This window comes from Elephas maximus, chromosome 19 (genome assembly GCF_024166365.1).
Source record: "Elephas maximus indicus isolate mEleMax1 chromosome 19, mEleMax1 primary haplotype, whole genome shotgun sequence".
In the NCBI taxonomy this organism is placed as follows: Eukaryota; Metazoa; Chordata; class Mammalia; order Proboscidea; family Elephantidae; genus Elephas; species Elephas maximus.
The window spans coordinates 1301466-2454898 of NC_064837.1; the positions used below are offsets into that span (position 1 = coordinate 1301466).

The 1153433-nt window shown below is 41.6% G+C and overlaps 14 protein-coding genes, 1 long non-coding RNA gene, 3 other non-coding genes and 1 pseudogene across 60 annotated transcripts; 10 read left to right on the top strand and 9 right to left on the bottom strand.

Annotated features, from left to right (window-relative positions):
* The first annotated feature begins 49648 nt into the window (after window positions 1-49648).
* On the top strand, window positions 49649-89409 carry ADORA2B (adenosine A2b receptor). Its single transcript, XM_049859801.1, has 2 exons — window positions 49649-50093; window positions 88033-89409. The coding sequence occupies exons 1-2, from the start codon at window positions 49759-49761 to the stop codon at window positions 88697-88699; spliced, it is 1002 nt and encodes a 333-aa protein (XP_049715758.1). The 5' UTR covers window positions 49649-49758; the 3' UTR covers window positions 88700-89409.
* A 39-nt stretch (window positions 89410-89448) lies between these two features.
* Window positions 89449-120860, bottom strand: ZSWIM7 (zinc finger SWIM-type containing 7). The gene is made up of 6 exons (XM_049860275.1): window positions 120613-120860; window positions 119972-120522; window positions 112773-112794; window positions 97951-98053; window positions 93282-93386; window positions 89449-91791 (listed from the first exon to the last, which is right to left on the bottom strand). Exons 1-6 carry the CDS (start codon window positions 120858-120860, stop codon window positions 91663-91665), a joined length of 1158 nt encoding a protein of 385 aa, XP_049716232.1. The 3' UTR covers window positions 89449-91662.
* TTC19 (tetratricopeptide repeat domain 19) lies at window positions 120195-183057 on the top strand. 2 transcript variants are annotated; one of them, XR_007514027.1, is made up of 11 exons: window positions 120203-120421; window positions 120516-120616; window positions 122215-122325; window positions 122776-122814; window positions 123535-123591; window positions 123932-123993; window positions 128396-128490; window positions 159310-159464; window positions 160778-160940; window positions 161625-163823; window positions 182375-183057. XR_007514027.1 is itself a non-coding variant. In XM_049859800.1 (10 exons), exons 1-10 carry the CDS (start codon window positions 120250-120252, stop codon window positions 161756-161758), a joined length of 1089 nt encoding a protein of 362 aa, XP_049715757.1. In that variant the 5' UTR covers window positions 120195-120249; the 3' UTR covers window positions 161759-165520. The 2 variants fall into 2 exon arrangements, 1 of the variants encoding a protein (XP_049715757.1); XM_049859800.1 differs by lacking the exon at window positions 182375-183057 and having other exon boundaries at window positions 120195-120421; window positions 161625-165520.
* Window positions 164772-405654, bottom strand: NCOR1 (nuclear receptor corepressor 1). 9 transcript variants are annotated; one of them, XM_049859785.1, is made up of 47 exons: window positions 405568-405654; window positions 369370-369547; window positions 358988-359115; window positions 348840-349032; window positions 340302-340484; window positions 333359-333472; window positions 326948-327004; window positions 326384-326436; window positions 326032-326058; window positions 323894-323960; window positions 320822-320994; window positions 319848-319938; window positions 315453-315631; window positions 312745-312799; window positions 312001-312102; window positions 297699-297823; window positions 293866-294083; window positions 292279-292341; window positions 290491-290630; window positions 247598-247724; window positions 229940-230483; window positions 227515-227644; window positions 225819-226014; window positions 219553-219713; window positions 214236-214356; window positions 214037-214138; window positions 213610-213710; window positions 208696-208864; window positions 206803-206943; window positions 205187-205270; window positions 204533-204789; window positions 203857-204217; window positions 201853-202080; window positions 196486-196695; window positions 195089-195238; window positions 194587-194724; window positions 190712-190877; window positions 190014-190507; window positions 187209-187337; window positions 186622-186779; window positions 186224-186447; window positions 183052-183192; window positions 178485-178627; window positions 171715-171768; window positions 170546-170758; window positions 167605-167787; window positions 164772-166160 (listed from the first exon to the last, which is right to left on the bottom strand). In XM_049859785.1, the coding sequence occupies exons 2-47, from the start codon at window positions 369475-369477 to the stop codon at window positions 165973-165975; spliced, it is 7389 nt and encodes a 2462-aa protein (XP_049715742.1). In that variant the 5' UTR covers window positions 369478-369547; window positions 405568-405654; the 3' UTR covers window positions 164772-165972. The 9 variants fall into 9 exon arrangements, with proteins under 9 accessions (XP_049715742.1, XP_049715744.1, XP_049715749.1 ...); XM_049859787.1 differs by having other exon boundaries at window positions 196486-196692; window positions 297699-297826; XM_049859792.1 differs by having other exon boundaries at window positions 178524-178627; window positions 297699-297826.
* On the bottom strand, window positions 197103-201842 carry LOC126062338 (uncharacterized). Of its 2 annotated transcripts, none has more exons than XM_049859799.1 (2): window positions 198486-201842; window positions 197103-198086 (listed from the first exon to the last, which is right to left on the bottom strand). In XM_049859799.1, exons 1-2 carry the CDS (start codon window positions 198806-198808, stop codon window positions 197348-197350), a joined length of 1062 nt encoding a protein of 353 aa, XP_049715756.1. In that variant the 5' UTR covers window positions 198809-201842; the 3' UTR covers window positions 197103-197347. The 2 variants fall into 2 exon arrangements, with proteins under 2 accessions (XP_049715756.1, XP_049715755.1); XM_049859798.1 differs by having other exon boundaries at window positions 197103-197637; window positions 198060-201842.
* Window positions 231741-231847, top strand: LOC126063321 (U6 spliceosomal RNA). Its single transcript, XR_007514267.1, has one exon. It is a non-coding gene; the product is annotated as a U6 spliceosomal RNA (small nuclear RNA).
* Window positions 404632-406622, top strand: LOC126062583 (translation initiation factor IF-2-like). Its single transcript, XM_049860279.1, has 3 exons — window positions 404632-404689; window positions 405200-406353; window positions 406434-406622. The coding sequence occupies exons 1-3, from the start codon at window positions 404632-404634 to the stop codon at window positions 406614-406616; spliced, it is 1395 nt and encodes a 464-aa protein (XP_049716236.1). The 3' UTR covers window positions 406617-406622.
* A 4-nt stretch (window positions 406623-406626) lies between these two features.
* On the top strand, window positions 406627-517590 carry PIGL (phosphatidylinositol glycan anchor biosynthesis class L). Of its 9 annotated transcripts, XR_007514021.1 has the most exons (11): window positions 406627-407760; window positions 414409-414508; window positions 462071-462148; window positions 468053-468143; window positions 480407-480474; window positions 485057-485088; window positions 486185-486318; window positions 498146-498359; window positions 509555-509662; window positions 516843-517173; window positions 517518-517590. XR_007514021.1 is itself a non-coding variant. In XM_049859795.1 (8 exons), exons 1-8 carry the CDS (start codon window positions 407313-407315, stop codon window positions 498242-498244), a joined length of 1050 nt encoding a protein of 349 aa, XP_049715752.1. In that variant the 5' UTR covers window positions 406627-407312; the 3' UTR covers window positions 498245-502144. The 9 variants fall into 9 exon arrangements, 3 of the variants coding, with proteins under 3 accessions (XP_049715752.1, XP_049715754.1, XP_049715751.1); XR_007514024.1 differs by lacking the exon at window positions 509555-509662; XR_007514025.1 differs by lacking the exons at window positions 516843-517173; window positions 517518-517590 and adding an exon at window positions 510260-511256.
* Window positions 517591-517762: 172 nt separating this feature from the next.
* Window positions 517763-530735, bottom strand: CENPV (centromere protein V). Of its 8 annotated transcripts, XR_007514030.1 has the most exons (7): window positions 530319-530735; window positions 527820-527918; window positions 526572-526652; window positions 526343-526412; window positions 525394-525448; window positions 524585-524818; window positions 521169-523441 (listed from the first exon to the last, which is right to left on the bottom strand). XR_007514030.1 is itself a non-coding variant. In XM_049859802.1 (6 exons), the coding sequence occupies exons 1-6, from the start codon at window positions 530705-530707 to the stop codon at window positions 517763-517765; spliced, it is 879 nt and encodes a 292-aa protein (XP_049715759.1). In that variant the 5' UTR covers window positions 530708-530735. The 8 variants fall into 8 exon arrangements, 5 of the variants coding, with proteins under 5 accessions (XP_049715759.1, XP_049715760.1, XP_049715764.1 ...); XM_049859802.1 differs by lacking the exons at window positions 521169-523441; window positions 524585-524818; window positions 525394-525448 and adding exons at window positions 517763-517887; window positions 519155-519269; XM_049859807.1 differs by lacking the exons at window positions 521169-523441; window positions 524585-524818 and adding an exon at window positions 519191-519269.
* A 34644-nt stretch (window positions 530736-565379) lies between these two features.
* UBB (ubiquitin B) lies at window positions 565380-567023 on the top strand. Its single transcript, XM_049860647.1, has 2 exons — window positions 565380-565487; window positions 566186-567023. Exon 2 carries the CDS (start codon window positions 566192-566194, stop codon window positions 566879-566881), a length of 690 nt encoding a protein of 229 aa, XP_049716604.1. The 5' UTR covers window positions 565380-565487; window positions 566186-566191; the 3' UTR covers window positions 566882-567023.
* A 25770-nt stretch (window positions 567024-592793) lies between these two features.
* TRPV2 (transient receptor potential cation channel subfamily V member 2) lies at window positions 592794-613070 on the top strand. Of its 5 annotated transcripts, none has more exons than XR_007514119.1 (16): window positions 592794-593074; window positions 594560-594796; window positions 596490-596626; window positions 601338-601631; window positions 602274-602572; window positions 603924-604097; window positions 604539-604694; window positions 605648-605746; window positions 606576-606646; window positions 607139-607304; window positions 608486-608552; window positions 608649-608959; window positions 609876-610003; window positions 610223-610302; window positions 611507-611651; window positions 612148-612235. XR_007514119.1 is itself a non-coding variant. In XM_049860452.1 (15 exons), the coding sequence occupies exons 2-15, from the start codon at window positions 594597-594599 to the stop codon at window positions 612240-612242; spliced, it is 2277 nt and encodes a 758-aa protein (XP_049716409.1). In that variant the 5' UTR covers window positions 592794-593074; window positions 594560-594596; the 3' UTR covers window positions 612243-613070. The 5 variants fall into 5 exon arrangements, 3 of the variants coding, with proteins under 3 accessions (XP_049716409.1, XP_049716411.1, XP_049716410.1); XR_007514120.1 differs by having other exon boundaries at window positions 611567-611651; XM_049860452.1 differs by lacking the exon at window positions 611507-611651 and having other exon boundaries at window positions 612148-613070.
* A 1463-nt stretch (window positions 613071-614533) lies between these two features.
* LOC126062271 (uncharacterized) lies at window positions 614534-617588 on the top strand. Its single transcript, XR_007514005.1, has 5 exons — window positions 614534-614884; window positions 615110-615161; window positions 616386-616436; window positions 616958-617020; window positions 617247-617588. It is a non-coding gene; the product is annotated as an uncharacterized LOC126062271 (long non-coding RNA).
* Window positions 614958-615028, top strand: LOC126063349 (small nucleolar RNA SNORD49). The gene has a single exon (XR_007514289.1). It is a non-coding gene; the product is annotated as a small nucleolar RNA SNORD49 (small nucleolar RNA).
* Window positions 617105-617177, top strand: LOC126063359 (small nucleolar RNA SNORD65). The gene has a single exon (XR_007514299.1). It is a non-coding gene; the product is annotated as a small nucleolar RNA SNORD65 (small nucleolar RNA).
* Window positions 617589-617721: 133 nt separating the features above from the next.
* LRRC75A (leucine rich repeat containing 75A) lies at window positions 617722-701089 on the bottom strand. Of its 2 annotated transcripts, XM_049859627.1 has the most exons (4): window positions 700775-701089; window positions 655796-655924; window positions 621678-621793; window positions 617722-619354 (listed from the first exon to the last, which is right to left on the bottom strand). In XM_049859627.1, exons 1-4 carry the CDS (start codon window positions 701024-701026, stop codon window positions 618817-618819), a joined length of 1035 nt encoding a protein of 344 aa, XP_049715584.1. In that variant the 5' UTR covers window positions 701027-701089; the 3' UTR covers window positions 617722-618816. The 2 variants fall into 2 exon arrangements, with proteins under 2 accessions (XP_049715584.1, XP_049715585.1); XM_049859628.1 differs by lacking the exon at window positions 655796-655924.
* LOC126063336 (uncharacterized) lies at window positions 677282-677378 on the bottom strand (annotated as a pseudogene).
* Window positions 701090-778780: 77691 nt separating the features above from the next.
* On the bottom strand, window positions 778781-793335 carry ZNF287 (zinc finger protein 287). 2 transcript variants are annotated; one of them, XM_049859484.1, is made up of 6 exons: window positions 793247-793335; window positions 791688-792254; window positions 790940-791034; window positions 789263-789389; window positions 788675-788761; window positions 779978-782887 (listed from the first exon to the last, which is right to left on the bottom strand). In XM_049859484.1, exons 2-6 carry the CDS (start codon window positions 792088-792090, stop codon window positions 781317-781319), a joined length of 2283 nt encoding a protein of 760 aa, XP_049715441.1. In that variant the 5' UTR covers window positions 792091-792254; window positions 793247-793335; the 3' UTR covers window positions 779978-781316. The 2 variants fall into 2 exon arrangements, with proteins under 2 accessions (XP_049715442.1, XP_049715441.1); XM_049859485.1 differs by lacking the exon at window positions 793247-793335 and having other exon boundaries at window positions 778781-782887; window positions 791688-792824.
* An 82443-nt stretch (window positions 793336-875778) lies between these two features.
* Window positions 875779-951270, bottom strand: ZNF624 (zinc finger protein 624). Of its 8 annotated transcripts, XM_049859481.1 has the most exons (8): window positions 949540-951177; window positions 916972-917060; window positions 916095-916146; window positions 914392-914457; window positions 900554-900612; window positions 892498-892624; window positions 891735-891830; window positions 875779-881354 (listed from the first exon to the last, which is right to left on the bottom strand). In XM_049859481.1, the coding sequence occupies exons 6-8, from the start codon at window positions 892565-892567 to the stop codon at window positions 879130-879132; spliced, it is 2391 nt and encodes a 796-aa protein (XP_049715438.1). In that variant the 5' UTR covers window positions 892568-892624; window positions 900554-900612; window positions 914392-914457; window positions 916095-916146; window positions 916972-917060; window positions 949540-951177; the 3' UTR covers window positions 875779-879129. The 8 variants fall into 8 exon arrangements, with proteins under 8 accessions (XP_049715438.1, XP_049715434.1, XP_049715433.1 ...); XM_049859477.1 differs by lacking the exons at window positions 900554-900612; window positions 916095-916146 and adding an exon at window positions 951184-951270 and having other exon boundaries at window positions 949540-949716; XM_049859476.1 differs by lacking the exons at window positions 900554-900612; window positions 916095-916146 and having other exon boundaries at window positions 949540-950387; window positions 950520-951177.
* A 69938-nt stretch (window positions 951271-1021208) lies between these two features.
* On the bottom strand, window positions 1021209-1053740 carry ZNF286A (zinc finger protein 286A). Of its 5 annotated transcripts, none has more exons than XR_007514095.1 (7): window positions 1053669-1053740; window positions 1052781-1052915; window positions 1051754-1051833; window positions 1042129-1042243; window positions 1041018-1041110; window positions 1024269-1025565; window positions 1021213-1023235 (listed from the first exon to the last, which is right to left on the bottom strand). XR_007514095.1 is itself a non-coding variant. In XM_049860264.1 (7 exons), exons 2-6 carry the CDS (start codon window positions 1052809-1052811, stop codon window positions 1024334-1024336), a joined length of 1551 nt encoding a protein of 516 aa, XP_049716221.1. In that variant the 5' UTR covers window positions 1052812-1052915; window positions 1053669-1053740; the 3' UTR covers window positions 1021214-1023235; window positions 1024311-1024333. The 5 variants fall into 5 exon arrangements, 4 of the variants coding, with proteins under 4 accessions (XP_049716219.1, XP_049716222.1, XP_049716220.1 ...); XM_049860264.1 differs by having other exon boundaries at window positions 1021214-1023235; window positions 1024311-1025565; XM_049860262.1 differs by having other exon boundaries at window positions 1021209-1025565.
* Between the last annotated feature and the right edge of the window lie 99693 nt (window positions 1053741-1153433).

The following is a 1153433-nucleotide window of genomic DNA, read 5'->3' on the forward strand; positions in this document are numbered from 1 at the left end:
AAAAAAAAAAAAACAAACCGAAGCCTATTGCTATCTCGTCAGTGCCAACCCCAGGCAACTCTATGCATTACAGAGTAGAACTGCTCCACAGGGTCTTCAATGGCTGTAATCTTACAGAGGTAGATTGTCAGGCTTTTCTTCTGCAACAAACTGCCAGCCTTTTGGCACCCAGATCTAAAAAACAGTGGCTTCGACAAGGTAAGAAACTCACATATTTCTCACAAAAAAGAAGTCCTGAGGTAGAAAGTCCAGGGCTGGAATACTGACTTGACAAAACCACCAGGGAACAAGAAGATTTCAGCCATGGCACTGACATCCCCGAGGGAGTGGCACTCACCCTTGTGTTGTAACATGGTTGCGTGAGCTCCAGCCATCCCACCTGCATTCCAGGTCACAGAACAAAGAGTGAAAGACTGCCCTGTCTCTTACAAGGCTTCCTGAAAGGCCCCAAAACCCCTTTACTTATATTTCATTGGGCAAAACTTAGTCCCCTGGCCACTGCCTAGCTGCAAAGGAGACTGGGAAGTTTTTTAAGTGAAGAGCAGTGAGGCTGACAAAAAATTGGGGTTATGGTATTACAAGGAAGAGAAGAATCAATATTGCATGGTTAACTAGCAGTCTGTGAGAATTTACATGCTTTCTCATCTTAAAGTTTAATTATTTGAATAGGTTCAAAAATTTATTTTTACTTGGTTCAAAATTAAAAAATTTCATCAATATTAAAAACTTTTATGCACCAAAGTACATTATCAAGAAAGTGAAAAGACACCCTACAAAATGGGATAAAATATTTGCAAATCATATATCTGATAAGGGCCTAGTATCCAGAACTCCTGGAACTCAACAAAAAGACAATGCAATCAAAAAATGTGCAAAGGACTTGAATAAACATTTCCCCAAAGAAGATTCACAAATGGCTAGAGAGCGCATGAAGTGATGCTCAACATCATTAGTTATTAGGGAAATGGAAATCAAAACCACAATGAGATACCACTTCATACCCACTAGGATGGCTATAATTAAAAAAAAAAAAAAACGGAAAATAACAAGTGTGGACAAGGTTGTGGAGAAATTGGAACCCTCAGCTAGTGAGAAAGTAAAATGCTCAGCCCCTGTGGAAAAAAATGTGGTGGTTCCTCAAAAACTTAAATGTAGAATTAGCATATGACCCAACAGTTCCTAGGGATATACTGAAAAGAACTGAAAACAGACGCCCAAACAGATACATGTAAACCTGTGTTCATAGCAGCACTATTTGCAATACCCAAAAGATGGAGATAGTTCAAATGTCTGTCAATAGATGATTGCATAAACAAATTGTGCTATATACATACAACGGGACATTGTGGAGACATAAGAAATAATGAAGAACCGATACATGCTACTACATGGATGAGTCTCAAAAACCTGCTACGTGAAAAAAGCCAGACACAAAAGGTCACATTGTATGATTTCATTTATATGAAATGTCCGTAAGAGGCAAATCCATAGAGACTGAATGCAGACTGGTGGTTGCCAGGGGCTGAGGAAATGGGGAGAAACTGCTTAATGGGTGCAGAGTGATGAAAATGTTTGAAACTGGATAGAGGAAGTGGTTGCAAAACATCATCGATGTAATTAGTGCCGATAAATGTTCACTTTGAAATGGTTAATTTTATGCTACGTAAATTTCACCTCAATAAATTAAAAAACAAAAATAAAACATTATGAACAGACATACAGCAAAAGGGGCAGCGGTGGTTCAGTGGTACAATTCTCACCCTCCACGCAGGAGGTCAGAGTTCAGTTTCCAGCCAATGCGCCTCAAGTGCAGCCACCACCCATCTGTCGGTAAGGCTTGCGCGGTGCTGTGATGCAGAACAGGTTTCGGGGGAGCTTCCAGACTAAGACGAACTAGGAAGAAAGTGTTAGTGATCTACTTCCAAAAATCAGCCAGTGAAAGTACTGTGGAGCACAAGGTCCAGTCTGAAACAACGGCTCATGGGATGGTGTCTCGGGCTGGGTTCTCTAGAGAACCAAAACCAGTATAACCTTCCACCACCATCTCGTACTCCCTTTGCCCTCAGCAAGCACCTCAGGTGGTTGTGGTTCTTTGCCTGGTGGGGTGACCCAAATGTTCATTCCTGAAGGGTCTGGGCCGTTAGTAGTCATGTCAGAATTAGGTTGTTGTAGTTTTCCATTGACTTTAATCCCAGGACATGGCAGTACTAAGAGACACCCTAGGTGATCTCCTGCACTCCAGACATAACTCTTCTTTACCTCCATTATGGAATATCAATCCAATTTCTTCTTGGTGACTGGGATCAATCACATCAGGCAGTACGGTAACTCCCTTCTTTTCCTGTTGATCCAGAGGCATGGGGAGCTCAAAGTGGCCAAGTGGCATTCTTAGCTTCCAGTTCAATGGAATCAGTGATGTGTCTCCAGGTGGGAGCATTCCTACCTTTGGAACTAAGACCTCTAGACCTGAAGAGCATAAGGTCGTGGGGACAGGAAGCAAAAATCTTTCCAGTGGGTCACTAGGGGTCATAGTGAGTGGTGACACCCCAATTTCCACCTCTTGATTTCTGGACCTGTGAATCTTGGCTCTGGGAAAAAGTGCACCATATATTGGATGTTGTTTTAGAGCATATATAGTCTCCTGGAGAAGATTGCCCCAACCCTGCAAGGTATTGCCACCTACCTGGCACTGTAATTGTGTCTTTAGAAGTCTATTCTGTGGTTCTATCAAGCCAGCTGATTCAAGATAATGGGAAACATGGTAAGACCAGTGAATTCCATGATCATGGGCCACAGCTGCATTTCATTTGCTGTGAAGTGAATCCCTTGATCAGAGGCAATGCAGCATGCAATACCACAACAATGGATAAGGCATTCTGTAAGTCCACAGATGGTAGTTTTAGCAGAAGCACTGAGTACAGGGAAAGCAAATACATATCCAGAGTAAGTGTCTATTTCAGTAAGTGTCAATTCCAGTAAGAACAAAACATGATGGAAGTGGTCCAATGTAATCAACTTGCCACCTGGTTGCTGGTTGATCACCTCAAGGGATGGTGCCATACAGGGGACTCAGTGTTGGCCTCTGCTGCTGGCAGAATGGGCACTTAGCAGTGGCTGTAGCCAAGTCAGCCCTGGTGAGTGGGAGTCCATGTTGCTGGGCCCATGCATAGCCTCCACTCCTGCCACCATGGCCACTTTGTTCGTGAGACCATTGAGCAATGACAGAAGTAGCTGAGGAAAGAGGATGAGTGGTTTCCACAAAATGCATCATCCTATCCACTTGATTGTTAAAATCATCAGCCTGAGGCCAGAAGAACTAGGTGGTGCTTGGCTACAACTGATAAATGCCATGACAGGGAACACAACAGAGAATCCCTGAAGGAGTAGAACAGCAGGATGCAGACCTCAATTTCTCGTAGAAAGACCAGACTTAATGGTCTGACTGAGACTAGAAGGACCCTGGAGGCCATGGCCCCCAGACCTTCTGTTAGCCCAAGACAGGAATCATTCCCAAAGCTGGCTCGTCAGACAGGGATTGGACTGGACTATAAGATAGAAAATGATACTGGTGAGGAGTGAACTTCTTGGATCAAGTAGATACATGAGACTATGTGTGCAGCTCCTGTCTGGATGGGAGATGTGAAGCCCAAGGGGGACAGGAGCTGGCTAAATGGACACAGGAATACCAGATGGAGAGAAGGAGTGTGCTGTCTAATTAGTGGGAGAGCAACTAGGAGTATATAGCAAGGTTTATATAAGTTTTTGTATGAGGGACTGAGTTGATTTGTAAACTTTCACTTAAAGCACAATAAAAACTAAAAAAAAGAAAAAAAAATCATCCTCTGCTGAGGTCACACTTTTGTGAACATTCACATGAGACACAAGTATCTTCACTTCTGTGGCCAATTCAGAGCCTTCTCTCCATGTACTTCTTCCCCATAAACCCTAGTCTCCAGTTTTCCAATCATGTTCCTTCCAAGTGTCTGACCATCCAGCCAAACCACTGGTCACAGCCCATGAATCAGTATATACTTGCACATCTGGCAACATCTCCTTCCAAGCAAAGTGAACAACCAGGTGCACTGCTCGAAGTTCTACCCATTGGGAGGCTTTCCCTTCACCACTGTCCTTCAGGGAGGTCCCAGAAAGGGGCTGTAGTGCTGCCGCTGTGCACTTTCAAGTTGTGCCCACTTATCACACAGAGCCATCTGTAAACCAGGTTCAAGTTTTCTCTTCTTCAGTCAACTGGTCATAAGGAACTCCCCATGAGGCCATAGGTGCAGACTGGGAGATGGAAGGTAATGTGACAGGAGTGCAGACCATGGCGTTTGTGCCACTTCTTCATGCAACTTACTTGTGCCTTCAGGTCCTGCTCGGGCCCAGTCTTGTATATACCACTTCCATTTAATGATGGAGTGCTGCTGTGCACATCCAACTTTATGACTCTGTGGGTCAGACAACACCCCGTTCATGAGGCGCAGCTCAGGCCGCATGGTGACTTGGTGGCTCACAGCTAAGCATTCAGTCTCTACAAAGGCCCAGTAAGAAGCCAAAAGCTGTTTCTCAAAAGGAGAGCAGTTACTTGCAGAGAATGGCAGGGCTTTGCTCCAAAACCCTAAGGGCCTACTCTGTGATTCACCAAAGACTCCAAACAGCATCTCTATCTGCCACGGATACTTCAAGCACCATTGGATCAGCTGGATGATATGGCCCAAGAGGCAGAGTGGCTTGAACCTGTTGTAGCGTCTTCTTTTGTTCTGGGCCCCGCTCAGAACAAGCAGCTTTTTGAGTCACTTGATAAATAGGCCAGATTACCCAATACCCATTGCTGTGGAGTCAATTCTGACTCATAGCAACCCTATAGGACAGAGTAGAACTGCTCTGTAGAGTTTCCAAGGAGTGCCTGGTGGGTTTGAACTGCCGACTTTTTGGTTATCAGCCGTAGCACTTAACCACTACGCCACCAGGGTTTCCAATAGGCCAGAGCAGCACGCCCAAATGAGGAATATGTTGCCTCCAAAATCCAAAGAGGCCCTCTAGGCACTGTGCCTCCTTTTTAGTTGTGGGAGCAGCCAGATAAAATAACTTATCCTTCACTTTAGAAGGAATATCTCGACATGCCCCACACCGCAGGACCCCTAAAAATTTCACTGAGGTGGAAGGCACCTGAATTTTTGTGGGATTAATTTCCCACCCTCTAGCAGACAAATGTTTTACCAATAAGTTCAGAGTCGCTGACACTTCTTCCTTACTAGGTCCAATCAGCATAATGTTGTCAATGTAATGGACAAGTGTGATGTCTTGTGGGAGGGAAAGGCTATCATGGTCCCTGTGGACTAAATTATGACATAGGGCTGGAGAGTTAATGTAGCTCTGAGGTAGGCAAGTGAAGGTATATTGCTGGCCTTGCCAGCTGAAGGCAAACTGCTTCTGGTGCTCCTTTGAAACAGGTGTGGAGAAAAAAGCATTAGCCAGATCAATAGCTGCACACCAGCTACCAGGAGATGGATTAATTTCCTCAAGCAATGAAGCTACATCTGGAACAGCAGCTGCAATTGGAATCACCACATGGTTAAGTTTTCAATAATCTACTGTCATTCTCCAAGATTCATCTGTTTTTTGCACAGACCAAATAGGCATGTCAAATGGGGATGTCGTGGGAATCACCACCCCTGCATCCTTCAAGTCCTTGACAGTGGAAGTAATCTCTGCAATCCCTCCAGGAATGCAGTTTTGCTTTTGGTTTACTCTTCTCCTAGGTGAGGGCAGTTCTTATGGCTTCCACTTGGCTTTTTCTACCACAATAGCCCTTACTCCATTTGTCAGCGATCCAATGTGGGGGTTTTGGAACTGGGGAAATCACTACAGGATGGGTTCGGGGACCCACTGGACCTACTGTACGATGGACATGAGCCTAGACTTCATTAATAACCTGACCTCCATATGCCCCCACTCTGACTTGGTGGGCCACAGTGATGTTTGGAGTCTCCTGGAATTAACGTCAGTTCAGAGCCAGTACCCAGTAATCCCCAAAAGGTCTGATTATTTCCTTTTCCCCAGTGCACAGTCATTCTTGTAAAAGGCCATAAGTCCCTCTGAGGAAGGCTGGGAGAGAGATTAACAGTACAAATTTTTGGCAGCGTGTTGGAGTCCTTCCTCAAGGGAATCCAGCCTCCCCTTCATTCAAGGGGTTGTGGGCCTTTAAACTCGCTCAAGTCTGGGAATTGATTGAGGGACCGTGACTCTCTATTCTGGCAATTTGAGTTAGACTGCTGTTCAATTCACCTAGAATTCATCTGTTTGTACAGATCAAATAAATATTTAGTAGATTTCCCATCTATTTCAATCCTAGGGACACCATGATTAAGTAGCCAACGCCATAAGTCCATGCGAGTCAGACAATTCTGATTACTGCTTTGACTCTGCTGTCCTTTACTGCAGCCACGCCCATCTTGTCTTTGTCGATTGAGTACAGCCACTTGGCCCCTGCTACCACAGGGTCCAATCAGCCCCACTGTAGTTAGGTGTCTTAATTTGGCTAGGGCAGTTCCCACTGTCAAATCTGATATACATAAAATAGCAATCATAGCCATCTTCAAGGATGCTGGAGCTCCCTTCGCAAATTTGTTCCTCACAGTTGTGGTAGAAGATGTGTCCTCTGGGCATTCCATGTGTGGGTCTAACCTTATAAATCCACTCTAGCATGCCAATTTCCCTAAGCCTTTGGATACCTTCTTCTACAGTATACCAAGGCAGGTCTGGTACTCCAACTTGATTTAGTGTCCAAACCCAAACCAAACCCAGTGCTGTCGGGCTGATTCCAACTCATAGCAACACTACAGGACAAAGTAGAACTGCCCCATAGAGTTTCCAAGGAGCACCTGGTGGATTGGAACTGCTGACCCTTTGGTTAGCAGCCATAGCACTTAACTACTATACCACCAGGGTTTCCTGATTTAGTGTAGGCCACCTTATAATCCATGCTTCAGCAACCCAGCCAAACAAACTATTAGATCCTTTCCTAACTTCTCAAGCCAAAACATTGAATGAAGATTCTGTGCTTAGTGGACCCATATCAATAAACTCAGACTGATCCAACTTTATGTTCCCTGCACCATTATCCCATACCCTTTATAGCCTTTCCCACACATATTCCCCAGGTTTCTGTTTGTACATATTAGAAAAGTCAAGTAGTTCTTTTGGAGTGTAGCATACGTCCTCCTGGGTCACACTTCGTACTTCACCTTTCGAGGCTTGCTGGGATTTAAGTCTAGTTATAGTCTAGAAGCCAAAATTGGTAGTGTGGAATTGTTTTGAGAGCATTCAACATTGTCTTGTAAAGCCTCCACCTCTTTAGAGGCAGCTGGGCTCGGGCTAATGTCATTAGATGGGAGTGGAGGACTAATGGCTTTTCTGGGCAGAGTGGTGTAGCAGACAAACGTTAAGTAATCTCTTCAGAAGGGAGCAGTTCTATTAGGGGTTCAGTGTCCCCAGCTTCCTGATTATCTTCCCATAATATGTCCCCATCCCAAGTTTCAGGATCCCAATTCTTCCCAATCAATGCCTTCACTTTAACTTCAGACACCTCTCAAGGTTGGCAATTGAGCTACTGTTGTAATTCAGCCACTCTTACAATAAGGCTCTGGGTTTGGTTTTTGGCAATTTCAGCTCTGTTACTACAAGAAATAAGGCTTTCTTTCAAAGCATAAGTGGAAGTTTGAGGTCATTTATGCGGTACTTGAGCTTTGACTCTGAAGCCTGGAGCATATCTCTTTCTTTCACCAGTTTGTCTAGTGAAAGTAGAACCAACAAACCAGCTTCCTTATACTTCTCATTCTGACAAAACTGTAGAAAGACATCACGCATGTGTTCACCCAGAACCTCGCCTTTCACCAATACTGGATCTACTGGTGGTGATATTTTGTGTATTTGTATCGCCACCTCACTCCATGGATGAGCAGTGTTCTCTTTACTGCTGGAAGCAGAGTCATCAACATCTTTAAGACTAACCAGACTTGAGAACAAATTTAGAAAACTCATCCTTACAATTTTGTTTCTCCAAGTGTCTTGGGCTGGGCTCTCTAGAGAAGCCAAACCAGTAAAACATATAAAGATATATAACCAAAAAAACCAAACCCAGTGCTGTCAAGTCGATTCCGACTCATAGCAACCCCATAGAGAGATCTATATCAAGGAAACAGCTCACACGATTGTAGAGGCTAGAATGTCCTAAGTCTGTGAATCAGGATAGAGCCCTTTCCCAATTCACCCAGCCAAAGCTGGCGAACCCAAGATCAACAGGTCAGAGACCAGGTTGTGAAGGCTGACAAATCCCAAGATGGGCAGGCTGAATCCAGAACAAGCCGAAAGCCTTGTCAAGGCAAGCAGGAAGGAAGTAGGCGGTGGAGGGCAGAGAGATGAAGGCTGGTACCACACTAGTACCACTCAGGTTCATGGGGGTGATCACATATCAAATTTCAACAGGGAAGGGATCACAACATTACACAACTGCCAAAACACTGAGAATCATGGCCCAGCCAAATTGACACATAATCTTAACCATCACAGATGGCATGGGACTGGACAGCATTCCCTTCCATTGTACAGGGGGTGGCCGTGTGTCGGGAACAACTCTGTGAGGCAGCTAACAACAACCACACACAATGAAAAGTCTCCCAACCACTCAGTCTTCTCTCACCCTCCCATATTAACCACTGACAACAATTATTTTGTGTATCTTTCCAGAGTTTCTTATGCATATGTAAGCAATTGTGAATATTATTCTATCCTCCCTACCCCTTTTAACTCAAAAGGTAGCATGCTGTACACATTGCTCTGCACCTTGTACTTTTTTCTTCTTCTTTCCACTTTGGAATGTATCCTGGAGACAGTTCCCTATTAATACATAGAGTTCTCATTCTTTGTTTCTGCCGAATGGTATTCCCTTGTGTTGGTGTAGCGTAAATTATCTTTGTTGTTGTTAGGTGACCCTATAGGACAGAGTAGAACTGCCCCATAGGGTTTCCAAGGAGCATGGTGGATTTGAACTGCTTGATAAATTATCTAGTTCTCTATTATTCAATAGCCATATTATCTGTCATCCAAATAGGGACACTTCAGAGAATGAAAGGAGGCTCTATTACTAATTATACAGCAGGCACAAACGGGACTCAGCCCACCAATGCTGAACAGAGATTGTTGCCAGTCTGGGTTTTTAAAAATGTTATTTTGGAGGTTTTTGTACAGTAGAGAGAGAACATCTGTGATTTGAGATGCAAATATTTTCCCCAGGTGGTTGTTTGTCTACATCTTTGCATACTGTGGTTTATTAATTTTTGCCATGCAGAAGTGTTTTGTTTTTATCTTTTCTTTGGATTTAAGTCAAAGCTAGAAAGGCCTTCCCCATTACAAAATTATAAAGGAGTGCTTCAGTGTTTTCTTCTAGAGTTTTCATTATTCTGTTTTAAATCTCTGATGCATTTGGGATTTATCCTGGTGGATGTGTGGGGTATGGATTTCTATGTTTTTAATAAGTAAAATTACTTTTTTCATTGTAATACAACCTTATAGTTAAAAAGTCAAATAGTATTTAAGGTTTATATCAAAAGACAGCCATCCTTGCCCCAGCCTACCCCCAGGCCCTCAGCCATTTTCCAGTTTCAGGTTTCTTTTGATATTTACCTCCATACTTTAGATTAACCTTATCAATTTTAAGCACCATCTATTGTTATGTTACATGAGAATTAAACTCTTACCTCCACCTGCACTTCCTTCAATATAGTTGTATATCAAAGGCTGGTTAAATCTGTATTTGCATTACTGTTCAGTGTGCAATCAGGTACTTGGACTTTGTTTTATTTCTCTTTTTAAATTTTTTTAATTTTTCATTTTGAAATAATTGACCTGTGTTAGTAATTGTGACCCTCCCTTTCCAAAGATATAAAATCCAGACAGACTTGGGAGGAAGGTGTGGGAGGGGGGGATTTCTCATTTTTCCCCATAGCAGTTTTTTTCTAACTACTTATACAATATTATCATTTGAAATAGCTGGTTACATTTGACTCTGAATAACCAATAATCAGTGTCTCTTTTATTTACTTTGATGTTTTCAGCCTAGCATTTCTGAGCAACCCTAAGATTCATCTGACAAATATTCATAAAATTTAACATTTATTAAAATATTAATACAAGTGACTCCTTTTTACCAGGCATGGTGCTAGGCACCGGGGATACAATGGTGATTGAAACAAAGTCGGCCCATGCCCTTTTGAAGCTTACATTCTCTTGGGGGAGGCAGAGAAGAAACAGATGAACATAAAGACAATGTAAGTGCCAGAAAGAAAACAGAGTAGGGTGAGAGGATTAAGAGTGGCTCGGGACGGTGGGTGCGGTTCTAGTAGGGTGGTGTCTTAGTCACCTCATGCTGCCCTAACATAAATACCACAAATGGGTACCTTTCAAGAACAGAATTTATTTTCTCACAGTTCCCACTGAAACCCACTGCCATCAGCTTGATTCCAGCTCATGTCAACCCCATAGGGTTCCAGTTCAGGAGGCTAGAAATCCTAATCCAGGGCGTGGCTCTAGAGGGAGGTCCTATCTTGTCTATTTCTGCTTCTAGGAGCTACATGCAACCCTTGGCACTCCTTAGGCTTGTAGGTGCATCTGTCTCGTCATCTGTCTTCCTCTCCCTCTGTGTGTCTCTGTGTCTGTTCTGCTCCTTTTATAACTCAGAAAAGATTAGGTTCAGGACCCATCCTATACTGACAGGACTTCATTAGCATGACAAAAACCCTTATTTCCAAAAAGGGTTATATTTACGGGTACCAAAAACCCATTGCTATCAAGTTGATTCTGACTCATAGTGACCCTACAGGACAGAGTAGAACTGCCCCATAAGGTTTCCAAGGAGCAGTTGGTGTATTCGAACTGCCGATCTTTTGGTTAGCAGCCAAACACTTAGCCACTGTGCCACCAGGGCCCCATTTATAGGCTCAAGGATTACACTGGGAGGAATACATTATTTTGGGGGACACGATTCAATCCATAACAGTTGGTCAGAGAAAACCTCTTTGAGTAGGTGACAAAATTTGAACATCTATCTGAAAGATATAAGGAGGGGCCATGTGAAAATCTGGAAGAGTGCTTGGGGGCTGGGGATCAGCGAGGCCAAAGAGCCTGCAGCAGGAACACACTCATTGTGTCGGGGCTGGAGGCAGCAGGTTGGCCAGTGTCAGCAGTTGAATATGTGACGAAAATGTTAAAATTTTTCTACAGAGGCAAGAGTTAAAATAGCTTCTCTGGAACAAGAACCATACAAAAATTAGTCATACATCCATTTTCAGGAAACAAAAGCAAATCTTAAGCAAGTTTTACTTGTCAGCATGAATTAGCATAAGTTAGCAGTACTTATCAGCATGAGTTAGCAACACTCATCCAATCAAGACAAGGCAGCTTAGCATTCAGTGCCCAAAATAAAAGAAAAATTAGATGTGATTAAACAATCAAAGCAAAGGGCAAGATACTTACCTGTGTAAACTGGATCCCCCTCACTATTTTCAGTTTGGGCTGCTCCCTGTTCTTGAATAGTTTCTCACTCAGTAAGCCCTGTTAACTCTCGTGGACTCTTGATCAAATCGTTTTTCTCTATAGAAAGATGGTGAGAAGTGATCAGATTCAGAGTAGATTTCAAGGTAGCCCAAAGGACACTTGAATTGAATGTGGGGAGTGAGAGAAAGAGGAGTCAAGGATGACCCGCCGATGTTTGAGATGAGCATTTGGGTGAACTGAGGTGCCGCTTGCTGAAGTGCAGAAGACAGGGGAAACCAAGAGTCAGGTCTGAGGTGCCTTTCGACTTACAAGTGGAGAAGCTGAGTAGACAGGAGAATGCAGGAGCCCAGGAGAAAATATGAAGACTGAGCTGTGAGGCTTTCCAGCCTGTAGAAGCTGAAAAGCCAGAGAAGTGGGCTCTGGAGATCCCAGGAGCAGCCAAGACCATGGAAGGCCAGGGGCACTGTAGCTCAAAACAAGTGTTTCAAGAAAAAGGAAGTGAACAACAGCACTGAGAACTGACAATTGAGTTTGGCAAGCTGTGTGTTGCTGGTCATTGCTGGTGACTTGGGGAAACAGTAAAGCAGTTTGGTTTAGTGGAGGGACAGGGTCCAAAGTCTGATCTGAAGAGGGAAGGGAGGCCTGGTCGTGAGGCAGGACAAGGAGCATTTAGAGGGATTTCACTGTAAAGGGGGCAGGGAAATGGAGAGACGGCTGGGAGGGAATGGGGGATTAGGGAGGGTTTCCTTTTCTTCTTTCTCTGAACTGATGGAAGGATTATACTACATTTATATACTTGTGGGGAAGCAAGGTGGAATGCCAGAGAGGGAGCCAGGGTTGGCATCGAATTCTTGGCAGGAGAGCCCAAAGAGTGAGTGCCCGGGAGGCCAGGGCAGTGAGATGAGAGGCAGTGATGGGGGAGGGGGAGAAGAGAAAATTCTGGGATGATGTGGTTACTGGTAGTGAGAAAACTAAGCCCTTGCCATGACTCTTAAGGCATGATGACCAAGGCATAGGTGGCTAATGAGGCTGGGGAACAGAGAGGCAAGAGGACTTACGAACATTGCTGAAGATACCAAGAGCATCTGGTGAGAGGACAGTGTGCCAGGACTGAAAACCCTCACAGGACGGGGAAGAGAGGTTGCAGGTGGCATAGTCTGAGGCATGCTTTGCAGAGAGACTGGTTATTAGATGGAGGAGAAAGGAGAGATGCCCTGGAAGGTGAGGAGAGGGCCTCTGTCACCTCCAGGTCCTCTGGAATGTAGGACAGAGCATCTACCAGGTTGGGTATGGGGGTTTTCTGAAGGTCCCATGAGTTCCCAGTACAAGTTTGGGGGGTCAGGAAGTGGAACATTTTGGACAATGTGTGGCTCACAGCAGGATGGCCAAAGCAGGAAAGTCATGTGCACTTTTTTGAGGAGTCAGGTGAATGGGCCCCCAGGTGATCCCAAAATCAGCCAATGCTGTCATACGTATCATAGGTGTCAAGAAAGATGCTCAGTGAGCACAGCTGTTTTCTGCCTAGCTGGTGGGGGGCCAGCCCGGCCAGCAGGGGTCTTTCCTTGTGGAGATGGCCAGAAAGCACTGCGCTGTTTTCCTCCCACCCTATCTCAAAGGTCATCTTGGGGAAACTGATGCTACTCTATGATTGCATGACCACATGCTTGGTGAAAGACCAGAGTCTGGCTCTGGACCCCACTACTCTGCTAGGGACTCTGGCCCTGGGTGCGATGTGGGTAGCATCTCCCTGGGGTGGCCCTGCAAGCCCTGCTCTCTGGGCCTCACAGTGAGAACTTTTGCTTACTCATTTTCCACACTCAGCTACTACAGGAAGACATCTGAATTCCCAAGGGTGGTGATTTGCATTGGGCGGAGCAGGGTACTGTGGGTTTTTAGTTTAGCTCAGGGCTCTTTTTTTCAGGGCTCAGAAACAAGCCAGAGTGCTCACAAACAGCAGGCCCCACCCGGCACTACGGCTATTTCCTGACCTCAGTCTCAAACGCAAAATTCCAAAACCATCATTAAATTGTTCAGATTTCTTCATGTCTGCTAACCTTCATAATACTCAACTGAGTGTGTGTTCACCATGGGCCCACCTGACAGCAGTTGTTTGGAACTTTGTGACCTATTCTAAGTTCACTTGGAAGAATAAAGCCAAAACAATTTTGAATATGAATAATAATGAAGGTGGGGTGCCCTGCCCAATATCAAAACAAACCAGAAAGCTGTGGTACTTTTTGAAACTATAATATCAGAAAAGAAATAGAGAGAGAAAAAAAAAAAAAAAAACAGATTCATGAACTAGAATAGAATCCAGAGATGCTAAGACATGTGTGGGAACTTAGTACCTGACAATGGGTAGAATTTTAGATCCACAGGGAAAGGAGGAGCAATTCAACACAGGAGGTTGTGAAACTTAGCTATTGGTGTGGGGGAAAAATGCAAATTAGATTCTTGCTTTTTAAGACACAAAATTCAGAAGCCATAGATGGAAGAGTTGGACTGAGATATTTAACCACATAACAATTAATAACTTTTATACGACAAGAGACACATTTAAAAAAAATTAAAAGATTAAGAGCAGACTGGAAGTAAAACTGACTGGGAGAAAATAGTTGCAATACGTAGCAGGCAATATTCAACATTCATTACATAATAACCAACATATAACATTTGGTACATAATAACTAACATACATAATAACCAACATACAACATTCAGTACATAATAACCAACATACAAAGAGTCCCTAAAAATGGAAAAAAAAAACAAATAATCCAGTAAAAAAAACAGATTAACAGGCAATTTTCAGGAAAAAAATGCCAGTGATTAGTAAAAATGAAGGGAAGCTTGACTTCACTAAAAATTAAGTAAGTGTAAAATAAAGCAATAATGGTATATCTTTTTATTCATCAGATTGGAAGAAGTAAACAAACATTGGAAACCCTGGTGGCGTAGTGGTTAAGTGCTACGGCTGCTAACCAAAGGATCAGCAGTTCAAATCTGCCAGGCGCTCCTTGGAAACTATGGGGCAGTAGTTCAAATCTGCCAGGCACCCCTTGGAAACTATGGGGCAGTTCTACTCTGTCCTATAGGGTCGCTATGAGTCAGAATCGACTTGATGGCAGTGGGTTTGGTTTGGTTTTTGGTTGGTAAACAAATATTGATAATATTCTGTTTTGGCAAAATTATGCAGAAATGGGTACTGTTATACAAGGTGGGTGAAGAGTTGTTTTGAGATATTATCAAAATACTAAATACATAAACCTCTTGACACAGCATTCCCACTTCTGGAAATTCACCCCACAGAAGTACTCAGAGCTGTCTAAGAACTATAAACAAGAATATGTAACAGCAAAAATAACGGGAACAAACTAGGAATTTCCATTTACAGAACTGTTTAAAAAATTGTGGTATGTCCAACTGTATGGAATATGATGCATCTGTAAGAAAGAATGGGTCAAACATACTCTTTGAAAGATGTGCACAAGATATAGTTGTTTAGTTTCTTAACAGTGTTACATGTATGTGTGTGTGTATTTCCCTAATTCTCAGTTGCAGACCTTTTTCACATTTTAACAGAATATGTCATCAGTAGCATCCTTGATTGTATAATATGTGGTATTGTATTTACGTAAGTGCAGAAAAATATCTGGAACAATTCTCACAACCTTTTACTGTGGAGAGGGTGGGGAACAAGACGGTTCTCTCAGACACAAAGAAGGAGGGTTTCCCGTTGTGGGACCAGAGAGCAGAACTTGCCACAAGCTCCTAATTCCTGGAAGTGGCGGTACTGAGCGCTTGGCCTGAGGTAATGTCTCACATTTCTCATGGGAGCAGTGAAGTAAAGTTTATAAATGTAGAATAAATAACTCGAATATGTGGTGAAGAGCTGAATACTGGATTTTAAAATGTCCTCACAGCTCCTTCAGCCTCCTCAACAGATGTGTTTTGCAAAACACACTAGTAAAAAATGACATTTTCCACCTGAGGTCTCAAGCTCGCTAAAGAAACAAGTGCATCATTTCAGATGAAGGAACTGTACATACAAATCCCCAGAGATGGGCATGGTGACAGTAGTCTTGTAGCTTGAACATTTGCTGGGAAATTGAACAAGCTTTGCAGAGACGAGACGGAGGCTCACAAGTAGGAGGAAAGCCTGACTGGGGCCTGGACGGTGACCCTTGGGTGCACTGATGCGGGGCCACCTCATTCCATCCGTAGAATAAAAGGAAGCTGGGTTGGAGGTGTATACTGGGCCAAACCCAGAGCAAAATTCTGTACAATCTGGGACCACACAGAGAGGAAAGAGAAGAGAAGGGGAAGCCAGGCGTCCCGATTCAGTTTCTGTGTTACCTCAGGGGACTCTCCACCTGGAGCCTGGTGTCCAGCCCCCAGCCTCTGCCAAAAAAAAAAAAAAAAAGGCAACTCTTAATCCCACCCCAGGAGGCGGGGTAACTCCAGGACTCCCCAGCACCCTTTCATGTGTGAATTATCTGATACCCTCAAAAGCATCAACACTGGGTAGAAAGAGCATGTCTAAGACAGACTTTAGTGCCCTTACCCAGGATCCACAGGCAGATTTGGCCCAGGGCAGACAAGGTGTGGGCATCACCAGGGCTGCTGGGATAAAAACAGACTCAGAGATCCAGCTCAGCCATGTGCCACCTGTGGTGGCCCTGGGGAGTCATTGGTTGCCCTCCCCTTTGGCTCCTTTATCTCTCTACCCAGGATCAGATGACAAGCTCTGTGACTTCTTTTTATACCCTTTTAATGAAAACTGTAATGGATCACAGTGGTTCAATCCCATTGTGTATGGGGTTTTCATGGGTCAAAGGCCAACTCTATTGCAGCCAACAACAATAACGCTGTGAGTGTAACTATAAAAATTGTTTATTATGTGTTCGTTATTGTTGTTAGCTGCTATGGAACTGGCCCCCGACCCATGGCCATCCCATGCACAATGGGAGAAATGCTGCCCAGTCCTACGCCATCCCTGTGATGGGTTGCAGATTGGATGGTTGTGATCCATAGGATTTTCATCGGCTGATTTTAGGAAGTAAATCACCAGGCCTTTCTCTCTAGTCTGGAAACTCCACTGGAACCTGTTCAGCATCACAGCCTCCACTGACAGACAGGTATATTGGCCAGGAATTGAACTTGGGTCTCCAGCATGGAAGGTGAGAATTTTACCACTGACTCACCACTGCCTCCATTTTATCGCATGCGCTGGGGTAATATCTTCAAAGTGGTGGCTCAGTTCTTCCCTTTTGCGTTTCTAGATTTTGACCTTACTCGGTCAGCCCAAAGCATCCAACTGGGGTAGGGTTGGAGAGAGGGGGAGGATTAGGTTTGTTGTTGCAGAAATTCAAACAGAAAGAATGAGTGGTCAGCTTGGACACTCAAAACAGAATGTGGCTACAGGACAACAGTCTTGGAAGCAAAGGAACTGGACAACTCAGATGAGAAATGTTCCACAACAGAGCAGAGAGGATATCATCAGGGCAGAGACAGACAAAAGGAGGGAAAGCTGGAGGTCAGCCTCCTCCTCCGGTCCTGGGGGATTACAGGAAGAAAAAGGTGCCCAAGAAAGATTATGCCCACCAGGCGCTAAGCTCTTGTTCACCTCCCTCTCTTGATATTCACAGTTTGATGTGCAGGACTTCTGGGGACATCCAGGGTCCGGGGGATCCCAGAAGCATGGGTTAGCAGCACGCTGTTCAGGTGTGGTGAAATCAGTTCCTTTATGTGGCATTTTGCCTTGGTTCTTAAACCAGACATGCTAGGTGGTTGAACTTTGAACAAATAATGCTACAGAGCTTAAAATGTCCCTAATACCACTTTGACTCATTTCTAGCTTTTCAGATGCAATTTTTTTTCAACTTTTAGTTGTTTCTTCTGGCATTTACCCCCATGTTGCTAACCATTCTTTTTCTTTTTAACAACTTTATTGAGACAAAATTAACACCATGAAATTCACCCTTTTAGTGTGTACAATTCAGTGGATTTTAGTATATTCACAAGGTTGTCCAACTATCACCTCTATCCAATTTCAGAATATTTTCATCACCCCATGAAGAAACCCTGCACTCATTAACAGTCATTCTCCATTACCCTCTCTCCTCAGCCCTGGCAGCCATTAATCTGCTTTCTGTCTCTATGGATTTGCCCATTCTGGACATTTATTATTAACAGAATTATACAATACGTGGCATCTTGTGTCTGGCTGCTAACCAAAAGATGGGCAGCTCTAATCCACCAGCTGCCCCTTGGAAACCCTATGGGGCAGTTCTACTCTGTCCTGTAGGGTCACTACGAGTCCGAATTGACTCAACAGCAGTGGGTTTAGTTCCTTTCATTAGCATAGTGTTCCAAGGTTGATTCATGTTGTAGCATGTATCAGCATTTCATTTTTTATTATGGCCAAATAATATTCCACTGTATGGTGTCTTAGTTATCTAGTGCTGCTATAGAAGAAATACCACAAGTAGATGGCTTTAACAAAGAGAAATTCATTTCTTTAAAGTAGGCTAAAAGTACAAATTCAGGGAGTCAGTATCAGAGGAAGGCTTCCTCTCTCTGCCAGCCTTCTCATCAATTTTCCCCCGGACTAGGAGCTTCTCCACACAGGGACCCTCAGTCCAAAGGATGCACTCTGCATCCGGCACTGCTGTCTAGGTGGTATGCAGTCCCCAACTCTCTGCTTGCTTCCCTTTCCTTTTATCTCTTTTAAGATAAAACATGGTGCAGACCATACCCCAGGGAAACGCCCTTACCAAGATGAGAGTGTCCGTGACAGTCTGAGTCCAGGAAAGGGTGATATTGTGCACTTCCTCTCCTGTTACACCCTAACCAGCTAAAGAGGTTTTAATACTACCCCCCAAATCTCCCACAGCTGCCTAATTGGTCCTAGTCAGGGGCTCCACACTCCATGGTATGCCTTCAGTGTTTGAGGAAGGGAGTTGTCCACAGACCCAGCAACTGCTTTTGTTGTGGACTTTGGTGAAGCTGCGAGCCCACCCCAGGAATCCCCGAAGGGAAGAAAGCAGAGTTGGCCATACCTACGGTAGGAAAGACAGGTGTTTAATAGGTACCAAGAGGGGTACCTCTTCTGTTAGGATCGCACCTGTGGCTTCCCCTCAGGTGGTGAGCTGAGTGTACCATACATGCTGCCTTGGGATGGTCACTTCAGGGGTTGTGAGTAAAGCCACCCATTTTGCTGTGTGCTAGAAAAGGAGACCTACTTCAGTCCCTCGTGATATAGCCATTGTTCCTTTACATGTGAAGTGTGACTGTCAAGACCTTCCGTGTAGTAGGATGTTGGGCTCCTATCTTAGGCTGATCAGTTTCCCCACCTGCAGAGAGATGAAGTAACCAACCCACCCTGGTGGGATAACCCATGACAAGTGCCAGTAGATGGTTCTACTTCCCGGTGTCAGGTTCTGAGGTGCCTGAAGGACCCTGATGTTTTGTTCTGGTAACAATCTTGGTGGATAAGCTTCCGGAGCCTGTGATGTCACTTGTGTCATTGTTGAAGGATCACTCGGGGCTCCTAGTCTGGCATATGGTGCTAAAGCCCCAGTGGGAGCCAAATTTATCAACTTCAAAGCTTCGGGCGGCACCCTAGTCCACCCCACCGGGGAAGCCTTGCCCATAAGGCTTCATATTTGTTATTTTAGGTCACCGTTCTTACCCGAACAGACAACTCCTAGGAGCCTTACCGAGGTTCCTGCCCCCTGCACCCTTTGGGGCTTCATGGCTCATCCTCTCCCCTGGCACATTCCCCCTCTTCTGCAAGGTTTCTGAGCACCCCAAAAGGTGTTACACCAATGTGATGAAACCAATGTAATGAAACCAATGGACAGTAGCAGGAAAGGGGAAAAGAGTCAAATCCCTACAAACCATGCCATGGCAAATGGTGGGACTATGTAGATACCCTTGTGGTAGCATCTGGAACGTCTATTTCTGTCCCTCATGGGGCTACAGGGATGATACATGCCCAAATCTCTAGTAAGGGTTTCCAACAAGGAAGTATGTTCAGGACTGCAGCATGTATAGGAGTGACCCCCTTGTTAAGTTCTCTGTAGTCCATGATCATATGCCAGGACCCATCTGATCTCTTCACAGCACACGCAGTGCTATTAAAAGGACTGTGGACTTCACGGAGGATACCTACGCTTTTCAATTCCAAAATGGTTTAACTTATTTCCTTATAATCTCTGGGAAAACTTATATTGCCTGATATTTACCACTCTTTGTGGTAGGGACACGGTCACTCGTTTCCATGCTGCATTCCACTTAAAGACTGCTTTTATCACCCTCACCCACAGTTGAAATTCTCCCACAGACCTGGTCAAAATCAGTCCCATGAGACATCCATCCCTAGAATGTATTCTGGTATTGGGGAAATATAAACTTGACACAGTTTAGGGGGAGTAAAAAAAAAAAAAAATTTTTTTTTAATGACCTATTTGTAGGATTTGGAGTACCTGACGTACACGAATTGACTTTCTACCATATCCACCAATTGTCTTAGTCATCTAGTGCTGTTGTAACAGAAATACCACAAGTGGATGGCTTTAACAAAGAGAATTTTATTTCCTCAGTGTAAAGTAGGCTAAAAGTTCAAATTCAAGGCATCAGCTCCAGAGGAAGGCTTTCTTTCTCTGTCGGCTCTGGAGAAAGGTCCTTGTCCTCAATCTTCCCATGGTTGAGAGGCTTCTCAGGCTCAGAGACCCCAGGTTCAAAGGAAGTGCTCTCCTCCTGGTGCTGCTTTCTTAATGGTATGAGGTCCCTAACTCTCTGCTTGCTTCCCTTTCCTTTTATTTCTTGAGAGATGAAAGGTTGTGCTACAACCCCACCCTAATCCTCTCGACATAAAATTACAATCACAAAATGGAGGACAATCACACAATACTGGGAATCATGGCCTAACCAAGCCGACGCATATTTTTGGGGGGGACACAATTCAATCTATGACAGGGGCCCTTGATACTGTTCAGGGTTTCCAAAGATAAGGGTGCATCCTGTCTCGTATCAACCACAGCCAACTCTCACTGCTTGTTTGTTGTTGAGCAATGTATTGTGACCTCTACATGGGGCCTCTGGTCCTCCTGAAGGGCTCTGACCCATGAGTGACCTTGGCCCCACCCCTAGTCCCACCAAGGGGCACTTCCTCACAGGAAGCTGCATGTAAACACTGCCAGAGGGGGGGTGATAGTTATACTACTCATTTTTTCTGCCTTGGCTCCATTTTAAGAGACACCATCTCCCCCGATATCCCACAGACATAGTAACCAAGCTTGAAACGGTCTCCTTTCACTTCTGCTGGGATTTCCCACACAATTCAACCACCTCAGTGGGAAGGTATTCCAGCATTGTCATGAAATTGGCAGGCAAGATTACTTGTCTATGGTCATCAGGTTTGCGGGGTAGCTTTCATCTTATGGGTAATTAGAGGTCGTGCCAGAGGGGCCATTCTGCAAAGCCAGGCTCCTCCTCAGCTATCACTTCCACATCTGAATAGATTCATTCTCCCAAGGATTTCACATTTTCCTATCCCAGTCACCTTTCATCAACACTACCTTGATCTTTGCCTTTGGCACTTTCCTTCCTCCTGTCTTCACAAAACTGCAGGCAAGCATTTCTAGCTGCTCATCTTGGTCACGAACATGGCTGCTAAATACATCAGTCATGGCCACAAACAACTGCCGCACATCCCTTTCCAGCTGTAACTCTTCCTGCAAAGTTCTTACTTGTGCTTCAGCCACTAGCTGGGTGTTGGTGGCCAGCAGAATGGCCCAGAGCAGCAGCCACCCTACAGCCACTATTGCTTTCCTAGTTTCTTCCGCTACTTATGTAGTTGTACATCTTCCTGCAACCATGCTATGCCACTTAGCATTTTGGGGGCATCACCTGCTCATGTGGCAGTCTGCACATATCAAGCATACAAGTGAGACCTCCCCACATGGAGGTCACTGGCCAACCCAGAATTTCCCCTGCAAAGGCCCCACTCCCACTTGTCATTTCCTTGGTCTCTTGCCTGTCTCAAAGAATGTGAAAATTCCCTCTGAAAATGGAGGGCACTGAGAGACTGAAGAAGGAGACAGGTGACTCCAGGGTGGCAGCAAGGAGTTTATTAGAGAGACTTACATACAAGAAGAATCCTGCCTGGCTGCAGTACCAAGCAGATCTCTGCACCCCGCAATGGGAGGACAGAGGTTTTATAGTAGTGGTGGATAATGGTGGCTACATGCTAGGGACTTACATAAGGATGACTTAGCAAATGGTAGTGAACTAGCGGAACACATGAGGACGTTCATGTTCAGTCTCGCAAAGCCTATTTCATCTTCACCCACCCAACAGCAGCACAAAACTCATTCTTCTCCAATGCACATAGAACATTCTTCAGAATAGATCGTATCTTAAGTCACAAAGCAAACCTCAATAAATTAAAAAAAAAAATTGAAATCATACAAAGCATCTTCTGTGATCATAATGTTACAATGCTAAAAATCAACAACAGGAAGAATACCAACCAGCAAACAAACAACAACAAAAAAGAAGAAGGAGAAAAACTCCAAGACACAAATACACAGAAACCAATAACACATTACTAAAAAAACTACTGGGTCAACAGAAGAAATCAAAACTAAAATTAAAAAATACTTAGAATCAAATGATAATGAAACACACAACATACCAAAACATGAGACATAGCAAAAGCAGTACTAAGAGGGAAATTCATAGCAATAAATGCCTACATTAAAAAAGAAGAAAGTTCTAAAATCAATAACAACTTGCACAAATGAAAAGGAAGAGCAAAAGAAAACCAAAGCTACCAGAAGAAAAGAAATAAAAAGATCAGAGCAGAAAATAAATGAAATAGAAAACAGAAAAACAATAGAATCAACAAGACCAGAGGTTGGTCCTTTGAAAGGATCAATAAAATAGACAAACCACTGGCTGAATTAACAAAGGAAAAGAAATGAGGATGCAAATAACCAGAATAAGAAATGAAAGAAACATTATGTCATGGACTGAATTATTTTCCCCCATCAAAATGTGTATATCAACTTGGTTAGGCCATGATTCCCAGTATTCTGTGGTTGTCCTCCATTTTGTGATTGTAATTTTATGTTAAAGAGGATTAGGGTGAGATTGTAATATGCTTACCAGGTCACATCCCTGGGGTGTGGCCTGCACCACCTCTTATTTCTCAAGAGATAAAAGGAAAGGGAAGCTAGCAGAGGGGTGGACCTCATACCACCAAGAACGCAGTGCAGGGAGAGAGCGCATCCTTTTAACCCAGGATTCCTGTGCAGAGAAGCCCCTAGCCCAGGAGAAGATTGATGAGAAGGCCGACAGAGAGAGAAAGCCTTCCCCTGGAGCCGATGTCCTGAATTTGGACTTTTAGCCTACTTTACTGTGAAGAAATAAATTTCTCTTTATTAAAGCCATCCACTTATGGTATTTGTACTATAGCAGCACTAGGTGACTAAGACACATTACAACATATCAGAGATAAAGAGGATCATAACAGAATAATACGGAAGATTGTAATCCAACAAATGTGAAAACCTGAAAGAAATGGACGAATTCCTAAGATCACACTACCTACCTAGACCAACACAAATAGAGAGAGAAAATCTAAACAGACCCATAACAAAAGAAGAGATTGAAGATGTCATCCAAACATACCCAACAATGAGAAAAAGCAAGGACCAGATGGCTTCACTGAGGAATTTTACCATTCAGAGAAGAATGTTCCAAATCTTCCAAAACGTAGAACAGGAAAGAGTACACCCTAACTCATTCTATGAAGCCAGCATCACCCTGATACCAAAGCCAGGTAAAGATACCACAAACAAAGAAAATTACAGAGCAGTGTCCCTCATGAATATAGGCTCAAAAATTCTTAACAAAATTCCAGCCAACAGAATTCAACATGTTAAGAAAATCATGCATCATGATCAAGTGGGATTCATACCAGGAATGCAGAGGTGGTTCAAAATTAGAAATTAATCAAATTCACCACATAAATAAAACAAAAGAGAAGAATCACATGATCATCTCAATTAATGCAGAAAAGACATTTTATAAAATCCAACACCCTTTCCTGACAAAAACTCTTTGCAAATAGGAATCAAAGGGGAATTCTTCAACATAATTTAAGGGCATATATGCAAAATAAACTGCCAACTTTATTCTCAATGGAGAAAGGCTGAGACCCTTCCCCATGAAAACAGGAACAAGACAAGGATGTCCATTATCACCACTCTCATTCAATGTTGTACTGGAGGACTTAGCCAGAGCAATAAGGCAATAAAGAGAAATAAAGGATATTCAAACTGGAAAGGAAGAAGTTAATCCTTTCATGGGTGATTTTTTTTTTTTTTTTTTTTTTTTTTTGGTGATACCATGTTTTTCCCCTCACGTGTCTGTCAGTTTGTCGTACTGTGGGGACTTGCATGTTGCTGTGATGCTGGAAGCTATGCCACTGGTATTCAGACACCAGCAGGGTCGCCCACTGAGGACAGGTTTCAGCTGAGCTTCCAGACTAAGATAGACTAGGAAGAAGGACCCAGCAGTCTACTTTTGAAAAACATTAGCCAGTGAAAACCTTATGAATAGCAGTGGAACATTGTCTGATATAGTGCTGGAAGGTGAGCCCCCCAGGTTGGAAGGCACTCAAAAGATGACTGGGGAAGAGCTGCCTCCTCAAAGTAGAGTCGACCTTAATGACATGGATGGAATAAAGCTTTCGGGACCTTCATTTGCTGATGGGGCATGACTCAAAATGAGAAGAAATAGCTGCAAACATCCATTAATAATTGGAACCTGGAATGTACGAAGTATCAATCTAGGAAAATTGGAAATTGTCAAAAATGAAATGGAACACATAAACATCGATATCCTAGGCATTAGCGAGCTGAAATGGGCCGGTATTGGCCATTTTGAATCAGATAATCATATAGTCTACTATGCTGGGAATGACAACTTGAAGAGGAATGGTGTTGCATTCATCATCAAAATGAATGTTTCAAGATGCATCCTGAAGTACAACGCTGTCAGGGATAGGATAATATCCATATGTCTACAAGGAAGACCAGTTAATAGGACTATTATTCAAATTTACGCACCAACCACTAGGGCCAAAGATGAAGAAATAGAAGATTTTTATCAGCTGCTGCAGTCTGAAATTGATCGAACATGCAATGAAGATGCATTGATAACTACTGGCGAATGGAATGTGAAAGTTGGAAACAAAGAAGAAGGATCAGTAGTTGGAAAATATGCCCTTGGTGATAGAAACAATGCCAGAGATTGAATGATAGAATTTTGCAAGACCAGTGACTTCTTCATTGCAAATACTTTCTTTCACCAACATAAACGGTGACTACACACATGGACCTCACCAGATGGAACACACAGAAATCAAATCGACTACATCTGTGGAAAGAGACGATGGAAAAGTTCAATATCATCAGTCGGAAAAAGGTCAGGGGTCAACTATGGAACAGACCATCAACTGCTCATAGGCAAGTTCAAGCTGAAACTGAAGAAAATCAGAGCAAGTCCACGGGAGCCAAAATATGACCTTGAGTACATCCCACCTGAATTTAGAGACCATCTCAAGAATAGATTTGCCACATTGAACACTAGTGACCTAAGACCAGACGAGTTGTGGAATGACACCAAGGATATCATCCATGAAGAAGGCAAGAGGTCACTAAAAAGACAGGAAAGAAAGAAAAGACCAAGATGGATGTCAGAGGAGACCCTGAAACTTGCTCTTGAGCGTCGAGCAGCTAAAGCAAAAGGAAGAATTGATGAAGTAAAATAACTGAACAGAAGATTTCAAAGGGCGTCTCAAGAAGACAAAGTAAAGTATTATAATGACATGTGCAAAGAGCTGGAGATGGAAAACCAAAAGGGAAGAACATGCCCGGCATTTCTCAAGCCGAAAGAACTGAAGAAAAAATTCCAGCGTCGAGTTGCAATAGTGAAGGATTCCATGGGGAAAATATTAAGCGATGCAGGAAGCATCAAAAGAAGATGGAGGGAATACACGGAGTCATTATATCAAAAAGAATTAGCTGATGTTCAACCATTTCAAGAGATGGCATATGATCAGGAACCAATGGTACTGAAGGAAGAAGTCCAAGCTGCTCTGAAGACATTGGCGAAAAAAAAGTCTCCAGGGATTGATGGAATATCAATTGAGATGTTTCAACAAATAGATGCAGCGCTGGAGGTGCTCATTCCTTTATGCCAAGAAATATGGAAGACAGCTTCCTGGCCAACTGACTGGAAGAGATCAATGTTTATGCCTATTCCCAAGAAAGGTGATCCAACCGAATGTGGAAATTATAGAACAATATCATTAATATCACACGCAAGCAAAATTTTGCTAAAGGTCATTCAAAAATGGCTGCAGCAGTGTATCGACAGGGAACTGCCAGAAATTCTGGCTGGTTTCAGAAGAGGACGTGGAACCAGGAATATCATTGCTGATGTCAGATGGATCCTGGCTGAAAGAAGAGAATACCAGAAGGATGTTTACCTGTGTTTTATTGACTACGCAAAGGCATTCAACTGTGTGGATCATAACAAATTATGGATAACATTGCGAAGAATGGGAATTCCAGAACACTTAATTGTGCTCATGAGGAAACTTTACATAGATCAAGAGGCGGTTGTTTGGACAGAACAAGGGGATAGTGATTGGTTTGAAGTCAGGAAAGGTGTGCGTCAGGGTTGTATTCTTTCACCATTCCTATTCAATCTGTATGCTGAGCAAATAATATGAGAAGCTGGACTATATGAAGAAGAATGGGGCATCAGGATTGGAGGAAGACTTATTAAAAACCTGTGTTATGCAGATGACACAACCTTGCTTGCTGAAAGTGAAAAGGACTTGAAACACTTACTAATGAAGATCAAAGACCACAGCTTTCAGTATGGGTTGCACCTCAACATAAAGAAAACAAAAATCCTCACAACTGGACCAATGAGCAACATCATGATAAATGGAGAAGAGATTGAAGTTGTTGAGGATTTCCTTTTTCTTGGATCCACAATCAACAGCCATGGAAGCAGCAGTCAAGAAATCAAAAGATGCATTGCATTGGGTAAATCTGCTGCAAAGGACCTCTTCAAAGTGTTGAATAGCAAAGATGTCACCTTGAAGACTAAGGTGTGCCTGACCCAAGCCATGGTATTTTCAATCACATCATATGCATGTGAAAGCTGGACAATGAATAAGGAAGACTGAAGCAGAATTGACGCCTTTGAATTGTGGTGTTGGCGAAGAATATTGAGTAATCCCATAGACTGCCAAAAGAATGAACAAATCTGTCTTAGAAGAAGTACAGCCATAATGCTCCTTAAAGGCAAGGATGGCGAGACTGTGTCTTACATACTTTGGACATGTTGTCAGGAGGGATCAGTCCCTGGAGAAGGACATCACGCTTAGCAGAGTAAAGGGTCAGCGGAAAAGAGGAAGACCCTGAACGAGGTGGATTGACATGGTGGCTGCAACAATGAGGTCAAGCATAACAACGATTGTAAGGATGGCTCAGGACCGGGCAGTGTTTCGTTGTGCATAGGGTTGCGATGAGTTGGAATTGACTCGATGGCATCTAACAACAACATGTTTTTTCACTAATGGAATGGATGCTGAATCACTGTTTTTTGGTAGCTTTTTTATTATTTGAAAAAAATGGGGTGCCAGTTGCAAGCGGGATGTATCAGTCCCTTGTTCCACGAAGCACACCACACGTGGGACATATAGGTTCCATGGCACATCACACCTCCTGGTTACACTTGAGCCATAAAATATCTTACTCAAATTTCCAAAAATACACAAAATACTAAATAAACATTGAACTTGCTGCACATAATTGTTATCCTTTTGATTTACAGTGGGCCATATCTGTACGATTTTCCATGCTGCACATCACACTCATGGGACATATTGGTGCATCACAAACTGTCCTCATACAAAACATAACTCATTTACTAATATTTCTGAATCCTGGTAACCATACTTTCCCAATAATGCGAAGAAAATAGTAAACATACTTGCAAGACTTCTCTCGCTGTACAGAAAGAAGCCAAAAGACACGAAAGTTTCACACAATTACTGGGAAGCAGCCCCTCATAGAAACGGCTCTCAACACTCATATGTGGTGGGTGCAGACAAAATTCCATGTTTTTTAGGCAGTTGCACCAGTATCCGCCACTATGCCAGAACATACTAAAGTGGCTTAGATGCCTGACAATAAACCTCCAGGGGCAGAAAAATGTAACACAGGCATATATACCCCATGGTCCAGGAAAGGGTTAAACTATCCCTATTTTCAGATGACATGATCCTATGCATAGAAAATTCCAAAGAATCCACAAAAAACCTTCTGGATCTAATAGAGGAATTCAGCAACATTTCAGGTTATAAGATCAACACATAAAAATCTGTTGGGTTGCTTTGCACTAACAGAGAGAACTCAGAAAAGGAAATCAAGAAGATAATAACATTTATAATAGCCCCCAAAATGATAAAATACATAGAAATAACCTAATCAGGGACATAAAATACTTATACAACGAAAATTATAAAACACTAGTACAAGAGACTAAAAGAAACCTACATAAATGGAAGGCCATTCCATATTCATGGATTGGAAGATTTAATATTGTGAAAATGTCAGTACTACCCAAAGCAATCTATAGATACAATGCAATCCTGACCCAAATTCCAACAAAATTCTTTACTAAAATGGAAAAACTAATCACCAACTGTCTTAGACATCTAGTGCTGCTGTAACAAAAATACCACAAGTGGATGGCTTTAACAAAGAGAAGTTTATTCTCTCATAGTCCAGTAGGCTAGAAGCCTGAATTAAGGACACCGGCTCCAGGGGAAGACTTTTTCTCTCTGTCAGCTCTGGAGGAAGGTCCTTGTCATCAGTCTTCCCTTGGTCTGGGAGCATCTCAGCACAGGTAACTCAGTTCCAAAGGATGCGCTCCGCTCCCAGCACTGCTTTCTTGGTGGTTAGAGGTCCCATGTCTCTCTGCTTGTTTCTCTCTTTTATATGTCAAAAGACATTGGCTTCTGAGATATAAAGACAGTACCTAATCTTGTAGACCTCATCAATATAACAGCCACTAATCCATTTTATTACATCATAGTGATAGGATTTACAATATGGAGAAATCACATCAGAAGATAAAATGGTAGACAATCATACAAGGGAATCTTGGCCTAGCCAAGTTGACAGATATTTTGGGGGACATATTTCAATCCATGACACCAACTTTATATGGAAAGGAACCTGTTGCCCATTGCCATTGAGTCGATTCCAACTCAGAGCAATCCTATAGGACAGAGTAGAATTGCCCCATAGGGTTTCCAGAGGGCAGCTGGTTGATTTGAACTGCCGACATTTTGGTTAGCAGCCTGACCTTTTAACCCCTGCGAGATACCAGGGTTTCATGGAAAGGAAAGAGGCCCTCAAGAGTCAAATCATTATTAAAGAAGAATAGGAGGCCTCACACCCCCAATTTCAAAAGGTAGTACAGCCACAGTAATCAAAACAGCCTGGCCCTGGTTCAATGACAGGCACACAGACCAGTGGAATAAAATGAAGAACCCAGAAATAAATCCATCTGTCTATGAACAATTGATTCTCGACAAGGGGTCAAAATCTATTCAGCGGAGAAGAAGCAGTCTCTTTAACCAATGGTGCTGGCAAAAATTGGCTATGTACACGCAGAAAAATAAAAAAGGATCCATACCTCACACCATACACAAAAACTAACTGAAAATGGATCAAAGACCTAAATGTTAAAGCTAAAACTCTAAAGTTCTTGGGAGAAACATAGGAACAAAACTATGGGCCCTAATTAAAAAAAAAAAAAAATCATCAAGCACACCAAATTAATGCACACACAGCAGAAGTCAGATTAGATAACTGGGACCTTGTGATGGTTAAGATTGTGTGTCACCTTGACTGGACCATGATTCTCAATGTTTTGGCAGTTTTATAATGTTGTGATCGCTTCCTTGTTGAAATCTGATATGTGATCGCCCCCATGATGGAATCCGCTGAGTGGTACCGGCGGGGGGTGGGGCCTATGGCTGCTCACCGTCCCCTCGGCTTTCATCTCTCAGTCTTCGGCCAACTACTTCTTTCCAGCTCACCTTGCAAAGGTTATTGGCTTGTTCTGGATCCAGCAGCTGTCTCTCATCTGACCTCTGGTTCTTGGGACTTGAACTAGCAGCTTACCTGTCCATCTCAGGATTCACTGATCTTCATGGCCTGTAAGCAAGAGTCCTGCTCCCCAACTTGCCTGTCTTGGGTTTGCCAGCCCCTGCAGCTAAGCGACTCAGCAGAAACCTTGCAGTCTTGCCTGCCCACCTTGGGGATTCCTCGACGGTCACAGCCTGTGAGCAGGAGCCCTGATCTCTCACCTGCTTATCTTGGATTCACCAGCTTCCGAAGCTCCGTGAATTGGGAAGTGCCTCCGTTCTGATCCAAGGACTTGGGATGTTCTAATCCCTACAATCGTGTGAGCTGTTTCCTTGATATAAACCTCTCTATACATATTTTTTTATACATATTTATATGCATTACTGGCTTTGCTTCTCTAGAGAACCCAGCCTAAGACAGACCTCATAAAACTAAATACATGCATCAAAAGACTTTATCAAAAGAGTAAAAAGACAACCTACAGACTAGGAAAAAAATCTTTGGAAACAACATACCTGATAAGGGTTTAATCTCTAAAATATATAGACAACTTCAACAACTCAAACTTCTGGGGTCTTAACAGTTTGCAAGAAACCATCTAGGATATGCATCAGGAGTAAAAGAGAAAGAAGGAAACCAGACTCAGAGAAGAAACTAATCCACAGCACTAATAGTCTGCATGAATCATCTACCCTGAGACCAGAAGAACTAGATGGTACCCAGCTACCACTACTGCCCATTTGTGATCAGGAACACAGTAGATGAATCCTGATAGAATGGGAGCAAAATGTGGAAGAAAACCTCAATTTTTTTTTTTTTATGCTACATTAGATGAAGTTTTACAGAACAACGTAACTTCTCATTAAACAGTATACATATTGTTTCATGACACTGGTTAACAATCCCACAACATGTCAACACTCTCCCTTCTCAAACCTGGAATCCCTATTACCAGCTTTCCTGTCCCCTCCTGCTTTCTAGTCCTTGCTCCCCCACCCCCCGCAACTAATATGCCCCTTTAGTCTCGTTTTGTGTTATGATTCTTTCTAATCTTTGGCTAAAGGGTGAACCTCAGGAGTGACTTCATTACTGAGCTAAAAGGGTGTCAGGGGACCATACTCTTGGGATTTCTCCAGTCTCTGTCAGGCCAGCAAGTCTGGTCTTTTTATTTTTTTTATTGAACTTTAGATGAAGGTTTACAGAACAAGCTAGTTTCTCATCAAAGAGTTAGCACACACATTGTTGTATGACATTAGTTAATAACCCCACGACATGTCAACACTCTCCCTTCTCAACCCTGGGTTCCCTGTTACCAGCTTTCCTGTCCCCTCCTGCCTTCCAGTCCCTGCCTCAGGGCTGGTGTGCCCCTTTAGTCTTGTTTTGTTCCATGGGCCTGTTCAATCTTTGGCTGAAGGGTGAACCTCAGGAGTAACCTCATTACTGAGCTGAAAGGGTGTCTGGGGGGCATACTGTCAGGGTTTCTCCAGTCTTTGTCAGGACAGCAAGCCTGGTCTTTCTTTTTGAGTTAGAATTTTGTTCTACATTTTTCTCTAGCTCTGTCCAGGACCCTCTATTGTGTGATCCCTGCCAGTGGTGGTAGCCGGGCACCATCTAGTTGTACTGGACTCAGTCTGGTGGAGGCCGTGATAGTTGTGGTCCATTAGTCCTTCGGACTAATCTTTCCCTTGTGTCTTTAGTTTTCTTCATTGTCCCTTGCTCCTGAAGGTGTGAGACCACTGGAGTATCCTAGATGGCTGCTCACAGGCTTTTAAGACCTCTGAGGCACTACTCACCAAAGTAGAATGTAGAACATTTTCTTTAAAAACTATGTTATGCCAATTGAGCTAGACATTCCCTGAGACCATGGTCCCCATAGCCCTCAGCCCAGCAATTTGGTCCCTCAGGGGGTTTGGATGGGTCTATGAGCTTACCTGGTACAAGTTGTGCTGGCTTCCCAGTATTGCATACTGTCTTACCCTTCACCAAAGTTACCACTTATTGTCTATTTAGTGTTTTTCCATCCTCATTCCTCCCCTCCCCCAGGACCATCAAAGATTGTTTCTTTTTGTGTATAAACCTTTTCGTGAGATTTTATAGTAGTGGTCTCATACGATATTTGTCCTTTTGTGATTGACTTATTTCAGTCGGTGTAATGCCCTCCAGATTCATCAATGTTGTGAGATGCTTTGCAGATTCACCATTGTTCTTTGTAATTGCATAGTACTCCATTGTATGCATGTACCATAATTTGTGTTTCTGTTCATCTGTTGATGGGCATCTAGGTTGTTTCCATCTTTTTGCTACTGTGAACAATGCAGCAATGAACATGGGTGTGCATATGTCCATTTGTGTGACAGTTCTTATTTCTCTAGGATATACTCCTAGGAGTGGGATTGCTGGATTATATGGTATTTTTATTTCTAGCTTTCTAAGGAAGTGTCATATCATTTTCCGAAATGGTTGTACCATTTTGCATTCCCATCAACAGTGCATAAGACTTCTAATCTCCCCACAGCCTCTCCAACATTTGTTATTTCCTGTTTTTTTTGATTTGTGCCAGTAATATCGGGGTGAGATGGTATCTCATTGTGGTTTTGATTTGTATTTCTCTAGTGCCAAGTAACCAAAGGGTCAGCAGTTCAAATCCACCAGGTGCTCCTTGGAAACTATATGGGGCAGTTCTACTCTGTCCTATAGGGTCTCCATGAGTCAGAATCGACTCGACGGCACTGGATTGGGTTAGTGCCAAGCACTTCCTCATGTGTCAGCTGCTTGAATGTCTTCTTTGGTGAAGTGTCCATTTCCTTCGCCCATTTTTTAATTGGATTATTTGACTTTTTGTTGTAGAGGAGTTGGACGTTCCTGTAGATTTTAGAGATTAGACCTTTGTTGGATTTGTAATAGCCAAAAAAATTTTTCCCAGTCTTTATGTTCTCTTTTTACTATTTTGATGAAGTCTTTTGATAAGTACAAGTTTTTAATTTTTAGAAGGTCCCAATTATCTCGTTTATCTTCTGGAGTTTGTATGTTCTTAGTTATGGTTTGTATCCTATTAATGCCGTGTATTAGGGCCTCTAGCATTGATCCTATTTTTTTCTTCTATGATCTTTATAGTTTTGGATTTTATATTTAGGACTTTGATTCATTTTGAATTAGCTTAAAAAAAAGTTTTTTTGTGTGTGTATGGTGTGAGGTATGGGTCTTGTTTCATTTTTTTGCAGATGGACATCCAGTTTTGCCAGCACCATTTGTTAAAAAGACTGTCTTTTTCCCATTTGATGGACTTCGGACCCTTGTTGAAGTTCAAGTGACAGTAGGTGGATGGATTTACAACTGGGTTCTCAATTCTGTTCCGCTGGTGAATGTATCTGTCCTTGTACCAGTACCAGGCTGTTCTGACTAACGTAGCTGTGTAGTAGGTTCTGAGGTCAGGTAGTGCGAGTCTTCCTACTTTATTCTTCTTCAGTAGTGCTTTACTTATCCGTGGCCTCTTTCCTTTCCATATTAAGTTAATGATTAGTTTTTCCATTTCTTTAAAGAATGTTGTTGGTATTTGGATCTGGATTGCATTGTATTTGTAGATTGCTTTGGGTAGAATTGTCATTTTCACAATGTTGAGTCTACCTATCCATGAGCATGGTATGTTTTTCCATTTATATAGATCTCTTTTGGTTTCTTGTAGTAGTGTGTTGTGGTTTTCTTTGTATAGGTCTTTTACATCCCTGATTAGATCTATCCCTAAGTATTTTATTTTTTTTAGAGGCTATTATAAATGATATTGCTTCCCTGATTTCCTTTTCATCATTCTCTTTATTGGTGTATAGGAATCCACCTGATTTTTGTATGTTTATTTGTATCCTGCTACTCTACTGAATCTTTCTATTAGTTCCAGTAGCTTTCTCATGGAGTCTTTTGGGTGTTCTGTGTATAGTATCATATCATCCTCAAACAGGGACAGTTTTACTTCTTCGTTACCAATTCAAAAGCCCTTTATTTCTTTTTCTTGCCTTATTGCTCTAGCTAGGATTTCCTGCACAATTTTAAATAGGAGTGTTGATAAAGGGCATCCTTGTCTTGTTCCTGTTCTCAAGGGGAATGATTTCAGCCTCTCTCCATTAAGAATGATATTGGCTGTTGGTTCTATACAGATGCCCTTTATCATGTTGAGGAATTTCCCTACTATACCTATTTAATTGGGGGTTTTATCAGGAATGGGTGTTGGACTTTGTCAAATACATTTTCTTCATTGATTGAGATGATCATGTGATTCTTTTCTCCTATTTATGTGGTGAATTACATTGATTTTCTAATGTTGAACCACCCTTGCATACCTGGTTTGAATCCTACTTGAATGTGTATTATTTCTTGATATGATTCCGAATGCTATTGACTGGAATTTTTGCATCTATATTCATGAGAGATATTGGTCTGTAATTTTCTTTTTTTGTGGTGTCTTTGCCTGGTGTTGGTATCAGGCTTATGCTGGCTCCGTAGAATGAATTTGGAAGTAATCTCTTCCTTTTCTATGCTCTGAAATAGTTTGAGTAGTACTGGTGTAAGCTCTTCTCTGAATGTTTGGTAGAATTATCCAGTGAAGCCATCTGGGTCAGAGCTTTTTTTTTGTTGAGAGTTTTTTTTAATTTTTTTTTCAATCTCTTCTCTTGTTATGGGTCTGTTCAGATTTTCAACAGTATTTTGCATTAGTTTGGGTAGGTAACGTGCTTCTAGAAATTTGCCCATTTCCTCTAGGTTTACAAATTTGTTGGGAGTATACAGATTTTCATAATACTCTGTTATGATCCTTTTTTTTCAGTTGGGTCTGTTGTAATGTCCCCCATTTCATTCCTTATTTGGATTATTTGTGTCCCCTCCTGTTTTCCTTCTGTCGTTTTGGCCACTGTTTTATCAATTTTGTTGATCCTTTCAAAGAACCAACTTTTGGTTTTGTTGATTCTTTCTATTGTTTTTCTATTCTCTATTTCTTTTACTTCTGTTCTGGTCTTTATTATATCATTTCTTCCGGTGGCTGTGAGCTCCGTTTGCTGTTCTCTTTCTCTTTGTTCGAGTTGTGTAGCTAATGTTTTGATTTTGTCCCTTTCTTCTTTTTTGATGTGTGCATCTATTGCTATAAATTGACCTCTGAGCACTGTGTCCAAAAGGTTTTGGTATGATGTGTTTTCATTCTTGTTTGATTCTAGGGATTTTTTAATTCCATCTTTGATTTCTTCTATTGCCCAGTAGTTTTTAAGCAGGGTGTTATTCAGTTTCCATTGATTTTTTTCCCCTGCTCTTCCTGTTGTTAATTTCTACTTGGATTGCTTTGTGATCAGAGAAGATACTTTGTATTATCTCAATGTTTTGGATTTTGTTGAGGGTTGATTTGTGGCTTAAGATGTGGTCTATTCTGGAGAACATTCCATGTGCGTTGGAAAAGAATGTGTAGTTTGCAGCTGTTGGGTGGAGTGTTCTATATATGTCTATGAGTTCAAGTTAGCTGATTGTGGCCTTTAGATCTTCTGTGTCTTTGTTGAGTTTCTTTCTAGATGTTCTGTCCTTTACCAAGAGTGGTGTGTTGAAATCTGCTACTTTTATTGTGGAACTGTCAATATTTCTTTTCAGTGCTTTAGAGTTTGTTTTATGTATTTTGGAGCCCTGTCATTTGGTGCATAGATATTTATTATGTTTATGTCTTCATGATGGATCATCCCTTTAATCATTATATGATACCTTTCTTTGTCTTTTATGGTGGATTTTGTCGTAAAGTCCATTTTATTTGAGATTAGTATTGCCACTCCTGCTCTTTTTTGTTAGCTGCTTGCTTGATATATTTTTTCCATCTTTTGATTTTTAACAAATTTACATCCTTGTTTCAAAGGTGTGTCTTTTGTAGAGAGCATATTGATGGATTCTGTTTTTTTGAAATCAATTCTGTCACTCTTTGTCTCTTTATGGGTGTATTTAGGCCATTTATGTTCAGTGTAATTACTGATAGGTGTGAATTTATTGCTGTCATTTTGTAATGCTTTTCTTTTGTGGTATTGACATTTTCTTTGTTCCCCTTACTCTCTTGTGCTGAATTGCTTTTATTTGTGGATTTCTTTTCTTCTGTTTTTGTAGATTTTGTTTTTACTAAGACTTTAGGTTTTTCTTCTTTATTGTGATGAGTATGTTTTTTAACTTTCTTTGTGGTTACTTTGAAATTTACCCCGACCTTCCTAGGTTTGAACCAGTCTTTTATTACTTGGTGTCACCTTACCTTCCTCTCCATTAAACAGTTCTATACCTACACCGTTTATTCCATCATTTATTGTTCTGACATTGTTGTCATTTACAGATTAACCTCTTTGGTTCCCTGTTGTAAATCTTTTAGTTTTGAATAGTCCTTGAGAGTTCATTTCCTAGATTGGTATCTGTCTGGTGTGATCTTGCATCTAGATTCAGGCTGTCATCTGATATTGTTTGAAGAACCTCAAATTCTTAAAAAGCCCAGACTTACTGGATTGGTTGATACTGGAGGAGCCTCTGAGGCTCAAGCCCTGAAATGCTCTTTAAACTTGAACCAAAAATATTCAATGAGGTCAACTTTTAGCTAAACAACAGATTGGCTCATAAAACAGACAATATCATCTGTGGATACCGTGCTCCTTTAAAAAATCACCTGTGAGACCAAATGGTCAACATTTACTCGAAAGTAAAGACAAGAAGGCAAGGGCCAGGGAAGCTAGATTACTGGAAATGGAATAACCAGAAAGAAAATAATGAGAAAGTTGACACACTGTGAAAAATGTAAGCAATGTCAGTGAACAAATTGTGTAGAAATTGTTCAATGGGAACCTAATTTTCTGTGTAAACTTTCACCAAAAACACACACAAAAAATTTATTAATAATAGAAAAGGAAACCATTGCCAAATCCCAGGTCATGAAGATAAACCCCTGTGTTATCTTCCCACAGTTTTATAATTTTAGCACTTGCATTTAGATCTTTCAGTCATTTTGATTTAATATTTGTATATGATGTTAGATAAGGGTCCCACTTCATTCTTTTGCATGTGGCTATCTTATTGTCTCACTACCATTTGTTGAAAAGACTACTCATTCCCCATTAAATGGTCTTGGGACCCTTGTTGGATATCAATTGAATTTTTTTTTATGGACTGTCAGTTTGATTCCGTTGGTGTACACAGCTATCATTAAGCCAGTACTACACTGTCTTGATTACTGTTGCTTTGTAGTAAGTTTTGAAATTGGGAAATGTGAATCTTCCAACTTTGTTCTTTTTCAAGACTGTTTTTCCTATTTGGGGCCCCTTGCAATTCCATATGCATTTCAGGATTGGCTTTTTTCATTTCTCCAAAAAAGGCCACGGGGATTTTCATAGGGATTGTGCTGAATCTATAGGTCACTTAGGGGATACTGCAACTTACAAAATATTGTCTTCCAATCCATGAAGATGTGATGTCTTGCCAATTATTTAAGTCTTCTTTAATTTCCTTCAGCAATGTTTTGGCCTTTTCAGGGTACAAATGTACTCCTTGGTGAAATTTATTCCTAAGTATTTTGCTCTTTTTGAAGCTATTGTAAATGGGATTGTTTTTGTTTGTGTCTTAGTCATCTAGTGCTGCTATAATAGATATACCACAAGTGGATGGCTTTAACAAAGAGAAGTTTATTTTCTCATAATCCAGTAGGCTAGAAGTCCAAATTCAGGGTGCCAGCTCCAGGAGAAGGCTTTCTTTCTTTGTCAGCTCTGAAGGAAAGTCTTTGTCATCAGTCTTGCCTTGGTCTGGGAGCATCTCAGTACAGGAACTTCAGGTCCAAAGGATGAACTTTGCTCCTAGCACTGCTTTCTTGATGGTGTGAGGTCCCTCTATCTCTCTGCTTGCTTCTTTCTTTTATATCTCAAAAGAGATTGGCTTGAGACACTACCTAATCTTGTAGGCCTCATCAATATAATTGCCACTAATCCATCTTATTACATCATAGTGATAGGATTTACAACACATAGGGAAATCACATCAGATGATAAAATGGTAGACAATCATACAAGGGAATCATGACCTAGCCAAGGCGACATATATTTTGGAGGGACACAATTCAATCCATGATAGTTTGTTTGCTTGGTTTTAGTTCCTTTTCAGATTGTTTATTGCTAATGTCTACATATACAACTGATTTTTGTGTGTTTATCTTATACCTTGTAACTTTGTTTTACTTGTTTATTAGCTCTAATAAGTTTCTTGTGGCATCAGTGAGATTTTCTATATGTAGGATCATGTCTGCAAATATAGTTTTACTTTTTCTTTTCTGATTTGGATGCCTTTTATTTCTTTTTCTTGCCTAATTGCTCTGGCTAGAACTTTCAGTGCAATGTTGAATTTTGTTGTCGTTAGGTGCCATTGAGTTGGTTCCAACTTATAGTGACCCTGTGTACAACAGAATGAAGCACTGCCTGGTCCTGTGCCATCCTCACAATTGTTATGCTCAAGCCCATTGTTGCAGCCACTGTGCCAATCCATCTCGTTGAGGGTCTTCCTCTTTTTTGCTGACCCTTTTCCTTACCAAGCATGATGTCCTTCTCCAGGGACTGATCCCTCCTGATAACATGTCCAAAGTATGTGGGACACAGTCTCACCATCCTTGCTTCTAAGAAGCATTCTGGATGTACTTTGTCCAAGACAGATTTGTTTGTTCTTTTGGCAGTCCATGGTATATTCAATATTCTTTGCAAACACCATAATTCAAAGGCATCAATTCTTTGGTTTTCCTTATTCATTGACCAGCTTTCACATGTATATGAGACAACTGAAAACACCATGGCTTGGGTCAGGCACACCTTAGCCTTCAAGGTGACATCTTTGCTTTTTAACACTTTAAAGAGGTCTTTTGCAGCAGATCTGCCCAATGCAATGTGTTGTTTGATTTCTCGACCGCTGCTCCCATGTCTGTTGACTCTGGATCCAAGTAAAGTGAAATCTTTGACAACTTCAGTCTTTAATCCGTTTGTTATGATGTTGCTTATTGGTCCAGTTGTCAGGATTTTTGTTTTCTTTATGTTGAAGTGTAATCGATACTGAACGTTGTGGTCTTTGATCTTCATCAGTAAGTATTTCAAGTCCTCTTCACTTTCAGCAAGCAATGTTGTGTCATCTGCATATCACAGGTTAATGAATCTTCCTCTAATCCTGATGCCCCATTTTTCTTCATATAGTCCAGCTTCTTGAATTATTTGCTCAGCATACAGATTGAATAAGAATGGTGAAAGGATACAACCCTGATGCACACCTTTCCTGATTTTAAACCATGCAGTATCCCCTTGTTTTGTTCGAATGACTGCCTCTTGGTCTAGTACAGGTTCCTCATGAGCATAGTTAAGTGTTCTGGAATTCCCATTCTTTGTAATATTATCCATAATTTGTTATAATCCATACAACTCAATGCTTTTGCATAGTAACAAAACAGAGGTAAACATCTTTCTGGTATTCTCTGCTTTCAGCCAGAATCCATTTAACATCAGCAATGATCCTGGTTCCACATCGTCCTCTGAGTCTGGCTTGAAATTCTGGCTGTTCCCTGTTGATATACTGCTGCAACCACTTTTGAATAATCTTCAGCAAAATTTTACTCACTTGGAATATTAATGATATTGTTCGATAATTTCTGCCTTTGGTTGGATCAGCTTTCTTGGGAATAGGAATAAATATGGATCTCTTCCAGTTGGCTGGCCAGATAGCTGTCTTCCAAATTTCTTGGCATAGAAGAGTGAGCACTTCCAACACTGCATACAATGTTGAATAGCAGCGGTGAAAGCAGGCATTCTTGTCTTTTTCCTGATCTTAGCAAAAAAAAGCTTTGTTTTTCCCCAGTGAGTATGATGTTAGCTGTGAGTTTTGCATAAATGTCCTTCCATTTCTAGTTTGCTGAGCATTTTTTTTTAATCAAGAAAGGGTGTTGTATTTTATCAAATGCCTTTTATGCACCAGTTGAGATGATCATTTTTTTCCCTTTTTTCTATTAATATGGTGTATTACATCAATTGATTGGTTTATTACATTTATTGTATTACATTGATTGAACCACCCTTGCATTGCTGGGATAAATTCCACTTGGTCATGATGTACAATTCTTTTAATATGCTGTTGGATTCAGTTTGCTAGTATTTTATTGATGGTTTTTACATCTATATGCATAAGGGATATTGGTCTGTAGATTTTCTTGTGGTATCTTTATCTGGCTTTGGTATCAGGATGTCTTATATTTTTTGTATTTCCCATTTCCTTCATTACTGCCTTCTTCTACATTTAATTGATTTCATGGTATTGTAGCATTTTGATTTCTTTCTCATTTCCCTTTTTGTGTCTTTTTTAGCAGTTACCTTAGGGATTACAATTAACATCTTAACGATCTAGTTTGAATTAACACCAACTTAGCTTCAATAGTATGCAAAAATTCTGCTCCTATACATCGCTCTTACTCTTTATATTGCTATTGTCACAGATTACATCTTCATACACTGTATGCCCATTAACATAGATTTATAATTGTATGCATTTCTAATTTAAATACAGGAAAAAAAAGAGTTCACATCCCAAAATATAATAATAATATTTAGTTTTATGTTATTCCATATAGTTACTTTTCTAATGTTCTTTATTTCTTCATATGACTTTGAGTTACTGTCTAGTATCCTTTCATTTCAAGCTGAAAGACTCCATTTAGCATTTTTTTTTTTTCTACGTCTCCTAGTGGTGAACTCCCTCAGCTTTTGCTTATTTGGGAATGTCTTAATTTCTCCTTCATTCTCTGTTGTTGTTAAGACATACGTAAAACATGTGCCAATTTAACATTTTTCACATGTATAATTCAGTGATACCAATTATATCAATCAAGTTGTGCAACCATCACCAATATCCATTGCCAAATTTTCCATTACCATTAAGAGAGACTCAGTGCTTCCTAAACCATGACTATTTCCTCTTCCCTCCTTCTCCTAACTACTATTAAACTTTGAACTCTATTCATTTGCTTATTCCAGGTATTTCATATAAGTGAGATTATATTACATATGTCCTTTTTGTGATTGACTTACTTCATTCAGCACCATGTTTTCAGGAGTCTTCCGTGTCATAGCATGTATCAGAACTTCATTTCTCTTTATAGCTTAGTAAGATAGTTTTCCACCACTTGTTTGTCTGTTTGTCATACTGTGGTGGCTTGCATGTTGCTGCAATGCTGGAAACTATGCCACCAGTATTTCACTCATGGTGGACAAATTTCAGCAGGGATTCCTGACTAAGACAGACTAGTAAGAAGAAACTGGTGATCTACTTCTAAAACTATTAGTCAGTGAAAACCTTATGGATAGCAGTGGAGCACTGTTTGATATAGTGCCAGAAGATGAGCCCCTCAGGTTGGAAGGCACTCAAAACATGACTGGGGAAGAGCTGACTCCTCAAAGTGGAGTTGATCTTCAATGATGTAGACGGAGTCAAATTTCTGGGACCTTCATTTGCTGATACGGCACAACACAAAATGAGATGCAGCATTTGCAAACAACCATTAATAATCAGAACATGGAATGTACAAAGTATGAATCTAGAGAAATTGGAAGTTGTCAAAAATTAAATGTAACTCTTGAAGATAGGTATCCTAGGCATTAGTGAGCAGAAATGGACTGGTATTGGCCATTTTGAATGAGACAGTTATATGGTTTGAATCATATGATTTGAACCAGACAATCTGCTATGGCAGGAATGACAAATTGAGGAGGAATGGCGTCATATTCACTGTCAAAAAGAACATTTCAAGATCTATGCTGAAGTACAACACTGTCCGTGACAGGATAACATCCATATGCCTACATGGAAGACCAGTTAATATATTATTATTCAAATTTACATACCAACCACTAATGACAAAGATGAAGAAACTGAAGATTTTTACCAACCTTCTGCAGTCTGAAAATGATCAAACATGCAATCAAGATGCGTTGATAATTACTGGTGATTAGAATGCAAAAGCTGGAAACAAAGAAGAAGGATCAGTAGTTGGAAAACATGGCCTTGGTAATAGAAATGATGCTGGAGATCACATGATAAAATTTTGCAAGACTGATGACTTATTCATTGGAAATATCTTTTTTCAAATAAATAAATGGTGACTATACACATTGACCTCAACAGATGGAATACACAGGAATCAAATCGACTACATCTATGGAAAGAGATGATGGAGCTCAATATCATCAGTCAGAACAAGGCTAGGGGCCAACTGTGGAACAGACCATCAATTGCTCATAGGTAAGTTCAAGTTGAAGCTGGAGTAACATAAAACAAGTCCAAGAGAGCCAAAGCATGACCTTGAGTATATTCCACTTGAATTTGAAGAACATCTCAAGAGTAGACTTGATACATTGAACACTGATGACTGAAGACCAGACAAGTTGTGGGATGACATCATACATTAAGAAAGCAAAAGGTCATGAAAAAGAAACAGGAATGAAAGAAAAGACCAAAACGGATGTCAGAAGAGACTCTGAGACTTGCTCTTGATTGTAGAGTAGACAAAGCAAAAGGAAGAAATGGTGAAGTAAGAAAGTTAAACAGAAGATTTCAAAGGGTGACTTGAGAAGACAAAGTAAACTATTATAATGAAATATGCAACAACCTGGAGTTAGAAAACCAAAAGGGAAGAACACCCTTGGCATTTCTAAAGCTGAAAGGACTGAAGAAAAAATTCAAGTCTCAGGTTGCAATATTGAAGAATTCTATGGGCAAAATATTGAGTGATGCAAGAAGCATCAAAAGCAGATGGAAGGAATACACAGACTCACTATACTAAAAAGAATCGTTTGACATTCTACCGTTTCACGAGGTAGCATATAATCAAGAACCAATGATACTGAAGGAAGGAATTCAAGCTATGCTGAAGGCATTGGTGAAAAACAAGGCTCCAGGAACTGACAGAATACCAACTGAGATGTTCCAACAAACTGATGCAAAGTTGGAAGTGCTCACTCATCTATGCCAAGAAATTTGGAAAATAGCTACCTGGCCAACTGACTGGAAGATATCCATATTATGCCCTTCCAAAGAAAGGTGATCCAACAGAACACAGAAATTTTATAACAATATCATTAATATCACACTTGAGCATTATTTTGCTGAAGATAATTAAAAAATGGTTGCAGCAGTGCATCAACAGGGAACTGCCAGAAATTCAAGCCAGATTCAGAGGAGGACATGGAATGAGGGATATCATTGCTGATGTCAGATGGATCTTGGCTGAAAGCAGAGAAAGCCAGAAAGATATTAACTTGTGTTTTATTGATTATGCAAAGGCATTCGACTATGTGGATCCTACCAAATTATGGATAACATTTCGAAGAATGGGGATTTGAGAACACTTAACTGTGCTCATGTGAAACCTGTACATAGATCAAGAGGCAGTCATACAAACAGAACGGGATACTGAGTGGTTTAAAATCAGGAAAGGTGTTCGTCAGGGTTGTAAACTTTCACCATACTTATTCAATCTGTATGCTGAGCAAATAATCTGAGAAGCTGGACAACATGAAAAAGAATGGGGCATCGGGATTGGTGGAAGACTCATTAACAACCTGTGATATGCAAATGACACAACCTTGCTTGCTGAAGGTGAAGGGGACTTGAAGTACTTACTGATGAAGATCAAAGATCACAGCCTTCAGTATGGATTACACCTCCACATAAAGAAAACAAAAATTCCCACAACTGGACTGGTAAGCAACATCATGGTAAATGGAAAAGACTGAAGTTGTCAAGGACTTCATTTTACTTGGATCCACAATCAACAGCCATGGAAGCAGCAGTCAAGAAATCAAATGATGCATTGCATTGGGCAAATCTGCTATAAAAGGTCTGTTTAAAGTGTTACAAAGCAAAAACGTCATTTTCAGGTCTAAGATGTGCCTGACCCAAGTCATGGTATTTTCAATCGCCTCATACGCATGTGAAAGCTGGACAGTAAGGAAGACCAAAGAAGAATTGATGCCTTTGAATTATGGTGTTGCCCAAGAATATTGAATATACCATGGACTGCCAGAAGAACAAACTGATCTGTCTTGAAAGAAGTACAGCCAGAATGCTCTTTATAAGTAAAGATGGCAAGGCTTTGTCACAGGTACTTTAGAGAAGTTATTAGGAGGGACCAGCCCTTGGAGAAGGACATCATGCTTGGTAAAGTAGAGGGTTAGTGAAAAAGAGGAAGATCCTCAATTAAACGGATTGACACAGTGGATGCAACAGTGGGTTTCATCCAATGTAGCAAGGATTGTGAGGATGGTGCAGGACTTGGCACTATTTCATTCTGTTGTATACAGGATTAGGACTTGGCAGTAAATAGGACTTGGCAGTATTTCATTCTGTTGTATACAGGATCACTATGAGTTGGAACCAACTTGATGGCACTTGACAAGAATAACAACAGGATAGTTTTTCTGGATATAAAATTACTGGTTGATGATTTTTTTTTTTCTTTCAGCACTTCAAATATGTCATCACAGTGCCTTCGGCCTCCATGGTTTCTTGCAAGAATTCTCATAGTTATCTAATGCTGTTATTACAGAAACGACACAAGTGGGTGGCTTTAACAGTCAGAGATTTATTTTCTGGCAGTTTAGGAGGCTAGAAGTCCAAATTCAGGGTGCCGGCTCTAGGAGAAGGCTTTCTGTCTCTGTTGGCTCTGGGGGGCGTCTTTGTCTCTTTTCAGCTTCTGTTGCTTGGCAGTTATGGTGATCTTCATGTGGCATGGCATCTTCTTCCCCCATTTCTGTTTGCTTTGTTGGTTGGTTGCTCAATCTGCTCAAAAGAGATTGACTTAAGACACACACACACAAAAAAAAACCAAAGTGGAAACCCTTTTTTTTTTTCTTTCTTTCAGCACTTTAAATATGTCATCACAGTGCCTTCTGGCCTCCATGGTTTTTTGCGAGAATTCTCTAAGTTATCTAATGCTGTTAATGACTTAAGACACACCTTATATTAATACTACCTCATTAACATAACAAAGAAAATCCATTCCCAAGTGGGATTACAACCACAAGCATAGGCGTTAAGATTTACAACATATATTTTTGGGGATCACGATTCAATCCATAACAAGAACTGACTGTTAGTCTTTTTGAGATTTCATTGTATATTAACAGTTGCTTTCCTTTTGCTACTTTCAAGATTCTCTCTGTTTTTTAAATTTGGATTACAATGTGTCTAGGCATGGATCTCTCTGAGTTTATCCCATCTGGAATTCAGTGAACTCCCTGTATATACCCAGTGCCCTCGAGTCGATTCCGACGGCAGTTCGAATCCCTGTATATATGCAGGTTATTTATTTATTTTCATCAACTTTGGGAATTTTTCCCTGTTACTTCTTCAATTTTCTTGTTGGTTTTTCCTCTTTCTCCTCTCTGGGACTTCCATTTTTTATATGTTGGTTCACTTGATGGAAGCAGTCCTGGTGGTGCAACAGTTAAGTGCTCAGCTGCTAACCAAAAGGTTTGTGGTTCGAACACAGCCAGCGGTTTTGTGGGAGAAAGAACCGCTGATTTCCTTCTGTAAAGATTACAGCCAAGAAACCCTAAGGGGCACTTCCACTCTGTCACATGCGATCTCTATGAGTGAAAATCATCTTGACGGCATTTTTCTTCATTTTTTTTTTTTGATGTTTCCAGAGTGAATAATTTAAATTAGCCTGTCTTTGCTTTCACTGCTTCTTTCTTCTGCCAGTTCTAATCTGCTGTTTAGCAGTGATACTTTTCAACTCCAGAATTTTTATTTGGTTCTTTTTCATAATTTATATCTCTTTATTGATATTTTCTGTTTGTTGAGACATCATTTTCATACTTCCCTTTAATTATTTAGACTTTTTTTTTTTTTTTTTTAGCTCTTTGGACATATTTATAATACCCAAAACCCATTGCCATTGAGTTGATTCCGACTCATAGTGACTCTATAGGACAGAGTAGAACTTCCCCATTGAGTTTCCAAGGAGTGCCTGATGGATTCGAACTGCTGACCTTTTGGTCAGCAGTTGTAGCTCTTAATCACTATGCCACCAGGGTTTTCATATTTATAACAGCTGATTTAAAATTTTTGTCTAGTAAGTCCAACATCTGGGCTTTCTTCAGGGATGGTTTCCATTCTTTTTTTTCTTCTGTGTATGGGAGACATTTTTCTATTTATATGTATGCCTCACAATTTTTTGTTGAAAACTGCACATTTAAAAATATATAATTTGGCAACTCTGGAAACAAGTCCTCCCCCCACCCCAGGTTTTTTCTTTTGTTGTTGTTGCTGTTTGCTTGCTTAGTTAATTTCCTAGGCTAATTCTGTAACGTCTATATTCCTTGCCATGTGTCACCATGGAAGTATCTAGTTGGTTAAACATAGAAGTCAATTAATTATCTGGCAGAGATTTTCTTAATGGCCTTGAACCCATAAGTCTCCTAGCTTTTGTAAAGGGGTTTGGTGCATGGGTTGGGATATTTTTTTCAATGCTCTGGCCAGCAGTTTCCAATTCTGTCTTAGCCTCATTTCCTGTTTGCTTGGAGCCTCAAAGTCACCCAGAGGTTTGTGATTATAGCTCTTCAGGTCTTTCCTGGGCATATGCACAGCTCTGCACATGTCCAGGACTCTGCTCATTGATGCATGGTAGGGAGGCTAGCCCCAACTTCTGCTTTGAATGTGGCTGCATGGGCAGTGACAGTCTTCTTTCTTCTTGTGGCCATAAGACAACAAGCCTAAGGATGAAAAGCTACTGAAGATGGAAGAGCAGAAACACAGATTGAGCCTGGGTGATCGATTATCTCTCCAAGTACTGCACCTACCCTGAGACCACCTGGATACCATCTCGAATTTGCTCTGGCAGCTGAGGCAAGATGGGCAGGAGTGGGAGATAAAAGGATAGGGGCCAGAAGCCTGCAAGAGTTCCACAGAAGGTCAGTTGGCTCACAAAATGCACCCTTCCACTTTTACCAGTTAAAGGTCCACTTGGGTTTCCAACAACTTAGGCCTAATTTATTCAAATCCTCCTATCACTGCAATAGTTCTTAAGGTGTCTGGATCCTACAGGTATGTAGATGCCAAATGGCTCCTCCTGCCCCCATTTATCCCTTTTTTTTGTGAGGTAGGTGTCATTATCCCGCCTTTAGCATGAGGAAACTGTGGCTTAGAAAGATTAATTAACTTGTCCAAGGTCAAAAATAGAGTTAGAAATCAAACCTGAGTTCTCTACCACTGAGACCTGGGCTCTGTTCACTGCACTCTAGTTCCTTTCAAAACTAAACCCCATGACTCTCTCCAGAGTCTACCCTTTCTCTTCGTGTTTCCTGAACAATTTAGTTAGCTGTTAGCTGCCACTGAGTTGGCCCTGACTCATGGTGACACCATCCGCAAGATGAAATGCTGCCTGATCCTGTGCCATCGCTACAGTCATTTGGGGATTGGAACATTGTTATCCACAGGATTTCCACTGGCTGATTTCTCAGAAGCAGATCACCAGGCCTTTCTTCCTAGTGCACCTTAGTCTGGAAGCATCACAGCAACACGCAAACTACCACTGAGAGACAGACGGTGGCTGCGCATGAGGTGTGTTGGAATTGAATTGGGTTTCCTGCATGAAGCGGAGAATTCTACCACTGAACTATCAATGTCCTGAAAAATAATTACCTGTTATTGTTACTGCCACTCCCATAGTCCCAAAGAATCCAGCTCAAATCCTATAGAGAGCTGTGAACTAGGAGTTCACAGAGTCAGGATAACTCAATTCATTTAACCTAAATTTTGTAGAGAGAGGAGAGTGGTTGTGTGAGTCAAAGAGCACAGTGCTAGGTGCAGTGGAGAGAGAACGGAGAAGAATGAGACTTCACTGGTGGGTGTCCAACTGTGGACACCAGTTACATGGAACTCAGCAGACTGCAGCTGAGAGGACAGGGCACAGCATTACACTGGGGGTATTCCCTTCTCAATAGTTCATGGTAGGTCTCCTGAAGGAGGCTGGGCTCTGGAAAGGTGAAGTGATGATTCCAGCCACAGGAAATGCTGGAGCTGTGCCCACTGCCCAGAGGCGGCAGGGTGTGCAGGAAGCATTCGCACCAACCAGCTGGCTTCTGTCCCACTGCCTCCTCTCTTTCTGCTAACGCTCCATTTACTGCTGCCAAATAGAGCTCTGATCACATCACAGTCCTGCTCAGTGACCACCCCCCCCCCAGGGCTGGTGCCCCAGCACCTCCAGCAGAAGGACCCAACACTTCAGCTGATGAGCAAAGACTTCCTTGGCCATAGGTCCTCCTTTCTCTGCTCTCCTGGGCATGGCTGTCTCTGATCAAGCCCCTCCCCCTCCCACCTCTGCCCAGCTTGGCTTCCCATTCTGATATTTTTGCACTGCCAGTCCTGCCCATCCTGCAAATGCCTCCTCCCCAGGAAGCCTCTTCTAACTCTTTCACTCTCCCCCCTACTCTAAGGAAGTGCTCTTGGGCAAGTTACTTGGTCTCTCTGAGGCTCTAGTTTATCATCTGTGGAGTAACTGAAATTTGTATCAGGTATTATGGGAACATGGCCAACGGAGGCGATATTGGAACTCAGACGGTTAGGTGGCCAGGCATGGAATGTGTGGGTTCTCCAATATTTTAATATATAAATTAAAAAAAAATTTTTTAAAATTATATAAGTAACAAAATAGCATGGAGAATAGAGAAAGAAAAAAATCCCTGTAATAAGCTCATTCAGCTATTACAACTACTTCTAGTGCTTTGGAGAACTTGTTGCCTGGTGGAGGGAGGCCTGGGGGCCAGGGCTGGGGGAGAAAGACTTGTGCGTGGGGGATGCACAGGCAGCATGAGGCCTTGGGAGCTACGAGCTTATCTAGGTGAGTGTGGAGGATAAAAAGACAGCCTAGGACCCAAGAGGAGCCGTGGCATTTTGGGAGGTGGACAGAAGTGAAGGACATGGTCTGAGGCTGGAGCAGCTCCGGGGAGCGGCCGGAGGGCAAGGAGCGGTGAAGTGAGGAGAGGACACGGTGCGCGTGGAGGCCAGGGGCGGCGTGGCGCGCGCGGGGCTGCAGCACCCCGGAGGCACCCTTCCGTTGAAGGTGGTGGGCTGACTGGGGGTGCAGGTGGGAAGGCGTGGCCCCAGGGGGACCGCGAGCTCGGCTCGCTGCCTCCTGTCCTGTCACCTCGATGCCCTGCGGAATCGCGTCGTTGGCCAGGTGAGCTCCGTCGCGCCGTGGGTGCGCAGGGGTCGCGTGGGGCTTCCCAGGCGGCTTTGGAGGAGCGGGCTCCCGGGGCGTCCCCCCGCTGCGGCGGGGAGTCCCTGCGGTGGGCGCCGGGGACCCGCCGTGCGCGGGGGCACAGCTCCGTCCCCACGCCGGCAGCGGCCACTCCCCGCGCGCGCTCCCACGCAGGCTGGACACAGTGCGACCGCCTGGCTCAGTAGGGAAGGTTGGGAAGCCTGTTACCTGCCCGTCGCCACTAGGTGAGCCTAGGCGTCCGGCGCGGCCCGGGCGTGCGCAGTGGGAACAAGTCAGCGGCCGGGCCACCGACGGCCCCGCCTCCAGCCCCGCCTCCAGGACCCCAACCCCGCCCCGGCCCCGCCCCCCGCCCCCGGCCAGCCCCGGCCCCGCCCCCGGAGGCCCGCCCCCGCCTCCAGCCCCCGCTCCGGCCCCGCCTGCAGGACCCCAACCCCGCCTCAAGCCCCGGCCCGACCCCAGGCCCCGCCTCCAGCCCCCGCTCCAGCCCCGCCCCCGGCCCCCGGCCCCGCCCCGGACCGCCCCCGGCCCCTCCCCCTGCCCCGCCCGGAGCGAGAGAGGCTGGCTGGCTGGACGCGGCTGGCGGGCGCCAGGTCCGGGGCTCAGGCCATGCCCGACGGGGCCCACGCGGCTGCCCCGCGCCCGGCGCGGCCCAGGTAGGCGACGCGCGGCCCGGCCATGCCGCTGGAGGCGCAGGACTGGCTCTACGTGGCGCTGGAGCTGGCCATCGCCGCGCTGTCGGTGGCGGGCAACGTGCTGGTGTGCGCCGCGGTGGGCACGTCGAGCGCGCTCCAGACGCCCACCAACTACTTCCTGGTGTCCTTGGCGGCGGCCGACGTGGCCGTGGGGCTGTTCGCCATCCCCTTTGCCATCACCATCAGCCTGGGCTTCTGCACTGGCTTTCACAGCTGCCTCTTCCTCGCCTGCTTCGTGCTGGTGCTCACGCAGAGCTCCATCTTTAGCCTCCTGGCCGTGGCTGTCGACAGGTACCTGGCCATCCGCGTCCCGCTCAGGTGAGACGCGCGGCGTCCCCGACCCCCGGGCTGCCTGGCAGCCCCGCAAAGGACCTCCCTCTCCAGGCCCAGGTTCCTGCCCTCGGGCCCCCAGACGGGCCAGGCTGGGACGCACGGGGCGCTCGCAGCTCCCGTTGGCTGCCTCGGGGACGCCGGTCACCCCCAGAGACACGTGCGCCCGGGCTGGTGATACCCTTTCGAGTTCCCTGTGCCGGACCCTGGCGGCCTCTGCGCCCACTGAGCGTCCCGGGGTGCGTGCGTCCCTCTGAGGAGGTCAGCATAGGGACAGACCAACTCTAGGGGTTCCCAGGAGTGAGGCCGCCCGGACGCCCGGCGAGGCGCAGAGGAAGTCCCGGAGAAAGCGCTACTCCAACGGGCGGGCTGGGGCCCCGGCTCTGGAGGTTTGGCGATTGCATCTCCACCCATACCGGGAAGGCGGAGGTTCCGGCCAAAGGCAGTTTTGGACCCTGGGAATTCGCACTGTCGGGCGAACGTTCCTCCCGACTGCAGTTTGTCAGCCTGAAAAGGAGGCGGCCAGACTGGACCGGGGAAAGATGGGGGTTAACTTTAGGGAAAGCCACAGATTTTTGTCCCTTCATGTTTGGTGGTAACTCCTATGACCTCCGCGTATTTTTAAGAGAGTTAAAAATGCTAACTGGTTTTCCAAAGCGGCCGACAGCCTTAGAGCTGAAATGCTGTCCTATAACCTCGTCTATCCCATGAACTAGCGGTGACCCTGCCTGTGCCTGGGGCACAGGACAGGGAGGACGCAGCTGCCGAGTCCCAGCAGGCTGGGAAGTGCCACCGGGATTTTAGAAAGCTGGGGAGAACTTACCTGCTGACTGTCTTCCACACAGGATGGAGCCAGCCCACAGAGCCCTAGGTGTAGCTGAGGAATTCCGTTTAGAGCATTTGTATCACGGAGCCTCAGGGTTTGTTGAAAGTATTTGCTCTCAATCTTTGGTGCCTGGGTCCCTTTGGCATTTTTGAGTTGGGCGAGGTTGGGACCTCTTTGGGTTTAGAACTGAGACAGGGAAAACAGAGCCATAGGTAGTTGTCATTGGGTGCTGTCCTACTGCCCCATAAGGTTTTCTTGGCTATAATCTTTATGGGAACAGATAGCCAGGTTTTTCTCCCACGGAGCCCCTGGGTGGGTTCAAACAACCAGCCTTCCCGTTAGCAGGTGAGTGCTTAACCCTTTTGCCACCAGGGCCCCTTAGAGTCACAGGAATAAGAGGAACTCATTTGCTGAATGCCAGCTATGTGCCAGGCAGTTTATATTAAACTTACATTGTTTAATTCCTGCAATAACTCCCAAGGGTTGGCTAACCTGCCTCATGGAGACGAGTGAGTGGTGGCTCGGAGAGATTGGAATCCTGTTCAGGATGGTGCATCTGGACTGAGAGTTAGAGCTGGAACTTGAACCCAGAGCGGGCTCAGAGCTGGCACTGTGCTCCCACCCTGCCACAGGCTAGCTTGCAGGGCTGTGTGTGAAGCCAGCATTTGGAAAATGGGCAGCAGGTGTCCTGCTGTTTCTGGAGGAGGGTCCTGCCTGTAGTAAACTGAGGCTGCAAGGGATATGTGTTTGTGAGAGTTGCCTGGGAGATGCTCTCAAAACCCTTTTTAGCAGGCAGATACTTTGAGTCTGGTCCCGGTGGGTCTGGGTCTCTGTAAGAACAGGAGCTTTCTGCTTGGCCAGGTGGTGAGCCTGATCTGGGCATCTGGGTCGTCCCACATCCTACTGCCCTTGGCCTCTGACCGGGATGCCTTGTGCCTCCAGTCAGGTGTAACAGCCAGGATTTTGGATTTCAAGGCTTGGGGCTGCACAGCACACACTTCTTTACTCTCTTCTGTGGGTCCCTTCCTTGGTAGCCCAGTGGTTAAGCGCTCGACTGCTAAGCAAAAGGTCGGCAGTTTGAATCCACCAGCTGCTCCTCGGAAACCCTGTGGGGCAGTTCTACTGTGTCTTATAGGGTCACTATGAGTCGGAATTGACTCAATGGGAATGGGTTTGGTGTTTTTTTTTTTTTTTTTTGTCCTTGTCTTTTGGTTCTCATATGCATTATTTAATGGCCTTTTGGACATTTTTCAGTGTAACAGGGCAGTCTCAAGTTCCCAGCCTGAGTTGCACGTCTGATGGGAGCTTGGACTCGCCCCTGGCAGAGGCCCAGAAAGACCCAGCTAACCTGGGAGTTAGTGAAGAGTCCCCTGTGACACACTGGGGCAGGAAGTTCCATAAAAGTTGAAATCTGCTAGTTCTTGTCCTGGTTTGTGCAGAGGTGGGGAGGGTGAGTGTGGGTGTATTAAGGGGAAAGAAATGTGAATCACAGGCCCTCAACTTCTCCTTTACATTTGCTGAGGGCAGGATACTTGGATGCCTGAAGGGAATCACCAGGAGGCCTCCCCTGTTCCTGTCCTCCTGGCTGGTGTGCCCCAAGGTTCAAGGGTGGGGAGGTGGTGCAGCCTCCAACTCCTGTCCAGGAGGGCATGACGGCTAGCCTGTCCCCAGCAGCAGCCACCCACAGGGGCTGGAGAGGTGTACCTGGGCTTCCATGGCCTCCCAAGCCCTCCTGCAGCGCTGCCTGGGCCAGGGCTTTGTCCTTTGGCTGTGTCCACCACTCTTGCTTTTGGAGAGTAAGGCTCAATTGTGAGCAGGCTAAAAATGCAGCTTACAGGGCTCCACCAAGCCCTGCTGAGTCAGACTCTGGGGTGGGGTGGGACTCCAGTGTCTGCATCTTTAACCAGGCGATTCTGGTCCCACCAAAATTTGAAAACCCTCCTAGAGTCTGGGAGGCTTGAAGCTTCCCCCTTACTTTATTGATATGGGACGGTGCCAGGGGCCCAAAGTTCTGACTTGGCCCCGAGGCCCTGCTTGGAGTCATGGTACCCCACGAGGCCAGTAAAGTCGGAAGTCCCCAGCTGCCCCCTGCTGGGAAGGAGGTGTCTCCCCTTGTAAAGCTAAGCATTAACCAGGGTGGGGCCCAGGGAATGAGAGCCAGAAGCACTTTGCTTAGGCACACCTTTTACCTGCGCATTTACCTTGGACTTGCTGATGGCTCTTCCACCCAGTACAGTGGGCGTGGAGGGAGTTTGTGCCCCAAGGCTCCAGGTGTGTGGCGTGCCTAGCTGGCTGTGAACATGGCCTAAGGCCTCAAAGGCCAAAGCACCCACCTGCATAAAGTGGCCAAAGTGTTCGCTAACTTGAGGAACATTACAGTGTAGAGGAAAAGGGGACCCAGCTAGGCACAAAAATGACATCTTTGGAAGAATTTGAAAAGGAGGAAGGTCTGCTCACATTAGGCACTGCTTGTCCTTTCAGAGTTTCATCTGTCACCCACTGCCTCGAGTTTGGCTCCACAGAGGATTCCTGACAGCTGCATGGGCAAGTGTTAGCCCTGGCCAGAGGGTCCGGGTCCCAGTGGTGCCATCAGGAGTGGGCAGTGACGTGGGAGGAAAGGGAGGCCTGGGTGCACAAAGCAGAGCTTGGTACATAGGTTCCTGGGTTGTCTGGGTAAGATTGTATGCCACGGGCAGGAGGGCGGGTGTCTCTGCCCACAGCTACTCCCTGGCTCTCCCTTCACTCAGGCTGTTTCTGGCAGAAGCACTTCCTCCTCTCTAACCTAATGCTGTTCTCCTTTTGCCACCCCCCAGCTGAGCTGTGTGACACCCCTCTGTCCAAGGGCCTTCCCTGTCCTTTCTGTGGCCTCAGTTTCCCTGGTGCTGGCCTTCACTGATGAAGTGTTAAAGCAGTGGTACTGAGTCCATGGGAGAGCTGGATACCAGCTGCTTTCCCAAGTGGAGCTGAAGGGAGGGTGTTTCTCAGGGAATGTTTCGTTGGCTGGGTCAGGGGGCGTGTTTATCTGACTGTCCCAAGCTGTGGACCCTGACCCTGTCGCCCTCCCCTGCCCCTTTTGCCACAGTCTGAGGTTTTTCTCCGTGTCTCACATGTCCAGTCTGTGAGCTAGGCATTGAAGACCTCTCAGCAAGACTTTGTGCAGCGGGTGAAAATGTGGCCTCCACTTAGCTTGTCGTGTTGTGGTTACCTGCTGTGGAGCTTCTGACTCACGGTGACCCCACGCACGACAGGATCAGGCCACTGTGATCCATAGGGTTTTCATTGGTGGGTTTCTGGAAGTAGATTGTTAAGACCTTTTTCCTGGTCCAGAAGCTCTGCTGAAACCTGTTCAGCATCACAGCAACGTGCAAACCAACGGACGGGTGGTGGCTGTGCCTGAGGTGCGTTCTCTGGGGGCTGAACCTGTGTTTCCCCTCAGAAGACAGAACTCTCCCACTGAACCACCACTGCCTCCACCCCCTCAGCTTAGCTGACACAGCTGTAGAGCCAGGAGTTAGCAGGTGTGTATGCTTTAAAGCCTGGATACAGGATTCTGAATGTTTTTCTCCTTTTCTTTCTTTCTTTTTTTTTGACCTATAATTCATATGCCTTAAATTGTTCTGAAATAAAACTAGGAAGAAACATTTTCAACTCTGGGTCCTAGCCATCCCCCCTCCCCAGGTTTCCCAAGGACTTTCTCTTCTTTCTTCTGCATCAGCGTTATCTTTCTTTTCCAGGTCGTTCCTATTGTAGTGGGTTGCATAGTCGCTCCCTAACAGCTGTGTCCTCGCCTAATTCCTGGAACCTATGAATATTACCTTATATGGATCTTGAGAGGAGGAATTTATCCCAGATTATCTATGTGTGATCACAGTATTCCTATAAGATAGTCACACAGAAGAGAAGGTGGTGTGAGACAGGCAGAGACTGCAGTGATATGGCCACAAGCAAGAAAGCCAGCAACCACCAGAAGCAAGAAAAGGCATGGAAAGGATTCTCCCCTAGAGCCTTGGTGGAGAGTGAGGCCCTGCTTTCAGAATCTGGCCTCCAGAACTCTGAAAGAACAAATTTCTGTTGTTTTAAGCCACCAAGTTTGTGGTAATTTGTGACGGCAGCCACGGGAAACTGAACATGCATCAACACGAGAGTAATCTTTACTACATCCTTGGCTTCACGTTCCTCTCCCCCTCCCCGTACAGTGAACGCCAGCAGGTCATCCAGTCTCGGTCTGTTTTCACTGCTATGCCGCTGAAGTCCTCCTGTCAGTGTCTTCATTTGGCTGGATCTAGTGGTCACTTCTTGGACCTCATTGTACATGTCTTCTTAGCAGCTCTTGGCCAGACCCTCATCAGCTCCTGTTGGGTCTCTGTGAGCCCCCGCCTTATTCTTCCTCCTCCCCTGTAACTGTCCTACACATAGTTGCCAGGGAGAAGGTTTTAAAGGAGAAGTTAGATCATATCAGCCCCCTGCTTAAAGCCCTCCACTGGCACCCAGAGTACAATCCAGATGTCTTACCTTGGCCCCAAGACCCTGCATGGTCTGGCTTCTGCCCCCTGCTCCCTATCTTGCACCCGTCTTCCCTGGCTCACGCTTCCCAGTGACACTGGCCCAAGTTCTTTCTCCAACCATGCTGCCTGGTATGGGGTAAAGCAAAACCAAACCTGTTGCCGTTGAGTTGATTCCGACTCACAGAGACCCTACATGACGAAGTAGAACTGCCCCATATGGTTTCCAAGGAGCACCTGGTGGATTTCAACTGCTTTTTGGTTAGCAGCTGTAACTTTTACCCACTACACCATCAGGGGGGCCCTAATATTTAAAAAAAATTTTGTTGTGATAATATATATATATAACAAAAACTTTGCCACTCTAACCACTTTCAAGGGTACAACTCAGTGACATTGGTCACATTTACTATGCTGTGCAACCATCACCACTAACCATTTCCAAAAGTTTTCCATCACTCCAAACAGACACTGAGTTCCTCTTAACCAATAACTCCCCAATTCTTCCATTTCCCCAGCCCCTGGTAACCACTAATTAACTTTTGTCTCTGTGCATCTGCCTATTCTCTCGGACCCACAGTGTGATGAATACATGACTGGCTGGCCAAAACAGGATGTATCCTGCCTGGGGAAGAGCTGAGACAGGCACGGAAGAACTCTGTAAATAAAGACAGGGAAAGGAGAGTCCAGGATGGCAGGTCTGGAGGAAGGGGCAGAACTCTGGTGAAAAGATGGTCCAATAGGATTTAATGGAGAAAAGAGGGAAAAAGCTTCCTCTAAAAGCATCTGTCACAGGCCTGAGGGAGAACAGGGAAAAGCGGAGCTCAGAGGTGTCCTAGGACTGTAACCGAACATGGGTTCTTGTCCCGTCCTATTGTTGTTGTTGTCAGGTGCTGTCGAGTCGGTTCCAACTCATAGCAACCCTATGCGTGACAGAACGCAACACTGCCCAGTCCTGCGCCATCCTCACAATCCTTGTTATGCTTGAGCTCATTCTTGCAACCACTGTGTCAATCTACCTCGTTGAGGGTCTTCCTCTTTTCCGCTGACCCTGTACTTTGCCAAGCGTGATATCCTTCTCCAGGGACCGATCCCTCCTGACAACATGTCCAAAATATGTAAGATGCAGTCTTACCATTCTTGCTTCTAAGGAGCACTGTGGTTGTACTTCTATGTCTAGCTTTCACATGCATGTGATGTGATTGAAAATACTGTGGCTTGGGTCAGGTGCACCTTAGTCTTCCAGGTGACATCTTTGCTTTCCAAAACTTTAAAGAAGTCCTTTGCAGCAGATTTCCCAATGCAATGTGTCTTTTGATTTCTTGACTGCTGCTTCCATGGCTGTTGATTGTGGATCCAAGTAAAATGAAATCCTTGACAACTTCAATCTTTTCTCCGTTTGTCATGATGTTGCTCATTGGTCCAGTTGTGAGGATTTTTATTTTCTTTATGTTGAGGTGCAATCCATACTGAAGGCTGTGATCTTTGATCTTCATTAGTAAGTGCTTCAAGTCCTTTTCACTTTCAGCAAGCAAGGTTGTGTCATCTGCATAACGCAGGTTGTTAATGAGTCTTCCTCCAATCCTGATGCCCCTTTCTTCTTCATATAGTCCAGCTTCTTGTATTATTTGCTCAGAATACATATTGAATAGGTATGGTGAAAGGATACAACCCAGATGCACACCTTTTCTGACTTTAAACCACTCAGTATCCTCTTGTTCTGTCCAAACAACTGTCTCTTGGTATGTAAAGATTCCTCATGAGCACATTTAAGTGTTCTGGAATTCTCATTCTTTGAAACATTATCCATAATTTGTTAAACATTGATATCCTAGGCATTAGTGAGCTGAAATGGACTGGTATTGGCCATTCTGGATTGGACAATTATATAGTCTACTATGCTGGGAATGACATCTTTAAGAGGAATGTTGTTGCATTCATCGTCAAAAAGAACATTTCAAAATCTATTCTGCAGTACAACACTGTCAGTGATAGGATAATATCCATACACCTACAAGGAAAACCAGTTAATACGACTATTATTCAAATTTATGCACCAACCACTAAGGCCAAAGGTGTAAAAACTGAATATTTTTATCTGCTTCTGCAGTCTGAAATTGATCAAAAATGCAATCAGGATGCATTGATAATTACTGGTGATTGGAATGTGAAAGCTAGAAAGAAAGAAGGATGTGTAGTTGGAAAATATGGCCTTGGTGATAGAAACTGCCAGAAATCAAATGATAGAATTTTGCAAGACCAATGACTTCTTCATTGCAAATACCTTCTTTCACTAACATAAATGGCGACTATACACATGGACCTCACCAGATGGAACACGCAGGAATCAAATTCACTACATTTGTGGAAACAGATGATGGAAAAGCTCAATATCATCAGTCAGAACAAGGCCAGGGGCTGACTGCGGAACAGACCATCAATTGCTCATATGCAAGTTCAAGCTGAAACTGAAGAAAATCAGAGCAAGTCCACGAGAGCCAAAATATGACCTTTAGCATATCCCACCTGAGTTTAGAGACCACCTGAAGAATAGATTTGACACATTGGAAACTAGTGACCAAAGACCAGACGAGGTGTGCAAGGACATCATACATGAACAAAGCAAGAGGTCATTGAAAAGACAGGGAAGAAAAGACCAAGATGGATGTCATAGGAGACTCTGAAACTTGCTCTTGAGTGTCGAGCAGCTAAAGCAAAAGGAAGAGTTGATGAAGTAAAAGAACTGAACAGAAGATTTCAAAGGGCAGCACGAGAAGACAAAGTATAATGACATGTGGAAAGAGCTGGAGATTGAAAACCAAAAAGGAAGACCACACTCGGATTTTCTCAAGCTGAAAGAACTGAAGAAAAATTTCAAGCCTCGAGTTTCAGTTGTGAAGGACTCTATGAGGAAAATATTAAACGACGCAGGAAGCATCAAAAGAAGATGGAAGGAATACACAGAGTCATTATACCAAAAAGAACTAGTCGATGTTCAACCATTTCAGGAGGTGGCATATGATCAGGAACTGATGGTACTGAAGGAGGAAGTCCAAGGTGCCCTGAAGGCATTGGTGAAAAACAAGGCTCCAGGAATTGATGGAGTATCAATTGAGATGTTTCAACAAACACATGCAGCACTGGAGGTGCTCACTTGTCTATGCCAAGAAATATGGAAGACAGCTTCCTGGCCAACTGACTGGAAGAGATCCACGTTTATGCCTATTCCCAGGAAAGGTGATCCAACCGAATGTGGAAATTATAGAACAATATCATTAATATCACACGCAAGCAAAATTTTGTGGAAGATCATTCAGAAACGGCTGCAGCAGTATACTGACAGGGAACTGTCAGAAATTCAGACTGGTTTCAGAAGAGGATGTGGAACCAGGGATATCATTGCTGATGTCAAATGGATCCTGGCTGAAAGCAGAGAATACCAGAAGGATGTTTACCTGTGTTTTACTGACTATGCAAAGGCATTCGACTGTGTGGATCATAACCTGTCCTATGAGCTGATCAAAATAAGACAGACGCCACACCACCAGTTGCAAAAGAAATAAAAAGTGGAAATTTATTGTTTGGGCAAAGAAGGAACAACATGGGGCTTAGCAGCCAAGAGACCACGTGCTTGCCATCTGAGGGGGTTGGGGAGCTTTTTATTTCCAGTGGTGTCTGGGGGTTGGGTTTGGCGCCTGGAACTCTCTGCTCTTAGCCCTCCCATGTCCACATTTGGAGGTCCGGATGCAGAATCATGTCGATGATGTTCAGGTCCAAGGACAGATTGAGGATACAGCCCTTCAGGTCCTGCGCATGCTCCCAAATCCTGGTTTGCCCATGCACAGGATTCTGGCACCAAATTCAGACTGCGGTTAGGGCCGCAGTGTGGTCAGGCCAAACTGCAGTTAGAAGCCGTGCCTTGGCGGGCTATGGGGAAGGGGTCTCAGCAGAGGCTTCAGGACTGCTGGGCAAGGTGGTGTCCTGGGTGATCCACAGCAGGGTTGTGGACCGGGGCTGGGCCCCTTGGACGGGTTCTGGTCCTCGCCCACAGGCCTGGAGCAACTCTTTTACCTCCATGAGTGAGCATGGCTCTCAGGACCAAGGAGAAAGTTCCCTGGGACTTGGGAGGAGGGACTTGCCTGTTACTTTGGCATTATTTGCCCTCTGTTGCTTAGCACACAGTCTTCTCTCAACTCTGCTCCCCAGTCTGGGGCAGTGTGACCCCAATACTGCCCAGCACATTTTCTCCTTTTTCAAAATGGGCCACTGAGAGCTTGACATAACAAATGCCATGATGAACCTATAAGTTTTTCTCCTTCCTCTGCCTGCCTCCTCCTTCATATACCTGTTAATGACTTCATTTTGACCTACTGCGAATGACTTCGTTCTTTGTTTTAATCTGATGCAAATAACTTTATTTTGTTCCCTCAAACCACCTGTGATTTACAGTCCCCTCACAGGAAAATCAGAGCCCAGGTGTCTGATACTTCTCATCATGTATCTCTTTAGTCTGATAAAGAGTCTTTTGTCACTATCTTGTAATATGTAACTCCACCGGCCAGGCCATCTGTGGACTACAAAGACACTTCTAATCCTTGTAAGATTCTATATAAGCTTTAATGTAAAATTACTCTTTGGGACTCCATAGAGACAGCCTGAGTTGCTTCCGGGTCCCCGGTGATGTATACATCTCCTTAATAAACTTTCTCACTCTTTCTGACTTGGAGTATGTTTCATTGGCTCAACTGCTCCAGGGCATGGACCCTAATCTGGTAACAGCAGTGACATCAAAACCAGCAGCAGGTGCTGTAGTTGCTCTTGTCTGAGCCCATGTTTATAACTGCTGATCAGAACCTCCAGCCTGGCCTGCAGCTTATTCTGGAACGTGTCCTCCTGCAGAGGCTGAGGTCAAGACCAGAAGTTTACCTGAAGGTCCTGCCCCTTCTCTGGGGGTCATCCGGGAGCACATGGGAACTGCAGGGTGGGGGGAACTCAATGGGACTGCACTGGAAGGGTGGGGAAGGAGGGATACCAGCACTTCAAGGATCCGTTCAGGCTGCCTTTGGCCCTGCCCTGGGACTGTGGCCTGGGGAGCCACTCCAGAGGGCACGCCACTTCTGCAGACACCGTGTGGCTGTAGTTGCCTAGCAGGCTCTGGCAGAAGTGAAGGCCTGCCCTAAGGAAGCCCGTCAGGAGACCAGCCACTGGCTTTGTGTCTACAGATGAGCGTCTCCACAGAACTCTGAAAAGTACTTGTTGGCTTTGATTTTCTAGAGAATGAACACGTGTAAAAGAATAAAATTTAACAGTGTTTTACAAGACAGGTAATCTCCGTCCATTTCTGTGACTGCGTGTGTGGCATTTGTTGTCCTTTCCTGGCCTTGTGGGCCCCCACTGGCCTCGCTCCCTGCCTAGGTACAGGCAGGACCAGGTACTCCCTGGGACACAGTCTCTGTACCTCACTCTTTTGATTTGTCACCTGAGGACAGTTATCTTTGTGATCAGCTTGGCCGTGGGTGCCAGAGTACACCCTTCAGGGACAGAGTAAGGGGACAAATGTTCCCGACATTGGGATTTTTAATATTGTGAACAGAGTGTAAAGGGGTGGAAGTAGCATCAGAAACTAACTTCAAGGGCGATGAGAGTCACCATCAGCACAAAGCTGATTCCCATGAGGTAGAAGTCAGACGTATGTACACTCTCCTACCTTTTCACCAATTCTGACACCAGCCATCCTCCCACGGCGCTCTCTACTTCTCTGCTGGGTTTGATAATTCACTGCAGCGGCCACTCAGAACTCACAGACCATACTTACAGTTAAATGGTTTATTAAGGAAGCAACAGGTGCAACTCAGATCAGGATCAGGAAGTGTGCAGGAAAAATCCTGGAAGGCTCCCCTTCTTCAGTGCAGGGTAGCTCCCTCAGCTCTTCTTGGCTGTGTAAGCAAGTAGGCTCTTGCCTCTGCCACGCATGCTCCCTCTCAGCTGTACAGGTCTCCCTTTCAGCCCCCTGCCCCCAGGGTAGGCCTTCTCTTGGCCTCCTGAGGACAAGCCTCTGTGCCGTATGCCTCTCCACTGCTAACTGACCCAGCAGTAGCAGCTTCGTTCAGGTCTCTTAGCTGCATTCCTAGTGGCAGGTTTCTGCCGTGGCCACCGACTATCCCGCAGGGCCCCTTCTGGTCCTGTCTGCTGGCTCTGACATAGAGCCCCTTCTGGGTCTCCTGGTGTCTTCAGAGTTGCAGTACTCAACCCATTACAGCTCTTTAAGGAGGTTCATTGCCTCTACTCTCTCTGCTTCTCTCTTCTTCCTTCTGCTCATGTTCGCAAACCTCTGTGGGATTGGCTGCATATATAAGCAAACTGCTGGTCAATTTCAAGGCATGGCCCTCCCACCGGGGCCATAAGCCCTGGTAGGCCACAGGCACTTCTTTTGCATAGTAGTCGCTTCATTTGCATAGTATCTTGAGCAATCCCTGCAAGGTGCATACCAATCACAGGGCAGGGTGCAGCCCAGCACAGACAAAGAGTATCACAAGTTGTTTACAGTTTACCCAGGAAATGTGAATCAACCTGGACAAAAGTAACAGACCCTCTGGGGTAGAAAATTAGGTCAAAGGTAACTCCTCAGCGGTTAGGGAAAAAAATCTCTCAAGCTGTTTTTTCAAAGAACTAAAACAAAAGGCTACATACAGGAACTCATTTCACCACAAAAGGCCACCATTTTTAAGCCCTTTCCCTGTACCAGCATTTTATATGCTGATCTTATTTAGTCTTTACAGCAACCCTAAGGAGGCAGATACTATTACCTTCCCCACCTCATAGATGGGCAAACCAAGGCGCAGAGAGTGTGATTAGCCCAGAGTCACACAGAAGCCAGGCCTGGCCAATCCTGCCTTCCCTTAGAGCCCTGAACATCACGTGAACTGTTGATGGGGAAGCCACCACCACTTGTTACCCGAACGCCCTCCTGATGAGTGCCGCACCGTGGTAGGTGAACTCAGACACCAGCAAATTGTGGGTTACCAAACCAACCCACTGCCGTCGACTTGATTCTGACTCATAGCGACCCTATAGGACAGAGGAGAACTTCCCCATAGGGTTTCCAAAGCTGTAAATCTTTACAGGAGCAGACTGCTACATCTTTCTCCCACAAAGCGGCTGATGAGTTCAAACTACTGACCTTTTGGTTAGCAGCCGAGTGCTTAACCACTGCACCACCAGGACTCCTTTAATCGGGGTTGGGACCCTTTAAATATTACATGGGACAAAGAAGACTATAGCACAGTAACCAAATAAAACCCATTGCCATTGAGTTGACCCGAAATTTCACAGAATTTGAGGAACAGCTGCAAGGACCCTGTAGCAGGTGATCCCTTCCTGCCTCCTCTTTCAGATGGGGCGCCTGAGGCCCAGCATTGCCTGATGCTTCCTCTTCGTTAGCCTGATACTCTCTTGGTTTCAGTGGCTAACAGAGGCGGCCAGCAGGCTGGAGACACAGCCACTGGCAGCAGGAACTTAAATGGCAAGTGTACCTTCTTTGAAAGTTGAGAACAGGTGGTCACAGGGGCTCTGAGGATGTCCTTCTAACTCAGCCTGGGCTGAAGGGGGGTGTGCTTTTTCTAGAGGGTCGGTGCGTGTGGGATGAATGAGAGGAAAGAGCCTTTTGAGCTAAGGGTGGAGGAGCGTGTGCTAGGAGCCCAGGGGCAAGCTCCCACCATCCCTCAGGCTGACAGAAGTCCAGGGAGTCTGGGGGCGGGGAGGGGAAACTGGACCGGGAGGTGGAGAGCAAGCAGATCAAGGAGGGCCTGGAGGCTTTTTAAGGAGTCTGGATTTTGTCCTGAAAGCATTGGTAAGTACATGAAGGGATTTTTTGGAGTCAGAAATCAACTAGTGTGCACAGAAGTAGAAATTTAAATGGTACAGAGGGACACAAAAGGAAAAGCCAAAGTCTTGCCTCCCTCACCCTTCACCAGTCCCTCTACAGGAGCCCCCCAGGCCTTGTCTGTTTGTGTTTCTTCCTTAGTGCTCTGTAGCAGACTCTTGGTTTTGTGCTGTCATCTTTAAGCAGAATCTGTCGACGCCTACCATGTCACGGGAGGACTGCAGCTCACACAAGCCCTGTCCCCTGCTCCCACTTTTTCTAATGTTTGTTATATTTTTTCCTGACCATAATTCTATCTCTATTTCTAACTGCATCCGTTGTAGACAGTATCTGTTAACCATCAAGAAAAATGAGGAAACCTATGTCCCCAGCTGTCCCTTCCATGGCTCTCCTCTTCCCCCTGGTTTCTGTCAAGTGTGCCATGCGTACCTAGTAGATATTTTAATTTTAGAAAAGGAATTTATGCTTGTTGTAAATAAACTGAAACCATTTAAAGGATAAACTGTGGAAAGTAAGTCATTTCTCATCTTTGATGTATGGGTTCCCCCATTTGCCTGTCAGGAAACCACTATTTCTTGAAATCGACTCGATGGCAACTAATAACAACTTGTACATGATTACATATTCTACACATTTGTGTTATACTGTTACTAATTCCTTGTCAAGGTTTATAATATTTGCATTTCATTCTATAGCTATAATAATATTGTATTACCTTTGTGGGGAGTTTCTGAAAACTGGAAATGGACAAACAGCGTTTACAATGTTTTACAGGCATACACCTCATTACACCACCTGTCTGTCAGCCTGTCATTCTGTTGCTGTGATGCTGGAAACTATGCCACCACTAGGGTCACTTACGGTGGACAGGTTTCAGTGGAGGTTCCAGACCAAGTACAGACAAGGAAGAAAGGTCTGGCAATCTACTTCCAAAAATAAGTCAGTGAAAATCCTGTGACTCACAACTGACTATTGTCTGATACAGTGCTGGAAGACGAGCTCTCTGTGTCGGAAAGCAGTAAAAATAAATACACAGTGACTACAGCAATGGACTTGAGCATACTGAGGACCGTGGAGATGGCACAGGACCAGGCAATGTTTTGTTTTGTTGTACATGGGGTTGCCATGAGTTGGAGCTGACTTGATGGCAGCTAACAAAAACAACATCTTATTCAGTCCAGATCTTGTAGCGAAGGAAATGCAGTCCTGCCACTTAACCCAGGCCTCTCGAGAAGACAGTTGTAAGCATCCAGGTCACTTGGATTTAGATGCTGTGAGTTGGAACAGACAGCACACAACAACAATATCGGCTGCTCAAAATTAGGCTGCATTTTAGTTTGCTTCATGTTAAAACCCGTTGCCATTGAGTCGATTCCAACTCATAGTGACCCTATAGGACAAGAGTAGAACCGCCCCATAGAGTTTCCAAGGGGCACCTGGTGGATGTGAACTGCCAACCTTTTGGTTACTAGCCATAGCACTTAACCACTATGCCACCAGGGTTTCCTTTGTGTTAGGATCATGAATTTCCCATCTGGAAATGAACAGAAAGCTTAAAGAAGAAACATATTTTCATATCCTATGACCGTCGCCTTCATAGCTGAATGTCCTGACTTGCCTTCTAAGGGTGCTGCACAAGCCTTGTGTTGTGACTTCTTCTCTCTGTGCTCTTGGGCTTGTTCTGCTATTTCTTGCATTCTGTGTTTTCCTCTATCTGGAATTCATATTTGTTTGTGTATGTATCCTTAGATAATTTTTTTCTGGATGAGTACATAAGAGGTAAACTTCCTGGGTTCTTGTACATCAAAATATTTTTATTTCTCACATTTGGGTGGTAGTTTGGCTAGATGTGGTTCGAACTGTTTTCCCTCAGAAGTTTGGAGGCACTGCTCTAATACCCAGCATTGCTCAAGAAGTCTGCTGTGTGTAGGATTCTTGTTTGTTTATAACTTGTATTTCTTCTCTTGGAGCTTTGGGGATTGTTTTTGCTGGGTGTTCTATAATCTCATGAGCTTGGGTCTAAATATTGACTTTTCTTTTTTCTCTTTCATTGGGCATCGCACTATGAGGATAACCTTTCAGTCTGAAGACTTATGTCTTCAGATTTTAAATTAAAAAATTTAAATTAAAAACCTTTTTTTTTTTTTCCCTCCCTCCTAGACTAATCTTTGCCTCTTAAATTTTCTCTTATATTTTCCAAAACTTTATCTTTTCATTCTCTTCTGGGAGAGTTCCTTGACTTTTCACCCCTCTGCTACTTCTATTAAATTTTTTTTTTGCATTCATATTTTTACTTAAAATTTTTTTTTTAATTTCTAATAAATTCACATGGTTCAGACTCACATGGTACAGAAGTGCATATAATCACAAGTCTTCCGTCCACTCGTCCACCATCAGGGGTGGGTAGGTGGGAGGGTAAATGCCATAGCTCTATGGGAAAGGCAGTGGCTGAGTGTCGGGGGGACGCTCCACAGAGCTGGTCTGCGGACAGTCTTTCCATGATTAATCCGTTAGTTTTCAAATACCATACTGGTACTGCTGTCTCCAGAGCCTCTCAGGGCCTGGCCACCCCTGTTTCTGACTGGAGGCTTCATTTATCCTGATGATCAGCTCTTCCTTCTGCTTTCTGGAAACTCATCAAAGTCTCTGGTTTGCTGATGTCACCTCCACTTCTGTTTTTAGAATGGTTATGAATTTATTTCCTTTTGTGTCCTTGCTATCATTGAAATGTGATTTTGGGTGGAGTGATAATTATGTGTGACCTAGAAGGCCAATGCAGGATTTTAATCAGGAATTTGATATGGTCAGGTTTGTATTTTAAAACAGTCATTCTGGTGGGCAGCAGGGGTGATGGAGTGGTGGGTAGTCAGTTGTCACCCAGGTAAGAGAGAAAAGAGCATGACCAGGGCAGAGGCAGTGGAAATGGAGGCAGCGTCTAGAGGTATTTGAAAAGGTATTTGAGGCACGCAAAATCTGAACTTCTGCACCAGGGAAGTTTGATGTCTCAGTAAGGGATCTGGAAGAGTTTGGAGCAGAGGGCGGCCATAGGTGAAGCCACATAACCAGCCAGGAGACCAGTATTAGGAAAGGATCAGACTCCTGAGAACCAAAGGTGGGAACTGCATCAGCGAACAAGGCTTAGGGATGTGGCAGGGTCAGGGCCCGGCTGAGGGCATGAGGTCTGCAGTGTCCATTCAGCGTGGGGAGAGTATCCATAGTGACTAGTGAGTGTGGTGTGCTTATGTCTGGGGGATATGGGATTGTGGGAGATAGGTTCAATGGGACTTGGTGACCTGAAGCAAGAGGTCTTGGAGAGGGATAGGCAAGAGTCCAGCATGATTCCCAGGCTTCTGGGCAGCTGGGTGGTGCCATCATGAAGAGAGGGGGGCTTCAGGAACGTGCTGGATATGTTGTGTTTATGGTGCCTGTAGGTTGAGCAGTTCAGCAGGTGGTTGAGTCTAGACCCCAGAGAGTTTGGGGCTGGTCCTCTCCCCCTGGGCTCTGGACCCAGCTCCTCCTGTGTCCTGGGAGCCCAGCACTGCCTGTCACTCCCCTGCAGCCTCTCCATGTGTAGGCTCCCTTCTCCTTGTCCTTGTAAAATGTACTTGAGTCCCTCCCACCTCCCTCAGCCACACTTGATTTGGTTTACACCCCGTTTCGCTCCAGTCCTACCACCCGCAAACCTCTGAGGGCAGCTTTCTGTATATGAGTCTTACTTTCCACAGCTTATTTCAACACTGCCACCTAACTGCTTTCTTTTTAATCATTTTTTTGTTGTTGTAAGTATATATATAACACATTTGCCAATTTAACGTTTTTCATGTGTACAATATAGTGACATGAATTACGTTAATCATATTGTGCAACCGTCACCAGTATCTGTTGCCAGATTTTCCATCACCATGAACAGAAACCAGTGCTTCCTGAACAGTGACTCCTTTCTCCCTCCATGCAGTCCCTGGTAATCACTGATAACCTTTGGTGTTCACCTATTCTAGATACTTCATATAACTGGCATCATACAATATTTGTCCTTTTGTGTCTGACTTACTTCACTCAGCATAATGTCTTCTAGGTTCATCCATATCTTAGCATGTATCAGAATTTCATTTCTCATAACCTTAAACCTGCTTAGCTTGGGGTAAGACTTAGTAGAAAATGGTGCTTAATAAAATGTTTCTTGTCAACTGGATGACAACGGATTTTTTTTTCTTTTGGTCCTATCACAATTGCCCTGTTGCTGTGGGGACCCAGATTCATATCTTGAAGCCAGCTGCTCTCATTCCAGCTTCAGAAAAATCTAAGCATCTGGATAGCTCCGTTTTTGTTCTCCCTCCCACCACCAAATTTCCTGTTTTCATGTAAACTACAAATAAATGACTTGACTCTCTCCCCCTAAAAATTGTGCATATATATATAAAATCTGACTTGGAAGAAGTACATCCAGAATGCTCCTTAGAATCGAGAATGGTGAGCCTTCATCTCATGTACTTTGGACATGTTATCAGGAGGGACCAATCCCTGGAGAAGGACATCATACTTGGTAAAGTAGAGGGTCAGCAAAAAATAGGAAGACCCTCAACAAGATGGACTGACACAGTGTCTGCAGCTATGGGCTCTCATAGCAACGATTGTGAGGAAGGCGCAGTTTTCAGCTTGGGAAATGCTGAACATGTTCTTTCCTTTGGGTTTACTGGCTCCAGGTCTTTGTACATGTCCTTATAATACTTTACTTTGTCTTCTTGAACTGCCCTTTGAAATCTTCCATTTGGCTCTTACTTCATCATTTCTTTCTTTCCCTTTATCTACTCTGTGTTCAAGAGCAAGTTTCAGAGTTTCTTCTGACATCCAGTTTGTTTTTTTCATTCTTTCTTGTCCTTGTAATGACCTCTTGCTTTCTTCACATATGATGTTCTTTTTTTTTTGCTTAACTTTTTTATTGTGCTTTAAGTGAAAGTTTACAATTCAAGTCATTTTCTCATACAAAAACTTATTCACACATTGTTATGTGACCCTAGTTACTCTTCCTACCATGTGACAGCACACTTCTCTCCACCCTGTATTTCCCGTGTCCATTCAACCAGCTCCTGTCCACCTCTGCCTTCTCATCTCACCTCCAGACAGGAGTTGCCCACATAGTCTCATGTATCCACCTGTGCTAAGAAGCACACTCCACACCAGTATCATTTTATGTCTTATACTCTAGTCTAATCTTTGTCTTAAGAGTTGGCTTTGAGAATGGTTTTTGTTCTGGGCTAACAAAGTCTGGGGACCATGACCTCTGGGGTCCCTCCAGTCTCAATCAGACCATTAAGTCTGGTCTTTACTAGAATTTGAGGTCTGCATCCCACTGTTCTCCTGCTCCATCAGGGATTCTCTGTTGTGTTCCCTGTCAGGGCAGTCACTGGTGGTAGCCGGGCACCATCTACTTCTTCTGGTCTCAGGCTAATGGACTCTCTGGTTTATGTGACCCTTCTGTCTCTTGAGCTCATATTTTCCTTGTATCTTTGGTGTACTTCATTCTCTCTTACAGTAGTGTCTTGTAGTTTTCTTTGTATAGGTCTTTTACATCTCTGGTTAGATTTATTCCTGGGAGCTTAGATTTATTCCTGGGAGCTATTGTACATGGTATTGATTTGGTGATTTCTTCTTTGATGTTCTCTTTGTTGGTGTAGAGGAATCCAACTGATTTTTGTATGTCTATCTTTTATCCTGATACTTTGCTGAACTCTTCTATTAGTTCCAGTAGTTTTCTTGTGGATTCTTTAGGGTTTTCTGTGTATAAGATCATATCATCTGCAAATAGAGATACTTTTACTTCTTCTTTGCCAATTTGGATGCCGTTTATTTCTTTTTCTAGCCCAATTGCTCTGGCTAGGACCTTCAGCACAATGTTGAATAAGAGTGGTGATAAAGGGCTTTCTTGTCTGGTTCCCGTTCTCAAGGGGAATGCTTTCAGACTCTCTCCATTTAGGATGATGTTGGCTGTTGGCTTTGTATAAATACCTTTTATTATGTTGAGGAATTTCCCGTCTATTCCTATTTTGCTGAGAGTTTTTATCATGAATGGGTGTTGGATTTTGTCAAATGCCTTTTCTACATCAATTGATGGGGTCATGTGGTTCTTGTCATTTGTTTTATTTATGTGGTGGATTTTTTATGTGGTGGATTACATTGATTGTTTTTCTAATGTTGAACCATCCCTGCATACCTGGTGTGAATCCCACTTGGTCAAGGTGAATTATTTTTTTGATATGTTGTTGAATTCTATTGGCTAGAATTTTATTGAGGATTGTTGTGTCTTAAAATCATGAGGGATATAGGTGTGTAATTTTCTTTTTTTGTGGTGTCTTTACCTGGTTTGCGTATCAGGGTTATGCTGGCTTCATAGAATGAGTTTGGGAGTATTCCATCGTTTTCTATGCTCTGAAATACCTTTAGTAGTAGTGATGTTGTTAACTCTTCTCTGAAAGTTTGGTAGAATTCTCCAGTGAAGCCATCAGGGCCAGGATTTTTTCTTGTTGGGAGTTTTTTAATTATGTTATCAATCTCTTCTTTTGTCATAGGTTTATTTAGTTCTTCTACCGTTGTGTTAGTTTAGGTGTGTTTCTAGAAATCTGTCCATTTCCTCTAGGTTTTCAAATTTTTTAGAGTACAATTTCTCATAGTATTCTGTTGTGATTCTTTTAATTTCAATTGGGTCTGTTGTGACACCACCCATCTCATAACTTATTCGGGTTATTTGCTTCCTCTCCTGTTTTTCTTTTGTCAGTTTGGCCAAGGGTTTATCGATTTTATTGATCTTTTCAAAGAACCGGCTTTTGGTCTTTTTAACTCTTTCGATTGTTTTTCTATTCTCTATTTATTTCATTTAGTTATGTTGTAATTTTTATTATCTGCTTTCTTCTGGTGCCTGAGTTTCATTTGCCATTCTCTTTCTATTTGTTCGAGTTGTAGGGTTAATTCTTTGATTTTGGCCCTTTCTTCTTTTTGGATGTGTGCATTTATTGCTATAAACTGACCTCTGAGCACCGCTTTTGCTGTGTCCCAAAGGTTCTGGTGGGATGTGTTTTCATTCTCATTTGACTCTATGAATTTCTTTATTCCATCCTTAATTTCTTCTGTAACTCAGTAGTTTTTGAGCAAGGTGTTGTCCAGTTTCCATGTGTTTGATTTTTTTCTCTTGCTTTTTCTGTTATTGATTTCTACTTTTATGGCTTTACAGTCTGAAAAGATCCTTTGTAACATTTCGATGTTTTGGATTCTGTTAAGGCTTGCTTTATGGTCTAATATGTGGTCTGTTCTGGAGAATGTTCCATGTGCATTGGAAAAGAAAGTATACTTAGCTCCTGTTGGGTGGAGTGTTGTGTATATGTCTGTGAGGTCAAGTTGGTTGATTGTGGCAGTTAGCTCTTCCGTGTTGTTATTGAGCTTCCTTTTAGATGTTTGGTCCTTCACTGCAAGCGGTGTGTTGAAGCGTCCTACTCTTATTGTGGAGCTATCTCGCTTTTCAATGGTGTTAGAGTTTGTTTTATGTATTTTGGATCCCTGTCGTTTGGTGTGCAAATATTTATTTTGGTTATGTCCTCCTGGTGTACTGACCCTTTAATCGTTATATAGTCTTTCTTTATCCTTTGTGGTGGATTTAACTTTAAAGTCTATTTTGTCAAAAATTAATATTGCCCCTCCTGCTCTTTTTTGATTGTTGTTTGCTTAAGATATATTTTACCATCCTTTGAGTCTTAGTTTGTTTGGGTCTTTAAGTCTAAGGTGTGTCTCTTGTAGGCAGCATATGGATGGATCATGTTTTTTAATCCATTCTGCCACTCTCTGTCTCTTTATTGGTGCATTTATCCATTTACGTTCAGCATAATTATTGATAGGTATGAGTTTAGTGCTGTCATTCTGATGTCTTTTTTTGTGTGTTATTGACAGTTTCTTTGTTGCACATAATTTTCTGTGCTGAATCGTTTTTCTTTATATATTTTATTTACTCTTTTTCAGTGGTGTTAATTTTGTAGTTGCTGAGTCTTTATGTTTTTTATTTTGATGCGTAGGACTGTTAGTTTCCTTTGTGGTTACCTTAATGTTTACCCCTATTTTTTTTAAGTTTAAACCAATGTTTTATTTGTTTATATTGCCTTGACTTCCTCTCCATATGAAAGATTTGTGACTACATTTTTAGACCCTCTTTTTTGTTTTAATATTATCTTTTACATAATGATGCCTCTGTTTTCCTGTTTGAGGCATTTAGCTTTGACTCATTTTTTGATTTCCCTATCTTTGTTGATATCTGGTTGGTCTGTTCTGTGTTCTAGTTTTGGGTTGTTTTCTGACGTTACTGACTTTGTAACTGGAGGACTTCCTTTAGAATTTCTCGTAATTTTGGTTTCGTTTTTGCAAATTCCCTAAACTTCTGTTTGTCTAGAAATGTCCTAATTTCGTCATTATATTTGAGAGACAGTTTTGCTGGATATATAATTCCTGGTTGGCAATTTTTTTCCTTCAAGGCTTTATATATGTCATCCCATTGCCTTCTTGCCTGCATGGTTTCTGCTGAGTAGTCCAAGCTTAGTCTTATTGACTCTGCTTTGTAGGTGCCTTTTTGTTTATCTCTAGCCATGCTTAAAATTCTTTTATCTTTGGTTTTGGAAGGTTTTATTATAATATGTTTTGGTGACTTTCTTTTGGGATCAACCTTGCATGGGGTTCTATGAGCATCTTCGATAAATATCTTCTCATCTTTCACGATATCAGGGAAGTTTTCTGCCAACAAATCTTCAACACTTCTCTCTGTATTTTCTGCTATTCCTCCTCTTGCCCCCCATTCTGGTACTCCAGTCACTCATAGGTTATTTTTTTCTTGATTGAGTCCTACATGATTCTTAGGGTTTCTTTGTTTTTTTTTTTTAATTCTTTTACCTGATTTTTCCTCAAATATGTTGGTTCCAAGTGCTTTATCTTCAGTTTCAGTAATTCTGACTTCCGTTGCCTCAGTTATACTCCTGTGGCCTTATATTGAATTGTCTAATTCTGAAATTTTATTGTTAATCTTCTCAATTTCTGTTTGATGTCTCTCTATGGATTCTTGCAGCCTATTAAATTTGTCATTATGATCTTCTAATCTGCTTAAGCTCCTCTAATGCTTTGTGCATTCCTTGGCTTGTTCTTCATGTTGCCTGATCTGCTTCCTGATCTCTTGGAGTTCTGTATGTTAATCTTTGTATTCTACCTCTGGTAATTCCAGGAAATTATCTTCATCTGGAAGATTTCCTGATTCTTTGTTTTGGGAGCTTGCTGAAGCCATTGTGGTCTGCCTGTTTATGTGATTTGATATTGACTGTTGTCTCCTAGCCATCGATGTTGTATTTATTTGTGTTACATTTGCTTAATGTGTTCTAGCTTCTTGTTTGTTTTGATATACCCAAATAGGCTGCTCGAGTGATCAGACTTGATCATTGGTGCCTTTGAAGCTCTAATATCCTGTCACCAGGTGGTTTTACCTGTTACTAGGTGTCATGGATTGAATTATGTTCCCCCCCTTGAAGAAAAAAAAAAAAATTTTTTTTTCTTCAAAATGTGTCTATCAATTTAGCTGGGTCATGGTTCTGGGGTATTGTGTGATTTTCCTATATGTTGTAAATTCTGCCTGTGATGTTAATGAGGGAGGATGGATGGCATTGTGTTAGTGAGGCAGAACTCAGCCTACAAGATTGGATTGTGTCTTGAGGCAATCTCTTGAGATATAAAAGAAAGAAAGGAGCAGAGAGACAGGGTGACCTCTTACCACCAAGAAAGCAATACCAGGAGCAGAGTACATCCTTTGGACTCACAGTCCCTGGACCTGAGAAGCTCCTTGGCCAGGGGAAGATTGAGGACAAGGACCTTCCTCTAGAGCCAACAGAGATAGAAAGCCTTCCCCTGGAGCCGAAGCCCTGAATTTGGACTTGTAACCTGCTAGACTGTGAGAAAATAAATTTCTCTTTGTTAAAGACATCCATTTGTGGTATTTCTGTTATGGCAGTCCTAGATAACTAAGATACTAGGTATGTGAGCCCAAGAGTCCATTCACTTTTCTTGTGAATGGACTCAGCTCAAGTGTCCTGGTACTTAGTCACCAAGCGTGTGGTGCATGCTCTCACCTACAGTCCTAGATGATCATGGGTGATTGGTGTAGGCACAGCTATCTGGGTGCCGCAGTAGGAGGTCATGCACTGAGCAAGGCAGGGGGCTGACAGCCACCCCTGAGTGTCTGTGAGGAAAACATGTCCCTGTTCCCTAGAGCGCATAGGTGGGTGGGTTTTCATGTGGACTATGGACACCCAATGCTGTTGGCCGTAAGGACTGGGAGGCACCACTTATTCTTGGACCTGTCACAGGTGGCTAGGTGTCATGGGTGGAGCCACCTGTCCTCAGGCCCCTTATGTGGATAGGTGAGGACTCTGCTTAATAGGCAGAGCAGTGTCAAATGGCACAAACTTGCCTCTCCACCATATAGCTGAAACAGTTGAAGTTAGACTTCAGGTATATACCCTGTTGTACTGTGCTAATGAGGGCCCACGCTGTTGAAATGGGCCCACCCAGGTCTATGCAGGTGTGAAAGACATTCAAAGTCTGTGGTCCCCTTGAGACTGTGCCTAGGCAAAGGAGCTGTTTCTGCCCTATGTTCCTGGATTAGGGGAGCTGGCAGATTATTTTTTTCCTGTTCGTTAATTTGTTCCCTCTCCAAGGCTGGGAGAATGGCTCAGAGCACGTGCAGGGTCCTTCTGCTGGCCCAGAGGATGCAGCTGGTTGGGACCCAGTGCATAGCAGCAAGGGAGCAGGTAAGTGGGAGAGAGGTTTTTCCTGAAGGGATATTTTTGAATTGTGATAGGTTAAACACAGGTACTTACTGTTTGCTGATTATCCTGGAGGGTTGAGCAGACTCTCCACCATTCAGCCTCCCCTGATGTGGAAAACACGTCTTGAACGCCTCTGCTTGCCTCACTGCACTCACAGCAGTGGCAGAATCGGCTTGCATGGTGCTGGTTCCCACTGGGTCAGATCTGGCAACTCCTCACTGCTTCTGAACCATTTGTCCCCCTCTCTACCGCTCTGTTTGATTCCTCAACTTTGCCTTTGATGTTCAGGGCCCTAGCTTGTCATACATAACCGATTCATTTGTTTTTTTGAGTCTTTGTTGTAAGAGGGACCACAGGAAGCGTCTGACTACTCTGCCAGCTTGGTTCCGCCTTCATTTATGATTGTCTTGATGTCATTCCACAACTTGTCTGGTTTTCGGTCATTGGTGTTCAGCACATCAAATCTATTCTTGAGGTGGTCTCTAAATTCAGGTGGAATATACTCAAAGTCATACTTTGTCTCTGGTGGATTTGTTCTAATTTGCTTCAGCTTCAGCTTTAACTTGCATATACCACAGGTGTAAAACAAAAAAAAAAACCAAACCCAGTGCTGTCGAGTCGATTCCAACTCATAGCAACCCTATAGGACAGAGTAGAACTGCCCCATAGAGTTTCCAAGGAGCGCCTGGCGGATTTGAACTGCGGACCTCTTGGTTAGCAGCCATAGCACTTAACCACTATGCCACCAGGTTTCCCATAGGGGTTGGGATTTACAATGTAGTTTTGGGAGATACAATTCAATCCATAACAATGATGTATAATTCTTTTTTTCTAATTTTTTTGCTGTTGTTGAGAATATACATGCGAAAACATACACCAATTCAACAGCTTCTACAAACAGAATTCAGTGACATTTATTACATTCTTTGAGTTGTGAGACCATTCTCGCCCTCCTTTTCTGAGTTGTTCTTCCGCTGTAAACATAAACTTACTGCCCCCTAAGGTTCCTATCTAATCTTTTGAGTTGCTGTCGTCACTTTGATCCCATATAGATAGTTCTTAAAAGAGTGTAATGCTCAAGGCAGACCTTTTTTACTAGTTAAGCTAAACTAATGTTTGGTTTTAGGAAGACTTCAGGGGATATTTTTGGTTTAAGGTTTAAAGATTATCTCAGGACAGTTATTTCAGGGGCTCAGCCACCCTCCATGGCTCCAGAAAGTCTGTAATATGTGAGCATTTGAAATTCTGTTCTACATTTCCCCCATTTGATCAGGATTCTTCTATGGAATCTTCGATGAAAATGTTCTGTAATGGTAGCCAGGCACCATGCAATTTTCCTGGTTGATGTATGATTCTTTTAATATGCTGTTGGATTCTGTTTGTTAGCATTTCATTGAAAATGTTGGCATCTATATTCATAAGGGATATTGGTCAGTAGTTTTCTTGTGGTGTCTTTGTCTGGTTTTGGTAGCAGGGTAACGCTGGCTTCGTAGAATGCTGCTTTCCTGTATTTTTGGAAGAGTTTGAACAAGATTCGTGTCATTTCTTCTCTAAATGTTTGATAGAATCCTCCAGTAAAGCTGTCTGGTCCTGAAATTTGTTGTGAGGCTTTTTATAACTGATTCAATCTCTTCACTTGTTATGGGTCTGTTGAAGTTTTCTACTTCCTTTTGAGTCAGTTTCAATAGTTTTTGTGTCACTAGGAATTTTTTTATTTCATCAGAGTTATCAATTTTTTGGAGTACAGTTGTTCACAGTATTCTGTTATGATCCTTTTTACTTTAGTTGGTCAATTTTAATCTCTTCACTTTCATTTCTAATTCCGGTTATTTGCATTTTCTCTCTTTGTGTCTTTGTCACCCTATTGAGTTGTCAATTTTATTTATCTTTTCAAAAAAACAACTTCTGAATTTGTTTATTCTCTCTACTGTTTTCTGGTTCTGTATTTCATTTATTCCTGTTCTTATCTTTATTATTTCTTTTCTTCTAGTATCTCTAGGTTTAGTTTGCTCTTTTTTTCCTAGTTCCTCAAGATGTAGAGTTAGACTATTTATTTGAGATCTTTTTTAGTGTAGGTGTTTATTGCTATAAGTTTTTCTCTGAGGACTGCCTTTGTGGCATCCCATAAGTTTTGGTATGATGTGTTTTCATTTATCTCCAAGTATTTTTTAATTTCATTATTGATTTCTTCCTTGGCCCAATGGTTATTTAATAGTGCATTGTTTAATTTCCTTGAATTCGTGTGTGTTCTAGCTTTGCTTCTGCTTTTAATTTCTAATATTATTCCTTTGTGGCCAGAGAAGATACTTTGTATAATTTCAGTCTTTTAAAATTTGTTGAGACTTGTTTTGTGGCCTAGCATAAGGTCTATTCTGGAAAATGGTCCATGTTTATAGGAGAAAAATGTGTATTGTTCTGATGGGTGGGGTGTTTTATATATGTCCATTAAGTCTAGTTGGCTTATGGTATTATTTAAGTCCTTGTAATGGTTAAGGTTGTGTGTCAACTTGGCTGGGCCATGATTCTCAGTGGTTTGGCAGTTATGGTGTAGTTTGGCAGTCGTATGATGATGTGATTACTTCCATGATGAGATCTGATATAATGTGATCACCTCCATGATGGGATCTGTTGCAACTAGTCAGTCATTTGAAAGGGCGTTTCCTTGGAAGTATGGCCAGTGTCTAATATACGTGGACTTTCTGGTTAGGCTCCTGGACTTTTGCTCTCTCTGGGTCGTGCAGTTGGCTCCTGTTCCTCTGACCTCTGGTTCTTGGGACTTGAGCTAGCAGCTTACTTGCTGTCCTGCCTGCCAATCTTGGGATTTGTTAGCCTTTGCATCCTGTGAGCAAGAGCCCTGCTGTCTGACCTGCTGATCTTGAGTGCATGAATCAGGAGAAGCATCCAGCCTGACCCATGGACATCTGTATGAGTCATTACCTTGATATAAATCTCTAAATATACTTATACACATCACTGGTTTTATTTCTCTAGAGAACCCAGCCTAAGACAGTCCTCTTTGTCCTTACTGATCTTTTTAGATGTTCTGTCCAGAATTGAAAGTGGTGTATTGAAGTCCCCAGCTATTATTGTGAGGTTGTTTATCTCTCCTTTCATATCAGTCATTATTTGTTTCATGTATTTTGGAGCACTGATGTTAGGTACATATGTATAGTAAAACTAAAACCAAACTCATCATCATCAAGTTGATTCTGACTCATAGCAACCCTGTAGGACAGAGAAGAACTGCCCCATTGGGTTTCCAAGGAGCAGGTGGTGGATTCGAACTGCTGACCTTTTGGTTAGCAGCCAAGCTCTTAACCACTGCACCACCAGGGCTCCATATATGTGTGTGTATGTGAGAAAGAGAGATTTGAGAGCCTGGAAAGTCCCAAGTTTGTTGGACAGGCGTCAAGGCTGGAGGCTTCTCCTGACTCCTGTAGCTATAGATGCTGAGGAACCCAAGGTCAGCAGGTAAGATGACAGGCTGCTGGCTCAAGTCCCAAGAACTGGAATTCAGATGATGACAAGCCAATTGCAGGACATTGCAGAGCAAAATCTAGTGGGCTTTGCCAGAAAGTCTGTATATATTGGATGCAGGCCATACCCTCAAGCAAACTCCCTTTCAACTGATTGGCTGCTCATAGCAGATCTCATTATGAAGGAGATTACATTATATCAGGTCTCATTCTGGAGCGATTCCATCATTACACATAACTGCCAAACTATATCATAACTGCCAAACCACTGAGAATCATGGCCCAGCTAAGCTGACACGCAACCATAGCCATCACAATCCACCCCTTGTTGATTTGGCACCTGTACACATCTCCCCAAATCATACATAACCTCTGAATAAAGACAATTATAAAGTCACACTTGTGCTTAACATGATGCAACAAACACACACACACACTGAAAATGTACTAGTCCTGTTTACATCTTACATGTTATAAGTGAAGAAAACAAAAATATGTGATGCACACATACAAAGCAGTAATACCATAACAATTATAGTCTTCATTTCTGCAACTGGTCATGTGGTCATAACTGGTATTTAGAATTACTTTCTTCCACCACCCATTGCATATTCCCTTTGCCCTCAGCAAGCACCTCAGCTGGTCGTGGTTCTTTGCCTGGTGGGGTGACCCAAACCATCATTCCTGAAGGGTCTGAGCCATTAGTAGTCATGTCAGAATTGGGTTGCTGTAGTTTTCCAGATTCACTTTAATCACAGGGATGGTAGTACTAAAAGGTGCTTTAAGGGTCTGCCTACATTCCAGACATACTCTTCTTTACCTCCATTATGTAATATCAATCTGATTTCCTCCTGGTGATCCGCATCAATCACAACAGCCAGTATGGTAACTCCCTTCTTTGCCTGTTGATCCAGAGGCATAAGGAGCCCAAAGTGACTGAGTGGCATTCTTAGCATCCAGTTGAATGGAATAAGTGCTGTGTCTACAGGTGGGAGCATTCCTCCTTTTGGAACTAAGCCCTCTAGACCTGCAGAGCATAAGTTCGTGGGGACAGGAAGCAAAAATCTTGCGAGTGGATCATCAGGGGTAACAGTGAGTGGTGCCATTTCCATTTCCACCCTTGATTCCTGGACCCGTGCATCCTGGTGTCTCAGTTATCTAGTGCTGCAGTAACAGAAATAACACAAGTGGATGGCTTTAACAAAGAAACATTTATTTCTTCATAGTAAAGTAGGGTAAAAGTCCAAACTCAGGGTGTCGGCTCTAGGGGAAGTCTTTCTCTCTGTCAGCCTTCTCATCCATCTTCCCCTGGACTAGGAGCTTCTCCGTGCAGGGACCCTGGGTCCAAAGGACGTGCTCTGCTCCCGGCACTGCTTTCTTGGTGGTATGAGGTCCTCTCTCTCTGCTAACTTCCCTTTTATCTCTTGAGAGATAAAAGGTGGTGCAGGCCACACCCCAGGGAGACTCCCTTTACATGGGATCAGGGATGTGACCTGGTAAGGGTGTTACAATCTCACCCTACTTCTCTTTAGCATAAAATTACAATCACAAAATGGAGGACAACCACAGAATACTGGGAATCATGGCCTAGCCAAGTTGATAAACACATTTTTGGGGGGACACAATTCAACCAATGACACCTGGTTATGGGAGAAACAGCACCATATATTGGATGCTGGTCTAGAGCATATATAGCCTCCTAGAGAACACTGCCCCAACCCTGCAAGGTATTGCCATCTAGCCAGCACTGTAATTGTACCTTTAGAAGGTTATTCCACTGTTCTGTCAAGTTGTGAGTGAGGCCTGCATATCTTGCAGAACCATCTGTAAAATGGGCATGATTTTTCTCTTTCTCAGCTGATCATGAGGAACTCCCCAGGAGGCCATAGGTGCAGACTGGGAGATGGAAGGTAATGTGACAGGAGTGGAGATATTACCTCAGGCCATTTCCACATGCAACTTACTCGGGCCCGATATCATATATACCACTTCCATTTAATGATGGAGTGCTGCTGTGGACATCCGACTTTATGGCTCTGTAAGTCAGACCACACTCAGTTCATGATGGGCAGCTGAGGTTGCGTGGTGACTTGGTGGCCCATGGGTAAGCATTCAGTCTCTACTAAGGCTCAGTAAGAAGCCTGATATATTTTAAGTCATGTGATGGAAGGACTATTGCTTACAGTAGAATGCCATCCATTAGATGGGAAGGAATGACAGGACTAAGCAAATCACCATTTGGCAACTAAAGTAAGAATTGATTCAGGCAAGAATCATCAATAGATGATGTAACTTGTGTGCCAAAGTTTGATGAGGAACAAGATATTAACAAAGTTTCAATGTTTCTGCCCACAAGATACCTAGTAATTACAAATGGAAGAATAGTTACCTTACAGTGGAGAAACCTCAGATGACCAGAGATCAGGTCACCAGTAATGGGACATGCAGACTTTATGTGCCTCCTGCTGTCCTCTTCTAACTGGTTACTGTTTGTGTACGTGAAGGCCAGTGCTTTTGACCATTAATCTTGTATCTGAAGCAGTGTGTTTTAACTCCATCCTGGGGAGGGTGTTTTTTTGACACAGGAGAGTGTTTTTACCTCCTCTGGTCTGGTTTCAGACAGTGACTTTTTCCCTAGGGACTGCGTATTTCATGCGAAGGAGCTCGGAGTATAGAACCTACCACCTTGGACTGCTCCAGTTCCTACCTGACATGTGAGACCAATATGTGAGAATCACCAAAACACAGCCCCACAGGGGCACGCTGGAAGACCTGGCTCTGGCCCCACCTTAATCCCAATTGGCTCATCACTGTCCTGCTACCGTGGGCTGCTTCCCCCGCCACAGTGAGCCTGTGTTCTTTGCTTGTATCTGTATCCCTTACCTGTTGTTCCTGGGTGACTGTGAAGGAGAGATGGCATCTCCCCCAACCACCTTTACATATGGTGGTGGGCTCGGCCAGGTCCACCACTGCGATTAAGACATGTCTGAACTTGCAGTAGATGAGAACTCCTTAGGAACCAGAGTGACTGAGTGCCCTGACCTCCTGGGAAGAACTCAGCCTGAAGGTGAGGCCAGGTAACCACACCTCACTCTCTGGTGGGTAGGCAGGTGCTGTGCTTTCCCCAGACTAATGTCCTGTCACCAAATGGCTGGAGCTGTTACCAGGCATATGAGCCTAGGAGTCCATTCACTTTTCTTGTATGGATTTAGCTCAGGTGTCCAGGTAGTCTGTCACCACGTATGTGATGGAGGCTCTCACCTATGGTCTTAGAGGAGCAGTGGCAATTGGTGTATGCATAGGTATCTGGTTGCAGCAGGGGCACCACGTACTGAGGAAGGGAGGGGGCTGACAACCATTCCCCATGTGTCTGTGAGCAATGCTCGTCCCTGTTCCCTAGAGCACAGAGGTGGGTGGGCTCTGCAGCCGGACCATGGGCACCCAATGCTTGTAGCTCTAAGGACTGGGACGCACCACTCATTTTTTGGACCCCTGTCATGGGTGGCTAGCTGGCATGGGTGGAGCCACCAGTCTTCAGGCCCCTGATGTGGGTAGGTGAGGACCCTGCTTAACAGGCAGAACAGTGTCAAAGGTCAAAAACCTCTCTCTACCGCACAGCTGTAACAGTTAAAAGTCAGACTTCAGGCGCATACACCCTTGTACCATACCAACAAGGGCCTAGCTGCTGAAATGGGCCCAGATAGGTCCTTGCAGGGGTGAAAGGCATTCAAAGTCTGTGGACTGCTTGTGCCTGGACAGGAGCTGCTTATGCCCTGAATTCTCAGCAGGTTATTTTTCCCCCATTTTTAATTTGTTTCTTCTCCAAGGCCAGGAGAATGGCTCAGGGTGCGCAGTAGAGCCTATCTCAGGCCCAGGGAAACTATCACTGAAGCGTGCTTGGAGCAGACGGAGGAGGGATCAGATAGATGGGAGAGAGATCTTTCAAAAGGAATGCTTTTAGATCCATGTGGTAAATTAGATGTAAGCACTTATGTTTTGCCGAGTGGCTGTTCTTTGTCGATTCTGGAGGTGTGAGTAGACTCTGCCGCTGGCTCTCTGTGGCTGAGAAAACTGCATCCAGAACGCTACCACCAGCCCCGATGTGGGTCGCACCAGGGGACGGGGGCTCGGGGCGCTGGTTCCCACCGGGTCAGGTTCAGCAACTCCTTGCTGCCTCTGAGCCGTCTCTCCCTCCCCCTACCACTCAGTCCAATTTCTTAACTTTGCCTGTTTTGTTCAGGGCTCCTAGCTTGTCATATATATAACCAATTTACTTGTTTTTTTTTTGCATCTTTGTTGTAAGCGGGACCCCCAGAAGTGTCTGACTGCTCTGCCGTCTTGGCCCCGCCTCCTCCTCTCTACTGTTTGTGTGCATTTTTGACATCCACTGTGGCAAGCTCTAGCTACACTGAGCTGCCTGCCTGGATGAGCCGTGATTTTGTTAGTGCCCTGTTTGAGAACTGTGTAGTTTTTGAGTGGTTTGCTCCTCCCCTCATTTTTCACATAAGCAGAGCTTTCTTCGTGTGCTATTTTAGACAGCATGAGATTTTCTAAGAATGCTGTATAGAGAAATGTCTTTATTTACAGAGGACTGCAACTTGTGAGGTAGACAAAATATAAAGAAACAAAATTCTAAACAGTTTTAAATGGCAGTGCTACGACGCCACTGCATTTCTGTGGCGATGTGCAGTTATAAAGTGCTTTGTGCATGTTATAGCAGGAACTGGGAGTAAGCCTCACAGCAGCATAGCGTGGGGTGGGTTCTCTAGGCCCCATTCTCCCCGCTTTTCTCATGGGAAGTTAGGCTGTTTCCAGCCCTGGTTGGACTGCGTAGGTTCAATGTTACTGTATGGGTCACTGCCCTCAGGGATCTGCTGAACTTCGAGTGCTCTGTGTGCTGGGAGTTCTGGTTTCTAAGGCTGAGAGAGTGGCCTGGTTTGAGCTGAGGGCAGCAGAGCAAGAGGAGGAGACGGCCCCAGAAATAGGCCAGCACTTGTTATGCAGCACTTGGCGGTTCCCCTGCTACCCCTTTTGTTCTGTAACCTTGGTGTCCACAGTTCTCTTTTGTTGGCTCCCTCCACGTGATTGTTGTCCCACCAGTCTCCACACACAGCAGGGCGTATAGCCATTTCCCAGAGCGTGGATTTTCCCAGAACACCCCCTTTGTGTGGCTTGCACAGGCTGGACTGGGTCCTGCCTTGTTTGGAATAATAAAATTGCCTGTGTTTTCTTAATTCATTTCTAGATTGCCAGTTACTTACTTCTCCAACACTTGGGGCAGATGTCCTGCTTCCTTGGCCTTACTGCTGTGCTGGAAGCCCTCCCAGCAGAGCAGTGACTGGCACTGGGGCCCTTGCCTTCATGAAATGTTTTGGGGGGCAAACACACAGACTTGAGGATGTGCTGAGAGCTGGGGGTGCACAGGGAGCACGTATGGAGTGAGCAAGCAAGGGGTGAGGCCAGAGGAGAATGGGGAGATGGAGGCACAGGCTGGAGTGGGAGATGGGAGGACATGGCAGGACACAGACTTCCTGAGATGCCGGAGACCCCGGGGGACACCCACGCAGCACCCTGCGTTAGTACAGGGACACATGCCTGCTTTCTGTAGCATCCCTGACGGTCACACACCCTCTGCCTGGCTGCTCCAGGGTCCAGACATGTGTCTTAGAGAGGCAGATGTCCTGCCACAGTGGAGCTGGAGCATCAATGCTCAAAATTTTGTCTTTGGAGCCTACACCTCTTCTCTCTGGTGGCCATGCCCATGTCCTCCAGCAGAACAAAGAATAAGCACATTTCTCCTTGCAAGGACTAAAAGGGTTGTAGAGACCACTTCAGGTCTCCGATTCCCACGTAGCTGGCCTCGGAGGTGGGGGCTCCCTGGACCAGCAAGCAGCTTTGGCAAGAACAGATGTGTTTGGGTGAAAAAATAATGCAGCTGACCTATGGCTTGCTGCGCCCACGGCAGGCCCGTGGCTGGGTGACCAGGCAGAGATGGGGGCTGGGATTTCTGAGGTGAGCACTGACGAGCCAGAGATTCCTGAGCAGGAAAATGAGAGTCAGACCAGACTGGTTTTGTCCTGACAGCAATTTTGTAGCAGCGGGCAAGTATTTAACCTCTCTGAGCCTCAGTTTCCGTATCTGCAAGCTAGGGGTAGCAGCTCTTACCTCATGAGGAATGGTTTGAGAGAGACGTGCGAGGTACTTGGCATTGTGCTACTTGGCATTGTGCCTCCTGGAGAGGGGGTGCCTTCCAGAGAGGAGGTACGTGGGTGTTGAGGCTCTGCATTATTGCTGTGTCCTGTGCATTTGGGGCAGGGAGATTCAGGACATTTGTCTCCAAATTTGTGTCTGGTCCTGCAGTTCAAAGGCTGACAACATGGGAAACTGCCTGCCAGTTAGGAGGAAATTAGGAAGGAGAACCTGTTTAAGATGGAGAAATTGATGAACTCAATTTTTTAAAAAGTTTCAAGGACACTGGTGTATGAAAGATGAAAATGGAGACATGGGTTGGATATTTTAGCTTTAGCCAAATATTTCAGAAATAATTTGCAGCCCCACAAAGCTCTATATATCACCTGGCTACTTAGACCTCAAGCCCTATGCACCCTGAAAACACTGTGCTCTCTGGAACTACCATCACCTATGTCCACAAAGCCCCATGTTCTCAACTTTTCTCTGAGTGTTCCCTTCCCCACCCAGCCCTGACTGAGGCCTGCCTCTCCCAAGGACATTGCTTCTCCTGCATTCTTACTGCCACCTACACCCCGGAGCTCAGGTCAGGACTCAGCTGGAGCGCCTTCTCACTGCTTTTCTGTACTCCTTTCCAGAGTATTATCCCTCTCCTTCACCCACCCCTCACTGCTGCCAGCTTTCTCCTGTCTGAAAACCTTAGCACATGCTGTTTTCTCTGCCTGAAATGTTCTTCTCTCTACTTTAAAACAATTTCTATTATCTTAAAAAAAAAAATTTTGTTGTGTTTTAGGTGAAGGTCTACACAGAAGTTTAGGTTCTCATTCAATGATTTCTACACAGTTTAATGACATTGGTTACATTCTTCACTATGAGTGAACATTCTTCTTATTTCTGTTCTGGTTGTTCCATTTCCATTAATCTAGTCTTCCTTCCCCCCATACCTGCTCATCTTTGTTTTAAAGTAACTGTTGACTATTTGGTCTCATACAGATGATTTTTTAAAGAAGCACAGTACTCATGGGTGATACTATTTTTTTTGAGCCATTCAGTGTTTTAGCTAAAAGGTGACCTCGGGCTAGTTTTGGTTCAGGGTTTAAAGAGTATCTCGGGGCAGTAGTCTTGGAAAGTCCTCCAGTCTTATCTGGTCCAGTACACTTGGATTTTTTTTTTTTTTAAGAATTTGAGGTTCTGTTCTACATTTTTCTCTCGTCTTATCAGGGTCCATCTATTGTGGCTCCAATCAGAACAGTCAGTAGTGGTAGCTGGGCACCGTTTAGTTCTTCTGGTACTTTTCAAATTTTGACTCAACTTTTAGGTTTCTGTTTGAGAGAGGCCTTCCCTGACATTCTGTGTCCAAGAAGTCTCCCTCTGTTTTTTCTTATCACTGCATGCTATTTATTTTGGTATGACCAAGCTTAACCCAATTTACAAGTATATATGTGTGTCTTTACTTGTTTTCTGTCTCTTCCATTAGTTTGTTTCAAGGAAAAAAAAAAAGTTGCTGTTCAGTCAATTTCAACCCATGGCGACCCCATATGTGTCAGAGTAGAACTATGCTCCGTGGGGTTTCAATGGCTGATTTTTCTGAAGTAGATTGCCAGGCCTTTCTTCTGAGACATCTCTAGGTGGACTGGAACCTCCAACCTTTTGGTTAGCAGCTGAGCGCATTACTGTTTGTACCACCCACAGGCTCTGTGAGTTCCATGAGAACAGGGATTATGTTTCCAGTGCTTAGGAGAGAGCCTGGTAGAAGAGAAGAACTCTTTGAATGAAACAAGGAACCAACAAGAAGAGAGGCTTTGATGAGGGTTATGGGGAAAGCTGTGACTAGCTGCTCCCTTAATGTCACCAGCTGCTTTCCCTTAGCCAGGACAATTTGGCATAAAAGTCATTTTTCACATGTGCAGGATTCAGCAGTTTTGCGAAGTTCAGATGTGGCTGGATCCAGTTTTGAACTCTAGTGGGAAGCCACTCCTGTGAGCCCTCCGTGTCCAGGGAGCTCCACGTCCAATACTGCTTTGAAAAAAGAAGAGTAAGTGAAGAGGCAACAGGATGTAATGAGAGGATCACTGCCTGGGAATCCAACATTAGCTTCTGGTCTTTAGTTCTTGTATTTTGTTACTCAGATTTTATATCTGTGTTTCCTCATTTGTGAAAGAATGGTTTGACCAAAATGATGAAAGTCCCTTCCAGTTTGTTTAAGTATGCTTTTAGCTAGAAGTGACACATAGTGGCTTAAGCAATCAAGAGATTTAATAATCTCTCAAAACAAGAATACAGATCCATGGTGGTTATTGCTGGTCTGGTGGTTCAGAGATATCATGAAAGACCTGGACTCTTTCTTCCTTCTGCTTTGACGTCTCCTGTACTGGCTTTGTCTTCAGGCTTGTCCCTTACAGTCACAAGATGGCTGCTGCAGCTTGCGGCATCACAGCCTCCCACAAGAGCATCAAAAGCAGGAGAGATGGGGTATGGAGAAGGGCAATCCTGTTTTATAAGAAGTTAAATCTTTTTCAAAGTCCTCCAGCAGACTTCTTTTTATGTCTCATTAGCTAGAATCACCTCATGCACCCCCAAGTGACCAGTGACAAAAGGGAATGGAAGCACCATTCTGTACATGTCATCTGTAATATAAGGCCCCACAGCTGACTGCCTGTTGATGAGAGCTGCCCTAATGGGGAGCAGCAAAGATTAGAGGTCACTGTAAACTCTGAGGCAAGAACTCAGTTAACTTCCTCAGCAGACTGTACTGGCCCTCATGCCTGTCCAGGCAGCAACATCAGGTATTCCCAATAAGTAGAATCTTGCTTTAAACCCGTTTGATAAATCATGAAATGGAGAAGCAATGTATTCGTCATGGCCATATTTTCAGTAGAACCTACTGCGTGCCAGGCTCTGTGCAGGTCCTGGAGATAATGACGCAAAAGGAAGAGGTTCCAGTCCTTAAGTGGCTAACATTCTAGTTGAGGGGAAGCCCGTGTGAACAGATGAGCAGGCTTTACAAGGTGGGGAAGGGAGGCAGCACGGAGTGGGGGTGGGCTGCTCTGCTGCTCAGGAAAGGAGGTGACCCTTGAAAGAGGAACCGGTATTTTGGCTGGTGCTGAGAGCAGCATGAGCCAGAAGGGAGTCGCTGATCAGGAGTGGCAGGCCCTGTGCATGTGGGGCTGAGGCTTGGAGGGCTCTGTGGGCTGTATTCTGCAGGCAAAGGAAATTTGACACTTCTTGTATAGATAAGTCTTAATGTAATGTGTGTCAAACAGTTTCGTGGCCCCCCGCAGAGGTGACAGAACGATTTTATTTAGTCAGTACATTAGATTGAATAGTTATTAATCAACATGCGTTTACAGCAAAGTGTCTAAAATGTAATTTATGTTTCTAGTGATTTTAAATAAGTTTTAATGGTTTAAAAATTACTGAAAAAGTATGTTTAATATTTGCTAAGTTATTTCCCAACTTTTATCAACTCTGCTGTTAGCATTTCTTGACCATTAAGGGCAATGCCAATGCTTGTTCTCCGGCAGTGACAGAGGTGTTCAGGGGTGATTCTGCCCACAGTCAGAGGCAAACCTCTTGTTTGTGGGAGACCAGAAGGATCCTTGCCTAGAGCTACCAGGTAGTGCTGCCCACCTCCAGGGGGCTCCAGTTCTTACTACCTTGGGGCCAGTGTTCAAATGTCACCTTATCAGTGAAGCCCTCAACCCCTTTAAAACTACATTCCCTATCTTATTCTTTTTTTCATACCAAACTTACCTCCTTTTAACATACTACAGATTTACCAACCTATGTTTATTATTTATTATTGTCTGTCTTCCCCTGCTAGAAATATAAGTCCATTAAAGCAGTGCTCTGTGTGTGTTCTGTCCACTGACCTGTCTTCACCACCTTACAGAAGACCTAGACTCAAAGGTCAGTAGCTAGGTAATTAGAAAGTACTCCTCTAAAACTCCCAGTTGTCACTGACCATGATTTATCACTAAACAGAAGTGATTACTAAGTCAAGAATGACACTCTTATTAAAGCAAAGCTGCTCATATCCTGCTTGCATGCCTTTAGTGTTGACTCATGGTGCCCTCTGAGGATAAACATTAGAGGCTGCTAAGGGTAAAGGGCTACGGCACAGAAACAGAAGTGGGGTCTTAGACTGGTTACAGAATTTTAGTTACAGAATATTGCAAACTGATCATAACAGATGATGTTCTTTTCAACAGGTATAAGAGTTTGGTCACTGGGACCCGGGCAAGAGGAGTCATTGCTGTCCTTTGGGTCCTTGCCTTTGGCATTGGACTGACTCCGTTCCTGGGATGGAATAGCCAAGACAGTGCCACCAACAACTGCACCGAGCCCTGGGATGGAGCCATGAATGAAAGCTGCTGCCCTGTGAGGTGTCTCTTTGAGAATGTGGTCCCCATGAGCTACATGGTGTATTTCAACTTCTTTGGATGTGTCCTGCCCCCACTGCTCATAATGCTGGTGATCTACATCAAGATCTTCACGGTGGCCTGCAAGCAGCTTCAGCGCACTGAGCTGGTGGACCACTCGAGGACCACCCTTCAACGGGAGATCCATGCGGCCAAATCCCTAGCCATGATTGTGGGAATTTTTGCTCTGTGCTGGCTACCGGTACACGCTATCAACTGTGTTACTCTTTTTCAGCCAGCTCTAGCTAAGGATAGGCCCAAGTGGGCAATGAACGTGGCCATCCTTCTGTCACATGCCAACTCAGTTGTCAATCCCATTGTCTACGCCTATCGGAACCAAGACTTCTGCTATACTTTTCACAAAATCATCTCCCGGTATATCCTCTGCCAGACAGATGTCCTCAAGAGTAGGAATGGGCAGGCGGGAGCACAGCCTGCTCCCGCTGTGGGCCTATGACTTTGGCTCTGGCCTCTTCAAGAAGGCAAATTCACAACAAACAAAGGGACATGACTGACTGATTCTCGTTGTGAAAGACTCAAGCATACAGGCTGCCTCTGTTGACTCTTTCCCTGGAGTTACCACTTATCTAGTTAATACACGCATGTTGTTAACAAGCACCACGGGCTGACAAATATATTTCGTGGCATTTATGGTTCTACTCAGCTGCTCTTACTAAGTGGATGATGCTGACATGTGAATGGATTTTAAAAGACAGTTTTTTTTTTTTTTTTTTTTTTAAGAATCTGCATCTTTCATAGTAGGGAATGATTGAAACCATTTTACTGTGAAATACTGTGAACTACTATAATGCAAATATTTTTAACTTAGAGGCAATGGAAAAATAAAAGTTGTATATACTAAAAATGTATACTTGTTCCTAGGAGGGCAAGAAGGAAAATTAAAAGTATAATCTTCAATCAAGAAGCTGCTGTCTTAATACAGGGAAACGATACACCCTCAAGGTCTTCAGTGGGGCATCGTCAGGTAACAGTTTGGAGCTCCCTTCTCTTCCAGGTCAGAAAACTTGCTCTAGAGGAAGAAACTGAAGAAGCAGGATCCCTCCTCTACCAGATTCTGTTTTCCCCTCCTAGAGCCAGGAAATGTGTTTGACTTCTCTTCCGAAGTCAAGTTTGGTCAAGATGCTGGAACTGAAAGTATGAAATTTTATATAACTCTGTGTGTATTACATGAAATAAGAATAAAACTTAAAATAAGCTTAGGGTACAGCACTGGCCTGTCACACAGAGCTGCGTCTACCCTCTGTACTTTACCCTGAAGACTGCTTTAAAAAGTTTATGCCCAGCCCACATTTCCTTAGTAGTAGAAAAGTCTTCATAGATTTTATTTGCCACACATCCAAGTAAACGCTCTGCCAACCACAGAACACTCTAAAATCTGTGGCACTGGGCTTTTCATACAGTATTCACTTGTTAGCACCTCACGGGGTGGCAGTTTTCTGGGCTGTAATTTCTTTTTTTATTATATATAATATTTTATTGTGTTTTCAGTGAAGGTTTACATAGCAGTTTAGGCTCCCATTCAACAATTTCTACACAAGCTGTTCATGGCATTGGTTGCACTCTTTACAATGCACGAACATTTTATTTCTGTTCTGGTTGTTCCACTTCTGTTAATTTAGTTTCCCTGCCCCCTTACATTCTCATCTTTGTTTTAAAGTAATTGTCGACTATTTGGTCTCATAGGCAATGTTTTTTAGAGGAGCACAGTACAACCAGTCCAGTCTAGTAGATTTGTTTGTTTGTTTGTTTTAGAAATCCAAGGTTCTGTTTCATGTTTTTTTCACATTCTGTCAGGGTCCATCTATTGTGGCCCTGATTAGAACGGTCACTAGTAGCACCTGAGCACCACCTAGTTCTTCTGGTCTCAGGATAGATGAGGCTGTGGTTTGTGTGGACTGTCTTGTAGACTAGTTCCTTCTCTTTCAGGCCGAATGAGTAGAGACCAACAGTTGTCTCTTAGATGGCCGCTCACAAGCTTTTGAGACCCAGATACTACTCACCAAAGTGGGATGAAGAACATAATGTTATGAACTACATTATACCAATTGACCTAGATGTCCCACAAGACTATGGTCCTAATCCTTCAAACCCAGAAATCCAGTCCTGCGAGGTGTTTGCTTATGTCTAAGAAGTCTGTTTAACTATGCCACATGTGCTTTATTATATACATGAATATGTATACTTACAGTCACATAGATGCATAACCTGTATATACACACATATACACACACCTATGCATATTTACGTCTACGTACATACGCATATACCCACACATATATTTTTGGTTGTTTTTTCAAAATTGTATATCCCATAGAAATAATCAACTGGCCCTTTTTTCTTGTGTACATCTCAGTGACATCATTTACCTTGGTCAAGCTGTGTGCACTTTGCCCCCATTTGGTGTTACCCTTCCCATCACAAAGATAGCAAGCGCCTACTATCTAGGCAGTGACTCTCCCTGCCCCTCCCAAAAGCCATCTATTTTATCTGTGTTCACTGCTTCAATCCTCTGCACTATCCTAGCAAGTTTACTGAGCCTCTCAAGAGATGGATTCCTGCCCTTCTAGGATCCTATTCTGGCTGGGTACAGCTTTACTAAGAAGTTCTTGTCCTGTACTGCCATCTTTCTCCTTTTACTCCTTTGCTTCCTCTTGGGGTCCAAATGAGACCCATTTCTCTCCCTGTAACAACTTCATTTGCCTTTTCTTCAGACTAAAAAACCCAGCAGCCACTTCAGCTTCCCTCTGGGACATGACTGAGCCCCTTCCCTTCCCTGGTCTAAGGCTCAGAAATCCATGTGGAGCAACACTGTCACATCCTGTTCTCGATGCCACTCTGACGCATACCTCCTCACACTGCTCTGAGGCCAGCACCATCGATGCCTGAAGCTTACTGCAAGCACAGCTCCTAGGTCTTTTTAGTCTCGCTGCTGGTTAGTCATACCTCTCTGCTTCAATCTTTGATCGCTGCAGAATAATTTTCTGGACCCAAGGAAAAGAAGTACCGCTTTCTTTTTTAAACTTCACCCTACTCAGTTTGGTCTACCACTCCAGCACTTTTTAAATTACTAGTAGTTCAGTAACTTGAGAATCTAACCAACTGTGGATACCACATTAGACTTTACTTGAATACAAAATGCTTGAGTCCATCCAGGGAAATTTTTTACCCCCAGGGCTCAGAGACTGGTTAGACTTCTCACGAGAAGACCTGTATAGGGATTCTAAGCATTCACCGCGGGTTCTACTCCACAGCTCCTCCTGCAGGCCAGGCAGGAAAAGGCACAGGTGTGTCACAGCAGCAAGAAGCCTCTGGAAGAACCATTTCAGCTCTCTTCCCGTGTGAACCCTGACAATTTAAAACATTTCTGGACAAGGCTTCTGTTTTGAAAGACGATGGTGCTCAGTCTGTAGCTTTATGCTCTTGTTCCGCCTCAGTCAATAGTATGTCAGTCAACTGCTCGTCAGAGACGCTTAGCTGCTGGCAGGCCCCGGTTACCTGACTGAGGTAAACTGCCAAGAGATGCTTGCACTGGAATACAAAACACACAAGCTCGTGAGAACCAGGCAGGGCAAGGGCTGGCCAGGCTAACTGAGGCCTTTCACCACCATTACATCCAGTGGAAAAGAACTGGGGCACACTGATTATGGGCCTTCAACTCATTGCTTAAACATTGCAGATAAAGAAGATGAGACAGCTGCATTCTCTCTGAAAGTCCAAAACCAAAAAACCCATTGCTGTTGATTCCAACTCATAGCAACCCTATAGGACAGGGGAGAACTGCCCCATAAGGTGTCCAGGGAGTGCCTGGTAGATTCAAACTGCTGACCTCTTGGTTAGCAGCTGCAGCTTTTAACCACTACACCACCAGGGTTTCCCTCAAAGTCGAAGGGGGCAAAGGACGTACTTTGCTTGCTGCTTTGGGAAGCTGCTTGGGTCCAGCGGGCATAGGATATACAACCCCAGGTGAAAACCAAGATGGGCTCCTCATTTTTGTCCTAAATTGGGCTTCTGTTTTCCTTGCCTTCAGAAAGCTGTTAATGACTAATGTTCTTAGAGGCACTGTGCTATGAAGTGCTTCTCGTAGATTAGCTCATTTAAATCTGACAGCTACCCTACGAGGACAAGTCTTATCCCTACAAGGACAAGTCTTACCCCATCTAAGTCTGTACTTGGAGTCTACGTTCTTAACCAGTTATACTTCCTGTCGGTGGGGAAGGAAGTGGCAGCCAGACTCTCACATACATGGGCCTGGACACACCTTCAGGGAGACAACAGTGATGACTACAGGACAGAGCTTTAGATATTAAAGGAATCCTGTCATTTTACAGGCGAAATAAACATGGCGCATCAACTGTGAACATGACCTCTTGTAAAATGAGATATCCATTTTGCCACCCAGCTCCCAAGATGTTTTCTAATTTTAACACGTTCCCTTAATAAAAGGAAGAATGGAGTGGATGCTGTAATTTTCTTCTTTGAAAGGACTTAAAAAATAGCTTCTGCTCTCAGGGGGGTAATGCCTTTTCCTTTTGGAATGAGGAGTTGGGTAAGTATGTCCTGTTCTAGCTGCCCTGAACTCCTATGAAATTGTACAAGTACCACTGTGCTATCCTGCCCCATGTGCAAGTCACGTGTAGCTAAGTACCAGGCTGTTCTGGGCAGTGTGGGGACACTACCTCACGCCTGGAGCTGGGGATATGCACAGCTGCCAGTATCCAATTTAGTCCATATTTTTAATGGGCCATCTAATTCTTCAGTATGAACTTCTGGGATTTACCTATTGCCTTTCTCAAAGCTTCATCTATGACCTTTTAAGTAAAAATTTATACAGTTCTCAAAATGACCTTGCATTTCAGGAGGGTAAATCCAAGAGATGACTAAAACCAAGGATAGGCTACTATTTGTTTCTACATGTAGTAAAGTTCCCATTCTTTTTGACCCTCAAAGCACACAATGAGGGCTCACGACTTCCCTCCTGACTCAGCTGTAGTAGGAACGAAGAGCCTCCCCGTCCTCACCAGTAGGCTGTCGCTCTTCCGTAGCACTGAGAAGGCAAAGGCAGGACATGAGCAGTAATGACAAGAGGCCAGACATGTATATGTTTTACCAGAACTTCCAAGTACCTAGGAAGAAAAGGAGACAGGATCAGACTTCAAAAAGTGTGCTGGGAAACCACTTCCTTCCCTTGAATCTATCTGTGTGATGGCTTAGAGATGCTCTTAAAATTGCACCGGGAAGAACTGCAGCTATGTTTTAGACAAAACGGGAAACTCAACTGCCCTACGTGGGGGCTCTTCCTCACCCCTCTGTACCTGACAAAATCATACAACGGAACTGAGGAGTTTCAGGCTAGCTAGACCATCCACACAGACCATTTTATTCCTATACTTAGTGATTTATAGGGCCCTTCCATGGGCTGCCTATACTCATAAAAATTGATGTGCAGGGAGAAGTTTCTCTCATCTACCCTTTACTGCGGTGCTTCTTAATCTTTGGTGTTTCACAGCTCACTACACCTAAGGAGAATGCCAAAACAGGTACAGTGAAGAGGAAGACAGAATTTTGAGAAGAAGAAAGTGGGAACAGACCTTTGAAAAGCATATAAGAGGGGAGAAAACAAAGCCAAGAACCTTGCAAAAGGGATGCCTCAGCTGCACGAGGCCAAGGGCTCAGGAAAGGGCAAGCCAGGGTCTGCCTACTCATCCAGCAGGATAGAAGGAGGGCCACAGATATGTAGGGGGCTTGGTGAGTGGCCCAGACCAAGAAAAAGCGGCTCTGGTAGCAGTCAAAAGGGACACACACAAAGGAGGGCTACAGGAAATGATCTGTCTGTAGTGTGAGGGACATGTCTGATGGAGAAATCACTTGTTTAAGTCTCTCCACCACCAAGAAGTCAGTTATCTTTTTTTTTTTTTTTTGAGCTGGCTTTATTCCTAGAGTTAATTTCTAAACTGGAAACTTAAAATTATTATTAGGTTCCAAGAGAAGTAGAAACATCCTGAGGGTTATCGTACAAACTCAACTGCCACTACAGAAATCTGCCGAGGGTCTTCAAATTCATTTCAGGCTCTAAGATGACAATTTAAATAAAAAATCCAGGACTTTTTTTTTTTTTAATTACAATGTCAGGGCTCCCTTCCTTCCTCTTTCTCCCTAACACTGAAGTGACAGGTAAGGCTATAACCAAAGAAGAAATAGCAGATTCACGTGTTCTGCTTATGTTTGTAAAAAGCCCAGTGATTTACGTGATCTGCCATGTCAGGACAACATCTGGACTAAGTCAGCAAACTTCCTTGGGGGTTGCTAGATTACCAGAAATGGCCAACTATTGATTAATAAGATGCCTACTGTATCCTTAAAGATTTCGGCCCCAGTTACAAATTAGGTAGTAAAAAACCACATCTTATGTATTTCTGATTTTGAGGTACAACATGCTGTGAACAGCACCTATTACACCACTGAGTATCCGTGGAGGAATTTCCCTAGAGTGTCTGGGAAACTGACACCAAAGGAGAGCATTAAAGCAGACAGTTTTCTACTTAATCCTGGAAGAAAAGCCACTGACACCCAGCAGTGACATGAGTAATTCTTGGGTCTCCAAACTATTAGCAATGAATAAAACATTAGATTTCTTCTTCCTGTCATTATTTCCTGGCTCTCTTCTCCCTAGATTTAAGCTGTAGCGGACACAGGTTTTTGGAATTAGACACTGGCTGGAATGGTTCATTGGTTCCTTCTTATCGTGGGTTCCCAATCCTTTCTTGCCTGATCCTTCAAAGGCTGGCTAAGACTCAAAATAAGATGTTCAACGCCCGAGGCAGTAAATACTGTAAAGAGATGGTAAACTCTGAATCCACATTTTTCTTTTCCAGTAATGGACAGCTAGTGAACCCAATAATCGGGTAAAAATCTGAGAAATGTTTAGAACTGGAAATTGACCTCAGGGACCATCTAATTCAAATTCAGCTCCTTCACCCTTCAATGGAAAAATGACCTCCTCTTACAGAAACTGCTCCTACTTCTCCCACTCATAGTCTGGAATGTTTATCCCCAGAAGGAGAGAACTTTAAAAAAAGAAACATGCAGGAAAGAGGATACCCAGACCCACGACTGGACTTGCGTGAATCTCGTCTGGAGGAAGCTGGGCGTGGTTTCAGCCAGGTTCTCTGGAGAGTGACCCACTTAGATGATCAGCCATTTATGGGCAGAGCTTCATTTTATGACCCCTCCAAGCCTCTTAGGGTCCTTCACGGTGAGTTTAGGAGACTGCATCACCGTCCCCATGTTTGGTGCCTCGCTGGCCGAGGATTGTACATTCCCGCCCTGTTAAATACAGGCTGGCTGTGCGACCTGGTTTAGCCAGTAAAATGTTGGGTAGCCAAACAGAAGCAATACAAACTGGTGTGTACCATCTCCTCTTTTCTCTCTGCCACGTGAGCCCCAATGTTCCAGATGGGGGCTGCTCCATCAACTGGGACCACTGAGTGAAGGCGTTTTGGATCAGAAGTGCAACTGACTTGTGATGGGTATGCGGCATGAATGAGGTGTAACATATTTCTGTAAGCCTCTGAGATTTGGGGTCACTGTTATCATTGCATAACAGCCTCTCCTGGCTGATGCATTCTCTCTTCTCTCAGGTGACAGCAACATGATGATTTTAGACTCATTACACATTACACCTAGAGGACAGTAACAGTATTAGAAAATAACTACAGAAAGATAACTATGTGTCAAGGCAGTGTCTCACTCAGCTTCATCATCTCATAAACCAAAAACCAAACCTGCTGCCATTGAGTCGATTGCGACTCATGGTGACCCTAGAACCCCTGAATTAAGCCAAATTCTCACTATTTTACTGAACAATGAAGACAGCCAGGTCAATCTGAGGATGTATATGGTTTCTACAGCCTCATTTAATTCAAAGTCCAAGCTCACTGCCACAATTCTAGGAAGTCAGTATTTTTATGACTAATAAAGCTACGTAATATAAAACGGGATGTGAATGAGAACAGCTAAGTCACAGTGACCAGTGGGAAAAACAAAAAGTCGACAATAATTAAAACATTTCGAACAAGATCGGTACGATTTTAACTAATAACTAACAGTTTAACTAATAACTAGATTATTAGTTGGAAGTCTGCTGGCCCAGATTAAGTTTTACATTGATATTGGAACTAAGACAAAAAATCTGGAAGTAAAAGATAAGGGAAAAACTGAAGGCCCTTCTCTTTTAGAAAAAGTGAAGGTATTTTAGCTACAAAAACAAAACACCAAGAAAGGAAACAGACACGCCTCCTCAGGCATAAACAGTGTCATTTTGTGACTCTGGCTACTGACCCGTAAATTAACCACGGAAAATTCTTCTAGTACACAGCATCTTTTGAGTAAATAAACATCATCCAAAAATTTTAACCACAGCATTCAACACTAATCACTGCATTTCCCTTAATGAAGAAACTTAGGAAGATTTTGCCCAGGTGAATGAAGTTATGCTACCATGTCGAATAGCAAGTTAATTTACCAAGCAAAGGCACCTATTATTCACTCAGAATTAACTGACATGATCTCTTAATAAAAGTTAACTGACACAGTTTCAGTTCTGAGAAGTTCATCACAGATGATAAGCCAGAATTCAAATACTTTGAAAATTTTTCCCCTTCCTGGTCTTCAGCAAAGCTTGGATTACATAAAAGAGCTGATGGGTTCTCTGTTACCCCTTCCAGGACAGGTAGCAAATTTTGGAGAACACTGCTTCTGTTTTCATTTAATTCACAAGCTTCTTCTGTCAATCCCAACTGCACTTAACATTTCTCATATGGCTAAAGGTGGAAGGGGATGCGGGGGGGGAGGCTGGGTTTGGTCCATTATTTATACAGTCTTTACTTAAGTCTCAAATGATAAGACAGGCAGTGTGGTATAGCAGTTATGATTCTAGGCACCAGATGTGGAAGTATTTCAGAGCCTGATAAGAAGTACTAGTTACTTCACAAATCTACCTACTGTAAGCTCTGAGAGGGCAAAACTAAGGTCCAAGCAGACTACCTGCATTTAGCAGTTTGACCCTTAATAATACTTCTGGACGACAGTTTGAAAGATCATTTCTGACAGATGATCTAAGCATGCTGAAGACCTCAAAATGCATTTTGGCTTGTGCTTCTAAGCAAGAGATAATGAACTAAGTAAAGCTGTCAATAAATTCATGTGGGAAAAAGGCACCTCTATTAACAAACAAGGAGCCCTGGGGGCTCAGCAGTTGAGCTATGGCTGCTAACCAAAAGGCCAGCAGTTCAAAGCCACCAGCCGCTCCTTGGAAATCCTATGGGGCACTTCTGCTCTGTCCTATAGGATTGCTGTGAGTTGGAATCGACTTGAAGGCGATGGATTTTATTATTATTTTTTTGTATTATCAAACAATGGGAAAAGAAAAGTTGACTTAACTCCAGTAGACCTGAGAAAACAACCACTTCACATCATTTCTGGCTCTATATAATACTACTGGGTGAAGTTAATAAATCATATTTACCTTATTTTGGTTATTAATAGGTTAATCTTACTAAGTTGGGTCAAATGCTTTCCAACAGACTAGGAAGTACTTAAAGCTGGTCACCGGCTTCCACAGAAATTCATGAAAATATAGTACGTCCTAAAGAGCTTGTGTGGAGAACATCCCCACCTCCAGAATTCTACCTGGAATACACGCCTCCCACTGGGAGATGAGATTAAGGTGATGGACTGTCGGTCAACGAGGTCCAAGGCCTGGATGGCTGAGGAGCCAAAGACAAACTTGAGCCTGGAAAACAGAAGGGCTTCAGATTAGATGCCCTGACCCAGAGTCACCTCACTAACCTGACCAAAGGGTCACCATCCTCAGCAGTTAAAAAAATTTTAACTTGAAAAAAAGATAATACTATATTAAAAACCTATGTACTCACCCCCACCAGAATTAATAAACGTTAACATCTTGTTCATTTATTTCAGATCTTTTTTTAAATAAAAAGAATAAACTACACTGATTAAAAAAAAAGGCCCCTTTACACTTCTTCCCAGGGAAGCGCAAACAGTTGAGTGCTTGGCTGCTAACAAAACGGCTGGAAGTTTGAGTCCACCCAGAGGAGCCTCGGAAGAAAGCCCTGGCGATCTACTTCCAAAAAAATCAGCCACTGAAAACTCTGGGAGCACAGTTCTACGGACACACACGGGGTGGCCACGAGCTGGAGCTGCCCCGACGCACACGTGGTGGCCACGAGCTGCAGCTGCCCCGACGCACACGGGGTGGCCACGAGCTGCAGCTGCCCCGACGCACACGGGGTGGCCACGAGCTGGAGCTGACCCGACGCACACGGGGTGGCCACGAGCTGGAGCTGACCCGACGCACACGGGGTGGCCACGAGCTGCAGCTGCGCCGACGCACACGGGGTGGCCACGAGCTGGAGCTGCCCCGACGCACACGGGGTCGCCACGAGCTGGAGCTGCCCCGATGGCAGCTGACCTAACAGTACACTTCTTCCTAGAGCTCCTTTCATGCCTAATGCACCTACTGCCATGCGGGTTTCCTTCCTGGTAATGTTTTTATATCTTATTATACATAGTACACGTGTGTTATACATAGTACATATACACACACATTTTTTTTTCAAATGAGTTTTAAAAACAAGAGGTATATTAAAGGCTTCTTTTTGGTAACTTGCTTTCTTCCACTCAATGTGTTTTTGAAAATGATGCATGTTGATATATACATTTTTTTATTCAACTGCCAAATAATATTCCATCTTTTATGTTTTATTTTTTAAATTTTTATTGTGCGTTAAGTGAAAGTTTACAAATCAAGTCAGTCTCTCATAGAAAAATTTATATACACCTTGCTGTGTACTCCTAATTGCTCTCCCGCTTATGAGACAGCACATTCCTCCCCTCCACTCTCTTTTTGTTTCCATTCGGCCAGCTTCTGAGCCCCTGTGCCCTCTCATCTCCCCTACAGATCGGTGATGCCAACATAGTCTCGTGTCTACTTGATCCGAGAATCTCATTCTTCACCAGCATCATTTTCTAACCCATTGTGCAGGCCAATCACTGTATGAACAGCTGGCTTTGGGAATGGTTCCTGTCCTGGGCTAATGGAAGGTCTGGGGACCATGACCATCGGGGTCCTTCCAGTCTCAGTCAGTCCATTAAGTCTGGTCTTTTAATGAGAATTTGGGGTCTGCATCCCACTGCTCTCCTGATCCCTCAGGGGTTCTCTGTTCTGTTCCCTGTCAGAGTAGTCATTGGTTGTAGCCAGGTACGATCTAGTTCTTCTGGTCTCAGGCTGACGTACTCTCTGGTTTATGTGGCCCCTTCTGTCTCTTGGGCTCATAATTACCTTGTGTCTTTGGTGTTCTTCGTTCTCCTTTGCTCCAGGTCGTTTGAGACCAATTGATGCATCTTAGATGGACACTTGCTAATGTTTAAGACCCCACACACCACTCTCCAAAGTAGGATGCAGAATGTTTACTTCATAGACTTTATTATGCCAACTGACTTAGATGTCCCCTGAGACCATGGTCCCCAAGCCCCCACCCCTGCTACACTGGCCTTTGAAGCATTCAGTTTATGAAACTTCTTTGCTTTTGGTTTAGTCCAGTTGTGCTGACCTCCCCTGTGCTGTGTGTTGTCTTTCCCTTCACCTAAAGTAGTTCTTATCTACTATCTAATCAGTGAATAACCCGCTCCCTCACTCCCTCCCTCCCTGCTCTCATAACCATCAAAGAATATATTCTTCTCTGTTAAAACTATTTCTCGAGTTTTTATAATAGTGGTCTTATACAGTATTTGTCCTTTTGCAACTAATTTCACTCAGTATAATGCCTTCTAGATTCCTCCATGTTATTGAAACGTTTCAGATTCATCACTGTTCTTTATCGATGCATAGTATTCAACTGTGTGAATATACCATAATTTACCCATTCATCTGTTGATGGGCACCTTTGTTGCTTCTGTCTTTCTGCTGTTGATCACGGGTGGGCATATATCTGTTCGTGTAAAGGCTCTTATTTCTCCAGGATACATTCCAAGGAGTGGAATTGCTGGGTCATACGGTAGTTCTATTTCCAGCTTTTTCAGTAAGCGCCAAATCAATTTCCAAAGTGGCTGTACCATTTTATATTCCCACCAGCAGTGTATAAGTGTTCCAGTCTCTCAACAACCTCTCCAACATTTATTGTGTTTTTTGGATTAATGCCAGCCTTGTTGGAGTGAGATGGGATCTCACTGTAGTTTTTTTTTTAATTAACTTTTATTGAGCTTCAAGTGAACATTTACAAATCAAGTCAGTCTGTCACATATAAGTTTACATACATCTTACTCTGTACTCCCACTTGCTCTCCCCCTAATGAGTCAGCCCTTCCAGTCTCTCCTTTCGTGACAATTTTGCCAGCTTCCCACTCTCTCTATCCTCCCATCCCCCCTCCAGACAGGAGATGCCAACACAATCTCAAGTGTCCACCTGATATAATTAGCTCACTCTTCATCAGCATCTCTCCCACCCACTGTCCAGTCCCTTTCATGTCTGATGAGTTGTCTTTGGGGATGGTTCCTGTCCTGTGCCAACAGAAGGTCTGGGGACCATGGCTGCCGGGATTCCTCTAGTCTCAGTCAGACCATTAAGTATGGTCTTTTTATGAGAATTTGGGGTCTGCATCCCACTGATCTCCTGCTCCCTCAGGGGTCCTCTGTTGTGCTCCCTGTCAGGGCAGTCATCGATTGTGGCTGGGCACCAACTAGTTCTTCTGGTCTCAGGATGATGTAGGTCTCTGGTTCATGTGGCCCTTTCTGTCTCTTGGGGTCTTAGTTGTCGTGTGACCTTGGTGTTCTTCATTCTCCTTTGCTCCAGGTGGTTTGAGACCAATTGATGCATCTTAGATGGCCGCTTGTTAGCATTTAAGACCCCAGATGCCACATTTCAAAGTGGGATGCAGAATGTTTTCATAATAGAATTATTTTGCCAATGGACTTAGAACTCCCCTTACACCATGGTCCCCAAACCCCCGCCCTCCCTCCCTCATAACCACAAAAGTATGTGTTCTTCTCAGTTTTTACTATTTCTCAAAATCTTATAATAGTGGTCTTATACAATATTTGTCCTTTTGCCTCTGACTAATTTCACTCAGCCTAATGCCTTCCAGGTTCCTCCATGTTATGAAATGTTTCACAGATTCGTCACTGTTCCTTACCGATGCGTAGTATTCCATTGTGTGAACATACCACAATTTATTTACCCATTCATCCGTCGATGGACCCCTTGGTTGCTTCCAGCTTTTTGCTATTGGAAACAGAGCTGCAATAAACATGGGTGTGCATATATCTGTTTGTGTGAAGGCTCTTGTTTCTCTAGGGTATATTCCGAGGAGTGGGATTTCTGGGTTGTATGGCAGTTCTATTTCTAACTGTTTAAGATAACGCCAGATAGATTTCCAAAGTGGTTGTACCATTTTACATTCCCACCAGCAGTGTATGAGAGTTCCAATCTCTCCGCAGCCTCTCCAACATTTATTATTTTGTGTTTTTTGGATTAATGCCAGCCTTGTTGGAGTGAGATGGAATCTCATCGTAGTTTTAATTTGCATTTCTCTAATGGCTAATGATCGAGAGCATTTTCTCATGTATCTGTTAGCTGCCTGAATATCTTCTTTAGCGAAGTGTGTGTTCATATCCTTTGCCCACTTCTTGATTGGGTTGTTTGTCTTTTTGTGGTTGAGTTTTGACAGAATCATGTAGATTTTAGAGATCAGGTGCTGGTCGGAGATGTCATAGCTGAAAATTCTTTCCCAGTCTGTAGGTGGTCTTTTTACTCTTTTGGTGAAGTCTTTAGATGAGCATAGGTGTTTGATTTTTAGGAGCTCCCAGTTATCAGGTTTCTCTTTGTCATTTTTGGTAATGTTTTGTATTCTGTTTATGCCTTGTATTAGGGCTCCTAGGGTTGTCCCTATTTTTTCTTCCATGATCTTTATCGTTTTAGTCTTTATGTTTAGGTCTTTGATCCACTTGGAGTTAGTTTTTGTGCATGGTGTGAGGTATGGGTCCTGTTTCATTTTTTTGCAAATGGATATCCAGTTATACCAGCACCATTTGTTAAAAAGACTGTCTTTTCCCCAATTAACTGACACTGGTCCTTTGTCAAATACCATACGTGGATGGATTTATATCTGGGTTCTCAATTCTGTTCCATTGGTCTATGTGCCTGTTGTTGTACCAGTACCAGGCTGTGTTGACTACTGTGGCTGTATAATAGCTTCTGAAATCAGGTAGAGTGAGGCCTCCCACTTTCTTCCTCTTTTTCAGCAATGCTTTGCCTATCCGAGGCTTCTTTCCCTTCCATATGAAATTGGTGATTTGTTTCTCTATCACCTTAAAAAATGACATTGGAATTTGGATCGGATGTGCGTTATATGTATAGATGGCTTTTGGTGGAATAGACATTTTTACTATGTTAAGTCTTCCTATCCATGAGCAAGGTATGTTTTTCCACTTAAGTATGTCCTTTTGAATTTCTTGTAGTAGAGCTTTGTAGTTTTCTTTGTATAGGTCTTTTACATCCTTGGTAAGATTTATTCCTAAGTATTTTATCTTCTTGGGGGCTACTGTGAATGGTATTTATTTGGTTATTTCCTCTTCGGTGTTCTTTTTGTTGATGTAGAGGAATCCAAGTGATTCTTGTATGTTTTTTTTATAACCTGAAACTCTGCCAAACTCTTCTATTAGTTTCAGTAGTTTTCTGGAGGATTCCTTAGGGTTTTCTGTGTATAAGACCATGTCATCTGCAAATAGAGATAATTTTACTTCCTCCTTGCCAATCCGGATGCCTTTTATTTCTTTGTCTAGCCTAATTGCCCTGGCTAGGACTTCAAGTACGATGTTGAATAAGAGCGGTGGTAAAGGGCATCCTTGTCTCGTTCCCGTTCTCAAGGGAAATGCTTTCAGGTTCTCTCCATTTAGAGTGATATTGGCTGTTGGCTTTGCATAGATGCCCTTTATTATGTTGAGGAATTTTCCTTCAATTCCTATTTTGGTGAGAGTTTTTATCATAAATGGGTGTTGGACTTTGTCAAATGCCTTTTCTGCATCAATTGATAAGATCATGTGGTTTTTGTCTTTTGTTTTATTTATGTGATGGATTACATTAATGGTTTTTCTGATATTAAACCAGCCTTGCATACCTGGTATAAATCCCACTTGATCATGGTGAATTATTTTTTTGATATGCTGTTGAATTCTATTGGCTAGAATTTTGTTAAGGATTTTTGCATCTATGTTCATGAGGGATATAGGTCTGTAATTTTCTTTTTTTGTAATGTCTTTACCTGGTTTTGGTATCAGGGAGATGGTGGCTTCATACAATGAGTTGGGTAGTATTCCGTCATTTTCTATGCTTTGAAATACCTTCAGTAGTAGTGGTGTTAACTCTTCTCAGAAAGTTTGGTAGAACTCTGCAGTGAAGCCGTCCGGGCCAGGGCTTTTTTTTGTTGGGAGTTTTTGGATTACTGTTTCAATCTCTTTTTTTGTTATGGGTCTATTTAGTTGTTCTACTTCTGAATGTGTTAGTTTAGGTAGGTAGTGTTTTTCCAGGAATTCATCCATTTCTTCTAGGTTTGCAAATTTGTTAGAGTACAATTTTTTGTAATAATCTGATATGATTCCTCTAATTTCAGTTGGTTCTGTTGTGATGTGGTTCTTCTCATTTCTTATTCGGGTTATTTGTTTCCTTTCCTGTATTTCTTTAGTCAGTCTAGCCAATGGTTTATCAATTTTGTTAATTTTTTCAAAGAACCAGCTTTTGGCTTTGTTAATTCTTTCAATTGTTTTTCTGTTCTCTAATTCGTTTAGTTCAGCTCTAATTTTTATTATTTGTTTTCTTCTGGTGCCTGATGGATTCTTTTGTTGCTCACTTACTATTTGTTCAAGTTGTAGGGACAGTTCTCTGATTTTGGCTCTTTCTTCTTTTTGTATGTGTGCACTTATCGATATAAATTGGCCTCTGAGCACTGCTTTTGCTGTGTCCCAGAGGTTTTGATAGGAAGTATTTTCATTCTCATTGCCTTCTATGAATTTCCTTATTCCCTCCTTGATGTCTTCTATAACCCAGTCTTTTTTCAGGAGGGTATTGTTCATTTTCCAAGTATTTGATTTCTTTTCCCTAGTTTTTCTGTTATTGATTTCTAGTTTTATTGCCTTGTGGTCTGAGAAGATGCTTTGTAATATTTTGATGTTTTGGACTCTGCAAAGGTTTGTTTTATGACCTAATATGTGATCTATTCTAGAGAATGTTCCATGTGCGCTAGAAAAAAAGTATACTTTGCAGCCATTGGGTGGAGAGTTCTGTATAAGTCAATGAGGTCAAGTTGGTTGATTGTCGTAATTAGGTCTTCCGTGTCTCTATTGAGCTTCTTACTGGATGTCCTGTCCTTCTCTGGAAGTGGTGTGTTGAAGTCTCCTACTATAATTGTGGAGGTGTCTATCTCACTTTTCAGTTCTGTTAAAATTTGATTTATGTATCTTGCAGCCCTGTCACTGGGTGCATAAATACTTAATATGGTTATGTCTTCCTGATCAATTGTCCCTTTTATCATTATGTAGTGTCCTTCTTTATCCTTTGTGGTGGATTTAAGTCTAAAGTCTATTTTGTCAGAAATTAATATTGCTACTCCTCTTCTTTTTTGCTTATTGTTTGCTTGATATATTTTTTTCCATCCTTTGAGTTTTAGTTTGTTTGTGTCTCTAAGTCTAAGGTGTGTCTCTTGTAGGCAGCATATAGACGGATTGTGTTTCTTTATCCAGTCCGAGACTCTCTGTCTCTTTATTGGTACATTTAGTCCATTTACATTCAGCGTAATTATAGATAAATAAGTGTTTAGTGTTGTCATTTTGATGCCTTTTTATGTGTGTTGTTGACCATTTCATTTTTCCACATACTTTTTTGTGCTGAGACGTTTTTCTTAGTAAATTGTGAGATCCTCATTTTCGTAGTGTTTGACTTTATGTTTGTTGAGTTTTTCTTGGCTTTTATCTTGAGTTATGGAGTTGTTATACCTCTTTGTGGTTACCTTATTATTTACCCCTATTTTTGTAAGTAAAAACCTAACTTGTATTGTTCTTTATCTCCTTGTATCACTCTCCATATGGCAGTTGTATGCCTCCTGTATTTAGTCCCTCTTTTTGATTATTGTGATGTTTTACATATCGACTTCCGTGATTCCGTTATGAGTATTTTTTTTTTTAATCTTAATTTGTTTTTGTGATTTCCCTATTTGAGTCGATATCAGGATGTTGTTTTGTGACCTTGTGTTGTGCTGGTACCTGATATTATTGGTTTTCTGACCAAACAATATCCTTTAGTATTTCTTGTAGCTTTGGTTTGGTTTTTGCAAATTCTCTAAACTTGTGTTTATCTGTAAATATCTTAATTTCGCCTTCATATTTCAGAGAGACTTTTGCTGGATATATGATCCTTGGCTGGCAGTTTTTCTCCTTCAGTGCTCTGTGTATGTCGTCCCATTCCCTTCTTGCCTGCATGGTTTCTGCTGAGTAGTCTGAACTTATTCTTATTGATTCTCCCTTGAAGGAAACCTTTCTTTTCTCCCTGGCTGCTTTTAAAATTTTGTCTTTATCTTTGGTTTTGGCGAGTTTGATGATAATATGTCTTGGTGTTTTTCTTTTTGGGTCAATCTTAAATGGGGTTCGATGAGCATCTTGGATAGATATCCTTTCATCTTTCATGATGTCAGGGAAGTTTTCTGTCAGGAGTTCTTCAAGTATTTTCTCTGTGTTTTCTGTCCTCCCTCCCTGTTCTGGGACTCCAATCACACACAAGTTATCCTTCTTGATAGAGTCCCACATGTTATTCTTAGGGTTTCTTCATTTTTTTAAATTCTTTTATCTGATTTTTTTCAGCTATGTTGGTGTTGATTCCCTGGTCCTCCAGATGTCCCAGTCTGCATTCTAATTGCTCGAGTCTGCTCCTCTGACTTCCTATTGCATTGTCTAATTCTGTAATTTTATTGTTAATCTTTTGGATTTCTACATGCTGTCTCTCTGTGGATTCTTGCAACTTATTAATTTTTGCACTATGTTCCTGAATAATCTTTTTGAGTTCTTCAACAGTTTTATCAGTGTGTTCCTTGGCTTTTTCTGCAGTTTGCCTTATTTCGTTTGTGATGTCTTGAAGCATTCTGTAAATTAGTTTTTTATATTCTGTATCTGATAATTCCAGGATTGTATCTTCATTTGGGAAAGATTTTGATTCTTTTGTTTGGGGGGTTGTAGAAGCTGTCATGGTCTGCTTCTTTAGGGGGTTTGATATGGACTGCTGTCTCCGAGCCATCACTGGGAAACTAGTTTTTCCAGAAAATCTGCTAAAAAAAAATGCAGTCAGATCCCTATCAGAATTGCCTTTGGATTATAACCGCCACCTTGTTCCCTGTAAGGATGAAAGTCTGAGATTTGGATCATATATGCTTGGCTGTAGCTGGTTCTGTGTTTTTAGTCCGATTAGGGGTGGATTTTTGGTCCCTGGGTTTTTTTTTTTGGTTCCTTCTCTCAGGCTGAAAGAGTGGGTTAGGAAAAGACCAAAAGAAAAAAAAGAAAAAAAAAGGGGGGGGGAGCAAAGCCGCCGCGGAGCCGGAGCCCTTCTCCCTCTGGCTCAGGCAATTCCAATGTTAATGAAGCCGCCTGGGAAGGGTGGGGGAGGGATCAGAGAAATAGGAGAGTAGCACCTCAGAATATAGCCAGAGTTGCTTGGCTTGCTTGGAATGACTATTATATCTGAGATTCCCGTGCGGCGTGTCGCGTATGTGTGCTGGCTGTGTGGAGATTGCCCCGGGGGTCTGGTCCTCTGAAGCTACCCGCTGCCAGTCCAAATCCTAGCTTCAAGGTTCCCCTGCTGGGACGCTTTACTCCCGGCTCCAAAATCAGTCGCTGCCTCCCAGGGACTTCTCGTCCCGCCAGCCGCGTTGCCGCGCCGCCTCCGCGAACCGGCTGGGCCCCCTCCCGGGGTTAGTTCAGGGGAGTGGAGCAGCTCCCCGTGCTTGTGCCGTGACAGCGCCCAGTCAAAATCCCGGTGGCACGATTCCCCGGCTGGGACGCTGGTCTCCCAGCTCCAAGACCAGTCACTGCCTCCTGGGGACTTCTCCCACTGGCTGCGTCGCCACGCCGCCCGCGCGAACTGGCTGGGCCCCCTCCCGGGGTGAGTTAAGGGGGGTAGGGCTGGGCCCCTTGTTTGCGCCGTCAGCTCCCCTGGGGTCTGCCCTAAATCGGGTGCCAAAGGTTACCTGACTGGGACGCTGGCTCCAGGCTCTGAAAACACTCGCTGCTTCCCCGTATTTGTTCGTTTTCCGTCTCTAAATCTGTGTTTGTTGTTCAGGGTTTGTAGATTGTTATGTACGTGGTCGATTCACTTGTTTTTCCGAGTCTTTCTTGCAAGAGGGATCCGAGGTAGCGTCTACCTAGTCCGCCATCTTGGCCCCGCCTCCTCACTAGCCTTATTGATACAATCCTCATTGTAGTTTTGATTTGCATTTCTCTAATGGCTAATGATTGTAAGCATTTCCTCATTTATCTGTTAGCTACCTGAATGTCTTCTTTGGTGAACTGTCTGTTCATATCGTTTGCCCCTTTTTTAATTGTGTTATTTATTTTTTATTTTTTGTAGTTGAGTTTTTGCAGTATCACGTAGATTTTAGACATCAGGCTAAATAAAAATGTCATAGCTAAAAACTTTTTCCTGGTCTGTAGGTAGTCTCTTTACTCTTTTGGTGAAGTGTTTAGACAAACACAGGTGTTTGATTTTTAGGAGCTCGCAGTTATCTAGTTTCTCTCTGCATTGTTAATAATGTTTTGTATACTGTTCATACCATGTGTTAGGGCTCCTAATGTTGTCCCTATTTTTTCTTCCATAATCTTTATTATTTTAGATTTTATATTTAGGTTTTTGATCCATTTTGAGTTAGTTTTTGTGCATGGTGTGATGTATGGGTCCTGTTTCATTTTTCTGCAGATGGATATCCAGTTATGGCAGCACCATTTGTTAAAAAGGCTTTTCCCCATTTAACTGATTTTGGGCCTTTGTCAAATATCAACTGCTCATATGTGGATGGATTTATGTCTGGATTCTCAATTCTGTTCCATTGGTCTATGCATCTGTTGTTGTCCCATTACCAGGCTGTTTTGACTACTGCGGCGGTATAATAGGTTCTAAAATCAGGTAGAGTGAGGCCTCCCACTTTGCTCTTCTATTTCAGTAATGCTTTACTTATCCTGGGCCTCTTTCCCTTCCATTTGAAGTTGGTGATTCATTTCTCCATCTCACTGAAAAATGTTGGTGGAATCTGGATCAGAATTGCATTGTATCTACACATCACTTTTGGTAGAACAGACATTTTTACAATGTTAAGTTTTCCTATCCATGAGCAAGGTATGTTTTTCCACTTTTGTAGGTCTCTTTTGGTTTCCTGCAGAAGTGTTTTGTAGTTTTCTTTGTATGAGTCTTTTACATCTCTGGTGAGATTTATTCCTTAGTATTTTATTTTCTTGTGGGGTACTGTGAGTGGTATTGATTAGGGACTTCCTCTTCGATGTTCTTTTTGTTGGTGTAGAGGAGTCCAACTGATTTTTGTATGTTTATCTTGTATCCTGATACTCTGCTGAACTCTTCAATTAGTTTCAGTAGCTTTCTGGAGGATTCCTTAGGGTTTTCTGTGTATAAGATCATGTCATCTGCAAATAGAGACTTTTCTTCCTTGCCAATCTGGATGCCCTTTATTTCTTTATCTAGCTTAATTGCTCCGGCTAGGACCTCCAGCACAATGTTGAATAAGAGCGGTGATAAGAGGCATCCTTGTCTGATTTCTGATCTCAAGGAGGATGCTTTCAGACTCTCTCCATTTAGGATGACGTTGGCTATTGGCTATTGGCTTTGTATAAATGCCCTTTATTATGTTGAGGAATTTCCTTTCTATTCCTATTTTGCTGAGAGTTATCATGAATGGGTGCTGAACTTTGTCAAATGCCTCTTCTGCATCAATTGATAAAATCACAATTCTTGTCTTTTGTTTTATTTATATGCTGGATTGTTTTTCTAATGTTGAACCATTCCTGCATACCTGGTATGAATCCCACTTGGTCATGGTGAATTATTTTTTTGATATGTTGTTCAATTCTATTGGCTAGAATTTGGTTGAGGATTTTGGCATCTAAGTTCATGAGGGATATAGGTGTGTAATTTTCTTTTTTTGTGGTATCTTTACTTGGTTTTGGTATCAAGGACATGCTGGCTTCATAGGATGAGTTTGGGAGTATTCTGTCCTTTTCTATGCTCTGAAATACATTTAGCAGTGTTAACTCTTCTCTGAATGTTTGGTATAAATCTGCATAAAGTCATCCCAGCCAGGGCTTTTTTTTTTTTCTGTTGGGAGTTTTTCGATTACCTTTTCAATCTCTTTTGTTATGCATCTATTTAGTTGTTCTGCCTGTTTGTGTTAGTTTAGGTAGGTATTGTGTTTCCAGGAATTCATCCATTTCTTCTAGATTTTCGAATTGTTAGAGTACAATTTCTCACAGTAATCTGATATGATTCTTTTAATTTTAGTTGGGTCTGTTGTAATATCGCCCTTCTCATTTCTTCTTCGGGTTATTTGCTTCCTCTCCTGTTTTTCTTTTGTTAGTTTGGCCAGTGGTTTATCAATTTTGTTAATTTTTTCAAAGAACCAGCGTTTGATCTTGTTAATTCTTTGAACTGTTTTTCTATTTAATTCTGCTCTGATTTTTATGATTTGCTTTCTTCTTGTGCCTGAGGGTTTCTTTTGTTGCTCTATTTGTTCAAGTTGTAGGCATAATTCTTTGATTTTGGCCCTTTCTCCTTTTTGTATGTATGAAATTATGGATATAAATTGACCTCTGAGCAAAGCTCTCCCAATGTCCCAAAGGTTCTGATAGGAAGTGTTTTTATTCTCATTGGATTCTATGAGCTTCTTTATTCCATCCTTAATGTCTTCTATAATCCAGTCTTCTTTGTGCAGGGTATTATTCAGTTTCCAAGTGTTTGATTTCTTTTCCTTGCTTTTTCTGTTATTGATTTCTACTTTCATGGCCTTATGGTCAGAGAAGATGTTTTGTAGTATTTCAGTGTTTTGGATTCTGCTAAGGCTTGCTTTATGACCTAATGTGTGGTACTCTTAGAGAATGGTCCATGTGCACTAGAAAGTAAGTATACTTGGCTGCTGTTGGGGGAATGTTCTGTATATGTCTATAAGGTCAAGGTGGTTGACTGTGGCGTTTAGATCTTCTATGTCTTTATTGAGCTTCTTTATGGATGTCCTGTCCTTCACCGAAAGTGGTGTGTTGAAGCCTCTACTATTAATTGTGGAACCGTCTCTCTTTTCAATGGTGTTAGGTTGTTTTATGTATCGTGTAGCCCTGTCGTTGGGTGCATAAACATTTAATATGGTTATATCCTCCTGGTATATTGTCCCTTTAATCATTATATAGTGTCCTTCCTTAACCTTTGTGGTGGATTTAACTTTAAAGTCCATTTTGTCAGAAATTAATTTTGCCACTCCTGGTCTTTTTTGATTGTTGTTTATTTTTTTCCATCCTTTGAGTTTTTGTTTGTCTTAAGTCTAAGGTGTGTCTCTTGTAGGCAGTGTATAGACGGATCGTGTTTTTTTATCCATTCCATCACTGTCTCTTTATTGGTGCATTCAGTCCATTTACATCCAGCATAATTATGGATTTTTTTTTATTTTATGAATTTAGTGTAGTTATTTTGATATCTTTTTTGTGTGTTGAGTTTCTTTTTCCCACTTAATTTTTTGTGCCGAGTAGTTTATATATTGTCTTTTCCTGATATTCCTTGTTGTTGATTTTGTTTCTGCTGAGTCTCTATTTTTTTCTTGTGTTTTGTTTTGATGTGTAGGATAGTTTGTCTCCTTTGTGGTTACCGTAATATCAACTCCTGCTTTTCTAAATTTAAACCTTTTATTTTTTTGTATCGCTTTGTCTTCCATTCCATATGAAAGATCTGTATTTCTTAGTTCCTCTTTATTAATGTTGTCTCGTTTAACGTAATAACATCGTTTCCCTTTTTTTTAAATCTTGGTTTATTTTTGTGATTTCCCTGTCTGGGTTGACATCTGATTGCTGTGTCCGGTGTTCCAGTCTTGGGTTGATACCTGATATTATTGATTTATTAACCAAAGAACTCCGTTCAGTATTTCTTGTAGTTTTGGTTTGGTTTTTATGAAACCCAGAAAAACCAACCCAATGGTTTTTATGAATTCCCTAAAATTCTGTTTATCTGGAACTGTCCCAATTTCACCTTCACATTTGACAGACAATTTTGCTGGATATATGATTCTTGGCTGGCAATTTTTTTCCTTCAGTACTTTATTTAAGTCATCCCATTGCCTTTTTGCCCACATGGTTTCTGCCAAGCAGTCCGAGCTTATTCTTATTGACTCTCCTTTGTAGGTGACTTTTCGTTCATCTGTAGCTGGTCTTAAAATTCTCTATCTTTGGTTTTGGCAAGTTTGATTATAATATGTCCTGGTGACTTTAAGATCTACCTTATGTGGAGTTTGGTGAGCATCATGGATAGATATCTTCTCATCTTTCATGATATCAGGGAAGTTTTGTGCCAACAAATCTTCAACAATTCTCTCTGTATTTTCTGTTATCCCTCCCTGTTCTGGTACTCCACTAGTAGGTTATTTCTCTTGATACAGTCCTACATGATTCTTAATTCTTATTATTTTAATTTGTATTTGAATGATTGTTAGGAAGATTTATCTTTTGTTTTTAGAAGTTTTGACCATTTACATTCTTTTATTATTTGCCCATTTTCTTTGTTTTTAATGCAGTAATTTTTAAAAATAATATGCAATCCTTGTAACATTTTTTAAAAAACAGAGAAAGATTAAAGCCTTTTATTAAATTCTGCCTCCCTTCCATCCACCCAAGGTAACCACCAGTACAAGTTAGTGTGTATCCTTCTGGACTTTTAAATATAAGTATACAAGCAATTAAACGTCACTTATCCTTAGGTAGCTCTCACTTTTTTTGTTGCTATTGAGGATATAATTATATCACTGAACTTTGTAGTATGAAGGAAAATGTTTTTAATTTCTGCATTTTAAAAAACTGGCTGTTTTACTGTATTCTCCTGGGTTTTTTATATATAGATAGTTATATCATCTGCAAAAAATGATAATTGTCTATCCTTGCAGGTAAGTAAACTTCTAATTTCTTTTTCATGTGTTAGTGTATCAGCTACAACTTCTAGAACAATATTAAACAAGAATGGTAAACAGGACAACATGGGAATGCCTTGTACTCTTCACTTCAGACAGATTTTAACAGTCATGTCAAGAAAATACTGTTCCAGTTCAGTAAGACTATTTTAAAAAATTAAGAGTTGATGTTGAAAGGATTTAGGTCTTAGAACACACTGATGATTTAAAAAAAAAAAAAACAACAACATAACTTACGATAATAGATGCTCATCAGGAACTGCAAAATAGAAATGGAAAAAAAATTATAATCATTAAACCAATCAAAATCTTTCAGTCAGCTGAGCTGTTAACCACTGCACCACCAGGGCTCCTCCATGTTAAACCAATGACCATAAAATCTTAAAAAGACTATAACCAAAAAGACACGTGTGAGATGGTGAATTAAACCTATGCATCTAATTTTATTCCTTGCCAAAACTCCGTTTAAACAATAATAAAACAATTTTTTTAAAAAAGAAATAATCTACAAAGGAGAACAGGAGAGGAAGCAACAGTTAAGATATAATGGAAGCTGATGGAAGAGCCGAAAATACTTCGCCAGATCCGAGAAAACTGAATCCTAAGCTGGCTGTGAGAAGACCCAAGAACTAACTAGATTTACACCCCAGAGTACTCTACCCACCTCTCCTAATTTAAAACAAAAACAAAATGAAACAAAACCCCCCTCAGAAGTTGGTGTAAACCTGATTTACACTCCATAACCCCCTACCCACCTCTCCCAATTTAAAAAAACCTCTCAGAAATTGGTGGCACCAAATAGCTCTGGAATTGGGGATGAAGCAGGAGAGTGAAAATAAGGAAGGCTCTTTGAAAATAAGTTTAAGAAGCAATAGGACCTCAGTTCCCTTCCTCTGCTCTAAGCGACTGCCTTCTCTCTCTCTGACAAAAGGCTAGGTTTATTTTCTACAGATTAAAACACGGGATATCTGGACTGGGAGGAAATACCATGCACAGTTTAGGTTAAGAGCATCGCATTGAAAATGGGGACCTCTTACCCTCTTCCCCAACATGGCTCCCATAACACAGGCAATCAGGCCTTTTGTCCTCTAAGCAAGAGACTGGAAGAGTCTTCCCTGGGCAATCTGGCCAGCCCAAGAAGAATGGAATGGAATGATTTCCCCAAGTAAACAGCCTAATGGGGTCAAGTACAGTGAAACTGACAGTCTATAAGCCCCATCGATCCACTCAGTGCTTCTAATAAAATTTTTAGTCTTCCATTCTTGACCAGACATGACCAGACAACCAAGGGTTACCAGACATTAAAAGAAAGGAGATAAACAAAACAAACCAAAGAAAGCTAGTCAGAGGAAAAACTACAAAGTAAATTTCAAACACCTAGAAAAAAGATACCAGTGCAAGCGTGAAATGGGCACGAGATACAATAAAAAAGGAATCTTCAGAAAAAGGAGCTGTAAATTAAATATAATAGAAATGAAAAACTGAATAGAATTTTTTGTGTGTGTGTGATTTCCCTATCTGGGTTGATACCTGGTTGCTTTGTCCTGTGTTCTAGTTGTGGGTTGTTATCTGATGTTATTGACTTTCTAACTGGAGGACTCCCTTTAATATTTCCTGTAGTATTGGTTTGGTTTTTGCCAATTCCCTAAGCTCCTGTTTGTATAGCAATGTCCTAATTCTGCCATTATATACGAGAGGCAGTTTTGCCAGATAAGTAATTCTTGGCTTGCAATTTTTTTCCTTCAAGATTTTATAATGTCCTCCCATTGTCTTCTTGCCTGCATGGTTCCTACTGAGTAGTCCAAGCTTAGTCTTACTGACTCTCCTTTATAGGTGACTTTTTTGTTTACCCCTAGCCACTCATAAAATTCTCTTTAGTTTTGTGAAGTGTGATTATGTCTTCAAGACTTTATCTTAGGATCTACCTTGTGAGGGGTTCAACGAGCATCTTGGATAAATATCTTCTCGTCCTTCATAATATCAGGGAAGTTTTCTGCCAACAACTCTTCAATAATTCTCTCTGTATTTTCTGTCCCCCCCCGCCCCCGCTGCCCCAGCACCTCAATTGCTCATAGGTTATTCCTCTTGAGAGTCCCACGTAGTTCTCATGGCTTCTTAAATGTTTAAAATTCTTTTATCTGAATTTTCCTCAAATATGTCAGTGCCAAGTGCTTTACCTTCAATCTAATTCTGACGTCCATTGCCTCAATTCTGCTCTTATGACTTTCTACTGAATTGTCTAATTCTGAAATTTTACCGTTAATCTTTTGAATTTGATATCTATGGATTCTTCTAGCCTATTAAGTTTGTCATTATACTCTTGTTTAGTCTGCTTAAGTTCCTCTAATGCTTTGTCTTTGTGTTCCTTGGCTTGTTCTGCGTTTTGCCTAACCTCCTTCCTAATCTCTTGAAAAGTTCTGTATATTAATCTTTTGTATTCTTCCTCTGGTAATTCCAGGAACTTATCTTCATCCAGAAGATTTCTTGATTATTTGTTCTGGGAGCTTGCTGAAGTCATTGTAGTCTGCCTCTTTATGTGATTTGATATTGACTCATCTTCAAGCAATCAATAAGTTACTGTATTCATTCTGTTTGCTTACTGTGTTCCAGATTCCTGTTTTATTTTGAAAAGCCCAAATAGGCTGCTCGAGTGGTGTCTTTAAAGCTCTAATGTTCTGTCACCAGGTGGTTAGAGCTGTTACTGGGTATGTGAGCCCAGGAGTCCGTTCACTTTTCTTTTATGGATTCAGCTCAGGTGTCCAGGTAGTCAGTCACCAAGTGTGTGGTGCAGGCTCTCACGTACAGTCCTAGACGAGAAGCGGTGATTGGTGTAGGCACAGGTATCTGGGTGTATTAGGGGTCACATGCTGAGCAAGGCAAGGGGCTGACAACTGCCCCTGAGTTTGTTAGGAAAGCATGTCCCTGTTCCCTGGAGTATGTAGGTGGGTAGGTCTTGTAGCCAGACTATGGGCGCCCAGTGCTGTTGGCTATAAGGACTGGGAAGCACCACTTATTCCTGGGCCCATGTCGTGGGTGGCCATGTTTTGTGGGTGGAGCCACCAGTCCTCAGGCCCCTGATGTGGGTAGGTGAGGACTCTGCCCCAAAGACAGAGCAATGTCAGATATCATGAACCTGCCAGTCCACCATATAGATGATACAGTGAAGTTAAGCTTCAGGTATATACCCTGTTGTGCTGTGCTAATGAGGGCCCACAGCTGTTGAAATGGACCCACAGAGGTCTACGCAGGGATGAAAGGCATTCAAAGTCTGGGGACCTCTTATGTCTATGCCTAGACAAAGTAGCTGTTTCTGCCCTAAGTTCTCAATTTAGGGGAGCCAGCAGATTATTTTTTCTCTGTTAATCTGTTCCCTCTCCAAGGCTGTGAGAATGGCTCAGGACGAGTGCTGGGTCCTTCTTCCAGCCCAGGGGATGAAGCTGGCTGGGACCCACTACAGAGCGGGAAGGGAGCAGGTAAGTGGGAGAGAGGTTTTTCCCAAAAGGGTATTTTTGGATCTGTGAGGTAGGTTAAACACAGGTACTTATCTTCTGGTACTTCTCACTTGTTCTGGAGGATTGAGCAGACCCTCTGCCACTAGTTCTGTCCCAATGTGGAAAATGTGTCCCAAACACCACTGCTTGCCTCACCGTGCTGGGACCAGTGGAATGAGCCCGTGGGTGCTGGCTCCCAGGTCTGCCAACTCTTTGCTGCTTCTGAACCATCTCTCCCTGCCCCTTCTGCTCGGTCCGATTCCTCAATTTTGCCTTTGATGTTCAGGGCTCCTAGCTTGTCATATATAGTTGATTCACTTGTTTTTTCAGGTCTTTGTTCTCAATAGAAAACTCGGAAGATAAAGTTGAACAAATTCCCAGGAAGTAGGGAAAATGATGAAATTTGGAAGGGAAGGTAAGTAAATCAGCGAGACAATATAAGACATCCTGTAACTGAATAGCAAGAACGCCAGAACAAAGTTTGGAAAGCAGGAGGAGGACACTTATCAATGAAATAATTTAAGAACGTTTTCCAGGATGGAAGGAAAAATTAGTTGTTTTTTTTTTTAAGCTTGAAAGGGCCCACTGAGTGCCCACAAAGTGGAGTAAAAAAAAAAAAACAACAATCAAAAAACACACCAAACCTCACACTCAAGAACATTATCATGAAGATTCAGAGCACTGGGTGCTCTGAAAGAGATCATTCAGACCTCCAGAGAAAATATAGGTCACATATAAAAACTCGGAGCCATAATGGCTTCAGATTTCTTAAAAGCAACACTAGAAGCTAGACAGAAATAATGCCTTCTAACATATAATTCAATACCGAACCAAACTATCAATCAAGTATGAAGGTAGAAAGAGGGCTTTCTCAGACATGCAAAGTCTCAAAAAGTACATCCCATACACCTTTCTTCAGGAAGCTACTGGAGCATGTACCCCATAAAATAAGGGAATAAACCAACAAAAAGAAAAATCTTAACATATAGTAAACATAAGGCCCAATATAGGTAAAAAGGATTTCCAGGATAACAGGAGTTCCTAGGTGTTGTGGAATAACGTTTGATGAATTGTCTAAATTCAAGAGGAATTGTGTGGAGTAATTTTTTTGTGTGCCCTAACTCAGACCCAGGTGATTGGGCAGTACCGTGTGGTAAGGTAATCCAAGGGGATTGGTCAGTTTTGCCTCAAGAGAGAGCCAATTCCAGAACAGGGGAGAGGAGCCCATGACCATCAAGGAAGGCAAGACCAGGAGAAACCCAGCAGCAGGAGGTGGTGCAGTGGACTTCCCACCCCACAAGAGAGAAAGCTGGGTGCCTTTGGGCAGAGACTGAGGGCCAGGGAAAGGTGAGCACAGCTCAGTGGGAGAGGCTATCCTGGTGGAAGAACTGTATCCTGAGTGTTCCTGAACCTGAATTGTAACTGATACTTCCCTAATAAACCCTGTTATAATTATGAGTATGGTCTGTGAGTTTTGTGTGGCCATTGCAATGAATTATCGAACCCAGTAGAGAGTGCTGTGGGAGGGGTGGCTAGTGTCTGAATTGGTAGAAATGGCCAAAAGAAGAGGTGTTTCTGACCTCCACATCATAGTTGATCTTGGTTCTCCTTCCCCTTTGCGGGTTAGAGGAAGTCAGACACCTCCCCCAAGCCATTTTTACAGGGATAAGAATCAGTATCACCACAAAGCTGGTTTCTATGGGGCAGTGGTCAGGTCTATCTCTGCCTTTCTACTTCTCCATTATTTCTGACACCAGCTGCTTCCCCACCGTGCTCTACTTCTCTACAGGGTTCGATAATTTGTTGCAATATGTACATACAACTCACAGACCATACTCCTAAGTTATTCAGTTTATTAAAGAAGTAAAAGCCCACAACTTGGGATCAGAAACAACTTGGAAGTAACAAGAAGGACTCAGTATCAGATCATGAAGCACAGCGGCAAGGTATGGAAGGGTCCCAGAGGTGGAAAGGGCACCCCTCCCTTCTTCAGTGTGGGACAACTTCCGACCAGGACAGCTCCCTCAGCTACTCTCTACTGTGGGGCCCCTCTGATGCTATCCATGGCTCAGCTCACAGCCAGTGTAGCAGCTTGCTCAGATCTCAGCTGCTCTGCTATCAGGCCTCTCCACGGCTAAATCATAGCCATAGCCACCGTAGCAGGTTCAGGATCACTGTCCTCCCACGTGGCTCTGCTCCTCTGCCAGCTCAGCTCTTAGCCCCAAAATCTCTCAATCAGGAGACCTCTAACCTCTGCAGTTTACCTGTTTATATATTCTGATCCTCATTAGTTTCAAGGGGGGGGACCTCCCTCACCAGATAATTCAACTAAACTTCAATTACTCATGAGATGTCAATCAACTCAGGTCTTGTTAATTGCCAGGCCAGACAGAAGTATCAAGTTGTTTATAGCTTATCCAGGAAATGTCAGTCAACCCCAGGAATCTCCTGCACAAAAGTAACAAACCCTCTGGGGTAGAAAACAATGTGGGAGCCCCCACCCCCAAAGTGCTTCTCCAAAGAAGGAGGGCAAAGGTAACCACTCCTCGGGGTTTAGGGGAAAACCCTCCCAAGTTGTTTTTCCTAAATACCAAGACAAAAGGTTGCTAACTGAAAGGCTGGAGGTTTGTGTCTGCCCAGAGGTGCCTTGGAAGAAAGACCTGGTGATCAACTAATACTGGCACATGGCTCAGGGCAATTTTTTCTATTGTCATACAAGACAGTAAGCTTGGTTGGAATCTTTATCTAAAAAACTTACCACTGAAGGAAGGCGGATAGTGAGAACAAAGACTTCGAAATAGTGGAAAACTGTTCTACCGCAAAAAAAGGCGACTCAATGACAGGGGGTTCCTATGAACAAGCCATGAGTGGCAAGGGGCTAAGAGGCCCCATCAAGACTGTCACAGTATATGGATTAACCCATTCAAACAGCTGTTTTGGCATAACTGACACCGTGCCACCCTCAGGGTCTTCAAATCTTAGAACCCCAGAAACACTATTTGAGCTGACAGCACACTGGCCTTCTCCCACCCTTTCTGTAATCAGAACATGACTAACCTAACAGTTTTGACTGAAATGAGAAACAAAAGTTGGCTTACTTTTCTCAATTCTTCAAAAAGTTACCTAGGTAACTCAAACCTTTCAAAGTGCAGTCAGATTTTGAAAACAAAAGCCATCCTAACTCCACTGTATTTACAAAATGACCACTTCCACTTCGGGAGAGCTGTCCTAATTAGTGGAAGCATTTTGATTACAAGTGTTCTCTTATACTAGTCCTTGCTCAGTCATTTTGGTAAGCATAGTCCCAGAGCATCCTCTGCCGGCGGGAAAAAAAGGTACTTCCACAATATCCAGATTTAGTCCAGTGGCGTTGTGCATACATCTGAGTTTTGTGGTCCTAAAATATTTATTTTCCGGACAAAGCGTATGAGAGTATTATCTTTTAAAGTTGGCAGAATTTTACCTGAGGGAACTACGTGGCAAGATTAATGACTGAAAACTTCACCTTGTCTGTAAGTCCCCGTAGCCTCCTGTCGCTGTCACCCTCCCCACCCCACCTGCAGCGCCCCTGGGAGCTCTAGGCACCTCGGCCCCTGCGCGTTTGCCCACTGACCTGCTCGCGCCTGAGGAAGGAGCCCCAGGAACTGTGCCGCTGAGTAAATACTCAGTGAATCTCCCTAAACCGTTTGACTTTGCTCGCCCGAATTTCGCTTTTTTGTTTTTTAAAGGCGAAGCGAAGGTTTAGAACCCGAAGCACAGAGAACTAAGCGAGGGACGGCGCGCGGAGCCTGAGGACAGAGCCCGCCCCGAGCGCCGCGCAGCTCCCGCCGCAGCCACGGCCGCTCCGGCCGTACTTCGTGCACTCTCCCGCGCCGCCCGGCCTCTCGCCTCCCCGCCCCGAGCGCCGCGCAGCCCCCGCCACAGCCACGCGCGCTCCGGCCGTACTTCGTCCACTCTCCCGCACCGCCGCGGCCATGTCGCTCAGGAGCTCCTCCACAACGGCCGGCAGCGTGACGGACATGGCGCCACAGGCTGCGCCCTCCCCCGGATGCACCGCGGCCGCTACTTGCAGGGCGTCTGGTGCAGCCTTCTCGCGGCCAGCGGGGCGGGGCGAGCGAGAGGGACGTGCGTGCGTCCTCCCGCGCCGGGGCCACGTGACCCGGGGGACCGCCCCGCGCTGGGACCCGGCTGGGCTTCCAGTGCGCCGAGGACGCGGCGGGAGCATGTACCGGCTGCTGGGGCGAGGCCTCCTGCGGGCCGCGGGCCGGCGGGGTCGGCACTGCTCGGCGCGCCCCCTCCCGGCGCCGGCAGGAGGCCCCGGGGCCGAGGCGGACGTGCCCTCAGCCCGAGTCGCGCGGCACGGCCGGGTCCCGGGCCTGCTGCCGCTGGTGGCCGGTGAGGGGCGCGCGCCGGGCGGGCGGCCGGGGAGCGGGGCGGCCGGGCCAGCGGGGAGCGGGGCGGCCGCGGTGACCTCCGCCCCTTCCTCCAGCGCTCGCCTGGTTCTCGCGGTCCGCCGCGGCGGAGGAGGAGGAGCCGGACGCGGCGGATGAGACCGAGGCCGAGATCATCCAGCTGCTGAAGCGAGCCAAGGTGAGGCGGCGCCCAGGCCGTGCGCCCGCGAGCGCGTTGCCTCTCCGCGCTGAGGCCCGGCGGCCCGGGGGATGCGCGGCACCCTGTCCGGCTGGCCGAGGTCCGGCTGGCCGAGGGTGGAAGTGCTCATGACGGGGTGGGCCGTGAAGGGGCAGCGGGTGCTGGAACCCTTCCGGCGGGTCAGACTTAGCACCTGCGTAAGCGCTGCGGCCTCAGGTGCAGATGGAGATGGCGCCGCAGGCATCCTGTTCAGACAGGGTTTTAGAAACGTTCGCTGCTGCCGGTGGTATCAGTTAAGTAACCACGCTGGAAGAAATGGCGTAGCGAATTCTGCACAATTTAGTCCTGAAAACACGATTTGGTCTGTGCTTTGTGGTTGTCTTCTAAGCTCTTCCTTTTTTCCTAATCCTTTTCTATTTTCTTTTTCCCTTCTCGCCAGGTTATCATCTCTTCATTGGGTTAAATACTGTCTGGATGCCAACAACGTTCACGTTTTATTTCCAGACCGCAGCGTGCTACTTAAATGATATCTCCACCCTAAGGCCCCAAGTATCTCTCTGACTTAATATGCCCAAAACTAAACTCTTGATCATACATGCTTCTCCATCCTATTCCTTAAGCATTTTCTCTTCAGCAGTGTCCACCCTGTTTCTCAGCCTAGAAAGCTCGTAAAACTTGTGGACTCTTACCACCGTCCTCTAACACACTTACAGTCCAGCGACAGATCTTGCCTCCACTTCCATAATACTTAATACCCTTTCACGATCTCCCCTAGTGTGAATCATCACTGCCACAGCCTCTTATCCAGCTGTCTTGCCTCCTACAATCTATTCTCCATACAGCAGCCAGAGTGATTTTTTGAAAAATACAAATCATGTCACTCTTTTGCGTAAGAACTTTCAATGATTTTCCATTGTATTTATGATGAAATCTAGACTCATTGGCATGGTCTCCAAGACCTACATGGTCTAAAGGAGCCTACCTCACCCATCTATCCTCTCTCCCCATCCAAGTTTTTTTTTTTTTTTTTTTTCCCCTCAAGAACCAGGCTCTTCACTCTGTAGGGTCTTCATAATTCCCCACCTTCTGGTTGGGACAGTCTTCCCCCCAACTCCATATTTGGTTGGCTCAGCCCTATCCTTTCTACCTCAGTTTAACTGCACTTTCTTGGAAGTCTTCCCTAATTTTCCCACTTAGAGGAAACCCCTTATTACTCTTTTCCATTGAGTTTTTTCATAGTTGTTATTAGTTACAATTACACTTACGTGCCCTACAGGCTTACCTCCAGCCTACAGGAAGGGAGAAAAAGGAGGTGAAGGACAAGCAATTTCCTTATACGGTTTGAAAATAACTCATTTCGTCTGTCTACAACTGTTGGCCAAAACTTTGTTACATGGTCACACCTAGCTGCAAGGAATGCCGATTCCCTGTCACCCCTGTGGACATAGATCCCTGCAGAAATTCAATAAATGATGAATGAATAGCTTCCTTCTGTGTAGCGGGATGGTACAGGCATAGTCTACTTCTGTCTGGTAGCACATACGTCCCCTTTTTTTCATATTTCATTTTCTGTTGTTTTGTTTGTCTTCTTTCTTCAGTTGTGCATCATGAAAGATGAGCCAGAAGAGGCTGAGCTAATCTTGCATGACGCTCTCCGTCTCGCCTATCAGAGTGGTAACAACAAGGCCATCACCTACACTTACGATTTGGTAACTCATTAACCAGCCTAAGCCACTGATGATGAAGGGTGGATGCAAGAGAAGGCTTGTTAGCAACCCTGCCTTAGATTCCTGACCTTTAGGATGTCCTAAACTTCATTTTTAAACTAAGTTTTGTTTTAGTTTTGACTTTTATTGACTTTTGATGTGTCAATTTGAAGTTTCATTCCCAGACCAGAAAGAAACAGTATTAGCGTTTGTTTTTTCAGTGTTGAGTGGACCTAGATTCTGTTTGTCATCAACAAAGTATATCCACATACCTACTTCCCACCCTGTTGGTATTCCTTGGTCCTAGGAGATTAATTTGTGACATGCTTTTCTCCTTCAACCATTTTTGCAGTTAGAAGATGAAAGCAAAAGGGAGTCTTTAGCTTAAAGAGTATGGAATAAGTAGAAACACAGTGCTCTAAACTGGAAAATAATTTGTAATTTGCTTTTCAGATGGCCAATTTGGCATTTATACATGGTCAACTTGAAAATGTAAGTAAATTACTTTGTCACATTTTGAATTTCAAGAACTGGTCTCAAGGGAACTGTATTAGGGTACAAGCTGAGGTGCTGTAACAATGAGACCCCGAAATACTGTGACTCAAACAAGATAGTTTATTTCTCTTTGGTTCATTGGTCTGGAGATAGCCTGAAGACTGAATGCAGGTAGGTACCTACTCCGTGAAGTAGAAGCCCAGATTCCTTCTCTAAGGCACGTATGTCCTCATTTGCATGGGTGAGCTGGTCACTTGCAGGAAAAGAGAAAGAATGGAGGGGAAGCAGCTTCCTTATAAAATATGATTTAAAAATGGCTCACATTTCTTTTGTCTGCATTTGTTGGCTAAAACTTCATCACGTGGTTACATCTAACTGCAAGGAAGGCTAACCAGTTAAAAATTGAGGGGATTCTGTAAATAACAGGATAGAAGAGCGAATATCAGGGGACATTTTGCAGTCTCTGCCACAGTGGGTTTTGGTGAGGAGTTAATTTCCGAAGATGGTTTCTACTTATCACAGAGTGGTTTGGCATGCACAGAGGATTTGGGGTCCTGGCATAGTAATCTGTTTTCGTATCTCAAGGGTACTGCTCTCTGTGTGAGTGTGTATGTATGTGGTTTACAAGGAACGATGGATCAGACTGATACTTAGAGTCCAGGGTCATACAGATCATGGGGTCTGAGTTAAAAAGAAACCTTTTTTTTATGCTTTTAGGCGGAAAAACTTTTTAAAGCAACAATGAGTTACCTGCTTGGAGGGGGCATGAAGCAGGTAAGGACATTACCTAGGATTGGCTCCCAGCTGAAGCAGTTTTCAAAGTATTCTTGCTTCCTGAAATCCCCCCCCCCCCACCAAAAAAAACAAAAATGATCAAAACTTGTGCTTTGGCCAAAAACTGGGGGATTTTTTTTCCTTAAGGCCTGTATAAAAACTGCCCATTTTTCACTAACGCAAAAGCATGGTGAGCTGAGGAATTTACGGTTGGTTAGTTCATCTGAAAGAATAAAGACTGTGGCTTTGACAGCAAAGTCAGTCTAAAAATTAATCTGAAAGGTTTCATGAGGAAATTTTATTTGTCATGAATATCTTTCATTTCTCTTTTTTTAAACAGGAGGATAACGCAGTAATCGAAATCTCCTTGAAGCTGGCCAGTATCTATGCTGCTCAGAATAGGTAATTGTAGTCAAGATCTAGGTGTGGCAGCAGCCAGGGAGTAGTGCTGTGGGCAGAAAAACTTTGACCCTGGCTGTTACAGAATCTTCAGTTACTTATTGGTTACTTTCTAGTCAAAGTGCTTCATTCCTCATCTTTGAAACCCTCAACTTTTTCCGATTTTATGCCTGCTGTTTCCATTAGCCTGCTGAGTGAGGCACACAGTTCTGGCTGCATTGTGACAAAGCTAATCAAGTTTTCTGTCCCTGCTTGAGTTGGGCGGTTAATAGAGATCTCTAGCTTAGCTTTTCCTAGGAGAGGAGAGAGTAACGTAACAGCTGCTACATTTTGTTGATCGGCAAACTGGGAAGTTAGGTAGAAAGTTAAATGGTGAGAGAATTTCTGTGGGAGTGTCTCATTAGCAGTTGGAGCAGCTTTTTTTAATTTAAATTTAATTTTATTTTTGGTGAAAATAATATGGGGCAAAACCTCACTCCCATTCCAGTTTCTAGGTATAATAATCAGTGATGTTGGTTCCATTCTTTACATTGTGTCAACATTCTTGTCACTTCTGTTCCAGTTGTTTCACTTCGATTTACTTAATCACTTTGCCCCCCAACCTTGTCCTCTGTGCTTTAGAATAGCTGTTGACGGTTTGGTCTTATATAGAAAACTTCTTTTTAAATTCAGTACTCAAGGGTGAGAATCTTTACTCTTTGGGTTAAGCTGTTACTCAGTTTAAAGGTGACTTCAGGGGAGACTTTTTTTTTTAATTAACAGTTTATTTTTAGGACAGTTTTAGGTTTTCAGAAAAGTTAGAGCTCCCACATAACTATTAACATTTTGCATGTGTGATATGCTTGTTAAAGTTGATGAACCAACGTTGATACATTAACCGAAGTCCATAGTTGACATTAGGGCTCACTCTTGGTGTTGTACAGTTTTGTGTTTTGATAAATGCATGCAATATATCCAGTATTAAAGTATCATACATGAGATTTCACTGTCCCAAGTATCCTCTGTGCCCCATCTATTCATCCTCCCCTTACCTCTGGCAACCTTTGAAGTTTTCACTGTCTTTGTAGTTTTGCCTATTCAGAATGTTGGAATCACACGGTATGTAGTGTCTGGGGGCCGGTTTCTTTCGCTCTGTAATGTGCATTTAAGGGTCTTCCATGTCTTTTCCTAGCTTGAGAGCTCATTTATTTTTATTGCCAAGTAATATTCTACTGTATGGATGTACCCATTTGTTTATCTACTCATCTGTTGAATATCTTGGTTGTTTCTAAATTTTAGCAATTATGAATAAAGTTGCTGTAAGCATTCATGTGCAGGGTTTTGAGTGGACATAAGCTTTTGGCTCACTTGAGTAAATACCTTGGAGCACGACTGCTAGATCATATGGCAACACTGTGCTTAGCTTTTTAAGAAACTGCTCACTCTTCCAAAGTGGCTGTACCATTGTGCATTGCCACACGCAATGGATGGGGGCTCCTGTTGCCCTGCGCCCTCACCTGCACTTGGTGCTGTCACTGTGTTGGATTTTAGCCGTTCTAAAAGGTGTGTGTGTTGCTATGACGACAGTGGATGGGGGCTCCTGTTGCCCTGTGCCCTCACCTGCACTTGGTGCTGTCACTGTGTTGGATTTTAGCCGTTCTAAAAGGTGTGTGTGTTGCTATGACGACAATGGATGGGAGCTCCTGTTGCCCTGTGCCCTCACCTGCACTTGGTGCTGTCAGTGTGTTGGATTTTAGCCGTTCTAAAAGGTGTGTGTGTTGCTATGACGACAATGGATGGGAGCTCCTGTTGCCCTGTGCCCTCACCTGCACTTGATGTTGTCACTGAGTTGGACTTCAGCCATTCTAAAAGGCGTGTGTGTTGCTATGACGACGATGGATGGGAGCTCCTGTTGCCCTGCGCCCTCACCTGCACTTGATGTTGTCACTGTGTTGGACTTCAGCCATTCTAAAAGGTTTGCATGTTGCTATGACGACAAACAAGTTTCAGAGGAACTTTCAGGGGATATTTTAAATTCAAGGTGTGAAGAGCAACCAGGGACTTCTCCAGACCCAATAGGTCCAGTAAGCCTGGATTCTTTAAGAATTTGAAGTTCTGTTCCATGTTTTTCTCCCTTTTTATGAGGTTTCATCTATCGTATTCCTGATCAGAGTGTTCAGTAGTAGCAGCCAGGACTGTCTAGTTCTTACGGCCTCAAGATGGAGGCGGCAGTTGTTCATGTAGGTAATTAATCCCAGAGTCCAGTTCTTTGATTTTTGTGGTTCTTTCTTTCTCTCTTGTTCCAGGTGAATAAGACTGATAGTTGTGTCTTAGATGGCTGCATGTAAGCTTTAAAGACTCTAGACGCTGCTTACCATACTGAGGGATAGAACATAAATTTTAAGAACTATATTATGCAGATTGACTAGATTATCCCAGGAGACCACAGCCCTAAGACCCTAAACCAGGAGAACTAATCCCATGAGGTGATGGTTATGTCTAATTAGTATCAGCACCTGGAGCCCCCCCAGCTTTTGGTTGTTATTATTGTATGAGCAGTGTTTTTAAAACAGGTAGAGATTGGAAATACCTAGGAGTGGAGGGGAGACTTTTGGTTAAATAGGACAGGAAATAAGTGCTAGTTAAAGATATTAGATGGGTCTAAGTTCTTATGAAGAAGAAAAAAGGCGGCCAGCCACACAGGAAGGCTTTAGAAAACAATTTGAATGTGTGCCAAAGGCAGGAACACTGATTAGCGAGGCCTGGTGCTTTTCATTCTCTTTGAGTGGAGGTCAAAGAGGAAGCTTCTAGGATAGAAGCAGAGAACTCTTCCAGAGAGCTCTGTCTTGGGGTGAGTTTATAGGAAGACCTAAGACTAGCTTTCCTTAGGTTTTCAGTTGCTGCAGAGATTGGGTGCCAGAGGTTTGCAGGGATATCAAGCACGGTGCTGTAGAAAGAGTGTTCTTTAAGACCCCTGACCCTGGTCCCTACTGCCCTGATCACCAGGTACTTTGAGCAGGGCTTGCTCAGATCTGCATTTTGATTGGACACTAGATAGGCTAGAGCATCTGAGGGCCTTTGACTTTGAATCTTTTGAGGAGCTTTGAGCTTGGCCCATGCCAGGGAACACTGCAGCAGGGATCAAGTCTCCCTAGGAGAAGTAAAAAAAAGACTGGATGTTGATGGGGTATGAATTCCTAGAATAAGAAAAAGAAACACCGAAGAGGTAGACATTCAGAGTTTGGTAGAGGTGAAAACTTGTGTAAACCTGTTGCCGTTGAGTAGACTTCCAACATAGCGACCCTATAGGATAGAGTAGAACTGCCCTGTAGGGTTTCTAAGGAGTGGTGGGCGGATTCAAAGTTGTGACTTTTAGGTTAGCAGCTGAGCTCTTAACCACTGTGCCATCAGGGCTCTGAAAGCTTATGTAGGTGCCGTTAAAATAATTAGCCTCTAAGTTAAGCTGTTAAGCTGTACTCTCCTCAAAAATGTTTCATTTTATTAAGAGAGCATGAGACCAGAAAAGACATGGTTAGGTATTAGGAGGGGAGTTGTTTGTAGACATCTTGCCCTAATGAGGTACATGTTATGGGTAGCCTCCTGCTCCATATTCTGCCTAGATCGGGTCCCTCCTGCCCAGCTTTGGTCTGGGGAAAGTAGGGGAAGCCTCTGTTCCCTTTCTAAGAACTGAGTAGAAGAGTGGGGTCATCATTTCTCTCCTGGCAAAAGCACTTAGAGGAGAGGAGATGAGCTTTGTAATGCCGCTTCTGGTAAGAAACTGGAGTAGGAAAAAAGCTGAGCCCCTGGATGGAGAAGGAATTTCTGTCATGTTCCTGTGCATGTGTTTATAGAAACCAGCAGTCGACATTCTGTCTGGAGCCAGTCTGCCTGCTTGGGGTGTCCTCTCCAGTTGGCTAAGAGTCCAAGGCTACAGAGTTGGCTAAATGCCTTCTAGAGCCATAACTAATAGTTGCATTTCTGTAGAAGAAACTTTTATCAGAGACTTTCTTACAGCTTGGAGGAGTGTAAACATGTCCAGAGACTGAGGTCGGTTGTAGGAACCTCAGCGTGTTCATATTGGCGGCGTTACTTTCAACAATTGTGAGACTTTCACAACTAAAAAAACTGACTCACTTGAAGGAGTTTGTGCGTGGGAGATGAAGACTGCTGGTTATGTCAGCATTCCTAGCTTTTTATGTTTTCGGTTACATTAAGTAGATGACTTAAACAAAAAGCAGCTATTGAGACAATGGCAAATTGACACCCAGTAGATGGCAACAGGGAACGGGTAGAGACATCTAAGAAAATTTCCTCTTCTTGTTGTACATTTCTTTTACTGATAACGCTCAAACCCAAGCTGAAAAATGAGGTTGAAAGAGGAGTTTGTGAAAAGGTGAATGGCCAATTGCTGATCTTTGCTTTACAGACAAGACTTTGCTCTTGCTGGGTATGAATTCTGCGTTTCAACTCTAGAGGAAAAAATGGAAAGAGAAAAGGAACTAGCAGAAGACATTGTGTCAGGTAGGAAACCCTGGCTTGTGGACGTCGCCTTTTCTCCACAGAGGGCTTCGCTGCTGTGCTGCGAGGAGGGGAACGGTGCCTGCGGTGGGGGAGGGAAGGCAGCCCATTTGGGAAGATAGTGGCTGTTTTTAAGGTCTTAGCAGAAAGTTTGGAGTAAGTTTTTTTTTTAAATGACCATTTTTTTAAAAAACCCTGCTGACATGCATATTTTATGTTACACTTTAATTAGCTATAACATCTGGAAAACTGGGCAGCAGAAGAGAAAGAACTTCCTTAGTCCAGCTGCCAGTCAGAATGCTAATGAATTACCTTTTGGTCCCAGATGGTCCACCAAGAAAAAAGAAAGAGAGTCCTGTTTTTGCAGGTCATCCTCACGAAGGAGCGAAGATCCCAAAGAATTAAACTAGGAACAGAACGGGAAGCGCAGGAAGCTCTCTAGATACCAACCGCTGAGGTTTCTTCATTTGTTTTGAAGTCTTGGGAATGTTCAGACTTGACTTCTGTTCAGTTGCTCTTTGTTTCACACCTACCTCATGCCAAGTGCTGTCAAGACGCCAGGGATACAACAGTCAGTTCTCTTGTCCCTAAAGCAATGTTCCTTGAAAGACTTCTCTGTGTTTAATTTTTATCTTCCCATTTTCTCTTGAACATGCACCGGTTTCCTTCCCCATCGCTGCACGAAAGCCACTTTTGTCAGGGTGACCAATCCAATGGTCAGTTCTGAATCCTCATCTTACGCTATTAGCAGCCTTGACTCAGGTGATCGCTGTCTCCTACTGGAAACACTTTATTCACTTGGCTTCTGGGACACCTCACTGGCCCCTTGCCCCAACCTCCAAATGTTCGTGGGCTTCAGGGTTGTCTTCACCCTTTTCTCTTTCCTATCTACTTTCACAACCTAGGAGATGTCATCTAGTCTCCTGTCTTTAAGTATCAGATTTACATCATCATCCCCAACCCTTCACTTCCCGTGTAGACCGAAGGGCATGATTGTCTTCCTGACACCTTGACTTGAATGTCTAATGGCCGTCCCACATGTGACATGCCCAAAATGGGCCTCTTGATTTCTTTCCCCCCCAAACCTTTTCTCTGCCACTCGGCCCCAGTTGAGTAATCAGCACTGTTGTTCACCTAGCAGCTTTGGCCAGAAACCTAAGAATCATCCATGGTTTCTTCGGCATTCCCCCTCTTAAGTTCATCAGCATGTTTTATGGTGTGAACTGCCAAAATATATCCATCTCAGATCACTTCTTATCCCTTTACCCTGCCGCTTTGGTCCAGGCCTTCATCGCATCTTGCTGGGACTCCTGTGATGATCTCCAGTTTTCCTGCCTTCTTTCATTCCCTAGCACAATCCGCAGGCAGAGTGATCTTTTAAGAACTCAGTGGCTTTGCGTCGCCCTGAGAATGAATTCACAATCCCTCTGTGGACCTTTAAGGCCCTGCGTGATCTGGGCCCTGCCTGCCTCACGTGCATCATATACTGTGACTCTTCCCCTGCTTATTCCACTTCACACCTGGTCTTTTTCTTGTCACTGCATCTCAGGCCCTTTTCAGTTGCTGTTCCCTCTACCTGAGCTGTTCTACTGTATCTTTCCATGGCTAGCTCCCTTCCTTTCTTCCTTCAGGTCTCTGCTCAAATATCACTTTGAGAGGTCTACCCTGACTAAAACAGTCTTCTTCTCCTACCCTGGTATCTCCCTAATCCCTACCCTTCTTTACTTCTCTTCGTCACACTTGAAAGTAGCTGTGTGTGTATCACCACTAAATGTCTGGCTATCAAATAAGTTATTTTCGAACTATTCACAGCCTTGCCGTTTTTTATTTGTAATATTGGCTATAGAATTTTTTAAGAGCACAAAGTTATCTTTTCTGACTCTGAAAGTGATACAAATGCATCAAAGATAATTTAGAAAAGCATTAGAATAAAGATCCATAATCGTACAAGAAAGAGCTGTTTTTTATTTTTTTGGCGTACGTCTTTCCAATCTTCTTTACCCTGGTGGCGTAGTGGTTAAGAGCTATGGCTGCTCACCAAAAGATCAGTGGTTCAAATCCACCAGATGCTCCTTGGAAACCCTATGGGGCAGTTCTTCTTTGTCCCCCAGGGTCGCTGTGGGTCAGAATTGACTCAACGGCAACAGGGCTTTTTTTTTTTTTTTTTAAATGCTATTTATGTTTTAAGAAACAAATTAGGTGTCTTACTGTCTGTATATACTATGATCTGATCTTTTTTTTTAATTTAGTAATATATTGTGGAAAACAGTTGTTTATCTTCCAGGCAAAGGAATTCTTGTTGACAACAGCAAGCTCGTTTCTTTTACTTTTTATTTCTTCTCGTTTTTAGATAATACTGTGTTTTTTTGGTGCAAGTGTAATAGCAAAACAAATTCCCATTAAACAACTTCTGAGCGTGTTGTTCAGTGACTTCAGTTGCATTCTTTACATTGTGTCAACGTTCTCATTATTTCCGTTCCAGTTGTTCCCCTCCCATTAACCTGATCTCACTGTCCTCAACCTTCTCATCTGTGCTTGAGAGTAATCGTTGACCATTTGGTCTCATATAGATGATTTTTAAAAGAGCATAGTACTTCAGGGTAATGTTCTTTACTTTATTAGCTAACCTGCTATTTAGCTGAAAGGTGACCCCAGAGGATAGTTTTGTTTAGGATTAAAGAGTACCTCAGGGTAGTAGTCTTCAGAGATTCCTCCAGTCTCAGTGGGTCCAGTAAATCTGGGTGTTTTGAGAATTGGCAGTTATTTGCCACATTTTTCTCTTTTTTATCAGGATCCATCTGTTGTGGTCCTGATTAGAACATTCTGTAGGTGGTAGCTGGACACCATCTAGTTCTTTTGTTCTCAGGGGAGAAGATGCCGTGGTTCCTGTAGGCAGTCCTGTAGACCAGTTTCTTTTCTGAATCTTGGGTGTCCGTCTTTCTCTTTTGCTCCGTATGAGTAGGAACCAATAGTAGTATCTTAGATGGCTGCTTGCAAGCTTTTCACACCCCAGACAGTGCTCACCAAACTAGAATGTAGAAGATAAACTTCATTGTGCCAGTTGACCAAGTTGTCACATGAGACTTGGCCCTAAGTGTTCAAGAGAACGACTCCCGTGAGATGATTGGTTATGTCTAAGAATTACCATTATCTGTGACCCATTTTTGTTTTATTGTGTATATCTATCATTTTTTTTTCATCATATGTTTTGGTGGTGGTTGCAGAATTATACATAACATAGCATTTACCAAAACATTCTTTTTTTCTTTCGTCTGTACAACTTAACGTGGCATCAGTTGACTTGGTCAAGGTGTGCACGCTTCACCCATGTTTGGTGCTGCTGAATCTGCTGTCTAGAGACTGGGTCTCCCTTCCCCCCACCCTGCTCTATCTCCTGTTGGTTCTGTATGTGTATATATATAATAATTTTATGAAAGTGAGATCGTATGATGTTTGTGCTTTTGTCATTGACTTATTTGGCTTAGCATAATCTACACTGCAGGATATTTTGGGAACTCATCTTTCTTTATGGCCGTGTAGTATTCCATTGTATATAGATACCACATTTTGTTTATCCATTGATGGGCACTTAGGTTTCCATCTTTCGGCTATTGTGAATAGTGCTGCAATGAACATAGGTGTGCATGTCTCTGTTCAAGTCTCTTCTATTAGATCTCTAGGGTATATACCAGGAGTGGAATTGCTGGATCATAAAAACCAAAACCAAACCTTTTGTCCTCAATTCAGTTCTGACTCATAGCAACCCTACTAAAAAAAAAAAAAAAAAAAATTTTTTTTTTTTTTTTTTTGAGCAGTTGCCATTCTGTTTTCCACAGTGGTTGTCCCATTTTACATTCCCATCAGCACTGAATAAGGGTCCTAATCTCCCCACATCCTCACTGGCATTTGTTGTTATTTTTTTGGGGGGGGGGTCGTTTGTTTTTATTTTATCAGTATCATTTTAGCAGGGGTGGTGAGGTGGTATCTCATTGTAGTTTTGATTTGCATCTTTAATGGCTAATGTGTTGGCGAAGAATATTGGATAGACCATGGACTGCCAAAAGAATGAACAGATTTGTCTTGGAGGAAGTACAGCCAGAATGCTCCTTAGAGGCAAGGATGGCAAGACATCTCAAATGTTTTAGACATGTTATCAGGAGAGATCAGTCCCTGGAGAAGGACATCATGCTTGGTAAAGTAGAGGGTCAACACAAAGGAGGAAAGCCCTCAAAGAGATGGATTGACACTGTGGCTGCAACAGTGGGCCCAAGCATAACAACGATTTGTGAGGATGGTGCAGAACCAGGCAGTGTTTGATTCTGTTGTACCTAGAGTTGCTATGAGTCAGAGGCGACTCAGCGGCACCCAACAACAACAACAATGGCTAATGACAGAGCATCTTTTCATGTGTTTTTTGGCTGCTGGAGTATCTTCTTTTGTGAAGTTTCTGTGTGTGGATAGCCAGTTTGGCCAGCACCATTGGTTAAGACTGTTTCTTCCCCACTGAATGGACTTTGACCCCTTGTCGAAAATCAGTTGTCCATAGATGGTTGGATTTATTTGTGGGTTCTCTATTCCGTTCCACTGGTCTTTGTGTCTGTCATTGAACCAGTACCAGGCTGTTTTGATTACTGTGGCTCTGTAGTATGTTCTTTAATAATGCTTTGGCTATTCGGAGCCTCTTTCCTTTCCATGTAAAGTTGGTGATTAGTTTTTCCATTTCAGTGAAGAATTTTTTGTAAATTGGGTCAGGATTGCATTATATCTGTAGACCACTTTGGGTAGTATTGACATTTTCACAATATTAAGCCTTCCAATCCATGAGCACAGAATATCCTTTAATTTATGTAGGTTTCTTTTAGTCTCTCATACTAATGTTTTATAGTATCCATTTTTTTTTTTTTTTTTAAGTCCTTTACTTCCTGGTTAGGTTTATTCCTAGGTATTTTATCTTTTTAGGGGCTATTGTAAATGGTCAGCAAAAAACCAAGACCCTCAACAAGTTGGATTGACACAGTGGCTACAATAATAGGCTCAAACATAGCAACAATCGTCAGGATGGTACAGGACTGGGCAGTGTTTTGTTCTGTTGTACATAAGGTCATTAGGAGTCAGAACTGACTCAACAGCAGCTAACAACAGCAACAACGGTTTCTTGATTTCCTTATCAGATTTATCCTTGTTTGTTTGTAGGAACCGAACTGATTTTTATGTGTTGATGTTATACCATACAACGTTGCTGGATAATTCTTTTATTAGATCCAGCAGTTTTCTAGTGGAATCTTTGGGATTTTGTATGTATAGGATCATGTCATCTGCAAACAAAGATAGTTTTATTTCTTTCTTTCCTATCTGTATACTGTTTGTTTCTTTTTCTTGCCTTATTGCTCTGGCTAGGACTTTGAGTACAGTGTTGAATAGGAGTAGTGACAGCGGGTATCTCATTCCTGCCCTCAAGGGGAAGCCTGTCAGTCTTTCTCCATTGAGTATCATGTTGGCTGTTGGTTTTGCATATATGCCCTTAATTATGTTGAGTTTCCATTCTATTCCTGTTTTGCTGAGAGTTTTTATTGGGAAAGGGTGTTGAATTTTTATCAAATGCCTTTTCTGCATCTGTTGAGATGATCACACGGTTTTTTCCTTTGTTTCGTTTATGTGATATATTACATTGATTGATTTTCTAATGTGGGAGAGCAAGCTAATTTCGGTTACAGGCATTGTTTTGCTAGTTATGTAATAAAGAAAATATATTACATTGTTTTTAATCTTATTTTTTTCTAGAGAAGAAATAAATTCCCCCTAAGTTTACTACTAGTGGTTATCAGGGTGGGAGGGGAAGCGAGAGAGGGAGTCATTGCCGGGGGGGGCCTGAGTTTCTGTCAGTGGCACTGAGTAGTGGTGACGGTTGCAGAGCACTGTGAACACAGCGCCACTGAAGTCTACGTGTAAAAGACATTGGATTAGCAAAATAAAACAATTAAAAATAAAGACCTTTCTACTCAGTGTTCAACAAAGCAAATCCATTACCAAATTCACGTGCTTTTATTGGCATGTACTTCAGGTCACGTAAAACTTGGCCCAGGGTGATTTCTCTGTTCCCTGTGTTGTAGATGCGTACATGTAACACCAGAGAAAACGTCCACCCAAAAAACTAAGTGAAAACAGTAGGTTATAAAACAGTATATATAGGAGGAGCCCGAATATCTAAAATACATAGATTAAACATAGGTGTAAAGTAAGGGGTGAATGATACATAGCAAAATGTAGAAAGCAGCTATCTCTGGCTGATAGATTTATAAGGAGTTTATGTGTTATTTGTCCTTTCCTCAATATTCTAAAAAATTTTAGAACGAAGTTATATTTTTCTTTTTTAAAACTAATTCCTAATGTTATCAAAGTAGCAGGCATAATATGTAGTGTGAAAAGTCAAATAGTATTTCAAGGCTTAACTTACAAACAGTATTTCTCTGCCGTAGCGCCTCCTTCACCCCAGCCCCACTCTCAGCTCTGAGCCAATAGAAAATCACTGTTTATTTTGATTTATCATATTCGGAGCCTGTTGACTTACTGGTGAGGAAAGTGAAGATTCAGCATAATTTTTGGTTGTGTCTGCATTTTTATGAATGTATATTGTTAGCTGCTGAGCTGAGTAACACGATTTACGTTTACCTTTGTTTACAACCTTTTCTTTCTGGGGTTAATAGTTACTAGCTCTTTTTGGTGTTCGGTTATGTGTATCACAAATTCATCTCTTCACCGTACTACTTGCTTTCTTTAATTCCTAAGCTTTTCTAGGTTCCTGGGGTACACACTGGCTTACTTCTTATTGGCGTGTCTGTCCGTAGGCATTCAGTTTTCATCTTCCTCTGATGTGCTGCTTAGTCAGTTACTGCTTTTCTCTGTTTTTCATCTTCCACAATTTTTTGACATCTTTCATCACCCTTGATTCTTCTCTGCCTCTCTTATCCTTCTGAGTTGATGTCTTTTTCGTCCTTTACCTTTCCTTTTAGTGGTGTTTTGGGAGGGAGTTGAGATAAACGCATGTGTTTGATTTTACACGGTGCATGTACATAGTGGTGGAGGTAGTCCTCGATTTACTGTGTGTTACAGTTACAATGAACCGCACTTAACGACCCTGGTTTTTTTTTGTACATTTTAACCTTAGTGATGTGCACTACATACAGTGTTGCAGCATGTAACTTGTTAATGTTATCATTCTGAGATGTTCATTCCCATATGTTCAATTTTATGGTTTTTCAAAACACTATCACATAGCAGACTATGGCCTGGTCTGCAATGAAGTCAGAGTTGCTGTTGGTGTTGGGGGTTGTAACGGATAGAAAGTTGGGCAATGTTCAACTCTAACAACATGAGACAGTTGGATTGTGTACGCACCCCATATCCCTCAAGGCCCTGACCGGTTGTTAGGACACTTACACCGACTTCACCACTGATCAAGTGAATAGTGTGATCTCATTCCGTGTTTCGTACCATAAGAAGCAGCAGTTGTTAATTTGAAGCCGAATTGTTCAAGGTTCTCTAACTGTAACACTTGCACTGCTTATACTCCAACAATATGTGTCACAAAGAAGTTGTGCCACTGAAAGTTCTTATCCAGAAGAGGTGAAAGGCTCTAGATGTGGATAGAAAGATGAAGATCATCAAGGCCTGTGACAATGGAAAGAAAGTTGGTGAAATAGCAAATGAGAAAGAACTGTCTTATTCGACCTTTCGACAATCTTTAAGTGTAAGAATAGAATTTTGGAGGCAGTTAAAGGAGCGATTTGCATAAAATTGGTAATTTTCACAATGGATAGGCAGAGGTCAGTCCATGAGATGGAGAAACTGTGGGTGATTTGCATAGATGACCAAATCCAGAAGAATTCCTGTGCATTTACCGATAATTCAAACGAAAGCACGCAGCCTTTTTGAAGACGGGAAAGAACAGCAAGGAGAAGACTACCCCGAGTACTTACTGCCGACGAGGGATGGTCTCATCACTTCAAACACAGATTGGGCTTATTTAACGTGTGTAACTGGAGAAGCTGGAAGCGCCAATGTTGAAGCTGTTGAAAAAAATTCAAGGATGAGCTGGACAAGATAATACAAGATGGAGAATATCTACCAGAGCAGATTTTCAGCATGGACGGAACTGGCTTGTTTTGGAAAAGGATGCTAGAACAGACGTGTGTTCACAAAGAGGTGAAGTGGATGCCTGGTTTCAAGGCATGTAAAGACAGACTCCCACTGCTGCTTGGAGGAAATGCTGCTGGACTTAAATTAAAACCTTTTCTTGTTAACCATTCTGAAAACCCCTGAGCATTCAAAAACATTGACAGAAATAAGCTATGGTCTACTACAGGAATAACTCCAAGGACTGAATGACGATTACATTATTCTACGACTGGTTTTTAAATTGTTTCATCCCAGAAGTGTGTGCCTACTGCCTTGAAAAGAGCATTCCTCTCAAGGTTCTGCTACTACTTGGTAATGCCCCAGGACATTATCATATAGGTGGTCTGCATTGAGATGGGAAAGTGGTGTACCTATTTCTCAATATGACAGCTGTGATTCAGCCTGTAGATCCAGGTACAGTCACCACCTTCAAGGCATACTACTTTTGGGCTACATTTACTCAGGCAGGAGCTGTAACAGATTAAGGTACAGTAACATTACGCAGTTTCTGGAAGAATTAAAATATTTTTCAGTGCATCTGGAACATTGCATCTTCCTGGGAGGAAGTTACAGGAAAATGCATGCGTTGGATATGGAAAAATTTGCTGAGTTACGTGAACCCACTCCAGGTATTTAATCGGGATAATATAATGGGCGAGAATGGTGGCAAAAGTTGTCCATGTGGCAAGAACGCTGAATTTAGAACTTGATATCACTGATGTGGAGCAGTTCACAGATCTCGAAGAAGGGGAATTGACAGATGAGGACTTAATGGATTTTGAGAGGAAGGGTATGCTGAAGGAGAAAGAAATAATAGAAGGAGGAAAGAGAGAAACTGTAAAAAAATGTTACAGTGAAAGGATTAGCTGGAGTTTTTCCTAAACTAAATCGGGCTTCAGTGGCTGAAAACATGGACCCAAATGCTGATTGTGCTGCTAAAGTCAATAGGCCGCTTTGGGAAGCAGTGTGATGTTACTGAGAAATACACGAAGAGAAAAAGAAATGACAACTCTCAATAATTTTCTGACTAGCAATGCCATCCTCATCCCCAGGGGTAGTCCAGTTGACCCAGAACCTTCCACAAGTGGAGCTGTTACTGCAGCTGACAAGATGCCAATACCATCCAGCTCTTCTTTGTCATCGGACTAAATTTTTATCATTTGTGTATTTTTTTATGTATGTATTTATGTATTAAAATATATCTGTAAGTTTATATGTAATGTTTCTAATGCTTAAAGACAGAGTGGATTTATAAAGATACTGATAATAAAAGGCAACAGTAATGAAAACTAAAAAAAAAAAAAACTCTGACTTACATCAGTACTGACTTACAACAGAGCTGGTGGAACGAACCCTGTCATAAGTTGGGGACTATCTGTAGTCCTGTCTTCTGTTATTCAGCATCAAGGTGGTGTCCAGATCTGTGTCTTTAGATCAAGATTTCTATGTCAAAAGTACACATTACCCAAAAAAAGGTTTATACACGGGGGAAAAAAAAAGCTTTGATGGTTATGAGGGAGGGGAAAGGTGGGAAAGAGAAATCACTGACTAGATTGTAGGTAAGTGTTAACTTTGGTGAAGGGAAAGACGACACACAAAACGGGAAGTCAGCACAACTTGACCAAAGCAAAGCCATAGAAGCTTCCTAGACACATCCAGACACTTTGAGAGACTGAGTTACTGGGGCTTAGAGCTAGGGGTCATGGCCTTGGGTGACATCTAGGTTGATTGGCATAAATTTTCACAAAGAAAATTTCTACATTCTACTTTGTTGAGTAGCATCTGGGGTCATAAAAGTTTGCTAGTGGCCATCTAAAATACATCTATTGGTCCTATCACATTCGGAACAAAGGAGAATGAAGAAAACTAGAGACACAAGGAAAATATCAGTCAAGAGGACTAATGGACCCCATGAACCACAGCCTCTACCAGCCGGAGCCCAGGACTAGATGGTGCTTAGCTACCACCACCAACCACATGGCAGGGGTCACAGTAGAGGGTTTTGGACAAAGCGGGTGAAAAACATAGAACAAAATTGACATTCACAAAAAAGACCAGACTTTCTGGTCTGACAGAGACTGGAGGAACCTTGAGACTATGGCCCCTGGACATCCTGCTGACTCAGAACAAAAGGTGAGAAGGCAGGAAGGGACAGGAAAACTGGACAAATGTACCCAAGGAACCCAGGGTGGGAAGGGAAAGGAGGAGAGTACTGACACATTGCAGGGATTGCAATCAAAGTCTCAAAACAATTTGTGTATAAATTTTTGAACGAGGAACTAATTTGTGCTGTAAACTGTTGCTTAAAACAGGAAATTAAAATAATAAAAATTAAAGGTTTAAAAAAAAAGTAGCACCTTAAGGTTATTGATGAATATTATGAAATTGCCCCTGAAAGGACTATGTTAATTTACATTCCTGGTTCTAATACTTAACTTACGTTGTGATTTTGGTCAAATTAGTTAATCCCTTTGTGCTTTTGATCCTCAGTGAGGGCTTAAGAGTAATACCTTCTCTCACAGGACGCTTATATGAAGTAAATGAGTCAATTTATGTAAAGCATTTAGAACAATGCCTTGTACATAGTAGCAGCTCAAAAAGTTAGCTATTACAGTGAAACCTGTGAGAGCTGGAACTCCACAGGACTTGTTTTTCCAAGTCTCGCAAGTTTTCTGCCTTTGACAGGGTGCTGTCTTACCACTTTTCTATCACTTGTTTTAGTGGGAAATATTTTCGTTTTCCTTCTCTGACAGGTTTCTGCCTTACACAGGTTCTGGCTTTTGCAGGTTTTACTTACTGTATCATCGTTGATGAGTGGAAATGCCAGATTTCACTTGTGCAACTCGTCCCAGCCATTAAACAAGAGGTCGAGGTGGGCGAGTAGAAATGTGCCTTTATTTCATTGTGCAAGGAAAAGAACAGTTAGAGCTGCTGCCTCCAAGACTGCTTGCAGGCACCTTGGGGAGGCAGGCTTTTACAGAGAACAGACAAGGAAATTTATCAGGAATATTCGGAATTGACGTTCGAGCAGTCGTCCAGAGTTTGGGAATGACTACGCATTTTCTTTAGACAAAGGTTCAGGCTCCCAGTATGAAGAAAAAGGTTTATTTTCCTTCATTGGCATGTTAAGTCTCTACACAGAGGCAGGGTGTTTATATGTATTTGGCACTTAATGAGCTAATAGGTCACTTAAAGTGCCAAGATGGCGTAGAAAATCTGCTAAAACTGGTTGAGCCCAGCTATGGTTGTTCTGTCTTTATTTTGTCAACGAGAATTTCAGAAAAAATGTGTTGCCTATTCTGCTATGTGTTGGAGGATAAACCAGAGCAGGTTGTTCAGAGAAGTGTTGGGCTGTGAGGCTGCCTGCCTCATTATTGTGTTAAGGCATTGTGCCCCTTCTTCTTAAACTTCATTAGTTTTTATAAACTTTGTCAGTTTGATGCCATGGCATTGATGCTTTAACTATAAAATGATTATGCATTTCTTTGTTAAACAATGAATTTGACCATTTATTGGTTTTTTATGTAAAGATATTAATCCTTTGTCCTATTGGTTTTTTTCTTTTTTCCTATGGGAAATGATGGTGTCAGCCCACACCTAACTTCAGGGGGAATAATAAGAATCAAAATCAGCCCAAGAGTGATTCCTATAAGTGCAGATCAGACATACCTCGACTCTTCAACTTTTTTACCATTTCTGACACCAACCATCCCCCTCACGGCACTCTCTACTTCTGGGTTTGATAGTCCATTGCAGTGGCCATGCAGAACTCACAGACCGTACTTAACAGCAGAGTGGTTTATTAAGCAAGTAATGGTCCATCTTGGGATTGGGACCAACAGGCTACAACTCAAGATCAGGACCAGGAAGCATGTATGCAAAGTCTGGAAGGCCCCCCTGAAGTGGAGAGCACATCCCTCCTTTTTCAGTGCAGGACAGCTCTCTCAGCTTCTTTTGGCTGTGCAAGTCAGCAGGTCCTTCTCTCTGCCTCTTCTGGGCTGGCCACCTCTGGCCCTGCTGCAGGGCCCCTTCTCAGTGTTCAGTGTTACGGCCCTTGACTCGTGTTATGCCTCTCCCTCTGCTGCTGCTTTCTTCTTATCTGCGAACCTCTGTGGTGTTGGCTGCATATACAGGCAGTCCCCGACTTAGGACAGAATCAAGTTATGACAGGCCATACTTAACGACTGTCCATTTTTTTGTACATTTTATCGGTAGTAATAACGTACTACGTACGGTGTTGCAGTACGTAATTTGCTGATGTTAACATTGTCAGATGTTCACTTGCATGTGTTTAATTTTATGATTTACTGTGAAATATTTGAAGAAAAAAAGGACCATACAGACAGCTCTCACCAATTTTCTGGCTAGAAATGCCATCCCCATTCCCAGGGATGACCCAGATGATCCAGAACCTTCCACAAGTGGAGGGAGTTATCACCATAGGTGACAAAATGCCACTGTTGTCCAGCTGTCTGTCATCGGAATAAATTTTTATGATTTGTGTATTTTATGCATGTATGTATTAAAATACATCTGTAAGTTTATACATGCGTTTCCAACCCCTAAAGACAAAGATTGGATTTATAAAGGTACTAATAGTAAGGCAATAGAGGTATTCGACTTAACGTTAGAGCTGATTTACGATGGAGTTGCTGGAACAGGACCCTGTTGTAAGTTGGAGACTACCTGTGTGATTAAGCTCCTGGTCAGTTTCAAGGCATGGCCCCCTCACGAGGGCCTCGAACTGACCACTCACCTCTCAGGAGGCCACAGTTACTTTGTTTGCATCGCAGGCTATAGTCGCTTCATTTGCGTAAATACACTGACCAATTCCTGCAAGGTGTGGAAGATAGGCCAATCACAGGGCCAGACAAAAAGTATCAAACCATCAAGTTTATAATTTACCCAGGAAATGTCATTCAACCTGGACAAAAGTAACAAACCCTCAGGTAGAAAACTTGGGCAAAGGTTAACTTCTCTGGGCTTAGGGGAAAAATTTCTCAAGGTGTTTTTTCCAAAGAACCAAGGCAAAGGGCCACATAAAAACTCATTTCGCCATACCTTACTCGCATTTGGAAACCCTGGTGGCATAGTGGTTAAGTGGTACAGCTGCTAACCAAAGGGTCAGCAGTTCAAATCTGCCAGGCGCTCCTTGGAAACTCTATGGGGCAGTTCTACTCTGTCCTACAGGGTTGCTATGAGTCGGAATCGACTCGATGGCACTGGGTTTGGTTTTTGTTTTGGTCCTTGCATTTGGAACTTTTTTTTCCCCCTTTTTTTCCAAATAAAAAAGGTCGTTTGCACAAAATCATTTGTGGAGTTTAGAGAACAGCCTGAGATCCACCATTACCAGCACTTTTGAAGCGCTGTGTATGCCTAGCCCCGATCCTGTCTGTCTACCGCCTACATAGCATGCTCCTGAATTTGGTCTTTATCATTTATTTGCTTTTCTTTAGTTATGTTTCTGTATCCCTTAAGAAGGTATTATTTAGTTTTTTCATGCTTTTTTCTTTTTTAATTTAAATCACACACTGTACTCCGTTGAGGGCATTTTATGACTTGGGTGAATCTTTAGTCTTTTTTGCAATTTGATCTGAAATCGTTTATGCTCGTTTCCTTCACTGTTAAGTTTTAATAAATATTGAGTAGCTTTTTATTCTGTGCCAGGCATTGCTTTAGGATTGAAATAGAAGCAAGTTTTAAGGCAAGAGTCCCTGGCCTTCGGAAGCTTAGAAAGGTATGTTTCAGCTTTGAAATCCGATATACGTTTACCCCATAGGGTTTCCAGGGAGTAGCTGGTGAATTGAAACTGCTGACCTTTTGGTTAGCAGCCGTAGCTCTTAACCTCTGCGCCACCAGGGCTCCTGCGTTATGTACTACGTGCTAATTAGTATATGCTTGAGTTTCTTTTAAGAGTTTTCCCGTTCTGGTTTATTCTTCTTGTGACTCTTACAACAGCATATATTGGTTCAGTTACATGGCTTTAGAAGATATTTTAGGTTCTGGTAATACAGATCCTCACTCACACTTCCTTGGCTCACTCATTTATTTTTCACATGAATTTTAGATTTTTATCCACGTGTGTTTTAGAATAATTTTGTCAAGGTCCCATGGTACTTTGAGACTAAATGATGACATTTGCTTTATGTTTATAAATTAGTTTGGGGTGATCATCTGAATAAGTATACCTTTGACGCAAATAGCAGAAAATTTCAACTCAAACGGGGTTAAGCAATAAGGGCACCAATTTTCTCACATAACTGGCAGTTCCGAGCGAGGGGCAGACAGTTGACTGTTGGGCCGGTGACTCCGAAACCGTCCTCTTCACGGCCGTTCTCAGCATGTTGACTTTGTCCTCGTGCCCCTGCTCGCCTTTTGTTTGCAGAGTGACTGTGGCGATTCTAGTCATCTTACCCAGAAAAGGACGTTTTGGTGTTTCTCTTAGGATCAAGATCATCTTTCCTAGAAGTCCCCAAGTAGATTTATATTACCTTCTCACTGGGTCACATGCCCTTCCTGAGCCAATGCTTGGCGAGAGAAACGGGGCTACCGTAATTGACTAAAGCTGGTCAGGGTCCGCTCCTAGCTGAGGGTGGGAGTTGCCACTGCTCGAGTCACGTGAGACGAGTGGGTGCTGAGTCTTCCATTGAGGTACATAGTGTGGTTCTCTGCTTAGAGTTTTCTTCATGTAGATGGGACATCTATTTTATTAAGTTTGATTCTTACCTGGATTATTTTGTTTCCTTCCCTTCCTGCTACCCCCTCCCTTTTTTTTTTAAACAAGACTTTGTAATTTATATCTTTTTTAAAAACATAATTTTATTGTAATAAATATATACATATATAACAAAAAGATGCCTTTTTTAAAAATTAATTTTTATGGTGCTTTAAGTGAAAGTTTACAAATCAGGTCAGTCTCTCATACAAAAATTTACGTACACCTTGCTATATACTCCTGATTGCTCTCCCTCTGATGAGATAGTACAGTATTTCCCTCCACTCTCCTCATGTCCGTTTGGGTAGCTTATAGCCACTTCTGCACTCTCATTCCCCCCCCCAGACAGGAGATGTCAACATAGTCTCATGTGTTGACTTGATGCAAGAAGCTTGTTCTTCACCAGTCCCATTTTCCATCCGCTATTCCAGTCCAGTCCCTGTCTGAAGAGTTGGCTTTGGGAATGGTTCCTGCTCTGGGGTAACAGGTCTAGGGTCCATGGCCTCTGGGGTCCCTCCAGTCCCAGTCTGACCATTAAGTCTGGTCTTTTTATGAGAATTTGGGATCTGCATCCCACTGCTCTCCTGCTCCCTCAGGGTTTCTCTGTTGAGTCCCCAATCAGGGCAGTCATCTGTTGTGGCCAGGTACCATCTAGCTCTTCTGGTCTCAGGCTGATAAAGTCTCTGGTTTATGTGGTCCTTTTTGTCTCTTAGGCTCATAATTATTTTATATCTTTGGTGTTCTTCATTCTTCCTTGTTTCAGGTGGGCTTAGACCAATTGATGCATCTTAGATGGCTGCTTGCTAGCATTTAAGACCACAGACTCTGCTCTCCAGAGTGGGATGGAGAATGTTTTCTTAATAGAATTTATTATGCCAATTGACTTAGATGTCCTCTGAAACCATGGTCCTCAAACCCCCGCCCCTGCTACACTGGCCTTTGAAGTGTTCAGTTTATTAAGGAAACTTCTTTGTTTTTGGTTTAGTCCATTTGTGTTGACCTCTCCTGTATTGTGTATTGTCTTTCCCTTCACCTAAAATGAAACTTACCTATTATCTAATTAGTGAATACCCCTCTCTCTCCCTCTGGCCCTCCCCCCTGTTGTAACCATCTAAGAGTATTTTCTTCTTTGCTTAAACTGTTTCTCCAGTTCTCATAATAGTGGTCTTATACCATATTTGTCCTTTTGCAGTTGACAGATTTCACTCAGCATAATGTCTTCCAGATTTCTCCATGTTATGAAATGTTCCATGGATTCAACATTGTTCTTTATCGATGCATAGTATTCCATCGTGTGAATATACCATAGTTTATTTATCCATTCATCCATTGATTGGCACCTTGGTTGCTTCCAACTTCCTGCTATTGTGAACAGTGCTGCCATGAACATGGGTGTGCATATATCTGTTGTGTAAAGGCTCTTATTTCTCTAGGATGTATTCTGAGGAGTGGGATTTCTGGGTTGTTTGGTAGATAGATTTCCAAAGTGGTTGTACCATTTTACATTTCCACCATCAGAGTTCCAGTCTCTCCACAACCTGTCCAACATTGATTATTTTGTCTTTTTTGGATTAATGCCAGCCTTGTTGGAGTGAGAAGGAATCTCATGGTAGTTTTTTTTGATTTGCATTTCTGTAATGGCTAATGACCAAGAGCATTTCTTCATGTATCCATTAGCCGCCTGAATGTCTTCTTTGGTGAACTGCCTGTTCATATCCTTTGCCCATTTATTCATTTGTCTTTTTGTGGTTGAGTTTTAGCAGAATCATATAGACTTTACAGATTAGGCGCTGGTCAGAGATGTCATAGCTGAAAACTTTTTCCCAGTGTGTAGGTGGTCTTCTTACTCTTTTGGTGAAGTCTTTGGATGAGCATAGGCGTTTATTTTTAGGAGCTCCCAGCTATCTGGTTTCTTTTTGGCATTTTTAGTAATGTTTTGTATTCTGTTTATGCCATGTATTAGGGCTTCTAATGTTGTCCATATCTTTTCTTCCATGATCTTTATCGTTTTAGACTTATGTTTAAGTCTTTGATCCATTTTGAGTTAGTTTTTGTGCATGGTGTGAGGTATGGGTACTGTTTCATTTTTTTGTAGATGGATATCCAGTTATGCCAGCACCATTTGTTAAAAAGGGTATCTTTTCCCCAATTAACTGACACTGGGCCTTTGTCAAATGCCAGCTGCTCATATGTGGATGGATTTATATCTGGATTCTCAATTCTGTTCCATTGGTCTGTGTGTCTGTTGTTGTACCAGTACCAGGCTGTTTTGACTACTGTGGTGGTATAATAGGTACTAAAATCAGGTAGAGTGAGGCCTCCCACTTTGTTCTTCTTTTTCACTAATGCTTTACTTATCCTGGGTTTCTTTCCCTTCTATATGAAGTTGGTGATTTGTTTCTCCATCTCATTAAAAAATGTTGTTGGAATTTGGATCGGAATTGCATTGTATATAGATGGCTTTTGGTAGAATAGACATTTTTACTATGTTAAGTCTTCCTATCCCTGAGCAAGGTATATTTTCCCACTACGTAGGTCTCTTTTGGTTTCTTGCAGTAGTACTTTGTAGTTTTCTTTGTACAGGTCTTTTATGTCTCTGGTTAGATTTATTCCTAAGTGTTTTATCTTCTTGTGGGCTACTGTGAATGGTATTGATTTAGTGATTTCCTCTTGGATGTTCTTTTTGTCGGTGTAGAGGAATCCAACTGATTTTTGTATGTTTATCTTGTAACCTGATACTCTGCTGAACTCTTCTATTAGTTTCAGTAGTTTTTTTGAGGACTCTTTAGGGTTTTCTGTGTATAAGATCATGTCATCTGCAAATAGAGATACTTTGACTTCTTCCTTACCAATCTGGGTGCCCTTTATTTCTTTATCTAGCCTAATTGCTCTGGCTAGGACTTCCAACACAATGTTGAATAAGAGTGGTGATAAAGGGCATCCTTGTTTGGTTCCCGATCTCAGTGGGAATGTTTTCAGGCTCTCTCCATTTAGGGTGATGTTGGCTGTTGGCTTTATATAAATGCCCTTTATTATGTTGAGAAATTTTCCTTCTGTTCCTACTTTGCTGAGGGTTTTTATCATGAGTGTTGAACTTTGTCAAATGCCTTTTCTGCATCAATTGATAAAATCATGTAATTCTTGTCTTTTGTTTTATTTATATGGTGGATTACATTAATTGTTTTTGTTAGTTTAGTTAGGTAGAGTGTTTCTAGGAATTCATCTATTTCTCCTAGGTTTTCAAATTTGTTAGAGTACAATTTTTTGTCATAATGTGATATGATTCTTTTAATTTCAGATGGGTTTGTTGTGATATGGTCCATGTCATTTCTTATTTGGGTTATTTGTTTCCTTTCCTGTATTTCTTTAGTCACTCTGGCCAATGGTTTATCAATTTTTTCAAAGAACCAGCTTTTCGTCTTGATAACTCCTTCAGTTGTCTTTCTGTTACCTAATTCATTTAATTCTGGTCTAATTTTCATTATGTTTTCTTCTGGTGCCTGAGGGTTTCTTTTGTTGTTCTCTATTTGTTCAAGTTATAGGGACAGTTCTTTGATAAAATATAAATTGACCTCTGAGCACTGCTTTCATTGTGTCCCAAATGTTCTGATAGGAAGTGTTTTCATTCTCATTGGATTCTATGAATTTCTTTATTCCCTCCTTAACGTGTTCTATAACCCAGTCCTTTTCGGGCAGTTTATCGTTCAGTTTCCAGGTATTTGATTTGTTTTCCCTGTTATTGATTTCTGCTTTTATGGCCTTATGGTCTGAGAAGATGCTTTGTAATATTCCAATGTTTTGGATTCTTGCAAAGGTTTGCTTTATGACCTAATATGTGGTCTACTGTAGAGAATGTTCCATGTGCACTAGAAAAGAAAGTATACTGTTCCGCTGTTGGGTGGAGTGTTCTGTATATGTCTGTGAGGTCAAGTTGGTTGATTGTGGCATTTAGATCTTCTGTGTCTTTATTGAGCTTCTTTCTGGATGTCCTGTCCTTCACCGAAAGTGGTGTGTTGACATCTCCTACTATAATTGTGGAGGTGTCTCTCTCACTTTTTAATGCTGTTAGAGTTTGTTTTATGTATCTTGCAGCCCTGTCATTGGGTGCATAAATATTTAATATGGTTATATCATCCTGGTATATTGTCCGTTTAATCATTATGTAGTGTTCTTCTTTACACTTTGTGGTAGCTTTAACTTTAAAGTCTGTTTTGTCAGAAATTAATATTGCCTCTCCTGCTCTTTTTTGATTGTTGTTTGTTTGATACTTTTTTTCCCATCCTTTGAGTTTTAGTTTGTGTCTCTTAAGTCTAAGGTGTGTCTCTTGCAGGCAGCATATAGCTGGATTATGTTTTTTAATCCAGTCTGCGACTCTGTCTCTTCATTGGTGCATTTAGTCCATTTACATTCAGCATAATTATAGATAAGTATGAGTTTAGTGCTGTCATTTTGATGCCTTTTTCTGTGTGTTGCTGACAGTTTCATTTTTCCACTTTTTTGTGCCGAGAGGTTTTTCTTTGTAAATTGTGTGTTCCTCATTTTCACTGTAGTTGAATTTATTTTTGCTGAGTCATTATGTTCATCTTGGTTTTTATTTTGAAGTATGGAATTGTTAGACCTCTTTGTGGTTAACTTAATATTTACCCCTATTTTTCTAAGTAAAAACCTAACTTATATCACCCTATATTGCCTTGGTTTCCTCTCCATATGGAAGATCTGTGCCTCCTGTATTTAGTCTGTATTGATTATTGTAATCTTTTACATAATGACATCAATGATTCCCTGTTTTGAGCATTTTTTAAAATCTTACTTTAATTAATATTATTTTTAAGCATACAATTCATTGACATTAATTACATTCATTATGTTGTGCAACTTTCACCATTATCTATTTTCAAAAGTTTTTCATCACCCCAAGCAGAAGCTTAGTACCCCTTAAGCAATAACTCTCCACCCCTCCCCACGCCCCCTAGTAACCACTAATAAACTTTTGTTTTTATGTGTTTGTTCCTTTTGTGTATATTTTTTTTAGGTATTTTCTTTGTGGTTACCATGGGGATTACATTTAACATTCTAAATTTATAACAGTCTAGTTTAAATTGATGTCGTGTTAACTTCAGTAACAACAAAAATTCTGTTCCTGTACTCCTCCTAAACCAAGCTGAAACTTAACCTGTTGCCATCAAGTTGATTCTGACTCAGTTACCCTATAGGACAGAGTAGAACTGCTCCATAGGGTTTCTAAGGAGCGGCTGGTGGATTTGAACTGCCCACCTTTTACTTAGCAGTTGAGCTCTTACCCACTGCACAACCAGGGCTCCTATGCTCCCCTTATGTTATTGTCACAGATTACATCTGTATATACTACGTGCCCGACAGTTGTTTCTTGCATTTCTCTCTGACGTGGGGCATAAATAGAGCTACAAACGAAAAACACTGTAAAACTGGCTTTTATGCTTGCCTGTGAAATTACCTTTAGTGGACATCTTTTTTTTTCATCATATGGCTTTGACTTACTATCTAATGTCCTTTTATATCAACTCAAAGGACTCCTTTTAGCATTTCTTATCGGACTGGTCTACTGGTAACAAAATCCCTCAGCTTTTATCTGGGAATGTGTTAATTTTGCCCTCACTTTTTTTTATTTTTAATTGCACTTTAGATGAAGGTTTACGGAACACACTGGTTCCTCATTAAGCAGTACACATATTGTTTTATGACATTGGTTAACAATCCCATGGCATGTCAGTACTCTCCCTTCTCAACCTTGGGTTCCCTGTTACCAGCTTTCCTGTCCCCTCCTACCTTCTCGTCCTTGCCCCTGGGTTGGTGTGCTCCTTCAGTCTCATTTTGTTTTATGGGCCTGTCTAATCTTTGGCTGAAGGGTGAACCTCAGGAGTGACTTTATTACTGAGCTGAAAGGGTGTCTGGGGGCTATAGTCTCAGGGTTTCTCCAGGCTCTGTCAGGCAAAGCCTGGTCTTTCTTTTTGAGTTAGAATTTTGTTCTACATTTTTCTCCAGTTCTGTCTGGGACCCTCTATTGTGATCCCTGTCAGAGCAGTCAGTGGTGGTAGTCAGGTACCACCTAGTTGTACTTGACTCAGTTTGGTGGAGGCTGTAGTAGATATGGCCCATTAGTTCTTTGGACTAATCTTTCCTTTGTATCTTTAGTGTTCTTCATTCTTCTTTGCTCCTAAAGGGGTGAAACCAGTGGAATATCCTAGATGGCTGCTCACAGGCTTTTAAGACTTCTGAGATGCTACTCACCAAAGTAGTATGTAGAACATTTTCTTTATAAATTATGTTATGCCAGCTGAGCTAGATGTTCGCCGAGACCATGGTCCCAACAGCCCTCAGCCCTGTGATTCAGTCCTTCAGGGAGTTTGGCTGTGTCTATGGAGTTTCCATGATTTTGCTTTGTACAAGTTGTCCTGGCTTCCCCAGTATTGTGTACTGTCTTACCCTTCACCAAAGTTACCACTTAACTATTGTCTATTCAGTGTTTTTCCATCCCTACTCCTCACCTCCCTCGTAACCATCAAAGATTATTTCCTTCTGTGCGTAAACCTTTCATGAGGTTTTATAGTAATGGTCTCATAAGATATTTGTCCTTTTGCAGTTGACTTATTTCACTCAGTGTAATGCCCTCCAGACTCATCCATGTTGTGAGATGCTTCACAGATTCATCATTGTTCTTTATTGTTGCATAATACTCCATTGTGTGTATGTACCACAGTTTATCCATTCATGTGTTGATGAGCATCTAGGTTGTTTTCATCTTTTTGCTATTGTGAACAGTGCTGCAGTGAACATGGGTGTGCATATGTCTATTAATGTGACAGCTCTTATTACTCTAGAATATATTTCTGGGAATGGGGTTGTTGGATCGTATGGTATTTCTATTTCTAGCTATCTAAGGAAGTGCCATATTGTTTTCCAAAGTGGTTGTACCATTTTGCATTCCCACCAGCAATGCATAAGGGTTCCAATCTCCCTGCAGCCTCTCCAACATTTGTTATTTCCTGGTTTTTTGATTCGTGCCAGTAATGCCGGGGTACGATGGTATCTCTACCCTCACTTTTGAAGGTCACTTTTTCTGGATATCGAATTCTTGGTTGACAGCTCTTTGTTTTCGGCACTTTAACTGCCTTCTGAGGATTCCTTGTATGTCGTGAGTCACTTCCCTCATGGCTGCTCTCAAGATTCTTTAGTTTTCAAGAGTTTGATTAGAAAGAGTCTCTGTGGATCGTCTGGAATTTTATACTACTAGGAGTTCATTGAGCTTCTTGGATGTGTAGATTCATCTTTCAGCACATTTGGGAAGCTTTCTACCATTACTTATTCAAATATTCTTTCTGTCCCTTTCTGCTTCTAAGACTTCCATAGTGTGTATGTTGATGCCCCTTGTGGTATCCCGGAAGTCCCTTAGGCTCTGTTCACTTTTCTTCATCTTGATAAATTTCAGTTATTGTATCTTTAAATTTGCTGATTCTTTCTTCTGCCAGCTTAGATCTGCTACTGAGCCCTCTCCCCATCCTCCAGTGAGTTTTTCATTTCATTTATTATTCTTTTCAGCTCTAGTATTTCTGTTTGGTTCCTTTTTATAGTTCCGTGTATTCTTACTTTGTTCATGTATCCTGAAATCCCATTGTTGAGTTGATTCCGACTCATAGTGACCCTATAGGACAAAGTAGAACTGCCCCCATAGGCCCCCATAGGGTTTCCAAGGACTCGCTGATGGGTTTGAACTACTTACCTTTTGGTTACAGCCAAGCTCTTAACCACTGCATCACCAGAGCTCTTTGTTCATGTGTAGCTTTTCTGATTTCCTTAGGTTCTTTGTCCATATTTTCCTTTAGCTCTCTGAGCTTATTTAATATTGTTCTTTAAGGTCTTTGTCTAGTAGTCCATTATCTGGGCTTCCATAGGGGTGGTTTCTCCCTTTATTTTGTTCTTTTGCAGGGTCTTCCTTTCCTGTTTCTTTGTATGCATTAGGCTTTTTTTTTTGTTGCTGAAAACGGGATATTTGAATGTTGTAATGCGGTGACTCTGGAAATCAGATTCTTCTCTTCCTCAGGGTTTGCCGTTTTGTTTTTAATTCAATTTAATTCAGTTGTTTAGTCATTTGCCCTGTTTTTGCTCACCTGGTTGTATGTGGATGCTGAAGTAACTCATGTTCAGCTAGTATTTGGACAGAGATTTCCTTGTTTCTGTCAAAACTAAAACCAGAAAACCCCCTCCCAAAAAAAGCCTTTGCTAATTGGCTCTGTCCTGGAGCCCCTCCCTCAGCATTTAGCCAGGCTTGTACTGAGCCTAAGATCAGTCGGAGCTGAAAGCAGAGGGTCTTTTCTCAGGTAATCCTGGTGCATGCATTTTGCCTTTAGCAGGTTGTGAATCTATCAGTTGCCCAGTATACACTGTGCTTTTGAAACCCTTAATTTCCAAAAGAAACTCTCCCCAGTGTCTCTTCCAGTCTTGTTAGGTGCCTGGGCAGTGGTTCTATCGTATGCTTCCGTGGCACTCTTTAGCCCCGGTGGCTACAGGTGCTTACAGCCTTCTGATGTTACTCTCTGCCCCTTCTCTCTGTGTGAGCGCTGAGACTGGTCAGACCTAGACAAGATCTCGCTGCAGGCTTTCAGGCAGCCCTGAGGCCCGGTTAGAACAGACACACAATAGTTTACTATTAAAGTCAGCCCTGTTCTGCCGAGAGCCAGAGAGCAGGCTCCCTCTCTGGGAGTCAGACCATGGCTGCTTGAAGATGGCTGCAACCTGTGCCCGGGAGGGAGTGAGGCTCAGAGTAGTAAGCCAAAGCTCTCCTGCTGCGTCTGTGCAATCAGCCAGAGCTCTCCTGCCGCGTCTGTGCCACCTTTCTCTTGAGTCAGCCTTTGCTGAGCTCCTGTAAGCTTTTGACTGGTGGCTTCTGTTCTGCTTGTTTTTTTGGTGTTTTTTGTCGGGGGATGGGGGTGCTGCTGCTCACTTCGCAGTCTTGCCCCAGATTTTTTTTTTTTTTCTTTTTGTAGGTTATGTAAACAAGATCTAAATTTTGGTCGAATTGTCTAACTGGTTAGTGGTGATATATGGGAACACTTCATTTTTCCATATTTATTTTATAGCTGGCTACTTATTTGCTTTTCAGTTGATATTCATGCCATTTATAGATAGATGATTATTCATTGGGAAATTATGATAATTATTTACTTTCAGGTAGTTATATCCTGGTCTTTTTCTTCTACTCACTCCCTTTTGTTAAATTTTAGTTCATTGTTTATAACTTAAGAAAAACACTAAACAGTGATGATAGGTAACTTTGTCTTATGCCCGATTTGGTACCAAACTATGACTAGATACGTATCTAGAGCAGACTGGCTTGTTGTAGGTGAGTTATTTGGTGTACTTACTGCTGGGTGATATTTAACACGGTGATTTAATCTAGAGCAGACTCACTTGTTTTAGGTGAGTTATTAGTATACTGCTGGGTAATATTTAACAGTGGTATTTTATTTCCACCTGAGCCAGATCTTTAGAGTTAGTTCTCTGGCAACTTTTTTCTTCCTTCCTTGATTACTCACACATTTAGGTTTCTTCCGTCTTACTGATTTAATTTTAGTACCTGGGACAAAGCCAAGCACACAGCAAGTCTTCATATGTATCTACTGAATAAATGGATGCATGTGTAAGAATATTGCACATCTACATTTCCCAGAAGAAACTTCCTTATGGAGTTAAATTTTTGAAGCATAATATACTATATTCTCTTATGTGTTATATTTGTTTCCCAGTTCTTAATTTTATGGATTTATTTTCTCTCTTTAAATTAGTAGGAGATTTTCTTCAATTGATTCTTTCCTTTTCCTTTCTGCGAGATAAAGTTTTCATTTATTTTCATGTTTTAAATAGTCAAAACATTTCTGGAAAATTGAAGTAATTTTGGTGGTATAATATTTTGGTTTCATGAAGGCTTGAAGTTATGAACCCGAGTTTGAATCCTGGCTCTACCACTTACTAGCAATTTGACTGTGGACCAATTACTTCTCTTCAGTTTCCTCATCAGTAAAAGAGAATCATAGTAGGACTTACCTCATAGAGTTGTTATGACGATTAAATGCTCTAGGACTGTGCCTAGTACTCATTAAGTCCCTATGTAAGAGTTTGCTGGAGTGTGCCATTAACCTGATTGTAAACCTAATGGTTTAGCTCCTCTTTGTTTACTAAAAAAAATGTTTACTAGTCTCCATTTATTAAGGTCTTTATTCTATTTGTAGTTTCTCCTTCTTTTTTGTCAATTTTGTTGATCTTTTCAAAGAACCAATTTTATATTTCATTTGTTATTATTTTCCTATTTCCTGCCTAATCTTTATTATTTCCCTCCTGCTTGCTTTGGGTTTAGTTTGCTTTCCTCTTTCTAGTTTCTTAAGGTGGGAAGTTTAGTCTTTAAGATCTTTCTTTTTCTAATATGGACATTTATAATTAAAGTTTCTCTGGTGCTTTAGCTGTGTTCTTGTTTTCATTCAACTCAGAGTGTTTTCTAATTTCCCTTGTGATTTCTTCTTTGACCTTTTAGATATTTAGGATGGTGGTAATTTCCATATATTTATGAATTTTCCAAATTTCTTTCTGTAGTCAATTTCTAATTTAATACCATTGTAGTTGTATACCACAGGTCTCCTGTTGATAGACATGTAGTTTATTCCACGTATTTCACTGTGGAAAATAATGGTTCATTGAACATTCTTGGACCTCTTTTTGCTCACATGCAAGATATTTCTTAGGGTATGTACCTAAGAGTGGAATTGCTGGGGTGCATATACTATATATTACCAAACTGCTTATCAGAGTGGTTTTACCAGTTCACATTTTCACTAGCAGAGTTCCTATTGCTTTATATCCTTTTTATTGTTACACTTAAAACTTCTGACAATCTAGTGCATATGAAATCGAATTTCTTTGTGTTTTTAATGTGTATTCCTCTAATTACTAGTAGGATAGAACATCTTTTGGGTGTTTATTGGCTATTCAAATTTCTTCCTCTGAAAATTGAGTCTTCATATCCTTTGCTCATTTTTTTGAAGGATTATCTTTTAATGATTTCTAAGAGCTCTTTATACATTCGTGTATCTTCATATTTTGTGGGTTACATTACCCTCTGTGGGTTGTCTTTTCACTTCGTGCTGTTTGATATACAGAGATTTAAATTTGAATGTAATGGAATCTGTTGATATTTTCCTTTATAGTTTGTGCATTTTGAATCTTGTTTAATAACATCCTTTACTATTCTAAGGTCAAAAAGATACTTATTTTAAATATTTGAATTTTCACATTTAGGTCTTTATTTACGTAGAGTTCATTTTTTAATATGGTGTGAGGTAGGGATATAGGCGCGAAAATGGATTCAAACATACCAGTGATCATGAAGATGGCACAGGACCAGCCAGCATTTTGTTATGTTATACATAAGGTTGTATGAGTTGGCGCCGACTCGATGGCAGCTAACAACAGGATATAGCTTGTTTTGTTTTTCCTCATGAACAACCAGTTGCCTTGGACTATTTCCTATGTCTGTGTCTTTCCTATATCTATCGTTATTATTTTTGCAGTAGGAAACTCTACTGTGGTTGGGCATTTTTTTTTTTTTTTTGTATGTACTTTTATTTTTTTGATTGCACATACTAGTCCTATATTGTTTTTGATGGTGGTAAAAGAACTTAGGGGCCTGTGCCCAGGTTTTCCTAAATTAGAGATGCTCGTTTTCTTGTTAATGGAGTATCTCTATTCCTGTTTTTATAAATACTTATAATTGTGCCAATATTTTATCATATTACTTTTTAGTCTATATTTATGTAAGCCTAATTTGATAATAGGAGCCCTTGTGATATATTAAGCATACTGTATTCCTGGAATAAGTGCTGCTTGGTCATATCCTTAGTATATTTGAGAATTCCATTTGCTAATGTCTTGAGTGAAAATTTCTGTAATGAGACTTGTTTGCTTTGTGGACTGATTTTTGTGAAGCTCTATAAATGATCCCAGTTTATTTCTCAGTTGTTATTGTTGTTGTCAGCAGCTGATGAGTTGGCTCTGACTCATGACAGTCTTACGTATACCAGCAAAATGTTACCCAGTCCTGCACCATCTTCCTCATCTTTGATATGTTTAGTCCATTTTTGTGGCTAGGGTGTCAGTCCATCTCATTGAGGATTTCCCTCCTTCTTGCCCACCCTGTACTTTACCAACCGTGATGTCCTTTTCTAGCGATTGGTCTTTCCTGAGGACCTGTCCAGTGTAAGTGAGCCAGATTCTCGCCATCCTTGCTTCTAAGACACATTGTGGTTGTATTTCTTCTGAGGCTGATTTGTTCATCCTTCTGGCAGTCCGTGGTATTCTTCACCAGCACAATTCAAGTGTATCAGTTCTTCTGTCTTCTGTTTTCACTGTCTAACTTCTGCATGCATATGAGGCAATTTAAAACAGACCATGGCTTGGGTCAGGAGCATCTTATCATCAAAGTGACATCTTTTAAAAATTTGAGAGAGGTCTTCTGCAGCAGATTTTCCCAGTGTAACACTTCATTTGATGTTGGTTGTTGATCCAGGTGGAATGAAGTCATTCACAGCTTTAATGACAGCTCGTTTCTTCTCCACAGTTATTTTCTTCTTGGCTAACTTATAGCAATGTCTTTTATTAAAACCATTAAAATTTTTTTATTACTTAGAAAAGGAACTTTTTTATTATACATATTTAAAGCTGTAAAATTTTCTCGTGGCAATAAACTAAAGGTTTTGTTATGGAGCCTTTTAATTTTCTTTTAAAAGTTTTGTTATGGAACATTTTTATTTCCTCCTTGGTCCTGTTCTTAGAGAAGTTTAGTTTTCAAAAAATAGTCTATTTTCATGTTCTTTTGGTCAGAATGTGCTATAAATTTAAAATACAATTTTAAAATTAATGCTTGATATTGAAAAAAATATTGTAGCCAGTTTTTTACCTCATTAATTATGTTCTTTAAAAAGCTTCACTGCCTTTTCTCTCACTCTAATTTTCTTTTATTTTTATTGTGCTTTATGTGAAAGTTTACAAATCAAGTTAGTCTCTCATACAAAAATTTATATACACCTTGCTATGTACTCCTAGTTGCTCTCCCCCTAAAGAGACAGCACACTCCATCTCTCTACCCTGTATTCCCCGTGTCCATTCAGGCAGCTTCTGTCCCCCCTCTGGCTTCTCATCTCCCCTCCAGACAGGAGCTGCCCACGTAGTCTCACGTGTCTACTTGAGCCAAGAAGCTCATTGCTTAGCAGTATTATTTTCAGTCTTACAGTCCTGTCCAATCCCTGTCTGAAGAGTTGGCTTTGGGAATGGTTCCAGTCTTGGGCTAACAGAAGGTCTGGGGACCATGACCTCTGGAGTCCTTCTAGTCTCAGTCAGACCATTAAGTCTGGCCTTTTTACGAGAATTTGAGGTCTGCATCCCACTGCTCTCCTGCTCCATCAGGGGTTCTCTGTTGTGTTCCCAGTCAGGGCAGTCATCGGTTGTGGCCGGGCACCATCTAGTTCTTCTGGTCTCAGGCTGATGTAGTCTCTGGTTTCTGTGGTCCTTTCTGTCTCTTGGGCTCATAATTACGTTGTGTCTTTGGTGTTCTTCATTCTCCGTTGGTCCAGGTGGATTGAGACCAATTGATGCATCTTAGATGGCCGCTTGCTAGCATCTAAGACCACAGACGCCACTCACCAAAGTGGGATGCAGAATGCTTTCTTAATAGGCGTTGTTATGCCAGTTTACCTATATGTCCCCTGAAACCATGGTCCCTAGCCCTCCACTCCTGCTACTCTGGCCTTCGAAGCATTTGGTTTATTCAGGAACCTTCTTTGCTTTTGGTTTAGTCAAGTTGTGCAGACCTGTCCTGTACTGTGTGTTGTCTTTCTCTTCACCTAAAATAGTTCTTGTCTACTAATCTAATTGGTAGATTACTGATAACTGAGGTAATATTTTACTTCTGTCACTTATTCTTGTACTTAAGTTACACTATTGAAAGTTTTTCCATAATTGTAAAATGTAAAAAGAGCATATTATTTTTAAAAATATAGAAACCTTTAAAGAGATTTACTACAACTCTCATGAAAAGATTCAGTAGTCCTTGGCAGTGGGTACTCATTTTTTTGGAGCATGTAGTTTCTGGAATTAGAATAATCATCCGTTATATTTTTTGTTTTTTGGTAAATGGTGAACATTTTTGTCTTTAAATCTTCTCAGAGAATAAGAGTTTTAGTAGCTCTATGGTATTCTAGTGTATTTCTTCAACGCTTCTTTTGTGCATTTAGGTTGTTTCCAATTTTTCATTGTTAAAAATAACTTATCTTCTTGGACCTTTGTACTTGAAGCAGACACAGAGATTTGTCCCGTTTTCATTTCTAACTCTGCCTTTTAATTAGCATTATATAATTACTATTTATCTCACAGTACTGTTAATATTACAACTGCTTCTTGATATTTTTTTGTCTCATGGTTTTGTATTTTTTATTCAGTGTTTCGGTATTCCTTTTTAGAGAAATAGAGTGTCTTTACATACGGTAATTAGTTGGTACCCTCATGTTTTTATATGATTATGTTTATAAATTTATAATTTTATATTTATGAAAATAATTTTCATGTTATGAATCTTTGAAACTAGTAAGGCATTCAGTATTTTAAAAAGATTTTATTTACCTTTTTTTATATATAACTAAGCAAAAATTAACAACTTTAGATTTCTTTTTGAGGAAGAAAAGTTTCATCCTTTTTTTCACTTTTACCCCCTGGTATTATTCCAACAGGTGTACTCATCTGCCAACTATTTTACTTGAAATAATCTCTTCAGTGATTAAGCATACTATAGTAATTTAATCTTTAAATCCCATATGCCATTTGTAAATTTTTTTTAAATTTGAAGATACGGAAAGGAGTTTAGATATGAACGATAGCTTCGCTGGTAAATAAACCAAGTGAGCATCTTCAGTTGGGTGTCTAATAGTTCTTGTTACATAAGATCATTTGAGATAAGCTCTCTGTGTGTCTCTCTGTGAGTTGTCTGGAAACCCTGGTGGTATAGTAGTTTTGTGCTACGGCTGCCAACCAAGAGTCGGGCAGTTGGAATCCACCAGGTGCTCCCTGGAAACTCCGTGGGGCAGTCCTGCTCCATCCTGTAGGGCTGCTACGAGTCGGGATTGACTTGACGGCAGTGGGTTTTTTTGGTGTGAGTTGTTTGCAGAATTTCCTTGTAGCTTGGTTTTGTTTCTACATTATTTGTATCGTCTTTACTTGTGCAAGTTGATATTTGGTACTGTTCTTTAGATTGGTTACTGTTCTCCAGTTCTTGGTGTTACCATTCTCTAATTCTTTGTGTGTGGCATTAGCTGTTTTTGAATTTGTTTTTCCTATACTGCAGAGTCAAGGTGTCGAGAGGTGCTGTGTCATTGCATCCTTTATTCTTTTTCAAAAAATGGACTAACTGTTCTTTATATCTGGCTTTTGATCTTCTATTTCAGAATTCTGTATGTTCTCTGGTTTCTTATTGCTTAGCTTTTTTTGCACCTTAAAACTTTTTCATTGGCCCTGGACTTTTTTAATATTATTCACTCATTCATCTTTGGGTTTATTTTCATCTGCTTCTGCTGAGTATTATTAGTTTTAAAAAAAAATTCCATGTTTTAATTAATGTCTGGACTCTGAATATTATTTAAAATGCCAGAAGAAATTCCACAAGTCCTGTTAGTCTGGAATTTATCATTTAATCAGATTAAATTCATCTAAATTACCTCTAACTGACAGGAAACATTCAGTGGGCCACATACTGTTAAAATATTTTGTGGTCTGAGTAAGAAGAAAAATGACTAGAGCAGGAAGCCGCTGTGCCTTCTGGATTGTACTTGTTACATCCCAGCGCCCTCTTCTTGTCTTCACAGTGGAAGAGAAAGCCAATACCCACCTCCTCCTGGGTATGTGCTTAGATGCCTACGCGCGCTACCTTGTGTTTGCTAAGCAGCCATCGCAGGCACAAAAGATGTATGAAAAAGCTTTGCGGATTTCTGAAGAAATACAAGGAGAAAGACACCCACAGGTAAGGGAGGAAAATGTAGAAGAGAGTGTAAAGCAAAAGTTTAGAAATTTTTTGGGTGTTAAATGTCACAGCGACTGGGAGTAGACTATAAGTAGATGGTTCTAGCAGTCTCCTCCTCCTCAAGCCCCAGTTCATTTTCTGCCTTCCCACAACACCCCCTACCCCAAACATACTTGTTTCCAAAAGGATTTAGGACTCCTGATCAGTTACTAGGTCTACGCAGAACATTCCTGTGGTTTACACCACAGAGAGCAGCCTTTCTAAAACGCAGGTCTGATGAGGCACCGGGTGCTTCCGTGGCTTCCAGGTGTGTGGCACAGGCCTTCTCGGTGGGGTCTGCAGACCTCTTATTAGAATCTCGTGAAGAACAGGTCAGTAGACGAAGATCCTTACACTCCTTGTCCTGTAGTTAAAATGCGTGTGTGGGGAAGGCGGGACTGACATGTTAAAAACCACTGATGTAGAATTTGAACACACCATGTAAAGCTTTCTATCAGAACCCTAAACATGGATTGAGATCATCTATTGGTGTCTCCCCTCTATCAAATGAAATTCTTAGAGGGGAAGGCGTGGATGCCTGTGTCTGCTCAGTGCCCCCAGCACAGGATACAGAATTTTTAGCGGACCGAACATGTCGCAAGGCAGAGCGGATAGTAGTTTTAGAAGAAAAGGGATTTTAAACTGTGAATTATCTCCAGGAAGGGGATTTAGTAGAGTATCATTGAGGAATCATAAAAAGGTGAGACTGGAATTCAAATGACCAAGGAGTAGCTAGAATCAGGGGACTTAGAAAGCCTGGCTTCAATGGGGAAGAAGGTGTGGAAGCCGGACCCTTTTAGTGCCAACATTTTAAAGACTCTTCATGAGAATCTTCCTTAATAGGTATTTCTTCTTCTTGATGACAGTCTTGGGGTTACCAGTAGAATTACGTTATAATACATTACAGCCCCAGAGGCAATAAGGCCACAGGGGGCTGACGTCTCAAGATTCTTGGACCTTAAACGAGACATTATAGCTCCTTTTTGTTATTTTTTTATTTGGCGCTTCTAATTTAATAATTAGTTGGATAAATAAATAATATTCACCCTGTTCCCCAGTTTCTAGATTGTATAATTTGAGGGTTGAACCAGTGTCCACTTACAGCATGGAAAATAAGCACACAATTGGTTAGAGGCTGATATTCCTCACCTTTTGAGGACTGCTGGGTAAGATAAAATCTGAAGTATGTAGTCACAGTTTATCAAACTCTAAATAAATGTTAAATCTGTGTAGGTGTGTGTTTAAAGACAAAGCCTTGTTTCTTCCATATCTAGACCATCGTGCTGATGAATGACCTGGCTACTACTCTGGATGCACAGGGCCACTTTGATGAGGCCTTCATTTATGTGCAGAGGGCATCCGATCTGGCAAGACAGATAAAACACCCTGAGCTACACATGGTGCTCAGTAACCTAGCTGCAGTTCTGATGCACAGAGGTAGGTAGCGTTGGAAACTTGACTGGCTTGCTTTAGGAAAGGATGCTGACTGTATTTACAACCGTGCAGTGGTGTAATGGGGGCAATGGACGATGTAGAAACTTCGGAGTTAGAAGGCTGGCTGAAGAAGGGCAGAAAGGGATGTTTGGTTGAAATACCATTGTGCTCAATTCACGTAACTTTTGTAGCCTTGTGTTAGCCTGCTGAATCACATCAAGCTAGAGGAAGGCTTTGCAATGAAAGTACCTTATTTCCATAGTGTTTTAAATGTTCCTGCACTTACAGTTGAATTTTTTCCTCACAGTATGCTCATGAACATGTTAAGATAGGGAATACAAGTTTGATGGACATTTTTCTGAGCATTTTTAGGAACCTAGATGGACAAGTCTTCATTACACATACCGCCATCATTGAAGTCATTGTCTAATCAAGCGAGGGCCGCATGGTGTACTGGAAGGGGCACCATTAGTCCCATAGCGCTCACTTGTGCTGAAGCTCTGTAACCTGGGCAAATTACAGCCCCTTTAAGCCAGCTTCCTTATCTGTAAAACGGGGATGGAATGAGGCAGTACTAGCCTTACTAGCCTGCCACTGAGTAAGCACAGTCAGTAAAACCTCTGCTGTTCAGAATCCCTTTGAAAACACAGATTTTCTTGTTCTCCCGTCTCTCCTGGGTTACTTTAGAACAATACGCGCAAGCCAGAGAGATCTACCAGGAAGCACTGAAGCAAGCGCAGCTGAAAGGAGATGAGGTGTCCGCACAGCACATCCGGGAAGAGCTGGCTGAGCTGTCGAGAAAAAACAGACCTTTGATTTAACTTTACCAAGCTTGTAGGAAGAAGAGTTTCCGGTAACCCAGAGGAACAGCTATTATTCCATCCTCATTGGCACCCTGATCAGTGGCTTAAATCCTTTGTCCTTGATATTTTTCTCAACTTCTCCTTGGTGAAGGACAAGTTGCATATACTACCACTTCTCTTTTTAAAGAAAAATCACCTTTCACCTCTCATCCCTGATTTTCACTTCTGGAGATGGATGTCAAGTGATGCTTTCAGTTGTAATGCATGGCGAGGTGCCATCATGCTGGTCTGATGTCACTGTGGCCTAAGATGGGCCAGTGTTCCTCTGGGGGAGGGAGGTGTGTGGTGGCTCAGCCTGGCATCTCTAACACTTGGGTCCACTGATTTGCAGCCCTTCCCTCTTCTTTTATCAGTATCTGCCGGCCAGAGCTACCTCTCATGGCAAGGGGGATTATGGTGAGTTTTCTTTAAAACCTACTTTATTTCATGAAGCCCAATGTGGGATTTTAGTGCATAAATGAGGAAATATGGTGTCTTCAGCCTGACACCAGCATCGATCATGTAGTTTCCAAGTGGGAACCAGGCACCTGAAAGTATAGCACCCATTTGTTCATAAATAAGTCTGTGTTTCTCGATGTATCTTGTTACATGCAACTATAAAAACCGGAGATAAAAAGAAACGACTTAACGTCTTGCTTATCACGCCTACGTGAGCACTCAGCTTCATTTGCGAACAAGGCCTCACAGCAGGATCACCTGGGGAGCTCTTTAAACACAAGCATACCAGGCTGCATGCACAGGGCAGGACCCTGTGAGTGTAGGGTTTAAAACCACCCCAGTCATTCTCATGTGCACCACTGGTGTAAGGGAAGAATCACTGACTGGATTCTAGTCCCGGCTTTTTGTTTTGGGGTCATACTATCCTCATTTGTGAAGTAGGGAATGAAATTCTCTCTTAACTGTGGGAGGAGGTGATTGGTCATGGGACCTTTAATGAACAGACTGCTGTGGTGAAATAGCCTTGTCACCCTGCCTCAGAGTGTATCAATACAAGACACACAGAACCCAGCAGGCCCGAAATAGCCATCTGCTTAGGGGAAATGACAGCTTTTCTAGGAATGTACCACTGAAGAACACGGGCAGGCCGGCGGAGGTGAAGTGTGAGTAGGCTGATAGACTGCTGTTTCTGGTTTCCATGTACGTGCTGAAGACTTCCTTTCATAATAAACTAGAGACTTTACAACGATGTTGTATGTATGCAGTAATCCGTGAGGTCCTCACAAACAATAACTTATTGGCAACCTCATAAAAGTAAAGTACTGGAAGTCCTGAGGTCCAAATCCTCAGGGATTAGACTAAAACTAAAATTTTATATTTTGCTAATATAAATTTCTTCCGTCTTTCTAAGCTTATCTAGGTTTTACTTATCTACCCAGCTAATTCCTCTAATCAAGTCTAACGCAGGGAGTTCAACTGTGTAATATAAATCAGATTGTGTCTTAGTGCAGCCCAATCTTAATTTACTGTTCTTTTTAAGCTCATGTCAACTACTCACCTTCTGCAACAGAACTTTGACCTTTTCACAGTTGCAGCTGATCTGTTGGGATGACTCAAAGTTAGGTTTTTCACTCCAGGTTTCACTTAAGAATTTTCATCCTCCACAATGATTCAGCATATGGTCCCGGTGCTGGTAAAACTGTTTTCAGAAAGCCAGTCTCTTCACCTGGGCGGTCTCGTCACAGTTCATTCGTGCCATTGTAAAACGAGGCAGCAGAGCAGAAGGAGAACCGATCCCTTTACTGAGTGGCCTGAATCCAGAACTGTCGTGTCAGGATAGTGTGATGTAGATTTTTGAACTGTACTATGTCACTGCAGTTTTCAGGCATCATTTAACATAACAAAATTAAAACGTAAACTTTTCAGTTGTAAGCATGTAGCTTCAGAACACTGAGATCCTGGCCTGCAAAGAGTGTCGTGCCTTCCTCGGTTCATGCCACTGTCAGCAAGTCACCAGGTACTCTCAGTGCCGTGCCTGACGTCTACGTTGAGGTGGACCACCGCTTCCTGATGGCTTGTTCCATAGGTAAGCCATCTAAGTATGCTGTCGTTTCACTATTTTACACTAGGAAATGGTACTGGGTTTCACCTCCCCTTTCTCTACAGGTGATGGTGGGTGAGGTAACACGCTGTGGCGAGGGTGGGGGTGACTGACAGCAGCTCGTCCTGGGTCCGCAAGCAGACATGCAAAAAGAGCAAGTCAAGCTCTCGTCTGACCTGTTCTCAAAAACTGTTCTGACTTGGAATAGGTTAAGATCCTCTTAAGGTGATAGAAAACCCATCATCATCTTTTTCTGTCAGTTGACAATATAAATGATAAGTGAACCCTGAATTATCATCAGTTCCTTAAAAAACTGAAGCAGAAACTTCCGGGAGGTAGAAAAGTCAGTGTTCCCATCTGTATTAAAATTATGTGTGTATGTGAACATATATTTGTAATAAAGTGATAGTAACTTTCCAAGCAGTAGGGACTCTGACTCCCAGGCCGGATCTGAAGTTTATTTTGAGGACCTCAGGCACCAGAGCGGCACAGACACTGGAGTAAAGGTTGACCTTCAGAAAAACACGAGCCTGTGCCCTGTCACTGTCACTTATTACTTACCCGGGCAAAGTGCTGACCCTGTGTGCTCATCCACAGCAGGGATTACACACCACTATTACAGGGTTTTGATACGAGGTTTGGATGATGCTCATAAAGCAGTCATTACAAGAGAGGCGCTCAGTCAGCTGCTGACCCTAGAGCAGCTTTCTCAGAGGCTTGAGTACTACTGTGAAAAAGTTTAGGTCTTCTTAAAAGCTCTGTGAAGTGCGAATTTGTATCATCCCGAGAGACCTCTGTTTCTTCCCTTTCCGGTCATCAGTGACCCAAACCATTACTATCTAGGGGAGGATAACTGGATATGCTTCAGTTGTGTGAAAAAAAATCTAAAAGCAAGCAAGCAATTCTTAAGGATAAAACCCTCAAGTACCATAATTAGTTTAAAATTCAGTCTTTTAAATTATTTGCACCTTGATAATCAGTGACATGGAAACATCCAACAGCAAATTCTTGTCTACAAGGGAAAAAACAGCGAGTAGGGCCTGGCCTGCAGAAGTGGGAAAAGGACCTCATGTTCACCTGCATGTTGTTCAGGACAGTTCACAAAGCATTAAAGCTAAAGTGGATTCTACACAGATCATGATCTTTAAACCAACCAGTTACATAACATCAAACTGAAGAAAATGGTCTCCCCCGCCCCCCTTTGCAACCTGAGACACCAAAGGCCTTAAATCACACATAATCTACTGTAGCTACGGACAGGGTAGTCAAATTTATTTCAAAACAAAAGCTATATTGGGCTGCATCAAATGCAGGAGAAAAGGGACATTTAGAGGCATGGTTAAATTACCAGTGTGCATAACACTGAGGTATGCATCCAGTAAGCCTTTAAAACTTTAAAATCTGAGCTGTAACATACCCATGCAGTCATATTCTTTCAGTGTTAATTAAAAAAAAAAAAAAGCCTGCACCAAAAATTTACAATATGGCAGAATTTTGTTTCTCCTACCCTTCGACCCTAATATGTTAATGTACAGATTTTATGTCAAGGGTCTGTGTTAGAAATCTAAACATATCACAAGATTTTAAACATCACTGGGAAACTGAATTTAGAGGAAACAAAATCAGATAAAAGTACAATGCCCGTGACAGCCAACATTATGTAACTGGGCTGTATGAGGTTTAGAAGGCAAGGGTTAAAAAGACAAAAAGATATTTAAAATTTACCCCCAAAGGCTGACGCGCTGATTGGAACATAAGTATATCATACTACAGCAAGGGGAAACACTGCAAAAAAGGTCATCTATTTACAGAAAAATGATTTAAAGACATTATGATTTTTACAAACAGATGTAAGAACAGGAATTGTCCACTTTTAAAAACTCTACATATCTTCAGCATTTCAACCCTCCACTATTATTATAATCCACTGAATTGCCTGTATCAAAGGCAGCTCCCCCCACCCCCCCTCATCTGACTCTCCAAATAAAATTCCATCATTTCTTCTTCATCTGTGGCCCTGGCTCTCCCGGAAAGTCTCTGGGCACAAGTCATAGGAGGTTTTTGGCCTGCAATTAAAACCACCAAAAACTAGAGCTTCCTTCCCCTGCACCCCGCCTCCCTTCGTTCTCTGTGTTCAGTCATCACTATCCGACAGCGTCTCGTACTGTGCTGAGAGCAGTGGGGCAGGCTCTCGTTCCCAGATCCTGTTCTGTTGGTGACTAGCTGCTTGGCTAACAGGAGGAGGAGCACACGCAATCGACGTGGGTGGCGTACTACTCAGCATTCTCATCGTCAGAGGGTTATAAGGAAACTGAGTTGAGCCTGACAAAAGAAAAAGTAGGTTTTCACTGTCGTGAGCATAGTTGTTGAGTAGGAAAGAATTAAAAAAAAAAATTCTACTAAAGTGGTAACGTGACACCAAGAGCAGAATGAGCGCGAGGCGGAAGGGCTGCGTTCAGCACGTAGGTGCCAGCCAGGGATACGCGGCAGGCAGAACTGTCTGCTGGGTGGAAAACACCACTAAGCACATGGGCTGAGTGTTGCTGAGCTGAGAAGACAAAGTCCTGGGTTTATAGTATTTCACTATTTCCAAGGAGAACCTAAGTGGTGAACTATTGTGTATTAAACTCTAATTGAAATATAATCTGTTTACACCAAGAATATCTTCACTCTTAAAGGGAATGGCAGGAGTGTAATTCTCAGGACAAGGGAGACAAACGCCCAGGAATGTCAGCAGGTTGAGGGCAGCCTGTTCTGCTGAAGCTTACTGGGAATATTCAGAAGTGAGTTACAGGAACCTAGCCACAGCACAGCTACCTACTGTCAACTTGTAGATTCTTTCACTGTCCCCCAAAGCCTCAAACAGCTTAAGAAATTTGTTGCTCTAGTGGCAGAAGATAAAAATATACGACATTCCATTCCATCAAGTAATTGATCTCATAAATAATTCCTTCGCTAAACACTGGTCTAGACTAGAGGTTTTCAAACTAGTGCACAACTAGTCTGCATGTGGCATGAGATTTTACAAAATACAAAGTATTAACTTGATAAGATAATCATAAAACTTATGTATGTTTTAGAAGGGGGGGCATATTTCAGTTTTTCCACTGATACATATATTTAACCCCTATTAAAAAGGATGGCTTAAAATAATTCTCAGAAGCCTTAAATCCACAGCAAATATTCTACAGTTTTATTTAAAAAATGAAGTCAATTCTGTTCTCTTATAAAACTACCATGATATAAAGCATTTACAAATAGACACAAATGGAAAACATTAATATCCTAGAATATTGGTTTTCGTTGGTTGGTTTGTAAGTGGTGAGCCTTCAGAGAGAGAACTGCTTTTTAAAAAAAAACTCGTGCCATTTCTGACTTTAATTTCTTAATGTTACCTTCAGAACCTTCTGAGAATGTTTCTATGACAGGCTAAGGGTAAAGCTGCCTTGAAGGCGGCACTTCACGTGGAGGTGCCGTTCATGAAAGAAACGAAGCTACAGCCTTGTTTTGCAGACAGCAGATGTTGTCCACCAGCATGCTGCAGAAGTAGGTTCTCAGCTCTACCTTTGTGCTAGTGAGATTTAGCGTCCTTGAAAGGGTTGCCATTATGTGCGTTCATTTTCTGTGCTGGAAAGTGAAATCTACTAATGATCAGTAATGGAGACACAGCTTTCCAAACAAAGCTTCTGATCTTTTCAGTCATAATCAAGATACTGGTAGAAACTGCCTTAAGTCTCCGCTTCTGCCAGTGAAACAAGCGTCTCACCTGTTGAAGAGGGCCTGTCTTCCCAGGCCCACCCCGGCGTTTGCCGATGGTAGTCCCCTTCTGAATGCACAGAGGACACTGAAGAGGGCCGCTCGGTTCCCAGGTAGCCTTGCCCAGGGATAGGAGACTTAGATTTCCTGCTGTTTGACTTGCTGATCAGCTTTGGTTTGCAGACTCCTCCTCCTGAAAAAAAAAAGGTCAGTTATTAATTATTGATGTACAGTATTTAAATTTTCAACTTAAAAACCTATGGAAACACTGACGAGCGGTAACATGAAGCATCCAGATCTTAGTACCCAATGAAATAAAAAAAAGAAAGCCGAATTTTACTTGCAGCAACCGAAAAAAAAAAGGGGGGGGGGGTGGTGGTGGCAACTTTATGCCATAAACTTAGAAATGTGGAAACCAAAGAACTGAATTTCTGGAGCATCAAGGCTTCCTTCCTAGCCTTGAAGCACAGAAGCTGTGCTAAGGAAATAAGCTAACAAAAACCTTAGATCCTCACTCCTTCCCCCTGTTGTTGTTGTGCCACCTCACAGCAACCCTATAGGACACAGTAGAACTGCCCCATAGGGCTTCCTAGGCTGTAATCGTTACAGGAACAGATCGTTAGGTCTTTCTCCTGTGGAGCTACTGGTGGGTTTGAACTGCCAACCTTTATCAGCTAAGCGCTTAACCACTATGGGCTCCTACCTTAGCCCTAAACAAACAAACCCGAAACCTGCAGCTGTGGAGTTGATTCCAGCTCATAGCGACCCTAAAGGACAGAGTAGAACTGTCCCATAGGGCTTCCAAGGCTGTAAATCTCTATGGAAGAAGGCTGCCACATCTCTCGAGGAGCAGCTGGTGGCTTTGAACCACCAACTTTTTGGTTAGCAACCGAGTGCTTTAACTACGGCACCACCAGGGATCCTGCCTTACCCCTACCTTCCTCCAGATTTATAGGGAAACACACAGAGAACTGATATGCTACATAAAAAAAAAGTATGCCAAGGAAAAACAGCTGTATGGGGCAGAAGCCTTTCACGTCACTGCAGGACCTCAGCAGACCCCTGGCAGGTCTTGGTGGCCTTTCCATTTTTCAAGGCTCTGTTTAATTGGTGAACTCAGCAGAGGCTCCAGGGAGTGGGAAACATCACAAAGGTCTCAAAAGAGCAGAGCCTAGGTCACCAGCAAACTTTTTCCTCAGTCCTAGTAGAACAATTTGACCCTGCCCAGAAATCCTTCAGGATACGAAAAAAAGTGAATAGAAAGCAACTTCTAGCCCTCAAAGAAGCTGGAAAGAGAAGAGATGAAAGTCCTTGATGATCAGGGAGAAAATACTAAAAAATGCAGAGGAGGGAAAGGTGCTTCATATGCTGAAGAAAAAGCTAGTCTACAAAAAAAGCTCAGTGAACAACCAAAAAGAGACAACTTAGGAAACAAGTGTAAAATCTATAAAAACCAGTTTCCATTGAGCTGATTTTGATTCAGGAGGACCCCATGGGTGTCAGAATTGAAGAGCTGTGCCCTATAAGGTTTTCATAACTGAGTTTTTGGAAGCAGACTGCCAGGCTTTTCTTCTGTGCTGCCTCAGAAAGGACTCAAACAGCCAACCTTCCGGTTAACAGCCAAGCATATTAACTGTTCAGGCTACCCAAGGACTCTTAGCAAAACTACAGCAATACAGAATAAATTAGAAACAGCAGGGAACAGAAGAGACAACTAAAAGGAATTACTAGTATAGAAGAAAGTTTTGAGATAATCACAGGAAAACCAATGGAAAAAGATCAAGATGACTAATTAGAAGAGAAGATGCACAAAGACTATCAGCAAAAAGATAACTGGCGTTTCTGAAATGGAGCCCAGCAAAGAAAAATAATTCAGAAGAACATTTAATAGAACATTTCCCAAGGGTGGGAATCAGCCTGCAGATGCCAAGGCCCTACTCTGTCAGGAAGATGTGACACAGAATGGTCCCATCGGCACATTCTGACGGTTGATTATTTAAATTGAGAGAGAAAGGATTCTTCAGGCAGATAAGGCAGTCACCCACACAAAAGGGAAGAAAACCCTGGCCTTATTTCTTGTACAGTGATGGATGCCAGAAAAAAAGGAATTGTGTCTACAGGACGATCTGAGAAAAGCTAGGTCAGGCTGTCACTGCCCATACACATAAAGGCAACAAGACATTCTCAAACGTGGAAGAACTCTGGAAAACAGCCCCCTTTGTGAAAAACTGCAGTATGAAAACCTTACCAAGAATCCATGAAGAGAAGTACACCTTATAATAAACCAAAAAAAAAAAAAACAAAAAAACCCAGTGCCATCAAGTCGATTTCGACTCATAGCAACCCTGTAGGACAGAGTAGAACTGCCCCATAGAGTTTCCAAGGAGCGCCTGACGGATTCGAACTGCCGACCCTCTGGTTAGCAGCTGTAGCACTTAACCACTATGCCACCAGGATTTCCACACCTTAGAACAGAGATGCCAAAACACGACGACTGTGCAACCAGGATAATTGTAATTGCATAACAAGTCACCAATATTATAACCTTAGAGTACACCTGTATGCACACACCTATATTTAAGTCAATAAAAACTGGAAGGTGGCAGCACAAAGGGGAAGACAGTATTCGTCTTTCAGAGCAAGATGTCAATCGATTTTGTCTCAAAGTTAATGTGAGTTAAGAAAAACTTCAATCTCTTCAATCTTTTTCTTAACCATAGTGAAATCTTTTGCCTGAAGATAAAAAGGAAAATAAACCAAAACTGAAATATCTTAAGCACTAGAGACAACTAGTTCTCAAAAGGTTAAATTTTTTTTTAGAAAGAGTAACTAAAACCCTCAGAGGTGACTGAGCACACATAAAGGCAAAATCTCTCTGAATCAGAACTTGGGAAATAAATTGGCTTTTTCTTGGGAAAAGCAGCAGAAAGGTACAAAAGAGAAAACTGTACCTGAATTTGGTGATGGGTCCCTTTCCTCTCTGCGTGTCTCTCCACTGGGTACAACTGCAGTGTTAGCACTACCAGGCACAGGCTGGGACATGACAATTCCGTGATCATCCACTTTGTTATCAAAGCTGCCCATGAGAGCCTTCCTGATAATGTCTTCTAGACCGAGATTACCAGCAGGGTCAGCAAAAGAATGACCTCTAGAGGTTACTGAGCCTGAAAAAACAACCAAAAGCATTTTCTGCTTGTTTCTCTGGAAACAGAAACGGACAGACTTACATAGAGCCCTTCAGCCCACTTGAAGCACTACCTAGTTAAGTAGCCTAAATCACCAGTGGGAGCCCAAACAGAGGCCGTCTAAATACACAAATAATAACTCAAGGAAGCGAATCAATCATCCACTTGTGTTAAAGCTACTCAATTACGTTTTCTTTTTCAGTTCCCCAGTTCCTACACTGTTCTTTAATGGTTTTGATTCTGTTTGTTCATTTATTTGTTCAACAAATATTTATTGAATCTCAATTCATTTCTTATTGCTGACTACTTCCTCCCTTACTAGATTATAAGCTTTTTAAAGACAGAGGTAATACTTCATTCATCTTTGTGTATTAGAACAGTTCTCTGTTAAGAAGTCAGCACTCAATATATATCTGTGGGATGACCGCTACTGTACCCATTTCATGTGGACATATCTGTGGGATGCCCGCAACTATACCAATTTCATATGGACATATCTGTGGGATGACCACTGCTGTACCCATTTCATATGGACATATCTGTGGGATGACCACTGCTGTACCCATTTCATATGGACATATCTGTGGGATGACCACTGCTGTACCCATTTCATATGGACATATCTGTGGGATGACCACTGCTGTACCCATTTCATATGGACATATCTGTGGGATGACCGCTGCTGTACCCATTTCATGTTGACATATCTGTGGGATGACAGCTACTGTACCCATTTCATATTGACATATCTGTGGGATGACCGCTACTGTACCCATTTCTTACTGACATATCTGTGGGATGACAGCTACTGTACCCATTTCATATTGACATATCTGTGGGATGACCACTGCTGTACCCATTTCATACTGACATATCTGTTGGATGACTGCTACTGTACCCATTTCCTATTGACAAAAATGCATTATGAATCTCACCTGAGGCGGTGACTGCTGGCAAATTAAAGATCTCAGTTCCTGGCTGAGCAGCTGCTGTATTTAAACAAATACTTGAGTTAATTGCAATGTGATAATCATATACACCAAAATAGATAAAGTCTCAAAAAGAAAAAATCCTACAATAAAATCAACCTTTATACTCTCCATGATTTAAACCTTTATTTTTCATCCCTTAGTAAAGATAAAATGGAAGCCGCAGTAACTAAAATGGGTTGGTACTGGTTCAGTGACAGACACACAGACCAATGGAACAGAACTGAGAGCCTGGAAGTACATCCATCCATGGGCAGCTGATGTCTTCTTATAAATGTCTGACAGGGGGCCAAAGTCTATTCAGTGGGGAAGAAACAGGATCTTTAACAAATGGAGTTGGCAAAGCTGGACGTCCATTTGAGAAAAATGAAACAGGATCCATCCTTCACACTATACCTAAAAACTCAAAATAGATCACAGACCTAAATGCTAAAAATATAATGTCCCTGGAAGATAACAGGACAAAACTGAAACCTAAATTTTTTCAGAAATAGATTATCAAACACAACTACAAATGCACAAACGAGAAGGCAAATTAGATAACTGGGACCTCCTAAAAATTAAATACTTATGCTCATCAAAAGACTTTATCAAGAGTAAAAAGAGAACCTACAGACTGGGAAAAAAATCATACAGAAAACTTCAACAACTCAATGGCAAAACGATATGCAATTGAAAAGTGGGAAAAGGACATGGACAGTCCACCAAAGAGGGCGCTCAAGCAGCCAACAAAAAGTGGGAAAAGGACATGAACAGACAGTTCACCAAAGAGGGCGCTCAAGCAGCCAACAAACACGTGAGAAGATGTTCATGATCATCAGAGTCCAAACTCCAACGAGAGACCGTCTGGCCCCTGCAAAGATGGCGCTGACCAAAACCAGAAAACAAAAGCTGGGAAGGCTGTGGGGAGATGGGAACACTTATCCACTGCTGGTAGGACTGCAAAATGGTATAGCCGCTAAGGACAATGGTATGGTGCCTCCTCAAAAAGGTAAAGTTATCTTATGCTCCAGCAATCCCACTCCTAGGTGTATATACACTAGAGATTTAATAGCAGTGTCACAGATAGACACATCACACTCATGTTCCTTGTGGCATTATTCACAATAGCAAAAAGATGGCAACGACCTAAGAGCCCAACAGCAGATGAATGGATTAAGAAAATGTGGTAATACATACAATGGGATACAAGCAACAGTAAGGAATAATGATGAGTTCTCAAAATATAATGTGGAGGACGTTACGCTGAGTAAGATCAATCACAAAAGGATAAATACTGTATGATTGCACGTTTATAAGAAACCAAGAACAGGTATACATACAGAAAACAACATTCACTCCCAGTTACCAGGGATGGGAGGGAGAAGATGGGGAATAACACCCTAACTCTCTAGATAGTAGACACTGGTTATTTTGGTGATGGGAAAAGCAATACCACATGTAGATGAAGTATGGACAATATGACCAAGGTAAATGATGACACTAAGAAGTATACAATAAGGGACGTTTTTGGTAAATGCTGTAACATACACAATTTTGTAACAACAGCAATAACAACCAAAAAATATGGGTATGGTCACCCAGGTATATATGTATGCATATATGCATGTACATACATGGGCACGTACAGGCATATCCGGAGGCATACATACATACACGTGTGTGCTGCATATATATTCACGTACATAATAAAGCACAAGGGGGCACAGTTACAGACTTCCCAGGCATAACCAAATACTTCATGGGATTTGTTTACTAGATTGGAAGGCTTAGGACCATAGTCTTGTGGGACAACTTCCTCAACTGGCATAAAATAGTTGACAAACTTTATGTTCTACACCCTAGTTTGGTGAGTGGTGTCTGGGGTCTTAAAAGCTTGTGAGCAGCCATCTAAGATACAACTGCTGATCTATATTCAACTGGAGCAAAAGAGAAAGAAGGAAACCAAAGACTCAAAGAAGAAACTAGTCTAAAAAAAGGCCAGACTTACTGAACTAGTAGAGACTAGAGGAACTCCTGAGACTATCGCACTGAGATACCCTTTACACTTTGCACTGAAACCACACCCGGAGGTCACCCTTCGGTTAGTAAAAGACAGGCTCATAAAATAAAGATGAGAAGGTAAGGGGGTGGGGCAGGGAAGCTAGATCAATGAAAATGGAACAACCAGAATGGAAACAGTGAGAATGTTGACACATAATGAAAAATGTAACCAATGTCATTGAACTGTATGTATGTATAGAAACTGTTAAATGGGAACTTGCTGTGTAAACTTTCACCAAAAAATAGTATTATAGTTAAAAACAATGAACTGAGATAGGGAAATCAAAGCAGCAGTGCTATAACCCAAAGGAAGAGAAGAAACTTTGCGCAGCTGGAGAGACACAAACAGAAACGCCTGCCTGCAGAGCAGGAGTCCAGGCTTGCTAGAGAAGAGGTCTGGGTTCACTTCTGCCAGTGTGAGCGGGTTTGAGACAACCTGAGGTTATCCAGGGAAAGACACCATATGACTGGTTACTCCTCAACAAACAGTATGAAAGTTGTGAACTGGAAGCTCTTCTAGAGTTCCAGGGTATTCCCTGGATGAGACCTAGACTCTGTTGATTCTTTTTCATTCCTGCTAACTGTGCAATTTGGAATTCTTATTCAACAACAACAGCAGAAGACCTGAACTACCCATAAGGCACTGTGCCACAAACAGAATGAGAAGACATTCCCAGAGACCACCTTTCAGCCAAACAATAGACAGCTCATAAATAAACAATAACACCAGAGAGGAGTGTGCCCCTTTACAACAGTCAATTATATGACATCATAAGGACAATACTTGCCCAAATGCAAAATGAGATGGCTTCGGAAGGGACAGAAAAACCAGACGAAAAGAAACTGGAAACCTAGGACGGTAATGAGGGGAGGGCAGGCACACCGTGGGAAATGAAACCAGTATCACAGAACACTTTACATAAGAACTGTCAAATGGGAGACTAATTTGCTCTGTAAACTTTCACCTAGCGCAGAATTTAAAAAAGAAGAAGAAATGGAAGGAGTTTGGGGACAGAGATGGTGTTTTCATTGCTTTTTCCAACTGGATGCTGAGAATTTGAAAGAGAAACAAGAATACAGGCAGTAAATGGGTGGCAAAAAGACTAGCTTTTTTTTGATCAAGGAGGCAGGCTGTATGCAAACAAGACAAGAGAAGAAAATTCTCCAGAAGAAAAATAAAACAGTGACTATGGATGACAGTCGCCTCACTTACGGGCCAGATAACACTCACGGTAAATTAACTGAACCTGAAGTAACACAGGGTGATAAATACAAGGTTGTAGTTATCACAGAAGGAGCCCTGGTGGTGCAGTGGTTAAGCGTTTGGCTACTAACCAAAAGGCTGATGCTTTGAACCCACCAGCTGCTCCATGGGACAATGATGTAGCAGTCTGCTTCCATAAAGATTACAGCCTTGCAAACTCTATGGGGCAGTTCTAATCTGTCCTATAGGGGCACTGTGACTCAACAGCAACGGGCTTGGTTTTTTAGTTACCAGAAAAGCTTGTGGAATAAGACTCTTTCATTTTACAAATATTTATTGAGCAATCAATTATTCAGTTGAATAATTTTTAATGATCAGAAATTGTCAGATGAAGGCAATTCCATACAGTTCACCCAAAGACAAGAGTTTGATGCTGTACTAAAATGCATCCCTTCCCTCAGTCATGGAGCTTACTGTACCCCGAGGCTGTCCTGATCACAATCACTGCTGTAGCTCAGTAAAAATGCAAGCTCCTAGATTCCTGGGGTCCTATACTGCAGTAACAAGACCCAGGCGACCGTGATGCGTATTACACACTTTGAGGACCCTTGGTTTAAAGCAGATGGCAAACTAACAGGTGTAACAACGTGGTAGTTCTTCAGGAACGTGGAGAAGGGAGGTGATTCCCTGAGAAGATGTGAAGAATGAGGGAGAGTGAGGACTGCCAAGAAAGTGAACACTGGAGCTACTTCCTGAGGAACAGAATTTTTTTGTAGGGAGGTGGAATGTGAGTTCTATTTTAGATATTTAATTGTCAGTGAGATATTCAAGGAGAAATGAGGCCTACAAAGTAGAGTACATGCGTAGCGCTCAGGAGAAAATGCTCAACTCCAGAGAAAGGTTTTCCGCATAAAGGTGACAGTGTAAACCCCTCAAAGAGATAAGCTGACTCAGAGATCACAGTGAAAGAAAGAGAAAAGGGCTGAGACGGAGTCTACAGAAAGCTAGCATTCGAGAGCCAGGCAAAGCAAGACTGAGCTTTTAAGAAGACAGAAGAAATGACTAAAGATTGAGGGGGAAAAAAAGGAGAAAGTAGTACCTGAAAGCCAAGAGAAGAGAGCATTTCTGGAACAGGGAAGTAGTTCATTAATGTCAAAGGCTGCAAAGAGATCAAATAATGTTTTAAAGCATTAGGTTTCCCAAAGAATGAAGTACTTGGTGTCTTTTGTAGGAACACTGAGTTGGGAGATGTTCAGCTGCAGTGAAGCTGTACGGTTTCTGATGGGCGGGACAGGATGAGCCCACTGGTTCCTTAATATGGATTAGGCTTTCCACAGTCAAAAAGAACTCTTGCAATAAAAAAAAAAAAAAAAAATCTCAGACCAAAGCTATGTTGTTAGTACTTGCCTTAAGACCTTAATAAGTTTTATCTTTGTTAAAGTTAGGTACTTGTTTCCTCAGACACTTCCTGAGTAGAGACCATCTGTCATAGTGAAAGCACCCAGCATACTACCCTGCTCAATAAATGACTGTTTTAACAATGACGCTGTTGACCTGAGGTGAGAAGAACAGTTCAACTTACTGACAGGCATTTTCCTGTCAAGGATTTTCTTCTCACTAAATGAGCAAAACAAAGACTAGAGGAAAAAAGATAGAGGAGATGACCAGAAACCACACAAAGGTGAAACAGTTCTTAATTGCTTGTTATAAAATCTGTACGCCTCTATGCTTTGAAATTCACCTCAGGGTTCTGAGAGAATCTGAAAATGAGAACACTGTATTTTTGTTGGAAACATTTGAGGACCTGTAAATAACAGATGAAACAGCTGGAGAGTAGACACAGAAAAATACAATAAATAATAAAAAAGAAGGGATATCTGTAAGCTTGATAGCAATTGTGGTCAGCATTCTAAAATATTTACCTTTTTAGGTGGTTTGTTGTCACTTATGAAGAGAATCTAGTTAATTAGGAGCTAGGACAAGTTCATGAACAGCAAGCAACACTGAAGTCATCCTTTTTGTCTTTGATTTTTTCAGAATTTATTAATCACAAAGTGTCACAGGCCTAACCACATGTCCTCTGGCACTAACAGTTCTTACTCAGCCCACAACTTTACTTCATTTGACAGGGTCAGGAGACAGATATAAAGCAGATTATGGTATGCCCAGATTTCAGGAAGGCATCTAACAAAGTCCCTCCGTTATTACTGGACATACCTGAGGAAAAGATGGATATGGATAAATACACCCAGGGGAAGTATAAGTAAGTGTACTGAGTAACAGTAAGAGGAAGGTTCTGATTAACACATGCACACCGACCCAAAGGAAAGTTTCCGATGCCATGGAGCTTTATCCTCGTGAATGTTTACTAGTGATCTGACTAACGATGCTATCAGTACAGTGCTGTTAGAAGCACAGTCTCCAGGTGGAATACCTGGGTGTGAACACCAACGCCATTACTGAGTAGTTATAGAGCCTAGGCCAGTTATTAAACACCTCTTAGTCTCCATTTTTTCATTTACTAATTGGAGATAACATGTGGCCTGTTTTGAGGATTAAAGAAATTTATATATGCATATGTACTCAGAATAAAGCCCGGCACACAGCAGGTTCTACATACATATTCGCTATTACTATTTTTATTGATGTTATTAATTTTTTTAGAAGGTGGTCTTAATCAGATTTGAAGATGAATGCTGAACTGAGATCTAGATAAATGCTGGAGGTAGGCAAGTAGGTGGAACGGAACAAGCACAGACTGCCTGGTCCTATTACTTGGATCTACTAAATGCCAAGATTCGGTAAGGGAGAAGTGTGTAGGAATGGAGATCCTAAAAGAGCACGACATCTGTGTTCTTACTAAGTGCAGTGTAACTTCACAGTGTCATGTGGCGGCCACAAAAGCTACCTTCCCGATGAACTTAGGATGGGGAAGTGATCATACCACACCACTCTATTTGTATTACTCAGAACTACTACAGGCGAAACGAAATAAAATGATTTTAGTGTAGAGCACTGAGGTGGAAGGGGTACTCAGAACCAAGCCCTGTGATAAATGATGAAACTAGGGATGTCTACAGAGACAAGACGGCTTGTGAAGGACATGACTGTCTTTTCAGATATCTGAAGAGATGTCATGTAGATGAAGAAAAAGAATGGCTTTAAAATAACCCAAATGGATAAGATTAACACCAATGGGTTAAAACTACAAAGAGCTAATCCCATCCCACATATGAAAAAACCTGGCATTTTCCAAAGATAAAATGGACAGCTTCAGAAGTGGGACGTTCCAGCTCCCTGAGGAATCTTCACGAAACTAGCAGACATTTAAAGAAGGAACTTCACGATCAGTTGTGGCTGGATAAATGCCCTGTGCCTCCAAACTCAAGGACTACAGAAGAGGCAGCACTGCAGGCGCATTACTAAAAGGCACGTTTAATTTGGGGTTCATGAAAGAAATCCCACTTACCCATATCAGAGTCACCTCCACCAGAGGAGTTCAACTTACGAAAAATTTCCTGCTTCTTTGATTTAACCATGGGTGAAGTGTTTTCAAGCTTGGTGAAGAACGACGGCAAGTAGCTTATACTTGCTGGCGAGCGGGAATCATTCCTGTTGGGAACACGGTTATGTCTATTATCATCATGTACTCATAACCTTGGGGACATTTCTGTCAATGATAATAAAACCCATACAGTACTTGGAAAACTACTGCTTCCCTATACTGTGTGTGTTGTTACAACCCTAAAAAACATATGTAACCATAAACCAAAAACTAAATCACAAAATTAGGGCTGGGAATAGAAATAACCTTGAATAGGAATTTTTAACAAGGAATGAACAAGCAGTAAATGAGTATTAATGGAAAAACCCGAAAACAACTTAACATGATGCTCTCTGCTTAACAACATAAAACACTGATGTATTTATGGTTACCATGTGAACCAGGAACTGTCTGACTAGCAGAATGATTTTGAATGCCAGTAATAAGCTATCAACAGCTGGACTTGACCAGAACAGCTGGAACAGATAAAAAAAAAACTGCCTGTTAGGATCATTTCCAGCCTCCAAACAGATGAGCAAGTTTACTATAAAGGGCTTCATATTTGATTGGCAGCTTTCTACACTAACACATTTTTTAAAATAATTTTTATTGTGCTTTAAGTGAAAGTTTACAAATCAAGTCAGTCTCTCACATAAAAACTTATACACCTTGCTACACACTCCCAGTTATTCTCTCCCTCCACTCTCTCTTTTCGTGTCCTTTTCGCCAGCTTCTAACCAGCTCTACCCTCTCATCTCCCCTCCAGGCAGGAGATGCCAACATAGTCTCGAGTGTCCACCTGATCCAAGAAGCTTACTCCTGACCATCATCCCTCTCCAACCCATTGTCCAGTCCAATCCATGTCTGAACAGTTGGCTTCGGGAATGGTTCCTGTCCTGGGCCAACAGAAGGTCTGGGGGCCATGACAACCGGGGTCCTTCCAGTCTCAGTCAAGCCATTAAATCTGGTCTTTTTATGAGAATTGGGGGTCTGCATCCCACTATTCTCCTGCTCCCTCAGGGGTTCTCTGTTGTGTTCTCTGTCAGGGCAGTCATCGGTTGTAGCCGGGCATCATCTAGTTCTTCTGGTCTCAAGATGATGTAAGTCTCTGGTTCATGTGGCCCTTTCTGTCTCTTGGGCTCGTAATTACCTTGTGTCCTTGGTATTCTTCATTCTCCTTTGATCCAGGTGGGTTGAGACCAATTGATGCATCTTAGATGGCTGCTTGCTAGCATTTAAGACCCCAGACGCCACTTTTCAAAGTGGGACGCAGAATGTTTTCTTAATAGATTTTACTACGCCAATCGACTTAGATGTCCCCTGAAATCATGGTCCCCAAACCCCTGCTCCTGCAATACTGGCCTTCGAAGCATTCAGTTTATTCAGGAAGCTTCTTTGCTTTTGGTTTAGTCCAGTTGTGCTGACCTCCCCTGTGCTGTGTGTTGTCTTTCCCTTCACCTAAAGTAGTTCTTATCTACCAACTAATTACTGAATACCCCTCTCCCACCGACCCTCCCTCCCTCCCCTCGTAACCACAAAAGAATGTTTTCTTCTCAGTTTAAACTATTTCTCAAGTTCTTATACTAGTGGTCTTATACAATATTTGTCCTTTTGCAACTGATTTCACTCAGCGTAATGCCTTCCAGGTTCCTCCATGTTATGAAATGTTCACAGATTCCTCACTGTTCTTTATCAATATGTACTATTCCACTGTGTGACTATACCATAATTTATTTATCCATCCATCCATTGATGGGAACCTTGGTTGCTTCCCTTTTTGCTATTGTAAACAGTGCTGCAGTAAACATGGGTGTGCATATATCTGTTTGTGTAAAGGCTTTTATTTCTCTAGGATATATTCCAAGGAGTGCGATTGCTGGATCGTATAGTAGTTCTATTTCTAGCTTTTTAGGGAAGCGCCAAATGGATTTCCAAAGTGGTTGTACCATTTTACATTCCCACCAGCAGTGTATAAGTGTTCCAATCTCTCCACAGCCTCTCCAGCATTTATTCGCGCTTTTTGGATTAATGCCAGCCTTGTTGGAGTGAGATGAAATCTCATTGTAGTTTTGATCTGCATTTCTCTAATGGCTAATGATCGTGAACATTTCCTCATGTATCTGTTAGCTACCTGAATGTCTTCTTGAGTGAAGTGTCTATTCTTATCTTTTGCCCATTTTTAAATAGGGTTATTTGTCTTTTTGTAGTTGAGTTTTTGCAGTTTCATGTAGATTTTAGAGATCAGATGCTGATTGGAAATGTCAGAGCTAAAAACTTTTTCCCAGTCTGTAGGTAGTCTTTTTATTCTTTTGGTGAAGTCTTTGGATGAGCATAGGTGTTTGATTTTTAGGAGCTCCCAGTTATCTAGATTTTCTTCTGCATTCTTAATGTTTTGTATACTGTTTATGCCATGTATTAGGGCTCCTAATGTTGTCCCTATTTTTTCTTCCATGATCTTTATCATTTTAGATTCTATATTTAGGTCTTTGATTCATTTTGAGCTCGTTTTTGTGCATGGAGTGAGGTATGGGTCTTGTTTCATTTTTTTGCAGACGGATATCCAGTTATGCCAGCACCATTTGTTAAAAAGACTCTATTTCCCCCATTTAACTGTTTTGGGGCCTTTGTCAAATATCAGCTGCTCATATGTGGATGGACTTATGTCTGGATTCTCAATTCTGTTCCATTGGTCCATGTATCTGTTGTTGTACCAGTACCAGGCTGTTTTGACTACTGTGGCAGTATAATAGGTTCTAAAATCAGATAAAGTAAGGCCTCCCACTTTGTTCTTCTTTTTCAGTAATGCCTTATTTATCCAGGGCCTCTTTCCCTTCCACATGAAGCTGGTGATTTCTTTCTCCATCTCATTAAAGAATGTCCTTGGGATTTGGATTGGAATTGCATTAAATGTATAGATCGCTTTTGGTAGAACAGACATTTTTATAATATTAAGTCTTCTTATCCATGAGCATCTCATAGCTCATGGGTAGGATCGCTATGAGTCTGAATTGACTCGACAGCAGTGGGTTTGGTTTTCTTTTTTAATTCATGAGCAAGGTATGTTCTTCCACTTATGTAAGTCTCTTTTGGTTTCTTGCAGAAGTGTACTGTAGTTTTCTTTGTATGTCTTTTACATCTCTGGTAAGATTTATTCCTAAGTATTTAATCTTCTTGGGGGCTACTGTAAATGTCATTGATTTGGTGATTTCCTCTTCAATGTTCATTTTGTTGGTGTGGAGGAATCCAACTGATTTTTATATATTTATCTTGTATCCTGATACTCTGCTGAACTCCTCTATTAGTTTCAGTAGTTTTCTGGAGGATGCCTTAGGGTTTTCTGTTCTACACTAACAGATTTTTAAAGACATGTTTTCCCTAGTAACTAAGGCCCACTAGAACCTCACTAGAGCCAGAGGTGGTAACAGAGAAGATATGGAGGGCAGTTGGTAAAGCCAGTCTGGCCATGTGGATTCATTCACTCAAACATGAGAGAGAGCACCTACTATATGCCAAGAAAGATGAATAAGGTGATAGAAAAAAAGATGAAGACACAGTCCCTGTGTTCACACATCTCACAAACTTAAGGGAAGACATGTAAATGAACAACTAAATTTAACATCGTTGCTCTCTAAAAATGGATTTTCTTCTTCATTTCATTGAAAGGTCCCCGCATCTGTTTTGTTGACTATGAATACATTCAGTAAATAATTAACTTTAAATATATATTTTTAAGAAATACAACATCAGTGGGAGTTAGAGAGATGTTGGTTTAAAACTGGACTCTTCCCTCTTACTGCCTTCTATTTGCCTTTCAGAGCATCAGGGGAGGATGGTCCACACCAAGGAAACAGCACGAGAATGGACTGAAAGTAATTCAGGGAACAATAAACAACTTGATATGGAAAATGAATAAAATATGGGGTGAAGTGGCAGCAAATAAAAGTTGGATGCAGCGTAAGTCCATAAGTTCCATGAAGGAACTCGGATGTCATCTTAGCACTTGATCCTATTATGAAATTCAGACAAGTCACTCTGGTGGAAAAGGAGCGGAAGGGGGTCAAATCTAATAGTTCACAGTGTTGTGGTGAGGGTTAGAGATAGGTAAGATAAACTATGTAAAGAAGTTCTGCACAGGCCTTCCTCCATAAATAATCCACATCGTTCAATACATGGTAAGCACTCAAATGTTGGTTGAATCAGTGGCTGACCACCCAGCCAAAAGAAGATTAAAAAAAAAACCTAAATGTACTTAATTTCAAGATGAAAATGAACAAATTTTTTCTGTAACCTATTTAAATACTACAATTTCCTCATTAAAATCCACTGCATCAGGTCATTAGAACAGACTAAATGATCCTCTGTGAGTCTTCTCCTGACACCGAAGTAAAAAGTGAAAGAAGGCATCGACTTAAGGAAAATCTGCAGGCAGTGATGAGCACACACACGCTCGTAAATGGCAGCCGTCAGACACGCAGCACACTCCTCTCCTCACCTCTGCTCCGCGGACTCTGCTCCTCGCTGAGACAACAGCAGCATGCTGTCCTGTTTCTCATGCACAACTGGAACCTGGGGTGGGGAGATGGGCTCGTAGGTCTCTGAAGAGACGTGACTCCTCTCTGGGGATTTTCCAGGCCTAATATCGTAACATGTAAAATATTAGACTGTGCTTCAAGGGTTCACTCAGCGTTTACCCTTAACAGAAACTGGTTAACTCATTACTTCATTCGGGAAAAGGCAAAAAAAGTTGCCTATTTATATCAGAGAAAAAAAAAAGTTGCCTCAGGTATTCACTATATACCTAGGTATATATAAAAAAAATCCCTGTTACTGCCCATTACCCCCATGCACGCCCTACAGATTCACAAGTCACATTACCAGATGGTGCCGCAGGGTAAGCAGCAGGCTAGGGGTTCTGTCCTGAGGCTCAGTATACACTTCAACATCAGCCTCTCATCCTACCTGTGGCCAGGGACTGCCTAGTTTGCATCATGACTTATTAGAGTTACAGGCTGAACAGGGAACTGAAACCTAAGGACTTGTGTCATGTGAATCATTACAGGTTCTAATTACGCCGTTCAAGGGCTGAGCGGTTCCCTGCAATGTCATGTTCTCCCTCTGTATACCATGCCAGTAAAGATAATGTGAGAGAAACATTTGACATCTGCATTTTATTACTATAATAGTTAAGTATAACTTCAGTATAATGTAGCTATTGAAACACATAGAAAAAAAATAAGATTTTCTTTCCCCATCAACTCCATCTAATTATTAGAGGTAGCCATTTTTACCATTTCTTTTAGTTCTTGTGATGGGTACTCTCGAATCCTAAATAATCTTATACCTTTATTTCTTGATTCATCAAGCTTGAAACGGGATCAACTCCCACGAAGGATGAAGGACTTGACCACCTTTATGCTGCTGTCCATTTTATTTGAAACTCTGGTTTGTCTATTTTGACTTTGGATGGCATACTTCAACTGTTCTTTTTTTTTTTTAATGCCCTCCCCACAAGACCTGTCAGCCTTTTTTATGTGATGTATAGCATTTACACTCTATTCTAGAATTACAAAAACACTCCTGTTTTGCTTCTAGGCTGTACTGAAAATCAATTACACCTACTCCTCACTTACCAACCATCTTATTATCTGACACTTCGCATCTGAGATAACAGTAAAAAGTCTACTCTCCGACTCTTGCACATTAACGACCTATGTCTGGCAGTAACGAACACTGAGGTATGAGACGAGAGTAATGCTGGCTGTGATGGTGGTTAAGGTTATATGTCAACTTGGCTGGACCATGATTCTCAGTAGTTTGGCAGTTTCGTAATGATGCAGTCGTCCTCCATTTTAACGTAACGCTGATTTTCGCATAACGACCTGGGTCTTTGGAACCTAACCACGTTAATTAAGTGAGGAGTGGGTGTAATGGTATCTTACAACACTGGAGTGCGCGAATGTTTTAAACCATAAAACCATGTAATATGACTGAGACCAATGAAAGAAGTGTCACAGTCCTCATTCAAATGCACAGATATAGTAATGTAGAAATTACCAGTGAAAAAGTCAAATGGATTCTCTTTTCTTAAATGCCATCAATTGCTCAAAAATTTGCTATATATTATTTTGCTTCAGGAACGGACCATGACTTTGCAATACAACTTTCTGCTCTTCTTCGATAACCACATTTATTTTTACTGTTGTTGTTGAAAGAATAAACTTAAATCTTATCCTAACAATCACTCAGCTTCTTCATGATTATGTCTAGGATTTGCTTCAAAATAATCCACCTTGGGAGTGGGGGTGCGTGGGGATAAAACTGACACAAAATTGGCAATATGCTGATGATTACTGAAGCTGGGTGATGGAATCATGGAGGTTTATTACGCTATCCTGTCTGCTTTTGTGTGTGTTTGGAAACTTCCACGATAAAGCTTTTTAAAAGACGACCATCCAGCTTCTTCATACATTATTCTTAATTCTTTCGGTTCTTTGCATATTTAAGGGGATGGCAGACAGCCTGGATAACTACCTTTGCTACAAATTTCTCTTTCATTCTCTGAGCCATGGCTTCCACTACTCTGGTTTATCCATCCACTGTGTGTGCCTGCCAGATATTTGCCAGAATCTCTGATCTGTTGGTAACCCAGGATTATTTTCAGCACTTTCATGAACTGATTCTCTTTGTGCTCCTTTACTATAATTTAACATGTGCTAATATTTTGTCAAGGAGCCCTGGTGCTGCAGTGGTTAAAGTGCTTAGCTGCTGACCAAAAAGTTGGAGATTTGAACCCACCAGTCACTCTGCAGAAGAAAGATATTCTGTAAAGATGACAGCCTTGGAATCCCTATGGGACAGTTCTACTCTGTCCTATAGGGTTGCTCTGAGTTGATATCAACACAAGGGCAATGGGTTTGGTTTTGATTTTTGGTAATATTTTGTCAAGATCCCCAGGTGGCACAAGTGGTTTAGCAGTTCAAACCCAGCCAGTATGACAGGCCTGGAGATCTGTCTCTGTTAAGATTACAGCCAAGAAAACCCTGTGGAGCAGCTTTACGCTGCTGCACATGGGGTCACCATGAGTCAGAATCAACTTGACAAAAATTAACAACAATGCTTAGTCTACCATCCTGAACCGGAAACTCTACCTCTCTCTCTCTTTTTTAATTCAAGCACAGAACATCAGGTAAGAAGATATATTCTCTATCAGACAGCCCTTACATATGAAATGTGCTACCTGCCATGACGGCTGTATTGGCCTCACTTTCCACTATTCAATGCCACCTTCCTCAACATCTATTGCTGCTGGCCCAATAGAAATTATTAAGCGAGAGAAACATTTTTACAATCTTAAAGGACCACTCAAGTGTCCTTAAACTCCTACCAAACTATACATTCTTCAGAACTAACTTTGCAAACTGACAAACAGAATATAACAATTGATTTTTTTAATATACTTTGAATATACATTAAAAAGACATAACACAAATTACTCAGGTAGCAGACATTCCAAGAATAACAGAGAGGAAAAACCCTCATTTACACTTTCCAGGGAAGAAGGCAGATAAACTTTAGGTGTTAGAAATCAATCCCCTATCTTGTAGATATAGTAAAATTATTTTATTGTTTGGAAATTTACATATGGTTCAAAATAAAGACCATACCTTCCCCTGGATTTGTCCACAAGATTTTCTGGAGAGAGCCTTGAGCCTGGTCTTTGATGGTGGACGGACTGCGACTGAGAATCTGGGCTGTAGCGATTTGATGTCTTAGCCCTCACAGGTGCAGACACCAAAGCGGACGGTGCATTTTGGAATGTGGAGGCGGGAGGCTGCTGGGGGGGCTGTGCGGAGCCTGGATTTCTAACCAGGTCTTGTGTGATAATTTGCTGTGAATGAAAAAAGAATAAAGTAGTTAAACTTATTAAGTACTTGCAAACAAAAAAAAGGCAGCATAAAAAAATGTAGACACATTCTTACTGTGGTTTTTTTCTTTCTATATAAATGTGCCTTCCTCATGATAAAAAAAAAAACTTAACCAATAAGAATAACCATCAGCTTACGCAGATGTGGTCAGCCAGGGTGATGAGTCGGTGGGTCCTGGGCACCTGCCCTGCGCCCTCTGCCGGTGAAGAGGACGGCAGCTGCTGCTGGGGAGGCGGTGATTCCTGCTGTGGTCGGTAGTGGTGCAATGGTCCTTCGTACTGTCTGCTGGGATCAGCTGGGAGAGAACAGACCATGTTTGACTCCAGGGAGGCTCTCCTTTTACTCATTGTCCAAAATAAACACAGTAAAGGGGTGTGGTACATAACTCTAAACACAGAATTTATATATCTTAATTTTAAAGAAAAAAATATTCATTGACAGAAGTCAGAGGACTAGTAAAATAACATATGAAGTCAGAAGTGGGCAAACAAAATTAGTATCAATTATTTTCTATTATTAAAATATAAACAAAAGAGTAATCAATATCAGTTTAAAAGTAGTTTTTCATTAGTACAGTTTTAAGTAATTCTAATGTAGACCCATATAAAATTATCCTAAAACAACTAAAAAAAGTTATTTCTTAACACAGTTTGAACAGGTAACTATAAGGAAATGATAAATGCAAACATGAACAGATAGAAACCAGTAGCTAAAAAAGACATACTTTCTGCTGGACTTGTCTTAACCACCTCTGCTTGATAGGCCTGCAGCTTCTCCTGGGGTGGTGCAGGTGAACTGGCAGGACTTATCACCTCAATGGCATCATTAGGTGTTTCATACCGGTGAGAAGATACTTTAAGAAAGGAAAAGAATCTTATGTTAAAACCAATTCTATGAAAAGTTTCAAAAGATCACGTTCTTCGGATTTACTTGCATATTTTTCCCATGCTCAGAAATGTTCAATGGCACTCCAGATTAAAGATTAAAGTTGATGAGCTCCATGGACGTGACAAGGGCATAAGAGCTTCTCTGGTGTTCCTAATCTCGGTAAGGTTTTCTAAGACCTTTAAAAAAGCCAGTAAGCAACAGTGAGGTGAGGCGGGATAGAGAACAGGTTATGATCCTGTCCTGGGAGCTGAAAAAGAAAACCACCAGGAAACATTCATCAGAAGAGCTTAAACAAATGAAAGAGCAGATCTCAACAGTTAACTGATTTCAGTAATTTCAGTTTGTGAGGGACAATCAGCCCTTAGAAAAACTCTGAGGCTACAAAGCTGCTTCATTACCACGATAATTTTAAAGCTATAGAATGAAGTGACATTGTATAATGCTGCTCTCAAACAACTGGAGTATTTGGCAGAAATCACTCCGAATTTGTCACTGTTACATTGTGAAACTAAACAGAACTAGTGGAGAATGTCTGAAGGAAACCAAATTCATTCCCCTTGACAAAAGGGAAGATGGTAACCAATTCAGGAGGACACCCGAGTCACAGAGGGGCATCAGCACAGCCATGGAGGTCCCCTCTAAGACGCAGGTCCCAAAGAAACTGAGAGTCAGTACAACAGGGGTACAGGCAGCTTTTCACAGCCCTTCCATGGTCTCAGTACTCAGAGTGGGAGAGGCAGAGGCCACCTTCAGCTCAGGAACCTTGTGACTCTAGCCTGCTCTTTGCATCTACAAGCTGCACCGAATAACCTGAGAAAATTGTCGGCGGCCCAAAGGGCATGTAGCCTTGGCTGGACACAGGTATGGAAGCTGGGAATGAACTCCACGACCAGGCGGCCACCTGCTCCTCTAGTGTTCACTCAACAGCCCCTCCCCAAAACAAGACTACAGAAATTGTCGTTACCTGGGTTCCAGTATGCTCAGGAGAACAGAAACCTGACAACTGGAGTGGAAATTAATCACTATATTCAAAGTAATTTACACTAATTTATAACTTTTGTATTCACTGTTACTCCAATATTCTGAATCTGCTTGGCACCTCTAATCTACTGTCAGCAGAAAACCAGATCCTGAGTTGTGTTCACATTGCTCTTGAAGCCTTGAGGGTAAGGCTAAGGCTAAGGCTGTGTGCTTCACCATTAGGGTGAGGGAGGCTCTGAAGAGTCAAAATGAAAATGCAGACTACAAGACAAGACCACACTGGGGAACCGTAAATAGCTTGTGGACTTCATGCAAGTAATTAGCCCATTCCACACCCAGAAACATTAAAGACTGGGAAAAGAAGCTGGGCTTTCTATATTCAGACCCACTAAAAGTCAAACTCTTAGAACACGTTAGTGATTAAGGAGCGCTAGTGGTGAAATGGTTAAACACTTGGCTGCTAACCGAGTGCTTGGGGGTTCAAACCTACCCAGTGGCTCCAAGTGAGAAAGACATGAGGATTCGTCTGCTCCCATAAAGGTTACAGCCTAAACCCCCATGGGGTGGTCCTGTTCTGTCACACAGGGTCCCTGTGAGTTGGAAACTAACTTGAGGACACCTACCAATGATAACCTAGTGATGAGGAAACCATGTGCTACAGGACTGAGTACACCACAGACCAGTCGGAGACCCTGTGCGTTGGTGGATTAATTCCCTCTCAAAAGGCCTATTCAGATAACTACATATCTTCCTGAGTTAGCAACTTTCTTTCTGTGTGTGTAACACCTATTTTGTGGATTTTCCTAATTTCAGGCTAAAAAGAATTCCTTCTTCTACACAATAGGCTACTAAACTGCCCCCCTCTCCAAAAAAAACATCAACAATGGGGTTATGTTTACCAAATGAGCCATCATCAGGCAAGTGGAAGTCCAGGGCAGAAAGACTGCACTGCCTTCCGGCACAGGAGAAGTCACTTCTCACTTCTCCCACTCTACTCCATTTCAGCAATGGAGATGAGACACATCAGCAGATTGTTTAAATGCCTGCTTGTTCTTGCCTACACAGAATTTAGGCAGGAGTTAAAAAGAAATTAAAAGTAACTTTGCTAGCATTTTAATGCAGATTTGTGAATTCTTATAGATTTGCAGAGTATACTTCATCGTGACTGACCAGATTTGATCAAAATCCAACTTGTATGAGAGATGCTGTGTAAATGCCAATTACCAATAGCAAGGTAGTCAGTCTCACTTTTTAAAAAACCTTTATCTTACCCAAAGGATGATGAGAGACTTTGGGGTATAGGCCCAAGTACTTAACCCCATATTAGAAAAGGCTTCCTGAGAAATGAGACCTCAGTAGCAGAGTTTGATGACTTACCTACCATCCTTCAGATGACTGAAAATATTTATAAGCTCTGCTCTCCATCCACTTCCCAACTTTAATTCTATAAAGGGTATAGTTTCTAACAGATTGATGGTTTTATACTTAGGAAACTCTGATATTTAAATAATCATAAAAGACTGCTTACCCACCAAACCTTTTCTATTACATAAACTGACAGGCATTTGGATTTTAATACCATGTAGTTCTGTTTTACCTAAAGAATAAAGTAATTCTTTACTCAAAGATCACATTGCAAAACTCAGATTGAGATACATACAGCTACTAGAAGAGTCTGAACTTTGAGAGCCACGTTCCCTCGCATCCTTGTCCGAGGCAATCTGCCGGGTGATGATCACGTCTATGAAGTTTGCTGCAGTAATGGTAGTCTTCCCTCGGGTCCTTAGCTCTTCCTCATATCTGGATTTTGGAGGAGGCCCTTTATCTTTCCCAGCCTCAGAATAAACTACCGAAGAGTGCGGCTGGGGCTTGCCACTGGGAAAGGCTGAGGAAGTATACAGACACTGGACAGATCTCTTCTCCACCTCCAGGGTCTTCTGCTCTAGCTGCTGCTGCTCACTAACTGTTGCTGACCTGCTTCTCAAAGTGTCTTCTAACCTTGCAGCTTCATGCTTACTCTCTTTTGTTTTGGAAACATCCATCTGGGGTGCGGAAGCTGCAGCGTCCACAAGAGCAGCCAAGGCATCCGCAGCAGTGTTGTAACGGGAGGCTGGCAGGCCTTGGCTTATCGAAGGACCTCCAGCAGGCAGCGGCCTGTAAATAGAACCAAATCACAACTCTGTGAGCGGGAGACTACTTAGTGGGGGTCAGGGTGGGGAAACGGAGGACAACTGCAAAAGAAAAAAGAGAAAAGTTAACAGATAGAAAATTAGTACTAAAACTTTGGCAAGTCACAAATCAAAAAATGCATATGCAAAAGACTGGCATTTTTTGTCAAAATGTGTGTAAGAGACTTACATGATCCGTAACTGAGCAGTTGGATCCAGAGGAGTGATCACACTGGTTCCGTTGGTTCCCTGGAAAACGCTGGGTCTCTGCTGCAACATGGCCTCCTGAGTTCTTACCGAGGGGGAAGGAGAACGAACATACCCATGACTACCAGGCCTACCAGGCTGTTCTGAGCCTGTGGGAGGTGGGGGAGAGGAAGGAAGACAAGCCATAAGGAAGAAGCTGGCAGCAACATTCACCGACTGTTAATTTCCTAATACTCCTAACACAGAATGCATGAAAATGAGGTAAGACACTTGATATCCCACTTTCTGGCCTTTCAAGAAACATGTTCTATAAGAGTTTCTCAATAACAATGCAATGCAATAAAACCACACTAATTAACTAGAAACAAAAAAATCAGCTAACATTTATTATCATTTTAATTTCTGTGACAAGTTTCAATCCTGATTCCTGCGAGAAACAAAAATAGCACCAACAATTAATTAATAATACAAATCCAGTAAGTTCATCTCTCAGATTTATTCTCAAACTCTGGTATGTTCGTGATTTCCAAAATCAAATTCGGTACAACTTTCTAGGTATCACAATGAAAATAAGGTACTCCTGCCACTAGGATTTGAGGCTGCTTCCACAGTTCTTTCGGCTTCATTCCCTTATGCCCTTTACAGGTAACAGTTTCTCTCAACAACTGTCCTCTGAGGTAGAACTGTTCATGCCGCCTGCCCAACGAGCTGGACTCCAGTTAACTACAGTTCTCCAGTGCCTGAGACGTGTTTGCTCCTTAACCATAGCTCTCCGTTAACAAATCCACAACATGGAATTGGTCAAAACTACTTCACTCAGAAGAGCTTAAACTCTCAAACACTCTCTCCAAGCAATTCTTTCTCTATCTCCTCTTGCTACGTGCCCTCACTCCAGCTTTCTAACTTGTTCCTGACCCCTCATAAGAGCTGCCAGTTTTAGCACACACTCCTATTCTTATAGCCGGTACCACCTAGGCCAGCCTTTTCAGCGATTTTCTCCTTTCTGACCATTCATCAGCTTATGTCAGTGTTTCTATAAGAGATATTCCTAGAAGTGAAATTGCTGAGTCAAACAGCATTTTAATTTTTTATTTAAAATAGCTGTACCTATTTACATTCCACTGACAACATGTGAGAGTCAGTGTTTCCTCAGACACTCCAGCACAAAGTATTTATCAACCTTCTTAAACGTCTAATGGAGAATATGAGTTTATTATCTTAAGTCTGCATCTTGCTCATCAGTGGGATCATAAGCACTTTTAAAATCTAGTTCCTACCAGAGTTACGTCTCATTGGTAATCCCTTTCTTTTAATGAAATCCATTTTCCACGTTTTCATATAATGAACATACAATCAATACAATGGTGCCACCTCACAATCCATTAAAGCATCTACTAGGATCTGACGCTTGGTGATTTTTATTACAAATAATGGGTTACATTCAAATGTGTACGGGCTTCGCAAGTCTTGAACTGTTTAATGTCAATCTTCAGGAATGATTATTACTGGGTGATGAGTAGCTTTTGGGTTCCTCCCAAAGTGATGAGTAGCTTTTGGGTTCCTCCGATACACTGTAATCCACACGGATTTCAAAGGACTTGTCTCCTGTGAGACTGCAAAGGCCTCTTCGCACTGAGCCTTCAGGTCCACGCTGACCTCTGTGACCACGTCTCTGCTTCCTCTGCCTCTCCCTGTGACACCCTCCCGGTAACTTCTAAGGACTGACCCACTCCTCCCCTTGGCAATCTCATTCAAGCCAGGGTTCTCACTCTTGCAGATGACTCCTATGTCAACGTTTCCAGACTCTGCTTCTCTCCTGGGTGCCAGAGCTATATATATGATAATATGGACATGGAAAATGGTTTGATTTATCTGAAAGAAACAGTATAAAAAGGCAAGTATTCCACGGATAAGAACAGATGTCTCAAAGACATGTCAGATTAACTGTCCAAAATGAAAACCATAATCCTTTTGTTTTCACTATCCTGCTTTATCTTCAGTGCAGACCAATCCTATGTCCATCTCTTTCTCACTCCCCATATCTAGGCGTTGTTATGTCCCTTTGATTCCACCTCAGCAATATTCTTCCCAGTAGTTCTTTTCCAGCCACTCCCAATGCTGAGATATTTCAAGCCATCATCAACAGGTATAGACACTACTGCCATTGTCTCGTTGTACTTCTGGCACCAACCCACACCCATCTCTTGGGTTCTAACCCATCTCAGGCCACTCTTGTGTAAACGCCTCTCTGATCACGTCACCTGCCTGCTGAACACAAGGGACCGCCTTCACTTGTAATTGAAGATGTCACACAACCTTCTAACCATATTTTCCATTCTTCCTTTAAACTCTAGCTCAGCAACACATATACCTTCATATCTATGAGTCTTTGCTCAAGCTGCTCTTTCAGCTGTAAAGAGCTCTGCACCCAGTACCTTCATGCCCAGTACCTTCAGGCCCAACTGGAGCCAGCTGCTGGGGGCAAATCAAAATATACCTCAGTCACAAAAACTTCATTTTCCGGTTCAAAATTCCTCTCTCCACCTGCTCAACTCCTACAGCACTTTTATCTGTACTTCGCTTAAGGCAAGTAATTATTTTCTGTCTTATAGGTTTTTTTTTAAACATAAGGTTTGTTCTGAGCAGTCATTCTATATGCATAAAGAGAGATCATTTCATTTCTAAAAACGAGTGGCTCGAAGTAGGTTATTTACAATTGTTAAAAAGATAAATCTTCTAATTAGCTCAAAACAGTAATACGATATGTGACTGTCTCATGACGGTTTACAAATTGGAAGAGCATGAGTCTCTCTGAAGAAAAATCCAGTGCAATGATTTTTCTTTGTGACATTAAACTCACTCCAATCCTCGACTCTGAAGTCTCTTAGGTCAAGATCTATATCTGATTCACCTTTGCAGCCTGTTGAGAGGATGGCGTGTTATGGCCCCTGCACCTGCCATCTGTGCCACCTAATCAGAAGCCTTGGTCCAGAGCACTCTGAATGTGGAGCCTGGGAACTGAGTTTCTTTCTCCCAGTTTCTTCTCCTTATCAGGGAGCCTCCCTCCCTGTTCTGGGCACACTGTAACTTCCTCTGGCCTGCACACTCATGGGTGCCATATGCACCTGGCCAACTCCACATCTGTATCTGTTCCCAGTAGTGGGGGAATGGAGTCCTTCACCTGCGGGGCACAGGAGGGGTATGTGCAGGAGCGGGTTATCCAACGGGCAAGTTAAGCAAGATGCTTACCTTACTTACCAGATCATCTGTGGTAAACAATTCTACATTTTTTCACTACCTCAATGATTCTGCTTCTAGGTGTGGCTGGCATCTGTCTCTCTCCCAACCCCACAGCACTCTCCTACAGAATCAAAGCATCTTTTCAAATTTACAATCCCTGACAGGGGTGGATTACCAAGTAAGCAAGGTAAGCATGGGCTTACTTGTGCTTACTTACTAATCCCTAGTGACACTGGACTTACTTGTGCTCACTTACTCAGATGTAGTGAAACTGTTCATTAGAGATTAGTAAGTGAGCACAAGTAAGCCGTGCTCACCTTGTCTATTGGATAATCCACCCCGGGTATGTGCATAACACCTGCCCTGTGTCAGCCACGGGAAGTAACTTGCTGGCCACGAGGGATCAGCTCCTGCTAGTGAAGCTGGTCTTGCTCTGTCCCTTCTCTGTGTGACTAAAGCGCTGTTCCATGCACTGCCTGCGTGTGATTCATGTCTTTTTTTGGCGACCTCAGATCCTGGCGGCTCAACACAGCCCCCATAGCATTCAGCACAAGGGCCATTCATACTAGAATACTAAGAAATGTTTATAGGATGAATGAATAAAGCCATTCCTCTCACCTGACCGAAGGTAGAGGTCTGAAGAAACTGCAGCAATTCGCTCTCGCTCTCGCTCCCGCTCCCTTTCCCGTTCCTTCTCCCGCTCTCTTTCACGTTCTCGTTCAGCACTTGCAGCTGCTGCAAGGTGTGCTGTGTGTCCTAAAAAACACATGCATCTGCAACTTAAAGACAACAGCGGTAATCTATTGGGTTTTACATTCTGAAGTGATTGAAAATTTTTCAAAAAGCTCCAAATTTGGGATGTGTGAAGTTTGCTTTATTAAGAGTCCTGGATGACAACTGCAGCATAAAACACACTTTTAAGATACTTCTAGGGTATCTGGTGGCAGGTGGCATAGAGGAACTACTACTAAACGTTGAGTGGAAAACAGCAGACTGACGGAAATAGCCATTAGGGAAAAGAAAAAAAAAAAAAAAAAAGATCTGAAGTACCTTAAGAGGCTGTATTGTAAATACTTGAGCACACTAGTCGTACCACAGACGTGTGATCATAGGCTCTTACCTGGAGACACAGAAGCAGAATTGTATGGCCTGGGAGGGAAACTAATCTGTGTACCAGGAATATAAGTGATTCTGTCCATGGGAGGAGTGCTCGTTCCCCCTGGATGAGGCACTAAAATTGTTGGAGGCATATTGGTCAGGTCAATGATTCCTAGTCAAAAGACAAATATGATAAAATGATGTTAAATTTAAGTGTTATTCTAAAGGTACAGGACTATACATGGTGTTTCGGTTTTGTCCATCTCTATAACCCAGTGAGGAAACCCTGGTGGCGTAGTAGTTAAGAGCTATGGCTGCTAATCAAAAGGTCGCAGTTTGAATCCACCAGGCGCTCCTTGGAAATTCTACAGGGCAGTTCTACTCTGTCCTATAGGGTCGCTATGAGTCGGAATCAACTCAACGGCAATGGGTTTTTGGACAACCCAATGATAATTTGTATATACTATAAATAAAATTTTTAAGAACATCATTACTTTGTAAGGCCTTCTTTAAATTTGGAGGATATTAAATACTGTGCCCCATATCAGTAACCAAGAAGTATAGACAGGTTAAGGAGAGACAACAAACTGGTAGGAATATTGATTTCAAATGCCTGGCACACTGATTTGATACAGTTATTTCACTTTTTACCAAGACACTCCATCTCAATACATTACTTTGTTTGCCTTTAAGAGCTAAAGGCTATTAAAAAAAAAAAAAAAGAGAGAGAAGGAAATGGCCTTTTTCCCTATCTTTCCATCACTCATTCAACAAAAATGTAGTGCCAAAGAAACACTGGGTACAAGAGACAGAAAGGGCCACATAAATCAGAGACTACATCAGCCTGAGACCAGAAGAACTAGATGGTGCCCGGCTAAAACCGATGGCTGTCCTGACAGAGAACACAACAGAGAATGACTGATGGAGCAGGAGAGCAGTGGGATGCAGACCTCAAATTCTTGTAAAAACACCAGACTTAATGGTCTGACTTAGACTAGAAGGACCCCGGAGGGCATGGTCCCCAGACCTTCTGTTAGCCCAAGACTGGAACCAAAGCCAACTCTTCAGAGAGGGATTGGACTAGACTATAAGACAGAAAATGACACTGGTAAGGAGTGAGCTTCTTGGCTCAAGTAGACACGAGACTATGTGGGAAGCTCCTGTCTGGAGGAAGATGAGAAGGCAGAGGGGGACAAAAGCTGGATGAATGGACTCAGGGAATAGAGGGTGGAGAGGTGGAGTGTGCTGTCTCTTTAGGGGAAGAGCAACTAGGAGTACATAACAAGGTGTATATAAATTTTGGTATGAGAGACTGACTTGATTTGTAAACTTTCACTTAAAGCACAATTAAAAAAAAAAAAAGAAACACTGGTTAGGCATAGTAAAATCCTATGGAATCTGATCTACAAGGACACACACCTCTTGTTGCTGGGTATGGAAGACCCAGTTGCTGCTCTCTTGGGGAGAGTCCTCTGGCTACATCTGGGCGCAAGTTAACTTGCATCTGCTGTGAGGTAATGTAATCATTTAGGATTGTCTGTCTTGTGTTCTCCATGGCATAAAGCTGATACTGACTTGGGTAGCCTGGGGTTGGTGAAAGCTGTCTTTGAAACAGGTAAGCAGCGGCTGCTGATTGAGAGAATAAGAAAATGGCATTAGTTTAGGCTCAGGTGAAATTCACTTGCTATCACCCTTAGAAAGCAACAAGAAAAACCATTTGCTGAGCCATGTGTACTTTCATTAGCATGGGGGTGGGGTGGGGGGATGAAAGGATATGGGGATTAAGGTGAGATTAATTTTAGGCCTTGATACATGAGTAAGATGACTATGTAAATTCTAATGTCTGAGATACAATGGAAAAAGGGAAGGAGAAACGAGACAAAATATGATCATTAGTGTTTTTACCAGTGGAACGGTAGCTAAAAAAAAACCTCCAATAGTTTCACTTTTTAATCTTTAGCATGAAATTTTACTGTACTTTCATCTGAAACATCCAAGAGTGATTTTTGAAAATAATTTTTTGCAATACTGAGCATGCAATACAACCAAACGGAAATATATATGAAAACGCTTTGACAAACAGTAAACTTCACTTTCCAAGGGGTGATGAGGATTAGTCTATAAGCATCTAATTAGAACAGAATTAAGATCTTTCTGTAAAGGGTCAGATGATAAGTATTTTAGGCTTTGTGGGCCATAACATCTCCGTCCTGGCTACTCAGCCCTGCCATTCCACTGTAAGAGCAGTCATAAGCCCACTGCCGTTGAGTTGATTCTGACTTCAGAGCAATCCCACAGAACAAAGTAGAGCTGCCCCACAGGACAGAGTAGAGCTGCCCCACAGGACAGAGTAGAGCTGCCCCACAGGACAGAGAAGAACTGCCCCACAGGACAGAGTAGAACCGCCCCACAGGACAGAGAAGAACCACCCCACAGGAAAGAGTAGAGCTGTCCCACAGGACAGAGTAGAACTGCCCCACAGGACAGAGTAGAGCTGCCCCACAGGACAGAGTAGAACTGCCCCACAGGACAGAGAAGAACTGCCTGCCCCACAGGACAGAGAAGAACTGCCTGCCCCACAGGACAGAGTAGAGCTGTCCCACAGGACAGAGTAGAGCTGCCCCACAGGACAGAGTAGAGCTGCCCCACAGGACAGGGTAGAACTGCCCCACAGGACAGAGAAGAACTGCCTGCCCCACAGGACAGAGAAGAACTGCCCCACAGGACAGAGAAGAGCTGCCCCACAGGACAGAGTAGAGCTGCCCCACAGGACAGAGAAGAACTGCCCCACAGGACAGAGTAGAGCTGCCCCACAGGACAGAGAAGAACTGCCCCACAGGACAGAGTAGAACCGCCCCACAGGACAGAGAAGAACCACCCCACAGGAAAGAGTAGAGCTGTCCCACAGGACAGAGTAGAACTGCCCCACAGGACAGAGTAGAGCTGCCCCACAGGACAGAGTAGAACTGCCCCACAGGACAGAGAAGAACTGCCTGCCCCACAGGACAGAGAAGAACTGCCTGCCCCACAGGACAGAGTAGAGCTGTCCCACAGGACAGAGTAGAGCTGCCCCACAGGACAGAGTAGAGCTGCCCCACAGGACAGGGTAGAACTGCCCCACAGGACAGAGAAGAACTGCCTGCCCCACAGGACAGAGAAGAACTGCCCCACAGGACAGAGAAGAGCTGCCCCACAGGACAGAGTAGAGCTGCCCCACAGGACAGAGAAGAACTGCCCCACAGGACAGAGTAGAGCTGCCCCACAGGACAGAGAAGAACTGCCCCACAGGACAGAGTAGAACCGCCCCACAGGACAGAGAAGAACCACCCCACAGGAAAGAGTAGAGCTGTCCCACAGGACAGAGTAGAACTGCCCCACAGGACAGAGTAGAACTGCCCCACAGGACAGAGAAGAACTGCCTGCCCCACAGGACAGAGAAGAACTGCCTGCCCCACAGGACAGAGTAGAGCTGTCCCACAGGACAGAGTAGAGCTGCCCCACAGGACAGAGTAGAGCTGCCCCACAGGACAGGGTAGAACTGCCCCACAGGACAGAGAAGAACTGCCTGCCCCACAGGACAGAGAAGAACTGCCCCACAGGACAGAGAAGAGCTGCCCCACAGGACAGAGTAGAGCTGCCCCACAGGACAGAGAAGAACTGCCCCACAGGACAGAGAAGAACTGCCCCACAGGACAGAGTAGAGCTGTCCCACAGGACAGAGAAGAGCTGTCCCACAGGACATGGAAGAACTGCCCCACAGGGTCTCTAATGCTGTAAATCTTTATGGAAGCAGACTGTCACATCTTTCTCCCGTGGAGCAACTGGTGGGTTCAAACTGCCAGCCCTTTGGTTAGCAGCTGAGCGCTTAACCACTGTGCCACCTGAAAGGAGCCATAGATAATATATAAACGGTTGGGTGTGGCTGTGTTCTAATAAAATTTCATTTACAGAAACAAGCAGCAGCAGGATTTGGCCCATGGGCTGACGTTTGCCAACTGCTGGTTTAGAGTGAGACATCAGGTGCTGGGAAGGGAAAGGTATGACAAAAAGTAGAACACGGTGTCTTCCATAGTCCAGGTCAGGCTCAAAAATGACAAGCAAATGAAACTGCTATGAAACAAAGGACTACGATAAATCAATTTTGTCTGAAAATTTGAGTGAACTACTTTATATCTATACGTTCTACCTAAAAAAAAAAAAGACAAGTTTCCTGAAATGTTTGCTTCCCCTTCATTCAGAACTCCTAGCCAGGTTTTAAACTCTGTCAGCTCGCTCTGGGTTACTTCTGCCTCAGCTCTGGCAGGCAGTACCCTAAGAACCAGTAAGCAGCATTTGGGCCCCTCTGGAAACTTTTTTTTCTCAAGTGAAAAATGATTTGATGGCACTGACCTAGCTTCCAGATAAAATATTTTCTTCAAGGACCTTGATGCACCTACTCCTCACTTAATTACTATCTTGTTATCCAACGTTGTGCATTTATGACAATAGTAAAAAATCTACTATCCAACTATCTTGAACATTAATAATGTACATCTGGCAGTAATGAATGCTGAAGTGTGAAGCAAGAATAACACTGGCTATGATGGTTAAGGTCATGTGTCAGCTCGGCTGGACCATGGTTCTCAGTGGTTTGGCAGTTACGTAATGATGTGATTTGCTAGTTATGCAATGATAAAGTCATCTGCCTTTTTGGATCTGATGTGGTCATCCTCCGTTTTTGCATAATGACCCAGTTTTTAAAACCTAACCATGTCGATAAGTAAGGAGTGTGTATACTATGAAATGTAAAGAATAATTAGAAATCTTTGCTTTTTAATTTGGCACACCGGTAATGAAACATGCTTTCCTAAAGACCAAGGTGACACAAGCATTCCGTGCCTGTTCCAACTTGGAGGATGTAACAAGCCACTTAGGCTTGAAAAGAGGCAGAATCAGAACATAAACACATGTTGCTGAGGGTTCGACCAGCAGCAGCAGGACGATGAGCAAGGGCTGGGACATGGGATGGGCCAGAGGGAGCTGGCACAGGTGAACTATGACAGCATGGCAGAAACTCTTCCCCGACTTGCTGACCTGGCTCACCTTCTCCTTTCCCTTTCTGAAATACACTGGCCTGTGCCATGGGCGGCTGCAGCTCTGTGCCCAGGATAGACTGCTCTCTAGTGACCTGCAGTCTTCTGTACCTACCAGAATTATGTATACCAACAGTCAGTGAGGTGTGTGCCAAACTGTTTTTGCCATGTGCAGCTGTTGCTGTTATTATGTAACTTAATTAAATAATCCACGGGCTGATGAAATAATGAAATCTTTCACTGAAAACTAATTTGACTGCTTGAGAAAGACTTAATAGAGAAATTGAATCAGGTGTGGACTAGACTGCAGAAAAAAATCTAGGATTCTGTACTTAGACTGACACACATATATATATATTGACATTTATATTAATATAGATAATTCTAGGTTCACTTAAAAAACCACACCTGGGATATTTACTGCCTTATGAGTATGGTTTATAAGAAAGACAATGGCGGTGCTGTTCAATCAGTGGGCCTACATTCTACGAAAATTTTGTCCTTAAGTAACTCACTTAATAAACAAAACAAACCCGATGCCGTGGAGTCAATTCTGACTCACAGTGACCCTATAGGACAGGGCAGAGCTGCCCCATAGAGCTTCCAAGGAGCTCCTGGTGGATATGAACTGCTGATCTTCTGGTAAGCAACCTTAGCACTTAACCACTATGCCACCAGGGTTTCCAACTCACTTAATAGTCAGTGGCAAATGAGTATCCATTTATAATATAAATTAAAATGTTTAAGGCATGTCTATATCATTTTAGAATAATCCTTCACATTAACTTTTTCATCAGCTTAATCGGATAATGGGTTTTCAATCACATGTCACGTATTATTTTTAGTTCTTTATCAGGCACTGTTAATGCTGTGTTTCTTGATTTGGGTGCTGGTAACATGGGATGTTGTGTTTGTGAAAATTCAATGAGCTGAGCACTAATGATATATGCAATTTTCTGCATATTATACACTTCGATATAAGTTTAAAAAGCTGTATTTCTTTGCCATAAATTATCACTACGCCCTGTGTAAATCCTCACAACTGGACCAATGAGCAACATCATGATAAACGGAGAAAAGATTGAAGTTGTCAAGGATTTCATTTTACCTGGATCTACAATCAACAGATGTGGAAGCAGCAGTCAAGAAATCAAAAGATGCATTGCACTGGGTAAATCTGCTGCAAAGGACCTCTTCAAAGTGTTGAAGAGCACAGATGTCACCCTGAAGACTAAGGTGCGCCTGACCCAAGCCATGGTATTTTCAATCGCATCATATGCATGTGAAAGCTGGACAATAAGTAAGGAAGACCGAAGAAGAATTGACGCCTTTGAATTGTGGTATTGGCAAAGAATATTGAATATCCCATGGACTGCCAAAAGAATGAACAAATCTGTCTTGGAAGAAGTACAACCAGAATGCTCCTTAGAAGAAGGATGGCGAGACTGCATCTTACACACTTTGGACCTGCTGTCAGGAGGGATCAGTCCCTGGAGAAGGACATCATGCTTGGCAGAGTACAGGGTCAGCGGAAAAGAGGAAGACCCTCAACAAGGTGGACTGACACAGTGGCTTCAACAATGAGGTCAAGCATAACAACAATTGTGAGGATGACTCAGGACCGGGCAGTGTTTCGTTCTGTTGCACATAGGGTCGCTATGAGTCAGGACTGACTCAACAGCACCTAACAACTACAACGACAACCTGTGCTTACCAGGATCCAGAGCCCTGTGAAACGGCATTGCTGGGTCCAAGTGTGTGGGAAGATGGCTCCGATAGACCTCTCCTGCCCCGTTGCCCCTGTGATGGGGATCGAAAGGGCTGTGGCTTACTACAGGATCCACCCCAGGAACTGGAGACTTGGCTGCTAGGCTTTCCCTCTGGGTAGGGGTAAGTGTAGATTTTCTTTCATGACTGGTAGACTTGCTGGAAGAAATTGTAACTGGAAAAAAGAGCCAATACCACAAATTCTTAAGCAAACTTGCTAAATATGATAATATTTATCCATTTCTCAACCACTTAGGCACAGACTACAATCATATAGTATTTTGATCTTTCCTCTCCCCTAAACATTTAACATTCAATGTTGGTTTGAAACATGCAAACGCGAAACGTTCTTCTGGTGAAGAACTACTAGAAGCTTTTGAGATTTGGAGAACTGTCACCTTTTAGATTATAGCACCAGCATTTTACTCTTAAAAACGAAGTTCAACACTTCTCTTTAAATCCCATTATAAATGATTTTTGTTTCTGCATCACTTTGGCATTCTAAATTTTTTAAGTCTCACATGTAACAAATCTCAATTTCCTCTTTGCTTCCGTTACCCTCTTCAGTTGCCCTGCTGCCCACTAATCACTAAGTTACACTAGTATCTCCTTTGCTCTGTGTTTTTGTCTGCATTTCCACAATGGTTTTCTCATCACCTTGCCAACGCCAATATTCTCCCTACTCGAGCCCCTGATTTTCTAAACAGTGTTACTGAGAATAGTTAAGCTGTCCTACTGATGCCTATCATATCCAAACACTTATTGGCCATCACTTTCGTTATTAATATTTTAAATTGTAATAAAACACACATACTGTAAAATTTACCGTTTTAAAGCATACGATTCTGTGACATTACATACATTCATAATGTTATATAACCATCACCATGAGCTAGTTATTAATATTTTGATAATATCAACTTTGTCACAATCAAACAGATCTGCCCGTTAGGACATCTCCTGCCAAGTCCCACCTGGCTCAAATGTGGAGTGTGCTTTGAAAACTCTGCAGTGTGGTTCTTCTCCTTCAAAACCTAGAGCCAAAGGTTCTAGATTCATCACCCTACCCATAACACCAAGTACTTTGTTTTTCTCTTCCCTCTGTTCTATTCCTCTCCCATCCCCTAAAAAACTCTTCACCTTTATAACCTATGCCATGTCCAGCCCAGGACCTTCCATATGATAAGCCCTCAATAAATATGTATTGCAATAAAATTAAAAATAATAAGTGGATACATCTTTTGTATTATTTTGGGGACTACCTGATAAAATCAATGCCTCATACCTCACTGATGTAACTGCCAGCAGCATGAACCCCGAAGCGTGGGGTTATGATGATAACAACAACAGTAACAGTAAAAACAATAATATAGTTCACGTGTCTTTAGTCCTTGCTACATATTAGCCCTATCCTAAGTTCTTTAAATGTATTGCCTCATTTTATTTCACAACAATTAAGTAGGTACTATGAGTTGACAGAGACTCAATGGCAATGGGCTTGGTTTGGTTTTAATATTATCTTACCATTTTACAGATGAGGAAACTAAGGCACAAAAAAGTTACATAACTTATTCAAGTCCATGAGTATGTGCAAGCCTAAATAACTCAAGTCTAAGTAGCTTCAGAATCTAAACTTTAACTACCATACCACACTGCCACTGAAGAAACCCCCATCAAAACTCGCTTCCAGAAAACCTGGCACGACTACCTATAAACCACCACTCTCATTCTGGAGCATTTCTGGACTCCATCATACTTCACACTTGCCTTATGTATGTGGTATTTTACCTAAAAGTGTGCCTGCTCTTAGTCTGGTAACCTTCTATAGCCCGAGCATAAAGCACAGCCTGCAGATATTATAATTTAAAACTAACAATTTGATCTTCACTACTTGCTACAGGTGAAAAAACGCAATAAAAATGATGAGACACAGGCAATAAAAGGAACATACCATCAGAGGTTCTACTCATCATGGGTGAGCCTCTGGACATGGTGCTTGGATAGCTCACAGGTGTCCTCCGGGCACTGGTGTCCTCATAAATCCCTGGGCTCAGCTGTGCTTTGGGAGCTTCGTGAAGTGTTGACCTAAGAACGGAAGGGCCGGAGCTTACCACCGACGTGTGCCGGGAACGCACGGGCTCGCCTGCCTTCACGTCCTCGTATTTTCCCCGTTCTATCACTTTTATGTTCTCCGGTACACTTTCCAGTGGAGGCATTCCACGGGCTAGTTTACTAGGTCCTGTGATTAAGGATTTGACATTGTGTTTGATGGCGGATTGACCTGAGTTGCTGTCATACTTTATCGGTGTACCCTAAAGGGAAAGAAACAAACATCGCAGGTTGCCTGAGTCATCCAGATGCTTTCCCATCGCAGGTCTATGCTTGGCTCATGGTGGTCACACTGTGCTGTAATAGTCTAAACTGTCTGTGTGGCTGCTCAGTCAGAAACCCACTGACCCTGCGTTGCGTACTTGACCACATTTTATACTGCACACCACAGACACAAGAAAAACTGAGGGTCTGGCATCATAAGAAAGATTTATAATTAAATCATATTTAAAAAAATGCTACATAAATATCACAGGCTAAAGTGGAATTGCTGAAAATAGGGAACACAAACTAGTTACCTGGGAGATGGAACCCTCAATTATCGGCCTTGTGCTTTGGACCACTTCTGGAGTCTTTCGGCTTTCCTGAGTTAGAATATCTTGCCGTGGAATCTCATGAATGGAACGCCCCATTTCTTTGATGGTAGTAATGCCATCGTATGGTTTTCCTTTGGTAATGGCGCCTTCAAACGCTCGTATGGGAGGACTCTCCCTCTTAATCTGCTTGGGATATTTAAGGCCATCTTCAAAGCTTTCAGCTGTTGCTCGTGGTGTGCCTTCAAAAAGAATTCAAGAAAGATATATTTATTTAAAATAATGCCTAGCCACCTTTCAGTTCCTAATCAATTTTGTTTTCAGTAGATCCTCAAATAGTATTCATCAGTCATTATCTCTTTAAAGTGGTTCAAGATATAATAACATCACTCGTCACAACCACAGAATGGTTCTCACTTAAAGAAAACGTCTATATATTAAAATATTAGGCAACCCTCATCTTCAAATAAAGTATGTAGCTAAGAAACAGAAAAATTATAATCACATTAATAGTTAATATTTTAAAAGTGAAAATATCTCGAAAAGCAGGCTCCAGGCATTGCAAATTAATGTCCACCTGTGATGACTCTGCCAGTAAGATGGTCATGAATAAAAAGCCAAAATGAGCAGAAAGGTTACCCTGCATGATGGAACCAGACAGCACAGTCCTATCTTTGAGGTCAGGATGAGGGCTCCCCCGGGGCAACGCTCGGCATATCAGCCCTTTTGAAATGAGAAAGCAATTCAAGTATTAAACATCATGTCTGTGTCAGCTCTAAATCCTTAATGCTGTCTTTAGGGTATATATATATATATATATATATATATATATATATATATATATATTTCATCGGATTTATTTCCTTCAAAATTTTTTCTTTTCTATCTTATTTTTTGGTGAAAATACACATGGCAAAAGATACACCATTTCTACAATTCTACTGTACAATTTAGTGACTTGATAACATTCACATAGATAATTCTTTAAAAGAACACAATGTTCAAGGCAGACATACTTTACTAATTAAACTAAACTGTTGTTTGATTCAAAGAGGACTTCAGGGGATAGTTTTGGTTTAGGGTCTAAGATTTAAAGATTATCCCAGGTCCAGCTCCAGTGGCAATGAGGGAAGCATCCTATTTCCTCCTCTGATTTCTAACTCTCCTTCTTCTACAGTATATATTTTTTATGTGAGTTCTATGGAGAAAGGCACGTCACTTTCAATTTGCAAAATATTCAGAAGAATATCATGGAAAAAAAGTTGGAGATACCCAACATGACATTACACAGAGAAAATGGCTATGAAGGTATCTATTTTAGGTCAGAAAGAAAAATACTTTCAACACTAAATCTAAAACCCCAATGTTTCCTTATTAAGGAGAAAGAAGTTAAAGAAGGATCTGAGATCATTGCTTAGATCTGAAATATATTGTTGAGAAACAGAAAACATGAAATATTGGTAGTACAAAAATAGGGAAAACACATTACATAGAACATGTAAATCAAGAGTTACAAATACCCTCTTCAAGGTTTTACATTACACAGTCTGTAAATCTGAACCAAGGGCTGGAAATAAGGACAGGCATTTACTCGGAAGAGGAAGTTTTTTTTCTTTTTTTTAAATACAGAGAAAATCCAGCTCATAGAAAATTACATAGGAGTTGAAACTTCAGAAGTCCTTATTCTGCTTTTAGTATTTCATCCGGATTCAAATTAAGCAGTCATGACAGGTTAGGATTTAAAGAAAATGAGTCATTAACAACTCCAAAAAAAAAAAAAAATACAGCTATTATTTTTTTTGAATGCATATTACCTGATCAGCACCAGGTTAGACACCTGAGGAGCTCTGTCTCTTTTTTTCAAAGAAGGTACAATCCCTTAATTTACAGAAGAAGAAAGAGGCACAAAGAAATTCACCAAGAAAGGGTGAAGCTGGGATTCCAATACATGCCTTTGCTCTTTCCATTACACCATTTACCTGCCTCACAATAGGCATAACCTACAAGCTGTATGAGCTTTCCAATATGAGCATTCCAGTAGTTACCCAGTAGTTACCAGTTATCTTTTATCTTTAATTCCTACCACTGTTATGCACCACTTGATTTATATTTAAGCATAAATTTATATTAACATAAATATAAATTTATATATGTGTCATATTTAAATTTCAGATAGAAATGCCAGAAAGGTTGAATTCAACAATGCTAACTTACAAAATTAAAACTATCTGAGTAATGTTCTAGAAACACTTTACCCTCTAAAGGTGCTGACACAGGAGACTCCCTCATCGACATCCCTTGTTTTGTATTTCCTTCCACAGATTCATAGCTTCGCTTTAAACTGATTTCATGAGCTGTTCTTGGACTCCGAGTCCCTTCTCTGGCATTCTTAATATCTGCAGAATACAGAAACAAGAATTGCTCAGACAGAGCCCATGTCCAACACTGAAGAGTAAGTAAGTTATATTAATTTCACAGTCTATTTTAAAAGCACAACATACAGACTTGTCTTAATCTACAATGTACATCTATGTACAGGATATTCATAAAAAATGTTTTCATACATTCTCATATATTTATTAGGTACCTACTATGTAGCAGGCAGATGCTAGGCCTTGCAGATAAAAGTAACAAATCAGAAGTCCCATCCCTCACGGAATTTATCGAATCTCCACAGCACCTAACAACAAGGGATGAGTGCGCAAAGAAAAACCTGAAGACATAAGCCGGGAGCAGATCACGCAGGGGTGTGTAAGCCACTGTAAGGGGCTTGCAGTTATCCCAAGGGCAATGGAAAGTCAAACAGGAAAGTGGTATGATATCCACCTTTAAATACAGGTAAGACAGAAAGTGAAAAGACGGTTGGGGAGACAATGAGTTACCCACATGAAAGACAATGGTGGCAGCAGGGGCTACAAAGAAATGGGTGGGTTCCAGAGACTTTAGGAAATAGAAATGACTTTAGTGACTGGCTGGATGTGGAAACAGGGAGGAATCAAAGGTGACATCCAGATTTCATTAATATTTTCATTCAGAAACAAAATGTAAATCACTAATTTTTTGGCTTGCCTGAATCAAAGCCTAGATTGCTATATTGGTTTTATATATAAAATTCTATTCAAATTATGCCAGAAATGTTAAAACAAAAAGGGCAGAAGGAAATAAAAATACCAAACATTTTGTATCAGGTACTCTGTATTCACACACTTTATTTTTTTATATTAAAGGGGAAAGCTTAGACATAGGTAATGACTAGTCTAAGGTCACAAAGACAACCCAACGTGACCCACTGCCATCAACTCAATTCTGACTCATGGCGACCCTATAGGACAGAGCAGAACTGCCCATAGGACTTCTAAGGCTGTAATCTTTATGGAAGGAGACTGCCACATCTTTCTCTTGCAAAGTGGCTAGTGGGTTTGAACAGCCAACCCTTCTATTAGCAGCTGACCATTTTAACCACTGTGCTACCAGGACTCCTTGTCACTGTCAGTTGCAAATGAGAACTCAAACCTAGTCAATTCTTATAAAAAATGGTACTGGGAAAATGTAACTCAAGAATACATCTAAAAAAATGCTTACGTTATTAACATAAAAACACAGATGTTAAAATAGTTTTATTAAAGGAAATTTTAAATCTAATATTTTTCCAAGATAATGAGATTTTTATATCTACTCCCTAATTTTTAACTTATAAAGTATGAAAACCTTTAAAAGAAAAGCAATTCTATTACAGTTCAACAAATACTCTCTTCCTAGGCTAAACCACCTGACGAGTTGACACTATGGGACACTTAAAGTGGGCTCTACACTGTGTTAATTTTTACTAACAATCTCAGTTAATGTCTACAGAAGTTTCAGGAGCTAGGTACTATTACTAACCCCATTTTACATATAAAATTCTATTCAATAAATGCCAGAAATGTTAAAACAGGAAGGGGAGAAGAAAATAAGAAAACTACCATTCATTTTGCATCAGGTCCTGTGTGTAAAAAAAAAAAAATTTTTTTTGTGTGGGTGTGTGTGTGTACCTGACTTTAAATAGGGGACACGTGGGCTCGGGGAAGGTAAACTGACTTCCCTGAAGCAAGTAATGTGGGAGAATCGGAACCTGCGTCTTTTATAGAATATACACATGCAGTACTTACTATCGTAGGATAAGATGTGTCCACTTTTGCCTTCATAAATAACATGGCCTTTGGATGCAGCTTCCTCTCTGCCTTTCTCAGGACTGTTCTCTTCAATAGGCATTCTAGAAATGGATCCCTTCACCAAAGCCTCAGTTGGTATGCCAGCCTGGGACAGAGCTGGGGTGCCCTGTCATTAAATCAAACACAAGCACCAGAAGAGTTACTCAAGTTTAGTGAAAATTCAAGGTGCCAGAGAATTTAACTTAACACATAAAGAGCCGACAGATCAATCGATACCTTAAACGAAGAAAGCCCAAGCACAAGAGGGGAAATCAGACTTTTTTAACAACAAAGAAATCCTATACCTTTGTCCTTGAACTCTGCCACACAGAACTTGTTAAAATGACTGTAGATATGTTAGTTATACCAGTTTTGTTTTCCATCCTGAAGGGAAACCACTATTAAGGCACTCAGAAAAGAAGTTTGTCTTCAGGCCTAAAATCATGCACATATAATAAAGGTTTCACAAAGTTCCTAACAAAAACAAGCCTTGATAAATTAAGTTTTACGTTTAGAGTACTACAACTCTCTCTCATATTGTGATGAGAGGGAAAAAGAACCTTCAGTTCTTGAACTGTCTGCTGTGTTAGGCCTTTGGTCATCAACAAGAGGAAGGAAGGGAAGCTAAGGAAGCTTTTGTTCTGATACTGATTCAGCTTCTGTCACCATCTGAGTTTCACCATCACCAGTTCTCTTCTGGGTTGCGAATGACTGTGGTTGTTTTCACCCTTCTAAGCAGTGAGCCCTTTCTAGAGAAATTATTCGCAGAACAGTTTGTAAACGTTGCTGAAAGCAATACATTTACTTGACCAGTCCAGTCATTAAACTAGCTCAATGGTAAACATCTGGAAATCCCTAACACCCACTTTGAAAGTGCTCATGTGGTACGGACAGATGGATCTGAAGATAAGCAGACAAAGCCCAGGCTCATCTCACCCAGTTCATACTGTCTTCCATGCACAGGGGACTAAGAAGAAACAATAATACATGAAGGCACAATTATTTTCCTTCAGTGTATACTAAAGCGTTAGCTTTTTAGATGAAAACTGAGTTCAATGGAAAGTAAACTTTGGCCAAACGTCGAAATAGAGATACGAAGAGTTAGTATTTAACTTTCTAGATTAGTACATGCCATAAAAACCAAAACCAAACCCACTGCCGTCCAGTCGATTCTGACTCATAGCGACCCTACAGGACAGAGTAGAACTGCCCCATAGAGCTTCCAAAGAGCACCTGGCGGATTTGAACTGCCGACCTTTTGGTTAGCAACAGTAGCACTTTACCACTACCCCACCAGGGTGTCCAGTATATGCCACATCCTCTGTAAATCCACATCTGGGGGAAAAATCACCTGAGAACCTTCTTAAAATTGAGTCTAATTCTCAATAAATTTCAAGTGGGAGCTGAAATTTTCATATTATTCTAACAAGCTTCTCTGGTCAGCAAGGTCCTAGCAAAAAGGTTCTCAAACAAGCATGAGGCCAAATCACCTGGAGGGCCTGCAAAAATGCAGATTGCTTGGCCCCATCCCTAGGGGCTCTGGTTTAGTAGGTCTGGGGTGGGATAAGAAAATTTACATTTTTTAGCATCTTCTCAGGTGATTGTAGTGTTGTTGATATAGGAACCACACCTGGAGAACGCTGTCATAGGGACTAGGAAGGAGACAATATGAACGGACCAGAAAACCTGTGACAGACACAGCCTGCAAAGCATATGATTCTGTTTACAATGACTTCCCTAAATAGACTTTTACTTTTTCCCTAAATAGTAAATAGACTTTTTCTATTACTACATTGATAGAAGGTGAGGATTGTTTTACATTTCAAACTGAAACTAACATCTAACTGAGGAAAAGAAAGACACTTCATTGATGAAAATTGGTCATTTACCTAGTTATATGGTCCTGTTATAACAGAAATAACCACAAGCAGATGGCTTTAACAAAGACAAATTTATTCTCTCAGTCTAGGAGGCTAGAAGTCTGAATTCAGCATGCCAGCTCCTGGGGAAGGGTTTCTCTCTCTGTTGGTTCTGGGAGAAGGTCCTTGTCATCAATCGCCCCTTGAGCTATGTGCTTCTCGGCACAGGGATCCCATGTCCAAAGGACGTGCTCTTTTCCCAGAGCTTCTTTCTTGGTGGTATGAGGTTCTTCTCCTCTCTGCTCGATTCGCTCTTTTATATCTCAAAAGAGACTGACTCAACATACAACCTAATCCTAGATTGATTGAGTCCTGCCTCATTAACATTATAGAGATACGGTTTACAACACATAGGAAAATCACATAAGATCACAAAATGGGAGGCAATCACATAATACTGGGAATCATGGCTAGCCAAGTTGATACATATTTTGGGGGGACACAATCCAATCCATGACATTCTACCCTTTGGCCCCCCGAAATTCATGTCCTTGCCACATGTAAAACACATTCACCCTATCGTATCATCCCAAAAATCTTATATCAGCTCCAAGTCCAAATTCCCTCCTGGGGAAAAATTCCTCTTTATCTGTGAAATCTAGAATACAAGTTATCTGCTTCCAAAGTACAATGGTGGAACAGGCACAAGGTAGACATTTCCATTATAAATGGGAGAAACTGAAGGAAAAGAAGGAATAAAAGACACGAAGCAAGTCAGCAGAACACATTACATTAGCATTCAAGGCTTGAAAATAATTCTTTGTTCTCTAAGATCATTTAGGCAATGGCCCTTGCCCTCTAGACTCTGGATATTGGCCACACTCTCCGAATTCTGGATGGAGGTAGGTGTAGGGCCCTCTTCCCTGGGCTTCAGTTCTACCTTCCAGGCCCACTGGACAGCAATGCTGCTCCCTTGCATTTGGTTGGCCCCATTCTGCCAGTCCATCTGAGTGGCGACTCCACCTCTTCAGCCCTGTTCTTCTGCCCCTTGAGCATGGCAGCCCTGTCCCCTCAGATTTGGGCAGTGGATCTGGCCCCATACTGCTATCACTTGTGAAAGACACTCCTACACTCCAGAACCTAATTGGTAAAGATCTCACTCTTTGAAACCTAGGAGGCCGTGGCCCCACCCTTTGAAACCCCACAGGTCCTGGCCCTGCCCTTTGAAAGTGAGGCAGCTGTGCTTCCTGTGTTCCCTGTCCCTTCAGCTTCTGCTTCTTGGTTCCTTGGCCTTTTGGCTCATCGGGACTGCTCGGGCAAGTGTTCCGAAGCTCTTCAGCTCTACCAATAAGCACCTGGAGACACCCCACTCCACCAGTAAACCTCGACCTAAAGGCACTCAGCTCTCGCTCTGTGGGTCACCCAAGCTTAGCTCCACCAGTAAGCACCCACCCGGAAGAATCCAGCTCCACCAGGAAGCCTCCTGCGCAAAGGCTCTGAGCTCTCTCACTCCATGGGTTGGCCCCCATGCCGTCTTGCACTGGTCTCCTGGTTCTGCCACCGCCATTTCTCTGCTGCTGCTTCCCACTGTCTGTGCCGTTTCCAATGTTACAGCACTCCTCACTTCCTTCTGAGTCCTCACCAGAATTGTCTTTGATGTCCATAAGTCTACCAACAGTCTCTTCAAGGCAATCTAGACTGCTACTATTAAAAAAGAAACCCACTGCCATTGAGTCGATTCCGACTCATAGTGACCCCATAGGACAGAGTAGAACTGCCCCATAGAGTTTCCAAGGAGCGCCTGGTGGATGTGAACTGCCGACCTTTTGGTTAGCAGCCACAACACTTAACCATTAACAGGGTTTTTCCCTGTTACTATTAGGCACTTGAAAACTCTTTCAGCTTCTACCCGCTACTCAGTTCTAAAACCGCTTCCACATTGTAGGTATCTATTAGAGCAGCGCCTCCACTCTCCTGGTACCAAATTCGTAGTTATCTAGTGCTGCTACAACAGACATACCACAAGTAGGTGGCTTTAACAAAGAGAAATTTATTCTCTCAGTCTAGGGGGCTGGAAGTCTGAATTTGGGGTGCCAGCTCCTGGGGAAGGCTCTCTCTCTGTGTTGGTTCTGGGAGAAGGTCCTTGTCATCTATCTTCCCTTGAGCCATGAGCTTCTCAGTGCAGGGATCCTAGGTCCGAACGATGCACTCTTCTCCCAGAGCTTCTTTCTTGATGGTATGAGGTCCCACTCTTCTCCGCTTGATTCTCTCTTTTATATCTCAAAAGAGACTGACTCAATATACAATCTAATCCTGTAGATTGACTGAGTCCTGCCTCATTGACATAACTGCCTCTAATCCTGCCTCATTAATATCATAAAATAGAGGTAGGATTTACAATATATAGGAAAATCACATCAGATGACAAAATGGTGGACAACCACACAATACTGGGAATCACCGTCTAGCCAAGTTGACACTATTTCCGGGAGATACAATTCATGACATTTACTTAGTCCCAAGTTGGAAGAAGACAGTTGGTTTTTGTGCTTTTGTCAATTCTACCTGTATTGCCTAGTTTAGCATTACAGTCTAGCAAGGCAGCTTATATACTGAGATTATATACCTTCCTCTTCAAAAGGCACAAAGCAAGCAAATAATTCATAATGGTCTTCTTCTCAATTTCTATTTAAACCGAAGATGTGGTAAAACCTTTGTCAGGAACACAGTGAGAGCTGGATCAATTAAAACTCGTTTCTCTTGCCAATTTGCAAATAAGCAACCTTTTCAAACGAACCACAGTTTAAACAATACACTTTGTGGTCAAAACGATCACATTAATGTCTTTCTGTCACTAGTTAGAGGATCTGGGGTTTACTGTTACTGAGAACCAGTCCCATAACTCAGAATTAGTGACAAAACTGTATTGCTAGAGCAGCCAAAGCCTTACAGACTTTACCACTAGTTTTCTCATGAGTTTGTGTTCAGTATATGAGCAATGACCATCACTAACCTGAGTGATGGAGCCCCGCAGGGAGGGGATACCTTCCACTGATATTTTGCTGGTCGGGGTACCTCGAGTTATACTTCCCTCTTGGATGGCTCCAGTGGTACCTGAATAAAAACAAATTCATTAGCAAATTACACCCTCCACCCTGGCCAAAAAAAACCTACTTGGGAGAGAAGTGAGAAGGAAATAGCAGCACAAAAAGAATTTTTGTTTTATTGAAATGTACTTCTAAAATAATATTGCAATTATTAAAAAATGACTACTGAAATACAGAATTTCAAAGTTTTAGAAGTGTTTTATATGTAAAGAAAACCTAAATTTAGAATTTAAAGATTGTGACTTGAAAATCTACCATTAAAACATACAAAAGACTTACTTCAACAAGTTTCAAAATGGAAGTTTTATATTTCTGTCAAACAGCATATCTTACCTCTGACCACACCTTCATGCTGGGCCCTGACCAGTAGACCCTCTGGTTGTGAGTTTTGGCTTCGGGGAGAAAATTCTTCTTGCTTGATGTAGGGCACAGTAGCTGTGAACCAAAGAAAGGAAAACAGGATGATGTCAAGCACTGAATTAACGACTGTGATGCTACAAATGTAGAAACATAGCCATACTGAATCACTGACCTGATTTGGCAGGTTCCTGTTGCCGTGGTAGCCCAAGAGATATAGACCCCACTGAGGGCTTAGCTGTTTCTTGAGTGTAGGAAGCCTGGTTGTGAGAGGTCAAATATGTGCCAGGTGTTCCCTAAAAGTAATTTTAAAAGACTAAATAAACATTGTCTTTTCACAAGTTCTTTTATAAAGTTGCTTTTGTTCACAAATATTTATTTTTTAAAGCAGGTTACACCTCACCCTACCCGCTCAAAAATTAATTAATAGGTATTTGCAAAATAAGAAAATCCTTGTCATGGATTGCTTAAATTAAAAAAAAAAAATTTTAAAGGGAAGCAGACAATGTCTTCTGAAATTATCACAGATTACCCTATATAAATTACACATATAAAGTGCACTTGAAATGTAAACTACCATTACGAACAACATCATTCCTCTTAAAAATGCTATGGCAGTTGATTAGTAGTTACCAGGGGCTGGCGGGAGAAGAGAGTGGGAGTTACTGCTGAGGGCTGCTGAGTTTCTGTTTCGGGCAATATACAACCTTTGCAAATGGATGGTAGAAATGGTAGTACAACATGGTGAATGTAATTAAAATGACTGAATTATACACCTAAAAATGGCAAACTTTTTGTTATATGTTATTATACAAAAAAAAAAAAGTTATGGCAGAGTAACGTCAGTGAAAATGGCAGAGTAAGAACTTCCAAAAACTTTCCCTCATAAAATCAAAAAGAAAACTGGTAATAAGAATCAACTTTTTCAGAACTCTAGAAATTAACCAAAGGCTTGCAGCAATCTGGGAATGTTTATTCAAGAAAAATGGCTAAATCTAGGTAATAACAGTGAGCTTTGCCCCGTTCTAATTCTGACCTCCATTCTAGCTTGGCTGTAGCCCTAAAACTCTACAGCCCCAGTCATGGTTAAAACCAGCAATATGGCAGCCAACAGAGGGGGTAGAACAGGGTTAAAAAAAATAAACCCACTGCCTTCAAGTCAATTATGACTCATGGTGACCCTACAGGACAGAGGAGAACTGCCCCATAGGTTTTCCAAGGAGTGGCAGGTGGATTTGAATTGCCGACCCTTTTGGTTAGTATGCCAACTCTTAACCACTATGCCACCCGGGCTCCAGAACAGTGTTAGAGCTCTTCAAAAGCTGCATTCCCAGATAAAAGTCACTATTTGACTTGTCTGGCGGTTCCCTGGGACAGAGTATTTACAAGGCTGTTTATTTACCTGACCTGACTTGGAGCCTGAAAAATACAAAAAGCCTCTTTTGGGATGAGGATGAAGGGAGGGCACATTTGTTGAAAGCAATTAGCCGTAAATGATTTTCTCTTGGCTTAAAAGGAAACACTGGGGAAGAGAGGTCTATAGGGGCTTAAAGCCCCCACATATATCCGGGAATCTAGAAAGCCACATGAATATGCAGGATTACGCACATGATCAGGAAATACCTAGAAAGGCCTAAAGCTTTCACCTCTGGCTGACCTTGGGGTTCTGTGCAAGCAGAAAGCTAAAGGTAAGACAGAACTGTCAACTGCCTGTCTGAGTGTTGAAAGCATGGCCCTGAGCAAAGGCTGGGAGCCCTATTGGTTCCACAGGTCTAAGGACATCTCCTTAACTGACCACTAAGCTAACCAAGCAGAGACTTAAGTGGTCACATACAACAAAGAATACAAACTTTACAAAATTAGTTCAGAAAATTCACTGAGCAAACAAAAACAAACAGCAACAATAACAAACTCTAGGAAGGGGAGAGAATCTGTGTTTTTTGGAGTTGCCACATTACATTATGTAAAATGTCCAATTTTCAAGAGAAAATTACAAGACATGCAAAGAAACAAGAAAGTACGACTCATACATAGGAAAAGGAAAAAAAAAAAGTGCCTAGAAACTGTCCCTGAGGAAGCCCTGACATTGAATTTACTAGACAAAGACTTTAAATTAGTCAAACATATTCAAAGAACTATAAGGAAACCCTTTCTAAAGAATTAAAGGAAAATATGAGAATGACGTCTCACCAAATAGAGACCTCATATCGATAAATTATAAAAAAGAACCAAACAGAAATCCTGCAGTTGAAAAATACAGTAAGATAAAGGGCATCTAGGAAAAGCCCTTTAGTTAATATTATGCCTAACAGTGAAATACTGAATACCTTTTTCCTATGATTGGCAATGAGAAAAAAGAAATAAAAGGCATAAAGACTGGAAAGGAAGAAGTAAAACTGTCTATATTTACAGATGACATGCATCCATCGATAATCCCTAGAAATATGCCTCCCCCCCAAAAATACTAGAAATAATAAATGAATGTCACAAGAGACAAATATATAAAAATCAATTATATTTCTATATACTAGCAAAACTGGAAAATAATTTTTAAAATAATATCATTTATAATACCATAAAAACATCAAATACCCAGAAATAAACCTAACAAGATATACAAAACCCCTACAATAAAAACTACAAAACACTGCTGAGAAAATTAAAGATGACCTAAGTAAATGGAAAAATATACATGTTCATGAATTAGAAGACTCCATAATGTTAAAGTGCCCATTCCTACCCCAAATTGACCTATAGATTCAGTGCAATCCCCAATCAAAATCTCAGCAGACATTTTTTGTAGAAATTGACAAACTAATTATAAAATTTATATGGAAAGGTAAAAGACCTAAATTAGCCAAAACGATCTTTAAAAAGCAAAATATTGGAGCACTTACAAGATCTCGATACTTAACAGAGAGCTATGGTAATCAAGGAGCCCTGGTAGCGCAGTGGTTAAGAGCACGGCTGCTAATCAAAAGGTTGGCAGTTCAAATCCAGTAGCCACTCTCTGGACAACTCTATGGGGCTGTTCTACTCTGTCTTATAGAGTCACTGTGAGTCAGAATCCACTTAACCTTACCGGGTTTGGTTTACAGAAACCAATACTGTGAAACTGACCAAAGGATGGACAAGTACCGCATTTTTACACAAATAACGCCTGCCATTTACATTTGTTTGCCAGTCACGCCCTCCCCAAACCACTCCCCCCTCCGCGCCCCCCCAAGATGCTTTTGTAAGCACGCTATGCTAATTTACATGTAAAAAAATCAGCATAGTGTCCTGATAAAAATACCTGGGGTGCGGGGGAGGGTATGGTTGGCAAAAAAAACTGTAGAAGATGTGTGATATTTGCATAAAAATAAGGTAACATCAGTGGAACTGAAAAGAGAGTTCAAAAATACATCCCAACATACACAAAGTATTTTTGACCAAGACAGTAAAGCAATCAAATGGAAGAAAGAAAGGACTCTGCAACCAATGTTCCCGGAACTGAAAATACATATGGAAAAACGAGTGTCTATTTCCCACCTCACACTGTACATAAAAACTAATCTGAGATGGATCACAGACCTAAACATAAAAGATAAAACTATATAAAACTAGAAGAAAACATCCACAATCTTGAATCAGGCAAAGATTTTCTTCAAGAGAAAGAACTAATCATATGAGGAAAAAAAACTGATATACAGACTTCATCAAAATTTAAAACTTCTGTTCATCAAAACACACTATTAAGAAAATAAAGACACAAGAGACACAGAAAATACTCATAATGCAGGCAGTCCCCAACTTAGGACAGGATTTCATTTCACCTACTCTGTTGTAAGTCAGCTGTGACATAAGTCAAATATCGCATTTCTACTTTAGTTTTCATTATTATTGCCTTTTATTATCAGTATCTTTATAAATCTGATTTTTGTCTTTGGGGGTTAGAAACATTACATATAAAAATACAGACATATTTTAATACATATATACATATTGCTAATGATAAGATGTACCAAAAAAAACCCACATGGTCATTAAGTGTGGTTCATCATAACACAATTACGTTGTAAGTTCGTGACTACCTGTACATATATCCAACACAGAATTTTCCTATATAATACAGTAAAACTCCAACAATCCAATTACAAAAGGGTCCAATAAAAACGAGTAATACTCATACAGCCATCTCACAAAGTCAGATATACAGCCAATAAGCACATGAAAAAGTGCTCAACATCTTTAGTTGCCAGGGAAGTGCAAGATAACAACGAGATATTATTATACAGCCACTAATAAAAAACCAAACCAAACCCGTTACTGTCGAGTCGATTCCAACTTATAGCAACCCTAGAGGGCAGAGCAGAACTGTCCCATAGAGTTTCCAAGGAGCGCCTGGTGGATTCAAACTGCTGACCTTTTGGTTAGCAACTGTAGCACTTACCCACTACATCACCAGGGTTTCCACACACCCACTAGTATGACTAAAATGAAAAAGTCTGACAAGAGCAAATGATGAGGGTACAGGGCAACTGGAACTCACACACTGCTGGTAGCAGTGTAAAACAGTAGAACCCCTGTGGAAAATTATAAAGTAAAACATCATATCTACCCAGCAATTCCACTTCCAGGTAATTATACAAGAAAAATGAAAACCAAGGTCCACAGAGAGCCTTGAAAAAGAATGTTCACAATGGCTTTACTCATAGCAGTCGAAAACTAGGAACAGCTCAGGTTTCTATCGATGGGAGAACGGACAATCAAACTATGAATTATTATTCAGCAGAAAAAAGGAAGAAACTACTGATTGCACAAAAACCCGGATGAATCTCTGAAGCCATTACGCTTCAGTAAAATAGGACAGACACAAGAGAGTGTATCCTGTATGGTTCCACATATACGCAGTTCCAGAAAAGGCAAAATTAATGTATGATAATAGAAAGCAGAAGAGTGGTCACTTCAGGCTATGAGGGGGCTGCTTAGGAAGGGGTATGTCTTCCTTTCCGAAGTGATGGAGGCGGTCGACACCTGACAGAGGTGTGGTCACTGCGTGCACACATTAGGCAAAACTAAACGAACTGTTAAGATGAGACCACAACTCAACTGATTTAAAAAATAATAATAATAAAGCTGGGGGAAAAAAAGTCTGAACAAGGGCTTTCCTATGAGACCAATCATCTATAATTTAGAGCCTTTATAACAGTCAACAAATATTCCAATAATTGAAAATATTTCCTTTTACTTTATACTGCACTAAACTTCAAGGCTTATCTACACCTTCAGTAAATTAAACCAGGTGGTGTGCTACAGCCACTCAGTATGGGCACACAACTTGCACAAAGTGCAGATGTGTGGCAGGGAGAACAGTTTCTGGTCATTGTTTCTACAAGCTTCATATCTGGGTAGATTATTATTTATTATGACAAATAGGGGTGAGAAGCAGGGAAAAGTTTTGCCAAAGCAATATTCAACAGGAAATCTACGGTAAAGAAAAGCCCCTTTACCTGTGAGATGGAGCCTCCCATTATAAAGGACGGTTTTTCTGAAGCCACTGTGGTTTTGGATGATGGGATGAGAGGAGGCGGCGGCCTGGTCGGCCGAGTTGTTGGAAGCCGAACCCCTTCGGGAAGATTAGTTATCACTTGATGTGCAGCAGGCTGGAGCACTTTCAAAGGAAAAACAAATCATTTAAGATAGTCACTTTCCTAGTTTACAACACTACCCGTTTCAGTCTCTCCTGAATTTTTTAATCACAAATATAAATGCAAGACGAAGCCAAGGATGAAAATTTCTATTTTAAATTCCTCATTCACTTGAATTACACATATTTACGTACACACATTTAAGTCACAAATGGTATTTGTGAGAGTGAGATACTTAATTCCCTGTCAAAGCAGAGCTTTCAAGCCAAGGCCCATTTCAGGCTACCGCTGCTTGGCGTCCGCAAACTTCCATGTCCAGTCGTGTTTTTATCCTTCTCCATCATTTCTTTGGACCTTACAATGGATGTGAGGAAAAAGGGTGCTTAGGAATAGCTGGTATCACAACGTCGTAGAATTTACAGACATAATTGAAAACTTCTTTGCATCTTACATAACTTGACAAACATTTACTGATTCTGGCTCTCAGAATGCTTGAATTTCTTGGGGTCAGGGGGTGGAATCTCTAGAGTTTTACAGAGTACACGTACTCTTAAAAGAAAAGTCAGTCCATGTCACAATAAAAATGTGTGAACACAAATTTCCCAGCGGCCCGGTGAGTCTCATGTGAATACAACCGATGATGGGATGCAGAGAAACAACGTCATTTTCAAAGAGGAAGGGCATGAGGACACATCCTGGAAGGGTGGTTCGTTCGTGAACTAGATAACCCGGTGCTGACATCTGCAGGGAGATGGCCACCAGCCACTGTGCAGAGGAATGAGATTTACCTGGCGGGACACTACAGCGGGCTGCACTCCTATCGGGCTGTGGAGCGGCTTTACTGACTTCTCTCGCAGAGGGCCTACACGGTGAGGCTGACCTTGCTGCGGTACTGTGCGTCTGTGCTTCCTGTTCTAGGGCACGTCTGACCTCAGCATAAGGCATATAGGCGACTGATTTTCCTAAGAAAGTTAAAGTTATCAAAATAAGGGAAGAACCCCAAATTAAAATAGTAAGTGTGAAAGGACCAAGCCCATACCATACAGGGGGCAGATCCATCTATATATTAATATCCAGATCTAAATATTTCACGGAGGGGAATCTACCCAAAGAGAGGTTTAGAAACCCTATAACCTAAATTCTGTATGTATGCACCATCTGTGATGTAATAGAGTCCTCAAAAATTAAATTATGATTTTTTTTCCCCCTTTAAAGAACAAAGAACTCCTCTTTCCTCTCATTAGGAGAATCGAGTGTTTTCACTTGCAATAAAATCATAACAGCCAAGCATCAGATTACCAAGTAATTCTATGAATTCAAGTCTCGTCTGAATTAGAGGTCAGATCTCTAAGAGCTTCAAATCTCTTATAATGAGCCTGTTCAAGCACACTGCTTAATATTCACAGAAATAAACGTAACTCAGAAATGAAAGAAGCCTTTAAGATGCAGATCCAACAAATCCAAAGCTTATAAACTATGAATACTGCTATAATAATGCTAATGAAAATACTTAACATTTAAATTACCTCTATATAAAGTATATTTTATATAAAGTATAATGATACTTTAACCAATTAAGGGGCATGCCAGAGATAGAGTTATACTAAGACTTAAAAAAAAAAAAATCACAAATATATAATTTTTTCTTTCCAAATGAAACTGACACATTTTAGAAATTTTAGAAAATAAAAAAAGCAAAAAGAAAGTAAAAATCATCTGTGACCCTAACTACTTAGAGATTTTGGCCATTTTACTGTCTGCCAGGACAAAGGCCCACTCGTTTTCTTATCCTTTTACATTGTTTTCCTTACCTAGTCATATGTTTAGTCTTCCAGGTAACTCTAAGTTGAAGATCATTTTATTGAGTACTTTCTTCCAAAACAAAATATCACTGGGATTTTCAGAGGACTTGCATTACATTTATGAATAAACACAGGAGAAGGAACCTAGTTTTATCCATATAAACCAAAAAGGCCTGTTGCTGCCAAGTCGGTTCCAACTCATGGTGACCCCACAGGACAGAGCAGAACTCCCGGTGACCCCACAGGACAGAGCAGAACTCCCGGTGACCCCACAGGACAGAGCAGAACTTCCGGTGACCCCACAGGACAGAGCAGAACTCACGGTGACCCCACAGGACAGAGCAGAACTCACGGTGACCCCACAGGACAGAGCAGAACTCACGGTGACCCCACAGGACAGAGCAGAACTCACGGTGACCCCACAGGACAGAGCAGAACTCACGGTGACCCCACAGGACAGAGCAGAACTCACGGTGACCCCACAGGACAGAGCAGAACTCACGGTGACCCCACAGGACAGAGCAGAACTCACGGTGACCCCACAGGACAGAGCAGAACTCCCGGTGACCCCACAGGACAGAGCAGAACTCACGGTGACCCCACAGGACAGAGCAGAACTCACGGTGACCCCACAGGACAGAGCAGAACTCACGGTGACCCCACAGGACAGAGCAGAACTCACGGTGACCCCACAGGACAGAGCAGAACTCACGGTGACCCCACAGGACAGAGCAGAACTCCCGGTGACCCCATAGGACAGAGCAGAATTGCTCCACAGGGTTTCCAAGGAGCAGCTGATGGATTTAAACTGCTGACCTTTTGGTTAGCAGCGCCACCAGGGCTAGTTTATTCATGTAGGTCTTATAAATTAATTGTTAAAAATTACCCTTAGGTGATTTATGTTTTTTTATATGCTGTCGTTACATGCCACTGAGTCAACTTTCGACAGAGTAGAACTGCCCCATGGGGTTTTCTTGTCCATAATCTTTAAGAACGCAGATCATCAGGTCTTCCTCCTGCGGAGCCACTGGGTGGGTTCGAACTGCCAACTCTTTTTCATATATTTGTTTATGTTGTTAACTAATTACTGCAGGAAAAATCACTTTTTCCTTTTTAAAAAATTTAATGTTAACTGTGAGTCGGAATTGACTTGAAGGCACTGGGTTTGGGTAACGTTAACTGTATTATAAATTCAGTGCCCAATTGTTTTTGTCATTTCCAGTAAGTTTATGTAGAAAAATCCAATTAGTCATTTAAAAAAAAAAAAAAAAAAGATACACATTTAGATGTTTGTGAACAGCAATTTAAATCACCGTGTACCCAGAGCTGGGAAAAACCACCAAAGAAACAAAACAACACACACACACACACACACACACACACACAGAGACACACACACACACACGGCTGCACTCAGTTGCACAGCAGCATTAACTCTTATTTCAACTGCACAGAGTTTGTTAAACTTGCATTTTTAGTTCAATTCTACCTCTATGTGCATAAGTTTGAATTTTTCACTGTAGGAACAGAGGCCTCAAGTTGTATTACTGGAAAGTGAAAAAAACTCTTCTGTAAGTCTTTTCTCAAGCTTTTCGGAAGATGGAAAAGCTTTAAACTACTTGACCGTAGGTATGGGTACCATTCACATTCAGAGATGATAATGCGACCGAACAGCTGGACAACAGGTGCTGCCTGTTACTTTCCCAGTGAGATCATGAAGGGAAAAGCCAAAACCATGGTCCTGATTCAGCTGATCTATACCAGTGTGTTCAGGAGCCCTGGTGGCGCAGTGGTTAAAGCACTTGGCTGCTAACTGAAAGGTCAGTGGCTGCAACCCAAAAGCCGCTCTGTGCGAGAAAGATCTGGCAGTCGGCTTCCATAAAGATTACAGCCTTGGAAACTATGGCAGAAGTTCTACTCTGTCTTATAGGGTCGCTGGGAGTAGAAATCAACTCAATGGCAATGAGTTTGGTACAGCAGTATTGGTAAGGTTTTACACATAAAACCACATTCTTACTATAATTAACATTCTATAAACTGCTCTATGATTTGCACTTAAAACATTTTTATCAACCTCTCTACACACAAGCAGTTTAGCTGCAAATGCCTGAATGTAATTTGGGAGATTATCCTGTATACTGAACACAGTAGGACAGCTATGAACTCAAGAGAGACTTGTTAAATACACAGTTGGATGAATATACTAGATAAATTAGCTAGAACAAAACCTAACGTTGGGATAAAATGTAAGCAACTGCCTCACTTTGTACACAGTCATCTTGAACCAAACTGTAAAAGTCTCGGTGTTATATTAATCAAAGTATAATTACAGGTTGGCTTTAAGACCACTGTATTATGATTAAAAATTAGGTTACCACTCAGATCTAAAAATCACACAGATTACTGCGACTGACAACCCAGAAATCTAGTTCACAGTTTAGAGACTCAGAATTTTGGGCTCTAGCCTGGTGCAGTCACTCCAGTTCCCAAAACACAACCCATTTTCTAAAGCATATCCAGAAAAGATACTGAGGTTCTAAAATAACCATATGATATCCAGGTTAACTGTCTTTCTCCTTTATAATGACCCAGATATTACTAACTGAACACTGTTATGCTTGGCATGACTTTAACAAGTGACACCATTTGAATGTCATTCTGTCTGAGTTTTACTTCTTCACTACAAACTTTATCATAAATCATTCTTATAAGGAATAGATCCACAGACTTTTAAGTTACTCTATAATTTACCGTTCTCCACTGACAGATTTCCTCATAACTGGAATGCTCAAAAGATGAGCACTTTGGTAAGTCCACGTATACTTATAGTGAAACCCGATAAGCTATCTCCATTATGTCATTCATTTAATTCATTCCTTCAACATGTAATTCCTGAGTACACGCTGGGTAAATTACTGAACTACTGAATTCTTAGACATAATATACTAACGGCCCAAAAGTTATGCTTCTGTCTTCATTCAACAAATATTCACTGAGCACCTATCATGACCCCAACTTTGGTGAGTATTATCACTCTAGTTCACATTTTTACTAGCACAAGACTAATGCTTAAAATACTAATAAACTTATATTTAAAACTCTAACATAAAAGGTTCAGCGTTATGTAGCTAATGACTCACTTATGGTACAATTTGGGCAAGGGAACAGGGGTCAGAAGAATCAGTACCAGTCACGATTTTATATTAAAGAGCCCTGGACGTGTACGGCACTCTGAAGCTACTGTCGATGCTGTCAGCTGTCGTCGAGACGGTTTGGCTCACGGCAGCCTGATGTGTGCAGGGTGGAACTGCTCCACAGGGTTTTCAAGGCTGTGACCTTTCAGAGCCAGATCGCCAGGCCTGTCTTCCTAGGCACCTCCAAGTGGGTTCAAACTGCCAACATTTCCACTAGTGGTTGAGCGCTTAACTATTTGTGCTACCCAGGGACTCCCTAAAGCTAATAGCTCTTACTTATGTATATAAGGTACTGCAAAGAGTCTTCTCAATCATTATAAAAAACCTAAACCATAACTGCAGAAGACATTAGTACTCTTATATTCTCAGCATGCCATAGCTGATAGTCCATAAACTATCAGCCAAAACACACATGCCATTTCCTTACCATGCCAGGGGAATTTATTAAAATTTAGAAATACAGTCCCTTAAAAAAGAAACTAAAACATGCACCAACTCAAATCTGTCACTTGAAATAATAACAGTGACATCACAATGCTAACAGGTACTTTATACTATTCTATACCTACTCTATGCTGAACCACATGTTATATAACAACACTGACTACTACTTTGTTCCTAAGTTTGTGACTGTGTGAGGTGAACTATAAATTACATATAATTATTTCCATTTTATAGATGAGGAAATTAAAGCTCAGAGAGGTTACGTGGCTTGCCTACAGCCACAGCTGGTAAATGCCAGAGAAAGGGCTGAGTCAGGATGTTAAGAGTAATAGCCACTCCACACTGCTGTCTCCCATCCTGTCAAGAATTAGAAGGTACACTGGTTTAGTCAAGGATAACAATCGTCACGGATAGGGCATAAAGCATGGCTTTTATACAGTCTTCCAGCACAAAGATGAATATCAGAAAAGTCACATGAAGTAGAACACTATTAAAAACGTACTGCCATCCTTTAGTAGTCAATAATATTGACATTCCTCAATAGCCCGAGGTCAACTGAAGGGATTTTATCTGTTAGGGACACCTTGTAATAAATCAGTTGATATGCTGATAACGTATAAAGCACAAGAACACGGCTTCAGCTTTATTTCCCTTCGGAGAAGTTCCTGGTGGGGATCTATCTACCTACCTTCCCAGTCTCTGTTGGGACTCTTGGCAGTGCCACATGGACTGGTAGAACTTCTGCACTCCAAATCCATCTGCTCTTGCCTCTGCCGCTGCTCCTCGAGGAGAGCCGACTCATGCATTGCTTTAATGTGTCGCTGGTAAAGAGCATAGCCACTCACTGGGGTTCCAAGTGGTATATTACATGGGGTGCAGGAAACCTACAGGGAGAGAAAAACAAATCTGAGGATGCCAATGGCCAGCACAGTAATAAAGTCCTGGCCAAGTCCCCTGTGGCTCAGCCCTGGGTCCCTCCCCTCCTTTCTGTGTCCCCCAGCCGGCAATCACAACCATTTCTGTGGACTGAAATGTCATCTCCATGTTAACGACTCATTAATTCCTGTTTCTAAGACCTTTTGTCCAAGTTCCACACTTACATAAAATTGCCTACCTAACAGCTTCACTTAGGTATCTCAAAAAACCTCAATTTCAATTTTCAGTTATATGTTTGCTTATGTGTTTACTTCGTTTCTCCCACTTCACGAAAGAATCAAAGTTGTTTTAAAAAAATACTAAATAAATAGCCCCTAACACAGTCCATACTTCATGAATACAAAACAGTCATGACCAGAGTAAAGAGATGACTTCTTTAGAACCTGGTACTTAAAGGCTCCTATAGTTTTCTCCTCCACTGTAAGTGGGAGTTTTAAACATACACTAATTCTCTTGCCACTGTGCTCCGTACATGTGAACATGTCTTTTTCTTCTTTTGCTATAATGCCAAATGAACGGTTTTGGTCCAACTAAAATATCATTTCCTATGTGGACTCTTTCATAAGTTTCCCAATAAGAAGTTCTCCCTCCTCTGAAACATCCATAGAATTTTCTTTTCACGTCTCTAATAGGGCATCACATTTTAATTTATTTTAAGTTTTATTACCATTTTTGTTATCTTATTACCCAGGCAAGTTATATGAAGTCAGAGATTTAAAACGTTGCCTACCTGGGCAGACACTCAATAAATGTCTGTTTGAATAAATCAATCAATGAATGAACAAATATTTAATGATTTTCTTGTGAGCTATAACCAAACATTTCACAACTTTTACCAATTATCATGACGCTGGAAATACATTTTTCTCCTCTGAAAAAAAGCAAGAGCTAGAACACAACTTAGTAAAAAAGCAATACTCAACAGTGGAATTCTTTTTCAAAAGTGATTTAAACTTTTAGAGATTAGTAAGGTAAAACTAGCCTTAGAATTGTATGCTGAAGCTGGCCATAATCTCTAACTCATTTTAAAGAACCAAAAGCTAATAATATATATACTCTATTACTGCTTTATAGCAACTTATTGATATGATTATAAAAACAGGAATTACTAATTTATGGATGGAGCCATTATATTTTTTTTCCCCCTTAATCAAAAATGAGCATTTCAATCAATCATGGCAATGAATCCATTTTTAAAAACTCCACTAACTGGTTATATAACAAGAGTTCTTTCCCAGAGTCAGATTCAGGATTTTCTCCATGTGGCCTCGTACTCCCTAACCCCAATCCAACTCAGGAGACAGATATATATTTTTAAAGGAAAAATCCAAGCAGGAACAATCTAGAATGATTTTTCACCTTTCAATCTGAACTAAAATCAGGTACGAAACATGTCTCTGAAGGTCTGTTTTTCATCTTTACTTTTCATGCTCACATTTAAAACTTACCATTGGTGGGATAACAGCAGCTCGATGTTGAAGCTGCTGCAGGTCCAATGGATTTGGTTTTATTGGGGATGAAACCAGTATAGATCCAGTGGGATTTAACAATGAAGACTTTGAGTCCATAGGAAACATCCTGCAATTGGCAATAAAAAAGACAAATTAATGTAGTCTTATTTAAGACTCTGAACATACAATCACCATCATTCCCTCTAAGTTGATGTGTACATGTGTGCGTACAAATATACATCACATTAACCCTCACAAGATACCTGAACAGTAAGAGAACGGGAGTCTACAATGTTAACTTGACAGATGACAAAAAACAGAACCATTGTCTTTCATACAACCTAATATTAATTTATATGCTGAAATGTTTCTGAATTTAATCATCTATATCTAAACAACAAAACAGTCTGAACAAAAAAAAACAAAAGCCATTATAAAATGTTAGGTCCTAATTCACCACTAACATACTAATAAGAACATATTTATTTGCCTGTTACAGGATGGTTATAGGATATTTTGCTAGGATCACAAAGGTATTTTTTTAAACATTTGAATAAGCCTCAACCATCTTAAAATTGGGAATTTCACCCCAAATTTCAGACCTCTGGTTTCTCATAAAAAATGGAAAGCACTGGCAACATGGAACCAGCGGTCACACAGCAACACAGTGCTGGACTTGTAGCAGCTGCCCTTTTAGCACGGGCCATGTGTTCTTCAGTTCATCACAGCCCCTGCCATCTTACACCTACACTTGCCACTGTATGAGCTTGGGGAAACTATACACTACTGTCACGCCTTATGGCCTTACTCGTATTTCTCAATGTTGTCATACTCATTAGGGGGAAGATGAACATTTTTAAACATATAAATTGATAAGAAAATTAGAAACTATAAAATAATTTACATAAAAAAAAAAACCAAGATGTAGAAAGATGTCAAGTGTAGAAAACTGAAAGTGTTATCCTGACAATACTTGGAGTGATGCAGGCTCTGAGGTATCATTCACAAACCACCCATCTTTCTGATAACACTTCTGAATTTCAAGACCATTGTCACGTCCATTTCTTAAAATGCTCACCCTTACAATTACTGTCATGAAAAACTTTCCTTTATTTATAAATCTAATCACCAAAACCAACAGTGCAAAACACAGACAATTCTTATTTTGGATGACATATTTCATTACAGAATGCTTAAAAAAGGAATATATAGCCTGAATCAATTTATGTTTACGCCAGTTAAAGTCTGGGACCATTAAAATAAAATTTAGATTAATGTGAGATCAGGGAAAAAAGGGTGATCTAGACAGTTGGATATTCTGGTAAACCAAAGGTTTTATTTTATTTCAATTCTTACTGATGAAAATTCTAGTATCTACTATGTAAAATCTCTTTGAGAAATCATCACTGTCATGCTCATTATGATTCTAATATCAAATCTTACTCTGGAGTCTATGAGATACAGAAGGTACTGGACACAGACTGAAAGCACAGAGGCCCCAGGACACACTATGAAAGCAGAACTCTGAAAAGGATTCAGTTGTCTGTCGGGTGGCTTGTCTCTTTCTTGTTAAAAAAGTGAAAAAAAAAGACAGGGCTTGATTAGGTTTCTCACTAAAAGATGTTTTAGTCTAATTCATTTCTAGAATTTGCACAAATCCAACATACTCTTGTGATTCTACTTCTTTCAAGGAAAAGGAAACATCTAAGAAATTAAATATATTAAGTAGTATCTATTCCTATAAATATATTTATCTTTTCACAAAAACCATAAAGATGCAATGCATTCTTTATATTACTTTATCGTTAATAACTAGAAGTACTTAAATTGACTTGTATTATACCTCATCTTTTTTCATGACAAATATGAACAATCTAAAATTTTAACTGATACCAAAAAATGGTCATGATTATGACCATTAATGTGTATTTAAATTATGTTTTAATTTTCAGGACACTTAACGTGTTTCTCAGGTCAGTGTTTCCTTAGATCTGTGACACACGCACAGCAGGCCTTGCTCTGAGGTCTTCAAGGCTCGGTGCAAACGAAAGTGAGAGCCTGTGCTGCCTCCACCCTCACCACCACCACGCTGCTTCCATCACCAGGCACAAGAGTCATCTGCAGTTTTGTTCGTAAATTTGTTGGCTAAAAAATACCCTTTTTATGCTATCATATGGAATACATGTAACAAGTCAGATACAGAAGAAATTTATAATCTGCTGCTTTAAAAAAATAATGATCACATAATTTTGCCTCATTATTTAAACAGATGAACAGCATCATAAGCCAGTACTAAGATCATCCTGATTACCTTTAACTTCCAATATTTACACAGGGACAACCTCTGCAGCTAGTACCATCCCGCGATACGGGCAACAACAAGAGGGTAAGAGGAGGGTACCCTCTGCGGAGCTGGCCTCACCTCTGCCTCTCAGGCTCTCCATCCACGTCTTCGTCAGCACTGCAGGTGGCACTGGAATCGTTGTCTGACTGGTGCTCAGGCCGCTGGGCAGTGACCTGCTGAGCCACAACCAGATCTTCACCTCCAGGCTCGCCCTTCTCGCTGGCTCTCTCCAAGGCTCTTTCTTTGGTATCACCTTCAACTTGAGCCGCACCGCTTCCCGGTACCCTCATTTCAGCATCTACAGAGTCAGCTTTGGTTGCTGCTGGGAGATCAAGGACAGAACTCACTTCGGCACTGTGCTCCCGATGGTCTACGTCCATGGCTTCTGCTGTTTCAACGTTGACGTCATCTGCCTGGGTCTCCGTACTTTCGTTTTCAGCATGTTTCACACTCGGGCCTGCTGGTGAGGGCGATGTACTTGGTGCAGCTTCAGAGTTGGACTGGGGCTCGGCCACAGGTTCGGTCTCTCCTCGAGAAGTACCGTTTTCTGTGCTATCTTCACTGGGCTTGACGGCTTCAACCGGCGAAGGAGCACTTTCTGTATCAGAACTATTTTCAGCACCTTAAAAATAATGACACAGCATAGAAATTTAATACTGAACATGTTTCAGGTGCTGACAGAGGTCACGTTTAAAACTGGTTGTTTAGGATGAACTACACGCCTTTGATGACCTTGGTGAAGTATAATGGCCGTTGGGAACGCTAAAATTTTCTATACAGTATGAAAGTCAAAGATCAAATTGTCCTGACCTTCTGAAATCAAAAGCCTAAAAAGCTTTTTTAAGGTCTAAAAATAATTTATATGAAATTTGAAAAGTGAAGATAGAAAACCTAAACAAAATGAATTCTCATAAACAGTAACATTTTTGTGTATTTCCATCAGCCTGCTTCTGTACATTTCTTTTTCTCCCAGCTGACAATCCAGAACAGCACCGTCCAACAGGAAAGTAATCTGAGCCACATCTGCAATTTTAATTTTTCTGGTGGTCACATTAAAAAAGCAAAAAAGACAGGTAAAATTGATTTTAAAAGTGTATTTCATTGAACTCAACACAGTTGATTCTCATTATTCTTGGTAATAATTATGTTCACAAAGTCACCACAAACACTGAGTTAGCAAATGCTGAACCAGCCTTGAACGACATCAGCTGGGAACAAGTGCACTGCGCAACTCCAGCTCTCCCCGGCGTACAGGTCCGCGAACGACAGGGAAAGCCTGGCAGATGCTGACTTCAGGGTTCCAAATAACTGTCAGTAAGCGAATCTGCAAACACAGACCCCACAAATACTGAGGACTGACTGTACCCTAAGTGTTGCCATTTCTGCACGTTGTTTTTGTTAGCTGTGGTCGAGTCAGCCCCTGGCTCAACACGATCCTAGGCACAACAAAACTAAATGCTGCCCAGTCCTGCACTGTTCCCACGATCAGTTGCAGACAGGACCACTGTGACCCACAGGGTTTCCACAGGCTGATTTTCGGAAGATCACTAAGCCTTTCTGTTCACAAATTTGTTGGCTGAAAAATCCCTTTTTATGCTATCAAATGGAACACATGTAACAAGTCAGATATAGAAGAAATTTATAATCTGCTGCATTAAAAAAACAACGATCACACAGTTTTGCCTGGAAGCTCTGCGGAAACCTATTCAACATGGCAGCAACACACAAGCCTCCAGTGCCAGGCAGGCGGTACCTGTGCATGAGGTGCACTGGCAGGGACTCAAAGCTAGGCCTGCCACCTGGAAGGCAAGAATTCCAGCACCAAGCCACCAATGCCCCCATTTCAACATGTAATCAGTATTTAAAAAAGGAGTCATTAATGCTCACTTCAGCAGCACGTATACTAAAATTGGAACGATACAGAAAAGATTAGCACGGCCCTTGCGCAAGGACAACACACAAATTCGTGAAGTGTTCTCCTTATTTTTAAATAACACATGGAAGGAACATGCTTCTTAGTTCAATCAAATACATGAGATCAAATGGGAAGCTTCTGTCCAAAAGCAGGATAAGAAGGCAGGAAGCGACAGGAACTGGATGCATGGACACAGGGAACCCAGGGTGGAAAAGGGAAGCATGCTGTCACATTGTGGGGATTGCAACCAATGTCAGAAAAAATGTGTATAAATTTTTCAATGAGAAACTAACTAGAGCTGTAAACTTTCTAAAGCACAATAAAAAAAGCAGTAATTAGATATTTGATATATTACATTGTTTTGACACTAAATCTCCAAAGTCTGACATATATTTTATGTTTTCAGCACAACTCAATTTGAACTAGCCACGTATTAAGTGCTCAGTAACCACGTGTCTAGTAGCCGCCACACTAGACAATGAACCCTAGAATATTACATACATTTTTATTTTAATGTTGAAAACCAGGTCTTTCTCCACATTGTATCTCTCTATAAATATACTTTTAATGCTTTTGACATCTTTACCTAGATATCTCAAAGGAATCATAAACTCAGGGCGTCCTACACTGAACTTGTGACCACCTCTCCAAAATCATGTTCTTTTCTAGTGTTTCCTGTCCCTGAACAAACCAGAAACCTAACAGTCATCTTTTAAACTTCCTTTATCTTCATATCCTGCCTCGAGAAGATCTGTATAATTTTAGAAGGTATATAGAAAAATTTTAAGCAAAACCAGAAACAATGAATAATAAATACCTGATATAAGGGCAGAAATAAATGAAACAGAAAAACAACAGAGAGAATTAACAAATCCAGAAGTTGGTTCTTTGAAAAGATCAAAAAATTGACAAACCGCTTGCTAGGCTGAGGTGACTCATGCCTTTGTCCAGCATATCCACCCTGTTTACGCGACCCGCCCAATACTCACTTAGTAGCCAACTTGACTTTCTCAGAATCACAGTGCTTGTGTTCAAGGAACCCTCATTTTACTTAATCATGGCCCCAAAGCACAAGAGTAGTGATGTTGGCAATTCAGGTATGCCCACGTTATTGTTTTTATCTTCTACTGTACCTAACTTATAAATTAAACTTTATCATAGATAGGTATGTAAGTATGTACAGGAAAAATATAGTATATATAGGGTTCAGTACAATCCGCTGTTTCAGGCATCCACAGGATCTTGGGACATTTCTCCCACAGGTGGGGGGGAGGCCTACTGTACTACTGTGAGCAAAAGTACTCCAACAAAATGGATACCTGGGATGAAATGAACAAATTCCTAGGGGCATATAACCTACCTACACTGACTCAAAAAGAAGTAGAAAACCTCAACAAACTCATAACAAGTGAAGAAATTAAAACAGTAATATAAAAGGCCTCCCAACAAAGAGAAGTCTGGGACCAGATAGCTTCACTGGCAAATTTTATCAAACATTTAGAGAAGATACGATACCCATCCTTTTCAAACTCTTCCAAAAAGTAGAGGAAAAAGTAACACGCTCTAACCCTTTCTATGAAGCCAGCACTACCCTGATACCAAAACCAGGCAAAGATACTACAAGAAAACTTCAGACCAATATACCTTAGGAAAATAGATGACAAAACTGTCAACAAAATACTAGCAAACAGAATCCAACAGCAGATTAAAGAATTATAGATCATGATCAAGTGGAATTTATTCCAGTAATGCAAGGTTGGTTCAAATCAGAGAATCAGTCAGTGTAATACAGGCAGTCCCCGGGTCACAGGCAGCCAGTCCCCGGGTCACAGGCAGCCAGTCCCCGGGTCACAGGCAGCCAGTCCCCGGGTCACAGGCAGCCAGTCCCCGGGTCACAGGCAGCCAGTCCCCGGGTCACAGGCAGTCCCCTGGGTCACAGGCAGTCAGTCCCCTGGGTCACAGGCAGTCAGTCCCCTGGGTCACAGGCAGTCAGTCCCCCGGGTCATAGGCAGTCCCCTGGGTCACAGGCAGTCAGTCCCCCGGGTCATAGGCAGTCCCCGGGTCACAGGCAGTTAGTCCCCTGGGTCATAGGCAGTCCCTGGGTCACAGGCAGTCCCCTGGGTCACAGGCAGTCAGTCCCCGGGTCACAGGCAGTCAGTCCCCTGGGTCACAGGCAGTCAGTCCCCCGGGTCACAGGCAGTCCCCTGGGTCACAGGCAGTCAGTCCCCCGGGTCATAGGCAGTCCCCGGGTCACAGGCAGTTAGTGCAGTCCCTGGGTCACAGGCAGTCCCCTGGGTCACAGGCAGTCAGTCCCCGGGTCACAGGCAGGCAGTCCCCGGGTCACAGGCAGTCAGTCCCCTGGGTCACAGGCAGTCAGTCCCCCGGGTCATAGGCAGTCCCCGGGTCACAGGCAGTTAGTGCAGTCCCTGGGTCACAGGCAGTCCCCTGGGTCACAGGCAGTCAGTCCCCGGGTCACAGGCAGGCAGTCCCCGGGTCACAGGCAGTCAGTCCCCTGGGTCACAGGCAGTCAGTCCCCCGGGTCATAGGCAGTCCCCTGGGTCACAGGCAGTCCCCTGGGTCACAGGCAGTCCCCGGGTCACAGGCAGTTAGTGCAGTCCCTGGGTCACAGGCAGTCCCCTGGGTCACAGGCAGTCAGTCCCCGGGTCACAGGCAGGCAGTCCCCGGGTCACAGGCAGTCAGTCCCCCGGGTCACAGGCAGTCAGTCCCCCGGGTCATAGGCAGTCCCCCGGGTCACAGGCAGTCCCCGGGTCACAGGCAGTCCCCGGGTCACAGTCAGTCCCCGGGTCACAGGCAGTCAGTCCCCGGGTCACAGGCAGTCAGTCCCCGGGTCACAGGCAGTCAGTCCCTGGGTCACAGGCAGTCAGTCCCCTGGGTCACAGGCAGTCAGTCCCCCGGGTCATAGGCAGTCCCCTGGGTCACAGGCAGTCAGTCCCCCGGGTCATAGGCAGTCCCCGGGTCACAGGCAGTCCCCTGGGTCACAGGCAGTCAGTCCCCGGGTCACAGGCAGTCAGTCCCCGGGTCACAGGCAGTCAGTCCCCGGGTCACAGGCAGTCAGTCCCCGGGTCACAGGCAGTCAGTCCCCGGGTCACAGGCAGTTTATGAACAAGATCCATTCCTTACAGTGTCTTTAAGAAATTGTGGGTAAGGCAGAACAGGTGCATACGGTTTTTATTTACCCTAACTTTAGTGTGAGAAAAGGCTCAAAGCCTTTTCAATGATTTAAAAGCTCCATGTGCAGCAAGCGAAAGTGACTATGATGAAGATTTTCTTCCCAGTAGGGGTTGGTTAAATCATTTCAAAGTGAGGACAAACTTACATAACGTTTAAGGGCAAGTATGAGTTGTCCACAGTTGGACACTCATTCATAATCTGGGGGCTGTCCTGTATACCACATTAACAGAACAAAGCAAAAGAACCACATGATCATCTCAACTGATGCAGAAAAGCCAATCAATAAAATACAGCAGCCTTTCTGGATAAAAATTCTTAACAAGATGGGAATAAAAGGAAAGTTCCTTAAAAAGATTAAGGGTATTTATGGAAAACTAACAGCCAACATTATACTCAATGGAGAAAGACTGAGAACTTTCCACTTGAAAATGGGAACAGCACAAGAATGGCTACTCTCATCAATCCTATTCAATACTACTCCTATTCAATACTGTACTGGATGTCCTAGCCAGAGCAATAAGGTAAGAAAAAGAAATCAAAGATATCCAAATGGGAAAGGAAGAGGTAAAACTATCCATATTTGCAGATCTATGATCCAATATGCAGGAAACCCCAAAAAATCTACTAAAAGTCTTCTAGAACTAACAGCGGAATTAAGCAATGTTGCAGGATACGAGATCAACACAAAAAAATCAGTTGGGTTTCTATACATCAGCAATGAGAAATCTGAAAAGGAGATTAAGAAAACAACTACATTCACAATAGCATCTAAGAGAATAAAATACCTAGAAATAAATTTAACCAGGGATCTGAAAGACTTATACAACGAAAATTATAAAACACTGCTGAAAGAGAGTAAACCAAAAAAAACCCTGTTACCACTGAGTTGATTCTGACTCAAGGTGACCCTATAGGACAGAGCAGAACTGCACAAAAACTAATTGAAACTGGACCAAGTACCTAAACGTTAAATCTAGAACCATAAATTTCTTGGAAGAAAATATGTGAGCAAAGCTTTGGGAACTAACTGTTTTTTTCAATGATAGATTATTAAGCACAACGACAAATGCATAAACAACAGAAAACAAAATATGTAACTGGGACCTCTTAAAAGTTAAATACTTATGTTTATCATTCAAAAGACCTTATCAAAAGAGTAAAGAAACAACCTACAGACTGTTAAAAAAAAAAAAAAAAAAACTATGGGAACGATATAATGGATGGGGGCTAATATCTAAAATATATAAAAACTTCTACAACTAAACAAAAAGACAAATATCTCAATCAAAAATTGGACAAAGGACATCAACAGACACTTCACCAGTGGGGCTAATCAAATGGCCAACAGACACATGGAAAGATGTTCAACATCATCAGCCAAATCAAAACCATAATGAGATACCATTTTATTCCCACTAGGATGGTCAATGAGCCCTGGTGGTACAGTAGTTAAACATTCAGCTGCTAACCAAAAAGTGGGCCGTTCAAATCCACCAGCCACTCCTTGGAAACCCTATGGGGCAGTTCCAGCCTGTCCTATAGGGTCGCTATGAGTCAGAATTGACTCAACAGCAATGAGTTCTTTTTTTGTTCATCACGTCACTATTCAAAATAGCAAAAAGAAACACCCTAAGTGTCCGTCAACGGATGAATGGATAAATAAAACGTGGTACATACATACAACGGAATACTACTCAGTGATAAAGAAAAATAAGTTTCCAAAACATCCTGGAACATGGATGAACCTGGAGGACGTTAATTACGTAGAGCGAAGTAGGTCAATCACACACACAAAAAATATTGTATGTTCTCACTTTCATGAAGTGACAAGAACAGGCAACTACACAGAAACTGATGTTCCTCCGTGGTCACCAGCAGGGGTGGATTACCCAGTAAGCAAGGCACACACAGGCCTACCTGTGCTTACATACTCACCTGCAGCTCACAATTTCACCGTTATCTCTGATGTGGTGAAACCCATGTGAAAGTGTGCACTAGAGAATAGTGAGTAAACACAAGTAAGCCCTTGTGTACCTGGCTTACTGGTTAATCTGCCCCTGGTTACAAGAATGGTGGGGGGAAACAAGAGGGGGATTCCCTCTCTAGATAGTAGACAATTTTTATTTTGGTGATACTGAGAGAGGGAGAACTGTGCACAGCTTGAGGAAGGTAAATGATGTCACTAAAGTGTACACAATAAAAAAGGCCATTTTGGTAACTGCTATGGCATAAATAATTTTGAAACTTAAGCAACAACAACCAGAAAATATATGTGCAGGTATATAGGTATGTATGCAGACATATGTGTACATAGATATGTCTATGTGAGTATATACGTGCGTCTCTCTCTCTATATATAGGAAACCCTGGTGGCATAGTGGTTAAGTGCTATGGCTGCTAACCAGAAGGTCGGCACTTCGAATCCACCAGGCACTCCTCGGAAACTCTTATGGGGTAGTTCTACTCTGTCCTATAGGGTCGCTATGAGTTGGAATCGACTCAACGGCAGTGGGTTAGTGGTTTTATATAGGTGTATGCGTGTGTGTATATATATTTATGATTATACGCACATATATTCATATACATAAAAAAGCAAATAGGGAGCACAGTTATAGATACTTCTTAGACATAACCAAACTCCTTCCAGGATTGGTTTTCTAGTTTTCAAGGATTAGGACCATAATCTCATGGGACATCAAGGTCAATTGGCATAATATAGTTTACGTTCTACATACTAGTTTGGTGAGTAGTGTCTAGAGTTTCAAAAGCTTGCAAGCAGCCATCAAAGATCAACTACTGGTCTCAAGTAGTCCAAAGCGAAAGAGAAAGAAACCAAAGACTCAGGGAAGAAACTACTTTAGGGAACTATGGCCTCATCTACCCTGAGACAAGAAGAACTAGATGGCGCCCAGCTACCCCTGCAGAATGTTCTGATCAGGGTCACAATAGATGGATTGTGACAGAATGGGAAAAAATGTGAAACAGAACCTCAAGTTCCTTGGAGAAAAAAACCAAAAACCAGCAATTACTGGACTGGTCGAGACTGGGGGACTCCCTGAGACTACTGCCCTGAGACACTCTTTAAACCCTGAACCAGAACTAGAATGAGGTCACCATTTAGCTACACAACAGATTGGCTCAGAAAATAAAGAACATCACCTGTGAGTGCCATGCTCCTTTAAAAAAATCATCTGTATGATTGGTACAACGGTGGGGAGGTAGGCAGAGGGATATTAACTAACTAGACAGGAGACAAGAATTATCTTTCATAGGTGAAGAGAAGGATAAAAAACAATACAGGGGAAGTCAGCACAACTGGACTAAACCAAAAGCTAAGAAGTTTCCTGAATACAACCAAATACTTCGAGGGACAGAGTAGCAGGGGCAGGGATCTGGAGATGAGACGATGGTTTCAGGGGACATCTAGGTCAACTGGCATAATAAACTTTCCTAAGAAAATGTTCTGGGGCCTAGCCAAGATAGCAGAGCAGTCAGACACTTCCGGTGAACACTCTTGCAACAAAGACCCATAAAAACAAGTGAAACCATTATATTTATGACAAGCTACGAGCCCTGAACGTCAAAGGCAAACTTAGGAAACGGACTAAGTGCCAGGGGGAGGGAGAGACAGATCAGAAGCGGAGGGGAGTTACCAGACCTGAATAGCCAGGAGTCCAACCCAGGGAACGACTGCAGAGGCTGGTGGTAGCATTTGGCCCCAGTTTCCTTAGGGAGAAACAGCCGGCCGCACAGACTGCTCACACCTCCGGAACCAGAGAACAATGGCACTCTCAGCAAAAGCTAAGTACTTGCATGTATTTTCCTGCATCCACAGCCCCCAAGCCAGCTTCAGTGGCTGCCGATTTTCTTGGGCCTGAGATAGGTCCTGCTGCGTGCACTGAGCCTTTCTCCTGGCCTTGCAGAAGGAATAAATTCACAACTGGAAAAAAGATGATCTGACAGCTCCACTGACCTGGGGAGCTCAGGACAGAAGCAGCTCCTGCCCAGGCATAAATGGTCTGTGAACTTTGAGTACGATTCTCCCCTGGGTGGACCTCTGTCGGCCTATTTCAGAACAGGCCCTTGTTGGCAGACTGCAACTTTGTTTCAGATGTGAGGTGGAGAGGTGGGTGTTTGATGTATGACACTGCTTTGCCTATTACACAGGGTCCTCACCTACCCGAATCAGGGTGGTAAGGATGGTGGCTCCACTCAGGTCACTCAGCCACCCGCGACAGGGGTCCAAGGATAACTGGTACCTCTGAATCCTTACAACCAAAAGCATTGGGTGCCCATGGTCTGTCTGCAGAACCCGCCCACCTGTGTGCTCCAGGGAACGAGGATGCGCTTTCCTCACGGACACTTCAGGGACGGTTGTCAGCCCCCCTGCCTTGTTCAGAGCGTGACCCCCTGATGCAACCAGATACTGGTACCTATGTGAATCATGCCTGCCCCTCTAAGACTGTAGGAAAGAGATTGTACCACACACTTAATGACCAACTACCTGGACACCTGAGCTGAATTCAAACAAGAAAAGTGAACGGACTCCTAGGCTCATATACCTGATAACAGCTCTGGCCATCTGGTGACAGGATGTTAGAGCTTCAAGGGCAAAAATAATCAAGCTACCTCACTCAAGCAACCTATCTGGGCAGATTAAAACAAAACAAAGCAAAAAGCTAGGAATACAGTAAGCAAACATAAAATAATTTATGGAAGGCTCGGAGACAAGAGTCATTATCAAATCACATAAAGAAGCAGACCATGATCGTTTAAATAAGCACTCAAAGGAAAGAATCAAGGGATCTTCCGGAAGAAGGTGGCTTCCTGGAATTACCAGATGCAGAATACAAAAGATTAATATACAGAACTCTTCAAGACATCAGGAAGGAGATCAGGCAATACACAGAACAAGCCAAGGAACACAAAGATAAAGCAGTTGAAGAAATTAAAAAGGGTATTCAAGAACATAATGATAATTTAATAAGTTGCAAGGGCAATCAGAAATTCAGAGATTAACAATAAAGTTATAAAATTAGAAAACTCAATAGAAAGTTAGTGGAGGAGAACTGAGCAAGTGGAAGGCAGAATTGGTACGACTAAAGATAATGCACTAGGCACCAAAATATTTGAAGAAAAATCATATAAAAGAATTTTTAAAAAATGCAGAAAACCTAAGAATCAAGTAAACTCTATCAAGAGAAATAACCTACGAATACCAGAACAGGGAGGGATAACAGAAAACGCAGAGAGAATTGTTGAAGATTTGTTGGCAGAAAACTTCCCTGATATCATGAAAGATGAGAAGGTATCTATCAAAGATGCTCATTGAACTCCACATAGGGTAAATCAAAAAGAAGGTCACCAAGACATATTATAATCAACTTGCCAAAACCAAAGATAAAGAGAGAATTTTAACAGCAGCTGGGACAGATGAACTCACCTACAAAGGAGACTCAATAAGAATAAGCTCGGACTACTTGGCAGAAACCATGCAGGCAAGAAGGCAATGGGATGACATATAAAGCACTGAAGGAAAAAAATTTCCAGGCAAGAATCATATATCCAGCAAAACTGTCTCTCAATTATAAGGCAAAATTAGGGTATTTCCAGGTAAACAGATGTTTAGGAAATTCGTAAAAACCAAACCAAAACTTACAAAAAATATTGAAGGGAGTTCTGTGGTTAGAAAATCAATAATATCAGATATCAACCCAAGACTAGAACACTGGACAGAGCAATCAGATGTGAACCCACATAGCAAAATCACAAAAATAAATATTTTAAAAAACGCTGAAACAGGGAAACAGCGATGTCATTACGTAAAAGAAGACAACGTTAAAACAATAAAGAGAGAATAAGAAATGTAGTCATAGATCTTTCATTCAAAGAGGAAGCCAAGGCAAAATAAATAAAAAGTTAGGTTTAAATTTAGAAAAATAGGGGTAAATATTAAGGTAACCACAAAAGAGACTAACAATCCTACTCACCAAAACAAAATACAGAGACTTAGCAGAAGCAAAATCAACAACAATGAATAAGAGGAAAAGACAGTATGTAAAGATAAACTACTCAGTACAAAAAATTAAACGGGAAAAACAAACTGACAACAATACACACAAAAAAGACATCAAAATGACAGCACTAAACTCATACCTTTCCATACTTAGACTGAATGTAAATGGACTAAATGCACCAAGAAAGAGACAGAGAGTGATAGAATGGATTAAAAAAACAGGATCTGTCTATATGCTGCCTACAAGAGACACACCTTAGACTTAGAGACACAAGCAAACTAAAACTCAAAGGATGGAAAAAAATATATAAAGCAAACAACAATCAAAAAAGAACAGGAATGGCAATATTAATTTGACAAAATATAGACTTTAAAGTTAAATCTACCACCAAGGATAAGGAAGGACACTATATAATGATTAAAGGAACAATATACCAAGAGGACATAAACATATTAAATATTTATGCACCAATGGCAGGGCTGCAAGAGACAGAAAACAAACTCTAACAGCACTGAAAGGTGAGACAGACAGTGCCACGTTTATATTAGGAGACTTCAACATACCACTTTGGATGAAGGACCGGACACCCAGAAAGAAGCTCAATAAAGACACGCAAGATCTAGAAGTCACAATCAACCAACGTGACCTCACAGACATACACAGAACACTCCACCCAACAGCACATGGAACATTCTCTAGAATAGACCACGTATTAGGTCATAAAGCAAGCCTTAGCAGATTCCAGAACATCAAAATATTACAAAGCATCTTCACTCACCGTAAGGCCATAAGAGTAGAAATCAATCAATAACAGAAAAAGCAGGAAAAGAAATCAAACACTTGGGAACTAAACAACACCCTGCTCAAAAATGACTGGGTTTTAGAAGACATCAAAAATGGAATAAAGAAATTCACAGAATCCACTGAGAATGAAAACACTTCCTATCAGAACCTTTGGGACACAGCGAAAGCAGTGCTCAGAGGACAATTTATATCAATAAATGCACACATACAAAAAGAAGAAAGGGCCCAAATCAAAGAATTATCCCTACAACTTGAAAAAATAGAAAGAGAAGAACAAAAGAAACACTCAGGCACCAGAGCAAAGCAAATAATAAAAATTAGAGCAGAACTAAATGAAATAGAAAACAGAAAAACAATTGAAAGAGTTAACAAGACCAAAAGCTGGTTCTTTGAAAAAATTCACAAAAACTGATAAACCAAATTGGCCAAAATGACAAAAGAAAAACAGAAGAGGAAGCAAATAACCTGAATAAGAAATGAGATGGGCGATATTACAGAAGACCCAACTGAAATTAAAAGAATCGTATATCAGATCACTATGAAAAATTGTACTCTAAAAAACTTGAAAACCCAGAAGAAATGGATGAATTTCTAGAAACACACTACCTCCCTAAATTAGCACAAACAGAGGTAGAAGAACTAAATAAACCCATAAGAAAAGAAGAAATTGAAAAGGTAATTCAAAAACTCCCAATAAAAAAAAGCCCTGGCCCAGATGGCTTCACTGCAGAGTTCTACCAAACTTTCAGAGAAGAGTTAACACCACTACTACTAAAGTTATTTCAGAGCATAGAAAAGGACGGAATACTCCCAAACTCATTCTATGAAGCCAGCATATCCCTGATACTAAGACCAGGTAAAGACACCACAGAAAAAGAAAATTACACACCTATATCTCTCATGAACTTAGATGCAAATATCCTGAACAAAATTCTAGCCAATAGAATTCAACAACATAACAAAAAAATAAGTCACCATGACCAAGTGGGATTCATGCCAGGTATGCAAGAATGGTTCAACATTAAAAAAAACAATTAATGTAATCACCATATAAATAAAAGACAAGAAACACATGATCTTATCAATTGATGCACAAAAGGCATTTGACAAAGCCCAATGCCCATTCCTGACAAAAACTCCCAGCAAAATACGAATAGAAGAAAAATTCCTCAACATAATAAAGGGCATTTATACAAAGCCAATAGCCAACATCATCCTAAATGGAGAGAGTCTGAAAGCATTCCCCCTGAGAACGGGAATCAGACAAGGACGCCCTTTATCACCACTCTCATTCAGCACTGTGGTGGAGGTCCTAGCTAGAGCAATTAGGCTAGATAAAGAAATAAAGGCCTCCCGATTGGTAAGGAAGAAGTAAAAGTATCTCTATTTGCAGATGACATGATCTTATACACAGAAAACCCCAAAGAATCCTCAAGAAAACTACTGAAACTAATAGAAGAGTTCAGCAGAGTATCAGGATATAAAATAAACACACAAAAATCAGTTGGATTCCTCTACACCAACAAAAAGAACATTGAAGAGGAAATCACCAAATCAATACCATTTACAGTAGCCCACAAGAAGATAAAATATTTAGGATTAAATCTTACCTGAGATGTAAAAGACCTGTACAAAGAAAACTATAAGACACTACTCCAAGAAACCAAAAGAGACCTATGTAAGTGAAAACATACCTTGCTCTTGGATAGAAAGACTTAACATTGTAAAAATGTCTATTCTACCAAAAGCCATCTATATATACAATGTAATTCTAATCCAAATTCCAACAACATTTTTTAACGAGATGGAGAAACAAATCACCAACTTCAAATGGAAGGGAATGAGGGCCCACGTAAGTAAAGCATTACTGAAAAAAAAAAGAACAAAGTGGGAAGCCTCACTCTACCTGATTTTAGAACCTATTATACAGCCACAGTAATCAAAACAACCTCGTACTGGTACAGATAGATAGAGCAATGGAACAGAATTGAGAATCTAGGCATAAATCCATCCACGTATGAGTAGCTGATATTTGACAAAGGCCCAAAGTGAGTTAAAAGTGGAAAAGATAGCCTGTTTAAAAAATGGTGCTGGCATAACTGGATATCCATCTGCAAAAAAATGAAACAAGACCCATGACTCACTCCATGCACAAAAACTAACTCAAAATGGATCAGAGACCTAAATACAAAATCTAAAACGATAAAGATCGTGGAACAAAAAATAGCGACAATGCTAGGAACCCTAATACATGGCATAATCAGTATACAAAACATTACCAACAATGCAAAAGAGAAACTAGATAACTGGGAGCTCCTAAAAATCAAACACCTATGCTCATCCAAAGACTTCGCCAAAAGAGTAAAAAGATTACCTACAGACTGGGAAAAAGTTTTTAGCTATGACATTTCTGATCAGTGTTCAATCTCTAAAATCTACATGATTCTGCAAAAACTCAACAACAAAAAAACATATAACCCAATGAAAAAATGGGCAAAGGATATGAACAGCCACTTCACTAAAGAAAACATTCGGGTAGCTAACAGATACATGAGGAAATGCTCATGATCATTAACCATTAGAGAAATGCAAATCAAAACTACAATGAGATTCCATCTCACTCCAACAAGGCTGGCATTAATCCAAAAAACACAAAATAATAAATGTCGGAGAGGTTGTGGAGAGAATGGAACACTTACACACTGCTAGTGGGAATGTAAAATGGTACAACCACTTTGGAAATCGATTTGGCACTTCCTTACAATACTGGAAATAGAACTACCATAGGTTACAGCAATCCCACTCCTTGGAATATATTCTAGAGAAATAAGAGCCTTTACACGAACAGATATATGCACACCCATGTTCATTACAGCACTGTTCACAAAAGCAAAAAAGATGGAAGCAACCAAGGTGCCCATCAATGGATGAATGGATAAATTATGGTACATTCACACAATGGAATACAATACACATTGATAAAGAATAATGATAAATCTGTGAAACATTTCATAATATTGAGGAATCTGAAAGGTATTATGCTGAGTGAAATTAGTCAGTTGCAAAAGGACAAATATTGTATGAGACCAATATTATAAGAACTCGAAAAGTAGTTTAAACAGAGAAGAAAATATCCTTTGATGGTTACGAGAGTGGGGAGGGAGGGACGAAGAGGGGTTTTCACTAATTAGACAGTAGATGAGAACTATTTTAGGTGAAGGGAAAGACAAGAGACAACACAGGAGAGGTCAGCACAACTGTACTAAACCAAAAGCAAAGAAGTTTTCCTGAATAAACTGAACGCTTCAAACGCCGGCATAGCAGAGGCGGGGGTTTGGGGACATGGTTTCAGGGGCCATCTAAGTCACCTGGCAGAATAAAATTTGTTAAGAAAACATTCTACACCCCACGTTGGAGAGTGGCGTATGGGGTCTAAAATGCTAGCAAGTGTCCATCAGGATGTATCAATTGGTCCCAACCCATCTGGAGCAAAGGCGAATAAAGAACATCAGAGACATAAGGAAAATATGAGCCCCAGAAACAGAAAGGGCCACATAAACCAGAGACTCCATCAGCCTGAGACCAGAAGAATTAGATGGTGCCCAGCTACCACCAATGAACACCCTGACAAGGAACACAACAGAGAGCTCATAACGAAGCAGGAAGAAAGTTGGGTGCAGAACTCAAATTCTACTAAAAAGGCCTGACTTATTGGTCTGACTAAGACTAGAGGGGCCCCAGAAGACATGGCCCCCAGACTCTGTTAGCCTAGAACTGAAACCATTCCCGAAGCCACCTTTTCAGACAAAGATTAGGTTGGACTATACGACACAAAATGATATTTGTCAAGAGTGTAGATACATGAGACTAAATGGGCAGCTCCCGTCCGGAGGTGAGATGAGAAGGCAGAGGGGAACTGGAGGGGGTTGAATGGGCATGGGAAATCCAGGGTGGAAAAAAGTGCGCTGTCACATCATAGGGAGAGCAACTAGGGTCACATAACAATGTGTATATAAATTTTGGTATGAGAAACTAACTTGAACAGTAAACTTTCACTTAAAGCAGCATAAAACAAAAAAACTACATGAGACCAAATGGCCAACAATTACTTTTAAACAAAAATGAGAATGTAAGTGAAAGTAATCAAGCAGGGACGCTTGATTAATAGAAATGGAACAACCAGAACGGAAAAACTGAGAATGTTTACACACTGTGAAGAATGTAACCGATGTCACGGAACATTTTGTGTACAGATTGCTAAGTGGGAACCTAAACTGCTGTGTGAACCTTCACTGAAAACACAATAAAATATTATTAAAAAAAGAGAAAAAAAGCCTCACCTAAAATATAACAAAATTAAAAAATAAATACCTGGTATATCTGGTGGTAATAAGTGCAGTGAATAAATAAGAAAACTAGGCAAGCAGTGGGTAAGAGGGCTTTATAAAGGGAAACGTGACATTTGAGCAGAGACCTAAAGGAAATGAGCAAATGAGCCGCAAGCCCATCTTGGGGAAGAACATTCCACAGGGATTAACAAGTGCAAAGATCCCTGAAGTGAGGCTGCTTTGAGTGGGGAAAGCAAAGAGGACAGTGTGGTTTGGGCCAGACTGAACAAGCAGAAAATTGTTCGGCAAAAATGTGCAAGTAATGTAAGTTCATATAGGACTCCTGGGTCAGAGGAATGACTTCTACTTCACATTTTAAGCAGATCACTCTAGCTGCTGTGTGGAAGAAAAAAAATACAGCAAATCAAAGAGAAGCAAGGAAATCAATCAAGGGTACTACAGTGGAGATGGCTTGGGTCCGGGGTAGCAGCAACGGAGAAAGGAAGAAAAAATTAGATTCTAAATATTACATTTAAAATTTGCTCATGTGGAGTACGAGAGAGAGAATTACCAAGGTAACATTTACTATACAAAATATACCAAAAAAAAAAAAAAAAACTCCAAACCTATTGCTGTCTACTCAATTCCGGCTCACAGTGACCCTATAGCACGGAGTAGAACTGCCCCACAGGGTATCCAAGGAGCACCTGGTGGATTCAAACCGCCAACATTTTGGTTAACAGCCACAGCTCTTAATAACTACCGTTTACAAAACAGAAACATGTTTAATGCATAAAGATCTACAAGTATCATGAAAATTCCCACCTCAGAAGCAGGTAATTTACAAAAGAAATATACAGAAACATTAGAAACAATGTAAATTGAAATAAATTAGGTACTTTTTTTTCACTTGCAAAAAACTAGCAAAAAAACAAGAAAACACTTTACTTCTTCAGAAAGTCATCAGTAATTTGTTTAAGCAATAAAAAAGACTTCATTTATTTTCTTAACTTTCATGGGATGACGTTTTTTCTAATGGAGCATCTGGGGTCATTAATTTTTTCAAATGAAAACGTAAATATGATTTCTGTAAATCTTTGTAGCAATATAAAATAAATCAAACTCAACGCAATAAAATAAAGAAAATGTAGTTGAAATATTAACAACTAAACAAATGAATGTGGCAATCACATACGTGCACGGACTTCTTATTGATGCTGGTGATGTTTAGTGTCCAAAGTAAGGCTGCCATTTTCAGGCTCTTCTGGTTGTAACATCTGGATAATCATAGCTGCTACATAACTAAATATTTGTTGAATGAATGAATAAATTCATTGTATTTAAATCTAAAGTTCTAAGCCATGAAAACACTATACGCATTTCCTTAATAAAGCAATTTCTAAATAGTCAAATGACTAAGTTAAAAACTACGTATTTCGGTTAGCAGATGTCATAACTGAAATTCAAAATTTTGAGATACCTTCACTATCTTCTGGATTTTCTTCTTCATTAGAAGCTTCAATATCTTCATCTTCCTGAGCAGAAACAGTGGAAGCTACACTCTCACACTGAGACACATCTCGCTCTTCACGAGGCTTTCGTGATGTCTGAAGGAGTAAAAATTATGAAATTACTTATGATTTAAATAACTTAAAAAAAAAAAACCCCTTTTCGTATCTAAAATAATGTAAAACGTTAATATACACTCACACTACACTGTGTGCTGTGTTTCTGACAACTGTTCTGGCTAACTTATCAATAGTGAAAGTACAAGGAAATATCTCTTGGTAATTTCTCATTGGCCTTTTTAATACATGGATCACATTCACCAAACTGATCAAAAGTTACACTTGAACGATTTCTGGAATTAGGTGTCACTATGCTGTTCTTACGAGTCTGTCAGTTTGTCGTACTGTGGGGGCTTCCGTGTTCCTGTGATGCTGGAAGCTATGCCACCAGTACCCAGATGCCAGGAGGGTCACTCATGGTGCAAAGGATTCAGCTGAGCTTCCAGAATGAGAGACTAGGAAGAAGGACCAGGCAGTCTATTTCTGAAAAGCACTAGCCAGTGAAAACCTTATGAATAGCAGCGGAACATTGTCTGATATAGTGCTGGAAGATGAGCCCCCCAGGTTGGAAGGCACTCAAAAGATGACTGGGGAAGAGCTGCCTCCTCAAAGTAGACTCAACCTTAGTGACGTGGATGGAGTAAAGCTTTCGAGACCTTCACCTGCTGATGTGGCATGACTCAAAATGAGAAGAAACAGCTACAAACATAATCGAAATAATAATAATAAGAACTTTGAATGTAAGAAGTATGAATCTAGGAAAACTGGAAATCATCAAAAATGAAATGGAATGAATAAAAATCGATATCCTAGGCATTAGTGAGCTGAAATGGACTGGTATTTGCCATTCTGAATCAGACAATCGTATGGTCTACTATGCTGGGAATGGCAATTGAAGAGGAGTGGTGTTGCATTCATCATCAAATAGAACATTTCAAGATCTATGCTGAAGTACAACGCTGTCAGTGATAGAATAATATCCATATGCCTACAAGGAAGACCAGTTAATACGACTATTACTCAAATTTACACTCTAACCACTAAGGCCAAAGATGAAGAAATTGAAGATTTTTACCAGCTACGGCAGTCTGAAATTGGTCGAACATGCAATCAGGATACACTGGAAAATTACTGATGATTGGAATGTGAAAGTTGGAAACAAAGAAGGATCAGTAGTTGGAAAACATAGCCTTGGTGACAGAAAAATGATGCCAGAGATCGCAAGACCAATGACTTCTTCATTGCAAATACCTTTCTTCACCAACATAAACAGCAACTATACACATGGAACTTACCAGATGGAATACACAGAAATCAAGTGGACTACATCTGTGGAAAGAGACGATGGAAAAGCTCAATATCATCAGTCAGAACATGGCCAGGAGCTGATTGCGGATCAGATCCGCAACTGCTCATATGCAAGTTCAAGGTGAAGGTGAAGAAAATTAGAACAAGTTCACAAGAGCCAAAGTACGACCTTGACTATATCCCACTTGAATTTAGAGACCATCTAAAGAAGAGATTTGACACATTGGACACCAAAGACTGAAGACCAGATGAGTTGTGGAATGACATCAAGGACATCATACACTAAGAAAGCAAGAGGTCACTGAAAAGAAAGGAAAGAAAGAAAAGACCAAAACGGATGTCAGAAGAGAATCTTGAAACTTGCTCTTGAATGTCAAGCAGCTAAAGCAAAAGGAAGAAATCATGAAGTAAAAGAGCTAAACGGAAGATTTCAAAGGGTGGTTTGAAAAGGCAAAGTAAAGTATTATGATGACATGTGCAAAGCGCTGGAGAAGGAAAACCAAAAGGGAAGAACTCGCTCAGCATTTCTCAAGCTGAAAGAACTGAAGAAAAAATTCAAGCCTCGGGTTGCAATAGTGTAGAATTCTATGGGGAAAATAGTAAACAACGCAGGAACCATCAAAAGAAGATGGATGGAATACACAGAGTCATTATACCAAAAGAATTGGTTGACACTCCATCGTTTCAAGAGGTAGTATATGATCAGGAACTGGTGGTACTGAAGGAAGAAGTCCAAGCTGCTCTGAAGGCACAAACAAGGCTTCGGGAACTGACGGAATATCAATTGAGATGTTTCAACAAACAGGTACAGTGCTGGAAATGCTCACTCGTCTATGCCAAGAAATTTGGAAGACAGCTACCTGGCCAACTGGCTGGAAGGGATCCATATTTATGCCTATTCCCAAGAAAGGTGATCCAACTGAATGCGAAAATTATCGAACAATATCAATAATATCACACACAAATAAAATTTTGCTGAAGATCATTCAAAAGCAGCTACAGCACTATATCAGCAGGGAGCTGCCAGAAATTCAGGCTGGATTCAGAAGAGTGGAATCAGGGATATCACTGCTGATACCAGGTGGATCCTGGCTGAAAGCAGAGACTATCAGAAGAATGTTTACCTGTGTTTTTTACCGACTATGCAAAGGCATTCAACTCCGTGGATCATAACAAATTATGGATAACATTGGCAAGAATGGGAATTCCAGAACACCTAATTGTGTTCATGAGGAACCTGTACATAGATCAAGAGGCAGTTGTTCGGACAGAAAAAAGGGATACTGGGTGTTTTAAAGTCAAGAAAGGTGTGGCCAGGGTTGTATCCTCTCAGCGTACCTATTCAATCTGTATGCTGAGCAAATAATCCGATAAACTAGACTACATGGAGAAGAATGGAGCATCAGGATTGGAGGAAGACTCATTAACAACCTGCATTATGCAGATGACACAACCTTCCTTGCTGCAAGTGAAAATGACTTGAAGCACTTACTAATGAAGATCAAAGACCACAGCCTTCAGTATGGCTTGCACCTTAGCATAAAGAAAACAAAAATCCTCACAACTAGACCAATGAGCAACATCATGATAAATGGAGAAAAGATTGAAGTTGTCAAGGATTTCATTTTACTTGGATCCACAATCAACACCCATGGAAGCAGCAGTCAAGAAATCAAATGACACATTGCATTGGGCAAATCTGCTGGATAGGACCTCTTCAAAGTGTTGAAGAGCAAAGATGTCACCCTGAAGACTAAGGTGCGCCTGACCCAAGCCATGGTATTTTCAATCGCATCATATGCATGCGAAAGCTGGACAATGAATAAGGAAGACCGAAGAAGAACTGACACCTTTGAATTGTGGTGCTGGAGAACAATATTGAATATAGCATGGACTGCCAATAAAAACAAATCTGTCTTGGAAGAAGTACAATCAGAATGCTCCTTACAAGCAAGGATGGTGAGGCTGAGTCTTACATACTTTGGACATGTTGTCAGGAAGGATCAGTCCCCGGAAAAGGGTCAGCAGAAAAGAGGAAGACCCTCAAAGAGCTGGATTGACACAGTGGCTGCAACAATGAGTTCAAGCATAACAACAATTTTGAGGGTGGCGCAGAACAGGGCAGTGTTTCATTCTGTGGTACACAGGGTCGCTATGAGTTGGAACCAATTGGATGGCACCTAACAACATGTTGTTGTGTGCTGTGAAGTCAATTCTGTCTCATATGGACCCTACAGGAGAGAGTAGGACTGTCCCACAGGGTTTCCAAGGCTCTAACCTTTCCACAAGCAGACTGCCTCATCTTTCTGCCATAGAGTAGCTGGTGGGTTCAAACCATCAACCTTTCAGTTAGTAGCTGAGCACTTAAACACTGTGCCACCATGGTTCCTTTAGTCATCACTATACATGTAGAGGCAACCCTGGTAGCATAGTGGTTAAGTGCTATGGCTGCTAACCAAAAGGTTGGCAGTTTGAACCCACCAGGCGCTCCTTGGAAACCCTGAAGGGCAGCTCTACTCTGTCCTGTAGGGTCGCTATGAGTCAGAAAGGCAAGGTTTTTTTTTTTGTTTGTTTTGTTAAATACACGTAGAAATAGCCAATAATTACAAATCTCTAGTCTTGTTTCCCCCTCCAATTAACATATTCTTTAAATAAAATAACATGTCCCTTGACATGTGGAAGATGCAAAAAATTATATTAAGAAAAACAGTAATTGTTCATTATTCCACCAGCTGGGGATAATAAGTATACTGGCACACCGACTTTCAGTATTACCTGTTTGTAAGTAGTTATATCTGCACATAAACATAACCAGGATAGCCCTATGTAATTACAGATCCTATTTTTTTTAACCTAATATACTCATGAGCTGAAAATATCCCTATAATTATAAATTATTACAAATCCTTTAAAATTATTTTTATTAATGATTCTATCAAAACACTATTGTTATATTTGTTTAATATTATATAAATTTATTTATTTAAAATTTTCCCATTTTAAGGCATTTAGGTAATTTCTAATTTTTGGTATTATTAGTAATGCTGTAATAAACTTCCTTCACTAGCATTACAAATCATGTAATTTTTACAGGCAACACCTCATTGTTGGTGTTAACACTGAGTTTCTTTTACAAAAAATGAGGATAAATTTTTTTATTAAAAAAAAAAAAAAGTAGTTTCCCTTACGTGAACTACGTGTTTATGTTACATTGCTCAACCTTCTACTGGGGTCACATATCTGTAAGAATGTATACGCACAGTTAAATGAAAGACATTAGCCATTCAGTATATTTATAACCTTATGTTGCTAAATATAAGACTTAAGGTCTCCTCTGTCTTACGAGACCAATGGCCCTAGCCTGGCAATCCTCTGTTCTCTAGCCCTGACAGCGCCCATATTTCACCTGACTTGAGCTGTCAGCCTCTCCCAGTGAGATCTTCCTCAAGCAGAGCATCATAGAGAGGAAAATAAATTATTATTGTCCCAACTGTTAAAAATCACCAGTATGCCTAGTCTTTCATTTTTCGCTTAGATATGAGTATGCCATTTAGGATCCAACCTAAAGCATTAATTAAATCAAGAGAAACAATCAGTTTTTCAATGTCAGAGTCATATAAAAAATGTGAAATTCTGAAGGCTAAAAAATCCATCCACATATTCCCAGCAGAAGTGCAAGGAAAAAATCCCAGAGAGACACTAGCCATACTTTCAAACAAAGTGTTCAGAAGATTCTACAAACAGTGTAATACATTCATGCATTAGGTAATAAGTAGTATACGGGTTTTTCTACTGCCAACCCAAGTCCCTTCTTAGCCAGTATTAACCCTTCTCTAGATCCTTTCAGTGATGGCTACAGAAGAGGCAGTGTCTCACCACTACTATGCAACATTGCCCCCTTCTAATACAATAATCTTCTACATCCCCAGTTTCTTCTCTCTATGATTGGATTCATTAATTTTTAAAAATAATCCAAATGTACAGAAATGTAACATCTGTGCATCTACCACTGAGTTTTAACAAATATTGGACATTTTGCTATGTTTTCTTGAGATCTTTCTGAAAAAGAAAAAACATTCTAGATACGCAAGTACAGCCTGCTGCTCCTATTATTACAATTGTAATTCAAATGATTAGAATAAGAAGTTTTACTTTTAAAAGAAATATCTGATTCATTCTTTACTTGACTTTCTTCCACAACATTTTAGGTAGTATCTAGTGAAGTCAAGACTTTTTTTTTTTGGTTATTTCCTTTACGTTTTGGTTGTTTTGGCACATTTTTACCTCTGGTATTCTTACTTTTTAACCTAAAAGCTCCTTTGTATATAAAACCAAAACTAAACCCACTGCAATGGAGTCAATTTCAACTCGTAGTGACCCTACAGGACAGAGCAGAACTGCCCCATGAGGCTTTCAATGAGTGACCAGTGGATTCAAACTGCCGACTATTTGGTTAGCAGCCATAGATCTTAACCACTATGACACATTTTGAAATCAGTCAATATTATACTTTATATACTCTATAAAGTTAAAATCTTAGCAAGCTGAACCAGCTGCTCTTTCATTACCCATTCTATCATTCTTCAATGTACTAGGTTGAATTTTTTTGTTGTTGTTCTGTTAGAACACTGATTCTCAAACTTTTTGGTTTAAAGATGCAGCAATGTTAACCATTAAGTTGTGGAATGTGAGAAAGCAGTGCTAAAAAAATTTACACACTGAATATGTATGTTAGAAGAGGGATCGCAAATCAATAACCTAACTTCCGCATTAGGAAACTTGAAAAATAAAAAATTCAAGGCAAGTAGAAGAAAGGAAATAATAAAAATTTGAGCAGAAAATAATGAAATTTAAAACAGGTAAACAGTAGAGAAAAACCAATGAAAATAAAAGCTTATTCTTTAAAAAGATCAATAAATTGATCTAGCCAGGCTAACCAAGAAAAAAAAGAGAAGACACAAATTATTGGAAATGAAAGACCATCTCAACTGATCCTATGTACATTAAAATGATTTATTACACTGGGCAAATCTACTGCAAAAGACCTCTTTAAAGTTTTAAAAAGCAAATATGTCACTTTGGTGACAAAGGTCCGCCTGACCCAAGCCATGGCCTTTTCAGTCACCTCATATACATATGAAAGCTGGACATTGAAAAAGGAAGATAGAAGAATTGATGCATTTGAATTGTGGTGTTGGCAAAGAATACTGAATATACTGTAGACTGCCAGAAAACAAACAAATCAGTCTTGGAAGAAGTACAGCCAGAATGCTTCTTTGAAACAAGGATGGCAAGACTTTGGCACAGGTAGTTTGGACACGTTATCAGAAGGGACCTGTTCCTGGAGGAGGACATCATACTTGGTAAAGCAGAGGGTCAGGAAAGAGAGGAAGACCCTCAATGAGATGGACTGACACGGGGCAGTAACGATGGGCTGAAGCATAGCAACGATCATGAGGATGGTACAGGACCGGGAAATGTTTTGTTCTGTTGTACACAGGGTTGCTATGAGTGGGAACTGACTCACCAGCACCTAACAACAACCAACGATTAAAGAAATTGAATCAGCAATTAATAACCTTCCAACACAGAAAGCATCAAGTTCAAATGGTTTCTCTGATGAATACTACATACTATCAAGCATTTCAAGAATTAACATCAATCCTTTTCAAACTCTGAGAAGTGGAGGGAACACTTGTTAACCCATTTTATAAAACTAACATTATCCTAATACCAAAACTAGACAAAGATAATCCCTGGAAGTAAAATTACAGACCAATATCTCTCATGAACATAGATATAAAAATCCTCAACAATGTACTAGGAAAAGAAATTCAACACTGTATAAAAATATTTACATAGCACAACCAAGTGGGATTTATCCCAGGTATGCAAGGATAGTTCAATATTTAATAATCAATTAATGTACTCCACCATATCAACAGGCTAAAGAAGAAAAATCATATGATCATATAAACAGATTTGACAAAATCCAATACTTGTACATATAAAAACTCTCAGCAAACTAGGAATAGAGGAAAGTCCCTCAACTAAAGAACACCTACAAAAAACCTATAGTTAACATCATATTTAATGGTGAAAAATTAAACGTTTTCCTTCTAAGGTTGAGAACAAGAGAAGAATGTACCTTCTCACTACTCTTAGTCAACATCGTAAAGTAAGTCCTAGCTAATGCAACTGGACAAGAAAAGGAAATAAAAAGTATACAGACTGGGAAGGAAGAGATGAAACTGTCTTTGTTCACAGATCATATAACTATGTAGAAAATCCCAAAGAATTAACAAAAAACTCCTGGAACCAATAGGTGATTACAGCGAGGTTGAAGAATACGAGGTTATACACAAAAGTCAACTGCTTTCCTATGTACAAGCAATGAACTATTTGAATTTGAAATTTAAAACATATAAACTATATAGGTATAAATCTAAAATATTTGTAAGAGCTAATTTATGAGGAAAACTACGAAACTCTGATGACAGAAATCAAAGAAGATCTAGATAAACAAAGAGATGTTCCATATTCACGAATAGGGAGCTTTAAGATGCTAATTCTTGTCAACTTGATCTGTAGATTCAATGCAATCAATTAAAATCGCATCAAGTTATTTTGCGGGTACTGGCACATTGATTTTAAAATTTATATGGAAAGGCATAAAATGCAGGATAGCCAACACAATACTAAAGAACAGAGTTGGAGGAATTATACTACCCTACTTAACATAAAGGAACAGTGACCAAAACAGCATAGTATTGGCAAAGAAATATACAAATATATCACTGGAACAGAACAAAGAACCCAAATATAGAACGATACAAATATAGTTCCTGAGTAGCTCAAATAATTAAGCACTTGGCTCATAGCCAAAAGGTTGACACTTCAAATCCATCGACACATGCCCTGGAAGGTAGGCCTGGCAATCTACTTCCAAAATTCCATAGCCTTAAAAGCCCTAGGCATCAGTTCTATTCTGCACAGATGGCACCGCCATGAGTCAGAATCAACTTGACGGCAACTAACAACATTTGACCAAGTAGCAAAAGCTATTCAATGGAGAAAGGACAGTCTTTCTGACAAACAGTGCCGGAAAAACTAGAGATCCACATACAAAAAAAAAAAAAAAAAAAATCTAGACATAGAGCTTGCATCATTCATAAAACTTAAAACGGACCACAGACCTAAATGTAGGATGCAAAACTACAGAACTTCCAGAAAATACTACAGGACAAAATCTAGGTGATCTTGGATTTTGTAACAACCTTTTCAATATCATAAGCACAATTCATAAAAGAAAAAATTGAGAAGTTGGACTTCGTTAAAATTAAAAAGTTCTGCTCTGTGAAAGACACCGTTAAGGAAATGGAAAGACAACCCACAGGCTGTGAGAAAATATCGGCAAAACACTTATCTGACTTGTAACCAAACATACAAAGAATGCTTAAAAACTCAACAATAAGAAAAAACAACCCAATTACAAAATGAGGAAAAGAACAAAACAGACACCTCACCAACGAAGACGTGCAGATGGCAAATAAGTATACGAAAAACTTTACATCATATGCAATTAGGAAACTGCAAATCAAAGTAACAATGAGATACTTGAAAGCTAAACATAGAATTACCATTTGATTAAGCAATTTCACCCTTAGGTATTTACCTAATAAGAATGTATGTCCACATAAAAATGTGCACACTACATTGATAAAGAACAATGATGAATCCATGAAACATTTCATAACATGGAGGAATCTAGAAAACATTATGCTTAGTGAAATCAGTCAGTCGCAAAACGACAAAAATTATATAAGACCACTATTATAGGAACTCAAGAAATAGTTTAAACAGAGAAGAAATTATTCTTTGATGGTTACGAGAGGGGGGAGAGAAGGAGAGAGGTTTTCACTAATTAGATAGTACGTAAGTTTTATTTCAGGTGAAAGGAAAGACAACACACAATACAAGAGGGGTCAACACAACTGGACTAAACCAAAAGCAAAGAAGTTTCCTGAAAAAATTGAATGCTTCGAAGGCCAGTGTAGCAGGGGCAGGGGTTTGCAGTCAACTAAGTCAACTGGCATAATAAAATCTACGAAGAAAACATTCTGGGGTGGAACCAAGATGGAGGAATAGACAGACGCTTCCAGCAAGCCCTCTTTACAACAAAGACCCGAAAAAACAAGTGAAGCGAGTATTTTTATGACAAGCTAGGAGCCCTAAGCATCAAAGGAAAGCTTAGAAAACAAACAGAGGGGCGGGGGAGGAAGAGACGGTTCAGAAGCGGAGAGGAGTTACTGGACCTGAATTGCGGGGAACCCTCAGGGACCATTTCTGGAGCGGCGGTGGCAGGCTGGAACTAGTGTTCTGCCTCAGTTTCCTCAGGGAGAAGCAGCCAGCCACACAGCCTACTCACACCTCCAGAACCAGAGAAGAATGGCGCTCTCAGCAAAAGCTAAGTACTTGTGTATATTTTAATATGCCCCACCCACCCTCAAGCTGGCTTCAGCAGCTGAATTCCCTGGGCCTGAGACAAGCACTGTTGAGTGATTAGAACCATCCTCCCAGCCTTGGAGAAGGGAAAAATTTACAATTGAGGGAAAAGATAATTTGCCAGCTCCACCAACCAGGGGCGCTCAGGACAGAAGCTGCTCTTGTCCAGGCATAAATGGTCCATGAACTTTGAGCACCTTTCCCCTCTGCATGGACCTATGTGGGCTTATTTCAGGAGAAAAGGCCCTTGTTGGCAGACTCCCAACCATTTCAGCTGTGTGGTGGAGAGGTGGGTGTTTGATGTTTGACATTGCTTTGCCTATTAAACAGGTTCCTCACCTACCCACATCAGGGGCCTAAGGACTGGTAGCTCCACCCAGGTCACCCAGATACCCACTACATTGGTCCAGGAATAACGGGTACCACCCAGTCCTTACAACCAAAAACACTGGGTGCCCATAGTCCATCTGCAGAACCCACCCGCCTGCACGCTCTAGGGAATAGGGATGCGCTATCCTAAGAGACACCTGGGGGTCGGTTCTCAGCCCCCTGCCCTGTTCAGAGCATGACGCCCTGCTGTAATCAGATACTGGTACTTACAACAATCATGTCTGCCCCTCTAAGACTGTAGGACAGAGCCTGTACCACACACTTGATGATCTGCTACCTGGACACCTGAGATGTATTCCTACAAGAAAAGTGAATGGACTCCTAGACTGATATACTTGACAACAACTCTAGCCATCTGGGAACAGGATGTCAGAGCTCGAAAGGCAAAAATAATCAAGCAACCCATTTGGGCATATCAAAACAAAACAAAGCAAGAAGCTATGACACAGTAGACAAAACAAAAAATAAACTGATGCAATAACTCATAGATGGCTCGCAGATAACAGTCAATATCAAGTCACATAAAGAAACAGGCCATGATCACCTCAACAGGCTCTCAAAACAAAGAATCCAGGGATCTTCTAGATGAAAATGCATTCCTGGAATTACCAGAGGCAGAATACAAAAGATTAATATACAAAACCCTTCAAGACTTCGGGAAGGAAATCAGGCAATACGCAGAACAAGCCAAGGAACACAGAGATAAAGCAACTGAAGAAATTAGAAAGATTATTCAGGAACATAATGAAAAATTTAATAAGCTGGAAAAATCCAGTCAGAAAGCAATCAGAAATTAAGAAGATTAACAATAAAATTACAGAAGTAGACAACTCAATAGAAAGTCAGAGGAGCAGAATTGAGAAAGTAGAAGCCAGAATTTCTGAACTTGGCACTAATATATTTGAAGAAAAATCAGATAAAAGACTTAAAAAAAAAATGAAGAAGTCTTAAGAATCATGTGGGACTCTATCAAGAGAAATAACCTACGAGTGATTGGAGTACCAGAACAGGGAGGAATAACAGAAAATAGAGAATTGTTGAAGATTTGTTGGCAGAAAACTTCGCTGATATCGTGAAAGATGAGAAGGTATCTATCCAAGATGTTCAACGAACTCCACATAAGATAGATGTTAAAAGAAAGTCACCAAGACATAGTATAATCAAACTTGCCAAAACCAAAGATAAAGAGAGAATTATAGGAGCAGCGAGGGATAAACAAAAAGTCACCTACAAAGGAGAACAAATAAGAATGAGCTCGGACTACTTGGCAGAAACCATGCAGGCAAGAAGGCAATGGGAAGATGTATTTAAAAAACTGAAGGAAAAAAATTGCCTGCCAAGAATCATATATCCAGCAAAACTGTCTCTTAAATATGAAGGTGAAATTAGGACACTTCCAGACAAACAGAAGTTTAGGGTGTTTGTAAAAACCAAACCAAAACTACAAGAAATACTAAACAGAGTTCTATGGTTAGAAAATCAATAATATCAGGTATCAACCCAAGACTGGAACACTGGGCAGAGCAATCAGAAGTCAACCCAAACAGGGAAATCAAAAAAACAAAGCAAGATTAAAAAAAGGGGGGGGGGGGCGGTGTCAAAACAGGGTAACAGCAATGTTATCATATAAAAGAAGACAACATTAAAACAATAAAAAGGGACTAAGAAATGTAATCATAGATCTTCCATACGGAGAGGAAGACAGAGTAATAGAAAGAAATAAAATTTAGGTTTAAATTTAGAAAAATAGGGGTAAATATTAAGGTAACCACAAAGGAGACAAACTATCCCACTCATCAAAATAAAATACAAGACAACCCACCTGGATCAAAGAAGAATGATGAAGACCAAGGACAAAAGATAATTATGAGCCCAGGAGAAAGAAAGAGCCACATAAACCAGAGACTGTATCAGCCTGAGACCAGAAGAACTAGATGGTGCCCAGCCACAATCCATGACTGCCCTAACAGGCAACACAACAGAGAACCCCTCGGGGAGCAGGAGAGCAGTGGGATGCAGATCCCAAATTCTTGTAAAAAGACCCGACTTAATGGTCTGACTGAGACTAGAAGGACCCCGGTGGTCATGGGCCCCAGACCTTCTGTTGGCCCAGGACAGGAACCATTCCCAAAGCCAACTCTTCAGACAGGGACTGGACTAGACTATGGGATGGAAAATGATACTGGTGAAGAATGTGCCTCTCAGATCAAGTAGACACATGAGTCTATGTTGGCATCTCCTGTCTGAAGGGGAGATGAGAGGGCAGAGGGAGGCAGAAGCTGGCTGAATGAACACAAGGAGAGAAAGTAGAGGGAAGGAGTGTGTTGTCTCATTAGGCGGAGAGCAATTAGGAGTGTATAGCAAGGTATATATAAATTTTTGTATGAGAGTCTGATACGATTTGTAAACTTTCACTTAAAGCACAATAAAAAATAATTAATAAAAAATTGCACATTAACACTTATAGAAGTTTTATTCATAATTACCAAAAATCGGAAGCAACCAAGATGTCCTTTAATAGGTGAATGAATAAACAAACCATTGTACATCCACACAATGGAGAACTGTTCTGTGATTTTAAAAAGGAGCTATCAATCCACAAAAAGGCATGGAGGAGACTTAAATGTATATTACTAAAAGAACCCAATATGAAAAAGTTATACTCTATGTGATTCCAACTATATGACATTATGGAAAAAACAAAATTACAGAGAAGGTGAAAAGACCAGTGGTTGCCAGTTTGGGGAGGGGGCAGCTGAACAGATGGAGAACAGGGCATTTTTAGGGCAGTGAAACTATTCTGTATGATACTGTAATGGTGGGTACATGACATTATACATTTGTCAAAACTCACAGGACTGCACAACACAAACTGTGGGCCGCAATGTAAACTATGGACTATAGATAATAATATGTCAAAACTGCTTCATCAAAGGTGGCCTGGTGGTGCAATGATGAAGTGCTCAGTTGCTAAATGACAGGTTGCTGGTTTCAAACTGACCAGTGGCTCCGAGGGAGAAAAGATCTGGCAATCTGCTCCCATAAGAAGCCCCATGGGGCAGCTCTACTCTGTCACAGAGGGTCATAATGAGACAGAATGAACTCAAAGACACACGGCAACAACAACATTGCTTCATCGACTGTAACAATGTACCACATGAATGCAAGATGTTAACAATAAAAGTAACCATCTTTTCAGGGGGGAGATTATCTGGCAATTCTCTGTACCTTCTGCACAGTTTTTCTGTAAATCCAAAATTGTTCTATTAAAAAAACTATTGAGAACCCCAGAGTTTTTGTTTATGAGGGTTGTATCTATCGATATTTACCCCATCAGAAATTAAAACTGAGAAACTTTTAAATATTTATTAATTCATTTTAAAATATCAATATTAAACTCATTACAGACTAACATTTTTAATTAAAAAAAACCATTTTAAAAAACAAAATAATGCAGTGAAAAAGTAGTGTTGACATTTAAAAAATCTTTTTAATGTCTAGTTTAATAGACAACAACAGAATTCTAATATATGTTTTTCCACACTGAATCTAATTTGTGGAGATACGTTGTTTTGAAGTAAACGAAAATAATCTGACCTCACACAGGTATGTAAATGGAAATGAAAAGAGTTATTTTAACAGTCTTCTCAGTTATAGATATTATTTTTGATATTTTACCAAAACTTAACAAGTGTTTGCCTCTTAACAGTTGCAACGTGGAACCTCAAAATGTATCAGTGAGCTCTGTACTCTGCTACATTAAAATCCACTCATCGGTCTGGCACTTTGAGTGGATCTCTTATCCATGAATGATACCCATTGTGACATCATGAATCAGTCACTTGAAAAATGATTTATGCAGATTTTCCTAATGTTGATACATTTTATTATATTACCCAAATATCAGGTTTGTTATTATTAACACTGATTTAACAGAAAAATCTTTGAATTTGGGAGAAGATGTCAAGTTCACGGTGACAGGCACAAATTTTCTACAATTCTAATTTTTGCTTGAAATCAAAAGTGGCAACAAATACTATTGGCTGTTTCTTTGGAAGATAGGCTCACTTCATTAATTTTCAAGAAAATGTCTGCCATATCCGTAAGTGTAAAAAACCATATTTTGGCCAGCATTACTCTGATATCGAAACCAGACAAAGATTCCAGAATAAAAGAAACTTGCAGACTAATATCCCTTGTGAATACAGATGTAAACATCCGCAACAAGATACTAGTAAACAGAATCCAATAGAATATTAAAGGCTGATACACCATGATAAAGTCCCACCTATCCTAAGAATGAAAAGGTGGTTCACCCTAGAAATCAGCCAAGGTGACTTGTTGTGAGCTGCCATCAGGTCATCTCTGACTCACGGTGACCCCACGTACAACACAAAGAATTACTGTCTAGTCCTACACCATCTTCACAACTGTTGGGGTGCTTGAGTCTACTGTTGCAGCCACTGTGCATTTTGAGACCTTCCAAACTAGGAGGCTCGCCCCCCAGCACCATAAAGAATAATATTCTATTGTGATCCATAAGGTTTTTACTGTTGACAGGGTTTAATTTTTGTAATGAGATCACCAGGCCTATCTTCCCAGCCTGTGCTGCTCTAGAAGCTCTGCTGATGCATTCCCACCATGGGTGACCCTCCTGGTACTTGAAATACCAGTGTCATACCTTCTAGCATCATAGTTGCCCACAAGCCACCAAGTGTGACAGACAGACACGTGGCGGAATCAAGGTAATACACATTAATAGAATAAAAGGGAAAGAACCGCATGATCATCTCCTTTAACACAGAAAAGGTATTTGATAAAATCCAACACACTTTCATAACAAAACACTCACAAAACTAGGAAAAGAAAGAAAATTCCTCAACGTGACGAAGGACATTTAAGAAAAACTCACAGTGAACGTTATATTCCATGAAGACAGACTGAAAGTGCCCTAAGATTGATGAGGAAGAAGACAGGAATGACTGCTCCACCACAGGTATTCAATATTGTATTAAAACTCCTGCTGTTGTGTACCTTCAAGTTAATGCTGACTCATGGCGAACCTATAAGACAGAGTACAACCACCCTATAGGATTTCCTAGGCTGCGATCTTTTTGGGAGCAGATCGCCAGTCTTTTCTCCCACAGAACTGCTGGGTGGGTTCAAAGCACCAACCTCTCAGTTACCAGCCAAGTGCTTAACCATGTCCTAGCCACAGCAATCAGGCAAGAAAAAGAAATTAAAAATATACAAATCAGCTTAATATCACACAAAGTAGACTCTAAGACACAATCTGTTAGAAGAAATAAAGATAGACATTATATAGTGATAAAAGAATCAACTCATCAAGAAGATTCAGCAATCATACATACATATGAACTCAACACTGGAGCACCTAAATATATAAAGCAAGCACTGAAAGGACTGAAGGCAGAAATAGACAGCACTACAATAACAGTTGAAGACTTCAATACACCAGGTTAAATACTGGACAGAACATCTAGAAAGAAAAATCAGCAAGTAAACACAGGACCTGAATGACACAGTAAACCAACTAGAATTAAGAGACATACACACAACACTCCACCCACCAACAGTACAATACACATTCTACTTCAGTACACACGGATCACTCCCCAGGAGAGACCATGTCAAGTCACAAAGCAATTCTCAGTAATTTAAAAAGATTGAAATCACACACAAAGTATTTTCACTCACCACAACAAAGAGAAGCTAGACATCAATAATAGGGAAAAAAAAGAAAAAAAAACCACTGGAAAAAACACAAACACATGGAAATTAAACAATACGTTATTAAACTACCAATAGATGAAGAGGGAAATCACAAATTTCTCAGTCAAATGAAAATGAAAGCACAGAATGCCAAAACTTATGGGATGCAGCAAAGGCAGACTCAGAGGAAAATTACAGCAATAAATGCCTGCACGGGAAAAGAAAAATCTCAAATCAGTAGCCTAACTCTAAAACTTGAGGAACTAGAAAGAAAAGAGCAAACTAAGCCTAAACCTACCAGAAGGAAGGAACATAGAACAGGGCACAAATAAAATCAAAACCAGAAAAACAATAGAGAGAATTAACAAGACCAAAAATTGGTTCTTTGAAAAGACCAATAAAATTGACAAATACTGTAGGCGGGGCCAAGACAGCACAGTAGTCAGACACTTCCGGTGGTCCCTCTTACAACAAAGACCCCCAAAAATAAGTGAATCAATTATATATGACAATCTAGGAGCCCTGAACATCAAAGGCAAAGCTGAGGAATCAGACTGAGTGGCAGGGGGAGGGAAAGACAGTTCAGAAGCAGCAATGAGTTGCCAGGCCTGAGGCAGTGGAAACTGACACCCTGAAGGCCGGACTGGCTGGCTCACGCGATGAGGCGAGCAATGGCGTTCGGAACACATTTTCCACTTTGGGAGAGGCCGAGGGGCGGAGAGTCTATTCAAGCCTCCAGAACCAGCCTATAGTGGGACTCAATCGGCAAAAGATAAGCACATGTGTCTAACTTACCGCACAGATCAAAAAACACCCCATTTGGAAACAACCTCTTTCCATTTACCTGCTCCCAGTTCCGAGACAGCTTCAACAATTACCACTTTCCTGGCTTGGAAGTAAGACCCCTCGCATGCCCTGAGTCATTCTCCTGGCCCTGAAGAGGGAACAAATTGAAAAATAGGAAAAAATAATATGCCACCTCCTCTAAGCTGGGAACTCAGGACAGGCACAGGGGCCCAAGAATAAGTGATACCTCCCAGTTTTTACAGCCAACATAATTGGGTGCTCATTGTCCAGCTGCAAAACCCACCCACCTACGTGTTCTAGGGAACAGGGACACACTTTCCTCTCAGACACTCAAACTCAGGGGTAGCCATCAGCCCCCTGCCTTTCCCAGTGTGTGACCCCCTATTGCACCCAGATGCCTGTGCGTACTCCAATCACTCCTGCCCGTCTAGGACTGTAGATGAGAGACTGCAAAACAGACTTGGTGACTACCTGGACACTTGAGCTGAATCCATACAAGAAAAGTAAATGGACTCCTGGGCTCACATACCTAGAAACAGAACTAAGGACCTGGTACCAGGACATTAGAGATTCAAAGGCACCAATAATCAAACTAGCTTACGTGAGCAGCCTATATGGGCATACAAAAAAAAAAAAAAAAAAAAGCTAGGACACAGTAACCAAACATAAAATAAATAAATACAACAACCTCTTGATGACTCGGAGACAACAGTAAGTATGAAATGACATAAAGAGGCAGACCATGATGGCTTCAGCAAACTCCCAAAACAAAGAAAAAAGAGACCATCTGGAGGAAGACAACTTCCTGGGATTACCAGAGGTGGAATACAAAAGATTAATACACAGAACCCTTCAGGAGATCAGGCGAAACACAGAAGCAGCCAAGGAGCACACAGACAAAGCAACAGACAATCTTAACGAGATCATAGAAGAGCACAATGACAAACTGAACAGACAGCAAGAATCCATAGAAAGACAGCAAAGAGAAATCCAGAAGATTAACATTAAATTTCAGATTTGGAGAACTCAATATAAAGTCATAAGAGCAGAATTGAGACAGTGGAACTCAGAATTAGTCAGACTGAAGGTAAATCGCTTAACACCAACTTATTTGAGGAAAAATCAGATAAAATAATTAAAAAAATGAAGAAACCCTAAGAATTATGTGGGACTCTATCAAGAGGAATAACCTACGAGTAACTGGAGTACGAGAACAGAGGGGGTAATAAGAAATATAGAGACCTGCTAAAGATTCGTTGGCAGAAAATTTCTCTGACATTGTGAAACACGAGAAGATATCTATCCAAGATGCTCATCAAATCCCACACAAGGTAGATCCAAAAAGAAAGTCACCAAAACATACTGTAATCAAACTTGCCAAAAAACAAAGATAAAGAGAGAAATTTCAGAGGGGCTAAGGATAAAGGAAAAGTCACCTACAAAGGACAGTCAATAAGACTAAGGTTGGACTACTCAACAGAAACCATACAGGCAAGAATGCAATGGGATGACATATATAAAGCCTTGAAGTAAAAAAAATTGCCAACCAGGAAGTATATATCCAGCAAAACTGTCTCTCAAATATGATGGTGAAGTTAGGGCATTTCTAGATAAACAGAAGATTAGGGAATTGGCAAAATCCAGACCAAAATTACAAGAAATACTAAAGGGAGTATTCTGGTTAGAAAATCAATAACATCAGATAACAACCCAAAACCAGAACACTGACAAAGCAACGAGCTACAAACCTAGATAGGGAAGTAAAAAAAAAAAAAAAAAAATCACAGCTAAAATGCTGAAAATAGGGAGAGACATCAATATGTAAAAGGTGACAACATTAAAACAAAAAAGGGGGACGAAAAAAATGTAGTCATAGATCTTTCATATGCAGAGGAAGTCAAGGCGATATAAAGAAACTTAGAAAAGTAGGGGTGAACATTAAGGTAACCACAAAGGAAACTAACAATCCTACACATCAAAATAAGAAACATAAAGACTCAGAAAACACAAAATCAACAGCAATGAAAAAGAAGAAAAGAAAATGCATAAAGAAAAAAGACTCAGCACAGAAAATTAAGTGGAACAAAGAGATTTTCAATGACACACAAAAAAAATACATCAAAATGACAGCACTAAACTCATATCTATCAATAATTATGCTAAATGTAAACAGATTAAAGCACCAATAAAGAGAGAGAGTAGCAGAACGGATAAAAAAAAAAAACACGATCCAGCTATACGCTGCCTACAAGAAACATACCTTAGACTTAAAGACACAAACTAAAACTCAAAGGATGGAAAAAAATATATCAAGCAAACAACAATCTAAAAAGAGCAGCAGCGACAATATTAATCTCTGACATAATAGACTTTAAAGTAAAATCCACCACAAAAGATAACGACACTACATAATGATTAAAGAGTCAATACACCAGAAGGAAATAACCATAACAAACATTTATGTACCAAACAACAGGGCTCCAAAATACATGAAACAAACTCTAAAAGCACTAAAAAGAGAGGTAGACAGCTCACCAATAATAGTAGGAGACTTCAACACACTACTTACGGTGAAGGACAGAACATTCAGAAAGAAGCTCAATAAAGACACAGAAGATCTAAATGCCACCATCAACCAACTTCATCTCATAGACATGTACAGAACACTTCACCCAACAGCAGCCAAGTAAACTTTCTTTCCCAACGCACATGGAACATTCTCCAGAATACACCACATATCAGGCCATAAAGCAAGCAAGCTGTAACAGAATCCAAAGCATTAAAATATAACACAGATCTTTTCTGACCATAAAGCCATAAAAGTAGAAATCAATAACAGAAAAAGCAAGGGAAAAAAATCAAACACATGAAAACTGAAAAACACCTTGCTCAAAAACTACTGGGTTATAGAAGCATTTAAGGATAGAATAAAGAAATTCACAGAATCAAAAGAGAATGAAAACATATCCTACCAGAGCATTTGGGACACAGCAAAAGCAGTGCTCAGAGAGGTCAGTTTATACCAATAAATGCACATATCCAAAAGGAACAAAGGCCCCAAATCAAAACATTAACCCTACAACTCGAATAGCAAGAGAGCAGCAAAAGAAGCCCTTGGGCACCAGAAGAAAAAATAATAATAAAAATGAAAGCAGAATTAAATGAAATAGAAAATAGAAAAACAACTGATAGAGTTAACAAGAACAAAAGTGGTTCTTTGAAAAGATCAACAAAATCAATAATCCACTGGCCAAACTGACAAAAGAAAAACAGGGGAGGAAGGAAATAACCCGTGTAAGAAATGAGATGGGTAATATCAAAACAGGCCCAAATGAAATTAAAAGAATCCTAATGGTACAGGAAAAAAAAAAAAAAAGGTATACTAATGAAAAAAAAAATGGTATACTAATGAAAAATTGTACTCTAATAAGTCTGAAAACCAAGAGGAAATGGACAAATTTCTGGAAATATACTACTTACCTAAACTAAATAAACCTATAACAAGAGATTGAAAAGGTAATTAAGAATCTCCCCCGCCCCCCGCCCAAAAGCCTCGCCCTGACCATTTCACCGGAGAATTCTACCAAACTTTCAGAGAAGATTAATACCACTACTACTACAGGTATTTCAGAGCACAGAAAAGAATGCAATACTCCCAAACTCATTCTATAAAGCCAGCATAACTTTAATACCAAAGCCAGGTAAAGACACCACAAAAAAAGAAAATTATAGGCCAAAATCCCTCATGCACATAGACATAAAAATCCTCAACAAAATTCTAGCCAATAGAATTCAACGACATATCAAAAAAAAAAAAAAAAAAAAAATTCACCAAGACCAAGTGGGATTCATACGAGGTATGCAGGGATGGTTCAACATTAGAAAAACAATCAATGTAATCCATCACATAAATAAAAGACAAGAACCACATACTCTTATGAACTGATGCAGAAAAGGCATTTGACAAAGTCCAACACCTATTCATGAGTAAAAGCTCTCAGCATAATAAGGCTAGAAAGGAAATTCCCCAGCATAATCAAGGGTATTTATACAAAGCCAACAACCAAAATCATCCTCAATGGAGAGAGTCTGAAAGCATTCTCCTTGAGAATGGAATCAGGCAAGGATGCCCTTTATCACCACTCTTATTCAACATTGTGCTGGAGGTCCTAGCTGGAGCAATTAGGCTAGAAAAAGAATTAAAAGCACATCTAAATTGGTAAGGAAGAAGTTAAAGTATATTTCTATTTGCAGATGGTATGATCTTCTACACAGAAAACCCCAAAGAATCCACGAAAAAAACTACTGGAACTAATAGAAGATTTCAGCAAACTATCAGGATACAAGATAAACATCGAAAAATCAGCTGGATTCCTCTACACCAATAAAGAGAATTTCGAAGAGGAAATCACCAAATCCATACCATTTACAACAGCACTCAAGAAGATAAAATACACAGGAATAAATCTAACTGGATATGTAAAAGGAATATACAAAGACAACTACAGGACACTACTTTAAGAAACCAAAAGAAACCTACGTAAGTGGAAAAACATACCTTGCTCATGGATATGAAGAGTCAACAGTGTCAAAATGTCTGTTCTACCCAAAGCGATCTACAGATACAATGCAATCCCGATCCAAATTTCAATGGCATTTTTTAATGAGATGGAGAAACAAATCACCAACTTCATATGGAAAGGAAAGAGGCCCTGGATAAGTAAAGCATTACTGAACAAGAAGATCAATGGTGGAGGCCTCATAATACTAAATTTAGAACCTATTATAAGGTCACGGTAGTCAAAACAGCCTGGTACTGGTACAACAACAGATACATAGACCAATGGAACAGAATTGGGAACCCAGATAAAATTCATCCACCTATGAGCAGCTGATATTTGACAAAGGCTCAAAGGCCCTTAACTGGAGAAAAGACAGTCTCTTCAACAAATGTTGCTGGCATAACTGGATATCCATTTGCAAAAAAATGAAACAGGACCCATACCTCACACCATGCACAAAAACGAACTCAAAATCAAAAACCTAAAAATAAAATCTAAAGTGACAAGGATTATGAGAGAAAAAATAGGGACAATGCTAGGAGCCCTAACACATGGCATAAACAGAACACAAAACATTACTAACAATGCAGAAGAGAAACTAGTAGATGGGAGCTCCTAAAAATCAAACACTTATGCTCATTAAAAGACATCACGAAAAGAATAAAAAGATAACCTATAGACTGGGAAAAAAATCTTGACGACAACAAATCTGATCAGCGTCTACTCCCTAAAATCTACAACATACTGTAAAAAACCTCAACTACAAAAAGACAACCCACATTAAAAAAGGGCAAAGGATATGAAGAGGCACTTCACCAAAGAAAATATTCAGGCAGCTACCAGACACATGAGGAAATGCACACGATAATTAGGCATTAGAGAAGTGCAAATCAAAACTATAATGAGATACCATCTCACCCCACCAAGGTTAGCATTAATCCAAAAAACACAAAATAATAAATATTGGAGAGGTTGTGGAGAGACTGGAACACTTATACACTGCTGGTAGGAACGTAAAATGGTACAACCAGTTTGGAAATTGATTTGGCACTTCCTTAAAAAGCTAGAAACAGAACTACCATCTGATCCAGCAATCCCAGTCCTTGAAATATATCCTAGAGAAATAAGAGCTGTCACACGAACAGATATATATGCACACCAGTATTCACTGCAGCACTGTTCACAATAGCAAAAAGATGGAACCAGCCCATCAACAGATCAATGAATAAAGAAATTATGGCATATTCACATAATGGAATATGAAGCAAGGAAAAAGAACAACAATGAATCTGGGAAACATCTCATAACATGGATGAATCTGGAAGGCGTTAAGCTGAGTGAAATTACTCGCAAAAGGACAAATATTGTATAAGACCATCATTATAAGAACTCAAGAAAAGGTTTAAACACAGAAGAAAACATTCTTTGATGATTACGAGGATGGGGATGGAGGAAGAGGGGTATTCACTTACTAGATAGTAGGCTAAGAATTACCTTAGGTGAAGGGGAGGACAACACACAACAACCAAAAGCTAACAAGTTTCCTAAACACAACCAAACACTTGGAGGGACAGAGTAGCAGGGGTGGGGGTCTGGGGACCATGGTTTCAGGAGACATCCAGGTCAAGTGGCATAACAAAGCTTATGAAGAAAATGTTTTGCATCCTATTTTGGTGAGTCGTGTCTGGGGTCTTAAAAGCTAGTGAGCAGCCATCTAAGCTACATCAATTGGTCCAAACCCATCTGGAGCAAAGGAGAATGAAGAACACCAAAGACACAAGGAAAATATGAGCCCAAGAGACAGAAAGGGCCACATAAACCAGAGACTCCAATAGCTTGAGACCAGAACCAGATAGTGCCCAGCTACTACCAATGACTACCCTGACAGGGAACACAACAGAGAGTCCCTGACGGAGCAGGACAAAAGTGGGGTGCAGAACTGAAATTTTAATAAAAAGACCAGAATTAATGGTCTGAGAATGAGGGACCCCCAGACTCTCTGTTAGCCCAGAATTGAAACCATTCCTGAAGCCAACTCTTCAGACAAAGATTAGACTGGAGTATAAGACATAAAATGATACTGGTGAAGAGAATGCTTTTTAGCTCAAGTAGATACATGAGGCTAAACGGGCAGCTCCTGTCCGGAGGTGAGATGAGAAGGCAGAAAGCGACAGGAGCAGGTTGAATAGACATGGGATATCCAGGGTGGAAAGGAGGAGTGTGTTGTCACATTATGCAACTAAAGTCATATAACGATGCATGTCTGAAGTTTTGTATGAGAAACTAACTTAAACTGTAAACTTTCACTTGAAGCACAATTAAAAAAAAAAAAAAAGACAAACCTTTAGACTGACAAAGAGAAAAGATGCAAACAACCAAAATAAAAAATGAAAGAGGAGACATTACAACTGACCCAAAAGAAACACAGCGAATTATGACAGAATATTGTGAACAACTGTACAGGAACTGGATAACCTACATGAAATGGACAAATTTTTGGAAGCACACAACCTACCCAAACTGAGTGAAATGGGAGTAGAAAATCTCAACAGACCCATAACAAGAGAATGAATCAGTAATCAAAAACCTCCCAACAAAAAAAGTTCCTGGACCAGACAGTTTCACTAGGGAATGCAACCAAACATTTAAAGAAGAACTGACACCAATCTTGTTTAAACTCTTCCAAAAGATAGAGAAGAAGGAATACTCCCTCATTCATTCTATGAAGCAAACAACCCTGATAGCAAAACCAGACAAACACACCACAAAAAAACTACAGGCCAATATCGCTTGTGAATATAGATTCAAAAGTCCTCAAATAAAATACTTATGAACAGAATCCAAGAGCATGTTAACAGTCATACAGCATTACCAAGTCTGACTAATCCAAGGACGTTTCACCAATAGCAAATCAATCAACTCAATACATCACGTCAACAGAACAAAGAAAAAGAACCACACAATCATCTCTATGGATGCAGGGGACGCACCTGATAAAAGCCAATGCCCTTTCCAGTTGAAATGCTCAAGAAGATTGAAAGAGAAGTTCCTCAGCATGATTCAAGGCATATATGAAAAGCCAATAGCCAACATTATGCTTAATGGATAAAGATTAAGAGCTTTGCACTTGAATCCAGGAACAACACAAGGGACCTGCTCTTATCACTTCTATTCAATATTGTATTAGAAGTCACAGCCAGAGCAACAAGACAAGAAAAAGAAATAAAAGGTATTCAGACTGGAATAGAAAAAGCAAAATTATCTCTATTTGCAGAACACATAATCCTATATATATAACCCCTAAGAGTCTGCTAGAAAGCTTTTACAGCTAATACAGGAATTGAGCAAAGTTGCAGCGTACAAGGTCAACTCAACAAAAATCAGTTGGGTTTCTATACATTAAACGAAACCAAAACCAAACCCACTGCCGTTGAGTCGATTCCGACTCCATAGCGACCCCATAGCACAGAGTAGAATTGCACCATAGAGTTTCCAAGGAGCGCCTGGGGGATTCAAACTGCCAACCTCTTGGTTAGAAGCCAGAGCCCTTAATCACTACCCCATCAGTGTTTCCTTCTATACATTAGCAATAAAAAATCTGAAAGGGAAATTATGAATATGATTCCATTTACAACAGCATCTAAGAGAATAAAATACCCAGGAATAAATTTAACCAGGGATCTAAAAGACTTATACAATGATAAAGTACTGCAGAAATAGATTAAAAAAGACTTAAGTAAATGGATATTCTGTGTTCTTGAATTGTAAGGCTTAATATTATTAAGATGTCAATACCAACCAGCCTATAGATTTAAAATTCCAACAGCCTTCTTTACACAAACGGAAAAACAAATTCTCAACTTTATGTAGAACAGCAAGAGACCCTGAATAGTTAAAACAATGTTGAAAGAGAAGAACCAAGTAGGAAGACTCACTTCCTGATTTGAAAACACAGTATACAGCTACAATAATCAAAACATCTGATACTAGTATAATAACAGACACATAGACCAATGGAACAGAATTAAGAGTCCAGACATAAACCCACACATCTATGGTCAACTGATTTTTGACAAAGTGCTAAGATCATTTAATGTGGAAGGAAAAGTCTCTTCAATAAATGGTGCTGGGAAAATTGGATTTCCACATACAGAAAAATGAAATAGGGTACATGCCTCACACCATGTCGAAAATAAATTCAAAATGGATTAAGCAGCCAAGTGTGAAAACTAAAACCATAAAATTCTTAGAAGAAAATTCAGGGACAAGACTGACGAGTCCAACTTTTAACAAAGGATTATCTAATATAACAACAAAAGCACAAACAGCAAAAGAAAAATAGGACTTCATAAAAATTAAGAACTTTTGTTTATCAAAAGAATTTACCAAAAAAGTGAAAAGACAAGCTACCAACTGGGAGAATATCTTCAGGAACTATGTATCAGATAAGAATCTAATAATGAAAATATATATAAAACTTTGATACGTTAACAACAAAATGACAAATAACTCAACTATAACAAAAAAAGGGCAATGGGCTTAAATAGACATTTCACCAAAGAGAACATTCAAATGGCCACCAAACACATGAAAAGATGTTCAACATCATTAGTCATCAGAGAGATGCAAATCAAAGCCATAATGAGGTACTATTTCACTCCCACTAAAAAAAAATTTTTTTTTTTTTTAAGACGGCAGTGAGTAAGATGGCTAAGATAAAAAAATGAAAATAGCAAATATTGGTAAGGATGTGTGGGAACTGGAACTCTTATCCATTGCTGGTAGAAATGAAAAATGCTGCAATCACTGTGGAAAACATTGTGGCAGTTCCTTAAAAAAACAAAAATAGAACTATCATATGACCCAGCAGTTCCACTACAAAGTTTATACCCAAAAGAATTAAAAGCATAGACTCAAACAAATACTTACACACCTAAATCGACTGCAGCACTATTCACAATGGTCAAAAGGTGGGAATGACCTAAATGCTCATCAACGAATGAATGGATAAACAAAACGTATATCCATACAATGGCATACTGCTCAGCCAGAAAGAGAAATGAAGTGGATACATGCTATAATATGGATGGAGCCTGAAGACATAACGCTGAATGAAGTAAGTCAATTCCATAAGGACAAGTATCCTATGACCTCACTTCTATAAAAAGACAATAGAAAAAAAAAAAAAAAAGACACCCAAATCAGGAAAGGAGGAGGAAAACTATTCACATCTGACATGATCCTATATGTAGCAAGCCTCAAATAATCTATAAGAAAGTTACTATAGCTAATAAATGAATTTAGCAAAGTTGCAGGATACACAGTTGACACACTGAAATCAGTTGTTTCCATAAACCAACAATACGTAATCTGAAAAGGAAATTAATGATTCCATTTATTTGAAATAATAAAATACCTAGGAGTAAATTCAATCAGGGAGGTGACAGATTTCCATAATGAAAAACTATATAAACTACTACTGAAGGAAATTAAGCCAGAACCACCGCCATCAAGTAGATTTCAATTCACAGCAACCCTACAGAAGAGAGTGGAAGAGCCCCGTAGGGCTTCCAAGGCTGTAATCTTCAGAGGAGCAGACTGTCATATCTTTCTGCCATGGAGCGGCTGTTGGGTACAAACTGCTGGCCTTTTGGTTGGCAGCCGAGCGCTTTAACCACCGAGCCACCAGAGCTCCAAATAGCCAATAAGCACATAAAAAGATGGTCAATCTGGTTAGTCATTAAGGACATGCAAATCTAAACCACAACCTCTTCTAACCCACTATAATGTGTATAATCTGAAAACAACAATGTTGGTATGTATATGAAGAAAATGTAACCCTAATCCACTGCTGGTGGGATTCTAAAATGGTGCAGCCATTGTGGAAAAAAGTTTCCCGATTCCTCAAAATGTTAAACATAGCATTATCATGTTGTTGGCAGGTGCCGTCACGTCGGTTCCGACTCATACCAACCCTATGCACAACAGAACAAAACACTGCCCGATCCAGCGCAGCCCTTACAATCGTCGTTATGCTTGAGCTTGTTGTTGCAGCCACTGTGTCAACCCACCTTGTTGAGGGTCTTCTTGTTTTCCGCTGACCCTGTGCTCTGCCAAGCATGATGTCCTTCTCCGGGGACTAATCCCTCCTGACAACATGTCCAAAGTATGTAAGACGCAGACTCGCCATCCTTGCTCCTAAGGAGCATTCTGATTGTACTTCTTTTAAGGCAGATTTGTTCGTTCTTTTGGCAGTCCGTGGTATATTCAATGTTCTTCAGGAACACCACAATTCAAAGGCATCAATTCTTCTTCGGTCTGCCTTATTCACTGTCCAGCTTTCACATGCATATGATGCCATTGAAAATACCATGGCTTGGGTCAGGCACACCTTAGTCTTCAGGGTGACATCTTTGCTCTTCAACCCTTTAAAGTGGTCTTTTGCAACAGATTTACCCAATATGATGCCTCTTTTGATTCCCTCACTGCTGCTTCCATGGCTGTTGATTGTGGAGCCAAGTAAAATGAAATCCTTAACAATTTCAATCTTTTCTCCATTTACCATGATGTTGCTCATTGGTCCAGTTGTTAAGATTTTTGTTTTATGTTGAGGTGCAATCCATACTAAAGGCTGTGGTCTTTGATCTTCATCATCAGTAAGTGCTTGAAGACCTTTTCACTTTCAACAAGCAAGGTTGTGTCAGCTGTATAATGCAGGTTATTAATGAGTCTTACTCCAATCCTGATGCCCCATTCTCCTTCATATAGTCTAGCTTCTCCTATTATTTGCTCAGCATACAGATTAAATAGGTATGATGAAAGAATACAACACTGATGCAGACCTTTCCTGACTTTAAACCAATCACTATCCCCTTGTTCTGTCCAAAGAACTGCCTCTAGATCTATGTAAAGGTTCCTCATGAGCACAATTAAGTGTTCTGGAATTCCCATTCTTTCCAATGTTATCCATAATCTGTTATGATCCACACAGTCGAATGCCTTTGCACAGTCAGTAAAACACAAGTAAACACCTTTCTGGTACTCTCTTCTTTCAGCCAGGATCCATCTGACATCAGCAATGACATCCCTAGTTCCACATCCTCTTCTGAAACCGGCCTGAATTTCTGGCACTTCCCTGTCGATACACTGCTGCAGCCGCTCTTTAAGGATCTTCAGCAAAATTTTGCCTGCATGTAATATTAACGATATTGTTCTATAATTTCCACATTTGGTTAGATCACCTTTCTTGGTAGTAGGCATAAATATGGATCTCTTCCAGTCAGTTGGCCAGGAAGCTGTCTTCCAGATTTCTTGGCATAGACGAGTGAGCACCTCCAGCACTGCATCTGTTTGTTGAAACATCTCATTTGACATTCCATCAATTCCTGGAGCCTTGTTTTTCGCCAATGCCTTCAGAGCAGCTTGGACCTCTTCCTTCAGAATCATCGGTTCCTGATCATATGCTGCCTCTTGAAATAGTTGAACATCGACTAATTATTTTTGGTATAATGACTCTGTATTCCTTCCATCTTCTTTTGATGCTTCCTGCATCGCTTAATATTTCCCCATAGAATCCTTCAGTATTGCAACTCGAGGCTTCAATTTTTTCTTCAGTTCTTTCAGTTTGAGAAACGCAGAGTGTGTTCTTCCCTTTTGGTTTTCCATCTCCAGCTCTTTGCACATGTCATTATAATACTTTACTTTGTCTTCTCAAAACGCCCTTTGAAATCTTGTATTCAGTTCTTTTACTTCATCAATTCGTCCTTTTGCTTTAGCTGCTCGATGCTCAAGAGCAAGTTTCAGAGTCTCCTCTGACATCCACCTTGGTCTTTTCTTTCTTTCTTGTCTTTTCAGTGGCCTCTTGCTTTCTTCATGTGTGATGTCCTTGATATCATTCCACAACTCGTCTGGTCTTCGGTCACTAGTGTTCCAAGCGTCAAATCTATTTTTCAGATGGTCTGTAAATTCAGGTGGGATATACTCAAGGTCATATTTTGGCTCTCGTGGACTTGTTCTGATCTCCTTCACTTTCAGCTTGAACTTGCATATGAGCAATTGATGGCCTGTTCCACAGTCGGCCCCTGGCCCTATTCTGACTGATGATATTGAGCTTTTCCATCGTCTCTTTCCACAGTTGTAGTCAATTTGATTTCTGTGTGTTCCGTCTGGCGAGGTCCATGCGTATAGTCGCCGTTTGTGTTGGTGAACGAACGTATTTGCAATGAAGAAGTCATTGGTCTTGAAAAATTCTATCACCCTATCTCCGGCATTGTTTCTATCTTCGTTTCCAACTTTTGCATTCCAATCACCAGTAATTATCAATACATCTTGACTGCACGTTCGATCAATTTCAGACTGCAGCAGCTGATAAAAATATTCTATTTCGACAACTTTGATCCTAGTGGTTGGTGTGTAAATTTGAACAATAGTTGTATTGACTGGTCTTCCTTGTAGGTGTATGGATATTATCCTATCACTGACAGCGTTGTACTTCAGCATAGATCTTGAAATGTTCTTTTTGACGATGAATTCAACACCATTCCTCATCAAGTTTTCATTTCCAGCATTGTAGACTATATGATTGTCAGATTCAAAAAGGCCAATACCAGTCCATTTCAGCTCACTAATTAATGCCTAAGATATCGATGCTTATGTATTCCATTTCATTTTTGACGATTTCCAATTTTCCTAGATTCATACTTCGTACATTCCAGGTTCCGATTATTAATGGATGTTTGCAGCTCTTTCTTAGCGTTTTGAGTCGTGCCACATTAGCAAATGAAGGTCCTGAAAGCTTTACTCCATCCACGTCATCAAGATCAACTCTACTTTGAAGGGGCAGCTCTTCCCCAGTCATATTTTAATGCCTTCCAACCTGAGGGGCTCATCTTCCAGCACTGTATCAGACAATGTTCTGCTGCTATTCGTAAGGTTTTCACTGGCTAGTGCTTTCAGAAGTAAACTGACTGCCAGGTCCTTCTTCCTAGTCTGTCTTCGTCTGGAAGCTCAGCTGAAACCTGTCTGCCATGGGTGACCCTGCTGGTATCTGCATACTGGTGGCATAGCTTCCAGCATTACCACAACACACAATCCCCCACAGTACGACAAACTGAGAGACATATGGGGGAGCATTACCATATAACCCAGCAACTCCACTACTAGGTATATACGCCCGAAAATTGAAAACGGGAACTCAAACAGATACTGGTACAGCAACGTTCACTGCAGTATTATTTATAATAGCCAAAAGGTGGAAACAATCAAACCACTCATCAACAGGTGGGCAAGAATACTACTCAGCCATAACGATAAATGAAATTCTGATTCATACTACACCATCAAACCAAAAACCAAATCCGTTGCCACCAAGTTGAATCCGACTCATAGCGACCCTACATGACATAGATGAACCACAGTGAAATAAAACTTTAAGAAATGGGGGGGGAACCATATTTTGTCTGCCAGTCATTCTTTCAATAATATTAATTTCAATGACTTTATTTTCGCTTAAAAATGGTACTCCATGAGAAAAGCAGCTAGTTCAGCTTGTAACTCAATCCCAAAAGTGCTTTCCTTGAGACAATCATCATATTTTGGTATACAGCAAAAGAGCTTTATATGTACTTCCCATTTCACCATACAGAGTATTAAAAGATGTCTACTTAATTAGTTTTAATAAATCCTGACCCTTAAGTTTTACTGGTTCATCAAAGACATTCCTAAGTGAAACTGGATTTTGTTTTTTTAATTGCTTGGGGATGATGAACACATTGACTTCTAGCACAGTTTTGGGCCCTATCAAGATGTCAATACTACGGAAAGCTCTCTACAGATTCAACGCAATCTATATCAAATTTCAACAGCCTTCTTTGCAGCAGTGGAAAAGTCAATCCTCAAATTTATATGGAACTGAAAGGGGTCCCAAATAGCCAAAACAATCTTCAAAAAGGGGAACAAGGTAGGAGGTGTGTCTTAGTCATCTAGTGCTGCTGTAACAGAAATACCACAAAGGATGGTTTTAACAAGGAGAAGTTTATTTCCTCACAGCAAATTAGGCTAAAAGTCCAAATTCAGGGTGTCAGCTCCACGGGAAGGCTTTCTCTCTCTGTTGGCCTTCTCATCAATCTTCCCCAGGCTAGGAGCTTCTCTGCACAGGCACCCCGGGTTCAAAGGACTGGCTCTGCTCCAGCACTGCTTTCTTGGTGGTATCAGGTTCCAATCTCTGATTGCTTCCCTTCCTTTTATCTCTTAAGAGATAACAGGTAATACAGGCCACACCCCAGGGCAACTCCCTTTACACTGCATCAGGGATGTGACCTGGATAAGGGTGGTGTTACAATCCCACCCTCATCCTCTTTCACATAAAATTAAAATCACAAAATGGAGGACAACCACACAATACTGGCAGTCAGGGCCTAACCAAGACAACATATATTTTTGGGGGGCACAATTCAATGCATGACAAGGCACCGGCAATTTTACCCATCATTGCTTTGACACCATCAATTCAAGTCTCAAAAGAGAGAAAACAAGCAAATAACATCTTTTTTTTTTTTTTTTTCAATTGAAGTTTAGATGAAGGTTTACAGAACCAGTTTCTCATCAAACAATACACCACTGTTCTATGACACTGCTTAATAATCCCAGGACATGTCAACATTCTCCCTTCTCAACCACGGGTTCCCTATTACCAGGTTTCCTGTTCCCTCCTACTTTCCAGTCCCCGCACCAGGGCTGATGCACCCCTTTACTCTTGTTTTTTCCATGGTCCTGTTCAATCTTTCACTAAACGATGAACCCTAGGAGTTGCCTCATTACTGACCTGAAAGGGTGTCCAGGGGCCATACTCACAGGGTTTCCCCAGTATCTGTCAGGCCAAAAAGTCTGGTCTTTCTTTTTGAGTTAGAGTTTTGTTCTACATTTTTCTCCAGCCCTATCTGGGACTCTCTACTATGATCCCTGTCAGAGCAGTCAGTGGTGGTAGCTGGGCACCATCTAGTTGTACTGGACTCAGTCTGGTAGCGGCCATGCTAGATGTGGTCCATTAGTCCGTTGGACTAATCTTTCCCTTGTGTCTTTAGTTTTCTTCATTCTTCCTTGCTCCTGAAGGTGTGAGACCAGTGGAGTGTCCTACATGGCCACTCATAAGCTTTTAAGAACCCAGACGCTACTCACCAAAGCAGAATGTAGAACATGTTCTTTATAAACTCTGTTATGCCAGTTGAGCTAGGTGTTCTCTAAGACCATGATCCCCACAACCCTCAGCCCAGCAATTCAGTCCCCCAGGGAGTTTGGGCGTGTCTATGGATCTACCATGACCCTGCCTTGTACAAGCTGTACTGGCTTCTCCAGTATTGTGTACTGTCTTATCCTTCCCCAAAGTTATTGCTTATCTATTGTCTATTAAGTGTTTTTCCATCCCCACCCCTCCCCTCCCTGGTAAACATCAAAGATTGCTTGTTTTTTTTTAAATAATTTTTATTGTGCTTTAAGTAAAAGTTTACAAATCAAGTCAGTCTGTCACATATAAGCTTATATACACCTTACTCCATACTCCCACTTACTCTCCTCCTAATGAGTCAGCCCGCTTCCTCCTTCCAGTCTCTCGTGACAATTTTGCCAGTTTCTAACCCTCTCTACCCTCCTATCTCCCCTCCAGACAGGAGATGCCAACACAGTCTCAAGTGTCCACCTGATACAAGTAGCTCACTCTTCATCAGCATCTCTCTCCAACCCACTGTCCAGTCCCTTCCATGTCTGATGAGTTGTCTTCAGAAATGGTTCCTGTCCTGGGCCAACAGAAGGTTTGAGGACCATGACCGCTGGGATTCCTCTAGTCTCAGTCAGACCATTAAGTATGCTCTTTTTATGAGAATTTGGGGTCTACATCCCACTGATCTCCTGCTCCCTCAGGGGTTCTCTGTTGTACTCCCTGTCAGGGCAGTCATCGGTTGTGGCCAGGCACCATCTAGTTCTTCTGGTCTCAGGACGATGTACGTCTCAGGTACATATGGCCCTTTCTGTCTCTTGGGCTCATAGTTATCATGTAACCTTGCTGTTCTTCATCCTCCTTTGATCCAGGTGGGTTGAGACCAATTGAGGCATCTTAGATGGCTGCTTGTCAGCATTTAAGACCCTAGACGCCACATTTCAAAGTGGGATGCGGAATGTTTTCATAATAGAATTATTTTGCCAATTGAATTAGAAGTCCCCTTAAGCCATAGTCCACAAACCCCTGCCCTTGCTCCGATGACGTTTGAAGCATTCTGTTTATCCCGGAAACTTCTTTGCTTTTGGTCCAGTCCAGTTGAGCTGACCTTCTGTGTATTGAGTATTGTCCTTCCCTTCACCTAAAGTAGTTCTTATCTACTAACTAATCAGTAAAAAACCCTCTCCCACCCTCCCTCCCTCCCCTCCTCATAACCACAAAAGTATGTGTTCTTCTCAGTTTATACTATTTCTCAAGATCTTATAACAGTGGTCTTATACAATATTTGTCCTTTTGCATCTAATTTCACTCAGCATACTGCCTTCCAGGTTCCTCCATGTTATGAAATGTTTCACAGATTCACCACTGTTCTTTATCGATGGGTAGTATTCCACTGTATGAATATACCATAATTTATTTAACCATTCATCCGATGATGGACACCTTGGTTGCTTCCAGCTTCTTGCTATTGTAAACAGAGCTGCAATAAAAATGGGTGTGCATATATCTGTTCGTATAAAGGCTCTTATTTCTCTAGGGTATATTCCGAGGAGTGGGATTTCTGGGTTGTATGGTAGTTCTATTTCTAACTTTTTAAGAAAACGCCAGATAGATTTCCAAAGTGGTTGTACCATTTTACATTCCCACCAGCAGTGTATAAGAGTTCCAATCTCTCCGCAGCCTCTCCAACATTTATTATTTTGTGTTTTTTGGATTAATGCCAGCCTTGCTGGAGTGAGATGGAATCTCACTGTAGTTTTAATTTGCATTTCTCTAATGGCTAGTGATCGAGAGCATTTTCTCATGTATCTGTTAGCTGCCTAAGTATCTCCTTTATTGAAGTGCATGTTCATATCCTTTGCCCACTTTTTGAATGGGTTGTTTGTCTTTTTGTGGTTGAGTTTTAACAGAATCATATAGATTTTAAGGATCAGGCGCTGGTCGGAGATGTCATAGCTGAAATTTCTTTCCCAATCTGTAGGTGGTCTTTTTACTCTTTTGGTGAAGTATTTAGATAAGCATAGGTGTTCGATTTTTAGGAGCTCCCAGTTCTCTGGTTTCTCTTCGTCATTTCTGGTAATGTTTTATATTCTGTTTATGCCTTGTGTTAGGGCTCCTAAGGTTGTCCCTATTTTTTCTCCAATGTTCTTTATCGTTTTAGTCTTTATGTTTAGGTCTTTGATCCACATGGAGTTAGTTTTTGTGCATGCTATCAGGTATGGGTCCTGTTTCATTTTTTTGTAAATGGATACCCAGTTATGTCAGCACCATTTGTTAAAAAGACTGTCTTTTCCCCAATTAACTGACACTGGGCCTTTGTCAAATATCAGCTTTTCATACATGGATGGATTTATATCTGGGTTCTCAATTCTGTTCCATTGGTCTATGTGCCTGTTGTTGTACCAGTACCAGGCTGTTTTGACTACCGTGGCTGTATAATAGGTTCTAAAATCAGGTAGAGTGAGGCCTCCCACTTTCTTCTTCTTTTTCAGTAATGCCTTATTTATCCCGGGCCTCTTTCCCTTCCATATGAAGTTGATGATTTGTTTCTCCATCACATTAAAAAATGTCATCGGAATTTGGATCGGAAGTGCATTGTACATATAGATGGCTTTTGGTAGAATAGACATTTTTACTATGTTAAGTCTTCCTATCCATGAGCAAGGTATGCTTTTCCACTTATGTAGGTCCTTTTTAGTTTCTTGCACTAGTACTTTGTAGTTTTCTTTACACAGGTCTTTTACATCTTTGGTAAGATTTATTCCTAAGTATTTTATCTTCTTGGGGGCTTACTGTGAATGGTATTGATTTGGATATTTCCTCTTCGATGTTCTTTTTGCTGATGTAGAGGAATCCAAGTGATTTTTGTATGTTTATCTTATAACCTGAGACTCTGCCAAACTCCTCTATTAGTTTCAGTAGTTTTCTTGAGGATTCCTTAGGATTTTCTGTGTATAAGATCATGTCATCTGCAAATTGAGAGAATTTTACTTCCTCCTTGCCAATCCAGATGAACTTTATTTCTTTGTGTAGCCTAATTGCTCTGGCTAGGACCTCTAGCACAATGATGAATAAGAGCGGTGATAAAGGGCATCCTTGTCTGGTTCCCATTCTTAAGGGAAATGCTTTCAGGCTCTCTCCATTTAGTGATGTTGGCTATTGGCTTTGTATAGATGCCCTTTATTATGTTGAGGACCTTTCCTTCAATTCCTATTTTGCTGGGAGTTTTTATCATAAATGGGTATTGGACATTGTCAAATGCCTTTTCTGCATCAATTGATAAGATCATGTGGTTTTTGTCTTTTGTTTTATTTATATGGTAGATTGCGTTAATGGTTTTTCTAATATTAAACCAGCCTTCCATACCTGGTATAAATCGATCTTGGTCATGGTGGATTATTTTTTTGATATGTTGCTGAATTCTATTGGCTAGAATTTTGTTGAGGATTTTTACATCTATGTTCATGAAGGATATAGGTCTGTAATTTTCTTGTTTTGTGATATCTTTACCTGGTTTTGATATCAGGGATATGGTGGCTTCATAGAATGACTTAGGTAGTATTCTATCCTTTTCTATGCTTTGAATACCTTTAGTAGTAGTGGTGTTAACTCTTCTCTGAAAGTTTGGTAGAACTCTGCAGTAAAGCCGTCCAGGCCAGGGCTTTTTTTTGTTGGGAGTTTTTTGATTACTGTTTCAATCTCTTTTTTTGTTATGGGTCTATTTAGTTCTACTTCTGATTCTGTTAGTTTAGGTAGGCAGTGTTTTTCTAGGAATTCATCCATTTCTTCTAGGTTTGCAAATTTGTTAGAGTACAATTTTTCGTAATAATCTGATATGATTCTTTTAATATCAGTTGGGTCAGTTGTGATGTGGCCCATCTCGTTTCTTCTTCGGGTTATTTCTTTCCTTTCCTGTACTTCTTTAGTCAGTCTGGCCAATGGTTTATCAATTTTGTTAATTTTTTCAAAGAACCAGCTTTTGGCTTTGGTAATTCTTTCAATTGTTCTTCTCTTCTCTAATTCATTTAGTTCAGCTCTAATTTTTATTATTTGTTTTCTTCTGGTGCCTGATGGGTTCTTTTGTTGCTCACTTTCTATTTGTTCAAGTTGTAGGGACAGTTCTCTGATTTTGGCTCTTTCTTCTTTTTGTATGTGTGCATTTATCGATATAAACTGACCTCTGAGCTGTGTCCCAGAGGTTTTGATAGCAAGTGTTTTCATTCTCGTTGCATTCTATGAATTTCTTTATTCCCTCCTTAATGTCTTCTATAACCCAGTCTTTTTTCAGCAAGGTATTGTTCAGTTTCCAAATATTTGATTTCTTTTACCTTATTTTTCTGTTATTGATTTCCACTTTTATGCCTTGTGGTCTGAGAAGATGCTGTGTAATATTTCGATGTTTTGCATTCTGCAAAGGTTTTGTTTTATCACCTAATATGTAGTCTATTCTAGAGAATGTTCCATGTGCGCTAGAAAACAAAGTATACTTTGCAGCAGGTGGATAGAGTGTTCTGTATAATTCTACGAGTTGGTTGACTGTAGCAATTAGGTCTTCCGTGTCCCTACTGAGCTTCTTACTGGAAGTCCTGTCCTTCTCCGAAAGTGGTGTGTTGAAGTCTCCTACTATAATTGTGGAGGTGTCTATCTCACTTTTCAGTTCTGTTAAAGTTTGTTTTATGTATCTTCCAGCCCTGTCACTGGGTGCATAAATATTTAATCTGGTTATATCTTCCTGATCAATTGTCCCTTTTATCATTATGTAGTGTCCTTCTTTATCCTTTGTGGTGGATTTAACTTTAATGTCTATTTTGTCAGAAATTAATATTGCTACTCCTGCTCTTTTTTGCTTGTTGTTTGCTTGATAAATTTTTTCCATCCTTTGAGTTTTAGTTTGTTTGTGTCTCTAAGTCTAAGGTGTGTCTCTTGTAGGCAGCTCATAGATGGCTCGTGTTTCTTTATCCAGTCTGAGACTCTGTCTCTTTATTGGTGCATGTAGTCCATTTACATTCGGCGTAATTATAGATAAGTATGTGTTTAGTGCTGTCATTTTGATGCCTTTTTATGTGTTGTTGAAAATTTCATTTTTCCACTTACTTTTTTGTGCTGAGATGTTTTTCTTTGTAAATTGTGTGTTCCTCTTTTTCATAGTATTTAACTTTATGTTTTGTGAGTTATGTTTTTCTTGGTTTTTATTTTGAGTTATGGAGTTGTTATACCTCTTTGTGGTTACCTTAATATTTACCCTTATTTTGCTAAGTAAAACCCTAACTTGTATTGTCCTATATCGCCTTGTTTCCCTCTCGATATGGCAGTTCTATGCCACCTGTATTTAGTCCCTCTTTTTGATTTTTGTGATCTTTTACATATTGACTTCAATGATTCCCTGTTTTGAGCGTTTTTTTCTTTTTAAAATTAATCTTAATTTGTTTTTGTGATTTCCCTCTTTGAGTTGATATCAGGACGTTCTGTTCTGTGACCTTGTGCTGTGCTGGTATCTGATATTATTGGTTTTCTGACCAAACAATTTCCTTTAGTATTTCTCGTAGCTTTGGTTTGGTTTTTGCAAATTCTCTAAACTTCTGTGTACCTGTAAATGTTTTAATTTCGCATTCATATTTGAGAGAGAGTTTTGCTGGATATATCATCCTTGGCTGGCAGTTTTTCTCCTTCAGTGCTCTATATATGTCATCCCATTTTTTTCTTGACTGCATGGTTTCTGCTGAGTAGTCTGAATTTATTCTTATTGATTCTCCTTTGTAGGAGACCTTTCTTTTCTCCCTCGCTGCTTTTAAAATTTTCTCTTTATCTTTGGTTTTGGCAAGTTTGGTGATAATACGTCTTGGTGATTTTCTTTTTGGATCGATCTTAAATGGGGTTCGATGAGCATCTTGGATAGATATCCTTTCGTCTTTCATGATGTCAGGGAAGTTTTCTGCGAACAGATCTCCAACTATTCTCTCTGTATTTTTTGTTATCCCTCCCTGTTCTGGGACTCCAATCACATGCTAGTTATTCTTCTTGATAGAGTCCCACATGATTCTTAGGGTTTCTTCATTTTTTTTAATTCTGTTAATTGATTTTTTTTCAGCTATATTGGTGTCAGTTCCCTTGTCCTCCAGATCCCCCACCCTGCATTCCAATTGCTTGAGTCTGCTCCTCTGACTTCCTATTGAGTTGTCTAATTTTGTAATTTTACTGTCGATCTTTTGGATTTCTGAATGCTGTCTCTCTATGGATTCTTACAGCTTATTAATTTTTCCACTATGTTCTTGAATAATCTTTTTGAGTTCTTCAACTGCTTTATCAGCGTGTTCCCTGGCTTTTTCTGTAGATTGCCTTATTGCATTTCTGAGGTTATCCCTGATGTCTTGAAGCATTCTGTAAGTTAGTTTTTTATATTCCGCATCTGGCAATTCCAGGATTGTATCTTCATTTGGGAAAGATTTTGATTCTTTAGTTTGGGGAGTTGTAGAAGCAAACATGGTCTGCTTCTTTATGTGGTTTGATATCAACTGTTGTCTCCGAGCCATCTCTAAGATATTGTAGTGATTTATTCTATATTTGCTCACAGAGTCTTATCTTGTTTTGTTTTCTTTCAATATACGTAGATGGGCTACTAGATGCACTGTCTTGATTGTTGTAGCCCTTGAATCACTTATGTCCTATTACCAGCTGATTTGGGCTGTTACCAGATATATAAGCCTAAGAGTCCATTCACTATTCTTGAGTAGAATCTGATCTTGGGTCACCAAGTGTGTGGTGCAGACTGTCACCTATCCACCTAGAGAAGCAGTGGTGATACTTGTGTGCACCAGATTCTAGTAGCAGCCGGGTTTCACACTCCAGGGGGGCAGGATGCTGACAGGCTTCCCCCAGGTGCCAGTGAGGTAGGTGTGTCTCTATTCCTAAAGCACTTTGGTGGGTGGGCTCTGCAGCTGTACCTTAGGCACCCAATGCAAGTACCTCTACAGATTGGTAGGTGTCACCCTCCTTAGACCCCTAAGGCAGGAGGCTAGGTGGTCTGGGGGGAGCTTTAGCCCTCAGTTCCCTGTTGTGGGTCAGTGAGGGCTCTGTTGAATACACAGAGATATCAGACCTGGGAAACTTGTCCTTCCAGTAACCCGCTAAAACAATTACATTCGGATCCCTATCAGAATTGCTTTTGCATTATAACAGCCACCTTGTTCCCTGTAGGGATGAAAGCCCGAGACTGTGGATCACATATGTTTGCCTGGAGCTGGTTCTGTGTTTTTAGTCCAATTAGGGAAGGATTTTTGGTCCCTGGGTTTGTTGTAGCTGCTTCTCTCAGGCCAGGAGAATGGGTTAGAAAAGACCAAAAAGAAAAACCGCAGAGCACTTAACTCTCTGGCTCAGGAAATTCCAATGTTAATAAAGCCGCCTGGGAAGGGGAGGGGAGGGATCAGATAAATAGGAGAGAGAAGCACCCCAGAATATAGACAAAGTTACTTATCTTGTTTGGGGATGACTGTTTTATCTGAGATTCCTGAGGGGTGTGTAGCCTGTGTGCCTTGGCTGTGTCGAGACTGCCCCCGAGGGTCGGGCCTGCGTCCTGTGCTTGTGCTGTCTCAGAAGCTGTGGTCAGTTCCTCCGCTCCCAGTCCAAAGCCCAGAGCCAAGGTTCCCAGGCTGGGACGCCACACTCCAGGCTCCAAAACCAGTCGTTGCCTCCCGGTGACTTCTCCTCCTGTCAGCCACGTCGCTGCGCTGTCTACGTGCACTGGCTAGGCTTCCCCCGAGGTCACTTCTGGGGGCTAGGGCTGCGTCCCGTGTTTGCGCCATCTCAGGATGCCATGCTCAGCTCCCCTCCGCCCAGTCCAAAGCCCGGCACCAAGGTTTCCTGACTGGGACGCTGGCTACAGGCTCCGATAGCAGTCGTTGCTTCCCCGTGGTTGTTCGTTCTCAGTCTCTGTCACTCAAGTCAACACTTTAGATCTGTGTTTGATGGTCAGGGTTCGTAGATTGTCATGTATGTGATCGATTCGTTTGTTTTTCCGGGTCTTTGCTGCAAGAGGGATCTGAGGTAGCTTCTACCTAGTCAGCCATCTTGGCCCCGCCTCCCAAAACTGATTGTTTCTTTTTGTATGTAAACCTTTTCATGAGTTTTTACAGTAGTGGTCTCATACAATATTTGTCCTTTTGTGATTGCCTTATTTCACTCAGCATAATGTCTTCCAGATGCATCCATGTTATGTGATGCTTCACAGATTCATCATTGTTCTTTAGTGTTGCATAATACTCCACTTTGAAATCCTGGTGGCGTAGTGGTTAAGTGCTACGGCTCTTAACCAAGAGCTCGGCAGTTTGAATCTGCCAGGCGCTTCTTGGAAACCCCACAGGGCAGTTCTGCTCTGTCCTATAGGGTCGCTATGAGTCAGAATTGACTCCACAGCAGTGGGTTTTTTTTTTTTTTTTGGTGTGTATGTACCAGTTTGTTTATCCATCCATCTGTTGATGGGCATCTAGGTTATTTCCATCTTCTTGCTATTGTCAAGAATGCTGCAATGAACATGGGAGTACACGATCTATTCATGTGACGACTCTTATCTATCTAGGATACATTCCTAGGAGTGGGAGAGCTGGATCAAATGGTCATTTCTATTTCTAGCTTCCAACGGAAGCACCACATCATTTTCCAAAATGATTTTATCATTTTGCATTCCCACCAGCAGTGCGTATGAGTTCTAATCTCCCTACAGTCTCTCCAACATTTGTTATTTTCTGTTATATTGATCTGTGCCAGTAATGCTGGGGTGAGGTGGTATCTCACTGTGGTTTTGATTTGCATTTCTCTGATGGCTAGAGATCGTGAGCATTTCCTCATGTGTCTGTGGGCCGCTTGAATGTCTTTTTTGCTGAAGTGTCTGTTCATTTCCTTTGCCCATTTTTTAATTGGATTATTTGTCTATTTGTTACAGAGATGTTGGATTTCCTTGTGGATTTTAGAGATTGGACCTTTGATTTGTAATAGCCAAAAATTTTTTCCCAGTCTGTAGGCTCTCTTTTTACTCTTTTGGTAAAATATTTTGATGAGCATATGTGTTTCATTTTTAGAAGATCCCAGTTATCTGGCTTATCTTCTGGAGTTCGTGTGTTGTTAGTTATGGTTTGTATCCTGTTAATGCCATGTATCAGGGCCTCTAGCATTGATCCTATTTTTTCTTCTATGAACTTTATGGTTTTTAGCTTTAGTTCTTTGATCCATTTCGAGTTAATCTTTGTATATGGTGTGAGGTATGGGTCCTGTTTCACTTTTCTGCAGATGGACATCCAGTTCTGCCCATACTGTTTGTTAAAGAGACTGTCTTTTCCCCATCTGATGGACTTTGGGCCCTTGTCAAAGATCAGGTGACCATAGGTGGATGGATTTACATCTGGGTTCTCAATTCTGTTCGACTGGTCAACGTATCACTGTCAGCCTGTTTTGACTACCACGGCTATATAGTAGGTTCTAAGGTCAGGCAGTGCGAGTCCTCCTACTTTATTCTTCTTCAGTAGCACTTTACTTATCTGGGTCCTCTTCCCTTTCTATGTAAAGTTAATGATAAGTTTTTCCATCTCTTTAAAGAATGCTGTTGGTATTTGGATCAATATTGCATTGTATTTGTAGATCGCTTTGGGTAGAATTGTCATTTTCACGATGTTTAGTCTATCTATCCATGAGCATGGTATGTTTTTCCATTTATGTAGATCTCTTTTGGTTTCTTGCAGTAATGTTTTGTAGTTTTCTTTGATAGGTCTTTTACATCCCTGATTAGATTTATTGCCAGCAAATAACATCTTAATATTTTTAAGAAAACAGTTCTGACCTCACAGAATCCTCAAAAGGACTCTGCAGCCTTTGAGGACTGCTACATTAGAAATTATTTATTAAATAATTTTTAATAATCCTATACTCCCTCATTTTTTATATCCACCCCATGTAACCTTTCTCTCTGAAAAAAATTTTAGTATACCAAATCAACTCTTCAACATGATCAACAGAATTCCATCTAAAAATTTCAAATCACATTCTAAAATACTTATACATTTTCAAGTTCAGTCTACAGTAATTGAAAAGTGCTGAATCCCCATTATTATAATAGAAGCTTTACTCCTTGGGAAATATATAAATAGTCAACCTGTGCCAAAAAAACTAGCATGCCCTTTACAGATAAATGCATTAACTAAAAACAGCAGACACCCAAAAAGTTACTCTCAAAACCAATCTTTGAAGCTCAAAAAAAGCTATCTGTAAAGGTAAGTAAAAGATTCATCACTCCCAATATACTCACTTTCTGTTTATGCTGCTGCAAGAGGTTGTCAAGATTGTGTCGCCTTTTATAGTTAAAATAGAAGTTTTTACACTGAGCTTCACTTTTTGTTCCCACCATTTTGGCAATTGCTGCCCAGTTACGACCATGTTCAACTAGACCTATATTTTAAAAAAAGACCAGACATTAATTAAACAGATACCTGATATGTAAAAAAAAGGAAATAATAAAATCAATTTAATCACTGTATTCACAATCATGAAGAATGAAAGTGTGATTTCAACTGCTCATTTACATATTTCAATACTTACTGAAATATTTAGGAATATTAACACTCATTTACAGCTCTGTATTTTCCCCCCAAATTTAAAACATGCTCATTAATAGAAAGGCTCAACCTTATCCTTGCCCTTTATCTGCCATGAGGCTGGGACAATGCTGGACACATACTAGTAGTTCAAACACCGGTAACTGAGTGACCACGGACTTTCAGATACTTGGGAATAGTACAGCCATATGAACTTAATAAGGTAATCAAATATAAATGATTAATGTAAAGATGTAAGACTCAGCAGATTTATACGGAGACATTCATTTTTCAAGGCTGATACAAATAGGTCTTTTAATAATGGCAACTGGAAGGTCGCTTCCAAATCCTGCCTGATACATTTACAGGATATGAAAAGAGTGGTGACTATACAGTCATATATAGGTGATCTTTGCCTAAAAAAGAGTACTTTTTATATTACAGGCTAACTCAAAAAAAAAAAAAAAAAAACACTGCAGTCACCTATTTAATTCATCAGATTTTGATGATCGGATGAGAATAAATGTGAATGTTTCGAAAAGTTACACAAATTTAACAATTACTAATCATGATAAATAAACTTGAAATAAAAATACTTTGAAGGCAGAACTCCTTTACTTTGGGTAAAGCTGGCTTATGTGTGATTTTAAAATGTACCACTGATTATCTGCTAAGGAGAAAATAAATCTGAAATGTGTCACTAAAAGGTCAAATTATTCACAATAAATAATTTCTCTTTAGAACTACAAGGTAAATACTTAGCCCCAAAAGAGCTGCCTAATCTCTCTCAGAATTAACTACTAACTCCTTATCCAATTAAAAATTACAGCTCAATTTCAAATTTCACTACGTTAATAAGCAACAGCAAACACGAGGCCCATTAAGTTCCAGTGTACGCCCAAGGCCACACAGCTGTGAAAGCAGCAGGAAGAGGGTGCAGACATTTATCTGTCTGGCTATAAAGGTCAGTCTCGCCTCTGAATCACAGCGTAATTTCTCAGTGGTTTATAATTAGATGACTTACGTAGCTCAAACTGAGAAATTATTTACCATTCTATTAAATGAAACTTCTAAACAACAGAAATATGAACTTAAAATCAAAACTCCTTGCAAAACAATTTCGATAGCATATAATCACAATATTTTATTCTGGAAGTAAAAATAGCCTACTGGCTCTCTAGTATAATGACATTCAAAATAATACTAAGGAGAATCTTAAATCCTTAAAAAAATGGGCCCATCTTAAGGAGCACTGGGGTACCTTAATGGGTACCACACTATTAAAAGTAACTTTTTTTCTTGTTGTGAAAAATACAGTTAACACAACATTTGCCAATTCAGCATTTGTCACTTCTACAATTTCAAAAATAACTCTAAAGCTTACTTCTATATTCTATTTATCTTTTTGGAAAAGCTTTAAAAAAGAAAAATTAGTTCCATCTCACATGTTACTAATAACCCTTTAAAAAAAACCCTGAAGAATCTGAACTACTCTAATTTACCTTTTTTAGCAACTTCCATTTCTTCTTCTGTCCATCGAGAGGTCTCCACGGGCTCTGTAGAAACTGAAGTAAAAAGTGAGAACACATCAGGCAACAGGAAAAGCGAAATCCTTCATTCAGCAGCAACCATATAATCTGTGACTTATTTATCTGACCTAACACCTCGTTAAAGCATTTGGTAAAAGAAGACTTTGGAAATACAACGGTATTGAGCCTTTTCCTACCAAACTAGAAGAAAAAATTAAAGGCTTTTCAGTTTTGGTGGTCTTGGTCAATGTTCTTTAAAGTTTCACCCATGCCTACATGTTTCCACAGCCTTCAGCTTATCTCCCACAAACTTCCCCCTCGCCTGGGACCTTCCGACTGAGACCTACACCCTTCCCCTCCTCCTTTCCTGCAATGTCCAGGGAAGATACATCTCCTCCTAACCCTCACAGGCTCTTAAGTGCATTCCTCGACACCAGACATCATGATCTGAATCCTTTCTCTTTACTTTAGAAAGGAAATTGAGAATATCAGACCTGAAGTAAGTTCCTGCTATACTCTTCTTCTCAACTAATATAGTACTGCTATCTACCCAGGCACTCAAAGTATTAACCGACTCCTCAGATGAAATTTTTTATCCTCCCTTCCATTTACCATCACGTATCCAAGGATAAGTGCCAATTCTGATCTCCTGAAGCCATCCCCTCACCAGCTTAGCCACCGCACTCATAATGATGTCTTTCTAGGTGATCCTCTACTTCCAGCCCTCAGCCTAATATGACCTCCGCAACTGCTGCCAGAATTGTATTTCTGAAATACAAGTCTAATCAAGGCTCCCCTCTATTTAAAAACCTTTGTAAATATTCCAGTTTGTAAGCACAGAAGGATACAGTTCAACAAAGACTCAAAAGGATCTGTCCCAGCCTGTCTTTCCAGCCTCTTGTCTAGTTATTCCCTCATGTCATTCTTGCTATCCTCAGAACTGGTGTTTTTCCTCATACTTGACGTTATAGTAAAATTGGTACCACTGAGCTACTGATGGTAGTATTCATCACCAGCATAATCCTTTTACAAACTGACAAGACGATACTCAGTAAGAGAGAGAAAAATGTTTGGATTCTTGGACCCCGTATTCTATCACCTAAGAATCTATTCTTATGAAAAATAATTTACCAGAAAGAAAACTCTATGTAAAATTTTTTTTTCATTATAGTGCTATCTATATTAGTGTTTTTTTTGGGGGGGGGGCAACCTAATCATTCATAAATAGGGGAGTGGTTTAACAAATCATGCTTCTACAACATTTTGCAGTCATGAAAATTATCTAGAAACCAGAAAATTATTTATGATATATGGCCAAGTTAAAACATCAGAAAACAAAGTAGTACACACTCTAGGACTACAATTAAGAAGAAAAACAGTTGTACCAGGGTAGCAAGATTGTGGCTGCTGTTCTTTTTCAAAGACTTTGACATGAAAGTTTAAACATTTTAAAGAGATGTTGATAGGTTACCAACATGAGACGCCCCCTTCGGTGCTACCCCAACACTGGAATGGAATCCCACAAGATGTATGGCCTGTTCACTAGTCTCCTCCACTCACTGGGTTCTGGGGGGGGTGGCAGAGGAGCTGGAGGCTCTTCGGTGGCGGCGGCAGCTGCAGCGCTGGCAGCTGCAGCTTCGTTTGTCATGGACCTGGTGATCCGGCCCTTACGGCGGCCCTGGCTGTTGGCAGTCTTGCGCCCCCGCGGAGTGGCCTGCTCCCTCTCCTCAGGTTCTTCTGCTGTACCTTCTGTCTTGTCCCTTTCCTTGGTATTTTCTCTGGGAACAAAGGCAAATGAACATTTTGTGATTTAAAAGCATGCATATATATTAAAGGAGGTTACAGCTTTGCAAAAAAAAAAAAAAAAATCCTTTGAATAGGAACTGAATAAAATTATCTGATCTTTAAGTTACTTCAAAACAATTTATGAAAATTCTGTTGTGCCCCAATTTTTAAGTTTTTTTGACTAGCTCAAATTAAGATATTTCACAAAGGCCTGTTTTACACAAATAAAGAACTTAAAATTTAAATAAATTTCAAATCTACTGACTTGGATACCAAAACATTCCAGGAAGAAATAATAAATGCCAGCAGCAAGACCCCAGGCCCTGTGATGTGGAAACAGTCGGGTGCACCAAAATACAGGAGTCTGGGTTTTCTGCCTGTGCTCACTCACTTTATAAGCCTGACATAAGTTTTCTCATGGGTGAAACGAAGAGGATGAGGCAGGTGATTTTCAAGGTAGATCCCTTTTTTAGAAATAATAATCCATAATACTGTTTTATTAAACCAAGCTCAAGATCCTAAACGAACCCTGGAGCCAGGCTGCTGTGATTTACTAGCCATGTGACGACCTTGGACAAGCTGCGTCATATTCGTAGGCCTGGATTTCCTAATCTGTAAAACGAGGATGATAACAGTATATTTCATAGGACTATTACCAGGGCTAAATGAGTAGATTTGAGCACTTCGCACAGTAAGCATCATCTGCCATTTTTATCATTTTGGCTAAAACCTCTCTGAGGCTGTAAAATGCACATCCTAGTCCCAGGCACTTAGGAAAAACTCGGTAAACGGTAGTTACTATTGATAGCAATGGTACCACAAGTAATACTGGAAGACCATTCTCTGCACTACTCACCTCTCAGGGCTGTCATCAAGGTACTTAACGCACACCTTTGTAAAAGAACGGATACATGGCAATATTCAAAGACTCAACTAACCTGGTAATGGGAGACGTTATTTTCAAATTTTATCTACTTTAAATAAAGACATGTTACAGTTACCAAGTTATAGTTTTTTCCCAAAATCAAAAAAATACATCAAGAATAATTCTTTCCCCTTCAGCTCTAAACTACCCTTGAGATTACCATGTAACTGTTTCCCTTCACTGCTTTATTCCCTTATCAATCTGGCTTCTACCTTCCAGCCTCCTTTCAAAGATGTTCGGTCAGAAATCACCAGTGATTTCCAAACTGCAAAATCAAATGTCCTTTTCTCTTCTTTGCCCCATTCATTTTTCTGTTGCAATTCACACTGTGGATAATTCTTTTTCTATCCTTCTCCACTTAGCTTTTGGTACTTCATACTTTCCTAATACCCCACTGTTACTCTGGTCTCTCTTGGGCATTGCCTTTCTCCCCTCATCTTTTAATACAAGGATTTCCCAAGATCTACCCTGGACTTAGAGCTTTGTGAGGCCACCCACTCACATCAATTTCAGTTCTACTGGAACGACTCCCCAGTCTGTATCTTTAGACCCACCTCATCCCCTAAGATTCAGACTTGTCTTCCTTGCTGGAATGGCTACCTGGATTACCCATCAGTACAAACTCAACATATCCAAAAACACTCATCCCCACCACCTGCCCCTTGGGCCACCTCATTCTCTATCTATTTGTTATTAACAGTGCCATCATGTTCATAATCACTCAGGTTTACAGATTCCAATCACCTTTAGCTCTCTTCCTTTTCCTTTACTTCCTACATGTGAATCTCATGCCAGATTTTGGTCATTTCATCTCAGTGATATTTCTCCCACTAGTTTAACCACCCCCATTTCTAATACAACTATACCCATTCAGTCCTTTAGTGCCAATTCCAGTCTTTTACATCTATTGACTGTCTCCCCAACCCTTCTATCTCGAATCTATCCATCCTACACTTACATGGATCCTATTTTTGCAGGACAACTTTGGCAATAAACTACTCAATCCATTCCCTACCTATGTACAAACAGACCCACACAGCCTCTAAAACAAAGTCTAACACTTTAGATTTTCCTTAAGGCCCTACATAATCTAACCCCCAATCTACCTTTCACTTCTCTTCTTCAGGCACCCTCTGTTCCAGTCTAATGGAGCCAATATCTACCATCTCTCAAAGAGGCATACCTATTCACATTGTTCCCTCGACTCCACTCACATTAAAAACCAGCTCCTGCATTAAGTCCTCCAAACTATCCAGACAGAAGTCACCTCTACCTCTTCTCAATCTGTCAAAACACTCCACTGGTTTTGCTCCTTTCTTACTCCCAGGATTTTTTAAATAGCACTTGAACCTTGCCTGGTTTCCCTACTGGAGCATAAACTATTTGAAGCTAGTACCTGTCTTATGTTCTTCTGCATCCTCCCTAAGACCTAGCTCAGACAGGTAATAAATGTTTGTTAAATAAATCAGAAATTTTAAGAAAAAAGTAAAACCAACATATGATAAGTTCATATGAGCAGAATCACTGGCCACATGGGAGTATAAATGTTTAACTTGAAAAACTCATTTTTTTTTTTATTACTTTACAGGTATCTTCCAAAAGTATACAATTAGAAGGCTTGAGTATCCAACCCTTAAAACCATGTCAACTGACTTAGGCTGCTTTAGTTGTCACAAGCTAGGTAAATCTTAAATATCTCCAAGGCTATTACAGAAATAACACAATAAATATTAGAAACAAACTACCGATACTTTCAACAATCTGGGTGGATCTCAAAAGTGTTCTGCTAAGCGGAAGCCAGGCACAAAAGACTCCACACTGCATGATTCAATTTATATGAAATCCTAGAAAAGGCAGAACACATTAGGGGTTGCCAGAGGCTGTAAATGGGAGAAAGGGAAGACTGACAACAAAAGAACATAAGGGAACTTTCTGGAGTGATGGCACTGTTCTATATTGTGATTGTGGTAATAGTCACATGAGTGCACACACTTGTCAAAATGCATCAACATGTACAGTTAAAATCAGTGCATTTTATCATCTGTAAATTATACCTCAATAAAGCTGATCTGGGGAAAAGCCATGAGCCCAGCTGAACACCTCCCCACCTGCCCCAATACATACACAAAAGCAGCAACAGTAGCTGTCTCTGAGTGGCAGAATCATGGGTTAATTTTCTTTGTATGTTGCTTTCTTTTCCTAATTTTCCATAATAAACAAAAATTATTTTTATAACCAGGAAAACAACAATAAACAAACCAGGAAATCTATTTTCTATGATAAATAAAATCAATAAAGCTAGAATATAGGTATTTTATAAATGAAAACTCTTTACTTATCAGCATTTTTATATTATCTAAAGTACACTACCTGAAGTTCAAAATAAGACCCTGAGCAATCTTCGAAATCAAAGATTAAATTATGTGCAATGTATCTCAGTCATAAGTGTGTATTATCATAGCCTTTCCCTTCCAAAAAGTAATACCTTATGTCTGAAAAATAAATCCATTAAACAAAAATTTTTATTGGAATATTCTACCCCTTTATCATGGCAAGTAACTGTTATTTGGTCAAAGAAAACACTGCACTGATTCTCTTATCTACAATGTTATACCTTCAACAGACCCAATCATTATTTAAAAATAATTAGAATACTTAATGTGTCCCTAATTATTTAACTCACTTAGAGTCTTCCTTGTCATCTTTTTCTTCTTCATCTTTCTTTTCCTCTTCCTTTTTTTCTGTTTTTTCTGCTTTATCCTCTTCTTTTTCTTCTACTTTCTCTTCTTGTGAGGGTCGGGCAATTTGCTGCTAGAATGATCCATCATTTGAAAAATTCAACAGTAAGAGAAATAGCTCCTCAAATGTCAAATATGATTAAAAAAATCTATCAAAAAACTTAGTAAATGATTAATTCAGTAGTTATCTGTAATCTAATTTAAGGTAACATACTAAAAATAAGCCTAATGTGTTTAAAAACATTCTATATTTATTGCTTAAAAGGGCACCAAAAAGAAAAAAACTGTTTATAGCAATAAACTCACCAGAAAGGTGAAAATGTTAAGATTCCCCTTAGAATCTGAAGTCAGCGCCCTCTTTTGGAAATTCCAACGTCTAATCCGTCACTCAAGCACATCCATTCTCCCTTAAACTATTACACATAACCTATCAAACCATGCCCCTAGTATCAGATATTTAATATACGCACAATTTTCTCATCATTATAGCTAATGCTACAAGAAATACCTTTATACTTTTACTCTTTGGGGGGACAATATCCATTTAATGGGACAGTAGACAGCCCTGGTCACTATCAATACTGAAAAAATTTGGAAACACACTAAGGTTATGCAAAAGTGGAAAGACATAAAATACTCAAATATTTCCAAGCTATAATTAAAACCCCACTGCTGTCAAGTCAATTCCGACTCATAGTAACCCTATAAGACAAAACTCCCTGGTAGGGTTTTAAAGGCTGTACTCTTTATGGACGCAGGCTGCCACATCTTTCTCCCACAGAGCAGCTGGTGGGTTCCAACCACCAACCTTTTGGTGAGTGGCCGAGTCCTTAACCACTGCACCACCAGAGCTCCCAAACTGTAATTCCAACTGTGTAAATAGGTATACAGACAAAAACTGGAAAGGAAAAATGAGGAAACTGATTGCTTAGCAGTCAGATTATGGATTCGTTTACCTTTGATTTCTCATATGCTAACATTGTTATCTTCTTTAAAAGAAAAAATGAAATTAAACTTATAAATTTGTATTGAGTATCATTTTCACTTTATTCAGAAGCCAAGACTTTATAACCTAATTAGGATTAAACTCCATTCATCATTACAGCACAATGTCCCGTGCTTACCTCCTACCAATCCCCGACCTTTCCTACATTTTTTTTACCACTTTGGACTTACCTAAACATGCCCACCACTTTCATGCCTTTGCCTGGAATAACCATTCGACCCAGTCTTGCCCAGTAAACGCTGATATCCTCTGAGATTCAATTCACAGTATTACATCTTCTGCAAGGCTTTTCTTAATTTACACAGAGCAACTCCTGTCCCTGTGTCCCTATGCACTCCAATACGCACCTCTCTACCTGCTCGCGGCACGCGTCAGTGTGTACTGCCTGTTATCAGGGCCTGTATGGCTCACTATGTTATAACCTCATCAGAGACAAGGACCAGATCTAGTCATTAAGTATACACAGCTCTTAAGGAGACTGTGGACAACAGGAGGTGTCTGCATGTGTCTGACAGACTAAAAATCAAATTCCTCAATTCCCCCCGCCCCCTTTTTTTTTCTCATAACCATCACAGAATGTTTTCTGTGTTTAAATCTTTTCTTGAGTTCTTATAATACTGGTCTCATACAATATTTGTCCTTTTGTGACCGACTAATTTCACACCACATAATGCCTTCCAGATTCATCCATGTTTTAAGATATTTCTCAGATATATCGCTGTTCTTTATCGTTGCGTAGTATTCCATTGTGTGAATCTACCACAATTTATTTATTCATTCATCCATTGATGGGCACCTAGGTGGTTTCCATCTCTTTGCTATTGCGAACAGTGCTGCAATGAACATGGGTGTGCATATATCTGTTTGTGTAAAGACTCTTATTTCTCTGGGATATATTTTAAGGAGCAGGGTTGCTGGGTCTTATGGTACTTCTATTTCTAGCCTTCTAAGGAAGCGTCAAATCAATTTCCAAAGTGGCTGTACGATTTCACATTCCCACCAGCACTGTGTAAGTGTTCCAGACTCTCCACAACCTCTCCAACATTTATTATTTTCTGTGTTTTGGATTAGTGCTAGCCTTATTGGGGTGAGAAGGTATCTCATTGTAGTTTTGATTTGAATTTCTCTAATGGCTAATGATCGTGAGCATTTCCTCATGTATCTGATAGCTGCCTGAATATCTCCTTTGGGGAAATGTCTGTTCATATCCTTTGCCCATTTTCTAGTTGGGTCATTTCTTTTTATTGCTGAGGTTTTGCAGTATCTTTTAGATTTTACAGATTAGACCCTGATCGGATGTCATAGCCAAAAATTTTTTCCCAGTCTGTAGGTTGTCCTTTTACTCTTCTAGTGAGGTGGGTTTACTGAGGTCTTCTGATGGGCGTAAGTGTTGGATTTTTAGGAGCTCCCAGTTATCTAGTTGCTCTTCTGCTGTTTATGCATTGTTAGTTATGTTTTGTATTCTGTTTATGCCATGTATTAGGACTTCTAGTGTTGTCCCTATTTTTTCTTCCACGATCTTTAGATTTTAGATTTAGGTCTTTCATTCATTTTGAGTTGGTTTTTGTAAATGGTGTGAGGTATGGATTCTGTTTCATTTTTTTGCAGATGGATATCCAGTTATGCCAGCACCATTTGTTAAAAAGACTGTCTTTTCCCCCATTTAATGGACTTTGGACCTTTGTCAAATATCAGCTGCTCATAAGAGGATGAATTTATGTCTAGGTTCTCAATTCTGTTCCATTGGTCTAAATATCTGTTGTTGTACCAATACCAGACTGTTTTGACTATCATGGTGGTATAATAGGTTCAAAATTCAGGAAGTGTGAGGCTGCCCACTTTGTTCTTCTTCAGTAAGGCTTTACTTATCTGGGATCTCTTCCCTTTCCAAATGAAGTGGGTGGTTTGTTTCTCCATCTCATCAAAAAAAAGTCACTGGAATTTGGATCAGGATTACACTGTATTTGGGGATCACTGGGTAGAACTGAGGTTTTCACAATGTTGAGTCTTCTTATCCGTGAGCAAGATATGTTTTTCCACTTATGTAGGTCTCTTTTGGTTTCTTGCAGTAGTGTCTTGCAGTTTTCTCTGTAGAGGTCTTTAACATCTCTGGTTAGATTTACTCCTGTGTATTTTATCTTCTTGAGGGCTGCTGTAAAAGGTATTGATTTGGTGATTTCCACTTTCAAGCTTTTTGTTGGTGTAGAGGAACTCAACTGAATTTTGTATGTTTATCTTGTATCCTAATACTTTGTTGAAATCTTCTATTAGTTCCAGTGGTTTTCCTGTGGATTACTTGGGATTTTTTGTGTATAAGATCATATCATCTACAAATAGGGATACTTTTACTTCTTCCTTATCACAATTTGGGTGCCATTTATTTCTTTTTCTAGCCTTACTGCTCTGGCTAGGACCTCTAGCACAATGTTGAATAAGAGTGGTGATAAAGGGTATCCTTGTCTGGTTCCATTCTCAAGGGGAATGCTTTCAGGCTCTCTCCATTTAGGATGATGTTGGCTGTTAGCTTTGTATAAATGCCCTTTATTATGTTGAGGAATTGTCCTTCTATTCCTGTTTTCCTGAGAGTTTTTATCATGGATGTGTGTTAAACTTTGTCAAATGCCTTTTCTGAGTCAACTGATAAGATCATGTGGTTCTTGTCTTTTGTTTTATTTATATGATGGATTACATTAATTGTTTATCTAATGTTGAACCATCCCTGCCTTCCTGGTATGAATCCCACTTGGTCATGATGAATTATTTTTTTGGTATGTTCTTGAATTTTATTGGCTAGAATTTTGTTGAAGATTTTTGCATCTAAGTCTGTAATTTTCTTTTTTTGTGGTGTCTTTAGCTGGTTTTCGTATCAGGGATATGCTGGCTTCATAGAATGAGCTTGGGAGTATTCCATCCTTTTCTATGCTCTGAAATACCTTTAGTAGTAGTGGTATTAACTCTTCTTTGAAACTTTGGTAGAATTCTCCAGTGAAGCCATCAGGACCAGGGCTTTTTTTTTTGTTGGGAGTTTTTTAACTGCCTTTTCAATCTCTTCTTTTGCTATTGGTTTATTTAGTTGTTCTACTTCGGTTTGGGTTAATTTATGTAGGTAGTGTATTTTCTAGAAATTTGTCCATTTCCTCTAGATTTTCAAATTGTTGGAGTACATTTTTTCATAGTATTCTGTCATGATTCTTTTAATTTCAGTTGGGTCTGTTGTGGTATTGCCCACCTCATTTCTTATTCAGGTTATTTGCTTCCTCTCCTGCTTTTCTTTTGTCAGTTTGGCCAGTGGTTTACTGATTTTGTTGATCTTTTCAAAGAACCAGCTTTTGGTCTTGTTAACTCTTTCAATTGTTTTTCTCTTTTCTATTTCATTTAATTCTGCTCTAATTTTTATTACTTGCGCTCTTCTGGTGCCCGAGGGCTTCTTTTGCTGCTCTCTATTTGTTCGAGTTGTAGGGTTAATGCTTTGATTTTGGGCCTTTGTTCCTTTTGGATATGTGCATTTATTGGTATAAACTGACCTCTGAGCACTGCTTTTGCTGTATCCCAAAGGCTCTGATAGGATGTATTTTCATTCTCATTTGATTCTCCGAATTTCTTTATTCCGTACTTAATTTCTCCTATAACCCAGTAGTTTTTGAGCAAGGTGTTGTTTAGTTTCCATGTGTTTGATTTTCTTTCCTTGCTTTTTCTGTTATTAATTTCTACTTCTATGGCTTTGTGGTCAGAAAAGATGCTTTGTAATATTTCGATGCTTTGGATTCTGTTAAGGCTTGCTTTACGGCCTAATATGTGGTGTATTCCGGAGAACGTTTCATGTGCGCTGGAAAAGAAAGTATACTTAGCTGCTGTTGGGTGGAGTGTTCTGTATATGTCTAAAGAGATCAAGTTAGTTGACTGTGGCATTTACATCTTCTGTGTCTTTACTGAGCTTCTTTCTGGGTGTTCTGTCCTTCATCGAAAGTGGTAGGTTGAAGTCTCCTACTATTATTGTGGAGCTATCTCTCTTTTCAGTGTTGTTAGAGTTTGTTTGGGGACCACGGTTTCGGGAACATCTAGATCAAACGGCATAACAAAATTTATTAAGAAAATGTTCTGCATCCCACTTTGGTGAGTGGCGCCTGGGGTCTTAAAAGCTTGCGTGCGAGCGGCCATCTGGGATGCATCAATTGGTCCCAACCCACCTGGAGTAAAGGGGAATGAAGAACAACAAAGACACAAGGAAAGTATTAGCCCAAGAGACAAAAGGGTCATATAAACAAGAGACTCCATTGGCCAGAGAACAGAAGAACCAGATGACACGTGGCTACCACTAATGACTGCCCAAACAGGCAACACAACAGAGAACCCCTGAAGGAGCAGGAGAAAAGTGTGGTGCAGAACTCAAATTCATGTAAAAAGACCAGACTTGACAGCCTGACTGAGACTACGGTAACCCTTGAGGACACGGCCCCTGGACTCTCTGTTAACCCAGTACTAAAGCCATTCCCAGAGCCAACACTTTAGACAACAATTAGGCTGTACTATAAAACAAAAAAATAATACTCCTGAAGAGTGTGCTTCTTAGTTCAGGCAGATACACAAGACTAAATGGGCAGCTCTTGTCCAGAGGCAGGATGAGAAGGGCAGGAAGGGACAGGAGGTAGTCAGAGGGACACAGAAAGCCAGGGGTGGAAAGGGAGAATGTGTTGTCACGTTATAGGAATTGCAACTAGTGTCACATAACAATATGTGTATAAATTTTTGTATGAGAAATTAACTTAAGCCATAAACTTCACCTAACGCACAATAATAATAGGAAAAAAAAAATCAAATTCCTTTATTCTGGTTATTTGAAAACTCTTTACCCTCTCATCTGTATCTTTGATTCTGATCCCGGCTAATGTCAGTCTTACCCCATAATAACTCCGCCTGTCCTCTCACCTGTTCCTTTCACTGGACAACATGGAAGAACTCACTTGTTTTAAGTAAAAGTTCCCTTAGTTCTTAATATATCCCAAATTCTTTTATGTACTCACCAAAACTAAAACCTGCCTTTTTCCGCAAGATAACAAAGGTCTTACTGGTTTTCCCAGAAGAGGGCCTATATTTGCTTATTCCTTCTAGATTTAGAATCCATGGAGAAAGGAAGAAGAATCTGTATCCTTCTTGGTCCCTACTGCCATTTCCAGAGCACTGGGGAAGTGTGATATTTTAAAAATATTTCCTTTCTCAAATTTCACCAAATCTACCCATGACCACTTTTTCCCTCCTTTGGAGTTACGGATTCATCTCCTGAACACTCCCGAGCACATTTAGATAATTTTATCACACGGCTCGCTATGCTCTGACATTCTCCTTCAGATTTCAAAATGTTTATCCATGACTGTTCTAATAATCTCCCTCAATCAACATAACATCTCACACTTAAATACTTTCAGGTGAGGCCAACTGAACTACGCACAGGTGAAAGTACCATCTGGGCCTGATTATCACCTGGTACTGCTTCACCTCAAAGATCCTGAAATCAGAGTCTAACGACAATCGCCCGAGCCTTGATTCAACCTCCAGCTTCACTGTTGCTGATCCTGCTCTTTATCTGCATCATGATCTGTGATTTCTTTATTCTATCAAGTTCCCACCATTCATCAGGAAGAACTGTATCTGCCATTCCACTTTGACCCTTATTTCATTACCCTTACTCACTCCCTTTCTCTGACTTTGCCAATTTCTAACCCTGGCTAACCAGCAGTTTCCCTTTCTTCTAGGTATTTATTATTAGAGAAAATTGAGAAATGAGGATTTTCAAATGTATACTTTCAACCATGAGTAAGTCTGCTCTATCAGCTGAGGATGTTTTACTCAGCTCTGACTGACTCCCTAGCACACTATAATGGTCACAAGACTGTTTTCAAATGCTAATAACCCCACCCCACTACATCCATCCACCAGGGCTCCCTCATCCATCAGCAAAAACCCAAAAACCCACTGCCGTTGAGTCGATTCTGACTCACAGCGACCCTATAGGACTAGGACAGAGCAGAACTGCCCCACAGAGATTCCAAGGAGTGCCTGGCGGATTCGAACTGCCAAGCTCTTGGTTAGCAACTGTAGTACTTAACCACTACGCCACCAGGGTTTCCTATCCATCAGCCAGGACTTCTAATTAGGCATATCAAGGACAAACCTTTGTCTAGTAAGTGAGCTGTGTAACCCAGGAAATGGTTTACAGCCCTAAGATATGACGGAGAGATGTCAACTCGGCAGAAGGTAATGAAAGAGGTTCCCTGTTCCCCTAGACTGGGACAACGCATGTAATCTTACTTCCCTGATACTTTTCTGCTACCGATGCCAATCAGGGCTTCCAAGAATGTGAGCAATTCCACACATCTGGTGCTGTGTGAACTCCAGCCAGCAGCTTCCTTCCCCTTCCCTACTGTTAGGGACTTAAAAAGCAACTGTAACATCTGTCTGGACAGGTCAGTGCAAAGGAGAAGGCAGGTCTCCCAGTTCCGCAGAAGTATGGAAGTAACCCAAAGAACCTGATGGGAGTTGCTGGGGTTAGAGTCTGTAGAAGTGTGCTTCACCTCCACAGCAGAACATCAGCTTCTCACAGCTCCATCTGGGTTGAATTCCAGAGGCTGGAGAGATGACTCACAGTGGCTGGGCAACAGCGAGTAGAGACGGAGTAACCATTAGGGAAGCCCACAGAGTGCACCCAGCAACATTCCAGGGCCTTACCTTTGAGTAATATATATATGTTTATATACATATATTTATTTATATAAAGACCTATTGCAAGGAGTAACACTGTCATTAAAGAGAGTTAAGGAATCACCTTCCGGCTTAAAGAAGAGCTGAACAGAAGTACTCTTGTTTCAGACAAATCTGTTAAGTGAAGTCAATCCACATGGTCTAGGATGGATGTTATGGGTCATAAACCTAAACCCCTTTAGCCGGCTAGCTGGAATACAGGAAGTTCGTACTTTCAGAAGAAAATCTTTCTAAAGGATCCCTAACAGACATAGGCATTCTCAATAGCTATATATCCCATTCTCTAAGCTCAACACCTGACAGTCAAGAAACAAAAATTTCATTCATTAGGGAGGTTCTCGTAGCATGAAGTATTTCTGTCAAACCAGCAATGAACGATAAATGCAAGACCATATTATAAAACAAAATAAAAATTCAAATGGGATAAAAGTAAAAGGTATATGTATCTCACCATGATAAAAGAAGGACAGCACTCAACTTCAGCAGGGGATTTGTACAGCAAGATCAAAGAACAGTTTATGCTGAGATTTATTACTACTACATCTAAGTGAATACCTAACATTCATATACATTTACATTTGTTAAAATGTTCGAATCTTCAGAAAACATAAATTTCCACTTAGAAGACAATGAAGTTGCTAAAAGCTGAAACAAACTAATTTTACAACAAGCAGCCATAAAACAGGCTGACATATTTAAGACAAAAATGCTATCAGCAAAAAGGAGGAGCACCGATTCCTGTGAAAAGTGATCAAGTACTGGGAAATGAAAAATGGAGTTTCCGAACAATAGCTGTTTTACTGTAGGTCACTATCAGGTACCACAGTAATCCCACGCCCACAGTGAGGCCTACTGGATGGATGGGCATCTGTGCTGGAGAGTCGTAATCCCACACCCACAGTGAGGCCTACTGGATGGATGGGCGTCTGTGCTGGAGAGTTGTATCCCACATCCACAGTGAGGCCTACTGGATGGATGGGCGTCTGTGCTGGAGAGTTGTAATCCCACACCCACAGTGAGGCCTACTGGATGGATGGGCGTCTGCGCTGAAGAGAGGAGCATTTCCTAAGGGGAGGAATCCTTATTTGTTTTCTAACAAAAACAATTACACACAGAAATTACTACTTGGCATGTTATTTATAATTCTAGATCCCAAATACTAACAATGTAGACTGGCTGTGGGTTTCCAGTATTTATTTCTTGCTTCAATTAAAATTTATAGAAAATCACTCTCACTCTCTTAATGGGATACTAATAAGTTGAACTGTAGAAATGGTTTGGGCAGTATCAAAGAGAGTTTTCAGAAGAAAGTCAAAACTTTCGCCAATAATAATCTCTGAACACAATTATAACAAAAATATGAGTATCTGCCTCTTCTCCCTATGATTCTAAAATTAAACCTCATTTTCAAAGTAAATAACATGCACAGTTTCCTATGGCAACAAGAGCAGGTTAAAAACCAAACCTCATAAATTATGGAATCTCTTCATCAAAAGCATACTATCCATTCATCTGCTGGTAGGAGGCTGGGAGAATGGAACAGGGAGACCAAACAAATAAAAATTGAAAGAATCAACTGTAACTTCAGTAGAACTCTATAGAGTCAAGAAGTACATTTGACCTACCGATGTGTTTTTTCCAAGAAACTGTATTTTCTTGCTTGGGGAATGTTGCTGTTGTTAGGTGCTGTCGAGTCGATTTCAACTCATAGCGACCCTATGCACGACAGAACGAAATACTGCCTGATCCTGCGTCATCCTTACAATCGTTGTTATGCTTGAGCTCACTGTTGCAGCCACTCTGACAATCTACCTTGTTGAGGGTCTTCCTCTTTTCCACTGACCCTGTACTCTGCCAAGCATGATGTCCTTCTCCAGGGACTGATCCCTCCTGACAACACGTCCAAAGTATGTAAGACGCAGTCTGGCCATCCTTGCCTCTAAGGAGCATTCTGGCCACACTTCATCCAAGGCAGATTTGTTCATTCTTTTGGCAGTCCATGGTATATTCAGTATTCTTCGCCAGCACCACAATTCAAAGGCGTCAATTCTTCTTCGGTCTTTCTTATTCATTGTCCAGCTTTCACGTGCATATGATGTGACTGAAAATGCCATGGCTTGGGTCAGGCGCACCTTAGTCTTCAGGGTTACATCTCAGTTCTTCAACACTTTGAAGAGGTCCTTTGCAGCAGATTTGCCCAGTGCGACGTGTCTGTTGATTTCCTGACTGCTGCTTCCATGGCTGTTGATTGTGGACCCAAGCAAAATGAAATTCTTGACAACTTCAATCTTCTCTCCGTTTATCATGATGTTGCTCATTGGTCCAGTTGTGAGCATTTTTGTTTCCTTTAGGTTGAGGTGTAATCCATACTGAAGGCTGTGGCCTTTGATCTTCATTAGTAAGTGCTTCAAGTCCTCCTCACTTTCAGCAAGCAAGGTTGTGTCATCTGCATAACACAGGTTGTTGATGAGTCTTCCTCCAATCCTGATACCCCGTTCTTCTTCACATAGTGCAGCTTCTGGGATTATTTGCTCAGCATACAGATTGCATAGGTATGGCGAAAGAATACAATCCTGACGCACACCTTTCCTGACTTTAAACCAATCAGTATCCCCTTGTTCTGTCCGAACAACTGCCTCTTGATCTATGTAAAGGTTCCTCATGAGCACAACTATAATAGTCACCGCTTATTTATTACACAAACTTCTGATCACTCTATGATTACCTAAAATAATTCCTACCGATACAAACTTGATTGGATAACACAGCAGTAAAGTGATTTTCAAATTAGTTGGATCTCTATATCCACAATGTTAAAACTAAGAGGGGTGACACATAGATTTTTAAACTGTTAAACTTATAACTAGATTAAAAAAAAATTTTTTTCTTCTGAACTTTTTTCTATACAGCAAATTTTGTATCTCCAACCCAGACCTTTTCCCTAAACTCCAGACTTCCACATCTAACAGCCAGCTCTACACCTCCACCCGGATGTCTAGCAGTACCTGAAGCTTAGCAGGTCCTGATCTTCCACTAAAACCGGTTCTTCCTTCAGTGGCACCTGTCATAGTAAATGGTAACTCCACAAACCAAAACTTGGCATTATCAATCCATTAGCAAAGCCTGTTGGCCTTACCCTCAAAAATATACACAGAAACTGACCAGTTCTCATCTCTCCCCTCTGTATCCTAGTCCAAACCTCTGGGATTATCCAAATAACCTCCAGCTGGTCTTCCTGCTTCTTCTCTCGCCCCTTGACAATTTATTCTCAACAGAACAGCCACAGTGACTCTGTTACAACTGAAATCTGGTATTACTCTTCTGCTCAAAGGTCTCAATGGCTTCCCCTCTCACTTGCTATATCAGCTGTAATGGCATTTAGTTTTATATAAGGGAGCCCTGAACTAATGCTACCTAAGTTCTAAAAACCTGTCTATCTATTTGACACAAATAAAGGTAGCGAAATAAACAAGTAATTAAGAAACAGGGATAAGATTCTTTTGGTCTGAGATGGTGGTCTAAATCCATCGTTCAACTCCCACATCTCCAGTGAAAAAAACCAGAGAAATACAAAACTAGGGGAAAATCTTCAAGGTAATTCTTAAAAGCAAATGTGGAAAGTATCAGGCTCTTTGGAAGACTGACTAAAACTGAGCCCACCTGGAGGCAAGCGTCCGAAGGCTCAGGTCAGGGTGTGGGAGCGTACGGAAAATCTTAGTTCTGTAAATGCATCCTGGCAAAGTGAGAAGGCTGCCACCCATAAGGTCATAAAGAAAACACTGATATGGCCAGGACTTAACAAGCACAAGTGTGCCATGGAAAGCAGTGAAACCCTGTCCCAGATACATTTAGGACAGAAAAACAAATGCTTAAAAGAAGAAGAAGGAAAATGCTTCAGCACAATAGAGACAGGGAGCTTCCTACTAGAGCTTTCTCCGCTGTCAGCACTAGCAAGGAGCTGCTATTGCGGCCAAGTTAAGGTATAATAAATAGCAATTTATCCTCTTTATCTGGGATTGAGAAATTTAAACAGTAACATATACAGCTGCTAAAAATAAAATGAAATCGAAGTTATAAATAGTATTTTATAATTACGAACAAAGCCATTTTTTAAAATGTGTAGCAGAGTATTGTTTAAAACATAGATGGTCTCTCATATCTCTAGCTAATGGGCACTGTCATAGAGTGAATTAAGTCCCCCCAAAATGTATCAGCTTGGTTGGGCCATGATTCCCAGTATTGTGTGGTTGTCCGCCATTTTGTGTTTGTAATTTTATGTTGAGAGGATTAGGGTGGGATTATACCACCACCCTTACTCAGGTTGCTTCCCTGATCCAAGGTAAAGGGAGTTTCCCTGGGGTGTGGCCTGCACCACCTTTTATCTCTTAAAGAGATAAAAGAGAAGGAAGTAGAGCTGGGGACCTCACACCACCAAGAAAGCAGCACTAGGAACAGAACTCATCCTTTCGACCTGAGGCTCCTGTGCTGAGATGCTCCCAGACCAAGGAAGACTGATGACGAGGACCTTCCTCCAAAGCCAACAGAGACAGAAGACTTCCCCTGGAGCCGGTGCCCTGAATTTGAACTTCTAGCCTATTGGACTGAGAGAGTGAACTCCTCTTTGTTAAAGACATCCATTTGTGGTACTTCCGTGACAGCTGCACTAGATGACCAAGACGGGCAGAGAGGAGCTCGATTCTACCTTGTCTGTGAGAAGCAAGGGGAAAAGCCCTGGCTCCTCTCATGGAACAGGGTTTTCTATCGCATTGCCAATTTTCAATTTGCTCCTCTTCAATTAGCAAACCCTTCTGAGGATCTACAATCATCAGTAGATCTTTGCCTCCACAATATTATTCCCATCAGTGTATAAGCACGTCCCCTCTCTGATCCTCATCAGTCCCACCACCCCATTTCTCATTCTCCTTTATAAGCAACTTTTACAAACAAGGTCTACTTACACTACTGCTACTTCCTCACCTTCTATATCCTCTTCACCTTACTGCAATCATATTATGGCCCCACCCCAGTCCCCAACCCACTGAAAATGCCTGTCCTGGTCCACTTGGCTTACTCAACCTCTAGCAGCATTTTTAACAGTTGACCATTCTATCCTTCGTGAAATACTATTATTTTTTTTGACCATGAAATACTGTTTCAAAAGGACATGTAATCACATCTTGTGAGGTAGTAGTATTCTGTGGGAAACAATGACCCAGAAAAAACAAAAAGGTTATGGCTATGAATGAGTGAACTGAGTCAAATAACCCATATCAGGTGCCCACGTCCACTAAGGAAAGAAAGGGACAGAGGCCCTGCCACACTACAAGGGTGGCTGTGTGGGTAAATTGGAAGAGATTGAGGACTGCCAGTGAATAGTCAGAAGCGGTCACAGCTCATGCATGCAAGTACACACTGCCAGCGTGTATCTGGGTGACTGCGTTATCACAACGGCCTCAACGTAACACAAACATGACCTGTGAAAGCCACTGATTAGTTATTTCGGGGGGAAACAGGTTTTTTTTTTGTGTGTGTGCTTCAGACGAAGGTTTACAGAACAAACTAGCTTCTCATTAAACAGTTAGTACACAGACTATTTTGTGACATTGGTTAACAAGCAGGACATGTCAACACTCTCTCCCTTCTTGACTTTAGGTTCCCTATTACCAGCTTTCCTGTACCCTCCTGACTTCTAGTACTTGCCTCTGGGCTAGTGTGTCCCTTTAGTCTTGTTTTGTGTTATGGGCCTGTCTAATCTTCAGCTATAGGGTGAACCCCAAGAGTGACTTCATTACTGAGCCAAAAGGGTGTCCACGGGCCATACTCTTGAGAATTTCTCTAGTCTCTGTCAGGCCAGTTAGTCCGGTCTTTTCTTGTGAGTTAGAATTTTGTTCTACATTTTGGGGCAAACAGTTTTTAAAGTGCTACATTCCAACTGTGAAAATATAAACTTCACTGTATTAAAAACTACCTTTTAAGGTAAAGTCGTTTTTAAGAGTTAGTAAAATATCTAATTCCAAAACTGACGTTACTCGGAAACAGTACCAGGTCCCTATTAAACAATCCTGTGCCCTACTTACCACACTATACTTCTGTCTCTTACCCTAACTGACCCTTCCTCAGACAAAAGGGTTGGTAAAGATGGCAATGTTAGGTAAAGGTATCAAGGGTGTCATAATTAATTATATTTTTATTTACTGTTAACACTGAAATGAATTAACATGATTCAGATGATGGGAACATACAGAACTTTCCTCATTAATTTATCACACTAGAAACTGAAAGCACAACAAAAAAGAAGACATACTGAAATATCAAAATATACTAACCTTTAAATAATCATAACATATTAATAAAATCCTCCTTAACTTACCAGAAATGTTAACCCCCAAGTCTACATGATTAAGAACAAGGGTCCTATTATAACATTTTTTGTCTTCCCATTTTTACCAACTCTGAAACATCTTTCATAAAGTAATGAAACATACCTGATTTCTTCCTCTGCGTTTTCCATAATTCCTTCTTACCAGAGCTTTATAATGTGCATTTTTCTTGGTCAAGTAGTAATATAAAACACAATCAGAAACACTCTATAAAAAAATATATTTTTGAGGAGCCAATGAGATATAATTTTAAAAAATCAAATAATGTTTTCAAAGATAATTTCTGGCTATCTCTAAGTATAGAGGAGAAATACACACAGCTACCATCTTAAGGCATACCTGGGCTCTAAAAATATATGTATTATATATACTCTTTAATGGATAGTTACAGCTGTTATTGCAAATTAAAGATACCAGAAACTATCAGAAACACTGAAGCACTTTTCTTATTAACTAGTAACTAAATTTCATTCCTTACTTTATATATATAGAAATACTCAAAATGTTTCTTTAAGTATTTTGCTTGAAAACCAGTCTACTGTGAAGAAAATTCCGGGGAAATACGGCCTCTGATATTTTAAGGAGAAATTTAATGAGGTTCAAAAAACACTGTAATGCAATCTATGTGTCTTTAGGGAAATGCAAGTTTAGATCGTTTTTTATTAACCGTAAAAATCAGTTCTGTTTTCTCTGCTCAGGGCTCACAGTTAATATTAAATACCATTATGTCCGTCACATGAGAATCTTTTCTGTTCTATTTAACAACTTCTCTATGTGCTAACGAACAAAAATGTCAAAGTAGCAACCATTACAAATCTATAAACATTTTCAAAGCAAATAATTTCTTACCTTCCTTTCTAAGTAGGATGCAATTAGACCAAAGTTTTTTGGATGCTGGATAAACCTGAGTTTAAAAAAAAAAAAAAAAAATTGACTAATTTAAAAAGAAACCTTGAAAATAAAAATATTATAAACAGATTAATTCCCAATGATTTCTAATTGTCAATCAGAGGAACAACTACGGAATCACTGGACACGTTTAAAAGGCACGATTCCTGGGCACCGCCCGCCAGGGACTGATTTGGTTGGTCCATGGTACAGCACACTTTTAAAAAGGCCCACCCAGTTACCAGGGGCAGGAGGGAGTGGGGAAAGGGGGCTTAATGCATACAGAATACTGAGCTCTGGTTTACGGTGACAGAAAATTCACACTGACTAAGGGCAGGGTTACACAGACCATTACTGTAATTATTATACACCTATAAAAAGTTGAGTTGGCAAAAGTCGTGTGACAGGTAGTTACAACAACAACAGTAGCTGCTAAGCATTCTTATGTACAATCAAACACCTCAGGGGATTTGGCTCCCTGGCCTGGAGGCTAAGGGTCACAGTTTCATGGAACACTCCAATGAATCGGGCTAATAATGTGTTTAGCGCTTCTGTTCTAGCTCCTAGTTCGTTGCATGGAGGCATCCGAGGAACAACTGGTCTCTATGCTCCTGGTGCAACAGAGAAAGGAGGAGAGTCAGGAAGAGAAGGAGACAGATGAGCAGCTGATCGCCTCCGTGAGTAACTGCGCCCTCTGCTGTAAGACCAGAGGGACTGCATGATCATCAGCTACCATTACTGAACATTTTGACTGAAGTTCTATAGAAAAATTCTGATCCAAAGGGGAAACAAGCGAAACAAAATTTCAAATTCTCATGGTTTCACACTTTCTGGAGCCATGAAGGTTGAATGAACCCTTGAAACTACTGCCCTGAGATCATCTGGAAACCTTAAACCAAAACTATCCCCTGAAGTCTCCTTAAAGCCAAACAACAGTTCGGCTTAAATAATAAAGCGTATCTGCCACCAACGGGTGAATGGATAAATTACGGTACACTCACACAGTGGAATACTACGCATCGATAAAGAACCACCACGAATCCGTGAAACATTTCATAACATGGAGGAACCTGGAAGGCATTATGCTGAGTGAAACTGGTCAGTTGCAAAAGGACACATATTGTATGAGACCACTATTATAACAACTCAAGAAATAGTTTAAACAGAGACAAAAATATTCTTTGATGGTTACGAGAGGGGGGATGGAGGGAGGAAGAGGGGTTTTCACTACTTAGATAGTAGACAAGAACTATTTTAGGTGAAGGGAAAGACAACAGACAATACAGGAGAGGTCAGCACAACTGGTCTAAACCAAAAACAAAGAAGTTTACTGAATAAACTGAATGCTTCAAAGGCCAGTGTAGCAAGGGCGGGGGTTTGGGGACCATGATTTCAGTGAACATCTGGGTCAATCAGCATAATAAAATCTATTAAGAAAACATTCTGCATCCCACTTTGGACAGTGGCATCTGGGGTCTTAAACACTAGCAAGTGGCCATGTAAGATGCATCAATAGGTCTCAACCAACCTGGAGCAAAGGAGAATGTAGAACACCAAAGACACAAGGTAATTATGAGCCCCAGAGACAGAAAGGGCCACATAAGCCAGAGACTACATCAGCCTAAGACCAGAAGAACTAGATGGTGCCCAGCTACAACCGATGACTGCCCTGAAAGGGAACACAACAGAGAACTCCTGAGGGATCAGGAGAACAGTGGGATGCAGACCCCAAATTCTCATAAAAAGACCAGACTTAATGGTCTGAGACCAGGAGGACCCCGGAGATCATCGTCCTCAGACCTTCTGTTAGCCCAAGACAGGAACCATTCCCAAAGCCAACTCTTTAGACAAGGATTAGACTGGACTATAGGACAGAAAATGAGGAGTGAGCTTCTTGGATCAAGTAGACACATGAGATTATGTGGGTAGCTCCTGTCTGGAGGGGAGATGAGAAGGCAGAGGGGGACTGAAACTGGCTGAATGGACACAGAAACAGAGGGTGGAGAGAAGGAGTATGCTGTCTCATTAGGTGGAGAGCAACTAGGAGTATACAGCAATGTGTATGTAAGCTTTTGTATGAGAGACTGACTTGATTTACAAACTTTCACTTAAAGCACAATAAAAAATTTTAAAAAAAGGAACATCTGCCTTGAGCACTGTGCTCTTTTAATATCTGTCTATATGGGATCAAATTGACAACAGAAACTCCAAAGATTAGATAGGAACCTCAGGGGGCAGTGAGTTTACGTTAACAGCTGAGGAACAGCTCAGAAAAGGAGGATGGGAATGGTTGCACAGCTTGAAGAAGTTAATGTCCCTGAGTTGTACATGCATAAACTGTCAAACTGGTGTATGTTTGGCTGGGTACATTCTCAACAAGAACTAAAATAATAAAAAAGTAAAGAACTCCCCCAACTGGTCTGAACACCACCTCAATTTGGGAACCACTCTTAATCTGACTCCATACTCCCAGATTTTATCTGTTACCTGAATACTCTCCTATAAGTTTATGAGATCACATTAAATCTAGTCTCTATTTTCAACAATATCCATTAAAGCACCAAATCAGGGCCGAGTTTTTGTGGAAACAGTTCAAATTGTAAGTAGATGCCAAGCATTTTTTTTGCTAATTTATTTAAACTTCTATCAGAGAAAAAAAATTAAATTACTTGTCCTTAAAGATCTCCTTCTCATGGTCAGTCCAAACATTCATAAACTGCCTATCTTTATAGACCTTCATTGGGTCCTCCATAAGCCCATTCATGTTAATGAACTTGACTCGTCTTTGTTCTGCATCAAACATCATGGGTGGGATTACAGAGAGCTGCCGCATTTGTTTCTCATTATTCTGCAAAAAAGAAATGCAATTTACTTACAATAAAATTTAAACCACGAATTTAAAAAGGGCCATAAGCCAAATGTCTTTACACTTAAGAAAAAAAAAACTCCTATGGAGTTTATTGAGAATAGTAATAATACATACCAAAGCATCTAACACACAGTAACTACTCAAACATCTAATAAATAACCAGCGAATGAATTACAGAGGTAGAGCACACACATCTTTTTTTTAAATCCACTACTTCGATTTTGTAATTCTGAGTTTCCAGTTTAAATGAAGCTGAAAACTTAGATAACAGAGTTTTAGGCTAGAAGACACAGAGTTGTGAAGCTCACTGAGGTAGTTACCTTATGAAGCATTTAATATAGTTTAATGTTTAATTTAATATACTTATAGGGTTGCTATGAGTCAGAATCGACTTGATGGCAGTGGGGTTTTTTTTAAGTGGGCATCTAAAAATAATTTTAACATAATGTTAAATGATGTTAAAATAATTTTAACGTAATTTAGAACAAATCTTAATATCATTTTAGAGAACAATAAATAGAAAAATAAGCAAATAAGTATCACAATCTTAAGATAACGGATTTTAAATTAACAAAAAAATTCCTTATTAAATATTTTTTGCTAATTTTATATAGTCTTTCCGTTTATAATTTAAGATTGTTATCCTTAGAATTTAAGCTGGTTTCAACTTTGTTATATCTATACATCTTATTTTTTTCCTAATGTTTAATTTAGAAAGTTTCTAAATACAAACTTCCATGAAAAAACTTTTACTAAAAATTACAAGTATCTACACAAATATAGGAGCCCTGGCAGCACAGTGGTTAAGAGCTCAGCTGCCAACCAGAAGGCAGGTAGTTTAAATCCACCAGCCTCCTCGGAAACCCTATGGGTGCAGGTCTTCTCTGTCCTGTAGGGTTGCTATGAGTTGGAATCAACTCAACAGCACCTAACAGCAATCCAGACACAAGGCATGGTCTTTTCCTAAAAGTTTTCTTCATAAAAGTAGACACTGCCTTATACTCAAGTCCTTACAAAGTCTCTAACTTTATGGGGTGCTGTCAGTCAGTCTGAACACCAAAGCATGGTGGAGCAGAAACATCAGCAAAAATCACCTCAACTGATACCAGTTTGGGGTTCCCCTAAGGAAATCAGTCAAAGAACAACTAAAGAAATTTAACAGAGATTTAGTCATCACCGCAGGGATTATGGCCACAAATTCCAGGGACTGCACATCATTTAAGCTGGTATTTTAGAGGTGATTTTAAAAGCAACACAGAATAAGTAGCTATGTTTTAAAGATCTTGACTATACTGATACAAGATAAATGAAAAATCCACCCTAATATTATATAATATTACTATGTACCTTACACACCTGTGGTTTCAGATAAAATTTCAGTGACAGTAACATATATGTATCCCCAACAACTGTGTCTCAACCAACCTGGATGGCTGTGAAGTTAACATGCTCTGCGATGCCTGAATAAAACTGCCCTACTAAAGTATGATTTTAAAATGTCTGTGTGATTGAATATTATAACTGCCCCTGAAAAGTTATTTATTCAAATGGGTGAAAAACCATCTTGGACCACCTCTTTGGGAAAGGAGGATTATCAGCAGTGAGAAAGGAGAAAAAAAAAAACACCTGCAAAAGCGCCTACTTGGGTACAACAATCTGCGATGTGATGTAGTTCAAGGAACTCTTAGATACTATTTATAGTTTTCTAGCTCCTGCAGCGCTAGCGTGACTAGAATTGTGAAGTATGATAAATTCCAAGAACATCAGATATACTCAATCAAAAATGCAAAACAGGTTACCATAATCAAATATGGACAGAACCCTACCACAAATCTCAATACAAAGACAGACAAGTGGTGGGATACAAAGACACACTGACAAAGAGGTAATTTTCTCATCCTGGAGTGTTTTCACAAAAACAGTCCAGGTGAATATCATACAACCAATGTACAGGTGTAAGTTACAAATCTTTATCTCCCTTATTATCAATTAAACTTCATGAGATCACGCAACTTGATGGTGTTATTCACCACTTTATTCCCAATGCCCAGGACAAAGGTTGGTAACTTAGCAGAGAGACTGTAAGTATCTATCTGTTGAAAGAATGAACTTGAATGAACAAAGATAGAGAAAGGAATACACAATTGGAGAGTCAGATTGCCTGGGTTGAATATCTGGCTCCATTATTTACTAGTCTGTAATTCATTTTTTTTTTTTTTTAATAAAAATAAAATAAATAAAAAATGAATATTTTTATTCTATAACGGTGGGCAAATTATTTAACCTCCATCTGTGCCTTAGTTTCTTCATTTGTAAAATGAAGACAATTACATCAACTTCACAGAGTTTTTTGCATAAATTAAGTAAAATAATGCATATGGAGTACTTATCAGAATAAGCAATTTCAAGCAATAACTACCCCTGAATCATCATTCCCCCTCCTCAAACGAGCAAAGATATAACTAACCCACCAAAACTAAAAGCAACAATAGTCATAGAAAGAAAAAACTGGCCAGGTTAAGTCACAGCAAAGGGACAAAGAGAAGGAACTCATGGTCCTGCTCTTTACTTTTAAATTACGTAAGAAGTACATAAGCAGGAATTTTCCTGATCTAAATTACTTCTAAATCAGTCAAAATTTTACAAGAAATTTACCCTCCTCCACTTAATTTTGCAAATGAAGTATTAACTATAATTTAACTTCTCAAAATTTTATATTTATATATTTATTTGCATTTAGTATTTATTTTGAATATACAGCAATGTAATAATTACCTCTGATCATTACGTAAGCGGGCTGCCACTTTCAAATAAGCTAAAAAAAACCCAGCTAGACCCTCAGAATTTAGAGATGAAGCTTTAAAAAAAAAAACATGTTATAAAATCAAAACTAGCAAAACTCAACAGATAGCAGATGGCTTTTGGATCAACTTTAAGAGGTAGTTTGAACATGGCTAAGAAGACAAAACACTAGGGACTGAAATTCATACCTAGTTAGCATTTATTTATTAACATATCACTAAACACTAAAACAAAAAAAATCCTAGACATTAGGAATTCAAGATGACAGTCTAGCTGATACATAAATAATAATTAAGCAGAAAAATAAACACATAATGGAAATAAATGCAAAGTGAGACTAACTAGATGTTGGTTAGTTCTATTTGGGGACAGTGGGTAGGATAGCTTCTATAATAGTGAAAATACTGCAGTTGGGCCCTGATGAACCATTCTTCAAATGCGCACCCTGTCTCTACTAACCAATTCAGTTTCATAACTTCATTAATTCTATTCCTGATATAGGCAAGGGAATGCCTGAATAACAAACAAAACAATCCCAACTCACTAGGAAAGTGTATTTTTCCCTTAAAATCAATAAAATGGCACTGTGGTACATAAATGAATCTCTTTGTACTTGTCCCTTTCAGATGACTCTGATACCTAAATATCTGCAGTTCACGGCTCTCTCCCACGCTCATCCGGCTCCTAGAGAAGCACCCTTTGGAGATCCCCCCAGCACCCCAGCTTCACGATGGAACAACGTACCATATGCAAGACACACGTTCCTTCCCTGGGTTAGGAAAGGCTACCACCAGCTCCATCCTTCCTCTTCCTCTTTACTCCCACATTCAATCCATCCATCTTGTCGACTCCATTCTACCTTCTATGAAACTCTCTACAGCCCTACCATGTTGCTTCGACTCAGGGCCTCATTTTTATTATAACAGCCTCTTTCCTGGCCTCCCATTGCCAAAACCCATCTTTGCAAAATGCCAATTATGATCATACCACTGCCTTGTTTAAAACCCTTCAATGGTTTCAAACAGTCCAAACCAGGGCTTCAAATCAGTTTGCTCAGGGTTCAAACCCCTGCTAAGAGTCTGCATTTCTAACAAGTTCCCTGCTGAGAATCTGCATTTCCACCCCAGATATACTGAATCAGAATCTACATTTTAACTAGATCCCCAGGTGATTCTTCCTGGAAACTTGTCAGAAATGCAAGTTCTCAGCAGGGAACTTGTTAGAAATTCAAATTATCAGCAGGGGTTGGAATCTGACCAAGTCCCAGTTCAAACTACAGTACCTAAAGTTCCTTCATTTACACACAAATCAGCCCTTAGCTCTTTGGGTATGAGGTTAAAATGCCTGAATAATTAAATGAATTAACTTGATTGAAACCAATTAATTTTCTTACCTCCTGCTCAGAAAGCCCATCGATAATTTCAGAAATCTCATGCTCACTCCTAGCAATGGTGGCTGAGAGACCAGCTCCCCTCTGCCCAACTCTAAACATTAGGGAGAAATTATAAACACATTAATGGCCTTTTATAAATAAGACATGTCAATAAAATTAACCATACTTATCTGGATGGGACTTTTTTTTTTAACCAACTGAAAGTCAGGGAAGAAACCTAAAATTCTACTGAGTACATACTTTAAGTAATAAGCTTGAGTCACCTATTAAATTCCTAATGATTTCAATGCTGAGATCGAGACTTAAAGGTTACATGCCCAAATTCAAACGGTAAATCTATTTATGGAAAACCAGTTATTGATTCCATTTCAGTTTCAAATGGCAGTTTTTTGTCTGCCTTCCAGAGAACAGGAGAGCCAACTTAGAAAAATGTATCAGGCATTTTTGAAAAGAAAGAAAAAAAATACAACCATCATACCTCACAAAAACTTAACTGTGATTAAACATGCTTATGACTCTTACATGGAACAGTGAAGAAAAAAACTAGAGCTTTTAAAACCTTTGCAAAACACCTGTTCCCTAAAAGTAAGACCAAATCAGAAGCTATCTATCCCTATCAAAGAATTTCTTAATCAGACCAATTTAATACTGTTTAATTACGTTGATAACGAAGCACTAAGAGATAGTCAGGTCTATTCTGACTACTGTCATTTTCAAAGGGATGGATATTTTCAAAAACTAAAGAATGATTCCAAAAACATTCACTTAGATTTAGATTCAACACCATACTAAATACAAGAAAATTAATATTAAATTCACTAAGATATGATCTTTAAAGGCTCATAAACAAGTTTTACAATCAAAATAAAAGTTCTTTATGGGCTTTCTTAATGATGAGATTCTGGTAGCAATATTTAGTGAGAGAACAAAGTACAATCTGAAGAAAAGTATTATGGCCACCTCAAATCACTCACCGTTGAAATCTCTCTTGCTGTTCTCTTTGTTTTCGAATTTCTGGAAACTGCTTTTCATAGTACTCCCTTGTTTTGCTCTCTTTAGCTTTCCTCCGAGGATTATTTTCTATTCTGTCCACTTTTTTCTCCCATGCCTCCATGAGCTGATCATAACGCTGGCAGATTTTTTGTTCCTAATAAATACCCGTAGCAAATTAGTAATAATTAAACTAAACTCTGTTGATTCTGACAAACCTAAAACTTTAAGATAAATACTACTTCTCAAGGCTAAGTCAGAAGTACATTTGGCCTATGACTCAACCGTAAATGAAAAGACGTCCTTGAGCTGAAAGAGAGAAAGGGAGCGAGCGCTATATAACATCAACATATAGAACAAGTTTTGACTGGAGTTTTTGAGCTACTGTTAAGACTATAAATTAACAAACTAATGATGAGCTATTACTAGAAGCTGACCAGGTTTCATTATTTTTCTGGTAACAATGTATGTCTTCATTGTAAAAAAAAAAGAACTGGCAAATTAAACATAGATACATATAAATAGTTCATAATCCCAACTGCCCAAAGGTAACCACTAATAACATTTTGCTGTTATCCTTCCAATCTGTTTCCAGAGAAAACACACACACTGTAACTGTTCCTTTACTCTTGGTGGTTTTAGTTGCTTGCAGTTTTTTTGCTATTATAAATATGCTATATAATAAACATGTTTGACATTATGGAAAAAGGCAGAAATTGTATGTCCTTTGGAGCCCTGTGGTTAAGTGCTACAGCTGGTAACCTAAAGGTCAGCAGTTCAAATCCACCAGGTGCTCCTTGGAAACTCTATGGGGCAGTTCTACCCTGTCCTCTAGCATCACGATGAGTCAGAATCGACTCGACAGCAACAGGTTCGGGTTTGTCTGGCTTAGTAAAGTCTGATCCCACATTTTAAACGGAAAAAAATGCTTCCATTACGGGCACAGAACTGGGTCTATGCCTGATCTCAGAAAGTGAGAAAGCTGTGGAAGAGCTCACAACAAACTGTTAACACTGATCACCTCAAGCAACACGGCACTGGAGAAGAGGCTATTAGCTTTTTCTCTGTGTACTTTTGTATTGTTGGGCTAGTTATGAAAAGCATTTATGACTTATTTTTAAAAGCTTTTAAAGGAGAAAAATATTAATGCTTTAAAAAGACTCTTCCATTTCCTCAGTCCTTTCCACTGTCCTCTTCATGACACTCTCCATGTCCTCCCTCCCTCTCCCCACTTACTAATCATTCTTTTCAACTCTTACTTTTCATGTCTTTTGTATAAAACAGAAAAAAACAAACTCCTTGGCGTCGAGGCGATTCCGATTCACAGTGACCCTACGGTGCAGAGTAGAGCTGCTCTACAGCATTTCCAAGGCTGTAATCTTTATGGAGGCAGACTACCACATCTTGGCCCCACGTAACGGCTAGTGGGTTCAAACCACCGACCTTTCGGTTAGCAGCCAAGTGTCTAACCACCGCATTACCAGGGTTTCTTCCTCTTTTGTACACTTCACCTTTTCTCTATTTCTACTACTACCTCATTAGTTTAGGCCAACATCATCCCTCACCTAGGTTAATGTAACAGCCCCTAAACATCTCCCATGCACTCGTAATGCTGTGGACAAATGCAAATTCTTAAAATACAAACCTGAGCAAACTGGGGAAAATACCTCCCAGGTTTAAAACTTAGAAGGTACCCTCATGATCTAACCCAAAGGTGACCTCCAGGGCGGCTCCCGCCAGCAGCCTCGTTTCTCACCATGGCTGCAGCCACCTTTGAACCTGCCATGCCCCTCTGCCTCCCAGACCTTGACTCAAGCTGCTCCCTCTGCTTATTCAAGTTTCCACAGGTCACGTCCTGTTTGTGTTAGGTGTCTCTCCTGCACGCTCGCACAGTCATCTGAACGCCCTTTACCACAGTGTTATCACAGTGCTGCCACTGCTGGCTGACTTGTGTGCCCCAGTTAAACTTTAGGCTCCCTAAGAGTGAGTACCACACCGCGATCTTGCTCACCTTTGTGGACTAACACATGGGGCAGAATAAATAGCCAATGAACATTTATTAAACAAACCAGGGAACATGTAAACTTTATAATTAGATAAATACTCTCTGAAGTAAGAAAACCAAGTCTGCTCTCCTGTGTTTGCACCACCAGACAGCAAACTTAGCAATTACCACAATTGTAACGAAGTTACTGAATAGAAAAACATATGTAAGCTAATTTCTTACATGATATTTACATGTTCTCTGCAAAAAACTTCAAAACCAGTAATTTAAGATGGTATCTGAAGGACTAGACTGGCAAGTTAGAACATTAGAAGTTTTACACCAAATACAAGTTGCTCACTCTTGAGCTTCAATTCATTAAACTGTCAAGTCATTCATTAAATATAAGGTAGAAAGTTCATTTCTGATACAGATTTAAAGAGTATGATTTATTTACTAAACACCTAAATTCAAGTACACCAACAGATTGTCTGCAAAGTTAGTATTAACATATTATGAAAATAAGAATACTGGCATTATATTTTCTATACCTTCATTTACATGAAGATTATAATCATAAACTTTTAAACTGTAAGTCATATGAAAAACTATTTGAATTTGAAAAAGCTGACCCCTATCTGACTCAGTTTCCAATACGAACGAACAGTAATGTCCAGTCAGCATGACCGTAACTTACCCACATTTGTTTGAGGGTTAAGAGGCTAAATATAAATCGTTCTATTTATCTTTAACATTTTTTTTACTACTCACCATTTTCTTTATTTTGGCTAGATGAAAATGCTATACATAGATGACCAATGAAATTAATTTGATGATGATATTACATGTAGATTATGGCATCAAAATGTTGCAATTTGACATCTGTCACATCTACAATTGTTTTTTTAGTACAGTTGATTTAAGACATCTACAGCTACTTTTAAATCAGAATTTTTTTTTTTTTCTGAAATATAACCCAGAACCATTCTTATTAATGATGGGAAAGTGGCTGCCTAAGTGAGCATGAATGGGAAAGCTGTACATATTTCAGTTAACAAGGATAGGACCTCACCCTTTGTTTTCTTGCATGATTTCTTCTTTTAAAAAATAAAATGAGTTTTTTCCTCATCACCTGGTTTCTAGAAGAGAAAAATATGGTTGCATGACATTAAGGAAAAGCACAATTTAATCATGCATTACTTTTTTTTTTCCAGAGACACTGGGAAACAAGCAACGATCACTTAAGAATTTATGATATAATCAAGGTTAATCCTAATTTCTCACCCTGCAAAATAAGACTTTTATAATTAATTAGAACTGACTAAAATTCCCCATTCTACAGCAAAAGGCTTTATACAAATAGTTCATTTTCAATTACTGTATCCAATTACAAGGCAAATATTATTTCCCAATTATAATTACATAGTTACTAGTCTTTCCCAAGAATTCTGGTGATATAAACACCTTTGTATGCTCTTGAAGGAAGGGAGGTAGAGTAGAAGGAAAATCTTTTCAAGTTACCTCCCTGCCTAAGGTACAGTGCTGGCCTCCCTTCTAAGAGGAGCACATACACCAGCATATTTAGAGAGGTGGCTTCTGCTTTAAACAGAAGACCTTCTTCAGTCACAGAAACGATACAATCCACTCTAAGAAGTAACGGAGGGCAATGGGACAAGACAGGAAGACTTCTCTTACATCTTAATGTAACAGTTTCACTTTTCAAATCTGAAATATTGTGACCTTCAAAAACAATGACATGCAGGTTCAAACATAGATATTTATACCCCACCTACTTCCAGAAAGGATTTCAAGCTGATTATTCAAATATAAATACGGAGCCAAGGCAAGGAGAAGTAATGTTTTGGATAATCTGCCACTCTGGACTAACAGTGACACTGGCTCCGCTCAAATAAGCATGGACAGTCAGGAGCTGGCTATACGAAAAAGTAGCCGAGAGATGAAGAGAGTCATTAAAAGGCACATTTGCTATTTCATACGAAGCAAATGACGGTGATGAAAGAACCGTGACTGAATGACTACACCATGCATGCAGCTGAGTAATGGTACTTCAAAAGGTGATGTACGATGGGAGCGTTACATATTCAATTTGCTCTAATTGCAATTATGTGCTAGTCAAAGTAAATAACAATCAATAAATACAATTTTAAACGTTTCCTAAGAGTTTAAATGAGAAGTCAGCCACAGTGTACTGAGCATTGCAGTAGGCAACGTGGATAACATGAAATACATCACAGACAGCGCTGTTCTCCAGCTTGTACCAAGGAAAAGGGACAGAACACAAACATAACCGAAGCTTTGTTAAAAAGAAAAAAAAAACCATTAAATGTAGCCAATAAGATTTTATCTGCTATACTCCTTTTAAAAAATGTTAAAACAGCAAAACAGTTCCAAGATACGGTAAATTTTATGAGTTTTGCCTAACCTACTTCTGAGGGTTGCCAAGACTATTACAGCAGTATTTCACAGAAAATTTCATTAAGTATATGACTTTTATTACAAACTTACTTAACAGAAGTTAAAATTATTCAAATCTCCATGTCTTTCATGCACACTACCATGCAAATTTTATCTGCCACCAGTTCTGCAAAGTAGTCAACTACGGCACGTACTCTCAGTAAGGAATTTTAAAAAGGAAAAAAAATCATATATATATATAAAAATAGTAATGTGCTCATTAGTAACTATACTAGCAAATGTTTTGGTATACTTAATAAAACACATAAAGTAGAAATATCACATTTTTGTCACAAACTAAGAATAGATCAACTAAAATTCTCTTAAAAGTATGATAATTAAAAAAACAAAACAGAACAAAAAATACCTATCTAGCCTCCTCCCTTACTTCAAATCAGATAAAGAAATTAGGCTTTCTTTTCACTTCTTCTCTTATTCCAAAATCTGGATCCATAAAGACCTGGTACTAGGATGAGCAAGGCTAAGCGAACTGCATTCTGGAGCCGTCTCCTCACCCAGTGAGGTAACTGAGCACTTCCAAGGCACCAGGACGTTAAATGGCAGAAGGGTCTACAAATACCGTTGTTAGCAAGAGTCATAGAAGGGATTTCCCTAGAATAGGATTTTGAATAATGATAAAATGATCCGTGGCACTTCTACTTTGCAATGGCAGATGTGGCTTGGTGGGGGACGGTGTCATCACTAGTCTTAAATGAAAAAGCTTCATTATCTTACTTCATCATGCGCCTTGCAGGTACTCCACTGAAAAAAAGACAAAACAGGAGGCAAAAAATTCAAGCCTCAAGGTAAGCCATTTCAATGTTAAGTATCCACCTTTTTTACTAGCAGATTATAAAACCAGCTAGTTTTATGCAATAATTTATTTCACTTTTTGGCCTCGGAAACTCAAAGCTCCCAACCCCCAAGAAGCCAGAGGAAGATAACATATAGTAAAACGACAGCAAATTACACAAATCTAAAACACACCTACACTATATTATTATATTATGTCAATGGATAAACATAAAAATGATCTCTTTATAGAATATATGGTCTTTAACTAGGGAACTCCAAAGATGATACTTACGTCTTGATGTTCTCATGGTACACCTTGGTATCTGATGGCTGGTTATAGAGTGGCTATAAAATAAATCAAATATACATGTATCAAATGTTGTACATATGTCTACAAGAAACAATTTACATTTTAATGTAAGCCTAGGTAAAGTACTATTAGGGGTACAAAACAACACGCCTTCCCCAAACTTGCAGACTTCTGGGTTCCCTCTACTCAGCCCATCTCCTAATTACGCTACTCCTATAAGAAAGTTTATAAATCCATTGTACCCCATAATAAATACATTGATTCACAGATTTTTAATTTCAAAGAAGAAAAAGTAAGCACTTTCATCATCCTAATAACTCTTCTATCTGCAGCGACTGAATGGCTTCTCAGGCAAAAACATGCTCAGGTTGATGTTTCTGCAAAGGCGACCATGTTCACATAGCATCATTTTAAATTTTATCACAAACTTGCTACCCAGACACATCCCTCTCAACCCAAAATAAACAGGTCACATTATAGCCTACCACAAGAAAAAAACTACCACAAAAAACCCACCGGCAATGGAAAGAGAAATTTCTTACTTACCAGTTCAACTTTTGGGCCAAGACCTTCAAAAATTTTATGAGCTTCTTCTGCTTTTTTCTAGAGATAAAGACATTGTTGTATTTGTATAATTAAAAACTATATTATTAAGTGCAAAATGACCACTTTTTAAAAAACTTATCCTTATTTACAAATATTCTTCTTTTGTATGAGAGATTGAAATACTCTCTGATTTTATTTTCATACCGTTCCTCACTAAATCAATGTCTAACATTTGTACTGAAGACGGCACTAAAAAAATTGGTTAAATTTTTAGGAGCAAACAGATAGCAAGCATCTGGGGAGAAAATGGTATTGGGGGACAAAGTAGAGATCTGTTATTAGAAATGAATTCCCCAAACATTCTAAATACTTTAACGCATAATGTCTTTAATGAAAACTGAACAACTTAAAATATCGTAAGTAGCCCATCTTTACTGTGTTAGGTCAAAGTGATCTCTTTCAGGAAAAGCTTATAATGAGCTCATTTTCTAGTTACAAGAAAACCTTAGCGATACCAAACAACAGAGGGAACAACTAGTTTGAATTACTCAAAACTGTTCGGTATTAAATAATCATATAATGTTGTAAATGTAATTTTCAAAAATAAAATAATGTAGACCAAAGTGCTATTTACCAGAAATCTTCCTTTAATGGACAAGTGAAATATAACAAAATACGATACTGAAGATTTGTTTCAAATGGAACTGTATAACTAGCAAGCGCGTCAGTAGTTCTCAAATTTCTCTGGCCTCCAACATACTCCGGACAGCAACGAGGGCTCACTGCCTGCTGCAGAGACTCCCACCTCAATGGTTTGTGGTGTGGGAATCTCGCCAGGACTTCTGATGTGACAGACTTCCCCAGTGCTCCAATGGGAAGGGATATTAACCAGTATTCCCCAAGTGTAAATAAAGACATTCTCATAAATATACATTGTGCTTTTCATCCAATTTATCAATCAGTTAAATATTTATTTAGCATCCATTACGTGAAAAGAACCATGTAAACTACTGTAGGAGGTACAAAATACCATAATACCAAATACCAAGAAACTTAAAACGTTAAGAATAAACATTCAAAAAATTCAAATACAAAAAATTAAAAACAAATAAATTTACTTAGCAAATTCTGTTTATATAAAAAAAAGATTTATATAGTCAGTTGTAAAGCTGGATTTGTAAACCTTGGTACTGTTAACATTTGGGGGCAGATATTTCTTTGTCATGAGGGGCTGTTGTGTGTGTTGTATTTAACAGTACTCCTGACTTCAACCCATTAGATGCCAGGAGAACACCTTCTCACCTCCCAGTTATGACAACCAAAAAAAGTCTCCAGTTGAGAATAACTATTAAGGTAACTATTAATCTCAAGAAGCCAAACTGCAATTATTACAAAACTCAAATTTATTAGCTTTAGGTTAGACACAAATAACATCATCACAGATGATAAATTTGAAAACGTCTAGCATATTCTCTCTCTGGACCATAAACAGGAAATCATCCCAACATTCACCAGTTTTTAAATCTACTTTTTTTAAAGCCATACTATATATAGGGTCATTATGAGTTGGGATGGACTCGACAGCACACACCTGCACGTTAGAGTCTACGCCAGGAACAGGCAGGCTAAGCAGAGTGGTGTACAAATAGCATCAAGCGAAACAAAGGAATAAAGTCACATCAGAGCAAATATTTATCAGTATCCTATTGTGAAAGGGCTTCTTTTTCAGGGCTGATTTTAAAGGGTGATATTTTAAATATTTGCAGGCTCCAAAATTTAAGTTTTGCAAAATTTTATTAAATACGTTTTCATGTTGCTCAACTGCTAAGAACAGATTAATCTACTACAAGTTTGGCAGAAAAATATTTTAATTTAAAGGCCTCCATTTTCATATTATAATTTTTACTCTAAGTCTCTAGAGGAGGTAGTTAATCCTTCAAACATTCGTAGAATGTCTTGTATGTGCTAGGCACTTGCTAAACTAAGAAACAATGAATAAAACAATCCTCTGTAGGAGGATGAGGGGTCTTGAAAGGCTCCACAGAAAAGCCGACACTTGAGAGGGAGCTTGAGGTCTGAGTATGCTGAACAGATAAAGACACTGGCACACCTGGAACCAGGGGCGACATCAGGAGGTAAACATACTTTTTTAAAAAAAGGAAATTTCATTGGAGTATTCGAGTCTGTTCTGGCATGATATCACAAAGAAAAAGTATGGGGCAAGGATGGGTAAGTAAGCATGCAAAGGCTGATTAAAAGTCTGGAAGGTAGGACTTTTGTGGAAAGTCATCCAAAGATTTTATATGGGACTCAAATATGAAGGATGGATTAGACAGAAAAAAGACTGAAGGAAGGAGACCCAATAACTACCTAAGAGATGAGGGCTCGAATTAAGGATATGACAAAGAGGGAAAGGGACTGACCAGACCACAATTTAGGAGATAGGACTGAGGGCTTCTGTTGATGACCTAAATGAATGCAGCGGCAAAGAGAGGGAAACAGATAATTCCTAGGACACAGGCCTAGGTAACCTGAGGTTGCTCCCTACTACCCACCTCTTTCCTTCTAGCCTCACATTCTCTTGCAAACCATCCAGTCAAAATATGAAGAGGGTATTTCAAAAAACTTTTTTGCTACACTATACACGACCACTTTTCTATATGTATTATTCTTCTGAAATTAGAGCATTCACAAGTATTTCTGGAACCTACAACAGGGCAGGATGACAGGAAATCAAACTGTTAGGAATAGTCCAGGAAAATAGTCTGTTTACAGACTTAAAAAATTTCTTAGTCTGAATTTTAAACCTAATGCAAATCAATTTTTTCTCTCAGGAAGCTAACTTTAAAATTAACAGTCACGTCTGTGCAGTTTTCTTCCTGTCACTAGCCTAAATAAACTCTTAAGCCACATTCAGCTTAAATTCACAAGAAGCCTAGCCTGCTGCCAACCAAGGAGTATGGGGCACGACCATCCCCTCAGCCCTGCTGTGTGCAACAGGTAAGCACATTCATGAAGAAAAGCTCAAGAGGCAAGGAAGGCTTTACAGAGGGCAGCACTGAAGGACCGGCAGTGAGCAAGCCTGTGTCCCGGCCAGCTGTGCTCACTTCTGTGGCTGCAGGAACTTCCTATACAGTCTAGGACAGCACGAGTACAACCGCACCAACCGAGAGGAATAAAAACACCTGTTGCCATCGAGTCGCTTCCCACTCGTAGTGACCCTAGAGGACAGAGCAGAACTGCCTCACAGAGTTTCCAAGGAGCGCCTGGTGGATCTGAACTGCCGACCTTTTGGTTAGCAGCCACAGCACTTACCCACTATGCCACCAAGGTTTCCCTGACAGAACAGGTAAGGAAAAGATTTCTACAGTTATCGTGAATTGGAAACAATCTTCACTGTAAGAAGATCAGATTTCAAATTCAGCAGAGTTTTTTTTCCCCTTTAATACAATGAATTACAACCCAAATATGTAAATGATACAATGGAAAGAAAAGGTCTGAGAGGAGCTTTCATTTTGCTGATGGGAGTCAAGAAACATTTACACTAATTAATGAAAACATGTATGCATGAAAATTATAAATTTCCTATCAGATCTAGTTCCACAGCGCTCAGCCCTCACACCCTAATGGGGTGACCACAGAACTCACTGATACTGAAATTTTTTATTAGGCCTATAAGACAAAGGCTCATTAAGAAATTGAATCTATTATTAATATCACTGAATTCTATGTATTTGAAAATCAATTCATATTCTCTTAGGAAAAAGTCAACATTTTATTTTAAAAGACTCTTTTAAAAAAAAAAAAACTGGCAAATTTCCATTGTTATCAGCTCTAATCCCAACTTATTTTACCCTCAAGGTCACAAACAGGCCATGAAGCCCACCATACAACCAAGGTGTTTTGTTACCCTAGAGTCTTTTGAAAAAATCAGGAGATTTCACATAAAACCCCATGTTTCTGGCATCTCTTAAACAAGGGCGTACCTGTCAACCCCAGACCACATTCTTGCAATATCACAGATTCACTGTTCCTCTAGTCATGGCATGAGGTAGAAACATTGTTCATTCCCTAGCCGCCCTCCACCCCCACTGGGATTTACCTTCATGTAGATTGTTCTCGCCATTCAAATAAATTGGACTAAATATGAACCCAGTGGGGGAAAAAAAAAAAAAGTGATTGCCCATATTTTCCCTGACCATGACACTTACTACAATTGTCCTAAGTATTACACATCTGACAACTCTAAGTTACCTACCTACATAAACACACGCACACACACACAGATACATATATATTAATCCTAGATCGCTCCTCAAAATGTACATTAAATTACTAATTCGCAGTTGCTTTTCCTATGGCCGATGTCCTTTAGTATCTGGGCTATCATAAAATTCACAGACTTTACAATACACAGATTCTGACAAATCCATTCACTACAATGCAACGACAGTAAGCTGAAAAAACAATCCCAGCATTTACAGTGTGCCTGTCTTCAGCTAACAAGCTGGGCTGCAATGACTTAATTAATATGGCCCCCAGACACAGTCTTTGTGACTCACACACAATGACTAAGTGGACCATGCAAATAAGGTGTATGGAACCCTAACAAGGGGATTGTTCAGTCTGCCATCCCTCTAGGCTTAAAATGAGTGATCCTAGAGGTGACAAGGGAGGATCTCACCACAATCAAGAAAGAGCATGTCCCAAAGGACCCAGAATCCCTGCACTGAGAAGCTCCTAGAACCAGAAGACTGAGAGAGAGCTATAACACTGAAGATGGTGAGACACAACAGCAAAGAAGTGGTGGCAGCAGAGGCAACAGAACCAGGAGACCGGAAGGAGGGCATGGTGCACGGGGTAAGACCTGCCCTTGGGCCAAGGCTTACTGGCAAAGCTGGGGCACCTCAGGGCACTTACCGGCAGAGCTGACACTTGCCCAGGCAGGGCAGAGGCTGAGGGCCAAAGAGAGCCGTGCCTGTGGGCACAGCTGAGAAGAGGCTGTCCTGGAAGAACTGTATCCTGAGTGTTCCTGAACCTGAATCGTGACCTGTTACTTTCCTAACAAACCCCATAATCGTACTGTCTGTGAGTTCTGTGTGGCCACTGCAGTGAATTACTGAACTCAGCAGAGAAGTAGAGTGCTGTGGGAGAGACAGTCGGTATCAGAACTGGCAAAGACGGCAGAGAGAAGAGGTAGGTCTGGTCTCCACCTCCCAGGAATCAGCCTTTTTTCTCCTTTCTCTTTGTAAAATTAGAGGAGATCAGATGCCTCCACCATGCTGTTTTTTCACAAGCCTATTCTCTTCCACAGTACTTAAAGCATATTACTATTTTCTGAGTTGGGGACTTACGGAAACTAATAATGCATCCAAATAGCAGTTTTAATTAGAAGACTGAGTATCTTATCAACTGAAGAGGCCATTGCTAAAATGATCAGAAATGCATTTTGAAAATTCAGAGAAATGTGACTGTTTAAATAACTACAATTTTCTACTCTTTATTTTTATTACAAAGTTTAGAACTGCACTTATTATGAGACTGTGATGTGGAAATACATTATCATAGGGCTAGTGGCGTAGCCTCACTAAATGCCTGATTGCTCACATTATCTCCAAAAATTGGTTACATCATCTCTACCTAAACAAATATTTCTGGTGATTAGGAGGATACCTTGTCACATGGCAAACCTGTCCACTGTTAAGCAGCTCTGTTGGAAAGTTTTCTTTATATTGAGGTGAAATTGGTTTCCCTTTAACTGCTAGTTCTTTAGCCAAGTTCTGCATAAAAATTAACTTCGACATTACAAAAGTATTCATAGAATTGAAGCCTGGCTTTCCTAAATCCAAGGACATTTTTGATTAAGAGTATGCAAGAAGAAACTTTTAATAAACCAAAAGATGCAAAGTCTACCTAAAAGTCAATGGCTTCACACTTTATAACTAAGGTTCAAACCACAGTATCTCTGAAAGCCCAGCTATCAATTCTGAAGGTGACAATGAACTTTATTTCCATATCCAGTAACCTATCTCGAAAGGAACATTACCAACATATGGAATTAAATGCCCCTTATAAAGTGAAAAACCAGAGAATGGCTGTTTTGTATTATGTGTGTTACCCTACCTAATCTTAGCAGAGAGAGTCAGCTGATAAAATTCTACTCTCATGAAAAGTATCTATACACTGTAACCATTAAAAATGAAATATCCAATAATTTAAGACACAACTGTCAACTTTTTTTCAATCTATAAGGAAAAAAACACCAAGTTTCAATCAACAAACTTTTAAGAACATTAAAGCATAAATTCAGGTTTTCATACAGTTAATTTATGACCAAACATACTCAGGACCAAGAAAGGCACAATAAAGTGGGTTCAATGGCCTGTGCTTTCGGTGACAGCATGAGCTTACCCGATTCTCATCATAAATAATTTGGACAATACTGCGGTGCTTCTGCTCCACTGGAGGAGGGGACACAGGCTTCTCGGGCTCCGGAGGTTTAGCTGCTTCTTCTTCGAGCTGTTGCTAAGAGACCCAGAACGGAAGAGTCAGGCATGTACCACATATCACCTCCACAAATAATTAATTGCCAGAGATAACACAAGTTCCTGAGAAATGCCTTGCTGATTCTATAGGGTGACCATTTAATCTACTAGGATTTAATGGACCTGGGGCTCTAAGAAAACCAATCAGACATATTCTCACTAATAACTAAACAACGCACATTTATTGTTGTATCCCATCAAGTCGATTCCGACTCGTAACGACCCAATATGACAGAGTAGAGCTGTCCCATAGGGCTTCCTAGGCTATAATCTCTATGGGAGCAGATCACCAGGTCTTTTCTCCCACTGCAGCTACTGGTGAGTTCAAACTGCCAACTTCGGTCAGCAGCTGAACGCTTAACCATTGCGCTACCAGTGCTCCTATATACATAAAAAAAAAAATAGATATATATATATGTATGTATATATATATATATATATATAAGGAAACGCTGGTGGCGTAGTGGTTAAGTGCTACGGCTGCTAAACAAAGGGTCGGCAGTTCGAATCCACCAAGCGCTCCATGGAAGCTCTATGGGGCAAGCCCTGCTCTGTCCTATAGGGTCGCTATGAGTTGGAATCGACTTGACGGCACTGGGTTTGGTTTTGGTTATATATATACACACACACACACGTATACTGTATATATATATTTGTGTACATATGCGTTATGCGAAAACATCCTTTCATATTTCAATTTAGTTTTATATTTTAATTCTGATAAAACAAAATACTAAGAGGAATTAAACAAATGAAGTTACTGCATATATCTCTATCATAATGTTTTTTTTATATTTTATAGCACTGGAAAGAACACTTTTGTATGTTATAAATACACAGTATGTGTTACTGTCTGGTGGGGAGGGTCAGGCAGACAGGAGTTTGAAGGTTAACCCTTAACTCAGCACAGTGCTGTGCCTCCTCCCCCACTTTATATTTTGTAATGCTCCTCTCCCACTCAATAGGCACCAGCAACACTACCGCAATATGGGCTGCAGGTGTGTGAAATTATAAAGCAGAAAGCCACCTGTATTGAGCTGCCTGGGTTTCAACCTGAGAACAGAATGATCTTAATCTTAAGCCAGTTTCTAAAACCACTCGTATGTAAAGTGGGGATAATAACAGTACCTACTGATGTGTCAACATGTATAACATACTACAAATATAAATTTTACCTATTACTATTATTAAAGAAATGGAAACCCTGGTGGTGTAGTGGTTAAGTGCTCCGGCTGCTAACCAAAAGGTCAGCAGTTGGAATCCACCAGGCACTCCTTGGAAACCCTATGGGGCAGTTCTACTCTGTCCTATAGGGTCACTATGAGTCGGAATCGACTCGACTGCAATGGCTTTGGTTTGGTTTTTATGATAAAGAAAGCAAAGGCTTTTGTCTGTTTTGTTGGCTGCTTTTTTCAGCACCTAAACCAGTGCCTAACAACTGGTAAATGTTCAATAAATATACACATAAATAAATACAGCATAAATACACTGTTGAAGATGTCCACTGCCTAAGATAACACAAAAGGCATTAGGTAAAGATGTTCAGTGTAGAACAAGTCCTAAAGGCAAAAATTATCTGTACTCAGACGAATATTCAAGGCTCCTATTCACATAACTCATAGAGGTGGCGCAAACAGTCTGCAGCTGACTGCTAACCTAAAAGCTGGCGGTTCAAATCCACCCAGAGATACTGTAGAAGGAAAGGCCTGGCGATCTGTTTCCATTACGATTACAGCCAAACCATTACTGAACGTTTTGATCAAAAATTCCAGAGAAGAATCTTGATGTTGATCAAAAGGTGAAAAATGTAGAACAGAATTTCAAATTCTCAAGAAATCAGGACTTTCTGGAGCTACTGAGGGTAGATGAACCCCCAAAACTACTGTCCCGAGATAAACTTTAAACCTTAATCCTTAAACCAAAGATATCCCCTGAATTCTCTTTAAACCAAACAATAAAAACCAAACCCATTGCCGTCGAGTCGATTCTGACTCATAGCGACCCTACAGAACAGAGTAGAACTGCCCCATAGAGTTTCCAAGGAGCACCTGGTGGATTCAAACTGTCGACCTTTTGGTTAGCAGCCGTAGCACTTAACCACTATGCCACCAGGGTTTAGTTTAGCTTAATTAGTAAAGAAAGTCTGCGTTGAGCACTGTGCTCTTTTAATTAAAGCACGATCCATATGGAATCAAACTGACAACAACAGCAACTCAAAAGGATAGGTAAGAAGCTTAGGGGACAGTGAGTTTATGTAGCAGGGGAGGAACAATTCAGAAAAGAAAGATGAGAATGGTTGTACAATTTGAATGCAGTCAATGTCACTGAATTGTCTACAGAGAAATTGTTGAATTGGTGCATATCCTGCCGTGTACATTTTCTACAATAATAAAGGGATTTTTTTTTTTTTAATTATAGCCAAGCAAATCCTATGGAACAGTTCAACTCAGTAATACATGGGGACGCCATGAGCTGGAATCAACTCAATGGCAACTAACAATGACAACACTCATATAAGTCAGACCCCACCCAAATGAAAGGATAAAAAATCTTCCCAGATGCTTCCAGGACAATCTGAACTTTGGAAATGCACGAGGAGCACCTGGCAGACCCCCATCTACCTGAGCACAAGAAAGACATTTGGAATTATCAGATCATTTTTATGGGAATGGGTTCTTCCCCAGGCCTTTTCTTCCCGGCTTATGGCGCCTTCTTTTAGAATTGCTGCTACATAGGTATAGAGAAAGACATTAAAATCCTCAGGAAATCACATTTGTTCTTAGTACCTAAGTAGCCCTGGGAAAAGCCATTAACACAGAAAGGTTCAAAATAAACGATATCTTTCCTTATCACTTTGTTCTTTTACATAAACTTTACAGTACTTCTGCCAAATTTAAAAAAGAAATTTAGCCAGAATATTTATTGACATTGTATTAAAAGAAAAAAAAACCCGTTGCTGTCGAGTCAATTCCAACTCACAGCGACCCTACAGGACAGTGCAGAACTGCCCCATAGGGTTTCCAAGGAGCGACTGGTGGATTCCAACTGCCGACCTTTTGGTGAGCAGCTGAGCTCATAACCACTGCACCACCAGGGCTCCTGAAATTGTATGAAATATAAAAATTCACAGATTAGCCGACAACATCATTAATCTTATATTCCCGTCCAGGTACATTTCTTTTTTTTTTTTAGTGTGGTTAAAATATATACAAAACCTTCACCAAGTTCTACGTGTAGAGTTTTGTGCAATCTTTATCGCTATCCTTTTCCAAATTATTCTACCACTATTAACCTAAACTCATCTGCTCCCTAAGCAAAACTCCCCCTTACCCCTCTCCCTCCCAACTCTCACTAACAAACCTTGGTTTCTATGTATTTGCTTATTTCCTACAAGTGAGATCACACACTATCTGTCCTTTCGTAACTGACTGACTTCGCTCATACAGTTTTCAAGGTTCATCCGTGTGTGGCGTGCATTAGGACTTCATTTTTCTTTATGGCTGAGTAATATCCCATCATATATATGTATATGCTACATTTTGTTTATCCATTTACCTGTTGATAGACACTTGGCTTATGCCCACCTTTTGACTATCGTGAAAAGTGCTGCAATGAACAGTGGTGTATAGGTTTCTGTTTGCGGTCCTGCTTTCACTTCTTCTGGGTATACATCTAGGATTGGGATTGGGGATTGCTGGGTCAAATGACAATTCTATGTCCAACTTTTTGAGGAACCACCAAACTACTCCCCACAGTGGCTGTACCATTTTACATTCCCACCAGCAGTGGATGAGGGTTTCATTTTCTTCACAACTTCATCAACATGTATTGTTTTCTCATTTTTTTTTTTTTTGTGGTCATTGTCATTCTAATGGAGGCTGAGTTGGTTACCTCGTTGTGGTTCTGCTGGAGTCCCTGGATGGTGCAAATGGTTAAGTAAGCACAGGACTACTAGCCAAAAGGTTAGCTGTTTGAACCCACCCAAATGGGTCTCAGAAGACAGGCCTGGCAATCTGCTTCTGAGAGGTCACAGCCTTGAAAACGCCACGGAGCAGTTCTACTCTGCACACATGGGGTCGCTGTGAGACAGAATCGACTTGTTGGCAACTAACAACAATAAAAACACAAATGCCTGATGATACTGAATGTCTTTTCATGTGTTTGTTGGCCACCAGAATACCCTCTTTGGTAAAATGTGTTGAAGTCCTCTGACTATTTTTTAATTGGGTTGTTTATCTTTTTGTTGTTAAGTTGTAGAAGTTTTTTATATACTTTGGATGTTAGACCCTTATTGAATACATGGTTCCCAAAGATTTTCTCCTGATTTGTAAACTGTCTCTTTACTTTGTTGATAAAGTTCTTTGATAGACTAAAGTATCTAATTTTTATGAGGTCACATTTATCTATTCTGTCTTTTGCTACTGATTGTTTTGTTCTCATATCTGATAACCCATGGTTAAAAACTAAGTCCCACAGCCTCACTCCTACATTTTTTCCTAAGAACTTTATGGTTTTAGTTTTCACCTCTATTTAGATCCTTGAGGTATACTGACAGTCTAGAAACAAACCCTCACATATATGCTGAAATGATTTTTAACAAGGGTGCCAAGCCCTTTCAGTGGGGGAAAGAATAGTCTCTTCAACAAATGGTGCTGAGACAACTGGATCTTCACATGCGAAAGAATGCGGCTGGACCCCTACTTCACACCATATATGAAAATTAACTCGAAATGAATCAATGACCCAAATGTGAGAAATAAAAACAATAAAACCTTTAAAAGAAAACACAGGGGTGAAGCTTCAAGACCTTTTTTAAAAAATAATAATAATATTTTAGAGAGTTTTTTGCAAAAGTTTACACAGCAAGTTAGGTTCCCATTTGATAATTTCTGTACAAACTGTTCAGTGACATTAGTTACATTATCACAATGTGTCAACATTCTCTTTAGCTATGTTCTGTTTGTTCTATTTCCAGTACTTTACTTTCCCTACCCCTTATATTCTCATCTTTGCTTTTGGTCTCATACAGTGGTTTTAAGTAGAATGCTGATCTTCTGGGTAATATCCTTATTTTGTGTGCCAGGATAGGCCCAGTTCCAGGTTTGAAGAGTGTCTCAAGGCGATAGTTTCAGTGAGTCCTCTGTTCTCTGCTGTTCTAGTTTATCTGTTTTTTTTTTTTTAATTTGAATTCTGCTCCAAATTTTTCTTCCATTCTATCCAGGACCATCTATGGTGACCCCACTCAGAATGGTCAGTGGTGGTAGCTGGACACCATTTAATTCTTCTGGTCTCTGGGTAGATAAGGTCATGGCGCGCGTGGACTTGTTTCTTCTCTGAGCTTTTGGTTCCCTTCTTACACTTTTGCTCCTGGTGAGTAGAGACCAGCAGTTGTATCTCAGATGGCCACTGGCAAGCTCTTAAGGCCTCAGATGCTACTCACTTCACTAGGATGCAGATCGTGGTTTTTGCCCACTGACTGAGTTGTCTCTCGAGACTATTGGTCCTAAGCTTTCAAACACAGAAAATCAATCTTAGAAGGTATCTGTATTTATGTTTTCAATGAATATATGTGCCTGCACTGGCGTATTTGTATTTACACGTACCTGTATAGCTACTACTACATGTTCTTACCTATGTATACACCTGTACCTATAAGTGCTCAAACACTCGTTTTTACTTTGGTTGTCCTGTGCTCACTACATACACATTCAGTGCCATTTTTCCCATCACCAAAAAAAAAAAAAAACAACTTTCTACAGTCTAAAACGTACTTTCCCCCTCCTCCCTGGTAACCACCAATGAACAATGGTCTCTCTATATATCTACTCTTGTCAAGACCTTGTTTTTGATAATGGATTCTTAGATACGACGCCAAAAGTACAAGCAACATGACAAAAAACAGACGAATGGGACTTCATCAAAATTTAGAACTTTTGAGCATCAAAGGACTTTATCAACAGAGACAAGCTACAGAACATGAAATATTTGGGAAGAACATATCCGATAAGGGTTTAATATCCAGAACATATAAAAAAACTATAACTCAAAAACAAAAAGACAAACAACCCAATTAAAAAATGGGCAAAAAGAGCTGAATAAACATTTCTCCAAAGAAGATAAACAAATGGTCGATAGGCACATGGAAAGATGCTTAACATCCTTAGTCATGAGGGAAATACAAACCTAAATGACAATGAGACACCACTTCACACCCACTAGGATGGCTATTCTCAGAAAAACGAAAAATAAGAAGTGTTGAAAAGGACATGGAAAAAATGAAACCCTCATCCGATTCTGGCAGGAATATAAAATGGTGGAGCCACTGCAGAAAACAGTCTGGCGAACTCAAAACAGTGAACACGGAAGTACCATACAACATAGCAAATCTACTCCTAGGTATACACATGAAACCAGAGACTCAAATAGAAACTCGTACACCAACGTTAATTGCAGCATTGTTTACGACAGTCAAAAGATGGCAACGACCCAAGTATCCATCAACAGATGAACAAGCAAAATGAGGTGCACACATACGATAGAATATCATTCAGCCATAAAGAGAAATGCAGTTCTGATACACGCACCACATGGAAAAACAGATCTATCTACAATCAGACAATTCAAGAGTGGGAATGAATGGGTGAAACTAAAGAACCTAAGAGCAAAAAAAGAAAAAAAAAGTCACGAGACATATAAGGCATGATTCCCTTTACATTAAGTTTAAAAATATGGAAAATTCCACATTATCTTATTTAGGGAGAGAATTATGCATTCTTAGAATATAGTAAGCAGTAAAAACAAACACTTACTTGCTTCTTTTTCAGTTTAAGGATCTGCTGCTCTACTTTTGCGATTTCTCGATCTACACGATCCATACTCTGTATTAGCTCTTCCTTTGAAAGTTTGGAAGGTGAAGCATTTTGGTCATCTCCACATGGCTGCCCAGAAAGTGGAGAGGATGGAGCTTCATGTTTGCCTCCAAATGCTGGATCCTTCAGAGAAGAAAACCAAGAACAACAATTTATTCCTTACTTTTTTTTTTTTTAATAACCAGTGTTAGAATTAAGATTTTCTTAATTTAAAAAGTAAATTTTAAAACATAGCAGAGACATGTGCTCTCTCTATATATATTGTTGTTGTTGTGCCATCAAGTTAATTCTGAGTCATAGCAACTCTAACGGATAAAGCAGAATTTCCCCACAAGGTTTCTAAGGCTGTAATCTTCACGGGAACAGACTGCCAGGTCTTTTTCTCCCACAGAGCAGCTGGTGGGTTCGAACTGTTGACTTTTCAGTTATCAGTAAAGCACTTAACCATTGTGCCACTAGGGCTCCTTAATTTCTCCGTATTGGGCTCTATATATCTCTGTTTATGGTAGTCCTTTAGTAGCAATTTTCATACACACGCCCACAAACCCCACTCATGTTCATGCCACTTTTATAGACTGGTCCCATCAGTCATTATTTTGATGATGCCAAAAGTTATACAGAGTGAGGTAGCCAGGTGTCTGATCAGCCTTTACTAAAGCAATAGTAAGACTGTAGAGAGCTTCTGGGGAAATAATAGTATAACCATGACAACAGGCAATACCAATTTCTCAGCCATTTCCTTTTAATAACACTTCAAAAAGTCTGAACATGTAGGCTGGGAAACAGTATTACTCCAGGTAAAACCTGGTGCCCACTGAACGTAATGGCTATCGCATGCCCAACAATTGTTATCAAGACGTGTTTGAGCTTTCCAAGGACAAACTGAAGTACAGAACTCAGAGAAATATCCTGAGGAACTTCTGTTGCTCCTCCCTCTGGGCCTACCCTCAATAAAGGGCAACTAAGACTGTCCGCTACAGCAAACATAGCATCTCTTTATGCCAACATAACACCCCTTCCACCTCCAGATCAACAGAGAGCTGTGGAAACGCCCCGCCCCACAACACCTACGAGGCCCCGACATGCGCACACACACACACAAACACAAAGACACATACACACACATCCACACACACCCACCCTATTAATTTTCAGTCTGAGGTGAAGATATAAGCAATATTATAAAACAGATGAGTTTTAGCTTAAGGTACTAGTTTTCTCCAGGCTATGAGAAGCCTAGAATGAGCACAATTTATAGGATTATAAAACCCTAAGATACATTAAATGATAATTAAGTAACTGAAAAATCAGTAGTTTTGAACCAAAAACGCATACAAGAGATACCTGGTTTTTCCAAAATAGTTTGGCAGACAGATTTCAGCTAAAACATAAAATCTTATTACTGAAAAACCTCATTCTGTAATACTGTGCACTAAATATAACAGGGCTTCTGGGAAAACTAGGATTATGGAACTACTTAAAACCCGTGCAACTTTGTAAGCAGAGCATTAACAAAAATAATAACAATCTTAATAAAATAACAGAACTAAATCTCTACTATCATTTGCACTCAGCATACAGTTAGTTAATCTTTGGCAGCCTTAAACCTGTAATTCACACTTCCTTCTTTAAGAAGTAAACCCTTGAGGTCATTTCTTTCCAATAGAAAACAGCACGTCTCATCAGAACCAAAAATTAAAAATCAGATTGAGGTTATAACCTTCTTTATCAAGCTTTAAAAACAAAAACTACATGGGAAAATGTCTTTGCATCCACCCACCTATGGACAGCTGATCTTGGACAAAGGGCCAAAGTCCATCGAATGTGGAAAAGACAGTCTTTTTAACAAACGGTGCCGGCAAAACTCGATGTCCATTTGTAAAAAAATGAAATAGGACCCATACCTCACACCATACACAAAAACTAGTCAAAATGGATCAAAGACCGAAATATAAAACCTGAAATGATAAAGATCATGGAAGAAAAAATAGCGACAACTCTAGAGGCCCTAACATACAGCATAAATAGGATACAAACCATAACTAACAATACACAAGCACCAGAAGATAAACTAGGTAACTGGGAGTTCCTAAAAATTTAACACTTACGCTTATCAAATGACTGCCCCAAGACAGTAAAAACAGAACGTACAGACTAGGGAAAAATTTTGGGCTACAACATATTTGGACAAGGGTCTGATCTCTAACACTTATACAAAACTTCAACACTTCAACACCAAAAAGCAATTAAAAAATGGGTAAAGGATATGAACAGACAGTTCACAAAAGAAGACATTCAGATGGCTAACAAACACATGAAGAATGCTCACCATCACCAGCCATTAAAAATCAAAAACCAAACCAACTGCCGTCAAGTCAATTTCGACTCACAGCAATCCTATAGGACAGAGTAGAACTGTCCCATAGGGTTTCTAAGGAGTGGCCGGTAAATTTGAACCGCCGAACTTTTGGTTAGCGGCCTAGCTCTCAGTCACTTTGCCACCAGGGCTCCCATTAGCCAGTTGTTGTGCTGTTGTCAGGTGCCGCTGAGTCAGTTCCAACTCATAGCAACCCTGTGCACAACAGAACAAAACATTGCCCTGAAAGACAATGTTCTGCTGTTATTCATAAGGTTTTCACTGGCTAATGCTTTTCAGAATTAGACTGCTGGGTCCTTCTTCCTAGTCTGTCTTAGGCTGTAAGCTCAGCTGAAACCTGTCCTCCATGGGTGACCCTGCTCATATCTGAATACCGATGGCATAGCTTCCAGCATCACAGCAACACGCAAGGCCCCACAGTATGACAAACTGACAGACAGCTGGGAGCCATTAGACAGTAGAGAGATGCAAGTCAAAACTATAATAAGATACCACCTCATCTCGTCAAGAGTGGCACTGATTCAAAACTCAGAAAACAACAAATGCTGGCAAGGTTGGGGGGAGATTAGAACTCTTATACACTGCTGGTGGGAATGAAAAATGGTACAACCACTATGGAAAATGGTATGGGGCTTCCTTAAAAAACTAGAAATAGAAATACCATATGGCTCAAGAATCCCACTCCTAGGTATATAACCTAAAGAAATAAGAGCCATGACATGAATAGACACATGCACACCCATGTTCATTGCATCATTATTCATAATAGCAAAAAAAAAAAAAAAGGAAACATCCTAAGTGCCCATCAGCAGATGAATGGATTAACAAACTATGGTACATACACACAATGGAATACTACACATCAATAACAACAAATCTGACAAACATCTCACAATATGGATGAACCTGGGGGACATTACGCTGAGTAAAATAAGTCATTCACAAAAGAGCAAATATCATTTGAGACCATTATTATAAAGAAACAAGAAAAGGTTTACACACAGGAAAAAAAATTATTTGATGGTTACCAGGAACGCGAGGGGGAGAGCGGGAAAATTACCAAATAGATAGAAGACACAGGTTAATAGTGGTGAAGGGAAAGGCAATACACAATACGGAGGAAGTCAGCAAAATGTGAACCACGACATGGGAGGACACTGAGGAATGCTCAAGAACAAAGGGCAACAACAGCCATTACTACAGCGCAGACAGTAGTATAAGCAAACACTAATTTATGAATAGATTCACAGGTAGACAGATATGCCAAGAGGTGTGGGAGGGTGTTAAGGGTACACACCCACCTACAGCTATAGGTTTGGTGGTGGATATTTCTGCATATACAACTGTACTAAAACCCACTGCCGTTGAGTCGATTCCGACTCACAGTGACCCTACAGGACGGAGTAGAACTGCCCCATAGAGCTTCCAAGGAGTGCCTGGCGGATTTGAACTGCCACCTCTCTGGTTAGCAGCTGTAGCACTTAACCACTATGCCACCAGGGTGTCCCCTATATATAACTGTAGGTGCTGCTTACATATTAATACAGACATCAGAGCACACAAGGACCACAGTCAGGGCAACTTCTTAGACGTAACCAAACACCTCACGGGACGAAGTTCCTGGACTCAAAGGTGAAGGACCATAGACTTGAGAGGCATCTGCATCACCTGGCACAATATACCTCATAAAGACAAGTTCTGTGTCCTACTTTGGTAAGCGGCATCTGGGGTCGTAAAAGCTTGGGAGCCGCCATCTAAGATACAACTACTGATCTCTTACTGTCTAGAGCAAAGGAGAGTGAAGAAAACCAAAGGCTGAAAAGAGCAATTAGTCTAAAGGACTGAAAGACCTCATGAACCACAGCCTACATGACCCCGAGACCAGAAGAACTAGATGGTGCCCAGGTACCACTATCAACCACTCTGACTGGGATTAAAACAGAGGGCCCTGGACAGAGGGAGAGAAAAATTGTAGAATGAAAAATCAAACTCACAAAAAAGACCAGGTTTACTGGTCTGACAGAGACTGGAGAAACTCCCAAGACTATTGTCCTAAGACACCCTTCTGAACTGGAACTGAACCAATTCCTGGAGACAACCTTTCAGCCAAACCATAGACAGGCCCATAAAATAAACAATAATACCCGAGAGGAACATGCTCCTTAGAACAATCCAATTATACAAGATCAAAATGGCAACATTTGCCCAAAAGCAAAAATGAGATGGTAGAAAATCAGAACAAAAGGAAACGGGGAACCTAGGACAGAAATAGGGAGAGTGCTGAAACTTTGCAGGGAATGAAACCAATGTGTACAAACTATTGAATGCGAAACTAATTTGCTCTGTAAACTTTCACTGAACGCACAATAAAAAATTCAAAAACAAGAAAATGTCTGCAGTTTCTTCTGAACACTTGTAGCTTCACTAGTTAAGCACTGTAAAAAGCCTAGCAGTTCTCAAATTCAGTAAATGAGCTACTACTTGCACTAAATAAAAACACATTCCACAGAATTTTCAAATTTTAAGATCTTCTTATGTTGCTATGGCTCTTCCTTTAATCATGAGACAACTGGCTCCTGAAAGCTTTGAAACATTAACATGCAGGGAAAGATCATTTATGAATCACCCAGACTTCCACATTATATCATTTCTCTACCGTAAGCATATAAACTAATCTGTTATAATATATAATTGATAACATAGATTAGTTCACAGCTTATGGTAGGGAAATGATATTAATGTACCATGGAAGTGTGGGTGGTTCCTAAGCAGAACAGACTACATTTTGATTCAGTAGATTTTGAAAATGCTCCCCAGGGATGCTGATGCATGCCCTCAGAATTACTATCACAAATCAGTATTTTCCAGTGACCTCTGTTCTTGTTAAACATATAACAAAAAACAAATGAGCTGAGTGCTAGGAATAGAGTGGTGAGCAAAACAGACATGATCCGTGCCTCTGTGGAGTCCGTAATCTTGCACTGGAGCAGCCAATAGCTATTTTGAAGGAAAAGAGATTCCTACTTCACATCTTGTACAAAATAAAAGCTAAATAATAGCAAACATTTATATGGGACTTACTAGTAAATCACCAAATGCTTCAAACCAAAAAATAAGAATAAAAAAAAAAAAATGCATGTTATCTTGGGATCAGGAAGGCCAAAACCAAAAAAGCATTTAAAAAAACAAAAGAGAAAGCGAAACTGACAGTGAGAGAGAGAGAGATTGATCCATCTGAATAAAAACTGATCTTCTATTTATCAAAAACAGTATTTTATTAAATTAAAAGGCAAGTGATAATGTGGGAAAAACCATTTACGAAACAAAAACTTGAGCAACTCAATATAAAGTGAAAACTGGGCAACAGAAATGAAAAGACAATTCAGGAAAGATGAATGACCAATACATTTTTTTTAAAGTTAACTTTACTAACAAGCAAGTAAGTACAAGTTAAAAACAATCATTTGTCAAACCGGCAAAGATTTTTTTAAAACAATAAATACGTGGTGTCAGCAAGGGTACAGAGGAACTGGGCACGCTTCTACACTGCTGTCCGGAATATAAACGGGTCCACTCTTTTCAGGGCACTCTGGTAATACCCACTGAAAGCCTGTTCTGTAATAAATTACACTAACAGAAAATTATCTTAAGGAAATAAGTATGCACACATAGAAACAGCCTAAAGAACATACACCGCAACGTTGTTCATAATGATAAACGAGTAAACTAAATGTGTGATGACTGATAATTTTATATCCATATAATACTAAGTAAGCATTAAAAATACACTTCCATACATACTAACCACACACACACAAAAAAACTTATACTTCAGCGAAAGCACATTAAAACGCACACACAGGAAGAATAAACGTCAAAACGGTCAAGAGTGATTTGTATTAAAGCGTAGGTAACTTTTTCCTTCAAGCTTACTGAGTTCTTCTACAAACCACGCACCTGAGCTTAACATTAAGCACACACACACAGCATTTTAATTCTTTTAAAATCCCTACTTCTACCAACAAACAAACACAATGTGATCTTAAAGAGTTTACTCCTTAGGGAATAAAAAAAGGCAAGACTAGGGATCAGTAGTCTTGGATTTTCATTCCAACTCTGGAGGCACTAGCTAGGTCACTAGATTGTTCTTACCATCTGTTTTCTCAACCATAAAATGAAAATAGGTTGTACTGTGATTCCAACACAAGGAACCCTGGTGGTACAACATTTAAGTGCTCAGCTGCTAAACGAAAACTTGGCGGTTCAAATCCACCCAGCAACTCTGCAAGAGGAAGACCTGGCAATCTGATTCCATAAAGATGACAGCCAAGAAAACCTTCTGGAGCAGTTTACTATGAGTCTGAATCGAATCAGTGGTATCCAATGACCCAACAGTAATCCCAACGTGGTACATTTTAATGAACAAGCTTTTAAGATCTCTTTCTCTCAAAATTTCTATGGCTTTAAGTACATCTCGGGTCACTTATTCCGCCTTGGTAGGAGAACTATGCTCATTATATCTTTTTTCTTTCTTTTTGTAAAATGCAGCAACACATTTCTTATAAAACCACAGACTCTAATACAGATATTTCACATAGTGAGCTTGGTCTCAAAGTTCCCAGAAACTTAGCCAATTTCCAGGGTATGACAAGTAGCTTTTCCCACCCAATGTATTATTTTGAAAAATTTCAAACTTACAGAAAAGTTGAGAGAACAGTATAATGGACACCCATCCTTCTTCTAGATTCACCAGTTGTTAACCTTTTGCTGTACTTACTTTCTCTACACACATACACATTTTTCTTTTTTGGGGGGTGAATTATTTGAAACAAACCCACTGCCTTCGAGTCGATTCCGACTCTATTTGAAACAAGCTGTAGACATATTCGCTATCTTTAAATCATTTTTCAATGCATAAAAATGCAAAGAAAATGTGTGGGTACTTAGTTATCTGAATAAGGGCTATAGCCATAAAGATAAATAAACTTTATCAAAAAAGTACTTGATAACGAAAATATTTTAAACTTCAGTATGCTCAAGAAAAAATAATACGTAAAACAGACAGCAAAACACTGGGAAAAATATTAGCATGACATAGGAAAAGAGTTAACACTTTAAAGAGCTTTTACAAATTAGTTTATTCCTTCTAAAACAAATATTTTTAGGTACTTGCCAATCTGTAAACTTAATAATAAGCAATACAGACAGATAAAAAAAGAAACAGCAATAAAACAAAGACAAAATATGCAAACACAAATTTCACAAAGTAAGAAAGGCAAATGATAACACAGGGACAAAAAGGTTCAGTCTTAATAGGACTCTCTTAAATTAATACACATTCCTTGAAATGTCACTAAATACAGCTAAATATTAAAAGTAGTTATCTCCAAGTCATGGAATTACAAATAAATTTCTTTCCCCTGTATTTTCCCAGATTTCTATACGGAATATGTATTATTTGCATAAAATAGAGACAAAATGTTTTTATAAAACCTTACCAAAATGTGTTTTTTCTCACGTAGGAAGGTAATAAATTGCTACTGAATTTAAGTGGCTTATTTAAAATTTAATAAAACGGTGGAACTATTGAGCACCTCTGACTACATTTTATATTCCAGCAAGTCAATACCAAATGCTTGAGAATTATTCAACAGCAATTTTTCTTCACAGGGGTCCTCACACTGTTTTCACGTACCAAAGTCAGAAGTGCTGACTTTAAAAATCTGGAGCACTATGTCTGCGGTCTTCAGTTTTGTTTAATAAATTTTAACTTTCCTATAGCACTAACCTTTGTAGACTGGGCTGCCTGGACTAACTCAACCAAACCCAAACCCAATGCCACTGAGTCGATTCCAACTCATACCAACACTATAAGACAGAGGAGAACTGTCCCACTGGGATTCTGAGGGTGTAATCTTTACAAAAGCAGACCACCCCGTCTTTCCCCCACAGAGCAGCTGGTGGGTTTGAACTGCCAACCCCTCCGTTAGCAGCTACGCACTTAACCACTCCGCCATCAGGGCTCCTCTAATTGGACTGAATATGGCTAAATAAACATTACAGACCTACAACCCCACCAGAGTAAGAGACCTAACATCTACCTTCTTAGCATCTGCAGAAGACCTCAACCCTTCTGGCAGCGTGTGCACTAAAGGTAAGACAGCCGTACTGACACGCTGAAAGTGGGCATCAGAAACCTGCTCCAGACGTGGGCGCTTAGACTCCAGTGAATCATGATCCACCTGGGATGGGCCTGGGTGAAACTGTTCATATCCAGTTCTCCTTTCTTGAGGCCTAATGCACACAAAGAAAATAAACATTTGGAAAATGTTAAGTGACATACAACTCCCCACTAAAATCCTGTTTGGACTTTGAAATAAATGAAAAAAGCTATGCTCACCTCCTTGCCCCTCGACTCCTCCCACCCCAGAGGAACACAGGCCTCACTATAGCAGTACCAATAGGGACCAGTCCCTGGAGAAGGGCATCATGCTTGGTAAAGTAGAGGGTCAGCGAAAAAGAGGAAGATACTCAAAGAGATGGACCGACGCAGTGGCTGCAACAATGGGGTCAAACAGCAAAGAACTGTGAGGATGGCGCAGGACCAGGCAGTGTTTTGTTCTGTTGCACATGGGGTCACTATAAGTCAGAACCGACTCAACAGCACCTAACAATAGTAGTGTTAAAGAGCCCTGATGGTGCAGTGATTAAGTGCTCGGATGCTAACTGAAAGGTTGGCAGTTCGAACCCACCAGTCGCTCCATGAGAGAAAGACATGGCAGTCTGCTTCCGTAAAGTTTACAGCCTTGGAAATCCTATGGGGCAGTCCTACTTTCTCCTACAGTCAGAATCGACTTGACAGCAACGGGTATAATAGTGTTAAACATCTAATTCTAATTCAAAGGCATCAATTCTTCTTACATCTTCCTGATTCACTGTCCAGCTTTCTTAAGCAGATGTGGCGACTGAAAATACCATGGCTTGGGTCAGGCACACCTTACTTCTCACAGTGACATCTTTGCTTTTTAACACTTTAAAGAGGTCTTTAGCACCAGATTTGCCCAATGTAATCTGTCATTTGATTTCTTGACTGCTGATACACAAGTAAAAACTTTGAAGACCACTGTTATAATCATTTTCCTTTTGCTTTCTTTCCTTCCAGGCTTCCCTCTCTCAAAGTATCTTTAGATGTTGGAGTTTCTCCAGGGTCATCATTTTGCTCTTCTCAATTTCAAAACTTTCTCGGCCAGCAATACCAATCTCTATGTTTAGCCCAGGCTCTCCCCTACGGCAGGTTGGTTACATCTTCCCATGGATGATGCATGGGAGCTCTAACCTTAACCCATACCAAGCTGAAGCTATCTTACTCCTGTTCCTCTACCTAAATGGAACCACCATCCATCCATATAAACCAGAAACCTAGGATTCACCCGTATCTCCTCTCTCACTTTTGCGAATTGCCAGGTCTTGCCTACCTTACCTCCTAAATTACTCCAGTCTGCCCCCTCCTCTCCATCTCCAATACAATTCCCTCTCTTACACCCATAATATCTCCTTCTCTTACATGTTCTCTCTGTTTCTATCCCCTCAAAGTCATCTTTCACAGAGCAACCAGAGGTAATCTATCAAAAGCAAACATCTGGCATTAGGTTAAAGCCCCTCAAACAGACATAGAACCAGGGACACTACTAGGCCACACGGAGAATGTGTGTGAAATTTCAAAACTTCCTCTTCCTATGAGTAAATGCAATTCTCTGGTGCACAGATCCTGGCAGGCAGCGCTCAACCTGATGGGTTTCAACCCTCAGGTGCCCCCTCAGCTGGGTGTCTCTGTTTAGTGCACAACCTACAAAGGCATAACCTCCAGCAACTCTGCCTGTGACATTTATCAAAGCCAGAAGATGACGCATACCTAGTGCTGGAAGGGGACCTGAAGCAATCAGGATACAAGACAATTAAGAAAACCATTACCTGCGGAAAGCTCTCCTTCCCCCGAGAAAGCAGCTTACTTCCCATTTAGCGTGCCAATCCTCTATGTAAGAACAAATTGCTCAGGTATAAATAAGTAAATACATAACTCAATGTGCAGTCAGCTTTCAGGCAAATACTGATGTCCATGCCAACTGTGCAAACCAATTCAGAGAAACTAAGATCACCTCCTTCTGACACCAAATTGTGCAGCACATAACAAGTCCCACTTCACACACCAACTCTGCTGTGAGGTGCCGTCGAGTCGGTTCCGACTCATAGCGACCCTGTGCACAACAGAACGAAACACTGCCCGGTCCCGCGCCATCCTAACAATCGTTGTTATGCTTGAGCTCATTGTTGCAGCCACTGTGTCAATCCACCTCGTTGAGGGTCTTCCTCTTTTCCGCTGACCCTGTACTCTGCCAAGCATCATGTCCTTCTCCAGGGACTGATCCCTCCTGACAACATGTCCAAAGTATGGAAGACGCAGTCTCGCCATGCTTGCCTCTAAGGAGCATTCTGGCCGCACTTCTTCCAAGACAGATTTCTTTGTTCTTCTGGCAGTTCATGAGATATTCAATATTCTTCGCCAACACCGCAATTCAAAGGTGTCAACTCTTCTTCGGTCTTCCTTATTCATTGTCCAGCTTTCACATGCATATGATGCCATTGAAAATACCATGGCTTGGGTCAGGTGCACCTTAGTCTTCAGGGTGACATCTTTGCTCTTCAGAACTTTGAAGAGGTCCTTTGCAGCAGATTTGCCCAATACAATGCGTCTTTTGACTTCTTGACTGCTGCTTCCATGGCTGTTGATTGTGGATCCAAGTAAAATGAAATCCCCAACAACTTCAATCTTGTCTCCGTTTATTATGATGTTCCTTAGTGGTCCAGTTATGAGGATTTTTGTTTTCTTTCTGTTGAGGTATAATCCATACTGAAGACTGTGGTCTTTCATCTTCAGTAGTAAATGCTTCAAGTCCTCTTCACTTTCAGCAAGGGAAGTTGTGTCATCTGCATAATGCAGGTTGTTAGTGAGTCCTCCTCCAATCCTGATGCCCCGTTCTTCTTCATACAGTCCAGCTTCTCAGATTATTTGTTCAGCATACAGATTAAATAGGTATGGTGAAAGAATACAACCCTGACGCACACCCTTCCTGACTTTAAACCAATCATTATCCCCTTTTCTGTCCGAACAACTGCCTCTTGATCTATGTAAAGGTTCCTCATGAGCACAATTAAGTGTTCTGGAATTCCCATTCTTCACAGTGTTATCCATAGTTTGTTATGATCCACACAGTCGAATGCTTTTGCATAGTCAATAAAACACAAGTAAACATCCTTCTGGTATTCTCTGCTTTCAGCCAGGATCCAGCTGACATCAGCAATGATATCCCTGGTTCCACATTCTCTTCTGAAACCAGCCTGAATTTCTGGCAGTTCCCTGTTGATATATTGCTGCAGCCGTTTTTGAATGATCTTCAGCAAAATTTTGCTTCTGTGTGATATTAATGATATTGTTCTATAATTTCTACATTTGGTTGGATCACCTTTCTTGGGAATAGGCATAAATATGGATGTCTTCCAGTCAGTTGGCTAGGAAGCTGTCTTCCATATTTCTTGGCATAGACGAGTTAGCACCTCCAGCGCTGCATTTGTTTGTTGAAACATCTCAGTTGACATTCCATCAATTTCTGGAGCCTTGTTTTTCGCCAATGCCTTCAGAGCAGCTTGGACTTCTTCCTTCAGTACCATCGGTTCCTGATCATAAGCCACCTCTTAAAATGGTTGAATATCAACTAAATCTTTTTGGTATAATGACTCTGTGTATTCCTTCCATCTTCTTTTGATGCCTCCTGCGTCGTTTAATATTCTCCCCATGGAATCCTTCACTATTGCAACTCGAAGCTTGAATTTTTTCTTCAGTTCTTTCAGCTTGAGAAACGCCAAGCGTGTTCTTCCCTTTTGCTTTTCTATCTCCAGCTCTTTGCATGTCATTATAATACTTTGTCTTCTCAAGACGCCCTTTAAAATCTTCTGTTCCGTTCTTTTACTTCATCAATTCTTCCTTTTGTTTTAGCTGCTCAACGCTCAAGAACAAGTTTCAGAGTCTCCTCTAACATCCATCTTGGTCTTTTCTTTCTTTCCTGTCTTTTCAGTGACCTCTTGCTTTCTTCATCAATGATGTCCTTGATGTCATTCCACAACTCGTCTGGTCTTTGGTCACTAGTGGTCAACGCAGCAAACCTATTCTTGAGATGGTCTCTAAATTCAGGTGGGATATACTCGAGATCATATTTTGGCTCTCGTGGACTTGCTCTGATTTTCTTCAGTTTCAGCTTGAACTTGCATGTGAGCAATTGATGGTCTCTTCCACAGTCGGCCCCTGGCCTTGTTCTGACTGATGATATTGAGCTTTTCCATCGTCTCTCTCCACAAATGTAGTCAATTTGATTTCTGTGTCTTCCATCTGGCGAGGTCCATGTGTGTAGTCGCTGTTTACGTTGGTGAAAGAAGGTATTTGCAATGAAGAAGTCGCTGGTCCTGCAAAATTCTATCATTCAATCTCCAGCATTGTTTCTATCACCAAGGCCATATTTTCCAACTACTGGTCCTTCTTCTTTGTTTCCAACTTTTGTGTTCCAATCGCTAGTAATTATGAATGCATCTGGATTGCATGTTCAATCAATTTCAGACTGTGGCAGCTGATAAAAATCTTCTATTTCTTCATCTTTGGCCCTAGTGGTCGGTGCGTAAATTTGAATAATAGTCATATTAACTGGGTCTTCCTTGTAGGCATATGGATATTATCCTATCACCAACAGCGTCGTACTTCAGGATAGATCTTGAAACATTCTTTCTGACGATGAATCCAACACCATTCCTCTTTGAGGAATGTCGTACTGTGGGGGCTCGTGTTTTGCTGTGATGCTGGAAGCTATGCCACCAGTATTCAGATATAGCAGGGTCACCCATGGAGGACAGGTTTCAGTTGAGCTTCCAGACTAAGACAGACTAGGAAGAGGGACCCGGTAGCCTACCTCTGAAAAGCATTAGCCAGTGAAAACCTTACGAATAGCAGCAGAACACTGTCTGATATAGTGCTGGAAGATGAGCCCCCCAGGTTGGAAGGCACTCAAAAGACGACTGGGGAAGAGCTGCCTCCTCAAAGTAGAGTCGACCTTAATGACGTGGATGGAGTAAAGCTTTCGGGACCTTCATTTGCTGATGTGGCACGATTCAAAATGAGAAGAAACAGCTGCAAACATCCATTAATAATCAGAACCTGGGATGTACGATGTACGAATCTAGGAAAATTGGAAATTGTCAAAAATGGAACGCACAAACATCAATATCCTAGGCATTAATGAGCTGAAATGGACTGGCATTGGCCATTTTGAATCAGACAATCATATAGTCTACTATGCTGGGAATGACAACACACCAACTACATCCTGAAAATCTGTGGAAATCTTAACTTTCTTTCCTATTAAGTTCAGATCCCAGCTGGCCATGTAGCCCTTCTCTTTGCTAGGTCAACAGGTATCAGGTTCAAGCTAAGGAGTCCACATCACTCCATTTCAGACCAGCCAACTCCATATTTGGGGTTTCCCTTGATCCCCTCAGAGTATCAGTCACAAGCTTGGGAGTCCACATAACTCCCTGTACTTTATACCAGCCAGCTCCCACTATTCTTTCAGGTCCTATAATTTGCTGGAATGACTCAGAGCTCATGGGAAATACTATAACCTTGATAACAGTTTTAATATAACAAAAAAGAATACAAATGAAGAGACACATAGGGCAAGGTCTTGGAGAAGTCACAGTGCAGTGCTTCCACGTCTCAAGGAGACATGCTAACCCACCGAGAGGAGATGCTCACTCCTACCAACCAGGAAGCTTCCTCTGAGCCTCAGGGCTTGTATCAGCCCCATCATGTAACCATGATAAATTACATGTCTTGTGAGGTTCAGTCAGCATCAGGCCCCCAGGTGTACTCTGGCTCTCAGGAACCCAGAACAAAAGGTCAAATTGCTTTCTACACTTACACTCAGCACATTTAAAATTTCAAAAAATTTAAATGAACAATATTTTTGTGAAAACAAATACAATTTTATACAAGGAGTCTTGGTTAAGCTAAATATGAAATGTGCAATTTATTTATATTAATGTACTTGTCTTTTAAAAACTAACACCAGATTTTTATACTAAGAAATTTCTGTAGACTAAACTTAAATGTTCCTATGTTTTACTGATTTTCATCATTTCTTAATACCATTTTAAAACAAAGTATCAAATGGATTTTTTTTTTTTACTGTAGTATACTTTAGACTTTAAAGAAAGGACAACATCCATTTAGATACAGCATGTCATAAAATTCACAGCTGTTCAAAATAGTGGTCTACAAAGTCACCTAGACTTATATTAATCGATTTTACATACTCCCAAATAGGGAAGACTGTTCTTTGAAAACAACAAATGATTTCACTTAAATGAAAAGAATCTGCAAACGTGATTTTGGTTTCTTATTCTGTTGTCCCAGGGAAGGTCGACTCTGAATTTCAGTGAATCTTTCCTTGATATCTGAAACTACTTCATCTGCTGTATCTTTAAATATCCAAATACTCTCTGCATAGTTAATTGGACTAATTTTTCCAATAAATCTAGAAAGCATGATGACTCTTTTAATTTTTATGAGCATTATATTTGTAAAATGATATATATTTGCTAGCAGAAAAAATTCCAGTAATACAAAAAAGTACTAAGCAGTAAACTACCCCAAACCCAGCTACATGGAAACAGGAAAATCAGGTAAATACCATTCCAGACATCTTTGTCAGCATGTATGAATGGATGGCTGTACAACCAAAAATAAAACAACAATAGGATCACACTATATACGGCATATAAAGAATATCCGGTTTATTTTTATAGAGATACGTGAGAGAAAAACAAAATGAAATAAAACTTAAAATGGAAAGAATTGCGACACTCCGTATAAATGTTCCTTTACAACAAGAAATTGGTTCCTAAAAAATTCTCACTAAAGGGTAAGGAAAAAAAGTTATGAAAAGCATTAAGAAAGCGCAAGTTTTTTTTAACCTAACTTTCCATTTTAAAAGTATCAAATGATTCCATACATACCTTTCAATTCATACCTTTAAACCTTCTCACAATAAATCTTGATTCTAGATTTTTGGCGGTTATACTACTTTCACTTGTGTCATGATTTAACATTTACATTCTGTTATGGAACTAAAATTCCTCTAGTTGTGTCATATAGACTTTACACTTATGTGGCTCCTTTTACCACGGCTTCCATGGTTTGTATGGCTGGATTCCACCCCCTAGGGCTTCTTCAAGAAGTTTCAGATGCTACAATCACTCAGTGCTTTACTGACTATTGCTTTTATTCTTAAACTTGTCTGGTGTAATACTCTTGGATCTCAATTTTCTCTTCCTCAGGCATTTGTCACAACTGCTTTGCTATCTTCTGCCACTCAGTTCTGCTTGTAGAAGTTTGAGGCCAGGCTGTTCCCTCCTACCCTCCTTGTGGAGGATTTGTTTTGCTTCCTGGATTCCTAATTCTTTATTTATCCTTGAAGTTTAATAATTTAACAGGATATGTGTAGGTATTGGTCATTCTGTATAAGATCTTCCTAGAGCAAGTTATGTCCTGTCAATCTAGAGCTCTTCTTTCATTTTAAGGGGAATTTTTTTTTTTTTAATTGAACACTATTTCTGTTCCTTTACCAGGTTCTCTACCTCAGGGACACATGTTCTTATCACATGTTGGATCATTTTTATTTGTTCTCCATATTTAGCAACTTCTTTCTAATTGCTTTAATGTTTGTCCATTTCCTCTGCATTCATTATCTCAAGAATGTCTTCCACGATAAAGATTTGACTTTTAGCCATGTCTATTTTATTCCTTCCTTTTCATTTTATGTATTGAATTTGTAATGGAGGGTTTGGGGTTACTTGAATCTCCAATCTTTCATTTTATCTCATTTGGTTGTCTTATCCTTTTGTTTTTGAATACTTTATTATCTAAAGTTCTTTTGTAGTGTATAGCACTCATGTTCTAGTTTAAGTTTCTTTACACACAGAGGTCTTTATTATTGGCACAGTATGTTTGTAAAATGGAGTGGCAGGGGGGGCATCTAACCTCCTCTGACTTCACGAGGGTAGGAGAAAATCATTAATGCCATCAGCAGTCCAAGGCTGACTGCTATGAGGCTGAGGTCAGGCATTCCTCTTCTCTCCAACCTTTTTACCAATTCTGACACCAGCTGTCCCTCCCATGGCACTCTCTACCTCCTTGTGTTCAATAATTCGTTGCAATGGCCACACAGAACTCACAGACAATACTCACTATTATAGGGTTTATAAGAGAAGTAACAGGTTACAATTCAGGATCAGAAACGACAGGATACACTTCTACGATCAGCATAGCTTCTTCTCAGCCATGCCAGCAGGCAGACCTCTCTCCAGCCTCTCAGACTCTGAGGACTTTTTGGCCGGCCTGGGCTCTGCTCTGCTTGGAGAAGCATTACAAAGCTCTTCAGCTCCACCAGTAAGTGCCCAGAGGCACCCCACTCTGCAGGTAAGCCTCAGCCTGAAGGCGCTCAGCTCTCTCGCTCTGTGGCTCGGCAAGTCTAGCTCTGCCAAGTGCCCAGAGACATCCCACTCTGCCAGCAACCCTCCAGCCCAAAGGCACTCAACTCTCTTGCTCCATGGGCGGCAAAGCCCAGTGCCAGTCTCCTGGTTCTGCAGCCTCTGCTGCTGACGTTGCTCTGCTGCTGTTTCTTGTCGTCTCTCAGTCTTCAGTGTTACAGCTCTCTCTCTCTTTCTCTGCTGTATGTCTAAGAGGTTCTCAGTGTAGGGACCCTGGGTCCAAAGCATACGCTCCACCCCTAGCCCTTCTTGGTAGTAGTGAGGTCCCCCGTCTGCCTCTGGGACAGCTCATTTTAAACCTGGTGGGATGGCAAAACTGACCAATCCTCATGTTAGGGTTCCATATACCTTATTTGCATGGCCTCATCCCTACAAGGGTGCCACGCACCTTATCTGCATTATTAGCAACCTGTCCCATCCTTTTGGTGGGTCGCAAACACCTTATCTGCATAGTTCCACCCAACCATTTGGTGGGAATTACAAGACAATGGCTAGAAAAGCCACATAAAAGCAATCCATCGCACCACAATGTTGCTTTCTTTAACTTTTCTTTCCAGGAATCTATACGCCTTCTTTATGTCATTCCATGCCCTCTTGCTCAGGTACATTGTGAACAGCTCTGTCTAGACCTTCTCTTTGGTGTGGAAGCGTCTGAGTAGATAGTCCTTGATCGTCCCCACTCTGCCTGGCCTATATTTGTCTTCTCCTCTGAGAAAGAGGGCTGGGTGAGGCTTTCTAGATACTTTTCTATGGCCTGAGAGAACAGCGTACTAAAGCAAAGGAGGGGAAAACTTGGTTGGGGTTGCAACAACCTTTGTTAAGAATCCTGGCCCATTTCCACCAGCCAGACTTATAAACCACTCCTGAGGACTTTGGCTTATCACTTTTGAAAATGGCACGCCATGACAGCCCTTCCTGCAGCCATCAAGAAACCAGGGTGGAATAATGGGGATTCCCAAGCAAAGCATTTACCACCATCCCCATCCATTTAAATTTTCTCAAATTAGGAAGTATCCATGAGGAATTCTAGCTTGAAGAGTTTAAATCAGTTAAATGAGAATCACCTGGGAAACTTTAGCCGTACACCAATGCCCAGCCCCAACCCAGAGGCTCATTAAATTGTTCTGAGAGGAGATGTGGGCATCAACTTTTAAGCTCCCCAAGTGATTCTAATATGCAGCCCAAGTTGAGACCACTGGATTATACAACATGATCCAGGCCACACAGCTGGCCCAGGTTCAAACCCAGGTCTACCCGGTTTTCCGCTGTTGTTGTTGTTAGGTGCCGCTGAGTTGGTTCCGACTCATACAGACCCTATGCACAAGAGAACGAAACACTGCCCAGTCCGGAGCCATCCTTAAGATCATTGTTATGCTTGAGCTCTGAACTTTAACTCTGAACTTAGGGAACCAGTTTTAAGAGTTATAACTACTGTAATAACTACTCCAAAACATCAATATAAAAGAGTTCAAAATATACACTATAGATGTCCACTTTGTTAATCAAACAATTTAAAAATTGTCCACACATGCACAGATGCCTGTATACACACACTTTGTAAGTACAGTCCTAGATGGAAACACAAAAGAAACCCAATTACCTCTCAGAACCCGGGTGGAATTCCGAAAGCAAGGAGGGTCTTCGGCGCAGCTGCTGCTGCTGCTGTAACAGCTGCGACGCCTGGCCGACTTCAAGGTGAGAAGAACGATAATCAGGGACCGCAAATTCCTAGTGTTGAAACGATCGCAAATTAATTATTAACCAAAACGTGAGCACCAGCATGACAGCAAATCAAGTATAAACACACAAAAGTCGTTACAGGCCACAAGGTATGGAAAGAAACAGCAATGACGATTTCAATCACTCATTTATCTAATTCTTCCCCACATAAACCCAAAACAACCAACATTTTATTATTCGAAATGCAACTGAAGTTCAACCTGTATTTTACTCATTCTTCTAACAGCACATTACAACAACTCCCGATCTATATTACTCACGTAAGTAAAATCTCAATTTCATTTGTTTAGTATTAAATCCTAAAAAGCGTTTCAATCTTAAATTCGAAGTAGGAAAGCTAGAGGGGTTCACAAAATTATCTAATTAAACCCATGTATATTTACAAATGAAAAAACTGAAGTCCAGAGAATCAACCTATCACACTGCTAGTTAAGTAAGTTCCCTCTTACTCCATGGGTATTTGTATGTTTTCCTGCTTTTCTTTGTTTTGGCAAGAACCTCACTTCAAAAGAAATCTATTATACTATCTCATCATAAGCAGATAGTTAAACACAGAACTGCCAAATAATCCAGCAATTCCACCACTAAGTATACACCCAAAAGAACAGAAAACATGTTCCCACAAAAACTTATATATGAATGCTCATTGCAGCATTATCCATAATAGCCCCAAAGCAAAAACAATCCAAATGTCCATCAACTGATGAACGGATATGCAAAATGTGGTATGTTCATACAATGGAATACTGTTTCTGTTGTTGGTGGGTGCCGATGAGGTGATTCTGACTCAGAGTGACCCTATGAGTCAGAAAAGAACCACATCCCATTGGGTTTTCTTGGCTGTAATCTTTATGGAAGCAGATTGCCAGTTCTTTCTCCCAAGGAGCCACTGGATGGGATCAAACTACCAACCTTTCAGTTAGCAGTCGAGTGTTTAACCGTTGCACCACCAGGGCTCCTTAATGGAATATTATTCAGTCATAAAAAGGAATGAAGTCCTGATACATGCTACAACTTGGATGAACCTAAAAAACATTAAGGTAAGTGAAAGAATCCAGAAACGAAAGGCCATATACTGTATGATTCTATTTATATGAACTCTCTAGGTGAGACAAATGCAGAGACAGAAAATAAATCAGTGGTTTACAGGGGGTTGTGGGGTAAAGGGGGTTGTGGGGCAAAGGGGGCTGGAACTACTAGTAGGTACAGGATTTTTTTTTTTTTTTGGAGTTAACAGATACGTTCTGCAATTAGCGATAATAGTTACACAACACGGTAAATATACCAAAAGCCACTGGATTATACATTTCAAAAGGGTGAATTCTATGTTACATGAATTATATCTCAACAAAAACTATTTTAAAAAATCATAAACTGATAAAGTTGAACTGTCCAGGCTGTAAACCAGGGTAGATAAGAGGTCCAGAGCCCTTCTCTATAAGCAATATTAGCCCTTCTCTATAATTTACAGATAGTCTACAAAGAAATCTCAGCTACAAAGATGAAAACGTAACCAAGTAAAACACATTTAAGACAATACTTTTTAAAAAGGAACCAAAACTCTATAAAGAATTTACATCCTGAAAGATTAAGTAAAAGTAGAAAAGAACACAAATACAGTCATGCACTGCATCACACCCATTCTGGCAATGTCCAGCCGCATAAACACCCGTGGTCCCGTAAGTTTATAACAGAGTTCAGAAATCCCGATCAGAGAACAGGACACAGCGGATGTAACCTGATGTAGTGAACTCAACAGGCTCTGCACACAACACGTGTACCTTATGCCTCTTGTACACAAAGTGACTGCACTGCCAGTATCCCATATAGCTTTGCTAAGTACATACTTTGCTAAGTAAGAACATTTCAAGATCTATCCTGAAGTACAACACTGTCAGCGACAGGATAATATCCATATGCCCACAGGAAGACCAGTTAATAAAACTGCTATTCAAATTTACACACCAGCCACTAAGACAAAGATGAAGAAACGGAAGATTTTTACCAGCTTCTGCAGTCTGAAACTGCTTGAACACACAATCAGGGTGGATTGATAATTACTGGTGCTTGAGATGCTAAGATTGGAAACAAAGAAGAAGGATCTATGGTTGGAAGATATGGCCTTGGTGATAGAAACGATGCTGGAGATCCCATGATAGAATTTTGCAAGACCAACGACTTCTTCATTACAAATACCTTTTTTCACCAACATAAACGGCGACTATACACACGGACCTCGCCAGATGGAACACACAGAAATCAAATTGACCACATCTGTGGAAAGAGATGATGGAAAAGCTCAATATCATCAGTCAGAACAAGGCCAGAGGCCAAATGCAAAACAGACCATTAATTGTGCATACGCAAATTCAAGTTGAAACTGAAGAAAATTAGAACAAGTCCACAAGAGCCGAAGTATGACCCTGAGTATATCCCACCTGAATTTACAGACTACCTCAAGAACAGATTTGACACCCTGAGCACTAATGACCGAAGACCAGGCAAGTTGTGGAATGACATCAAGGACATCATACGTGAAGAAACCAAGAGGTCATTAAAAAGACAGGAAAGAAAGAAAAGACCAAAATGGACGTCAGAAGAGACTGTGAAACTTGCTCTTAAACGTTGAGTACCTAAGGCAAAAGGAAAAAACAATGAATTAAAAGAACTGAACAGAAGATTTCAAAGGGCAGCTTGAGAAGACAAAGTATTATAACGACATGTGCAAAGAGCTGGAGATAGAAAACCAAAAGGGAAGAACATACTCGGCATTTCTCAAGTTAAAAGGACTGAAGAAAAAATTCAAGCCTTCAGTTGCAATAGCGATGGACTCTATTGGGAAAATACTGAATGACGCAGGAAGCATCAAAAAAGATGGAAGGAACACACAGAGTCACTATACCAAAAAGAACTGGTCACGTTCAACCATTTCAGGAGGTAGCATATAATCAGGAACAAATGGTACTAAAAAAAGTCCAAGCTGCACTGAAGGCACAGGGGAAAAACAAGGCTCCAGGAACTGATGGAATACAAACTGAGATGTTCCAACAAACGGATGCAATACTGGAAGTGCTCAGTCATCTATGCCAAGAAATATGGCTAACCGACTGGAAGAGATCCATATTTATGCCTATTCCCAACAAAGATGATCCAACGAAAGGGTGAAATTATCAAACAATATCATTAACATCATATGCAAGTAAAATTTTGCTGAGGGTCATTCAAAGGGGGCTGCAACAGCATATCAACAGGCAACTGCCAGAAATTCAGGCCAGATTCAGAAGAGAACATAGAACCAGGGATATCACTGCTGATGTCAGATGGATCCTGGCTGAAAGCAGAGAATACCAGAAAGATGTTTACCCGTGTTTTACCGACTATGCAAAGGCATTCGACTGTGTGGATAATAACAAATAATGGATAACGTTGCAAAGAATGGGAATTCCAGAACACTTAATTGTGCTCATGAGGAACCAGTACATAGAGCAAGAGGCAGTTGTTCAGACAGAACAGGGGATATTGCGTGGTTTAATGTCCGGAAAGGTGTGCATCAGGGTCGTATCCTTTCACCATACCTATTCAATCTGTATGCTGAGCAAATAATCAAAAAAGCTAGACTATATGAAGAAGAATGGGCCATCAGGATTGGACGAAGACTCATTTAACAATCTGTGTTATGCAGATGACAAAACCTTGCTTGCTGAAAGTGAAAAGCACTTGAAGCACTTACTGATGAAGATCAAAGACCACAGCCTTCTGCATGGATGACACCTCAAAATAAAGAAAACAAAAATCCTCACAACTAGACCAAAAGCAACATCATGATAAACGGAGCAAAGACTAATATCATCAAGGATTTCATTTTACTTGGATCCACAATCAACAGCCATGGTAGCAGCAGTCAACAAATCAAATGATGCACTGCATTGGGCAAATCTGCTGCAAAAAACCTCTTTAAAGTGTTGAAAAGCAATGATGTCACCTTGAAGACTAAGGTGCACGTGACCCAAGCCATGGTGTTTTCAATCACCTCATATGGATGCAAAAGCTGGACAATGCAATTGGCAAAATAAATTCTATTATGAAAACATTCTGCATCCCACTTTGAAGTGTGGCATCTGGGGTCTTAAATGCTAACAAGCGGCCATCTAAGATGCATCAATTGGTCTCAACCCACCTGGATCAAAGGAGAATGAAGAACACCAAGGTCACACGATAACTATGAGCCCAAGAGACAGAAAGGGCCACATGAACCAGACACTTACATCATCTTGAGACCAGAAGAACTAGATGGTGCCCGGCCACAACCGATGACTGCCCTGACAGGGAGCACAACAGAGAACCCTTGAGGGAGCAGGAGAACAGTGGGATGCAGACCCCAAATTCTCATAAAAAGACCAGACTTAATGGTCTGACTGAGACTAGAGGAATCCTGGCGGTCATGGTCCCCAAACCTTCTGTTGGCCCAGGACAGAAACCATTCCCGAAGACAACTCATCAGACATGGAAGGGACTGGACAATGGGCTGGAGAGAGATGCTGATGAGGAGTGAGCTACTTGTATCAGGTGGACACTTGAGACTGTGTTGGCATCTCCTGTCTGGAGGGGAGATGAGAGGGTAGAGAGGGTTAGAAACTGGCAAAATTGTCATGAAAGGAGAGACTGGAAGGAGGGAGTGGGCTGACTCATTCGGGGGAGAGTAAATGGAAGTATGCAGTAAGGTGTATGTAAGTTTATATGTGAGAGACTGACTTGATTTGTAAACTTTCACTTAAAGCACAATAAAAATTACTTAAAAAAAAAAAAAAGCTGGACAATCACTAAGAAGAACAAAGAAGAATTGATGCCTTTGAATTGTTGTGTTGGCGAAGAACACTGAATATACCGTGGACTGCCAAAAGAATGAACAAATCTGTCTTGGACGAAGTACAACCAGAATGCTCCTTAGCAGCAAGGATGGCTAGACTACGTCTTATATACTTTGGACATGTCGTCAGGAGGTATCAGTCCCTGAAGAAGGACATCATGCTTGGCAGAGTGCAGGGTCAGCGGAAAAGAGGAAGACCCTCAATGAGATGGATTGACACAGTGGTTGCAATAATGGGCTCAAGCATAACAATGACTGTGGGCATGGTGCAGGACCCGGCAGTGTTTTGTTCTGTTGTACACAGGGTTGCTATGAGTTAGAACCGACTCGACAACACCTAAAAACAACAAGTATGTAATACAGAGTTCACACAACGTCCAAATCACATAATGTCCTGTTTCACAGGACATACTGTAGACGTTAAGTGACACATGGCTGTATTAGTAATACTGAGGTGAAATGAGTTCTTTATGTGGTCTTGTGCCTTGGTTCTGTGTGGGGAAAAAAAAATAGCTTGGGAGATTTTTTTCCCTAAGTCCTGAGGAACTGTCACAGTTGCCCTTGTTACAGTTGCCCTAGTTCTTTGGAGAAGCTTGTTACTTTTACCCAGGGAAGAAGTCAGGCCCTGCCAGCAGAAAATATCAGTTATTATGCAAACAGTTAGAGCCACTTGCAGTCCAGTGAGGGGAATGATCGGTTTAGTCCAGTGAGGGGATTGGTCAATTATGCAAACAGGGGCTTGAAAATCTGTGTAATAGGACTGAGTCACTTGCCTATAGCAAGGAGCCAACCCCACAGACATGGTGAGAAGCAAGGAGAGAAGAGGGGAAAAAAAGCTGTGTACCTTCAAGCAAAAGGCAAGGGAGAGATAGGACAGAGAGAGAGAAACCAGCAGCATACAGGGCCAACAGGGGTGTGCACGGCCAAGAGCAGGGTATGCACGGCCAAGAGTATGCATACATAGCCAAGATATGTGCACAGCCGAGAGGGGCGTGAACAGCTGAGAGGAGGCCTGTTCTGAGGGGACTTGCACAGCCAAGAGTGGGTGCCCTACACTGAAGAAGGCAGGGATGTGCTTTTCACTTTGAGGGAGCCTTCCAGGCCTTGCCTACGTGCTTCTTGACACTGACCCCAAGTTGTAGTCCGTTACTTCCCCAGTAAACAATATAACTGTTTAAGTACAGTTCTTGAGTTCTGTGATACATTGCAGCAAATGACGGAACCCAGCAGAGAGAGAAGAGAGCTGAAGGGAGGGAGATGGTCGATGTCAGAGATGAAGGAGTGGTACAGCAGCTTGGAGAAGCTGAAAATCTGGGACATGTTTAATCTCCACCTGAGAGGAACCAGCTTTGTGCTGATTCTTATTCACGAAATAATACGTTTAAATATCCTCAAAGAGGATCAAATAGAGATCAAAAACTTAAAACCTTGGTCATTGAAATTAAACAACAATAGAAGAGACACAGCTGAAGGGTAAACGAAAGCTAAGATAGAACTGAGAAATTTTCTAAGAACACAGTAAAGCATAAAGATGTAGAAACTATAGAAGAAAAGTTAAAAAGGGAGCTAGAATAAAAAGTTCCAACATCCAAGAGCCACAGGTAAAATGTTACATTCTAAGAAAGAATAGCATTTCTCAGAAGAGAGAAAAAACATAGTCCTCTGATTTAAAAGAGTCTAAAGGAAAAACAGAATAAAATTAATCCACACTGGAGTCAAAATTTTTGAAAACCAAAAAAAAAAAAAAGAGAGAGAGAGGGAGAAACATTGAAGAAAATGTTAAGTTTTAAGAAATAAAAAACGGGTTTCCTACAAAGTAACAAGGATCATAATAAAAGATTTTTCATCAGCAAGACTGAATAAACAGAGAAACAACATATTCCAAGTTTAGAGGAAAAGAACTTTGAAGTTAGAAATTCACTAACCAAATTATAGCTCAAGTTTTAGGACTACAAACTTTTCAGAATTCAAGAACTCAGCACTTTTACTAACCACAAACTCTCTGAAAGAATTTCTAGAGAATGTACCAGCAAAACAAATTAATCCAGGTGTAAGGAGTGAAATAAAAGAAGCAACAGTACATGTCAGGTCCCAGCTACGAGCAGGTAGTACTGTCCAGAACAACCTTCCCAGAGCAAACACCTAGAAAATTAGACAAAATGTAGGAACCGTTTTCAGACACTGGAAAACAGGCAGCACACAAGGCGATCTCCGAGAAAAATGAAACAAATGAGGTGAACCCCTCCACACCCCAGGGTTTCTGCCTCGAGGAAATTTCCAGACTGCAGCTCTGGGAAGGGACTCCAAACACTGCTTCACAACCTTGGTAACTGAAGAAGCGAAGGTACGTGTCTGGGGAGGCAGATTTCTGGGGCTTCCAGAGAGGAGGGAGTTACACACAGAAAGCTTCCTTGAAATCTGAATGTGGGTTCCCTCAAGTCTTTGGCTGAATTCCAGCGTTTAGATGCATAGGGAGAAATGTCACAAGGGTGGACTAAGAACAACTTCTGATGAAAAGCAATTAGAGGGAACCATAAAAGAGAACAATTCTCAGAACACATACAGGGATGGAACTCACTGAGATTTCCTCCAGCCAGAACGAAGACACCTCACTGAACATGCGGGGCGTTCAGCAGATACCCTGGTGATGCAACGGTTAAGCCCTTGGCTGCTAACCGGAAGGCTGGCAGTTTGAACCAACCCAGAAGCTCCACTAGAAAAAAGACACGGCGATCTGGTCCTACAAAAATTACAGCCTGGAAAACCCTATGGGGCAGTTCTACTCTGTCACATGGGGTCGCTATGAGTCAGAATCAACTGGGCAGCACCTAACAACAGCAGATGCTCCAGAAGAACCAAAAACCAAACCAAACCCACTGCCGTTGAGTCAACCCTAACTCATAGCAACCCCAGAAGGAGCAGGGACTAAATCAGACCTACAGATTCCTCTAGACCTGCCCTAACGGGGTTTAAAAACAATCTCGAAGTAATTCAATTGCCTGCCAGAAAGAATACAACTCTCTTCAGAGGAATACTGCAAAAGCTCACCCGAAAAAGTAGAAAATTCACAATGTTCATACTCCATTAAAAAAGTACTAAATATATGAAAAAAAGGGCAATAAAAAAATTACTAAAATAATGGAATGAGCAGAGAAGGACATTAAATTATGCTCCATATGCTCAAGGATGTAAAAGAAAACATGAAAATAACAAGCACACTGAGGATATAAAAAGGAACCAAATGGAACTTTCGGAAATAAAAAATCCAATGTCTGCAATGAAAATTTCATTGGACGAGATTAAGAATAAATTGAAGAAAAGATCACTGAACTTGAGGACATAGCAAAATAAAGTAAATGGATAAAAAACAGGAAAAAAAAAATGAAGTTCAGCGGCCTGTGAGATAATATAAAATATGATTAATTGGAGTCCCAGAAGAAGTGAAGGGGGAGTGAGAACAGAAAAAAGTATCTGAAGAAATAACAGCCAAAAATTGTTCCAATTTCATGAAAACTCTACATCTACAGGAGAAAGCAGCTCAGTGAATGCCAAGGATGATAACACACTTCGACAAAGCACACCAAAGTTACCACCTATTGCCAAAAACCAGTGAAAAAGACAGTTTACATATAAAGGAACAAAGAAAAGAATAACCATAGACTTTTTCTCAGAAACCACACAAGCCAGAATACAATGAAATGAAATCTTTTTAAGGTACTGAATGAAATGGTCAACCTAGAATCTATATCCAGTGAAAATACCCTTCAAAAACAAAGTTGAAATAATTTTTTCAGACAAATAAAAGCTGAGGGGATTCACTGCCAAAAACCTGCACTAAAAGAAATGAAGTTTCTCAGGCAAAAAGAAAATTGTATCAGAAAAAAAGTGGATATATACAAAGAAATGAAGGGTGCCAGAAATGGTATACATATGAGCAAAAGAAGAAAACAGTAAAGAACAGAAATCAGTTTAACAGAAAAAAGAAAAAGGGTTAAAATGAATGAAACCAAAATGGAAAAAAAGAATCAATTAAACTGATAAACCGCTACTAGACTGATAAAAGAGGGGAAAAAAAATCACCTCCGGAATGAAAGAGGGGGCATCACAACAGATCTTACAGACAGTGAAACAATAAGGGAATAATACGACAATAAATGTAATACCTTCAACAATAAAATTACCCAAAATGACTCAAAAAACAAACAAAAAAATAGAAAATTTGAATAGACCTATTCAAATTTGGTGGTTCAATGGTAGAATTCCTGCCTTTCATGTGGGAGATCTGGGTTTAATTCCCAGACAATACACCTCACGTGCAGCTGCCACTCATCTCTCGGCGGAGGCTTGTGTTTTGCTATGATGCTGAACAGGTTTCAGCAGAGCTTCCAGACTCAGACAATCTAGAAAGAAAGACTGACAATCTACTTTCGAAAAATCAGCCAACAAAAACCCTCTGTATCACAAAGATCTGATCCCACTGTGCATGGGGTCACCATGAGTCCAGGCCGACTCAACTGCAGCTAACAACAACAACATCATATCAATTAAGGAAGATGAGTTCATAATTTAAATTCTTCCCACAGACAGCTTAGCTGATAAATTCTATTAAACATTTAAGGAAGAAATAACAACAACTCTACACAAGTTCTTTAAGACAACACAGGAGGAGGAACACTTCAGAAATTAATATTATACTTAATGGTGAAAGACTGGATGCTTTCTCTAAAACCCTTAGAACAAGGTGAGGATGTCTCACTCTGTAATCAGGAGCACACTTCAATGGAATCCTCAGCTGTACCCAGTAGTACTCAACTATATTTTGCTGGTATATTTGTTTTCTTATTCTCTGAGATGACCATTTCATCCCTTCCCTTCCCTTTTTCTTCAAACCTTTTACATTCCTGCCCCGGGCCCACTCTGAGCTCATAATTGCACCTCATATTTTATTTTTCATGGGATAAACCAATTATACAAACTCATCTTCTTACCATCAAATCTCTTACAAAGGTAAAGACCCTCATCTTATCCATCACTCAAGAGAAGCCGAGTTATCTTTCTCCAGTTGCTGTGCTTAATACTCGACCAGAAGCTGGAGCAAAACAGAGGTTATTAACGTAGAAGCCCTAGGTAACTGAGGCCTTTCTATCTGTCAACAGCTGCTGAAATTAACTGCGAGATACGTTCAACTCCTGAAATCTGGCACAGTGCCAAAGGAGACAGGACTAATTAATTCTCAACCTTTGGTTCCCCATCCTTGAGAATGATTCTTGCCATTAAAAAAAAAAAAAAAAAAAAAATTTGGTTTCTGATCAATAAATGTATTAAAAAGAAAAACACATAATACATACACAATTTGCACAGAATTTGTCTCTTACCTGCTGGTGACGAGTGCTGGGAAAGGTGTACTGGACGGAGTGGGGAGGATAACGACTTTGTTCTGTGCTGAATGCTCCTTGGTTGGGAGGATAACCTGAACTTGACATTATCAGTAAAGAAGTCCTCACCAGGCTGTGAGTTCAAATGCAACAAATAATCATTTTTCTAGGAAACCACCTAAACAGGAGGGGAAAAAACAGAATTGATAAGAACTTTTTTTTTTACCAGGTATACTTCCAATAAGCTATTTTTATGCAAATAACCTGTGCCTTCTAGTCTGTTTGCCAGCCACTCCCTCCCCGCTCCCCCCCAACTCTGAGGTATTTTCACAAGTACCTCTATGCCAATATTTTTACACGTTACTGTAAAAAAAATTAGCATAGAGCAACAAGGAAAATACCTGGAGGAATGAGGGAGTGTGTGTTATTTGCATAAAAGTATGGTATACCTATACCACCTTAAGTAAAACCACAATTAGCAGTGAAAGCTTTCTCTCATGTATTTATTTAACTTTCTGTGTCTTGCAAAATGTTAAAAGGTCTTTTACTTTACACTTAAAGTTCTTCAGTATATCACAAATAATATAAGCAGTTATATAAAGTAAAAGCATGTATATAAATTTTAGCACAGGCCCCAGCGCATTGTAGTTGCTCAGTAATTGCTTTCTTTCTACAAATGTCTTAAAAATAAATATTACATGTTGTTAAAAATCCATGGTTCTAGAATTTTGAGTTGTAAAAAAGTCAACTTTAAAAATGGATTTAAGAGTACTTATAAGGTAAGCATTTATATACAGGAAATATCTCTTTATTAAATAATATTTGTTAAATTATAATATTGTCTTTACTAATAATTATTAAATAATTCTGTCCCAAAATGATAGCCTAAGCAGCAAAGGGAACAGGTAAGCTCTCAAGGCAGTTTCCCTTTCTACAGCATCCTCCCGCAGGATTTTGGCTGCCAGACTCAGAACATCAGGTGAATTTTCCCCAGAAAAGTCCCACAGTAATCACAGATGATACTGGGTTGTTTTTATAGATTTGGCATTCTCTCCGTTGACTCATAGAGAGGTTAGAAACTCTCTCTGTATTGTTTACATTTGTAATAAAGACTTCACAATGTTAAGTTATCAAACAGTTACAAGTACAGGTAGTCCCTGACTGAGTTAGACTTAGTGAGACTACTAGCATTTAGAATCATTTATTTTTTTTTTTGGTACATCTTATCATTAGTAATATGTACAACATACAACGTTGCGGTGCGTAATTTGCTGACGTTATCATTCTCACATGTTCACTCACAGATGTTCAACTGTATGATTTACTCTTCAAAACACTGCCATATAGGTTTAGTTTTCTAAACTTAATCAGGGGCTTCAGGTGCTTGAAAACATGGGCCCAAATGCTAACAACTTTGCTAAAGCTGACAGGCAGATTCAGGAAGCAGTGAGATTAATAATAAACATACAGACCAACAGAACAGAACTCAGAGTCCAGAGATAAACCCATACATCTATGGTCAACTGATTTTTGACAAAGGTGCTAAGATTTCAATGGGGAAGGAAGAAGATGCTCTTTAATAACGGTGCTGGGAAAACTGGATTTCTACATGCAGAAGAATGAATCAGAATCCATACCTCACACCACAGACAAAAACCAATTCAAAATGGATTAAAGATCTAAATGTGAAAACTGAAACTATAAATTTCTCTGAAGAAAAAATAGAGGCATGGCTGTCGGCCCAGCTTTTAACAGTGGATTATCTGATACAATAATAAAAGCACAAATAGCAAAAGACAAAACAAATAAATGGGACCTCATAAAAATTAAAAAAACTTTTGTTAATCACAGGATTGTATCAAAAAAACTAAAAACACAACCTACAGGTTAAGAGAAACTTTTCGGAACCATATATCTAATATGGGTCCAGTATCCAATATATATATATAAAACTTCTACACTAAACGACAAAAAGACAACCCAAACAAAAAATGGGCAAAGGACTTGGGTAGACATTTTACCAAGGAGGATATCCAAATGGCCAAAAAACAGGTGAAAAGATGCTCAATGCCTTTAGCCATGAGAGAAACACCAATCAAAACCACAACGAGGTAACACCTCATTCCCACAATAAACCAAAACAACAAAAAAACCAAACCCACTGCCATCAAGTCGATTCCGACTTATAGCAACCCGAAAGGACAAAGTAGAACTGCCCATAGAGTTTCCAAGGAGTACCTGGCGGGTTTGAACTGCTGACCTTTTGGTTAGCAGCCACAGAACTTAAACCACTACGTCACCAGGGTTTCCCCTACAAGGATGGCTAAGATTTTTTAAAAAAAGTAAAATAACAAATGTTAGTGAAGATATGGAGAAACCGGAACCCTTATACGCTGTAGGTGGGAATGCAAAATGATAGAGCTATTGTGAAAAGCAGTGTGGTAGTTTCTCAAAAAAATTAAAACTAGAACTACCATAAAAAATCTAGTGCCGTCGAGTCAATTCCAACTCATAGCGACCCTATAGGACAGAGTTTCCAAGGCGCTACCACATGATACATTAATTCCACTCCTAGGTATATACTTAAAAGCAGCGATGCAAACACACATATGTACACCAATATTTGTTGCAGCACTATTCACAATAGACAAAAGGTAGAAACAACCTGTCTATCAATGGAGGAATGGATAAACAAAATGTAACACATATATACAATGGAATATTACTCAGCCTTAAAGAGAAACGAAGTCCTAATATGAGCTACAACATGGATTAACCTAGAAGACATTACACTGAGTGAAGTAAGTCAATCACAAAAGGGAAAACACTGTATGAGCTCAGGGCTATGAAATGACAAGAATATGCAAATGTATAAGACCAAAGTTTATCACTGATCCCCGGAGGTGGGAGGGAGAAGGGGGAAGGGGAGCCATTGTTTGGGAAGTAGTGAATTTCTGTTTATGGTGAAAGGAAATCTGGCATGAAATAAGGGTAATGGTTACACAGTATGATGAATGGAATTGCTATCACTAAGCTATTCACCTGGAAAAGGTTGAGTTGATAAATGTGTTATATATATTTCTACAAAAAAAAAAGAAAGAAAAAGCAGCTGCTTATACTGCCTATGTACAATCAAACACGTCATAGGATTTGTTTTCTTACTTTAGATGTTTAGGGTTATGATTTTGTGGGCTATTCTAATCAATTGGCCTAGTATTGATTTTAGTGCTTCTGTTCTACCTCCTCATTCGATGTTTAGTACCTGACATCTTAAACACTTGTGACTGGCTATCCAAGGTATGACCACTGGTCTCCGTTTATCTGGAGCAGCAGAGGAAGGAGGGTCAAGAATCAGAGGAGGAACTGGAATATGTGTCTAACTGCTTCCATAGACTACTGCCTCATTTCCTAAGAGACCAGAAGACCTGGATGGTACCCGCCTATGATTATTAACATTTTGACCACAGATTCTATTTTAAAAATTCTGATCAAAAGAGGGGGATATATGGAACAGAATTTCACATTCTCATGGAGTCCAGACCTTCTGGAACCACTGAGGCTGGATGACTCCCCATAACTATTGCCCTGTACTAATTTAGAAACCTTAAACCATAAACCAAAACTATCCCCTGAAGTCTTATTAAAGCCAAACAATAATTTAGCTTAATTAGAAAAGTGTATCTACCTTGAGCATTGTGCTCTTTTAAAGAATTATCTACATGTGATCAAAGGGACAACCAGCAACTCAAAGGGTTAAATGAGAAGTCCAGGAAAGGCACTGAGTTTGTGTTAACAGTGGTGAAATAATTTGGAAAAGGATATTGAGAAATGTGGCACATCTTGAAGAATGTAACCAATGTCACTGAATTGTACATGCAGAAGTTGTTAAACTGGTATATGTTTTGTTCTGTATATTTTCACCAAAAATGAAAATACATAATGAAAGAGTAAGCAATAAAGCAAATGGCAGGGACCACAATGTGGTAAAAATCTGGGAATTTAGGGAGATGCACAAAGACACACGCTCAAGAAAAAGATGCAAAACAAGGGTCTAAAGACAATTTTGAGCAAGATTTCTTAAAACATGAAGCCACACTATTCCTTCTTCTGTACAGTTTCTGGTTCTCAAAATGTGGTCCCTAAAACCTTTTCAGGAAGTCTTCGAGGTCAAAACCATTCTCGTGATAGATGTGGCTAACCTTGCTTTTTGCTTGCGTTTGTTTGGTATCACTACCAAATAATCATAAAAACTGATTCTTTACGTGAATGCTTAGCCACAAACTTTAAATAAGATACTCACAGTGTTGAATAATTTTGAATCTCATGGTTTACCCTGGAACAACTATTTTGATATTTGCACTGATGGTACCAAAATAAAAAAATCCTAACCCGCTCCTGTCACATCGATTCTGACTCATGGAGACGCTTGAGTTTCAGAAAAGAACTGCACTCCACAGGGGGCTTGAACCACCAACATCTGGGTTAGTAGTCCAGCACTTAACCAGTTCCTCCAACAAGCGTACAAAAAGGGAAAGGCGGAGAAAAGCTAGCGCTTGCACAATGCCATGAATATAGACTAGCTGGAGGCTGTTATTCTATCATCAAGCAGTTGAAGAGGGGAAAAAAACAGCCAGTTTCATTTAAGAATGTCCTTAAAAAATCATCCATCTGAGACCAAACAATCAACAATGACTTTAAAACAAAGATGAGAATGTAAGGGGGCAGGGACACTAGATTAACGGAAGTGGAACAACCAGCACAGAAATATTGAGAATGGTCACGCATTGTGAAGAATGTAGCCAATGTCACTGAACAATTTGTATAGAAATTGTTAAATGGGAGCCTAAATTATTGCGTAAGCCTTCACCAAAAACACAATAAAATATTATTAAAAAAAAAAAAAAAGAATATCCTTAGACTCAGGAAAAAATTTAACCAGAATGGTGAAAATCTTGTAGACAAAAAAACAATAAAACATTACTAAAAGAAATCAAAGACCTAAATACATGGAACAACGCTCCAAGTTTGTAGATTGGAAGGCTTAATATACTTAAGATGTCAATACTACCCAAAGCACTCTATAAACTCAATGCAATCCCCATCCAAATTTCAATGGCCTTCTTTGCAGAAATGGAAAAGCCAACTATCACATCTGTATGGAAAGGCAAGGGAATAACTAAAGCAAACAAAAAACCTTAGAAAAAAATATATGGGATCAAACAAGAACCAACCAAAGATCCCTGTACGTTTCTGGGAAGAATTCATTCATTCATTCATTCATTCATTCATTCACCTAGCTTTTAAAACCAGACCGGGAAAACAAGAACTCCTCCCCACCCAAAAACACACTATCTACTGATCGGTGGCCCCTACCAACCAGAGACAGTTCCAAGGTTTTTTGGGAATGGCTGGTTTTTGCCACAACTGGATCCCAAATTCTGGACTTACTGCCAAGCCTTTCCACCAAGCGAGCCTTAGAGGTAGAAGACGTAGACCGCTTAGAATGCACCTGGACAAAGCAACAAGCTTTTGATACCATTATATGATTGGGTTAAGAGACATTTAACTGAACCAAAGGTCTATATCACTGTTTCAACAGTGGTAAAGAGCTGCCCCACCTGTGCAAAAAATAATCCCAAGAACACTGCTGAAGAGCCCCTAGGGGTCCAGCAAACTGGGGCAATATGTGAAAACAACTGGCAGGTAGATTTCACTGAGATGCCTCAAGCTCCTGGGAATTACAAATATCCGCTAGTCTTTATCGCTATCTTCACTAACTGAGTTGAAGATTTTCGTTGCAGGACTCAAAAGGCCACCAAGGTTGTGAAGCACCTCCTGAAAGAGATCATCCCTCGATTTGGTTTCCCCTCTCCACTGGCAGTGACAACAGGCCCCATTTTGTGGCCTTGGTGATGCAATTGGTGGCAACTACCCTGGACATTAACTGGAACTTACACACAGCTTGGAGACTCCAGTAAAGTGGTAAAGTAGAGTGGGCTAACCATGCTCTGAAGAGACACCTAGCAAAGCTGTGCCAAGAGACTAAGCAGGTATGGATGGACAAAGGCACTGCCTATGGCCCTCTTCAGAATTCAGTTCGCCCCTAGAGGCAAACCAAAACTTAGTTCATTTGAGCTATTATATGGGTGCCATTTATTAGAGAGCCCCACTATGACCAATGTAGCTTGCCTTAATAATGACCAACCTCCCTCCCTCCACGAGGTTGGAGATGTTCAAGTTAACTAAATACCGTGCAGTCTCTGGGCAACTCTGTCTTCTCTCCACAGATACGCTCATCTGAGGAGCCCACACGAGCCAAAGGTGGCCCTCCATTCGTTCTAGCCTGGTAACTTCTCAAGGCACGGAAAGCCAACAAGCCCCTTGAGAAGTGGACTGGGCTCTCTGAAGTCCTCTTGGCTACCCCAACGGCTGTCAAACTCAACAGACTCAAAATTTGGATCCACCATACTCTAGGAAAGAAAACAACCCCGCCGGATGCTGAGGGCAAACTCGTGACAACCGTGTGAACTGGACTTGTGAGCCAGTCGAGGACATCAAGTACTTGTTTTCCCGACACGCTCCTGCATGAGTGAGATCCCCCAAAGAATCTTAACACTGCTAATAACTTCAGAGTTAGTGTTCTGTCTCCTACACCTATATACTCTACTTGAAGAGGTTAGATTGCTACAGGCCTTGGTGTGAGCAGAATCAACTACGAACAGGCTGACGTGATTATTCCTAGGAGATCCCCTGTGTGTAAACGCTGGATGGGATTTCAACATTCTTAACAGGTTGCACTAGGCAGTTGTAAACCATACTGCATGGGCTAACAATTGCTGGATTTGCTCACATTCCCCTTTGCATATAGGGCAAGGGTTACCCATAACCCCTATACCTCTCCATCAACTTACTGGCTAAAAGAAAGAGGACGGGCAATTAATAAAAAACAAAATCCTAGGCCGAGTCGAATACACTGTGAGGTCTGCCTACCCATAATACCTCAAAAGTAGATCAGTGGCAACAATAAAAGGCCATCTGTTCGAGCCTATGTCTAATCTTGCCCCCTCCCCGAGAACATGCCAAACAATTTCAAGCCAGGCCATGGTTCAGAATGGTCACTGGTCCTGTAGGACAAATGTCCAAACAGAAAAGGAGGGAATAAGACAGAGGTCCCCAGGCTGTGGAAAATTCCACCGCCTCAAACAACTTGCTTGGCACACCCCATAATTTTACATTAAAATCCTGGTTCCTTTGGGTAGCATTCCCTGTAGCTTTACATTAAAATCTTGGTTGCCCTCTCCTTAACTGCCATCCAAAACTAGAGGAAACTGGCGGAAGCCAGTTTAGGCATCATGCTGACATTCAGGATAACCTTTTAGCTCATTAAATACCTCATACATAGTAATTTCCCCACCACTGGGTGAAGTTTAACTGTCATTTTCTCAACGTGATGACGTTATATGCAAACCCTACTGCACCTGCATAGTCTGATTAAGAAGGTTGCTGATGTAACTTGTATGAACGTACTTAAAATTAGCCTTCCCCCTCACCTTGGCTGAGCACTCTTGGTAGCAGCAGCCCAACTGTTCCTTTCCTTGGGTAATGAAGTAAAGACGTTTTTCTACTCTCGCACCTCAGTCTTTTGTTTATTGGCTGAGGCTACTCGCGCCAAGCAGAACATGGGGTTCCCACCAGGCAACATGGTGACCCTATGTATAACACAACAAAACGTTGCTTAGTCCTGTGCCATCTTCATGATCACTGGTATGTCTGAATCCACTGTTGTGGACTTTGACTCATTAATTTTGGAAATGTGATCACTAAAGACCAATCACCAGAAAAAGACTTCATGTTTGGTAAAGCAGAAGGTCAGTGAAAACAAGGGGAACCCTCAGTGAGTTAGACTGACACCATACATGTGCATGCATGTATGTATGAGTGTGTCAACACACACACAGTCCTTGGGTGGCACAAATGATTAAGCACTTGGCTACTATCCAAGGGACGGTGGTTAAATCCACCCAGAGATGCCTCAGAAGCAAAGCCTGGTAATCTACTTCCAAAAGGTCACAGCCACCCAAATCCCTATGGAGCACAGTTCTGCTCGGAAACACACATGATCTCCGTGAGGTGCAATCAACTCAACAGCAACTAGTTGGTGTGTATGTACATATGTATGTATGTATGTATGTACATGAATATGTACATACCAAAAAAAGCCTGCTGCTGTTGAGTTGATTGCGACTTATAGAGATCCTATGGGACAGAGTAGAACTCCCCCCATAGAGTTTCTAAGGAGCACCTGGTGGATTCGAACTGCCGACCTTTTGGTTAGCAGTCAAGCTCTTAACCGCTGCACCACCCAGGCTCCCATACGTATATACATACATACACCCATATACGGAAACCCTGGTGGCACAGTGGTTAATCCACCAGGCGCTCCTTGGAAACCCGACGGGGCAGTTCTCCTCTGCCCTATAGGGTCACTATGAGTCAGAATTGACTCAGTGGCAATGGGTCTGGTCTGGTATAGACACATATATACACACACATATACAAATACATATACACATATATGTGTGTATTCTGAATATTAACCTTTTTCTTCCTTTATGTTACAAATATTTTCTTCCAGAATTCACAACTTGTTTCATCTTTTTAAAGACCTTCTCCATCCCCAAACTGCAAAAATATTCTTTTACATTCTCCTCCTACACTTCTTAAAGTTTTACTTTTTTATGTTTAGCTCCTTAATCATCGGAATTTTTTTTCCTAAAAAATGGTAAGGTAGGTGTCTACCTGTATCTTCTTTTCCAATCAGTATAGTTAATTATTCCAACAATAATTACTGAATATTTCTGCGTTTTCACACTGACATGCCATCCTTATTACAAACCCAGCAATTTCAATTGTAGGTATATTATACCTTACAGAAACTCAAATACATTTAAAAGGATATTTACTATGGCATTGTAATAGGAAAAAACTGAGAACAAATTAATAGAACGAATAAATTGTGGTACATTCACGTGACTTAAAATACTACACAGCAATTACAATGAATAAACTAGATAAATCTCAAAACAACGCTGAATGAAAACTTTACAAAATAATACTTGTTGTTGTCGGTGTTGTTGTTGCCAGGTGCCCTCACGTCAGTTCCGACTCATCGCGACCCTACGCACAACAGAACGAAACACTGCCCGGTCCTGCGCCATCCTTACGGTCGTTGTTATGCTTGAGCTCATTGTTGCAGCCACCATGTCAATCCACCTCGTTGAGGGTCTTCCTCTTTTCCGCTGACCCTGTACTCTGCCAAGCATCATGTCCTTCTCCAGGGACTGATCCCTCCTGACAACATGTCCAAAGTATGGAAGACGCAGTCTCGCCATCCTTGCCTCTAAGGAGCATTCGGGCCTCACTTCTTTCAAGACAGATTTGTTCGTTCTTTTGGCAGTCCATGGTATATCCAATATTCTTCACCAACACCACAATTCAAAGGCGTCAACTCTTCTTCAGTCTTCCTTATTCACTGTCCGGCTTTCACATGCATATGATGCGACTGAAAATACCATGGCTTGGGTCAGGCCCACCTTAGTCTTCAGGGTGACATCTTTGCTCTTCAACACTTTGAAGAGGTCCTTTGTAGCAGATTTGCCCAATGCAATGCGTCTTTTGATTTCTTGACTGCTGCTTCCATGGCTGTTGATTGTGGATCCAAGTAAAATGAAATCCATGACAACTTCAATCTGTTATCATGATGTTGCTCATTGGTCCAGTTGTGAGGATTTTTGTTTTCTTTATGTTGAAGTGCAATCCATACTGAAGGCTGTGGTCTTTGATCTTCATTAGTAAGTGCTTCAAGTCCTCTTCATTTTCAGCAAGGAAGGTTGTGCCATCTGCATAATGCAGGTTGTCAATGAGTCTTCCTCCAGTCCTGATGCCCCGTTCTTCTTCATATAGTCCAGCTTCTCGGATTATTTGCTCAGCATACAGATTAAATAGGTATGGTGAAAGGATACAACCCTGACGCACACCTTTCCAGACTTTAAACCAATCAGCATCCCTTGCTCTGTCTGAACAACTGTCTCTTGATCTATGTAAAGGTTCCTCGTGAGCACAATTAAGTGTTCTGGAATTTCCAGTCTTCACAATGTTATCCATAACTTATGATCCACACAGTCGAACGCCTTTGCATAGTCAATAAAGCACAAGTAAACATCCTTCTGGTAGTCTCTGCTTTCAGCTAGGACCCATCTGATATCAGCAATGATATCCCTGGTTCCACATCCTCTTCTGAAATGAGCCTGAATTTCCGGCAGTTCCCTGTAAATATACTGATGCAGCTGCTTCTGAACGATCTTCAGCAAAATTTTGCTTGCATGTGATATTAAACGATACTGTTCTATAATTTCTGCATCCAGCTGGATCACCTTTCTTGGGAATAGGCATAAATATGGATCTTAAGAATGATACTTATCATATTAAAAACACAGAAAATACTATGTATCTACTTTACATCTAAGGAAGGAAGGGAAATGATCTAGGGGAGGGATACAATCTGTAATCATTTCATAAAACAAAAACTGAAGCAAGTATGGTAAAATACTAAGTTTTCTTAAATACAGATGGTAGGTACATGGACATTTCTTATACTACTCTCCACACATTCCTACTGGTACAAATTAACAAAAAAAATAAATCTTTATTATAAAGCATATTCATATATATCCCATGATTCTAAACTCACTAATTTGTCTTTTTTTTGTGTCCCAGTGCCATGCTTTATAAATTATTATAACATTGATGTTTTTATATCTGTTAGCGCAAGTTTCCCTTCACTGCGCTTTGTTGTTGCTCCCACTTTCAAAGCCTTCAGAGCTATTCCAGCAACTTTTCTCTCCCACGTGCATATCAGAGTCAGCTTGTCAAGTCCCATACAAAATTCTGGATGAGAATATATAAACAATGAATCCAGGACTGACTAAAGGAGAACAGATACCTGTACACTAGTGAGTACTCCCATTTTAAAACACGATTATGTATGTTCACATCTTAGGATGGGAAATAAAAACGTGCACGTACGTGTGTGTATATATACAGGGTCGCTATGAGTCGGAATCGACATGATGGCAATGGGTTTGTTTATTATTTTACATACATATGTGATTAAGATAGTAATATTTTACATATATGTGATGGGAGATTTTATATATGTGATAGAAAAATATATATGGGCCATGTAAATATACATAAAATATATATGCAAAATTTCCACGACAAAGGTTATTTGTGTATGTTTGCAAGTGCACGTGTGTACGCGTATACTTTCATGTTTTAGAATAGGAGTTATTTACATATATAATTAAGATGGAAATTATACATACATAACCTCCCCTAGTCTAAGATTTTATGTCCCTTAGTGAAGTATTAGTTTTTGTTTTGTTTTTGCCTAACATTTTAAAAGGATTTGGGAATGGGCCAAGGTGAACACACATTCAGTGTGCCAACTTGGTCCAATTTCCCCATTTCAGCAGCAAATTCTTTACCAAGCCAGGTTCAGAAAATACAAACCTCTACAGAACCATCATTCAATGTAATTTTAAAATAAAACTAAGAAAAATAACTTTCAAAATTTTATGTAGTACTACGTTATATATGAGCATTTTGATTAAACGAGATACCATCCTTATTACTCATTTTACTTTTCCTGTTGTAGAAGCTGGTCAGGGAAGAGTTACAAGACAGAACAACTGGCTGTCCCCTCAGGTAGTCCACTTCCTGCTTGCTCCCTTCCAAGGCCCAAGCATGGAAGGAAGTCAGAAAATCTTAGAACAAGGAAGTTTTTTGAGATTATCCGACTAACACTGCTTTTGCATATGATGAATCTGAAGCACAGAAATATTCAATTAAGTCCTTCAACATCACAAACTTGTCAGTGGTAAACATGGGAAAAGCTAGTGAACTACTCTGAGTAGCTGAGATTTCAGTGGGACTACACGCTAAAACCACCTGGAGAGCATCCCCTCACCTGTATGTCTGCTCACGTTCCACGTGGAAGGGGAAGAGCCACCAGGTGGTGTTTTTGTTTTTCTTTTTTTTTTTAATAACAAAAACCAAACCCAATGCCATCGAGTCGATTCCAACTCACAGCAACCCTATAGGACAGCGTAGAACTGCCCCAAAGGGTTTCCAAGGAGAGCCTGGTAGATCCGAACTGTTGATCTTTTGGTTAGCAGCCATAGCTCTTAACCACTATACCACCAGAGTTTCCACAGGTATTGTATTATGATTAAGAGTTTAATAAATACCATAGAATACAAAGTGAATAGTCTCCTTCTCACCCTTGTTCTCCACTGGCTACCCAAGTACCCTCCCAGAAGGCAACCAAAGTTACTAATTTCTAGTATACCTTTTAAAAATATCCTACACACACACTTTTCCCTTACATAAAGGGTAGCACGGGCACTGTTCTATGTCTTGGTTTATCTCTTACCAATATATCTGGCAATCATTCATGAAAGTATGTAAGGAGCTTTCTCATTCCCTTTTTATTGCTACTGAGTATCTCACTATATGAACACCCATGCAGATTTTGCAGAAGTTTTCCAAGTAATTCTGCTCTGCACCCTTAAGAAATGTCTAAGCCATCTACCTTTAAGCTCCTCTCCCAACCTTGATATCTCATGTAAATAAAGTTATAAATGGAATGAAGAGGCAAAAGGAAAGACCTTGCATCAGAGGCACCCAAATTTTTTTCAACAGTGATGTACATGACTAGAAATCCATGTGGTACGGTTTTTTTTTTTTTAATTTTCAGGTATGTTGAGTCCCAAGTTCAACACATACTCAATGTCATTCAAATATGAGTCAAGTGATTTATCTATTTTTCCCTTTTTACAGTAATCCTTCATGATGTCCTAGTTTTGAGATGTGATTTTAGTGAAATTTACTTGAATATCTCCGAAGTAAAATGATTAAGGTCAGATTTATTTATAAGTACTATCAGCCCAACAGAGGAGACAGTGACACATCAACAAAGGCCAAGAGATTAGCCCCCACTACCCTACAAGTTTATGAATCAAAGCAGGCCCTACCCCTGGTCACCCTCCTTAACACTCATCCATGAGACAAGGAACAGCAGTATTCAGGCCCTTTTGTTTTCTAACAAACAGGACTCTTCCATCAGACATCTTACATGGAAGCCAAGTGTATAAAAGACAGTGAGGAGATTTAAATACTCAGATTCAGTGAAAATGGGGAACCAAGAATCCCTCTTTACAGGCTCGGTCTCTTATCCAGCCTTACCACCAGCCCCCATGGCCCACCACCACTAGCCCCCATGGTCCACCCCCACCACCACCCCTCTTCCCCCCACCGTCCACCACCACCATCAGCCCCCACCGTCCACCACCACCACCAGCCCCCACCATCCACTTCTGACTCACAAACACCCCCATCACCACCAGCCCCCACCGTCCACCACCCCCACGGTCCACCACCACCAGCCCCCTCCCCCCCACGGTCCACCACCACCAGCCCCCTCCCCCTCCAGAGAACACTTTACAGTTTGAAATCAGCTGAAATAAAAGAATCTGGCTTAAAATTAAGGTTGAAGGGGAAAAAAAACACCCTAAGTGGCAGTTTCAAATTTTAAATTCAGTTCTTAGCACCAAGAACTCATTAATTTAGTGTTAGTTATACATGCTGGATTTATGAAACGTAAAAATTTTCTGACATGTTTAAGAAACCTGGCTAAGACTTTATGAGCAATCCCCTCATATCAAAAACACATAATCATGTTTTAAGATGGGAATAACATAGAAAAACTAGATATCATTGTTATAAATGACAAGAGCCCATTTTATCTAAATTTTACAGATAAACCCAGACCAGCTGCCTATATTTTGCGAATGGGCAATAAGATACAGCAAAATGAAATTGGTCTACTTAAATTCCTCTTTGAATCTTCACATCTTAAGGTATAAACACAAACACACACAAATATACTCAACAGGAAACTTACCTTGATGTAACAACAAAATTTCAAATAAAATACTAGAAAAAAGAAATTCAATCATCCTCTCACCAGGAACCCCTCTGACTTTTGGCCTAAAACCTTTGCATGACCAAAAAGTATTCAGATAGGTTCTCAAAGTAACCTATCTTAGAAAAAAGCTAAAAACATATGTCACTGTAGAAGGACTGCAGACGCCTCTTCACACGAGCAAGGCTGAATCATAAAAGGGTCACAACAGAAGTAAAGTCCACATTTCATCAAAGGAAAAGGCCCTACAGAATACAAAATACAATTTCCTTCTAAGGGATCAAATCATAAAACCTTTTGCTACAGAAGTAAGAGACAGGGCAATAACCTCTGTGATGCTGCAGATGGTTTCATTACTAAACTGAGGCAAATTAGGTCAAACTTATTCTCACAACAGGGCAGTGATGGTTCAGTGGCAGAATTCTCGCCTTCCATGCGAGAAACCTGAGTTTGATTCCCGGCCAACACACCTCAAGCGCAGCCGCCGCCCATCTGCCAATGGAGGCTTGTATGTTGCTACGATGCTGAACATGTTCCAGCAGAGCTTCTAGACTAAGACAGGATGAGGAGAAAGGCCTGGTGATCGGCTTCTGAAAATCAGTCAAAGAAAATTCCGTGGATCACGAAGGTCTGATCCACAACCAATCACAGGATGGTGGAGGACCAGCAATGCTTTGCTCCATTGTTTATAAGGGCACCATGAGTTGAAGGCCAGCTTGAAAACAACTAACAATTCCCAAAAAGCAGCCCAGACCTAGTCTAATGGCAAAGGTATTTTACACAGGAGAGGCTAAGAAAGACCAACACCCAACCACCGACGGCTGTCCAGACTGGGGGTAATTTACAGAAACCAGACGTCCTGAGTCGATCTCAGAGTCCAACCTCCAAGACAGAGGAGGGACTAGAAATCATCCAAGAGAATTCTGTAATTTATACAAGACCAGAGAGTAGTACTAAAGTGGAATAAATTTTCTCCTGTAAAATAAACCCAAGTATTCTTCCCTTTTAAGAAAAGGAGCTACTGTGGGGAATGCCATTAACAAGATACCTTATTTGTAGCCTCTTTTGACATTATCACTGTTACTTAAAAAACAGACAGAAAACGAGAGCTAAAGGGCCTTTTAAGTTAAATTATCTTACCCCCAATAAAATATGATACTGAAAAAAAAAAAAAACATTAATCAGGATGTAGCACTTCAATCAATTTTGTAAGTACAAACATTCAATAAATAATTCTTGAATAAAAGAAAAAATTATGCAACTATATAAAGTGAAAAAGGAGAAGTTTCCCAAGACAATACTAGAACAAACCAATTAAGACCTTTGTTGTTGAGTTTCATTCAACTAATTCCCTGAATTGAGCGCACTAATTCTCACTCATTGAAATATAAAAACAAATATATTTCAAAGCCAAAATGAGTACCTGTTGGCCTATTATCTTCTCCATTAACTCAAAAATGAACATTGTATTGAGATCAGAAAAATTTTAACCTTAGACACTTGGCCTGAATTAATATATATAATAATACCTAAATAGAATAATAATTGAACACTAATGACCAAAGACAAGTTGTGGAATGACATCAAGGATATCATAATGAAGAAAGCAAAAGATGATTAAAAAGACAGGAGAGAAAAAGAGACCAAAACGGATGTCAGAAGAAACTCTGCAACTTGCTCTTGAATGTAGAGTGGCTAAAGAGAACGGAACAAACGATGAAGTAAAAGAGCTGAACAGAAGATTTCAAAGGGTGGCTTGAGAAGACAAAGTATTATAATGAAATATGCAAAGACCTAGAGAAAGGAAGCCAAAAAGGAAGAACATGCTCAGCTTTTCTCATGATGAAAGAACTTAAGAAAAATTTTCAAGCCTCGAGTTAAGAGTACTGAAGGGTTTGATGGGGAAAACATTAAATGATACAGGAAGCATCAAAAGAAGATGGAAGGAATACACAGACAGTCAATGTACCAAAAAGAACCGGTAGATGTTCAACCATTTCAGGAGGTAGTATATGATCAAGAACCAACGGTACTGAAGAAAGAGGTCCAAGCTACACTGAAGGCACTGGCGAGAAACAACGCTCCACGGACTGACGGAATATAAATTGAGATGTTTCAACATACAGATGCAGCGGTGGAAGTGCTCACTCGTCTATCCCACAAAATTTGGAAGACAGCAACCTGGCCAGTCGACTAGAAGAGATTCATATCTGTTCCCATTCCAAAGAAAGGTGATTAAACAGAATGTGGAAATTATCAAACAGTATCATTAAATATCACACACAAGTAAAATTTTACTGAATATCATTCAGAATCAGTTACAGCAGTATATCAACAGAGAACTGCCAGAAATTCAAGCCAGATTCAGAAGAGGACGTGGAACAAAGGATACAATTACTGCTGTCAGACAGATCATGGCTGAAAGCAGAGAACACCAGAAGGCTGTTTACCTATGTTTTATTCACTATGCAAAGGCATTCAACCACATGGATTATAACAAAAATGGATACCATTGCGAAGAATTAGAAATTCCAGAGCACTTAATTGTGCTCATGAGGAACCTGTACTTAGACCAACAGGCAGTCCTTTGAAGAGAACAAGGGGATACCGCGTGGTTCAAAGTCAAGAAAGGTGTGCATCAGGGCTGTATCCTTTCACCAGACTTACTCAATCTTTATGTTGAGCAAATTAACCAAGAACATGGACTATATGAAGAAGGCAGCGGCATCAGGACTGCGGGAAGACTCATTAACAACCTGTGATATGCAGATGATACAACCTTGCTTGCTGAAAGCAAGCAGGACTTGAAGCACTTGCTGATGAAGACCAAAGACCACAGCTTTTATCAATTACACCTCAACATGAAGAAAACAAAAATCCTCAAAACTCAACAAATAAGCAACATCACGATAAATGGAGGAAAGACTCAAGCTGTTGAGAATTTCATTTTACTTGGATCCATAATCGACTCCCATGGAAGCAGCAGTCAAGGGCAAATATGCTGCAAAAGACCTCTTTAAAGTGTTCAAAAGCAACGATGTCACCTTGAAGACTAAGGTGTGCCTGACCCAAGCCATGGTATTTTCAATCACCTCACTTGCATGCAAGAGCTGAACAATGAATTAAGAAGACTGAAGAAGAACTGATGCCTTTGAATTAAGGTGTTGGTGAAGAATATTAAATATACCATGGACTGCCAGAAAAACAAACAAATGTGTCTTGGAAGAAGTACAGACAGAATACTACTTAGAAGTAAGGATGGTGAGACTTTGTCTCACATACTTTGGACATGTTCTCAGGTAGGACCAGTCCCTGGAGAGGGACATCATGCTTGGTAAAGTAGAAGGTCAGCAAAAATGAGGAAGACCCCCAACAAGATGAACTGACACAGTGGCTCCAACAATGGACTCAAGCATAACAATGATTATGAGGATGGCGTAGGATCAGGTCGTGTTTCGTTCTGTTGTACACAGGGTCCATATGAGTCAGAACTGACTTGACAGCAACTAACAAAAACACAAGGATAATAATAAAAAGAGTAACCATTTACTGAGCCTTTGTTATGTACTAAAAAATAAAATAAGAGGTTTGCATGTAAAAGCCTGACCCCATTATTATCTCTAATTAAACTTTAGGGAAGCTAAGTAACTTTCCTAAGGTAATTTTTTATAACTCAAAGACAGACATCTTAAAGATCACATTTTGGTGCTTCCCCCCTCTGACCCAGAGAGACTACTACAGGTTATTAAAAGAAATAAAATAAGGCTAATAAACAGATTCTATTTCTAAAGGTATACATATACACAAAATAAGGGGCCCTGGTGTAGTGGTTAAGTTCAGCTGCTAACCAAAAGGTTGGCAGTTTGAATCCACCAGCCGCTCCTTGGAAACTCTATGGGGCACTTTTACTCTCCATGTCTTACAGAGTCGCTATGAGTCTGAATGGACTCGACGGCCATGGGTTTTGGCTTTATACAAAAGAAAGCAAAAGAAAAGTACCTGACCTGAAATAAGGTTTTCTGAGTTCTATTTAAAAAAAAAAAAAAAAAAAACTTGTGAGTGAAGGAACCATCTGTGTTTTGCTCATCATGGCCTCTTCAGCACTAACAACGCTTAGCTGTCAGTAACACCTACTCCAGCAGCAACTTCTATTTGCTCTCCCTTCAAAACAGACCCTGAATCCTCTCCATCTCAACTACCCCCACCCTCATCTCTTTCATAGTTTAATTTTATCAATTATCAAGGCAAAAAATTATACACACATACAGAGAAAAACATCTGGAAGAAAGAGCAGCACTTAATAGACTATATCCAGAAAGTAGTACAGAATTTCAATTTCTTTATATATTTCCACATTGCACTCTACAAAATAATGGATTACTTTTATAAGAAATGAAAAACAAGATTTTAAAGTAACATAACCTGCTTCACTCATTATAATGGTTTTGTGAGAATATGTGGTAACTATTCGATTCACCCCTTCCCTTTTCTTTCCCTCTCCCCCTTCCTTCCCACCTCCCTCTCTCCCTCTCATACACACACACACAGTTCATGGAATATATATTCCCTATGTCTGGTTTCCACCACTTTGTCTTTCAATTTGTCATACCGTAGGAGCGTGCATGTTGCTGTGATGCTGGAAGCTATCCACCGGTATTTCAAATACCAGCATGGTCACTGTCTTACTTATCTAGCTGCTGTAAGAGAAATACCACAAGAGGATGGCTCTAACAAACAGAAATTTATTTTCTTACTCTTCAGGAGGATGTAAGTCTGAATTCAGAGCATTGTCTCTAGGGGAAAGTTTTCTCTCTGTAGTCTCTGGAAGAAGATCCTTGTCGCTTCGGTTTCTGCTTCCTGGTTCCTTGGAGGTCTCCGTGTGTCTTGGCATCTATCTTACCCCATCTCTCCTTTGTTCACTTGCAGTTTAATCTTTTATATCTCAAAAGAGATTTACTAAAGACACACCCCGCACTAATCCTGCCCCATTAACATAACAAAAACAAATCCCAAATGAGATTGTAACCACAGGCATAGAGGTTAGGACATACATGTTTAGGGGGGGGACACAATTTAACCCGTAACAGTCATCCACGATAGACAGGTTTCAGCAGAGCTTCCACACTAAGACAGACAAGGAAGAAGGACCTGGCAATCTATTCCTGAAAAAAATTGGCCAACGAAAATCTTATGGGTAGTGGCAGAACACTGTCTAATACAGTGCTGGAAGATAGGCACCTCTGGTGAAGAGCTGCCTCCTCAAAGTAGAGTCAACCTTAATAACGTGGATGGAGTATAGCTTTTGGGATTTCACATGCTGGTGTGGCACAACTCAAAATGAGAAGAATAAGCAGTAAACACCCACTATTAATAGGAAAGCAGAATGTACGAAGTATGAATCAAGGAAAATCTGGAAGCTGTCAAAAATGAAATGGATGGGCTGAAGGCTGGGCGACTATGGTCTCCGGGGATATCTAGCTTAATTGGCATAACAGAATTTATAAAGAAAATGCTCTACATCCTACTTTGGTAAGTAGCATCTGGGGTCTTAAAACCTTGTGGATAGTCATCTAAGAAACTCCACTGGTTTCAACCCATCTGCAGCAAGCAAGAATGAAGAAAATCAAAGTCACAAGGGAAATATTCGTTCAAAGGGCTTATGGACCACAACTCCACCAGACTGAGCCCAGCACAACCGGATGGTGCCCGGCTACTACCAATGATTGCTCTGACGGGGATCACAATAGAGGGTCATGGACAGAGCTGAAGAAAAATTTAGAACAAAATTCTAACTCACAAAAAAAGACCAGACTTACTGGTCTGACAGACACTGGGGAAACCCCAAGAGTATGGCCCCTGGGTACCCTTTAACTCAGCACTGAAGTCACTCCTGAGGTTTACCCTTCAGCCAAAGGTTAGACAGGCCCATTAAACAAAACGAGACTAAATGGGCACACTAGCCCAGGGGCAAGGACGAGAAGACAGGAGAGGACAGGAAAGCTAGAAATGGAGAACCCAAGGTCGAGAAGGGGAAACCGTAGATACATCATGGGTTTGCCAACGAAGGTCACAAAACAACATGTGTATTACTTGTTTAATGAGAAACTGATTTGCTCTGTAAACTTTCACCTAAACCCAGCGCCGTCGAGTCGATTCCAAATCATAGCGACCCTGTAGGACAGAAGAGAACTGCCCCATAGAGTTTCCATGGAGCGCCTGGCAGATTCAAACTGCCGACCCTTTGGTTAGCAGCCGTAGCACTTAACCACTACGCCACCAGGGTTTCCAAACCTTCACCTAAAGCACAATAAAATAAATAAATAAATAAATATAATGAAATGGAATGCCTGAAAATCAATATCCTAGGCATTAGTGAGCTGAAATGGACTGGTATTGGCCATCCTGAACAGAGAATCACATGGTACTATGCCAGGAATGACAAATTGAAGAGGAATAGTGTTGCATTCATTTCCAAAAGAACATTTCAAAATCTATCATGAAGTACAATGCTGCTGCAAGTGATAGGATAATATCCACACCCCTACAATGAAGGCCAGTTAATACAATCATTATTCAAGTTTACATACCCATCACTAAGGCCAAAGATGAAGAAATTGAAGATCTTTACCACCTTCTGCAGTCTGAAATTGAACATGCAGTCAAGATGCATTGATAATTACTGGTGATTCGAATGTGAAAGCTGGAAACAAAGAAACGGGATCAGTATTTGGAAAACACAGCCTTGACGATAGACATGGCACCGGAGATGGCACGATAAAATTTTTGAAAGACCAAGGACTTGCTCACTGCAAATATGTTTTTTCAACAACATAAATGGCGACCATATACACACATGGAACTTGCCGAACAGAATACACAGGCATCAAATCAACTACCACCTGGGGAAACAGACGACGGAAAAGCTCAATATCATCAATGAGAACAAGGCCAGGGGCCGACTGCGCAAAAGACCATCAATTGCTCATATGCAAGTTCAAGTTGAAGCTGCAGAAAATTAAAATAAATCCATGAGAGCCAAAATGTGACCTTCAGTATAAACCACCTGAATTCAGAGACCATCTCAAGAATATACTTGACACACTGAACACTAATGATCGAAAATCAGATGAGCTGTGGGATGACATCAAGGACTTCACACATGAAGAAAGCAAAAGATCGTTAATAAGATAGGAAAGAAAGAAAACACCAAAATGGATATCAGAAGAGACTCTGAAACTTGCTCTTGAATGTAGAGTAGCTAAAGCAAATGGAAGTAAAAGAGCTGAACAGAAGATTTCAAAGGGTGGCTAGAGAAGACAGTATTCTAACGAAATGTGCAAAGGCCTGGAGTTAGAAAGTCAAAAGGGAAGAACATGTTCAGTATTTCTGAAGCTGAAAGAACTGAAGAAAAAATTCAAGCTTTGAGTTGCAGTCCTCAAGAGTTCTACAGGGAAAACATTAAACAACACAAGAAGCATCAAAAGAAGATGGAAGGAATACAGAGTCAATGTACCAAAAAGAATTGGTCGACGTTCAACCATTTCAGGAAGTAGCATATGATCAAGGACCGATGGTACTGAAGGAAAAAGCCCAAGCTGCACTGAAGGCATTGGTGAAAAACAAGGCGCCAGCGATTGATGGGATACCAATGAAGATGTTTCAACAAATGGATGCAGCGCTAGAAGTGCTCACTCATCTAAGCCAAGAAATTTGGAAGTCAGCTACCTGGCCAAATGACTGGAAGGTATCCCTATTTCTACTTATTCCAAAGAAAAGTGATCCAACAGAATGCGGAAATTATCAAACAATATCATTAATATCACAGTAATATTTTGGATAAGATAATTCAAAAATGGCTGCAGCCATTCCCGAAGCCAACTCTTCAAAGATTAGACTGGACTATAAAGCATAAAATACTCGTGAAGAGTGTGTTTCTTAGTTCAAGTAGATGCACGAGGCTAAATAGGCAGCTCCATCTGGGGCGAGATGAGAAGGCAGGAAGTAACAGGAGCTGGTTAAATGGACAAGGGAAACCTGGGTGGAAGGGGGGAGTGTGCTGTCACATTATGGGGATTCCAACTAGGGTCACGTAACTACATGTGTATAAATTTTTGTATCAGAAATAACTTGAGTTGTAAACTTTCACCTAAAGCAAAATGAATTTAAAAAAGAAAGTAAGAAAAAAAAAACCCAGTTGCAGCAGTACACCAACAGGGAACTGCCAGAAATTCAAGCCAGATTCAGAAGAGGACGTGGAACGGGGGATTATCATTACTGATGTAATGATAATCCTTGTCTGAGATCAGAAAATACCATAAAGCTGTTTACCTGTGTTTTAAAGACCATGCAAAGAAGGCATTTGACTGTGTGAATCATAACAAATTATGGGTAACACTGAGAAGAAATAGGAATTGTGCTCATACGGAACCTGTACACAGACCAAGAGGCAGTCATTCAAATAGAACAAGGGGAGACTGCATGTTTAAAATCAGGAAAGGTAGGAGTCTGGATTGTATCCTCTCACCATACTTATTCAATCTGTATGCGGAGCAAATTATCCAAGAAACTGGACTATATAAAGAACGCGGCACCAGGATTGGAGGAAGATTCATTAACAACCTGCAATATGCAGATGACACAACCTTGCTTGCTGAAAGTGATGAGGACTTGAAGAAATTAGTGATAAAGATCAAAGACTACAGCCTTCAGTATGGATTGCATCTCAACATAAAGAAAACGAAACTACTCACAACTGGACCAATAAGCATGACCATAATAAATGGAGAAAACATTGAAGTTGCCAAGGATTTCATTCTACTTGGATCCACTATCAATGCCTACAGAAGCAGTAGTCGAGAAATCAAACGATGCATTGCACTGGGCAAATCTGCTGCAAAAGACCTCTTAAAGTCTTAAAAAGCAAAGATGTCACTTTGAGGACTAAGGTGCACCTGACTCAAGCCATGGTGTTTTCAATCGCCTCATATGCATGCAAAAGCTGGAGAACAAATTAAGGAACACCAAAGATGAACTGATGCCTTTCAATTACTTGTTGGCAAAGAATATTAAGTATACTGTGGACTGTCAAAAGAACAAACACATTTGTCTTGGAAGAAGTACAGCCAGAATGCTTCTTAGAAGCAAGGATGGCACGACTTCATCTAATTTAGACATGTAATTAGGAGAGACCAGTTCCTGGAGAAGGACATCATGTTTTGTAAAGTAGAAGGTCAGCAAAAATGAGGAAGACCCTCAGTGAGATGGGTTACACAGTGGCTGCAACAATGGGCTCAAACAGAGCAATGACTGTGAAGGTGGCACAGGTCTGAGCAGAGTTTCGTTCTATTGTACGCAGAGTCACTATAAGTTGGAACTGACTCAATGGCACCTAACAACAACGTATCTGGTATAGTTACACTGTATTTTAGGCTGTAACTCCTAGAAAACACAAGTTTTAGTTTCACTCCAAATACACAGACGTTACTGTAATTTTAAAAAAAAGGATTAAAAGAATGAACCAAATATAATGCAAAGTTGAACATCTTCAAACAGGAGTTCAAAGGACTAACGATTACTACTTTAAAAAACATTTTCAAAATTATGTAAATCTACATTCTAACGTTAAGGGAAATGAACTGCCTAAAGCAGATTTTTCTGAATCTGAAATGTGTACAGTCGCAGAAAGTCAGGAAAAGAATCTGTCAGTTAAACAAAAGTATGGGTGTAAGGGTGATCTATAACCATGACGTTGACCCCCCTAACAAATCTAAGAGTCAAATTTTCTTAGAAAAAAATGTAACCTCAATATATTCTGGTTTGATAGCAGTATATTCATGTACAACAAAGAAAAAATAGCAAAAAAGGGCCCAAGTTCCATTCCTCAGGTAGATGCTATAAGGGAAAAATAATCAAAATAATTTGGTAATCTTGACTTCTGCATTCCTTTGACCCTGATTAATCTACTTACAGATTTAACTTTTGATATTAAACTAGCCAGTGCTACTCTTTTAAACAAACAAAAAAGCCCAAACCTATTGCTGTCAAGTCAATTCCAACTCATAGTGACTCTACAGGACAGAGGAGGACCGCCCCATAAGGTTTCCAAGGAACACCTGGTGGATTCCTACTGCCTTTTGGTTAGCAGCCATACCTCGCTGCAGCTCTTAACCACTGCACCACCAGGACTGAAATTGTTTTATAATGCTATTAATCAACCATTCCATATTTCTAATTCACTTTTCTTCCTAGCATTGATGCTACTTCAGAATTCCCTACATAAATATATATTACCACATTCTTCTTCTAATAGTCTCTGGAAATAGAAATGCTCTCTGGGATGAAATCAATCCCATGCTGACTTTCTCTTCCTGCCAACATCTCAGTGAAATGAAAGAATAGTTTTAAAAAAGCATTACTTTGATAATTCACTGATTACAGACATTTTATTTCACTGACATTAATGAATTTCTTTTTTTTTTTTAATTTCCAAAAACTACTGAGCATCAAGTTGCTGCATGTGCATCAGTCATCTTCTACAGCAACAACTAAGATCTTTCTTCTCTAAACAAATACCGATTACATAGTTCCTGAGCGCAGAACGTTACGCTGGGAGTGAAGAAAGAAAAAGGATTTAAAAACACCTCCGAAGCAGGCATGCCCAAAAAAGGGCTATGGACTAGGAGGGACCAAATGCACACGTACATAAATAACTAGGATGTTATGACAGAGATACAAAAAAAAGCATTAAGAATTTCCAGAACAGCCAAGAATCATATATCCATCAAAACTGTCTCTTAAATATGAAGGTGAAACTAAGACATTTCCAGGTAAACACAAGCTGAGGAAATTCATAAAAACCAAACCAAAACTACAAGAAATACTAAAAGGAGTTCTTTGGTTAGAAAATCAATAATATCAGGTATCAACCCAAGACTAGAACACTGGGTAGAGCAACCAGAAGTCAACCAAGACAAGGAAATCCAAAAAAACAAAGCAAGACTAAAAAACAAAAAAAAAAAACCTGACACAGGCGATGTTACTATATATAAAAGAAAACACTATAAAAATAATAAAGAGGGAGTAAGAAATGTAATCATACAACTTCCATATGGAGAGGAAGATACGGCGATACAAAGAAATAAAAGTTAGCGTTAAATTTAGAAAAATAGGGGTAAATAATAAGGTAACCACATAGGAGACAAACTATCCTACTCATCAAAATAAAATACAAGGGAAAAATACAGACTCAGCAGAAACAAAATCAACAACAACCAACATGAAGAAAGGATAATATATAAACAAAATCTACTCAGCACATAAAATCAATTGGGAAAAAGAAGCTGTCAACACACAAAAAAAAACATCAAAATGATAGCACTAAATTCATACCTATCCATAATTACCCTGAATGTAAATGGACTAAATGTACCAATAAAGAGACAGAGAGTAGCAGAATGGATTAAAAAACAAGATCCGTCTATATGCTGCCTACGAGAGGCACACCTTAGACTTAGAGACACAAACAAACTAAAACTCGAAGGATGGAAAAAAATATATCAAGCAAACAACAATCAAAAAAGAGCAGAAGGGGCAGTATTAATTTCTGACAAAATAGACTTTAAAGTTAAATCCATCAGAAAGGATAAGGAAGGACAGTACATAATGATTAAAGGGACAATACACCAAGAAGACATAACCATATTAAATATTTATACACCCAATAACAGGGCTGCAAGATACATAAAACAAACCCTATCAGCATTGAAAAGTGAGAGAGACAGCTCCACAATAATAGTAGGAGACTTCAACACACCACTTTCGATAAAGAACAGGACATCCTGAAAGAAGCTCAATAAAGACGCTGAAGATCTAAATGCCACAATCAATCAACTTGACCTTGTAGACATATACAGAGCACTCCACCAAACAACCACCAACTATACTTTCTCTTCTAGTGCAAATGGAACGTTCTCTAATTCCAACTCAATGGCACTGGGTGAGACCACATATTAGGTTGGTCATAAACCAAGCCTTAGCAGAATCCAAAACACTGAAATATTACAAAGCATCTTCTCTGACCATAAGGCCATAAAACTAGAAATCAATAGCAGGGAAAACAAATCAGACACTTGGAAACTGAACAACACCCTGCTCAAAAAACACTGCATTATAGAAGACATTAAGGATGGAATAAAGAAATTCAGAGAATCCAATGAGAACGAAAACACTTCCTATCAGAACCTTTGGGACACAGCAAAAGCAGTGCTCAGAGGCCAATTTATATCAATAAATGCATACATCCAAAAAGAAGAAAGGGCCAAAATCAAAGAATTATCCCTACAACTTGAACAAGTAGAAAGAGAGCAACAAAAGAAACCCACAGGCACCAGAAGAAAACAAATAATAAAAATTAGAGCTGAACTAAATGAAATAGAAAACAGAAAAACAATTGAAAGAATTAACAAGACCAAAAGCTGGTTTTTTGAAAAACTCAACAAAATTCACGAACCACTGGCCAAACTAACAAAAGAAAAACAGGAGAGGAAGCAAATAACCCAAATAAGAAATGAGATGGGCGATATTACAACAGACCCAACTGAAATTAAAAGAATCATATCAGATTACTATGAAAAACTAAAACAAATTTGAAAACCTAGAAGAAATGGATCAATTCCCAGAAACACACTACCTACCTAAACTAACACAAACAGAGATAGAACAACTAAATAGACCCATAACAAAAGAAGAGATTGAAAAGGTAATCAAAAAACTCCCAACAAAAAAAAGCCCTGGTCCAGAGGGCTTCACTGCAGAGTTCTACCAAACTTTCAGAGAAGAGTTAACACCACTGATACTAAAGGTATTTCAGAGCATAGAAAAGGATGGAATACTACCAAACTCATTCTACAAAGCCACCATATCCCTGATACTAAATCCAGTAAAGACACCACAAGAAATTTATAGACCTATATTCCTCATGAATGTAGATGCAAAAATCCTCAACAAAATTCTAGCCAATAGAATTCAACAACGTATCAAAAAAATAATTCACCATGACCAAGTGGGATTCATACCAGGTATGCAGGGATGGTTCAACATTAGAAAAACGATTAATGTAATCCACCACATAAATAAAACAAAAGACAAGAATCACATGATTTTATCAATTGATGCAGAAAAGGCATTTGACAAAGTTCAACACTCATTCATGATAAAAACTCTCAGCCAAATAGGAATAGAAGGAAAATTTCTCAACATAATAAAGGGCATTTATACAAAGCCAACAGCCAACATCACCCTAAATGGAAAGAGCCTGAAAACATTCCCATTGAGATCACGAACCAGACAACGATGCCCTTTATCACCACTCTTATTCGACATTGTGCTGGAAGTCCTAGCCAGAGCAATTAGGCTAGATAAAGAAATAAAGGGCATCCAGATTGGTAAGGAAGAAGTAAAAGTATCTCTATTTGCAGATGATATGATCTTATACACAGAAAACCCTAACGAATCCTCAAGAAAACTACTGAAACCAATAGAAGAGTTCAGCAGAGCATCGGGATACAAGATAAACATACAAAAATCAGTTGGATTCCTCTACACCAACAGAAAGAACATCAAAGAAGAAATCACCAAAGCAATGCCATTTACAGTAGCCCCCAAGAAGATAAAATACTTATGAATAAATCTTACCAGAGATGTGAAAGACTTACACAAAGAAAACTACAGCGCACTTCTGCTAGAAACCGAGAGACTTACAGAAGTGGAAGTACACAGCTTGCTCGTGGATAGGAAGACTTAATATTGTAAATGTCTATTCTACCAAAAGCGATCTATACGTTTAAAGCAATTCTGATCCAAATCCCAACAACATTCTTTAATGAGATGGAAAAACAAATAACCAATTTCATATGGAAGGGAAAGAGGCCCCGCATAAATAAGGCATTACTGAAAAAAACAAACAAAGTGGGAGGCCTTACTTTACCTGATTTTAGAACCTATTATACCGCCACAGTAGTCAAAACAGCCTGGTACTGGTACAACAACAGATACATGGACCAATGGAACAGAATTGAGAATCTAGACATAAATCCATCCTCATATGAGCAGTTGATATTTGACAAAGGCCCCAAAACAGTTAAATGGGGAACAGTCTTTTTAACAAATGGTGCTGCCATAACTGGATATGCATCTGCAAAAAAACGAAACAAGACCCATACCTCACTCCATGCACAAAAACTAACTCAAAATGGATCAAAGACCTAAATTTAAAATCTAAAACGATAAAGATCATGGAAGAAAAAAATAGGGACAACGTTAGGAGTCCTAATCCATGGCAGAAACAGTATACAAAGCATTACAAAGAATGCAGAAGAAAAACTAGATAGCTGGGAGCTCCTAAAAATCAAACAGCTACGCTCATGCAAAGACTTCGCCAAAAGAGTAAAAAGATTACCTACAGACTGGGAAAAAGTTTTTAGCTATGACATTTCTGATCAGCGCCTGATCTCTAAAATCTACGTGATACTGCAAAAACTCAACTGCAAAAAGGCAAATAACCCAATTAAAAAATGGGCAAAAGATATGAATAGACACTTCACTCAAGAAGACATTCAGGTAGCTAACATTTATGAGGAAATGTTCACGATCATGAGCCATTAGAGAAATGCAGATCAAAACTACAATGAGATTTCATCTCACTCCAACAAGGCTGGCATTAATCCAAAAAACACAAAATAATAAATGTTGGAGAGGCTGTGGGGAGAGACTGGAACGCTTCTACACTGCCGGTGGGAATATCAAATGGTACAACCACTTTGGAAATCGATTCTGCGCTTCCTTAAAAAGTTAGAAATAAAACTACCATACGATCCAGCGATCCCACTCCTTGGCATATATCCTAGAGAAGTAAGAGCCTTTACACGAACAGATACATGCACACCCATGTTTATTGCAGCACTGTTTACAATAGCAAAAAAGATGGAAGCAACCAAGGTGCCCATCAATGGATGAATGGATAAATAAATTATGGTATATTCACACAATGGAATACTACGCACTGATAAAGAACAGTGAGGAATCAGGGAAATATTTCATAACGTGGAGGAATTTGGAAGGCATTATGCTGAATGAAATTAGTCAGCTGCAAAAGGACAAATATTATATAAGACCACTGTTATAAGAACTTGAGAAATAGTTTAAACTGAGAAGAAAACATTCTTTCGTGGTTACGGGGGGGGAGGGTGGCAGAGGGACATTCACTAATTAGATAGTAGATAAGAACTTCTTTAGGTGAAGGGAAAGACAGCACACAGGACAGGGGAGGTCAGCACAATTGGACTAAACCAAAAGCAAAGAAATTCCCTGAATAAACCGAATGCTTCGAAGGCCAGCATAGCAGGGGCAGGAGTCTAGGGACCGTGGTTTCAGGGGACATCTAAGTCAACTGAGAGAGAAGAGAGAAGACATAAAATCTATTAAGAAAACATTCTGCATCCCACTTTGAAGAGTGGCGTCTGGGCTCTTAAACGCTAGCAAGCAGCCATCTAAGATGCATCAATGGGTCTCGACCCATCTGGCTTAAAGGAGAATGAAGAACACCAAGGACACAAGGTAATTACGAGCCCAAGAGACAGAAAGGGCCACATGAACCAGAGACTACATCATCCTGAGACCAGAGGAACTAGGTAGTGCCCGGCTACAACCGATGATTTCCCTGACAGGGAACACAACAGAGAACCCCTGAGGGAGCAGGAGAGCAGTGGGATGCAGATCCCAAATTCTCATAAGACTGGACTTAATGGTCTGACTGAGACTAGAAGGACCCCAGTGGTCATGACCCCCAAACCTTCTGTTGGACCCAGGATAGGAACCATTCCCGAAGCCAACTCTTCAGACATGGATTGGACTGGACAATGGGTTGGAGAGGGATGCTTGTAAGGAGTGAGCTTCTTGGATCAGGTGGACACTTGAGACTAGGTTGGCATCTCCTGCCTGGAAGGGAGATGAGAGGGTGGAGGGGATTAGAAGCTGGTAAAATGGACACGAAAAGAGAGAGTGGAGGGAACGGGCAGGCTGTCTCATTAGGGGGAGGGTAATTGAGAGTATGTAGCAAGGTGTATATGGATTTTTGTGTGAGAGACTGACTTGATTTGTTAACTTTCACTTAAAGCACAATAAAAATTATTTAAAAAAAAAAAGAATTTTCAGAACACAAACTATACATCCTTGGAGAAGAGGGTGTAGGAGGAGACTTCCTAGATAGAGTGATATGCGATCAAATCCTTGAAAAACAGGTAGAATTTAGATGTATTAGAGTTTAGAAGAGTAAGGTAGGGAAAGAACAGTCCAGAAAAGGACACAGTATGAGCAAAAACACCTCTTCTTAACCTAACACAAAATAGCCATATTATTTTAGATATGCCACCAAAAGCACAGCAACAAAAGAAAAAGACAGATAAGCTGAATTTCATCAAAATTAAAAACTTTTGTGTGTCAAAGGACTTTATCAAGAAGGTGAAGTGACAATCTACAGAATGGGAGAAAATATTCAAAATATATAAAGAATTCCTACAACTCAAGAACCAAAAGATAACCAAATAAAAATGGGCAAAGGGACTGAGACATTTCGCCAAAGATATACAAATGGCCAATAAGCACATTAAAAAAGTGCTCATCATCACTGGTCATTAGCAAAATGTACACGTTTTAAGCCACTACAATGTCTATTAACCGAAAAACAGAAAATAACAAATGTTGGTGAGGATGTAGAGAAATTTGGAACCCTCTTACATTGCTAATAGGAATGTAAAATGGTGCAGCCACTGTGGAAAACAGTTTGGCAGTTCCTCAGGAAATAAAAATAGAATTACCGTATGACCCAGCAACTCTACTCCTAGGTATACACCCAAAAGGTTTTAAAGCAGGGACTCAGACACTTGTGTACCAGTGTTTACTGCAGCACTATTTACAACACCCAAATGTGGAAACAACTCAAGTATCCTTCAACAGATGAGTCAATAAACAAAGTGTGGTATACCCATACAATGGAATATTATTCAGCCACAGCCACAAAGAGAAATGGAGCTCTCACACGTGCTACCACATGGATAAACCTAGAAAACATTATGCTATATGAAATAAGTCAGGCACAAAAAGACAAATGTTGCATGATCCCCCTTACATGAAATATCTACGCAAATGCACAGAGACAAAAGTGGACTAGTGATTACCAAGGGCTGGGGGAGAAGTAAATGCAGAGTAGTTGCATAAAGAGTACTAAGTTTCTGTTTGGGGTGATAAACTCTTGGAAATGCATAGTGGTGACAGTTGCAAAACATGATGAATGTAACTAATGTCACCGACCTGTACACTTAAAAATGGTAAAAAATGGCAAAATTTTTGTTATACCGTACATATTTCACAACGATATTTTTTAAATAGGCATATTATTTAACAGGTAAAATGTAATAGGAAAATCTGACATATCTCAGTATTTATGTGAAGATTATCAGTTAAAATAATAATAAATTAACGGGTAAACAAAATGTGATATAAACCCCCCCCCCCCAAAAAAAAACCCAGTGCCGCCGAGTCGATTCCAACTCATAGTGACCCTGCAGGACAGAGTAGAACTGCCCCACTGATACACATACATAAAATGGAATATTACTCAGCCATAAAGAGAAACGAAGTCCTGATACACACTACAAGTTGAATGAACACTGAAAAAATTAAGTTGAGTGAAGTCAGTCACAAAAATACAAATACTGTATGATCCCACTTACATGATATATCTAGCATAAGCAAAGGCACAGAGACCAAAGTTTATTAGTGGTTAGTTACCGGGGAGAAGGAGTGAGGCGGTAAGGAAGAGTCATTCCTTTGGGGGCACTGAGTTTCTGGTAAGAGGGATGGAGAAATCTGGAAATGAATAGTGGTGATGGCTGTATAACATGATGAATGAACTTAATGTCACTGAATTCTACATGTGAGAAATATTGAAATATTAAAATGTTTACCATAATTTTAAAAAAGAGAAAAAAAATAGCCTTTTCCTTTAAAATAAATTTTACGGCATAAGTACCCACAGAAAACTAATATTATAAGTGACCTTTTCAATGCAGTATTAAGAATAGAGTTCATATCCATACTATTTATCTAAGCTTTCACATAACTGAAGTCCCTCATGCTTAAGGAAAAAAAAAAAAAAACCCAGAGGTTTGCGAGTAGGTGAAGCATGCATAATAGCTAGTATATGAAACAGTTTAATAACTCTTTTTTGAATCTCAGAAATACCTAACCAGAGGCGTAATAAAATTTCCATACCGTAATACTTAAATTCTATGAAATGTCACTTGGCCTAGATAACCTCCAAGACATTTTTGTTTAAGAAGACATTCATCAAAGCAGAATAAAAATTAATTTCTATTGATCGCCATTTCGCTGACAGATTTTTCAAACTGTATTTTCATTGCAGACATCTTAAATTAAGAAGTATCTTAAATTTGATAACTAAGTTGACCATCCAAAATGATTTCTCATTTTCCACTAACCACAATTTTTGTTTTAAACAAGTGTCAGTGTTCACACTGAGCCACCCCAGCGACAGTATGCTATAATGGAACGTAACACTATACTGGAAGTTGGAAGACTTGGATTCTGCTGCTGTCCAAACTGCAACAACTTAGGCAGATAACTCCACTTCTCATAGCCCCAGTTTATTTACTAATAAAACAAGTGAGATTATTTATATCACTCCATATCCTGTTGTTGTTCGGTGCCACTGAGTCAGTTCCGACTCACAGCGACCCTATGCACAGCAGAAAGAAACACTGGCCGGTTCTGTGCCATCCTCACAAATCATTGTTATGTTTGAACCCACTGTTGCGGCCACTGTGTCAATCCATCTCGTAAAGGGTCTTCCTCTTTTTCACCGACCCTCTACCAAGCATTATGTTCTCTCCAGGGACTGGTCCCTCCTAATCACACGTCCACAGCACGTGAGATGCGCTCGTCACCCTGCCTTCTAAGGAGCATTCTGGCTGTATTCTATAACTCCATAAATCATAACATTTTATTTTACTAAATTTGGATTTGTTTTTGAGATCATTGCTAAGTAAAATTAATAGTAGCACACATGGAGAAAGCAAACCAAAGACTCCACAGGGACATTCACAGAGGTCTGTATGGTCTTAGATTTTCAAACACAATGAGGGAGAGGGGGAAAAAAAAAAGGTTGTATCTAAAGACTATCCAAATAATATTGTAACCACACAAGCTCCTGGGGTGGAAAGAATGGTAGAACAGTAAAAATATTAACAGGAAAACACTACCACGAGAATACCAAAATAAAAAACAGATACTCTACAGTTATTGCTACATTACAGACACTTTTCATAGTTTTTCAAGAGTTCTAAGTGCTCATAGAAAAAGAAACAAAATGTTTTCTTAACCATCTATCTAAACTTTTTGTATACTCACACCTAAAAAGGACAGAACACCAGGCAATCCAGAAACAAAATTATTTATGCACATAACTGATCTGCCCAACTAGGCCTCTGGCCTTTAAAGCATTAAATAATTTACTCTGAACATAAAAGGCACCTCACAAGCTAGTAAGCTAAAATACATGAATCTCTAATCTACAAACAAGTCTGTATATAATCCCGATTGACCGTATTCTAATAAAATACAGCATCTGTAAAAAAACAGATGGAAGTAACTAGATATACGAGACCTCTATGAGGCCCAGGCATCAACGAGAACTTAAAATTACGATTAAGATACATCACAAAATACAATTAAACCTGAGTAACAAAAACAAACTAAAAACTGAATTAACAGATAGCTTGACATTTACCCATATCAAAAGGCCTCTGCTTTCTACAGCAGACAGTAATGGTAAGAAAATCTTGTCACCACTTCACAAATTTTAAGAAAATGGTTTAAAAACCTTGACTGATCTAACTTGCCTAGCCTTGGGGCAAGTTTTTACTTAATTTAAAAAAGCCCCAAGTTAATTTCCAGAATTTTTTTTTTTTTAATTAAAAAGGACAGGCCAAACACTTAAGTTTTACTATATGATTAAATCTAAGAAGACATCCAGATAAAAATATATATTCCTCTAGAGGCCGTGGAGAGAATCACAGCTATATAGACATGTCACAGCAGATAACAAGCATATTCTGATGAGTTGTCATTTGAATACATTTTTCTAACGAGAATCCTACGTTTATTCATTTAACAAGTATTTGCAGTGTCAATAGGAGAAAAAAAAAAAAATCCTACACAGTGCCTTAAATTTTTATAAAGAGAAAATCAAAGAAGGGCCTATCCTGCTCTGAAGAGGAGGTAAACAGCTACATGAACACCTATAATACAAGATAGAAAGTGTAAGTGCCACGAGAGATGTGCAGACAAACCACAGCAGTGCAGAGGGGGCTGTTACTACCTTACAAAAATACAACCCTTTCAAACTGTTTAAAGCAATTTCATATGGACTAGCTCCTCCTAGACTCTCAGCAACCAGCCCTAGGAGAGCAGATGTTTTCCCAACATAAGGGTTGAGAAAGCTGAGACATGGAAGGGTGCTCATCTTCCATAGTGTCACGCAGTTAGAAGAAGAATCAGGACCTGTCCTATTATATTTTCTCCAGGGGCGTTTAAGACCTAGGCTGCTAACCAAAAGGTCGGCAGTTCAAATCCACCAGCCACTCCCTGGAAACCCCACAGGGCAGTTCTACCCTGTCCTCCAGGGTCTCTCTGAGTGGGCTTTAACTAGACCACAACTGGTTTGTAAAAAGGAAGGGTATTTTGGTATCGCAAGTGATCACTTCCTAACGTATCTATTTATCTACATATTTGTTTGCCAGTCACCATCAAGTAGATTCCTGGACATACATAAATATTAACCTTGATTTTCATTAACAGGTGTGCTTAACGCAAGGCAAAGCAACTGTGTACTATAAATATTAAAATAAATAAATAAACTTCCACTGGGTTTTTAACAGAATTAGAAAATGAGATACAATATTTCTCACTTTCCAGCAACTTGCGGTTATTTCTTCTTTAATTTTTTACTACTTTACTACATCTAAATAAGATCCTAAAGTTGGTCTGCTACTCAGCCCAAGGAAGTTCATCCAGCAAACACTTCTAATTCTCATGAAAGGGTACATAAAAACATTTTCAAAAAAACTATTAAAAACTAAACCATGCTATCAACTCAGTTATCCAGAGGACAACCACTGCATCACCAGCTGTCTGATCAAAGTATGTTTAAGAAACGAATGAATGAATACTTTCAGGATTTTTAAATCCGAGGCCTGTTGTTCTTTGCACACTGCCGCGTTCTGCCTACCGGGGCGCACACAGGTAATGTACATGTCAGTACAGTCAGGATAAATTAACGAAGGAAGCAAATCTGACGCAGGTACGTGCACTAGTCGCAGAGACTGAATTTACCCAAACCACCAGTCCCCGAGGCCGGCTCTGCTGAGGCAGCAGCACACCGAGGAAACCGAGATGTCCTCAACAAACACTTCATAAATGCCGCTTATGCCCACTTCTTTCGTGTTTCTAATACCTGACTACACCTAACTCAGGTAATTCAAAGAAGCGGGTCTCCTTTCCACTAAGGCTGACGCCTCCGTTGCAGTTTCTCACATTCCTCTTCCCCTGAGCAGAGGTGCCGTCCCGGCCTGCGCACCTGAAGACACCGCCGACCAACGGCGGAAGACACCGAGCTCTCACCGGGCCGCCGCCGCCGCCCCTCGCCGTGAGAGCCCGAGGCTCCGCCACCCACGGCGCGGCCTCCCCGACGGCCGCCACCTGTCCGGCCCCACCCGGGCGCCCAGCCTGCCGCCTCCGCGCACCCGCCCACAGGACACCCTCTCCCCGCCCGGCCGGCCCGACGCAGCCCTTTCTCCCCCACTCGCCCGGCCCAGCTCCCTCAGGCGCCCGGCTCGGCCCGTGGGCGGCGGGGGGGAGAAGGGAGCGGCCGCAGCCAGTCCCGACCTCGCCGGGCCTGCGGCGCCCCTCGCACGGCAAGAAGCCGTCCCCGCGGCCGGCGTCCCGGGGGCCCTCGGAAGCCCCGGGGAGCAGGGACCCAGAGGCCGGGCGGCGGGCGGCGGGCGCCGGGGCCTACTCACCGGGAGCTGGCGGAGCCTGAGGGCCGGCGCGCCCCCGGCCTGAGGAGCACGACGAGGCCCGAGCGCGCGTCCTCGCCCCGGGACCGCGTTCCCACAGCCGAGCCGGGCGCTCAGTCCAGGCGCCGCCGCCGCCGCCGCCGCTGCAGCAGCTTCGCCACCTCGGCCGCCATCTTGACTCAACCCCTCTCCCTCCCCCAGCCCGGGCGGCCGCGGCTCAGGCGGCTTCGGCGCCGGCTCCTCCTCCTTCCGGAGAGCTGGGAGGCCAACTCCCTCCGCCGGCCGCGCGGCCCTTGCCTCGGGCGGGCCTGTGAGTCGTGGCGCGCCCGCTGTCCTCAGCGCTCCCCTCCAGCCGAGACTGGCCCGGGCGGCGCCGTGCCTGGCCGGACCCTCCGCGGCCGCTCTCTCGCCCCGGGGCTGGCGTGTCCACCGCGAGCCGATCCGGACCTTCCACCAGGCGTGGGAAAGGGAAGGGCTCGAGCCCGAACCTTGGCCCAGCAGGCCCGGACCTCGGCCCGGGAAGCCCTCCGCGGCCCAGCAGGCCCGGACCTCGGCCCGGGAAGCCCTCCGCGGCCCAGCAGGCCCGGACCTCGGCCCGGGAAGCCCTCCGCGGCCCAGCAGGCCCGGACCTCGGCCGGGCAAGCCCTCCGCGGCCCAGCAGGCCCGGATCTCGGCCCGGGAAGCCCTCCGCGGCCCAGCAGGCCCGGACCTCGGCCCGGCAAGCCCTCCGCGGCCCAGCAGGCCCGGACCTCGGCCCGGGAAGTCCTCCGCGGCCCAGCAGGCCCGGACCTCGGCCCGGGAAGCCCTCCGCGGCCCAGGAGGCCCGGACCTCGGCCCGGCAAGCCCTCCGCGGCCCAGCAGGCCCGGACCTCGGCCCGGGAAGTCCTCCGCGGCCCAGCGGGACGGCGGCGGCCTCAGAGCCCGGGCTGCGGAGGGTGAAGCCGCAGCCCACGAGGCTGGGGCTGGCGGGGCTGCACGTCCATCTAGCTGACGACCTTTGCTGGGGCTCGGACTCACTGAAAGGCGGGCGGGGTTCCCTAAGTCTTTCCTGAGAGGTGCCGGTGATCCTCGGCCTGCCTACCAAGGGCCGCTTTACTCTTCCAGTGAAGTATATCTCCTTTAGGAAAGCCACCACTTCGCCTCCCGATCTAGCCATGTAATTAAGAGAAAGTCCCAGGCTTTAAGAAATGAGTTCTAAAATTTTGACTTAGAGTAGGGAATTCTTCCTTTAAAAGAGTTTCTTTTGTACACTAGGGAGCTCCCGTGGCATAATGGTTAAAGTTCTGAAGGCCGGTGCTTGGAACCCACTGGCTGCTCTTTGGGAGAAAAGGCCTGGTGGTCTGCTCTCATTAGGATCACAGCCCAGGAAGTCCTATGAGGCAGCTCTGCTCTGTCATAGGTGGGATCTGCTCTCATAAGGATCATAGCCCAGGAAGCCCTATGGGGCAGCTCTGCTCTGTCATAGGTGGGGATCTGCTCTCATAAGGATCACAGCCCAGGAAGCCCTATGGGGCAGCTCTGCTCTGTCGTAGGTGGGGCCCTGCTTTCATAGAGATTACAGCCCATGAAGCCCTATAGGGCAGCTCTGCTCTGTCATAGGGTCCCTATGAGTTGGAAGCCACTCGATGGCACACAACACTGAAATAGGGCAAGGTAGAAAACTAGACTACATGCGGTTCGGTCCGGCTCTGAGACCGAGCAGACAAGAGACTTGGTAAAGTGCTGGGGAAACTGGGGAGAACTGGATTATGACGTGCGGGCAACCCTCCGCGTCCTCACTGCTCGGAGAGCCTCAGGAGAAACCGGAGCTCTACACCGGCCACCTGCGCGGTCGAGGAGCGGGTCGAACTGCGGAACGCGATCGCAGGGCTCCTGTGTTCCCGCCGGAGTCTGGGGCGGGGACGCCTGCGCAGGCGCAGTGTGAGGCGAAGGGCATGGCCGTAGAGGTTCTGCTGTGCTCAGCCTTGGCAGCCTTGGCAGCCTTGGCCTGGGGCTTTCTCCGGGCCTGGGGCTTCCCCTGGGGCTGCGGCGCCGCGGAGCCGACGAGGAGCTGGGAGCGGACGGACCAGCTGGGCGCCGGGAGCCGGACTCTCCTGGTCACCGCGCATCCCGACGACGAAGCCCTGTTCTTCGCCCCGACGGTGCTCGGCTTGGCCCGCCTGGGGCACCGAGTGTCCCTGCTCTGCTTCTCCGCAGGTAGGCGGCCGGGGTGGGGCGCTGGGAGCGGGGCTGTACGCGCCTCAGGTGCTGCCCGTCTCGGGCACCTTGTCCCGGCGGGTTTTCGGGGTGTACGGGTCCTTGGCAGAGAGCCGGGGGCCCCAGGCTGGGGACAGGAGCGAGAACAGGCGGGTCGGGGCCCGCCGTTAGTTCACTGCCCGCCGGCAGGACTGAGAAGTGCCCCGGAGTACACCGGACGGACAGACCCCAGGCCGCGCCCTGCCCCGTGGGGCGCACCGGACGGACAGACCCCAGGCCGCGTCCTGCCCCGTGGGGCGCACCGGACGGACAGACCCCAGGTCGCGTCCTGCCCCGTGGGGCGCACCGGACGAACAGACCCCTGGCTGCGTCCTGCCCCGTGGGGCGCACCGGACAGACAGACCCCTGGCTGCGTCCTGCCCCGTGGGGTGCACCGGACGGACAGACCCCAGGCTGCGTCCTGCCCCTGGAGTGCACCGGACGGACCCCAGGCTGCGTCCTGCCCCTGGAGTGCACCGGACAGACCCCAGGCTGCGTCCTGCCCCGTGGAGTGCACCGGACAGACAGACCCCAGGCTGCGTCCTGCCCCGTGGAGTGCACCGGACAGACAGACCCCAGGCTGCGTCGTGCCCGTGGAGCGCGCTGGACAGACAGACCCCAGGCTGCGTCGTGCCCCGTGGAGCACACCAGACAGACCCCAGGCTGTGTCGTGCCCCGTGGAGCACACCAGACAGACCCCAGGCTGCATCGTGCCCCGTAGAGCACACCAGACAGACAGACCCCGGGCTGCGTCCTGCCCCGTGGAGCACACCAGACAGACGGACCCCAGGCTGCGTCGTGTCCCGTGGAGCACACCAGACAGACAGACCCCAGGCTGGGTCGTGCTGCTCAATTCTGAACGTTTCCCCTCCGATGCTGGCAGAGGGCCTTCCTCTTTGTGGGAAGAGATGGATGTGTGTGTCAACTGGAAGAAGTGGACTCAGGTCACTAGACTGGAGAGTAACCTGAGAGGTATTCCAGTTCAACTCAGCTTCCAGTGAACGGTCCTTTCCTAGAGTAAGTCTTCTGTGCAAATACTGGGAAGATGCAAGGAGGAAACAAAAATTGCCCATAACACGGGATTACAGTGATGACGGCACAACCGTATAAATAAAGTAATTGAACTGGACACTATTAATGGGTGAATTTTATGGTATGTAAAATTATATCTCAATAAAGGTGTTTTTAAAAAATTGTCCAGAGTCCATTTTCCCATTTCATTATGTGTTTTCCCAGTTCCTTTTCTATACAGATTTTTCACAGAAATCACATTTATACAATTTTATATTCGTTTTCACTTAGGCTACTACTCAGGTATTCTAGGAAAATTTGCTGGCTGTATGCAGGAAAATCCTTTAAAGAGTTTAGCAACTAACTACCACAGCCTACTCCTGGGGGATCTCAACCACACTAACATCGCAAATAGTTTATGTATTCTTTATTTTCTGAGCATATGGACTACATTCCTTAAGAATGTAACTCGTCTATAGCCTTACAGTTAATATACAGTGAAGTCTTTATAGAGAGGTCTTATTTGTGCCCAAACTTTGTTTCCTGTTCCCCTTACTTTAGGCTGCCAGGGATAGAAGATGCTCTCAAGGTGCCCTGGCTTTAGCTCTACCGTGAAAAAACAGAACCTGTTTTCGTTGAGGAAACCCTGCTGGCTTAGTGGTTAACAGCTATGGTTGCTAACCAAATGGTCAGCAGTTCAAATCCACGAGGCACTCCTTGGAAGCTCTACGGGAGCAGTTCTACTCTGTCCTATAGGGTCACTATAAGTCAGAATTGACTAAACGGCAACAGATGTAGGTTTTTCTTTTTTTGGTTGTGTTTTGAGTCGAGCAACCCTGGATTCACACTTACCAATTGTTTCAGGCCTCCAAATGTAGGCCTTACTTTCCTGCCAAATCAGCCATGTATTTTAAAACATTGTTGCCTTTTATCTCACATGTTTAGGTTCTTTATTTTGGTCGTTTGCTGGAGCCTTCTTGACCTGCTTCTTTATGTGATTTGATATTGTCTGTTGTCTCGGAGCCATCAATAAGTTACTGTATTTATTTATTGTATGTTGTTTACTGTGTCCTAGCTTTTTGTTTTGTTTTGATATGCCCAAGTAGGCTGGGTGGGTGAGCTGCTTTGGTTATTGGCATCTTTGAAGCTCTCACATCCTGTCACCAGGTGGTTAGAGCAGCTGTTCACTTTTCATGTGTGGGTGCAGCACAGGTGCCCAGGTTGTCAGTCACCGAGTGTGTGGTGCAGACTCTTACCTACAGTCCTAGACGGGCAGGGCTGCATAGGGGTGTTAGAGCAGGCGCAGGTATCTGGCTGCAGTAGGGGGCTCTGTGCAGAGCCAGGCAGGGGCCTGCCGGCAGGGGGCGGGGTCGGGGCTGGTTAGAGGGTGTGTCCCCGTCTCTTAGAGCGGGTAGTGAAGAGGTGTTGCAGCCGATCCTTGGGTGCCCAGTGCTGTTGGCCAAAGGGACTGGGAGGCACCACTTTTTCTCAGCCCCCTGTCATGGGTCGCTAGATGGAGTAGGTACTACTGTCAGCCGTCAGGCCCCTGATGTGGGTGGGCAAGGTCCCTGCTTAAGGGTTAGTGCAGTGTCAGATGTCACAAATCTGCAGTTCCCCCTTGGCTCCTGCAGTCTACAGTGAGCTTCAGGTGTGTGGCCTACTATTTTATGCTAATGAGGGCATGTGGTATTGAATCAGCCCACACAGGTCTAGGCAGGGGTAAAGGGTGCTACAAGTCTGTGGACCTCTTATGCCAGCGGCTAGACGAAAGGACAGGGTCTTCTGACCCAAGGGAGTTCCTGGCTTAGGGGGCGTGGCATTTTTTTTAAGCTGTGGCTGGTGTGGGTGCTGATAACCCTGAGTTCCAGCTTAGGGGGCGTGACAGTTGTTGAATACTGCTGGACTGGTGTCAGGTCCAAGCAGAGTGGGATGTAGGGTGGGCGAGGGTAAGGAAGCACTTCTCTGCTGTGAAACACTGCGGGGGGGGGGGGTCATTTTGCCCCTGCACAGTAGATTAGATGCTTGCACTTAACTTTCGCAGGGTCTTCGCTGCTTCTACCTGGCTTCAGAGGCGTGTGCAGACTCACTGCCACTTGGCCTCCCCTGTTGTGGTGAGACTTGTCCAGAACCGCTCACCTCAGCCCATGTGCCTCGGCCAAGCCATCCAGCAGGGTGCCAGCAACCTTGAGAATGGCACTTCTTCACTGCTTTTGAGCTGTCTCTCCTTCCCCGTGCTGCTCAGCCCAACTCTTCAGCTTTGTCTTTGATGATCAGGGCTCCTAGATTGTCATATATAATTGATTGACTGGTGTTTTCAGATCTTTGTTGTAAGAGGGACGACAGGAAGTGTCTGACTATTCTGCCATCTCAGCCCTACCTTTTCAGCTTCTTTTGGGAAAACCAGGCCTCTGGGCACCAGTAACACTGCCTCTTCCCTTTATCTCTCCAACCTACAGTCGGTAGTGACTTCTTGCTGTCACTGACCTCTGAGGCACTTCACTGTTCCCCTCTTTTGCACCGAGATCCTCCATCAGTTATGTAAGAAATCCTGCGTTAAATTCTTGCTATCGTAAATTCTCAATATGATTTCTGTTATCCTGGATAGACTCTAACTGATACAGAACTTAAACTCTCACATTTTGTAGTTGAGGAAACTCAAACCCAGGAATTCAAGGAATTTCTCCAAATTCATACAGTTAGTAGAAGGTCCGGTACTGGGACATGGTGCTTACTTCCCAGCCATTTCTCCTTCTAACGAATTACAACTTCCAAAGTAGGAAACAGATAACTAAAGGACTAGTGGAAGGAAGGGTTTATGTTTTTTTGCTATATATGGTTTCATTACTTTTGATTTTTAATCATATAAATCTGTTCCCTATTTGGGATAAATGAATAAAACTTAAAAATTTTTAAGTAAAATAAAAATGCCTCCGTTTATACATTGTGTTGTATAAATTTGGGACTTCATGAAGTGACTTGAATTTCTATTAAAAATCATTATGACTGAGAAGTGTTATTATCAGAAGGCTTCACTGAGCATAGAATTACGCATGACCTTATACACACACGTATGTATACATATAAAGTAACAGTTCTATATAAACAAATCTACATTAATCCCATTTATTTTCGGTTTTCTAGAATAATGATCTCCAAACTTTTTTGGTCACATTCTCCTATTGGTAAAAAATTTTGAGTGTGTACTACCGTTAAATAAATAAATATATTCAGTACATAAACCACTGAACTAATATATACAGTATAAATCATTACAAAATTAAAAAATAGAAGTTCTAATGCTCTTGGATACTGTTCTAAAGGGTGTCAGTGCAGAGCTACTAAAGGACCTCAGGCATGCATTCTGTTAAAATGCCTACGTGTTTACCAAACTTGATGAAAAAATTTTAAATGTTCGTAGAGTTTGACTCTCTAACCTGTGCTAAGTTCCTTAATCCAAATACAAAGCAATAAAACTAGCTCCATAAACACATTAGCCTCAATTCTATGTGGTATCTCACAACTGTAATCATAGACTGATGTGCATAGCTTCTAAATTTGGGAATTGGATTGCCCATTTACATCAGACTCTTCATATATCACCAAAGATCAAGTAACCTTGAAGCAAAGTGGGAGATGGGGGTGTATGTGGATTTCTGATGAGCCTAAAATGTCCATCACAAAAATAACTGTACAGTCACGTGCCGCATAACATCCATTCGGGTGTATCCATCCTTTCACTGTACTTATTCAGTCTGTATGTTGAGCAAATAATCTGAGAGCCTGGACTATATGAAGAAAAACATATCAGGATTGGTGGAAGATTGATTAACAACCTGCAGTATGCAGATGACAGAGCCCTGCTTGCTGGCAATGAAGAGGACTTGAAGCACTTACTGATGAAGATCAAAGACCACAGCCTTCAATATTGATTACACCTCAACGTAAAGAAACCAGAAATCTCACAACTGGACCAATAAGCAACGTCACAATAAATGGAGAAAGTATTGAGGTTGTCAAGGATTTCACTTTACTTGGATCCACGATCAACGCTCATGGAAGCAGCAGTCAGGAAATCAAATAACGTATTGCATTGGGCAGATCTTCTGCAAAAGACCCCTTTAAAATGTTAAAAAGCAAAGGTGTCACTTTTAAGGTTAATAACATTTAGGAATTAATAATCTGATCATGGAGAAAAGTTTATGAGCAGAACACTGGAAATGACTACTTGCCAGGGGAAATAGAAGACTTCCCAGAGGAAGTGACATTTGATCTAGACTATGAAGATGGGTCATAATTCAGGCAGAAAGGAAGAAGAGAAGGGGGAGGTAATGAAAGAGATTTCAGGAAAAGAGAAAACTTAACAGTATATTGTGTGTAAGGCATTGGACTAGGTGCTTTGATATGTACAGGTAGTCCCCAGCTCACAACAAATTTGAGTTATAATCAACTGCACTTTCAACCATGTGTTTGTGTTTGTTTGTTTTTACATCTTATCATAGTAATATGTACTAAATATAGTGATGCATTGCGTAATTTGCTGATGCTATCATTCTCAGGCGTTCACTTGCAGTTGTTCAGTGTTATGGTTTATAAAGATACTGATTATAAAAGGCAATAATAGTGAAAACCAAAAAAAATGAGGCTTTCACCTTAAGTCAGAACCAACTTACGATGGAGTTGGAGTCGTCAGAACGGAACCCCATCGTTCAGGGACTACCTGTATTATCTCAGATACTCCTCAGGCAAGCCTCATGAGATGGCCATTATCCTCACTTTATAGGTGAAGAAACTGTGGCTCAGAAAAAAAAGTAACTTGCACAAATTACACGTGCAATTATTTGCTCGAGAGTTTAATTAAGGGGTACATTAGCTAGACAATTTCTCATAAGTGCGATTTAAGTGTTACCAAACTTCACTGCATGTTATTTCTAAGGATACAGAGGAGTTGTATTTACCAGCACTGTTCTTAAGGAGTGTAGCCTATGTGTTGGGAAAATAAAGAATAAATAAACTACTTGGGATGCTGGGATGGTGGAGACCCCTTAGGAGCAGGCTGTGGTAACTGTTGGCTAAACTCTTTGAAGGAGAATGTTTTCCTGAATAACCCAGTGCCGTCGAGTCAATTTAAGGCCTGCAAATTTTTCTAGAATACCCAAGAGTAGCAGCCTCTTCTTTAAATAAATGCTAAACAGATATTTGAGGACTGTCAACTTAAAGTGGCCCAAGCTAAGTGTATCCAGGTACCCCACTTGTTCTAAGTGGCTATACAAAGGCCAATATTCTACATCTATTGAATCCCAAAGCTGGTACTCTTGGCCTCATACCATGCTGCCTCTACCATGGGGCTTAAATGCACATAGATATATATAGATACACATATGGGGAAGAATTGTAAATTGTGATTCAAAAGAATTGTGCCACCAGTAGTCCCACAATAGTACCTGATAAGTAACCTTAGTGTTGTATTTTCTTCACCTTTTTATCATAGCTATAGATTTAGCTTAAATCCTTAATTAAACAAGATTGGGTAAGAATGAGTAATAATAGCTAGGCCTTCTCTGTTAAAGAAACCTATCACTATATTTTTGTTATCCTCAGGAAATTACTACAGTCAAGGAGAGATTCGTAAGAAAGAACTTCTGCAGAGCTGTGGTGTTTTGGGGGTCCCATCCTCCAGTGTAATGATTATTGACAACAGGTAATTTCTCTTTTAACAATGTTGAAATTCATTGGCAATACATATGCAGTGGTACACTCAAAAGACGCAAAAAATTTATGTAGGTGGGTAAGAATATCTGATTTGGGAGGTCTACTTAAAATAGTTTCACGTTTGTTTTTAAATAACAGTGTAATGCAAATGTTATCAACATCTGTTCACATTTTGTGTCTTGAGATAGCTACTTTAATCTTTAAAGTTTACTCTAAAAATTGTCAAAAATATGCAAAAGTATAGGCAACAGTGTCATGAACCCTGTATGCCTATTACCTAAACCCAACAATTATCAAAACTTTGTTGTACTTGCTTCATCTTTCCCCTCTTGCCTCCGTGTGTGTGTGTGTGTGTGTGTGTGTGTGTGTGTGTGTGTGTGTGTGTGAGAAGTATTTTAAAGAAAACCCCAGTCAACAGATTATTTCACCCTTATACCCTTTTTTTTTTTATATCCTTAGGTTTGCCTCTCTTAAGGAGATGGGCATTTTTTCGTGTAGCCACAATGCCATTATTATCACATCTAACAAAATCAGCAGTAATTCCTTGGTATCATCCAATATGCAGCTGATATTGGAATTTTTCCAATTAGCTCAAAAATATCTTTTTACAGTTTATTTGTCCAAATCAGAATCTAAACATTATAGTTGGTTGATATTGTGTATTTAGTTCCTCCCTCCTCCTGCCACCATGCCACTGAATGTGTAGTTCTTATAAAGAACATCCTGCATTCTGGATTTCTCTGTCTGCTTCCTCATGGTATTGTCTTAAGTTGTTCTTTTATCCTCTATATTTCTTGTAAACTAGAAATTAAACGGAAAAGCTTCATTAGATTTAAGTCTAAGTTTGTGAACAAGAATACTTCATGGTATATACTGTGTCATATGGCGTCATACTAAGAGATACTTCGTGGTATATACTTTGTCATATGGCATCATACTAAGAGGTACATACTGTCTGGCTGTATCACCTACAGTGATTCTTACACTAATCAGTGAGTTCAGGTGAAAACGGCTTGCTGTTTCTTTTTAAAGACCCCCGTCAGCCTTTCATGTAATATTTTCATGATCTTTAGCTGAATCATTAATTAACTAGATGTTGCAAAATGGCAAGTTTCTAATTCTCTCACACGTTCTATACTCGTTCTGGCAAAGCAGAACTTTCCCTATTGACTAGGGCTATTTCATTCCTGTTATATAATTTGAACCAAAAAGACAGGATAAATGCTAATTCTTTCCCTTTAATTACCACTTTCAGAATTAACTGTTGATACCCTGGTTACCTCCAGTAGTTGTCCATACATTGTTTATTTCTTAGGGTAGGGAGTAAGGGGTCAGGTTTTTTAATTTCATTGGGAACTTAGGTGTTTTTATATGTTCAGTGTTTCCATTTCAGTCATTATTTTCTTTGATGCTCAAATTGTTTCATCTTTGGCCAGTGGAAGCCTTTTCCTGTTGGTTTGTATGTTCTTTTAATATGACCTCTTTAGTCTTTTATGGTTTCCTTGCTTTGAGAACGAGATTTTCCATACCATCTGTACTCTTTCCTGCTCCAGTCCTGGAATCAGCCATTCCTCCAAGGAGCCTTGGTTTCTCTTAGGAGAGAATGGTATTTAGAGAACATAACCAGGGCAGTAGGAGTGTTCATTGCCACAGTGTTACTATTTCTCATTGTACTTGACCTTTATAGTGGACAGAACTAGGATACATATGTACATATATAAATATATATATATATATATTTTTTTTTTCCTAAGAGAAAAAATCAAGAATATATACTGATGGTTATAATTCAAAGTTAGTATTTCAGGTGTTTTGTTTGATGTCTTTGATCTTTACAATTTTATTTCTTCTTTCTCTGAAAATTTTGCTAACAACACTAACATAATTACTCATTTGCTTCTTTAATCTTTTTAAGAATTTAATAAAACATAAATGGGAAAAAGCTTTTATCATATACACTTAGCAGCAGATATTGAAGACCAAGACTAAATATGATGTGACTCTAACCGTGATATCTACAATTTACTTCAGAAAAAAATACGTTCATATATAGAATAAGCAAGTGCCAAATATTAACAACCTGAACCTCCATGGAAGGTACATAAGTGTTGATTAAACTATTCTTTTAACTTTCCTCTTTATTGGAAAATGTTTATAATAAAAAAAAAATTGAAGTACCATACCACATATCTTTTCTCCTACTATTTTCTCCTACTATTAGATATATTTGACTGTATTGTTACTGACTTCCTTCTTCAATTAAAAAAGAAAACCAGAGATTTTTATAACAGCAACCAGGGTTTATTTGCCCTCTAAGTTTCGTTACCTTTTGGAGTTAAAAATCTCCTCTTCACCAGCAACCTAGCTTTTGAGGTTTATTACAAATTAGTTTGTACTTGCTTCCTTTTTTGAGGCTTTTCTCTTCTATTGTTGAGTAATATGCAAGGTGATAGTATAACTTTAAAACACGATGAAGAGAAGTTCTTTTTAGTATGTACAAAGAAAAACCGCAATACCCTTGATACACATAAAAGGCCAAAGGAATAATTTTGCTGAAGTTTTCAATTCATTCCTAGAAAACAGAATTCTTACAGAAGTACTAGGGAAAGAAGGAATCTATATCTAATCACGTCCAGGACCCCAGGTAGGATAGTGTCACTACCTACAAGTAAGTAAAGACTCACCAATTTTCAAGATAAGCTGGTTACTTCACTTAAACTGTTTACCTTGTATTCTAGGACATGTCAGGGGAAGTCTAGAAGGGAAGACATAGCTCACCTGTCTAGTAATTGGTTTCTGTTGTCTAGATTCTAGATACTCAGCTAAGGTCCAAGAAATAACTTCCAAAATAAAGGTCACCAAGTCTGTATGCAAAGAAGGTACCCACTGCCCTCTCTCACCTCTTGTTTATTCTAATTTTATATATCATTCCGTTGAATTTGTTCTCAGTTTGTTTTTGTTTTGGGGTTTTGTTTGTTTTTACCCGTGGAAGATTAGAGCCAGTGTATTATTAGACAAATGACAAAAGTTACTGGTACAAGCAGATGAATGAGTTTAATAAGTTACAAATGAGTAAATTTTCAGGGGGATGTTATAAAGCCTCAGATCCACTTAGGTGGGTTCAGCAATAAGATTTGCCCTCTCACAGATGAAGTTATCTACAAGCAAGATGGTCCCAAGTTGACTCCACTACATCATCAAAGACCCAAATACTTGCCATCTTTCTAATGGCCATTTTTATCATGTCAGCATACATTCCCTGTTGCAGCACTCCCAGATGTCACATGCAAACATAACTGTGTCCTGCCAAGAAGAGGGTATTTCCTTCCGGACAGCTCTTTCTATCACAGAGGAAAGCCAGAAGTCCCCAGTAGACTTCCTCTCATGTCTCCTGCCCTGAGTGCTCACCACCACCTCCACTTCCTTTCTGTCTCTGAAGGTTATGGGGGAAGGTCCTTTCCAACCACTGTAGCAACTAGACACTGGGAAGGCCAGTATCTAGTATTTTCAGCCTTTTTAGTGTAAGAACAAAGAGGAGTTCTGGGAAAGGCTATAGGCAGAAAATAATAGCAAAAGAGGAGGCCAAAAATAAAAAGCAGACTAAAGAAACATGATAAGGTGGAACCAATTATTTAAGGAATAGCCGTATGTACTTAGTAACCTCAGAAGGCGTATCTGTATTAAACCTAGTATGAAACTGATATAATGCATCAGGTTCTCAAGAAAGGGAAAGTAACGATCAGGATATTTCATTTAATTAAGCAGAGATATATTCTACAAAGGTCTTCATATAAATTGGTGCCCAATTTAAATGTTCCTTCTAGCCCAGTGAATTAAAACAAAACAAAAAACAACCAATTGTGTCTCGCTGTGTTGCAAAGCCTGTATGCTTTATATATACTTCGCATATCACTATAGGCTTCTGGTTTTGGTTCTGTTAGGTTAGTGAGAGCCTAGGAGGTTTGACTAGGCAGAGGTCCCAGGGATACAGAACAAGGAAATGTATTTCAAATATCAAGTCAAAGCAAAGGACAAATGATAGGTTAAACAAAGGAAAATATTCAAAAAGACAAAATGGGTTATCTGGGTAGCACGTAGAAAACTGCCTAGTGCCTTTAGGACACCCACAGCAAAGCCTGGGAATGGGAAGAAGCTCTTAATGACTCTAAGCTGACTAAGACCACTTTGGTGAGCAAAGTCCAATGGTTGTTAGGCTTGGATTAGTTCCATGCATTGTCCATGAGCTAAGTCATGGTCCCTGAGTTTGCTTTTTCATTTCATCATCTGCTTTAGCTTTTTGTTTTGTTTTTTTGCAGTGGAAAAGCAAGGTGAAAGTTCAGGTGAGATGTGAATGAATTAGCCCTGGCAGAACATGAGTTTTTTTCCTGTGTGAACCTTCATGATATCACGTAGAAACGAACTATAAATACTGGAAAGCAGTAATCTTCTTGTGCTTTTGAATGATCACTCTGACGGTAGAATGGATTAAAGACTTAAGACTGTAGACCAGTTAGTCTATTGCAATTGTCCGGGTGGAAGGAAAATGTCTCAATTTAGGGCAGCAGTATCTGAGATGGAGATGAGGGAATGAATTCAAATGTTATTCAAGAGGTTGAAATGGCAGGGTTAATGACTATTTAGAGATGTGGTGAGATGAAGGAACAGAAGAAATTTTAGATAATGGAAATTATAGACAGATATCTAGTGGATAAAGATTAGGTAGGATAGTGTACAAAAGAGGAGAATTGGGTTATGAGGTGAGAACAGATACGGAGATTTTATTATATGGGAGGATTAAAATCACTGGAGTGGATGAAATTGCCCATGGATCAGCTGGAGTGATAGAGAGTAGGAGACCAGGGATGAATCAGAGGAAGAGAAAATGGCAGACAATAATGAGAAGAACTGGAAGTTTGGTGTCATGTCAACAGAAGGGCGGGGGGTACGTGGGTTGTGGATGGGAATCACCTGCCCAGAGAACACCAGTGTGGAACAAAATTAGCATCAGATGGTGTCTTTGTTATCTAGTGCTGCGGTAAAGAAATGCCATAAGTGGTTGGCTTTAACAAACAAATTTATTTTCTCACAGTTCAGGAGGCTAGAAGTCCAAATTCAGGGTACCATCTCTAGGGGAAGGCTTTCTGTCTCTGTCGGCTATGGGGGAAGGTCCTTGGCTCTTCTCAGCATGTTTTGGGTTCCTTCGTATTGTATCTGTCTTCCCCCAACTCTGCTTACTTGCTTGATTGCTTGCTCAATCTGTTCTTATATCTCAAAAGAGATTGACTTCAGTCATGCCCTATGCTAATACTGCCTCATTAACATAGCAAAGAAAACCTGTTCCCAAATGGGACTGTAACCACAGATACAGTAGTTAGGATTAACATACATATTTGAAGGGATGCAATTCAATCCCTAAGAGATGGTATAGACAGTTTTGCTATTTTTTAAATAATTTTATTGAGTTTTTGATAAAATTTACCCATTAGGTTCCCATTTGACAATTTCTCCATAAATTTAGTGACTTCAGTTACATTTATCACAATGTGTCAACATTCTCTTCAATTGTGGTCCATTTCCAGTACTCTACTTTCCCTGCTCCTTATCTTTGTTTTTGGTCTGATATTGATGGTTTTTAAGTACAGCACTCATCTTACGGGTAATATCCTTTATTTTGTGTGTCACTCTACCATTTCGATTAAAGGTGATCTCAGGGGGATAGGCTCAGTTCTAGGTTTAAAGAGTGTCTCAGGACTATAGTCTAAGGGTGTCCTCTGTTCTCTACTGTTCCAGTTTGGGTATAGACAATTTTATAACCTGCTTTTTTTCACCAGAGAGTAGTTTTAGCATTTTCCCATGTCATCAAATGACCCTTAAAAGTCTTTATGATTGCGAAGATTTTATCATAAGGATGTACCATAATTTATTTAACATTCTCCAACTATTAAATATTTAAACTTTTCTAATCTTTAAGTATTACAATGATTTTTAAATGGTTCCGGGATGGGCAATTAGTAGATAAAACTTTATGACTTTTTGTAGTTTTCATCTTGTAGGACTTAAACAATTATTGCTAGAATTATTTTTATTTGTTTTATTTTTTATTGATGTGAACAAAAGTTTTTTCTAAAAGATCTTCTAAGAACTTACTGTTGGTATATAGAAGACTTATTGATTTTTATGTGTATTTCTTTTGTATTCATCCACTTAGGAAACTTCTTTTAAAAGCCTAACCGTATTTCAGTTGATTGTCTTAAGTTTTATAGGTAAACAGCTATATCATCTGCCAATAGTAGTCTTCCATTTTTCAGGATGGGCCTCTTTCAGTTCCAGTTATTGCTTCGACTAGAATTTCTTGAACTATGTTGAGTAATAGTGGTGAGAGGAAGCAACCTTATCTATATTAATGATTTGATGGAGAACACATCTGGTGTTTTACCGTTGTTATGGATTGAATTGTATTCCCCCCAGTATACTGTTGTTAATCCTAAACTCTATGCCTGTGGTTATAAATCCATTTGGCAATGGGTTGTCTTTGTTATGTCAATGAGAAAGGATTAGTATAGGGTATGTCTTAAATCATTCTTTGAGATTTAAAAGAGATTAAACAAGCAAGGAAAAGAAGCAGAGATGGGGTATGAGAGATGCCAAACCACGTGAGAGTCACCTAGGAGCAGAAGCTCAAAGGGCCTTCCTCCAGAGCTGACAGAGAAAAACTTCCCCCAGAGGCAGCACCCTGAATTCAGGCTTCTAGCTTCCTAAATTCTGAGAAAATAAAATTCTTTTTGCTAAAGCCACCCACTTGTATTTCTGTTATAGCAGGACGGATAACTAAGACAACTATTAACTGTGATTTGGCTCTTGGTTAAAAAAGATATTCTTTATCATATTAGGCATTGTTATTGGGAATTCATGTGTATTGTATCAGGTTTGAGGAGAACTCCTGTTCATTTCTTTCAGTGCTCTACAAAGAAAGAAGTTAAATGTTTAAGTTTATTTTTTATTTTACTTGGTTCAGAGTAAAATTATTGGGATCCTGGTGGGGGAATTTATCTGTGCAAGCAGATTTCACCATATGCTTTAAAATGCACAGATCTAGTACCAGACTGCCTAGATTGAAACCCCAATTTTATCAGTTATTAGCTGTGTAATCTAATCCAGTTACTTAATCACTGTGCTTCTAAATTTCCTTATCTGTAAACCTTGAAAGGTGTATGGTTTTGAGTCAATTTGTGAAAGAAATGATTTGCTCATTTGTTTTTTAAGTATGCCACCCTGTGTATATGTTCTGATGCGTTCTCTCACTAATATTAATGGGCTTCTACTCAGGAACTCCGTTTGCACACAGACGCCTGTCCCTGCAGTGTCTGCTTTGGCTCAGCGATGCAAATTGTTTTTTTCAGGGCCAAGTATGGGTTGTGAGACCAGAAGTCAAGCCAGTGATGTTGGCTTCTTTTTTATTACGATTTTTACTTTCTTGTCATCTGTCTTAATTTATTACCTTTTTTTTATATATCCTGTACAGATCAAGCGGCTTCATCAACAGTCCTCTACTGTCAAAATGCTGCAGTAGAAAGGATAGTAAATTTGTTAAAAAAATAAATAGAAGAAACCAATTTGAAAATGTAGGGAAAACATGCAACCCCAGTCTTCCAGCATCTCATTGTTTCATGACCCAGAAAAGCGGAGCTTTGCCAGTTTACTTCAGGTTATTCAGATGAGTCAAAGAAAAGAATGAAAAGGACAAAGGAAAGACGGAAGTTTTATAGAGGCCTCCGCTCATAATAGTAATTGGAAATATGTATTAAACCATTCCTGTCAGTGACAAAAACTACTAAATAAAATGTCTTACTTAAATAATTATTTTTCCCACATTACAGATAAGGAAACTGAGGCATAGTGAGAGGTTGAGCAATTTCCCCAAGGTCATCCAGCTAATAAGTGGTAGAGCTGGGATTTGAACTGAGTCTGGCTACAGAGCATACGCACCAACCATTGTATTTTATACGTACTCCATGCCTGACACGTACTTTCGCAAAGTCATCTCATTTGATTCTTAGACTAACTCTACACAGTTGGTTTTATTATTCTCTTTTTTTTCTTTCCACATGAAACTATGCTCAAAGAAATTAAGAGAATTGTCTGAGGTTACACATTTAATGAATGGCAGCACTAGGATTCAAAAATAGAAGAAAGCCTACGGAGGCCTCAGTTGGACGGGAGAGAGCCTCAGCATCCAGGGGACAGCATGCCAATGGCCAAGCAGCTATCTTCCACTGGCTACAAGACCTCTACCTCCGTGCTGCCACTCACTGTGTGTAGGGGCTACCTCTGCCTCGTCTGAGCCTACCACTATTTTCAGTTGCAGAGAGCAGAAGACCATAGGAGTCCTGTAGAACTGGGGGGCTCTTTTCCTTGAGCAGAGAACCCTGAGGCATGCTGTGGAAAGACCTGACCTGCACGCATTTCAAACACTAGGGCCTTGATGGTTTTCAAACCCTGCTGGAATAAAATGTTCATGTTTTGCCGCTACTGCCACTTGGAGGAGGCTATTGAATCATAATGGAATGTGAGAGTGATGCATACCTAACCCAAAAACCCAGTGCCTTCGAGTCTACAGACATTAAATATTTTGCCACTTGGGGTGGGGATTGGGGAGAAGTGAGGAATAGAAGGAGGAACCAATCCTGACTTTCTGCAGGAGAGCAGGTCACCAATTTGTTCCTGTATTCAAAAGGTCAGCATGGTAAATTGGTAAAGAGTAACTTTAGCTATCGTCAGAGATGACAGAAAAGCTCGATATCATCAGTCAGAACAAGGCCAGGGGCCGACTGTCGAACAGACCATCAATTGCACATGTGCAAGTTCAAGCTGAAACTGAAGAAAATCAGAGCAAATCCACGAGAGCCAAAATATGACCTTGAGTACATCCCACCTGAATTTAGAGACCATCTCAGGAATAGATTTGAGGCATTGAAGACTAGTGGATGAAGACCAGATGAGTCGTGGAATGACACCAAGGACATCATACATGAAGAAAGTTAGAGCTCATCGAAAAGACAGGAGAGAAAGAAAAGACCAAGATGGATGTCAGAGGAGACTCTGAAACTTGCTCTCGAACATCGAGCAGCTAAAGAAAAAGGAAGAGTTGATGAAGTAAAAGAACTGAACAGATTTCAAAGGGCGTCTCGAGAAGAAAACGTAAAGTATAATAATGACATGTGCAAAGAGCTGGAGATGGAAAGCCAAAAGGGAAGAACACACACTCAGCGTTTCTGAACCTGAAAGAACTGAAGAAAAAATTGAAGCCTCGAGTTGCAATAGTGAAGGATTCCATGGGAAGAATATTAAACGACGCAGGAAGCATCAAAAGAAGATGGAAGGAATACACAGTCATACCAAAAAGAATTAGTTGATGTTCAGCCATTTCAAGAGGTGGCATATGATCAAGAACCGATGGTACTGAAGGAAGAAGTACAAGCTGCTCTGAAGGCATTGGTGAAAAATAAGGCTCCAGGAATTGATGGAATTTCAACTGAGATGTTTCAACAAACAGATGCAGTGCCGGAGGTGCTAACTCGTCTATGCCAAGAAATATGGAAGACAGCTTCCTGGCCAGCTGACTGGAACAGACGCATATTTATGCCTATTCCCGATAAAGGTGATCCAACCGAATGTGGGAAATTATAGAACAATATCATTAATATCACACGCAAGCAAAATTTTGCTGAAGATCATTCAAAAACAGCTGCAGCAGTATATGAATGGGGAACTGCCAGAAATTCAGGCCGGTTTCAGAAGAGGACGTGGAACCAGGGATATCATTGCTGATGTCAGCTGGATCCTGGCTGAAAGCGGTGAATACCAGAAGGATGTTTACCTGTGTTTTATTGACTATGCAAAGGCATCCAACTGTGTGGATCATAACAAACTATGGATAACATTGCGAAGAACGGGAATTCCAGAACACTTAATTGTGCTCATGAGGAACCTTTACATAGATCAGGAGGCAGTTGTTTGGACAGAACAAGGGGATACTGATTGGTTTAAAGTCAGGAAAGGTGTGCTTCAGGGTTGTATTCTTTCACCATGCCTATTCAATCTCTGTGTCTCTTTGGTGTTCTTCATTCTCCTTTGCTATAGGTGGGTTGAGACCAATTGAAACATCTTAGATGGCCGCTTCCTAGCATTTAAGACCCCAGACGCCACTCTCCAAAGTGGTATATAGAATGTTTTCTTAATAGATTTTACTAAGCCAATTGACATAGATGTTCCCTGAAACCATGGTCCCCAGACCGCTGCCCCTGTTGCTCTGGGCTTTTGAAGCATTCGGTTGTATTCAGGAAACTTCTTTGTTTTTAGTTTAGTCCAATTGTGCTGACCTCTCTTGTATTGCGTGTTCTCTTTCCCTTCACCTAAAATGGTTCTTGTCTACTATCTAATTCGTGAATGCCCCTCTCCCTCCTTTTCTCCCTCCCCACCCTCAACCATCAAAGAATATTTTCTTCTGTGTTTATTTCTTGAGTTCTTGTAATAGTCGTCTCATACAATATTTGTCGTTTTCCAACTGACTAATTTCACTCAAAAAAAAAAATTTTTTTTTTTTATTTCACTCAGCATAATGCCTTCCAGATTCCTCCATGATATGAGATGTTTCACGGATTCATCATTGTTCTTTATCGATGCATAGTATTCCATTTTGTGAATATACCATAATTTATTTATCCATTCATGGCCACCATAGTCGCTTCCATCTTTTTGCTATTGTAAACAGTGCTAAAATGAACATGGGTGTGCATATATCTGTTCGTGTAAATGCTCTTATTTCTCTAGGATATATTCCAAGGAGTGGGATTGCTGGATCATATGGTAGTTCTATTTTTAGCTTTTTAAGGAAGCATCAAATCAATTTCCAAAGTGGTTGTACCATTTTACATTCCCACCAGCAGTGTGTAAGTGTTCCAGTCTCTCCACAACCTCTCCAACATTTATTATTTTGTGTTTTTTTGGATTAACGCCAGCCTTGTTGGAGTGAAATGGAATCTCATTGTGGTTTTGATTTGCATTTCTCTAATGGAAAAAGATCATGAGCATTTCCTCATGTATCTGTTAGTGGCCTGAATGTCTTCTTTAGTGAAGTGCCTGTTCATATCTTTTGCCCATTTTTTAATTGTGTTATTTGTCTTTTTGTAGTTGAGTTTTTGCCAAATCATGTAGATTTTAGAGATGAGACTCTGATCAGAAATGTCATAGCTAAAAACGTTTTCCCAGTCTATAGGTAATCTTTTTACTCTTTTGTTGAAGTCTTTGGATGAGCGTAGGTGTTTGATTTTTAGAAGCTCCCAGTTATCTAGTTTCCCTTCTAGTGTTTGTGCATTGTTAGTAATGTCTTGTATACTGTTTATGCCATGTGGTAGGGCTCCTAGCATTGTCCCTATTTTTTCTTTCATGGTCTTTATTGTTTTAGATTTTATATTTAGGTCTTTGACCCAGTTTGAGTTAGTTTTTGTGTGCATGATGTGAGGTATGGGTCTTGTTTCATTTTTTTGCAGGTAGATACCCAATTCTGCCAAAACCATTTGTTTAAACAGACTGTCTTTACCCATTTAACTTACTTTGGGCCTTTGTCAAATATCAGCTGCTCATATGTGGATGGATTTATGTCTTGATTCTCAGTTCTGTTCCACTGGTCTATGTATCTGTTGTTGTACCAGTACCAGGCTGTTTTGACTACTGTGGCAGTGCAGTATGTTCTAAAATCCAGTAGTGTGAGGCCTCCCATTTTGTTCTTCTTTTTCAGTAATGCTTTACTTATCCACAGCCTATTTCCCTTCCATATGAAGTTGATTTGTTTCTCCATCTCATTAAAAAAGGTAGTTGGAATTTGGATCGGAATTGTATCGTATCTATAGATCGCTTTCAGTAGAATACACATTTTTACAATGTTCAGTCTTCCTACCCATGAGCAAGGTATGTTATTCCACTTATGCCTCTTTTGGTTTCTTACAATAGTGTCTTGTAGTTTTCTTTGTATAGATTTTTTACATCTCCGGTTAGATTTATTCGTAAGTATTTTATCTTCTTGGGGGTTTCTGTAAACGATATTTATTGATTTAGTGATTTCCTCTTCGACGTTCTTTTTGTTGGTGTAGAAGAATCCAGCAGATTTTTGTGTGTTTGTCTTGTATCCTGATACTCTGCTGAACTCTTCTATTAGTTTTAGTAGTTTTCTTTAGGATTCTTTAGGGTCTTCTGGGTATAAGATCATGTCATCTGCAAACAGACATACTTTTACTTCTTCGTTACCAATCTGGATGCCCTTTATTTCTTTATCCAGCCTAATTGCTCTGGCTAGGACCTCCAGCACAGTGTTGAATGAGAGTGGTGATAAAGGGCATCCTTGTCTGATTCCCGTTCTCAAGGGGAATGCTGTCAGACTCTCTCCATTTAGGATGATACTGACTGTTGGCTTTGTACAAATCCCCTTTATCATGATGAGGAATTTTCCTTCTGTTTCTATTTTCCTGAGAGTTTTTATCATGAATGGGTGTTGAGCTTTGTCAAATGCCTTTTCTGCATCAATTCATAAGATCATGTGGTTCTTGTCTTTTGTTTTATTTATATGATGGATTACATTAATTGTTTTTCTAATGTTGAACCATCCCTGCATACCTGGTATGAATCCCACTTGGTCACGGTGAATTATTTTTTGATATGTTGTTGAATTCTGTTGAGAATTTTTGCATCTAAGTTCATGAGGGATATAGGTCTGTAATTTTCTTCTTTCATGGTGTCTTTACCTGGTTTTGGTACCAGGGCTATGCTGGCTTCATAGAATGAGTTTGGGAATATTCCATCCTTTTCTGTGCTCTGAAATACCTTTTGTATTTAACTCTTCTCCAAATGTTTGATAGAAGTCTCCAATGAAGCTGTCAGGGCCCGAGCTTTTTTCTTTGGGAGTTTTTTAATTACCTTCTGAATTTCTTCTTTTGTTATGCGTTTATTTAGTTGTTCTACCTCTGTTTGTGTTAGTTTAGGTAGGTAGTGTGTTTCTAGAAATTCATCCATTTCTTCTAGGCTTTCAAATGTGTTAGAGTACAATTTTTTGTAGTAATCTGATACGATTCTTTTAACTTCAGTTGTGATATCGCCTGTCTTATTTCTTATTCAGGTTATTTGCTTCCTCTCCTGTTTTTCTTTCGTCAGTTTGGCCAATGGTTTATCGATTTTGTTAGTTTTTTTCAGAGAACCAGCTTTTGGTCTTGTTAACTCTTTCAATTTTTATTATTTGCTTTCTTCTGCTGCCTGAGGGTTTCTTTTGTTGCTCTCTTGCTGTTTATTCAAGTTGTAGGGATAATTCTTTGATTTTCGCTCTTTGTTCTTTTTGGATGTGTGCATTTACTGATATAAATTGACTTCTGGGCACTGCTTTTGCTATGTCTCAAAGGTTCTGATAGGAAATGTTTTCATTCTCATTGGAGTCTATGAATTTCTTTATTCCATCCTTAATTTCTTCTATAATCCAGTCATTTTTGAGCAGCGTGGTGTTCAGTTTCCAAGTGTTTGAATTTCTTTTCCCTGCTTTTCTGTTATTGATTTCTACTTTTATGGCTTTATGGTCAGAAAAGGTGCTTTGTAGTATTTCGATGTTTTGGATTCTGTTAAGGCTTGCTTTATGACCTAATATGTGGTCTATTCTAGAGAACGTTCCTTGTGCACTGGAAAAGAAAGTGTTCTTGGCTGCTGTTGGGTGGAGTGTTCTGTATGTGTCTATGGGGTCAAATTTGTTGACTGTGGCATTTAGCTCTTCTGCGTTTTTACTGAGCTTCTTTCTGGATGTTCTGTTCTTCACCAAAAATGGTGTATTGAAGTCTCCTACTATTATCGTGGAGCCATCTATGTCACTTTTCAGTGCTGGTAGAGTTTGTTTTATGTGTGTTGAAGCCCTGTCATTGGGTGCATAAATATTTAATATGGTTATATCCTCCTGATATATTGTTCCTTTAATCATTATAAAGTGTCCGTCCTTATCCTTTGTGGTGGATTTTACTTTAAAGTCTATTTTGTCAGAAATTAATATTGCCACTCCTATTCTTTTTTGATTGTTTTTTGCTTGATATATTTTTTTTCGTGCTTTGAGTTTTAGTTTGTTTGTGTCTTTAAGTCTAAGATGTGTTTCTTGTAGGTAGAATATACACAGATCGTGTTTCTTTATGCATTCTGCCACTCTCTGTCTTTTTATTGGTGGATTTAGTCCATTTACATTCACTGTAACTATGGATAGGTATGAGTTTAGTGCTGTCATTCTGATGTCTCTTTTTATGTGTTGTTGAAAGTTCCTTTTTCCCACTTAGTGTTTTGTGCTGAGTAATTTTTCGTTATACGTTGTCTTTTCCTTTCATTCATTTTTGCTGATTGTTTTTGCTGAGTCTTTGAGTTTTTCTTGTATTTTATTTTGATGTGTAGGATTGTTAGTCTCCTTTTTGGTTACTTTAATACTTACCCCTGTTTTTCTAAGTTTAAACCAAACTTTTATTTCTTTATATCACCCTGACTTCTTCCCTGTATGAAAGATCTATGTCTACATTTTTTAGTCCCTCTTATTGTTTTAATGTTGTCCTTTTTTACATAGTAACATCGCTGTTTCCCTGTTTTGAGCATTTTTTAATGTTGATTCATTTTTGTGATTTCCCTATCAGCGTTGGTATGTAGTTGCACTGTCCTGTGTTCTAGTCTTGGGTCGATATCTGATATTAGTGATTTTTCTAACCAGAGAACTCCATTTAGTATTTCTTGTAGTTTTGGTTTGGTTTTTACAAATTCCCTAAATTTATGTACCTGGAGATGTCCTAATTTTCTCTTCCTTTTTTGAGAGACAGTTTCACTGGGTATATGCCTTTTGGCTAGCAGTTTTTTTCCTTCAATGCTTTGTGTAAATCATCCCATTGCCTTGTTGCCAGCATGGTTTCTACGGAGTAGTCTGAGCTTATTCTTAATGACTCTCCTTTGTAGGTGACTTCATTTATTCCTAGCCACTTTTAAAATTCTCTCTTTATCTTTGATTTTCGCAAGCTTGGTTATAATATGTCTTGGTGACTTTCTTTTGAAATCTACCTTATGTGGAGTTTGATGAGCATCTTGGATAGGTGTCTTCTCATCCTTCACGATATCAGGGAAGTTTTCTGCCAAAAAATCGTCAACAATTCTCTCTCTATTTCCTGTTACCCCTCCCTCTTCTGGTACTGGAATCACTCATAGGTTATTTCTCTTGAGAGGGTCCCACATGATTCATATAGTTCTTTTCAATTTTTTTGATTGTTTTATCTAATTTTTCTTCAAATATATTGATGCCAATTGTTTTATCTTCAATCTCACTAATTCTGCCTTCCATTTCCTCAATTCTGTCCCTCTGATTTTCTATTGAATTGTGTAATTCTGAAATTTCATTGTTAATCTTCTGAATTTCTGATTGCTGACTCTGTGTGGATTCTTGCAGCTTATTAAATTTTTCATTACGTTCTTGAATAATCTTTTTAATTTCTTCAGCTGCTTTTTCTGTGTATTCCTTGGCTCGTTGTGCTTTTTACATGATCTCCTTTTTGATCTCTTGAAGAGTTCTGTATATTAATCTTTGGTATTCTGCATGTGGTATTTCCAGAAAGGCACCTTCCTCTGGAACATTCCTTGATTCTTTGTTTTGAGAGCTTGTTGAAGCAATCATGGTCTGTTTCTTTATGTGATTTGATATTGACTCTTGTCTCTGAGTCATCTATAAATTGTTGTATTTATTTATTTTATGTTTGCTTACTGTATCCTAGCTTTTTACTTTGTTTTGTTTTGATATGCCCAAGTAGGCTGCTTGAGTGAGTTATCTTGATTATTTGCACCTTTGAAGTTCTAACGTCCTGTCACCAAATGGCTAGAGCTGTCACCAGGTATATGAGCCTAGGAGTCCGTTCACTTTTCTATTATGGATTCAGTTCAGGTGTCCAAGTAGTTGGTCATCACGTGTGTGGCACAGGCTCTGTCTTACAGTCTTAGAGGGGCAGGGGTGATTGGTGTAGGCACAGGTATCTGATTGCAGCAATGGGCCACACTCTGAACAAGGCAGGGGGCTGACAGCTGTCCCCCAAGTGTCTTGTGAGGAATGTGCTTCCCTGTTCCCTAGAGTGCACAGGTGGGTAGTTTCTGCAGCCAGACCATGGGCACCCAATGCTTTTGGTTGTAAGGACTGGGAAGTGCCACTTATCCTTGGACCCCTGTCACGGGTGGCTAGGTGACATATGTGGAGCCACCACTACTTAGGCCCCTTATGTGTGTGGGTGAGGACCCTGTTTAATAGGCAAGGCAGTGTCAGACATCAAACACCCTCCACTCCACCACACAGCTGAAACAGTTGACATCAGATCTCAAGTACCATTGCAGTCTGCCAACAAGGGCCTATTCTCCTGAAATGCGCCCACACAAGTCCCTGCAAGGGTGAAATGTATTCAAAGTCTGTGGACCATTTGTGCCTGGGCAGGAGCTAGTTCTGCCCTGAGGTCCCCAGCTTAGGGGAGCTGGCAGGTTATCTTTTCCCCCAGTTGTTAATTTATTCCTTCTCCAAGGTCCGGAGAATGGATCGGGACACACAGCAGGACCTACCTGAGGCTCAGGGAAATCGACAGGCACTGAAGCCATCTCAGGGGCTGGGGGCATGGTAAAATAAATGCAAGTACTTAGCTTTTGCCAAGAGCACTGTTCTTCTCTGGTTCCGGAGGTGTGAGTAGACTGTGCGGTTTGCTGTCTCTCCCTGAGGAAACTGCGTCCCAAACCCTACCGCCAGCCCCACCATGGTTGCTCCAGGAGTTCGTGCCTGAGGGGTGCTGGTTCCCGCTGAGTCAGGTCTGGCAACTTGTCTCTGCTTTTGCACCGTCTTTTCCTTCCCCTGTCGCTTAGTCCAATTTCCTAACTTTGCCTTTGATGTTCTGGGCTTCTAGTTTGTCATATATATAATCATTTCACTTGTTTTTTTGGGTCCTAGTTGTGAGAGGGATCACCGGAAGCCTCTGACTACACCGCCATCTTGGCCCTGCCTTCCCCTTCCATCTTCTTTTGATGGTAGCTGTGTAATACATGTTGAATAATTGAATGACCCCAATTATACTATATACTTTCTTTCTGTTGCCAGCATGTAAATATGTGGTCTCTAAGAACTTTATTGATGCCCATGCTGTCAAACCTGTTTCCTCAATTTTTCCTTCCATTACCTAGAAGTGGCAGTTAACAAACCAATACTTGAGACTTAAGCGAAATTGTTTTCAATGTCTTTAATTAAATAAAACAGTCTGGATCCCTGGCTTGCATAGTTACTTTTCATCTTCTGGAAAGTTCCAAATGAGTACTTAGGTTTGGAAGGATTTTTGTACACTTACTGATTTTGCTGTTCTATCAATTTGATTCCATAGTCTTGAAGTCTCAGCACAGTAAAAATCTCATTTCTCCCAGTGCTTTCCTTAACATCAGTTTGGCATTAAAAGCAGAAGACTTGTACAGACTAATTTTAGCTGAACAAGGATGTAGAATCGAACACAAATGAGCCTGGCTTCCTAGCAGTTCCTGAAAGTCTTTGTGTTTTCCAGTAACTTGATGTAAATCATACCATGAGGGAGAAGACACAAAGTAGAATCTGAGGCTAATGGAGTCATGTTGGTAATTAAACCTCCTCTCCTGAGACCCACCAGTAAGGGCCTCTGTCCTACAGAAATCAAGAAAACCATTTGCTGCCAAAGTGGGTCTGACCAAGTGGCCTCTCACTGTAAGTGATTAAAATAAAGCCTCCTGAAGCCCTTTTCTCCAAACACACAAAGAAGTGACTGGGCTGAGGTTCAAGGGCACAGTTCCAGTCCCTGCTGGCAAGAGCAAAGCAGGGTTCCAGGCTTCCCTAGCGTTATAAAGGACAAGAATGTTTCCTAGAGAAGAAGGCAGGGAAGGAGTCCAAAGTGGGCTTTGCAGATACAGAGCTATTATATGAAAACTGAAAGCTGCTTATTCTGGGAATTGAGGTGAGGCTGGGCCTTAAAGTATCGTGACTGGGGTCAGTACAGAAGAAGTAAAGGGAGAGCAGGGAGGAGTGGCCTTAAAAACATGCATTTGTGGCTAATACTAATCGTTGGGAGAGGTTGCAGATACCACAAAATAGGATTCAAGGTGACCTTGTGTATTATGGTATTCATTGCAGCACTATTTATAATAGCAAAAAAAAATTGGTAACAACCTGAATTGACTAGCAGTAGGCAATTAATTATATAGCCATACTCCAGAATATTATACCACCGATTTAAGTTTTCTGTGCACATTTAATAACCCAAGAAAATGTTCATAATAGAGTTTTAAAAAGCAGTATATATTTTATTAACACTTCTCTTATATTTTCCAGTTTTGACAATGAACATGCATTAATTGTAAAAAAAAGAAAAAAATTGTTTTAGATTTTTAAGAAATACATTATTTCCAAGTGTATCTTTTTTAGCCTTTGTATTTTTTTTTAAAGAAGAAGCATTGAAAAAAGGAGCAACATAGATTTGTTTGCATATGAATTTTTTAAATAATTATTTCTTAATGACACAATAAGTCCCATTACAAACATCTGACTTATGGACAATTTGTACTTCTTGCCCTTTAATGTTATCTAAACTTGCCCTCACTTTGAAACAATTTAACCAGCTCCCACTCCCAGCAAATTCTTCATCACGATCACCTTCGTTCGCTGCACAGGCAGCGTTTAAATTATTGAAAAGGCTTCAAGCCTCTTCTTGCACTAAAGTAAGGCTAAATAAAAACCGTGTGCACGTGTTCCTACTTAGCTACAAATTCTCAAAGACACACTCGGGAGTGAATCTCGTTCGTAACCCGGTGACTACAAATCATCCACCCATCAGCAGATAAATGGATAAACAAAACGTGGGTGTGTGTACATATGGTGGACTGTTACGCAGTACTAAGGAGAAATGAAGCTCGGCGACATCCTACAACATGAATGAACCTTGAAGACATTATGCTAAGTGAAAAAAAACAAACACAAAGGACAATATTGTATGGCTCCAATCATAGAACAGGTAAAGTCATAGAGACAAAAAATAGAATGGAGATTACCAGGGGCTGGGAAAAGGAATATACGGAGGGTATTGTTTACTGGGCATGAAGTTTCTGTTTGGAATATTAAAAAAAGGTGTGGAAATAGATAGTTATGTTTGCACAACACTGTGGAAGCACTTTACACCATGGAATTGTACATTTAAAAATGGTTAAAATGGTAAATTTTACGTTATATTTTACTGCAATAAAAAATTTTTTTTATCATTTAGATCCTACCACTTAGAAATAACCATTGTCAATACTCAGTGAACATTGTTCCAGCCTTCTTTCTATGCATATCTGCAGAAAGATAGCTAAATTAATAATTATAATTTTAGTAAAATGGAATTAATTCTATAGGTGTTATGGTTTTAATAAAACAAATCAAATTGAATATTACTTGAATTTCACCAAAGAAAAAGAAACTGAAGTAGGCCTGAGGGATTTTAACTTCAGATAAATGTTTTGTCATTACAATGAATTAATCGTTAAAAGATCTATCCAGAGTTAAGAAGAAATAATAGTGAAATGCTTTGAATTTTCAGTTAGCAATGCTCTATTGAATTATCTACTTCTACTGACTGCTTGAAGGAAGTGAGCATATATTCCCACATTTCCATTATATTATTATTTTTACTTTATCAAGGTTTATGACATGTCTTTTCTAAAACTATGACCCTCACAGTTATTTCATCTTAATCCTGTGTTTAATTAACCACAATACAGTCTTTTTTTTTTTACCTTGGTTTGTTTATTCCTCAATTCATTGCTTTGATTCAGCCCTGACTGGTAGAATTCATTTACTATTATTTTGAAGGGCAGCTCGTGGTTGCTATATTTTTGTATGTTTAAGAATATCTGTTGTCTTTATACTTAAAGGACACCTTGGGTGGCTACAAAATTATCAGGTTATACTTCCTTTCTCTCCATAGGCATTGCTTCATGGTCTTCTGGTAATAAATGTTGTTGTGGAGTTATCTGATACCAACCTGATTTTCCCCCTTGTACAAAATTTTTCTACCTGGATATCCAAGTGATTTTTTTTTAATCCTTGAGAATCCAGAACTTATATTTTGGTGTTGATTGTTTTCAATCAATTTTTCCTAAGACATGGTAGGCCTTTCAACCTGCAGAGTCCAGTCTGTCTTTCTGTTCCATTTGTTTTATCCTTTTTTTCAGAAATAATGATTATATGTATGTTGGATGTTCTTTGCCTTCCATAACTCTCATCCCTTCTGTGACCTTTATATCAATGTTCTTTTCAGTTTTGATATTTCTCTGGCTTTATTTTTAATAGTTGTGCATTTATTTTTTCCTTATCTACTATTGTGAGGATAGCACAGGACCAGACAATATTTTGTTCTGTTATACATAAGGTTTCTGTGAGTTGGAACTGACTCAATGGCACCTGGCAACAACAACATCTGCCAGGCTATGCTAACTTATATTTCTGTTATGCAAAACCTCCCCTTGGAGCCCTTAAGTATCCTCTCTAAGTCTCTTACCACTTTTTATGAGACATGAGGCTGCCAGTAATTTTTTTTTTTTTTTTTTGAGGACCCTGGAAGATATTTTGAAGTTATGTAAGGTTTTCATCTGCCTTTTGTTTGTGTTCTTTTCCCCTTTTATCCTTCCTTCTGCTTTTCTTTTCTCCTTTTTATTTTTGCAATTGTCATGCATAGAGGATGTTCCCAGTTGGTTCTTTTTTGATTGTTTCTCCTGTTTGAGTGGGGCTAGCCCTTACTGAAGAGTAGTTTTAGAAGGGTAGAGGAGGGTACAGGTGTAAAGCTTCTGTTAATCTTACAATCTTGAACGTTGGCTCATCAAATCTCTATGCCTTATCACGGAGGTACCTCCACTTTATTTTTGGTGTATTCCCTTGTTTGCCTCTTGGTACTCTTCTGAGGCAAGAAGGCTTGATATAAAAAAACACTAGATATAGCTTATTGACATGATTCTCCTTCAAACTGCCTTTCTCCTTAGCCATTAGTTGTGTTTCTAGGTCTCATGTTCAGAGATCACTGGGTGCCTCTAAGAATGGTGAGGCTTGATTTTGAGGGACTTCATATCCTGTCACTAGCACTATAACCAAAAATCTAGATTTTAATTTTGGGCAGATTACCACTGGCAGTCAATAAAGGATAAGTTTGAAGGGGACAAGACCAGGGGAAAAAAATGAGTACAGTATGATAAAAAGAACTCTGGTCCAGGAGTCACAAAACCTCACCTTAGGTTGTGACTCTGCTACAAACCAGCTGTGTGTCCTTCAGCAAATAATCTCCCCTCTGTGGGCTTCTGTTTTCTTATACGGAAAATGATGGGATGAAATGGTGATTCTACATAAAGCTCCTAAGACTGGAGCTCCCAGGGCTTCCTTGGGATCAGAGGAGGACATGTGAAGGTGCTGCTGTTCTTCAATAAATGGAGGCTCACGTGCTTTGTTCAGCAATATAGCTGATATTTTTCAGAGTGTCTCATTTTACCAAGCACCTTTACAGTTAACAACATATCTAGTTTAGAATACGTCCATTCTGACCAGCTGGGGCCCTCTCCTCAGAAAGCTGAACAGGGATGTAAAGAAAATTCAGAAGTATGCCTTCTTTTATTAACCAAAATCAGTTTAGCCCTCTACAAAAATTGTACTGGAGACCAAAAACTTTGAATATGAGGCAATGAATTCTCTAAAATAGAAGGCTTGTAGGCAAATAATGCCAAGAAGAAAAGTTATTTGGTCAGTCTTTCAGATTGTTTCCTCATAACACCAAGTTCCAAGAAGTAATTCTTAGTCACCTGTGGCATGTACCAGAGAGCCCGTGGGCCAAGAAGAAAAATCCCAGCTGTGCATGTGTTGTAATTTAAGATGCTGTGGTGCTACATTTAGTGATTTGGTGAAACTGTCATGGTTAGAACTAGTTCCTCGAGAGTGACATACTAGCTTAACTGGCTAGTTTTTGTACTGGAGAGAATCATGGGCTTTTTTTCATGTTTTATTTATTTATTTATTTTTAAGAATACATGCTACCCTCAAACATAAAGTCAGTTGGTTTTCAACAATGGTGCCAAAATAATTCAATGGGGAAAGAATAGTCTTTTCAAAAAATGGTACTGGGAACAGCTGGATATCTACTTGCAGAAGGATGAAGCTGGACCCCTTCCTCGGATCATACACAACAGTTATCTCAAAATGAGTCAGAGACCTAAGTGTAAGAGCTAAAACTGTAAAACTCTTAGGAGAAAATATAGGAGTAAATCTTCACAGCCTTGGGCTGGACACCAAAAGCACAAGTGACAAAAACAATAAAAGAAATAAAATAGATAAGTTAAACTTCGTCAAAATTAAAGACTTTTGTGCTTCAGTGGACACAATCAAGAAAGTGAAAAGACAACCCACAGAATGGGAGAAAATATTTGCAAATCATGTATCTGATAAGGGACTTATCGTATAAAGAATTTGCAGCTACGTAATAAAAAGACAACCCAGTAAAAATATGGGCGATCCTAAAATTGCTCTAAAAAGTAAAATCTTTCTTTTTTTTTTAAATGGGCAAAGAAATCTGGATTTCTCCAAGGAAGATATGCAGATGATGTACAATTGGCCAATAAACACATGAAAAGATGGTCAATATCAGTAATCAGGGAAATGCAAATCAAAACCACACTGGGATACTCCACACCCACTAGGATGGCTAGTATCAAAAAGTCAGATAATAACATGTGTTGGTAAGTACATGGAGAAATTGGAACTCCCATATACTGCCAGTGAAAAGGGAAAATGGTACAGTCACTTTAGAAAGCAGTCTGGTCGTTCCTCAAATGATTAAGCATAAAGTTACCATATGATCCAGCAGTTACTACACTCCTAGGTATGTGTATAAGAGAATGAAAACATACATCCACACAAAAGTTGTACACAGATGTTCATAGCAGCACTATTCATACAACCAAAAAGTGGAAACAACCCAAATGTCAGTCACTGATGAATGGATAAATAAAATGTGGCATATACATACAAGGAAACAATTCGGCCATAAAAGGGAGTAATTTCATGCCATAGCATAGATGAACCTTGAAAACCTTATGCTGAGTGAAAGAGGCTAGACACCATAAAAGATCCCATATTGTATGATTCCACGTATATGAAATGTCTAGATAGAGTAGATTAGTGGTTACCAGGGGTTGGGGGAACGGAGAATGGGAAGTGTGACTTCTGATGGAGTTTCTCTTTGGGGTGATGAAAATATTTTAAATTGATTTTGGTGATGGTTGCACAACTCTGAATATCACAACCATCATTAACTGCTGCTTACCCTGGAGCTATAGAGTTAGAAGCATTTCAGTTACATGTTAATGCCTGCAATGTGAATTTCTGTGACTTTCATTTTGGGCCTTATGTTTAAAACAACTCTTTTATTTTTGGCCCGGAGTGTTAATACCCAAATCTGATCAACTGCTCTGGAAGGTAACTGCCTATCTCTTTGAGCTGCCTCACCTGCAGTGCCCCCAAAGAACTCCGTGTATGCCACAGAACCTGTTTTAAGTCAAACCAATCATCCCAAACATGCTTTCCAAGTTTGTCGAAAATCTGTCTAGCCGTTTTCACACCACAGTGTCACAACAAACTTATTTATTTTGTTTCAGGTCAATTTATTTAGTACTTCTAAGATAGTCCTAAGAAGATAAGGGCCTTGGTGAGGAATCAGCCAGCTGGCTGCAAGGAAGTAGTATTCTTTATTCTTTCCCCTGTGAGAGTGGACTGACACTGTGTGAATATGAAGGGAATTTTCGAGGACACTTGGGAATAATGGGGACAGTGTTACCTTAGGAGTAAAACTTATGGACGTGAGGTAAGATAACTAAGGGTTACTTTAAGGGTGCTAAATAGGTCATTATTATTTTTTTTTTTTTAAATAGGTCATAAGTTGACCAGAGGTGAATGGAAAAGGACGTATAGTGAGCAAATATCCCGTCACAAGGTAATTTAGTCAGATGGCTCTGCAGGTGCTCTAGACTGCTCACAGTGGTGCTTTATTTTTTATAAGCCAAATAGGATTGAGAATAAAGAGAACTTCTTTAGAAACCACTGGAGCTTAGCAGGCCCAGCAAGTAAAGGGGATTTTCTGAGCTTAGGGATCCCAGGAGTTCTCCACAGACCCTGAATAGTATCCAGACCCTGTACTTTAGGAAGAGGAAAAGTCCTGAATATCCTGTTAGGAATCCTCCCAACCCTAGGCAGCCTCTTCCCAGTACTCACCCCGGGGAATGTGAACTGGGGTCCCTCAACCCAGAGAGGATTCTCTTATCCTGAAGAGAAGTGAATAGGCATATTTGGGAAATGTGCCAAGATAAAGGGACTCAAGATGGTGTAGAGCCTGACTGCTGTGTCTCTAGAACACTCGCAGTGCTGTTTTATATAACTTTGTTTACCTCAGAGATGAGCCCTGGGAGTCTTCCATTGCTTCGTTTATTGTGCCTGATACTGACAGTATTAGAAAACATGGCTCTGTATTTATAAATAAGGGGTAGTGTCCATTTCATAAACCTCTTGTTTTGACTAAATTGTCATAAACCTGAAGTGCTTAGTGTAGTGACTGGCAAGTATAACTGCTCAGTTAGTCCCTTCCTTTTCGTTCTCTCTCTCTTTTTAAATCCATTGCTGTCAAGTCAAATTCTGACTCATAATGACCCTATAGGACAGAGCAGAACTGCCCCACTAGGCTTCCAAGGCTGTAATCTTTACAGAAGCAGATTGCCACATCTTTCTGCTGCGGAGCAGCTAGTGGGTTTGAACCACTGACCTTTCAGCTAGCAGCTGAGCACTTAACCAAGTTCATGAATCTCCTAAATCTCTGATTTATTCAAACAGCAATTCCCTTTCAGTTGTTTTTGGAACTCGTCTATAATAAGGGTTTTTTGGGCTTCAGGTCTTGACAATAGATTGAATTTATGGTTTCTGATTTGACTGATAGTCTTTCTTTGACTACCAAATTCAAGCTCAAGACCATCACTCAGAGCCAGCCCAGGGGATACAACTTGGAACACCAGAAGGCTTATACATGACTAGTCTTCGTAAAGAAGTCCCTAGTTTTCCTGTTGGAGACAGGTTCTGCTTTGCCTAGCTCTGTGCCAGGCCTGTGCTGATAGACGGCAAGGGTAGAGTGGTTAGAAGACAGACAGCCCTCAAGGAGCTCAGAGTCTAGTAAGCCAGTGAGGACGTAAACATTTCCTGTGTCATGCCTCTGCACTGGAGGTGGAGCACAAGGGAAGTGCAGAGACAGAGCTCAGAAGAGAGTTGCTAACCTGGGGCTTAGGGGAAGCGTCTCTAAAGAAGATAGCTGAGTTGTGAATGAGGGAAAGGTAGGCTGGTGAAGAAGCAGAAGAGCGTTATACACAGAAAGTCCAAAAAGCATTAGAGGCCCCAAGGTACCTGCAATAAATACTGGGGGAATGGAAGTTCAGGCATAGTGCAAGACAGAGTGGTGTGAAATGAAGCAACCTCACGCTTCCAGGCCATTTCCTTTCTGTTGCCACTTCCTTTTGCCCTTTTAAGTGAGACATTATCAGCGGCCTAATGATAATCATTCGATGGCACTGGGTTTAATGATAACCATAGCTGACATATGTATAGGACCCTTATTCTGTATCTGACACTGTTCTGTGTACTTTAAATTTATTAGCTTGTTTAATTCTCAGTCCTATGGGGTAGTCACTGTTATTACTCCCATGTTACAAACAAGGAAATTGAGCCAGAGAGGGGTTAAGTAATTTGTCCAAGGTACACACAGGGCCACATGGTCTCTCTCCCCTGCTTTAGCTTATGATCGACTTGACAGCAGTGGGTATGTGGCCTCTGTAGCCTGGACTTCAGTGACCTCTCTCTTAAGCCAGAGATGGACTGGAGTGGTATTTTGTATGATGTAGGGGTTGACCTACAAGCCAGGTGTAGCAGAATTACCTGGGGCATTCGTTAAATCACAGGTACCTACGCTCCACTCTAATCCTCCTGAATCTCATTGATGGCAGGATCAGAAATCTGCATTTTTTTTCTAACTTCCCCAAATGAACCTGTTGTTATTTTTGTGTGCTGTCGAGTCATTCCGACTCATAAGCCAAATCCGAACCTGTTGCTGTCGAGTCATTTCTGGCTCACAGAGACGCTGTGGTACAGAGTAGAGCTGCCACGTAAGGCTTCCAAGGCTGTAATCTTCACGGAAGCAGACTGCCACATCTTTCTCTCGTGGAGCTGCTGGTGGGTTTGAACTGCTGACCTTTCAGTTAGCAGGTGAGCATTTAACCACTGTGCCACTGGGGCTGCTTATTCCAACTGATAGCAACCGTAGAACTGCCCCAGATGGCTCCTAGGGAGTAATCTTTACAGGAGCAGATCACCTGGTCTTTTCTCCTGCAGAGTGGCTTGTTGGTTTGAACAGCTGACCTTTTGGTTAACAGCCAGATGCTTAACCATTGCACTGCCAGTGCTAAGCACAGTGATGTTTGAGAAAAAACATCTGAAAAGTAAGCATAGAAACATATCTTTCATCAGACCTGGCTGAGCAGAAGAAGAATCAAAATGTCTCTCATTACCCTTTTACCCTGTCTCTCAGCTTTGGTTGGCAAAAAAGTGGCTCTAGAGCATAGCTAGAGTAAAGGAGCATTAAGTGACTGGGGGCATTTTTAATCCCTTAGCCTCCAGGTGGGGCTGAAATGGCATTCTTCGGGAGAAGTTGGGGCGGGGAATATCAGAGATGCCAGGACTACAGGCACTCCGCCAAAAGCATTCAGGAAATCCAAGCTCTCAGCGCTCAAGAGAGTCAGCCAGGGTTGCAGAGTCGGAGCCAGGAGACACACAAGGTGAGAGTGGGCTACTCTCTTTGGAGGGGAGGGACAGTGTTCGGAGCATTGCCAAGGCACCACCTTTACTCAAACAGGCCCCTGAGCTATCTGGTAGGTAGAGTAAGCCAAGGATTCTTTTTTTAAATGAGTCGGTGCATCTCCCTAATACGCCGTCAAGAATATCTTCATAGTCTTGCCTGTCCTTCATCAGTCATTACAGAGTTACAGCGATAAACCCATGTCCTGACAGTGTCCCTCAGCATTAGTCTGGGCTTCCACGATTACAGTCAATGCCGGCCGGCCTCGCAGTCTGTCACTCCTCACACACTACTCTTTCCACAGTGACGTATATAATCCCTGTTTAGTTCTCAGCATCCTGCCTGTGTTCTCATTTTGCATGCCATTTTCTCGACTGAACCTCTGTGATCCCAAAATTAGTTTTAAGATTATTAAATAGAACTGAGAAGAATTTGTGTGGTATTTTTTTTCATTAGATGATTATCGGGGACCTGCCTACAAACATGCTAGATGTTATCTACAGAAGCTTAAGTAGGCATAACTTCTCCCTTGGACTCTTTTCCAGTGTTAACTATTATTTCTCAACCTTTACGTAGTTTGGATATGTTATAGATGGTTGCTCAGTTTAACAATGCACCATTTTCCTCAGTAACTCCTAAAGTTACAGAATATATGTATTGTTGTCGTAAGGTCTCATCCAGTCCATTTTTTTTTTTTAATAATTTTTATTGTGCTTTAAGTGAGAGTTTACAAATCAAGTCAGTCCCTCACACAAAAACCCATATACACCTTGCTACACACTCCCTGGTGTGTGAATTGACTCAATGGCACCAGGTTGGGACACACTCCAATTACTACCCCCCCCCAATGAGACAGCCTGCTCTGTCCCTCCACTCTCTCTTCGTGTCCTCTTCGCCAGCTTCTAACCCCCTCCACCCTCTCATCTCCCCTCCAGGCAGGAGATGCCAACCTAGTCTCAAGTGTCCACCTGACCCAAAAAGCTCACTCCTCACCAGCATCCCTCTCCAACCCATTGTCCAGTCCAATCTAAGTCTGAAGAGTTGGCTTTGGGAATGGTTCCTGTCCTGGGCCAACAGAAGGTCTGGGGTCCATGACCACCAGGGTCCTCCCAGTCTCAGTCAGACAATTAACTCTAGTCTTATGAGAATTTGGGGTCTGCATCCCACTGCTTTCCTGCTCCCTCAGGGCAGTCATCGGTTGTACCCAGGCACCATCTAGTTCTTCTGCTCTCAGGATGATGTAGTCACTGGTTCATGTGGCCCTTTCTGTCTCTTGGGCTCATAATCGCCTTGTGTCCTTGGTGTTCTTCATTCCCCTTTGATCAAGGTGGGTTGAGACCCATTGATGCATCTTAGATGGCTGCTTGCTAGTGTTTAAGACCCCAGACGCCACTCTTCAAAGTGGGATGCAGAATGTTTTCTTAATAGATTTTATTATGCCAGTTGACTTAGATGTCCCCTGAAACCAAGGTCCCCAGACCCCTGCCCCTGCTACGCTGGCCTTCGAAGCATTCCGTTTATTCAGGAAACTTCATTGCTTTTGGTTTAGTCCAATTGTGCTGACTTCCCCTGTATTGTGTGCTGTCTTTCCCTTCACCTAAAGTAGTTCTTCTCTATTATCTAATTAGTGAATGTCCCTCTCCCACCATCCCTCCCTCCCCCTCTCGTAACCACAGAAGAATGTTTTCTTCGCAGTTTAAACTCTTGCTCAAGTTCTTATAATAGCAGTCTTATACAATATTGGTCCTTTTGCAACTGACTAATTTCACTCAGCATAATGCCTTCCAGGTTGCTCCATGTTATGAAATGTTTCCCTGATTCCTCACTGTTCTTTATCAGTGCGTAGTATTCCATTGTGTGAATATACCATAATTTATCCATTAATCCCTTGATGGTCACCTTGGTTCCTTCCATTTTTTGCTATTGTAAACGGTGCTGCAGTAAACATGGGTGTGCATGTATCTATTTGTGTAAAGGCTCTTATTTCTCTAGGATATATTCCAAGGAGTGGGATTGCTGGATCCTTTGGTAGTTCTATTTCTAACTTTTTAAGGAAGCGCAAAATCGATTTCCAAAGTGGTTGTACCATTTCACATTCCCACCGGGAGTATAGAAGTGTTCCAGTCTCTCCACAGCCTCTCCAACATTTATTATTTTGTGTTTTTTGGATTAATGCCAGCCTTTTTGGAGTGAGATGAAATCTCACTGTACTTCTCATCTGCATTTCTCTAATGGCTAATGATCGTGAACATTTCCTCATATATCTGTTAGCTACCTGAATGTCTTCTTGAGTGAAGTGTCTGTTCATATCTTTTGCCCATTTTTTAATTGGGTTATTTGTCTTTTTGCAGTTGAGTTTTTGCAGTATCATGTAGATTTTAGAGATCAGGTGCTGATCAGAAATGTCATAGCTAAAAACATTTTCCCAGTCTGTAAGTAGTCTTTTTACTCCTTTGGTGAAGTCTTTGGATGAGCCTAAGTGTTTGATTTTTAGGAGCTCCCAGTTATCTAGTTTTTCTTCTACGTTCTTTACAATGTTTTCTATACTGTTTCTGCCATGTATTAGGGCTCCTAACGTTGTCCCTGTTCTTCCATGATCTTTATTGTTTTAGATTTTAAATTTAGGTCTTTGATCCATTTTGAGTTAGTTTTTGTGCATGGAGTGAGGTATGGGTCTTGTTTCATTTTTTGCAGGTGGATACCCAGTTATGCTAGCACCATTTGTTAAAAAGACTGTTCCCCATTTAACTGTTTTGGGGCCTTTGTCAAATATCAACTGCTCATATGAGGATGGATTTATGTCTAGATTCTCAATTCTGTTCCATTGGTCCATGTATCTGTTGTTGTACCAGTACCAGGCTGTTTTGACTACTGTGGCAGTATAATAGGTTCTCAAATCAGGTAAAGTAAGGCTTCCCACTTTGTTCTTCTTTTTCAGTAATGCCTTATTTATCTGGGGCCTCTTTCCCTTCCATATGAAATTGGTGATTTCTTTCTCCATCTCATTAAAGAATGTCCTTGGGATTTGGATCGGAATTGCTTTAAATGTATAGATCGCTTTTGGTAGAATAGACATTTTTATAATGTTAAGTCTTCCTATCCATGAGCAAGCTGTGTTCTTCCACTTCTGTAAGTCTCTTGGTTTCTAGCAGAAGTGCGCTGTAGTTTTCTTTGTATAAGTCTTTCACATCTCTGGTAAGATTTATTCATAAGTATTTTATCTTCTTGGGGGCTACTGTAAATGGTATTGCTTTGGTGATTTCTTCTTCGATGTTCTTTCTGTTGGTGTAGAGGAATCCAACTGATTTTTGTATGTTTAACTTGTATCCCGATACTCTGCTGAACTCTTCTATTGGTTTCAGTAGTTTTCTGGAGGATTCCTTAGGGTTTCCTGTGTTGAAGATCATGTCATCTGCAAATGGAGATAATTTTACTTCTTCTTTGCCAATCTGGATGCCCTTTATTTCTTTATCTAGCCTAATTGCTCTTGCCAGGACCTTCAACACAATGTTGAATAAGAGTGGTGATAAAGGGCATCCTTGTCTGGTTCCCAATCTCAGTGGGAATGTTTTCAGGCTCTCTCCATTTAGGGTGATGTTGGCTGTTGGCTTTGTATAAATGCCCTTTATTATGTTGAGAAATTTTCCTTCTATTCCTATTTGGCTGAGAGTTTTTATCATGAATGAGTGTTGAACTTCGTCAAATGCCTTTTCTGCATCAATTGATAAAATCATGTGATTCTTGTCTTTTGTTTTATTTATGTGGTGGATTACATTAATCATTTTTCTAATGTTGAACCATCCGTGCATACCTGGTATGAATCCCACTTAGTCATGGCAAACTATTTTTTTGATATGTTGTTGAATTCTATTGGCTAGGATTTTGTTGAGGATTTTTGCATCTACATTCATGAGGAATATAGGGCTATAATTTTCTTTTCTTGTGGTGTCTTTACCTGGTTTTGGTATCAGGGATATGGTGGCTTCATAGAATGAGTTTGGTAGTATTCCATCCTTTTCTATGCTCTGAAATACCTTTAGTAGCAGTGGTGGTAACTCTTCTCTGAAAGTTTGGTAGAACTCTGCAGTGAAGCCCTCCGGAACAGGGCTTTTTTTTTTTGTTGTTGGGAGTTTTTTGATTACCTTTTCAATCTCTTCTTTTGTTATGGGTCTATTTAGTTGTTCTATCTCTGTTTGTGTTAGTTTAGGTAGGTAGTGTGTTTTTAGGAATTCATCCATTTCTTCTAGGTTTTCAAATTTGTTTGAGTATACTTTTTCATAGTAATCTGATATGATTCTTTTAATTTCATTTGGGTCTGTTGTAATATCGCCCATCTCATTTCTTATTTGGGTTATATGCTTCCTCTCCTGTTTTTCTTTTGTCCGTTTGGCCAGTGGTTTATCAATGTTGTTGACTTTTTCAAAGAACCAGCTTTTGGTCTTATTAATTCTTTCAATTGTTTTTCTGTTTTCTATTTCATTTAGTTCAGCTCTAATTTCTATTATTTGTTTTCTTCTGGTGCCTGTGGGTTTCTTTTGTTGCTCTCTTTCTGCTTGTTCAAGTTGTAGGGATAATTCTTTGATTTGGGCCCTTTCTTCTTTTTGGATGTGTGCATTTATTGATATAAATTGGCCTCTGAGCACTGCTTTTGCTGTGTCCCGAAGGTTCTGATAGGATGTGTTTTCATTCTCATTGGATTCTCTGAATTTCTTTATTCCATCCTAATGTCTTCTACAATCCAGTCTTTTTTGAGCAGGGTATTGTTCAGTTTCCAAGTGTTTGATTTCTTTTCCCTGGTTTTCCTGTTATTGATTTCCACTTTAATGTCCTTATGGTCAGAGAAGATGCTTTGTAATATTTCAATGTTTTGGATTCTGCCAAGGCTTGCTTTATGACCTAATATGTGGTCTATTCTAGAGAATGTTCCATGTGCACTAGAAAAGAAAGTATACTTGGTGGCTGTTGGGTGGAGTGTTCTATTTATGTCCACGAGGTCAAGTTGGTTGATTGTGGCATTTAGATCTTCCATGTCTTTATTGAGCTTCTGTCTGGATGTCCTGTCCTTCACCGAAAGTGGTGTGTTGAAGTCTCCTACTATTATTGTGGAGCTGTCTATCTCACTTTTCAATGCTGATAGAGTTTGTTTTATGTATCTTGCAGCCCTGTCATTGAGTGCATAAATATTTATGTGGTTATATCTTTTTGGTGTATTGTCTCTTGAATCATTATATAGTGTTCTTCCTTATCCTTTCTGATGGATTTAACTTTAAAGTCTATTTTGTCAGAAATTAATATTGCCACGCCTGCTCTTTTTTGATTGTTGTTTGCTTGATATATTTTTTTCCATCCTTTGAGTTTTAGTTTGTTTGTGTTTCTAAGTCTAAGGTGTGCCTCTCGTAGACAGCGTATAGACGGATCTTGTTTTTTAATCCATTCTGCCACTCTCTGTCTCTTTATTGGTACATTTAGTCCATTTACATTCAGGGTAATTATGGATAGGTATGAATTTAGTGCTGTCATTTTGATGTCTTTTTTTGTGTGTTGACAGCTTCTTTTTCCCACTTGATTTTATGTGCTGAGTAGATTTTGTTTATATATTGTCCTTTCTTCATATTTGTTGTTGTTGATTTTGTTTCTGCTAAGTCTGTATTCTTCCCTTGTATTTTATTTTGATGAGCAGGATAGTTTGTCTCCTTTGTGGTTACTTTATTATTTACCCCTATTTTTCTAAATTTAAAACTAACTTTTATTTCTTTGTATCACCTTATCTTCCTCTCCAAATGGAAGGTATATGATTACGTTTCTTAGTCCCTCTTTATTATTTTAATGTTGTCTTCTTTTATATAATAATATCGCCGTTACCCTGTGTTGGGCTTTTTTTTTTTTTTAATCTTGCTTTTTTTTTTTTTTTGGATTTCCCTGCCTGGGCTGACTTCTGGTTGCTCTACCCAGTGTTCTAGTCTTGGGTCGATACCTGATATTGTTGATTTTCTAACCAAAGAACTCCCTTTAGTATTTCTTGTAGTTTTGGTTTGGTTTTTACGAATTCCCTCAACTTGTGTTTATCTGGGAATGTCTTAATTTCACCTTCATATTTAAGAGACAGTTTTGATGGATATATGATTCTTGGCAGGCAGTTTTTTTCCTTCAATTTTTTACATATGTCATCCCTTTGCCTTCTTGCCTGCATGGTTTCTGCCGAGTAGTCCGAGCTTATTCTTATTGGCTCTCCCTTGTAGGTGACTTTTTTTTTAATCCCTCATTGCTCTTATAATTGTTTCTTTATCTTTGGTTTTGGCAAGCTTGATTATAATATGTCTTGGTGACTTTTAAGATCTACCGTATGTGGAGTTCGATGAACATCTTGGATAGTTATCTTCTCATCTTTCACAATATCAGGGAAGTTTTCTGCCAACAAATCCTCAACAAATTTCTCTGTATTTTCTGTTATCCCTCCCTGTTCTGGTACTCCATTCACTCGTAGGTTATTTCTCTTGATAGAGTCCCACGTGATTCTTAAGGTTTCTTCATTTTTTTTAATTCTTTTATCTGATTTTTCTTCAAATATGTTAGTGCCAAGTGATTTATCTTTGAATTCAGAAATTCTAGCTTCTACTTGCTCAATTCTACTCCTCTGTCTTTCTATTGAGTTATCTAATTCTGTAATTTTATTGTTAATCTTCTGAATTTCTGATTGCTGTCTGTCTATGGATTTTTCCAGCGTATTGAACTTTTCATTATGTTCCTGAATAATCTTTCTAATTTCTTCAGTTGCTTTATCTGTGTGTTCCTTGGCTTGTTCTGCATATTGCCTCATTTCCTTCCTGATGTCTTGAAGGGTTCTGCATATTAAACGTTTGTATTCTGCATCTGGTAATTCCAGGAATGCACTTTCATCTAAAAGATCCCTGGATTCTTTGTTTTGAGAGCCAGTTGAGGTGATCATGGCCTGTTTCTTTATGTGACCTGATATTGACTGTTGTCTCCAAGCCATGTATAAGTTATTGTATTAGTTTATGCTTGCTTACTGTGTCGTAGCTGCTTGCTTTGTTTTGTTTTGGTATACCCCTATGGGTTGCTTGAGTGAGCTAGCTTGATTATTTTCGTCTTTGGAGCTCTGACGTCCTGTCCCCAGCTGGCTAGAGCTGTTATCAGATATATCAGTCTAGGAGTCCATTCAGTTTTCAGCTCAGGTTTCCAGGTAGCTGATGTCAAGTGTGTGGTACAGGCTCTGTCCTACAGTCTTAGAGGGGCAGGGGTGATTGGCCTATATACCCATATCTGATTGCAGCAGGGGGTCATGCTCTGAACAAGGCAGGGGGCTGAGAACCGACCCCCAAGTGTCTCTGAGGAAAACGCATCTCTATTCCCTAGAGTGTGCTGGTCGGTAGGCTCTGCAGAGGGACCATGGGCACCCAGAGTTTTTGTTTTAAGGACTGGGAGGCACCAGTTATCCCTGGACCCCTGTTGCAGGTGGCAGCTTGTCGCAAATGTACTCGTTTCACTTGTTTTTTCGGGTCTTTGTTGTAAAGAGGGCTTGACGGAAGGGTCTGTCTATTCCGCCATCTTGGCTCCGCCTCCCCAGTCCATTTTTGACTCATAGTAACTCCACATGACTGTGTAGAACTGCCTCATAGAGTTTCCTCCGCTGCCCTGGTGGCACAATGGGTTAGCACTCAACTGTGGCTCTGCTGGAGAAAAGACCTGGCAATCAGTTCCTGTAAATATTACAGCCTGGGAAACCCTATGGGCAATTCTGTCCTGTCACAAGGGGTCAGTATGAGTGGGAATCGATTCAACAGCACCTGACAACAGCAACAGTCTTTACTAACAGTCTTTACTAAAACAGATTACCAGGTCTTTTTCCTGCAGAGCTTCTGGGTGGGTTGGAACTGCCAGCCTTTCAGTAAAAAGCATTTCACCACCTTATAATACAGTAGCCCTTTTTTGAAAACAAAGTATGTTAACATTAATTTGATTGTAAGACATCTTAAAGAATTTCATTATGTCTCCTGAAGTTAGACTCAAAAATGGAATTGGAAATTACTCTTCTGTCACAGCCCCTGTCTTTCTCTTGGCCAAGTGGAACAGAGGACTGGACCCAGGGACTTTTTGATCTGACCCCAGCTTGGCCTCCTGTTTAGCAGTGTGACAGCTGGCAGGGTATATCTGTGCTCTGATCCTCAGCTTTCTTTTCACACATTAAGGGTATTGAATTAGATTATCTCGAAGGTCTTTTTTTTTTAATAGACTATTTGTTAGAGCAGTTTACAGAAAATTGGGCAGAAAGTTCAGAGTTCCCACTTACCCTCTACCCACTTCTAAGGTCTTTTTCACAACTAACGTTTTATAATTCAGGGAACAGAATAATTGCTGTGCAAAAACGTATGTACCTCAAATAAGGTTGCTAGATAAAATACAAGGTGCCCAGTTAAATTTGAATTTCAGATAAGCAGTAATTTTTTAACATAAGTATATCCCAAATATCACATGGGATATACTTATACTAAAAAATTTTTCATTTTTTATCTGAAATTCAAATTTTAGCTGGCATCTGGTATTTTTATTTTAAACCTGGCAACTCTAACCCCAAAGGCTATTCCCTTTTATCTTTTTATGAAAGCTCATTTCACTGCTTCCCTACTGTAAACCTGTGTGTCTCCTCCTGTCTTTTATTCTTAGCCTGAAGCAGGGTGTGAATATCAAGTTGCTGCTTACTACATTACCTTACCTGTGAAATCAGTTCCTACAGTTTAGAGAAGATAGTTATCACTGGTCTGTTTCCTAGAACTGTTTTGGGAAGACTGCCAGGACTATGCAGGGACATATGTTATTCACAGCGTATTTACTGACATTTCTTTAGTAATTCTGACCTATCCCACATAGGTTGTTATACCCATAGCATGCCCTAGTGGCAATTTCCATTTGCTTCTGTTGTTCTTATTTCATTGTTTTGGGTTCTTCCCATATCTGGCTGTTCAAGATCCTCCTATCATTAAAAAAAAAAAACCTCTTAACCCTTCCTCATCTTATTACTGCCCTACTTTTCTTTCTTCTTTTATAATCAAAATTATCTGTACTCACTGTTTCATTTTCTTATCCCTTATTCATTCCCCAATACAGTAAAATCTGGCTCATCCTTCTCCTTCCTCCCTCTGCCATTGAATCTCCTCTTTGTCATTGTCACTGGTCATTTCCTAATTGTGAAATCGGTGGGGTACTTTTCAGACCTAATCTTTCTGGGCTCCTCAGCATCCTTGGTCAGTGCTGACCACTCCCTCCCTCTGGAAACTACTTTTGGCTTCTGCAACAATACTCAGCCCTAACTGTCCTCCTAACATCCCCTACCTTCCTGGCCACTTACATCAGCCACCTTCAGCCGTTCCACTTCATCTCCCTAATCCTTAATTGTCTGAGGTTTAATCTCCAGTTCTTTTCTCCTTCAGTTTATGATTCTCAGTGTTTGATACACATTCTGCACTTGTAAGGCTATTTACAGAATACCAGTGCACCGTCAAGCCAGGCTCACGTGGAGTTAGGAGGAAACAGGACCCTGAGAGCTCATGAGACTCCCGTGGGTTTCAGATTGTTTGTTTCTTTATTCATGGTTGTAAGTTGTTTATTTATTTAGTCTTCATTTAACACTCATTTATTGAACATGAAATATAGATACACTATATCTTAAATGCTGTTGTTAGGTGCCATTGAGTTGATTCCGACTTACAGCGATCCTGCGCACAACAGAACAAAATCCTGCCCAGTCCTGTGCCGTCTTCACAGTCGTTGCTATGTTTGAACCTGTTGTTGCAGCCACTTTGTCAGTCCATTTAGTTAAGAATCTTCCTGTTTTTGGCTGACCCTTTACCAAACATGATGTCCTTCTTAAGGACTGGACCCTCCTGATAACATGTCCAAAATGCATGTGACGAAGTGTTGCCATCCTCCCTTCTAAGGAGCATTCTGGCTGTACTTCTTCCAATACAGATTTGTTTTTTCTTCTGGCAGTCCATGGTATATTCAATATTTGGCAACACCATAATTCAAAGGCATCAATTCTTCAATCTTTCTTATTCATTGCCCAGCTTTCACATGTATACGAGGCAATTGAAAATACCATGGCTTGAGTCGGGGCACATTAGTCCTTAAAGCGACATCTTTGCTTTTCGACACTTTAAAAGAAGTCTTTTGGTCCGGACCTAGGAATACAAAATGAAAAGTTCTTGCCTTCAAGGAGCCTATAGTCTAATAGAAGAGGCCAACAAATCAATTAATGAGGTGAGCATAGCACACCAAGTTCTGTTCCAAAGGCTCGCACGCAAAGGGTGCTATGGACTCAGACTGGAGTTTGGAAAGGCACCATGGACCTGAGTCTTGAAGGACAAGAATTAGCCAAGTGCGTTCCAAACAGGGAAACCCGAGTGGCATAGTGGTTAAGTGCTACACCTGCTAACCAAAAGGTTAGCACTTCAAATCCAACAAGCACTACTTGGAAACTCTATGGGGCAGTTCTGCCCTGTCCTGTCCTATAGGGTCACTATGAGTCAGAGTTGACTGGAAGCAATGGGTTTGGTTTGGTTTTTGGTATTCCAAACAGAGAATCTTCTTCTAGGTAGCTGGAGCAGAAGAACATGCCTGAGGGGATGTGGTAGAAGATAAAGTAAGAGAGCTAGGCAAATGCCAGATCGTGAACATCATGTGTTAGGTTAAGGAATTTAAACGTTGTGTTAAAATGAAAAGGAGCTTTGAGGTGGTATAAACTGAGCAACAACTTGACCAGATTTGCGTTTTAGAAAGATCTCTCTGACAACCTCATAAAGTAGCTTGGGATGGTGGTCCAGACTTAGGGTAGTGGGACTGGTTAGCATAATCAGGTGAGCAGTGATAAGAGTCAGAAATAAAACAGTGGCGGAGGAGATAGAAAGAAGAGATGGTTCCCAGTACTAATACTATTTATAGGATTTGGTGACCAATTGGTTGTCAGAGATAAGGGAGGGAGGAGGCCAGGGGGATGATTCCCTGATGTCTCGATTAGGTGACTGACTTACTGATATGCATTACCTCCAACAAATGATTCAGCTTTCTACCATCCCTATCAGACTGGACACCAAAAATGTCACTCTGTCTAAAGAAAAAGAAATATTTTGTGAGTCCTGAATTTTCTGTTCTGCCCTAGTGCTAAACTGAGCCAGTGGAAACTATTGGGACAGGGGTGTCAGAGCCAGGACCAGGGCTTCTGGGCCAAGGCAGTGTCTCCAGGTTCTCCCAGTTAGTGGTGGCCTCAATCGATGGACTCCGTAGAGTTCTTGGTACTCACAGGACATGGATTAAAGCCCAGGGTCATCAGGGCTTCTAAGCTATACTTAATTGTTTATCTAAAGTGTTCTGAAGCAGCCTGTCAAAGATGGAGAACCCAAATCCTGGTCACTTGGGAACCAAGGTTATTGCTAGTAAGACTGTCAGGTGTCCAGTCTGGAAGGCAGGAGGGCAGGGCCAGATGCAAGAAGCGTGGAACACGGTATTAGAAATGGATCAGGATACGTAGTTCAGAAGAGGCAAAGAAAAGAGGAAGGCTAGAGTTTTCTTATCTTTCAGCTGAAAATGTTGCTACAGAACAACAGCTGGCTTTAATCTCATTTTACAAGCTAACATTTTACGCATTTAAATGCTGATTCTATCAGTCTTTAGGGCCTCTTTGTAAGACACAGATTAAGTTTGTTGGCATCAAATGACTATGCCTTCTAGATGGATGCATATAAAGATTTTTTGCCCAAGAGACCTAGTTAGGATGGCCTCAAGCTTAGCACTATTCTTCAACAAATTTAGGTATATTTCTAACTTAATGTTTCATTTACATTTTTGTTTTCTTTTACGTCACTTCCCGAGAGAGTATTTGCTATGGGTTTCATTAATTTATTCCTGTTACACCTAAATCCTTCACCTTTCTATTATCTCTCTCTCCCCTCCACGTTGTCATAGCTCAGACAGGCATGTATATCAGAGGTGCAGTGACCTCAACAGCACAGGCCAGTGAGTTAGTCTTCAGATTATGTAGTAGCCTTGGGATGGGGTGAATGCAGACCTTGAACTGGGCTAGTGTCTATTTCCATGGTAAGCCATTGCAGCAACAGTTTCTAGCTAATGAAGATGATCAAAGTCAGGTAAGTGGCCCTGCTGTGATTCCAGATTAACCTTCTTGTTTGGAGCTAGACCATAGCCAACAACTCAGAGAGGAAATTAGCTCAAGTCCCTAGGCTTTAACCTGTCACTTGTATTTCGCCAGACCCTCCTGAGGTCCTGACCAAGTAGGATGGCTCCACTTTCAGTAGAGGAACAGATGGGCAAATCAGGGCAGCAGCCCGATCATATGGACTTGGAAAACACCGTAAGAGTTGTTGAGGGAGAAGACTGGAGCTTGATGTGCACACAGATACTTAAGATTCACCCTGGACCTTTTGGACACTGAGTCTAAAATATGCCTTCACACTTGTAGTTCTAGGCTCTACCTGCTCCTGGGGATGTTGTTGTTGTTGTTAGGTGCCGTTGAGTCGCTTCCGACTCATAGCGACCCTATGCACAACAGAACAAAACACTGCCTGGTCCTGAGCCATCCTTACAACCGTTGTTATGCTTGAGCTCATTGTTGCAGCCCGTGTCAATCCACCTTGTTAAGGGTCTTCCTCTTTTCCACTGACCCTATACTTTGCCAAGCATGATGTCCTTCTCCAGGGACTGATCCCTCCTGACAAAATGCCGGAAGTATGTAAGATGCAGTCTCACCATCCTTGCTTCTAAGGAGCATTCTGGTTGCACTTCTTCCAAGACAGATTTGTTCCTTCTTTTGGCAGTCCGTGGTATAGTCAATATTCTTCCCTAACACCACAATTCAAAGGCATCAATTCTTCTTTAGTCTTCCTTATTCATTGTCTAGCTTTCACATGCATATGGTGCTATTGAAAATACCATGGCTTGGGTCAGGAGCACCTTAGTTTTCAAGGTGACATCTTTGCTTTTCAACACTTTAAAGAGGTCCTTTGCAGCAGATATACCCAATGCAATGTGTCTTTCGATTTCTTGACTGCTGCTTCCATGGCTGTTGATAGTGGATCCAAGTAAAATGAAATCCTTGACAACTTCAATCTTTTCTACGTTTAGCTCCTGGGGATGGGTCCTACCATATGGTGCCTGACTAGGTCCAGATTGGCTCCAGACGTGAGTGGGGTTAAGGTTCCTGTAAGACTAGGAAGGAGAGGCTTCATACCAACAGGCTAGCCTTAATAAAGTCTAAAGAATTGAAACTGGTTTTTAACCCACAGTACTGTGGAGCAAGGGTTCTTAACCTTGAATGAAGTATGGATCCCTTTTTTTTTTCTTTTTTTTTTTGTCTGATTTAATTTTCTCTTCATGTTTAGTTAACATATAGTATTGGGTCCAATTAAAAAAAAAAAATCTCAGGTACTTTGAGAATATTCCTGTGTTCTTACACATGTAAATACAAGAACTAAAATCATGTGAACAAATTCACTTCATAAGTTGTCAATGAAATGACCCATAAAATTTCTCAAATTGTTATCTAAGTAAAAATATATTTTTCTAAGAACCCATGGACCCCTGAGAATTAAGTCACAGACTCTCAGGGATTTGTGGTCCTCATCTGGAAAACACTGCTGCCAGACAAAAGTTCATTTTGAACTCGTTTTTACAAGCTAAATTTTGACTGATTTAGATGCTGATTCTAGGAACATTCTACCCTGCCTAAGAAACATCTGACCGTTTTTTAATTACTCTGGAAGAGCAATTACTTTTATGTTTCAGAGAATGCCGTCCCCTCTCTGGGTGTGTGTTTGTGCATTTGCTGTCTACAAAGCCAGTTTTATAACACAAACAAACACAAAAAATAACAGTTGCCCTCAAGTTGATTCCTGCTCAGCTCCATGTGTGTCAGAGTAGAACTGTGCTCTACACAGGCTTTTCAATGGACTATTTTTCAGAAATAGACTGCCAGGACCTTCTGCCCCTAAGATGCCTCTGGGTGGACTCAAACCACCAACCGTCCAATTAGCAGCTGAGCACGTTAACTATTTGCACCACCTAGGGACTCCACAAAGCCAGATACAACCTTCATAGTAAATAACACTATCTTCTGGCCAGCACTCTAAGCATCTTTGTTTATACTTTCAAGTAATCACACCAAATAGAATCAGCACAATGGGGAATGAGGTGAATTAATTTTGAAGTGATTTGGAGTCTTTCCTGTATATTTTCCTTATAAATCCCTAGCCTGGTGGATGTGTATTTCTGCTGCAATATTTAAATGCTTAGTTCTTTGCCTGTCATCTGAGACATATTTATTTTAGAAGGATCTGGATGCTTATATAGGGAGAAGAAAAAGGGAATTCGTGATAGAACTTTCAATGACCAGGGAGAAATTATGGCCTAGGTCTTCTGCAGAAGGAAGAGCTGGCATGCCGGGACACTGGTGGTAGCGCCATTGTTATGTCTTCTGTGTGATTAGAAGTGAACAAGCCAAGGGTGAAATAGAGCAATGATATACTGCCTTCAGGCACTCATCCTCAGAAATTCTGGTATTGTCCTAGGGAATGGATGGAGGGACAAGTAATCGGGGGCATTCCTTAGATGGGGTTGACCAATGGGCCAGGACTGTAACTCACCAGAGTGCTAGACTGGCCTGATTTGGAGACCACAATTTTTCAAGAAGAATTTGCCCTTTCGGAAGCCATCTAACCATCAGCAGACAGGATCTTCCTGGGAAGTGTCATCTGTCCCAAGTTCCTCTTAGCCATACCTGCCCTGAGGTCTGTGAAAGCCCTCCCTTCTTCTGGGCCTGAGGCTTGCCCACAGTAAAGAGGGTCTCAGAGAAAGAATGCACAAGACAGAGGTAAAGAGATTTCATGCTGTTGTTCTTGACAACTTTAGAAACACCAAAGTTTCAGGGGAAAAATGGCACAATGAAATACTGAATGAGAGAAGGTAGCTAGTCTGGTTTTATTTCCCCCAGGTAGTTAATACTGTTATGGAAAATACCCATTTCTGTGTTTCCTAGTAAAATGCCTAAGCATCTTGAAAAGGGAACCATTTTACCTTCCAAATATACTAAGCCAGTGTTTGTTTCATAAAAGACTCTTTCTAAGACTACTTAGGTGGTTGCTAAAGTCCCTTCTAACTCTTACGTTCTCTGGTTAATGAATCAACAATACCAATTGAGAGGAAGGTATTCTTCCTCAAACTATAGCTGTTTCCAAGAATGATCTTAGTGAATCCAGGGTGTACATTAAATTGATAAAAGGGTCAACGTAAGGTTTGGCTCATAGAGATATCCTGAGCTGTCCACTTACCAGGAAGCTGGCAGGTTGTCTACCTTGGTCAAGGATTCAGACCCCGTTATGGGTCCAGCTATAGGAATTAGACATGGTGCCTACATCAAAGGACATTTGGGAGGAACAAATTCCTAATTCAAGACTCACTGCTGTTTTAAGATATGTTAATTTAAATTAAGCAATTGAAATTTTTGTAAAAAAATTTTTAACTTCACTGATTGTACAAAAGCTCTTATTGAACTTAGTGATTTTTGGTGTTATTAATACTATCGAATTAGAGTAAGAAGTCACTTCCCTGTTGTGTCTGGCAATAGTCCAGTCACTAAAGCAGAGGATCCACCTTCTGTTCTCTGTCACGTCTTGTGACCCCATTACTCACTCTGTTCCTCAGCCTTGCGTTACCTTCCAATCAAGCATCAGCTCAATAGCTAACATTTATCGGGTACCCACATTTGCCAACCTGTGTTCTAAGTGATTTACAAATATTATCTCATTTAATCCTCACAGCAGCACAATGACATAGAAGCAGTTAACCCATGTAGAACAATAGCCCTCTGTGCCCTGCTTGAAATGCCCCTCTTCTGCAGCCGCGAATTGCTCTGTACTTTTACCTGTACTTCATTTTGTGCTTTCTCTCTCTCTCTGTTGTCTTGCCTGTTGTATAGCTTACCAAACCCGGTACCCAGTGCCGTCGAGCCGATCCTGATTCAGAGCGACCCTTTGCCTCAATCTTCAAACATCCTCAAGATTGTAAAAAGATTCTTCCCAGACTGCTTCCATTTTATCTCTCACTCTCAATTCCTTCCCCCTCCCCTTTTTTTATTGTGATTTAAGTAGAACTTTACAATTCAAGTCAGTCTTTCATATAAAAGCTTATATACACCTTGCTGTGTACTTCCAGCAGCTCTCCCCCTAATGCGACAGCACACCTCACCTCTCCACCCTGTATTTCCTGTGTCCATTCAGCTAGCCCTTGTCCCCCTCTGCCTTCTCATCTCACCTCCAGACAGGAGCTGCCCATTCACTCTCAGCTTGTTGAAAGCACTTATTGATGCTGTTTTCCCACCATGACTGACCCCATCTGCCAGCCTCGCTCACTAACACTGCTTTCCAAGGTCACTAAGGACTTAGTGTGCACCTTCTTCAGCCTTTTGGCCACACTGATAGTGCTCATTACCCCTCCTTTAATCTCTGTCCTTCCTTCATCTTACTGCACTGTCTGTGTTGTCTTCCAGCCTGTCAGCCCTCTCATGTCCCCACTCAGGAGTTTTTCAAGCTAGAGTTCCTGCCTCTTGAGGCAGGTCCAGGACAGTTTCTCCACAGCCACAGCTTCTACAGGAAATATTTTTAAATGTGCTGTCTTAAATTTGGTTATCTTAAAAAGAATGGGAACTTTCACCAAAAATACAATAAAATATTATTTTTTAAAAGACAACAAAAAGAAGTGAGCACCATTTGGATGAGCTCTTTCTAACAGAGAGCCACCAATCTCACTGCCCATCTGGCCTTCCCAGCTGTCTACACCAAGCGATCACTGAACAGTGACAGCACTTGACTTTTGAAGGGTTGCAGTATTTCCAAAAAGGAGTCACTCGTGTTCAGTACCTTTGGACTGGGCTAGTATAGTAGCCTAACTGTTCTCCGGTCTCCCGGTTTATTTCTCATACTGTTTCTAGGTTTCTGGCCACTCCTCCGTTGAAATCTCTTGGTAACCCCTCACTGTGCACCCATCTTCTGTAATGTGACAGTCACCCTATGCCCCTGCGTCACCCTTTGCCCCTGCTAAACTGCACTTCTCCTTCTCTAACCCTGTCCATGCATTTACCCTTGCACACAGCTCTGGCTAACCCCCACTGGAAAGTCTGTTCATCCTAACCCATCACAGTGCCTCCTTCATGAAACTCTTCGTGATCCACACGAGAGAACTTTGTATTTTCCTTTTCTGAACCACCATAGCAATTTGACTTTTTTCTTAGTGCTTTTTTTCACTGAGTTTCATTATTTGAACACTTGTCTCATCCTTTGCCCACCTCTATCCCTTCTATCATCTTGCACAGTGCCTTGCAGCTCTGTGATATCCGAGTGTTAAAGTACCATTTCCACCTTAAAGCTTTACCACAGTTCCCCAGTCAGCAGTTCTCTCCCCGTCCTTCTTGAGACTCTAGTGGGTACTTAGCAACCAGAATGTCTGCGGCTTACTGTGAGCAAGGCCCTGTGTGGCACAGAGGCGGACGGTGTCCCTGCTCTCTGGCTTTCTGTCTTGTTTCTTGATTCATGATGGTGTTTCAGGTGCCTGCCAAAATTAGGGACGAGCCCTTCTCTGAGGTAATGCTAATTTTTGTTCCTTTAAAATAAGCAATGAGGCCAAAATTTCAGACAGCAAAAGACCTAGAGATCTGTCAAAAGGTTGTACTACTGCCCCTTTCTTCCCTCTTCAAAGTAACATAAACCCTGTTCAAATACTGCCCACACCGAATTTAACCTTCTGCTTGAGACTTCTCTGTTATCTTACTTTCAAGAATACTTGTAACCCCATTCCCACCACTGCCCCCTTTGTGCAGCAGAGGGAAGGAAGGGTTTGGATACAAGCACCTGCTCTTATATACCTCTTTGGGGCTGGTCAAGTACAAGCAGAACTCTTATTTCCCATGAGAAAGGGAAAAAAACAATAGTTAGGGTTGAGGGCTTTAAGCCTTACGTAGAAAAGGGTATCCTGGGACATTTGGGCTCCTAAGCTGGGGTCCTAAGCTGCTTGTGGATGGGTCACTTATAAGAGCAAATACTTAATAAAAATTAATAGATTTTTATATATCTCTTTTTCAATACACTTTTCTTTTTCTTAGATTGTCTTTTCCTTCTACTCACTTTCCCTCCTTGTTTCTTTTCCTCTCTGTATTTGTCTTAAACTAGTCATTAGTGAACCAGAGACACCCCCAGAAGTTGCCTGTCATATCTCAGATCTTCCCTCAGTGTAGACCTCATTCCTTCACAGTCTAGGTGTTGGCTTCCACTGCACTTCAGCAGCCAGATACCAGTTTGTCCTCAGGGTTACCTCCCAGAGTGGCCCACTGGACCACAGTATTAGCGGTCAGAGACCCCTGGACAGAGCAGACCCCAGGTAATCCCCCACCCTCTCTAGGTGCCCTAATGTTGGACGACTGACCTTTGCCAGCTTTGGATGACAAAGGAAGTCATCTAGTTTAGAAATGTGCAGTGGGGGCAGGGCAGGCTGAACCTTCCTGCACAAGCCACAGGACCATATAAGGGCGTGTAAGCCTCCTTTGTCTGTATTAAAGTTCAGAGTGCAGTGAGCACAAGTTTTCAGAAGAGATAAGCTATTGCCCAACCCTGGTCGAGTTCCAGCAGCAGAGACTATGTGTAGCCTGCGTTTGCTCTGGGGGAGGGAAGGAAGACCTTCACCCACAGGCTTTCCTTGCCAGAGCCTGGTGACCAAAGGGATAGCAACCCCCACAGAAAGTTTCCATAAAGCATTTCTGTAACACTCCAGACAGGGCTCTAGAATGTGTAGGAGAAATGGCAACCTGAACAGAAATATTGAGGATGGTCGCGCATTGTGAAAATGTAACCAATGTCATTGAACAGCTTGTGTAGAAATTGTTGAATGGGAACCTAAACTGCTGTGTAAACCTTCACTGAAAACACAATAAAATATTATTTAAAAATTTAAAAATATTATTTAAAAAAAAAATGCCCACTCTGCACCCTCTGCTTTCCGCTCCAGAGTTTCTCTGCAGGTGCTCAGAATCTAAGTACCCAAGGGTGCACAAACCTGAAGTATTGCAGAGTTAACACCCTATGGAGTGAATGTTTGAGGGATTGGGGCAGTGGATTAGATAAATACTTCCCTTTTTCTTCTCCTGGACGATAGTTCTGAGACGCTGTTCACACAGCTTCTCAGACGGTCGGTCCCATAGAATCACGCAGCCAGTCCCATCAGCAGGGCCGCCTGGGGTGGGCTCTCCTTCCCTGCTTCTCTCCTTCTGACACTCCTGCTCCCAGGGATCACATTCCTCAATAACATACACACATTTAAGGCTTTCTCCTAGGCTCTGCTTTCTGGGGAACCTTGGCCAGGATAGCTGGAGCCTTGAATACATTCAGAGCCCCTTATTCAGAAGTTCTCTCACAGACTTAATTTGTTTTCAAGATTCAGTTCCTTATTTTAATATGTCTGTATTCCTCTTTCATCTGAATCTTTCTTTTTTACTGAAAAGTCAGAGGCAAAATTAAAGTTTAGTAATTGTATGTTTTTTTGTTAGGCATTAACGTTATTTTGAACATGCAAAAAAAATCTGTACTGTCTTTAGCATTTTTCATAAACCACAATTCAGGAAGTTAGAAAAATTACTCATTGGTGGCAGAGCAATAGAACTGCAAAGAGGTCAAGTCTACCTCTTTGCACTATAATAGCAGAGAAAGTAATATCTCTGCCTGAGCTGACTTTGGCCTTTAGGCACTGTAATTATTTCCCTGGGATAAATTTCTAAAAGTACTGGGTCCAAGAACATGAATAATCATATACTGCCAAGTTGCCAAGGAGCCCTGGTGGCAGAGTGGTTAAGCACTCGGCTGCTAACTGTAAGGTCAGCGATTCGAACCCACCAGCAGCTCTGTGGGAGAAAGATGTGGTAGTCCACTTCTGTAAAGATATACCACCTTGCAAACCTTATGGGGCAGTTCTGCTCTGTCCTATAGGGTCACTATAAGTCAGAATCCACTCAACAGCAGTGGGGTTTTTGGGTGTGTGAAATTGCCTTCTTATTGAGATTTAGCCATTTAAACTCACACCAGTCTTTCCCTGTGCCCTTCCCCACACAGCTATCTTGTTGTAATTTTGCATTTCTTTGATTCTGAAAAGAAGAAAGAATATATGTTGGTAGTTTGCATTTCTTGTTTTGTAAATTGCCTGTTTTCAATTTTAATAACCAGTTTCTGGCAAGTCATCTCTGACTCATGGCAACCCCTTATGTGTCAGATTAGAACTGTGTTCCTTAGGGTTTTCAGTGGCTGATTTTTTGGAAGTAGATTGCCAGGCCTTTCTTACCAGGTGCTTCTGAGTGGACTCGAACTTCAAACTTTTAGGTTAGCAGCCAAGCACGTTTGCACCACCCAGTGACGTTTTTACAATTTGCAAAGTCCCCTGACTTCCTTTGTGAATGACCTTCGAAGTTCTGCCTTTATGTTCACAGTTCTCCTTTCCTGGTTTCTTCTCAGAAAACACCACCACCACCTGACTGATTTGAAATGTAGAATGATTAAGTGGAAAGACCACTTGTCTCTGAATTCAAGAAGGTAGGCGCAAGTCGTGACCTTGCCAGGTCTTTTAGACATTGAGTTTTACCATTTATGAGCTGAGAGGGTTGGAGGAGATGAACTCCAAAGACTGGCATTCTCCTGAAAGGAGAGACGCACACCAAGTAGTGGCAGTTCAACATCTTTGCCCTGCACGAGTGGTGTCTGCCACTCCCTTGTCCAGCTCAGTCCTTCAGAGTTGTCAGCTCTGCTTTACTTGACAAAAACCTAGCCAAAAACTTGGTTTCAGTCCACCATATCCATCAGTTTCATCTAGAGAGAATTACACAGCTTTAGATCTTAGCAAACTTACCAAGACATCAACATCTAAGAGATTTTCCTACTCTATCATTAAAACTATAATAAAAGCCAGGAAGGACCTTGCTAATAATTAAAGTTTCTAGGAACTCAAGCTCGATAACTGTATGACCATTCCCTGTAGGCCTGCAAAGATCTGGATTCGAGCAAAGCAGCAAGGGAGTTGCCTTAGAATACCTGTCTATTGGTGAAGGAAATCCATAGAACAGTTCATTTTTGCCTCAGGTGAGGAGATTCAAGACTTTTTAAAATGTAAACCTTGACTGCTCTTTGAGACTTGATTTCTTCCACTTCTGTATTGACTGAATCATATACATCTGGTTTCCAAAGAGGTGGGTTGCTTAACAGGATGAAATTGTAGTCTTTATAGTTAAATATTACTACTCTGTCCCCTAAGTGCCTGTATAACTCCACATGTAACTCTTCTAACTAGGTCTTTCCAACTGTAAAAGGAAGTAAATATTTATTTACTTTTCCAGGGGCAAACCCTATGGGGCCGTTCTGCTCTGTCCTGTAGGGTCACTGTGAGTTGGAATTGACTCAACGGCAACAGATTTTATAAGGATAAGAAAATAGGTTTAAAAGCACCTTAGATTTTTAAGAAGACTGTTGCTCTTGATATGAGCTATACTTAATCCTTCTTTTCAGACTACAAAATGCTCAACTCTCTCTCTCCTTGGTGGTGCACTCCCTGGGAGTTAACAAACTTTTCATCTACTCGTCATAACAGATCTCTCACGACAGATGATCAATATTTTCTTCACTTCACCTCTTCACTCAGAAATTAACAGTTCTATGATTTTATTCCAAGGAAATAATGAGAGATACATACAAAGAGTTATATATGAGGATGCATGTTATAACCTATTGCAATATAAAAATTGGAAACAGTCCAAATAATTGATAGTACAGTGGCTTTTAAAAATTATAGTATATGTAAATCTGGATTTGGTTCTGCTATAAATGGTAGAAAACCCACAATGACTGAGATAGAAAGAAGTTATGCTGTCTGGGCTGGTGTGATGGCCCTGCTCCATAAATTCTTAGAGACCCTAGCTTTTTTATTGTTACCCTGTTGCATGTGGCCTTCGTACCTAAGATTACTTCATGGTCCAAGATGACTGCTCCGATTCTAGCCGTCATGGATAAATTTCAACCAGAAAAAGGTACAGCACAAAGCAAAATGGGGTAAGGTTCATTCACCAAGTGTCTATTAAGGGTCTAGAAGGCTCTCTCCCAACACTGTTTACATTCTGCCAGCATGTTTATGTAAGGCAGCATTTTTAATCAGTCAGAGAAGAAAGAAGCTATGTGAAAGTTATTACCCAAGCCTTGGCTTGATTAGAGTTGAACTTTGGGCAAAGGACAACTCAGGTAGTTAGTTAGTCTGGAAAGAACTATTCTTTCTATATTTATCCTTTTGAAGTTTTCCAACATTCAATTTTCTATTTTTCTACTTGGAGGGGAGGGGGTCCCATCGGGATGCCTTGTTCCCTTGCTTAATTCATACATTTTTCCATCTGTTTCAAAAGATGCCATCTTCCAAAGCTCTTGCTTGTATGTACCAGCCCCCAGAGGCTGATATACCTGCCTTTAGCCCAGCCAAATAGAGGCTACTTCTGTTAACCAGCTAGTATTTCATAAGCTCCCTATCACAGTGCTTCATACGTGGTTATTTAAATGATTTGTTCTTTGACTTAATTGTACCAACTACCACATGAGAAATAGAAAAATGAGACACAGGTCTCGTCTCATATTTTTGACGTTAGGTGGGGAGACAGAAAATAAAAGAATACTGTCATAGATTGAATTGTGTCCCCAAAATATCTGTCAACTTGCCTAGGCCACGATTCCCAGTATTGTGTGATTGTCCACCATTTTGTCATCTGATGTGATTTTACTGTGCGTTGTAAATCCTATCACTATGATGTCAATGAGCTAGATTAGCGGTAGTTTTATTGATGAAATCTACAAGATTAGATTGTGTCTTAAGCCAATTTCTTTTGAGATATAAAAGAGAGAAGCAAGCAGAGAAACAGGGGGACCTCATAGCACCGAGAAACAAGAGCCAAGAGAATAGCATGTCCCTTGGATCTAAGGTCCCTGCACTGAGAAGCTTCTTGTCCGGGGAAGATTGATGACAAGGACCTTCCTCCAGAGCTGACAAAGAGAGAAAGCCTTCCCCTGGAGCGGACACCCTGAATTTGGACTTCTGGCCTACTAGACTGTGAGAGAATAAATTTCTCTTTGTTAAAGCCATCCATTTGTGATATATCTGTTATAGCAGCACTAGATGACTAAGACAAATGCTATATCTAATTAGGGAAGCCCTGTTGGCATAGTGATTAAGAGTTCACCTGCTAACCAAAAGGTCAGCAGTTCGAATCCACCGGCCACTCCTTGGAAACACTATGGGGCAGTTCTGTTCTGTCTTATGGGGCACTATGAGTTGGAATCAACTTGATGGCAATGAGTTTGTTTTGTTTTGTTTTTGGTAAAGGTAGTGCAAGTAGTTAACATGCTTGACTGTAGTAGGCTGCTACATTCCCATAAGGCTGGAAAACTGGACTTCTTAGACAGTGAACGAGAGGTGGCCAGCCTGCTGTAAGCTCCACTTATCCTTTGAAAGTTTAGGGTCGAGATTGAACAGCAACTGTAAGATATCACCAATCAGTGGATGATATCTATTGAGCATCTCCTATGAACAGGATATTGCCAGACACCTTATCCTTTTGCCCTGTACCAGTGGGAACTATATTTTCCAGGTTCCTTTGCCAACTGGCTTTGGGATAGATTTGACCAATAGACGGCAATGATAGAAGACTGGAAAGTAGAAAGAGGGGGGAAACCAGGGTACTTCCCCTTTTCTTCACCTATGATGGCATCTTCATCAGTGGCCGAATGTTCTCCAGAGTCTGCTGCCTCTGGTTCCCACCGTCAGTCCTGCCCCTTGGCTCTGGTGTCCCAGCCCTAGAGGTGGTAGTAGCTTTCTGCTGTTGCCAAGCTCTTGGTGGCTTCATTGTCCCCTATTTGGCTTCTCATCTCTTCCCATCAATTGGGTAAACAATTCCCTGTATTAAATTCCTTCTGAAATACCTGGTGGTTTCTGCTTTCCTAGCTGGACCCTGACTATTAAATGACTAATGTAGTATCTGGCTCTCAGGGAACGTATAATACATTGGCAGATCAAAAACTAAATACATAAAAACACAAGTAAAATGTATGTGCCTCCATATTTGTTTGCTCATAATACCGTATAAAATAGCCACAAAATAGAAATTAAAACAGAAAAGAAAAAGAAAGCAATTCTAGTGGTTTCTTGCTTTACCTCAGGGGATTATCTTACACATATCCTGGGGTACCTACACCCAACTTTGAAACCCTTGACCACTGGTATAGACAGTCATGAGAGAGCTCTGCAAGGGACTTCAAGAGCGAAGGTGGGAGGTTTCCTTTTCTTTTTTTGAAGGGGCTTAAATTAGGCAAATGCAACAGTAACTGCTACCGCTTTGACATGTATACCTCTCCTTACAGTTTTAAATGTCTTCACATGTATTTTCTTATTTCATCTTCCAAATAAAGAGAAATGAAATGATCAAAACAGGGGATAGATTGTGAAAAATTTGAATGCTTGACCAAGAGGAGTTTGGATTTGATCACAAAAGCAATGCTGCCGTATCAGATATATCAGATTACAGGGGGGATATTTACAATCCAAAGTCTCCCAAATAATTGAAATAATTGGCTTCCTTACCCACGGTCAGCAGGAAGAGCCACTGGAAGAGAGACATGGGGTGATGGCCCTTCCTGTGAATGTCACTCTAAGTGAGTTCCCTAGAATAGCAGATTCCAGTTCTCTGAGGAGAGATGGAAGGCAGCAGTAAGCTCCCCACTCTTCTGGGATCCGTCTTTCAGCACTCCAGAACCAAGAATTAGTAGGCTTAACCAACTACTGTTCTACCCTCTGTCTTAGACTGCTTCTCCATCTTCTGTGCTGAAGTTCCATGTGAATATTGATATATTCGATGGCCAGAATGATACCTTGATACGTTTATGTGGACCTCCCAGGTAGAAATATGTATATGGCTGTTGTCACTGATTTTCCCTGATTTCTATATGTCTATTTATCCTTCAGCAGGTTATGTTATACATACCATATTCAGCTCCATTTGCAGAGGAGAAGGCTGGACTTTGTTCTGATACCTACTTTCTCCCTATCCCCAGTGGCCGTCTGTCCTGCCCATTGTGTAGGAGTACTATGAGAACCATGCGGGGTGGCCCACAGGACAGTGCTTTGGAAAGTAGAAAGCACCTTTTACAGAAAGCAGCCTAGTGGTTTGGTAGAGGTAGCTAATGAAGGCGGGGGCGGGGAGCTATGTCATTTATTTCTGAGGCTTATATGGTCTTCCTGCTCAAACACCTCCTGTGACTCTCCTTTGCCTAAAGTCCTAAGAGAGTTATTTAACAGCTTTTGTCTATAGGAATAAGGAGCCTTGGAAGTGCAGTGATTAAGCACTCAACTGCTAACCAGAGGTTGGCAGTTGGAACCCACCAGCCACTCCACAGGAGAAAGATGTGGCAGTCTGTTTCCATAATGATTACAGCCTTGGAAACACTGGGGGGCATTTCTACTCTGTCCTATAGGGTTACTATGAGTCGACTTGATGTCAGCAGGTTTTTGGGGTTTTTTTTTGTCCATACAGAGGTTATAGCAACCTGCACAGTAGGGAACAAAGAGAACCCATGTCCTCACAAGTAGCATTATTGGTGTTGCCCCAGGACCTGAGCAGAAAAGAGATGAATGTCTATCTAAAAAACTATGAATAATCTCTTCAAAACAGGGAGTCAGATTGTGGCTTTGGCCTCATTTCAGCTGATGCAATAGATCCATACACAAAAGAGGGACTGAAAGGACTTCAACAGGTGGGAGGAGGAAATCGGTCTGTGTTGTGGCCAGTTGAAGACACAGATAATAGCACAGACTAATCTGGCAGAGACCTGTGCTCCTGAGATCCACAATGTGGTCTAGCCCCATTCCTGATGAAGGAGGGAGGAATCATGCTAGCTCCCTGATGCTAAAGCATCTTGGCTTTGCAGTCAGAAAACCTGGTTCAAATCCAGTGCTGACAACTTTACAAGCAAGCCACTTAGCTTCATTCATAAAGGTTCCTTCAAGAGATTTCCATGGGGTTAAATGAAGTGATATACTTTTGTACTTTCAATTAAAGCACTGTTACTATTATTCTTTTAAAGATGTATGTCATTCTGCCTTGTGTCCAAGTTCGTTGTTAACACATCTGGCTCCCCAACTTGTGGGCAGATCTTGTCTCACTGATGTCTGTTTCTTCCCCCTCAGCAGCAAGCACACACAAAGTTCCCCAAGTGTATTGTGTGGAATTGTGCATTGATTTCTAGTTGTTTCATATTCATAAATCTCATCTCTTTAACTGAAATCTAAGTACTTTAAGGGTAGGGACCCCCTCCTCATACAATTCCTATCACAAAGCTGGGCACAGACCTACTACGGCTTAGGGAGAGTTTTGCTCCTGATTAGAAAAGTTGTTCAAGTTGTGCTTCTCCTTCCAGGGCTTTCCCAGATGACCCAGGTGTGCAGTGGGACACAGAGCATGTGGCCAGCGTCCTCCTCCAGCACATAGAAGCTAATGGCATCAACCTGGTAAGGAAACACCTCCCTGAAAGGAAAGCCTGGGTCCCAGTCCAACAGTCGGTTTCTGCAGTCTTTGCTGTGGCTGTCCTTCCACCCCTAAATCCACCAGGCACACTCGATAAAGAGACCGAAACTTCCAATGCTCTCTCTTAACTCTCCAGAGGAACAAACACATCTTTTAGTTACCTTTTAGATCTTTTTTGAGATGAAGTAACTCAATTATCAGTGCTTAGGTACAGGCAGAGGATTTTTCTAAGCTACACCTTCTTTGAGTTGTGCCACATCAGCAGATGAAGGTCCTGAAAGCTTTATTTCATCCATGTCATTAAGGTCGATAGTACTCTGAGGAGGCAGATCTTCCCTAGTCATATTTTGAGCGCGTTCTAACCTGAGGGGCTCATTTTCTGGCACGACAGCAGACAGTGTTCCGCTGCTATCCATAAGGTTTTCACTGGCCACTTTTTTTTAGAAGTAGATCACCAGCTCCTTCTTCCTAGTTTGTGTTAGTCTGGAAGCTCCACTGAAACCTGTCTACCATGGGTGACCCTGCTGGTATTTGAAATACCAGTGGCATAGCTTCCAGCGTCATAGGAACACACATCAGGGTTATATCCTTTCACCATACTTACTCAGTCTGTATGCTGAGCAAATAATTGAAGAAGCTGGACTATATGAAGAAGAACGTGACATCAGGATTAGCAGAAGACGCGTTAATAACCTGCAATATGCAGATGACACAACCTTGCTTGCTGAAAGTGAAGAGGACTTGAAGCACTTACTAATGAAGATCAAAGACCACAGCCTTCGGTATGGATTACACATCAACATAAAGAAAACAAAAATCCTCACAACTGGACCAATAAGCAACATCATGATAAACGGAGAAAAGATTGAAGTTGTCAAGGATTTCATTTTACTTGGATCCACAATCAACACCCATCTCTAAAAATCAAACGACGTATTGCATTGGGCAAATCTGCTGCCAAAGACCTCTTTAAAGTGTTAAAAAGCAAAGATGTCACTTTGCAGACCAAGGTTTGCCTGTCCCAAGCCATGGTGTTTTCAGTTGTCTCATATGCATGCAAAAGCTGGACCATGCATAAGGAAGACTGAAGAATTGATGCCTTTGAATTATGGTGTTGGCAAAAAATATTGACTATACCATGGACTGCCACAAGAACAAACAAACCTGTTTTGGAAGAAGTACAGCCAGAACGCTCTTTAGAAGCAAGAATGGGGAGGCTTCATCTCATGTACTTTGGACATGTTATTAGGAGGGACCAGTCCCTGGAGAAGGACATCATGCTTGGTAAAGCAGAAGGTCAGCGAAAAAGAAGAAGACTCTCAGCAAGATGGATTGACACGGTGACAGCAACAATGGGCTCAAACGTAGCAGCCATTGTGAGGATGGCGCAGGACCGGGCAGGGTTTCATTCTGTTGTTCATAGGATTGCTATGAGTCAGCTGACTTGACTGCACCTAACAACAACAACAACACCCTCTTTAACCATCCCCACTCACTCAGCTCTGTCCTGCCACCTGAAACCTCAGGTCTTTTAAAGAGGAGACTGTGCTATGACTCTCACTTGTACAGAGCTTTACCCTTTACCAAGTATTTTCACATTTGGAGTATCATTTTAACGTTAGAGTTATAGTTCTCATTTTACACTGAGGAAATTGAGGTTTTTTGAGGCTGAGCAGTAGGCAAGTGGTGAATCTAAGACTGTATTCTCAATTTCTCACTCCAAATAATACATGAGAATAAAATTCATACCCACTACAGGGAGAAAATGTTAGTCACAGTCAGGACAGCACATTTAGTTCAAGAGTGGGGGTTCACATCCACCTACAAAGGCAGACAAGCCTAGCCATACCAACTACTGCTCTGCTGGGACCCACGGTCCTGTCTTGGCCAATAGTGTCTCTCTCAAAAAAAAAAAAAAAAATCCTTCAAGGGTTAATACCTAAAAATCTACCATTTAAGCTCTGTTTGTTTAAGTCTTTTTTTAAATAATTCTCGTTAAAATACAAATCCTCCTAGCAGAGAAGCATATTAGGCTTTTATCAGTGATGAATTCAGTCAGTGAAGGGATTTATTAGACCCTTCTTAAGAGCAGATTTTCACTGATATTTTTCTAATGACAGAAACATAACTGAATCTTAGCACATAGAGGCAAAAAGGGCCTCCGAAATGGCTCGCTCTCATCACAGAAGGGCTGAAACACAGCAGCCCTTCCTCTTCTCCATCTTGCTCTGTCTCTCGACTTTATTCTTTTTCCTGGCTGGGAAAATAGTCACCAGCAGCCTGCAGGCTCACATCTCCAGCTTCACCTTCCCAAAGGGACTGAGCTCGAAAGTAGCCGGGTTAGACTCATGAGTGTAGGAGTCAAATGTCCAGCCTTGCTGCCTCGGCTTGCCTTAGCTCTCTGTCCTCCTGTCCAGCCCACAAAGTCAGGACCTCTATGGGCTCCACAGCCTAGATACTTAGGCAGATCTGATCTTCAGGATAGCCTGGAATAAAGTCATGAGGTTTGTGTTCCTTCGGGTAATGGCTTCTCCAGGACCAGTCCCCACATACTCTTTCCTGCCCTACTGCAGTGCATAAGAACTGTTGTTCTCTCCCAGTAACTTCTGCTTATAGGATAAACGTCCATCTTTTTAAACTTGGAATTCAAGGCTCTATTTAATCTGGCCTTTACCTATGTGTTGGGCACTGGGGAACAGAGTTGGTCCTTGCTGCAGGGTGGACTTCTTTCTCAGACTATGATGGAGCTGACCTTAGCTCTGAACATCCTGGGGTGTACAGACAGCTCTGCAGGCCATCCTTGCTCTCAGGGGGTATACAGAGAGCTCTGCAGACCATCCTCGCTCTCAGGGGCTGTACAGACAGCTCTGCAGGCCATCCTCACTCTCAGGGGGTGTACAGACAGCTCTGCAGGCCATCGTTGCTCTCAGAAGAACCCCCAAGTCTGTGTCCCAGAGAAGCAATTTATGGGGGGTGTACAGACAGCTCTGCAGGCCATCCTTGATCTCAGGAGAATCCCCAAGTCTGTGTCTCAGAGAAGTGATTGGTGGTCCTGGCCCACTTCAAGACCCTCTTCTCCAAGAAGCCTTCCCTACTCTTTCAGCCCTGTTGGGGACTCCTGTAGTATTTCCTGTCTGCACTGTGCATGTAGCACACGCTGCTACTTACCCTTTAAAGCGTAGTCCTTGTCTTCTGAACTAGACAGTAAGGTCCACAAAGGCAAGAACTGTGCTACATCATTCTTTATATCCGAGAGCTACAGCAGGCCCCCAAATTGTGCTCATCACAGAACTGCTGTAACTGTCGCTTGTCACCTTCCCTGTATGGAGATTTTTCCTGTTGTGTTGAACAGCTCACATTCATTCAAGTGAGTTAGAGGACCTGTATTGTCAGGGTAATCTTGAATTTATTTAATCTCTATAAACAAGGAAATTGTTTTAAGAATGCTCTTTATTAACAAATTACTTCTGACACACCTTGCTGTTAATCAGGACACTCTCAGTTTATCATGGTGTATTTGGGAATGATTGCTGTCATGCTGCAAGAGAAGTCTAGGACCATGTTAACAATGTGGCCAACATGGCCATAATTGGCCATATCGATCTAAGTAAAGGATGAGAATACTATAATTTAAACAAAGGTTTCTTCAGAGCTTTTTACAGGATGGCCTGCAGAAAAATGACTCAGTACTTTACACAGTCCTGGAGAGCCAGAGATGAGAGATTAATATGAGGCAAGTGAAAAGTCACTTGGTGGCAGTATCCTGTAGGGGCCAGTACAGAATTCTCAGGAGGACCCCGGGTACCTCCTTCAGACCAGAAGTACCAACTGTATAATCACAGAAGGTATAACACCAACATGGAACCATAGACGGAAGTGAGGCACACAGACCTAGGCCATGGGAAGATGGTTCCCACATGGGAAGATAGTGTTTTGAAAAATGTAAAGCTCCCTCTGTAGAAAGCTGCCTGGGGGGTTGGTAGTGTCTTCTCTGGGCAGGCTAGGTCCTGAGCCCCAATCCCTACCTCAACCTCTTATTCAACAAATATATATTGAACAACTACTATATGATATCCACTATATGCTGTGAACTAGGAATACAGTTATAAGCCAAACACACATAATCCTCGCTCCCTTAGAGTAGGATTTCTCATCAGTGACGCTATTGACATTTCAGGCCAGATCATTTTTTGCTTGGGGTGGGAGGTGCTGCCCTGCTCATTGTAGAATGTTTAGCAGTATCTCTGGCCTCTCTACTCACTAGATGCCAGTAGCATAGACGTACGTACATACCCTAGTCGTCGCAATAAAAATGTCTCCAGACATTGACAAATGTCCTCTGGGGCAAAATCTCCCTCAGTTGAGAACCACTGTCTTAGAGAAACCAGCCCCACTATTTTGTTTATTGGGGTCTGGGTAAGATTTCATTCGAACAAAGATTTCTGCAGCTTAGGAAAAAAGTTTACGGAGTTCCGTAAAGAACTACAGGCAGCACTGTTATCATGTACAAACCTGCAAGTCCAGGGAGCTGGACACAATCCAGCTCAGCCCTCACTGCAACAGAAAGAAAGAAGGAGACTGTAAAAAGGTGTAGGATGAGAAAGAAACAAAGAACTCAGAATTTCAGAAGTGACGGAGCTATCTCCACATGGCCCCAAATCCCCTTGCCAAGGTACAGTACAATGAGTTTCTTTATATATGGCCTTTCTAGCCTTAGGTTTATAATTTTGCCAAAAATAAATGGATTGGGATGCAGTCTGCCCTGTGATTGGTCTATTTTATGCACTTTGCAGGGATTGGTCAATTTACTATGCAAAGAGTGTGCATAAAACCACCCAATAGAATGGGTGACCTGCAGGGATTAGTCAGTTTGTGGTCCTATTGGCAGGGCTATGCCTTGAAATTGATAAAGAGCTTACATATATAAGCAGCCGACCCGACATAGGTAGAGAGAGAGGCAGTAGGAGAGAAAGGGAGCCTCCTAAAAGAGCTGTAATACGGGTCAAGAGCTGTAACACTGAAGACTGCACGAGACAGCATGAGGCCATGGCAGCAGTATAAGTGGCAGGAATTGTGGGACCAGCAGACGGCTGCTGTGGTGCTTGCCAGCCCACAAAGAGAGAGCTGAGTAGCTTTGGACAGGAGGCTTGCTGGCAGAGCGAGGTGCCTCCAGGCACTTGTCAGCAGAGTCAAAGGGGTGCAACACTTGCCTGAGTAGGGCAGAGGCAAGGCCCAGCAGTAGAGGCAAGGCCCAGTGGCCAAGAGAAGGGCCACCAGCTGCCGTGGCTGAGAGAAGGGCCTGCCAGCAGACACAGCCAAAAAGAAGCTGAGAGCTATCTTGGATAGAAGCTGTCCTGATTGACAAAGTTGACTCTGATCCCAAGTTGTAGCCCATTACTTCCCTAGTAAACCTCATAGCTGTGAGTATGGTCTGTGAATTCAGTGTGGCCGTTGTCACAAATTAATGGAACCAAGCAAAGAATTACAGTGTACTGTGTGAGAGACAGCGATTGTCAGAAATGGGGAAGGAGCCAGAGAGTAGAGCTATGTCTGACTTGTACCTCACAGGGACCAGCTTTCTGCTGACCCTGAGTCTCATCTCCCCTCCTGAGTGTAGACAGGTCCTGATGCTAGATTACACAAGGGCATGCCCTAGAGCATCCCTGTGATGATACTCTAGCCAGAGTTGCTACCCCTCCCCAGCTATCATGCTTTACCTAGTAGCAATAGTCTTTGACTTGAAACATTCTAGTATTTAATGCTGTACAGTTTTTAAACACTTTCACATAGTTTAATTTTATCTTTAGCTCAACTTATTGAGATGAAGAAACCAAGACCCTGAAAGGTAAAATAACTTTCAGTAACAGAGTTCTGTAGCTTGCCAAAGGTGCTGTGATGACCTAGTTCAGAGATAAGAGTAGATGGGATCTCCTCCCACTCTTCTTTGCACCGTGTTACATGGATGAATGAGATCCAAATGGGATAAGCCTTTAACCATTTTATTTTCACTTTTGAAAAATTTCGCTCATATACAAAAGTAGAAAGAACAGTACAATGAACCTCCATATCCCTATTGCTCAGCCTTGATAATTATAAACTATTATCTATTAATATTATTTTCATCTAAATACCTGTCCACCTCCACTATCTCCTGTATTATTTTGAACCAGATCCCTGGCATCATATTTCATATTTAAATAGTTTTAGTATGCATTACTAAAAGATATAGACTCAATATTACCATATTATCACACCTAAGAAAATTAATAATTCCTTAATATCAGTGTTTTATATTTCCAGTTGTCTCATGTCATAAATATGTTTAGATTTTTGCAGTTTGTTTGGATCAGGATCAGTTGACAGGTTTTTATGATTTCTTTTAATCTACAGTCTTATCCATCCCCCGCCGCACACACACCTTTTTTCCTTGCAATTTATTTGCTCAGTTTTTTTTTCTTTGGCAAGTATGTAACATAGATGATATTGTGTTTATCTATCAAGAGGTACCTAATGATTGGTTATCTATCTTCTTGTAATGTTAGCAGCTGTTGATGACCAGTACCTAAATCCATAATTCATTAGTATTGTAACAATTCTATCATCCTCTTTTATTAGATGGAATGTTTCTATAAGGAGAAATGTACCCTTAAGTTACTCTAGTTACCCACTGGCAGTTTGTATTGGAAAGACAGACTTAATGCCTAATTCTTTCAAAATAATAACTTGGTTCTCTAGCATCCTCCACCGTGATGAATTACTAAGGTTTTGATATTGTGTTGTTATTGTGGTATTTAAACAGTAGTATTTGAGGTCTTTCAGTCTACTTCACTTACTATCCTTATTAATGCTCAAGTTGTCCCATATTTGACCAGTAGGCACCTCTTAAAACTGGCTCCTAAGTTCTTTGACGCTACTATAGTGGCTTTTGATAGCTTCCTTACTATCATCAGGCATAACAAGGTGTTCCAGGTTCATTTTATACATTTCCTACCCAAATCTGGAGTAAGCTATCTCTCTGATCCCTTTTAGCGAGAAATTTTATTTTTAAGACCACAATGTCAGTGCTAAGGGTGGATATTAATAATACCCATATGCCTATAAGGAAGGCCAGTTAATACGACTATTATTCAAATTTACACACCAACCACTAATGCCAAAGATGAGGAAATTGAAGATTTTTACCAACTTCTGCATTCTGAAATTGATCAAACATGCAATCAAGATGCATTGATAATTACTGGTGATTAGAATATGAAGAAGAAGGATCAGTAGTTGGAAAAAATGGCCTTGGTCCTAGAAATGACACTGGAGATCACACGACAGAATTTTGCAAGACCAACAACTTCTTCATTGCAAATAGCTTTTCTCACCAACATAAACAGTGACTATACACATGGACCTCACCAGATGGAATACACAGGAATCGAATCGACTACATCTGTGGAAAGAGACAATGGGAAACTTCAATACCATCAGTCAGAACAAGGCCAGGAGCCAACTGCAGAACAGACCATCAATTGCTCATATGCAAAGTTCAAGCTGAAGCTGAAGAAAATTAAAACAAGTTCACAAAAGCCAAAATAAGACTTTGAATATATCCCGCCAGGCTTTGGAGACCACCTCAAGAATAGATTTGAAGCATTGCACACTAATGACCAAAGACTGGATGACTTGTGGGATGGCATCAAGGACATTATACATGAAGAAAGCAGAAAGTCATTAAAAAGACAGGAAAGAAAGAAAAGACCAAAATGTATGTCAGAAGAGACTCTGAAACTTGCTCTTCAACATAGAGTAGCTTAAGCGAATGGAAGGAATGATGAAGTAAAAGAGCTGAACAGAAGATTTCTAAGGGCAGCTCAAGAAGACAAAATAATGAAATGTGCAAAGACTTGGAGATAGAAAACCAAAAAGGAAGAACACACTCAGCATTTCTGAACCTGAAAGAACTGAAGACAAAATTCAAGTCTCAAGTTGCAGCATTAAACGATTCTATAGGAAAAATATTGACCGACACAGGGAGTGTCAGAAGAAGATGGAAGGAATACACAGAGTCATTGTACAAAGAAGAATTGGTTGATGTTCAACCGTTTCAGGAGGTAGCATAGGATAAAGAACCAATGGTACTGAAGGAAGAAGTCTAAGCTGCACTGAAAGCATTGGCAAAAAACAAAGCTCCAAGAATTGACAGAATACCAATTGAGATGTTTTAACAAACAGATGCAACGCTGGAAGCGCTCACTTATCTATGCCAAGAAGTTTGGAGGACCTACTTAGTCAACTGAATGGAAGAGATCCATATTTATGGCCATTCCAAAGGTGATCCAACAGAATGAAGAAATTTTTGAACAATATCGTTAATCACGCACAAGTAAAATATTACTGAAGATAATTCAAAAATGGTTGCATTGACAGGGAACGCCAGAACTGCCAGACATTCAAGCTGGATTTGGAAGAGGACATGGAATAAGGGATATAGTTGCTGATGACATATGAGTCAGAAAGCAGAGAATACCAGAAAGATGTTTACCTGTGTTTTCTTGACTATGCAAAAGCATTCGATTGTGTGGATCATAACAAATTACGGATAACATTGCAAAGAATGGGAATTGCAGAACACTTAGTTGTGCTCATGCAAAACCCGTACATAGAGCAAGAGGCAGTTGGCTCAACAGAACAAGGGGATACTGCATGGTTTAAAATCAGGAAACGTGTGCTTTAGGGTTGTATCCTTTCAGCATATTTATTCAGTCTGTATGCTGAGCAAATAATCCGAGAAGCTGGACTATATGAAGAAGAACAAGGCATCAGGATTGGAGGAAGACTCAATAACAACCTGCAATATGCAGGTGACAACCTTTTTTTTTTTTTTTTTTAACCTTGCTTGCTGAAAGCAAAGAGGACTTGAAGCACTTACTGATGAAGATCAAAAACTGAAGCCTTCAGAGTAGATTACAACTCAGCATAAAGAAAACAAAAATTCTCACAACTGGACCAATAGGCAACACCATGATCAATGGAAAAAAAGATTGAAGTTGTCAAGGATTTCATTTCATTTGGATTCACAATCAACACTCATAGAAGCAGCATTCGAGAAATCAGATAACACATTGCATTGGGCAAATCTGCTGCAAAAGACCTCTTTAAAGTGTTAAAAAGCAAAGATGTTACTTGAGGACTAAGTGCCTGACTCAGGCCATGGTATTTTCAATCACCTCATATGCATGCAAAAACTGGACAATGAATAAAGAATACTGAAGAGTTGATGCCTTTGGACACAAGGTAATTACGAGCCCAAGAGACAGAAAGGGCCACATAAACCAGAGACTACATCAGCCTGAGACCAGAAGGACTAGATGGTGCCTGGCTACAACCGATGACTGCCCTGACAGGGAACACAATAGAGAACCCCCGAGGGAGCAGGAGAGCAGTGGGATGCAGATGCCAAATTCTCGTAAAAAGACCAGACTTAATGGACTGACTGAGACCAGAAGGACCCCGGTGGTCATGGCCTCCAGACCTTCTGTTAGCCCAGGACAGGAACCATTCCCAAAGCCAACTCTTCAGACAGGGATTGGACTGGACAATGGGATAGAAAAAGATGCTAGTAAAGAATGAGCTTCTTGGATCAAGCAGACACTTGAGACTATGTTGGCATCTCCTATCTGGAGGGGAAATGAGAGGGTAGAGGGGGTTAGAAGCTGGAGGAATGGACACAAAAAGAGAGGGTGGAGGGAAGGTGCGGGCTGTCTCATTAGGGGGAGAGCAATTAGGAGTATATGGCAAGGCATATATAAATTTTTGTATGAGAGACTGACTTGATTTGTAAACTTTTGATTAAAGCACAATAAAAATTAAAAAAAAAAAAAAAAAGAATTGATGCCTTTGAATGATGGTGCTTGTGAGCAAAATTGAATACTCCATGAACTGCCAGAAGAACAAACAAATCTGTCTTGGAGGAAGTACAGCCAGGATGCTCCTTAGAAGAGAGGGTGGCAAGACTTCATCTCACATACTTTGGACATGTTATCAGAAAGGACCTGAAGAAGAGCTACATGCTCGGAAGAGTGGTGGATCAGCAGAAAAGAGGAAGACCCTCAATGAGATAGATTGACACAGCGACTGCAACAATGGGCTCAAACATAGCAACGATAATGTGGGTGGTGCAGGACCAGGCAGTGTTTCATTCTGTTGTACATCGAGTCACTGAGTCGGAACCCACGAGGGTGCTCATTGCTATTAGATTGGTCATCCTTTCTAGGCCTTTTCAGTGAGCAAAGCTAGGAAATTTTTTAAAGTTTCTTCTAAGAAGAAATGTTTTTATTTCATTCTATGTTCAAATTGACCTTCTATAACATTTTATTCCTTTTATCAGTAAGTTCAGTATAGTCATTATGGGCTTGCTGACTCTTGGGGTCAACATTCTGAATGTGAATCCCTAAGCACAGTTTATGTAGGTGGCACCGCAGAAGAAGGGCCTGTCGATTTGCTTCTGTAAAGGTTACAGCCAAGAAAACCCTACAGAACAGTTCTACTTTTTAACACATGAGGTCACCATGAGTTGGAATCAACTCAATTGCAACAGGTATGGAAAAAAGTGGGAAATCTCAGCTGGCTTTTGGGCAGAACTTAGAAGTTGCTTTTATAAATAATCTTCACTTAGTCTCTAGTTAGTAGCTTGATTTGTTTTTGTCATTTCTGTTTCTCTTTGAGTAGAGAATGAGTACGAGAAAAGTCCTCTCTGTTTAACTGGTTGCATTTTGGTTCAATAAGATTTGTGACATAGTGCCAGGTAGCCTGAGAGATCTTCCCCAAGCCTACCCAAAAAACCCATTGCCATCAAGTTGATTCTGACTCATAGCGACCCTATAGGACGGTAGAACTGCCCCATAGAGTTTCCAGTGAGTGCCTGGTGTATTCAAACTGCCGACCTTTTGGATAGCAGCTGTAGCTCTTAACCACTATGCCACCAGGGTTTCCTCCCCGGGCCTAGAGGCACTGAATATAGAAGACTTTGTTGTTCAGATTGGACCAATTAGGTTTCTGGCTAACTAGAGGAATGGAGAATGTACTGAAGTGGGCATTATCCTTCTCACTGAAAAACCCTAGTGGATACAGCAGAGTGGCTAAAACATTCTGTAGGTCTTCTGACTGATATTCAGGGCTTCTAACTGCAACCTAGCACACCTCATATATGGGACGCTGGAAAAGAGCATGGACTTTGGAGTCAGACAGAGCTAAGTTCTAAGGTCAGCTCCACCCTCACTAGCTGGGTCACCTCAGCTTCTGCTTCCTCAGGTGCAACATAGGGTTGATTATAGTGCCTGTGAGCAATAAATGTTAGCTGCTGTTACTATAACAATGTTTTTTGTACATAAAGTCAGCATGTTTTATGGTTTAAAAAAGAAAGACCAATAGCAAATCTCTTCCCAACCTATTCCAGTTCATTTCCAGGTCCTTTTATCCCTGCTGCCTGGTCCCCTTCTTTCCTTGGGGACAGCTTTCCACTTTCCATCACCCCTAACTAACCATTACAATTCCTTTTCTTGAGTCCTTGGTTTTTCTTATATTTTTATTATTCAAACTATCCTTACATTATTATCATCATCATTATTATTATTCAAAGTATCCTTTGATTTTTTTTAACCCATCTGTACAGAAATGAAATGTTAGAACCTGGACTGAGCTTGTACTTAATAAACAGATACTGACAAGTCTGTGAAAATGGAAACAGAGGCAATCTATGAATATACTTTTTTCATGAACTCAACTCCAGGGGCGTGGGGACATTGTATCTCAAAGTTTTTATACCCTTGGTATGGCCGAAGAAGAGACCAAATAAATCAGGCACACCTACATGAACAAAGTTCACATGGCAGCCATCCAGGAAAACTGTGTGGTAGGGGCTAGATATTCTGAACCCACGTTTCTATCATGGCTAAATTTCACTCTGCTTCAAATAGCCAGGAGCAAGAGTAACCATAAAACCCGTGGAAATAGTCTCTGTACAAATAGCCAAACCAAGAGTTACTCACCCGTGATGGCTCAGAAATCAGTCCAGAGATACTCAGGATTTGGAAATTTCCAGGTCCTGCTTTCTCCCTTCCTTCTGAAGGGAATGAAGACGGTCACTTTGAAATTGGGATTTTTTTTTCCCTCTTTTTGACACCGAGTCCTTTTTGATTTTCAGCAGCAGCAGAGAAAGCATTCAGACAGGCGTTGAGTGAAACCCTGTATTTCTCTATAGGTGGTGACTTTCGATGCCAGAGGAGTAAGTGGTCACATCAATCACATTGCTCTTCATGCAGCCGTGAGGTACGATTCTCTGGGTGACAAGAGATGGAAGAGGGTTTGTCCATTTGCTTAGTGTGTAAGGTTTCTAAAGCTCTTGCCCACTCATTCTCTGATCGCCATGAAATATACTATTGAACTATTAGAGCTGTTGCTGGCTGTGTAACCTATCTGGGAGAAGTTAATTTCAAGTCTTATTCTCAGTAGGGATGCTTATCTCCTAAGCAGCCAAACTTTTCTCCTCCATGGATACTGCAAATGGGATAACTGATTGTATTTTTCCCTCTTTGTTTTGGCCACCAAAAACTTTTAGGGCCAGATTTGCAGCCCCTTGTAACACATGTACAAGACTTTAAGGACGTGTACAAGACTCTGTAAGGAGCCCTTATGACACAACAGTTAACGCGTTCGGCTGCCACCCAAAAGGTTGGCAGTTTGATCCCACCCAGTGGCTCTGTGGAAGAAAGACCTGGGAATCTGCTTTTGTAAAGATTACAGCCAAGAAAACCCTATGGCGCAGTTCTACTCTGTCATATGGGGTTGCTGTGAGTTGAAAATTGACCTGACAGCACCCAAGAACAACACAAGACTCTGCAGATCAGTGTCCCTCTTGGCTTTCTCTTCTTTTTCCTCCCCTTATTCTCACTTACTTTGCTATCATTGTGTATTTTGTATACTGTCTGAAGTCTTTGGAGGAGGAGGACATACATACATACAAAATATGAAATCTCATCTGTTCTTCACAAACACCCTATTTCACAGATATTTATCTGCAGTTTACCAGTGACAAGATTGAACCTCAAAGATGCTGAGTGACTTACTCAGGGTCATACAAGCATATACTATCTTTCCTGTCTTCTGGAAAAGCACTTCTGCTGGGCCTCATGATCAGCAGTGTGAGAAAGGAAAGGGGCAACTTGAGTGAAGGGCTTATTTTATAACCTTCTATACATGCACACCATTCTCACACTGGAACAGTGAAGTACATGAAGTTGGACCTCACCTATAATTAAGTCCAACAATACAAGGCTAAACAATAACAGAGGCAGACTTGGAATCCAGGGATCCTGGATCTCCACTTAGTGTTCTGCCTGTGGCATGTGGCAACCAATTCAGCATGAGGACTCTCCAGTCTTGTCTCTAATTTGTATGTCACTCACTGGAAGATGATAAAGATTACTGCCTGTGGAGTCTTCCCAGATAGCTCTTCCTGTTTCCTTGACTGGAACGAGGGGAGGCAATAATAGTCTCCCCACCTAAAAAGACTGAACTTCGTGTCCCAACCACAATGTAGAGATGTGTTGCTAGTTGTGTTAGGTTCCTTCAGATTCAGGAAAGATACATCTACCAGTTGTAGTCAGAGATGCAGTTTTTTATGAAGACACATGAAAAAATGAGGTAGTCCAGGAGCGGTCGTTCCAACCATATAGTTACTCAGAGACCTTGGGCTGCCAAGATTGGAATGGACAGCAGGCCCCATGGAGAAGTGGTTCAGCTTCATACCAGATGCATGCTGAGCCTTTCGTTTTCATCCAGTATTTACACTGCAGCAGAGAAGGGATGAGATAGGGTGGGGTGCAGAAAAACCAAGAGTACCTCAGTAGGTGGAACTGCAGGGTAACTGAGTTGCTTTGCGGCATCTGATTGCTGGTTCAGTCACCATGGAAGGATCTTCACTTCATTCCAGGCAGAGAACCCAAGTGAACAACTCCATACAGACAGAAATGCCTGGGGCCATTTTCCTCAGAAGAGGCTGGGGTTCCAAAGGTTCTCAGTATTTCCCGATCTTCTCCATACACTATCCTAGGTCACTGTGCTTGAGATAAAACAATTTATTGATATACCCAAGATCTATTCAACTTATTGTCTATGCTACTTTGAAAATGGCCTTACAGACTCCCCTTCTTTCCCCCACACCTACACTCCTGGGGGAGCTCACAGTTGCTAGTTCCCCTAGGAGCATCTCAACCTGCAAAACCAGCGTTTTATATAGTTTTCCTTAAAAGCCCCCTGAGCTCTCATTCCTGCCTCATTGTAGTTCCCCACCTGCTATGTGCATTTTTCTCAGACGTGGTTTAGATTTTATGGTTCTTCTCAGTCAGTTCCCTGACTACTGGCTTCATAGCTGTGTTGAGACCTGCTTCTCTGTTCTTACACTTTCACCCTCCATCTACTCATGCCTGACCTCTGCTAGGCCCTCATCCTCAGGAACCCTCTCTTCTGTCACTGGGCTTTTTCCATCTCTTTCCTCCGTCTCCCCATAGGTACTTTTGTTTTTCTCAGCCTCAGTCAAGTTCGTCCTTCCTGTATGTGAAACCAGAGCCTCCTTCTGGCACACTGTGTAGAAGTGAAACTACTCCCCATTATTCTCAGAATGGCTGACAGCTTTACCTAGCAGCAGAAGTCCATCCGTGGTCCTGAGCTAAAAATAGAGATCACCAAATATCACGGGGAGGCAAGAGCTTCAGACTCTGGGCTTCTTGGAGTCCTTGGTGAATGTGCACACTCTGAAAATAGGAGTGATAAACCAGAGGTGCACAGCTCCCTAGAGAGAAAGCAGAACTCGAACTGGATCTCCCCTCTCCTTTCCTAGTGCTCTGAATGGCACCTCATGGCTCCTCCAACAGTAAGTAAACTGTGTGATTTGGAAATTACTTGACCTCTTTGAGCTTTATTTTCGTCACGTGAAAGATGAGACTATTTGCACCTTTCTATCAGGTTGCTTTGAGGAAATAAGATGATGATATGAGCATCTAAGCAGTAAACAGTACATAATAAGTAAGTGTCTTCTTCCCTTCCTTTCCACGTGCTTTCTGGCCCTTTCTTTTGTACTCTTGTTGGGCTAGATAGTTGCTTGGGTTCCACGTGTGAGTTCCCAGGAGGACCTCTGTCAGGAAAACCAAAGCAAATAGACACAGAGCCGGGGAAACACTTGCTGACAATGCAGCCACTTCACAAGTTGGAGAAACATGTCCTAGGAGAGGCAGGCCAAAGCCTGGTGTTCCATTTCCAAGCACCAAAACACCACTATACAGCTCAGGGCCAACCTGGTGCCCATGGTCACCTGTAGGAGCTCATCTCAATAACAGACCGGAGCCTCTGTCCCAACTGTGGCCTACGTATAACCCAGCAGCCCAGCAGAAAAGCAAAGGGGACAAGGTTTGTCCCCTGGGCCACTCCTTCCTTTCTCCCTTCTTGGGCCCGAGCTCCATTTGTGAGCTCCATGAGCTAGTTCCATCACCATGCCCCTGTCAGGCTGGGCAGCCCTCAAACTGCAGGGGATGCCTTAGGGTGACATGTCCTCTTCTTCATGGATTATTCCAAATCCTCCCCGAGGGCTTTCAGCCCCTTGCCAACATATACTCACAGCAAATGACAATGCACCCTCCATTCTGCCCTGCCTGCAGTCAGTTACTTCTGTGCCCTTCCTTCTCCTTTTCCCCTGGGCCAGCCTTCTATTCCCCACAGTCCACTGAAATTGTTCTCTCTGCGGTCACCAGGGACCTTCTGGCTGCTAGATTCATTAGGTTTATTTCCGTCCTCATGAGTCTTGACCTTTCTGTGGATTTGACCCTGTCTCTCCCTCATCGATGCTGTCCTGACTTCCATGGTGCCCACTTGTCCTCCTCCCCCTGGCTTCTCTGACCACTGTCAGTCTCCTCCTGGCTTTCCTCCTACCAAAGGCCCCTTCCATGCTTACGTTCCCAGAGCTCTGTTCCCAAACCCAGGCTCTCTCAGGACAGATTCCTATGTGGCTTTAAGTTCTGCCAACTTCCAGTTGCATGTCTCCAGCACTCACTTCTCCGCTTAGATCCTGCATTCCCAGTGCTTTACTCAGGTGTCCGGACCCCCCAAACTCACAGTTCTCCAGGGCTCTGCCCAGAGAGCTGGACAAGTCACCTCTGCTCTCAAGATCCTAGAAACCTCTTTCATGTTTTTCTACTTCTTAGGGCTCTCTCAGGGAATCAGGCCCACACATTTATCAATTCTCTCCCAACTTCTCTCTTTTGCTCCCTGCTCCCAAGAAGCCCTTTGCCATGAGTATGTATTTACGTGGTGGGAGCAGGGTGGGCTGCCCTATCCCATCCTTCTCTACCCCCAGCTTTCCACCTACAAAGTCTGGAAGAGACTCAGAGATCACTGCTGTGGGGCCTGCCTTATCCTCCCCTCTTAAGGCAGTGAGCACAGAGTGGCCTTCCCTGTCAGAAGATGGGAGTGGAGGCGGTCAAAAAGGAAAAAGAAGATATCAGAGAAAAAATATCAGTGAACCTGTAAAAAATATGCCCCATTACAATTTCAAGAGAAAAACTTTGAAGAGTCCAGTGTAGTTACCTTCATCTCTAATGGGCAAAGCTAGAACCAAGCACTTCTGAAGCCATTGACCAGCTTCTGAATTGGCTGTCCTTGAGCAAAGGTGCCCACACTGGTCCCTTCAGCTGTAGCCAGGGGTCTACATGGTGATTTATGCAAAAGAAATTACCTGAAAACCTACTGGGAATGGGCCCAGGGCCTGGAGGCATTGCTCTGTGAGGCTCCTCTTGTTAGCCACAAAGGAATAAGGTGACTCTTACTCACTCTCACTCTTGTTCTTCTTTTCCTCCTCCAGGACTCTGCACTCAGAAGAGAGGTTACCTAAAGGTAAGTCCTGTCCCTTGTGCAGAAGGCCAGAAGTTGCTGTCCCTCTAAGAAACTTAGTGAAATTTGCAAATATACCGAGAGCTGCTCAGGCCAGCTGACAGGAGGGTGAGGACAGCTGGGCTACACTCTCCTGACTTATCAGTGCAGTTTCCCAAGCTTCCCACTCTGGTTGTATCCACCTGGAAGTGCCCTGCTAGCAGGGCTGCCTCCAGATGTGAGGGGAGGTAGGGTCTTGCCCCTAATCTGTCTAGCTTCTCACAGGGTAGCCTTTCCCCTGCAGATTCCTCATTTGTAAAATGACCCTGGAGTATAAGCTGATGGTCTCTTCCACTGTGGTATTTTTCCTATCTCTCTCCATCCAAACTCACATCTCCTCCCCCAGTGAATTAACCAGGTTGTAAACGACTGGTGAATCGGCTTGGGTTAGGAGCTCTTCCTAATTCAGAGGAAGGCATTTGGCTCCACTTGGCCATTTTCTACATGACATCTCTGCATGGTTTCTGGTCTGATGAATGGGGATAAAATAATATCTCACAGGAGTGATATGAAGATTAAACAAAATAAAAACATAAGTAGTGTGTGCCCTTCTGAGTGCTGTGACCCAGCTAGGTAGCCCCCAGATAACCAAGCTGTGAGGTATTTACAGCATGACTCTTGATTCTTATGTCAAGTCTGAGACAGACTGGTCCCACACTATCAATACCATTTTACAGATGAGAAAACCCAGGCTTAGAGAGGTTAAGGGATTTTCCCAAGTCTGTTAGTTCTTCAGTGGTAGAGGTGGAACCAGTTCTCTGGCCTTGCAATAGAGACATTCCTATCTCCATCACTTTTCCTTTAACCTTGAAGTAGCCAGATCCCAACCTCTAGCAGCCAGCCTTCTCTTGCTAGGGGACACAGAGCCTGAACGGTAGCCAGCCTGGTCTTCTATGGTCCTTTCACCTTTCCAGCTGCCAGAATGATGGACAAAGAGCAGCTGTGGTTCCAGAGTCATCTGGCAGCTCCATGGCCACTGCCCTGAGCCACAAGGTAGGGCAGGTAATCAGGGAAAACTTCCCCTGAAAGCAACAAGACTCTTCTCACTTCCCCCAACCAGGATGCTCTGTGCTCACGCTCGAGACTGTGAACGTGGTGCGCAAGTACATCTCCTCTCTGGATCTGCCCTTTTCTTGGCTTCAGACTCAGAGCGCCCTATTTGTGCTTACCAGTGAAGAGGTGGCACAGGCCAAGGTAAGGACTGTGAATTCCTGGATACCCTGACTCCAGATCTGTGCCCCAGATTCCCTGGCTCCTCCAAAACCCGCCTCTGCAGAGGCCCTGACGGAGGACCTTCCACAGTGGTGCAGCGCTTGTCCCTGAGTTTTTGAACTAGGCCAGCTCAATCTTGGGATGACTTTTACCTTTTTTTCTGATTATAAAAATAATACCTGCTAATGCTAGGACATATATAATTTTGCAACAAAAGCAACAACAACTAAAAAATATATATGGGGTTACATGTATAGATCTGTGTGTATGTGTGCATATGGCGGTGCAGTGGTTACGAACTCAGCTGCTAAACAGAAGGTCGGCAGTTCGAGTCCACCAGCTGCTCCTTGGAGATCTTATGAAGCAGTTCTGCTCTGTCCTATAGGGTCACTATGAGTCAGAATCAACTCGATGGCAACAGGTTTGGCTTTTTATTTATTTACTTTGAACATGTATATACGTGTGTGTGTGTGTATGCATATATATTCGTATATATAATAAAGCACACAGTGGCATAGTTGCAGATACTTCTTAGCCATAACCAAACAGGGTTTGAAGCCTTAGTCCCATAGTCTCATGGGACAACTCCGTCCGTTAGCATAATATAATTCATAAAGTTTATGTTCTATATCCTAGTTTGCTGAGTAGTGTGTGGGGTCTTAAAAGTTTGTCTTAAAAGCTCATGAGTGACCATCTAAGATACTATCAGTCTCTTATCTGGAGTAAAAGAGAAAGAAGGAAACCAAAGACTCAGAGAAGAAAGTAGTCTGTAGGACTAACAGTCTATATGAATCACTGCCTAATCTACCCTGAGACCAAAAGAAAAACTAAATGGTACCATTAACAATCATTCTGATCAGGGCTACAAGAAATGGGTCCTGATAGGAGAGGGGGGAATATAGAGCAGAAGACAAATTCTGAAACAGTGCAGACGTCATGGACTGCCTGAGACTAGAGGACTCCGAGACTATTTTCCTTAGATACTTTATAACCTTGAACCAAAACTACCTTTTAGGTAAGTAACAGATTAGCTCATAAAATAATATTACCAGTGAGTACTACGCACCTTCAAAAAATCATCTATATGAGACCAAATGGTCACTAATTACTCTAAAGCAAAGATGAAAGGGTAAGGGGACAGAGAAACCAAATTACTGGAAACAGAACATCCAGGATGAAATTAATGAGTATGTTGACACATTGTGAAAAAGGTAACCAATGTCACTGAACAGTTTGTGTAGTAATTATTAAATGGGAACCTAATTTGCTGTGTAAACTTTCACCAAAAACACAGAAGAATATTATTTTAAAAATAATAATAATAGTGAGATAAAGTAAAAAGTGAAGTTATGAAATGAGCTGAGTAGGGATAAGGGACAAAGTAAAAGTCAGGCGTCTTGATTTTACATGGAAAAATACTCAGCAATATGAAGGAATGAATTACTGATACACTCAATAAATGGCATAAATCTCAAAAACATGTGAAAGATGGCAGACACAAAAGAGAATATCCTGTATGACTCCATTTATATAAAATTCTAGAAAAGGCAGATGTTATCTAATGTGACAGAAAATTATTCAGTGATTGGGGCCAGAGGGATTGACTGTAAAGGGGCACAAGGGAATATTTGGAGTGATGGAAATATTATTTTGATCTAGATGGTAGTTACATGGTATGTGTATACATTTACCAAAACTCACTTAAATGTTTATGTAAAATGGGTGCATTTTATTGTATGTAAATTTTGTCTCAGTTGGTATGTGTTCTGCTGTGTATATTTTCAACAACAAAAAATAAATTATTAAATAATAATAATACATGCTGTCTTGGTCATCTAGTGCTGCTATAACAGAAATACTGCAAGTGGATGGCTTCAACAAATAGAAGTTTATTCTCTCACAGACTAGCAGGCTAAAAGTCCAAATATAGAATGTCAGCTCCAGGGGAAGGCTTTCTCTCTGTTGGCTTTGGAGGAAGGGGCTTGTCATCAATCTTCCCCTGGACTAGGAGGTTCTCCATGCAGGAATCCTGGGTCCAGAGGTGCCCATTCTGCTCCCAGCACTGCTTTCTTGGTGGTATGAGGTCCCCAACTCTCTACTTGCTTCCCTTTCCTTTTATCTCTTGTAAGATAAAAGGTGGTGTGGGCCACACTCCAGGGAAATGCCCTTTACGTTGGATCAGGGATGTGACCTTAGTAAGGATAACAAAATGCAGGAAAACCACACAATACTGGAAATCATGGCCTGACCAAGTTGACACATATTTTGGGGGGACACAATTCAGTCCATGACAGCCTGCTTGCAATATATATGGACATTCTAGCAAAGCTCACTGGCTTTTGCTCGTTCTGGATCCTGCATCTGGCTTGTCATCATCTGACCTCCAGTTATTGGGACTTGGGCCAGCAGCCTGCTGTATTGCCTGCCAATCTTGGGATTCGTCAGCCTCCACAGCCTGTGAGCCAGCAGCCTGCCATCTGACCTGCTGATTTGGGGTTTTTCAGCCCCTGCAGCTACATGAGTCAGGAGAAGCCTCCAGCCTGATGCCTGATCCACAGGTTTGGGACTTCACAGCCTCTACAGCCAAGTGAGCCATTTCCTTGAAATAAATCTCCTTCTCACACACGCTTCACTGGTTTTGCTTCTATAGAGAACCTAGCCTAAGACACCTACTAAGTGGCACTTTGCTAGATGCTGAGAATGCAGTGTTGAGCAGAAACAGATACTCTTCCTATCCATTGGTTTTATTAATTCTTTTCTTTCTTTGATAGTCCATTAATTTCTGTTCTTTATTTCAGCCTTTCTTGTTATTTGTTTACTTTGTTCTTTTTTTAACTTCTTGAACTTGAAACATTAATTTTGTTTTCATTTTCAGTCTTTTAAAAAAAAAATACTTTACTACAACTATTTCCCTCGAAGTGCACCTTTTAACGGCACCTCACTATTGTTTAGTTATATATGATTTATAGTTTCCGTTGTGAGTTCCTTTTTAAACCATGAGGTTTTTAGGGTCTATTTTAGAGTTTACAAATGTGTGCGTGTTAAATATTTTTATTGTTGATTTCTAATTGTTTTGTGATCAGTGAATTTGGTTTATATAATACTGATTTTTAAAAATTTATTGAAAAATTTCCTTAGTGGCCAGTTCCTAATCAGTCTCTGTAAATGTTAACATGGACTTAAAAAGAATGTGTATTTTCAGTTTTTTGCATTCAGATATAATTTGTAGGTCAATCTTAGTACTTATGTTGGTCAAAACTTGGGTGTACTTACTAATCTTTTGACTTTTTGATCTGTTATTTTCTGATACAAGTGTGTTAAAATCTCCCTTCCTGGGTCTGGATTTGTCCATTTGTCAATTTTTGCTTTATATGTTTTCACGTGCATAAAAGATTAAAATTGGTATTTCTTCATTAGCAGATTATTCCTCTTATTATCCTGTAATGTCTTTATCAGTGGTTTTTGCCTTAAATTCTATTTTAATACTAACATTACTATGGTAGCTTGCTTTTGGCTACTGTATGAATGGTTTATGCTTTTTTATCTCTTTATCATCAACCTTTTGCCGTGACTTTTTATTGTGGTAAATCTATATAGATATAACAATTTTGCCATTTCAACAATCCTTCACATGTACAATGCGATGACATTGTATAATGGTGTTCTGCAACCATCACTATTATCCTATAACGTTTTAGCCTTAAATTCAAAGCCTTCCAAAAGGATTATTTTAAAATAAGATGACTAGTGAAAAGAAAAAAACTACCTGTTTTTATAGGCAATAAATACTTTCAGGACCTTGTAGTAGCAACTTCACAAATTGGCACATTAAGAGAAATTTTTTTTTTAATTTCCTTGTCCTATCTATAGTGAGGACTGCTGGCAAATAGAAACAGAACATGTATGTGAACCATTTTTCTTATTTTATGTGGATGAATGTCTTTTTCAAGAGACTGTTTCTGTGTGTGTTTGCTTTAGATGAAGGTTTACAGAGTTTCTCATTAAATAATTAATACACATATTGTTTTGTGACTTTGGTTGCCAACCCCACGACATGTCAGCACTCTCCCCTTCTCGACCTTGGGTTCCTTATTATCTGCATTTCTGTCCCCTACTGCCTTCTCATCCTTGCCCGTGGGCTAGTGTGCCCATTTAGTCTCATTTTGTTTTATGGGCGTCTAATCTTTGGCTGGAAACCCTGGTGGTATAATGGCTAAGAGCTACGGCCGCTACCCAAAAGGTCAGCAGTTCTGATCCACCAGGCGCTCCTTGGAAACCATATGGGGCAGTTGTACTCTGTCTTATAGGGTTGCTATGAGGGTTTAATCTTTGGCTGAAGGGTGAACCTCAGGAGTAACTTCTTCAGTACTGAGTTAAAAGTATGTCCAGGGTCATACTCTCAGGGTTTCTCCAGTCTCTGTCAGATCAATAAGTTTGGTCTTTTATTGTCAGTTAGAATTTTGTTCTACATTTTTCTCCAAGTCTGTCCGGGACCCTCTATTGTGATCCCTGTCAGAGCAGTGGGTGGTGGTAGCACCATCTAGTTGTGCTGGACTGGGTCTGGTAGAGGCTGCAGTACTTGTGGTCCATTAGTGCTTTGGGTTAATCTTTCCCTGTGTCTTTAGTTTTCTTCATTCTCCCTTGGTCCAGACTGGGTGGGACCAGTGGAGTATCTTAGGTGGCTACTCCCAAGCTTTTAAGACCCCAGATATTACTTACCAAAGTAGGATGTGGAACATATTCCTTGTAACCTATGTTATGCTAACTGAGCTTGATGTGCCCTGAGACCATGGTCCCAAGCCCTCAGCCCAGTAATTCAGTCCCTCGGAGTCTAGATGTGTCTACGAAGCTTCCATGACCTTGCCTTAGCCAAGTTGTGCTGACTTCCCTGGTATTGTGTACTGTCTTACCTTTCACCAAAGTTTCCACTTGTCTATTGTCTAATTAGTGTTTTTCCCTCCCCAACCCTCCCCTTTCTCAAAACTGTCAAAGGTTGTTTCTTTCTGTTTGTAAACCTTTTCATGAGTTTTTGTAATAGTGGTCTCATATAGTATTTGTCCTTTTGTGATTGACGTGTTTCAGTCAGCATAATGCCCTCCAGATTCGTCCATGTTGTGAGATGTTTCACAGGTCCATCATTGTTCTTTATCATTGTGTAGTATTCCATTGTGTGTGTCCCATAGTTTGTTTATCCCGTCATCTGTTAATAGGTACTTAGGTTGTTTACATCTTTTTGCTGTTGCAGATAATGCTCCAATGAACATGGGTGTGCATATATCCATTCATGTGATGGCTCTTCTTTCTCTAGGATATGTTCATAGGAGTGGGATAGCTGGATCGTATGGTATTTCTATTTATAGCTTTTAAGAAGAAGCCCCATATCATTTTCCAAGATGGTTGTACCATTTTGCATTCCCACCAGCAATGCATAAGAGTTCCAATCTCCCAGCAGCTTCTCCAACATTTGTTATTTTCTGTTTTGTTTGTTTTGTCTTTTTTGATTAATGCCAGTATTCACTGTGGTTTTGATATGCATTTCTCTAATGACTAGTGATCACAAGCATTTCGTCATGTGACTGTTAGCCACCTGAATGTCTTCTTTGGGGAAGGAAGTGTCTGTTCATATCCTTTGCCCGTTTTTTAACTGGATTATTTGTCTTTTTGTCGTAGGAATGTTGGATTTTCCTATAGATTTTAGAAATTAGACTTTTGTCGGATTTGTCATATCCACATTTTTTCCCCAGTCTATAGGTTCTCTTTTTACTCTTTTGGCGAAGTCTTTTGATGAGCGTAAGTGTTTAATTTTGATAAGATCCCAGCTATCTAGCTTATCTTCTGGTGTTTGTGTGTTGTTAGTTATGCTTTGTATCCTATTTATGCCATGTATTAGGCCCTGTAGTGTTGGCTCTATTTTTCTTCTGTGATCTTTATAGTTTCTGGCTTTATATTTAGGTCTTTGATCCATTTTAAATTAGTTTTTGTGTATGGTGTGAGGTATGGGTCCTGTTTCATTTTTTTACAGATGGACATCCAGTTTTGCCAGCACCATTTGTTAAAAAGACTGTCTTTTCCTTATTTAATGGGTATTGGGCCTTTGTCAAAAACAGGCGACCGTAGTGCATGGATTTACATCTGGGTTCTCGATTCCTTTCCACTGGTCAACATGTCTGTCATTGTACCAGTACCAGGCTGTTTGGACTACTGTAACTGTATAGTAGGTTCTGAGGCCAGGTAGTGCAAGTCCTCCTACTCTATTCTTCTTCAGTAGTGCTTTACTTATCCAAGGCTTTTTTCCTTTCTGTATAAAATTAATGATTAGTTTTTCCATCTTGTTAAAGAATACTGTTGGCATTTGGATCGGGATTGCATTGTATTTGTAGATTGCTTTGGGTGGAATTGACATTTGTACAATGTTGAGTCTCCTTGTCCAGGAGCATCGTATGTTTTTCCATTTATGTAGGTCTCTTGGTTTCTTGCAGTAGTGTTTTTAGTTTTCTTTGTATGGGGCTTTTACGTCCCTGGTTGGATTTATTCCTATTTTATTTTTTTTAGGGGCTATTTTTCCTGATTTTCTTTTCATAGTTCCCTTTATTGGTGCATAGGAATCCAACTGATTTTTGTATGTTGATCTTGTGTCCTGCTACTCTGCTGAATCTATTAGTTCTCGTAGTTTTCTTGGAAAGTCTTTTGGGTTCTCTGTGTATAATATTATATCATCGGCAAATAGGGACAGTTTTACTTCTTCTTTATCAGTTTGGATGCCCTTTTTTTTTCTTGCCTTATTGCTCTAGATAGGACTTCCAGCACAATGTTAACTAGGAGTGGTTATTAAAGGGCATCCTTGTGCCGGGCCTTTTCTCAAAGGGAGTGTTTGCAGCCTCTCTCCATTGAGAATGGTGTTGGCTGTTGCTTTTGTATGGATGCCCTTTATTATGTTGAGGAATATCCCTTCTGTACCTATTTTATTGAGAGTCTTTATCAGGCGTGGGCGTTGGACTTTGTCAAATGCCTTTTCTGCGTTGATTGAGATGATCATGTGATTCTTTTGTTATTTATGTGGTCTGTTATGTTGACTGATTTTCTAATGTTGAACCATCCTTGCGTACCTGGTATACATCCCACTTGGTCATGATTTTTAGGTCATGATTTTTAGCTGTGTGTGTAAGCAGCGTATAATTTGACTTTTTTTAAACCTTGCTGTGAAATATCCTACCATGGGTATATTTGATATTTGATCTATTTTTATTTGTAATTACTGATCCACTTAAACTTATTTCTACTTATTTTGTGTTTTCAGTTCAACATTCTTCTCCCCCTCATCCCTGTCCCTTTACCTGCCTTCTGTTGGTCAACTTTTCCATAGTCCCTTTCCTCCTTTCTCCATCTGTTGTTTTGGAAGCTATAGATAGATTATTGATAGGTAGATTAGTAAGTAGGCAGCTAGGTAGAATTTCTGTGGCTACCCCTAAAATTTTAATATCATTCATAACTATAACATTCAGACCAGAGACTTACTCAATATCTGCCCTTCTTACCACAAGAAATTCAGCATATCTTAACTACACACCGATCAACACCTTCCCCCATTCTCGTTATTATAGTTTAGAATATTATTACTGACATATAATTGATTCCTGGCCCTCTGTCATTTCTTATATCTCACACATTCCCTTAGGTTCACTTTCTTTTTGCTGATGCATATTCTTTTTTTTTTTTTATTATTATTCTTTAGTAATTCTTTCAGTGAGGATCTAAGGAAGGCAAATTCTCTTAGCCTTTGAACGTTGGAGTATCCTGTCCTATCTTTTGAATGAGTTTGGCTGGAAATAAAAGTTCAGCTGTTCAGATATTTTCTCTCAGCATGTTTGACAATGTAATTTCCTTGTCTTTTGACAGCATCTATTGCTGATGAGGAGCCTGCTGTCAGTATAATCTTACTTATGCGTAGGTATCTCTCTCATGTGTTAAGTTTTAAGATTTTCTCCGTTTCTCGGTTCTACGGTCTTATTTCATATGCCTAGGGTAGGTTTGTTTATATTTATTCTGCTCAGTATTCTCAAACTGAGGACCCACGGAGGACCCGTATCTTTCAGCAAACCTGTAAAGTCCTCATCTATTATCTCTTCAGACATCCCTTGTGGAAATTCCCTCCATTCTCTCTGGAACTCCTATTAAATATACAATGGGGTCTCTTAATCTGTGCTTCATGTCTTTTTTTTTGGTTCATGGTGCTATTTGGCTTATTTTTCAGCCCATTTGTGCCTTTTTTGTCTTCTCTTTAAATTTTTCTCTACCACTACTATATGTTTAAAACAGGAAGCATAATTTTACTGCCTTATCTTGACCACATAAGAACACCCAAATTATTTTGGTGATAAGAAAATTCAAAGTACCCTCATCCCATGGTTTCAGGAGACATCTAGGTCAATTGGCATAACATAGTATATTAAGAAAACATTCTGCATCCCACTTTGAAGAGTGGCGTCTGGAGTCTTAAAAGCTAGCAAGTGGCCATCTAAGATTCATCAATTGGCCTCAACCCACCTAGAGCAAAGGAGAATGAAGAACACCAAAGATACGAGGAAAATATGACCCCAAGAGAAAGAAAGGGCCACATAAACCAGAGACTCCATCAGCCTGAGACCGGAAGAGCTAGATGGTGCCCGGCTACCACCAATGACTGCTCTGACAGGGAACCCAACAGAGAATCCCTCATGGAGCAGGAGAGCAGTGGGATGCAGACCTCAGATTGTAGTGAAAAGACCAGACTTAATGGTCTGACTGAGACTGGAGGGACCCCAGAGGTCACAGCCCCCGGACTCTCCGTTAGCCCAAAACGAAAACCATTCTCTATGCCAACTCTTCAGACAAAGATTAGACTGGACTATAAGACATAAAATGATACTGATGAGGAGTGAGCTTCTTAGCTCAAACAGACACATGAGATTATGTGCGCAGCTCCTGGCTGGAGGCGAGATGAGAAGGCAGAGGGGGACAGGAGCTGGTTGAATGGACATGGGAAATACAGGGTGGAGAGAAGGAGCATGCTGTGACATTGTAGGGAAAGCAACTAGGGTCACATAACAATGTATGTGTAAGTTTTTGTATGAGAAACTGACTTGAACTGTAAACTTTCACTAAAAGCACAATAAAAAAGAAAAAGGACTTTATCCTTTGCTGGTAGGAACAGATAAAATGGTATAACCATTGTGGAGAACAGTTTGACGGTTCCTTAAAAAGCTGAACATAAAACTATCATATGACCCAGCAATCCCGGTCCTAGGTATGTACCCAGAAGAAGTGAAGTAGGAACACAAACAGAAACCTGTACAGCTGTTCGTTGCAGCACTTTTCACAATAGCCAAAAGGTGGGAACAAGTGAAATGTCCATTAACAGATGAATGGATAGATGAAATGTGGTCTGTACACACAATGGAATGCTACTCAGCCATAAAGAGACGTGAAGTCCTGATGCAGCCACAACACAGATGAACCTTAAAAAACATCATGCTGAGCAAAATAAGTCAGTCACAAAAGGACAAATACTGTATGATCCTACTTACATGAAATAAGCAAATATATAGAAACCAAAGATGATCAGTGGTTACCAGGGGTCAGAAGGCAGGGAACAGGGGGAGTTTTAGCTCAGAGGCATTGAGTTTATGCTCATGGTGGTGGAATGGTGTGGGAAGGGGTAGTGGCGATGGTTGCACAACGTGAAGAATGTAATCAGTGTCACTGAACTGTACACCTAGAAATTGAGGGGGCCTGTGTTCTGTTAAGTATATTTTCACCATAATAAAATTTAAAAAAGAAAACTAAAAGTAATAACATTTTAGTAGCAAAGTAGAAAGGATTAAATGATAGAACTCATTGCTGGAAAGTTAAATGAAACAGATGTGTAAATTGGTGCAACCTTTCAGGGAAGTGTTAGATGGCTTCCCGGAAATTGTACTTATTCTTTGATATTTTTGATACGTTTAGTGGGAAAAAAACAGGTTACAGAGCTATAATACACGCACACACGTATATGAAAAGTCAAAGAACATCCAAAGATTACCTCTGGGTGGTAGAATTTCATGTGAGTTAATTTTTTTTTTTTTTTTTAATTTTGAAAAACTTTTATAAAACAATCGTGTATTACTTGCATAACTCAAACAAATGTATGCCTACTTTGACTCAATTTTTACTTCTAGCATTTCATCCTAAGGAAATCAACAAAGATGAATCCACAGATTTATATGCAAAAATATTCATTAGCATAATTGGTGATAGCTAAAAAAGGAAGGTATGCTGAGCAGTGAATGATACAGTACACAGCCAGTAAAATCATAAGGTTTGAAGGACATTCCGGTGAAAATGCTACAGCTCAACGCTAAGGGGGAAAAAGCAGAAATACAAACTGCATATGAAATTTTGATGTTTTTTGGTTTTTCCTTGGAAAATCTGAACAGAAAGTAATAGTTTGTAAAAAACCAAATTAACAATAATTATATAATTCCCTCAAATACCAGCTTCTAGAATGAGTGCTAAAAATCACTGAAAGATTAGGGAGTCTAAAGAAGGAAGCCACTTGGGCAGCATGATTTGGGAAATTCGTGTAGTTTGGTACCTACTACAAGTTGAAAATCAAGTGTTGTTTACACTACAAAGTTCAATCCCTTTTCCCCATATTTTTTAAAGTAAACGTTTTTATTATGATCTTCAAATTTTTAATGCTTATCTTGTGAGTTTCTGCCTCCTTTTTTTCTGATAATAAATTTCATTTAAAAAGTTATATTCCCCATTGAAACAATGTTATATAATATTTTACTTGACTATATTCAGTGGTGATGAACCAAAAAAAAAAAAAAACCCAAACCTGTTGCCACGGAGTCAATTCCAACTCGTAGCAACCCTAGTTCAGCCCCAATTCCTTTTATCATTTAAAGCTTGGTTATCACAGGTGTGTTTACATTGCTAAAGCCACATATGTTTTGACAGTGATTATAAATATGAGTTCCTTTCATAAAAGTCTGTAATGATATTAGCTTAGAGAGGAAGTTTTAATTATGGTACTTAGAAAAAAACAGGCAAGAGCCTTTTATATATATATCTAGTTCAGTCAGTGACTATATTCTCCCTAAAGGAAACTGAACTAAACAACTAGGTCTGAATAATAAAATAATACACATTTTCCCTACTAGGTGGGAAAGGGAACCCACCTCTGTGTGCTGTACCTTTCCTTTCTTTTTTTTTTTTCCATTTAATAGTGATGGTACCTTGCCAGCTTACCTATTCAGAGGTGTTTGGGGACAATATTCTAGCTTGCTTCCCATAAAATATCCCTGTTTATGTTCTATATGGGAGATGGTAGAGCAAAATGATCAAGAATAGAGGCTCTAGAGTCAACCGACTGGCTCCAGGTTCAAATCTCAGCTCTATTACCAAGTAGCTATTTGGAATCTATGTGTTTCCTCATCTATTAAAAAAAAAAAAAAAGGCAATAATAATAATAGTAGTTAACACACAGGGTTGTTAAAATTGAGATAAATGTAAATTGCTCTGCCAGTTCCCTGGCAGCCTGCTGAGTGCTCTAGCTACCGCTGTCATCACCTTCCATTATCGGAGGGCAGTAATCAGGAGAAGGGAAAAGGAAGCAGTGATTGGAGGTGATCTGGACAGGTTTGTGGGTTATAAGAAGCCATATAAGGGCATATAGCTTAAGGGATTCTAGAGGGAGGAAGTTTAAAGATGAAGCCAAAACTCAAGATAATAGAACCAGCTTCAGTGCAGAAGCTCCCTAACTGGTTCTATTTGATTCTTGTAGAGAGCCATGTCCTGCCACCGCAGCCAGCTCCTCTGGTTCCGCCGCCTCTACGTTATCTTCTCCCGGTACATGAGAATCAACTCACTGCACTTCCTCTGAAGCCGTGAAGAATTTTGAGATCCAAGAAACAAAGGAGGAAAGGACCGGGAAACCTGGGGATCTGACTTTATCTCCCTGCAGCAAAGGAGCTGGCATCTCGCTGGGCCTCACCAAGGTCTGCTCTGTTCAATCCCTAATAAGAGAGAGCATTCAGGGAGGGCCATGGGATGTCCAAACTTGAGCTGCTGCTTCTGGGATCAAAGAAACACACTCACACAGACACAGACACAGACACACACACACACACAAAGGATAACAATAGCTACTCTGTTGGCTTGTCAAGTTCTTGTGAACAACAAATTACATAATGATACAATGTGTCAAACCCCTAGCACAGAGCCTGCACATTGTTAGCACTTAATAGCAGCTATTGTTATAAGTGAATGTGGACGTGTTCTAAAAACTACAGACACTTTACAGATATGATTTAGTGTTTTTATACTGTTTCCAAACACTAGAGCTCACCACACACACATACAGTCTGTACTGAATTAGTTCAACCATAATTTCTCTGATTTATTTTTGTGGTTTATTTATCAGAACTTGAATCTAGGAAAACTTTATTTAACACTGCAGTCATTGATTGGAGTACCCACTATCACTCACTGTGGTGGGCACTGGTTCATGAAGAGATCATTAGCACGTGAGCCATGCCTTTAAGGAGCTTATTGTCGAAACTGCCAACTCTCAATCTTTTGGGAGAAGTAGGAAATAGGAAGAAGTCTGGCACTTTTTTTTTTTTTTTAAACGCTCAAGAACCTTACAATTGCCCTACAAACAAAAGCCCTCTGAGAGATCTGGCTCAGAGTTACCCTAGAAGTCTAGGTAATGGTCCAGGTAAGTGGCGAGAGGCAGTGACCCTCAGGGGTGAAGAACACAGGTTCTGTAGAGAGGTGAGCTGGGCTTGAAGGCAGTATTGCCAGCAGTGTAACCACAAGCAAGGTGCTTAACCTTTCTCTGCCTCAGTTCTCTCATCTGCAAAATGGGGATAATAATAGCACCAGCCTCAGAAGACAGATTGAGATGATGCATGAAGGTGCGTAGCAGAGGTCCAAAACGCACAAGTAAACACTCAGGGAATATTAGCTGCTGTGAGTATTCTGAGACCTAGACAATAAGTAGGCGTTAAGCAGAGGCAGCAGCAACTTTTTTCTTTTTTTCTGGCTTCCATTGTCTAGTGAGGATTCCCTCTACAAGCCTCTGCCTGGATCCTAAAGTTCTGACTTGCTTTCTCCATAGCAACAGGTCAGAGACCTCCTTGTTGTCTCCGCCCAATGTGCTCCACTTTGCCAAGGGTCACCATTATATAGAATGCCTCCTAGGGGCTAAATGAGACTGACAAAGCTGTTATGCCCTGAAGCTAGAATCAAAAATGCAAATCTAGCTAGGTTGTTTTCTACTTAAAATGTGTCAGTAGCTCCTAATAGCCTTTCATAGTGAAGTGTGGCCACTAACAAGCCATTAACAGGGCCAGGGTGCGGTAGGACAGGCTGACTTCTACCTTGCTGCTAGGAAGAACTGACACTGACCCAGCCTTCCTGGAAAGCAATTCTCAAGACATATTAAGAGCTTTTAAAACTCATCCTCAATGACCTAAGGAAATATTTAGAAAGGCAAATTACATACACAAAAATTGCCGTAATATTATTTATAATAGAAAAACTGGAAAAATCAAGTGGTAATATATTTAGTGGCAAAGAAAAATGTTCACAATATATAGCTAAATTTTAAAAAGCGGGTTAGAAATAGTACAATCCCACTTTTATTAAATATATACAAATATAAATTATATATGATTCTGATTTCATAGTGACCTTATAGGACAAAGCAGAACTGCCCCATAGAGTTTCCAAGGAGTGGCTGGTGGATTTGAATTGCCAGCCTTTTGGTTAGCAGCCATAGCTCTTAACCACAAAGCCACCAGGGTTTCCATGTATATATAGATACACACAGATATAAGTATATAAATAAATACATATATCAAAGGAAATATATCCAAAAGGTAAATACTAACTGGTAAGGTCATTTCTCTGTAATGAACTTCATAATTTTAAATGGTATTTATGTTTATGAATAATTTTGATGTGAAAAAATACTTTTAGTATAATGTGAAGTCTTAAAAAATGTGTATAGCCAGTATGATCTCAATTATATAAACAGTTCATTGAACAAAACCATTTATACATTGCTGGTGGATATGCCAGCAGACAACCTCTGTAGAGAGCAATCTGGCAATTTCTAGTAAAATTACACACCCTTTGATCCCACATTTCCACTTCCAGTAATTTATCCTATAGATTTACTCCACGTGCCAAAAGAGGCATGTGAATAGACTTGGAAACGCTGTTTATAGTAGTAAAACAGTGAGCCACTCCAGCCAGTGTAGGATTGGTTAAGTAAATTGTGAGCACGCTAATAAAAGAGAATACCATGGAACTGTCAAAAAGAATAAGGCAGTACACTAATATGGGAAGATCTCCAAGGTGTATTGTTAAGTGAAGAAAGCAAGATATAGAACAGTGTTAGAGAACGCAGTTATTTGTGATGGGAAAAAATACGTCTGCACACGTGTGTGTGAACATGTAGTGAGATACACCTGTGGTAACGGTGGTTGTCTCTGGAGAGGGTATGCGGAGGGGAGTGAATATCTTTGGATATGTTTTTAAATCTTAGCGGTTAGAAAATGTATAAAATTATCACTAGTAGTTGCTTCTGGGTGGTGGATTTGAGGCTTATTTTCTGTCTTTTTTTTTTTTTTTGTATTATACTTTGCTCTACTTTCACTTTACTATACATCTGAACTTTTAGAAAAATAAACATGAGTTCATATTATTTTGATAATTAGAAAAAAAATTAAAAGTATAGAGGGGTATGGTGCAGTGAATTCTTAATGTGGCCTTTCTAGTCATAGTCCTGTGACTCCCATAAAATGACTGGGTGGGACTATGCAAATGTATTTGTGGCCCACCAAGGGGATTAGACAGCTTGCTAATAATACAAATAAGGTGCATGGAACCCTTGTGGGAGTAGGACCACGCAAACAAGGTGTATGGAATCTTATCAAGGGGATGGGTCAATTTTGCCACCCCACTAGGCTTAAAGGGAGCCAATCTCAGAGGCAGAAGGGGACCTCCCTACCATCAAGAAGAAGAGCCAGGAGCAGAGCATGTCTTTTGAACCCAGGGTCCCTGTGCTGAGAACCTCCTAGACCCAGGGGACAGAGGGAATTGTAACACTGGAGACGATGCGAAGCAGTGGCAAGCACAGCAGAGTCCAGTGGCAGCAGAACCAGGAGAGCAGCATGAGACGGTGAGGTAGGCTTCCTGGCCCGTGGAGCGAGGCGTCTGCAGTGGGCATGCTGATCCACAGAGCAAGAGAGCTGAGAGCTTCTGGGCAGGAGGCTTCCTGGCAGAGTAAGGTGCCTCCAGGCACTTACTGGCGGAGCTAAAGAGCTTTGTAACAGCTGCTCAAGCAGGGCAGAGGCCAGGCCAAGAGCCAAGGGCCAAGAGAGGAGGCCTGTCCTCCCGGGGCCGAGAGGAACTGAGAGAGCTGTCCTACACTGAAAAAAAAGAGACCTTGCCTACGTGTTTCCTGACCCTGATCCCGAGATATAGCCTCTTACTTCCCTAGTAAACCCCATAACTGTGAGTACGGTCTGTGAGTTCTGTGTGGCCATTACAACGAATTATTCAACCCAGCAGAGTGGTGCTGTGGGAGTGACAGTTGGTGTCAGAACTGATCAAGGTTGGAGAGAGGAGGTAGGTCTGACCTCCACCTCATTGGAATCAGCCCCAGATGTTTATCTTGATTCTCCTCCCCACTTTGTGAAGCTAGAGGACCTCTGATGCTACCATGCCATTTTTACAGGGGAAGTTAAAAATAAACTAACATTTTTATTTACTGAATGTCTGGTGCCTAATTGTGATCGATGTCACTCGAGGGCAAGCTCTCAGCTACCCCTTTCTCCACGTGTCTTAGTCATCTAGTGCTGCTATAACAAATAAAGGTGGATGGCTTTAACAAAGAGAAGTTTATTTTCTCACAGTAAAGTAAGCTAAAAGTTCAAATTCAGGGTGTCAGCTCCAGGGGAAGGCTTTCTCTCTCTGTGGGCCTTCTCATCAGTCTTCCCCCAGACTAGGAGCTTCTCCGAACAGGAACCCCAGGTCCAAAGGACATGCTCTGCTCCTGGCACTGCTTTCTTGGTGGTATGAGGTCCCCTGTCTCTCTGCTCACTTTTTTCTTTTATATCTCAAGAGATTGCCTCAAGACACAATCCAGTCTTATAGATTGAGTCCTGCCTCACTAACACAACTACCACCTATCCTCCCTCATTGACATCATACAGGCAGGATTTATAACATATAGGAAAATCACACAATACCAGGAATCATGGCCCAGCCCAATTGATACACACATTTTTGGGGGACATAATTCAATCCATGACACCATCCCAGCTCCTTTTGCAGAGTCACATAGTGGCTAAGATGAGCCAGCGGCAGGGAATGAGTGCAGCTGAGGCTGCAGGTTCCACGCCAAGTTCTGGGAAGAGGATGGGCCCAGAACTAGGTGCTCCTTGGTGCCAGGAGAGAGCTAGGGGACAAGCAGTGCAGGAGGGCTGCCACCCACCACTGTAGTAGTGCCATTGCGCCAGGTGGAACACAGCCCTGGGTCACTTGTCTTGGCAAGAAGAAAATGTCATTGTGCAAATCATCAAAAGGCAGCCTCTGGTAAAATGAGTTCCTTCATGTGGCCTTTTGCCTTGGTTCTTTGGATAAATAGCTTAGGAGATTTTTTCCCTAACCCCAAGGAGTTACCTTTGCACTAGTTCTTCAGAGAAGCAACTTGGAGGGCAGGGGGCAGGTTGTTTTCTATCCCAGACGGTTTGTTACTTTTGCCCAGGGGATTCCCCAGGTTGACTGACATTTCCTGAGTAAGCTGGAAACAACTTGACCTTTTGATAAGCCTATCTGGTAATTAACAGACCTGAGTTGATTGACATTTCATGGGTAATTGAGGATTGGTCGATCTCTAGTCTGGTGAGGAAGGCCCCATATTGTAATTGATGAGGATCAGGATATATAAGAGGCTGAAATGGCTGAGGTTTTAAAGGCTTCGTGGTTGAGAGAGAGATGCTGTGTAAGAGCTGGGCTGGCAGAGAAACAGAGCCATGTGGAAGCTAAGTGATCCCAAAACTGCTACACTGTTTATGAGCTAGGCCAGTTAGCTGTGGAGCGGCCTGACAGCAGGGAAGCCTGAAGGCAGAGAGCAGCTAAGAGATCTGAGCAAGCTGCTACACTGGCTGTGAGCTGGGCTACTTAGCAGCAGAGACACCAACAGGGGAGAGGCCCCGCAGCAAAGAGGCCCCAGCTGCAGAGGACTGTCCAAGGTCCTAAGTGAGAAATGTACCAACAGGGAGCATTTTTACTCCAAGGGTTACCCTGTGAGAAAACTGTCCTGATTGACCAGTTGCATCCTGAGTTATATCCTGTTATGTCCAAATTGCATCCTATCCTGATCCTATTCTGAGTAGTATCCCAGTAAACCACTTAGCTGTGAGTACAGTTTGTGAGTTCTGTGAGATGTTGCAGGAAATTACCAAACCCAACAAGGGGGTGAGTGGGGAGGAGAGTACTGAAAGAACGGGAAATGGCTGGTGTCAGCAGGTGGGTTGGCACAGCAGCTTGGAGAAGTTGGAAATCTGGAATATATTTAACCTCTGCCTCATAGGAACCAGTTCTGTACTGATTCTTATTCATGAAATTACTTGTTTACATCCCTTCTTCCAGGCAGACACACACTCACGTGGTGAGAGCATCCACTCACCCCCACAGCCAGATGCCCTTGTGTCGTTAGCCACCTGCAAAACTGCACAGCAGCCCTGAAGCCTGGAGTAAAGATCAGAATTCCATGGTTCCTTGAAGGAGCACAGCAAAAAAACAAACAACAAAAACCCCAACTAAGTAAGAACCTCCTCGTAGAGGGGAGCTGTATCTACTTTCCTGGAGTCCAGGGAGGGCCACCTGGTTAGGGGTGGGGTAACCATGAGTTAGAGAAACCTGCAAACAACTTCTAACTCTGGCTTCAGTAGAGGGATTATGGTTTGCCAGTTCTCACCACTGACCCAGCAGAGCTAACACTGCTGGGTCTCCCAGGCACTCACTGTTTTGACACTCCTCCTGGCCCCTAGGAAACACAAACACCATGAGCGGCCACACACAATACACCTGAGGAGGTTTTGAGGGTGAGGAATTCTAGTACCTGGGGCTGGCAGATCTCACTGAAGTAGCGCTTAGCAGAAGAGACTTTATCATGACAATAATGAAAACTTAGGCGTTGGCCCAAAAAAGGATGTTTCTCAGCAGGGACTAAATTAATAACCTGGAGTATCAGGTAAAAATGGAAATCGTGAAGGAAAAGAGATTTAAAAAGTACATCTAGGAGATCCACATGTGAATAATGACCCCTGCCGTCGAGTCGATTCTGACTCATAGCGACCCTATAGGACGGAGTAGAACTGCCCCATAGAGTTTCCAAGGAGCACCTGGCAGATTTGAACTGCCGACCTCTTGGTTAGCAGCTGTAGCACTTAACCACTATGCCACCAGGAAAGAAAAATGACAGATGGGTGATAATAAAGGCTAGACAGACCTAGGTTAGTGCATTTGAAGGGCCCACCAAGTCCTAGATAGCTCTGGTTTTTAAAAATATACAAAATACGCTGGTGCTATTCCTAAATCCCAAATTGGGGAAAGGAATAAAAGTGTTCTAAAAGCACCTCAGGGCCAAGGGGAGACTAGGGAAGTAAAGCATCATGGCACAGGGCTGACAAAGAGCAGAAAAATACACAATTAAGTTTGGATTTAGGAACTGAAATGTAACCACGTGCAGAATTGAAAAATGTGGTATCCAAATTAACTAAGGGGAAAGCAGGAAATAAAAAGAAAAGCCTGTATATACAATTCCAACTCATAATGACCCTATAGGACAGAGTAGGACTGCACCATAGGGATTCCAAGCCTATAAATCTTTACGGACACAGACTGCCACGTCTTTCTCCCATGGAGTGGCTGGTGGATTCAAACCACTGACCTTTCAGTTAGCAGCCTTTGGGTAAGCAGCCGAGCACCTAACCACTACACCACCAGGTTTCCTTCTATACCGATGTTGGACAGCCACAAACAGCCTGTCTCCTAACGATGGACTTGGTACTCAGACGACCAGAATACTGAACCATGGTGCCTGGGTGATACTGGTCAGAAGAAAACATAGCAAACCAGCAGGCCAGGGCAATGATCTCCCAATTTTGATTTTCCAATAACACCTATCTTCTAAGTGCTAGTATATATGTTATAAAACACACAAAGAAGACATTTTAAAATGATGAAAGATAAATATAAAATCCAAAATTTCTTTCCACATACCAAGCATTTCCTGGAGTATGCACTTTACCATGGAGACCACTGGTCTATCAGTGATGAAAAGCATTGAGGTTTGTTGGTAGAAAGAGAATGTGTGAGGTCAGTGAATTCTAGGAAAAGTGAACCAATCAAACTTTATGGAGAGAAGAACAGGATGGAAGAGTGACTACAACTACAGAATGTTTATATTCTTGGGACAAGATGGGGGTGAACCAAAACCAGTACTAGGTTGATCAGAGAGCTACGGTCTTGGTCAGGGCTGGACCCTATAGGCACTACCACCTGTCCTATCCCTACCAGTGGGACTCCAACCCCATTCGTGGTTTAATTAACCTCCACCTTGGGGAAAGGTTTGAGGAGGAGTTTGGTAGAGGTGAGGTCATAAGGGAAATAATTTTAGTTATATATAAAGAGCTAACCTGAGCCTATGAGCTTAGAGTTACCAATGTGTTATTTCCCCTGTTGATTTGGGTTAAGTCAATGTATGGTGATGGCATTCTTGCCTTGAATGAAACCCCAGGAAGCAGCAAAAGTATACCCCCTTGGAATTTCTGTAAGTTTTCCTGGGACTCGAGCAACCGTAGTATCTACTGCTTGGACTGCTCTTTCCACCCCAACAGGGGCAATGGAGGTGGAACAGGGAGTCAACAGATCATCCTTGAGATTTTCATAAGTCACAAAAGTAAGCACTGGCCCTTGTACCTTGAGTTTTAAAGTAAAGGTTGATCTTGCAGTTCTTGCAAGTCTTTAAAACAGTTTTCTTCCTTTATGAATTGAGAATACAACAAATACTCCCTCAAACGCCTCAGCAGAGGATGTAAGAGAATATTGTGTGAAAGGCAGCTTCATGACCAAGAGACAGTGAGACTCTGGAGTCAAGAAGGGAAAGTGACACCATGCAGAGGACCTCCATGTTGGTTTGCTCTCCAGCTCACTCCAAGGCTGCAAGGCTGTTACTGATGGTATCTGATATTCCAAGTCACTCAGTCTTAGCCAGAGCTGCTCCTGGCTGATATCAAATCCTTGCTTCTTGTAAGCCCCAAACAAATGGGAAAATACCAACTTCTAAGATGATGGCTAAGTAGGCGCTAGCTAGGACACTTTTCCACTCAGGGACTCATTAACAGTTTCAGACTTCTGCTGGTGACCTCAGAGCAGAGAGAGAACACCACTGGCGAGATAAAAGTTTAACATACCAAGCACAATAGCATTTCTCCCCACCAGGGAAAACCAGTTGCAACATGTAAAAACAGAAACAACAAAACTTCACTCACAAGAACAACAAAAAAAATCAAGTAACTAGGACTAAAACTAACGAAATGTGCCATTTATACTTCTATATGGAGACTAGCATAAAACTTGACTGGAAAAGCATGGAGGAACAAACCAACTGGTAAAACATACAGCACCCCTAGATGATAAAACTCAATGCTCTAAAGAAGCATATTCTCCCCAAATTAATTTATAAATTCAGTGCAATCTCAATCAAAACCCAAACATGATTTTCTATACCTAATACATTAATTCTAAAATACATCTGGAAGACAAAATACACAAAAAATAATGAGGGGGAAATTTATCCTATTAGATTTTCTAAAATGCATTATAAAACTTCAGAGATTAAAAAAAAAAATGTGGTATTTGTGGAACTACAGAAAGATAGATTAAAAGAAAAATGAAGAATCCAGAAACAATCCCATTTAGTAAATGTAGCGTTTTAAATCAGTGAATCAATGGATTAGTCAATGAAAGTGTTGAGGCAGCCAGCTGTACATTTTTAGAGTAGGGAGCTAAACACCTACTTCATACCACTTGCAAAAAATAAACACTACCTACAAGAAAAAATACTTAGATGGATTAAGGAGCTATATTTGGAGGAGGGGGGAGACTATGAAAGCAGTAGAAGAAAATACAGGTAAATATGTTTATACTCCAGAAAACCAATTTTTTAAAAAATCTGACAAAGTGGATTCCATCAAAATTTTAAAACTCTAAAAACAGAACAAGTGACAGACTGAAAGAGAGTATCTGCAAAATGCATATCAAAGAATATCCTGAGCGTAAAGAACACCTACAAATGAAGTTTTAAAATAGTATCTGAAGAGGCAGGGCCAAGATGGCACAGTAGTCAGGCACTTCCAATAATCCCTCTTACAACAAAGACCCGAAAAAACAAGTGAAATGATTATAACAAGCTAGGAGCCCTGAACATCAAAGGCGAAGTTAGAAAACGGACCAAGCGGGAGTGGGGGCGGGGAGAGATGGTTCAGAAGTGGAGAGGAGTTGCTGGACCCAAATCGCTGGGAACCCTCAGATACCACTCCCCTGAGCGACTGCTGTGGGCTGATGGTAGTGTTTGGCCACAGTTTCCTTAGGGAGAAACACCAGCCGCACAGCCTACTCACACCTCCGGAACCAGAGAGGAACATCACTCTCAGCAAAAACTAAGTACTTATATTTTACCTCGCCCCACCCCCAAGCCGACTTCAGTGACTGTTGATTTCCCTGGGCCTAACATAGGCCCTGCTGAGCACCCTGACCCATTCCCCTGGCCTTGGAGAAGGAATACATTCACAACTGGGGGAAAAGATAATTTGCCAGATCCATTAACCTGGGGAGCTCAGGACAGAAGTGGCTCCTGTCCAGGTATAAGCAGTCCATGGAGTTTGAATACCTTCCCCCCTGCATGGACATGTGTGGGCCTATTTCAGGAGAATAGGCCATTGTTGACAGACTGCAACTGTTTCAGCTGTGCGGTGGATAGATGGGTGTTTGATGTTTGACACCGCTTTGCCTGTTAAACAGGGTCCTCACTACCCACATTAGGGGCTTAAGGACTGGTGGCTCCACTCACGTCACCCCACCACCCGTGACAGGGGTCCAAGGATAACTGGTACCTCCCAGTCCTTACAAACAAAAGCACTGGGTGCCCATGGTCCATCTGCAGAACCCACCCTCAAAAAGACAAACAACCCAATGAAAAAATGGGCAGAAGATATGAACAGACACTTCACTAAAGAAGACATTCAGGTAGCTAACAGATACATGAGGAAATGCTCATGATCATTAGCTGTTAGAGAAATGCAAATCAAAACTACAATGAGATTCCATCTCAGTCCAACAAGGCTGGCATTAATCCAAAAAACACAAAACACTAAATGTTGGAAAGGTTGTGGAGAGACTGGAACACTTACATACTGCTAGTGGGAATGTAAAATGGTACAACCACTTCGGAAATCGATTTGGCACTTCCTTAAAAAACTAGAAATAGAATTACCATATGATCCAGCAACCCTGCTCCTTGGAATATATCCTAGAGAAATAAGAGCCTTTACACAAACAGATATATGCACACCCATGTTTACTGCAGCACTGTTTACAATAGCAAAAAGATGGAAGCAGCCAAGGGGCCCATCAACGGATGAATAGATAAATTATGGTATATTCACACAGTGCAATACTGCACATCAGTAAAGAACAGTGATGAATCCATGAAACATTTCATAACATGGAGGAATCTGGAAAGAATTATGCTGAGTGAAATTAGTCAGTTGCAAAGGACAAGTATTGTACGAGAACACTATTATAAGAACTCGAAAACAGTTTAAACAGAGAAGAAAATGTTCTTTGATGGTTATGGGGGGGGAGTGAGGGAGAGGGCTTTTCACTAGATAGTAGATAAGAACTATTTTAGATGAAGGGAAAGACAATACACAATACAGGAGAGGTCAGCACAACTGGACTAAACCAAAAGCAAAGAAGTTTCCTGAATGAACTGAACGCTTCAAAGGCCAGCATCGCAGGGGTGGGAGTTTGGGGCCATGATTTCAGGGACATCTAAGTCAGCTGGCATAATAGACTCTATTAAGAAAACATTCTGCATCCCACTTAGGAGAGTGGCATCTGGAGTCTTCAATGCTAGCAAGCGGCCATCTAAGATGGATCAGTTGGTCTCAACCCACATGGAGCAAAGGCGAATGAAGAACATCAAAGACACAAGGTAATTATGAGCCCAAGAGAGAGAAAGGGCCACAAACCAGAGACCACATCAGCCTGAGACCACAAGAACTAGATGGTGCCTAGCTACAAACAATGACTGCCCTGACAGAGAACCCCCTGAGGAAGCAGGAGAGCAGTGGGATGCAGACCTCAAATTCTCATAAAAAGACCAGACTTAATGGTCTGACTGAGACTAGAAGGATGCCGGGGGTCATGGTCCCCAGACCTTCTGTTAGCCCAAGATAGGAACCATTCCCAAAGCCAACTCTTCAGCTAGGGACTGGACTAGACTATGGGATAGAAAATGAGTGAGCTTCTTGGATCAAGTATACACATGAGACTATATGGGCTGCACCTGTCTAGAGGGGAGATGAGAGGGCAGAGGGGGTCAGAAGCTGGCCAAATGGACACGAAAATAGAGTGGAGGGAAGGTGTGTGCTGTCTCATTAGGGGGAGAGCAACTAGGAGTATATAGCAAGGTGTATATAAATTTTTGTATGAGAGACTGACTTGATTCGTCAACTTTCACTTAAAGCACAATAAAAATTTTTCTTAAAAAGTATCTGAAACACTTGTTCATTACTGTTTTTTTTAATAGGTGGATTAAAAAAACAAATAGCCCAAAAAGAAAAATGGGCAAAGGACATGATCCAGCAACTCATAGAACAAGAAATAAAAATGACCAAAAAACATAAAAATGGAAACTTTAAAAATGAAATTTTTGCCCAACAAATCAGTCACAATTAAGGGAACTCTCTTGCATACAGGATTGATGAACGTTTTAAGATGGTAATCTTTCTGAGGGCATCTTAGTATTTTAAATATGCATATCCTTCAATCCAGCAATTCTGCTTCCATCTCCTCAAGTAATACATACGTATATAAACAGGCATGTAAAAGGGTATCAATTACCAACATTCTCTGTAACAGCAAAAAACAAAAAAGCAATAATTTCCATGGAAAAACGAATGGTTAAATAAACTATACCCCATGGGGTCATTACGAGTCACAATCAATTCAACAGCAATGAGTTTTGGTTTTTAGTCTTCAAGGAAATGCAAATCAAAACCACAGTGAGATACCACTTCACACTCTCTGGCGTGTCTAAAATAAAAAAATCGGATAACAAGTGTTGGCAAGAATGTGGAGAAATCTGAACCACCAAACACTGCTGGTGGTGATGTAAAATGGTGCAGCCACTTTGGAAAACAATCTGGGAGTTCCTCAAATGATTAAACATGGAATTACCGTATGTCCCAACATTTCAACTCCTAGGTGTATACTCGAGAAATGAAAATATATGTCCCTACAGAAACTTGTACACTAATGTATATAAGAGCATTATTTATAAAAGCCAAAGAGTGGAAACAACCCAAGTGTCCCTCAACAGAAGGATGAATGGATAAACAAAATGTGGCATATCCATACAATAGTATATTTTTCAGCCATAAAAAGGAATGACATTCTGATACATGCTACAATATGGATGAACCTTGAAAACATTATGCTACCTGAAAGAAGCAGTCACAAAAGACCATATACCATATGATTCTAATTAGAAGAGAGTCCAGAATAGAGAAATCTATAGAAAGTAGATTAGTGGTTGCTTAGGGCTGCGGGTGGGGAGGTGGGGGTTGGCAGATGACAGCTAAAGGATATGGGGTTTCTTGAGGTGATGAAAATATTCTAAAATTGACTGTGATTATGGCGGATTGTGTAGTATGTGAATTACATCTCAAAAAAGCTGTAAAAAAGGGGAGAAAAACTATATTAATACTATGCAACAATAATGAAGATACTGATATGGAAAGATCAAGATGTTTTTTAATGCAAGTTGCAAAACTAAAGGTATAGTATGTCATTTATGTTTTTAAAAGATATGCGACATTATGTATTTTTATATACTGCAATGGGAAAGGCAGAGCAGAGGGGACTTCCACTGTATCAGAATATGTTCATGTTTTACCTGAATAATTAAAATTTTTTTTTTATTTCTTAAGAATACCTGGAGCTCTGACTCTGAAAATCCAATTCCCTTGGGTTGCCCAGCTCCTTCCAACCATACTGTCTGAGCATAACAGCTCTTGATGACTCTGAAAAGGTGGTGACCACACAGAACACCAGTCAAGCAAACCCAGGAATCCACATTCCCTGTTCTTTGCTTTTTCTTCATCTAGACTACCTTACAAATCATTTCATGATTAATCTTCCTTGAGCAAAGAGCAAATATTAAGCATTTGCCACTATGTATTTTTTTATATACGCAGTACTTGATAATGAAAGGAATGTTTTGTGAAAATCTAATTGCAACATGCAGCAATGTGACACAAGGAGAGAGAAGAGATGGAAATAAGTCAAAGGGCTGTGTAACGGGCCAGGCACTATTCACCCTGTTCGAAGCTGTCCAAGACTCCCCAATGCTTGTGAACATACAAGCCAGGTCCTGAGCCTAATATCCAGAACCATCCACAGTCTGGCTTCTCCATACCTTTTTGACCTCTCTTATACTTCTTTCCATCACAAGCCTCCGATCCAGCTGGCTATAGCAAGTGTCCACACCTTTGTTCACTGAGTTAATCCTCCCTCCTATCTGTCCAAACCTTGCTTCCTTTAAAAATAAACTCAGTTCTTGGTTTAAGACTGTCTTGGTCATCTAGTACTTCTATAACAGAAATGCCACAAATGCATGGCTTTAACAAAGAGAAATTTATTTCCTCACAGTAAAGTAGGCTGAAAGTCCAAATTTGGGGCATCAGCACCAGGGGACGGCTTTCCCTCTCTGCCGGCTCTGGAGGAAGGTCTTTGTCCTCAATCTTCCCGTGGTCAAGAAGCTTCTTAGGGGCAGGGACCCTGGGTCCAAAGGATATGCTCTGCTCCCAGTACTGCTTTCTTGGTGGTATAAGGTCCCCCTGTCTCTCTGCTTCTCTCTTTTACATCTCAAGAGATTACCTCAAGACACAATCGTCTTGTAGGTTGAATCCTGCCTCACTAACAAAACTGCCACCCATCCTCCCTCATTAACATCATAGAGGCAGGATTTACAACATACAGGAAAATCACACAATACCGGGAATTGCAGCCCAGCCCAACTGATACACACATTTTTGGGGGACATAATTCAATCCATGACACCACATCTTTGTTCACAGTTACTTCTCCCTCCTATCTGTCCAAATCTTGCTTCCTTTAAAAATAAACTCAATTCTTGTTTTGAAGACTTAGGGTCATGGTCTTGTGGGGCAATTCAGACAATTGGTATAATATAGTTCTTAAAGCTGATGCTTTACCATCCAGGTTGGTGAGTAGTCTCTGGAGTCTCAAAAGATTACTAGCAGCCATCTAAGATACAACTATTGGTCTCTACTCTTCTGGAACAAAAGAGAAAGAAGGAAACCCAAGAATCAGAGAAGGAACTGGACTACAGGACTAATTGTCTCCATGAGCTACTGCCTCCTTCACCCTTGAGACAAAAAGAACTATATGGTGCCTTCCAAACATTCAAATCAGGGATACAATAGGTGGATCCTGATAGAAAAGGAGAAGAATGTGGAACAGAACTTCAAATTTTTAATGAATCTAGAATTACTGGACCCACTGAGAGTAGAGGAATCCCCAAAACTACTACCCTGAGATACTCTTTAAATCTTGAAGGGAAACTATCCCCTGAAGTCACCTTTTAACTAAATAGCAGGTTAGCACAAAAAGTAAAGAATGTCACCCTTGAGTAGAGCACTCTTAAAAGATTGTCTATATGAGAGCAAAAGGACAACAGTTACATAAATGAGAACCTTGTGGGGGGCAGTGAGACTGAGTTAACGGGAGTGAAACAACTAGAATGGAAATAATGAGAATGTTGACACAATGTGAAGAATGTAACCAATGACATTGAACATGATGTGTAGAAACTGTTGAATGGGAGCGGGTTTTGCTGTGTATATTTTCACCAAAAATACAATAAAATATTAAAAACAAATAAACTTACAAACTCAAATCATACCCTCCTCTGGTCTTCTTTGACTAGCTGTGATGATTAAGGTTGTGTGTCAACTTGGCTGGGCCACGACTCTCAGTGGCTTGACAATTATGATGCGGTTTGACAGCTATGTAATGATGTATTCGCCTCCATGATGAGATGTTATGAGCAGCCAATCCACTGAAAGGGAGTTTCCTTGGGGGTGTGGCCAGCATCCAATATAGGTGGATTTTCTGGCAAAACTCACTGGCTTTTGCTCACCCTGGATCCTCCAGCTGGCTCCTGTTCATCTGATCTCCAGTTCTTGGGACTTGAGCTAGCAGCTTACCTGCTGATCTTGGGATTTGTCAGTCTCTGCAGCTGTGAGCCAGCGTTCTGCTGTCTTAGCTTCTGATCTAGAGATTCATCAATTTTCACAGCCTGTGAGAAAGAGCCCTGCTGTCTGACCTGCCAATCTTGGGTTTGCCAGCCCCTGAGCTACGTGAGTCAGGAGAAACCTCCAGCCCGACCCACGGACTTGGGACTTTCCAGCCTCTACAACCACATGAGCCATTTCCTTGAGAGATATATATCTATACGCACACGTATATATACGTATGTATACACACACATACATACATATATGTATACATTTATATGCTTCACTGGTCTTCTCTAGAAAACCCAGCCTAAGACCTTTGGTACCTAGAGTGGTTCTAGAGAAACACAGTTGTAAGGATGAGTTTTCTAAATTGGTTCTCAAGTCTGGTATGTCTTAAAGATGTTGACGACTCTGCTTCCAGCAGTAAAGAGAACACTGCTAATCCATGGAGTGACGTGGCAATGCAAATACACAAAATATCACCACCAGTAGATCAGGTTTTGATGAGAGGCAAGGCCTGGAGTAATGGCATGTTTGGTACCTTTCTACAATTTTGTCATAATAAGAAGCATAAGGAAGCTGGTTGGTTGGTCCTATTTTCGCTAGACGAAGTGGTGAAATAAAGAGATGAGCTCAGGGCTTCAGAGCCACAGCTCACGCGCTGCATAAACCCAAAGTTTCCACTTGTGCCTTCAAAGAGCCTTATTTCTAATAGTACCATAGCTGATTTTGCCAAAACCAAGCCCAGAGTCTTATCGTAAGAGTGGCTGAATTGCAATGCCAACTCAATTCCCAAACTCGAATTGTGTCTGAAGTTAAAATGAGGGCATTGATTGGGAAGAAATGGGATCCTGAAGCTTGGGATGGGGACATATGAGCAGATAATCAAGAAGCTGGGGACACTGAGCCCCTAAATTCCGTTGAATCACTCCTGCCAATAGAACCAGCCCTCTCACTCCCATCTGAAGAGATTACTCCATGTTTGTCCGCTAGACTACCCTCCCCAATAAAACCACTAGACCCTTCACCCTCATCTGATGAGATTAACCCAGTTGTGTCTGAAGAGCCTTTCTCTGTGGCATCCTCTGGGGAGGCATGTGAGTCATTGCCTGGGACATTACCTGAGGCAGATGCCTTAAAAGATGTTGCTGAATGTTCTCAGAACACATCCCTACCACCCACTTTTGCTTCTAGACCTATAACTAGACTTTAAGTCCCAGCAAGCCCCAAAAGGTGAAGTACACAGTGTGACCCTGGAGGAGGTATGGTAAACTCCGAAAGAATTGCTCGAATTTTCTAATATGTACAAACAGAAACTTGGGGAGTATGTGGGGGAATGGCTACATGGTGTGGGACGTAAAGTTGGATTAGTCTGAGTTTATTGATATAGCCCCACTAAGCACAGATCCTTCATTCAATGTTTCAGCTTGAGAGGATGGGAAGGGGTCTAATAGTTTATTTGATTGGTTCACTGAAGCACGGATTATGCGGTGGCCTACACTAAATCAAGTTGAAGTGCCAGACCTGCCTTGGTATACTATAGAAGGAATCCAAAGGCTTAGAAAAATTGGCATGTTAGAGTGAATTTATCAGGTTAGACCCACATACCCACACATGGAGTGCCCAGAGGACATATCTTTTACCACAATGGTGAGGAACAAATTTGTGAAGGGCACCCCCAGCATCCCTGAAGACTGCTGTGATTGCTATTTTATGTAAGTCAGATTTGACAGTGGAAACTGCCCTAACTGAATTAAGACACTTAAGTACATTGGGGCTGATTGGAGCTTGTGGTGGTAGGGGCCAAGTGGCAGCATTCAATCAACAATGACAAGATGGATATGGTTACCATAGTGGATAGCAGAGTCAAAGCAGTAATCAGAACAATTGACTCGTGTAGATTTATGGCATTGGCTACTTAGTCATGGTGTCCATAGGAATTAAATAGGTCAGAAATCTACCAAATATTTGCTTGATCTGTACAAACCTACAAATTCTAGTTCAAGTGAATGGCAGTCTAACTTGAATTGCCAGAATACAGAGTCACAGCCCCTCAATCAATTCCCAGACTTGAGCAAGTTTACAGACCCACAACCCCTTGAATGAAGGGGAGGCCAAACCCCTTGAGGAAGGACCTGACTACACTGCCAAAAGTTTATACTGTTAATCTTTCTCCCAGCCTTCCCCCAAAGGGATCTATGACCTTTTATAAGAGTGATTGTTTATTGGGGAAGAGGAAATAATCAGACTTTTCGGGGATTACTGGATACTGGCTCTAAATGACACTAATTCCAGGAGACCCAAAACGTCACTGTGGCCTACCAGTCAGAGTGGGGGCATATGGAGGTCAGGTTATTAATGGAGTCTTAGCTCATGTCTGTCTCACAGTGGGTCCAGTAGTCCCTGAACTCATCCTGTAGTGACTTCTCCAGTTCCAGAATGTATAATTGGAATAGATATACTCAGCAACTGGCAGAACCCCCACATTGGATCCCTGACAATTGGAGTTAAGGGCCATTATGGTAGGAAAAGACAAGTGGAAGCCATTAGAACTGCCCTCACCTAGGAAAATAGGAAACCAAAAGCAATATCACATTCCTAGAGGGATTGCAGAGATTACTTCCACCATCAAGGACTATTCCCCCACATCCCCATTTGATTCGCCTATTTGGCCTGTGCAAAAAAGGACAGATCTTAGAGAATGACAGTGGATTGTTGAAAACTTAACCAGGTGATGACTCTAATTGCAGATACTATTCCAGATGTGGTTTCATACCTTGAGGAAATTAATACATCTCCTGGTACCTGGCGTGCAGCTATTGATCTGGCTAATGCCTTTTTCTCCAGCACCCAATATAGGTGGACTTTCTGGCAAAGCTTGCTGGCTTTTGCTCACTCGTGATCCTTCAGCTGGCTCCTGTTCATCTGGCCTCTGGTTCTTGGGACCTGAACTAGCAGCTTACCTGCCAATCTTGGGAATCATCAGCCTCCCGTGACCTGTGAGCCAGAGGCTTGCCATCTAACTTGTGGATCTTGGGATTCATTGACCTCCACATCTGTGAGCCAGAGGCCTGCTGTCTGACCCGTCGATCCTGGGTTCGCCATCCCCTAGGCCTGCGTGAATTAGGAGAACCCTGCCTGGCCCACAGGCTTGGGACTTTCTAGCCTCCACGACTGCGTAAGCCATTTCCTTGATATAAATTTCTCCCTCTATAAATAATTTACACACTTCACTGGTTTTGGATCTCTAGAGAACCCAGCCTAAGACACTAGCTTTCTCTCTCCTCTGAACTCCTAAATCTCATGTTATCTTTATAACTCACGCAGGTTATAATGATTCACAGTCTTACATGTCTAATAACTGTTCATTTCTCTCTCCCTATTTGGTTGCAAGTATCTTGATGGTGCTCAATTAATATCCACTATGAATTTATTCACCTCAGAAGCAAAATCAAAGTGCAAAAAAGCTGATAAACCACTGTAACCGCTTTAATGTTAAAAATATTTATTTTTTTCTAAAAGATCACACAAAAGTTGGGAAGAGATGGAAGGACGTCAGCTAGCCTGCATCAGAATTGGGGCTGAGGAAGGACAAAGAGCTGCCTAAAGAAACTGGCATCGGAGCAAACGGCAGAGGTCGAGACGGCTGCTGGCCAAGAGAAGCACAGTCGGGGTCGGCCACATTCACGAGCGCCTCTGGGGCGCAGCAGGCGCAGCAGGCGCCAGTCCCAACTGGTCCTCCTTTTCAGAAAGCGAGATGCAGAAGCTCACTCCTTAGACATGTTCTTGATGGTTTTGTGCTCCTTCATGGCCTTCTCCCAGTCGCTGCCATTGAACTCCTCAATGGCCACGCTCCGCACAGTGCCCTCATCCAGGCAATGCGGGGCGATTCCTAGAGAGAAGTGGGACCCAAATACGAGTGAAACCAGACACTCGACTGGCTCATAGACAAACCCTCACCTGCAAGCATAGTTCTACTACATACCAGGCATTCCAAGTTAGACACCATGTCTTACAACTTACCCCATCTGCTAGATGGGGACCAGACTTCTTGAGTGAGAGATGGCCAAGGTTGGACGTCATTCAGTAACAAGCTGTAATGTAGTAGTAGAAGTGGAAGTACAGAATACAGGTTCAAGCTAGGAGCAATCTGACTGGCAGCCTTAAGAATTCTGATGGTGTAGTGGTTAAGAGCTATGGCTGCTAACCAAATAGTCACCAGTTCGAATCCACCAGGCGCTCCTTAGAAACTCTATGGGGCAGTTCTACTCTGTCCTACAGGGTCACTAGGAGTCGGAATCAACTCGACAGCAACAGGTTTGGTTTTGGTTTGTATGTTTAGACAGATAACTTCCTAAGAATTAAATACCTCCCTATCTGTACAGGATTTTATTCTTTTCATAACCTCTTCCTGTTCCACAAGGTAGGTAGATGAGGAACAATCAGAAGCTGCTAACAGAACGGGGTGACAAGGGGCAAGGGTGATGGCATATCCTCCCCCACCACAAGGCATGACACAGTCATAGTCACAGTGCATCACCACAGCCCGAAAGGGTACGTCTACACAGAGAGCAAGATTCCTCAGGAACATCTTCAGCCACCGGTTCCCACTCAATTCACACAGCAATTCTGAACACTGATCTAAGTTAAGGGCTGTTTGTGTTTTGTTTTCCAGATTCATGCAGGACCTCAAGAGGGGCTTTCAGGTTCTCCTTGTTTTTTTAACTTTTTTTTTCTTTTCAAGGCATTATCAATGCCTTGCTTCCTTCACTGCCCCTTAGTCCCAGGCATTATTAAAATTGCCTCCCTCTGCCCACAGGCCCATCTCCCACCCCTGCTCCCTACCCTTCAACGTCATCCACAGCGACAGATAGCTTTGGTAGTACCAGTGAGAATCAGGACCTGGATGTTCTCCCAAACGGTTTTTACCATAGTCAGATGCGAGACTTAGACAAATCTGACCAGAGCGAGTCTCACATTCTAAAGGGCTCTACCAGTGAGTCCTGTTCTTCTAAATCATTCATGCAGAAGTGCCTAGCAAAGCAGTAGGCTTGCCATACATGTCCGTTCCCATCCTGCCAACCAGTATTTTAAACCTAGAACAGCTGCAGAGCCTCTCCGTGCCCCACCTGAGGTCGTGTTCCCTCTCCTTTACTTACCATAGCCTCCAGGGTTTGAACGGGGAGTGTAAAAGCTCTGAACACCACATCTCTTACAGAAGGTGTGCTGGGCTTTGTGCGTGTTGAACGTGTACGTGGTCATGCTCTCAGCTCCCTAAGTAAAAGCAAAGAAGTGTTCTCTTTTTACTAAGAATTTTTTTAATAAGTCATTTAACAAACAGTCTTTTTGTCTCAGTCACCTAGTGCTGCTACAACAGAAATACCACAAGTGGATGGCTTTAAGAAACAGAAGTTTATTCTCTCAAAGACCAACAGGATAGAAGTCCGAATTCAGGGCGCCAACTCCAGGGGAACACTTTCCCTCTCTGTTGGCTCTGAAGGAAGGTCCTTGTCATCAATCTTCCCCCGAACTAGGAGCTTCTCTGCACAGGAACCCCAGGTCCAAAGGATGTGCTCTGCTCCTGGCACTATTTTCTTGGTGCTATGAGGTCCCCGTGTCTCTGCTTGCTTCTTTTGTATCTCAAAAGAGATTGACTTCAGACACAACTGATCTTGTAGATCTCATCAACATAACTACATATAATTCATCTCATTAACATCATAGCGACAGGATTTGCAAAACAGGAAAATCACATCAGATGACAAAATGGTGGCTAATCACACAATACTGGGAATCAAGGCCTAGCCAAATTGAAACATATTTTGGGCGGATACAATTCAATCCATGACACTTTTGAAAGGCTTAATGTGGGGGAGCCATCCTCCTTTCATAGGGCTCTCAGTATCTGTCTCCCATAAAAGGTTGGAAGGTTTTTGAGGACAGGGACTATCTACACTGTCCAGGGACAAATCAAGCTTGCATATAACAGCTCAGAGCTTCCATTAGGTCAACTGCACACACAACAACATAGCCTAGAGCTTTCCAGGGCCCATGGCAAGACAGCATAACCCTGTCAGTGTCAGGGAGTAAAAATGCATGCCTCACAGGGCCTAAATGGGAAGACAGTCCACCCTAGGTAGTGGCTCTCCATGTTGCCAAACAGCACTGCTCAAGGCCTTAAAAAAACAGGTGATTCTATCTGACCTAATCTACAAAGGACAAACTAGGGAGGAAAATATTTGCCACAGAGAGAAATGGCTAATTTCCTCGATAAATAATACAGATGGGAAAATGGGCAAAGGATATGAACGAATGAGAAGGGATGAGATGCCTCACATCCTAGTTTACCTCATGCATCACTAGAAGTAATCCAGTGACCTCCAGGCCCTCATTCCCATGCTAGTCTATGCATCTACTGTCTGATCCGCATTCTCCTACTCCCCACTAGAAGGTATGGTCTATCATCATCAAGGAGCCCTGGTGACAGAGCGGTTAAGAACTGCTCCTTGGAAACCCTACAGGGCATTCTACTCCGTCCTAGATGGTCGCTATGACTCAGTATCAACACAGCAATGGGTTTGGTTTTTTTGGTTTATCATCATCAAACTCAGCTATATATTCAACTTCTTTGATCACTTCTTCTGTCTTCTGGCCCAGTTAGAGATCACTAATGGGTACCATGTTGACAAATCCAATGGTCACTTTTTTTTTTTTAATTGTGCATTAGGTGAAGGTTTACAGAGCAAATCAGTTTCTCATTAAACAATACACACATTGTTTTGCAACACTGGTTGCCAACCCTATGACTGTCAACACTCTCCCTTTCTTGCCCTTGGGTCACCCATTTCTATTCGTCCAGCTTTCCTGTCTCCTGCTGCCTTCTCGTCCTTGCCCCTGGGCTGGTGTGCCCATTTAGTCTCGTATACATGGTTGAACTACATGTACTACTGTTTGTTTTATACAGGCCTGTCTAATCTTTGGCTGAAGGGTGAAGCTCAGGAGTGCCTTCAGTCTGAGTTAAAAGGGTGTCCAGGGGTCTCTGTTCTTCTTGACTTCTCAGTAGTGCTCCTTTCATCTTGAAACATTCGCCTCTGAGGACAGCACACACTCTTGTTTTTTTTTTTTTTTTCTCCTTCCCCACCAGACATTGTTCTCAGGCCCCCCCCCCCCCACTGGCTTTTCTTCCTCTTCTGTTCAACTCTCTATAAATGTTGGTGAGTCCCAGAGTTCCGTCCTAGGCCCTCTCCCTTCTCCGGCTACACCATCTCCCCAGATGACGTTACCTCATCCCATAGCTCAAACAATATCAATATGCCAACAACTCCCCAATCGGTAGCTCCAGCTCTGCTCTCTCTCCGGAACCCGACACGTACCTCCAGCTGCCTGCTTCATATCTCCACATGAACATTCAAAAGACACCTTCAAATTAACTTTTCCCAGAACCCCCCACAGTGGGTTCTCCCCAGGGTCTGGGATCTCCCTTTAACTAGTTACTCGTGCTCAACATTTCACACATAGGCTTTTTTTTTTTTTTATTGTGCTTTAAGTGAAAGTTTACAAATCAAGTCAGTCTCTCATACAAAAATTTATATACACCTTGGCTATATACTCCTAATTGCTCTCCCTCTCATGAGACAGCACACTCCTCCCCTCCACTGTCTATTTTCGTGTCCATTCAGCCAGCTTCTGACCCCCTCTGCCCTCTCACCTCCCCTCCAGACAGGAGCTGCCCACATAGCCCCATGTGTCTACTTGATCCAAGAAGCTTATTCTTCCCCAGTATCATTTTCTATCCCACTGTCCAGTCCAATCCCTGTCTGAAGAGTTGGCTTTGGGAATGGTTCCTGTCTTGGGCTAACAGAAGGTCCAGGGACCATGACCACTTGGGTGCTTCTAGTCTCAGTCAGACCATTAAGTCTGGTCTTTTTATGAGAATTTGAGGTCTGCATCCCACTGCTCTCCTGCTCCCTCAGGGGTTCCCTGTTGTGTTCCTTGTCAGGGCAGTCATCGGTTGTAGCCAGGCACCATCTAGTTCTTCTGGTCTCAGGCTGACGTAGTCTCAGGTTTATGTTGCCCTTTATGTCTCTTGAGCTCATAAATACCTTGTGTCCTTGGTGTTCTTCATTCTCCTACACAAAGGCAATTTATTAAGAGAAAACAATAATGTAAGGAGCTTTTGTTCACAGATGATAACTACGGCGAGCCCCTCTTCCCGTGGGTGCTGTTGAAGGGGAGGGGGTGACCTCCTCAATCTGATCTTCATTCCTGAGATAGCAAGGGCTCTTAGGATAGCCTGAGCCCTAGGTCCAGGGATCTTCTGCTATTTCCTCCTGTGGCTCAGTTTGCTGTGTAGGGCAGGGATGCCCAGCTCCTTTCACCTATGGGCCACATCCAGGGCAGCTGACATGGCAGCATATGGTCAGGATTCATCTTGGTCAGCCTTCAACTTCGTCCCACCAGTGACATGGTTTCTTTGCCAGAGAGATCAATGACATGGACAAAAGTGTCACTAAAGGATACGCAAAAATGTGGCTAACACCAAATACTTCCTCTCCTTCAGCCATCTGAGGTCCAAGGCTGATGACTGCTTTTCCTTTTTTTCCTTTCCCTTGCAAGGTGCCATTTCTGCACATCGTCTCCCAACTCCACCTCCAAAAAAAGGCCCAACACTTTAGACGGAACTACTTCCTCTCTTGCCCTCGCCTTCACATCCAATCTTTTATACAATTCTGACAACGCTTCTTCTAAAACAGTGGTTCTCAAAGTGTAGTCCCCGGACCAACATCATCACCTGAGAACTTGTTCCCCATAGGGTTTCTGAGGTTGTAAGTCTTTTGTTTCAGGTGAAAGTTTACAGCACAAATTAGTTTTTCATTCAAAACTTTATACACAAATCGTTTTGTGACATTGGTTGCAATCCCCGAAATGTGTAAGCACTCTCCCCCTTTCCCTTTCCATCCTGGGTTCTCTGCATCCATTCATCTAGTTTTCTTGTCTCTTCCTGCCTTCTCACCTTTGCTTTTGGGCAGGTGTTGTCTACTTGGTCTCGTATACTTGATTGAACTAAGAAGCTCGTTGCTCACATGTGTTACTGTTTGTTTTATAAGACTGTTCAATCTTCGGCTGAAAGGTGGACTTCAGGAGTGGCTTCAGTTCTGAGTTAGCAGGGTATCCAGGGGCCACAGTCTCAGGGGTTCCTCCAGTCTTTGTCAGACTAGTAAGTCTGATCTTTTTTTGTGTGTGTGTGAATTTGATTTTATTGTACATTTTTTTTATTGCTCTGTCCAGGATCCTCTATTTTGATCCCTGTCAAGAGTGGTCAGTGGTGGCAGTCGGGCACCATCTAGTTGTGGGCTCAGGCTTGTGGAGACTGTGGTTCACATGGTCCGTAGTCCTCTGGACTAAAATTTTCCTTGTGTCTTTGGTTTTCTTCATTCTCCTTTGCTCTGAACACGATAGAACCAATAGGTGTATCTTACTTACATGGCCATTTGCAAGCTTTTAAGACCCCAGACGCTACTCACCAAAGTAGAACGCAGAACATTTTCTTTACAAACTACATTATGACAATTGACTTAGATGTCCCCCGAGACCACAGTCCCCAACCTTTGGCCCCAGTAACTCCATCCCTCAAGGTGTTTGGATGTGTCTAAGAAGCTTGTATGATTTTGTCCAAGGCTATAAATCTTTACGGAAGCAGACGGCCACATCTCTCTCCTGAGGAGTGGCTGGTAGGTTCGAACCACCACCATTTTGGCTAGCAACCAAGCATTTAACCCCTGCGCTACCAGAGTTCCTATGAGAACTTGTTAGAAATGCAAATTTTGGAGCCCCATTTCAGACCTACTGAATCAGGAGTAAGACCCAGCAATCTGTGGTGGTCATGAGCACCCTGAAGTTTGAGAACCACTGCTCTAAAACATATCTCCAATCATCTGTTTTCTTTCCATCTCCATGACTACCATCCTAATCCAAGCCCTATCATCTGCTCCCTGATGTACTGCTCCCTGGTCTACTGTGACGACCTCCCAACTGTCTCCATCTCCACACTTACCTCCGTACAATCCATTCTCCACATAGCAGCCAAAGAGATCTTTTAAAATGTTCAATTGGGTCTTGTCACTACCCTGCTTACAACTCCAAGGGCTTCAGACTACACAAAGAATAAAGCTGGTCCTCTTAGCCAGTCTTGCCCTTCTCCAACCCCATCTCAGTCTACTCTCATCCCCATTCAACCCCACCCCCCCGCTCCAGCCACAGGGGCCAATTTTAGCTCCTCAAACATTCCAAGCTTATGCCCCTTAAGTCCTTTGCGCTATCTCCCCTTTGCCTAGGATACCCCTCCTGCCCACGCCCCCCACATACACACCATCTTCATCATTCAGATCTGAACACCACAGACAGACCTTCCCTAGCCAACCTAAAGTAGGCACCCAGCTATCTCTACCATACTGCCATACTTTAATTCTCTACATAGCACTTAAACTACTGGATTTTTTTTCTTAGTTATCTGTCTCCTCCCTCTGTAGAATGTAAGCTCCAAGAAAACAAGGACCTTGTCAGTCATATCAACTGTTGTGTTTCAGCACCTAACAGTGACTGCCACACCGTAACCAGTTGTCAAGTTGACTCTGACTCATGGCAACCTCAAGTATGTCAGAGTAGAACGGTGCTCCACAGGGTTTTCAAAGGTCTCCAGGCCTTTCTTCCAAGGTGCCTCTGGGTAGACTCAAATCTTGAACCTTTCAGTTAGCAGCCAAGTGCAATAACTGTCTGCACCACCCAGGTACACTGCCACATAGTAGGTGCCCCATAATTATTTGCTGAAAGAAAAAATAAGTTTTGAACTTAATTTAAAAAACAAACAGAAAATTGCTCCTTCAATGGGCTTGGGCTTAGAAAGAGAATGGTGCTCTAGAGCACCAGAAAAATGTGCTGCTAAGCAGGCCCAAGGATAAGCATCAGTTCAGAGACCCAAGACTGTCCCTGGTGGTGTCTTCAGAAAGGGACTGTCACAGGTGCTTAGGAGCAAAGCTGGCCTGGGACCACAGCCTCTGGCAGGCACACAACAGCATACTGGCCCTCTTACGTGTCTACAGGAAAGACGGGGGACAGGTATGCTGCCACTTCTCTTACCTCCCTCACCAGACACCCCCCAGACAACCCACACTACACATCAACATGTTCCAGGATCAAGGTGCAGATAAAGAAAAGTTGGTAAACTGGCCCCAAGCATCTGGGATTAAATCTAACTCAGAAAGACCAGGATTCACAGAGGCATTCACTCTGCTAGTCCTTCCTTTCCGACCCTCACTGAGTGCCCCCTGAATGCCAAGTCTGATGATCCAGGAGCTGAGCCAGACATGAAGGAAGTGGTGCTTGCCTTGGAGACACTCACGGTCCAGCAATGGAGGCAGACGTGGAAACCGTTACGCCAAGATTACTGGTCAGGACTGCAATGGGGGAACGGGAACAAAGGATGGCATTAAAGCCCCACCCCACCCATGTTAGCAGTAATATACCAGAGCTTTTTTTTTTTTTCAAGTTTGTGTTCTTTGACCCGAAGATTTTATTTCTAAGAAATCTGATTCAAAAGAAATAATTTCTAAATTGTCAAACATTTGTACACAGGGAGGTTCATAACTGTGTTGTTTATTAATAAGTGGAAAAAAAATTAGACTCAACCTAAAAGTCCAAACACAGGAATCTGCTTATGGTACATTCGTATAACAAAATAAGTTTCAAATCTAGGAGTGATGGTATAAGTAAACCAGGAACTGGCTGTGAGGGAGAGGAAAACTGGGAGGCTAAAGGAGAAGAAAGGCTTTTCACTGTATATGTACTCTGGCGTCTTTCAAATTTTGTACCGAGTATAAAAAATTCCCCCAAACAATTAAAGTTAAAAATGTTTAAATATATGTTTTTTCATTGGGAAATGACAAAAGTAGATTATAAAATAGAAAGACTGGTAAAGCCCTACTTTGATAAAAATATACACAATATATTTAAATGTATTTACTTTTGTAGAAAATAACCTACAAAGACATATACCAAAATATTAACAGTGGTTACCTTTGGTTGATAGGATTTGGGTGATGTTATTTATTTTGATTCTTTGTATTTTAAAATGTTTCCACAATATCAAGTACGTACCCAAAACATAAAGGGAAAAAAATGCCATCACCTTTTAAGACCAGCAAACAGGACACCTGAGTAAAGGAGACAAGCGCTCCCTGACAGGCCGGCTGCTCCCTGTCCTGCACTGTATCGAGGGCACGCAGCAACCTGGGGCCCAAGGGGCCTCACAACGGGGTCTGAAGACCTTGACCCTGCTCTTAAGCACTAACCTTCAGGAGCTTGAAGTGAGAAGCCGGGACAATGAAGTGTCTATTCTGCTTCTTCTTGCAAATGCTGCAGCTACAAAGAGAGAGAGCAAATCCCCGACTGTGAAGAGCCATCTGCATCTTCTTTTGCCCAGAGGCCCAGCCTGATGTGTTCCAAGAGCCAGATGACCCCAAAGGTGAAGCCCTTTCAGCACCAACCAGGGAAGGGGGAGCTTTGGAGATGGGCCAGCACCTGGAGCTCCTGCTCTGCATGTACAGAAGGGCCCACAGGTCCCCCGGGCCAACAGGTGAGGCCACGCATCCCTCGGGAGACCTGACAAAGGGGAAAGCAACGCTGCATTCCAGAGACACTCAAAAAACAAATTTCAGACAGTCTCATGCCTCCTGGATATTCATGCCAAAAATGAACAAGGACGCTTGAGTTTCTCTCTTTCCTCATCTCCAGAAAACCTGGCTCCAAGCAGAACAGACCCTCAGAACCACCGTCTCTGGAATTAAATCTAAGTCTCCTCCTTTTAGTCTACCTTTTTGAAGGTCTAATTTAGTACAGATTCTTCTAACTACTCCATGATGCTTCTTTCCCAATCTGGAATCTGTTGTTAGTAGCCTGGTTGCTTCTCCATCTGAGTAATTCCATGGTGTTTATTTATTATTTATACATAATTCAAATACCACCTGGGGTACAAAAGACTGGATACAGTTGAATAATTATTTCTGTGCCAACTACTGGCCTGGAAGTTAGAGTCTGACGTCCTTGTTCTGTCACAGTGCCAGGAAGGTGCTGAGAGCAGGCCCTCCACAGGCAGAGGCACTACCATCTGCTGTATCTAGGAACAGAGTGGGAGGGCCGAGTGTGGTGAGCTGCCAGGGGGCACTCCCGATTCTCACCTACCCTCTCCCACTCTGGGCTCCGAGGGAAACTCTCCCTGCAGCTTCTCATTCAGTGCCCAGCCTGCTCACCTCCCAGCTAACCAACCCTCCCCGCCAACAGCAGCAGTCTCAGCCTGAGGGTGGGGGGTGGCCCTGAGGACCCAGCTGTTAGTGTCACCAGGGGCTGTACTGTAGGAGTAAGCTCTGTGACATCCTCCCATATACACATACCACACATACACCCACACATGTACACACGTACACACACAAGACACACAGCAGGCTCCACATACCACAGACACATACGCACAGCAGGCTCAACACAACACACACACATGCACACAAGTACACACACCACACACAGCAGGCTCCACAAACCATACACACACACACACACACACACAGAGCAGGCTCAGTTATTGTGAATGCCCCCCACCTTTTTAAAAAAAGAAAGAACAACGAATCCTTCTGTACCTATCACCTGACTTCAACAATTATCAACTCAAGCCCAAGGTTGTTTCAGCTATACCACAATTCCCCCGATTACTTTGAAGCATTTCATTTTAACTCTCAATCCTTTGAAGCCAAGTTGGCAGGAGAAAATACTCACTTGCAGTCGAAGATGTGCAAGTCTGCTGAGGCCCAAACTTCAAAGCGCACAGCCCCACAGTGGCACCCGCCTGTGTGCTTCACCAGGCCCTGGTACTCACTAAAGGAAACAAGAACCAGAAAGATAACAGGTCCTGAAGAATCTGGCAGGGCCTTATTTCACAGCTCGAGATCTCTATTTCTTGTTCTCTGTTATTATTGTTGAAAGAAGCAAGACAGGACAAAATTTTTTATACATGACAGATGCATTTCTGCTTTTAAGGAGGGACTATCAACTTTATAAAAGAAAGCGTTCAATGCCTTCTTTGTCCATGAGCTTTCTTCTTTTCATTTCTTAAATTTTGTTAAATTACAAAATAAAACATTCCAAAAATCTGGAAAATGTGGTAATGAGGGGAGGATCCTAATCCCACAACCCAAACATTCTCACTTATACGTGATACTTGGTAAGACTTTCTGTGAGCCAGGCAGCAGACATGAGTTGTCTCTTACCAGCCTTAAGCAACTATCAAAACAAATCACCCAAAGAATATTTCACTACAGTTGTGATAAAACTGGTATAGGCTGCTACGAAAAAGTAAGGCAGAGTATCTGAGTGAGTCGGGTGGTTTAGAAAAGACTTCTGAGAAAGTAACATGGGCTGTTATAATTTTGCTATATCCCCCTCCAGTGTTTTTCACATGCCTTTTTACATAGCTATATGTGTACATTACATATAATCTTAGTCCTTTTTAAACCTATTACATATAAACTAGGCCATAGTTGAACATTTTAAGATTTTATAAATATCAATAAATAGTTTTCCAAAAGGGCTGAATATTCTTACCAGTAAAGAATGAGGAAACATTTCATTGTAGCTTCTCAAGCAATAATTACAAGAAAAATAGCTTGCTGCAGTTTTAATATTTATTTATTTGACTCAGACTGAACGCTTTTTCGCGTTTCTTTACAAGCTGAATCATTCAGTTTTATGTACTTAAAAAGTCTTCTGCCTACACAAATAATGCTTATTGTAAAAAGTTCAAACATTACAAAAATAGATAATGTTAAAAGTGAAAGTCTTCCATAATCCTAACACCCAGAGGGATCCACAGTTATTATTTACTATATATTTCTCCAGACTTTTTTATACATTAAAACTTTAACAAAAATAATGCAGTGCTATACATTTTGTGTATAAATTAATTCAGTGGATTATGGTTTTTTTTTTCAATGTAAGTACATACTCATCCCCATCTGACAGGTGAAATATACCTCATCTTGTTATATTGATATTTTAAAGTCTTTTTTTGACCACTTATCAGTTTTAAAGTAAAATTTACCTCAAATCTGAGTCTTACAGTTCTGACGATCTTTATATTCCCTATAGCTAACAGATGTTTGATGAATGATGAATCTAAAAGGATAAAGTACGAAGTCCAACATGATACCAGCCACGATAGTCCAACATGATAAAGCACAAAGTCAAGCACGGAGAAAACCAAATATTCCCTCTCTGAGAAGACTCATCGTAAGAGAATTTCTTCTGGAACAAGGACAAAGAAACATTTTTGTTCAAGAAAAGGCGTAATTCTCAGATTGTTACGCAATTGTTCTTGTTTTTTCCTAGTGCTTTGATTGAGCTTTTCAATTCATAAAATAACTGACTTATTAGATATATTATTAGTGGGTAGCACCATTATTCCACAGGGCAGGGATCCAAATGCTGTCACATTTGGGAGAAGGAAAGCAGTCCTCGCCAGAGTTCACAGCTAATTTCCAACGTCGTGGGCACCTCTGAAACCCTCTCCTGGCCGTCTCAGGGGCCGGGGCTCGTCAGCAGCAGAGCTGGAGAGAGGGCCACCCGGTGAGGGTAAAAGCCTCCTCGCTCCCAGGGAGCCCTGCCGCTTTCCTAAACCCAAAGCATCGCTTCTTCTCTCCGGGATCAATTAGCCGCCTGTCCCCTAAAGCAGTGTCTGGAGCAGTAACGGATCTCCTGTTAGATTCCTCCGGACTTTTTTTCTATACGTGGATATTTTAACAAACACGGTGCAGTGTTATACGTTTTCTGCATAAATCAATTTAGGGGGTTATGGCTTTTTAAAAAAATGTTAAGTACGTACTCATGCCAACCTGACAGGTGAGAAATACCTCATCTTATGTCAACATTATTTTTAATCGTTCAAATACTTAATAGTTCTAAAGTATTAAAGCCTTTCTCAACCCCTGTCCCTGTCCGACTCACCCTGCCCCCACGGCCCGGAGAAAGAAAACCCTGTGCAGACACAGAGAAGGACGCGGCCCCGGGAAGACGCCGGCCCCCTTCTTTCCCCGGGGAGGCCCGCGCGCCCTGTGCGCTCCAGGACCAGGGACAAGGTCCGGGCCACGCCGGCCTCGCCGAGGCTCTGTGCGCGTCCCCGCGGCCGTTACGGTTATCGCCGGGCCCGGTGCGGGCAGCGCGGCGCTCGGGCCGCGTTGGGGGCGACGGGGCGCCGAACCGGGACGGGCCCACCGCACTCACAAGGTGTCCAGCAGGAGCTTGGCGGCGCCCTCGCAGGTGAGCCGCTGCCGCTTCTGGAACGTCTCCCAGCGCTCCCTCTGGTCGCCCAGGTCCAGCGCCGCCGCCGGGGACGCGGGGGTCGCGGGGGTCGGGGGCGACGGCGGCGGGTGCAGCGCCAGCTCGGGCGGCGGCTGCGCCTCCCCGGGACGCGCCTCCTGGGCCCGCGGCGACGAGCGCCTCGCCCGCCGCTTTGTCGGCGGCTGCCGCCCGGCCGCCCGACCCCTGCCCCTGGCCTGGCCGGCGGGGCGCCGTAGGCGGCTGGCGCCGGGGACCGAGGCGGCGGACACCGAGGCCGCGGGCCGCTTCTGCGCGTGGAGCTTGGCCGCCACGCCGCTCCGGGCCCGCCGCATGGCTCCCGCAGCCTGGCACACAGGCCTCGCCGCGCGCACCCGCCCGCGCGCTCCCGCCGCTCGCCCGCCCGCCCGCCCGCACAGGGGGCGCTGCGCTGGGCCGCCCTGCCTTGGGGCCTGCACCTGCCCAGCTGCGGGCCTCCAGTACCCGGACTCCCCAGGGCCCGTTTCGGCCTACGAAGCCGCCTCCTGCCTCGGTGCCTTCCTGGCCTGGGCAGTCCGGGGTCGGGCCTGAACTCTCAGCCACGTCCCAGCGGCAGCCGGGGATAATTTCACCTTCAAGATGCGCCCACCTGCTCGATAAACAGCAGCCAGAATCCTAATACTTAAACTTGGTCTCTCTTGCCAGATTATAAAACAGCGTCTGGATGCTATTGATGGTCAACAGATTTTTTTGTTTGTTGTAATTAAATGAATAAATGAACCCTGCATCACATTCCCTTTATTAAGGTTTTGCTGAACACAGCACCAAAGTTTGGAGACAGAAACCACAAGAACCACTTACAGAGGAATCTAGATGTTTTCTGAACCTATTTTAGTTTTCCTATCTTATTCATATTTGCAAAGAAATAACATTTTACTCATTCTTTCTACTTTTTTGTTTTCTACTTTAATTTCATCTTTATTAGATCCGTATTTTGTATATTTTATTGTTAGTTCAATACCTATTTCATTTGTTTCAGTCTTTTTTATAATAATTATTAAAATATTAATGACTACAATGCTGCAATAAGGATTCTGTAAAATGATATTATGTGTTTTTTTTAATGACCTCACTTATATGAAAAGACAAGGACAGGCAACTGTCTAGGGATTGACGGAGAAAGACCTTGCTCCACAGCCAACAGAGAAAGTCTTCCCCTGGAGCTGGTGCCCTGAATTTGGACCTTTAGCCTACTAGGCTGTGAGAAAATAAATCTCTCTTTGTTAAAGCCACGCACATGTGGTATTTCTGTTATAGCAGCACTAGATGACTAAGACAGAATTTAGTACCAGGAGTGGGGTGCTGCTCTAGCAGATACCTAAAATGTGGAAGTGGTTTTGAAACTAAGAATGACACAGAAGCAGCAGCAGCAGAACCAGGAGACCAGTGCCAGACAGCACTGAAGTTCACCCACGGAGCGAGCGAGAGAGCTGAGTGCCTGTGCACAGGAGGCTTCCTGGCAGAGTGGAGCTACTAAGCTTTGGAACACCTGCCCCAGCAGGGCAGATGCAGGTGTGAGCCCAAGGAGCCATGGGCCAAGAAACCAGGAAGCAGAAGCTGAAGAGGCAAAGAACACCAGAAGCTGAGTTGCCTAAGTTTCAAAAGGTATGGCCATGACCTCTGGGGTTTCAAAGGATGGAGCCACGGCCTCTGGTGTTTCTAAGGGTGGAGTTGCCACTCAGGTGGTTAAGGAGAATGGCACCTAAAGCCTAGGGAGCAGAGTTGCTGTCCCAGTGGGCCAGGAAGGTGGAGCTGAAGCCCAGGTCCGAGGGGCTTCCACTCAAAATCTGGAGAGTATGGCTAATACCTAGAGTCTGGAGGGCAGGGCCATTGTGTAAATTGTCTCAGAGAACAGAGGATTATTTTCAAAGCTTTGAGGGCTAATGTAATGTGTTCTTCTGACTTGCTTGGTGCCTGTTATGCCTTCTTTCCCCCCACTTTCTTCCATTTATAGTGGAAATGTCTAGCTTGTACCTGTTCTGCCATTGTACCTTTGGAAGCAGGTAACTTGTGTTCTAGATTTCACAGATGAAGAGGAATTTTTAGATTTGGACTTGGAGTAAGACTTTTGCTGTGATATGACAGGGTGAATATGTTTTGCATGTTGCAAGGATTTGATTTTTGGGGGGGCCAAAGGATGGAATGTCATGGATTGAATTATGTCCCCCCAAAATATGTGTCGACTTGGTTAGGCCATGATTCCCAGTATTGTGTGGTTGTCCTCCATTTTGTGATTGTAATTTTATGTTGAGAGGATTAGGGTGGGATTGTAACACCCTTACCAGGCCACATCCCTGATCCAATGTAAAGGAAGTTTTCCTGGGGCCTGGCCTGCACCACCTTTTATCTCTCAAGAGATAAAAAGGAAAGTGAAGCGAGCAGAGAGGGGGGACCTCACACCACCAAGAAAGCAGTGCCAGAAGCAGAGCACATCCTGTAGACCTGGGGTCCCTATGCAAAGAAGTTCCTAGTCCAGAGGAAGATTGATGAGAAGGCCGACAGAGAAAGAAAGGCTTCCTTTGGAGGTGATGCCCTGAATTTGGACTTTTAGCCTATTTCACTGTGAAGAAATAATTTTTTCTTTGTTAAAGCCACATGTGGTATTTCTGTTGTAGCACTGCTAAATGACTTAGACAACTTCCATATTAATTTTAGTTTCACTTGTCATATTCCTCAAAAAATTTTATTGCAATTTGGGTTGAAGATACATTAACTCTATAGATTGATTTAGAAAAAATTGACATCATATGCCAGGCACTGTTCAAGGCTCTGAGGATGCAGCAGTGAACAAGACAAACAAGGGAGCTCGCCATCACAATCAGGATCAAATCCAGATTCTACCATTGCCTATAAGCCAATCCAGCAGCAACCATGGTTCAGTGGAGCTTCCAGACTAAGATGGACTAGGAAGAAAGACCTGGCAATCTACTTCCAAATATCAGCCAATAAAAACCCTATGGATCACAAGGGTCCAATCGCTAATCAGTCATAGGGATGGCCCAGGACTGGGCAGCATCGATTTCAGTTGTGCATGGGGTCGTCATGAGTCAAAGGTACAAACCAATCCACACAAGAGCAGTACTTCCTCCTGCTCCAGCTCACCTCCACCATCCTCTCTCCCTCCATCCTCCAGCCACACTGTCCTCTTCCATTCAGCTCACCAAGAATTGTCCCACTGTGATCTTTGTTGAAACCCCACTCTCACCAGATATTTGCATGGCAGGCTTCCTCACTTAGATAATTGCTCAAATACCCCTTTTCAGAGGGGCTATAATGCTCTCTAAAGTAGCAACAGCCATATTTCTCTAACACTTGCTTTATTTTTCTCCACAAATCATCACCTAAGATAATAAGTATTTATGTGTTGTTGTTGTTTTTTTTTTTTTTTTTTAAAGAAAATAAACCATATGAATCAGGAACTGTATCTGTCTTGTTTACTGTCATATCTTTAGAGCCTTGGTCTGTGCCTGGAACATAACCAGTACCAGTAACCATGGAGTCGATTCTGACTCATGGCAGCCCGATGTGTATCAGAGTAGAACTGTCCTCCGTAGGGTTTTCAATGGCTGATTTTTTGGAAGTAGATCACCAGGCCTTTCTTCCACAGTGCCTCTGGGTGGTGTCTTAGTTATCTAGTGGTGCTGTAACAGAAATACCACGAGTGGATAGCTTTAACAAAGAGAAATTTATTTCCTCACAGTAAATTAGTCTAAAAGTCGAAATTCAAGGCGTCAGCTCCAGGGGAAGGCTTTCTCTCTCTGTAGGCCCTGGAAGAAGGCCCTTGTCCTCAATCTTCCCATGGTCGAGGAGCTTCTCAGGCACAGGGATCCTGGGTCCAGAGGACGTGCTCTGCTCCTGGCACTGCTTTCTTGGTGGTATGAGGTCTCCAACTCTCCGCTTGCTTCACTTTCCTTTTGTCTTTTGAGAGATAAAAGGTGGTACAGGCCAGACCCCAGGGAAACTTCCTTCACTTTGGATCAGCGAGGAGACCTGGGTAAGGGTGGTGTTACAATCCCACCCTAATCCTCTCAACATAAAATTACAATCACAAAATGGAGGACAACCATACAATACTGGGAATCATGGCCTAACCAAGTTGATACACACATTTTGGAGGGGGGACATAATTCAATCCATGACAGGTGGACTCAAACCACCAGCCTTTTTGTTAGTAGTCAAGCACTTAACTGTTTGCGCCACCCAGGGACATAGTAGGCACTTAAAAAATCTGTTGAATGAATGAAAGAAGCAAGACCAGGTAAATGATCAAGAGGCCTTTGCAAAAACCCAGGCAAGGCCTCCAAGTTCATACCGTGTGCCTATAACTGCCTAAGGCCTCAGAAATATTGGGTTAGTGCCTATACACTATAATAAAAAAAATCCATTCAAAATGGCCACAATCCCTGAAGATTTTTCAAGGAGAATAATATTTCAGCACCTGATGATTTAGAGTCCTACTTGCAGATATCCACCACTCACCTGTCAGTTTGTCCTGCGGCGGTGACTTGAGGGTTGCTGTGATTCTGGAAGCTATGCCACCAGTATTTCAAATACCAGCAGGGTTTAAAAGACCAGATTTACTGGTCTGACAGAAACTGGAGAAACCCCAAGAGTACGGCCCCTAGACACTCTTTTAGCTCAGTAATGAAGTCACTCCTGAGGTTCACCCTTAAGCGAAAGATTAGATAGGCCCATGACACAGAACAGGACTAAATGGGCACACCAGCCCAGGAGCAAGGACGAAAAGGCAGGAAGGGACAGGAAAGCTGGTAACGCCGGGGAACCCAAGGTTAAGAAGGGGAAAGTGTTGACGTGTCGTGCGGTTGGCAACCAATGTCACAAAACAGTATGTATATTAATTGTTTAATTTGCTCTGTAAACCTTCATCTAAAATACAACTTAAAAAAAAAAAAAGAGAACAAATACCAGCAGGGTCACCCACGGTAGACAAATTTCAGTGGGGCTTCCAGACTAAGGAAGAAAGGCCTGGCCATCTACTTCTGAAAATTAGGCAAAGAAGACCTTATGAATCACAACAGAACATTGTCTTACTTGCTTGTTTTGGAGCATCAGGAATGTTCAGTTGCTGGAGGAGGACATCATGTGTAGTGAAGCAGAGGGCCAAAGAGGGCAAGTGAGACCCTCTGTGAGATGAATTGACACAATAGACATAACAATGGACTCAAACATGCTGATGATCATAAGAATGTCTGTCGCAGGACCGGGCAGCGTTTCATTCTGTTGTACATATGATTGCCATGAGTTGGGGTTGACTCGACAACAGCTATCTATCTATCTACATGCAAATATGTCATCTTATTTCCATTTGAAAGTCTGGGCAGATTGATTTTAACTAATTCTAATTTATATTTTCTTTTATGGATAACGTTTGTAGTGTCATATATAAGTCTCTGTTCAAACAGAAGAAGGGGATAGTGAGTGCATGGTTTAAAGTCAAGAAAGGTGTGCGTCAGGGTTGTATCCTTCCACCATACTTATTCAATCTGTATGCTGAGCAAATAATCTGAGAAGCTGGAATGGGGCATCAGCATTGGAGGAAGACTCATTAACAACCTGAGATATGTGGATGACACAGCCTTGCTTGCTGAAGGCTGAGAGGACTTGAAGCACTTACTGATGAAGATCAAAGATCACAGCCTTCAGTATGGATTACGCCTCAATATAAAGAAAACAAAAATCCTCACAACAGGACCAATAAGCAACATCATGATAAACGGAGAAAAGATTGACGTTGTCAGGGATTTCATTTTACATCAAGAAATCAAATAACACATTGCATTGGGCAAATCTGCTGCCAAAGACCTCTTTAAAGTGTTAAAAAGCAAAGATGTCACCTTGAACACTAAGGTGCAGCTGACTCAAGCCATGGTGTTTTCAATCGCCTCATATGCATGTGAAAGCTGGATAATGTATAAGGAAGACTGAAGAAGAATTGATACCTTTGGATCATGGTGCTGACAAAGAATATTGAATGGACTGCCAGAAGAACCAACAAATTTGTCTTGGAATAAGTACAGCCAGAATGCACCTTAGAAACAAGATGGTGAGACTTCATCTCATATACTTTGGACCTGCTATCAAGAGGGACCAGTCCCTGGAGAAGGACATCGTGCTTGGTAGAGGGTCATCAAAAAAGAGGAAGACGAGGCAGGGCCAAGATGGCGGACTAGGTAGACGCTACCTCGGATCCCTCTTGCAACAAAGACTCGGAAAAACAAGTGAATCGATCACGTACATAACAATCTACGAACCCTGAACAACAAACACAGATTTAGAGACGGAAAATGAACAAATACAGGGAAGCAGCGATTGTTTTCGGAGCCTGGAGCCAGCGTCCCAGTCAGCGGATTTTCTGGAAAAACTAGTTTCCCAGTGATGGCTCGGAGACAGCAGTCCATATCAAACCACATAAAGAAGCAGACCATGACAGCTTCTACAACCCCCCAAACAAAAGAATCAAAATCTTTCCCAAATGAAGATACAATCCTGGAATTATCAGATACAGAATATTAAAAACTAATTTACAGAATGCTTCAAGACATCACAAACGAAATAAGGCAAACTGCAGAAAAAGCCAAGGAACACACTGATAAAACTGTTGAAGAACTCAAAAAGATTATTCAAGAACATAGTGGAAAAATTAATAAGTTGCAAGAATCCATAGAGAGACAGCATGTAGAAATCCAAAAGATTAACAATAAAATTACAGAATTAGACAACACAATAGGAAGTCAGAGGAGCAGACTCGAGCAATTAGAATGCAGACTGGGACATCTGGAGGACCAGGGAATTAACACCAACATAGCTGAAAAAAAATCAGATAAAAGAATTAAAAAAAATGAAGAAACCCTAAGAAGCATGTGGGACTCTATCAAGAAGGATAACTTGCGGGTGACTGGAGTCCCAGAACAGGGAGGGGGGACAGAAAACACACAGAAAATAGTTGAAGAACTCCTGACAGAAAACTTCCCTGACATCATGAAAGATGAAAGGATATCTATCCAAGATGCTCATCGAACCCCATTTAAGATTGATCCAAAAAGAAAAACACCAAGACATATTATCATCAAACTCACCAAAACCAAAGATAAAGAGAAAATTTTAAAAGCAGCCAGGGAGAAAAGAAAGGTGTCCTTCAAGGGAGAATCAATAAGAATAAATTCAGACTACTCAGCAGAAACCATGCAGGCAAGAAGGGAATGGGACGACATACACAGAGCACTGAAGGAGAAAAACTGCCAGCCAAGGATCATATATCCAGCAAAACTCTCTCTGAAATATGAAGGTGAAATTAAGATATTTACAGATAAACACAAGTTTAGAGAATTTGCAAAAACCAAACCAAAGCTATAAGAAATATTAAAGGATATTGTTTGGTCAGAAAACCAATAATATCAGATGCCAGCACAACACAAGGTCACAAAACAGAACATCCTGATATCAACTCAAATAGGGAAATCACAAAAACAAATTAAGATTAAAAAAAAAAAATACTCATAACAGGGAATCACGGAAGTCAATATGTAAAAGATCACAGTAATCAAAAAGAGGGACTAAATACAGGAGGCATAGAACTGCCATATAGAGAGTGATACAAGGCGATATAGAACAATACAAGTTAGGTTTTTACTTAGAAAAATAGGGGTAAATAATAAGGTAACCACAAAGAGGTATAACAACTCCATAACTCAAGATAAAAGCCAAGAAAAACGTAACGACTCAACAAACATAAAGTCAAACACTACGAAAACGAGGATCTCACAATTTACTAAGAAAAACGTCGCAGCACAAAAAAGTATGTGGAAAAATGAAATTGTTAACAACACACATAAAAAGGCATCAAAATGACAGCACTGAACATTTATCTATAATTACACTGAATGTAAATGGACTAAATGCACCAATAAAGAGACAGAGTCTCGGACTGGATAAAGAAACACGATCCGTCTATATGCTGCCTACAAGAGACACACCTTAGACTTAGAGACACAAACAAACTAAAACTCAAAGGATGGAAAAAAATATATCAAGCAAACAATAAGCAAAAAAGAAGAGGAGTAGCAATATTAATTTCTGACAAAATAGACTTTAGACTTAAAAAGGAGGAAGACCCTCAATGAGGTGAATTGACATAGTGGCTGCAACAAAGGGCTCAAGAAGAACAACAGGACTGGGCACTGCTTCGTTCCGTTGTACATGGGGTCACTATGAGTCAGAACTGACTCTATGGCACCCAACAACAACAACAGCACACAGTAGTAGAAGTAGTATGAAGGCATCTTTCTCCATCCCACCCCAGGAATCACAGGACTCTGGAGCGTGAAATTAAAGCCTGTTACCGCTAGTCTTGACTGGAACCTGTCGAAAATCTGTCATGGAACCACACCTGTGTCTTGGTGGTGTAATGATGGCGGCTGCCACTCAGGGTTGTGAGTCATCTACAATCAACTCCTCTCTCTTTTATGCCCCGTTCTACTGATCATGTAATTCTACCTTAGCATCTGTAACTGATAAACTCACTTGTCCTCTTGTCAAAATAAATAAGTCTCTACCTAACCCAGGTCACAAAAATCTCTCTTGTATTATCTTTTAGAAATTGTATAGATTTTCATTACATTTAGGTCTACGATCCATTTTAATTCTGTGTATGGTGTGACCTAAAAGTTCAAGTTTATTTTATTTATTTGTTTTTGCATATGGATATCCAGTTACTCCAGCCCATGCATTTAAGACTATCCTTTCCCCATTGAATTGCCTTGGTGCCTTTGGTGAAACTCGATTGCTCATAACTGGCTAGAGTTATTTCTGTTCTGTTGTCAGTATGTCTAGCTTTATGCCAGCACTAAACTGTCTTGGTCACTGTAGTTCTACAGTAAGTTTGAAATTGGGTAAATCCTCCGACTTTGTTCATATTTTTCATTTCCATAGAAATTTTAGGATCAGCTTGTCAATTCTATTTTTAAGAAAAAAGGCTGCTGGAATTTTCATAGTGATTTCATTGACTCTAAAGATCAATTTGGGGAGAATTACCATCTTAACAATATTGAGTGTGTTAATCCACAACCAAGATATATCTCTCCATCCGGGCAAATTAGTAGATTTCTTTCTTATTCTTATTTCAGTTTACTTGGGGGACTGATAGGTATGGTTTATAGGACCACAGCTGTTCCTGTTTTCACCCCTCAATGGATTTTCGATATTGAATGTTCAGTTCAGTTATTAGGAAAAAAAAAAAAAAAAGATTAAACAGGTTGGATTTCCTTTTCTTTTGGAAACACTTTGTTTCTTAGGGCCCTTTCCCCTGGGGTTTCTCTGGGGCCATTTGGGGGCCTGAGCCTCTACTTTTAATTCATTCATTCAGTCACCAAGGCCTTCCTACCCACCATCATGCCCCCAAACACCCATTTTATTTGTTCACTTTTGTGTTTGACATGTCAGAGGGCGAGAAGCAAGGTAGGGCTGCCCGATGAGCCAGACAAGGGCCATGGTTATTAAGGCCAGAGTCAGATGTGTCTCCCTGGAGTCAGAGACTAACCCTCTACACCCAAACTCACTGGCCCTGGAGGAAGTCCTCTGGTTTCTGAGGGGCAACATTTGTGTATTGGAGCCCTCCCCAGGCACCATGGGTAACCCCTCAGTCTCCTTGTCACAGCACCCTCTAGTGGAGCCCAGACATTGACCCATTTGCTAAGGGAATAGCACCTGTTAGTTGGTCTGCGTAGGAGTATGTTAGACAGCTAGCAGATGCTGACTGAGCACTTGCTGTGGGCCAGGCCTTGCTCTGGGCAACCAGAGTTTCTGAACTCAAGGAGCTTCCAATCTACAGAGGGTAGAAAAATGAATGAATCAAATAATTTCAGGTATTGATAAGTGTTCTGAAAACAATAAAAGAATATTGCAGTGTAGAATAAAGGAGGTGATTGGAGAAGTCCTCTCAAGGTGACTCTTGATTTGAAACCTAAATAATGAAATGAGGCAACCATTGAGGTCTGAGGGAAGAGCAGTTCACACAGAAGGAACACCACAAGCCCTGAGAGCAGCATGAGCTTGGCATGTCTGGGAGGTAGAAAGAAGGCTGGCATGGCAGGATGAAGGTGATTGAAGGGGGAGTGGAGGGAGTTGAGCCGGAGAGGAGTGTTACCATGCTGGGCCTGTGTGCCATGGTACAGGATCTGGATTTTATTCCAGATGTAACAGGAAGCAGGGGAGTGATATGACAAGAGTTGGCAAGTGGTATAATTTGATTCTTAGATTCTCCAGCAATGAGAAATGACCACTCTAGGTTGAACTGCACCTGGCTTGGGGCTGGTACCTCCGAGTGCAAAAGAGACATCATAAAAGCCATCAAAAGACCTCTTTAAACTGTTAAAAAGCAAAGATGTCACATAGATGACTAAGGCGCACCTGACCCGAGCCATGGTCTTTTCAGTTGCTTCATATGCATATGAAAGCTGGACAATGAAAAAGGAAGATTGAAGGAGAATCATCACATTTGGATTGTGGTGTTGGGAAGGTGTATTGAATATGCCACAAACAAACAAATCCATCTTGGAGGAAGTACAGCCAGAATGCTCCTTAGAAGTGAGTCTGGCGAGACTTGGTCTGGCTTACTTTGGACCGGTCATCAGGAAAAATCAATCACTAGAAACGGACATCATGTTTGGTAGAGAGTCAGCAAAAATGAGGGAAACCATCCATAATATAGATTGACATGGTGGCTGCAACAATGGGCTCAAATATACCAAAGATTGTGAGGATGGCGCAGGACCAGGCAATGTTTCATTCTGTTATATCAAAGCCTGCCATGAGTTGGAGCCAAAATGATGGTAACTAGCAACAAATAAAAGGTGGCTTGGGAGTCTAATGATGGTGAGACCAGGGAGGCCGCCAATAAACAACATGACCTCACAACAATGGCTACTAGCCTGGATATTAGCCTGAAATGGAGCTGTGTCTCTGAGCTAGGAGGTTTGAATTTTACCTTGACATCCTAGTGATAAGAGTCTTGACATCTCGAGAGCCTGCTCTGGGAAAATTTCCTCAGTCCCTACCTGCTGGGCCTGAGCATGTCCTTTATGCCACCATTGTTTCTTATAAAATTCTCTATTATAGGATTTTTTTCCAAAGGTATTAGAGTTATGAATTCTCATCTTCTATGCAGGAGACCCAGGTTCTATTCCTGGCCAATGCACCTCAAGAGCACCACTACCAGTCTGCCAGTGGAGGCTGTTCCTATGATACTGAATAGGTTTCAGCAGAGCTTCCAGACTAAGACGGACCAGGAAGAAAGACGTGGCAATCTACTTCTGCAAATCAGTCAACACCCTGTGAATCACAACAGTCCAATCCGCAGATGATCACGGGGATGTTGCAGGACTGGGCAACATTTCATTCCGTTGTGCGTGAGTCGCCACGACTCAGGGGCCACTCAACAGCAGCTAACAACAACAACAGATGATGAGCTACTTCAGGACAGGCACCAAGTTGTCCAGCTCTGTGTTATGTGCTGGAGACACAGCTCCTAGCGCACAGGTGACCATTGGATATTTGGGTGGGTTCAGTTGAGGACAACCTTGAACACCTATGGCATGCGATTTGTTCCTGGAGAAAACACTCTGCTGTCCCATCCTTAACAAAGACTGCCTTTGAGACACAGTGCTGGTGATAGATTGACCAGGAGGCATTTGGCCCATCTATTTGTCCAGATATTTTGTCTGTATATAATTTGTCTGCGTCTTAGGAACAAGGTGATATATGTCTACTCATGTTTCCCTCTTTGCTTTGGCTACTTAGGTAGCTTTGCACTAAATTTGCAACCTACTTCTAGTAACCATAAAGGACCACTGGAAACAATGCGCATAACAATTAAGAGTTTGGGCTTTGAAATCTGACAAACTGGGTTCAAATCTCACTTATGCCTCTTCCTAACTGTGTGGCTGTAGGTAAGTTATCTACTTTTTTTTCCAAGCATCCATAAAATAGTCATAATCATGTTATCTACTTTGGGAAGTTATTTTGCTGGGAAGATTAAGGGATTCAATGTTGAGCATAGATCCGGCACTGAGCACTCAACACAATTGCAATCGTTTTCACCTTACGGTGAGAATTTCTGTGTGCTCATCTTCCTCCTACCTTTCCAGTCCCTATTTCCCCTTTGCTTAGATTCCTTCTGCTACCTATTTTATACTTTGGTGTCGTGTGATTTTGTAAATACTTTAAACCCTTTGAAAAGGAATAGGGTATAGATACATACACGCAAGAGCATGTGCAGTTTTTCTACTTCAGAATTGTGTAAACTGATCATTGATATTCATTTTTTTTTAATCTGGTACACATACCCTAGGATTAATACAAATAACACTTTCTGGGAAACTTGCCGTAGTGAAAATAAAATCTGCTTCTCGGAAGTTCTCCCTCTCTAACAACTCAGGCTATTGAGGGAGCTATCTTACAGGCCTGACAGGATTAGGGAGACATGGGAAACCTGTCTATCCTGCTCAAAGCGTTCATCATTTGGGGCACAACACCCGTGATAATCCAAGGCTCCTTCTGATACTTCCTCTGAAAATGTATCTGTTTGGCTGCAAAGGGCAGCACTTAATTCCAACGTAATTAAGGAATCTGTTTTTAGTTCTCATTTTGGGCCAAATAAATTCAACAGAGGGTGTATATTACATGTCTAGTTGTTGTTAGGTGCTGTCCACTGGATTCCGACTCATCGTGACCCCCATGTACAACAACACGAAACACTGCCTGGCCCTGTGCTGTCCTCACAATTTTGCTAAGCTTCAGTGCATCGTTGCAGCTTCTGCGTCAATCCATCTCGTAAAGGGTCTTCCCCTTGTTCACTGACCCTCTACGTTAACAAGCATGATGTCCTTCCCCAGGGACTGGTCCCTCCTGATAACATGGTCCAAAGTACGTGAGACAAAGTCTTGCCATCCTCGCTTCCAAGGAGCACTCTGGTTGTATTTCTTCCAAGACAAACTCACTCGCTCTTCTCGCAGCCCATGGTATATGCAATATTCTTCACCAACACCATAATTCAAAGGCATCAATTCTTCTTCAGTCTTCCTTATTCATTATCCAGCTTTCACATGCATATGAGCCGATTGAAAATATCATGGTGTGGGTCAGGCTCACCTTAGCCCTCAAAGTGACACGTTTGCTTTTTAACACTTTAAAGGGGTCTTTGCAGCAGATTTGCCCAATGTAATACGTCATTTGATTTCCTGACTGCTGCTTCCACGGGTGTTGACTGTGGATCCAAGTAAAATGAAATCCTTGATAATGTCAATCTTTTCTCACTTTATCATGATGTTGGTTATTGGTCCTGCTGTGAGGATTTTTGTTTTCTTTTTTATGTTGAGGTGTAATCCATACTGAAGGCTGTGGTCTTTGATCTTCATCAGTAAATTCTCTTCACTTTCAGCAGGCAAGGTCGTGTCATCTGCATATTGCAGGTCATTAATGAGTCTTCCTCCAATCCTGATGCCCTGTCCTTCTTCGCATAGTCCAGCTTCTCGGATTGTTTGCTGAGCATACAGATTGAATATGGTGAAAGGATGCAACCCTGACGAACACCTTTCTTGATTTTAAACCATGCAGTATCCCCTTGCTCTGTACAAACAACTGCCTCTTGGTCTTAGTACAGGTTCCTCATGAGCACAATTAAGTGTTCTGTAATTTCCATTCTTTGCAGTGTTATCCATAATTTATTATGATCCACAGAGTCGAATGCCTTTGCATAGTCAATAAAACACAGGTAAACATCTTTCAGGTAGTCTCTGCTTTCAGCCAAGACCCATCCGATGTCAGCAATGATATTCCTCGTTTCACATCCTCTTCTGAATCTGGCTTGAATTTCTGGCAGTTCCCTGTGGGTATACTGCTGCAACCGCTTTTCAACAATCTTCAGCAAAATTTTACTTGTGTGTGATATTAAGGATATTGTTCAATAATTCCCTCATTCTGTTGGATTACCTTTCTTTGGAATGGGCCCAAATAAGGTTCTCTTCCACTCGGATAGCCAGGTAGCTGTCTTCCAAATTTCTTGGGATAGACGAGTGAGTGCTTCCAGTGCTGCATCCATTTGCTGAAACATCCGCAAATTCCTGGAGCCTTGTTTTTCGTCAATGCCTTCAGTGCAGCTTGGACTTCTTCTTTCAGTACCATCGGTTCTTGATCATATGCTACCTCCTGAAATGATTGAATGTCAACCAATTATTTTTGGTATAGTAACTCTGTGTATTCCATCCATCTGCTTTTGATGATTCCTGCATTGTTCAGTATTTTGCCCATAGAATCCTTCACTATGACAACTCAAGGCTTGAATTTTTTCTTCAATTTTATGAGCTCAAGAAATGCCAAGCGTCTTCTTCCCTTTTTGTTTTCTAACTCATTCAATATTTTGCCCATAGAATCCTTAAATATCGCAACTCGAGACTTGAATTTTTTCTTCAGTTCTTTCAGCTTGAGAAATGCTGAGTGTGTTCTTCCCTTTTGATTTTCTAATTCCAGGTCTTTGCACATTTCATTATAATATTTTACTTTGTCTTCTCAAGTTGCCATTTAAATCTGATCAGCTTTTTTACTTCATTATTTCTTCCTTTTGCTTTAGCTACTCTACATTCAAGAGCAAGTTTCAGAGTCTCTTCTGACATCCATTTTGGTCTTTTCTTTCTTTCCTGTCTTTTTAATGGCCTTTTGCAATCTTCATGTATGATGTCCTTGATGTCATTCCACAGCTCGTCTGGTCTTCAGTAATTAGTGTTTGATGAGTCAAATTTATTCTTGAAATAGTTTCCAAAGTCTAATGGGATATACTCAAGGTTGTATTTTGGCTCTTGTGGACTTGTTTTAATTTTCTTCAGCTTCAGTGTGAACTTGCATATGAGCAACTGATGGTCTGTTCCACAGTCGGTCCCTGGCCTTGTTCTATTTAGCTTTTCCATTGTCTCTTTCCACAGATGTAGTCCATTTGATTCCTGTGTTTTCCATGAGGTGAGGTCCACATGTATATTCATCATTTATGTTGTTGAAAAACGGTATTCGCAATGAAGAAATAATTGGTCTTGCAAAATTCTATCATGTGATCTCCAGGCTTGCTTCTATCACCAAGGCCATATTTTCCAACTACTGATCCTTCATTTTCAACTTTCACATTCCTATCACCAGTAATTATCAATGCATCTTGATTGCATATTTGATCAACTTCAGACTGCAGAAGTTGGTAAAAATCTTCAATTTCTTCATGTTTGGCATTAGTGGTTGGTGCATAAATTTAATAATAGTCATATTAACTGGCCTTCCTTGTAGGCATATGAATATTATCCTATCACTGACAGCATTGTACTTCAGGTTAGATCTTGAAATGTTCTTTTTGATGATGAATGCAAAGCCATTCCTCTTCAATTTGTCATTCCCAGCATAGTAGACCATACAATTGTCTGATTTGAAATGGCCAATACCAGTCCACTTAATCTCACTAATGCCTAGGATATTGATCTTTATGCTGTCCATTTCATTTTTTACAACATCCAATTTTCCTGGATTCATGCTTCGTACAATCCAGATTCTGATTATTAATGGATGTTTGCAGCTGTTTCTTCTCATTTTGAGTCCTGCCACATCAGCAAATGAAGGTCCCGAAAGCTTTACTCCATCCACGTCATTAAGGTCGACTCTACTTTGAGGAGGCAGCTCTTCCCCAGTCGTATTTTGAGTGCCTTCCAACCAGAAGGGCTCATCTTCTGGCACTACATCAGACAATGTTCTGCTGCTATTCATAAGGTTTTCACTGGCTAATGCTTTTCAGAAGTAGACTGCCAGGTCCTTCTTCCTAGTCTGCCTTAGCCTGGAAGCTCCACTGAAACCTGTCCACCAAGGGCGACCCTGCTGGTATTTGAAATACCGGCGGCAAAATTCCAGTATCACAGCAACATGCAGGCCACCACAGTATGACAAACTGACAGACGCATGGTGGCTATGTCTGGGATATTACATAATTTAAGAAGTCTCAAGCTATATATTTTTTATATTTCATTAAAAAAAACTCTAATATTTAACTTTTAAAAATCAATTTTTATTGTCAAACTCAGTTTACTTTTACTGTCTCAGATACTTTCATGTTCATCAAGGATTTACCTGAGCTACCTTAGAGATTGCTTTGCCAGAAGTTTGTCAATTTAATTTTTTATAGTTTTATTGAAGTATAATTGATGAACAATAAATTGCACATATTTCGATACATACATTGATAAGTTTTTACGTATGCTTATATAAAAAAAAATTTTTTTTTTTTTTTATACATGTGAAAACATCACCATGATCAAAATAACAAACATTTTCATCATCCCAAAAAGTTTCTCAGGTCCTTCTGTAATCTATCCTCCCTCACTCTCCCTCCTCTTCTCCATCCCCAAGTCTGCGGCTGACCACTGATTTGCTTTCTGCCTCAGTAGATTAGCTTGCATTTTCTAGGATTTTATATGGGATGGAGTCATACAATTTATGCTCTTTTTTGTCTGGCTTCTTTCACTCAGCATAATTATCTTGAGATTCACCCATGTTGTGGTGTATGTCAATATTTCATTCTTCTTTATTGCTGAGATATTTTCACCATATGGAAAAACTACAATTTGTCTATCTATTCACCCACAAATGGTCATTTGGGTTGTTTCCCAGTTTGGGGCTACTACAAATAAAGCTGCTATGAATATTCACATACAAGTGTTTGTGTGGATACGTTTTCATCTCTCTTAGGTAAATACCTAAGCGTAAAATGGCTGAGTTACATGGTAGGTGTATGTTTAACCTTTTAAGAAAGTACCAAATTGTTTTCCAAAGTGGTGGAACCATTTTATATTTCTACTAGTTTTGAATGAATGTGTTCTAATTCCTCCATATCCTTGCCATCACTTGGTATGCTCAGTCTCTTTAATTTTAGCCATTCTAGTGAATATGAAAGGAGCCTGGGTGGCACAAGTAGTTTGTGATCAGCTGTTAACCTGAAAGTTGATGGTTCAAACCCACCCACAGGCTCCATGGACGAAAGGCCTGGCAAACAGCTTCTGTTAAGTTTACAGCCCAGAACTGCTATGTAGCAGTTCTGCTCTGTAACACATAGGGTCGCCATGAGTCAGAGGGCAACTTGTTGACCGCTAACAATAACAACAGTGAGTATGAAGTGGTATCTCATTGTGGTTTTAATTTACTCTGATGACTAATGACGTTGGACGTCATTTCATGTGCTTATTTGCTTCCTATTATCTTCTTTAGGGAATCATCTGTTGAAATCTTTTGCCCATTTTTTACTCAGTTTTTGTCTCCTTATTGTTGAGTTTTCAGAGTTCTTTGCATATTCTAAATGCAAGTCCTTTGTTGGATATGTTTTGCAAAGATTTTCTCTCTATACGTGATTTACCTTTAGCAGCATCTTTTGAAGAGCAAATGTTTTAATTTTTATGAATTCTAATTTATTTTTTCCCTTTTAAAGTTCAGAATTCTTGTGTCCTACTTAATTTTTTAAAAAATAACAAGCCATTGGTTTTATTATTTCTGTTGTTTTTCTGCTTTTTGTGCAAACATATATGTTACAAGAAGCCACACAAGCATTTAATTGCATTTACCATAAAGATATTGTGCTGAACATTATTTATTACATTCGGTTACATTACATAGACTTTCCTTTACATTTTTCCTATAGTAAAAACTTCTTTGTGGTCCCAACACTAAGAATTTGTTTTTCTTTTTTTTTTTTTTTTATCACAGGGACTTCTGACTTACATAATTTAGTATGCCTCTCTCTTTGCACTGGCTAGGAAAAAAAGAAAGAAACCCGAACTGCTAAAACTGTGACTCAACTTTGAAAAAGGAGAGACTTCAAAGCCTGCATTTTGTGTACTAATCTCATGTTTAACTTCATCTTCTCTTTTTTTCTCTCTCCCTTTATTATATATTCTCCATTCACTTATTTTTATCTTATTTATTTTATCATACATTTAAGTCAGTCCTCTTGGATCTTTTCTAGAACAAGGACACATACAAGTAAACAATGCTCAGTGTTTATTTTATTTTCTCAGCTCTTTCCTCCTGCTATTTGGGATACTGCCATTTGTTGGTTTGGTCTTACAGGTGCTCATCATATCCTGCTTGGACAGCTACAGACAATCTCAGAGCTGCCTATCTCTGATCTTACCCCTGTCTATTCACCTGCTGTGATGTCACCAAGTTATCCTTCTAAAATAGAAATCTGATTATGTCATAACCTATAGGAAGAAGTCTAAAGGCCTTCATACAGCAAGGTAGGTTCTTCATTACTTATTCATTCATTCAACAAATATTTGCAAAGTGCTGATAATGTACCATAAGTATTCAGCTATTTAACTGAAAGGTTGGTGGTTCAAATCCACCCAGAGGCACTTCAAAAGAAATGCCTGGCAATCTACTTTCAGAAGATTACGGTCATTGAAAACCCTATGGAATATACGCCCACTCTGAAACACACGTGGACTGGTTTGTTTGGTTTTGGACAATGTACCAAGCAGTATGCTAGGTGGCTGAATGTGGGGATATGGTGATAAACCAGATAGATATGGCCTGTACCATCATGAGGTTTATATTTTAGTGGATGGAGACAAATAGATAAATAACCAAAAAAGCCATAGGATTACAATTGCATAAATGCTAAGTTGTTGTGAAAGAAATCACCAGGTTACTGAGATTGAGTCACAGGCGTGGAGTCAGAGAAGGCCTCTCTGAGGAGGTGATGTTTATGCTCCTAAAGTATGAATCAGAAGTGGCCAGGAGGAGGGTTCTAGGTTAAGGAAACACGAAGTGCAAAGGTCCTGAATTGGGAAAAAGCTTGGCATTTCCTTAGAACTAAAGATGGCTGGTATGGCTGGAGGTGGTGAGGCTGCTGGAGAGTTGAGCCTTGCCTGCTTCTCTAGTCTTATTTCCTATACCACAGGCCCACATGCAGCCACCCCAAATCCCAGCCATGCGGAGCCACCTGCTGTTTCCCAAATACACCACACCCTCTCCTTTTTTCACTTGCTCCTTCCTGCCTGGACAGTCCTGGTCATCTGGTGATTGGGTTTCCAAATAATACCTTCTTGGAAGATTTCTGGCTCCCCTCCTCCCTCTCCCAGAGTGGTGATGGCGCAGTGATTAAGAGTTCAGCTGCTAACCAAAAGTTCGACAGTTCAAATCCACCAGCTGCTCCTTGGAAACCCTGTGGGACAACTTGATGGCAGCAGCTTTCTTGGCCTCCCTCCCCCAGGCAGCTAAACTGCTTCCTTCTCCTCCGTACCTCCGCAGAAGTCTGTATGTACTTCTTTTTCACAAAGCTAACATTTATTGACCACTTTCTATGTGTAGGCACTGTTCTAAGCATTTTATCTGTATTAACTCAACTTTGTGAGGCAGGTTAATTTAATTCTCAGAAACTCTATGAGCTAAGTATTATTACTATCTTTATCAAAGAAACGAAGAAACTGAGGCCCAGCGAAGTTAAGTAATTTGCCCATAGTTACGTAATGAGTAACTGACAACAACACAATGAGTAAATGGTAGAGCCAGGATTTGAACCCTGGTGCTTTAGCCACTAGGCCATTTTGTATCTCAAGACTTATCATATTAGCTAACATTTATCAAGCACTCACTATATGCCAGGCATTCTTCTAAGTTCTTGACAAGAACTAATTTCTTGAATCCTTCAACAACTCTGAGGTAGATACTCCTTATCGTCACAACAATTCCCTCTTTGGTGCTAAGACCATGGCCCTGTCTTGGGTGGGGCCCATGTTCTGTCCCAGTCAGTAATACCAATGCCTCCCACACCCAGATGTTGCTCAGCAAGTGTCTGCTGAATGAATGAATGACCTAGTGTCTTTCTCTTGACTCAGGGTTCAAACTTCAAGAGCAACGACACTGTCCAGGAATAGTTAATTAGGAATATTTAAAATAATGGATAATAAATGTGTTATAGTAAATACACACCCATGAGAACTAATTTCACATGCATGGTTACTGCATTTCAAATATGAAGTAAGCAAATTCCTTTATGTATCAGAGAGTAGAAGATAATACAACCAGCCTCTCCGACAACAAAATTGGGGCAAAGGGCAGCTTTCAGGGTAGCTCCCACAATAAATCTAATCTACGTTCAAATGTGACAGAACCAACAAAAATAACATATCAACTTACAAAACCGTCTATATCTTTTGTCTACCTCTTCTGTTCCTTGACTTGACAGCAAATATTAGATACAATGTATAAAAGTTTAAAATATCATTTAAATCTCAGAATAAGTTCATGATCTTAAAAAGCAAACTGGGAAGCACTTAAGGATAATCGGAAAAAGAAACAAAGAATAACTCCTTGAAATCTAAGGGCATGATGTGAAAGCAAATAATAGGCACTACTACCAAATCATCTCCGTATACTATTTTTGCAACTTCCTGTTAATCTATAATTATTTCAAAATAAAACTAAAGCAAATTGGCAAAATGTTCAGATTTAATAAATTTGGGTGATGGTCATATGATGTTTGTTATATTATCTCCAATTTTCACAGATGTATGTTAATATTTCATAGTAAAAAATTTTTTTTAATAGTTATTTCTAAGCAAATTTCTGAAATTTTGAGACCCAATATGAACACAGTATGGAATTTTGCTCTGCATTCACTGACATATTCGGTATCAAAGTATCTAATTTGCTTGTTATAAATTAGGAGTTATCATCTTAATGGTGTTGAGATAAATAGCTAAACCTGAATATAAAGTAAATGAGAAACCATAGATGGATTTCATATTTTACATATCACCTGATAATGTCAAGAAAACAATTGTGCATTGTCACATTATAAGACATCTGGCTAAGTAAAATCACTGCAAACCTCAGAATCAATTCCTCTTTGTTTCTTTCCAAGAACTTCTTAGGCCAAAACCTTCAGTCTATGGAGATTAAATTCAGTGCTTTCTTTTTGCTTTGTGTTCAGTCCCTAAGGCTGTCACAAAGCTGTCGTTTTCCCCCTCCATTGAGCAAAGGGGGAAATTGCACATCATTCACTGAGCAAACATTTATTAACCACGGTGCCAAGTACTGCGCTAGATTACCAAATTCCTGATTTCAGGGATTTCATTGTCCTATTCCTTAATTTCTTTACAATTTATTACCTTTTCAAATTATTACCAGAAATGATGTATTACTAAGTTTCACTTATAAAAAAGACCATAAAAAAATTCATCTTGTTTACTGTACAGCATAGATCTTCCTTCTTGTAATGTAGTGGCATCAAACCTCGTCTAACTTCAGGGGAGAGAGGAGAACCGTCAGCATCAACACAAATCTGGAGGTCAGACATACCTCCACTCTCCAGATTTTTTTACAAATTCACCAGCCATCCTTCCCACACACTCTCTACTTCTCTATTGGGTTCTATAGTTCACTGCAATAGCCACACAGAACTCACAGACTGTCTTAGTCGTCTAGTGCTTTTATAACAGAAACACCACAAGTGGATGGCTTCAACAAATAGAAGTTTATTCTCTCACAGCCTAGTAGGCAAGATGTCCAAAATCAGGGCGTCAGCTCCAGGGAAGGCTTTCTCTGTTGGCTCTGGAGGAAGGTCCTTTCATCAATCGTCCCCTGGACTAGGAGTTCTCCATGCAGGAACCCTGGGTCCAAAGGACGTGCTCTGCTCCTGGTTCTTCTTTATTGGTGGTATGAGGTCCCCCTGTCTTTCTGCTCGCTTCTCTCTTTTATTTCTCAAAAGAGATTGACTTAAGACATTATCTAATCTTGTAGATCTCATCAATATAACTGCCACTAATCCCATCTCATTAGCATCATAGTGATAGCATTTACAACACATAGGGAAATCACATCAGGTGACAAAATGGTAGACAATCATACAATACTGGGAATCATGACATAGCCAAGTTGACAGACATTTTGGGAGGACACAATTCAATCCATGACACAGACCATACTAAATTATGCGGTTTATTGAGGAAGTAACAGGCTACAATTCAGGAGAGAGATCAACTTGGAAGTAACAGGAACAATTCGGGAGACAGGAGATAGTTTGTCAGTCAGGACAGCTGCCAATCAGGATAGCTCTCAGGCTTCTGCTGCCACTCCAGCTCGGGGCAAGTGTTATAGCTCTATTGGCTCCCCATTTAAGTGCCTGGAGTCACCCCACTCCACCAGCAAGCCTCTTGGCCAAAGGCGCTCCGCTCTCTTGCTCTATGGGTGGCTCCATGGGTCAGCAAGCCCACTGCATCTGTCTGCCAATCCATGCCACTGCTATCTGAAGCCACTGCCATGTTCAGTGTTAAGGCTCTCTCTGTCCTGGATACAGAAAGGTCTTAGCGCAGGGACCCCAGGTCCAAAGGACGCACTCCAATCCAGGTTCTTCTGCTTCATGGTAGTGAGGTCCCCCCAACCGCTGTGGGGCTGGTCCTTTTAAACCTAGTAGTATGGCAAAACTGACCAATCCCCTAGATAGGCCACAATCACCTAGTTTGCATAGACCAATCCCTGCAAGGGTTTTACATACTTTATTTGCATAGTAAACTTAGTCATCTAGTGCTGCTATAATAGAAATACCATAAGTGGATGGCTTTAACAAAGAGAAATTTACTTCCTCACAGTAAAAAAAAAAGTAGGCTAAAGTCCAAATTCAGGGCATCAGCTCCAGGGGAAGACATTCTCTCTCTATCAGCCTTCTCATCAGTGTTCCCCCGGACTAGGAGCTTCATCATGCAGGGACCCCAGGTCCCAAGGATGCACTCTGCTCTCAGTACTTCTTTCTTGGTGGTACGAGGTCCCCCTGTCTCTCTGCTAGCTTCTTTTATATCTCAAGAGATCTCCTCAAGACACAATCCAATCTTGTAGATTGAGTCCTGCCTCACTAAGACAACTGCCACCCATCCTCCCTCATTAACATCATAGAGGTAGGATTTACAACATACAGGAAAATCACACAATACCGGGAATCGTGGCCAAGCCCAATTGATACACATATTTTGAGGGGACATAATTCAATCCATGACACTGTCCAATCCCTTTGCAAGATTGTGGCCTAGCAAATCATCTTGGCAGAACTAAAAACCCAGGGCCAGAAAGGTCATATATAAAGAGAAACCCATTGTTGCCCTGCACTTCTGAATGCTTTTTCCATGTTGGGGTTACCAAATGACCTACTTTGGGAAAACATTAAACCAGAAAGCTGTATGACTAACTCAGTTCTGGCAACTGCTAGGACCACCACTGAAGTCAACAGCAGTCATGAGATCTACATACCAGCTCATCCTACCAGTTAACATGTATGACTCAGGAGGAACTGCTGATTAGTGAAAAAGTTTAGACTTGTTAGGGGAACAAAATTGAAAATTTATACTTCGTAAAATAAACATTTTATGAACTACCTCCCAGTCTTTAGAACTGAACTCTCTTCCAAAACTATCTTTAAATTTCTTTTTGTGCTTTAGATGGTTTACAGAGCAAATTAGTTTCTCGTTAAACAATACACATATTGTTTTGGATATTCCTTGCCAACCCCACGACATGTCCACACTCTCTCTTCTCAACCTTGGGTTACCTGTTACCAGCTTTCCTGTCCCCTGCTGCCTTCTTGTCCTTGCCCCTGGGCTGGTGTGACCATTTAGTCTCATTTTGTGTTACTGGCCTTTCTAATCTTTCGCTGAAGGATGTATCTCAGGAGTGACTTCATTACTGAGCTAAAAGAGTATCCAGGGGCCATACTCTCAGGATTTCTCCAGTCTCTGTCAGACCTGTAAGTCTGGTCTTTTTTTGTGAGTTAGAACTTTGTTTTGCATTTTTCTTCAGCTCTGTCTGGGACCCTCTATTATGATCCCTGTCAGAGCAATCTGTGGTAGTACCCGGGCACCATCTAGTTGTGCTGGACTCAGTCTGATGGAGGCTGTGGTAGTTGTGGTTCATTAGTCCTTTGGACTAATCTTTCCCTTGTGTCTTTGGTTTTCTTCATTCTCCCTTGCTTCAGACTGGGTGGGATCAGTGGAGTACCTTAGATGGCCAGACCCCAGACACTACTCACCAAATAGGATGTACATTTTCTTTATAAACTATGTTATGCCGATTGAGCTAGATGTCCCATAAGACCATGGTCCCTAGCTCTTAGCCCAGTAATTTGATCCCTCAGGGAGTTTGGATGGGTCTATGAAGCTTCCATGACCTTGCCTTGCAAGCTGTGGTGACTTCCCCAGTATTGTGTACTATCTTACCATTCACCAAAGTCACCACTTACCTATAGTCTAGTTAGTGTTTTTCCCTCCCCACAACTCCTCTCCCTGGTAACCATCAAAGATTATTTCTTTCTGTATGTAAACCTTTTCATGAGTTTTTATAATAGTGGTCTCGTACAGTATTCATCCTGTTATAATTGACTTCTTACACTCAGCATAATGCCTTCCAGATTCACCCATATTGTGAGATGTTTCACAGATTCATCATTGTTCTTTATCGTTGCATAATATTCCATTGTGCGTATGTACCATAGTTTGTTTATCCATTCATCTGTTGATGGGCATTGAGGTTGTTTCCGTCTTCTTGCTATTGTGAACAATGCTGCAATGAACATGGATATACATATACCTATTCCTGTGATGACTTTTATTTCTCTAGGATATATTCCTAGGGGTGGGATTGCTGGATAATATAGTATTTCTATTTCTAGCTTTCTAAGGAAGCGCCATATCAGTTTCCAAATTGGTTTTCATCATTTTGCATTCCCACCAGAAGTGCATAAGGGTTCCAGTCTCCCTGCAGCCTGTCCAACATTTGTTATTTTCTGTTTTTCCGACTCATGCTAGTAATGCCGGGGTGAAATGGTGTTTCGTCATGGTTTTGATATGCATTTCTCTATTGGCTAGTGATTGTGAGCATTTGCTCATGTGTCTGTTAGCTGCTTGAATGTCTTCTTTGGTGAAGTGTCTGTTCATTTCCTTTGCCCATTTTGTAACTGGATTATTTGCCTTTTTGTTGTAGAGGTGTTGTATTTTCCCATAGATTTTGGAGATTAGACCTTTGTCGGATTTGTCATAGCCAATTTTTTTTTCCCAGTCTGTAGGTTCTCTTTTTACTCTTTTGGTTAAGTCTTTTGATGAGCATAAGTGTTTCATTTTTAGAAGACCCAAGTTATCTAGCTTATCTTCTGGTGTTTGTGTATTGTTAGTTATGGTTTGTATCCTGTTAATGCTGTGTATCAGGACCTCTAGTGGTGACCCTTTTATTTCCTCCATGATCTTTATAGTTTTTGGTTTTATATTTAGGTCATTGATCCATTTTGAATCAGTTTCTGTGTATGGTGTGAGATATGGGTCCTGTTTCATTTTTTTACAGATAGACATCCAGTTTTGCCAACATCATTGTTAAAAAGACTGTCTTTTCCCTATTTCATGGACTTTGGGCCTTTGTCAAAGATCAGGTGACTGTAGGTGGATGGATTTACATCTGGGTTCTTGATTCCATTGAACACGTCTGTCCTTGTACCAGTACTAGGCTGTTTTGACTACCGTAATTGTACAGCAGATTCTGAGGTCAGATAGTGAGAATCCTACTTTATTCTTCAGTAGTGCTTCATTTATTCGGGGCCTCTTTCCTTTCCATATAAAGCTAATGATTAGTTTTTCCATCTCATTAAAGAATGTTGTTGGTATTTGGATCAGGATTGCATTGTATCTGTAGATAGCCTTGGGTAGAACTGACATTTTCACAATGTTGAGTCTACCGATGCAAAAGCCTGGTATGTTTTTCCATTTATGTAGGTCTCATTTGGTTCAAAACTATCTTAAGGAAACTGTTTGCTGTATTTCTTTTTATCTGCTGCTTATCCACATCAGTAGCCCTTACCACATTTTAATTTAAAGCTGTTTAAAATAAAGTTGTTTAAAGTTTTACTTTAAACTAATCATATACCTGTCTATATTGTACATTTATCAACATCATTAATGTTGTGCTTAGAAATGTTGAAATTTAATAAAATGACTAGCAACATTTTCCAAGTGATGTTTAGCTAATTTGTATTTCTATACAAATCTCCAGACTACCTTTTTTTTTTTTTTTATAATAACTTTTATTAAGCTTCAAGTGAACGTTTACAAATCCAATCAGTCTGTCACATATAAGTTTACATACATCTCACTCCCTACTCCCACTTACTCTCCCCGTCTTGAGTCAGCCCTTTCAGTCTCTCCTTTCTTGACAATTTTGCCGGCTTCCCTCTCTCTCTATCCTCCCATCCCCCCTCCAGACAAGAGTTGCCAACACAATCTCAAGTGTACACCTGATATAATTAGCTCACTCTTCATCAGCGTCTCTCTCCCACCCGCTGACCAGTCCCTTTCATGTCTGATGAGTTGTCTTCAGGGATGGTTCCTGTCCTGTGTCAACAGAAGGTCTGGAGAGCATGACCGCCGGGATTCCTCCAGTCTCAGTCAGACCATTAAGTTTGGTCTTCTTATGAGAATTTGGGGTCTGCATCCCACTGCTCTCCTGCTCCCTCAGGGGTCCTCTGCTGAGCTCCCTGTCAGGGCAGTCATCGATTGTGGCCGGGCACCAACTAGTTCTTCTGGTCTCAGGATGATGTAGGTCTCTGGTTCATGTGGCCCTTTCTGTCTCTTGGGCTCTTAGTTGTCATGTGGGCTTGGTGTTCTTCATTTTCCTTTGCTCCAGGTGGGTTGAGACCAATTGCTGCATCTTAGATGGCTGCTTGTTAGCATTTAAGACCCCAGACGCCACATGTCAAAGTGGGATGCAGAATGATTTCATAATAGAATTATTTTGCCAATTGACTTAGAAGTCCCCGCAAACCATGTTCCCCAGACCCCCGCGCTTGCTCCGCTGAGCTTTGAAGCATTCATTTTATCCCGGAAACTTCTTTGCTTTTGGTCCAGTCCAATTGAGCTGACCTTCCATGTATTGAGTGTTGTCTTTCCCTTCACCTAAAGCAGTTCTTATCTACTGATTAATCAATAAAAAACCCTCTCCCACCCTCCCTCCCTCCCCCCCTCGTAACCACAAAAGTATGTGTTCTTCTCAGGTTTACTATTTCTCAAGATCTTATAATAGTGGTCTTATACAGTATTTGTCCTTTTGCCTCTGACTCATTTCGCTCAGCATAATGCCTTCCAGGTTCCTCCATGTTATGAAATGTTTCAGAGATTCGTCACTGTTCTTTATCGATGCGTAGTATTCCATTGTGTGAATATACCACAATTTATTTACCCATTCATCCGTTGATGGACACCTTGGTTGCTTCCAACTTTTTGCTATTGTAAACAGAGCTGCAATAAACATGGGTGTGCATATATCTGTTTGTATGAAGGCTCTTGTATCTCTAGGGTATATTCCGAGGAGTGGGATTTCTGGGTTGTATGGTAGTTCTATTTCTAACTGTTTAAGATAACGCCAGATAGATTTCCAAAGTGGTTGTACCATTTTACATTCCCACCAGCAGTGTATGAGAGTTCCAATCTCTCCACAGCCTCTCCAACATTTATTCTTTTGTGTTTTTTGGATTAATGCCAGCCTTGCTGGTGTGAGATGGAATCTCATCGTAGTTTTAATTTGCATTTCTCTAATGGCTAATGATCGAGAGCATTTTCTCATGTATCTGTTGGCTGCCTGAATATCTTCTTTAGAGAAATGTGTGTTCATATCCTTTGCCCACTTCTTGATTGGGTTGTTTGTCTTTTTGTGGTTGAGTTTTGACAGAATCATGTTGATTTTAGAGATCAGGCGCTGGTCGGAGATGTCATAGCTGAAAATTCTTTCCCAATCTGTAGGTGGTCTTTTTACTCTTTTGGTGAAGTCTTTAGATGCGCATAGGTGTTTGATTTTTAGGAGCTCCCAGTTATCGGGTTTCTCTTCATCATTTTTGGTAATGTTTTGTATTCTGTTTATACCTTGTATTAGGGCTCCTAGGGTTGTCCCAATTTTTTCTTCCATGATCTTTATCGTTTTAGTCTTTATGTTTAGGTCTTTGATCCACTTGGAGTTAGTTTTTGTGCATGGTGTGAGGTATGGGTCCTGTTTCATTTTTTTGCAAATGGATATCCAGTTATGCCAGCACCATTTGTTAAAAAGGCTGTCTTTTCCCCAGTTAATTGACACTGGTCCTTTGTCAAATATCAGCTGCTCATACGTGGATGGATCTATGTCTGGGTTCTCAATTCTGTTCCATTGGTCTATGTGTCTGTTGTTGTACCAATACCAGGCTGTTTTGACTACTGTGGCTGTATAATAGGTTCTGAAGTCAGGTAAGGTGAGGCCTCCCACTTTCTTCTTCTTTTTCAGTAGTGCTTTGCTTATCCGGGGCTTCTTTCCCTTCCATATGAAATTGGTGATTTGTTTCTCTATCCCCTTAAAATATGACATTGGAATTTGGATCGGAAGTGCGTTAAATGTATAGATGGCTTTTGGTAGAATAGACATTTTTACTATGTTAAGTCTTCCTATCCATGAGCAAGGTATGTTTTTCCACTTAAGTATGTCCTTTTGAATTTCTTGTAGTAGAGCTTTGTAGTTTTCTTTGTATAGGTCTTTTACATCCTTGGTAAGATTTATTCCTAAGTATCTTATCTTCTTGGGGGCTACTGTGAATGGTATTGATTTGGTTATTTCCTCTTCGGTGTTCTTTTTGTTGATGTAGAGGAATCCAAGTGATTTTTGTATGTTTATTTTATAACCTGAGACTCTGCCAAACTCTTCTATTAGTTTCAGTAGTTTTCTGGAGGATTCCTTAGGGTTTTCTGTGTATATAATCATGTCATCTGCAAATAGTGATAACTTTACTTCTTCCTTGCCAATCCGGATACCTTTTATTTCTTTATCTAGCCTGATTGCCCTGGCTAAGACTTCCAACACGATGTTGAATAAGAGCGGTGATAAAGGGCATCCTTGTCTGGTTCCCGTTCTCAAGTGAAATGCTTTCAGGTTCTCTCCATTTAGAGTGATATTGGCTGTTGGCTTTGCATAGATGCCCTTTATTATGTTGAGGAATTTTCCTTCAATTCCTATTTTGGTAAGAGTTTTTATCATAAATGGGTGTTGGACTTTGTCAAATGCCTTTTCTGCATCAATTGATAAGATCATGTGGTTTTTGTCTTTTGTTTTATTTATGTGATGGATTACATTAATGGTTTTTCTGATATTAAACCAGCCTTGCATACCTGGTATAAATCCCACTTGATCAGGGTGAATTATTTTTTTGATGTGTCGTTGGATTCTATTGGCTAGAATTTTGTTGAGGATTTTTGCATCAATGTTCATGAGGGATATAGGTCTATAATTTTCTTTTTTTGTAATGTCTTTACCTGGTTTTGGTATCAGGGAGATGGTGGCTTCATAGAATGAGTTGGGTAGTATTCCGTCATTTTCTATGCTTTGGAATACCTTTAGTAGTAGTGGTGTTAACTCTTCTCTGAAAATTTGGTAGAACTCTGCAGTGAAGCCGTCCGGGCCAGGACTTTTTTTTGTTGGGAGTTTTTTGATTACCATTTCAATCTCTTTTTTTGTTATGGGTCTATTTAGTTGTTCTACTTCTGAATGTGTTAGTTTAGGTAGGTAGTGTTTTTCCAGGAATTCATCCATTTCTTCTAGGTTTTCAAATTTGTTAGAGTACAATTTTTCATAATAATCTGAAATGATTCTTTTAATTTCATTTGGTTCTGTTGTGATGTGGTCCTTCTCATTTCTTATTCGGGTTATTTGTTTCCTTTCCTGTATTTCCTTAGTCAGTCTAGCCAATGGTTTATCAATTTTGTTAATTTTTTCAAAGAACCAGCTTTTGGCTTTGTTAATTCTTTCGATTGTTTTTCTGTTCTCTAATTCATTTAGTTCAGCTCTAATTTTTATTATTTGTTTTCTTCTGGTGCCTGATGGATTCTTTTGTTGCTCACTTTCTATTTGTTCAAGTTGTAGGGACAGTTCTCTGATTTTGGCTCTTTCTTCTTTTTGTATGTGTGCATTTATTGATATAAATTGACCTCTGAGCACTGCTTTTGCTGTGTCCCAGAGGTTTTGATAGGAAGTATTTTCATTCTCGTTGCTTTCTATGAATTTCCTTATTCCCTCCTTGATGTCTTCTATAACCCAGTCTTTTTTCAGGAGGGTATTGTTCATTTTCCAAGTATTTGATTTCTTTTCCCTCGTTTTTCTGTTATTGATCTCTAGTTTTATTGCCTTGTGGTCTGAGAAGATGCTTTGTAATATTTCGATGTTTTGGACTCTGCAAAGGTTTGTTTTATGACCTAATATGTGGTCTATTCTAGAGAATGTTCCATGTGCGCTAGAAAAAAAAGTATATTTTGCAGCAGTTGGGTGGAGAGTTCTGTATAAGTCAATGAGGTCAAGTTGGTTGATTGTTGTAATTAGATCTTCCGTGTCTCTGTTGAGCTTCTTACTGGATGTCCTGTCCTTCTCCGAAAGTGGTGTGTTGAAGTCTCCTACTATAATTGTGGAGGTATCTATCTCGCTTTTCAGTTCTGTTAAAATTTGATTTATATATCTTGCAGCCCTGTCATTGGGTGCGTAAATATTTAATATGGTTATGTCTTCCTGATCAATTGTCCCTTTTATCATTATATAGTGTCCTTCTTTATCCTTTGTGGTGGATTTAAGTCTAAAGTCTATTTTGTCAGAAATTAATATTGCTACTCCTCTTCTTTTTTGCTTATTGTTTGCTTGATATACTTTTTTCCATCCTTTGAGTTTTAGTTTGTTTGTGTCTCTAAGTCTAAGGTGTGTCTCTTGTAGGCAGCATATAGATGGATCGTGTTTCTTTATCCAGTCTGTGACTCTCTGTCTCTTTATTGGTGCATTTAGTCCATTTACATTCAGGGTAATTATAGATAAATAAGTTTTTAGTGCTGTCATTTTGATGCCTTTTTATGTGTGTTGTTGACAATTTCATTTTTCCACATACTTTTTTGTGCTGAGGCGTTTTTCTTAGTAAATTGTGAGATCCTCACTTTCATAGTGTTTGACTTTATGTTAGTTGAGTCGTTACGTTTTTCTTGGTTTTTGTCTTGAGTTATAGAGTTGTTATACCTTTTTGTGGTTACCTCATTATATACCCCTATTTTTCTAAGTAAAAACCTAACTTGTATTGTTCTATATCGCCTTGTATCACTCTCCATACGGCAGTTCAATGCCTCCTGTATTTAGTCCCTCTTTTTGATTATTGTGATCTTTTACCTATTGACTTCCATGATTCCCTGTTATGTGTATTTTTTTTTTTTTTAATTAATCTTAATTTGTTTGTTTTTGTGATTTCCCTATTTGAGTTGATATCAGGACGTTCTGTTTTGTGACCTTGTGTTGTGCTGATATCTGATATTATTGGTTCTCTGACCAAACAATATCCTTTAGTATTTCTTGTAGCTTTGGTTTGGTTTTTGCAAATTCTCTAAACTTGTGTTTGTCTGTAAATATCTTAATTTCGCCTTCATATTTCAGAGAGAGTTTTGCTGGATATATGATCCTTGGTTGGCAGTTTTTCTCCTTCAGTGTTCTGTATATGTGGTCCCATTCCCTTCTTGCCTGCATGGTTTCTGCTGAGTAGTCAGAACATATTCTTACTGATTCTCCCTTGAAGGAAACCTTTCTTTTCTCCCTGGCTGCTTTTAAAATTTTCTGTTTATCTTTGGTTTTGGTGAGTTTGATGATAATATGTCTTGGTGTTTTTCTTTTTGTATCAATCTTAAATGGGGTTCGATGAGCATCTTGGATAGATATCCTTTCGTCTTTCATGATGTCAGGGAAGTTTTCTGTCAGAAGTTCTTCAACTATTTTCTCTGTGTTTTCTGTCCCCCCTCCCTGTTCTGGGACTCCAATCACCCGCAGGTTATCCTTCTTGATAGAGTCCCACATAATTCTTAGGGTTTCTTCATTTTTTTTAATTCTTTTATCTGATTTTTTTTCAGCTATGTTGGTGTTGATTCCCTGGTCCTCCAGATGTCCCAGTCTGCATTCTAATTGCTCGAGTCTGCTCCTCTGACTTCCTAGTGTGTTGTCTAATTCTGTTATTTTATTGTTAATCTTTTGGATTTCTACATGTTGTCTCTCTATGGATTCTTGCAACTTATTAATTTTTCCAGTATGTTCTTGAATAATCTTTTTGAGTTCTTCAACAGTTTTATCAGTGTGTTCCTTGGCTTTTTCTGCAGATATCCTAATTTCATTTGTGATATCATTAAGCATTCTGTAAATTAGTTTTTTATATTCTGTATCTGATAATTCCAAAATTGTATCTTCATTTGGGAAAGATTTTGATTCTTTTGTTTGGGGGGTTGGAGAAGCTGTCACGGTCTGCTTCTTTAAGTGGTTTGATATGGATTGTTGTCTCCGAGCCATCACTGGGAAACTAGTTTTTCCAGAAAATCCGCTAAAAAAAAACAGCAGTCAGATCCCTATCAGAGTTCTCCCTCTGGCTCAGGCTATTCAGATGTTAATGAAGCCGCCTGGGGAGGGTGGGGGAGGGAACAGAGAGATAGGAGAGTAGCACCTCAGAATATAGCCAGAGTTGCTTGTCTTGCTTGGAATGACTATTATATCTGAGATTCCCGCGGGCGCGTCGCCTACGTGTGCTGGCTGTGTGGAGATTGCCCCCAGGGGGTCTGGCCCGCTGGAGTCACGGTCAGATCCTCCGCTTCCAGCCCCACGCCCAGCGTCAAGGCTCCCCTACTGGGACGGTGCACTCTCGACTCCAAAATCAGTCGCTGCCTCCCGGGGACTTCTCGTCCCTCCAGCCGCGTGGCCGTGCCGCCCCCGTGAACCAGGTGGGCCCCCTCCCGGGGTTAGTTCAGATGGGTGGAGTAGCTCCCCGTGCTTGTGCCGCGACCGAGTGTCCCGGCTGGAACGCTGTTCTCCCCGCTCCAATACCAGTCGCTGCCTCCCGGGGACTTCTCCTACCGGCTGCGTCCTACGCCGCCTGCGCGACCCGGCTGGTCACCTTCCCGGGGTTAGTTCAGGGGGTGGAGCAACTCTCCGTGTTTATGGCGTACCTGCGTGCAGTCCAAATCCCTGCGGGACGGTTCCCCGGCTCGGATGCTGCTCTTTCTGCTCCAAGATCAGTCACTGCCTCCCGGGGACTTCTCCTAACGGCTGCGTCCCACGCCGCCCGTGGAACCGGCTAGTCCCCCTCCCGGGGTTAGTTCAGGGGGGTGGAGCAGGTCTCTGTGCTTGTGCCGTACCTGACTGGTACGCTGGCTCCAGGCTCTGGAAACAATCGCTGCTTCCCCGTATTAGTTTGTTCTCCGTCTCTAAATCTGTGTTTGTTGTTCAGGGTTCGTAGATTGTTATGTATGTGATCGATTCACTTGTTTTTCCGTGTCTTTGTTGTAAGAGGGATCCGAGGTAGCGTCTGCCTAGTCCGCCATCTTGGCTCCGCCCCTCCAGACTACCTTTTAAGGAGCCTTGATGGCACAATGGTTAAGCGCTCCAAAGGTGCGGATGGGGTTCAACTCGCCAGCAGCTCCGCTGGTGAAAGAACTGGTGATCTGCTACCCTTGATTATAGGCTAGGAAACTCTATGGACAGTTCTACTCTGTTCTCTAGGGTCACTGTGAGTTGGATTCGACTCCAAAGCACACAGCAACAGACTATTTCTTACTCATGAAGGTTGGTATCATGGCCATTTCCGTGCTTACTTACATCCCCACTCCCATGACTCGGACACAGGGCTGCATGGCACTGAGATCCAAACATCCGTGTCTTACTCCTGCCCTTTGGGTTATCTCCTTGCAGGTCACGCAGACACACCCAGTTTATAAGGAAACCAGTCAAGTGGTACTGGCTTAACTCCACCTTTAGTGTCGCCTGAAAAAATAAACACTTTAATGTGAGAAATGTTACTTTCTTGTAGGTAAATTCCCGTGTCCTGAAGTGGATTTTCAGTTCTCTAACTTGCATTTCTCTCCTTTTTCTACCAGACTTTGGAGGAAACGACAAGGGAAGAGGTGGGTATGAAGGCGTTGCCAGACCAGGCCTAAGCTGGCTACTGTGGCACCTCGAGGCAGAGCCTCGCTCTCTTGGCCTCGGAAGTTAGAGGCTTCCGCAAATAAAACGCTGGATACCCACGGAGGGCCTCATTGCTAAGTCTAGATTTACACACCCTCTTCAGGTCATTTATGGGGCTCGGTGTAAGGATTCTGACTGTAAAGAAGCGTGCTTAGAGCCCCACAACCCTGCTACAAACAAAAGCAACTGAAATCCTCCAGTGAGGAAGACAGCACGTTTTTTCACTGCTTGGGGGCATCTGTGCGGAGAGAAACTGCTTCACAGCAGACACCGGGCAAAACAGCTCCAAACGGCGCCCCGCTCCCGGGCACCCAACACAAGGCCGAGGCAGCTTCCGTTGAAACTCGCTGCACAGCCCGCCCCTTTCGCGCCTAGGTTTGTAAGGTCGGGCTTTGGACCCAGGAGCCAAGCGGCTCTTTCACTTCTTCAGCCGACAAGGCCCCTCTTTCGAGACGGCGCGCCTCTGTGGCGCATGCGCACGCAGTTCCTTAGCAACAACGAGCTAAACCAGCCCGGCCGGAGCCCAGCAACAACCCAGTCGCCGCGTTCCCCACCAATTAGCGCCGGCCTCGGCGTCACACGTCTCACCAATCAGCGCCGGAGACGCAGGGAAGTTTCCAGAGCTTTCGAGGAAGGGCGTTGCGACTCGAATTCATCCGCCTGGTAATTTTTCTACTTTTTCCTACAGGAAAGAAAAAATCTCCCGGAAAAGAAGAGGACCGATTTCTTAGGATCCCTTTTGCTAGCTCAGAGGAATTAGGTATTTAGTTGGAGAACCTAACTGGGTCGCGGGAGGTGGGGCCGTGTGAACTACTTTCAGTGGCGTACGGAGACGTTAGCTACGTAAGACGTGATTGGTCCGCAACGGACGTTATATAAATTTCGCCTCCGCCTGCGCGGAGCGTTTAGAGGCGATTGGCACTACGAAGTGGTTACCGCTGGCTTTTTGGACTCGGTTCGTCAGATCTCACACTTCGCTTACAGGTGCTGTCCCTCAGCTTTTGAGAGCTGGGGCGCGGGCTTAATAAGATCCAGCCGCGGGGGTTTCTCCGCCGCTGGGTGGGTGAGCGGGCTGTGGGGGAGGGGAGGGGAAGGCGAGGTGACGCGGCGCAGGGCTTTGCCGGAAGAGCCGGCATTGTTGACGCGCGGGGAGCGGGGCGGCTGGCGCGCGCGCGGGGGAGCCCAACGGACGCTTAACCGATGCAATCGTGTCTACTGAGGGGAAAGGCAGAAAAGTAGTTCTGAGTGTGGTTTCTGGGAACGTTTAATTTTGAACCTCAGTGTGAGGAAGGTGTTTGTTGTCTTTTCATGTAATGGGAATTTTGATCTTTCTGGGTTTTGTATGGATGTGTTTTCGTTTATGAACGATTTTCCAAACTTGAATGTTGGGGAAATCAGTGGAGGGGGCTACTTAACCAAGAATCTGGAAAGTTAGGGAATAACGCTTTTGATAATAATTTTATAAAATATACTTGGTGTAACTTTTGTATAAATAGAAATCTTGCTTTTGTGTATTGGGGTAATTTAAGTTTAGGTTAGAAAAATTTGGGAGATCTGTGGGAGTTGTATTTTAAGGCATTTGGGGCTGTATAGAGTTAGCTGGTAGTTTTAAAGAGTTAGATGTGAGAGTAAAACATAAGGGTTTTGAGACTATACGTTTAAGTCTCATTTTTAAATTCTAGGCCAAAATGCAAATCTTTGTAAAGACCCTGACTGGCAAGACCATCACCCTGGAGGTAGAGCCCAGTGACACCATCGAGAACGTGAAGGCCAAGATCCAGGATAAAGAAGGCATTCCTCCCGACCAGCAGAGGCTCATCTTTGCAGGCAAGCAGCTGGAAGACGGCCGTACTCTTTCTGACTACAACATCCAGAAGGAATCGACCCTGCACCTGGTCCTTCGCCTGAGGGGTGGTATGCAGATCTTCGTGAAGACCCTGACTGGCAAGACCATCACCCTGGAGGTAGAGCCCAGTGACACCATTGAGAACGTGAAGGCCAAGATCCAGGATAAAGAAGGCATTCCTCCCGACCAGCAGAGGCTCATCTTTGCAGGCAAGCAGCTGGAAGACGGCCGCACTCTTTCTGACTACAACATCCAGAAGGAGTCGACCCTGCACCTGGTCCTTCGCCTGAGGGGTGGTATGCAGATCTTCGTGAAGACCCTGACTGGCAAGACCATCACCCTGGAAGTGGAGCCCAGTGACACCATCGAGAATGTGAAGGCCAAGATCCAGGATAAAGAAGGCATTCCTCCTGACCAGCAGAGGCTCATCTTTGCAGGCAAGCAGCTGGAAGATGGCCGCACTCTTTCTGACTACAACATCCAGAAAGAGTCGACCCTGCACCTGGTCCTTCGTCTGAGGGGTGGCTGTTAGTTCTTCAGTCTTGTATTCACAATGCCCAATGTTGGCAATATTCTGCACTGTAGCCGTTTGCCCCAGTTTAAGTTTAGGAATTACCAGTTTCAGTAATAGCTGAACCTGTTCAAAATGTTAATAAAGGTTTTGTTGCATGGTAGCTTAATTGTGTCTGTTGTCATATGAAATTCTGTAGTGATGAGGTATGAGAATGCATCTTCTTGAACTAAAACTGACCTGATCACGAGAGCACTGTTTTTAAGGACTTCTTAAATCACTAGTCTAGGATGTAAGAATTACCCAGGGGTGTGTAATAAAAATGCAGAGAGCCAAAAATCACGTCCAGAAGTGTTTGGTATTCTAGATACACTTGCAGATGGTTAAACTTCTCAGAAATCCACTTAAGTTTGAGCATAAAATATAGAAAGAGTACTTCACTCAGAGTCACTTTTTGTTGGGCACTAGAGACCTAGTTTTGGGGGCGGGGGGATGATGTAGTCTCAGTGGTTCCTAAGGTCTTTATCAGCCCAGTAAGTCTGGTCTTTTTTATGAATTTGGATTTTCTGTGTTTTTATCTCAATCAAACTGGGACTTTGTATTGTGCTTCTGGTCAGAGTGGTCAAGTGGTAGCCATGCACTGGAAAGATACCGGTAATTGTGTCTTACATGACGGTAAGCTTTTGAGATGCCAGTTGGTACTGAGCACAGTAGGATGTGGAAGAACATGAGCTGTATTATGCCAGTTGACCTAGAAATCTGAGACTATGGTCTTTACCTTTAATTCCAATATCTCAGTCCTGTGAGGTTTCCATAACTGGACAGCACTTAATTTAAGACTATTCAGGAACAGTGAGTTAATGCTTCAACTCTTTGAGGTGGTAATAATTGAACCAAAAATTTAAAAGATTAATCATATTATACTGTTACAGGTGGTAATGAAAAATAAAACCTTTAGGAAGTGTTCTTAGACTTAAGTGGATTTCACCATTAGGATTGGAGAGTAGCAATTGCTCAGGGCAAACCAAGGGCTAGAGCCCACGTGTCCTGAATCAATTCAATTTTTATTGGCTTCCATGTCATGATATGAAACCACTTTCTTTAGCAGGCTTCGCCGAATATTTATTAAAATGAAAATGAGTCTTTTACCAGTGAAAACCAAAAAAAAAAAAAAGCCTTTGCTGTCAAGTTAGCTCCTACTCAGCAGCACTACAGACAAGGAACTACCCCATAGGGTTTCCAAGGAGTGGATTTGAACTGCCAACCTTTTGGTTAGCAGCTGAGTTCTCAGCCACCAAGGCTACTAGTAGTAAAGTTGGGTTACATTTTATTCTTCCCCCACACTTCGCACTCAAAAGTCTTGATAAGTCTGGGGAATAAAAACATTTCACTGAAAAGCTTAGTGATGGATATTTTGAGTAGTAGGACATAAATTGAGTTTTCCTAAATCTTGACGGTAAGGCTCACAGGTCTGTGGTCTTGTGAGTCCTTTCAGTAGACAGTTTCAGTTATTGCTATATAATTTTTTTCTTGGGGTCTCTGCAGTATTGATGAATCTCAGCAAACTTGCATATAGGTTGAAATTTGTGCAGAAAATTAGTGTGGTGAGCTTCAACAACCTGACAGCTTTTGGAAGTGGAATTGTCAGTCTGGCCTCAAACCCTGCCCTACACTGAATAAAATTAGGGTCATCTGTAGTTGGTGGGCCTAGATTTGTTGACTGCTAATGTTGAACTAAAAAAGACCTCAAAGGTGGTGATGAAAGATCAAACCTGATCTCATCGAGCTGACGACGGGCTAGCAATGTAAGTGGGGGGAAAAGGGACTAGCAAGTGGAGCTTCGCTTTGGAATGACCTAGAAAGATGGTAGAGTTGCTAAATATTTGTTAACACGAGAACTTTGTCCTGTCACCAATTTAATGTTCATTGTCTAGTTAGCTTCTTGTCTACATGCTCTTTTAATTCTCTTTTTTGTGGTAATGTTATAGCCACAAAACAAAACTAACCCATTGATGTAGAGTCGATTCCGCCTCATAGCAACTCTATAGGACAGGGCTCTATAAAGATAAAACTTCATATTCAGTCAGTTTTCCCTGCCAAGGACATAGCTCTCGATTGCAATGTTGGTCCAGATGCCAAAGAAATAGGAAAAAACATTACCTCTTAAGCCTTTCCCGTAAGGACATCTCTCCTAGGACCTTCCGTTACAAACTTAAGAAAACAACGCCAAGAAGCACCAGAGGTTTGCCTGGGGTACCTTTGTCACTCCTTAGGTGTCCCAAGTATATATGTGGATCAGTCTTAAATTAAACTGACTTTGCACCTGTGTTATCTCCAAAAGGCAAGTTCCATGTGTTTATTAGAACTTGTGTTACACATCATGTGTCTTAAGGGTTTGCGGAAAGCTGCCACTTAAACATCCTTGATGGTAATTCCCCAAATGTTCTATTCTACTTAAGAATTTCATAAAAGAAGGGTTTCTATTAATATATTCTATTTCTTATGATCCTCCCTGAAAGAATATTTGTGCCTGTGTGTAAAACAGAGCTTCTGACAGGTTCCTTCTGGTTCTGATCCCTGCTGAGAATTTGCATTTCCGCCCCAGATATTCTGAACCAGGATCTACATTTTAACAGACCCTCAGGTGATTCTTAGTATAGCAAATTTTGAGAACCACTGCTCTACTAGTGGTTCTCAGAGTTGGTCCCTAACCAGTAGCATTAGTATCACCTGGGAAATTGTTAGAGATGCCAGTTCTCAGCAGGGGTTTGAACTGGATCAAACTGGTTTGAATCCCTGGTACAAAGACATGTAAAAGGACATTTGTTTGGTTACTGAAAGCAGTGGGTTCCAGGTGCTGGGATGCCGGTTTGAGAGAAAGTTTTCACCAGTCCTCAGTGAAATGAGCAAAATTGGCACTGGATTTTACAAAAAATTAAGTGTGTTCAATTTAAGATATACCCTCTGTGTATGAAAACATTTCAGGATAATATTATGATTTAGTGTGGCTCAGGGCAAGAGTTGTGTGCTGTCAAGTCAATTCTACATGAGTTCAAACCTGGCTCCACCACTTAACTGTAACCTTGGGCAAATACTTTATGCTGTCAGTACACCAGATCCCTCATCTGTAAAAACGGGATTAATTATATCTAAGAAAAGTAGTTATGAGGATTACATATGAAGTACTTAAAACAATGCAAAAACTTGTATGTACTGTGCTTTTTTTTTTTAAATAACAAAATTGGAAATGATGTAATTGCCAATCAAAGGAGAGCGGTTAAAATATGATAATGTAAATAGTTCAGCAGAATGAAGGAGATAGAAATTGACATGGAAAAATATTCAAGACAGTGAAAAATGCTATAGGGGAAATAAAAAGACTTGTATGGTTGCTTCAGGGGGGTAGAGGGCTGGTTCTGAAGGGGACATACTTAAACTCCTTTCTAGATATTTTCAAATATGTCATCCTATATAGGTTTCCAGGAGGACTGGGGCCATTTACAACATAGCCTCAGTATGGTTCACAGCAAGGACCCCTGTCGAAGAGCTGACAATGTAGTTCTGCCTTTAAGTCAGACTGATGTCAAATTGGATAGAGCAGATTCATTTTACACAAGTCTCTGGTTCAGAGTCCCTGTGGATCCCACGGGGCTTCTAGAGACTCTATCTCCTGAGACTTACTAAACTTCAACACATTTCATTTTTTTTGTTCCTTAAAGAATCTATGGGGGCAAATGATGAGTTCTCTTAAATCAGGCCCAGCCAACTTGAATCGAAGCGTCAGGGAAATGCTTACTTCTGGGAAAGGATCTTGTACTTAATGCAACAATATTAACTGAGAAATAAGTCTAGAGGTTTCTCTCTTTTTTTTTTTTTTCACATTCTTGATCCTATTCCCATCTTCATCCTCCCCCATTTTTTATTTGGGGGTGGGGGTGTCATTAGAGCTTTGGTGGTAAAGTCCACTCTTCAGCCAGTAGGTCCCAACCAACCCTATAGTTTATGACAGCACCTATTCCTCTGACCACACAGCAACAGCCAGGACTCCTTTTAAGGAATACTTTACTTTCAGAAATTTTTGAGGTCAGTGATTCCTGAACTGTGTCCTCCTAACATGACAGCCACTGTGAAAAAGGCTGCTGTGGTCACAAGAGCCTGGGAAGCATTGTGCACTGTTCTTTCCCTCCTGGAGATTTACGATGTGCACTAGCAAATCAAAGGTCCAAGAAGCTCTTCTTTAAAAGAACTGGTTTAACGTTGTTTAACCCAGTGTTCTCCAATTACTAATTTCACTGTTTATTTCATTTTACTTTTAGATCAGTTAACATCCCCCATACTTTGAGAAAGAGTCTTCAAGCCATGACCCTTACCTTGCTTGACTCAACATACAGCACTGCTGATTTCTCTTGGATTCTAGGCTTCTTTTGTGACAGCTGTGCTGCTGTGCATATGAGGTGTGCCAAAAAACTGGACCTAGCGTTCTCCTGCTAAAATAAACAATACATATGTAAGCAATATATACGTATATATTCCCAGCTCACAGGGAAATTGATGGAAGTTTTTTCAGGTTAACTTTTTCTTCCATAAGTTGTTCTTAATCATTTGGTACCTGCTATGGCTTGTCTTCCTTGTCTTCAAACAGGTATTAACAAATGGTAAAACAATTAACGGGCAAATTTGGACATGTGATTTTAAAAGCTGATTAATTTTATGAAATACAAAAGTGATACAGCTCTTGATGAAAGTACAATATGTAGGAATATACAGTAAAAAGTGAAAAGCCCCTCTCACTTCTCATACCCCAGAGGAAATCATTTAGTAAGCGTATGTTCCATTCATTTATTCATTTAACAAATACTTAAGTGTTCACTGTGTTTCCAGCATTGGAAATGAAACAATAATCAAAACTGATCAAGTCTCTGCCCTTATGAAGTATACATTCCAGAGGAAGAAAGACAAATAAGTAAATAAATAGTATGTTAGATACTGAAAGGTGGTTTAGTAGAAAATAAAGCAGGATAAAGGACATTAGGTGGTCAGGGAAAGCCTTAGGGATAAGATGATATTCAAGCAAAAGTCTGGAGGAAATGAGGGAGTGAGCTCCTTTTTATCTGGGGTATAGTCCAGGGTGGTCTAGGTGAACCAAACCCATCGCCATCGAGTCGATTCCGATTCATAGCGACCCTACAGGACAGAGTAGAACTGTCACCATAGGGTTTCCAAGGAGCACCTGGTGGATTCAAACTGCCAAACTTTTGGTTAGCAGCCATAGCTCTTAACCACTTTGTCACCAGAGTTTCCTGCCTAGGCAAGAGGAAACACCAAATACAAAGATCCTGAGGTAGAAGAAAGCTTGGTAAGTTCAGAGAACAACAAGATGGCCTGTACAGTGGGAACTTCATGAGCAAGGAGGAAAGTTGAATGAGATTAAATCAGAGATATGGGAACCACATCATTTATGGATTTGTAAGGGTACTATGGAGCCTGGGTGGTACAAACAGTTAACATGCTAGGCTGCTAACTCAAAGGTTAGTGGTTCAAGTACACCTAGAGGTGCCTCAGAAGAAATGCCTGGAGATCTTCCTCTGAAAAATCAGCCATTGAAAACCCTATGGAGCACTGTTCTACTCCGACAGACATGGAGGCACCATGAGTCAGAGTCAACTCCATGGCAACTGGTTTAAGGACACTTCAAGGGTACACATTGTAAGTGTCCCTCTAGGTTTGTATGCCAATACAAACATGTATATGTGTATACATATTCCCATAAATAGACTTGGAGCTCTGGTGGCACAGTGGTTAAGAGTTCAGCTGCTAACCAAAAGGTAGGCAGTTCAAATCCACCAGCCACTCCTTGAAAACCCTGTGGGGCAGTTTTACTCTGTCCTCTAGGGCCTATGAGTCAGAATCGACTCAATGGTGATGGCTTATAAATAGACTTACTTCAATCTTCTAGTGACTGTACAGTAATTTACAGTAGATACATCATTTTTTCCTTAAAGTAATTTTACCATTCACACTATTTCAGAGCATGGAAAAGGAAGGCATACTCCTAAATTCATCCCATGAAGCCAGCATAACCCTGATACCAAAGCCAGGCAAACACAACACAAAAGGAGAAAATTACAGACCAATATCTCTCATAAATATAGATGCAAAAATTTTCAACAAAATTCTATCCAATAGAATTAAATATAATATTAAAAAAAAAAATACATCATGACCAAGTGGGATTTATACCAGGTATGCAAGCATGGCTCAGCATTATAAAAACATAATCCACCAAGTAAATAGAACAAAGAAAAGAATCACATAATCATCTCAATTGATGCAGATAAGGCATTAGATGAAGTCCAATACCCATTCCTAATAAAAACTCTCAACAAAATAAGAACAGAAAGGACCTTCCTGAACATAATAAAGGGAATCTATACAAAACCAACAGCATTCTCAACAGAGAGAGGTATTCCCTCTGAGAACAGGAATAAGACAAAGGATGCCCTCTATTACCACTCCTATTTAAAATTGCACTGGAAGTCCTAGCTACAGCAATGCAGCAAGAAGAACTAAGTGCATCCAAATTGAACAGGAAGAAGTAAAACTGTCCTTATTTTCTAGTGATATGATCCTATACATAAAAACCCCCAAAGATTCCACAAAAAAACTACTGGAAGTAACAGAAAAAATCATCAGATTAGGAGGACACAAGATCAACACAGAAAAATCAGTTGTGTTCCTATGCACCAACAAAGAACTTTGAAAGAAAATCAGGAAAACAACACCATTTATAATAGCCACTACAAAGATAAAATACTTAGGAATAAATCTAACTAGGGACTTAAAAGGCCTATACAAAGATACTGCAAAACACTATTGCAAGAAACCAAAAGAGACCTACATAAATGGAAAAACATACTATGGTCATGGATAGGAAGACTCAATATTGTGAAAATGTCAATTCTACCCAAAGCAATCTACACATACAATGCAATCCCAATCCCAACAGCATTTTTTAACAAGATGGAAAAACTAATCACTAACTTTATGTGGAAAGGAAAGAGGCCCTGGATAAGCTAAGCATTACTGAAGAAAAAGAACAAAGTAGGATGCCTCGCATTTCCCAATCTCAAAACCTATTGTACAGCCACAATAGTAAAAACAGCCTGGTACTTGTACAACAACAGACACAGAGACCAACAGAACAGAATTGAGAGCCCAGACATGAATTAACGCACCTATGGTCAGCTGATCTTTGACAAAGGACCAAAGTCCATTAAATGGGGAAAAGACAGTCTTTTTTAACAAACGGTGCTGGCAAAACTGGATATCCTTCTGTTAAAAAAATGAAACAGTACCCATACCTCACACCATACACAAAAACTAACTCAAAATGACCAAAAACCAAATATAAAACCTAAAATGATAAAGATCTTGGAAGAAAAAATGGTGACAACACTAAGGTCCCTAATACATGGCATAAATAGAATACAAACCATAACTAATAATACACAAACACCAGAAGATAAGCTAGATAGCTGGGTGCTCCTAAGAATTAAACACTTATACTCATCAAGAGACTTCACCCAAAGAGTAAGAAGAGAACCTACAGACTGGGAAGAAATATTTGGCTATGACATATCTGACAAGGGTCTAATCTCTAAAATCTACAAAATACTTCAATGCCTCAACAGCAAAAAGACAAATAATCCAATTAAAAAATGGGCGAAGGATATAGATACTTCACCAAAGACAACTTTCAGGCTAACAAACAGATGAGGAAATGCCATTGGAGAAATGCAAATCAAAACTCACCCTAACATTACTGGCACTAAAAAGAAAAGAACAAATGTTGGAGAGGTTGCTGGGAGAGTGGAACTCATGCACTGCTTGTGGGAATGTAAAATGGTACAACCACTATGGAAAACAATACGATGCCTCCTTAAAAAGCTAGAAATAGAAATACCATAGATCCGGCAATCCCATTCCTAGGAATATATCCTAAAGAAATAAGAGCCATCACATGAATAGACATATGCACACCCATGTTCATTTCACCATTATTCACAATAGCAAAAAAATGGAAACAACCTAAGTCCCAATCAACAGAGGAATGGATAAACAAATTATGGTACATACACACAATGGAATACTATAACAATAAAGAAAATGATGAATCCGCAAAACATCTCAAAACATGGATGAATCTAGAGGGCATTATGCTGAGTGAAATAAGTCAGTCACAAAAAGGACAAATATTGTATGAGACCACTACTATAAAAAACCCAACAAAAGGTTTACACACACAAAAAAAACAATCTTTGATGGTTATGAGGAAGGGGAGGGCTGGGGAGGGAAAATAACTAGATAGTAGACAAGTTTTAACTTTGATGAAGGAAAAGACACCCAACATAGTGGAAGTCAGCACAACTTGACCAAGGCAAAGTCAAATAAGCTGCCTAGACACATCCAAACACCTTGAGGGATGGAATTACTGGGGCTGATGGCTGGGGACCATGGTCTCACCCGACATCTAGGTCAATTGGCATAACATAGTTCATTAAAAAAAAGTTCTACATCCTATTTGATGAGTAGCATCTGGTGTCTTAAAAGCTTGCAAGGGGCCATCTAAGATACATCTGTTGATCCCATCCCATCCCATCCCATCCCAAGCAAAGGAAATTGAAGAAAACCAAAGACACAAGGAAATATTAGTCCAAAGGACTAATGGACCACATGAACCACAGCCTCCACCAGCCTGAACCCAGAAGAACTAGGTGGTGCCCGGCTACCACCACCAACCGCTCTGACAGGGATTACAATAGAGGGTCCCGGACAGAGTGGTAGAAAAATGTAGAACAAAATTCAAATTCACAAAAAAAGACCAGATTTACTGTTCTGACAGAGACTGGAGGAACCCCCGAGACCATGGCCCCCAGACACCCTGCTAACTCAGAACTGAAGCCAATGCTGAAGTCCACCTTTCAGCCAAAGATTAGACAGGCCTATAAAACAAACAATAACACACATGTGGAACATGCTTCTTGCTTCAATCAAGTATACGAGACCAAATGGGCAACACCTGCCTAAAAGCAAAGATGAGAAGGCAGGAAGGGGCAGGAAAACTGAAGGAATGGACACGGGGAACCCAGGTTGGAAAGGGAAAGAGGGAGAGTGCTGACACATTGCAGGGATTGCAACCAATGTCACAAAACACTTTGTGTATAAATTTTTGATTGAGAAACTAATTTGTGCTGTAAACTTTCATCTAAAGCACAATAAAAGAAAAAAAATTATTTCATTGCTTTCCTAATTATGAAAGTAATACATGCTTAATGTAGAAAACGTAAGAAATACAGAGAAAGAAAGCATCCATTGATCCTAGTATCCAAATACACTCATTTTGGTATATTTCCTATTTTCCTAATACTAGTATTTTACTTAAGTAACAATGAATATTATCTGGTTGTAAAAACTTAATCAGTAGGTATGTGTATATTGTCAAACATGAAAGTCCTTTTCCAGTGTTCCCCCTCACCACAAACCTCCTCTCCCCACACTTACTCTGTGCCACTTGGTAAAACCAAGTACTTTTATATAAAGTATGGTATAAAAGCATACTTTTAAAATTATACTTAAGTGGAACTATATAGAATATACTCTTCCTTTTTGGAGACATTTTCATGTGGGTGCATTTAGATCTATTCTTTTTGAACTACTGTAGTATATTTCATAATATGGATAGACAATATTTCATATATCTCCTTACTGATGAATATTTAGATTGTTTTTATTTTTTTATTATTAAGACAATGCTGCAATGAACATCTTTGTAATTGTCTCTTATCACACATGTGCGAGTATTTCTTCAGGATATATCTAGAAGTGGAATTGCTGTATCAAAATGTACGGCATTTTAAAAGACTGTACCAATATATATTACCACCCATACTGCATAAGAGCGCCTAGTACTCTGCGTCCTCGTGAATATTATATATTATGAATCATTTCAATTTTGGACAATTTGAAAGGCAAAAATGTTGTTTTAATCTGCATGTCCCTGATTACTTGTAAGACTGGACACCTTTTTGTATGTTTATTTAACATTAATTTGTACTGTGAATTACCTGTTCATATCCTTTGCTCATTTTTTATTACTCTGTGAGGTCTTTTTATATGTTATAAAACACAATTTTTCCATTATAAGTTTGGTAAATATTATCTTCCAGACTATTATTTCACTTTTTGTTTATGCTGTCTTTTGTAAAAATAGAAGTTTGGGTTTCTCTTTAATGTTTCATTTTTGCTGTTGTTAAAGATACACACAGCAGAATGTACACCAATTCAACAGGTTCTACACATTCAGTTCAGTTGTGCAGCCATTCTCACCCTCCTTTTCTGAGTTGTTCCTCCCCCGTTAAGATAAACTCACTTCCCTCTAAGTTTTCTATCTGATCTTTCAAGTTGCTGTCAATTTGATCCCAGATAGATAGATCTTAAAAGGGCAGAAGTTTTCAATTTGAAAAAGAATCTGGCAACCTTCTCCTTTATGACCTCTGGTCCAAAGATGTAAGTGAAGGTGTCAGGGCTGTGAATATCCGGGGGAAGGGTGTTCCAGGAAGGGGAAGTCTGCCACCCCACAGCCCCCACACTGTAATAGGATTCCTTCCTCAGGAGCCAACAGCCTAGAGACAGAGACACTCAGAGCCGTTAGTGCCTGCCTGGACTTCAGCGTCAATAGTGGCTTTGGCAAACGCCTTTTATATCATATAACTGCACTTTGCTAAAAGGAGCCCTGGTGGTGCAGTGGTTAAAGCACTCAACTGCTAACTGAAAGGTCTCTGGTTCGAAACCACCAGCGACTCCGAGGGAGAAAGATGTGGCAGTCTGCTTCCATAGAGATTTATAGCCTTCGAAACCCTATGGGGTCTCTAGGAGTCAGAATCAACTTGACAGCAGTGGATTTGGTTTTGGTTATACTTTGCTAAGGAGCCCTGGTGGTGCAATGGTTAAGTGCTCAGCTGCTAACAAAAAAAGGCTGGCAGTATATACTCACCAGCTGCTCTGTGGGAGAAAAGACCAGGCAACCTGCTCCCATAAAGATGACAGGCTAGGAAACCCTACGGGGCAGTTCTCATCTGAACCATAGGGTCACTGTGAGTTGGAACAAACTCAGTGGCATACAACAACATACTTTGCTAAGCATACTGAACACTATTATAGTTCTTTCCTAAACATCCATGCGATAGCCCCAGGCTTCTTTACAAATTATGGTTACAAAGTATGGTTAAAAATAGCATGACTTTGAAATACAATGATATTATAAATATTAAGAGCGTGGCTGCTTATCAAAAGGTCAGCAGTTTCAACCCACCAGCCACTCCTCGGAAACCCTGTGAGGCAGTTCTACTCTGTCCTATAGGGTCTCTATGAGACAGAATTAACTTCGAGGCACCGACTTCGTTTTTTTTATGAAGGTGCTCCAATGAGTACAGTGCCTTAGGAGTTAATATTAACATCTTAGGGGAAAAAACATAAATGTTGAGAATATTAAACCTTGCTACAGATATTGCAATTTTGTTTAGTGATTGAACTTTAGAATTTCAGATTTCCCAGAATTACAGGGCATTTAAGGGCCTGATTCAGGATCCTTAAGACACAATTCCACTTTTTACACTGCTTCCCATCCACAGCAGCATATTTGCACAGTGAGGCGTCATTCCCCAGCTCCTTGGGTCGTCCTGGAGCTGCCCCCTTCCTGGCACTGAAGCAAGGTCAGTAGCTGGCATCCACAGGAGCCTGAGGAAAGGTGAGCCTGAGCAGTGCCAGGCCTCAGCCAGCCCCGTTCTCAGAGTCTGGTGTAGCAGTGGTGTAGGAAGGGGGCAGGGTGGGTCCTGGGACAGGGCTACTCTCCTGGAACAGCAGGCAGAGAACAGTGGTCCAGCCCTCCTGGCTCCTTCAATATGCACCCTTGGCCTCCCCAACGCCGCCCTTGAGGAATGGAGGCAATGCTCCCAGTTTTTAGACCTGCTCTGCTCACCCTGAGTCAGGGTGAACAGGACTGATGGCTGCATCCAGCAAAGGCATGCTTCAGCACTTTGGGAGGAAAGGGCTTTTAAAGCTTAACAGACAAAGCTTTCCATCTCCCCACCACAATGAGGGGCCATTCAACAGACCAGGGCTCCCGGCTCCCACTTTGTTCATTAGCTGGCAGACTCCAACGCATACTGTTTCTGCTTGGCTTCCTGAGAAGCCGCGCCCATGTAAGCCGCTTTTCTGAGCACTGGGCTGAGTGTCAGTGGTCTGCTCTCCTTTTGCTGTCAACACTTGAATACAGAAACTCTGATCGCCTCTGAGATTAACCAGCTCCTCCTCTCTCTCTTCCTCCCCAGCTTTTTCTGGCAGCAGCTTGGCAAGGTTTACTAGGACAGTGTAGCTCCTACCCCTACACCAGCCAAGACCTTGAGAAAGAAGGCACAGAGCCACCCAAGGGCATGGCCAGGGGAGCTTACCAAAGTAGGGTCCTCTGGAGACAAGGGGGAGGGGGCAGGGCAAAAGTAGGGGATGAAAGAGTCTGACAGGTCCAGACATGGAGCCCCTGTGCCCCTTGGCCCTTGGCCATCTGTGCTGCAAGTGCCTCTGCCTCTTTTCCCCTCTTTTCTGCAAAACCAAGAACCCAGACTGGGGTGCTCAAAGCTCCCAGTAATGTGCAATTTCCCCTCTGTGGCTTCCCCTCTGCAGACTAATTCCTGAACCTCAAATCGTTCACCTGCTTCCTGTTCAGCTCTGTCCTCTACATGTGTACTGCAGGCCAGAGCAGCACAGCAGGGCTCAAAGCTCTGTCCACCAGGGTCAGATAAGCAGGGCCTGAAATGGCCCTTTTAACTTTAAAATTTACAGTGAAGTATGGGGCCATGCCTAAAGACATTCCACAAAGTACAAATAACATTTGCGCAGGCTCTCTCAGGGGACCCCAAACCACAGGATGTGAGGGGAAGAGGGTGGAGACACAGACTTTTTGTGGGGCATGGTTTGGATATAACAAAAGCAGACAAATATCACCACTGCCATTCTGGAAGGGTGGAGCCAACCATCTCTGGGTGGGGAGCGAGCTCCCCAGCAGAACCCAGAAAATGTATATGCTGTTTTAAACCTTAACCCTAAAGCCTCATATGGGTAGAAAGTTGGTCTTTCTTACTATGTCAGGCCTTGTGCGGAGTTCTAAGGCTACCCAGACGAACATGCTCAGTCAGAATGGAGACAAACAGAAATACCATGACTGGTCAGATCCAAACAAGATGCTAAATTAGCACAACTGCTGGCCACTCCCCAAGATAGGGAAAGGTATGAAAAATCTCCTAAGGTGATGAGTGTGGGGGGACCTCTTGGAGTTCTGCTCTTGCTTCTTCCCCGCAGTTGGCTCGAAACAAACAGTACTTGCCTCCACATCTGCAATGACTCAGATCTCTGCTCCAGGCATACTTGGGGTAAAATCAGGGCTGCCCGGACATCCTATGTGTGTGAGATGCTGAGAAAACAGGCAGATTCGCTTTCTTCCGGCTCATTCATCCCTCCTCCTCTGAACCCCTAAACCTAGGAAGTAACATTTTAAGGGGTGAGTCCTCCTGACACTGATTCTATCTGGAAAGCATAGTGTAAAAACTTGACTTCAGGAGGTGTTTCATAAGGTACGGGGTGATTGTTCGTGTTTTTCTGGTTCCTCTCTCTGGGGCTCCACTGGGGCCCCATGTCCTGAGCTCACTGGGGTCTGCCTAACAAAACAGAATATACCCCTGGGAGAAATAAGCTCACAGGCCAGAGTAATAAGGCATTTCAAGAGCATTATCACAAAGGCACAAGAAAAGACATTAGATTTTTCAACAGTAATACTGGGTCAAGGAAGACAATGGTGTAGCGTTTTCAAAGTAATGAAGGAAAAGATCTTAGAACCCAGAATTTTATATCCAGCCAGACTATCATTTAAATGTGAGAATTATGATAAAAATGTTCTCAGGCATAAAAGGCCTTAGAAGGTTTACTGCACAATGGCCCACATTAAAAATAGTTTTGGACAAAGTATATAAATTTTAATATTTACCCCTATTTTTCTAAGTTTAAACCTAACATATTTCTTTATATCACCTTATCTTCCTCTCCATGTGAAAGATCTATGACTACATTTATTAGTCCCTCTATTGTTTTAATGTTGTCTTCTTTTACATAATGGCACTGCTATTTCCCTGTTTCAAGTTTTGTTTTTTTTTCTTTCTATCTTGACTTATTTTTGTGATTTCCCTATCTAGGTTGACATCTGATTGCTCTGTCCAGTGTTCTAGTCTTGGGTTGATATCTGGTGTTATTGATTTTGTAACCAGATAACTCCCATTAGTATTTCTTGTAGTTTAGGTTTGGTTTTTACAAATTCCCTAAACTTCTGTTTATCTGGAAATCACCTAATTTCACCTTCATATTTGAGAGATATTTTTGCTAGATATATGATTCTTGGCTGGCAATTTTTTTCCTTCATTGCTTTATATAAATCATCCCATTGTCTTCTTGCCTGCCTGGTTTCTGCCGAGCAACCCGAGCTTATTCTTATTGACTCTCCTTTGTAGGTGACTTTTCGTTTATCCATAGCTGCTCTTAAAATTCTTTATCTTTGGTTTTGGCAAGTTTGATTATAATATGTCTTGGTGGCTTTCTTTTAAGATCTATGTCATGTGGAGTTCGATAAGCATCTTGGATAGATATCTTCTCATCTTTCACTATATCAGGGAAGTTTTCTGCCAACAATTCTCTCTGCATTTTCTGTTTTCCCTCCCTGTTCTGGTACTCCAGTCACTCATAGGTTATTTTTCTTGATAGAGTCCCACATGATTCTTAGGGTTTCTTCATTTTTAAAAAATTATTTTATCTAATTTTTCTTCATGTATATTGGTGCCAAGTGCTTTATCTTCAGTCTCACCAATTCTGCCTTCCACTTCCTCAATTCTGCTCCTCTGACTTTCTATTGAGTTGTCTAATTCTGTAATTTTATTGTTAATCCTCTGAATTCCTGATTGCTGTCTCTCTACGGATTCTTGCAGCTTATTAAATTATTCATTATGCTCTTGAATAACCTTTTTAATTTCTTTAACTGCTTTATCTGTGTGTTCCTTGGCTTGTTCTGCATGTTGTCTGATCTCCTTCCTGATGTCTTGAAGAATTCTGTATATTAATTTTTGTATTCTGCATCCGGTAATTCCAGGAAGGCACCTTCATCCAGAAGATCCCTCGATTCCCTGTTTTGAGAGCTTGTTGAAGTGATCATGGTCTGCTTCTTTATATGATTTGATATTGACTGTTGTCTCCGAGCCATCTATAAGTTATTGTATTAGTGTGTTTGCTTACTGTATCCTAGCTTCTTACTTTGTTTTGTTTTGATATTCCCAAATAGGTTGCTTGAGTGAGCTAGCTTGATTATTTTCACCTTTGAAGCTCTAATGTCCTGCCACCAGATGGCTAGAGCTGTTACCAGGTATATGAGCCTAGGGGTCCATTCACTTTTTTTTTTTTTTAATAATTTTTATTGTGTTTTAAAAGAAAGTTTACAAATCAAGTCAGTCTCTCACACAAAAACCCATATACACCTTGCTACACACTCCCAATTACTCTCCCTCTAATGAGACAGCCTGCTTTCTCCCTCCACTCTCTCTTTTTGTGTCCTTTTCACCAGCTTCTAACCCCCTCCACCCTCTCATCTCCCCTCCAGGCAGGAGATGCCAACATAGTCTCAAGTGTCCACCTGATCCAAGAAGCTCACTCCTCACCAGCATCCCTCTCCAATCCATGTCTGAAGAGTTGGCTTTGGGAATGGTTCCTGTCCTGGCCAACAGAAGGTCTGGGGGCCATGACCACCAGGGTCCTTCTAGTCTCAGTCAGACCATTAAGTCTGATCTTATGAAAATTTGGGGTCTGCATCCCACTGCTTTCCTGCTCCCTCAGGGGCTCTCTATTGTGTTCCCTGTCAGGGCAGTCATTGGTTGTAGCCGGGCACCATCTAGTTCTTCTGGTCTCAGGACGATGTAGTCGCTGGTTCATGTGGCCCTTTTTGCCTCTTGGGCTCATAATCACCTTGTGTCCTTCGTGTTCTTCATTCTCCTTTGATCCCGGTGGGTTGAGGCCAATTGATGCATCTTAGATGGCTGCTTGCTAGCATTTAAGACTAGGGGTCCATTCACATTTCCTGTATGGATTCAGCTCAGGTGTCCAGGTAGTTGGTCATCAAGTGTGTGGTACAGGCTCTGTCCTATAGTCTTAGGGGGGCAGGGGTGATTGGTGTAGGTACCAGTATCTGGTTGCAGCAGGGGGTCACACTCTGAACAAGGCAGGGGGCTGAAAGCCACTCCCTGAGTGCCTGGGAGGAAAGCACATCTCTGTTCCCTAGAGCACACAGGTGGGTGGGTTCTGCTGATGGACCTTGGGCACCCAATGCTTTTGGTTGTAACAACCAGGCGGTACCAGTTATCCTTGGACCCCAGTCATGGGTGGCTTGGTGAGCTGAGTGGAGTCACCAGTGCTTAGGCCACTTAGGTAGGTGAGACCCCTGTTTAATAGACAAAGCAGTGTCAAACATCAAACATCCACCTCTCCACCTCACAGCTGAAACAGTTGCAGTCTGCCAATAAGGGCCTATTCTCCTGAAATAGGCCCACAGGGGTCCATGCAGGGGGAAAAGGTATTCAAAGACTATTTATGCTTGGACAGAAGCCACATCTGTCCTGAGCTCCCCAGGTTGGTGGAGCTGGCAGATTATCTTTTCTTTTCCCCAATTATGAATTTATTCCTTCTCCAAGGCTGGGAGAATGGCTCAGGTCATGCAACAGGACCTATCTCAGGCCCAGGGAAATTGACAGCCACTGAAGCCAGCTTCAGGGCAGAAGTGGGGGGAAGCAGTAAAATATATGCAAGTACTTAGCTTTTGCCAAAAGCCCCATTATTCTCTGGTTCTGGAGGTGTGAGTACACTGTGTGGCTGGCTACTTCTCCCTGAGGAAACTGCTGGCGAATGCTACCACCAGCCCACTGCAGCTGCTCCCGGAAATGGTGCCTGAGGGTTCCTGGCAATTCATGTCCAGCAACACCTCTCCACTTCTGAACTGTCTCTCCCTCCTCCTGCCACTCAGTCCATTTTCTAACTTTGCTTTTGAAGTCCAGGGCTTCTAGCTTGTCATGAATGTAATCTTTTCCCTTGTTTTTTGGGTCTTTGTTGTAAGAGGGTTCACCGGAAGCATCTGACTACTCTGCCATCTTGGCCCCACCTCCAAAGTATATAAATCAAAGGAGAAAAAAGTCAGGAGATACTGCAAGAGATATCTGAGAAGGTAATCATGTATAAGGTAATCAAAAACCTTATAAAGCTTACTGTCGTGTTACAAATAGCCAAGACTAAATGAAAAGAGGAAATATACCCATGAAACTCATAATTAGAGTCAGAACTAAAATAATTTTTACACAATGTGGGTTCAGAGATGGGTAGATACCAAGGGGGGACCTCTGTTCATCTGTGGGTTAGAAATATGGAAATGGATTCAGAACCCCCAGTGCACCCCCACCTACCCTTCCCCCTCACTTGGGAGGGTCCGTTCCCTCAGGTCAAGGTGAATGCTCCCCCTTCAAGCCTTCAGAAAGCCTTTATAGTTGTCTCATTCTCAGGTTTGCCCTGGGTTTTCCAGGCTCACACCATTTTGTGCACCAGGTGTCATGTCAGAACTAGCTTCTTTATAGCAGACAGTGGACCCCTTGAACCTTGGGGTGTACAGGTCCCTGGGAGCTGCTAATCACCCCCAGGGTCTAGGATGGCACCTCTGTGTGAGAGAGGGAAGAAAAGTTCTGATTTCTCAGTATAATCCTCCCTTGGAAATACCCCACTTCCTTTTTCCTATTTTACTAGCCAAGCCCCAGGCCTGGATGAGCCCAACATCTGCCTTCTCTCTACTTGCACCCAAGCAGCTAAACAGTCCTGGAGGGGAGAAAAAAATCACACATCTAAGTAGACTGGTTTCATTTTAAATTCACCATCACAAAACTAAAAGGGGTCCTGAACACTGCCCTGAAATTCTACTGCATTTCTCCAAGAGGCAATGTGCTATGTTTTCTTTCCTCAACCTTCCCACCCTCCCCACTTAGTCTCACCTGTGACCTTAACCTCATACTTCATTGAGAAAACTGTGGCCATCAGATTTTCCCACCATTGCCTGAAACCTGCCCACCTTGGACACTCTTGCCTTCTTTTCTGTAGTGATGGACAGAGACGAACTTCCCTTGTGATAACCTCTCAACTTCCTCAAGGGTTTTATCCGTGCAGTTACCCCTCCTCTGCACCATCTGTTTCTCTCTGTCAACTGGACCATTTTATTCAGCATACAAGTAGAATCTTTCTTGTGTCTTTGATCTTGGACCCTTTCAAGACCCAATTATTTTCTGATTTGAATTTTTTGTTGATACCATGTGTCTTCATTAATGGAGTCATGCCGAATCATTGAGTGTTGTCGAATTTTTGGTAGGGAGTATGGATTTTTTTTCCCCTCCAACAATCCTACCTTCTGAGGGACATAAGTGTCCCCGCTAATTCTACCCCTTCCAGAGCGACATATGGTAGCCAAAGAAAATTTTTCAAAATTTCTCTTTCTTCTACCAAAAACGCACACACCTCATACAACAGCCTGTAAAAACAGTAATTTGCAGCACACACTTGTTTTTTCAGTTTCAGTCATTAAGGTCCCTGCCTTGCGGCAGCATGCCCTATCAGTTTCCCAATGAACCTCAGACTTGGAAAAAGTGGGTGCGCAACCTTATTTCCCAAAAGTCATGAACAAACACCCTCCCTGGACACACATCCCCCTCCCATCAGTGCTCCACTTTTCTGCTTCTCTACCAAATGAAACATCTCCAAGGGGTCTCAACTTCAATGTTTTTCCTCCTGGATTGTCTTTTAAAAAGAATAAGACATTAAACTGTAAATGTAGAGACTGTTCTATTGGAGAATGTTTTGTTTATATTTTCACCACAATTTTAAAAAAAGGAATTAGACATTACAGTTACGGTTGTGCTTTCAGTTAAAAAATGGCAGGTTGAATATGGTTATCACTGCTTTCTCCCCAAGGCCTTCTATAATTATCATAAAAGACTAAAACAGTGTAAATCCACAAGGACAAGGGGCATGGGAGAGGAGACTCCCAACAGGCCAGCAGTGCTTTGCCTGGACAGTGGACGACCTTTCATAGCTCACTCAGTGAAGTGGAGAAGCTGAAACCTGAGTGCCCTGGGGGCCTAAGCACAGGTGAGAGCCAGGATGAACTCCTGCTGGAGGGTGGGGAGAGTGAAAATTTGCCTTTGAAACTTCTGAAACCTTGGCATCACCCTTGAGGGGATGCTCAGACAAATCCCACGTACGTGTCTGGCTTTTTGGTACCAGACTTTTGAAAAAAGCCTCTACCATGAAAGGCGGATACCAGCAAAAACAAATGGGGGGGGGGGGGTGGGGAAGGAACTGGAGCAAAAGGAGGCAACTCAGGGAAATGAATGAAACTGATGCAGGCGTCCCCTCCACCCCCAACTCTCTGGTCACCACCAACTTTCAGGCAGTGCTCAGCCAAGAGGACTTCCAGGTCTGGAGGGGACTTGGCAAACAGCTTTTCTCTTCAGTGAGAGGTTTCTTAGTAACAACGCAGGCCCCCAAGCCCTGGGAAAGGGTCTCACACTCCAACCTAAATCTCTCTCCATTACTTACATGATAAAATCTAAATTTCTTCGAGTGGTATTTCTGAGATTTTCTAACTCTTGTTCTGAACTCCTGCCACTGGTTCTTCAGCCAACTTGTTGGCCCAGCCCCTCCTTCCCCTTCCAGGTCTGCATGACCCCCAGGTAGTGGTTGCAAACTTTGCTCAATGTCTGGGGGTGGGGAGTGGTAGGGTCAGACAGGGCCAAGGGGAACTGAAGCAAGAGCAAGAAATACCAACCCTTAAAAGAAGCTAGGCACAAAAGGCTACACACTGTAGGATTCCATTTTTGTGACATTCTAGAAATGGCACAGTTACAGGGAGGAACTCAGATCAGTGGTTGTCAGAGACTGAGGGTGGGAGAGGGGAGGGCAAAGGGGCACCAGAGCACGTTTCGGGGTGATGAAAATGCTCTCTATCTTGATTGTCAGAATACCTCGAACTGTATGACTAACGGGTATGTTAAAGGGTGTGGACTGCACAGCAGTAAATCTGACTTAAAAAATTATGTATACGAGAAGGTAAAGAGAGACAGGATAGTATAGTGTGTAGGACTCAGACCACCAGGGTTCAAATTCCACCTCTGTCACTTTCACATTTCGCTATAATCTAGGGGAAGCAAGTTCATCTTTCTGACTCTGCTTCCTCCTCTCTGCAAAGAGGATAACAACAAATCTACTTCCTAGGGCTGTTGCAATGATTTAAAAAGAAAACTTTAGCGCCCGGCTTCCTCCAGCTCTGTCAAAGCTGGATGGGGTGAGGGGTCCTTGTGCTTCCACGCCCACCCTTACCCTTGGAGGGAAGGCAGATGCCACAGGCTCGGCTTGGGCACTGTCACTGTCCTTCTCCAGGACTTGGGGGGAGTGTGGGGCTTGAGGAACGCGGCGCACAGATCTTAGGGGAAGCCCTGCAGTCGGCCACCCCTTACCCTGGATCCTCAGGGTGGAGCTCTCCCTGCGGGCGAGAACAGCCCCCACCAGTTGTGCAAAGGACGGGGCCTCATTTGGGCGCCAAGGGGGCGGGGCGAGGCACGTGGGGGAGGGGCGCCCGTGGGCGGGGGCAGGGGCGCGCGCGTGCGGGCAGGGGCGCGCGCGGACAGGGCGGGGGCGCGCGTGCCGGGGGCAGGAGCGCGGGTGGGTAGGATGGCTGGGCTCTCCAGGGCGCGGAGCGGGGCGTGGCGGCCTTCACTCTGCCTTTCCCACTCGGTCTTTTGGCCCATGGGTTCCCGCCTGGACCCCGTGTTCCCTGGCCCGACCTCTGGTGCAGTGGGATCAGCCTTCTGCAGCCACACAGGCTTTGATGCACCCTTGGCGCAGAGCCTGACTGTGCTGGGCCTTTCTGCTTGTCTCTGTCTCAGGCTCTGGCCGCCCGGACCCTGGGTCTCTCGGCCTCAGTCTGTGTTTCTCCTGTGTCTCCGCCCTGTGTCGCTATGACCAGCGCTTCCTCTCTCTGCTCTAACTTTACCTCGACTGAGCCCCGTTTTTTCTCTGTTCTGGGCCCCGAGATGACAGAATATCCTTCTCTCCTGGGCACGTTCTGAGCAGGGGCTATGGGAATGGGCCTAGTTCCAGCCAGATTTGGCGCAGGGCCTGACGGTGGCTACTCTGGGTCCTAGGAGAGAGTCTGACATCAGGGTCTGGCCAAGCAGTGGCCGCCGGGGCTCCCTGGGGCCGTGTGGGAAGGGCAAGCCCAGTTTCCATGAGAAGGGTAATCTCCCAGAGCTGCAGGCCATTCCCACATCAGTAGGACATTGGTACCCTTCTTCTCCAACAGGGCCTCTGAGAACCAGGACCACCTCAGCAAGCATCCATTTCTTTGCACTATGAGCCCCCTCATCTCAGGCCTCCCTCTCTCCTACTCTGAGAAGCCCGTAGAGCTGACTAAACCGGCTTACTTCTCCTTCTTTCCTGTCTGTCTCACAGACTCCATCTGGCTAGCAAACATGACCCCATCCCTTGCCCTGGGTCAAGTTTTGGGTTGGTTCAAGGAGAAGCAAAGGCCGGAGGCCCAGGCTCTGGGTTATTCTCCTCCCTATCCCCTCACAACAGAATATTGACTGATACAGTGCTGAAAGATGAGCTCCCTAGGCTGGAAAGCGCTCAAAATATACAGTGGCTGGGACAATGGACTTGGACATACCAACAATCACCAAGATGCTGCAGGACAGGGCAGCGTTTCATTCTTTGGCATGGGGCTGCCCTGAGTCAGAGGAGACTGAACAGCAACTAACAGGAATGCACAGGCTTTAGACAGCTCTTGCACGTTTGAGTTGGAATTCTTTAAAACTCTACAAGAGATGTCAAGTTCAGTTTTAAAAGCAAATGATTAAAAATTCAAATAGTACAAAGGATACATACTGCAAAAAATTTGCCCTCCCCAGAGGCTATCTGCTATAATTTCTTGTGGTCTCTGTTTTTATTGAAATTGATTCTGAAAATATGTTCAAATAAAATAAAACAAACATACTTTTACAAAAAGTTATGACCTGTGAAATGAAACGCAGTAGAAAAGATAGAGCATGACGGCTGTTGGGGGGATTTTCCTTGCATGGAGACTGGACTGATCAAACTTTTTGAAACACGAGTCCGGTGTTATTAGGACTGAGGAAGCCTTGCTCCTTTGTGTGGTTCATTTCCAACTAAAAACGCGGGCATTTTTCCCTGCACTGATTTTTTTAAAGATATAATTCACATACCGTACAGTTTACTAATTTAAGGTGTATGATTCAATGGTTTTTAGCATATTCACAATTGTGCAACCATCACCACAATCAACTTCAGAGCATTTTCACCATCCCAAAAGAAACCCCATACGTTTTAGCAGTCGTCCCAAATTTCCCTCAAACACTTAGCCCTACGCAACCACTAATCTATTTTCTGTCTCCATGGATTTGCCTACTCTGGACGTTTCATATAATTGGAATTTTACAATATGTGGCTTTTTGCCTTTGGCTTCCTCTGCTCAGCATTTTTCAAGGTTAATATCTGTTGTAGCCTATATCAGTGGTGTATTCTTTCTATGGCTGAGAAATATTCCATTGTACCACTATACCATATTTTATCTACCCATTTGATGGACATTTGGGTTATCCCAACTTTTGGCTATTATGAATAATGCTGCTGTGAAATTCATGGAAAAGTTTTGTGTGGACGTATGTTTTCATTTCTCTTGGGTCTTCTCTAGGAGCGGAATTGCTGGGTATATGGTAACTCCATGTTTAACCTTTTGAGGAAATGCCAGCCTATTTTCCATTGGTGCAACAGTGTTTTACATTCTCACCAACAGTGCACGAGGGTTCCAATTTCTCCACACCCTCACCAACACTTGTTATTATGTCTTTCCTATTATACCATCCTAGAAGTTGTGGTTCAGTGGTAGAATTCTCGACTTCCATGAGGGAGACCCGCGTTCGAGTCCTGGCCACTTCTCCTCAAGCTCAGCCACCACTAGTCTGTCAGTGGAGGCTGGCATATTGGTTTGATACTGAAAAGGTTTCAGCAGAGCTGCCAGACTAAGACAGACTAGGAAGAAAGGCCTGGCAACCTACATCAGAAAATCAACCAGTGAAAATCCTAAGGCTCATAAGAGTCTGAAATCCATTGTGCATGGAGTCTCCATGAGTAGGGGATGAATTGAAGGCAGCCAACAACAACAGAAAAGGAGCCCCGGTGGCAGAGTGGTTAAAAGCACTCGGCTGCTAACCGAGAGGTTGGGGGTGAAAACCCACTAGCCGCTCCACGGGAGAAAGATGTGGCAGCTGCTTCTGTAAAGATTTACAGTCTTGGAAACCCTATAGGGCAGTTCTACTCTGTCCTATAGGGTTGCTGTGAGTTAGAATTGAACCCACGGCAGTGAATTTGGCTCTTTTTTTTTTTTTTTTTTTAGCAATAGCAGAGGTTGTGGAGTGGTATCTCTTTGCGGTCTCTCTGATGGCGAATCCTCCGAGGACTCCTTCTAAGCTGCATTTGCAGTGACGGTTACCCACCCAACTGTTATGTCACCTGACATGGTGATGCCTCTGAAGACCCGAAGGGCCTGCACTTCCTCCTCAGTTCTTCCGTAATAGCACAGGAACGCCCTTTGTGTGGTGCTTACGGTTAGCTACCCGGCCATTCAAAACCTTCTTGAGTGCTGACAGAGCCGGGCACTTTCCTGGGTGCTAGGGATATGGCAGGAAAGCAAGATCTCTCCTCAAGGAGAGCATGGTGGGTGAGGGCATGACTCTGGGTTTGAATCCTCACTTTGTCACCTCCCAGCTATGTGGCCTTGTGCAAGGTGTCTAACCTTGCCCTGCCTGTTTCCTCCTCTATGAAATAAGGTTGGTCTGTGAGTTCAATGAAGTATTCCATGTGAAGCATTTAGGACAGTGTCTGGGACATACTGAGTGCTCAGTAGATGTGTGTTACTGTTAAAGGTGAAGCCAGGCAATTAAATAAAGGCGCTAATGGCTAATGAGTTATGATGGGAGAAGTGCGAAGTGTCATGGGAACACAGTGGGGACCCCCAACCAAGACCAGGGTCTAGGAAAGGCTACCCAGAGGGTCATGTTTAAACTTGAAGTTGGGGGATGAGCAGGAGCTGCCTGCAGCAAGGGCAAGTATGTAATGTGCGTGTGCGTGTGTGTGTGTGTGTGCACGTGAGGGGAATGTTCCTGGCAGCGGAAACAGCTTGTGCAAAGGCTTGGAGGCAAGAGAGGAGAGCACGGCATATGTGAGACTGGAAGGTATTCAGTAAGTCTAGAGTAGCACTGTCCAACAGAGCTTCCTGCAATGACAGAAAAAGTTCGATATCTGTGCTGTCCAAAATGGTAGCCACTAGCCGCATGGGACTATTGGCCATTTGAAATGTGTTTAACTTGGTTTAATTGTGATTGATTTAAATTTACATAGCCTCTGTGGCTGGTGAGTTGCCATATTGGACAGCACAGGTCTAGAATGTGAAGTGCAAGACAGAAGTTGCCATGTGAGATGAAGATGGAAGTTGGGAGACGCACCGGGCTGAGGTGTGAAGTTTGCATTTTATTCTAAGGGCCATGGGAAGCCATTGGAGGGTTTTAAGCTGGGCAGTGAAGCGCTCTGGTTTTCATTTTGAAAAGATCACTCCAGCTGCCACGAGGAGAATGAATTATGAGGCTGAGGGTAGGGCAGAGAGGGTAGGGAAAAGATAGTGGCTTGGATCAGGTGGGTAGTGGACACGATTCAGAAAGAGAAACACTTTGGGTGGGACACTGCTGGTAGATTGACTCATGGAGTAAGGGGGGGGGAGTCACAGGGTTGCTTGGACGGTGGCTGTGTCCCCAAGCCTGAATGTTGATCCCAGATCAGGGCAGGGCCAAAACCAAACCAAACCTGTTGTCATGCGGTTGATTTCAACTCATAACCACCCTATACAGCAGAGCAGAACTGCCCCATAGAGTTTCCAAGGTTGTAATCTTTAGGGAAACAGACTGCCACATCTTTCTCCTGCGGAGCAGCTGGCGTATTTAACCGCCAACCTTTGGGTTAGCAGCCGAGTGCTTAACCACTGAACAACCAGGACAGGGCAAAAAAAAAAAAAAAAAAAAACCTTTGCTGTCAAGTCGATTGGGACTCATAGCAACCCTATAGGACAGAGTAAAACTGCCCTATATGGTTTCCAAGGAGCGCCTGGTGGATTTGAACTGCGACCTTTTGGTTAGCAGCCGTGGCACTTAACCCCTAAGGCCTTTTTCAGGTGTGCAAGCCCACCTCCCTGCCTCCACCTGCTGGCTGGTTCTGGAAGCGCCTTGAACTAGGGAAACTCTGGGACTGTCAAGGTCCCTGGGGAGAGGGAGAAGGCCACTGAGGTGGGAAAGTCCCCCAAACTGCTGGGTGGGTGGGGGCGTTGCATACTGGGGACATCTCTTGGTCTGGGCCTCTCCTCTACAGGGGCACCTCACATCAACCCTCTCTGCCTCTTGATGGGGCGACCTTGAGCCACCGCCACCTGGCTGCTGGGAGGGATACGGTGGGGGCAGTTAACTCCCAGGGGAGTGTAGTGGGTAGATGTCAGTGTAGCGGGGCAGGAATCCCCCACCTCATGCCGGCGTCACCCCTGGCCAGACCTCGGCACCCAACAGCTGCCTCTGGTGGCCGCACCCCCACCCTGAGGCCTCAGCAGCTAGACCGGGGGCGGGGGGGAGGAGGGGCTTGTCTCCCCAAAGCAGGGTGGGGCCGTGGTCCAGATGGCCAGCCTCTTGGTGGCCAGCTTGGCCTGACAGGAGAGAGCTGAAGCCCTCTCCCCACCGTGCCGGCTGGGCCAGGCTGGGTGACTGTGGGCGAGACAGAGAAGCTCGCAACCGGCGAGGCAAGGGAGGTTCCTGCGGCTCCTGGGCTGTCAGCGCGCCACCGCCCACCCCACTTCCTCCGACAGCCCGCTGCGCGAGGAGACGCGAGGATCCCAGTGCGCAGCTCACCACACCCTGGCCTCTGCCGTGCGGGGTAAGTCCGTGGGCCGAGGGCCCCCAACCTGACGGTGAAGGATGGGGCAGGGACACCGGGTGGGCACCTGGCTTCCCAGCGCCAAGCCAGGGTTTACGTGAGGCTCCAGCCCGTTCTGCTTGGCCCGCCAGGCCCCTTCCTCCGCTGCCAGGGTGGGCTGAAAGTGGGGTAGGGAGGGACTGGACAGCTATTGCTGCTGGCGGTTGGGAGTGGCCGGCTAAGGTCCCTAAAGAGCTGGGGCAGAATGGCGGGAGGGAGTGAGGACATGACCAGGCTAAAAGGTCTTTGGCTGGGGAAGACACCCCATTGTAGGCAAGAAGATAGTGGGTTACAACTACGAGTCAAGGCGACCTTACATGTCCCAGCCTCCCCCGCTTCTGTGGGAAAATGTTCTGGGTAGGTCCCCAGGGTCTGGGAGAGCCTGAGGCTGGGCCAGAGTGAGTGGACCAGGCCCTGCCCCCATCCAACTTCTCTTCTTCCCATCCTTCTGCCCTCTCCCCTGCCACCTCTGGCTCTTTTTCTTCTTCTGCTTCTGCCCACAGGGGTGGGGTGGAGTGGCACGGGGCTTTCCGCCTCCTGGCTAGGGCTTGCCCCTTGCCACGTGATGGGAGCTGTGGTTCCAGTTTTCCTGTGAGGGTGAAAGTGGGCTGTCAGCTGAGCCCAGTCCAGGGCCCAAGGGTGAGCTGCCTGGCAGAGAGAGCTTGGGGCTCCCTCCCCACTCCCAAGACCCTGGAGACCCTGAGGCATAGAGAAGTGGCATTTTATGCCTTCAGAGAGGAGTCAGACTGAAAATGTAGAGCTGGCCTTGAAGAATTTTGAGAAGATCATGGTAGACCAACATGGCTTCAGACCAGGCTCTGCTAACAGCGGGGTGACCTTGGGGAAGCCACTTAACTTTCTGAGCCTTAGTTGTCCTGGCAGAACAACGAGGGGTTGCACTAGATCAACGATTTTCCAGCGGGTTTCCCCCTGAGCTCCCCATTTGTGCAGAGAGAGGCCAAGGGACTGGCCCTACCCCAGCAAGTGTACTTTTATCTGTTGTGAGTATTGGCTTCTGAGCAAGGTGTTGTTTGAAGAAAGGGTTCTGCTGTTAATGCAGAAGGTGGTTACCTCTGAGCCAGGGGGTGTTAGTGTCTTGGATTTTAGGAAGTCACAGAAGTAAAGTCAAGTGCTTGATTGGAATCTGATGGCTTCTAGCCCTTTTTGTGGGACAACATCAAAGAATGCAGCCCTTTTGGGTGCCTGTTTTCCACTTGTTCCAGAAGGTGAGGCCATCTCATGCCACAGGCCTCCCTCTGGCTGGCTCCTTACCCTCTGCCTTCCCTCCTCCTGCTCACTTCCCCCTCCCGTTGGTTTGAGCTTCCTCCCGCACCGCACCTACTTCACTGACCTTCTAAACACCTCCTATTGCAGGCCCCAGCCAGGCCTTGAACCCCATTCTAGCCTGGGGGGAGAGGGAACCTTCTGACATCTGTCTCTCCACAGAGGTTGGAGCTGGACGGAGCAGCCTCCTCCCCTTAGGATGACTTCGCCCTCCAGCCCTCCTGTTTTCAGGCTGGAGACATCAGATGGAGGCCAGGAAGATGGTACTGAGGGGGACAGAAGAAATCTAGGCCATGGGGATGGGCCTCCCCCCATGGAGTCAGAGTTCCAGAGGGAGGACTGCGACTCTCCCTGTCAAATCAAAGTGAACCTCATGTACCGAAAGGGATCAGGTGCCCGGTGAGGAAACAAATGGGGTGGTGTTTTTTCTGTGTCTGGCCCCTTCCCCTGTTAGGGTCCCTGTGGGGAATGGTAGCAGGATCCACATTCCAATCTTGGGAGATAATCAAGGACATCTGGAAATTTCCCAGGCATTTCTTGGTTCTGCTCTATGGCCGACCCTGTCCCCCAGGGAATGCAGACTCGGGGTAGAGAGCAGTGGCTCCTGCTGGGGGGAATCTGCTCTCTGACTTTCCTGGTAGTCTCTCCACCAATCTGTATATGTGAGCCCACTACTGCCTGGAGCCCTGTGTCCAGTCCAGCGGGGAGCTGCACCTGGCATCCCCACCAACATAAGGCCTGCCACATGAGGCAAGAGGTCCCCATTTATCAGGCAAGTCTACCACGGAAGCCCCTCCCTTCCTCCTTCCTGCCTGAGACATGGCTACCAGCCTTGGCCTCCCAGGCTAGAGCCCCCTGTGCTTTTTGGGCTGGAGGATGGTAGTCCATTTTGGCTCCAGGGCAGGATTGGATTTCCTTATTCCAAATGGCCCACTTCCTTTGGACAGACTCCCCACAGGACTTTAGTCAGACCCAGAGCCTTCTTTGTCATGCTGTGGCCACGTGATCTGCGAGCTGGATGCAGCGTGAGGCAGACATGCAGCCTTCTAGTGTTCAGGAGGCAGCGGCTTGCTCTAAGTACAGTCATGTGGGTGCAGCCATCACCCCACTCACCAGACAGCCACAACCACTACCCACCCACCTGGCTGGCCCATTTCAGGAAGATGTGGGCTGGGGCCTGAGGCTCCTCAAAGCATCTAATACCCTCCCCCCACCTTTGTTTGTCCCTTCACATCTGCTGGTCATGGTGCCTGGAGCCCCAGGGTCAAGTGTGCATCCTGTGAATAGTGGCGTCGCCCAGGAAGGAGTGCTGCACAGCCCTCCTGCTCCCCAGACACTGCTAGATTTGGATGAGGTGCAGGCCCCATTCAGGGTTTGTAGAGGAGATTTCCCAGAAGTTGGGCTCCTCAGTAAAACTCCAGTGAGACTCTGATAAGTCAGTGCTGGGCACACCTGTTACTCCAGGACTTTCGGGGAAACCCCTTGCTTCCCATCTTGGAATCTCTTTGGTGGTGAGGAGTCAGGGTCTGGGCCGTCAGAACCCCAGTTCTGCACTGTGTGACTCTCAGCACGTTATTTTACCTCCTTGTTGGTATAAGTGGGGATTCCTGACTCCGAGCACTAGAGGTGAAGACTCCTCCACAGTCAATCAGTAAGTGCTTTCGGGGAGGAGGAGAGGCTTTTCCCAGTACCCGTCTTGGAGGCCGGAGGTGCGTACAGCCACTCTCAGTCTGTGACCGTGTTGGGACCCAGACTCAAGCTCAACAGCCACTACAAATTGCCTCTACTGAATCAGACCCCTGGTTTGTGAAGTGGGATATTGTGTTTCTTGTGAGACAGAGTATCTCAGCATCTGGGAACAACCTGATGCTGAAAGACCTGTGATGACAGGAGTCCTGGGGATGGTTTGGGTTAGTACCCTGACAGTCCCTCCAGGACTCCAAGCATGTGGGGTCTCCTGGGTCTGCCTAAGGAGGGCAGAGACCCCAGAAAAGCCTCCCTCAGGGTTCCTGGGCCTATCACGGGGCGGAGGAATGGTGCCTGGAGGGTTGGAGTCCCTTCTCCAGCACAAGTCACAAACCACCTTTCCCAGCAGCCAGCCAGACCGAGACCGCTTTGATCGTGACCGGCTTTTCAATGTGGTCTCCCGGGGAGCCGTGGAGGAGCTGGCTGGGTTGCCAGAGTACTTGAGCTGGACCAGCAAATACCTGACCGACTCGGAATACACAGGTAGGCCTATCCTGCAGGACCAGAGGTAGTGTCCTTTGATGGGGCTGGGCCTACTGGTGAGCTGCCTGCCGCCCCCTGGCTGCTCTGGGCATGTCTGCTGGAGGCTCTACAGACAGAGCCAAGGACAGCTGGGCCTCCTGCTTCCACTCACCAACCCCAGCCCATTTCAGTGGCCAAGTGGGTACTTGTGGGCACTCTCAGAGCATTCTTTTATTAATGACAGCATTGTTGTTGTTGTTAGGTGCCATCGAGTCGGTTCCGACTCATAGCGACCCTATGCACAACAGAACAAAACACTGCCCGGTCCTGCGCCATCCTTACAATCGTTGTTAAGCTTGAGCTCATTGTTGCAGCCGCTGTGTCAATCCACCTCGTTGAGGGCCTTCCTCTTTTCCTCTGACCCTGTACTCTGCCAAGCATGATGTCCTTCTCCAGGGGCTGATCCCTCCTGACAACATGTCCAAAGTATGTAAGACGTGGTCTCGCCATCCTTGCCTCTAAGGAGCATCCTGGTCGCACTTCCTCCAAGACAGTTTTGTTCGTTGTTTTGGCAGTCCACAGTATATTCAATATTCTTCACCAACACCACAAGTGAAAGGCATCAAGTCTTCTTCGGTCTTCCTTATTCATTGTCCAGCTTTCACATGCATATGATGCTATTGAAAATACCATGGCTTGGGTCAGGTGCACCTTAGTCTTCAGGGTGACATCTTTGCTGTTCAAAACTTTGAAGAGGTCATTTGCAACAGATTTACCCAATGCAATGGATCTTTTGATTTCTTGACTGCTGCTTCCATGGCTGTTGATTGTGGATCCAAGTAAAAGGAAATCCTTGACAACTTCAATCTTTTCTCCATTTATCATGATGTTGCTCATTGGTCCAGTTGTGAGGATTTTTGTTTTCTTTATGTTCAGGTGCAATCCATACTGAAGGCTGTGGTCTTTGATCTTCATTAGTAAGTGCTTCAAGTCCTCTTCACTTTCAGCAAGCGAGGTTGTGTCATCTGCATAACGCAGGTTGTTAATGAGTCTTCCTCCAATCCTGATGCCCCGTTCTTCTTCATATAGTCCAGCTTCTCAGATTATTTGTTCAGCATACAGATTAAATAGGTATGGTGAAAGGATACAACCCTGATGCACACCTTTCCTGACTTTAAACCAATCAGTATCCCCTTGTTCTGTCCGAACAACTGCCTCTTGATCTATGTAAAGGTTCCTCATGAGCACAATTAAGTGTTCTGGAATTCCCATTCTTCACAGTGTTATCCATAATTTGTTATGATCCACACAGTCAAATGCCTTTGCATAGTCAATAAAACACAGGTAAACATCCTTCCGGTATTCTCTGCTTTCAGCCAGGATCCATCTGACATCAGCAATGATATCCCTGGTTCCACGTTCTCTTCTGAAACCAGCCTGAATTTCTGGCAAATCCCTGTCAATATACTGCTACAGCTGTTTTTGAATGATCTTCACCAAAATATTGCTTGCGTGTGATATTAATGATATTATTCCTAATTTCCATATTTGGTTGGATCACCTTTCTTGGGAATAGGCATAAATATGGATCTCTTCCAGTCAGTTGGCCAGAAAGCTGTCTTCCATATTTCTTGGCATAGACAAGTGAGCATCTCCAGTGCTGCATCTGTTTGTTGAAACATCTCAATTGATATTCCATCAATTCCAAGGAGCCCCCACGTGTCTGTCAGTTTGTTGTAATGTGGGGGCTTGTGTGTTGCTGTGATGCTGGAAGCTATGCCACTGGTATTCAGATACCAGCAGGGTCAACCATGGAGGACAGGTTTCAGCTGAGCTTCCAGACTAAGACAGACTAGGAAGAAGGACCCAGCAGTCTACTTCTGAAAAGCATTAGCCAGTGAAAACCTTATGAATAGCAGCAGAATATTGTCTGATATAGTGCTGGAAGATGAGCCCTCCAGGTTGGAAGGCACTCAAAAGATGATTGGGAAAGAGCTGCCTCCTCAAAGTAGAGTCAATCTTAATGACGTGGATGGAGTAAAGCTTTCGGGACCTTTCTTTGCTGATGTGGCAGGACTCAAAATGAGAAGAAACAGCTGCAAACATCCATTAATAATCAGAACCTGGAATGTACAAAGTATGAATCTCGGAAAACTGGAAATCGTCAAAAATGAAATGGAAAGCATAAGCATCGATAGCCTAGGTATTAGTGAGCTGAACTGGACTGGTATTGGCCATTTTGAATTGGACAATCATATAGTCTACTATGCTGGGAATGACAACTCAAAGAGGAACGGCGTTGCATTCATCGTCAAAAAGAACATTTCGAGATCTATCCTGAAGTACGACGCTGTCAGTGATAGGATAATATCCATATGGCTACAAGGAAGACCAGTTAATATGACTGTTATTCAAATTTATGCACCAACCACTAGGGCCAAACATGAAGAAATAGAAGACTTTTATCAGCTGCTGCAGTCTGAAATTGACCGAACAAGCAATCAGGATGCATTGATAATTACTGGTGATTGAAATGAGAAAGCTGGAAACAAAGAAGGACCAGTAGTTGGAAAATACGGCCTTGGTGATAGAAACAATGCCAGAGATCGAATGATAGCATTTTGCAAGACCAACAACTTCTTCATTGCAAATACCTTCTTTCACCAACATAAACGGCAACTATACACATGGACCTCGCCAGATGGAACACACAGAAATCAAATTGACTATATCTGTGGAAAGAGACGATGGAAAAGCTCAATATCATCAGTCAGAACAAGGCCAGGGTCCGACTGTGGAACAGACCATCAATTGCTCATATGCAAGTTCAAGCTGAAACTGAAGAAAATCAGAGCAAGTCCACAAGAGCCAAAATATGACCTTGAGTATATCCCACCTGAATTTAGAGACCATCTCAAGAATAGATTTGAGGCATTGAACACTAGTGACCAAAGACCAGTGTGGGTGAGGTGGAGGAAGCACATTACAAATCAGTGTGGGTGAGGTGGAGGAAGCACATTACAAATCAGTATATATGACAAGACCCCGTTTATGCGATATATGGCTATAGTTGTGGAATGACATCAAGGGCATCATCCATGAAGAAAGCAAGAGGTCACTGAAAAGACAGGAAAGAAAGAAAAGACCAAGATGGATGTCAGAGGAGACTCTGAAACTTGCTCTTGAGCGTCGAGCAGCTAAAGCAAAAGGAAGAATTGATGAAGTAAAAGAACGGAACAGAAAATTTCAAAGGGCGTTTTGAGAAGACAAAGTAAAGTATTATAATAACATGTGCAAAGAGCTGGAGATGGAAAACCAAGAGGGAAGAACACACTCAGCATTTCTCAAGCTGAAAGAACTGAAGAAAAAATTCAAGCCTCGAGTTGCAATAGTGAAGGATTCCATGGGGAAAATAGTAAACAACACAGGAAGCATCAAAAGAAGATGGGAGGAATACACAGAGTCATTATACCAAAAAGAATTAGTTGATATTCAACCATTTCAAGAGGTGGCAGATGGTCAGGAACCGATAGTACTGAAGGAAGAAGTCCAAGCTGCTCTGAAGGCATTGGCGAATGACAGCATTATCGAGACGTAATTCACACACCATACACCTCACCAACCTCAGAGGATTTTTTGCTCCAAATTTAAATACCTTTAATGTTTGGGCTGATTAGAAAAATAATATTTGTGGACTGCAGAAGACTCAAACAGTAAGGCAGTGCATAAAGCTGAGGGTTAAAACAGCCTGTCATCTTGAGCCCCTGTTAATGGTTTGGGGTACATCTTTCCAGACTTTTCAGAGTATATTAGCCATATATCGCATAAACGGGGTCTTGTCATATATACTGATTTGTAGTGTGCTTCCTCCACCTCACCCACACTGAATCCATCTTGGAGCACTTGCCATTTCAGTACATTTACTTCTAACTCGTCCCTGGGGGGTCAAAACGGCTGCTCACCAAAAGGTTGGAGGTTCAAGTCCACCCAGAGGAACTTTGGAAGAGACGCCTGGTGATCTACTTCCAAAAAACCATCCACTGAAAACCCTGTGGAGCAGTTCTCCTCTGGCACATGTGGGGTTGCTGTCAGAATCGTCTCCATAGGAACTTTTTTTTTTTTTTACTTTTAACTCAGTCGCTTTAACAACTGTAGAGTTTTCCACTGTGAGCCGGAATTGACCCTATGGCAATGAGTTTAGTGGCTTACATGTGCCATAATATAGTTAACTGGATTCTTTGTTGACAGCCATTTAGGTAGTTGGTAGCTTTCAGCCTCAACTTCTTATGTGCCAGGCCCTCTATGTGCTAAACACTTTGTGTATATTATTCCATTTGATCCCTACAATAGCCCTGGAAGGGTTATTCCCATTTTACAGTGAGGAAAACTGAGGTACAGAGAGGTCAAGTGAATTGTCTGAGGAGACAGAGCCATTAAGTGGGAGAGCCACTTACAAATACTGCTCTGGATGTCTTTGTATAGACATCTCTGCACAGAGTATGAATTATGTCTTAGAAACCTGATTTCCAGGGCAGTCGTTTTTAATACCTGTTGGTGTTTTAATATCTGTTGGCTGGAGTGTAATACCCTCCAGCACGGCTATACCTACTCAGGCTCCCACCTGTAGTTTCTACCAATCTTTTTTTTATTCTTCCAAGGGGAACTTAAGGAGCCTGGGGCTTGCTGCATGGACTGGCAGGCAGCCCAGTGGCTCCCCTCCCTTCTCCCACAGAGGGCTCCACAGGGAAGACATGCCTGATGAAGGCCATGCTGAACCTCCAGGAGGGCACCAATGCCTGCATCCTGCCGTTGCTGCAGATTGACCGGAACTCCGGCAATCCCCGGCCCCTGGTCAATGCCCAGTGCACGGATGAGTACTACCGAGGCCACAGTGCCCTGCACATTGCCATTGAGAAGAGGAGCCTGCCGTGCGTGAAGCTCCTGGTGGAGAATGGGGCAGACGTGCATGCCCGGGCCTGCGGCCACTTCTTCCAGAAGCGGAGCCAAGGGGCCTGCTTCTACTTTGGTGAGCAAGCCTTATTGGATAAGTTGCGGTGTAGAGGGGTTGAGGTCCTTCCCTAAGTCACACAGTTAGAGTGTGGCAGAGCTGGCACTTAAACCCAGGTCTGCCTGACACTGAAACCCGTGCTTTTACCCACCTGGCTGCCTGCAAAAGCGATTTGTCTTAACAGCTGTTTTATCCTTATCTGGCCAAGAGGCTCAGCACCAACCCGGGGTGCGGAGTGGGAGGCTAGGATCGGCACATGGCTAGATTGACCAGACAAGGCCTGACTGCCTGAGTAAAGAGGTATCCATGCCAGGGAGCAGCGTGCCTAGGCTCTGGCAAAGAAAAGAGAAAGAGGGGATGTTGGATCCCTGATTGGCCAGACACTGGTCCACTGTGCCTTGGTCAGAGCAGGACAGGGCTGCATCTCCCAGTGCTCCTAGGAAGAGGGGGCAGCTGCCGGAGCAAGGCCTGGGACCATCTTCCCCTTACCATGTGGGCCTGGGTGGGCCAGCTCCCAGCTCCAGCCCTGGGCCAGTGTTTCCTCCTGCTCTGTAGTGCTGTGACCTGATTCCTGGAGGCTTGGCCCTCTGCTCAGAGGAATGAGAGAAGTAGGCAGGTGGAAGGGGGAGGCTCGAGACCCAAGCTACCCTTCACCCCCAGGTGAGCTGCCCCTCTCTCTGGCTGCGTGCACCAAACAATGGGATGTGGTGACCTACCTCCTGGAGAACCAGCACCAGCCGGCCAGCCTGCAGGCCGCTGACTCCCTGGGCAACACAGTGCTGCACGCCCTGGTGATGATTGCTGACAACTCGGCCGAGAACAGCGCGCTGGTAATCCGAATGTATGATGCACTCCTGTGGGCTGGAGCCCGCCTCTGCCCCTCTGTGAACCTTGAGGACATCCCTAACCTGCAGGGCCTCACACCCCTGAAGCTGGCGGCCAAGGAGGGCAAGACCGAGGTGAGTGGCCACCCCCCTCTCCCTCTGCGGGAAGCAGCAGGAGTCAGCTGAGATTTCTGCAGAAAGGGGGGTGGTTGTGGTCCAGGGCAGCGGTCTATACACTTTTTGGTTAAACAGCCTGTTAGTAAGGATAACTCTATGGGGCAGTTCTACTCTGTCCGGTAGGGTCACTATGAGTCAGAACCAACTCGACAGCACCTAACAACGTTAGTAAGAATGCAGCCCTGATGGCACAGTGGTTAAGAGCTCGGCTGCTAACCAAAAGAATCCACTAGCCACCCCTTGGAAACCCTATGGGGCAGTTCTACTCTGCCCTATAGGGTTGCTATGTGTCAAAACCGACTCGACGGCACCTAACAACATTAGTAAGAATGCAGCCTGGCTCCTAACCAAAAGGTGGGCAGTTTGAATCCCCCAGCTGCTCTTTGGAAACTCTGCAGGGCAGCTCTACTCTGTCTTACAGGGTCGCTATGAGTAGGAATTGACTCGACAGCAATGGGTTTGGTTTTTGGTATTAGTAAGGCGTCACTGGGTGGTGCCAACCAAAGGTTGGAGGTTCAAGTCCACTTGGGGGGGCTTGGAAGAAAGACCTGGTGATCTGCTTCCGTAAAGCCGGCCACTAAAAGCCCCGCGGTGCAGCCTTTACTCTGACACACGTGGGGTCACCACAAGTCAGAGTCGACTGGACTGCGAGTGGTTTGTCATTAGGAAGAAAATTTTCGGCATATACCTCTAATATATGCATTTACTCATAAATTACATGTGTATTACTGAACTAATTATATCACAAACATAGAAAATTTTTAAATTGAGGTAAGAAACATACATGAAAGTTTTAATATTTTACTTCTGCTTCCCAATCCCCGAAGCACCTGCTGTGGTGTTTGAACTCCGCTTGGTTGTCCAGAGGTGTGGCCGTGTGGCCTGCACAAGCCACTCCCAGGTCAGGGCCTTTTTCACCCCATCCTCATTTGCAAAATCAAACTGCTACTTGTTGGGGTTAGGGACCCCTTTCTACATCTGCTGAAAGCCCTGGACTCTGAGCTCAGACGTGCACAGGCGTGCGTGCCTGAGAGCCTCTGACCCCGAGGGGCCTTGAGGACCTCTGGGCCAGGCATGTCTCTGCCATTGGAGGAGCCCAGGAAAGGCATAGCTGTGGGCAGGAGGTGGGAAGGAGGAGACAGGCTCTGGGTGGCAGAACGTCTGTGCTGTGGCTGAGCACCTGTGCACCTGTGAGAGCTTATACATACAGAGACAGGTGTGTCTGGGGTGCACATGTGGTGGGTAGCTCTTCAGGGTACTGAGTGCCTCCCAGCCCCTGGCCCAGTAGGCTCAGGCACTCGTCCTGCAGATTTTCAGACATATCCTGCAGCGGGAGTTCGAGGGCCAGTGCCGGCCCCTTTCCCGAAAGTTCACTGAGTGGAGCTACGGGCCTGTCCGGGTGTCGCTGTATGACCTGGCTTCTGTGGACAGCTGGGAGGAGAACTCGGTGCTGGAGATCATCGCCTTTCACTGCAGAAGTCCGGTGAGCCCTCGGGGGCTGTGGGTGCCAGGCATGGGCCTGGCAGAGCTCCCAGCAAGGCTCACAGATCAGGGCCTGCTGGACCACACTGGCCTTATCTCTGTGCCATGGGGCTGTGGCTCCATGTCCAGGTGGGTATCGCCTGGCTCCGGCTGCTGGGCTCACGCTCACTCCACAGTCCAGTTCCAACCAATCAGGGGTCATGCCAGGGTCACTGTGGCAACTCTAGAGGGCCGCCCTGTGACCAGCACCTGCTGCGCCTGCTGTGGAGTAGAGGGAGTGGCCCTCGGTCACTTCATAGCCGGGGGGGGGGGGCTGGGGTGCAGGGAAGCAAGAAGGGATCACTCGGGGCTCCTCCCCCCTGCCCTTGCATTGAGCCCGCCATGAGGTGGACTCCCTGTATACACCTGCTGAGCATACTGTGGCTCTCCTGCTCCCACCCAGCACCGACACCGAATGGTCGTTTTGGAGCCACTGAACAAACTGCTGCAGAGGAAATGGGAGCTGCTCGCCCCCAAGTTCTACTTCAACTTCCTGTGTTACCTGGTCTACATGATCATCTTCACCACTGTTGCCTACCACCAACCTGCCCTGGAAAAGGTAAGGCTCAGGGAGGGGCACATCCTGGAAGATATGATGCAGAGGTCACCATGTCCTTCCTACAGCTGATAACACTGAGGCTTAGGATGAGTGAGTGATTTGCCCAGGCTGTTAGACAGTGGCAAACCCTGGTGGCATAGTGGCTAAGTGCTACGGCTGCTAACCAAGAGGTCAGCAGTTCGAATCCACCAGGTGCTCCTTGGAAACTCTATGGGGCAGTTCTACTCTGTTATATAGGGTTGCTGTGAGTCAGAATTGACTCAAAGGCAGTGAGTTTTTTGGTCTTAGACAGCAAGCGACAGCGTGGAAGCCAGCCCCATCATGGTAGTAACAATCCTAATAGTTCGTACAGTACTTACTGAATGCTCACCATATATGAGAAAGTATTCTAAGCGATTTACATGTATTAACGGGTAGTGCAAACAGTTAAAGTGCTTAGCTGCTAACTGAAGGGCTAGAGGTTCAAGTCCACCCTTGGAAAAAAGGTCTTGTGATCTACTTCTGAAAAACCAGCCTCTGAAAACCCTACGGACACAGCTCTACTCTGCCACGTGGGGGGTTGTCCACATCTACTCGATGGAAACTGGTACTGATAACTTATTTAATGCCCCCAACAATCCTTTGAGATGATGGACTATTAGTAGCCCCCGTTTACAGCTGAGGAAAGGGAGGCACAAAGAGGTTTGGTAACTTATTCAGGTTAACGCAGCTTGTGAGGTGGAGATGGGATTCAGAGTGGGCCAGTCTGGCTCTAGGCCCCTGCTCACAACCGCTCCACTAAGTGCTGCTCAGTAGGCTGGAATCCGGGCTTCCTGTCCTGGATCCCAGGCTCCTCCTTTGGCCCCGTGTGACCCCTCTGTAGCCCAGGCCTGGAGTGGCCCTAGGATCCAGCTCCCAGAGGGCAGGCTGCTGGGGAGAGGACCCTGAGCCCTCGGTCCTGTCTATCTCTTCAGCAGGCTTTCCCCCCACTGAAAGCCACGGCTGGAAACTCTGTGCTGCTCCTGGGTCACGTCCTGATCCTGCTCGGGGGGCTGTACCTCCTCTTGGGCCAGGTGAGGGTTCCTCCTCCCCACCCTACCGCCGTACCCCCACCCCGTGTGGCACCCAGCCAGCCAAGAAGCAAGCTAGGATTCTGCTACAGGGCCCTTAGAGGAAGTTCACCGCAATCCCTCACTTACACGCAAACTGAACCCCACGCCCAGCAGCACCCAGACGAGCCTCCTCATGGCTGAGGGGTGTGGGTGCTGGCCTCCCTCCCTGCTGTGCTTTCCGGGATGCCTGTAAGGTAGCCAGTGGCTTCTATGGTCCCTTGGCAGCGCTGGCGCTGTCCTTCTGGAACTCAGGCTGGAAGCCCTTCCCCCAGGTCCCTTGGTGGGGCCCTCCCCACTCAGGGAATACAGGAGGCTGTGGGCAGGAGGGGCTCAGCCCGCCTCCCCCAGCAGGGCCTCTTCCAGTGAAAAGACTGCGAGTTGAGAGGAGACAGGCCAGCCGCCACGGCACTGAGACCCGCTGGGAGCTGGCAGAGCTAACCCAGTGGCTGCAGTGGTGTGCCCCGTGAGGCCAGGGTCTGGAGAGGAGAGCACTCCTGCTCGCTTGGTGGTGGGCTCTGATCTGGACCCACAGTGAACACTGTCTAGGTGTCTGTGGGTGGCTGCTCTTGTTGGAAAGAGGGCCCAGAGTTTCCTCAGCTTATCAGAATGATTCATGAACCTCTAAAAGTCAAAGTTTCACCCTCTAAGAGGGTCCTGGCTGGGGGCCTCCACACAGACACGCCAGCAGTCCGTCAGCCCACAGGCAGGGAGCGTGGCAGGGGTGGGGGGCCCTGTCCCAGGGACTGGGGCACATGTTCACACCCCTCTGTCCCTCCCCACCCCCCTGCAGCTGTGGTACTTCTGGCGGCGCCGGCTGTTCATCTGGCTCTCGTTCATGGACAGCTACTTCGAGATCCTCTAGTATGTGGGGCCTCACCCTCCTCACCCACTGTCTCTAAGGGCTGGAAGAACAGGGTGTGGCAGAAAACACCAGGCCACTTTAGAGGCCAGGACATGGGGACCGGGGCATTGGGGCCAGAGTGGGGCCAGACCCAGGAGTCTGGGCTGCCATCTCCCATCCTTATGGATCACGGCCACGATACTTACATTTGTTGACACTTACTAGGCACCCATAGAACCTGAGTTCTTTACATGTATTATCTTATTTAACCCTCACAAACCCTGTGAGTTAGGTATTTTTACCATTATGCCCATTTTACAGGGAGGGAACTGAGGCCCACAGAGCTTAAACAACTTGCCCAAGATGGATGGGTCTAATCTCAGATAGACCAACCCTAGCCCCTTCTGCTCATGGAAAGCCGCTCAAGCCATCAGACAGGTGGGAGAGGCAGTGTCAGCACTGGCCCGCAGGGCAGGGCTGCCTGGGAGCTGATCCAGACCCTCTCCATGCAGCCTGTTCCAGGCCCTGCTCACAGTGCTGTCCCAGGTACTGTGTCTCCTGGCCATCGAGTGGTACCTCCCCCTGCTTGTGTCCTCACTGGTGCTGGGCTGGCTGAACCTGCTGTATTATACACGTGGCTTCCAGCACACAGGCATGTACAGCGTCATGATCCAGAAGGTGAGAGGGAGGTGTGGCTCAAGGCAGCTGTACAGGTTGGCTGGATGCAACAGCCCCCTGTCAGGCAGGTAGGCAGGGGCCTTCCCCCACAGCTAACTCGGGCAGAGGGGAGCCTGAGCGTCTGCCTGGGTACCATCTACTGAGACATCTGCTGCGTGTAAGCATAAACATGAACCTGCACACACATGCTCTCAGGGCTGCACATGTGCCTACCCATGCGTGTACAAACATTCACACAGGGACACATGCATCCTTGCACACCCATGGAGCAGAGGATGTGCATATAAGCTCATTGGTGTGTCTGCACCCTGGGACATGTGGGTGTTTGTGTCTTCATTCATTTATTTAGGGAGCACCTACTGTGTGCCAGAACCATTCTAGGGGTTGGGAATCTGGCAGTGAACAAAATAGACAAGGCTTCACTCTCTGAAGCTGGCATTCTAGTGGGGAAACAAAAACACTAAGAAAACAATTGGAAAATTCCAGACTGCTAAATTCTATGAAGGAAATATATAGGATAATAGAATGCAGAATAACTGGGGTGGGGTGGGGTAGGGAGGCTTACTTCAGCTATAATAGTCTGGGATAGCCTCTCTCAAGAGGTGACATTTAAGTTGTGACCTAAAGGACTGATTGGGCCATTGCAGAGCCAAGGGTTAGGGTTAGAGGGAAGAGGGCCAAAGCCCTGAGCCAGGACAGGCCTGGTGTGGTTATGGACAGAGAAGGCTGGGGTGGCTGGACAAGAGTGAGGGAGGGCAGAGGCAGAAAGGGGGTTGGGGAGGAAGGCAGGGGCTAGGAGCCTTGTTGGCCATGGAGGCGAGCCGGGGTGGTGCAAATGGCTAAGCACTTGGCTGCTGACTGAAAGATTGAGTCCACCCAGGCATCTCAGAAAAAAGACCTGGCAATCTGCTTTGGAAAAATCAGCCACCGAAAACCCTAGGGAGCACAGTTCTACTCTGACACACATGGGGTCACCATGAGTTGGAGTTGACAACAACTGGTTTGGTTTTGTTTTTGGAGGTTTTTAAGCAGAATAGTGTGATCTAATGTGGGTTTTGAAAAGGTCCCTTTGCTTTGTGTGTCTGCACAGACGCGTGTGTGGGGGTGTGCATGGGTGGCTGTGCTCGGGGCTGTGTCTGGTGGCTTAGCCACCCACCCCAACTCCTGGGCACGTGTTCCAGGTCATCCTGAGGGACCTGCTCCGCTTTCTTCTGGTGTACTTTGTCTTCCTTTTTGGCTTCGCTGTAGGTAAGGCCCCCCTTGGACCCCACCTATCCCTCGCCCACCCTGTACACCCTCAGAGCTCCTACCCAGACTAAGGACACCCCTCCCTCCCTCCTGCAGCCCTGGTGAGCCTGAGCAGGGAGACCCAGGGCCCCAAGGCCCACACAGGCCTCAATGCCACGGAGGCGGCACATGACGGGGCGGCCCCGTATGGGGGCATCCTGGATGCCTCCTTGGAGCTCTTCAAATTCACCATCGGCATGGGCGAGCTGGCCTTCCAGGAGCAGCTGCGCTTCCGTGGGGTGGTGCTGCTGCTGCTGCTGGCGTACGTGCTGCTGACCTACATCCTGCTGCTCAACATGCTCATTGCCCTCATGAGTGAGACCGTCAACAGCGTTGCCACCGACAGCTGGAGCATCTGGAAGCTGCAGGTGCGACCAGGGGGCCACCTGTCCCCCACCCCAAGGACCCAGCTGAGCCACACCCCGAGTGTGTGCGGGGTCCTAGATCTCCTCTTGCAGTCATTCCGTTACAGGGGTTTTGTGAGGCTCCAATTTGTTTGTAGATGTAAAATGCTTTGGACGGTGCCAAGCACGTAGTACGTGATCAGTATGTCAACTGTTATTATCAGTATCATTATAACCAAGTATTGGCTGAGTCCTACTACTGGTAGGTCTAGGCACAGTGCTAGGTACTGAAGAGACAGCAGAGATCAACATACAGTTCCTGCCCTTGTGGAGTTTATATTCTGTGTTTATCCGTATGTAAGATGGAATCGTTTGGTGGGGGCGTGAACTCTCAGGCTGGTTCAGCCTGGGAGAGTTGGGAGGGGGATAGAGTCCTCTGTCAGTAAAGAGGCTGATAAGACACCCACTACCATGGAAGCAATGGCTCCTTCCTGATTGCAGAAGGGTCAGGGTGGGTCTGGGCCAGCTGGTGCAGCAAAGGCCTTGCCTGGGTGCTGGCTCTGCCACCGGTGAATTGTTGCCGCTTTGGCAAGCGTCTTACCTCCTCTGAGCCTCCTCACTGGCTGGGTGAGTGCACGGGCACATGTGCAGGCAGGCAAATGAAGAGCTGTCCAGGATGTTAAGGGACTCTGGAAGCCTGAACAATGTTACAGCAATAGCAAATGATCTGACTACCCAGCCGCCACCTTCTGCAGATCAGAGAGTGCTAGTGCCCAGCGCCCAATCAAATGTTGGAGCTGGGGTTCAAACCCGCATGCTTATCAGACTCAGGTTATACTGTGAAGTGCTGTGGTGCACCTTCCTGTCCCCCTGGCCCTGTGCGTCCCCTTCCTCCAGGCAGGGCCTGAGCCTCTCTATCTGATGCGTCCTTTGTCCCCAGAAAGCCATCTCTGTCCTAGAGATGGAGGGTGGTTACTGGTGGTGCCGGCCGAAGAAGCAGAGGGTGGGGGTGATGCTGACAGTGGGCACCAGGCCAGATGGTAGCCCTGATGAGCGCTGGTGCTTCAGGTGAGTGAAGTGGGTAGGGCAGACTCCAGGTGGGATGGGGGCGGCCCAGTACCCTGCAGAGAAGGACAGAGGATCCCCAGCCTCCTTGCTGTCCCGACTCCCTATGCCCGCCAGGGGCTCTGCGAGTCTGCCCATGTAGGGGCCCGGGCCCCTCTCCCAGGACAAGCAGTGCTGACCCTTGGGCTTCTGGAGCCTCAGAGCTGCTGTGTGCACACTCAGGGTGGAGGAGGTGAACTGGGCGGCGTGGGAGCAGACGCTGCCCACTGTGCTTGAGGAGCCAGCGGGGGCCCCAGTCCCTGGTGAGTGGCTATGGTGGCCAAAGCGCCTGCCCTGGGGGGGCAACCTCCCCTTCCCCTTCCCCCAGACCTCCACCCCAGCCACCTTGCAGCTCCACTTTATGCTTAAGAGGGTGCTTTCTCCCTTCCTTCCCACCCCACCTCCCCACCAGCCTATCTGTTAGTCCTTCCTCCAGCCCAGCCCTCACCCTGCCCCCATCGCAGCCTCCCCCTCTTTTCAATCACCCGCACTCCTTTGCCCATTCAGTCTGGTTACTGTGTGCCCCACCAAGGCCTGGGTTGAGCCTGGGCACCTTGGTGGGGAACATGTTAGGAGTGGTTCCTCCTGACGCAGCTGGTGCCTAATGCCCGGCCTGCAGCGTGGCTGACCCACCTTCTCCTTTCCCTCCCATATCACCTTCACCCTTCTGTTCCAGTGACCATGCCTGTCCCCACCTTGCTCCCTCCACCAAGGCTGGCTCCTTCCCACCTCTCAGAGGCCCACTCAAGGATTAGCTCTCTCAATGGATGGCATGCCCTTCCTTTCTGGAACCTTCAATAGCTGCCACCTCAAGTCTCCAGTTGGCTCTCCTCCTCTCCTTTTTCTCTCCTTCTCTTTTCTGACAAACTTTACTAGATTACTACTTTTGAATTTGGCCCTAACCTGTCCCGACCCCCCCCCCCCCCCCGGCCCCAGCCCCTTACAGAGGCCTCCTGAGGCACCCAAGCCCTGCTCTAGGAAGGCTCCTCTGCTGGCTTCTGCTCCAAAGCCTGTTCGTTTCCCAGGCCCTGGGCCCCTGACCCTGGTCCCTCTCTGCATGAGACCTTCACATACCTGTCCTGATAGGTGTCCTACTTAAGGAGCCCTCTCTGTGTCTCCCTCCCTCCAAGTTCTGCTGTCCTGACACTTCAATGTCAAGACTCCTAAAGTCACATTTGCAGCGCTCATCTTGCCTCAGGCATTCCACACCCTAGTCCCACACACACTGCCTCTGGGGGACCTCCAACTCAACACTCCCAAACAGAACAGCCCTGGGGGCCCTATCAGGTACATACATGTCACCCCACCCCCTCCTCACACAGGCTGGAGGCTCTGAGCTTCTCCATGTGCTGCCCCCCTCACCTCTCCCTCCCGTCTTGTCTCCCATCTGGTGCTGAGTACCTGCTCACTTCTCAGCAGCCCCTCACCCCTCCACCTGACCCTCAATTCTGCTCCTGCACCACTTAGGGTCTTCCCAGTCTGCATGCACCCAGACCTTCAGACAAGTCTTCCTGCTTCCTCCTCCAGTTCCTCCAATGTAGACAAAAACTACACACAGACCAGGAACCACAATGCCTCCGGCTGCCTGGAGGCTTCACGCCTCAGTGTGGAGGTAAAGACCTGAAGCTGTGATCATCCCCCACTGATCCATTCATGCGACAGCCTGTCCACAGTGTTCCTTGTTTTTTGTTTTCCTTGGCTCCTGCCTCTGCAAGAAGCGCCCTTCCCACCCCTCTGGGTGTCTGCATTGGCTACCTCTGCTATGGGACACATCTCTCTTCTCTGAGCTCCCCGAGCACCTAACCCTGATCTCTCTCCTGCTCTTCAGTACGTCTCTGGTATTGTGGTCTCTGACACACAACCATCACATCTGCCGGCTTCTGGCTCCTGGAGGAGGCCCTGTTGGCCTCACTGTGCCCAGTACCATATCTGGCATAAACAGGGCAGGGGCTGTGGAAGGAGGGAGGCAGGAAGACTGCTGGGGACTTCAGGGTCACTGGCTGTACCTAGCCTCTGGTGTGCTCTTGTGGCTGTGGCCCCTTCTGTGTCTCCAGAGCAGGCCCCCTGGGGACACAACCCAGGGGCCAAGCTTCTCATCTCATTTACAGGCACCACGAAGACCCCTACTCTGGCCTCCCAACATGAGGAGGGCCGTGCCTCAGAGGAAGACCATCTGCTTCTCCAGCCACTGGGGCCGCACTGATGGTCCAGACACAGAAGGACAGCAGGACAGCGCAGGGGTCTCCTCAGCCACACTTGCTGGCTCTGGTGCCCCTGTCCATTTTGGTGGGAAATACATTTTTTCATGACTGACTCTTCTGGAAACATTATTTCAGCAAAGTTGCTGAGCCCCTGACTGGTGATATTTGTGTGTCTCATTGTGCACATGGTTGTGTCTGGGGCTGGGCTGTTCCTACCTCACCTCCCAGGAGACCCTACCTGCCACCCCCAGCCCCCGAGCTGTTCTCTTCCTGGGTGCAGGCAGCTGGCCAAGGTGCTGCACCCACCGTGGCAGACACATGGGGTGAACATGGAGAGTACAGTCACATCCCCTCCCTCTCCCTCTCCCACAGCTACAGCTACCAGGCACCCCTTAAAGCCGTCTCCAACATGCCTCTTAAACCTCCAGTCTCCTTTGTGCCTCTCTGCTGAGTTCAGGCCTGGATTATCACTTTCTCTTCTCACCTGGGTTCCTGCTCAGTTTCCACCCCTGTGAGCCATTCTTTGCAGGGCAACCAGAGGGATCTTTTAAGATACAAGAGAAACATGTTCCCCTGTGCTCTGAAGGTCTGAGAGGCTCTTCCATACCCAAAGAATGCCCTGGCCAGCAGCCCCAGCCCTTCATGGTTTTATGTAGCATTTTCAGACACATTTCCCCCCATCCTTTGGCCCCTCAAGCCCTCCTTTAAGTATTTTTGCCAAATGGTTCTCATGAGGGTTGATGGGCGTTTGTTTGACCCCCTACTTTGCTCTGTCTGAAAGCCTCTGTTATGGATTGAATTGTGCCTCCAAATAAACCAGACCAAACCCATTGCAGTTGAGTTGATTCTGACTCATAATGACCCTACAGGACAGAGTAGAATTAATTCGTTATAGTTTCTGAGGCTGTAATCTTTTAAGGAAGCAGATCGCCACACCTTTCTCCCTCAGAGCTGCTGGTGGGTTCAAATAGCTGTATTTTTGGTTAGCAGCCAATTGCTTAATCAGTGTGCCACCAGGGATCCTTCCCTCAAAAATATGTATCGTAAATCCTAATCCCTGTATCTGTGGTTATAATCCCATTTGGGATTGGGAATGGGTTGTCTTTGTTATGTTAATTAAACAGAATTAGTATAGGGTGTGTTTTGAGTCAATCTCTTTCGAGATATAAAAGAAATTAAAAAAGCATGCTGGAGGGGAGGGGTGGAGATGCCAAGCCACATTAAACTGGCCAGGAGCAGAACCTCAAAAGAGACAAGGACCTTCCTCCAGAGCCCACAGAGAAAGCCTTCCTCTAGGGCCAGCACCCTAATCTGTGGGAAAATAAATTTCTGTTAAAGCCACCCATTTGTGGTCCTTCTGTTATAGAAAAAGTTATAGTTACGTAACTAAGACAGTTAGATAGATAACTAAGACAGCCCCCCTTCCCTCCATTAAAATCCTACACTGATTCTGGAAGCCAGCTCAAAAGCTGCTGTTTTTTCATTCAAAATTAATTGCTCTCTCTTGGCGTAACGTGTGTATAAAATATGAACACATGTAGTTAATATTTTTTAAGTAAGAGACACCCGAGCACGTTTATATGGTGAAAGGAAAGCACAGCACAGTTTCCAATGCAGGCGAGCTGGGTGGATGGGTCTCTCTGAGGAGGCGGGAGAGGAGACAGGGACAGTGGATGCAGATAAACCCGGGGCCGCACTGGGTGTCCTCTAGCTCTTTCTAAAGAACGGCGTTGAAGGTTGTCAGTGCGCAGAGCGTTGAGAGGTTCGTGGATAGTTCCAAGCAGTTGTGGGGGTGAGCGAACTGCGAACGCTTGTTATGAGTGTTGGTCGTTGGGAGTCCTTCCTAACTGTTTATTGCGTGCCAAGCTCTGCACTTTCAAGTGATCCTCATTAAGAACCTTCTGTGGTGCCGGCACTGGTTTTTGGTTTATGGTGCCGATATCTGCATTTTCCAGACGAGCAAACTGAGGCGCAAAAAGGATAAGTACTTTGCTCGAGGCCACACAGACAGGTGGTAGCAGAAGCCGGAACTTCCCACGAAAGCCCTGCGCGCCCAGAAAGCCCCGCGCTCGACCACGTGCGCAGGCGCCCTGCACCCAGCCCGCTGAAGCTGACCCAGAATTCCCGGCGCCGTGGACGAGACCACAGGCCGCCTAGGCGGGGGGTTCCGGGGCGTTAGCCGGAGCGGAAGCTCCCGGGAGCCTTTGCCTCCGTCACCCTCAGTTCTGTGCGAAGTGGAACATTCCGACCGCTTAAGAGCCTTAGTCACGGCGGGCGTGGCCTTTCCGCTGTCGCCATGGAGGCGTGTGCAGGTGCAGCCTGGAGCTGGCAGCTGGCAGCCAGGGCGACAAGGAGCGAGGGTTCTCTAGCTCCCGGGATGGTGTCTTCGGGACGCTTACCTGCAGGAGGGACCCCCGTTCTCTCGGGGGCCTCGGCGCGGCGCGCGGCCCTGTGCACCGAGTCGCGCCGTGGCCGGTCGCCCGCGTGGGCCGAGGCTGACGGGCGGCGTGTCTGGCAGGGCCGGGGCCGCCGCAGCCTGAGGCCGGGGAAGCCGGGCCGCCCAGCCCCGAGGCCGCCGATCCCCGGGGCCGCCCAGCCCCGAGGCCGCCGTGGAGACCGCGCTAAGCCGCGGGAGCTGGGCAAGGTGGGTTCCCGCCCCTGTTGGGGCGCCACAGCGGGCGAGGGTTGTCGTGGGAACGCAGGGCGGATTGTGCGACTGTCCTGATGAGATTGGTAATAGGAAGTGCCGTCAGAAGCGATAACTGACGATATCTGCGTTTGTCTGACTGCAGTCGTCCAAGGCGGGGCAGCTCAGTGAACGTAGCTGCCAGTGTGTGCCCCACACCTATGCCTTGTTTATCTGTTCAAGGTTGCAGTGGCACCGCGGAGCGTCGAGCACAGGAGCAGCGTCCCTCCGTGAGGTGAGCCCTACTCTGCCTCCCCACCCGTTACCTTACGTTGATCCCGACTCACAGCTACCCTGTAGGGCAGAACTGCCCATTGGGGTTTCCAGAACTGTAATGTTTGTGGGATCCGACTGCCATGTGGGTTCCATCTGCTGGGTGGCAGCCACAGCCCAGCGCTTGCCTGCTGATTTAGAAAACGATATTGGAATCATTTCCTGTCCTTGAGCCTAGAGAATGGCCCAGCTGGAGTTGGGCTCCCAAAGACAAAAACTGGGCACTGAGATAAAGACGATAGCTAGAATGATCTTGGAAAATATCTTTTAGGGAACCTTAAACGTAAGCCAATCAAAACAACGCAAAGGACTTTTCACTCCTATCTTTCCGTTAGCGTTTAGTGAACAGAAAATTCATTTGACCAGTGAAGACCCTCCTGACTGAAACCTATACCAATGATTGTTAAGACCATTCAAAATGTAGGATCATAGTTTCTGGCCAGTCTGAAAAGGTGAAGCCTTCAGTGGTTTTGCCCCTTTGTAATGTTTATACTGATGATTCTGTACTGTTCCTTGGACTCAGGCAGACATGGCTGTGCCAGCATGCCTGTCCATTTTCCCATCCTTGCCTGTTCTGTTATGTTCCTTAGATGGGCAGACATGGCTCTGGCAGCATGGTTGTCAGCTTCCCACTTTTGCCTTTTTGAATATATGCTGATTAAAGCTTTCTTTTCACTTTACTAAATTTTGATGTTTTTACCCTATAATACTACAAGGCCACCAGGGCTTCTGAGTTTAATATGACAACCAGGTTCATAATTTTTGTTACCTGAAATATGTCAGCTGACATCTTGGATGTAATTTTTACACATTTAATACCGAGCGAGTTTTTACATCGTGTGAACCCTCAAATAAAAACGCTAATCCTCTGCTGCAGCCACAGTCCTCACCTGGAATTGCTCTTAAGCTGTAGTTTTGTGCAGAAATGCTCATATTAAGACATGTTTGGTCCCTGCTTTTAATGCACATTTAGCTTATTTTCAAGTGATGTCCAGGTGTCAACATCATTAAGGAGAACGGCAGTATTAGGGAGAGGTGAAGTGCTTGACTGCTCTGAAATTGGTAATAGAAAGTACAGCCTGAAGTGATAACTTCCTGCCTGGCTGCAGTTACAAATCCTCATCAGTTGTTGGTGCCGGGAGTAAGCTTACCTGAACTGTGACTTTTAATCTTTTTACTCACCTAGGTTAAAAATTTGACCTGAGTGTCGGAGTTAGGAGCATTGGCCTACTGTGAGGTAAGTGTTTGTCTAGGAGGTAGGTTAGTGGTTGTATGTACCTAGCTTGTTAAATAGTTAATTCACGTGAAAGTGCTGCTCTGATAGGTCAGATACTGGCAGTTTCACAAATCTGTGTAGGCCTTGACCCTTAGAGTACCCCTGAGCCATCCTGACATGGATCTGTGGTGGCGGTGAAGCCACTGTGCAGAGCACAGGCAGGAGAGGTTCCTGTTTTATCCCTCTGCTGCATGATCTTGAGCAAATGACCTGTCTGCTAGATGTAGTTTCTTTCGTCCATGATAACCTTAGACTTCTGAGGCTTAAAACAAGGTGGCCAAGTGGAGGTCACAGACCCCAAGGAAGTGAATTAGGATTTGTTGACTTGGGTGATTAATTCACAGAAAAACAGCTCTACTAAGTGCTTTTTGAGCACTCTTGTTAGCCCAGACTTTTCATTTGTACCTGAGGCTACCGTCATCAGAAATGCCCCCTGCTCTGCCCTTGGTGTGTCTGAGGTGTGTGTCTTTCCACTTCCCCAGGGTTGACAACTGAGTGCTAGAGAATGGGACCTGAAGTGCGAGAGTTTTAGAGCAACCTGGGAGGTAAGCCTTGATCCTAGACAACCAACCACCACGGTGGAATAAATGAAAAGCAAGTGTTAAAACTGATGTGCGGAAAAGGATATCACATGATGAGATAACCCAAAATAGCTGGAATTACCGGCAGAGTGTGTAGTGGTGAACCTGTGGTTTTCTGAAGATACCTTACATGCTGTGATTGAAAGCTGGTTGAAGCGGAAAGTGAGACTGATACCTAGTTTCTTTGCAGGCTGTGTTCCCAGAGGATGACCAGCTGCAGCAGGGGCAAAATTACAGTCCAGGAACCTGGGGCCACCACGAACTTGGACTCAAAAAGCCTCTGCATTTGATCTGACAACTTGTTGGAAACACGCTCAACTGGTTGAGTATCAGCTGAGAAATGTATCTGGCAACTTTTTTCCTAGGACAGGCGCATTTATGAGCCAAGCTGCCCCGGAAGATCTTTACATTTTAATATGTAACTTTGGCAGGCCTGAGTTCTTAAAGCTAAAAGCTATAAATCACAATCTGCCCTAAAGTGTCCCCAGGCAATTATAAAGTAAGGGTTGTAATAAAGGATTGTCTTTGGTCTTGGTTCTTAAAAATGTGTATTTGTGAAGAAAGGGTTATTACTGCTGGGTATTATAGCAATCCAGGTATTATTAGCACTCAAGATGTTCCCCTTTCAGTGATTTTGGGGGAGTCACTTGATTCCAGTCCCTACGCCTTCTGGGCTATCTTGGCATAGCTCAGTCAGGAGTCGCCTTTATACTGTTCCCCTTCAGCAGTGGCAGGCAAGGTCCTGGAGTCTGTTGAAATTTTGCCTACCTGGCATGAGGCTGCAGGTAAGTCTTGCTGTCTGGGCTCAGCCTCTGCTTCACCAGCACCCTGCTGTTTATCCATAAAAGACTGGTTCTCCCTGGACTTGAACTTCTCATCTGTACTTACGGCCAGTGCTTGTTTGTGGAAAGGACTTCTTGTCCGGGCCTCTGCTAAAAGATTTGGGCAAGGGGAAGGTGTAGGGTGAAATCCTTTTTTTGGGGGATGCTTCAGTTTACCTCCTTCCTCCCTCCCCATCTATCTTATGGAGGCCCCATCTTAGAGTACAGGTTTGGAGAGCCTTAATATTGTATGAATGCTCAAAGGGTTACCTCCAGGGATTCCCAGAAATTTTGTGGAAAATAATAGAAACGGTTACTGTTTGAACTGCTCAGGAGGAGTAAGTCCTGCCCTGGCAGTTTTGGGGGTGGTGAGTTACAGACTTATGAGCAGGCCCCAGGCACTGCTGGGTGGCACTAAGTAGCCAGGGTCCTACAGCTGAGTGGTGGGTGGCAGAAATGGAGGCCAAGACTGCTTCAGAAGCAGTAGGCAGAATGCCCACTTTTGGACTTGGATGAGGCTCCTCTGGCCCCTGGTCCTCCAGCCTGGGTTGGGGTAGATTTCAGCCGTCTGGGGTGTGGCACACTTGGCCTGGAGTTGCTCCCTGAAGAGCAAATTTAATGCATTTTTGGAAAACCATGGGCCCCAATAACATTTCCTGGGAAAAAGCTTATAGCGTTCACACTGCCTGAAACTACTGGTACCTCAATGTCCCTTGAGCCAGGGATGCTTCTCGGACCAAAAGATACGGAATTTTTTAAAGGGGGAGAATGAGAACCAAAAAGTGGTAATAAATCCCCCTTTGCCATTTGCTGGGGTCTGGCATCTAGTGGGAGGGGCTGCCCAGACCAGCTTAGGGTTGTAGTCTTGGCCCCCTGAGAGACTTCATAGGGCCCTCTGCCATCCTATCCCACAAGGACTCCTGGATGAGAGAGCCCCTTTCATGTCTGAGCTACAGTTACATGCTCCCTGCTCTTGCTGTGGTCTTTGGCAGATGCTAGAGGGTCTCCTCCAGGGTCCTCCTGTGTCCCATCCCAGGCCTCCTCCCCACTACCTGGCCCCTCCCCCAGTTCCAGGATGGTAGGTAGGTGGCCTTGCTTTGGGGAGCGCTTGCGCAGGCTAAGCAGGAAGGGCTGAGGCAGTGAGAAGATGTCTACATTGTTGCCCAGATCTATCCACGTGACACTGGGGAACTTGCTGGGGTCCTTCAAGGCCTCAGTGAGGTCACGCAGCAGTGCCCGGGTCAGCCGGTTGCCGTTGAGCGCCAGTGTGGTGAGGCGGGGCAGCGTGCTCAGCACTGGCAGAAGCTGCAGGACCATGTCGTCCGTGAGGCCTGTGAAGCCCAGCTCCACACTGTCCACCTGTTCTCCACAGCGCTGCAGGTAGCTGGTCACTCGTTCCAGGTCACGGGAGGTCAGGGGGATTCCCGACAGGTCCACTGTGTTGTCCAGAGGGCTCCCAGCCAGGACAGCCTTGAGGCTGAAGGGGAAAACAATAATGGTCAACCAAGTATGGCTACCTGTTCCTTAGAGGTAGCTGTGACTACAGGCCCTGGGACTCCAGGGACCATTTTCACAGAACAATCAAACTGCAAGTGCAGCAGTGGGAAAAAGCAGAGACCTCCCCCCACCTCTGCCCCACTGCTGGCCAAAGCCTGAGGTCTGTGGCCGCCAATCCTATGGGGCCACAAGGTGGAGACCCAGGTGTTTCTGCAGGCCTGAGTTTGCAACTTAACTCCTTCCTTCTTGTGCGACCTTTAGCTACTTAGGGAACCCTGGTGGTGTAGTGGTTAACTGCTACGGCTGTTAACCAAAGGGTCAGCAGTTTGACTCCTTGTAAACTACGGCAGTTCTACTCTGTCATATAGGGTCGCTTTGAGTTGACTCGACGGTACTGGGTCTGGGTTGGTTACTTAATCTCTGTGCCTGAAATACGGAACTAGGCAACCGAGTATGGTGTAGAAAAGTGACTGATACTTGCTGTCATTAACAATCACTTGTGCTGAGCGTCCTGCTTCTACCACCCCTGGGTGTCAGCTGAGCTGTCCCCAAGAGTGGTAAGAGGGATCTCAGGTTTCTTTTTCAAGACCACCTTCCCCACCAGATGGGTTAGCCCTGCAGACCAAACCAGGTAGGGCTCAGGCTCTGAGCCTGGTGGGGGGCCGCTGACTCCTGGAGGCTCTGTGCTCTCCACTCCAGCTACCTCCTTGTTCCTCGCTGGGCCAGATCCCAGGCTGCTCAGGCTGAGGTGAGTGTGCCCACGCTCCCCATTTCTAGGTGCCCAGGCAAGCCCGCAGGCCCCAACCCTGGGAACGAGCGGGAGGTGGGGTGCCCACAGCCTCTTCCACTTCCTCCAAGGGCACATGTTAATGCCAGCAGCCCAAGGGGCACAGCTTAGCTTTCCTGTCAGCAGCAGTGAGTGAGTCCCCATCCTTGGGGTCTCTGGAAGCTGGGTGGCCATCCCAAGTGTCCTCATCTTGCCTCTGCGTGGGGCCTAGCCCCAGGGAGTTGGAATATACAGCTCTCAAGGCAGGGCAGTCCAGTCTCGGACCACCGCCTGGCATTTGTTTAGTGTTGGCTGCTATGACTGTCCACGACACCAGGGAATAAAGGTAGCGCGGTGCTAGTGTGCTAAGCACTGTTCTAGGCTCTGGGGTTGCGGTGATTAACGAGACAGTAAGATTCCTGCTTTCGTTCAACTGGGGGCACAGAGACATCAAGCAAGATGATTGAGAGAAGTCAGAGCGGTTTGGGTGGAGGTGGGGCTGAACATGGCCTGCTTGAGACTGACTAGCCAGGGAAGGCTTCTTTAGGAGGTGACATTTGAGCTGACACGTGAAGAAGGAGCGTGGATCATCAGAGAGAATGCAGATGCCGTGAGCCTGGACGCTGAACAAGCTCGGGGTGTCAACCAGTGGGGAGGACCAATCACACGGGACCTCGTTTGGATGTCATCCAAGTGTGATGGTCTGAGCGGAGTGAGACCTCATACATGGCGTCTGAATGGAGAATGGACTGTGTGTGTAGGAGTGTGCAGGGACAGGAAAAACAGTCCAACACAGCTCAAATTCCTAGCTTCCAGTCCTAAAGAACTAGCTCACAAAGTCTCAGTGTGACCCTTATCTTCTGGGTTCCCGTGTCTTCCTGGTCTGCTTTATCCCCTCACGTGACCCTGCCCCAGCCTAGCCAGCACCCCTCCCAGGCTAGCTAGGGGAGAGCCACTCTGCTCCACCTGGAAAGGCCGCCTGGGATCCATCTCCTCCAGCTTTGGGAACCTCTGTGTATCCAGAAGGGAGGGAGGAGCCAGGGCTCCTCTTCTTTGTAGGAGGGGTCAGTCTCCCCTACCCCATCTGCCAGGGGCCTGGAAGGAAGAGCCTGTAGCAGGAGGGCCTGCCAGACACCCTGAAGATGTTAGCCCAAGGGTCCTCACTGCTGCTGGGCCGGGCACGTGGCTAGGGGCTGGGTCACCCTATGGGACACCGTGGAGAACTGGGGAATGTGGGAATGCTTTTAGCCCACTGAGGACTGTAAACTCCTCACATTCCCCTCCCCACCCGCTCCATCAGGCCCAGCCCTGTAACTCTCCATCTTCCAGCCACTCCCCATCAGTTCCTTTTAGGACTCATACCCACTAGAATGCCTGTCCCCAATTCTCCTTCAGTCTCACCTTTGGGGAGCCTCCCAAGTCAACTCCTTGGTTCTGGTCTTGGGGTGGGACTGTGCACCCCACAGCCTGGCTCAGCTTGGAGGCTGAGAGGGACAGGGTGGACCTGTCAGGGAGGGCTCTGTGGGCATGCACTCACCAGGCCTGTGGCTTCCTTTTGCCCAGCCCCCGATGCCGCCTCCACTGGGAGTGCGGGCTGAGGTGGTAGGTCAGCTGCCGGCACAGCTTCTCCATGGCGCCCAGCGCGTCGCCTTCCTGCAGAAGCAACCACAGCAGTGGGTCCCCAGGTGTGGGGCAGAGCTGCCCGCTCTCCCTCAGCCTCCCTGTCCCCGCGAAGGAGCCCGCGGCTGTGCTGAGGGCCTGTTCCATGGTTGGAAGTGGGTGCCCAGAGCAGAGGGCTGTGGTTGCAAACTGACCTGCATAGTGTTTCTAGTTTTTGTGAATTAATGGGGGATCACCGAAAATTTGAGATTTAAACTCTGGATTCCAACTTATTTTAAAAAATCAGGAGATCTGGTGACAATGGGCTGGAGCTACCCCTCAGCCAGGGTTCACCATGGTCCCTGCCACTCTCAGAGGTCCAGGGCCAGGGGGTTCATCATTCACATTTCCTGAGACCTACTAGGTGCCAGGCACGTGTGCTAGGAGCTGGGGATACAGCTTTGAGCAAATGTTCTTGCTTGTGTATGTTACATAAAGAGGAAAGGGAAGCATTATTTTTGCCCACATCTCTCTCAAAAGCAGGAGAATAAAAGAGGAAGCACGTCTCTCCCAGCTGAATTTACCTATGTGACCTGCCTGGTCTGTCAGCATCTGTGTTTGAGACCCTGAGGAACAGGATGTGGCAGGACACTAGAGGGACTCCAGCTCCGTCCCCAGGGAAGCCAAGTCAACAGTTACTGAGCACTCTGTCTACGCCAGGCCTATACTGCATAGTGGGAGCACGAGGCCCGCCCTGGGAGCGAGTGGCCAAGGGTGTGTGCCAGGGCGAGCGTGTGCCAGGACGAACATGTGCCAGGGCTCGATGCAAACCTACATGTGCCATCTACCTGGCTGGGCTGAGGTCAACGCACTGACACAGTACCTAGCAGAGTGAGCCCTTGGTAAAGGCCAGCTAGCATCATTATCGCCATTACTCTACTAATGGAAAAGCAGCATATAGACTAGTTAAGAGCATGGACTTGGAGCCAAACTGCATGGATTCAAATCCTTGCTTTGTCACCTCCTGTGTGACCTTGGGCAAGTCACTTAATCTTTCTGTACCTCCGATCCTTATCTGCAAAGGGATAACAGTACTAACCTCATAGAGGTTTTTGTGAGGATTACTTGCAAAGCACTTCAGTTAGAGCCTAGCACACTATGAGCTCTGTCCAAATGCTTGTTGAACAAACACTGTGCTGTAATGTAAGAGCCACAGCGCACACAGAGCTCCGGCAGGTAAAGCAGGAAGACAACTTCTGCCCAGGCTCAGATCTGAGAAGGGCTTTTAACAATAGACAAGTTAGTGATTTTCGATGGAGAAAGGAAGCACGAGGCATCCCTAAGTGTCCCTAAGTGAGGAGGCAATAGCTGGTACAAGGACTTGGGGTAATAGCATTGTGGTTTGTGGCAGGGGTGGGTAGACGAGAACGTGGAATCTGACCACTTCTCACCACCACCACGGCCACCGCTTTGGTGCAAGCCACCACCATCTTTCGCCTGGATTACCACACATCAGACATGCTAGAACTTGATGGGATTCCCGCAACATGCCAGGGCAGTAAATACTTTCTGAATACTTGGGCTGCCAGAAGAACAAATCAATCTTAGAAAAAATACAACCAGAAAGCCCCTTAGAAGTGAGAATGGTGAGGCTTCGGCTTACTTACTTTGTACTCATCATCAGGAAAGACCAATTGCTAGAAAATGACATCATGGTTGGCAGAGGGTCAGGGAACCCTCAGTGTGATGGACTGACACCATAGCCCCAACAATGGACTCAAATATACCAACAATCATGAAGATGGTGTAGGACCAGGCAGCATTTCCTTCTGTTATACAGAGGGTCACCATGAGTCAGAGCCAACTTGGTGATAACTGATGAGAACCTCCAATTTACAGAAGAGGAAACTGAGGCTCAGAGAGGTTACGTGACTCGTGTAAGTCCACACACTGGCTCCACCATACGCTGTTTTTGGAATCTATACAAACTGACCCCAGAGGCCAGGATGCCCTGTTTACCTACACCTCTCCTCTCTGCTTTTCCCACATTTGTTATTTTTATTTTCATAACTGATGAACAACACAACCTTTGGGAGGGACAGGGCACTGTGCTTCTGGGGCAGCAAAGGAAGGGAAGAAACAGGGAGACTGCATTCTACTCTGGACCTGGCAGTGGGGAGAGCTGCACGATGGTACCCATGGCAGGTAGGGTGAAGGGGAGGGAGGCTGTGGGTGCTGGTGCAGGGACCTCTTCCCTAGCAACGACTCTTTGAGGCTGCCAACCCGGTTAGCTCTATCATGGCTGCAGATCCCCAGGAGGGGAAGAAAGGGGAGAAAGGCCTTCTGGGGCTTGGGCAGGCCTTCCCTGGCCACCTCTCCTTTATCATTCATTCACCCTGAGGGGTGATCAGATCTGAGATCATCCTGGAAGGCTTTGGCCCAGAACACAGGAGTAAACAGGCCCTCCACCAAGGCTGCATCCCAAAGACAGGCTCCGGTGGCCTCCGTATTGTGGGGTGGGGGCTTGACAAGTGGCAAGTGTGAGGTGCCCTGGAAACCATCCCGGGGGAGTCCAGAGCCCACTGGGAATGAGGTGGTGTCAGAAAACAGAACAGGGCACCGAGGCCCCATGGAGGCACTATGGCCTCTCAGGTGGCTCTCCTCAGTGGCTCCCGTGCTAAAGGGAACTCTGAGGTTCCCTAGGCACCATGCAAGTCAGATTCCAAACCTGTGACAAAGACTTAAGCCTGCAGATGGGGTGACAGACCTGAGACACAGGGCTGGTCAGTGGTTATGCCAATGGGAGTTTTTTTTGATAAAGGTCCACCAAAACCCATTGCTGACTGAGTTGATTCCGACTCACAGCGACCCTATAGGACAGAGTAGAACTACCCCATTGGGTTTTCAAGGAGTAGCTGGTGGATTCTAACTGCCGACCTTTTGGTTAGCAGCCACACTTTTAACCGCTGTGCCGCCAGGGCTCCATAAGGTCCATTCAGAAAAAATAAACTATTAACAAGCCTCACCTTTTCGGCATTTAAAATGGAACCAACTTTACTGGATCCTATAGATAACAATGCATACTCGGATTACCTACTTTATACTAATATCAGACCAAATATCTTTATTCAAGTTGTAGGGATAATTCTTTGATTTTGGCCCTTTCTTCTTTTTTTGTGTGTGCACATATTGATATAAATTGACCTCTAAGCACTGCCTTAGCTGTGTCCCAAAGGTTCTGATAGGAAGTGTTTTCATTCTCATTGGATTCTATGAATTTCTTTATTCCATTGTTCATGTCTTCTATAACCCAGTTGTTTTTTTTAGCAGCATACTGTTCAGTTTCCATGTGTTTGATTTCTTTTCCCTGCTTTTTCTGTTATTGATTTCTACTTTTATCCAAATATCTTTAAAACAAAAATTGCTACTAGACACAGAGGGCATTTTATAATGAAAGAATCAACCCATCAAAAAGGTATAACATTTATAAACATGCATGCACCTAACAGCAGAGCCCCAAAATATATGAAGTAAAAACTAAGAGAACTGAAGGGAATTATTCAACAATACAAGCTGGAGACTTTAATACCCTACTTTCAAAAAATACATAGTGCAAATAGAAGATCAGCCAGGAAATAGAAGATTTGAACATTATAAACCAACTAGACCTAACAGACATCTATTCAACACTCCACCCAACAAAAGCAGAATATACATTCTTCTCAAGTGCACATGGAATATTCTCCAGGATAGACCATATGTTAGGCCATAAAACAAATCACAATGAATTTAAAAGGACTGAAATAAAATCATATGAAGCATGTTTTCTGCCCACAATGAAATGAAACTATAAATAAATAACAAAGAAATGTGTGAATTTCACAAATATGTGGACATTTAACAATACACTCCTAAATAATGGATCAAAGCAAAAATCACAGGGGACTTTAAAAAACACTTTTCAGATAAATGAAAATGAAAACACAACATATCAAAACTTACAGGATGTAGCAAAAGCAGTACTTAAAGGGAAATTTATAGCTGTAAATGCCTACATTAAAAAAGAAGATCTCAAATAAATAACCTAACCATTCACCTCAAGAAACTAGAAAAAGAAGAGTAAAATAAACCCAAAGCAAGCAAAAGGAAGGAAATAGTAGATTGGAGTGACATAAATACAGAATAGAAAAACAATAAAAGAAATCAACAAATGTAAAAATTAGTTATTTGAAAAAAATAAAATTGACTAGGAAGAAGGACCTGGCAGTCTACTTCTGAAAAGCATTAGCCAGTGAAAAGCTTACGAATAGCAGCAGAACATTGTCTGATATAGTGCTGGAAGATGAGACCCTCAGGTTGGAAGGCACTCAAAATACGACTGGGGAAGAGCTGCCTCCTCAAAGTGGAGTTGACCTTAATGACATGGATGATGTCAAGCTTTCAGAACCTTCATCTGCTGTTACGGCATGAGTCAAAATGAGAAGAAACAGCTACAAACATCCATTAGTAATCAGAACATGGAATGTACGAAGTATGAATCTAAGAAAATTGGAAATCATCAAAAATGAAATGGAATGTATAAACATCGATATCCTAGGCATTAGTGAGATGAAATGGACTGGTATTGCTCATTTTGAATTGAACAATCATATGGTCTACTATGCCAGGAATGACAACTTGAAGAGGAGTGACGTGACATTCATCATCAAAAAGAACATTTCAAGGTCTATCCTGAAGTAAAATGCTGTCAGTTATAAAATATTATCTGTACACCCACAAGGAAGACCAGTTGATACGACTATTACTCAAATTTACGCACCAACCACTAAGGCCAAAGATGAAGATTTTTACTAACCTCTGCAGTCTGAAATTGCATCACGATGCACTGATAATTACTGGTGATTGGAATGTGAAAGTTGGAAACGAAGAAGGATCGGTAGTTGGAAAATATGGTCTCGGTGATAGAAACAATGCCGGAAATTGCATGATAGAATTTTCTAAGACCAATGACTTCTTCATTGCAAATACCTTTTTTCATCAACATAAATGGTGACTATACATGTGGACCTTGCCAGATGGATTACATAGGAATCAAATGGACTACATCTGTGGAAAGAGATGATGGAAAAGCTCAATATCATCAGTCAGAACAAGGCCAGGGGCCGACTGCGGATCAGACCATTCATTACTCACATGCAAGTTCAAGTTGAAACTGAAGAAAAAATGAGTCCATGAGAGCCAAAGTATGACCCTGAGTATATCCCACCTGAGTTTAGAAACTACCTCAAGAGTAGGTTAGATGTGTTGAACACTAATGACCAAAGACCAGATGAGTTGTGGAATGACATTATATATGAAGAAAGTAAGAGGTCATTAAAAAGACAGGAAAGAAAGAAAAGGCCAAAATGCATGTCAGAAGGGACTCTGAAACTTGTTCTGGAATGTTGAGTAGCTAAAGCAAAAGGAAAACATGATGAAGGAAAAGAGCTGAACAGAAGATTTCAAAGGGCGGCTTGAGATGACAAAGTAAAGTACTATGACAACATGTGCAAAGACCTGGAGGTAGAAAACCAAAAAGGAAGAACATGTTCAGCATTTCTCAAGCTGAAAGAACTGAAAAAATTCAAGCCTCAAGCTGCAATACCAAAGGATTCTATGGGGAAAATATTAAATGACGCAGGAAGAATCAAAAGAAGATGGATGGTCTCAACCCACCTGGATCAAAGGAGAATGAAGAAGACCAAGGTCACACGATAACTAAGAGCCCAAGAGACAGAAAGGGCCACATGAACCAGAGACCTACATCATCCTGAGACCAGAAGAACTAGTTGGTGCCCGGCCACAATCGATGACTGCCCTGACAGGGAGCACAACAGAGAACCCCTGAGGGAGCAGGAGATCAGTGGGATGCAGACCCCAAATTCTCACAAAAAGACCATACTTAATGGTTTGACTGTGACTAGAGGAATCCCGGCGGTCATGGTCCCCAAACCTTCTGTTGGCCCAGGACAGGAACCATCCCCGAAGACAACTCATCAGACATGGAAGGGACTGGACAGTGGGTGGGAGAGAGATGCTGATGAAGAGTGAGCTAATGATATCAGGTGGACACCTGAGACTGTGTTGGCATCTCCTGTCTGGAGGGGGAATGGGAGGATAGAGAGAGTGGGAAGCTGGCAAAATTGTCACGAAAGGAGAGACTGGAAGGGCTGACTCATTAGGGGGAGAGCAAGTGGGAGAACGGAGTAAGGTGTATATAAACTTATATGTGACAGTCTGACTTGATTTGTAAACGTTCACTTGAAGCTCAATAAAAGTTAAAAAAAAAAAAGAAGATGGAAGGACTACACAGAGTCGCTATACCTAGAATTGGTCCACGTTCGACCATTTCAGGAAGTAACATATGATCAAGAACCTGTGGTACTGAAGGAAGAAGTCCAACTTGCGCGGAAGGCACTGGTGAAAAACAAGGCTCCAGGAATTGACGGAATACCAGTTAAGATGTTTCAACAAACGGATGCAGTGCTGGAAGTACTCACTTGTCTATGCCAAGAAATTTGGAAGACAACTACCTGGCCAACTGACTCATATTTATGCCTATTCCCAAGAAAGGTGATCCAATTGAATGTGGAAATCATTGAACGATATTATTAATATGACATGCAAGCAAAATTTTACTGAAGATCGTTCAAAAGTGGCTGCAGCAGTATATCGACAAGGAACTATATGGTTTAAAGTCAGGAAAGGTGTGCATCAGGGTTGTATCCTCTCAGCGTACCTATTCAATCTGTATGCTGAGCAAATAATCCGAGAAACTGGACTATATGAAGAAGAAAGGGACATCAGGATTGGAAGAAGACTCATTAACAACCTGCGTTATGCAGATGACACAACCTTGCTTGCTGGAGGTGAAGGGGACTTGACGCACTTACTGATGAAGATCAAAGACTACAGCCTTCAGTATGGATTACACTTCAATATAAAGAAGACAAAAATCCTCACAACTGGACCAACAAGCAACATCACTATAAGTGGAGAAAAGATTGAGGTTGTCAGGGATTTCATTTTACTTGGATCCACAATCAATACTCATGGAAACAGCAGTTCAGAAATCAAAAGACGCACTGCATTGGGCAAATTGGCTGCAACAGATCCCTTTAAAGTGTTAAAAAGCGAAGACGTCACTTTGAGAACTAAGGTGCACCTGACCCAAGCCATGGTGTTTTCAATCACCTCACATGCATGCGAAAGCTGGACAATGAATAAGGAAGACTGAAGAAGAATTGATGCCTTTGAATCATGATGTTGGCAAAGAATACTGAATATACCATGGACTGCCAGAACAGTGAATAAATCTGTCTTAGAAGAAGCGCAACCAGAGTGTTCCTTAGAAGCAAGGATGGCGAGACTATGTCTCACATACTTTGGACATATTATCAGGAGGAATTAGTCCCTGGAGAAGGGTGTCATTCTTGGTAAAGTAGAGGGTCAGCAAAAAAGAGGAAGACCCTCAATGAGATTGACACAGTGGCTGTAACAATGGGGTCAAGCATAGCAACAACTGGGAGGATGTCACAGGACGGGGCAGTGTTTCGTTCTATTGTACATAGGATTACTATGAGTCGGAACAAACTCGACAGCACCTAACAACAACAAGAAAAGAAAAAGAAGATTCAAATTATTAAAATCAGGAATGGAAGAGGGTACATTACTACTGATCTAACAGAAATAAAAAGTATAAAAGGAAATACAATGAACCAATGTATGACAACAAATGAGATTACCTAAATGAAATGGAGAACTTCCTACAAACATACAAACTACCAAAATGGATTAAAAAAGAAACAGAAAATCTGAATGGGTCTATAAGAGCAAGCAAATAACTTCCCACAAGGAAAAGCTCTGGACCAGATGGCCTTACCAGTGAATTCTATCAAATGTTTAAAGAATTAACACCAGTCCTTCACAACTTCCTTCAGAAAATAGAAAAAGGGGGACCACATCCTAATTCATTCTATGAGGCCAGTATTATTGTGATTGTTAAGGTTGTGTGTCAACTTGGCTGGGTCATGTTTCTCAGTGGTTTGGCAGTTATGATGTAGTCTAGCAGTCATATAATGATGTAATCACTTTCATGATGAGATCTGATATAATGGGATCACCTCCATGATGGGATCTGCTGTGAGTGGTCAATCACTTGAAAGGGTGTTTCCTTGGGGGTCTGGCCTGCATCCAATATAGGTGGACTTTCTGGCAAGGCTGGTGGGCTTTTGTTCGCTTTGGATCCTGCAGCTGGCTCCTGTTCGTCTGACCTCTGGTTCTCGGGACTTGAGCTAGCAGCTTAACTGCCAGTCTTGGCATTTGTTGGTCTCTGCAGCCTGTGTGACAGAGCCCAGCTATCTGACCTGACAATCTTGGGTTCACCAGCCCCTGCAGCTACATTAATCAGGAGAAGCCTCCAGCCTGACCCATGAACTTGGGACTTTACAGCCTCTACAACCACGTGAGCCATTTCCTTGATATAAATTTCTCTCTATATATTTTTACGCTTTACTGGTTTTGCTTTTCCAGAGAACCAAGCCTAAAACAATTATCTTGATACCAAAACCAAAGACATCACAAGAAAATAAAACTACAGACCATTATTACTTATGAATATGGATACAGAAATCTTCAACAAAATACTAGCAAAATGAAGACAAACAACCCAAGCCAGCTACTGTCGAGTTGATACTGACTAATGGCAACCAGATGTGTACAGAGTAGAACTGCATTTCACAGGGTTTTCAAAGCTGTGACCTTTCAGAAGCAGATCTCCAGGCCTTTATTCCAAGGCACCTCCAGGTGGGTGTGAACTGCCAACTTTTTGATTAATGGTTGAGCAGCAGCATATAAAAAGGATCATATACCATGACAAAGTGGGATTTATCTACTTAGAATGCAAGGTTAGTTCAACATATAAAAATCCATTAATGTTGTAATACACATTAATAAAATAAAACCAAAACCCAAACCCATTGCTTTCGAGTCGAATTCTGACTCATAGCGACCCATCAGGACAGAGGAGAACTGCCCCATATGGTTTCCAAGGCTGTAATCTTTACAGGATCAGACCTCTGCATCTTTCTCCCACAGAGCAAAAATAAAGGGGAAAAAAAACAACGATCATGTCAATAGATGCAGAAGAAGCATTTGACAAAATTCAACATCTTTCCATGATAAAAAAATAAAACAACTCTCCCTAAAAAAACAAAAACAAAACCACTCAACAAACCAGGAATGGAAGGGAACTTCCTCTACGTGATAAAAGGCACGTACAGAAAAACTCATAGGTAACGTCCTACTTAATGGTGGAAGACACAGCTTTCCTCCTAAGACAGGAACAAGACAAAGATACCTGCTCTCACCACCGCTATTCAACATTGTACAGATTCCAGCCAGAGCAATTAGGCAAGAAAAAGAAAGAAGTCATCCAGATTAGAAAGGAAGAAGTAAAACTATATTTGCAGATGACACTACCTTATATATAGAAAACTCCAAAGAACACACATACACACATACAAACACACAGGTATTAAAAACAGACAAACCATTGCCACAGAGTCGATTCTGACCCATAGTGACCCCATAGGACAAAAAAGAACTGCCCAATAGGGTTTCCAAGGAACAGCTGGTGGATTCAAACCACTGACCTTTTAGTTAGCAGCCATATCACTTAACCACTATGCCACCAGGGCTCCAACACACAGCTATTAGGACTAATAAGTTCAGCAAGGTTGCAGGATGCGAAATCAATATACAGAAATCAGTTGTATTTCCATACAGTAGCAATAAGCAAACTGAAAATGAAGTTAAGACAATAATTTCACTTATAATAGCATTAAAAAAAAAAAAAGCAATTGACAGGGATCACAATAGAGGGTCTCAGACAGAGCTGGAGAAAAATGTAGTACAAAATTCTAAGTCACATAAGAAGACCAGACTTACTGGCCCGACAGAGACTGGAGAAAGCCTGAGAGTATGGCCCCTGGACACCCTTTCAGCTCAGCAATGAGGTTACTCCTAAGGTTCACCCTTCAACCAAAGATCAGACAGGCCCCTAAAACAAAACGAGACTAAAGGGGCACACCAGCCCTGGGGCAAGGACTAGAAAAGCAGGAGGAGACAGGAAAGCTCATAACAGGGAACCCAAGGTTGAGAAGGGAGACTGTTGACATGTCAGGGGGTTGTTAACCAATGTCATAAAACAATATGTGTACTAACTGTTTAACGAGAGACTAGTTTGTTCTGTAAACCTTCACCTAAAGTACAATAAAAAAAGAAGAAAAAAGCAATAAAATGCTTAGGAATAAATCAAAGAAATGCAAGACGTGTACACTGAAAACTACAAAACATTGTTGAAAGAAATTAAAGACCTGAAAATAAATAGACATCCCACGTTCATGGACTAGAAGACTGGACACTGTTGAGATGGCGATACTCCCCACGTTGATTGACAGATGCAGTGCACTTCCTATCAAAATTCCGACTGCCTTTTTCTGCAGAAATGGACAACCTGGCCCTAAAATTCACATGAAAATGCAAGGGACCCTGAATAACCAAAACAATCTTGAAAAAGAGTAACATAGTTGAAACATTCACACTTCCCAATTTTAAAACTTACTATAAAGCTACAGTAATCAACCCTGTGGTAGCAGCATTCATCGTTGTTAGCCCTGACTCATGCACAATGAAGGAAACGCTGCCCAGTCGGGTGCCACCCCCATGACAACCGCATGCATGCAGAGTAGAACTGTGGATTAGACCGTTGTGAAGCCCCAGGTTTTCAGGGCCTGATTTTCTGACGTCGACCACCAGGCCTTTCTTTCCCGTTCCTAAGGTCTGGCAGCTCTGCTGAAAACTGTCCAGCATTATAGCAACATGCAAGCCACCAATGACAGGTGGGTGGCGGCTGCACACGAGATGCATTGGCCAGAAGCTGAACCCAGGTTTCCTGCATGGAAGGTGAGAATTCTACCACTGAAACATCAATGCAAATTCCTTTAGCATCCATTTAACATATTCTAGGATCTTGTTGGTTCTCACGAGCCAGGTGTGGTCACTGTGGTCATTCCCTCCTCTGACTTGGCACCCACCATGGTGTCTTCTCTCCCATCTGCCTGCCAGCTTCCTGGGGCAAGGACTCTGTCCTACCAGCCCCTGTCTCCCTCACAAATGTCCTGTATACAGCACATACTCAGTAAATGTCTGGTGGATAAGGTCTCATGTTCTCAAAATGCTCTGTGGGCTCCACCCATTTCTTTCTCCTTCCTCCTCTTGTTCCTCTGCCAGTAACCCTCTGTTCATTTATCCACCCAATTTTCTTTCCCTTTTCTCTCTCCTCTCTCCTTCTCATCTAATCCTTCTCCTCCTTCTTGCAATTCATGATGGCAGACTAGATGCTCACCAATGAATCTTCCATTAGCCAGGAGGAGTCTCTGCTCGGCCAGTGGCCAGGGCCTGGGCTGATGGAAAGCAAGAGACTCTGAGGAATGGGGGGAGAGAGGAGGAGACCCCAAGATGGGATCTGAGGGCTGTCCAAAGAAGCAAATCTGAGAGGGGACACAGGCAGCAAAAGAAGGCCAGAGATTTTCACAGAATTCATTTAGGCAAGACCTGTGGTTTCTGGAAACCCTGGTGGCATACTGGTTAAGAGCTATGGCTACTAACCAAAAGGTCTGCAGTTCAAATCCACCAGCTGCTCCTTGGAAACCCTATGGGGCAGTTCTACTCTGTCCTATAGGGTTGCTATGAGTCAGAATCGATGGCCCACTGGGTTTGGGTGTCTTTGGGTTTAGTTCTCCTCAAGCCTCACCACTCCCTATTATCTTAAGCCTGCTTGATAATTAAACTTATGTTAGCTGCCTGTCATCCAGGCAATTGTATTGATAAACCTTCTGATTTCTAGACTGTTTCTTGCTTAGCCAAGTCATTATGGGTGGGTGTGGTGTAAGTATGGTGGTGAGGCAGGTGGGGGGTGGATCACGGGCACATGACAGTCATGATATCAGATTCACATTTTTGGACTGCCTGTTTCCGCTACTCTTGGATGGGAGGCTGAGAGGGTGGCTCAGGGCCAGGCCCAGAGCAGGCAGTGATGGGGTGTGGGGCGGGTCTGACATCCCCTTACAGTCCTGCTAGGCCTGTGGGAAGGCCTTAAGTGACAGCCCTACCACACCTGACAATTATCAGCGCATAGGATGGTGCCGGTGTGGGGACCGAGGGGAGGAAGAGGGGGCTAGGCTTGGACCTGGGTAGCAGGCTCTGGAGGAGCAGCAGAGGAGAGGCAGGATAGGGGAACAGCCAGCTAATCTGAAGGGTCACCTAGACCTTTGGCCAGTGGATGCAATTGGATTTATGGGGCTGGGGCTCAGGACAGGTCAGGGCTGGACACAGCCATCAGCCTCTGATTACATCTGATCTGGACAGTGGAGACCCCTAAATCTTATAGGGTTTGGCCACAGTAAGGAGAGCTAGGATAAGGTCCAATTTCTCTTTCCCCTGGTTACGTGACAGAAAAACTGGCACAACAGGTTTCCTGGCTGGTTAATAAGTAAGTGTACCTAAGTGCGAGAGAAGGAAATGATCCATGATGCATGCTGTCTGATTTAAGGTAAAGGTTCCGGGCCTGGTATTGTCTTATAACTACCTTGTGACTATGACTCAGGGTCACATGATCATGAGTCCGCCCTAAAATGCAGAACCGATCCCGTAACCTTGACTGTAATTGTGTAGGTATCTTAGCCATAGTTCCTTCCCTGCTCCTGGAGTCCCAGCTACCACTCATGACCCTGTATGATCTTCTTTGTCCTCTATGGTATGTAACAGACACCACCTCCGTGATTCAGTGGATTCCTTCCACCTCCCTACGGGGTACCTGCTGATGGTCTCCCTCTTTTGTCTGGGCTTAATAAAAACCTTTTGATTAAATCTGAGTCTGGGGTCTTTATCTCCTATCGGGGAACACCATCAGAGTCAAAGAGGCAGGCAGAGGGCACACAGCCAACCAAGGTACCGAGAAGAGTAGAGGAGAAACAGGAGGGAGCAGAGCCGTGGGCGCCGAGGAGGAGGGTGGCCAATGGATACCAGGGGATGTGGCCTGGACCAGCAAAGGCTTGGGGAGGGGCTGCCAGGGTCGAGGCCAATCTCGGACAACACGGGGAGATGGAGGTGACCACAGAGATGGTGGGTCTAGAGCAAGGTTTTCCACCTCCGCTGCACTTTGGGTCACCTGATGCCTGGTCCTGCCCCCAGCAGTAGGTGTGCAGCTGGGGCATGGGGGCTTTTCTACTGTGCGGGGGAGGGGGAGGTGTGGTGGTGGTGGTGGTGGCAGTGGTGGCGGGGGGAGCGCTGGTCTAGACTCTTTCAATAAAGACAAGGACCAGTGGGTGGGGCATGGGGTGGACCGGAGAGCCAGCATGTAAAATGAGGGCCCTGACCCACCACCCTCTACGCCAGACAGCTGAGCGTTAAAGGAGAACAGGGAAAAACAAGAGCAAAAAGCCCCTGCAGTGCACCGCCACCACCACAAGGGGGCAGCCATGCACAGGGCCTGGCACAGGATTGACAGGGCTCTGGCAGCCCCAGACAGGGTGGGCCTGTTCCCTCCTCAGTAAAGCAAGAATAAATATGGACACCTTGTACAGCTGATCTGAGGCTAGAAGTGAAATATACGTACGGTGATTATACACCTGAAGTGAGAGTTCCCTTCCACATTTCTTGGCAGTCCCTGGGTGGTGCAAACAACTCATGTGCTCAGCTACTAACCAACACGTGGTTTGAGTCCACCAAGGGGCGCCTTGGAAGAGAGGCCTGATGAGCTGCTGAAAAAATCAACCGCTGAAAACCCCATGGGTCACAGTTCTGCTCTGACACACACGGGGTGGCCACAAGCTGGAGTCGACTTGATAGCAACGAGCTGCAGTCGACTTGATACCAACTGGATTTTTTTTTTTTAACGTTTCTTGAGCATCTACTATCAGGCATCTCCTCTGTGCACTGCAAGTATTAACTTCCTTCAACCCTCACAACAATCCTATGATATGAGTCAGGTACTATTACCTCATTTTACAAATGAGGGAGCTGAGGCCTAAAGAAGTTAAACAGATGGAAAGGTCACACACGTGTGGAATCAGGACCCAAACCCGCTCAGTGGGCTCCAGCTCCTCCACACTGCCCTGCTCTGCCCTCTTGTGATAAATCCTGTCTTCTGCTTAGGTTAGGTCAAAGTGTTTCTATGACTTGTAGCCAGAAAGCCTTGAATGAGACCATCTAATGCTTTCCTAATGCTATTGTGTTCAAGGCCCCTCCAGATCTCCCTTCTTTGGAGAACTGGAGAACAGGGACAGGCAGGTCATCACAGGGGTGTGGAGGAGTTAAGGGGAGCAGAGGAAAGGGACGGAGGAGGGGAAAGGAGGCTGGGGAGGAAGGGCTGTTCTGTGTGGTTTCAGTGTGCAGGCAGCTGGGCCCCCAGGTACACAGCAGCCCCTTGTGCGGCCCTGGCCCAGGCTCCTTGAGAACAGACACTGCAGGTTATACATGTTCCCTGCACCCAACACTGGGTGGTCTGCTGCTCCCTGCTCCCTGGGAATGTTCTTCTTCTCAAAGAGGTGTGACCCAGCAGCCTTTTGTGCTACCAGGCACTGCCAGCCCCAAACCACTTCTGACTGGTGCAGACAGGCACCTGGCAGAGTAGAGCCAATCAATCCGTTCCCTGGAATCTGGATTGAGACATACCCACAGGCTTCTCAGGGGGCTGGACCCACAGGTGAACTGGGGGCCACGGGCAGCCTCTTTTTCTATCTCATGGCTTGGGGAAGAGCAGTCTGTGCAGAGACTGAAGCGGTAAGACAGAGGGGAGGGATGGAGAGTGAAGGGGTGAGGCAGAGATGGACAGTGCGGGGGTGAGGTGAGGGGGGTGGAGATGGAGAGTGAGGGGGTGAGGGAGAGATGGAGAGTGAGGGGTAAGGTGAGGGGAGGGGTGAAGACGGAGTGAGGGGGTGAGGCAGAGATGGAGAGTGAGGGGGTGAGGTGAGAGGAGGGGTGGAGATGGAGAGTGAAGGGGTGAGGCAGAGGGGGGAGGAGATGGAGAGTGAGGGGGTGAGGCAGAGGGGAGGTGTGGAGATGGAGAGTGAACAGGTGAGACAGAGGGGAGGGGTGGGGATGGAGAGTGAGGTGGGGAGGCAGAGGGGAGGTGTGGAGATGGAGAGTGAAGGGGTGAGACAGAGGGGAGGGGTGGAGATGGAGAGTGAGGTGGGGAGGCAGAGGGGAGGGGTGGAGATGGAGAGTGAGACAGTGAGACAGTGAGACAGAGGGGACGTATGGAGAAGCTTGGCTGCCTTCAGGCCCCACAACAGACTCTTCTTGCTTGAGCCAGTCTGAGTGGGCTTCTGTTACTTGCAACAGAGTTTTACCCGATCCCGCAGGCTCAAGAGAAGTTTATGGAATCAACTCTCTACAGTTCTTCTCTCACCCTTGGAGAAGGAATTCGCAGGAAGGGGGAGGGCATGGTACAGGTCAGGGGTGACTGGCTCACAGCAGGGGAGAGCTGCCCAATGGCCCTGACAGGAAGCCCAGAGAATCTGTTTATGGGACCTCTTACTGAGCTGCCAGAATGGTATGTGACTTATAAGACTAAGCCATAAAAGACACTGTGGCTTTTGCCACTTGCTGTGGGATAAGCCAGCTGCCATGATGTGAAATGCTCAAGCAACCTTAAGGAAAGGCCCATATGCAAGGAACTGAGGCCCTCCAGCAAACAGCCAATGAGTCCCTGAGGCCCCCCAGCCAATAGCCAGTGAGGCCACAAGGACCCCCAGCTAATAGCCAGTGAGGCCCCGAGGACCCCCTGCCAACAGCCAGTGAGGCACTGAAGCCTCTCACATTGGACATGCATCCCCTACCCCGTTAAGCCTTCAGTTACCTGCAGCTCTGGCCAGTGTTTTGACTACAACTTAATGTGAGACCCTATGCAACAATAACCCAGCTGAGCTGCTCCTGAATTCCTGACTCAATGAGACTGTGTGATGATGAATCTCTGTTGTTTTAAGCCACTAAGTTTTGGGGTAATTTGTTGTGCACCAGTAGAGATGATACAGCATGGCCTGGAAGAAGTGCTCTCATCCAGGCTCCAGCAACACAGCTGCCCCCTTGGTGGTAACAATTTTCTGCTGCTACTAGTCTCGGGTGTTTCAACACCCACGTTGGTTCCCTTTATCCTACTCATAACTCTGGAAACAGTCCTTTATTAGTCTCTTATGAATTCACAAGAGAACACGCTGCCTGCTTCCTGCCAGGGCCCTGGCTGGTGCCGGAGGTAACGGGGAACCAGACTGACAGCACCTCTTACCCCTTGGGTGTTTATATTCTAGTGGGGAAAAGAGACAAAAAGTTAACAAATAAATCAGTAAGCAAGATGATTTCAGAGACTATTAAGTGGGATGAAGGAGTAAATAGGGCAGAAGACAGAAAAATTAGGAGACAGATGTTAGGGAGCTTGTCAAGGGCTCTGAGAGGTGATGGGTACTCGAGTCTGAGTGGAGGAGAAAGAAGATCAAAGGGGAGGCAGGTGCAGTCAGAGGAAGCAGCAAAGTCCTAAGGTAGGAGATGGTCTGGGTGTTCCAGGAACAGAAAAGGCCCATGTAGCTGAGTAGAGTGAGCGGGGCAAGGGGAGTGGGAACTATGGCCCAAGATTCAAGCAGGAAAGCTGCTCAGGGCCTGGAGGCCACTATCAGCTCACATTTTAACTACAACAGACACCACCAAAGGATTTTGTGTGAGGTTTAGGCAGGGTAAATACCATTCCAGAAGGTAGCATATGATCAAGAACCGATGGTACGGAAGGAAGAAGTCCAAGCTGCACTAAAGGCATTGATGAAAAACAAGGGTCCAGGGACTGATGAAATACCTATTGAGATGTTTCAACAAACGGATGTGTCTTAGTCATCTAGTGCTGGTATAACAGAAATACCACAAGAGGACAGCTTTAACAAAGAGAACTTTATTCTCTTACAGTCAAGGAGGCTAGAAGTGAAGAGGGGGGGCCAAGATGGCAGAGTAGTCAGATGCTTCTGGTGATCCCTCTTACAACAGAGACCCAAAAAAACAAGTGAGACAGTTATATTTATGACAAGCTAGGACCCCTGAGCATCAAAGGTAAAGTTAGAAAATGGGCTGAGTGGCAGGGGAAGGGAGAGACGGTTCAGAATCCGTGAGGAGTTGCTAGACCTAAATCACTGGGAACCCTGAGGCACCGTTCCCTGGAGCGACCGTGATGGGGCTGGTGGTAGCGTTCCGGACATGGTTTCCTCAGGGACAGACAGCAAGCTCTACAGCCTAGTCACACCTCTGGTACCAGAGAAGAACGGCACTCTCAGCAAAAGCTAAGTACTTGCATTTATTTTACCGTGCCTCCCAGCCCCCAAGCTGGCTTCAGTGGCTATCGATTTCCCTCGGCCTGAGACAGGCCCTGCTGTGCACCACGGGCCATTCTCCCGGCCTTGGGAAAGGAATAAATTCACAATTGGGGGAAAAGATAATCTGCCAGCACCACTAAGCTGGGGAGTTCAGGACAGAAGCGGCTTCTGTGTAGGCACAGATGGTCTGTGGACTTTGAATACTTTTCGCCCCTGCATGGACCTGTGTGGGCCTATTTCAGGAGAATAGGCCCTTGTTGGTAGACTGCAACTGTTTCAGCTGTGCAGTGGAGAGGTGGGTGTTTGATGTTTGATACCGCTTTGCCTATTTAACAGGGTCCTCACCTACCCACATCAGGGGCCTAAGGACTGGTGGCCCCACCCATGTCACCTAGCCACCCACGACAGAGGTTTAAAGATAAGTGGTACCTCCCAGTCTTTACAACCAAAAGCATTGGGTGCCATGGTCCATCTGCAGAACCCACCCACATGTGCACTCTCACAGATACTCTGGGAACGGTTGTCAGCCCCTTGCTTTGTTCAGAGTGTGATCCCCTGCTGCAACCAGATACCTGTATCTACACCAATCACCCCTGCCCCCCTAAGACTGTAGGACAGAGCCTGTACCACATACTTTATGACCAACTACCTGGACACCTGAGCTGAATCCATACAAGAAAAGTAAATAGACTCCTAGGGCTTATATACCTGGTAACAGCTCTAGCCATCTGGTGACAGGACATCAGAGCTTCAAAGGCAAAAATAATCAAGTTAGCTCACTCAAGCAGCCTATTTGGGCATATCAAAACAAAACAAAGTAAAAAGCTAGGATACAGTAAGCAAACATAAAATAAGCTAATACAATAACTTATAGAAGGCTCAGAGAAAACAGTCAATATCGAATCACACAAAGAAGCAGGCCATTATCCCTTCAACAAGCTCTTGAAACAAAGAATCAAGGAATCTTCCAGGTGAAGGTGCCTTCCTGGATTTACCAGATGCAAAATACAAAAGATTGATATAAAGAACGCTTCAAGACATCAGGAACGAGATCAGGAAGGAGACCAGGCAAAACATAGAACAAGCCAAGGAGCACACAGATAAAACAGTGGAAGAAATTAAAAAAATTATTCAAGAACATAATGAAAAATTTAATAAGCTGCAAGAATCCATAAAGAGACAGCAATCAGAAATCCAGAAGATTAACAATAAAATTACAGAATTAGACAACTCAGCAAAATGTCAGAGGAGCAGAACTGAGCAAGTGGAAGGCAGAATTACTGAGACTGAAGATAAAACACTTGGCACCAATATATTCGAAGAAAAATCAGATAAAGGAATTAAAAAAATGAAGAAACCTTTAGAATCATGCGGGACTTTATCAAGAAAATAACCTATGAGCAATCGGAGTACCAGAACAGGGAGGGACAAAAGAAAATGCAGAGAGAATTGTTGAAGATTTGTTGGCAGAAAACTTCCCTGATTTCGTGAAAGATGAGAAGATATATATCCAAGATGCTCATCAAAATCCACATAAGGTAGACCTCAAAAGAAAGTCACAAAGACATATTATAATCAAGCTTACCAAAACCAAAGTTAAAGAGAGAATTTCAAGAGCAGCTACAGATAAACGAAGTCACCTACAAAGGAGAGTTAATAAGAATAAGCTCAAACTACTTGGCAGAAACGGTGCAGGAAAGAAGGCAATGGGATGATTTATATAAAACATTGAAGGAAAAATATTGCCAGCCAAGAATCATATATCCAGCAAAACTGTCTCTTGAACATGAAGGTGAAATTAAGACATTTCTAGATAAACACAAGTTTGGGGAATTCGTAAAAACCAAGCCAAAACTACAAGAAATACTAAAGGGAGTTCTGTGGTTACAAAATCAGTAATACCAGATATCAACCCAAGGCTAGAACACAGGGCAGAGCAACCAGATGCCAACCCAGATAGGGAAATCACAAAAAACAAATCAAGATAAAAAAACGCTGAGAACAGGGAAACAACAATGTCATTACGTAAAAGAAGACAACATTAAAACAATAAAGAGGGACTAAGAAATACAGTCATAGATCTTTCATATGGAGAGGAAGACAAACTGATATACAGAAATGAAAGTTAGATTTAAACTTAGAAAAATAGGGCTAAATATTAAGGTAACCACAAAGGAGACTAACAATCTTACTCATCAAAAAAAAAAAAAAAAAAAGACTCAGCAGAAACAAAATCAACAACAAATAAGAGGAAAAGACAATAGATAAAGATAAACTACTCAGCACAAAATATCCAGTGGGGAAAAAAAACTGTCAACAACACACAAAAAAGACAGCAAAATGACAGCACTGAACTCATACCTATCCATAATTACGCTGAATGTAAATGGACTAAATGTATCAATAAAGAGACAGAGAGTGGAAGAATGGATAAAAAAAAAAAACCATGATCCATCTATATACTGCCTACAAGAGACACACCTTAGACTTAGAGACACAAACAAACTAAATCTCAAAGGATGGAAAAAAATACATCAAGCAAACAACAATCAAAAAGCAGGAGTGGCAATATTAATTTCTGACAAAATAAACTCCGAAGTTAAATCTACCACAGAGGATAAGGAAGGGCATTATATAATGATTAAAGGGACAATATACCAGGAGGATATAACCATATAAAATATTTATGCACCCAATGACAGGGCTGCAAGATACATAAAACTCAAACAGCACTGAAAAGTGAGATAGGCAGCTCCACAAAAACTGTAGGAGACTTCAACACACCACTTCTGGTGAAGGACAGAATATCCATAAAAAAGCTGAACAGAGACAAGGAAGATCTCAATGCCACAATCAACCAACTTGACCTCATAGGCATATATGGAACACTTCACCCAACAGCAGCGAAGTACACTTTCTTTTCTAGTGCACATGGAACATTCTCTAGAATAGACCACATATTAGGTCATAAAACGAGCCTCAACAGAATCCAAAACATCAAAATATTACAAAGCATCTTCTCTGACCATAAGGCCATAAAAGTAGAAATGAATAACAGAAAAAGTAGGGAAAAGAAATCAAACACTTGGAAACTTAACAATATCCTACTCAAAAATGACTGGGTTATAGAAGACATTAAGGATGGAATAAAAAAATGTGTAGAATCCAATGAGAATAAAAACACTTCCTATCAGAATCTTTGGGACACAGCTAAAGCAGTGCTCAGAGGTCAATTTATATCAATATATGCACACACACAAAAAGAAGGGCCAAAATCAAAGAATTATCCCTACAACTCGAACAAATAGAAAGAAACCAATAAAAGAAATCTTCAGGCATGAGAAGAGAGCAAATAATAAAAATTAGAGCAGAATTAAATGAAATAGAGAACAGAAAAAGAATTGAAAGAGTTAACAAGACCAAAAGCTGGTTCTTTGAAAAAAATTGACAAAATTGATAAATCACTGGCCAAACTGACAAAAGAAAAACAGGAGAGGAAGCAAATAACCCGTATAAGAAATGAGATGGGCAATATTACAACAGACCCCACTGAAACTGAAAGAATCATATCAGACTACTACAAAAAATTGTACTCTATAACATATTTGAAAACCTAGAAGAAATGGATGAATTTCTAGAAACACACTACCTACTTAAACTAACACAGAGGTAGAACAACTGAAGAAACCTATAACAAAAGAAGAGATTGAAAAGGTAATTAAAAGACTCCTAACAACAACAAAAAAAAGCCCTGGCCCAGACAGCTTCACTGGAGAGTTCTACCAAACTTTTGAGGAAAAGAGTTAGCACCACTACTACTAAAGGTATTTCAGAGCATAGAAAAGGATGGAATACTCCCAAACTCATTCTATGAAGCCAGAATATCCTGATACCAAAACCAGGTTAAAAAAAAAAAAGAAAGAAAATTACATATCTATATCCCTCATGAGCTTAGACGCAAAAATTCTCAACAAAATTCTAGCCAATAGAATTCAACAACATATCAAAAAAAATAATTCACCATGACCAAGCAGGATTCATACCAGGTATGCAATGATGGTTCAACACTAGAAAAACAATTGATGTAATCTATCATATTATATAAAAAAAGACAAGAACCACATGATCTTATCAATTGATGCAGACAAGGCATTTGACAAGTTCAACACCCATTCATGATAACTCTCAGCAAAATAGGAATAGAAGGAAAATTCCTCAACATAATAAAGGGCATTTATACAAAGCCAAGAGCCAATATCATCCTTAAAAAGCTAGAAATAGAACTACCACACGATCCAGCAATCCCACTCCTTGGAATACATACTAGAGAAATAAGAGCCTTTACACAAATAGATATATGCAGACCCATGCTCATTGCAGCACTGTTTACTATAGCAAAAAGATGGAGGCAACCAAGGTGCCCGTCAATGGATGAATGGATAAATGAATTATGGTATATTCACACAACAGAATAATACATATCGATAAAGAACAATGATGAGTTGTGAGACATTTCATACCATGGAGGAATCTGGAAGGCATTGTTGTTGTTAGGTGCTGTCGAGTCGGTTCCAACTCATAGCGACCCTATGCACAACAGAACGAAACACTGCCCGGTCCTGAGCCACCCTTACAATCGTTCTTATGCTTTAGCTCACTGTTGCAGCCACTGTGTCAATCCACCTCGTTGAGGGTCTTCCTCTTTTCTGCTGACCCAGTACTCTGCTAAGCATGATGTCCTTCTCCAGGGACTGATCCCTCCTGACTACATGTCCAAAGTACGTAAAACGCAGTCTCGCCATCCTTACTTCTAAGGAGCATTCTGGTTGTGCTTCTTCTAAGACAGGTTGGTTCATTCTTTTGGCAGTCCATGGTATATTCAACATTCTTCGCCAACACCACAATTCAAAGACGTCAATTCTTCTTTGGTCTTCCTTATTTGTTGTCCAGCTTTCACATGCATATGATGCGATTGGAAATACTATGGCCTGGGTCAGGCGCATCTTGGTCTTCAAGGTGACATCTTCGCTCTTCAACACTTTAAAGAGGTCCTTTGCAGCAGATTTACCCAATGCAACACATCTTCTGATGTCTTGACTTCTGCTTCCATGGCTGTTGATTGTGGATCCAGGTAAAAAGAAATCCTTGACAACTTCAATCTTTTCTCTGTTTATCATGATGTTGCTCACTGGTCCAGTTGTGAGGATTTTTGTTTTCTTTATGTTCAGGTGCAGTCCATACTGAAGGCTGTGGTCTTTGATCTTCATTAGTAAGTGCTTCAAGTCCTCTTCACTTTCAGCAAGCAAAGTTGTGTCATCTGCATAACTCAGGTTGTTAATGAGTCTTCCTCCAATCCTGATGCCCTGTTCTTCTTCATATAGTCCAGCTTCTCGGATTATTTGCTCAGCATACAGATTGAATAGGTATGGTGAAAGAATACAACCCTGGCACACACCTTTCCTGACTTTAAACCAATCAGTAACACCTTGTTCTGTCCGAACAACCGCCTCTTGATCTATGTAAAGGTTCCTCAGGAGTACAATTAAGTGTTCTGGAATTCCCATTCTTTACAATGTTATCCATAACTTGTTATGATCCACACAGTCAAATGCCTTTGCATAGTCAATAAAACACAGGTAAACATCCTTCTGGTATTCTCTGCTTTCAGCCAGGATCCATCTGACATCAGCGATGATATCCCTGGTTCCACGTCTTCTTCTGAAACCGGCCTGAATTTCTGGCAGTTCCCTGTCAATATACTGCTGCAGCCGTTTTTGAATGATCTTCAGCAAAATTTTGCTTGCGTGTGATATTAATGATATTGTTCTATAATTTCCACATTCAGTTGGATCACCTTTCTTGGGAATAGGCATAAATATGGATCTCTTCCAGTCAGTTGACCAGGAAGCTGTCTTCCATATTTCTTGGCATAGAGGAGTGAGCACCTCCAGCGCTGCATGTGTTTGTTGAAACATCTCAGTTGATATTCCATCAATTCCTGGAGCCTTGTTTTTTGCTGATGCCTTCAGAGTAGCTTGGACTTCTTCCTTCAGTACCATCGGTTCCTGATCATATGCCACCTCTTGAAATGGTTGAACATTGACTATTTTTTTTTTTTGGTGTAATGACTCTGTGTATTCCTTCCATTTTCTTTTGATGCTTCCTGCATTGTTTAATATTTTCCCCGTAGAATCCTTCACTACTGCAACTCGAGACTTGAATTTTTTCTTCAGTTCTTGCAGCTTGAGAAACACCGAGCGTGTTCTTCCCTTCTGGTTTTCCATCTCCAGCTCTTTGCACATGTCATTATAATACTTTACTGTGTCTCCTGGAGCCACCCTTTGAAATCTTCTGCTCAGTTCTTTTACTTCATCAACTCTTCCATTTGCTTCAGCTGCTCAATGTTTGATAGCAAGTTGCAGAGTCTCCTCTGACATCCATCTTGGTCTTTTCTTTCTTTCCTGTCTTTTCAATGACCTCTTGCTTTCTCCATGTATGATGTCCTTGATGTCATTCCACAACTCGTCTGGTCTTCAGTCACTAGTGTTCAATGTGTCAAATCTATTTTTCAGATGGTCTCTAAATTCAGGTGGGATGTACTCAAGGTCATATTTTGGCTCTCGTGGACTTGCTCTGATTTTCTTCAGTTTCAACTTGAACTTGCATATGAGCAATTGATGGTCTGTTCCACAGTCGGCCCCTGGCCTTGTTCTGACTGATGATATTGAGCTTTTCCATCGTCTCTTTCCACAGATGTAGTCAATTTGATTTCTGTGTGTTCCATCTGGTGAAGTCCATGTGTATAGTAGCCGTTTATGTTGGTGAAAGAAGATATTTACAATGAAGAAGTTGTTGTCTTGCAAAACTCTATCATTTGATCTCCGGCACTGTTTCTATCACCAAGGCCATATTTTTCAACTACTGATCCTTCTTCTCTGTTTCCAACTTTCGCATTCCAATCGCCAGTAATTATGAATGCCTCTTGATTGTATGTTTAGACTGCAGCAGCTGATAAAAATTTTCTATTTCTTCATCTTTGGCCATAGTGGTTGGTGTGTAAATTTGAATAATAGTTGTATTAACTGGTCTTCCTTGTAGGCGTAAGGATATTATCCTATCACTGACAGTGTTGTACTTCAGGATAGATCTTGAAACATTCTTTTTGATGATGAATACACCACTCCTCTTCAAGTTGTCATTCCCAGCACAGTGGACTATATGATTGTCCGATTAAAAATGGCCAATACCAGTCCACTTCAGCTCACTAATGCCTAGGATATCGATGTTTATGCATTCCATTTTCGACAATTTCCAATTTTCCTAGATTCATACTTTGTACATTCCAGGTTCCGATTATTAATGGATGTTTGCAGCTGTTTCTTCTCATTTTGAGTTGTGCCACATCAGCGAATGAAGGTCCCGAAAGCTTTACTCCATCCACGTCATTAAGGTCAACTCTACTTTGAGGGGGCAGCTCTTCCCCAGTCATCTTTTGAGTGCCTTCCAACCTGGGCAGCTCATCTTCTAGCACTATATCAGACAACGTTCCACTGCTATTCATCAGGTTTTCACTGGCTAATGCTTTCAGAAGTAGACTGACTGCCAGGTCCTTCTTCCTAGTCTGTCTTAGTCTGGAAGCTCAGCTGAAACCTGTCCTCCATGGGTGACCCTGCTGGTATCTGAATACTGGCGGCATAGCTTCCAGCAACACAGCAACACGCAAGCCCCCGCCGTACGACAAACAGACAGACACGTGGAGGTGGAAGGCATTAGGCTGAGTGAAATTAGTTCCAAAAGGACAAATATTGTATGAGACCACAATTATAAGAACTCAAGAAATAGTTTAAACAGACAAGAAAATATTCTTTGATGGTTATGAGAGTGGGGAGGGAGGGGGGGAGGGAGAGAAGTAGATAGTAGACAAGATAGTAGACAAGAACTATTTTAGGTGAAGGGAAAGACAACACAGAATACAGGAGAAGTCAGCATAACTGGACTAAATCAAAAGCAAAGAAGTTTCCTGAATAACCCAAATGCTTTGAAGGCCAGTGTAGCAGGGGCAGGGGCTTGGGGACCACGGTTTCAGGGGTCATCTAGGTCAAATGGCATAATAAAATCTATTAAGAAAACATTCTGCATCCCATTTTGGAGAGTGGAGTCTTGGGTCTTAAACACGAGCAAGTGGCCATCTAAGATGCATCAATTGGTCTCAACCTAAGCAAAGGAAAATGAAGAACACCAAAGACACACCGTAATTATGAGCCCAAGAGACAGAAAGGGCTACATAACCAGAGACTACATCAGCCTGAGACCAAAAGAACTAGATAGTGCCCAGTTACAACCGATGACTGCCCTGACAGGGAACACAACAGAGAACCCCTGAGGGAGCAGGAGAGCAGTGGGATGCAGAACTCAAATTCTTGTAAGAAGACCAGACTTAATGGTTTGACTGAGACTAGAAGGACACCAGAGGTCACGGTCCGCAGACCTTCTGTTAGCCCAAGACAGGAACCATTCCTAAAGCCAACTCTTCAGACAGGGGCTGGACTGGACCATAGGATAGAAAATGATACTGGTGAGGAGTGAGCTTCTTGGATCAAGCAGACACATGAGACTACGTGGGCAGCTCCTGTCTGGAGGGAAGATGAGAAGGCAGAGGGGGACAGATGCTGGTTGAACAGACAGGGAAAGAGAGGGAGGAGAGAAGGAGTGCGCTGTCTCATTAGGGGGAGAGCAACTAGGTGTATGTAGCAAGGCATATATAAATTTTTGTATGAGAGACTGACTTGATTTGTAAACTTTCACTTAAAGCACAAGAAAAATTAAAAAAAAAAAAAAAAAAAAGAACTCCAAATCCAGGGTGCCAGCTCTAGGGGAAGGCTTTCTTCTCTCTGTCAACTCTGGAGGAAGGTCCTTGTCATCAATCTTCCTGTGGTCTAGGAGATTCTCTGTGCAGGAGCCTCAGGTCCAAAGGGCGTGCTCTGCTCTAGGCATTACCTTCTTGGTGGTACGAGGTCCCCCTCTCTCTCTGCTTGCTTCTTTTATATCTTGAAAGAGCCTGGCTTAAGACACTATCTAATCTTGTAGATCTCATCAATATAACTGCCACTAATCCATCTCATTACATCATAGTGACAGGATTTACAACACATAGGGAAATCACATCAGCTGACAAAACAGTAGACAATACAATACTGAGAATCATGACCTAGCCAAGATGACAGATATTTTGGGGGGACACAATTCAATCCATGACAGGATGCAACGCTGGAAGTGCTCACTCATCTATGCCAAGAAATTTGGAAGACAGCTACCTGGCCAACTGACTAGAAGAGATCCATATCTGTGCCTATTCCAAAGAGGGGTGATCCAACACAATGAGGAAATTATCGAACAATATCATTAATATCATGTGCGAGTAAAATTTTGCTGAAGATAATTCAAAAACAGTTGCACCAGTACATTGACAGGGAACTGCCAGAAATCCAAGTGGGATTCAGAAGAGGACGGTCAGCCAGGGATATCACTGCTGATGTCAGATGGATCTTGGTTGAAAACAGAGATTACCAGAAAGATGTTTTCCTGACTATGCAAAGGCTTTAAACTGTGTGGATCACAGCAAATTATAGATAACACTGTGAAGAATGGGAATTCCAGAACACTTAATTGTGCTCTTGCAGAACCTGTACATAAACCAAGAAGTAGTCATTTGAACAGAACAAGGGTCTCAGCAAAATAGGAATAGAAGGGAAATTCCTTGACATAATAAAGGGCATTTATACAAAGCCAACAGCCAACATCATTCTAAACAGAGAGAGTCTGAAAGCATTCCCCTTGAGAAGAGGAACCAGACAAGGGTATCCTTTATCACCACTCTTATTCAAGATTGTGCTGGAGGTCCTAGCCAGAGCAACAAGGCAAGAAAAAGAAATAAAAGGCATCCAAATTGGTAAGGAAGCAGTAAAAGTATCCCTATTTGCAGATGATACGATGTTATACACAGAAAACCCCAAAGAATCCACAAGAAAACTACTGGAACTAATAGAAGATTTCAGCAAAGTTTTTTTTTTTTTTTTTTAAATCAGGATACAAGATAAACATACAAATATCAGTTGGATTCCTTTACATCAACAAAGACAACATCAAAAAGGAAATTACCTAATCAATACCATTTACAATAGCCCCCCAGAAGATAAAATACTTAGGAATAAATCTAACCAGAGATGTAAAAGACCTACGCAAAGAAAACTGAAAAAACACTACTGCAAGAAACCAAAAAAGGCCTACGTAAGTAGAAAAACATACCTTGCTCATGGATAGGAAGATTCAACATTGCAAAAATGTCTATTCTACTCAAAGTGATCCACAGATACAATGCAATCCCAATCCAAATTCCAATGGCATTTTTTAACAAGATGGAGAAACAAATCACCAACTTCATATGGAAAGGGAAGAGGCCCCGGAGAAGAAAAGCATTAGTGAGAAAGAAGAACAAAGTGGAAGGCCTCACTTTACTTGATTTTAGAACCCATTATACTGCCATGGTAGTCAAAACGGCCTGGTACTGGTACAACGAGAGACACATAGACCAATGGAATAGAATTGAGAAGCGAGATGTAAATCCATGCACCTACGAGCAGCTGGTATCTGGCAAAGGCCCAAAGTCTGTTACATGGGGAAAACACAGTCTCTTTAACAAATAGTGTTGGCATAACTGGATATCCAACCGCAAAAAGTACCATGCACAAAAGCTAACTCAAAATGGATCAAAAACCTAAATATAAAATCTAAAATGATAAAGATCATGTAAGAAAAAATAGGGACAATGCTAGGAGCCCTAACACATGGCAAAAATATTATATAAACCGTAACTAACAATGCACAAACACCAAAACAGATAACCGGGAGTTCCTAAAAGTCAAACACTTACATTCATCAAAAGACTTCGCCAAAAGAGTAAAAAGAACCTACAGACTGGGAAAAAAATTTTTGGCTATCACATATCTGATAAGGGTCTAATCTCTAAAATCTACAAGATACTACAACACCTCAACAATAAAAAGACAAATAACCCAATTAAAAAATGGACAAAGGATATAAACAGACACGTCACTAAATGAACAGAACAAGAGGATACTGCATGGTTTAAAATCAGGAAAGGTGTGCATCAGGGTTGTATCCTTTCACCATACTTACTCAATCTGTACGCTGAGCAAATAATCAGAAAAGTTGGTCTATGTGAACGCAGCATCAGGATTGGAGGAAGACTCATTAACAACCTGCATTATGCAAATAACTTAACCTTGCTTGCTGAAAGTGAAGAGGACTTGAACCACTTACTGATGAATTACATCTTAACATAAAGAAAACAAAAATCTTCACAACTGGACCAATAAAAAACATCGTGATAAATGGAGAAAATATTGAAATTGTCAAGGATTTCATTTTATTTGGATCCACAACCAATGCTCATGGAAGCAGCAGTCAAGAAGTCAAATTTGCATTGGGCAAATCTGCTCCAAAGACTTCTTTAAAGTGTTAAAGAGTAAAGATGTCACTTTGAGGACTAAGGTATACCTGACCCAAGCCATGGTATTTTCAGTCACGTCATATGTGTGCGAAAGCTGGACAGTGAATAAGGAAGGCCGAAGAAGAATGGACACCTTTGAATTATTGTGTTGTCAAAGAATACTGAATATACCATGGACTGCCAGAAGAACAAACAAATCTGTCTTGAAAGAAGTACAGCCAGAATGCTCCTTAGAAAGGAGGACGGTGAGACTTCTTCTCACATACTTTGGAAATGTTACCAGGATGGAACAGTCCTGGAGAAGGACATCATGGTTGGTAAAGTAGAGGGTCAGAGAAAAAGAGGAAGACCCTCAACAAGATGGACTGACACAGTGGTTGCAGCAATGGCCTTAGCGTAACAGCGATTGTGAAGATGGCGCAGGACCGGGCAGGGTTTTGCTCTGTTGTACACTGGGTAGTTGGAACCGACTTGACAGCACTTAACAACAACAAAAACATGATCCATTTGGCTCCAGAAAGAGCTCTGTGGCTGCCCCCCCACACGGCACAAGCATTAGGGAGGCAAGAGTGGAAGCAGGGAGTCCCGCTGGAGAAGGAGGCTGTGGTCTGGATGAGGTGGAGGCAGTGGACAGGGAGAGAAACGGGGAAGTTCCAGAGACACTAGGGAAACAACTGTGCAGATGTGCTGACTGTAATGGACAATGTTGGTGCCCAAATCCCTTTGGTTCTTTTTTTCCCCCACAACCATTTTTGCACGTTCTCTCCTTCAATGTGCTTTTGCCTCTAACAACCAGCATCCGTGGTTCCTCAAGGCTACCCTCAGGCCACAGGAGCTGGCTCTGCCTGGAAGCTCAGAGAGACAGAAGTGCCTGGGAATTTACATCGCTCTGGGCTGCCCTTACAGGTCTCTGGGTGGCCTAAAGGTTTGCAGTTTGAACCCACCCTGTGGCACCGAGGAACAAAGGCCTGGCAATCTTTCTATAAAGATCACAGCCAAGAAAACCCTATAAGGCAGTTCTGTTCTGTAACATATGGGGTCACCATGAGTTGGAATCAACTCAGCAGTAACCAATTTGGTTTTGGGCAGCCGTTACGGGACAGAGGTGGTGGTTCAATGGGGGTATTCTCGCCTTCCACGCAGGAGACCCAGGTTTGATTCCCAGCCAAGGCACCTCATACACAGCCACCACCCACCTGTCAGCGGAGGCTTGTGTGTTGCTATGATGCAGGACAGGTTTCAGGGGAGCTTCCAGACTAAGACGGACTAGGAAGAAAGGCCTGGTGATCTGCTTCTGCAAATTAGCCAGTGAAAACCCATGGACCACAATAGTCTCACCTGTAACCAACCATGGGGATGGTGCAGGACCAGGTAGGTAGCGTGTTGTTCCATTGTGCATGGGGTCATCATGAGTCGGGGGTGGACTCAACAGCAGCAGGCCTTGACCACAGACAAGTGTGGCAGTGTGGCAGCCCAGCACCTCTGCCTCAGTAGAGACAAGCCCATGGCATAACTTACACTCCAGGGTCCCCCGTGGGATCAGGCTGAAGCTACCCTCCCTGGACTTTGCTAGAGATTACATAAGGGCTTGGCTTTCCCCCTCCTTGACCCTGGCTTCCCCTGGGGAAACAGCTTTCATAAATCACATGTACACAAATCCTCATTTTAGGGTCTGCTTTTGGGAAGCTGGCCTTACACACAAGGGATGAGATTTGGTGGGGTGGGAGGCAGGGGAGGGAGAAGTCTCTGAACTTTCTCACCGTTGAGCAGTGCTGACTGTGGGCCAGGTTCTGGGTAGGCAATGCGTTGAGGCACTTCCTGAGTATGAAGTGACCACGGGTTGTGGGGGGTGGAGATGTCAAGGGGGGCGGTGACTGTGGAGGGGGAAGCTGGGCTGCAGAAGCAGATTTGGGATCATCAGCACAGAGTCATGGGGCAGGGTAGGGTTCCACCGGCCGTCATTCCTGGGGCAGGCACATATCCACCCCTTCCCAGGGCCCTGGCTCATACCTGGCTGGGATAAAGAAGAGGGTATTTGGTGGGTGGAGACAATGCTACCGGGAAGTGGAAAGGCTTACTTGTCTGGACCAGGAAAGGCCATTTTCCTTCCTCCCCCTCACCACTGACGGAGACACACCTGACAGCTGACTACTCACAGTGAAGGTTCTGACACCTTTGTCTATGACCTCAATGCCCACAGCGTGAGCAGGTATAAAACGCTCAGATGCAAAGAGCAGGACGTCCTGGTCAGCACTGGCCAGCTCAGGTGACTGCAGTGGGTGGAGAGGCTGCCCTAACACCAGCTGGAGGGCCTCCTGCCCCTGCCTCAGCCACAGCGGCAAGTCCTTCAGGACTGCGTCTCCTGCCACCTGGGCCCAGCTCCCCAGGGTGCTGACTCAACTGGAGGGCTGGCTCTGGGAACTGGGTGCTCATGTGTGCGAGGGTTCCACACGCATTATCTCAGTGTGGGAGAACATGCAGTTCAGCCAATTAAGTGACCAGAGACAGGTTGCCCCCTGGTGAGAACCCAGGCGTGTTTGGGGCCCACCTGGTAACCCCAGGCTGGGTCAATCAGAGGCTGCGCAGGCCACGGCCTGGACCCCTGGTCACATGGTGCCCACCAGGGCTGAGGCCAGGAAGAATACAGGAGAGGGGCCTGTGGGGGCAGCCCAAGAGCCCTGCACCCTCCTCACACATTGGCCTAGCCTCCGGGAGGCCTGGATGGGATGCAGAGTGCAAGCCCTGGGGTGGGCCCAGGTCGGGATGTGACTCTGGGGTCTGGGGTCTCCCATGTGCCTCCTGTCCTGCCCAGCACAGTCCTTTGTCTCACAGTAGGTGTCGGGAACTCTGGGCCCTGGTCCCACACCTGTCCTGGCTTGTTGTGTGCCTGCTGTGGCCGCCTACCCTGAGGGGCAGGTTGTGGCCGGTTGGGAGCCTGTGGTCTCTCAGGCCTCTGCTGTCCTCCTGTCCTTCTCTGGGATACCCCTGCCTTGCCCGTAGAAGGGGCAGAAGACTCCTTGTCAGGGACGACAGGAAGGGAGCAGACCCCAGGGCAGACCAGGCAGCACCTCTCTCACCTCTTCCCCTCCCATCCCACCTCAGTAGGAGCTGGGCGGGTGCTCCTGTGGGGACCCATATCTGGTGCTCTGCCCTGCTCTGGGGAGAAAGGATTCAGCCGAGGAGCTGCCCTGGAGGTAGCACTTACCCCCCTTCCACTACGCGAGGGTCAGAAATGGTGGCTGAAAGCACCTTGGGCAAGGATGGGGTCACACCTACGTCTCCTTCCCAGCTCCAGAACCCCAGGGCCCACCTCTCCATCAACCCTGCCCTGATCCTGTCTCCGGGGTCTGATGTGCCCTGGCCGGCCCCACTTGGGCCTGCCACCCCTCCCATCTGTAGGCAATTAGGCTCATCCCTGCAAAAGGCAGAGTGTGGTCCCTGCAAGGCCTCCTCACAGGCCCCCTCCGGGGCTCACGGTACTTTCCCACTTCCTCAGGCTGGACCAGGGGACCGTGTGGATGAGCAGCAAGCAGGCTAAGCCCCAGTGGGTGCCTGTGGCTCCTGGCACTTACTCCTCTTCTCCAGGCCTCGGGGCTCCCAGTCCACCAACCTTCACTGCTGCTGCTTCTTCCCCTCCCATGTTTCTGCCCAGCAGCCCTGCTCTCTGCTGCACCCCACCAGCACCTGCAGGGGCAGAGGCCCCACCGCCACTAGCCTACCCACCCTTGCCCACCCAGTCCCCAGTCCTGCATGGCTTGCACCCACCTCCGAGTCTTGACACCCAGGTCATGACCCCAGGTTGCCCCAGAAGCCTGAGAGAGGCCCAGGACAAAGCCACAGGCAGGGGCTTTCCAAGGCTCCAACTCCCGGAAGACTGAGTTCAAGTCTGTGCTCAGGCTGAGGGACGGCTGAGCTTGGGGAACCACTGCCTCACTCTTATCTTGGATCCTACTCTGAAAGGGGAGCTCTCTGCCTGCACCCCCCAGTCCCGCCTGGCTTCTTGCCCCTGCAGAGACGGATGGGATGGAAGGGTGCCTGGCCCTCCTTCCTCTTCCAGGGTCCAGCTAAGCCAGCCCGGCACCCTGCAAACTCTGGAGCCAGCAGTAACAGGGGCAGATTCTCCCAACCAGAAGGGGCTGAGCTGTAACTGTGGAGCCTGGAAAGCCCTGGGCTCTTCCCTGAGCACATGCCCTCCACTGGGCAATGAACACCTGTCTCAGTGTATGGCCTGTGTCTCTAAGTATCTTGGGTCTCCGCTTGCTCCCTAGGCCTGAGGTTCCAAACCCAGAACTTATAGGGCCAGGCAGGAAATGGACATGAGGGAGGTGGGTGGCTGTAAAATAACACTCATCCTTAGAGCTAGAGACAACTGGGAGTGGTGGGGATGGAGGCAAACTGGAGAGCCCCTTCTGGCCTTACATGGTTCCTCTGTGCAAATAAGAAAACAGTGCACACAGTCCTGCACCACAGCTCACGGCCTGGTGGGCAGAGAGGGGGCTGCACACCTCAGCTACCCCTTTCCAACTCCCTGTCCACAGGTCTTTGTGCACTTCACCATCTGTACAGCTCTGAGGTGGGCCCTGGCCTACATATCATGGGTGGCCACACAGCTCCAGCCCCTCATGTTCCAATTCTTCAAGCTGAATATTGGGATGATACAAAAATCCTGATTTTTAAACGTTGGAAATGAGCTCAGATTTAACACACCCTACCAAACGGAAACCCTGGTGGCATAGTGGTTAAGTGCTACGGCTGCTAAACCAAAGGGTCGGGAGTTTGAATCCACCCGGCGCTCCTTGGAGACCCTGTGGGGCAGTTCTACTCTGTCCTATAGGGTCGCTATGAGTCGGAATAGACTCGATGGCACTGGGTTTGGTTTTTTTTGGTTTGGTATGGGCCAGACAAAACCCGTCTGCACTGCTGGCACCAAAGTACAGTTGCTGCCACAGATGCTGAGCCTCAGCCCAGGGAGACGGCTCGTCCCCTCGGCCTGGCAGCACCTACCAGCCCCTCAGGCACTGAGCTGCTCACACCCGCGGGGACCTGGCTGGCCCAGACCAGTGGCCACCCTACCGGCTTGGGACAGTGGATGTAGCGTGCCAGGCTGATAATGAGGTCGTGTGTGATGGGGTCCACCAGGTTCCGGAAGCTGGCATAGCGATACAGCACATCGTCCAGTGAGGTCGACTCCATGCCTAGGTCCTGCAAGAACAAAGGGAGGCCAGGAGGTCAGGCACTCACCTTCTGTACAGCCCCAGGGAGGTGGGTCAGCCTCCCCCATGCCCTGGCAAGGTAGGAGACCCACCTTCAAAGAGGCTTCCTAACCTGCAAGGGAGCTTCTACAGAATGTCCCTCAAAGGGTCAGGAAAAGCTGCTGCTTGTCTCTTTCAGGGGCCCCAGCCAAGGGAGAGGAGGAGCTGGCATCTGTAGGCTCCACAGAGATGGGTCTTTGGGTTTGTGGACACCTCCCGTAGAGCGCCCCCCCAGTCCCAAAAGATGAGGCAAAGGACGGCAGGCCTTGGCACTAGTGGCTGCTCAGGGGCAGAATTTGGAAACTGGCGTGGAGCCAAGTTCCCCTGCCTGTGTGACACGGTAATTCATTGATGTTTGTTTGTGCTTTCTTCTTGTTGCTGTGGTTATTTTTACTGCTCCTTCTGTAGAGACGGCCCGACTTTGCTTTCCTTTGCCTTGGGGGTTTCTGAGCTGTGGGGCTGGAGGAGGAAATTGCCAGCACCCAGGAGAAACTCCACCAGGGCCCCCTAATGAAGGGGGATGGAGGCAAGTGCTGCTGAGTGGAGGCGGTGGGCAGAGACCGCTGGAGCAGGGCTGCCCAAGCCTGAGGAGGGACAAGGGGCTGGGAGCCTGTGCAGAGATCCGCCCAGCACCAGCAGGCCTCATGGGCTTGGCCAAGGGCAGTGGCCAGTGTGGATTAGAACTCAAAAGCCCTCTGGTAAATGTTCTGGATGCATTTGACCCTGAGATTCTTGCACAACCCCGGGGAAAGGGCGCTCCCCTCTACAAACATAATTAAGCTTGAATTTTGCATCAGCCACGCTGGCGAGGGCTTGAAACAGAATGACTGGCTTTAGAGGAGTCCCCGGGCAGTGTAAACGGCAATTCACTCGGCTGCTAACTGAAAGCTTGCAAGTTTGAGTCCATCAAGAAGTGTCTCAGAAGAAAGGGCTGTTGATCTGCAACTGAAAAATCAGCCACTGAAAACCCAGCAGAGTGCAGCTCTGCCCTGACACACGCAGTGGCCGTGAGTCGGCATCAACTCGACAACTGCACTGGGGACGTGAACAGAGCGTTGGGCTGAACGTCATACCCTCTCCCCGCAAGACAAAGTGGGCGCCCCTTCTCTTTTCTCCCCTCCGCTACCCTCCCCTGATTTCTGCCACCCTTGGCTGTGGGCTCTGGTTCCTGCTCTAGCTTGGCGGCTTGCACAGACAGGCAGTGATGACATTCCCACCTGAGGGACTGTCCCCACCTCTGCCTGAGGAACAAGGGGGGTGCCGGGGGTGGGCAGCAGAAGCAGGCACTACTGCTGTGTGCGTCCTTCCACTCAACCCTTCAAGCTTGGACGTCTCCGTCTGGAGCTGCCCCAGCCAGAGAAGGCTCCCAGTGGGTTACCAGGGTCTGGGGAGCTGGGGACAGGGGATGTTCTGGATGGGGTGTGTGTGGGCGACGGGTTTGGAATATTCTGAACTATATTCTAAATGCATTGCCATATGATTTTTAGAAGTCCTTGTGAGGTGAGCAGGCTGAGCACGATTACTCCCAACTTACAGGTGAAAAAACTGAGGCCCAGCACGCCTGGCTGTTTTAACGGTCAGAATTTCGGGAATGGTGTGGGTGGGGCGGGCCGAGGACACACTCAGGACGTCCAGTCTCAGGCCTGCTCTGCGTTTGCCCTTCTGTACCCTTGGGGGTGAGCTGGGCAGAAGGCAGGTGGAGGGTGGTGATGCTGCTGTGTGCTTTGGGGTGACGTTTCTAAGAGCAAAGGAAAAAGGGGGCTTTGCTGGATGAATGTGGGAATCTGGAGGGGCCAGGAAGTCAAGCTTTGTTCTTGTGGGAGCCTAGCGGAGCCCACACTGCAGAGGATCCGCACTGCAACGGTTAGGGCCCAGCCCTGGGTAGGTACAGGAAAGAAATGGCATTCAGGTTTCAAGGAAGACACCAAGGGGCCAGTTTTCCATTTGGCAGGAATGAGCCTCAGAGAAAAGCAGCCGTGTGCCAGGTGCTCTGGCTGCTGAAATCTTACAGGGGACCTAGGTGCAGGGCTCCAGTTCTGGCCTGAATGTAGGCGGAGGGAGCTTCCGCAGCACTGGCTGCCAGAGGTCTGCAGCAGAGCTCTTTGCAGAGCCAAGTGCAGCACTCCCCCAGACCCCTGCCGCTGCTCTGGCTTGTTCAGTCCTGCAGCCAGAGTTGAGACCTGAGGCAAGCTACCCAATGCCACGGAGCCTCAGCATACTCATCTGTAAAATGGGGATAGTGAGCCCTCCATCACAGGTGGTTGCTGTTGTCAGCTGCGGTTGCGTTGGCCCCTGACTTATGGTGACCCCATGCACAACAGAATGAAAACATTGCCCAGTGCTGCACCATCTCCTTGATTAGTTATGGATTGGACCGTTGTGACTCACAGGGTTTTCACTGGCTGGTTTTCAGTAGACCACCAGGCCTTTGTTCCTAGTCTGCCTTAGTTTGGAAGCTCTGCTGAAATCTGTTCAGTGTCATAGCAACACAGAGGCCTCCGTTGACAGATGGGGGCTGTGTATCAGGTGTACTGGCCAAGAATCAAACCCCGGTCTCCCACACGGAAGGCTCCAGGGAACGAAGAGAAATAAAACCAAGCAACATATGTAAAGCCTCTAGCAGGGAGAGCCATCCAACAATGGTGACCCTCTGTTCCCATCTCTCCCCCTGTGGGAGCCCCCTCCTCCCCTTATGCAGTGGCTCCTAACCTCTTTGTAGACCACAGACCCATTTGAGGAGAGGACACAGCCAGGACCTCTCCCCTTGGAACATAGGAGTCAGGGATTCTCGTGTGCAAAACCCAAGCTGGCCTCAGTCAGGGCAGGGCCCGTCCTGCTGGCAGTGCCATGTGGACACGTGATCACAGTAACTTGCAAAAGCAAGGCCACACCCCAGGGCTGGAGGAGATAGGGAGGTAAGAAGGCTGATGGTCGAAGGGCTGTGTTCTAGGGTCTCAGAGGGCTGTGTGGTCCAAGGGCTATGGCCTGGCACCCTTGGTCCCAGCTGGATCTCTCCTTACAGCTGAAGGCTTTCTTCCTTGGGGTGGCCACTCCATGCTTCAGCCCAGGTCAGAGGCTGGGCTTGTGGCTGGTGGGGGATGGAAGGATGTTTTTCTTTTCCTATCTGTCATGCAGGCTGGGTGCCCCCGTCCCTGTCCCTTACTGCCTGTGTACCTCTCCTCCATGTGACCCTTGCCAGCATACACCTGGCAGTCTCCTCACAGCGTCTCTGCTCCCTGTCGCTGAAAGCCCCTGGCAGAAGGCACTGGGTTCTAGGCCCTGACTGACCCTCAGCTCATTGTGTTTATTTCCCCATCTGTGAAATGGCAGATGGACTGCACCGTAGTTCCCAAACTGTGCTCCCAGATCTTGGGGCTGATGGGTGTGTGGGTGGGCTGCAGCCCGCCCCGCCCCCCTCAGGAAAGCAGACTGCTTGACCGCCTCTTGAAGGGAAAAAGTAGTTCTGCTGCCAAAACACATGTAAACCCTGGACTTGCATTCCCATAAGCCCTGCTCCATCTTCCCGGACCCCCAGATTTCCAGGCCAGTAGGGGCTGTCCCCATCCTGGAAGGACCGCGAGAATCCTGGTCCACAACCCAGGAGGCAGGGAATGCAGGTCTGAGACGATGCAGAATGCCCGCCCCCAGAGCCTCCGCCCCTGCCATGGGTTGGCGGGGGGGGGGGGGGGGGCGTGGACGGCAGTGTCCAGAGCACTGACAGTGGCTCCATCCTCCAGATGGCTGTGTCTGGGGTCATTTGGTTGTTGTCTGGGGGCTCCCCAGGAAGGTGGGTGCCCTGCTCACAGTGCTCTGGGTAATTACATCATCGCCAGCCCCTCTGTGAATTCCAGCTGGGGTGGGGCTCCCAAAGGTCCCAGGGGTCCAGATTACAAGAAGCTGCAATGGGGAACAGATGGAGCCTGGACAAAGGTGGCTGCCACTTCACTACTGTATTTGTACCCCACCCAGGCCCGCAGCCTTCTTGGGCTTCTTTCCAACACTGCCCCTGTCCTAAGGACCTGGGCCACTTCTGGCCTGTCCTCTCCACGCCCCCTTCCCTCAGCAGTTTGTTTACAGGGATAGGCACAGTGGCCCCAAGGGAACGTGGAGGCCTGCACAGAGGTGAAGGGCTCCTTTCCAAAGTTGCAGATGTCCCGCTTGAGGCTGCCCCACAGGGGCTCCAACTCCCTGTCCCCTGCCCCAGGGGAGGAAGGCAAGGCGGTGCCTGCATGAGGGGGTCGGGAGTGCAGGAATCAAACCCAGATGCGGCTCCTACAGGCCCCTCCCCGGGCGTGACTTTAGTTAAGTACAAGGCAGTGAGGAGTTAAGATCTCCTGGTTCCGGGGTTAAACTGTGAAGCAGTCCTTCTCAGAGAACCTGAGCACAGCAGCAGGCGCCGGGTCACTGCTGGGGGCGCTGTGCTCCACACTGCTGCTGGGCAGAGCCCCTCCCTTGCTGAGCTACCAGCCTGGGGGCCAGTACCCACTATCTTGCGGAAGCGGGGCCCCATGCTACTGAACTTGATAACCAGGACTAGAGACCCCCATATACAACAGAAATGCTGCCCAGTCCTGTGCCATCCCCATGATGCACTGTGGGCTGGACCATTGTGATCCATAGGGTTTTCACAGGCTAATTTTTGGAAACAGATCGCCATGCCATTCTTCCTAGTCTTAGTCTGGAAGCTCTGCTGAAACATGTCCATCATGGGTGACCCTGCTGCCATCTGAAATACTGATGGCATAGCTCCCAGCATCATAGCAACACACAAGCCCCCACAGTACAACAGACTGACAGATGGGCTTAGGAGTAAAGGTGCTCAAAAGTGAGCAGAGGTTCCCACAGGAAGGCCAGAGCAGCATTTCTCTAAGTGCAGTCCCCTCTGGGGCGGCGGGGGGGTTGACACCCTTTCAGAGCATTGGTGAGGCCCTCTCTCTGCCAACTACACATCTCTGTGTTGCTGGATTGATTTTCCCCATCCACCTCAACCAGTACTACCTCCTGCAAGAGGCTGAAAGCAGAAGCAGTAGGTACAAGAATCCAGTCATCTTCCAGTAAGCCAGACATCACACACACAAAAGTGAAACATGCTACTTTTCTCACTACATTCTTTTTTCTAAAAAAATATTGTTATTCTAATGAAAATTTCGTTTCTTTAACACGCAATAAATTTATTGTTAACTTTAAGTGAATTAATTAAAAAAAAAATTTTTTTTTTCAGTTTTCATTTCTAATATGGTACATAGTGACAGGTAAAGCCCACACAGAGCCCTGGTAGCTCTGTGGTTAAGAGCTTGGCTGTTAACCAAAAGGTCGACAGTTTGGATTCACTAACCACTCCTTGGAAACCCTGCGGGGCTATTGTACTCTGTCCTATAGGGTCGCTATGAGTTGGAATCAACTCGATGGCAATGGGTTTTGGTTTTATAGCCGACATTACCTAAAGCTCTTTGGGTTCCTCAATAATTTTTAAGAGTGTAAGTGTAAAGGGGTCCTGAGGAGTCCCTGGGTGGTGCAAATTGTTAGGCACTCAACGATTAGCTGAAAGGTTGACAGTTCAAACCTGCACAGAGGTGCCTCAGAAGACAAGCCGGGCAATCTGCTTCTGAAAGGTCACAGACTTAAAAACCCAGTTCCAGTCTGCACACGTGGGGCTGTCATTAACAACAGAAAAAGGGATCCTGATACCAAAAAGTTTGAGAAGCTCTGGGTTGGAGGAAGATCTTCTGAGAGGGAGGGCTCACCCGAGGGCTGGCTTTGTCTTCCCAAGGCCTCCCTTTAAGCTCTAGAAAATTCCTACTTGACAGTTTATGAATCAGCCACAGCACCAGCAACAAATTACCCCAAACGGATGGTTTATAAGAACTGAAACTTGTTGTCTCACAGTTCTGGAGGCTAAAAACCAGTTGCTGGTGAGACAACTACACCTTATGGTGACCCCATGTGTGTCAGAAAAGAACTGTGCTCTATAGGGTTTTCTTTCTTATTTTTTATACTCTTTATTTTTGTCATTGAGAACATACACTACAGACCACACACCAATTCAACCATTCTACACATTCTACATGTGCAATTCAGTGACACTGGTTACATTCTTCGAGTCGTGCAACCATTCTCACCCTCCTTTTCTGGGTTGTTCCTCCCTCATTAACATAAACTCACTGCCCCCTAAGGTTCCTATCTAGTCTTTCAAGTTGCTGCTGTCACTTTGATCTCACATAGTTCTTAAAGGAGCACAATGCTCAAGGCAGACATTTTTTACTAGCATATTCTAAACTACTGCTTGGTTTTCTTGGAAGAAATACAGCCGGAGTGCTCCTTAGAAGCAAGGATGGCGAGACTTTGTCTACATACTTCGGACATGTTATCAGAAGGGACCAGTCCCTGAAGAAGGACATTATGCTTGGTAAAGGGTCAGCAATAAAGGGGAACACCCTCAACGAGAGGGACTGACACAGTGGCTGCAACAATTGGCTCAAGCATAACAACAAACGTGAGGATGGTGCAAGACCGGACAGTGTTTTGTTCTGTTGTATGTAGGGTCACTATGAGTCAGAAGTGACGGGATGGCACCTAACAACAACAACATTGTTTGGTTTTAGAAGTCTTAGTGGTGTAGTGGTTAAGGGCTCGCTGCTAACTGAAAGGTTGATGGTTTAAACCCGCCGGCTGCTCTGCGGAAGAAAGACGTGGAGGTCTGCTTCTGTACAGATTTATAGCCTTGGAAACACCATGGGGCAATTGTACTCTGCCCTATAGGGTTGCCATGAGTTGGAATTGACTCTACAGCAACGGGTTTGGTTTTAAGAAGACTTCAGGTGATGTTTTTGGTTTAAATTTTAAAGATTATCTCAGAGCAATAGGTTCAGGGGGTCTAGTCCCCATGGCTCCAGAAAGTCTGGAATCCGTGAGACTTTAAAGTTCTGTTCTACATTTTCCCCTTTTCGATCAGGATTCTTCCATGGAATCTGATCAAAATGTCCAGTAATGGTAGCTGGGCACCACCCAGTTCACTGGTCTCATGGCAAAGGGGGCAGTTGTTCATGGGGGCAATTAGCATCCCATATTCTCCTCCTATTCCTGACTCTCCTTCTTCCTCTGTCACTCCAGGTGAACAGAGACCAATTGTCATGCCTTGGATGGCCACCTGCAAGCTTTTAAGACCCCGGGCACTAGGCAACAAACTAGGAGGGAGAACAGAAACACTAAACACGTTATTAGGCCAATTAACTGGGATGTCCCATGAAAAAATGACCCTATACCTCCAACCCAAGGAACGAAATCCTATGACGTTTTTGGTTGTATATAAGCAGTTTCAGCAGCTACTCTTTTTCGTTGTTGTTGTAAATACATCACACAACTTTTGCCAATACAACTTTTTATAGGTGTGCAACTTACTGACATCAATTACAATAGTTGGCTGTGCAACCCTACCCTTAATCAGTGTGATTTTTCCACCACTGTTAACCCCCTGTATTGTTTGGTTTTAAGAAGACTTCAAGGGGATATTTTTGGTTTACAGTTTAAAGATTATCTTAGGGCAATAGTTTCAAAGGTTTGTCCAGCCTCTATGGCTCCAGAAATTCTGGATTCCATGAAAATCTGAATTCCTGTTCTACATTTCCCCCCTTCTGATCAGGATTCTTCTATGAAATTGTTGATTGATCAAACTGTTCAGTAATGGTAGGCAGGCACCATCCTGTTCTTCTGATCTCATGGCAAAGGAGGCAGTTGTCCATGGAGGCAATTAGCCGCACATTTCATATCCTCCTATTCTTGACTCACCTTTTTCCTCTGATGCTCCAGGTAAACAGAGACCAATTTTTGTGCCCTGGATGGCCACTTACAAGCTTTTAAGACCTCAGGGAGAACAGAACTAAACACCTTATTAGGCCAATTAAGATGTCCCATGAAGCCATGACCCTAAACCTCTGAATTAAGGAGCCAAATCCCATGAGGTGTTTGGTTGGACATAAGCAGCCTTAGCAGCTTTTTTTTTTTTGGTCATTGTTGTAAATATGTCTATATACAACTTTTGCCAACTCAGCTTTTTATAGGTATACAACTTATTGACAGCACTTAAAACAATTGTCTGTGCTATTCTACCCCCAGTCAGAGTGATTTTTCCATCACTGTAAACCCATTCCGACTCATAAGCAGTACTCCACAGGCAGTCACCTCTCCTTTTTTCCTTCTCCCACCACTGGTAACCACAAGAAACTTTGGTCTCTATACATTTGCATATTGTTGTCTTTTTATATACGTGAGGCCATACAATATTTTTTCTTCTATGATTGACTTATTTCACTCAGCATAATGTCTTCAAGCTCCATCTACATTGTAGTATGTACCAAGATTTCATTTCTCCTACTGGCTAATATTCCGTTGTATGTATGTATCACATTTACGTTTATCCATTCATCTGTTGGTGGGCATTCAGATTAGTTAGTTCCACCTTTTTGCCTACTGTGAATAGTGCTGCGATGAGTTTTGAGTCTCTGCTTTCGAGTCTTTTGGGTATATACCTAGGAGTGGAATTGCTGTGTTATATGGTAGCTGTATTTTCAGTTTGTTGAGGAACCACCGCAATGTTTTCCACACTGGCCATTTTGTATGTACCATTTTGCATTCCCACCAGGAATGGATAAGGCTTCCAACTTCTGCACATCCTCGCCAACGTTTGTTATTTTCTGTTCTTTTTATATTGGCCATCCTAGTGGGAGTGAAATGGTATCTCATGGTGGTTTTGTTGGCACCTCTCTGATGGCTAATGATGTTGAGCATCTTCTCATGCTTTTGGTGGCCATTTCGATGTTCTCTTTGGTGAAATGTTCATTCAAGTCTTTTGCCCATTTTATGATTGGGTTATTTGTCTTCCTGTTGTTAAGTTATTGAAGTTCCATACATATTTTGATTATTAGATTTTTATTGGATTTATGGTTTCTGAAGATATTTCCCCAGTTGGTAGGTAGCTTCTCTTTTCATTTTTTTCCCGTAAAGTCTTCTGATGAACAAAAGTTTTTAATTTTTATGAGGTCTCATTTACTTATTTTGTCTTTTTCTACTTGTGCTTTTGTTATTAGATCATCCATTGTTAGAATCTAGGCCTGATAGTATTGCCCCTGCATTTTCTTCTAAGAATTTTATGGAGCACTGTGCTCTTTTCAGATCTACCTGTATGGGATCAAATTGACAACAGCAACTCGAAAGGTTAGATAGGAACCATAGCAGGCAGTGAGTTTATCTTAAGGGAGGAGGAACAGCTCAGAAAGGAGGGTAAGAATACTTACACAATTCAAAGAATGTAATCCATGCCACTGAATTGGTATGTAGAAATTGCTGAATTCATGTGTGTTCTGCTGTGTAAATTCTTAACATAATTTATATAAAGTTTAATATCTACAAAACATATTGGTGGTTACACAACATGATTAGTAATTGATATCACTGAACTGTACATGTTTAAAAAAAATCAGTTGACCACAGATGTGTGGGTTTGTTTCTGGATTCTCAATTCTATTCCATTGGTCTATGTGTCTGTTGTTACATTAATACCAGGGTCTTTTCATTGCTGTAGCTGTATAACATGTTTTAAAATCAGGAAGTGTGAGTCCTCTTACTTTGTTCTTCTCTGTCAACACTGCTTTAGGTATTTGGGGGCTTTGCCATTCCACATAAAGTTGAGGGTTGATTTTTCCATTTCTGTAAAAAAGGCTGCTGTAATTTTGATCCAAATTGCACTGAATCTACTACTTTGGGTAATATTGACACCTTAACAATGTTAAGTCTTCCAATCCATGAACAGGGATCATCTTTCCATTTATTTGTCTTCTTTAATCTCTTTCAGCACTGTTTTACAGTTTTTATTGCGCACCTCTTTCAAACCCCCAGTTAAATTTATTCCTAGGCATTTTCTTCTTAGATGCTATTGTAAATGGAATACTTTCCCTAATTTCTCTTTCAAATTCTTCATTGTTGGAGTATAGAAAGCCAACTGACTTTTAAAAAAAAATACTCCTTTTTTCTTTCTGTGAAAATTTACACAGAAAATTGGGGTTCCATTTAACAATTACTACATAAATTATTCAGAAACATTGGTTATATTTTGCAGAATGTGTTAACATTCTCATTAATTCCCTTCTGGATGTTTTGCTTCCAATCATCTGGTTTCCTTGTCCTCTTACCCTTTCATATTTGCTTTACAATAACTGTTGACCATTTGGTCTCATTCAGATGATTTTTTAAAGGTGTGCAGTACTCACTGATAATATTCTTTATCAGCCAATCTGTTATTTAGAAAGTCAACTGATTTTTGTTTGTTGACCTTGTATCCTGCAACTTTGCTAAATTCCTCTATTAGCTTTAGAAGTTTTCTTCTGAACCCTTCGGGTTTTCCTATATATAGGATCATGTCATCTGCAAATAAGAGATAATTTCACTTCTTTTCCAATCTGGATACATTTTATTTCTTTTTCTTGTCTTATTGCTCTGGCTAGGACTTCTAAAACAATATTGAATACAAGTGGTGAGAGCAGGCACCCTTGTCTTGTTCCTGATTTCCAGGGAAAAGCTCTCAGTATTTCTCCATTAAGTATAATATTGGCTGTTGGCTTTTCATATATGCCCTGAATTGTATTGAGGAATTCCCTCTCTATTCCAATCTTCTTGAGGGTTTTCATTAAGAAAGGGTACTGAGTTTTATCAAATGCTTTTTCTGCATCCATAGAAATGACCATGTGGTTCTTTTCCTTTGTTCTATTGATGTAGTGTATTACACTGATTGATTTTCTAACATTGAACCATCCCTGCATTCCAGGGATAAATCCCACTTGGTCATAGTATATGACTCTACTTCACAGAATGATTTAAGAAGTTTTCTTTCCTTCTCTATCTACTGGAAGAGTTTAAACAGTATTGGTGTTAATTCTCTAAATGTTTGGAAGAATTCCCCAATGAAGCCATCTGGTTCAGGACTTTTTTTTAATTGGGAAGTTTTTGATCACTGATTGAATCTCTTCACTTGTTATGTGTCTGTTGAGATTTTCTATTTCCTCCTGAGTGAGTAGGTTGTGTGCCTCTAAGAATCTATCGATTTCATCTAGGTTATCCAGTTTGTTGCTGTACAGTTTTTATAATATTCAGTCAAAATTCTCTTTATTTCTATCAGGTCACTAGTAACATCCCCTCTTTCACTCCTTATTTTGGTTATCTGCATCTTTTTTCTTTGTCAGACTAGCTAAAGGTTTGTCCATCTTACTGATCTTTTCAAAGAACCAACTTCTGGTTTTATTGATTCAATTTTATTTTTTACTTTTGATTTTATTTCTGCTCTTTGTTATTTCCTTTCTTTGGGTAGGTTTAGGTTTAGTTTGCTCTTCTCTTTCCAGTTCTGGAGTTGTTGAGTTATGCTGCTGATTTGAGATCTTCCTTCTTTTTTCATGTAGGCCTTTATTCCAGTAGGTTTTCCTCTGAGTACTGTCTTTCCTGTGTAACATATTTTGGCATGGTGAACCTTCATTTTCAGTTGACTATAAGAATTTCTTTCTTGACCCATTGGTAATTTAAAAGTGTGTTGTTTCATTTCCATATATATTTGTAATTTCCTTTTTTTTGGTTACTGATTTCTAGCTTCACTCCATTGTTGTCAGAGAATATCCTTTGTATGATTTCAATCTTTTAAAATTTATCAAGACTTGCTTTATGACCTAACATGTGGTCTATCCTGAAGAATGTTCCATGTGCACTGGAAGAGAATTTATATCGTGCTGTTGTTGGGTGGGGTGTTCTATATATGTCTGCTACGTCTAGTTGGTTTACAGCGTTGTTCAAGTCCTGTGTTTCCTTCCTGATCTTTCTAGATGTTCTAATCAGTTCAATACTGCAAGTGTTGTATTGAAGTCTCCAATTATCATTGTAATGCTATCTATTTCCTTTCGGTTCTATCAGTCTTTGCTTTATATATTTAGGTTCCCCAGTGTTGGTGCATATATATTTATGATTGTTAAATATCCTTGATGAATTGACCCTTTCATCACTTATAATGTTCATCTTTATCTTTTCTAACAATTTTGTCTTACAGTCTACTTTGTCTGATATTTAGATTGCCACCCTAGGTCTCTTGGCTATTATTTGCATGGAATATTCTTTTCATCCTTTTACTTTCAAACCATGTGTGTCCTTGGGTCTAAGGTGTGCCTCTTATAAAGCACATATAGTTGGATCACATTTTTTTTAATCCATTCTGCCACTCTCTGCCTTTTGACTGAAGCATTTAGTACATTTACATTCACTGTAATTACTGTTAAGAAATAACTCACTTCTGCCATTTTGTCATTTTTTTGTGGGTATCGTAAGTTTGTCTTCTGTCTTTGTCCTTTACTACTGCTTGCTTTTCTGTTTCTTTGGTTTATTGTAATGAGCCAATTTGGGTCCCTTCTCCTTTTGTGTATGTTTTTAAGCGAGTTAAATATTACATTTAACAGCTTGTATTTATAACATCCTAGGGTAATTTGGTACCAACTTAACTTTAGTAACATACAAAATATTCTATATCTTTACCATTCCTTTTCCCCTTTTGTGATTGTTATCACTAATTCTTTGTATTTCATGTGCCTGGTAACGTCATTTTATCCTTGCTTTTTATATATTTGTTATTAAAAAACTGAACAATTAAAATTACAATTATCAAACACGAATACCTTATTACTACCCCTTATGCTTGTTCATGCAATTCTCTTTATTAGGATCTTTATGTGTATGGATTTGAATTACTTTCTAGTGTCTTTTCCCTTCCATCTGCAGAACTCCCATTAGTATTTTTTGTAGGCCCAGTTTGGTGGATGTGAACTGCCTCAGCTTCTGTTTGTCTGGGAATGTTTTTATTACACCCTCATTCTTGAAGGACAGTTTCAATGGGTATAGTATTCTTGGTTGACAGTTTTTTTCTTTCAGCACTTTAAATATACCATTCTATTGCCTCTGTTCTCCAATGTTTCTGAGGAAAAGTCAGCACTTAATCTTATTGGGGATCCTTGGTACATGTCTGTTTGCTTCTCTCTCACTGTCTTCAGGAGTCTTTCTTTATCCTTAGTCTTTGGGAGCCTAACTATGATGTGTCTCAGTGTAGATCTCTTTGTGTTCATCCTGCTTGGGGTTCTTTGAGCTTCTTGGATTTGGTAGGTTCATGCCCTTAGACAGATTTGGGAAATTTTCTGTCATTATTTCTTCAAATATTCTCTCTCCCTTTCTCTCATCTCCTTCCTGAATTCTCATGATGCGTATATTAGATCTCTTGTCCCATAACTCCTCGGTCTTCTTCAGCCTCTGTTCTTGTTGCTTCTCAGTCTTTGTATTTTCGACTGTCTTATCCTTTAATTCACTAATTCTTTCTTCTGCCTGATTAAATATTGTTAAACACTTCACTGTGTGTTTCTCATTCCAATTATTGTCCCTTTCAGTTGCAATAATATATATATGTATGTATGTATATGTATATAATTAATTTTTATTGTGCTAAATGAAAGTTTACAAATCAGGTCAGTCTCATACAAAAATTTACATACACCTTGCCATACACTCCTAATTGCTCTCCCTCTAATGAGACAGCGCCGTTCTTCCCTCCACTCTCTCTCCTCATGTCCCTTCAGGTAGCTTCTGGTCCTTTCTGCCCTCTCATCTCCCCTCCAAACAAGAGATGCCAACATCGTCTTATGTGTCCACTTGATCCAAGAAGCCCATTCCTCACCAGTATCATTTACCATCCCCTATTCCAGTCCAATTCCTGTCTGAAGAGTTAGCTCTGGGAATGGTTCCTGTCTAGGGCTAATGGAAGGTCTGGGGACCATGGCCTCCAGGGTCCCTCCAGTCCCAGTCTGACCATTAAGTCTGGTCTTTTTATGAGAATTTGGGGTCTGTATCCCACTGCTCTCCTGCTCCCTCAGGGTTTCTCAGTTGACTTCCCTGTTAGGCAGTCATCGGTTGTGGCCAGGCACCATCTAGTTCTTCTGGTCACAGGCTGATGTAGTCTGGTTTATGTGGCCCTTTCTATCTCTTAGGCTTATAATTATCTTGTGTCTTTGGTGTTCTTCATTCTTCCTTGCTCCAGGTGGGTTGAGACCAACTGATGCATCTTAGATGGCTGCTTGCTAGTGTTTAAGACCCCAGACACCACTCTCCAAAGTGGGATGCAGAATGTTTTCTTAACAGGCTTTATTATGTCAATTGACTTATATGTCCCCTGAAACCATGGTCCCCAAACCCCTGCCCCTGCTACGCTGGCCTTTGAAGTGTTCAGTTTATTCAGGAAACTTCTTTGCTTTTGGTTTAGTCCATTCGTGTTGACCTCTCCTATATTGTGTATTGTCTTTCCCTTCACCTAAAATGAAACTTATCTACTATCTAATTAGTGAATACCCCTCTCCCTCGCTCCCTCCCCCCTCTTGTAACAATCAAAGAATGTTTTCTTCTCTGTTTAAACTGTTTCTTGAGTTCTTATAATAGTGGTCTTATACAATAATTTGTCCTTTTGCAATTGACTGATTTCACTCAGCATAATATCTTCCAGATTTCTCCATGTTATGAAATGTTTCATGGATTCAACATTGTTCTTTATCGATGCGCAGCATTCCATTGTGTGAATATACCATAGTTTATTTATCCATTCATCCATTATTGGCACCTCAGTTGCTTCTATCTTTTTGCTATTGTGAACAGTGCTGCAATGAACATGGGTGTGCATATATCTGTTTGTGTAAAGGCTCTTATTTCTCTAGGATATATTCCAAGGAGTATGACTGCTGGATCGTATGGTAGTTCTATTTCTAGTTTTTTAAGGAAGTGCCAAATCAATTTCCAAAGTGGTTGTACCATTTTACATTCCCACCAGTAGTGTATAAGTTTTCCACTCTCTTCACAACCTCTCCAACATTTATTATTATGTGTTTTTTAGATTAATGCCAGCCTGGATGGAGTGAGATGGAATCTCACTGTAGTTTTGATATGCATTTCTCTAATTGCTAATGATTGTGAGCATTTCCTCATGTATCTGTTAGCCACCTGAATGTCTTCTTTAGTGAAGTGCCTGTTGATATCCTTTGTGCATTTTTTAATTGGGTTATTTGTCTTTTTGGTTGAGTTTTAGCAGAATCATGTAGATTTTAGAGATTGGGTGCTGACAGGAAATGCCATAGCTGAAAATTTTTTCCCAGTCTGTAGGTAGTCTTTTTACTCTTTTGGTGAAGTCTTTGGATGAACATACGTGTTTGATTTTTAGGAACTCCCAGTTATCTGTTTTTTTTTCCGGCATTTTTAGTAATGTTTTGTATTCTGTTTATGCGTTGTATTAGGGCTCCTAACGTTGTCCCTATTTTTTCTTCCGTGATCTTTATCGTTTTGGACTTTATGTTTAGGTCTTTGATCCATTTTGAGTTAGTTTTTGCGCATGGTGTGAGGCATGGGTCTTGTTTCATTTTTTTGCAGATGGATATCCAGTTATGCCAGCACCATTTGTTAAAAAGACTGCCTTTTCCCCAATTAACTGACACTGGGCCTTTGTGAAATATCAGCTGCCCATATGTGAATGGATTTCTGTCTGGATTCTCAATTCTGTTCCACTGGTCTATGTGTCTGTTATTGTACCAGTACCAGGCTGTTTTGACTACTGTGGTGGTATAATAGGTTCTAAAATCAGGTAGAGTGAGGCCTCCCACTTTGTTCTTCTTTTTTCAGTAATGCTTTACTTATCCGGGGCCTCTTTCCCTTCCATATGAAGTTGGTGATTTGTTTCTCCATCTCATTAAAAAATGTCTTTGGAATTTGGATCGGAATTGCATTGTATCTATACATGGCTTTTGGTAGAATAGACCTTTTTACAAATTTTAAGTCTTCCTATCCATGAGCAAGGTTTTATCACTTATGTAGGTCTCTTTCGGTTTCTTGCAGTAGCGCCTTGTAGTTTTCTTTGTATAGGTCTTTTACATCTCTGGTAAGATTTATTCCTAAGTATTTTATCTTCTTGGGGGCTACTGTAAATGGTATTGATTTGGTGATTTCCTCTTCGATGTTCTTTTTGTTGCTGTAGAGGAATCCAACTGATTTTTGTATGTTTATCTTGTATCCTAGGTTGTGTCATCTGCAGATGACACAACCTTGTTTGCTGAAAGTGAAGAGGACTTGAAGCACTTACTAATGAAGATCAAAGACCACAGCCTTCTGTATGGATTACATCTCAACATAAAGAAAACAAAAATCCTCACAACTGGACCAATGAGCAACATCATGATAAACGGAGAAAAGATTGAAGTTGTCAAGGATTTCATTTTACTTGGATCCACAATCAACAGCCATGGAAGCAGCAGCAAGAAATCAAAAGACGCATTGCATTGGGTAAATCTGCTGCAAAGGACCTCTTCAAAGTGTTGAAGAGCAAAGATGTCACCCTGAAGACTAAGGTGCACCTGATCCAAGCCATGGTATTTTCAATCACATCATATGCATGTGAAAGCTGAACAATGAATAAGGAAGACCAAAGAAGAGTTGATGCCTTTGAATTGTGGTGTTGGCAAGGAATATTGAATATACCATGGACTGCCAAAAGAATGAAAAAATCTGTCTTAGAAGAAGTACAACCAGAATGCTCCTTAGAAGCAAGGATGGCCAGACTGCGTCTTACATACTTTGGACACGTATTCAGGAGGGATCAGTCCCTGGAGAAGGATATCATGCTTGGCAGAGTACAGGGTCAGCAGAAAAGAGGAAGATCCTCAACGAGGTGGATTGACACAGTGGCTGCAACAATGAGCTCAAGCATAACAATGATTGTGAGGATGGTGCAGGACCGGGCAGTGTTTTGTTCTGTTGTGCATAGGGTTGCTATGAGTCAGAACCGACTCGACGGCACCTAACAACAACAACATCTTGTATCCTGATACTCTGCTGAACTCTTCAATTAGTTTCAATAGTTTTTTTTTGAGGATTCTTTAAGGTTTTCTGTGTATAAGGTCATGTCATCTGCAAATAGAGATACTTTTACTTCTTCCTTACCAATCTGGATGCCCTTTATTTCTTTATCTAGCCAAATTGCTCTGGCTAGGACCTCCAGCACTATGGTGAGTAAGAGTGGTGATAAGGGGCACCCTTGCCTGGTTCCCATTCTCAAGTGGAATGCTTTCAGAATCTCTCCATTTAGGATGATGTTGGCTGTTGGCTTTGTATAAATGCCCTTTATTATGTTGAGGAATTTTCCTTCTATTCCTATTTTGCTGAGAGTTTTTATCATGAATGGGTGTTGGACTTTGTCAAATGCCTTTTCTGTATCAATTGATAAAATCACATGGTTCTTGTCTTTTATTTATATGGTAGATTACATTAATTGTTTTTGTAATGTTGAACCATTCCTGCATACCTGGTATAAATCCCACTTGGTCATGGTGAATTACTTTTTTGATATGTTGTTGAATTCTGTTAGCTAGAATTTTGTTGAGCATTTTTGCATCTATGTTCATGAGGGATATAGGTGTGTAATTTTCTTTTTTTTTTTTTGGTGGTGTCTTTTTTTAGCTGGTTTTGGTATCAGGGATATGCTGACTTCATAGAATGAGTTAGGGAGTATTCAGTCCTTTTCTATGCTTTGAAATACCTTTAGTCAGTTGCAATATTTTTCTTTGGTTTCTTTTGATCTATTTTTTTAGGTCCTCATTTTGCTCTTGCATTGTTTTCCTTAAAATTTTTAAAGCTCTTTTTCTATGTTTTTCCTTAACTCTTAACATTGTTGTATTATAGTCTTCCGTTCTTTTACTTACGCACTGTTTCATAGCTGGGCTTTCACTCTCTTCATTTGGATGGGCCATTTTTTCCTCCAGTTGTTGTAATTTTATCGAGGCTTTGGAATTTTTGAGGGTGTTAACTTTCTCAGTTCTCTCCAGTATTTGGTGTTTTTGCCTGCACTACTTTCTGCAAAACACCCTTTGGCAGGCAGGAACTTTGGTCTTTGCTTTACTGTTTCCTCTCCCTCTCTGTGATAGCTCCGCCTCCCTCCCTAGTTTAATTAGGATTAGAAAGTTCCAGATGTCACGTTTCAACTTTCAAGGTGTCCCAAACACAGCAGAGAACATGCTGTGGTCAATGTGTCCTTCAGGAGGCACTGCCACTCAGGCGAGATATTGTGCATTAAACAATCTGTCTACCAGGGTGCACAGTCCCCTCTCTGGTTATTATAGTCATGTGTCACTTAACATTTTGTGAAATAGGACATTATGTGATTTAGACGTTGTGCAAACACCATATAGTCATGCACTGTATAAAGTCCTTTCTGGCAATGTCCGACCACGTGTATGTCCATGGTTCCATAAGCGGAAATCAGTGGTGTGTTTACGGCATTTGTGACCTCAGGTGCTCACTGGCAGCCAGCTCTCACAGCAGGTGGGCCTCCCATCTGAGCGGTGTGCGTGGGGCTGAAAGACTCACTTAGCAACAGTGCATGTCTTGCATTTATTATTCCATTTGCCTGCCTAGTGTTGCCAAGCGATTGTCAGTCCCGCACACACACTCAGCATGGGAGGCCTGTATGATGGTAGGGCCGGCCACTGGCGAGCACTAAGGTCACAAATGCTGTAAACATGCCACTTATTTCCCCATATAACCTTATGGGACCATGGACTTACATGTGGTCGGATGTTGCCTGAATGGATGTTATGCAACGCACGACTGTACTCCCTTTCTCTTCTCTGTTTCTGCAACCATGTTTCCAGTCAGAAAACCCACACCCAGCAAGCCCCCTTTGTGTCTGAGTGTTGCCAGCTGGTTTTGCTGGCGGTTTCCTTTTTTGCTCTTCAGGGGCTGCTTATAGCTGAGCAGAGCCCTGGTGGCAAAGTAGCTAAGGGTTCGGCTGCTACCCAAAAGGTTGGCAGTTCACCTACCTATAGGCAAGATGAGAAGGCAGAGGGGGACAGGAGCTGGTTGAATGGACACAGGGAACACAGGGTGGAGAGGAGGAGTGTGCTGTCTCATTAGGGGGAGAGCAGCTAGGAGTATATAGCAAGGTGTGTTTAAATTTTTGTATGAGAGACTGACTTGATTTGTAAACTTTTTCACTTAAAGCACACACACACAAAAAAGGTTGGCAGTTCAAACCCACCAGCTGCTCCTTGGAAACCCTATGGGGCAGTGCTACTCTGTCCTATGGGGTCACTATGAGTTGGCATAGCCTTGATGGTGATGCGTTTGATTTATGGCTTTTGGCATTCAGGGGAAGCACACGCTGGCTTTCCTCCATTTCACAGGAGGGGCAGGCAGTCTCCAAAAGGACCCCTGAGAGATCTGCCTGGTTGGTTTCAGAGCTCTAGTGGCCCTGTGGTTGTTGGGGGAGCAGTCCCCACTTAAGTGGCCCACCCCCTAGCTCCACTGTTGGGAATCTTCTGTAGGAGTTTGTATTAATCCGGTAGCCAACATACCAGGTGAGGCAGGGGTTGTCATGCTCCGAACGGACCCCTAGGGAGGTCTGCCTTGTTGCTATCAGAGTCCTCCCAGTAGATTGCTGTCTGTGAGAGCAGTCTCAGTCAGTAGTCCTCAGCCCTGACCAGAAAGGGGGACAGAAAAACTTAAACTGACTCCCAGGGAGGTCTGTCTTGCGGCTTTGGGGGCCTGAGCTATGGGATGTACAGGGAGGCAGGTAGCATGCTGCCTACAAGAGCAGAGTTTTCCATTGCAGCTTGCGGCAGCCTTGTTTGTAGCTGCCAGTCTCTGCTGGAGGAGGGACTGTCACACTCTGAATGGACCCCCGGGCAGGTCTGCCTTGTTGCTATCAGAGCCTCCACCGTAGTATGTTGGCTCTGAGTGCAGCGTTCACTCAGGTTGTCTACTTCCTAGCACACAGCAGCCTCAGTCAGCAGTCCTTAGTGCTGACTGGAAAGGGGAGCAGACAGACCTGAAGTGATTCGTAGGGAGGTCACTCTTGTTGGTTACAGAGGCCTGAGCTATGGGTTGTGTGGGAAGAGGCAGGTAGAGAGTTGACTGAGAGCAGACTCCTCTGCAGGGGCCTTTGGTAATTCACAGCAGCCTTTCAGCTGACAGTATCCGGGTGGGGGAGGTGCTGGCACTCTCTGGATCGATCTTTGGGGAGGTCTGCCTTGTTGCTTTTAGATCAGAAGCTTGGGGTTCTATCTCTTTGTAAAGGCAGGAGGTGTGGCGATTAGGGAAGCAGGTTGTTTTGCTGGTGCCACTGCCCCAGTTCACAGCAGCCTGCTGCCTGCTTGGCAGAGGGGTGGGGAGGAATGGTGGGAGAAGTGATTTGCCTACTGCATGCGACTCATTGGTTGTTGATTCTTGCCTGTCTGCAAATTCCCTGCTGCTGTCCTCTGCACCTTGATTCAGAGTTCCTCAAAGCTGAACATCACTTCCCTGTTGTACTTGTGGGGAGTGTCAGAACAATGGTCTGTTTACACCACCATCTTCCCCGAATTCCATACGGTTTTCAGCGGCTGATTATTTGGAAGTAAACTGCCAGGCCCTTCTTCTGAGGCACATGTGGGTGGACTCACACCTCCAACATTTCGGTTAGTAGCTGAGTGTATTAACTGCTTGCCCTGCCCTGGGATTTATTTTCCAATTTGTAGCCTATCTGAAAATCCATTTATGTTGAAGCCACATCTCTAAGACAACCTGGCTGGATATAAACTCCCCTCAAAGCTCTGTAGAAGCTCCTCTGTGCCTTCTTGTATGCAGTGCTGAGGCCTCCAAGGCTCATCTGATTTTTGTTTCTATAGCAGCCTTTTCTGCCTGGACGCTGGTAGGACTGTCTTTGCCACTAACCCTGTTGCTTTTCCAGCACACTGTCCCTGTCTCTAGGAACATCAGCTCAAGACACAGGGTAGAATGAAACGCAACTTATATCGGCGAAAAGGGGATGGATTTATTTGCTGATATTCTCCTGTAGTCCCAACCTAAAACCTGCACATCAATCTCCCTTCTCACCTCATCCTGTTATTTTCTTCATCTCAGCTTGGCCTTTTTTGTGGCATTTTGTTCTTTTCCCACAAAGTTCACTTCCACATCCTGCTGGAGATTATTTTCAGAGGTCAGAGTTCAGGTCCCACAGTATTTATCTTACATCCAGTGTTTGCTCCCCACTTACTCACTCTTCCCGTTTTTTCTTTTATTGTTGTAAAGATATATAACACAGTATTTGCATCGCAAGATCTTTCACGTGTACAGTTTAGTGACGCTGATTGCGTTAATCACGTTGTGCAGCCATCACTAACACTCGTTGCCAAATTTTCCATCGCCACAAACAGAAACTCATGTTTCCCACTTTAAAAATATGGAGCACATCACAAATTTTTGTGCCTTCCCTGTGCCATGCTAGCCTTCTCTGTATCACTCGAACTTGAGTACATACGCTGCTAAAGCGAGTACCCCACTTACTCTGGAAGGAGGCGCGGTCGGTCTAGAGAGACGATGTCTCTCAGGATGTCCTTGTCTCCATGGCTGCCTCCCTGGGTAGGAATACAGTCCACCTCTTTAGTCTCTGGCTGGCTGATAAGCTTGGCATGACCTCACCTTGGGCAGCCAGCAAATGTGACTCTGACCCTGTGAAGTGGCACCTTTGCCCACCTTGCAGCCTGGACCTCTGATATTGCACAATGATGGGGGTCCTATGACGATCTACAATAGTGTCTGCACTACCCGACTTACCCTGTCCCTGACTAAGCCCACTAAGTTGGACCTGCACGGGCCACACCCCCTCCCCAATTCCTGCCTGGTGGTTTTCTGGAGTTGCTGTCTCTGAATGCGGGAGGAGGAAGTGAGGGGAGGGTGGAAACAGCACTCTTTCTACCTCAAAATCATTACTTGTATGGCAAAAGGGCAGTTGCAGGACCTTCTGATTGGCAAAGTCCTCAGGAGGGGGGTGAAAGCGTCTTCCTACCTTTCTCTGGGAGTCCCTGGGTGGTTCACACAATTAATGTGCTGAAATGTTGGAGGTTCAAGTTCACCCAGAAGCACCTCGGAAGAAAGGCCTAGTGACCTACTTCTGACGAACCAGCCACCGAAAACCCTGTGGAGCGAGTTCTACTCTGACACACAAGGCATTGCCCTGAGTCCAGGCTGACTTAACTGCTGCTTGTTACCTTTCTCTGAGAGGTCATGGATTCCTGCGGGGACGCATGGATTGTTTTTCTCTTGGACCTGCTCCATCTGTCTTATAGAGAGGGGAGATTCTTCCCAGGCTGTCTACCTGTCTTTGCTTTCAGTGTTCTGAGAGTTTTTGTCTTTTTTGGTGTGTCTTCTCAGGTATTTTAGGGGCACGCTGGGAGAAGCCACATGCTATTTTAAACCATGACTATCCTTTCCCTTTTAAACTCCAGGTTTTCAGTCCATTTCCAGATGAGCCCATCTCTGTGTCTCTCCTCCAGGCATGACTCCACAGTTTTAGCAACAGAGAGAGGGAAAGGAGGGAGGGAGCAAGCCCTGAATATCAAGCAGCAGAGGTAGATGGCTTCAATATTGAAACCACCAGAGCCCAAATGTGCAAAGCTACTTAATGAGGTTGTAATCAAACACAGTCCACCCAAAGGAAATTAATTAGAGTCCAGAGGGCAGGCAGGAAGTAGAATGGGTTTTTTTTTCTCCTCCTGGCAGCTACTTCTATGCAAGGGGGCAAGGCCTGGGGAGTACCAGGCCTCAGCGGGGTGCTCAAGCTGGGCACTGCCCTGTAGCCCTCCCCAGGACATTTGGTTTTTGTTCTGGGGATTTCCAGGGGAGGGAAGGGAAATGTCAGGTGTTGTTAGGGAAATGCAGCCAGAGGAAGCCACCAGGGAGAAGCCAGAACACCTCAGAGTTAAGGAGCCTAGTACAGACAGGCAGACTTCTCTAAGAAGCTGCACGTTCAAAGAAGGCAATGGCCTTTTAGGAAGGTGGGAAGAGTCCTACAAGTGCCATGGGGGAAGAAAAGGACACCAAGAAACAGATATAGTGAGCTGGATGGTGGCACCAAAACGATATGTCGTGTCCCAATCCCAGTGACTTGTGACGTGACCTTTTTTGGAAAAAGGGCCTTTGCAGAAGTAATTCAGGGTCAGGAGATGAGGGGGTCATCCTGGGTTCCCAGGGGGGCTCTAAGTCCAATGATAACTGCCCTTATAAGAGACAAGCAGAGGAGACACATGAAGATGGAGCCAGAGGCTGAAGTGATGCAGCCACAACCACCAGGATCTACAAGAGGCAAGGGAGCATCTTCCCCTAGACCCTTCAGAGAGTGTACAGTCCCACCAACACCCTGATCTCAGGCTGTGAGAGAACAAACTGCTGTTGTTTCAGCCTCCCAGTTGGCGGGACTTTGTTAGGGAAGCAGATCAGGACAGAGGTGGCATCTCCCCAGGGAATACCAAGCAAAAGGGAGAAAAGGGCACAGCTGTGGGCAATCAAGAATCATTATTGCCAGAAATCCACTCGCTATTTTCCACTAGCCCTGGGCCTTCTGTGGGTGTCTGCATCCTGGACATAATCCCCTTTGTTGTTTGCTCCCAGAGGTGGGACTGGACTAGTCAGAAATGCTTCCTATAGGATCGCTTGCTCCCAGAAGGCTCCCAGCTCAATTCGAGAAAGCACATTTAAAACAAGATGAGCCCCTCAGGTTGGAAGGCACTCTAAAGACCAGATGGACTGACACAGTAGCTGCAACAACGGGCTCAAGCATAACAATTGTGAGGATGGTGCAGGGCCAGGCAGTGTTTCCTTCTGTGGCACACAGGGTCGCTATGAGTCGGAACCGACTTGACGGCAACTAACAACAATTATCCACCATATTTATAAGCTTAATTTATTAAATTGTAGCAAATGTTTAGGAACTTGGGAAAGTTTTGCTTTTTAGGATGGGTATTTACAGATTTAAGAAAAGTGAGTATGTTAACTTTATAAAATCACTTCAGTGTATTTGCGGAAATGTAGTTATAAACACGCCTTTAAACATGATTGTTTAAATTTACTAGGTGCAACCTGGATCAAAGGAGAATGAAGAACACCAAGGACACAAGGCAATTACGAGCCCAAGAGACAGAAAGGGCCACATGAACCAGAGACTACATCAGCCTGAGACCAGAAGAACTAGATGGTGCCCAGCTATAACCGATGACTGCCCTGACAAGGAGCACAACAGAGAACCACTGAGGGAGCAGGAGAGCAGTGGGATGCAGACCCCAAATTCTCATAAGACCAGACTTAGTCTGAGACTAGAAGGACCCCGGTGGTCATGGCCCCCAGACCTTCTGTTGGCCCAGGACAGGAACCATTCCCGAAGCCAACTCTTCAGACATGGATTGGACTGGACAAAGGGTTGGAGAGGGATGCTGGTGAGGAGTGAGCTTCTTGGAGCAGGTGGACACTTGAGACTATGTTGGCATCTCCTGCCTGGAGGTGAGACGAAAGGGTAGAGGGGGTTAGACGCTGGTGAAATGGACACGAAAAGAGAGAGTGGAGGGAGAAAGTGGGCTGTCTCATTAGGGGGAGAGTAATTGGGAGTGTGTAGCAAGGTGTATATGGGTTTTGGTGTGAGAGACTAACTTGATTTGTAAACTTTCACTTAAAGCACAATAAAAATTATATAAAAAAAAAACTTATTAGGTGCATAATAGAATGAGATTTGTAAGTTGAACTTAAAAGCTTAAGGAAAAACTAAATTTAAAATTTTCTATTTCAATATGTCGAATATTAATTGAAAACATCAAGTAGCTCTAAGTAGTCTTTCTGGTGTGTACACAAATATGCCCCCAAGAACCCCCCAAAACTCACAAAGATTATGCAGATGAGGTAAGAGCCCCACAAGTGGGGGCCTCTCCAAGCATGGGAGAGAGGGGCTGTGAGAGTTAAGAGCTAGGCACCTCCCTAAGGCTTGGAAAACACCAGAGAGCAAAGCAAACTAGCAAAAGTGACAACTGCCACGGTCCCCTCTCCCTAAAAGAGCCATGCTCGAAGGTTCAACAAAGCCCGCTCCCCACCTCTGGCCTGATGCCGGGTGGGCATGGCTGCCTGGGGGTCTCAGACGCTGCCTCTGGAGCTTGGCACCAAGGAGCTGTCCAATTGGATTAGCTAATCCACTCCAGCCAGAAACTCGGGTTGGGGGAGGGGGGCGTTGTACGGAGGTCCAAGCAAAGAAACTACCTGATGGGAGGTCACTGGCCACCTGCTCCCCTCCCCGACTTGTCCAACCTAGCTGAGGGGTGAGGGGCAAGAAGCGGGGTTCTCCGGTGCCCCCCTCAGGGCCACTGACCCCCAGGGTCAGCTCTGTGACTCTGCTGCTCCTTCAAGGCCACCAGCCCCTGTGGGTTTTGAAGCCGGCACCTCAGCAGGCTGGCCCTCATCCTTCACTGCTCCCTCAGGCCCTGTTTACTGTGACACAAGCTTTTGTCCAGCTCCTCTCAGCAGGGGTATTCATGGCTGCACGTGGTTTGTGTTTTCACCTTGAAGTCTCTGAAAACCACACCCTCTGCACTAAACAGGCCTCTGGAAACAGGTGCTCAGCCGCGGCCAAGGGAAATCTAACTGAAGTCAAAGAAACAGAGGTGTTAACAGATAAATACCAAAAGGATGCCTTTTCTTTAGAAAAATAAAAAGTCATCAGGGAGGCTGTCAGATGGCGGGGAGAGTTTCATTCACTCCCCAGTCTCAACGCAAACTGGGCTGAGCTGGTCACAGCTACACCCAGAGCCTGCTGGAAGGGCTGGAGGAGGCACAGTCCCTGACCTGGGCTGGGCCCTGTGATTGTTAATGTGCCAACCTGGAGAGGCTATGATTCCAGCGGTTTGGCAGACATTGGGCTGCTTGCTCTTCTATACTGTATGTAATATGATGGAATCACCTCCACAATACGATCAGCTGAAAGGGGAGCTTCCTTGGGGCTGCAGCCTATTTCCAGTATATGAATGGATGTTCTGGCAAGGCTCGCTCTCTCTGGACCCTGGCTCTTCTCGTCGCCTGACCTCCAGTTCTCGGGACGTAAGTCTGCAGAAGTCTTCCGCCCATTGCCTGACCTGCAGGTTTTGGATTCACCAACCCCCATAACCCCATGAGCCAGCAGAAGTCTTCAGCCAGCTGCCTGACCTACAGATTTGGGACTTGCCAGCCCCCACAATCGTGAGCCATCTCCTTGCTTGCTGAAAGTGAAGAGGACCTGAAGCACTTACTAATGAAGCTCAAAGACCACAGCCTTCTGTATGGATTACACCTCAACACAAAGAAAACAAAAATCCTCACAACTGGACCAATGAGCAACATCACGATAAACGGAGAAAAGATTGAAGTTGTCAAGGATTTCATTTTACTTGGATCCACAATCAACAGCCATGGAAGCAGCAGTCAAGAAATCAAAAGATGCATTGCATTGGGTAAATCTGCTGCAAAGGACCTCTTCAAAGTGTTGAAGAGCAAAGATGTCACCCTAAAGACTAAGGTGCACCTGACCCAAGACATGGTATTTTCAATCACATCATATGCATGTGAAAGCTGGACAATGAATAAGGAAGACTGAAGAAGAGCTGACACCTTTGAATTGTGGTGCTGGCGAAGAATATTGAATATACCATGGACTGCCGAAAGAATGAACAAATCTGTCTTGGAAGAAGTGCGGCCAGAATGCTCCTTAGAGGCAAGGATGGCAAGACTGTGTTTTACATACTTTGGACGTGTTGTCAGGAGGGATCAGCCCCTGGGGAAGGACATCATGCTTGGCAGAGTACAGGGTCAGCGGAAAAGAGGAAGACCCTCAACGAGGTGGACTGACACAGTGGCTGCAACAATGAGCTCAAGCATAGCAACGATTGTAAGGATGGCACAGGACCGGGCAGTGTTTCGTTCTGTTGTGCATGGGTTGCTATGAGTCAGAACCGACTCGACAGCACCTAACAACAACAACAGCCCCCAGAATTGTGAGCCATTTCCTTGAAGTAAATCTCTCTCTATATTTATGTATAAGCATCACTGGTTTTGCCCCTCTATAGGACCCAGATAAGACAGACCCTAAGTCACTCTGGGGCCCTGGGCCAGCTCTCCCCTTGAGGCTGCAGTTCCCACCCACTGAAAGCAGGAGAGGCCAGCAGAAAAGGAACTCTGGACCAAACAGGTTAGGAACACAAAGAACGCAACTTTCTTTTTCCTGTTGGGTTATTAGCTACTGTGCTTTATGACTGTCTGAAAGGACATTATTTCCCAAACGCACTTCCCTTTTTCAGAGCATCCTGTGGGACTGGGAGTCTGCAGAACACACGTCCAAGAAGTCGGGGGCCAGATGATCCCTGAAGTCCACCAGCTCCTGTGAGTTCTCAGCACTTGGTCATCCACGCCAGCACCCTCCAGATCCCTCCACTGGGAAATTATCAGAATTGGTTGTTTTACACTGTCTGATGAATGCACTTAAGTCCATTTGTTCTTCTCTGTGGTCAATTTTGTCGTGTTTAAATGAAAAGTTTGGTCCATTGTCAAAGGAACTGTAGCTCACAGCAAAGACGCTCCTTCAGGGCCTCTAATAGCCTACTTCCCGAGCAGGAAGGCCTTCACAGGAACACCTGGCTTCTCAGAATGAGAGCTGAGGACTGGAGGCTCGGTTCTCACAGCGAGTGAGCAGCAGGAACAGCAGGGTTCCAGAGCCCAGAAGCTTCTAACTCCATCTCTCTCAGCCACCAGCCCTTGGAGGACTAGCTAAGGGTCTTTGCCACTTTAAATCTCTAGGTCAGAGGCAGGGCCAAGGCAAAACCTCTAGGAATCTGAACTCAAACAGCTGAGGGGAACAGAGATGAGTCACGCTGGATGAAGAATCCAGCTTGCTCCCAATTCCAGGCAGGAAGTGGTGCAGAGGGAGGAGGAGGAGATCCCTGAAAACCTGCTGCCACAGGGGAGCTCTGCCTGCACTGCCTCCACCCTCCCTGCTAGCAGAGAAGAAGGGCACTATGATGCCCCTGCTTGCATCCTAACTGCCCCTGACTAGGTCTGATCCCGGTCCACTCAGGCCATCTTAGAATCTGTCTGAGGTCCTTTGAGAAGCAGGAATGTTGAGCCAGAACCTTCTAGAGGATGATGTCCAATTATGTCAGCTCCCTGATTCAGGAGAAAGAGGGGGCTGAAGAGATTCAGGCCAGACACCTGGGAGGGCAAGCACCCAGCTCAGAGGCCAAAGTCACGTTGTAGCTAATAGTTTTCCTGTCTCAGGTGATCTGGGACGGCCGGGCCAAGGAGAGGAGTGGCAGAAAGGGTGAGGCTACTGATATACCTCAGCTGACAAAGGCTTCTGAGCCTCTGCACCCTCTCACAGAGGCTGCTGAGTACAGCATGCAGGGTATGCCTCACAAGGGCATCTTAGTGGGGCTGACCTCACCACACAAAGGCACTGTATGGGCTAGAAGCTGCCTTATGACTCACTAAAGGAAACCAAGGCAGTGAGGTGTCTTTGGGTTAGGGTTAGGTTGAAAGGCCTCTACACCCCCAAGGTCCTTGGTTTCCCAGACTGCCAGAAGCAGAGGGAGAGACAAGCGCTAGTGTGGAGGGAAAGGGCATGGGAGGGGGAGTGAGCTCATGCAACAATGCCCCTTGCTGGGACTGCCTTCTCTTCAGGTCCTGGTCTGCTCTCTGCTTCCTCCAGTGTCAATTCATGATAGTCTTAGCCACCACTCAGGGGAACAATGCTCCCTACTCTCGCCCCCTCCTGAGGTTTGCCCCTCTCTGCCTCCCCTCCTGTCAGTTCACACAACAGTGAAGGGGCAGCAAGGGTTCTCGACCGTGCGGAGTCCCAGAGGCCTGCCTTTATCCTGCCTCTGGATGTGGCCCACCTGCCTGAGCTATTTGCGGGGACAGACCCAGGCCTCATTTCCCAGTGCTTCTCCAGGGAACACCAGGCAGGAGACAGCCTTGGGAGACCAGGAATGGTCCCGTTCCTACTGCTGGTGGCTGTGTGACCCTGTGTAGCCCATGACCCCTCTCTGGGTCTGCTTCCGTCTCTAAAACCCCAGCCCTGCCCGGAAGTGAGCTGCTGCTGCTGCTGCCGTTAGCTGCTGTGGGGTCAGCTGATTCGTGGTGACCCCACGCGCAGGAGATGAACTGTTGCCTGGTCCGGCAGTGTCTTCACAATCATCGATACGCTCGAGTCCACTGTCGTACTTCGAGTGCCTTCCAATGCAGAGGGCTCATCTTCCAGCACTATTCGGACAATATTCTGTTCTACTAATTGGACAATATTCTGTTGTGAAGCTAGGGTTTTCACTGGCTGATTTTCAGAAGTAGGTCACCAGGCCTTTCCTCCTAGTCTGTCTTAGTCTGAAAGCTCTGCTGAAACTTGTCCTCCATAGGTGACCCTGCTGGTATTTGAAATATCGGTGGCATAGCCTCCAGCATCACAGCAACATGCAAGCCACCACAGACGGGTGGTGGAGAAGTGAGCTACGGGAACTATAATGTGGACGACATTCAAGTGGCCAATCAAAGGCCACAGGCCTGTCCCAGCACCTAGGCATGTGAGCTCCTCCCAAGCTTCCGCCTCTGTAGCCCTTGCTCTCTCTTGCTCACTCCCATACCTGGTGAGGCAGTAACATCCTCACAGGAAGTGTACTGGTAAGAAATTGTAAACCAATCTTGGGAAATAACTCACAGTCATGTGGAGTTTATTGCAGGCATTTCCTCAGCGACCCCAGAGCTTGAATCTTCAATACCTAGCCCTGGCAGGTGCAGCAAAGGAGGCCTCCCTGGCTGACCCCTCCCCAGGTGACCACAGGAGCCTGAACACCCACCCAACCTACCACAGAGACTTCCCTCTCCAGTGACGCCTGCAGCTCCCACCCCCTCACCAGGGCGTACAATACAGTCCTGTCTCGGGGCTCCACCAACACCTCCCAGGTAGGTCTCAGATAAGGCAAAGTAGGTGCTGAGGGAGGCCAAGAGGCATGGAGAGTGGTGGGTGGGCTGCCTGCTGTACAGTTACCAGCTGTCTATGGTATGGTGCGGCTGGGCCAGGCAGGTAAGGACCCAGGTAATCCTGACTGTTACATGTAGGGTGCACAAGGCTCTCCTGTACCCCCCTCTAGCACCACAGTAGGGAACGCTGCCCCAATTCTGCTCCTTTGTTGGGTGGGGCCTGAGTCCAGAGTGCTGGGAGGCAGAAACTGCACCAATAGAACTAAGGATGGCAGGGAGTGAGGGAGGCCACGGGCTGTCCAACTCCCATGCTGAGGGGTCCTGGCTCCCTGCAGGGAGATGGTTGGTTTCAGTGGAGAGGGATCTGTCATGGATTGAATTGTGTCCCCCAAAATTCATGTCAGCTTGGCTAGGCCATGATTCCCAGTATTGCATGGCTGCCCTCCATCTTGTGATCTGATATAATTAAGTGGGATAACTCCTACCCTCTATGCCTGTGGTTATGGTCCTGTTGGGGAGTCAGCTGTCTGTTATGTTAATGAGGGCCAGGGTGGGGTGCACCATCCTTGCTGAGTCACACCTTTTATCTTATAAGAGATAAAAGGAGAAGTGAGCAGAGGGGAAGGACCTCTCAGCACCAAAAAAGAAGAGCCGGGAGCACAGCACGTATTTTGGACCCAGGGTCCCTGCCCTGAAACGCCTAGACCCAAAGGAAGACTGATGCCAAGACCTTCCCCAGGCCCGACAAAGAGAGAAAAGCTTCCCCAGGAGCTGGTGCCCTGAATGTGGGCTTCTAGCTTCCTAGGCTGTGAGAGAATAAGTTTCTGTTTGTTAAAGCCATCACTTGTGGCATTTCTGTTACAGCAGCACTAGATGACTAAGACAGGGCCCTGCCCCTTGCCTGGTGCCCCTCTTGGGAGAAGGGTGTCCTGCAGGTCTCCTTGGGCAGCCTGTAGCTGTGGGTGGGGGACCCACTGGGCAGGAGTGGCGGGGGCGGGGGGGTGACTCAGGGGCACAGAAGTGGCTGGTGCCCCCTATAGGGCAGTGGTGTCTTCTGAGAGAACCCTGGCTGAGGGCAGGGGACAGCAGGGTGACAGGCTTGGGGCACCAAGGCCTGCTAGAGGGGGCTGTGCACGGCTCACCAGAGCTGGTGTGGCTGGCAATGGCTGGGGAGGGCAGGTCAGGCAAAGCCTGAACTACAAAGCATGTGTGTGCGTTGGGGCCTGGCTCCCTGCACCTCCCGGCCCAGCGCCTGTGTCCACTTCTGCTGTCTGCACCCCAGATGAGGAGGGGTTTGCACAGCAGCCAGCGGAAGCCCCTGCACTGTCTACCCTGACTGCTGTCCCTGTGTGTCACTCCCCTGGGCTCTCCACCCAGCCCAACCACCCTGAACCACTCAGTGGTCACAGTCAATGGCAGAGCTGGAAGCTGACCAGCTACGGCCTGCTCTGCAAGCATGCACGGCCCACAGACAGCACGGCAGCTTGTCTAAGCCCTTCTACAACAAGCACCTTGGGGCTCTTGGTGCACCATATTAGGCTACTCTTCCCAGCTACCCAGCAGGCGCCCAGGAATGTCTGCTGAAGGACACGACCCCATCCCAGTGGGCAGCCGAGCAGAAGGTGCCTGGCAGGCTTCTTGCCTTTGAGCACAAAGCCCAACCAAGCTCCACCTGGCCTGAGACGTCTTGGCTCCATTCAAAGGAACCCTGAGCCACCTTCAGAGAAGGGCACGTGGGATCACCAGGCAGGAAGACAGCAGGATTGGAGAGGGCAGCTCCCGGGAGTGGGAGGAGAGTGGAGTGGAGGGAAAGCAGGCATGAGTCAGACAGCAGGATCCCAGCAAAGCCTGTCTGAGGCTGGAGACGGCCCCATGTCTCCTCCCTGACTCCCTAGGGTGAGAGGCCCACCCGCCCACCGGATAACTCAGCCTCTTTCTACCGGGGCTTTGCTTAAAGCTGCAGTTGGGAGCGTGAGAATCAGCACTAATGTGAAAGTCTGAAGGTCTCCTGGTTTGGCCTCCACTCCAACCACTGTGTGGCCTTGGACTTTAAACCCTCCTCTGCCAGACCGTGGGGCCAGCCGGCTTCCAGGGCCGCCCTCAGCACCCCAGCCTGTCTCTGTGCTGCAGCCCAGCACCCGGGGACTGCGGGCTTGGCGGGCTCAGCCCTCACCCTTGTCCTGGCACTTGCCCCGGATGAGGCACGAGGTGGCAGTCTCAAGAAGCCACTGTGAATGCAGCTCAAGGTCTGCAAGGAACAGACGGCCACGTGAGCGGGTAAATGCTAGAGAAGCGCGGTGTCTTTCTGAGACCACAGAGCTTGGGGTCCTGACAGGTGGTCCCGCTCCTGTGTTTTGTCGATGGGTAAACTAAGGTGAAAGAAGGAAGGGCAGTGGTGTCGCTAGGGTTGGTGTCACCCCCCCATGCTAATTACCACAATATTGCAGCTAAAACACCAGAAAATTTGACAAAATCTGGCAGCAACAAAAACAACAGTGTGTTCCTGTAGCGTGTGCACCGGAAACCACGGGATTCAAAGTGTCATTGCAGTGGGGTAACAATGACAGCTCTGACAGCGCATTAGAAGGTTCAAAAAGTAAATTAGCACAGAGTTTTAGCCTTGTAGGTATACTGATACACACAGGCTGCGCTGACAACATTTTTTGTTGTTTTTGTTATAACTAACTACAAGGATTTTTTTAAATAAAAAATAATAAATTTCTATTGAAACACTGCACAAAACTTTAATAGACAGTCGTTTTGGTGTCACCCCCTCTGACAGTGTCACTGGGCAGTGTGTACCCCTGTACCCCACTAGTGATGCCACTGAGGAAGGGACTTGGTTAGGGAACCCGGGGCAAGTTAAGGTCTGAGCTGGGACCCAATCTGAGGGCTCCGGATTCCAGAGAAGGTGATATTCTGATGGCACCAGCAGCAGCTAGCTGCTCGTCACTGAGCACTCACTCCAGGCAAAGGAAAGAGCATTCGCTATTGGGGCACTTTTGCTCCTCGTGATTACTCAGGTAGCAACCATTACCCCGACTGCTTCTTCCCGTTCTCTTGATTGCCCTATCCCCAGCACTGAGAAGAGTGTCTGAACAACAGGTACTCAACTGCTGGATAAACGAATTAATTTCTTTCTTATTTTTGCACATCTGTATTTTCTAGTTTTTTTTTTTTTTGATTGCAGATTGCTGTTATAATGTTTTTAAAAATCCACTTTAGAAGATATTCTGCCAACCTCACAAAACTATTTAAGGAGCAAAATAAACATAAGAAATGGCTTATGAATTGGAAAGCAGCAAAGTGCACTTACGAAGGGGCTTTCAGATACCGTCCCCCCACAAGGTGCAGGGCTGATGCAGAAGGGTACCCCGCTGTCAGCAATCGAATGCCACAGTGAGCTGGGTACTTCTTGACCCACAACTCCCTCCAGCCCCACCCCACTGTCCTACTTGCTGGGGCAGGGGTGAGTAGTGGTACAGAGGGAAGCCAACCAAGGTCTATAACAAGACTTTTTAACAGTCTGCTTTTCACCAGGGGAAGGGAGAGATACACAGCAGGGAAGGGCCACAGGGAAGAACACAGGAGCAGAGGGAAGCCATGGGAGGAGGGAGGGAAGGGGGCAGAGACGCACGCAGGCGACCACCACGTGGACCCGAGGGGCAGCTCCGGAGATGGACATGGGCCTCCCAGCCCCAAGTGAGGCCACCTCTGCAGGCACACAGCCGGACTCCTGCGTCCACCCTGGTTACGATAAAGTTAGAAACATCAAAATGTCACATTCCTCTGAGCCGCAGCCGTCGGCAGAATTCCATACAGCTGCAGCAGCCGGAAGTCTGAGCTAACAGAAGTAAAAAGAGCTGGGAAATGGTTCCCAAGAGCCACGTGGGCACTGCTCAGGGCTGGGGGCGGGGTGGGAGGAGGGCAGGAGTCCCCGCTCCTGCTCTGTTCTCATTACAGCATCTAACTCTTTCAGGAATGGTGAATCCAAGATACAGCAACTGAACCTGCCATTTTAGACAACTGAGCCCCTCTCCTGCCGCCACAGTCTCTCCTAAGGAGGAGGCTATGATACTAGTCAAGAATACAGCCAGGAGAAGCTTCAGGAATCAGTGCACAGTCTGTGTGTGTGTGTCTGTGTGCGTGTGTCTGTGTGCGTGTCTGCTGTGTGTGCCTGTGTGCGTGTAACTGGCTCCGGGTGGGTGTGACAGGTAGTGTTATGTGTCAACTTGGCTAGGCCGTGATTCTCGGTATTATGTAATTACCCTCCATTTTGTGATCTGATGTAAGGAGCGTTTCCTTGGGGGTATGGTCTACATCCAATAGACAGGCAATCCCTGGACTACGAACAAATTCGGTCCCTAAATCTGTCTCTAAGTCGAATTTGTACATAAGCCAGAACAGTTAGGTATGGTTCAAATGTCAGTCAAATGTGTGTCTTAGTATATAGTACCTTCCCATGTACAAAAAAGATTGAAACACTTGCAGATACACTAAAACTTCTTTAACATAATAATATGGTAATAATAACAATGTTTTGATGCCTGTCGCAAAGTAACACCCATTTGTTGTTAGGAGCCATTGTATGTACCTCGAATTTTTAGTAGGATAACTGAACAGGGTTGATTTATAAGGACGGGTTGTCCATAAGTTGGACATTCATAACCCAGGGACTGCCTGAATGTTCTGGCAAAGTTCGCTTGCTCTCTGTCCTGCATCTGACTCAACATCATCTGTTCTTGGGATGTGAGCCAGCAGCCTGCTGCCTGACCTGCAGATTTTCGGATTCGCCAGCTCCCACAACCCTGTGAGCCGGCAGCCTGCTGTCTGACCTGTCAGTTTTGGGTTCGGCAGTCGGTGCGATCACGTGAGTCAGGAGAACCCTCCAGCCTGACACCTCCTCTATGGGTTTGGGACTTGCCAGCCTCTACAACGGCATGAATCATTTCCTTGAAACAAATCTCCTTCTTGCTGTTTGTCTTTGTATATATAATTCACTGGTTTTGCTCCTCTAGAGAACCCAGCCTAAGACAGTAGGGGAGGGGCAGACAGGTGTGGGGAGGGGCATCCTGATGGGGAAGTCAGAGAAAGACACTGGTCACTAGGGTGACTCTCCTGCAAGCTGGCTGCCACCTGCAGGAAGCTGTGGGAGGCAGGGAGGAGCCACTGGATCCCTGAGGAAGGGAAGGAGTCAGAGCACCAACTCCGCTGGTGCTGGGAGGATGAGCCAGCTGCTACTGGGGGGGTGACGCGGCTGGTATGGGAGGATGACCTGGCTGGCACCGGGGGGTGACCTGTCTGGTACTGGGGGGATGAAGGGGGATGACCTGGCTGGTACTGGCGGAGGGGGTGACCTGGCTGGTATGGGGGGATGACCTGGCTGGTACCAGGGGGATGATTGGGCAGATGACCTGGGTGGTGCTGGGGGGATGACCCGCTTGGTACTGGGAGGATGATACGGCTGGTATGGGGGGATGACTGGGGGGATGACCTGGCTGGTGCTAGGGGGATGATCCGGCTGGTACTGGGAGGATGACCCAGCTGGTACGGGGGTGGGGGGTGACCCGGCTGGTACCGTGGGGGTGACCCTGCTGGTACCAGGGGGGTGACTGGGGGGATGACCTGGCTGGCTTGGAGTAGAAACCCCACTGGCTCCTGAGAGAGCACCAGGAGGAAGTGTGCCTGATGAGAAGTCCCAAATCCATTCGTTAAGGACTTCCTGAGAACTCGCTGTGTATCAACTACACAACCTGTGGCCCTTGCCCCAGAAAGTGCACAGGAAAATGACACTGGGGTACGGGTAGAGTGAGCCCACCCTGGCAGAACATGGACAAAGCCCAGGCTATTTTAGGAGTCCCAAAGAGAGACAGCAAAGCCATCTCCGGTCATCTGAGAGGAGGTGGACACTCTTTCCAGAAAGAAGGACTCTAGCCCGTCCCGCAGGCCCTCAGGTCACCTTTGGCCCTAGAGAGGCTGCGGCGCCCCTGGCCAGGGACTCTGGCAGCCATGGAAACCTGAAAGGCATGAGCAGAACCCTTCTGACTCTCATCACTTGAAACGCCTGGACCCAGCCTAGCCAGAAAGCCGCAGATTTTAAAAAGGAAGGTTCTCTTTGTGGATGGAATGAGCATGATTCAGCACAGGATGCAGGGCAGGAACGTGGAAGCTGAGCTCTCCGCGAGGCTCCTCTTCCCTCTCGCCACATGGGCAGAGACCCCGACAGTGCCTGCCCAACGGGGCTCCCACAGTGCCCAAGGAGGCCAGGCATCGCACCACTCCTGTGCGAGAATGCTGCGGCCTGGCAGGCTGCCAGGAACGGCAGCACCCACGGACACTGCTCCCAGAAACACAGCTACTCGGAAAACAGGGCTCCAGATCTCCTGACCACAAGGACCAATCTGGTAAATAAGCCCCAGTTCCCCAGCCATAAGCCAGAGAATCCACATGCTACTGAGGATATCCCAAGACAGCAGCTGCACACACGGTGGCCACTCGCAGCACACAGACTTGCTGAGGGATGTCCCTCGTCTGCAGGCTTTCCGCACCATACCAGGGACAATGGTGGTGGTGCTGTCTCCACCCTTAAGAAGCATATGACTCATCTGACAAACAAAACGAACATCAGGGAAAACAGTAAGTGTGGGGATAATTAAACGCTACCCAATGCAGGAGGACTGAAAAAAGGCAAGTGGGTCTCAGAGCCACAGACAGGTCCCTGTGGCTGACGTGGCCTGGAAAGGGACCTGGTGGATACAGGGAAATGCATCCCAGGTGGAGAAAGAATAAGATCAAGGCCAGGAGTGGGGGCTGCCCTGCTCAGTGTCTGGTGGTCTTCCAATCTGCTTGCCTAAAGAGATTTTCTTAAGAGGGTTGGGGAGGAAAAAGGCAACCTTCGAAGGTCATTGTGCTCATTCTTCTGTCTCCAGGTGGGCAAGACCTGCCCAGTCAGGTCTCTAGGGAGCCTCCAAGAGCGTGTCCATTACCAGTGCCTGTTAGGGCTGTCTTAGTTACCTAGTGTTGCTGTAACCGAAATGCCACAAGTGGGTGGCTGTAACAAACAAATTTATTTTCTCACAGTTTAGGAGGCTAGAAGTCTGAACTCAGGGCGCAGGCTCTAGGGGAAGGCTCTTTCTCTCCCTGTCCCCACTCTGTCTCTTTTTAGCTTCTATTCCGAGGTTGGAAACCCTGGTGGAACCGTGGGTAAGTGCTACAGCTGCTAACCAGAGGTCAGCAGTTCGAATCCCCCAGGCGCTCCTTGGAAACTCCATGGGGCAGTTCTACTCTGTCCTGTAGGGTCGCTGTGAGTCGGAGTTGAGTTGATGGCAACTGGTCTGGTTTTGGGTTTATTCCTAGGTTCCTTGGCGATCCCTTGGCATGTATCTTCCCCTCCATTGTGTTTTCTAGCCTGTTTAATCTTCCCTTTAACATCAGAAAAGAGACTGATTTAAGAAACACCCTACACTAACATTGCTCATTAACATAACAATGGAAATCCATTCCCAATTGTGATTACAACCACAGTACAGTGGTAGGATTTACAACATGTGTTTTTGAGGGACACAATTCAATCTGTAACAGGGGACAAGTGACCCTAGGTCCTGCGTGGTTCTTTCCTACATTAGCCGACGTGCTTCATGCTCCCAGGTGCCGAGCGGTGCCGGTCCTGCCACCCTGGCCACAGCGGACTGAACCAGGAATCCATGCCCAGGCCACGTGTGTGCATGGGGCTGGGCAGGCTAACTCGGGAACAGCTCTGCCTAATAGGGTGTGCCATACTGAGTGCAAATAAACCAACCCAATGAGACCCACTTTAAGGGACATGAGGAGGTGGGCCGCTTCAGCTTGGTGTAACTGACCCTGTATTCTGGGGCTCTATGAAGCTAATGGAAACCCTGGTGGCATAGTGGTTAAGTGCTACGGCTGCTAACCAAAAGGTCGGCAGTTCGAATCTGCCAGGCGCTCCTTGGAAACTCTATGGGGGCGTTCTACTCTGTCCTCTAGGGTCGCTATGAACCAGAACTGACTCGACGGCAGTGGGTTTGGTTTTGGGATGGAGCTAACTGACAACAGATCTGAAATTTCTGGGACTCAGAGAAACTGCTGGGTTGAAGAGATGACACAATAATTTTCATGTAGCCCTGCACTCACACTCTCTCCATGACTGAAGGTCACCTAGTCCCCCAGGGCTCCGCAGAGATGGCAAACCTGAGCCCAAGGCTTGGGGAGAGACAGCTGGGAGGAACAGGGTTCAGGGAAAGGGACAGGAACGGCCTTTTCTATCCAGCGCTGTCCTCTCTTATACCCATGAGCCTCACTCCAGACGCTTGTGAGCCTGCAGTGAGCTTCTGATCTGGTCTGAGCCCCAGCCAGGTATAGAGATTTCAAAAACACCTTCAGCCCACTTTATATGGAATGGTAAGAGACCCCAAATAGCTAAAACAATGTTAAAAGAGAAGAACAAAGTAGGAAAACTCATGCTGCCTGATTTTAAAACATACTATGTTGTTGCTAGGTGCTGGCGAGTTGGTTCCGACTCATAGCGACCCTGTGTGTAACAGAACAAATCACTGCCCGGTCCTGCACCATCTTCACAATCGTTACTACGTTTGAGCCCACCGTTGTAGCCACTGTGTTAACCCATCTGATTGATGGTCTTCCTCTTTTTTGCTGACCTTCTACTTTACCAAGTATGTCAGTCTCCAGGGACCGGCCCCTTCTGCTAACATGTCCAAAGTACATGAGACTATACAGTTACAGCAATCAAAGCACCTTGGTACTAGTGTAATAATGGATACATACACTCATGAAATAGAATTGAGAGTCCAGAGATAAACCCACACATCTACGGTCAACTGATTTCTGACAAGGGTACTAAGTCTACTTGACGGGGAAAGAAGAGTCTCTTCAATAAATGGTGTTGGGAAAATTGGATTTTCACGTGCAGAAAAATGAAACAAGATCCGTGCCTCATGCCATACACAAAAACAAATTCAAAATGGATTAAGGACCTAAATGTGCAAACTGAAATCATAAAATTCGTAGAACAGACAGGGGCAATGCTGTCAGGCCTAGCTTTCAGCATGGATTATCTAATATAATAACAAAAGTACAAACAGCGAAAGGCAAAATAATTAAGCGGGACCTCTCAAAATTTTAAAGGTTTTGTTCATCAAAAGACTTCACCAAAAATGTGAAAAGACAAGATACTGACTGGGAGAATACCTTCCGAAACCTAATCTAATAACCTAAATATGTACAAAACTTCGGCTACTTAACAAAAACACAAATAACCCAGTCACAAAATGGACAAAGGGCTTAAACAGACGTTTCACCAAAGAGGACATTCCAGTGGCTACCAAGCACATGAAAAGGTGCTCAGCATCATTAGCCATCAAACAAAAAAATCCAAACTCACTGCCATCGGGTAGATTCTGACTCAGAGCGACCCTACGGGACAGAGCAGAACTGCCTCATAGGGTTTCCAAGGCTATAAATCTTTACCAAAGTAGACTGCCACATCTTTCCCCCGTGGAGCAGCTGGTGGACTCCAACTGCCTAACTTTCTGTTAGCAGCTGAGCACTTTAACCAGTGTGTCACCAGGGCTCCTCCATTAGCCATCAGAGAGATGGAAATCAAAACCACAATGAGATACCCTTTCACTCCCACTAGGATGGCTAAGATTAAAAAAAAAAAGAAAACAATAAATATTGGCAACGGTGTAGGGAAATTGGAACCCTAATCCATTGCTGGTGGGAGTGCAAAATGGTCCAGCCATTGTGGAAAACAGTGTGGGGTCCCTCAAAACTAAAAAAAGAACTATCATATGACCTAGCGATTCCATTCCTAGGTTGTTATGGACTGAATTGTGTCCCCCCAAATGTTTGTCAACTTGGCTGGGCCACGTGTGGTTGGCCTCCATTCTGTGATCTGAAGTAATTTTCCTTCGTGTTGTTAATCCTAACCTCTATGATATTAATGAGGCAGGGTTGGAGGCAGTTATGTTAATGAGGCACGACTCAATCTACAGAATTAGGTTGTATCTTTAGTTAATCTATTTTGAGATATAATAGAGAGAAGTAAGCAGCAAAGAGAGGGACCTGACTACCACCAAGAAGAGCCAGGAGTGGACCCAGGTACCCTGTGCTGAGAAGCTCCTAAACCAGGTAAACATTGACAACAAGGACCTTCCTCCAGAGCCAACAAAGAGAGAGAGCCTTCCCCTGGAGCTGGCACCCTGAATTCCAACTTCTGGCCTGTGAGACAATAAATTTCTGTTTGTTAATGCCATCCACTTTTGGTAGTTCTGTTATAGCTGCACTAGATAACTAAGACATAGGTATATATACTCAAACGACTTGAAAGCAGAGACTAAAATAGAGACTTGTACACCAATGCTCACTGCAGCACTATTCACAATAGCCAAAAGGTGGAAACAACCCAAATGCCCGTCAACAGATGAACGGATAAACAAAATGTGGTACATACATACAATGGGATACTACTCAGCCAGCAGGAGAAACGAAGTCTTGATACATGTTACAGTATGTACGGGTGGAGCTTGAAGACATTATGCTGGGCGAAAAAAGCCAATCACAAAAAGACAAATATTGTATGATCTCATTTATGTAAAAAGAAAAGGCAGAAGAAAGGGGCAGAAGGAAACCGTGGTGGCATAATGGCTAAGTGCTACGGCTGCTAACGAAAAGGTCAGCCGTTCGAATCCACTAGGCACTCCTTGGAAACCCTATGGGGCAGTTCTACTCTATCCTATAGGGTCACTGTGAGTCAGAATCGACTACACGGCAATGGGTTTTATGGGCGGGGGGGGAGGGGGCTCAGGTGGGTTAAGGGTGATGGAAAAATCACATTGATTAAGGGTAGGGTTGCACAGCAGATTATTGTAATTGTTGTCAATAAGTTGTACACCTGTGAAAAGTTGTATTGGCAAAAGTTGTGTGATACATATATTTACACTTAACAGCCAAAAAGATCTGCCTTGAGCATTATGTTCTTTTAACATCTAACTATGTGGGATCAAAGCGACAACAGCAACTTGAACGATAAGATAGGAAACTTAGGGGTGGTGAGTTTATGTTAATGATGGAGGAACAACTCAGAAATGGAGGGTGAGAACGGTTGCACAACTCGAAGAATGTAATCAATGTTACTAAATTGTTCATGTAAAAACTGTTGATTGGTATATGTTTTGCTGTGTATAGTTTCAACAATAACAAAATAAATAAAACTTAGAGAAAAAAGAAAAAACACCTTGGACCCAGCCTGAAAAGGAACACCAAGGCCTTGCCTGTAGCCTGGCCAGACTCAAAGTAAGAGAGATTGTCCTATTTGCTATCACTATCTCTGTGAAGGTGGGTCTCGGTCTGTAGAGCAAACACAACTTCACACAGTTGTATCATCTGCTCTGCCAGTGCCCCAGGGCCCTCTTCCGGATATGAAGAAACAGGACTCTAAGAGGTTATCTCTTGGGTCTAAGGTCACAGCAGTCAAACTGCCCCAACTTGACCCTTGATCCCAAGCTCTTCTCATTATTACCCTGTTCCTAAAGGGGAGGGGACTGTTTCCTGCTCCTTCCAGCTGGCTTTCTGGCATCTAGCCTGTACCCCTGGCCACGGTTCAGGAGTGTTTGCATTAAGCAAGGCCGCCTGATACCTCGCCCACATGTGACAAGCATGGACAGGCTGGAGAGGCTCCAATCAGGAGAACACCCCCACATCCTGGATGGAAAAGGGGGGCATTCAGAAGAAGCTGCACCAGCAGCCACAATCCCTCAGCCCACCAAAAGATGCCACAATGGCCCCAGAGTCCCTGTTTACACATCCCAAGCCTGTATTAAGTCACCCAGTATGGGGAGACCAGACCGGAGCAGGGGTTCTAAACATGGGGTCTGTAGACAGGTCTCAGGGGCTACATGGATCCTCTGAAGCTGCCTGCAGGATTGTGTATGTCGGTGAAATATTCTGGGAAGAGCATCTGTGGCTCTTTCAGAGCCTCAAAAAGCTCAAGGACTTAAGAGGTTAAAAACCACAGGACGAGGGTCCCACAGATCCCCTCCGGCCTGGTGGCTCCGGCCATACACAAATCCAGCAGCCAGACCACATATCAAATACAGAAAAGCGTGCTAGGCAAACGCGGGTGAGGCTGCTGTCCTAACTGCTGTTACTCCCTGACCCTGTTGTTACCACACCCACCCTGTGGCCCTGCAGGACCCAAGAACCCCTGCGCACCACATCCGTCCTGCCTTTGCCTGCTGTGCTGCTGGAGAAGAGGTTCCCCTGGCCTGACCCCTGCGAGGCCCTGGGGTGTTCACGCATCTCTCAGTGACAGCTCATTCTCTTTTTGAACATCACCACCTTCAGACCAGAAGAGGAAAGTGAGAAGGGAAATACGATTTGGGAGAAAGGGCCACTTCAGTGCACAGCAAAGCCAGCTGGACAGTCCTCCAGACAGCCTCAGGGTCCTAGAAAACCACCTCTCTGCTTCTCATGGACACTGGACACCCCGTGCTCCCCTTCCATGCTGCCCCATGCCCATGACCATTTCTTGGAGGGGCCCAGGCCATACAGGGCAGCTCTTCAGGGCCCGTGAGCAAGACCACTGCTGGCTCTGCAGAGGCTCACAGCCCTTACCCATCAGCCAGGCAGGTCAAGGAACCCTGACACATGCCTAGAGCCAGAGGGCACATTATTCTTCTGCTTTCACAGAAAAGGGGGAAGTCTGAGCTAGCCCCCACCTCCATCAGCTGTCCTAGTCCCACCACTAAGGAAGGTGCCAGGACACCAAACAGACCAGTGTGCAGACTTCTGAGAAAACCACCAGGACCTCCACAAAGCAGGAAGAAGCCCCGCTTCCCCCTGATGTAGACTCACACGTGGCGTCAGAGGGACTGTGTGTCCCAAGGTGTCTGCTGACCTCGGGTCCAGCACCCTGCTGCAGGTGCCACCCAAACACTGGCTTTACTTTGTTCTTTTACCTCCAAGAAGGCCTCTTCCTGCTCCCCACCAGCCAGACCCTGAAGGCAGGGCCCCTTCCCCTCTCCTGTATCCCCCATAGTGCTGGGGGACAACGCATGCTCAGTGAAACCTCCTTACTGCCTGGTGTGCAAAGGGGATATGATGGTCTGAAAAATCCATTATTCTGTTGGAAAGCCAAAGAGTTGACACAGAGGCCATAAGTCAGTTTCCAATTTTCAAAAGACGCAGAAATACACACTGCTAAAGTTACGTGGTGCATAACATCACCTGTCTTTGATGATTCAATTCAGAGCAGGCACCTGGGGATCCAGCAGTGTCTTGGGCATCATTTGGATGCTGTCTGGAAATCGGAGGTAATAGCAGGAGCCTCTCCCAAGTCCCTGCTTCCAGCTCACCCTGCAGCACACACACTGGGGACATACACCCCAGGGTAACGGCTAGGCAGCGCCAAGGGGGTCCAGGAGGAATTTTCAAAGCTCCCCCAAGGAGGGCGCTCCTTCAACGTCTTTCATCAGTGTAGGTAAACTTCAGAAAGCTGGGCTGCGAGTCCCCTCCCCCATCTATAGTGGACTCCACCTCTCCTGATCAATCTAGCAAGAAAGGGGACAGATGGTGCAGTGGTTAAGTGCTTGGCTGCTAACCCAAGGGTTGGCCATGGGAACCCGCCAGCTGTTCCCCAGGAGAAAGATGTTGCAGTCTGCTTCTGTAAAGACTATGGCCTTGGAAACCCCATGGGGGCAGTTCTACTCTGTCCTATAAGGTTGCTAAGAATCCGAATCTACTCCACAGCAAAGGGTATTTTTTTTTTTTTTTTTAATCTCCCAAAGCCAGGCCAAGACAACCTGTTTGGTGATGGTGGAGGGCAGCTTTGCACCCTCCTACTTCTCTCCGAAGGTCCCTGGGTGGTTCAAATGGTTTGTGCTCAACTACTAACCTAAAGGTTGGTAGTTTGAACCTACCCAGCAGAGCCACAAAAGAAAGGCCTGGCAATCCGCTTCCATAAAGATTACAGCCAACAAAACCCTAGGGAGCAGTTCTATTCTGTAACACAGGGGATTGCCATGAGTGGGAATTCACTCCTCGGCAAGGGGTTTGGTTTTTTGGTTTGACTTCTCTCTGCAAAATTCATAGAACACGCCACTACTCCTCCAAAAGAAAGCCAGAAAGGAGAACGAGCCAAGGAGAGGTAGCTGAGGGCACCAGTCCAGGGCAGCCCGGGAGCAGAGGTGACTGGTCAGATCTTCGAAGTCAGTCTCCAGCCAGTGAGGCCGACTCAGGGCAGAGCACTGGCAACCTCCTGAAATCCCTGCTGGCCGGGGGTCAAAGATGCCACATGGGAAACCAAACCCAGTTCCCCTGTTGCCACTGTTCTCAGCAGGGGCTTGTGGCCGGGGACCTGTGAAAGTTACTCAGGTGAACAGTCTCCTCCCGAACCACAATCCACGAGGTCTCCCCAGGGCGAACTACCGAGGGACTAGCACCTTGCTAGCCCCAGAGATGTGCCCTTGGGACTCCCCCCGCGGAAGCTGGCAACTGTGCCCAGAGCGGGGGCGGGACTGTGGAGGATTTGAGGACCCTTGGCAGGGGCTGAGCGCAAGTGGGTAGGGGAAGAGAAGCGCCGAGGTGCAGACCAGGCATCCCTCCCACCCCCATCCCCGGGGACCAGCCTCCTATGCCTGCGGAGGAGAGAAGCGGGGATATTATTCCAACAGGTCCCCCTCACCGGGCCTCACTCGGCCAGCCTTCCTCTGCCCTCCCTGAGGCCCCAAATTCAGCGGGCGCACCAAGGCACCTGCTACCAGACTGGGCTGCATCCCCGCGGGAGGGATCCTGGGCGGTGCCGTTTGGCACTCCCAGGCCTCCCTGGAAGGGGTGGGGCGCTCCCGGCCGGCGCGCCCCTGGCGCTCCCTCCCCAGCTCACCTGGCGCAGGTGCTGCAGCAGCGTCCCCGCCTCCTCCCGCCGGCCCTGGCGCACCATCCGCAGCAGCTCCTGGACCATGCTGACGCGCCGGTGGTAGGGGGGCAGCCCCGCGCCGCCGCCCGCGCGCCCCGCCTTGTCCCCGGCTCGCAGCAGCAGCGACGCCCAGAAGTCGGGTCGCTCGCGGCGGGGCCCGGGCGCCGCGCCGGCGCTAGCTCTTTCCGCCAGGCTGCCCTTGGTCTGCCGGGTGCCCATGCCGCCGCCGGTGCCGGGCCGAGGCGCGCCGGCCGCGAGGCAGCGACCCCGGCCGGCTCCCGCCACGCGGCCACCCGGACGCGCCCGCCTCCCGGCGGCAACTTTGGGGGAACTGTTGCGCGCGGGCGGCGCGAGGGCGGGAGAGGGCGGCCGCGCGCTCCCCTCGCTCCTCCCTCCTCGCGCCCAGGCGCGCTCCTCGGCGCTCGCCGCCAGCCTGCCGCCCCGCCCCATCCCGGGCCCACCTCCGCGGCGGGCTCGCGCCGCCGCGCGCTCCTTCCCGGCCTCCGGCCCTGTCCTCCCCGCCGCCAGCCCCCGGCCGGGGCCGGTTGGCCCCCTCCCAGCGGCCTTCCTGGCCCGCGCCCGCTGCGGGTCGCCGCACTGCGCCGCCCTCAGGAGGCGGATAGGCCCCAGGCCTCCTAGTTCTTGGTCCCCACCAGGTGGCCCAGACGCTCCAGGGCTGCGCGCGAAGGGCGGTGAAGGGAGGCGGCTGGTGCGCCCGGGGACACTCGGAGAGGGGTTTCTAGCAGGGCGGGCTCCGCCGAGGGTCAGCGCCCAAGTCATCTGAGGTGCTGGGCACAAACGCCTACGCCCCAAACCGACTGGATGGGAATCTCTGCCCGCGGGGCCGGGAATCTGCATTTTTAGCCAGCGTCTCAGGTGATCCTGATGCACACTCCTGAGAGACCTGGCGGGCGGGTGGCGGCGGTGGCTGGCGTGTGACCCCGGAAAGCGTGTGCAGGGCTGTGTGCATAACCCTTTTATGGAAAGGGTCTGTTACTTCCATCAGTCTCACAAAGGGTCTGGACTGTAAAAATGTTAAGAACTGCTGTCTTCCCTGGATCTCGGTCACTCGGAGGAGGGTCCTTGGGGGTAATCCCGGTACAAAAAAGCAGAGGTATGCCTGCAAGTAGGCCCAGCTGCTCACTCCCACTGGCCACCACTTCCTCCTCTTTTCTGGCTTGTTCTCCTCAGTATATGGTCTGCTCAAATCTTTTCCGTCTATTTAAAAAGAAAACTTCGTTTGCCCTACACCTTCCAGTCCCCAGTGCCCCACCTCTCCCCTTTTCAGCTAAGCGTTTTGGAAATACCTTGTATTGATTGCCTGTCCTGCATCCATTCCTCACCTGCTACAGTCTGGCCTCTGGCCATACCACTCCACTGAAGTTCCTCTTGCCAGTGGCCTCGTTGCCAAATTCATTGTCCACCTTCAGTCTTCATCTAACTTGACCTTTAAGCAGCACCTGATCCTGTTGCCTACGGTGTTTTGATAGCAACTCTACTCCTTTGGCTTGCAGGGCACTGCTCTCTTCTAGGTTTCCTCCTCAAGTTTCTCTGTGAGCTCCTTTTCTTACCCCTATCCTTCACCTTTTGGTGTTGCTCAGTGTGCTCTCCCAGACCTCTTCCTGGTCAATGTTATTTATACTCATGACTCTACCCACTGTCTTAGGCTGGGTTCTCCAGAGAAGCAAAACCAGTGAAGCATGTATGTGTATAGAGATATATAGAGAGGAAATGGCTCGTGCCGTTGTGGAGGCTGGAAAATCCCAAGTCCGGGGGTCAGGTGTCACGCTTCTCCCAACTCATGTAGCTGCAGGGGCTGACAAACCCAAGATCAGCAGGATAGACAGCAGGCTTCTGGTTCACAGGCTGTGGAGGCTGATGAATACCAAGACTGGCAGGCAATTATGGTAAGCTGTTGCCTCAGGTTCCAAAAACTGGACATCAGATGATGATGAGCCAGATGCAGGATCCAGAGTGAGCAAAAGCCAGTGAGCTTTGCCAGAAAGTCCATATATATATTGGATGCAGGCCACACCCCCAAGGAAAATCCCTTTCAACTGATTGGCTACTCATAGCAGATCTCATCATGGAGGTGATTACATTATATCAGATCTCATCATGGAGGTGATTACATCATTGCATAACTGCCAAGCTACATAATAACTACCAAACCACTGAGAATCATGGCCCAGCCAAGTTGACACACAACCTTAACCATCACAGTCCACCTCTTGTCCACGTGGCACGTGTATACATCTCCTTAAACCATCTATAATCTCTGAACCAAAAACAAAACTTGTTTCCATCGAGTCGATTCCAGCTTATAGCAACCCAATACAACAGAGTAGAGCTGCCCTGTAGGGTTTCCAAGAAGCAGCCGGTGGATTGGAATTGCTGACCTTTTGGTTAGCAGCTGAGCTCTTAACCGCTGCACCACCAGGGCTTCACATAACCTCTAAACAAAGATAATTATAAAGTCATATTTGTGCCTAACATGATACAACTGAAAATGCACTAGCCTTGTTTACATCTTATATTTTGTAAGTGAAGAAAACAAATATTTGATGCACACATACAAGGAAGAAATACTCATAACAATTATAGTCCTACTTTCTGCAACTGGTCATATGAAAGCTGCTATGCACAGAGTAGAAGGAACAAATCAATCAACTAACGGAATGTGGAACACCTAGAGAAACTGCGGGGGCACTGAAAGGCCAAGAAAATCAGCAAAATGGCTCCCCACATGGACAGGAGCCTGCTGCCTGTGCTAAGTTTGGCCAAAACAAACAACTCTAAATTCTTTGACTGGCTCTGAATCATTCTCCCAAATTCTCAGAGCCCTTATTTTCTTTCTAGGATGGGCACATCCCTCTTTCGATTGGTGAGTTTCTATACCAGGACCTAGACACAAAGCCCAATAACTCTTTTTCTAGAATCTTGAGTCTCTACCCACTTGTGGCTTTGTTCTTGTGCTGCTTCTATGGTAGGCATACCAGGGGTGTGCCTCCTCTGCCAAATTGCCAGACTCAGGCAGAGGCCACCAAGTCTTATCCAGATTTAAATCCCCAAGGCTGGAGTGGAGACCATGGGCATTTGGACCACTTCCTCATGCAACTTACTTGTGTGTTCAGTTCCTGCTAGGGCCCTATCTCATATTGACCACTTCCATGTAATGATGGAGTGCTGCTGTTCACATCCAACTTTATGGCTCTGTGGGTCAGACAACGCCTAATTCATGATGGGCAGCTCAGACTGCATGGTGACTTGGTGGCCTGTGGTTAAGCGTTCAGTCTCTACTAAGGCCTAGTAACAAGCCAAAAGCTGTTTCTCAAAAGGAGAGTAGTTATCTGCAGAGGATGGCAGTGCTTTGCTCCAAAATTCTGAGGATCGGTGCTGTGATTCACCGATAGAGGCCTGCCAAAAACTTCACACAGCATCTCTACCTGCCACTGACATCTCAGGCCCCGTTGGATCAGTCAGATCATATGGCCCAAGTGGCAGAATGGCTTGCACAGCAGCCTGAATGTGTTGCAGAGCCTTTTCTTGTCCTGGGCCCCATTCAAAACTGGCAGCTTTTCTTTTTTTTTTTTCCAAATACACATATATATAATCTTTCAGTTATCCATATCACATCTGGAGGCTTCGGAGGAAATCTCAATGATATTGGACAGTTCCTTCCTCCTGGTAGTATAGGGTAACAGCTTCAATTATAAATTATATTATCTTATAAAAGATGTGGACAACTAAGAAGGTTGTATTCAATCCATTGTTTTAATTCACTTTTATAGTCAGAGCAGATGTTTTTATTTGATTCTTTAAATACTATTTTATACGCTAACATATATATGTATTTTTTGTTTGTAATTGCATTCTTTTTTTCTATTGTACATTAGATGCAGGTTTACAGAACTAGCTTCTCATTAAACAGTAGACATATCATTTTGTGACATTAACAACCCTACGACATGTCAACACTCTTCCTTCTCGATCTTGGGTTCCCTATTACCAGTTTTCCTGTTCCCTCCTGCCTTCTAGTCCCTGCCCCAGGCTGGTGTGCCCCTTTAGTCTCATTTTGTTTTATGGGCCTGTCTAATCTTTGGCTGAAGGGTGAACCTCAGGAGTGACTTCAGTACTGAGCTAAAAGGGTTGTCCAGGGGCCATACTCTCGGGGTTTCTCCAGTCTCTATCATGCCAGTAAGTCTGGTCTTTTTTTGTGAGTTAGAATTTTATTCTACATTTTTCTCCAACTCTGTCCGGGACCCTCTATAGTGATTCTTGTCAGAGCAGTCAGTAGTGGTAGCCAGGCACCAATTAGTTGTCCTAGACTCAGTCTGGTGGAGGCTGTGGTAGTTGTGGTCCATTAGTACTTTGAACTAAGCTTTTCCTCATGTCTTCAATTTTCTTCATTCTCCCTTGCTCCCAACAGGGTGAGGCCAGTGGAGTATCTTAGATGGCCACTCAAAACTAGCAGCTTTTCAAGTCACATGATAAATAGGCTGAAGTAACACACCCAAATGAGTGATATATTGCCTCAAAAATCCAAAGAGGCTGACCAGGTGTTGAGCCTCCTTTTTAGTTGTGGGAGCAGCCAGATGCAATAACTTATCCTTCACCTTAGAAGGAATATCTTGACATGCGCCACAACACTGGACCCTTAGAAATTTCACTGTGGTGGAAGGTGCCTGAATTTTTGTGAGATTAATTTCCCACCCTCTAGCTCACAAATGTTTTACCAATAAGTCTAGAGTCATTGACACTTCTTCCTTTGTCTTGGCTATCTAGCACTGCTATAACAGAAATACCACAAGTGGATGGCTTTAACAAAATAGAAATTTATTCTCTCACAGTTTAGGAGGCTAGAAATCAGAATGCAGGATGCCAGCTCCAGGGGAAGCCTTTTTCTTCTCGTAGGGTCTGGGGGAAAGTCCTTGTCGTCAATTTTCACACAGTCTAGGAGCTTCTCCGTGCAGATACCAGGGTCCAAAGGATGCACTGCACTCCTGGTTCTTCTTGCTTGGTGGTAATAAGGTCCCTGTCCTGTCTGCTTGCTTTTCTCTTTTATATCTCAAAAGAGACTGACTCAAGATACAACCTAATCCTGTAGATTGAGGTCTGCCTCATTAACATAACTGCCTCCAACACTGCCTCACTAACATCATACTACTACTGTTATTACTACTACCACCCATTGCTGTCGAATTGATTCTGACTCATAGTGACCCTGTAGGACAGAGTAGAACTATCCCGTAGGGTTTCCAAGGAGTGGCTGGTGGATTTGAACTGCCAACCTTTTGGTTAGCAGCTGAGCTCTTAACCACTGTGCCACCAGGGCTCCCATTAACATCACAGAGGTTAGGATTTACAACACATAGGATAATGATCTCAGATCACAAAATGGTGAACAACCACACATTACTGGGAATCGTGGCATACCAAATAGATAGACATTTTTGGGGACACAATTCAATCCATAACATTCTCACTAGATCCAATCAGCATAACGTCATCAATGTAATGGACTGGTGTGATGTCCACTAGTGGAAAGGGGATCAAGGTCTCTGCAGACTAAATATGACATAGAGCTGGAGAGTTGATATACCGCTGAGGTAGGATAGTGAAGGTGTATTGCTGACCTTGCCAGCTGAAGGCAAACTGCTTCTGGTGGCCCTTTGAAACAGGTAGGCAGAAAAAGGCGTTAGCCAGATCGATAGCTGCACACCAGGTACCAGGAGATGTATTAATATGCTCAAGGAATGAAACCACATCTGGAACTGCAGCTGCAATTGGAGTCGCCACCTGGTTAAGTTTTTGATAATCCACTGTCATTCTCCCAGATCCATCTGTTTTTTTTGCACAGGTGAAATAGGTAAGTTGAATGGGGATTTGATGGGAGTTACACCTGTCTTAGTCATCTAGTGCTGCTATAACAGAAATACCACAAGTGGAGCTCTTCAACAAAGAGAAGCTTATTTTCTCACAATAAAGCAAGCTAAAAGTCCAAATTCAGGGTGTCAGCTCTAGGGGAAGGTTTTCTCTGTCAGCCTTCTCATCAATCTTCCCCTGAACTGGGAGCTTCTTTGGGGAGGAACCCCAGGTCCAAAGGATGTGCTGTGCTCCTGGCACTGTTTCTTGGTGGTATGAGGTCCCCCTGTCTCTCTGCTCACTTCTTTCTTTTATATCTCAAGAGATTGCCTAAAGACGCAATCCAATCTTGTAGGTTGAGTCCTGCCTCACTAACACAACTGCCGCCCGTCCTTCATCATTAACATCATAGAGGCAGGATTTACAACATATAGGAAAGTCACACAATTCCAGGAATCATGGCTCAGCCCAATTGATACACACATTTTTTGGGTGACATAATTCAATCCATGACACCACCCATGCACCCTTCAAGTAATCTCTGCAATTCCTCTGGAAATGTGGCATTGCTTTTGGTTTATTATTTCCTAGGTATGGACAGCTCTAATGGCTTCCTTTTGGCTTTTCCTACCATAACAGCCCTTGCTCCACTTGTCAGGGATCCAAATGTGGGGGCTCTACCAGTTACTGAGTGTATCTATGCCAATTATGCACTCTGGAACTGGAGAAATTACTACAGTATGGGTTCGGGGACACACTGGACTCACTGTGAGATGAACATGAGCCAAGACTCCATTAATACCCTGACCTCCATATGCTTCCACTCTGACTGGTGGACCACAGTAATGTTTTGGGTCTCCTGGAATTTGTGTCAGTTCAGAGCCAGTATCCAGTAATCCCTGAAAAATCTGATTATTTCCTTGAACAGTCACTCTCATAAAAAGCCTTAGATCCCTTTGGGAAAGGCTGGGAGAAAGATTAACAGTATAAATTTTTCACACTATAGTGGAGTCTTTTCCTCAAGGGAACCTGGCCTCTCCTTCATTTAAGGGGTTATGGGCCTATAAACTCACCCAAGGCTGGGAAATGATTGAGGGGCCATGACTCTATTCTGGTGATTCAAATTAGACTGCCATTCACTTGACCTAGAATCCTTCTGCTCGTACGAGTCAAGTAAATATTTATGGGATTTCCCATCTATTTCACTCCTAGGGACAACATGACTAAGTAGCCAATGCCATAAGTTCATACAAGTCAGACAATTCTAATTACTGCTTTACTCTGCTGTCCATTATGGTAACCATGCCCACCTTGTCTTTGTCTATTGAGTTCCTCCACTTGACCCCTACTACCACGGGGTCCAATCAGCCCCATTGTAGTTAGGTGTCTTAATTTAGTTAGGGCAATTCCCACTGTCAAATCTGACTTAAATAAAATAGTAATCACAGCAGTCTTCGAGGATGCTGGGGCTCCCTTCATAAATTTGTTCCTCACCATTGTTGTAAAAGGTGTGTCCTTTGGGCATTCCATGTGTGGATCTGCAGTTCTAACCTGATAAATCTATTCTAACATGTCAATTTCCCTAAGCCTTTGGGTACTTTGTTCTATAGCATACCATGGCAGCTCTGATACTTCAACTTGATTTAGTGTAGGCCACCGTGTAATCTATGCTTCAGTGAACCAACCAAATAAACTATTAGATTCTTTCCTAACATCTCAAGCTGAAACACTGAATGAAGAATCTGTGCTTATAGGGCCTATATCAATAAACTCAGACTGATCCAACTTTATGTTCCTTGCACCATTTTCCCACACACTTAATAGCCATCCCCAGGTTTCTGTTTGTACATATTAGAAAAGTCAAGCCATTATTTTGGAGTGTAGTGTACCTCCTCCTGGGTCACATGTCTTGCTTCACCTTTTTGGGCTCACTGGGATGTAAGTGTAGTTATAGGTCTAGGAGCCAAAATGGGTGGTGGGGATGTTGTCTGAGAACATTCAGCAATGTCTTGTAAGGCATCTGCCCCAGGCAATGCCCCAAGTGATGACCCACATGCCACCCAAGGCTCTTCAGGCACAGCTGGGTTAATCTCATCAGATGGGGGTGGAGGGGCTAATGGTTTTCTTGTTGTGAGTGATTCAATGATATTTAGGGGCTCAATGTCCCCAGCTTCCTGATTATCTGCCCATATGTCCCCAACTCAAGTTTCAGGATCCCATTTCTTCACAATCAATGCCCTTACTTTAACTTCAGACAGTATTCAAAGTTGAGAATTCAATTGGTGGTGTAATTCAGCCACTCTTATGATAAGACTCTGGACTTGGTTTTTGACAATACTGGTTCTGTTACAAGAAATAAGGCTTTCTTTCAGGGCACAAGTGGCAGCTTTGAGGTTGTTTGTGTGGTGTTTGGGCTTTGACTCTGAAGCCCTGAGCTTATCTCTTTCTTTCACGACTTTGTCTAGTAAAAATAGGACGAATCAACAAGCTCCCTTATACTTCTCATTATGAAAAAATTGTAGAACGGTATCAAACACGTGGTCACCCAGATTCTCATCTCTCACTAATACTTGATCCATTGGTGGTGATACTTTGCATATTTCTATTGTCACCTCATGCCATGGACTTGCAGTGCCCTCTTTACTACTGGAAGCAGAGTCATCAACATCTTTAAGACCAGTTGGACTTGAGAACCAATTTAGAACACTCGTCCTTACAATTTTGTTTCTCTAGAACGACTCTTGGTGCCAAATGTCTTAGGCAGGGTTCTCTAGAGAAGCAAAATCAGTGAAGCATTTATATATACCTATATACATACATGGGAAACCCTGGTGGCATAGTGGTTAAGTGCTACGGCTGGGAACCAAAGGGCCGGCAGTTAAAATCCACTAGGCGCTCCTTGGAAACTCTATGGGGCAGTTCTACTCTGTCGTATAGGGTCACTATGAGTCAGAATCGACTCAACGGCACTGGGTATATATATATGTATATGGAAACCCTGGTGGCGTAGTGGTTAAGTGCTACGGCTGCTAACCAAAAGGGTCGGCAGTTCAAATGCGCCAGGCGCTCCTTGGAAACTCTATGGGGCAGTTCTACTCTGTCTTATAGGGTTGCTATGAGTCGGAATTGACTCAATAGCACTGGGTTTGGTTTTTTGGGATATATGTATATATATATATACACACACATACATGTATACCTGTTTATATTTATGTATATATATCTGTACGTGTATATATATAGACAGAGAGAGTGGGAGTCCATCGGTCAGGTATCAGTCTTCACCTGACTCATGTAGCTGTAGGGGCTGATGAACCCCAGGTTGGCAGGTCAGACAGCTTACTGCTGGCTCAATGCCCAAGAACTGGAGGTCAGGTGATGAGCCAGATGCAGGGTCCAGTGTGAGCAAAAGCAAGTGAGCTTTGCCAGAAAGTCCATATATATTGGATACAGGCCACACCCCCAAGGAAAATCCCTTCCAACTGATTGGCTGCTCATAGCAGATCTCATCATAGAGGTGATTACATTATATCAGATCTCATCATGGAGGTGATTACATAATTACATCATTGCCAAACTACATCATAACTGTTAAACCGCTGAGAATCATGGCCCAGCCAAGTTGACACACAACCTTAACCTTCACACCCACCATGTACATACCGAAGACTCCAAGTCTCTCTTTCCAGTTTATAGTCTAATCAATTAACCTGTAACTGATTCATGAATGCTGGCAGGAGACGTGAGACTCCTGGGTCAGAGACAGAGGACTCTACACTCAGGGCACAGCGAGCAGCACGCGCGTCAACATATTTGCATTGGCTTCCCTTGCCTCCAAGTCCCGCAGGGGCAAGTGATGGGCCAGATGGGTGCAGTGCATGCAGTTGGTTTGCATCACAGCTGAGGAACAGAGTTTGCAGAAGCTACTGCTTTTATAGGAAGCAGTGAGCAAGCCTGCTGTTTGTCCTGGAGTGAGACAGAGCCTCACCCCTATAGGCTGCTCACTACAATCACAACACCGAGAAGTGGCCTAGGTAAAAAGCAGTTGGGGTATTGCATTCTTGCCAGCCACACACATCAAGATGTGTAGAAGTTCCAGAGACCCAACAGTGGGTACTTTCATACTCAACAAATTAGTGCATCCCCTTCCAGGCCTCCTTCTCCTACCTACCTACGCCTGTTTCTGCTTCCTGTTAGGTGAATGGCAGGACAGAGACCCTGGAGTCATTGTGCACTCTGTTGTCTCTCAGCGCCTGCATCTGGTCAACCAAGTCCAGTTAATGATGCTAATGATGGTAGCTCTCATTTGGTGTGTATTCACCATGTGCTTGATCTACTTTGCATATATAATGCTATTAAATATTTTCATCAACTCTGTGAGGTAGATTTTATTATTGTCCTGACTTCACAAGTGAAAAAAATGAGTCTTAGAGAAGTTAGGTGACTTGCCCAAGGTCACAGATAGTAAGGGGCAGAACCGGGATTCACTTTAAGGTCAGTCTGACTCTCGAAAGTCTATGCTGTTAACACTACTTTATACCATCGATCCTACCTTTTAAATCTTTCTCTACCCCACAACTAGACTGCCCATTGCAACAGCTTTCTTTCTAACTTGTCTCCTGTCTTAGGTTGGATTCTCTAGAGAAGCAAAGCCAGTGAAATATATGAATATATATATATATATATACATTGATTTATATCAAGAAAATGCCTCACACGGTTGTAGAAGCTGGAAAGTCCTAAGTCTATGGGTCAGGGGTCAGGGGTCAGGGTGGAGGCTTCAGAGGCTGGTGAACCCAAGATTGGTAGGTCAGACAGCAGACCTCTGGCTCACAGGCTGCAGATGCTGACAAATCCCAAGATCAGCAGGTAAGCTGCTAGCTCAAGATGCAAGAACTGGAGGTCAGATTAACAGGAGCCAGCTGCAGGATCCAGAATGAGCAAAAGCCAAGGAGCTTTGTCAGAAAGTCCACCTATACTGGATGCAGGCCACACCCCCAAGGAAACTCCCTTTCAACTAATTGGCTGCTCATAACAGATCTCATCATGGAAGTGATTCCATCATTACATATCTACCAAACTACGTCATAACTGCTAAACCACTGAGAGTCATGGCCCAGCCAATTTGACACACAGCCTTAACTATCATATCTCCCCACCTCCTCTAATGTGTCTTCTATGTAGCAGTTGGAGCGATCATTCTAAAAGGAGAAATATACACACACACACTTCCCACTTCAGTGATTCCTATTACTTTCTGTCCAAAGTACTTAACATGGCATTTATGTCCCCAAGGTGCTACTGTGCCCTTATGTCCTTCACTTCAGTCATCATCCTGGATTACTTACAACTGTTCCCAGATGCCATACTTTGTGCCTTTGCACATACTGCATTATCTCTCTGGAAAGCTCTTCACCTCCTTACAGATACTGACTAATCCATTAAGACTCAATTTAGGCCAGAAAGCCATCCCTGAGTGCCTCCCATGCCCTCTTCTATGTGACTATGATTTCCTGTGAATATGACAGCATATTTTGTACTGTATTTCTACTATTTGTTTGCTCATGCTGTTCTTCTGCCCAGGGCATCCTTCTTCTTCGTCCCCTCTATCTGAGTTGGGTTCTCTAGAGGAGCACAATCAGACATGCATATATATATATATATATATATATATATATATATATATATATATATATATATATATATATATATATATATATATATACACGCATGCACACACACACACAGAGGCAGAGAGACAGAGATTCACTGCAAGGAAATGGCTCATGCAATTGCAGGGGCTGGCAGGACCCAAATCCATAGGTCAGGTGGCAAGTCAGAGATTTCTGCAGGCTTACATCCCAAGAACTGGAGGTCAGATGATGAGAAAAGTGCAGGGTCAAGAGAGAGCAAGTGAGCTTTGCCAGAACACCCCTTTATATTCTGGAGGCAGGCCATGCCCTCAATGAAACTCCCCTTTCTACGGATTGTCTGATCACACCAGACCACACCAGGGAAGATGATTACATTATGTTACATTATGGAAGAGCAACAAGTTCAGTGTCTGCCAAACCACTGAGAATCATAGCCTCGCCAAGTTGACATATAACATTAACTATCATACCCCCGTTGCCTAATTCCTCCTTGTCTTTCAGACTAAACTTGGAAGTCACCTCCTCAGGAATGGCTTCTCTGATTCTGTTGCCTCCCATCAGCTAATGTTAGGTATCCACCTGGTGTGTTCCCTAAGTTTCATTGCCTGTGTCAGACTCTGCTATAACAGCCTATAAGCTCCTCAAGAGCAGTTTGTCCCTGGACAGCAGTGTCCACTGCCCCGTGGGGCAGTGTCTGGCACATTGTAGGAGATCAATATATATGAATGGGAAAGGACTGGTCATCTCTAGTGTGTTAGCTTGGTGCCAGGAACTCAACATAGGGCAGGTGCTCAATGTAATGATTGAATGAGCCAGAGCACTAAGATGCTTGTTGTGTTTGTTGACATGGAAGCCACTGGCTATCTTTAGGGATTCAGTTTGCAGGGAATTAAGGAGTGAGTGGCGACGGGTTTTTAAATTTTTTAAAAAATTTTATTGTTGTTGGGAATACACACAGCAAAACATACTCCAATTCAATTGTTCCTACATGTACAATTCAGTAACATTGATTACATTCTTTGAGTTGTGCAACCATGCTCACCCTCCGTTTCTGAGTTGTTCCTACCCCATTAACATAAACTCACTGCCCCCTAAGTTTCTTATCTAATCTTTCAAGTTTCTGTTGTCACTTTGATTCCATATAGATAGTTCTTAAAGGCAACGGGGACTTTTTTTTTTTTTTTAACGGGAAAGGAGTGAGTGGGAAGCAGATAAGAAAGTTGAGAGAGCTAATGCAGCCTACTCTTTTAAGAAAATTGATTATGAATAGGGCAGTAATCAGAGGGGCAGGGGCAAGAAGCAGAGGAGGCTGCTTTTTTCGCATTATGTTTGCTTTTATTTTTAAAAAGTTTTTTTATTGTGATAAAAATATATATAGCAAAAAGATTTGTCAACAACTTTTTTGTGTATAATTCAGTAACACTGACTACATTCATCATGTTGTGCAACCATTACTATTATCCTTTTCCAAATTATTCTACCAACATTAATAGAAAGTCAGTGTCCCCTAAGCAATGAAACCCTGTTACCCCTTCCTCCCACCCCTGGTAACTGCTAATAAGCTTTGACCTCTATACATTTGCCCACTTTATATAAGTGAGATCACACAATATTTGTCCTTTTGTGACTGATTTATTTCATTCAGCATAACGTTTTCAAGGTTCATCCAAGTCGTAGAATGTATCAGGACTTCATTTCTCTTTGTCACTGAATAATATTCCATGGTATGGATATACCACATTTAGTTTATCCATTCATCTGCTGACAGACATTTAGGCTGTTTCCATCTTTTGGTACCATTTGTATTTTAATGTGAGGAGAGGAGATGGGCAGGGAGGAAGCACAGGAGATGTGGGGCCTGGCCAGGGAGATGGGAGATGGCCCAGAACACAAGTGGAGGGTTGCCTCAGGCAGACTTTACCGCTGACTCAGAAAAAGAGGAAAGACACAAATAAGTTTCCAGGTGGAAGAGAATTTAAAGGACTTCTTTCCTTATGGTCTTAATTTTTTTCCAATACAATAGAAAGCCACCTGCTAAAATGACAGGAGAGAAGGCAGGGCAGGGGCTTGTGAAGAGCAGTGAAAATGGGACCCCAGCTGAGGGGATGGGAGCAGGAGCTGTTTGGGGACAGATGGAGGGAAAGTAAGGCATGGTGGGAGTGTGGAGAGTCTTCCAAAAGGGGCAGCATGAGAAAGAGATTCTAGGGGCCTAACGTCCTGCTTCCTAGCAACCCTACTGGACAGGGTAGAACTGCCTCTCAGGGGTTCCAAGGAGCACCTGGTAGATTTGAATTGCTGAACTTTTGGTTAGCAGCCATAGCTCTTAACCACTATGCCACCACGGCTTCCAATAGGGTCACCCGGAGTCGGAATTGACTCGATGGCAATGGGTTCACTGGGTAACGCGCTGGGTATTGTAGCGTTGTTTCTACATGGCTTTTGCATACCCTGGTGATTTTGTGATTTGTGCTTTGTTTCCTCCCTTCCCTCTCCCATTCTCCATGATTCTATAAAGTTTAAAATTAACCTATGTTCCTCTTGAACAAGTAGAACAACGATCAATAAAATCTCGGACAAGACAGTCAGACAATGGGGGCCCATCTTGTGACCGAAACCAGGATGGCATTAGAGGACCCCTAAGAATACCCACAGAAGGTCAACATGTCCGAAATGTGGTCAACATGCCCCCTTCTCAAAGGAGAACTGCCATTCTCTAGATTCTTCAAGCCTAAGCCCTAACCCTATAAAACCCTCCAGTTGGCCTCTGACAGACATACAGACTTTGGAAGAGCCCATTCCCCTCTGTCTCTTGTATACTGGTATACAATAGTGCCCTCTTGCTGCTTCCTCACCCCTGTCTCAGTGTTGGCTTTGAGGCAGTCGGCTCGAATCCGTTTTTTATGGTAACAAATTTTGGCACCCAATGTGGGGCTGTGCTACTTGAGATGCAGTGGCCCCGGGACGGGGCCTGGGACTGATTGACAGCCTTCCCAGTAAAGCGGCTGCAAGAGGTCCCATTTAACTCCAGGGAGGCCATGGGCCAGTCCCACCCCTGCCATGGCACTGCTGGTCCCTAACTGTGCTGAACGAGGGAGGCGAGTAAAAGCAAGATTGGCTTAGGTAAAATCCCGAAGGAGTCCACAGTTTCTCTCCCTGTTGCGCTCAGAGCTGGGTCAGATAGGGCAGGCTTAGGGGAAGCTGAACCCTTGGTTTCTGGAGCAAGTGGCACTTTGGATGACTGACCCTGTGAGTAGGATAGCAAAAAGGGGCTCGTGGTGACTCTAGAGTCTTGGTTTACGGGTGTGCGAATGAGCTTAAGGCTGTCAAGATCACCTCTGTTATTCTAGGGATTGTCTGGGAAGTTGAGACTGCTAAGGCTGTCAAGATCACCTCTGTCATTCTAGAGATTGTCTGAGAGGTTGAGATTGCCAAGAATGAGTGTGAGGCCAGCCAAGTAGCTCAGTGTGTATATGTATGATCTGGGTGCATGCCAGTGGAACTGTCCCTGTGAAGCTGAGGAGATCTTGAATTGTTGCCATCACCACTGCTTCAATTCCCTCTCCCCTGAACAGGGGAGATGCAGTAGAAGCCGAGGGCCTAGACTGTAGAAAGACAACAAGATCTTGTACTAGGATGGCTGAGCCTGATTCTAGCCTGGCCAGCTCGCCAGGGGCTGACAGGGAAAGAAGAACAGACGGTGTGGGTCCAGCTTCCTCAGGTATGGTCTCCCCCTATTGTACCCATCAGGGTGCCATTTCGGTGAGGGTGCCCCAGGAGTTCAGGCAGGGCAATATCCCTTGAGAGAAATTCCAGCCAGAGCAAACGCTGAGGGGTGACCAAGAAGACAAATGCTAATTGCCTTTAAGGTCTTCAATTATAGAGACCAAGCAGCAGAAACAAAAAGAGAAACAGAGAATGAAACAAAAGGCAGCCTTGCTGGCTGCCACCTTAACCCCTTCAGGCCTGGGAAAGAGGCCAGGAGCCAAAAAAAAGAAAGACAAATTCAAGGCATAGAGAGAAACCACTGCTAAGACCGGACCAGTGTGCTTGGTTTTTGGTGTTAGATTTAAAAGATGTCTTCTTTTACATTCCCCTGCACCCTGAGTCTCAGCCTGTATTTGTGTTTGAATGGACTGACATTAAAACAGAGACTAAGACATGGCAGGTTTTGGTTCAGGGATTCAAAAATTCCCTCACCATTTCTGGAGAAATACTAGCCAGGGACCTAAAAACATTCAGACTAAAAACGGTTCTTGTTTTACAATACTTAGACAATATCCTAGCGGCAAGTGAGACTGAGGAAGATTCTGACCAAAATACTATTTCAGTCCTAAATCGCCTGGCTAAGTGTGGTTACCAGGTGTCCAAGACAAAGGCCCAGATTTCACAATAACAGGTAAAATAGCTGGGATTTCAAGTCTCCCAAGGACGATGGGACCTTCTTCAAGATCAGAGAGAGGCCATCATGAGAGCGGCACCTCCAACCTCTAAGCGATCGCCATCCTTGGGATGGCTGAGTTTTGCCGAATCTGGATACCATGATTTGGACTTATGGCAAAACCACTATACAAGGGTCTTAAAAGAGAAGAAAAAGAGCCCTTGTTATAGTAGACGAAAGGGTGTCAACAGGCCTTTGAAAACATTAAGTACAAACTGATGACAACTCCATTGCTGGGTTACCTGACCTCCAAAAGCCTTTCAAACTATTTGTATATAAAAGGCAGAGAATTGCTGTGGGAATATTAACTCAAACTCTGGGACCAGCCAGGACCCCCAGTAGCTTATTTTTCCAAATAGCTGGACAGCGTGGCCCTGGGGTGGCCCCCTTGCCTTTGAGCCATGACCTGCTATAAGAAGCCGAGAAGTTCACTCGTGGACAAAAGGTAACAGTGAACATACCCCACACGGTTTTGCCCCTTTTAAAACAAAAGGGGGGCTTTTGGCTCCTGGCAGGCCAGATGAGAAAATATCAGGCAATCTTGTTAGGCAACCCAAATGTGGTTTTAAAGGCTGTCTCCTCCCTCAATCCTGGCACACTCTTGCCTATTTTAGAAGACACTCCCATACATGACAGCCTAAAAAAAATTGAAGAAGTCTATTGTAGCAGGCCAGACCTCTCAGATGTCCCCTTGAGTGACTCAAAAGTTAAAATGTATACAGATGACCGTAGTTTTCTATATGAGGGGCCTCATAAGGCAAGATATGTGGTGGTAACACTGAGGTTTGAGAAGCAGCTTCACTTCCTGCCGGCACTTTGGCTCAAAAGGCTGAGCTTATAGCTCTGGGGCGAGTCCTACAGCTAGGGACAGAAAGGTGTATAACTGTGTATACCAATAGCAAATAATGCCTACCTAGTCCTTCACCCACACAGTGCCCTGTAGAAAAAAATGGGACTTCTGACATCTGCCAACAGAAAAATAAAACATGCACCAAAAATTCCTCAACTCCCGGAAGCGGTCAACGATCCAGGCCAGGTGGTGGTAGTGTATTGTCCCAGCCACCTGAAAACTTCAGGTTATCTGTTGGTCTTTATAAACGCCTACTCAAGAGAGGTAGAGGCTTTCCCCTGTTGTGCTAAACAAGCACAAGAGGTGACCAAGATGTTGCTTAAAGAAATCATTCCTCAGTTTGGCCTGCCACTTTCAATTCAAAGTGACAGTGGGGGAGCCTTTGTGGCACAAATAACTCAAGAAATCAGTAAAGCCCTGGATATAAATTAGAAGTTACATTCTACCTGGAGGCCCAAGTCAACAGGAAAGACTGAGGAGATGAACCACGCCCTAAAAAAGACCTTGACAAAGCTTTGCCAAGAAACAATCTCCACTTGGATATGTTTTACCCATTGCCCTGCTTAGAATCCAGGTGGCCCCTCAGAGTGAGCTTAAGTTAAGCCCTTATAAATTAATATATGGGAGACCATTCCTAAAAAAGTTGACTTTTCCCCGTTCTGTAATGTCTGAGGTAGAAAAGAGACACTGGTTTCGCTCTCTGGGAATTATCACACAAAAAAAAAAAACTTTTTTTTTTTTTATCATAAGCACCATTAATTAATATGCTTCCTCTTGCCTATCCTTTCCCTCTTATGTACCCCTCCACAAGTTTCAGCCAGGAGATCAGGTCCTGTTAAAGGTTTAGAAAAACCAATGTCCGAAGACCAGCTGGCCCCTGAGTGGGAAGGACCATTCAAAGTTCTCCTGACCACTCACTCATCTTGAAGTTGGTGGGAGTGGCACTTGGGTATATCACATGAGACTGAGGGCAGCCCCTCCAGAAAAAGAACAGAATGAAGAAACTAAACAGTTATCATACACTTGTACTCCTGTCTAAGGCCTAAAATATAAGTTCACAAAACCCCTAAAATAATGATCTTAACTTTCATTCTTTTATTCCAGACAACATACCATGCTGCCTCCGGGAAAATGGATCAAGCTCCCACAATTCTTTAATCCAGAGAAACTTTAATCCTACAAGTAGGAGATACCTTAACCCCGCCATGTGTAATTTCCTCTCTGACCCCGGCGGGCCCTGTCAAATAGATTCAAAAATTTCTAGAGAGAAGACAAATAGTGGTTTGAGAGGCTAACAATAAGTCTCCCCAAGTAGTCCCCATGACTGACACAGAAAACCCAAGACATTTTGCTTTATATCTGTGTTCTTGTTTTGTAAAAATCTTGACAAAAGAGACTACAAACACTCTCAAAGCTAGAGAAATCTTTGCTCTAGTAAATTGAGGCACCCTTTTATCAGATCAGAGAGATGCCTGTCATTTAATCCACCAAGATGCAGCTGCCTTCCATTCTAATCTACCCCCTCTCCCCCCACCCTAAGTATCACCCTTGATAGATATTAGAAGTGTCTCACTCTGGTCAATGCCCCTAATCAACAAGAAGTAGTCAGAAAAGAATGGCTCCCTGTTTCCCAAGATTGAGAAACTTCCAGTAAAAGGGGGGACTAAAGGGGCAGCGTGAGAAAGAGATTGTAGGGGCCTAACGTCCTGGGTATTGTAGTATTGTTTCTACATGGTTTGCATAGTTCGCTTGCATACCCTGGTGATTTTGTGATTTGTGGTTTGTTTCCTCCTTTCCCTCTCCCATTTTCCAAGATTCTATAAAGTTTAAAATTAACCTATGTTCCTCTTGAACAAGTAGAACAACGATCAATAAAATCTGGGACAAGACAGCCAGACAATGGGGGCCCATCTTGTGACCGAAACCAGGATGGCATTAGAGGACCCCTAAGAAAACCCACCTGTCTGAAATGTGGTCAACATCCCCCACTCCCAAAGGAGAACTGCCATTCTCTAGATTCTTCAAGCCTAAGCCCTAACCCTATAAAACCCTCCGGTTGGCCTCTGACAGACATACAGACTTTGGAAGAGCCCCCTCCCCTCTGTCTCTTGTATACCAGTATACAATAGAGCCCTCTTGCTGCTTACCTCACCCCGTCTCAGTATTGGCTTTGCAGCAGCAGGCTCGAGTCCGTGTTTGAAAAAAAAAAAAAAAAATTTTTTTTTTTCTCTTCTGCTGAGACAGGAGACAGTGAGGGCAGTGGCATTTTGTGCTGGTGAGATTTACTCCAGCAGCTCAAGAATCAGACCCAAGAAATGAAGGATTCGATTGATCTTGGGGTTTCTTAGGATGGTGGTGGGGAGATTTAAACAAAAAACCAAACCTGTGGCCAGGGAGTTGGTTCCAACTCATAGCGACCCCTTAGGACAGAGTAGAACTGACCTATAGGAAGTTGATTGTGACATCTTTCACCCTTGGAGTGGCTGATGGTTTTGGTTAGCACCTGAGCTATTTAATCACTGAGCCACGAGGGCGCCTATGGAATATTGTTAGGGAAGGAAGTTAAGCCGAAAGGGGTAGAGGGACAGGATTAAATGTGCATAAACCAGTGGTTCTCCAATTTGAGTGGACATCGGAGTCCCCTGAAAGCTTGTTAACACATATTGCTGGGCCCGACCCAGAGGTTCTGATGCAGCAAGTCCGGTTCATTTGCATTTCTAACAGGTTTCCAGGGATGCTGATGCTGCTGGTCTGGAGACCACACTTGGAGAAAACACAGAAGAGCTGGGGTATGGGGAGGAAGTGAGTGAGTTTTTCCTCTGCTGAGGACTCATTAAGGCTCCGACGGGGACAGAGCCATTTCTGGTCTCAGGAATTTAGGGCATCACTGCCGAAGGAACTGACCCTGAGGGAATACTGAAAACAAACAAAAACCCAAAACACAACAATAGGGTTCCTGTCTTTTACTTTATTTTCTTCTCAAATGATGACCCAGCCCTTGTCAGATTGCCCCCATTGAGTCCACTGGTCTCTCAGCAGCTCTTCAGACATCTGGCACCTTCTTCCGGTTGCCGGGGAACTGCTTCCGGGTCACCTGGATGGTGCCATGTGCCCGGGGTGAGTGTACGCTCCTCGGTTTGCGTCAGAAAGTCTGATAGTGTAGGCAAAGCACTTGTGTGACACCCCAAACATCCCACCAGCTCTGAAGCCGAACCAAAAGTCCCTAGAACCCCTTGCTAAGTCCTTTGTCGGAAAGGATACGCAGACGGTCAGAAATACAGGTGGGAGAGATCAGCTCTGAGGGAGAGCCCTGGGAGGGGCAGGAGCGCTAGCATGGGGCCTCCGTGAACCCTGAGCTCCCTCTTTGCAAACAGCACCAGAAGGTCATTTACTGCCACCGGCAACTGTGCGCAGGCTGACTTCATGCTTTTCCCCTCTGCTTTTCTAATTATTTTTTCATTGCTGCATGCATGGCTTGCTTTAATTCAGTTATTTAGTCAGTTATGTAATAAGTACTCATGAAATCAGCAACCAAAACAAAACAAGGCAAAGCCAGATCTTGACAATAAGTGACATTTAATCACAGGGTTCCCTTTCATTCCACCCATCTCCTTTTCTCCCTCCCCCCGGACTTGAGCAACCATCTTGATTTCAGTTTTCATCATTCTTTGTTTTCCTCTTTATTTTATTATTTTAAAATGTCTTTTTTCTAATAGAAAATTTCAAACATACACAAAAATAAAGACTAATAAAACCACATGTACCTATGGCTCAGATTTTAACTTTTCATATCATGACCAATCCTGTTTTACATATAATCCCAAAACCAAACCTGTTGTTGAGTTGATTCCAACGCATTGTGACCTCATGTGTGTCAGAGTAGAGCTGTGCTCCATAGAAGTAGATCACCAGGCCTGTCTTCCAAGATGCCTCTGGGTGGACTCGAACCCCCAACCTTTCAGTTATCAGCTGAGCATGTTAATGTTTACAGCATCCAGGGACTCTGTTTTATATTTGTTTTACCCCCATCTATCTCCTCTGTGGAGCCTTGGTGGCACAGTGATTAAGAATTCTGCTGCTAACCAAAAGGTCGACAGTTGGAATCCACCAGCTGCTCTTTGGAAAACCATATGGGGGCAGAAACCCTGGTGGTGTGCTGGAAACCCTGGTGGTATAGTGGTTAAGAGCTAGGCTGCTAATCAAAAGGTCGGGAGTTCAAATCTACCAGGTGCTCCTTGGAAACCCTGTTGAGACTGGAAGTACACTGGCCACCTTGAATAAACAAGGGGTATGTAAAAAAAAAAAAAAAAAAAAGTTTTCTTTCTTTTTTATGCCAAGGTACCGAGCCTGCCATCTTCAGTAACATAGTTAACTCCCAGTGTGGAAGTTATCCCCTTATTAGGGAAAACTGGAACTTACCTCTGCTTTTAGAGTATCTCCTTAGTTTAGGTATACTTCCGGTTATGACTCAGTTAAGGAAAACAGGAGACTGGAGTCTTCAGTCCAACTAAAACCCGTCTTGGACCAGCTCAGGCCCTCCTGAACTGTGTAGTACTGATGACCTTGCCCCCTCAGAGAACTTATTGACGCCACGGGTCAAAAAACACACCCCCGTTTACACCCCAGACATGGGCAAAATGTCATCTTTGTAGCCCCCCTTTCAGACTGAACAGGCATAGAAGACTGGACAGCCCCAAGAATGCCCTCTCATGTCAAACCAGTCAGCAAGCTGGCTCCACCTTGGGGTGCTCCTGAGAACCCCAGACCGGATTTACTTTATCCATATAAACCCCTTGGGTTGTTGTTCTGGGAGACACCTTAGCAACCCGAGTCCAGTGTTCTCCTTTACCTGGCCAGCTAAATAAACCTTCTTTTGCTTGCATCAGCTCCCTGGGTCTTCTTAGCCGCGCCAGCAGACCTTGGAGTGTCAGGTTACACTGTGGTGCAGTTCTCCGCTGTCCTATAGGGTCACTATGAGACGGAATCGACTCTATGGCAACAGGTTTGGTTTTGGGTTTTTTATCTCCTCTGTTTCCACATTCTTAAATTCATTGCATTTATAAAACCAAACCAAATCCGTTGCCATCCAGTCGCCCCATAGAGTTTCCAAGGAGGACCTGGTGGTTTCAAATTGCAGACCTTTTGGTTAGCAGCGGTGGCACTCAACCATTATGCCACCACGGTTTCTATTCATATGTGTTTCTAAATGTGTATCTATCTTTTATTCTGATTGTTTAAACTTTTAGAGTTTCTTGTTGTATAGAATTTTCTCAGAGCTGCTTTTTCCACTTGCTGTTGTATTGGTGAGCACCACGTTGCTGGTCACAGAGGTACCTTAACTTTGACTGCGTTTAATAGTCCATCCTATGCCCGCACCTTGATTTATTTGCTCTTCCACTGATAGGCAAATTGTTTCCAGGCTTTTGCTATTGTGAATAAGGCTGCTGTGGAACTCTTGTATGTTCTTGTTGTATGCCTGCTATTGTCCTAGGAGCAGAGGAGCCCTCGTGGTGCAGTGGTTTAAGTGCAGTTTGAAACCACCAGCAGCTGCAGGAGAATGATGTGGCAGCCTGCTTCCTATGGCAGTGGGTTTGGTTTTTGTTTTGGTGGGTCCAAGGAGTGGAACTGTTTAACCTTGTCATATAATACTGAATCGTTTTCCAAAATGGCTTCGCCAATTTACCACCCAGCTCCAGGCCTTGTATGAAATCTCTTCCACAGATCCATATCCTCTCAAGCTCTCCAAATGCTTGCTATTGACAGGTTTATTGATTTTTTCCAAGTACTTTGCCAATTAAATAGAATCTTACTGGGTCTTAATTTGCAGTTAATCACAATAACTGGTGATGTTTACTCACCTGTGAATTTCCTGTTCTGTTAAAGCCATATCTTTTATCCATTTTTCTACTGGGTTGTCGTATTCATTTCTTATGGCTGCTGTGACAAATTACCACAAACAACACAAATGTATTATCATAATTTCTGGAGGTCAAAAGTCTGAGGTGGGCCTCCCTAGGCTAAGATCAAGTTGTCAGCAGAGCTGTGTTTCTCTGGAGGCTCTAGGAGAGAATCCATTTCCTTGTATTTTCTAACTTCCAGAGGCTGACTGCATTCCTTGATTCATGTCCTCCTTCCAACAACTGAATCACTCTGACCTCAGTTTCTGCTGTCATAACTCCTACTCTGACTCTGACCCTCCTGCCTCCCTCTTATAAGGACCCTTGTGATTACATTGGACCCATTGAATATTCAGGAAAATCTTCCGTCTACGTGGACCTTAAAACCAGGGTGCTTGGCATGATCTAAGATAGTTGGCCCAGATCTAAATTAAACTCCATTTTGAATAAAACTGCAATCTGACCTAGAGGTCTCTGCTTCTGCTGTTCTGAAAAGGCAATTCAGCTTCTTGTAAAAGTTTAACTGCTTATAATGCAGAAGAGAGCAAGGGTAGGGCTTTAGCTTATGTGAAGAATTGTTTGTCAAGAATGTTTGCAAGGCTTGTCCTAGGCAAAATTACTTTGGTCAACATCTTCCCAGAGGGTAGGAAATAGAATTGATAATGTTAAGTAAAGATGGGGCCTGTAATTGTCTCGTCACTCCATAACTAAGATGAGGTAAATGCCAATCAACCTAGTCTTAGCTCTAATCTTCTGACTCCCTCAAATCAGACTTCGTTTTTATTCATTTACTGAAACAAAACCTTCACACCATTTCTGCTGACTCCTTGTAAATCTATAACTAAGGTAGAAGCATAGCTTGTTACGTTAAGATAAGAAAAGAGGCAATCATGCAGCTGTTACAGAAAGTTGACTCAGCTGTTCCCGACAGAATGTGTTGCTCAACATACCCCAGGATGTTGACAAATAGACTTACTGATGTTAAGAAAATTATTTAAGAACAATTGTAGTTTGCAGTATGATTAATTACTTTCGTGTGTGGCATTTCTAGTCACGGTCTTGTAATGCCCATCCAGGTGATTGGGCGGGACTGTGTGATAGGGTAATTGTCGCTCACCAAGGGGATTGGTCAGTTTTGCCTTAAAAGAGAGCCAATTCCAGAGCAGAGAGGAGGATCCTACCACCACCAAGGAAGAACAGCCAGGAGAGAAGCGTGTGTCCTTTGGACCCGGGATCCCTGTGCTGAGAAGTTCCGGAAGCAGGAGACAGAGAGAGAAAGAGAGCAAGCTGTAACCCTGAAGATGGTGAGAAGCGGTGGCAGGAGAGACATGGAAGCAGAGACCCGGCAGCAGGAGATGGTGCAGTGGGCTTCCCAGCCCACAGAGAGAGAAAGATGTGTGCCTTTGGGGAGAGACCTAGGGCCAGGAGAGGCATGCCTGCAAGCATTCTTAGGAAGAGGCTGTCCTTATGGAAGAACTGTATCCTGAGTGTTCCTGAGCCTGAATTTAACTGTTATTTCCCTTATAACAAACCCCATAATTGTGAGTATGGCCTGTGAGTTCTGTGTGGCCATTGCAATGAATTATCAAACCTAGTAGATAGCGCTGTGGGTGGGACAGTTGGTGTCAGAATTGGTAAAGGTGGTGGAGAGAGGAGGCATATCTGATCCCCGCCTCATATGAATCAGCCTTGGACTGTTGATCCTGGTTCTCCTTCCCCATTGTGGGGTTGGAGAAGGTCAGACACCACCCCCACACCATGTTTACAAGTTCAACAAGCCCTTTGTAACTTTTGCTGTGTACCCGCTGCGCTTGTGAGCACACAGCCCTTTGCTTGCTTCACCTGATAAAAGCCTCCCCCTCTTCTTGCAGATTGGAGCGTCATCGTACCTGCTTGGGGGCTATGTTGTGTCCCGTTTGGTGAAAGTCTTTCCGCAGTAAACTTTTTGCTTTCACTTCTAACAGAATGTCATATTGGTGCTTTTCTACAACACTCCCCCATCTCAAAATCCTTAATCACGTTGCAGAGTCCCTTTTGCCATGTGAGGTAACATATTCACAGGTCCTGGGGACTGGGATGTGGACACCTTTGGGGGCCATTGTTCTGCCCACCACAGGTCAGCGTGAGGAGAGCCACGTGATGGAGTCTGCGTTTGCAGTACAGTTATGCTTACTTTATTTGTTCAATAAACTTTTAACGGTCAAACATCTCCAGGTCTTATGTCAGGCACTAGGGGCCCAAGAAGAATAAGACACTGTCCCCACCCTGAGCATAGTCTTGGAGGAGTGAGGCACATATTAACAAATGATGAAGTGCTATTATGAAGTATTCTGGGTGAGGAATGCCTATTGATGACAGGAGGGGCACAGAGAAGCAAGTGGTCAGTTTTTCTTGAGAGGCCATGAGGAAAGTCAGAGACCCTTTCTAGAAAGTGTGATATATGACCTGGATCTTGAAACCTGAAAAAGTAGTCTCCAAGCTTTGGAGGTAAGGGAGGCAGAAATTGGAGCAATGCAGAGGCCTGACATATCCTGGAGCATTCATGGCTCCCTACTTGGCTCTGTGGACCTCTGGTGACAGAGGCCAACAGCAGATGGGGCTGGAGAAAGAGATAAAAGCCAGACCACAGGGCCTGGCCAAGTGTTTGGACACTCACTTGCAGGCAATGGGAAGCAACTAAAAGGTTCTGAGCAGGGAGTGACATGACATCACTCAGCAACACCACATTACCTATCCTGTTTACTCACTGTCATTTATAGACTAAAGAGAATGGGTAAGATGCCAAAAAGTCTATTGTTTTCAGGCCTGCTCAGAGATACTGATGCACATACATGAGTTTGTGAAACATCTAATGCTTATTCAGATCCAAATTGTTCATAATCAGAAGGGCTTAGCTTCTTCTACACAAATCTCAGTCTGACTCAACCTGTTAGTTTGTTCAACTCTGGCAGTAGAGAAAATTGCTCTGTTCCTTTTTCTCAGCGCTGTTTCAAATTGAACTTTATTGATTATGACCTTGTATTTCATCCTGATCAAGTAGCTTTCAAATACAAAAAGACTTAGGTAACCATCTTTACTTAATGCTCAAGAGTCTTGCATAGTCCCAGCAAATCAGTGAACTAATACCTTATATCGGCAGCTATGCACAAACCGAGAGTTCGTTGTCTGGAACTACAGCCCAGAACCTGAAGCTTGTCCCACAGAGATTCATGGAGAGTGAAGGAATTCTCATCAGCTATAGTTCCTGGGCGGTGCAAACAGTAAACAAGCTTGAGGATAATTGAAAAGTTGGCATTTCGAATCCACCCTGAGGTACCCTGGAAGAAAATCCTGGCAATTTCCTTCATAAAAATCAGCCACTGAAAACCTTATGGAGCATAGTTCTACTCTGACACACATGGGGTTGCCATGAATTGGAATTGACTCGATGGCAACTTTTTTTTTTTTATTTTTTAAGAATAGTGTGGTTAAGTTTCTAGAAGGTAAAACAAACTATTGCACTGGGATGTCTTGCTGGATGGCAGTGTCTCCGATTTTCAGCAGACTGCAAGAAAATCTCACCAGTTATTCTAGGAAAGTCTGTTTCCTGCAAATAAATATCCTTCCTAGGAGTCAGTCCACTCTATTCCACTACAGTTCATAAAGAACAAATGCTTACAAACATTGTCTTGTTGTTGTGTGCCATCAAGTTGTTGCCGACTCATAGCCACCCTATAAGGCAGAGTAGAACTGCCCGTAGAGTTTCCTAGGCTGTAGTGTTTAAGGGGGCAGATTGCCAGGTCTTTTCTCCCACAGAATGGCTGGCGGGTTCAAACCACTGACCTTTCAGCAAGCGGCCAAGTGCATTACCCATTGTGCCACCAGGATTCCTTAAACATTTTTTAGTGTTAGGCAAAATACCAAGAAAATCTTGTTTCTCACAGAAATTTCAGGTAATCAGTGCCAAATAACTCAGGAAGTTTGGTTTTGCAAACAAGCCAGTATGGTTCTGAGCTTTGTATTGAATGAAGTGAAAAGATTAACAAAGTGTTTCTTTACACGTGGCTCTGGCTATGATGTGCACAGGCTGGCTCTCCTAAGCCTGCACTGGAAGGTCTAAGGGCTGGAACTCCTATCACTCACTAAGTTTTCTCTGAAACTTAAAGTCAGCACCTCAGCTGCTCTGTTTGGTACGAGGTTTTGTTGTGGATTGAACTGTGTCCCCCCAAAATGTGTGTCAACTTGGCTAGGCCATGAGTCTCAGTATTGTGTGACTGTCCATCATTTTGTCATCGGATGTGATTTCCCTTTCTGTCGTAAATCCTACCTCTCTGATACTAATGAGGCAGGATTAGAAGCAGTTCTGTTAATGAGGCACAACTCAATCTACAAGATTAAGTTGTGTCTTAAATCAATGTCTTTTGAGATATAAAAGAGAAAAGTGAGCAGAGAGACAGGGGGACCTCATACCACCAAGAAAGCAACGCAGGGAGCAGAATGCATCTTTTGGACCTGGGATTTCCTGCTCCAAGAAGATCCTAGATCAGGGGAAAATTGATGACAAGGACCTTCCACAAGAGCTGACAGAGAGAGAAAGGCTTCCCCTAGAGCTGGTGCCCTAAATTCAGACTTTTAGCCTGCTAGCCTGTGAGAGAATAAACTTCTGTTTGTTGAAGCCGTCCACTTGTGTTATTTCCGTCATAGCGGCGCTAGATAACTAAGACACAGCCCTGGTGGTGCAGTGCTTAAGTGATTGGCTGCTAACCAAAATGTCGGCAGTTCGAATCTACCAGCTGTTCCTTGGAAACCCTATGGGGCGGTTCTACTCTGTCCTATGGGGTTGCTATGGGTCAGAATTGACTAGTGGCTGCAATGGGTTGGTTATTAGTAGATAACTAAGATGGCTTTCCGGGTGAAAAAGAGAAAATGTGAACAGGTTATTCATGGCATTTCAGTCCTGGTTGAAAGAAAAATTCTGACTATTGTTCTAATTATCTAGAACAACGTTTTACAATTTGGGTGATTTTGTGCCCCAGGGACCTTTGTCAATAGCTAGAGGCATTTTTGATTATCATGATTGGGTTGGGGGGGGGGTGCTACTGGCATTAAATGGGTGGAGGCCAGGAATGCTGCTGAACACCCTATGATGTACAGGGTAGCCCCCCAACCCCAAGCCAAAAAAGAATTATCCAGTCTAAAATGTCACTATGTCAAGATGGAGAAACCCTGGTCTAGAACTAGGATCCAGACACGTGAGTGCCTGCTATTTAGTTCTCTCAGGAGGTCAAACTTTTCTACTTATCAAAATTATCCTCTCAGTTCCAACTCACAGCAATCCCATGTATGTCAGAGTAGAGCTGTGCTCCATAAGGTTTTCTGTTTTCTAATTCATTTAGTTCAGCTCTAATTTTTTTTAAATTAATTTTTATTAAGCTTCAAGTGAACATTTACCATTCCAATCAGTCTGTCACATGTAGGTTTACATACATCTTACTCCCTTCTCCCACTTGCTCTCCCCCTATTGAGTCAGCCCTTTCAGTCTCTAGTTTCGTGCCAATTTTGCCATCTTCCCTCTCTATCTTCCCATCCCCCCTCCAGTCAAGAGTTGCCAACACACTCTCCAGTGTCCACCTAATTTAATTGGCTCACTCTTCATCAGCATCTCTCTCCCCCCCGCTGACGAGTCCTTTTCATGCCTGATGAGTTGTCTTCGGGGATGGTTCCTGTCCTGTGCCATCAGAAGTTCTGGGGAGCATTTTCTCTGGGATTCCTCTAGTCGTATTCATATCATTAGGTATGGTTTTTTTATGAGAATTTGGGGTCTGTATCCCATTGGCCTCCTGCTCCCTCAGGAGTTGTCTGTTGTGCTCCCTAGCAGGGCAGACATCGATTGTGGCCAGGTACCAACTAGTTCTTCTGGTCTCAGGATAATGTAGGTCTCTGGTTCATGTGGCCCTTTCTGTCTCTTGGGTTCTTAGTTGTCCTGTGGCCTTGGTGTTCTTCCTTTGCCTTTGCTCCAGGTGGGTGGAGACCAATTGATGTATCTTAGATGGCCGCTTGTTGGCATTTAGGACCCCAGGCGCCACGATTCAAAGTGGGATGCAGAATGTTTTCATAATAGAATTATTTTGCCCGTTGACTTAGAAGTCTCCTCAAACCGTGTTGCCCAGACCCGAGCCCCTGCTCCACTGACCTTTGAAGCTTTCATTTTATCCCGGAAACCTCTTTGCTTTTAGTCCAGTCCAATTAGGCTGACCTTCCTTGTATTGAGTGTTGTCTTTCCCTTCACCCAAAGCAGTTCTTATCTACTGATTGATCAATAAAAACCCTCTCCCTCCCTCCCTCCCTCCCCCCTTTGTAACCACAAAAGTATGTGTTCTTCTCAGTTTTTACTATTTCTCAAGATCTTATAATAGAGGTCTTATACAATATTTGTCCTTTTGCCTCTGACTCATTTCGCTCAGCATAATGCCTTCCAGATTCCTCCATGTTATGAAATGTTTCAGAGATTCATCACTGTTCTTTATCGATGCGTAGTATTCCATTGTGTGAATATACCACAATTTATTTACCCATTCATCTGTTGACGGAAACCTTGGTTGCTTCCAGCTTTTTGCTATTGTAAACAGAGCTGCAATAAACACGGGTGTGCATACGTCTGTTTGTGTGAAGGCTCTTGTATCTCTAGGGTATATTCCGAGGAGTGGGATTTCTGGGTTGTATGGTAGTTCTATTTCTAACTGTTTAAGATAATGCCAGATGGATTTCCAAAGTGGTTGTACCATTTTACAATCCCACCAGCAGTGTACGAGAGTTCCAATCTCTCCGCAGCCTCTCCAACATTTATTATTTTGTGTTTTTTGGATTAATGCCAGTCTAGTTGGTGTGAGATGGAATCTCATTGTAGTTTTAATTTGCATTTCTCTAGTGGCTAAGGATCGGGAGCATTTTCTCATGTATCTGTTGGCTGCCTGAATATCTTCTTTAGTGAAATGCGTGTTCATATCCTTTGCCCACTTCTTGATTGGGTTGTTTGTCTTTTTGTGGTTGAGTTTTGACAGAATCGTGTAGATTTTAGAGATCAGGCACTGGTCTGAGATGTCATAGCTGAATATTCTTTCCCAGTCTGTAGGTGGTCTTTTTACTCTTTTGGTGAAGTCTTTAGATGAGCATAGGTGTTTGATTTTTAGGAGCTCCCAGTTACTGGTTTCTCTTCATCATTTTTGGTAATGTTTTGTATTCTGTTTATGCCCTGTATTAGGGCTCCTAGGTTTGTCCCTATTTTTTCTTCCATGATTTTTATCGTTTTAGTCTTTATGTTTAGGTCTTTGATCCACTTGGAGTTAGTTTTTGTGCATGGTGTGAGGTATGGGTCCTGTTTCATTCTTTTGCAAATGGATATCCACTTATGCCAGCACCATTTGTTAAAAAGACTATCTTTTCCCCAATTAACTGACACTGGTCCTTTGTCAAATATCAGCTGCTCATACATGGATGGATTTATATCTGGGTTCTCAATTCTGTTCCATTGGTCTATGTGCCTGTTGTTGTACCAGTACCAGGCTGTTTTGACTACTGTAGCTGTATAATAGGTTCTGAAATCAGGTAGAGTGAGGCCTCCCACTTTCTTCTTCTTTTTCAGTAATGCTTTGCTTATCCGGGGGTTCTTTCCCTTCCATATGAAATTAGTGATTTGTTTCTCTATCCCCTTAAAATATGACATTGGTATTTGGATTGGAAGTGCGTTATATGTATAGATGGCTTTTGGTAGAATAGACATTTTTACTATGTTAAGTCTTCCTATCCATGAGCAGAGTATGTTCTTCCACTTAAGTATGTCCTTTTGAATTTCTTGTAGCAGAGTTTTATAATTTTCTTTGTATATGTCTTTTACATATACAAAAGATTTATTCCTAAGTATTTTATCTTCTTGGGGGCTACTGTGAATGGTATTGATTTGGTTATTTCCTCTTCGGTGTTCTTTTTGTTGATGTAGAGGAATCCAAGTGATTTTTGTATGTTTATTTTATAACCTGAGACTCTTCCAAACTCTTCTATTAGTTTCAGTAGTTTTCTGGAGGATTCCTTAGGGTTTTCCATGTATACGATCATGTCATCTGCAAATAGTGATAGCTTTACTTCCTCCTTGCCAATCTGGATACCCTTTATTTCTTTGTCTAGCCTAATTGCCCTGGCTAGGACTTCAAGTACGATGTTGAATAAGAGTGGTGATAAAGGGCATCCTTGTCTGGTTCCCGTTCTCAGGGGAAATGCTTTCAGGTTCTCTCCATTTAGAGTGATGTTGGCTGTTGGCTTTGCATAGATGCCCTTTATTATGTTGAGGAATTTTCCTTCAATTCCTATTTTGGTAAGAGTTTTTATCATAAATGGGTGTTGAACTTTGTCAAATGCCTTTTCTGCATCTATTGATAAGATCATGTGGTTTTTATCTTTTGTTTTATTTATGTGATGGATTACATTAATGGTTTTTCTGATATTAAACCAGCCTTGCATACCTGGTATAAATCCCACTTGATCATGGTGAATTATTTTTTTGATGTGTTGTTGGATTCTATTGGCTAGAATTTTGTTGAGGATTTTTGCATCTATGTTCATGAGGGATATAGGTCTAAAATTTTCTTTTTTTGTAATGTCTTTACCTGGTTTTGGTATCAGAGAGATGGTAGCTTCATAGAATGAGTTGGGTAGTATTCCGTCTTTTTCTATGCTTTGAAATACCTTCAGTAGTAGTGGTGTTAAGTCTTCTCTGAAGGTTTGGTAGAACTCTGCAGTGAAGCCGTCTGGGCCAGGACTTTTTTCTGTTGGAAGTTTTTTGATTACCGTTTCAATCTCTTTTTTTGTTATGGGTCTATTTAGTTGTTCTATTTCTGAATGTGTTAGTTTAGGTAGGTAGTATTTTTCCAAGAATTTATCCATTTCTTCTAGGTTTTCAAATTTGTTAGAGTACAATTTTACGTAGTAATCTAAAATGATTCTTTTAATTTCATTTGGCTCTGTTGTCATGTGGTCCTTCTTGTTTCTTACTCGGGTTATTTGTTTCCTTTCCTGTATTTCTTTAGTCAGTCTGGCCAATGGTTTATCAATTTCGTTAATTTTTTCAAAAAACCAGCTTTTGGCTTTGTTAATTTTTTCAATTGTTTTTCTGTTCTCTAATTCATTTAGTTCAGCTCTAATTTTTATTATTTGTTTTCTTCTGGTGCCTGATGGGTTCTTTTGTTGCTCACTTTCTATTTGTTCAAGTTGTCGGGACAGTTCTCTGATTTTGTCTCTTTCTTCTTTTTGTATGTGTGCATTTATCGATATAAATTGGCCTCTGAGCACTGCTTTTGCTGTGTCCCAGAGGTTTTGATTGGAAGTATTTTCATTCTCGTTGCTTTCTAAGAATTTCCTTATTCCCTCCTTGATGTCTTCTACAACCCAGTCTTTTTTCAGGAGGGTATTGTTCATTTTCCAAGTATTTGATTTCTTTTCCCTAGTTTTTCTGTTATTGATTTCTAGCTTCATTGCCTTGTGGTCCGAGAAGATGCTTTGTAATATTTCGATGTTTTGGATTCTACCAAGATTTGTTTTGTGACCTAATATGTGGTCTATTCTAGAGAATGTTCCATGTACACTAGAAAAAAAAGTATATTTTGCAGCAGTTGGGTGGAGAGTTCTGTATAAGTCAATGAGGTCAAGTTGGTTGATTGTTGTAAGTAGGTCTTCTGTGTCTCTATTGAGCTTCTTACTGGATGTCCTGTCCTTCTCTGAAAGTGGTGTGTTGAAGTCTCCTACTATAAATCTGGAGGTGTCTATCTCGCTTTTCAATTCTGTTAAAATTTGATTTATGTATCTTGCAGCCCTGTCATTGGGTGCGTAAATATTTAATATGGTTATATCTTCCTGATCAATTGTCCCTTGTATCATTATATAGTGTCCTTCTTTATCCTTTGTGGCGGATTTAAGTCTAAAGTCTATTTTGTCAGAAATTAATATTGCTACTCCTCTTCTTTTTTGCTTATTATTTGCTTGACATATTTTTTTCCATCCTTTGAGTTTTAGTTTGTTTGTGTCTCTGAGTCTAAGGTGTGTCTCTTGTAGGCAGCATATAGATGGATCGTGTTTCTTTATCCAGTCCGTGACTCTCTGTGTCTTTATTGGTGCATTTAGTCCATTTACATTCAGTGTAATTATAGATAAATAAGTTTTTAGTGCTGTCATTTTGATGCCTTGTCATGTGTGTTGTTGGCCATTTCATTTTTCCACATGCTTTTTTGTGCTGAGACATTTTTCTTAGTAGATTGTGAGATCCTCATTTTCATAATGTTTAACTTTATGTTTGTTGAGTCATTACGTTTTTCTTGAGTTATGGAATTGTTATTCCTTTTTGTGGTTACCTTATTATTTACCCCTATTTTTCTAAGTAAAAACCTAACTTGTATCGTTCTATATCGCCTTGTATCACTCTCCATCTGGCAGTTCAATGCCTCCTATATTTAGTCCCTCTTTTTGATTATTGTGATCGTTTATCTAGTGATTTCCATGGTTTCCTGTTATAGGTTTTATTTTGTTTATTTATTTATTTTTTAGAATTAATCTTACTTTGTTTGTTTTTGTGCTTTCCCTGTTTGAGTTGCGTTGATATCAGGACGTTCTGTTTTGTGACCTTGTATTGTGCTGGTACCTGATATTATTGGTCATCAGGCCAAACAATCTCCTTAAGCATTTCTTGCAGTCTTGGTTTAGTTTTTGCAAATTCTCTAAACTTATGTTTATCTGTAAATATCTTAATTTCTCCTTCATATTTCAGAGAGAGTTTTGCTGGATATATGATCCTTGGTTGGCAGTTTTTCTCCTTCAGTGCTCTGTATACGTCGTCCCATTCCCTTCTTGCCTGCATGGTTTCTGCTGAGTAGTCTGAACTTATTCTTATTGATTCTCCCTTGAAGGAAACCTTTCTTTTCTCCCTGGCTGCTTTTAAAATTTTCTGTTTGTCTTTGGTTTTGGCAAGTTTGATGATAATATGTCTTGGTGTTTTTCTTTTTGAATCAATCTTAAATGGGGTTCGATGAGCATCTTGGATAGATATCCTTTCGTCTTTCATGATGTCAGGGAAGTTTTGTGTCAGGAGTTCTTCAACTATTTTCTCTGTGTTTTCTGTCCCCCCTCCCTGTTCTGGGACTCCAATCACTCGCAAGTTATCCTTCTTGATAGAGTCCCACATGCTTCTTAGGGTTTCTTCATTTTTTTAAATTCTTTTATCTGATTTTTTTTCAGCTATGTTGGTGTTGTTTCCCTGGTCCTCCAGAAGTCCCAGTCTACATTCTAGTTGCTCGAGTCTGCTCCTCTGACTTCCTATTGCGTTGTCTAATTCTGTAATTTTATTGTTAATCTTTTGGATTTCTACATGCTGTCTCTCTATGGATTCTGCAACTTACTAATTTTTCCGCTATGTTCTTGAATAACCTTTTTGAGTTCTTCAACAGTTTTATCCGTGTGTTCCTTGGCTTTTTCTGCATTTATCCTAATTTCATTTGTGATATCTTTAAGCATTCTGTAAATTAGCTTTTTATATTCTGTATCTGATAATTCCAGGATTGTATCTTCATTTGGGAAAAATTTTGATTCTTTTGTTTGGGGGGTTGGAGAAACTGTCATGGTCTGTTTCTTTATGTGGTTTGATATGGACTGCTGTCTCCGAGCCATCACTGGGAAACTAGATTTTCCAGGTAATCAGCTAAAAAAAAAATGCAGTCAGATCCCTATCTGAATTCTCCTTCTGGATCAGGGTATTCGGATGTTAATGGAGCCGCCTGGGGAGGGTGGGGGAGGGATCAGAGAGCTAGGAGAGTAGCACCTCAGAATATAGCCAGAGTTTCTTGTCTTGCTTGGAATGACTATTATATCTGAGATTTTCGTGGGGCGTGTCGCCTATGTGTGCTGGCTGTGTGGAGATTGCCCCCGGAGGGTCTGGTCTGCTGAAGTCATGGTCAGATCCTCCGCTGCCAGCCCCACGCCCAACGTCAAGGTTCCCCTGCTGGGATGGTGCACTCTCGACTCCAAAATCAGTCGCTGCCTCCTGGGGACTTCTCGTCCCACCAGCCGCGTCGCCATGCCACCCGCGTGAACTAGATGGGCCCCCTCCCGGGGTTAGTTCAGGGGAGTGGAGCAGCTCTCCGTGCTTGTGCCGTGCCTGCGCCGAGTCAAAATCCCGGTGGGACGGTTCCCCGGCTGGGACGCTGCTCTCCCTGCTCCAAGACCAGTCACTGCCTCCCGGGGACTTCTCCCACTGGCTGCGTCGCCACGCCGCCCGAGTGAACCGGCTGGGCCCCCTCCAGGGGTGAGTTCGGGGGCTAAGGCTGGGCCCCTTGTTTGTGCCGTCTGCTCCCCTGGGCTCTGCCCTAAATCGGGCGCCAAAGGTTACCTGACTGGTACGCCGGCTCCAGGCTCTGAAAACAATCGCTGCTTCCCCGTATTTGTTCGTTCTCCATCTCTAAATCTGTGTTTGTTGTTCAGGGTTCGTAGATTGTTATGTATATGATCGATTCACTTGTTTTTCCGAGTCTTTGTTGCAAGAGGGATCCGAGGTAGCGTCTACCTAGTCCGCCATCTTGGCCCCGCCTCCTCTCCATAAGGTTTTTAATGGCTGATTTTTCAGATGCTGATTACTCAGCCTTACTTCTGAGATGTCTCTGGGTGGAGTAGAACTTCCAACATTTTGGTTAGCAGCCAAGCATGTTAACTGTGCACCCCTGAGGGATTTCTCTCCTTTCCATAGTAATGGTGGAAACCCTGGTGGTGTTAGTGATTAAGAGTTACAGCTGCTAACCAAAAAGTCTGCAGTTCAAATCCACCAGGTGCTCCTTAGAACTCTATGGGGCAGTTCTACTCTGTCCTATAGGGTTGCTATGAGTGAGAATCAACTTGACGGCGATGGTATTTGTTTATTTGTTTGTTTCACCCAATTTGTAACCAAGTCCTGTCAACTCTATCTCCTTGGCTTCCCTATATGACCCTTCCTGCCCATTCTGACTATCTTTGCTTTAGGGACAGCTGGCATCATTTTTTTTTCCTACTAGAAGAGTCCCTGTCTCCTTACCACCAGTTCTTCATGCCTATTAGCTACCTCCATGCTACCTGTAGAATGATCTTCCCACAACATGGAGCCATCATTTCACTCTCTAACTTCAACCTTTTGGTATCTCAATACCTTGAATGCAGGATTAAGTCCAAGGCCCTTGTCATCTAAGGCCCTTCATGACCAGACCCTTGCCCACCTCTCCAGCCTCCTCTCCATTCCTTGTACCCTACATTCTAACTGTAAGGAACTGCTTGCCATAGTTCCCAAGCTGCCAGGCTACATCATGTTGCTCTCTCTTTGCAGAATTCCTCCCCTTAGTCAACTTGGAAAATGCCACCCACACTCTAACATCCAGTTCATTAGGATGACTCCTCTGAACCCTCTCCTTTGTGCCTCATCATACCCAATCCCATGTATATCTCCATCGCAGCCTTTATAATACTATTTGATTATATGTCTGTCTTCCCTGCCTGCCTCTCAATTTTGTGAGTGCAGACATAGCAGGATTTCAGTAGATGTTCAAGGAATAAATATGACACTTATATAAACTCCACGAGAGGAAGACTTCATGGTTTTGTATACTGTTGTATCCTCAGAGCCTGAAGAAATGTGTGGTACATAAGAGGTATTCAACAAATATTTGTCAATAATCTGTGAACAAATACAAGTAAACATATACATACCAAAATGGGTATAATGCACACATATTTTAGATTCTGACTTTCTAGGCATCTATGAATCTATGAAGTTTTTATCCAAGTAGGCTCAAGAGGACAGGGGCACTCCATCTATTCAGTGGCCAGATACTGGCCACCCAACCACTGGGTGCCTCCCATGTCTTCTGGATGACACACAGGAGAGCTTTCTTTGGAAGGAGTGGGAGGAGATGATGGTTGATGAAAATAACTGCAGACATTTGAAGCATCATCGAGCCTCTGTCAGTGAGGTGAACACTTTGGGCAGATCCAAAGATTTATTCCGGGCAGAACAAGGCAGGTGTCCATCCTTCTAGTACCAAGTGGTTGTCAAACACTAGATCAGCTTTGAGTGATAGAATAAAATATTGCTCCTAAGCAGTCAGCTAATATTATATGTGAACATTCTTTGTAAATTGTAAATGCTCATGGGAGGAGTGGTAATTAAACATAATGATACCTCATGTATGCTTTTTTTTTTATTCTGTATACAAAGGGCTTTTCAATATTTTATCTCCTTTGATGATCACATAAACCAAGAGAGAAAGACAATCCTACAGAAGAAGAAAAACACTCAGAAAGAATCACTGACTTGCTTATAGCATGTAGTCAAGGACCAGAAGCACTGTCATCACCTGGGATGGAGCTTGTTAGAAATCCAAATTCTGGGCTCCACCCAGATCTAATGAATCAGAGACTCACGGGTATGGCCCAGTGGGCCATTGTATAAGTCCTCCAGGTGACTGTAATGCATGCCTCCAAACCACTGACTTAGAGTCATTCAGGTAGCAAGTTACAGGCCCTTCTAGGGAACTTCAGGCTGTTCTTGGGTGCTAGCCTTCGTTGAGCTATTTGGATGTTAATAGCTAACAGTTTCTCACAGGACAATCTATTGTGATATTAATTTCCATCTCGCTTTTGCTCTCTACTGCAGTCATGAAGTCCTGAACAGGGTTCTGGCTACATCTCCAGCCTTTCCTGCCTACTCACTATGTTTTGGCCAACTGGCCTCCTGGTCCTTAGACATGCCAAGCTCTTTTGTGCCCCAGGATCTTTGCATTTACTGTTTCCTCTGCCTGCAATGCCATCAGTCTGGCTTGATTCTCCTCACTTCAGGTCTCAAGACAAGCATCACTTCAGTATTTGATACCTTTTGAAGTTACCTTATGTGACAATAAGTCTTATGTGTCGACTTAGGTAGGTACCAAAAAACCAAACCCATTGCTGTCGAGTCAATTGCAACTCATAGCAACCCTACAGGACAGAGTAGAATTGCCCCATAGCCTTTCCAAGGAGCATCTGGTGGATTTAAACTGCCAACTTTTTGGTTAACAGCCTGAGCTCTTAAAACATTGCGCCACCAGGACCCTTGGCTAGGTACAGTCCCCTGTTAATTAATTCAACACTAATGCAGGTATTGCTGAAGGTATTTTGTAGATGTGGTTAACATCTACAATCAGTTGATTTTAAGTAAAGCAGATCACCCTCCATCATCCACTCAGGGGAAGGTCTTAAGAGCAAAAACCGAGGTTTCCTGGAGAAAGAATTCTCCTTTGTAGTGCAACGGGTTTCTCTTTATACATGGCCTTTCTGGCTTGGGCTTGTAGTTCTGCTAAGATGATTTGCTTGGCCACAATCTTGCAAAGGGATTGGACAATTTACTATGCAAATAAGGTGCCTGTGGCATACCAACGGGGTTGGTCAGTTTGTGGTCTTTGTGGGAGAAGTAGGCTTATAAAAAAGCCAATCCCACAGAGACTGAGGAGGACCTCACTACCACCAAGAAGAAGAGCTGGGAGTGAAGCGCATCCTTTGGACTCAGGGTCTCTGCGCTGAGAATTTCCTAGACCCAAGAGACAGATAGAGCTGTAACACTGGAGACAGAATGAGATGGCACAAGATGGCATGAGCAGTAGAACCAGGAGACCAATGCAAGATGGTTGTGGTAGGCTTTCCAGCCCATGGAGCAAGGTGGCTGCATTGGGCATGCTGATCCACAAAGAAAGAGAACTGAGCACCTTGATGTAGGAGTCTTGTTGGTATGGTGGGGTGCCTCCAAACACTTAATGGTGTAGCCAAAATAGCTGTAACACTTGCCCGAGTGGGAGCTTTTGGCAGAGGCCCAAGCAGGGCCCAGTCTGTGGGCAACACCAAGAAAGAGCTGAGAGCAGTCTTTGTTGGAAACTCTCCTGATTGGTGAACTGTATCCTGTCTCCTGAGTTACTTCCAAGTTGATCCTGATCCTGAGTTGTAACCTCTTACTTCCCTAACAAATCACATAATAGTATGGCCTATGAGTTCTGTGTGGTCGTTGCAATGAATTATTGAACCCAGGAAAGAAGTAGAGAGTGCCGTGGGTAGGACGGTTGGTGTCAGAAATGGTAAAAAGGTTGGAGGGTAGAGGTATGTCTGACCTCGACTTCATAGGAATCCAATTTGGATTGATGGTTCTTCTCATTCCCCCTCCTGAAGTTAGGAGACTTTAAAAAAAAATTTTATTGTGCTTTAGGTGAAAGGGAAACCCTGGTAGTGTAGTGGTTAAGTGCTACGGCTGCTAACCAAGAAGTCAGCAGTTCAAATCCACCAGACACTCCTTGGAAACTCTATGGGGCAGTTCTAGTCTGTCCTATAGGGTCGCTCTGAGTTGGAATCGACTCTACGGCAGTGGGTTTTTGTTTGTTTGTTTGTTTTAGGTGAAAGTTTACAACTCAAGTCAGTTGCTCATACAAAAACTTATACACACATTGTTATGTGACCCTGGTTGCTCTCCCTACAATGTGACAGTACAATCTTTCTCCACCCTATATTTCCTGTGTCCATTCAACCAGCTCCTGTCCACCTCTGCCTTCTTATCTCACCTCCAGGCAGAAGCTGCCCACATAGTCTCATGTGTCTACTTGAGCTAAGAAGCACACTCCTTACCAGTATCATTTTATGTCTTATAGTCCAGTCTACTCTTAGTCTGAAGAGTTAGCTTTGAGAATGGTTTTAGCTTTGGGCTATGAAGTTAGGTGACACTTGATGCTACTGTATTACATGGCTCAAGACTAATTTCCACTCAACAGCAGCCAAGTATAGTTTCTTTTCCAATGCACATGGAACATTCTCTAGAATAGGCCACATATTAGGTCACAAAGCAAGCCTCAACAGAATCCAAAATATTGAAACATTACAAAGCATCTTCTATGACCATAAAGCCATAAAAGTGGAAATCAATAATGGAAAAAGCAGGGAAAAGAAATCAAACACATGGAACCTGAACAACACGTTGCTCAAAAACTACTGGGTAATAGAACAGATTAAGGATGGAATAAAGAAATTCATAGAATCCAATGAGAACAAAAACACTTCCTATCAGAACCTTTGGGATGCAGCTAAAACAGTGCTCAGAGGTTAATTTATAGCAATACATGACACATCCAAAAAGAAGAAAGGACCAAAATCAAAGAATTATCCCTACAACTTGAACAAATAGAAGAGAGCAACAAAAGAAACCCTCAGGCACTAGAAGAAAGCAAATAATACAAATTAGAGCAGAATTAAATAGAGAACAGAAAAATGATTGAAAGCGTTAACAAGACCAAAAGCTGGTTCTTTGAAAAGATTAACAAAATCGATAAACCATTGGCCAAACTGACAAAAGAAAAACAGGAGAGGAAGCAAATAACCTGAATAAGAAATGAGATAGGTGATATCAGAACAGACCCCACTGAAATTAAAATAATCATATCAGATTACTATGAAAAATTGTACTCTAACAAATTTGAAAACTTAGAAGAAATGGACAAATTTGTAGAAATACACTACCTACCTAAACTAACACAAACAGAGGTAGAACAACTAAATAAACCAATAACAAAAGAAGAGATGGAAAAGGTAATTAAAAAATTCCCAATAAAAAAAAGCCCTGGCCCTGATGGCTTCACTGGAGAATTCTACCAAACTTTCAGAGAAGAGTTAACGCCACTAATGCTAAAGGTATTTCAGAGTGTAGAAAAGGATGGAATACTCCCAAATTCATTCTATGAAGCCAGTATATTCCTGATACCAAAACCAGGTAAAGACGCCACAAAAAACAAAAAAAAACAAAAAAAAAACTAATTTTCAGCCTGCTGCTTGCCCTACAGATTTTGAACTTCCAGCCCTCACAATCACAAGCCTATTCCTTGAAATAAATCATATGCATATACATGGAAAAGCTCAATATCATCAGTCAAAACAAGGCCAGGGGCCAACTGTGGAACAGACCGACAATTGCTCATATGCAATTTCAAATTGAACCTGAAGAAAATTAGAACATACATATATGGAAACCCTGGTGGTGTAGCGGTTAAGTGCTACTGCTGCTAACCAAGAGCTCGGCAGTTTGAATCCGCCAGGTGCTCCTTGGAAACTCTATGGGGCAGTTCTACTCTGTCCTATAGGGTCGCTATGAGTCGGAATCAACTCCACGGGCAGTGGGTTTGGTTTTCTTTGGTTTTGCCCCAGATGGGGAGGGGAGGGAAGCTGGTTTTAGATGGGAAGAGTGGAGTGGTGGGACCCAGGGAAGGATGTGCCTTCCTTGAGGTTGGGAAGGGAACAGCTTTTTGGGGGAATGTCCCATTTACATGGAGTGATCTAGAGGGGGTTTGGCTAACAGTTGCCCAGGGAAGGAAGGACCAAGGTGACAATCCTAGTGTGTGAACTTGACACAGAGTAAGAGGTGCCTAACACTTTCAGATGAACCATGCAAGCTGTGTCGTCGTGTCGGCAGGAGCAGCAGCTGGGACTCTGAACACATATTCTGGGCTGCGCATACCCCAGGCTTCCGGTACAAATGTGGCTAAGCCCCTGTGGCTTATCTATTAAACTTTTAATATGGCTTTTGATTCTGCCATTTATGAAGTACTGTATGTCAGGTAAGGAGCTGTTTTGGCACAGTTGGTTGGTGGCTTGAACCTACCAGCCACTCCACAGGAGAAAGATGTTAGCAGTCTGCTTCCATAAAGATTACAGCCTTGGAAATCCTGTGGGGCAGTTCTAATCTGTCCTATAGAGTCTCTCTGAGTCAGAACTGACTCAATGGCAACAGGTGTATGGCAGGTGAGGGGAGTGGTGGTTCAGTGGTAGAATTTTCACCTTCCACGCAGGTGGAAAGAACTGGTAAAAAGGTTGGAGAATGGAAGTATGTCTGACCTACACCTCATAGCAATCAGCTTTGGGCTGATGGTTTTTCTCATTCCCCGAGTTTGATTTCGATCAATGCACCTCATGTGCAGCCACCCCCTCCCCATCTGTGGAGGCTCGTGTGTTGCTATGGTGCTCAACAGGTTTCAACAGAGCTTCCAGACTAAGATGGACTATGAAGAAAGGCCTGGAAATCTACTTCTGAAAATCAGCCAGTGAAAACCCTATGGATCACAATGGTCTGATCCACAATGAATCATGGAGATGGTGCAGGACCTAGAGTTTCCTTCTGTTGTGCATGGGGTTACCATGAATTGAGGGCAACTAACAACAACATACAACAACATACGTCACACAATCTCATATTATCCTCACCAACAACCTTGAAATGCAGGCACAACCAGAATTAGCACTTTAGGTTAACTCATGTGCCTGGGGTCACACAGCTAGTAAGTGGTCAAGGAGAGTCAGAGCAGGGCTCCTAACTGCAGACTTCACTGCCTCTCACTGTTCGCAGGCTGATAGGATCAGTTTAGAGGCAGAGCTCCTTCCCAGACCACAGGGGTTTCTTGCCTAAAGCCCAGTGTACTGGAGAACATCAGGTTGGGAGTTAGGATCCTGGTATCGCTAGTCTTAGCCCTGCCTCCATCTCACGGAGGGGTGTCCAGCACAGTCATTTCCTCACAACTGGTCTCAGTGAAGTGTTGAGTGTCCAGGGAGACTATGGACGGGAAAGTGCTTTGAAAACGTGTACCATGTCTGGAAGAAGTGAAGTGCTGTTAGGATGCCCAAGGTTGGCACCTAAATCATGCCCATGTATCCCTGCACCCTGAAACCTGGGTCTTGTTTCCTGGCCAGTGGCTCACAGGGGGCCTGGGGTGGCAGAGGGCTTGCTTTCTGGTGTCTCTTTCCTCAAACACCCACAGAAGGCCAGTAGAGAGGGTGGGGAGCGTTTGCAACTTAGTGTGGCCCTCCTCGCTGGGACTGGCCTTTGTTGCTCGGGGGTCTCCTGAAGAGGCAGAGAGGCACAGTTCAGTGATAAGTCTTCCAGCCTGGAGACAGGGTCTGGGGACACCTGACCTGCATCGGTTCTCTCCCTTTCCATGCTCCCTCTTGGCTTTGCTCTTCCCCACACTGGTGCCACCCCAATTGTACGTCAGGAAATGACCTGTCTCCCTTGGAGGGGGCTCTGCCTGAACTTGAGGCATCTGCTTCTTCAGGGGCCCATACCATTGCAGTTTGGGAGACTTCTCATTTAAAAAATGCAGAAATTGAGTCCCAGGGAGGGGAGAGGATTTGATGGACTCTACTGTCCTGCCATCTGGGTGATGGATCAGAAGATTACACACTCACCTCTAGCCATGGCTACCCAGAAGAGAGCAGCATGCTTTTGAAGGTAAAAGAAGGGAGGGTAGTTTGGTCACTGCACTGTCATTGTTTTATGCAGGGTGGATTATCTCATAGGCAACATAAACACAGTGCTTACCTCGTGTTATGGATTCAATTGTGTCCCCCAAAAATGTAATGTCAACTTATCTAGGCCATGATTCCCAGTATTGTGTGATTGTCTACCATTTTGTCATCTGATGTAATTTTCCTACATGTTATAAACCCTGCCTCTATGATGTTAATAAGATGGAATTAGTGGCAGTGGGTTATGTTAATGAGGCAGGACTCAATCTACAAGATTAGACTGTGTTTTAAGTCAATCTCTTTTGAGATATAAAAGAGAGAAGTGAGCAGAGAGACATGGGGGCCTCATACCACGAAGAAACAAGAGCCAGGAGAATAATGTGTCCTTTGGACCCAGGGTCCCTGCACGGAGAAGCTCCTAGTCCAGGGGAAGATCGATGACAAGGACCTTCCTCCAGAGCCAAGAGAGAGAGCTGTTGTAACAACAGCAAGGTGACCGTGGTCTGTATGATGGGCGGCATGAGGGTTAAAGGAAAGTAAAAGTGATTTATTTTCATATTGAGCTGTTCCATAGGGTTTCCAAGGAGCAGCTGTGAATTTGAACTGGAGTTGGAGCTGACACCCTGAATTTGGACTTCTAGCCTACCAGACTGTGAGAGAATAAACTTCTCTTTGTTGAAGCCATCCACTTGTGGTGTTTCCGTTATAGCAGCACTAGATGACTAAGACACCTTACTTATCAGATCATCTGTAGTGAAATTGTTCACTACAGATTAATAAGTAAGCACAAGTAAGCCCATGCTTAGCTTGCTTACTGGGTCATCCACTCTTGTCAGGGACTGTAAATTTGAAAAGGGGCTTTGATTCTGTAGGAAGGTGCTGTGGGTTTGGGAGAGAGAGAGATGCCAGGCATACCTAGGAGCAAATCTTTGATGTGGTGAAAAATGTGAAATTGTTCACTACAGATGATCTGGTAAGCAAGCTTAGCACTGTGCTTACCTTCCTATTGGACAATCTGTGCCTGATTTTATGCTAAGTCCAGTGGAGCTCAGTCCTTGCTGCTGGAGATGCTTTGTTAGCTGTGGGGCAGAGATCTGTACATGCTTTGGCCCTGTGAAGAGCTACTGTCAACTTCCTCTTTGTGGTCAGCTTCAAATGAAGCTGGATTTTGGAAATGTTGAAACTTAGAATTCATGTACTGACAAATCATGAGCTCTTTCTACCTTATTACGGTGCAGCAGGGAGAAGGTGGACTGCTGAAGACGCACTTGAGAGCGGTGCTTTCCCTGCTTAGAGTCGGCTTGGAGAAGATGCATGCTTGTGTCTTAGTCTCCTAGGGCTTCCACAACAATAGAGCACAAAGCGGAGGGCTTTAAAGAATGGAGATTTGTTTTCTTGGAGTTCTGGAGGCTTAAAGTCCAAATCAGGGCCTCGGCCGTGCCAGTTCCTCCTGTGAGCCTCTCTCCTGGTTTCTGGTGGCTGCTGGTGATCCTTGGCGTTTCCTGCTACTTGTAGATGCATCCGCCTCCATCTACACACGGCGTCCGCCCCTGTGTGTGTCTCTGTACGTTTCCCCTTTTTATAAGGCATCACTGAGAAGGGCTGGCTTCATCCACATAACAGAAGGCCATATTTCCAAACAGGAGCACATCCACAGGGACATGAGTTAGAACCTCATCATGCATTTTGGGAGGGCACAATTCAATCCACGACACTCTCGAAACCAAAGCAGCTTATGCTGATACCTTTGGAAATTCTAAGGATGGTTAATGAGTTGCCCCACTGCTTTGATTTATTGGAAAATGCTTTCCTGGAACTGGTGCAAAAAGAGAGAGATAAACAGAGACAGGGTGGCTGGGAAAGGGGGAAAGTGAAAGAGCTCAGACTTCCTCAGAAATCAGGTCCTTTGGAAAAGAAATAATGAAAAAAAAGTAATGGTAACAGCTAATTGTATCAGTCAGGAGAGGTTAGGTTTTGCTATGATACCAAACACCGGAAAATCTCAGCAGCTCAAAACAGCACAGCTTCTTCCTCTCTCGGGCCGTGCTGGGCAGCAGGGCCCCCAGCTCCACAGGGGTGCAGCCGATGCGGCTCCTAGGCACCCCAACTTCACTGGAGGCCGGAAAGGGCAAGGCGAGCCTCCTCAAGCCTGAGAACTGCCTAGGCTCACCCATGGCAAGTCACAGGAGCAGGCCTGAGTTAAGCAGGGTGGAAAAGTATCATCTGACAGGAAGGCCCCAGATGCTTGTGAGTTTGTTAATCACGCTAACATTTATTAAGCCTTCACTATTTTATAGTGGAGCCCTGGGGCTCAGTGGTTAAAAGCTATGACTGCTAAACAAAAGGTTGGCAGTTCAAATTCACCAGCCGCTCCTTGGAAATCCTATGGAACAGCTCAATATGAAAATAAATCACTTTTACTTTCCTTTGACCCTCATGCCGCCCAGCATACAGACCACGGTCACCTTGCTATTGTTCCCTCCAAAACTACTAGTTTCCCTGCCTTCCCCCTCATTTACTGAAGACTTATGTTCCCGGGTGGTGCAAACTGTTGAGCAATCTGCTGCTAACTGAAGGATTGATTGGCAGTTCGAGTCCACCGTGCCTCAGAAGAAAGGCCTGGCAGTCTACTTCCAAAAGATCAGCCACTGAAAACCCTGTGGAGCACAGTTCTACTGGACAGAAACGGGATTGCCATGAGTCAGAATCGACTTGACAGCCACCGGCTGGTTGGCTTGTTCACAAACTCCCTCTCAACCCCAATGCTCATCTTCATGCCCAGTAAGCTCAGTCTCCGCAGGATGATCGAGCACTCCTACCCCGCTGTTCTTTGACTATCGCGTCTCCACCCATTTCAGTCTGACACATACACCCAGAGACTTGCCATCACCAGAAACTGCACTACCTCTGGAATATCAACCTCAAACATCCCCTTTTCTCCCCACCACATGCGTATTTCAGCTTTCTTGCTCAAGAATTCAAAATGGGAGTTTTTTTCTTTTTACTGCATGGAAGGCTCTTTCCCACCACTCTGCCCATTCTCATTATGCATCAGTCGCCACCTGGGTTCTTGTCCACCTTGTCAAGGTTGGCTGCGTTGCTCATCACTGTGCTACTTCATCGGAATACCCCAACTTCCTCCCAGAAGTCTTATTTACCTTTCGGAATGCAAATTTTAGATGAGTTCAACCGCCATCTCCATGCCTACATCCGCACTGCTGTTTCAGAGAAAAGTCAATCAAGGCCATTTGTTCCATATTAAGTTCATTGTCAAAAGACTCAAATCAAAGCTGTAAACACTACCGTTGTTCTCCAGTTGACATCCTTGCCCACTCTCGGAGATCTCTATTTCTGAGAGCCTCATCTTTTCACATTAAAATTGCTGCTAGGACTTCTGTTTAGAATGTATGAGTTTGGAACAGACCATGGTCCCCACTGCAGCAAGTAGGAAAACTGAATAAAGTTAAAAAAATGACATTAAAAAAAAAACACAAATAGGTGAAATGCGGATGCCCAGAAGTGCAAAGGAATTAAATTCCAGAGAGCCAGGAGCCCTTCCTAGGTGAGCAGAGGCCCTGGTGCTCTCGCCCTGAGCACATCTGATTCTGGCACAGGCCAGAGCCTTGGGCTTGCCCTGGGATGGGGTGGGCGGAGGGGGGAGGGTCTCTGCCATTGTGAGGAGAGATCAGTGGAGGTTTGCTTACTTTATTTCTTTATTAAATAACTGTGACAGCTGGCACGTGGGACAGAAATCTGGAGGAGCCTCCAAAGGAGAGCTGATGCTCCCGCACAGCATCCTGCAGAGGGTGGCAGCAGTGGGGCCACGGGCTGGGTGCTAGGGATGAGGTGGATGGTTGAGAGGGAACTGTAATTGGCTGGATGCATTCCAGAGAAGGTCAGTCACTTTTGGACAGCTGCCTTCTTCTATGCTGCTATCAAACAGTATACTGCTTGGAGACTTTTCACTGTCATTAGAGAATGAATTCCTATTTCTGATCTTACAGTTTTTCGATTCATGAGATAGCTCTCCTATTCACCCCATGGACAGCAGTTCTCCAGATGGTTCTTTTAAACGCTTTGAGTGTAAGCAGCAACGTCCGAGGCCCCGGGCCACCCCTTCAATCTAGCTCACAATCAATATACTGCTTAGAAGTTTGCCACCATCCTTAAAGGAAAAACTTCTATTTCTGAAGTTTCTCTTCTTCGGTCAGAGGGGATGCTCCTACCGTCTCTAGAAAGGTTGGAGAAACCCTGTACACTCTTCTCAGGCAAGCAGCGGCAGCAGTGTTCAAGGCATTGGGCAATCCTGCGGCCTTTAGGTTCTCACGTTTTGGGCCTTGCTGGTGCCCAGAAATTTCAAGAGGAGCCAAAAAGCCTTCCAACCTGAAACTGGTGGAAAGAGGGAATGTATCTCTGATGTTTTATTCCTTAATAACAAAATAAGTTATGAGGCAAATCAGGCTGAATTGACAAGACAAAGTGGTGAGTATACTGGTGTTTGCTATATTCTTCACGGTATTTTTTAATAGGTTTGAAATGTTGAATTAAAAAAATGCAAAAGAGAATATAACTTAAAAAATGAAGGGGGAAAAAAGGCTAGGCTTGCTCCCTCATATTAGAATAATGAAAGCTGAGGAAGCTGAATGGGAGTGAGTTGTAAGGTGAGGAGAAATGCTGAATTCCTTGTTTAGCGAAAAGAGAGTTAAATATTAATGCTTTTGTGCCTTTGAAAATAGAGCATTTTACACATATTTGTTCAAAACTTTCTGTTTGTATGAAAGAAATACATTTCCATGAAGATAAAAATTGAAACAGCTCAGAAGGGTTTAAACAGAAGTAAATCATACAATTGTTGTTGTGGTATAATTATATTCTTTAAGTTGTCAATATCCTTCCTGAATTTTTTTTTGTCTGTTTTTCCAGTTACTGAGAGAGGTATGTTAAATTATCACATTTTGATCTAGAATTTGTTTATTTCTACCTTTAGGTCTGACAGTCTTTGCATTATATGTTTTGAGGTTGTGTTATTAGGTGCATTTCAAATTTAGAATTGTTATATCTTTCTGGTGGATTAACCTTTTTATCATTATGAACTATATCTCTTCATTTTTAGTAAAGCTTCCTTCCTTAAATTCCCTTTTGTCTAATAATAATATAGTGACATCAACTTTCTTTTGACTAGCGTTTGTATGAAATATTGTTTTCCATATTTTACCTTCTACCTTTTTGTGTTTTTATAATTAAAATTTGTATCTTGTAAACAGGATTAAAAAAAAAAATCCAGCCTGACAATCTTTGCTTTGACTTGAAGTATTTGCTCCATTTATATTTAGTATAATTCCAGATTAATTGGATTTAAATCTACCTTCTTACTATTTCTTTTCTATTTATCCCACCTAATCTACGTTTCTTTTATCTCCTTTCTTGCTTCCTTTTAGAAACACCCCAAATGCCTATTATAGAAGAACTGGTTGAATACACTATAGCACATCCAAACAATGATGTAATATGCAACTATAAAAAAGAAGGAGAACCATCTCTATATACTACTGTAGAGTAATCCACAGGATATATTCTTTATGTGGGAAAACCAAGGTGAAAAGAAGTGTGTATAGTATGCCACAGTTTATATAAGATAGGGTGGAGGAAATACAAGCACACACACACATTTCTTCATGTTAAAAAAAAATGGAAGAATAAACTATAAACATTTAAAACAGTTAGTTATGGTGGAGGGAGGGAATAGGGTAGAGGGTACAGGAATAGAAGCTGGACTTCTCTGAATGTACTTTATAAATATTAATTTAATACCATAAAAATACTTAAAATAATTATTAGACAAAAATACTTTAAAAACAATTCTTGAAATTTGAAAGAAAAATGAAATACACAAACCTGTGTGTATCAGTTTCCTTGGGCTGTCATAACAAATAAGCACAAACCTGGTGGCTTAGAAAAATAGAAATTTGTTCTCTCACAGTTCTGGATTCTAGAAATCCAAAATCAGTTTCACTGGGCCTAAATCAATGTGTCAGGAGTGCCACACTCCCTTGGAGACTCTAGGGAAGAATCCATTTCTTGCCTCTTCCAGGCTCTGATGCCTTCCAGCATTTCTTAGCTCGTGGCCACATCACTCCAATCTTTGCCTTCATGGTCGCATTGCTTTCTCCTTTTTCATCAAATCTCTTTCTTACAGGGACATTTGCAATTGCATTTAGGGCCAACTCAGATAATGCAGAATAATCTCCTGTGTTGGTTAAAGTTGGGTGTCAACTTGGCTGGGCCATGATTGTCAGTGGTTTGGCAGTTATGATGTAGTTTGGCAGCCGTATGATAATGCGATCACTTCCACGATGAGATTTGATGTAATGTGATCACCTCCATGATGGGATCTGCTGTGAGTAGCCAATCAGTTGAAATGGAGTTTCCTTGGAGGTGTGACCTGCACTGAATGTAAGTAGACTTCCTCGCAAGGCTTGTGGGCTTTTTGCTTGCTCTGGGATTCTGTAGCTGGGTCCTGTTTGTCTGACCTCCGGTTCTTGGGACTTCAGCTAGCAGCTTACCTGCTGTCTTGCCTGTTGATCTTGGGATTCATCGGTCTTTGCAGCCTGTGAGCAAGAGCCCTGCTGTCTGACCTGCTAATCTTGGGTTTGCCATCACCTGTGGCTACATGAATCAGGAGAAGCCTCCAGCCTGACCCACGGACTTGGGACATTTTAGCCTCTACAAATGTTTGAGCCATTTCCTTGATATAAACCTCTTTCTATATATATTTATACACTTTACTGGTTTTGCTTCTCTAGACAACCCAGCCATCTCAAGATGATAAACTTAATCACATTGAAAATCCATTTTGCCATATGAAGTAACATTCACAAATTCTAGGATTTAAGAACTGGATATCTTCAGGAGCCATTATGTAGCCTACCACACTGTGTTTTGAGTTGGTGTTACAATACCCAGAGAAGAATTATTCCAAGTTACTTTAAAAAACTTTAAAACACATTAATTCGACCCTATTAGGGTATACTCTAAGGAGCTCTGGTATTAGTTAAGTGCTTGCTGCTAACTGAAAGGTCAGCAGTTCAGATCCACCAGGCGCTCCGTAGGAGAAAGGCTGCTTCTGTAAAGATCACAGCCTTGGAAACCCTATGAGGCAGTTCTACTCTGTTTGTAGGGTTGCTATGAGTTGGAATCAACTCACTGGCACACAATAACAATAACGGGGTATACTCTAGGAGCACGGATGGCAAAAATGGTTTGTGACTGGCTGCTAACCCAAAGGTTGGTAGTTTGAATCCACCCTGCAGCTCCATGGAAGAAAAGCCTAGTAAACTGCTTCCGTAAAGGTTATAGCCAAGAAGACCCTATGAAGCAGATCTGCCCTGTAACATATGGGCTTGCCATGAGTCAGGGGCCAACTTGATGGAAGCTAACAACGTCAACAACAGGGTATACTCTAAGGACAGAAATAAAATTTTTTAATGATTTTTGTTGTTGTTGAAAATGTATACAACAAAATGCCTACGAATTCAACAATTTCTATATGTGCAATTCAGTGATCTTGATTATATTCAAGTTGTGCAAGCATTCTCACCCTCCATTTCCAAATTATTCCTCCACCATTAACGTGATCTCACCACCCCCTAAATTTCTTCTCTAAACTTCAGAAATGCTGTTGTCTATTTGATCCCATATAGACAGTTCTTTAAAAAAGCACAGTGCTCAAGGTAGACATTTTTTACTAATTATGCTAAACTATAAAAAAAAAAAATAGTTTGTTTTAAAAAAGATTTCAGGGAATTTTTTTAGTTTAAGTTTTAAAGACTATCTCAGGGTTATAGTTTCGCAGGTTTATTCAGCCTCAGTGACTCAAGAAAGTCTGGAGCCCATGGGAATTTGAAATTTTGTCCTGCATTTCACCCCTTTCTGATAGGGTTCTTCTACAGAATCTTTGATCAAAATGTTTGTTCAGTAATGGTCTTGTGGCAAAGGAGGCAGTTGTTCATGCTAGTAATTGCCCACGCTTTCCATTTCTTCCTCCTATTCCCAGCTATCCTTCCTCTGTTGCTCCAGGTGAATAGAGACAAGTTGTGGTAACTTGGATGTCAGCTTGCAAGCTTTTAAGACCCCAGGCACTATGTAACGGACTAGGAGGTAGAACAGAAGCACTATAAACAATACGAGGTCAATTAACTGGGATGTCCCATGAAACTCTGACCCTAAACCTCCAAATCAACCAAACAAATCCCATGAAGTGTTTGGTTGTATATAAGCAGCATCAGCAGCTGCCCTTTTCTTGTTTGTTTGTTGTTGTAGGATATATATTACACATTTGCCACTTCAACCTTTTACAGCTGTACAACTAAGTGACATCAATTACATTAATTGACTGTGCAACAATTACCCGAATCAATGCAAATTTTCCAACACCATGAGCAGAAATTCAGTAATCCATTATAAGCAATAACTCCCTTTTCCTCCTCCCTCCCACCCCTGCTAACCACTAATAAAATTTGCTCTCTATGCATTTGCCTATTCTTGTCTTTTTACATAAGTGATATTGTGATCTTTAAGGTTGAGTGTCAACTTGACTGGGCCATGATTCTCAGTGGTTTGGTAGTTATGGTGTAGTTTGGCAGTGGTTGATGATGTGATCACTTCTATGATGAGATTTGATACAATGTAATCACCTCCACGGTGGGATCTGCTGTGAGTAGCCAATCAGTTGAAAGAGAGTTTCCTTGGGGCTGTGGCCTGCATTGAATATAAGTGGGATTTGTGGCAAGGCTCATGGGCTTTTGCTTGCTCTGGATCCCGCAGCTGGCTTCTGTTTGTCTGATCTCCTGTTCTTGGGACTTGAGCTAACAGCTTATCTGCTGTCTTGCCTGCCAATCTTGGGATTCATCAGTCTTTGCAGCCTGTGAGCAAAGGCCCTACTGTGGGACCTGCCAATCCTGGGTTTGCCATCCCCTGTGGCTACGTGGATCAGAAGCCTCCATCCTGACCCACAGACTTGGGACATTTCAGCCTCTACAACCGTGTGAGCCATTTCCTTGATATAAATCTCTATATAGATACTTGGGGACCTGGTGGTGCAGTGGTTAAGAGCTCTGGGTGTTAACCAAAAGGTTGGCAGTTTGAATCCACCAGCCCACTCCTTGGAAACCCTGTGTGGCAGTTGTACTCTGTCCTATAGGGTCACTGTGGGTCAGAGTTGACTCAATGGCAACAGGTTTGGTTTTTGGTTTTACATAGATATTTATATGCTTTACTGGTTTTGCTTCTCTAGAAAACCCAGCCTAAGACAGATATCATACAGTATTTGTCCTTTTGTGATTGACTTAGTACACTTAGCATAGGACAAAAATAATTAAGAAAAAAATCTTAAACTATTTTCAATAATATTGTTTTGGTAGTGTTATGGCTTTTTTTTGTACTTGTTTATGTATTGTTTGATAAAGCAAATCAATAATTCTATTGGTATAATTGAGAATTTGCATTTTCAATATGAGAAAATGGAGATACAGATGTAAGATTGATGAGGTTAAGTAAAAATCCTGTAGTTCTGAATTTGAATTAGAGGTATCAGTTTAAACACTTCCTTTATTTGGAAAAGGCCTACAAACACCACTATTCAGTAGTAATGAGCACATTCAGCACCTAGATTATGGTCTCTAAGTATCAGTTCTCTCTAAAAGGTACTGGGGCTCCTTGAAGAAGTGGTTAAATTCAGACCTCGGGCAGGAAGTGTGCAAGATGAACCTGATACATCTTATCTTTCCAGAAAACAAGGAAGTATCAAAGACAACCAGCATTGTGTTAAAACGCCTCAGGAACCTACCCAAAAAAGGTTTCCACAGGTCAATTATGGGACAATTTGACCATCAATAAAAATAATAACTAGAAGCAGGGCCAAGATGGCGGAGCAGTCAGATGCTTCCTATGGTCCTTCTTACAAGAAAGACCAGAAGAAACAAGTGAATTGATTATATATGACAATCTAGGACCCTTGAACATCAAAGACAAAGTTGAGGAGTTGTTGGACTGAGTGGCAGGGGAGGAAGAGACTGTTCAGAAGCAGTGAGGATTTGCCAGACTTTACCTGGCTGGCACACTGAAGGCTGGATCAGCTGGGGTGTGCAGGCTGAGGCAAGCAGTAGTGCTTGGGACATGTTTTCCACATCAGGAGAAACCCAGTGGTGGAGAGTCTGTGCAAGGCACTGGAACCACAGAGAAGTGGCACTGAATCAGTGAAAGATAAGTATCTAAACTACCATGTGGATCAAAAAAACCATGCATTCCTTGGGAAGCATCTCTCTCCCATTTACCTACCACCTCCCCACTCTGCTTCAGGTTCCAGTCTGGCTTCAGCGATTGCTGAACCTCTCAGGCTGGAAGTAGGGTCTGTTGCGTGCCCCAAGCCATTCTCCTGGCTTTGGAGAGGGAATTAATTTACAAACAAGAAAAAACAATCTGCCAGCTCCCCTAAACCAGGAACTTATGGCAGGCACAGCCCCTTTGCCTAGGCACAGGCATAAGGGGTCCATGGACTTTGAATGCCATTCACCCCTGTCCAAACCTGTGTGGGCTCATTTCAGCACTGTAGGCCCTCATTAACACACTACAACAGGGTATATACCTGAAGCCTATTTTCAGTTTCAACAGCTATAAGGGGAATGGCAGATTCGTGACATTTGACACTGCCCTGCCAATTAAGCAGGGTCCTCACCTACCCACATCAGGCATCTGAAGACTGGTGGCTCCACGCACTCCACCTAGCCACCTGCAAGAGGGGTCCAAGAATAAGTGGTGCCTCCCAGTCCTTACAGCCAACAGTGGGGGACAGGTGCCAAGATGGCAGAGTAGTCAGAAGCTTTCAGTGATCCCTCTTACAACAAGACCCAAAAAACAACTGAAACAATTATATATATGACAAGCTAGGAGACCTGAACATCAAAGGCAAAGTTAGAAAATGGACTAAGTGGCAGGGGTAGGGAGAGACGGCTCAGAACTGACAAGGAGTTGCCAGGCCTGAATCACTGGGAACCCTCAGGCACTATTCCCTGGAGCAACTGCCGCGGAGCTGGTGGTAGCGTTTCAGACACGGTTTCCTCAGGGAGAGACAGTGAGCTGGACAGCCTACTCACACCTCTGGAACCAGAGAAGAATGGCGCTTTTGGCAAAAGCTAAGTACTTGCATTTATTTTACCATGCCCCCAGCCCCCAAGCCGGCTTCAGTAGCTGTCAATTTCCCTGGGCCTGAGATAGCTCCTGCTGTGTCCTGAGCCATTCTTCTGGCCTTGGAGAAGGAATAAATTCACAATTGGGGGTAAAGATAATCTTCCAGCTTCACTAACTGGGGGGGCTCAGGACAGAAGTGGCCCCTGTCCAGACACAAATGGTCTGCGGACTTTGAATACCTTTCACCCCTGCGTGGACCTGTGTGGGCCTATTTCAGGAGAATAGTCCCTTGTTGGCAGACTGAAACTGTTTCAGCTGTGCAGTGGAGAGGTTGGTATTTGATTGACACAGCTTTACCTATTAAACAGGGTCCTCACCTTCCCACATTAGGGGCCTAAGGACTGGTGGCTCAACCCACATCACCTAGCCACCCATTACAGGGGTCCAAGGATAACTGGTACCTCCCAGTCCTTACAACCAAAAGCATTGGGTACCCAGGGTCTGGGTGCAGAACCCACCCACCTGGGCACTCTAGGGAACAGGGACGTCTTTCCTCACAGACACTCGGGGGATGGTTGTCAGCCCCCTGCCTTGTTCAGAGCATGACCCGCTGCTGCAATCAGATATCTGTACCTACACCAATCACCCCTGCCCCTCTAAGACTGTAGGACAGAGCCTACACCACACACTTGATGACCGATTATCTGGACACCTAAGCTGAATCCATATAAGAAAATTGAATGGACTCCTAGGCTCATATACCTGGTAACAGCTCTAGCCATCTGGTGACAGTATGCTAGAGCCTCAAAGGTGAAAATAATGAAGATAGCTCACTCAAGCAGCCTATCTGGGCATATCAAAACAAAACAAAGCAAGAAGCTAGGATACGGTAAGCAAACATAAAATAAACTAATACAATAACTTATAGATGGCTCGGAGACAACAGTCAATATCAAATCACATAAAGAAGCAGGCCATTATTGCTTCAACAAGCTCTCAAAACAAAGAATCAAGGAATCTTCTGGGTGAAGGTGTCTTCCTAGAATTACCAGATGCAGAATACAAAAGATAAATATATAGAACTCTTCAAGACATCAGGAATGAGATCAGGCAAAACACAGAACAAGCCAAGGAACACACAGATAAAGCAGCTGAAGAAATTAAAAAGGTTATTCAAGAGCATAATGAAAAATTTAACAGGCTGTAAGCATCCATAGAGAGACAGCAAAGAGAAATCCAAAAAATTACCAATAAAATTTCAGAATTAGACAACTCAATAGTCATAGCAGCGCTGAGGCAATGGAAGTCAGAATTAGTGAGATTGAAGATAAAGCACTTGACACCAACTTATTTGAGGAAAAATCAGAAAAAAGAATTAAAAAAAAAAAAGAAGAAACCCTAAGAATTATGTGGGACTCTATCAAGAGGAATAACCTACAAGTGATCGGAGTACCAGAACAGAGTGGGTGGGTAACAGAAACTAGAGAGAGAATTATTGAAGATTTGTTGGTAGAAAACTTCCCTGATAATCGTGAAAGATGAGAAGATATCTATCCAAGAAGCTCATTGAACACCACACAGAGTAGATCCCAAAAGAAAGTCACCAAGACATATTATAATCAAACTTGCCAAAACCAAAAATAAAGAGAGAATTTTAAGAACTGCTAGGGATAAACGAAAAGTTATCTATAAAGGAGGGTTGATAAGACTAAGCTCTGACTACCTAGCAGAAACCATGCAGGCAAGAAGGCAATGGGATGACATATATAAAGCCTTGAAGGAAAAAAAAAAAAAAAAAGCCAGCCAAGAAGTATATATCCAGTAAAGCTGTCTCAAATCTGATGGCAAAATTAGGGCATTTCCAGATAAACAGAAGTTTAGGGAATTTGTAAAAAACAAACCAAAGTTACAAGGAATAGTAAAGTTTTAAAATCAATAACATTAGATAACCCAAGACTAAAAATAATAACTACGGTATAATTAATTGGAAACATTAAATATTAAAATACATGAACTCATAGTGACACTTACAAAACAAACACACTATTAGGTGAAGAAAAACCTCATTGGTTAACTTCGGAGTATCCTAGGGAACAAACTTATCATTTTGAAATTAAAGGAATGGAGGATTTGTCACTTTCATGTATAAACTATACCCCAGGGTAGCCAAATAGTTCATATGGGGAGGTTTATCTTTATAGTAATAATCTAATTTATTGAAATTTGGATGATAGATTGGATAGGTGAATTAGATAGATGAAATAGATAGATTAGATCAGACAGATGAATTGGATAGACAGATGAAAACAAGAATGATAGATTTAGAGTATCAATATTTTACAGCCCTGGTGGCAAATGCTTAAGTGTTCTGCTGCTAACTGAAAGGTCAGTTCGAACCCCTCAGTCACTCTGTGGAAGAAAAGACCTGGCAATGTGCTCCTATAAAGATTGTAGCCTAGGAAACCCTCTGGAGCGGTTCTACTTTGTCATATAGAGTTGCTATGAGCCATCAGATTGACTTGATTGCACACAATGACAATGAATTAATAGGAGCCCTGGTGGTGCAAACAGTTAAACGCTGTACTGCTGACCAAAATGTTGGTGGTTCGAACCCACCCAGTGGCTCTGCAGGAGAAAGATCTGGCCATCTGCTTCTATATAGATTAAAACCTGTTGCCATTGAGTCAATTCCTACTCATAGTGACCCTATAGGGCAAGCAGAACTGCCCATAGGGTTTCCAGGGAGTTGTTGGAGATTCAAACTGCTGACCTTTTGGTTAGCAGCCATAGCTCTTAACCACTGCACCACCAGGGCTCCTCTAAAGATTACAGCCATGAAAACCCTATGGGGCAGTTCTACTCTGTGACAGGGGGTCTCTATAGTCAAAAACCATTACACGGTATCTAACAGCAACAAAAACAACAACAATGAATTAATGGATCTAGATAATGATTATCAACGGCTACTGACTTCACAGAGAAGGAAATCCGGATCTTATGTGCCTTCGATAGAACACGAACATCATATGAAGTAGTTTGCCAAAAAATTGAATTTGAATCAGATCAAGGCTCTTGTGCTCTCAGTTTATAGGATGTATATGGAACACAAGAATATGTAAAGTAACACCCCAGCTAATCAGCAAAGTCCAGATTGTGGGAGACTCTACAGGACAGGAGACCCATTTTTTTCAACAAATAAATTGCAAAAAAAAAAAAAAAAAAGAAAAAGATGTCAGGTGAACTCATAGCTTGAAAAAGAGACTTAAACGATATATTAATTTCAAAGTGTGAAATTTATTTGGATCCTGGCTCAAACTGAAAAAAAGCAAAAATATTATTTACACCAAGCAGTGAAATCTAAACATTCACTTGATATTTGATATTAAGGGATTATTTTAGATTAAAATATGTAGTAAAGATATGCCAAGATGTCTAAAAATCTTCATTTTTAGAAACTCATACTGAAATGTTTACGGACATTTGATTCTGAGATTTGCTTCAAAATACTGGGGGCTGTGTGTTTAACTGTGGGGGAAGTGTGGTGGGGTACAGACTGGAAACAAGATTGCATAACTGTTGAAGCAGGTCGACACGTACGTGACGGTTCATTTCGAGATCAACAAGAAGCCTGCTGCGATTTTCTTGGAAGGAGCTGCTCCACTGGGGGCCAATGTGGTTACTCGAAGAAACCCCACCAGCAACCCTCTTAGGCCCTGAAAGCCAAAAACCAAACCCATTGCCGTCAAGTCAGAAACCGTAATGTCCCTATAGGACAGAGCAGAACTGCCCCATAAGGTTTCCAAGAAGTGCCTGGTGGATTCCAACTGCCAACCTGTGTCCCAAAGACCTTGCAACATGTTTTCTCCTCTTCAAAATGGGTGATTGAGAGCCTGACATAACTAATGCCATAATGATACTCTAAGTAACCTGTAAGCATTTTTTTAATTGCACCAGCTGCACTGGTCGCTTTCCAAAGCGGTGCAGAGCCCTCTCTTCTCCTGCAGCCTTGGTCTCTCTGTCTGTTCTCTTGGGAAATGACCTTCAGCCTGCAAGCTGGCAGCCAGGAAGCCTGCCTGGCGATTTTCATCTGCAACTTTCTGTCTTGCTGCTTATCTCAGTCAGAGTGGACTTGGCAGGCCAGTTCTTAAGTTTTTTTTCAGCCTGTTACAAACACACAGATTAGGGTCCAGATGTCCAACATACATATCTTTAGTTTAATAGACTTTCTTGTAGTTTTGTGATGTATACAACCATTGGTGGGCTATGTGCTCAAGCACAGTAGGTAATCCTTTGCAAAGTGATATATAATCTCTGATGTAAAAATTGCTTTTGGGGGACTCTATAAAGGAAACTCTGGTGGCATAGTGGCTAAGTGCTAGGGATATTAACCAAGAGGTCGGCAGTTCAAATCCGCCAGGTGCTCCTTGGAAACTCTACTGGGCAGTTCTACTTTGTCCTATAGAGTGGCTATGAGTCAGAATCCACTTGACAGCAGTGGGTTTTGTTCCTTTTGGTATAAAGAACAGCCTGCGTTGCTATGGGAGGGGGTGCTGGTGTCACCTCCCAACAAACTTCCTCTTTCTGACTTGGAGTACTCATTGGCTCCACTGCTCCAGGGCACAGACCCTAATCGGTAACAAACCTTTATTTAGCAGCCATAGCTCTCAACCACTGCGCCACCAGGGTTTCTATGCTCCCTAAGGTGGCTCAGTTGGGCGGTGCTCACGTCAGTGACCCACCTTCCTCAGAATGGGAAGATTTTATAAACTGCGTGTCCCTCTAACTTAAACGTGTAGTCAGCCTTACACAAACCCGACCACCCCAACCACACCACGGTCACGAAAGACCGGGGCGGCCCCCCTCACCGCCTCTCCGCCAGGACTAGGAGCCGCGAACAGGCGCCTGAGGCAGCGGCCCACTGCCAAGGGCGCAGGGCCGCGAGAAGCCACGACGCCCCGAAGCGCGGGAGACCACATTTCCCAGCACCGCTGGCGCGTCCGGCCCCGCCTGGTGTCCCAGAATTCCTTGGGCTGGTCGCGTCTGGGCAGCAGGCTCGTCTCGCCTGCTCGCTCCGCTTCGGGAGAGGCCGCTGTTTCTCCACAGACGCCCTGAACCGAGCTGTGGGTCCGAAGCTCTTCCCGTGGGGATGCGCCCGTGACTTCTGCTCAGCCGAACGGCGGCAGCGAAGGTCGTCGCTTCATCGCACGGGTGGACTCGCAGTCCCTCTCGGAAGCGGGAGAAGTTGGGCACGGACGGGGTGGGGGGCCCAATTAGGAGCTTCGGAGTTAAGGTGAAAAGTGGACCCGACTCTGATGAATTGCCTTCCCTAGAAGAGGAAAGGGATGCCCGGGTTACACGACGTGTTAGGAACAGAGTACGAACGTGAATCCACGTTTCTTCTCGCCAGATTGTGGAGAAAGAGTACAAGAACACCAGCCACTGCAGGACGAGCAGGCTCTCCTCTTGCACCCTTCCAAGTAACCCTTTCAGCCGATTCCCTCCGTGCACTCTGCGTGCAGCAGGACTTCGTCTGATTTCGGGTGGAGAGATGGTGTGCAGGCGCGGAAAGGTCTGCAGAGGGCGTCCTTGCTGGTCCACAGTCATATGGGCAGCATTGACTTCTTGCTTCCTCAACACAGACTGTTGTTGACTGCTCTAAGTACTGTTAAAACAAAAATCGTGTAAGGCAATAATAGAAATTGATGGAAGTTTATTTAGTATACGATTTTCAAATCGAAGTAACATTTTGACTAGGAAGTAAAAGATGTTCCAAAGATTAATTTCCAAGGAATTTTAGGCCCCATCTTATGTACATTGCTATGGAAACGGGACCAGAGCAGTGTGTATATAATAACAATTTAAAACACAGCTTCTAGGCTGACCTTGGAGTTTGTTTCTTTAAACTAGCTGCACATAGATCATTCTTCAAGCGCCCAATGCCTAAGGCAAAATGGTTTTACTAAGGTGCTTACTGAAAGGGGAGCCCTGGTGACCCAGTGGTTAAGAGCTGGCTGTTAACCAAAAGGTTGGCGGTTCAAATCTACCAGCCACTCTTTGGAAACCCTGTGGGCAGTTCTACTCTGTCCTATAGGGTCACTATGAATAGGAATGAACTCAACTGCAACTGAGGCAGGCAGCCTCAGAGCCCAACCCTTCTAAGAGACACCTGCTCTGACTTACCCTCCTACACTGAGCAAAATTAGCTGCCCTTTCTTCTGAAATTGTCCTTGACAGGATAACCCACCTCTGGGTGGAGACAACATCCTAATGAAGAAAAATTTCATCCCTTCTTACATCCTGGGGGACTGAACCATTGTCTAAAGAAAATACATAGCCATCCCCAAGCTCTCAAGGCCCGTGTGAAGGTCAATCCCGGATATTCACGGTGAACTTGCATTTCCTTGTCTGCTCTCTGTAAAAGCCCACCTCCCCAAGGTGCCAGAGAGCAGGCTTGGAGGCAGCAGCCTGGATTGCTCCTGTCCTTATACAGTGAAATACAGGAGTCTTTCTGATCTCCCACTTCGGCCTTTTGTTTACTGGCTGTAACAAGTCACGCCAAGCAAAACCTGGGGTTTTCACCGAGAAACATCACTTTTTTTTTTTGTTTGTTTACTGAGAAGAGACCTGGTGGTGGGGTGGTTAAGCGCTAGGTGCAAACCTATCAGGTTCAAACCCACCAGCCACTCTCTCCCCGAGAGAAAGATGCCAGACTGCTTCTGTAAAGATTTACAGCTTTGGAAACCCTGTGAGGGCAGTTCTACTCTGTCCTGATGGTTGCTGTGAATCGGAATTTGACTCCATGTTAGTGGTTTTTATTTTTTTTAAGCTACTTACTAAGCTATTGACTTAAGTGTGACTTTAGGAAACCAGTTTCTTCAAGACTCAAGGTTCAAAAGAAGATCTCAGGATAGTGGCCTGGGTGGGTCACTCCAACTCTGTGGACCCCAGAAATCTGGATTACAGGAAAATGAAAACTCTGTTTCTCAGTACTTAACCTGGATTTCTGGAGATGTGCCTCTGTATCCCATTCACTTCCTTGCTTCAAAGCTCTCCTAACTGACCTTTATCTCCTGATACTCTCACCCTCAGTCCTCATGAGTGTGCCTTTTATTACTTTTCCTGATGTTTAGCTTAGTCAGTAGACCCCACCCCATTATGTGTTGTTGTTAGGTGCCGTCCAGTCGGTTCTGACTCATAGCAACCCTATGCACAACAGAACGAAACACTGCATGGTCCTGCCCCATCCTTACAATCGTTGTTATGCTTGAGCTCGTTGTTGCAGCCACTGTGTCAATCCACCTCGTTGAGGGTCTTCCTCTTTTCTGCTGACCCTGTACCCTGCCAAGCATGATGTCCTTCTCCAGGGACTGATCCCTCCTGACAACATGTCCAAAGTATGTAAGACGCAGTCTTGCCATCCTTGCCTCTAAGGAGCATTCTGGCTGTACTTCTTCTAAGACATATTTGTTTGTTCTTTTGGCAGTCCATGGGATATTCAATATTCTTTGCCAGCACCACAATTCAAAGGTGCCAACCCTTCTTCGGTCTTCCTTATTCATTGTCCAGCTTTCACATGCATATGATGTGATTGAAAATACCATGGATTGGGTCAAGTGCACCTTAGTCTTCAGGGTGACATCTTTGCTCTTCAACACCTTGAAGAGGTCCTTTGCAGCAGATTTGCCCAATGCAACGCGTCTTTTGATTTCTTGACTGCTGCTTCCATGGCTGTTGATTGTGGATCCAAGTAAAATGAAATCCTTGACAACTTGAATCTTTTCTCCGTTTATCATGATGTTGCTCATTGGTCCAGTTCTGAGGATTTTTGTTTTCTTTATGTTGAGGTGTAATCCATACTGAAGGCTGTGGTCTTGGATCTTCATTAGTAAGTGCTTCAGGTCCTCTTCACTTTCAGCAAGCAAGGTTGTGTCATCTGCATAACGCAGGTTGTTAATTAGTCTTCCTCCAATCTTGATGCCCCATTCTTCATATAGTCCATCTTCTCGTATTATTTGCTCAGCATACAGATTAAATAGGTATGGTGAAAGAATACAACCCTGACGCACACCTTTCCTGACTTTAAACCAATTAGTATCTCCTTGTTCTGTCCGAACAACTGCCTCTTGATCTATGTAAAGGTTCCTCATGAGCACAATTAAGTGTTCTGGAATTCCCATTCCTTGCAGTGTTATCCATAGTTTGTTATGATCCATGCGGTCAAATGCCTTTGCATAATCAATAAAACAAAGGTAAACATCCTTCTGGTATTCTCTGCTTTCATCAGCAATGATATCCCTGGTTCCACATCCTCTTCTGAAACTGGCCTGAATTTCTGGCAGTTCCCTGTTGATATATTGCTGCAGCCGTTTTTGAATGATCTTCAGCAAAATTTTGCTTGCGTGTGATATTAATGATATTGTTCTATAATTTCCGCATTCGGCTGGATCACCTTTCTTGGGAATAGGCATAAATATGGATGTCTTCCAATCAGTTGGCCTGGAAGCTGTCTTCCATATTTCTTGGCATAGACGAGTGAGCACCTCCAGTGCTGCATCTGTTTGTTGAAACATCTCAATTGATACTCCATCAATTTCTGGAGCCTTGTTTTCCGCCAGTGTCTTCAGAGCAGCTTGGACTTCTTCCTTCAGTACCATTGGTTCCTGATTATATGCCACCTCTCGAAATGGTTGAATATCGATTAATTCTTTTTGGTATAATGACTCTGTGTATTCCTTCCATCTTCTTTTGATGCTTCCTGAATCATTTAATATTTTCCCCATGGAATCCTTTACTATTGCAACTCGAGGCTTGAATTTTTTCTTCAGTTCTTTCAGCTTGAGAAACGCTGAGTGTGTTCTTCCCTTTTGGTTTTCCATCTCCAGCTCTTTGCACATGTCATTATAATACTTTACTGTGTCTCCTGGAGCCACCCTTTGAAATCTTCTGTTCAGTTCTTTTACTTCATCAAGTCTTCCTTTTGCTTTAGCTGCTTGACATTCAAGAAAAAGTTTCAGAGTCTCCTCTGACATCCATCTTGGTCTTTTCTTCCTTTCCTGTCTTTTCAGTGACCTCTTGCTTTCTTCATGGATGATGTCCTTGAAGGCATTCCACAACTTGTCTGGTCTTGGGTCACTAGTGTTCAATGCATCAAATCTATTCTTGAGATGGTCTGTAAATTCAGGTGGGATATACTCAAGGTCATATTTTGGCTCTTGTGGACTTGCTCTGATTTTCTTCAGTTTCAGCTTGAACTTGCATATGAGCAATTGATGGTCTGTTCCACAGTCGGCCCCTGCCCTTGTTCTGACTGATGATATTGAGCTTTTCCATCGTCTCTTTCCACAGATGTAGTCAGTTTGGTTTCTGTGTGTTCCATCTGGTGAAGTCCATGTGTATAGTCACCGTTTATGTTGATGAAAGAAGGTATTTGCAATGAAGAAATCGTTGGTCTTGCAAAATTCTATCATTCGATCTCCGGCATTGGTTCTATCACCAAGGCCGTATTTTCCAACTACTGATCCTTCTTCTTTGTTTCCAGCTTCTGCATTCCAATCGCCAGTAATTATCAACGTCATGTTCGATCAATTTCAGACTGTAGCAGCTGATAAAAATCTTCTATTTCTTCATCTTTGGCCCTAGTGGTTGGTGCGTAAATTTGAATAATAGTCGTATTAACTGGTCTTCCTTGTAGGCATAAGGATATTATCCTATCACTGACAGTGTTGTACTTCAGGATAGATCTTGAAACGTCCTCTTCAAGTTGTCATTCCCAGCTTAGTACAGTATATGATTGTCAGATTCAAAATGGCCAACACCAGTCCATTTCAGCTCACTAATGCCTACGATATCAATGTTTATGAGTTCCATTTCATTTTTGACAATTTCCAATTTTCCTAGATTCATACTCCATACATTCTAGGTTCCGATTGTTAATGGATGTTTGCAGGTGTTTCTTCTCATTTTGAGTCATGCCGTTATGTAGAATTTTTTATTATGTGCCTTTGAGTTGGTTCTGAGTAGTAGCCACCACATATACAACAGGATGAAACACTGCCCTGTCCTGCGCCATCCTCACAGTCATTGCTATGCTTGAGCCCGTTGTTGCAGCCACTGTGTCAATCCATACCATTGAGGGTCTTCCTCTTTTTCACTGACTGTTTACCAAGCATGATGTCCTTCTTCACGGACTGGTCCCTTCTGATAACATGTCCAAAGTATATGAGATGAAGTCCCCATCCTTGTTTCTAAAGAGCATTCTGACTGTACTTCTTCCAAGATGGATTTGTTTGTTGTTCTGGCAGTTCATGGTATATTCAATATTCTTTGCCAAGACCATAATTCAAAGGCATCAATTCTTCCTTCTTCCTGATTCATTATCCAGCTTTTACATGCATGTGAGGCAATTGAAAACACCATGGCTTGGGTTTGATGCACCTTAGTCCTTAAAGTGACATATTTGCTTTTTAACCCTTTAAAGCAGATTTTCCCAATGTTGATTTTTTTAAAAAATAATTTTTATTGTGCTTTAAGTGAAAGTTAACAAATCAAGTCAGTCTCTCACACAAAAACTTGCATACACCTTGCTACATACTCCCAATTACTCTCCCCTTAATGATACAGTCTGCTCCCTCCCTCCACTCTCTCTTTTCGTGTCCATTTTGCCAGCTTCTAACCCCCTCTACCCTCTCATCTCCTCTCCAGCCAGGAGATACCGACATAGTGTCAAGTGTCTACCTGATCCAAGAAGCTCACTCCTCACAAGCATCCCTCTCCAACCCACTGTCCAGTCCAATCCATGTCTGAAGAGTTGGCTTCGGGAATGGTTCCTGTCCTGGGGCAACAGAAGGTCTGGGGGCCATGACCACTGGGGTCCTTCCAGTCTCAGACCATTAAGTCTGGTCTTTTTATGAGAATTTGGGGTCTGCATCCCACTGCTCTCCTGCTACCTCAGGGGTTCTCTGTTGTGTTCCCTGTCAGGGCAGTCATTGGTTGTAGCCGGGCACCATCTAGTTCTTCTGGTCTCAGGATGATGTAGTCTCTGGTTCATGTGGCCCTTTCTGTCTCTTGGGCTTGTAATCGCCTTATGTCCTTGGCGTTCTTTATTATCCTTTGATCCATGTGGGTCGAGACTCATTGGTGCATCTTAGATGGCTGCTTGCTAGCGTTTAAGACCCCAGAAAGCACTCTTCAAAGTGGGACGCAGAATGTTTTCTAACAGATTTTATTATGCCAATTGACTTGGATGTCCCCTGAAACCATGGTCCCCAAACGCCTGCCCCTGCTACGCTGGCCTTTGAAGCATTCAGTTTATTCAGGAAACTTCTTTGCTTTTGGTTTAGTCCCGCTGTGCTGACCTCGCCTGTATTGTGTGTTGTCTTTCCCTTCCCCTAATTTAGTTCTTATCTACTATCTAATTAGTGAATACCCCTGTCCCACTGTCCCTTCTCCCTCTCATAACCACAAAAGAGTGTTTTCTTCTCAGTTTAAACTATTTGTCAAGTTCTTATAATAGTGGTCTTATACAATATTTGTCCTTTTGCAACTGACTAATTTCACTCAGCATAATGCCTTCCAGTTTCCTCCACGTTATGAAATGTTTCACAGATTCCTCACTGTTCTTTATTGATGCGTAGTATTCCATTGTGTGAATATACCATAATTTATTTATCCATTCGTCTGTTGATGGGCACCTTGGTTGCTTCCATCTTTTTGCTATTGTAAACAGTTCTGCAGTAAACATGGGTGTGCATATATCTGTTCATGTAAAGACTCTTATTTCTCTAGGATATATTTCGAGGAGTGGTAGTTCTATTTCTAGCTTTTAAAGGAAGCACCAAATCGATTTCCAAAGTGGTTGTACCATTTGACATTCCCACCAGGAGTGTATCTAAGTGTTCCAATCTCTCCACGGCCTCTCCAACATTTATTCTTTTTTGTTTTTTGGATTAATGCCAGCCTTGTTGGAGTGAGATGAAATCTCAGTGTAGTTTTGATTTGCATTTCTCTAATGGCTAATGATCGTGAGCATTTCCTCATGTATCTGTTAGCTGCCTGAATGTCTTCCTTAGTGTAGTGTCTGTGCATATCTTTTGCCCATTTTTTAATTGGGTTGTCTTTCTGTAGTTGAGTTTTTGCAGTATCATGTAGATTTTAGAGATCAGGTGCTGATTGGAAATGTCATAGCTAAAAACCTTTTCCCTGTCTGTAAGCGGTGTTTATACTCTTTTGGTGAAGTCTTTGGATGAGCATAGGTGTTTGATTTTTAGGAGCTCCCAGGTATCTAGTTTTTCTTCTGCATTCTTAATAATGTTTTGTATACTGTTTATGCCATGTATTAGGGCTCCTAACATTGTCCCTATTTTATCTTCCATGGTCTTTATCGTTTCAGATTTTACATTTAGGTCTTTGATCCATTTTGAGCTCATTTTTGTGCATGGAGTGAGGTATGGGTCTTGTTTCATTTTTTTGCAGATGGATATCCAGTTATGCCAGCACCATTTATTAAAAAGACTCTCTTTTCCCGATTTACCTGTTTTGGGCCTCTGTCGAATATTAACTGCTCATATGTGGATGGATTTATGTCTGGATTCTCAATTCTGTTCCAGTGGTCTATGTATCTGTTGTTGTACCAGTACCAGGCTGTTTTGACTACTGTGGCTGTATAATAGGTTCTAAAATCAGGTAAAGTAAGGCCTCCCACTTTGTTCTTCTTTTTCAGTAATGCCTTATTTATCCAGGGCCTCTTTCCCTTCCATATGAAGTTGGTGATTTGTTTCTCCATCTCATTAAAGAATGTCATTGGGATTTGAATCGGAATTGCATTAAATGTATAGATCGCTTTTGGTAGAATAGACATTTTTATAATGTTAAGTCTTCCTATCCATGAGCAAGGTATGTTTTTCAACTTATGTAAGTCTCTTTTGGTTTCTTGCAGAAGTGTATTGTAGTTTTCTTTGTATAAGTCTTTTACATCTCTGCCAAGATGTATTCCTAAGTATTTTATCTTCTTGGGGGCTACTATAAATGGCATTGATTTGGTGATTTCCTCTTCGATGTTCTTTTTGTTGGTGTAGAGGAATCCAACTGATTTTTGTATGTTTATCTTGTATCCCGATACTCTGCTGAACTCGTCTATTAGTTTCAGTAGTTTTCTGGTGGATTCCTTAGGGTTTTCTGTGTAGAAGATCATGTCATCTGCAAATAGAGATACTTTTACTTCTTCCTTGCCAATCTGGATGCCCTTTATTTCTTTATCTAGCCTAGTTGCTCTGGCTAGGACCTCCAACACACTGTTGAATAAGAGCGGTGATAAAGGGCATCCTTGTCTGGTTCCCGATCTCAATGGGAATGCTTTCAGGCTCTCTCCATTTAGGGTGATGTTGGCTGTTGGCTTTGTATAAATGCCCTTTATTATGTTGAGGAATTTTCCTTCTATTCCTGTTTTGCTGAGAGTTTTTTTTTTTTTATCATGAATGGGTGTTGAACTTTGTCAAATGCCTTTTCTGCATCGATTGATAAAATCATGTGATTCTTGTCTTTTGTTTTATTTATGTGGTGGATTACATTAATTGTTTTTCTAATGTTGAACCATCCCTGCATACCTGGCATGAATCCCACTTGGTAATGGTGAATTATTTTTTTGATATGTTGTTGAATTCTATTGGCTAGAATTTTGTTGAGGATTTTTGCGTCTACGTTCATGAGGGATATAGGTGTATAATTTTCTTTTTTTTGTGGTGTCTTTACCTGGTTTTGGTATCAGGGGTATGGTGGCTTCACAGAATGAGTTTGGTACTATTCCGTCCTTTTCTATGCTCTGAAATACCTTTAGTAGTAGTGGTAACTCTTCTCTGAACATTTGGTAGAACTCTGCGGTGAAGCCGTCTGGACCAGGGCTCTTTTTTGTTGGGAGTTTTTTGATTACCTTTTCAATCTCTTCTTTTGTTATGGGTCTAATTAGTTGTTCTACCTCTGTTTGTGTTAGTTTAGGTAGGTAGTGTGTTTCTAGGAATTCATCCATTTCTTCTAGGTTTTCAAATTTGTTTGAGTGTAGTTTTTCATAGTAATCTGATATGATTCGTTTAATTTCAGTTGGGTCTGTTGTAATATCGCCCATCTCATTTCTTATTCGGGTTATTTGCTTCCTCTCCTGTTTTTCTTTTGTCCGTTTGGCCAGTGGTTTATCAATTTTGTTGATTTTTTAAAAAAACCAGCTTTTGTTCTTGTTAATTCTTTGAATTGTTTTTCTGTTTTCTACTTCATTTAGTTCAGCTCTAATTTTTATTGTTTTCTTCTGGTGCCTGCGGGTTTCTTTTGTTGCTCTCTTTCTATTTGTTCAAGTTGTAGGGATAATTCTTTGATTTTGGCTCTTTCTTCTTTTTGGATGTGTGCATTTATTGATATAAATTGTCCTCTGAGCACTGCTTTCGCTGTGTCCCAAAGGTTCTGATAGGAAGTGTTTTCATTCTCATTGGATTCTATGAATTTCTTTATTCCATCCTTAATGTCTTCTACAATCCAGTCTTTGTTGAGTAGGGTATTGTTCAGTTTCCAAGTGTTTGATTTCTTTTCCCATTATTGATTGCCACTTTTATGGCCTTATGGTCAGAGAAGATGCTCTGTAATATTTCAATGTTTTGGATTCTGCTAAGGCTTGCTTTATGACCTAATATGTGGTCTATTCTAGAGAATGTTCCATATGCACTAGAAAAGAAAGTATACTTGGTTGCTGTGGGGCGGAGTGTTCTGTATATGTCTACGAGATCAAGTTGGTTAGGTTAATTGTGGCATTTAGATCTTCCGTGTCTTTATTGAGCTTCTTTCTGGATGTCCTGTCCTTCACCGAAAGTGGTGCGTTGAAGTCTCCTGCTGTTATTGTGGAGCTGTCTATCTCACTTTTCTATGCTGATATAGTTTGTTTTATGTATTTTGCAGCCCTGTCACTGGGTGCATACATATTTAATATGGTTATATCTTCTTGGTGTATTGTCCCTTTAATCATTATATAGTGTCCTTCCTTATCCTCTATGATGGATTTAACTTTAAAGTCTACTTTGTCAGAAATTAATATTGCCACTCCTGCCCTTTTTTGATTGTTGTTTGCTTGATATATTTTTTCCATCCTTTGAGTTTTAGTTTGTTTGTGTCTCTAAGTCTAAGGTGTGTCTCTTATAGGCAGCATATAGATTGATCTTGTTTTTTAATCCATTCTGCCACTCTCTGTGTCTTTATTGGTGCATTTAGTCCATTTACATTCAGGGTAATTATGGATAGGTATGAATTTAGTGCTATCATTTTGATGTCTTTTTTTGTGTGTTGACAGTTTCTTTTTCCCACTTGGTTTTATGTGCTGAGTAGATTTTCTTTTTATATTGTCCTTTCCTCATATTTGTTATTGTTGATTTTGTTTCTGCTGAGTCTGTTTTTTTCCCTTGTATTTTATTTTGATGAGTAGGATAGTTTGTCTCCTTTGTGGTTACCTCAGTATTTACCCCTATTTTTCTAAATTTAATTTCTTTGTATCACCGTATCTTCCTCTCCATATGGAAGGTGTATGATTACATTTCTTAGTCCCTCTTTATTATTGTAATATTCTCTTCTTTTATATAATAACATCGCTGTTACCCTGTGTTGGGCTTTTTTTTTTTTTTTTTTTTAAATCTTGCTTTGTTTTGTTGGATTTCCCTGTCTGCATTGACTTCTGTTTGCTTTGCCCAGTGTTCTAGTCTTGGGTTGATACCTGATATTATTGATTTTCTATGCAAAGAACTCCCTTTAGTATTTCTTGTAGTTTTGGTTTGGTTTTTACGAATTCCCTCAACTTGTGTTTATCTGGAAATGTCTTAATTTCACCTTCATATTTAAGAGATAGTTTTGATGGATATGTGATTCTTGGCAGGCAATTTTTTTCCTTCGATTTTTTACATATGTCAACCCACTGCCTTCTTGCCTGGATGGTTTCTGCTGAGGAGTCCGAGCTTATTCTCATTGGCTCTCCTTTGTAGGTGACTTTTCATTTATCCCTCGCTGCTCTTATAATTCTCTCTTTATCTTTGGTTTTGGCAAGCTTGATTATATGTCTTGGTGACTCGACGGCAGTGGGTTTGGTTTGGTTTTTTTGGTGACTTTCTTTTAAGATCTACCTTACGTGGAGTTCGATGAGCATCTTGGATAGATATCTTCTCATCTTTCACGATATCAGGGAAGTCTTCTGCCAACAAATCTTCAACTATTCTCTCTGTATTTTCTGTTATCCCTCCCTGTTCTGGTACTCCAATCACTCGTAGGTTATTTCTCTTGATAGAGTACCACATGATTCTTAAGGTTTCTTCATTTTTTAACAATTCTTTTCTCTGATTTTTCTTCAAATATATTAGTGCCAAGTGATTTATCTTTGAGTTCAGAAATTCTAGCTTCTACGTGCTCAGTTCTACTCCTCTGTCTTTCTACTGAGTTACCTAATTCTGTAATTTTATTGTTAATCTTCTGAATTTCTGATCACTGTCTATGGATTTTTCCAGCTTATTAAACTTTTCATTATGTTCCTGAATAATCTTTCTAATTTCTTCAGTTGCTTTATCTGTGTGTTCCTTGGCTTGTTCTGTGTATTGCCTCACTTCCTTCCTGATCTCTTGAAGGGTTCTGCATATTAAACGTTTGTATTCTGCATCTGGTTATTCCAGAAATGCACTTTCATTTAGAAGATCCCTGGATTCTTTGTTTTGAGGGCCTGTTGAGGTGATCATGGTCTGTTTCTTTACGTGACTTGATATTGACTGTTGTCTCCGAGCCATCTATAAGTTATTGTATTAGTTTATGCTTGCTTACTGTGTCATAGCTGCTTGCTTTGTTTTGTTTTGGTATACCCTTATGGGTTGCTTGAGTGAGCTAGCTTGATTATTTTCGCCTTTGGAGCTCTGACGTCCTGTCCCCAGATGGCGAGAGCTGTTTTCAGGTATAGCAGTCTAGGAGTCCATTCACTTTTCTTGTATGACTTCAGCTCAGGTTTCCAGGTAGCTTATATCAAGTGTGTGGTACAGGCTCTGTCCTACAGTCTTAGACGGGCAGGGGTGATTGGCGTATATACTGGTATCTGATTGCTGCAGGGCGTCACATTCTGAACAAGGCAGGGGGCTGAGAACCGACCCCCAAGTGTCTCTGAGGAAAATGCATCTCTGTTCCCTAGAGTGTGCTGGTGGGTGGGTTCTGCAGAGGAACCATGGGCACCCAAAGTTTTTGGTTATAAGGACTGGGAGGTACCAGTTATCTTTGGACACCTGTCACGGGTGGCTGGGTGACCTGAGTGGAGCTACCAGTCCTTAGGTCCCTGATGTGAGTAGGTGAAAAAAAAGGTGAGGATGTTGTTTAATAGGCAATGTCAAACGTCAAACACCCACCTCTCCACCGCACAGCTGAAATGGTTGGAGTTTGCCAACAAGGGCCTATTCTCCCGAAATAGGCCCACACAGGTCCATGCAGAAGGGAAAGGTGTTCAAGGTCCATGGGCGGTTTATGCCTGGACAGGAGCCGCTTCTGCCTGAGCTCCCCTGATTAATGGAGCTAGCAAATTATCTTTTCCCCCCAGTTGCAAATTTTTTCCTTCCCCAAGGCTAGGAGTTTGGCTCTAGGTGCTCACCAGGGTCTATCTCAGGACCAGGGATTCAGCTGCTGAAGCCAGCTTCGGGGTGGTGGGTGGCGCGGTAAAATATATGCAAGTACTTAACTTTTGGCGAGAGTGCCATTCTCCTCAGGTTCCGGTGGTGCGAGTGGGCTGTGTGGCTGGCTACTTCTCCCTGAGGAGACTGCAGCCTAAAGCTAGTATCAGCCCTCCACTGCTCCGGGAATGGTGCCTGAGGGCTCCCCGTGATTCAGGTCCGGTAACTCCTTTCTGCTTCTGAACAGTCTCTTCCTTCTCCTGCCCCGCAGTTCGTTTTCTAAGCTTGCCTTTGAAGCTCAGGGCTACCAGCTTGTAATAAATATACTTGTTTCTCTTGTTGTTTTGGGTCTTTGTTGTGAAGAGAGCTCGCCGGAAGCATCTGTCTATTTCATCATCTTGGCTTCGCTTCTGTTGTTTGATCTCTTGACTGCTGCTTCCATGTGTGTTGATGTAGAATTCAGAGTTTTTCTAAAACGGCGAGATAGCAAATATTTTAGGCTTTCCATCTCTTTATGGTCTCCAACTCTCCTGCTGTAACATGAAAGCAGTTACGGACATTTCGTAAATGAATGTGTGGCTTGTTACAATAGAACATTTATTAACTCTGAAATTTAAATTTCATATAATTCTTGCGTGTTATGAAATATTCTTTTTTTTTCTTCCAACCAAGTAAAAATGTAGAATGCATTCTTAGCTGTGGGTCACTAGCTCCCCACTGGTTGTTTGCCAATCCTTGGTAGAGACAAGAAATAATGTCACTTAGATGTTCTGGGAGCTCAGGGAAGGAGAGAGGAGCCAAAACAACAAAGTTTGTAGCCTGCCTTTCTAATGTTGAGAGAAAGTATTAGTATTCTCAGGCTCTCATTTGACCATTCCCTTGGTGATCACAGGCTACCTACTGTGCAAGGGTTTCAAAACAGAGGTACCTGGCATGCCTAGTGTAGCTGGCTCAGGTGTAGGCCCAATATCATTTTGGGACTTCTGCTACTGCATTCCTGAGAATGTAACCTTGATTTCTTCATATGCATACAGCCCTACTCCTTTGACTTGGTGGAACCAGCAGACTAACTTCTTTCCATTCATATGCCTATGGCCTTCGGCTTCTGACTGGGTGGAGCCAGCAGATCCAGGCCCTTAGCACATAATTCTGCAATTATGAGAATATGCCCAATCTCCTTACCCCACGTATACTCTGTTAACCAATCCCAACCAAAGCCCTGCTTTGAGATATCCCATCCACTTTACTGATTACTTGCCTACCAATCGGAATATTGTAAACAAAATTCCTGATCCAACCTTATAACTATGCCCACGTGACTGCAGCTTTTTGGGTGCTGGTTTTCACTTTGTGAGATCCAACATGTCCCTTGCTCGAGCTGCCTTTGCACTCAATAAATCTCTTTACTCATTTTAAAAAGAGTACGTGTTGTCACTAAATGATATTACTGACTTGTGGGAATTCTGTTAAGGTAGGTCTGAGAATTGGTGGCTCCTTTCCCTTCCCAGTTCTTTACAATCCTTCTCTTTTCTGAGAAGTAGAGAAAGCATGGCCATGGTACTCTGGCAGCTAGGTCTCAGGTAGGTCTGGGCTTTCTCTCTTTTCTGGAAGATCATCTTTGTTCTCACAAGAGGGATACTTTTCCTTCCTTTACCCGATAATCTTTTACAAGCTTCATCCTTGATGGGTATTCCGGGTACTAGAGGAGAGACAGTTCGTGGGTCAGTCTATAGGACTTGCTAATGAACTGGATTGGAGCATGAAAGGAAGAGAGGAATCCAGGATGACTCCAAGGTTTCCATGACTGTTTTTCCAACTGGAAAACGTGCTGCAACGAGGGAGAGACTATATGTTATATTCATTTCTGTATCTCCAACACCAAGCATCCTGCAGGATTTTTTGCACAATAATCAAAATTGTATTCTCATTCACAAAATACTAGAAATAACCTAACAACGAATTTGTAATTAAGCCCTATATAAAGAAAAATGTAAAACTTTACTGAGAAATTAAGTGAAGGAGAAACAATTTTTCGGGTTGGGAAAACTCAATGTAGTAAAGATGTCAACTCTTCCCTTGAATTAGTTTGTTTCAAAATTAACATTTAAATCCGATGTAATATCAATCAAAATCCTAACAGAATTTGTTATGAAAATTCACAACCTGAATCTTAAATTCATATGGAAGAAAAAGAATAAAGATAATGAAACCAAAAGCTGGTCCTTTGAAAAGATCAATAAAATTGTTAAAACTCAGACTGCTCAAGGAATAAAGGAAAAAAAAAAAAAAAACACAACATAAATTAGTAATATCAGCAGTGAAAGAGGAAACACTACAGATCCTACCAATTTCATTATCGATACATACATACATATACATATGTATTTAAATTTTTTTTACTATAGACACTCTCAAATATACACAAAAATAAGAATATAATGAACCTGCATGTATTCATCACCTAACTTTAACAATTAGGGCCAATTGTGTTTCATGTATCCCCCATTCACTTCTGTTCTCTGGATTGTTTTCAAACAAACTCCGTCATATCATTCTATCCATAAATACTTTACCAATTCTTTAAACATATATATGTATCTTTTTTTTTTCTTTTGCATTGGCTAAGACCTCCAGTACAATGTTGATGAATAGAGGTGACAGTGGGCCTTCTTGTCGTATTCAGAGGTGAGTAAGATTCTGGTCCTTAAATCCCAGCAAGGAAAACAAATACACAAGCAAATTATTAAATACAATATGATATCTGCTATTGGAAAAGGAAGTTCCAAGTCACAGATCAAGCCATCTCTTTGAATTAGGGGAAGGGGCAGTTTGGCATAGGAGAGTGCGTTCCAGAGCACATGCAAAGGCATGGAGGCAGGAAATAGCCATGAACGTTCAGGGAGTATAAGTATTTTGGTATTACTGATCATCGTGAGTGAATCAGAGAGGTCAGGAAGGCCTAGTAGGAGGATAGGCCAGAGAGATAGGCAGGAGGCAGAAGATGGTGCCATGTTAAAGAATATTGACTTTATCATGTAGTTCAGTGGTTCTCAGCCTCACCTACCCATTAGGATCACCTGGGAAGCTAAGCAGATATTCATATCCAGGCACCATTCCAAGTGAAATGAATGAGTATGTCTGGAGGCAGGTACCCTTGCACTGGTAATTTTAAAAGCTTCCCAGATCACTGTAATATGTAGCTGTGGGTGGGATCTACTGCTGTAGACAATGATAAGATACTGAAAGGTTGTAAGCAAAAGGTGACATGGCCAGATGCAGGGACATTTTGTATGTCACGCACTACCCACTTTCTAGAGCTGTATGTGATGGCCCTGATTAGATATTTTCAGATGACTGAGGCAGCTTTTTTTGAGGCAGCAGCGTGGACTATACACTGAAAGTGAGAACAGGAGCAGGGTGAGCACTTACCTGGCTCTGTAATAATCTGAGAGCTGATTAGCAATCTGGAATGAGCAATCGCAGTGGGGATGAAGAAGAGAGAATTGGAATATATGGTAGATAAAACTGATGGGACTAAAATAACCATTACAGGAGACAGTGGTGGTTTTCTAGCTTCTCTGTCAGGGTTATGAATTTAAAAAAGAGCAGATTTTGGAGTGAAAACAATTCAGTTTTAGATTAAAAGAATTTAAGGTACTTGTAAGACAGTTTCAGGTGATCATTGACTAAAATTGGGTGGTAGGTGCATCCTGAATTTGGCCATTTTCATTTAAAAAATTGGATTTAAGCAACGATATGGGAGGGAAGATGAAAAACAAAAACACTTTTCTTCAATGCATATCTAATCTCATCAAAATACTTAATCCTTATTCTGTCACTATATAACTATATGACCTCAGAACAGACCTTCAGCATTGTGGGTATCACTTTCCTCATCTGTACAGCATGGAGGGCCCAATGTTGCTTACAAGCTTACACACAGACTTACACATTATCACTGTGGTGCACGCGCTTGCCATTTTTAATGGCTATAGTGTTCCAAGGGTGAAAGATAGAGCCATGAGAAGAATAACAGGAATAGAGGACCAAGAGTACATTTGCAGGCACATGCAAGCCAATTGAGAACAGAGGACAGTTAAAGAATGACACATAATAATCTTAAAGTTTAAACACCAAATAAAGGTTTACCAAAAAAAAAAAAAAAAAAAGTACTTGGGCTTGTATGGAACACAGCACCAGGATTCAAATTTAGATCAGAAACCTTCTTTAAAAAATGTGAAGGGAGAGGAATGAGATTAGCTTATAAATACAGTAAGTTATGAAGACATGTAAGAGTTAGTTAAACCACTACACAGCAGGCATCTACAGTTAGTTGCTTTCATAACTGCTCTCTACTTAACCCACTTGCTAGATGAACTGACAGTCCCCATTTCTTCTGTAAAATATGCTGACTGCCTTGGCACAAGGCTTGTTGTGGCTAAGTTTGCTGCTTTCTAGTATACATAACACTTCTGTTCACCCCAATTTAATTGTATGCTTAACAAGACTTAGTTGTTTGCTCTCAAAATAGTTTATCCGAGCTATGTATTATATTCCCCATTACATAATTAGGTATTATGTAACTGATGACACGAATGCAAAGACTCAAAGACTCAAAAGGCTACTAGCTAATGACACTCCAATAGCAAAGAGCATACCTAATATCTAGATCTTGGTTTCTAAATAGTTGTCTATTAAAAGAAATCAGAGGTCCTTGGAGAGATGGCCCATTCTATGTCTGGGTTATTGAGTGCAAGGCAAGCCTGAGAAGTCTTGTATCAGAAGGCAATTAAGTGCTCTAAGACTAAAAGGGGAATGTCAAAAGGCCAATAAGAGGTACATGAATGATTCCAACTGGTCACATTTGGGACAATTTGAGCATCAGAAACAATGACCATAATTGACTGACGCATTGAATCATTTCTCACCACTGCAGATATTGACACCAACTCCTTACTCTGAAAACTGGTAATTAAAGAAATACAATTGAGCCTGTAGTCCATTCCCAGTTGATGAGCGAAAAGCCTTACTTAGAAAAGAATGCCAGTCAATAAATGTAGAAGGAATGACGGAAAATCACTGTTTTGCAAATCTTGATAAAATTCATTTCAGGCAAGGATCATCACTGGACACTAAAACCAGTCGTGAAAGGTTGTTGGTAAATAGGCTATTCATATGTTTTCAAAGTGTCAGTGCACAGTTTATTGCAACAGGAAAAACATACCTTTAATTGGAAAGATCACCTTAACTGAGTGATAAAACTTCACATCATTGGTAGTGAGTCGATCTGATATATTAATGAGACTTCTGATGTGATGCAGTATGAAATACACTTAGGAAATGTCAACAATGTTTAACCTGAAGCCAATCAAGCCTTTGGATCTAACTTCCAATTTATAGACACTACAGGGGATTGTGGAAACCCTGGTGTCATAGTGGTGAAGAGCAAGGGCTGCTAACCAAAAGGCTGACAGTTCGAATCCACCTGGTGCTCCTTGGAAACCCCATGGGGCAGTTCTACTGTCTTATAGGGTGGCTATGAGTCAGAATTGACTCGATGGAAACAGGTTACAGGGGATCCAGGAAAAAGATAAACCACATGTAAACAGTTAAGTCCTGAATGTGGGCCATTCTACAAGACCCCTGACTTAATCTCTTTAAAAAAAATCTTGGAAAAACAAAATATGGGGAACTGTTCTAGACATATGAAACAGACCCAACAATCACATGTAATGTGTGAAATTTGATTGGATCAACAAAAGAAATTTAAACATGAACTAGGTGTTACTGGGTAGGTGTTAGGTGTTGGGGAGTTACTGTTCATTATTTAGGTAGGTGATAGCCTTATGGTTATGTAAAAGATTGTCCATATTTTTATGAGATGCATGCTTATTTAGGGGTGAAATGTCCCGTCTGTAAGTTACCTTCAAATTATTTCATAAAGAATATGACAAAATGTTAATTTTTAAGTCTACATGGTGAGTATACAGTTGGTTTTATTATGAACTTTTCTGTTTATTTGAAAATTTTCTTAGTAAGAGGTATGGAAAAATAAGACTAAAAAACTTTTCAGTTACATGTGGGTCAGAAAACTGCAAAAGTGGGAAAATACACAAAAATCTATGATTTTTCACTATTATTATTCTACTATTTAATACGGCAATCAATTACCTCAGTATCGGTGGAAGACTTTATAAATGCATTATTTATATAAAATACACAAAGGCAGGAAATACAAATAAACATAAAGGGGCCATGGACTGTGATACTCCACACATTCATTTCAAGGGAAAAGTGCATCTCAAATATTATTTTTAATGTAATTATGGAATAAGCATAATTTGAGTATTATGCACCTGGAGACAATATGTCCTTTTTGAAGGATGGTATCATGAAGTCAAGGTTAAGTAATGAAGGACAAGGGAAATCAATAATTCCTTGATGAAAGCACTCAACAATAAAGCCTTGAAGATGGTAGGACCTTCAGCACTTGTTTGTAGAATGTTTATGTAAACAATAATGTCCAAATGAAACTGCCTGGCCAATAAATGCTTATATTGATATTTGGGGCACCGGAATTTACATCAACTTTTCCTCATCTAGGTCAGGAAAACTTCCTTGTGCAAAGGTGTCCCATGAGTTTGTTAAAAGACTATAACCATTGTCAGAGCCCTGGTGACGCAGTGGGCATGAGCTAGGCTGCTAACCAAAAGGCTGGCAGTTCAAATCCACCAGCTGCTCCTCAGAAACCCCATGGGGCAATTCTACTCTGTCCTATAGGGTCGCTATGAGGCGGAATCAACTCCATGGCAGTGGGTTTATCACCCAGTAAACTATAAATATTTTATCTAAGTATTTCTTTCCATGTATGCACAAATAAAAAATGTTTTTAGTTCTACAATTTCACTCCATGTCAGTCAATTCCACCTTATTACTCAACTCTAATTTATCTACGTATCTATTCATTAATTCAACCAACACACTGATCATCTCCTTTGTGCAAGGTACTGGAGAGACAAATATGAGCGAGGTGAAATCTCAGCTCTCAGGGCATGGGCTTATATTCTGAGAGTAGAATGCAGTGAGCATTAAATACAATGGTATTTTTTTCTTTTTAAGATGCATTTCTGCCAGTTTTCCTTTTACGTTGTTCAAGACCCACAAACTCAGTTATTATTGCTTAATGATTCAATGCTAGTTTGCATCACTGATTGTTTCTGTTGTCAATGAAACATCTTTTTTTACATGTACGAAGGAGAAACAGGCTTCCAACTATCCCTGAAAAAAACAGTCATTTCATTTTTAGTTTCTTCTTATAAACAGGCTGAATTTTGCATTTTTTATTTAATTGGTCACTTATTTTCTTAGGTAAACCAGGCCCAATTACATTCAGTATTAAAATAGTTACATATATATTCTCCTTCCACACTGTTAGGTCTTCAGCTTAATTTTTCCCTGATCCACTTTCTGCAGTGAACTCAAATCTATTTTCCATTACTTATTCTTTATATACTAAGTATATACAACAAAGTATATATTCTTTATATAGCTTTCATTACTTGTCCTGGGACAGGGTAGCATTTGGCAACCTATTTTTAGCAGGCTTCTATGGTCATTCCATGACGAAGTAGTTAAAATCACGTCCTTACTTTCATCGTTCAATCTTTTAGAAAACTCTATTACTTACATCAGCTGTGATATTCAGCACTGTAACAAGTCCTGAAAGGATTCAATGAGTAAGTCTGGGCCTGAGCACAGCAGGAACCCAAGGAACAAGTGTTTCAACGGAAGAAATGGACTTTCTACAGTGAAAGAGTCATAGCGAAACCCCTGGTATGAACTAAGGAGTCAGCTAGAGGAGATGGGACTTGTATGCCTATTTTCTTCCTTCAGGATCACCCTACATGTCAAAACCTAGTGAAACTAAAGCTAATGCATTTTAAATTAACTTAAGCTTGGGGCGTTTCATTTTTGCCTGTTTAAATCTGTACATGTCTAAAGGTTACATATACAATATTAGTTCCTCTATTCTGACAGATCTTTAAGTTTCTCTTCCTTTAATATTTCCGTATTTGGAGGAAAGTGTAAATAAACAGTGGTCATATAGAATCTTCAAGATACTTTCAATTATTATTATTTTCTGCAGACCTACTGGCTCCACATGGCAGTTATGGCATAATAACAAACTCTTTACATCTTTTAAGGCATCAAAGCTGGGAAGAAATGAGGACCCAAAAGCAGCTTTTTCTTTTTTATAATCCCAGGGTTACTTTCTATCTGAAATCTAGTTGGTGGAAACGATCCCAAATTACATTTATAAGGCCTCATTAAGAACTTGAAACATAGCCAAGAGTAGACGAGCTACAGGTTTTCAAATACTCTTATACTGTTTCTTTCTCGAATGAATTAAACCAACATCAAATAAAGGTTAAGAAGTGAGTGAAGTTTTTTTCACATTAAATATAACCAGGTTATATCCGTGTTACTAATTCTGACATTTCTGCTGAGTGATATCTGACACGTATTGCACTTTTGGGTTTCTTTTGAATAAGAGCAGTGTTTTAACACACAGGGGGCACAAATAAAATTTAAATGATTAAGCTGTAAAATCTAAATGAAGTCTCCCATATCCATTAATTACGGTGTTTTACACGCGTATGAACTCGTTGGTGCTGAATAAGGTTTGTACTCTGGGTAAAGGTTTTACCACATATACGGCACCCATAGGGCTTCTCTCCTGTGTGAATTCTCTGGTGTTGAATAAGACATGTTCTCTGGCTAAAATCTTTGTTACATTCATTACATTTATAGGGTCTTTCTCCAGTATGAGTTCTCTGATGTTGATTAAGTGATGAGGAATAAATAAAAGCCTTCCCACATTCATTACATTTATATGGTTTCTCTCCAGTATGAATTCTTTGATGTTGGGTTAGATTGGCACCCTGTCTATATGCCTTCCCACATATATTGCATTTAAAAGGCTTTTCTCCATTATGAATCCTCTGATGTTGAGTAAGGTGCACGCTCTGGCTGAAGGCTTTCCCACACACACTGCATTTGTATGGTTTTTCTCCAGTATGTGTCCTATGATGCTGAGTAAGGTTCGCACTCTGGCTGAATGCTTTCCCACATATATTACATATATAGGATTTCTCTCCAGTGTGTGTAGTTTGATGTTGAATAAGAGTTGAGGAATGAGCAAAGGCTTTTCCACATTCATTACATTTGTAACACTTCTCTCCAGAATGAATTCTCTGATGTCGAATAAGGTAAGTACTCTGACTGAACACTTTCCAACACTCATTGCATTTATACGGTTTCTTTCCAGTATGTATTTTTTGATGTTGAAGAAGGTGTGTACTCTGACTGAAAGTTTTCCCACATTCGTTACATATGTAAGGTTTTTCTCCAGTATGAACTCTCTGATGATTAATTAGTGATGAACTGTGGCTGAAGGTTTTACCGCACTCCAGGCATCTATATGGTTTCTCTCCAGTGTGTGTCCTTTGATGTATAGTGAGGTGTGCACGCTGACTAAAGTCTTTCCCACAGTCATCACACTTGTAGGGCTTCTCTCCGGTATGAATTCTCTGATGTATAGTAAGGTGTGCACGCTGGCTGAAGGCTTTACCACACTGATGGCATTCATATGGTTTTTCTCCTGTATGCATTCTCTGATGTGCAATGAGGGAAGAGATATGCCTAAACTCTTTTCCACATTCTTCACATTCATAAAATCTCTCTTTGGCATGGGTACTTTGGTGCTTCGTGAGGGATGAGTTTTTCCTAAATTTTCTCCCACACACGTTACATTTATAAGGCTTCTCTCCAGGATACACTTTCCCACGTACAATACCATATGAGACATGATTGAAGGTTGTCCTGCTTTCGTTATACATAGAAGTTTTATTATCTGATCGGGTACCAAAATGTACAATTAGGCTTGAATGTTTTTCAAAATTATTTCTATATACATCATATTTACTAAGATACTCTTCTGCAGGACCATCTTCTTGTGAAAGGAATGACTTCAAACTGAAATCACTCTCATTAGTGGGAAGTTTCCTGAAGGACTCCGTTGCTTGCCTCTCTAATCTGTCATCACAGCCATATGATTCTTCCAATTTGATGGTCTGGGTAACATCCTTTTTAAGTTCAGAAGTATCCTCTCCTGGAGTATACTCTTGGGCTTTAGTTTGCCATTCTGAAATAAAAATATAAAAAGTCTTTCTCTATTTGGAGAAAGGAAACTGCCAAAACAGAAACAAAATAATAAGCATGAATAAAATGCCTAAAAACACTCAATGGTTCTGACAGCCTCAAAACATGGCCCTTCAGGCTTGGGAAAGAAGAATAAAAGGGCAGAAAAATATGGGACTAAATTTTCGAAAAGGATAGGCTCCTCACTATTCAAAGTGGGTACAGACTAAATAGATTGGGTTAGGTGACATAGCTAAGGAAGTGAAAGCAGTGCATATGACTGTGTGGGATAACTTAGGATGATTTCACGGTTGTATTTACCTAACAGGCTCAAAAAGTAGGCAGGCCGGCTCTCATCACTCCCTCTTCCAATCTAGTCTGCACAGTGCTACATAATCTTTCTAAGCAATTTCATGGAGCATTTTCCATGCTTAAAATCTCTATTAAATCCCTACAGCCTAAAGGAATGGTTCTCAAAATATGGTTCGCAGACCAGCATACTTGAGAATGTGTTAAATTATTAGGTCTCACCTGACACACTGAATCAGAAACTTTGGTGGTAGGGTTGAGCAATCTGTTTAAGCAAGCCCTCCAGGTAATTCTGATGCACACTGAAGTTTGAAAACCACTGGCTTGAAGGATAAATGTTAAAGAGAGAAAAGGTAAAAAATAAAAAAAATCTCTAATTTGCATTCAATTCTAAAATACTCTAGTCCTCCCTATTCTACTATACCTACTACTAAACTTCATATTCGGCTTCCATGTAACTTAAAACGGTTTCTTCATAATATTCCATAGATGCCTGCTAATTTCAGACTCCAGATCTTTTCACACGCCTCTCTAAAAATGTTTATGGACAAGCTTATGTTTCCCTCTCCAACGCTCTTCTAAGAATCCTAAAGTATAGATTATTAGGTTGAACCATATGAAATTTCCTTCTTTTGTAGGTTAAAATGGCTGAATATCAGCCCTCTCATATGTGTCAACCTAATCTCACATGGAGTCCGTGGGTGGCACAAATGGTTAATGTGCTTGGCTGCTAACCAAAAGGTTAGAGGTTTGAGTCTGCCCAGAGGTGCCTTGGAAGGAAGGCCTGACTATCTATTAATGAAAAATCAGCCACTACAAACCCTATGGGGCACAGTTGTACTCTGACACACATGGGGCTGCCATGACTCGAAATCAACAGTGACTAATATAATGATGGCCTGTGACAGAACTCAGCTCTACATTATCATGCCACAATTTTGTTTGTTTCGTGTATTTCCAACTTAGATGCAACTCTGCAAATGGCTTACGCTTTCTCACGTTTCCTTCAGGAAATGGTCCAAGACTCTGGATATGTTGGCTGCTCAACTGAACCCAAACCTAGTTGTATTTGTTGGTAACCATTATGTTTCCCATACGATGGCTTAGAACAAATTTAAGTGACAATCCCTTTTCTTTTAGAATCATGTGGGAAACATATACCTTGCAAATATTAAGAATTATACAAGCAAATATGAAATCTGTAATATTAAAAGTTCAGAAGTTTTCTAAGATGAGACCAAAGAATAACTTTGCAACTATATCCATTGAAGAGAATATTATGAAGTGGTTAAAAATGTTACCTATATCCATCAATAAAGACTAGTTAAGAATGAGTATGATGGAATATTGGTAACTGATAAAAATAATTAGGTGGGTCTATTTGCATTGATATGAAAAGGTGTGGATACATTACTAAGTGAAAAAAAGCAGATGTACATCAATACATGTGTAACTACATGTATGCACAGACAGGCACGCACACACACACAATCTAAGGTTTCTGAGGATGTCCTAGTAGTGGGTGAGGGGAGGGAGACACAAATTTCATTTTGCTTTCTTGTACTGCTTGAATTTACAAACTACTTGGATTACTTCTATTCAAGTAAAAAAATCATGGTTGACACAAGAAAATATTTAGGAATAATGTTAAATGAAAAAAGCAGTATCACAACTAGCATGAAAAACACTAGGAGAACTAGAAAAATATTACAAAAATGCTTACAGGTTATAGGTTTTCTAGGTTTCAATAAATAGGCTATATTACTTTTATTACTATTACTAGAAATAAAATTATATCCCTTTTACAGAAGAAAAAATTAAAAACCTATCTCACACTAGGATTTGTTACACCCTTTTCCAAAAGAACAAGATGAGAATGTGAATGGACTGTATAATTACAGCTGATTGCTACTACAAGTATATATTTTTAACCAAGCCGTTTATTTAAAAATTCAGAAACTGAGATCATTATTTAGGTGAAATCAGTGTTTAATAAGATGCCATCCATGACTCCTGATCTTGTTAGCTCTGAGACCAGGGGATGATGAATAGCCTCTCTCCTCCAAAAACTTGAAGCAGGTTTATATACATGTACATCACTACCTGGAAAGGGTTTGTCAGAAGTGGTAAGTAAGGTCTGTTAGCCACAGGGTCAAATAGTGGTACAATATTTCTGAGAGGAAATCAATGTTGAGCAAGGTAACCAAAGAAACCTGCAAGGAGGTATGAGTTGAGCTGAGCCTGAAAGAATGGCTAGGTCCTGTAAAGGACCTATAAAAGTTCTGAGACAAGAATGGCCACTGAAGAGCACTACAACTCTTTTGTTACAGATTACCTAAAGTTTCCATTTCCCGAAGTATCCTAAACCAAGGTTCAACTTATTAAACATATCTTTGAGCTGGCAAAAAGTAAGGAATATTGGCCAAAGATAAAGTAAAAGCAAGAAGGCAGGAGGTAACAATGGCTGATGCTGACTGCCTAAGATCACTCCTCAATCCTGGTCATGACCTTACACTTCCATTTTGAGGACTTCAGGGGCTCAAGAGTCAGAAGATAAAGCCTAGAGCTCAACCAAGGAGGGGAGGTTGACAGAAGTTCCTTGCACATAGGATTCCACCTTGTATAAGGAGAGGGTATAAAAATGAAACATCAGGTCCAATAAAGCTCACCCATCCATGAGGAAAAAAGGAACTTGCCTTTCTCAGTCTTGGTGTGCTTTGGAGGGAAAGAAATTCCCAAAACTTCATAACCATAAACTGCCCCTTCTTGTGAATTTACAGCCCTTGTTCATGCTACCTGCTAAGATCCCTGCAAACCATCATGCCGATAATTAAATTAAAGTGGTCCCAAACTAGCAGTACCTCCCACAAGACTATCCTGACTCCAGTCCAATCTTGTTTCCACTACACTGTCTGTTTTCTCGGTGTTTAGAGCATCCTGAGATCACTCCCCAAGACTATCCTGACTCCAGTCCGATCTTGTTTCCGTTATACTATGTATGTTTTCTTGGTGTTCAGAGCATCCTGAAATCACTCCCACAAGACTATCCTGACTCCAGTCCGATCTTGCTTCCATTGCACTATGTATGTTTTCTCAGTGTTTGGACCATCCTGAGATCACTCCCCAAGACTATTCTGGCTGCAATCCGATCTTGTTTCCATTACACTGTGTATGTTTTCTTGGTGTTTACAGCATCCTGAGATCACTCCCCAAGACTATCCTGACTGCAGTCCAATCTTGTTTCCTTTACACTGTTTATGTTTTCTTGGTGTTCAGAGCATCCTGAGATCAAATCCCAAAGGATTTAGCATGCAATTGGCATACTTTGCACTGTCCTGCCAATGAAGGCACAGAAGGTCGAGTGCAGACCACCTGCGCCACCCTGGGACCTATGGGAGGCACAGGGTGAGCCTAAGAAACATCTTGCTGTGCCAGAAAGCATGCTCAAAGACTAATGGCGACACGTTAAAAGGATGCTGGACCTGGCTTAAAGGGCTCCGCCGAAGTTTGAGACAATTGAGTACTAAAAATACAGGAATTAATAGACTAGTATGCTTTGAATTTTTTAAAATTCCATTAGTTCATAGTGATATGCACACACAAAAATGGGGTGGGAGCGGGGACAGTCATCCTCTATGAGAGAATGCTAGCCAATCACCTAGAAGAGATGAATGAGTAAGAAATCACCATTTCACAACTAGCGATGTAATAGCAGATTGAGGCAAGGAACATCAGTGGATGATAAAACCCTCAAGTAAAAGGCTGGTTAGCAGGCAAGATGACAGTCACGTGGCCTCCAAGTATCACACCACAGATAATAATTACAAAGAAAAAAATACACCTTTAAAACGGAGAGCTCCGGCAGACACCACCTTAACCAAACTGAGCATCATGAGTGACAAGCTGACATTACGTACATTCTGAGGAAATGCCACGGGAGGTACACACCACGTACGTAGTATTATTGGCAATAAGGTTTAACCTGATCCACATGAGGAAACAATCAGGCAAATCTAGATTATGGGATACTCTACAAAGAAACCAGTCCAGACTCTACAAAAACATCAGGACTACAAAAGATTAAAACCATTGCCATCGAGTCGATTCCGACTCATAGCGACCCTATAGGATAGAGTAGAACTGCCCCATAGAGTTTTCAAGGAGTGCCTGGCGGATTTGAAGATTAAAAAAGAAAAAGAAAAGGCTAAGGAACATTCTAGATCAAAAAGGATTAAAGACACAAGATTACCATGTGGAACATGCAGTTCCTGACTGGATCCTGAATTGGGAAGAAAAACAGCTATAAAGGCTATTTTGGGGACAACTGGGGAATCTGAATATGTGACTATGTATTAGATGACAGGATTGCATAAATGTGAAATTTCTGGAGTGTGATAATGGTGTTGTGCCTATGTAGGAGAATGCTGGTGATCTTAGATGAGATGAGATGCCTGCTGAAATATTTAGGGGTGAGATGTCACCATGTCTGCAATTAACTTTCAAATGGCTCAGTGTGTGTCTGAATAGAGAGTGTGAAATGGCTGAACGGTAAGTGGTGGTTCCAGGTGGGAAGTATACAGTATTCAATGTACTTTGCTTGTAACTTTTCTGTAGGTCTGAAATGTGCCAAATGAAGTTGTGGAGGAAGAAATAAGTAAGAACAACAAAAAGGTTCATCGGTAGGGAAGAGATTCAATAAACCATAAAACACACAGTAAAAGACGGTACATGTACATGGTACAGACGTAAAAAAGGAACAAGGAAGGTCTTTACATACTGATTTGGAACACTCTTCAAGACATCCTTTTAAGTGAAAAAAGCAAGTACAAAGCCATGTGTACAGTATGCTGCTTGTATTAAGAAAAAGAAAAAAAGGATGTTTTTATATTGGCTTTATACGGAAAACAAACGCTGAAAGGATGAATTAAAAACTAGTTAAGTGGTTGAGTGCTGGGGAGGTGTACAAACTGGGCGAATGCGGCAGGTGGGGGAGATTTTTGACTGTATGATGTTTATATAGATTTACATTTTGTGATTATGTTATCTATTTGAGTAATTAGGAAATTAAAAAAGAGAATGGGTTAGGAAAGTGGTGGTGGGGGCTACAGGGGTTTGTCAGTGAACAGAATAAGAGAAAATCCAGAAGAAGGTTTTACACTTAGTCTTTTGGGGGACATTCATGCATGTTTCAATGTAGAGGGAGGGGAAAAATGGTAAAATGAAAGCCCCCCATAGGGCTCTAGGGGACAGGGTGCAGGAGTTACGTGGGAGGATGTAAGAGAAGGGATAACAATGTCTGGGCAATCTCTTCCTGAGGAGATGGCGTCTCTAAGGAAGCAATACAAAACAGCTCAGTGTTCTTGACAGACTGGTACACCTTTGTGGAGTGTGACTTGGCCATATTTAAAAATATCGATTTCTTCCACATTAAGGGTATAGGCTCGTAAGTGCAAAGAACCTCATGTGCTGGTTATTCACTCACCTGGACTAGGGCCTTCTAAAATTTCTTTTATCACCAGCCATGGCTCTTCCAATATGGGAATCACACTTGGTCTGTAAACTGTAAGTCCTGTTCAGAAAAAAATATACTGAGGTTTACCCTGGAGATAAATAGTTGCTCAGAGTTTATTATCTAATCCTTATCAGGAAGGACAGGCCTCTGCAGGAAAACAATGGTTCATGGACACGATCTAGTAAGAGAATTAGGTCACTGCCCTTTACAAACCCAAAAACGAGTGTTGTCGAGTGTGTGGTAAAAATTTCCCATTACCCATGAGGATATGCACAGGGACCACTGCGGAAGAACGTGTCAGCGGGCAAGGCACAGCCCCGGGCGCAGCGCTGGGCAGCAGGGCACCAATGTCCTCTGTGATCTTTCACTCGGAAACCTTTTGTTTGGGAAAAGGGGTGGGACATCATCGTCTCTGTGCCTGAAGAGGATGAGAACATGTACCCCTAGACCTCGTTCTCAGCCAAGTACTTCAGAGGCTCAACCCATTTTGAACATCTCGGAAAGAAAGGGACCCTGGTGGGAATGCTGGGATGAGGAGTGGGGGTAGGCTATCCTTACCCAGAGAAACCATGTTCCAATAGTTCTGTAACGTTACGGTCTTGTACAATTCCTTCTGTACAGGACGCATTAGCTCCCAGTCCTCCTGGGTGATGTCCACAGCCACATCCTTGAATGTCATTGATTCCTAAAACACCAAATATAGCTTAACTGGGTTCTAGCACTAGTGGAGCAGGGGATAGTGATAACACTGAGTGTGTGTGTGGTGGGGCAGCACGGAATCTAAAGCTTTAGAAGGACCCGAAAGGTTATCTCATCAAAACCATAAATCACCCAAAGAACCAATGACTCCAACAGATTCCCTGAATGGCCCTGCCACCTCTCAGTGACAAGGGATACTAAAGGGAAGTTTGAAAATAAAAATTATAATTTTCAACCGACACTAATGCATGCATTTGAGCTCTGTCTTAAAGGGTTTTAAACATAGATGGCACAAGGAATTGAAGGGGTTTGCTTCTCTAGCTTTGTCTCAAGAAAGATTCAAGTTATTATTATTTTAAATGTTAAGGTTGTTTGCATGTGCTAAGTGATGAAATGGAGGTTTTATTTTAAATAAAACTGGTCCCAGTAAGCACACTGTGGAAGTGCTGCACTTTTTAGACACATTTTACAATCTGGTAAGGTCAGGGTCTCTCTTTGCTCTTCTTCCTTTTTTTTAATTCTTGGTAACTCTTACATGTTGAGTTTTTTCAAATAAAATTGTCAAGTTCTTTAGAATTCATATTGGGATTTTAGAACTGTATTAAGTTTATAATTTAGAGAGGACTGACATCTTCATAGTAGTCAAGACTTCTTTCATGTCCTATAGAATGATACCGTATTCTTCACATAGGCACTGCACAATTTTTACTGTTTACTCCAAGATATTTTTATATTTGAGAGGTTCATAATGTGAATGGGATCTTTTATTTCATTTTATTTCCCATCTAATTTTTATTTTATTTTTTTGTCATTTCTGTAGCAATCACCTTACTCAATGTTTCTATTATTGTTTCTAACAGTTTTTCCCTTGATTTTCTTAAGTTTTCCAGGTAAGCTCCTATCACCTAAAATTAATTTTATTCTAGTTACCCAAGGCTTTTAAAATTCCAGACTACGTATATTTTACAGCAAACCTTTCTCTTAAGGTGGTCAGAGTTCCTGCGAGTTAAAACTGCACACAGCTTCATGATCAAAAGTAACACTACAGAGAACATGGTCTTGAATTACTTGTTCATGAGGACATAATTAACAACACCTATTGTTCATTAACTGCTTATTATAATCTACGTATCATAGTACTCAATCCTCACAATCTAAGAGGTAAATTCTATTTATTAAAGTTTGCAGAGCTCAGGCTAAGAGTGGTTAAGTATTTTCTTCCAAAACACAGATTCAATGGCAGAGCCAGTAACCAAACCTAGCTCGACCTAACTGTGGAGGTCAGTGCCTCAACCTCAATGCAACATTCCTGCCTTACAGTCAAAGAATGAGGATAGGTTGTCAGGGAAGGCAATGGGAGCCCACCTCCTACAGAGTACATTACCTACCTTAACTCATCAAGGTGACTCAAGGAGAGAAACGAAGCTTAGGTCCTAGATACAGCTTTTGGGGACACAGAAGCTTTACAGTTAGGAAAGGAAATATCCTTACACACCAAGAATGCATTTTAAAATCACAGAAGAAATTCAAACTCACTTTGGTTACCAAGTCATTTAGCCACCCTGCCCGGAAAGCAGTGGCTATGTCTTCCTCTGGGGTCTCTTGGGAAGAGGTGGAGCTCTGAGGAGGAGCTGGGGGAGACAGAGAGACCATGATGGGGATGAGTCCTGTAGGAACAGCCTAGGTTTCCTCAGCTCAGAAATCCTTCACCACATAGATGCTTACACTTCCTTAAACTGGGAAGTAAGAGGAACCCCAGAACAGTACCCCTGCCTCAAAGAATCAGAGGGAAAGGGCAATGGCTTATCCTAAGACAATGCAGGCTTTAAGAACAAGTCTGCTCTGGGACGCTTAAAGTATATGCACCAAATTCACAATTTTCCGGTAAATCCTTATGTGATGTAAATGGTGTGAGTTGTCTCCTTACTTAAGAAGGAAATGTTCTCTGGATCCTTTTCTACTTTTTTTGGAAGCGTGTTATTGTAAAATCCAATTTGCAAAGCAAATGGTTGGCAGAATGGTGCAAACCTCCGCAGGTAAACTTTCTGAAGGCTCACACTGGGGCAATTTGGTTGTGTCTGGTCATTCCTTTTATGACACACCTCCTCTGACTTTAGATAACAAGTGTTTGGTACCAAGCAATCTGGAAGGATTGGAGCTCATGTTGAAGCCCTGTTCTCATTCACTAACTGGTGTTCTTTCTTTCCCAATTTCTTTAAAGGGGCTGTTCTCTGATGTGCTGGCTTCACAGGGGTCCCTCCCCTCTATGATCTATAATTCTCACCTTCCTCTTCTAGAATCTGAACCAAATCCTCCACCAGAGTCACCACTTCTTCGCTGCTCTCAGGGTACTGGGACTTCACCCAAGTCCGAACCTCCCCAGGCAGGATAGTCAGGAATTGTTCCAGTACCAGCAGCTCCAGGATCTGTTCCTTTGAGTGAATCTCAGGTCTCAGCCACTTAAGGCAGAGCTCTCGGAGTTGACTTAAAGCCTTTCGAGGACCAGACAGTTCTGGGTAAGGAAAATTTCTAAAATTCTGTCGACAGGTCTCAGTGTCACGTGAGAGCCTTGAAGCAAAGGTTTCCTTCTCAGTATTGCGGAGTCCACTGTGAGTCCTGTCTGGCTTCCACATTAGAAAGATCTGGGAACGCAGAGAGCTGGTCATTCTCTTGCTTGGGGGTGACATTGCTAGGGGCAGGAGAGTCAATCTGGCAATATCCTTTATTTCTCCAGCAGTGAGTCAACTGCTTGAAGTCTCATGCTAGAGACACAAAGACATTAGATCAAGGGCTGCGGCAGTCAGGGGCCGGACATCTCTGAGCCAGAACTTGCAGGGATGCTTAAGAGACCCTGAAACACAAGAATGGACCATGAGGTCAAGAATTCCTGGCGTTCTCTGCTATACACATACACACAGGAGCTGGCTTCCTGGAGTCCACAGGCAAACACACAGAGGCTTCATCTTGGTCTCCCCCTCCTACTGTAAGATAACTGCAAGCTACCTGGGGAGGGGGCAGGGGTAGGTTGCCATAAAAAAGTGGTGATGAAAGCAAAAACTGAAGGAATCATGAGCAAAACGTCTGATAAAACCCGCTGCTGTCAAGGCGATTTCAACTCACAGCAACTCTATAGGACAGAGTAGAACTACTCCACAGGGTTTTCAAGGAGCAGCTGGTGGCTTCCAACTGCCAACCTTTTGGGTGACTACCCGAACCACCGCGCCACTAGGGCTCCTTTAATTTGTTGAAATGGGAAAAAAAAATGTTCGTGTTTTAGTCACGGATGTTACAGGAGCTGTAACAGCTGAAGTGACTCTCGGTAAGGTCAGCACCTCTACTGTTACTTGGAACTAACTGGGAGAATTCCTTAATAACCCTTTCAAGGTCCCCAAGGGAACTGTGGGGGGCTGGGGGAGGCGCGCCCTGCACTCGCCTTGCACGTTAATGCCAGCCTGTGCCAACTTCTCCCCACGAGGGCTGGGAGCGCAGGCCTACTGGACAGGCAGGAATCGCAAGGCACAAGGGGTGGGTGTCACCTGCAGCCCTGAAGTCGGAGTCGCTGGGCGGCCTGGCAAGCGCCTCGCCAGGAGGCAGCTACCGAAGGACCACCCTGAAACCAGGGCTCCCCAAGAGCGCCCGAGAGCGCGGCTGAGCCGCAGGCCGACGCCACCTGCCCACGGCCCGGCCGCCCCGGCCCGGCCTCGGCTCCTCGGCGGTCTGCCTGCGACCCCCGGCGGCCCCACCCGGCCCTCCCCCGCCGCAGGCGGTGAGCGCCGCCCCGAGGGACCAGCCCAGGCTCCGTCCGGCGCGCCGACGCCCACGGCCGGCCCGGGACGCCGTTACCTGTCGCGTGGAGCCGGCGGCGGGGCAGGCGGGGCGGCCGGGCAGGCCACGGCAGTAATGGCGGCCGGTGCGGGCTCCTGCGCGGCCGGCTCGGGCCCGCGCTGCCCCGGGGCCTCCGCGCTCCGCAGCCGCCCTCCCAGGAAGGCACAGGGCGGCTCGGCCCGGAGCCGGCGCCCCAGCCCGGCCCTGCGCGGCCTCGCCCGGAGCCCGCCGCGCCTCAGCTTCCCTGCGGCCTCGCCTCGGCGCCAGTGCGCATGTGCCTGAGGAGAACGCTGCGCCCCGCACAGTCGGTCGGAAACGCAGCTCGTGCCTCCCCTGCCCGAGCCTCTTTTCTGGGACTGTCTCCATGGCAACCGCCTGCTCCCGTCCCCGCGCCTTGCGTGTTAGCCTGAAACGTAGCCAAGGAAACTTTAGTCTCCCTGGGCTGCGGCAGGTCTGGGAGACGACTTGGACGTCGGGAGGTGCCGGTAGCTGGGGAGGAGGGTGGGGTGGGTGGCAGTCCCGGCCAAGTCACCGGAGGACAGCGGACGCCGGAGCTCCTGAGGGAGGACGGGCAGGGAGGATGTGGGTTTAAAGGCGAAGAGACGTACAGTGCTGGATGGGGGGACCTTACTGTGCGTAAACGGTCACCGTTAGGGGTTCTGAGCCAAGAATCTCATTCAGAGACTCTCACATTGGAAAAACGAACGCTATCCCACAACATGTTATTTACAAGAGACACAAAACAAAAATACAGAAAACGCTTGAAAATAAAAGGATGGAAAACCACGCAGGTGTGCCTGTTATTTACTGCTCTGTTAACCTTAGTGGTTTTAAGGGACAACCTTTTTTTTATGCTCATGGATTCTATGCGTCAGGAATTTGGAAGAACAGTGGAGGCCACCCCACCCACGCACCCATTGCCCTCTTGTTGATTCCAACCATAGTGACCCTACTGGACAGAAAACTGCTCCATAGGGTTTCCAAGGTTGTAATCTTTACGGAGGCAGACTGCCACATCTTTCATCCTGTGGAGCGGCTGGTGGGTTCAAACCGCCTACCTTCCGGTTAGCAGCTGAGCTCTTTAACCACTGTGCCAACAGGGCTCCTTACAGTGGAGGCAGCTCCTCCCTGTCGCACTGTGTCTCTGTCCCACTGTGTCTGGAGCCTCCGTTGGCTGGGGCTGGAAGAGTCCACCTCTAAGATGGTTTTTTCAATCGCACCGTCTTATGCTTGGGCTGAAATAGCTCAAGGATGAGCAGCTCAGACTTGATCAGAGTGTCTACAGGTGGTTTCTGTAGCACAAACGACTCAGGGTAGTTGGAGTTCTTACCTGCCAGCTCAGAGTTCCAAGAACAAGTATTCTGTGGGACACTCCATGGCCGATGGCTGACTATGACCTAGCCTTAGAAATCACACTTCCATCATTCTCTGTTTGTGAAAGCAGTCTCAAGCCTGGCGAGGTTCAAGTGGAGAGGGATATAGATTACATCTCTTGATGAGGGGAGGGAACATGAAAGAGTTTTTAAATAACCACACCAGGCAAATATGAACCAAAAAAGTTGGGTAGTGTGAAGTTTTTTTTTTTAAAAAAATAATAACTTTATTCTGTTTTTGGAGAAGTTTTACACAGCAGTTTAGGTTTCCATTCAACAATTTCTACACAAACTGTTCAATGACATTGGTTACATTTTTCACAATGTCAGCATTCCCATTATTTCCGTTCTGATTCTTCTGTTTCCATTAACCTAATTTCCCTATCTCTTACCTTCGCGTTTTTGTTTTAAAGTAATTGTTTGGTCTCATACAGATGTTTCGTTAAAGGAGCACAGTACTCATGGGTGACACTTTATTTTGTGAGCCAATCTGTTATTTAGCTAAAATTAGGTGACCTCAGGGGCTGGTTTCAGTTCAAGGTTTAAAGGTTACCTCAGGGCAATAGTCTTGGGGCGTCCCCTAGTATCAACTGGGTCCAGTAAGTCTGGACTTTTAAAAATTTTAGTTCTGCTCCATATTTTCCACCCATTCTGTCAAGATCCATCTATCATGCACTTGTGAAGAGTGTCCTTCTTAGTTCCAGTAGATACACGAGACTAAATGGGTAGCTCCTGTCCAGAGGCGAGATGAGAAGGCAGAAAAGAATAGGAGCTGGTTGAATGGACACGGGAAACTGAGGTGGAAAGGAGGAGTGTGGTGTCACATTATAGGAATAGCAACTAGGGTCACATAACAAAGTGTGTATAAATTTTTGTATGAGAAAGTAACCTGAGCTTTAAACTTTTCACCGAACACACACACACACACACACACACACACACACACACACACACACACACCCATCTACTGTGGCCCTGATCAGTAGTGGTAGCCGGGCATAATTTAGTTCTTCTGGTCTTAGGGTAGATGAGGCCATGGTTTGTGTAGACTTACTAGTAGACTAGTTTCCTCTTTGATTCTTTGGTTTCCTTCTTTCTCTTCTCCAGATGAGTAGAGACCAATAGTTGTATCTTAGATGGCTGCTTGCAAGCTTTTATAAGACCCCAGACACTACTCACCAAACTAGGATGTGGAACATAAAGTTTGTGAACTATACTATGCCAATTGACTGAATTGTTACGTGAGACTATAGTCCTAAGCCTTCAAACATAGAAACCACATCCCGCGATTTGGTTATGTCTAAAAAGTATCTATAACTGTGCCCCCTATGTGCTTTATTATAACCAAAAAACCAAACCCACTGCCGTCAAGTCGATTCCAACTCATAGCGACCCTATAGGACAGAGTAGAACTGCCCCATAGAGTTTCCAAGGAGTGCCTGGCGGATTTGAACTGCCAACCTCTTGGTTAGCAGCTGTAGCACTTAACCACTATACCACCAGGGTTTCCGTGCTTTATTATATATAGGAATACGTATGCATGTACACACATACATACATACATATATACTCACATATACATACCTATACACACATGTGCCTATATACATACATATATTCCTGCACATATGTATTTTTTGGTTGTTTTTGCAAAATTGTACATGCCAAAGCAATTACCAAAACGTCATCTTTTTCTTGTGTACATCTTAGTGACATTGTTTACCTTGGTCAAGCTGTGTATACTTCACCCTTATTTGGTGTTACCTCTCCAGTTCACCAAAAGTAACAAGTGTCTACTACCTAGAGAGTGAATCTTCCTCTTCTGCCTACTTATCCCTTGTAACCACTAATGAATATTAGTTTCTATATATTTACCTATTTATGTCATTTCATAAAAGTGAGAACATACAATATATTTTTTTTTGTGACTGACATATTTTTGTCAACATACTATCCTCCACCTTCATCCCTGTGATATTTCGGGAACTCATTTTTCTTTATCACTGAGTTGTATTACACTGTATATATGTACCACATTTTACTTATCCTTTCATCCATTGATGGGCACTTAGGTTGTTTCCATCTTTTTCCTATTGTGAATAGAGCTGCAGTGAACATAGGTGCACATATGTCTGTTTGCATCACTTCTATTAGATTCCTAGGAGTGGAATTCCTGGGCCACATGGCAGCTCTACTAGTTTTTTGAGAAACTACCACACTGTTTTCCACAGTGGCTATACCATTTTGCATGCCCACCAGCAATGAATGAGGGTTACAATTTCTCCACATCCCCTCCAACACTTGTTGTTTTCTTTTTTCTTAATCTTAGCCATTTTTTTTTGTTGTTGTTGTTTATTCTAGTGGGAGTGAAATGGTAACTCATTGTGGTTTTGAATTGCATTTCATGTGTCTGTTGACCATTTGAATATCTTCTTTGGTAAAGTGTCTGTTCATGTCCTTTGCCCAGCTTTTGATTGGGTTATCTTTTTGTTGTTAAGTAGTATGATGATCTTTTGATATGTCAACTTAGCTAGGCTACAGTTCCCCATTATTCAATTAAACACTAATCTAGGTGTTCCTATGAAGATACTTTGTAAATGTGATGAAAATCTACAAAGTCAATTGAATTAAATAAGGGACATTAGTTTGGATGGGCCTGATTCAATCAGTTGAAAGGCACTAAAAGCAGACCTGAGGCCTCCCTGATGAGAAGAAATTTTTTCTGTGGACAGCAGCTTCAGCCTGTATCCATGAGCTCCAGCCTGCCCTTCCTGACAGGCTGCTCTATGGATTTCGATCTTGCCTAGTCACCCTACAATCAAGTAAGCCATTTCCTTGCAGTCTTTTAACATATATCTTCTACTGTTTCTAATTCTTAGAATGAACTCTGAGTGATACAGGTAAGAGTATTGATTTCTGACAAAACGAAATTTAAAAAATTACAAGGGAATAAAGAAGAATGTTATATGCTCATAAGGGAAACACTGACAGAGAATACATATCCATTATTGTCTCTAACAAAAACAACTGATACAACTGCAGGGAGCAAAATATACATCAACTGAAGCTGGACATTTTAATACACCCTGTAGTAAGCATTGTGGTGTGCTGCTTGGGACCCCTCCACCAACACCACCACCCAGGGCTGAGGCATTATTCTTCCAGATGCCAGTGTGTTTGGTTGCTCTTGGGTCACAACTAAGTGTTGTTGTTAAGTGCCATTGAGTTGGTTCTGATTCACAGCAACCTTATGTACAACCTTATGTACAACTGAACCAAACACTGCCTAGTCCTGCACCATCCTCACAATTGTTGCTGTGCTTGAGCCCATTGTTGCAGCCACTGTGTCAGTCCATCTCATTGAGGGTCTTCCTCTTTTTTGCTGACCCTCTACTTTACCAAGCATGATGTCTCTCTCCAGGGACTGATCCCTCCTGACAATATGTCCAAAGCATGTGAGATGAAGTCTCACCATCTTTGCTTCTAAGGAGCATTCTAGCTGTATTTCTTCAAGACAGGTTTGTTTGTTCTTCTGGCAGTCCATAGTATATTTAATATTCTTTGCCTACACCATTAATTCAAAGGCATCGATTCTTCTTTGGTCTCCCTTATTCATTGTCCAGCTTTCTCATGCATATGAGGCGATTGAAAACACCATGGCTTGGATCAGAAGCACTTCAGTTCTTAAAGTGACATCTTTGCTTTTTAACACTTTAAATAGGTCTTCTGCAGCAGATTTGCCCAGTGCAATGTGTCCTTTGATTTCTTGACTGCTGCTTCCATGGGCGTTGATTGTGGATCCAAGTAAAATGAAATCCTTGACAAGTTCAATCTTTTCTCCGTTTATCATGATGTTCCTTATTGATCTAGTTGTGAGGATTTTTGTTTTCTGTCTGTGGATTTTTCCAGCTTATTAAATTTTTCATTATGTTCCTGAATAATCTTTCTAATTTCTTCAGTTGCTTTATCTGTGTGTTCCTTGGCTTGTTCTGCGTATTGCCTCATTTCCTTCCTGATGTCTTGAAGGGTTCTGTATATTAAACTTTTGTATTCTGCATCTGGTAATTCCAGGAATGCACTTTCATCTAGAAGATCCCTGGATTCTTTGTTTTGGGCACCTGTTGAGGTGATCATGGTCTGTTTCTTTATGTGACTTGATATTGACTGTTGTCTCTGAGCCATCTAGAAGTTATTGTATTAGTTTATGCTTGCTTACTGTGTCGTAGCTGCTTGCTTTGTTTTGTTTTGGTATACCCTATGGGTTGCTTGAGTGAGCTAGCTTGATTATTTTCGCCTTTGGAGCTCTGGTGTCCTGCCCCAGCTGGCTAGAGCTGTTATCTGGTATAACAGTCTAGGAGTCCATTCAGTTTTCTTGTATGAATTCAGCTCAGGTGTCCAGGTAGCTGATCATCAAGCGTGTGGTACGGGCTCTGTCCTACAGTCTTAGACGGGCAGGGGTGATTGGGTATATACCGATATCTGATTGCAGCAGGGCGTAACGCTCTGAACAAGGCAGGGGGCTGAGAACCGACCCCCAAGTGTCTCTGAGGAAAATGCATCTCTGTTCCCTAGAGTGTGCTAGTGGGGGGGTTCTGCAGAGGAATCATGGGCACCCAAAGTTTTTGGTTGTAAGAACTGGGAGGTACCAGTTATCTTTGGACACCTGTCGCAGGTGGCTGGGTGACCTGAGTGGAGCTACCAGTCCTTAAGTCCCTGATGTGGGTAGGTGAGGACCTTGTTTCATAGGCAAAGCAATGTCAAACGTCAAACACCCATCTCTCCATCGCACAGCTGAAATGGTTGGAGTTTGCCAACAAGGGCCTATTCTCCTGAAATAGGCCCACACAGGTCCATGCAGAAGGGAAAGGTGTTCAAGGTCCATGGACGGTTTATGCCTGGACAGAAGCCGCTTCTGCCTGAGCTCCCGGGTTAATGGAGCTAGCAAATTATCTCCCCCCCTCCACAGTTGCAAATTTTTCCCTTCCCCAAGGCCGGGAGAATGGCTACAGGTACTCACCAGGGTCTATCTCAGGCCCAGGGATTCAGCCGCTGAAGCCGGCTTAGGGGTGGGGGGCACGCGGTAAAATATATGCAAGTACTTAGCTTTTGGTGAGAGCGCCCTTCTCCTCAGGTTCCAGAGGTGTGAGTGGGCTGTGTGGCTGCTGCTTCTCCCTGAGGAAACTGCGGCCAAACGCTACTACCAGCCCGCCGCTGCTGCCGCTATGGGAATGGTGCCTGAGGGCTTCCCACGATTCAGGTCCGGTAACTCCTCTCCGCTTCTGAATGGTGTCTTCCTTCCCCTGCCCCTCAGTTCATTGTCTAAGCTTGCCTTTGATGCTCAGGGCTCCCAGCTTGTCACAAATACACGCGTTGCACTTGTTTTTTCGGGTCTTTGTTGTAAAGAGGGCTCGCCAGAAGGGTCTGTCTATTCTGCCATCTTGGCTCCACCTCTTGGATTTTTGTTTTCTTTATGCTGAGGTGTAATCCATACAGAAGGCTGTGGTCTTTGATCTTCATCAGTAAGTGCTTCAAGTCCTTTTCACTTTCAGCAAGAAAGGTGTGTCATCTGCATATTGCAGGTTGTTAATAAGTCTTCCTCCAATTCTGATGCCCCATTATTCTTCATATAGTCCAGTTTCTCGGATTATTTGCTCAGCATACAGATTGAGTAAGTATGGTGAAAGGATACAACCCTGACACACGCCTTTCTTGACTTTAAACCACACAGTATCCCCTCGTTCTGTTTGAACAACTGCCTCTTTGTCTATGTACAGGTTCCTCATGCATTCTTCCAAATGTTAGCCATAATTTGTTATGATCCATGTTATCAGGAGGGATCAGTCCCTGGAGAAGGACATCATGCCTGGTAAAGTAGAAGGTCAGTGAAAAAGAGGAAGACCCTCAACTAGATGGATTGACACAGTGGCTACAACAATGGGGACAAGCGTAACAACAATTGGGAGGATGCCACCTGAAGGGGAAGTGTTTCTTTCCGTTGTACACAGGGTCATTATGAGTCAGAACTGACTTGAGGGATTCTAACAACAAAAACAACATAGAAAATCAATTGTCCATAAATGGGTGGATTTATTTCTGGGCTCTCAATTCTATCCCACCGGTCCATGTGACTATCCTTGAACCATTACTAGGCTGTTTTGATTACAGTGGCATATAGTACTATGCTTTGGAGCACTAGTGGTGCAGTGGCTAAGTGCTACAGCTGTTAACCAAAAGGTCGGTAGCTTGAATTCACCAGCTAGTCCTTGGAAACCCTATGGAGCGGTTCTACTCTCTCCTATAGGGTTGCTATGAGTCGGAATTGGTTTGACAGCAACGGGTTTGGTTTATAGTATATTTCGATAATGGGGAGTATGAGACTTCTCGCTTTGTTGTTTTTCTTCAATATTGCTTTAGCTATTCGGGGCCTCCTTCCTTTCCATATAAAGTTGGTCATTAGTTTTTCCATTTCAGTAAAGAATGTTGGGATTTGTATCGGGATTGCATTGTATCTGTAGATAGCCTTAGGTGTTATTGACATTTTCATTATATTATGTTTTTCAGTCCATGAGCACGGAGTGTACTTCCACTTACGTAAGTCTCTTTTAGTGCCTTGTAGTAGAGTTTTTAAAATTTTCATTGTTTAAGTCTTTTATGACCCTAAAAAAAAAACCTGTTGCAGTCGAGTTGATTCTGACTCACAGCGACCCTATGTATTCTATCATTTTGGGGGCTATTGTCAACGGTATTGTTTTCCTTTTCAGAATATTCCTTTTTAGTGTAAAATAACCCAACTGATTTTTTGTATATTGATCTTGTACCCTGCAATGTTGTTGAATTCATCTATTAGCTCCAGCAGTTTTCTTGTAGAACCTTTAGAGTTTTCTATGCAAATAGAGATATGTTTACTTTTTCCTTTCCAATTTAAATACCTTTTATTTCTCTTTCTTGCCTTATTGCTCTGAATAGGACTTGCAGTACAATATTGAATAAGAGTGATGATAATGGTCATTGTTTTTTCATTTACATTCTCAAGGGGAAGGCTCTCAGTATTTCTACATTGAGAATAATGTTGGCTATTGGTTTTGCATATATGCCTTTAATTATGTTGAGAAATTTCCTTTCTATTCTTATTTTGCTGACAGCTCTTATCAGGAAAGGGTATTGAATTTTATCAAATGTCTTTTCTGCATCAATTGATATGATCATATGGCTCTTTTTGGTTATTTTATTTATGTGGTGAATTACATTGATTTTTTTAGGGTTGAAACTCTCTTGCGTTCCTGATATGAACCCCCCTTGATTGTGGTATATGATTTTTTTGATATGGTGTTGAATTCTGTTGGCTAGAATTTTGTTGAAAATGTTTGCATGTGTATTCATTGTGATGTCTTTGCCCGGTTTTCGTATCAGGGTGATGCTGGCTTTATAGAATGAATTAGGCAGTATTCTTTTCTCGTCTATGTTCTTGAAGACTTTGAGTAGAATTGGTGTCAACTTTTCTCTGAATGTTTGGTAAAATTCCCCAGTGAAGCCATCTGGTCCTAGGCTTTTTAGTTGTTGTTGGCAGTATTTTGGTGACATCTTCAATCTTTTGCTATGGATCTGTTAGATTTTCTACCTCTGTTTGTGTTAGTTTGGAGCCATGGTGATGCAGTGATTAAGTGTTCAGCTGCTAACAAAAAAAAGGTCATCAATTCGAATGCACCTGCTGCTCCTTGGAAACCCTATTGGGCAGTTCTACTCTGTCCTATAGGGTCACTATGGGTCGGAATTGACTTGATGGCACTGGGTTTGGTTTTTGGTTTGTTTGTGTTAGTTTAGGTAGGTAGTGTGTTTCTAGGAATTTGTTCATTTTATCTAGGTTTTCAAATTTGTTGGAGTACAATTTTTCATACTATTCTGTTATGATCCTTTTTTTAATCTCATTTGGGTCTGTTATTATGTCTCTTATTTCAGTTCTTAGTTTGGTTATTTGCTTCTTCTTGTTTTTCTTTTGTCAGTCTAGCCAGTGGTTTTATTTTACCAATTCTTTTAAAGGAACAACTTAAAAAAAAAATTCTATCATTTTCTGCTTTCTATTTTATTTCTCCTCTGATCTTTATTATTTCCTTTCTTCTGATAGCTTTGGGCTTCTTTTGCACTTGCTTTTTCTGTTCGATCAAGTTCTCAGTTTAAGTTATTGATTTTGGATCTTTCGTCTTTTTTTTTTTTTTTTTTTTTATAATAACTTTTATTAAGCTTCAAGTGAACGTTTACAAATCCAATCAGTCTGTCACATATAAGTTTACATACATCTCACTCCCTACTCCCACTTACTCTCCCCGTCTTGAGTCAGCCCTTTCAGTCTCTCCTTTCTTGACAATTTTGCCGGCTTCCCTCTCTCTCTATCCTCCCATCCCCCCTCCAGACAAGAGTTGCCAACACAATCTCAAGTGTACACCTGATATAATTAGCTCACTCTTCATCAGCGTCTCTCTCCCACCCGCTGACCAGTCCCTTTCATGTCTGATGAGTTGTCTTCAGGGATGGTTCCTGTCCTGTGTCAACAGAAGGTCTGGAGAGCATGACCGCCGGGATTCCTCCAGTCTCAGTCAGACCATTAAGTTTGGTCTTCTTATGAGAATTTGGGGTCTGCATCCCACTGCTCTCCTGCTCCCTCAGGGGTCCTCTGCTGAGCTCCCTGTCAGGGCAGTCATCGATTGTGGCCGGGCACCAACTAGTTCTTCTGGTCTCAGGATGATGTAGGTCTCTGGTTCATGTGGCCCTTTCTGTCTCTTGGGCTCTTAGTTGTCATGTGGGCTTGGTGTTCTTCATTTTCCTTTGCTCCAGGTGGGTTGAGACCAATTGCTGCATCTTAGATGGCTGCTTGTTAGCATTTAAGACCCCAGACGCCACATTTCAAAGTGGGATGCAGAATGATTTCATAATAGAATTATTTTGCCAATTGACTTAGAAGTCCCCGCAAACCATGTTCCCCAGACCCCCGCGCTTGCTCCGCTGAGCTTTGAAGCATTCATTTTATCCCGGAAACTTCTTTGCTTTTGGTCCAGTCCAATTGAGCTGACCTTCCATGTATTGAGTGTTGTCTTTCCCTTCACCTAAAGCAGTTCTTATCTACTGATTAATCAATAAAAAAACCCTCTCCCACCCTCCCTCCCTCCCCCCCTCGTAACCACAAAAGTATGTGTTCTTCTCAGGTTTACTATTTCTCAAGATCTTATAATAGTGGTCTTATACAATATTTGTCCTTTTGCCTCTGACTCATTTCGCTCAGCATAATGCCTTCCAGGTTCCTCCATGTTATGAAATGTTTCAGAGATTCGTCACTGTTCTTTATCGATGCGTAGTATTCCATTGTGTGAATATACCACAATTTATTTACCCATTCATCCGTTGATGGACACCTTGGTTGCTTCCAACTTTTTGCTATTGTAAACAGAGCTGCAATAAACATGGGTGTGCATATATCTGTTTGTATGAAGGCTCTTGTATCTCTAGGGTATATTCCGAGGAGTGGGATTTCTGGGTTGTATGGTAGTTCTATTTCTAACTGTTTAAGAGAACGCCAGATAGATTTCCAAAGTGGTTGTACCATTTTACATTCCCACCAGCAGTGTATGAGAGTTCCAATCTCTCCGCAGCCTCTCCAACATTTATTATTTTGTGTTTTTTGGATTAATGCCAGCCTTGTTGGTGTGAGATGGAATCTCATCGTAGTTTTAATTTGCATTTCTCTAATGGCTAATGATCGAGAGCATTTTCTCATGTATCTGTTGGCTGCCTGAATATCTTCTTTAGAGAAATGTGTGTTCATATCCTTTGCCCACTTCTTGATTGGGTTGTTTGTCTTTTTGTGGTTGAGTTTTGACAGAATCATGTAGATTTTAGAGATCAGGCGCTGGTCGGAGATGTCATAGCTGAAAATTCTTTCCCAATCTGTAGGTGGTCTTTTTACTCTTTTGGTGAAGTCTTTAGATGAGCATAGGTGTTTGATTTTTAGGAGCTCCCAGTTATCGGATTTCTCTTCATCATTTTTGGTAATGTTTTGTATTCTGTTTATACCTTGTATTAGGGCTCCTAGGGTTGTCCCAATTTTTTCTTCCATGATCTTTATCGTTTTAGTCTTTATGTTTAGGTCTTTGATCCACTTGGAGTTAGTTTTTGTGCATGGTGTGAGGTATGGGTCCTGTTTCATTTTTTTGCAAATGGATATCCAGTTATGCCAGCACCATTTGTTAAAAAGGCTGTCTTTTCCCCAGTTAATTGACACTGGTCCTTTGTCAAATATCAGCTGCTCATACGTGGATGGATCTATGTCTGGGTTCTCAATTCTGTTCCATTGGTCTATGTGTCTGTTGTTGTACCAATACCAGGCTGTTTTGACTACTGTGGCTGTATAATAGGTTCTGAAGTCAGGTAAGGTGAGGCCTCCCACTTTCTTCTTCTTTTTCAGTAGTGCTTTGCTTATCCGGGGCTTCTTTCCCTTCCATATGAAATTGGTGATTTGTTTCTCTATCCCCTTAAAATATGACATTGGAATTTGGATCGGAAGTGCGTTAAATGTATAGATGGCTTTTGGTAGAATAGACATTTTTACTATGTTAAGTCTTCCTATCCATGAGCAAGGTATGTTTTTCCACTTAAGTATGTCCTTTTGAATTTCTTGTAGTAGAGCTTTGTAGTTTTCTTTGTATAGGTCTTTTACATCCTTGGTAAGATTTATTCCTAAGTATCTTATCTTCTTGGGGGCTACCGTGAATGGTATTGATTTGGTGATTTCCTCTTCGGTGTTCTTTTTGTTGATGTAGAGGAATCCAAGTGATTTTTGTATGTTTATTTTATAACCTGAGACTCTGCCAAACTCTTCTATTAGTTTCAGTAGTTTTCTGGAGGATTCCTTAGGGTTTTCTGTGTATATAATCATGTCATCTGCAAATAGTGATAACTTTACTTCTTCCTTGCCAATCCGGATACCTTTTATTTCTTTGTCTAGCCTGATTGCCCTGGCTAAGACTTCCAACACGATGTTGAATAAGAGCGGTGATAAAGGGCATCCTTGTCTGGTTCCCGTTCTCAAGGGAAATGCTTTCAGGTTCTCTCCATTTAGAGTGATATTGGCTGTTGGCTTTGCATAGATGCCCTTTATTATGTTGAGGAATTTTCCTTCAATTCCTATTTTGGTAAGAGTTTTTATCATAAATGGGTGTTGGACTTTGTCAAATGCCTTTTCTGCATCAATTGATAAGATCATGTGGTTTTTGTCTTTTGTTTTATTTATGTGATGGATTACATTAATGGTTTTTCTGATATTAAACCAGCCTTGCATACCTGGTATAAATCCCACTTGATCAGGGTGAATTATTTTTTTGATGTGTTGTTGGATTCTATTGGCTAGAATTTTGTTGAGGATTTTTGCATCAATGTTCATGAGGGATATAGGTCTATAATTTTCTTTTTTTGTAATGTCTTTACCTGGTTTTGGTATCAGGGAGATGGTGGCTTCATAGAATGAGTTGGGTAGTATTCCGTCATTTTCTATGCTTTGGAATACCTTTAGTAGTAGTGGTGTTAACTCTTCTCTGAAAATTTGGTAGAACTCTGCAGTGAAGCCGTCCGGGCCAGGACTTTTTTTTGTTGGGAGTTTTTTGATTACCGTTTCAATCTCTTTTTTTGTTATGGGTCTATTTAGTTGTTCTGCTTCTGAATGTGTTAGTTTAGGTAGGTAGTGTTTTTCCAGGAATTCATCCATTTCTTCTAGGTTTTCAAATTTGTTAGAGTACAATTTTTCATAATAATCTGAAATGATTCTTTTAATTTCATTTGGTTCTGTTGTGATGTGGTCCTTCTCATTTCTTATTCGGGTTATTTGTTTCCTTTCCTGTATTTCTTTAGTCAGTCTAGCCAATGGTTTATCAATTTTGTTAATTTTTTCAAAGAACCAGCTTTTGGCTTTGTTAATTCTTTCAATTGTTTTTCTGTTCTCTAATTCATTTAGTTCAGCTCTAATTTTTATTATTTGTTTTCTTCTGGTGCCTGATGGATTCTTTTGTTGCTCACTTTCTATTTGTTCAAGTTGTAGGGACAGTTCTCTGATTTTGGCTCTTTCTTCTTTTTGTATGTGTGCATTTATTGATATAAATTGACCTCTGAGCACTGCTTTTGCTGTGTCCCAGAGGTTTTGATAGGAAGTATTTTCATTCTCGTTGCTTTCTATGAATTTCCTTATTCCCTCCTTGATGTCTTCTATAACCCAGTCTTTTTTCAGGAGGGTATTGTTCATTTTCCAAGTATTTGATTTCTTTTCCCTCGTTCTTCTGTTATTGATCTCTAGTTTTATTGCCTTGTGGTCTGAGAAGATGCTTTGTAATATTTCGATGTTTTGGACTCTGCAAAGGTTTGTTTTATGACCTAATATGTGGTCTATTCTAGAGAATGTTCCATGTGCGCTAGAAAAAAAAGTATATTTTGCAGCAGTTGGGTGGAGAGTTCTGTATAAGTCAATGAGGTCAAGTTGGTTGATTGTTGTAATTAGATCTTCCGTGTCTCTGTTGAGCTTCTTACTGGATGTCCTGTCCTTCTCCGAAAGGGGTGTGTTGAAGTCTCCTACTATAATTGTGGAGGTATCTATCTCGCTTTTCAGTTCTGTTAAAATTTGATTTATATATCTTGCAGCCCTGTCATTGGGTGCGTAAATATTTAATATGGTTATGTCTTCCTGATCAATTGTCCCTTTTATCATTATATAGTGTCCTTCTTTATCCTTTGTGGTGGATTTAAGTCTAAAGTCTATTTTGTCAGAAATTAATATTGCTACTCCTCTTCTTTTTTGCTTATTGTTTGCTTGATATACTTTTTTCCATCCTTTGAGTTTTAGTTTGTTTGTGTCTCTAAGTCTAAGGTGTGTCTCTTGTAGGCAGCATATAGATGGATCGTGTTTCTTTATCCAGTCTGTGACTCTCTGTCTCTTTATTGGTGCATTTAGTCCATTTACATTCAGTGTAATTATAGATAAATAAGTTTTTAGTGCTGTCATTTTGATGCCTTTTTATGTGTGTTGTTGACAATTTCATTTTTCCACATACTTTTTTGTGCTGAGGCGTTTTTCTTAGTAAATTGTGAGATCCTCACTTTCATAGTGTTTGACTTTATGTTAGTTGAGTCGTTACGTTTTTCTTGGTTTTTGTCTTGAGTTATAGAGTTGTTATACCTTTTTGTGGTTACCTCATTATATACCCCTATTTTTCTAAGTAAAAACCTAACTTGTATTGTTCTATATCGCCTTGTATCACTCTCCATATGGCAGTTCAATGCCTCCTGTATTTAGTCCCTCTTTTTGATTATTGTGATCTTTTACCTATTGACTTCCATGATTCCCTGTTATGTGTATTTTTTTTTTAATTAATCTTAATTTGTTTGTTTTTGTGATTTCCCTATTTGAGTTGATATCAGGACGTTCTGTTTTGTGACCTTGTGTTGTGCTGATATCTGATATTATTGGTTCTCTGACCAAACAATATCCTTTAGTATTTCTTGTAGCTTTGGTTTGGTTTTTGCAAATTCTCTAAACTTGTGTTTGTCTGTAAATATCTTAATTTCGCCTTCATATTTCAGAGAGAGTTTTGCTGGATATATGATCCTTGGTTGGCAGTTTTTCTCCTTCAGTGTTCTGTATATGTCGTCCCATTCCCTTCTTGCCTGCATGGTTTCTGCTGAGTAGTCAGAACATATTCTTATTGATTCTCCCTTGAAGGAAACCTTTCTTTTCTCCCTGGCTGCTTTTAAAATTTTCTCTTTATCTTTGGTTTTGGTGAGTTTGATGATAATATGTCTTGGTGTTTTTCTTTTTGGATCAATCTTAAATGGGGTTCGATGAGCATCTTGGATAGATATTCTTTCGTCTTTCATGATGTCAGGGAAGTTTTCTGTCAGAAGTTCTTCAACCATTTTCTCTGTGTTTTCTGTCCCCTCTCCCTGTTCTGGGACTCCAATCACCCGCAGGTTATCCTTCTTGATAGAGTCCCACATAATTCTTAGGGTTTCTTCATTTTTTTTAATTCTTTTATCTGATTTTTTTCCAGCTATGTTGGTGTTGATTCCCTGGTCCTCCAGATGTCCCAGTCTGCATTCTAATTGCTCGAGTCTGCTCCTCTGACTTCCTAGTGTGTTGTCTAACTCTGTTATTTTATTGTTAATCTTTTGGATTTCTACATGTTGTCTCTCTATGGATTCTTGCAACTTATTAATTTTTCCAGTATGTTCTTGAATAATCTTTTTGAGTTCTTCAACAGTTTTATCAGTGTGTTCCTTGGCTTTTTCTGCAGTTATCCTAATTTCATTTGTGATATCATTAAGCATTCTGTAAATTAGTTTTTTATATTCTGTATCTGATAATTCCAAAATTGTATCTTCATTTGGGAAAGATTTTGATTCTTTTGTTTGGGGAGTTGGAGAAGCTGTCACGGTCTGCTTCTTTAAGTGGTTTGATATGGATTGTTGTCTCCGAGCCATCACTGGGAAACTAGTTTTTCCAGAAAATCCGCTGCGTGCAGTCCAAATCCCTGTGGGACGGTTCCCCGGCTCGGATGCTGCTCTTTCTGCTCCAAGATCAGTCACTGCCTCCCGGGGACTTCTCCTAACGGCTGCGTCCCACGCCGCCTGTGGAACCGGCTAGTCCCCCTCCCGGGGTTAGTTCAGGGGGGTGGAGCAGGTCTCTGTGCTTGTGCCGTACCTGACTGGTATGCTGGCTCCAGGCTCTGGAAACAATCGCTGCTTCCCCGTATTAGTTCGTTCTCCGTCTCTAAATCTGTGTTTGTTGTTCAGGGTTCGTAGATTGTTATGTATGTGATCGATTCACTTGTTTTTCCGTGTCTTTGTTGTAAGAGGGATCCGAGGTAGCGTCTGCCTAGTCCGCCATCTTGGCTCCGCCTCCTCTCGTCTTTTTTAATGTACACATTTTTTGCTATGAATTTCATCTGAGCACAGCTTTTGTTGTGTTCCAAAGATTTTGATATATTATATTTTCGTTTTTGTTTGATTCTAAGTATTTTTTTTTTATTTTACTTTTGATTTCTTCTGTGACCCAAAAGTTTTTTCATAGTGTGTTATTTAGTTTCCATGTAATTATTTTTTTTCCCCTTAATCTTCCTGTTGTTGATTTCTAACTTCATGCTGCTATGGTCAGAGACGATGCTTTGCATGATTTCAATCTTTTTGAATTTGTTGAGATTTCTTTTGTGGCCTAGCATATGGTCTGTTCTGGAAAATGATCCATGTGCACTGGAGAAAAATGTGTATTGTTGTGATGATGGATAGAGTGTTCTATATATGTCCATTAGTTCAAATTGACTTACCGTTTTAATTAAGTCCTCAATGCCCTCGCTGATCTTAATTTTAGATGTTCTGTCTAGAATCGAAAATGGTGTTTTGAAGCCCCCAACTATTATTGTGGAATTATCTACTTTTCCTTTCATATTAGTCAGTATTCGTTTCTTGTATTTTGGAGCATTGATGTTAGGTGTATATATATTTATAATTATGTCTTCTTGATGGATTGACCCTTATCTTATAAGGTAAGGTAAGGTCAGGTAAGGTCAGGTCTTTCTTTGTCTCTTATAAGACATGTTGACTTAAAGTCTATTTTATCTGATATCAGTATGGCCACCCTTATCTTTTTTGCTTACTGGTTGCATGGAATATTTTTTCCATCCTTTTATTTGTAGGCTGTGTCCTTATGTGTAAGGTGTGTTTCTTGTGGCCAGCAAAAGGATGGATCATGTTTTTTTTTCTTCCGTTTTCTCACTGTCTGCCTTTTACATGAGAAATTTAGACTATTTACATTTAAGGTTATTATTTGAAAATGAAGTATCTACTTCATTCATGTTGCTTATTATTTTTTGAGAGTCTTATATCTTCTGTGTGTTTTTTTTCTAGGTGTTTTCTTAGTGGTTACCACAAATATTGCAATAATATTTAACATACAAACAAGTAACATACAACATTAACATACTAAAATTATTCCTCTTTTGTTCCTCCCTCCCCCTTGTCTGTTGGTGAGTCTCTGTTGACATCACTATATCCTATATGTGATAGTTTTAATTTGTACTTATTTCTTACAGCTTGATGTTGTATCGCTTGTGGAATTTAAGTACTGAGTTTATTCCCTGAAAATATTGTATACTTTGCCCTAATGATTGCCCATGTTGTTACTTTTTTTGGAGATGTCTCTCTCTCTTTTAATTTTTGTTTCCTACATTTACATTTGAGTATTACTTTGATATTCTTTGCTTTCCATTTGTAGAACTCCCTTAAGTAATACTTGCAGAGCTGGTCTTGTAGCAGAAAATTCCCAGAGCTTCTGTTTACTTGGGAATGTCTTGATTTCCACCTCATTTTGAATGACAACTTAGCTGGGTTGAGAATTCTTGGTTGGAAATGGTTTTCTTTGAATATTTTATATACATCACTCCATTGTCTTCTGGCCTCCACGGTTTCCTGGGAGAAATCCACACTAATACTTAGGTTGGGTCCTTAATATATTATATTGTGCTTTTATCTTGCTGCTTTCACAATTCTCTCCTTGACTTTGATTGTCAAGAATTTTATTGGAATGTTACGCAGGGTGGAGTTCATGTAGTTCATGTAGCTTCCTGTATTTGCAAGCTTGGTGCCTTATTCAGGTCTGAGAGATTATCTGATTATTTCTTGGAAAATTATTTCTATGTCTTTATTATTATAATGCTCTGGAATCCCCAAAATTCTGATGTTAGACTTCTTAACCAAATCCCACATTTCCATTTGGCTTTGTTCACTTTTTTTTTGTTCTTTTCTCTTGTTTCTCTTGAGACTTAAGGGTTCAGATATTCTGTCTTTTAATTCATGTATTATATCTTCTGTCTATTCAAATCTATTGTTGAATGTTTCTCTTGCATTTTCTAGTTCAATTATATTATTCTTCAATTCCAATATTTCTCTCTCTTTTTAAAAAAATGTTCAGTGTCCCTATTGAGTTTCTCATTTTGTTTCCTGATCTCCATTAGTTTGTTTTCTGTGCTTTCTTTGCTTTCTTTAAAGATATGTAAAACCATTGTCTGGAAGTCTTCTGTTTTCCCATTATCTAGTCTCCATATGAGAAATTTCCTCTTCTCCACGTTTTTCTTTTGACTGGGCCATCTTGTAATACTGTATGTTTTATTATCTTTTTGTTGAATGTGGGGCATTTTAATATCTTATTGTGGTACTCTAGAAATCAGTTTTCTATGTTTTAAGGAATTATTTTTCTTAGGTTTACTTCCACTATATTCTCCTGAGTTGTACTAGAGGCATTCTGGCCCTTTGGTTCTTTCAGTACTGTGTCAGCAGATCTGTCTGATTTTTCTCTATTATTATCAGGTTCTAGTCTATCTCCACAGGTTTTAGGTGTTTTGGAAAGTTTTAGATGCTAGGTGCTTACTCTGGCTGGTTTTCTCTAAGGTGGTTGACTTTACTGGCATGTAAGGGTCTCTCTGTCTTCTTTGGATTTGGCTGTAGCCTTCCCAAGCTGACTGTACTCCTGGAGCTGTACTCTTTCACTTCCTTTTGTAGGACTGAGGCACAGCTTTTGATCTGTGACTAACTGCTCATGCACAGGACTTTTCTGCTGACCATGGGTGGAAGTGATGGTGCCTGGCTATCCTGAGGCAAGGGTGGGGAGCACTTTATATCTTTGCCTCATGGGCAACCCGGAGGAGGCTCTCCTGAAGTGCCTAGTTGTGGGTAGGGAGCAAGGTATTTCCTTTTGTGTTGCCTGTTTCATGTATTTTTCTTGCCCTGGATGATGGATGGTTCCCCTGGCTCATCTGTGGGCCCAGGTCCTAGTGCCCATCAACCTCAGGCTTTGATGAGATTCAAGACACTTATTTGCAGCATCTTGAAATCCTGTGCCCCTTCCCAAAGCCAATCTGCGCCTCCTTAATCAAACTATATTTTTTTCAGTTCAGCTCCTGTCATGTGTTCTTTGTTCAGGGTGTTGCCCATCCCCATTCCAATATGACCACAGTGAGCTGCACCCTCCAGATACCAGTGGACAAAAACTCCCAGTTTCTCTGCCAACCTCACTCTTTTCGCCTGTTTTGGAACTCACCACAGTTCTCCAGGACTTCAACTGCCATCTGGAGCTCAGAGATGCCTGTCTATGCCAGTTTTTATTCATTGTTCAGTGAATTAGTTGTAGGGCGATACTGTTGGGAGTGACTGTTTACTCTGCCATCTTGCCCCACCTCTCCCCCATGGCTCCTTTTTAGTAGTAGGTAGTAGTAGTAGCTGAATACAATGTACCAGAAGATGTATTAATTTGCTCAAGCAATGAAACCACATCTGGAATAGCAGTTGCAATTGGAGTCACCACCTGGTTAAGTTTATGATAATTCACTGTCATTCTCCAAGATCCATCTGGTTTTGCATAGGCCAAACAGGTAAGTTGAATGGGAATGTGGTGGGAATTAACACCCCTGCATCCTTCAGGTCCTTGATGGTGGCACTAATCTCTGCAATCCCTCTGCAGTATTGTTTTTGGTTTCCTACTTTCTTAGGTAGGGTCAGTTCTAATGGCTTCCGCTGGCCTTTCCTACCATAATAGCCATTACTCCAGAGGTCACGGATCAAAAGTGGGAGTTCTGCCAGTTGTTGAATATGTCTATTCCAATTATGCATTCTGGAACTGGGGAAATCACTACAGGTTGGGTTTGAGGACCCAATGGATCTATCGTGAGAAGGACCTGAACTAAGAGTCCATTTAACAACCTGATCTTCATACACCCCTACTCTGACTGGTGCACCATAGTGATGTTTTGGGTCTCCTGGAATTAGTATTAGTTCAGAGTCAGTGTCCAGTAATCCCCAAAAAGTTTGATTATTATTTTTTTTTCCCCAGTGAACAGTCACTCTCGTAAAAGGTCTTAGATCCCTTTGGGGAAGGCTGGGAGATAGATTAACAGTATAAATTTTTGGCAGCGTAGTGGGGTCCTTCCTCAAGGGGACTTGGTCTCCCCTTCAAGGGGTTTTGGGTATTTAAACTCGCTCATGTTTAGGAATTGATTGAGGGGCCATGATTCTCTATTTTGGCAATTCAAGTTAAACTGCTGTTCACTTGACCTAGAATTCTTCTGCTTGTACAGATCAAGTAAATATTTAGTAGGTTTCACATCTATTTCACTCCTGGGTACACCATAACTAAGTAGCCAACACCATAAGCCCATCTGAATCAGGCTATTCTGATTATTACTGCTTTGACTCTGCTGTCCATTATGGTAACCATGTCCACCTTGTCTTTGGCAATTAAGTGTTGCCACCTGACCCTGCCACCCCATGATCCAATCACACCCATTGTAGTTAGGTTTCCCAATTCAATGAGGGCAGTTCCCACTGTAATATCTGGCCTACACAGAAGAGTAATCGTAGCAGTTTCAAGGATGCTGGGGCTCCCTTCACAAATTTATTCCTCACAGTTGTGTTCAGTGCTCTGATATGAGAGATCCACTCTAACATTCCCATTTCCGTAAGCCTTTGGATATCTTCTTCCTCAGCATACCAAGGCAGTTCTGACATTTCAACTTCATTTAGTGTAGGCCACCTCCTTAGTCCACATTTCAGTCAACCAAACAAATAAACTATTAGATTCTTTTCTAACCCCTTGAGCTGAAACATTGGATAAGGACTCTCTGCTTATCAATAAATTAAATTAATATAAATAAATTAAAACTGATCCAACTTTGTTTCTTACACCATTATCCTACACCCTTAATAGCCATTTCCACATGTACTCCCCAGATTTCTGTTTGCATACATTAGAAAAACCAAGCTGTTTTTTTGGAGTGTGGAGCACTTCCTCTTGGGTCACACTTTGTACCTCACCTCTTGGGGCTTGCTGGGACTTTAGTCTAGTTATAGGTCTAGAAGCAAAACTGGGTGTTGAGGATGAGTCCTGGGGGATGTTCAGCAATATTTTGCAAGGCATCTGCCCCAGGTGACACCTCAGGCACAACCTCAGGCACCACCTCTGGCTATGCGCCAGGCAGTGCCCGAGGCAATGTCTCAGGAAAAGAATCCCGAGACACATCAGGGTTAATGTCATTAAATGGGGTTGGGACGGCTGATTTTACTGGCAAAGGTGATTTAGTAGATAAACCTGGGTTAATCTCTTCAGATGGGGGTAGAAGTGCTGTGTCTTAGGCTGGGTTCTCTAGAGAAACTAAACCAGTGAAATTTTATATATATATATCACAAGGAAATGGCTCATGCAGTTGTAGAGTTTGGCCAGTCCAAGTTTATGGGTCAGGAATCAGGCTAGAGGCTTCTCCTGATTCGTGTAGCTGCAGGGGATGATGAACCCAAGATCTGCAGTTCAGAAGGTAGTCTGTTAGCTTACAGGCTGTGGAGACTGATGAATCCCAAGATTGGCAGGCAATGTGGCAGGCCACTGGGTCAAGTGCCAAGAACTGGAGGTCAGATAATGATGAGCTGGATACAGGATCCAGAGTGAGCAAAAGCCAGTGAGCTTTGCCAGAACATCCATATATATTGGATGTAGGCCCCACCCCTAAGAAAACTCCCTTTACAAGTGATTGGCTGGTTACATCAGATCACATCATTGACGTGATTACATTATATCACAAAAATGGAGGATAAATACATCATTGAATAACTGCCAAACTATATCATTACATAACTGACAAACCACTGAGAATCATGGCCCAGCCAAGTTGACACACAACGTTAACCATCACACGCTGGTTCTCCTGGCAAGGGTGATTCAACAGAATTTAGGGGCTCAATGTGTCCATCTTCATCCATATCTGCCCATGTATCCCCATCCCAATATCTGGGATCCTATTTCTTCCCAGTCAATGCCTTCATTTTACCTTTAGACACCTTTTGAGATTAAGAAGTCAATTGGTGGTGTCATTCAGCCACTCTTGAGATAAGACTCTGGTTCCGGTTTAAAAAAGCAATACAAGCTCTGTTACTGCAAGGCTTTTTTTTTTTCAGGGCACAAATAGCAACTTTCAAGTCCTTTATGCAGCCCTCAAGCTGGGACTTTGAAGCCCTAGGCTCATGCTTTTCTTTCTACACTTTTTCTAGTGAAAGTTGTAGCAACCAGCCAGCTTCATTATACTTGTTAGTTTTACAAAAATGTTGAAAGGTATCAAGTACACAATCACCTAGAACATTGTCTCTCAAATATTTGACGCTGTGATGGTGATATTTTGTGTATGTCGATTACCATATCACACCATAGATTAACAGTGCCCTCTTTGCTACTAGAAACAGAGCCATTAGTACCTTTAAATTTAGCCAGAATTGAGTACTAAGTCAGAAAACTCATCCTTAAGATTTTTGTTCCCTTGGAACCACTCTTAATACCAAATGTCCTAGTCTGGGTTCTCTAGAGGAATAAAACCAAAATAAATATGTTGTTGTTAGGTGCTGTCGAGTCAGTTTCAACTCATAACAACCCTATGCACAGCAGAACAAAACACTGCCTGGTCCTGCGCCATCCTCACAATTGTTGCTATGCTTGAGCCCATTGTTGCGGCCACTGTGTCAATCCATCTCATTGACAGTCTTCTTCTTTTTCACTGACCTACTTTACCAAGCATGATGTCCTTCTCCAGGGACTAATCACTCCTGATAACATCTCCAAAGTATGTGAGACATAGTCTCGCCATCCTTGCTTCCATGGAGCACTCTGGTTGTACTTCTTCCAAGACAGATTTGTTGGTTCTTTTGGCAGTCCATGGTATGTTCAATGTTCTTTGCCAACACCACAATTTAAAGGCGTCAATTCTTCTTCAATCCTCCTTATTCATTGTCCAGCTTTCCCATGCATAAGAGGCAATTGAAAACTCCATGGCCTGGGTAGACACTCCTGAGTCCTCGAGGTGACATCTTTGCTTTTCAAAACTTTAAAGAGATCTTTTGCAGCATATTTGCCCAATGCAGTGCATCTTTTGATTTCTTGACTGCTGCTTCCATGGCTGTTGATTGTGGATCCAAGTAAAATGAAATCCTTGACAACTTCAATCTTTTCTCCATTTATCATGATGTTGCTTATTGGTCCCATTGTGAGGATTTTTTGTTTTCTTTATGTTGAGGTGTAATCCATACTGAAGGCTGTGGACTTTGATCTTCGTCAGTGCTTCAAGTCCTGTTCACTTTCAACAACAAGAATGTGTCATCTGCATAATGCAGGTCGTTAATGAGTCTTCCTCCAATGCTGGTGTCCCATTCTTCTTCATATAGTGCAGCTTCTCAGATTACTTGTTCAGCATACGGACTGAATAAGTATGGTGAAAGGATTCAAGCCTGATGCACACCTTTCCTGATTTTAAACCACTCAGTATTCCCTTGTTTTGTTTGAACGACTGCCTCTTGATCCATGTACAGTTTCCTCAAGAGCACAATTTAGTATTTTGGAATTCCCATTCTTCTCAGTGTTATCCATAATTTGTTATAATCCACACAATCGAATGCCTGTGTATAGTCAGTAAAACATAAGTAAACATCTTTCTGGTATTCTCTGCTTTCAGCCAGGATCCATCTGACATCAGCAATGATATCCCTGATTCCATGCCCTCTTTTTGAATCTGGCTTGAATTTCTGGCAGTTCCCTGTCGATATACTGCTGCTTTTGAATGCTCCTCAGAAAAATTTTGCTAGCATGTGATATTGTTTGATAATTTCCTCATTCTGCTGGATCACCTTTCCTAGGAATAGGCATAAATATAGACCTCTTCCAGTAGGTTGATCAGGTAGCTGTCTTCCAAATTTCTTGGCATAGGCAAGTGAGTACTTCCAGCCTGCATCCAATTGTTGAAGCATCTTAATTGGTATTCTGTCAATTCCCGCAGCCTTGTTTTTCATCATTGCCTTCGATGCAGCACGGATTTCTTCCTTCAGTACCATCGGTTCCTGATCATATGTTACCTCCTGAAATGGCTGAACGTCAACCAATTCTATTTGGTATGGTGACTCTGTATTCCTTCCATCTTCTTTTGATGCTTCCTCTGTCATTTAATATTTTCCCCATAGAATTCTTCATTATTGCAACTTGAGGCTTGAATTTTTTTCTTCAGTTCTTTCAGCTTGAGAGATGCTGAGCATGTCCTTCCCTTTTGGTTTTCTATCTCCAGGCCTTTGCACATGTCATCGTAAAACTTTGTCTTCTCGGGCTGCCTTCAGAAATCTTCTGTTCAGCTCTTTTACTTCATCATTTTTTCCTTTTTCTTTAGCTACTTGACGTTCAAGAGCAAATTTCAAAGCCTCTTCTGACATCCATTTTGGTCTTTTCTTTCTTCTCTGTCTTTTTAAATGCCTCTTGCCTTCTTCACATATGATGTTCTTCCACAACTTGCCTGGTCTTTGGTAATTAGTGTTCAACGTGTCAAATGTATTCTGATCTGCAGTCGTTATAATGTTCTGACTGACTGACGATATTGAGCTTTTCCATTGTCTCTTTCCACAAATGTAGTTGAGTTGATTCCCGTGCATTCTATCTGGTGAGGTCCATGTGTATGGTCGTGTTTATGTTGGTGAAAAAAAAGTATTTGCAGTGAGGAAGTTGTTGGTCTTGCAAAATTCTGTCATGCATCGTTTCTATCACCAAGGAATATTTTCTAACCACCGATCCTTTTTTGTTTCCAACTTTCAAATTCCAATCACCAGTAATTATCAATGTATCTTGATTGCATGTTTGATCAATTTTGGACTGCAGAAGTTGGTAAAAATCTTCAATTTCTTTATCTTTGGCCTTAGCAGTTGTTACATAAATTTGAATAATAGTCGTATTAACCGGTCTTCTTTGTAGGTGTATGGATATTATCCGATTACTGACAGTGTTGCACTTCAGGATACATCTTGAAATGTTCTTTTTTGATGATGAATGCAATGCCATTCCTCTTCAAGTTGTCATTCCTAGCATAGTAGACCATATGATTGTCTGATTCAAAATGACCAATACCGGTCCAATTCATCTCACTAATGCCTAGGATATTGATGTTTATGCATTCCATTTCATTTTTGACCATTTCCAATACTCCTAGATTCATACTTCGTACATTCCAGGTTCTGATTACTAATGGATGTTTGTAGCTGTTTCTTCTCATTTTGAGTTATGTCACATCAGCAAATGTAGGTCCAGAAAGCTTGACTCCATTCGTGTTATTAAGGTTGACTCTACTTTGAGGAGGTAGGTCTTTCCCAGTCGTCTTTTGAGTGCCTTCCAACCTGAGGGGCTCAGCTTCCAGCACTATATCAGACAATGTTCCACTGCTATTCATAAGGTTTTCACTGCCTAATTCTTTTCAGAAGTAGACTGCCAGGTCCTTCTTCCTAGTCTGTTTTAATCTAGAAGCTCAGCTGAAACCTGTCTGCATGGGTGACCTAGCTGATATTTGAATACCAGTGGCATAGCTTCCAGCATCACAGCAACACACAAGCTCCACAGTATGACAAACTGACAGATGTGAGGGGAAATGAAACATATATGTAAAAAACCCAAAGCCATTGCTGTTGAGTCAGTTCCAGCCCACAGTGACCCTATAAGACAGAGTGGAACTGTTCTAAAGGATTTCAAAGTAGCGTCAGGTGCTTTAGAGCTGCCAACTTTTTGGTTAGCAGCTGAATGCTTAACCATTACTCCACCAGGGCTCTATCAATATATATATACATATATATATATAGAGAGAGAAATCTATTTCAAGGAAATGGCTCATGTAATCATGGGGGTTGTAAAGTCCCAAATCCATGGGTCTGGTAGGAGGCTGGAAAGTGCTGCTGGCTCACGGGGTTGCAGGAGCTGGTAAATCCAAGATCTCCAGGTCAGGTAGCAGGCTGGAGACTCTGCAGGCTTATATCCCAAGAATCAGAGGTCAGGAGATGAGAGGAGTGGAAAGGTGAGAGAGAGAGCAAGCTTTGCCAGAACATCCATTTATATACTGCAGGCAGGCCACACTCCCAAGGAAACTCCCCTTTCAACTGATTGGCTGCCTACAATGGATCACAAAATAGAAGATGATTACATAGTGTCTGCCAAACTACCGAGAATCATAGCCTAGCCAAGTTAGCATGTAACATTAACCATCATATTAAATAATGATAAACAGGGTAACCCACCAAGAAGACACAACACTCTTAAGTGTGTATACTCTGAACAAGTGTACTGCAAACTATGTGAAGCAAAACTCATACAACTGAAAGGAACTTCAATATCCCATTCTCATCAAATAATAGAACTACCAGGGAAAAAAATCAGCATAAGTATGGAATAATTGAACAACACCAGCAATCAACAAGATCTAATTAACATTTATATAACATTCCACCCAACAAAAGCAGAACACACGTTATTTTCAAGTGTCTGTGGAACATATAACAAGATAGACTATATCTTGGGCCATAATACAAACCTCCACACATTTAAAGGAATAGAAATCTTGCACAGCATGTTTTCCAACCACAGTGGAATCAAACTAGAAAACAATAACTAGAAGTTAAGGGTAAAATCACCAAACATGTGGAAATTAAATAAAACATTTGTAAATAGGCAGTTCAGACAGCAAGTCTCCAGAGAAGTAAAAAAAAGAAAGAAAGAAAGAAAATACATTGAAGAGAATTAAAATGAAGTACAAGAGAGGAGGGAAGAAGCCTCAACTTTAATTCAAGGTCAGATCTTTGACGATAACATAGGATGGATATAGCTACCATAGCCTGGGGTAATGTTTCTTATCATAAAGGGACCAGAAAATTCACAGATAGTCTCTCGCTCCCTTCAGCACTCTCATATCTTTCATCTATGACATGGATAGTTGGCCAGGAAAAGATCTAGCCTCAATGAATACGTTTTAAAGGGACTATAGAAACAGAGACACTTCATGATTATAATTAACTTAGCATCTGTCAGGAGAGCTTGACTATGGCCAGGAAATCGGGTCATGTGGCCCAGTACCTACTCGGTTTGGGCAACAGAAGTAGCCTTTGTGGCGATGGTGGTGGGAGGGAGGGAATCAGTGGGCAAACTATATATTACCTAATGTATCTGCTGCAAGTCTCTCCCATTCAAAAAGAAAGCCTCCCTTTTATGCTAAAGAAATTCTACCGGCACAATGTAAAGCAAGAGTGTACAGAATGGTTAATAGAAGAGAATGAACTATGGAAATTTTTAAATTTTCAAAAAATTCTGATATGTCAGCTCAGGTGGAAGAAGCCTTCGAATTTAATTATAAGACAATTTTTTCTTTTTATTTCTCCCTGTTCCCATGTATTTCAAAGAAATGATATTTTCCCAGAAAAAAATTCTTATTTTTTAAAAAAGCACTTTACTGTGTTTCTGGAGATGCAGAGTACAGAGAAGCATAATTACCTATCTGTTTGCTGACAATTCTCCACCATATGGTTACCTTAATATTTACCCCTATTTTTCTAAGTTTAAACCAAACTTTTATTTCTTTTTGTTGCCTTGACTTCCTCTCCATATGAAAGATCTATGACTACATTTTTTAGTCCCTCTTCATTGATTTAATGTTGTCATCTTTTACATCATGTCGTTGCTGTTTCTCTGTTTAGAGTGTTTTTTAATCTTGATTTATTTTTGTGATTTCTTTATCTAGGTTTATATCTAGTTGCCCTGTCCTGTGTTCTAGTTTTGGGTTAATATCTGATGTTATTGATTTTCTAACCAGAGAACTCTCCTTAGTATTTCTTTTAGTTTTGGTTTGGTTTTTGCAAATTCCCTAAACTTCTGTTTATCTGGAAATGTCCTAAATTTCTCCTTCGTATTTGAGAGGCAGTTTTGCTGGATATATGATTCTTGGCTGGTAATTTTTTTCCTTGAATGTTTTATATATGTCATCCCTTTGCCTTCTTGCCTGCATGGTTTCTGCCGAGTAGTCCAAGCTTATTCTTATTGACTTTCCTTTGTAGGTGACTTTTTGTTTATCCCTCACTGCTCTTAAAATACTCTCTTTATCTTTGGTTTTGGCAAGTTTGATTATAATATGTCTTGGTGCTTTTCTTTTGGGATCTACCTTATGTGGGGTTCGATGAGCATCTTGGATAGGTATCTTCTAATCTTTCATGATATCAGGGACGTTTTCTGCCAATAAATCTTCAACAGTTCTCTCTGTATTTTCTGTTCTGGTACTCCAATTACTCATAGGTTATTTCTCTTGATAGAGTCCCAGAAGATTCTTGGGGTTTCTTCATTTTTAAAAATTCTTTTATCTGATTTTTCTTGGAATATATTGGTGTCAAGTGTTTTATCTTCAATCTCACTAATTCTTACTTCCATTTCCTCAATTCTGTTCGTCTGACTTTCTATTGAGTTGTCTAATTCTGAAATTTTATTGTTAATCTTCTGAATTTCTGATTGCTGTCCCTCTATGGGTTCTTGCAGCCTATTAAATTTTTCATTATGCTCTTGGATAATCTTCTTAATTTCCTCCACTGCTTTATCTGTGTGTTACTTGGCTTGTTCTGTGTTTTGCCTGATCTTCCTGATCTCTTGAAGAGTGCTGTAATCTTTTGCATTCTGCCTCTGGTAATTCCAGGATACCTCTTCATTCAGAAGATTCCTTGATCCTTTGTTTTGAGAGCTTGTTGAAGCAATCATCGTCTACTTCTTTATGTGATTTGATATTGACTGTTGTCTCCGAGCCATCTATAAGTTATTGTATTTATTTATCTTATGTTTGTTTACTGTATCCTAGCTTCTTTGTTTTGTTTTGCTATGCCCAAATAGGCTGCTTTAGAGAGCTAGCCTGATTATTTGCACCTTTGAAACTTTAACGTCCTGTCACCAGATGGCTAGAGCTGTTACCAGGTATATGAGCCTAGAAGTCCATTCATTTTTCTCATATGGATTCAGCTCAGGTGTCCAGGTAGTTGATCACCAAGTGTGTGGTGCAGGCTCTGTCCTACAGTTTTACAGGGGTGATTGGTGTAGGCACAGGTATCTGCCTGCAGCATGGGGTCACACTCTGGGCAAGGCGGGGGGCTGACAACCGTCCCCTGAGTGTCTGTGAGGAAAGCACATCCCTATTCCCTAGAGTGCACAGGTGGGTGGGTTCTGCAACTGGACCATGGGCAACCAATGCTTTTGGTTGTAAGAACTGGGAGGTACCACTTTTCCTTGGAGCCCTGTCATGGGCTAGGTGGCATGGGTGGAGCCACCAGTTCTCAGCCCTTGATGTGGGTAGGAGAAAAAAAAAATTTTTTAAGACCCTGTTTAATAGGCAGAGCAGTTCAGTTGTCCAAAAGCCACCTCTTCATTGCACAGCTGAAACAGTTAAAGTCAGATCTCAGGCACATACACCATTGCAGTCTGCCAACAAGAACCTAAGCTCCTGAAATGGGCCCACACATGTCCATTCAGGGGTGAAAGGAATTCAAAGTCTGTGGACCGTTTGTGCCCGGACAGGAGCCATTTCTGCCCTCAGTTCCTAGCTTAGGGAAGCTGGCAGATTATCTCTTCTCCCAATTGTTAATTTATTCCTTCTCTAAGGCCTGGAAAATGGCTCAGGGCATGCAGCAGCGCCTATCTCAGGCCAGGGAAATCGACCATAACTGAAGCCGGCTTGGGGGCTAGAGGCATGGTAAATGAAAGGGAAGTACTTAGCTTTTGCTGAGAGTTTTGTTCTCTGATTCTGGAAGTGTGAGTAGACCTTGTGGGTCACTGTCTCTCCCTGAGGAACTTGTGTCCTGAACGTCACCAGCCCTGCCACGGTCACACCAGGGGATCATGCCTGAGAGGCTCTGGTTTCTGCCAAGTCAGATCTAGCAACTCCTCTCCACTTGTGAACCATCTCTCCCACCCCCTGCCACTCAGTCCGATTTCTAACCTTGATGTTCAGGGCTCCTAACTTGTCATATATATAATTGCTTCACTTGTTTTTTTTTTTTTTTTTTGGTCTTTGTTGTAAGAAGGACCATCGGAATCATCTGACTACTCCACTGTCTTGGCCCTGCCTCCTATTCTCCACCATATGGGAAGATAATTGACACTCTTAGAGAAAAGTCTATAACAATTGGAACAGAAGCAATACTGAATAATTTGCTAGAAAATTTACCTAAAATGACAGGATTAAAAGTATTCTTTTATTACTATTTTAATTTCTCCCACTCCTCAGCTTATGACCCTGTTCTCATTCATAGAAAAGGATGTGAGCTTTCTCTCTTTTCTTTGTGATTAGGCTGACTGGTGGTTTTATTTATTTTTTTTCTATCAGCTGTACTATGCCCTCTATCTTGGAGACCTCACCAAATATATGTTGTTACTTCTATTGAAAATTAAAACTGCATTCAATGATAATTTGTCCTAAACCCTCTTCCACAAAGCGATTTATTCATGGAAATAATATTGGAGTTTGAATTTAGGAAAAAAGCAATACACTTGTGCCATTTTGGATTATAAATCTTGACAGAAATGCATTCAATCAAGTATAATTTGTTGTAATGCAATGAAACTTTATTGACTTTACTGATAATTAAATTAAAATTGCACAGACACACACATTTATTTGACTAAACCATTTGAAAATAAGTTGCAGATGTAACACTTCACCCCTAAATGCATGCATCTCCTAAGAATAAGAACAACCTCCTAGATAGCTACGATATCATTATCACTCCTATAAAAATAAACATTACTTCAATATATTGTCATCAATTTAATAAATACATATGTACTGCACTATATTGTCTCAAATAACGTTTATACTCAAATCCCCCAAGGTACTCCCCCCGCAATAAAAAGTCTTCCATTGTTTTTATTTTTCAAACTAGGATCCACTCAAGATTCAACTTTTGTGTTTTATTGTTATGTCTCTTTAGTTCCAACAGTCCCACTAAAATGTTTGTTTTTCATGACATTAACCTTTTTGAAGACGGTGAAATAAACTTTTTGTCAGCCAAGCATAAACTTAAAGAATTCACAGCCTGCAGACCTGTATTATAAGAAATACTAAAGGATATTCTCTAGGCTGAAGGAAAATGATCCCAGATGAAAAGATGGAAATGCGAGAAGAATCGAGCACGGAAAAGGGCCAATTGTCTTGTAGAATGTCTTAAATTCTGGATTTTCTGATTGTTTTTTCATAGCTAGATTAAACTTTTTTTTTTTTTTTTTGGACAGGAACTCTGCATAGGTGATGTTTTGCACTTATTGCATCATAACAGGAGGCACATAATTTATGATGCTGAGTTTGATCACTTAGTTAAGGTGCTGACCAACAGCCTTCTCCATTGAAAAGACAGACTTTCCTCTTTTAATTAACAAGTATTAAATAAATCATTAATATTTTGAGACCCTGTAAACATCCTATTCCCCCCAAAACGTTTATTCAGTGGTTTCAGGGTCTATTGATGATCCTTGCATAAATCAGTTATTATACTGGTGGTTGCAAAATGATGATTTTCTAATTTTGTTATCCTTTCCAATTTAGTAGCAGATATTTTCCTGCAAATAAGATCTTCGTCTGCCCCCCCACTTAGAACGTGTGAGATTTACATTTAAATTATTAACCTCTTTGGAATTAAAAATAGCTAATCAGCTATCCCAACACCATTTACTTAATAATTCATATTTCTCTACAGATTTGAAATGTCACTTTTAACATATAATTTCTCATACATATTTGGGACTATTTTAGACTTTATTTTGTTCTGTTAGACCATATATTTATGGGCTAATACCAAATTGTTTGGATTACTCTCTTTTTCAAGTAGTTGTATTGTGTTACTATTTATAAGCAAGAAGAATCATCCATTGTAAGCATTCAGTTCAATGAATCTTGGCAAATAAATATTTTAAAAACAAAATTTAGTATCTAGTTGAGCTGATCTCCCATCATTATTCTTTAATTAAAAATTGTCATTTCTGTTCTTGTAGGTTTATTTATTTATATACTTACTTTGGTCTATGAATTTAAGAATTAACTTTAGTTAAAAAAAATTCCTGTGGGTAAGTTTATTTTTCCCTTTTTGTTGTACTTAACTTTGGAGTCCTCTAGCCTGTTTAGCTAGTAGGACTAAGACAACTAAAACAACAAGGGATGGTAAAATATCAGCACCGACAAGTGTGACATATCCATCTAGTGGAATCGTACGCAGCCATTAAAAATTATGTTTTCCAGGCAGAGCAAACATGGTGCTCTACACAGATGCATCATGTGGTTCCCCTACAGCAAAGACTTGAAAAACTAAATAAAACATCAATCCTAAAAACCAGAGCATCAAATGAAAGGATAAAGAACTGGATCAGACACCGAATGGAAGCAGCATCAACCACATACCAACCTAAGTAAAGAACTCTCAATAAGAAAACAAAGCTAAAAGACTTAAAACAGGGAGGCAGAGATGTCAATCTGTAAATGATGATGACAACATCAACAACAACAACAAAAAATAAATAAAAGGGAAAATAAACAGTGTAGGTATAGAACTTTCAAATGGAGAGGAAGTCAAGGCGATATCAAGTAATAAAAGACTGGTTCAAACTTTGGAAGATAAGGGTAAATTTCAAGGTAACACAAAGAAAGTTAACAAAAGTAATCAAGATGAAAAGGAAGAAAAACAAAGACTCAGTAAACACAAGATCTGTAATAATGAAAGAAATGAAAAGAAAATCCACAAACAAAAGGAAGTCAGCACAGTAACAGGAACAAAGAAAATGGCAGCAGCACACACACAAAAAAAAGGCACAATAATATGACAGCAATAAACTCAACCCACTGATAATTACACTGAATGTAAATGGTTTAAATGCACCTATAAAGAGACAGAGATTGGCAGAATGGATTAAAAAGACATGACCCATCAATATGCTGCATACAAAGACACACCTTAGACACAAAGACATATATATATTAAAATCCAAAGGATGGGAAAAATATATCAAGCAAACAGCAACCAAAAAAAGAGGAGGAATAGCACGATGTCCTTCTCCAGGGACTGAACCCTCCTGACAACATGTCCAAAGTATGTAAGGTGCAGTCTCGCCATCCTTGCTTCTAAGGAGCATTCTGGTTGCGCTTCCTCCAAGACAGATTTGTTGGTTCTTTTGGCAATCCATGGTTTATTCAATATTCTTTGCCAACACCACAATTCAAAGGTGTCAATTCTTCTGTCTTCCTTATTCATGTCCAGCTTTCACATGCGTATGATGCAATTGAAAATACCATGGCTTGGGTCAGGTGCACCTTAGTCTTCCAGGTGACATCTTTGCTTTTCAATGCTTTAAAAAGGTCCTTTCCAGGGGATTTGCCCAATGCAATGTGTCTTTTGATTTCATAACTGCTGCTTCCACGGCTGTTGATTGCAGATCCAAGTAAAATGAAATCCTTGACAACTTCAATCTTTTCTCTGTTTATCATGATGTTCGTTCGTGGTCCAGTTGTGAGGATTTTTGTTTTCTTTATGCTGAGGCGTAATCCATACTGAAGGCTGTGGTCTTTGATCTTCAACTGCTTCAAGTCCTCTTCACTTTCAGCAAGCAAGGTTGTGTCATCTGCATAATGCAGGTTGTTAATGAGTCTTCCTCCAATCCTGATGCCCTTTTCTTCTTCATATAGTCCAGCTTCTCCGATTACTTGCTCAGCAAACAGATTGAATAGGTATGGTGAAAGGATACAACCCTGATGCACACCTTTTCTGACTTTAAACCACTCAGTATCCCCTTGTTCTGTACGAACAACTGCCTCTTGATCTATGTAAAGGTTCCTCATGAGCACAGTTAAGTGTTCTGGAATTCCCATTCTTCCAAACGTTATCCGTAATTTCTTATGATCCACACAGTCGAATGCCTTCGCATAGTCAATAAAATACAAGTAAACAACCTTCTGGTATTCTCTGCTTTCAGCCAGGATCTGTCTGACATCAGCAATGATATCCCTCGTTCCACGTCCTCTTCTGAAACTGGCCCGAGTTTCTGGCAGTTCCCTGTCAATATGCTGCTGCAGCCATTTTTTAATATCTTCAGCAAAATTTTTCTTGCATGTGATATTAATGATATTTGATAATATCCGCATTTGGTTGGATCACCTTTCTTAGGAATAGGCATAAATATGAATCTCTTCCAGCCGGTTGGCTAGGTAGCTGTCTTCCAAATTTCTTGGCTTAGACAAGTGAGCAGTTCCAGCCCTGCATCCGTTTGTTGAAACATCTCAATTGATATTCCATCAACTCCTGGAGCCTTGTTTTTCCCCAACTGCCTTCAGTGCAGCTTAGATTTCTTCATTCACTACCATTGGTTCCTGATCATATGCTACCTGTTAAAATGGTTGAACATCGACTAATTTTTTTTTGGTATAATGACGCTGTGTATTCCTTCCATCTTCTTTTAATGCTTCCTGAGTCACTTAATAATTTCCCCATAGAATCCTTCACTATTGCAACTCAAGGCTTGGAAGAAGGACCCGGCAGTCTACTTCTGAAAAGAAATTAGCCATTGAGAACCTTAGGAACAGCAGCAGAACATTGTCTGATATAGTGCCGGAAGATGAGCCCCCCAGGTTGGAAGACACTCAAAAGATGACTGGGGATGGAGTCAACCTTTCGGGCCCTTCATTTGCTGATGTGGCATGACTCAAAACGAGAAGAAACAGCTGCAAACATCCATTAATAATAGGAACCTGGAATGTATGAAGTATGAATCTAGGAAAATTGGAAATGCTCAAAAATGAAAAGGAACGTGTAAACATCGTTATCCTAGGCATTAGTGAGCTGAAATGGACTGGTATCAGCCATTTTGAATCAGACAATCATACAGCCTACTATGCCGGGATTGACAACTTGAAGAGGAACAGTGTTGCATTCATTGTCAAAAAGAACATCTCAAGATCTATCCTTAAGTACAATGCGGTCAGTGATAGGGTAATATCCATATGCCTACAAGGAAGACCAGTTATTACGACTTATTCAAATTACGCACCAACCACTAAGACCAAAGATAAAGAAATTGAAGATTTTTATCAGCTTCTGCAGTCTGAAATTGATCATACATGCAATCAGGATGCACTGATAACTACTGGTGATTGGAATACAAAAGTTGGAAACCAAGAAGGACGGGTGGTTGGAAAATATGGCCTTGGTGATAGAAACAATGCCAGAGGTCGAATGATGGAATTTTGCAAGACCAACAACTTCTTCATTGCAAATACCTTCTTTCACCAACATAAGCGGTGACTATACACATGGACCTCATCAGATGGAATACACAGGAATCAAACTGACTGCATTTGTGGAAAGAGATGATGGAAAAGCTCAATATCATCAGTCAGAAAAAGGCCAGGGGCTGACTGTGGAACAGATCATCAATTGCTTGTAGGCACATTCAAGTTGAAACTGAAGAAAATCAGAGCAAGTCCACAAGAGCCAAAATATGACCTTGAGTATATCCCACCTGAATTTACAGACCATCTCAAGAATAGATTTGACGTGCTGGACACTAATGACTGAAGACCAGACGAGTTGTGGAATGACATCAAGGACATCATACATGAAGAAAGCAAGAGGTCATTGAAAAGACAGGAAAGAAAGGAAAGATCAAGATGGATGTCAGAGGAGACTCTGAAACTTGCTTTTGAATGTCGAGCAGCTAAAGCAAAAGGAAGAAATGATGAAGTAAAAGAACTGAACAGAAAATTTCAAAGGGCAGCTCGAGAAGATAAAGTAAAGTATTATAATGATACATGCAAAGAGCTGGAGATAGAAAACCAACAGGGAAGAACACGCTTGGCGTTTCTCAAGCTGAAAGAACGGAGGAAAAAATTCAGACCAAGTTGCAATGAAATACTATGCAACAATAAATCACGGTGATGAATCTGGGAAACATCTCACAATATGGATGAATCTGGGGGGCATTATGCTGATGATATAAGTCAATCACAAAAGGAAAAAAGGACAAATATGTGAGGCCACTATTATAAAAACTCATGAAAAGGTTTACACAGAGAAAGAAACAAATTTCGTTGTTGTTGAGGACATATACAACAAAACAACCAATTCAACTGTTTCTATACATACGATTCCGTAACATATATTACATTCTTCGAGCTGTGCAACCATTCTAACCTTCTTATCTGAGTTGTTCCTCTCCCATTAACACAAACTCACTGCCCCCTAAGGTTCCTATCTAATCTTTAGACTTGTGTTGTCACTTTGATCCTGTATAGAGAATTCTTAAAACTATTGGCCTGAGAAAATCTTTAAAACTTAAACCAAAAATATTCCCTAAAGTCTTCTTAAAGCCAAACAGTAGTTAAACTCAAGTTGTTAAGCTTTTTTAAAAAACCAATTTAGTTAACTACTGTTTAGTTTTCAGAAGATTTCAGGGGATGTTTTTGGTTTAAGTTTTAAAGATTATCTCAGGCCAATAGTTTCAGAAGTTTACCCAGCCCCTATGGCTCCAGGAAAACCTGGAGTCCCTGAGAATTTGAAGTTCTCTTCAGCATTTTCCCCCTTTTGATAAGGATTATCCTACACAATCTCTGATCAAAGTGTCCAGTAATGGTAGCCAGGCACCATCAAGTTCTTCTGGTCTCGTGGCAAAGGAGGCAGCTGTTCATGGAGCCAATTAGCCACACCTTCTATATCCTCCTATTCCTGACTCTCCTTCTTCCTCTATTGCTCCAGGCAAACGGAGGCCAATTGTCATGTCTTGGATGGCTGCTTCCAAGCATGTTAGACCCCCAACACTACCCTACAAACTAGGAGGTAGAACAGAAGCACTAAACACTTTATTAGGCCAATTAACTGGAATGTCTCATGAAACCACAACCCTAAACCAAATCTTGTGAGGTTTTTGGTTGTACAAGAGCAGCCTCAGCAGCTACTTTTTTTTTTTTTTTTTGTCATTGTAGTAAATATATTTATCCTATAACATTTGCGAATTCAGCTTTTTACAGGTGTACAATTTACTGACACCAATTACAATAATTGCCATTTTCCCATTACCATTAACCATCCCCTGCCCTGTTTCTTCCTCCCTCTTGCCCCTGGGAACCACTAATAAACTTTAGTCTCTACACATTTGCCTTTTCTTGTCTTTTTATACAAGTGAGGTCATATAATATTTGTCCTTTTGTGATTGAATTATTTCACTCAGCAAAATGTCTTCAAGCTCCATCCATATTGTAGCATGTATCGAGACTTTGTTTCTTCTACTTGCTGAGTAGTATTCCACTGTACATATGTACCACATTTTGTTTATCCATTTATTTGTTGATGGGCATTTGGGTTGTTTCCACATTTTGGCTATCGTGGATAGTGCTGCAATGAACATTGTTGTATAAGTCTCTGAGTCTCTGCTTTCAAATCTTTTGGGTATATACGTAAGAGTGGAATTGCTGGGTCATATGGTAGTTATGAGTTGCTAGAATATATGAAAAAGAATGTGACATCAGGATTGGAGGAAGACTCATTGACAACCTGTGATATGCAGATGACACAACCTTACTTGCTGAAAGTAAACAAGCCTTAAAGCACTTATTGATGAAGATCAAAGACTACAGACTTCAGTATGGATTGCACCTCAATGTAAAGGAAAAAAAAAAAAAAACTCACAGCTAGACCAATAAGCAACGTCATGATAAACAGAGAAAATATTGAAGTCATCAAGCATTTCATTTTACTTGGATGTACAATCAACATCTGTCTTAGTTATCTAGTGCTGCTGTAACAGAAATACCACAAGTGGATGGCTTTAATAATCAGAAAGTTATTTTCTCACAGTTTAGGAGGCTAGAAGTCCAAATTCAGGGTGCCAGAGTTAAGGGAAGGGTTTCTCTCTCTATTGGCTCTGGGAGAAGGTCCTTATTTACCTTCAACCTCTGGTGTTCCTTGGAGATCTCCATGTGTCTTGGCATCGACCTTCACCTGGGTCTAGGAACCCTGGGTCCAAAGGACGTGCTGCACTCCCAGCTCTTCTTTCTTGGTGATAGTAAGGTCCTTCCCCTCTCTGCTTGCTCTCTCTTCTTTTATCTCTTTGTCGGATAAAAGGTGTGACTTGAGTCACAACGTCTTGTAGGGCTGTGACTCAAGTTATACCTCATGCTGATCCTGCCTAATTAACATATAGAAATATTTACATCAGATCACAAAACGGAGAACATCCACACTATACTAGGAATCATGGCCTAGCTAAGTTGACACATATTTTTGGGGGACACAATTCATTCCACGACAATGCCCATGGAAGTAGCAAATTAAATGACATGCTGCATGGGGCAAATCTGCTGCAAAAAATCTCTTAAAAGTGTTAATAAGCAAAGATATCACTTTGAGGGCTAAATGCACCTGATTCAAGCCACAGTATTTTCAATTACTTCATAAGTGTGGGAAAGCTGGACAATGAATAAAGAAGACCAAAGAAGAACTGATGCATTTGAATTATGGTGTTTGCAAAGAATATTGAATATACCATGTACTGCCAGAAGGACAAACAAATTGTCTTGGAAGAAATACAGCCAGAATGCTCCTTAGAAGCAAAGATGGTGAGACTTCATCTTACGTACTTTGGCACGTTATCAGGAGGGATCAGTTCCTGGAGAAGGACATCATGCTTGGTAAAGTAGAGGGTCAGCAAAAAAGAGGAAGTCCCTCAATGAGATGGATTGACACAGTGGCTGCAACAATGAGTTCAAGCATAACAAGGATTGTGAGGGTGGTGCAGGACCAGGCAGTGTTTTGTTCTGTTGCACATAGGGCCGCCATGAGTGGAAACTGACTGACTGGCACCTAATAACAACAACAATAATGGTGGTTTTATTTTTAGTTTTTTGACCAATTGCCACAGTTTTTTCCACAATGGTTCTATCATTTTGCATTCCCACCGGCAATGGGTAAGTGTTAAATTTCCCCACATCCTTGTCAACATTTGTTTTTTTCTATTTTTATTTTTTATCTTAGCCATCATAGTGGGAATGAAATGGTATATTGTGGTTTTGATTTGCATCGTTTTGATGGCTAATGATGTTGAGCATCTTTTCATGTGTTGAGAATGCCTTCTTTGGTGAAGTGTCAGTTCGAGTCCTTTGTCAATTTTGTCTTTCTGTTGTTAAGTTGTTCAAGTTTTATATATATTTGGGTTATTACATTCTTATTGGATAAATGGTTTCTGAAGATATTCTCCCAGTTGATAACTTGTCTTTTCACCTTTTTGGTAAAGTCTATTGATGAACAAAATTTTTTAATTTTTATGAGTCCCCATTTATTTTGTCTCTTGCTGTTGTGTTTTTGTTTTTAGATAATCCATTGCTAAAAGCTAGGCCTGACAGCACTGCCCCTGCATTTTCTTCTAAGAATTTTGTGGTTTTAGTTTTCACATTTAGGTCCTTAAACCATTTTGAATGTATGTTTTTGTATGGTGTAAAGCCTGGATCCTGTTTCATTTTTCTGCATGTGCAATACTGTTTCCCCAAAACCATTTATTAAAGAGATTCCCTTTTTCCCATCAAATGGACTTAGTACCCTTGTAAAAAATGTTTTGAACATAGATCCAAAAACTCGTTGCCATAGAGTTTATTCTGACTCATAGCAACCCTATAGGGCAGAGGAGAACTGCTTCATAGGGTTTCCAAGGAGAGTCTGGTGGATTCGAACTGTTGACTTTTTTTCCATAGCTCTTAACCATTGTGCCACCAGATATGTGGGTTTTATTTTCTGGTCTTTTAATTCTAGTCCATTGAAAACCAAACCAAAAACCAAACGCACTGCTGTCGAGTCAATTCCGACTCATAGAGACCCTATAGGACAGAGTAGAACTGCCCCATAGAGTTTCTAAGGAGCACCTGGTGGATTTAAACTGCCGACCCTTTGGTTAGCAGCCGTGGTACTTAACCACTATGCCACTAGTGTTTCCTCCATTGGTCTATCTGTTTAGTATTACACCAGAAGTAGGCTATTTTCAATACTGGCGAATCCAGCAAAGCTTGTACAAGGCAAGGTCATAGAAGCTCCATAGACACATCCAAACTCTGAGGGACCAAATTACTGGGCTGAGGGCTATGGGGACCATGGTCTCAGGGAACATCTAGCTCAATTGGCATAACATAGTTTATAAAGAGCATGTCCTACGTTCTACTTCGGTGAGTATCATCTGGGGTCTTAAAAGCCTGTGAGTGGCCATCTAAGATACTCCACTGGTCTCACCCCTTTGGGAGCAAGGGATAATGAAGAAAATTAAAGACACGAGGTAGTCCAAAGTACTAATAGACCACAACTACCACAGCCTTCACCAGACTGAGTCCAATACAACTAGATGGTGCCCGGCTACCACCACTGACTGCTCCAACCGGGATCACAATAGAGAGTCCTGGACAGAGCTGGAGAAAAATGTAAAACAAAATTCTAACTCACAAAAAAAGACCAGAGTTACTGGCCTGATAGAGACTGGAGAAACGCTGAGAGTATGGCCCCAGACACTCTTTTAGCTCAGTATTGAAGTCACTCCTGAGGTTCGCCCTTCAGCCAAAGATTAGACAGCCCCATAAAACAAAATGAGACTAAAGGGGCATACCAGCCTGGAGGCAAGGACTGGAAGACAGGAGGGGACAGGAAAGCTGTCCCCGAAGGTCAAGAAAGGAGAATGTTGACATGTCATGGGGTTGTTAACCAATGTCATAAAACAGTATGTGTACTAACTGTTCAGTGAGAAGCTAGTTTGTTCTGTAAAACTTCATCTAAAGTACAATAGAATAAATAAATAACTAAAAGGAAAAAAAATCAGCAAGTGTGAGTCCTCTTTGTTCTTTGCTTTCAACATTGAATTAGCTATTTTGGGCCTCTTGCCCTTCCATATGAAGTTCAGAATTGTTTTTTTCCATTTCTGTAAAGACAGCTGTTAGAAGTTTCATTGGAATTATGTTGAATCTATAGATAGCTTTGGGTAGTATTGACATCTTAACAATATTAAGTCTTCCAACCCTAGAAAATGAAATATCTTTCCATTTATTTAAGCCTTCTTTAATCTGTTTCAACTATGTTTTATAATACTCATTGTATAAGTCCTTCATATCCCTGGTTAGATTTATTTCTAGATATTTTATTCTATTATGTGCTATTGTAAATGGATTTGTTTCCCTAATTTCTATTTCAGATTTCTCATTGTTGGTGTATAGACCAACTTATTTTTGTTTGTTGGCCTTGTACCCTGCCACTTTGCTAAATTCCTCTATTAGCTCTAGAAGCTTTCTCGTGGACTCTGAGATTCTCTACATATTGAATCATATCCACCAATAGAAATAATTTTACTTCTTTTCCAATCTGGATATCTTTTGTTTGTTTTTCTTGTCTTATGGCTATGGCTAGGATTTCTAATACAATATTGAATACAAGTGGTGAGAGTGGGCACCCTTATCTTGTTCTTTTAATATGCTGTTGGATTCTGTTCACTAGTATTTTGTTAAGAATGGTTTGCATCTACATTCATAAGAGATATTGGCCTGTAGTTTTCTTCTGGTGTCTTTGTCTGTTTTTGGTATCAGAGTTATGCTTGTTTCATACAATGGATTAAAGAGTAGTAGTCTTTCCTTCTCTGTCTTTTGGAAGGGCTTAAACAGGATTGGTGTGAATGCTTCTCTGAATGTTCGGTAGCTTTCCCCATTGAAGACATCTGGTCCAGGACTTTATTTTGTTGAGAAGTTTCTTAATTAATTAATTAATTATTTTTTAAATTGTGCTTTAGATGAAGGTTTACAGAACTAGTTTCTCATTAAACAGTACACATGTTGTTTTACAACATTGGTTAACAACCCCACAACGTGTTAACACTCTTCCTTCTCAGCCTTAGATTCCCTGTTACCAGCTTTCCTGTTCCCTCCTGCCTTCTAGTCCTTGCCCCCAGGGCTGGTGTGCACTTTTAGTCTCATTCTGTTTCACGGGCCTGTCCAATCTGTGGCTGAAGGGTGAACCTCAGGAGTGTCTTCATTACTGAGCTGATAGGGTGTCCAGGGGCCATACTCTTAGGGTTTCTCCAGTCTTTGTCAGGCCAGCAAGTCTGGCCTTTCTTCTTGAGTTAGAATTTTGTTCTACATTTTTCTCTTGCTCTGTCTGGGACTCTCTATTATGATTTCTGTTAGAGCAGTCACTGGTGGTAGCTGGGCACCATCTAGTTGTACTGGACTCAGTCTGGTGGAGGCCATGGAAGACGTGGTCCATTAGTCCTTTGGACTAATCTTTGTTGGGAAGTTTTTGATCACTGAATTGATATCTTCACTTGTTATAGGTTTCTTGAGAATTTCTATTTCCTCTGGAGTCAGCTTGGGGAGGTTATGTGCTTCTAAGAATTTGTTTATTTCATCTACCTTGTTCTGTTTGTTGCCGTATGGTTGTTCATAATATTCTGTCATAATTCTCTTTATTTCTATCAGGTCAGTTGTAGTGTGTCTGCTTTCATTTTTTAAATTTTGGTTATTTGCATCTTTTCTCCATCAGTATAGTTAAAGGTTTGTCAATATTTCCCCTCTATCTTTAAAGCCAGCAATGGATAACCTCTCTGACATTGACTCCCCCTCATATGTCAAATCTCTCATCAGGAAAAGCCTCGTTCCTTTTAAAGTCTTGCATGATTAGCTCAGGGTTACTAAGAGTAATATCCTTATCTCAAGATCAAGTGATTTGGGACCTTAGTTACATCAGCAAAATCCCTTTACAGCAGCACCCAGAACAGTGTTTGATTGAATAACTGGGAGCTTCTTGTACACCAGGGGCCTCGAATCTTAGGAGCCATTTTAGAGTTCTTCCTACCACATTGTGCAAACAGTGACCATAAGAAAATAGTTTTGGCTTTATTAATGTCAGAAAAAATAGAATTTATGGCAAAAACTTATTAGAGATAGGAGTTCTAGTTAAGATAGCAGCTTAGTTAGACACTCCATAACATCCTCCTACAGAAAAGACTCAAGAAACTAAGCAAAAGAGATATGAATAACAAGCTTAGATCCCTGAACATCAGAGAGGGCTGAGGAATCAGATGGAGCACAGATTGGAAGGAGGGATAGAATGAAACCAGAAGGAACATGGAGAACCACGGATTCTCTGTGACCTGTCTGTCAGTCTGTGGCACTTGTCATTTTGGGACAGCAGCAAGCACCATCCCTGGGTGAGAAGCCCAGGAAGACGCCTGCATGGAAAACACAGCAAGAAGCATAAATAATGGGTAAAAACCTTGGAAAGAATTGAGGTGGGCAGAACTCATCTCAGGTTTGACCAAGCCCAAGAGGCAAACACATAGAAGTGCCACACCTTGAAACAGGGGAAATAAGAGAAGTGCTACTAAAGCACACTAAGGTAGTCTGAATCATCAGAGCCTCAGAACATGAGATAGATATGACAAGGAGTGCAAATCTGCAGAAGGGCAAAGGGAAACAACAAGAGGGTGAAGCAGAGATCCACTGTCCCTGGCAAGTGCAGAGAAGAGTGAGAACTAGGGCTGGGGTTGCCAGTCAGTGGCAGCATCTATCCATTCATACTGGAGAAGGCCTTTAAATAGTAATCCACAGAGTAATAACTAGAAACCCACCCCAATGACCCTCCCCAATGACCTTGGGTTGGCCACTTCCCCTCCCTTTGGACAGTCCTCACCCTGCACAGGACTACCTGCCTCCCCTCACCTGCCATGCCCAGGCTGTCCTAGACATTCATGCCAAAGCAAAGGGACTGCACTATCTGCCAAGAGCTTGAAGGGATCCTGACCACCTCACACCCGGTACCTCATGTTGGGGAAGAGAACTGATCTTGCACCTCCATGCAATCCTCTAAGGGAAGTCATATATGCTTAATGACATAGGATCGCTGGCTGTATGTGAGACACCGTGCTCATCAGTGAGAGGAAAGCACACCCAGCCAACTGACAGCACCAAAGTCATACATAGACCAATAACACAAAACAACAACAATTAAGACAACACAAATACAAGGAAGCAACCCAAAGAAAAAAGGAAGGGTCTGAGCTCCTGATATAGCAAACCAAAGGCAAAACAAAGGGTATGTATATATATATATATATATATATATATATATATATATATATATATATATGGAAACCCTGGTGGCGTAGTGGTTAAGTGCTACCGCTGCTAACCAAGAGCTCGGCAGTTTGAATCTGCCAGGTGCTCCTTGGAAACTCTATGGGGCAGTTTGAATCTATCCTATAGGGTCACTATGAGTTGGAATCGACTCGACGGCAGTGGGTTGGTTTTGAGATATATATATATACACACATATAAAATAAAATCCTCAATGCTTTGAAGACAACAGTCAATTACAAATCATGTGAAAAGGCAGGAAAAGATGGCTAAAACAAATGAACAAAATAAAGGGACAGAAGTGGTAGATGAGGAAGAATAGCTAATGGAACTACTGAACAGAGAATTCAAAAAGCTCCTCAATTAAGTCTCCTCAAAGAGATCAAGGAATCATGGAAAAAAAGACTTAGAGTAGTTCAGGAAAACAATACAAGAACAAAATGACAAATTAAACAAATAAAATTCTTATAAAAACAAAACTAGAAATTCAGAAGCTTAAAATAAAAATAGAAAACTCAACGGAAGGACACAGAAGTAGAATTGTAAAAAGGAAGGAAGAATCAGTGAAATAGAGGATAAAACCTCTTATATCACTCGGAATGAGGAACAAACAGAAAAAAGATGGAGGAAAAATGATGAAAGCCTATGGGTTATGTGGGATATTATCAAGAAGAACAATATATGCATAATAGGAATCCCAGAAGAGGAAGAGAAAAAAACTACAGAGTCTTTGAAAATTAATGGCAGAAAACTTCCAAAATATCCTGAAAGATGAGAAGACTATCACCCAGGAAGCTGAATCACTGCCATATAACATAGACTCCAAGAGAAAGTCATCAAGACACATCATAATGAAACTTTCCAGAACCAAAGACAAAGAATGAAATTTGAGAGCAGCAAATGAAAAGTGAACTATCACATACAGAGGGGCTCCAATAAGAAAAAAATGCTGCCTTTTCATCAGAAACTATGCAGGCAAGAAGACAATGGGATGACATACACAAAGCCCTGAAAGAAAAGAACTGTCAACCAAGAATTATATACCCCCCAAAAAAGAATTATATAGCCAATAAAATAATCATTCAAAAATGAGGAATAAGTTAGGACGTTCCGGGACAAGCAGAAATTAAGGGAATTTGTAACCACTACACCAGCCCTGCAAGAAATATTTAAGGGAATCCTTCAGATAGAAAACCAATAACAACAGCAAACAACCTGAGATAAAGGCACATGACAGCATCATCCTGATAGTAAGCCAGGTAAAGACATCACAATGGTAAAAATAAAGTTAAAAAATGACTACAGTGAACATGAGAAACAAAGTTGTCATTGATGACAATACCAAACAAAAGGGGGGAACGAATGCTGTAGTTATAGAGCTTTCCATATCATAAGAAAGTTAAACTGATTTCAAGATATAAGAGACTGTTGTAAGACGTTAAATGTAAACCTAATGGTAATCACAAAGAAAATTAATAAACCTACTTACCAAAACCTCAAAGAAAAACAAAAAAACTCAGTAAACAAAAATTCAACAGTAATAAATGAAAGAAAAGGAAAATTTGTACACAAAAATTGCACAGAAAGTAAAGAAGAGCAAAGAAACGTTTATCAACACAGAAAAAGAAAAACGAAATGGCTACAGTAAAATCATCACTATTGATAATCACAAAGAATATAAATGGATTGAATGCACCAGTTAAGAGATAGACAGTGGCAGAATGGATTTAAGAAAAAAGTAAAAAAGTGACCAATCAATATATTGCCCACAAGAGACACACTTAGACATAGTTTAAAAATCAAAGGACAGAAAAAAACATGCCAAGAAAATAGCAACCAAAAGAGAGCAAGAGTGGCAATATTAATATCTGAGAAAATAGACTTTAAGTCAAAATCTTTTATAAGAGACAAAGAAGGGCACTGTAATAATAAAAGGGGCAATACACTGAAGACATAAAAATTATAAATGTTTATGCACCCAGTGACTGAACCAAAAAACCAAGCCCACTGCTGTTGAGTTGATTCCAACTCACAGCAACCCTATACGACAGAATACAACTTCCCCATAGGGTTTGCAACGAGAGTCTGAAGTCCAAGGTTTGAACTGCTGACCTTTTGGTTAGCAGCTGTAGCTCTTAACCACTATGCCACCAGGGTTTCCACACACAATGGCAGTGCCCCAAAATTTATAAAGCAAACTCTAACAGAACCAAAGAAATAGACAGTTCTACAATAATAGTAGAAGGTTTTAATACATCGCCGTCAATTACAGATAGAACTAGGAAGAAAATCAATAAAGATATAGAAGACCTGAATAACTCTATTAACCAACTAGACCTAACAGACGTATATAGAACACACAACCCAACAGCAGCAAAATACACATTCTTATTCAATGCACAAAGTACATTCTCCAAAATAGATCATTGCTTAGGTCACAAAGAAAACCTCAATAAATTAAAAAAAAAATTAAAATTATAGAAAGCTCCTTCTCTGACCAAAATGTGTGATGCTTGAAATCAATACCAGGGAGGAAAAAAAAAAAAAAAGCAAATACCTGGAAACTAAATAACACACTAGTAAATAAGTATTAGATCCCAGAAGAAATCAGAAGTGAAAAAAAAAAAATTAGAATTAAATGAATATGAAAACACAACATACAAAAGCCTGTGGGGTGTAACAAAAGCAGTGTTAAGAGGGAAATTCATAGCAATAAATGCTTACATTAAAAAGAAGAAAAATCTAAAATTAATGACATTATCCATTAACTTGAACAAATAGAAAAGGAAGAGCAAAAGAAGCCCGAAGCTACCAGGAGAAAGGAAATAATAAAGATCAGAGCAGAAATAAATGAAATAGAAAACAGAAAAACAACAGAAAGAATTGACAAGACCAAAAGATGGTTCTCTGAAAGGATCAATAAAATAGGCAAACTGCTGGCTAGACTGACAAAGGAAAAAATTGAGAAGATGCAAATAACCATAATAAGAAATGAAAATGGAGACATTAAAACAGAGGCAACTGAAATTAGGATTACAATCATAACAGAATACTATGAAAAACTGTACTCCAACAAATTTGTAAACCTAAAATAAATGGACAAATTCCTGGGATCACTCTACCTACATAAACTAACACTAATAGATATGGAAAACCTAAACAGACCCATAACGAAAGGAGATTGAAAATGTCATAAAAAAAAATCTCCCAACTGGGGCGGCTGGCGGCGGGGGGGGGGGGGGGGGGACCCAGGCTTCACTGAGAAATTTTATCAAACATTTAGAGAAGATTTAGCACAAATTCTACTCTGACTCTTCCAAAACAGAGAAAAGGAAAGAATACTCCCTAACTCATTCTATGAAGCCAGCATCATCCTGATACCAAAGCCAGGTAAATACATCACAGAAAAAGAAAATTACAGACCAATATCCCTAATGAATATATAGATGCAAAAATTCTCAACAAAATTCTAGTGAACAGAATTCAGCAACATATTAAGAAAATCATACAGCGTAATTGGGTAGGATTCATACCAAGAATGTAAGGGTGGTTCAACATTAGAAAATCAATCAATGTAATTTACCTAAATAAAACAAAGGAAAAGAATCACAAGATTATCTCAATTGATACAGAAAATCATTTGATAAAATCCAACACACTTTCCTGATTAAAAAACAAAAAAAACTCTCATTAAAATAGGAATAGAAGGGAAATTCCTCAACATAATTAAGGGCATATACGGAAAACAACTGAAAGTCTTCCACTTGAGAGTGGGAACGAACAAGGACGCCCATTATCATCACTCTTATTCGATATTGTACTGGAAGTCTTAGCCAGAGCAGTAAGGCAAGAAAGAGAAATAAAGGGTATCCGAATCAAAACAGAAGAAGTAAAACTATTCACAGATGACATTATCCTATACACAGGAAACCCTAAAGATTCCACAAGAAAACTGTTGCTAATAGAAAAATTCAGCAACATTGCAGGTTACAAGATCAACACACAGAAATAAGTTGGGTTCCTTTACAGTAATAGAGAATTCCAAAAAGGAAATCAAGAAAACAATACGATTTACGATAGCTCCCAAAATGATAAAATACCTAGGAATTAACCTAACTAGAGACATAAAAGACAATGAAAATTACAAAACACTACTACAAGACACTAAAAGAGACCTACGTACATGGCCATTCTGTGCCCATGGACTGGAAGACTTAGTATTGTGAAAATGTCAATACTACCCAAAATGATCTATAGATACAATGTAATCCTGATCCAAATTCCAACAACATTCTTTACTGAAAGGGAAAACTAATCACCAACTTTATATGGAAAGGAAAGAGGCTCTGAACACCCAAAGCACTAATGAAGAAAAAGAACAAAGTCGGAGGCCTAACACTCCCTTATCTCGAAATATACTATACAGCCTCAGTAATCAAAATGGCCTGGTACTGGTTCAATGATAGACACACAGACCAGTGGAAAAGAATCAAGAACCCAGAAATAAATCCATCCATCTGTCGGCAACTGATTTTCATCAAAGTCCATTCAAATGGCGAAGAAACAGTCTCTTTAACAAATTGGATATCCACATGCAGAAAAATGGAACAGACCATACCTCACACCATACTCAAAAACTAACTCAAAATGGATCCAAGACCTAAATTTTAAAGCTAAAACTATTAAGTCTTGGAAGAAAACAGGAAAAAAAACTATCAGACCTAATTTTTTTCAATATAAATTTTCAAACACAACTATTGATGCACAAACAGCAGAAGTCACATTAGATAACTGGGACCTCCTAAAAGTTAAATACTTATGTTCATCAAAGACTTTATCAAGAGAGTAAAAACAGAGCCTGTAGAATAGGAAAAAATCTTTGGGAATGACATATCTGATAAGCGTTTAATCTCTAAAATATATTTTAAAAACTTCAACAACTCAACAACAAAAACAAACAATCCAATTAAAAAATGAGCAAAGGACATGAACAAACACTCCACCAAAGAGGACATTCAAGTGGCCAGCAGACACATAAAAAGATGCTCATGATCATTAGCCATTAAACGCATTGCCATAGAGTTGGTTCCAACTCATAGCGGCCCTATAGGACAGAGTAGAACTGTCCCATAGGGTTTCTGCAGAGAAGCTGGTGGATTCAAACTGCCGAACTTTTGGTTAGCTGCTGAGGTTTTAAACGCTGTGCCACCAGGGCTCCCATTAGCCGTTAGAGAAATGCAGATCAAAACTACAATGAGATACCATCTCACCCCTATAAAAATGGCACTGATAAAACAAAAACAAAACAGAAAACAACAAATACTGGTGAGGTTGTGGTTAGATTGGAAGTCTTACCCACTGTTAGTGGATACTATGGAAAATGACATGGCGCTTTCTCAGAAAACTAGAGGTAGAACTACCTTATGATCCTGCAATCCCACTGCTAGGTATATAAGCTAGAAATCTAATATTAAAGACACAATCAGACATACGCACACCTATGTTTATTGCAGCAGTATTCACAATGACTTTAGCTGCTCGGAGTTCGAGAGCAAGTTTAGGTCTCCTCTGACATCCGTCTTGGTCTTTTCTTCTTTCCTGTCTTTTCAATGGCTTCTTGCTTTGTTCAAGTATGATGTCCTTGATGTCATTACACAACTCGTCTGGTCTTCGGTCATTAGCATTCAACGCATCAAATCTATTTTTGAAATGGTCTCTAAATTCAGGTGGGATATACTCAAGGTCATACTTTGGCTCTCAGGGACTTGTTCATGAGGAACCTTTACGTAGATCAAGAGGCAGTTGTTTGGATAGAACAAGGGGATACTGATTGGTTTAAAGTCAGGAAAGGTGTGCATCAGGGTTGTATCCTTTCACCATACCTATTCAATCTTTATGCTGAGCAAAAAACCCAAGAAGCTAGACTATATGAAGAAGAATGGGACATCAGGATTGGAGGAAAACTTATTAATAACCTGCGTTATGCAGATGACACAGCATTGCTTGCTGAAAGCGAAGAGGACTTGAAGCACTTGCTGATGAAGTTCAAAGACCACAGCCTTCAGTATGGATTACGCCTCAGCCTAAAGAAAACAAAAATCCTCACAACTGGACCACTAAGGAACATCATGATAAACAGAAAAAAGATTGAAGTTGTCAAGGATTTCATTTTGCTTAGATCCACAATCAACACCTATGGAAGCCACAGTCAAGAAATCAAAAGACTCATTGCATTGGGCAAATCTGCTGCAAGGGGCCTTTTTAAAGTGTTGAAAAGCAAAGATGTCGCCTTGAAGACTAAGGTGTGCGTGACCCAAGCCATGGTGTTTTCAATGGCATCATATGCATGTGAAAGCTGGACAATGAATAAAGAAGACAGAATAAGAATTGACATCTTTGATTTGTGGTGTTGGCAAAGAATATTGAATATACCATGGATTGCCAAAAGAACCAACAAATTTGTCTTGGACGAAGTACAACCAGAATGCTCCTTAGAAGCATGGTTGGTGCGACTGTATCTTACATACTTTGGGCATGTTGTTGGGAGGGATGAGTCCCTAGAGAAGGACATCACTCTTGGTAAAATACAGGGTCAGTGGAAAAGAGGAAAACGCTCAACGAGATGGACTGACACAGTGGCTGCAACAACGGGCTCAAGCATAATAAAGATTGTGAGGATGGTGCAAGACTGGGCAGTATTTCATTCTGTGGTACACGAGGTCGCTATGAATTGGAACCTAACAACAACAACATTCACAGCAGCAAAAAGATGGAAACAACCTAAATGCCTGTCAACAGATGGGTAAACAAAACGTGGTACAGACATACAATGGAATACTATGCAGCCATAAAGAATAATGATGAGATCCCCAAATATAATGTGGATGAAACTGGAGGACATTATGCATAATGCAGTAAGTCAATCACAAAAGGACAAATACCATATTTTTATGCAACTAATGTGCACCTTCTACATTTGTTTGCCAGCTGCACCCTCCCCCTGCAAGATATTTTCATAAGGGAACTCTGCTAATTTTTTACTGCAACATGTAAAAAAATTGGCGTAGTGGCACTTATGAATTCCTTGTGGAGGGGACAGCAGCTGGCAGACACACATAGAGGGCATGTGTTATTTGTGTAAAAATATGATATCATATGATCCCATTATTATAAAATTACAAGAATAGGTATTCATACTGAAACCAGTGTTCACTGGTACTTACCAGATTGCAGAGGGGAGGAGTCACTGTTTAGATAGTAGATACTTGTTATTTTGGGGGTGGGAAATATAACACCAAACATGGGTGAAGTGTGTACAGTTTGAACAAGGTAAATGATGTCACTAAGAAGTACACAAGAAAAGAGGACTTTATGGTAAATACTAGGACATATATAACTGTGCAACAGGAACTAAATAATAGGAGTGTAGACACATGTGTATGTGTTTATGCACACAAGTGCGTAAGTATGGATATGTGTGCATATGGAGGGATATATAGGTGTATCTTTATGCAGGTGTGGAGCCCTGGTGGCGCAGTGGTTAAGTGATACAGCTGCTTGCCAAAAGATGGCAGTTCAAATCCACCAGCCTTTCCTTGGAAACCCGATGAGGCAGTTCTACTCCATCTTCTAGGGTCGCTATGGGTCGGAATCAACTCAACGGAAACAGGATTGGCTTTATATGCAGGTATGTGTATATGTAAATGTATGCATCCATATAAATTCATGTATACAATAAAGCACATAAGAGGCACAAATAGGGATACTTATTAAACACCTTATGGGATTAGTTCACAGGGTCTGAAGGCTTAGGGCCATAGTCTCATGGGACAACTCAGTCAATGGCATACTATAGTACATGAAAAAAAAAAAATTTTTTTTTTTTAAGTTTATGTTTATATCCTAGTTTGGTGAGTAGATCTGGTGTATTAAAGGTTGCGAGCAGCCATCTAAGTTACAACTATTGGTCTCTAAGCATCTGGAGTAAAATAGAATGAAGACTTGGAGAAGAAGTCCACAGGACTAATAGTCTACATGAACCATGATCTCATCTACCCTGAGGCCATAAGTACATGGTGCCAGAATACCATAACTAACCATTCTGATCAGGAACACAACAGATGGATCCTGACAGAATGGGAGCAAAATGTGGAACAGAATTCAAATTCTTAAAAAGTCCAGACTTACTGTCAGTTGCAACTAGGAGACTCTCTGAGATTATTGCCCTGAGAAACTCTTTAAACCTTGAACCAAAACTATTCCATGAGATTATCTTTAGGCTAAATAACAGATTGGCTCATAAAATAAACATTATAACCCATGAGTACTGTGTTCCTTTAAAAAATCTTCTACATGGGACCAAATGGTCAGCACTTACTCTAAAGCAAAGACGAGAAGGCAAGGGTGCAGTGAAGCTAGATTACTGGAAATGAAACAACCAGGATGGAAATAATGAGAAAGTTGACACACTGTATAAAACATAACCCATGTCACTGAACAAATTGTGTAGAAATTGATAAATGGGAACCTAATTTACTGTGTAAACTTTCACCAAAAATACAATAAAACATTATTTAAAATCTTTTTAGATTGGTCCAGCCTGGGGTAAACTTTCAACCAAAGTACTGGCTTTGCAAACAAGGTAACTAACATACATTTTTAAAATTTCTAGAAGCTGTCAAAGGATGGGGAGGGGACAATGAATAATACATACTGTGGGAGTTAGGTAACCTATTGCTAGTTATTTTAAAATGTGCAAAACTTATTATTTACTTTGGGGAAAAATACTGACTGCTGCCTGTGCCAGTAAAGCACATGAGTTTTAAAGTTGCCAAAAAAATTACTGGAAATAAATAAGGATACTTAATATGGACAAAACAGTCAATTCAGCAGGAAGATATAACAATCCCAAACATGTATGTATTCAATGAATAATATAGGTTCAAAATAAATAGAGCAAAGTTAATAGAAATCAAAGAAAAAGATAAATCCACACTCATACTTGAAGATGTGAATACATCAATATCAGCAATAAATAGAACAAGCAGAAAAACAATTCAATAAGGGTATAGAAGATTTGAAGAATACTATTAACCGACTTTATCTAATTAATATTTATAAAACATTGTATGTAAAAACTGAAGAATTACAGTGACTTTGAGGGAGTTCAGAGAGGATCAAATAAAGATATGACCAAGTAGTTGTCTTAGTTATCTAGTGCTGCTATAACAGAAATACAAGTGGATGATGTGATGGTTAAGATTGTGTGTCAACTTGGCTGGACCATGATTTTCAGTGTTTATATGCCATCACTCCCATGATGGGATCTGCTTTGAGTAGCCAATCAGTCGAAAGGGAGTTTCCTTGGGGTTGTGGCCTGCATCTGAATATAGGCAGACGTTCTGGCTTTTTGCTCGCTCTGGATCCTGTGGCTGTCTCCTGTTCATCTCACCTCCAGTTCTTGGTACTAGAGCTATCAGCTTATCTGCCAATCTTGGGATTTGTCGATCTTTACAGCCTGTGAGTGGAGTCCTGCTCTCCGACCTGCTGATCTTGGGTTCACTAGTCCCTGCAGCTACATGAATCAGGAGAAGCCTTGCGGTCTTGCCTGCCAATCTTGGGATTCACTGATATTCATAGCCTGTGAGCAAGAGCCCTGCTTTCTGACCTGCCGATCTTGGGTTTGCCAGTCTCTGCAGCTACATGAATTGAGAGAAGCCTTTATCCAAACCTATGCACTTGGGACTTCCAGTCTCTACAATTGCATAAACTGTTTCTTTGATATAAGTCTCTCTATATTTATATGCTTTACTGGTTTTACTTCTCTTGAGAACCCATCCTAAGACAGATGACTTTAACAAACAGAAATTTATTTTCTCACAGTTTAGGAGGCTAGATATACTCAAGGTTGTATTTTGGCTCTCATGGACTTGCCATAATTTTCTTCAGGTTCAATTTGAACTTGCATATGAGCAATTGATGGTTTGTCCCACCGTTGGCCCCGGCCTCATTCTGACTGATGATATTGAGTCTCTCCATTGTCTCTTTCCACAGATATAGTTGATTTGATTCCCGTGTATTCTATTCAGCAAGGTCCATGTGTGTAGTCATTGTTTATGTTGTTGAAAAAAAGCATTTGCAATGAATAAGTCATTGGTCTTGCAAAAGTCTATCATGTAATCTCTGGCATCATTTTTATCACCAAGGCCATATTTTCCAACTACCAATCCTTCTTCATTTCCAACTTTACTATTCCAATCACCAATAATTATCAATGCATCTTGAGTGCATGTTTGATCAATTTCAGACTGCAGAAGTTTGCAGAAAAATCTTCAGTTTCTTCATCTTTGGCATTACCTGAATTTAGAGACCATCCCAAGAATAGATTTGATCCATTGAACACTAATGACTGAGCACCAGAGAAGCTGTGGAATGACATCAAGGGTATCATACATGAAAAAGCAAAAGATCATTCATATAAATTCAAAACGGATGTCAGAAGAGACTCTGAAACTTGCTCTTGAATGTAGAGTAGTTAAAGGGAATGGAAGAAATGACGAAGTAAAAGAGCTGAAAAGAAGATCTCAAAGAGCAGCTCGAGAAGACAAAGTAAAGCATTGTAATGAAATGTGCAAAGCCCTGGAGTTAGAAAACCGAAAGGCAAGAACACACTCAGCATTTCTCAAGCTGAAAGAACTAAAGAGAAAATTCAAGCCTCAAGTTGCAATATTGAAGGATTCTATGGGCAAAATTTTTTATTTATTTTTTATTGTACTTTAGATGAAGGCTTACAGAACTAGTTTCTCATTAAACAGTTAGCACACATATTGTTTTATGACGTTGGTTAGCAACCCCACGACATGTCAACACTCTTCCTTCTTGATCTTGGGTTTGTTATTACCAGCTTTCTTGTTCCCTCCTGCCTTCTAGTCCTTGCCCTAGGGCTGTTGTGTCCCTTTAGTCTCATTTTGTTTTATGGGTCTGTCCAATCTTTGGCTGAAGGGTGAACCTCAGGAGTGACTTCAGTACTGAGCTGAAAGGGTGTCCGGGGGCCATACACTCAGGGTTTCTCCAGTATCTCTCAGTCCAGCAAGTCTGCTCTTTCTTTTTGAGTTAGAATTTTGTTCTATATTTTTCTCCAGCTCTGTCTGGGACCCTCTATTTTGATCTCTGTCAGAGCAGTCAGTGGTGGTGTCAGAGCAGTCAGTGGTGGTAGCCAGGCACCATCTAGTTATACTGGTCTCAGTCTGGTAGAGGTGGTCCATTAGTCCTTTGGACTAATCTTTCCCTTGTGTATTTAGTTTTCTTCATTCTCCTTTGCTCCCAAAGGGGTGAGACCAGTGGAGTATCCTGGATGGCCGCTCACAGGCTTTAAAGACCCCAGACGCCACTCACCAAAGTAGAACATAGAACATTTTCTTTATAAATTAAGCTATGTCAATTGAGCTAGATGTTCCCCAAGACCACGGTCTATCGACCAAAAATTGAATTGAATGATGCAGGAAGCATCAAAAGAAGATGGAAAGAATACACAGAGTCACTGTACCGAAAAGAAATGGTCGACATTCAACCATTTCAGGAGGTAGCATATGATCAAGAACTGATGGTACTGATGGAAGAGATCCAAACTACACAGAAGACATTGTTGAAAAACAAGCTCCAGGAACTGACAGAATACCAGTTGAGATGTTTAAACAAATGGATGCAGCACTGGAGGTGCTCACTCATCTATGCCAAGAAATTTGGAAGACAGCTACCTGGCCAACTGGCTGGAAGAGATCCTTATTTGTGCCCATTTCAAGAAAGGTGAACAAACAAAACGTGGAAATTATCAAACAATATTATTAATATCACACACAAGTAAAATTTTGCTGAAGATAATTCAAAAGTGGTTTCAGCAGGGAATTGACAGAAATGAAAGCTGAATTCAGAAGAGGATGTGGAATGAAAGATATCATTGCTGGTGTCAGACGGATCTTGGTTGAAGGCAGAGAATACCAGAAAGATGTTTACCTGTGTTTTATTGACTATGCAAAGGCATTCGACTATGTGGATCATAACAAATTATAGATAACAGTACAAGGAATGAGAACTCCAGAACACTTAATTGTGCTCTTGTGGAACCTTGTGCATAGACCAAGAGGCAGTCATTCAAACAGAACAAGGCGATACTGTGTGGTTTATAGTCAGGAAAAGTGTGCATCACGATTGTATCCTTTCACCGTACTTATTCAATCTGTATGCTAATGAAATAATCCAAGAAGCTGGACTATATAAAGAAGAACACGGCATCAGGTCTGGAGGAACAACCTGCGTTATGCAGATGACACAACTTTGCTGAAAGTGAAGAGGACTTGAAGCACATACTGATGAAGATCAAAGACTACAGCCTTCACTATGGATTACACCTTGACATAAAGAAAACAAAAATCCTCAGAACTGGACCAATAAGAAACAACATGATAAACAGAGAAAAGATTGAAGTTGTCAAGGATTTTATTTTACTTGGATCCACAATCAACACCCACGGAAACAGCAGTCAAGAAATAGAACAACACATTGCATTGGGAAAATCTGCTGCAAAAGACCTCTTTAAAGTGTTAAAAATCACAGATAGTCACTTTGAGGACTAAGATGTACCTGACCCAATCAATGGTATTTTCAATTGCCTCTTCTGCATGGGAAAACTGGACAATGAATAAGGAAGACCAAATAAGAATTGGCACCTTTGAACTGTGGTGTTGGTGAAGAATATTGAATGGAGAGCCAGAAGAACAAACAAATCTGTCTTGGAGGAAGGCCAGCCAGAATTCTCCTTAGACACAAGAATGGCGAGAATGTGTCTCACATACTTTGGACATGTTTTCAGGAAGGACCAGTTCCTGGAGAAGGACATCACGCTTTGTAGAGTGGAGGGTCAGTGAAAAAGAGGAAGGCCCTCAAGAAGATGGATTGACACAGTGGCTGTAACAATGGGTTCAAGTATAACAAGGATCATAAGGATGGCGCAGGACAGGGCAGTGTTTTCTTCTGTTGTACATAGGGTCGCTGAGTTGCTACTGACTCAATGATGCCTAACGACAACTACAACCAGAAGAATGAATAAATCTGCCTTGGAAGAAGTACAGCCAGAATGTGCCTTAGAAGCAAGGATGGCAAGATGTTTCAAGTACTTTGGATGTGTTATCAGGGGAGATCATTCCCTGGAGAAGGACATCATGTTTGGTAAAGTAGAGGGTCAGCGAAAGAGAGGAAGACTCTCAACGAGACGGACTGACACAGTGGCTACCATGATGGGCTCACACATAGCAACAATTGTGAGGATGGTACAGTACAAAGAAGTGTTTCATTATGTTGTACAAAGGGTCGTTATGAGTCAGAACTAACTCGACGACATCTAACAACAACTAGGAGGCTAGAAGTCCGAATTCAGAGAGAGGGCTATAATGGAAGGCTTTCTTTCTCTGTTGGCTCTGGAGGAAGGTCTTTGTCTCTTTTTATCTTTTCCTTCTGGGCGATCTTCCTGTGGCTTGGCATCTCTCTTCTCCCATCTCTGTTTCTCTCCCTGCTTGTTTAATCTCTCTCTCTCTTTTTTAAATTGTGCTTTGGGGGAAGGTTTACAGAGCAGATTAGTTTCCCATTAAACAATTAATACATGTATCCTTATGTGACATTGGTTGCCAACCCTGTGATGTGTCAACACCCTCCCCTTCTCGACCTTGGGTTCCCCATTTCCATTCATCCAGCTTTCCTGTCCCCTGCTGCCTTCTCGACCTTGCCCTTGGGCTGGTGTGTCCACTTAGTCTCATATACATGGTTGAGCTATATGTATTATTGCTTGTTTCATGGGCCTGTCTAATATTTGGCTGAAGGGTGAACCTCAAAAGAGATTGACTCAAGATACACCCAAATCCTGCCTCATTAGCATACTAAACATAACCTAATCATGTCTCATTAACATAACAAACAACCCATTCACATATGGCATTATAACCACAAGGAGAAGGTAGGATTTACAACACATCACAAAATGGAGGATAATCACACAATACTGGGAATCATGGCCTAGACAAGTTGGCACATATCTTGGGAGGACACAAGTCAATTGATGAAATTCCACCCTTTGTCCCCCCAAAATTCATGTTCTGGCCACATGTAAAACACATTCACCTCATAATATCATCTCAAAACTCTTAAATCAACTCCAAGTTTAAAATTTCATCCTCTGAGTCAACTAAGTGGGCGAGACTTTAGGAATATTCCATGCCAGGGAAAAATTCCTTTTTAACTGTGAATCTGTGAAACCTAGACTACAAGTAATGTTTCCAAAGTACAGTGGTGAAACAGGAACAAGGTAGACATATCCATTACAAATGGGAGAAACTGGCAGGAAAGAGGGGATAACAAGCACCTAGCAAGTCAAAAACCCAGCAGAAAAATATACATTAGCTCTAAAGCCTTGAAAATAATCCCCTGTTCTAAGAGACCATCTAGGCAATGGCTCTTCCCTTCAGACTCTGGGTATTGGCCATGCTCTCTGGATTCTGGGTGGGTGTCTCTCAGGCCTGGGCTTCAGCTTGGCCTCCCAGGCCCACTGGAATGGCAATTTTGCTCTTTTGGCTTTGAGAGGTCACATTCTCCTAGTCCACCTGAGTGGCAACCTCACCCCTGTGGCACTGCAGGACCCATTCTTCTGCACCTTGGGCTTGACCAACCTTCTTCCTCTGTTTTAGGCAGCAACCCCATCCCCCTGGCACACCTTGACAGCAGCCCCACACTCTGGAACTGAGTTGGCAAAGATCTGACTCTTTGGAACCTAGGAAGCCATGCTTCCCCTTTGAGATCCAGGAGACTGTGGCCCCACCCTTTGAGATTGAAGCAGCTCTGCTTCCTGTGGTACTTCCAATAGTTCTGAGAGATCTCCAAGCTGCTCTGGGGACGTTCTTCTCTTTTCTTGGAAGACAACAGATGTAGCACCTTTGGCATGTTTCCCGCCTGTAGAATTCCAAGAGGCAGACAGAGTTCTCTCCTTTTATTCTTTATCTGTTCCTTTTAGTTTAAACTGATGGGTTTTCTGCTGTAGAAGTTGGTTAATTTCTTTAATAAGAGTTTGTGTAGACATGTGCTTGGCGAAAATTCTAGGACACATGTCCTTAGTTTGTACAACAGAATTTTCTAAACCTTTAAGTTTTGTATTCATTTTGCACAGTTCATTTTTAAGTCCATCTCTTTCTTCTCACATTTTACCTTAAGTGTCAAGGAGAAACCACGTGGCCCCTTTAAGATCTTGCTTAAAAATCTTCTTAGCCAAATACTTACGGTCATCACTTACAAGTTCTACCTTCCACTCAACATTTGAACATAAATCTGACAGGTTCTTTTCTATTGCATAAAAAGCATTGCCCTTCTTCCATTGTCCGATCACATGTTCATCATTTCCTTTGAAAGCTTCAACAGAAGCACATTTAATGTCCATATTTCTAGCAACATTTGGTTGCTAACACCATATATAATCTCTAAGATGAAAAAACTTTCTCTATAGCTCTCCTCACTTCCTTCTGAGCCCTTACCAGAATTGCTTTTGATGCCCACAATTCCACCAACAGTCTTTTCAAGGCTTTTATTATTGTTGTTGTTAGGTGTCATTGCGTCAGTTTTGACTCATAGAGACACTACGTACCACAGGAGGAAATACTGCTCGGCCCTGTGCCATCCTCATAATCATTGTTATGCTTAAGCCCATTGTTGCGGCCACTGTGTCAATCTATCTCGTTGAGAGTCTTCCTCTCTTTCACTGACTGTCTACTTTACCAAACATGATGTCCTTCTCCAGGGACTGATCCCCCCTGTAAAGCAGGCAGGCTCTTGGTGGCTAAAAATCTGCCTATTTTGGGCTGTTTTTCAAACAATTGGGTATGTAAAAATTTGAGTTTGGTGCTAGTGGGCTTTTTGGTCTAATTGGTCTCAGCATGCAATGAAGACATAAACAACCCAGGGATAATACATAGAGGCCATCTTTGGCTCATTTAGATGAAAAGAATGCATATTATTTTCAGGTGAACATAGAGCATTTAGCACAACAGACCACAGGCAGGGCCTTAAATTTAAGTCTCAATGCATTTCTAAGGATTGAAATAATACAGTGTACTCTTTCACTACAGTTAAATTAAACTAAAAATATATGATAGAAAAATAAAATTAAAAATCCACTAATCTTTTAAAATTAAGCAAAGCACTTCTAAATAACCCAAGGGTCAATGTAAAAATGACAATGAAATTTAGAAAATATTTTAACAGAATGATAATAAAAAATGTAGAAAATCAAAATCTGTGGACACAAAAACTTACTCTAAATGGATCATAGACCTATACATAAAAAGCTAAAACCATATATATATAAATATATATATATATATTAAAAAAAACAGGAGGAAAAAACCTCAGGAGGACCATAGATTAGGTTAATATTTCTTAGATTTGACCCCAAAAGCATGAACCATAAAAAAGAACGGACAAATTGAAAGCTATCAACAAACAAAAAAACTGCTCTTCAAAAGACACCACTAAAAAAATAAAAATGGAAGCCAAGGACTGGAAGAAAAATATTTGCAACAGATATATCTGATAAAGGACTTGTATCTATACTATATAAGAAACACAACTCAGTAATTATAAGACAAATAACCTAATTTGAAAAATGGGCAAAAGATTTAAATAGACACTTTATAAAAGGAGAGATATGAATAGTCAGTAAGCACATGAAAAGTGTTCAACATTAATAGTTATCAAGGCAGTACAGATTAAAGCCACAATGAAGAATTACTACACACATTAGAAAAGCTAAAACTAAAAAAGACTGACAATACCATGAGTTGGCAAGGCTTGAAGCAACTTATACATTGCTCATACATTGTCAGTGGACTGTAAAATGGAATAAGCCTAACCTTGATACTAAAACCTGACAAAAAAAATACAAAAAAGGAGTTATACAAGACGATACAAACACAGGAGACTTCTTAGAATATGGCAGTGTGAGATGCTCCATGTTCCTGTCCCTCTACATAATGACCAAGGAAAATAACCAGTAATCAGTGGACTCAATTCTGTAAGAACTCTGAAAACCAATTGAAGGGTTGAAGCAACTAATCAAATGCTGAATCAATAAAACGGGAACTTTTAAACTATAGGAAAACTTTTCATTTCTACTGTCTGTGCCCCTCCACCTCCCTGGCCTAGCAGCAGTGGCGATAAACCAAGGGCTTTGCTTTTAAAGTGGGAGCCTGATGTCTGCCTCTAGAGTGAGCAGAGCAGACTTTGATGAAGGATTATGGTGTGTGTTTATTCTTATTTTTCTTGGGGCTTCCTGAAGGGCTGAAGTGGAGCACTTCTCTCAGTATGGCCTGACTTGAGGCTATGTAGGGCTTTAGGGAGTGCAAATAGCACCTGAAGTCAGTGATGCCTTTCAGCTGCCTGGGACTAAACAGTGTGATTGCAGCATACAGTAAACACCTAAGGGCTGAAAAAGAAGGCAGAGTGAGAGTTTGTTTTTGAAACTAATGCCTTCAAAATCACTGTGCATACACAGGAATTGAGAAAACCACACATATGCTAAGGGCAAAATGCATGTGCAGAAAATATCTAAGATCCTATGTTTTCACTATGGGCTGATTTCTAAGAGAACTACAAACAAGCCTAGGTGTTGAAGGAGGACCCTGACACAGACCCAGAATGCAAAGACTGGAAGAGGCATTTGTTTTCCCCCCATCCCTGGAAATTTCCTTCAAAATACTAGCTGGACACAGCCTGGGAACAGAATTCTTGGTGTCCATGCACACACACAAGGGCAGCTGTTGCAAAAATAGCTATGTTAGGTCACTGAGCAGATGGACTACTACAGCCTTTAACAGTTAACAACAACAACAAAAAAAGCTGGGGAAAGGAAAGAATTTGAGTTTCAGAGCTAACACACTATAGTTTTCGTATGTCCAGTTTCCACAGAAAATTGCAAGGCATTCAAAATAAGAGGAAATGATAGTTCATTCAAAAGAACAAAATAACTGGAAGAAACCATACCTATGGAAGCCCAGATAGTGGACAGACTAGAAGACTTTAAAACAACAGTATTAAGTATGCTCGGAGAAGGAAAAAACAAAAAGAGCAAAAGGAAATCAGGAAAATAACACATGAACAAAAAGAGAATGTCAATAAATGCTATAAAAAGGAACCAAACAGATTCTTAAAAAAATACAATAACTGAAGTGAAAAATATCACTGGAGGGGCTCAACAGCATATTTGAAGTAACAGAAGAAAGAATCAGTGAACCAGATACAGGACAAGTGAAATTTTATCAATTCTGAGAAGCAAAAAAGAATAGTGAAAAGAGCATAAGGATTTTGTGGGGCACCATCAAGTGAAACAACTTGCGCACTATGGAAATTCTAGAAGGTTAGGAGAGAGAAAAATAGGCAGAACATGTGAGGAAAAAATGGCATAGAACTTTGCAAATTTGATAAAGGACATGAATATACACGTTGAAGAAGCTCAACCAACTCCAAGTAGCATAAACCCAAAGAGACACACACTGAGACAAACTAATCAAACTCTCAAAAATCAAAGGTAGAGAATCCTTAAAGCAGCAAGAGAGAAGTGAATTATCACATACAAGGGATACTAAATAAGATTAAGTGCCAATTCTCCTCAGAAATTTTAGAGCCCCCAAGGCAATGGGATGACATATAAAGTGCTAAAAGAAAAGAACTGCCAAACAACTCTAAATTTGGCAAAACTACATGAGGATGAAATTAAGAAATTCCCAGATAAACAGAAGCTCAGGGAGTTCCTTATGACTAGAACTGCCCCAACAAGAAATGTTAAAGGGAGTCCTCCAGTTTGAAAGACGAGTATTCTAGACAATAATTTGAAGTAGTACACAGGGAAAAAAAAAAAAATCTCCAATAAAGGTAATTTCATGGGCAAACATAAAGGCTAGTTTTATGGCATTTTTTTTTTTAACTCTAGTTGTTATGTCTTACATGACTTAAAATGACAAATGGATGAAAATAGTTTTAAACTTATGTTATTTGGAACACAATATATAAAGATGTAATTTGTGAGAGCAACAACATATAGGGGCAGAAGGAGTTATACAGGAATAGAGTTTTTGCTATCTGGTATCAGTTTAAACTAGGTTGTTATAAACTTAGGATGTTAAATATAAGCCTCATGGTAACCAAAAAGAAAACATCTATAAAAGTACATCTGAAAGGAAAGGAGAAGGAAATAAAAATTGTTCACCACAAAAAATCAACTAAACACAAAAGAGGGCAGTATTGGAGGAAATGAAGGATGACAAATGTATAAGACTCAGAAATAAAAAAATTGCCACATGGCAGAAGTCCATCTTTATTGGTAATTACTTTAAATGTAAATGGGTTAAATTCTCCAATTAAAAATCAGAGATTGGGAGAAAGGATAAAAAAAAAGATCCATCTATACGCTGTCTACAAGAGACACACATTACAGCCAAAGACACAAATAGTTGAAAGAGAAAGGATGAGAACAAAATAATCCATGCAAATAGTAACCTAAAGAGAGCCAGAGTACCTATGCTAATACTAGACAAAGCAGACTTTAAGTCAAAATCCATTACAAGAGAAAAAGGACATTATATATTGATAAAAGGGTCAATTCATCAAAAAAGATGCAATAATTATAAATATATATGCATCTAATATTGGATCCTTACAATATATGAAACAACAACAACAAAAAAAAGGTTTAAAGAGAAAAACAGGCAGTTCTACAATAACAGTTCATAGGAAATAATTTTTTCAACAAGATAATTGACAACTCTACATGTGGACCTCACCAGATGGAGTACACAGGAATCAAACAGATTACATGTGTGGAAAGAGATGATGGAAAAGCTCAATATCATCAGTCAAGACAAAGCGAGGGCTGACTGCAGAAAAGACCATCAATTGCTCATGTACAAGTTCAAGTTGATGTTGGAGAAAAGCAAAGCAAGTTCATGAGGGCCAATACATTCTGCCTGAATTTACAGACTGTCATAGATTGAATTATGTTCCCCTCAAAAATGTGTGTATCATGAATTAGAGACTTACATCATCCTGAGACCAGAAGAACTAGATGGTGCCAGGCCATAACCGATGACTGCCCTGACAGGGAGCACAAAAGAGAACCCCTGAGGGAGCAGGAGATCAGTGGGATGCAGACCCCAAATTCTCATAAAAAGACCAGACTTAATGGTCTGACTGAGACTAGAAGAATCCCAGCAGTTACGGTCCCCAAACTTTCTGTTGGCCCAGGACAGGAACCATTCCTGAAGACAACTCATCAGACACGGAAGGGACTGGACAATGGGTTGGAGAGAGATGCTGATGAAGAGTGAGCTACTTGTATCAGGTGGGCACTTGAGACTGTGTTGGCATCTCCTGTCTGGAGGGGAGATAGGAGGGTAGAGAGGGTTAGAAACTGGCAAAACGGCCACGAAAGGAGAGATTGGAAGAAGGGAGTGGGCTAACTCATTACTAAAAAAGACTAAATGGGAGTATGGAGTAAGGTGTATATAAGTTTATATGTGACAGACTGACTTGATTTGTAAACTTTCACTTAAAGCACAATAAAAATTATTAAAAAAATGTGTGTATTAACTTGGTTAGGCTATGATTCCCAGTATTCTGTGGTTGTCCTCCATTTTGTGATTGTAATTTTAGGTTAAAGAGGATTAGGGTGGGATTGTAACACCCTCACCAGGTGACATCCCCGATCCAATGTAAAGAGGGTGTGGCCTGCACCACCTTTTATCTCTCAAGAGATAAAAGGAATGGAAAGCTAGCAGAGAGGGGAGACCTCAGACCACCAAGAAAGCAGCACCAGGAGCAGAGCATATCCTTTGAACCCAGGGTCCCTGCCCCGAGAAGCTACTTGGCCAGGGGAAGATTGAGGACAAGGACCTTCTTCTAGAGCCAACAGAGAGAGAAAGTCTTCCCCTGGAGATAACACCCTGAATTTGGACTTTTAGCCTACTTTACTGGGAGGAAATAAATTTCTCTCTGTTAAAGCCATCCATATGTGGTATTTTTGTTACAGCAGCACTAGACGACCAAGACAGAGACCATCTCAACAACAGATTAGATGCAGTGAACACTAATTACTGAAGAGCAGAGGAGTTGCGTGAAGACATCAAGGACGTCATACACGAAAAAATAAGAGGTTTCAACTGAAAGAAAAAGGATCCGAAGAGAGTATTACGAGTATCTATACTTCAACAGATTTGAAAACCTAGAAAAAATGGACAAATTTCTAGAAATTCGCTGCCTACCCAAACTAACACAAAATGATGTTGAAAATCTGAACATACTCATAACAAGAAAAGAGATTGAAAAGGTAATAAAAAAAATACTCCCCTGCCAAAAGACCCTGGCCCAGATGGCTTCACTGGAGAATTCTACCAAACATTCAGAGAAGAGCTTACACCAGTACTACTCAAACTATTTCAGATCATAGAAAAGAAAGCAATACTTCTGAATTCATTCTAGGAAACCAGCATAAACCTGATACCAAAACCAGGCAATTTACAAATAGAATGCAATCCTGATCCAAATACCAACATTTTTCAATGAGCTGGAATAACTAATCATTAACTTTACATGGAAAGAGAAGAAGCCCTGGATAGTAAAGAATGACTGAAGAAGAATAAAGTAGGAGGACTCACACTACCTGACCTCAGAACCTAATACAGCTATAGTAGTCAAAACAGTCTGGTACTGGTGTAAAAACAGACACACTGACCACTGGAACAGAATTGAGAATCCAGATGTAAATCTATCTACCTACCTGATCTTCGATGAGGGACCAAAGCCCATTGAATGGGGAAAAGACAGTCTTTTTAACAAACGGTGCTGGCCAAGTTGGATGTCCACCTGCAAAAAAGTGAAACAGGACCCATACCTCACACCATACACAAAAACTAATTCAAAGTGGAACAAAGACCTAAATATAAAGCCAAAAAACTATAAAGATCATAGAAGAAAAACAGGAACAACTCTAGAGGCCCTAATACATGGCATTAACAGGATACAAACCATAACTAACAACACACGAACTCCAGAAGATAAGCCAGATAACTGGGATCTTCTAAAAATTAAATGCTTATGTTCATCAAAAGAGTAAAAAGAGAACCTACAAACTGGGAAAAAAATTTTGGCTAGTACAAACTTGACAAAGTTCTAATCTCTAAAATCTACAGGAGACTCTAACACCTCTACAACAAAAAGACAAATAATCCAATTAAAAATGGGCAAAGGAAATGAACAGACACTTCACCAAAGAAGACATTCAAACAGCCAACAGACACATGAGGAAATGCTCAGGATCTCTAGCCTTCAGAGAAATGCAAATCAATACCACAATGAGATGCCATCTCACCCCAGCACTACTGGCATGAATCACCCACCCTCCCCCCAAAAAACAAACAAACAGAAAATAACAAATATTGGAAAGGCTGTGGGGAGATAGGAACTCTTATGCACTGCTGGTGAGAATGCAAAATAATACGACCATTTTGGAAAATGATGTGGCACTTCCTTAGAAAGCTAGAAATAGAAATACCATATGATCCAGCAATCCCACTCCTAGGAATATATCCTAGAGAAATAAGAGTTGTCATACTAATAGATATATGAACACCCATGTTCATTGCAGCATTGTTTACAATAGCAAAAAGATGGAAACAATCTAGATGCCCATCGACAGATGAATGGATATACAAACCGTGGTACATACACACAATGGAGTATTATGCAATGATAAAGAACAATGATGAATCTGTGAAGCATCTCATAACATGGAGGAATCTAGAGGGCATTATGCTGAGTGAAATAAGTGAATCACAAAAGGACAAATATTGTATGAGACCACTACTGTAAAAACTCATGAAAAGGTTTACTTACAAAAAGAAACAATCTTTGATGGTTACAAGGGAGGGGAGGGGTGGGGATGAGAAAACACTTAATAGACAATAGATAAGTGGTAACTTTGGTGAAGGGTAAGGTAGCACACAATACTTGGGAAACCAGCACAACCTGTACAAGGCAAGGTCATTGTAGCTCCACAGACACATCCATATTCCCTGAGGGTCCGAACACTGGGCTGGGGGCTGCGCGGACCATGGTCTCGGGGAACATCTAGCTCAATTGGCATAACACAATTTATAAAGTAAATGTTCTACATTCTACTTTGGTGAATAGCGTCTGGGGTCTTAAAAGCCTGTGTGTAGCCATCTAGGATACTCCAGTAGTCTCATCCCTTTGGGAGCAAGCAAGAATGAAGAAAGTTAAAGACACAAGGGAAAGATTAGTCCAAAGGACTAATGGACCACACCTACCATGGCCTCCCCCAGACTGAGTCCAGTACAACTAGATGGTGCCCGGCTGCCAACACTGACTGCTCTGACAGGGATCACAACAGAGGGTCCTAGACAGAGCTGGAGAAAAATGTAGAATAAAATTCTAACTCAGAAAGAAAGGTCAGACTTACCAGCCTGAGAGGGACTGGAGAAACCACGATAGTATGGCCCCTGGACACCCTTTCTGTTCAGTAATGACGTTGCTCCTGAGGGTCACCATTCAGCCAAAGATTAAACAGGCCCATGGAACAAAACAAGACCAAAGGGGCTCAACAGCCCTGGGGCAGGGACTGGAAGGCAGGAGGAAACAGGAAAGCTGGTAATAGGGAACCCAGGGTTGAGAAGGGAGAGTGCTGACATGTCATGGGGTTGTTAACCAGTGTCATACAATAATGTGTGTACTAACTGTTTGATGAGAAACTACTTTGTTCCATAAACCTTCATCTAAAGTTCAATTAAAAAAAAACAAACTATACTAATCAAAACAAACAAACCTATTGCCGTCCAGTTGATTCCAACTCATAGCGACACTAGCAGACAGATTAGAACTGCCCCATAGAGTTTCCAAGGAGCGCTTGGTGGATTCGAACTGCCAACCTTTTAGTTAGTAGCCATAGCACTTAACCAGCTTGCCAACAGTGTTTTGCTATACTAATCACAATAATAAAAACAGCCTGGTACTGGTATACTAATAGACGCATAGATCAATGGAATAGTATGGAGAGTCCAGAGTGTTAAGACCATTCAGTGGGGGAAAGGAAGAATGTCTTAAATAGTACTGGGAAAGCTGGATTTCCACATACAAAAGAATGAATCAGGATCCATGCCTACCACCATATACAAATACATTCAGGGATTAAAGACCTAAATGTGAAAACTAAAACCATAAAATTCTTAGAAGAAAATATAGGGGCATGGCTGTGGGACCTAGTTTTTAATGATGGCTTATTCGATATGATAAGAAAAGCATGAACAGCAAAAGACAAAATAGATAAATGGGACCATATAAAAATTAAATACTTTCGTTTATCAAAGGACTTTATAAAAAAAAGTGAAAACACAACCTACAGATTGAAGAAAAAAGTTCAGAAGTTAAAACTACTAATATATATATATAACTACTATATATATATGTATAACTTCTACAACTTAACAAAAAAGAGAAACAATTCAATTTAAAAAAATGGGCAAAGGATTTGAATATACATTTCACTAAAGAGGGTATTCAAATGGCCAAGAAACAAATGAAAAGATGCTCAATGTCTTTAGCCATCAGAGAGATGCAAATCAAAACCAAAATGAAATACCACTTCACTCCCACTAGGATGGCTAAGATAAAAAACCAGAAAATAACAAATGTTGACAAGTATGTGGATGAAACTGGAACCCTTACCCATAGCTGGTGGGAGTAAAAACAGTACAGCCATTAGGAAAAACAGTTTGACAGTTCCTCAAAAAATTAAAGAATGTGAAAGTTGGAAACAAAGAAGAAGGATTGGTAGTTGGAAAATATGGACTTGGTGATAGAAACTAAGATGCTGGAGATCGCATGATAGAATTTTGCAAGACCAACAACTTCTTCATTGCAAATACCTTTTTTCAACAACATGAATGGCAACTGTATATGTGGACCTTCCCAGATGAAATACCTAGGAATCAAATTGACTACATCTGTGGAAAGAGATGATGGAAAAGCTCAATATCACCAGTCAGAACAAGGCCAGAGCTGACTGTGGAACAGACTGTCAGCTGCTCATATGCAAGTTCAAGTTGAGGTTGAAGAAAATTAGAACAAGTCCACAAGAGCCAAAGTACAATCTTGAGTATATCCCACCTGAATTTAGAGACCATCTCAAGAATAGATTTGACACACTGAACACTAATGACCAAAGACCGGAGGAGTTGTAGAATGATAAGGGCGTCATAGATGAAGAAAGCAAGGGGTCATTAAAAAGAAAGAAAAGACCAAAATGGATGTGAGAAGAGACTCTGAAAGTTGTTTTTGAAGGTAGAGTAGCTAAAGCAAAAGGAAGAAATGATGAAGTAAAAGAGCTGAACAGAAGATTTCAAAGGGCAGCTCCAGAAGACAGAGTAAAGTATTATAATGAAATGTGCAAAGACCTGGAGATTGAAAATCAAAAGGGGAGAACATGCTCGGCATTTCTCAAGCTGAAAGAGCTGAAGAAAAAATTCAAGCCTTGAGTTGCAATATTGAAGGATTCTATGGGGGAAAATATTAAATGACACAGGAAGGATCAAAAGAAGATGGAAGGAATACGCAGTCACTGTACCAAAAAGAACTGGCTGATGTTCAACCATTTCAGGAGGTAGCATATGATCAAGAACGGATGATACTGAAGGAAGAGGTCCAAGATGCACTGACGGCACTGGGGAAAAACAAGGCTCCAGGAATTGGTGGAATACTAACTGAGATGTTTCAACAAATGGATGCAGTGCTGGAAGGGCTCTCTCATCTATGTCAAGGAATTTGAATGACAGCTACTTGGCCAACTGACTGGAAGAGATCCATACTTGTGTCCATTCCGAAGAAAGGTGATCCGGAGAATGCAGAAATCATTGAACAACAGCATTCATATCACACACAGGTAAAATTTTGCTAAAGATCATTCAAAAGTGATTGCAGCAGTACATCAACAGGTAACTACCAGAAATTCAAGCTTGATTCAGAAAGGACTTGGAAGAAGAGATATCATGGCTGATGTCAGATGGATCATAGTCGAAAGCAGAGAATACCAGAAAGATGTTTACCTGTGTTTTATTGACTACGAAAAAGCATTCGACTGTGTGAATCATAACAAATTTTGGATAATATTGCAAAGAATGGGAATTCCAGAATACTTAATTGTGCTCATGAGTAACCTGTGCTTAGACTAAGAGGCAGTTGTTCAAGCAGAACAAGGGAATACTGCATGGTTTAAAGTCAAGATAGGTGTGCATCAGAGTTGTAGCCTTTCATCATCATACTTACTCAATCTGTATGCTGGGCAAAATAACCCAAGAAGCTGGACTATATGAAGAAGAACTGGACATCAGAATTGGAGGAAGATTCATTAACAACTTGCATTATGCAGATGACCAACTTTGCTTGCTGAAAGCGATGAGGACTTTGAAGCACCTACTGATAAGATCAAAGACCACAGACTTCAGAATGGATTACACCTCAACATCAAGAAACCAAAATTCCTCACAACTGGACCAATAAGAAACATTATGATAAAAGGAGAAAAGATTGACGTTGTCAAGGATTTCATTTTACTTGGATCCACACTCAACACACATGGAAGCAGCAGTCAAGAAATCAAAGGAAGAATTGCACTGTGCAAATCTGCTGCAAAAGATCTCTTTAAAGTGTTAAAAAGCAAAGATGATGTCACTTTAAGGAATAAGGTGTACCTGACCCAAGCCACGGTGTTTTCAATTGCCTCATATGCATGTGAAAGCTGGACAATGTGTAAGAAAGAACAAAGAATTGATGCCTTTGAATTATGGTGTTGGCAAAAACTATTGAATATACCATGGACTCTTTGAAGAAAGAACAAATCTGTCTTGGAATAAGTACAACAAGAATGCTCCTTAGAAGCATGGATGGCGAGACTTCATCTAAATACTTTGGGCATGTTATCATGAGGGACCAGTCCCTGGAGAAGGACATCATGCTTGGTAAAGTAGAGGGTCACTAAAAAAAAGGAAGACCCTCAACAAGATGGATAGACACAGTGGCTGTAACAATGTGCTCAACCATAACGATGATTGTGAGGATGCCGTGGGACAAGGCAGTGTTTGGTGCTGTTGTACATAGGGTCACTATGAGTCAGATCTGACTCGATGACACCTAACAACAACAACAACAACAAATTACTCACAAAACTACCATATGACCAAGCAATTCCACTCCTAGATATACATGCAAGGGACTTGAAAGCAGCAACACAAAAAGACACAGGTACACCAATGTTCATTGCAGTACTATTCACAATAGCTGAAAGCTTGAAACAACTGAAATGTCTATAAATGAATGAATGGATAAACAAAATGTGGTACTTGCATATGATGGAATACTACTCAGCTATAAAGAGAAATGAAGTCCTGATACAAGGTACAACATGAGTGAACCTAGAGAATATTATGCTGAGTGAAATAAATCAATAACAAAAGGACAAATATTGTAAGATCTTGCTTACATTAAATTACAACAATAGGCAGATGTATATAGACCAAAGTTTGTTAATGGTTACCAGCGGCAGGAGGGAGGGGGAGAAGGGGACCCATTGTTGGAGAAACAGTTTCTTTTTACAGTAATGGGAAATTTGGCATGGATTAAGGGTAATGGTTGTGCAACATGATTAGTGTAATTGAATATTGAATTGGCCAATGCTATGTTATATATATATATATGTATATATATAAAGCATATATAGACATATTTACAACAATAAAAAATGGTTTAAAAATATGTAAAGAATATAAAAAGTCATTGTACTAGAAAGAATTGGTCAGCCAACTAGAAGAGATCCATATTCAAAGAAAGGTGATCAAATGGAATATGGAAATTATCAAACAATATCATTAATATCACATGCTAGCAAAATTCTGCTGAACATAACTGAAAAACAACTGTAGCTGTAGATCAACAGAGGACTGCTACAACTTCAAACTAAATTCAGAAGAGGGCACAGAATTTGGGAAACCACTGCTGTTGTCAAATTGATCTTGGATGAAAGCAGAGAATATCAGAAAGATGTAAACACCTGTTTTATTGACTACATGAAGGAATTAGGCTGTGTGGATCATAATAAATTATAAATAACATTGAGAAGATTGGGGATTTCAGAAAACTTAATTGTGCTCATGTGAAACCTATACATGGATCAATAGGCAGTCATTCAAACAGAACAAGGGGACATTGAATGGTTCAAAATAGGAAAAAGTGTATGTCAGGGTTATATTCTTTCACTTTTTATTCGATCAATACACTGAATAAATAATCCAAGAATCTGGGCTACATGAAGAAGAGCACAACATCAGAACTGGAGGAAGACTCATTAACAACCTGCAGTATGCAGACGACACAATCTTGCTTGCTGAAAATAAAGATGACCTGAAGAACTTAGAGATGATTTCATCACTAATATGGATTATACCTAAATATGAATACAGCAAACATCCTCACAACTGGGCCAAAAGACACCATAATAGATGGAGAAAAATTGAAATTGTCAAGACTTCATTCTACTTGGATCAACAATCAATGTTCATAGAAGCAGCAGTCAAGAAATTAAATGCCATATTGCATTGGGAAAATCTGTGGCAAAGGATCTCTTTAAAGTTTCAAAAAGCAAAGATGTCACTTTGATGACTAAGGTGCATCTGATCCAAGCTATGCTCTTTTCAATAAACCTCACATGCATACAAATGTTGGATAGTGAAAAAGGAAGACAGAAGGAGAACGGATGCATTTGAACTGTGAGTCTGGCAAAGAATACTGAATATAAAGTGCCCTTCCAGAAGAATGGGTAATCAGTCTTAGAAGAAATGTAACCAGAACGGTCCTTAGATGCAAAGATAGTGAGACTTCAGCTCCCTTAGTTTGGACATGTCATCAGGAAAAGACCAATCACTAGAAAAGGGCATCATGTTTCGCTAACTGAAGGGCCAACAAAAATTAGGGAAACCCTCAATGAGATGGAATGACACAATAGCCCCAACAATGGACTCAAACATACCAATGATCATGAAGATGGCACAGGACTGGGGGATGTTTCATTCTGTTATGCTTAAGGTTACCATGAGTCAGAACTGACTCAACAGCAACGAAGAAAAACAGCACAAAAATAGTTGGACACTCTAACGCACCATTTTCTATAATGAATAGAATATTCAGACAGAGGATCAATAAGTAAGCAGAGGTTTTAAACACCATAAACCTTCTAAATCTAACAAGCATATGCAGAACACTCCTACCAACATCAGAACAATATATATTCTTCTCTAATGAACTTGGATCATTACCCAGAATAGATTATATGTTAGGTCATACAACAAGTCTCAATAAATTTTAAAAGACTGAAATCATGCAAAGTATTCTCAATGATCACAATGGAATGAAACTAGAAATGAATAACTGAACGAAAACTGGAAATTACACAAACACATGGAAGTTAAAGAACACACCATTAAACAACTAGTGAATGAAAGAAATTATCAAAAGGGAGATCAGAAAATGCTTAGAGATGAATGACAATGAAAGCATAGCATATCAAACTTATGGAATGCAGCAAAGGCAGTACTCAGAGGGAATTTATAGTGGTAAGCACCTACATTAAAAAAAAAGATAAAAATCAATAACCTTGTTGAAATGGCATATCTTTTGCTGTGTGTATTTTCACCAAAATAAAAAAATTAATAAGCCCAATAACCTAACTTTACAACTTAAGTAACTAGAAAAAATAAAAGCAAACTAAGCTTACAGCTGCCAGAAGTAAGAAAATAACAAAGATCAGAGCAGAGATAAATGAAATTGAGAACAGAAAAACAATAGAGAATCAGTAAAACCAGAAGTTGGTTTTTTGAGAAGGTCAATATAATTGACAAACATTATCTAGACTGAAAAAGGAAAAAATAGAGAAGAGAATAACTAAAATCAGACATGAAAAAGGAAACTTTACTATCTCCTAGAGAAACAAAAAGAATTACAAGAGAATACTGCCGATAATTGTATACCAACAAATTAGATAACTTAGATGAAATGTACAAATTACTAGAACACATAAACTACCTAAATTAGCCCAAGAAGAAATAGAAACTCTCAACAGACCCAAAACAAGTGACCCAGAAACAAAAACCCAGTGCCATCGAGTCGATTCTGACTCATAGAGACCCTATAGGACAGAGTAGAACTGCCCCACAGAGTTTCCAAGGAGCGCCTGGCAGATTTGAACTGCCGACTCTTTGGTTAGCAGCCGTAGCACTTAACCACTATGCCACTAGGGTTTCCATAACAAGTGAAGAGACAGAATTAGTAATCAAAACCCTCCCAGCAAAAAAAGTTCTGTACTACATGGCTTCACTGAGGAATTCTATCAAACATTTAAACAACAATTGACTCCAATCCTTCTTAACCTCTTACAAAAAATAGAATAGGAAGAAACACTTCCTAACTCATGCTATAAAGCCAGAATTACCCTTATACCAAAGCCAAAGACACCACAAGAAAACTACAGACCAATATCCCTCATTAATACAGATGCAAAAATCCTCAACAAAATACTAGTGAACTGAATCCAACAGCATATTAAATTGATTATACACCACCATCTAAGATATGGGTCTCTACTCATCCAGAACAAAAGACAAGGAAGGAAACCAAAGACTCAGAGAAGAGAGTAGTATACAGGACTAACAGTCTACACGAACCATGGCCTCATCTACCCTGAGACCAGAAGAACTGGATGGTGCCTGGCTACCACTACTGACTGTTCTGATCAGGGCCACAATAGATGGATCCTGATAGAACGGCAGAAAAATGTGGAACTGAACTCAAATTCTTAAAAAGTCAATATTTACTGGATTAATTGAGACTAGAGGAATTCCCAAGACTATCACCCTTTGATAGTCTTTAAACCTTAAACCAAAATTATCCTGTGAAGTCTCCTTTTAGCTAAATAACAGATTGGCTCATAAAATAAAGAATATCACCCATGAGTAACGAGCTCCTTTAAAAAATCATCTATATGAGACCAAAAGGTAAAAAAAAAAAAAACAAAAAACAAAAAACCCACTAAAGCAAATATGAGATGGTAAGGGGGCAGGGAAACTAGAGTACTGGAAATAGTACAACTAGAACAGAATGAATGAGAATAATGACACCAGTGAAAAATGTAACCAATATCACCGAATAAAGACTTTGTGTATAAACTGTTAAATGGGAACCTGATTTGCTGTGTAAACTTTCATCTCAAACACAATAAAACGTTATTGAAGAAGAAAGAGGAGGAAAGGAAAAGAAGGGGAAGAAAGTGGAGAAAGGAGGAGGAGAGAGAAAGACAGGAGAGGAGGAGGAAGACAGAAGAAAGAAAAAGACTGTGATGTGCCTTACAGAGAAAAACTTTGTTCAACCTTGAAATGCTGTTGGCCATGAGTTTAGTGTTAATGAATCAACAATATATATTAAATAAGGTGTCTTTAAACAGAAATAATAAAACAAGGTTAAGTACTGGAGGACAAAAAATATATAAACCATGACCAAGTGGGATTTATCCCAGGAATTCAAGTGTGGTGGTCCAACACAAGAAAATCAATCTATGTAACAAATGACATTAATAGAATGAAGGAGAAGAATCACATGATCATCTCAATAGATGCAGTACAGGCATTTGACAAAATCCAACCCTTTTTTCATGATAAAAACCCTCAACTAACTGGGAGTAGAAGGGAAATTCCTCAACATGATAAAGGTCATTTATGAAAAACCCACGGCAAACATACTCAGTGGAGAAAGACTGAAAGCTTTTCCCCTAAGACGAGGGACAAGACAAAGAAACCCACTTTCACTGCTGCTACTTGACATTGTACTGGAAACTTTAGCCAGAGCAGTCAAGCAAAAAAGAAAGAAAGAAAATAGTAATAATAAAATCTGAAAGGAAGAAGTAAAACTGTATTTGCAGACTACATGATCCCATATATAGTAAATCCTAAAGAATTCACAAGAATGTTACTAGAACTAGTAAGCAATTCTTTCTATACACCAGCAATAAACAATTTCAAGAGGAAATTAAGAAAACAATTCCATTTACAATAGCATCTAAAAGAAAAAAATATCCAGGAATAAATTTCATCAGGGAGTGAAAGACTTGTACACTAAAAATTATAAAACATCACTAAAAGAAATTAAAGAAGACCTAATAAATAGAAATGAAATAACATCCCATAAATGGAAAGACACCCCATATGAAAGGATGCTCAGCATCATTAGCCATTTTAAAAAAGGATGTCGTTGAGTCAATTCCAACTCATGGCAACACCATATATGTCAGAATAGACTTCTATTCCATAGGATTTTTAATGGCTGTGATCTTCTGGACTTAATTTCCAGATCTTTATTTTGTGATGCCTCTAGTTTTTTTTTTTTTCTGGGTGGACTCAAACCACCAACCTTTCAGTTAGTAGCTGTGCGCCTAATCATTTGCACCACCCAGGGGTTCCTCACTAGTGGGGAAATGCAAATTAAAACCACAATGAAATGCTGCTTCACACCCACTAGGGTATCTATTACCAGGAAAATGAAAAAACAAAAACAAGTGTAGGAGAGGATGTGGAGAAATTGGATCCCTTATCCATTGCTGTTGGTGCTGTTAAATGCTGCAGCTACTATAGAAACAGTTTGGTGGTTCTTTAAAAAGTTAAATGTAGCGTTACCATATGACTCAACAACTCCACTCGTAGGTGCACACCCAAAAAATAAAAAACAGGAGCACAAACAGGTATTTGTACATCAATGTTCACTGCAGCACTAGTCACAATAGACAAAAGGAAGAAACAACCTAAAACTTCATCAACAGATGAATGGGTAACCAAAATATGATATATCCATAAAATAGAATATCATTCAGCCGCAAAGAGAAATAAAGTTTTGGTACCTGGTATGACACGGCTGAACCTTGAAAATATTATGCTGAATGAAATTAGTTAGACACAAAAGGACAAATATTGTATGGCCCTGCTTATATGAAATAACTAGAATAGGCAAATGCATAGAGACAGAAGTTTATTAGTGGTTACCAATGGATGTGGGTAGTGAGCAGTTATTGCTTACAGGATACCAAGTTTCTGTTTAAAAACCAAACTTGTTGCCCTCGAGTTGATTCTGACTCATAGAGACCCTATAGAATGATGAAAACATTTGGAAATAGTGGGGATGGTTGCACAACCTCATGACTGTAACTAATATCACTGAATTATACATTTTTAATGGTTACAATAGAAAACATGTGTTATATATACTTTGTTGTTGTTAGTTGCTGTTGAGTCAATTCCGACTCCTGGGGACCCCACATGTGCAGAGTAGAACTGCTCCATAGGGTTTTCCAGACTTCGACCTTGAAAGCAGATTGTCAGACCTGTCTTCAAAAGTGCCTATGGGTGGGTTTAAACCGCCAACCTTTCTGCTAGCAATTGAACACCACTCAGGGACTCCTGTATATACTTCACCACAATAAAAATAATAAAGACAATATGAACACACCCAAAAAAACCCACTGCTGTGGAGTCGATTCCAACTCATAGTGGCCCTCCAGGACAGAGTCAGAATAGAACTGCCTCATAGGGCTTCCAAGGAGCAGCTGGTGGATTTGAACTATTGACCTTTTGGTTAGCAGCTGAGCTCTTAACCACTGCACCACCACGGCTCCAATATGAACACAGATGGACATAAAATGCTACATAAAATTTTAAATCTAATTCAACAGTATACAAAAAGGAAAATATATAATGACAAAATGGCATCTATTCCAGGAATTCCAGGAATATAAGGTTGCTTTAATATTAAAAAACAAACCCATATAATTCAGCCACATTAACAAAATTAGAAAAACCCTATAATCATCTCAGTAGTTGCAAAAACATCCACATGATGAAATTCAACAACTGTTTACAGCAATAAATTTCAGTAAACTAGAACTTGAGGGGAACTTCCTTTAACTGATAGCGATCATCTACAAAAACTTACACCTAATTTCATTACTAACAGTAAAATATTTAGGGTTTTAAATTTTACTTTGAGAACAAGGCAAGAATGACCACTATCACCACTTTCATTCAATACTGTACTGGAGGTCATAACCAATGCAATGAAGAAAAAAATATACAAAGATTGGAAAAGGATGAAGTAAAACTGATTTTACTTATTCACAGATGACATACTCTGTACATAGAAAGTCTAAAAGAACGAACTATTATAATTAATAAGTGAATTTAGCAAAATCACTAGATATACGGTCAGTTTTTAAAAAATCTATTGGATACATTATGCTGAGTGAAATTAGTCAATTGCAAAAGGACAAATATTGTATAAGACCACTATTATAAGAACTGGAGAAACAGTTTAAACAGAGAAGAAAATATTCTTTGGTGGTTACAAGAAGGGGAAGGGAGGGAGAGGGGTACTCACTAATTAGATAGTAGATGAGTTTCATTTTAGGTGAAGGGAAAGACAACACACAATACAGGAGAGGGCAACACAAATGGACTAAACCAAAAACAAAGAAGTTTCCTGAATAAACTGAACACTTCAAAGGCCAGCGGAGCAGGGACTGGGATTTGAGGACCATGGTTTCAGGTGACATCTAAGTCAATTGGCATAATAAAATCTATTAAGAAAACGTTCTGCATTCCACCTTGGAGAATGGCATCTGGGATCTTAAATGCTAGCAAGTGGCCACCTAAGATGCATCAATTGGTCTCAACCCACCTGGAGCAAGGAAGAATGAGGAACAGCAAAGACACAAAGTAATTTTGAGCCTAAGAGATAGAAAGGACCACATAAACCAGAGACTACATCAGCCTGAGACCAGAAGAGCTAGATGGTGCCTGGCCATGGCAGATGACTGCCCTGAGGGAGCAAGAGAGCAGTGGGATGCAGATCCCAAATTCTCGTAAAAACACCAGACTCAATGGTCAGACTGGGACCGGAGGGACCCTGGAGGCCATGGTCCCCAGACCTTCTGTTAGCCCAAGACAGGAACTATTCCCAAAGCTAACTCTTCAGACAGGGATTGGACTGGAATAGGGGATGGAAAATGATATTGGTGAAGAACGAGCTTCTTGGATCAAGTGGACACGTGAGACTATGTTGGCATCTCCTGTCTGGAGGGGAGATGAGAGGGCAGAGGGGGCCAGAAGCTATCCGAATGGACATGAGGAGACAGAGTAGAGGGAAGATCTGTGCTATCTCATTAGAGGCAGAGCAATTAGGAGTGTAGGACAAGGTGTATGTAAATTTTTGTATGAGAGAGTGACCTAATTTGTAAACTTTCACTTAAAGCACAATAAAAATTAATTAAAAAAAAAATCTATTGTATATATCACAGCAATCAGAAAATAAAATTAAAATAACATTTATAACAACATCAAAAACATCAGCTAAATCTAACAAAAGCATGAAAGGCTTCTATGTTGAAAAAACATAAAAATTGCTTAAATTATAAAGAAATCTATATAATATTATCTAATTATGATTGACAGTATATTATTGATATGTATTGTATTATTGACAGATAAAATAATATATATTTACTATATATAATTTTTTTTCTCAATGGCACCTAAGAACAACATATATAATATTACTGTGAAAAATTAGCATAGCACACTTACAAAATACCTCGTGGGTGGAGGGCACAGGTGGCAAACAAATGTGGAAGGTGTGTGTTATTTGCATAAAAATACACTATATATGAAGAGATGCTCATGGACTAGAAGCCTCAAGATTTTTAAAGTGTCCCTTATCCCAAAATTAATAATATCTGCATCCAGTGTTGTTGTCAGTTGCCATCTCATAGCAACCCTGTGTACAACAGAATGAAAACACCACCCAGGTCCTGCGCCATCCTCACAATCGTTTTTATGCTTGAGCCCATTGTTGCAGCCACAGTGTCAATCCATCTCGTTGACGGTCTTCCTCTTTTTCGCTGACCCTCTACTTTACCATGCATGATGTCCTTCTCTAGGAACGGATTCCTCCTGATTACGTGTCCAAAGTATGTGACTCATAGTCTCACCATCCTTGCTCCTAAGGAGCATTCTGGTTGTACTTCTTCCAAGAGAAATTTGTTCTTTCTTTCAGCAGTCCATTCAATATTCTTCACCAACACCCAATTCAAAGGCATCAATTCTTCTTCGGTCTTCCTTATTCATTGTCCAGCTTTTGTATGCATATGAGGTGATTGAAAACACCAAGGCTTGAGTCGGGTGCACCTTAGTCTTCAAGGTGACATCATGACTTTTCAACACTTTGTTGTTGTTTGTTGTTAGGTGCCGTCGAGTGGGTTCTGACTCATATGTACCTAAGTACCACAGAATGAAAACACTGCCCGGTCCTGTGCCATGCTCACAATTGTTGTTATGCTTGAGAACCATTGTTGTAGCCACTGTCAATCACCTCATTGGGGGTCTTCCTCTTTTCCCCTGACCCTGTACCCTGCCAAGCATGATGTCCTTCTCCAGGGACTGATCCCTCCTGACAACATGTCCAAAGTATGTAAGATGCAGACTCGCCATCTTTGCTTCTAAGGAGCATTTTGGTTGTACTTCTTCCAAGACAGATTTGTTCGTTCTTTTGGCAGTCCATGGTACAGTCAATATTCTTCACCAACACCACAATTCAAAGGCGTCAATTCTTCGTATTTATTGCCCAGCTTTCACATGCATATGATGCAACTGAAAATATCATGGCTTGGGTCAGGGGCACCATAGTCTTCAAGGTGACATCTTTGCTTTTCAACACTTTAAAGATGTCCTTTGCAGCAGATTTGCCCAATGAAATGTGTCTTTTGATTTCTTGACTGCAGCTTTGTACAGTCCACGTTGATTATTAATGGATGTTTGCAGCTGTTTCTTCTCATTTTGACTCCAGCCACATCACCAAATGAAGGTCCCAAGAGCTTGACTCCACCCACGCCATTAAGGTCGACTCTACTTTGAGGAGGCAAGTCTTCCCCAGACCTCTTTTGAGTGCCTTCCAACCTGGGGGGCTCTTCTTCCAGCACTATATCAGACAACGTTCCGCTGCTATTCATAAGGTTTTCACTGGCTAATTCTTTTCAGAAGTAGACTTCTGGGTCCTTCTTCCTAGTCTGTCTTAGTCTGGAAGCTCAGCTGAAACCTGTCTGTCATGGGTGACTCTGCTGGTATCTGAGTAAAGGTGGCATAGCTTCCAGCATCACAGCAACACACAAGCCCCTACGGTATGACAAACTGACAGACACGTGGAGGTGCAACACTTTAAAGGTGTCTTTTGCAGCAGATTTGCCCAAGGCAATGCATCTTTTGACTTCTTGACTGCTGCTTCCATGGGTGTTGATTGTGGATCCAAGAATGTAGTCCCAACTAAAATGCCAGATTTTTTTTACGTGGTAATTGAAAAGAATAATTCAAAGATGTATATGAAAATGCCAAGGTTCTAGAACAGCAGTGTCAATTTTGAACAGGGAAAACAAAGTCAGAAAACAAGCACTACCAGATACCAATACTTACTATAACGTTATCTTCATTAAGAACATTTGGTATTAGGGGAAGAATAGACAAACAGTGGAACAATAAAGCAGTGAAGATAGTCCAGAAACAGACACTCATAAATATGCTCATCTGATTTATGATAAAGACACTACTGCAACTCAAAAGGAAGGAAGACGGTCTTTCCAGTAAAGGATGCTCGATAAGTTGTATATTTTTATGGAAAAATAATTTTGACCCCTGCTCCATATCATACTTAAAAATTAATTTCAGATGAATTGTAGACTTAAAAGTAAAAATAAAACAGTTGATAATTGGAGGAAACTATCTTTATGACCTGGTTAGGAAAATAATTTTAAAAGGGGGCACAAAAATCACTAATTATAAAGGAAAAGATTTATCAATTACTATTTATCAAAAGTAAAAAAGTCCTATTCATCAAAGAACACCATTAAGAGAATGAAAAGACAAGCCACAGACTGGGGGAAGATATTTGTAACAGAAATATTTCAAAAAGGCCTTGTATACAGAATATGTAAAGAATCCTACAAATCAACAAAACTGATGGAGATTCTGCTATGGATTGAATTGTGTCCCCCAAAATGTGTGTATCAATTTGGCTAGGCCATGATTCCCAGCATTGTATGATTGTCTACCTTTTTGTCATCTGATGCGACGTCCCCATGTGTTGTAAATCCTACCACTATGATGTTAACGAGATGGATCAGCAGCAATTACACTGATGAGGTCTGCAAGACTAGATAGTGTCTTAGGCCAATCTCTTCTGAGATATCAAAGAGAGAAGTGAGCAGAGAGACAGGGGGACCTCATACCGCCAAGAAAGCAGTGCTCTAGTCAAGGTGGCCTGGGTCATGCACATCACCTAAACCAACGGACACTTTCCATTTCTTACCTTGTCTTAGGTCATTTGATCCTGCTGGCCATTCCGCCCCACCCTCTTGAAGTGCTTGAATTTGAGGTGGGTATGGAAGGTGGGGTGCAGGTATGGTGAGCAGTAGGAGGCAAAGGGAGCAGCCATTAGAATTGGTATCTAGCCATGTCAACTGTTTGACAGAAGACTAAGGGTATTATTTCATGGTCTGATGCTCAAACTTTCCAATCAGAAAGTGGCATGTTAATTGTACCCAAAGTGGATGGGGTTCTTGGTAATAGTTAATATGTTTCACTATTAAAATTTAACACAAATGGTAGTTTTAACCACAGTGTCAAATTATTCATTTATAATGGGAGACAGCTCATATTATTTATCCAATACTCCCTACTCAATATTAAATACTTATCTGGCACTGTCGGGTGGTATCTGATCTTTCCTTACCTCATCATGCCTTGTCTTTTTTGGATATCAGGTCTGTGGTCTGTTATGGCCTCTGGTTTAAGGGCCACAGCCTCTGAGCTCTCATTTTGACTACAGACTTCTCGTAGTCCTCCCAGAACTTCCAAGTCCCCATTTATGGGCCTGGGAGCTCTTGACTGCTTCCTCTCTCTACACGCCATCATGCAAGATTTTGTGAGACTGTACACCAGACCCATCTACCAAGACAACTCCTTTAGCTGCTGTGACCTTTGTGCATGTGCCACTGAAAGGGGAACTTCTTTATAAGGCTGATCTACAGCTTGGACACACAGTTCCCAGATATTCTTGGACATTTTTCATTGATCTTGAATTTCCATCATCTTTGCACTCTCTTCCAAATGAAACACAGGAGGTAGGGGGAATGAAGTGCTGGGTACCTTCTTTGTAATCTAGGCACCATCAGAACTAATTCCCATGTTCTCAGATCCACAAACCTACCCCCTGCCAACAATGCACTGTATATATAGTATACTGTATACCCAGTACTTAGGACAGTTCCTGACATATAGTAGACACCCAATAAATTAGCTTCACAAGGAAAATAGTCTGGTTTTTTTTTTCCTGTTTGTGCAAATATAACAATACATTGCAAGGAAAAACTTAAAACTACCAAAAAGAAAGTCAAACAAGTTAAAAACATGCTAGATAACCTACCAATCCTGAAACAGCTACCATTTTTTTGGACACCATTCCTTCATTTACCTCTCAAAAGTACACACAAATGTATAATTTTACAGAGTTTTATACCATTATGTGATGCACTTACATTTTTCTGTTTTCAGTCTTTTTATTTTTTTTCTTATTTCCTCATGTCCCATTTCCTCCCTCTCACCAAGGTAACCAACATTAACAGCCTTGCGTATATTCCATACCTGTCTCCATACTCATCTGATCGCATATGCACATATATAGGAGTGGTTATTATTTTAACAAAAATGAAATATTGTATATACACATATATATTACACATCTTTGTAATAAAGCAATTATTTGTCAATACATTGAAAATCCCTGGAAGTCAATCAGTATAGCCTCCAACTCATATTTTAAGTGATTCCTATTCTATTCTATATTATGGACACATCACAATTCATTCAACCATTACCTTATTGATCTGCATTCACTTTCTTCCCAGAGATTTTTTTCCCTCTATGAGCAATATTTCAATAAACATATTTATATGTATTCTTATGTGTTGATGATTTTATTTTTAAGAGACAAATTCCCAGAAGTGGTTCTGCCGGGTCAAAAGGTATGTATATTTATAATTTTAAAATATATTTCCCTGGATTTCTGGTGAAAATATAAGTTGGTACAATCTTTCTGGAAGAGTACATGGTTCCTTAAACTCCACTGACAAAAGATCTCTTAACTTTTGCCAACTCAAGAGGTGGAAGTGACATTCCATTGGTGTTTTAATTTGCATTTCCCTGAGTACTATTTAGGTTGGGAATCTTTTCATGTGTTAATGGTAATGTGGAGTTGCTTTTCCATGACTACCCATTCAGTCCAGATGACTTAAAGATCAACGTACAAAATAAAGCTATCAAAATCTTAGAAGTTTAGGAATACTACACATATTCTTGGAGAAGAATAGCTAGAAGAATAAACAAATCAGTCCTGGAGGAAGTATAGCCAGAATGATCCTTAGAAGCAAGGATGGCGAGACTTCCTCTTGCTTACTTTGGATATGTCATCAGGAAAGAATTGCTAGAAAAGGATATCAGATGGTCAGTAAATGAGATGGATCGACACAAGAGCTGCAACAATGGGTTCAAACATACCAATGTTTCTGAAGATGACGCAGGATTGGGCCACACTCTGTTCTGTTATACACGGGGTCACTATAAGTTTGGAGCTAACTCGACAGCAACTAACAACAACATGTATAACCTAGTGATTAAAGAGATACTTTTTACTAAAAGAGTAAAGAATATGAAAAGGAAAAAAATAAATATTTTAATTTACATAGTAAATGTATTTTGTGACCTATTTTGCTGAATAAAAAAAGTATAAAGTCAAATTCTAGATTAAGGAAAACATCTGCAACACACATGACAAAAGATTAATATCTAAAACAGAGAAACATTTTCAGACTGATGAGAAAAGAAGACAGGCAAACTAACAGAAAAATAGCAAAAAAAAAATCATAGGCAATTCATAGAAGATAATTTGTTGAATGAATAAATTACGAAATCTGGATGAAGGTTTTCATTTGTCCATTTTTTTTTTCCTAGCATAAATCTTTTTATAACCTCTAAGATTTAATTTGATCAAATGCTTTCCCACATTCATTATGTTTGCAGAGTATCTCTTCAATGTTATTTCTTGGTGAATTGCTCCTGAAAATTTCCTCACATTCATGAAATACACAGTTTAGAAGATTCTTCTTGTGGAGTTGACATCTGGATGAATGATTTATTTTTCTCTATATTAATTGAGCTTCTCTCTGGTGTATTCTTTGATGTACAGTAAGGCTTGAGCTACTCCTAAAGGCTTTTCCACATTCATTACATTTATAAGGTTTTTCTCCGGTATGCATCCTCAGATGTACAGTGAAGTCTGAGTTAGTTCTGAAGGCTTTTCCACAATCTTCACATTTATAGGGTCTCTCCCCAGTATGAATTCTCTGATGTAGAGTTAGCTGTGATAAGGTAATACAACCTTTTCCACATTCCTTACACGTATAAGGTTTTTCTCCAGTATGTGTTCTCCAATGCACTGTAAGGTATGAACCCCTCCTGAAGGCTTTTCCACAAACATCACATTTATAAGGTTTTTCTCCAGTATGTATTTTCTGATGTTCTGTGACATGTACCATCTGGCTAAATGCTTTCCCACAGTCACTACATTTAAATGGTTTTTCTCCAGTATGTGTTCTCTGATGGGTATTAAAGCCTGAATTACTCGTGAAAACTTTCCCACATTCATTACATTTATAGGGTTTTTCACCAGTATGCCTTCTTTGATGCACAGTAAGCTGTGATGTATTCGTGAAAGCTTTTTCACACTCATTACATTTATACGGTTTTTCTCCAGTATGGGTCCTCTGATGTACAATAAGGTATGATTTTGTCCTAAAGGATTTTCCACAATCATAACAATTATAGGGTTTTACTCCAGTATGAATTTTCTGATGCTCCTTGAGATTTACCATTTTGGTGAATGCCCGCTCACAGTCAGTGCATTTATATGGCTTCTCTCCAGTATGAATCCTCTGATGTACGGTTAAGTGTGATTTTATTCTGAAAGATTCCCCACATTCATTACATAGATAAGGTTTCTCTTCAGTATGAATTCGCTGATGTATAATAAGAGATGAAGAACGCATGAAGGCCTTTCCACATTCAATACATTTATATGGTTTCTCTCCTGTATGCATTCTGTGATGTACAGTAAGGCATGAATAATTAATGAATGCTTTCCCACATTCATTACATTTATAGGGTTTTTCTCCTGTATGAATTCTCAGATGCTCAGTGAAATTTGCTATACGATTGAATGCTTTCCCACATTCATTACATTCATAGGGTTTTTCTCCAGTATGAGTTCTTATATGTACAATAAGGCTTGAGTTACTTCTATAGGCTTTACCACATTCACTACATCTAAAGGGTTTCTCTCCAGTATGAATTCTCTGATGAACATTAAAAATTGTGGTATTCTTGAAAGATTTTCCACACTCATTACATTTATATGGTTTCTCTTCAGTATGTGTCTTCTGATGTACACTAAGATATGACTTATTTCTAAAGGCTTTTCCACAATCACTGCATTTGTAGGGTTTTTCTGCAGTGTGAGTTTCCTGATGTCTTACAAGTTTTGACTTATCACTAAAAGCTTTCCCGCACTCACTACATTTATGGGATTTCTCTCCAGTTTGAATTCTCTGGTGCTGATTGAGGCGAGCACACTGGCTAAAGGATTTCCCACAGACATTGCACTGATAAGGTTTCTCTTTAGTATGAATTCTCTGATGTACCATAAGAGATGAAGAAGCAATAAAGGCCTTTCCACATTCATTACACTTATAAGGCTTTTCTCCAGTGTGAATCTTTTTATGTTGACTAAGATAAGAGGGTTGGCTGAACATTTTCCCACATTCATTACATTCATAAGGTTTTTCTTTAGTGTGAGTCCTCTGGTGTTGTATGAGTAATGACCTATAGCGAAAGGCTTTTTCACATGTACTACATTTATAGGGCTTTTCTTTATAATTAGTTTTCTTTTCCAAAGTAAGTTCTGAACTATCCCTTATGGCTTTGCTGCCTTTGGTATCCTTGCAGATTTTCTTCTCCAAATGGGTATCGACAATCAAATTTAAATTCTCTGTGAAACTGTCCTCATGTGTTTGGCATTTGCTGTGGGATTCCTCTGTGATAACTTCTGGTTCTGGAAAAAGAACAGATCCAAACTTAAATGCTCTTTGACCACTGGGAGTGTTCTTATGTGTAACTATTCTTTGATTCAAATGACTCTCCTGATTATTTTGCAATCTCAATATTCTGTCATTCCATTTCCATGGTCCTCCCAAACTGAAATCCCATAGGCCATTCTCTTTGAGTTTTTCCATTATGGTTCCCTGTGATAAGTCTTCTTCAGAAAAATTCTCTGCTAATACAGCATCCTTGGCTGCTAATTTGGTCTCCAACTCTACAGAAAAAAAAAAAGAAAAATCAAATTACTCTCATTTTCTATATTGGGAGATATCACTAAGCAGAATAACAAAATGAAAATTGTACTATAATGAATACATGGCTTCAAATGTTTGTAAATTGTCCTTGTATTCTAGGAAGAAGGTAGGGCTAAAGAAAACTGGTTGAGCAAACAACAAAAGTAGTAAATTCAATGAGATTTTCCCTTATTAGGGAATATGATATATTCATGATAACCCTCCTGGAATCTAAGTCTCTCAAATATTTTCTCCTTATATCACTCCCTTTAGAGCTAAGTTTCTTTAGAAAGTGTTCTTCATAGGTTGTCTTCACTTCCTTGCTTTCCATTTACTCCACAAATCAGATATTTCTACCCATATATACTTTCTAATTGTTCTTATTCTTTGTTGACTAGCACCTCTTTATGAGGGTTTTCTCAAATTTCCCAGGCAGGGTAGCTTATTCAGGTCTTTGCACTTACCTTTTCATAGAATTTAATGGAAAAAGATAATTTGTGCTTCAAAAAGTGGATTGAGTAACAGATCAAAATAATATTTATAGTTAATGATGTTTCAAATAGTGATAATTACTGGTTATCAAGGGTAGCTCTATAACATTTTATTAGCCTTCCCAGCCTTTCTTGTAAAAAAAATTATACTGTGGGGTGATCTTACACCTTGTTTGTATATGCAGCTTGTTTTATTTTTTAAAATACTTTTACAATTTTCCAATTTTGTATTCATTTTGTGGTAACTATGTCTAAAATGTTTAAAATTATATTGAATCAAAATCATTTGTGGATGCTAGAATGGTTTTATGACTTTAAAACTAATTATTGAGCAATATATTTTATCTAAGTTATTTTGATTTAATAAAATTTAAATTCCTTTTGTCATAACGCTGTTGTCATTTTTTTATCATTAAATGTAAATAATTTTTATTGCTGTAGGACATTATATTGTCAGTATCTGATGAATTTTTTCACCTGTTAGAATAGAAGCTATAGAAAACACATCTGTAACTCCAATGTGGAATTCAGGAATTAATAAAGAATTTAAAATGTAAAAATAAAATGGATTTGGAAAGTATAGAAATTTGCTTTAAAATTCACTAAAAAATTATAAAATATCCTTAGGGTGTAGAAAAGTTACTATTTTATTAATTAGCAATTAGAAATGTTCAGCTTTAACAAACATACGTTCAGAAACTTCACTAACATATGTGAGCTAAATCCTCATCTTTTTTGAGTGGAAGTAAAACGTCACTCTCAAATAACAAGAAGAATAAGAAGCAGAAATAAATACTTTTATTTCTAAACAATCACCTTTCTTGAGTGGAAGTAAAATGTCATTCCCAAACAACAAGAAAAATAAGAAATAAAAAGTTTAATGTTTGAGAGAGCTGCACTTTGGTAATGCCAGGCTGGGTAATTTAGAAGAACATTATTGCTGAAAACAATTACAAAAGTTGGGGAAAATAGAGAAACAAAGTCTGTTTATAGGATTTTGAGTTATCAAAGCTTTAAATAATTACAAGGAGAAGGAAACCCAAAAGGGGAAACTTTTCCCTAAAGGCGTCTCCTAAGCTTATAAAAAATGGCTGATAGGATTAATAAGTAAATAGAATTTCTACCAGACTCACAGATTTGAATGCAGGGTCACCAAAGAGCAGAACCCTGCATTTCCCAGGTCTTGGCTCGAACCTTGAAGTTCTATGCCCTAAGAATAAGGAAAAATGGAAACAGACCAAGTCACTCAAGGACTGAAACCCAGTTCATTTAAATTTATAATTGAACTAAGATGACTGAGGATTATTAGAGCTCAGAGCTTAAAAGCCTGCCATTAAAACAAACATGAATCCTCTATAGAAGAAGATTCCATAACCCAGACCCTCAAATTATGGCTATAGGTTTTCATGTTTAATGCCTGACACTTCATCAAAAATAAACAGGCATACAAGGAGACAAAAGTCACATGAAAGAAAACCAAGAGAAAAAAACAGGTAGTAGAAACAGACCTAAAAGAGATCTAGATAGTTGAAGTCTGAGACATGGACTTTAAAATAACCATGATTACTACATTCAAGAAAATAAAAGATGCTCTTCTCCCAAGATGGCAACATACGTAGTCTAGCATCTCCATTCCCCCACAACAATTTTAGAAAAAAAAAGAAAGCAAAGGACACAAACAAAGGAACTGAGGGACTCGGAGATCTAGCAACCAATCGAAGAAATAGCTGAAGGCAGAAGGAAGATCAAGACTACAAGGAAGGAGAATCTTTCTCTCTGTCATTTATGAGAGTCCCTCCAACCCCATCCCCATGTAAACTAAAAGCCACGCTGCAAAATACAAATGGTGAAATGGCTTCCTAGGGATAGGAGAGTGATAGAAGAATTTGTCTTTTGCTTAAGTTCTTGCTACTTCAAGTTTTAATATCTTCTTGACAGCAGCCAGGAAAATGGGTCCAAGGAAGAAACTAGCCCCTTCCACTCCTATAAGATAGGAAAATCCTTCTCTCCTTTGCTTACAAGAGCTCCTCCTGCCCTGTTCCCAAGTAAACAATGAGTGGTGGGAAGGAGTAGACAGAAGACAGTATAAGTGAAGTAGATGACATGGTAACTGAACTTATCAAGTCTCAAGACAAACAAGAGAAAAGAAAAAAGAAAAGCAAACAAAGCCAAATGGAATTGTGGGACACTATCAAGAAATCCAACATTAGGATTATGAGAATCCCAGAACAAAAAGACAGACAGAAAGGGACAGGGAAAAAAAAAAAAAAACAAAAACCTCTAAGATACAATGACAGAAAAAATTCCAGAGCTGAATAAGGAGTTGAATCTACAAATCTAGGAAGCCAGCAGAATGAATCCAAAAGGGTCGACACCAAAATGCACTGTAATCAATTTCTCGAAAAACAAAGACAAGAAGAGAGTTCTGAAAGCAACAAGAAAAAAAAAAGTATAATGTACAAGGGGTCCTCAATAACAAGTGTAGATTTCTCCTCAGAGACCGTGAAGGCAAGGAGGCAATCGAATGACATATATAAAGTAATGAAGGGAAGGAATTGTCAACCAAGAATTCTTTACCTAGCAAAGTGGTCCTTCAAAAATGAAGATAAAATCAAGATATTCACAGATAAACAAAAGTTGCGGGAATTTGATACCACCAGACTTGATTTGCCCCCACCTGTCAATTTGTCATACTGTCACAGCTTTCACGTTGCTGTGATGCTGGAAGTTATGATGCTGGTATTCAAATACCAGCAGGGTCATTCATGGCAAAGCTTCCAGACTAAGACAGATTAGGAAGAAGGACCCAGCAGTCTACTTCTGAAAGGAATTAGCCAGTAAAAATTTTATGAAAAGCAGCAGAATATTATCTGATATAGTACCAGAAGATGAGCCCCTCAGGTTGCAAGGTACTCAAAAGACGACTGGCAAAGAGCTGCCTCCTCAAAAAAGAGCCGACCTTAATAACATAGATGCAGTCAAGTTTTTAGGACCATCGTTTGCTGATGTGGCTTGGCTCAATTTGAGAAGAAAAAGCTGCAGACATCCATTAATAATTGGAACATGGAATGTACAAAGTATGAATCTAGGAAAACTGGAAATTGTCAAAAATGAAATGGAACTCATAAACACTGATATCCTAAGTTTTAGTGAACTGAAATGGACTGGTATTCACCATTCTGAATCAGACAATCATATGGTCTACTTTGCTGGGAATGACAACTTGAAGAGGAATGGCGGTGTATTCATCATCAAAAAGGACATTTCAAGATCTATTCTGAAGTATAACACTGTCAGGGATAGGGTAATATCCATATGCCTACAAGGAAGACCAATTAATTAGACTATTATTCAAATTTATGCACCAACCACTAAGGCCAAAGGTGAAGAAATTGAAGATTTTTACCAGCTTCAATAGTTTGAAATTGATCAAACATGCAATCAGGATGCACTGATAATTACTGGTGATTGGAATGGGAAAGTTGGAAACAAAGAAGGATCAGTAGTTGGAAAATATGGCTTTGGTGATTGTTTGGTTATCTAGTGCTGCTATAACAGAAATACCACAAATGGATGGCTTTAACAAAGAAAAATTTATTTCCTCACAGTAAAGTAGGCAAAAAGTCCACACTCAGGTCATTAGCTTCAGGGGAAAGCTTTCTCTCTCTGCCCGCTTTCTGATCAATCTTCCCCAGGACTAGAAGCTTCTCTGCACAGGGACCTGGGTGCAAAGGACACGCCCTACTCCCGACACTGCTTTCTTGGCTGTATGAGGTCCCCCACTTCTCTGCTTATTTCTCTTTTTTATATCTCAAGAGATTGCCTCAAGACACAATCCAATCGTGTAGATTGAGTCCTGCCTTACTAACACAACTGCTGCCCATCCTCTCTCATTAACAACATAGAGGCAGGATTTACAACACATAGGAATATCACACAATACTGGGAATTAAAGCCTAGTAGAATTGATACACACATTTTTGGGGGAACACAATTCACTCCATGACATTGATAGAAATGATGCTGCAGATCGCAAGATAGAATTTTGCAAGAAAGGCTTCTTCATTGCAAATACCTTTTTTACCAACATAAATGGTGACTATATACATGAGCCTCCCCAGATGGAATACATAGCAATCAAATCTACTACATCTGTGGAAACAGACGATGGAAAAGCTCAATATCTTCAGCTGGAACAAGGCCATGGGCAGGCTGTGGGACAGACCATCAATTGCTCATATGCAAATTCAACTTGAAACTGGAGAAAATTAGAACAAGTCCATGAAAGCCAAAGTATGACCTTGAGTATATCCCACCTGAATTTAGAGACCATCTTCGAAATAGATTTGATGTGTTGAACACCGATGACTGAAGATGAGGGTAGTTGTGAAATGACATCAAGGACATCATGCATGAAGAAAGCCAGAGGTCATTAAAAAGACAGGAAAGAAAGAAAAGACCAAAATGGATGTCAGAAGAGACTCTGAAACTTACCCTTGAATGTCAAGTAGCTAAAGCAAAAGAAGAAATGATGAAGTAAAAGAGCTGAATAGAAGATGTCAAAGGGCGGCTCTAGAAGACAAAGTAAAGTATCATAATGACACGTGCAAAGACCTGGAGATAGAAAACCAAAAAGGAAGAACACGTTCGGCATTTCTCAAGCTGAAAGAACTGAAAAAAAAATTCAAGCCTTGAGTTGCAGTATTGAAGGGTTCTAGGGGGAAAATATTAAAAGACTCAGGAAGCATCAAAAGATGGAAGGAATATACAGAGTCACCGTACCAGAAAGAATTAGTTAACATTCAACTATTTCAGGAGGTAGCATATGATCAGGAACCAATGGTACTGAAAGAAGAAGTCCAAGCTTCACTGAAGGCAACTGGGGAAAAACAAGTCTCCGGGAATTGATGGAATACCAACTGAGGTGTTTCAACAAACAGATGTAGTGCTGAAAGTGCTCATTCATCTATGCCAAGAAATTTGGAAGACAGCTACCTGGCCAACTGACTGGAAGAGATCCATATGAATGCCTATTCTCAAGAAAGGTGATTCAACCGATTTCTGAAGTTACTGAACAATATCATTAATATCACAGGCAAGTAAAAGTTTGCTGAAGATCATTCAAAAGTGGCTGAAGCAGCATAACGACAGGGAACAGCCAGAAATTCAAGCCAGATCCAGAAGAGGATGTAGAACGAAGGATGTCATTGCTGATTTCAGATGGGTCCTGGCTGAAAGCAGAGAATACCATAAAGATGTTCACCTGTGTGTTATTGACTATGCAAGCATTCAACTGTGTGGATCATAACAAATTACGGATAACATTGCAAAGAGTGGAAACTCTAGAACACTTAATCATGCCCATGAGGAACCTGTATGTAGATCAAGAGGCAGTCATTTGAACAGAACAAGGGGATGCTGCGTGGTTTAAAGTCAGGAAAGGTGTGCGACTGGGTTGTATCCTTTCGCCATGCCTATTCAATCTGTATGCTGAAAAAATAATCTGAGAAGCTGGACTATATGAAGAACGGGGCATCAAGATTGGAGGAAGACTCATTAACAGCCTGCATCATCCAGATGACACAACCTTGCTTGCTGAAAGTGAAGAGGACTTGAAGCACTTACTAATGAAGATCAAAGACCACAGCCTTCAGTATGGATTATACCTCAATATAAGGAAAACAAAAATCCTTATTACTGGACCAATAAGCAACATCATGATAAGCGGAGAAAAGATTGAAGGTGTCAAGAATTTCATTTTACTTGGATCCACAATCAACACGCATGGAAGCAGCAGTCAAGAGATCAAAAGATGCATTGCATTGGACAAATCTGCTGCAAAAGACCTCTTTAAATTGTTGAAAAGCAAAGATATCGCCTTGAAGACTGAGGTGCACCTGACCCAAGCCATGGTGTTTTCAATTGCCTCATATGGGTGCAAAGGCTGGACGATGAATAAGAAGACTGAAGAATTGATGCCTTTGAATTGTGGTGCTGGCAAAGAATATTGAATACACCACGGACTGCCAAAAGAATGAACAAATTTGTCTTGAAGAAGTATAACCAGAAGGCTCCTTAAAAGCAAAGGTGGGGAGACTACATCTCACATATTTTGCACATGTTGTCAGGAGGGATCAGTCCCTGGAGAAGGACACCATGCTTGGTAAAATAGTACATGAAAAAGTGAAAAAGAGAAAGATCCTCAATGAGATGGACTGACACAGTGGCTGCAACACAAGCATAACAACGATTGTGAGTGTGGCACAGGATCAGGCAGTGTTTTGTTCTGTGGTACATAGGGTCGCTATGAGTCAGAACAGACTCGATGGCACCTAACAACTGCACGATCTGCTTTACAAGAATTACTAAACAGAGTTCATAAGATGAAAAGGAAAGGTTACTAGACAGATAATCAAAGCTGCATATGAAAAATAAACAATGACCATCATCCCTTGGTATCCACAGGGGATTGGTTCCAGGATTCCCCTCCCCCACCATACCAAAATCCATGGATGCTCAAGTCCCTTGTATAAAATGGCACAGTATTTGCATATAAGCTATTCAGTTCCTCCTGTGTATTTTAAATTATCTCTAGATTACTCATAACACATAATGCAATGTAAATGCTATGTAAATAGTTGTTATACTGCATTGTTTAGGGAATTATGACAAGATGTGAGGCCAACAATTCTCAAACAATGGGTGCTGGAGGGAGACCAAGGGTCTGTGAAATGGCGGGAGGCTACAACAGGGTATTCTTACACATCATTTCATTTGTGTGCATTCAGCATAGTGCTCAGTGTGCGGCAAATTCAAGTCTTGGTTTTTGGAACTTTTTTTTCCCCTGAATATTTTCAATCCGTGGTTGGTTGAATCTGTGGATAGGGAACCCCCAGATACGGAGGGGCAACTGTAAGGACTATAGAACAAAAAAAGATCATAAACATAAAGGCAGGCATGAATGGGAAGAAAAAGAACAGAATAAGCAAGACACATAGAAAACAGTTAGATGGTAGCGTTCAACATTATGTAATTACATTACATATAAATGGACTGATACTCCAAAAGAAATATACTGTCATATTGGTTTAAAAAGAAGGAAATCTAACAATACGCTGCTTATAAGAGAAACACATAAAATACAAAGTATATAGAAAAGGTGAGCATGTATGGATGTAAAAAGATATACCATGCCAATAACACCAAAAAAAAAGGATGCTATAGTAATATTAATATCAGGCAAAATAAGCTTTAAAGCAAAAAGCATTACCAGAGATTAAAGATGATACTTCATAATGATAAAGGGTCCAATTTACCTGGAAGATATAGGAGTGCTAACTTTGTATTCACATAATAACTCAGCTTCAAAATACATAAAGCAAAACTGATGAACTAAAATAAGACACAGACAAATCTACATTCACATGGGGAGACTTTTTTTATATATAGTTTTTATTGTGGTTTAAGTGAAAGTTTACAAATCAAGTCAGTCTCTCACACAAAAACTTATATACACCTTGCTACATACTCCCAATTAAAAAAAAAAAAATTTTTTTTTTTATCTCCCAATTACTCTCCCCCTAATGAGACAGCCCGCTCTCTCCCTCCACTCTCTCTTTTCGTGTCCATTTCGCCAGCTTCTAACCCCCTCCACCCTCTCATCTCCCCTCCAGGCAGGAGATGCCAACATAGTCTCAAGTGTCCACCCAATTCGAGAAGCTCACTCCTCACCAGCATCCCTCTCCAACCACATGGGGAGACTTTTAAAAGCCTCTCTCAATAACTGATAGAATAAGCTGACAATCAGTAAGTACAGTGAAGGTTTTAACAACATGATTAACAAATTTGATCTCTTGACCTACCCAGAACACTGTGCTCAATATCTGCAGGCTGTGCATTAATTCCAAGTGCACACAAAATGCTTACAAAAATTGACCATGTGCTGGGTCTTAAAGAAAGTTCTAAGAAATTTGCAAAGACTGAAATCAGAAGAAAGACTTAGAGATCTCCTTCCATAAAAGTGTGTTCTCTGACACAGTAGAATTAAAGCTAACAATATTATCAGAAACGTTCCATATAAAATTTAAAAAACTTAAAAATTACTCAATGGTCCAAAGAAATCACTATGAAAATTTATCACATAATTTGCACTCAAAATTTATGAAGGCCGTACATACTAGGGAAACCCTGGTGGCATAGTGGTTAAGTGCGATGGCTGCTAACCGAAGGGTTGGCAGTTCGAACCCACCAGGCCCTCCTTGGAAACTCTATGGGGCAGTTCTACTCTGTCCTATGGCGTCGCTATGAGTTGGAATTGACTCGACGGCAATGGGTTTGTTTTGTTTTCTACATACTAAATCCATGTGATTCAGTTCTGATAGTCCTTAATACATTATAATAAAAGAAAACAATGGGGGAAAAATAACGATGTAAGCATCCAACTCAAGATGTTAGAAAAGATAAGCAAATTAATCCCTGAGAAGGTGAAAATAATGAAATAAAGCTAAGAGCCTTAGCCCATCCGTCAATGTGTTGTACTGTAGTGGTTTGCAGGTTGCTATGGTGCTAGAAGCTATGCCAGTGGCATTTCAAACATCAGCAGGGTTGCCCCTGGTGGATAGGTTTCAGTGAAGCTTCCAGCTAAGACAGACTAGGAAGAAAGGCCTGGTGATGCACTTCCAAAAACTAGCCGATGGACACCCTATGGATCACAACAGAATATTTCCCAATATAGCACTGGAAGATGAGCCCTCTAAACTGGAAGGCTCTCAGATAACACAGTGGTGAAATAATAGACTTGCACGTACCAAAGATTATGAAGATGGGGCACAACCAAGCAATATTTTGTTCTGTTGTACATGGGGTCCCCATGAGTCGGAGCCAACTCAATTGCAACTAACAACAACAACAAAGATAAGAGGGAAAGTAATGAAACAAAATAAACACACAATAGAAAGAATTCAAAAAGAATCAATCCCTAGATAAATATAACTCACTAAACTGAAACAAAAATGCTAACTGAAAGGCTGGCAGTTCCAGTCTACTGAAAAGCACCTCTGAAGAAGGGCCTGGCAATCTACTTCCAAAAGATCAGCCATTGAAAACCCAATGGAGCATAGTTCTATCTGACATACATGGGGTCACCAAGAGTTGGAATTGACTCAATGGCAGTTTTTGTTTTTTTTTTTAGTAACTACTGAAGAACTAGGAGCTTCCCTGGGGATTTCTATATACCATAAAAAATGTAACTTTCCATCTCTCACAACTCTCTTGCCCTCACAGAAAGCACAAAAGCTGTTGTAATAGAATCTTCCCACCATCATGACCTATATCCATACCCACCTTCTCCATTTTTCCTAGTGTTACAAGAGGAAGTGGCCTTCCTAACTATGGAAGATAAATCCCTCCTTTTTCATTCTAAATTCTATCCCCTTCCACATTCTCAAAGTCCTTCAGTGATTCCCATCTGTGTCTTGCAACATCAATTTCTCTGTCTCTACTAGGGGGAGGTATGAGAAAGGGGCAGGGAAAGAGGAAGAGACAAGGGAACTTCTCTTTGAGCAAAACCAAACTGCTGCCGTCAAGTCAAATCTGAACCATAAACCCTACAGGACAGAGTAGAGCTGCTCCATAGGGTTTCCAAGGCTGTAAATCTTTACGGAAGTAGTCTGCCACGTCCTTCTGCCATGGATTGGCTAGGTTCAAACTGCAACCTTCTGGTTAGCAGTATGCGCTTAACCACTGTGCCACCAGGACTCTCTTTCAGCAAAGCTTTGAGCAAAGTTACCCTAAAAAATATTTCAAATCTTCTCTCCATCTTTAACCTGTTACTTGAAATAAATACCATTTTCCTGATTTCTTTGCATTCACCTGGATATGGGGCTCTTGAAATTTCTCTCACTACCACCCATGGTCCTTTCCCATCCTCCAAATGAGATATCATGTCTGGTTTGGAAACTGCAAGCCCTGTTCAAATAAAAATAAAACATTTTATTGTGGCTATGAGCAAGAATCATTTCCAAATTCAGTCTCAGTTCTTAATTTTCTGTGCAGAGTGGTCATTATAAGAAATTCTACATCTGTACCAGTCACATGTGACTATTTAAATTTGAATTAAATTAGGTAAAATTTAATTCTCAGCTGCACTTGCCAAGTGGCTAGTGGCTGCCATATTGGACAGTGCAGACACAGAGCATTTCCATCATAGCAGAATGTATTATACAGTGGTGTCCTAAAGAGTTACAAAGGTATCCCAGGTTTGGTGGGATAATAGATCATTGGAATAATCTGAATTTAGACAGAAAATGAATACATTTGTTCCTCTCTATGTGGAGGCTGGTAATAACCTCCACTTATAATAAAAAAAAAATCATAGAAGTGTCTAAAAATTACTTTGGTCCTAAATCTGGGGGACTGTCACCAGTCTCCAAGATTCCAGTGAAATATATATTTCACTCTACAACGAGCTAAGTTTTTCAGTTGAGAGTAAGGAATAACAATATGCCCTAAGATTATGAGGTTTTGAAGCCTAAATGCTGAACCAAAATTCAGTTAAGCTTCGAGAGGCTCTATATCTTCTGCAAATCTGGGCAAATGGGCATATAAAGAAACACAGAAGAGAAATTATTCTTACCCAGGGAGACCAGATTCCTGTAATTCTCTAGCATCACATCCTTGTGCAGGTTCCTCTGTGTAGGGTCCATCAGCCTCCACTCCTCTAATGTAAAGTCGATAGCCACATCCTTAAATGTCACTGTTTCCTAAAATAAATATATTGTGATCACCCAGAGAGTATACAATCAGCCCGTTGAGCAGAATAATACGTAAAAAACCAGGGAAGAACTCTAGAAAGCAAAATCACCAAATGACTATGGAGACCAACCAGTTCAACCTCTCATAGGATACGTGACTCTCCCAGTGACAAGCATTTAAAAACTAAAGAGGAAGGCCATTTCATTTTTGTAGTTTTAACTGTTAGCATCTTTTAAGACTAATTCAAATCTGATTTTCTGTAACTTCTACCTATCGGCCCTGCTGTACTATCTATAATCAAACGGCATGGTTTCCTCCTCGCCTGAAAATCTTTAAAATATATTAAAACAGCCAGTAGTTTCTGCTCAAATAATTTTTCTCCATCAAAACACTGCTTTATCACTTGTATCTATAGTATAGTATCTTGGTTCCAATTTACAGAGCATATATAAATAAAAGATACAGTTTATCATTCAGATAGTAGAAATAGAATACTATAAGTTGTCTCTTTGAGAAAGAAAAATAAGAAATTATGGGAGTTTGTGGAATTTCTTTGCTGAAGACATGAAAAAAAAGTAGCTGGTATAAAAAATGGAAGAATGACTCATAGGAAATAGTTTGAAGGAAACTGGAATATCTGTTTTGTGTATTTGACTTTTGGAACTACATAGCTATTTTACACTACAAAACAAAATTTTAAATTTAAAATAGTAATCAATAAATATTAAAAGTAAGATGATACTAGTTAGTGGCATAACCGTTCAGAGGAACTATTTCCAGTAACTAAAACACAACAATTTGACCGTATACTCCTAGTGGGATACAGTTAGGACATGAGGACAAATAGAACAGCAAAAACTGTTTTCAGTAAACAATCTTATCGTTGGTGGTAGTGACAGTAATGGTATTCTCTGTTATGTGTGTAGTTTTAGATCTAGCAAGTGAGTAACTATTTTGATGTTGCTCAGAAGTAGTAATATTTGGCATTGAGAAAGAAGAAATAATATTGATATTAGGTAAAACTCCCATAGTTCTGAATTTGAATTGGAAGTATCAGTACAAACTCATGAAGTATTTTATCTTTAAGGAAAAATAAGTATTTCCTAGTTTCATCTACTGAAAAGATGTAGAAAAAATAACCAATACCTTAGCATTACATAATCCAGATTGTGACCTCTAAATACTATTTCCCACTAAAAGGAACCAGGGATATACTGGAACATTCTGTCATACTAAAAAGCAAGGAACCAAAGATTACTAGAATCATGCCTAAGACTCAGGAGAAAACCTTATGAGGCTTCCACTGGCCGATGAAGGGGCAATTTCAGCATCAATAAGGATAACAATGGCAATGGATTTGAAAAACATCTAATACGTTTGAATTCATGAGTTTACAATGATACTTAAAAAACAAAAACCTCATTGATCACTTTGGGGGATGCCTGGAATTTGGTATATAAGTAAAAATAATCAACCTGTTGTCCTTCCTTTCTTATGCAAACCGTATGTCAATGTAACCAAATCATTAATAAGTGGAGATTTCAATGAGCGGAGATTTCTCTTTATGAAAGAATTGCAGCCAATAAATGAAGAAGGAATGGCAGAATTAAAATATCACTATTTTGCCACCTCTAATGAATTAATTTTTTTTTTTTTTAATGAATTAAAGGAAACCCTGGTGGCGTAGCGGTTAAGAGCTACAGCTGCTAACCAAAAGGTTGGCAGTTTGAATCCACCAGGCGCTCCTAGGAAACCACATGGGGTAGTTCTACTCTGTTCTATGGGGTCGCTGTGAGTTGGAATTGACTCAATGGCAGTAGGTTTCTGGGTAATGAAGTAAAGGATCTAGGCAATCATTATCAGTGGCTGATGACATAATGATAGGGTCTCACTAGGCATTATGTAATTCCTGGTGGCATAGCCCACCAATGTGAAATACTCTGGTCCAAATCAACAACAACCAAAAAAAAAATCAAAACTTGAATATAATCAAGACTTTAGATCTAATAATTTAAAGGAAATGCACAGGACAGAGGGCTTGTTAAATCATCCCATGGGGATGCAATTAGTAAAATCCAGACTGTGGGAAATTTTAAAGCAGTGCTGTCCAATAGAAAGATAAAGCAAGCCATATTTTAAATTTTTCAGTAGCTATGTTTTGATCTAAGATTCTATAGAAGAATCCTGATCAAAAGTGGGTAAATTCAGAATATGAATCTCAAATTCTCATGGAATTCAGATTTTCTGGACCCATTGAGGCTAGATGAATCCCTGAAACTATTGCTCTGAGATAATCTGTAAATCTTAAACTTACAGTACCCCCTGAAATCTTTAAACCATAGTTTAGCTTAATTAGTAAAAACTGTCTGCCTTGAGCATTGTGCTCTTTTAAAGAATTACTGTATTTTTACACAAATAACGTGTGCCTTTTATGTTTGTTTGCCAAACACTCCTTCCCCCTGCAAGGCATCTCCCTAGGCATTTTTTTTTTACATGTTAAAAAAAAATTGACATAGCAGTGCTTACAAAAATACCTCAATGGGAGAGGGAGCAGTTGGCAAACAAATGTCGAAAGTGCATTATTTGTGTAAAAATACAGTGTCTATATGGGGTAAGATTGACAACAGCAACTCAAAAGGTTAGATGAGAAGCTTAGGGAGCAGTGAGTTTTTGTTAATGATGGTGGAATAATTTGGGAAAGGACAGAGCGAATGGTTCCACAACTTAAAGAATATAATCAATGTCACTAAATTGTACATGCAGAAATTGTTGGTGTGTATTTTCACCAAAAAAAGTTAAAAAAAGAATGGACAAAATTAATTTTAATAATATATTTTATTTAATCAAATGTACCCCAAATATTGTAATTTCAACATATAAACAACATAAAATTGTTAATGAGATACCTTACATTATTATTATTTTTTTTTGTACCACGTCTTTGAAATCCAGTGTATGTTTTAAATTTACAACACATCTCAATTTGGACATTGCAGGTCCTCAACAGCCACATGTGGCTAGTGAGTACTGTATTGGACAGTATAGCTCTGTAGTACAAATGATCTCATCTCGCCAATAAGTTATAAGAAGTAGGAAAAAAGGGAAGTGGAACCTCTAGATTACGTGACCTAAGAGAAACATACAATTAGAACATATAATTCAACTGGGGAAACAAATAACAACTTGATATTTGACGATATGAAGGTTTACCAATAATAGTCATATTAATGAGTTGAAATTGACTTGATGGCAATGGATTTTTTGGGGGATACTTAGCATTAAAAAATAATCTCTGATAGAGATATATAATGAAATATTTATAAATGAAACAAAATGATGTCTTGGATTTGTTTCAAAATAACTAATTAGGGAAGATGGGATTACAAAGGAAATATGATTGTCTATAAGTTGATAGCTATTGAAGGTGGGCAATAGGTACATGGGGACCCATTATATACTCTCCCTACTGCCATCGAGTTGGTTCCGACTCATAGTGACTCACAGGGTTTCCAAGGCTGTAAATCTTTGTGGAAGCAGGTTGCCACGTCTTTCTCCCATGGAGGTGCCGGTGGTCTCGAACCACTGTTTCAATTAGCAGTCGAATGCTTTAACTATTGTGCCAACAGGGTTCCTATATACGTCTACTGCTTACTGTATGTTGGCGTCCCTGTGTGGTACAGACGGTTAATGCACTCAGCTACTAACCAAAAGGTTGACAGTTCAAGTCAACCCAGAGGTGCCTTGGAAGAAAGGCCTGGTGAGCTACTTACACAAAATCAGCTGTTGAAAACCCCGTGGAGTACAGTTCTACTCTGACACACGTGAGATCACCAAGAGTCAGACTTGGCTCCATGGCAACTGCTTTATTCTATGTTAGGTTCTGTGCTTATCATGTATTAATTGATCAAATTCTCACAGCAACCCTAAGGGGAAGCTATTTAAAAATAAGGAAAGTGAGGTGCCTTGCCCAAGTTCACAAAAGTAACAACAGACAGAATCAGGTTTGAAGCCTAGGCAGTCTGGTTCCAGAATTCAGGTTTGTAACACTATACTCTATGACCTAATGAACTAAGAACCATAATTAATCATGCAAAGATCTCAAATTAGATAAAATCTGGCTATGGTCCGTTCTATACCAAAAGAAAGAGATTTCCTGTGTTTTTCTGACATTTATACAAGTATGCTTATCAAATTGTTTAAATCTCTTTATTTGGACATCAAGCTTTGTGATAATTTTAGGTAATTATAGATAATTCAGTTAATAATAAAACATGGATAGTGCAGTAGATAATTACAGTTCATAAAATTTATTAATTACTTCAGTTGTAATCCTAACAAACTTACTGGGCTTTTTTTCTCTACTACCAAGAGATAAGCCCCAGGAAAGGACTGAGAAGGTCCTCAGCTCTCACCTCTGAGGGGCTATGTAAAAAGTAAAGGCTCAGGTAGAGTTCTAAATTCTTTGCCTGAAAGTAGAAGGTGTACTCCGAGAAACACATGGAGTCCTTCAGGAACATTACAAGACTTATAGTTCAAGTCATTTAAGGAAATATTCTTACAATCATTAGCTGACTACTAAGTTAATCAAGAAGAGATTTCAGTGGTTATACACAACAAAGAATACAGACTACAGAATTCATTCAGGAAAATCACTAAAAATAAAACAAAAGAAAAAACGAAATAGTAATAACAATAAACTTCTACAACAAAATACCCTAGGGAGGTGGTGAATCTGATATCCAGAGTAGTTACATTATATTATTATTTTTTTGTGTGTGTGATTCTCTCTCTCTCCTTTTTTTTTTTTACCGCACTTTAAGTGAAAGTTTACAGTTTCTCCTACAAAAACTTATACACACATTGTTATGTGACCCTAGTTGCTCTCCCTAGAATGTGACAGCACACTCCTTCTCTCCACCCTGTATTCCCCGTGTCCATTCAGCCAGCTCCTGTTCCCCTCTGCCTTCTCATCTCCCCTCCAGATAGCAGCTGCCCACGTAGTCTCATTTGTCTACTTGAGCTAAGAAGCACACTCCTCATCAGTATCATTTTATGTCTTATAAAAAAAAAACAAACCCAGTGCCGTCGAGTCTAATCTTTGTCTGAAGAGTTGGTTTCAGGAATGGTTTTAGTTTTGGGCTAACAGAGAGTCCAAGGGCCATGACCTCTGGGGTCCCTCCAGTCTTAGACCACTAAATCTGGTCTTTTTGCTAGAATTTGAGGTCTGCATCTTACTTTTCTCCTGCTCCATCAGGGTTTCTGTGTTGTGTTCCCTGTCAGGGCAGTCATTGGTGGTAGCCAGGCACCATCTAGTTCTTCCGGTCTCAGGCTGATGGAGTCTCTGGCTTATGTGGCCCTTTCTGTCTCTTGGGCTCATATTTTCCTTGTGTCTTTGGTGTTCTTCATTCTCCTTTGTTCCAGGTAGGTTGAGACCAATTGATGCATCTTAGATACCACACATCATATTATTAAAATATTCAGTTTTCAACAAAAAAAATTTCAAGACACCCAAAGAAACAAGAAAATATGCCCCATACACAGTCAACACAAAAAAATCATTCAACACAAATTGTCTCTGAAGAAGCTAAGATGTTGTGCTTACTAGACAAAGACTTTATATCAGCTATTTTAAGTATGTTCAAAGAACTAAAGGAAACCATGTCTAAAAACTAAAAAGAAAGTATGAGATGCATAGCTCACTAAATAGAAGTTCTGTAGTTGAAAAGTAAAATAAGTGAAATAAAAAATTTACTAGAGGAGATCAACAGCAGATTTAAGCAGGCAGAAAAAAAAAAAACAGCAAACATGAAGACAAACCAATTGAGATTATACAAACTGAAGAAACAAAAAGGAAAAAATAGAGAAAAAATGAGCAGAGCCTCAGAGACCTGTAGAATACCATCAAACATAACAATATACACATAATAGAAGTCTCATGGAAAGAAGAGAGAGAAAGGGGCAGAAAAAATATTTGAAGAAAGAATGGCAAAAAATTTCCCAAATTTGATGAAAAACATTAAGCAGTTCATCTAAGAAAGCTCCATTAATACCAAGTAGGATACCTCACAGAGATCCACACTAGATATATCATAGTCAAACTCTCAAATATCAAAAGCAGGAGAAAATCTTGAAAGCAGTGAGAAGCAACACATCATATAAAAGGGATCCTCAATAACAACAGCTTATTTCTCATCAAAAATCCTGGAGGCCAGAAGGCAGTGTGTAACGTATTTAAAGTGCCGAAAGAAAAAGGCTGTCAAAAAGGAATTCTATATCCGGGGAAAACAAACACACAAACAAAAAACCACTAAGAGAATTTAGATTCTACAAAAAATTCTAAAGGGTGCCTTTTGGCTGAAATGAAACAACACTGAAGAGTAACATGATTCCACTGAGAAAATAAAGAGCTCAGGTAAAGGTAACTACAGTAAAATCTGTGAAAGCCAGGACCTGTGTAAGGCAGAAACCTGTCAGAGAAGGAAAACTCAAATTATTTTCTGCTAAAATGAGTGACAGGAAAGTGGTAAGACTGCACCCTGTCAAAGACAGAAAACTTGCAAGGCCCAGAAAAACAAGGCAGTCCCATTGAGTTCCAGCTCTCACAGGTTTCACTATATATGGATAACAATATTAATGTATTTTTGTGTGTATAAAAGATGCAATTTGTATGACAATAACAGTATAACGAAAGGGAAGGGAATGCAGTTATCCTGGAACAAGGGTTTATATACAACTGAAATTAAGTTGGTACTGACTCAACCTAAATCATTTCAAGTTAAGATGTTAATTGTAATCCCCACTAAGAGAATAACTAAAAAAAAAAAAACACTAAGAGAATAAAAAAAAGACTACATATATATAAAAAACAAAGGTATTAAATAGTATACTAGAAAATACTTCACACAACAGAAGGCAATAATGCAAGAACAGTAGAACAAAAAAGACACTAAGGTAAAGAAAAGAAACAGTAAAATGTCAGACACTACATTAAATGTATATAGAATAGAAAGGTAATCAAAACTGCAGAATGGATAAAAAGGAAACATGATACAAACATATGCTGTCTACAAAAGACATACTTAAATTCAAAGACAGAAATAGCTTGCAAGTAAAAGATGGAAAAAGATATACTATGCAAACAGTACCCAAAAGAGAGCTTAGAGTAGTGATAATAATATCAGACAAAATAGACAAAAAATGTTATTAGAGAAAGAAGGACATTTTATAATGATACATAAATTGGTTAATGCATCAGGAAGGTATAACAAATTTAAACATATATTCATGTAACAAGAGGCCCTCATGATGCAGTTGTTAAGAACTCAGGTGCTAACCAAAAGGTCAGCAGTTTGAATCCACCAGCCACTCCCCGGAAACCTTATGGGGCAGTTCTACTCTGTCCTATAGGGTTGCTCTGAGTCAAAATCAACTTGATGGCAATGGGTTTGGTTTTGGTTTTAGTTCATATAATAAAAGAGGCCCAAAATGCAGGAAGCAAAAAGTAAGAGATCTGAAGGGAGAGAGAGACAATTCAACAATAATAGTTTAAGACTTCAGTATACCACTTTCAGTAGTGAGTAGAACAAGGCAGAAGACTCACAAGGATAAAGACTTCAACAACACTATAAACCAACTAGATCTAATGGAACACTATGCCTAACAACAGCAGAAGACACATTCTTCTCAAGTGCACACACAACATTCTCTAGGACATACAATATTTTAGGTCATAAAATAAGCTAAATTAATTTTTGTGATTAAAATCATACAAACTATACATTCCAACAGAAACAGAATGAAATTAGAGACCAGTAATAAGAAAATTTGGAAAATTCACAAATATGTGGAAATTAAACAACACACTCCTAAATCACTAATGGGTCAAAAAAAATAACAAAATTAGTATTTTCAGATGAATTAAAAAGAAAACAACATACCAAAATGTATGAGATGAAGCTAAAGCAGTGCTTAGAGGGAAATTTATAGCTGTAAACACCTGTAATAAAAAAGAAGAGAGATCTCAATAACCTAAATTTCTAACTTAAGAAACTAGAAAAAGAACAAACTAAAAGTAAGGCAAGCAGAAGGAAAGAAATCATTAAGACTAGAGCAGAAAAGGTTGGCAATTTGAATCCACTGGAAACCCTATGGGGCAGTTCTCCGCTGTCCTATAGGGTGGCTATGAGTCAGGATTGACTCTACAGCAACAGATTTTTTTGTTTGTTTAGAGCGGAAAAAGAATGACAGACAGAATTGAAAAACCATACAGAAAGTTCAATGAAACCAAAAGCTGGTTCCCTGAAGAAGACCGACAAAATTAACAAACCTTTTGTTAGACTGTAAACCCTGGTGGCATAGTGGTTAAGAGCTACAGCTCCTAACCAAAAGGTCAGCAGTTCAAATCTGCCAGGCATCCTGGGAGCAGTTCTACTTTGTCGTTTGGGGTCTCTATGAGTCAGAATCAACTTGACAGCAACAAGTTTGATTTTGGTTTTCTTTTTTAGCTAGACTGACCAATAAAAAAACAAGACTCAAATTACTAAAACCAGGAATAAAAAAGGAGACATCATTACTGACTTTGCATAAAAAAAAACATTAAAAGGGGAATGCTGGGAACAAATGTATGCCAACAAATTATATAACCTAGATGAAATAGACAAATTCCTACAAAGACACAAATTACTAAAACTGATTCAAAAAGAAATAAAAATCTGAATAGATCTATAATAAGAGATCGAATGAGCAATCAAAAACATTCTGCAAAAAAAAGCTCAGGCCCAGATGCTTCCACCAACCATTTGAAGAACAATGAACATAAATCCTTCACAAGCTCTTCCAAAAAATATGAGTAGGAAACAATTCCCAACTCATTCTATGAGACCAAAAAAAACCAAAGATGTTGCTTCAAGCTGTTTCCGAATCACAGGGACTCTATAGGACAGAGTAGCACTGCCCCGTACGATTTCCAAGGCTGTTTTTTTTTTTAATCTTTATGGAAGCAGACCGCCACATCTTTCTCCCACACAGCTGCTGGTTAGCAGCTGAGCACTTAACCACTGTGCCACCATGGCTCCCTCTATGTGACCAGTACTACCAAAATCAGACAAAGACATCACCAAAAAAAGATAAATGATTTCCTTTATTCACGCAGACAGGAAATTCTCAACAAAATACTAGCAAATCAAATTCAGGAACATATATAGGGGATTATGAACCATGGCAATTATACACCCTGGAATACAAATTTGATTTAACATAAAAAGATCAAAGTAATGCTGCCAGCTGCTGTTGAGCTGGCTCCCAACTTCTGGTGACCCCATGCACAATGGAATTTGATCATGGTGTTCCATACAGCTTTCATGGTTGATTTTTTGAAAGTGTATCACCAGGCCTTTATTCCCAGTCAGCCTGAAAGCACTGCTGAAATCTGTTCAGCATCACAGCAAGATACAAGCCAGTGGTGGCTGTGCTTGAGGTGTTCTGGCTGGGAATGGAAACTGGGAATGTACTGTATTAATATAATAAAGGACAAAAACCACACAATCATCTTAATAGATGCAAGAAAACTACATGACAAAACCCAATACCTTTCCATGAAAAAAATGCTCAGAAAAACTAAAAATACAAGGAAATTTCCACAATCTGATAAAAGCCATCCATGAAAAATCCACTTTTAACATCATTGTTAGGTTGTTAGCGCCATCGAGTTGGTTCCAACTCATAGCGACCCTATGCACAACAGAACAAAACACTGCCTGGTCCTGCACCATCCTTATAATTGTTGTTATGCTTTAGCCCATTGTTGCAGCCACTGTGTCAGTCCATCTGGTTAAAGGCCTTTCTCTCTTTCACTGACCCTGTACTTTACTAAGCATGATGTCCTTCTCCAGCAACTGATCCCTCCTGATAACATGTCCAAAGTATGTAAGATGAAGTCTTGCCATATTTGCTTCTAAGGAGCATTCTGGTTGTATTTCTTCTCAGACAGATTTGTTTGTTCTTTTGGCACTCCATGGTACATTCAATATCTTCACCAACACAACAATTCAAAGGCAGCAATCCTTCTTTGGTCTTCCCTATTCATTGTCACGTTTTCACATGCCCATGCCATGATTGAAAATACCACCGCTTGGGTCAGGTGCCCCTCAGTCTTCAAGGTGACATCTTTGCTTTTCAACACTTTAAAGAGGTCCTTTGCAGCAGATCTGCCCAACGCAACACATCTTTTGATTTCTTAACTGCTGCTTCCATGGGTGTTGATTGTGGATCCAAGTAAAATGGAATCCTTGACAATTTCAATCTTTTCTCCATTTATCGTAATGTTGCTTATGGGTCCAGTTGTAAGGATTTTTGTTTTCTTTATGTTGATATATAATACTTATTAACGTTATGTTGTTGTTGTTGTTGTTGTTGTTAGGTGCCGTTGAGTCCCTTCTGACCCATAGTGACCCTATGCACAACAGAATGAAACACTGCCCGGTCCTGAGCCATCTTTACAATCGTTGTTATGCTTGAGCTCATTGTTGCAGCCACTGTGTCAATCCACCTAGTTGAAGGTCTTCCTCTTTTCCACTGACCCTGCACTCTGCAAGCATTATATCCTTCTCCAGGGACTGATCCCTCCTGACAACATGTCCAAAGTATGTAAGACACAGTTCCGCCATCCATGCTTCTAAGGAGCATTCTGGTTGTACTTCTTCCAAGACAGATTTATTCGTTCTTTTGGCAGTCCAAGGGATATTCAATATTCTTCACCAACACCACAATTCAAAGGCGTCAATTCTTCTTCAGTCTTCCTTATTCATTGTCCAGCTTTCACATGTCTATGATGCGACTGAAAATACCATGGCTTGGGTCAGGTGCACCTCAGTCTTCAAGGTGGAATCTTTGCTCTTCAACACTTTAAAGAGGTCCTTTGCAGCAGATTTACCCAATGCAATGCGTCTTTTGATTTCTTGACTGCTGCTTCCGTGGCTGTTGATTGTGGATCCAAGTAAAATGAAATCCTTGACAACTTCAATCTTTTCTCCCATTTATCATGATGTTGCTCATTGGTCCAGTTGTGAGGATTTTTGTTTCCTTTATGTTGAGGTGCAATCCCTACTGAAGGCTATGGTCTTTGATCTTCATTAGTAAGTGCCTCAAGTCCTCTTCACTTTCAGCAAGGAAGGTTGTGTCATCTGCATAATGCAGGTTGTTAATGAGTCTTCCTCCAATCCTGATGCCCCATTCTTCTTCATATAGTCCAGCTTCCCGGATTATTTGCTCAGCATATAGATTGAATAGGTATGGTAAAAGAATACAACCCTGATGCACATCTTTCCTTCTGAATAAAATTCTTATTTTACATTATACTTAGTGGTAAATGGCTGAACGCTTTCCCCCTGAGATCAGGAATAAGATAAAGAAATCTGCTCTGTCAATTCTATTCGATATTGTAAAGTAGGTTCTAGCAAGGACAATTAGGAGTGAAAAAGAAATATAAGGCATCCAGATTGGGAAGGAAGAAGTAAATTTCTATTTGCTGATGGCATAATCTCTATTTACAGGTGACATAATCCTGTAAGTAGAAAATCCTAAGGAACTCACATACGCAAAAAGACCTATTAGAACTAACAAATGAATTGAAAGGTTAAGAACACAAGATGAACACAAAAAGCAATTACTTCTATACACTGGCAGTGAACATTCTGAAAGAGAAATTAAACGAACAATTCCACTTCCCATCTAGGCACAGAGCTTCACATAAGGGGTGTCTGAACCCAACATTTTACATTTATCTTAACTTTGTAGTTACCAAGGAACAGGACCCTGGGTCCATTTTGCCGCCTAGACATTTATGTTGACTTCTTTATCATGCCTTAAATTTCTTAAGTTGCTTACCTAAATTTGAAACATATATATACATACATATGGAAACCCTGGTGGTGCAGTGGTTAAGAGACACGGCTGCTAACCAAAAGGTCAGCAGTTTGAATCCACCAGGCTCTCCTTGGAAACCCTATGGGGCAGTTCTCTGTCCAATAGGTTGCTATGAGTTGGAATTGACTTGATGGCAACGGGTTTGGTTTTTGGTATTTTGTACATATACATATACCGGCACTGTGATCATTAACTCACTGTCCATGACTTCACTGATTTTAGTTTGTGACTTCACTAGTACACAAATATTTTAATCCTATTTATCAGAAAGCATCAAGACCCTTTCATCTTGACTTTCTCCTTTTAGTCTAACTAATCTGTGACTATAGTGGTTTAATTTCCTTAAAGTCATACAAATACAAGTTTTTCTTCATAAATCTTCTATAGTTTCTTTGCTGTATGTTTAAACTAAAAAACATGTACCTGTAAAATAAAGGAAAATATTTAACACTGAAATTTCCTCTTCAGAAGAACTATGCTAGAAAACTGTACCATTTAAAAAATGTCAGCAATAGCCATACTACAAACTAAACAAAAACAGAAAAAAAAATTAAATGAAAGACTTCTTGATAATCAAATTAAATGCTATAAAGTATTATCATGTGAAAAGAAAACCCATTGTCATCGAGTTGATTCTGACTCATAGTGACCCTCTAAGACAGAGTAGAACTGTCCCATAGGGTTTTCCAAGGAGCAGCTGGTGGATTCGAACTGCCTGCTCTTCCGTTAGCAGCCAGCAAGGATCCACTTTATTATGTGAAAGAGCGCTCTAAAACTGAGGTACTTGACAATTAAAACGGCTGACAGAGGTCTGAATCAAGCTCCGTTTTGTCCCAGGGCCCTGCCTCTGCTTTTTACAGTACTTGACCCTTGACAATATCCTTGACCAAGATAACTTTCTCTGCAACATTCTGAGGTGTTCCACCCAGACGGCTGCAGGAGCTAGCTCCAGAACATAGGAAACTGTGCCTGAGGTGAGTACCCTAGCCAATGGAGAGTCTTGATAAATGAGTCTCACAGAGCATGTTGAATATCAACCGTGCAAATGTACGCCCGAACTTTTCCCCAACTTTAGATGGAGTTCTGAAAAACGAGTGTAAAGGACGTGTGCTTATGCTCCCTCTTTGGAACGCAATTTTGAACTTTCATTTTGGTGCTTCCCGATTTATAAATCTTTGAATCTGAACAAAATTCTTATTCTACAGAAACTCTGTTTCATTCTTAACAATTAAAATATACTTAAAAATTTAAAAAGCTAAGTTCAGGACCTATAAACAGTATACACAATTTTAAGGAAGAGTCATTCAAAGTTAAACTTCTGCCAGGAACTCCCTCTGTCAGAAGAACAATAGTCAATCATATAAAACTTTTCACTGTGTCAAAGATTACTAATATTTTCCTGTGGTTTATGATTCAAAGTCTGAAACTATGGATATTTCCATTAAACTTTAAAGTCAAAAGTGCTATGTACTTAAGGATAACTTTAAGAATCATTAGCCTACATTTCAAAAATATTATGTATAAAGATGGAATCCTAGAATGCATTTTCTCACAGAAACAAAAAGAAAAATTCTGTTTGGAATCAAACCAGTTGTCAAGGTATAATTTTCAAAAACTTTAAAAGACAACTAGTGAAAATGTAGTGAATATATTTTAAAGATTTACTTAAATCATTAATGAGGGAATCAGCGGGTTGACAAAGTTGGTTCAAAGGAGATACAAGAAACAGATATGTAGATGCCTGTTGCCGTTGAGTTGATTCCAACTCATAGTGACCCTATAGGACAGGGTAGAACTGCTCTATAGTTTCCAAGGAGCGGCTGGTGGATTCAAACTGCCAACCTTTTGCTTAGCATCTGTAGCTCTTAACAATTACGCCACCAGGATTTTCGAGATGTAGATAGTTATTGGAAAAAAGGAATTCTGTAATAAGATTGTAAAGTTAAATACAAACCCATAGGACAATAAAACCATAACTTTTGGGATTATCTTTTCTACTAGGTAGAATTAATTTACAATTTATCAATCTTCTACAAGTTAATATCTTTAGGGTCTGATAGTAAACAGTAAGTTAAGTTTCCTCTACTATGTCAGATGACTCTCAGACAGGCTTATTAGACAATGGTCAAATATGATACTAACAGAGCCTATCTTTTGCCTTATTTGTAAGTTTTCAATAATTTTTCTTAACAAAATCCATAAGTTTCTAATTTTGATTTTTCTGGAAAAAAACAGGTAGATTCTGTTCTCACAAGAAAGAAAGTTTAACCTATATGATAAAATAAAAACTCTAAACCAATTTAAACTCATCTTAGAAATATTTACACTAATGTTGATACATTGTTGATATTTTTAATGGTACTGAGTCTTAAAATACAAAGCAAGAATCGGACTACATTGCAGTAGGATTCAGTATTTTATTATCATCAGTTTTGGTGTGACCGTCTGCCAAATTAGGGCTGCCACCACTAAGAGAAATGAAAGCTGTCAAATTGAAGCTACCGCCTCCCCTGGGGTAACACACCTATTAGCAAGAAGGTTTTCATTGTAAACTCTCAATTAATTAACTAAGAATATTAAGAATTAGGGACAGTAGACTTCTCCCCAAGATGCTGGCACAGACACTTGAGAGCCTCCATTTCCCTACAACAACTAAAGAAAAAAATGAACAAATAACGTGGTAGAACTGATGGACTCAGAATTCTGGAAGCCAGTGCAAGCACCTGGCCTAAAGCTGGAGGGAGTACAAACCAGCCAACAAGGTAGGAATGTTTTGCTCTCTAACGCAAGGGAACCCCTCCTGCCGAAGCCCCAGTTCCTGGTCCAGAAGAGTGGCAAAAGAACTTGGCTTTTGCTGATGGCACACTGTCAGATCTCCCACAACTGTCTGGGGGTAGTAAGGAAAACTGAAGAGAAGCCAGTCCCTCCCACTTCCAGGCAGGACCGAGAAAAAAATTTTTTTGTTCTGCCACCAGACTCCATAAAACAAAGGGAACAATTTAAACTTAGTGGCTGCTAACAATAGGTATCCAAGAGCACTGAGAAGAGCCTTGCCAGGAGACCTGAAGCTTTTAAAACAAAAAGGATTAAAACGTGGCTGAGAACAGTTTATAGACCATGAAAGGCCCATTTTGTCTATTAAGGGCCGAAGAAGCAGAATGGACACTGAAAACAGCCAGGAAAGGGCTGGGAGAAGAAAATTACAGCTGATCTTGCCTAAGTAATTTCTGTACATCAACAGGCTTAGGAACCTGCATTCCTGAGCCTCACCATAGAAGTGGGAAGGGAAGTCCATGTTCCCAGAACAGCTGACTGGCACCAGGACAGGCAATGGAGACCTGCTCCTCCAAGGCTTTAAGGTCACACAGTGTGAAAACAAGGCATGGTCCAGTTGTGCCCTGAAGGGCCCAATCAATCAAGTGCTAAGAAAGGCCTCATTAGAGCTGCGGTCAGTGCCGGCAGAACCAAAGGGTTAGTCCACCCTCTACGGGAATTTAGAGGGAGAGGGGAAAAATATCTTTATTTTTGAATATCTTGAAACACACAATCAAAATCCCTGGGGAAAGTGAAGATGCTGAGTTCCAGAGAGATCACAGTATAACATTATCCTATAGCAAAATCATGAAGTTGCGTTAAAATTGAAAGTAAAGAGTTTTATTGAGGTAATAGAGACAGCTGCAGCATGAAAGAACATTGCAATGGGGAAACATGGAGCCCTGGCAAACGGAACTGATTTAGGAAATAATATTGAAGTCATTATTCTCTGTCCTTGAGCATAGAGAATGTGACCCAACTGGAGCTGGGCTCACAAGGACACATCAACTGGGCCCTGAGGTATAAAGACAATAGCTAGGACAATCTTGGAAAATATCTTTTAAGGAACCTTTCACATAAGCCAATCAAACAGAACACAAAAAGATCTCCCACTCTTATCTTTTTCTATTAGCGTTTAAAAAAAAAAAAACGTTTAGTGAATGGAAAATTGTTGGACCAATGAAGACCCTTTCGACTGTCCTTACTGAAACCTGTACAATGATTGTTAAGAAAGATGATTCGAAATGTACAATCACAGTTTCTAGCCCATCTGTGAAAAGGTGACGCTTTCAATGGTTTTGTAATGTTAATATATACTGATGACTCTGTAACTTTCCCGGACTCGGGCAGACTAGGCTGTGGTAACATGGTTGTTTGTTTCCCCACTCTTGTCTATTCTGTAATATTTCCTCAGACTCGGGCAGACAGAGCTGTGGCAGCACGCTTATCCATTTTCCTGCTTTTGCCTCTCTGAAAGTACGCCGAGTAAAACTTTCTTTTTACTTATCAAGCTTTATGATGTTTTTTACCTACAACAGAACACAAAAATTCAAGGGGGAGCAATGTGGGGGCATGCGGTTATAGGCCTAGAAGAGGAAGTACAAAACACAATATTCTGATTGGCTTATAGTGATTGAAGTCAGTCAAAGGCGAGATAAAGGAAAGCTAATCTTTGACATTATTGGTTCCATAAATACATAAAGACATGATTGAAAGACATGGGGTCAAGGGGGGACTTCATGTTGGACACAAAGCAATGACACCACTGAAATTTTCAGGAGTAGTCTGTTAAAAGTTATCTTGCTCAGAGCATTAATCTCCAGATGAGTGAGGCTGAGGACAAAGAGTTTCCAACAAGGAACAAATAAGTTTCCTGAGGTATTCACTTTCTTTAGCCTGATCACAAAGAAACTTATTTCCTCAACAATAACAGGTTTTGGTTCCTAGGCAACAAAGGTAGAGTCTGGGGGAAAATATTAAATTGAGCTCTTAGAGTTAGCTCAGTCATTTTACAAAGGGGTCAGGTGCCTCTGTTTTGATTTTATCCCCTGTTGTGAAGTGCCTTCGAGTTGGCTCTGACTCACAGTGACCCTATGTACAACAGAACGAAACACTGTCCAGTCTTGTGCCATTCTCACAATTGTTATGCTTGAGCCCACTGTTGCAGCCACTGTTTCAATCCATCTCATTGAGGGTCTTCCTCTTTTTCACTGACCTTCTACTTTACCAAGCATGATATCCTTCTCCAGGGGCTGGTCTCTCCTGATAACATGTCCAAATTATGTGAGATGAAATCTAGTCATTCTTGCTTCTAAGGAGCATTCTGGTTATACTCCTTTCAAGGCAGATTTGTTCATTCTTCTGGCAGCCCATGGTATATTCAATATTCTTTGCCAGCACCACAATTCAAAGGTGTCAAATCTTCTTCGATCTTCCTTATTCACTGTCCAGCTTTCACATGTATATGAGGAAAATGAAAATACCATGCCTTGTAATCCATTCTGAAGGCTGTAGTCTTTGATCTTCACCAGTAAGTGCTTCGAGTCCTCTTTGGTTATGCTGAGGTATAATCCAAACTAATGAAGTCTTTGATCTTCATTAGTAAGTGCTTCAAGTCCTCTTCACTTTCAGTAAGGAAGGTTGTGTCATCTGCATAATGCAGGTTGTTAATGAGTCTTCCTCCAATCCTGATGCCATGTTCTTCTTCATATAGTCCAGCTTCTCAGGTTCAACAAACAATTATAAGACATACAAGGAAACAAGAAAGGGTTGCTCAATTGAAAACAGCACGAAGAAACAGAAATCAGCACTATGGAAGCCCAGACAATGGGCAAAACAGAGGACTTTCAAACAATAACGTTAAATATACTCAAACCAAATACAGACAACAAACTAAAAGAAACAGGGAAACAAATGAGAATCTCATTAAGTAGAGAGAAACTACTAAAAAGAAACAAATGGAAATACTGAAATTCAAGAATACAATAATTGAACTGGAAAATACAAGAGAGAGGTTTGTTTTTGAGAAAACAGTCTCCAACTCCATTAAATTAAAATCAAAGATATTTACTGAAGTCATTCATCATTCAAATATCATTCAAATGGGGGGGGTCATGAAAACCTCAGAGGTCTGAAGCTCATGATCCCAGGGCAAACCAACACCAAATCCATTGTCATCGAGTCGATTCTGACTCACAGTGACCTTATAGGACAGAGTAGAACTGCCCCATAGGGTTTCCAAGGAGTGGCTGGTGGATTCGAACTGCATCTTGGAAGGAAAGATGGCAAGACTTCGTTTCATGTAGTTTGGACATGTTATGAGGAAGGATCAATCCCTGGAGAAGGATATCACGCTTGGTAGAGTACAGGGTCAGTGAAAAAGAATGTGATGGTTAAAATCGTGCGTCAACTTGGCTGGGCCATGATTCTCAGTGTTTTGGCAGTTGTATAATGTTGTCATCACCTCTCTGTAGAAATCTGATATGTGATCACCCCTGTGATGGAATCTGCTGAGTGGTACCAGTTGGGGCAGGGCCTGTGGGAGCTCACTGTCCCATCAGCCTTCATTTCTCTGCCTTCCACCGCCTACTTCCTTCCTGCTCACCTTGCCAAGGCTTTTGGCTTGTTCTGGATCCTGCAGCTGCCTCTCGTTTGTCTGACCTCCAGTTTTTGGGACTTGAGCTAGCAGCTTACCTGCTGATCTTGCGATTTGTTGATCTTCAGAGCCTGTGAGCAGAAGCCCTGCTCTCCAACCTGCCCATCTTGGGTTTATCAGACCCTGCGGCTGCGTGAATGGGAGAAGCCTCTATCCTGATCCACAGACCTGGGATGTTCCAGCCTCTACAAATGCGTGAACTGTTTCCTTGATATAAATCTCTCTCTCTATATATATTTATACACTTTACTGGTTTTGCTTCTCTAGAGAACCCAGCCTAAGACAAAGAGGAAGATTCTCAATGAGATGGAGTGACACAGTGGCTGCAGGAATGGACTCAATCATAGTGATGATTGTGAGGATGGTGTAGGACTGGGCAGTATTTTGTTCTGTTGTTCATAGGGTCACTATGAGTTGGAACCAACTCGACAGCACCTAACAACAACAAAAGCCAGACAAAAACACCACAAGAAAACTACAGGCCACTATCCCTTGTCAATATAGATGCAAAAATTCTCAACCAAATGCTAGTGAACAGAATCAAACAGCATATTAAAACAATTATCCACCATGATCAAGTGAGATTTATTCCAGGAAGGCAAGGTTGGTTCAACATTAGAAAATCAATCAATGTAATAATATACATTACATTGGAAAAATGAAAAAAAAAAAAAAAGCCCCACACATGATCATCCCAACTGACACAGAAAAAACATTCAATAAAATTCTACACTTTTCTTGATAAAAACTCTCAAGAAGATAGAAAGAGAAGGGACATTCCTGAATATGTTTAAGGACATGAAAAACCAACAGCCAACGATATACTCAGTGGAGAAAGACCGAGAGCTTTCCCCTTAATATCTAGAACAAAACAAGGATACTCACTCTCTCTACTCTTATTCAATATTGTATTAGAAGTCCTAGCCAGAGCAATAAGGAAGAAAATGAAGTAAAAGGTGCCCAAATCAAAAAGAAATGACATGATCCTATACATAGAAAATCTCAAATAATCCACAAGAAAGCTTCTAGACCTAGGAGAGGAATTTAGTAAAGTTGCAGGATACAGAGTGAGCACACACGCACACACACACACACAAGTCAGTTGGGTTTCTATATACCGGCAATAAGAAATCTGAAAGGAAATTAAGAAAACAATCCCATTTACAGTAGCACCCCCACAACAAAATACCTAGGATTAAATGTAACCAAGGATGTGAAAGATCTATACAATGAAAACTATAAAAGACTGCTAAAAGAAATTAAAAAAAAAAACCAAACCCACTGCCGTTGAGTTGATTCCGACTCATAGCGACCCTATAGGACAGAGTAGAACTGCCCCATAGAGTTTCCAAAGAGCTCCTGGTGGACTCCAACTGTTAACCCTTTGGTTAGCGGCCGTAGCTCTTAACCAGTACGCCACCAGGGTTTCCAAAAGAAATTAAAGAAGGTCTAAATAAATGGAAAGACGATCCATGTTCATAGATTGGAAGACTTAATACTGTTAAGATGTCAATACTAACCAAAATGATCTATAGATTCAATGCAATCCTGATCAAAATTCTAACAGCTCTCTTTACAGAAATGGAAAAACTATCTTCAATTTTATATGGATTGGCAAGAGGTCCCAAATAGCCAAAGCAATTAAAAAATATATATATTTTATTGTGTTTTGGGTGAAAGTTTACATAGGAAATTAGGTTCTCATTTTTAAACATATTATTCAGTGACATTGAATACATTCTTTACAATATATCAGCATTCTTGTTATTTCATTTTGGTTGCTCTGTTTCCATTAATCTAGCTTCCCTGTTCCCCTAGCCTTCTCATCTTCAGTCTAGCATAAATGTTACCCATTTGGTCTCATCTAGATGATTATTTTGAGGAGCACAGTAATCATGAGTGATTTAAACACATTTTTTTTTTGAATAGATAAAAATTCCCAGGTTTCAAAAATTAAAGAGACAAAAAGATGTACAATGAGAAGTTTTGCTTCCACACCTGTGCTCATTCAGGACTCATATATCTGTTAAGGGTCTAATATACAAAATACATATATAACTTCTACAACTTAACAACAAAAACCTAATAAAAAAATGGACAAAGGAGGATATTCTAATGGCCAGCAAGCACATGAAAAGATACTCAACATCACTAACCACTAAACCACTAGAGAGATGGAAATCGATACCACTTCACTCCCATAAGAAAGGCTAAGATGAAGAAACAAAACAAAACAAAAAAATGGAAAATAACAAACGTTAGCGAGGATGTGGAGAAACCTTTATCCATTGCTGGTGGGAATACAAAAATGAGCCCTGGTGGTGCAGTGGTTAAGCACTCGGCTCCTAACTGAAAGGTCAGTAGCTTGAACCCGCCAGCTCCTCCACAGGAAAAAGATGTGGTAGTCTGCTTCCGTAAAGATTTACAGCCTTGGAAACCCTATGGGGCAGTTCTACTCTGTTCTGTAGAGTTGCTATGAGTTGGAATTGACCCGATAGCAGTGGAGGAGAATGGAGGGCAAATGCAAAATGGCCCAATCATTGTGCAAAACAGTTAGCAGTTCCTCAGAAAGTTAAATGTAGAGCTCCTATATGACCTAACAATTGCACTCCTAGGTATATACCCACGAGACCTGAAAGCAGTGATGTGAACAAATATACGTACACCAACATTCACTGCAGCACTGTTCACAATAGCCAAAAGGTGGAAACAATGTAAATGTCCCTCAGTGGATGAATGGGTTAACAAAATGTGGTATATACCCACAATGGAATACTAAACCTGTTGCCATCGAGTTGATTCTGACTCACAGCAACCCTATAGGACAAGGTAGAGCTACCCCATAGCGTTTCCAAGGAGGGGATGGTGATTTCGAACTGCTGATCTTTTGGTTAGCGGCTGAGTTCTTAACCAGTGTGCCGCCAGGGTCCCAATAAAGAGAAATGAATTACTGATACATGCTACAATATGGATGAGCTGTGAAAACATATTGAGTGAAGTAAATCAATCACAAAAGGTCAAATATTGTATGATCTCACTTATATGAAATAACAAGGATAGACAAATGTATAGAAACCAATGTTTATCAGTGATTACCAGGGTGGGAGGGAGGGGATAAGGAGGAGCCACTGTTTAGGAAGCCATTGGTTTTTGTTCATGGTGATGGAAAAGTTGTCAGTGGTAGATGATGGTTGTACACAATTAATGTAACTGATGTCACTAAATTGTATACCTGAAAAATGCTGAATTGGCAAACGTTGTGGTACATACATACATATTTTTACAACAATAAAAAAGAGAGAGAGAGAAAAAAAAAAACAAAGGAAAGAAATAAAAGAAAATAAAAAGAGGTACTTTCTCTTAACATACAATGCTGGGTATTACCTTTACCAATTCTGGTTCTGCTGCCTGAAGGTGAAGCTCATCATCTGGCTGGGTAGCTTCAGGACTCTGAGGGGATACAGATAAGATCACTTAGTGACAGGCTGCCTAAGCCTGTACAGCAGAGCCTCAACAAGTACCACCAGTCAGCCTGCTGTGGGGTGGATGTGGGACAACACTTGTACTGTTTTACTTAGAGCTGAAATTAAGGTCCTGTAATAACATCCAATCATAATCATGAGTTCTTTCATCTCATTTGAGACAAGAACATGTGTACATGATTGAGATAAGATACAATGGCATAATTTTTAGAGAAATCTTTTAACAAAGAAACTTTCAGCATTGTATAATTATAAAATAAAAGTAAGCTTATAATAAAGGACCTTCAGATAATATATAACTCTCCCTTTTCATTTGGGGATGAAATATATTTCTCAAAAGTATCTATCTTGTTCAAAAATAATACGCAAAACCTGCTAACACCATCTGTTCTCTACAACTGAAGAATCATTCATTATATAGCAGTGTGTGTGGGAGGGGCATGGCTCAGTGACCATTCAGTAAATATTTCAGGAATCTCCCATAACATTGTTATCTTCCAAATCTTAGAAACACTATCCCTATGAGAGCTTGATTTTATAAATTAAAGGGAAATTTTTAAGGGGCACAAAATCTAAAATTGATAAGAAAATACTACTAGAAAGTATTTATCCAACTTTTAAAATTATGGGTAATAAAACTATTTATTTAAATTCCATTGGGAAAATGTCATCCTAGTTCCCCTTCTCCAGTTCTTGTCTAAAAAGTACAAATATTCATCATACGGAAAATTAATGATAATGTGAACCTTAATGTCTGATAATTAGAGAGATGGGTTCGACCAGGCCATACTATATGACCAGACAAATACGAATGGACCTACTGATTAAGGATATTTATTAAGGACTTTTTACATGTTCCATATGCTGGCTACAAAGAATAAAAGATCATTACCACAGATTACTACAGATCATTACTATAACAAATTATATTTGTTAGTACTACCTTTCTTCTGAATCTCCTGTTTCAAAAAGTTACTGGTAAAACACACATTGATACCCATCTCAAATACACACACACTCCCTCTCTCTGTCTCTCTCAAATGCCTTCAGAGAAATACGAAAAGATTCAACCTAAATACTAATTTCCAGCCTTAACTTTCACAGCTTTTCAGCCTGAATCACTAACTCACCCACTGGTCTCTGTCTCCGTGCCTTACCCTTAAGCTCCCTTCTCACCTCAAGTACCTTCACGGATACTTTATCACAATTTAAATCCTGCTTATACTTGGATAATGAGCCCTGGTGGTGCAGTGGTCAAGTGGTAGGCTGCTAACTGAAAGGTTGGCAGTTCGAAAACACCAGTCGCCCCGCGGGAGAAAGATGTGGCAGTCTGCTTTCGTAAAGATTTACTGCCTTAAAAACCTTATGCGGCAGCTCTACTCTGTCTTACAGGGTCGCTATGAGTCAGAATCGACGGGACAGCAATGGGTTTTGTACTTAGACACGTGCTTAAATCTAACTATCCTCATGAGCTTTCCATGACCAGTTTAGTTCACCCTAGTCTCTCATTTCTTTCCTTACACAGCACTCACATCTTTAGCACACTGTTCAGCAACTATCATTCACCTAAACAAATTATGTAACGACTTCTTTTGTATGCCTTACCTCAATTAGATGGTTAGCTCTCCACAGTCAAGCATCTTTCTCTCCATGTCATCTATTAAGGTTAAACATTTCTTAATAGTAGAAAAGAGGCGATCACTCATAGTGGGCATAAGGGGAATACCAAAAAACCAAAAACCCACTGCCATCAAGTCGATTCTGACTCATAGTGACCCTGTAGAACAGAGTAGAACTGCCCCATAGAGTTTCCAAGGAGCGCCTGGAGGATTTGAACTGCTGACCTTTTGGCTAGCAGCTGTAGCACTTAACCACTATGCCACCAGGGTTTCCACAAGGGGAAGAGTCCCTATGAATTAGGAACGTGTGTGTGCCTGTGTGGGTATATACCCAAAACCAAACCAAACCCGTTGCTGTCAAGTTGATTCTGACTCATAGGTACCCTATAGGACAGAGTAGAACTGCCCCATAGGGTTTCCAAGGAGCAGCTGGTAGACATGAACTGCTGACCTTTTGGTTAGCAGCCGAACTCTTAACCACTGCATATATTGTTACCTATGTTTTCCCCAAAATTCCTACATAAAATTTCCCAATTAAAAAATATTTCATTCCACTGTCTCATAAATTTCCTGGGAACAATAAAATTCTAACATCAAATTCCCCAGCCTGTCTAGCATATGTAAGGATAGGCCAGATCTTTTTTGAGTGACCATGTGCCCTGATATTTGGTTCAAGAAGTACAGTGAATCCTTCTACAGATCACAGGTTTTACTATGGTGAACCCAATTTCATGGGTCAAGAATTTTGGTTTAGTTTCCAGATGGGGCGTGGGTGAGGTAGAGAAGTCACAAGACTTCAGGAAAAGTAGACACGCTCTCAATGAAGAGAGCAGCTCAGAAACTGAGAGAAGGCCCCAACTCACCAGAGGTCCAACTGAAAAAACCACAGCAGCCATAATCTCTTCCTCTATGTTCCCGTCTCTGGAAAGAGCAGAGTTCCACAAAGACATATCTGAAGGGGAGAAATAAGGCATAAAAACCAATTCTACCTTAGAAATCTCAAACTCACCAAGTCAGAAATCCTGACATATAAATGAGCATGATTTACCCTAAGGGAACACAAGAGTAGCCCCCAAGATCAGTAAGGGAAACTATTGTTCCTGGAGGTCTTGAGGTTTAAATATAGTCACAGCTAGCAGGCCAGGCGTTGTACAAGAAACTTTTAAAATATTATTTCATTGAATCTTTACCACAGCCTAACGGGCATTCTACTTTCATTCCACAGAAACAGAGGCTTATAAAAATTAAACTACTTATCCAAGGTCATAAAGATGCATGACTCCAAATAAATCTAATCCCAAAGTCTATATCTTTTTCACTAAATCACACTGCTGTGTGATGTGAAAATAATTCAATCTTTCTTTGTCACAATTACTTACTCATCTAACAATGGTCTAAGAATCTCTTTTTCCAGTCCTTTCTGTAAAGTCAATTTGCTAAAAAGTTCAAAGACCTCAGCTTCATGTAAACAGAACGCCACAACTTGCTTTTTTTTTTTATAGTGCTTTAAGTGAAAGTTTACAAATCAAGTCAGTCTCTCATACAAAAATTTATACACACCTTGCTATACACTCCTAATTGCTCTCCCCCTAATGAGACAGCACATTCCTTCCCTCCACTCTCTCTTTTAGTGTCCATTTGGCCAGCTTCTGACCCCCTCCACCCTCTCATCTCTCCTTTAGACAGGAGATGCCAACATAGTCTCATGTGTCTACTTGATCCAAGAAGCGCATTCTTCACCAGTATCATTTTCTATCCAATTGTCCAGTCCAATCCCTGTCTGAAGAGTTAGCTTTAGGAATGGTTCCTGTCTTGGGCTAACAGAAGGTCTGGGGACTATGACCTCCAGGGTCCTTCTAGTCTGAGTCTGACCATTAAGTCTGGTCTTTTTATGAGAATTTGGGGTCTGCATCCCACTGCTCTCCTGCTCCCTCAGGGGCTTTCTGTTGTGTTCCCTGTCAGGGCAATCATTGGTTGTAGCCGGGCACCATCTAGTTCTTATGGTCTCAAGCTGATGTAGTCTCTGATTTGTGTGGCCCTTTCTGTCTCTTGGGCTCATAACTACCTTGTGTCTTTGGTGTACTTCATCCTCCTTTCTCCAGGTGGGTTGAGACCAATTGATGCATCTTAGATGGCCGCTTGCTAGCGTTTAAGACCCCAGATGCCACTCTCCAAAGTGGGATGCAGAATATTTTCTTCATAGATTTTATTACACCAATTGACTTAGATGTCCCCTGAAACCATGGTCCCCAAAACCCTGCCCCTGCTACACTGGCCTTCAAAGCATTCAGTTTATTCAGGAAACTTCTTTGCTTTTGGTTTAGTCCTGTACTGTGTGTTGTCTTTCCCTTCACCTAAAATAATTCTTATCTACATCTAATTAGTGAATACCCTTCTCCTTCCCTCCCTCCCTCCCCCCTCTCATAACCATCAAAGGATATTTTCTTCTCAGTTTAAACTATTTCTTGAGTTCTTATAATAGTGGTCTTATACAATATTTGTCCTTTTGCAACTGACTAATTTCACTCAGTGTGTCTTCCAGATTCCTCCATGTTATGAAATATTTTACAGATTCATCACTGTTCTTTATTGATGCGTAGTATTCCATTGTGTGAATATACCATAATTTATTTAACCATTCATCCATTGATGGGCACCTTGGTTGCTTCCATGTTTTTGCTATTGTAAACAGTGCTGCAATAAACACGGGTGTGCATATACCTGTTTGTGTAAAGGCTTTTATTTCTCTAGGATATATTCCAAGGAGTGGGATCGCTGGATCATATGGCAGTTCTATTTCTAGCTTTTTAAGGAAGCGCCAAATAGATTTCCATAGTGGTTGTACCATTTTACATTCCCACTAGCAGTGTGTAAGTGTTCCAGTCTCTCCACAACCTCTCCAACATTATTTTGTGTTTTTTGGATTAATGCCAGCCTAGTTGAAGTGAGATGGAATCTCATTGTAGTTTTGATTTGCATTTCTCTAATGGCTAATGATCGCGAGCATTTCCTCATGCATCTGTTAGCTACCTGAATGTCTTCTTTAGTGAAGTGCCTGTTCATACCTTTTGCTCACTTTCTAATTGGGTTATTTGTCTTTTTGTAGTGTCATGTAGATTTTAGAGATCAGGTGCTGATCAGAAATGTGATAGCTAAAAACTTTTTCCCAATCTGTAGGTAATCTTTTTACTCTTTTGGTGAAGTCTTTGGATAAGCATAGGTGTTTGATTTTTAGGAGCTCCCAGTTATTTAGTTTCTCTTCTGCATTGTTAGTAATGTTTTGTATAGTGTTTATGCCATGTATTAGGGCTCCTTACGTTGTCCCTATTTTTTCTTCCATGATCTTTATTGTTTTAGATTTTATACTTAGGTCTTTGATCCATTTTGAGTTAGTTTTTGTGCATGGTGTGAAGTATGGGTTTTGTTTCATTTTTTTGCAGATGGATATCCAGCTATGCCAGCACCATTTGTTAACGAGACTCTTTTTCCCATTTAACTGACTTTGGGCTTTTGTCAAATACCAGCTGCTCATATGTGGATATATTTATGTCTGGATTCTCAATTTTGTTCCATTGGTCTGAATACCACAACTTTCAAATTTAAATATTAGAAATCTGGTACACTCCTCCCAATCTAATATTTAAGCAGATCTTTATCCATCTTTTCTACATCAGTTGAACCCAAATAAAAAGGAAGCAAGGATAATAATGACAATGGACAATGAATAAGGAAGACTGAAGAAGAATGATGCATTTGATTTACGGTGTTGACAAAGAATACTGAATACACCATGAACTGTGAGGAGAGCAAACAAGTCTGTCTTAGAAGAAATACAGCCAGAGTGCTCCTTGGAAGCGAGGATGGCGAGATTTCGTCTCACATACTTTGGACACGTTAGCAGGAGGGACCAGTCCCTGCAGAAGGACATCACTCTTGGTAAACCTGAGGGTCAGTGAAAAAGAGGAAGACCCTCAACAAGATGGAATGACACAGTGGCTGCAGCAACGGGCTCAAACATAACGATTATGAGGATGGTGCAGGACCAGGCAGTGTTTCATACTGTTGTACACAGTGTTGCTATGAATTGGAACTGACTCAATGGCACCTAACAACAACAAGGATAATAATAATATAATAGAAAGTGGAATTCAATGAACAGAGCATTAAGCAGGAGTTCTCTAATACTGGAAGAAGATATACACCTAAGAAAGGTTTTATGCTGTGTAGAAACAGGGTAGTAGAGATCTTGTTTGGGTACTACTGATACTTTCTTATCCATTAGAAAGGCACTGATTCTGCCTTTTTACCTTTGATTAAGGATAGTGCCTGGCTGATGCTGAGTTTGGTTCAAAAACAAAGAGCATCTAATGTTTGTAAACATTCCTTTAACAAGTACCTAGGTTGCCTAAACCCTTCCAGAATGATGTTGCAAGCCCAGAGTATAAAAGAGATGGGGCATAACAAGAATTCAGCTGTCCAGATTTTATGAGATACTACTTTGCAATGATAGTTCTGACCCTACTCCTAACCCATTAGAGTCTTTGGGGGCCAAAGGAATCCATGCTGAATTATGTTGCATTGGTATCTGCCTTGTATGAACAACATGCCTCCATTAAGAATCTATATCCTTATCTAATAAAATCAGAGTACTTCATCAAACCATATAAGAATGTATTCGTGTATATGTGTGTATGTGTGCCCTTTTCCAGCCAGTCCACAGCTGAAACACTAAGGTTGGCATAAGAAATGGGACTGAAGAGAAAAGTATTTCCTTCCATCCCCACCAGCAGTTAGACCTTGGAAGAGGTGCTGGGAACATGAAGACAGCACCAAAGATGAGATGGCCTGTGGCATGAAACTGATGGTCCTAAAGGAAGGTTTTTGTGGGGAAGTAATATCAGTGGAGCCTTGGTGGTGCAATAGTTAAGTGTTGGGCTGTTAACCAAAAGGCTGGCAGTTCGAATCCACCAGCTGTTCCTTGGAAACCTTATGGGGCAGTTCTACCCTGTTATACAGGGTCGCTGTGAATTGGAATTGACTTGATGCCAACAGTTTTTTTTTTCTTTAAAGGTATAAACCTACATGGATAGGGAGAACAGGAAAGGCAACAATACAACTATCCTTTGTGAAGCTGGAAATCTGATGGACAAGTGGTAACTGACTTAGCCAATCTGAAAAAGTTTAAACCTAAGCCTTCATTGGGAAAAGCCAAAAACTAGCTCCAATTATAAAACACAGAAGCCACAAAAGACTAAAGAATTAATGGCATCTGGTACCTGTGCAACTAGGCATGAAAACAAGAGTGGGGAAAGACTAAAATAAGGATTGGTTGAAAGCTGATTAAAAAACAGATCCGTCTTTATCCTCCCCCCTCATGTCACCAAATAGCCCCTTCCCATCCTCTAGCAGAAGCCTGGAGGTTTATCCTCTGGAGACAATTATCAGAGAGTATTTAGTCTACAGGACCCAGGCAAAATTGGGGGTGAAATACCTACCAAAGGAAGAGAGAACAAGAGGAATCTGCACACTGAAGGCAAACACTGTTTAAAACTATTCCACTCCCAGAATGTTGGCAGGCAGACAGGCAGGAGGCTGGAACAGACTTCTCTGAGAAGTCTGAGCAGCCCAAGAAAAATTCCTGCAAAAATCACCTTACAGTGAGGGAATTTATTTGGATGATGGAATTGCTTTATATCTTGACTGTGGTGGTGGTACTAGGGTCCATATGTGGGCCTTAAAAAGCTATATATGCAAGAAATAGTGGAGATTAGAGGAATGCCCAAAACAATTAACTACACGAATGCATTTGTACACATTTGTTAAAACTCACAGAACTGTACACTAGAAAAGGTGAATTCACTGTATGTAAATTATACCTTAATTTTAAAAATGAAAAAAATGAGGGAAGTAGGAAAAGCATATGGAAGAAAAAAAATTAGCTCTCTTCTGAAATACTGGTTGTAGCAGTATGGGTATTATTATTCTGAAACTTATATGTGCAATGAAAAAAAAAAAAAAAGAAATGAGGAAAGATGTGATATTTTAATCCCATCACCCCCTGTCTCCTTGAGAACCAGGATTTCTAGTGTGAAATAACTGAAACAAATGGAAGGAAGATAGGTGAGTTTAAGTACAAATCCATAGTCCTGAATTTTAGGTGGAAGCATAAGTATGAAATCATGAACGTCTTCCTTAGAGAAATGGCTGTTTCCAGGTGTGGGGCAGGACATTAAAAGATGAGCCTGGAACACCTGTCACACCAAATAACAAGGACTTATCAAAGATTTCTACAGTCGTGTCTAGAGACAACCTAAAGAAGCTTCCTTTGACCAAAGTTGGAACAATTTAAACATTAACTGCAATGGGTTAATCCAAGGTATTTAAACACATGAGTTCATATTAATTAAAAAAAATGAAACAAAACATTTAACTATTCATCCCTAGAGGATGTCCTGGAAATAAGTCATTACTTGAAAACTAGTAAAGGGCAAGAATCAAACATTTATTCTGCCTTTCTATATGAACTGTACCAAATAGTAGATGAGGAGAACTTTATTTTTATAGAAGTATACCAGCTAATAAAAGAAAAATGAATGATTGAATGAGAATCACTGGAATATCACAATTCTGCAACTCTAAAAAAATTAGCGATCTAAGCTAGATCCAGGCATTGGACACGACGGCTACTAATGACACAAAAAGGTTTTTCATGTGATTATATACCTTCTGGTGAAAGAACACACCATCACCTACGACACGGTCTTGCCAAGAATGATCAAACCAAATCAAGCTGATAGATACAACTATCAGCGGGCAAGAAATACACGGAACAGAAGAACATATTATACCCATGGGTGTAATCAGCAAAATACCAACTGTGGGAAACTACAGGTCAGACCATAATAGTTTCTTCAACTAATAAATTGCATAGGGGGAAACAGCAGGAGGTGGAAGGAAAATATTTTTAAAAGACTTACAAGAAATATTCTTAAAAGGCAAAACTAAACTACAGTATTTAGTGGTGGTATATAGTGTTAGTGTTAGGTAGGGTGGTGATAATCTCACATGGATGATAACACCATAAAGAGAACATGGAAGTAATTAAGATAAAGTCGGGTTAGTGGTAGTTTTTAGAGAGAATGGAGGGCCGTGATTAGAAAATGGCATTGGAGGGCTTCTGGGGTGGCTGGCAAAGTTCTGTTCTTGACCTCAGTCGTGGTTACAGAGGTGTTAACCTTTTACTAGTTCATTAAACTAAGCTATACATTTGCTTTCTGTGGTTTCCTACATTTGTGCATTATTTTGTTTTACAACATAGAGGTCTAAAAAAATCAACTTGAAGGCAACAAAGACTATGCAGAGAAAAGAAAAATAAACCTTAAAATTATCATGAATACCCTCAAAGAAATAAGAGATATATTGTATCTTTGAAGCCCTGGTGGCGCACTGGTTAAGAGCTCGGCTGCTAACCAAAAGGTCAGCAACTGAAATCCACCAGCTGCTCCTTGGAAACCCTATGGGGCAGTTCTACTCTGTCCTACGGGGTCGCAATGAGTCGTAATCGACTAGACAGCAACGGGTTTGTTTTTGGCACTGTTTTAAACATTTTACATATACTACATTTTTTAATCCTCATAGCAAGCATAGAAGATAACTGAATTATAAAGAGGTTAAACAACCCTAGGCAGTCTGACTGCAGAATCCAAGTTCTTAGCCACCATGTTATGCTAGGAAGTATACATGCCTATGGGCAGGAATAGGAGTGGGAGATGGGTGGTGGTAACGTTAGACTTTGAGCTCTGTGTCTCTAGAAAGCAGAGATGGTTAAGAAATGTCTCACATTTGTGTTCTGGGAAAGGCTAACTGCAAATGATCACCCTACCCTCTCTTATTCCAGGATAAGACCTGTCTCCTTTCTTCGGAGGACTCCCACAGAGCTCCAAGGTGTCTCTTATTTACCTAAGAAAAAAAACCTTTTTTTTTCTTTTTATGGTCACTATGGAAACCCCGGTGGCATAGTGGTTAAGTACTATGGCTGCTAACCAAAACGTCGGCAGTTCGAATCTGCCAGGCGCTCCTTGGAAACTCTCTGGAACAGTTCTACTTTATCCTGTAGGGTTGCTATGAGTCCGAATCCCCTCAAGGGCAGTGGGTTTTTTTGGTTTTATGGTTTCTATGGGAACCCTGGTTGCGTAGTTAAGTGCTATGGCTGCTAACCAAGAGGTCAACAATTCGAATCTGCCAGATGCTCCTGGGAAACTCTATCGGGCAGTTCTACTCTGTCCTATAGGGTCGCTATGAGTCGGAATGGACTCCACCGCTGTGCATTTGGTTTTTTTTTTTTTTGGATGGTCGCTATGAGTCGGAACCAACCTGAGGGCATGTGACAACAACATAAAACCCTACCCTTTTCTTTGAGAAATTCCTCATTGACGAATGTTCTCCTTATTGCAATAGCCCAAATAAAATCATCTCCTAAATTGCCTGGTGCATTTTGTCTTTCACAGTGGATAAAAAGAAAGTTAAATCCTCATATTCTAGAGTCTATATAAATTGGTAAGAAAGGAATGAAATAATCAAGAAATGCATGTCATTTAAAGAATCAGATAAAAAAAAAACTGAAAGTAATTGCCTCTGGGAAAAGGGAAATAGTGGAGGGAGCCTGATGTTGTTAGGTGCCATGGAGTCAGTTTCAACTCATAGCCACCCTAAGTACAACAGAACGAAACACTACCCAGTCTTGCACCATCCTCACAACTGTTGCTATGTTTGAACCCATTGTTGCAGCCACTGTGTCAATCCATGTCTTGGAGAGTCTTCCTCTTTTTCACTGACCCTCTAATTTACCAAAAATCATGTCCTTCTCCAGGGACTGGTCCCTCCTGATCAGATGTCCAAAGTACGTGACATGAAGTTGCATCATCCTTGCTTCCAAGGAGCACTCTGGCTGTACTTCTTCTAAAACACTTATTTGTTCTTCTGGCAGTCTTTGGTATATTCAATATTCTTTGCCAACACCATAATTCAAAGGCATAAATTCTTTGGCTTTCCTTATTCATTGTCCAGCTTTCACATGCAAATGAGGCGACTGAAAACACCATGGTTTTGGCTTCAGGGACATCTAAGTCAATTGGCATAATAAAATCTGTTAAGAAAACATTCTGCTTCCCACTTTGGAGAGTGGCGTCTGGGGTCTTAAAAGCCAGCAAGCCACCATCTAAGATGCATCAATTGGTGTCAACCCACCTGGAGCAAGGAAGAACAAAGAACACTAAGGACACAAGGTTAACTATGAGCCTAAGAGACAGAAAGGACCACATAAAAGAGAGAATATTTCAGCCTGAGACTGGAAGAACTAGATGGTGCCTGGCCACAACCGATGACTGCCCTGACAGGGAACACAGCAGAGAACCCCTAAGGGAACAGGAGAGCAGTGGGATGCAGACCCCAAATTCTCGTAAAAAGACCAGACTCAATGGTCAGACTTGGACTAGAAGGACCCTGGAGGTCATGGTCCCCCGACCTTCTGTTAGCCCAAGACAGGAACCATTCCCGGGGCCAACTCTTCAGACAGGGATTGGACTGGAATATGGGATGGAAAATGTTACTGGTAAAGAACGGGCTTCTTGGATCAAGTAGACACATGAGACTGTGCTGGCGTCTCCTGGCTGGAGGGGAGATGAGAGGGCAGAGGGGGCCAGAAGTTGCCCAAATGGACACGAGGAGAGAGAGTGGAGGGAAGGAGGGTGCTGTCTCATTAAGGGGAGAGCAATTAGGAGTGTATAGCAAGGTGTGTATAAATTTTTGTATGAGAGACTGACCCGATTTGTAAACTTTCACTTAAAGCACAATAAAAATTAATTAAAAAACAAAACAAAACACCATGGCTTGAATCAGGTGCACCTTAGTCCATAAAGTGAAATCTCTGAACACTTTAAAGAGGTCTTCTGCAGCCAATTTGCTCAACGCAATGTGTCGTTTGATCTCGTGTTTGCTGCTTCCACGGGCGTTGATTGTGGATCCAAGTATAATGAAATCCTTGACAGCTTCAATATTTTCTCTGTTTATTATGATGTTGCTCATTGGTCCAGTTGTGAGGATTTTTGTTTTCTTTATGTTGAGGTGCAATCCATACTGAAGGCTGTTGTCTTTGATCTTCATCAGTAAGTACTTCAAGTCCTCTTCACTTTCAGCAAGCAAGGTTGTGTCATGTGCATACTGCAGGTTGTGAATGAGTTTTCCTCCAATCCTGATGCCCCGCTCTTCTTCATATATTCCAGCTTCTTGGATTATTTGGTCAGTGTAAAGACTGGGATCACTGCTTATCTCAATAAACTTGCAAAATTTGTTGACTCTTTAGACCACGTGTATATAGAGGTGATAAAAATAATTTAAAACAAACAAACAAAAAGAGCTAAGGAGAACCCCTATCAGGCCCTCGTTGTACTAATAACAACTTTCCAAACAAAGCTTCCAAGATTTCAGATGGGGGAAGGAATAAGAATAAGCTGGAAAAAATACCTTCATTTTGCCAATTAAGAAGGAAGACTGACTGGAAGGAAAAAAAATTAGACTCTATTACTTTTAACTGTGAATAATTCCGTATTAACTTGTGTGAGGGAGTTCCTGACTGGTGCAAGTGGGTTTGGCTGCTAAAGGTTGGAAATTAGAATCTACCCTGAGGCACCTTGAAGAAAGGTCCGGCAATCTACTTCTGAAAAATCAGCATTGAAAACTGTATGGAGCATAGTTCTACTCTGACACACATGGGGTCGCCCTGAGTTGGAGTCAACTTGATGGCAACTGGTTTTAACCTGTGTGAGCTAAGTCTTACTGTCTTATCAACAGGACTGAAAAAGAGAGGTGTGACTTTAAAACTCTGGGATTCGTGCAAGTTACCTGAGTATAAAGAACAAAGAAGAATATAGCGTTTAGAGGAAAGAAGTAGATATTTTTTAATTTGGAAAGGGTAACTTCCAGGTGGAAAAGTTAAAAAGATAACAAATCGAAATAATATCAAGAAAATTCTCCCAGAGATCATCTTTCAGCCAAACAATAGACATCCTTATAAAGTGAACAGTAACACCAGTGAGGAACGTGTTCCTTAGAACAATCAACCACATGAGACTAAAAGGGCAGCATTTGCCTAAAAGCAAAGTTCAGACGGGAGGAAGGGGCAGGAAAGATGGGTGGATGGAAACAGGGAACCCAAGAAGGAAGGGGTATACTGCTATCACATTGAGGGGATTGCATCCAATGTCATGAAACAAAATGTGTATAAACTGTTGGATGGAAAACTAATTTGCTCTGTAAACTATCACCCAAACCACAATAAAATGTTCAAAAAAAAAGAAAATTCAACAAAAGTGATACCTTAGGAGCCTGTGTTTCACATACAATTCTGTTTAGAGGAAGATGTCCTTTGTAACTAGAGTCAATGCAGATGTAAGGGGACATGCTTAGACAATTATTATTCAAATTTTCCAAGGTTAATGGATTTAGAGACAAAATTTCCTTTCAGGTCACTTTAAAAGTTTAGAATTTTAGCTTGAGGTACAAGTGTCTTCATTCAGGTTAATGGGTGCTCCCTTTTCCCCATTTTCTTTTCCTTTTTTTAAATTAAAAAATGATTGAGATCACAGGAGCTTCCAACGTTGTCTACCAGATATGCTGTATTTTGATTAATCCAAATTATATTAGTCCTATGCTAGAGGTTTGGCCAACTACCAGATTATAAAAATGTGGATGGGCTTCTGTCTACATGTAGAGAGAAAAATTACAAAAGGATGCTGTGATGGTTAAGATTGTGTGTCAACTTGGCTGTGCCATGATCCTCAGTGTTTTGGAAGTTGTATAATGTTGTCATCACTTCCCTGTTGAACTCTGATATATGATCACCCCTATGATGGAATCTGCTGAGTGGTACTGTTGGGTGCAGGGCCTGTGGCAGCTCACCACCCGCTCAGCCTTTATCTCTCCCCCCTCCGCTGCTGCTTCCTTCTTGCTCACCTTGCCAAAGCTTTTGGCTTGTTCTGGATCCAGCAGCTGCCTCTTGTTGTCTGACCTCCGGTTCTTGAGACTTGAGTTAGCAGCTTGCCTGTTGTTCTTGAGATTTGTAGATCTTCACAGCCTGTGAGCAAGAGCCCTGCTCTCTGACTTGCTGATCTTGGGTTCACTAGCTTCTGAGCCTTCATGAATTGGGAGAGGCCTCTATCCTGATCCACAAACTTGGGATGCTCCAGCCTCTACAATTGCGTGAGCTGTTTCCTTGATACATCTCTCTGTATATACTTATACGCTTTACTGGTTTTGCTTCTCTAGGGAACCCACGCTAAGACAGATGAAGGTAAAAAATGTAGGGATGCTGCAGCAGATGAAGGAATACTGGAGGAGGTTGGAAGCTGTGAAATGGATCATATAGAGCAGAGGACTATTAAACAGACAATATTCAACAAAGGACACATTTATCGTATCGGAAGAGAAAGATAGTAGAATTGGTTAGAAAAGTAAAAGGAAGCCTAGAAAAAGATGCTATCAGAGAAATGAGAAGAAGTCAGATGAGACCTGACAAAAAACTTGTATTATCCTGGATGAAGAGTAGAGCCAAAAAGTGGGAAGGAGAACGCAGTTGTAAACAAGAAAATGCTCAGAAGACCCGCTCCCACACTCCTACAAGAAGCCAGAGGCACCTTCCTTGCAAGGGAGAGCAGAATAACCTGGAGTTGGAAGATCACTTAGTTAATCTTAAGTAGGTGAATTCCTAGAGATGGAGTTGGGGGAAGAAGTGGGGTACCACCCAGAAGTGGCTAAGAATAAATTATCAGCTGAGCCCCACTCAAGCAGGAAGCCCAGCACCTGGTCTGCTTGCTGGCATGTGGGTTAAACTGTCTCACACTTGGGATTTTATGTGTCTCTGTGTGTGTGTGCACGTGCTTTATCCATATGTCAGGACAAAAAATTTTTTTCAGTCACAGGACTCAAAACTTGGATTTCAGTCCATTTAAGGGTTTGGAATTTTAGATTTTTCACAGCTTTTGTAAAAAAAATCTTAAGATACCATTACCATGATTGGTACAGAAGAGATTTTGGTATGTATGCTGGGGTGTCATTAAGTTTGGTCAGATTCCATTTTATTGATTGCCTTGGCATCCATTTTAGTTTGGTTAATTTAGAGGTCTGCACGAACAGCATCTGGGTGTTTCCTACTAGGTACCTCCAATGCTTCCTGACTCAATGTTAATGGTTACCACCTGTGGGTGGCCAAGCCATGGGCTAGGTCCTCACATTGCTCTACCTAAAATCCCAAGTACGCTATGCTGATCAGACCCCTACACAGACGACCCACGCCCACCTGCCTTTGACTATTCCTGCTTGCCTCCTTTAAACGACCCGTAAGAATTTAGTCTGTGAAAACTGTGTGTACTCCACCCTTGGATCCTAATAAAGGCTGTGCCCCCAGTCCACCACCATTCTCTCCTTACTCACACTCCCCAGTGTGGCCCTTGGGCATGCCGTGCTCCTCCAGGACCTGTGAGTATAATACAGTTTTTTCCAATTCCTGTTTGTCCTCATTCGTGGAAGTGTTGACTTATCAGAGCTGATAAAAATCAGTCCTACAATACAGGCTGTTGTGGAGATTAGACAACCCCCCCTGGCTGAGATGTCTGGGAAGCTTGCTCTGCTTCATTTTCATTAGCAGGCTGAAATGACAGGCATCTGAAGATACAGGGCCCAGGCAACTAGCCCCAAGCTCAGAGTAAGCAGATAAGTTAACCTAGGTAGGAGGTGTCCACCTTCATGTGGCTGCTAACTCTTTTGGCATCTGTGAAAGGTGGCACATCCAGCATAGTGATATGCTCCTCCTCTTCGGGTATAATTTCATTAGAAAAACAAAACCCCTCCTGCCAAAAAAATCTTACATGGGGTTGAGGTGAGTAGAGCACAAATGTAATGTGAACCTAAAACTGCAAGTGAAATCTAAAAACACGGCAGTTGTTTTTTGAAGAGTTCGTTTTTGTGCAACCCATAAATATTGGTAAAATTATGTAAGTCTACAGAAATTACTTCACTTGCACTTTATTTCTGAATGCTTAAATTTCTGGTAATTATTTTAATGTGATTATAGTTTTTAGCATCCTTAATTGGTTTTAGAAAAAGTTGGGTTGGTACAATCTAGAGATTAATACCTGTCTTAGTTATCTAGTGCTGCCATAACAGAAATGCCACAAACCAGAGGCTTTAACAAACAGGTATTTATTTTCTCACAGTTCAGGAGGCTAGAAGTCGAAATTCAGGGTGCTGGCTCGAGGGAAAGGCTTTCTCTCTCTGTCGGATCTGGAGGAAAGTCCTTGTCTTTTTAAGCTTCTGCTCCTGGACGATCTTCATGTGGCTTGGTGTTATGGATTGAATTGTGTCCCCCCAAAATGTGTGTCACCTTTGCTAGGCCATGATTCTCAGTATTGTGTGGCTGTCCTCCGTTTTGTGATTTGATGTAATTTTCTTATGTGTTGTAAATCCTAATCTCTGTCTGTGGTAAATGAGGCAAGATCAGGTTATGTTAAAGAGGATTAGGGTGGGATGCAACACCCTTACTCAGATCACAGCCTTGTTCCAATGTAAGGGGGTGTTCCTCTGGGGTGTGGCCTGCATCACCTTTTATCTTACAAGAGATAAAAGGAGAGAGAAATGAACAGAGGAAAGAGGATCTCGTACCACCAAGAAAGAAGCACCAGGAGCAGAGCATGTCCTTTGGACCTGGAGTCCCTGTGCTGAGAAGTTCCTAGACCATGGGAAGATTGATGACAATGACCTTCCCCCACAGCCAACAAAGGGAAAAAAGCCTCCCTCTGGAGCTGGTGCCCTGAATTCGGACTTCTAGCCTTCTAAGCTGTGAGAGAATAAATTCCTGTTTGCCAAAGCCATCCACTTCTGATATTTCTGTTATAGCAGCACTAGGTAACTAGACATTTGGCATCTCTCATCCCCTATCTCTACTTCTTTCACTTGCTTGTTTAATCTCTTCTATATCTCAAAAGAGTTTGATTTAAGATACACCCTACACTAATCCTGTCTCATTAACATACCAAACACCACACATTTTATAACCACAGACATAGAGGTTAGGATTTACAACATATATTTTTGGAGGACACAATTCAATCCTTAACAATACCTATCTGTGTTAATCTGAAGAACTTTAATAAACTAGAATTTGAGCTCAACATTGTCTGGGAGAAAAGATAATAATAGCTCCTGTCTGGAGAAGAGATGAGGGCAGAAGGGGTCAGTGTATATAGCAAGGTGTATGTAAGTTTTTGTATGGGAGACAGATGTGGTTTGTAAACTTTCACTTAAAGGATAATAAAAACTAAAAAAAAAAAAAAAAAAAGCAACACTAGGGTCCATGAAAACAAAGTGGTAAAGGAGAATTTTAGGCAAAATCTCAAAAGCTTATATGGGATTTAACCTGAGCTCCTAAGTGCTCAATAAATGTATGTATTTTTTTTGTGCTTCCTTGGAGGGAAACTGGAGATTCTTTTTCTTTACAGCAAGTGAGTACCTGGGTAAGACACTGAAGGGGTTCAGGAGCTTTGCTATTCAAAAGTGTGGTCTGAAAACCAGAAGCATCATCACTATAGAGTTCGCGAAAAATGTAAAATCTCAGGCCCCTTCCAGACTTACGGAATCAGAATCGGCCTTTTAACAAGGTTCCTAGGTGACTGATATGCACACATTAAAGTCTGAGACACAGTGACCTAGAATAGATCATCATTCCAGAATACGTTCCAGGATATTTGAATCAAGGTTCAAAATGATAAAGAAAAAATACAGATTCCTAAATTTGGGAGCAAGACCATAATTTAAACACATAGTCTGGTATAACAATGTACAGTAGGATCCATCAAAGTTGGTGGAAAGAAGACATAAACATTCACATTAGAGTACAATAAAAAGAAACAAACAAAAACAATGAATACGGTTAACAGAGAAAGACTAGAAGTTTGTGATGAGATTGAAAAGATATAAAAAATAAGAAAAAAAATTTATCTATAAATATGAGTTAAATGATTGGTAGCTAACCAAAAAAATACAAGTATATCACCCACAATAGTTAGTATATGACCGTCCATCAGGGACACCATTTCCCCTCCCCCAGTGCTCTTCTTAAATGAAGATGTGGCCTTGCTAATTCTGAGTTTGGTTCAAGAACCAGAGGTGCCTAATGTATGGTATTTCCTTATGCCAAATCTTATAAATTGTTAATGTAAATTCGTTCAGAATGGTAATATTATCCTCAGGTATAAAAAGACAAGGAATTAGCAAGTATTGAGTTTTCAACAAAACCTTCCGTTATGCAAAAAATGCTACAGGAAGTTGCCAAGGCCCTTCAGTTAGGGACCCTGCTATGCTTAAGCACCTGTTATTGTCCTGAATAGGCAATGTTATTCTTATAAGATTCAGTATATTTTGCTTAATAAACAGCAGAACTTAATCTAACCTTATAGTTTGTGACAATCAGAAGCTCATCTGAAATGATACTTACAGTAATTAACTATGATTTGCTTAAAAATGACTGTTATAAATGCAAGAATATTCAAGAATAGAAATTAAGTAGATCTGAGTATACTGACATTTATACTCAAATGTTATTTTCAAGCATTTATGGAACATTTGCTAAAATTAATCATATACCAAAAAGATCACTGGCCACAAAGAAAATCTCAATCAAAAGGAAGAAACTGAATATACTACTCTACATGATGCAACAGAATTAAAATGTTAATGAACCCTGAAGGGATCGGAAAAAAAAACTTTTGCTTGGGAATTAAAACAGACCTTCCTTAGTAGCTACTGAGACAAAAAGAAAACTATAAAATATAATTGCCAATGAGTTAGAAAATAAGATTATTAAGATTAAAAGGTATGGATTGCTGCCAAAGCTTTAAGTAGGTTAAATTTATATCCGTAAACACTTCCAAGTAAAATTCTTTAAAAGAATAAAAATATTAATTAAATATTCAATTGAAGAAGAAAGAAAAATAACTGAAAGCAAACCATAAGGAAAGAAAGAGGAAGAAATACTAAAAGTAAAATCAGAAACTGAGTTATAAAACAAACAAAAACAGTTGACAAAGCCAAGAGCTGATTCTCAAAAAATGAAACACTCAAGCCACTGAGGCAATTAAAAAAAAAAAAAAGAAGACATGAGAAAGAGGCTATATAAGATAAAATATGTTAAAACTATATACTGAGGGAGTGACACGACTAAGATAGCAAGAGTAAGAAGCACCACGTGCCTAACCCCAAACAAACATCAAAGAAACAGAAACTGTCAGAGCCCACTAGCAATCAAGAACATGCAGAACAAGAAAAAGGTAACTCAAGAAAGCAGTAGGAAAACTTTTGTGACTTCTGTTGCTGGGCAGTCCCCTCCCCTGCGTTCTAGAACTACCACATTATATTCATTATATTACTCAAATGTTTCATTTTCAACAACAAAAATCACAAAGCATAGAGAAAAACAGGGAAGGATAGCTCATTCAAAGCCATAAAATGAAGTGAAAGATACCACTCCTGAGAAATCTCCAAGATATTGGACTTATTAGATAAAGACTTGACAATAGCTAAAGAGCTAAAAGAAAACACAAGAACTAAAGAAAAGCAGGGAAATAATTTATGAACAAAATGAGAATACCAATAAAGAGATAGAAATTATAAAGAACAAACCAGAACTTCTGGTGCTAAAAAGTACAATAACTGAAATGAAAAATTCACTAAAGAGGCTCAACAGCAGATTCGAACTGGCAGAAGAATGAATCAGCAAACCTGAAGATAGGACAATTGGAATGAGACAGCCTGAGGAACAGGAATAAAAAAGAAATAAAGAAAAATGAACAGAGCCTAAGGAGACTGTGGGACACCATCAAATGGGCCAACATACACATTATGTGGGCCCAGAAGGACAAGAGGCAGAAAGAATATTTGAAGAAATAATGGTTGAAAACTTCCTAAATTTGACAAAAGACATGAATCTATACATCAAAGAAGCTCAATGAGCTCAAGTAGCATAAAACTAAAAAGATCTGTGCTGAGACACATTATATTCTGTCACGGATTGAATGGTGTCCCCTCAAAATATCTGTCAACTTAGCTGACACGAGTCCCAGTATTGTGTGATTGTCCACCATTTTCTGTGATTTCTCTGTGTTGTAAATCCTATCACTATGATGTAATAAGATGGATTAGTGGCAGTTATATTGATGAGATCTATAAGATTAGATAGTGTCTTAAGCCAATCCCTTTGAGATAAAAAAATAGAAGTGAGCAAAGAGACAGGGGGACCTCATACCACCAAGAAGGCAGTGTGGCAGCAGAGCATGCCTTTGGACCTGAGTTCCTGTGCTGACATGCTCCCAGACCAAGGGAAGACTGATGCATCACAAGGACCTTCTTCTAGCACCGACAGAGAGAGAAAGCCTTCCCCTGGAGCTGGCACCCTGAATTCGGACTTCTAGCCTATTGGATTGTGAGAACAAACTTCTCTTTGTTAAAGCCATCCACTTGTGGTATTTCTGTTATAGCAGCACTAGATGACTAAGACAGAATTTGGTACCGAGAGAGCAGGGTGCTCCTCTAACAGAGACCTAAAATGTGGGAGCAGCTTTGAGACTGTGAATGGATACAAGACTCAGAAGGAAGCAAGGAGAACTGTTAACACTGGAGAAGGTGCAGATGATGAGAAACAGCAGCAGAGGACTGGTGGCAGCATCAGAGGACTGGCAGCAGCAGCAGAACCAGATCAGCACCAGACAGTACTGGAGCCTACCCAAGGAGCGAGAGAGCTGAGTACCTGTGCGCAGGAGGCTTCCTGGCGGAAGGGGGTGCCTCCAGGCACTTATCAGTGGAGCTACTGAGCTTTAGAACACTTGCCTCAGCAGGGCAGATGCAGGCATGAGGCCCGAGGAGCGGAGAGGCCAAGAAACCAGGAAGCAGAAGCTGAAGAGACAAGGAACACAAGAAGCCAAGCTGCCTCAGTCTCAAAAGGTATGGGCAGGACCTCTGGGGTTTCGAAGAGTGGAGCAATGGCCTCTGGTGTTTCTAAGGGTGGAGATGCCACCCAGATGGACCAGGAGAATTGTGCGCCTAAAGCTGAGGGAGCAGAGTTGCTGTCCCAGTGAGCCCAGAAGGCAGGGCGGAAGCCCAGGGCAGAGGGGCCTCCACTCAGAATCTGGAGAGTGTGGCTAATACCTAGAGTCTAAAGGGCAAGGCGATTGTGTAAATTGTCTCAGAAAACAGGCGATTATTTTCAAAGCCCTGAGGGCTAATGCGGAAACCCTGGTGGCGTAGTGGTTAAATGCTACGGCTGCCAACCAAGAGGTCAGCAGTTCAAATATGCCAGGCGCTCCTTGGAAACTCTATGGGGCAGTTCTACTGTCCTATAGGGTCGCTATGAGTTGGAATCGACTCGACAGCATTGGATTTGGTTTGGTTTTTTTGAGGGCTAATGTAAAGTGTTCTGCTGATTTGCTTGGTGCCTGTTATGCCTTCTTTCCAATTTCTCCCATTTGTAATGGAAATGTCTAGCTTGTGCCTACCTGTTCTGCCATTGTACCTTTGGAAGCAGATCTAGATTTCACAGATGAAGAGGAATTTTTGTATTTTGGACTTGGAGTTGATTTAAGACTTTTGCTATATAATGTGGTGAATATGTTTTACGGGTGGTGAGGACATGAATTTTTGTGGGCCAAAGGGTGGGATGTCATGGATTGAATTGTGTCCCCCCAAAATATCTGTCAACTTAGCTGGGCCATGAGTCCCAGTATTGTGTGATTGTCCACCATTTTCTGTGATTTCTCTTATGTGTTGTAAATCCTATCACTATGATGAAATGAGATGGATTAGCGGCAGTTATATTGATGAGACCTGTAAGATTAGATAGTGTCTTAAGCCAATCTCTTTGAGATATAAAAGAGAGAAGTGAGCAGAGAGACAGGGGGAACCTCATACCACCAAGAAAGCAGTGTGGGAGCAGAGCGCACCTTTGGACCTGAGGTTCCTGTGCTGTGATGCTCCCAGACCAATGGAAGACTGATGCATCACAAGGACCTTCCTCCAGCACCAACAGAGAGAAAGCCTTCCCCTGGAGCTGGCACCCTGAATTCGGACTTCTAGCCTACCAGACTGTGAGAGAATAAACTTGTCTATGTTAAAGCCATCCACTTGTGGTATTTCTCTTATAGCAGCACTAGGTGACTAAGACATAATCAAACTGTCGAAAACCAAAGACAAAGAATCTTGAAAAGAGCAGGAGAGAAGCAATTCATCACCTAAAAGGAATACTCAGTAAGATTAAGTGTTAATTTGTTCTCAGAAACCATGGAGGCCAGGAGACAGTGTGGTGACATAAAGTACTAAAAAAACACAAACAAACAAAAAACTGTCAACCAAGAATTCGGTATCCAGCAAAACTGTCCTTCGAAAGTGAAGGAAAAATTAAGACATTCTCAGATAAATAAAAGTTGATGGAGTTGTTACCCCAAACCTGCCCTACAAACAGGAGCAGATTAACTAGGAAGCATGGCATGCACCAGCTTACAGTAAGAAAGGTACGCATGGGCTTAACTGTGCTTAGGTACTAATTCGTAGTGTACAATTTCACCTGGTTTTCATATCTCCACAATGAAATTTCTAAAACTGTATGTCAGTAAAAATAAAATTTCCTACAAAATAATTTTTGTTTAAACATTTTCTAAAGCTGACTCAAAGAGCTGTTGTTGTTGGGTGCTGTTGAGTCAGTTCCAACTCATAGCGACCCTACGCACAAGAGAATGAAACACTGCCCGGTCCTGCGCCATCCTTAAAATTGTTGTTATGCTTGAGCCCATTTTTGCAGCCACTGTGTCGATCTACCTCACTGAGGGTCTTCCTCTTTTCCGCTGACCCTATACTTTACCTAGCATGATGTCCTTCCCCAGGGACTGATCCCTCCTGACAACATGTCCAAGGTATGTAAGACGCAGTCTCGTCATCCTTGCTTCCAAGGAGCATTTTGGTTGTGCTTTTTCCAAGACAGATTTGTTTGTTCTTTTGGCAGTCTGTGGTATATTCAATATTCTTTGCCAACACCACAATTCAAAGGCATCAATTCTTCTTCGGTCTTCCTTATTCATCGTCCAGCTTTCACATGCATATGATGCAATTGAAAATACTATGGCTTGGGTCAGGCACACCTTAGTCCTCAAGGTGACATCTTTGGTTTTCAATGCTTTAAAGAGGTCCTTTGCAGAAGATTCGCCCAATGCAATGTGTCTTTTGATTTCTTGATTGCTGCGTCCATGGGTGTTGATTGTGGATCCAAGTGAAATGAAATCCTTGACAACTTCAATATTTTCTCCGTTTATCATGATGTTGCTTATTGGTCCACTTGTGAGAATTTCGGTTTTCTTTATGTTGAGGTGCAATCCATACTGAAGGCTGTGGTCTTTGATCTTCATTAATTAGTAAGTGTTTCAAGTCCTCTTCACTTTCAGCATGCAAGGTTGTGTCATCTGCTTAATGCAGGTTGTCAATGAGTCTTCCTCCAATTCTGATGCCCTGTTCTTCATATAATCCAACTTCTAGAATTATTTGCTCAGCATACAGATTGAATAGGTATGGCGAAAGGATACAACCCTGACGCACACCTTTCCTGACCTTAAACCACTCAGTATCCCCTTATTCTGTCAGAACAACTGCCTCCTGATCTATTTACAGGTTCCTCATAAGCACAATTAAGTGTTCTGGAATTCCCCATTCTTTGCAATGTCATCCATAATTTGTTATGATCCACATGGTTGAATGCCTTTGCATAGTCAATAAAACACAAGTAAACATCTTTCTGGTATTCTCTGCTTTCAGCCAGCATCCATCTGACATCAGCAATGATATCCCTGGTTCCATGTCCTCTTCTGAATCTGGCCTGAATTTCTGGCATTTCCCTGTCAATATACTGCTGCAGCTGCTTTTGAATGATCTTCAGCAAAATTTTGCTTGCATGTGATATTAATTATATTGTTCTATAATTTCCACATTTGGTTGGATCACCTTTCTTGGGAATAGGCATAAATATGGATCTCTTCCAGTCAGTTGGCCAGGAAGCTGTCTTCTGTATTTCTCGGCATAGACGAGTGAGCACTTCCAGCGCTGAATCTGTTTGTTGAAACATTTCAATTGATATTCCATCAATTCCTGGAGCCTTGTTTTTCGCCAATGCCTTCAGTGCAGCTTGGACTTCTTCCTTCAGTACCATTGGTTCCTAATCATATGCTACCTCTTGAAATGCTTGAATGTTGACTAATTATTTTTGGTGTGACTCTGTGTATTCCTCCCATCTTCTTTTGATGCTTCCTGTGTTGTTTAATATTTTCCCCATAGAATCCTTCACTATTGCAACTCGAGGCTTGAATTATTTCCTCAGTTCTTTCAGCTTGAGAAACACCAAGCATGTTCCTCCCTTTTGGTTTTCTATCTCCAGCTCTTTCCACATGTCATTATAATACTTTGCTTTGTCTTCTCGAGCTGCCCTTTGAAATCTTCTGTTCAGTTCTTTTACTTCATCATTTCTTCCTTTTGCTTTAGCTGCTTGACATTCGAGAGCAAGTTTTAGGGTCTCCTCTGATATCCATCTTGGTCTTTTCTCTCTTTCCTGTCTTTTACTCAAAGAGCAGAAAACTTAAATAGGCCAACACAGCAAAGATTGTGAACTGCCCTCCCCATCCAGTTTCCCTTTCTTCGTTTTGACAGCCTTGAAATATTAGCTGGCCACATGGTTACCTAGCTAGAGACCCTTCCCAGTTACCCTTGCAGTCAGGTGTGGTCATGTCACTAAATTATACCAAATGGTATCTGAGCAAAAGAGATGTATGCAACTTCCAGGTCATATCTTTAAAGGAGCTGCTTGCCTTCCACTTCTTCCTTTTCCCTTCCGATGGGCTGGAATGCAGACACTGTGATAGTGAGCCAGCTATAGTGATAGCATAGGGAGGACATTGTCCCCTATGACATGGTGGAGCAACAAGATGGAATACACTGGGTTTCTGGATGACCTAAGGGACCAGAGTTGCCTACCTGTACCAACCCTATCACTGTTATCCACCTACTAACTGAGATTTTTATGTGAGAAAGAATAAACTGATTTTCTTGCTTGAACCACTGTAATTTGGTCTCTGTTAAAGCTGCCAAGCTAATTTCCTAACTAATAGAGTAAGTGATCAGGAAAAAAAATTTAAAGTTTTCCAGGAAGTAGGGAGGAAACCCTGGCGGCATAGTGGTTAAGTGCTATGGCTGCTAACCAAAGGGTTGGCAGTTTGAGTCTGCCAGGCGCTCCTTGGAAACTCTATGGGGCAGTTCTACTCTGTCCTATAGGGTCGCTATGAGTCGGAATCGACTCGATGGCACTGGGTTTGGTTTGCATTTTTAGGGAGTAGGGAAGAGCAGCTTTTAATTAATTCAAGAAAATCTGTAGCTGTCTTAAAATGTAGTCTGTCTTCCATGACACTGGGATTTCACTGGTGCAATGAAAGATTTTGGTGGAAGAGAAATAATTAAGAAGTTGCGGGAAGAAAAACAGTGCAATGTGGAGATAAGATTTTGATTAAGAAATAATAATCTGAAGGATTTCTATACTGCAGACTCAAGGTTACCTATGAAAGGGATTTTTCCTTATATAAGTGTTTCTGTATATTTATTTAGGTCATGGATCCCTTTGCAAATCTAATGAAAATTATGAATCCTCCCCCAAAAGACCCCTAGATGGAATTAAAGGGATCTCAAATTTGAGGATGTATATAAGTCACTAGGCATGCTTATTAAAAAAGAAATTCTCTGGCTACATCCCAGATCTTCTAAATCAGGATCTCTACTGTACGTGTGAGGCACCAAAATCTACATTTTCAAAAAGTACCTCAGGTTCTTACCTGGAGAAATATTGTCCTAAAGCCAATCTCTGAACCCCAGATTAAAAACTTTTTCTTTACATACTTGAAAATCCAATTGAACTACGTTTTATCAAGACAATACTAGAGGCCAGGCAAAGCCGTGGCCCTGCATTAGTTCCCTCAGCTGAGTTTCTGCTTTGAGCCTGATAGTGTTTCTTGAACCACTCTTCATTTCACAGTTCAGAAGCAACAGTTTTGCTAAGTTTGGATACAATTTAAAATAATAATTGAGGCTGTTCTAACAAATATTAACAATGACTAAATATCAACAGCAGTAGACCTTAACTTTTTGGGGCTTACAGACTCATTTAAGAGTCTGATAATAGCTGTGGCCTTCCTGTCCACAGGATAATGTACATACGTGTAAAATGTTGCATATTATTTCAGGGAGTTTGAAGACTGACCCTCACAAACCCATACACTGATTGCCAAGTTAAGAGGTCCAGTTTTACGGAGGTGGAGCCAAGATGGCAGAATTCAGACGCACTAAGCCCTCCTGCTGCAACAAAGACCCAAGAAACCAAGTAAAATAGATACAGATGTCAATCCTAGAACCCTGAACCTTAAACAAAGGGATAAAATATTAGATTGGTAGTCACTGAAGAGAGGAATAAACTGATAGAAAAAGAGGAAGGACTAGAGATACAGAGTGGAGGTTCCTGACCAAATGGCATGATTCGGCATTGCCATTCTGAAATAAAGCAAACAACCCTGCACACAGTAAGGCACCTCCACGGAATTCCCAACAGGAGATGGAGGTATGGCATGGACACACCCAGGACTAAGTAAGACCATGTTTCCTGGCTGCAGCTCAAGGAGAAGCCCAGACTCTCTCACCTGGTAATTACAGGAGCATGCTCCTACAACCCGTACCCTTCTGGTGAACAGCAGCTATAACTGCCCTGCTGTCACAACCCCCACTACCAGGAGCCAGAGTACCAACTCACCCTATTGCCTTCTTCCATCTAGCTCCCTCTGCCCCTGCCTCCGCTCCCCCACCTCTCTCCTCCGTCCCACTACTCACAGCCCTGAATGGATTGGGCCTGGACCCCAGGCCCCTTCCTGCCAGCTCTGGTCCATCCTGCTGTCTGCTGCCATCCCAAGGGCACCTGGCCTGGACCCCAGGACCCTTCACACTGGCTCTGAACCCCTACCGCTATTAGCCACTGCCCCGGCGGTATCTGGCCCTGACCCCAGATGCCTTTCTGCTGCTGACTCTGAACCCTTCCTACTGCCTGCTGCAGCCTTGAAGGTACCTGGCCCAGACCCCAGACCCCAGACCCCTTCCCGCTGGCTCTGGACCCTTCCCGCCACCCACTGTACCCCCAAAGGGACCTGGACCAGACCCCAGACCCTCCCCTGCTGACTTGGGACTCCTCTCGAAGACCACAGTGGCCCTGCTCCAGCCCCCAGCAGACAAATGACCCATCTCCTCCCCTTCCCTTCCTGCTGGATCTGCCTTGCTGCACGAGAGCTGAGCAACAGGCCCTGCACACCAAGACAAGGTGGTGAGAAATATCGTACCCACAGATGAGCAAACAACAATGTACACCCAGCCCACCCACCCACATTAACTAAACAAAACAAAAAAGCAGGATGAAACAAACAAACTTGCAATCAATAAATAAAGAAAATAACACCTGAACGTTTCGGAGACAGGAGCTAATATAAAAACAGGTAAAAACAACAACAAAAAAATGGGACAAGATGGCTCCAGTAAGCAGCAGTTGACCTTCCAGCAAAAGAAAAGGCACTGGAACTATCTGGTAGGGAATTCAAAAGTCAGGGATTTCCAAGAAATTAGGAAAGAGATCAATTGAAATACAGACAAAATCATGGAAAGCACGGACAAAACTAACCACAACATAGCCAAAATGAGGAAAACACAGACAAAGCAATAAAAGAATTCAGAAAAATAATACAAGAACAAAATGTGAAAAAAAAAAATTAGAAATCACACAAAGCAGCAATTAGAAATCCAAAAGATAAACAACAAAATTACAGAAGTGGACAACACAATAGAAGGCTTTAGGAGCAAATGTGAAACAATGGAAGACAGAATCAGCATAACTGAAGAAAAGTCGATGGAAGCCACTTTGTTTGAGGTAAAACCAGAGAAAAGAATGAAAAAAAAAAACCTAAGAACTATATGGGATACAATCAAGAGCAAAAATTTGCCCATGATTGGAGTTCCAGAACAAGTGGACAAAATGGAAAACACAGAGGATCAACGAAAATTTGCTGATAGAAAACTTCCCTAATATAATGAAAGATGAAAAGCTGACCATCCAAGAAGCTCAATGAACCCCATATAGGATAGACCCCAAAAGAAAATCACCAAGACATATCATAATCACACTGGCCAAAATCAAAGACAAAGAAAGAACCCTGAAAGCAACTCAAGAAAAATAAAAAGTCACATACAAAGGGGAAGCAGTAAGGCTAAGTTCTGATTACTCAGCAGAAACCATGCAGGCAAGAAGGCAATGGGATGACATACATAAAACCTTGAAAGAAAAAAAAACTGCCAACTAAGAATAATAAAACCTGTAAAACTCACTCTCAAGTATGATGGTGAAATTAGGACATTTCCAGATAAACAGAAATGAAGGGAATTTGTAAAAACCAAACCATACTTACAAGAGTTATTAAAGGGAGTCTTTAAAGAGGTCCTTGGTTAGAGGGATCCCTGGTGGCGCCATGGTAAAGAGCTTGGTGGCTAAGCAAAAGGTCAGCAGATCAAATCCACAAACTATTCCTTGGAAATGCTATGGAGCAATTCTACTCTATTCTACAGGGTCACTATGAGTTGGAATTGACTCAATGACAATGGTTTTGTCCTTTTTGTTTTTTTGGTTAGCGAACCAACAACATCAGAAAACAACCTGAATCTAGGACATAAGTCAGTATCAGCAAAACACTCACCTAGGTAATGAACTTTCAAGGATAAAACAAAACTAAAAGATTCAAAACAGGGAACTAGAGACGTCAATCTGTAAATGACGACAATGTTAGAAAAATAAAAGGCAGAATACATGTTATAGATATAGAACTTTCAAAAGAAGAGAAGGTCAAGACTATATGAAGTAATAAAAGACTGGTTCAGACTTAGGAAGATGAGGGTAAATTTCAAGGTAACCACAAAGAAAGTTAACAAAGCTATTCATCAAAATAAAGAAAAATACAAAATCTCACTACACACAAAATCTACAATAATGAAAAAAAGAAAAGAAATTTCACAAAAAAAGGGAACTCAGCACAGAAAAGTAAGAGAAACAAAGAAAATGTCAGCACCGCAAAAAAAAAAAAAAAAAAAAGCACTACAAAATGACAGCAATAAACTCACACCTATCAATAATCACACTGAATGTAAATGGCTATAATGCATCTGTAAAGAGACAGAGAATGACAGAATGGATAAAGAAACATGACCCATCAATTATACTGGATACACCTTAGACACAAAGACACAAATATATTAAAAAATTAAAGGATGGAAAAATATATCATGCAAACAGCAACCAAAAAAGAGCAGGAGTGGCAATACTAATCTCAGATAAAATAGGCTTTAAGGCAAAACCACCATAAAAGACAAAGAAAGACATTATATAATGATTAAAGGAACAGTCCACCATGATGACATAACCGTAATAAATATCTATGTATCCAACGACAGGGCTCCAAAATACACAAAACAAATTAATGGCACTGAAAATAGAAACTGATGGTTCCACAATAATGGTAGGAGACTTCAACTCATCACTCTCAGTAAATGACAGAACATCTAGAAAGAAAATCAGCAAAGATACAGAAGGTCATAAGGCCATAATCAACCAATTTGACTTCACAGACACATACAGAACACTCCACCCAACAGCGGTGAAGTATACATTCTTTTCCAAAGCACATGAAATGTTCTCCAAAATAGACAACCTCTTAGGCTACAAAGCAAGCCTCAACGCAATCCAAAATGTTGAGATAATACAAAGCATCTTCTCTGACCACAACACCATAAAAGCAGAAATTTATAACAGGAAGAGCAAGGAAAAAAAATCAAATATATGGAAACTGAATAACACCTTGCTTAAAAACCACGGGGTAATAGAAGAAATCAAACAGGGAATAAAAAAATTTCTAGAATCAAATGAGAATGAAAACACATCATACCAAAACCTATGGGACACAGATAAGGCAGTGCTCAGGGTCAATTTGTAGCAATAGATGCATATCAGAAAAGAAGGGACAAAATCAAAACGTTAGCCCTACAACTTGAACAGACAGAAAAAGAACATCAAAAGAAGCACATGGCCACCAGAAGAAATGAAATAGAGAATAGAAAAACAATAGAAATGTTCAAGAAAACCAAAATTGGTTCCTTGAAAGGATCAACAAAATCAACAGACCACTGGCCAAGTTGACAAAAGAAAGGATAAAACAGCTAATAACCAAATAAGAAATGAAATGGGGGACATTACAACAAACCCAACTGAAATAAAAAGGATCATAACAGAGTACTATGAAAACTGTACTCCAACAAATTTGAAAACCTAGAAGAAATGGACAAATTTCCAGAAACACATTACCTATACTAACACAAACTGAAATAAAAAATCTGAACAGACCCAAAACAAGAGAAGAGATTGAAAAGGTAATTAAAAAAAACTCCCAATAAAAAAAGCCTTGGCCCTCATGGCTTCACTGGAGAATTATATCAAACATTCAGAGCAGAGCTTGCACCAGTACTACTCAAGCTATTTCAGAACACAGAAAAGGAAAGGATACTTCTGAATTCCTTCTATGAAGCCAGCATCACCCTGATACCAAAATGAGGCAGAGACACCACAAAAAACAAAAACAAAAACAAACTACAGACCAATATCTCCCATGAATATATGCAAAAATTCTAAACAAAATTCTAGTCAATAGAATTCAGCATCATATAAAAAAATAATCCAGCACAACTAAGTGGGATTCATACCAGGTCGGCCAGGATGGTTCAACATTAGAAAATCAATCAATATAATCCACCACATAAATAAAAGAATCACATGATCATCTCAATCAGCAAAGAAAAGGCATTTGATAAAGTCCAACACCCGTTCCTGATAAAAACTCTCAGTAAGATAGCAATAGAAGGGAAATTTCTCAACATAATAAAGTGCTTCTATACAAAACCAACAGCCAACATTATTCTTAACAAAGAGAGGCTGAAAACAAGGATGTCCTTTATCGCTACTCCTATTTAACATTGTGCTGGAAGTCCTAGCTAGAACAATAAGGCAAGAAAAAAGAAATAAAGAGCATCCAAATTAGTATGGAAGAAGTAAAACTATCCTCACTCATGCATGATATGACACTATACATAGAGAACCCTAACGACACCACAAGAAAACTAATGGAACTAATAGATTCAGCAGAGTAGCACAACACAAGATAAACAAACAAGAATCACCAACAGAGAGAACTTCAAAAAGGAAATCAGGAAAACAATACCACTTATAATAGCCCATAAAAAGATAAAATACTCAGGAATAGATCTAACCAGGGACATAAAAGACTTAGACAAGGAATACTACAAAACACTATGGCAAGAAACCAAAAGAGACCCACATACAGAAAAACACACCATGGTCATTGTCATGGATTGAATTGTGTTCCCCTAAAATATGTGTCAACTTAGTTAGGCCATGATTCCCAGTGTTGCGTGGTTGTCCTCCATATTGTGACTGCAAGTTTATGTTAAAGAGGATTAGGGTGGGATTGTAACACACTTACCCAGGTCACATTCCTGATCCAATGTAAAGGGAGTTTCCTTGGGGTGTGGCCAGCACCACCTTTTATTTCTCAAGAGATAAAAAAGAAAAGGAAAGAAGCAGAGGGAGGACTTCATACCACGAAGACAGCAGTGACGGGTGCAGAGAGCATGCTTTAGACCCGGGGTCCCTGCATTGAGAAGCTCGTAGTCCAGGGGAAGATTGATGAGGTCAACAGAGAGAGAAAACCTTCCCCTGGAGCTGATGCCCTGAATTTGGACTTGTAGCCTACTTTACTGTAAAGAAATAAATTTCTCTTTGTTAAAGCCATCCACTTGTGGCATTTCTGTTACAGCAGCACTAGATGACTAAGACACTCATGGATAAGCAGGCACAATATTATGAAAATGTCAATCCTTCCCCTCCCACCCCAACGACAACAAGAAAAAAACCAAACCGTTGCCATGAAATTGATTCCGACTCATAGTGACCCTAAAGGACAGAGTAGAACTGCCCCACAGGGTTTCCAAGGAGCACCTGGTGGATTCAAACTGCTGACCTTTTGGTTAGCAGCCATAGCTCTTAACCACAATGCCACCAGGGTTTCCAAAGCAATTCTACCCAAAGCAATCTACAAATACAATGCAATCTGGATCCAAAAACCAATAGTATTCTTTAAGGAGATGGAAAAACTAATCATTAACTTTACGTGGAAAGCAAAGAGGCCCTGGATAGGTAAAGCATTACTGAAGAAGAAAAACAAAGTAGGAGGCCTCACATTATCTGGCATCAGATATAGTAGTCAAAACAGCCTGGTATTGGTACAATGATAGATACTTTGACCAATGGAACAGAACCAAGAATGCAGCTGTAAATCTATCTATGGTCACCTGATCTTTGACAAAGGCCCAAAGTCCATTAAGTGAGGAAAATACAGTCTTTTTAATAAATGGTGCTGGCAAAACTGAGTGTCCATCTGTAAAAAAATGAAACAGGATGTATACCTCACACCATATACAAACACTAATTCAAAATGGATCAAAGACCTAAATATAAAATCAAAAACTATAAAGATGATAGAAGAAAAAATAAAGTCAACACTAGGTTCCTTAATATGCAACATAAACAGCATACAAACTATAATTAACAATACACAAACACCAGAAGATATCTAGATAAATGTGTTCTCCTAAAAATTAAACACTTATGCTCATCAAAAGACTTCACCAAAAGAGTAAAAAGAGAACGTATAGACTGGGAAAAAATTTTTGGCTATGACATAGCCAACAAAGATCTAATCTCTAATACCTATAGGAAAATCCAATACTTCATCAATAAAAAGACAAATAGTTCAATTAAAAAATGAGCAAAGGATATGAATAGACACTTCACCAAAGAAGACATTCAGATGGCTACCAGACAAATGAGGAAATGCTCGTGATCACTAGCCATTAGAGAAATGCAAATCAAACTACAAGGAGATAACATCTCACTCCAACATTACTGGCATGAATCAAAAAACACAGAAAATAACAAATGCTGGAGAGGTTGTGGGGAGACTGGAACTCTTATGCACTGCTGGTGGGAATGCAAAATGGTATAATAATTTTGGAAAACAATAAAAAAAGCTAGAAATAGAAATACCATATGCTCCAGCAATCCTACTCCTAGGATTATATCCTAGAGAAAGAAGAGCCATCACATGAATAGACATATGCACACCCATGTTCACAGCAGCATTACAACAGCAAAAAGAAGGAGACCACCTACGTGCCCATGAACAGATGAATGGATGAACAAACTATGGTACATATACACAATGCAATACCATGCAATGATAAAGAACAATGGTGAATCTGCAAAACATCTCACTACATGGATTAATCTGCATGAAAACAAGTGAGTGAAACAAGTCAATCACAAAAGGACAAATACTGTATGATACCACTATTATAAAAATTCATGGAAAGGTTTACACACAGATAGTTATGAGGGAGGGGAGTAATGGGGAAGAAAAACACTAACTAGACAGTAAATAAGTGGTAACTTTGGTGAAGGGTAAGACAGTACACAATCCTGGGGAAGTCAGCACAACTTGACCAGGGCAAAGTCACAGAAGCTTCACAGACACATCCAAATGCCATGAGAGATGCAGCTATTGTGCTGAGGGCTTGGCACCATGGTCTTGGGAGACATCTAGGTCAAGTGGCATAACACAGTCTGTAATATTCCACATTTGAATGTAGTGAGTAGTGACTGGGGTTTCAAAAGCCTGCGAGTGGCCACCTAAGATACATCTACTGGTCCCATCCTGGCTGGAGCAAAGGAGAATGAAGAAGACCAAAGACACAAGGGAAGGATTAGTCCAAAGAACTAATGGACCACAACTACCACAACCTTCACCTGACTGAACCTAGAACAACTAGATGGCGCATGGTTACCATCACCAACTGCTCTGACAGGGATCACAATAGAGGGTCCCTGACAAAGTGGGAGAAAAATGTAGAACAAAATTCAAATTGACACAAACACAAAAAAGACTGGGCATACTGGTCTGACAGAGACTGGAAAAACTCCAAGAGTATGGCCCCAGACACCCTTTTAACTCAGTACTGAAGACACCCCTGAGGTTCAACCTTCAGCCAAAGATTAGACAGGTCGGAATCGGTGTTTTGGGTTATAGGGCCAACAATAATACATGGGAGGGACATGCTTCATAGTTCAATCATGTACATGAGACTAATGGGCACATCAACCCAAAAGCAAAGACGAGAAGGCAGGAAGGGACAGGAAAACTGGATGAATGGAAACAGGGAAACTGGGGTGGAGAAAGAGAGAGTGTAGACACATCGCGGAGTTAGCAACCAATGTCACAAAATAATCTGTGTATTAACTGTTTAATGAGAAACTAATTTGCTCTGTAAACTTTCACCTAAATCACAATTTATAAAAAAGAAGTTCCGTTTTACAAGCTTGGGAAAAAGAAATATGATAATAAATGAAAACTATTTTTTCCCAAACACAAAAGCAGACCTACAAAGAGCAATATTACAATTTTGTAATTTTCAAAGAACTAGAGTAATAGTTTTTTGCATCTTCAAAATTCACTGAGAATGACCTGAGTCGTCATTTCTTTTTAAAACGGTAAAGATTAATAAATTCTTCCTTGGCAATAAGCCATATAGATAATGCTAATTAACTATGCTTAAAAATCAAAATGTGCAGTAAACATATTTTTAATTTTATTATCAGAATAAACAATGTTATTTAAAATTGGACATATCTGGCTTGATCTCAATTGTGTAAAAATATAATGCCCAGGATTAAAAAACAAAAAAGACTGCAAATGACTAATCCCAACACTACTGACACCTCTGAGACCCTAGGGCTGTGATGTTTCTACTTTTCTAGACGCTCCCAGTTGTCACTAAGAAGTACCTAAGTCTGTCTGTCTATCTATCAACTTGATACAGCAATACAATCGCAGAGTGGCTCTTCGCACTCCCGGTTCCGATCTGGTTTGGCTACTGTATAAATGTGTTCACAGGCAAGTCACCTGAACACACTGAACGTCAGTTAACCACATTATACGTTCCTTCTTTCCCCTCTGCCATTACGCAGAAACTATTCAGGTCAATATTTCTCCAGAGCCAGAATTTCCTAGATATCTTTTCTGGATGTTTTGACTTCGCCCAAGCCATACCTTTCCAAGAACTGCAGAAACATCAGGGTTTTACACGGAAACTTCACTTGCTGTGGTTCCCAAGCGAGTGTAGTTGTTCCCAGTAATGAAGGGACCATGTTCTCTCCGTGAACTTCAGCGCCATGGACCAGTCCACCTTTTCCCAATTAATGCACTAATAACACTGTTACGTCAGATCTAGAGGGGAGTGGTTTAAAGGTGATTATTTGAAATGCCGTAGAAGGAGCCGGCAAGGAAAAGCTGCACGATTCGTCTGAGGCCAGAGAGAGGACACGCCCCTGTCAGGTAGCACGGGCTCTCAGACGTGAAAGCCGTCCCACCCCCGTCACGTAGCACGGGCTCTCAGACGTGAAAGCCGTCCCACCCCCGTCACGTAGCACGGGCTCTCAGACGTGAAAGCCGTCCCACCCCCGTCACGTAGCACGGGCTCTCAGACGTGAAAGCCGTCCCACCCCCGTCAGGTAGCACGGGCTCTCAGACGTGAAAGCCGTCCCACCCCCGTCAGGTAGCACGGGCTCTCAGACGTGAAAGCCGTCCCACCCCCGTCACGTAGCACGGGCTCTCAGACGTGAAAGCCGTCCCACCCCCGTCACGTAGCACGGGCTCTCAGACGTGAAAGCCGTCCCACCCCCGTCACGTAGCACGGGCTCTCAGACGTGAAAGCCGTCCCACCCCCGTCAGGTAGCACGGGCTCTCAGACGTGAAAGCCGTCCCACCCCCGTCAGGTAGCACGGGCTCTCAGACGTGAAAGCCGTTCCACCCCCGTCAGGTAGCAGGGGCTCTCAGACGTGAAAGCCGTCCCACCCCCGTCAGGTAGCACGGGCTCTCAGACGTGAAAGCCGTCCCACCTCCGTCAGGTAGCACGGGCTCTCAGACGTGAAATCCGTTCCACCCCCGTCACGTAGCACGGGCTCTCAGACGTGAAAGCCGTCCCACCCCCGTCAGGTAGCAGGGGCTCTCAGACGTGAAAGCCGTTCCACCCCCGTCAGGTAGCACGGGCTCTCAGACGTGAAAGCCGTTCCACCCCCGTCAGGTAGCAGGGGCTCTCAGACGTGAAATCCGTTCCACCCGTCAGGTAGCAGGGGCTCTCACGTGAAAGCCGTTCCACCCCCGTCAGGTAGCACGGGCTCTCAGACGTGAAGCCCGAGAAGCCAGGGCGGAGCCTGCAACCCCACCGCCAGCCTCGCCGCTTTCCTCACTGCCCTTCCATGCCCACTGCTGCCCCTCTTCGCTCCCCAAAGCCGCGGGACTGAGAAGAGGGGAAAGGTCGGGTCAGAGGGGACAACCAGCCCCCGCCGATCCCCAGTCCAGGGCCCGCGGCTGGCGCTCCCCAACCCCCAGCCCCGCGACGCCCGCCGGGCCTTCTGGGGAGGAGGTTCCTGCAACCGGACGCGGGCGAGGAGGCCGCCAGGGCGTGGGGCCGGGGGGCCATGGCCCGTCGGCCCGCCAGCCCGAAGACGGAGGCCAGGAGATCCGGCCCACACGCCCCTGCCGGCGGCCAGCCCCGCTCGCCTCAGGGGTGGGCGTGTCGGCTCGGGGCTGGGGTTCTGGAGCAGCCTAGCCACGCCCCGGACACCGCCCGGAGCATAGTGCAGAGGGAGGGGCGGCCGGGAACGCGAGCCTGGCGCCCGGAGCAACCAGTACCTGGCGGCCAAACAGAGGACAACTGAGGGCACTCGCAGAGCAGGGCGGGAACACTTCCAACAATGGCGCAGGCTCGGTCGGGCCGGGCCGCCGAGCTGGTCAGTGCGCGTGCGCAACCGGGGCCACGGAACTACAGCCCCCAGAGTCCTCAGCGCCTGGGCTTCCCCTCCTCTTTGTCTCCAGTTGTTAGAGAATTTGCCTGTGTGAGCTCCTTGCATGACCTGACAATTTCATTCAAAGTGATCTAACTGTATTGGAGGTCACCACTTGTGTCAAGCACAAGTCTAGCGCCAGAGACCCACGAAAAAATATGCCCGAACACTTGCCTTGGAACATTTCCGTGTTACTAAAGAAGTCCTGGAAATCCTGGTGGCATAGTGGTTAAGTGCTATGGCTGCTAACCGAAGGTTCGGCAGTTCGAATCCGCCAGGCGCTCCTTGGAAATTCTATGGGGCAGTTTTCCTGTGTCCTGTAGGGTCGCTATGAGTCAGGATCAGTGGGACGGCACTGGGTTTGGGTTTTTTTTGAAATTTTTTTTTAAAGGAATCCTGGAAACCCTGGTGGCGTAGTGGTTAAGAGCTACCCCAGCTAACCAAAACGTCAGCAGTTTGAATCCACCAGGTGCTCCTTGGAAACCCTGTGAGGCTGTTCTACTCTGTCCTATAGGGTTGCTGTCAGTTGGAATGGACTCCACAGCAATGGTTTTTTGTTTTTTTTTTTTAAAGGAATCCTGGTGGCGCGGTGGTTAAGAGCCTGGCTGCTAACTGAAAGGTGAGCAGTTAAAGGTAGGGGTTAGAATCCACCAGGTGCTCTGCGGGAGAAAGATGTGGCAGTCAGCTTCCCTAAAAATTAACCCATTGCTGTGGAGTTGATTCCCACTCATAGTGACCCTATAGTGAAACAGATAGGGTTAACTGTGTGAGCAGCTGAATGAAAGAGGCGTTAGAAGATTACCACCTAGAAGTTGGGTAAACAGGAACCCACCCTGTCAACAGGAGATAAGATTGAAACAACCCATGAATTACTCTCTCTTTCTTAGTGTTTTTCTAGTCTCCTCCTTTACAGGCTCCATATGTGCAGAACAAAGTGTGACTGCTGTTTAACCTTTCTTAGCCCTCTAAAGATGGCGATGCAGTGTCAGATCAAGTGTGCTTGCGCTATATCCCATAATAAATGATGCCAAGGGCTGCTGAGGACTCCATCTTGAATATCCACAGGTTCCATCTTAGATTCCAGATGCGTTGGTAACCTAATTAGCATACACCGCCATTCTGAGAAGTACCCGCCTCTTGAAAGAAGCCCACTAAATATTCATTACTCTGTTGTCTGCACCGTACCTATATAAGCCCTAGCCTTGCTTCCCTTTTAGAGTCAATCTTTTAGAGAGGCTTAGATCCCCACTGACTCCTTTTGTCTGACTCAAGCAAAATAAAGCTTGCTGAAGATAAAGTTTGTCTTTTGTGTGTATTCTTACTCAGGAAAAGACAAAGACCCTTTGTGTCAGATTGGCAATTGGTAACAATAGGACAGAGTAGAACTGCCTCCTCATAGGGTTTCCAAGGCTGTATTCTTTACTGAAACAGAGTGCCACATCTTTCTTCCCAAGAGAGGCTGGTGGGGCGCTTAACCACTGTGCCACCAGGGCTCCCCATAAAGATTACAGCTTTGGAAACCCTATGGGATTGTTCCACTCTGTCCTATAGGGTCTCTATGAGCCAGAAGCAACTCTACAGCACCACCTTAGATTAGGTTAAAGAAATAAACTCATTGAGAGAACAGAGACCTTCGCTAACAGTTAAAACCTCGGATGGCCCTGGAGTTGGTCCTGCGTATCCGTGATATCTTGTCTTTCAAGTTCTTGACCAAAAAATATTGCCTTCAAACTAATTTCTGGGTATTTGAACTGTAACCTAACACTGGTTCGTGTCCTGTCCCATTAGTTGATCGAAATAAGATGATCGCCACACCACTAGCTGCAAAGGAAACAGAAAGTGGAAATTTATTGTTTACACACGTAAAGAGGAAAGTGGGGCCTAGCAGCTGGAAGGCCACTGCCACCCATCCCCAGGGGAGCTTGGAGCTTTTATGCCCTCCAGTCCCTAGGGGGCAGTACTGGCACCGAAAATGTGACACCCCATCCCTCCATGTGGAGATCCAAGTACCTGGTCATTTGCAAAAGAAGGGAATTTTTGCTTTGCAAATGAGCTCAGGTGCAGCTAAGTGCTGGAGAACATCTTCCTTTCTTGGTAAGTTCAGGCCGGGGATCAAGTTTGGGGCCACGCTCTTTAAGTCCCATGCTCAGGCGGAGATCTTGGTTTGCTTATGTACGGGACTTCAGCCCAAATTCAAACTGCGGTTAGATTCCACAGTGCAGTGGGGCCAAGCTGCAGTTAGAAACCCCGGCTTGGTGGCTGCACAGGTGAGGGCGGTGAGGGGGACCGGCAGAAACTGCGCCTGAGCGGGGGAAGCCTTGGTGGTGGCTTCAGAACCAAAGCTTCCTTTTTTGGGTCCAACAAGTAATAATGATAAAACATGTCTTCCTTTTGCCCAGTTCCATGGGGTGTGTGTGTGTGCGCGTGCGTGCGTGCGTGTGTGTGTGAAGTACTGAACGAGAGCATTTTAAATTAAGTAGAGGCACTTGACAACTAAAATGGCCTACAGAGAGTTCAATTCAGAAACCATTTTGTTGTTCTTCTTTTCTGGATACATACCTCCTGCGTAGGCATTTTGCCTAGGTACATTATGAGAAAGTTCATTCATTTGTTATACTCAGCAGGGTGTTTCCAAGGGAATATATGGTAAATATAGATAACAAACTTTACATAACTAATGTCTTGTAACTCCCTTGTAACTTACGTATGAGACTAATAAAAAAAATGAATGTCACGTGAACTGTAACCTTTCGAAGCAGCTTGTCTAGTTTCACATAATTATATTTAGGTGACAGGCTCACTGAAATCCTTGGTACTTATTGTTTCAGAAAACAATAGAAGATTAATGAACATGTTGTTTCTAAGACTCCAAAGGTCTTACAATCATGTCTCACTGACCTTGTAATTGTCTTAACAAAGTTTCTGTTCTTCTATTTTTATGTTTAAGCACATACTGTTCTCTTATAAAAAATATGTATTCTGACATAAATGTCACCTAATCAGAAAACTCCATTATAAGTTCCTTATATTTTACTATAAAAGCTACCCCAAAACCTCTGTCAAATTGGGAGTGCTGTTCCCTCAATAACTCTCAATAAGCTTAGATATTATTTTATATAGACGACTCTTGTGCTCTTTGACTATATATATATTTTTGTTGTTATTGTTAGGTGCCACAGAGTTGGTGACAACTCATAGTGACCCTGTGAACAACAGAATGAAACACTGCTGAGTCCTGCGCCATCCTCACAATCGTTGTTACACTTGAGCCCATTATTGCAGCCACTGTATCAATTCATCTCGTTGAAGATCTTCCTCTTGTTCACTGACCCTCTACATTACCAAGCATAATGTTCTTCTCCAGGGATTGGACCCTCCTGATAACATGTCCAAAGTACATGAGACAAAATCTTGCCATCCTTGCTTCTAAGGAGCATTCTGGCTGTAGTTCTTCCAAGACAGATTTTTTCATTCTTCTGACAGTCTATGGTATATTCAATATTCTTTGACAACACCATAATTCAAAGCCATCAATTCTTCTTTGGTCTTTCTTATCCATTGTCCAGCTTTCACATGCATATGAAGTGATTGAAAATACCATAGTTTGGGTCAGGCGCACCTTAGTCCTTTGCTTCTTAACACTTTAAAGAGGTCTTTTGTAGCAGATTTGCCCAGTGCAATATGTCGTTTGCTTTCTTTTTTTAAATTGTACTTTAGATGAAGGTTTACAGACTAATTAGTTTCTCATTAAACAATTAATATGCATATTGTTTTGTGACATTGATTGCCAACCCCATGACATGTCAACACTCTCCCTTCTCGGCCTTGGGTTCCCCATTACCAGCTTTCCTGTCCCCTCCTGTCTTCTCATTCTTGCTCCTGGACTGGTGTACCCATTTAGTCTCATTTTGTTTTATGGACCTATATAAGCTTTGGCTAAAAGGTGAACCTCAGGAGTGACTTCAGTACTGAGTTAAAAGTGTGTCTGGGGGCCATACTTTTGGTGTTTCTCCAGTCTCTGTCAGACCAGCGAGCCTGGTCTATTTTTTTTTTTTTTTTTTTTTTGTGAATTTGACTTTTGCTCTACATTTTTCTCCAGTTCTGTCTGGGACCATCTATTGTAATTCCTGTGAGAGCACTCAGTGGTGGTAGCTGGGCAGCATCTAGTTGTGCTGGACTCAGTCTGGTGGAGGCTGCAAAAGCAGTGCTCAGAGGTCAATTTATAGCAATAAGTGCACACACCCAAGAAGAAGAAAGGGCTGAAATCAAAGAATTATCCCTACAACTCGAACAAATAGAAAGACAGCAGCAAAATGAACCCTTGAGCACAAGAAGGAAGGAAATAATAAAAATCAGAGCAGAAATAAATGAAATAGAGAATAGAAAAGCAACTGAAAGAGTCAACAAGACCAAAACTGGTTCTTTGAGAAGATTAACAAAATCAATAAACCACTGGCCAAACTGACAAAAGAAAAACAGGAGAGGAAGCAAATACCCCAAATAAGAAATGAGATGGGTGATATCACAACAGACCAAACTGAAATTAAAAGGATCATGACACAATATTATGAAAAATTGTACTCCAACAAATTTGAAAACCTAAAGAAATGGACAAATTTCTACAAACACACTACTTAACACAAACGGAGGTAGAAAAACTAAATAAATATATAACAAAAAAGAGATTGAAGAGGTGATAAAAATATTCCCCCCCCCCCCAAAAAAAGCCCTGGCCCTGACGGCTTCACTGGAGAATTCTATCAAACTTTCAGAGAAGAGTTAACACCACTACTACTAAAGGTATTTCAGAGCATAGAAAAGGATGGAATACTCCCGAACTCATTCTATGAAGCCATCATAACCCTGATACCAAAACCAGGTAAAGACACCACAAAAGAAAAAATTACAGACCAATATCCCTCGTGAACATAGATGCAAAAATCCTCAACAAAATTCTAGCCAATAGAATTCAACAACATATCAAAAAAGTAATTCAAGACCAAATAGGATTCATACCAGGTATGCAGGGATGGCTCCACATTAGAAAAATAATCAATGTAATCTATCACATAAATTAAAAAACCTAAGAATCACATGATCTTATCAATTGATGCAGAAAAAGCATTTGACAAAGTTCAACACCTATTCATGATAAAAACTCTCAGCAAAGTAGGAATAGCAGGAAAATTCCTCAGCATAATAAAGGGCATTTATACAAAGCCAACAGTCAACATCATCCTAGACAGAGACAGTCTGAAAGCATTCCTCCTGAGAACAGGAACCAGACAAGGATGCCCTTTATCACCATTCTTATTCAACATTGTGGTGGACGTCCTAGCCAGAGCAATAAGGCAAGAAAAAGAAATAAAGGGCATCCAAATTGATAAGGAAGAAGTAAAAGTATCCCTATTTGCAGATGATATGATCTTATACACAGAAAACCCCAAAGAACCCACAAGAAAACAGTTGGAACTAACAGAAGATTTCAGCAAAGTATCAGGATACAAGAGAGACATAAAGAAATCAGCTGGATTCCTCTCCACCAACACAAAGAACTTCAAATAGGAAATCACCACATCAATCCAATTTACAAAAGCCTCCAAGAAGATAAAATATTTAGGGATAAACCTGACTAGTGACATAAAAGACCTATACAAAGAAAACTAGAAGATACAAATGCAAGAATTCAAATAGAACTTCGTAAGTGGCAAAACATACCTTGCTCATAGATAGGAAGACTCAACACTGTAAAAACATCCATCCTACCCAAAGCAATCTACAGATACCATGCAATCCTGCTCCAAATTTCCATGGCATTTTTTAACGAGATAGAGAAACAAATCACCAACTTCAGATGGAAAAGGAAGAGGCCCCAGATAAGTAAAGCATTCCTGAAGAAGAAAAACAAAGTGGGAAGCCTCACACTACCTAATTTTAGAACCTATTATCCTGCCACGGTAGTCAAAATAGCTTTGTACTGGTACAACAACGGATATATAGACCAACGCAACAGAATTGAGAACCCAGATGTAAGTTCATCCACCCATGAGCAGCTGATATTTGACAAAGGCCCAAAGTCTGTTAACTGGGGAAAAGACAGTCTCTTTAACAAATGGTGCTGGCATGACTGGATACCCATCTGGAAAAAAATGAAACAAGACCCATACCTGATACTATGTACAAAAACTAACTCAAAATGGATCAAAGACCTAAATATAAAACCAAAAACTATAAAGATCATGTGTCTCAGTCATCTAGTGCTACTATAACAGAAATACCACAAGTGGATGGCTTTAACAAAGAGAAATTTATTTCTTCACAGTAAAGTAGGCTAAAAGTCCAAATTCAGGGTGTCAGCTCCAGAGGAAGTCTTTCTCTGTCTGTTGGCCTTCTCATCAATCTTCCTCCGGACTAGAAGTTTCTCTGCGCAGAAACCCCGGGTCCAAAGGACACGCTCTGCTCCTGGTGGTATGAAGTCCCCATCTCTGCTTGCTTCCCTTTCCTTTAATCTCTTGTAAGATAATAGGTGGTGCAGGCCACACCCCAGGGAAACTCCCTTTACATTGGATCAGGAATGTGACCTGAGCAAGAGTGTTCCATCCCACCCTAATCCTCTTTAACCACAGGCAGAGATTATGATTTATAACATGTAGAAAAATCACAAAATGGAGGACAACTGCACAATACTGGGAATCATGGCCTAACCAAGTTGACATATATTTTTGGGAGACACAATTCAATCCATAACATCATGGAAGAAGAAATAGGGGCAACACTAGGAGCTGTAATACTTGGCATAAACAGAATACAAACCCTAACTAACAATGCACAAACACCAGAAGAGAAACTAGATAACTGGGAGCTCCTAAAAATCAAACATGTATGCTCAGCAAAAGACTTCACCAAAAGAGTAAAAAGAGAACCTACAAACTGGGAAAAAATTTTGGCTACGACATATCTGATAAGGATCAATCTCTAAAATCTACAAGAGACTGCAACACTTCAACAACAAAAAGACAAATAGCCCAATTTAAAAAATGGCCAAAGGATATGAACAGACCGTTCACCAGAGAAGACATTTAGGTGGCTAACAGATACATGAGGAAATGCTCAAGATCATTAGCCATTAGAGAAAGGCAAATCAAAACTACAATGAGATTCCATCTCACCCCAACAAGGCTGGCATTAATCCAAAAAACACAAAATAATAAATGTTGGAGAGGCTGTGGAGGGACTGGAACACTTACACACTGCTGGTGGGAATGTAAAATGGCACAACCACTTTGGAGATCAATTTGGTGCTTCCTTTAAAAGCCAGAAATAGAAGTACCATATGATCCAGCAATTCCACTTATTGGAATATATCCTACAGAAATAAGAGCTGTCATATGAATAGATATATGCACATCCATGTTCATTGCAGCACTGTTCACAATAGCAAAAAGATGGAAACAACTTAGGTGCCCATCAACAGATGAGTGGATAAAGAAATTATGGTACATACACACAATGGAATACAATGCAATGATAAAGAACAATGATGAATCCTAAAAACATCTCACAGCATGGGTGAACCTGGAGGGCATTATGCTGAGTGAAGTTAATCAGGCCCAAGTGGACAAATATTGTATGAGACCACTATTATAAGAACTCAAGAAGAGTGGCATCTGGGCTCTTAAACGCTAGCAAGAAGCCATCTACGATGCATCAATTGGTCTCAACCCATTTGGAGCTAAGGAGAAAGAAGAACACCAAAGACACAAGGTAAGTATGAACCCAAGAGTCAGAATGGGCCACATAAATCAGAGACTACATCAGCCTGAGTCCAGAAGAACTAGATGGTGCCCGGCTACAACCGATGACTGCCATGACAGGGAACACAACAGAGAATCCCTGAAGGAGCAGGAGAGCAGTGGGATGCAGACCTCAAATTCTCATAAAAAGACCAGACTTAATGGTCTGACTGAGACTAGAAGCACCCTGGAGGTCATGGTCCCCAGACCTTCTGTTAGCCCAAGACAGGAACCGTTCCCAAAACCAACTCTTCAGACAGGGATTGGATTGGACTCTAAGAAAACGATACTGGTGAGGAGTGAGCTTCTTGGATCAAGTAGATACATGAGACTATGTGTGCAGCTCCTGTCTGGAGGGGAGATATGAAGGCCAAGGGGGACAGAATCTGGCTGAATGGACACAGAAATATAGGGTGGAGAGAAGGAATGTGCTGTCTCATCAGGGGGAGAGCAACTAGGAGTATATAGCAAGGTGTATATAAGGTTTTGTATGAGAGACTGACTTTATTTGTAAACTTTCGCTTAAAGCACAACAAAAAAAAGATATCAAGAAGAGTTTTAAACACAGAAGAAAACATTCTTTGAAGGTTATGGGGCTGGGGAGGGAGGGAGAGGGGAATTCACTAACTAGATAGTAGACAAGAATCATCTTAGGTGAAGCAAAGAACAACACACCATACAGGGGAAGTCAGTGCAAATGGACCAAAGCAAAAGCTAAAAAGTTTACTGAACACAACCAAACACTTTGAGGAACAGAGTAGCTGGGGCTGGGACCTGGGGACCATGGTTTTGGGGGACATGGAAGACAACTGGCATAAAAAAGTTTATTAAGAAAATGTCCTGTATCCCACTTTACTGAGTGGCATCTGGGGTCTTAAGAACTTGTGAGCAGCCATCTAAAATGCATCAATTGGTCCCAACCCACTTGGAGCAAAGGAGAATGAAGAACATCAAAGACACGAGGAAAATATTAGCCCAAGAGACAAAAGGTCCACATAAACCAGAGACTCTTATCAGCCTGAGAAAAGAAGAACAAGATGGTGCCTGGCTACCATCAATGACCGCCCTGACAGGGAACACAACAGAGTCTCTGATGGAGCAGGAGAAAAGTGTGGAGCAGAACTCAAATTCATGTAAAAACACCAGATTTAACAGTCTGACTGAGACTGGAGGAACCCCTGAAGATATGGACCCTGGATGCTCTGTTAACCCAGAAAGGAAAACATTCCCGGAGCCCACTCTTCAGACAAAGATTGGACTGAACTATAAAACATAAAATAATACTCGTGAGGAGTGTGCTTCCTAGTTCAGTCAGATACAGGAGACCAAATGGGCGGCTTCCTTCCCGAGGCAGGATGAGATAGCAAGAAAGGACAGGAACTGGTTGAATGAACACAAGAAACACGGGGTGGAGAGAGGGAGTGTGCTGTTACATTATAGGGATTGCAACTAATGTCACAAAGCAATATGTATGTGAATTTTTGTATGAAAGATTAACTTGAGCTGTAATCTTTCATCTAAAGTACACGCATGCACACACACACAAAAGAAACCAAAATAAATAAGTAAATAAAACGCAGGCAAACATCTTTCTGGTATTCTTTGCTTTCAGCCAAGATCCATCTAACATCAGCAATGCTATTATTCCTTGTTCCATGTCCTCTTCTGAATCCAGCTTGAATTTCTGGCAGTTCCCTGTTGATACACTGCTGCAACTGTTCTTGAATGATCTTCAGCAAAATTGTACTTGTGTGTGTTGTTGATATAGTCCAATAATTTCTGCTGTTGGCCAGGTAGCTGTCTTCCAAATTTCTTGGCATAGACAAGTGAGCACCTCCACCGCTGCATCTGTTTATTGAAACATTTCAACTGGTTATTCCATCAATTACTGGAATAACTGTTTTTGCCTTCAGTGTTTTTGCCTTCAGTGTTTTTTGTCTTAAGTGCGGCTTGAATTTCTTCCTTCAGTACCATCAATTCTTGATCATATGCTACCTCCTGAAATGGTTGGACATCAATCAATTCTTTTTGGTACAGTGACTCTGTATTTCTTCGATCTTCTTTTGATGCTTCCTGCATTGTTCAGTATTTTCCCTGTAGAATCCTCCAATACTGCAACTCGAGTCTTGAGTTTTTTCTTCAGTTCTTTCAGCTTGAGGAATGCCGAGCGTGTTCTTCCCTTTGGTCTTCTAACTCCAGGTCTTTGCACATGTCATTATAATACTTTGTCTTTTTGAGCTGCCCTTTGAAATGTTCTATTCAACTCTCTTACTTCATCATTTCTTCCATTTGCTTTAGCTACATTTACCATTTCAACATTATTTACATGTACAATTTAGTGACATTAATAATGTTCACCATGTTACGCAAACAGCACCCTATCCATTTCTGTTTTTTTCCATCACCCTTAACAGAATCTCAGTGCTCCCTAAGCAATGGCTCCCTCCTTCCCCCTCTCTCCTGCCACTGATGTTCACGAATAAACTTTGGTCTCTACACATTTGCCTGCTCTACATACTTGATATAAGTGAGATCATACAACATTTGTTCTTTTGTGACTTATTTTACTCAGCATAATGTTTTCAAGGTTCATACATGTTTTAGCATGCATCGGGATTTCATTGCTCTTTATGGCTGAGTAATATTCCATTGTATTTATGTATCACATTTTGTTTATTCATTCCTTTGTTAATGGACATTTAGGTTGTTTCTATCTTTTGGTTATTGTGAAAAGTGCTGCAATGAACATTAGTGTACAAGTATCTGTGTTTCTGCTTTCAGTTGTTTGGGAATATACCTAGGAGTGCAGTTGCTGGGTCATACACTAATTCTATGTTTAACTTTTTGAAGAACCACTAAACTGTGTTCCAAAGTAGCTGTACAATTTCACAATTCCAACAGCAATGGATGTAGTGTCCTAGAGGATTTTATCTTAAAAATAAAGAAACGCTCAGGTTTGTCAGGCATAAACTCGTTTAGCTCATTGCAAGGTAGTCATGACAAGTCATGCAAGTAAGACCTCAAGACATTCATTTAGCATTGGAGAATCAGAATTAACAATTAAAACATTAGTTTAAATGTTAGAGTCCAAATCTTTAGACTTCGGGCTTTTACCTTTAAGAAGTAGTTTCGAGGAAGACACTTGACCATCCCTTAAACTCAAAGGAGGTATCCCATAGCAAGGGTTGTGGCTAGCAGTATCTCAGCCGGCTTCTCAGTCTTCAGACAGTCAAAGAGGCTTTTTGCTTCAGTCTTCTACAAAAATGACCAGAAATCCATGGGTTTATATACCCTGTGCGCTGTCAGGTTCAACTATAATTACTATGTTTTATTGCCAGTTAAGGGCATTGTTGTACAACATATTTATGTTTTGTTAATTTATACTATGTTTTATTGCCAATTAGGGAATTGTTGTATGACATATTTTATTCTTGTTTACTAAATGTTTCAAGGACAAATTAATTAATTAAAAATTGTGGAAATAGTTTAGTGACATATTTATGTTTTGTTAATTTATGGAGATTTGATTAATGTTATATTTTGTATTCACAGTTTGCAGGTACACAGACCAATTTAAGAAAGCAATTTACAATCTACTTCTATTATCTTATTTTCAAGGTTAGAACAACTTTCTAATGACTTACAGTTTATGATTAGAGAGAATTATAAAAATATGTTTCTAAGTTCATAAATTCCCTATTTAGAATTTCACATAAAAACCAAAACCAAACCAACCAAACCCAGTGCCGTTGAGTCGATTCCGACTCATAGCGACCCTATAAGACAGAGTAGAACTGCCCCATAGAGTTTCCAAGGAGCACCTGGTGGATTCGAATTGCGGACCCTTTGGTTAAGCAGCCGTAGCACTTAACCACTACGCCAACAGGGTTCCCGACTTATACATAGGTGCTTAAAAGCATTATAAAAACATCATAACAGTGTAAAAAACATTAGAGAGACATATATATAATAGTGAATTATGCATATGTGTTTTAAGAACATTACAGAATCATATGTGATTTGAGAGCATACAGAAAGCATACAGAAAGCATACACGAGGATTTCGATTTCTCCACATCCTCATCAACAACTCTATTTAGTTTTTTTGGTCATAGTCACCTTATTGGGGTGAAGTAATATCTCATTTTGGTTTTGATTTGCATTTCCCTGATGACTAATGATGTTGAACAGTGTTTCATGTACTTGTTAGCCATTTCTATTTTTTCTTTTGTGAAATGTCTATTCAAGTCCTTCGACCATTTTTCGATTGTGTTGTGTCTTTTGTTAATTTGTAAGAGTTCTTTATATGTTCTGGATCTTAAACCCTTATCTGGTATATAGTTATCAAATAATTTCTCTCAATCTGTAGGCTGTCTCTTCATTTTGTTGAAAAAGTCATTTGATGAACAAAAGTTTTTAATTTTCATGAAGTTCCATTTATCTATTTTGTCTTTTGTCACTCATAATTCTAGTGTCATATCTAAGAATCCATTGTTGAAAATTAGATCCTGAAGCACTTCCACTATGTTTTCTCCTAAAATTTTTTTTGATTTTAGCTCTTACATTTAGGTCGTTGATCTATTTTGAATTAATTTTCGTGTATTGTGTGAGATGGGAATCTAGTTTCATTCTTCTGCATGTGGAAATCCAGGTGTCCCAGAACCATTTATTAAAGAGACTCCTCTTTCCCCCATTGAATGGACTTAGCATTCTTGTTGAAAATCAGTTGACCGTAGATGTACAGGTTTATTTCTAGACTTTCAATTCTATTCCTTTGGTCTGTATATCTATCATTATGCCAATACCAGATTGTTGTGATTGCTGTAAAAGATCTGTTTTTTTTTGTTTTTTTTTTTTAATTTGGAAAGTGGGAATCCTCCTACTTTGTTCTTTTACAAGATTGCTTTGGCTATTCAGGGCCACTTGCAGTTCCATATAAATTTGAGAATTGGTTTTTTCCATTTCTGCAAAGAAGGCAGATGGAATTTTGATGGGGATTAATTTGAATCTACAGAATGCTTTGGATGGTAATGACATCTTAACAATGTTAAGTCTTCCAATTCATAACACAGAGTATCCTTCCGTTTGTTTAGGTCTTAAATTTCTCTTAGCATTTGTCTGTTATAGTGCTGCTGTAACAGAATACCAGAAGTGGATGGCTTTAGCAAACAAATTTATTCTCTCACAGTCTAGGAGGCTAGAAGTCCGAATTCAGGGCGCCAGCTTTAGGGGAAGCTTTCTCCCTCTGTTGGTTCTGGGAGAAGGTCTTTCTCATCTATCTTTCCCAGGTCTAGGAGCTTCTCAGCATAGGGACCCTGGGGCTAAAGGATGCGCACCTCACCTGGTTCTTCACTCTTTTTTTTGTTGGTTTGTTTTGTGTTTTAGATGAGGGTTTACAGAGCAAATTAGTTTTTCATTAAACAATTAATACACATATTATTTTCCGACATTGGTTGCCAACCCCATGACATGTCAACACTCTCCCTTTCTTGGCCTTAGGTTCCCCATTACCAGCTTTCCAGTACCCTCCTCCCTTCTCGTCCTTGCCCCTGGGCTGGTGTGCCCATTAAGTCTCCTTTTGTTTTATGGCCCTGTCTAATCGACTCGACAGCACTGGGTTAGGGTAATCTTTGGCTGAAGGGAAAACCTCAGGAGTGACTTCAGTACTGAGCTAAAAGGAAGTCTCTGGGCCATACTTTGGGTTTCCTCCAGTCTCTGTCAGACCAGTAAGTCTAGTCTCTTGTGTGTGTGTGTGTGTGTGTGTGTGTGTGAATTAAAATTTTTTTCTACATTTTTCTCCAGCTCTTTCCGGGACCCTCTATTGTGATCCCTGTCAGAGCAGTCAGTGGTGGTAGCCTGGTACCATCTGGACTCAGTCTAGTGGAAGCTCTTGTACTTGTAGTCCATTAGTCTTTTGGACTAATCTTTCCCCTGTGTCTTTGGTTTTCTTCATTCTCTCTTGCTCCAGATGGGGTGAGACAAGTGGAATATCTTAGATGGCCACACACAAGCTTTTAAGACCCCAGATGCTATTCACCAAAGTAGAATGTAGAACATTTTCTTTATAAACTATGTTATGCCAGTTGAGCTAGATGTTCCCCAAGACCATGGTCCCCAGCCCTCACTCCAGTAATTTGGTCCCTCGGGGAGTTCGGGGAGTTTGGATGTGTCTATGGAGCTTCTTTTTTTTTTTTTTTTGTGGTATGTAGCTTCTGTAACATTGCCTTGGTTAAGTTGTGCTGACTTCCCCAGTATTGTGTACTGTCTTACCCTTCACCATAGTTACCACTAATCTATCGTCTATTTAGTGCTTTTCCCTCACCACCACTCCCCTCCCCCATAACCATCAAAGATTGTTTCTTTTTGTGTAAACCTTTTCATGAGTTTTTATAATAGTTGTCTCATACAATATTTGTCCTTTTGTGATTGACTTATTTCCCTCAGTATAATGCCCTCCAGATTCATCAACATTGTGAGATGTTTCACAGATCATCATTGTTCTTTATCATTGCATAGTATTCCATTGTGTGTATGTACCATAGTTTATCCGTTCATCTGTTAATGGGCACTTAGGTTGTTTCCATCTTTTTGCTATTGTGAACAATGATGCAATGAACATGGTTGTGCATATGTCTCTTTGTGTGATGGTTCCTATTTCCCTAGGATATATTCCTAGGAGTGGGATTGCTGGAACATATGGTATTTGTATTTCTAGCTTTTTAAGGAAGAGCCATATCATTTTACAAAATGGTTGTACCATTTTGCATTCCCACCAGCAGTGCATAAGAGTTCCAGTCTCCCACCAGCCTCTCCAATATTTATTTATTTATTTTTTTGATTCATGCCAGTAATTTCAGGGTGAGATAGTATCTCATTGTGGTTTCGATTTGCATTTCTCTAATGGCTAGTGATCAGGAGCATTTCTTCATGTGTCTGGTAGCCACCTGAATGTCCTCTTTGGTGAAGTGTCTATTCATGTCCTTTACCCATTTTTTAATTGAATTATTTGCCTTTTTGTTGTAAAGGTGTTGAATTTTCCTGTACATTTTAGAGATTAGTACTTTGTCATATTTGTTATAGCCAAAAATTTTTTCTCGGTCTGTAGGTTTTCTTTTTACTCTTTTGGTGAAGTCTTTTGATGAGCATAACTGTTTAATTCTTAGAAGATCCCAGTTATCTAGCTCATTCATATTCTGGCATTTGTGTATTGTTAGTAATGTTTATACCCTGTTTATGCTGTGTATTAGGGCCTCTAGCATTGACCCTATTTTTTCTTCTATAATCTTTATAGTTCTGGGCTTTTTATTTAGGTCTTTGATCCATTTTGAATTAGTTTTTGTGTATGGCTTGAGGTATGAATTGTATCATTTTTTTTGCAGATGGACATCCAGTTTTGCCAGCACCATTTGTTAAAAAGACCGTCTTTTCCCCATATGATGGAACTGGGGCCTTGTCAAAGATCAGGTGACTGTAGGTGGATAGATTTACATCTGGGTTCTCAATACTGTTCCATTGGTTAATGCGTCTGTTGTTGTACCAGTACCAGGCCGTTTGGGCTACTGTAGCTGTACAGTAGGTTCTGAGGTCAGGTAGTGTAAGTGCTCCTACTTTATTCTTTCTCTTCAATAGTGCTTTACTTATCTGGGGCCTCCTTCCTTCGCATATAAAGTTAATGATTAGTTTTTCCATCTCTTTAAAGAATGCTCTTAGTATTTGGATTGGAATTGCATTGTATTTGTAGATTGCTTTGGGCAGAATTGTCATTTTCACAATGTTGAGGCTACTTATCCTTGAGCATAGTATGTTTTTCCATTTATGTAGGTCTCTTTTGGTTTCTTACAGTAGTATTTTGTAGTTTTCTTTGCATAGGTCTTTTACATCCTGGCTAAATTTATTCCTAAGTATTTTATTTTTTTAGGGGCTTTTATAAATGGTATTTTTTTCCTGATTTCCTTTTTGTCATTCTCTTTATTAGTGTATACGAATCCAATTGATTTTTGTATGTTTATCTTGTATCCTGTTACTCTCCTGAATCTTTCTATTAGTTCCAATAATCTTCTCACGGAGTCTTTTGGGTTTTCTGTGTATAGGATCATATCATTTCCAAATAGGGACAGTTTTACTTCTTCCTTACCAATTTGGATGCCCTTTATTTCTTTTTCTAGCTTACTGCTCTAGCTGAGACTTCCAGCAAATGTTAAATAGGAGTGGTGATAAAGGGCATCCTTGTCTTGTTCCCATTCTTAAGGAGAATGTTTTCAGTCTCTCTCCATTAAGAATAATGTTGGCTGTTTTGTATAAAAAAATAGAAGCCCTTTATTATGTTGAGAAATTTCCCTTCTATTCCTATCTTATTGAGAGTTTTTTTAATCAGAAATAGGTGTTGGGCTTTATCAAATGCCTTTTCCACATCAATTGATAAGATCATGTGATGTTTAAAATTTTATTTAAGTGGTAGATTATGTTATTGATTTTCTAATGTTCAGCCATCCTTGCCAACCCAGTATGAATTCCACTTGGTCATGGTGTAGTATTATTTTTTTATATGATGCAGAATTCTATTGGCTAGAATTCTGTTGAGAATTTTTGCATCTATATTCATGAGAGATATTGGTCTGTAATTTTCTTTTTTTTTGTGTGGTATCTTTGCCTCATTTTGGTACCAGGGTTATGCTAGTTTCATAAAATGAATTTGGAAGTATCTCTTCCTTTTCTATGTTCTGAAACAGTTTGAGTAGTGCTGATGCAAGCTCTTCTCTGAATGTTTGATGTAATTCTCCAGTGAAGTCTTCTGGGCCAGGGCTTTTTTTGTTGTTGTTGGGAGTTTTTTTTTTTTTTTTTTTTTTTTACCTTTTCAATCTCTTCTTTTGTTATGGGTCTGTTTGTATTTTTGACTTCAGTTTGTGTTAGTTTAGGTAGGTATTTCTAGGAATTTGTCCATTTCCTCTAGGTTTTCAAATTTGTTGGAGTAAAGTTTCTCATAGTACTCTGTTGTGATCCTTTTATTTCTGTTGGGTATCTTGTAATGTCCCCCATTTCATTTCTTATTTGGGTTATTTGCTTCCTCTCCTGTTTTTTGTCAATTTGGGCAGCGGTTTGTCAATTTTGTTGATCCTTGCAAAGAACCAATTTTGGTTTTCTTGAATCTGTCTATTGTTTTTCTCTATTTCATTTATTTCTGCTCTGACCTTTATTATTTCATTTCTTTTGGTGACTGTGGTTTTCTTTTGCTGTTCTCTTTCTATTTGTTCAAGCTGTAGGGCTAATGTTTTGATTATGTCCCTTTCTTCTTTTTTGATGTGTACATCTATTGCTGCCCTGAGCACTGCCTCAGCTATGTCCCATAGGTTTTGGTATAATTTGTTTTCATTCGCATTTGATTCTAGAGATTTTTTAATTCCATCTTTGATTTCTTCTATTATCCAGTGGTTTTTAAGCAAGGTGTTAGTCAGTTTCCATGTATTTGATTTTTTCGTTGTTCTTCCTGTTATTGATTTCTACTTTTATGGTGTTGTAATCAGAGAAGATGCTTTGTATTATCTCAATGTTTTGGATTTTGTTGAGGTTTGCTTTGTGGCCTAAGATGTGGTCAGTTCTGGAGAATGTTCCATGTGCTTTGGAAAAGAATGCTGCTGTTGGGTGGAGTGTTCTATATGTGTCTATGAGGTCAGGTTGGTTGATTGTGGCCTTATGATCTCCTGTACCTTTCCTGAGTTTTTTCTAGATGTTCTGTCCTTTACCAAGAGTGGTTAGTTGAAGTCTCCTACTATTATTGTGGAACTGTTGATTTCTCTTTTCAGTGTTGTTAGAGTTTGTTTTATGTATTTTGGAGCCCTGTCATTGGATGTGTATATATTTATTACAGTTATGTCATCACGGTAGACTGTTCCTTTAATCATTATATAATGTCCTTCCTTGTCTCTTATGGTGGATTTGGTTTTAATGTTTATTTTATCTGAGATTAGTATTTCCACTTCCGCTCTTTTTGGTCGCTGTTTGCTTATTTTTTCTATCCTTTGATTTTTAATATATTTATGTCTTTGTCTCTCAGGTGAGTCTCTTGTAGACTGCATATTGATGCATATATATATATTTTTTTATCCATCCTGTCACTCTCTGTCTCTTTATGGGTACATTTAAGCTATTTACATGCAGTATGATTATTGATAGATGTGAGTTTATCATTGTCATTTTGTAGTGTTTTGTGTGTGTGTGTGTGTGTGTGGTGCTCACGTGTTCTTTGTTCCTCTTACTCTCCTGTGCCGAATTCCTTTTGTTAGCATTTTTTAAAATTTCCTTTGTTTCTGTATATTTTGTGTTTCCTGAGACTTTATGTTTTTCTTCTTTATTTTGATGAGTAGTAGGTTAGTTAACTTTCTTTGTGGTTACCTTGAAATTTACCCTTATCTTCCTAAGTTTCAATCATTCTTTCATTGCTTGATATTGCCTTGACTTCCTCTCCATTTGACAGTTCTCTACCTACACCGTCTATTCTCTTTTATTGTTCTGATGTTGTTGTCATTTACAGATTGACCTCTCTGGTTTCCCGTTGGTTGTAAATTTTTTAGTTTTATCTTTGAGATTTCATTACCTAGGTTGGCATCTGGCTGATGTGGTCTTGTGTCCTAGATTCAGGCTGTTGTCAGATGTTGTTGGTTCTCTAACCAAAGGATTCCCTTTAATAACTCCTGTAAGTTTGGATTGGTTTTTACATATTCCCTTAATTTATGTTTATCTGGAAATGTCCTAATTTTATCATCATTTTTGAGCAAGAGTTTTGCAGGTATATTATTCTTGGTTGGCAGTTTTTTCTTTTGAGGTTTAATATATGTCGTTCCATTGCCTTTTTGCCTGTTTGATTTCTGCTGAGTAACCAGAGCTTAGTCTTATTGTTTCCCCACTCTGTGCGACTCTTCGTTTTTCTCAAGCGCTCTCAGGATTCTTTCTTTGTCAATGGTTTTAGCAAGTGTGATTATGATACATTTTGGTGATTTTCTTTTAGGGTCTATCCTACATAGGGTTCGTTGAGCTTCTTGGATGGTCAGCTTTACATCTTTCATAATATTAGAGATGTTTTCTGCCAGCAATTCTTCAATGATCCTCTGTGCTTTTTCCCCCTGTTCTGGAACTCTGATCACTCACAGATTTTTGTTTTTGATTGTATCCTACATTGTTCTCAGGGTTTCTTCATTTTTCTTCATCCTTTTCTCTAATTTTTCCTCAAAGTGGTATCCAAGGATTTGTCTTCAATTTCATTGATCCTGTGTTCCAGTGTTTCAAATTTGCTTATAATACCTTCTATGGCACTGTCCATCTCTGAAATCTTGCTGTTTATCTTTTGGATTTCTAATTGCTGTTTTTGTATGATTTCTAGTTGCTTGTTTATTTTGTATTATTTTCTTGAATTCTTGAATTCTTATACTGTTTTGTCTGTCTTTTCCATGATTTTATCCATCTCTTCCATGATTTTGTCTATTTTTCCCTTATTTTTGTCTGTGTTTTCCTTCATCTCTTGGAGAGCCCTGAATATTTGAGTTTTGAATTCCCTGTCAGGTAGTTCCAATGGCTGTTCTTCTACCAGAAGGTCATCTGGTGCTTTATTTTGGACACTTTCTGGAGCCATCCTGTCCTTTTATTTAAAAAAAAATATGTTTTGATATTGTCTGCTGCTTTGGGGACATTCAGTAGTTATTTTCTTCATTTATTGATTGTAGATTTGTTTGTTTTGTCCTGCTTTTTTTGTTTTATTTGGTTATGTCTGGGTATGCAGGCTGGATGTTCTTTGTTGTTTGCTCGTCTGTGGGCATGATACTTCTTATTGCTTTGTCTAGGTGGGCACAGCCAGTCACTCAGCTATGGTGCAGCAGGGTATGTCCAGCGAAGGGGGTGGGGTGGGATGGGTCGTTTGCAGCATGTACTGAGGTCAACATGGTGGGGACAAAGGGCAATGCAGGGCAGGGTCCAGTAGTCTGTGCCAGTGCCTTTTGCAGGTGCAGTGCTCAGTGCATGGTGCTGTTAGGCATGAGGGAAGGGGGAAGATGTGATGTGTGGAGCTAAGTTGGTTTGGAAAGAAGGGACAGAAAAGAAACAGAAGCCAAAAACAAAACAAAACAAAACAAAATGGTGCTGAGGACCCTACTGGAAGAGTGGTGTGTACCTGGGGAAGCCATGTGCCAATGGCTTTCTAGTCGGGTGGTGTGGTACAGCTCATCAAGAAGGTGTGGAGATGACACAGATGGCTAGGCGGGCAGGAGGAATGAAAACAAGGGAGAGAGAGATAAGGAACCAAAAGCGAAGAAGGAAAAAAAAGGTACATGCAGCCAAGCGGTAAAAGAAATGACTCAAGGGAGCCTACCGGCATGGCAGTGCTGACCAGGGAAGCCATGTGTCAGTGGTTCCCCACTCGAGCGGTGTGTCACAGCCTGTCAAAAAGTGGCAGAGATGGCACATGCAGCTAGGTGGTTAAGAGGAAGGAAAGGAAGGAAGGTAGAGAGAAACAAGAAACCAGGAAAAAATGTCCTAAGGGAGTCCACCAGCATGGCAGCGTGGACAAGGGAAGCCATGTGCCAGCGGCCCCCAGCTCAGCGATGTGGGCACAGCCCATAAAGAAGTGGCAGGGATGGGACATGCAGCCATTTTATTGGGAGAAAGGAAAGGAAAGAAGGTAGAGAGAGACAAGAAACTAAGAAGGAAAAAAAAATGTTCCAAGGGAGCGCACTGGTGTGGTGGTTCAGACCAGTGAAGCTGGGGGCCTGTAGCTCTCCAGTCAAGCATTGTGTCACAGCCAGTCAAAAAGTGGCAGAGATGGCACACATGGCCAGATAGTCGGGAGAAAGGAAAAGAAGGAAGGAAGGTAGAGACAGGAAACAGAAAAAAAAAAAAAAAAAAGCCCTGAGGGAGCCTACCAGCACGGCAGTGTGGAGTAGGGAAGCTGTGTGCTGGCAGTTTCCCATTTGAGCAGTGTGCACAGCCCATCAAAAAACGGTGGAGACAGCACCTGGAGAAAGGAAAGGAAGGAAGGTAGAGAGAGTGAAGAAACTAAGGGGGGAAAATGCCCTATGGGAGCCCACTGGAGTGGTGGCACGGACTGAGGAAGTGGCTCCCCAGCTGAGTAGCATGGCACAACTCATCAAGAAGGAGTAGAGATGACACATGGCACCAGCTAAGCAGGAGATAGGAAAGGGAGGAGGTGAGAGAGAGAGAATAAACAAAAAGAAGCCAAAACAACAACAACAAGAAAATGGCACTGAAGGAACTGGCTGGTGGGTGAGTCCAAGCGGCTAGGAGCCATGGCCTCTCTGGCTGGAGAGCGGCTGAGGCCGTGCAGAGGGAAGAAGGGTGGGGGGTGGGAAAGTGTGTATCCCTGGTTACCGGATGCTCTGTCTCCTGCTGGGAGCTCCGTGAAGTTGCCTTTTCGTACTCCCTGTCCACTGTTCTTGGTGGCTGAGGGGTCCGAGATGGCATGCCCATGCTGCATTAGGTGGTAATGGACCTCTACTCCATGGCTTTCCTTGTTCTCTGTTCTCTGTCAGTTTCTTATTCCATTCGGTGCTTGGTTGAGTTCTTTATCCCTGAGATTGATGCTTAGGAGTCCAGGATTGATGATTGTATCTGTTTTACTTATTTTTTTTTTGGTCTTTTCTGTAGAGGGATGGTGTGATGCTTCTGTCTATAGTGCCATATTGGCTCCACCCAGATTCACACAGTATCTTTGACTCTTCATTCTTGGTGGTATGAGGCCCTCCTGTTTTTCTGCTCCCTTCTCTACTTTATATCTCAGAAGAGATTGACTCAAGATACAACCTAACCTTGTAAATTGAGTCCTGAACATAACTGCCTTTAATCTACCTCATTAATATCAGAGAGGTAGGATTTACAACACATAGGAAAATTACATCAAATGACAAAATGGTGGACAATCACACAATACTGGGAATCATGGCCTAGCCGAGTTGACACACATTTTGGGGGAACACAATGTACAAGTCTTCAACTTTTTAGTTAAATTTATTCCTACGTATTTTATTGTAAAAGGAGTTGTTTCCTTAATTTTTTTTTCAGAAAGCTCACTGCTGATGTATATAAAAACCCGACTGATTTTTGTGTGTTGGCCTTGTATCCTGCTATTTTACTGAATTCATTTATTAGCTTCAGTAGTTTTCTTGTGGATTCTTTGGGTTTTTTTTTTCTACATATAGGATTATGTCACCTGCAAAAAAGGGATAGTTTTACTCTTCCCTTCCTGATTTGGATGTTATTGTTGTTAGGTGCTGTCAAGTTCATTCTGACTCACAGTGCACAACACAATGAAGCACTGCCCAGTCCTGTGCCATCCTCACAATTATTGCTACGTTTGAGTCCATTGTTGCAGCCACTGTGTCAATCCATCTTGTCAAAGCTCTTCCTCTTTTTCGCTGACCCCCTACCCTACCAAGCATGATGTACTTCTCTAGGGACTGGTCCCTCCTGATAAGAAGTCCAATGTACATGAGATGAAGTCTCATCATCCTTGCTTCCAAGGAGCACTCTGGCTATACTTCTTCCAAGACAGACTTGTTTGACCTTCTGATAGTCTATGGTATATTCAACATTCTTTGCCAACACCATAATTCGAAGGCATAAATTCTTCTTTGGTCTTCCTTATTCATTGTCCAGCTTTCTAATGCTATGAGGCAACTGAAAATATCATGTCTTGGGTCAGGCACACCTTAGTCCTCAAAGTGACATCTTTGGGTTTTAACACTTTAAAAAGGTGTCTTGCAGCAGATATGCCTAATGCAATACATTGTTTAATTTCTTAACTGCTGCTTCTATGGGCATTGATTGTGGATCCAAGTAAAATGAAATCCTTGACAATGTCAATCTGTTCTCTGTTTATCATGATATTGCTTATTGGTCCAGTTGTGAGGATTTTTGTTTTCTTATGCTGAGGTGCAATCCATACCGAAGGCTATAGTCTTTGATTTTCATCAGTAAGTGCTTCAAGTCCTTTTCACTTTCAGCAAGCAAGGTTGGATACCTTTTATTTATTTTCTTGCCTAATTACTCTAGCTACGACTTCCATTAGGATGTTGAAAAGCAGTGGTGAGAGCAGGCATTCTTGTCTTGTTCCTGATCTTAGGGGAAAGCTCTGTCTTTTTCTATTGAGAAAGACTGTTATCTGTGGGTTTTCCATAAATGCCCTTTATTAGGTTGAGGAATTTCTGTTCTATATCTAAATTCTTGAGTGTATTTATCATAAAAGGATGTTTGATTTTTTTCAAAGGCCTCTTCTGTTTCAGTTGAGATGACCCTGTGGTTGTTTTCCTTTGCTCTATTAATGTGATGTTTTACATCGATTGATTTTGCAATGTTGAACCATTTATCCTGGGATAAATCCTACTTAGGTCCCTGGGTGACGCAAGCAATTTATGACTGGCTACTAGGCAAAAGGTTGGTGGTTCAAACCCACCCAGCAGAAGAAAGGCCTGGTGAACTGCTTCTGTAAATATTAAAGCCAAGAAAACCCTGTAGTGCTTTGTAGTTTTGCTCTGTAACACATGGAGTTGCCATGAGTTGGAATCAACTTTAAGGCAATGGGTTTGGTTTGGTAAATCCCACTTGATGATATATAATCCTTTTAATATTATTTTGGATTCAGTTTGCTAGTACTTGTTGGGGATTTTTCCATCTATATTTAAAGGGATATTGGTCTGTAATTTTCTTGTTATGTCTTTGTCTTGCCTTGGTATCAGGGTAATGCTCACCTTATAGAACGAGTTAGGGAGGCTTCCCACCTTTTCTATTTTTGGAAAACATTTAAGAAGAATTGGGGTCACTTCTTCTATAAATGTTTAGTATAATTTTCCGATTAAGCCATCTGGTCCAGGACTTTGTTGGGATGTTTTATATTTCTGATTCAATCTTTTCACTTGTTATGGGTTTGTTGTGGTCTTTTATTTCTTCTTGAGTCAATGTAGGAAGTTTATGCATTTCTGGGAATTTATGCATTTCATCGAGGTGATTTAATTTGTTGGCGTACAATTGTTCATAGTATTCTCTTATGATTCTTTTTATTTCTGTAGAGTTGGTTGTAATGTCTCCACTTTCTTTTCTGGTTTTAGATATTTGCTTCTTTTTTTTTGTCAGTCTAATAAGAGGTTTGTCATTTTTATTGGTCTATTAAAAAAACATTGGTATCATTAGTTATCTCTATTTTTCTATTCTATATTTCATTTATATCTGCTATGATCTTTGTTATTTCATTTCTTCTGATAGCTTTGGACTTTGCCCTTCTTTTTTCAGTTCCTCGAATTGCAAAGTTAGGTTATTTGTTTTTTTTTAATCTTCCTTCTTCTTTAATGTAGGCATTAACTGCTATCAATTTACTTATGGGCAATGACTCATCCTCTAAGCTTTGGGATGCTGTGTTTTTTTTTTTTTTTTTTTCCATTCAACTCTAAGTATTTTCTGATTTCCCTCCTAATTTCTTCCTTGACCTATTGATTGCTTAATAATATTTAATTTTTACACATTTGTGACTTATCCAGTTTTCCTTCTGTTATTAATTTCTAGTTTCATTCCATTGTCATGAGATAAGATATTTTGTATGATTTTATTCTTTTTAAATTTATTGACATTTCTTTTGAGACGTAACATGTGGTCTATCCTGGAAAATGACCCATGTGCACTAGAAAAGATTATATATTTTGCTGTTGTTGGGCGCAGTGTTCTATATATGTCTGTCATGTCTAGTTGGTTTATAGTGTTGTTCAGGTTCTCTATTTCCTACTCAGTTTCTTTGTAGATGTTATGCTCATTATTGAAAATGTTGTGTTGAAGTCTTCAGCTATTATCATAGAACTTTTTATTTCTTCCCTTAATTCTGTCAGCGTTTGCTTTATATATTTTGGGGCTCTGATGTTAGGTGCATATATATTTGTAATTGTTCTATCTTCTTAACAAATTGATCCTTTTATTATTATATAATGTCCTTCTTTGTTTCTGGTGGTGCAGTGATTAAGAGCTTGGCTGCTAAACAAAAGGTCAGCTGTTTGTTTAATGTTTCTTTGTAGGGAAAGTCTAGTGATTATGAACTCTCTCAGCTTTTGTTTTTCTTGGAATGTCATGATTGCATCTCAATCATGAAGGACAGTTTTGAAGGATATAGTATTCTTGGTTGACAGTTCCTTCCTGTCAGCACTTTAAATATGTCATCTCATTGCATTCTGGACTCAAAGATTTCTGAGGAGAAATCAGCATTTAATCTTATTGGGGATCCTCTGTATGTGACTATTTGCTTCTCTCTTGCTGCTTTCCAGATTCTTCCTTTACCTTTAATTTTGAGAGTTTTATTATAATGTTTTGATGTGGATTTCTACAGGTTTATTCTACTTAGACTTTGTTGGGCTTCTTGGATTTGTGGAGTCATGTCTTTCCTCAGATTTGGGAAGTTTTCTACCAATATTTCTTCAAATATTCTTTCTGTTCCTTTTTCTCTCTCATATCCATCTGGGATTCCCATGATGCATATGTTAGTTTGCTCGATGGTGTCCCACATTTCCACTGTGCTATGTTCAGCAGTCTTGGGCTTCTCTCTTGTTGCTCCTTGTTGTTGTTAGGTGCCATCAAGTCAGTTCCAACTCATAGTGACCCCATGAACAACAGAACAAAACACTGCCTGGTTCTGTGCCATCCCTACAATCGTTGAGCCCATTGTTGCAGCCACTGTGTCAATCCATCTCATAAGGGGTCTTCCTCTCTTTCACTGACCCTCTACTTTACCAAGCATGATGTCCTTCTCTAGAGACTGATCCCTCCTGATGACATGTCCAAAGTGTGTAAGATGTAGCCTCACCATCCTTGCTTCCAAGGAGGATTCTGGTTGTACTTCTTCCAACACAAATTTCTTCATTCTTTTAGCAGTCCATGGTAACAACACAATTCAAAGGCATCAATTCTTCTGCGGTGTCTTCCTTATTCATTGTTCAGCTTTCACATGCATATAATGCAATTGAAAATATCACGGCTTGGGTCAAGCACAAAGATATCAAGGTGACATCTTTGCTTTTCAAGACTATAAAAAGGGTGTTTGCAGCCGATTTGCCTGATGCAATGCATCCTTTGATTTCTTGACTGCTGCTTCCATGGCTGTTGATTGTGGATCCAAGTAAAATGAAATCCTTGACAACTTCAATCTTTTCTCCGTTTATCATGATGTGGCTTATTGGTCCAGTTGTAAGGATTTTTGTTTTCTTTATGTTGAGGTGTAATCCATACTGAAGGCTGTGGTCTTTGATCTCCATCAGTAAGTGCTTCAAATCCTTTTCACTTTCAGCAAGCAGGGTTGCATCATCTGCATAATGCAGGTTGTTAATGAGTCTTCCTCCAATCCTGATGCCCCATTCTTCTTCATATAGTCCAGCTTCTTGGATAATTTGCTCAGCGTACAGATTGAATAGGTATGGTGAAAGGATACAACCCTGACACACACCTTTCCTGACTTTAAACCACTCAGCATCCCCTTGTTCTCTCTGGACAACTGCCTCTTGATCTATGTACAGGTTCCTCATGAGCACGATTAAGTGTTCTGGAATTCCCATTCTTCCAAATGTTATGCAAAATCTGTTATGATCCACACGGTCGAATGCCTTTGCATAGTCAATAAAACACAGATAAATGTCCTTCTGGTATTCTCTGTTTCAGCCAGGATCTATCTGACATCAGCAATGATTTCCCTGGTTCCACATCCTTTTCTGAATCTGGCCTGAATTTCTGGCAGTTCCCTTTCGATATACGGTCGGAGCTGTTTCTGGATGATCTTTGGCAAAATTTTGCTAGTGTAAAGTATTATAATAAAGTGCAAAGAGCTGGAGATAGAAAACCAGAACAGAAGAACACGCCCAGCATTTCTCAAGCTGAAAGTGCTGAAGAAAAAATTCAAGCCTCGAGTTGCAATAGTGAAGGATTCTATGGGGAAAATATTAAATGATGAAGGAAGCATCAAAAGAAGATGGAAGGAATACACAGAGTTATTATACCAAAAAGAATTAGTCAACATTCAAACATATCAAGAGGTAGCATATAATCAGGAACTGATGGTACTGAAGGAAGAAGTCCGAGCTATACTGAAGGCATTGATGAAAAACAAGGCCTCAGGAATTGACGGAATATCAATTGAGATGTTTCAACAAACAGATGCAGTGCTGGAAGTGCTTGCTTATCTATGCCAAGAAATATGGAAGACACCTTCCCTGGCCAACCGACTGGAAGAGATCCATATTTATGCCTATTCCCAAGAAAGGTGATCCAACAGAATGCAGAAACAATTGAAGATTTAAATCTTGCTCCTTAGCCTACATTTTTTGATTACCTAATTCTCTGAATTGATGATTCTTCTGGCCACTCAAATCTGTTGTTTAATCCTTTCAGTGTTTTTTTTTTTTTTTTAATCTCAGTTGTGTCTTTCAGTTCCAGTATTTGTTTGATTTCCTTTTATAGTGTCTGTTTCTTTATCTGGAGCCCTGGTGACACAGTGGCTCCTAACCAAAAAGTCGGCAGTTTGAATCCACCAGCTATTCCTTTAAAACCCCATGGGGCAGTTCAACTCTGTCCTATAGGGTCTCTATGAGTTAGAGTTAACTTTTTTGGTTTATCTCTGTATTTATATTCTCATTTTGTTTATGCACTCTCTACACTATCTGTAACTTCACGTGACTCTAGAATTATTACCAAATAAAAAGTTAAAAATAATTCTTTTGAATTTAAAATTATATCTTAACTAGATCTTTACTCTAATGGCAATATGCAGTTGAAACAAATATCACAGTTTTAATTAGATGAATTTATATTTACTCCAAACTTCTATGTGTTCAAAAGTTATATGATGGTACAATATCTATGTGTGAAAATAGACAAAAATTATATCTAATTTTCAAGAATGAAAAGCAATAAAAACATGTATTTCATATCCAAATTTCATGACCATTTTGAAAGATCAAATGATCACTTTACATAATTCAGTTGAAGCTATTCTAGCTATCTGCAGTGTGAAATTTTGCACTAATGTCCAATTAGAAGGTTAAAACAATTTGAGCAAATTTAAAATCAGAATTCTAAGAAACAACCTTCCAAGAATTCTTCTCTTTCAACAACTATGTATTTAGTTCCATATACTAAAAACACAAGTTTCAGGTTGAATAAACCTGATTACATTGTTGTTGTTAGGTGCTGTCAAGTTGGTTCCGACTCATAGCAACCCTGCGTACAACAGAACAAAACACTGGCTAGTCCTGTTCCATCCTCACAATCGTTGTTATGCTTGAGCCCATTGTTGCAGCCACTGTGTCAATTCATCTCATTGAAGGTGTTCCTCTTTTTCGCTGGCCCTCTACGAAGCATGATGCCCTTCTCCAGGAACTGATCCCTCCTGATAACATGTCCAAAGTATGCAAGACATAGTTTCGCCATCTTTGCCTCTAAGGAGCATTCTGGTTGTACTTCTTCCAAGACAGATTTTTTTATTCTTTTGGCAGTCCATGGTATAATCATTATTCCACAGTTGCATTAGATGTAATTTATCCTCTGTTACAGCAGAATTTTATTGTCAATTTATTTGCATTTTTTATATTTCTCATTTTATTTTAAAAGGATGACAGATGAACAAAAAACCTTGCTATAATCTTAAAGTGAAGAAAATACAGAGGCACATATTTGTGATCAAATAGGCAAAAGATAGTATTTTTAAAAATGACACCAAAAGAATGATCTAAAAAAAATTCTGCTTCTTGAAATACAGGGTTAAAAATGAAAACAAACACATATTGTGAAGAAATATTTGTAAAACACATATCTCACAAAGACTTATCATGATATAGAAAGACTTTTCAAAATACAATTGAAATAAAATAATAACCCTAATTAACAAAATGGGTAGATTTGAACAGATATTTCACCAAAGAAAATATGTAAATGTCAAATAAACACATAAAAATATGCTCAACATCATCAGACAGTAGGAAAATGCAACTTAAAACCACAATAATATACCTCTACACCCCTATTAGAATGGAGGGAAAAAAAAGCTGCTAACACTGCTGGCAAGGATGTATGGCAACTGGAACTCCCAATAATTACTCATAAGAATGAAAAATGCTATAGCCTCTATGTAAAACATTACTCAAATGTTATAAAATTAATCATTCTTCACATGAGACTGTGTGGGCACCTCCTGTCTGGAGGCGAGATGAGAGGGCAGAGGGGATCAGAAGTTGGCCGAATGGACATGAAAATAGAGAGTGGAGAGAAGGAGTATGCTGCCTCATTAGGGGGAGAGCAACTAGGAATATATAGCAAGGTGTGTATAAATATTTGTATGAGAGACTGACTTTATTTGTAAACTTTCACTTAAAGCACAATAAAAATTAAAAAATATTAATCATTCTTACACTAACCCAAGAAACCCTGGTGGTGTAGTAGTTAAGTGCTACGGCTGCTAATCAAAAGGTCGGCAGTTCAAATCCACCACAGTGCTCCTTGGAAACTCTATGGGGCAGTTCTAATCTGTCCTATACAGCTGCTATGAATCACAATCAACTCGATGGCAATGGCTTTGGTTTTTACTCTAAACTCAACAAAGTAACTTCTAGGTACTTATATAAGTAGAATGAAAACTTAGGCTCACACGAATATATGAATATTTATAGTGGTTTTATTTATAATTACCAGAAGCTAGAAATAACCCAAATGTCCTTCAACTGGTGGATGGATATACATTTTGTGGCATATCAACACAACGGTATATAATCAGCATGCAAAAGAATGAAATACAGATAACACAATAACATAAATGAATCTCAGTGCATTATGCTAACTAACAGAGGCTAGACTTAAAAGACTATGTATGGAATCATTCCACTTATATGGAATATGTATACATACATATATTCTATGTATGTATAATTATATAGTTACACGATTTATACATGATTCCATTTATATTCTACAAAAGGCAAAATTATAGGGACAGAACACAGGTCAGTGTTTGCCAGAGGCTTGGGGCAGGAAGAAGAGTTAGCTTCAAATGGGCACGTAGGAATTATATGAGGGTACTTTAAGTATACCATATCTTGATAGTGGTGGTGATTACATGGTTTGTCAAAACTCAGAATTGTACACAAAAGAGGGTGAATTTTACTGTTTATGAATTATACCTCAATAAACCTAACTTTTCAAAAAATTTGACAGGATATTTCCATGATCATCCACAGTTACAAAAACCGTGTTAGCATCAGCATCTCTGTGGGAAGAAGCAAAGGTATCTATCTGGTAGACTTCAGAACAGGCAAAAACCAAAATAGCTAACAGAAATTCACAGGAAAGTGTGTTTATCCAATTTGGAAGTAGCAGAAACTAAAACTTGAAAGAATTTTTTGTATGCTTAAGTTTGTAGGTAAGTGCAAGGGGCTTGTGGCAAGGTCTGGAGGGATGGCTCCTATGAATACCCTACATTAACCAGCTTAAGCATCCTTTTAGAACAAAACTCCACATTGACCAAAAAAAAAAGTACTAAGAATAGAACCTAAATAAAATACCAACAATAAGGGTAAAGGAAAGAGAAGGATAATGTGAAGGTAGAGATGGGGAAGAGAATCGGGAGATGCAGAAATCATAAGGTCCCACCTTCGATAACCTCATAAAGACAAAGAGGAGGGAGCACGGGAATCATGAAAGTAAAATTCTATCTTGATTCTCTTCTTTCTTTTAAAAGTTTAGGAAAACTGATTTCATGTAAAATTGAACTGAAATATTAATTAAGAAATTAAGAATATGATAGGTAAGAAAGATTAATCTAAGTTAGAATTATAAAAACTCAAATAAGAAGTGATAGAAATCAAGAAAGAATAAGGAATGAAATAAAAGATAATTTCAGGAATGGATACTAAACTAGAAAGGACAAAAGGAAAATATGTACAACTGGAAAGTCCTTAGGAGTTAAAGGAGAAAAACAATTAAATTTAAAAGAAATGAAAAAAAGGATGCTATGAAAATTGATGGATTTGAAAGCTCAGCAAAGAATATACGTATAAAAGAATTTCAGAAAAAGAGTGCTAGCACGATACAGAAAATCACTAAAGCAATAGAAAAAACAATGAAGATGACTGTCTTACGTTGGGTTCTCTAGAGAAGAAAACCAGTGAAAGCATGTATGTGTGTGTGTGTGTGTGTGTGTGTGTGTGTAGATATAAAAACCAAACCCACTGCCATCGAGTTAATTCCAACTCATAGCGGCCCCATCGGGTTTCCAAGGCTGTAAGTCTCTACGGAAGCAGAATGCTCATCTTTCTCCTGTGGAGTGGCTGGTGGTTTTGAACTGCCCACCTTTTAGTTAGCGGTCGATCACTTTAACCACTGCGCCACCGGGGCTCCATATATATATGTGTGTGTGTGTGTGTGTATACACACACATACATATACATATATAAAAAAATTTGTATACATATGTATATACATATACATATATACACATACATACATATGCGTATGTGTATATGTATAGATATGATATAGATTTATCTCAAGGAAATGGCTCACATGGTTGTAGAGGCTGGAAAGTCCCAAATCCATGGCCAAGCATCAGGCTGCTGGTTTCTCCTGATTTATGTAGCTGCAGGGGCTGTCAAACCCAAGATTGGCAGGGCAGACAGCAGGCTGCTGCTTCACAGGCTGCAGAGGCCAAATAATCCCAGGAATGGCAGGCAATATGGCAGCTCACTGGCTGAAGTCCAAAGAACCAGAGATCAGATGGTGACAAGCTGGTTGGAGGATATAGGGCAAGCGAGCAACCTTTGCCAGAACATCTATACATATATTGGATGCAGTTCACACCCCTGAGGAAACTCCCTTTACAACTGATTGGCTGATCACATCAGATCACAACATGGAGGATGGCTACATCATTACATCACTGAATATTTGCAAACTACATCATTACATAACTGCCAAACCATTGAGAATCATGGCCCAGCCAAATCGGCAAACAACCTTAACCATCACAGTCCAACTTTCGTCAACTTGGCACCTGTATGCATCTCCTTAAACCATGCACAATCTCTAAATAAATACAATTACAGTCATAGTTGCGCCAGACTTGATACAACAAACATGTGTTCAATCGAAAACGAATTACCCGTAATTACATCTTATATTTTGTAAGTGAAGAAAACATAAATATTTGATGCACGCATACAAGGAAGAAATACTCAAAAATGCAGTCCTTGTTTCTGCAACTGGTCACATGGTCATAACCGGTATTTAGAACTACCTTCTTCCACCACCCATTCCATATTCCCTTTACCCTCAGCAAGCACCTCATCTGGCTGTGGTTCTTTGCCTGGTGGGGTGACCCAAACCTCCATCCCTGAAGGGTCAGGGCAATTAGCAGTCACGTCGGAATTGGGTTGTTGTAGCTTTCCATTGACTTTAATCACAGGGCACGGTAGTACTAAGAGATGCCCTAAGGGATATCCTGTATTCCAGACATAATCTTCTTTACCTCCATTATGGAACACCAATCAGGTGTCCCCTTCGTAGTCAGGATCAATCACACCAGTCAGCATGGTAACTCCCTAATTTGCCTGTTGATTCAGAGGTGCATTACTTCCATTTCAATGGAATCTGTGTTTTATCTCCAAGTGGGATCATTCCTCCCTTTGACCTCTATATTCACAGAGCATAGGGTCGCAGGGACAGGAAGCAAACATTTTTTGATTGGGTCACAAGGGGTAATAGTGACTGGTGAACTCCCGTCTCCATCCTTTGATTCTGTGAATCCTGGCTATGGGAGAAACAGCACCATATACTGGATGCTGGTTTAGAACATACACAGCCTCCTGGAGAACATTGCCCGAATGTGGCAAAAATGTTGCCACCTAGCTGGCACCATAATTTTGTCTTTAGAAGGCCATTCCATTGTTCTATCAAGCCAGCTGCTTCAGGATGATGGGGAACATGGAAAGACCAGTGAATCCATGAACATGGGCCCATTGCCATACTTCATTTGCTGTGAAGTGAGTTCCTTGATCCCAGGTGATACTGTATGGGATACCATGACAATGGATAAGGCATTCTGTGAGTACACAGGTGGTAGTTTTGGCAGAAGCATTGTGTGCAGGTAAGGCAAATCTGTATTCAGGGTGCCTAGCCCAGTAAAAATGAAATGCTGCAGTTTCCATGATGGAAGTGGTCCAATGTAATCAACCTGCCACCAAACTGTTGGCTGATCAAGTTTAGGAATGGTGCTATATTGGCAACTCAGTGTTGTTCTCTGCCGCTGGCAGATTGGGCATTAACCAGTGACTGCAGCCAAGTAGGCCTTGGTGAGTGGAAGCCCATGTTGCTGAGCCCAGGCATAACCACCACCTCTGCCACCATGGCCACTTTGTTCATGAGCCCACTGGGCAATGATGGGAATGACTGGGGAAAGAGGATGACTGGTTTCCACAAGAAGATGTCATCCTATCCACTTGATTGTTTAAATCTTCCTCTGCTCAGTTCACTCTGTGGTGAGCATTCACATGATACACAAATATCTTCACATCTTTGGTCTATTCAGAGAGGTATGTCCACATACATCTTCCCCACACTTCCTTGTCTTCAATTTTCGTATCATATTCCTTCCATGTCCCTGACCATGCAGACAAACCATTGGCCACAGGCCATGAATCAGTATACAATCACACATTTCTCCTTCCATACAAAGTGAACAACTAGGGGCATTGCTTGAAGTTCTGTCCATTGGGAGGATTTCCCTTCACTACTGTCCTTCAGGGAGGTCCCAGAAAGGGGCTGTGGAGCTGCAGCTCTTCACTTTCAAATGGTGCCAGCATGTCTCGCAGAACTATCTGTAAACCAGACACAAGTTTTCTATTCCTCAGTCTACTGATCATAAGGAACTCCCCATGAGGCCATAGGTGCAGAGATGGAAGATAATGTGACAGAAGTGGAGACCATGGGTGGGCATTTGGGTCACAACCTCATGCAACTTACCTGTGCCTTCAGGTCCTGTTCAGGCTTGATCTCAAATATACTTCCATTTAATGATGGGGTGTGCATGTCTGACTTTACGAACATGTGGGTCAGACAGCATCCAGTTCATGATGGGCAGCTCAGGTCACATGGTGACTTGGTGGCTGATGGTTAAGCATTCACTCTATTAAGCCTCAGTATCAAGCCAAAAGCTGTTTCTCCAAAGGAGAGTAGTGATCTGCAGAGGATGGCAGAGCTTTGCGCCAAAATCCCAAGGGTCTGCTCTGTGATTCACCAGTAGGGGCCTGCCAAAGACTCCAAGCAGAATCTCTATCTGCCACTGACACTTCAAGCACCATTGGATCAGCCGGATCTTATGGCCCAAGAGGCAGAGCAGTTTACACGGCAGCCTGAACCTGTTGCAGAGCCTTCTCTTGTTCAAGGCCCCACTCAAAACTAGCAGCTTTTTGAGTCACTTATAAATAGGCCAGAGCAGCAGGCCCAAATGAGGGATATGATGCCTCCAAAATACAGCGAGGCCCACCAGGCATTGTATCTCCTTTTTAGTTGTAGGAGTGGCCAGATGAAACAACTTATCTTTCACTTTAGGAGGAATATCACAAATGCCCCACACTGGACTCCTAGAAATTTCACTGAGGTGAAAGGCACCTGAATTTTTGAAGGATTAATTTCCCACCCTCTAGCATGCAAATGTTTTATCAATAATTCCAGAGTCATTACTACTTCTTCCTTACTTGGTCCAGTCAGAATAATGTCATCATTGTAACCGACTAGCGTGACATCTTGTGGAAGGGAAAGGCAATCGAGTTCCCTGCAAACTAAATTATGACAGAGCTGGAGCGTTGATATACTCCTGAGGTAGGACAGTGAAGGTATATTGTTCGCCTCAACAGCTGAAGGCAAACTGCTTCTGGTGCTCCTTCAAAATAAATTGAGGAAAAGGCATTGACTGGATTAATAGCTGCATACCAGGTACCAAGAGACGTTATTAATTTGCTCAAGCAATGAAACCACATCAGGGACAGAAGCTGCAATTGGAGTCACCACCTGATTAAGTTTGTGATAATCTACTGTCCTTCTCCAAGATCCACCTGGTTTTTGCACAGGCCAAATAAAAAAAAAAAAAGAATTTTTTTTTTTTTTTTAAATAGGCAGGTTGAAAGGGGATGTGGTGGGAATCACCACCCCTGCATCCTTCAAGTCCTTGATGGTTGCAGTAATTTCTGCAATCCCTCCAGGAATGAGGTATTGCTTTTGGTTTCCTATTTTCCTAGGTAGGGGCAGTTCTAATGGCTTCCACGTGGCTTTTCTTACCACAATAGCTTACTCCACTTGTCAGGAATCCAGTGTGGAATTTCTTTCAGTTGCTGAGTATATCTATTCCAATTTTGCATTCTGGAACTGGGGAAATCACTACAGGATGGGTTTGGGGACTCTATCGACCCACTGTGAGCTGAATCTGAGCTAAGACTCCATTAATAATCTGACCTCCATACACACCCACACTGACTAAAAGGCCACAGTGATGTTTTAGGTCTCCTAGAATTAGTGTTAGTTCAGAGCCAGTACCCTCAAAAAGTCTGATTATTTTCTTTTCCCCAGTGAACAGTCACACTCATAAGAGGCCATAGATCTCTTTGGGGAAGGCTGGGAGAAGGCTTAACAGTACAAATTTTTGGCCTTGTAGTGGGGTCCTACCCTAAGGGGACCCAGCCTTCCCTTCATTCGAGAGGTTGTAGGCCTGTAAACTGGCTTAAGTTGGAATTCAACGAGGGGCTGTGACTCTCTATTCTGGTGATTTGAACTAGACTGCTGTTCACTTGACCTAGAATTCTTCAGCTTGTATAAATCAAGTAAATATTTAGTAGATTTCCAATTTATTTCACTCCTAGGGACACCATGACTAAGTACCCAACTCCATAAGTCCACATGAGTCAGACTATTCTGATTACTGCTTTGACTTCACTGTCCATTACGGTAACCACATCCACCTTATCTTTCTTGACTGAGTGCTGCCACTTGGCCCCTACCACCATGAGGTTCAATCAGCCCCCCTGCAGTTAGGTGTCTTAATTCAGTTAAGGCAGTTCCCACTCTCAAATATGACTTAAAAAAAATAGCAATCACAGAAATTCAAGGATATTGGGGCTCCCTTCACAAATTCGTTCCTCATCATTGTGGTAAAAGGTGTCCTTCAGGCACTCCATATTTGGTTCTTGGGTCTAACTGATAAATCACCCTAACGTGCCAATTCTCCGTAAGCCCTTGATACCTATTCTACAGTGGAACAAGGCAGGTTTGGTACTTCAACTTAATTTAGTGTAGCCCACCACATAACGCATGCTTCAGTGAACCAACCAAATAAACTATTAGATCCTTTCCTAACTTCTCGAGCTGAAACACTGAATGAAGAATTTGTGCTTAGTGGGCCCATACCAATAAGCTCAGACCAATCCAATTTTATGTTCCTTGCACCCTTATCCTATACCCTTAATATCCATTCCCACACATATTCCCCAGGTTTCTGTTTGCACATATTAGAAAAGTTGAGCAGTTCTTTTGGAGTGTAATGTACCTCCTTCTGGGTCACACTTTCTACTTCACCTTTTGGGGCTTGCTAGGACTTAAGTCTAGTTATGGGTTTAGAAGCAAAAAATGGGTGGTATGGGTGGGTCCTGGGAACATTCAGCAATATCTTGTAAGGTATCTACCCCAGGCAATGCCCCTGGCAATGACTCAACTGTTGCCCCAGGTAATGATTCAGACGATGTCCTAGGCAATGTCTCAGGCAAATGTTCTTCAGAAGCAGCTGGGTTATCTCATGAGATGGGATTATTGTTGTTATTGTTAGGTACCATCTAGTCAGTTTCCACTTGTCTTAGTTATCTATGGCTGCTCAGAAATACCACAAGTAGATGGCTTTAACAAAGAGAAATTTACTTCCTCACAGTAAAGTATGCTAAAAGTCCAAATTCAGGGCGTCAACTCCAGGGGAAGGCTTTGACTCTCTGTTGGCTCTGGACGAAGGTCTGTCTCATCAGTTCTCCCCTGGATTAGAAGCTTCTCTGTGCAGGAACCCTTGGTCTGAAGGATGTGCTCTGCTCCTGGCACTGCTTTCTTTGTGGTAAGAGGTCCCCAACTCTCTGCTGCATTACATTGATGACAGTATGCTGATTGGACCTAGTAAAGAAGAAGTGTCAATGACTCTGGATGTATTGGTAAAACATTTGTGGGCTAGAGGGTGGGAAATAAAAATTCAGGCACCTTCCACCTCAGTGAAAGTTCTAGGGGTCCAGTGGTGTGGAGCATGTCAAGATATTCCTTCTAAAGTGAAGGATAATTTACTGCATCTGGCTGCTCCCACAACTAAAAAGGAGGCACAACACATAGTGGGTCTCTTTGGATTTTGGAGGCAACATATTTCTCATTTGGGTTTGCTTCTCCAGCCTATTTATCAAGTGACGCGAAAAGCTGCTAGTTTTGAGTGGGGCCTGGAACAAGAGAAGGCTCTGCAACAGGTTCAGGCTGCCGTGTAAGCTGCTCTGCCTCTTGGGCCATAAGATCCGGCTGATCCAATGGTGCTTGAAGTGTCAGTGGCAGATAGAGATGCTGGCTGGGGTCTTTGGCAGGCCCCTATTGGTGAATCACAGGGCAGACCCTTAGGATTTTGGCGCAAAGCTCTGCCATCCTCTGCAGGTAACTACTTATGAGAAGCAGCTTTTGGCTTGTTACTGGACCTTAGTAGAGACTGAACATTTAACCGCGAGATACCAAGTCACCATGTGGCCTGAGCTGCCCATCATGAACCGGGTGTTGTCTGACTTACAGAGTCATAAAGTTGGACGTGCACAGCAGCACTCCATCATTAAATGGAAGTAGTATATACAAGATCAGCCCAAGCAGGATCTGAAGGTACAAGTAAGTTGCATGAGGAAGTGGCCCAAATGCCTATCCATGGTCTTCACTTCTGTCACATTACCTCCCATCTCCCAGTCTGTACCTATGGCCTCACAGGGACTTCCTAATGATCAGTTGACTGAAGAAGAGAAAACTCGTGCCTGGTTTACACGTGGTTCTGGGAGATATGCAGGTACCACTCTAAAGTGGACAGCGGCAGCACTGCAGTCCCTCTCTGGGAACTCCCTGAAGGACAGTGGTGAAGGGAAAGCCTCCCAATGGGCAGCACTTCAAGCAGTGCACCTGGTTGTTCACTTTGCTTGGAAGGAGAAATGGCTAGATGTGTGACTGTATACTGATTCATGGCCTGTGGCCAATGGTTTGGCTGGATGGTCAAGGACATGGAAGGAACATGATCAGAAAATTGGAGACAAGGATTTATGGGGAAGAGGTATGTGGACAGACCTCTCTGAATGGGCCAAAGATGTGAAAATATTTGTATCTCATGTGAATGCTCACCAAAGGGTGACCTCAGCAGAGGAAGATTTTAACAATCAAGTGGATAGGATGATGCATTCTGTGGAAACCAGTCATCCTCTTTCCCCAGTTATTCCTGTCATTGCTCAATGGGCTCATGAACAAAGTGGCCATGGTGGCAGAGCTGGAGATTATACATGGGCCCAGCAAAATGCACTTCCACTCACCAAGGCTGGCTTGGCTACAGCCACTGCTGAGTGCCCAACCTGTCAGCAGCTGAGACCAACACTGAGTCCTTGTTATGGCACTGTCCCTCAAGGTAATCAGCCAGCAACCTGGAGGCAAGCTGATTACATCGGACCACTTCCGTAATGGAAAGGGCAGAGTTTTGTCCTTACTGGAATAGACACTTACTCTGGATATGGATTTGCCTTCCCTACACACCATGCTTCTGCCAAAACTACCATCCGTGGACTTACAGAATGTCTTATCCACCATCATGGTATCCCACACAGGGATCAAGGGACTCACTTCACAGTACATGAAGTGCAGCAGTGGGCCCAGGCTCATGGAATTTACTGGTCTTACCATGTTTCCCAACATCCTGAAGCAGCTTGCTTGATATAACGATGGTATGGTTTCCTAAAGACACAATTACTGTGCCAGCTAGGTGGCAATACCTTGCAGGGTTGGGGCAATGTTCTCCATGAGACTGTATATGCTCTAAACCTGAATCCAATATGGTGCTGTTTCTCCCATGGCCAGGATTCATGGGTCCAGGAATCGAGGGGTGGAAATGGGAGTGGCACCACTCACTATTATCCCCAGTAAACTACTCGCAAGATTTTTGCTTTCTGTCCCCACGACCTTATGCTCTACAGGTCTAGAAGTCTTAGTTCCAAAGGGAGGAATGCTCCCACCTGGAGACACATCACTGATTCCACTGAACTGGAAGCTAAGAATGCCACCTAGCCACTTTGGGCTCCTTATGCCTCTGGATCAACAGGCAAAGAAGGGAGTTACCATACTGGCTGGTGTGATTGGTCCTGGTCACCAAGAGGAAATCGGATTGATATTACATAACGGAGGTAAAGAAGAGTATGTTTGGAATGCAGGAGATCCCTTAGGGCGTCTTTTAGTACTACCAGGCCCTGTGATTAACGTCAATGGAAAACTACAGCAACCCAATGCTGAGATGGCTACTAATGGCCCAGATCCTTCAGGAATGAAAGTTTGGATCACCCCACCAGGCAAAGAACTATGACCAGTTGAGGTGCATGCTGAGGGGAAAGGGAATATGGAATGGGTGGTGGAAGAAGGTAGTTCTAAATACCACTACAGCCACTTAACCATTTGCAGAAACGAAGACTGTAATTGTTATGAGTATTTCTGCTTTTTATGTGTGCATAAAATATTTTTGTTTTCTTGACTTATATAAGATGTAAATGGGGCTTGTGCATTTTTGGTTGTACCTGTGTTACTTGTATCATGTTAGGTGCAAGTATGACTTTGTAATTATCTTTATTCAGAGACTATATATGGTTTGGGGAGATGTGTACAGGTGCCAAGTTGACAAGGGGTGGATTGTGATGGTTGAGATTGTGTGCCAACTTGGCTGGGCCATGATTCTCAGTGTTTTGGCAGTTGTATAATGTTGTGATCACTTCCCTGTTGAAATTTGGTATGTGATCACCTCCATGATGGAATCTGCTGAGTGGTACCTGTGGAGGCAGGGCCTGTGGCAGCTCACTGCCCTCCCAGCCTTCATCTCTGCGCCCTCCACCACGTACTTCCTTGCTGCTTGCCTTACCAAGTCTTTTGGCTTGTTCTGGATCCTGCAGCTGCCTCTCCTTCATCTGACCTCTGGTTCTTGGGCTTGAGCTAGTAGCTTACCTGCCAATCTTGGGATTCCCTGATCTTCACAGCCTGTGAATAAGAATCCTGCTGACCTGCCAATCTTGGTTTTGCCAGCCCCTGCAGCTAGGTGAATCAGGAGAAGCCTTGGGGTCTTGCCCGCCGATCTTGAGATTCATCAACCTTCACAGCCTGTGAGCAACAGCCCTGGCCTCCCGCCTGCCAATATGGGGTTTGCCAGCCCCTGAAGCTATGTGAATCAGGAGGAGCCTCCATCTTGATCTAGGGACTTGGGACGTTCCAGCCTCTACAATCACGTGAGCTGTTTCTTTGCTATAAATCTCTCTCTCTATATATATTTATATGCTTTACTGGTTCTGTTTCTTTAGACGCACCACTCAGAGCAAACCTATGTACAACAGAACAAAACTTTGCCCGGTCCTATGCTACTCTACAGTCGTGGTTATGTTTGAGCCCATTTTTGCAGCGCCTGTGTCAATCCATCTCCTCGAGGCTCTTCATCTTATTTGATGACCCTCCACCTTGCCAAGCACAATGTCCTTCTCCAGGAACTGGTCCCTCCTGATAACATGTCCAAGGTGAATGAGGTGAAATCTCGCCAGCCTTCCTTCCAAGGAGCACTCTGGGTGTATTTTTTTCCAAGAGAGACTTGTTTGATCTTCTGGCAGTCCATGGTATAGTCAATGTTCTTTGCCGGCACCGTAATTCAACGCATCAATTCTTCTTCAGTCTTCTTAGCTATTTTCCAGCTTTCACATGCATATGAGGCAACTGAAAATATCATGGCTTGGGTCAGGCACACCTTAGTCCTCAAAATGACGTCTTTGCTTTTCAACACTTTAAAGAGATCTTTTGTAGAAGATTTGCCCAATGCAATACTTAATTTGATTTCTTGATTGCTGCTTCCATGGGCATTAATTGTGGATCCAAGTAAAATGAAATCCTTGATAATGTCAATCTGTTCCCTGTTTATCATGATGTTGCTTATTGGCTCAGTTGTGAGGATTTTTGTTTTCTTTATGTTGAGGTGTAATCCACACTGAAGGCTGTAGTATTTGATCTTCATCAGTTAGTGCTTCAAATCTTCGCTTTCAGCAAGTTTGTGTTAACTGCATATCACATGTTGTTAATGAGTCTTCCTCTAATCCTGATGCCTTTTCTTCTTCATGTAGTCCAGCTTCTCAGATTATTTTCTTAGTGTATATTTATATATTTTTTTATGTATTGAATAAGTATGGTGAAAGGATAAAATCCTGATGCACACCTTTCCTGATTTTAATCCACATGGTATGCTCTTGTTCTATTGAAACAACTGGCTCTTGTTCTATGTACAGGTTCTGCATGGGCACAAATAAGTGTTCTGGAATTCCCATTCTTCACAATGTTATTCATAATTTATTATGATCGACACAGTCTAATGCCTTTGCATAGTCAATAAAACACAGGTAATCATCTTCCTCGTATTCTCTGCTTTCAGCCAAGATCCATATGACATCAATAACGATATCCCTCATTCCACTTCCTCTTCTGAATCCAGCTTGAGTTTCTGGAAGTTCCTTGATGTAATGCTGCAATTGTTTTTGAATGACCTTCAGCAAAATTTTACTTACATGTGATATTAATGATATTGTCTGATATTTTTTGCTTTCTGTTGGATCACCTTTCTTTGGGTTAGTTTAGGTAGGTAGTGAGTTTCTAGAAATTTGTCCATTTCCTCCAGGTTTTCAAATTTGTTAGAGTACAATTTTTCATAGTATTCTGTATGATTCTTTTAATTTTATTTGGGTCTGTTGTGATATCATCCATCTCATTTCTTATTTGGGTTATTTGCTTCCTCTCCTGTTTTTCTTTTGTCAGTTTGGCCAATGGTTTATTGATTTTGTTGATCTTTTCAAAGAACCAGCTTTTGGTCTTGTTAACTCTCTCAATTGTTTTTTTATTCTCTATTTCATTTAATTCTGCTCTAATTTGTATTATTTGCTTTCTTATGGTGCCAGAGGCTATTTTTGCTGGCCTCTTTCTATTTGTTTGAGTTGTAGGGATAATTCTTTGATTTCAGCACTTTCTTTTTTTTGGATGTGTGGATTTATTGTTATAAATTGACCTCTGAGCACTGCTTTTACTGTGTCCCAAAGGTTCTGGGAGTGCATTCGTTCTCCTTTAATTCTATGAATTTCTATATTCTGTTCTTAATTTCTTCTATAACCCAGTAGTTTTTGAGCAAAGTGTTCAGTTTCCATATGTTTTTTTTTGTTGTTGTTGTTTTTCCTTGCTTTTTCTGTTACTGATTTCTACCTTTATGGCTTTATGGCCAGAAAAGATCCTTTGTAATATTTCAGTGCTTTGGATCCTGTTAAGACTTGCTTTACAGCCTAATATATGGTCTATTCTGGAGAATGTTCCATGTGGGTTGGAAAAGAAATTATATTTATTTGGCTGCTATTGGGTGCAGTGTTCTGTATATGTCTATGAGGACAATTTGGTTGATTGTGGCATTTAGATTTTCTGTGTCTTTACTGAGCTTCTTTCCGGATGTTCTGTTCTTCATTGGAAGTGGTGTGTTGAAATCTCCTGCTATTAATGTGGAGCTCTCTATCTCTCTTTTCAATGCTGACAGTTTTTTTTTTTTTAATGCATTTTGGAGCCCTATTGTTGGGTATGTAAATATTTTTTATGGTTATATCCTCCTGGCATATTTACCCTTTAATCATTATATAGTGTTCTTCCTTATCCTTTGTGGTGGATTTTACTTTAAAGTTTATTTTTGTCAGAAGTTAATATTGCCCTCCTGCTCTTTTTTAATTGTTGTTTGCTTGATATATTTTTTCCCCATCCTTTGAGTTTTAGTTTGTGTCTTTAAGGTGTGTCTCTTGTAGGCAACATATAGACAGGTCATGTTTTTTAAATCCATTTTGCCACTCCCTGTCTCTTCATTGGTGCATTTATTCCTCTATATTCAGCATAATTATTGATAGGTATGAGTTTAGTGCTGTCATTTTGATGTCTGTTTTTGTGTGTTGTTGACAGTTTCTTTTTTCCACTGAATTTTCTGTGCTGAGTCATTTCTCTTTATATATTTTCTTTTCCTCTTTTTCATTATGTTGCTTTTGTATTTCCTGAGTCTTTATGTTTTTCTTATTTATTGATTGATTGATTGATGTGCAGGATTGTTACGTGTATTTTTCTAAGTTTAAACCAATCTTTTATTTCTTTATATTGCCTTAACTTTGTCTCCATATGAAAGATCTATGACTACATTTCTTAGTCCCTCTTTTTTGTTTTAATATTGTCATCTTTTACATAATTATGTTTCTGTTTCCCTGTTCTGAGTGTTTTAGCTTTGATTTATTTTTGTGATTTCCCTATCTGGGTTGATATCTGTTGCTCTGTCCTGTGTTCTAGTTTTGGATTGTTATCTGATTTTGTTGATTTTCTAACCAGAGGATTCCCTTTAGTATTTCTTGTAATTTTGGTTTGGCTTTTGCAAATTTCCTAAACTTCTGTTTATCTGAAATGTCCTAATTTTGCCTTTATATTTGAGAGACAGTTTTGCTGGATAGATAATTCTTGGTTGGCAATATTTTTCCTTCAAGGCTTTATATATGCCTTCTTGCTTGCATGGTTTTTGCTGAGTAGTCCAAGCTTAATGTTATTGACTCTCCTTTGTAGGTAACTTTTCATTTATCCCTAACCATTCTTAAAAATTTTCTCTTTATCTTTTGCTTTGGCAAGTTTAATTATAACATGTCTTGGTGACTTTCTTTTGTGATCTAGCTTGTGTGGGGTTCGGTAAGCATCTTGGATAGGTATCTTCTCATCTTCCACGATATCAGGGAAGTTTTCTGCCAACTAATCTTCAACAATTCTCTCTATATTTTCTGTTATCCATCTCTGTTCTGGTATGACAATCACTTGTAGGTTATTCCTCTTGATAGAGTCCCACATAATTGAGTTTCTTCATTTTTAAAAATTCTTTCATCTGATTTTTCCACAAATATGTTGGTGTCAGGTGCTTTATCTTCAATGTCACTCATTCTGACTTCCAGTTCCTCAATTCTGCTTCTATGACTTTCTATTGAGTTGTCTATTTCTGAAATTTTATTGTTAATCTTCTGAATTTCTGATTGCTGCCTCTCTATGGATTCTTGCAGCCTATTGAATTTGTCATTATGCTCTTCTATAATCTTCTTAAGTTCCTCTAATGCGTTGTCTGACTGCTGCTTGCTTGTTCTGTGTTTTTCCTGATCTTTGAAGAGTTCTGTATATTAATCCTTTGTACTCTACCTCTGGTAACTCCAGGAAATTCTCTTCATCCAGAAGATCTCTTGATTCTTTGTTTGGAAGCTTGCTGAAGCCATCATGGTCTGCCTCTTTATGTGATTTGATATTGACTGTCGTCTCTGAGCTATCAGTAAGTTATTGTATTTATTTATTTTATGTCTGCTTACTGTGTCCTAGCTTCTTGTTTTGTTTTGATATACCCAAATAGGCTGCTCGAGTGAGCTAGTTTGATTATTGGTGCCTTTGAATTTCTTAATGTCCTGTCACCAGGTGGTTAGAGCTGCGACTAGGTATATGAGCCCAGCAGTTCATTTACTTTTCTTGGATTCAACTCGGGTGTCCAGGTAGTCAGTCACCAAATGTGTGATGCAGGCTCTCACCTACAGTCTTAGATGAGTAGGGGTGATTGGTGTAGGCACAGGTATCTGGCTGCAGTAGGGGGTCACACACTGAGCAAGGCAGGGGGCTGACAACCACCCCTGAGAGTGAGAAAAGCACACAGGAGGGTGGGTTTTGCAGCTGGACTATGGGCACCCAATGCTGCTGGCTGTAAGGATTGGGAGATACCTCTTATTCTTGGACCCCTATTGTGGGTGGCTAGGTGGTGTGCGTGGAGCCACCAGTCCTCAGGTCTCTGATGTGAGTAGGTTAGGACCCTGCTTAATAGGCACAGTGGTGTCAAATATCACGAACCTACCTCTCCACCATATAGCTGAAACAATTGAAGTTATACTTTAGGTATATACCCTGTTGTACTGTGCTAATGAGGGCCTATTCTGTTGAAATGGGCCCACACAAGTCTATACAGGGGCAAAAGGCATTCAAAGTCCTTATGCCTGTGCCTGGGCAAAGAAGCTGTTTCTCAGGGTTTCTGCCCTGAGTTCCCAACTTAGGGAAGCCAGAAGATTATTTTTTCCCATTTGTTGATTTGTTCCTTCTCCAAGGCACGGAGAATGGCTCAGGATGTGTGACAGATCCTACTTCCAGCCCAGGGAAAGTGGCTATCACTGAAGCCGACCTGGGACCTGATGCAGAGCAAGGAGGAGTCAGGTAAATGGGAGAGAGTTTTTTTTCCCAAAGGGATGTTTTTTGCTCCTTGAGGTAGACTAGACAAAAGTACTTATCTTTTGCTGATTGTGGGCTGCTTTTCACTGATTCTGGAGGCATAAGTGGACTCTTTGCCACTTGGTCTCTCCCAATGTAGAAAATACATCCTGAATGCCACTGCTTGTCTCACTGCACTTGTGCCAGTGGATCTGGTCTGTGGTGTGCCGGTTCCCACCAGGTCAGGCCTGGCAACTCCTTGCAGCTTCTGAACTGTCTCTCCCTTCCCCTTCAGCTCAGTCTGATTCCTCAACTTTGCCTTTGATGTTCAGGGCTCCTAGATTGTCATATATAATTGATTCACTTGGTTTTTTCAGGTCTTTGTTGTAAGAGGGACTACAGGAAGCATCTGACTACTCTGCCATCTTGGCCCCACCTTGGATCACCTTTCTTTGGAATGGGCACAAATATGGATCTCTCCCAGTCAGTCAGCCAGGCAGCTGTCTTCCAAATTTCTTGGCAGAGATGACTGAACACCTCCAGAGCTGTATGCATTCACTGAAACATCTTGATTGGTATTCTGTCAATTTCTGTAGCCCTGTTTTTCATCAATGTCTTCAGTGCAGCTTGGATTTCTTCCTTCCATACCATTAGTTCTTGAACATATGCTACCTCCTAAAATGGCTGACCATCAACCAATTCTTTTTGGTACAGTGACTTTGTGTATTGCTTCAATCTTGTTCTGCTCTGGTCTGGATCCTGCATTTGGCTTGTCTTCATCTGACCTTCGATTCTTGCGGCTTGAGCCAGCAGCCTGTTGTCTTACCTGCCAATCTTGTATTTGCCAACCTCTGCAGCCCATGAGCCAGCAGCCTGCTCTCTGACCTGGCATTCTTGGGTTCCTCAGCCCCTGCTACTATATGAATCAGGAGAAGCCTACAGCCTTGTGACTTTCCAGCCTCTACAACTGCATGAGCTAGTTCCTTGATATTAATATCTATCATCTATCTATTGACCTATCATGTATCTATCATCTATCTACCTATCCATCCATCTTTGTATCTATCTATACACTTCACTGGTTTTGCTTCTCTAATGAACCCAGCCAAAGATATTTAGATGAGGGGGGAGGGGATAATGGTTTTACTGGGGAGGGTGGGTTAGCAGACATAGATGGAGTAATCTCTTCAGATGGGAGTAAGAGGGCTGGTTCTATTGACAGGAGTGATTCAATGGAATTTAGGAGCTCACTATCCCCTGCTTTCTGACTATCCATTCATATGTTACCATCCCAAGTTTCAGGACCACAGTTCATCCCAATCAGTGCCCTCACTTTAACGTCAGACTCCATTTGATGCTGGCAATTCAGTTGGCATTGTAATTCAGCCACTCTTATGATAAGACTCTGGGTTTGGTTTTTGGCAATATCAGTTCTGTTGCTACAAGTAATAAGCCATTCTTTCAGGGCACAAGTAGCAACTCTGAGATCTATTTATTTATTTACAACTCAAGTTAATTTCTCATACAAAAATCTATACACATATTGTTATATGGTATCACATAATTGCAATCCTTATAAATGTGATAGCACACTCCCCTTTTCCATCCCAGGTTTCCCATATCCATTCAACCAGCTTCTATCCCTTTCTGCCTTCTCATTCTGCCTCTAGACAGGGGCTGCCCATTTAGTCTCGTGTATCCTCATGAACTAAGAAGCACACTCTTCACAAGTATTATTTTATGTTTTATACTCCAGTCTAATCTTTGTCTGAAGAGTGGGCTTCGGGAATAGTTTTAGTTCTGGGCTAACAGAGAGTCTGGGAGCCATGTCTTCTGGGGTTCTTCTAGTCTCAGTCATACTATTAAGCCTGGTCTTTTTACTAGAATTTGAGTTCTGCACCCCACTTTTCTCCTGTTCCATCAGTGGCTCTCCTTTGTGTTCCCTGTCAGGGCAATGATTTGTGGTAGCCAGGCACCATCTACTTCTTCTGGTCTCAGGCTGATAGAGTCTCTGGTTTATATGGCCCTTTCTGTCTCTCGGGCTAATATTTTCCTTGAATCTTTGGTGTTCTCATTCTCCTTTGCACCAGATGGGTTGGAATAATTGATGCATCTTAGATGGTCAATTGATGAATCTTAGATGGTTCCTTGCTAGCTTTCAAGACCCCAAACACCACTCACCAAAGTGGGATGGGGAACTTTTTCTTAATAAACTTTGTTATACCAATTGACCTAGATGTCCCTTGAAACCATGCTCCCCAGGCCCCCAACCCTGCTACTCTGTACCTTGAAGCGTTTGGTTATATTCAGGAAAGTTCTTAGCTTTTGGTTTAATCCAGTTGTGCTGACTTCCCCTGTATTGTTCTTCTCTTCACCTAAAATAATTCTTGTCTACTACCTAGTTAGTGAATACCCCTTTCTCTTCCTCCCTCCCCACCCTCATAACCATCAAACAATGTTTTGTTCTGTGTTTAAACCTTTTCTTGAGTCCTTATAATAGCGGTCTCATATAATATTTGTCCTTTTGCGACTGACTAATTTCACTCAGCATAATGCCTTCCAGATTCCTCCATGTTATGAGATGTTTCACGGAATCATCGTTCTTCTCTATTGTTGCGTAGTATATTCCATTGTGTAAATATAACATAATTTGCTTATCCATTCATCTGCTGATGGGCACCTGGGTTGTTACCATCTTTTTGCTATCGTAAACAGTGCTGCAATGAACATGGGTATGCATATTACCTATTCGTGTGAGGGGTCTTATTTCTCTAAGATATATTCCAAGAAGTGGGATTGCTGGTTCATATGGTAGTTCTATTTCTAGCTTTTTAAGGAAGCACCAAATCGATTTCCAAAGTGGTTGTACCATTTCACATTCCCATCAGCAGTGTGTAAGTGTTCCAGTCTCTCCACAACCTCTCCAACATTTATTATTTTGTGTTTCTTAGATTAATGCTAGTCTTAATACGGTGAGATGGTACCTCATTGCAGTTTTGATTTACATTTCTCTAATGGCTAATGAGCATGAAGATTTCTTCATGCATCTGGTAGCTGCCTGAATGTCTTTTTTGGTGAAGTGACTGTTCATATCCTTTGCCCATTTTTTTAAATTGAGTTATTTGTCTTTTCATTGTTGAGGTTTTGCAATATCTTGTAGCTTTTAGAGATTAGATGCTGATCAGATTTGTCATAGCCAAAACTTTTTTTTCCCAGTCCGTAGGTTGCCTTTTTACTCTTTTGGTGAAGTCTTTGGATGAGCATAAGTGTTTGATTAAGTTATCTAGTTTCTCTTCTGGTGTTTGTGCCTTATTAGTAGTGTTTTGTATACTGTTTATGCCATGTATTAGGGCTTCTAGCATCGTCCCTATTTTTCTTCCGTGATCTTTATCGTTTTAGGTTTTATATTTAGGTCTTTGATCCATTTTCAGTTAGGTTTTGTGCATGGTGTGAGGAATGAGTCTTGCTTCATTTTTTTTGCAGATGGATATCCAGTTATGCCAGCAAGATTTGTTAAAGAGGACGTCTTTTCCCCAGTTAACAGATTATGGGCCTTTATCAAATATCAGCTGCTCATAAGTGGATGAATTTATGTCTGGATTCTCAATACTGTTCCATTGGTCTATATACCTGTTGTTTTACCAGTAACAGGCTGTTTTGACTACTGTGGTGGTATAACAGATTCTAAAATCAGGTAATGTGAGGCCTCCCACTTTGTTCTTCTTTCTCAGTAATGCTTTACTTCTCCGGGGCCTATTCCCTTTTCATATGAAGTTGATGATTTGTTTCTCCATCTCATTAAAAAATGCCATTGGAGTTTGGATCGGGCTTGCATTGTATCTGTAGATCGCTTTAGGTAGAATAGACATTTTCACAAGGCTGAGTCTTCCTATCCATGAGCATGGTATATTCTTTCACTTACATAGGACTCTCTTGGTTCTTGTAGTAGTGTCTTGTACTTTTCTTTGTTTAGGTCTTTTATGTCTCTGGTTAGATTTATTCCTAAGTATTTTATCTTCTGGGGGCTATTGTAACTTGTATTGCTTTGGTGGTTTCCTCTTTGAAGTTCTTTTTGTTGGTGTAGAGGAATCCTGCCACTTTGCTGAAATCTTCTATTAGTTCCAGTAGTTCTCTTGTGGCTTCTTTGGGTTTTTCCATGTATAAGATCATATCATCTACAAATAGAGATACATTCACTTCTTCCTTACCAATTTCGATGCCCTTTATTTGTTTTTCTAGCATAATTGCTCTGGCTAGTACCTCCAGCACAATGTTGAATAAGAGTGGCGATAAAGGGGATCCTTGTCTGGTTCCCATTCTCAAGGGGAATGCTTTCAGCCTTTCTTCATTTAGGATGATGTTGGCTGTTGGCTTTGCATAAATGCCCTTTATTATGTTGACGAATTTCCCTTCTATTCCTATTTTGCTGAGAGTTTTTATCATGAACTGGTGTTGGACTTTGTCAAATGCCTTTCTGCATCAATTGATAGGATCATGGATTTTGTTAAGGCTTGCTTTATGGCCTAATATGTGGTCTATTCTGGAGAATGTTCCATGTGGGTTGGAAAAGAAAGTATATTTGGCTGCTGTTGGGTGCAGTGTTCTGTACATGTCTATGAGGTCAAGTTGGTTGATTGTGGCATTTAGATCTTCTGTGTCTTTACTGAGCTTCTTTCTGGATGTTCTGTCCTTCACCAAAAGTTCTTGTCTTTAGTTTTATTTATGTGATGCATTACGGTGATTGTTTTTCTAATGTTAAACCATCCCTGAATATCTGGTATGAATCCCACTTGGTCAAGGTGGATTATTTTTTTGATGTGTTGTTGAATTCTATTGGCCATAATTTTGTTGAGGATTTTTGCATCTAAGTTCATGAAGGATATAGGTTTGTAATTTTCTTTTTTTGTTGTGTCTTTCCCTGGTTTTGGTGTAAGGAATATGCTGGCTTCATAAAATGAGTTTGGGAGTAATTCCATCCTTTTCTATGCTCTGAAATATCTTTAGTAGTAGTGGCATTAACTCTTCTCTGAAAGTTTGATAGAATTCTCCAGTGAAGCCGTCAGGGCCAGGGCTTTTTGTTTGTTTGTTTTTGTTGGGAGTTTTTTAATCTTTTTTTTTTTTTTGGTATAGGTTTATTTAGTGTTCTATCTCTGTTTGTGTTAGTTTAGGTAGGTAGTGTGTTTCTAGCAATTTGTCCATTTCCTCTAGGTTTTGAAATTTGTTAGAATACAATCTTTCATAGTATTTCTGTTATGATTCTTTTCATTTCACTTGGGTCTGTTGTGATATTGCCCATCTCATTTCTTATTCGGGTTATTTGCTTCCTCTCCTGGTTTTCTTTGGTCAGTTTGGCCAATGGTTTGTCGATTTTGTTGATCGTTTCAAAGAACAAGCTTTTGGTCTTTTTAACACTTTCAATTGTTTTTCTATTTCATTTAATTCTGCCATAATTGTTATTATGTGCTTTCTTCTGGTTCTTGAGGGCTTCTTTTGCTGTTCTCTTTCTATTTGTGCGAGTTGTAGGGTTAATGACTTGATTTCAGCCATTCATCCCTTTTGTATGTGTGCATTTATTGCTGTAAATTGACCTCTGGGCACTGCTTTTGCTGTGTCCCAAAAGTTCTGGCAGGAAGTGTTTTCACTCCCCTTTGATTGTATGAATTTTTTTATTTGTTCCTTAATTTCTTCTAAAAACCAATAGTTTTGGGGAAAGGTGTTTTTCAGTTTCCTCGTGTTTGATTTTTTTTCCCTTGCTTTTTCTGTTATTGATTTCTACTTTTATAGCTTTATGGTCAGAAAAGATGTTTCATAATATTTCGATGTTTTGGATTCTGTTAAGGCTTGCTTTATGGCCTGATACGTGGTCTATTCTGGAGAATGTTCCATGTGGGTTGGAAAAGAAAGTATATTTGGCTGCTGTTGGGTGCAGTGTTCTGTACATGTCTATGAGGTCAAGTTGGTTGATTGTGACATTTAGATTTTCTGTGTCTCTACTGAGCTTCTTTCTGGATGTTCTGTCCTTCACCAAAAGTGGTGTGTTGAAATCTCCTACTATGATTGTGGAGCTATCTCTCTTTTCAATGCTGTTAGAGTTTATGTATTTTGGGGGCCCTGTTAGTGAAATTTTATGTACCTACATATTTTTAACATTTTATAAATCAAAACTTTTTTCAATATTGCCTATGAATCTTCATAACTTGCCATATTATTTTATTGAATTTTTCTTAAAATTCTAAAAATGGTGTAATACATGGGCTAAATAAAGAATATTTAAATTTTAAAATCAAGGAAACAAATTTTAAATAAATATTTTATATCCTCCTCCTTCCTAGGCAAATATATCTTCATAACTCCTCAGAGTTTTGTTCAAAGGACTACTTAGCAGCCCATTCAGCTAATTACCCTAGCTGAGGCTTTTGAGGCCCACACCTCAAGAGACCTATATTTCTAAACTGAGGCCATACCTTCCCTCCCTCCAAAATAAAGCTGTTCCTTTAGGTTCCTCAGGCCTGCAGATGTGGACACTAGTAGCAAGATCTACTCGGGGTGATGAACCTAGGGTCCTGGGTACCTGGGACATGGTATAGAAATAGAAAAACAGGCTTCCAGTTGGCATATTTCCTGTACCCATAGACTTCTCACCCCATGGAGGCAGGTACAATTGGAAAAGGCCCAATGAGATCCTTGCAAGGCTCAGGCCTCAAGGCAGGGGCCCTTCCTCCCCAGATTTAAAGGCAGTACTGCCTAATGAGGAATAGGACAGGCTACAATTCAAATGGGCACAATGGATCTTCTGGAGTTTTGATAACATTCTATTTCTTGTCCTAGATGGTGTTTTCAAGGTTATTTATTTTAAAATTATTTGCTAAACTTAGCATGTTTTGTGTACTTTCCTTTATGAATATTTTTCATTAAATATATTTTTTAAATGGAGTATATAAACATGCTAATTTTATATTTGCATACAATATTTGATTTTTGCCTCTAGTCCAGACTTAGGTTACTTTTTGATCTATGGTTTCCCAGGTTCCTCTTGCTTAGGGATGACAACTACACAATTAGTTTATCATTACAGATAAATGAAAGCATTAACACAGAATACAGAAAAAAAAAAAAAATTACCAGCTAGTTTTGATGGGGCACTCAAAGAACACTAGAAGTGCTGTTGGTTCATAAATACAATTCTGACACACCCATAACCTAATTAGCTAATATTATCATGGAACTAACCATAGACTACTCAGGAAAATATAACATAAGTGGTATAATATTAAAAATTGTGTGTATCTGAGGTGGGGCAAGATGGTAGGGTAAATAGTTGCTCCCAGCTGTCCTCCTGCAACGAACTCACTGAACAATGAATAAAACAAGCACAGACTGAGATCTCAGAGTTCCAGAGGGCAGCTCAAGTGTTGGAGCATCAAGGTGAGTCCAGAAACAGGGCAGAGGAGGAGTAGAGTCAGCACAGAAGCTGGGAAATTCTAGCTACTGGCATCTGGAGGACTTGGCTCGTTGTGGCCATTTTGGGACAGGAATGGGAAACACTCTAAATAAAGAGCACAGAACTGGAGCTAAGCTGAGGAAGGTGCAGTCTGATAAAGTGTTACAGATTGATTGTAGGAGTTCACAGGCCATGAGCTTGGTAGGGGGTGCAAGGAGGCTGAGGTGCTGCAAGCAAGTGCTGTTGACTCTTGCTGAGACTTGAGGCTGATAGCCTATAGGACCCAGATAAACTGAAGAGATGCAGGGCCCATCCTTCAGCTAGGGTGAGAAAAATACATCAAACAGGCAGCACAGCAGAAAGCAACTGGTTCTCTGCCCACAACGGGACAAAATGGGAAAGCCTGTACAGGGTTGCCCATGAGGGAAGGACATAAAGCTCCCCAACCTTGTCTTGGGATAGCTGAACCCCATCACTTCCATCTGCATCCATGGCCAGTGGAAAAGTTCCATGCATGTGCAATTAGCCTTAGCGGGATTGACCCAACCTTACATAGGAAAGGAAAGGAACCTAGTCCCAGGAGTCAAACCCACAGAAGACAGAAGGACTCTAACATACCAGCAAAGTCAGCCGCCTTAGGTAGAACCAGACAAAATAAGCACTCAAAGACTTAAAACTTTTCGAAACACCTAAAAGTTGTGGTAATAGAGTAGAAGACGAGAATAACAGAGATAAAGCCTCAGACAGAACTCCTGACTCAGCACTAAAAAAACCTAAGGACAAAGTGCCTTCCAGTGGAATTTAAAAGAAGATCCAGACCAAACCCAACTCACTGCCATTGAGTCAATTCTGACTCACATCAACCCCACAGGGTTTCCAAGGCTGTAAATCTTTATGGGAGCAGACTGCCACATATTTTTCCCATGGAGCCACTGATGGTTTTGAAATGCCAATCTTTTGGTTAGCAGTCGAATGCTTTAACCACTACATTACCAGGGCTTCTTTAAGAGACGATTAAAAGAAAAAAAAATCCATTGCCATCAAGTTGATTCTGACTCATACTGCCCCATAGGGTTTCCAAGGAACAATGGGTGGATTTGAAGTGTCGACCTTTGGTTAGTAGCCTGAGTTCTTAACCACTGTGCCACCGGGATAGTGGAGGTAAATCAATAAATATAATTCCCTCAAAAATCAGAAAAAATAGAATTTCAAATCACAAAAAAAGACATTAAAAGGTCCCACATTCAACAACAACAAAAAATATTAAAACACACAAAATCATGAGAGAAGAAGGACCAGTCAAAAGAAAAACTCTAAGAAGAGGAAATCTCTCTATGGAGATAAGGATAGTGGAAAAAATAGAAAACTTCCAGACAATAGTGTTAAATATGTTTAAAGAAAGCAAAAAACAGACTAACAGAAATCAGGAAACAAACTGATGAACAAAATGAGAAACTCATTAAGGAAATGTAAAACATCAAACAAAACAAAAAACAAAGTGATTTACTGGAACCAAAGAATAAAATAACTGAATTAGAAAATGGAAGAGAAACATTCAACAATAGAGTAAAATAGGCAGAAGATAGGCTAAGCAAATGAGAAGACAGAGTAACTGAACTTATTAAGTCTCTAGAGGAACAAGAGAAAAGAACAAAGAAAAGCAAGCTAAGCCAAATGGAAATGTGGGATTCAATGAAGAAATTTAACATTAGAATGATTGGAATTCCAGAGCACCATGATAATAATAAAGAAATAGGGATAATTTTCCAAGAGACAATCATAGAGAATTTTCCAGACCTGAACAGGGAACCAAGCCTGCAAATACAGGAAGCTACATGAACTCCAATGAGAAGAGATACAAAGAGGTCCACCTTGCATCACATTCTAAAATCCCTGAAACCAAAGACAAGGAGAGAATTCTGAAAGCACCAAGAGAAAAACACAATATAACATATCAAGGACCCTTTATAGGAATTAGTGCAAGTTTCTCCCCAAGAAACCCTGGAGGCCAGAAGACAGTGGAATAGCATATAGAAAATACTGAAGGAAAACAATTGCCAACTGAGGATTCTTTACCCAGTGGATCTGTCATTCAAAAATGAGGGGGTAATTAAGACACTCCCAATAAACAGAAGCTTTGAGAATATTCCACTATCAGACCACATCTGCAAGTATTACTTAAGGGAATTTTCCATATGAAAAGGGAAAAACATTAAACAAATCCTCGAATCTACACATAAAGAATAAAAACAAATAAATATAAATAAAATTAAAAGAGAGACAAAGAGATCTCCAAAAAATGCAACAGCATGAGCAAATATAAAAACCAAGTATACAATATTTTCAAGGAAATAACTCAATAGTTTAGTTCCACAAGCAATACAACATCAAGTGCACAAGAAATAAGTACAAATTAAACTTATCGGATATAGAACGTACGATGATGTTAAGGGAAACTCACCAACAGAAACTGGGGAGGGAGGAGCAAAACAGGAATAGATTTAGTATGTTAATCTATTACTAGTTCTTTGTGTATTAAAAGTTGTCCCAATTGCAAGTAGGGTAACCACTAAGAAATCATCTAGAAAAAATACACAGAAGGAAGAAATTATAAAGGTTCATCAAAAGAAAGCTGGCAAACACAAATAATAACAATGAGAATAAAAAGACAAAATATAAGACACTCAAAAAAAAAAAACAGCAAACTAAATGAAGCAGACACTTCATTTTCAGTAATAATCTTAAATGTAAATGGTTTAAATTCCTCATGCAAAAGGCAGAGAGTGACAGAATGGACTGAGAAAATATCCTGCCTACAAGAAACACACTTGGACATAAGGACACAGACAGAAAACAAAACATTGGAAAAAATATTCCATGCAACTAGTAACCAAAAGGGCAGGGGTGGCCACACACATAAATGAACCTAGATGCCCATCAACAGATAAATGAACCCAGATGCAAATCAACAGATAAATGGATAAACTATGGTACAAACACACAATGGAGTATTATGCAACGATAAAGAACAATGATGAATCTGCAAAGCATCTCACAACATGGATGAATCTGGAGGGCATTGTGCTGAGGGAATAAGTTAAACACAAAAGGACAAATATTGTATGGGACCACTATTATAAAAACTCATGAAAAGGTTTCCACACAAAAAGAAACAATCTGATGGTTACGAGAGAGGGGTGGGGTGGGAGGGAAAAATACTAAATAGATGATAGATAAGTGGTAACTTTGGTGAAGAGCAAGACAGTACACAATACTGGGAAGCCAGCACAACTTGTCCAAGGCAAGGTTATGGAATCCCCATAAACACATCCAAACTCCCTGAGGGACCAAATTTCTGGGCTGAAGGCTATGGGGACCACAGTTTCTGCAAACATCCAGCTCAAATGGCATAATATAGTTTATAAAGAAAATAGTCTACATTCTACTTTAATGAGTAGTGTCTGGGGTCTTAAGAGCTTGTGAGTGGCTATCTAAGATACTCCAATGGTCTCACCCAGTCTGGAGTAAGTGAGAATGAAGAAAACCAAAGACATAAGGGAAAGATTAGTCCAAAGGACTAATGGACCACAACTACAACAGCCTCCATCAGACTGAGTTCAGCACAACTAGATGGTGCCCAGCTACCACCACTGATTGCTGTGACAGGGATCACAACAGGGGGTCCCGGATAGAGCTGGAGAAAAATGTAGTACAAAATTCTAACTTACAACAAAAAAAAAAGACTAGACTTACTGGTCTGATAGAGACTGGAGAAACCCTGAGAGAGGCCCCCTGGTAACCCCTATAGCTCAGTAATGAAGTCACTCCTGAGGTTCACCCTTCAGCCAAAGATTAGACAGGCCCATAAAACAAAACAGGACTAAATGGGCACACCAGCCCAGGGGCAAGGACGAGAAGGCAGGAAGGGACAGGAAAACTGGTAATGGGGAACCCAAGGTCGAGAAGGGGAGAGTGTTGACATGGATTTGACAACCAATGTTAGAAAACAATAGGTATATTAATTGTTTAATGAGAAACTAGTTTGCTCTGTAAATCTTCATCTAAAGTACAGTAAAAAAATAAATAAATAAAATTGGAGTGGATACAGTAAGTTTTAGAAGATTTGAGGGAAAGTGAACTTGATTTGTGCTTTATCCCAGTAAACCCAGTGTTAGCTGCGAATACTGAAAGCAGTAATAAAATGTGAAATTTTTGATCAAAGTTGGCTTGATTTTGATGGATTTATTCACTAAAAAGTTTGTGAATTCTTTCATTCCAAATATTATACTAATACAGGATTGGAATTTGGTTATCTCTCTGCTTAAATGAAAGCTTGATTTTAACAAGAGGAGGTGAAAGATCATTCTTGACTTCGTGTGTAATCTGCTCAGATAGCAGAGATTCTGCCTCTCACCAAAATTAGTTTTTGTGCTTTGTGCTAATTTTGTCATGCTCTTGATTTAAAAAACAAAAATAGTTCCTTACCTTAGAGCCTATGATATGGCACTCACAGCAGAAGAAATGCTAGAAATAATTAGGTTTGCTTGGTTTGCTCCGTATTTATTAATTAGTTCAACATTATTGTAAGAGCTGCTCTGCTCAGAAGAGGTGTCAAATCAAACAGATGGTCAGCCTTCCCTAGATTAATTTTGTACCGATATAATGTTATTAAAATAAATATGTTTCAAAGATTGTACACGTTATCTATGGTTGGAAGGCCTTAGAGATTGTCCTTTTTGTTCATATGTTTTTGCCTTCGGGAGCGTCATGGATTGAACTGTGACCCCCAAAATACATGTCATCTTGGCTAGGCCCAGCGTTATGTGGTTGTCTACCATTTTGTGATCTGCTGTGATTATCCTATGTGTTGTAAATCCTAACTTCTATGAAGTTAATGAGGCAGGATTAGAGGGAGTTATGTTAATGAGGCAGGAATCAATCTACAGCATTAGGTTGTATCTTGAGTCAATCTCTTTTGAGATATAAAAGAGAAAGTGAAGCAGAGAGGAGAAGGACCTCATACCAGCAAGAAAGAAAAGCTAAGAGTGGAATGTGCTCTTTGGACCTCGTGTAACTGTGCTGAGAAGCTCCTAGACCAGGGGAAGATTGATGACAAGGGCCTTGTCCAGAGCCAACAAAGAGAGAAAGCCTTCCCCTGGAGATGGCGCCCTGAATTCAGACTTCTAGCGTCTTAAACTACGAGAGAACAGATTTCTCTTTGTTAAAGCTATCTACTTGCGCTATGTCTGTTATAGCAGCACTAGATAACTAAGACAAGGAGAAACACTGATCAACTCCTCCTCGAAAATGTCATGTATTACACCACAATAAAGGATTTTACTCTCCTCCATTCTGATATTGCTGGTTAATGTAATAAATAGAGCCATTCAGTCCGATCCTCAATAGGTGGTTTATGTTTTCCTTTCTCCCTTGCCTGAAGATTCTGCTGTAAGACAGGCCAGAAATTGAGTCTTCGAAAAATAGAGAAGACTCAAACGCTCCGTGGAAAGGTCTGAACCAGATATTTTTAACTATTGATACTTCAAGGAACACACTCATTGGTGCACTCTTCCAAGCTAAGACAACTGTCAGACTGACTGAGTGAGGGTTGGTAGGACTCTGTTAGGTCCAGAAGCAGATCACTCATGAGATCAGATTGCTAACCAAAGAATGATCACAATGAGTTAATTTATGAGGAATGAATGAACTGGTGGGGGAGATACGGTCATGGTTATTTGTCTGAAACATTGTTATTTAAAAAAATATTCTGATAGGTGTACGGAAGAAGCTCTTTCTCTTCTTGTTCTATCTCTAGCCCTAAACTTTGTGATTATGCCTTGCAAGCAAAAATGAAATACTTTAAAATGTAAAAATTTAAATTTTAAATGGTATTTTGTTCTCATTCATCACTCAAAATTAAAGAAGTCAATATATACTTTTACTGAGTCAATATACTTTTCATGACAATGAAGTAATTTGCATAGATTCAATAAGAATCTGTCCCCCTTTTTTCAGGACACAATTGGACAAATTGATTGCACAAGAAGGCCTTAGTGCTATATTTAATAATCTTTCTTAATCAGGTTTGACAAGCCCACCATTAAGGAAGAATGTTTTACTTTATATAGGAGCCAATGCCTATAAAACCCTTCCAGAAAACATGTATGGTATCTAGCCTATGATTTTCAGGATCCCAGCCCTACAAGAAGTAAAGAAGGTCACTTTCTGGTAGGGCAGGAACCTTAGCAGGTCTGGGGTGCCTCAAGGTGAAAGGAATTCATTCATATTTGTAGGTTCTACAGGTGAAACGTGGTGGAAATCAACCTATTGGGTTTGGTTTTCTAGACTTGGAACAGAAGAACAAATAAAAACAATTAAATAAAATCTCTAGAATGATGGCGACTACTGAGAATAAAACCCTAAGTTCCTTATAAAGTCTCCAGATAGAAATTTACTATCTGGCCTTAGTAGTTACTCAGCAGCATATAGCTTTAGAGCTGTTGACAATACAACAAAGTGGCCGATAGGAGTTAACACTTACTGGTATAAAAACACTTAATTGTGCCGTGTTAGTTATCGAGTGCTGCTATAACAGACATAGCACAAGTGGATGGCTTTAACAAAGAGAAATTTTTTTCCTCACAGTAAAGCAGGCTAAAAGTCCAAATTCAGGGCATTGGCTCCAGGGGATGGCTTCTCTCTCTGTCGGCTCTGGAGGAAGGTCCTTTTCCTCAGTCTTCCCCTGGTCAAGGAGCTTCTCAGGCTCAGGGACCCCTGGTCCAAAGGACGCAGTCCACTCCTGGTGCTGCTTCCTTGGTGGTATGAGGTCTCCCTGTCTCTCTGCTGGCTTCTCTCTTTTATATCTCAAGAGATTGCCTTAAGACACAATCCAATCTTGTAGATTGAGTCCTGCCTCACTAACACAACTGCCATCCATCCTCCCTCATTTACATCATAAAGACAGGGTTTACAACATATGGGAAAATCACACAATACCGGGAATCATGGCCCAGCCAAATTGATACACACATTTTTGGGGGGACATAATTCAACCCATGACATGTGCTCATGAAAAGCCTGTACATAGACAAAGAGGCAGAACGGAATGAGGGGATACCGCACAGTTTAAAGACAAGAAAGGTGTGCGTCGGGGTTGTAACCTTTCACCATACTTACCCAATCTGTATGCTGAGTAAATAATCCAAGAAGCTGGACTATATGAAGAACAAGGCATCAGGACTGGAGGAAGGCTCATTAACAACCTTCGATATGCAGATGACACAATCTTACTTGCTGAAAGTGAAGAGGACTTGAAGCACTTGCTGATGAAGATCGAAGACCCCAGCCTTCACTATGGATTACATCTCAATATAAAGAAAACAAAAATCGTCACACTGGACCAGTAAGCAACATCATGATAAATGGAGAAAAGACTGAAGTTGTCTAGGATTTCATTTTACTGGGATCCACAATCAACAGCCATGGAAGCAGCAGTCAAGAAACAGAACAACGTATTGCATTTGGAAAATCTACTACAAAAGTGTTGAAAAGCAAAGATGTCACTTTAAAGGCTGAGGTGTGCCTAACTCAATAGCGTTACATGTATGTGAAAACTGGACAATGAATAAGGAAAACTGAAGATGCCTTTGAATTATGGTGTTGACAAAGAATATTGAATATACCATGGACTGCCAGAAGAACGAACAAATCTGTCTTGGAAGAAGTACAGCCAGAACGTTCCTTAGAAGTAAGGATGGCAAAACTTCATCTCACATACTTTGGACATGTTATCAGGAGGGATGAGTCCCTGGAGAAGAACATCATGCTTGGTAAAGCAGAGGGCAGTGAAAAAGAGCAAGACCTTCAACGAGAGGGACTGACATAGTGGCTGCAATAATGTTTTTAGCTTCTTAAAAATTATACTTCGACACATCTTTTCTCCCAGACTGAAGAAAAGAACAAAATTTAATGCCTCATTTCCTGCGTAATAATGGAAACATCTGTTCTAAGGATATAATAATGAAAACAAAAATGTCTGTAAGTAGTGTGTCTGTATCTTTAAGAGTTCTTAATTATGGCTTTGAAACCTAGAAGGAGCAGTGGGAGAATATTAATATCCCTATACAGAAGGCTAGAAAAGGAGAAATCTAGAGCACCATCACCTCTTCTCCACGTTACTGCTAAATCCTCCCAACTCACTCCTGGCCATCAGTTCAGCCCCGCTCCCGTCCATTCTCCACATTGAAGCCCTGCTGATCTTTCAGAAACAAAAATTTGATCATGTTACTCTCATTTGCTAAAAATAACAATTCACAGCCTCTTCTCTCTCCTCCTCCTCCCCCCCATATCCCTCAGGATCAACTCCAGATTAACCTACGAGGACCTTCAAAATCTGGCCATGGATGATCAATTCCCACACTCCTCCTCTTGTTTCCTAGGTACACTAGACGACACATAGTTTCTGAGCTACACCATCCTCCATCTCACCCACTGTTTCCTCTGCCTAGGATATCATGTCCTCCCAGGTAACCACTGGGATGTCAAACCACCCTCAATGAAGTGGACTGACACAGTGGCTGCAACAATGAGCTCAAGCATAACAACGATAGTGAGGATGGCGCAGGACCAGGCAGTGTTTTGTTCTGTGGTGCATAGGGTCACTATGGGTTGGAACTGACTTGACGGCACCTAAAAACAACAACCCACTTTACCTCTTCACTGTGTAATTCCTTCTCATTGGGATTCAGCTGTGATGGCATCTTCTTGACTTTTTAAGATGCCAACTTCTCTGACCATGAAAAGCTGTTGTGTCCCTCTTGTATGTTCCTGAAGTCTCTTATGTATTCCTGAATCGTAGCACTAATCATATCATATTGTAATTGCCTGTTTACTTAGCTTTATCTCTTAACTAAGAGCAGAGATTGTGTCCTAGTCATCATTTTATCCCTGACACCTAGTATATAATGCCTGGCATATAGTAGTTGCTCAAAAGTGCTTTTTGAGGAGTCCCTGGTTGGCACAAATGGTTAAGTGCTTGACTGCTAACCAAACGGCTGGCAGTTCAGACTCAGCCTGAGGTGCCTCAGAAGAACGGCCTGGCAATCTGCTTCTGAAAGGTCACAGACTTGAAAATTCTATGGAGTGAAGTTCTACTCTGCACGTATGGGGTTGCCATGAGTCATTTATTCCTACCTATTAAAAAGAAGGAAACCCTGGTGGTGCAGTGGTTAAGAGCTACAGCTGCTAACCAAAAGGTTAGCAGTTTGAATCCACCAGGTGCTCCTTGAAAACCCTCTGGGGCAGTTCTACTCTGTCCTTTAGGGTCGCTATGAGTCGGAATTGACTTGATGGCAATGTTTTATTTATTTATTAAAAGGAAAAAAAAAAAGGTACTTTCTGAACAGTTTTTGGTATAGGTAAGAAATGGCCATGGGAGCAAGTTGCTGGAAAGAAAAGAAGTGGGCATTAAAACTGAAGAGTTGGAATAATTATCTGGTTGGTACGTTGGAAGCATCATCTCTATGCCTCTGACATCACTCAGAATAACATTCAGAGGAATGCCAAAAGGTAGGACACCAAAAATCTCAGGGAATGTGGAGGAGTGAGCAGGAGTCAGTGGATGATGGTAACGTGGAGCAGAAGTAGTACAGTCAGAGGCACTAACTTCAGAGAAGGTGTTCATATTTGAGGATTGATGAAGAAGGTTTTAAAAAGGTAACAGTGAGCAAGGACGCCATACTGTCATCTGCTGTCCTTTGACACGTGGAGAATGGGAGCATGAGCCTCCTCTCCTGAAGAAAGTGGCAAAAGAGACGGTGCTTCCTGGTCTTCATTTGAGGTTGGGTGGGGAGTGTGACTTGTTTAATCAAATAAAACTGGGAGTGGAAACAAAGTGTGTCAATGCAAGTCTCTCTAGATCCCTCCTTTCCTTCTAGCATAGCAAAAGCAACATTTAAGATGCTGGCTGTTTCATCAGCTTGAGTCCCTGAGTGAACATCATGAGCAGAGCCTGCCTACCAATCCACAATGAATAGGTCACAAAAGTAAGCATCAAGAATTGGGAATTTGGTGAGAAGCTGTTTCCACACAGGGCAGACAATGACGATCTAGTTAAGTGACCGAGAAAATCTGGAAATTCTTCTCTGGTCTCACCTCCTCTCTCTTGTTTATCTCTTCTTAGCATGCCTTTTACTTTAGGATATCTGGAGGTTGCTGTTAAAATAAGCAACCTCATGATAAACTAGTTGGTTCCAACTCAGTGACCCGATGTACAAAAGAACAAAACACTGCCGAGACCTGTGCCATCCTCACAGTCGTTGTTATGCTTGAACCCATTGTTGCAGCCACTGTGTCAATTCATCCTGATGAGAGTCTTCCTCTTTTTCACTGACCCTCTACCAAGCATGATGTCCTTCTCCGGAGGCTGGTTCCTCCTGACAACATGTCCAAAGTATGTGAGACGAAATATTGCCATCCTTACTTCTAAGGAGCATTCTGGCTGTACTTCTTCCAAAACATATTTGTTCATTCTTCTGGCAGCCGATGGTATATACAATATTCTTTGTCAACACCATAATTCAAAGGTGTCAGTTCTTCTTCAGTCTTCCTTATTCATTGTTCAGCTTTCGTATGTACGTGAGGCAACTGAAAACATGATAGCTTGGGTCAGGCCCACCTTAGTCTTTAATGTGACATGTTTGCTTATTTAAAAAGACTTTAAATAAGTCTTTTGCAGCAGATTTGCCAATGCAATACATCATTCGATTTCTTGACTGCTGCCTCCATAGGCGTTGGTTGTAGATCCAAGTAAAATGAAATCCATGACAACTTCAATCTTTTCTGTTTATCATGATGTTGCTCATTGGTCCAGTTGTGAGGATTTTTGGTTTCTTTATATTGAGGTGTAATCCATACTGAAGGCTGTGGTCTTTGATCTTCATTAGTGAGTGTTTCAAGTCTTCTTCACTTTCAGCAAGCAAGGTTGTGTCAAATGCATAATGCAAGTTGTTAATGAGTCTTCCTCCAATCCTGATGCCCTATTCTTCTTCATATAGTTGGGGTTCTTGGATTATTTCCTCAATTTACAGATTAGAAAAGTATGGTGAAAGGATACAACCCTGATGCACACCTTTCTTGACTTTAAACCACACAGTATCCCCTTGTTCCGCTTGAACGACTGCCTCTTGGTCTAAGTAGTTTCCTCAGGGTACGATTAAGTGTTCTGGAATTCCCATTCTTCACAATGTTATCCATAATTTGTTATGATCCACACAGTCAAATGCCTTAGCATAGTCAATAAAACACAGGTAAACATCTTTCTGGTATTCTCTGCTTTCAGCCAGGATCCATCTGACATCAGCAGTGATATCCTGTATTCCATGACCTTTTCTGGATCCAGCTTGATTTTCTCGTAGTTCCCTGTCGATGTACTGCTGCAAGCACTTTTGAATGATCTTCAGCAAAAGTTAATTGTGTGATATTAATGATATTGTTCGATAATTTCTGCAGTTGGATCACCTTTCTTGGGAATAGGCATAAATATGGATCTCTTCCAGTCAGTTGGTCAGGTAGCTGTGTTCCAAATTTCTTGCCATGGTCAAGTGAGCACTTCCAGCGCTGCATCTGTTTGTTGAAACATCTCAGTTGTTATTCTGTCAATTCCTGGAGCCTTGTTTTTTGCCAATGTCATCTGTGCAGGCTGAACTTCTTCCTTCAGTACTGTCTTAGTCATCTAGTGCTGCTATAACAGAAATACCACAAATGGATGGCTTTAACAAAGAGAAGTTTATTCTCTCACAGTCCAGTACGCTAGAAGTCTGAATTCAGGGCACCAGCTCCAGGGAAGTCTTTCTCTCTCTGTCGGCTCTGGAGGAAGGTCTTTGTCATCAGTCTTCCCTTGGTCTGGGAGCATCTCAGCACAGGACGTGCTCTGCTCCTGGTGCTGCTTTCTTGGTGGTATGAGGTTCCCATGTCTCTCTGCTTGCTCCTCTCTTTTATACCTCAAAAGAGACTGGCTTAAGACACTACCTAATCTTGTACACCTCATCAATATAATTGCCACCTTATTACATCATAGTGATAGGATTTACAACATATAGGAAAATCACATCAGAAGATAAAATGGTAGACAACCATACAATCATACAAGGGAATCATGACCTAGCCAAGTTGACAGGTATTTTTTGGAGACACGATTCAATTCATGACAAGTACCATCAATTCTTAATCATATGCTACCTCGTGCAATGACTGAAATTTGACAATTTTTTTTTGGTACAGTGACTGTATTCCTTCCATCTTCTTTTGATGCCTCCTCCGTCATTCTGTATTTTGCCCATAGAATCCTTCAATACTGCAACTTGAGGCTTGAATCTTTTCTTCAGTTTCTTTCAGCTTGAGAAATGCCGAGCGTGTCCTTCCCTTTTGGTTTTCTAACTCCAGGCCTTTGTACGTGCCATTATAATACTTTGCTTTGTCTTCTCGAGCTGCCCTTTGAAATCTTCTGTTCAGCTCTTTTACTTCATCATTTCTTCCTTTTGTTTTAGTCACTAGACGTTCAACAGCAAGTTTCAGAGTCTCATTTGACATCCATTTTGGCCTTTTATTTCTTTCCTGTCTTTATAATGACCTCTCGCTTTTGTCATGTACAATGTCCTTGATTTCATTCCACAACTCGCCTGGCCTTCAGTCATTAGTGTTCAATGCATCAAATCTATTCTTGAAATGGTCTCTAAATTCAGGTGGGATATACTCAAGATTGTACTTTGGCTCTTGTGGACTTCCTCTAATTTTCTTCAGCTTCAACTTGAACTTGCATATGAGCAATTGATGGTCTGCTCCTTAGTCAGCCCCTAGCCTTGTTCTGATGATGTTGAGCTTTTCAGTTGTCTCTTTCCACAGATGTAATGGATTTCATTCCTGTGTATTCTATCCATCGAGGTCCAGGTGTATAGTCGCTGTTTATGTTGTTGAAAAAAGGTATTTGTAATGAAGTTGTTGGTTTAAAAAATTCTATCCTGGAATATCTGGCAACATTTCTATCACCAAGATCATATTTTCCAACTACCAATCCTTGTTCTTTGTTTCCAACCTTCTCATTCCAATCACCAGTAATTATCAGTGCATCTTGATTACATGTTTGATCAATTTCAGAGTGCAGAAGCTGGTAAAAATCTTCAATTTTTTCATCTTTGGCCTTAGTGGTTGGTGCATAAATTTGAGTAACAGTCATATTAACTGGTCTTCCTTGTAGGAGTATGGATATTATTCTATTGCTGACAGCATTGTACTTCAGGATAGATCTTGAAATGTTCTTTTTGACAATGAATGCAATGCCATTCCCCTTCAATTTTTCATTCCAGACACAGTAGACCATATGATCATCTGATTCAAAATGGCCAGTAACAGTCCATTTCAGCTCACTAATGTATAGCAGCATATCCATGTTTATGCATTCCATTTCATTTTTTACAATTTTCAAAGATTCATACTTTGTACATTCCACGTTCCTATTAATGGATGTCTGCAGCTGTTTCTTCACATTTAAAAATTTTTTTATTGTAATTTAAGTGAAAATTTACAAATCAAGTCAGTCTCTCATACAAAAATTTATATATGCTTTGCTATATACTCCTAGTTGCTCTACCCCTCATGAGACTGCACACTCCTTCCCTCCACTCTCTCTTTTCGTGTCCATCAGCCAACTTCTAACCCCCTCTGCCCTCTCATCTCCACTCCAGACAGGAGATGCCAACATAGTCTCATGTGTCTACTTGATCCAAGAAACTCATTCTTCACCAGTATCATTTTCTATCCCATAGTCCAGTCCAATCCCTGTCTGAAGAGTTGGCTTTGGGAATGGTTCCTGTCTCAGGCTAACAGGTCTGGGGACCATGACTTCCAGGGTCCTTCTAGTCTCAGTCAGACCATTAAGTCTGGTCTCTTTATAAGAATTTGGGGTCTACATCCCACTGCTCTCCTGCTCCCTCAGGGGTTCTCTGTTGTGTTCCCTGTCAGGGCAGTCATGGGTTGTAGCCAGGTTCCATCTAGTTCTTCTGGTCTCAGGCTGATGTAGTTTCTGGTTTATATGGTCCTTTCTGGCTCTTGGGTGTTTCTTCACATTTTAAGTCGTGCCACATCAGGAAATGAAGGTCTGAAGGCTTGACTCCATCCACATAATTAAGGTTGACTCTAAGGCAGCTCTTCCCTAGTCGTATTTTGAGTGCCTTCCAACCTGAGGGGCTCATCTTCCAGCACTATATCAGACAATGTTCTGTTGCTATTCATAAGGTCTTCACTGGCTACTTTTTTCCAGTAGACCTCCAGGTCCTTCTTGTAGTCTCAGCATGTAAGCTCCACTGAAACCTGTCCATTAGTGACCCTGCTCATATTTAAATATCAGTGGCATAGCTTCCAGTGCCACAGCAACATGCAAGCCACCACAATACAACAAACTGACAGCCGTGTGCATCTGTGAAGTAGGTGTTGTGAATATTTTCTTAGGTATTGGCCTTCTTCTGTCAGTAACTCATCTTTGGAAAACAGCTCTTTTTGCGGGGTGGAGGTAATGTGACTAAGTAACATTTATGCTGAAGTTTACTGCTCAATTGCCTTCCAGGTCTATAGAAGACAGAAGGCTCTCATTCTGTATGTTTAATAAGTCAAGTCTCTGTCCCTTGACTGAGCAGGTATAGATCATAGATCTGGGGTAAATTTTTTCTGCTCAGCAGTTTTCCTTCTGCACTGCTGGTAACAAAATCCTTATGAAGAACGCATACTACATGGTTTAGATAAGGCTAAATTCCACCCTGCCCAATTCCCTTGGCCATAGTGATTGGTTCAAGGATGGATGTGTGATCCAAGTCAGTCAATGAGAATCTGCCCTGAAACTTTTAATGTTATCATAGGCAATGAAATACTCTTTTCTCTGGAAACAACTATAAAGATTACACAATTCAAATGCTGCCAATGACCATCTCTGTCATTCCCTTGCCTGAGAATGAAACCAATCCTGAGGAAAGTAGCTGGGATAAGGAGAGAAAAACCTGATGACACATTAGGAACACTTGAATCCAGTCATATCTGAATTCAGAGTTGTCCCTTAAACTCTAATCATGGCAGCCAAGTTCCTTTTGTTTAAGCTAATCTGAATTGGTTTTCACAAAGAATCTTAGATAGCCCAGCAGGTTTAAGTCACTACAACATGAGATGCATGGGTCATAAGACTGGGAATTGAGTTGACTATACATATAGTCATGTTTTGGTATGGCAAAAATAATATTTCAGATAGTGGCTTCTCTGTGTACTGTGGGTCCTAAAATAACTAGTAGAGACTCCCTGCTAATCCACAACAGATACACAGCAGAACCAAGCTTTAAGACTTGGCGCTTCCATGAGAGGTAGATGCTTTCTGTATATATACTAAAGCATGACATTGAAGAAAAAAAAAAAAAATTGAAGAATAGAAAATAATTAATATAACAACTCTGCACCGTGTTTTACAGTTTACAAAGTACTTTCACATATATCATCTCATGTAATCCCCACAGAAGCCCTATGAAGGTGTTATGAGTATTTGGTACTGGCCGCCTTCTGTAACTATCTCATCTTCGTAAAACAGTTTTTGCAGAGTGTGGGGAAAGGGACCAAATAGATTTATCTATGCTGATGTTTACTTCTCAACTACAATGGACATCTGTTTGTTTTTGCTTGCCCAGCATCCCTTTTCCTACTCACAGTGGAAGTTACTTGAGTAAACTCCAGGGGCTTACATAGACTCAGGCCTTGAGAGGGCCTGTTTCTGAGGGAGTAAACGGATTGGTTCAGTGAGTAGACTGACACAAATAAAGCTGAGAAGTAGCCTTCAGGATTTTGCGGGAGCTATTTGGTAAGAGGCACTCTACTTGGGACTGGAAATACTCAGAACCATACTAACTTGGAATTGCCAGTAGATATCTTTGTTACCACTGAAGGAGGCTGATGAAAATGCAGCCAACGTAGAGAAAACTAGAGCAGAGATGGGAGTAAGCAGTCCTTGGTCTAGCAATGCCCGAATCTCTGGCTTCATCCTTTAGATTTCCCCAGCTATGTGAACGTTTTGACACACTATTATTGCTTTTGTGGGTGAAATGGTAGGAGTGGGGAAGGGGGTGAGACATGCGTATTTTACATACAGTTAATTCAATCTAAGGGCAGATTATCTGATTTGTGGGTGAACAGAGGCTAAAAAATAAGGTTATGTTGTGAAAAATGTAACGAAAATGATTCAGTGTAAACATCTAATTTTTAGAGGGCACTACTTGGAACTACAAGGTAGCTCATTGATGCCACACTGTATGTACTACCACAGGGGAATAGCCTGCTCCCTTACAACTCACATGGCTCCAGACCCCAAGACTGCCCAGTTGGGGCCCTGAAAGGAAGAGTTACGTAAGGAGGAGACGAAAGAAATCAGGGATATGTAGCTTCCAACTTGGGTCTTGTTCTGGTATTAAAAAAAAGTTAAAATTCATCTATAAAATAACAATTATGAAAGATTTTCAATATTATCTATTGAACTAGTTAACACTTGTCAAAAAATTTGAATAATGTTTGGTATTTGTATTGTTCACATACTTTTGGATATTATTGTCGTTCCCAAAACAAAATGTAATTCTAAATTTATACTTATTTTTTTTTAACCATAATTTGCCTTAACTCTGGTTTCTACATGAAGTTCTTCCCTTCTTTTTTTTCCCCATGATCGTTTCAAAGGGAGAGGTGCCTACAGCTGGCCTCAGGACTCTGAGCACCACGTACTAGAGACTACCTTCCTCCACTCCCTTACCTTCTCGCAGATATGTGGGCCGCTGAGGTATTCACCGTCTCACTTTTCCAGATGTTGTGGGGCCCAGAGGAACAATTAAAGTGGAAATACTTTATGGTTGGTTTCTCTTTACTTCTTACAATGCACTAACTTGGAAGAACTTAAATTTACAAAAGTTTCTGACAATAAATATATAAACATCTTTATTGACACTGGGTTGATAAAAACACAAATTTAGTTTATAGGTAATTAAAAATATTTGAAATGCAGAACATTAAAACTTCAAAGATTCATATCAAAGTACAAAATGTAGTCAGACTGAACACCAAGCATAAAAAAGACAAATACTGAAATGCAAGGGGCCAGTAAAACTAACTTAGAGCAAGTTCTTTAACACTATTTAAACTGCAATTAGACTGCAAACTTGACCCTCAGGAACCATTAAATAGCTCCTGGTTTAAGTGACGCTCAGAAGAAAAAAAGTAGGTTCCATGAGGTCCCAAGGAGGCAGTGTAAGGAACGGCATCAAACACAAAGTGAATCCTCTTCTCTCTGAGCCCAGAGAATGGGACGGTCAGTTTGTAATCAGTAAACAAAAAGTGTGGAAGATGCACTCACTCATTCTGAGGTAATTTCTACTTCATTATTTTATTTAATTCTCACAACAATCTTATAAAAGAGGAATGATTTATTCCCACTGTACAGATGAGGAAACTGAGGGTGGGAGGGGATAAGCAGCTTTCAAAGTCATATAACTGCTAAGTTAAGGTGAAAGAATTCCAACTCAGCTTTAAAAAGCACACATTGACCTTGTCAATTTTATCAGTAAAAACTTGGCCCCCACATGGTAAATTTTATTACTTAAGCATTTGGCATATTAAGAAACTTTTAATAATTTCAGTTCTCTTAACAGCTTTGACAATAACATCCTAGGCTTAGGAGCATTTCCCATCTCTTACTTTTTGCACTCTAATACACACAAACACACAATTCTGCAGCCTTTAAAAAAGCCAACTGGAGGACAGGACTACTGAGGTACTGAGTAGAACCATGGGAGGTGTTTATCTGACTTGTTCTGATTCTGGCCATGTGATGTCCTTAGTTCCTACTGTGGGAAAGATCACTACCATTACAACTTTTCCATCCTATCAGATTTCTCTGACTGGTTCAACTCCCCTACTCCACTCCTCAACATGGGTGCGCTAACCCTGAGGTTAGCAAACATTTTCTGTGAAGAGTCAAACAGTAAAGATTTTAGGCTTTCTGTGACATATGACCTCTGCTGCCACCACTCAACTCTGCTGTTATGGCACAAAAGCAGCCATAGACAAGTAAATGAATGAGGGTGGATGAGTTCCAATAAAACTTTATTTACAAAACTAAGTAGTAGGCTAGATGTGGCCAGTAGGTACAGGCTATAGTTTGTCAATCCTGCTTTAGACCACTGAGTTACGAGGTGATGAAAGTCTTCCTATAATCAGTTCCTGATTCAGCCATTCCCCTACCCTGACCTTTCAGATCCTGAGCCTTCCCACCCACCTCAAACCTCTTTGGTGTTTTTGTTATCATTCCAAAACCTCTTCCCAATTCCTTCCATACAGTTTATTATTTTCTTTGATTTCCATCACTGCTGGATCTATTATGCATTATTAATGATCTTGCTGTCCACTACCATCACTTCCTTAAACTCTATTCACTACTTTTCCTTAATAGTGGAACTCAGGTATACTGAGAGAGAACTGTAACTGGTAATAGGGATAATGTGGAGGAAAAGGAGTATGGACTGGCTGTTGGATAGTGACGAAGGATGAGACTTCAGCAGAGGAGGAAGAAGGAACCTGTGATTACTTTTTTCTCTACCACTTTCTATAGTTTTCTTTTAACACAAACATGAGGGTAACAATAAAAAAACACCTGACATTTGTATAGTGTTTTATTAAATATTTACTTGAAGTTTTGCTTTTGCATCTCAAATCCCATCACTGGTCTTTGGTCACTCACGTAACTTACATCCAATAAATAATTGTGGTTTCATTCCTTTTCTACCTTCTTTAGGGCTCTGGACATATCAAAGCCCAACTAGCATATAGAGAGTACAACAACAAAAAATCTGGGTAAACATGAGGCAGACAAATGGCAGTCTTCATGGAGGGAAGCTGCTCATCCTCAAGTGAGTCACTGTCCCGTGAGCTGTTCTCCGTATTTGATAGGAAGTATGACCTGGTGTCTCACAGTTGCTTCAGTTCTTCTTCTTGATGGGACCCTAAATATAACAACACATTGAGCCCATCAACTTCCCTGGGCCTCAACATTCTTAGGGCTTTTTCTCAAAGTGACAACACATAGTTTACAGAAAGCTAAGTAATGTAGCAAAATCACGTCACCGTGTTAACTGTGATTATAGAAAACCAAGGATTCACTCAATGCTAAATTAAGAGAAGACTGAGTTGATCAACAACTACAGTTAAGTTTATGACCCATTACCTATTTCAGAGTAACTCTCAGAGAAACAGAAAGGCAGATCTACACAGCAGAGGGATAACAATTATCTAAAGCTGTAACCAATAGAATCCATATCAACATAATTTAGTACCTGCTATAAATATTCTTTTTTTTTTTTTTATTCTTGGGCTCTGGTGGCAGTGGTTAAGTGTTTGGCTGTTAACCAAAAGGCTGGCACTGCAAATCCACCAGCCATTCCTTGGAAACCCTATGGGACAGTTCTACTCTGCCCTATAAGGTCGCTGTAAGTTAGAATTGACTTGACAGCAATGGATTTAATAAATACACTTCAGTTATGTTCATCAAATGAGACAGCAGCCTTGGCGGGTAGAGATCCTAAGGAGCTCTTTAAGTTTTTATGGCTAATGTAAAAGAAATGACACTCTCTGGAGAAATAACAGTATCTGTATAACTGGATTCCTACTTGGATTCTAAGAGGAGCAGCTCTGAGTCTTCCTGATAATAAAAACATGAGCCTTCAGCCTAACCTACCAAAATAAGAATTTCCTTATAAATTAGAAGCTACAACAGGTCTTTGTTATAACCAAACGAGAGGGAAACATGATTATCACAATGACAATACTACTACCCACTCCCAGACATTTCTTGAAAATTGACAAATGGGCATTTGGGGGCAAGGGATTAAAATTTGAGATCTCTGCCTAAAAGCTTACATAATAATCAAATCAATGAATATAAGAAACATCCTATCTCTGGCTCAACACTATGTGTTGTGCAAGTCAAACTAGATGTGTACAGAATTGGCCGTCAAGCAGTATTTTATGGATCCTCACCTAAACACTCAGGTATTCAACACAGTGATAAGACCGACTTACACTTCTTCACATTCAGTGTCTTCTCAGGGTTGCTCTTCAGTGTGAATTCGCTGATGTCTGATGAGTGATGAGCTGCACTTAAAGCTTTTCCCACATTCATTACATCTATAGGGTTTCTCTCCAGTATGAGTTCTCTGGTGTTGAATAAGAGCTGAAGAATGAATGAAGGCTTTTCCACATTCACTGCATTTGTAGGGCTTCTTTCCAATATGAATTCTTTGATGTTTAGCAAAATTTGAGCTCCGGCTGAATGTTTTTCCACATTCATTACACTCATAAGGTTTCTCTCCAGTATGAATTCGCTGATGCTGAACAAGATGGGTGCTCTGACTAAAAGTTTTTCCACACTCACTACACTCATAGGGCTTTTCTCCGGTATGAACTCTCTGATGTTTAGTAAGGGATGAACAATGGCTAAAGGCTTTCCCACATTCTTGACATTTATAGGGTTTCTCTCCAGTATGAGTTCTTTGATGCTTGATAAGTGCTGATGAATGAATAAAAGCTTTATCACATTCATTGCATTCATAAGGCTTCACTCCAGTATGTATCAACTGATGCTGAACAAGATGGGTACTTCGATTAAAGCCTTTCCCACATTCACTGCATTCATAAGGTCTCTCTCCAATGTGAATTCTTTGATGTATAGCAAGGGATGAGCTTTCTATGAAGGTTTTCTTACATTCACTGCACTCGAAGAGAATTCTGGTATGAGTTCTCTGATGTTTCGTTAAATTAGCTCTGTGGCTAAAAGATTTCCCACACTCACTGCAAGGATAGGGTTTCTCTCCAGTATGAACTCTCTGGTGTCGAATAAGCACGGAATGGTAAGTGAAGAGTTCACCACAATCATTACATTTATGAGGCTTTTTCTCTTTATAGTTTCTCTGCTTTTTCATTAAGTTTGATTTCTGTTTCAATTTTTTTTCAAGTTTATTGAAAGCATAGGATCCTTTGGGAACTCTGCCTTCAGTAATAAGGGCAGACTTCTGACTAAAATTTTTCCAACATATATCAAGCTCATGAGCTTTTCCCCTGGGCAGTGAATTCATATGGGTGAACATTTCTCTCAAATGCCTCTCTTGATTTCCTTGCTGATTCTCTAACCAATTTTCACATTCAAAAGTTGTCTCCAAGTTGGCGTCATAAACACTATCCCTTGTCAGTCTGTCTATTATTGGAGCCTGGCATGATTCTTCTTTGGAAAAGTCTTGCACTGAAGTTGATTCCTTGCTCTCAGGTCTAGCCTCCCAGTCTGAAAGAAATCGGAAATGGAAATTTCCTTTGCTTTCTGTGCTCAATAAAATGGCAGCTCTGTAATAGGTAAGAGTTAATGTAAGTAAAAAGCATGCCTTCAAGGAGCATATATGAAAAAGCAGCAAATGAAGCAAAACTAATGCACAACATATACAGGGAAAACTTACAGACCCTCTCTAGAAGAGTCAGAAGTGGAGGAAAGATGATCAGAAATACAGGAAAAAGGATGCAGGTGAAGCAATATATCACTGGATGAGCAGGAAATAAAGTACACTAGATTAGGACAGGGGAGAAAAAACTTCTCACAGAGTACCTTCTGCCATAGTAAATACCCAAGAAGTTATCACCTTAGTCCAGATTGGTTATGATTTCTAAATTTACATTTGTCCAATTCTATTCAATTTCAAATGTGCATTCTATTGCCAGTTTAATGTTCCAAAACAATGCCCTCATAATATGCTCCTGATAGAAAATCCTCTATGATTTCCAAAGATATACTGGCAAAAATATGAAATTACATATGCTAAAGGCTATTCGTTCATTATAACACTAATCCAGTTACCAAAAGACTGGAACTATATCAAATATCCTACTATAGAGAACTGACTGAATAAAGTATGACATATACATACAATGGAGTACTATGCAACTTGAAAAAAATTCTATAAATTTCTATGAAGTGATTTCCAAGACTGTTAAGTGAAAAAAGCAAGGTACAAGTGAGTATGCAGAAAAAAAGCAGGGGATGGGGATACAAATATATACATACATGCAAAACCAAAAAACAAACCCAGTACCATCAAGTTGATACGTATAAAAACCAAACCCACTGCTGTCGAGTTGATTCTGACTCATCGCAACCATACAGGACAGAGGAGAACTGCCCCAGAGGGTTTCCGAGGAGCAGCTGGTAGATTCGAAATGCTGACCTCTTGGCTAGCAGCTGTAGCTCGCATAGCTCTTAACTATTGCGCCACCAGGGCTCTGTGTGTGTGTTTGTGTGTGTGTATACATACATACACATATACATATATATTTACACACACACACACACATATATATATAGTGGTGCAGTGGCTACTATAGGGTTGCTTTGAGTCGGAATCAACTTGATGGCAATGGGTTTATTTTTAATATATATACCAAAAAACCAAACTTGTTGCCATTGAGTCGATTCCAACTCATAGTGACCCTATAGGACAGAGTAGAACTGCCCCACAGAGTTTCCAAGGAGCGCCTGGTGGATTCGAACTGCCCACCTTTTGCTTAGCAGCCGTAGCACTTCACCACTACACCACCAGGGTTTCCTTAATATATATATTTTCAGAAACCATGGAAGGGTAAGCCCAAAAGTATTAAGAAATGGTTAAATAAAGAATGTCAGAACAGAAAAGAGAAGGCAGGGATGGAAGGTAGGCCTCTCTAGATATACCCAACATAAATATACTGGAACTTTTGTATATAAATTAAAACTATTTATAAAGTTAAAATAAACTCTGGTTCTGACAACGGAATAAACAGATCAATAAAAAAGAAGAGCGAGATCGAAAATAAATTCAAGTATACATAAGGATAATACGAAGATGATATTTAAAAAATAATTTGTTTTTCCAAAAAAATAGAATTGTTTTTCCAACAAATGATGCTATGACAACTGATTAAATACTTGGAAAGAAATTAAAGTTAGATCTGTTCTTCATTCCATACACCCAAATAAATTCTACTTATTTATCTAACTATTCATCTGTGATTCATTCATTCAAAAAATATCTGTTGAACATCTACCATGCGGTAGGATCTGTGCTAAGACACCGGGAAAAAACAGATGCAGACCTATGCTCATGGAGGGAGAGATAATTTAATCTAACATTCACAAATAAATTCACGACTGTGGTTAAGTACTGATAAAGAAAGGCAAATGGTGTAATGAAAGAATCTGGAGAGATTGAGGAAGGCTTCCCTGAAGAAGTAATCACTGAGTTGGAGGACTAATATAACGCAAAATAGCCTAATCAATGACAGTGGGGGTGGGATTGGAGTGAGCATTCCAGGTGATATGTACAAAAGCTCTGAGGTGAGCATTCCCGGTAGAGGGATTGATATGTTCAAAAGTCCTGAGACGAGAGGGACATTGAAGAAAAGCAGCCTGAAATAGTGGTTAAAAGCACAGTGTCTAGAGTCATAAAGCATGAATCTGACCATCAGTTCTGCAAATTACTTTCTGTTTGACCTTGGGCAAATTATTAAACTTCTCTAGTTTCCTTATACGTAAGACGGGGTAATGTTTGTCATACTGTGCGGGCTTGCATGTTGCTGGGATGCTGGAGGCTATGCCACCTGTATTCAAATACCAGCAGGGTCACCCACGGCAGAGAGGTTTTAGCTAAACTTTCAGACTAAGGGAGATGAGGAAGAAAGACCTGGTGGTATAACTCTGAACAGAATTAGCCAGTGAACACTTTATGAATAGCAGCGGAATACTGTCTGATATAGTGCTGGAAGATGAGTCTCAGGTTGGAACACACTCAAAATACAACTGGGGAAGAGCTGCCTCCTCAAAGTAGAGTCGACCTTAATGACATGGAGGGAGTCAAGCTTTCGGGACCTTCATCTGCTGATGTAGCACGACTCAAAATGAGAAGAAACAGCTGTAAACATCCATTAATAATTGGAACCTGAAATGTACAAAGTATGAATCTAGGAAAATTGGAAATCATCAAAAATGAAATGGAACACAGAAACCTGAGGCGTTAGTGAGCTGAAATGGACTGGTATTGGCCATTTTGATTTGGCTAATCATATGGTCTACTATGCCGGGAATGACAACTCGAAGAAGAATGGCACTGCTTTCACCATCAAAAAGAACATTTCAAGATCTATCCTGAAGTACAATGCTGTCAGTGATAGGATAATATTCACATGCATACAAGGTAGGCCAGTTAACATGACTATTATTCAAATTTACAGACGAACCACTAAGGCCAAAGGGGAAGAAACTGAAGATTTTTACCAACATCTGCAGTCTGAAATTGACTGAACATGCACTCAGGATGCACTGATAATTACTGGTGATTAGAATGCGAAAGTTGGAAACAAAGAAGGATCGGTAGTTGGAAAATATGGCCTTGATGACAGAAACGATGCCAAAGATGGCATGACAGAATTTTGCAAGACCAACAACTTCTTCATTGCAAATACCTTTTTCACCAGTATAAATGGCAACTATGCACCTGGACCTAGCCGGACAGAATACACAGGAATCAAATCGACTACATCTGTGGAAAGAGATGATGGAAAAGTTCAATATCATCAGTCAGAACAAAGTCAGGGGCCGACTATGGAACAGATCATCAATTGCTCATATGCACGTTCAAGCTGAAACTGAAGAAACCTAGAACAAGTCCATGAGAGCCAAACTACAACCTTGAATATAACCCACTTGAATTTGGAGACCATCTCAAGAACAGATGTGATGCGTTGAACACTAGTGACTGAAGACGAGATAACTTGTGGAATGACACCAAGGAGATCATACAAGAAGCAAGCAAGAGGTCATGAAAAAGACAGGAAAGAAAGAAAAGACCAAACTGGATGTCAGAAGAGATTCCGAAACTTGCTCTTGAATGTTGAGTAGCTAAAGCAAAAGGAAGAAATGATGAAGTAAAAGAGCTGAACAGAAGATTTCAAAGGGTGGCTCGAGAAGACAAAGCAAAGTATGATAATGACATGTGCAAAGACCTGGAGTTAGAAAACCAAAATGGAAGGACATGCTCAGCATTTCTCAAGCTGAAAGAACCGAAGAAAAGATTCAAGCCTCGAGTTGCAATACTGAAGGATTCTATGGGCAAACCACTGAATGACGCAGAAAGCATCACAAGATGATGGAAGGAATACACAGATTACTAAACCAAAAAGAATTGGTCAAAGTTCAGTCATTTCACGAGGTAGCATATGATCAAGAACCGATGGTAATGAAGGAAAAATTCAGGCTGCACAGAAGACACTGGCAAAAAACAAGGCTCCAGGAACTGACAGAATAACAACTGAGATGTTTCAACAAACAGATGCAGTGCTGGAAGTGCTCACTCGTCTATGCCAAGAAATTTGAAAGCAGCTACCTGGCCAACCGACTGGAAGAGATCCATATTTATGTGTATTCCAAAGAAAGGTGATCCAATTGAATGCAGAAATTATCGAATAGTATCATTAATATCACATGCAAGTAAAATTTTGATGAAGATCATTCAAAAGTATATCGACAGGGAACTGCCAGAAATTCAAACTGGATTCAGAAGAGACTGTGGAAGCACGGATATCATAGCTAATGTCAGATAGATCCTGGCTGAAAGCGGAAAATACCAGAAAGATGTTTACTTGTGTTTTATTGACTATGCAAAGGCATTTGACTATGTGGATCATAACAAATTATGGATAACATTGCAAAGAATGGGAGTTCCCGAATACTTAATTGTGCTCATGAAGAACCTGTACGTAGATCAAGAGGCAGTCATCTGAACAGAACAAGGGGGTACTGCATGGTTTAAAGTCAGGGAAGGTGTGTGTAACGGTTGTACCCTTTCACCATACCTATTCAATCCGTATGCTCAGCAAATAATCCAAGAAGCTGGAATATATGAGGAAGAATGGGGCATCAGGACTGAAAGAAGACTCATTAACAACCTGTGTTATGCAGATGACCCAACTCTGCTTGCTGAAAGTGAAGAGGACCTGACGCACTTACTGATAAAGATCAAAGACCCGCAGCCTGGATTACGGATTATACCTCAGCATAAAGAAACCCAAAATCCTCACAAGTGGATCAATAAACAACATCATGATAATGGAGAAAAGAATGAAGTTGTCAAGGATCTTATTTTACTTGGATCCACAATCAACGCCCATGGAAGCAGCAGTCAAGAAATCAAAGGATGCATTGCATTGGGCAAGTTTGCTGCAAAAGACCTCTTTAAGTGTTAAAAAGCAAAGCTGTCACTTTAAAGACTAAGGTGTGCCTGACCCACGTCACGGTGTTTTCAACCGCATCATATGCATGCAAAAGCTGGACAATGAATAAGGAAGACAGAAGAACTGACGCCTTTGAATTGTGGTGTTGGCGAAGAATAGTGAATATACCATGGACTGCCAAAAGAATGAACAAATGTGTCTTGGAAGAAGTACAACCAGAAAGAATGCTCCTTAGAAGCAAGGATGGCGAGACTATGTCTCACATACCTTGGACATCGTATCAGGAAGGATGAGTCCCTGGAAAAGGACGTCATGCTTGGTAAAATAAAGGGTCAGTGAAAAAGAAGAAGACCCTCAATGAGATGGACTGACACAGTGGCTGCAACATGGGCGCAAGCATAATAATAACTGTGACGATGGCTCAGGACTGGGCAGTTTAGTTCTGTTGTGCATAGGGTCGCTATGAATTGGAACCAACTCGATGGCACCTAACAACAACAAATTTCATGAAAAGTAATAATGGTATCTGCCTTAATGAGCATTATGTGACACTATTTACAAAGCACTTAAAATTCTGACACAGCAAACACAAATGCTTGTTAAACAAAACAAATACATTGATATAAGACTGGTATAGCAGATATCTCAAAGTATGGTCTATGCACTCTGGCAGTATGCAAATTCAAAATGATTTTCAAAGTAACACTTAGACATTATTTACCTTTTGACTTGTCTTCACATTTGCACTGCTGGTGCAAATGCAATGGTGGTAAAAGGGCTGGTGCCTTAGCATAAATTAGGACCAAGCTTATTAGTAGTTCTATGCTTCACTACCAGGTACTCTCAGTTTAAAAAAAAAAATGCCGGTATTACTTAAAAACGTCTCAGGAAGCAGTAAAAATCCTTTGTGATGAAATAAAAATATTCATAAAGCAATTATGTTCGTAAAGGTTAGGTGCAACGTGGAATATAAAACCATAACCATGGATTTTTCATACTTTGTTACATTAGAATCTAGTGATCTTTTGGAAAGTATTAATTCACTAAGTTGTCTTGAGTAAAATGCCCGGTGCAACCATTTGGGTTGTGAGCTGAACTAGCCTATGTTTTCTTGGAACACCACTTGTACTTGGAAGAATGAGCGACAGTCTAACTATGTGGGATATTTTTTAGGTATTTTCTCAAAAAGAACAAAGTGAACCTGTTACTTCAAGGAAAACAACAGAGCATTTGATAAAGTTCAAGCTTTCAGGCAGAAATGAGAATTGTGAAAATATTTATCTACCACCAATACTTAACGACTTTTCTAATGAGGTCAGTGGTAATATTAAAAAATGTAATATGTCAACATTTGGAAGACCAATTTGCACAACTCAGTGAACCAAGGCCTTCTGAAAGATCAACAGATTTTAATGTAAGAGCATGAAAAGTCCATGGATATGGTTTTAGATTAGATTCCATGATACACTTAACTTCTAAGAAACTACCACTTGTCCAGTTTTGGTACAGTAGCAATCAAAGGAAACATCCAAAATTACCTGAAAAGGCTATTAAATACTTTATGCTTTTCCAACAGGTTGGATTTTCTTCATAAACTTCAACCAAAATGTCACAACAATTGCATTTAGAAGCAGTTAGGAGAATATAGCTGTCTTCTATTAAGCCAGATACTAAAGAGATTTGCAAAAGTGTAAAACAATGCCATTCTTCTCAGTAACATTTTTTCATTTCAGAAAATAGTTGTTTTTCATAAAAATTATTTTATTTACATTAACATGCAGCGGGTTTATAACTTTTTTTAAATAAATAAATACCCTTTTTTAATATTTCTCAGTTTTAATTTCTAATACAATAAATGTTGGCAGATAAAACCCACTTCAACAAAGTTCTTTAGAATCTATAATAATTAATGAGTTAAACTAGGTCCTGTGGCCAAAACATTTAAGATCTGCTAAGATAGAGCACAGAGACAGAGGGAGAGCATGATAAGGTTAAGGCTGAACAAATGAGTAAAAGTAACATTTTACAGGATTTTGCAGGACTCTAGAGTTTTGGCTGCTATCCTAATGGCAATGGCAAGCCACTGAAGTGTTTTAAGCAAAGGGTGATGTGATCAGATTTGTATTTTGAAAACATCACTCTCACTATGATGTAGAGAATGGAGCAAATGGGGGCAAGCAGAGAGATTATCCTAGTAGCCAAGCCAAAAAAAAAAAAAGATGTGAAGGAATGATAACAGTGAAGAAATACTTAGAAGATAACCAAGTAAATACAATGATTAATTGGATAAAGGGCAGAGAGGAATGTGATTTCAGCAAAACTGAAAGGCAAAACTGTTAAGAGATTTTTGGCTTGTGCAATGTGGTAAGAGAGTGTCTTCAACGGAGAAGACCTTGTTGGGGGAATTCAGAATGCGGGTATATCAGGCATCCAGTTATTTTTCATGCCTGTTATATTACGCTTCCTCTGACACAAACAAATGGAGACATGAAACAGACACACAGATGTACAGAACAGGTGCATGGAGGAGAGAGATCTAGGGTGAAAATGTAGTTTGGGTCTCATCTGTACAGAGACGACAATTTGGTTGTAGGAAAGGATGAAATAACCCCAGGAGAAAGCAGAGGCTGCACATGGTGACCCGCAGGCAAAGCCTGACCTTCAGACATGTTTTGTTTGGCCCACACTATTGATACGAATTTTTGTAATTAGTTGCCAATATTTTAAAATAGGGAGATTACACATAGAAATCCAAATTTTGGGCTTCTCTTGAAAACAAAACAAACAAGAACAAAACAGAAGCATACTGAGTGACGAGCTACAGCAGGAGCTGGCAAACTATGGTCCACTGCTTATTTCTCTAAAATAAAGTTTTATTGGAATGCAGCCACACCTATCTGCTTACATATTGTCCATGGCTGTTTTCACAATAACAATGACAGATGGAATAGTTTCAACAGACACTATGCAGCCCACAAGGCCTAAAATTTTTACTGTCTAGCCCTTTACAAAGAGTCTGCCAACGCTTGAGATAGTGCTAATGCGGTACTGGCTCTTCTTTCAGCTGAGGTATATGCTGTTCCAGTTTGCCAGTCCCCACCCTGCTTGTGTCACTCAGCCATGAAGGCAGCTCAAGTTTGACTCCAGGTACACAGTCGGAAGGAGACTAAAACCAAGCCTTGAGCAACTTCAACATTTAATTATTCAGAAAAGAAGGCCAAGAAGACACATCCAGAAAGTAAGAGTCAATTCCAAATGGATTAAGATTGAAAGAAAAAATTAAATGACAAATATATCAGATGAAAACAAAATCAAATATATATGTAATCTTGGAGTGAAAAAGGACTTTCAAAGCATGGATCAAAAGACAGAAAAATAAGTTTCACAGATTTGAAGACATTAAATCTGTATATCAAAAAGCACAGCAAAACTGAAAGGCAAAAATAAGAAAAAATATCTGTAACATAACAAAGGAAAAATATCTCACATATACAGAGCTTCTAGAGATCACAAAGAAAATGGCATTATCTCCCATAAAAAAATGGAGAAGAGTGGTGCATAGGCAAGTCACAAAAACGAACAGAATTAAAAATACAACAAGGAGAAAAGATATATCCGTAATCACAGAGGGAGGTTTTAGAACAATTCTCCCAATAATCAATAGGACAAGAAGATAAAAAGAATCAGTAAAAATTTAGAAGCTTTAAAAAGCATGCTTAGCAGTTATGGCCTAATGTACACATAAAGTAATGTATCTAACAGATACAATTTTTTCTGAAGGTCCTATGTGTGGAAGGTATATTCTTTTCGAGCGCACATGAAACCTTTAGAAAAAAAAAAAAAAAATGACCATAACTGAGCCAGAAGTCAATTTTCAACAAAAAGGACCAAAGTCAAAAGGGTATGATTTCTGACCACAAACACAATGAAGCCAGAATCAATAACAAAAACAAAAGTCATATGTGGGTCAAAAAAGAAATTACAGTGGAAATTAGAATGTTATCGTGGACAATAATGAATAATGAATACCTATCACAACTTGATGGCTAAAACTAAAGCAGTTCTTACAGGGACATATATTGTCTTAAATGGTTTTATGAGGAAAAGAAAAAGGGCTGAAAATCAATGAGTCGGGTATCACAAGAAGTTAGAAAAATAACAACAAATTAAATGTAGAGAAAATAGAAAGAAAAAATGATTAGAAAAGACATTAATGAAATAGAATGCAAACATACAATAAAGATCAAGAAACGAAAAATCAGGTTTTTGAAAAGACTAATTGTTAAACTGCAGATAAGACTGATCAAGAAAAAAACAGAGTCTATATAACTTGTCAGAACTGATAAAGGGACATCACGAAAGACCCTGGAGACACTAAAAAGATAATAATGAGGGTATTATGAATGACTTCCTGTCTACTCATTTCAAATATCACACAAAAGGCACAAATTCCTAGAAGAGTATTAAAATATGTACTGTAGGATCTCTTCTTATTTAAAAATGTAACATATGTACGTACACAACCACCACTCATCTGTCAGTTTGTGCTACTGTGGTGGCTTGCATGTTACTGTAATAATGATGGACTGGTTTCAGCAGTCCTAGTAACCTACTTCTGAAAATTAGCCAATGAAAACCTTATGGATCACAACAGAACGCTGACTTGCTTGCTTTAGACATGTTATCAGGAGGAATCAATCACCAATGAAGGCCATGTTTGGTGAAGCAGCGGGCCAGCAAGGGCCAGGGAGACTCTCAGTGACATGGACTGGCACAACGGCTGCAACAATAGACTCCAACGTGCTGGCGATACTGAGGATGACATGGGACTGGGCAGCATTTCACTCTCTTGGACATACGGTCGCCATGAGTCAGAGTCAACTCGATGGCAACTATCTATCTATCTCCACATACAACCTACAATTACCTATCCTGTTTTGTATGTAAGCTGGTATACGATTTCAGAAAGTAATTTTGCTCTCCAAAATATGTATAGAAATATACATACATGTCAACCCCTCAACGATATGTCTCAATATCCACCCTAGAGCAGCATTTCTCCACCTCAGCGCTATCAACATTTTGAGCCAGATGTTGGGGGTTGTCCTGTGCACTGAAAGATATTTAACAGCATCCCTGGCCTCTATCCACTAGATGCCAGCAGTGCCAACCCAAGTTGTGACAATCAAAAATGTTTCCAGACATTGCCAAGAGTCCCCTGAGGTGCAAAATCATCTCTAGTTGAGAACCCTGGACTAGAGAAACATAACGTACATCTGTCAGATGACCTTAATTTTCAGCTCTAAAACCCACTGCCATTGAGTCGATTCCGACTCATAGCGACCCTATAGGACATCAAAATGATATCAAAATGATATGAGTGGAAAGGGAAGACTGAGGATGGGAGAGGTAATCAAGGGAGAATTCATTTTGCTTGTATTATTTAACCTTTTTTTACAAGAATATATGAAAAATGCATTTAGAAGTCCTGATATATGCTACAACATGGATGGACCTTGAAACACTATGCTGAGTGAAGTAAGTCCGTCACGAAAGGACAAATATTATATGATCTCACTTATATGAAATACCTACAACAGGCAAATGTACAGAACCAAAAAAAAAAAAAACCCCAAACCCATTGCCATTGAGTCAATTCCAACTCATAATGACCCTGTAAGACAGAACAGAACTGCCCCACAGGGTTTCCAAGGAGCAGCCAGTGGATTTAAGTCACCGACCTTTTTGATTAGCAGCCAAGCTATTAACCACTACACCACCAAGACTACAAATGCATAGAGAGCAAAGTTTAACAGTGGCTACCAGAGGAGGGAGGGACGTGATGGGAATCTGGCAATGGATGCTGGTGATGGTTGCACAACACGACTGATGTAACAGGTCACTGAATTATACACGTGAAAAATGTTGAAAGGGCAGATTTGCAACAATAAAATGTTGCAAAGGGCAGATTTACAACAATAAAAACAAAACATTTAAAGGATGAAAATAGATGCCTTCACCTTTAGACAGAGAAATTACAAGAAGGAGAAGGTGGCCTCTGCTTCCACATCTCCCATTGTCTCCTTACCCATTCCAACCTGTTCTGTTCCCTCCACTCTCCTGAAACAGTGTCTGTCAAGTTAAGAAATGACCTCCATGTTGCCAAATCCAAAAGACATTCTTCTGCCCCTATCTTATTCCACCTCTGCAATACTTCAAACTCCTGCCCACCACGTCCTCTGTGAAGCACTCTCCTCACCCAGTCTTATGGCTTGAAATACCTCTGTATGTCAGTAACTCCACCGAGTACTAAAAGGGAACTGCACAGCCTGAATTGCTTTTATTAGAAAGGCTGAAAACTAATGAGCTGATCTAAAAAGACTACAGATAAACCAGAATCAGAAATCATAACAGACCAGAGATTGAAAAACCATAAGAGAACATCATAAACATTTCATTCTATTTAAGTTAGAAACTCACAATGAGATAAACAATTAACAGCAAAAAAAACTTCCTTAAAAAAAAAAAAAAGATATTAAATGTATGGTTGAATTTTTTTTAAAGGCCCAAGTAGTTTTTAAGTAGTTTTTTAAGCACTTGCTGAAACCTTCCAGAAAAAAAAAAAAAACTAATTTATACAGTTTCAGAGACGTGAAAAAGAGAGAAAGCTACTCAACTAATTTTGTGAGACTAATATAACCTCAATACCAAAAGTATAAGAGGAAAAAAGTTTTAGGTCAATCTCACTTGCGACTATTGGCACAAAATTTCTAATGTAAATAACAGTAAAATAAATCGAAGTAAAAAAATGACCATCTCATGCCCAGAGATGCAAATATGATTTAACTTTAGAAAACCTATTAATGTAATTCACCACATAAATGTAATAAAAAGTATACGACCATATCAACATATGCACAAAGAACATTCAATAAAATTCAACATTAAAAAAAAAATTTAGCAAACTAGGAATAGAGGGGAACTTGAGAAAAGTTTATGAACCAAAACATCTACAGTAAACATATTTAATGGTGATATATTAACAGCATGTCATTTAAAGAACAAGAAAAAGATGTACCATCACTGCTTCTTCGCAACATTATTCTGAAAATCCTAGTCAGAACAGGAGCAGAAGAAACACAAACAAAATGCGTAAGGATTAGAAGAGAAGAAATAAACCATTATTATCTGGAGGCTGTAATGGTTAATTTTGTGTGTCAGCTTGGCTAGGCCAGCGGTTTGGCCAAACACTGGTATAGCTGCTGCTGTTCCATGATGCAGTAGAATGTAACATGATGTAATGACCTATCAAAATGTCATCTAATGTGTAATCAAGCGACTGAAAAGGGAGTTTCCTCAGGGCATGTTCTGCCTCCAGGCTATACACAGATATTTTGGCAGAACTCTCTCTCTTCACAGTGCACTCTTTCCATCACCTGACCTACAGCTATCAGGATCCAAGTCTGCAGGAGTCTCCAGCCTGCCACCTGACGTCCACACTTTGGACTTCCAGTCCCTCCGTGATCATGTGAGCCAGCAGGAGGCTCCACCCTGTCGCCTGACCTATGGATTTTGGACTCGCTGGCCCCCACAACTGTGTGAGCCAATTCCTTAAAGAAAATCAGTCTCTCTCTCTGGTTCTGCTTCTCTAGAGAACCTTGACTACGACACAGACTACATGACTGTCTACATAGAAAACTTAAAGAGTCTCTACAGTTAATAGAACTAACTGGAGTTGAACAGGCTAATGGATTAGTATACAAGAATCAACTGCTTTACTATAAATCGTTTTTGTTGGATGCATCAAGTCGATTTTCGACTCACAGTGACCCCATGTGACAGAGTAGAACTGCCCCACAGGGTTTTCTAAGCTGTAATCTTTATAAGAGCAGATTGCCAGGTCTTTCTCCTATGTAGCCACTGGGAGGGTTCAAATTGCCAACCTCTCAGTTAGTAGCCAAGTGCTAAACTGCTATGCCACCAGGACTCCTTTCCTACAAATTAACAATAGACAATTAGAAAACTTAATTTAAACAAAAGTTACCATTTTCAACAGCAGCAAAAGCTATAAAACAGTGAGAAAAGATGGACTACTTAATAAATGATTGAGACTACTTTTTTTTTAATAATTTTTATTGTGCTTTAAGTGAAGGTTTACAAATCAAGTCAGTCTCTCACACAAAAACCCATATACACCTTGCTACACACTCCCAATTACTCTCCCCCTAATGACACAGCCCACTCTCTCCCTCCACTCTCTCTTTTCGTGTCCATTTCGCCAGCTTCTAACCCCCTCCACCCTCTCATCTCCCCTCCAGGCAGGAGATGCCAACCTGGAGACTACTGACTTTTAAGTATGGAAAAAGATAAAATAAGTTCCCTATTTTGCACCACACATAAAAAGCACAAACACAAATATTGATGAATATGACATGAAATTTTAAAAATTCTATAAAACACCATAAAATAAGCGACAGACTGACAGAAAATAATTTTTTTCACCTATTTATAATGCTACTTCTATCATGTATAAAATATGTAAACAAGTGCAAAAAAATCAAGATAAAGACAAACAGTCCAATTGTTAAAAATGGGCAAAAGAAATCAACGGGTAATTCACAAAAAAAGGAAACCAGAATAGCTAGTTAACATACGAAATCCTCGAGCTCACTTATTACCAGAGAAATTTTAAATACAAATTTAAAAACATGAAATATCATTTCACACCCATCAGATTAACATAAACTAGTAAAGCTGATAACATCAACTCTTGGTGAACTCCGAATTCCTAATAAAGGTATAACTGATATTTTAAGGTCCAGAAAGTCTTCTTCCCACTGTGTACCCAAAACCAGCTCTCACAGATGAACATAAGAAGTCACTAAACAATCACTGTAACTCTCTTACTAATGGAAAAAAAAAGTGAAAGTAAACTTCAGTTTATTCATACAAGGGACTTACTTAGTAAAGTGAATAGACACACATATATATATTAACATAGATTAATGTGAAAACACAATGTAAAGTAAAAAATAATCAGATTAAAATAGAAAAGGCACAATGTAATAAAATGTACATATTTTATGTACATAATATGTGTGTATATACAAATAGACACAAACATAAACATACATACATATACAAACATGGGAATGATTCATACCAACTTCAGGATAGTAGTTACCTCTAGGGAGAAAGAGTATGAAAGGACATTGACTAAATTTGAAATATTTTATTTTGTAAAAAGGAAAAGATATCATATACCTAGTAGAATAGCTAAAATAAAGTTAAAAACCTGTTGGTTAGAAACACGAGAACTCTTACGCTCTGCTGGTGGGAGTGTAAGTCAGTACAATGACTTTGGAAGCCGGTTTCGCGGTATCTACTATCAATGTACTCAAACATACCAAGGTCACGAAGACAGCACAGGGCCAGACGGTGCTTCATCCTGTTGTACACAGGCTGCCATGGGTTGGAACTGACTCAATGGCAACTAAAACAACAACACTAAAGGTGACGATACACCTACCCTGTGGCCCAGCAATTTCACTACTCCGTGTTTCCAACAGAAATTACATGTGTGTTCACCAAAAAAACGTGTAAAACAACGTTCACTGCGGCACTGTGAACATCTCCAGCAGCACTGGAAACTAATCAAGTGCCTGCCTTCCGGAGAATGGATAAACTGGTCTAACAGAAGAATGAACAACAACGAGAACGAGCAAGCTACCTACTACATGTGAGAGCATGGATGAATTTTATAGCCAAGGTTCAGTGAAAGAAGCCAGACACAAGAGTATATGAAGTATGATTCCATTTTATGAAGTTCAAGGACAGTCAAAACTTATATATGGTGTTAGATGTCAGGATAAGGTTACTCTTGGAGCGAGAGGTAGGAGTGACTGGAAGAAGGACCCGGGGTTCTTCCAGGGTGGCAAAAAACCCATTGTTGTCGAGTCTATTCTGATTTATAGCGACACTACAGGACAGAGTAGAGTTGCTCCACAGGGTTTCCAAGGAGCGGCTAGTGGATTTGAACTGCTGACCTTTTGTTTGGCAGCTGTAGCTCGCCGCAGCTCTTAACCACCAGCTCTTAACCACCGTACCTCTAGGGCTCCACTTTAGGGTGATAGTAAGGTCTAGTTCTTGCTCATGCTACATAAATGTGTTCAATCTGTGAAAACCCACAGAAATGCACTTATGATATTTCCTCTTTATGCATTTTATACTGCAATAAAAAGTTAAGGGAGAAAAAGAGGCAAAATAGATAAATAGGGCAAAATATTAGCATCTGCATAATCTCAGTTGTGGATACATGTTATTTTCTAGACTTCTGTATTTGAAATAATTTATAATTTAACATAAAATAGGAAAAAACAGGCATGTAGGTATTTCTAACATTATTTATTAAACAACTGGTAAGTGCCACTTCTTCACAGTCCTGCTGGGCTATTATTTCTGAAGACACCCATCTTTCTGACTCACCTGAATAGCTGCTTTTGTTTTTTTTTTCCTCAAACATCCACGGTTCTTTTCCATTCTCCAAATTGTAGTTCTCAACTTTGGAAACTGGAAGCCCTACATATTAAAAAGAAAGAAAGAAATGGGTCTTAGCCATTTGTGATGGACACAACAGTTCACCCTGTGGCACAGTCCCAGTCCCTTGACCTACAGAGAGAGAGGATATTACAGGAAGACCTGGAGTATAGGAGGATGGATTGCTAAAGGGAGCTTAAAATATCTGCAGTTTAAGAGTCTGGGCCTGATAAACCTGGGTTTAAAAGGACAAACGTTTTCTACTGTCAAAAAACGAGAGTTTTTTTTTTCTCTATTGAGTGAGGAAATGTCACAGAAACACTGCAGGTTAGTCCTTAGCTAAGGGAAGATGGAGAAATGGGAAGCTTAGAGGCAGCAGCACAATGCTGTGACTGCAGCAGTTAGAGTTCCTGTCTCCTGATGTCTTCCCTTCCCACCTTTTCTTTTCATTACTGTATCTCACTTTCTTGGGGAATTCATTACAGGGGACTAACGGCCTTCACATACAAATACATGTATGTATGTGCACACATGCAGAGAATGGTGGGCACGTGACCCAGAGCTGGCTAGAGTATACTCCATCTCCCTAGCTATCTTGAGACTCTCAGGGCCCTCTCTGTGTTTCCTGAAACTCACAAGATGTAACTACTTTTTTTGTATTTTGCTTAGCTCCAACTAGAATAATAACTTAACTCTAGAGTTGCCACTGGTCATCTATGCCACATGGAGAGAGCCTAAGAATAAACCCAATACTGGGCAAAGCCAAGCCAAGTGACAAAAAAAAATGAAAGAAATTCCTGATGATTTATTTGATCTCTGAATCAAGCTTTCTTTCCTCTTAAGCAGTGTCAGTTGGGTTTCTGACACTTGAATCCAAAAAGCCCTGATATACAATAAGCACAGACACTTCACCAAGAACGTAGAGCAAAAGTAGATTTTTTTCTAGGCCCAAAGGGACTAATGCTTCATGACTCATGAACAACAAAGTGAAGGCTCTGTTAAGCTATTTTACTTTCAATAAAAGCAGGCAGATTTCAATCATAATGAGACCCATCCTTACAAAGGGAGGCCAGATTCCTATAGTTCTCCAGCATCACGTCCCGTTGTGCAGGATCCAGCTTTCCCCACTCCTCTGGGCTGAAATCCATGGCCACATCCTTGAATGTCACAGATTCCTAAAACACAAAACATATGTTTATCATCTTTCACTCAATAATCTCACTTCCATTCCCCAGTTTCCATGGCCCTGGAGCAGAGGCGTAAGATACATTCAACAGGGGAAAGTGACTATGATATATGAGAAGTATTCTAACAGTGTTCAGATTGTAACTATTCTACATAAAGTCACTGAGTATCAATTAAGTAACAGATAAACTGTGCTAGATTCAGTGTAAGAACCAAAAGAAATAGGCCATGGTTTTTTCCTTGGGAAACTACAATTTTTCTGGGGAATAAAAAGCTAAAACACGAAATGATGAGTTAACAATATAAGTTAGCAAAGTAAACAAAACGTAGGCAGAGGAAAAAAAAGCAATGGATTCTTAGACATGAAACCAAAAGCACAAGCAACAAAAAACAGATAAATTGGACTTCATCAAAATTAAATACTTTTGTGCATCAAAGGACACTATCGAGAGAGGAAAAAGACAACCCACAGAACAGGAGAAAATATTTGCAAATTATATAAGAGATTAATATTCAGAACATATGAAAAACTCCAACAACAATAAAAAACAAACAAGGCAGTTCAAAAATAGGCAAAGGACTTCCGGGATGGCTAAGTTTGTGTGTCAACTTGCCTGGGCCATGATTCTCAGTGGTTTGGCAGTAATGATGTAGTCTGGCAGTTAGGTAATGATGTAATCACCTCCATGGTAAGACTTGCTATGAGCACCCAATCAGTTGAAAGGGAGTTTCCTCGGGGGTGTGGCCTGCATCCAACATGTATGGACTTTCTGGCAAAGCTCGCTGGCTTTTACTTGCTCTGGATCTTGCATCTAGCTTATCATCATCTGACTTCAGGTTCTTGGGACTTGAGCCCAGCAGCCTGCCATCTTACCTGCCAATCTTGGGTTTGTCGCCCCTGCAGCTACATGCATCAGGAGAAACTTCCAGCCTGACACCTGATCCATGGACTTGGGACATTCCAGCCTCTACAACTATGTGAGTCATTTCCTTGATATAAATCTCTCTCTCTACCTATATACATATATGTACGTGTGTATGTACGTATATATATACACACACACGTATATACTGGTTTTGTTTCTCTAGAGAACCCAGCCTAAGACAACTTCAAATGACATTTCTCCAAAGAAGATTTACTAATAGTCAATAAGCACATAAAAAGATGCTAAACATTCTTTGCCATTAGGGAAATGCAAATCAAAACCACAATGAGATATAGCTTCGCATCCACTAAGACAGCTATTATTAAAAAAAAAATAACAAGTGTTGGCAAGAATGTGGAGAAGCTGGAGCACTCGTCCATTGCTGGTGAGAACATAAAAGGGGGCAGTTGCTGAGAAAAACAGCTGGTGGTTCCTCAAAAGTTAAACACAGAATTACCACATGACCCAGCAATTTCACTCCTACGTATATATCCAAAAGACTTGAAAGCAAGAATTCAAATAGATTCTGTACACCAATGTTCATTTAAGTGTTATTCACAATAACCAAAAGGTAGAAACCACCTTACTGCCTATCAACAGATGAATGGATAAACAAAATGTATTATATACACATAAGGGAACATTATGGAATGAGTCAGTCACAAAAAAGAACGAAGCTCTGCTTTACGCTATACCCCAAACAAACAAAAAACCACTCACTGCTCTAAGTTGATTCCGACTCATAGCTACCCTATAGGACAGAGGAGAACTATCCCACAGGTTCCCAAGTGGTGGCTGGTGGTTTTAAACTATCTGGTTAGCAGCTGAACTCTTAACCACTGTGCCACCAGGGCTCCTATATATGCTGTAACATGAATGAACTTTGAAAACATTATCTTTAGTGAAATACGCCCGACACGAGAGGACTAATTCTGTATCATTTTACTCATGTGCAATACCCAGAATAGGTAAATATACAGAGACAGAAAGTAAATTAGTGCTTACCAGGGGCAGAGGGAAAAGGTGAAAGGAGAGTTATTGCTTAACAGGTATAGTTTCTTTTTGAGGTGATGAAAACATTCTGGAAATATACAGTGGTGATGATGATACAATGTTGTGAATGTGCTTATTTCCGTTAAATGTACACTTAAAGATGGTTGTTGAAATGGTAAATTTTACATTAGGTATTATTTGACCTCAAATAAAACAAACCCAAAAGTATGCCCGCAGAACTCCTGTTGCGATTCCCCAATGAAAATGTGAAGAATTAATCCACCCAATAAGATGATGAATCGAAATACAGAGCTTATGAATGGAGAAGTCATGGAATGGAAGACCGGCAGAAGGCACCAAATCCACCTAAACATGGAATTAAGTCTTAGTAATCTTTGGTCAAACACAGCAACGACAGTGAGGATGGCACAGGATCAGGCCACGTTCCATTCTGCTGTTCATAGGGTCGCCAGGAGTCAGAACCAACTCGATGGCACCTAACAACAACAATCTTTGGTTATTACCTTTTGGCAGCTACTGAAAATAATGCGAATATAAAAACATTTCGAAAGCTGCATAATATAAAAACATGTCAGTAAAGTGTGTGTGTGAACACTGTTTGCATGAGATGGTGAAAAGGATGAAGGAGGTGAGAAGAGTAGAGGATAAGAAAGAAGGCGAGAAAGTAATGTAATTGTGCTCTTTCCATCTTACCTGGGACAGGTGTCAGGACAATTTTATTTCTCAAACTGATAAATTGGTATAGGCTTACCTACACTACACATGCAACAGTAAGAAAAACAGAACCAAAAATATTTTCCAAATAACCAGGGTGGAACAAAGGGAAGTTGCAAGAAAGAAAAATAAAACTAAGAATAATCTTGAAAAAGACAGGAAACAGGAAGAAAGCATAGACAGTAAGTCCCCACGTTACAAATATTGGACTTATGGACAACGCATACTTGCCCTTTAAAACAAACAAAAAAACCAAACCCAGTGCTGTCAAGTCGATTCTGACTCATAGTGACCCTATATGTAAGACAGAGTAGAACTGCCCCATAGAGTTTTCAAGGAGTGCCTGGCGGATTCAAACTGCTGACCTCTTGGTTAGCAGCCATAGCACTTAACCACTTCGCCACCACAGTTTCCACTTGCCCTTTAATGTTATGTAAATTCGCTCTCACTTTGAAACGAGAGCAATAAATTCCTCATCACAATCACCTTCACTTGCCTGGAGCCTTTTCTTGCACTAAAGTCAGGCTAAATGAGAACTGCACACACTTGGCCCAACTTCCTTGAACATTCTTAAAGACACACTCAGGAATGGATCTCGTTCCTAACCTGGGGACTGCCTGTATATGTGTTATGTATATGCAGGTGTATAATTAAAAAGACGAAAAAGTGACCCAAACATATAAAACTAAATATAAGCTAGATAAACTTACTCATTAAAGAACAATTTTTACAGAGCCCTTAGCTTGGCTGCTAACCAAAAAAGATCGGCAGTTCGAATCCAGCAGCTGCTCCTTGGAAACCCTGTGGGGCACTCCTACTCTGTCCTATAGGGTTGCTATGAGTTGGCTCGCTGCAACAGGTTTGGTTTATATGCTAACTAAAAGATAAAGATCTACACTAGAGGTGCTCAAAGCTCCAACGCAAAAACATAGGCAAAAATCGTTGTTGTTGTTAGGTGCCATCGAGTTCGTTCCGACTCATAGCGACCCTATGTACCACAGAACAAAACACTGCGTGGTCCTTCGCTATCCTTACAATCGTTATGCTTGAGCCCATTGTTGGAGCCACTGTGTCAATCCACCTCGTTGAGGGTTTTCCTCTTTTCCGCTGACCCTGTACCTTACCAAGCATGATGTCCTTCTCCAGGGACTGATCCGTCCTGAGAACATGTCCAAAGTAAGTAAGATGCAGTCTCACCATCCTTTCTTCTAAGGAGCATTCTAGCTGTACTTCGTCCAAGACAGATTTGTTCCTTCTTTTGGCAGTCCATAGTATATTCAACACAGGAAAACCTGGTGGCATAGTGGTTAAGTGCTACAGCTGCTAACCAAGAGGTCAGCAGTTCGAATCCGCCAGGCGCTCCTTGGAAACTCTATGGGGCAGTTCTACTCTGTTCTAGAGGGTCACTATGAGTCGGAATCGACTCAACGGCAGTGGGTAGTATATTCAATATTCTTTGCCAACACCACAATTCGAAGGTGTCAATTCTTCTTTGGTCTTCCTTATTAACTCTGTCCAGCTTTCACATGCATAAAATGTAATATAAAATACCGTGGTTTAGGTCAGGCGCACCTTAGTATTCAGGGTGACATCTTTGCTCTTCAACACTTTGCAGAGGTCCTTTGCAGCAGATTTACCCAATGCAATTCGTCTTTTGATTTCTTGACTGCTGCTTCCATGGCTGTTGATTGTGAATCCACGCAAAATGAAATCCTTGAAAATGTCAATCTTTTCTGTTTATCATGATGTGGCTTATTGGTCCAGGTGTGAGGACATTTGTTTTCTTCATGTTGACGTGTAATCCGTACTAAAGGCTGCGGTCTTTGATCTTCATCAGTAAGTGCTTCAAGTCCTATTCGCTTTCAGCAAGGTTGTGTCTTCTGCACAATACAGGTTGTTAATGATTCTTCCTCCAATCTTGATGCCCCGTTCTTCTTCATATAGTCCAGCTTCTCAGATTATCTTCTCACCATACAGACTGAATAGGTATGGTGAGAGAATACAACCTTGACGCACAGCTTTCCTGACTTTAAACCGCTCAGTGTCCCCTTGCTCTGTCCGAACAACTGCCTCTTGATCTACGTAGATTCCTCATGAGCACAATTAAGTGTTCTGGAATTCCATTCTCCACAAAGTTATCCATAATTGTTATCATGCACACAGTCAAATGCCTTTGCATAGTCAATAAAACACAGGTAAACATCCTTCTGGTATTCTCTGCTTTTAGCCAGGATCCATCTGACATCAGCAATGATATCCGTGGTTCCACATCCTCTTCTGAATCTGGCCAGAATTTCTGGTAGTTCCCTGTCAATATACTGCTGCAGCTGCCTTTGAATGACATTCAGCAAAATTTTCCTTGCATGTGACATTAATGATATTGTTCGCTAATTTCCGCATTCGGTTGGATCACCTTTCTTGGGAATAGGCATAAATATGGATTTCTTTCAGTTGGTTGTCCAGGTAGCCGTCTTCCAAATTTCTTGGCACAGACAAGTGAGCACTTCCAGTGCTGCATCTGTTTGTTGAAACATCTCAATTGATATTCCATCAATTCCTGGAGCCTTGTTTTTTGCCAATGCCTTCAGTGCAGCTTGGACTTTCTCCTTCAGTACCATCGGTTCCTGATCATATGCTACCAGGCAAAAATTACCAAATGTAAACAAACAAAAAAAGATGTCACTATAATGAGGAGCACTTGGCTGCTAACCAAAAGTCCGTGGTTTGAACCCACAAGAGACTCTGTGGGAGAAAAGACCTGGGGACTGGCTCCTGTAAAGATTACAGACTAGGAAACCTTATAGGACAGCTCTACTCTGTCCCATACAGTTACTATTAGTCAGAATCAACGCAACAGCATATAAAAACAATAAAATAATATTAGAAAAAAATGAATTCAAGGCTAAAAAGCATTAATTTGGAAAATGACTACAACATATTAAGGGTACAGTTATAAGTCATAAATGTTTACCAGTAAAATTTAAGATTAAGTTCATATAAGACAAGAACCATAAAAACTATACACAGATAGACATGCTCAGTTTTGAACAACTTTAACATACTTCTTTAAGTCACAGAGAATGGTAATAATGTTCCAAGGTTGTTCAAATAAATATATGCCAAACGCTATATAACTTGATAGAAAACACATTTTATTTAAACATTCATAAAGCATTTATAAAGTGACCATGAGTTAGGTCATAATTTTCAATAAATTCCAAAACAGCAACAGACCAATAACGCATAATAATGAAGAAAACATATCAGAATATCAAAATAATAATGACAATAAAACATAAAAACCAATGCAAATGGCTAAAACTCAGAGGAAATTTCACAGCTTTTGACACTTCCATGTCATTAAAAAAAAAGTAAATAAATTAATTGAGCATCTAAGTCAAGTTAGAAAAAGAACAACAAAAAGGAAAACAGAATTACAGGATAAAAGCAGAAATTAAGAGGAAAAAACACAAGAAAAAAATAGGACAGCCAGGAAATATGAATAAGGTCAGCAGATTCTAATGTTGTATAAATGTTTATTTCCTGATTTTGAAAGAAGAGAATAAGAATTGAGGTAAAATGTTAACATTTGGAGAATCTGGATGAAGGGTATATGAGAAATCTTTGTACTATTTGCAATGTTCCTGAAGTATGAAATTATTTGAAAATAAAGCTTACAAATTAACCTGAGATTTATGGAATACAAGAATGGTTCTTTAAAAATAAAATGTATAAATCACTAAGTAGCCACTAGACAAGACTTCACGAGGAAAAATTACCTTGATCTTAGAATTTGCATATAAATAGCTAAACTGATATTCAAGTGGGAATTAATTTCTAAACCATTTGAAGAAAATAACCAGAGCAACAAAAATGCAAATCAGTGCATAAAAGACAGAAAAAAACAAAAGAAGAAATAAAGTAAACGATTATAAAATCACATGGCAAAGGAGCCCTGGTTGCATGAAAGGTTAAGCACTTCGCTACTAACAGAAAGGTTGGTAGTTTGAACCCACCCAGCAGATCTGTGGGAGAAAGACCTGGCAATCTGCTCCTGTAAAGATTACAGCCTAGAAAACCCTGTGGGGCAGTTCTACTGTCACATGGGGTCACTACGAGTTGAAATGCACTCGATGACAACCTAACAACCGCAACCCCATATAGAATCACACAGCAAGAAAAATTTGAAACATAGGAGTAATCAGTTTAAATGTGAACATGTAAAGTTATCCAATAAAGACAGAAGGTTAAAAAAAAAAAAAAAAAAAGGCTTAGCTTGTTTATATGACAGAAACCCAAACAAAATTATATTGAAAGGTTGGGGGTGGGGAAAAGAATGGATGGAAATACAGTATACCACATCTGAACATAACAGTACGTGCTCAACAAAAAGTACACATCAAACTGTTAATCTTAGTAAAGAGAAATGAGGGTAGTGTTACTTTTTTCTTTAACATTTGTGTTGTCTGCCTTGTTACAATGGGCAAGAACCAAAACTTTCATTTATTTTTTTTAAATCTAATATGGTAAAAAATATCCCAGACAAATTCTAGTAAGAAAGTTGTATGTAGTATTAGCATCAAACAAAATCAAATACAACACAAAAAGAACAAAGAAAGATCTTTTATTTCCATAAAAGACTCAATTGACACCAAAGATTTAACAGTCTTGAATCTAACATGGAAGCATTAACATACATAAAGTGTAATGGACTGAATTGTGTCCCCCAAAAATATGTGTCAACGTGGTTACGCCATGTGTGGTTGTCCTCCATTTTGTGATTTTCCTGTGTATTCCAGCCCAGCCCACTGCCATCCCGTGTATTACAAATCATAATCTCAGCCCGCGGTTAAAGAGGATTAGGGTGGGATGTCACACCCTTGCTCAAGCCACATCCCCGATCTGGTGTAAAAGAATTTTCCCTGGGGTGTGGCCTGCACCACCTTTTATCTCTCAAGAGATAAAAGGAAAAGGAAGCAAGCAGAGAGCTGGGGACCTCATACCACCAAGAATGCAGCACTAGGACCTGGGGTCCCTGTGCCTGAGCAGCTCCTCGACCAGGGGAAAACTGAAGACAAGGACCTTCCTCCAGAGCCGACAGAGAGAGAAGGCCTTTCCCTGGAGCCGATGCCCTGAATTTGGACTTGTAACCTACTAGGCTGTGAGAAAATAAATTTCTCTTTGTTAAAGCCATCCACTTGTGGTATTTCTGTTATAGCAGCACTAGACAACTAAGACATAAAGAATCTATCCTTCCTCTGGTGCCTGTACCCTGATTTTCATACGGCCACTATCCCTGACCACTTCGGTCCATGTAGTTCAGGCAGTATAGACTCCAACCCTGGGTGGGATGTGTATGTGTAGGTACACTCCACAGGCCTGGCCAATTAGAGAATTACACTGAGATCTGGCCATTGACTGGTCCAGGGATGGGCATAATACCCTGTAAGAGCTAACCTCAGGGCTTACACTAGTGACTGGCAGAGATGCTGACCTTTTCTCTCATCTTCAGTATGGGACTAACCCATTGCCATCGAGTCAATATGGGACTATATAAGTCTAAACCTATTAGGAGCAACACTAGGAGAAAAGCCTGATGATAGGCTCTCGAGATAGAAAAAGAGGTCAGCAAAATAGAGAGAGAAGCCTAGGTTCTAATGTTACTGCTGTGTACCTATCTAGCTAAACCTGAACCCCTGGATTTTTTTTTAGTTATGTCAGTCAATAAATACTTCTTTTTTGCTTAAACTAGTTTGAGCTGAGTTTAAAGCTTCTTGACTAATGCAGGACAGACAATGGAGACAGGCAAGTATATAAACCGAAACCAAATCCGTTGCCCCGGAGTTGAGTCTGACTCATGGCGACCCCCTGTGTTACAGAGGAGAACTGCTCCATAGTTTTCTTGGCTGTAACCTTTATGGAAGATCACCAGGCCTTTCTTCTGCAGCACCACTGGCAGGTCTGAACCAACTTTCAGGTGGGCAGTCGAGTGCAAACTGTTTGTGCCGCCCAAGTATACAAAGAACCCTGAGAAGTCACTTTTACAAATATCAACAGTGTCCAGTTTACACCTTGGATTATGGCAGCAAAGAGAAAGGCTAACTGAGGAATCTTTGAGCTGTGGTATGCCAAGAGCACGTTTTTTCTAACCAACTGCATTTTTTAAATAAAAAACTTCAAACACACAGAAAAGCTGTAAGACTAATACACTCTTCACCTGTATAATATATCCACCAACCAGACTTTAGAATACTTAATATTTGCTTTTGAGGTGACAGGGAGAAAAATTTGAAAGTGAACTGCACACGTTAACACTTCACCCCTAAAATACTTCAGTGTTCATCATCTTGGAGGGCTGGATTCTAACTGCAACTCTTTAAATTAGGCCTTCTATAAGCATCCCTGCATTCCTCTGAACTATTTGAGTACTTGTTTCTATAATTCACTTCAGCACTTAAGGTGCTTTCTTAAATTCCTACTTAACTGCCAAGGGTATGTTGTTTTCCTTAGGGACACAAGAGTTTTAAGAGGTATGAATATTTCCTTCTAAAAGTTTCTTGCATTACTAAGGACAGAAATCAGCACAGTAGACTGAAGATCAATGCTCCTTTCATGCTTGTTGAGTAGCAATAAATATGAGATTGGTCCACGGGTCCAGAAAGGTACCATGGGTTAACAGAAAACATTCTCTACTGATTCCATTAGTCACTACAAGTAGTCTTTTGGAATTAGAACTCAGCTCTCCAGATGGGCTCTAGCACACAAAGAAACTCCACAGCAAAAAGGTGTGTCTGTACTCTAAGAAATGAGGAGGAATTTCAGTAATCGGGAGAAACTAACGCTCACCTGGGATCTGGCTGTTAGGCGCAGAGCTGCCACTTCTGTGTTCCTCTCCTGGGAAAGGGGAGAATCCTGGAAAGGTGGCGCTAAGAACAAAAAAGCAGTGAAGATCGGGCTTAGAACTATCCTGTGACTAAGATATACTGCGCTAAAAATTGCTCCACCATATCAATGGTGCTATCCCTACACTCCCTGCAAAAACTGAAGCTGAAAGGAGCCTAAAACTCTACTACCTCCCAGAATGGTGAAGAATGTCCAAGAATGGTGCTACCTGGGGCTTAAATTCAGTCCCTATGGTCATATTCTAAAGGCTGCATTCTCTGGTCTAGAAATTAGAACAAGTCAGTTTATTTCCCAGCTTCATCTACACTAAATTATTATCAGAAAGATAGGCTCATCGTTTTCAAAAATCATCCTGGAAGCTTATTTAAAGCATAGATTCCTGGACCACATCTCCAAATAACTGGTTGAGTCTGAGGTGCAATCTAGAAATCTGAAATTCTAACAACCACTACAGAGTAATTCTGATGCAGAAGACCACACCCCAAACCCCCAAAACTGGAAGTCAGACGTTGACTTCTACGCCTGTTTTCTCCTTCCTAAACTTTTCTCTATTAAAATCACAGGGCTATTGCTCAGACAAAGCGGGACAGCAGATGTGGAAAAATTTTTTTCTAACTGAAAATCTAAATTCCTAGACCCAGTCACGGAGACTAGGATTGCCTAGTCGTTTGAAAGGAAGAACGTCTGAGGAAATAAAGTAACTGGTCATGCTCAGCTTCAGAGGCTAACATTTCGCCCACATTTTGCGGGGGGGGGGGGGTTTGGAAGGTCCACTGTGCACCCAGCAGCAGTGGGAAGGTGGGTGATGCCGTATCAAGCCCTCCATCCTCACTCAAAGTGCCCATTCAACCCCCAGGCAAGGAGACAGCCCTCGGTCCAAAGCCACCTCTTTTGAGGCAACTGTGTTTTCCCTCTGGAGGAAGAATTCCGCCTCTCCAGGGCCCCAGTTCGACCCGTCAGCAGCTCTCACCTCTCCTCTCAGGCATTTCAGCTGTCTCCATGGTCACCACGTCTCCTCCCGGCAGGAAGATTCCGATCTTCGCCCAGGTTCAGGCCTCCCCGCGCCCTCGCCGTGCTCCTCCCTGCCGGCCGTCTGGCGGCTGTCCTGGAAGGTGTCCGTTAGGTCAGCCTTCGTCCTGGCGCCTGGCTCGCTCCTACGGCGGTGGGGTCTGGGCACCCGGGGGCAGCACCCCCGAGGCCGGGGGCGTTTTGTCGGAGGGAGCCGTCCTGGGGACCGGCGTCTGGAAGAGGCGGCACTGGGGCCGCCGCGTCGCCGCCGAGGAGAAGGAGCGCGGAGAAAGCCCGCGGCGCTCAGGGTTCCCGCCGCCGACCCGCGACTCTCCGCGCCCCGCCCGCCCGTCGCCCGTCAGCGCCCGCGTCCCGCCCGCCCGTCGCCCGTCAGCTCCCGCGTACCGCCCGTCAGCGCCCGCGTCCCGCCCGCCCGTCGCCCGTCAGCACCAGCGTCCCGCCCGCCCGTCGCCCGTCAGCACCCGCGTCCCGCCCGCCCGTCGCCCGTCAGCGCCCGCGTCCCGCCCGTCAGCGCCCGCGTCCCGCCCGCCCGTCGCCCGTCAGCACCCGCGTCCCGCCCGCCCGTCGCCCGTCAGCACCCGCGTCCCGCCCGCACGTCGCCCGTCAGCACCCGCGTCCCGGAGGCCGCCGTGGACCCGCTGGGTCCGAGAGCACAGGCTTCGGAGCCGCCGGACGGATTCAGGCCGGAGCGCGAGGGGATGGGCACTCAGCTTCTGGCCTCCAGGCCACTTACAGAAATGCGCGACCCAGCCCCGAGTCAGCCCTGAACGACCCCCCAGGAGCCACCCCCACACCAGGGAGCCGAGCGAAGACCCAACCCGCGACTCACCCAGCGCCGCAGCTCCGACAAAGGCAACCAACTTCTCGGGCCTGCGCGCGTCGCGCATGCGTAAGAGGGAGCTGCGCGAGGCTGGCGCGCCGGGTCCCGCTCCAGAACTACGTTTCCCAGAAGGCGGTGGGCGTTGCGGGACTCCGTTTCCCAGCAGGTGGGAGCGTTCGTGGAACGTTTGGCGGACTCGAAGGACCAGCTTCCCCTCCTCTTGCGAGCAAATGGGGTCGTAGTGCAAGTGTTGATCCTCCCGGAAAAGGGAAGGCGCGGATGCTGAAAACGCGGAGCCGAGTCTTACCTTATCCGTGGGTATTGTCTACACGTGTGACTACGGTCCAGTGCTTCCGGCTGCTGAGGAGTTCAACGCTAATTACTCTAGTTGTTCACGCCCTGATGTAATTCCCTCCCCTAAGGTTGGACAGGAACTTTGACTTGCTTCTATTTTGCCAGGAGACTCTCTCCCTTGCTGGCTTTGATGAATCGAGTGGTGCTGTTGGAGACGTTTATGTGGCAAGGAATTGAGTGAGAGTGGCCTCCAACCAACGGACAGGAAGGCCCTCAGTCCCACAGCCTTTAAGGACCTAAGTCCTGCCAACAACCGTGTGTGCTCCTTCCCTAGGGGGGCCTTCACGTAAGAACTCAGTCCTGGCTGATACCTCGATATCAGGCGGCAGAGGACCCAGCTAAGCTGTGCTCAGACCCTTAGACACGGAAACTGTGAGGTAATAAATGTGTGCTGCACTTTGCCATTAAGTATATGGTGATACTGTAACCTCCCACACTTCTATCAGTTTGTCATACCATGGGGGGCTTGTGTGTGGCTGTGATGCTGGAAGCTATGCTACCGGTATTCAAATACCAGCAGGGTCACCCATGGTGGACAGGTTTCAGCTGAGCTTCCAGACTAAGACTAGGAAGAAGGACCCGGCAGTCTACTTCTGAAAAGAATTAGCCAGTGAACACATTATGAATAGCAGCAGAACATTGTCTGATAATAGCGCCAGAAGATGAGCTCCTCAGGTTGGAAGGCACTGAAAATACGACTGAAGAAGAGCTGCCTCCTCAAAATAGAGTTAACATTAATGATGTGGATGGAGTAAAGCCTTCAGGGCCTTGATTTGCTGATGTGGCACGACTCAAAATGAGAAGAAACAGCTGCAAATAGCCATTAATAACCAGAACATGGAATGTACGAAGTATGAATCTAGGAAAATTAGAAATCATCAAAAGTGAAATGGAACACATAAAGATTGATATCCTAGGCATTAGTGAAATGAAATGTATTGGTATTGGTCATTTTGAATTGGACAATCATATGGTCTAGTATGCTGGGAATGACAGCTTGAAGAGGAATGGTTTTGCATTCATCATCAAAAAGAACATTTCAAGATCTATCCTGAAGTACAGTGCTGTCAGTGACAGGATAATATCCATATGCCTACAACAAACACCAGTTAATACAACTGTTATTCAAATTTACACACCAACCACTGAGGCCAAAGACGAAGAAATTGATGATTTTTACCAACTTCTGCAGTCTGAAATTGATCGAACATGCAGTCAGAATGCATTGATAATTATTGGTGATTGGAACATGAAAATTAGAAACAAAGAAGAAGGATCCATAGTTGGAAAATATGGCCTTGGTGATAGAAACAATGCTAGAGATTGCATGATTGAATTTTGCAAGACCAATGACTTCTTCACTGCAAACGAATTTGTTCACCAACATAAATAGTGACTCTACAAATGGACCTCACCAGATGGAATACACAGGAATCAAATCGACTACATCTGTGGAAAGAGATGATGGAAAAGCTCAATATCCTCAGTCAGAACAAGGCCAGGGGCCAACTGTGGATCAGACAATCAGTTACTCATACGCAAGTGCAAGCTGAAACTGAAGAAAATTAAAACAAGTCCACAAGAGCCAAAGTACCAACTTCAGTATATCCCACGTGAATTTAGAGACCATCTCAAGAATAGATTTGACATGTTGAACACTAATGACTGAAGACCAGATGAGTTGTGGAATGACATCAAGGACATCATACATGAAGAAAGCAAGAGTTCATTAAAAAGACAGGAAAGAAAAGACCTAACTAGATGTCAGAAGAGACTCTGAAACTTGCTCTTGTATGTTGAGTAGCTAAAGCAAAAGAAAGAAATGATGACTTAAAAGATCTGAACAGAAGATTTCAAAGGGTGGCTCAAGAAGAGAAAGTATTATGATGATATGTGCAAAGAGCTGGAGATAGAAAACCAAAAGGGAAGAACATGCTCAGCATTTCTCAAATTGAAAGAACTGAAGAAAAAAATTCAAGCCTCGAGTTGCAATACTGAAGGATTCTATGGGAAAAATACTAAATGACACAGAAAGCATCAAAAGAAGATGGAAGGAATACACAGAGTCACTATACCAAAAAGAATTGGTCGACATTCAGCCATTTCAGGGGGTAACATATGATCAGGAACCGATGATAGTGAAGGAAGAAGTCAAAGCTGCACTGAAGGCATTGGCGAAAAACAAGGCTCCGGGAATTGACGGATTACAAAATTGAGATGTTTCAATAAACGAATGCAGCGCTGGAGGTGCTTACTCATCTATTGCAAGAAATTTCGAAGTTAGCTACCTGGCCAACCAACTGGAAGAGATCCATATTTATGCCTATCCCCGAGCAAGGTGATCCAACCAAATGTAGAAATTATCAAACGATATCATTAATACCACCTGCAAGCAAAAGTGCTGAAGATCACTCAAAAGCAGCTCCAGCAGCATATCCAGAAGGAACTGCCAGAAATTCAAGCTGGATTTAGAAGAGGACGTGGAACGAGGGATACCGTTGCCAATGTTAGTTGGATTCTGGCTGAAAGCAGAGAATAGCAGAAATATGTTTACCTATGTTTTATTGACTACACTAGGGCATTTGTATGGACTGTAACAAATTACAGATAACATGTTGGAGAATGGGGATTCTGGAACACTTAATTGTGCTCATGAGGAACCTGTACATGGATCGAGAGGCAGTTGTTTGAACAGAACAAGGGGATACTGTATGGTTTAAAGTCTGGAAAGGTGTGCATCAAGGTTGTATCCTTTCACCGTACCTATTCAGTCTGTACGCTGAGCAAATAATCCGAGAATCTGGACTATATGAAGAAGAACGGGGCATCAGGATTGAAGGAAGACTCATTAACAACTTGCATTATGCAGATGACACACCTTGCTTGCTGAAAGTGAAGAGGACTTGAAGCATTTACTGATGAAGATCAAAGACCTTCAGTATGGATTATACCTCAACATAAAAAAAAAAAATAAATCTTCACAACTGGACCAATAAGCAACATGGTAAATGGAGAAAAGATTGAGGTTGTCAAGGATATCATTTTACTTGCATCCACAATCAACACCCACAGAAGCAGCAGTCAAGAAATCAAAAGACTCGTTGCATTGGGCAAATCGGCTGCAAAAGACCTCTTTAAGTGTTAAAAAGCAAAGATGTCCCTTTAAAGACTAAGGTGCACCTGACCCAAGCCATGATGTTTTCAATTGCCTCATATGCATGCAAAAGTTGGGCAATGAATAGGGAAGACCGAAGAAGAATTGACACCTTTGGATTGTGGTGTTGGTGAAGAATATTGAATATTCTATGAACTGTGGAAAGAATGGACAAATCTGTCTTGGAAGAAGTACAACCAGAATGCCCCTTAAAGCAAGGATGACAAGAGTGCGTCTCACATACTTTGGACATGTTCTCAGGAGGGATCAGTCCCTGGAGAAGGACATCATGCTTGGTACTTTACCAAGTAGCAGGTCAGCGAAAAAGAGAAAGACCCTCAATGAAATGGATTGGCACTGACTGCAACAATGGGCTCAAGCATAGCAACAATTGTGAGAATGGCGCAGGACCAGGCAGTGTTTCGTTCTGTTTTGCATAGGGTCACTATGAGCTGGAACTGACTTGACAGCACCTAACAACAACAACTAACAATATTGTAACAAGTTCCTGGGTGGCACAAACAGTTGCATTCAACTACTGATTGAAAGGTTGGTAATTCGAACCCAGCCAGTAGCACTTCAGAAGAAATGCCTAGTGACCTAGTGATCTGCTTTTGTAAAGACTACAGCCAAGAAAACCCTATGGAGCAGTTCTGCTCTGTAACACATGAGATCACCATGAGTCGGAATCAACTTGACAGCAACAAGTTTTGTTTTGTTTTTATGTGGTAATATTGTTACACAGCAAAAGATAAATAATACAGCATCCTAACATGTACAGCTAGCTCTTTTCCCAAAACTTAACCTGGAGATGTTCTGGAAGGTGGAGGCTGTTGGATTAAGAAACTACTGAAAAATTGATTGGAAATCCTCTGGAAGACAGATTACAGTTGGTCCTAGGATGTGTGTGTATGAGTGTGTGCGTGCGTGTGTGTGTAGGTCGGAGAAAATGGCAGCTGCTATGGAAGAGTCCTAGATGCTCCAGGGGAGTTGGGGGGAAGTGCTATAATCCATGGGGTGCTTTTTAGTATTACTGTGTATCCACATCGCTCATTCTTTCACCATTGCACAGCGTAACCTTGGAGCTGGATTGGCGGGGAGTGAATAGGAATACATACGAGCAGAGCTACCCCAAAAGGTGATTTTATTTACCTTCCTCCCACCCCAATACACACACACACACGCACACACACACACACAGTGAGCCAGAGGATTTTAGCAAAAACAGAGGTGGAGTAGAGAGGTTCACTGAGGGGCAAGGTTACCTGGTATGCAGTGGAGGATTCAGAAAACGAAGGATCGCCTTGCCTGGATTTTAACAATAGATTCTCAGTTTTGAGAATAACACCACCACCACCACACACATACATACAATTCTTCTATAGTTTTTGCCCTTCCTGGTGAGTTGAAGAAGATGTGGGACACACTCTAGGACTTTAGTTCCCTTTCCTCTCCACATTATTACCTTTATCTGGGCATTGGGAATATGAACTCACAGGGAAAAATAGGAAATCGATTCAGCTTCTACAAAAAAAAAAACAATAAGCTGAACAATCTATAACAGATGAAGCAGAATTATTGGACACTCTGCAGTAAAAAATAAAAAACACTACCCTAAAAGAGATACAGAGATGCATAGGAAATATGAAGCAAGAACTTGTCATAACAAAACAGTATGTGAAAAATATAATGGTTGAAATAAAGTACTCAAAAGATGGGTTGAATACCAGAATGTGTAAAACTGAAGAGAGATTTAGAAAGCTGGAATATCAGGTCAAGGAACTCTTCCAGAAGATACCACTAAGGGATAAAAAGTTGAAAAATACGAAAGAAGTGTTTAGCAATATGAAGGATAACTAGAAATTTATATAGTGTTCCAGAAGGAAAGAAAGTATAGAGATCTAAATATTTGAAGAAATAATGACCAAGAATTATTAAAGAAAATTTTAAAAATGTTTAAAATAAATTTTTAAAAAATTACTCAAGTTTAAGACCTTAGCTTGAAAGTGCTCGTGGAGCATTTAAACAGGATAAAATCTGAAAATATGAGACATTAAATTCTAAAAGTGTACAGAGAAAAAACACAGATCATGTATGAAGCAACAAATGTTTTGTTTAATGCTGAATCCCCAGTGTCAAAAACCATGCCTGGCATTTTGTGGTCCCTCAATAAATAATTACTAAATGAATATATCTGATTTGTTAACAGCGTCACCGATAGCAAGAAGAAAATATGTTGATATTTTAAAATTGTAAAAAATAAAGAACTTTGAATCTAGAATTTTATATTTTGCATACAAGACCTTGGAAATACTCTTGGAGGAAGTACTTTAACAAGTAGAAGAAGAAAAGGAAAAAAACAAAAACCCAGAGGATGCTTCAAGATATAAATAAACTAAGGGTAAGATAAAGTTAGTAAAGAGTTTATCATTGACTTGTAAGGAAGAATCAGAGGTAGTGAGGAAGGTGATACCAACTACATTCATAATCACCCAGCACTAAAATTTTAGATAATTCCATGGTGGGGGCCAGGGGAAAAGATAGAAATGAAGAAGTGAGAGTTGATAAGCTATTCGTCTTGATTAGGGGCAGATATATACATTCACAAGCTTAAGAAATAGTTGAGGAAAAATAACTTAGGCGTGGATTTTAATAAATTAGGTACAAGCAGCAGGAGAATAAAAATACAGTATAGTATTCAAACCAGAAGAAAAGGATTTGTTATTCATTGGAAGGACGTAAAAAAGGAGAACAAGAAACAAAAATTGACTATGATGAAGAGAAAATATAAAAAACAAATTTGAAAACCTAGACGAAATGGATGAATTCCTGGAAAAACACTACCTACCTAAACTAACACATTCAGAAGTAGAACAACTAAATAGACCCATAACAAAAAAAGAGATTGAAACGGTAATCAAAAAACTCCCAACAAAAAAAAGCCCTGGCCCGGACGGCTTCACTGCAGAGTTCTACCAAACTTTCAGAGAAGAGTTAACACCACTACTACTAAAGGTATTCCAAAGCATACAAAATGACGGAATACTACCCAACTCATTCTATGAAGCCACCATCTCCCTGATACCAAAACCAGGTAAAGACATTACAAAAAAAGAAAATTATAGACCTATATCCCTCATGAACATAGATGCAAAAATCCTCAACAAAATTCTAGCCAATAGAATCCAACAACCCATCAAAAAAATAATTCACCCTGATCAAGTGGGATTTATACCAGGTATGCAAGGCTGGTTTAATATCAGAAAAACCATTAATGTAATCCATCACATAAATAAAACAAAAGACAAAAACCACATGATCTTATCAATTGATGCAGAAAAGGCATTTGACAAAGTCCAACACCCATTCATGATAAAAACTCTTACCAAAATAGGAATTGAAGGAAAATTCCTCAACATAATAAAGGGCATCTATGCAAAGCCAACAGCCAATATCACTCTAAATGGAGAGAACCTGAAAGCATTTCCCTTGAGAACGGGAACCAGACAAGGATGCCCTTTATCACCGCTCTTATTCAACATCGTGTTGGAAGTCTTAGCCAGGGCAATTAGGCTAGACAAAGAAATAAAAGGTATCCGGATTGGCAAGGAAGAAGTAAAGTTATCACTATTTGCAGATGACATGATTATATACACAGAAAACCCTAAGGAATCCTCCAGAAAACTACTGAAACTAATAGAAGAGTTTGGCAGAGTCTCAGGTTATAAAATAAACATACAAAAATCACTTGGATTCCTCTACATCAACAAAAAGAACACCGAAGAGGAAATAACCAAATCAATACCATTCACAGTAGCCCCCAAGAAGATAAAATACTTAGGAATAAATCTTACCAAAGATGTAAAAGACCTATACAAAGAAAACTACAAAGCTCTACTACAAGAAATTCAAAAGGACATACTTAAGTGGAAAAACATACCTTGCTCATGGATAGGAAGACTTAACATAGTAAAAATGTCTATTCTACCAAAAGCCATCTATACATTTAACGCACTTCCGATCCAAATTCCAATGTCATATTTTAAGGGGATAGAGAAACAAATCACCAATTTCATATGGAAGGGAAAGAAGCCCCGGATAAGCAAAGCACTACTGAAAAAGAAGAAGAAAGTGGGAGGCCTCACCTTACCTGACTTCAGAACCTATTACACAGCCACAGTAGTCAAAACAGCCTGGTATTGGTACAACAACAGACACATAGACCAATGGAACAGAATTGAGAACCCAGACATAGATCCATCCACGTATGAGCAGCTGATATTTGACAAAGGACCAGTGTCAATTAACTGGGGAAAAGATAGCCTTTTTAACAAATGGTGCTGGCATAACTGGATATCCATTTGCAAAAAAATGAAACAGGACCCATACCTCACACCATGCACAAAAACTAACTCCAAGTGGATCAAAGACCTAAACATAAAGACTAAAACGATAAAGATCATGGAAGAAAAAATTGGGACAACCCTAGGAGCCCTAATACAAGGTATAAACAGAATACAAAACATTACCAAAAATGACAAAGAGAAACCCGATAACTGGGAGCTCCTAAAAATCAAACACCTATGCTCATCTAAAGACTTCACCAAAAGAGTAAAAAGACCACCTACAGATTGGGAAATAATTTTCAGCTATGACATCTCTGACCAGCGCCTGATCTCTAAAATCTACATGATTCTGTCAAAACTCAACCATAAAAAGACAACCCAATCAAGAAGTGGGCAAAGGATATGAACACACATTTCACTAAAGAAGATATTCAGGCAGCCAAGAGATACATGAGAAAATGCTCTCGATCATTAGCCATTAGAGAAATGCAAATTAAAACTACGATGAGATTCCATCTCACACCAGCAAGGCTGGCATTAATCCAAAAAACACAAAATAATAAATGTTGGAGAGGCTGCGGAGAGATTGGAACTCTCATACACTGCTGGTGGGAATGTAAAATGGTACAACCACTTTGGAAATCTATCTGGCGTTATCTTAAACAGTTAGAAATAGAACTACCATACAACCCAGAAATCCCACTCCTAGGAATATACCCTAGAGATACAAGAGCCTTCATACAAACAGATATATGCACACCCATGTTTATTGCAGCTCTGTTTACAATAGCAAAAAGCTGGAAGCAACCAAGGTGTCCATCAACGGATGAATGGGTAAATAAATTGTGGTATATTCACACAATGGAATACTATGGATCGATAAAGAACAGTGACGAATCTCTGAAACATTTCATAACATGGAGGAACCTGGAAGGCATTATGCTGAGCGAAATGAGTCAGAGGCAAAAGGACAAATATTGTATAAGACCACTATTATAAGATCTTGAGAAATAGTAAACCTGAGAAGAACACATACTTTTGTGGTTACGAGGGGGGGAGGGAGGGAGGGTGGGAGAGGGTTTTTTATTGATTAATCAGTAGATAAGAACTGCTTTGGGTGAAGGGAAAGACAACACTCAATACATGGAAGGTCAGCTCAGTTGGACTGGACCAAAAGCAAAGAGCTTTCCGGGATAAAATGAATGCTTCAAAGGTCAGGGGAGCAAGCGCTGGGGTCTGGGGAACATGGTTTGCGGGGACTTCTAAGTCAATTGGCAAAATAATTCTATTATGAAATCATTCTGCATCCCACTTTGAAATGTGGTGTCTGGGGTCTTAAATGCTAACAAGCGGCCATCTAAGATGCAGCAATTGGTCTCAACCCACCTGGAGCAAAGGAAAATGAAGAAGACCAAGGCCACACGATAACTAAGAGTCCAAGAGACAGAAAGGGCCACATGAACCAGAGACCTACATCATCCTAAGACCAGAAGAACTAGTTGGTGCCCGGCCACAATCGATGACAGCCCTGACAGGGAGCACAGCAGAGGACCCCTGAGGGAGCAGGAGATCAGTGGGATGCAGACCCCAAATTCTCATAAAAAGACCAAACTTAATGGTCTGACTGAGACTGGAGGAATCCCGGCGACCATGCTCCCCAGACCTTCTGTTGACACAGGACAGGAACCATCCCCGAAGACAACTCATCAGACATGAAAGGGACTGGTCAGCGGGTGGGAGAGAGACGCTGATGAAGAATGAGCTAATTATATCAGGTGGACACTTGAGATTATGTTGGCAACTCTTGTCTGGAGGAGGGATGGGAGGATAGAGAGAGAGGGAAGCTGGCAAAATTGTCAAGAAAGGAGAGACTGAAAGGGCTGACTCAAGAGGAGGAGAGTAAGTGGGAGTAGGCAGTGAGATGTATGTAAACTTATATGTGACAGACTGATTGGATTTGTAAACGTTCACTTGAAGTTTAATAAAAGTTATTAAAAAAAAAAAAGACCTGTTACAACATTTATCACAATAAATGTAAATGGGTTAAACCAAAGGGCAGAGAATCTGAATAAAAAATAACATCCAGCAGTATGTCCTTTGCAAAAGATACACTTGAAACAAAATATCACTGAAAGATTAAAAACAAAGTGATGGGAAAAAGATAGATCAGACAAATATGAACCACAAGAATACACAGATAATAATGTTACTAATTAGACAAAATAAAATTCAGGATAAAAACATCATAATGTACAAAGAGGGGAATTACATACTTGCAAAAAATTCATGAGGAGAAAAATAGTCTATTATATTTACCCATATTTCTTCTACCTTTTTTTTTTTTTCTCCCTCAGTTATGCTCCATGATTCACTTGTTTACACGTCCTTTTGGTTTGAAGAACTTCTTTTAGTCATTTTTTAAGGGTAGGTCAGCTACTGACAAATTCTTTTGGTTTCTCTTAATCTGAGAATGTCTGGATTTACTCTTTATTTCTAAAGTTTAGCTCAATATAGAATTTGTGGATAAGAGTTCCTCTCTTTCTGCACTTCAAATTTGTGCCACTTCCTTCTGGCCTCCGTGGTTTCAAATGAGAAACCTACCGTCATTGAAATTGATGGTTCTCTATAGGTAATGTCCCTCTGGCTGCTTTCAAGACTGTCTTTAATTTGCTGAACTTTAATTATGACGTGTGTTGGTGTAGGTTTCTTTGAGTTTATTTTATTTGCCATTAGTTCAGCTTCTCAAACCTGTAGGTCTGTGTCTTTTGCCAAATATGGGGAGTTTTCTGGCATTACTTCTTTTTTAAAAAAAAAAATATTTTATTGAGTTCTGGGTGAAAGTTTATACAGCAAGTTAGGTTCCCATTTGACAATTTTCACACAAATCGTTTGGTGACATGAGTTACATTTATCACAATGTGTCAACATTCTCATTATGTTCTGTTGCTTCCTTCCCAGTACTCTAGTTTCCCTGCCCTCTTGTTTTCTAATGTTTGCCTTTGAGAAATTGTTGACCTTTTGTTCTCATACTGATGGTTTTTAAGTAGGGAAACGATCTTATGTTTAAACCAAAAGATCAAATCTGTTGCCGTCGAATCAATTCTGACTCATAGCGACCCTATAGGAGAGAGTAGAACTGCCCTATAGGGATTCCAGGAGCAGCTGGTGGGTTTGAACTGCCAACTTTTAGGTTAGCAGTGAAGCTCTTAACCACTGTGCTATCAGGGCTCCAATCTTATGGTTAATATCCTTTATTTTGTGTGCCGCTCTGCTGTTTCTCTAAAAGATGATCTGACGGTTCTAGATTTAAAGGGTGTCTTAAGGTGATAGTCTCAGGGGATTCTCTGTTCTGTACTGTTCCAGTTTGTCAGGCTTTTTAAAATAAGAATTTGAGTTCTGCTCCGTATTTTTCTCTCATTCTACCTGGGACCAACTATTGTGGCCCGAGTCAGAACAGTCAATGGTGGTAGCCAGGCATCATCTAGTTCTTCTGGTCTAACAGTAGATGAGGTTGTGGCTTTTGTAGATTTGTTTCTTCTCTGTGCTTTTGGTTACCTTCTTACTGTTTTGCCCCTGGCGAGTGGAGACCTATAGTTGTGTCTTGGACTGCTGCTCACAAGCTTTTAAGACCCCAGACACTACTCACTTCACTAGGATGCAGATAATGGTTTTCGTGAACTGTTGGGCCAATTGACTGAGTTGTCCTGTGAGACTATGGTCCTAAGACTTCACACCCAGAAAACCAATGTTGGAAAGTGTTTGGTTATGTCTGAGGCATATCTATAGTTGTGTCTTCAATGAATATGTGTGCCTGCCCCCACATATTTGTATTCGCACGTACCTATAGATACTTCAGGAAACCCTGGTGGCGTAGTGGTTAAGTGCTATGGCTGCTAACCAAGTGGTTGGCAGTTCAAATCCGTCAGGTGCTCCTTAGAAACTCTATGGGGCAGTTCTACTCTGTTCTGTAGGGTCGCTATGATTCAGAATTGACTCGATGGCAGTGGGTTTGGTTTTGGGTTTATAGATACTTCTATCTGTTCTCACCCATGTATGCATCTGTACCTACCTGTATTTCAATTTGCCTATACTCATCTATATGTGCTCAAATGCTTGTTATTACTTTGGTTGTGCTGTGCTCACTACATCCACAATTGGTGCCACTTTCCCATCACCAAAAATAACTAGTCCGTACAGTATAAAAGGTACTTTCTCCACCACCCTTCTTCCTGGGAACCACCAACGAACATTTGTTTCTCTATATTTATCTATTCTTGTCCTATTGTGAAAGGAGGATCATACAATATTTGTCCTTATATGATTGACTTATTTCACTAAGCTTTATGCCCTCTAGGTCCGTCCATGTTATGTTTCCTGGACTCATCATTGTTCTTGATGTTTGTGTTGTATTCCATTGTATGTATGTACCACAGTTTGCTTATCCATTCAGCCATTGATGGACACTTCGGTTATTTTCATTTATTTGCTATTGTGAATAACGCAGCAATGAACATAGGTTTGCATATGTCTGTTCTTCTCAGTATTTTTAGGTCTATTTTTTAGGGTATATGCCTTGGAAACCCTGGTGGCGTAGTGGTTAAGTGCTACGGCTGCTAAGCAAGAGGTCGGCAGTTCAAATCCACCAGGTGCTCTTTGGAGACTCTATGGGGCAGTTCTACTCTGTCCTGTAGGGTCACTATGAGTTGGAATCGACTCGACAACAGTGGGTTTAGGGTATATACCTAGGAGTGGGATTGCTGTTTCATAGGGTAGTTTTATTTCTAGGTTTTCAAGAAAGAGGCATACCATTTTCCGTAGTGGTTGTAGTCCCACCAGCAGTGGATAAGAGTTCCAATCTCCCCAAACCCTCACCAGCATTTATCGTTATCTTTTTTTTGGTATCAATCCCATTTTGGCTGGGGTAAGGTGATATCTCATTGTGGTTTTGATTTACATCCCTCTAATGGCTAATGATTGTGAACGTCTTTTCTTATGTTTGTTGGCTTCTTGGATGTCCTCTTTGGTTAAGGTTCTGTTCATGTCCTTCGCCCATTTTGTGATTGGGTTGTTTATCTTTTTGTTGTTGAGTTCTTGCAGTTTTCTGTAGATTTTAAACTGTCATTGGATAAATCATTTCCAAAGATGTTTTTCCAATCTGTAGGTTGTCTATTTACTTGTTTAATAAAGTCTTTTGATGAGCATACTTTTTTAATTTTTAAGATGTTCCATTTATCTGTTTTGTCTTCTTCTATTCCTCCATTTGTTGTAATGTTTCTTATCCTATTTTTATAAAAGATTAGGTCTCAGTTTTCTTTCTGTGTTGTCTTCCAGGTATTTTATGGTTTTAAATCTAGCATTTAGGTCTTTGATCCATTTTGATTTAGTTTTTGTGTATGGTGTGAGGTATGGGTCCTGTTTCATTTTCCTGCAGGTGGATATCTAGTTTTGCAGCATCATTTATTAAAGAGACTGTTTCTGCCCCACTGAAGAGACTTTGACCACTTGTTGAAAATCAGTTGTCCATACATGGCTGGGTTTAATTCTGGAGTCTCAACTCTATCCCACTGGTGTATGTATCTATCGTTGAACCAATACCAGACTGTTTTGATTACAGTGGCTGTACACTATGTTTTGATATCAGGGCGTGTGAGACCTGCTTTGTTCTTTTTCTTCAATATTGCTTTGGCTATTCAGGCTTTCTTTCCTTTCCATACGAAATTGGTCAATAGTTTTTCCATTTCAGTAACGAATGTTGTTGGGATTTGTATCGGGATTACATCGACTCTGTAGATCGCTTTAGGTAGGATTGACATTTCGCTGTATTAAATCTCCTAATCCATGAGCATGGGATGTCTTTCCATTTTTGTAGGTCTATTTTAGTTTCTTGTAATAGTGTTTTATAATTTTCATTGTATAAGTCTTTTTTATGTCCCTTGTTACGTAATTCCTAGATATTTTATTGATTTGGGGGCTGTTGAAATGGTATTGTTTTCTTGATTTCTCTTTTGGAGTAGTCTTTGTTACTGTAGAGAAACTCAACTGATTTTTGTGTGTTAATCTTGTACCCTGCAACTTTGCTAAATTCTTCTAATAGTTTCAGTGGCTTTCTTGTGGATCTTTAGTGTGTTCCATGTATGGGATCATGTCATCTGCAAATAGCGATAGTTTTACTTTTTCCTTTCAGATTTGGATACCTTTTACTTCTCTTTCTTGTCTTATTGCTCTGACTAGGACTCCCAGTATAATGTTGAAGAAGAGTGGTGTTAACGGGCATCCATGCCTCGTTCCTGTTCTCAAAGGGAATGCTCTCAGCCTTTCTCTGATAAGTATAATATTGGCTGTTGGTATATGCCCTTAATTATGTTGAGAAATTTCCCTTCTATTCCTATTTTGGAAACCCTGGTGGCGTAGTGGTTAAGTGGTACAGCTGCCAACCAAAGTGTCAGCAGTTCAAATCTGCCAGGCACTCCTTGGAAACTCTGTGGGGCAGTTCTACTCTGTGTTATAGGGTCGCTATAAGTCAGAATCGACTCGACAGCACTGGGTTTGGTTTATTCCTCTTTTGCTGAAAGTTTTTATCAGGAAAGGTGTTGAATTTTATAGAATGCCTTTTCTGCACCAGTTGATATGATCATATGGTTCTTTATTTTATTTATGTGGTGGATTACATTGATTTTCTAATATTGAACCACCCTTGCAATCCTGGTTTAAATCCTACTTGATCATGGTATGTGTATATATATATATATATATTTTTTTTTTTTTGGATACGTTGCTGAAGTCTGTTGGCTAGAGTTTTGTTGAAAATTTTCGCATCTATGCACATAAGGGATATTGGTCTGTAATTTTCTTTGTTATATCTTTTCCTGGTTTAGTTATCAGGGTTATGCTGGCTTCATAGAAAGAGTTTGATCATGTTCCTTCCTCTTCTATGTCTTTGAAGAGATTGAGCAGGGTTAGTGTCAGCTCTTCTCTGAATGTTTGGTAGAAATCTCCAGGGTAGCCATCTGGTCCTGGGCTTTTTTTTTTTTTTTGGCAATTTTTGGTGACCTCTTCTATCTCTTCTTTTGTACTGGGTCTGTTTAAATTTTCTACTTCTGTTTGTGTTGGTTTGGGTAGGTAGTGGTTTCCAGGAATTTGTCCATTTCATCCAGGTTTTCAAATTTTTTGGAGTACAGTTTTTCATAATATTCAGTTACAATCTTCTTTATCTCTGCTGGGTCACTTCTATGTAACTATTTTCATTTCTTAGTTTAGTTATTTGCCACTTCTGTTTTTTTCTTTTGTCAGTCTAGCTAGCGGTTTGTGTATTTTATTGATTCTCTCAGAGAACCAACTTCTGGTTTTGTTAATTCTTTCAATTGTTTTTCTATTTTTAATTTTGTTTATTTTTTCCCCCATCTTTATTATTTCTGTTTTTCCTGGTAGATTTTAGCTTTTTTTTTTTTTTTTGCTCTTCCTTTTCTATTTGTTCAAATTGTTGGTTTAAGTTAATGATTTTGGATCTTTCTTCTGTTTTAACGTAGGCATTTATTGCTGTAAATTTCCCTCTGAGGACTGCTTTTGCCGTCCCCCTAAGGTTTTGATGTGTTGTGTTTTCATTTTCTCTTTATTCTAGGAATTTTTAAATTTCAGTTTTGATTTCTACTGAGACCCAATTGTTTTTTGTTGTTTTAAAATTTTTTCTTATCTTCTTGTTGTTGAGAATATACACAGCAAAACACACACCAGCTCTTCAGTTTCTTAATGTACAATTCAATGACAATGATTACATTTTTCGAGTTGTGCAACCATTTTCACCCTCCTTTTCTGAGTTGTTCCTCCCCCATTCACTGCCTCCTAAGGTTTCTACCTAATCTTTCAAGTCACTATTGTCAATTTGATCCCATATAGATAGTTCTTAAAGAGCACAATGCTCAAGGCAGACTTTTTTTTTTTTTGCTAGTTAAGCTAAACTATTGTTTGGTTTTAAGACAAAGGAGGGGTTTGAAAGAATGGCCTAGACAAACAAGTAAGTCCACATGGCCTTGTGTGTAGGTATTTATCTTTTATGAAGATATCCTGATATGGTTGTGGCCAAGTGAAAAGGCGTTTCATTTGTTTAGTGTATTCACAGTTGAATGGGAATTTGCTGAAAGCCAAATGCCACCCTAAGCAAAAGCTAAACATGCCTAGAGAGTCATATGCTGAGTCACAAAGTGAAAACAAGTGCAGATCTTGTCCCTTGCCCTTGAAGGATAACACCAGTGGCCTTTAGTTGGGGCTGAAGAGAACACAGTGAACTATCTCTTAGACCCAGCATTTCTGTACCGGTCAGATACATTTGAAAGGGAGTTCACTGAATCCTGAGCAACCTCCTCTGATTTCCACCAACCCTGCGTGCTCAGGTAGTACACACTTGGAGAGTCACCAATACTCCATTTTAAAAGGCAAAATATTTAAGTAACTTTTAAAAAATGTTTTCTACTTTTTCTTTATTTTGTAGTTGTTGTTGTTACAAATATACACAGAAAAACATATACCAATTCAACGTTTTCTACATGTACAATTTAGTGACACCGATTATATTCTTTGAGTTGTGCAACAATTTTCACTTTCCTTTTCTGAGCTGTCCTTCCCTCATTAACATAAATTCACTGCCCCCCAAAATTTCTATCTAATCTTTTGAGTTGTTATTCCATATAGATAGTTCTTAAAAGAACGTAATGTTCCTTGCACACCTTTTTTTTTTTTTTTTTTTTTTACCAGTTAACCTAAACTATTTGGTTTTAAGATGACTTCAGCGGTTATTTTTGGTTCAAGCTTTAAAGATTATCTCAGGACAGTAGTTTCAGGAATTCATCTAGTCTCCATGGTTCCAGAAAGTCTGCAGTCTGTGAGAATTTGAAATTCCATTCTGCATTTTCCCTTTTTTTGATCAGAATTTTTCTATGGAATCTTTGGTCAAAATGTTCAGCAACAGTAGCTGGGCACCATCCAGTTCTGGTCTCCTGGCAAAGGAGGCAGTTGTTTATCGAGGCCATTAGCCACACATTCCATATCCTCCTCCTATTCCTGACTCTCTTTTTTCCTCTATTGCTTCAGGTGAACAGAGACCAATTGTTTTGTCTTGGTTGGCCGATTGTAAGCTTTTAAGACTCCAGTCACTACACAAGGAATTAGGAGGTAGAACAGAAGTACTAAACACATTATTAGCCCAATTTTATTTTGACTGGGATGTCCCATGAAACCACAACCCTAAACCTTCAAACCAAGGAAGCAAATCCCATGAAGTGGATGGTTGTGCATAAGCAGCCTCAGCAGCTACTCTTAATTATTTTTTTATTGTTGTTGAAAATATATCACAAGACTTTTTACAGTTCAACTTTTTACAGGTATACAACTTATTGACAGCAATTACAATAATTGGCTGTGCAACCCAGCTCTTTTATCAATGTGATTTTTCCAGCCACTTTACTGCCCCACCCCCCAGCCCACCACACACACTTTACCCTTTCCCTCTCAACCCTGGTAACCAATAATGAACTTTGGTCTCTGTAAATTTGCTTTTTCCTGTTTTTTTTTTTTTTTTTTTACATAAGTGAGGCCATACAATATTTGTTCTTTTGTGATTGGCTTATTTTGCTTATCATAATAACTTGAAGGTCTATCCATACTGTAGCATGTATCAAGACTCCATTTCTCCTGCTGGCTGATTAATATTCCATTGTATGTATATGCCATGTTTGGTTTATCCATTCATCAACTGATGGCCATTTAGGTTGTTTCTACCTTGTGGCTCTTGTGAATAATGCTGCAATGAACATTGGTGTACTAGTCTCTGTTTGAGTCTCTTCAAGCCTTTTGGGTATGTCCCTAGGAGTAGAATTGCTGGGTCATATGGTAGTTCTACTTTTAATTTTTTGAGGAACCTGCACACTGTTTTCCACCATGACTGTACCATTTTGCATTCCACTAGAAAGGCATAAACGTTCCAGTTTCCCCACATCCTCAACAACATTTGTTATTTTCTGTCTTTTTTTTTTTTTCAATCTTAGCCATTCTAGTGGGACTGAAATCATACTTTACTGTGGTTTTGATTTGCACCTCTCTGATGGCTAATGACACTGAGCATCTTTTCATGTGTTTGGTGGCCATTTGAATGTCCTTTTTAGTGAAATATCTATTCGAGTCCTTCGCCCGTTTTATGATTGTGTTATTTGTCTTTTTGTTGCTAAGTTTTATATATATATTGACTGTTAGATTCTTGTTGGATATATGGTTTCTGGAGATATTCTGAAGATATTTTCCCAGTTAGTAGCTTGTCTTTTCACTTGTTTGGTAAAGTCTTTTGATAAACAAAAGTTTTTCGTTTTTATGACACCCTTTTATTTATTTTGTCTTTTACTGTTTGTGTTTTTGTTATTATATTAGATAACCCATTGTTGAAAGGTAGACCTGGCAGCATTGCCCCCTTGTTCTTCTAAGAATTTTATGGTTTTAGTTTGCATTTAGTTCCTTAATCCATTCTGAATTTGTTTTTGTGTATGGTGTGAGGTATGAATCCTGTTTCATTTTTCTGCATGTGGAAATCCAGTTCCCCCAGCACCATTTGTTGAAGAGACTCTTCTTTCCTCATTGAATAGACTTAGCACCCTTGTCAAAAACCGGTTGATCATACATGTGTGGGTTTATTTCTGAACTCTCAATTCTATTCCATTGGTCAATGTGTGTATTGTTATACCAGTACCAGGCTGTTGTGGTTACTGTAGCTGTACAATATGGTTTAAAATCAGGAAATGTGAGCCCTCCTACTTTGTTCTTCTCTTTAAATATTCTTTTAACTTTCCAGGCCCCTTGCCATTCCATATAAAGCTGAGGATTGGTTTCTTTATTTGTGTAAAGATGGCCATTGGGATTTTGATTCGATTGAAATGAATGTATAGATTGTTTTGGTAGTATTGACATCCTAACAATATTAAGTTTTCCAATTCATGAGCACAGAACATCTTTCCGTTTATTTAAGTTTTCTTTAATCTGTTTCAGCAGTGTTTTATGTTTTCGTTGCATAAGTCCTTCACATCCCTGGTTAGATTTATTCCTAGGTATTTTATTCTCTTAGATGTTGTCGTAAATGGAATTGTTTCCCTAATTTCCCTTTCATATTTCTCATTGCTGGTACATAGAAACCCAACTGATTATTGTTTGTTGACCTCATACCCCATAACTTTGCTAAATTCCTCTAATAGCTCTAGAAGTTATCTTGTGGACTTTTGGGATTTTCTTTATATAGGATTATATCATCCACAAATAGAGACAACTACTTCTTTTCCAATCTGAATACCTTTTATTTCTATTTCTTGTTATATTGCAGTGGCTAGGATTTCTAATATTCTATTCACTATTTTAATGCAATATTGAATAGAAATGGTGAAAGCAGGCACACTTGTCTGATTTCAAGGGGAAAGTGCTCAGTCTTTCTCCATTTGGGTATACTATTGACTGTTGGCTTTTCACATATGCCCTGAATCATATTGAGGAATTTCCCTCTATTCCAATCTTCTTGAGGCCATAGATCCCTTCAGGTAAAGCTGGGAGAAAGATAAACAGTAAAAATTTTTGACCGTTATTGGAGTCCTTCCTCAAGGGGACCCAGCCTCCCCTTCATTCAAGGAGTTGTGGGTCTTTAAATTGGCTCAAATCTGGGAATTGACTGAGGGACATGACTCTGAATTCTGGTGATTCAAATTATACTGCTATTTACCTGACCTAGAATTCATCTGTTTGTATACATCAAGTAATATTTAGTAGATTTCCTATTTCACTCCTAGGGACACCACGATTAAGTAGTCTTAATACCATACAAGTCAGACTATTCTGATTACTGCTTTGACTCTGCTGTCCACTACTGTAACCACGCCCACTTTGTCTTTGTTGATTGAGTGCAGCCACTTGGCCCCTAATACCACGGAGTCCCATCAGCCCCGTTGTAGTTAGGTGTCTTAATTCAGTTAGGGCAGTTCCCACTGTCACATCCAATTTATATAAAATAGCAATCACCCTGGTGGCATGGTGCTTAAGAGCTATGGCTGCTAAACAAAAATTCAGCAGTTCGAATCCACCAGGCACTCCTTGGAAACCCTATGGGACAATTCTACTCTGTCCTGTAGGGTCACTATGAGTTGGAATCAACTCGATGGCAATGGGTTTGGTTTGGGATTTAGCAATCACAGAAGCCTTCAAGGATCCTGAATCTCCCTTCACAAATTTGTTCCTCACTACTGTGGTAAAAGGTGTGTCCTCTGGGCAGTCCATGTATGGGTCTGTGAGTCTAACCTGATAAATTCACTCCAGCATGCCAATTTCCCTAAGCCTTTGGATACATTTTTCTGCAGTATGCCAAGGCAGGTCTCGTACTTCAGCTTGATTTAGTGTAGGCCACATCATAATCCATGCTTCAGGAACACAACCAAATGAACTATTAGACCCTTTCCTAATTTCTCGAGCTGAAACGTTGAATAAAGAGTCTGTGCTTAGTGGACCAATATCAATAAACAGACTGGTCCATCTTTATGTTCCTTGCACCATTATCCCACGCCCTTAATAGCCATTCCCACACATATTCTCCAGTTTTCCTTTTGTACGTATTAGAAAATTCAAGCAGTTCTTTCAGAGTGTAGCATACGTCCTCCTGGGTCACACTTTGTATTCACCTTTTGGGGCTACCTGGGACTTAAGTCTAATTGTAGGTCTAGAAGCCAAAATCAGTAGTGTGGTATTGTTTTGAGAACATTCAGCATTGTCTTGTAAACCATTTGCCTCAGGCAATGCCCCAGGCAATGATTTAGGCAAGGGCTCTTTAGAGGCAGCTGGGCTAGGGCTAATTTCATTAGATAGGAGTGGAGGGGCTAGTGGTTTTTCTGGGAAGTATGGTGTAGCAGACAAACGTGAAGTAATCTCTTCAGATGGGAGTGGTTCTGCTGGCAGGACTGAGTCCATGGAATTTAGGGGCTCGGTGTCCTCAGCTTCCTGATTATCTGCCCATATGTCCCCATCCCAAGTTTCAGGATCCCATTTCTTCCCAATGAATGTCTTTACTTTAACTTCAGGTACCTCTTGAGGTTGGCAATTGAGCTGGCATTGTAATTCAGCCACTTTTACAATAAGACCCTGGGTTTGGTTTTCTGCAATTTCAGCTCTGTTACTACAAGAAATAAGGCTTTCTTTCAAAGCACAAGTGGAAGCCTTGAGGTCATTTATGAGGCACTTGAGCTTTGACTCTGAAGCCCCGAGTGCATCTCTTTCTTTCACCAGTTTGTCTGTTGAAAGTAGGACCAACCAGCCAGCTTCCTTATACTTCTCATTCTGATGAAACTGTAGAAAGATATCACTCGTGTTCACCCAGAGCCTCGCCTTTCACCAATACTTGTCTACTGGAGGTGATATTTTGTATATTTGTATCGCCACCTCACTCCATGGATTAGCAGTGTTCTCTTTACGCTGGAAGCAGAGTCATCAACATCTTTAAGACTAACCAGACTTGAGAACAAATTTAGAAAACTCATCCTTACAATTTTGTTTCTCTAGAACCACTCTCAGGACCAAATGTCTTAGGCTGGGTTCTCCAGAGAAGCAAAACCAGTAAAAAGTATAAATGCATAGAGAGATTTACATCAAGGAAACAGCTCACGTGACTGTAGTGGCTGGAAACTTCCCAAATCTGTGGATCGGGATAGAGGCTTCTCTTGATTCACATAGCTGCAGGGGCTGGCGAAGCCAAGATCAACAGGTCAGAGAGCAGGGCTCTTGCTCACAGGCTGTGAAGATCGACGAGTCCCAAAGTCAGCAGATAAGCTGATAGCTCAAGTCCCAGGAACCAGAGGTCAGATGAACAGAGACAGCCACAGGATTCAGAGGGAGCAAAAAAGCTAGAACGTCTGCTTATATTCGGATGCAGACCACAACCACAAAGAAACTCCCTTTTGACTGGCTACTCACAGCAGATTCAAACATGAGAGTGATCACACATAAACACTGAGAATCATGGCCCAGCTAAGCTGACACACAATCTTAACCATCACATTTACCAAAACCAAACCTGTTGCTATCGAGTTGATTCCAACTCATATATACAATTGTTAAGTGTTCTTGCTGGATTGACCATTTTATTATGTGATGTCCTTCTTTATGTTATGTAATAAATTTTTATTTAAAATCTATTTTATCTGATATCATTATGGCCATCCCTGTTCTTTTTTATTTGCTGGTTCCAAGGAATATTATTCTCTGACCTTTTATTTTCAGACAGTTTTTGTCCTTATGTCTAGGGTGTGTTTCTTGTAAACAGCAAAAGGATGGATCTTTTTTTTTCTTTCCCCCATTCTGCCACTCTCCACCTTTTGCATGGGTATTTAGACGACTTACATTTAAGGTTATTACTGAAAATGAAGTGTCTACCTCACATTTTGCTATTTATTTTTTGAGCAATTAGTATCTTCCATTTTTTAAATTCTGATTTTTCTGTTTTTGTTTGTATTAGAGTACTTGTGATGAGCTTTTTTACTATCTTTCTTCTTGTCTTCTGAATGTTTCTTCTTGGTGCTTTCTTAGTGGTTAAAAAAAAGTGGTTACCACATGTTATATTATACAACTTACAATTGCAACAACATTTAGCATATGAGCAACAGTTAACACACAACCTTAACATAATAAGTCTATTCCTGATATGCTCCTCCTTCTCCCATTTCTGTTGATGTGTCTCCATTAATATCAATATCAGATAAGTTTACTTTGTACTTATTTCTTAATGTTTTTGTCTTTCCATTTGGAGTACTCCCTTGAGTAATACTTGCAAAGCTGGTCTAGTAGTAGCAAAATCCCAGAGCTTCTTTTTGTTTAGGAATGTCTTGATTTCCCCCTTGTTTACCTTTTCTGGGTAAAGAATTCTTGGCTGGCAATTGTTTTTGTTCAGTATTTTGTACATGCTTGTCATGGATTGAATTGTGTCCACCAAAAATACCTGTCAACTTGGCTAGGTCATGATTCCCTTGTATGACTGCATGATTGTCTACTATTTTATCTTCTGATGTGATTTCCCTATGTGTTGTAAATCCTATCACTATGATGTAATAAGATGGATTAGTGGCAGTTATACGGATGAGGTCTACAAGATTAAGTAGTGTCTTAAGCCAATCTAATTTAGGATATAAAAGAGAGACATGAGCAGAGAGACATGGGGACCTCATATCACTAAGAAAGCAGTGCTAGGAGCACAGTGCATCCTTTGGACCTGAGCTTCCTGTGCTCAGATGCTCCCAGACCAAAAGAAGACTGATGATGAGGACCTTCCCCCAGAGTTAACAGAAAGAGAAAGCTTTCCCCTGGAGCTGGCGCCCTGGATTTGGACTTCTAGCCTACTGGACTGTGAGAGAATAAACTTCTCTATGTTAAAGCCATTCACTTGTGGTATTACTGTTATAGCAGCACTAGATGACTAAGACAACGTTCTTCCATTGTCTTCTGGCTGCTAGAGTTTCTGGGGGAGAAATCCACACTGGTTATTATGGAAGACTCTTGGTAAGTTGTATTGCATTTTTCTCGCTGCTTTAAGAATTCTCTCCTTGTCTTTGGTTTTCAAGAATTTTATTAGGATATGTCATGGAGTTGATCTTTTTGTGTGTCTTCTGATTGGGGCTTGTGTAGCTTTTGTATTTGCAGGCTTGATTCTCTGTTGAGGTCTGGAAAATTCTCTCTGATTATCTCTTGGAAAATTGTTTCTGTGGCTTTATTGTTGTCATGTGCTCTCAGGTTCCAATAGTTCTAATGTTAGATTTCTTTTTTTTTTTTAATTTTTTTTAATTAACTTTTATTAAGCTTCAAGTGAACATTTACAAATCCAATCAGTCTGTCACATATAAGTGTACATACATCTTACCCCGTACTCCCACTTGCTCTCCCCCTATTGAGTCAGCCCTTTCAGTCTCTCCTTTCGTGACAATTTTGCCAACTTCCCTCTCTCTCTATCCTCCCATCCCCCCTCCAGACAAGAGTTGCCAACACACTCTCAAGTGACCACCTGATATAATTAGCTCACTCTTCATCAGCATCTCTCTCCCACCCACTGACCAGTCCTTTTCGTGTCTGATGAGTTGTCTTCGGGGATGGTTCCCGTCCTGTGCCAACAGAAGGACTGGGGAGCATGGCCGCCGGGATTCCTCTAGTCTCAGTCAGACCATTAAGTATGGTCTTTTTATGAGAATTTGGGGTCTGCATCCCACTGATCTCCCGCTCCCTCAGGAGTTCTCTGTTGTGCTCCCTGTCAGGGCTGTCATCGATTGTGGCCGGGCACCAACTAGTTCTTCTGGTCTCAGGATGATGTAGGTCTCTGGTTCATGTGGCCCTTTCTGTCTCTTGGGCTCTTAGTTGTCGTGTGACCTTGGTCTTCTTCATTTTCCTTTGCTCCAGGTGGGTTGAGACCAATTGATGCATCTTAGATGGCCGCTTGTTAGCATTTAAGACCCCAGACGCCACATTTCAAAGTGGGATGCAGATGTTTTCATAATAGAATTATTTTGCCAATTGACATAGAAGTCCCCTCAAACCATTTTCCCCAGACCCCCGCCCCTGCTCCGCTGACCTTTGAAGCATTCATTTTATTCCGGAAACTTCTTTGCTTTTGGTCCAGTCCAATTGAGGTGACCTTCCTTGTATTGTGTGTTGTCTTTCCCTTCACCCAAAGCAGTTCTTATCTACTGATTAATCAATAAAAAACCCTCTCCCTCCCTCCCTCTCTCCCCCCTTCGTAACCACAAAAGTATGTGTTCTTCTCAGTTTTTACTGTTTCTCAAGATCTTATAATAGTGGTCTTATACAATATTTGTCCTTTTGCCTCTGACTCATTTCGCTCAGCATAATGCCTTCCAGATTCCTCCATCTTATGAAATGTTTCAGAGATTCGTCACTGTTCTTTATCGGTGCGTAGTATTCCATTGTGTGAATATACCACAATTTATTTACCCATTCATCCGTTGATGGACACCTTGGTTGCTTCCAGCTTTTTGCTATTGTAAACAGAGCTGCAATAAACATGGGTGTGCATATATCTGTTTGTGTGAAGGCTCTTGTATCTCTAGGGTATATTCCGAGGAGTGGGATTTCTGGGTTGTATGGTAGTTCTATTTCTGTTTAAGATAACGCCAGATAGATTTCCAAAGTGGTTGTACCATTTTACATTCACACCAGCAGTGTATAAGAGTTCCAATCTCTCCGCAGCCTCTCCAACATTTATTATTTTGTGTTTTTTGGATTAATGCCAGCCTTGTTGGTGTGAGATGGAATCTCATCGTAATTTTAATTTGCATTTCTCTAATGACTAATGATTGAGAGCATTTTCTCATGTATCTGTTGGCTGCCTGAATATCTTCTTTAGTGAAATGTGTGTTCATATCCTTTGCCCACTTCTTGATTGGGTTGTTTGTCTTTTTGTGGTTGAGTTTTGACAGAATCATGTAGATTTTAGAGATCAGGCGCTGGTCTGAGATGTCATAGCTGAAAATTCTTTCCCAATCTGTAGGTGGTCTTTTTACTCTTTTGGTGAAGTCTTTAGCTGAGCATAGGTGTTTGATTTTTAGGAGGTCCCAGTTATCGGGTTTCTCTTCATCATTTGGTAATGTTTTGTGTTCTGTTTATGCCTTGTATTAGGGCTCCTAGGGTTGTCCCTATTTTTTCTTCCATGATCTTTATCGTTTTAGTCTTTATGTTTAGGTCTTTGATCCACTTGGAGTTAGTTTTTGTGCATGGTGTGAGGTATGGGTCCTGTTTCATTCTTTTGCAAATGGATATCCAGTTATGCCAGCACCATTTGTTAAAAAGACTATCTTTTCCCCAATTAACTGACACTGGTCCTTTGTCAAATATCAGCTGCTCATACATGGATGGATTTATATCTGGGTTCTCAATTCTGTTCCATTGGTCTATGTGCCTGTTGTTGTACCAGTACCAGGCTGTTTTGACTACTGTGGCTGTATAATAGCTTCTGAAATCAGGTAGAGTGAGGCCTCCCACTTTCTTCTTCTTTTTCAGTAATGTTTTGCTTATCCGGGGCTTCTTTCCCTTCCATATGAAATTGGTGATTTGTTTCTCTATCCCCTTAAAATATGACATTGGAATTTGGATCGGAAGTGTGTTATATGTATAGATGGCTTTTGGTAGAATAGACATTTTTACTATGTTAAGTCTTCCTATCCATGAGCAAGGTATGTTTTTCCACTTAAGTATGTCCTTTTGAATTTCTTGTAGTAGAGCTTTGTAGTTTTCTTTGTATATGTCTTTTACATCCTTGGTAAGATTTATTCCTAAGTATTTTATCTTCTTGGGGGCTACTGTGAATGGTATTGATTTGGTTATTTCCTCTTCGGTGTTCTTTTTGTTGATGTAGAGGAATCCAAGTGATTTTTGTATGTTTATTTTATAACCTGAGACTCTGCCAAACTCTTCTATTAGTTTCAGTAGTTTTCTGGAGGATTCCTTAGGGTTTTCTGTGTATAAGATCATGTCATGTGCAAATAGTGATAACTTTACTTTCTCCTTGCCAATCCGGATACCCTTTATTTCTTTGTCTAGCCTAATTGCCCTGGCTAGGACTTCAAGTACGATGTTGAATAAGAGCGGTGATAAAGGGCATCCTTGTCTGGTTCCCGTTCTCAAGGGAAATGCTTTCAGGTTCTCTCCATTTAGAGTGATATTGGCTGTTGGCTTTGCATAGATGCCCTTTATTATGTTGAGGAATTTTCCTTCAATTCCTATTTTGGTAAGAGTTTTTTATCATGAATGGGTGTTGGACTTTGTCAAATGCCTTTTCTGCATCAATTGATAAGATCATGTGGTTTTTGTCTTTTGTTTTATTTATGTGATGGATTACATTAATGGTTTTTCTGATATTAAACCAGCCTTGCATACCTGGTATAAATCCCACTTGATCGGGGTGAATTATTTTTTTGATGTGTTGTTGGATTCTATTGGCTAGAATTTTGTTGAGGATTTTTGCATCTATGTTCATGAGGGATATAGGTCTATAATTTTCTTTTTTTGTAATGTCTTTACCTGGTTTTGGTATCAGGGAGATGGTGGCTTCATAGAATGAGTTGGGTAGTATTCCATCATTTTGTATGCTTTGAAATACCTTCAGTAGTAGTGGTGTTAACTCTTCTCTGAAAGTTTGGTAGAACTCTGCAGTGAAGCTGTCCGGGCCAGGGCTTTTTTTTTGTTGGAAGTTTTTTGATTACCGTTTCAATCTCTTTTTTTGTTATGGGTCTATTTAGTTGTTCTACTTCTGAATGTGTTAGTTTAGGTAGGTAGTGTTTTTCCAAGAATTCATCCATTTCTTCTAGGTTTTCAAATTTGTTAGAGTACAATTTTTCGTAGTAATCTGAAATGATTCTTTTAATTTCATTTGGTTCTGTTGTGATGTGGTCCTTCTCGTTTCTTATTCGGGTTATTTGTTTCCTTTCCTGTATTTCTTTAGTCAGTCTAGCCAATGGTTTATCAATTTTGTTAATTTTTTCAAAGAACCAGCTTTTGGCTTTGTTAATTCTTTCAATTGTTTTTCTGTTCTCTAATTCATTTAGTTCAGCTCTAATTTTTATTATTTGTTTTCTTCTGGTGTCTGATGGCTTCTTTTGTTGCTCACTTTCTATTTGTTCAAGTTGTAGGGACAGTTCTCTGCTTTTGGCTCTTTGTTCTTTTTGTATGTGTGCATTTATCGATATAAATTGGCCTCTGAGCACTGCTTTTGCTGTGTCCCAGAGGTTTTGATAGGAAGTATTTTTATTCTCGTTGCATTCTAAGAATTTCCTTATTCCCTCCTTGATGTCTTCTATAACCCAGTCTTTTTTCAGGAGGGTATTGTTCATTTTCCAAGTATTTGATTTCTTTTCCCTAGTTTTTCTGTTATTGATTTCTAGCTTCATTGCCTTGTGGTCTGAGAAGATGCTTTGTAATATTTCAATGTTTTGGACTCTGCAAAGGTTTGTTTTATGACGTAATATGTGGTCTATTGTAGAGAATGTTCCATGTGCGCTAGAAAAAAAAGTATACTTTGCAGCAGTTGGGTGGAGAGTTCTGTATAAGTCAATGAGGTCAAGTTGGTTGATTGTTGTAAGTAGGTCTTCTGTGTCTCTATTGAGCTTCTTACTGGATGTCCTGTCCTTCTCCGAAAGTGGTGTGTTGAAGTCTCCTACTATAATTGTGGAGGTGTCTATCTCACTTTTCAATTCTGTTAAAATTTGATTTATGTATCTTGCAGTCCTGTCATTGGGTGCATAAATATTTAATATGGTTATGTCTTCCTGATCAATTGTCCCTTTTATCATTATATAGTGTCCTTCTTTATCCTTTGTGGCGGATTTAAGTCTAAAGTCTATTTTGTCAGAAATTAATATTGCTACTCCTCTTCTTTTTTGCTTATTGTTTGCTTGATATATTTTTTTCCATCCTTTGAGTTTTAGTTTGTTTGTGTCTCTAAGTCTAAGGTGTGTCTCTTGTAGGCAGCATACAGATGGATCATGTTTCTTTATCCAGTCCGTGACTCTCTGTCTCTTTATTGGTGCATTTAGTCCATTTATATTCAGGGTAATTATAGATAAATAAGTTTTTAGTGCTGTCATTTTGATGCCTTTTCATGTGTGTTGTTGGCAATTTCGTTTTTCCACATACTTTTTTGTGCTGAGACTTTTTCTTAGTAAATTGTGAGATCCTCATTTTCATAGTGTTTGACTTTATGTTACTTGAGTCGTTACATTTTTCTTGGCTTTTATCTTGAGTTATAGAGTTGTTATACCTTTTTGTGGTTACGTTATTATTTACCTCTATTTTTCTAAGTAAAAACCTAACTTGTATCGTTCTATATCGCCTTGTATCACTCTCCATCTGGCAGTTCAATGCCTCCTGTATTTAGTCCCTCTTTTTGATTATTGTGATCTTTTACCTATTGACTTCCATGATTCCCTGTTAAGTGTATTATTATTATTTATTTATAATTAATCTTAATTTGTTTGTTTTTGTGCTTTCCCTATTTGAGTTGATATCAGGACATTCTGTTTTGTGACCTTGTATTGTGCTGGTATCTGATATTATTGGTTTTCTGAGCAAACAATATCCATTAGTATTTCTTGTAGCTTTGGTTTGGTTTTTGCAAATTCTCTAAACTTGTGTTTATCTGTAAATATCTTAATTTCGCCTTCATATTTCAGAGAGAGTTTTGCTGGATATATGATCCTTGGCTGGCAGTTTTTCTCCTTCAGTGTTCTGTATACGTCGTCCCATTCCCTTCTTGCCTGCATGGTTTCTGCTGAGTAGTCTGAACTTATTCTTATTGATTCTCCCTTGAAGGAAACCTTTCTTTTCTCCTTGGCTGCTTTTAAAATTTTCTGTTTATCTTTGGTTTTGTCGAGTTTGATGATAATATGTCTTGGTGATTTTCTTTTTGGATCAATCTTAAATGGGGTTCGATGAGCATCTTGGATAGATATCCTTTCGTCTTTCATGATGTCAGGGAAGTTTTGTGTCAGGAGTTCTTCAACTATTTTCTCTGTGTTTTCTGTCCCCCCTCCCTGTTCTGGGACTCCAATCACCCGCAAGTTATCCTTCTTGATAGAGTCCCACATGATTCTTAGGGTTTCTTCATTTTTTTTAATTCTTTTATCTGATTTTTTTTCAGCTATGTTGGTGTTGTTTCTCTGGTCCTCCAGAAGTCCCAGTCTACATTCTAATTGTTCGAGTCTGCTCCTCTGACTTCCTATTGCGTTGTCTAATTCTGTAATTTTATTGTTAATCTTTTGGATTTCTACATGCTGTCTCTCTATGGATTCTTGCAACTTATTAATTTTTCCACTATGTTCTTGAATAATCTTTTTGAGTTCTTCAACAGTTTTATCAGTGTGTTCCTTGGCTTTTTCTGCAGTTTGCCTTATTTCGTTTGTGATGTCTTGAAGCATTCTGTAAATTAGTTTTTTATATTCTGTATCTGATAATTCCAGGATTGTATCTTCATTTGGGAAAGATTTTGATTCTTTTGTTTGGGGGGTTGGAGAAGCTGTCATGGTCTGCTTCTTTACGTGGTTTGATATGGACTGCTGTCTCCGAGCCATCACTGGGAAACTAGTTTTTCCAGAAAATCCGCTGACTGGGACGCTGGCTCCAGGCTCTGAAAACAATCGCTGCCTCCCCGTATTTGTTCATTCTCCGTCTCTAAATCTGTGTTTGTTGTTCAGGGTTCGTAGATTGTTATGTATGTGATCGATTCACTTGTTTTTCTGAGTCTTTGTTGCAAGAGGGATCCGCGATAGGGTCCACCTAGTCCGCCATCTTGGCCCCACCTCCTAGATTTCTTAATTGAAACCCGTATCTCCTTTTTGGCTTGTTTGCTTTTCTTTTTTTCATTCTTATTTTTTGCTTACTTGAGACTTGATAAGTTCAGTTATTTAGTCTTCTAGGTCACTTATTCTATGTTCTATGTGTTCGATTCTATTATTGAGTGTTTCTTTTGCTTCTTCTAACTCAGATGTTTTATTCTTTGGTTCCAGTAGTTCTCCTTGTTAAGTTTCTCATTTTGTTCTTCTATGTGTTTCTTGAACTCTACTAGTTTGTTTTCCGTGTTCTTTTTTTAAACATATTAATACCATGGTTTGAAAATGATCAATTCTTTGCATTATTCTGGCTTCCACAGGAGTGATTTCTTCATGTTTTTTTTTTTTTTAATTTTTATTGTGCTTTAACGTGTTTTGCTTTTGATTGTTCCTTCTTCTCTTGTGATTACGTGTGTTTTTGCTAACTCTGGTTGAACTTGGACCATTTTATTATCTTTTCAAAATTTTGCTTCAAATTTTTTATTCTGTTTATTGCTGGTACATTTTCTTATTGGGCTCCTGGTGGTGCAGCAGCCAAGGGCTTAGCTGCCAACCAAAAGTCCAGGGCCTGTACCCACCAGCCACTCTTTGAGAGAAAGATGTGGCAGATTGCCTTTGCAAAGACTCACAGCTCTGGGAACCCCACAGGTCAGTGTCCCTCAGCCCTGCAGTTTCTCTCTGAGTCAAAATGACCCAGTGGCAATGGTCTTGGTATCATCTCCTGAGAACCCCATCTGTCTGGGCCCCAGTGAGATTCAACAGCACTCTCACAAAACTCCATAGTCTCCCTTTGCCTGCGCCCAATTGCACAGCCTGTGAACTCCCACAGCCAGTTTGTGCTGCCTTAAAAAATCTGGCTAGAACTTCCTCAGATTAGCTCCTTTTCTGTGTTCTGTGTTGGGGGTTTTAACCAGCCCCATCCCAAAATGGCTGTGATAAGCGAGCACTTCCAATGCTAGTGGGTAGGATCTCCTGACTTCTGAGCCAATCACTCTCCTCCTCTTCTTAGCTTATGGACTCATTGCACTCTGCAATACCTCAGCTGCTGTCTGGAGTTCTGAGGTCTCAGCCTGTGCTTGTTTTTGTTGGTTGTTCAGTAAGTTAGGCTGGGGGAGTAAATGGGAGTGTACACTCACTTCACCACCTTGCCCACCTCTCCTACCATTACTCTTTAACTACTTTGCCTTCTTTGGTTGAGGAAGGGGTTGTAAGTTGCACTGTTGCATGTTGTTCCTCCAGTACTGGGGTCTGTAGTCAGGCTGCCTCTGTTTTGCCACCTGTCAGAGTTCTTGTTTGGTTTCCTCTTGTATTATTACCAGTGTTTTAGTTCTTTTTAGCAGGAAGCTATGGGGGAATGAGTCTACATCATCTCGTTTGGACCGGAAGTTAACATACTCAGTAAAAAAAAAGTAGATACCTGTAAAAGAAATGAAAGATCAAGAAGATGTAATGGCTGACATTCTCCCTCGTATAAGTAAACTAAATAAATATATTTTACTTAACGAAATATATACAAAATATCATTATTTTAACTTGTAATCAATACAAAAATTATTAATACAATACTGTACTTTTTTGTACTAAGTCTTAAAAATCTGTTGTGTTTTATAGCACATCTCAATTCAGACTAACCACATTTCAAGAGTTCAGTATCAACATATAGATACTAGTTGCCACATTGGACAACACAGATGTATGCTCTTTGACCATATGTGTCTTAGTCATCTAGTGCTGCTATAACATAAATACCATAAGTGGATGGGTTTACCAAAGGAAATTTATTCCTTTCACAGTAAAGTAGGCTAAAAGTCCAAATTCAGGTGTCAGCTCCAGGGAAAGACCTTCTCTCTCTGTCAGCCTTCTCATCAATTTTCCCCTGGACTGGGAGCTTCTCCATGCAGGGACCCCAGGTCCAAAGGACATGCTCTTCTCCCAGCGCTGATTTCTTGGTGGTATGAAGTCCCCCTGTCTCTCCGCTTGCTTCTCTCGTTTATATCTCAAGAGATTGCCTCAAGACATAATCCAATCCTGTAGGTTGAGTCCTACATCACTAACACAACTGCCACCCATCCTCCCTTATTAACATCATAGAGTCAGGATTTACAACATACAGAAAAATCACACAATACCAGGAGCCATGGCCCAGCCCAATTGATACACACATTTGGGGAGGGGGGACATAATTCAATCCATGAAAATATGCAATAAAATTAGAATGACAAAATAAAAGAAAAGCTAAAGAATTCTGTATATCCGGATCACAAAGTGAAACAAAGCATTGTACTTTGGGGAAATAATGAGAATTAAGAAACTCTTAGAATTGAATGAGTGAAAATAAAACATTGAAAAATTTGTTAGAAACAGCTAGAGCAGTACTTAAAGGAAAATATATAATTTTAAATACAGTTAGTAAAATTTTTGAAAAATGAGCTAATAAGTCAACTCAAAGACCTAAAAAGAGCATCAGATTAAGCCAAAAGAGCAAGAAAGATAGAAATAATGAAGGGCCAAACTCAGTGAAGTAGTACACACCAAAAACCAATAGAGACAAAAAGTAGATAATATTCTTTTACTATTTTGTTAATCTCTGTTGTCTCTAATTTTTACTCTTATTCAACCTGTATTTTGTATATTTTCTAATCCATTCTATTTTTAAGCTTCATCATTCTGACTCAAGATCTGTATATCTTATTCATCTATTCATTGAACCAGCTTTTGGCTTTGATAATATTCTCTATTTGTCTTAGTTATCTAGTGCTGCTATAACAGAAATTCCACAAGCGGATGGCTTTAACAAACAAATTTATTTTCTCACAGTTCAGGAGGCTGGAAGTTCGAAGTCAGGGTACCAGCTCTAGGGGAAGGCTTTCTCTTTCTGTTGGCTCTGGAAGAAGGTCCTTGTCTCTTCTGAGCTTCTGCTTTTGGGAAATCTTCACGTGGCTTGGCATCTCTAATCCCCCATCTCTGCTTCCTAGCTTGTTTGTTTAATCTCTTTTATACCTCAAAAGAGATCGGCTCAAGATACGCCCTATACTAATCCTGCCTCATTAACATAACAAAGACAACCCATTCCCAAATGGGATTATAACCACAGGCACAGAGTATTTTCAACAGGTATTTTTGGGGGACATAATTTAATCCATAACATTCAATCCTTTGGCACCCCCCCAAAAAATTCATGTCCTTGCTACATACAAAACACATACACCCTATCACATCATCCCAAAACTCTTAAATCAACTCCATGTCCAAAAGTTCATCTTCTGAATCATCTAAATCAAATATGGGTGAGAAGTTAGGTGTATTTCATCCTGGGGCAAAATTCATTTTCATCTGTGAACCTATGAAATATAGAATACAAATGATCTGTTTCCAAAGTACAATGGTGGAACAGTCACAAGGTAGACATTTCCATCACAAATGGGAGAAATTGGAGGAAAAGATGGGATAATAGCTGCTAAGCAAGTCCAACGTCCGGCAGAACAATTTACATTAGCTCTCGAGTCTTGAAAATAATCCTCTGCTCTTTGGGAAGATCTAGGCAATGACCCTACCCTCTGGATTCTGGATGGCCATGCTTTCTGGATTCTGGGTAGAGACCCCTTGGCCGTGGGCTTCAGCTCCACATTCCAGGACCTCTGAGATGGCAACTTTCTTCCCTCAGTTTTAGGTGGCCCCATTCTCCTAGTCCATCTGAGTGGTGGCCACACCCCCGGGCATGGCAGGTCCACACACTCAGCTTTGGGCTGTGGCCCTGTGGAACACATTAATGGCAGTCCCACACTATGGAACCAAGCTGGCAAAGATCCAACTCTTTGAACCCCTTAGAGATCCAGGAGACCATGGCCCCAGGCTTTGAAACTGAGAAGGCTCCGCTTTCTGTGCTCCTTGCAACAATTCTCTTGTTGTCCGAGCTGCTCCAGGGATGGACCTTTTCTATTCTTGGAGGACAACAGATGTAGCTCCTTTGGCCTGTTTCTTGCCTGTAGAATTCAAAGAGGCAGACAGCATTCTTTCCTTTCATTCTTTCTCTGTTCTCTTCAGTCTAAGCTGATGGATTTTCTCCTGTGGCAGTTGGTTAGAGCCACTAGTCACAGGCTTACCCTCTTTAACAAAACATTGTATAGCCATGTTGTTAGTGAAAATTCTAGGAACGTATCCTTAGTTTGTACACAGAATTTTCCAAATCTTTAAGTTTTGTTTTCATATTGTACAATTCATTTTTAAGTCCATCTCTTTCTGTTTGTATTTTACTATAAGTGGCAAGGAGAAACCACATGACCTATTTAAGATCTTGCTTTGAAATCTCTTCAGCTGGACACCCAAGTTCATCACTTACAAGTTCTACCTTTCGCTAAACATTTGAACATAATTCAGACAAGTTCTTTGCCACTGCATAAAAACCATCACTCTTCGTCCACTGTCCCATCACACATTCATCATTTTCTTTTAAAGCCTCACCAGAAGCACAGTTAAGGTCTACATTTCTAGCAACATTCTGTTGATGGCACCATATATATTCACTAAGACAATGGAGACTTTCTCTATAACTCTCCTTACTTCCTTCTGAGCCCTCACCAGAATTGCCTTTGACATCCATACCAGCAACAGTTTTTTCAAGGCAATCTAGGCTTTTACTATTAAGGACCTTAAAACTCTTCTAGCCTCTGCCCATTACTCAATTCCCAAACCACTTCCACATTTTAGGTGTCTGTTAGAGTAGCAGCACCACTACCGGTAACAAATTCTGTCTTAGTTATCTAAACAAGCAACCAAACAAGCTAGCGAGTGGCATCAATTGATTCCAACATACCTGGAGCAAAGGAGAATAAAGAACATCAAAGATTCAAGGAAAATATTAGCCCAAGAGACCGGAAGGACCACATAAACCAGAGACTCCATCAGCCTGAGACCAGAAGAACTATGTGGTGCCTGGCTACTACCAACGACCACCCTACAGGGAACACAACAGAGTCCCTAAAGAGCAGGAGAAAAGTGGGGTGCAGAACTCAAATTCACATAAAAAGACCAGACTTAATGGTCTAACTGAGATTGGAGAAACCCAGGAAGACATGGCCCCATGGACTTCTTGTTAACCCAGAACTGAAACCATCCCCAGAGCCAGCTCTTCAGACAAAGATTAGACTGGACTATAAGACATCAAATGATACTTGTGAAGAGTGTGCTTTTTAGTTTAAATAGATACATGAGACTAAATGGACAGCTCCTGTCTGGAGGTGAGATGAGAAGCCAGAAAGGGACAGGAGTTGGTTGAATGGATACGGGAAATCTGGGTGGAAAGGAGGCGGGTGCTGCCATATTATAGAGAAAGCAACTAGGGTTACATAACAATGTGTGCATAATTTTTAAAAAATTGTTTATTGTGCTTTAAGTGAAAGTTTACAACTCAAGTCAGCCTCTCCTACAAAAACTTATAAACACCTTGCTAAAAAAATAAATAAATAATTGCTCTCCCCCTAATGAGACAGCACGCCCCTTCCCTCCACTCTCTATTTTCCTGTCCATTTGGTCAGCTTCTGACCCCCTCCGCTCTATCATCTCCAGTCCAGACAGGAGATGCCAACATAGTCTCCTGTGTCTACTTGATCTTCTTCACAGGTATCATTTTCTATCCCATAGTCCAGTCCAATCCCTGTCTAAAGCGTTGGCTTTGGGAATGGTTCCTGTTTTGAGCTAACAGAAGGTCTGGGGACCATGACTTCTGGGGCCTTTCTAGTCTCAGTCAGACCATTAAGTCTGGTCTTTTTACCAGAATTTGAGGTCTGCGTCCCACTGCTCTCCTGCTCCTTCAGGAGTTCTCTTTTGTGTTCCCTGTCAGAGCAGTCATCGGTTGTAGCCAGGCACCATCTAGTTCTTCTGGACTCAGGCTAATGTAGTCTCTGGTTTATGTGATCCTTTCTATCTCTTGGGCTCATAATTACCTTGGGTCTTTGGTGTTCTTCATTCTCCTTTGATCCAAGTGGGTTAAGACCCACTGATGCATCTTAGATGGCTGCATGCTAGAGTTTAAGACCCCAGAAGCCACTCTCCAAAGTGGGATGCAGGAAGTTTTCTTAATAGATTTTATTATGCCAATTGACTTAGATGTCCATTGAAACCATGGTCCCCAAACTCCCAAGCCTGCTACGCTGGCCTTCGAAGCATTCAGTTTATTCAGGAAACTTCCTTGCTTTTGTTTAGTCCAGTTGTGCTGACCTCTCCTGTATTGTGTGCTGTGTTTCCCTTCACCTAAAATAGTTCTTATCTACTATCTAATTAGTGAAAACCCTCTCCCTCCTTCCCTCCCTCCCTCTCTCCCACCTCTCGTAACCATCAAAGAATATTCTCTTCTCTGTTTAAACTATTTCTCGAGTTCTTATAATTGTGGTCTTACACAATATTTGTCCTTTTGTAGCTGACTAATTTCACTCAGCATAATGCCTTCCAAATTCCTCCATGTTATGAAATGTTTCACGTATTCATCATTGTTCTTTATTAATGTGTAATATTCTGTTCAGTGAATGTACCGTAATTTATTTATCCATTCATCCGTTGATGGGCACCTTGGTTCCTTCCATCTTTTTGCTATTGTAAACAGTGCTGCAATAAACATGGGTGTGCTTATATCTGCTCATGTAAAGATTCTTAATTCTCTAGGATACATTCCAAGGAGTGGGATTGCTGGATAGTATGGTAATTCTATTTCTAGTTTTTTAAGGAAGCATCAAATCGATTTCCAAAGTGGCTGTACCATTTTACATTCCCACCAGCAGTGTATGAGTGTTCCAGTCTCTCCACAACCTCTCCAACATTTATTATTTTGTGATTTTTGGATTAAATTATTTTTAAATTTTTATTGTGCTTTAAGTGAAAGTTTACAAATCATGTCAGTCTGTCACATATAAGCTTATATACACCTTACTACGTACTCCCATTTACTCTCCCCCTAATGAGTCAGCCTGCTCCCTCCTTCCAGTCTCTCCTTTCGAGACTGTTTTGCCAGTTTCTAACCCTCTCTACCCTCCCATCTCCCCTCCAGACAGGAGACGCCAACACAGTCTCAAGTGTCCACTTGATACACGTAGCTCACTCTTCATCATCATCTCTCTCCAACCCATTGTCCAGCCCCTTCCATGTCTGATGAGTTGTCTTCGGGAATGGTTCCTGTCCTGGGCCAACAGAAGGTTTGGGGACCATGACCACCGGAATTCTTCTAGTCTCAGTCAGACCATTAAGTCTGGTCTTTTTATGAGAATTTGGGGTCTGCATCCCACTGTTCTCCTGCTCCCTCAGGGGTTCTCTGTTGTGCTCCCTGTCAGGGCAGTCATGATTGTGGCCGGGCACCATCTAGTTCTTCTGGTCTCAGGATGATGTAAGTCTGTAGTTCATGTGGCCCTTTCTGTCTCTTGGGCTAACAGTTATCGTGTGACCTTGGTGTTCTTCATTCTCCTTTGATCCAGGTGGGTTGAGACCAATTGATGCATCTTATATGGCTGCTTGTTACTATTTAAGACCCCAGACGCCACACTTCAAAGTGGGATGCAGCAGAATGTTTTCATAATAGAATTAATTTTCCCAATTGACTTAGAAGTCCCCTTAAGCCATAGTCCCCAACCCCTCGCCCTTGCTCCACTGACCTTCGAAGCATTCAGTTTATCCCGGAAACTTCTTTGCTTTTCGTCCAGTCCAGTTGAGCTGACCTTCCCTGTATTGAGTATTGTCCTTCTCTTTGCCTAAAGTAGTTCTTATCTACTAACTAATCAGTGAATAACCCTCTCCCATCCTCCCTCCCTCCCGCATCTTGTAACCACAAAAGAATGTGTTCTTCTTAGTTTATACTATTTCTCAAGATCTTATAATAGTGGTCTTATACAATATTTGTCCTTTTGCATCTGACTAATTTCACTCAGCATAATGCCTTCCAGGTTCCTTCATGTTATGAAATGTTGCACAGATTCGTCACTGTTCTTTATCGATGTGTAGTATTCCGTTGTGTGAATATACCATAGTTTATTTAACCATTCATCCATTGATGGATAGCTTGGTTGCTTCCATCTTTTTGCTATTGTAAACAGTGCTGCAATAAACATGGGTGTGCATGTATCTGTTCGTGTAAAGGCTCTTATTTCTCTAGGGCATATTCCGAGGAGTGGGATTTCTGGGTTGTATGGTAGTTCTATTTCTAACTTTTTAAGAAAACACCAGGGGGCGGGGCCAAGATGGCAGACTAGGTGGACGCTAGTGCGGATCCCTCTTGCAACAAAGACTCGGAAAAACAAGGGAATTGATCACATACATAACAATCTACAAACTCTGAACAACAAGCACAGACTTAGAGACGGAGAACGAACAAATACGGGCAGACAGCGACCGTTTTCAGAACTAGGAGCCAGCGTACCAGGCAGGTGACCTTCGGAGCCCGATCTGGGGCAGAGCCCAGGGGGGCAGACGGCACAGAAGGGGGGCCCAGCCCTTCCCCCCCGAACCCATCCCGGGAGGAAGTCTAGCTGGTTGGCGCAGGCGGCGTAGCGGTGCAGCCGGAGGGAGAAGCACCCGGGAGGCAGTGACTGATCTGGGAGTGGGGAGAACAGCATCCCAGCCGGGGAGCCGTCCCGCCGGGAGTTTGGCGGGAAGCGAGCGGGGCGCAAGCGGGGGGGGCAGCTATATTTCCCTAAAGCAACCCCGAGGCGGGGCCCACATGTTCGTGCGGGGGGACGCACACCCAGTCCGCGCGTGTGGCGTGGCGCACCAGAGGGAGAAGTCCCCGGGAGGAAGTGACTGGTCTTGGAGCGGGAAAAGCAGCGTCCCACCCGGGCTGCCGTCCCGCTGGGATTTGGGCGCGCACGCGGGCGGGGCGTGAGCGCTGGGTCCAATTATATTCCCCTGAATTGACCCAGGGGGCAGACCCACCTGGTCGTGCGGGTGACGCCCACCCAATTCGCGCCTGCGGTGCGGCGCTCCGGAAGGGGAAGTCCCCGGGAGGAAGTGACTGGTCCCTGAGCGGGGAAAGCAGCGTCCCAGCCGGGGAGTCGTCCCGCTGGGATTTGGGCGCGCACGCGGGCGGGGCGTGACCGCGGGGTCCAATTATATTCGCCTGAATAGACCCTGGGGGCGGGCCCATCCGTTCGTGCGGGAAACGCCCACCCAGTTAGCCCGAGCAGTGCCGCGCACCGGAGGGAGAAGTCCCCGGGAGGAAGTGACTGGTCTCGGAGCAGGGAAAGCAGCGTCCCAGCCGGGGACCCATCCCGCCTGGATTTTGGTGGACGGAGGCGGAGCGTGAATGTGGTGTTCAGCTCTATATTCTGTGGTGCTACACTCCTAGCTCTCTGATCCCTCACCCACCCTCCCCAGGCGGCTCCATTAACATCCAAATACCCAGAGCCAGAGGGAGAATTCAGATAGGGATCTGACTGCATTTTTTTTTAGCTGATTACCTGAAAAATCTAGTTTCCCAGTGATGGCTCAGAGACAGCAGTCCATATCAAACCACATAAAGAAACAGACCATGACAGCTTCTCCAACCCCCCAAACAAAAGAATCAAAATCTTTCCCAAATGAAGATACAATCCTGGAATTATCAGATACAGAATATAAAAAACTAATTTACAGAATGCTTCAAGACATCACAAACGAAATAAGGCAAACTGCAGAAAAAGCCAAGGAACACACTGATAAAACTGTTGAAGAACTCAAAAAGATTATTCAAGAACATAGTGGAAAAATTAATAAGTTGCAAGAATCCATAGAGAGACAGCATGTAGAAATCCAAAAGATTAACAATAAAATTACAGAATTAGACAACGCAATAGGAAGTCAGAGGAGCAGACTCGAGCAATTAGAATGTAGACTGGGACTTCTGGAGGACCAGGGAAACAACACCAACATAGCTGAAAAAAAATCAGATAAAAGAATTAAAAAAAATGAAGAAACCCTAAGAATCATGTGGGACTCTATCAAGAAGGATAACTTGCGGGTGATTGGAGTCCCAGAACAGGGAGGGGGGACAGAAAACACAGAGAAAATAGTTGAAGAACTCCTGACACAAAACTTCCCTGACATCATGAAAGACGAAAGGATATCTATCCAAGATGCTCATCGAACCCCATTTAAGATTGATCCAAAAAGAAAATCACCAAGACATATTATCATCAAACTCGACAAAACCAAAGATAAACAGAAAATTTTAAAAGCAACCAGGGAGAAAAGAAAGGTTTCCTTCAAGGGAGAATCAATAAGAATAAGTTCAGACTACTCAGCAGAAACCATGCAGGCAAGAAGGGAATGGGACGACGTATACAGAGCACTGAAGGAGAAAAACTGCCAACCAAGGATCATATATCCAGCAAAACTCTCTCTGAAATATGAAGGAGAAATTAAGATATTTACAGATAAACACAAGTTTAGAGAATTTGCAAAAACTAAACCAAGACTGCAAGAAATGCTAAAGGAGATTGTTTGGCCTGATGACCAATAATATCAGGTACCAGCACAATACAAGGTCACAAAACAGACCGTCCTGATATCAACGCAACTCAAATAGGGAAAGCACAAAAACAAACAAAGACTAATTCTAAAAAATAAATAAATAAACAAAATAATACACATAACAGGAAATCATGGAAATCAATAGATAAACGATCACAATAATCAAAAAGAGGGACTAAATATAGGAGGCATTGAACTGCCAGATGGAGAGTGATACAAGGCGATATAGAAGGATACAAGTTAGGTTTTTACTTAGAAAAATAGGGGTAAATAATAAGGTAACCACAAAAAGGAATATCAATTCCATAACTCAAGAAAAAAGCCAAGAAAAACGTAACGACTCAACAAACACAAAGTTAAACATTATGAAAATGAGGATCTCACAAACTACTAAGAAAAACGTCTCAGCACAAAAAAGCATGTGGAAAAATGAAATGGCCAATAACACACATGAAAAGACATCAAAATGACAGCACTAAAAACTTATTTATCTATAATTACGCTGAATGTAAATGGACTAAATGCACCAATAAAGAGACAGAGAGTCACGGACTGGATAAAGAAACACGATCCATCTATACGCTGCCTACAAGAGACACACCTTAGACTTAGAGACACAAACAAACTAAAACTCAAAGGATGGAAAAAAATATATCAAGCAAACAATAAGCAAAAAAGAAGAGGAGTAGCAATATTAATTTCTGACAAAATAGACTTTAGACTTAAATCCACCAAGAAGGATAAAGAAGGACACTATATAATGATAAAAGGGACAATTGATCAGGAAGACATAACCATATTAAATATTTACGCACCTAATAACAGGGCTGCAAGATACATAAATCAAATTTTAACAGAATTGAAAAGTGAGATAGACACCTCCACATTTATAGTAGGAGACTTCAACACACCACTTTTGGAGAAGGACAGGACATCCAGTAAGAAGCTCAATAGAGACACGGAAGACCTACTTACAACAATCAACCAACTTGACCTCATTGACTTATACAGAACTCTCCACCCAGCTGCTGCAAAGTATACTTTTTTTACTAGCGCACATGGAACATTCTCTAGAATAGACCACATATTAGGTCAAAAAACAAATCGTTGCAGAATCCAAAACATAGAAATATTACAAAGCATCTTCTCAGACCACAAGGCAATGAAGCTAGAAATCAATAACAGAAAAACTAGGGAAAAGAAATCAAATACTTGGAAAATGAACAATACCCTCCTGAAAAAAGACTGGGTTATAGAAGACATCAAGGAGGGAATAAGGAAATTCTTAGAATGCAACGAGAATAAAAATACTTCCTATCAAAACCTCTGGGACACAGCAAAAGCAGTGCTCAGAGGCCAATTTATATCGATAAACGCACACATACAAAAAGAACAAAGAGCCAAAAGCAGAGAACTGTCCCTACAACTTGAACAAATAGAAAGTGAGCAACAAAAGAACCCATCAGGCACCAGAAGAAAACAAATAATAAAAATTAGAGCTGAACTAAATGAATTAGAGAACAGAAAAACAATTGAAAGAATTAACAAAGCCAAAAGCTGGTTCTTTGAAAAAATTAACAAAATTGATAAACCATTGGCTAGACTGACTAAAGAAAAACAGGAAAGGAAACAAATAACCCGAATAAGAAACGAGAAGGACCACATCACAACAGAACCAAATGAAATTAAAAGAATCATTTCAGATTACTACGAAAAATTGTACTCTAAAAAATTTGAAAACCTAGAAGAAATGGATAAATTCTTGGAACAATACTACCTACCTAAACTAACACATCAGAAGTAGAACAACTAAATAGACCCATAACAAAAAAAGAGATTGAAACGGTAATCAAAAAACTTCCAACAAAAAAAAGTCCTGGCCCAGACGGCTTCACTGCAGAGTTCTACCAAACCTTCAGAGAAGACTTAACACCATTACTATTGAAGGTATTTCAGAGCATAGAAAAAGACGGAATACTACCCAACTCATTCTATGAAGCTACCATCTCCCTGATACCAAAATCAGGTAAAGACATTACAAAAAAAGAAAATTATAGACCTATATCCCTCATGAACATAGATGCAAAAATCCTCAACAAAATTCTAGCCAATAGAATCCAACAACACATCAAAAAAATAATTCACCCCGATCAAGTGGGATTTATACCAGGTATGCAAGGCTGGTTTAATATCAGAAAAACCATTAATGTAATCCATCACATAAATAAAACAAAAGATAAAAACCACATGATCTTATCAATAGACGCAGAAAAGGCATTTGACAAAGTTCAACACCCATTTATGATAAAAACTCTTACCAAAATAGGAATTGAAGGAAAATTCCTCAACATAATAAAGGGCATCTATGCAAAGGCAACAGCTAACATCACTCTAAATGGAGAGAACCTGAAAGCATTTCCCTTGAGAACGGGAACCAGACAAGGATGCCCTTTATCACCGCTCTTATTCAACATCGTACTTGAAGTCCTAGCCAGGGCAATTAGGCTAGACAAAGAAATAAAGCGTATCCAGATTGGTAAGGAGGAAGTAAAGCTATCACTATTTGCAGATGACATGATCGTATACATGGAAAACCCTAAGGAATCCTCCAGAAAACTACTGAAACTAATAGAAGAGTTTGGCAGAGTCTCAGGTTATAAAATAAACATACAAAAATCACTTGGATTCCTCTACATCAACAAAAAGAACACCGAAGAGGAAATAACCAAATCAATACCATTCACAGTAGCCCCCAAGAAGATAAAATACTTAGGAATAAATCTTACCAAGGATGTAAAAGACATATACAAAGAAAACTACAAAGCTCTACTACAAGAAATTCAAAAGGACATACTTAAGTGGAAAAACATACCCTGCTCATGGATAGGAAGACTTAACATAGTAAAAATGTCTATTCTACCAAAAGCCATCTATACATATAACACACTTCCAATCCAAATACCAATGTCATACTTTAAGGGGATAGAGAAACAAATCACTAATTTCATATGGAAGGGAAAGAACCCCCGGATAAGCAAAACATTACTGAAAGAGAAGAAGAAAGTGGGAGGCCTCACCCTACCTGATTTCAGAACCTATTATATAGCTACAGTAGTCAAAACAGCCTGGTACTGGTACAACAACAGGCACATAGACCAATAGAACAGAATTGAGAACCCAGATATAAATCCATCCATGTATGAGCAGCTGATATTTGACAAAGGCCCAGTGTCTGTTAATTGGGGAAAAAGATAGTCTTTTTAACAAATGGTGCTGGCATAACTGGATATCCACCTGCAAAAAAATGAAACAGGACCCATACCTCACACCATGCACAAAAACAAACTCCAAGTGGATCAAAGACCTAAACATAAAGACTAAAACGATAAAGATCATGGAAGAAAAAGTAGGGACAACGTTAGGAGCCTTAATATAAGGCATGAACAGAATACAAAACATTACTAAAAATGACAAAGAGAAGCCAGATAACTGGGTGTGACGATAACTGGGAGCTCCTAAAAATCAAACACCTATGCTCAGCTAAAGACTTCACCAAAAGAGTAAAAAGACCACCTACAGATTGGGAAAGAATATTCAGCTATGACATCTCAGACCAGCGCCTGATCTCTAAAATCTACATGATTCTGTCAAAACTCAACCACAAAAAGACAAACAACCCAATCAAGAAGTGGGCAAAGGATATGAACACGCATCTCACTAAAGAAGATATTCAGGCAGCCAACAGATACTTGAGAAAATGCTCCCAATCATTAGCCACTAGAGAAATGCAAATTAAAACTACGATGAGATTCCATCTCACACCAACTAGACTGGCAATAATCCAAAAAACACAAAATAATAAATGTTGGAGAGGCTGCGGAGAGATTGGAACTCTCATACACTGCTGGTGGGATTGTAAAATGGTACAACCACTTTGGAAATCCATCTGGCGTTATCTTAAACAGTTAGAAATAGAACTACCATACAACCCAGAAATCCCACTCCTTGGAATATACCCTAGAGATAGAAGAGCCTTCACACAAACAGATATATGCACACCCATGTTTATTGCAGCTCTGTTTACAATAGCAAAAAGCTGGAAGCAACCAAGGTGTCCATCAACGGATGAATGGGTAAATAAATTGTGGTATATTCACACAATGGAATACTACGGATCGATAAAGAACAGTGACGAATCTCTGAAACATTTCATAACATGGAGGAATCTGGAAGGCATTATGCTGAGCGAAATGAGTCAGAGGCAAAAGGACAAATATTGTATAAGACCACTATTATAAGATCTTGAGAAATAGAAAAAACGGAGAAGAACACAGACTTATGTGGTTACAAAGGGGGGAGGGAGGGAGGGAGGGAGAGGGCTTTTTATTGATCAATCTGTAGATAAGAACTGCTTTGGGTGAAGGGAAAGAACACTCAATACAAGGAAGGTCAGCCTAATTGGACTGGATTAAAAGCAAAGAGGTTTCTGGGATAAAATGAAAGCTTCAAAGGTCAGCGGAGCAGGGGCTGGGGTCTGGGGAACTTGGTTTGAGGGGACTTCTAAGTGAATGGGCAAAATAATTCTATTATGAAAACACTCTGCATCCCACTTTGAATTGTGGCGCCTGGGGTCCTAAATGCCAACAAGCGGCCATCTATGATACATCAATTGGTCTCAACCCACCTGGAGCAAAGGCAAAGGAAGAACACCAAGGTCACACAACAACTAAGAACCCAAGAGACAGAAAGGGCCACATGAACCAGAGACCTACATTATCCTGAGACCAGAAGAACTAGTTGGTGCCCGGCCACAATTGATGTCTCCCCTGTCAGGGAGCACAACAGACAACTCCTGAGGGAGCAGGAGACCAATGGGATACAGATCCCAAATTCTCATGAAAAGACCATACCTAATGGTATGATTGCGACTAGAGGAATCCCAGAGACAATGCTCCCCAGAACTTCTGATGGCCCAGGACAGGAACCATCCCCGAAGACAAATCATCAGGCATGAAAAAGACTGGTCAGTGGGGGGGAGAGAGATGCTGATGAAGAGTGAGCTAATTAAATCAGGTGGACACTGGAGAGTGTGTTGGCAACTCTTGACTGGAGGGGAGATGGGAAGATAGAGAGAGAGGGAAGATGGCAAAATTGGCACAAAACGAGAGACTGTAAGGGCTGACTCAATAGGGGGAGAGCAAGTGGGAGAAGGGAGTAAGATGTATGTAAACCTACATGTGACAGACTGATTGGAATGGTAAATGTTCACTTGAAGCTTAATAAAAATTAAAAAAAAAAAGAAAAGAAAACACCAGGTAGATTTCCAAAGTGGTTGTACCATTTTACATTCCCACCAGCAATGTATAAGAGTCCCAATCTCTCCGCAGCCTCTCCAACATTTATTATTTTGTGTTTTTTGGATTAATGCCAGCCTTGTTGGAGCGAGATGGAATCTCATCGTAGTTTTAATTTGCATTTCTCTAATGGCTAATGATCGAGAGCATTTTCTCATGTGTCTGTTAGCTGCCTGAATATCTTCTTTAGAGAGATGCGTGTTCATATCCTTTGCCCACTTTTTGATTGGGTTGTTTGTCTTTTTGTGGTTGAGTTTTAACAGAACCATATAGATCTTAGAGATCAGGCACTGGTCAGAGATGTCATAGCTGAAAATTTTTTCCCAATCTGTAGGTGGTCTTTTTACTCTTTTGGTGAAGTCTTTAGCTGAGCATAGGTGTTTGATTTTTAGGAGCTCCCAGTTATCGTCACACCCAGTTATCTGGCTTCTCTTTGTCATTTTTAGTAATGTTTTGTATTCTGTTCATGCCTTATATTAAGGCTCCTAACGTTGTCCCTATTTTTTCTTCCATGATCTTTATCGTTTTAGTCTTTATGTTTAGGTCTTTGATCCACTTGGAGTTTGTTTTTGTGCATGGTGTGAGGTATGGGTCCTGTTTCATTTTTTTGCAGGTGGATATCCAGTTATGCCAGCACCATTTGTTAAAAAGACTATCTTTTTCCCCAATTAACAGACACTGGGCCTTTGTCAAATATCAGCTGCTCATACATGGATGGATTTATATCTGGGTTCTCAATTCTGTTCCATTGGTCTATGTGCCTGTTGTTGTACCAGTACCAGGCTGTTTTGACTACTGTAGCTATATAATAGGTTCTGAAATCAGGTAGGGTGAGGCCTCCCACTTTCTTCTTCTCTTTCAGTAATGTTTTGCTTATCCGGGGGTTCTTTCCCTTCCATATGAAATTAGTGATTTGTTTCTCTATCCCCTTAAAGTATGACATTGGTATTTGGATTGGAAGTGTGTTATATGTATAGATGGCTTTTGGTAGAATAGACATTTTTACTATGTTAAGTCTTCCTATCCATGAGCAGGGTATGTTTTTCCACTTAAGTATGTCCTTTTGAATTTCTTGTAGTAGAGCTTTGTAGTTTTCTTTGTATATGTCTTTTACATCCTTGGTAAGATTTATTCCTAAGTATTTTATCTTCTTGGGGGCTACTGTGAATGGTATTGATTTGGTTATTTCCTCTTCGGTGTTCTTTTTGTTGATGTAGAGGAATCCAAGTGATTTTTGTATGTTTATTTTATAACCTGAGACTCTGCCAAACTCTTCTATTAGTTTCAGTAGTTTTCTGGAGGATTCCTTAGGGTTTTCCATGTATACGATCATGTCATCTGCAAATAGTGATAGCTTTACTTCCTCCTTACCAATCTGGATACGCTTTATTTCTTTGTCTAGCCTAATTGCCCTGGCTAGGACTTCAAGTACGATGTTGAATAAGAGCGGTGATAAAGGGCATCCTTGTCTGGTTCCCGTTCTCAAGGGAAATGCTTTCAGGCTCTCTCCATTTAGAATGATGTTGGCTGTTGGCTTTGTATGGATGTCCTTTATTATGTTGAGGAATTTTCCTTCAATTCCTATTTTGCTTGAGAGTTTTTATCATGAACGGATGTTGGACTTTGTCAAATGCCTTTTCTGCATCAATTAATAAAATCATGTGGTTTTTGTCTTTTGTTTTATTTATATGGTGGATTACATTAATTGTTTTTCTAGTATTAAAACAATCTTGCATGCCTGGTATAAATCCCACTTGGTCGTGGTTGATTATTTTTTTGATATGTTGTTGTATTCTATTGGCTAGAATTTTGCTGAGGATTTTTGCATCTATGTTCATGAGGGATATAGGTCTGTAATTTTCTTTTTTTGTAATGTCTTTACCTGGTTTTTGTATCAGGGATATTGTGGCTTCATAGAATGAGTTAGATAGTATTCTGTCATTTTCTATGCTTTGAAATACCTTTAGTAGTAGTGGTGTTAACTCTTCTCTGAAAGTTCAGTAGAACTCTGCAGTGAAGCCATCTGGGCCAGGGCTTTTTTTGGTTGGGAGTTTTTTGATTACCTTTTCAATCTCTTCTTTTGTCATGGGTCTATTTAGTTGTTCTACTTCTGATTGTGTTAGTTTAGGTAGGTAGTGTTTTTCTAGGAATTCATCCATTTCTTCTAGGTTTGCCAATTTGTTAGAGTACAATTTTTCATAGTAATCTGGTATGATTCTTTTCATTTCAGTTGGGTCTATTGTGATATGGCCCATCTCGTTTCTTATTCGGGTTATTTGTTTCCTTTCCTGTATTTCTTTAGTCAGTCTGGCCAATGGTTTATCAATTTTTCAAAGAACCAGCTTTTGGCTTTGTTAATTCTCTCAATTGTTTTTCTGTTCTCTAATTCATTTAGTTCAGCTCTAATTTTTATTATTTGTTTTCTTCTGGTGCCTGATGGATTCTTTTGTTGCTCGCTTGCTATTTGTTCAAGTCGTAGGGACAGTTCTCTGATTTTGGTTCTTTCTTCTTTATATATGTGTGCATTTATCAATATAAATTGGCCTCTGAGCACTGCTTTTGCTGTGTCCCAAAGGTTTTGATAGGAAGTGTTTTCATTCTCATTGCATGCTATGAATTTCTTTATTCCCTCCTTAATGTCTTCTGTAACCCAGTCTTTTTTGAGCAGGGTATTGTTCAGTTTCCAAGTATTTGATTTCTTTTCCCTGGTTTTTCTGTTATTGATTTCTACTTTTATGGCCTTATGGTCTGAGAAGATGCTTTGTAATATTTCGATGTTTTGGATTCTGCAAAGGTTTGTTTTATGACCTAATATGTGATCTATTCTAGAGAATGTTCCATGTGCACTAGAAAAAAAAAAGTATACTTTGCAGCTGTTGGGTGGAGTGTTCTGTATTAGTCTATGAGGTCAAGTTGGTTGATTGTAGCAATTAGGTCTTCCGTGTCTCCATTGAGCTTCTTACTGGAAGGCCTATCCTTCTCCAAAAGTGTTGTGTTGAAGTCTCCTACTATAATTGTGGAGGTGTCTATTTCACTTTTCAGTTCTGTTAAAGTTTGTTTATGTATCTTGCAGCCCTGTCATTGGACGCATAAATATTTCATATGGTTATATCTTCCTGGTGAATTGTCCCTTTAATCATTATGTAGTGTCCTTCTTTATCCTTTGTGGTGGATTTAACTTTAAAGTCTATTTTGTCAGAAATTAATATTGCTACTCCTGCTCTTTTTTCTTGTTGTTTGCTTGATATATTTTTTTCCATCCTTTGAGTTTTAGTTTGTTTGTGTCTCTAAGTCTAAGGTGTGTCTCTTGTAGGCAGCATACAGACGGATCGTGTTTCTTTATCCAGTCTGAGACTCTCTGTCTCTTTATTGGTGTATTTAGTCCATTTACATTCAGCGTAATTATAGATAAGTATGTGTTTAGTGCTGTCATTTTGATGCCTTCTCATGTGTGTTGTTGAGAATTTCATTTTTCCACTTACTTTTTTGTGCTGAGACATTTTTCCTTGTAAATTGTGTGTTCCTCATTTTCATAGTAGTCGAATTTATGTTTGCTGAGTCGTTATGTTTTTCTTGGTTTTTATTTTGAAGTATGGAATTGTTACACCTCTTTGTGGTTACCTTAATATTTACCCCTATTTTTCTAAGTAAAAGCCTAACTTATATCGTCCTATATTGCCTTGTTTTCCTCTCCATATGGCAGTTCTATGCGTCCTGTATTCAGTCCCTCTTTTTGATTATTGTGATCTTTTACATAATGACTTCAGTGATTCCCTGTTTTGAGCATTTTTTTTAAATTAATCTTAATTTGTTTTTGTGATTTCCCTATTTGAGTTGATATCAGGATGTTCTGTTCTGTGACCTTGTGTTGTGGTGGTATCTGATATTATTGATTTTCTGACCAAACAAGTTCCTTTAGTATTTCTTATAGCTTTGGTTTGGTTTTTGCAAATTCTCTAAGCTTGTGTTTATCTGTAAATGTTTTAATTTCTCCTTCATGTTTGAGAGAGAGTTTTGCTGGATATGTGATCCTTGGCTGGCAGTTTTTCTCCTTCAGTGCTCTGTATATGTCATCCCATTGCCTTCTTGACTGCATGGTTTCTGTTGAGTAGTCTGAACTTATTCTTACTGACTCTCCTTTGTAGAAAACCTTTCTTTTATCCCTGGCTGCTTTTAAAATTTTCTCTTTATCTTTGGTTTTGGCAAGTTTGATGATAATATGTCTTGGTGATTTTCTTTTTGGATCAATCTTATATGGGGTTCAGTGAGCATCTTGGATAGATATCCTTTCGTCTTTCATGATGTCAGGGAAGTTTTCTGCCAACAGATCTTCAACTATTCTTTCTGTATTTTCTGTTATCCCTCCCTGTTCTGGAACTCCAATCACACACAAGTTATTCTTCTTGATAGAGTCCCACATGATTTTTAGGGTTTCTTCATTTTTTTTAATTCTTTTATCTGATTTTTCCTTAACTATATTGGTGTCAATTGCCTTATCCTCCACCTCCCCCACTCTGCTTTCCAATTGCTCGATTCTGCTCCTCTGACTTCCTACTGAGTTGTCCAATTCTGTAATTTTACTGTTAATCTTTTGGATTTCTGAATGCTCTCTCTCTGTGGATTCTTGCAGCTTATTAATTTTTCCACTATGTTCTTGAATAATCTTTTGATTTCTTCAACTGCTTTATCAGTCTGTTCCTTGTCTTTTTCTGTAGATTGCCTTATTTCATTTATAAAAAAAATTTTTTTATGTTCTTGAATAATCTTTTTGATTTCTTCAACTGCTTTATCAGTGTGTTCCTTGGCTTTTTCTGTAACTTGCCTTATTTCATTTCTGAGGTCATCCCTGATGTCTTGAAGCATTCTGTAAATTCGTTTTTTATATTCTGCATCTGGCAATTCTAGGACTGTATCTTCATTTGGGAAAGATTTTGATTCTTTAATTTGGGGGAGTTGTAGAAGCCATCATGGTCTGCTTCTTTATGTGGTTTGATATCAACTGCTGTCTCCGAGCCATCTATAAGATATTGTAATGATTTCTTTTATATTTCCTCACTGAGCCTTATCTTGTTTTGTTTTCTTTCAGTATACGTAGATGGGCTACTAGATTGCGCTGTCTTGATTGTTGCAGCCTTTGAATCACTTATGTCCTATTACCATGTGGTTTGGGCTGTTACCAGATATATAAGCCTAAGAGTCCATTCACTATTCTTGAGTAGAATCTGATTTTGGGTTACCAAGTGTGTGGTGTAGACTGTCACCTATTCACTTAGAGGAGTAGTGGTGATACTCGTGTGGACCAGATTGTTGTAGCAGCAGGAGGTCACACTCCGGGGGTGGGGGGAGGATGCTGACAGGCTTCCCCCAAGTGCCAGTGAGGTAGGTGTGTCTCTATTCCTAAAGCACTTTGATGGGTGGGCTCTGCAGCTGTACCTTTGGCACCCATGCATGTACCTCTGCAGATTGGTAAGTTTCACTATCCTCAGACCCCTATGGCAGGAGGCTAGGTGGTTTGGGTGGAGCTTCAGCCCTCAGTTCCCTGTTGTGGGTCAGTGAGAGCTCTGTTTAATAGGTAGAGATATCAGACCTGGGAAACTTGTCTTTCCAATAATCTGCTAAAACAATTACAGTCAGATCCCTATCAGAATTGCCTTTGCATTATAATAGCCACCTTGTTCCCTGTAGGGATGAAAGCCCAAGAGTGTGGATCTCATATGCTTGGCTGGAGCTGGTTCTGTATTTTTAGTCCAATTTCGGGAAGTCAGGGAAGGATTTTTGGTCCCTGAGTTTTTTGTAGCTGTTTCTCTCAGGCCAGGAGAATGGGTTAGGAAAAGACAAAAAAAAAACCGCTGTGCAGTTCACTCTCCGGCCCAGGAAATTCCAATGTTAATGAAGCCGCCTGGGAAGGGGATGGGAGGGATCAGATAGATAGGAGAGAGTAGTACCCAGGAATATAGACAAAGTTATTTATCTTGCTTGGTGATGACTGCTTTATCTGAGAATCCCGAGGGGTGTGTAGCCTGTGTGCGTTGGCTGGGTCGAGATTGTCCGCGAGGGTCACGCCCGAGTCCTGTGCTTGTGCTGTCTTAGATGCCGTGGTCAGTTCCTCCGCTCCCGGTCCAAAGCCCAGCACCAAGATTCCCCAGCTTGGACGCCGCACTCCAGGCTCCAAAACCCATCGCTGCCTCCCGGTGACTTCTCCTCCTGTCAGCTGTGTTGCTGCGCTGCCTGTGTGCACTGGTGAGCTTCCCCCGAAGTCACTTCTGGGGACTAGGGCTGTGTCCCATGTTTGCGCTGTCTCAGGAAGCTGTGCTCAACTCCCCTGCGCCCAGTCCAAAGCCCAGTGCCAAGATTTTCTGACTGGGACGCTGGCTTCAGGCTCCGAAAACAGTCGCTGCTTGCCCGTGGTTGCTTGTTCTCTCGTTAGCCACATCAGTGTGCAGCCTGCTTGCACTGGCTGAGTCTCTGTCACTCAGGTCAACTCTTTAGATCTGTGTTTGATGGTTAGGGTTCGTAGATTGTCATGTATGTGATCGATTCACTTGTTTTTCCGAGTCTTTTTTGCAAGAGGGATCCGAGGTAGCTTCTACCTAGTCAGCCACCTTGGCCCCGTCTCTCTGGATTAATTTTTTAATTTATTATTTTGTGTTTTTTGGATTAATGCCAGCCTTGTTGGAGTGAGATGGAATCTCATTGTAGTTTTGATTTGCATTTCTCTAATGGCGCTGGGTAATGGCTAATGATCGCCAGCATTTCCTCATGTATCTCTTAGCTACCTGAATGTCTTCTTTAGCGAAGTGCCTGTTCATATCTTTGCCCATTTCTTAATGGGATCATTTGTCTTTTTGGAGTTGAGTCTTTGCAGTATCAGGTAGATTTTAGAGATCAGATGCTGATCGGAAATGTCACAGCTAAAAACTTTTTCCCAGTCTATAGGTAATCTTTTTACTCTTTTGGTGAAGTCTTTGAATGAGCTTGGGTGTTTGATTTTTTAGGAGCTCCCAGTTATCTGGTTTCTCTTCCAGTGTTTGAGCACTGTTAGTAATGCTTTGTATATAGTTCATGCCGTGTATTAGGGCTCCTAGTGTTGTCCCTATTTTTTCTTCCATGATCTTTATCGTTTCAGATTTAATATTTAGGTCTTTGATCCACTTGGAGTTAGTTTTTGTGCATGGTGTGAGGTATGGGTCTTGTTTCATTTTTCTGCAAATGGATATCCAGTTATGCCAGCACCATTTGTTAATGAGACTATCTTTTCCCCATTTAACTGACTTTGGGCCATTGTCAAATATCAGCTGCTCATATGTGGATGGATTTATGTCTGGATTCTCAATTCTGTTCCACTGATCTATGTATGTATTTTTGTACCAATACCAGGCTGTTTTGACAACTGTGGTGGTATAATAGTTTCTAAAATCAAGTGGAGTGAAGCCTTCCACTTTGTTCTTCTTTTTCAGTAATGCTTTACTTTTCCAGGGCCTCTTTCCCTTGCATATGAAGTTGGTGATTTGTTTCTCCATCTCATTAAAAAATGTCGGTGGAATTTGAATTGGAATTGCATCGTATCTGTGTATCGCTTTTGGTAGAACAGACATTTTTACAGTGTTAAGTCTTCCTATCCATGAGCAAGGTATGTTTATCCACTTATGTAGGTCTCTTTTGTTTTCGTGCAGTAGTGTCTTGTAGTTTTCTTTGTACAGGTCTTTTACATCTCTGGTAAGATTTATTCCTAAGTATTTTATCTTCTTGGGGGCTACTGTAAATGGTATTGATTTGGTGATTTCCTCTTCAATGTTCTTTTTGTTGGTGTGGAGGAATCCAACTGAATTTTGTATGTTTATCTTGTATCGTGATACTCTGCTGAACTATTAGTTTCAGTAGTTCTCTTGAGGATTCCTTAGGGTTTTCTGTGTGTAAGATCATGTCATCTGCAAATAGAAATACTTTTACTTCTTCCTTACCAATCTGGATGCCCTAATTGCTCTGACTAGGACTTCTAGCACAATGTTGAATAAGAGTGGTGATAAAGGGCATTCTTGCCTGGCTCCTGATCTCAAGGGGAATGTTTTCAGGCTCTCTCTATTTAGAATGATTTCGGCTGTTGGCTTTGTATAAAGATGCACTTTATTATGTTGAGGAATTTTCCTTCAATTCCTATTTTGCTTGAGAGTTTTTGTCTTGAATCGGTGTTGAAATTTGTCAAATGCCTTTTCTGTATAGATCAATAAAATCACGTGGTTCTTGTCTTTTTTTTTTTTTATGTGATGGATTACATTGTTTTTCTAATGTTGAACCATCCCTGCATACCTGGTATGAATCCCACTTGGTCAAGGTGGATTATTTTTTTGATATGTTGTTGAATTCTATTGGCTAGAATTTTGTTGAGCATTTTTGCATCTAAGTTCATGAGGGATATAGGTCTGTAATTTTCTTTTTTTGTGTGGTGTCTTTACCTGGTTTTGGTATCAGGGATATGGGGGCTTCATAGAATGAGTTTGGGAGTATTCCATCCTTTTCTATGTTCTGAAATACCTTTAGTAGTAGTGGTGTTAACTCTTCTCTGAAGGTTTGATAGAAATCTGCAGTGAAGCCGTCCAGGCCAGGGCTTTTTGTTGTTGTTGTTGGGAGTTTTTTGATGATCTTTTCAATCTCTTCTTTTGTTATAGGTCTATTTAGTTGTTCTACCTCTGTTTGTGTTAGTTTAGGTAGGTAGTGTATTTCTAGGAATTCGTCCATTTCTTCTAGGTTTTTGAATTTGTTAGAGTACAGTTCTTTATAGTAATCTGATATGATTCTTTTAATTTCAGTTGGGTCTGTTGTAATATCCCTGATGTCATTTCTTATTCAGGTTATTTGTTTCTTCTCCGTTTTTGTTTTGTCAGTTTGGCCAGTGGTTTCTTAACTTTGTTAAGTTTTTCAAAGAACCAGCTTTTGTTCTTGTTAACTCTTTTCAGTTCTTTTTCTGTTCTCTATTTCATTTAATTCTGTTTTAGTTTTTGTTATTTGCTTTCTTCTGGTGTCTGAAGGTTTCTTTTGTTGCTCTGTTTCTATTTGTTCATGTTGTAGGGATAATTCTTTGATTTTGGCCCTTTCTTCTTTTTGTATGTGTGCATTTATCGAAATAAATTGACCTCTGAGCCCTGCTTTCACTGTGTCCCAAAGGTTCTGATAGGAAGTATTTTCATTCTCATTAGGTTCTATGAATTTCTTTAGTACATCCTTAATGTCTTCTATAATCCAGTCTTTTTTGAGCAGGGTATTGTTCAGTTTCCAAGTGCTTGATTTCTTTTCTCTGCTTTTCCTGTTACTGATTTCCACCTTTATGGCCTTATGGTTAGAGAAGATGCTTCGTAACATTTCAATGTTTTGGATTCTGCTAAGGCTTGCCTTACGACCTAATATGTGGTCTATTCTAGAGAATGTTCTATGTGCACTAGAAAAGAAAGTATGCTTGGCTGCTGTTGGGTGGAGCGTTCTGTATATGTCTACGAGGTTGAGTTGATTGATTGTGGCATTTAGATCTTCTGTGTCTTTATTTAGCTTCTTTCTGGATGTCCTGTCCTTCACTGAATGTGGTGTGTTGAAGTCTCCTACTATTACTGTGGAGCTGTCTATCTCACTTTTCAACGGTGATAGAGTTTGCTTTATGTATCTTGCAGCCCTGTCATTGGGTGCATAAATATTTAATATGGTTATATCCTCTGGTATATCATCCCTTTAATCATTATATAATGCCCTTCCTTATGCTTTATGATGGATTTAATTTTAAAGTCTATTTTTTTTGAAATTAATACTGCCACTCCTGATCTTTTTTGATTGTTGTTCACTTGATATATTTTTTCCATCCTTTGAGTTTTAGTTTGTTTGTGTCTATAAGTCTAAGGCGTGTCTCTTGCAGGCAGCATAGAGACGGGTCATATTTTTTTAATCCATTCTGCCATTTGATGTCTCTTTATTGGTGTATTTAGTCCATTTACATTCAGTGTAACTACGGAGAGGTATGAGTTTAGTGTTGTCATTTTGATGTCTTTTTTTGTGTGTGGTTGACAGTTTTTTTCTCCCAGTTAATATTTGTGCTGAGTAGTTTATATATTGTCTTTTCCTCTTATTCGTTGTTGTTGATTTTGTTTCTGCTGAGTCTCTATTTTTTTCTTGTATTTTATTTTGATGAGCAGGATAGTTAGTCTCCTTTGTTGTTACCTTAATATTTACCCTTATGAAATACATAAGGACACCCTTATGTATGTCTTGTACTTTCAGTTTAGTTTTTACAAATTCCCTAAACTTCTGTTCACGTGGAAATGTCCTAATTTCACCTTCATATTTGAGAGACAGTTTGGTTTTGGCAAGTTTGATTATAATATGTCTTGGTGACTTTCTTTTAAGATTTACCTTATGTGTTCAATGAGCATCTTGGATAGATATCCTTTCTCATCTTTCATGATAGCAGGGAAGTTTTCTTCCAACAAATCTTCACCAATTCTCTCTGTATTTTCTGTTATCTCTCCCTGTTCTGGTACTACAATCACTCGTAGGTTATTTTTCTTGATAGAGTCCCACATAACCCTTAGAGTTTCTTCATTTTTTAAATTCTTTTATCTGATTTTTCTTCAAATATATTGGTGCCAAGTGCTTTATCTTCAGTTTCACTGATTCTGCCTTCCATTTGTGCAATTTTGCTCCTCTGACTTTCTACTGAGTTGTCTAATTCTGTAATTTTATTATTAATCTTCTGAATTTGATCGGTGTCTCTCTATGAATTCTTGCAGCTTATTAAGTTTTTCATTATGTTCTCGAATAACCTTTTTAATTTCTTCAACTTCTTTATCTGTGTGTTCCTTGGCTTGTTCTGTGTATTGCCTGATCTCCTTCCTAATTTCTTTCCTGATGTCTTGAAGAGTTCTGTACATTAATGTTTTGAATTCTGCATCCAGAAATGCACCTTCATCCAGAAGATCGATTGATTTTTTGTTTTCAGAGCTTGTTGAGGCGATCATGGTCTGGTTCTTTATGTGACTTGATATTGACTGTTGTTTCTGAGCCATCTATAAATTACTGTATTAGTTTATTTTATGTTTGCTTACTGTATGCTAGGTTCTTGCTTTTATTTTTCGCTACAGCCAAATGGGTTGCTGTAGTGAGCTACCTTGATTATTTTCACCTTTGAAACCCTGACGTCCTGTCACCAGATGGCTAGAGCGGTTATCAAGTATATCAGTCTAGGAGTTCATTCACTTTTCTTGTATGAATTCAGCTTAGGTGTCCAGGTAGCTGATCATCAAGTGTGTGGTACAGGCTCTGTCCTACAGTCTTAGAGGTGCAGGGGTGATTTGTGTAGGTACAGGTATCTGGTTGCCACAGGGGATCATGCTCTGAACAAGGCAGGGGCTGACAACTGTCCCCCGAGTGTCTCTGAGGAAAGCTCGTCCCTGTTCCCTAGACTGCACTGATGGGTGGGTTCTGCAGATAGGCCATGGGCACTCAATGCTTTTGGTTGTAAGGACTGGGAGGTACCAGATATCCTTGGACCCCTGTCGCAGGTGGCTGGGTGACCTGAGTGGAGCTACCAATCCTTTGGAACCTGATGTGGGTGGGTGAGGACCCTGTTTAGTAGGCAAAGCAGTTTCAAAAGTCAAACACCCACCTCACCACCATGCGGCTGAAACAGTTGCAGTCTGCCAACAAGGGCCTATTCTCCTGAAATAGGCCCACACATGTCCATGCAGGCGGGAAAGGTATTCAAAGTCCATGTACCGTTTATGCCTGGACAGGAGCCACTTCTGTCCTGAGCTTCCCTGGTTAGTGGAGCTGACAAATTATTTTTTCCTCCAACTGTAAATTTATTCCTACTCCAAGGCCAGGAGGAAGGCTCAGAGCACTCAACAGGGCCTATCTCAGCCTAGGGAAATCAGCACCCACTGAAGTCAGCTTGGGGGCTCAAGCTCAGGGTATGGTAAAATATATGCAAGTACTTAGCTTTTGCTGAGTGTGCCGTTCTTCTCTGGTTCTAGAAGTGTGACTAGGCTGTGCGGCTGGCTGTTTCTCCCTGAAGAAACTGCAGCTGAATGCTACTACCATTCCACTGCAGCTGCTCTTGGGAATGATGCCTGAGGATCCTGGAGATTCAAGTCTGGTAACTCCTCTATGCTTCTGAACCATCTCTCCCTCCCCCTGCTGCTCAGTCCATTTTCTAACTTTGCCTTTGATGTTCAGGGCCCCTATCTTGCCATAAATATACTCTTTTCACTTGTTATTTCAGGTCTTTGTTGTAAGAGGGATTGAAGGAATCGTCTGGCTATTCTGCCATCTTGGCCCTGCCTCCACAAGTGATTTGTGTATAAATTTTCATGTGAGAAACTAACTTGAGCTGTAAACTTTCACTTAAAGCACAATTAAAAAAAAAATTAAAAAGCAAACAAACAAAGCAAAACAAAAAAACCTAATCCACTGCCATTGAATTGGTTCTGATTCATTGTGACCCTATAGGACAGAGTAGAACTGCCCCATAGGGTTTCCAAGGCCGTAAATCTTTATGAAAACAGACTGCCATGTCTTTCTCCCACAGAGCGGCTGGTGGGTTCTAACTGCCAACCTTTTGGTTAGCAGTTGAGCACTTTAACCACTGTGCCACCAGGAATCCTCTTGGTTATCTAGTGCTGCTGTAACAGGAATTTCACAAGTGGATGGCTTTAACAAAGATAAAATTGTTTTCCCACAGTTTAGGAGGCTGGAAGTTTGAATTCAGGGTGCCAGCTCTAGAAGAAACATTTCTCTGCCTGTTGTTTCTGGAGGAAGGTCTTTACCTCTTCTGAGCTTGTTCCTGGGCAGTCTTTATGTGGCTTGGCATCTCTCTTCCCCCATCTCTGCTTCCTAGCTTGTTTATTTAATCTCTTTTGTATCTTAGAATAGATTGACCCAAGATGCACTCTTAGAATAGATTGACCCAAGATGCACTCTACACTAATTTTGCCTCATTAATATAAGAAAGACAACTCACTCCCAAACAGGATTAAAACCACAGACATTAAGTGAATAATTTCTTTTATAAGGATCAGCACAAAGCTGGTTCCTAATAGGCAGAGGTTACAGATGTCCAGCTTTGCCATATTGCTATCCCACTCCATCATGTCTAACATCAACTCCTCCTCCTGCCCTCAGTGTTCTCCCACCTATCCTTGGGTTCTGTAATTCGATTCAATGTCTCACAGAACTCTTGAACTGTATCAGGGAAATGGCTAATGCTGTTGTAGAGGCTGGCAAGTCCCAAATCCATGGGTCAGGTGATAGGCTGCTGGCTCTCAAGGCTGCAGAAGTTGGCCAATCAGGTCAGACAACAGGCTGATGGCCCACAAGGCTGTAGAAGCTGGTAAATCCCAGAATCAGCAGGTCAGATGGCAGGCTGCTGGCTCAAATCCCAAGAACTGGAGGTCAGACAGTGACAAACTGGACACAATATTCAGATGCAGAGAAAGAGAGCCCTGCCGGAGCACCCACATACATACCTTAGATGCAGACCACATGCCAGGGAAGGCTGTAACTTGAGTAGGAGCAGGACTTTAGTCGTGCCTACCTGCAAGGCTGTGACTCAAGATACACCCCACACTAATCCTGCCTCCTTAACATATAGATGTTAGGATTTAAATTACATAAAATGGAGGATAATTACATGAGATCACCAAATGGAGGACAACCATACAATACGGAGAATCATGGCCTAGCCATATAACCACAACCATCACAGGTTCCGTATACCCTATTTACATAGTCCCACTCAATCATTGTGTGTGAGTCACAAAGACCATGGCTAGAAAAGCCATACTAAGTAATTCATTGCACCATAGGCATAGAGATTAGGATTTACAACACATATTTTTGGGAGATGTAACTCAAGCCGTAGCACTATTAAACATCAATGCGTTTGAAAGCCTAGATGAAGTAGATCATTTAAGAAAGTGTAAACTAAGAAAAAATGGTACAAAATGAAACGAAAACTTCAACAGTTTAATCACCGTGAAAGAATTTGAAAGAAGAGACTACTCTCCAAATTCTACCAAACTTGCAAGGAACAAATCATCTTTATCTAATATGACGTATTCTTGTGGGAAAAGCAGCCCTCCAGCAACTTTCTATTCCTCCTCTGGACTGTCCAGTCATGGCTTTGGGAGTGCAAGATCTCCTCATGTGAGATGGCACAATTTGTACTGGGCTCTCTGCCTTCTTTTGGATATTTCCCTATTCTGAGTTTGATGTGCACTTCTTTATTCTGCTTATAGATGTGCATCATGTGGCACCTAGCCATCCCCACTGCTATACCTATACCCTGTGGGGTGGGGACGGGGCCCCTCACCTGCAGCAGTAGAGGTTGCCTGCAATCCACAATTATGTGGCCACGGGTGACCAACGTCCCCTATTGAAGCTGATCTTACTTTGTTTCCCGTAAGCAAACACTGTACTAACCAAGAATTGTGAGCTGTGTCTTTCTTCGTGACCGTGACGTTTGTTAACCATGAAGTCAGTTGACCTGGGGCTGTTGCTCCTGGCCATGGGTATCTTCCTGCTCTTTGCCAAACTCCCAATGGTGGGCCTCCTTCAGTAGCGGTAACTGGACCCACATCCTACAGGTCTAAAAACAGGTGAAGTTGCCAAATTAATTTCGGTAGTTTAGTATCAGGAGGGATCAGTCCCTGGAGAAGGACACCATGCTTAGCAAAGTAGAGGGTCAGTGAAAAACAGGAAGACCCTCAACCCGATGGATTGACACAGTGGCTGCAACAGTGGGCTCAAACATAGCAATGATTATGAGGATGGTGTGGGATCGGGCAGTGTTTGGTTCTGTTTTGTTGGAACCAACTCGACAGCACCTACAACAACAACAACAACAACTTTATAACCTTGTTTCTTAAACTGGATAAAAACACTACAAGGAAAGAAAATACAAATTATAAACCAATTTTACTTATGGACATAGGTGCAAAAAATCCTAAATAAAATGTTAGCTAACTGAATTTAACCTATATCATGATCAGGCAGAGTTTAACATCAGAAAATCTAAATATGAAATTAGCTACATTGGTGGACTCGAAAAGAGAAAAGTCAAGTGACTAAATACAGTCAGAAAAATCATTTGATTAAGTTCAATATCTATTAATGATTATGAAATGTGTATACCAAAAATCTACTGCAAAATCTAAATTTAACATAGGAGCTTAGACATAGTCTCTTTATGATTGGGAATGAAGCAAGGATGTTTGTTGTCATTGCTGATGTTCAATATAGTACTGTAGGTCCTGACCAATACAGTAAGAACAAAAATAGGGGTGTGGGTTATAAGGATTGGAAGAGAAGAAACAGGACTCATTGCCACTGAGTTGATTCTGACTCATTGCAACCCTATAGGACCAAGTAGAACTGCCCCAGATGGTTTACCAAGGCTGTATTCTTTTATGGGAACAGACTGCCACATCTTTCTCCTGTGGAACAGGTGGTGGATTTGAGCCACCAACCTTTAGGTTGGCAGCCCAATGCTTAACCACTGCCCTACAAGGGCTCCTAGAGGCAATATACATAGTAGTTAAAACATAGACCCTATAGCCAGACTACCAGGATTTAAACTTAAAACCATGACTCTGCTGCTTGCTGTATGACTTTAGGTATGTTACTTAACCTGCTGATTTCTCAGATGCCTTATCTAAAGCAGAGACAATAAATAGTACCTACTTTATAGATACTCTGGTCCTTTTTTTTTTTTTTTTTCTGGTCCACAACTATTGGCCCACAACTGGACTATTGGTCCACAACTGGACCTATAAGCAACATCATGTTAAACGGAGAAAAGATTGACGTTGTCAAGGGTTTTTTTTTTTTTTTTTTTTTTTTCCCCACCTGTATCCACAATCAACACCTGTGGAAGCAGCAGTAATGAAACCAAACGGCACATTGTATTGGGCAAATCTGCTGCAAAAGACCTCTTTGAAGTGTTAAAAAGCAACGATGTCACTTTAACGACTAAAGTGCACCGAACCCAAGCCATGGTGTTTTCAGTCACCTCCTATGCATGTGAAAACTGGGCAATGAATAAGGAAGAATGAAGAAGAATTGATGCCTTTGAATTATGGTCTTGGCAAAGAATATTGAATATCCCATGGACTGCCAAAAGAACAAACAAATCTGTCTTAGAAGAAATACAGCCAGAATGCTCCTTAGAAGCAAGGATGGTGAGACTTAATCTCACAAACTTTGGACATGTTGTCAGGAGGGACTGGTCCCTGCAGAAGGATATCACGCTTGGTAAAAAGGAGGGTCATCGAAAAAGAGGAAGACCCTGAACAAGATGGATTGACACAGTGGCTGCAACAATGGGCTCAATCATGAGGATGGCACAGGACCAGACACTGTTTCATTCTGTTGTACTCAGGGTCGCTATGAGTCGGAACAGACTCGATAGCTCCTAAAAACAATAACAACTTCATAGGGTGGTTTCGAGGAATAAATGAGCTCATATATGTAAATTGCTGTAACAGTGCCAAACATATTGTAAACACAAATGTATGCATTATTTTGCATGTGTGCTATGTATATCATAATAAAATTTTTTTCTTCCTTTTTTTTTTTAGTATGCTTTAAGTGCAAGTTTACAGCTCAAATTAAGTTCTCATACAGACATTTGTACACATTATTTGCGGTCCCTATAATGTGACAGTGCATTCCCCCTTTCTACCCTGGGTTTCTTGTGTCCATTCAACCAGTTCCTGTTCCTTTCTGCCTTCTCATTCTGCCTCCAGACAGGAGCCGCCCATTTGGTCTTGTGTATCTGCTTGAACTGAGAAGGACACTCTTCACAAGTATTATGGTTTATAGTCCAGTCTGATCTTTGTCTGAAGAATTGGCTTCAGGAATGGTTTTAGTTCTGGGTTAACAGAGCATTTGGGGGCCATGGCTTCTGAGGTTCCTCTACTCTCAGCCAGACCATTAAGTTTGGTCTTTTTACATGAATTTGAGTTCTCTTCCACACTTTTCTCCCACTCCATCAGGGACTCCATGTTGTGTTTCCTGTGAAGGCAGTTGATGGTAGCTGGGCACCATCTAGTTCTTCTGGTCTCAGGCTGATGGGGTCTCTGATTTATGTGGACTTTTGTCTCTTGGGCTTATATTTCCCTTGTGTCTTTGGCGTTCTTCATCCTCTTTTGCTGCAAGTGGGTTGGGATCAATTGATGCTTCTTAGATGGCTACTCGCAAGCTTTTAAGACCAAAGTGGAATGGGGAATATTTTCTTAATAAACTTTGTTATCCAGTTGATCTAGATGTCCCCTGAAACCATGGTCCCCAGACCCCAGCCCTATCTACTCTGTCCCTCAAAGTGTTTGGTTGTGTTCAGGAAACTTCTTAGCTTGTGGTTCAGTCCAGTTGTGCTGACTTCCTGATTGTGTGTTGTCCTTCCCTTCCCCTAAGATAATTCCTGTCTTTTACTGTCTAGTTAGTGAATTCCCCTCCTCCTCTCTCCCCACCCTCATAACCATCAAGGAATGTTTTCTTCTGTGTTTAAACCTTTTCTTGAGTTCTTATAATAGTGCTCTCATACAATATTTGTCCCTCTGTGACTGACTAATTTCACTCAGCATAATTCTGCCCGGATTCATTCACGTTGTGAGATGTTTCTCAAATTCACCATTGTTCTTTATCATTGTGCAATATTCCATTGTGTGTATGTACCATAATTTGTTTATCCATTCTTCTGTTAATGGGCACCTAGGTTGTTTCCATCTTTTTGCTATTGTGAATAGTGCTGCAATGAACATGCTTGTGAATATACATCTATTCATGTGATGGCTCTCATTTCTCTAGGATTTATTCCAGGGAGTGCGATTGCTGGATCCTGTGGAACTTCTATTTCTAGATTTTTCAGGAAGCACCAAATCGATTTTCAAAGTGGTTGTACCATTTTACATTCCCGCTAGCAGTGCATAATTGTTCCAGTCTCTCCACAATCTCTCCAGCATTTATTATTTTATGTTTTTTGGATTAGTGCCAGCCTTGTTGGGATGAGATGGTGTCTCATTGTAGTTTTGATTTGCATTTTCTCTAATGGCTAATGATCATGAGGATTTCCTCACGTACTTATCTGTTAGCTGCCTGAATGCCTTCTTTGGTGAAGTGTCTGTTCATATCCTTTGCCTATTTTTTAAATTGGGTTCTTTGTCTTTCTGTTCTTGAGGTGTTGCAATATGTTGTAGATTTTAGGGATTAGACCCTTATTGGATATGCTGTAGGCAAAATTTTTTTCCCATTCCGTAGGTTGTATTTTTACTCTTTTGGTGAAGTCTTTCGATGAGCATGAGTATTTGATTTTTAGGAGCTCCCAGTTAACTAGTTTCTCTTCTGGTGTTTGTGTATTGTTAGTTACAGTTTGTATTCTGTTTATGTCATGTATTAGGGCTCCTAGTGTTGTTCTTATTTTTTTCTTCCATGATCTTTATAGTTTCTGGTTTTATATTTAGGTCTTTGATCCGTTTTGAGTTAGTTTTTGTACATGATGTGAGGTATGGGTCTTGTTTCATTTGTTTGTAGATGGATATCCAGTTCTGCCAGCACTATTTGTTAAAGAGACTGTCTTTGCCCCATTTAATGAAATTTGGGCCTTTGTCAACTATCAGCTGCCCATAGGTGGATGGATTTACACCTGGGTTCTCAATTCTGTTCCATTGGTCTATGCATCTGTTGTTGTACCAGTATCAGGCTGTTTTGACTACCTTGGTGGTATAATAGGATCTAAAATCAGGTAGTGTGAGGCCTCCCACTTTGTTCCTCTTCTTTAGTAATGCTTTACTTATCTGGGATCTCTTCCCTTTCCATATGAAGTTGGTGATTTTTTTCTCCATCTTGTTAAAAAGTGTTGTTGAAATTTGGATCAGGATTGCATTATATCTATAGATTGCTTTGGGAAGAATGGACATTTTCACAACGTTGAGTCTTCCTATTTATGAGCATGTTATGTTTTTCTGCTTATGTAGGTCTCTTTTGGTTTCTTGCAGTAGTGTTTTGTAGTTTTGTTTGTATAGGTCTTTTACATCTCTGGTTAGGTTTATTCCCAAGTATTTTATCTTTTGGGTGGCTATTGTAAATAGTATTGATTTGGTGATTTCCTTTTCAAAGTTCTCTTTGTTGGTGTAGGGGAATCCAACTGATTTTTGTATGTTTATCTTGTATCCTGATAATCTGCTGAAATCTTCTATTCATTCCAGTAGTTTTCTTCTGGATTTTTTTGGGGGGGGGTTTTCTGCGTATAAGATCATATCATCTACAAACAGAGATACTTTTACTCTTTCCTTAACAATTTGGATGACCTTTATTTGTTTTTCTTGCCTTATTGCTCTGGCTAGGACCTCCAACACAATGATGAATAGAGTGCTGATAAAGGGCATCCTTGTCTAGTTCCCATTCTCAAGGGGAATGCTTTCAGACTTTCTCTGTTCAGGATGATGTTGGCTGTTGGCTTTGTATAAATGCCCTTTATTATGTCAAGGAATTTCCCCGCTATTCCTATTTTGCTGAGAGATTTTATCGTGAACGGGTGTTGGACTTTGTCAAATGCCTTTTTGGCATTGATTAATAAGATCACGTGGTTCTCATCTTTTGTTTTATTTATGTGATTACAGTATATGATTGCATTGATTGTTTTTCTAATGTTGAACCATCCCTGCGTACCTGGTATGAATCCCACTTAGTTAAGATGAATTATTTTTTTGATATGCTGTTGAATTCTATTGGCTAGAATTTTGTTGAGGATTTTTGTATCTATGTTCACAAGGGATATTTGTCTGTAGTTTTCTTTTTTTATGATGTCTTTGCCTAGCTTTGGTATCAGGGTTATGCTGGCTTCATAGAGTGAGTTCAGGAGTATTCCACCCTTTCCTATGCTCTGCAATACCTTTGGTAGTATGTGTGTTAACTGTTCTCTGAAAGTTTGGTAGAATTCTCCAGTGAAGCCATCAGGGCCAGGGCTTTTTTGTTGTTGAGAGTTTTTTTTTTTTTAATTACCCCTTCAATCTCTTCTTTTGTTATAGGTTTATTTATTTTTTCTACTTCAATTTGTGATAGCTTAGGTAGGTAGGGTTTTTCCAGAAATTTGTCCATCTTCTCTAGGTTTTCAAATTTGTTGGAGTACAATTTTTCATAGTATTCTGTTATGATCCTTTTAATTTCAGTTGGGTCTGTTGTGATATCACCCATCTCATTTCTTATTTGGGTTATTTGCTTCCTGTCCTGTTTTTCTTTTGTCAGTGCTGTCAATGGTTTATTGATTTTGTTGATCTTTTCAAAGAACCAGCTTTTGGTCTTGGTGACTCTTTCAATTGTTTTTCTATTCTCTTTTCATTTATTTCTGCTGTAATCTTTATTATTTCCTTTCTTCTGGTTCGCAAGGGCTCCTTTTGCTGCTCTCTTTCTATTTGTTTGAGTTGTAGGGTTAATATTTTGATTTTGGCCCTTTCTTCTTTTTGTATGTGTGCATTTATTGCTATAAATTGACCTCTGAGCACTGCTTTTGCTGTGTCTCAAAGGTTTTGGTAAGGCGTATTTTCATTCTCATTTGATTCCATGAATTTCTTTATTCCATCCTTGATTACTTCTATGACCTAGTAGTTTTTGAACAAGGTGTTGTACAGTTTTTGTGTATTTGATTTTTTTCCTTTGCTGTTTCTGTTATTGATTTCTATTTTTATGGCTTTATGGTCAGAAAAGATACTTTGTAATACATCAATGTTTTAGATTCTGTTAAGGCTTGCTTTGTGGCCTAATACGTGGTCTAGTCTGGAGAATGTTCCATGTGGGTTGCAGAAGAAAGTATGCTTGGCTGCTGTGGAGTGAAGTGTTCTGTGTATGTCTCTGAGGTCAAGTTGGTTGATTGTGGCATTTAGATCTTCTGTGTCGTTATTGAGCTTCTTTCTAGACGTTTTGTCCTTCATCGAAAGAGGTATCTTGAAGTCTACTATTATTTTGGAGCTGTCTATTTCTCTTTTCAATGCTGTTAGAGTTTGTTTTTTGTATTTTGGAGCCCTTTGTTTGGTGCCTATGTATTTATCATGGTTATGTCCTCCTGGTGTATTGACGCTTTAATCATTATATGGTGTCCTGCCTTACCCTTTGTGGTTGTGTTTGCTTTAAAGTCTATTTTGTCAAAGATTAATATTGCCACTCCTGCTCTTTTTTGGTTTTTGTTTGCTTGATCTATTTTTTCCCATGCTTTGAGTTTTTTGAGTTTTAGTTTGTCTGTGACTTGAGTGTGAGGTTTGTCTTTTGTAGGCAACATATAGATGGATTGTACTTTTTTTTGTCCGTTGTGGTACATTTGTCCGTTTACATTCAGTGTAATTATTGATAGATCTGACTTTAGTGTTGTCAGTTTGACTTTGTGTGTGTGTGTGTGGTGTTGACAGTTTCTTTGTTCCATTTAATTTTCTTTGCTGAGTCATTTTTCTTTATGTATTTCCTTTTTTTATCTTTTTCATTATTGTTGATTTTGTATTTGCTGAGTCTTTATGTTTTTCTTCTTTTTTATTTTGATGAGTAGATTTGTTAGTTTGGGCATGGTTAGTCTTGAGTACCCGGCTTAAGGGAGTCGGTGGGTTCTTTTTTTTTTAGTTAGTTTGTTTTTTTCCCTAAAGCTGCAAGGCTGCTTTGTGCCCCATAGCTCCTATTTTTGGCTTAGGGGATGTGGCAATTGTTGAATACTGCCTGACTGGTATCAGAGTGGAGCAGCTAGGGGAGTGCATGAGGAGAAAAGAGGCACTTCTCCCTTATAAAAGTCCCAGAGCTGGAGGGGTTGTTTTGATCCCACTTGGTAGGTTAGACACTTGGACTTAACTTCACAGATCCAACGCTGCTTCCCCCTAGCTCTGAAGGCTTGTGCAGAATCTCCCCACCCCGTCTCTTTTGACATGGTAAAATGTGCTCTGAGCCCTACTGCTTGCCTCAGCCCATGTGGGCCATCTGATCAAACCTGCATCGTGCTGGATATCTCAAGTCTGGTACTTCTTCACTGCTCCTGCAGTGTCTCTCCCTTTCCCTGCAGTTCAGTCTGACTCCTCAACTTTGTCTTTGATGTTCAGGGCTCCCAGGTTGTCATATATAATCAATTCACTTTTTTGGGGGGGTCTTTGTTGTAAGAGGGACCACAGGAAGTGTCTGACTATTCTGCCATCTTGAGAGAAACTCTCATAATAGACATATTTCGGAATTCATTCACAATCACAACAAAAAATACCTAGGAATTTAACCTAGTAAAGAATGCACAGGACAATACAAATATTTACTTTCCTGCTTAAACACCTACTTCAGATACAACATTGGTCAAGACAGGGGAGTTTACATTTGGGGTGGATGTAGGGAGAAATTAAACATATAAACACATAAATACATGTCAGGTGACAATAAGTGTCACAAAATTATAAAGTTAGATAAGGGGCCTGGTGGTGTAGTGGTTACGAGCTTGGCTGGTAACCCAAAGGACAGCAGTTTGAACCCACAATCTGGTCCACAGAAGAAACATGTCAGTTTGGTTTTGTAAAGATTACAGCTTTGGAAACCCTGTGAGGGCAGTTCTATTCTGTCCTATAGGGTCGCTGTGAGTAGAAAGTGACTTGACTGCAATGGGTTTTTGTGTGTTTTTTTTGTATTGGGTGATGCCAAAAGATACGGGTGTTAAAGACAACATTCAACCAGAGATTAGAAAGAGGTGAGGAAGTGAGCTGTGAGGATATCTGGGAGTAGAGTTCGGCATGTTGATAAACAGCAAGGGGGCTGAAGTGGAGCGAGCGGTGGGGGTGGAGGGCAGGGAAGTGGAATTAGATAAGGGAGCGAAATATGAGGTTGGAGACCAGATCAATAGAGCAAAATTTTAAAACTCTTTTGACCAGGGCCTGAAGAAACACACAGACACACTCATTTTATATTGCAATCAAGCACACACATATGCACACATAGAAACAAACCTTCATTGAAGCAGTATTTATTCTTACTATATGCAGTACACTCTAGAGTTTTTTCTTCTTTTCTGTTCAATTTCATATATATATTTAAAAACTCAGGTATTATGATTTTAAATAGACATGTATCATGATTTTAAACACATATATTTAAAATGCTGGTTTTGTGGCATAAGTTGGTTATATGAACCCTTAATGAAAAACTTTGGATTTTTCTGTCCAATGGGTAGCTGACAGAAGATTTTGAGCAAAGGAGAAGCACAATCTAGCCTGTTTTATTTTTTAGTTTTAAAATTTACTTTATGGACATTTCCAAACATAACCAAAAGTAGAAGGCAAGCATAACAACCTCTTATGTATACATCAGCCAGTGTTAACAACTACAAAAATTTGCCATTCCTGTTACTCCTGACTCCCTACTCATTTTTAACAAACCATTAGACTATCGAGGGCTTTGCTGTTTTTGTTTTTTTGGAAGGATCATGTTGAGAGTTGGGAGGGCAGTGTATAGTGGAGTTTCCTTCCTGGTCACTGAACTCGAAATTGTAGTGGCCTCGTAATCTCTCCCAAAATCCTGGCACAAGGAGCTCATGGTTGAGATTTTGCTCTCTTTACAGGAACATCTTTGCAGGTGCCCAGAGTGTTGTGGTCAGAAAGGTGTTTAGAAAGACAGGATCCAGGGCATTAGTGTGAACATCCAATGGGCTGGGTTCCTGAGGGGCATGGTGGGAGGTGGAGGTGGTGGTAAGCCTGAGGCTGCCCTAGAGGTTGTAGTGTGCATCCTCTCAAACACCTCCCACTTCCAGAAGTGATGAAGAAGAGAATAAGTAAACTGTCTAACATCTTGTCCCAGTACAACTGAGTGGAACTACATTCTAACAGGCCTATGCAGAGAGATGGCCAGGGAATGTAGCCCCAGACAGCTGAACTAACTCCTTGGAGAATAAGGTATTAATGTAACCTTGCCGATACATATAAAATGATTCGCTAAGGCATTTGGAGGATTGTCATGGTATGAAAGTGACTAACAGAATGGAAGCAACAAGTAGGAATAAGGGGGTACTTTGTTTTGGGCAAAGAAATGTAAACATTGTGGTGCTAAGAACAATCTCAAAATCCGTTGTCTTCGAGTGAACTCTGAGTCGTAGTGACCCTATGGAACAGAGTAGAACCGCCCCATACGGTTTCCAAGGCTGTAAAATCTTTATGGAAGCAGACTGCCACATCTTTTTCCCATGGAGGGGATGGGGGGTTTTGGATATTTCTGTTAGCAACCTAGCACTTACCCACTGCACCACCAGGGCTCCTTAAAAACAGTCTTACTTATCAGGTTTATTCATCACCAAGGAAGGGCTCAACTTCTCCACCTATCAGAACACAGCCCTTCTGTGATAGGAACCCAAACTGGGCCATCAAAGGGAAACAACCTCTTAGCTATGTGTGCGATGGTGTGGAAACCACCGAAGAACTTGGCCATTGATAGTGCGCGGCAGCAGTAAGAGTGTGAGGGTGCCAGGATCTCTGAAGCAGAGCAGCAACCCTGCTTATTCGTGTACAGTGACCTCGCGGACAAGTCCACTTGTCTGGACCTCCTCCTTTCGGTTTCCCTCCTGTTCCCCCCCCCGCCCCCCGCCAAGAGTCCCTGATGATTTATTAATTGCCCGCATTAGCTCCTGTCCACCCTTCCTGGGGGCCAACGTTAACCCTTCTTTTCAGGGTCACGTGAGGCTTGATGGCCCACAGAACATGCTAGATGTTTCAGCGATCAGGGACAGGCAGCGAGACAGAGCCAGCGCGCCACCAGCTCAGTCTCAATTAAGCCAAACCAGAAAATCCGAACCCAGTGCCGTGGAATCAATTTCGACTCAGAGCGACCAGGGGACCCCATTTCCAGGGGGGGGGGGATGGGCGCTGGGCCGGACTACATTCCCCAGGAACCTCGGCGCCCACTTCCGCTTCCGGCCCCCGCAGTCTGGATGCGCTCTGCGTGCGGGAGGTTTTGCGGTCGTTGGCCTTCCCGGCAGAGACTCGGTCCGTGTCTGGACCGGTGAGGAACCGACGCTGCACAGGCCTGCGTGTCCGGCAGGGGTGGACAGATTAGGGGGCTCCGTTGCGCCCCACCGGGTCTCTCCCCGGGCCCGCGGATCTGGTAGTAATCCCTCCTGCTGCAGCTGCCGTGGCGCCCGTGTTGACTCGGCCCCCTTGATTCTGCCCCCTCAGCCCCGAGAGTGTCTGGGGTTTGTCTGGACCAGACTGGGGGCGTGTGTGTTTTCTCTCCGAGGTCCGGGCCCTTTGCTTGGAAGCAGGGTGAGGGCCCGCACAGCCTGAAGAGTGTGGCTGGAGAGAGACGCAGGTAGGTCAGGGCTCCTGCAGGCCTTGGCTGAGGTCGGACGGCAGCGCGCATGCGCCCGTGTGTCCCAGCAGCACACAGCCTGGGGCATTTCAGCCCGTTTACGGACTCTGACCAAGTTAACGTGGGAGGGGACGGATGGAAGAGGCCCAGTCGGCCACTTTGCAGGGAAGCGGTGTTGCGCAGTGGTGTGACCACAGGCAGGTTACTAAACTCTGCGTCTCCTCTTTTGTTCCTCATCCCAAAATGAGGCCTATTGTTCCTACCTTAAGTGGTGATTGTGAGTATTAAGTGAAATTTTGATATAAAACGTTTGACACAGTGTCAGTCCCTGAGTAAAGGCTCAATCAGTAGTAGCTGTTTAATAATAGGCATCCATCTCCCCATTTGTACGTAAGAAGACATGGAAACCTAAGAAAAGTCATATGTTCTGGGTCATCCAGACACCACGCACGTAGTACAATTTGGAACCCAGCTGCCCTTGCTCCCTTACCAAAAAACCTGTTGCCCTGGACTGGATTCTGACTCATGGCAAGCCCGTGTAACTGTGCTTCTTTGATTTTTTTTAATAATATTGTGTTTTCTGTGAAAGTTCGCACAGCAAATTACATTCTTATTTAACAATTGCTACACAAATTGTTCAGTGACGTCATCATTTTTCACAATGTGTCATCATTCTCATTATTTCCATTCTGATTGTTCCATTTTTAGTAATCTAGTTTCCTTGCCCACTTACCTTCTCTTTTTTTTTTTTAAAGTAATTATTGACTGTTCGATCTCACATAGATAATTTAAGGGAACAGTATTTTGGGTGATAATCTTTATTTTGTGATCTGATCTGTTATTTAGCTAAAACATGACCCCAGGAGATAGTTTCAGTGTCAAGGTTCAAGTATTTTAAGGACAGTCTCAGGGTGTCCTCTAGTCTCAACGGGTCCAGTAATTCTGGATTTTTTTGTGTGTGTGTGTGTGAGTTTGAGGTTTTGTTCTACATTTTTCTCTCATTCTATCTGTGATTGTTAAGGTTAAGTGTCATCTTGGCTGGGCCATGACTCTCAGTGTAGTTACGATGTAGTTTGGCAGTCATATGATGGTGTGATCATTTCCATGATGAGGTTTGATATAATGCATTCACCTTCATGATGGGATCTGCTGTGATTAGCCAGTCAGTTGAAAGGGAGTTTCCTCGGGGGTGTGCCCTGCATCAAATATATAAGTGTCTTTCTGGCAAGACTTGTGGGCTTTTGCTCACTCTGGGCCCTGCAGCTGGCTCCTGTTCGTCTGATCTCCGATTCTTGGGACTTGAGCTAGCAGTTTAACTGTGATCTTGCTTGCCAGTCTTGGGATTCGTTGATCATTGTAGCCTGTAAGCAAGAGCCCTGCTGCCTGACCTGCCAATCTTGGGTTTACCAGCCCCAGGATAGAAGACTGGGGATGTTCTAGTCTCTATAACTATGTGAGCTACCTCCTTGATATAAATCTCTTTCTATATATATTTATACGCTTTACTGGTTTTGCTTCTGTAGAGAACTCAGCCTAAGGCACTATCAGAACCCATCTATTGTGGCTCTGATCAGAAAGATTAGTAGTGGTAGCCAGGCACCATCTAGCTCTTTTGGTCTCAGGATCCATGTAGACATTTAGTCCTGTAGACTAGCTTCTTTTCTGAGTCTTGAGTTTCCTTTCTTTTGTTCTGGACGAGTAGAGAGCAATAGTTGTATGTTAGGTGGCCGCTTGCCAACTTTTAAGACCCCAGGTACTACTCACCAGACATGGATGTAGAAAATAAACTTTATAAACTGTATTATGCCAATTGACCAAGTTGTCCCATGAGACTGTGGTCCTAGGACTTCAAACCCAGAAAACCAATTCCACAAGGTATTTGGTTATGTCAAAAAAGTATCTGTAACTGTGCCGCCATGTGCTTTGTTATACACACCTATATACATATACATATGGATACATCTGTATAAAACAAAAAAACCTGTTGCTGTTGAGTTGATTCCAACTCATAGTGACCCTGTAGGGAACAGAGTAGAATGGCCCCATAGAGTTTCCTAGGAGCGCCTGATGGATTCAAACTGCCAGCCTTTTGGTTAGCAGCCATCGCTCTTAACCATTATGCTAACAGGGTTTCCTACATCTGTATATGCACACATATACACACACATACACACCTATACACATATATGCATACATACATACATATGTAACCACACATCTATTTTTTGGTTGTTGTTGCAGGATTATATCTGTCATAGCATTTACCAGCAGGTCCTTTTATCTTGTTTACTTCTTAGTGGCATTATTTACCTTGGTCAAGCTGTGAGCACTTCACCTACATTCAGTGTTACTTTTCCCATCACCAAAAGTATTAAGTGTCTATCTAAAGAGTGATTCCCCTCCACTCCCTTCCCTAGGAACCACCAATGAGCATTGGTTTCTGTATGCATACCTATTCTTGTCTTTTTATGAAAGTGAAATGATGCAATATTTGTCCTTTTGTGATTGACTTATTTCATGCAGCATAATGTCCTCCTTTTTAATGTCCTCCAGATCCATCCGTGTTATGTTTCAAGGACTCATCATTATTCTTTATGGCTGCATAGTATTCCACTGTGTGCATGTGCTGTATTGTATCTGTTGATCTGTTGATGGGCACTTAGATTGTTTCAATCTTTTTGCTATTGTGAGTAGTGCTGCAGTGAACATAGCTGTGAGCATGTTGGATTGTGTCACTTCTATTAGATCTCTAGGGTATATACTTAGGAGTGGGATTGCTGGATCATACCCAGTAAACCCAGTGCCATAAAGGGGTTCTATTTCTAGTTTTTTTGTGGAAGTACCATACTTTTATAGAAAGGAAGTGCCATAGTTTTCCATAGTGGTTATACCATTTTACTGCCCCACCAGCAGTGGATAAGGGTTCCAATCTCCCCACATCCTCACCAGCATTTGATGTTTTCTGTTTTTGTATTTATTTAATCAATGTCATCTTAGCTGGGATGAGATGGTATCTCATTGTAGTTTTGGTTGGCATCTCTCTAACAGCTAATGATTGTGAGCATCTTTTCATGTGTTTGTTGGCCGCTTGAATGCCCTCTTTGGTGAAGTGTCTGTTCATGTCCTTTGCCTATTTTTTAATGGGGTTGTCTTTTTGTTGTTGAGTTGTTGAAGTTTTTTATGTATTTTAGAGATCACAGCTTTACTGGATATGTCATTCCTGAATATTTTTTCCTGGTCTATAGGTTGTCTTTTTACGCTTTTGATAAAGTCTTTTGATGAGCATAAGTATTTAATTTTTATGAGGTCTCAGTTATCAAATTTATTTTCTGCTGTTCTTGCATTTATAGTTGTGTTTCATAATTTTTTTTTTTAATGTCTCTGGGTTTTTTTAATGGTAGTTTAGTCCCTATGTTTTCTTCCAAGAACTTCATAGTTTTAGGCTTAACTTTTAGGTATTTGATTCATTTTGAGTTAGATTTTGTTTGGTGTGAGGTATGGACCCTGTTTCATTTTTCTGCAAGTGGATAGCCAATTTTGCCAGCAATTTTGCCAGAGCAATTAGGCTAGACAAAGAAATAAAGGGCATCCAGATTGGCAAGAAGGAAGTAAAATTATCTCTATTTGCAGATCACATGATCTTATACACAGAAAACCCTAAGGAATCCTCCAGAAAACTACTGAAACTAATAGAAGAGTTTGGCAGAGTCTCAGGTTATAAGATAAACATACAAAAATCACTTGGATTCCTCTACATCAACAAAAAGAACATCGAAGAGGAAACCACCAAATCAATACAGTTCACAGTAGCCCCCAAGAAGATAAAACACTTAGGAATAAATCTTACCAAAGATGTAAAAGACCTATACAAAGAAAACCACAAAGTACTAGTGCAAGAAACTAAAAAGGACCTACATAAGTGGAAAAACATACCTTGCTCTTGGATAGGAAGACTTAACATAGTAAAAATGTCTATTCTACCAAAAGCCATCTATATGTACAATGCATTTCTGATCCAAATTCCAATGACATTTTTTAATGTGATGGAGAAACAAATCACCAACTTCATATGGAAGGGAAAGAAGCCCCAGATAAGTAGAGCGTTACTGAAAAAGAAGAAGAAAGTGGGAGGCCTCACTCTACCTGATTTTAGAACATATTATACAGCCACAGTAGTCAAAACAGCCTGGTACTGGTACAACAACAGGCACATAGACCAATGGAACAGAATTGAGAACCCAGATATAAATCCATCCATGTATGAGCAGCTGATATTTGACAAAGGCCCAGTGTCAGTTAATTGGGGAAAAGGTAGTCTTTTTAACAAATGGTGCTGGCATAACTGGATATTCATTTGCAAAAAAATGAAACAGGACCCGTACCTCACACCATGCATAAAAACTAACTCCAAGTGAATCAAAGACCTAAACATAAAGACTAAAACGATAAAGATCATAGAAGAAAAAATAGGGACAATGTTAGGAGCCCTAATATAAGGCATAAACAGAATACAAAACATTACTAAAAATGATGAAGAGAAACCGGATAGCTGGGAGCTCTTAAAAATCAAACACCTATGCTCATCTAAAGACTTCACCAAAAGAATAAAAAGACCATCTACACATTGGGAAAAAATTTTCAGCTATGACATCTCTGACCAGCACCTAATCTCTATGTGATTCTGTTAAAACTCAACCACAAAAAGACAAACAACCCAATCAAGAAGTGGGCAAAGGATATGAACACACACTTCACTAAAGATGATATTCAGGCAGCTAACAGATACATGAGAAAATGCTCTCGATCATTAGCCATTAGAGAAATGCAAATTAAAACTACAGTGAGATTCCATCTCACACCAACAAGGCTGGCATTAATCCAAAAAACACAAAATAATAAATGTTGGAGAGGCTGCGGAGAGATTGGAACTCTTATACACTGCTGGTGGGAATGTAAAATGGTACAAGCACTTTGGAAATCTATCTGGCATTTTCTTAAAAAGTTAGAAATAGAACTACTATAGAACCCAGAAATCCCACTCCTCGGAATATACCCTAGAGAAATAAGAGCCTTTACACGAACAAGTATATGCACACCCATGTTTATTGCAGCTCTGTTTACAATAGCAAAAAGTTGGAAGCAACCAAGGTGTCCATCAACGGATGAATGGTTAAATAAATTATGGTATATTCACACAATGGAATACTATGCATCAATAAAGAACAGTAAGGAATCTGTGAAACATTTCATAACATGAAGGAACCTGGAAGGCATTATGCTGAGTGAAATTAGTCAGATGCAAAAGGACAAATATTGTATAAGACCACTATTATAAGATCTTGAGAAATAGTATAAACTGAGAAGAACACATACTTTTGTGGTTATGAGGTGGGGAGGGAGGGAGGGTGGGAGAGGGTTATTTACTAATTAGTTAGTAGACAAGAACTGCTTTAGGTGAAGGGAAGGACAATACTCAATACACGTAAGGTCAGCTCAGCTGGACGGGACCAAAAGCAAGGAAGTTTCCGAGATAAACTGAATGCTTCAAAGGTCAGCGGAGCAAGGGCGGGGGGTTTGGGGACTATGGCTTAAGGGGGCTTCTAAGTCAATTGGCAAAATTAATTCTATTATGAAAACATTCTGCTGCATCCCACTTTGAAGTGTGGTGTCTGGGGTCTTAAATGCTAACAAGCGGCCATCTAAGATGCATCAATTGGTCTCAACCCACCTGGAGCAAAGGAGAATGAAGAACACCAAGGTCACACGATAACTGTTAGCCCAAGAGACAGAAAGGGCCACATGAACTACAGACTTACATCATCCTGAGACCAGAAGAACTAGATGGTGCCCAGCCACAACCATGACTGCCCTGACAGGGAGCACAACAGAGAACCCCTGAGGGAGCAGGAGAACAGTGGGATGCAGACCCCAAATTCTCATAAAAAGACCAGACTTAATGGTCTGACTGAGACTAGAAGAATTCTGGTGGTCATGGTCCCCAAACCTTCTGTTGGCCCAGGACAGGAACCATTCCTGAAGACAACTCATCAGACATGGAAGGGACTGGACAATGGGTTGGAGAGGGATGCTGACGAAGAGTGAGCTATTTGTATCAGGTGGACACTTGAGACTGTGTTGGCGTCTCCTGTCTGGAGGGGAGATGGGAGGGTAGAGAGGGTTAGAAACTGGCAAAATCGTCATGAAAGAAGAGACTGGAAGGAGGGAGCAGGCTGACTCATTTGGGGGAGAGTAAGTGGGAGTATGGAGTAAGGTGTATATAAGCTTGTATGTGACAGACTGACTTGGTTTGTAAACTTTCACTTAAAGCACAATAAAAAGTATTTAAAAAAAAAAGTTCTTTGAAAAGGTCTACAAAATCGACAAACCATTGTCCCAAACTGACGAAAGAAAAAACAGGAGAGGACGCAAATAATCTGAATAAGAAATGAGATGGGGGGCATTACCACAGACCCAGCTGAAATAAAAAGAATCATGACAGAATACTATGAAAATTGTACTCCGACAAATTTGAAAACCTAGAGGAAATGGACAAATTTCTAGAAACACACTATCTACCTATGCTAACACAAACTGAGGTAGAAAATCTAAATAAACCCATAACAAAAGAAGAGATTGAAGAGGTAAAAACCAAAAAACTCTCAGTAAAAAAAAGCACTGGCCTGGATGGCTTTACTGGAGATTTCTACCAAACTTTCAGAGAAGAGTTAATGCCAGCACTACTTAAGGTGTTTCAGAGCATAGAAAAGGAAGGAATACTCCTGAACTCATTCTATGAAGGCAGCATAACCCTGATAGCAAAGCCAGGTAAAGACACCATAAAAAATGAAAAATACAGACCATATATCCCTCATGAACATAGATGCAAAAATCCTTAACAAAATTCTAGCGAATAGAATTCAACAGCATATCAGAAAAATAATTCATCATGACCAAGTGGGTTTCATACCAGGTATGCAAGGATTGTTCAACACTAGAGAATAAATCAATGTAATCCATCACATAAATAAAAGATAAGAACCACGTGACCTCCTCAGTTGACACAGAAAAGGCATTTAACAAAGTCCAGCACCTATTCATGATAAAAAATCTCAGCAAAGTAGGAATAGCAGGGAAATTCCTCAGCATAATAAAGGGCATTTATACAAAGCCAACAGTCAACAGCCAACGTCATCTTAAATGGAGAGAGTCTGAAAGGGAACCAGACAAGGATGCGCTTTATCACCACACTTATTCAACATTGTGGTGGCAGTCCTAGCCAGAGCAATAAGGCAAGAAAAAGAAATAAAAGGCATCTACATCGGTAAGGAAAAAGTAAAAGTATATGTATTCACAGATACGATCTTATATACAGAAAACCCCAAAGAAGCCACACGAAAACTACTGGAACTAATAGAAGATTTCAGCAAAGTATCAGGATATAAGAAAAACATAAAGAAAGCAGTTGGATCCCCCTATACCCACAAAGAAAACTTTGAAAAGGAAACCACCAAATGAATACCATTTACGATAGCCTCCAAGAAGGCAAACTACTTAGGAATTAATCTAACCAGAGACGTAAAAGATCTATACAAAGAAAACGACAAGGCACTATGGCAAGAAACCAAAAGAGACCTACATAAGTGGGAAAACATACCTTGCTTATGGATAGGAAGACTCAACGTTTTGAAAATGTCTGTTCTCCCCCAAAATGATCTATGGATATAATGCAATCCTGATCCAAATTCCAGTGAGTTTTTAATGAGATGGAGAAAAAAATCGCCAACTTCATATGGAAAAGGAAGAGGCTCTGGATAAGTAAAGCATTACTGAAGAAGAACAAAGTGGGAGGCCTCACACTACCTAATTTGAGAACCTATTATACCACCACAGTAGTCAAAACAGCCTGGTATTGGTACAACATCAGATACATAGACCAATGGAACAGACGTAAATCCATCCTCCTGTGAGCAGCTGATATTTGACAAAGGCCCAAAGTCTGTTAATTCGGGAAAAGACAACCTCTTTAAGAAATGGTGCTTATGCAGCTGTATTTCCAGTTGCAAAAAAAAATGAAACAGGACCCATACCTCACACGATGCACAAAAACTAACTCAAAATCGATGACAGACCTAAATATAAAATCTAAAATGATAAAGATCGTGGAAGAAAAAAAAAATAGGGAGAATGCTAGGATCCCTAATACATGGCATAAATAGTATACAAACCAGAAGTAACAATTCACAAACAGCAGAAGAGAAACTAGATAACTGGGAGCTCCTAAAAATCAAATGCTTATGCTCATCAAAAGACTTCACCAAAAGAATAAAAAGAGAACCTACAGACTGGGAAAAAAATTTTAGCTATAACATATCCAGTAAGGATCTAAGCTCTAAAACCTACAAGATACTGCAACAACTCAACAAAAAGACAAATAGACAAAGGCTATGAACTGACACTTCACCAAAGAAGAGATTCAGGTGGCTAACAGATACATGAGGAAATGCTTATGATCATTAGGCACTAGAGAAATGCAAATCAAAACTACAGTGAGATACCATCTTACCCCCAACAAGGCTGGCACTAATCCAAAAAGCAGAAAATAAACGTTGGAGAGGTTGTGGAGAGATTGGAACTCTTATGCAGTGCTGGTGGGAATGTAAGATGGTATAACCACTTTGGAAAACAATTTGGCATTTCCTTAGAAAGCTAGAAATAGAAGTACCATAAGATCTAGCAACCCCACTGCTAGGAATATATCCTAGAGAAATAAGAGCCCTCACAGGAAGAGATATATGACACCCATGTTCATTGCAGCACTGTTTAGAACAGCAAAAAGATGGAAGCAACCAAGGTGCCCATCAACGGAAGAATGGATAATCAAGTTATGGTATATTCACATAGTGCAATACTATGCAATGATAAATAACGATGAATCCATGAAACATCTCACAATAGAGATGAATCTGGAGGACATTATGCTGAGTGAAATTAGTCAGTCACAAAAGGACAAATATATTATGATCCATTATTATTATGACCTCAAGAAAAGGTTTCAACATAGAAAAAAGCATTCTTAGATAGTTAAGAGGGTGGGGAGGGAGGGGGAGGGAAATTCATTAACTAGATCCCCCCCCCCCAAAAAAACCAAACCCACTGCCGTTGAGTTGATTCCAACTCATAGTGACCCTATAGGACAGAATAGAACTGCCCCGTAGAGTTTCCAAGGAGTGCCTGGCGGATTTGAACTGCCGACCTCTTGGTTAGCAGCTGTAGCACTTAACCACTATGCCACCAGGGTTTCCAACTAACTAGATAGTAGACAAGAATTATCTTAGGTGAAGGGAAGGACAATACACAGTACAGAGTAAGTCAGCACAACTGGACCAAAGCAAAAGCTAAGAAGTTTCCTGGACACCTCCGAACACTTTGAGGGACAGAGTAGGTTTGGGGGACATCTAGGCCAACCAGCATAACAAAGTTTATTAAGAAAGTGTTCTGTATCCTGCTTTGGCAAGTGGCGTCTGGGGTCTTAAAAGCTTGTGAGCAGCCATCTAAGATGCATCAATTGGTCCCATCCCACTCGGAGCAAAGGAGAATGAAGAAAACCAAAGGCACAAGGAAAATATTAGTTCAAGAGACTAAAGGACCTCATAAACCAGAGACTCTACCAGCCTGAGACCAGAACTGGATGGTGCCCCGCTACCACCAATGACTGCCCTGACAGGGAACACAACAGAGTCCCAGAGGGTGTGGGAGAAAATTGTGGAGCAGAACTCAAATTCATGTAAAAAGACCAGACTTAATGGTATGACAGACACTGGAGGAAACCTGAAACTATGGCTTCTGGACCGTCTGTTAACCCCGAACTAAAAGAATTCCTGAAGCCTACTCTTCAGGCATAGATTAGACAGAACTGTAAAACAAAACATGATACAGGTGAGGAGTGTGCTTCTTAGTTCAATCAGATACACAAGACCAAATGGATGGCTCCTGTCCGGAGACAGGATAAGAAGGCAGGAAGGGACAGTAACTGGTTGAATGGACATAGGGAACCACTGGTGGTGGTGGGGGGGGGGGTGCTGTCACATTATGGGGATTGCAACAGATGTCACAACCATATGCATATAAATTTTTTTAATGAGAATTTAGCTTGAGTTGTAAACTTTCACCTAGGGCACAATTAAAAAAATGTGAATTTTATTGCCTGGAAATGATAACTCAGTAAAGTCAATTTTAAGAAAGCATTGTCTGGATGTAGCATGGAGAATGGATTGGAGGGAGCCACAGATTAGATGCGGGAGCTCTAGGCTGGAGGCTATTGGGTTATTGGCTCCATCCAGGTGAAAGACAGTGATGGCCTGGACTGTAGTAATGGCAGTGGAAATGCAGAGGTTCTGAAGATATTTGGGATGCACAGTAGTGATGGAGTGGACATGGAAGATGAGGAAAGGAAGGAGCTAGAGATGCTTCCTGGGTTTTGGTTTATACCTCTGGTTTAGCACTGGCACCAATGTCTGAGAAAAGAACCACGAAGGGAGCCAGGTTTATTGTGGTGAGATCTGTGAAGGTCATAACTTTCGTTCCAGATGTGTTATATCCAAGGTGCCTGTGAGAAAGTCAAGCTTTTATGTTCAGAAAGGAGTTGAACCTGTATGTGTGAAAGTCAGAGAAATAAGGGCCAGAGGCATCAATTTGTGAGTCATTCGTACAGTCATTTGTTCAGTTACAGGTTTATAACGGAAGCCTTGGGAGTGGGTGATCTCACCTACGGAGAGAGAATAGAGTGGGAAGAGGTACTGGCCTGGGGTTGAACTTTGAGGAGCATCTCACCTGTAATAGGCAGGTAGAGGAAGAGGAGCAAGAAAAGCAGACTGAGAAAATAGCCACAGAGATGAGGGCAACCAGAACGTGGAGTCGCTTGAATGTTATCCATTCATTACCTAGTTTTCCAGTGCATTATCTTGTTTTAAAATTTGGAGTCTTATAATGACCCTGAGAATTAGACAAAGCAGGTACTATTCTAATTTTATGGGTGAAGAAACTTGAGGTTCATTGGGTAAATGACTTTTCCAACAATCCAGCTGGTAAGTGGCTGAGCTGGGATGCAAACTCAAGTCTTCTGACTCCTAGATCCTGGGTGGCTCTGATTGTGAAGACGATCACTGAGCCACTAGAGTTCAACAGGTTTTTTAGAGTTGCTGTCTTCTGATTATGTAAGTATGAGTTATAAAAAATCGGAAGATATGGAAAAGCACAAAAAGGTAAATATCTGTAATAATTTCACGCAAAGACAACCAGCATTGTTTTTGTTATCTCTTCCTGTTGTATATGTGTATACACTGAGAACTATTCGTTTTGACATAATTGGGCACAAAGTGTGCAATTCATTTTATAACGTGATTTTAAAAACTTAGTACATTGTGACCTTTCCTCATGCCATTAAGTAATGAAAAACTGGTTTTGAATGAGTGGTATGGAGACAGAAAAGCAAATAAAACAACTTGCCAGAAGCAAACAATGTTGAGCAGATGATTTGCAGTGCCACCCAGCTGCCCAGGCTTTTATATGTACTTTTTGCGGAAGCCAAAACATATATTCATTTTGGAAAGGAGAGTAGTGCAAGAACTTAAGTCTCCATGACAAAGATTTGTAATCCCCACCGTCCTGACTTAACCTCGGAGGGCCTGTGTTGCCTGCCTCAGCCTGATGTGATAGTCCCTGGGCCGTTTGGTGCACCTCACAGGCATGTGTTTCTAGTCTATGAGGACAGAATGAACACACTCTTCTCCAGGTCCCCAGGATGACATGCTGTCTTAGTGCTGCTAGAACAGAAATACCACAGGTGGGTGGTTCTAAAGAACAGAAATTTATTTTCTCATAGTTTAGGAGGCTAGAAGTCCTAATTCAGGGCACCAGCTCTAGGGGAAGGCTCTCTCTGTGTTAACTCTGAGGATGATCTCTTACAGTTTCTGTAGACCTTGAGTCCTTGCAGTCTCCACATGACATGTATCTTCAACTCTGTGCTTGCTTCTCCGTGCTTAATGTGCTGCTCTTTTTATATCTCAAAAGTGAGTAGGTTTAAAACATACTCTACAATGATATGGCCTCATTAGCATAATAAAGAAAACCCTATTCCCAAATGGGATTACATCTACAGATAGAGGAGTTAGGATTTCAACACATATTTTGTGGGACACAATTCATAACCCACACCATACTTCAAAGGTGAAGCCACAGATTGCCCTACTCTCAGTGGAGGGAATTACAACCAATAGGTCAGCGTGGTTGTCAGGATAGCTTCCAGGTAGGGTAAGGTTTCACAGCGGACAGGGACCCAGAAGCTACATACTCAGGTCCAGAGTGGGAGGGAAGCACATGCCCTAGAGGTCACAGAAAGCAGTGTTTTCCTGGTGCTCGGTCAGAACAGCAGATATGAGGCACACCATTCGCTGGAGTCTGCGGCAGCAACCTGACTCCCTCAGGAAGCTTTCCTGAGACACGTTTTCTTAAGATGTAGTCTGTCCAGCTGTGGGATGCTGCAGCTGCTATGTCATGTGGGGAAAAGTAAACAGAATAGGGAAGCCGTGGTCAGAAGTCCTATATCCCTATCTGGATCCCTTCAGAATGAATTTTGTCCACCTCTTTCTTCACTCGCATTTTATATTTATCCAGGCAGTGGTTAAGCATTCGCCTGCTAACCAGGAGGTCAGCAGTTCAAATTCACCGGCTGCTCTTTGGAAACCATATGGAACAGTTCTGCTCTGTCCTATTGGGATACTATGAGTTGGAATCAACTTGATGGCAATGGGTTTGGCTCTCTCTCAGCTATCATATTTACTATGTCTGTCTTCTGTGTTTTATGAACTCTCAAACCAGTGTGGCCAAACTTGATACTGAATCTAGCTTCTCAACTTAGTCCAAACCTCGTTTTCCTAAGTTTATACCCAAACCTGAGCATGTACTCCTTATGGGGTTCACCTGTCCCACCTCTGCAACCCAAGTAGAGAGAAGAGGGGATCACCTGTGCTGCCTCTATGTTTCCCCTTCCCCCACTTTTGAAGTAACAGTGTATGGAATCCACCTGTACCACCCTCTCTGAATTACAGCTGCCATTGTATATGGCTTCCTAGAGCCCATTTTTGCTTTCACAGATAATTTCAGAACCAGGCGTTCACCTTCTCAGACCTTGTTATAGTGGACATATTGCTTTGGTTGGCCGCTATGCTTTCTGGTCACAAGGGGGACTCATATCCAGTACTGCCACCCTGGGCTAATGACTGCACTGCATTTCTCCAGACCCACTGATTATCCCAGCGGTGGGCAAGTGCACTAAGCAGGATCAATTAAAGACCTTTCATGATGTTTGACATGAAGATTGGTAGAGAGAAGATCACTTTCTTGTTTGGATCTTAAGCTGTGAATGTAGCTTGGGCCTGCCATTTGTCATATTTCCTGCCGCATGAGGGAGTATGTCACTTAGGAAGCTTCCAGCTTGAATAGTGAGAACATTTATCATCTCATATAACTTGAAGACTGAAGATAACAGTTTTAAAGTTAAACAGCTCAAAAATGTCATCGGTGCTTTTTCCATTTTTCTGTTCTTGCATCCTCAGTTTAAGTACGTGGTTCTTGGGTTGGTTGGCCTTCATGGTGGCAAGATGGCTGCTGCAGCCTGAAAAGCAGGAATATTAATCGAATTGGGAGGGAAGGTGGGGTTCTGGAGATATTGTAAATGTAGAGTTGGCACCTGTACTCTTTATGGGCAGGGCCTGTGTCATATCTTATGACATGTTTTATGACCTCCACAGTGAGGTGGATTGACAAAATAGCCACAGTGGACTCAAACATAGCAATGATCATGAAGACTGCAGTGTTCCCATCTGCTATATGCAAAGTCATCGTGAGTTGGAGCTGACTTGACAGCAGCTAACAACAACAACAACAGTATTATATAATGGGTGCAGAATAAACACTTGATGAATGAATGAATGAACCAATCCTGGGTGGAGACAAGACAGACACATGGAAATACTCCTCATGTCATCTCTCAGAACAGGCCTAGCTCTGGGGCAGATAGAGACACTTTTCACCAGAAGGCACTTGAGTGGTTTATGAAAACCAAACCCGTTGGTGCCGAGTTGATGCCGACTCATAGTGACCCTACAGGACAGAGTAGAACTACCTCATAGAGTTTCTAAGCTGTAATCTTTACAGAAGCAGACTGCCACATCTTTCTCCTGTGGAGTGGCTGGTGGGTTCCAACTGCCGATCTTTGAATGAGCAGCCAAGCACTTAACTGTCACTGGGGCTCCAACTTGAGTGGTTAGGAAAGATTTAAAATGAGGTAAAGATGTTTCAGGAGAGAAAATGGCAGTTCATTGAGGGGGGCAGGGAAGGTGTGCTTATTTTCTCCTTTCCTAAGGAGGGAAAGGCTCCTGAGAAGACAGAGCTGAAGGGTCGAGAGGGACTGAGGGATGGACAGTCCAGCTTTGCCACTACCAGTCAAGTTTAAGAAGCTTTTGTAAATCTGGTGAATGTGTCACCTCACTCTCCACTGAGAGTGTGAAAGATAATCTGGGAGTAGCCTTGTCCTATCCCAGGATCAGAGAGAAGAACCCCGGACAATCTACCTGGGACCTTGCCTGGCTTTGGAGTCACAAGTGTGCATTCAAATCTGGACTCCATTCTATATCAACTGGATGGCTTTGGGCAAGTTAAACTACAGTTAACTTCAGATTGCTCTGAAAAGCAGAGGTGTCAGTTGAGTTAGAAGGGAAGGTGGGGTTACAGAGATACTGTAAATGTAGGGTTGGCACCCGTCCTCTTTGTAGGCAGGGCCTATGTCATATCCTGCTACTTATTTAACTACAATAAATATTTAAATAAGAAGTAGGACAGTTTTAAGCAATAGTTTAAACTGTAATCTCCTGAAACTACAGTTTTGTCATCTGTAAAACCCTATCTCATAAGACATGTTCATTTCTCAGAACACTCCCTGCACAGAGTGACTAATTGGGGATGATGATAACTGATGATGATGGCAACAGCAGTGACAGTTTTCAAAGGCAGGCCTGTAAGGTCAGGAAGACACATGAAAAATTCCAGCTTTGTGCTAGAAACGCTCTGTGATTGGGAGCATAGACTAAAGTGTTCCGAAGGCCCAATTATGTGAAAGATGAAATTTGAGAACTGTGGACTAAGGGATTCAAAATAGAACACTGTGTAAATAGTAGAGGGGCTGAGGTAAATAAGAACTAAGAAGGTCAAAGGAACCCCAACAAGGTCATGTTAAGGAATTTGGAACTCTTTTATGAAAACCAGGGATCAGTACAAATAGATACTTGGTTTTGAGGCAGCCACATCTGGGCTTACATTTAATTTTGGGCCTGGCCCTTACAACCAGGTCTCAGTAGGATTTGATTTAACAAGTATTTATCAGGTGGCGCAAACTGTTGAGGAATCAGGTAGTAACTGAAAGGTCGTTGGTTCGAATCTATTCAGAGGTGCCTCGGAAGAAAGTCCGGGTGATCTGCTTCTGAAAGTTCACAGCCATGAAACATTCCACGTTCCAATTATTAATGGATGTTTGCAGCTGTTTCTTTTCATTTTGAATCATGCCACATCAGCAAATGAAGGTTCTGAAAGCTTTACTCCATCCATGTCATTAAAGTCAGTTCTACTTTGATGAGGCAGCTCTTCCCCAGTCGTATTTTGAACATCTTCCAACCTGAGGGGCTCATCTTCCAGCACTATATCAGACAGTGTTCTGATGCAACTCAAATAAAGGATTCCACTGGCCAATTTTTTTCAAAATTAGACTGTCAGGTCCTTCTTCCTGGTCTGTCTTAGTCTGGAAGCTCCGCTGAAACGTGTCTACCATGGGTGACCCTGCTGCTGTTTGAGATACCATTGGCATCACTTTCAGCATCATAAAAAAACCACAGTACAACCAACTGACAGATGAGCAGTGGACTGAGAACAGAGATCCTATCTAATAAGCACCAACATGCTTTTGTTTTTTTTTGAAAATTTTGATAAAAGATCACACAACAATTTTAAATTTGTGGGAGGTGTCAGATGCTTCCCTTGCAGGAGGCTGGCCTGTCCATCCAAAGCTACTACTACTTTTCTTCCCATCTCCCAGGTTCAACAGAAGGCATTGGCAAAAACCAAGGCTCCAGAAATTGATAGAATACCAATTGAGATGTTTCAACAAACGGATGCGGCAATGGAGGTCCTCACTCATCTATGTCAAGAAATTTGGAAGACAGCTACCTGGCCAACTGACTGGAAAAGATTTATATTTGTGCCCATTTAAAAGAAAGGTGATCCAACAGAATGTGGAAATTGTTGAACAATATCATTAATATCACACACAAGCAAAATTTTGCTGAAGATCATTCAAGATTGGTCGCAGCACTACATTGACGGAACTGCCAGAAGTTCAAGCTGGATTGTGAAGAGGACCTGGAATGAGGGATATCATTGCTGATGTTAGATAGATCTTGGCTGAAATCAGAGAATACCATGAAGATGTTTACCTGTGTTTTATTGAGTATGCGAAGAGTTTGGATCGTGTCGATCATAACAAATTATGGATAACATTGCAAAGACTGGGAATTCCGGAACACTTAATTGTGCTCATGAGGAACCTATACATAGACCAAGAGGCAGTCATTCAAGCAAAACAAGGAGATACTGAGTTGAAAGTCAAGAAAGTCAAGAAAGGTATGTGTCAGGTTGCCTCCTTTCACCATACCTATTCAATCTGTATGCTCAGCAAACAATCCAGGAAGATGGCCTATATGAAGAAGAACGCAGCATCAGGACTGGAGAGATACTCATTAACAACCTGTGGAATGCAGATGGCACAACCTTGCTCAATGAAAGCAAAGAGGACTTGAAGCACTTACTGATGAAGACCAAAGACTTCAGCTCTCAGTTTAGATTGCACCTTAACATAAAACAAAAATCCTCACAACAGGACCAATAAGCAACATCAAGATAAACGGAGAAAAGATTGAAATTGTCAAGGATCTCATTTTACTTGGATCCGCAGTCAACGCCCATGGAGGCAGAGTCAAGAAATCAAATGACCTGCATATTGCATTAGGCAAATCTACTGCAAAAGACCTCATTAAAGTGTTAAAAAGAAAAGATGTCACTTTGAGGACTAAGGTGCACCTGACCCAAGCCAGGGTATTTTCAGTCACACATATGCATGCGAAAGCTGGACAATGAATAGAGGAGATAGAATTGATGCGTTTGATTTATGGTATTGGCAAAGAATATTGAATATAGCATGGGTTGCCAGAATGAACAAATTTGTGTTGGAAGAAGTGCAGACAGAATGCTCCTTAGAAGTGAGGATATTGAGATTTTGTCTCATATACTTTGGACATGTTATCAGGAGGGTCTAGTCCCTGGAGAAGGATATCGTGCTTGGCAAAGTAGAGTGTCAGTGAAAAACAGGAAGACTGTCAACGATATGGATTGACACAGTGGCTACAATGGGCACAAGAATAGCAATGATCATGAGGATGGCATAGGACAAGTCAGTGTTTTGTTCTGTTGTACATGGGGTCTGTATGAGTTGGAACCAACTCAACTGCACCTAACAACAACTGTTCTCAGTGTTCTTTCAGGGAAAAACAAACAAACAGTGTTGTTCATTAGGTGGTTTAGAGTGAAGTGAATCTGGGCTTCAGTAAAGTCTGGGCATATCTTGTGGGCTGGTGGTGCATCCCAACAGAGAATTGATCCTGAGAAAGGAGTTAAGTATGAGGAGCTTGACTATACATCAGAACCTCAGGGTTAGAGTAGGCAATGGTCCTAAGTGGGACAGAATCTGTCTCTAGGATCTGCCCCACAGCCAGCCTCCGTGGGCTCATGGAGTCTTGGGGGGAAAGAGCTCTCAGAAAAATCTGGAGAGACATGGTGTACCAAGCAACCTTGCTTTGGAACTCCTCTAACAAGTATATTACACTTAATTCCCCTGCAGCCTGGGTACATTGTGACCTCCAGGGCATCAGTGGCAGTGGTGGTGTGAGAAGGAGGTGCCCAGTGGGTACAGTGGTGGCCCCAGAGACTCCAAGAAATGCTGGGGGTAGCGTTGTGAAGGTCTGGGACCCTAGTTTTTGTATGTAGGGGAGGAACTGTGAAACATGAATGATGATTATAAATATGACCCTGCTTATATTCACAGGCTCTGTGACCTGGGGCAGTTTGGGTTTCACATGTGCTAGGGAGCAGTGTGAGCCATGGCCAGCTCCTTGTCCACAACTTAAGGAGCTGTCAGCCCAGCAAATCCCAGTGTGGTAGTATGTTGTGAGTGTAATATGAATAGTAGACAAAATCACGTTCATTTGTATGTTGTCTTTTACTTTCATTTCTTCGTGAACTGCACTGGAAGATAGTTGGAACAGAAATTGCATCCCCATTTGTTAGATGAGGAAACTGAGGCTACTTATCAAACAGCTGGTAGGTGCTGGAGGCAGGACGCCACCCTGACACTTGTTGCTCCAAATTCTCTTTCCAACTCTACCTGGATTCTGTCATAACATACACCCACAAGTCTTCTGTTTAATAAGCCTGTTTCCTTCCTAGTAAAATATTCTTGGCAAGATAGCAACGACTGTGCTCTCACAGAGACAGTAGCTCCATCATCTTTGTTGGCACAGTTTTACTATTGTGATGATTTAGTTCCTGGGTCTATGCACCATATTTTCAAGGAAAACTGCGTCTTATCCCAGGAAAACCATATACCGAGGCTATGCTACCTCCACCCAGATGATCAGGGGTACAGAAAGATAGAACGTTATTTAACTGTCTGTTTTTCAACAATTAGGTGGAAATTGAAACCATTTGAGCATGGTTTCTGGAGGAACTAAGAATGGAGCTTCTGTGGTGTTTGAGAAATAAGACGTCTTCTCCCAGGGAGGGAACTTTGTCGAGGCAGAGAGAGAGTAGATTGTTTTTAGAGAATTTGTCTCATTGTCCTCTGATCCTCTCCGCAAACAGTCCCTGGAGGGAGGGGCAGGTGTTTGGCCCTCAAATGAAACGTGTTTTTTCCTGCTTTTGATCAGGGATCTGGGTCAGAGTTCTCACCTATTGTTAAAAAATAAATTAATAAAAGAAGACCGAGTCCAAGAGTGAGGGACAGAGTCAGTATGATACAGTGCAGTGCACAATGTTTTGGAAGCTGTAGAAATGTTCTGGTTAGCAAACCGGCTCTGGGCCAGCCTCCTGGATTCAGATTCCAGCTGGTGTAAAAGCTGCCTGCCTACACTCAGATCACTACCCAGAATTATATGTGTTTGGGCAAGTTATTTAACCCCATGAAGCCTTAGTTTCTTCATCTACTAAACAGGAATAGTGACAGAACCTCTTTCTTTCAGTTGTTGTGCAGATCAACTGATACAATATATGTAAAGCCCTTAGTACTGATATTGACATTATTATTGTCGTTATTAGTTGACTTTGAGTTGACTCCAACTCATGATGACCTTATGTATAACACAATGAAATGTTGCCTGGTCCTGTGTCATATTTGTGATCATCGATATATTTGCATCTTCCAGCACTCTATCGGACAATGTTCCGTTGTGATCCATAGATTTTCATTGGATAACTTTCAGAAGTAAATCACCAGGCCTTTCTTCCTTGTCTCTCTTAGTCTGGAAGTTCTGCTGAAACCTGTCCAACATGGATGTCCCTTCTGGTGTTTGAAATACTGGTAGCGTAGCTTCCAGCATCACAGCAGTGTGCAAGCCACCACAGTAGGACAAAGTGACAGATTGTTGTTGTTGTTATTAGGTACTGTCGAGTCGGTTCCGACTCATAGCGACCCTATGCACAACAGAATGAAAACTGCCCAGTCCTGAGCCATCCTTACAATCATTGTTATGCTTGAGCTCATTGTTGCAACCACTGTGTCAATCCACCTTGTTGAGGGTCTTCCTCTTTTCCGCTGACCCTGTACTCTGCCAAGCATGATGTCCTTCTCCAGGAACTGATCCCTCCTGACAACATGTCCAAAGTATGTAAGACGCAGTCTCGCCATCCTTGCCTCTAAGGAGCATTCGGGCCACACTTCTTTCAAGACAGATTTGTTCGTTCTTTTGGCACTCCATGGTATATTCAATATTCTTCGCCAACACCACAATTCAAAGGCGTCAACTCTTCTTCGGTCTTCCTTATTCGTTGTCCAGCTTTCACATACATATGATGTGATTGAAAATACCATGGCTTGGGTCAGGCGCACCTTAGTCTTCAGGGTGACATCTTTGCTCTTCAACACTTTGAAGAGGTCCTTTGCAGCAGATTTACCCAATGCAATGTGTCTTTTGATTTCTTGACTGCTGCTTCCACAGCTGTTGATTGTGGATCCAAGTAAGATGAAATCCTTGACAACTTCAGTCTTTTCTCCGTTTATCATGATGTTGCTCATTGGTCCAGTTGTGAGGATTTTTATTTTCTTTATGTTGAGGTGTAATCCATACTGAAGGCTGTGGTCTTTGATCTTCATTAGTAAGTGCTTCAAGTCCTCTTCACTTTCAGCAAGCAAGGCTGTGTCATCGGCATAATGCAGGTTGTTAATGAGTCTTCTTCCAATCCTGATGCCCCGTTCTTCTTCATATAGTCCAGCCTCTCAGATTATTTGCTCAGCATACAGATTAAATAGGTATGGTGAAAGAATACAACCCTGGCGCACACCTTTCATGACTTTAAACCAATCAGTATCCCCTTGTTCTGTCCGAACAACTGCCTCTTGATCTATGTAAAGGTTCCTAATGAGCACAATTAAGTGTTCTGGAATTCCCATTCTTCACAACGTTATCCATAATTTGTTATGATCCACACAGTCGAATGCCTTTGCATAGTCAATAAAACACAGGTAAACATCCTTCTGGTATTCTCTGCTTTCAGCCAGGATCCATCTGACATCAGCAATGATATCCCTGGTTCCACGTCCTCTTCTGAAACCAGCCTGAATTTCTGGCAGTTCCCTGTCAATATACGGCTGCAGCCATTTTTGAATGATCTTCAGCAAAATTTTGCTTGTGTGTGATATTAATGATATTGTTCTATAATTTCCACATTTGAATGGATCACCTTTCTTGGGAATAAGCATAAATATGGATCTCTTCTAGTCAGTTGGCCAGGAAGCTGTCTTCCATATTTCTTGGCATAGACGAGTGAGCACCTCCGGCACTGCATCTGTTTGTTGAAACATCTCAGTTGATGTTCCATCAGTTCCTGGAGTCTTGTTTTTCGCCAATGCCTTCAGAGCAGCTTGGACTTCTTCCTTCAGTACCATCGGTTCCTGATCATATGCCACCTCTTGAAATGGTTGAATATCGACTAATTCTTTTTGGTATAATGACTCTGTGTATCCCTTCCATCTTCTTTTGATGCTTCCTGTATCGTTGAATATTTTCCCCACGGAATCCTTCACTATTGCAACTCGAGGCTTGAATTTTTTCTTCAGTTCTTTCAGCTTGAGAAACGCCGAGCTTATTTTTCCCTTTTGATTTTCCATCTCCAGCTCTTTGCACTTGTCATTATAATACTTTACTTTGTCTTCTCGAGAGGACCTTTGAAATCTTCTGTTCAGTTCTTTTACTTCAACAATTCTTCCTTTTGCTTTAGCTGCTTGACGCTCACGAGCAAGTTTCAGAGTCTCCTCTGACATCCATCTTGGTCTTTTCTTTCTTTCCTGTCTTTTCAGTGACCTCTTGCTTTCTTCATGGATGATGTCCTTGATGTCATTCCACAACTCGTCTGGTCTTTGGTCACTAGTGTTCAATGCCTCAAATCTATTCAGGTTCGATATACTCAAGGTCATATTTTGGCTCTCGTGGACTTGCTCTGATTTTCTTCAGTTTCAGCTTGAACTTGCATGTGACCAATTGATGGTTTGTTCCACAGTCAGCTCCTGGCCTTGTTCTGACTGATGATACTGAGCTTTTCCATCGTCTCTTTCCACAGATGTAGTCAATTTGATTTCTGTGTGTTCCATCTGGTGAGGTCCATGTGTATAGTCACTGTTTATGTTGGTGAAAGAAGGTATTTGCAATGAAGGAGTCTTTGGTCTTGCAAAATTCTATCATTCCATCTCCGGCATTGTTTCTGTCACCAAGGCCATATTTTCCAACTACTGATCCTTCTTCTTTGTTTCCAACTTTTGCATTCCAATCGCCAGCAATTATCAATGCATCTTGATTGCATGTTCGATCAATTTCAGATTGCAGCCTCTGATAAAAATCTTCTATTTCTTCATCTTTGGCCCTAGTTGTTGGTGTGTAAATTTGAATAATAGTCGTATTAACTGGTCTTCCTTGTAGGCATATGGATATTATCCTATCACTGACAGCATTGTACTTCAGGATGGATCTTGAAACATTCTTTTTGGCGATGAATGCAACACCATTCCTCTTCGAGTTGTCATTCGCAGAATAGTAGACTATATGATTGTCCAATTCAAAATGGCCAGTACCAGTCCATTTCAGCTCACTAATGCCTAGGATATCTATGTTTATGTGTTCCATTTCATTTTTGATGATTTCCAGTTTTCCTAGATTCATACTTCTTACATTCCAAGTTCCGATTATTATTATTCTGATTATGTTTGTAGCTGTTTCTTCTCATTTTGAGTCGTGCCACATCAGCAAATGAAGGTCTCGAAAGCTTTACTCCATCCACGTCATTAAGTTTGACTCTACTTTGAGGAGTCAGCTCTTCCCCAGTCATCTTTTGAGTGCCTTCCAACCCGGGGGGCTCATCTTGCAGCACTAGATCAGACAGTGTTCCGCTGCTATTCATAAGGTTTTCGCTGGCTAATGCTTTTCAGAAGTAGACTGCCGGGTCCTTCTTCCTAGTCTGTCTTAGTCTGGAAACTCAGCTGAAACCTGTCTTCCATGGGTGACCCTGCTGGTATCTGAATACCGGTGGCATAGCTTCCAGCATCACAGCAACACACAAGTCCCCACAGTACGACAAACTGACAGACACGTGGGGAAGTGACAGATGGGTGGTGGGTATTATTATCATCGACAGTATACTAGTAGTTTGAGTTCATCAAACTAGACACACAGAGATATGTCGGCCTGCACAGGGCCTACCTTTCCAGAATTTTTTTGAATTTTGCAGTTGTGCTGCCTATGCAAGTACACAGCCAGATTTTTCCATCCCTGTGCATGAGCCGAAGAGGGGGCTACTGGAGTTTGGCAACTTCAGCTCCTTTTGGAGGCCCCATTTCTCCTCTCTCCCCAGGAAAGGCCTTCTCTCTGTCTCGTGTAGAGCCTGGCTGCATTTCCGGATGGCTGGGGCACCTGTCTCTTCACAGACTACACTCGAGATCCCCAGGGTGGCTGAGAAGGCCATCGAGTCCCAGGCATCCTCTTTGCAGCCCGGAGGCCCACTTCGGATCTTCTTTTCTCTGGGTAACTCAGTGCTTACCTTTGGACCATCTGGCATACCTCGTGGGAGCTGATGGGTTTTGGTAATTTTCAAGTCACTTTGATCAGAACTGTGCGCGCGCACACACACACACACACAATCTTTCTGGTTTTCTAAGACTCCTTACAACTCTAAAGGTTTGTACCTCGCTAGCAAAAACAGGAGGCTCCTCAGCCTGGCTTCATGACCATATGTATGCTCCCTGAAGGAACCGTGTGCATGGCCACCTGCTTGCTCCCTGCCCTGAACCTGTCCCCCCTCGCTGTTTGCCTTGGTGAGGTGCTGAGCTGCCTCATCTCTCAGCTGTGTGTGGTTATCACACTCTGGCTAGCCTAGGCTGGGCTGAAATTATAGTCCTTTATGAAAGTGAGTACGGCTTCCTGGGATCTCATCAAATAGCAGGATTATTCGTTGCTGTTATCTCAGACTCACATGTGTCAGAGTAGACTGCTTCACAGGGTTTTCAATGGCTGATTTTTCAGAAGTAGATTGCCAGGCATTTCTTCTGAGGTGCCTCTTGGTGGACTTGTACCTCCAACCTTTTGGTTAGCAACCACAGTGTAAACCAGCCCAGGACTCCAATAGCAGGTTTAGAGATGCCCAGTTTGACAAGGGGGCTGGCCAGCTGCCCAAGTTTGAGAAACTGGCAGTGTCAAAACAACAGTCAGCTCCAGGGCCTCCAGGGTGAGCCAAACTTGGCAACTCATTTGCCCCCAGGACAGGAGAGAACATTTGTTACGTATTTTAGAAGATTTATTTCATTTGTCATGTGTAGGTTATTTTGCCATTTTAGGCATAACCCATAAAGAAAGCGAGGCTTTAGTTTGTGTAATTACTTTGAGATTTTATTATACCATTGTTCTTAGAGTTGTTATAGAGGTTGATATAAATGTTCAACAAAGCACAGTTTGGCAAATGTGCTGACTAGGTGCTGGGTAAAATGTCTTGCCCTTGTGTATGGAATTTATTAAGAATATTTGGAGAGTGTGGTCAAATTGCTGAGCTCTTAGTTTCCAGGGTATCACAGACTCCCCCCACCAGGTTCCTGGGTGGTCCAGCTGCAATTCTGGCTGTGTAAGCTGGGGTAGTTTGAGAAGAGCTGTCCAAGGGTGTGCCTGCACAAACAAAGGAAAACAAAAGGGCAGACAAAAGGGAACCTGGGAATAGCCCAGGACTAGACCTTGAGTGGCCTATCGAGGAAGTGACCCCAGCGTACTTCCTTAATTACCGAATTACTAAAACCCAAGTCTGTATCTAAGGGCACAGTTGAAGCTGGTTTGTGCCAGTTCTCTTCATCCAACAGCAGCCGCCTCTCAGGCATTGTGCCAGGTTCTGGGCAAGGGAGTGCTAAGCAAGACAGAGTCTACCCTTTCTCTCATGGAGCTCTCAGCCTTGTCTTTTGAACCAATGTGTGTGTCCTCCTTCCTTTTGGGAAGGGAAGGCACGTGCAGAGCCCTGGGGAGGGCCTCTCCTTCCTGAGAAGATCAGCCATGACGTAGAGATATAGGAGACTTGGGGAGCAATTAGAGCAATTGTGTTCTGTGACTAGGAGTCATGATCCTTTGAGTCTGTCACGTTCTACTTTGCTTCATTTTATTCTCTCGTTTTGCTAGCAATAACTGATTACCAAAATAATCAAAGAGGCTGTATTCTCATTTTAGGAAAAGAGTGAGGTTGGAGACCAGTTTGCTGATAGTGACCCCAAGCCAGATAGTCCTCTGAGCCCACACCCTCATGTGAACCAAGAAAATCCTGGGCTGTTTTCTGGAAAAGTGATGCACCCTCCAGCTCAGTTGTTCGCAGACTTTTGATTTTACCAGCAAAATTTCAGAGCAGACTTGGAAGACCGACTTAGATGTAACGCTTCTAGACTACCCCTCCCCCCCATTAACCCAATTATTTCAAGAAAGATAAGACTTTAGTTCCAAAAAAAGCAGGAAAGACACCATCTCAACAAAGAACAATCCCTTGAATTGATCAAATTGAGCTTTACGACTAGTTTATTGTATAATTCTTATTTTTTCAGTCTGATGGGCTGGTTGTTCTTAATTTCTTCAGTCTGATGGCCAAATATCACCTATATTTGTGGTTTGTGATTCATGGCTCTGCATGGCTTATTAGAGACACAAATGAAAATATCCATATATATATTTTTTAATTTTTATTGTGCTTCAAGTGAAAGTTTACAAATCAAGTCAGACTCTCATATAAAAATTTATAAACCCCTTGCTGTATACTCCTAATTGCTCTCCCGCTAATGAGACAGCACACTCCTTCCCTCCACTCTCTCTTTTCGTGTCCATTTGGCCAGCTTCTGTCCCCCTCTACCCTCTCATTTCCCCTTCAGACAGGAGATGCTAACATAGTATGTGTCTACTTGATCCAAGAAGCTCATTCTTCACCAGTATCATTTTCTGTCCCATAGTCCAGTCCAGCCCCTGTCTGAAGAGATGGCTTTGGGAATGGTTCCTGTCTTAGGCTAACAGAAGGTCTGGGGACCATGACCTTCAGGGTCCTTCTAGTCTCAGTCAGACCATTAAGTCTGGTCTTTTTATGAGAATTTGGGGTCTGCATCCCACTGCTCTCCTGCTCCCTCAGGGGTTCTCTGTTGTGTTCCCTGTCAGGGCAGTCTTCGGTTGTAGCCAGGCACCATCTAGTTCTTCTGATCTCAGGCTAATGTAGTCTCTGCTTTGTGTGGCCCTTTCTGCCTCTTGAGCTCATAATTACCTTGTGTCTTTGGTGTTCTTCATTCTCCTTTGCTTGAGGTGGGTTGAGACCCATTGATTCATCTTAGATGGCCACTCGCTAGTGTTTAAGACCCCAGATGCCACTTTCCAAAGTGGGATGCAGAATGTTTTCTTAATAGATTTTATCATGCCATTTGACTTAGATGTCCCCTGAAACCATGGTTCCCAAACCCCCACCCCTGCTATGCTGGGCTTTGAAGTATTCAGTTTATTCAGGAAACTTCTTCACTTTTGGTTTAGTCCAGTTGTGCTGGCCTCTCCTATATTGTGTGTTGTCTTTTCCTTCACCTAAAATAGTTCTTATCTACTATCTAATTAGTGAAAACCCTCTCCCTACCTCCCTTTCTCCCCCCTCTCGTAACCATCTGTTTAAACTATTTCTCGAGTTCTTATAATAGTGGTCTTATACAGTATTTGTCCTTTTGCAACTAATTTCACTCAGCATAATGTCTTCCAGATTCCTCCATGGTATGAAATGTTTCACGGATTCATTGTTCTTTACTGATGTGTAGAATTCCATTGTGTGAATATGCCATAATTTATTTATCCATTCTTCCGTTGATGGGCACCTTGGTTGCTTCTATCTTTTTGATATTGTAAACATTGCTGCAATGAACACAGATGTGCATATATCTGTTCCTGTAAAGGCTGTGGTTCTCTAGAATATATTCTGAGGATTGGGATTGCTGTATCCTATGGTAGCTCTCTATTTCCAGTTTTGTAAGGAAGTGCCAAATCGATTTCCAAAGTGGTTGTACCATTTTACATTCCCACTAGCAGTGTGTAAGTGTTCCAGTCTCTCCACAACCTCTCCAACATTTATTATTTTGTGTTTTTTGGATTAATGCCAACCTTGTTGGAGTGAGATGGAATCTCATTGTAGTTTTGATTTGCATTTTTCTAATGGCTAATGATCATGAGCATTTCCTCATGTGTCTGTTAGTTACCTGAAAGTCTTCTTTAGTGAAGTATCTGTTCATATCCTTTGCCCATTTTTTAATTGGGCTATTTATCTTTTGTAGTTGAGTTTTTGCAGTATCATGTAGATTTTAGAGATCAGGCACTGATCAGAAATGTGATAGCTAAAAACTTTTTCCTAGTCTGTAGGTAATCTTTTTACTCTTTTGGTGAAGTCTTTGGATGAGCATAGGTGTTTGATTTTTAGGAGCTCCCAGTTATCTGGTTTCTCTTCTGCATTGTTAGTTATGTTTTATACACTGTTTATGCCATATATAAGGGCTCCTAGTGTTATCCCTATTTTTTTCTTCCATGATCTTTATTGTTTTAGATTTTATATTTAAGTCTGTGATCCATTTTGAGTTAGCTTTTGTGCATGGTGTGAGGTATGGGTCTCGTTTCATTTTTTTACAGATGGATATCCAGTTATGCTAGCACCATTTGTGTCTGACTTTGGACCGTTTAACTGACTTTGGGCCTTTGTCAAATATCAGCTGCTTATATGTGGATGGATTTATGTCTGGATTCTCAATTTTGTTCCATTGGTCTATGTTTCTGTTGTACCAATACCAGGCTGTTTTTACTACTGTAGTGATATAAAACTTTCTAAACTCAGGTAGAGTGAGGCCTCCCACTTTGTTCTTTTTCAGTAATGCTTTACTTATCTGGGGCCTCTTTCCCTTCCATGTGAAGTTCGTGATTTGTTTCTCTATCTCATTAAAAAATGTTGGTGGAATTTGGGTCAGAATTGCGTTATATCTATAGATAGCTTTTGGTAGAATAGACATTTTTACAATGTTAAGCCTTCGTATCCATGAATGAGGTATGTTTTTCCACTTATGTAGGTCTCTTTTGGTTTCTTGCAGTAGTGTCTTATACTTTTCTATGTATAGATCTTTTACATCTCTGGTAAGATTTATTCCTAAGTATTTTATCTTCTTGGGGGCTACTCCAAATGGTATTGATTTCGTGATTTCCTCTTCGATGTTCTTTTTGTTGGTGTAGAGGAATCCAACTGATTTTTGTATGTTTATCTTGTATTCTGATACTCTGCTGAACTCTTCTATTAGCTTCAGTAGCTTTCTTGAGGATTCCTTAGGGTTTTCCATGTATAAGATCATGTCATCTGCAAAAAGAGATACTTTTACTTCTTCCTTACCAATCTGGATGCCCTTTATTTCTTTATCTAGCCTAATTGCTCTG

What these genes read in the sequence shown, in the direction of transcription:
- ADORA2B (XM_049859801.1), top strand. Translation starts at nt 49,759, where the DNA reads ATGCCGCTGGAGGCGCAGGACTGGCTCTACGTGGCGCTGGAGCTGGCC. An exon ending in GCCATCCGCGTCCCGCTCAG is followed by an intron (nt 50,094 to 88,032) that starts GTGAGACGCGCG and finishes TCTTTTCAACAG; the next exon opens with GTATAAGAGTTTGGTCACTG.
- ZNF287 (XM_049859485.1), bottom strand. Translation starts at nt 792,090, where the DNA reads ATGTCACCCCCAAGCAAGAGAATGACCAGCTCTCTGCGTTCCCAGATC. An exon ending in TCAGATTCTAGAAGAGGAAG is followed by an intron (nt 791,035 to 791,687) that starts GTGAGAATTATA and finishes TGTCTCCCCCAG; the next exon opens with CTCCTCCTCAGAGCTCCACC. An exon ending in TTTAGAAGGCCCTAGTCCAG is followed by an intron (nt 782,888 to 788,674) that starts GTGAGTGAATAA and finishes TTTTTATTTCAG; the next exon opens with AATGGCAAACTAAAGCCCAA.
- ZNF286A (XM_049860262.1), bottom strand. Translation starts at nt 1,052,811, where the DNA reads ATGGAGACAGCTGAAATGCCTGAGAGGAGAG. An exon ending in TGAAATGCCTGAGAGGAGAG is followed by an intron (nt 1,051,834 to 1,052,780) that starts GTGAGAGCTGCT and finishes TTTTGTTCTTAG; the next exon opens with CGCCACCTTTCCAGGATTCT. An exon ending in AAACAAAAGCAGCTATTCAG is followed by an intron (nt 1,025,566 to 1,041,017) that starts GTGAGTCAGAAA and finishes GATTTCTTTCAG; the next exon opens with ACTGGGAGGCTAGACCTGAG.
- NCOR1 (XM_049859784.1), bottom strand. Translation starts at nt 369,477, where the DNA reads ATGTCAAGTTCAGGTTATCCTCCCAACCAAGGAGCATTCAGCACAGAA. An exon ending in TTAAACTGAAAAAGAAGCAA is followed by an intron (nt 333,473 to 340,301) that starts GTAAGTGTTTGT and finishes TGGGTCTCTTAG; the next exon opens with CAACAGCTCGAAGAAGAAGC. An exon ending in GATGACAAGGAAGACTCTAA is followed by an intron (nt 294,084 to 297,698) that starts GTGAGTTAAATA and finishes CTTTGTTCCCAG; the next exon opens with AGAAAATACCAAGGAAAGGG.
- TTC19 (XM_049859800.1), top strand. Translation starts at nt 120,250, where the DNA reads ATGTACCGGCTGCTGGGGCGAGGCCTCCTGCGGGCCGCGGGCCGGCGG. An exon ending in AGCAGAAGACATTGTGTCAG is followed by an intron (nt 128,491 to 159,309) that starts GTAGGAAACCCT and finishes TTGTCTTCACAG; the next exon opens with TGGAAGAGAAAGCCAATACC. An exon ending in AAGGAGAAAGACACCCACAG is followed by an intron (nt 159,465 to 160,777) that starts GTAAGGGAGGAA and finishes TTCCATATCTAG; the next exon opens with ACCATCGTGCTGATGAATGA.
- TRPV2 (XM_049860452.1), top strand. Translation starts at nt 594,597, where the DNA reads ATGACTTCGCCCTCCAGCCCTCCTGTTTTCAGGCTGGAGACATCAGAT. An exon ending in CCTTTCACTGCAGAAGTCCG is followed by an intron (nt 604,098 to 604,538) that starts GTGAGCCCTCGG and finishes GCTCCCACCCAG; the next exon opens with CACCGACACCGAATGGTCGT. An exon ending in GGAGCATCTGGAAGCTGCAG is followed by an intron (nt 608,960 to 609,875) that starts GTGCGACCAGGG and finishes CTTTGTCCCCAG; the next exon opens with AAAGCCATCTCTGTCCTAGA.
- LRRC75A (XM_049859627.1), bottom strand. Translation starts at nt 701,026, where the DNA reads ATGGGCACCCGGCAGACCAAGGGCAGCCTGGCGGAAAGAGCTAGCGCC. An exon ending in TGCTGCAGCACCTGCGCCAG is followed by an intron (nt 655,925 to 700,774) that starts GTGAGCTGGGGA and finishes TTGTTCTTGCAG; the next exon opens with GACCTAGGCATGGAGTCGAC. An exon ending in ACATCCACTGTCCCAAGCCG is followed by an intron (nt 621,794 to 655,795) that starts GTAGGGTGGCCA and finishes TTGCTTCTGCAG; the next exon opens with GAAGGCGACGCGCTGGGCGC.
- LOC126062338 (XM_049859798.1), bottom strand. Translation starts at nt 198,808, where the DNA reads ATGTCCTGTGGGACAGCTCTTCTCTGTCCTGTGGGACAGCTCTACTCT. An exon ending in TTCTCTGTCCTGTGGGGCAG is followed by an intron (nt 197,638 to 198,059) that starts GCAGTTCTTCTC and finishes CCTGTGGGGCAG; the next exon opens with GCAGTTCTTCTCTGTCCTGT.
- ZNF624 (XM_049859477.1), bottom strand. Translation starts at nt 917,058, where the DNA reads ATGTCTTTGTGGAACTCTGCTCTTTCCAGAGACGGGAACATAGAGGAA. An exon ending in TTTTTTCAGTTGGACCTCTG is followed by an intron (nt 914,458 to 916,971) that starts GTGAGTTGGGGC and finishes GTATCCCCTCAG; the next exon opens with AGTCCTGAAGCTACCCAGCC. An exon ending in CAGGAATCTGGTCTCCCTGG is followed by an intron (nt 891,831 to 892,497) that starts GTAAGAATAATT and finishes TTATTTGAACAG; the next exon opens with GGCTTGCAGTTTCCAAACCA.
- PIGL (XM_049859794.1), top strand. Translation starts at nt 407,313, where the DNA reads ATGACGTGCGGGCAACCCTCCGCGTCCTCACTGCTCGGAGAGCCTCAG. An exon ending in CCTGCTCTGCTTCTCCGCAG is followed by an intron (nt 407,761 to 407,949) that starts GTAGGCGGCCGG and finishes GCCCGCCGGCAG; the next exon opens with GACTGAGAAGTGCCCCGGAG.
- CENPV (XM_049859802.1), bottom strand. Translation starts at nt 530,707, where the DNA reads ATGCGGCGGGCCCGGAGCGGCGTGGCGGCCAAGCTCCACGCGCAGAAG. An exon ending in ATGCAGAGCAGGAGCTCCAG is followed by an intron (nt 526,413 to 526,571) that starts GTGCTGGCCCAT and finishes CTCTCTTTGTAG; the next exon opens with CTGCAGCATTTGCAAGAAGA. An exon ending in TTCAAACCCTGGAGGCTATG is followed by an intron (nt 517,888 to 519,154) that starts GTAAGTAAAGGA and finishes ACTTCTCTCTAG; the next exon opens with GAATCGCCCCGCATTGCCTG.
- UBB (XM_049860647.1), top strand. Translation starts at nt 566,192, where the DNA reads ATGCAAATCTTTGTAAAGACCCTGACTGGCAAGACCATCACCCTGGAG.
- ZSWIM7 (XM_049860275.1), bottom strand. Translation starts at nt 120,860, where the DNA reads ATGCCTGCGGCGCCATCTCCATCTGCACCTGAGGCCGCAGCGCTTACG. An exon ending in CTGGGCGCCGCCTCACCTTG is followed by an intron (nt 120,523 to 120,612) that starts GCTCGCTTCAGC and finishes CGCGAGAACCAG; the next exon opens with GCGAGCGCTGGAGGAAGGGG. An exon ending in GGTGCGGGAGAGTGGACGAA is followed by an intron (nt 112,795 to 119,971) that starts GTACGGCCGGAG and finishes TCTATTTTGCAG; the next exon opens with TTCCTGATGAGCATCTATTA.
- LOC126062583 (XM_049860279.1), top strand. Translation starts at nt 404,632, where the DNA reads ATGCTATCAACTCAGTTATCCAGAGGACAACCACTGCATCACCAGCTG. An exon ending in TCACCAGCTGTCTGATCAAA is followed by an intron (nt 404,690 to 405,199) that starts GTATGTTTAAGA and finishes CCTCGCCGTGAG; the next exon opens with AGCCCGAGGCTCCGCCACCC. An exon ending in GCGGCCCAGCAGGCCCGGAC is followed by an intron (nt 406,354 to 406,433) that starts CTCGGCCCGGGA and finishes GCAGGCCCGGAC; the next exon opens with CTCGGCCCGGGAAGTCCTCC.